Source organism: Platalea leucorodia (genome assembly GCF_965183815.1).
Source record: "Platalea leucorodia genome assembly, chromosome: 2".
In the NCBI taxonomy this organism is placed as follows: domain Eukaryota; kingdom Metazoa; phylum Chordata; class Aves; order Pelecaniformes; family Threskiornithidae; genus Platalea; species Platalea leucorodia.
This window is the reverse complement of record NC_138824.1, coordinates 113,114,746-114,268,178: the sequence shown is the minus strand read 5'-3', so window position 1 is coordinate 114,268,178 and position 1,153,433 is coordinate 113,114,746. Positions and strand designations below refer to the sequence as shown.

The window sequence follows — 1,153,433 nt, the reverse complement described above, 5'->3', positions numbered from 1 at the left end:
ATGATCAAGGCTAGATTTTCAGTCACAGTTTTTTACTTCGAATCTTAAACTCTAGGAGGTTTCCTGGAGACTCTATGTTAACATGCATTGTAGAGTACAAAACATACATATAATGTTCAGTTTTATAAATTTCAGCTAAAAATAATTGTCTGTGTTTAAAATTTTACCTTTCTGTTATGTTAGACAAAAGCATTAAATCTATTTTCTGTATAATTCTATTTAATCTCATCAGTTTTTTCCTTTCTAAGATTAAGAATCCTATGGGAAGACTGGAACTCTTCTCCTATTTAATCCCATACATAGATTTCTCTTTGATCCTACTCAAACCTCCCTCTTGTTTGCCACAAGACATTGTAATGATAATTTCCAGGCAAAGGCACTGTCTGAAAAACAAGACCAGTTTTCAGTGAAGTCTAAAGGACAAGATACCACAATAATAGCTGCTCATATGATTTATTAAAAGAGTAATTTAAAAAAAAAAAAAGTGAGACCAAACAAAATTAACAGCAGAAGATCCATATATAAACCAGGGCAGGGAGAACATTTAAAGAAAATTCATCATTATTTTGCTTAATCCCACAATTTTTAATTTGGTGCCTAGCCCTTTTACCATGTTTCTACACAAATTTAAGCTGGTTAGATATCTCTCTCCACCTTCACTTCAATTATTGGATCTGTAGATTCCTTAACAGCAAAATGAGGACCACAATACTTCTCTGCTTCACCAACCAGCCCAATTTTTAATTAGTAAGGTACAGAAAAAGACTTTCTACCTTTATGCCCAGTATAAGACTTATTTTTATAATCTGTAAGCATTTCTTCCCTAAAGTTCCTCTTCACCTGAAAAAGGCAGTGGGTTTCTTGAATGTTTTCCTCAGCCCTTCTGTCCCCTGTCCTCTGTTTCATGGTCTCTGCAGCCAGTATTTAAACAAGCACTTTAACACAGAAAATTCATCCTCTGTGCCCACAAATATATAAAACAAAAAGGTGAATGAAATCTATAGTTGCTTCCCATCCTGCTTTCAGTATACCACAGCAAGCATGCGATGTGGATGAGTGTGTGCAAGGTAGGGCAGAAGGGGAAGCAAAACTGCAAAATAAAATGGCTCTTGAAAAGCAGGAAAAGATGCTGTTTGGTGTTCACAAAATATCGGAAAGCTAAATGCAAATTTGCCCTTGAAGAAAGGAATGGAAAGGAGAAAGACACTGGAAGGAATTCAAGAGGTTGAGTTAAAGTTTTCTTCTAAGTTTCCAGTCTGTCTGAAACACAGAGTTTGACTCTCAGTGCTGCTGACATTGCATAAAGTGAACCCACCAGCGAGGTTTAGCTGAAACCTAGGTAAACAGCAGCAGATTTCATGCTGTTCTAATGCAGACCCCTGTGAAAGCACAACTGTTCAGAAAAATATGTAATATACTTCAAGTATGTGGGCCTACAAACCTCAAGAGGCACCACTGCAATGGTTCTAGCCGAATGACTTCTAATTTGACACTGAAGAGGCAACCTACCAAGTAATAACTATGAAAACTGCACAGGGGCAATAATTCAGCTTACGGTAGCTGTGTTTTTAGCACAAGGAGATCTGCTATATATTAGTGCTAACCTTAACACAAAGACTTACCTTGCTATCAGATGATTGCTCTGCTTTTTTAATGTGTGTGATCCAAACAAAAAAACAAATTGTAGAACGTCTTGTAAACATGGACATATTTGATGTACCACATTGCATATAGTAAAAGAAAAAAATAGAAGCATTTGCAAGTGAAAGAACTAGCATGAAAAACAAAATAATTCCCCCTCTGAGATCACTGGCAAACCACCCATGATTTCACTGGACAGGGCAGGTAAAGTCTCTCTAGATGTCTCATCTTAGCCAAGGATCATTACTGAAGCCCTGTTCCATTACAAACATAAACCTTCCTTCCCATATAACGCTTTCTTATTCAAAAAACTGCTTGAGGAGGAGCTGATCAGTACAAGACCCCAATGGTAAGTATTACGTCCGTTTTCCAGAGGCACAATTGAGTTCAGCAGTACCAATCCAGGCCCGAACAGGAGTTAAAAATCATGAGTTCTGGCCTGGCACTAGTTCCTTCTAGTCCCCATGAATCTAGAAGCAAACATTGAGGAGGAGAATAGTCATTTATTGATGCTGTTCTGCAATGCTATGCATAAGATGCATACTTAATTCCCAGCCCCTTGTTCTGCAGAGGCCACGAGCGCTTAAACCAGAATGTCTCATCACTTCAGTAATGACATCTCCAGGGATCTCCAGTGTAGGGAGGATGAGCTACAAAATCTGAGAAAGTGACTGATTCTGTCTTTCTTGGTGCAAATGCTAATTCCCTAAGATAAGAGCACAAGAAGCTGCTGCAAAACGGTGTTATTGAAATTCTTACATATATGTTCATTAAAGAATACCTGAGTTTTATTAATCAGCTAGACTCCTCTGGTTTTGAGAAATCCTTTAAAAAAACTGTGACACAGAGGTGACAAATTAAGATGCAGAAAAAATCTCGTATCCTCTGTGTGAAGAAAGTGCAAGACACAAAGTACAGAAACACACCGCAGAGACACAGCAAAACCCGCAGATACCTCCCTACATAATCAGTTTACTAATCCAGTCATCAGTCAGGACTAATAGGAGCTCTACATTTCTATTCCGCAGTGCTTCAAAATCTGGGTCAGCCAAAAAAAGCCCCCGGCTGCCTGCCGGCGCCCCGGCCTCGCCCGGCAGAGGGAGGCATTGCCGGGGCCGGCCGCGCCGAGGAGCCAGAAGGCAGCAAACCGCTCCTTAGGAAAATAAAATCCAACTGGCAGCGATGTCCATTTTGGTTATAAGGCAATCTCTTCGAGCATTATGAAACTTCGGAAATGCTTAACGCCTTCTGGAAGTCAAGGAAGATCGTATTTATCACGTCTCAGTAGTAAAATAGCTGGCCTGTCCTGAATGCACGTAGGGAATTATTATGGTGTTCGGAGAAGGTTTAAAAAATTATTTTGAACATTGGCAAGCTATTTGCAGGCTGTAGTGCGAGCACCCGGTACGGGAGTCACAAGCAGGCGAGGAGCGGTGGGAGAGCAGCGCCCTTACCCGGCCGGAGCCGGGGACCCGGACCTCGGCCGCACCCTCGCCGTTAATCAGGTATCGGAAACACACCCAGAAAGGTGGGCTCTGCTGCCGCCTCTCAGAGCTGAGGGCCGGGGAACCGACGAGGCAGGAGGCAAGCGCTGGCGGACCGAGCAAGCGTTTCGGGCCCGAGGCGGAGCGGGGGGGCCGGGGGCAGGCACCGGCTCCGCCGCCTCCCTCCCCGCCAGGCCCGGCCGCCGGGCTGGGGCCAGCTCGCACCGGCCCTGCAGGGCCCTGGGTCAGGCGGCCGGGCCGTTCAGCCCGAAGATAAAAACACGTACCTACAGACACACACAAGAAACACATGCTGCCTGCGGCTCTAAACTGAGAGCCAGAGGCGGCAATGCCTGCCCTCTCCTCGAGAAAATGAGCAGGATGAGTAAGGGAGAAGATGCAGCTGTAGCGTTGCCTTGGGAGCTTGTGCAACCCCTTCAGTGGCTCCTGTGTCAAAATCCACGTAGTGGTTTTTGGTTTCCTTGAAACAGCCTTTTGTTTGAGGAAGTTTTGTCCAGCTCATATCGAAGACTTTGTGAGTTTTCCCAGACCTCTGAGATGTTTAGTTGTGTGAAGTCTCTACCACATGCCTGGTCCTCTCAGACGTGTTACATCTCTGCTTTGGCCGTGATCCAGGCATGCACTGAGATGCTCAGGGCTTCTGTAGCTGTGCCGTGTAGCTCTGCTCAATGAGGCTGATGCTTCCAGGACGTGTTTGCCGGATCTGTTGGGAATGAGCTCGGTGTATCATACATTCCCGAAACATTACCTTTACTGCTTGTTCACAGAACAAGTGTTTGGCATATAGGTACGTGCTCCCACCTGGAAAATCCCTTGTAGATACAGATGTGTGGAAAAGAGAGAGTAAGCAGTGGTTTGGATGTAGCAGGGAAAAGAAGGCTTCAAAGGCAATTTGCCCCAGAGGAATGACTCAAGTGCAGTGGCTTCCTCATGTCTTCACACATACTGTGCTTAAAGACATGAACTTGGGCATTCGCGTGCAAGCCACTCTCCCACAGACACCTGCATGTCTTTAGCATTGCATACTTTCTATTATGAATAACAGCAACACCTTGCTTTTGTGGCAGAATTGCGAATAAAATCTCTTATAAAATCAGCCAGCACTGTGCAGACAGCTTCAGCCCCCTGCAATCAATACTTTATGGATAAGTTGATGCATGCACTCTGAAGAAAATGAAACTAAATGTACCATGTCAGTTTACATAATCCAAGAGCCGATAGCCTTCATTTTCTGAGCCACCAAAATAAAGATATAAAATAAGGCGATTCGGAGGCTGGAGTTTAATCTCTGTATATTTTGCATATTTTTTTTTCAAAAAATGTCTCAAAACCTTTTTAAGGGGGGAAGAAACAACTAAGAGTGTCATAGCATTTCAGACATAGGATGAAAAAAATGATGTAAGCTGGGAAAAATGCTGCATAAACACCCTTCTTTCTGTATTATGCTGGCTGCCTGACACATTAGATAAGTCAGTGAAAGGCAAAAGCTTTCAGTATCTGTCATCTGAATTTACCTCAGAACTTCAGTTTTCAAATTTATTTAGGTTCCTGTAGCACCCAAAAAGAATATGAGGGGAATACTCCTGGGACCATGGACAACCAGAGCCAAGTCCGTGCTGTAAGTATGTGGTCTCATAGTCTCCTGGTCTCCTTGCCTTTGTGACTATTAGATTCATGTGCATGTGCAACTGCAAAAGGTTGTTTCAATGATGAGAGCTCTTCAGGATCCCTTGTTTAAACACCATGACTTTCACATGCAGGTGATGGCTGCTGCAAGTACTGTCAGCTTCAGATACCGATTATTCATCCAAACATACACATGGGCACTCTTTTGTGTATGGCTGGATGTGCACAAAATTGATGGCTAGGTTGGAAAATATTGGCTTGTTTTAAAGATGGAAACATTACCTGTTCATGTTCGTCCTCTTATTGTTTGAAATAGGTTTCATGTAAGGGCAAATTTCTTCCCATAGAATGATTTCAGATAGTTGCTCTGATAATACAGCTTATCAGATGTATTTATGCAAGAGAGATACTTGGCAGTTACATGAGAATTAAAAAAATATGTATTTGCTATTATTTTTAACAAATTTCATGGCAATTGTCATATAAATAAATAAACGTTAAGAAATAAACAGAGACACAACTTCATGTCTGCCAAGTTGGCAATTAGGTGCCTAAATACCCTTACAAATCTGGAACACTATAGTGCTACAGCTGGTCCTACCTCTCCAAGTTACCCTTTCTTTATTTTCAGGGGGAAAAAAAAAAACCAAACAGCTGAGGACTTTGAGAAAGGAAAAAGAAACAGGTTGCCCTTTATGTAGACACTCATCCCTGTACTGGAATATTTACGTATTAATTATTACATATTATCTTTACATTTGCAGATTTTTACATTTACTTTTTTTCATTCCTGCACAGCTCTGCCAATTGACATGATTTACAAGATGAAATAAAAAGTTGAAAAGATAAGGATAAAGCAAACGCTATAAAATCCCTTCATTTGGACACCGATACAACCGATACCTATTATTTGAATCTAGTACTTCTTGGGTAATATTTGTGTTCCATTTAATCAGGTAAGGTCTCAAGAGAACAAGCAGCTGCTGACTAGTCTCTTTCTAACCTAGGACATCAATCAGGTTATCCTAAACCCCCTAGCTTTCCTGCAATGCGCTGTTAGAAACCACTTCATGGTAAGTGCCCAAGACATTTAAGAGATGGACCTCACTATCTAGGGGACCTTGTGGTGAGGGCAGTGGTCCTGCCAGGAAAGCAAAGTTGTTAGAATCTGCATGGAAGGTCCACCTTTCAACTCAGTTGAACCAAGGGCTGAGAAGAAGAAAGTGTTTTAGTGTAAATGGAGATGTCAAAACTGACAAGGAAAAGTCAAAACAAAGCCATCCACAGCAATCAACGTAGTACCAATTATTCAAGAACAGAATCTGTTGCTAGGTGCTGCCCAGGAAGAAAATCCATGCGCTGTCTTCCCTGTTTTCATCTCCCCTGTCAGCTTGCCCCATTAAGTTATTTCTGTCCTATTTTGTCTCCTCACTTTAGTCTTCATTCTTGCACTTTTCATCACAGTGCCTCCCTAGAGTCTTTTCCTCATCCTGGGCTACTAATCTGTGGGATGATAAACCCAGGAGACAAAGCTTTTTCCTGCTGTTGCAGTCAGCTACTTTTTTTTTTGTTCTTGCTTTGTCTGCTCTCCCATTCTTACTGATCTCCTCTGAAACACACAGGGCAGAAGACAGCAAAGAAGCACAGAAAGAGGGGAGAAGTATAAGTGAAGTTACTGCCCAATGAAGAAGAAAGCTCAAGTTACAACATCTTTAGATGAAAAAACTATCAGAAGTAAGGTTTTAGAAGAAGAAATGTCTTCCCTGCTGACAGCATCGTGAGGGATAGCTTCAGGGCAGAATTTTAAAAACAGAGGTTGTCTTGACCTCTCTCCAGCCTTGCATGGTGCTCAGGGAAAAAAAATTATACTGGGTCAGACACAAAGACACATTGCATTGCAGCAGAGATGCAATAGCCCCCCTGATTTTTCTGTGGCTCTGGATGGCAAAACTGGGATACTACATTCAATATGACCACAAGAAAGATTTGAAACCAGAGAGTTCAGAAAAGAGCAACAAAATAATTAAGGAGCTGGAGGGATTTACCTATGAGGAAGATTAAAAGAACTAAATAAATATGTGTAGTTTGGCTAAGCGATAACTAAGGAGAGGCATGCTAACCATCTACAAATATTTGACTGGCATACACACTAGGGAAGGAAAGGAATTACTTAGCATGAAACAAGCAGTTATATCAGGGAGTAATGGGATGAAATTAAGAAATGGAAAATTGAGGCAGAATTTAAGGCAAATCCTCCTGACAATGAATTCTAATAGTCTGCGGAAAACATACCAGCATATGTGCAATAGGGAACAGTGCTGCATTGATAAGAAGGGGGACTTAAATGACTTGCTGGGCCTTTCCAATTTCAAATATTTATGATTCTATAATTAAGTATTATTAAATTTAATGACATGTGCCATTTTTTTTTTCCAGCAAATTTTGACTGTTGCCTCGGGTCAGAAGTGTGCAATTATTTCCTAACTAAAGGTCTTCTATTTTAACCCATGAATTCTCCTAGAATTAACTAGGCAGGTCTCTTTTTTCTTTTTTAAACCTAAATTGAATTTTCGTTAATGCATTTTCTCTTATTTTCAAATAACAGCTATCCGCCTGCTAGTGACTCATAAATCCCTCTTTATGCAAGGCAAGCATGCATACTTAAGGCTGTGTGGCTCAATGCCTGAACCTGGTCAGCCCCAGGTTGAACGCCTGCTGTGTTCAAGGGAACTGCTGTTCCAAAGCCCAGATGAGCACAGAGGCTCTTCTTACTCAGAATGAACTGCATGCAACAAAGAAAAAAAAAATATTACACAGTATTGCCAACTAAGAGCTGCTTCCAGAGCTTTGAACCTAGATCGTGTCCATATGAAGAGCTTCATGTCAGCGCTTAACCCTGTGCCACAGCACCATTCATTAAATGTAAACAGGTGTTTATGTGGTAGTTGCCCAAGCTCCCAGTCAGTATCACAGCGAGTGGATAGAAAGTTTCTTCTATTTTGCATTGGCAAACTCCTTCATTTTGGTGCATATGCCTGCTTCTGCCAACATATACTCCAAAATGTCTCCTGAAATGTGTACAAGTCTAGGAAGTGATCAGAGGATTGTGGTCTCATGTGAGCAGTCATTTTGGGGGTGCAAGTGGTTTGTTCTGATCTGTCTCAGCATGTGCTGCCTGAGGTAGTTGTAGAAGACAGTGTTGTAGCTTTTGCTTATACTCTACCATTGGATGTGTTATATGCACAGGCCCCCAAGAGAGTTTATACAGTCTAATTCTTTGTGAATTATTATATAAATGTATCTTTTGTCCAGGTAACAGTGCTTTTCAACTCCCACTGTGGAAGAGCATCTGTGACGCTTAACGTTTTTGTGATATTTTCTTTTGGTTTCCCCATGTGTTGCAGCTGCAGACTAGATAATTTACCAACACTGTATCAACAATTTGTGACATTCATATTCACTTCATTCTTGACTACTTGCTTAAAGCTCCTTTTTGTATATCTGCTGGACTTCAGTCTCACCCAAGGCAGTAAATGACAGCAGAGTTCCATCTGAAATTAGGATGTGGTGACAGTAATGCCTACAAACACACTGGTGCAGCACAGCTTCCATGGGCTTCATCATGAAGGATGAAAGGTATCTCTCTCCAGCTCTGACATATAGTCCCTCTTCGTTCCCGGCCACAGGAGTGCTTCTGATCCGCGAGCCTGGTGCACTTGCCTGCCTGCATGCCTGATAGCTGGTCCACTGAGGAGATCAGAGAATATGAGAGGCTGGGTATTTCTTTCTAGTGTGAGTAAATCCTTGGTGAAAGGTCCCGGGTGCTAGCATTACAATATTCTGAACACTAATTACGGGAAATCTATTTGCCAAATCTTTGCACTTTTCAGATAACACTGTAGCAATCAAGCTGAAGTAGGATAATTAAACAAACCACTTTCTCCTCTCCCCGCTTCCCCCAATAACTCTGCAGCCCTGTCTGTCATTTCTCAGCACCAAATTGCTATGATGTGGGTGGCTGATAAGAAAGCTCAATTTGCTGTATGCATTTTACATGGGGTATGGCTTCGGTACGGCTTCCTCACAAGGAAATAGCCACAAGGAGCCCTGGCTGCTTGTGTGGATAGTTTAGCACTGGACTGTGTCCAGCCAGAAGTAAGTGAAAAAGCTGTAGGCAAAGGAAGGGAAGAAGGAATGAAAATATTTGCTCCCTTTCCCAAAGTAAGAACAGGCACAATCTTGCTCTTTTTTTGAAACAAAAGGATTGTGAATCCAGTGTTGGCAGCAATGTTAAATGTCCTGAAAGATCTAGACATTTGGGGTGCAAGAACTGGATTGCTGCTTGTCAGAATTTGTCTATCTTTCTAATAATCTGTTCAAAGCAGTAAGCAATTCAGTGATAACATGCTATTGACAGCTCTTCATTAAGGTGCATCAAGCTTTAGCCATCAGTTTAGTACACAGTCCTCTCTTTGCCCCCACAGCTTCTATTAAAAGAGTTTCTGAGACCCTTTATATATTGCAGTTTTGGTCTTAAACCCGTGAGAAGAGGAGTTGTCCTTTCACTGCTAGCCACCAAATACAAAGTCCTTCTCCAGATCTGGATTTTTCAGGAACTTATAACTTTCCCACTCTGGAAAGTCTTTTAGAGTATGTATTACAGTGAACATCAGTTCAACCTAGGTATTACCGAATAAGGTGGAGAAAAGACCGTATATTTTTAGATTAAAAAGCATAAAACAAGACTCGTGGCTTCTGAATATGTGTTGTTCAGGGTTTTGTATAGAATCCATCTTAGTTTTATGTCTGTTTTTACCTTCGATAGCTAAGTATTTTTCTACCTCCCTAACAGCCTTCCCTGTTACAAAATGCCTTCCACTAGGTAGTCCACATTTTTACCTTCTTAATTTTAGGCCATAGTTGCTTCTTGCACAAGCCCAGCCCCTGGGAAAACAAAATAAAACAAAACAAAACAAAACACCCAAACCACATATTTTTATATTATTCTGCTTATCACTCACAGAAAATAAAGAGAAAAACAAATTAACAGCTTCCTTGTATTTTCGGTAGGCTGTTTGCTTAACTTCTTCGTCAGTTAGTTAGTTAGATTTTTCTGAACTTTTCTGTGGTGACTATTGTTGCTTGTCTCTTCAGTTTATTTCCATAGCCCTCAGCATAGACACTGTTCAGGAAAAAATACTGATATAAAATGAAGAGGCTTCTTTCTCAGGCTTCTGAACTGCAAGCCAGGCACTCTGCATAGTTACCATACAGAGCTAGAAGTAATTCATATATTTCCTTTTACACAGAATTTCTGTTGAACAGGAAACAAAATACATACTTTGGGAAATGCACAAAACAAAATAGCAAGTTACTCATGCATAGAGAGCAAATTACTTTTGGGTAGAATAAGAATGTTACAGTCCAGAATTGATGTGGTTTTCATGTTATCTTAAAGAATAATGTCAAATCTTTCCTTGCTGCATTTTTGTTTTTTTTTTTGAATGAAAATAAGAAATAACTTTGCACCACTGAGGTACTCTTGGATTCAGGACATTTCCACAATCTACGACTCCTAGCAGAGCTCCTGGTTTACTTCTGTGAAGGTAATTTCGCTGTGACAGCTGTGAGATAGCATCTATAGATTGTTCTGCAAAATGTAACTTTCCATTAGGAGCCGGGGTGACTATTCTCTAGCAATCAGAACTCTTTGATAAACATTTATTTTTGTCTTCTTCACCTAGACAAGACTCTGCCACAGTGTTTGGAACATCTGCTGGGCTGGATCTTGCTATATTTCTTGTAGCTACTGGAAATCTGTATAATGAAAGTTGCTAGCAGTGATAACAGTGGTCAGACAAGCAACCCCATTTTTTAAAAAGTATCCTATTTACTATATCCCTTCTCACAGTGAAGATCTTGTGTCCTTACCACTCAGGCATAGCTGGGAAGGGGCTGATGAAGGACAAGGGGACACACTGCAGCTGCACCAAGAGGTGTGTTCTTGCTGCAGCAGACTCTTGTGTATGTCAGAGCAATTCCTATCCACCATGAATTTCTGATCTCTGTGACTTAATGGTGGTGGCGGGCTGAAATTTCAGCTTGCTTCCTCTACATTAATCCCTCTCATGTGAGTAGCCAAAGGAGCTGGCTTTAGCTTTATCATCTCCATCAGTTTCCTCTCAGCAAGCAGCTCACCTTGGAAGAGGGTAGTTCTGGACCAGACATTTGCAACAGGTTCATTTCCATACAGCACCACTTGGGCAACACACAGTCAATGGAAGAGTAAAACTGCTATTTACTTCTTCTAATGAAATCCTCATTTGACGTGAATGGATGTGCTTTTGTCATAACCATAGCTCTTCTCCTTTAGCAAGAAAGGAAGCATCCCATTTCACTGAGCCAGCAGTCAGTTTGGTGTTTTGAACGACTTCCTTGTTAATCTTCAGGCTTACCATGACAGCTATACACTTTTTTTAAAATCACATATCATTCTGGGGTTTCAAACTCTACAATTTCTATTCTTCCTCTGCTGTTGCTTTTTACAGTGCAGCTAATTTTCATTCCAGGGATGGTGTACAGAGCAGTCCACTAGTTAACACAAGAGGCGGCCATCTGACAAAGACTGGGAAAGGACTTGGGCTTTCTGTTCTAATAATCACAAGTGCCAGTAACAGGACAGGAGGAGAGACTCAAACACAAATAAATTAATTAGCAAGGACATTATTTATACACTGGGAATTCCTAGTGTATGTGGTGTCTGCTCTAATAACCCATGGACAAATCACCTCCCCTTGCTATAACACCTTAGGGAGAGGGCCAACAGAGAAAGATGACTAAGTTCCTGTCTAAAGGGAAGAGGATAAGAAGCAGCTTGAAAATCTGCGGGGAAAGACCCTGCATATGCATAAAGAACAGAGTGATCCACATGGACACCTGTCCCTCACAACAGCTCCTCTTGCTCCTGGCTAGACGTGTTACAGAGTGATCTGTGGTTAATATCAACAGGATTGTGGTACATGGAGATTTGAGCACTCCAAGCTTGCTTTTCCTAATGCAGTGAAACACAGGTGAATGTGGAGCTTTTAGGAGGAAAGACAGCCTTCCACAAAGGTCAAGAAAACCTAAGAATCTCTACCTTGCTTATGTATCCTTTGTGAAAACAATCTAGCTTTCATGCACCATATGAAAATGCATGAAAATGAATCTATGGTAAGGGCCCTTTCCCCTTTATGACCTAATGTATTTGGACCAGATGATTGTTAACTGTTAAGGGGAAAAATGCCAATGTTGTCAGGGGAGCCCAAGTTCTTATTTCTGCCTGTAGTGACTGAACCTTTTTATTGGGCGGTTTAGCTGGCTACTTTATAAAAGAAGAATAATGAAAAAGAAACTCTTTGATTTCTCTGCTATAAGTCTGTATATGATGGATCATAAGATTCTGACCTTTAGCCCTTGTCTAAGAAAAATAAAAAAATAAGGTATCCATTAAACATTTGACTTTTATTGCATCCTTACCTATGAACCATGTGTTCATCCTGTATTGCTGAGTCACTCCAGTGTTGAGTACTATTAAGAACTATTCAGAAGCATCTGAGCTTTTTTTGGGACGTTAAATTCATCTGCTATTTTGTAAAGAAATAAAAATGCTTTTTTACATACATTTTTGTTTTCTCTAATTGGCCAGCGGACATGTAGGAGCTGGGTATTTAATTACATGATGTAATTTGTCACATTTGTTGCTGCAATAGTGATAGCCCATGATGGTATGAAGCTATGATATTTAAGACCAAAAAGGGTCATGGTATTGAAATCCACAGGACTTTAAAACATCTGAAGTTTAAAAAAGGAAAGAAAAAAAAAGAAAATGAAAAACTTTCCACAACCTTTTTTTAAAGACACACATAACCGTATAATTTATGGTACATGGTAATTACTTCTCTGTTTGAGATGTTCACTATTTTCTCCCATTGTAATTTCACATACTGGATAATGAGTATCCTCTGCACAGAAACAACAGTAATGGCTGTGCGGCAGGAGGACGGCTACTTATTGTTCTACAATAAAATATTGTCTCACTTCTTCTCAGTGCATGACTCAAATACAGGTGTGCAGAGGAGTAAAACTGAAAGGCCAGAATATTAAGTAAAAAAAAAAAAGATACTTTGTTGAACAGTCCAGCAGAGCAAAGCAAAGTCATACTGTACAAAATTGATATGAACATGAACATCAATTCATGAACTGATATGAACATGAGCATGAAATTTGAGTTTTCAAACAATCCCCTGCAGGTGACCCTTAGAATATAGCCATTGACTCCATATGGAGGTAAAAGTCTGCCTTTTTTTGTTTCTGAAGGATCAGACACAAAACTTGAAATAACAAATTTATGTAGAGTTTTACCTGAAATACAGATTTTTAAAAACTGTCTAATGATTCAGTGCAAGAATATCACAGCTGTATCAAAGCTCCCTTTCAGTTCTACAGGGGCAGAGTATATTCTGTAGGAAATACACATTCAATTTCCTTTCTAATATAAAGCAATTGATGGAGGATCATATAGTGGAAATTTTAGACTGTGTGGGGAATACTTAGCTATTAAGTTAGTGTTGTGTTTGGGTTATTTTAAAAGCATTTGTTAAACTATTCTTTGTATCACGCTTTAAATACATCTCACCAAACTTTGGACTAAAAGCTGTTAAACATATTCTTTGAAACCGTTGTATTTTTTAGTTTGAAATATGTTTGGTAATGGATAAGGACTTTAAGTTTATTACTATGCCACTGGATACGTGTGTTACAGAATTCATATGAATGTATCTATCTGACGTAAACATGGTAAATATTGCCAACACAAGGTAAAACCTAACACTTCAACAGGGCATGAGCTTACAATGATAGAATGATGGATGCCAAAAAAAAAAAATGTTTCCATAACTTTTGATTTAAAGTTTGCATTTACAAATCTTCGCAAAGATCTGAACGGATTAACAAATACGCCTTTCACTTAGGTTGTTACAGTGCTATTCTGTATTTTGAACAGGGACAAATGCCTTTCCTCATGGAGGACACCTGTCTGCTGAAAAATGGAGGGGAAAATAGAAAGGAGGACATTCTTAAACAACATTATTGGTAGGTAAAAAGCTACTCTTACAGTCAGTTTTCCAAAGGTAAATACAAAAAGCAGTCACAGTGAGGCAAGAGCCTAGAACAGTAACTACGCCTAATCTCAGCCAAACCTGAGAAATAGTTTCCTGAATATAGCCAAGAGGAAATAAAAATCCCCCGAATCATCCCAGACAAAAAAGGGTATAATACAGTCTCATGTGTTGTAGAATCCAAAGAATAATATTTAAATACAATGCCATCATCCTATTTCTAGGAAAGTATAATTTCTATAATTCATTAGAATGTTATGAATTTCAATACATTGAAAATAATTTTGAATTTAAACTACAAACTAATTCTCAATACAAAGATAAAACTTAAAGAGGAAAAACAAATCTTATAGAATACTCCCAGAATTAATATTGGATTTCTCCAAGTTGAAATTACAATAATACCATCATCAAGTGAGTCCTCAATTAACCTCGTCTGACATTCCAAGCAGAATATTTTAAGGGTTGTGAAGCATGCAAATAGAAACTTCAATTAAACACTGACTTCATACATTGGACAGCCTGTGAAAATAATGTGAAAAATTATGTTACCAGACTAGTGCTTCAATAAACACCCACAGATGATGGAGAGGAGACTGACAAAATTGAGGATCAGCATCCTAATTCCTTTCTCAGGTGGAGCCTAGAAAGATTAAGAACTTGTTTACACAGGGGAGCAGGGGCTCCTTTCACATTCACTCTGAGCTTGGTTTCTGCACATTCAGATGACCTGCATTCACACAGCACAAATCCTATCATGCATTAACTGCTGAGATAAAATATATTCTGTGCTCCTTTAGAAACCATAGTAGATTCAGAGTGCATTAACTGAAAGCATGCTAACATTCATTGGGTGCAGCTGGACCACACACACTCCTGGAGAGCTGCCAAGAGCTCTTGCAGGGGACAGCCCTGCGTGCCCGCTCCTGCCCTTGCCTCTCACCATCAGGTGTTGGTGCCCAGTTAAATGCTGGCATGCAGCTGGGGCAAGCCCTTTGCTGGTGGCAAACACAACCCGGAGGTCGTACTGGCAATACACCCTAATTAATATAACCATGTGCTGGCATAAGAGCATCATCTGCCTAGAGTGGGACAGACATCCTAGAAGGGGAAAGGTGAAGGTTCAGGCTGCTGTGTGATGAAATGCGGCAAGAAGGATATCTCTTCAGGTGGCTGATTTGCCGATGGGGCAGCGCTGAGTTTTTCTGCTGTTCTGGACTGAAATGAAGGGCCAGCATCAGCATTTTTACACCACTGGTGTAAACCCTGTCAGCACTTTGCATAGGCAGCTTGTTAGTACCAAGAAGGTGACCTGGGCTTCTGATTATTCTTTCCTTGACTTTTCTGACTTTTACCTTTTCTTTTGCTTCCATTAGATGTAATATTATATACTTTGACATACCTCCAGGACCTGTTTTTTCCATGTATCTACTGGAGACTTGTAGCTGTTTCAATTTTTAACCTTTCCGCATGTACTGAATGCGGTGACTGTGGTAGAGGAAAAGCTATTCAGACTCACTGCTTGATGTGTACATTTAAAATTCCCTGCTCCCAATCTGACTATCAAACAGGTATTTGTATGTATTTGCACAAGCCCTGTTTTCCTTCCTGCATGCTGATAACCGTTTCCCCTAGATGTTCAGAAGGGTAACTTATTTTCCCTGTTCAACCCCAGAAATATTGTTTAAAAAAAGTTGTGAGAATGTAGTAGTTCACTGCATCTGAGCTATCCATTCCTAACTGTTCCCCCTTTCCCTTCTGCCATCTGACACATGCATTTTTTCCTTCCACTTTTCTTTGGCTTTTGCTGGCAGGAAAGCTCCTCTTCCCGTACCACTCTCAAAATGGTGACTGCCAGCTTCTGCCTTTTGATGCAAAAAAAAAAGAAATATAAACACTGACCCCCTAGCACCCCCCCCCCGCCCCCCCGAAAAACCTATTAATAGAAGTGTACTTACTGTGCACAGTGCAAACTAAGAATAGTGTTAAGTACTATATCCTAATTAACAGGGTACAGTAGTGCTCTCATTTTAATCAATGGGTTTCGCAGTTCCAGCTTTCATGGTATGTAATGAAGTACATTTCGAAGTGCTGTATCATAGAGCTATATAGCTTATTTTATAGGCATTTTCTTCCCCAATTACAAAGGGCAGAATTTCTGTAGCAGAAACATATTTTTGAGGCTTTTTCCCAGGATAAAACTTAGCAGTGTGGCTGTAAATCAGCTCTGCATAAGAAATGCATAGACATAGCGAGCAGTGAGGCAGGAGGCTGTGGATATTGTTAACCCCTGATGTTCTGGACAGTTCTTTCAAAACACGGTTGCTGCCACCAGGTAACTTTGTGCCTGTCCTCCAGAGACATGACATGGACTTCACAGTACAGCAAATCCAAGATGGGAAGCAGCAGGAAAAGAATTTATGGCAACAGGAGGCTTAAAGGCTGTAAGCTTTTCTCTGTCTTTTGGTGAATTAATAATTTCAAACCATTGCACCCTTATGGCCCTCGCTATTTCTTTCTTACCTTCAACTTGGCTGGTTTTCTTGAGAAATGAGGCTTATACAAGAAAGCTTTCCATGTACATGTGTGTCTGTCTTTCCTCCTTCCCTTTCAATAACTTTTGAACTGACAGGAGAGTTTCAGCCACCTTTGACAAAAAGCATCAGGTTTCAAATATACTGTGCTCCAAGAAACTTTGGGAAAATGTGTGACTGGGTGGAAGATGGAAACGTGCTGAAGGACAGGCAGGGATGGCTCAGCCCACAGCCTTTCTGCTTGGCTCTCCCAGCAGCCAAGGACTGCGGCTGGCTGGGCAGGCTCTGTGTGCATAGCTCCGAACCACTGATGGCATACGGTGCTTCTTGCATACCACATGTACATAGAGGAGAGGGCTTATTGCAGTCGGGAATATTGGGGACACAGAGGGGATGTAAGAATACGATATGTGAGGGATCTAGGGAAGATGGAGGGATATTGCTGTGAGGCAGTGTGTGGGAGGGGTAATTGGAGGAGGAGGTATGGATTTATTGCAGATGTGGGGGCTGCGAGGTGAAGGGATGTAGGGCACAGATCTGTGGGAAACCTAGCTTCATTTCTACCCATGGATATGGAACAACATGTTGTTGCAACATGTGTAATTTTGCACAGTTTCTTGAAGCAGTAGTTAAATAGTTATATCTTCTTACTTGTATTTTGCAAAAATAAAGATTTGCTTTATTCATCTGAGATATGTTTTTTATGAGGCTTATAATACTAGCTACATAAAAGAAAAGTACATTTCTCATGCTTAAGATTTTTTTCATGGTTCAATAGACTAAGTTTAAAATAAAATGAAATAACAGTGGGAACATAACCACACCATGCACACAATGAAAGCAGCGTTTCCCCACTTTAAAAGGTCTTTGTTCAATACCCCTGCAACATTCACAAAGTAGTCTGTGAACTCCTTAAGAAATAATCTACTAAATGTTCCTGAAATATACAAGAAAATGCTACACATATACATAAAAAAAGGGGGAAATCATATAGCCCCTAAACTCTCAATTTTAAACCATCACTGTTTATCCTCCATATAGAACACAGAAGTCTTCTCTGATTAAGTGTCCAGGGCAAATGTGATTTTGGGGAGCGAGTTTCTCTTCATTTCTCTGCTCTCTTCGCTGTACAAATTGTAGCATGCCATTATGTGAGAAGAGCAGGTGGTAGCCTACTTACAGCTCAGTGTCATCTGCCCTCAGTTTCCAAAACCTTCTCTCATCCTCCAGTAGCTTACGCGATAGTTAAATTGCTCTTTCTTGTGATTTTTATTATTTAGAAAAACGCAGGAGAGAGTTAGCAGAGTCTTCCAGGATAAAAGTTCTGTCATCTCTATTAATGTGATCAAGGTGGTGGGAACAGTGCTATCTGTTTCATTAAAAAAAATAGGTATGACTTACCAGCAAGCACCTTGTGCTTTTGCTAATCATGCTACAGTGACATTGATAAAGTTGCCATAATAACATACAAGGCCAAAATTGTTACAGAAGCTGTCCTGGCTCTGAGCTCTGAATTGCAGAGCCAAGGCCAGCAGACAGCAAGATGTCGAATACATCCCCTGCCCCAAATCTGATACATGTTGGTAAAGACTAGCAATGCAACACTGGGTGCTTGTTATTCAAAACAGTTTGAAAAGGTACCAGACTGTCAAAAGGGGCAGATCTAGAAACGTGTGTGTGTGAATTTGGTCCCAGAATTGCAATTGCAGAGAGGTAAGGTTCACAGCACACAAAAAGAAAAAAAAAATCACAATACTTATCGCCTACACACATAAAAAATAGAACAGAGTGGGTAGGGAGGAGGAAGCAAGCTCACTGAGACAGATATAGTGCAGTACTGAATATGCAACTGCTAAAGGGGTCATGCTTTTGTGCAAACCAAACAGGTCACGTAGGCAGGTCTGGGAGAAACTATTTCTGCTGATATTCAAAGCCAACTGTGCCTTTCAGAGCATCATTCCCTTCTCTTCCTTATACCTGTTTGCACAGTGACTCTTCTCCCTGTATTCTGTACTTGTAATTGTTTGTTGTTTGATATCATCACTTACTCACTAGAAATAATAATAAATAGAAAGGATAGATAAAAAAAAGCAAGACTCTTAAACCTGCCAATTTAAATTAGGTTAAGAAGAAGTGTCCAAGATAAGCTAAAAGCAAATTAGATGAAAGCCAAGCTCTGCCCAAGAGATTGCCTCTACACACTAGAGAAAGGAGAGCCAACTCACTTCCCCAAAGGAGGAATCAGCACTTATGTTCTGGCCAATATCACAAAATTTCTTTTTTCTGTCTACTTGTTAGGAAGATCGTCACCACATCCCACCAGGCACAGATGTAATCAGAGAAGTTTTAATCTTTTCTCGCAAGCCAGTCCCCTCGGCAATCACTAGTGTTGCATTTATTTGAATTTCCTTCCAACTGCTCTGCAGCATTATGGTAAGAGGTTGTCCAGCCCTGTACACTGTCTTCTAAGGGCCAGCTCCCTTCCACATCAGAGGTACCCAAGGGCATTCAGTAGGAAACATTAAGCATCTTGCAAGATCAACCAAGATTTTCCATTTCACCATTCTGAAAGAGAACAGGATTATTGTTCCTTCCTGAATAAAGGTATGATGGTTCTTCATCTGCAGACTGAAAAAATAAAAAGAAAATAAAATTTAAAAATGGCTCTTTTGCTGTGATACTGCATTGCAGATTCACATCTAATTTTCTGCCAATATTATCCACTCAGTTTCTTTCAACATTGCTGTTTTCCAAATTTTTCCTCCCACTGAATCTGTACATTTGATTAATGTTTTCCCAGATGTCTGAACCTGGGGAAAAAAAGCACTTTCAGTCTCATTTTGTTAAGTGCTAGGAATCTCTTTGATGATCCATAACTAATTTTACTGTACTTGTCACAAAGCAGATGTGTGGCAATAGTCCCCTAAGCATGCTGCATTCAATCATTACAAACTCCAGAGTTCTTTCTTTTTTCCCCCCTTTTTTGTTTATTTTTCATTAGTAATTAACCTTCACAGTTTATCATATTCTCTTTCACTGGTTTAATGAACATATTTGACACATGAGTTATACAGTTGGTCCAACCACGTTTTATCCCTCTCTTTTTAGTTTCTTCCCTTTGTAGAATATCAGATTAGGATGCAGTTTCAGGCATATAACAAGTCTTCATTTTGGCTATTCTATCTCAATCACTTAGTGCTTTAACTCTCCTTGTTTCTAATTTACTCAAAAGATTTTTGCATTCAAAGGATGAAGAGGCTTTAAATATTAAGAAGAGGAACTATTAAAATGAAAGACTGCAAATAATTCCTACTTAAAGAAGGTGTACTCTGTTATGTCTAACTCAGCATCCATAATTTGCAATAGCTTTAAAGCTCACCTTTGTTTCAGCCCTGTCTCCTGGAAAGGTAGAAATCACCTCTGAGTTGTCCCTCTTATTTCTGATAAGCTTCAGCTATAACAAAACGAGAGAGATGACTGATGCTGTTGAATCTGACAATGGGAGGAATTCATGGAACTATCTAAAAAGAAACAACCCCTTTGTGACTGTACAGAAAACATGACTATTTAGAATCACAGAGTAGCTGAGGCTGGAAGGTATCTCTGGAAATTGTCTAGTCCAACCCTTCTGCTCAAAGCAGTGTCACCTAGAACAGGTTGCTCAGGGCCATGCCCAGTCAGGGCTTGAATATCTCCAATGGTGGAGACTTGACAACCTCTCTGGGCAACATGTTCCAGTGTGTAATCACTCTCACAGTAAAAAAAAGGTTTTGGTTTTTTCCTTTTGTTTAAAAAGAATTTTTTGTATTTCAATTTGTGCCCATTTACTACTTTTGAAAGTCACACCTCATTACACTGACAAAACGGGTTTCTTGCTTTCTGCATGAAAAGTAAATCTGCTACAAATGTGCATCTGTTTTTCTGCAGAAGTTGTCAAAGTGCAATTGTAATGCCTACCTAGATATTTGTGCTACTAGATGTACTGAAGTCCTTATGAAACAAAAGCAGTATCTTATTCACTGTAATGCATATGACAAATACACTGGCTATATACAGAAGTAAAGGAATTATTTGCCAGTGAATGTTGGAATAGAAGCCATAGAATAATTTTTATCATAGTAATATCAGTGGGTATTAAGCCAGAAATTATAGTATTGTTCTTGTCCCTTCTTCTAAAACTATAGGATAATTAGCTTATTTGATTTTTACTATTAGATTCCATTTTAGTGTATGTGAGAGGTGTGCATATGCATATGTGTGGTTGCATGCACATTAGGTCTCTGAAGAAAATGTTAACTGCAAACTTAGATGCAAGTGCAAACTTGAATCTCGAAACTGGATGTTGGAGAATCCATCAGGAGTCTATGGTATAGAGCTGGAGCAGGAGCATTGTGGTGACAATATAAAAAATATTATCTGGGTGACACTCAGCTGCAAAACCAAAACTTGCCGGACTTCAGTGCTGTCACAGCCGTTGCTTCTGGTCCCTTCCTCAGAAAGTTCTTAGTGCCCAGCTGGCCACTTACATAACTTGTATTCAAACTAACTGATTTATGCAATGGGGGTTCTCCTTCCTTTAAGGGAGATGAAATACAGAATACTGACCATCTGTCTGATGAAGTGAATTGAACCTGACTTTTTGTCAAGGGTCATTCTGCTGAACCTCTGCAGGTGGATTGCATTGGGCAGAACTTTTGCAATAAATGCCCGGAAAACCTATCATCTGGTCAGTAGCAGGTAGAGTTGTTTTTCTGTTTAAAGGCCACATGAGCTAACAACTCACTGGCCTCCCTGGGGCTGAATACTAGTGATATTCGCTTTCATTGTCTACAAAATTTTCCTTACTATAGCTTGTAAAGCTACATCTAATCTGGGGAGCACTGCAGTCTTTCTAGCCCTTGGGTCTGACTAGTCATAGCCCTGTATTTGGGTAATCCAACAGTCCCATCCTCTACACAGCAATACTTTGTAGGAAGGGAGCCAAAGAGTACTGGCTGTGTTCCTCCATCTGGATGACGGGGCAGGAGCTGGACTTTGAAATATGCTATCATGTATACCTGCTACTCAGCCCAGACACAGCAAATAGCTGGAAATGAGTAATTGGTGTAATGGGTGATTTAATTTTGGCAAATAAAGTTGGTGCTCTGACAGGAGCCAAGGTATCGTCTTCAGTTTAGAGGTTTGTCAGGTGCAGGATGAAATTTCTCTTCCAAACAGGAAAGGCAAACCCACAAAGATGCAAGTGGCTAGCTAAAAGATGCTACCTTTTACCAGAAAAAAAACTTGAATTTTAAGTCTCTCAAATCACAGATAAGTTCCTTGGCTTGGCCATTTGTAGCTGTGTTTATCCTTATTACTGCCCTGGTTAATACCCTTTACCCTCCTGATATAAAATGGGATTCTTCATGCTATCTCAGAAACTATGGTACAGGATGCAAAAGAACTGTTTCCTGCACAGTTGTGCTCTGAACCTTTTTGACAAAAAAACTTGAGAGGACATGTTAGAAAGTGAAAGCATTAGCACTTTTTGCTGTTTTTGTTTTTTTTTCAACAGTGGATTTGACAGTGGGTGGAAAGTGGTGACTTAGACACTGTCACAATGTTGAAACTCATCAGGCTGGAAGGGTGCTCTGCCATGTGCTCTGGGAGAAGGGAAAGGCACGAGGGAGGGAAGAGGAGAGAACAAGGTGCCGTTTCTTGGATTAGAGCTGTTGTAAGCTTCCAGAAGAGAGGAAATTCAGATGTTTAGCTGGCAGCAGTTGGTGGTGAGGGAAGAGCCCTGGCTCAGTTCCCTGTTGGGCACAGGGAGCAGTTTCCCTCCATCTGTTAGGAGCTTCTGGTTAGATGAGGTAGGTTAAATCTTTTTTCCCTCTGCTCCCCCTTCCCAACAGTTGGGAAATCACTTATTTGTGTTGCTAGGAGCAAAGAGAAGAGAAATGAAACCGCAAAGCCAGTGCAGGGCTTTTTATGCTCTTTGCAGGCTGCAGAGGCTGGAAGGAGATGATTAGAGTGATTGAAGATTGATGGAAGTGATAAGATGGGTGAAAGGGTACTGAAGGGAGCAAGGAATGATGCATTTACTTAATGGGATATCTTAAGTTTCTCTGTCAGGCTGCCTTGTTTGCAATCTGTTTAATACTTGCTCTTACCTTATAAAGAATAATAGTGGCTTATTGTACATTTTCCAAAATTGTTTTCAGAAAGGACAAATTCATATCTGCAAGTGTGTGAATTGGTACAAAGAAAGAGGGGTTACTACATGCTTTCCATGTGCCAGTATGGCTTGTTGCGAGGCCATGCTGAAGTAAAATCAACTGCATCATGTTATAGTGATGTTTCCCACCTATAGGCACTTCTTAGCTGACTGCCATAGTGATTAAACTGAGATTGTACAGGATTGGAAATACAGGCCAATACAAACTCTTCAGGCAACAGCTCACTGACATCAAGCTCTGGCTGGTTTTAGGGCAACAAAACAGACGTGGGATTACAAAAAAAAAATAAAAATGAAGCCCTGGGAAAAGCCTTCCAGCAAACCCCAAATATATACAGGCACACAGACCAAATCTGAAAGAAAAGAAAAAAATAAAAAGAATATTAATTCTGAAGGAGAGGAGGAAACTTGCTTCCTTCTTCTTCTAGTCTCTTCTCTCTCTTCACTCTTCACCTTCTGTGACTAATCTCCTTGGATTCCTTACCTATCCTGCTGTGATATTGATCCATCTCCTGTGAGGGCATTAAATTGTATAACACACCAATACAACAGGCTGCTCTATTTGTGTAGCAGCCCTCTGTTAATTCTTCAATAGCTGGCTGGCCTGTCACAAAATAGTAAAAAAAGACAGCCACAAGCATCCCACAGCCCAGGGCAGCATTGTTTCACTGGGTGTTGCCTCACCACCTCCCTCTGCTTTGCCAGCTCTGCAGTTTGCATTGCTGGGTCTGCTTGCTTTATCCAGGCGTTGTTATCACAATGTGGAAATGACAGCAGCCTCTTTTCTGTAAGTGGGAAAATTAATTTTGTGATGTGGATTTTACATCAACCACTAAACCAGCAGCTTTTCCTTTGGGGGTTGACCAGAAGATTAGGCTGAGATTATACAAGGCTCAGTTAAAGGTGGTTGCTTTTGCTAAATTCAAATTTGTAAGGTTATTACAGAAAGTCACAAGTTCGCTTAACCAGAAAACAAAAGGTGCATTTTTTCCTGTCTTAGTAAGTGGAAAGAGGCACTTTTGCAAAGCCAAACACTTGTTTCATACAATCATAGAATCACAGAATGGTTTGGGTTGGAAGGGAGCTTAAAAATCATCTAGTTCCAACCCCCCCTGCCATGGGCAGGGACACCTTCCACTCGATCAGGTTGCTCAAAGCCCCATCCAACCTGGCCTTGAACACTTCCAGGGAGGGGGCATCCGCAACTTCTTGGGGCAACCTGTTCCAGTGCCTCACTACCCTCACAGTAAAGAATCTCTTTCTAGTATCTAATCTAGATCTAGCCTCTTTCAGTTTAAAACGGCTACCCCTCATCCTATCAGTACACTACCTGATAAAACATCCCTCCCCATCTTTCCTATAGGCCCCCTTTAGGTAGCGGAAGGCCACTATAAGTTTTCATAAGGTTTTCATAGTTAAACACTCCTTTCCCCGCAGGACTGGAAAAGCAAGATGGCCAAGAAAGCTCCCATGAAGCATTTTTCAAACGTGCTCGTTTATAACCCAAAGTAGCTAATTTACATCTCAATTTACATATATCCCACAGTACTTTATTCCATTGATTAGACATCAGTACATTTACATTTCCATCACTTCCACATTAACAGCAGCAGTAGGTCACAGTGACCTTACAAATATCTTGTCAAAGTCTTTTGTGTCAAAACAGCCCAACCTCAGAAATGCACTATCAAAACATCCCCATCATCTAATGTCAAAACAGCTTCATCACAGAGTCTAAGCACATCCAGATCCAACAAATTAACATATCAAGGCTTTATTGCTTTAATATCCAAGTAAAAAACAAAAACCTAATGCCTTCCCTGTGAAAAGAAAATTGTTCTCACTCCCATTTCCCATTGCTAATTAACAAAGTTCCTGTCTACTGGTATGTCTCAGGAGTGATTTTTTTTCTGACAGTGACACTACAGTGACCGACATTTTCATTTAGTCAAACTTGCAAAAGTGGCTGGAAGATGCTCCTGGACACTTAGCCTCAGTGATGGTCAAGTCAGTAAAAATCATGGCTAGATACAAGACTATTCAGCAAAGTGAAAACCACAACTGAAAAATTTTGTAAACAAAACCAATACACAGTTCTGGACCATCCCCCATTGCATTTTAATTATCTCATTGTTCAATTTTCAGGCCAAACCTATCTTAGTGCTTAGCTTCACTGCAAGTGACTAAATGAACGGGGAAGCGGGAAGCACACACTACACTTTTTTTTTTTTTTTTTTTAAAGATGAAAACTAACTGTTTATAAATCATGGTCTCAGCGGTTACCTTGTCCTCCTGCCCATCTGCATACAAGGTAGAAAAAGTACCTAACTCTTATGCATAATCACACAGTTTCACACCAGTGCAACTGAATCCATGTGAATCCCATAATTTGAATTGTAATGCCTCTCCACCTCTGCTTTGTGAGTGGGGTGTTTATAAAGGAGGTTTTCAGAGATGGATCCCATCAGAGGACAGCATACTTGAATGTAAACATACATGACATCCAAACATAAAGGCAGTCACGACAGCAATGTTTAGTGTATTTTTGAACAAGGACATGCATAAACCATCATCTGAAAACACAATAATACAGTAAGCTAGTCTGGAATGTCAGCACTGCGAATATTCATGTTCAGGCAACACTCACAATTTCAGGCAATGACTTTCTTAATAGGTAAAACTTTCAAATATAGAATACATAAATATAAATCGGCCTGTTACATTCTTTCAAATTTTTTTCCAGGATATTAACTAACAACCAAAGCAATTAAATTCACAAGCAAGAAGAAGGTCATAGGCAATCTGCTCTTAACTGACCTTGTAGCAAAGACACTGTGTCACACCCTTTTGTACTAGGGCAGGATCTGTTGCATTTTGCTCTGTTTCCCATGAGTCATTTCTGTGGCAGCACAGGGTGATACCATGAATTCAGATTGATTATATCAAGGCAGAACAAATCAGAAGCAGCAGTTGCAAATTTGTAGAAACAGACCTGACTAGTGTATTACTGTTATCCCCAGGAAAAGCAAATGGGGATATGACCACATACCTTGATCTTGTATAAATGCTTTCTATTAATTTTTTCAGATTTGGTTCACTCTGAAAGTCATTCTTTTAAAATTCATTATTTTTTCTTAAAAGATGTACAGCAGCTCCCATGTAAGCTCTCTCCTTAAAAATGGTGTCTCAGTATAGCAGATATTCCCTCTATTTTAAATGAGAAGACTGTTGCAGAATTCATAATGTTCTTAAGTGTGACTGATGTGAAGAGATAGAAAAACAATTCACTCTGCTATGATTGTGGCCTTTAGTTTATACTTAAGTATGCTTTAATGGATCGTTACATTTATTCATACTTTTCTTTCATTTTCTAAAATGTAAAATACTGATTTCCAATCTGTAGTCTGAGAACTAATCTCAGGATTTCAATGACCAGCTTCACAGTAGTAAAGTCACTTAATGTTAGTGCTTCTTATTGTCATCTGCTTCTCCAAGTTCTTCACTGAAAACAAGATGTACAAAACCAATTATAAGTCAAGGGGGGAAGTACTTTAGATGTCTCTGGTAGAAACTTCTGCTGCCTGAGAGCTGGAGATGAAACAGGAGCTGTTTTCATAAGTTGATGTGACGTAGGGGAATTAGACAAAAAGTGACACACACACACACACACACACACGAAACGAAAAATACATGGAGAAAGAAGAGCACCATGGGGATCTACAATTACAGAAAGGAATAGAAAAAAAGAAGTGAAGTGGTGGGGTGAAGAGTCAGAAGAGAGACATATGTATGAAAGAATAAGAAGACCTCATGAAATGGAAAGTGGGGCCAAATTGTTCCTACATAACTTTGATTACACTCAATTTCTGCTATCCAAAGCAACAAGGATGGTTGAGGGACATGAGCAGGCTTGACATGAAGGGCAAGAGGAGTGGCTGCTGCTGCCATAGGGCTGCATCTGTAGAGGGACTTCCGATGAAGGCACCTGAAATGGTTGCTGATGGTGAAACGGCAAAAACCTGCTGATACTGTGGGACATCCCAGAGAAGTACTGAAAGAAAGGCTGCCTCAACTGGACAAAAGCTCAATTATTGGTAGATTCAGGGGAGCAAGAATATTAGGGATGGTAGAGGAAGAAAGCTACTTAAAATTTACTTGATCACCTGAATTCTCTGAAAATTTACAGTAGGAGTGCCAGTACGCCTGTAGGGCTGCAGCCCTTGGGCCTAAGGTTTCAGCACTGTAGGAGTCATTCTGTGAGAGCTCTGAGATTGCTGTAGAAACACCAGCCTCACAGTGATGTGCCAAAGCAGAGAATCAGCCCTTGACATAAGAAACCTTCTTGGTAGCAAGGAGCCTGGCAAATTGAAGAGGCATTTTCAGTGTTCTTGTAATTTGTGGTACAAATTACTTCTACCAGAATTTATTCCAAGCAGTTGAGGGGCTCTGTACACAGGGCACCTGTGTGTCACCCAGTGCCTATATCAATGCTGGCACAAAACACCTTAAGATTCACTTTCCAACTAGAGGTCAGCTGCCTCCGTGGAGCACGATAATCACCATGGCTGAGAAAGTGGGAAGTGGCTCTCAGAATAAATGAGCTTTCAAGATCCAGTTCAGATATGTCATTGCAAATTACAATTGCTCCTTGATTTGATCATTAAACTGATAACGTAACTGGGAAACTTAGCGCCATCTTTCTCACCAGTTCCTCTGGATTGCCAAGAAAGTGATGCAGCAGCCAAAAACTTCTCAGTGATATAATCCTGTATGAAAGACTTCTCTGCCACAGGAAATAATTCTAGTGGAATACAAAGATGGGCTGCATTTCAGATGACTAGCCTTACGGTAACAAATTACAACCCTCTTGTTTAAAGGTGTAGGGGTCACACTTTACATAGCGTTATTATCTACTGAGCTGTTTGCTATTGCTGCTAGCAAAACTCAGTTTGAAGTCGCAGTTACATTACATTATTTCCACATGGCTGTCCCAAGCAGAAGGAACTGTGCCTGTGCGTGCCACTCTAAGAGCTAGCTGCACCACCACCTCCTTATGGAGCCAGACTGTCCCAAAATACTGGCAATGGCAGCGGGGTGCAGGAATAAATAGTTTGAACTGAAGTAACAAGGAAAAAAACCCAAAATGCAAAAACTTAAATACAGAACATATTTCAGTAACATTCAGCCATCAACTTAGCTTTTGCAGGCAATTTCTCTTTTAGTTCAACATTTTAGCTCAACCTGCTTAAGTCTTCAGAGGCTGCACTGACAAGCAAAAAGTCTAATTACCATGTTTAGCTTGCTCTTTTTAGCATGCTCTGCAGGCCTTGTCATCATTTCACTGTGAAAAGAAGTTGGTGGTTTTTTTTCCTTTTAGCAAATTCTTCACTACTATTCTTGTTAAAGTAATACTGCACCAGAGATTCCTTTGATTGTTTGGTTATGTTAAAATTGCCATTAATGTTGTTCTCCTTTGAAACTTCTTCCTATGGGTTTACTTTTGTACATCTGGTGGAGAACTTTCTTTTCTTTTTTTGTTTGTTTACTATTACACACAAGAAAAGCATACATGAATCAAATGCTTTGTCCCTCAGGCTTCACTTGTCTTGTCTTTCTTTATGCTGTATCAAAAATTTCAATAAAACCTGTTAAGTAATAATCCTACAAAGACATGAAAGTGGAGTGTGGTACACTGACAAATCACTGGGGGTTGGATATACAAATAATCTTTTTTAAAAAGAGAGGAATTCTCATTATAGTTAATTTCTTTCTTCTTTATTTCTTTTTCTAACTTGAAGTTTAAATAGTTTTTATTTACAAAATCATATACTTGTGAAACAAAATCTCTTGCACCACAATAAAGATGGATAAAATTTGTAATGAATATGAAAGTACCAGTTGTATCTAACATGTTCTTGTTTTTAATCTGATTTCAGTAATCATTTCTTCTTATTGTTACCAAAGAGACATCTTGACAAACCCTGACACTTACACTGGCAGCAGACAAAGATCATCACAAGACAGATGCCTTACTATAAAAAAAAGGAGAAAAAGATCACCTAATATTATTGCAGGTTGCACGTCAGTGGGGTATGGAATTGCAGTATGCAAAATATTGTTCATGGAGAAAGGTATGATAAAGAGTATTGTGAAGGGAAGGAGATAAAAAATCCTAAACTTTTAAAGATATGAAGTAAGAGAGGTGGGAAATAAAAAGCATTGAAATAACTTTGCATTTTCTTCTGTGAAGTCAAAAGACCAAAAGCCTAATCACGTTATCAGGCATTAACCAGTCTAGTGCAACAGGGGAAAAGCTGAGATGAGAATGGAAATTTTAACAATGGCACAATGTCTCATAATTTTATGGATCCGTTCAATCCACCTAACTTTCACCTGACTCTGTTCTTTCTAATCTCTCTACTTTTGTGGGTGTTTTGTATGTGTATGTGTGGCTTTTTTCCATCCCAAGCATTTTTGCCTGAAATGCAACGTGGCTTTTCTACTCTTGTTGCCTCTTCCATCTGCTGCATGTTTCCTGGCTGTACAGTCACAAACTAATTCATTTTCAATTTTCACGCAGCACTGTGGCAATGACAGCATATGACCCAAGAATCACAAAGCAGATATGGCAATAGTGACACTACTGTTGTCATTTGGGATAACAGTTATAAACCTTGCAGAATCACTACAGATATAATAGACTGCTTTCTGTGATATTAAAACCACACACAGTTGATCACCTAGTTCCTCTTTGTCTCCGTGGTCAGAGATTAAGAACAGATGCAAAGGCATTAAGCCCTCAGTATAACTGGAAATTATGAGAACAATGACTTCTTTCCAGTTCAGCCATGCCTTTGTTCAAAACATTTATATTTGCCTCATTGTAAAAGCTTATTACAAGCCACCACATCTATTGCTTCACTGCCATTCTATACACTTTGAGAAAAGGACTGGGATATCCAAACAAAAAAAGAAGTTTTTCATGAAAATATGTTGCAATAAATACATAAACAAGTCAAATGAAACGTGAAGCTTCTAATGGAAACCAAAGCACTGAGTAATCAGCATCCATGGCCAAAAAGTTCTTGCAAAGTTTCACTCAGATATTTGCAATGAGTTTTCACTGCTTTGTGTATACTTATTTTAATTTTTCTTCTCAATAACAGGCAGGTGATGTCTTTTTTGTTTCTTTGTTTTTAAACTGGTAGGGATGTCTGCAGATAAGAGAACTCCCAAGTCCTCTCTGCACTGCTTGGCATGGTTATTTATGGATTTGCTGATTTGGATGTTTGTGCTTGGAGCGCTTGATTGGTCATCCAGCTGTCACCAACAACGCAGTATGAATAAGAAGTGTCAAATTCTCAGAAAGACTTGTGTGCGTGTGTATATATTTTTAAATGGCTGAAATCTTATTTGAAAGCATTCAGCTTCAAAGATCAACTTACCATTCAATGGATGCATTCATATGAGCACAGTTTTAAGCAAGAGAGTTCATTCCTTATTTTGGTGCAGGATCAGTCCTGCTATTTCATCTAAGCCTTATCCCTTGTCATATAGTAAAGCTGACAGGACGACAAAAAAGACTTTAGTGCTAACAAACTTTGTCTGTTCCCCCTTTTGGCTTCCCAGAAAACATCTGCCAAGTGTCACTGATATTTATTTAAAAGTGGAAGAGATCAAGCACATAAAGGATATTTTAAAATAACAAGCTGTTAGGGAAAAAAACCCAAACAAAAAAACAAAACCCAAAAGTAGTATTTTCAACACTGCTAAAGATCAGGGATTCAGTTGGGGCGATCCTGTGCTGTTTGCAAACACTTCTACCCCGTGAGCTATGAGATCTGGCCTCAAAGGAGAGCAAGAGATCATGCTTCTGTGAACACTTTCATCCTCTGCCTTTGAGAAATGGAAAATTGAACGTTAATGAGATCAACAAATAAAAGCAATAGAGAGAATGCTCCCAGATCTTATCCTCTTCTCCCTTCCCTCTCTCCCGGCTTGGACCCAGCAGAAGAAGCACTTGCGCACGGTGTGCTCCTGCCACCCTGGCTGCTGTGGCTGCAGCCCTGGTTTAGCTGCAGTGATCCCACCAGCTCAGCCAGAGAGCAGCCCCCAGCAGCACCAGTGGCCTTCTGAAAAGGTCTTTCCCTTGGAAAGGAGATACAGAAGTCAGGAGGCATGGCAGCACTGTCAGCCGTAGAGAGCAGCACGACATGCCTCCTCCCTGTTCTCAGGAGACTGGAGCTGAGAGGAGAGTTTTTGAAAGTTTCAAGGTGTTTTAAACTGTCCACATAGACCAAGATAGTCAAATGGAAAAGAAGCAATGATGTTCATCACATCAGTTGTGTATTACATCTGCTAGATAGCCGCAAGCTCAATGAAATGCAGTGTGTCCATCTAAAGCTTTGATGTCAAGCCTCCTTCATATCCTCCAAGGAAAATGGAGGAAAAAAAGCTTCAAAATGTGGCTGATAAACTGCAAGGAGAAATTTCCTTCCCAGCACAAAGTACGGTGATGGCGACATATATGAATGGAATTAATCCCTATTTCACCTCATCACTGGAGACTGGTGGGTGACTTTGGGAGCATTTGCTTTATTCTGTTCTAGGTTGTTGCTATCTGTGCAGGCAGAGAGTACAAAGGCAGATGGTTTTAACAGAAGGAAAACATAACATCATTTGTAATGTTACCTGTGATCTTAGACATTGTGTTCAAACAGGAAGGTTGATGTCAGGAGCTAATGGATCCAAGCTACTGCCCTTCAAGGGGAATGCAGGACATTCCAGCTGCTGGCTCTTTCTCTCTGTCTGATGGAGTGATTTTTCTACACTCTATACTATTTGAAAGTAGAATATAAATACTGGCTTCTCTGAAGTTAACAGAAGTTTTGCCGTTGACTTCAATGGGGCCAAGATTTCATAAATGTTTTTTTTTTTTTTTTTTTCTGTTGACTGAAGTGTTATTATGGCTTTCAACATGGCATCTTAAGGTTGATGCCTGCACCCCATAAGATTAAATGGGCCTCTGCACTGTACAGGGTATAATCTCTCATTGCTACCCAGACACTTTCTGCTTTCCCTCACATCAATGATCAGAGGAGTAAGTCCTGCTATAGCATGTTATTTTGCCCAGAATACAAATGCATTCAACGTGGCAGGATTTTATGGGAGAGGGAATGTGTTTTACTGGGAAAACTGCTACAGCTGAAAGGTGATCAGGTTTTGAAGCCCACAAGCTCTTCTTCTGCTCTGATGAGAGGAGACATTTCTCATATTCTTAGACAAACATCACAGCTATGTACAACATCATAGCATGTAGGACTACACTCAGGAAGGAGAGGTTCTATTAAAAAGTAACAAAACCACATCACTGTAGATGTGTTGGAAGAATAAAAGGTGCAAAATAAGCTTAAGATTGTGCAATAGCTTTGCAGTCAGAGAAATCTTAGACTTAAATCTTGAGCTGAAATTTAGTGACCATCTTAGAAGCAATAGGTAAGGGAGATTAACCATTAATTTATTGGTTGCTGGGAGGAGCAGTCTGCAGATCAAAGGCTTCAAGTTATTGGAAAGGAACTTTCTTTTACAAACAGTCAGAGAATGAGACAGAGGTGAGTTTCTACTGGCCCTAGTTAGCTCCAATCCCCCAAGAAAATTGCCCGGAGTCCTAAGGAGTGAGAGGCACTTGGCAGTAGCAATCAATATGATGCAGTGGTTCTTTGATTGCTAGACAAAAGTTCAATGATTAAACTTTAATGCAGAATCTCAGAGCAAATGTTTTAGAAATTTTGATCATGTTAAAAAGGATTAACTAGAAAAACTGTATTAAATTTAAAAAGCACAAGGATGTAGAAGTAGCCTGGAATGTATCTAAGTCAATTTTATTAAAACTGCGCTTACAGGCAACTCATTTACTTGTAAGGACTTTTGTGGGGGGACAATGTTTTAAGAGCCACAATTCAATTACTAAGCCACAATATGAGTTAAATGTTCGCTTTGCTTTTCTCTACTATTACTCATATTGCATGTAGAACACAAATTCATTTGGCATCAGTATCAATTCCTGGAAAGGCTCAGATTCCCAATTGCATTCAAATTTGTTTAGTGGACAATTTATTACATTACCTATGCTATGCATTAATATTGTATTCGTACATCTGTGTCTAACAAAGGATGTCCTATCTTTTGTTCCTTGTACTTCACTGAGGTCTCAATTATTTTAATGCACATTCTTAACTTTTAATAAATTAAGGAGAATTGTCTACAACCACTAAACCCAGAACAAAGCAATTTAACTTGGCAGTTTCATCACCCATACTGCACATTTCAGTTCCGTTTACTTCACATTTGTTTCCCCTGGAACTCTCCCATAAGGAGAATGAAAATTTCAAGGAAGCAATAAAGTAATAATCTTATCAATAGTAAACATTAAAAGTTCTGTCTGTGACACTGTGCATGTCACAGAAGCATTATAATGCTCAATAGTGTAATTTGATTAAATTCTAAAGTAATTATACTTAAAACTTTTCCTCTTTTTTACCATCCTAACATGCTGCTGATATCTATTCTCTTCATGACAAGGCATATATAATGATAGAAATGATGGCAGTTGTAACTGATATGATGCCAGTACAAAATTAAACATGACTCCCTGCAAACTCAGGGTGAAGTCCGCAGTTGGATCTGTGCAAATGTTTCTGCTGGAAGTTGATAGGAAATTTATACAGTATACATATCCAAGTGCAGAGTTTAGCCCTGGTATCAGTAGCTGTGTTGTTTTCACTATCTAGATCCTAATTACAAGTCCTGCTTTTAGTTTCAGCCAATCTTAAAGCTGCACAACACTTCCCATTTTAGAGTGATGTTTTCATACTCATTTACTTTAAAGCTCCCGGGCTTGTGTCGCTTAATGTGAGATTTTCAAGCTGCTTTTGCCTCACTTGGGCTAATTTTTGGAGTGTGTTAGGGTCTTTGGGATGAGGGAGAGAGGATTTTCAGACAAATGAGTTTAGCTGTTTCTAGGGGCAGGATAAGGTTTTCTTACTGTTGGATTGAGAAGCTCTAACTTTCATTTGCTCTGCAGAAAACATTTGGCAAAGTGGCAGTAGTAGCAGATGGTACAGAGTGGGACAAGAGAGACAGTCACCTTCATGTCATGGACATTTCCATGTTGTTCCCATAAAAAAGACTCATAACTGGCTAAGTTTTAATATCTGAAAAAAAATCTCGGTTTTATATGCTCAATGAGCACTTTTTAAGGAGAGACAAGGAGTAGAGGTGGGCAAGGAAAAGAAGACAGCAGCAGAGACAGAAAGCATAAAAAGCCTTCAGAGGAGACAGCAGTTGTTGGGTAACAGTGGAAGACAGTGGAGGGGGCTAACAGCATGCTACTCTAACACAACAAAAAGAACCACGTAAGCACATTGAGGGTCATCTAGTAATTTCCATTAAAACCTCCTTCACAGTTAATGAGAATGAGGAAATCACAGAGGCGAGTAATGAAAGAATCTACTGGGTGGACTATCTGATGGAGGGAGGCATGAGTGAGATCATGTGTTATGGCCAAAACCATTTTGTCCTTGACTGATAAACTAAGTGATACAGAAGCTCTCAGCATGGCCAAAGCAATGGCCCTAAAAAAATCTCACAACATCTTGGAAAAAAGCAAGCTGGCTTGTCTGAGTGGGAGAGAGATCTCCTCTGGTGTGCTTGAGTGCCTGATGACTGTCCTCAGCACACTTGATGAATTCCCATGCGTACCAACACATGTCCTCAAAGCATGAGCCCATCTTTACTCCAGGCACAGAGGTACTGGGAGCTCCTGAAAAGGAGCAAGGGACCAGCTCAAATGCCTCTCTTTCTGGGCTGTGAACATCTGTCCAGTGAGCTCTCATCCGGAGCCCACACATCTTACTTGAGTTGAACACTCTCAGGAAGGAGGTCTGATCCCTTGTGTCAAAAACATTGGAAAGAGACTCTGAAAAGGTTTTCCCAGCTTCTGCAAGCAATATAAGCTCTTGGTACTATGTTAACAAAAACCGTGATGCAGGGACCAGCCTTGGCAGCTTGATAACATGCTGTACAGTAGTGGAGAACTATTGCTGGGGAGAATGGAGCAGCTCCTATCAACATCTGACCAGCTTCTCTCCAAGCTCTTTGTAGCACTGGAAACCAAGCCTCTGAAAGACACAGGCAGCAATGCAATGCTTTTTCTACTTCATTTCCCTCAGTACCCCAGAAGACATCCGAGGAGGTTCTCACATGCAGACACCTGTGTCTCCCTAAGAAAGCTTGCTGAAGACACAGATGTAGCCACATGAGATCAAATGGCAAAGGTGCTTAAAGTCAGGACCAAGTTTCTCCTGTAACTCCCATTCTTGAAGTCAAAAATGGTAGTCTGTTGGCAAGAGTACCTGGTGTGCATTCATTATTGTATTGTCTTGAATTGCGCAATAACATTTTGTTATTTTCCATCAGTTGCTGATATAAGGGTTTTTTGATTACATAAACTACTAAGATCATGCTAAAACTGGGTATCTGACTAAATCAAATAAAATATTCTCTCTATTCTCTCTTGAACTAGAGCTTTTCCATTGCTAATTTTTGCCATTTCTTTTCTCTGTTATGCTAATTTCCCCAAAAGCCCATTCTTTGTAAATTCTTTGAAAATGTAGTTCTTTGAGGTTATTGGAGTGGGACTCACCATTAGCAATATTACAGTTACAGGCCTTACAATAATATTTTCCAATATTATGGCTGTCACACAGACTCAAGCAGACTGAAATGGCTTGGAAAGAGCCTAATTTGCTACCAAAAGTAGCTTAAAGTATGTTTTAAAAGAATTATCTGTGATTTTGTCTGTAGATGATAGCATTAAAACCATACAATAAAAAAGACACAACATTAAAATGACGTCATTTAATGTGATTTGTGATACATCTTTATAATTCTTTAAATTAATACACAAGAGGTCTGAGTCCGCATAGACTAGAATGGTCTACAATGAACTAAGGCAGTTTTTGAGATCATCGCGCTAAATTTCTACCTGACTTTGAGTCCCAAACATCTCACAGTATCATAACTTTGATAATGCATATCCATGGTTTGACTGTCATTTTTTGATAAAAAGTTAGTACTGTATTGTCATTACTGCTCTGTGGCAAGCAATCACACATTGAAAGAGAGAGTGAAATGAAGCCACTATCTCAGAATCTGTTCCAAATTTGTATACAAAGCCATTTTAATACCCTGCTCTGACTGATGCGGTAATGTTTTACAGTACAATTGCATCTACAGATGTTGCCAAAGGCCAATATTCCACTACATTGACTAATGCATTTCTCTGGAAATAAACTTCTGATTTTAGTGGGACTTGATGCTGCATAAGATGTCATTCAGCATGAATAAAGGTGTCAAAATACGGCCCGGAGTTATTATCCGTATAACCTAAACCTCAGTAAAGCAATGAGATACTCAGATTAATGGCTAACGCCTGCGATGACATTCCTATCTTAACCCATGCTGTCTGACCGAAGGTTAGTAATAACATGTGCATAGGATGTCATCAGACTCTGAAATACAGTCACAATAGTCTGAAATTTCAGAATAAATATCTGCCTTCATTCTCTTTTATTCCCCTTGTGGATTTAAGTCAGTTCCTTAAAATATTGTTTAATATGATTTTAGCGATTTAATAACAATCTATTGACCAAGAGAGGACAAATGTCAGTTCTCTCCCCAGCTTGTTCTCTGTGGCATAAGTTTGTTTGAGAATGCTTTTTCTTTTTAGTCTTACATTAAGAAACATCTTCTCCATTATCTTTGAAGCCATCAGACAGCTTTTCCCAAATAATGGGAGGCCTTTAATAATACCTAACAACAGGTTCTGTGAAGTATTGTGGGATGCCTTGAATATAAGAAGCATTACATCAGGCTGGATTCTATTTTTATGCTGTCTTGTATCATTTTCCACACCAGCTGAATTGCTAATAACAGCAAAGTCCAACTCACATATGCAGAACATGAAAAAAGTTTGAATAAGTGATAATTATGTTATTATGTAACTTTGAATGTTATATGGACATAAGATAAGAACGTATTTTACTGATTGCGTAAAGTACTCCTGCACTACGAACTTCCACTCGTAGCATATTTCTGACTATTTTAATAGAAAAGAGAATGAAATTAGTTATCATTCTTTTAGTATGTCAAAGTCTTTCACCATTGCCTCTACGGCAATTTTTCCATGCTTGCACCATTACTTAATATAACACAAGCAACTCTGGTAGAAATGATGGTCATGTCCATAGTTCAGCAACCTGGGCTTCTCATTGCATTTCCAGTGAATGTGTACAAATACAAGGCCAGACCAACCTAGTGCCAAAAATAATTTTGTATTCATAAATCCAGATTTGGTCCAAAATTCACTCCTAAGTGAACAGAGACAACAAGACGTCCAATTAAAAGTGAGATTCGTAACAACCCAAACAGCCCAAATGTTCCCATAAGAAATGCACATTTGAAATGTTGTCTTTGACTTAGTTAGTGCTATAATTTATATAGAACTGGGATATATATCCAGGAAATGTATTCCTGCATTTAGGACCAAAGCGAGTTTTTGAGGATGACTGGGTTTTAGGATAGTAGGACAAGAAGAAGGCATATCATCACTACCGTACAGTTATGCCAAGATAAATTTCCCTGAGATTAGAAGCACAATTCTTGATCTTCCTTAGCCAGAAGTTGCTTAAGTTTGTAGCTTTGACCCTCTTGTATGGTGTCCTAAGCAGACGGCTAGCCACTAGACTGAGGCAGAGAAACATTTCTTTGCCACCATACCGCAAAAAAAATCCAGGATTCAGAGGGCCAAACAGACAATAGAAGGAAATGAAGAAAATTGTGATTCTAATCATTAATGAGGATGCTCAGCTGGTAGAAAAGTAATATAGGTTTGAACTTTCTGATATTGAAGAAGGCAAGTCTTCCATTTCCCAGATGGGAGCCCATGTTATTAACTTGTTCAAAAATTAGAGAATGACATCATCTCCTCTGGTTGCACTTTTGATGGAAGTGCCCATCACTGCTGTGATTGCAAAGGCAATACACTGAATTTGCCCAGCAGAAAAGACTTCTCAAAGCATAGAAAATGGTCTTAAGGCGTGAAATTGTTGCCATTAGCTCAGGCATGATGGCTGTGCTACTGGGTATATACATTAGCAGAACTTGAAGAGCTTAGAAGGTAAAAGTTTAGGTGCCAAGGGGCTCTCACAGGCTGAAATGGACTTTTGGGGATTTATGGTTCAGTTTGTAGCCTGAAAGTGTTCTTCTTACATTGCACTTGAGGGTGACCAGCGCGGTACATGTCACAAAGCCAATGTATTTAAAAAAAAAAGTGAAGAACTTAAAAGAGAAAAGATAAAATTAGTTCAACTTTGAAGAAATGCACATGTTGACACCTTTTCTTCTGCCATAACATTGTCACAGGAGTGTAGCTCATGCAAATACACTGGGACGTTTCCTTTATACTGGCTTCAACTGTGGGAGATTTGCACTCAAGAATTGAAAGGTTGTCCTTCTTGACATGTGTCAAAATATGCACAGCAATGAACCAAGGTATATTTTAATAAGCATTTTGTTTATATATATGTGCATGTGTGTGTTTTACTATACTTATATGCATGTGTGTATGCGTGCTGACACACAGTTAAAACTGAAATACGGTAAGCAAATTGGTATATCTAGTAAACAGATGTGTTGACAGTAGAATTGCAAACCTCACAGATAAATAAATGTCCTCCATAACTACAAAATATAAGCAACTCCATAAAAAAGAGTTTAATTCCTGCTAAGCTGTCTTTGAAATGACAAGTGAATGTAATTTGGTGAATGTTTTTGATGTTGACAACAAACAATTGAAATCACTCTTCAAATGAACATCACAGTAGAAAAGAAAAAATGCTCTTAAGTTGCAGATTTCAGCTGCATCTGATATGATCTATAAAGCCTGAGGTATAAGGACAACTCAATACCCTTAATTTGGTGGGAAAGTAACTCAAGGCAGTCCTCATTGACTTCTGCTGTAACACATTAGTCACAGTAGTCACAGAAGGGAATAGTTTGGGTATGTGGGATCAAGCTTGATGACTAGTCCAGCTAGCTGGGATCACTGATTTATTAGGGTATATTTCAAGGGTTTGGCTCCTTTTTGTTTTGGATTTTTTTTTTTTTTATTAATTGACTGACTGATTGACAACATAGACTATTTCATACACTCAAGATACAGAATGAGCTTTTGATGTGCAGAACATGACCATGAAGCTCTGAGATCTTGTTTTAAAAGTAATTATTTAGCTTTTCCTTGAATGGCACTCTGTGAGGGGTTACGGAAGAAAATCATTATAAGGTTGCACATCAGCCAGGATACTTTCTGCCCCTTCTCTTTGATTTAGACATACACTGCCAAACAAATCTGAGATAACACTTGGGAGCTGTGTGTTGCTGTGATGGATCTCTGGAAAGGAAGAGAGAAAAATGAAGTTAAAAAAATGGGATGAGAAACACAAGGAACCAAAAAGTTTCAACGTGTTGGCTTTGCTGTCAGTCAAATGAAAGAGAATGGACAATTTGATGTATTGCAAATTCATAGCCAAGGATGAAGAAATAGAAGTTCTCCCTGACAGAAACAAACACACACACATTAATTTTGATTCACCCAATTGTTTGGGTTTTATTGTTCTCTTATAGACAACACACTGTTCTGGTGATATGCCAATGCACCAGCATAGCCTCTTGATCACACGTAATGCACACATTCCATGACACCAAATTATGTCCTGAAATTGGTAAGGCTGAGAAATGAGAAGCAAACAAGGATGTTTTCCATTCATTTCAGAGCTATTAGAGGATATAATCTCTTAATGCCTCAAAAGACCTGACTATTGAACTTTGACTACAACTACCACTAATTAGAGGTCTGAAATGCTTGACATGCCTTCAGAGAAAAAAATTTTCCACAAACCAGCTTATTAAAACTGTGATGCTAGCTCACTGCAAACAGCTGCCAGCATGGACAATTTGGGAGTACATGTGGAATGAGAGGGGAAAAGCTGCTGTAAATGCAGTCAAAAGAAAAGGATGCATCGAAGCAAGCACAATGAATGATTTACAAAAGCATGAGTTTATGGCAGAGTTTCTGAAATTTCCATAGCTGGAAATGACAAAAGTAGGTAAGGCACTTTGCTTCAGGAGTCACCTCTGATAATTACATGACATTTTTCCCTTGTGTAAAGTATTCTATAGTGACAGGACAACCATTACTTCAATCTGTGCTCTTGGAATTAGCTGACTTAATTGCATAAAACTGTTTTTATCTGTGATTGTACACAACATACCTTGTACAAGCTTCACCACAAAATGTTTTATGCTGGAGTGAAGGGGCTGAGGGCAATATGTGGGACAGATACACGTACAAGTCATTACAATAGAGTGTAGACTGAAAGCAATATTTTCTTCAAGATACCTCAATAGCCTTTACAAGATCAAAAAATTGTCATTAAATTGCCCTCCAAAACCAATGCAAAACTAAAAGTGGTGTCAAAAATAGATATCACAAACTTTACTTTGCCCTAGTAGAGTTGTGATATTACAGCTTGCTCAGATTGATGGTGGAAGCATCTCAATTTCATTTTTAACAGGCTACCTTATGGAAATCTGTATTTAAGTGCGAGAACTCATTAAAAAGTGTAGCAGAGAAAAGTGTTGAATTAATCTATGAACTTTTATTCATGACTATCTGGCCTTAGAAGATTATTTGACATTGTGTATGGATGTCAAATACTTGCAGACTGAACTCTATTGCATATAACTATCACTCCCAGCTTGCAGCTATGACAGGCTTACACTTGAATACTTTCCTAACTATACATATAGCTTAACCGTACCTTTATATGTGTAGACCCTGCATGCAGAAATAACACTATGACATCTTTACAAAAGTGCATGCAAATTTTAATTGACTACATATTTTTTTCTTCATTTAAACACGTATCTCTTCAAAAGCAGAAAATATGCTTTGAAGTTGAAAGTGGTGTTCTCTATGTGTCCAGTGACAGAATACATAAAATGCTAGTATTTTGTGTATGTGTGGGAGGAAGGAACCTAAGTGCATTTTTAGGTAAGATTATTACAGCTGGTCTAATGAAATCCCAGATTTGTATTCAGTACAACAGTCCCTGGTAACTGCTTAGTGCAAGAAGTGCCTTTTTTTAAACCTATGAACAAAACTTGAATGTTGGACTCAGCTCTCCTGCCTGAAGCAAGATTAAAACTGATTGCATTGGTGTGGCCTGTTGCACTTTCAGGATTTGTTCATTACATCTAATGTCCCTGAAAAATGATATACACACAAAACAGTGTGTCTGCAAGTAAAACTTAACCTATGTTTTCCTTAACCCAGAAAGTTCACCCCTTTAAGTGAGACCAGGGATCTGTAGGATCCCTGTGAGTGAATGTGCAGGATTCTGTCCCTGCAAAACCTACAAAGCAGAGAAGGATAAGCCCATTGATGCTTATGAGACCTTCTGCATGGCTGCCTTCTTGTTCCTCTTGCTCCCTCAGGAAGCCCCCCCCCACCAGTAGTCTCTGCCCAGTAGTGGGAAGTCCTGCCGTTGTACACCCTCTGCGAGATATATGAAGTGAATTCTTTCTTGCAACTGTTCTTACTGGAGTCATGATCACCTCAGAGCTGGAGGTCTGCTTAAACTTGACCAAACTTTATTTTCTTGGACACATAAATTTTATTTATCCTTTTAATCCTAAAGTGAAATCAACTCTTAAGTTTCCCTTAACAAATATCAACTTGCAACACTCTCCCACCTACCTTTTTTTTTAACCTTAGACAGCAAAGATTTCAAGAAGAACTGATGAAGTTAGATGAATGTGCATTTTTTATCAGAAGAAAAAAAAAAAATTAAAAAATTCTCTTACAGCCAGTTTGTGTTCCTTGTCTCCCCAGAAGCATTGTATAGTAAAAGCAAGGATCCACTTCCTTCTGATTTTATAATGATTTGCAAAACTGAAATAAGGCTGGTAGAAGGCTTCTAGAAACTTGATTGGGATTTTCAAAGGAGTTTTTTTTAAATGACTGTTGTTTTATTTACATTTTTTAAGAGTAGACGGTGGGAATACAATCTAAGGATTTCTCCCGCGTCTAAAAACATGAAGCCTTTAGGTATATGTGGGCTTAACATTTCATTTGTTCCAACTATATTTTAGTAATGTACAATCTGGGAATAATGTTTATTTACACACAGGTAGCCTTATCTCTTGGAATACATTTTTTTGTGAATTATAAGTCTTTTTTAATGTTGTTTGCATGACATAAAAAAGACCATAAGCTAGCAATAAATAGAGATTCAATTCACATGAAGACTTCCTCTAAAAAAGCAGACAATTGGGAGCATTTTATTTGCCCAACATCCCTATAAGGCTTCACCAGCAAAAGAAAACATATTTTTCTAAAGATATCTGCATTGATTTTAATTATATCAGATCACCGTAATACAGGTCATTTTCAATAGATACTGACATTCCAATATTCCACAACATATTGATTCTAAATTGCTGTTTGAGCAGTTATAAAAAGAAAAGAAAATGCAACAGAGGCATGCAATACAGTCTGCTCTACAGAACCAGGTAAATCACAGTTTGCAAAATCATTTTCCTCTCTAATAGAGTCAAAAATGGTTATTGTGCTTTAAGGTTGCTGCACTTTTTATAATTTATTCTTCCATTCCCTAACTGCCTAAGCGGTTTTTTCAAACGTTGCACAGTCCATCATATGTTGCATCTATTTTCTGTATGAGAGAAATTGTCTTGATTTCCATAACAAAATAATAACACTTTGTGCTATTGTCATAACAATACTGCAACAGTCTGAGATATCCACTAGCGTTTCCATGTCTGCCTTTGTGCCCAGTAAACTGAGATTTCATCAGCACCATCCTAATCCAGTAAACTAGGGCTGAAGCACTGGTCAAACAGTATTTTACATATTAACAATGCTATTCATATGCTAATAACTATTCTGTATAGAAGGACCTCTTTCCTTCTTGCATCAATAATATTTTAGATCAGAAAGATGTGACAACTGATCTTGTAGAATGTGGCCACTGCTCACCTAGCCATGAATAGCCTAAGTAATTTTTCAGATAGAAAGTCCAGATGTCTTTCTCAGTATTGCAAAGAGTTAGTACTGAAAGGATTTAGTGGGCTAGCAAAGTATTTTTCTGATTTTAGTATCACATTAAAGCTTGAACTTTTTGTTGTGAATTGTACTTCCTAAAATGGCCATCTCTATCTCCCTACCCAGACCTCCTCTTTGTACGCTGTCTGCCAGCCAGACGGTTTCCCTCTTTCACTTCTATTTCTTTCTACTAAAACTTCCAGCTTTCAAAACTTCAGTAACTTCTTAGGAACATCAAGTCACTTGGCAGGCTAATTGCTTTTCTGCTAGAAGAAGTTATCAAGTGAATACACTATTTTCTGTAGTAATTACAGAATGACCCTGGGGCAGAATGTGTACAACAATAAACCTCAGTAAGAAGGCAGATTCCTGCTATTGTAAATGGATAAAACTCCTCTAGTGTCAATGGGGTTGTATCTATTTCTATGGGCAGATAATTTGGCTTGCATTAGTAGGCCGTTGGCGGATACTTCCCTTGTCTTTTTAAGAAGTATTCCTATATGGACACCACCTGCCATTGCAGGAAGGCAATTACACCTTTCTTACCTCCGAGGTTATGATGACCAATACTCTCTTAGAACCAACAGTAGCAAATTTAATTCAAATTATTCTCTCCTTTGCCAAAACATGGATCAGTCTGCTCACTTTCATTTTGAGAATATTTCAAACTGCTGCTCGATAAAATCCCCAGATGGCAGAGAATTTAGCTTTCCTTCCTCAGTCAATAACAAATGTGTGCTCCTTTTATTGTCTCTATTAAAAAGCTCAGGTGCAATTACATTAGAGAAAATTTTGTTCTCTTTTTCACATATCCAGTTGAAGATGAAATTTCTCTGCATCTGTTGCTACTAGGACAAGGACTTTAATGCTACAAGGGATGTATCAGTCTGTCATTTGTTCAGACTTGACTGCTTGTACCAGTGTGAAGCAGTAGCTATTATTGGTCATGTGAGGTCACACAGAAGGATCAAATAAAAATGCCTGTTACCCTAATATAGTCCATAATTTATACGTTACATAGCGATCAAAAAGTAATTGTTGCAAATTTTCTGAAATGACAGCAGCCCTAAGAGCTTCTAACCTTGCCCTTCTGCTTTCTTTCCCTTCTCCTTCCACAGTCAAACTGCAAATAATAATTATTTTTTCTTTTTTCTTTCTTTTTTTTTTTTTTTTTTTTTTTTTTGGAGGCTAGAAGAAAAGGTTTTAAACAATTAGTCTTGAGCTCAGGGCAGGACACATACCTGAAAACAAAGCAGGAACATGTTTTTATCAAACAAGGTCTTGATTCTTTCATAGGTATTACATATTATGTAGCGTGCCTTGTTTAAAGATGTTTGTTGAATCATTTAATTCATAGCTTCATTTTTTTCCTTGCAGTTATTTTGTATACAGGAAAAACAATGCTGTGTTTTATGAAGGCTGCCATTAACTCTGTCAGTGCCCTGAGAGACAACAGCAACTGCAAATAGTAAGCTAAAGTCAGAGTTGTTAAGCTGATTATGGCAAAGGGTTTAATCCATAAACCCATCTTCACAGCAAGGGATGAAGACCACAGGGATAAAGGTGATTGGTAGTGGTCAGATGCCTAAGTGAGATGCATTGGAAGAAACCCTGCATGCTGTCAAAAGTAGAGTTAACCCTGAAATTGCAAAAAGTTTTTTTCTCTGGACTGGTCCTATTTTTAAAAATCTGAGAAAAAAGCATCGTCTGGCGAGATAAGGGATGACAGGACTGGATCTCAAAATCTATGTCATAGTAAATAATCAAATTAACCTACATATATCTGTCTAGTTTAGCTCCAGAAAACTGCGGAGTGTTTGAAAATCCCTAAGCAGAAACAGAGGAAGATCTGTTGTGTGAGCTCCTAGACTTACAAACAATCAAATCAATTCTTTGAAAAAGTAGTAACCAAGGTCTTTAAAGGGAATCTGTGTTGACTGAGATACGTGACCTGGCGATACTATCACATAGTTTTGGCAAGCATTTTTACAAAGATTGGAACACCACCAAGGCAGGAGCCAGTATTCACCATCAGAACCTTGACACATTTTGATGTCTTTTTTTTTTTTTTTTTTTAAAGTAATAAAGGTACAAAATACTTCCAAGTAAGACCCATGGCAACATGTTAAGGTTAAACCAAGAGGTAAATGAATCTTGGCTACATGTATTAAAAGAAATATTAAAACTGAACCTGTACACATGTTCAAACCCATGTTCTTCCAAATTCTAGATTCAACAGTATAACTACCACTGTTTAAATAAAAGCTCAAAATTTCCCCTGTGTCAGAGAAAATGAAATATTACTCCTGGGTGCTTCTCATTCTACCTCAATACTGAAAAAAATTTGCAGTTGTTTCTAATTATCAAGATTAATGTTGATAACCATTGCTTCTGAATACATTTGTTGCAGTCAGCTGTCTGCATTTCTGCTTCTCTAACAACAGTCCAAAAATAAGCCTGTCAGATTCATTCCTTTATGTTCAAACAGCTTTTTTCTGTTCCTCAAGTCAGGTGATACTTGGTTAGTTTTATCTGCATCATGTGTGATCTGATTTGAAAAATGACTTCAAGTATACTATGTCTTTGTCTTTATTTTAGTTTTGAATCTGGAATTTTGTTTTTAAGTGACAAAATTACTGTATACTTTATTATGCTGTATCTTGTTATTTTAAAGGTTTTCATGTCATTTCAGATACTCTAATGATCATTTCCCTCAAAGAAAGATGGCATTTACTTGGAAAGAATTAAGCCACTGTCAGCTACCTGGAAGACAAGTACGAATCTGCCATGACTCTGAGCAGACCTGTTTGTTTATTTGTTTACACCTCAGTTTCTGTCAGTAGTTCTAAATAGATTTACAGTAAAAACACTACCATGTTCACCAGAAACAAAAGGGTGTTGATGAACACAGCCAGCATTAGTGAATTTCAACAGCACACATGGCCACGACTTAAGGAAAAAAAAAAAAAAAGAAGTAGTGAGAAGAGAGACTTGGCAGGTTACGCAGAGAGTGGAATCCATATAGGAAGAAAATTTGGGCTAGAAGCCCTTGAGCTCTCCATGAGAATGACCGGTTTCTTCCCTTGAAAAGATAAGTACGTTTACCTCAAGATCCCAGCTGCCTGTAGTTGGGAAGTTAAAAGCTGGGGAATGATTTGGTTGTCGGCACTGAAGTTTACAGAAGAAAAAAGAAGCCCAAAAAGGTGCTCACCAGAAATCCTGATGAGCCATCTTAGGAAGTATGTTTCCATCATTTTTACATCTCCAGAACAGTAGTGTTTATACCATCTTGATTAAATGCATGTATTCAGCATGCACATAGATTCATTGTTCATTATCCTGAGATCATCTTTTAATCTCTAAGTACTTCACAGTCCTGACTATTCTACAATGACAATATGTTTTGAAAGAAAGACAGCGGAGTACTTACTATTTTCATTTTGATTTGCTAAGTGAATTCAATGATAAATAATAACCCTTTTCTCTATGGAATAAATATATGACTATTAAAACATATCTCACATTGAAGCAAGGAAAGATTTCAGTCTTGCTAATAATCTTCCAAGTTTTCAAGGGTGCTAGGTAGCAGTTTTCTTAGATATTTCACCCCATAGAGTGTGTATCTGTAAGCAGTACCTGAATTTCTAAGCAGACTTTTTTTATCCCCAGGGCACTGAAGTTTCACATCAGAACAGCAATAAGTCCTTTAATCTTCATAAACAAAATACAAAAAAATGTAAATGGTTGCCTGCTATTTACATTAACCTTTTAAAAGGTCTTCTATGTTCTATTTTATTCAAGACAATTTTTACTTTTATCCATTATCTGAAAAATTCAGATTGATACTAAAAGCTGCATATTTCCAAAATGGTATCACTCCTCATAAATTATCCTTTTCCACCAAAACAGCTGTGTTGAGAGAACTGAGATTACAGGAACCTTGCCATTTACAGAAAAAAAACAAAAACAAAACATATCAAAAATGAAAATGAAATTGAGACACTATGGTTACCAATATGTATATATCATCCCCTTATAAATGACTCTTTGTCTGACCATCTACATTTAAATACAAAAGTTCCTAACAAAAATGCCCTTGGGCATCAACTGCTTTTAGAGTCCTGGGTTTAAAAAGTGGCTGAGAGCAGATATTCCAGGAGATGGGTGTAACTTCCAATTCAGCGTAGTCTGGCATTTCTGAACCTGGGAATAAGATGCTTTTGAAAATTTTATCCATACATTTTTGTTTCCATACTTTTCATGTTTTTGTGTCCATACTTTTTTGTTAGATTCTTCTTTTGTACATTTCTTTGTCTTCATTTATATTCTTTCCTTTTGTATATTCTTCCTGTTTTGTGTGGTTAGATTCAGTTTTCAGTAGAAGCTTTAGGAGGAGCTCCTTTGAATACCAGAGAAAAAGAATGTGGGCTTCGCCAGTTCTTATGTGTGTGTAAGATGATGCTCCAGCACAAACATATAAAGTAATTAACATTGCCTCATTATTGATTAGCTTAACTGCTTCTCAGAGAGTGGACTCTTGACATATCAAAACCTTGTAAAGAATTTAATCTGTATTCTAGTGGTTTCCCTAGATGTCTAGAAGCAATTTCTACTTTTTCCCCTTATACCAAGAAGGAATTTCAAGCCAGTAAGTGAAGAGTGTTCAGAGTAAGAGGCATTACAGCCAACATCACTTTAAAGATGTTATGCATGCAGTGAAAATGCAGCTTAGAGATAGAATGCATGCTTTGAGCAATTATAGCTGTGGGATTTTTTTCAGATAGCACATTATTTGTGATGTCTCATTAAATTGGCAGCTTCTTAGACAGGAGAGAGCAATTTGAATTAATGTTATGCGTTATATAGATATTGTCATTTGGTTACTGTAATTCTTAATGAACTAAAGTTAAAAGCATAGATTATTTGTGGGTATAGCCAAAATTAATTTCAAGAGAAATGACTATGTAGCAAATCCCTTTAAATTAAGGAGACATTGTGTGTATGTGTGCAAGAAAGAAAACATGTTACCAGTATTAGGAAATATTTCAGTACACTAGTAATTAATTAAATATTTTCATAGACTTCCAAGTGCCTGATAGATTCTTTTTGAAATTTCAGTGATTAACTTTTGCCTGTAGTAAAGACTGATCGATTGATAAGGATGCGGACTGAAGAAATATATCTCTGTGATGACCGCAGAAGCATATGCTCTAAAAAACTGAGAATTGCAGTGATTTAATTTATTGCTTCTGACTAGTGAAATGGTAGGTGTGTCTGTTTTACACAGTGCATCTCAATGTAGATCTCTTCAAGCTAGTTCTGACTGTGTGGTATATCACCAAAACCAGAATAAGCACAGAAGAGAAGGACTTACTACTTTGTCTGAAGAGTTATGTTACAACAATTTTTTTTTTTCTTTAAGAACCAAAGTAGCATCTGTGGTCAGCAAAAAGCTGAGGTATTTGGACACATCTTCCAAAACATGATAATTTATTTTATTCCTTCTACATTTCCTTGTTGTCTGAATCCACTGACTTCAGAAACAATATCATACATCGTGCTAATGTTTTATCCAATATATGTTTATGCCCTCATTTCTTTCTTTCTTTATTCTAAGCATTTCCCATCTGTAATAAACTTTTGTGCAATGCAATAAATTCCTGAGAAAAATAGGAAGGTTAATCATTACTTTAACTGCAATGTTAAATGATTTCACAGGATATGTGTCTCTCAGAATTAAGATTACACAGTTTTTATTTAGAAAACAAATAATAGTAGTTTATATTATAGACTAGAGGAGGAAGTTTATATCTAAGCAGAATGGATTCACTGAATCTGTTGGAGCACTAGGAAGAAATATGGGGTTTTTTACTTATTAAAGTGGTTTATTTAAAACAACTTCAGCTATCCAGAAATGAAAGTTTACGAAAAAAGGCCCAAAAGGGACAAGAGGATCACGAAATGATGATGCTTCCAAAAACCTGTGTATAAGTTGTCTTTTAGTATCAAAAGGCTGAGACTTAAGCTGAGATGAGCACACGTTTATAAAGAAGATCAGCTGCGTTATCCTTACATGCCTATACTCTCTTAACATGGAAATATTTTTAAATGTCTCTAGACAAATCTAATATTATTCTTAGGGGAAAAAGTTCATTGGTGTTTTTTTTCTTTGTCAATCATGCTGTTTTTACCAATGCTCTTTTTTACAAGAGAGACTCCTCAGTAAAACATTGCAAGTCATTGCTGAGTGGGCCCTGCACACCAGGAATTCCCAGAAATTGTATGGGAGGTCACAGAATTTGTTGAAGAAGATCTTTTCCTTTTTCAAAATATTATTTTCTCCATCTGGCCACAACTAAAGTATTTCCACTCTGGTTTTTCCTTGTCTCTTCTGTTCTTTTCCATTCTTCGACCCCATTTGTCAGTGATACAGCTCCACTTTCTGCACTTCCCTCCCTGCTCTCTTTCTTTGTTACTCCCTCTTCCCATTTATTCTAAACCAAGGCAGGTGCTATGTAACCCCACAGGAGTACAGTTCTCACCCTCCCTGAGTACTCCAATAGCGGTTTCTACCAATGCCTTTTTTCTGTGCTGCACATTTCCTGTGTCAACAGTCACACTGAGTTTAGTGCATCTACACACTCACGTGAAGTTACTGAAAAACGTTTTGAAGAATTTGCTGGATGAGAACCTGTAACCAGATGTAGCATTTTTGTAGAAATACTCAGCATGTGTTCCACTCACCGCTTAAATACCAGGAAAGCCCCCCACAACAGGGTTTGTTGGACTGAAGTGATGCACAGACCTGCCTCTGGCCCTCTCTCTTGACTGAGAAAAATAACAGGAAGAGCTGAGCTATGAACTATGCTCGACCATGTTGGAGTGAAACTGATAATGACTGAAACATCCTTGGGCAAAATTTGTGAAGACTAATTCAAGAAATTGAATGCTTATTTATTAAAATTATGAAAAGTACAGAAAATTATAGAAGTACCTGGTATTTCTCAGTTCTGTGCACTTCTGGCATATAGTATTGTAGCAGAAAAATTTTAAAAAGAGGGATATCTTTTGCCCTTGAGAGCAATAATATGATTACAAGAAGACAGTTTCAGATCTATTGAATATTTTAAACCATTCACTTTAACGTGTGTTTCATTAACTTTGGGGTGGGAACGAAAAGAAGGCTCCTTCATGTTGTTTTTCATACTGTTCCGCTTCATTATTAAGCAATGATGCCAAGCTGTTCACCAGGATTGCTGCTAGCAGGCTTGAACAGCTTCTGCCAAGTGTGATTAATGCAGATCAAACAGAGTTTATTCAGTGGAAGAGATTGGCAGATAACATTTATCATCTCTTAAGAAAGTTGGGATTTCCAGACTGACGTCAGGCTGATAATAAACTTAGAGGCTGACGGATGTTTGACCGAGTAGTTTGCATATTCTTTAGAAGAAAGTTGCGTCCATTTTGATTAGATTTGAAACCTGAAGAGAACCTCATTTACATGCAAAGCCTCTTCCAGTGGTTAACTTTGTTTTTAAAAGGACAAGGCATATGGAGACTCTTATCAGGGATTATAATTTTTTCATAAGCATAAGAACTATGTGTTAGACTATGTGTCACTCGCTAGTACAGAGTAGCCTGTTACTGGCCAAAACAGCATCCTCAGGCTATATGTAGGGCGGGAGAATAAGGCAGCCTGGGTTTAATTCCTGGATTTGCTTTATTATCTTGGGCAATCAGGTCCTAACTTTTTTTGCTCTTTCTGTCTAGTTGACAGTATAAACTTTTCAGAGGCCCCAGGCTCAGAGGACGGCTGAAATACAAAACAGTAACTTGCTGTCTTAGGTGAACATCTTTTTAAATAACGAGAAGATTTTAATGAGGAAATCGAAAGACGCTTAGTCTTTACCTTTCTCAAAAGTCATTATCTTCAGGTCAGTTTTCTGGGTGCTGAGCAACACAAAAGCTGTGTTGAGAAACTCATTCAGTTTCTAAGATCTATTGCTTGGCCTTGAACCTCTAACACGAACCTCTGCACAAAGATCTTCTTAGAATAACAGTTTTCCACTTCGTCCTCCTTCCTCAGCCGAACACAACCCTAATAGCAGTCAGCATAATAAAAAATCTCCAATATATAAAAGCAACTTACTAACTGTGGTCAGCTAATCTCTGAGACACCCTGTGTTGTCTCACCTATTCTGAGGCAGCAAAAAGCTCGTTAGTACCAGATGAATCATGTCCCCAGGTTCAGCCAGCTCATCCTGTGGTGGTTATTGCCCATCTAAAGCTGTCTTGGGCAGAAAGACCTTTGCTTCCCTCCTATTTTGGCAGTACACTGACGTAACCTGTTCTGCCAGAGTACGTATTTCTCTGCAGTGACAAAAGTCCTTTTTGATATCACTGTGACCTTGTTGTGGTATAACCCCAGCTGGCAACTAAGCGCCACACAGACACTCGCTCACTCCCTCCCAGTGGGATGGGGGAGAGAATCAGAAGAGTAAAAGTGAGAAAACTTGTGGGTTGAGATAAAGACAGTTTAATAGGGAAAGGAAAAGCCATGCATGCAAGCAAAGCAAAACAAGGAATTCATTCACTACCTCCCATTGGCAGGCAGGTGTTCAGCCATCCCCAGGAAAGAAGGGCTCCATCACATGTAACAGTTACTTGGGAAGACAAAATGCCATAACCCTAAACATCCCCCCCTTCCTCCTTCTTCCCCAGCTTTATGTGCTGAGCATGATGTCATACGGTGTGGGATAGCCCTTTGGTCAGTTGGGGTCAGCTGTCCCAGCTGTGTCCCCTCCCAGCTTCTTGTGCACCCCCAGCCTCCTCGCTGGTGGGGTGGGGTGAGCAGCAGAAAAGGCCTTGACTCTGGAAGCACTGCTCAGCAGTAAAGAAAACATCCTTGTATTATCAACGCTGTTTTCAGCACAAATCCAAACCATAGCCCCATACTAGCTACTATGAAGAAAATTAACTCTATCCTAGCCAAAACCAGCACAGACTTAAAACTTCTGTTTCTCACCACCAATTTCCAAAGACTTATTCTCTTGAAATGTCGCAGTTCCCAAGGCTCCAAATGATAAAGTTTGTTTGGTTTGTCTTTTTACAGAAAGGATACTTCAGAAAAATAACAATAATAGTTTAGAACAAGCAGTCTCTTTTCTATATAGGAAAAGTGAACTGAAAGAACGCTATTTTCTTATCTCACTGTATAGGCATTTTTAGTTCTTGCAGGTAGTATTTTTGGCATAGTGGTTTCCTCAGTACGGCTGAGGCTTAGATTTTCCATTCCTAAATGAAAACCTTTTAAAGGTGCCCTTTTATTTATTTGTTTATTTTCTGAAACATTCTGAACATCTCAGTACATTTAAGAAACACTTATCTGCTATTGATAACAAACTCTCATATTGATAACACAAGCTTAGAAATATGCTCTCTCAAATACCCTGTGCTAGTCCTAATTACTTTCTTTGGAGTCTCACACTCAGCAGTAGCTTTGACAAAGAGGCATCATCTTATCTGAGACAAAACAGCAATTTTAAAAGAAAACAACAACAAAACTCAACAGCCCAACACATATAATCTAACACTGGAGTTTATGCCACACCTCATCTGGCAGATGTTTTGAAGAGCACGCCTCTGACTGTCAGAGCTCTGGTTTCTGTCCCACGCACAAATGATCATTTCAGCTTTCGGTGGTGGTTGTATGCCAGATCCCTCTGGGCAATAGCAATATACTCCACTTAGTTTCAGCCTTCACTAGCCCAATATATTTTTTAAGTAACAGTAATTTTGAGTTTTGACCAGAGTGGTAATAAGGCTGTACCCAATCTATCCTCAGGGCTGTTTGCAGACAGCTTAGTCTTGCACTTACTGCTGGAGAACCTCGGCTCCAAGGCTTCCTTAACAACTTCCTCCATGTCATACTGGAGGATTTGCAATCCTTGTCCTTTGCCTGCCCCCACACAGCAGCAACTTTAGGTTACTGGCTCAGACAACTCCACAGTTACACAAGTTGCTGTGCAAAGTTCATTTTTCTGTTTTACTTCTTCGAATATCCGCAAGAGCCAGGAGGTGTGACACTGGCCTGCCTCAGGAGCTTAGAAGAGAATAATGCTAGCCCCGTGCTACAACAGCTATTTCTAACTCTCTCCTGCGAGGTCCTTTTAAAGCTTCCAAATTAAATTTGCTCTTCTTCAGCTCCCTACAATGCCACTCTGAGAACTGCTGCAGCTCATCTCTCCTCTGGCAAATGTCCACTGCTCCACTGTCCCCCTGTATCATAGTCAGCTGCAGTAAAGCAGCTATAAGATCTTCTGATTTACATTTCAAGATACAACTGGAATCAAGCCAGTTCAAGGCTTTCCAGCAGTACAGGCAAAGTTACTTTTGTCATGTGAAGAATAAAGGGCATGAGCCACATCAAGCAGTTCCTGTTCTTGATAAGGATGACTCAGAAGAAGGCATGGGTCTTCGACAGGAAAGTGGAGTTTTTGTCCCTATCATCTCCAGGGGCGGGAGTATGCCTGCCCCCCCCCAGTCACCATTCCCACCATACCACTGCAGCAGCTATGGTGGGGGCTGCTGGAGCCCCACCATCCTCAAAGGAGGCAGCTGAGACCATGGACAACCATTTGCCCCTTCCCTGCACACACCCACCCTAGGAACCCACCTGGTTTGCCTGTGATTATAACGAAGGCAAGGAACGAGCCCCTCACTCTCATCACTCAGCCTGCCTTTAGCAAGGAACTGCTGCAGCCCCTCCTAATGATAAACCAGCACTGAAACACGGTTCAAACGTTCATAATCTCCTATATAAGGTTTTCATATCATTAATGCCACCAGTGCTGTGACCTTTTAGCAAGATATCAGGCACTAGCAGCAGGCTCAGAATTGCAAACTTTAATTAAAAACTGTATTTTAAAATAAAACTCAGTTTAGATGCACTGATAAGTGATTTTCACCATGTGAAATTTCAGAGTCCTTTGCTGAGAAAAATCATTGCAAGCTTCCTATTAATTTCTGGTCTAGCTGGGTTTCAAGGACAGTTTTATTAAAAATGAGCAGAGCCTTATATAATAAACCTCTTGCAGTTGTTATGACCACCTGTGCTACCTCCCACCCTGATCCACCATGTGACATAGCACAGCTAATTTTCCCACTTCCTAGCAAGGAAATTGAGCTGCTACAATTTTAGACTTTGGGGCTTACATACATATATTTTAGACTTCATTATTTTTTCTGTATGGCAAGGCTGGAGCTGGCAGAGGTGGTATCTAAACACCTTTAAGAGCTCTTTCTCTGTGCAAAACAGTATAAAAGTTCAGATAAAATCATTAAAGTTTCTGAATGGGCATGAAAGCAAGAAACAACAAGAGGAAAATAAAAATGGGTTCCTAGTTGAAGTACAGAGCACTGACTGTACAGAAAAGATCTCACAGGAGACAATCTTAATGGATTACTGTTAATAAACATTACGGTTTATTAAACAGTTTATAAAACAAACAACAGGATGGCACTCATCTGAACTGAAACACAGAGAAATGATGACTCTTGAGGCTTGCTCACCACAGATAAATTGCTTCCTGCTCTCTCCTCAGCCCTAGGTCTAAGTTTTATGAAAACACTAATTGCTCCCCACTCTCGTTCTTAACCACCAATGACTCAGTGAAAAAGAAAAAAAAACCAAAAAAGCATACACCAGCTTGATCGGGTCCCTGTGGATCAGCCTTTTTGGGTTGTGCCTATCTCTTTTTAATTTAATGGGAAAAACCCCTTAGCCTTAGCCACAAACACCAGATGACTGCTCCTTTTCCATACAGGAAGAGCAAGACAACTCAGTTAGGGGAGAAACTTGTCAGGCTGAAAAATGGAAGGTAAGGGAGATTATAATTAATGCATATGAGTAGTTTACATGCTGTCTCCTCTCCATGGTGAGAATGTAGTAAGCTGTCTAATTGGAGCCTGGTTTTTGGCTCCTCTTAAATTCCTCAGAAAACATTGCACTTTGCAGTCTGCATAGTTAGATTTTGTAGGTTTTGGCCACAGGAGAAGCCTAGTAAAAATGCTGGGATGAAGAGGGCAAGCTATTTCAGGCATAACATTCTGGAGCAACGCAAAGGGGTCACAACTGGTGAGAATCTGCATGAAATTGCATTAGGCACAGATGCAGTGTCCGGTCATCTTTCTGCCCAAACTCATAAATATGTTAGCACATACAACCGTCACAGTCACATCCTATTTTTATACCCAGCAACTGTCCTCTTCTCTGGTCTCTGACAATTCTGATCAATTGTTGCTTCCCTTCAAAAGGATTTTTTATTTTGATTTCAAATCCTACCTTGGGTGTTGCCAGTGGATTTATGTTTAAAAAGGTGCAGTGACACTCTGGCAAGAGAGTGGATGGAGATCACCTTGCATTTGCTCAGAGCCTGTGCAAGACCTCCAAGTGAAAGCTTGATTACCTAAATATTTGCAGTTCAATTGGTTAGTTAGGTTTGAAAAAAAATTCCTTAAAATTTAACTCCCAGTATGCAATTTAACTAATGTTAAAACAGCAACAATGCCTACTAGTTTAGCCAAATAAAGTGGAAACCCATCCAGTAAATTATGCAGCAAATTGCGAGCTTTGTGAGGCAGATCTTAAAGATGAAAGCCTGGAAGCCCTTAAAGTTTCATAGCTGACATTCAGGGGGGTGATTTGATTGAGTGAGGGCAACACAGTCACCTGGCAGGGAAATGAAAGGACTAATTCTAAGTGTTAACATGAGCTGTGTCACTGTAGGCACCAGCCCCAGCTTTATGACTCTCTGTGCCTAGGTGCTCCTGGAGCCTATAGCCAATGAATAAGATGCATTTAAGTAAAATATAGACTAGAAGAAACCTGCATCTTTTAATATAATGTCATTAGGTATATGACATTTCAATTTCAACCTAGTGTTTCAGCAAAGTGATGCGAATGACTGCTTTTGAGTGAAGTTAGAAAGTGCAACTACTAATGAGGTTTAAGGAAAGACCACTCAAAGAAAATGATGCACACAGAAGGGCAAAGCTACAGCTTCAAACACTTATATGGAAGTATCCCTGCTCTGAAACTGTTTACTGAAGTCACAACCTTTATTAACTGCATTCATTTCCTCCTAAAAGACAGAATTCAACTATAAATTATTTGGAAAGGCCAGAATCTCCACATTAATTTACTGAGGCTTTCATCATTTTGCACAACAGTGTATTTTTTTAATACGGCTCAAAAGATATCAAGTGCCTTCTTTCCAACCTATTCACCAGCTCTAAATGGGATTTGACATTACGAGGTCAGCTTTGCTTTGCCTCATAGATGACTAACAAATTTGCAGAGGCATAGGTTCACTGTTCTCACATGGATCACTGCTCAACAGACCACCATTTTTTGATGGCAAACATTTAACTTTCAGCCACTAAGTAGAAGAGGAAATTCAGGTTGTAACAAATTACCTGGCATCTAAACAATGTTAAAGTTGCCCATTAGGAGTGCCTTTAGACAGTGGAACAGTGCATTAATTTTAAATTGCAAAGTTCAGTCAATGTAGTGATAGAGTTCAGATCTGAAACATTTTACTGAGCAATTGAAAGGCCTGCACAGTGAAATGTGTGTATAGTGAACAAGAGTAGAATGGAAATCCATTTCTAGTTAGAAGATTGCAATCCCCCATGTCGTCTCCTTCCCCCTCACCAAAAGCAAACAAAAATACGGAAATGCACTGTAAAGTATAATGGTAGTTATAACTGATTTGTCTATAAAGTTGTCATATATTCACTGTGCTTTAAACTGTGTGGGTGTCCTGAACAAAATATATTTTCACCATGATGATATTACAGTATGTTATTCCTAGCTGCTATGTATTACTCTTGTCCCTCTTATAATCCCATTGCCTATACAGCTGTTCACATCAGCTTCCCAGTTAGGAGTATTTTCCACCTTGAATAAGACTGGAAAGCTGTATAAGGGAGAGGAATACAAAGAAGAGGAATACAAAGAAGGAATATATAAAGATGGAATACAGATAGTGGTACTGTTTGGGGCAGGAGTGTAGAGATGACATAATTTAACACTTTGCACTTTAAAAAAAGGCTCCATTGAAAACTTTTTTTGAATATTTGGCGAATTTTATTTACCAGTTGCTTTTTACTATGTCATGGGTGAGGGAGCACAAAATATATCTCTCTCATGAAAGGTTGGTGCAGAAAAGACTAAAGAAGCTGGTGAGAGCAGGCTTCCAGAACAGATGGGAAGTGTGGCTTTGTTAGTGAACTATCTGGAAATGCAGCTACAGGCATGACGCAGGGAGCTCTCAGATAGACCATTTACAGGTCTGTGGTTGATTCTTGGTGTTTTCCTCCTCAGCCTTACTCCTTGCTTTGAATTTCTCTACTCTATACTTCCTTGGCTCTCAACAGAAATCTCTTGTATTCATCTCCACTTTTAACCTGTATTGCAGTTTCTTGAATAATCAAATCCTTCCACAGAGCCTAAAAGGAAGAGACCTGAATGGAGAAGAATCTGAGGGTTTTTAAAATATAAATGACAAGGTGAAAAAAGAATTCATATTGCCTGCAGAAATAACAAGAGAAATTATGCTTTTCTGTTTTCTAATGCGTGGGTTGAGAGCGTGTGCCATGAAAGGAGAATGGCTACACATGCGGACACTGCCTTTGGAGGAACCCTGAGAGATGCAAAGGAGAAGAGAGACTGATGGAGAAGGGGACAACTAAATATATTAGGAAAAAGAACATCAGGAATGATATGGAAAGAACCTCAAGGAACTGGAAGAAATCATCATCAGGAAGGGAAAAGAGATTAAGGAAATCTATGTAATTTATTATTTTATACAGTTTATTTGGTCAGCCCATCTAAGCTCTCTTTAAATGATTCCACTTTGTTCACAGTGATAGCTGGAAATTCACCAGTTTAACTAGGCAATATTTGGCATAATAGGGCTCATTACAGAGTTGGTTATAAATCTATCAGAGACGTTGGTTGTAAATGTATCAGAGACCTCTATGCATTTTTACTACTCAAGAAAATTGCATAATTTAAAAGATATTGCGTTCACCCATTAGTGAATGGATGAACAAATGTCAGGCAGAAAACTGCTGACTTGGAAGTCCAGGTGAACTCCTCCTATGTGACCACTGTTACTTGCTAAGACTGTTACTTCTTGAGAACGCAGGAAGATATTGCCACTTGAAACTCAGTGAAGAAATTTACTCAGCTTCACAAGTCTAAAAGTCAAAGGAAATGAGTACCATGAATACCATGTCTCATTCTCCTTCTTCTATAAGGACTGGATAATTTATAGACTTCCTGATCGTTTTCTGCAATTATTGTGGCAATCAATCCATGAACACTAAAGAGAGCTGCTCACTTTAGATATCCAGTATAAATGTTTATCTTTCCAGAAGTCAATTACAAGAAAACTGCATAAGAAAAAAAAGTTCTTAAAAAAAAAAAAGATGAGCAAAAAACACACCTGTAATGAAAATTCAAAACATTAAAATTGAGCACTGCATAACAACTTTTGAAATGAGCCAAAATAACCCCAAAAATATCAAAACAGTGCAGCTACTACTCACTGTGATTACTTGATCTATCATCTTGGAGTATGAAATATTTCACAATTGAAGGCCATAAAAATGTCCTCAGCAGGATATACTTATAGGAAGTGTTCTGGCTCCTCACTGTTGTTTGTGTGGGAATTATTGTGACAGACGGTTCTGCTCCTTGCTTCTAAGGACTGTGGCAACCAGTGCTGCTGAATAAGTGCTCTTACTTTTATGAAAAGAAAAATATTGTTTCAACATTTCTTCAGGACTGAGGACACAATTGCAAATCTATGAGGAAGAAAATTGACAGTTTAAACTTTGACCTCCAACTAACACTGAGTTAGAGGAAGAGGAGAATATACACCCTAAAGATCACAGAACTTCATTGCTATGCATCCAGGCATTATTATTTTACTTTATTTTTTAAATTAAAAGATTAAGACATCTTTATTAAGATTATTCTGTGCAATTAGAACAAAACCCATCTACCCTGAATGAGGCATTTCAAAGCCTTTAGAATTATTAGTACAATAATGCCTAAGTACAACATAATCATACCATGGACCAAGTCAAGTATGTCTCTGTTTTTCTTTTCTATATACCAAGTATTCTGAATAAAGGCATAAAAATTTTTCCTCTCTTGAAGCATGAAGCCAAAAAGTCTTCATATATATTTATGTTACTATAAGTAGAAAACAACAATATGCTATCTAAATGGAGAACTCCCTGTTTCTTTTTATACTTGCTTCTACATCAATATCTCTTTGTTTATTCATCCCGTGGCAATGAAAGCCAAGGTCAGTTTAGCACTATGATAAAAAACCCCCTGTATACATTTAGGATATCTTATACTTCTACTTTACTCTGTGTGACGCTTATTTACGCCCCAATGAACTTGTTTCTTCCTACACCCATTTTTTAACAGGTAGCTTGAAAACTACACAGCGTTTCAGGTCAATAGTCAGCATCCATTCAGAGCATTAAACACTTTTTTCTGTGTTACCAGTTCTGTTTTGCTTTCCATAGAGCCTAAGTCTTGTTACTGATTGAGCTGTTCAGAACAGCACTGAGGTCTTTTTTCTCAGTGGCTACAAGGGCACAAGAAGGTTTTAAAAAGTTCTTGACAATATTAAGATGTTCAGCAGAGAACAGAGCAACTTGGCAAGGTCTGTAGGAATTCTTCCTCAACCGGGTCACACTTGTCAAGGTCAAGTCTTCAGTTTCCTAGTTTTTAGTGTCCTTATTCTTGACATCGTCATGTTATGCTTCTACCTTCACAATCACAGCATGCTAGATAATTACACCATTCTCTCAAAAAAATGCTCCAGCAAGGAATGGAAAAGCACCCCATCTCACTACTTTGAGGTTTTTCTCCATCTGTCACTGATCTGCAAAGAGAATTTCCATTAGTTATGTGCAGAGGGTGGGAGCAATGAAGTTCTGCACTGTTTTCCCAAGAGATATCAGCGGTGAAGAAGAATGATGGTAACAGATGTGGCAGAAAGATATTCTTCCTATGCTGTTTTCCAGTAAACCTTTCAATGGTTGCATAAATTAGAGTTCTTTGACAGTGTGCTGTGTTGGGACTTGGTAGCTGAGGGCCTGGGTACTTGATCAGCTTTCCTCTGGAACTGTAATTCTAAAACTCGTCTACTGGAAAATGTTGCCCTAGCAGTAGAGAAATCACAGTTGACATAGGCATAAAAAAAGAAGCAGTTCCTCTATACATACAAAAATGAGGGGGAAAAAAGGCATCAGTGGTCAACCAACACCCAGGGTGGGTTAGAGAAATAGCATATTCTCAATATTACCTTGAGGGAATCCTATTTTTGGTAAAGTCAAGGATGTCTCACCTGAACATTCACCCCATTTAAAAAGTGTCTCCAGCTAGGCTCAGAAGAAATAAGTGCTAAACTCACCTCTGGTGGCCTTGGTATTTGCATTTTAAAAAGAAAAGTTGTGTCAAATAAGAAACCCGTTTTCTTCCTTTTTTTAAACTTTATTTCCCCAGTGGAAGCATTTCAACAAAACCCATTTTGACCAAAACTTTCCACAATTTACAGATATTTCAGCAAAATATCAAACACCAAAATATTTCAGTGAAAAGTGGCAAGGCATCTGTTTGCAAAAGCCAAGGCACAAGCAACTTATTGAATAACACTGGTAAAAAACAAATGACCCCAGGAAAAATGCCCTTACTCCAATTTCTTTGTGAGATTTCTCATTTAAACCAGTTCTTAATATATTTCATGAGAGTTGCAGCAGGCTTGTACAGTGTTACATTTTACACATAACATGAGGCCATATGTCAACTGCTATGGCAGCCCAGTGGGAAATGCAACTTTTAAAAAACCTTCTCTATAATACATGCATTTCCCAAGGATTTAGAGTCAACTGGCTAATATAAAGCACTGGAGAATATAATTTACTGCATAGGTCTTTAAAGGTCAAAACTGACAACATTATTAATTGTACTACCAAAGAACCCAACTGTATAAGCAATATAAACATCACCAAGCACTAAGTGAGGAAGAAGAAGGTCTACAGCCAATATCTATTCGTCATGCATCATCTTGATAGGACAGGTGATGCTTCCAGAAAAGCGTGCCAGGCCATCACCTGTGTTTATAACACTCTTAGTTTTTTCACATATGCATTTTAACATGGTGCATTAAAGTTTTGCTGCTCAGCTTTAGAGAAACTCATCTACTACACAGTGGTGCTGTCTCATCTGAGTTAAAGCCATATGGTGTTTCCTTAAAGATAATATGTTGTACTGTCAGGAGGATAATCGTATGTAGAGTGGCGATACACGTCCCTTTTGTGAAGTCTCTTAAAACTTACTTGGATATCAATTTAAATCCACCAGGTTAAAACATCTGTGAGAAATTACAATTTTAATCGACTGTCTTGGATAACGCGCTGTTGCCATGAAATCCTAATGCTACTTTCCAGTAGAGTAATGCTTCCCAAAGAGAAGCAGAATGTTGAAATGAATGACATGACAAAACTATCAATGTTAAAAAACCGAATCCAGAAAATAATAATTTTTAAATTCTTCAAGTAGAAATGCAGTAAGTTAAACCTAGGTAATACCAATATACTGAGAGAATATGTACAAAAGGAACATTTGACACGGATATCTAATATTTAAACAGTATGCATTTTTGTCCTTTTCAAAAAGTCCATGTTAAGAGATACAGAATAGTTTTATTTGTACCCAACGTTAATCCAAGCAAAATGTCAGGAAAAAGTATATTCTGCCTCCTACTTTATAAAACACTTAAACCTCACTGCAAAGTCAGCTGCAGTTTTAAATTCAATTCATAGAATAATGCATCTCCAAGTTTGAAATTTTTCCAGCTTCTGAATAAGTGTTTGAATAAATAACTCCTTAAACTGATTAAGTTCCTTGTCTAAGAAACATAAATGCAGGTATTTTTATGTCAACTACTGTTCATGTTTGTATACTGATATATTTGCCAACCTTGAAAGGTAATAGTCTAAAAATAACTTTTAAGAAACATTTACATGAAATGTCTTGTTTCAGCCTGTAATAAAACATGTGTTTTTCCATAATGTTTCACAGGTTTGTAAGAAAACTAGCCTAAATATCATATCTTTCCTTGGCTGCTGAAGGAGATGCCTTAGGAATGTGAAATGATACTGGCAAATGGTCTTGGTAACCTCCCAGGCTGTCAATTCTTAGGCTGCACAAGACTAATAGCTCTTTTATAAAGCATCTCTCTTAGCAACACTCCTCAAGCCCAAAGGCTCAGAACATCAACGTTTTAAGGGAAAAGCGATAAAGGTTCACTAACATTGATAAGCTGCATTTTGATCCAGAAGCAAGTCACAGAACTCATTAGCAGGTAGAATTATGAAGATAATGGACTAGGACTCCTACGGCTTGGTCATATGGAAGCTTAAAGTATTTAAGTTCATTTTGCTTTATTACAGGGTTTATGGTAATTTGCAGTCATGGTCTGCAGATTTTTTCTAAATGCTGTTTCTCTGCAAAGAACTGAAAGGGAGGCACAAAGAGCTACAGAATTTATTTTAGTTCTCTAAGTTTAAAGCAGGAGTGACCACTCTATGGCACATATGCCACGAGGGATGCCATACACTCTCAGCTGTGACAGAACTCATATCTCAAAGAGAGAAAGCATTATAAACCAGTGTTGTACTCCCAGAAAACAAACCTGTAAAGCAACAAAACTCAAGTAGCAAATAACCAAACTGAACAATTTTCAGTCAGGAAGACACCCAGAGATGAAAAGTTCTGCATGTAGTCACAGCAGCACAAATCCTTAACAGCTGCCTGCAGGCCTGGCATTCCACAGTACAAGGTTTGCCTCATCTGTGACTGATGACGCTTCAGAAAAAGAAAATTATAAAGGGCAAAAAGCCCTCGGAGAATGCTGCCAGTGTCTCACCTGCCTCATTTTATGAAATAACTTCAAAAGTTACTTCAAATTTTGTTATAAGTGGGTATACTGTGATCATGAACGGGAAGACCAAAACATCACCAAAAAAAAAGAAAAAAAGAATGATGACACAGCAAAGAGTAAAATTAATACAATATGGGAAAGTCATGTCTTTTTTACAGACTCATTTTCAGCCCATTTGACTTGTAAGACTACACCCACAAAGAAGTTTAATACAGGGTAACATTTCATGGAAACCACAAAGAAATTATTCCACAGTATCTTGGCAAATGTGTTATGTGATCATCTCTCATACCAGAAAGAACAACAACTACCCGGTAAAACATTCATTTGAAGTTCATTAATTCTGTACACACACACACACACAGACCGACCTATATATATGTATCTTGATGTACTTTTACACACACATGTATATATGGACGTACATATATAATAGCATAGGATGTATACATACAAAGACATACCTATACATATAATATATAGTAAAATAAAATGTAATCTGTGATGACGACATGAAATAACCCTAAATCCAATTTACAGGAAGCAGTAAAGAAGTGAAAGAATGAGCCAGCACTGATGTGCATAGCAATGACCCAGAAAAAGCACGTAACAATTGATGGGACTGTACTTTCACATAATATAACGATGAAAAGCATTTGAGGAGGTGCCCAATGATATATCAACCCAAATTACTTTTTAAACAGCTGCATATAAATAATTTTCACTTGCAAGTCATAAGAGTTGTAAACCTACTGTCACTATACAGCTGCGTGTTTTTGCACAGTGTATGCATGGAAAACGTAGGCTTGATTAGACAGTGTATGCTCAAATGGGGCACATACCTTTACTGGTGAGGAGAACGGTTGTGGTATCTTGCTAGAAAATGCAAGAGGAAGGTTTGTGCTGTCAACTTAAGTTTTTCAGATACTGTGATGCTAGTCACCTAAAAGCACCATCTGAATCAAAGACTTGACATCATTTGTTCATGTTAAAAACACTGCTCTTTGCTGCATCAACTAGGTATATGCTCATTAAATCACCAAAGCACTCATAACTTGTTCAATGAAGAAGCATGAGACAATACTCTGTTGAAGTGCTCGTTGGCTGCCAAAAGGTAAAGCCTTTCAGAGGTTTGGAAACTATCAGGCTAAAGTGTTTCTAAGAGATGTGTGAAGACTTGTTCATTAAGACTGTAACCCATTCAAAGACAAGACAAGGACTGGTTAAGTGATCTAGCTTTTCTTATAAACTCATATTTCATGTCAACAGCTTTACACAGTTAGTGCAGTTTAGATGGCACCACAAACATGAAAATCCTATATTCCATTGCTTTGTCTGTACTGTAAAGTCCTTAGGTGAAGAAGCCCTGAATAGTTTTTGCTTCCCCTTCTATCTAATTTGGTAACTGATCTTCCATGGTGTTGCTATATCTTTGGAAAAATTACTGCTTTTTTTTCCTTCACTGCACTGGATTTTTAGAGTAAATTACTTTCATACCTTGGTCTTTTTTTGACAGTATTAAAGAAAAGAAAAGCCCTAAAATCAGTGCACCTTTCCTTCTCTAAGGTAGAGAGGGATTCCTGGACACTGTAAAACAAAAAAGAGGAAAGATAATGAGAGTATTTTGGAAGGAACTTCAGAGCTGTGTCATGGGTTACCTCTCATTGATACACAGACATTAGGCTGTGTGATTCTGACTTGAAACAAGACTGCTGAAAGATGAGATAATCTAAACCGCTATCCAGGCTCTGAATGACTCTGAGTATTTTTTATTAGCATTAGCATTTCAGTTCAGACCAATGATGTTCTTTTCAATTAAATTTTGGTTGTCCCTATTCACCGTGCCTTGGTCTGCATCACAAAGCAGTTTCAGAGTGCACAAACTGGTTCCTTTCCAATCAAGCTAAAGTGAAGGATGCACTTTGTGATCTCACCCTACTTGCTTCAGCCCTGGCTGGGTGTTCGGTCCATGGGATCGGTCTAGAGCTAGTCCAAAGCTCTAGTGTGTCTGCTGGATCGTCAGCACCATCTGCTTTTCTATACAGAGCCTCTCCTTTGTGTAGCATATCTCACTAAGATATATACAACTTTGGGAAGGCCTGTAATTTTCCTCTATGCCTAAATATATCTGGCGAGAAATATAACCAGCTCACAGTTATACCTTGAATAAAATCCAGCCTATAACTACAAATAAGTTAGACAGCACTGGCTAGAATGGTTCAGGATTACCAAGGAAAAGATAAAATTATAAATTTAATTACAAAATAATGTTTAATTCTGAAATAATTGGTGGATTAAATAAGGACAACACAATAGAAATCAGCGGAGTTGAAGTTGACTATGCCATCTGTGAACTTGGCTCACAGACCCATATTGCTAGTGGATGTTGGAAATAAAATTGCAACACGCTAATTTCCTGCTTCTTAGGATCCCTATAAATACACTGAATATAGCAACAATATGCTTAAGCACATAGTTAGTCCATAGATACTATCAAGATAAACTATTTTCAGTCAGCTCTGGCTTATTATGTGAATAAAATAGTGGTCAACTCTGACAACCATACTACATTAAAAACTTTTGCCGAGTGGCTTGTATTTTAACAATGCACAAAATTTCTTAATATGACCTATTTCAGATTATTGCCATTTTCCACAACCTTTTTGGAAGACCTAATAAAACAATTTAATCATTAAAGTTTGGGATTATCCAAATATTCATTAATTTTTTTCCCTGTGTATATTTTAATTTGTAAACTTTGTAATTTTAACTTGTATTTTAATCATGTATGTTATAGAAAATAGCATAAGATATAATATTGTTCACCAAAAAGTTCCAAGACTGTGAACTGTAGAGTTAAAAAAGGATAATTTCCCGCCTCTTATTTTATTGTCAGTAGATAGATAGTACACACAGAAGCATACTATGGTTCCCATTACAATGTTTGCAATGCCACTGAAAAATAATTAGTGTTACTTTAACATTCATGGAATTCCAGGCTCCTGAAGTTGCATTAGTTGCTTGCATTGAAAAATGAAGAGCTTTCTGACTAACACTGTACAAGTGAAGGGTCTAACATTATCTTGTGAATCCAGCTAGCTCTTTCCTCCCTTCCTTATGTATTTCAAGCCAGAATGCTTACAGCCTTTTCCATATTTGGTCTCCAAACCTTTATAGCACCTGTGATGTTTCAAATGCATAGTTTCCATTCCATGGGGCCAGATTGCTCTGCCAGGCTGAAGGGCCAGGGTAAACACATTTCTAATTTCAAAGCTGTTTGTTTTGGTAATTCTAGATAGAGAGGTTCTGAAATTGGTATATACTCATTTTTGTGTTTACCAAAAGGCTGTTTCAGATCAGAATTATTCCCATAGCTCTCAACTTGCCAGAGTCCACATGTGCAGCATAATGTCTAACAAAGAACCAGAATGAGGGACTCCAAATATTTACTAGAGGAAAAAAAAAAAAATAGCACTCTAAACTCAACATCCTTAAAACACCACAGACTTCATTCCACTTAAGAAACAGCTCTTGCTATATCATCATTTATTGGGGGTGAGGGGGAAAGTGTTGTCTCAAAGGTAACTTTAACAAGAAAACTGAGAGGAAAAGGAGCTTTTAAACTATGTAGCATGGTGATAACTTCAACTCTAATTATCTTTTATATGAAGAGAGCCCTCAAACTGAAGGACATTTGAGAAACATGGTGGCTTCATGTTACTGTGGGAAACTAAACTGCAGTTGAGAACATGCCTTGGATTAGATATTTTGGTTACAAATTTTCAGCGCCTTGTCACAAGTTCTCTGAGGCTGTTAACATCATTATTATCTTATCTGTATAAGAGTGGTGCCTAGAAGACTCAGATGAGATCAAATCTCAATCACTGTAGGCATCTTACAAGTGCTCTTGTACTCTCACATAAATACCAATGAAATACAATGAATGAAAAAAAGGAAAATGGCAAGAACTGGAAAACTAGTTGCTCTGAGTCAAATAGGGCACGTCTATCCTGCCTTGTGTTGGTCTAAGAGTGGACTTGGGCATGCTGTACCCCTATACCCTACATACCACACTGTCAGGAAGACCATACCACTAATTCACTGCTTATCCATCTCCTGCAACACGACTGCACACCATAGCTGTGTAGAGCAACTCAGTAGGAGATTTATCAAGTTCCCCCGTTGGTGGCAAAGATGCAGAGTTCACACTATAAGCATTTCAGTGGGTTTTACTTTGAGATAACTAGTTTAGCCCTGTGGGCTGAGTTCTTGATAGCATGCTGGAGGGCATCTTCCTGCTTAATTTCATGTCAGGGGAATCCAGTTTGTGTGCTCTGAGGCTGCTTCATGGTAGAACCGAAGCTCATCACATAAGTGAGTAAGTGAGGATAACTGGGGGATTTGATTCAAAAGCACACCCCTGACCCAGATTGCAGCACTAACGTACACACATACGTAAGTGTTGTGCCATTCTAGGAAGAGTCTTGCTTGCTTTGTCAGTCAGCCCTATGGCATTACGGGATGGGGAGAGGTAGATTCAGCCAGACACAGTCCATCCGCACTGCAAGAGGTGGCACGCTTTGGGCACCAACAAGGTCTGCAGCTTAAAATGGGCTTGTATCCAAACACCTTGGATTTGAGTGTCTTCTGGGTCAACCATCTATTTCTGGGAGAACAGCCAGAATCCATAAACCCAGATCCTCTCTCAGCCCAATGGCTTACCATCCAGAGCACATTTTTTCCCCTCAGTCAATATATACTCCACAGAAATGGTTGCCATAGCTTAATAACTTTATCATTATAAAGGAGTGAATTCACTCCCCTTCCAACATTTTGTGTTATCATAAGTTCATGGAAGCACCTGTATTTTAAAGCCAGCAATATGAAATCTTCAGTGGGACCACTATGTTTATAAAAGATATTATACAATAGAAGGAAATTTCATTCTCCAGGTAATTCATGTGTGACTTACAATTTTTATTTTCTCTTGGTAATTTTTTCTCTCATCAGGAAAATATGTTTCATGTGTATATCATGTATCATATTTTAAATAACAAATTTTAGTACATGATATCCAATACCGCATTAGTTATTTTAAATATGACTAGGGAATCTAAAACTATAGAAAAAAAGTGTCATATATGTCTAATCCATAAAAAGAAAGTTTATTAATCACATAAATATTTAAAAATAAATGCTATATTAGAATGTTGGGAAATGTTGGTTTCTTAAGATGATTCTTAAAAATCTAATGGAAGAGCATTGCTCCTAAGTATATCTATAGTCAACCATCTGAAATAGATTGTTAACTGTTCCAGAGGAAACCTAACATTGTTTTTCAAAGAATCCTACAGATACTTATATTTATATATGAGTGTTTATATATATATATGTACATGCATATTTATGTATACACATACACGCATACATACCTAAAGTTGCTTAATATGCATATACTGAATATTACATATATGCATAAACATGCAAAGCTGGGGCCAAAATGAGAAACTTATTTAAATATTTTGTTTGAAAACACATTATTTTAGGCTGTACTCTCTCTTGCTGATTTGAGAAAGTCACGTCATCTTTAATTCATACGGACGAAAGCAGCAGGAGATAAATACTTTTCACTTCTACTGAAAACTTTATGACTTGTGCCATTTCTGCCCTAACCTTGACAACACTTAAGAAGCATTTATAATAATATTTAAAACATTTCATGAATTCACAAATATGACATCTCCTCAGAAATGTGAAAAAGCAATCAGGGAAAACAGGATGGAAATTAGAATATTTACCCGTGTTAAACCAAGCAAGTTCAGTGAGCAGCCAGAGGTGGTAAAATGGCCCATACTGGGGTTCAACAGCCTTGTGTTGCAGAATAGGGTGGAAAAATGGTTTCTAGAACATAGCAATGGTTAAAGCAATGAAAACCAGAAAACTATCAGTACAAAAACGTATTTATGCATAAAGATACTATATCACAGTGCATAAAATTGCAAAAATAATTTCTAATTTGTTCTTGAAAAATAAAAATGGAACTCTTTATAACTTATAATAATAAGTATGCATTTAGACAAATGTTAATGAATTTTAAAAATGCATGTCAGTCTAAAATGACTAATGAGAATACGTGGTCTTGTTTACATCTGACTTCAGCACAACTCTGTTGAGATAGAAAAAGCCCATTTGGTATGTGGAAATCAAGGGCACATATAGGAGCACACACATTTGCATGATGTATATGACTGATTGCATACAATAATTGCCTAAAAACATTCAACTTTTCTGAGGGTATCCAGTTCAGCCAATACATACCTTTGCCATCATTGAGCTCTCCAAGTGTGATCAACACATAGTGCAAAATTTAATGATGCTGCACTCCCGAATCCTGACACACTATCATCTGAAATATTTTATCTAGTTTAGATAAAATAATGTAGCTAAATTTGCCTACAATACTTATATCATCTCCATTAGTGGAACACCTGAGCTGTCTTTTAGTGTGGGCGTCCATTAAAAAAAGTCATTTTTGTTTGCAGTTTATAGACTGTGAACCTCAGAGTAGAGCTACACTAGACATTTGGTGAGCTGCTCCGAAAGTCCTCTCCTACCAAAAGAGGAAAGGCAAAGTACAGCTTCCAAAAACATCTGATGAGTACCAAAGTTGTATATGAAGGAGGAAAAAGTGAGCTTGCTTTCTTTTGGATGAAAGGCACAAGATCAGCTCAGGCACCCATAAAACCGCAGCTTCCAACCCCTTGCTGTTTACAACCTTTAGATTCCTTGCTACTTACCATAATCTCTTGCTCAGGGCAAGGAATGCATGCAGCGTGTTGGAAGAGATTGGTGCCTGTGTATGGGTTTTCACCAGCCTCAGCTTGCTGAAGGAGTCCACCATGTAGACATTCAGAGTCTTCTATGTACTCAAGTTCTTGCATATGCAAAGTCAGGCTTTTGACATGCCCTGAATACCATTCCATTTGAGTCGCACTATCCTGGTTTTCTTCAGACAAATTATTTTTCCACCCTGCAGAACCTGAGGATTTTGGCCACCTGAGCAGGAATTCTGGATGACTCAAAGTGCCGGACAAATTCCACTGTATATTCGGGATCAACTTAGAGCAAATGGGCTCAGAGTCCAGCGTGTCTTGGATGCGCTGGATACCACACAGATTAAATCTGACACATTCTGGGATTGCTGGGCTCAGCAGATGCACAGCCTGGTAGGGCTGCAGGCACTTTAAAGTTTGTAGACAGAAATAAGGAGAACGTAATCTAAGGTTATTTGAACCCATATTCCCTATCATCTGAGGAAGGTGTTCTAGCAATGAGTGACAGGTATTCAGGAGTGATCAGAGGCTCTCACTTTCAATGCTAGAAATAGTTTGTTTTGTATTGAAAAATTAACTAGTAACTGGACCTGAAAAAGGGAGGGAAGAAGCCAGAGGGGATGCCACTCTTTGGCCTGGTAGTAAGGGAAAATGAAAAGGGGACAGTATGTCCGTCATGACCTGCCATCTTTTGTATAAGAAAGGATTAGGCAGATTTGCTTCGACATGCAGTAGATTTGGCCACAAAGGTGAGACAAGAGAGGAAACCTTTCTTTGTGTTGTTTTTGTTTTTGTGGTTTTTTTTTTTTTTTTTTCCTCAGGACTAGATATTGCGAGGCACACTCACAAATAGATCTTTTTGAGCAGTTTTACTCGTAATGGTATAGACCTCCAATGAGCTAAGCAATGATTTTTGAGGAGCTATCCAGGCACTTTGCTTTTGCAAAAATAAATGTGAATAAGGGATGCACATATCCTGGCGGCTCTAGCCACTCAACTGAAAGCACAGATTTCTACAGCAGGGACAGAGCACTGAGCTCGAGTGTCTTGAATGCTAAACTGTCCCTTAAACAACAGAATTGAATCATGGATACATCTTCAGCTTTGTAGACAGAGAAATAAAAACCCAGCAATAAACAAGAACAATTCAGATGGTGTAAGAAAAACAGTAAAATCACAAAATTTATGTCAAGTGGCTGCTATCTTATTAAGTTACCTATTAACTGAATTGGATAACTGTCTGGATTCCCTGCAGACGTACTTTGAGCATTTAAAGACAAAAGAAATGAAATTTGAATTAGGTACTTATTATGATCTTAGCCTCTGATCCATGAAAGCACTGAAACACCTGCTCCAATCCGTATTTATTTTACCATAAATGTAAGTATTTGTCTAAATATTGTATTGAATGAAGATATTTTTCTTGAATGAGGTGTTGCCCTCCGGGGACACTTTGAAGCTGGCCAAAACTTCCAGCTGTATTTGGTTGTATGTCACTTTTAGATCTTTCCAGTTGAATCCTACATCAGAAACAAATTACTGTTTAAGGAATAAAAGAGAAAAAAAAAGAAAGTCAAAGAGAAACAGGTGAGGTCAGTTATCCTTCCGGTTTTCCAAAGTTATGCGAAAGTTGAAATGCATATATCTGTCCACCGCAGCCCATGTATTTAGCAAAAACAGAGACCTCCAAGTGCTTAATCCAAGGAGGAAGTTATAACAAGGATAAAGGACATGTTTCATCCTTTTTTTCTGTCATCCTGCTTCTGTGGGTCAGTGGTGGCAGGAGGAGCTGTGCTTCAGTACCAACCACTTCTGAAGCGGCTCGAACCCCTTCGTATGCTGCCAATATCTCTTTTTCAGTTGGAGTATAGCAGGCTTCAGATCCCCTGTATCCCCAACTCCAAAACCCTAGGGGTCAACCTCGAGTCTCCGCTGGTGCTTTCTGCCAGAGGCTCCAGTAGTGCCGTTCTCGCTGGCTGCAATGTAGAGCACATTTTTTTACATCTTGTCCTGCCCAGACTGGCCCAAGGGCTACTGCATGGACTATCTCCTGTTTAATTTGTTCAAAGTCTTGTCGTTGCTCAGGGCCCCATTTGAAATTGTTCTTCTTCCGGGTCACTTGATAGAGAGGGCTTACGATCAGACTATAATTTGGAATATGCATTCTCCAAAAACCCACAACGCCCAAGAATGCTTGTGTTTCCTTTTTGCTGGTTGGTGGAGACATGACTGTTATGTTGTTCATTACATCCATTGGGATCTGACAACACCCATCTTGCAATTTTATTCCTAAAAACGGGATCTCCTGTGCAGGTCCCTTGACCTTACTTTGGTTTATGGCAGAGCCAGCCTCTAGAAGGATTTGGACTGTTTTCTTCTTTCTTCTTCTGTCCTCCAACACAGGCAGGACAGCCTTTCCCTGCTACAGCCTGCCTCCTAAACCAGTGCCTATGTTTCCTATGCCGTTTGCTGGCTCTGCTCCAGGCTTGTAAGCTCCAGCTTCCACAAATAGATCCACCGCAATCAGTGTGACTGCTCATGTGAGTAATGGCTCACAGCTGGATGCAGAGTCATGAGCTCCCTACATTTTTAGTTTTTGAATTTTAGTAGTTTTCTTTTGCTTTTTTTTTTTCCCCCTGAGAAATTGGATAAGTAAATTGCTTTTCCTAAGCTCCTCTATGTTTAGGATCACAATGATCAGCACAGTAAGACAAATAAAAAGGAATCTTATTAAGCGAAGTTATGGCAGGGCTGCTGCAACTCATAGTTTTTTTTGTTGTTCTATCAAGCTCTTTTGCTGATATGGTCTTTAAGAGCACTGAATGACTCTCCTGTGATTTCAAAGTATCCCCAGTTCTGCAAAATCCAGTTGAGATGTTCAGAGTTAATGTTGTTAACATCAAATGTTCAGATGTTCCAGTTATCAGTTCTGACATCTTTTGTGAGATGACACTGAATTCATTTTTCACCAGATATCCCATTGCTCGTAATATGTGGGTTCGAGTATGTAAGTATTAGTCCCTAATGACAGTGCTTTTGTCAAAAGTGACTAGAAGAATTTGATGCTAGTTTCTTAGATTCCTTTATTTTAATAAATCTAAAGAAAAGCCAAAAAAAGAGACAGAAATCTCAGGAGAAAAGAAAGGGATTTTTTGCTGAGGACCTGATTTTTAAATGCTTGTGACTACAGTAGGACACACTTTCAAAAGTGTTCAGTGTCCAGCCATTACTTCTGCAAAAATGATATCTGGATCTTTGGAGAATTTAAACAGTGTGCCACTAGCTACTTTACTGATGCCTTAAACTGCTTTAGTTTCTCTTGAAAGCTTGACTCTGCAAACAGGCAATACTATCTCCCAAAAATCCTTGTACTTCCTAGCAAATGTCACAAAACTCCTTCCTCAGAAGTATGTGGCAAGAACTTCCTCACCGATCCTTAAAAAAGCAAATATCTAAATTAAATCTATTTCAGCTGAAATCTAGCTGAAAATATTAAAAAAACCCCAACTGTATTCATTACTGAATTTCTTCTTAAATTCTTTATACAGACATATTGCTTTGTGATTTACTTCTACATAATTCTCTCTCCATCCTCCTTTCCCTGACAGCTGCCTCTGTCTCTGGGTTATATAGCTGATCATTCCTCATTATTCCTACTGCTAAGCCTGTTCTTTCCTTTGCAATAACTAAAATTCCTCATCTCACTTTCCCTGCTTGTCTCCTTTCCCTGCCTCCAGGCCAAGTTTATCTTCCTTTCTTGCTGCAGCTATAGCAAGGTCATAGTCCTTTTTTTCATGCTCTCCCTCTCACCCCATTCAGTTCATATACTCCGCCCTCACAGCTCTGTAAAACTCTTCCTCTGACAGAACTGACCTCTTCTTTCCTTATAGTCTCTTACTACACCTGAAGTTCAGTGAAGGACAAATATCACCAAAAAAAGAAGATGAGTTAAGAAAGCTACAAAGGCTGCACAGGACATTCCCCCTCCAATTTTCAACATTAATGAGCATTTTTGCTAGTGTATCCTATTTCAGTGACTCCCTAATCCTGTCCCAAATCTGTTTGTAAAATTTTTGATTATTTTTTTAATTTTTAGAACTTCAATTTGTAAAATTTTTAACACTGAAGTCCACAGGAACAATTGCATATGAAATTTTAAGTCAATAAATCTATAAAACCTGAAAAGCATAGACACATTTTTTCAGCTATATTCTCTTGCCATAGATGTCTAAGCAAGTGGACTTTCTGGAAAAACATTTATAAGATGGTGACTCTTAGGCCAAAAAGGCAGAAAGATGACTATTTGAAAACCTTGTGCCTACCTGAAGAGAAAACAACTTTGAAGAGAGGTATGTCCATCTAGCTGGAGGCAGAGGCATGCCATGTGTTTTAAATCTGCATTTACAACACATAGCAGTCTTGCAACATAATGAATAGTTAACGGTAAGCACATTGGCAAGATAATATCCTCCTTCTTCCAGAGTTTGTCTGCACATATCAGGACTGTACTTTTGATGAAGTGGTAAGGAAGCACAAGCTGCAAGTATCTGCTCACTGCCTCAGCTGAATAACTTAACTTACCACTGTTGGGAGCACCTCAAAAAAACCACCCTAAAAATATTAACACACACATGCAGACATCAATTGTACTTGTAAACTTAAGTGATTTTCTCCAGGCTGTTGGTTTTTTCTTCATTTTGTCCAGACACAGCAAATAGATGTGTCAGCTTTGTGTTGGTTCAGTTACAGAGAAAAATCTCTAGAATGCGATTATCCCAATTCATATATAGTCTGCAGTTATTTAAAAATAAGTAGCCTGGAGATTTAGCTTTGCTTCAGAAATCAAAGTAATCTTATTGTTCCCCAATAAGTATGGCATGAGTCACTCCACTGCAATAGTCCCTCCACATTCCAGTCTTAATTGTCTCCAAATTAAGAAAAGCATTAGATGCATCTTACTGTGAGAAAATGAATATTTCTGATCCCTGCTGCTAAATAACATGGCAGAGAATTCCTCTGAATGTACACCGGATCTGTTCGCTAATATGAAAACTGTCCCTTGAATGCATTATTCAATCATTTTTCATTTCAGCAATTATTTATAATTTGTTAAACCCATAGACTAATTTCACGAACAAAAAGTGAATGTTACTTCTTTATCAAGAGGGGTCCCTGTGAGCTCCCAGCCTTTCTTAGCTCTTGACAGAAACTTGATTGCAATAATAAAGCATTATAGCTACAGCTCTGTTAAAAAAACACTACTTTTGTTTTTGAACTAAGTTGTTACGATTGCCTCCCATTTGAATCAATTTTACACAAGCCTCGCAACAATTTTTTACTCTGTGATTATTTATTATGCATTATTACCTGAGTGCTCAGTGACTCCCATCACTGTGGAGGACTCATCCCGCTGAGAGCGATATACAAATTGATGGGCAAACAGCCTTCGCTCCAAAGCATTTGCAGTCAAGGGTCCAAAACATACCATGTGTGGTGACAAGAGGAGCTCCACCACCCACCCACACAGCAACCAAGGGGGACATCAAAGCCAAGGGTGATGGTACAACCCTGCCAGTGACAAGTGCTCTGGTTTTGATCCAGAAGAGCACAGAGGAACAAGTATTTACATTGAGCACCAAAGTAACTCATTTACACCAGCACCTAATAGTTAGGTAAGTGGTCAGACCAGGCAGGCAAGCCTAGCAAGTAGAACTCACCTCACTGGGAGCAGGATCTCCACCTCCACATGTGTATAAGATCAGACTCAGATGCATAACGGTTTTCACTTGTTTAAATGGTTGCAGGAGGGAGACCTAGATCTTTATGCAAATACTTCCCCTCACTTCAAAGAACCCTATTTTTGACAGGTTTTAAGGAAAAGACCTGTTTGTCTTATATTGATGCAGTTTCCACCTCAGTAAATCAATGTAGTTTAGGAAACATCTTATTAAAAATAGGTTCTGTTTTTGAATGTCTAAGAAACACTGCCTAACAAACTTGACCTGTATGCGGTTTCTTGGTTTTTTAGCTTATTCTGCATTATCTAACCTACAAAACATTTCAGAAAGAGTATTTTTGTGTAAAACCTGCCAACAAAAATCAATGCATAAGTGGTAGAAAAATAATTTTGACTACTGCCTACATTATCTCCAACACATGAAATTTAACCAGCAGAGCTTGAATTCAATGAAAAAAAATATTAAAAATAGCAAGTGCAGAAAATTGAATTGAATCAGGATTCTCCTACCACCTGGGCAAGCATGTGGAAAATGCTTTCTTGCACGGGAGAGTCCAGACAATACTGACCAAGCCCCTCTTGACTTTCTCTAAAACATTTCCTACATTAAAAACAACCCCTAGGAGCAGTGATTTATTTCTGAATTCCCTGGGTGTGCAGAGAGACACAAAGGTCCCAAATCTGCTGACTAAGATAAATTGCAGGTTGGAATATATTTAACAAATGATAATGCAAAATGCAAGAAAATATACAGAGAAACAGCAGATAGCAGTGGAACGTAGTACATGACCTGCCTGAGAAGTTACTACACACAGCCAAAGAGCAGATATAACTGCAGACGAATTCCCTCAGCTTTCAATCCCTACAGAAATAAACTACTATTAAGAGAACACTTATTTCTCCCTGCAGTGAATCCTTCAACTGCTTAGCAAAGATGATTGGGAAATTGCTATTGCAGCAGGAGAAACAAACTTTTTTTTTGAAGCCGAGGAAAGGTTAGGAGAAAGGAATGTGCTGAGGTTCATTTAATGAGTTAAGCTTCCAAGGCAAAACCGAGCAGAAAATAAAAAAAATATAAGCAAGTGATTATTAATAGACACACCTCCTGCTACTATGGCTGCCTGCTGCACAGTGCCTTGTTTCATGCTTTGAAGCATCTGGTGTTGGCCAGAATTTGAGTTAGGACACAAGACTCAACGGACCAGTGGTCTAATAGGGCATGGCAATTCCTGCGGTCTTGTTTTGTAGACAGGTGCAGTCAACCCTGGTTTTGGTTTGCTTGTTTGTTTGTTTTTTAAATCTCCTCCCCTGTTTCTCTCTGCACATAATGACTGAAGAAGCATCTCATCAAGCTGTCACTGCAAGCCTCTGGCAGACCAGGTCCTACCTTGGGCCAGGGCTCAGCAGCCGAGTAGCAAGTACAGAGCTACGAGAGCAGCTCATGGAGCAATGCAGGTGAGACGAAACAGAACCTGCCACCACCTTGCGCTCATCTCCCTTCAAACTTCTCCCTTCCCCTGCTTCCAGGCATTCAAGAGAGGAATGAGATGAACCAAAGTATCTCTCTATCCACTCAAGAAAGCAGCTAAGCAAAGACCTTGGAGTTAATATCAGAGAACTCCAAGCTGAAAATTGACATAGAGAATTAAGAGGGGATATTGGAAGGGGAACTTGTCATTGGTAGCTAGGAAATAAGACAGTATAATAAAAAAAAAAATCATGCTTATAAATTAATCATCTTCTACTGAGACTCCTTCACGTGCTTATTGTTGCATTGTTTGTACAGCACTACCACAGTGTGGTGCACGAACACTAGAGATGGAAATGATTCCACAGAGGATTTAAGGAATTGTTCTGGAATACAGAGCTCAATTCATCTCCACAGAATCCATGGTAAGGTAGGGATAACACCATTAAAAAAAAAAAAATAAAAAAAATAAAAAAGAGACATGAATATAATTTTGTCTCCAAGTGAGAACTGGCTTCACCAGCTGGGCTGAAAGGAAAAGGGAGGACACAACTAATTCCATGATGAGCAGATCTTTCCAGAGACATGTTTTACTATCTCTCTGTTACCAGAAGACTCCTAATTCTGCATATGACTTAAACCTCTGTTCCCTGTGCCAACAGGGTCTTATCATTTTCCTTCTTTAGAAGGCCTTAGCCACTTCTCCTAAGCTCTGGATTTACTTAGAGAAGAGGCCAGTGGGGCAATCAACTGTTGACCTGATGCTGTGAATTTTCCTTCATAGAAGCAAGGACTCCAGTTTTTGTCCTGGGCGAGTTTTCACAAAATAGGACTTTCATCTTTGAGATCTCCTAATCCATCTAAGTCTTGGCTGAATTGGGGAACAGTTTCAGAAGTGGAAGCAGGACTGAGACACAACAGAATCATATACTCTTGCTTGCCTGGAAAATCAGGCCTGAATCATGAGACTTCAAGCAAAATAAATATCCTGAAATAGAATTATTCAGCTAAATAGAAATGTATTGATTTCTTAATTCATTTTTCTATTTTTCTAACTTTAACAAAATATATAATCTGTTTTCTCACTCTGGGAAGGTCTGCTTCTGCCAAGAAAATGCAGATGAGGAGGGGCTTCCATACAATTCATCAAGAAAAAAAACCCAAACTTATCCCTATAATTAGCTGGATATTGTCACTGACTCATAGGAATGTGTTCCATTAACCCTCCTCTTTTATCTTTCCCCAGCTCATGTACTGGTTTATTGTTCTAAAAGAACTACTATTTTCAGGTAATGAAAGTTCAGTGGGGTCCCCATTTAGATAAGTGTCTGTCCTCAGATGGGAACGGTCATTCCCATCACTAGATCCATATTTGCAAGGCTATTCACCCACCCACCCATTGGGACTGCTAGCTGTGCAGCCTGCCACAAAAACATGTATCACAATTTCTTACACATTCTGCACTGTAATGACCCACTACGCTTCTGAAACACAACAGCCACAGAAATTCTCCTGGTACCCATCCCAGGACAGCTCTACCCCTGTGACATATAAGTATACAGAAACATTAAAGAGCAAGCTACCCTCCACATAATGCCTTGGTTCTGGCACAAAGCCGCATTTAGCAGAGCATTTAGTCATACTTGTCTTTCAGCACTAAATGTTTTGTGGTATAGACCCCTCATATTGCTCCACTTAAGATGGGCTTAATATAAGCAGTCATATCTCAGAAGTCAGAAGGGCATCCTGCCAGTGACATTAACTTTTGCTTTTCAGGGACATGACTAACAGCAATGTCGACCAGCTCCAGCCCACCCACAGCCTCCAAACAGATTTGTCAGGGTGCCTGTTAAATACAGCAAACACAAGTTGAGGTGTGTATGGGGAAAGAGGAATATGTGCAAGGATGCAAGGTCTGCTCTCAGTCCACAAGAAGTTCTTCCATGGCTGCCACTTGATGAGTCCTTTTTGGGGGGGGGGGGGTAGGGGTGGTGTAAAAATCCTGTATTTCAAAACCCTGTCTCAGTTTTGGAAGAGGCAGAGAACAGGTCACTCACTGTTACTTGGGACAACTGTAAGAGCACTACATGCTCAGATGTAATCTACAGAAAAGCAGCGGACCTGCTGAAGATGTGATACCTGAAAGTAACAAGTTGAAGAAAAGCAACTGCAACACTCCAGAAGATTCTGAGCAACAAGAAAAAATGAGAGGTCTGCAGTGAGATTGGTCCTGATTTTTTTTTTTTTAATTGAGCTGTACAGCCAACCAGATTTCACTGCTACCCATATCTTGTTTGTACATGAATCATCTTTGTGCTGCCACTGCTCTCAGCTCCTTCCTTCCCTGTCTGTGGCATTTCTTTCATCCTTGCCAATATCTGCTATAAGGTCTGACCAGTTCCAACAATTGATCAAATAACAGATAGTGAAAAATAATCTACAGCCAAGAGAAGATGCTAAAAGCTTCTTCTGTTTTACTTTTCCTCCTCTTTTCTTCAAGTATGTTAACCCAGCACCTACACCAAGGCTTCTTGTGCTTTATCCAAAAGACCAGATCCTGGCTACCTTTTGCAACATGCTAAAGAAACACTCATTATTTATTGGATATGACACAGCATTTCCTACATTCCTGATCCAGTCTTTGATCTCTCCTGACCATTTATTTTAAAGAATTTTGCTATCTTAAAGGATTATAATTGGTACATGCTGTCCTTTCAAAAAGGATTTTTAAAAAAAGAAAAGAAAAAAATACCTGAAACATCGTTTATGTTCTTTCTGCTTTTAAAAAGTTCAACAAAGTTCACATTTACCAGACAGTTAAGAAATATTTATATTTGTTTTCTTTTCCTTCAGCAGGAAACCACTAATGCCTTACGACACCTTTATTACAGCATTCTCCTGTGAACTGCTCCTTTCAGTCCTTTGATCATGAGCCAGAGAAAAACCTCACTGTGTCACCTTGGTGTCGCTGCAAGTCGTGGTTGCAGGGCAGGCTGGTGTTCTTTTGCTCTTATGCACATTTAGTAACTTGTCTTCACTAAAAAAAAAATATTTAAAAGCCCTGTCATCAGTTGGGTGGGTTTCTTTTGTTTGTTTTCTTTGCTGGTTGTCTGTTGGTTTGTTTTTTTTTTTTTTCTTTTCTTGTATGCTACTCTTTAATAACAAGAAAAGTAAGCTTGAGTGATGCTCTTTTACAGGTCGCTAAAGCATAAGGTAGCACTCTTCTGTGTACGTAGATCTACATCTCTGCCAAAAGCAGCCAAATTTACTTCTGGAAGAAACTTCCAGAAGCTTTATTAGTCAACAGTACTGCATTTTTAATTGTGCCTGTGCACTTTCGGTGCTCACACTGGCAGTCTTGTATTGTTACTGCCAGCTAATAAGCACAACAAAGACTCGGTGCCCCATGACCAGTATCTCCGTGTTCCCCATCTCTTGGGTGGCTCCGTGCCCCAGGATGCACAGGGATACAGCTACAGTGTATAATCAGATGCCAGCTGAATGTCAGATACTTAATTAATTTTTTTCTCTCCTACAATGTTTCTGAATATTCCTAAAATATTCATCCATTTGAAAACATCCTAGCATCCCTTCCTACTTTTAGTCTTTCTGTTACCTGCATGGACACTGAACAGATCTGCAGCATTCTTGTGTCTGATCTATAGACATCCTAGGTAATTCTTCTGTATATGTCGAAATTCAACAAATATAACTAAAACAGCATTTGAAGACATCAGGAAGGGAATATACAGTTTACTGAAGTGAACAAGCAAACAATGTTGGCTAGTGCAGGCATCTATCAGCTACAAAAGGAGGAATGATACTTCAGGGTCTAAGAAACAAACACTAACTGACGGGACCACTCTTTCATGCAAATCTGGGACTATTGGGAATGGCTGCCAAACTTTTGGCCAGGAAGGGTTCAATCTCGACTACAACTCAACAGCTCAGAAACACAAAGTACGTTACCTTTGGCCGTGGAAAAGAGAGTGGTGCACATCACCAGAAGACTGAAAGTCTAACTTGTGCCAGGCAGATGCCAGTCACTGGGGAATCAGTTTCAGGAAAGCTGTTAATTTTCTTCAGTTATGTAAGCACCTGTCTCAAGTGGGAACATTTCACTGAATATCTGTGCTGGCTGGTCAAAGATGGTGTGTAACATAACATTTACATCATTAGGAACATATGTAATTTTCAGAAGATGCAAGCAAGAATCTTTTTTCTTGACCAAATCCTCCACATTTCTGGAATTGCAATATCAAGGGTAATTTTACCCTTTGCCTCCCTCACTTTTGGGCCCATAAGAGAGACATCTGACCAGTACCACAAGGATCCAGCTAACATTTGAGAACATGCACAGATTAAATTTAATATACTTCTAGTTTCCTGAAAGGATATGAAAATGTATCATGAGTCAGGCTGATATTACCAAAGTTAATGTTTCTATTATCATTGCTATGTACAGTGTACTGAATCATCTTTGTAAGCTGACTATTAGCAGCAGAGGTTAAGAGCACATTAAAATTAGAAAATTTGCTTGCTAATTTTCAACATCCAGATACAAAGGCAGTTATGAAAATCTACCAAGACTCTGCTCAGATCAGAGAGACCCTACAAGATCTTAACAGTATGTCTGAGTACTGAATTGCCTGCTTTTTTTTACTGTGTGTTGGCTAGAATATTGCAATTAAGTGCCATATAAGCAAATGACATGAACAGTTTTGGACAGAAGAGTGCTGTTTGGGCATCTACAATCTTCTAATAAATTTCCTAATAAATGTATACATTTCATTGAATGCAAGCATCAGAAAAGGAATCAGTGTATATACTTCACAACAAACAGGAAAAGAGAAATACATTCTGCAGATACTCTTTCGTAACATTACTGGAGAGAACACAGTGCTTGCATAGCGTGATTTAGGGATATAGAGAATGTCACAGATCTTCCTGATTTATCACTTGCATCCATTTGAAATAGAGAATAGTGGTCATGTGTGTCTGTCATAGTAGGGATAGTACATGGTCTCCAAAAAATAGCGAGATAATGGCTTTTGCTGATTCTAGTCCATAATAATCTGCAGTACTACTATCCAATGCTCGAGAGTTAGACAGTGTTGGCACCTTGCCATCCTTCCCTCTCAGGCCTGCAAAACCCTTTCTCATAAGCAACTTGTGGGCAGTACAGGTCCTCTTCCAGTAAATAGGGAGGTTACTCTGCTGCCAGTCAAATCTACTAAAGAAAACATAAATTTTTAGATAACTGTGGAAAGCAAAAAACTAAATCTTAAACTTCCTAAAGTCTTTTCCGAGAAATTATTTGAAGAATAGAGAATGTGTTTCAGGGAATATACCTCAGGAGCCCTGTCACATCACAGTGAGCCCACAGGAAGGCCAAATCTGCAGAGAAAAAGAAACCTTGTTAAGGGGTCTCAGGTTATCAGGGTGGGAACAGAAGAGCAGATGCCACTAAATTACTCCAGACATGTTGGTTATGGCTAACATATTGCTCTGGAGGTTGAAAAGGGCTCGGGTAAGGCAAAAGCTACAAGTAGCTTAAAGGCATGAAGGCCTCACTGCTGCTCAGTTATTTGCATGAAGGCCTCGCTGCTGCTCAGTTATTTGCACGAAGGCCCAAAAGACCTAAGAGAAGGATGCAGGAAGATATTTGATCAGGGTGGAAGAAATAAAACCTTTATTCCTAGAAACCTCAGGAAAAGATTTTTGAGCTATTCCTGGAAAATGCTGCTGTTTAACATCAAGCATAAAAAGGACATCTCTGTACAGATCAGCACAGCTGTCTCTCAAGGAAGGATGCATCGTCCTTGGCACATAACACTGCAAGACAAAAGAAAGCAGAAGTCACGAATCAAGCACATTGCTATTGTAATTGCTCCTTTACCCTTGTGAAAGTACAGTGCAGGTGTTAGACGTTTGAAACTGGCAAAATTGGATTTCTAAATGGGACTACAGCCTTCTGCAATTTTTACATTTCCTGTGTACTAGAGGTTTATGAGAATTTATTCTTAAAAGCTGGGACCTCGGACTGAATCGCGACTGCTGTTTTTGAAGTGTGTCTTGATGCAGTCTGTTTTATTTTAGTTACGTACCTAGATCTGTAGATTTTTCTTTGTTGCCATGATCTGCATTTTCTGATGTTGTTGCTTTATGACAGCTGAAATTCTACCACTGATATTAAGATGTGGTAGATAACTAATGGCTCTAATATTCTCTTGGTTTATTGCTAGGTCCTGAAATAAAAAAGTTATTTTCAAAATCTATTCTTACAACTTTTGGCCATGAAATGAATGCTATTTTTTGAAGAGTGTTTCCAATCTTTTTTGATTGGAAAAATAATCATATGTATTATCTCTACCTTAACTTCCTGCTTTATTGGTGTTTTTCTGGCTTCCCTATGTCTGATCCTGCTAAATTTCAGAGAACTACAAAGGCTTAACAGAGCCTGGATTGCATCCCATGTCCCTCTTCTTCCTGACCTCTGGTGAAGTTATCTTTTTGTGGTACATTAGCACATTTACAGCTACATCCAAGCAAAAGCATGCTCCTCCTTTCACTTGTGCAAATGTATGTACTGTTATACATAACTTGCTGTACATACGCAAACACCCTGGTTCACCTCTTCCTTCATGTATAAATTTAGGTAGGAGGGGACCAGTGGGGAGTTAGCAGATGCTGTCCTGGTCTCCTCTACCTTCTGGCAGGCCTGCCAGAGATCTTTTGCCTTAACGTGCTGCTACGTTTCATGCCTTTTTTGGCCCTTGACTACTCTCTCTGCAAAGTCGTTGACCTGAATATCCCTGTTTTCATTTCTGCCTCATGGAAACATCTGCTCAGCCCCTTAAACCATGCAGGGAATAGGGTTTTATTCAGGTGTCAGAAAGGCAGTAGGATTAAACTACTTCAAATTTGCACATGGGTGCATGCAAGCCTAAAGAGATAAACTGACGTTTCATAGAATAAAGGAAGGAATAGGAATTAGTGCTTGGATCATAATGCTTTCAGTGCAGGCAACCATAGACCTCACTACCAAAAGAAAAGTATTTGATATTGGGCACCAACTGTGCATTCAAAATAGAAAAGGCAGCAGGCCTTCTCTTGATGAGTTTAAGCATTCAGGGACACATTCTGTCTCCTTTTGTGCTCACTCTGATTAGTCTCTTACTCCCTTCATATTCCTGCTGTAACTGGGAGGGCAGAATGTGAGCTATACAGTAGTGGCATGGATGGCAGAATGCAGTCTGCAATAAGCCACAAAAAATACAATACCCCAAAAGGAAACAAAATTACTAGTATGGCAGTGAAGAGAACTGACACTGCATAATCAAATGGCAGGATATAGGTTAAAAAAAAAAAAAAAAAAGCCAAGATTAAGTTACTACATTTATCATTTACTTGTGCTCCATCATTTTACTGCACCTCCCTGGTATATGTTTTATTTCTTAGGATTTCTGGTAAAAGATACGATAACTAATCTGGATTTTATCACTAATTGACAGAGTCCTGAATACCTCATTCCTGGCTTCAGTAGTATAATGATGGGTGGATGGGTGTGACAAGAATGTGAATATTCAGGTCATGGGGTGAGTTCAAATAATTTTTAAAGCTCACTCCAAAGTTGTAAGAGCAATCCTGTTTAAAAGTGTGTGTAAAACTAGGTTACTCTTACAGTGACTAAAGCTATGAAATACTGCTGTCTTTTTAAGCACCACAGGGGATGGATGCCAGCATGGCATCCCAAGGAATGGTAAATTCTTAATGTGAAGAACTGGATAACACATCATTTCCAAAGGTTGGGGGGAGTGATATGAAAGATTGAGAAGCCTTAAAGGACACAGCTGCAAAGCCAGCTACTGCATATCCTTGAGATGTTCATACAAGGACTCTGTGATGTACAATGCCAAAGGAAGAGAGATCTGTGGAGTCTGTTGAGACAAGGTACCTCTGTCAACGTTAATAAGAAGCGGGGTTATCTCACTGCTATGTTTGGGTCAGAAAAGCACTGAAGTTTCTCATAAGACACATGGCTAAAGAGATAATGAAGTAACTGAAGAGCTACCACTTTTCCCATAATCTTTCCCCAGTATGAGAAGATTAATGATAGAATGATAAATGGCCTCTTCATCTAAAGGAAGCGAGGGATTCTTTTCTTCTTTTTCCTTTCTCTGTTTTTCTTGCTTAGAATTCAGACACTATTTTAGGAGACTGTAGAGCTTTCTTGATCTTACTGAGAATGTCATTTTTATGGATATGTGCAGTGTTCAGACACTTTAAAGTAACACACTTTTTAAAAATCTAAGTAAAGAAAGAACAAACAACTCATCCCAAAACCTGCATGGCTATGGGGATGAACTAAAATTTGCTCAGGACTGAGGACTTTGGTTGGGTCAGACCTACAAATCAGGTCTCCATAAAAAGCACATGTTGATGGCTCCATATGTTTTATTTTTATGTTTCTACCCATCCTCACCTGGCCTCACTGTGATTTTATTTTTTTCTTCTGAGCCATGAAGATAGCAGCATGGGAAACAGAACAGCAGTAGATTGCCACATTGGTGGTTGGATTACCAATAACTGAATAGTAAAGAGGGTCCCTTCCCCTCACAAAAGAAAGGCACTAGTGAAGAGACCTCACAAACAAGTGTGCCTTTTGCAGTGAAACAGCCCCTTTCTGCAGCCACAGTCCAAGCTCTCTTACTTACCATCATAGGCAAAGCCCACGATGGACAAAGTATATCCCCTGCTTCCTCTTCCATCTCCCCTCCTGGCCCTTCTTTTTCATCTCTCTTCTGTCCAGTCAGCCAGAGTCACAAATGTTTTGTTGCATCAGTCAGACCCAGTTTTGTTTATTTTTTTCCTCCTTTGTCCCTCAAGGATAGAAATTTTCTATTTTGTTTTGACAGTGTAACCTGAGGTTTTGACTTCACCTCCTGACTTACGCATTTCCTTTAATACAAGCCAAGACACAGATGACGGTTTTCGAGTGGAAACTAAATTAAAGATGACATTTGATTGGTCCTTCATTTCTGTCCACCAGAACTGGCCTCGTCCTGCAAAGCCCATGGGCACTCTATAAGACTTCTGCACCACAGGGGACATATACAAAGCAGAACAAAGGTGTAATTGTAGTAAGTGTCAATATACTCCTTGCTAGTTGTATCTGGCTAGTACAGTGATAGTTATGCAGCAATGATGATGTGCATTTCACCATGCGGAGGCACCCAAAGTAGGTATGGAAGGTTTCTGGAGCGTTTACAAGCACATACTATTGTACATTAACTACTTTTTTTCAGTAGAGTAAGAGCTGTCAGAGACTGGTCTAGTCCCTCTTGAGTGTTTTCAATCTCCTAAAACTTCAAAAGAAGCACTTTAATACCTTGTCTTTTAAAACAGGGAGAAATACAAAGAAAGTTTGCACGTAAACCTTTGATGTATGCAATATAGCAATATTCCTTCCTTAGCAGAGTCTCTTCTTCATCCTCCATAAATAATCTGTCCTTTAGTCTTCTTGTTTTCCAGGTCAGTTTGACCTATCAGGTTGTTCCTTGTCACATTTTCCTTCCTGTCACACTCCAGATTGCCAGTACCCATTTTCTATACATCTGCAGAACTATATCTAGAACTTTTATACACCTGGGAAAGACAAGATTAGCCATCCCACCTTCTTACTTGCCTACCAGTGACATTATGCCACCTTTTGCCTGCTAATCCAAACAATCCTAATCCTCGTTTACATAGTTAGTCAAGAAACTCCTGAACTCTTCCCCTTCCCAAAACCATCCTTATATTCTTGCATCTTCCAATAAATTTTATTTTCCCTGCTACAGTTTTAGCCCACTACAGACTGTGGGTTTTACCCCATAAGCAAGGAGAAGAGGTCCATTTTTCCTTCCTTCTAGAAATGTTTGTGGTTTTAAAAAATATCATGTGCTCCTCTTCATATTCTTTTTTTGGGGTTTTTTTTGGCTATGTTATTCCAATTTGGTCTCTGATCTCAAATGATAGTTTTAGGTAGCTCTCTTGTAACTTCTTTTTAATGTGTCTCCATCTGATCCAGATCTTTCTTTAAGTGAGGGCCCCAAATTCAGTATAGCCCTTTAGCCTTGAGGCCCTTGAATCTTTTTCAAAGTTGAGCAGAATGGAAATATTACCTCAAGTACCTTGCTGCCTCCCGGTATGGTATTTGGATTCACCACAGCAGTATGACATTTTTAACTCATGACTCATATGTATTAGCTTGTGGTTCAGTACAACCCCTGACCCTTTTCTGTATAACAGCTTCCTAGCCAGCTGCTCCTCATTCTTTATTTATGCAGTTGACTCAGCTTGCCTACGTGAAGTACCATGCACTTCCCCCTATTCTATTTCAGCTTATCTTCCCCAGGTTGTCAAGATCATTTTGAATTCTGCTCTTGTCGTCCAGTGCATCTAGCTTTCTCCCTCTCAACTTGCTAACCCCTTGAAGGTGGTCATCATTAATGAACAACGAGCAGCTCCATATATCACTCTATGTTGATAAGGAAACAGATAATTACCTTCTGTGTAGAAGTTTCAAACAATTTTGCACACGCGTTGTCACAGATCTTTGCAGACCATGCTTTCTTTACTTTTGAGGATGTCAGGAGTGACAGGGTCAGAAGACTTCCCAAAGCCAAGACACAATGGATTCAGTTCTTCTTCTCTGGCATGCTGTAGAACAGAGGCAAGTTGATTTGACACAATTGTTTACCCAAAAAATCCATTCTGGAACTATTTGTCTCCACATTGACTACCAAGTGCTTAGAATGTTTGGGGAAGCTTTGGTCTAACATGTCTCCAAAAATTTTGATTACACAATATAGACATACTTCACTGGCTCCTTCAATTTTTAAAGATAGGCATCTTGGTATCCCTCATGATAACCACCATCTCTGACAACCCTTCACTGTCCTCACTTCCTACAACTGGATTCAGATCTTAGATACTCAACGTGTATTTACTAAGAGAGAGATTATTGGCAGCATTGACTTGAATTATTTAGGGGAACAAAATAAACAAGTCACCAAATTATGATTCTGGCTTATCAGTAATATTAGGAAATGGTGGGAAAAAATCTTTCTATCCATATTCCCTGATGATTTATAATCTTTTTGAGTAAAAATCTCAATTTCAGCTGTAGAAATCAACCCCATTTTTCTAAATTTGCCCCAAATTCATTATTATTTTCCCTGAAAAAGGTATTTTTCAGAAAATCTACCTTTAAGAAAAGAAAAAGTAGTAGCCACTTTTACTCTAGATTGCATAGTCTCAGCACACATATAACTTAATTCAGCATGGATCCGCAGTACATTCCAGGTCTATCAAGACAACTTTGTTCATAATGTGATTTTCAGTGTTTGTGAGAATAGGTTATTGGTTAAACAGATGGGGGAAGAGGGGAATAAAGAGACCTTTTGAAGTTATGAGATCATAGAAAATTCATTCTGATGGTCAAATCAAGGGACTTGAAAACTGGTCATAAAAAAGGGGATTTTGTAATTTCTCATGTCTGGTTAAATTTGTATCTGCTCAGGGCATTGCCCTTATACTGCAGCTGAAAAACCTGTAAGACATCCAAGGTTACACTGCAGCAGGGCAACTTCCCTGGCTTCTAATAAATTTAAACCAAGAGGCCCCCTAAGATACTGAAATTAAAGCTGAAATAGTCTTCTGCCTGAGAGGTTAAGGAAAAGCCCTACCTGAAAGGATGCATTTTGCTGAATGGGCACTCAGGATTCACTCTGCTAAAATATATTAAAAGTGATGTCAAAACAAATATTCTTATTTGTGTCTGCAATTATGATTTATACTCAGCATAAAGCACCAGATACAACAGAAGAAAAGTGAGCTGTAAAAGGTGGGGTATTCAGAAACTGCAACACCAAAAGGTAACTAAAATGTTCAAGTCAGTTAGCAAATAGCTACAAAGAAAGAAATTAATTCTTTGGATTTGACTCAGCCAGGTGGCATAATGATTCACTGTGGGCTATCACAGGTCCTTCCATCTAAAAGCCTTCGCAAAGTTCAACCCCAAGCTTTGTGTCCTGGCAGAGGCAAAGTGCCCAGAGCAAGGGGCAGGGACATGGCCACCTGCCCCTGACATGCTTTGATTTCAGCTCCTCCCCTGGCTAGCTGCCCACCAGAAACTACAGCTCTCTCCCCATAAAAGAGGTCCTTTATCCCTCAAAAGCTGCAGTGGCAGACAAATTGCCTGCCCTCTCACTCCAAGGATTTCCCTTCCTCCCCCTGCACAAGGGACATAATTCATATCATTCTGCATCTGCAGAAGTGCTGATTAAAACTTGCAGACCACAGTCCCTAGGATTACCCTGCTTTTCTAAAATTGAGGGTACACTTAAAGAAAAATAAAGACTGTTCATAGCTTGTCCAGAGCAATAAATACATATGTAAATAGACAGACAAGACTCCCTCAGTTTCCTTAGGGAATTTCAACACAGACTAAATGGGTATAATTCTGCTTGTTTGCCCCTAATCAGAAGCAAAATACCCCACTTTTGTCACAAGTTCAGCATGCTAATGCCTGTTGTTGTCACAACTGTTATCCAGAAACGGAGATATTAAAAGACGGTTCTAGTTTTGAAAGTGCCGGTATGTGCCAATAAATTTGTGTGTCAAAAGTGACAAGTAGGGGGCTCTCTAAGTATTTAAATAACTAAATGTGGAGATACATATCTTCCTTTTATCACTTACTTCAACAGTTTTGATGTCAACTATTTTACCACACTTAAAAATACAGACTTGCAAATTTATTTAGCCTCACACATCACATATCCCCATCAACATCATCACGGACACATATGCTGCCTGGGCATGTACCCTCTCCAAAACCCACAGACAAAACTCCTGCTTCTGTCAAGGGGAGTTACACTTCTGTCAAGCTAGTGGGCTTTTTTTTGTTTAGACAAAGAATTCTCACTTCTAACCACAGCTTCACTAGGCCACAGTAACAGTAAAACAACAATAATAATAATGATAAAATTCAGCAACGCATAAAAACTTGTAGAACAGTAATGGTGGTGCTTTTGCCATTTTTATGAGGCACTAATCTAGTTGCCTCATAAGGAAGCAGATTATGGTCTCATAAAACAGCACAATGGAGCTATGGTGTAATGACTTTAGTAGGTACAGCAGCAGCTTTACTACAGCTCCTCTCTCGACAAATTGTATGATGTAGGATGATAAGTATAAATATAAAATCAATCTAAATTTTATTTGATTGTGATTTCCACCTTATCAGGACAGAAAGAGATCACAAGAGAGCATGAAGTAGCAAAGACAAATGCAAAACCCCAACCTATAATAAAAGACAAGCTAACACTTTCAACTGCCTAACTGTAAAAATATTTCAGCAGATACCCAGAACGCTAAAGGTATTTACACAATTCATACAAAGTAACAGCTTTAAAAGCAAGTCTTCAGCTATACAATAGAAAAGAGTAAAAAGGCAGAATTAAGTAAATGGAAGTACCTCTTCAGAAGCTGTCATTTATATCACATCAGTTTGTTTCATTTCTCTGCATGGAAGAATATTAAAAACATACCTTTTAAATGACTATATCACACATTTCATGCCAGCCTAGGAAAAAAGATAAAATAAGAATTTTGCTTGATTGTATATTTTTTTCTGCTTTGTGATATTGCAAAGGAGTAATTATACATATGTAATTTTATATATTCATACAAAATGAATACTAACAGAATAAGACTCAGTATCCCAGTTATTTACAGTACCAAGACTGATAAACAATATACAGTGGCTGTATGTATTTACCAAGGGCCTGATCCAATGTTCAAAAGGTCCACTGGATGCCTTTTTGCATCAGATACCAATATAATCTCATAGTATTGCCTCTATTTTTTGTGTGATTTTGAATTTAAAGATCAGACAAGGATCTGCCTTTATTTTAGTGGTTGTATAGTATGTAGCAGTGTGAAATCCAGGTCTGCAATTGCGGTGCCTCAGTTCTACACACCACTGCACTTCTAAATAAAACCTGAATCTCTCTGATCATCCATTATAGGACTGTGAAAATTGAAGTTACTCCCAAATTTTTTTTAAACTTCTCATTGGACTTACAGTTCTATTTCAGAGCCATTAAAAAGCAGTTTGGAAGGATTGTAACAGAATAGTTATTATTGTGCAGTGCTTCAATAGCATTGCAATTCTTGACAGCATCTTATGATGTACAACCCACAGGTATACAAATCTCCTTGCAAAATCAGTCCTACCTGGTTCCATTTAAATGCTGCTTTGAGTTTTGGACTCTCATGCTGCTTCCAAAAACCATTTCCTTTAAACATCTGCCATGGTTGTATGGCAGACCTCATACAAGCTGTGACCAAGTATACCTCTCCACCCCTCCACACTGCTAAATAACTATTTGTGTTCTAGGATTAAGACCTCTAGGTGCCAGGAGAACAAATGAGAGTACCTGGTCTGACGAGTCTATAAACTGAAAATTAACTTTTTCAGATTTCTAGTATACCTTGTTCATGCACAATCCTGCGCTCTGAAAATGGCCTCTCAAACAGCTGAAAGTGCTGCAGGCTTACTGTCCTACATATTTTCTGTCCACACAGCTGCTGCTGCAGAGATAGCTCCTCTGGAAGTGGGCATCGCTGTGCTAAACATGCCAGGTGTTTCTCATGGTCTGCAGGATCTCATGGGTGCTCTCTACCTGTATAGATAGACAGACAGATAGATAGAGATAGATATACATAGTCAACACTTCATTTATTTCCGTCTTCCATTACTTTATCCCAGCAAGCTCCATGAGTCCACTGCTACCTTCTCTGCTTTCAGCTACACTAGTAACAACTGTTCACCATTGTCTCCTTGTACTGCCTGATTTTGTCTTCAGCCACAGAATTTTTTTTAATAGCAGCATGAAATGGATGTAATGAATGAACTGAAACAGCAACCCAACACGTCCTTTAGATTATAGATGTTTGCAAGCCCTGCCTCCAGAACTGTGGCTTACAGAGATGAGTAAGATCTGGATTTTTGGAGGGGCTGAATATGGCAGTTCAAGTAGATTTTAGCAAGGTTGTTATTTACTCAGCCTCACAGAGAATCAACTTAAAGGTACTGTGATACCTACAGTTGTCTGCTACAGGAATTTACCTCAAAGTTTTTTTTATACAGCCCCCTCTATCGCTGCAGGTTGAAGTGATCATAAAAATAGGTGACAGCTAGAAGGGAACCTTTCAGACATTTTGAGGGTGTTATACTGAGTAGTAACATCAAACAGCATTATCCCGGGTGAGACTGGGAAAAACAAGACTCCGTAGTTGAAACTGGGCTTGGTAACAGCTATACATGCAGAAGACCTGGTGGAACAGGACAAAATGTATCAGGAATCAGGCCAAACATGTGGGATGTTAAAATGCATGTATCCACCAGAATCAGAGATGTAAATAAAGAAATCTATCTGTTAGCAAACAGAAATCCATTTAAATATATATATATGTCATAAATAACTAAGAGAGTACCTAAAGATCTTTGAGTTTTAGCTGCTGGATTGTCTCTGCCTCTCATCCCTTCCTTAGAGTTTCCTCCTCTTTTATATAATCAGAAGTAAGTATACGTGGCTTGGGCAGTGTGATGTTATTGCTGTGGCTTGCAACAACCAGGCAGCTGTCTAGCAGCAGGACAGACTGATACAGAAGCAAAGTTATCTTACTTTTATGTAAATTCCATCTTTGACCTGCATGCAGCTGGCAGTGCATATTTTATTGTGTTCACTGGGTTTTCATTACACCCCTTGTCATTTGCTGAAAGGTATTTTAACTTCATTTAAATCTCCTTGTGCCTCAGAAATGTCAATAAATGTCATTGTTATCAGCAGTTTTGTCCTGGGTTGGCTTTTCTGAGTTTTCTGTCTTTAGATTTGATTAAAATTGGGAAATAAATAGCGAATAACATATTGATTGCAGACTGGGAAAGGTTGCAGATAATTTATTATCTGGTGAGCATGATACTGAGTTTTTTTCTACCAGAATCTTCAGACTAACAAAATTCATTCTGATGGGAAAGAGGGGTTTGTAACTATTCTTTAGTGCAAAGTAGTTTTGCAAGCCTTTGTTTGGTCATCTATAGACCATAAATCAAGTTAAGATCAATGGTAGTTACCCATACTGTTAGTTTAGCAGACCTTAAAAAAGAGGCTATTAGAGATTATTAAATGTGAAATCAAAATGCCTTGCTTACGGGGGGCGGGGGGAGGGGGGAAGATCAACAGACATTGTCTGTGAACACTAATCTAAACCATAATTCATTATATTAGCAGTAATTTTATTATATTGCTTTATCCAGCCTTACAGAAGTGTGTGTATTTGGAGCTATATGTCCTAAACTGACATTTTTTTGTTCTGCAATACTGGCTCACTAGCCAAGAGAATGAAAACTTAACCCACCAGCATAAGCTTCTACATTTCTCATCATACCAATGAACCCTCAAGAATCTTCCTACCTTGAAATCTTTCCATGACTGGGAAAATCTGAGCATAACAATGGTGATGATTTAGAGGAAGGAAAATGAAACAAAACCAGGTAAGACACCAGTCAGATTCTTGTGTCTTTCTTGTTTACCTCTCAGAGGGTACCTGACCTAATGCCAATTTAGTCTAGAGAAGCTCATTTACAATTTCAATTGTAATTACAATTAGAGTCTTTGCCTCTAACGGCTGTCACAGAGTCCCTCTCCTCATGTTAATCTTATGCCCCTTGTCACTAAAGGCAGTGGGAACCATCCTCTGTGACAATCCTGCTCCGATGGCTGTAGGGCCAAAGTTTTCAGCACATAGTATTTGGCAGGATGGCTGCCTTCTACTTGCGGCAGCTCAGGACAATGCCTGATTCACAAGTGGAGACTCCAGGTATTACTGCAACACAAACAGTAATCAGAAAGCATCTTAATATGTCTGGTGGGCTGAAGATCACCATTATCTTTTATTCCCCTGAAATATCAACAGTGTTGCTGTTTATTAAGAGTACAGGACAGCTCAGGTAAGCAACTGTTCGACCACACAATAAGAAAACACAGAATGCCAGCAAGCCCAAGAGGAGCATTACCAGTAATGGAGCTGTTGGTGGACGCTAGCCCCACCCACAAACCCTCCCCCCACCTTCAGCCCTCCAGAATCACAGTAACTGTTCTGTGGCACAAATGGACTTACAGACTGGATGCCAATGCACGCCATTGACGCTAACCCCCAGTAGCACAGGAGAAATATATGACACTCTTCTGAAATATCTGAGACACTTACCCCATTTCCATCATCTCTGAGTACCTGACGATTTTTAACCTGCTCATTCTCACTCCACTGAAGGTAAGGAACAGTCACAATCCACATCTTCAGAAATAACATTTTGCATCCTATGGGATCATTTGCTGAGCAGGCTAAAACAAGTTTTGTGATTACTACAGCATCAAATTCAAGAGACCCTGAATTATTCAAACAGTTCTCCAGAGTGAATAGACCTAGCTCTCTCTATGGCAAGTGCAGAGTAGCAGCAGTACACAAGCAACCAACGAAAAGGCACGAGTTTAGGCATATTACTCTCTACAAAGCATGCATAGTGTCTGTTGCGGTTGCCTTGCTATTTGTGGAAGGTAGCAGTAACACATATTAATCATTCCATTTAAGAGACAAAGATGAACAATATTCAGCAACACTGATATACCCATGCAATATCCATGTAATAACAGCTAATACACAATATCTATCCCTAGCTTCTGATCAAGTTTTCCATACATCTCCACATTGAGGAAGGCTGCCACTCTGAAGTGATGCTATCAGTCAAACAATGTATTAACAGATGATTAGTAGTAATACAATGTAAGCCATTCTAGTTGTATTGGAAGGTCTGAACTCAGTACCTCTAGAGCATTTATGACAAAACCAGTACGTGGTAAAATATGAGAGGATTAAACTTAATATTATTTTCTGGACATTTATAAAGAATAAACTTGTTTTCATCCACAAATTTTTGTGTAGTTGGAGAACAGAGTTATCATTTATTACAGGAAATGACTCTTGTAGAAAAGGACTAGCCAGAAGAACTGTCTCAATGATAACAGAGACAGAAACAAACTGCCTAGAGACAAGATGCAGTAATGTATTGAGCTACATGGAATTTGTTCTGTTTTATTCATTTGTAATATAAGGGGGTCTTGGTGCATTTACTAAGAGCCCAGATGGTTGTATTGCTCTTGAGCTATTGCTTTTTAATAACGTAAAAACAGAAATACAGAGCATGTAGGAAAAATAACCCAGATTTGAAGGTGAGCAATATGGCAAACAGAGCACAGAATCATACCTGTGCTTCCATTTCAAGTTGAACCGTGGCATTAGCCTGTGAACCTTAGTTCCCAGCCTCATTGCCTCTGTATCCAGATCCCTCTTCCACCAGCAGGCTGCTAATGGCATTGCTGTTAAAGAAGAAGCAGACTCTTACATCATCTGCAGTCCTTTTGGGACAGGTCCTATAAAAGTTAAACAAAAGATAAACATTACTAAAGTTATTCTGTTTCTTGCCCCAAATTATTCAGACAGTGCCAATGACCCAAGCAACAGAAGACTTCTCATTGTCAGTTGCAATCAACGGGGAAAGATAGACTCTGGAGAGTTATTTAGCATAGAAACATATCTTATGTTTTGTCTTCCAGCATTTCTAGCCAAGATAGAAAGGGATTTTCAAGAATATCTAAGAGATTTCAGCAACAGGAATTCCACTGAAACTAATGGGACTTTTGTTCCTAGTTGCTTTTCGCTCTCCTCATTAAGTCTAAGGCATTTTTTTTTCACCAGATTTGTACCTAGATTACAAATGTCTGCAGCATTTCCCAAGGTACAATTAGATTCAGTAGCTTCCTTCACTGCCCAAATGTTAATACGATCTAGCAACTTGGAGAGATTAAGTCCAAATGCACCAGTTTAATGCCCTGACCACTAAGCTGCCCTCAGGCATTCATATATGGGACAAGAGCGTGTCAACGTCTATGAGAATGAGACCTCACTGGTACGGGCAATACATTTGGCTCATAACAAATACAGAGCATGATCACTAGAACTTAATTTCCGTGGAGTTCACACATACCTTGAACTGCTACAAATTAGCGTAAGACATCTAACTGAAAAGATAAGTGAAGAAAAATCTTGGAATAAGGAATTTTTACAGGTGTATTATTATTCTGTGTTTTCACTGCAGCTACTCATTCTTTCCATCATTGTGCTTCAGGCAATGACAAACCCTTTCACCTTAAAAACAATCAATGGGATGTTTGAAATGGTATGTGGGGCAGAGGGATGTATAAATATATTTTTTTTTTATTTCCCATGACACCCACTTAGCAATGATTCCATGACACTCCATCTATGCGATGAGCAGCATCTGTATTTTAAACTGTAATATTGCACCACTTCAAAGCTAGAATAGATTTGCTCCCTACACTCCCGATTCTCCGCTAATGCCTGCTTCTGACACGGAGGCAATGCCCAATCAACTGACTGAGCAAAGTGTTGACAGACCCCAGAGATGCTTCTCTGCCCCCACTGTGATGAGAGGGCAAAAGGAGAAGAAACAGAGTCCATTAACAACTTGAGGGGGATGTCAAGGGATTAAATATTGTTCTGAGTTTCAGTATGAGATGTGGAATGAGTCAGAGCTCCAGCTGATTCACTGGAAAGAGAGAAGCAGGCTGCAGAGATAGATAGGGAGGAAGAAGCTGCAGAGGGAAGGTGAGCAAATGACGCTGCAGAGAAAGAGAGAAAACCTGGGTCAGTCCAAAACTTTAGGTACAACCTCTGTTGAGAAGAAACATGTAGTAGAGTTGTGTCACACATGCCCTCTTCTGTGGCCCTTGAAGGGTGCAATTTACACTCTTGCAGTCCCCTCTGTGCCGAGCATCAGGGAAGGACTGATCAGAGACGCACAGCCTCCCTGTTTCTCTGCGCTTTCCCTTTGCCCATTGCCAGTGGAAATACCCAGAGCATGGAGGGACATCACCTGCCCTGTAAGCAAAAGTGGAGTCAGCAGGGGAGGAGAGATGTACCGTTAATCTATCTGCTTGGCAGCGTAACACAAAGTCACAATTCAGTTCCTTGTGACTATCTGAAGCTTCAAGTTCATGTCGGAAAAGGGATCTGGAAAGCCCCTCATCAGGCAGACTGTCTTCTAAGGTCCAGATGTGGCAGTGAGCAGAACAACTTTCCTTACGCACTTTAATTACAGCTAAACATCTGGTTCTTAACCCTTCTCTGCCTTCTAGACCCCCATATCTTTTCATTGTTCATTTCACTAAACCACCTTCTTTTTTTAGATAAATTGCAGTTCAGAAAACTCTTATGCAACTTGGAGCATTGCAAAGTTTGCTGAAACGAATCCAGCTCATTAATCAAGCAGAGAAAAATGCATCATATCTGCAGTCTTAGTGAATGTCACAAAGCATACAACAAAAGAAATGTTTAATTACACTGTCACTAAAGCTTATTCAGCGCCCCCCCATCCTCCTTATCCCAGTACGATGGCAATAATCAAGCTAATCAGGAAGTTGGTGTTTATAAATCAATTAATACATCAATTAATGCAGTGCTTAATGTGCTGCCTAGAGCAGCTATTATTGGCAGTACATGCCAGTTAATTGTTTCCTTCCTACCCTACTGGCTCAGTGGGAATGTATTGGCAGAAGGCATCTCTTGTGTTCTTTCTGCTGATGTTGAGAAAGATGCTGGCCTCTTGCACTTGAGGGTGGTGGGATGCAATAACCAGTATGCTTCCCTGTTTCACTGCCTGAAGAAAAAAACTTGCTCCCTGACATACTACCAGAAGTAGAGGGTTGTCATGGTTTAGCCCCAGTCAGCAACCAAGCATCACACAGCTGCTCGCTCACCCTCCCTCCTGGTGGGATGGGGGAGAGAATCTGAAGAGCAAAAGTAGGAAAACTCATGGGTTGAGATAAGAACAGTTTAATAATTGAAATAAAATAATATAATAATAATAATAAATAATAATAAAAAATTGTAATGAAAAGGAAAACAACGAGAGAGAGAGGAACAAAACCCAGGAAAAACAAGCAATGCAACCACTCGCCACCCACCAACCGATGCCCAGCCTGTCCCCGAGCAGTGATTACTGCCCCCCCAGCCAACTCCCCCCAGTTTATATACTGGGCATGACATCATATGGTATGGAATAGCCCTTTGGCTGGTCTGGGTCAGCTGTCCTGGCTGTGCCCCCTCCCAGCTTCTTGTGCGCCTGGCAGAGCAGGGAAAGCTGAAAAGTCTTTGACTAGCGTAAGCACTGCTTAGCAACAACTAAAACATCATTGTGTTATCACCATTATTCTCATACTAAATACAAAACACAGCACTAGACCAGTTACAAGGAAGAAAATTAACTCTGTCCCAGCTGAAACCAGGACAGGGGTGAAACACATTCTTTTGCAACATAAGACGTGTAATCAAGGACATTGCATTTCGGACTGCATCACACCCAGCCCCTTCTCCCCTGGCAGCCGTATCAAGGTCTGCTGAGGGACTACATAAGTCACAATACCAGCCTAACGATTGATACTGGAGGATGTATCTGACATATCAGTAGGGACCCTACACCTTTCAAGAACTGTTAAATGAGTATTCTGTGAAGTAGCTGTGAATAATTGCAATCTGTTTTCCCTCAACACAGCAGCACACAACAAATCAGAAATTAGCCTCAGAGGTGTAGTCACAGAAGTCACAGAAGAAGTTAATGTCACAGTAAGGTAAAGGATCTTATGGACTTCTGTCCATCAGTCTCCTATTTTAGCCCTGCTGCTTTTCCTGAGGTTCACTTCCTTTCAATGTTGGGACATAAAACATAAACTTACGAATCAAGGTCAAGCTTGATTGCTAGTGAAATGTGACAATACACCTTGTAAAAGTCTATCACAAGTATAAGCTGTTATCTTGCCTTTTATACTCTGATGCAAAGTACAATGACCTGCAATTTTAAGCAAAATGGTAACAAATTTTGCACAATAAATTTTTCACACCACCACGCACTTGATTTTTCAGCATTAGTTAATGCAGCTGTCAGTACCTATTAAGTATAGCCTTGCATTAAAACGGCACGTGAGGTGAATAATCCATTAAGGTTACAGCAGCAGTTGTTGGAGGGACAAGGTTAGGATTTTGTTCCATCTTGGGCTTGAACTAGAATATTGTGAAAAAAGGCGCTTTTTGTTTTTTGTTTATTTGTTTTTGTTGTTGTTGTTGCTATCTCTCCATATATACAGAGAAAGGAAACAGCAGTGGATAAAAATAGATTTGTTCAGTTCCAATCTCCATCTTGCTTTCATCTTTCCTTCTTCTACCTTCCCTTCCTGAAGTGTGAAGACACAATCTTAACTTTCATTATTGCTCAAAAAAGGATAAATAAGAAATTTTTCTGCTATGAGAGGTGATTATAGACTAGCAATTAAGTTCTAATGCTACTTAGCTATGTAATTGTTCTAGTTAAATTATATTACTTTGAGCGTATGACATATCAATTCATGGGCTTTCTATACAATTAGAGTGCAATAAATCAAAGTAATTTGCTGCTATATTACATGCAGACACTTATGTGAGGGCTCGTTATCTTCAACTTGCCACAAAAAGTTTTGTACCTTTGTACATGTAAAAACTATATAATAGTATATAGAAATAATTTGCCTAATTTTAAATTCTGAGATATCTGAGTTTTCACACACGTCTTACAAGAGCCTATATCTTTATAGATATCTCTTCAATAAAAAACAGCAAGTCAACAGCAGACAAACATAAAAACAGAGTAGCAACAAGATATTAATGCTGAACATTCTCCACACAAAACCAAGAAAACCTCAAAAAACCCAAAACAGCAAATGCAAATCAGATAGTGATGTAAACCCAATCAGTCCAGAAAGTCCTCAGATGTGGAGACACTGACTCCAGCCATCATCAGATAAGGTATTAACTCTGAACATCTTTATTAAGACACTGAAGAAGAGAAATACATACCACAATGTACTAGAAAACACAAATGGGAAAAAAGAAATTCTGGAGCTGTGAAATTGGTGGTGAATGTGGAATGGATGATACTTTCAAAGGCACTCTGTATTGACTGAGCACTGCTTCAAATGAATGGAAGAGAGCTCTCAGCAGCTGAGGGAGCTGAGCTAGTTCAGTGCTCAATACCTTTGAAAAGCTCTCTCCGTAGCATGCAAACCCCAGCAGTTTTCAAATTTGCAAAATACTGAATGGTTACATGCATTTCCACTGTCCAAAGTCCTGAGTTTTCAGTACTGGTGCAGTTTGCAGCAGCACTCAGGTTTTTTATGAAAGATACCTGCCAAAGAATCCTTATTGTCTCAAGTTAGCCACATAAATACAAAACTATTTGAAACATATGCAGCTTGTGCAATCTTAGCACTGGAAAGAGAGGCAATAGTTCAAAACTGAAGAAGCATGCTATCCCCCAAGCCAAAATGAAGGTATACAGTCATGGTTTGAAGCATGATAGCTGGCTTCAGATTGCAATAAGTGAAAATAACTTTAAGGCCCCAACACCCACTCCCTGTTGGGGAAAACACCTTCTCCAGGATTTTTTTTTTTCCAGCTGCAAAAACACAAGGTTGCTTTTAATCTAAAAGGAAACTGTTTCACAGGAATGGACTGTTTGTGTCATGTAGTTTACTTTGTAGTTTTCAAGGGATTTAAACCAAAAGAATTGCCACCTTTCAGAAATACACAAGAGCCTTAAGGTACACCAAAAACATCCCTCTGTAGAAATTAAGGCATAGCTATCCACAGATGCACTTCTTAAAGACAGAGATGTAAAGTCTCAGGACTGATACTACCTGCTGTGCAGTACCAATGATTCAGCTGAAACCTATGTGAAGAGGAAATTTTACATAGACATTTGCCTTAGATGTCTTAACCCTCTGACAATGTCTAGAAAGAGTTCATTGCTCTTAAGGCCACAATTCAGCAAAGAAACATGTTCAGCTGGAGCATGATAGAATACACAACCAGAAATATTCTGCTCCTCTGTGAACTTTTCATTAATGGACTTCATGGAAGAGAACTTCCCAAGTCTGGAGATGCAGCTGATACTCAAATACACTGAAGACATACTGGAGGAGATACTGGGCATGATTCACTGATTGCCCCTCAGTCAAGATATAGAGGGTATATTTCTGGACAGGAAAGTGAAAGAGTGCTAGCAAGGCAATGCTGAAGAAGGAGAGCTAACAGAGGAGAAAAGGAATTTGCCATATACAATATTTAGGATGAGAAGGTGGAGGAGGACAGGGAACAAAAAGGCAAAGAGAAACAAAACTAGTTCCAGCAAATGGAGAAAGAGACAATAGTAACCAAGATTAAGGAAAGGAAAGAGAAGAATGAAAATAAACAAAGAATTGCCATACTTAACTTAGCATGACTATGGGCACCTGTTAGTAAGTCTGTCATCAGTAGAAATGAAAGGAACAGCAGCATACATTTTGCCACTCTGGGGTTAAAATCAACACATAACATGAACATAAAGAATTATTCAGATTGTGGTCTTAAAAATACTAATGAAGGCTCGTAGTTTTATAAATAACAAAGTAGCAAGAGATGGGATATGCAGTATAAAAGTAGACTGATTTATATGCTTCACTGAGAAAGACTCTTAGTGCTGAGGACAAGAAAAGAAAGCACCAGACTGAAAATGGACGTGCCAGTTCTATACAGAAAAGATTTTTAGAGTCATGGACCGTTACAGTGCCTCCTATGATGAGAAGCTGAAGTTACACATTCTTATCAAGCAGAAAAGGTACCAGTCTCCTGGCTGAACTAATAAATTACTTCTGAATAGCTCCAAATCTATCACATCACTCTTACCAAGCAGCTCCAAATCCATCACAAGTTACTACTGAAATGTGAAACAGTGAGAGGTTTGTTGGTAGAGCCTAGAAGACAGAAAGAAAGGAATGACAGACTGCACTTTCCATCAGCAAGAACCAGTTGACATGTCTCCATAGATGACTACTCAGAGATGAGATCGTCAAACAATACTTCTTCTGGTAAAATGGATCAAGATAATTATACATGGTTGCCTGTTGAAGAGGTTGTAATTTTACAGGGGGGAGGGAAAAAAACCCAAACTTACAAACAAAAGAAAACAAAAGAACAACAAAAATAGCATGTATTAATGCTATCCAGAAGGCCCATGGGGAGTTAAAACCATGTTTATAAATACAGATTTTTTCAGTCTTTAATGCTTTAAGCCTGTAAAGTGCTCTATAAATGCTAAGAATAGATGACTGGTTGCTCTCCCTATGACACTACTTCTTTCTCCATCAGTGCATAGTTATGCCTAAACATTGACTATACAAAATAAGGTGGTTTTTTTCTCCCACTCTCTCCTCTTGCACAGGTAATTATCTAGACATACTCTTCAAGGGGATCATCATCATCTCTTATGAAACATCCATTTAGTGTGTTTAAGTCACTAAACACTCACAATTATTGCTACTGGGAAAAAGACCTATTTGTTGTTGTTGTTTTCATTCTTATTACTTTTATTTCTCTAAGTGTTCCTTTACGTGGAGAAAGATACAAATAGGAGCTTTCTCTGTACTTCTGATTATCCACTGTTGTAACAAGTGCTCTGGGGATGTTAATTAAAAACCTTTGTAATGCCTCCTGTCTCTGACCAAGGGTATTAACCTAGCAGAACACACATTATCTTTTGTGTCTCAGAACTGGAAAAGCAGTGCTTATACAACTTTTACTCTTCTCATTTGTTCAACGCTATTTCAGTCCTAAGTGAGTTGTTGAAATATTAAGGCCAATGACCATCATGTGTCTATTTTGTGAAGCTGAAAAAAACCCGCAAAGGATTCTTGAACATAGCTCCCTTTGACATCTTAATACTATCTTTACTATTAAGCATCCTAGCAGATTTCCTATGCAACAGACGTAAGATTTTTATGCAATTCCTAGCTTGTTTCCTACAATACATGAATGACAGCATATCTTAAGTGCTATGTCTGCAGAATGTAAGTCACAAAGTGTTTTTCAAGTAATCATGAAATCTAAAGTGGGTTGCTTACCATGCCTGAGTAATGTATTCTAGAGATATGAGTGCTTTTGTATATTTAACATTGTGAATTTCTCTTTGATCTCAGCTATCACATTTAAAAGTATCCTAATCTTGGAGTTTTATAGCTCATCTTGAAAGTTTATCAAGCAAAGCTTTCATGAAACATACACATACACTTAGATATACCACATATTCTTATTTCTTCCTTTTGGTAATCATCAGCCTTTTCCTCTCCTTCATGACATTTTCTATTAACTGTCACATCTCTTAACTGTACTTCAGACAGACCATTTTAAAACCAGTCACAGTCTTCCTAAACTGTTGTGAATTTTGCAGCTTATTTACGTAATTAGTAAACAGGAATGGAAAAAAATATCCTCAACAATATTACACGTATCAGAATACTTTGCTTAAGGTATGGGCCACTATAGAAAACAAGATATTTGCAAGTGTTTCAAAATTAAATCAGCTCTGACAAAAGCAGATTAATTGTTTTTAATGAACAAGGAGCATGTCAAAACCACTGTAAATTCAGGGTAGCAGAAACCACATTTCAAACTTTTCTCTCTACTTCTTTTTTTAATGATAATGAGTTGATTGACATACTCCCCAGAGGGGCAGACTTTTGAACACTGATAATATCACCAGCAGCTGAGCAGATTCTTTCACTAACTACTTGAGATTGCTGGAACACGTAGGGTATTCCTTTGCTAGTGCTGACAGTAATGAATACCTGGTTTTGCATGGCTTCAACCACATGGGGGAATCGCATTTCACTGCCTTCAATTTTCAGCTGGTAATCTCATACATGAGATTATTTAATACCCTCCTGACTTGTACTAGAACACCCACTAATATCTTCTCAAGTGCACATTTTTGAATCCTTGCACTTAAGGACTTCACAGGTAGGGGGTAAATTGCAAGGAATTGCCTTCTAAAGGTTTATCAGAAGTGCTGTTACCCCCTACATGTGTCTCTCTCTGCCCTATAGACCTAGAATTACAGAATCTTAATTTTCTGGGCTTCCTCATGGGAGCAAATCTTGCATCTAGAATCCAATACACTGGTTTGATGGCTAAACCTAGATGTTTATCCACTGAAGTTTTCACTGCCGTTACCAACGAGTTGCCAATACAGGCTTGGTAACTTTGAGGGACATATGCGTCATTTTATAACATGGATGGATCACTGAAACTGTAGGCATGTCTTTGTCACAAAGAACTGTAATGATAGTTTGCATGGGCTCTAGGATCTTGATGATACCTTCAACTCCTGTCAAATCACCTTTGAAGAAGTCATGAGGTCTTATCCATTTCTGCAGACCCATTTTGACAATAACGTGGCACTAATAGCTGATTGTTGCTCTAACTATCTAGATAACATGTCATAACTTTGTTGGAACATCTGTTATAAATTTACATTGGGAAACAGCCAGCAGGAGCTGCTTTTTTTCCAGCACAGTACTTGCTGTGCGGATGCTTTGGAAAAATGATGCAAACACTGTTCACCTGGTGCACATTTAGGCCCTTTTCAGTGCCTGAACTGAGAGTGTGTATCTCATCTAATATGAGAGGACAGGTCTGTTTCTTTAATTGCAGTCAACATGTTAACCACATTATCTGTGGTAGCAGATGGGTTCTGACAATACTTTTTCAAGTCTTACTGAAACGCAACGCTAGTCAACACATGAGCGAGGCTGGGATCATTCAGCTATCAGGATGATCTGGCTTGTTCAGCTATCTCTCTTGCAACACAAAGTCTTGATCTGATGTTAGCTGTTTTTGAAATATTTTGTTATTGTCACTCAAGATACTGTGGCCCTAGAGGTTATAAAAGATACATCAGAAGCTTCTTATGTACTTTGGCCTTTGATTTCTACACAGGCTTATAAAAACATTTGCAAATAGTTCCTCCTGGGAATGTAACACTTGAACTGAATTTTATATATAAGCATCCAAATGTTTTCTTTCAACCACTGAACACAGAAGCAAACACGGTAAAGGGTTTGTCGTCTTTGTTATCAACTTCACTCTGCAGTTAAGCCCTAAGTTCTGGTACCCTGCTTGTCCAAACTGTATACAAGTTAATTCAATTCTAGGTTCTTTTTTTAAATCAACCAGCCAGTTTCCACCAAAGCAAAACTGAGTTGCTCCAAATACTTTACTCCAGGGACAGTTGCCTATATTGCATTGTGGATAACACTGCGCTGCTTTGGTTCTCCTCACCACGTGCAGTCCTCCAGTACTACGACAACACCTTCTGCATCCGAAAATCTCTCTATACACTTTCTTGCTGTGTTCCAAAGCATGCAATGCAGACCCTTGGCTCTCATGCTAGAACAAAAATACTTCTTTTATAGGCTGCTTTAACATTATTTCAGACATTCTGAATTAGGTAAGAAACCACACACATACAAATAACCTTGTTTAAGGAGCAACGGTGGGGCCCAGGGGTGGTCTGGATCAAGTGCTAAGCAGTGCTGAGACACCCTTAGATAGTGCGGATGCAAGCCATTCTGCACCATTTTGTCTAGAGCCAGAATGATTTCCTGGGATGGAGGACTGTAGCAGTGCAAATATAACCAAACACAGCAGTAGATTCTGTAATGTGGCCACATGATGATTGCAGTTTGCCTTACACCAACATTAAAAGAGCTGCCTATATGGATTTGCACTATCTTTTTACTTCAGGATTCACCAACTGTCTCCAATCTGCCTTCCAGAGCAATTCCACATTTTTCTCTTCAGAGGCATCGTTACTGTATTGCTGGCTTTAGAATTCATGTTGCCATAGCAAACATTGCGCATTGTCTCATTATTATTTGTGCTTTGAATGCTTCTGTATGCAATTATTTCAAAACTAAGGTATTTGCATTCTTGAGACTGAAATGATACCATGGATCTTCGAATTATGATCTCAGCATGTTTCAGCTAAACCAGTTTTTGTATTTGACCACTGTGGGAGTATATACTGGTTGCTGGGATGCTCCTGTTGGCAAGATACTTGACCATCATTTCTAGAGGAGAGAAGTGGCAGGAACTGGTGCCTCCCAGGCCACTTTTGACAAAAAACATGGCAGGAGTTTTTGTCACCTATCAAAGACAGCAGGAAACCTTGGGATGCTGAACTTCTCAGCCAGTAGAAAAAAAAAACATGCAACAAATATATCCAGTTCAGCATGCACACAAGTCAACCCTCCTTAACTCAGCAAGAGTCAATGAATTTAACAGGAGGTTAAGTACCTAATCAAGTGCATTATCATGTGCTGAATAAACTGTGAACATGAACAGTTTCTCTGAAGCTAGTAAAGCTACACACATTTTAATAGCAGCAAACAAAGAAAAAAAAGGGTTTGTGCTTTAGGATTTCCTAACTTTATAACTCCATGAAATTGCTCTTCTCTTGTACTGACAAGAAAAGGACCACATTATCTTGTACAGAGCCTCAAGATCTGCCAATTCTTTGTAACAAAAAACATGGAAATGTGTAAACATCAGGCATTTTCAACATCAGTGTGTTCCCCTCCTTTCCCCCAAATAGCTCTAATACTAATCATTTCTCCAGCTACTCACTTAATATGCAGTGTATTATGTACCGCAGAACAAGCAGAGTGGTGTCCTTATTGTGAATGAGAGGAAAAACCTCACCTGTGTTTGGTTCCTGTTAACTGTGGCATATTGAGCAGGAACACAACTTGGACCCAGCTTAGGTATTATATTCCAGGGTCCGACAATATCTTAGAGATGAACACAAGACTAGGAAGCAAAACCTTTTTCCCAGTTCAGTGTTTTTGAAGATGTTGTGTCATCTACATCAGCTTTAAATACAACCAGAAAATTCACCAAGTAAAAATGAAAATGTATCAGCCTGAGCTTACACCATGCATCACAGTAAAATCCCTTGGATGATCATTCTTTTTTTTTTTTTTTTTATTTTCAGCTTTTACTGTGGTGATTTTTCTACATACATTGAGTACAAAACCTATTTTTCATCACTGGATATGGTTTAGAAAATATTATGATTGTAAAGAGCGCCTTAAATTTGTATCTAAAGTTGTTCAGCTGATGATTCTAGCTATTTCTGGAGGGAAATTTATTACACAACTTTGCAAGTGACCCATAAGAATTTGTGTGACTATTAGGAAGTGACATGATCAAATAAAATTGCCTTGACAGCTACATACAAATACCTTTCTTTGCCTGAGAATAGACACATAAATGTCTGTGAGATGTCCTTAGTTTCACATTTATTAAAATAATCTAAATTCTTGTAGAACTCTTGTGGGAGGAAAAAAAAAAAAAGCTGTTACTCACAATCACTGATCTGATTTTTGCACAAACTTCTTGATAGCATTAGAGCCTTGTCATTTAATTGTCCCTACCTCCTATTTCTCTTTCATGCTCCCCGATTATCATAGATGCTAAAAATATTTTATATTCCTTGTCTATAATTACAATTTATTGTCCAGAAGTTGACATTACGCTGAGAGTTAGATTTATTCTCTTATCGTATATAATTTCTTGTTAACATTACAATTTTAAATAAAGATACCCTTACAGTGGAAACACAGTCGCTGAGGATTTTTAATGGACGAGAAAGACTTTGATAGCACTGTGGTTACCTGAGTAGCCACAGAAAAATGGCCAAATTAAAGGTTGGTATCTTACAGGAATAATCAAAGATGGACAATATAAATAACTCCTTAGTACTGATGGATTATTTGCTTGCAAAAGAGAAAACAAGGATATAGGGAGAAAATACAATTTTAATAGGAGAATAGTTGAGTGCACTGCAGCAAGGAATTTGAGTGTAATGCAAAATTGCATATTGTTTCACTTGGCTTCCACGTGCTTTCCTGCCATGCTAATGAGGAAAACGTCTTTAAAATACCAACAGAGAAATATGAGTTTGTACCAGAGAATTAGATTTTGGACGCAAGGTCATCAAAGTTAGGTCACACAGTCCAGTGCACAGAGCAGTGCTGATAAATTCTGGCTGAGGTGGTAATCAGTTACGATGAAAGGAAAATAAAGAATTAAGGAAAACAACAGTTTTCACATGACTGTAGCACACTAAACAGCTTCTATACTCAGATGCAATACAAATAGTTTAAAAGAAAGCAACCTGCAGTGTGATAGCCATTTAGCCAAATACTCTGAAAGCTAAAAGGCAATGTTCAGATCCTTTCTGTTTCAATAAATATCACTGGTATGAAACCTAGAAAAAAGAGGATAACCAGGTGAGACCTACATATGCTTAAAACAAAGAGCTCAGATATAAACTAAGCCACCATATTACAGACCGTAAAGTTTTCAGACTTTAGAGGCTGCTATTTACCAATATCATGCCAGAGTCAAAATAAGAATACCGATTCCCAGAAAATACAACTGAATGAAAATCCTCGGTAGAATCTAGTACAATCCATGTCCTGCCAATATTTTCCTTCCTTGTACGAGTCTTCCTCTGTCTCACAGTCTTACAGCCTGGGCCCTACAAGCTTAAACATAATTTGAAATAGGAGGTATGATGCAGCATTGGCTAAAGCAGCTGAAATTCTTTTCTGCAAATAAGGATTTTATCAAATAGCAGAGCCTCAACCAAAAAAAGCATTAAAAGCATGTTATTTTCAGAATGAAATACTCACATATTCAAACCATTCTAGTCTTTTAAGGTAATTCTTGTTTAAAAATCCTTAAAAATAATTGTTTCATCTTAAGTAAAAAAGTGTATGTATGAAATGACTTCATTTTTTTTTTTTAAGTCATATAATGTAAGATATTGCTGTATGCTCACCATTGGCATTCTGGCAGTGCACACAAGCAGAGAGGCTGTGCTGAAGGCAGAGGAGCAGCACGTCTGTTAAATCCTGATGTGACGTGATCTGAAAATTCAGCATTATGATAGGGCTTAGTATGATAAATAACAAACACCCTCAATGTGACTAGAGGAGCTTGCCTATTTTAGGGCTGGGTAATGCATTGCCTCAGTTTCCCTCCTTGACAAAAGAAGCTGAGTTGGCAGGCTGTGTGAACTGTCTCTTCAAACTTCCTTTTTCCCTACAAAGACTAATTACTTTTTATTTAAGTATTTAAGCTTGGATGGGATTACTTAGTATTTCCAGGATCTACTTTGTTTATACAAAATAGTAGCTTATTTCAAAGTCAACACCATTCTGCATATAATCCTATTTTCATCAGCATCCAAGTACCCCCAAGGGTTCAATAGTTCTTGTAGTCTTTACCAATCCTTCACAATTCACTTGGGAACCCTTCTCAAAAACTTATCACAAATGCTTCACTCAGAGAAAAAATTAGTAGGGTTTTTTTTGCATATATTTCACTGTGGCCCTTCCAAGTGCCACATGAGGTTGGTATCTTCAATCTATGAATGCTGTAGAGTCTCCTATTGTGCCAATGACTAAGATATGGTATAAGCTTGTCTTATGTACCTATATGCAGCCTGGCAGCATCATGAAACAGATCCTGTTCCCCCAGACATCTATATATTCCAGCCTCAATTTCTGTCACAAAACTATAGCTTGAATCAGGTTGGCTGGTCCTCGACTCCCACTATTCCTAAAATGGACAAGCTGTTTTGTGGCAATAATTTGGTAAACATGCCACAGATCAAGCTGCCAAAAACCCACGTTAACAAGTTATATCTCTGTCCCCATGTAAAGACATCATGAAGTGAGTTAACTATAATGTATTGCCAGAGCATAGAAACAGGGAAAGAGAGGCCAAAAGTTTAAAGGTGTGTTGTAAGAGGCAGGTGGCACTGGCCAAGGACACAGCCAGACTCTGCGGCCTTGCTCTGCCTCGCTCATTGCTCAGGGAGTAATTTTGACAGAAACAGTGCTGTGACTCACTGCAGAAGGTGCTATTTATCATAACTATTTGTGGGAGGCTGAGGACCCAGTTTGAATAAAATGTCTGATTTGCATGTTTAATGTATGATAGTTTATATTTTAAGTTATTAATGAGTATGCTGATCCGAAGAAAGAAATTTGCTAAATATTTAATGTTAAACAAGCTTTGGTTAAACAAACTGGAACAGAAGAAATTTCTGAAGTTGCAATCGCAGCATTTTTAAGCCACGGGTTTATCAATATTCAAATACATGTAGGAGATGTTTGGGAATCTAAAACCACATAATGATCTTACATTTCTATAACACCTTTAATTCAAAAGGATGTCAAAGTGTTTAACAAACTGCAGGCAAGGATCATTTCACCTATCATTAAAATGCAGACATGGCTGCAATGAGTTTTGGAAGTGCTTTAGCAGCGCAGAGGATCACTGCACAAAAATATAGGAAAAGAATAAAGAATGCTGCAGCTTCAGAGACTTGGTATCAATGGGGATTTAATCCTCAAGGTTTATGAACTGATACTGGCATGTCTGCAACTTTAGGTCCCCATGCAATTAAAGAAAATATGACCCATAATAAATTGAGCAGATCGAAAGCAACTAATCAAATAGGCAGAATACTGTGGTTAGCCTATGACTATATTTTGAAAAGCAGGATGAGATTGAGCTCAATATACCTTTATTAAAATACAGCTTTTTCTCTCAGCTGAGAGACAGTATCTTGGTAACATAGTCTGTGGTTCTGGTCATGGTGTAAAATATTGAGTCCATAATAATCCCCCCAAACAATGATATTTATCAAGTCATCAACAACACTGTTGTTTTCCTTGCCCTTTTATTCACCCCAAAAAACCTGCTTCTTTAGCCTACAAGACCTGATGGAACAATGTCCCTAAGATATTGGTGCATAAACACTGCCAGTGTTCAGTGGCACCCATGGCCCTGAAGTGCTTGAGTATCGTCCTTGCAATCAGCTGGAAAACCAGAGACAGAAAGGGCAAAGCAGGGATGAATATTCACGAACCATTGCTCAGAAGCAGTTTTGCCTAATTCCACTGGATTTTGTTCAGTATATAATTTGGATTGACCTTTTGCTGTTTGAGGTATTTTTGATCTTCACTGAATGGCACTATGGCTCTGTCTGTAAGACTATATGGATTCCTGTTTAAAACCACACAAACAAACCAACAGCAATGATGAAGTAAAAGCACCCACTTCTTTGATCCTTGCCTTGAGGAAGGTCAACAGGAAACTACATGGAAGGCAGTCCTTCATAATGCACCCTTGATTCAGTTTTGATTCTAGTCAGCCTATTTTTACCTCATTCAAAAGAAACTCATGCAGAGCTGTCCCCACTTCTCAGCACTGCAATCTGACCAGCTTATACATTTCACTTAATGATGTTCAAATTGAAAAACTCCGGTGCAGTCCCTCAAGCACAGAGCACACCCTTGAACACACTTCTGAGGGAGACCAGTCCTCACTGAGTTGTAATATCAGGTTACCATTTTCTTAATATCTTTTCCTAGCACCCTGACTCTTTTACTCTGTGGTGCACCCTGTGCCACCCCCCCAGGAGGGACAAAGTCCATGCTCCTGTCTCAGCCCAGCTACCCAACAGTGTTGCCTTTGTGGCACTCCCAGAGGAGCTAGATGGTGAAAACAGCCTCTTCAGGCTGAATTTCCCATTCAATTGCTCTAACCACAACACTTCTGCATAAAAAAGCAGCCCTAGCAGAAATCTGTTGGTATGCACACAGATGTAGCCTGGTTCTCAGCTCCCGCCAGTAAAATGCAGATAACAGGGATATTCCATCCTACTCAAGTTTTGCAAAGGTAACTGTACTAGAGAATAGGAATTGCTCAGACACCATAGTAATGGGGGGATCATACAGGTGTGTTAAAGAGAGAAATACAGGGTTGTTCTTTCTTCCTGATTGTCCACCTTCCAATTCCAACTGGAAATGCTCAGGAAGTATAATCCATGAGACAGTCAGAAAAAGTGGATAGCCAAGCTGAAAATAGGCAGCCCCATCATGCCCTCAGGTTTACAATTTTAAAATAAATTTGCAGTCTGGTCATCCAATCAAAGAACCGATGAATCAGTACTGTCTCTTAAAGATGCCCTCATACAAAGCCAAAGTGAAGTATACTGATATAGTTTACGTTTCAGAAAAGTTAGATAAGAATGAATCAGCCTTTTACCCAGTCCTGCTGGGGAAGAAAAAAAAGGTCTACCAAGCTGCCAAAATGGAAAATCCCTTCCCAGCTGTAAACTTGACAATTATTTTGGCCTTTATACAAGAAAGGAGGGCCACATTTAAGCATGTCATTCCATGTGTTGTTTCCAGGTGGCAAAGGCCAGGAGGTCCTTCCTTATGTGAAGCTTTCTCAAGTGTGTGGGTGCAGGCACATGCGCACACACACATTTCCAGGTGGTAGAGCAGCATTCATTATTACAACTGAAGAACCCCCAAAGGAGACAATTAAATTAAACAGTCCACTTAGACAGCCGCTAGTGGAATTTCACTGGAGGGCTTCTTTTTCATGAAAAGAAGGCCTCTGATGCTGATAGATATTAGCTAGGTTGTTTGAATGTAGAATTTTTACATCTTTTAATTAGCTGAGTTGCTTTATGAGAATTATTTGATATCAGTCATCTTCAGTAATTCTGTATACTGTATATTAAAATTAAAAATTAAAAGTAGAACAATCAGAACTGAAAAGACCAACATATTTCCAATTGCTACCTCAATGGACTTCTTTTGGCTGCGGTTTTGAAAATCACTACGTAACATAATTCACAGATTGCAAACAAGTCCTATTCTCATAGTTGAAAGTATGCGACTTCAACTTCGAAAAGTGCTTACTGATGTCGAAGCTTGATCTTTAAGCAACATTTCTTCAGCATGTCAGTGATATGGTACAATTAGTTCCTCATCAAAAAGAAATACAGCATCTCAGAATTCAAATTTTATTATTGCAAGGGTTTGATTTAACATCCTGCATACCTAAGCACTGCCAGGCAGCTGGGGTGGAATACATTGCATTGAGATCTATCCTTTTTATTAAAAACATATTATACCTTAAGGGAAGTATGTTTTTCTACAGGGATTGCTCCACAATTTAATTACAGCAGACTATCCTCTCATTTTATGAGATTCATCGGAGCTCAGGAACCACAGTGTGATTTATATCAGCATATCCTGCCCTGTCAGAGCAGAATGGGTAGCTGTGCTCCGTTCAGAAAAATAGTATGGTTGGCAAAAATTCTTTGGACAAACTGCAGAAATGACAGTACACTGTTGCCTCCACAAGGTAACATACATCATCCCACTAACAAACTATTACCCACTAGAAACATCTCAGAAACATGTGCTGGCTGGGGGAATATAGCACCTCACTATATCTTCTTTTCCTACACAAGTCAGGCAATGGCACTAAATTTCCAGGGTGGCTTTTTCTTTTTTTTTTTTTTTTTTTTTTTTTGAGACCATATTTTACAAAAGCAGAAACACTGCAGAAACCCTTAGGAGAACAAACCATCCTTTTGACATCTTTAATATGTTTCTTGTTTTTAAATTTCTTTAAGCACTTGTAAACAGTTGTATAACACATAATATTCTCATTCTCACACAGACACACACAAAGGGGGTTTAAATATTGCTGAATAAACTCACTCAGTTGAGGAAGTCTCATTTAAGGAATCCTCAATTAAGGACAGAAAATAGAGAATTTAAGCTGGGATGTACAACAAAAACATATCAAAGTTTGTCACTGCAGAAAACATGCTCCTACTCAGCATGGCATCCCCATCTTATGAAAGGAAACTAACTACGTAGATACGTAAGTCACAAGCTCATACGTAGAGTGGGGAAAAAGGGACTGACTGACAGTGGTAAGAAAGATTTTATTAGTGACATGGTATTTCAAACGCTTGCTAGCTAAAAAACTGCCATTCTTCTTTTACTGCTGGGCAACGCTTTTATTAAATCAACAAAAGGTTCCAGAAATATAAGCTCAGGGAGTTTAGTCAAGATTGCCAATCTTAGCACCTTGGTTGTCTCATGGATTCCTGTTCTTTTTGGTTGTTTGGCGGGTTGGTTGGTTTCCTTTTTATTCCTCCATGTAGTCCTTGGTGCCAGAATTATCAGAATGTATGAATATATCAGCTATCTTGTTTTTCCTCTAAAACAAGTTTCCAGCCTACACGTTTTTCAGAACAAGAACAAAAAAATGACCATCATGCAAACTAGCAACATAGAAATAAAGAGCAAAGGTATCAAAAAAAACAAACCTCAATTTTTTTTTTTTTTTAAATGTTCATGTGTTTTAAGGTATTCTCAAGATTTTTGAATATTTTGGGTTTGTAAAACTGGTCATTTATTATCTGCCTATTGTCAACTGTTTTTACTATCAAGCCTTCAACTTGTTATGTGCTCAGAAAGAATCATACTTTCTTGTTTAATACTCTGTAGCATATTACAGTTGACAGATGTTGCTGTCCTCCCAGCAACAGTACACAAGGAAATGCTCTCCCACACCCTTGTTTTCCTCAAATGAGGCAGCAGGCTTGCAGGAAGGATTGCCTTTGCACATTTTTCTGCTCCATACTGAACATCTCAGACAGCATTTTAAGAATGGACCAAAAGGAAGAAGAGTGAATGCTAGCTCCTCTGAAGCTGGTTTTCTGAAACAAGAAAGGATGTAGTAGGCTTTTGTATAGGTAGCCTTAGCATAGCCAGTAAACAAGAGAAGAAGAGCCCTAAAGACGGTAGGCTGAGGGAAAACCCTGCTTATCTAATCCCCAGTGACCACGGAGAATGCATGAAAGGCACAAAGAGTCCCAATGTCCTTTGGCAATGGGACATTGTGTGGATGGAAGAATTCCTGCTCTTTATTGAGCACAGGGGTTGTGACTGCCCTGACTTGAACAATATATCAGGTTAACACTCCTTTCACCTGTATATACTTCCCCTAAAAAACATACATAAGGCCCAAAGGCAATCTGGCAAACTTTTAAAGTGACCCCAAAGAAAAGGAATAATTCTTCTGAGAAGCTCCCATGACTTCCATTCCTGCAGCAATAGCATCACTTCTCTATATTTGTCCATGGGGGCTATCTGATCTGGAATCGGGTCTCCAAGCAATTAAACTGACAGAGGGAAAAATGATGGGGAAATTGCACACAAGAAAAAGGGAAAGCTTGTGTCTGAGCAGCTGTTTTGGCATCATAGGTGTTAAGCTACAGGCTACTATCAGTGAGGCTGGTGACATGGGATTTCTCTGGGCAAAGACCATGAAATGATTTATAATTTAGTTAAACTTGCATTATTAAAAAGGGACTCTGTCTCTTTTGAAAGATATTTGCGTCTGTCAGTCATTCTCTTGATTTTACACGGTACTAGCCTATTTGGATACCAAGTTATTAAAAAATAATCTTTTTTGTTGTTGTAGTTATTGAACTGATGCTATCAAAAGGACTCGATGATTTACAGCATCTGTCTCTAGGGAGGCTTTAGTCCATATTTTTTTTTTTGTCTCTCCTCTTGATGTACATTTAAATTTGCCACTCAATGAGATTCTATTTCTCTCTTTCCTTGTGTGAATGCAGATGCTTGGGCTACTCTATCATTCACCCTATCTCAATGTAAAATGGGTTTAGGTTGTGGTATATCTTTCTTCCTGTTTGGAATTTTCTAAAATCATTCTCCCAGTCAGCACTTTGATGATGATACTTCAACCAAAAAACCCCATGACTGGTTATACAAGCTTCTGTGTTTTCTGAAGCTTTGAAAGCAATATTTGAATGCTCGGGGCAGTTATTCTTCCTAGTTTCCTTTTATAACCAACTGTGAAAAGGACACACGTAGCACGCAGTGGCGCATGGTGCACACATAGCTGTGTTTGCACTGACCACTGCAAGGTTTGCAACTGGAAACAGTACAACCCCAGCAGCACAGCTGCTTGGTTTTTGGGAGCCTGATTAATACCTTTGCACAGTACCATGACACATGATGGATTCTTGAAGATAGCTCAAGACATGGAACGCAAGGCTGTTGAGCTGCCCAAAGAACCTCAAAACATAACGAATGTACACACTCCATAAGTCCTCAGCCTACAGGCTAGACATAGAAGGGACCCAAGCATTTTCAACCAAATGCCAATTTGCACTGAGAGTAGAGCAGGACTTTAAAAGTCAGTTCAGGACCTAAAATGCCTGTAGCTTCAACTCTTGCAGACCTCCACTTTGTTCAGCAAACACAAAGTAGAGTGGCATTCGAGACCACTATTAAAAAAAAAAAAGTTTAAAACCTTTCCAGGACTATCGCATTTTAAGGAGGAGAGAAATGTCTGTAGAAACTTAGAGAGAATTGTTGTCTTGCACAGAGACAGTCAGATAAGAGTTAGAGGCCTCCCGAGCTCCTCTGGGCACGGCAAAGCAGGCTGCCCAGAGAACAGCTGATTAACAGCATTTTACTCTGCAAGAGGCAGCTCTTCCTGGCTCCTAGTTTCTGATGAGTTCCTGTACCTGGGGAGCTGTTGCTTTTCCTAACAGAAGCTGGCAGGTGCTCCTGTGCAAGGCTGTGATTCTCATTAAACAGGTAACTATAGCCTCTCCCCTTCCCCCTGACTGGAAGCATTGCTGGCTGGCCACATAGTGACCAATCAAATGGGAAAACAGAAGAAAACTTCCCGGGAGACATCAGTCATAAAGCTTCTACTTTTGTGTTCAACTCACACTCCTTTCATACAGTATTGGAAACATCAATTGCTTCCCAGTGTCTTGCAAAGGAAGATACATGTGAACCACCAAGAGTTAAAAAGAGACTTCCTATATATTTTTAGCAACCCAAATAAACAGATGTGTGACATAAGCAGTGACCATTTTAGAAAGTCAAAGATGAGAGTCATCATTCAGTTTATTTATGTGCAACCATCCTACCAGTGGAGATTATGTTAGTCTTTAGAGTCAATAATCAGTAACTGATTGGCTGATTGGTAACATCATGCACTGTATTAAGCATACAGTGATATCTCATTAACTAGTTCCCAAACCATTTAATTTGTTTCACTGTGGTTTACATTTTAGAAGATCCTTGAAACTACTCAGTGCAACAGCAGGCATGCAACTAAGCCCGATATGCATGTGTACAAACACAGTTATTTGGCAATGAACCATACCTCAGTACAGGTCTACACAGAGATGGAATATTCAGTCATTGTAGAGAAGTGTTTACTTCTAGGCAGTGGCTCCTCTGATCCAGTTTCTGTCACTTAGAATGAATCAAATAATTTCTTATGCTGACATTTCTCTCCCTTGATAAATGGAGTCTAGAAAGCTAGTGCAGATCTAGATATTGTGGAAATCTGAAATTAGATGATGTGAAACCCTAATCTTCCCCAGCTTCCTACATAGTCAGTGGAGAAAGTCATGCATCTTAAAAGAGTCTCTTAAGTTGGGCTCACACACTGCCAAGCACAGGTAAATATTTCTATGGGAGGAAATAATCTAGGCCAGAGAAATAAAGTGAAAAGAATCTTTTTGGAAGGAAAACAGAAAGAAGTATTACAGAAAGAAATACTGTAAAACTAACAGAGCACTGTGCCAAGCCTTAGGAATTTCCTCAGGAAACATTTTTCAAAGCAATCTCATGCCTTTGCTGTAGTGCCATATCTTTTTAAGTGTTGCTGACTTAAAGACAAGCCTAAGATATTAACATGAAAAGAAATCTCAGCAGTTCTTGCCACGTCAACAATTAACCCCATACATTATTACATTCAGACTTTCAAGGTCAATTATTTTGACTAGAAACAACCGATTCATCTCCAAGATTTGTTTTTTAATCTGTTTTACAGTATTGGGAAATGTAGTAATATTCTGTGAAACAGGGACAAAACCCTGTATCTCTCTTCTGTTGTGGGAATGCCTAACCAATAGGCTGTATAGTGATGTTCCTGTCATTCTCTTTTTCTCTGTAGCCCAACAAATCTTACAATGTTTTCTGAAAACTGGAACAGCTTCACCATGAAGAGTGTAGTGTGGTTTCTTTCCAGAGCAGCCCATAATTGATTCTCCTCAAGGACATGGGAAATACAGAATTGAATTTGTTCAGGCTGACAAGGAATTGAAATTCTTCCACAACTGGTGCAAAAGCTAGGAAAGAGGTTTCCCAGCTTTCTTTGCTTGGATATCACTGGCTGCACCAAGTATCATCACCATTGTCAGTACTCACTCCCACCTCTGTGTAGATCTGCAAAAAGGCACAAGAGAAGGCCTTTATTTTCTCTCTCCTCTCCTTCCTACCTTGCTTCTTTACACTTTCTGCCAGGATAACCCCTCTCCCTCCCACTACACCACAAACTGGGGCCCCAAGCTCATGCTACCTCCTGCAGCTCAACATGATGCCATCCTCCTGAGAGGGGTCCCCAAACCCATCATGGGAGAAGCCACAGAGTGAGGTTATACTGCAGCCCACAGCAGCAGCCAACCAGCAGACCAGAGTGCATGGGCCCTCGGGTATAGCTGCTCCCAGTGGCAGCCTTCACTCCGTAGCATAGATGAGAAACTGCATGATATGCCTGTGTGAAGGGGCTCTTTCTGAGTCATGAGGGAAGTTTCTGCATGCAGGCAAGTGCTACCACAGTCCCTAACCCAGCACAGACAAAAAGAAGGTTCTCAATAATGTCTACAACTTAGGAAAGACAGAAAATGTTACAGTAACAGGTGGGAGGCTGAGAATGAAAATGCTACAAAAAACTGGGTTTTGGCTTCGTCACTGAAAAACAGCCCTCTTATCCGCCAAGTAAAATAGGCCCTGAGAGCTATTCTGTCTGTGGGGGTGGGTGAGCACATGAAGAGTGAGGGGCTGAGGAGGGTGGGAAGGTGAATGCTGCTGTCTTCCCTGCTGCGCTTTCTTCCACCCCATTCATACTTGAGGGAATGCTTCCATTAATACGCGCCTACAGAAGCCACCGGAGGAAGCAAGCCAGACTGTTCCTCAGCAGGAACTGTCTTTAACAAAGGGACATCGTTTCCTTACAACACTTTCACTTTAGGGTTATTTTAATCTGAAACTTAACAGAATATAGGAGTTGTTTTGGTTAAAAAGCCTCGGTGGACTAGGAGCATGACAAAGGACCTGGAAAAGATTTTTGTCTCCTCACTTTGTTTAAAAATGTCTACGTTTTCTTTTCTACTTCAACATCCATTTTAGATACCGATGTCTATGTCTGAGCTATTAATAATTGATGGGTTTGGGCTGGGATGAAAACCTATATTCTTTCTGCTTGCCTAAGGTAACCAAGAATTCCTCTTCAATACCGATCACTGCACAGCAACAGCTTCAACAAGATGATATCAAGCTATAATTAATTTAAATTAATAAAATATTAATTTAACAAAACCTAATAGACTCTATTAAGTATTCTTAGAAAATTCAGTAAGTTGTGCAAAGACAATATGGAAGAAAGGCTGCTTGGATCATAAAAATTATTTAGTATGCCTAAAACACGTTTTTTATGTTATCTGACAAATTGCAGGACTTGCAAAACAAATTAAAATCTGATCTGTGATCTCCTTTATGTTGGCACTGCCCCAGTGACCACCCTAAAGCGTATGGGTGTAAATGGGGTAAGCTCTCCTTTCCCAAGTCATTCTTAAGTTTCACTTTATCCGAATTACATCTACTCAGAAATGTGTAAATATATTTCCTCACCTTGACATTCATGACAGCCCACAGAAATCACAACGTCAGCACCAACCCCAAACCATTATAATTCATTGTTTTGACTGAGCAGTCTGATTTCTCTGCCTTCACTCACTGTATGAGCATGGCTGAGTGCCAGCTGAACCACAACGATGCCCAAGACCCAGAGAGATTATGTGGGTAAAGCACGTACTGCAGCTGTGATGATATACAGGAAGGGGCTGGATCACGCTGAGAGTCACTTCTGCCACACAGTAATTCAGTAGAATGAACAAATATCTCTTTATCTTAAGCTCTGTATACCCAGTGCTTTCACAGAGACTCGGGGGGGAGGAGGGCATTTGGGGGTTTTTTCTTTGGTGGTGTGGGATGATGCCTTTGCAAAAAAAGAGAGCAATCAGTTCATTTAGAAGGCCTGTCTGCATCATTTCTGGAAATGTCATTTGCAACAAAGAAGAAACAAACTGTGCATTGTCAGCACAAATCAGCAAAGCTGTTTCGTACAATCACTGTATCTTTTAAAACTTCAAAACTTTCCGATTTCCTTTGCCTTTTCTCCACTACTACCTTCAGTAATGCGTTCACACTCTGCTCTGAACAGGCAGTTGCTACTACTGTAAATTTGTAAGCAGGTAATGGTCAGAGTCAACCCTATGGAACATACACATTACAACATAGCTACTAAATAAAATGAAAGCAAGGGGATTCTGAGTACAACAGCTACAGTGTCCAAAGCAGCTGATACATTGCTTATCTGAATCCAAGGCAATCTTTCTACTGACTACAAGTGGCTGCTGGCACTTCTGAGCCAGCAAGCAAGCAGGAAGCTATCTACAGAGCAACTATAGCATCGGAAATCGGTGCAAGATACATCCGCTAGCATTTAGGCTGAAGAAAAGACCATAACAGGAAAAGATTTTCGCGGTAGGACATTCATATAAAAGTGGGACTACTTTCAGAAATAGTGTTCACTGCATTCAAATCAAATAAGTCATTCTTCTGAATAAAGCTGTGATGTTATAGGAATTATGTATTGATGAAATGTCTACTGCTGAGAAAAGGAAACAGTCTAACTAAAATTAACAATTATTTTGAGGAGAAACTAATGCAAAGCAAAGAATTGAAAATACAATAAGACAAATATTTTTGAATGACTCACATGTGACCTTCATCAATGCACTGGGCTGAAGGGGCATCTCAGTAGCCACATACTTGTAAAGCACAAACACACGGAATATTTGAACTAATAATAAGTAGAGACTCTTTTGTGGAGAGAGCTCATCTCTCTCTCAGATCTATGTTTTGAAATTCTCTGTTACACCCAACTTTGAACACTTTGAAAAATTAACATGCTGTACAAGGTTACAAGGTTCCTACATTACAATAAGAAATTCAATGGCCACACTTTTATAACAATATTAATAGCACCTATCTATGACTTGGACAAGGGCATAAACATATTTGAATCTGCAGAGCACAGAAGGGTTAATGGGTAGCAATGAGAAGCAGCAGATTATTAAAGAGTGAAATGAAGCTCTTGGTTAAATAACAGCGGTTCACTGGTATATATTTTAAGTCAGCCAAAAATTCAGGGTAATACCTAGAGGCCTGGACTGCAGGATATATGTTAGACATTGGGACACTCAGCCTTGAAAACAATGAGTCAGGTGAAGATGAGGTCAGAGATTGCCTGTTCATGAACTGTGAACACAATATTACTGTTAAAAGGCCTAATGAAGTCCTTGGAGACAGAAGGAGATGAGTGGTCTCAATGTGGGTGAGAGAGCTATTGGAATTTATGCACCTAGTTCTAGTGCATACTTCACAGCAGAAGTAAAAATGTTAGAGATATGGAAAGGAAGATGTGTGGGATGCATGATAATCTTTCACATTCATTGGGTAATTTGTTTTTAAAAAGATTAAGATCTTATAACTTCCATGAAAATAAGAAAGTAAGGAAAGTGATCCTACTGAAGTTCCTGCTGAAAGGATGCAGAATGGGTTCAAGCCACAGTAGGCTTCCAAGAGTTCATATAACAGAAACCCCCTTGCTTCATAAATTGGTGAAATGTGATGGGATATGCAGGTAGTCAGAGCAGATGATATAACAGGGTCTTGACTTCTAGTGCAGACCCTGGAAAAGAGAGTTCTAGTGAAGCTGAATAAACTATTTGCTATCAGAACCTGTCCACTACAGTCTGCTAAATTAATTAATGTTTTGAAAAATTACAAATTTCTACTCATACCTCAAAGATTTTCTACAGAGTTCAGACATGACTGACATATCCGACAGAGATATAAATGTGTGGGATTTACAGACTACCTTGAACTGCATTTTAGGATAAAATAAAAGCTTTCCTTGTTCTTTATTCAGTCAGAAAGTAGCTGCTGTAAACAGTGGTTCTCCACTGTCTTTGTTATTTCATCATGAACAAAATGTTGCTGCCCCAATAACAATAATAATAGTAGCAGTAGTGATAATAATTATAGTCCAATAAGATTCACTTCTCAGGATGACAGTCAAACTTTTTAATAATTGCAAAGATAATTTTTTTTACTCCTCGCTATTATCTATAACAACATAACATTGCTTAAAGCTTTTTCCTTACCGATTTGCTTTCTCATATTGAATGGACATAATGGTTAGTTACAAGAGAACTGCTCATTAGTGCTGAACCGTTGGCAATGATCACTGGAGCATTTGTGTTTTTACTAAAATAAATAATTAGCAACTGTCCTAAAGATATTGGATGTGGGGGAAAATGGAACAAAGAAGGATCAATATGTTAAATCTTTGAGAAGATCATAGGCTGATGAATGACCTCAGTTGTAGAACACCATTAACTGCCTTATAGCTTATACACATTGGGGCTTACTTATTTGTTAGTGGAGAGAAGGGGCTTTTTAGGAGGGAGGAGCCCACACAAAGTCATGGACAAGTACCCTTCAGCATTAGGCATGTCATTAATCTGACAGTGCTTATTTTTGCATAAATATGTATCTCCTTTTTTCTGAGATGATAGTGTGTTTGAATTACTATTTTTAAGATTAGCAAAACTTGGTTCTTGGTTTCATTTTCCAGCCAAATATCTGAGAAGCAAGTTGAAATCAGTGCTGAACATAAGCACTGCTAAGCTCCAATATTTTTTTTTTTTTTTATCTCCTAGGTTGAACTCCTTTTTCTAGACGTACAGACATGTAATGTTTTTTCTTCAGTTGAAGTCTAGACACTTCAACCCTTTATCCTTCTCTTTGCAACTGATAAGGAACACAGTGTTCTCTAATCGCATTCTAATCACTGCAGTGATTTCCATCCACACCTCAGTTAGAGGAGGCTTGGAAGATTATTATTCAATGATCACCTGTATAATTTCCACATGAAAAAGGAACAGCAACATTTTGGGGATAATCCAAACTTGTCCAATGATTCTTTGCCATTTTAAAGGGGAAGGAGGACAGCAGTTAAATAATCTGATATACAATCAAAGAGGGCAAATTAAGTTAAGGTCCTCTTAAAGCACAGCAAAAGAGCTACACAAAAAAAAAAAAAAAAAAAAAAAAAAAGAGAAGGAAATCCAAAGCACCTACGAAGCAACTTTTAGTCTTTTATCCAATGGAAAACCGATATTTGGAAACAAGTGAATCCCTCCTTGGTTGGCTTTAGGTTTCTTAAAATATGATTCTAGTATTTTATGTGCAGCTGCAGGCACGGAATCAATATACCAGACACTCTAAACTAAGATTTTATGCAGGTAATGTCAAAACAAGACAAGCAGGTGTTTTGATCCCATATGAAAAGGAGCACTTCCTAACTCTGATTTGACACTGAAGATTAAAAAAAAAAAAAAAAAGGAGAAAGAAAATGTGAGAGGAAATATAAATATACAAGGGTTTCATCAGCTCATCCTCCAAGAGAGACCAGTGATGCTTATTGGCCATGACCGACCTACTAGCCTATCCTTATCAACAGTCTGTGTGAAGGTGACATGAGAATTTTCTCTTCCTCTGCCATGTCTCCAGAAGTTTAGATTAGTATGAACATGTAATTTGCCTTTTTTGCCAGAGAAGTCAGTGAGCAGCTTCCTCTGAATCCTATCAAGAGACTAGGCAGGAGACCACTTTTGAGCACCAAGCCAACACTGCCAGTGAAGCCCCAGAACTTGATTTTCATAGCTGCAGGTCATCCCAAAAGCATGTGCATTCTGCCAGGCATGGGAGCAAGAGACATGAGGCCTTGCTTCAGCTGAGCACCCCTTCTCCACCAAAGCAGCGCCGTTTGCCAAGCTGCAGTGCCAATAGAGAGTCCTTTTTACACAAACTGTAGTGTTATCTCAGTGAGCTGCCAATTCTCTGAATTCCTCATTATCTACGCATGAAATCCAATGGGTGCCTAATGCCAGTTTAAACAAATCAACACATTACTATCAACAGGGTAAGTAGGTGTCTTGTATGTATACAAACGTGGCATTATAGGCAGGCATCTGTTTAAGCCAGTGTGCTGTTCTACTTCTGCAGCTACCTCTGTTACTTATAAACAAAGTTAGAAAACCAGAGAAAATTATTTTTCCAAGTAGAAACTGACAGCCTGCCTGCTGCTGCCCCTGCATAAGCATCACCAGTTGCACTATTCGTCTTCCAGACAGAAGTACCTTTCCCTAGTATTTTAATTAATTCTTACACTTCATATTCTTCAGGAGCTTTCGGAGCGCTGTGTTAACTGGAATAAATGTGAAATGACCTCATTCTTTAACATAACCTTGCAAGAGGACTTTTCATTGAAATGGAACTCGTTCTTGCTCCTGTACATAAAGTTCCAATGCACGTTACTCCCCTGGGTCTCTCTCCAAGCTGCATTTCAGCTCTTATCTCTTGAATAGCAGAGGAGTGGGGTAGAATTACTCTCTATGAAATATCTATATTTCTTCTGATTTTATATCGTTCACAGATGCTTCCATTAATTGTATGTCTTAAAAATACATGTCTCTAAGATTAACCTGCAGAAATGTAGTTTACGCACATACATGAGGCTTCCTTTACCAATAAAATAAAATAAATAAAATGCTGTATCTTGTGCTATGTTAGCAGTTAACTAATGGGCACTTCACTGACTAACTGCCTTGAGAGTGATTTCTCTTGTCTCTGCTTCTCTTGCTTCCCTCTGTGCTTTACCTCATTTAAATTTTGCCTCTCTTTCTAAGCAGATTAAATTTAATCCTCTTCTATTATTTGCACCAATGTGTGCACAAAGAGAGGCCCATAAACTGTTTAGCTCTGGTATCCCAAGTTTTCTCTCTCCCTTTTTTTACTGACAACTCTGGGCTTCTTCTTAGGCTTCCAAATAATAGCATTGCAAATGGAGAAACCCAGGAATAATCTTCACCACAGATACTTAAGAGAGCAGAAAATTCATGACCTTTGTGACCCTAGCCAACAAACACCTATGCTTTTTAGGCCTTTTTCAATGTTAATTTCCAGGTTAGATACTAATGCTACTTAGCTTTTCTTGTGAGAGTAGCAAAAAGATGCCCTAGTAGGAATTAATTATGAGGCCGTTAGGGCTAATAAAAGCCTCTGTAGCTCCATTTACAAAACTCATAATGCTGGTGGTAACCACCACATACACAAAACAAAACAGGGACAAAAAATGGAGGATCATGCCACTTACCTATTCCACAGCTGACAGCTATGTAGATAATCTTTAGCCTTTTTCCATGTTGCGCAGTGAGTGTGATAGCCATTGACAGTCTCCAACATGGGACATCTAACTTACTGCATGCCAAAAAAATAAGATAAATATGTCTTGTTTTCAAGGTGAAATTTTATTCTGTGCTTAACAGGGCAGACCTGTGAGCACTCGTCTTCATCCCAAAGCCAGGATTTTTACATACTTTGGTGCTCAATAAACAATGTATCCAAAATGAGTAATTGATGCCATTGTTTACTCAGTAAAAGTTTAGGAATTCACTTCTCATTGAGTAAATTCCCTATTCACAGGCTTGTAAAGTATCTTTCCTCTATTCTGTGTAAGAGAACAAGCCAAGTAAATGAACAAACCAAGCAAATCTCAGACTGTGATTGTGGAAGCTTTCGTATCTGGATTGAAGGAAACATCTGGATTTCAGACTTAGTCATTCAAATTTAGTAAGGCTTATTAATTTGATTTGGAGTCAAAGGAGTCTGAACAACCAGATCCTGTTTGATGTGCTTTTCTGAGAGACAGATGTAGGTAACATGGGGTGGGTGCTGTTGGTATATCCACTTTTATCCCTTTCCTCATTAGTATTGCTGCTCTCAAGACCCTTGGCCCAGCTCTCCGTCTCTCCTTTCCCAGAAGGGATAGGACAATCTTCCTTCTCAGTTCACTTTTTTTTTAACCCACCCCCCACTCCAAGAGCCTTTCCAGACCCTTTGATCCTACAACCTCATCTCATCCCTGGACTCCATGACGTCTTCCCATGTCCCTTTCCCATTCCCTCTCCTGGAATCAGAAATCACAAACCAGAATTCATTTGCACTCCTGAGAAATCTTGAACAATCTCAGCAACTGACAACGTAATGCGATATTCCAATTTACAATAGCCCCCGCAAAAAAGTGGGAAAGACTGCCCACAGTATGATGTCAATACACATTGGATATCTTAGAATAAAAAGCTATTGTGTGGAGCTGTTAGAGGCATTTGATAATTTTTCAGTCATGGCAAGACAGGAGTTTAACCTTGATGGAATTTATCGTCCTTTTATCTTATTTTTTTAATGTGCAATGAGATAGGTAAGCAATAGAGAAAAAACTGGCATCTTTGCTCTACTGATTTTTTACAGAATCTGCACAATGTTCAGGTTTCCATACATTAGCTCCTGTGGGGGATCCTGTCTGGAATCCCTCATGTTTCTAGCAATCATAGAAGTCTCTGTGGGTCTCTCTTGCTGAATAATTTCCATATCCCTTCTCATTTAAAGCTCGTTTATATACAGATTCAAATTAACAAGAAATCAGCTGATTAAAATTCTAGATACTTTTCACTAGCTCTACTACAAACGGATTAATTTGAAAAAATACATAAACAGCAGTTAAAGGCTACTCTATATGCCTGATGAAAGAATTAACTTTTTGTTCAGAATTTGCCAACAGATTACTGGAACAGTCATGGCAACTAGATTTCAAACAAACTGAACATCCCAAATATCCAGAGCTAATGGCAAAGTAAATACATTTAGTTTTCTGAAAAACATATAAACCCTCTTAAGAAATACCTCTAAAAGAGCAGGAAGAACCCAGAATGTTTAAGCAGTAGAGTTTGGGATATTATAAGACATCCTTCAAATAGGCCGAGCCCTACTAATTAAAAAACACCGATAAGGGGCGGGGGGGATAAAAATCAAACTGACAGACTTAGTAGAAACATGCAACAAAAAAATAATAATAAACACTTCCTCCAACATATGAGGGACAAGAAACCAACAAAAAGCTTGTATGATCAATAAATGATAAGGCTACAAAAAATACACTCAGAAAAGGTGCAAATACAGCAAAGAAGCCAAATGAAAATTTTTACGCCACCATTCACTATGGAAAGTACTACAGACACCCATGCTGTAACCCCTTTGCTTGGGACACTTGTCAGAGGATCCATATGAAATTTAAGTCATTGTAGAAAAAGTCATGACACAAATGGACAAAATGAACAGTAGGAGCTCACCAGGACCAGATGATGTCCACCCAGCAATTTCAAGGGAGCTTGAGGATGAAGCAGAGAAATGGTGAGTTATGAATTCCTGCCCAAAACTCTTCTGGTATCTGAAGATAAAAAATGTGGTGTCATTAAAAAATCAAATGAAATGAAGGCAGGAAAAAGATGCCAAAGGAACAAGATGGAAGCCTGATACCTGCAAAGGGCCCATTAGTAAAAGCCTTAATAAAAGACAGAATGAATAGAAACTTGGACAAACATGATCTACTTGGAAAAAGTCAACGCATCTTTTTAAAGGGGAATCAATGCCTTAAAAACCTATTGGGGTTCTCAGTGGTGGATTTCAATAGGATCCTAGATACAGATCATCAACTTGGTATAACCTATTTGGTCTTCCAAAAAGTTTTCAACAAATTCTTTCACTAAAAGCTTTTGGAGAACTAGACGGCTGTATGCAAGGGAAAAAATCCTGGCTAGGTAATTGGCTTAACGATGGGATAAAGAAGATGTAATATGACAGGGTCTCAAGCAGTGAAAGAAAATCATCAGTGGAGTTTCACTGGGACCCCTGCTGTTCTGTATGGTCATAAATATAACCTCCCAAAGGGGGTGAAGTAGTGAGCTGACAAAGTTTGCTGACGATACTGAGTTATTAAAGTAGTAAGGACAAGACTCATGAAAAATTGCAGAAGGATCTTATGAGACTAAGAGGCTGAGCAATAAAATGTCAGATGCTGTTCAATACAGGTAAAAGTGCAGTTAGTCAGATGGAAGAAAAATAATCTCAACTCCACATTTAAAGTGATGGCTGCTGAGCTGAGCGTTACAGCTTCAGAGCGTGATCTTTGGGTTGTGATCGACAATTCCATGAAAATGCCCGCTCAGTGCTCAATAGTAGTTGAAAAAGACAAATCATATGTTAGAAACTATTTCAAAATGAAGAGAGAGTAAAATGGAGAACTTTGTTATGCCATTGTATAAATCCATAGTACACCCATGTCTTGAATGTTGTGTATGCCTTAATCTCAGAACAGGTAAAGCAACAAGAAACATGTACAGAAAAACACCAGCAGAAAATCAAAGGTGTAGGACAGCTTTTGTACAGGGCACAACTAAGCTAACACTGTCTAGCATGGAAATGAAGTGACTGAGGGCGGATATGAGAAAAATTTACAAAATCATGACTGGTATGAAAAGAGCAGATAGGGATGAACTCTTTTATTTCTCCTCTATACTAACTAAACTAGGAAGGATCAAATTAAGATAGCATGAGCCAGGCTCCACACACAAAAAAGGAACTGTCTATGCAGTATCTGGGACCCCCACGATGCTGTGGAATGCAAAATCTGGGTTCAAGGAGAGACAGAACATAGAAGAGAAATCCACTGATGTCTGCTAAACAGAAGGACACCAGACTTGGCTTATAGAGTTCCCTGACTGAAACAACTCTGACAGAAACAGTTGGAGACCAGTAAAAATACTGAAGGGAAGCATCCTACATCCTTACTCTGCTTTTACTCTTTGCTAAACATTCACTTATAGACGCCTACAGAGTCAGAAAACAGCATTAGATGGACCTTTGGTCTGACCCACAGTGATTGTCTTTATGTGTTTATAGCTTTAGGACACAAGGCAAGTGTCACCTGCAACATATTAATCTTTTCCCCTGTGGATTAAGTATATTACAACTGAAGTTATTTGTAACTTCCTCTTACACTCTTGGTTCTGAGGTCTGTCCCATATCCAGTGCTCAACCAGAAGGAGTACTGGGCTCATCTGCTGCACTTGCTGATCTCTTATCTTTTTGTCACATATAGCCTGGCAACCTTAATAACAGATCTTTTTAGTTTTTAGTAGCAGCAGGAGAAATATATGCTTAATCTGTTATTTTTGCACACAATATGTCAGAACATTTTCCTTTGTTTTTGTTATATAATGCAATGGCCATTTAGTACACCGCAAAGAAAGAAAATGCTAGAGATTATGGCTGAACTAGTTTTCAAAAACAGTTGGACAAATAAAATATTTATACTGAATAGATTTCACATTGCAGAGCCTGGAATTTGGCAACAGACATTACAAATCATGAGCAATATAGAGGATACAGAATTTAATTAACAAAGCTAAAGATGGAAAAGAAAGCACACTGATATATGTAATATGGCTCTCAGCTTCAATATTCAGCAATAAAATAACAAACCAATGCTTCTAAACCAATCTGAAATGAGTAAAAAACAGAAGCAACATAGTTGGAAGGTTATGTTTCAAAATGTAATTAGTGTCAGAATATTTCAGAACTACTAAAAGCAAATAAGTCACCAAGTTCAATACAAAGGGAAGCATACATGACAAAGAAGTAATTTAGAGAAGGAAACATACCTCATTATTTTTATTATTTAAATCTAATCATCATCAGATTAATTTAGAGGAAATTAAATGAAGGTAAAATACTACATCTTCATATTGCCAAATAATTGGTGTCAAAGAAATTTTAATTTACTGGAAACAATCCCTTCTGTGCAATTAAAGAGAAAAAAACCTATTTTGTATGTTAAATAGCAGCTTTCACTGTAAAATATAGCTCTCCAAAGATTAGCCATGGTTTAAATGAATGGCCACAGAAATATGATTTCCTATGTTCTATCTTCATGAAATTAAAGGTGACTCTGAAAAAAGGCCTATGTGAGTATATTCAACAAGAATACCAAACAGTAATTTCCTTATAACTGTACATTAAGAGATCTTTTGGACAAAGCTAGTATTTTATTGTGTAAAATACTGAGATGCACTTTCAAAAAACACATGTTCCAGCACAAATGCCAGGTGGATGCTCATTTTAAATCAGAATCCAAATATTTCCACAATGTTCCCACAAAGCCACAATGCTGAGCATAGCCAAGATGTCATTTATATGACTGAGCAAGAAGTACCACCTCCCTTTGGCTGTGATATGCAAAGTGGCCACACCACCAAGCTTATACAGACATCTGAGCATGATGAGAAAAGACTGGCAATGGCACACATGAAATTTTCAGTGCTCCCAGACTAACCTCCTCTGCAGAAACTTCACAGACACTTCAAAAAGCCTTTCAGGGATAGTGATGTTACTGGCAGTTTTCTCTTAACTGCTACAGAATGCTCTGAAATAGAGATGAGCAAATGTTTGGATATTCGGATATGTGGCTGGGTTCAGAGAAAAATGTCTCTTGTCTAGAAACATGTATGATGATAGGAAGAGAGACCAAGTGACCTCCTTTCTTTCCAGTTAGCCAGGAGATGTTCCATCCTTGCACTGTCTTTCAGTTGTTTTGCTGCAACCAGAAACCACAGACAAATGTTAATGTGTAAGAGTGAAAATAATAATATAAGCTTTGTATTGTTTTGCTCCTTCCAAATTCAGGCTCAGCTTGAGGTCTGTGCACAGTCAGACCAGTTGTTGTTTTATCCAAACCAGTTCATCCATCCCTAATCAAGATGCTAGCAACCAGCTGTGTTGATCCTCTTGTATTCAGCACACAGCCTTTCTGTGCTCCACAGAAAAAAGATCTCACTTTAGACTATGCTCAGTCAAGAGTGTTTTTCCATCAGGAATCCACAGGTGCAAGCTCTCTGGCTTTGGCTTTGCTCTGCATGAAAGCTAATTGCATACCCCTTGGATGACCATTTAGACCTGCGCCTCTTAACCTTTGCACTACTGAGAATAAGCACTGTGTTCAGCACTACAGCACAGAACAGGAGCAAACTCACCTAATTACCCCTCCATACTTCCTCCTATAACCACATCTTCCAATGCACTGCTCCCTCCTTAGCGCTCAGCCTGCAGTCTTCCTACTAACTACTCCCTCCTACCTCCCAGGGTAAAGGAGGTATCTTTTGCCAGTCCAAAGGAGTCATTGCACACTCCTCTCCTCAGGTTTCTTTCCTCCTAAACCCTCAGGTGGCTTTCTGGCGTAATAGAGTACTGGTTCCTGTCCCAAGGCTTCAGTCAAGTCATGTAAAGGAAAGGCATCAGCAGCTGGGAAGAAGGGGAGTATACAATGCCAGTAGGACTGCACAGCCTAGTGTGGAGGGCTTCAGCCAAATGGGGCTCTGTACCTACAGCAGAAACGTGGCGCACACCAGGGCTGGGTGGCAGCTGTGCACCTCAGCATATTCCAGAGTCCTGGTGATTTGTCATGCCGGTGAGGACCCGAGCACAGCACAGTTTGTGAGCCTACTATTTGGTCCAGATACCTGTGTCTCTCTACTGTTTATCAGGATTCAAAAGACCAATGCACACAGACCCACGATGATGAAAACATCCCTCCCTTTCGCCTTTGATTTAGGCTTATCTGAGGAGTCTGGATTTAATGGGCTACCTGGTTACACCTAGCAGTGGAATTCCATCATGGATTTCAGGTGCCTTTAGCAGAAGTATCGGGTTTCCCTTTGGTCTTGCGTGCATGCAGTCCTCTGCAGAAAAGGAAAATAAATAGTCTTTAAACCACTGCTAAAAGGTTTCTTTTCTGGTTGGTGTCAGCAGGTATGACAGAGTAAAAGGTGACTGTGCCCTCATCACCCTTTCAGTTAGAAAAGCAGAGGAAAATGTTCATTACAGGCCTCTGCAAGGAACCATGCCACAGAAATTAAAAATTTTTTCTTTGCATAGTTACACTGTTGTACAATTTGCTGATATAAGTGTACACTTTCTTAGCATCTATCTATTAAGAAAATGTGACTTACTAACAAGATGGTAACCAAACAGAAGGAAAAGAGGGAGCTGGCTGTGAGCATACATTATGACGTACATATTATGACATACATATATAACACAGGCAAGATCACCAAACAACAGTGCGCTCACTTCATCACTGTCTCCTCTTTTTTTTTTTTTTTTTTAATAGTAAAAATCCAGCAGATAGCCTTCTCCAGGGAATTCACTGATAAAGGGGCTTCTCACAGATCTCAAAGTAGGGTGGGCTCTTTATGAAACCCTATGATAGCCCCAGCAAAAGGATGTATTTTATTAGCACAATAAAGGTGGAAAGAATGAAAGAACAGGCAACCACAAGCTTTGTGACTTTTTTTTTTCCTTCAGTTGTGTTTGATTTACCTGAATTTCATGTAGATATCACAAGCATCCACTGCATTTGAACGAGGGCCACATCACATGCAGAACTGACAACTTCCATGGGAGTGTCTGAAGCCCTTCTTGGAGCTTGGGCTCCTCCAGCAATTAACACTGTGATAAGAAATCATACCTTGTAAACTTCAGCCTCAAGTAGCTGAGCATAGTCCATTTGTGACAGTGTTTGTTTTCCCCACTATAATTTTTCAGACAGTGTCATACTCTATTTACTCACATTGCTATAGCTTTTGGAAGACTTAATTTAAATTTTACTGTTCTAAGGTAATTCTACACTGTTATTCAGATAATATCCTTCGGCTGGGGCTGCACGGCTAGAAGGCGCGTCCCCTGGGTGGTGGATAGGGGATCCCTCTCTGGAGGGTGCACCGGATAAAATTGAAGAAGGTGCCGCGAACCAACGCAGCCTAAGGGAAGGCCACCCTGACAGAAAAACCACTGGCCCTCCAAGTCATGGGGGTTGGGCAGGAGGCCAACTACCTCCTCCCGGAAAAAAAAAATAAAAAGTTGCAGAAACGACGAGCATCAGAAATGGCAGGGATAGAGAAAATTGGTAACGAAGTGAGGAGGAGGAGATGGAGCTGGATCAGTCGTGTCCTGAGGGGGAAACCGACGGAAGACTGCGCTGTGGCCCTTGACTCCAGAGCACGCAGCCGCAGACCGATCGAAGTGGAAGAACGATGTTCGCGCCTTGTGTGCCTCCTGGCACTGAGAGAATTCCGATTCAGATTCAGATAATATATGTGCACATAGTTTTGTTGTAAATGTGTAGTCAGACACATCTGTTATAATATTGACTCCTCTCAAATTAAGTTTTAGATATTTTTAATGGTAAGAATATCACTAATGTGTATTTATGGAAAGAAAGATGTAGTTCAGCCTTCACTCATCTGAAATAAACCATTATTTATTCCTTAAAACCATCACTCCCCACAATTATTGTTTAATTAATCACTCAGTGCCTGTGCTCTGGGCATAGTTTTATTTCCCTTTTTTTTTTATTTTGAGTAAGCTCTGATACCTCAGTCAGTTTAACACAATACCAGCAGGTGGAGTAATGGTAAAGCAAATATCTGCTCCAGATATTTATATTTATAAACGGCCATTTTTAATATCTTTTGCCAAGATTTACATAAACCAGTTAGATATATGTCAGAAACACCTATATGTATGAATATATATTACTTATATGTGCGCACTTAAAAATATATAGATTAAAAGAATGTACTTAATACCTAAGCGATGAAGCACTTTTCTATCTTAATTCTAACATTCTATGCAGTTTTCTTCAATTTCTATATATTGGGTAATACGTATTTTGCAAATTGTGCTAGAAGCCGGAAACCCTACATTCCCATCCACTTAAAGAGAACTGATCAATGCCTGAAGGGAGTAAGGACTCGCTGGAAAGTTCCGCTTTGGTATTGAGGTCAGTTGAGATTTGAGAGACAGCTTTGGTTAATAGTGTCATGCCCTTGCCAACCTGCAGTTGTGTCGCGTGCCCAAAGCCTTCAGTACACTGGATAGGAGCAGCATTAGCAAGACCTTTGTCCTGTGTCAGGATGGCTGGAGGATGGCTGTCGTGGATGAAGGCGCTTATGTAAAGAAAAAGTTTCTACGAACGCAGCTGCTATTCTTCCTCCTCTCCATTGCGTGAAATTCTCCTAGCTACTCATCTGGACTTCAGATAAACACTAGCAACCTCCAAGCGTTCAAGCAGGCAACAAAGCAAAGCCTTGACAAATGCATAACAGCCCAACATCACCACAGCAGCTTAGTTTCCTAAAGCAGCAGTTTTAAGCTCAAATTTAAGTCACTCCCATATGTGCTATCAAAACATAGAAACTTTAGAAAAATGAAACAGATATGCGCTGAAAGAAATCTTATTTGGACTGCAGCCTGTAGTCTTTGTTCAGGCAAAATTCCTACCAAAGTCAGCTGCAGGGTTTTTTCTTTCTGATAAAACAAGCAGGCACGAGCCCCTCAGTCACTATAAGAAGAAAAATGATCAGTTAGTATTAATGTATTTATTGAGTCGCTGCATTTGGATAAGGAGGAGTGTAGTACGCTTCTGTATAGCTATCTCAGACTGATGTCTGAACCATAATGAAGACAATACATTTCCTAATATCAGTGTTAATTTTATAAGTAAGATGGCTGAAATTGAGCTTTGACTGTGTGCAAAAATTAAAAACTTGGTCAGGTTATCACCATCATTCTTTAGCTATGAGATCGGCAAGAAGAAACATAAGTGCAGGAGCTTCAGTTTGCTCCTAGTGATCATATTAAATTGCAAATACCAACACAAAGGAAAAAAAAGAGGACAAGATTTCCTCTGTAAAATTAATATAGGTCTAAAGAACTGCAAATATCAGTCTCAATATATGCCCTACTGAGTATAGGTAAGGTTATTTCCCCTATCACCATTTGTTCTATGCAGCTATGTGGAGATTATTAATATTAAAGAAACTCATTCTCCCCACCAAATCCACAAGTTCAAGAAAATATTTTCTCATACTCATTTTAAAATACTGAATCTGTCTGTGCTACCTTCTTCAGGATTGTTCAAGCTCATAATCATTTTACTATGATTTTGTTTGTAAATTACTTCTGATTCATTTGGGATTTTTTTATCCTTTTTGTACGCAGTATTCAGTAAACAAAAAATATCTGCACTCTTTCCCCTGCCAATACAAGCATTGCAGTACGATCATCTTCTACCTCCCTGTTTTTCTCTAGGAGAAAGGGGGGGAAGTGCAGAATAACACATATTTCAAGCTAACCACCTATTTTCTGTCAGACAAAATATAGTCATATCCCTGAAAACAAATATAACCTCAACTTATACCAGAGAAAGCAAGTGAGCAAAAAAAATGATTATAAAATATACCACAATCATTCAATAAAAAGAGCTGTAAGATTAAGGGAGTCATGAATTAGCATGGTCTCAAGAGATCACGCTCGTAATACCTGACATGTTTTGACATGTATGGAAAGGGTAAATGAGTTTTAAAGCTGAAGAAGAAAGGAACATTTTACAGAGCTGTTGCCTAATTAGGGCCGTATTCTTCAAGCTGCTGTGCACCTCCTGCAGCCCCTGCAGCCTTGCCCGTGAGAGGAGTCACAGCCGGGCTGCACCCCGCGCAAGGGGCGAGGCAGGCTCCAGCATCAGCCCTGTCTGGTAATCGATGGAGCAGAAGGTGAGGGCCCCCACGAAGGCCAAGGCAGCACAGGCAGGTGTGAGGCTGCGAGGATGGGGCCGTGGTAGAGGTGGATGTGTCGCACATGGTTGGCATGCCCTTTTCTCAAAAGGTAACCCCAATTCACCCTCTGCACTCCCTCTCGCTTGTTAGTACGTTGGCTGTTCATTTCTTCTTGCTTTGTTGCAGTAAAAAGTATGACTGCCTGGGGAAAAAAAACCATACACCTTTTTCAGCAGCTGGGTGCATGAAATTCAGTTCACATCCAAGCCTTTGGAAAAAGGGGGCATGGGGGGGAGCAAGCTCCTATCTCACACACTAGCACTCATTCTTCTGCTGCCTCGCATCTCATACACCTGGCAGTAAAAAGGACGTACTACCTGCATTTCAGACTTGTCTTTTCCAAAGGAGACAAAAATGGCTTTCTTCTTCAGTCCTTGTTTCTATCTCGATTGAGACCAAAATTGTTTTCTGCAGAGGCTTTTATTCCCATCTCAGGAGGATATAGACTGAATAGGAATTCCCCCAATTTTCAAAATGATTGCTTCCTGTTACTCAAACATTACAGGTCAAGAGCCCAAGAAACAGAGATAATATTTTGGCAAAATCATATTTTCTGCTTTAATTTTCCAATTAGTCAATGTACTTGCCCCCTTTCTTTTCTTCTCTCTCTCTTCCCCCCCCCCCCCCCCCCCCCCCCCCCTTCTTTTTAAGCTAGCACAGTTTGGATTTTCACAGGTTGTTTGGGAGGACATTGACCCTTAACTGCAGTCATCTTTCTGCTCACAAGGAATCCTACCCATGGGAAAAAAAAAAAAAATAAAAAAAATCCTGCAACATTGATGACAAGGGCCTTCTCCACTGATGACAAAAAAGATGAACCAGATCAATTTTGCACTCATCCTTAACCTGACTACACAGTTTTCAGACTAGGTGCTAGATTGTCATTCACAGTTATCCATAGTATAAGGTTGGGAGGTCTGACATGAGGGGCTAAGGGATGATTTAGTGTATGAGTTTGCCCTTTTGATGTGTTTCTTCACGTTTCTGAGTCTAGAGAGTCCCTTTGCATAAATCTTAGCTGATACTGCCTAGAAAGGTAAGTTTACAACATAGCCCCTTCTGCTGGTGTTATTTGTGTAAAACTGCATCCCGTTTCAGTGATTGCTGGGTGCTGCATCTCTGTGTTATGGTTTGCTGCATTTTACACATTACTCCCTGGGCTCAGAGCCACGGAGAAGAGGGAGTTTGGAAAGCAAAAGCAGAAAGGGAAGAGGGTCTTAGTCAGATTTGCTATGAGGCAGAAATCAAGGGCAAATCTGGAAGCTCTTGACAGAAAATGAGATGGGAAAGTAAAGGGGTAGCAGAGGGGCACAAATAAAAGCCAGACCATTTCTGGGAACTTGAATACACCACAGGTGAAATCCAATATTTAGCTGAAATATTTTGCTCCCCCCGAAGAACTGTAAAGAGCTAACACAGAGATCTGCATCCAAATCTTAAACTTATAGATTAATTCAGGTCGGAAGTAACCTTGGGAGGTCATCTACTTTGACCTCCTGCTCAAAGCACAATCGGCACTGAATCTGTCCCCACTATGCATTTGTGAACAGGCATGTAATGAATACTATATGCTCAACCAAGTGCCCTGGCCTAAGAAAAAAAATCGGGTATCACCTGCTAAAACAGCTTGACATCTGAAAGGTAACAAATGTATCCAGCAGTAACTAACATAGGTATTCATTACACTATCACTTCAAAGCACAGCTTTCACATGTTAGCAGCAGCCTTGTTACAGCTTTGCCTTATCTGCACTAGCACTAAATCTCAAGTAACATGCAGAAAAATGGACTACAGCAATGCTTCAGTGGTAGGGGAATCAGAGGAAACCCAAAGAAAGATGTGAAGAAAATGTCTTTAAAATCTTCCTAAATTTTCTATACAGAACTGCAAAACATGCTATAGCAAGAAATAAGATCCCCACAGAGTTCATGTAAATGAGAGTTCTAAAAATGTGTGTTAGGTACCAGAGGATTTGTTCATTATTAAACTTGTACTGTGTTTACCTGTGTAGTGCAAGATTGAGAAAGACTTAATTGCATACTATGTCCTTGCCCTCTGACCTTCCTGTTAATTACATTTTGCCATAGTAAGAATTAGATGCACCATTTTCTCTTATTTCCCTAGGACTGAGACAGTTATTAATTCCTAATAAGCTAGCTTTTTCCATCTGCAGAAGGCTATATTTTCTTTTCATTGCATGCACAGTACTCCCAGAAGCTTTTAATTTGCATATATTGAAGATCACTTCACACATTTAACACTTCCAAAGTAAACTTGCTTAGAGCCACCATGTGGCTGTGCTCTGAGGTTTAATCTCCTCCCGGTCTGTAATCATACCACCCACAGAAATTAGCAAGAGGAGGAGGAGAGGTATATGTGTGTGTGTATATATATCTCCTCACACATATATTGTGAGTGTGTGTGCGCACACAAGGAGCATGGCTGCGTGGTAGCTTCACTGAGGTTCATTTTTTGAAGTGCTAGATGTAAAGACTGATCTTGAACATACTTCCCACTCTCTCTTCTATGGAGCTGTTATTGGCATGTTATATGGCTTAGTTTCCAACAAAAAGGAGGTTCTTTCCTGAATCAGTGAAGATTTTTTTTTGCTCTTTGAGAATGTTCTTTTTATTTCAGATGGGATATTAATTGAAATTATATTCTACTCCCATCCTCACCTACTAGCTTAATAGTCATCACATTGCACAAATTATTTTTAATACCTTGAAAAATTCATTAAGTGAACAAAAGATCCTGACATAAGTCATAAGATATTTTTTCCTCAAATGTGAAGTTAATAAAAAAGGACTCTAGAATATTAAGGTCTACTTTTTAAGCCACCTTTCTTCCCATTTTAAAGAAGGGCCTTTCTGCTTATTTCCAGCAAATTTAGACACTAAGCTCTGACGAAAGATAATCATTACACCAGAGGATTTTAACATGGGTGAACCTCCCAGCAAAAAAGGAGATTTTCAGAATGAGACTTGTTTTCTTTGTTAAGAGACTGAGCACAGAAGGCAGCAGTTAAGCCTCTTCTCAGATTTCAACCAGGGCAAAAACTGCCATTTATAAGAGGATTTCTGTCCTCAGAAAAGTGTCTGCCACATAGGCAAATAAGACTGGATGGAGAAGTAAGGAGAAAGTATAGTCTATGTGGTGCCAGCAGAGGCACTGTGCCCTGCTGGTGCATGCAGAAGTGCTGGAAGGGCCGAAAATAAGTTGATGTCACAAGCACAGATCAATTTCTCCAGACTGTCAAACACGAAGAACATATCTTGTCTCCCTCAAAGTTCATGGCAGTTCTCCAGTGCTGGGATATTCAGCTGGGGTCATGTTCATATGTGCTCCATCGCCTCGCCCCAATGAACCAGAATTATTATCAGGCTTCTCTGTTGACAAGAAAGGATTTTCTCACTTTTGTTTCAACTTGTCCCACTGTCTGACTCCAACGAGACTTGGAATTTGAAGGAACTGATCCTGTGAAAGACTGCAATAACATGGATTTGGGTAGGGGATAATTTCTATTTTGTAGTTACCGTTGCAAACACAGCAGCAGAGTAATGGACAGATCCATTTGTTCTCCTACAAACACGTTTTCTTCAAGGCTTTCCCAGCACAGAGAGACATTTAACATAGTTTCCTACTCCCTAGTTAGTGACACTTCTCACACTGAAGAGAGCTTGCAGTCAGAGATGGATCATCACACTGTGCAGGTTAGCCAGCAGGAAGGCACCCGGTACCCACGATTATTTTGTCCAACAGGAAACAGCCGGAGCTGTCAGGCTGTGCTCTGACACGGCCCTGCAGTGCAAGCTTGGAGAAGGCTTTGTGAAAAATAACTAAGCCAAGAGAAGGACCAGGGACAAGCCTCACTGGCGTCCCCCGTGCACCTGATGCCCCTTGGCTCTGGAGCAGCATTTTTGCTCAGGCCCGGCCAGCCCCCCACTAAAGGGAAACTGTCTCTCTGATGGGACACCAGCCAGGCCTGGGGTGGCACCTGGGGGTGGGCAGGCTGCAATCAGCCTCGCCATTGTCCCTGAGCCAGCCCAGCTCACCCCACTGGGGACTGTGGGACAGGCCTGGTTGGGAAGGGAAGGCACTACACCGCCCCATGGCCCCCACCGCCCTCACCCCCAGGGTCCCATGAATGGTGCGCCCAGCATGGTCACAGCTCCATGCGCTATTCAAACCCACGTTAGTTCAAAGCCATTTGTGAAATTACTGATGTCAGGAATTTAGTCCAGGTCAAGACTTGACAGACTTGTAATAGCAAAGAAAAAATTTACCTTTTTTAGAAAAAGTTGTTTCCCTTTACAGTCAAATCTGGTTTTGCACATAGTGTAAATATCTAAACCTTCATATGCCTATTTGCAAGGTGTTTACTTTCTACTTAGCTGAGATTTTTAAAGATGACTACATTGGTCAGAAATCAACAGCATTCTGCACAGATGGACATAAGTAAGTCATTATGTCATATCTACTAATTACTTCTGATGCTCTTTTTCTCAAGTTGCTCTAGATTCATCCAGTCTACTTGACTGGTGTGTAAAATTATCCTTTCCAAGAAGTCATGGGCAACCACAGCAGAAAACCGCTCATCCTTCCCAAAACAATGCGCTCTCAGTACATGCTTGACTTGGAGCCTAGTGGGATTGAACATATGTTTAAGTGCTGTTTTATGTGAACTGGCACCCTTGGTAGCTCTCAATGTTTCACGGGCATGCGCTTGTCTGGCTGTATAGTGCAGAAGTGTTTGGAAGACTAAATAAACCACAAACATCTAAAACTTCTTTTCCTTTGTTGTGTTTAACTGAAAAAAACCCCAAACCTCCACTTAGATGTAACCAAGGTTTTATAAACAATCACTAGTTGGCTGATTCTGACACTGCTATGAACATCCTTCTCCAGCTCATTTTAGCAAAGGACTATCCTTATTCAGGGTATTTATCCAACTTTGCTAAATGCCCCTATCTTACCATAAATGGTAGATCAACTGAAACCCAGTTTGTAACATGGTAACATCCCAGACATGCACTAGAGGTAAGGCAACACGTAATGTATTGCAAGACCCTGTAGGAGAGTGTTTCCAAGAGGCAGTAAAAATAGTAAGTGTTGGTAGTGAAAAGTTTTTAGTTGTATAGGAAGAAATGACGTGAAATATAGTAACCTCCCCAGAGTTTCTACAGAGCTTACTGAGTAAAATAGTGTACTCCAGTAAAGAATGATACCTTTTCTTTGTTGACAACTGTCTTCCAGAAATTTTCAAAGCATGTATACTTTTCCATTTAAATTTATGGGTTGACAATAAATAAATAAATAAAAAAATAATGCTACAAGGCTTTTTAAAACATTTGACAAATGTACAGGGATTTTAAACCCTACTTGACTGTTATATGTATATTTCACATTGTAGAGGAGCATCTAGCAAACTAATGTGATGGGAACTTGAAAATTAATTAAATCCTTGGCCTTTCTACTATGACTTCCAATTACTGTCTAAAGTAGTGATCATATTCTGCTACGTGACTGAAGGAATTCGCTATTGTTTTCCACTAAAACAAATTTCTGCATAGTTAATCAAACCAGGTACACTCAAAGCAGCTTGTTTGATTTAGTCTGCAGTCCACAATGATCTCTGAAAGTTTAGATTCAAGAAATTCCCAGTAATTTGAGACATTTCATCATGGAAAAATTAGGCTGAAGCTACCAGTTCAAACCGGTGAGAGAATAACACAAAGTTTGGTATTTGGTACAGCAGCACAACAATTAATGAACACATGAACATACTATTACCATTATTATCTAAGCCCTCCAGGCTTTTTGTTTTGGTTTGGGGTTGTTTTTTGTTTTGGGTTTTTAGGGTTTTTTTGTTGGTTTTGTTTTTGTTTTTGTTTTTTTTAATTAATTCATGGGTGACATCATACACTTTGCAGCTGGAGGCCTCAACACCAGGTTAAGAATTGCATGATGTAACCAAAATCGTCTCTACCTTTGGCATTTACTGCACACAGTCTTAAATCCAAACTGAGTAGATTAAAAGGAAAACAAATGGTCTTTTAAAGCCAGATAAGCTAAATTATTACAAATTATACATGTCTCTGTTCAAAATCATTAATGGCTCTCAGAGTAAGAGATTGTAAGACAGAAATAACCTAATTAGAAAGGATTTACAGTGGGGAGTTGAATTATTTGTGCTCAGAGCAAAGCAGGATTGGATCTGAAGCACAAGACACAATGCATTGGCAATAATGATGATCAGGAATGTTAACTAGTACAGCTCTGCCATAAACTAGTCACAATTGTGTGAAAAATAGCAGAAAACAACTTGGATACAATCTCCTGTTATCTGAAAACTTAGCCCACTTTGCGTTCTCTGAACAAAAGGAATGGTTAATTATGAGCTTTCAGATATTGCTTTCACTATATCTGTAGTATAGATTAAAAAAACCCAATTTTTAAACTAAAGCATGTATATGTGTATATACATACACGTTCCCATTTGTGAAAGGAATACTGAATAAAACGTAGCTATACTACTGGGGTTGGATGATTTCTTAGCCATCAGCAGGGAAGCTGCAAAATAATTTTAACTGAACTGAGCACTCAAGGGTAAATTCAGCTTTCAGTTACCCATGTGTAATGCTGGTGATTTGCATTCAAGAAACTGTGGGTAGAATTTGGCCTCAAGGAAGTAGCTTATGTTAGTGCCATAACCTTTGTTTTACAGGGAGTACAAATGTGTTTGGCCCAGAGGAGAAATACACCTCTTGTAAACCAGGTAAGCAAATGGGCATGAACCTGCTTAAGACATCACCAGCATAAATCAGAAATAATTTCATTTCCACTTAAAAGGAAACTAGCACTGTATGAAACAAAAATCCGTGCATTTTTGTTCTGATTCTGGTCTCACAGAGGGATTTTGGATTGCACTCTTTGGATGGGTGATCCAGGTCTGTCTTCGTTATTCAAATTCATTTGTAATTTACCTATTAGATGCTGATGGTTGGAATCTAAAGAATTTATTGCTAGATTTCTTTAGAGATTAAATTCTCTAGTAATCTTCTTCACCCACACATGGCTGCAGCAATACTGCTCCATGCTAATATCATCAATATCTCTGCCTTGGTTAAAAATCTGAGAGTGGTGCCAGAACTAGTTACTTTCCTGATCTTTTTCCACTCTCTTGATGAAAGACAAAAAGTTGTATGTATTTGAAGAATAGTACACCTGCATACCTGTTTGGAAAGTCTGCCTTCTGAGTGGAGGACCTTAGTTCTGGTGTAGCTCACACCATAGTGTGCACCTTGTGTTCCCATTAGCACCAGAGCCCTTCAAGCTCCCTCCACCTTTATTTCAACAAAAGGGAAAACATTTTATATGCACCAAGGGTATGCATAGGGTACTGTGTAACATCCAGTTGTGGATTTCAAGGAAGTTTTCTATTTAAAAATAACCTATCTTGCACACAAAACTGATATAGTAAACCACAAAACAAACTTTTGCTTGATCAGAATAGGATTCCTGTTTGACTACCATCAGCCTACCAGTAATGTCCATGCCTAAAAATTATTTAAATGTGACACTGTCAAATAGAAAAATTTTGGGGAGTAGATAATCATATCCTTAACATAAACGCATTAAATTATCAATGCCAAAAATGTGTTTAGGAATACCTTTTTTAATTCTATTTTAGTGCAAGATTGCTTGCACTAAAGTTCTGGTGGTGTCTATGCTTTCACCATTGTTATTCTGTTTTGCCTTTTCATAGATTCAGTGGGTCATTTGGAGCCCAACTTATGTCCACTGCATAACACTATGGTAATAAAAGACTTAAGAGTAAGGCTGAAGAAGCTCAGTGTACTCTTTGCCCCTGCCTATAGCCAACTGGCAGAATAACTTGCTGGTCAGAGGACAGCCAAGTCACATTAAATCTATTGTGTATTTTTATTGCTAGTTCTGGCCAGAAGGCACTGTATGAAGATGACATCCGTTGCCTTATCTAAGTGAAGCTCCATTAGGAATGAGTAACAGAAATATCCCTGTGGACACACTTCCTCTTGCTAGCATGCTGCCTAAATTTCCAACTCAAAATTTGGCTGGTATTGCTGTATTTATCACGTGTTAACTACAAATGAAACACTTACCTAATTATACTAGCACTTCCTCCTTATTTCCTCTGGTTAAATCACCTGTAAAAAGAAGTTAAAAAATCATTCGCTAATCATTCTCTATTCTTTCTCTAGCACTGCTAATCTGTGCAAGCATATGACTTAACTGTCACAAGGATTTTACCCAGCCTTAAATGCTGCTGTGCATATTCATGTTTATTCCCAACTCCTACCTGATTTACAGGTAAGGCTTTAGGTACTAACACAAGGAATGAGTTGGTAATCCATTGTAAACACAGGGAGGAGTGTAAATGGTCCAAAGAGGTGTTAAGATTCAAACCAGTTTGAAAACAGTGAAAACAGATCTACAAATACTATAATTTTTTGTTTTAGAAAATCTTTGGACAGCAAACAAATGGACATTCTATCTGAACAGAGCTGAGCAGCCATAATATAGGAAAAAAGAAAAAAATCAGAAACCTTGATTTTATTGGGATCTCTGGACTCACCACTGCATTACAAAAAAACCACAAACAAACAAAAAAAACCCAACAAACCACGAAAAAAACAATACTTCAGTCCTTCTATACCATGCTAGAGGAATAACAATAGGGTATTTTCAAGTTACTCTAAAAAAGACCCCAAACTGACTCTGTTACAAAAGCTTTAATACTTGTATCAATATGTTCATGAATGACTGAACTTAGGGTAAACAGAAATGAAGTCTGCATTTCAAATTCAAAAGCAAAACTCGCAAAACAAATTTTGCATAAAATTTCAGCCTTAGAGGCTAAATAGATGCATATTCTCCTGCTAAGTTTCTTTTCCAAGCCAAGGGCATATCTTGCTTTCAAACTTAGAGTACAAATAAAATGTTTTAATGAATTCAAATCATAACCATCCAGTCCCGGAGAACTGAGGAAGCATCAATTTTTCTTGTTTGGTCTATTCAAAAGCCATAATATTCCCATTTGAAGGATATGCATCTTCTGTGAAGAGGCCATCTAATCCCCATCTAGTTCATCATTCAAGAACATGAGCATCCTTCCATTTTCACTAAGTTACACAGTTTCTCATACATGCCATGTAATGCATGTCTGTGAAAGAAAAATCTACCATCAAGAGTCCTGGACTACTGAAATGGTCATCTGTCCTCCGCTAAGAATTTATCTTTGTACTGGCAGAGACATAATTTAGTAGTCTTTTTCCCATTTGTAACTAATGCAATCCCATGTGCTTCACCACAAAGACTGTGGAAAACACCGTTTCAGCTGACAAGGGGGCTCCAGCTTGCCAGGCTGACTGGTTCAGTCAGCACACAGCCCTGATCCCTGGGCAGTTGAGTGTAAATTTGGCTAAAGAAGTTTCTTCATGTGCGAGGAGGCAAAAGCATGAACGCACTTTTTCCAAAGCACAGTGAGCTAACCATTTACTCAAGGCTCAGCTCCTGCCTTGATAGCCCAACCTGAGGGGCGTCTCCAGCTGGCGTGCAACCTGGGCAAGCTGCTGCCTGTGATGACACTGAGGGGACACTCAGCAGCTTCCTTGCTCAGCAAGGCAGATTAGCCTGAGCTGAGCTCTGGAAGGTTGTAGGTACTGGAGCTAGCTAACTTAAAGCTAGTGGGAGCACCTTTGCCTTGCAGTCCACTCACTTGGTGCCTGCAGAGCAGAACTTCTCTGAAGAGACTGTGTTTCTCAAGATGACTGTTATTTTTCTATTTTGGTCGTCGACACTTAAATGATAATTAAGCATGAGACAAATCACTTCAAGACTAAAAAAGAAAGCTGTATGTCACTTTTATCCAATACAATAAATACAATTAAAAGGAACTATCGCTGTCTCTCTCAGTTTTTCCTCATATATATCAGCTGTCATTCCTTGAGCTTTAAAGTGCTTGAATAATAAACCTGCACAGAATTGAATTACTTCAGTAGCAAGTTGATTAGTTCCCACATCCAATAAAATGTCTGTGGTATCTCATATATTTGGCATTTAATGTTGTAATTAATAAGTCTTGATCATGTGCCTCTTACAGCCACAGGTCAGTGACAACAATGACATTCCCTTTCTCAGCAGGAAATTGAGCCTCCAAGACATTTTCCTAAGACACTTTCAATTATGATAAATTGTCAGATTTGCTTCAGTCATTTTGAAAACTACTTCAAGTATATCTTCCCAGGTAAAAGCAGTACAAAGATATAAAGTAGTTTTGTTTTTTTTTTTTTTCCCCTTTGTGCAAATCACATTTTCGGGAGTATTTCAGATTTTTTAGGGTCATTATAGATTCCCAAGTGAAAGGCATGCTTTGAAATGAACTGATCTCAAGTACGTATCTTTCCAACTTAATCTAGCATTTCCAATAGAGGGCCAGATACCAAATTGCTTTAAATTTGTGTAGCTCCATTGCTTTCAATGGGTATATGTTCAATTTATTCCACACAGGGACTTGTCCCTTTAATTTAAAATGCTTAAAAGGCAATGTTGCAAAAACATTTATACTCCTTTTCTTTTTAATGATGTATACAGGAGATTTTTTCTTTTTACCTTATTTTATTAAATATCAGGATCTTACTTGCTCCATTTTTTCATAGTCATGTTGACAGTATGCAAGGCTGATGATGAAAACACTAGTGGACAGAAAAGTGTGGAACAGACAGAGGCATTTTTAAGCAATGCCATGAAATCAACACTACTATAGCTACTTTTTTGGCACTCACAGTAAAGGTACGCTGTTTTTTCGTATTTGCGAGGTTACCAAGGTCACCTTGTTTACATAAACGCAGTGTTAAAATAATGCTCCTGAGCATCAAAAATTTTAAATACTGAGGGTAAACTAAGGCTATTAATTTCTAATTGCTAGTAAGAGTGAAAGGTTGCAATAAAAAGGGGGAGAAAACTTTGCACCTAACCCCTCTGATTCAATATGCCAAGGGGAGAGGCAGAGAAAGAAGAGGAAATAAAGCATCCTTAATATTTGCTTCCCTTGCCTGGAACTTTGTTCAGTTACGCTCTCTGATCAAGAAACATTTCGTCTGAATTGAAGGCAAATGGTTGACAACTCCCTAATTATCAACCTGGCTGCACATACTCAACATTTCCGGTCCCACCTTGCTGTTCATGTATGTAACACTGCCAAACCCGACATTCACACACCATAGCTTAGACTCCAAGATGTTATTCATTTGAAGAAGTAACATGTTTGTGTCCTCTTCATTTCTGTCCTAGTTTTTCTTTTAGTCTTCAGGGAGTGACTTTATCAAGGTTTTCTTTCTTTACAACGACAAAAGCTAGAAACTTATTTCAGTTAAAGCTGAAATTTTTATACAGTCATGTGTCTGCAAGAGCTGGGATGTTAAGAGAAAAAGGAATATGAAATATCATGAGAGCTGCTGTTACAGCAATAAACAGTAAGACCTTATAAGACAGTGTGATACAACATAAAATAGTCATACTTTCCTCAAAAAGAAGAGTCCCCCAAGCTTCAGGAAGCAGGTTATTAATCTTCTAAGTTTTACAGACTAAAACCTTATGATAGAGAACCTAGTGCTTTGCCCAAAATCATAGTTAATAAAAAAAAAAAAAAAAAAAAAAAAAATCTTGGAGCTAAAGGTCTTCAGGTTTATCACCCACTGACTGGGAGTGAAAATGCTGTCTCTAGTTCTCAGCCTCTTGCTTTAGACATGGAGTCAATATCCCCTGAATAAATAATATCTGTTACTTGTTTTGGGAGGCAACCATAGGTACTGGAGATACCAAGCACTGAGAAAGGGTAAGTGAGGAAATCCAAAGCTTTGTAGCAGAGACTGAGTTACTGCACCCCAGCAGAGTTTTGAGGCACCTTCACACACCTCTTCTTTCTTAAGTCAACACCATGCAGTAGGGTGCAGTGTGAAGACCTTTCAGTTAGCACCCGCTGACTCTGGACATACCAGCCCAGGTTCAACTGCAATCGACTACTGCCCCATGCACTGTGCCTAAGCGAAAAAACTGTACTGCTTCTGGATGCTAGATGGGAGACACAGTAATTCCCACCTTTTCTGACTTTGGGGTTAGCTCGCACAGAGCCAGTTCTGACAGTACAGGTATGTCCTCAGACTTGTATCTCAGAGGACACAAACATTTAAGACAGAAGCGCGTGTACTGCAGCTATGCTTCATGCATTTTTGAACAGACAGTAAAAACTTATTTTAGACCAAAGAGTGTTACCACAATTTCCTCATGTTCTTGATACGTACAAAACAGACACAAGTTCTTGCATATTTTGCTGGTCTCAGACCCCTCTCTATATTTAAAATACTACACAGTGAAGTTTGTTTTGATATTGTTCTTTAGTGAAAAAATTTATCAGTTATGAGACTGTTTAAGATGACCTCCCACCTCCTCCAGATTCTGCAGTATATTTACTATTGCTCCAGAGAGGTAGTCATTGTACTTTATAAATGTGAACTGTAATTCATTTAGCAAATTAAAAAAAAAAAAAAAAGGTAAATAAGATGCTGAAACACTTTAAACATTTAAAAATAATGATATTTGTATTAGATATTAGCAAGAAAGATTCAGAAAATTTGTAGGAGACTGAAGTCAAATATCTCCTTGGAAACAACCAGTAAAGGACATGGACACCAACATTAAACAATTCCAAAGAAATTAAAACAACAACAAGCATATTTAGAAGGACTATTACTAAAATTATTAAAAAGGAAATGAGATAAATATCATAGACTGGATACAATATAGACAGAGCATAAGGAGATGAAAGGCAAATGAGGGAAAGAGAACAATAGCCCAGAAAACATTCACTATAATATCAGAAAAACATGAAGAAGCAGCAGTAGTGAAATCTCCTTTTCCACTCTGATTCTTGTAGATAAACAACCTGACTCTGATGCTAAGATCCCACAATTCTGATCTGCAGCAATTGTACCCAAAGGTGCAATTAAAGCAATCCCTATCCTTTGGCTTTATAATGTGCTTCTTTCTAATTTGTATGATTCTTATTAAATTCATATGATAATCTGAGTTGTTTAATATCTCGTGTTTCTAATACACAGAACCTGGTAAATAATTTTTCATGTTATAAACTACAGTAACTAAGAGGGTCTCCATCTGCTAACTCTCTAAGTATATTGGTTATTTGTTGTTTTAAAAGAAAAAACACCCACAAATGAATGATTTCTTGAAAACAAAGAAAGCAGAAACTATACACAGGCTTCTGTTCTATCTAAACCAGAGATCTGCCTGTTGAATCCAGACAAGCTCATTAACTTAAAACTCATCCGGTTTAAAAGAAGTGTGGGAAGGAGCTACTTAAAAATGTGAGCAGTCCTAATCCTCGCTGGCTGTGCACAAGGACTGTCCTTTCTTATATAAAAAGCCATTCCTGGTGTCATTCAGACACATGCACTTCTCACAATAAACTTCGTCTACGTGAAGTCATTTCACACCCGTTTCGCCCACACCAGAGATACCTTCATCACATCAATCTTCACTCACTGCTTTGTCATAAAAACCCTGACTCACCCCTATTCATCTCACTTGTCTGACTCACTGACTAGCAGGGACTGGGAATTTTACTGTGACAAGCATATTCAATGGAAATCAAAGTGTCTTGCCTAACTCAGATGCTTTATGCAGGAAAATCTCTATTATATCAACATTTTATGTTTTCTTTTTCAGGGTGGAAGGAAGGAAGATTTACTTTGGAGACCACTTGATCTGAAACAAAACAGTGTTGTCTTTTTAAACCAAACCATGCATCTTCGTTTTGGGCTAGATCCACCACTGTTCTGTTTTCCCGAGCTGCCACAGCACCTCACAGGAGCAGTAGTTTTTGCTCCTTCCAGAGCTCACCTTTTCCCTGTAGGCACCTTTGTTGAACTACAGCTACATTTACACACCACAGCATCCCCTCCAATTAAACTGTTAAACACGCCGTCTGAGTCACAAGAGTACAATGCCTGATAGAAGATGTAAATTGAGCCCAAATCTGCGCCAAAGGAGACAAAGAGCTGAATTTCAGTTTTCATAAGGCACTGGTCCCACTCAGGCAGGCACAGTGTAAGATCCAGCCTGAAAACATTTGAAAGTTCAAGGTGTTTTAGAATTCTCCATTCTAAGAAATATTTTTTTTTCCTCTCAATCTAGGGAAAAATGAAACATTGAAATCACAGATTTTCAAACTCTTGCACAGCACTTTAGTTACCATCCAACTTTCATGCCCCTACTGCCATTCACAATGCTCCTTAACACACCCATCCTTTTCTGTCCCTTCTGCTCTCTCAAAATCCATCCATTCGCTTCTCACACCCACCCTCTCCCTCTTCCTGGCAAGGCTTCCTGGGGGTTGAAGCAGCCACAGTCAGCAACTGCAGCTGCCCCTTAGCCTGAGTTTGGGCTCTCAGTTCAGAACAGAGTTACAAATCTCGGCCCCAGCCTGCTGGGAGAGAAGGGAAAGCTGTTCCCCCCCCCCCCCCAGATTTGGGAAGATGACTAGAACGAAGGAGCTGGAGTATGAGACAACCTATTAGAGGTACTCGCACGGCAGGGAAACAGATGTCCTATGGTCCGAACCTCAGCTGGTTGCAGCACGAGAGGAACCGGCACAAAGAAGAGGCAGGAAGGATGAAGTAATTGCTGATCTTTACAAGCCCTATGTAAAATACCATTCATAATGGTGATGACAGTCACTTTCTGCACAAAGGGCCTTTTCTTCCATGGCACTCTGACAGTTTAGGCAGGAAGAGAGAGGTGGCTAGTGGAAGTAAATTGTCAGCGATCTGTCACTGAAGAGCAGATTGCTTTTCCCCTCCTGAATTTTCCCTCCTGAGTTAAGATTAGTCTCTATTGAAACCTAGGGTTCTCTTCATCACTGGCCAGCACCCATAGAGATGAAATTTCTTTATCAGATCTCTCTAAATAACTAGTTGAAGCTCAAATCATTCTGACCTTAGGAAGAGGAGGAACGGTTGTTGCCAAATACCGAGGAACAAAGCATGCTGTAAAATAAAGCTCCATAACGAAAAATCATTAAACCTATTTTTCTACATGCAGGCTGCTGTAGTACAAATTAAACCCAATGCAATCACAAGGGAATTAAGACCAATAAAATTATCGTAAATAAATTACTAGTCTTAAAACTACTTCGATTAGTCTATATTTAACCACGTGTACAATAACAGAAATTAATCTGAGAAGAAAAGATTCAGTTACACATGAAATGCTGCAGAGTACCAGGAATTTCTGAAAGCAACGGAGAGTCTCCTTTGCTTTATTTGACTTTGTTTTGATAATCACTTTGCTGTTTACCCAGGTATAATGTCATCTTCTTTGCAGAATACTAAGATCCATGTGGAAAACAGAAATGTCTGCTAATTATTTCCTTCTAAAAGCAAACAAGAGAATGAATGTCTTGTATAATTGAATTCGAAAAATGCCAAGAAAGTTTGTTCTCTTTACAGCCAAAGTTAAAGCAAATTATTTTGGTGAGGGCAGGAGGAACCCAAGTTTCCATTTAATTTCCAGGTGCACCAACATTTTGTCTTTAGTTGTCAAAAGGCAGCCTTTCCATAACAGGCTACAATAAATAGATGAAAAAAAGCAAAGCCTCTGTCACAGGGGCTCTGCCTTTGTTCTGTATTTGTGCAATGCCCAGAACACTGAAGCTCTGGCTTCTAAGCCAGATATAAATAAACATGGAAGGAAGTGAAAGAATAACATGAGAGAAATCAAATAGAAGGGTAACTTGAAAGAAGAAATAAAATTGTATTTATGCTGTTTAACCCTTACTTGTCTAGCTCTTTATGCTGCCTTAGAAAAAAGTCATTTTATTATAAGTCAGCAATATTTGCAATAGCCTTCTTTACAGCACTTCAAAGATAGCACCAATGGAACATTAAATACATATATATTTATATAGCAATTACAGTCTGTAACATAATAGCTCCATTTTTTCCTGATGGAGCATCACCCACTTTTACACAGCAGATCCCATGAGAACCCTGAGATATATAGGTCAACATATTGAACTTCTCTAAGAATTAACAAGGAATCTTGTCATTTGTTCTTGCCAGGTAGCATAAGAGTCTTTGATATCAATTTATAGCCTCCAGAAACCCAAAATGTCTACTTGATCTCTAGGACAAGAATGAGAGCAAGGTGCCAGCCCACCTGCAGGAAAGGTCCCTGCCGGTGGCTGATGAGCTGCTGCTCACCAGCCCCAGCCCATCGGCCTCTACAAATACTCTGCCTCGCTGACTTAACCTGCAAAGCTGAATCAGACCTTTGTAGCACAGCACAACTGGGATACGCCTTTCTCCCAAAAGCTGCTGTTCTTATCCCTTTCAACACAGCAAAAACAACAACCAAAAAAGTCAGCAATTTTCCTGAACTAGAAGACTCCAACAGCGGCAACAGCATTCTCTTGAAAATGATCCACCATCCATGGAAACAAGACTTAACAAGCTTGCCTAGCTGGCTTCTTTGCAGAGGTATTTGCGTGGTACATAACAACGTGGCAATTAGGTACAATACTTAAGTATGGATCTCTGCAACCAATCAACCACAATGTGTTGTAATGAAGGAGGGAAAAAGATGTTGCAAATACACTAACTTCATTTACATTCAACAGGGAATATTATGGACTGATATGTAAGACAGAACAGAAGAGCAAGTACTGTCCATCCAGAGCAGAGTTTGTCCTACATGGTACGATCAATGGATAGACATGTAAAAAATATTGTATTTACTGCATTAGTACCTTTCCATTGGAGATAGCAGAAAGAATTAATGCAATAGCCATGGTGATCTGCATATTTTGTATTGCAATGTCTTAAGCAGCAATTTAGATTTTGTGCTTTAGCTGCTTTGCAAAAAAAATAACATGAAAACATAGACAAGAGAATGAAAGATGGCTGCATTCAGAGGGGTGTATAGATGTTTTTGTGAAAGTGTGGCAGGAAAACTTTGCCAGGTAATTGTCCCAATATAGCTAAGAAAGGACAGAGCTACAGAGTACAAATATATTGGTATTGTAGTTTTACAACGTCATGTCCCCTGACCGAGAAACTCATTCATGACAACATGCGGGAGAGGTGGAAAAAAAGAGACAGTAATATCTCTTATTTCACCAGCTGACTGGAAACCTACAGAAAGGAAAGGTTAAAATGTCACAGTGGCATTTTTTTCTGCAGAGGAACCTGGCAGAGGAACTTTTACTGTTGGTACAATTGCTGATGTGATCTGGAAAAACTGACATGAGGTTCCAATGGAGTTATTCCCAAATCATCCATGTGCAAAGAAAGCATCTGCGTTCTGTTTTCACCAGACCACAGTGCTAGTAAGCTAGGCGCCAAAGAAAGGAAAAGCTGTAGCATCATCATGTTGTACTGAAGACAGCAAGGTTATTTCAGAAGACAGCAAGCCTGATATTAGTTCAAGCCTCATATTATAATAAAAACAAATCAAGCATGGACAATTTGGATCACCTAACCAGGCTTTATACACACAAGAGGAAAATTTGGTGGTAGTCTGTGGTAATATGATTCTGATGGGCTGTGCTGAATGGCTACATTTGCCATTTAGTATTCAGAGTTCCCATGCTCAGATTCTGCAACGTCCTGTGATTGCTGATTGTTTCTGTAGAAGTAGTCAACAACTTAGCTAAATAGAGAGATGATAATCCAGGAGCTTGTCAAGCTCCAGCTTATATTGGATTTCAAGCATTTGGGCTGGAAATACCAACCTCCTTGCAGCTGTTGCACTTGTTGAACAGCAGAGATCAACAAAGAATTAACACTGTCACTTGTAACCACATAGTATTGACAGGAAAGTGAAGATGTCCACCCAAGTGTCATATATTAAAAACAAATGTTTATGAAATTTGTTGCAAAAATATAAAATAGCTTAAATAGCCTGGATCATGAAACAGTTCAACATGTACAGTTACATAAACACAGCCACAAAATTTGTTATAAAAAAACCCACAGATACAAAATAAAAGTCTCTGCATTGATCGCATATTAGAGCAAAGAGAATAAGCCAAATATTTTGGCCCTATGGCTAAAGGGGAGTTTGACAAATAGCAATAAAATAATCTATACAAGAAAAAGAAATAGAACTAAGGAAAGAAATGAAGATAGACACATAAGAGATGAGAGAAGAAAGTGATAAATGAAAGAAAGGGCAAATCAAAAACCTGCACACAGAACTTTTAGCTTAGGAAATTTAATAAATGTCTTTGGGTTTTCTCTATTTACCAAGGAAACACTGCTGAACATTTGAGATTAAAAGACTGCTAATTTGAGCATGGGAAGTATATTATAGGACTAAATAGTCTGAAGGAAACAGTAGAGGAAGCCAACAAAAATTCACCAAAATGCGCACAGAGTCCTGGTACGAGCTGCTAAATGGAGCTGGAAGCTTGATCTGATAGCTTCAGCACAAAGGCCTTAAACCACATTTATTGATGCAAGTCTTAAATTCTGAGTGGTAGAGGTTCAGATAATTTGTCTGGCTCTTTTGAAATTCTCAGTGCCAGGCTGTGGGCCTCTGATCAGTCAGGGAATGGCACTTCTCCCACTGAATCACTGAGCCAATGACCCATCATCGTGTCAGGGGCAGGGAGGGGCTGGTGCTGATAGAAGGCATGTGTGTTTGGATTAAGAAACCCAGCAATTTCCCCTCAAAATAGATATGTTGGCCCAAACACTCTGGCTAAGTGCAAGTACCATTGCATTCTGCCTACCTCAATTTTCCCTGTGGTTTTAATTGAAAGCTATGTTGCTTACTGCCCACCCTAAAATGTTGAGTAATTCTGCCCTGCCTTGCTGGACAGCTGCTGTGTTGTGGTCCAGAGGTAAGTGATGAAGTGATCCCTCTGTACCCCACACTGGCTGTTTCACTTGGGTACAGAATGTCTTACTTAATGCTTGTAAAGCACTTGGAGATCCTTAAATGAAAGGCACAAGAGCAAAAATACCATCATCATTAGCTACCAGGGCCACTGCAGAGCAATGGAAAATATTCCTTTTCCCTGCCCATCTGGGGTTTTGTACACTGCCTAAGCAGTGCTCCCATCCCCTGCCAGCTCGGAGAGCAAGAGATCAAATCTGTGCCTCTGGCATAATAGTGCAGAGTACTAATTACAGAACTACCATAAAACATCTGCTGTAACGCATAACTATAATTCCTTGGCATGCACAAATACTGCACCTAGATGCTCAGAGCATAGCTCTGTAAGCAAATCCTATGAACCAGAGTGTAAGCAGCCCTCAAGTGAGTCTCGTCCCAGATGAAAGGAGGCAGAAGAGCATGGAAAGGCACCAACCCCTGACGCGCTCCCTTCATGCAAAGGAGTTGCAGCTGCAGGCTCTGCACTCAGAGAAACACAGGAGCAAAGCCGTTGAAGCTGCCATCTAGCTACTCCCAGAGCAAAGTCAACTACCTAAAAGGGAAGGACAGCTGTACTCAAGAGCATATAGATAGGCACCTTGCTTTCACAGCCCAAGGTGACCCAGAATTAATTGTTCTCAAGACACTGTGAAGCCTCGCCCCACCATGGGAGGCCTCAGAGAGATTATGTCTGAAAAGTAGTCATCCCCAAGACACAACCTCTCTAAGTCTTCCTGTGGCCAGGCACAGCTTCCCAGTGCTTCCTCACTGCCACTGCAGAGCTGTGTATAAATAGGATGTCTTTGCTCTAAGAAAGCACTGGCATAGACAAACAGGATATTAAGAATTAAAATAAAGCTTCTGTTCATACACATTTGGAAAGGGCTACTTCTCATTTATGCTTTGAGTCAGCAGTTACTGACTGCAGGGACCAAGAGTACTCATACACCAAATATTACGCTTTATTGCTTTTTAGGATTGGAGGGATGTAGGCACTGTCCTTCCAACATGGTGCTCTGTCTTAAAGGACTAGGGATGGTTTGTCTAAAAATTCAGCCAATATATCAGGCTTATGAACTGGATAATAAACTCCATCAGGATGGAGTTTCAAGGGAAGACATCAAACATCCCCTCATTCCCAGCTGATGTGCATGGACTTGAAAAAGTGACGCAGAAGGTGCCTGCGTTCTGCACCAGGGTCACAGGAAGAAATTATCTGCTGGAAACTTTTTGTTAGTGTGAAGCTTCTTTATGCTGCAGCCCTGATGTGTCAGAAAATATGTGCTTCAGTGCCTGCAGGAAATACATGTCCTAGCCTATTACATCTCTCTTTTCATCAAAGAGGAAACACTTGTAGTAATCATTGCTATCATTTTAAAATATTATCGCATTTTAAGCATCAGCATTGAAGTAAACCTATAATAGGGACCAAAGCCAGGCCTTGCTTTTCAAGAAAGTAAGGGACAAATGAAGCCATTAATTCCACAATAGCAATCTATGTGCTAATGTGACTAGCCCTGAAGACAATCAGGCCAACACGAAAAAAAGAAAAAAAGCTATAACGTGGCTCTGTAGCAGTTCTGTGAGCAAGTCCTGTGGAAATGTAAAAGTGCACTGAGCTGTTCTGCTAATATCTTTACAGTAAAACTGGAAATGTAGACACTTCACTTATTCATGCACAATGGTACTAAAGGAAATGTATAAGAAAGACTCTTCAGCCTGAAATGGATAAATAGAGATGAAACACTGCTTTGATGCAAGGCTAATCAGAGAAATTGGAGGCTTTTGTGCTGAGTTGCTTGGATTTGTTTTGTCTGCATAGAAGCACCTTTAGAAATGTCAATATAAAAATAAGAAGCTTTCACAATGCCAAAATTCAATACCAAACAAGACTGGCACTTATGTTCTAATCTCTGTAGTGGCTGTATCATATTCATCTGAAAAATCTAACTACAAAAATTCTACCTACAAAATCTGAGAAGCATACCAGACACGAACAGACCTTTAACTGCATTACGCCCTCAGTGCATCTAGAGGGGAGGCACTGTGGGGAAGACAGGAAAACTTGAGTAATAAGTTGAAACTATATTTGTAACTCGATGAATAAACTAAAAATAAGCTTTCTGTAGTTTGCTACAGAACGTTTATTATTTTCATTCATGTCTCTGATAGATTTATTTTCACTTAAGAAATGTTATGGTCTCTTTCTCTTTGTATGAGGCAAAACAATACTCTCAAATAGGAGACATTCATCAAAAAAAGAAATGAATGTGGCTTTTCAACACATTTCTACCGTCCAAATCAAAAGTATCTAGAAGAAATTAGGTACTATCTTTGTAACAAAAAAAAAGCTGTAACATTAATGAAGGGAAGTCAGTAACAAGCATAGACAGAAAATAGTAAAATATTAATACATTTTTCTGCTTTCCTGAGAGAGAGTTGCTGGTGCTTCCTGAACACTTCTCAGTTTATTCTGCTGACCCAGAGGTCCTTCCCTTTCGTTTTTTAATATTAGATTTTGGGGGTTTCAATTGACCACAGTGCTCCATTGCCTAAATCAGTCAGCAACCTAGCATGAAAGAAGTCAAGAGAAAAAAATATTTTAAAAGGTGTTGCTTCCATAAAAGCCAGAGATAAAGAGATTTATTGCTTCTGTCCTCACCACTGACCCGATTCCATCAAAGACTGGATATGATGGTACATGTGTGTACACGAGAAAAGCAAGCAAGAAAAAAGACCTTATCTTAGATAAGTATATGTAGAAAACACATTTGGAAATTGTCAGTTGGGACTGTATAGATTCACAGAAGTCACCATATAACTTGTTCTTTTTTAAAACATTCAAATTCAGTAAGTTCTTTCAAATGAAAGAATATACAGAAGACAAATAAGAACACCATGTAAGATAGCTATGTTAGAATATAAAAAAGGAAATCATTGTTTAAAGTATCTCATAGGATCTCTGCTTGGTAATATGATGCCAAACTGTTAAGGCCACGGACCATGCTTTGCTTGAGGTCTTTGATATTCTTCCAGACACAAGGAATTTATCAAAGCCTGCAGCAACTGCATATGCAGCTTGACACTGAACCCTGTGAGCTGCAGAGTATTAAGGGAGATCAGTACATTTCTTAAAGTTACTTTTGTGAATTTTTTGTTTTCTTTACAGAATGTAGAGAAAACAAGTAAAATGGTGATTGTTTTAAATACAACTCTATCCAGCAAGGAAAAACAGGTAAATAGAGAGTAACTTGGGATAGGATAAAATGGCAGGATTAACTGTTCTTAGAAAAAGAAGGACTGAGAAGAACAACAAAATAAAAACAGTGAATTTCATGAAGGAGGCTAATATATTCAGAGAACTGGTAGACCATAGCCTCATAGGGAAGAGAAAAGCCTAAAGAAATTCCGGAGAGCTAACAAATACTGAAAGAAATTATAACAAAGGCATAAAAGCAAACTAACCCAGTGTAAAGGAGGGACAGAAAATTTAATTAGACCCCTGTTGGCTAAATCACAAGCTCTTCATTGACCTCATTTTAGAGGAAGCCACATAAGATTACTAAGGATGGGAATAAAAGAATAACGTTAGTATATAGGGGCAATGTGAAACACAGCTTACTAGCAAACAATGGAAAACATAACAAGAAATCATCCTAGAAGTACATTAACATGAGTAAGGCTAAAAAAAAAATATAAAATGTTGACCCCCTCTTCAGAGACAGAGGATGCCCACAAATTTCAAGTACTGCACACCTTTTTTGCTGTCAGTCTTCATTAGAAGAATGATGCACAATTGAAGTCAACAGCAAAAGGCTAAAGCAGGGAATAAGCATCTCAGAGAGACTTATGATTTGTTTTCAGACTCCATGAGCCTGATAAACTTCATTTTGGGGACTTTAAAACATCTGAAAGTTCTTTCACATTAATGACTGGTTTTGAGAATCTCTGGGAAACGGGTAAAACTCTGGAAAACTAGAAGAGATCAAATATAGCATGCATTTCTGAGACAGAAAAGGGAAGTGGTAGAACTTATACATCAGTCACCTTAACCTAGTATCTGAAAAACTATCACCACAATCAAACAACTTTTAAGAACTAGCAAGGAAACAAGGACATGAGTAATTGTGAAGAACGAGTTTTATCAATTCTATCAGTACCTTTTTATGGTGGGATAATAGGTCTTCTAACCTTAACCCTTCTGAGAGAGGGAGACTGATAAACATCATGCACTGACTCTATGCTGCTTATGAGGAAGTCACAGGCAGCAATGAAGGGAACCAAAGTCTAGATCAACAACACATATAACATTTCCTGGGCTGTCTTCAGAGCACTTATCAGGTGTTCACTCTCAAAAATTGAAAGATGCATCAGGATTAGTCCAATAGGTACCAGTTTTGATTTAATATTTTCATCAGTGGGTTGAGCGATGGAACAGAACAGGTCTATTTGTTAGATACAAAGGCAACACCAACATAAGAGAGGCAGCAAGCACAATACAAGAAACCATGATTTAAAGTTATCTTGCATATTGGAGGGTCTTTTTTTTTTTTTTTTTTTTTTTTGAGAATGGCATTCCACACAGCCAGCTACAGTTAGCAAAAAAAAAAAAAATAAAAAAAAAATAGGTTGCCCAAATACAGACTGGAGACCAACCTGCTAAAACCAGACAAATGCGTGGTATTACAGTGGATCACAGAAAGAACATGAATCAACAGTGTCATTCTCCGGCAAAAAAAAGGTGGACATCGAAGCAGGATTATAGACAACAACATAAACTCTACTGCTTCTATGTTTCCTAGCTTTCATTTATTTTGCTGTAGTAATGGGTTCAGCTTTGGATATTGCCCACCAAAAACATGTGGGTTGCTTGCAGAGATTCCTGAGGATCAGAGATCTAAGATACATAACCTACAAGGAAAGGCTGAACAAACTGGGGTTGCTAACTGTAAAAGTCTTCAAGTATATTAAAGGCTTTTGCAGAGAGAGAAGGAATAGTTTATCCTCCATGTCCATGAAGGAAAGAACAAGAAATAAGAGGCTGAAACTGCAGCCAGGGAAATCCATTTTCCATCACCAGAATTTTTTAGGAACAGGCAAGATAAGCATTTTTCAGGAAATGCAGACAAAGTTTGTCTTGTCATTTTCTGCAGTGTCTTCCCCTCAGGGTATCCTGAAATCCCTTTAAACCCTATAATTTATGATTTGAAGTCAGTTCCATGCCCATTCAAAATATATACTAAGTCACTATATTTCTTTTTGCTACCCTGAAAAAATGTGGTGGAAATATTTTTTAAAATGTTATACTTTTTGGTAACTACTCTAATTAGTATGATTGCCAGATACAAATAAGACAGTATTTGCTGGAAGCATGACTTGGACTATGGTCTGTTCATGATAAGACTTTCCATTTCTACTCCGGCATTTTCTAGTTGAGAAAAAACAAACTTCATAATAAGGAAAGAAAAAAAGAAAGCACCATCTTTCAAACATTGGCCTCATAATGCTGTTTGCTCCTTACAAAGGCAAAAGCATTGGCCCTTTCAAGCTCCCGTAACCAAATACGTGTTCTCTGTTGCAGGAAATAGTTCATAATCAACAGAATTTATTATTTTTCTTATTATTTAAATAAATTCTCCTGTATTCCATCCTATGGTAATCACCTCACAGTCCTGAATATTTCACGTAGTCAAAGAAGCATTGTCTAAATGGGAGCATGTTTTCTCTTTCCTACCATTTAGGCTGAAGCAATACCTAACTGTTCAACTTTTTCTTTTTTTTTTTATTTAAGTTATTGATATACAGAAAGCTAAGACAGGTCCACCCTGAGCACACCACTACTGTCTTCCTAGAGATCTGGTAAACAAAACAAAATCAAATTTACAAGGAATGGAGAAAAAGGGCACACACCATGCCAAATAGTCTACTATATCACTTGCTACATGTCCTTCTTTGAAATTTTGCTTTCACCACTTCTAAATATTAATATTGCTTTTTATTACTAGCATATTGGTCTGTATCATTGCCTTCACCCTCCCCTGGAGGCTGCCTCAATGCACATTGGTAGACATCTCAGGAGAGTTTATCCAAAATATTTCTTGTGTGAAAGAAGAAAAACTAAAGAGTTCTAAGAAGAGCAGAGTTAGCTCTCTGCACAAGAATGAGTGTCTTTCATACAAGAGCAGATACCATATACACATGCTTTTAAAGAATTCCTGAATTTAAATGTTCTGGACAAATTTCTCACATGCAATGCTTTCTTAGAAGGTGAAGAGAATATATAATCAGTAAAATCAGCATGAAACTTCCTCCAGTTCCTTCCTGCCCCAAATGTTCTAACAAGATGACCTCATTTACCATGGTTTACCTATGAATACACACCATTCTTAAAAACATATCGTATTTATGCATATGCAAAGTTTACTTTAACCTGTATCATTCTAAAAATCTTCAAAAACACTTGAAAAACAAAAAAAATTCCATTTAATTGTAAGAAAATATGTTTTTCAACCCAAAAGAAACGTACTATGATGAAACTATCAGTTATTTAAAAGCTTTGGTTTAAAGCTGGAGCATATACAAAAGTATTGAAAAGAAAACTACACGCATTCTTGATATTAGCAGCTACAAATGTAGTAGATTGCAAATTTGGCAAGCCTACAAGTGTCAAGCAGCTCTCGGGCAAGTATAGTAGCTCTTTTGAGCCATATAAGATGACTCCATGATGGTGCTAACTATTGGAAAACTTATTACCCTGTCTGCCATTAAAATACAGGTATTGTGGGGAAGAAGTCCCGAAAACGGTGCACTCCTACAGTAACAAGAGTTTCCACTCCTAGTTGTTAACTGAGCAGCTCTTCAGCTGGTCATTCTCGCCAGGGCAAAAGGACCATCAGGATCCAGAGACTGCACCTCCTGCCCCTCAGCTCCCAGCGGTACTGCACTAAGAATGTCTCTATCAGAAAGTCATCTCTTCTTTTTTGATGTTACTGTACCTCATTGAATCTTACGGCACATGAAGGTTGCTGGAATGCAAAGACATGAAAAATCAGCAGGAGAGCAAAGGTGCTGACAACTGGACTGGGATGAGATAATGTGAAAATTTGTGAAACCAGTGAGATGTGGTGGAACAACACTGGCAAATGCTGACAGAAGAATATATTTGCTGAAAGGATATGCTTGCTGAAACAGTGAGTGACAGGATTGCCAAGGAGAATTAGATGGCTAGGTCACTGACCAAACAACAGGAAAGTTTCATGGCTATAAGATTACGCATGACTAATGCTGTGATGGGAATGGAATTTGCTCAAGAGGAACAGTGTTTAACTAGCAGGAAATTAGGGAAGACAGCAATGGCACACACCTGTTCAAGTTGCAGGCTCAGAAATATATCAACCAACAATTTATTACTTGTTTGTATAAAAGATGAAGCCAAATAATAACCCAGAGGTACTCAGATTAAAATCAATTTGCAATGAGTTTCTAGTCTCAAGAAACTGTAGACAAGAAGAAAGAGATGAAGATTAATCTGGCTGCTTTAAGAATCTAAAAGGATTAAACAGAAAAAAAGAGATCAAGAAATATCAGACTGCAACTGAAATAGCCTACATCCATCCTTGCTATAAACCACTATTAGTTCTGCCAATGTCAGCATACATTGGCTATGGTGCTCCATTGACTCTTACTGCCCTATGAAGAGTCCGTCCGTCAAGCTCTTCTAGTGGAAGCTTGATGCGAGAAAGAAGCAGAGGTTCTGGTTTAGCTGCAAAAATTAGGCATATCAGAGACAGAAGTATATAAAGAACCTGTACTTGCTTTGAGACGGAGGAAACGAGAAAAGCTTTGAGCTAGGGACTGTGCTGGTACTAGAGGCGGTTCGCTTCATTAATCCCTCAATGATGGAAATGGTGGGTGATAGCAGAAAAAAATGTAAGTTGAAACAGCTCAAGGAAAGATGACGAGAAATCAGAATTAAGATGAAATGTGACAGGGAAGATTTCAGAAAAAGGAAAAAAGCTAGGGAAGGAGAAGATGCAAATAGGAACTGACAGCAAGGAACTGCTTGGGATCGTAAATGAGCTCAGTGGAAAGCAGTGTAGCACTCGCTGGGCTGGAACCACTGAATTACAGGATTACACTCCCAGAACTCAGCACCGCAGCATCCTCTCCCAGCTACCCAAGCAGCTCTAGGTTTATTATACTGTTCAGCTCCTTGCCATTCCTAGCCTGTCCTTGTAAAAGCATTGAAGTCAATGCTGAATGGAAAATTAACCAACCTCTTTTTCTTCTTGTCTTTTCTTTTCTCATTAAATTAGTGAGAAAATGTAAATGTTATTTTCTCCCTTTCCGTCTCTCTCTTCACCAACTGTTGACATGTCAGGAACTAACAGCGAGAAGATTTAATTCAGGGCTTTGCGCTCTTTCTTCAGAAGCCAGCGGCCTTCACAGGCGCTAGCAGGAACTATTCAAACTGCAGCACTTTTAGTCCCTATGAGACTATAGTGTTGTGACCCATGTCCATAAAACACAAAGGAAGAACTTGAAATGAAAGGCAATGGGGTGCTTATGAAAGCATTTCTTTCCAGGGTTTAGTAGTATTCTATGTTGAGTTCATACGAGGGCAAACCTTTCCTAGGACAATTTCATAAAACTCCAACATGGAAACTGGAAACACAAGTAGAAAATTCACGAGGCTGCAGATGGAGTTTGCTCCACATTATTCAAGAAAAACTTTGGTAAGCCCTTTTCTTTTTCAAGGTTGTGGGAAGAAGGGAAGGAGTTTGGCTTATTCAGCCTTCAGTGGGGTTTTATTTCAGATTTTTTTTTTTTTTACCAAGTGTTATTCTAAGAATACTGAAACTGTCCAAACAGAGAAAGCAGTGGGGTTTTTTGGTCCAGATATTGAACAGAAAAGATGCAAGGGAGATGCATTTTGCGGAAGATGAAGACTCTGCTCACCTTTCCTTCATCTTATTTCTCTCTGTATTTCATTGGGTCTTTCCTCACAGAAATAAAAAGTATGGACACCACTTGTGTGGTTCTTCTGTTTGAATATATCATTTGGCCAGGAAAAATAAATGATATGAGACAGGAGGTTTCATTCAGCTGGCTACTTCCATTTTCACCAAGGTGGGACCGTACATTTGGGCATGCAATTTCGGACCAAGCATTCTCACATCCATTTATCATTTTAAGGAATCTAGGATTTATTCAATGTCATTACTCTCAGCCTCAGGACTGAGGTTTGTATGATGCCCCAACTCTTCCTGCTCTTTTCCCCACAGGATCACACGCTACAAGATGTTTTAAAACAACAGAAGTAAAAACCTCATCCTTCCCAAAGCAAAATCCAACTCTCACAAAAAAGTGCCAGATTTGATTTATTGGAGTGCAGTCTGAGACAACCACAGAGCACACAGATTTCTACAGCAACCTGGCTTTTAGCAGATACAGCACTTGGCTCAGCTGTTGTCTCTCTCTGTGCAGGGTGCTTGAAGTAGTGCCGTACAGGCTATGGCAAATTATGCTTTTTGTCTCATGGCTTTTCAGTGTGAAGCAACCCCACTCAGAACTCGGCAGGAGCCTTGGTACCCACCAAGTCCCTGCAAACATAGCAGATCCAAAGCCACTACTTCTGTAGGGGCAGAGGCTCCCAGCCCCGCCAGGGCAAAGCATGCTGCCTTAAGCTAGGCCTCCTGGGCCCGGGTGAGACACCTTACCCCTACCTTCATGTCCCAACTCATCACTCACTCTGGGAGCAAAACACTGCCAAGGAAACCCTGTTTTTTGTTAGAACTTGGCCTCCACCTTGCCCAGCGTAGGGCTGTAGTTCTTGGCTCTATTGGGATGCTTGAAAAATGCCACCTGGAAAAGGTTAAATCCTCCTCATCCAGCCCTCCAGCAGGGAAGCTCCCAAGGTGATGGAGCTGGGAACATCTCGGTTCCGCTCCTCTGACTCTGCTCCAGACTGGGCACCCCCATATGTATGGTTCCTGCCATTGCCTAGAAACTATATGTTCTTTTTCTCTGTTCTGTATTTTCCCCTAAATTTATAAAACCTCTATTCCCTCTGATTCCTCCCCAGAGCTCTGCAAGGTCTGCTCCTGTGCTGAAGCACACGGAGTGACATTCTAGTACCATGAAAGTCAACAGCAAAACTCTCAGTGGCTAATTAGAATTGGCATTTAGTTTAACTTTACTTTAAGTAGAGAGTAACTCTCTACTTTTTCAGGGGTGGGGACAGCAGGGAACACAAAATCCCATGTTACGGATACCTACACTATCTACATATTATAGAGTTTGGCAACAAGGAAAACTTAACTCCTATTTTCCTTTTGCATTCCCTTCAGATTTATTTAATCTTTTGTTGTTTTGGATTTCTTTTTCCAGATTGCAAAACCTCTTTTAAGTAGTCATAAAAGCTCTTGAAGAGTGAGGCCCTTTATCTTTCCACAGAATTAGTATAGCACAGGTTGCTTTCCTGTGCAGCTGGAGGCATCCACTTATAAGTGAGAGTGGCTCATTCTCCTTAGCCAGCCAGTTCTCAGCCAAGAATCTAACAAAGGGAAATAATTTTTGTGTTTATTTGAAATGTTATTCCCCACGTTGCATCACATATTCACATTGCTGTATAGGAACAATAGAAGACAAACCCTGCCCCAGGGAAGTTAAAAATAATGCTTTCACAGTTCTTCTCCCCCTTCCCAAGAATTGCACAGTAGCTGTTACAGAAAAATATATTAAGAGCTAACCATTACGGGGGGGAGTCAGGTTGAGGAACAATGCTCTTTCCTCTGCCCACACACCCTTTTCTGCTTCAGGGGGAAGAATACCTACTCCCATCTCCTGCTGGCTGTGAGGAGAAAAGGGATATAAGAGGGAAGCAGAGTCTGTGGGATGAACTGAGCCACTTTTTCTTCCCACCTGAGCTACAGAGGGGCTGCTACGCTCAAGAACTGGGAGACAGCTGCAGAGAAAGCCCTGTGCCAGCAGGTCTCTGTTCCCTCTGCTCCCCCTCTCCCTCTGCCGCTGAGCACCCACACACCCAGTGTGGGAGCTGGTGCCTGCAGACACCCACATCAGGTCATCATCCGCATGGGAACAGGGGCAGCAAATCTGCAAGGAGCAAGAGGGAAATCCTGAGGGAAAGAAAAGGTGAAGAAGAGATTGAGGGCAGAGGAAGGACAGGAAGTGGAAAGAGAATCAAGACTTTCCAGATAAAGAGAGCAGGATGGACTGAGTGAGAATAAGGGGAAAACATGGATGAGAATAAGGCTCTTGAAGAAAAAGGGTGAGATTTAGAAAAAGAAAATGCAACAGGGCACATCAACAGATCAAGAAAACGTTTCGGAGAGTTAAAGGCCTTTCCTCACACCCCTCCCCCCCCCTTTTTTTTTTTTTTTTTTGTTTAAGAAGTAGTTACAGGAGGAAGAAGTCAACATTTGGGAGACTGAGTAGAAACAAATTACAGGCCATGACATAAAAAAAAAAATAAAAGAAGTAGGAAGGGCCAAAACATAGCTTTCTTAAAGAAGCTAGTGAAAAATAAACTTGTGGAGTGCACCAGTGGTCCAGGGCTCTTTTTACCTACTGACTGTGTATGACACATCCTACTTACTATCTATAAGCATGTGCTGGTTTTGGCTGCGGTAGAGTTAATTTTCTTCATTGTAGCTAGTATGGGGCTATGGTTTGGGTTTGTGCTGAAAACAGTGTTGATAATACAGGGATGTTTTCGTTACTGCTGAGCAATGCTTACACAAGAGTCAAGGCCTTTTCTGCTTCTTACACCACCCCACCAGCGAGGAGGCTGGGGGTGCACAAGAAGCTGGGAGGGGACACAGCTGGGACAGCTGACCCCAGCTGACCAAAGGGATATCCCACACCATATGACGTCATGCTCAGCACATAAAGCTGGGGGAAGAAGGAATGAGGGAACGTTCAGAGTGATGGCATTTGTCTTTCCAAGTAACCGTTATGCATGATGGAGCCCTGCTTTCCTGGGGATGGCTGAACATGTGCCTGCCAATGGGAAGTAGTGAATTTGCTTTGCTTGCATGTGGAGCTTTTGCTTTACCTCAACCCACGAGTTTTCTCTTTTGCTCTTCTGATCCTCTCCCTCATCTGACTCCGGGAGGAGTGAGCGAGCAGCCATGTGGTCCTTAGTTGCCGACTGAGGTTAAACCACGACAAAGCATTTTGGCCCAAATCACTCCACTGATACAAAGTGATTTGTGTGATAGTAGATGTTACCTGCACTAAGGTCTGACAACACTTTAACACTAGCTAGCCAGCTGCAATCATGCAATGGATAGGAATTTACATGGTTGAAGCAGTGACTTGAAAATGTTGGAAGTACTATGATGGACATCTTAATACTTCTTTTCCTACAGACTAAGCAGTTGCATATAGTTGTGGAAGGGGGTTTTCAACTGGGGGGAAAAAAAAAAGAAAACAACAAACATAAAATCAATAGGAAAAAATAATCCACTGTGTCTTCTCATCTCTGCTTATTTTTGGAATAAAGAGGTAACAAAACACCGTAAATAATTTTTGTTCTTAGGAACAGCTTTCAGTCAGACTCAATTCTGTCTCAGGTTGTACATTCACACAAGTGAAATCATCCTCAAGCTACCTGGCTTGCTGACTGTTCCTCCTTTGCTTCCCTTCTCCAACTCACTGATGAAAGCAGCTGAGCAAACAGGAGTTGGAAAAAAGTTTGCAATTTACTACGATAGGATAGCAGTAAATTCTTGCCCCCTCCAAACAAGAAGGATGAGCAATGATGCAGAGAAATGTCTAGATCATGGTGATTTCTGGACCTTCTTACTCATACAGTATTTCAGCCTACCCCTAAAATGTAGCTTTTGTTTGCTGAACTTTTAGATCAATTCCATTCATACTTTCTTGAACTGGGATAGATAGATATGTTCTGTGATTTCTTGCATCAGGCTACTATTTAATATAAAGAAACCCTATATATTTCAATGAGCAATGAGTTTGAGGTCGTTACTGAGATGCCAGAAGTAACTGAAGAGACTATCAAGTGGGCATGTATCTTTGCCTTATTTTGAAAATCGTAAGCAATTTTATTATACGTATTTGCACAATAAGTGAAAGCAATTGTGAAACGCAGTAATAAGTCTCATCTCTCTTCTAAAAGGAATATTCACTCTTTTTTCCTTATTTGTTCAATCTGTGATTAAGACTTCTGTATAAAATTTGTATTTTTTTTTCTGGATGAAGTTTATTATCAGCTGTGTTGACAGAACATTCATTGTTACATGTTACCTCGTCATATTAGGTTTTTAAAATATATTTATGGAGTTTTAGTGAATAAACAGATTTCCAAAGAGAAATCCTGCAAATCAACAATCAACTGCAATTAGAAATATTAACTAGAACCAAAGTAATGAGTCTTCACAGCCAGATAATATATACTGTAATGACTTTTTCGCAATATTTTTAGTATGCAGTGCAATAGCTTGCTAATGCTGCATGATACTTTTAAATATGAAAATGTATATTGAGATGACAGATAAAAGTGTTACATGACGTTTGTCCTTGGATTAAAGGTTCCTTATTTGTTTGCAATGACATGAGAAATGATAATGGCTCCTGAAAAACTGATATTGTTTGTCATGTCACAGGTCTATTGAGATTTTCCTCTTTTCTGTGACTTTTAATACAAAGGAAGACATAAAATTGCATTAAATCATATCTTAGAGGCTTAGCTTAAACCTTAAAATCAAAATAGTTGACATAACTCTTGATAAGTCTTTAGATGTGGGCAGAGCAATGCATAATAAGCAACAGGTTTGGATCTTGTATTCAGCTTAGAAATTACTTCAAGGTACAGTCCCATACAGAGTACATTAACATTCAACCTTCAAGTAATAAAGGCTTGAAGCCTTATTATTCAAAATTAGCTTGGAGAGCAAACATGGCAGTTGCCATCTTGCAAGGCAAAAGTGGAAAAATTGGTACATTTAGCATGCAGGATCTCCCATTCTTAATCAGTAAAAATATATGTTTCAATTTCCATTCACCTTTCCATGCTGGGAAAGAGCACTCCAACTGCATTAATGCTGACAGGAAAGATGAAAGACTAGTAGTGCCTCACCTGGAAGACCTACACATTGCAAAAGTACTAGAGTCTGGTCTTTTCTTTTGGGTAGGACTATGGCAATTCAAAAAGAAATGTTGCGCTACTGAAATTTGAAGCCAAGAGGACTGAATTCATCTAAACAAAAAGGTTTATTGACATACCTGGAAGACCCTGTGAACATTGTATCTGGTAACATAGAGAAATGTGAGACCATTTTATTAACCCAAATTTGGAACACTGCAAACACCATCTAATGGCAAGTCATTCTGGCTTTCCATCTTTTGCTTTTTTTGTTGCTCACTCTTTGCTTTTCTAAACCCCTACGAGACTTAGGGCAGACACGTGGAAATGAAGGCCAGTGTTCTTTGGCTCAGTTCCAGGAATTGTCTCCTCTGGTTGCAAGCCTCAGGAGTTGCCCAAAGCACTACCACAGTCCTCACAGACTAACTTTTGGCTAGTTAATAATCTTTTACCCAAACCCTCATCTCAACACTATTTAACTGATTCTACTAGCCTAACTATGACAAGTTGCATGCTGTCATGCCATGTCTACTCCTGAATGTTCCTACAGCATATACATCTCTAGCAAGAGAGATGTATTCTGCCATAATACCTTGAGAGGGGATTTTGGGAGAGAGGATGAGGAGTGAACTTTGCTCACAGCTGCTTTTGTAGTCTCCCAGGAAGACAAGAATACAAAGTAAGAGCTATCAGAAAAGCATTCTTCCAACCTAGCTAATTCAAGATCTGCACTAACACTTACACAAACGGGGGGGGGGAGTCATCCACAAGCTATCTACAAGTCTAAAGGACTTAGCACAACATTTTAGTTTTGTCCCATAACTGCAAAGTTAACAAAACATGTCATTCTCCACCAGGTCTTTCCATGCATTTATAGAGACAGGGAAATTAAAGTAAATCAAAAGATGCCATCTTTGCCCAGGCAGAATCTTCTCAGGGATCTTCTACACACACACACACACACACACACACACACACACACAAAAAAAGAGATGTGACAGAGGGCAACAGTTTGCCAGCTTATCAGCATTGAGGCCTGGACCTCATAACAGTTTTTTAAGATCTATTGATGTACAGTACTCTGTAAGGAAAGACACCACTTCCCTGTTTCCGTGGAAGTGGCTATTTTGGTCCCTCTCTCAGCAATTCCGTCTTCAGAATAACAAGCAAAACCCAACCATGTAGCCAAGCTAATGATAGCAAGGATTTGTCCATCAAACTTTAGGAACAGATGTTAGGATAAAAACATAAAAACGTTTTTGCTTTTCACACAGCCATGGCATATAATCTTTAAAAGCAATCTATATGTCACAGTTGGCTGGAGTCAACATGAGACCTCCATCGCTGGCACTTTGCTTGAAGTCAGTAAGACAATGGATGTGCTGAAAGACCAACCATGTTTCTAACTGTTTATAAAGAAAAAAAATAAGCTAAACTGACTATAAAGAAAAAAGGGAACAACTTTTTTTGCACAATACCAAACATCAAAATCAAATTATTTGGCTTTTAACAGTGTAAATATCAAGAATCAGAATATCCTCTCTGAAGTAGGAAGAAAAAAAAAGGGAAAATATGTAACAACAGTAGCAGGGTTATTTACATTGTTTCCTGCAAAACCTGTTATGCAGTCAGGCACAGAATTCTACAAGCAAAATCCCACACACTTTGGACATAGTCTGAACTTTGTGTAAAACGAGCATACACACACTTGGCTGAAAAGACTCTGCACAATTAGAAAAACTGTTCAATAAAAGTCAATCTGGAAATCAATTATAGCTAAAACAATATATACTGTAGGAAAAATAGTAACATTGTACCTGGTAATAATTGCACCTGGATGAAAACCCTAGAAACAGGAGTTCCTTAACCCATAATTCCACAAAAATAAACTTGTCAAAGTATGTTTTCCCATGTTATATATTATGTTCCACACTATAATGAAAAAACGCAAACCCAACCCCAAACAACCAAGACAAGGTGGAAAAAGTCCTCTGTAGTTTGAAATTCAGTCTTGATTAAACAGACATTTTAGAGGTTCACTGTTCTTGTAATTACAATTGAGGTTGGTAGTCCCAGTTTGTGTAAAAACATCTGTGCAATTAAGTGTATTGTTCTGATTCCAAAAGTTACATTTTTAGGCTTAGAAGACATGAAATTAAGTCATACAGCCTGGAAAGGAGAAAAAAACAAAAACAAACAAACAAAAAGAAACAAAAAACAAAAAACCCACCAAAAAACCAAAAACAAACCCCCCAAAAACCCAAAAAACAACACACAAAAAAACCCAAAACAATCAAACAAAAAAAAAAACAAACATAAAAACAAAAAATACCCTACCTTACATGAAATGCTTATTTTTGTTATTGCTTAAGTTGGCTAAGAATTATATCACAGTCATATTCATTTTTGCCTCTTAAAAATAATGTTGCACTAGCTACATGAGATTTTCTAAAACAGAATGAAGAAATAAGGGGGAAAAAAAACAACAACAGGGTTATAAGCACCTATTTATCAGCCTGACCTGAGATAATATTACTTTCATTTGCTCTCCTTTCCTTGTTGAGAGTTGTTGGATATGGCCCCAGTTTGTGCCCAAATGTCAATGACCCCTAACAGATGTTTTAGTAACTGAGAACGGCAAGAGCACATTAACAAAGCAACCCAGTCATCTTCCCTGCTGGGGATGCTGATGAATGCTGATATAAAAATACTTTAGTCCCACTTCACCTGAGCATCACAGAACAACAATACTCTATGGACTGATCTCACTCTTCTACTTCCTGATCTCCTAATGCAGTTGCTACATATTTCTATGTTTTTGAAAGAGCAGCTAACACCAGCTAAAGGGGAAAGAAAAAAAAAAAAAAAAAAAAAAAGGCAAAAGGCAGGGGAGGTGCATCAGGAACAGTGGAGAAGGAAAATTAAAGTATTACTCATTCAGACCCATGAAGGTCAGGAGGAGACTTGAGGAGAAAAACCTTGCTGAAGTTGGGGTTTGATTGCTGTGGGTTTTTAAGTCATCTATGTTTCATACAAGGCACAAAAAGTTCCCTGCCTAAACAATAAAATAGACAAAAGCAACAGACAGAATTTCTTTGCTCAAATATTACAAGTCTTTGAACAGTTTTTGCCAGAAAGGGTCTCCATCGGCTTGCTTTCAGAGTCAGTTTGCAAGGACCCTTCTGCCATCCTCAGATCTTTGCTGACTTCTCGACAACATTCAGGCTGCTGCACTGACTTCTCCACTGCATCCAAAGTCTGGCTCTGCTGCTGGTGTTTGTGACAGGACTTGGCCTGACAACAGACCCTTCTTTGAAGAGTGGGGAACTGCTGGGGACTAGCAGGATGCCCCTGGCAAAGTCGGGTAGGCACACCCTGGCTGAATTGGGAAATCCTGAGGGAGTCCAGAGGTGAAAAGCAAGCATGGGGAAAGTGGGAGCAGGGAGAGGCTGCGAGAGAGAGATCATCCATGTGCAAGGTTGGATTCAGGACGGGCAAAGCTTGACTGGAGCTGAAGCAGCTGAGTTGAGCAGGGCAAAAACGAGCGAGTCTACAGGTACCTCTGTAACAAAATCAAGATGTAGGAAAATGTGAGCTTGCTGCTGAATGGGGGGTTGGTCTATATAACAAAAACATGGAAAAGGACAGGGTACTAATGCCTTCTTTGCATCAGCCTTTACTGAGGATGTCTCAGTGTCAGCTGGGGTAAACAGGAACTCCCAGACAGAGGAGAATCAAATTATGGGATATGAGTAAGCCAAGTGTATATCCGCAGGTCAAAGCATACCAAAGCACGCTGGCCAATATCACCATGAGGCCACTCTCTATCATCTTCAAAAGGCTGTGCTGACTTGCATGGTCCCCAATGAGTAGAAAAAGGCAAACGTTACTGCTGTCTTAAAAAAAAAAAATTCAGAACAGCAGGACTAGGATCCAGGGAACTACGAGCCACCAAGGCACCCTTAAGTCCCTGGGAAAATTATTTATTTGGCAAGTCCTCATGAAAGACACTTCTATGCATGTGAAGGACAGGCAAGTGATTGGGAACAGTCAGCACAGATTTACAAAATTGCACTTGAGCAGCGTGATTGCCTACTATGATGAAACGACTGGCTCCGTGAGCCAGGGCACAGCAGAAAATGTCATTTACTTTCAGTTTCTAAAGACTTTCACCAGTGCCAGCTAGCAGATAAGTTACAGTGACTGGGACTGAATGGATGGTCTATGAGGTGGCTAGACTGGCTGGACTTTTAGGGTCAACAGTTTGAAGCCTAATTGCCAGTCATAACTTTTTTTTTTTAATGACTAGCATTTCTTAGGGTTTGATAGTGGAGCTGATAGTGTTAAATATCATCACCTGTGAGCTGGATGACAGGGGGGACTGATCCCTCAGGCAGTTTGTGGATGGCACCAGGTGGCAGCAAAGTGCAGGGCTGACACCATGACAGAGAAAGGAGAAAGGGCCCAACAGGAAAACTCAGGAGGTTCAACAAGGACAAAAGGAAACTTCTGCACCTGGGACAGAATAACCACAGGCAACAGTACAGGGTGGAGACTGACAGGCTAGAAAGTGGCTTTGCCGTGGAGGAGACTTACATTATTTACAGCGTAGCAAGTGCCTCTTCCATCTACTATCAATAAAGCAGGCCTACTTCATACACCAGCTTCAACTTTTCATTCAATTTCCCAGCCTAAAAATAAGTTGCAGTAATCTGATAAGGTGTCAGAAGGAAAATGAATATCAGAAAGAAAATCTGTCATAATACAGAATAGAACCAACTAGAGCAATATATTTCCTGGGTTTTCTTCCTCTCTTAAATTCTGAGACTGCTCATCTGAACTAGTCAGAAGGTGGAACAAAATAAAAAAAAAAACAACCTAACCTAAAAACCACCAGCAACAAAAAAATATGATGATCCATGAAAACCAGAGATAGTGAACAAGACGTGAATGAAATATTTATCAGATGCCAAATGGTAGACATGCTTATTTGAAAATAGGATCTTATCCTACTTTATTCTGTAGACACCATCACTTATTATTTCTATTAGACAGTGTACACCTGTCTTTTACTTTTCATCTGAGGATGTTTAATCAACTTCGATATTTAGAGAAGAGACTGGGCTGACCAGTTCACAGTTCATAAGCTCTACTAGGTTTCAGTAGAAATTTTATACAAATTTATACCTATATTGCACTGAATTTTGCATGCTAGACAGATTGAGTTCATGTTCTGTAAGTTTTCCAAAAAGCAGAACTAGCATCAAAGTAAAAAGTGCCTGGCTTCCTGTTCGCTTTGTAGTAGGCTTGCATTTTCAAACACAGTGCATAATCATAAGTGAAAAAATGGATGGAGTCAACCAGAATTATTTTTGTAAAACACCAAATTATACAAAGAACTTCCACCATAAGGAGAGGCAAAAAAAAAAAAAGGAAAAATAACGAAAAAATTTACAGGGTCTCCTTATTTTGAAAAAATATTACAGTATAAGACTTCTTAGAATTCAGCTCTATAAGATTTTAAGATATCTATGCTTGTCTTTATGAGATGCATTTTAACATGAAAAGAGAACAGACAGAGACTTGACTTGGAAGTGCTGGGAAACCACAAACAAAACAAATGGCCAAAATGTAAAGCATAGGTTCCCAGTTCTTGCAATTAAGAATAATTTTTAAGTGTTCCCCACTGTAAGTGCCTGTGCTTTCCAATTGTTTACAAGCCTAGTAATTTGAACCTTGGACACTACCTACATTTGAATGAGTTCATCTGACCAGACAAACTGACACAGCTCCAATAAAGCAATAGAGCCACATGAGTTTAGAGCCACTGGGCACTTTGGCTCACACTGCAACAATCAGAAAAAGATTGGTTTTTTTCCTAATTATCTTTGGAGGCTTGACCGTGCCACCCTTACAAGTACTCTTTCAGAATTGTTTGGTAATAGCATTTGCTCAAGCAGAGACCTCACCACATCAAAGCCTGCTGACACCCCCAGCTGCACACAGGCTTTGGCCAGCGGGGATGGCAGCAGAGATCTCTCCTGCCCTCCCTGACAGCAGCTGGCAGGGCAAGGAGCAAGGTTTGCCCATGGGCTTTGCAGGTGCCAGTGGAGGAAAGCAGAGAGGCGAGGGCTGCTGGCTTCTGTCAGGCATGACCGGCCATCCCTTTCCCATTCCCTCCCCACTGTGTGGGCAGTGGCCATGTGGCGTTTCATGCCCCGTGTGGCATGGCAGGGGCATGCTGTGGCACAGTGATGCAGCTACAGGAGGCAGAAGAAGGAGAAGAGGGGAAGAACAAGCTGCTTTTGCTCAACACGCCCTCTCTAGTCACCTGAGCCTGAAGCAATCCCCTGAGATCGTGGCATTCCCATTTCCAGCTCCCCTCCTGTGCGGGGAAACTGCTCTCTCCCTGAGAACACCCAGGGACCACTGAAAGACATGCTGGGGTCCCCTGCTCCAAGGCCCAAGCCTCCACATGCCAACTGCCCAGCCCAGCTCGGCGAGGGCAGCAGTCAACCGGCAGCAATCAGCCCAGGTGCTGCCTCCTGCAGCTTCAGCTCCTGGGGCTCAAGAGGCAGCCATCTGACCACAAGCTGATCTTTTCTGGAGCATCAGTCATGGAATTTGGATATTTCCCCTGAGTAAACCCAGCAGGTTTCTTCCCCTTGTCATAGGGGCTCTGTGGCTTCTCAGTGAGGTGCTTGTATTTAACTTACCCAGAGGTAAATCCTGTGTTTTTCCTTTTAGGAACAACATATATCATCCAAAACTTTTAAATGCAAACACACACCCACACATTAATCACTCTAAAGCAGATGCAGGTCTTCAAAACCTTCAGTACAACTCCTAAAGCCAGAAGTCATATGCAGGTGAAGACAGGCTTTTCTAGCACAAAGCTGTCCATCCAGTTGATGGGCAGCACTACCAGCGCTCCTCATAACTCTGATTTCTTCCAGTCTACTTATATTTCATTTCATCTGTATTGGGCCAAGTCATGTTATTTTAAGCTTCAATTACTCATTTCAATTCTTATTCACATAGTCAAACAGTCCTTTTAACAAAAGGAAGGCTTGCAGTCCAGGACGCACACTGCATATTTAACAATCAGAACCAACCCGAGCAAAAGCATGAAAACACTTGAGGAAGCACTGCGATCTCCTCACTGTGTGTTCAGAACAGGAGTTAATAGAAAAGCAGCTAGAAATGCTTGCTGAGCACCGCAGTTACGAGCAAGCGCATAAGGCAGCAGAGCACCAGTACCATCGGGCAGCTGCCGCCACAGAAGCTCCACCTGTGAAACACGCTGCCCAGATCACAGGAGGTCAAGCTTTCACTGGGTGACCATGTCTTTGGTCGGTGTACTTCCTAATCCTCAGAGACTCAACTTCTAAGACCCAGGTCTACACAGCCTAAGTCATGTTTACTGTACGATATCTTGGCCACTCTTGCCTCAGGCCTGTTTCTCTCTGTTTTCCTTTCTTGCCTAAGGAATCAGAATGAATGCTTTCTCAGTAATGGGACTTTTGAGAGCTTGCTTTCAAACAACTAATAAAATTCAAAACAAGTCTTCCTGATTTGTTTTCCCAGTATTCCCACTTCAACTGCTGCCAAAGCTCCCCTTCCCAAGGCAGGCAAAAGTTTCTTCCAAACTATCTTGTTCCCATATATTAATAAAGCATTACTCCCAGGTCTGTACTTGCAGCAGGCTTTCTTTTTGCTGACCGCAAGGTAATTGTATACAGATTTCCAGCCAAGCACTGTCGCTAGCTTCATTTTTGTTTTCTCCACTTAGGGAGTTCAAATTCACAGTGGTTATGCCATGCCTACTACATTATAATACATACAGTACACTACAATTATTCTGCTCTAAACTTAAGCGATATTAGTATCTATAATTAGCAAACCCTCATATTACCATGCTGTAGAATTAGCAAATGATGTGTAATCTGAGACTTTTTTTTTGTCTAGTTCTTTTCACCCCCTAGGTGTTACAATTAATTACACCTGCACAGGACATCCAGTTTTTAGGAATAAAATGGCAAGATGGACATTGTCAGATCCCAATGGAGGTAATCAACAAAATAACAGCCATGTCTCCAGCAACCAGCAAAAAGGAAACACAAGCATTCTTAGGTGTTTTGGGCTTTTAGAGAATGTATATTCCAAATTACAGTCTGATCGTAAGCCTTCTCTATCAAGTGACCCGGAAGAAGAACAATTTCAAATGGGGCCCTGAGCAACGACAAGCCTTTGAACAAATTAAACAGGAGGCGGTTCATGCAGTAGCCCTTGGGCCAGTCCAGGCAGGACAAGATGTAAAAAATGTGCTCTACACCGCAGCCAGGGAGAACAGCCGTACCTCGAGCCTCTGGCAGAAAGCACCAGGAGAGACCCAAGGTCAACCCCTAGGGTTGTGGAGTCAAGGACAGAGAGGATCTGAGGCCCACTACACTCCAGCTGAAAAAAAACATATTGGCAGCATATGAAGGGGTTCAAACTGCTTTGGAAGTGGTTGGTACTGAAGCACAGCTCCTCCTGGCACCCGGACTGCCAGTGCTGGGCTGGATGTTCAAAGGAGGGTCCCCTCTACACATCGTGCAGCTGATGCTACATGGAGTAAGTGGGTCGCGCTGATCACACGACAGACTCAAACAGGAATCCCCAGTCGCCCAGGAATCTTGGAAGTGATCATCGACTGGCCAGAAGGCAAAGATTTTGGAATATCGCCAGAGGAGGAGGTGATACTTGCTGAGGAGGCCCCACCATATAATAAACTACCAGAAAATGAGAAGCAATATGCCCTGTTCACTGATGGATCCTGTCGTCTCATGAGGAAGCATCAGAGGTGGAAGGCTGCCATATGGAGTCCTGTATGACAAGTGGCATCCACCTTTGAAGGAGAAGGTAATGAAGTCAGTCTGCAGAGGTTAAAGCCACCCAGCTGGCTTTAGACATTGCTGAACGAGAAAAGTGGCCAGTGCTCTCTCTCTGTACTGACTCCTGGGTGGTGGCAAATGCCCTGTGGGGGTGGTTACAGCAATGGAAGCAGAGCAGCTTGCAGCGCAGAGGCAAACCCATCTGGGCTGCCGCATTGTGGCAAGATATTGCTGCCCGGGTAGAGAACCTGGCTGTAAAAGTGTGTCATGTAGATGCTTGCTTACCCAAGAGCTGGGCCACTGAAGAACATCAAAACAATGAGCAGGTGGATCAGGCTGCTAAGATTGAAGTGGCTCAGGTGGATCTGGACTGGCAACATAAGGGTGAATTATTTCGAGCCTGGTGGGCCCATGACACCTCAGGCCACCAAGGAAGAGATGCAACATATAGATGGGCTTGTGCTTGCAGGGTGGACTTGACCATGGACACTATTGCACAGGTTATCTATGAATGTGAAATATGTGCTGCAATCAAACAAGCTAAGCAGTTAAAGCTGCTCTGGTATGGAGGATGATGGCTGAAATATAAATATGGGGAGGCCTGGCAGATTGATTATATGACCCTCCCACAAATCTGCCAAGGCAAGCACCATGTGCTTACAATGGTGGAAGCAACCACTGGATGGCTGGAATCATATCCCGTGCCCCATGCCACTGCCCAGAACGCTATCCTGGGCCTTGAAAAGCAAGTCCTCTGACGACATGGCACCCCAGAAAGAACTGAGTCAGACAACAGGACTCATTTCCAAAACAACCTCATAGACACCTGGGCCAAAGAGCATGGCATTGAGTGGGTATATCACATCCCCTATCATGCACCAGCCTCCGGGAAAATCGAACGATACAATGGACTGCTAAGGACTACACTGAGAGCAATGGGCGGTGGGACATTCAAATATTAGGATACACATTTAGCAAAAGCCACCTGGTTAGTCAACACTAGGGGATCCGCCAATCAAGCTGGCCCTGTCCAATCAAAATTCTTATGTACTGTAGAGGGGGATAAAGTCCCTGTAGTACACATAAAAAACATGCTGGGGAAGACAGTCTGAGTTACTCCCACCTCAGGCAAAGGCAAACCCATTCGTGGGATTGCTTTTGCTCAAGGACCTGGGTGCACTTAGGGGGTGACGTGGGAGGCTGAGGAAGTCCAATGTGTACCTCAAAGGGATTTGATTTTGGGTGAAAATAGCCAATGAACTGAATGGTATGATGTTAATTGCTATATAATACTGTATGTCATCAATTCTGTGTTTGCTATATACCATATCAACAGTATTACAGTACACCCAGATTAACGAAGAATGAACTTTGATGAAACCGAGCAAAGTGCAGGGTGATAGAACCAGAACTGGCTTCAGCATGCAACAATCCAGCACCGCACGCCATCTCTCCTGCCCTGAAAGACTGTTATGACAGATGGAGCCCAAAGTTATGGTCTGAATGAACTCAACAGACATTTTAGAGGAATAGCCCATAGACCAAGGGAATGGTATGTGTGTATATATCAAAACGCAGGAAAAGCAGTAGTCATTAATTGGAACATATTGGAAAGTGTAGGACCTGGACATGATGCAGGTGGTATAGAATAAGGGATAGATAGCATCCTGGTTTCAGCTGGGATAGAGTTAATTTTCTTCCTCATAGCTGGTATAGTGCTGTGGTTTGGATTTAGTATGAGGATAATATTGATAACACAGGGATGTTTTAGTTGTTGCTACGTAGTTCTTACACTAGTCAAGGACTTTTCAGCTTCCCATGCTCTGCCAGTGAGGAGGTGCACAAGAAGCTGGGAGGAAGCATAGCCAGGACAGCTGACCCAGACTGACCGAATGGCTAATCCATACCATATGATGCTATGCTTAGTATATAAACTGGGGGAGTTGGCAAGGGCAGAGATCGCTGCTCAGGGATGGGAAGGGCATTGTTTGGTGGGTGGTGAACAACTGCATCATGCATTTTATTATTGTTATTATTACTATTTTTTTTCAATTATTAAACTGTTCTTACCTCAACCCACAAGTTTTCTTTTTTTTTTTTTTTCCTCTTCCAATTCTCTCCCCCATCCCATTGCAGCAGGTGGGGGGGGCAGGGCAAGGGGAGGGAGCAAGCAGCTGTGTGGTGCTCAGTTGCCAGCTGGGATTAAACCATGACAGTCTGGTTCTTTTCACCCCCTAGGTGTTACAATTAATTACACCAGTATTTTTTGTTTTGCAAGTATTATTATAGATAATGATGATTAGTGTAGATAATTTTGTTAGGTACCCATTTTCTGGCTTAGGGGTATCACTTTCATTCTAACATGTTGATTGTTTCTTATCTAACTTTGAAAATGAGATTAGATACATTTAAAATGATGTTTCTTATATTGTCTAACTATGTAGATTTATATGGTAATTTAAAATCTGATAAACTATGAGTGGCATAAGACTGTGTAATAAAGCAATCACAGCAGTTGACACTTCAGAGAGAATTAAATTGAGTCTTGCTTCAAAAGGGAGAGACAAAAAATATGTACCACTACATGCTGGGGACCAAAGTGCTGGGGGAAACATTTAGGGCTAGAGAGTCATTACTTAACTTACATGCAGTGCCCTCATTTTCTCTGCATGACTGGACAGGTGCATCCATTATGTGTTATTTCAGGAGGAAGAATAAAGGAAATAAATGGTCAAATACCAGGAGCTGCCTAGAATGAGATTGACTCACTGAGGATTTCTGTGATGGGACTTGGATTACAGGCTTCTCCTAATGCAGTTCTCTCTGTGCTTTTGCACAGACATGGATGGGAGAATAATAAAGGAGGAGTGACCCCAATCCAGTGGATGCAGTTTCTTCCAGAAGAAATTCAAATTCTCCTCACAGGTGGGGCAAAGCAAAAGAAACTCTTCTGCCTTCAGATTTTCAGGCAGCTTCTAAATCAAAATTGGAAATTGAATTATGCATAAGAACTCTACACAGAAATGCCCTTTTCAGCATACGCGAAAGGGAACCAAGAAGCGAAATGGGTGCTTTTAGGGAAAGAAGATGCCCCTGGGGACTGTTAGGTGGCACATGATTTTGCAGGATGGGAAGCTGCACACTGATTTTCTTCTTAAAAGAAGTCACCCTAGTATACATTCTTAGATGTTAACTCAGGGCTGTCATGCTGTAGCAGGAAGGTGGTAGGACAGAAAAGGCTAAAAGTACAGTCTGGAGTGTGCTGGGAGAAATGTCCATTTAAGCTATAGCTCTTGCACACTGGAAACACAATCTTGGAGCCTCCAAAGATTACAGCAGAGGCTGCTCTAAATGGGTCCAGGCAGTGCAGTGACACCAGACCATCACCACGCCCAGACTCTCCACCCAGGCACCTTCCTCTCCCAGTGAAGGACACAGACTGCTCCCTAACTCAGGGCTCCAGAGAAAGATGGCTCTGATTACAAGCCCTCTTCATGAATTCACCTATGGTGTAGCCAAAGCATGCCATTAGGAGGACAGACTAGTGACTGGAGAAGACTACAGTTTCAGTGTATGACCTTCCTGGAATGCATATTAAGGGGACTTTGAAAATCTGCATTATGATGGCAGAGGGAGGGATGGGCTGTGCCTTTAAATGATCTAGTTTTTAGCAAGACAAAAAATAAATGCAGACACACATGGCAAGCCACTGCACATTTAAGAGCAGCTGAGCCTCAGTCTGAAAAACAGAACTGTGATCTACTTGTTTTAGTTGTACAATCCATATTTTATAACCAAATTATGATCAAACACTATTATAACCATTGTTCTTCCAGATTTTACATCTGAATGGTAGACACCACTGTATCATCAGACAGCTGAGTGACAATACAAGACATATCCCTTTTCTGGCTGCACAGCATGATTAGCTATCTGAAATAAAGGGTATACAAGCCCTGGGTGAAAGTAGGTGGTGGAGATCCTTTGCTCTGGAACAAGATAATCCTGAGTTAGCAAGCAGAGCTCCCACAGGAACCAAGAGACGAGATTCACCTTTGCTTTTAAAAGATAGTTTTATGGCATTTCTCACTCTCCTTTTCTCTCCTAAAGTCCTGTGCATCATTGTAAAAATTTGGAAAAGGGCCTGGAAGGTGTTGCTGAACTATGGAGGAATCCATGTGCTCCATTTGCTTAAACTGAAACAAAAATTGAGTATCGCAAATGCATCAAGAGATAAATTAAAAAAAAAAAAAAATCAACAAAAGTGTCTTTTCTATGTCTGAAAGGATTTAAATGTTTCTGTGCTGCTATCCTCAGTTAACCAGAGTTTTGAGGTATGAATGCCTCTTCTTAAAAGCAAGTGCTAACACAATGTTTTATCAGAGCAAACACTAGCTCTAACAGCTCAGATCTGCCAGTGATAGACTGGTTGGCAAATCATTTTATTCTTGACTTCTCCTGCACACTGCGTCCTCTTAGGCTGGGCTGTTAGCAGAACTGTGCTTCTGCTCCCCTAAGCAATCTCCTTGCCTTATTCTGCTTTCATCCTCTGGCCACCTCTTGCTCTGCCCCCTACATCATCCATCTCCCTCCAGGCAGCCCTGTTGCTCATTGGGGTGAAACAGCCTCCCACCCTCCCTCCAAAAACCATCCTGGTGACACAAGGCACCGCAACGAACCAGGCACCTGCCTCCCACCCTAGCCTCTTCCCAAAATACAAAGTAAAGAGTGAGAAAATAAAAACAATATCCTCCCTCATAGTTCCAAATAGTTTGTGAGCAACCAAAAGATAAAAGACTTCTAGCAGAAAACCCAGAATTAAGAAGTAATTGTTACCCAGAAAGGGATAAGCCTCAACTCTTAAATCACTTAATGCCTTCCCTGAACTCACAGATCTACTGTGGACCAGGGAAATCAAATCTAGTCTGCTCCAAGGGATGAAGGCAAGGAGGGGCACTACAGGCAAGACGCAAGTTCCTGTCATGCCCTTTCATCTTTAGCAATCCTTGTTTCTCATCTGACACATCTCTGCTATAGACTGCAGTGCCTTTAATACCAGAGATTCATGCAGGATTTTTCAGTGTCAAACCCACAGCGATGAAGACTTCTAACCATTTCTGGGAAATCTTTTTCTATCCCCCTCCCCCGCATCAAGCTCTCTTAACAGTATCAGTTAAACAAAGCTGCATAAATCCAATATAAATCAGCTGTTTTGCTGTAATTCAGCTTGGAATTCTTTAATGTTATTGTGCTTTCATACTGCTCTAACTCAGCCAAGCAGCAAGTAGCATCTACTAATAAAATGGCTTTTTTGTGAGGTGCTCATAGAATCTCTCTGCATAACCAAGAGCAAAAACAGTTGCATCCCTTCTTTTGGCAAATGATCAGCTAGGCAAGATACTTAGACTAAGCAAGCAACATATACTAACACCACATGCTCAAGAGTATTCATAATCATGCAAATATCTTTGGCCCATCGACTGAGTTTCCACAAGTGAACAATTAGTTTCTCCTCTATAAATTTTAATAAGCATAGGGCAAACCATCAATGCTGTAGCTGTTAGCTTTCTCCTCATCTCATTATTACAGAAAAATCCATTTGGCATTTTTCAGCTTTCTCTATATATCTTCAGAAGAAAATTGTTCTCTGTATTCAGCAGCTTCCTTTTTTAATACATTGTCATAAACAAAAGCATGTATTCATTGCTCCTCAAATTTCTCTACAGGACTAGAGAAGAGAAAGTTTTGCTTGGCAGTTGTCATACTTCAGGATATTTTTCATAAGCAAATCACTCACCATTCATCAGCTTTATGTGGATCTACTAAAAAAAGGAAGTGCTTGCTCCACTTTTCATCAACACAGATGCAACCTCATTATAGGTCCAAGGATGAGCAACTCTAGATGCATAAACTTATAACCGATTAGCATTACAGGGAGATCTTCTGTACTTTGAAAATACAATTTGTGCAAGTAGCTAGGGAAAACTTCCCTGTGGTTATTAATTAGAATGGGTAATTAAGACCATTAATCTTACCAACTTTTTTTCTACTAATTCACAACAATTTATTTGGGAATAACTAACTATGATCTTTTGGACAATTCTTCTTCCAGCCTTGAACAAGAAGTTCCTTTTCAGAAGAACAGTTAAGCATGGAAAGTGCATTCTCTATAGCCAGTACAAACCACAAGTAGCAGAAGAAAACAAAGCCCAATTCAAGTGTCTGAATCAAAGACAACTGAAGTAATTTAAATTACACCTGCAGCAGGTCAGTAGGAACCTCTTCACCACCCTCACATACACACTTGTCCGCTCAGCTGATCCCACAACAGACAAAAATGACAGATAATGAGGCAGGTAGAGGAATTCCCTACTTTTATCAGGGTCGGGAGGAATCTGATGCATAAATACACTATACTACACCTTTAGGTCTGCAACTGCTGCACTGGCATGAGGGTCCTGGTATTATGACAGTGATTGCCACAGAGCCCTGCTGCCAGTTTTCCAAGAGGCCCACCACTGACTTATTTTATATATTGAAAGGACCATTCCAACACCCAAAAGCAAAATTCTTTTTGCCATCTGCATTTAGCAAAAGTTTTGCACCCGATTTGTGATTTTTTTCATACAAGCCTTGTACCTCTGTAATGCTTAGCACCTTTCAGAAGCACAAAAAGCACTATCTGTCACAGCCAGCTGTTTCCTTCCTACACCTTCCCAAGAGAGCCCTAAATGGGGATTTTATTAGCTGGCTCAAAATGCAATAGGCCAGGTGTGGAGAGAATATGACAGCAGACACTCACTAATTCAGAGAAAGAAAGAAAGAAACAAACAAAAATTCCATGATGATGCAGACTTCTGAAGTTTATTGCTGCTACTGTACAGGCAGGAGGGGTGGCAGAAAGAGACACATAGCTGTCGCTCCATCATTCACTAAAAAAGGACCAGGAAACAAGTTTAGGCACTGGACCCTGCTCATCCAGACTGTCCATTTCCTAGCTGTTTTGACTATTTCAACTATACCTCTCATTGCACCAGGGGAGGTTTAGGTTGGGTATTAGGAAAAACTTCTTCACCGAAAGGGCAGTCAGGCACTGGAACGGGCTGCCCAGGGAAGTGGTTGAGTCCCCATCCCTGGAGGTATTTAAGAGACCGGTAGACATGGTGCTCAAGGACATGGTTTAGTGGTGGACTTGGCAGTGATAGGTTAACAGTTGGACTCAATGATCTTAAGGGTCTTTTCCAACCTTAACAATTCTATGATTCTATCACAGTGCCCAAGTCCATCTAGAGATACAGCTTACTCCAGAGGTGATACAGATGAGACTTCACAGGATCTGGATTCTTTTCTCCACACAGTTATTTATTACTAATCCAGAAGGTTCATGACAAAGGAAAACCACTCTTCTAGGCTGCTACAAAATCTTTGACATGATATGAGATGTGTCAAACTGAGAAAACCACAAAAACTGTTTCATAATAAAGCAGTCCTGGGGACCCAGAGGAATCCCGGGTTCAGGGACCACTTAAATGCAGATTTGGCCAATCTGCTCATGCAGTCTGGACATGAACTGGTGGATACCATACAGCCTTGGGGTGGGGGACTAGTCCCTCTTATTCAGAGCTGTAGATGTAGCATGTACACTCATATGCCATCGGTGCGGAAGATGATTACTCACCTATAGATATGCTTGGTGCTTTACAGACACATATTAAGCATCTCTAAGGTTTACACTCTGAAAAGCATTTGAAGTTTTGAAATAGAATCCAAATAGCCCCGAGGCTATTTAATTTTCCTTTCAAGGTGTTGTGAATTTATACTTAGGTCTCTTCTTAAAAGACCATTTTTGACCCAATGGCCCATGATGGCTTCTTCAAAGCAAACTACAGTCTATCAGTCAACTTCTGTTTAGTTCACAGATCACTGATACAATGGAATTTAACAGCTGCTCAGGAGCTATTATAGTCTTTCATGTCAATCTGGTTGTCAAGGGTGTACACCAAATGTCAAAAATCTTCAAGAATAATTTTAATTGATATTTACTGACCATACACAAGAAGTAAGCCTTCATGCTCTAGCTTTTTCTCCGAAGGGCAAAGCCAAAACACCTTGCAACCTGGGATCTAGAGCTGCCAGAACAAATTGGTCAACACAGTAAACATCAGATATATTCTTAAGCTGTAGGAGCTTAACAGCACGTTTACTCAATAAATCCCTGCTCTTCACTTCGCTCCTATAAAGTAAAACTAGCTAAACTCCAAAAAAAAAAGTTTAAAAGGGAATACTTTTTATTAAGACTTCACATCTGTTTTACTATAGGTCTGGTTTTTACAATCAGCACTTAAAATGCTGTCCTCAAAATGTCATGAATGTATGAAGCTTCAAGAACTAAAAAAAGTTAGGTTATGTAGAGGAACAATCTTTACAGGCAGAAAAAAATAGTTTGTGAAGTCAGATATATCATTCAAAGCATGAAATATAAATACATACATAAAGTAACTACTGGGAGAGAGAAAACTCTTATGATTCAAATGAAAATGAAAAGTTGCCCCTGAAGGTCTCAAAGTGCAGCCCTGAAATTCAGCCCTCAGAAATCACCTAAACTTGCAGGCCTTTATATTACACAAAGATCATACTTTTTAAACTGCCCAAGCTCTAATTTTGCACATGAATTAAAATATAGACAAAGCAACAACTCCTTTGGAGGATGCCCCTTGCCAAGCAGCTGAGCAAGCTCCTCTGCTGCAAAGTAAGCAGCCACAGTCCCATGTGCCCAGATTGCTTCTGCCCTTTTTCCCTCTGCAGATAGAAAACTCTCCCTCCATCCTCTGCCATAGTTTTGCAGGTCCATCTTGCCACTGCCTGGGGCAAAGGCAGATGACCCAGCCTCCGTCTGCTACTGGAGCATAGAAAATAAGCACTGCAGGTGCTGGGGAGACTGGAGAGAGCCATGAGGATGGATCATTGTGAAAAAGGTAAGGGAGTGTCCCAAGAAGGTGTCCTAACTAACTGCCAAACACCAGCCTGGACTGAAAACATTTCACGCAAGGAGACACACATGACTGGAAAAGCAAAGTCTGGAAGTTCCTGCTCAATGCCAGGAGGTCAGTGGTGAAGGGGCAAAGAGAAGGGCTGGAACATGAAAACATGAGACAACAGCCATCTTCCTCTTTCGCAACGGGCAATACTCAGTTTTGTCTATGTTTGTAAGGAGCCTTAAAGAAAAAAAAAAATTGTTGCCTCCATTTTCTTTACTTAAAAAAAAAAAAAAAGCAGGGGAGGAGGGAGAGATGCACTAGACTAGTGGCTAAAACACTCAAAACAAATGCTTCCGCACCTTCCTTTCAAAAAGCAAAACAAAACAAAAAAAATCCTGCTGCTTCCCTAAAAAACATCCTAATCACTGCGGTCTTGGCTAGGAGTTTGCTGAACCTGAGACACCAGTTGGAATACAATACTTGGAGTCAAGGGAGAAAAAACTACAAATAAACAGTACTCCGTCCTGTAACGCTTTTAAGGGATGAGCTTACATGCATGCATGGGTAAGCCCATCTGTACTCTGTAGTGGAGGGAGAGGAAGACAACAGGTAATTTTTGTGTTTCAATATTTTCTCAAAAGAGTTCTATATGTCACATAATGCACATCAAGTGGCAAACAGCTGCTGACCTGCAACCTAGGTCTTTCCACTTCCAGGAAACACTTTCCCACAGAGTGACAGGGCTTTTTTTTCCTGTCCCAAGGGATGTTGAAGATGTGCGGAAAGGAATTAGAAAGGAAGGGTTGCTACTAAAGCAGCATTCAGGTAGAGGGTAAGCATCCATTTTCATTCCCTCAGGCAGAGGATGACAATACATACTAAGTTAGTAGATAGTAGGGAATGATACCATCCACCTCCTCTACACCTCTTCCAGTAGCTGCCTGTTAAAGTAAGAGAGGTCTTAGCTGAGAGCTGTAAACTAGAGGTTTTAAGAAGTGGGACTTGGTGGTTTGCATACAAATCATCGGACTTGCTCCCTCAGGTGGGTGTGTGGCACAGAAGGGCTGGGATCATGTCTTCCGAGGTTTCCATTTGCTAGCAAAAGGCAGCCGCATGTCCAGCATGCCAATTTTAAGTGGTTCTAAGATGCACACCTGGCTCTGTGCATCCTACATGGAAGAAGGCAACTCTGCCCATTCACCTATCTGGGCATCCACCACGGGGCTCTAGACTATGATTTCAGAGCTGAGGAGAGGAGAATATGCTTAATTTTCATATATATCAGTTACTTATTTGATTTAGCCCTCAGTTTATTTGTAAAGAAAAAACAATTTGTAAAAAAAACCCAAGAAAATTCAAGTCATTGCTGGGAGATAGCACCCCTTGCAGAGAAAGTGAAGATTAATTAGGTAGCTAGGCCAACTTATTAGGAGGAAACTGCAAGCTCAGTCAGCGTTGCTAAGAGGAGAACTTAGTCTCAGAAGAATGAAATGAATTTGAGGCAAAGAAGAGAAATTTTACAGGGGAAAATTTATAGATTAGAAAGGCCAGATACAGGAAGGCATTATAGACTCTTGATACAAAGGAGTAACTGATAAACTTGAACAAAAATGAATTCTTAAAGCCAATGTTTTTCTAGTTTCAAGGTCTGAGTGGACTATCCCTCGCATTCAGGGGCAAAACTGAGACGAAGTATCTAAACAGCTGTTTAGGACTAGGAATGAATATCAACTCACTTCAAAAGCATAAAATATTAGCTAACAAAAAAAAATTCTGTGAGTTTCTATAAAAAGTTTCTAAAGTATTTGTTCAAGTAGCTAGATTGCCATGGATGCACTACAAAAATGTTGATCTATATTAATTGACTTGTTCTCTTTTCTAAGGTTAGAAAAACTGGGAATTTTTACATGCAAACTTCTTTCTTTTTTGTCTTTGCTGTGCTGTTACATCTCTCTTGATCTAGGAGGCAAGAGAACATGCCTGCTTAAAATCTTTCGATTGCTCTTCAAGCTTATTCCTGCAGACAAGTTTCACCCATATCTAAAATGCCTAGGCTCAAAACCAGAGAATCTTCTGAAACATAGAAATGAATGAAAGTAAACTGATCTTTTCAGTACCAAAACACAAGGAGAAATTACTAAGGAACAACAGCTGAAGACTGAGTAAAAACTTAGAATTTGCACGCATGTGCATTGAAGCACTGAGTATCAAGTAGCTATTAGATCAGAGTAATCAGTAAGACATGTCAACGGAAATCACTGTAAGAAAGCTACAAAACATCCATTGCTTTCACTTCTATGAAATCTGGGTCTTCAAAACAAATTGGACTCCCAACTTTTGGCTTCATAGTTCTTTTCAGATATGAACTTTTGCATCCCTGAAAAATTAACAGGATGCTCTCATTGTCCCACATTTGCATCCCATTTTCCCCTAAAGGAGCGACTGTCTGGGAGGAACCCAGGGCTTTCATGCCAGCCCTTTGTTCTGCACTAGCCACTACACTCAGCAGGCGGGGAAACAGCCTTGATTAAGTTATTTGTATTCCTTAGAGGTTTACTACCACCTGGGCTCGCTCTGCAGTCCTCTAACCCCGATCAGGAACAGCTGAACAACTGAAAATAGTTCTGGCTGTTATATGCCATTAAGATACAATGATTGTCTTACGAACACAGAACAGCAGCACACATTTAACTTGAGCAGCAAAGCTTTGGCCTCACTTTTCATTACACCAGTCTACCAGAAACAGCAGAGCGGGTTTACAGAGAGAGCTCTGATGCACAGACAGAAATCCTCAACAGGACACAGAGTCCTAAACTCTCACAGTTCACATGTGTCTGTTGCTCCCTTTTAACTTGCTCTCAGCTTTCAGAGATGCCTACCAACTGAAAATATTTCATTAGAGTTTTATAGCATGAATTGGTACCCAAATGTATAAAACTTGGGCTGGAGACAAGGCAGCAGCAGGAATAAGTTTCTCCCTGAAAAAATAGAGAGAGGGCTAGGCATTATGTGCTACAAAGATATAATGAGACAAAGTGTCTGCGCAGCCACCTAGGACTGACTGCAGCTTGTAAAGCTGACTTTCCAGAAATCCGCCCTTCTCTCATAAGGATTCCCCGTCCAACTTAGCCAGGTTAGAATATTTTTAGCTCACTTCTGCTACTTCTATTTTGTGCATCTTTGCAGGTAACATGGCTGAGGATCACTGTAAACACAAGTGCAACTGAGGAAGAGACTTTTTAAATAAAGTGAACAACTTCTCAGTGTTCTGATACAAGAATATGATAAAAATGTAGTTTTCTCTCTATCTTGTTGCTTAAATTACAGGCCCACCCTGAAAGAATTTAAGTTTAATCAGTAAAACAGGCAAATATGGTAATTCGATGAAGTAGATGAGTAAGAGCATGTCACTTTTATGTAGTCCTTTGTTTAACTAGTTTGAAAATACGAATCTAAAATGATTTCAAAATTCCTTTACTTTTTCCCTTTTTCCTTTCCTTTTTAAACAGAAAAAATAATGAACAAATATTATTTAAACTCCAAATACATTCAGGGCAATAGCTAATCTGGTAACCAATTAAAGGAAACTGGGGCAGAGAGTAGGGTTTAGAAACCATTAACCATGAAAAATACATTGTTAGGTTTCCCTGCAATACTTTTCAAAAGAATTTTCACTTATGTCATTAAGCTCATTATTTCTTAAACACTACAGATATTAGCATCAGCATAATACTACCGTTCATACATCTCCCTTTTTTCTGTCTATTCCTTCTTTAAACTTGCTATCCTCTTCAAAGCAAAGTTCTCAGAAAAAAAAAATCCTTCTCTCTTGTCAGCAAAGCACTCTCATTCCCTTCCTTCAAATCCCTCTATATAACCTACATTTCACTAAGATTGACAGTAGTGCTCTAAATGCTGTCAGTATCACACCCTATCTTACAATTTTACTCTTATCCTGTCTATCATATTCTTCTAAAATCAGATTCTAAATTGCTTAGGGCTTAAAGTTGCCTCTCTACTTTCCTTTATCTTGAGTCATTCAAAGGGCCAAGCGTTTCCCACCCCAACTGGTTAATTTGTAGGAACTACAGGACCACTTTATGGCAGCTAGAAGAACAGCTGAGGTTACTCTACCCATGAACTAGGAATCAGCTGAGCACATAATATTACAGCTCCCTGTTTTCCACCCCAATGGACTACATCACGGGCATAGGACTGGTTACATGGCATTTGGAAAGCAGATCAGGGTCAGCTTGTGTTGTTCATTTTCAGAAAGCTATCTTGATGGACTTGTGAATCTGCTTTAATTTACTTCCATTTTTGTAAGCAAACATTAAAAAAAAATCCAGTGACTTTTAATTATGAATCTCACATATATTATAATGTCCTTAAAATTATATAATAAACTGAAAAGTAAAAATTATAATCATAAAGTCCCAACAGCAAAGGATCTAAGTGTGGCAAGTGAACTGAGACTGTAGAAAACAAGATGCTCTGTGATAAATGGGGGGTGCATATTAATTTTACAACAGCAGAGTATAGCAAAGACTACACATTCAAGACTCCAAATATAAAAAGGATATCTTCAGACAAAAAAAATGACAAAATTAAATCTTGATGTTTAAAGCAATAGAATGTTACCTTTTTAATAAATAAAAACCTTTCTTTGCTGCTAATTATATGAAGTTAATGGAACTTCTCCTGTCAAAATGTTAAACCCAACTCACCCCAGGAGTCCTGACTATCTGAAACATATATCTTTCTCTACTGCTTTTGAAGTATCGGTATATACCAGTAAGCTAATTGACAATTTTTTAAAATATAGAAAGTCTTCATAAAATGAGCCAATTTAAAACCTTGATGGTCTTTGCACTGAAGTGCTGATGAGATAAGAAGCACATCTGAAATACAGAAAGCACAGGTTTTCAGAGAAGGTACCTCTAAGAAACTATTCAAATCATTTTTGCTTAGTGAATTTCTATTTCAAGGACGGAAAAGCCATTTTACACTGGTTTATTTTTTCCATAAGCCAGGGTATTGCAAGGGCCTTGGTCTGCTTTTGTAGCAAAATAGCCACATTCAGCTGAGGCACAGGAGCAAGCAAAAGCAGCTTTTAATCACACTAGAGTGCTCTGGTCATTACAAATGGAGATGTTCAGGCTTGTTGTAAGTGGCAATAGCTACGTGGCTCCTAACATATCCTGGTGGAAGAACCGCAGAGCTCTGTGGTGCATGAGTGAGGCTCCTTTTCCTTTCCCCTGCTCTTAACTCTGCAGGGTGCCTCCTGCAGAGACTTGCAGGGAAGGGGGACTGAAGCCCTCACTGATGCACTGCTGGGAGTTGGTCTCTCACCCCGGGAGGAGGACCCCAGGCCGGAAAGCTATGAGCACTGCATGACACTGAGGTGGCACATGTAAAATGGGAACCAAAACCTGGTTTACGGTTTCCATAAATTGAAGTTTGGAAGAAAGAATTGATTGTTTGGCATCAAAAGAAAAATACACACTTAAGTACAAATTAGAAACTAAAGGTCATAATTTCATTCAATTAAAAGGCACAGCAGAGGCAATTTAAAAAAAAAAAAAAAAAAAGAAAAAAGAAAAGATATATAATTGTGACATACTGCTTGGAGTAGCCAGAACACTATGCATAGCAGTGAGGACAGCAGCCTCAAAGCAGCTTGGCAGCACAACACACCAGCAGCCCGTTGCCAGACAAGCAGAACATATACACCCCAATTTCCAGCTCTGTGTTCAGCCTCACAGGAGAACATATTTAAAGCCTCAATCCTCAAGAACTGTAAGCTCTGAATCCCAAATCTACCCATAGCCACTCTCTAACAAAGATTATCTGCCCCGTTGTGGCTGAGCATACACCAGTAAACCTCAAGTGCAAAAGTACTGGGATATCTTGGAAGCTGGTCCAAAAAAATACAAACTCATTATCATTTTCCTACAGAACACAACACCTGTAAGGGACACTAAGAAGTGTCTAAAACATAGATCAATATTTGAAGCTCGATATGACCTTGGGATTAGCTTGCTTTCCTGTACTTGTCTGCCCTTTTTAATCATGTACTCTAAGCAAAGCTTCATTTCTACAACATGGAGGCTTCAACTCCTCGCTGTATTGGAGAGTTATGAATCTGCAAAGCAATTTTAATAGAAATACTGTAGCGTAGCATAGAGGTAAGAAAAAAGCTAATCAAGACACTACATCTGAGATGAAAAGTTACTGATCCTAAAAGAGAAAACGAGTCAAGAAAGTTACAGTTTAACATTCTCTTTGATCTGTGTGTGACTTCGCCGTTTAATTTGCTTAATCTTGAAAAAGGTGGACAAGGAAGAGAAGGTTTTATGAGAGAAATGGTTTCACAGCAATCCAACTTCGTTTGAGACTTCTGAAAAAGCATTAACTTATATACTATAAATCTGTCTCTCTTTTAGACTTTTTCCTCCCACAGTTTAACACAAAGTGAAAAAAGATATTTTATATTCACATGGCCCTTGAACTGCTTAGATCATCATGTTATACAGTAGATGTGTCTCACTAAAGGTGAGAACCCTTTGAATAAGATTATAATTAAAACCTTACAACTGCAAAATTTACACTTAAAATGAGCTCTGTATTTATGACTTTTCAAACAAATAGATAACAGATGTGAGATGGACTGATATGGAAAAACAGCAATGTGAACTCCTTGAGACATACTGTAAACATTGCATAATAGATTTGGATAGCACATAATGCTGTCCAGAGGATTTTCAATGCCGTATTGAGTAAAAGAACAGACAGTAGCCTCACAAACAGCCCCCAGGTCAGAAGGATTTGGACATCTGTCTATGAAGGCATTGGGGTGGCCCCATTTTTATTCCTTTCACCCAAGCCTGTGCAAGGAATAGAGGGATTTGGGATTGAGACCAAGGTCCCTCCAGCTTCTCCAGCATGCTGCCCTCTTACACACAGACCCTGACAACAACGATCTTTCTCACTACTTTGTCAGTCGCCCTGAGCACTGGTCAGCACCACAAACAAGGTTGGTTTTCTACCCAAGAGACTTTGAGAAGTCACCATGGCCAGAGTGCTCGTATTTTCTCCTGACCAGTTTCCTTCAATTTGGCTGACTTGTTCCTCAAGGCGGGCGGGATAAATTAGGTGTAATACAGGAACTGGCCACTGCACAGTTATCAGGCTGTCCACTCTGACACTGTCCCAGCATTGTGCACCCACCATCCCCAGTACTTTGCAGACACAATAACTAACTCTGCAGCTGGGGTGTTTTGCTCTTTTTTACTATACATCTTTACAGAGGAAATCACTAACCCAATCTTCTCAACCCTTTCTTCAAATATCCTTTCTACAGCCTAATGCCAGCACAAATGTTAGTATGAACATTAGGGAGGTATAATTTGATCCCCAAAGCCCCATGATCCCTTTTCCTCCTTCAGCCTTCCAGATAAAGAGTGCACCATGAGGAGTATTGTGTGCGGTTTTTTCAGAGGAGCCAGTAAAAGCCAGTCCCATGGTCACATTAAAGGTCCCAGGGTACCTCTTGTTAGAAGAGAATAAGGATAATTTTTTTTTTGTTTTGTTTTGTTCTTTCTTCAGCCAAGCGCTCTCCTCCCAGGGCAATGTACTAAGTACCTGCCAGCTGTCTTCCATCTAGCAGAGGGAGCTGAATGCTTTTTTGTAATGAAGGCCACTATATACATCTAAGCTATTAATTCAAAGACAAACAGGCACTTCTTTGATGGAAAGATGTGAGTCTGTGAGGTAGAAATGGGTTAATAAATGTGAAGATGAATCTTCTAAGGACAATGTGCCAGTGTCAAGTAGCAAAACAGCTGAAGCACAGTTCTGACATCTCCTCAGGACACACGATATTCTCATAAAATCTGGGCAGAGGAGAAACATTTGATGTCTGGCCCTACCATTTATATTTTTAGAAGGCTACACAACAATACCCTGACACCCCCTGAGGTATCTAATGGTTCAACAGTCCTGTACAGCTAGGTTCTGCCTCCTTTCTAAGGCACACAAATCCATAAACCTTCACTGACCTGTAGTGTCGGTATGTTCCTGCCTGCAGCCCTTTTTTTCTGCTGTGTTAGAAAGCCTGATGAGACTGCTTATTGAATTTCTTCCTTTCAACATCAAAGATCCTAGCCATGCTCTCCAATTATTTAGTAGATGCTGCTACAGTGGAGATCACTGATTCATTTTCACTAGAGATATCCAGTCATTGTAAAGAGCAATTATATATAATAACAGCCTAGCAGTTCTCAAACATTCTTTTATCAAACACACAGTCCAGTGATTACTGAGATAGGCAATGATCTGATCTGATACTGATAATAAAACTTAATGTCTTTGGTGTTAGTTTTACCAAAATATCAGCGGCTTTGCTCTGCAGACCCCGGCACTCAAAATGCAGCAGGACTGTTTGGCTTGCTTTTTGCCTTAACTGTTATATTTATTTCATGGTCATTCTTTTTAAGCCTCACAGAAAGGTGTCTCTGGTTTGGTTTTTTGCTGCTCAGCAGTGCTGTCTGGAGGAAGGACACAGGGAGACGGGAGATGCTGACTTCTGAAGCCGGCTCTGTCACCGGGCAGCCTCGAGCAAGACATTTTGTCTCAGTCTTCCCATCCGTAAAACTTTCCTACTTAACTGCACACAGGGGCTGAAGATCAATTTGTTAATGGCTGTGCATTAGCACTGTGCACAGCCCTTTGAACATATAACACGTCCTAAAAATACTAACCCTTTTTGCCCTTATTCACAGATTACTTTCCAGATCTACAGATTAAAGTATTCTTTTTCTAAAACTTTCCCTGAAATAAAAACTCAGCGATAGCTGCTTACTGAGCCCTGTCTCTCAATGGCTCTGAGGTGGCAAGTCACCTACTTCAAGCAAAAACTTTTCCTAACCATTTTACAATTGTAATAAAACTAAAAGCAAAATTAGACTAGTGAGGTACACAGGGCTTCCTTGACCTTGAATCATAAATTGTGAAGAGCAAAATTAGAGCACCCACCTTCTCCAGGCTGGTTTTGAATCCAACCAGCTGACAAAGACTGCAGTGATGAAGATAATCACAGTCTTAAGCAGGTTTTATAACCCCATTCACAGAAGGCAGTGGTATGCTAGTTCCCTGCTCTAGAAAGCTATTATGTCCCACAGGCAGTTTTCAAGTATTTTAAATAATCCCTGTTTTAGTCAGACAACATGGTCCTCTATCTTTTATACCCTGTCCTTTCTCATCTGTAGGGCTACAACAGATACAAGTTTCCCTTGACATGTTCTCTTTTTCTGCCTTAAAAATCAGATGCAGGCAGACCATGACCATTTGTCTGCCGTGTAGGACATGAGCATGGTTCCCACTGGACTAGGGATTGCAGCTATCTCAGATCCTGCCCACAGCACGCACACAGGCAAATCCTAGGGGCCATACACCATAAGGATGACATGCTTATGCATGCAATAAATTTACCTAGGGCACTTCAACTGCCTAGAGCACGTACCGTTAGTTCCCTGGATCTGGGAACTGCTGGATGGATTTGGGAACTCTCCAGGATTTCTCAGGCAGAAGCCTCAATGAGACAAGGTGACTGGAAGGTGTTAAGTACACGTTAGCAGGGAATAAAGAGCGAGAGCTCTCCTGGGAAGAGCGGGTGGGTGGGTGCATTTATTCTCCACATTAGTTCAGATCTTGCACTCAGACTGGAGCCCCAGAGCACTACACAGTCTGCATGCTGATTTATCCTCAGGCTTTAGGCTGAAATAGGTCAAATCTTTCATGAAGAAAAGCAACCTGGGCATAGCATGGGGAGCCTGACTCAGACTATTCTGCCTCTAATGGCAGTTAGGCTACAGGTGGGGACTCAAGAACACAATACAGCTGTACAATCTTCATACAAAATTCAATCCCACAGACCAAGGAGACTATAGGTATAACCACCAGACACCAATCCCTAGAGGGGGGGACACTGCATGGGACCATGGCCAGGGTCTCTGGGAGTTCACAGACCCTGCAGTGCTGCCGGCTGAAGCACTCCTAGCTGCCATTTCAGCTCTGTCACCCCTAGTTTTGGGAAAGTAACTGGCCTAGTTTACCTATTACTACTGACTGCTCCAGCTCTGCCTTTTAATTGGAATTCATATCCTGCAAAAGCTAAAGCCTGCAGCTAACAGATACAGCAAATTATTCTGTATTAACCAGCATAATCTGCACTGGTTTTCATGGTGCCTGTTTCTCACTCCTCCCTAGTCACGCACAAGCTCTCTCTGTGGGCACGGCCGAGCACATGTGGAGCGGCCACAGCAGCTGCGAGGGCAGCTGGGGGTGGGAAGGAATTTTGCTTGTCCACATGGTCTCTCTACTTCATATTCTAACTCCGCATCCATTTTTTTCCACACCAGGCAGCTGTGAGGCTTTGTTAATACACCACCTGAAATCTGTTTTCATCTAGCATTCAAAACATGACTGTAAGTGGTTTATTGTTGTCATACTTTCAGATTACTTTAACTTTAGGAGCACTGCCTTTCTCCTCTTCATTTTTCCTGGCAACACACACTGCTTCTCTTCCCTGTAAGGTGAAAGATGTATAGACTGCTAGTTGTCAGTGCTTGCAAGTAGCCATTTAAAAGCAGATATTTTTTGTCAGCATTTTTATTTGTGAAGCTTCTATGACAGATTTGGAAATTGAAGCCCTTGATTTATCTCCAGGCTGAAAACTAGACAGAGTCAAGGACACCGTGAGCCTTAGGAATGAAATTACAAACATGTCATTACCTCCTTTAATCTGCTCTTGTTTCTGTGAAATTGCTCCAGACAACCCCCAAAATCCATGCTCTTTTACAAAAAAAACCAAACCAAAACAAAAATCCTCTTTTCAAGCTATTTTCCACCCATATTATTTGAGGCCACTCACTGTTCACTTGTGCAAAAACAAAGGCTAGTAAATATACTGCTTTTTAACATGTGTAGGGAGCTAAGCCAACAGACCTGATCAACATATAAAACAGTCATGTCCAAAATCACTCCACCTTCCTTCTTTCTTTTCTTTTTATTTTTTATTAAATCTTGTTTGGCTCAGAGGAGAAAACAGTTTCATAGTGAGTCACGCTAGGACTCAGTTCAGGCCACATTTGGCATAACATAACATCATATCTGGCACATTGAAACCATGACTGACAGACTCTGATCAAGATTTGTGCGATGGGAGTAGCAGAGGTTATTGCAAAGCAGAAGTGAGAGGCATCGGAGGAGCTATAGTGACAAAGTGGCAAAAAGCCCAACTCCCTTTTGCCTGCTCAAGCATTTCTATTAGCTCTTATTTTCCCCCTGCACTATAATCCTACACAGAAATCAGAAGAATGACTACACGTATTAGTTTGTGTTGTTAACCATGCGACAACATCCATGGATGACTGAAAAGGATCTGTGATGAGAAAGGTTTGAATGGGAATGCAAATGGTTGTATATAGTCCCTTTCCTGAGCCAGCCCTTAAGTTGATGCTGGCACTAGCGGCAACCCCTAAGCAAGCAACACCAAGTGGAAAATTGCAGCTGCCTCAGCTGGGCCCACGAAACTCTCTTCTCAGCAGGCTGGTGCGTTTCCCGTGTGAGAAGTACTTTGGTCACCCTTAAGCTATTCACCACTGAGATGGCCATCCAATGCCAAGAGAATGGATGGCCTTACACTTTGTACATTTTGCTGAGGTGGAGAACCAGTGACAGACCTCATTTTGTCTCAAAAATCAGACAGAAAACTGCAGCAATGGTGCCTTCACATCTTATGTGGGTCTAAATGGGTAAAGAAGTCACCTGCTGTGGAGGAGATCTCATTTTGTTTCAGATCTGGGAGAAGGCTACTCCACCTGGGGCAATTCAAGCCCACACCTTCCAGCACCCGTGCAGTTACCACACAGCTAAAGGAAAAGCAGTGATGGCAAGGAGGAGAAGGGGTGTGTTTTCCACCTCCTCTGTCAGGTGATTTGACTTTGCAGAAGAACAGGTTAGGTCCCTAGCTGTTAACCTCAGGAGTTATTCTCATCATCATTGACCCAGTAAAGTTGTAATCTTATTCTTCCAAGAGTTGGCAGTGGTGACAAACAAACCCTGAAGCAAATGTGGGTGTCTCCACAGCCATATCACTTTACAGGAGAGCACTCATGCCAGAACTGAAAACGCTGACACTGGGGACCAGACAACCCCATTACCCTTCCTGGTAAATCTGCCGTTTGACCTGATTTCTGGAGGAGGTTCAGGTAAAAGGTTCCAGTACTGAGCCCAAATGAATAGCTGATTTATTATAGGCTCAGCTAATTTGGCAAAGATCCAGAGAAGAGTGGAAGTTCAGATATACCCCTTTTATAAGCATCTCCTGCTGTCTAACACTCCACAGTGCTTTTAAATGCCTCTGTTTTCAGTGGGCTGAGGATCCATGTCCTAGGCACAGCAGATTTATCCACATAGATTTAACACAGAGCTCTAGACTCTGCTCTGGTAGGCACTAAAGGTTAGATATCAAAACACATAACTTTAATCCTTAAGACCCTTTACAGTCCACCTCTTTACTTTCAGATTCTTCTCTGTGACATGAAACCACTATCCATCCTTTATGACAGGCCTTTTGTGAAAATAAAAGCAGTAATTTCTGAGAAAATTTGGATGCTGTGCTGAACGTGGGTTATTGATACTCACTGCCATGCTGCTCAGCTGCTGTTGTCTGTCTGCAGATGTGCTATCCCAGAGAGCTGGAAGCAGGGCAAAAGCCCATTAGTCAAGAAGGCAGAAAGTAAAAAGAAACTGAAAAACAAAAAACAAAAACCCCAAAGATCCAGTAATGATGTAAAAGTAAAAAAGACACAGGAGAGAGGTCAGGCTCTTCATATTGTAGAAAGCTGTAACGAAGAGCATTTGAAAAGGAGCAGACTGCGAGCAGGGGTAAGAAATAAACAACTGCTTTGCTTCTCTTCTCTTCTGCTCCCCTTTCCTTTCCCTCCCCTCCCACACCTGCCCTCCCATACCTGCTAACGAGTCAGTGAAAAGGGCAACAGCTGAGGTTGACAGCCAGGTGCCAGACAACACCATGGCAAAGGCAAAGCCGTGCATCCCGGAGAAGCCAATCAGCCAAACGAGCAAGTGATGGGCAAAACCTGTGTGGAGGGAAGGGAGGACTGGACATTACCAGAGAAGAGAAATGGTGTCCAAACCCCCCTTTAAAAAATATCACTGCTATCAGTAGGCCAAGCTTCTTTTGGGAATTCAAATCTGTGATGGAATCGTCAGGGGAGAAAAAAATATTGTTAATCATCAAGGATTAACAAAAGTCACATTGTCATTAGCCAATGGGGCCTTCTTAATGATGTTTTCCATTATTAGGTATTTAGGCTGGAAGTTGCCCTCCCACATATCTGTCTTTGTGATGAATGTATCAATTTGCTTTATAACTTGACCATAACATTGCAGAATTCTAACTGTAAGTTACTCTTTTAATCTTTCACTTATGGCATAAATACTCTTTACTGCACAATATGCATGGTTTTGCATATTAATCATGTAGTGGCATTTTACTATGGGCACATAATTTCACCATTTATATGGTATTTCGTATTATTTGGGAACAGGTAAATTTAAAACACGTTACATAATCTCTATTTTGGAGGAGATCTTTTGAGATAAATACATCAGACTGTAATTTCAGTGCTTGGTGCTAAAATTAATTTTTCATCTGCTTAAATGTATGGGTGCAGCAGAACCATTCTCACGTCAGTGAGAATCAAGTCCACAGTATGGAAAGATTACTTAATCCGAGATTTTTTTCGTGTTCTAGAATTTGTGATTGACAGACTACCTTATTACTCTTCCTTTTTTTCTTAACTTGAAGAATATCTAATGAAATTAATCATAGCCTGGAGGAGACAGTTTGAAACCTGCTAAGAATTATATATGTCAGTGCAAGCTTTACAACTCACTTAGACTAATTTACTACTGGCAAATGTATCACTGTCATACCCGTCTGTAAACTTTGCATTTGCAATCTTTTGAACCAACCATACAAGCTGAAGCACTAGTCTTAAAGTCTAAGAGACTGATAGAAGTGTTGATGCAAGGTTTCTAACTCAGCAGTAGCTCCAGTAAAGATGTATTGTTATACTCCTGTGTCTTCTAGTAATACTTATTGTTTAGTCCATATCAGAGACACAGACAGAGGAGGAAAAAATAATTTCACTCTTTCTAAATAAAGCTAGGAACAGCTAAAGTGGAAAAACAGAGAAATTGGTCTGTACAGAAACTCATACTGTGTCCAGCCAGGATGTACACTAGCATTAGGCAATGTCTTAAAATCATTAATATTATTAATTAACTCACACATTAATATATCTTTCCTGGATGGACAAAGAGGGTTGCATTATGCTATACCCGGACTATCCAAACATTTTATAAAAGCAACAAAAGTTAGAGGAAAGCCTCTGGTAGTTTTTGCCACTTCAATACCTGTCCCTACTGTCAGCTCCCTGTCAGTTATTGATTTTTATTTGAAACAAATACCAGGAACAATATCTATGCTATTAAAACTCCTGCGCTAAAGCAAAACCTTAATTACGACCTCCTATTCTCTTGAGTCAAGATATTGACACATCTGACTGTCACACAGCCCATCTGTTTCCAAAGGTGTTTTGATTTACATTGTTGAAGATGCAGTAGTTATTACAGCAGGAGACGAGTTGCCCTGTGGAGGACACGCTTCTTCCAGTGTCAGGATTCAGAGATACCTGCTCATTGCCAGACTAGGTACTGCAGTTCCAGCTCTGTCAGATATCTGAATTGGGATTATTAGCAAATTCAGTAGATCCTGCTGAATTCAGTTTTTTTCCACATCAGTGGTTGTCACAGACATTTGCTTTCCTGATACCACCTAACACAAGTGCAAATCTAATGGGATTTATAATAGGTGTTAAACTAACATGTTAGTAAGGGGCAAAGGCTGATTTTTAACATGACAATCTTTAAAGTACTTTTTAAAAGTGCCTTAAGTATTACCTCCATTTCATAGATGGAAAACATGGAATGGATACCAGACTTGCTCAAAAAACAGTAAAACCTAGGTATCCTGATACTGATTTTGCTCCTGTCAGTTAAAGGGCTTTGGGGAAGAAAACACTCCCTAAAGTAACTCCTCCCTGCCAAACATGTTGACAACAAAAATGTATTTGCACACGTAGACAGAGTCAGAGACAAAAGGATTTTTCAAAGACATCTAGGGATTAGAATAAATATATTTAGAGATATCAGTATATATCTCTCAAATACATTTCGAGATCAGATCAGATATAGATCTGTATTCTCTAGCCATGCTGCTATGGGACTTTTGGTTAACAAGAGGGCAGGCACATTAGTAAGGAAGGCAATCCTTGGCCTCATTCATCACAGCTCAAGTCCCATCTGAGATGCTGTTTTGCCCTATGTGTTTCATCTGTGTGAATAGACTTTCTAATTCATTACAGTAGGAAGCGACAAGAAACCCAGGTAATTCCAGATTGTATCTGTGTTTACAAAATAAACAAAAAAAACAAAGCAAAACTTGCATACCATTTAAACCTTTCTTTCTAACAATTTTTGGGGGATTTTTTTTTTGAACATTGGATCTTTCCTAAAGAATGTTACCTGGTACAAATAAATTTAGGAAATAGGGAATTTCAAGAAGCTAAGGGATGGCCTCAAGGTTTTTTTTACGCTTTTATTAGTATTTTTTATCAGTTCATGGGAAAGGGACAGTCTCCTGGTGAGAGAGGACTTGCAAAGGGACTTTTCACACAGGAGTCTTACAGAGACACTTTTGCTTTCAGTTTAAAGCCTGGTTCTCCACTAAGGAAATGCTGCTGTCATCCTGTACCAGCCAGATGAAGCTGTTAGATCAGTCCCATCGTACAAGATTTAGCTGGTTCTTGGTGCCAGCTCTGTACCAGCAAAGGAGTTAGTTTTTCATAGCAAACTAAGCATTAGAGTGGCTGTTTGGCCAGCAAGGAGCAAGGGGATGTGAGTTAGTCACACTGTGCTGGGCTCTGCGTTCTAAAGAACTCAGTCATTTGCATTTCTTGGAGCTTAGCACAGCTACTAAAAGCAGCTGTGCCCAGTGAATTTTATGAGGACATTTAATTCCCAGACCTTTCCCTGCAGGCCCACAATTCACTCACATAACAACTTCTTCTTAGGAAGATCTGCTCATGGTTTTCCTCTGTCATATTTGCCAAATCCTCCTCTGGTCTATCACAAAAAAAAAGGCCTGCTTTCCCATGACTTCCAGTAAATTTATAAGCCTTCCGAAAAAACAAACAAACAAGCAAATGCCCAGTCCCTCCATTATTTTCAGGTTGTCTTTTTTTCCCTGTCCAGCAGTAACTGCACATTTTCTAACTTGAAACATGGACAATTCATTACCAGTATATGACTGTGCCAGACACTCATACTTCCCAATATCCTCCCACTCCCAATTTCTATGCCTTAGCTTAGAAACAAGCTGTATAGCTGTCTCTGCTTCTTGGAAGAGGTCAGTGCATTAACATGCTACTGATTTTTTCCAAGGCTAGATGAGGTGTGGGGCAGAGTCAGCAGGACTGTAACACTTGATGCAATTTTTTTGGACGTCTCTGATGCTGCCTAATGAGAACTTTGACATAAGAGGTCATTCAAAGGGGAAAAAAAAGAAAAGGAAAAAGAAAAAAAAACCCTGAACTAAACCTTTCTTTGTTCCTTGCCCCAGGATGACACTACATCCAGCCCTTTGCAAAAGCAATAATTGGGTTCTATGCTTACTTATATCCAGATGAATCAGGAGTAATTTCACAGAAGTCTAGTGGGTTAGGCTGATTTTAAACTGAACTAGCTTTGGTATAATTCAGTCTTATTTCTGCGGTTCTCTGTTTCACTTTGTTTCATACATATGTGATGTCTTCCAAATCATTGTTGGTTATTAGAAAAACTAAATCAAACCATAAATTAGCTCAGTCCTTAGGGATATAGGGCAGCAGGGGCTTTCCTTTATCTTCATATATAATGATCCCAGTTTCTACAGAATACTTCATTTCCATTTGCAAGAAAATTTCATGACTTGTACAATGAACTCTGTGGCTCATGAAACTCTGACAATGGTCTTCACTCCTTTCTTTTGGTTAATTGTAACAAATTTCATTGCCTTGTTATAAAGGAGATTATTTCTGGGAAGGAAATTCCTGCCCGAGGTATATAAGCAGGTGAGAGATTTCCAAGTTTTGTCTCTTGAGCATATTAATAGCGCACCAAGGTTTAGCCTCTTTCAGTGTGAATTTAGCAGAGGGGTTTGAGAGTTCCTTTTAGCTATAAAGAAGTCTGCCTCTGCCATTGTCAGAGAGTAACTGTCTGTCTGTCTTTTTGGCAAGCGCCCGAGTAAGTGGGTGGCAGCTGGTGACAAAGGCTATGACTGCACTTGCCATTTTCTTGTGATAGCTGAAGCAGAGCATTGGCCTGAAGCAATTGCTGCTGAGTTCCTTATGTCTCCAGTACGGTTAGGGAGGGGAGTTATGCAGATGTAAATATTTATATCAAATATGCTTGTTCCAACTGAAGCTGCTAGTATACTTTTACCCCAAAAGAACAGAGAATGCTTTAGACAGTGTCATCATTTCCCATTAGTTATGGGGAGGGGGTCTCTTGCGGCTACAGGAACCTCAAGCAATTGCCTTCTGCTTTATTGTCTACTATGTATTTTATGCCGAAGGTGTTGCCTGTAGGCGACCAGCTCTCTCTTGGACTCCTGAGTTCAGTGTGTGTTTTTAGCAGTACCCTTTTATCAGTTCGAAGGCTGCCTGTGAGTGACAGTGGAAGTCCTTTCTCTCGGGAACCTGATGCAATGCCTCCTCAGTCCCAGCTCTGGGGACTTTAAGGCATATCAGCAGCACTGAGTGACACTCTCTCAGTCTGCCATCATCTTCTTTCAGAGGCCCTTTCCTCTCTCTGCCTTTGCTTTGAAATTTATTTCATTCCCTCCCTGAGCTCTTAACAGTTTTTGTAGTCTTATCTGAATCTTTAGCTATGTCCCCCTTCTTTAATTGTGAACCTCGTATTCACATTTTAATTGTGAGATTCATGGTCATGGGCGAGGTATTGCAGCATTTTCTCCTGCCAACACTTTTCTTTTTCTCATTTTAGTTGTATTTCTTGTTCTTCTCCACCCCACCTGGCTTATATAATTCTCTTTCCCCTATTCCCAGTTCCTTACAGGACCAGTTATTTGTTAGATTTGTGCATTAAAGGGAAATACCATATTGTCTGTTTTTGCCCTACAGCAAGGCAGGATGATCGTGATTCATTTCCGAATGAAAACGTAGATTCAAGGCCCCAGGGGCATTGAAACAAGCCACGCTAATTCCCTCCATGAAAGAAATCTCTGAAAGAAATAAAGAATGATGTTGGCAGACAAAAGTATGAGAATTGGTGGTCAAATAATGCCCTGATCTGGTGCTCCTGTTGACACACACACTCTGCCAAGCTGCAGCAGAGCCAAAAAGCAGCGACACAACCAACAGCTTCCTTCCCATCCTGGGTGCAGTGACTGACAGCTTCAGGGACCAAAGTTGAATCTCTCTCACTTCAGTGAATACAGCCTAGCTGTACTGAGTACAGTGGGAAAATCCTAAATGTGTTGTCGTCCCCGCCCCCCCCTTTTTTATATATTAGGGCCTCCTTTAGAAAGCCTGAATATGCCTCCTGGTGAAAAACTTTCAACCAAAGTTGCTGATCAATGAGTAAACCTAGAGTTAATTTACCTATGCCACACAAAGCATCACTGGCAGCTGTTCAGGTGTAAAACAAGCATGAAAAAGAGAAAGATGTGTCCTGAGAGACTGTGGTAGATATAAAATCATGAGCTTGGAGTAGTAGAGCAAGTAGAAGATATCTACTGGGGTAAGAAGGCGGCATAGAAAAATACACGAAGTGTTGTGCTTATGTGGGCGTATGTTTCTGTGTGTCTGTGCCTGCGTGTTTATGAGCTCATACAACCTGAAAAATGAAAACCCTAAATTATAGCCCACTGCTAGTTTCATACAGAACCAGAAGATGACCCCGCATTCACGTTCCAGTAATCTGTGATATTAAATGTGAACAGACATCTTACAGTCCCTAAACCAGCTGTCAGAGGAGAAGCTTATGATGTGTAAATGAGACTCTCTGTAATGACCTAGTGACCCTCTTCCCTTCTACTCTATGAAACGACATAGCTCTCATAGAAGTTTTCATGTGCTGCACAAGGGTTGCTGTAAAAGGGGAAGGTACCGAGATCGGTTTTTCTGGCATGAGGAACCCAAGGAGTAGTTATGGGAAACCATACCTCCATCTTGTAGCTGTCCAGTCCCACGGGATTAATCCTCTCCTACATCAGCTTCAGCTTCCTCATGCAGACAGGAGGCTGGTTGGTCAGATGCACTGCAATCATGTGCTAGCTGCACAACGAGGGCACCAATCTCAATTGCATCCAGGTAAATAACATTTAGGGGTCAGTCTGCTTCTGGAGAATGCCAAAAAAACAGGCCCTAAACTGACACAGCAGCACTGCTACCCTCCCAACAGGAGTACTGCTACCCTTCTCTACAGCAGCAGCCATAACCATTGCTTTTTACCGCCTTTAGGCAATAAATGATTTTTTAAGGTGGTGGCAGCAATTCATCTATGTCGCCTCTCAGGTGGGCTACAGCCATGCAATATAGCTGGCCATGAAGAATGTCCTCACACACCCTCAAAGGCATGCAAAACTTGGATGCATCTTCTTAGTAACAAGCAAGCTCAGCCGGCTCCCCGCAGCCTACATTGGCTTCTTATAGGTTTTGGAATTTAGTCCAAGGTCTTGGACTTTATTTTAAAGGCCAGATTTGAGTGTAGCTGAAAGGCTCCCTAGAGCTCGGAAATGTAGACCACCATCAATAACTTTATTCCCCTATCATACTGAAGGTTTTACAGGGAGAATTTTCTAAAACTGGAGCATTGAATCTCACAGGAAGAAGGGACCATCACGAACTGCATTGGTTTCTTCTCCAAGTACAAAGCGCTTTCTTAATCTAAACTTCTTACATAAACATAGGGGAAATATGAAAATAGCTAAATAAATAAATAAATCAATCAATCACAATGCTTCATTGCACACACACTCCTCCATGGAGACTGGATGAGAAAATAAATATGACAGCTCTTAGTCATGTTGTTTACTGCTGTTTTGGAGGGTAATCTCATACTACATTAGCGAGTGCAATATAATGATGTACTTTAACTGGATCACATCATGGTATATGCACTTTTGTCTCTGAGGTTAGCATTAGATGCCCCAGAAAGAGTGAAAATGCACTGGAAAAATAACAGAATTATATAAAATATTTTCTTTGTCCTGAGACAGAGCTGGCTAATGTTCTAATACAGAACTAAAAGCCCTTGCAAAAGGTATTTTTTCCATTTCAATTACTTGTACTTTCTGTCCAGCTTCATCTGTCAAGGTCCAATTTCTGATTTGCTTGTTTCTTCTTCTACCTTTCTTCGTATCTTAGAAATTCCCGCCTCTCTATAAGTTCAATCAATTCAAAGCCCGTGACATGGGAAGCACTGCCTGTTTGCCAGGTGTTGGCATCAGTGTTTTGGAGAATGTTTCTCGCTGTTCATTAGCTCTGTGATTCTGCTGGTTGGACCAGTTTCTCTTTGCACCCCTTTTAGCTGAAGCTCTAGAATTGAATACAGACTGAAAAGAAGACCCACGGGCTCCCCTTTGGTCTTACACCTAGAGAGGGACAAACCTGTCTCCCATGCTCCTGGCATGTGCACAGCTTTGCCTCCTCTCTCCGCTCCCTCCCTTTTTCATCCAGCCAGCTGGCGCAACCGGAGGATGTACTCCCCCACAATACACCAAGCAGTGATGGTTACTATCCTTACCAGCTGGCATTACTGCTAATTTCCTGTAAGTTGCCACAGAATAAAGAGGCCTCCTTCTAAAAGTCTTTCCAGCTTGCTTAAAAACACTCTCTGTCTTCTTTTCTTCCTGCATGCAGCTTGCGGAATCAATAAGGCCCTAGCCTCTTAGCCTTGAGCAGCAGAGAAGCTATTGCTATGAACTCAGCAGGAGCAAGAGCTAGGGCAAGTAAGTAGCCCAGAGCTAATCAAAAGTGCCCTCCCATGGCTCAGGAAGTTGCCAAGTGCTTGAAGCAGAACCAGAAGGCAATGTACTATGACTCTTTTGTCAAGCAAGGAATCATCTTCATTATCCCCCCTTGATTATCTCTGAATTTCACTAATTGCACTTACCTTTACCTTACACTTACCCACAGAGCTTGGCCAAGTGTTGCTCTACAACTACTTTTGAAAAACTGTGTATATCTTCATATAGGTGCCTGATGACTATTAAAAGGGGTAAGTAGACTCTCTTTCACATCAGTGTATAATGCCGTGACAGTCTGATACAGAGACTCTCTATTCAACAAAATTATTCTCAGTACTCAATGACATTTCAAGCAGCCTTTACAGTTTAAAAGATATCATGTTTGTTTTCCCTTACAGTATTCTTATTAAAAAACAAAACCAAAAACCCACCAAACCAAACCGAAAACCCAGACAAAAAGGGACTCTTGTCTTTTATTACTACAGAAGGTGGGGAGAAGGGCAGGTATTTTGGTGGCTGTTGATGAGAGAGATCCCTTACCGGCATTTATAGGTTTAGGACTCTCTTTTTTAAAAGGAATCACGTGAGGGACATACCAGGTTAGGGTGATCACTGCAAGAATCTACTCTCAGACAGGGAAAGGCACCAAGCAAAGTACAGTTAAATTTGGGGAAACTTTTAGTTGATGAAGGAAAACAGGACACTACTAAAAGAATTACAGCTTGAATGCACAAAACTATAAATCCAGTGGTGGATTGTGTCATTGCCTGGCCTGTGTCATTTCCCTTGGGTACACTGTGGATTTCCAGCATGCTTTGCCCTAAATCATGGGCATATGACTTTGAGGATCATGTGGAAATTTGCGTTGTTGCTGTATTTAAAAAGTCTCTTATTGCACATTAAAAATTGCTAAAGGGGACATATTTTGGTTTAGTGAAAAGAATAAAGATAAGAACAAATCTGCTGAGTCCAACAGGCTGTACATTTGTAAAATGTGTGCTTAGTTTAGGTCATAGGAAAGCTCTGCCATCAGAGATTTGCAACAGCACTGGGATATCCTCTGCACAGAGATACCAAACTCTGTTAGTGTCTCTCTCTGTATCTGGGACTTGTTTCTTTTTCATAAACATGGACCCTCTCAGAATTTCCTCTTCCCTGTGACATTTGTCTCTCTCCCTTTGAGACCAGTGACCTTCTTGCCCTTTATAACATCAACTCAAGCATGGTAAGTGGTGTAGAAAACCTTGCATGAATTCTGTAGCTCCTTCAAGAGGGCTAAGTCACCATTTAAGTCCCATAGGCTTAAATGCTTTTTCAGCACTTGACCTCTTCGTAAGGATGAATTTCTCCTACAGTGAGGACAGCATCCAAAAGTTGTCAATCAGAAGAAACTACAAAGCAATACACAGTAAATAGTACATAAACATCAAATAAAATAATAGAATTTGTAATTACCTGTAAAATACCAGTGTCTCAGATTATTTTCTTGGATAACTTTTTAAAATCTCAGAATTAATATTTAGAGAAGTATATGATTATAACAATTCTACTAGAAAAAGCGAAATGCGCTCAGTGAAGAGTCTGTGTGTACAGCCACTGGTCTAAATCAACTCCACTGCCAAACTGGCAAGCACCAGGAAATATATTAAATGAATAGACAATTCAGAAATGTCCAACAGATAACTAAAATTGAAATTTTATTTTTTCAATAATATTCATCAGACAATTTTCTGACAAGACTTTTCTGAAAGATGAAGTGCAAATGGGAACCCTGTAAGAATGTTTAGAAGAATTGTACATGACATTTTTTAAGCGCCACTAAGTACACATTGAATACTTTGTAAGTATATAGGCATAGCAACATGCAAGTGTCATGTACCTAACATTACAATATGCATTTTGTCTGCTTAAAGTTATTAATGAGAAAATTAAATGAAGTAAATGTGTCTCATCATCAGTGCAATATGTTTAATTCCCATGGATTTTGTTTACAGGTTAGTGGTCGTATTTCTGAACCATTCCAATATATCCTTCCCAAGGCCATAAATTGCCAATGTAAGAGCCGAGTACACTGGAGTTCCTAGGAGAATACACTTACACTGACTATGAATAGTTGAAGTTGTTATAGTCCTTTCACAAATTATGCCTTATTATTTGTTCTAGGAAACTTCCTGCTGAACTGAAGGTTTTTTTGTAGTTATAAAATATCTGGGCTAAAAGTAAAGGATGCACAAGGATTGGCTTATAATTCTGTTGGAAAAGAGCTAAATAGCAACTCAAACGTGCATTAACGACTTGAGCCTTGTTCTTTTGAAATCAATAGGCGTATTGTACCCAACTTTTATGGAAGCAGGACATCTATGAATCCAGTAATCTATGAGTTCGCCCTCTTGGCTCACTGTTTAGGCAGAAGCAGATGATTGTAGGTCATATTCGCATCTTTCTACTGAAGCTACATAGGGGTATAGGCAAATCTGCTTTCACTGAAAAAGGACAACATGTGCAACTGCATATTTACTAACATTAATCAATATGCATAGAAAGGAGAGAAAGAGGAAGTGATAAAGAACTCAGTCCAGCAATTAAAAATTTTCCTCCTCTTCATAATCAACATAAACAGTTGATGATCATCATTATTATTTTCTTTACAAGTTATTACTTTAAAACCCCTCCTTTTGAACCTATTATGAAAACCCTTCAATTATTTCATTGTAGAATACGACTAAGTAAATGAGTATGTTTAGAAGAAAATAGTATCAGTGATTTTCAGCACTATGCATAAGGGCAGCGTAAGGCTGGCTGTAGTTTGTGCTGAAATGTGAGATCAGAGCTCACACATGAAACACTGCTGGCTTGACCCTGAACACAGGGAAAGTGCTAAAGTGCTGACCCCAACAGGCTTGGCTTTGCACCTGAAATCTTAAAAAAAAGAAGAAATAAAAATCCTTGAACTTTTCTTTACTAGTAACACAGACTGCTCCTTTTAGAGGAGAGAGACTTTTTTTCCTACCTCCTTTCCAATTAGACTGATGCTTTTAGCCCAGCAGAGGATAAATGACTTAAGACACAGAACATGGAGGTCAGATCTATAGTAAACACAGAAGCCATGAAGAAATTTTTTTTGCCATCTACTGAGAGGCTCTGGAAGTCCCTAGTACTGTAGAGTCATCATATTGGCTCCACATCGTCTTCTGTCTGGTTGTGAGTACATTAAACATTGCTGAAGAAAAGGAACGTGGCTAGGCAACAAGATGATTCCTAGATGCTGGAAGAATTCCCTTAAGGGCTGCTGGAAGCGCACAAAGCTTGGAGCATCCTGAGGATGTGGAATGATACAGAAGTGTGCTGTTAAACCATGTTTGTACCCTTATTTCCTCCTGAGTTAAAACAAGTGCAGAGTGCTGGGTTAGATTCATCGATAGGAAGAAGGAATTGTGCTAGCTGCTGTTAATGCCAAATAGACAACTCCCATTTGCTTTAGAGGTACTAGATCCACTCTGAAAAACCATGTAGGAAGTCCCACTCTCGATAAAGAGTTTCTACTCTGCTCTGTTGACATCAAAGGCTGCTCTATCCATTTAATTTTCTCTTATTGTTTGCAATAGTCCTTCCCCGTCCCCGATGCATTCAGTGTTTTTAATGTAAACATGCCCTGGCAATATTATGTTTAAATAAGTAAGAGACATGTCAGAATATCTCAACAGTATTGGTATTGCATATTTAATCCAAAAGCTTGCATGTGCATTTAAAAGTTTCTCTTCAAACCTGCATGCCTTACTAGAAAGAACTGTGTTGCAGTTGGATTGCACATCATCATCTAGTGCTGACTAAATATTGATGTGTTATAGCAGTTTATTTTTAAGCTGTTTGGGATGAATCCCCAGCCAGTGTAAATTGGCCCACATTTAAGGCAACAGAGTGAAGCTGATTTATACCAGCTGAGGCTGTGTCCTTATGCCCTGTTGAAAGCTCAAACTATCCCAAAATTAGTAAAGAACAGGGCAAGAATTACGAACCCAGGCAATATTTTTTTTTCTATTTTTAACAGAAAAAAAAGAATACAGTGATGTCATTTCAAGACTACACCAAAGATTCAGTAGTATTTAAAATGTATACAAATATCTCATAGCTAGTATTTGGACTAAGAGGTAGATGTCATATTCTAGGAATAGTATAGTGTGGAATGATGCTAAAGGCGGTTGCTAAATGCATCTGTTTGCCTGTTACACAGGACACAAAGGAGGGTTATAGCAATGGCAACCACAAGAAGGCTTACAATATTCTTTTCTTCTTTTGCTAGTCTATGTTATCTGTCTTTCAGTGCATTCCTTCTCAAAGGGTATGGTGGAAAAGTGGCGAGAAGTAAAAAGATCAGTAATACAAAACTTCACGTTTACAAAACGTTAACTTTATCATTAAAGGCATCCTCTGTAGTTTGATGGAAGCATTTTGTACTTACAATTTAAAATTACCTGGCGTTACTGAGCAAGTAGTGGAAATTCCAGGTGAGGTGATTCAGCAAAATAGGGGTCAGAAGAATGCAGCTCTCTCTCTCTTTCTCTGTTGTTCATGCTAAAAATACCAGGGCATATGGCAGCATATTTCAGCATCTTAACATACTAGGCTCCCTTGAGGACAGAAAAAAAGAGGAAACTTGTGCTGTTGAGCCAGAAATAGATTACAGAACAGTGTTGCCAGACATACAGAGAGCTGGCAGCAAAGCTGTTAGCGGAGTCAGTGTCTTACTTTGCCTAAAGGTGTTTCAGTGATATTTAATGGGCCTCAAAGAAATGGAAAGCAAAGCTAGTGAGAATGAGGAGTGGTAATAAGCATTTTTATAAATTAGTTGTCATTGCCAGTAGAGGAATTACACATATTGCATTAGGATATCCACTGCTTGTATATGTACCTTCCAGTTTTTCCTTGTGACTGTTAGGGGTCATCCCCCTGCTTGAAATAATCAAAATGCATATTATAATTACACGGTTTTCCAATATCCATACACAGCAAGTACAAGATACTTACATGTAAGTACACTGTATTTACCTATATTTTTGCATAGTTTTTAGTGTGTACTTTGTGCCACTTAATAAAAAGCATTACTCATTATTTTTCTTGTTGTTGTTTGTTTTTCTCTATTAGACAGCTTATTCAATTAAAGTTGAAGTAGCTGGATTTTTGGTATGTTCATCACAGATTACCAGTTCCTAGGAGTGTAGAGATTAGACACTTGGAGGAGTCTGGGTAAGCGGTGGGGGAAGCTGTAGTGTGAACATGAAGTTTTAAATCACCTCCTTAATTAAGAAATGCAATATCAGATTTACGGTGCTAATTTAATAAACTTACCTTTAATTTGAATGGAATCGTAAAGGTAAGAAGTCCATTTTCCTTTTGGTAACACTTTACAATAAGTGGCACTAAATTACACTATAACTGCTATGTTACAGGGAATTACATGTAACTACACTGTAACTGTTGAAATAGCTACTGTACATGTGCGTACATGGTAACTTCAGTGCTGTTACAATCATGAATTACATAATTACAGATGATTCTGTCCTTTCTTTTCATTGAAGTAGTTATATATATATATTATACTGTAATGAAAATACACAAGATGTTAACTTTCATGTCTTATTTAGAAAAGTTGGTTTTCTTCATGTATTCCTTTATCGAGGGAGTCTCAGTGCAAGACGAACCATCCTTAAGTAATGTGGAAACTGCTTAAAGTGTTCTAGCTTAAATTCTGAGCCTCAAGTTACACATCAGGTTCCTTAAACTGTTTCTTGGTTTGTCAGACGACACTAAAAGAGTGGGAGGATGCACCCCTTGTCTTCTGATGCACCGCTTTCTTGTTCAAATCATGAGAATGTTCTCGAAGCATAAAAAAAAAAAAAAAAAAAAAATCTACTACAAAAAGTTTAAAAATAATCAGCAATCAACACTGTAAACAGTACACTGGCAGAAACTAGCTACCTGGTCTTGAGAAAACTACTCTGCAAGTGTGAGTGGGAGAGGATGTCACATACATTTTAGTGAGGGTGGTTCCCATTCAAAGCCTCCATTTAACACATTCGCTGGATAGCTCACATCATAATAAAAGCGGTATTTCAGAACGGGATCTTGGACAAAGGGAACGGATGGCTGGCTTTTAGCCTACTGAATGTCATTAGTGTTGAGACATGGTTCTGCTTACAAAAAAGAGGGATGACTTTTTACACCTAGTGTAGTAATTTAAACCCGTGAAGACCAGACAGGCCTGCAAAGTGCTATCCAGGTAGAATGCTCGGTGTGGGGTTTTTCACACCTGCTTTGCACAGATGCAAGGGACATCACCAGGTGCAAGATAATGGAAGATCAACTGCATTAAAAATGAGCAGATGTGAGGAGTTTTAATTGAAAACCAATGAAATAAATAACCTATTTTAACAGTACAATTTATATCTCTTTTTGCAAAGTTTAAATGCTGTTTCTGTGCCACTGGAGAAAATGGTTTGAAATGGTTACCCCAAGGGCACTCGTGCTTTTGAAGGTCCTACCTGACCTTGCTTGGGTAATGGTTCAAGTAACAACCCTACTATTCAAGCAAGCTGGAGTTAGGAAGAATGAAAAAAGGCATAAACACCACACTGGTGGGGAATTCCACTTCAGCAAATAAGGCCCTCATCCAGGGAAGCACTTATTTTTAAGCATATGAATAGTGCCTTACAGTCCAATGGAACTTCTCCAATGCCTGAAGCTGAGCATGTGCTTAGATGCTTAGTTGAACTGGGCCCCAGGTCCTGAAATAAAACCTTGTCGTATGTGATACTGTACTGTAACTAATGTAACTTACTGTTGTAACAAGAACCCATATTTTTGGTATTAAACTGAATTACTTCCTTTGCCAGCCTTTTACATGTGTATGTTTTGAAAGACATGAATATCTTGTAAACCTATACTAGTTTTCAATGTGCCTAGTAGCATCTACCTGGTTCTCTCAAACTACCATATTATAGTAACATATTATTGCATTTTTCCACAGATGAGTATGGAGTGAACTGTAAAAACAAGCATGCAATCACATCAATGCAGACTTATTTCTTTAAAATGTCATACTGTATATGATTTATTATGTTAACACTCAACCACATCATATTATTTATGTCTGTATATTTTGAAAAAAGTGCTGCTTTGATTGACGTCACCCTTTTTTCTTAGAAATTAACAAGATAAATGTTTCAACAAAAACAGTTAAAATACTCTAATATTGTCCTTAAAAGGTTTATACTCTTCTGATAAATAATCTGACACAGCACCTTTATCTTCCATTTTACCATACTACATGATGTCGTATTCCAAACTCTCCCTTCCCCACACAAAAATAAAATCCCAGGAGAAAGTCCTTTACAGCAGACCATCATGCTTTTAGGCTTCACAAGTACAGCAACCAGAGAGAAATACTCTTTTGTCAAAGGTGCAAAACTTAGGAGCAAGACGAGCTCCAGCTAGACTAACTTGCGTTCTCCAGTGTAGAATCATTTCCAAGAGCTGTTATGGCAACCTTTTTATTTCATTGGAAGAGGAAATAAGCCAATGGGCTTACAGTGTTTTGTTGTCATATTTAAGAGCATGTGATTTTTCAGCCGTCAATTACACAAAAAATTTCAGAAATAATCCAAACAGAGACTTTCACTGTGGAGCTAAAAGCATGGCAGGAATTCTCTATCATTCACGGTGACATAAGTTTGTACCTCACAAAATGCATAGACAGGAATTTAATATAAAGAATTAGTCCATTTACTGTATACACAAAACATATATCTTTTGTTTTAACACTTCTATTTTTTTCTTTTTTTTTCTTTTTTCTTTTTTTTGGCAAACCAACATAGAGAAGCAGCTCTGGAACTGCCAAATTAAAAATTGAGAATTTTAGCAACTCAATAGTATTTTTTAAGGATAGTAATCAAATGTGGTTGTAATTTAAAACCTGAGGCTGTGCACTGGTTGTTAGCTTAAAACTACCTTTCCATATAACATTGTGCTTCCATTGTATAACAAAGAAAAAATTAACAAGAACTAGAAAAGTTTGCTGCTGAACAGTGCTAGGACATACAGACAAAAAAATACTAACACGTTATCTACTCAGAATATTGATTTGAGTCATATCTAAAGGGATATAATGGACATTAGAAAATGCTTACTTGTGACTGACTTAGCTACTGCCAAAAAAGTTAAATATGTATCAAATAATGTTTAATTGAATTTATTATATGCACTATATACAGATACTAAAATGCCTTGCAGTTGTGCCCCATGAACACTTCGAATTTGAGTAGGCAGGTGAGTTCATGTGAAGCAAATAAATTATAAAACCAAAAATTACTCAGAAAGTTCTCTAATCTTTGCGATCCCAAAAAGCAGTAAAAGGGCAGGACAAATTTGTTTCAAATGAAGCACTACTATCTAACTTTGCAGAATCTGTATAGCTAGCTATTCAGCATGTTTTTATCACTGAAACATGGCACTGTTGTCAAGGTACCATTTAAAACATAACAAAACAAAGCAAAACAAAACAAAAAATTCAGTGGACTGATAGTTTTTTTCCACCAAATCCAAGCATACAAGAAACTACACTAAAAACATTTCAGTTTGTGTTTCCTAGGGCATATGTTTCAAAAACAAGTTGCTTTTTGAATTATAGATAGACATGTATAAAACATTCTTTGTAAACCTCTAATCTTAGACTTAACATTTTATGTAAGTAAATTAGGTCCTTACCTAATAGTATTTGTTATGAATATCGTTCTATGACACACTAGTAGGGACATGATAAAAGAAAACTGAAAAAGAAGAAAGCTGCATAACATTTAAAAATGTAGAAAACTTGAATTAAGATGATGATTAACATTGTTAAGGCTGTATATTCAAGCACTGTATGTTAAGAGAGCAGTGGATATGAATTTTAGGCAATAAGAAATGTCCTGGTTTACGCATGATACTGTAATTATAGAATGATGATGTCAACAGCTGATTGTTGGCATAAACTGGCTACTTATAGCAAGTATGCGAGTTAATAAAGATAGCAGAAGACGGCAGAAATGAATTCTGAAAAATGATAGCCAGTTTTCTCCAGCAGTCAGCCTGATAAGTAAAACTCCAAGATTCTAGCTCTGCATCTAAATGAAATACTCTTTTTTCTCCTCTGCATTGACTTGGCTGCCTTCTGCATTGATAATGGCTGTGTCGGCATCAGGTGCATCTTCAGCTCCTTTTGCTTCATTTGTTAAATATGTTCCTATAGGAATCAGCACAACAGAAAAGAAAAAAAAAAAAAAAAGAAAGATTAGGGTCTTTTTAGCTTTACGCTGCTTATAAGTACATTTCTAACAATGCTCCAATTGCTTCACGAACGGACAAATATTTTTACACAATTTTAGTATACATCACACAGGTATGCTCAACTTTCTAACTTGCCTAAGAAATATTTATAGTGTTAATACTGATAATGCACATACACAAATTTAAGTATATCCACAATAAATTAAGGAAATCTTTTAATAAAAACCCACTTTATCTAACTGCAGCAATATGCAATATATTTTGCAATTATAGAGTAAGCGATAAAATCTTGGTTACTTCATGGAACAGCTACTCGTGAAAACCAAACCAACTTTGAAGACTTAGATATTCATAAACACTTATTCTTTTTAAAAAATGGCCACCTATTATTTTTGTATTTCTACTTTTTCTTGACAGTATCTATACTTTAATTTTACAGAAGTGTATCATAGTCATTTCCAAGATTTACAAATTTGAGGTAGTTTTATTAACTGAAACTGCTCACATTATACTATCACAGATACTTTTATGCTCAGGATATGAATAAAAAGAATTGTGTACAATAGTCAACCTTCCCTTTGTGAAAAGCATTATTTATGTTGGCATAAGATGTATAACTGCTCATTCAGGAAAGTAAAACAAAAGAGACACTTTCACTGGCTCATTAAAAAAATCTTGTTTTCCCACACACAGTCCAATCAAATTAAAAAGATGCTTTTATCAGCTTATGTCTGCTAGCCATATGATTACCCTATCTAAAATGAGATTTAATGAGTTAATACCAACACTAATCCTCTCTTCACTTTTTTTTTGGAGGGGGGTGGGCAGGGAATCAACCGACTTTTAACAATAGCTCTACAAGCCATTTGGAGGTTAAATCTCAAGAAATTATTTTGGAATTAACTAGGTCAAAATAGGATCATAGAGAAGCTTAGTCAGAAGTCACTGTTACTCCATCCCTGTTATCTCTAATGGCGGGGGGGATTGAAAATGAAGGGAGTAGAATTCTTAAGGTGAAATCTCTGAATAAAGTAAAGCTTGGCCAAGAAATGAACCCCGTATTCCAGTGGGATCATTGGTAAAACAGTCACTGATCTGAAAACTCACCACCAGCTTCTAATACTATCTTTTAAATACATACTTAAAATATTAGAATTTATTAAAATGAAAAATCTTGTTCGCTCTCTCTCTCTATATATATATTCTGCTGAACTGATACACTAGTTAAAAGTATGAGATCATGTAATCAAGTATCTAGAGCTAGGGGCCAAAATCAAGGGACAGTCTTACCTCTTAGTCTCTCTAAATCATTGCCTTATGAGATGATCTTGGGCATGTAACTAAATGTCCTTTGCCTTAGCCAGTCCACAGGAAAACTGGATAAAATTCACAGGGACTTCACTTGTGACTGGACTGTGAACTGAGCTTTCTTGTCCAAATCATTTAGCAGATGGGGGAAAGCGAAAGGGAACAGCACTCAGGTGAGATCATGCCTTGCTTCCAAAAGCGACTGAACTTCCATTAAATCTGTCCTACCTTTATGTCTTGCCAGGTATCGACCAAGGAGAATTATAGAACATAGTGTTACAAAGACCACTACAGCCACTATTCCTCCTATAAGAGCGTGGTCAGGTCCGGTCTGTCCAGCCAAAGCATTTGGATCTAGAGGGAGAAACAAAAAGCAAAAGTGGTCCTACACAGACAAAAATTGACAGGAAAATTCACAATACCAAGTTTTATACCGATCATCCTGAAAATAGGGCATTTCCCTCTTTAATATTCAGCATGGTTATTCTCACTTTTACTATCAGTATCTTATCAACAACATAGTGCTGCTTGTATTCCCAGATTGTTAAAACCCTGAGGACATCACAGTTATGAAAAATATTACCTTATTTTTCTTTGGCAGAGGTTATTAAGTGGGAAAGGTTTCTGGTTTTGTCCTCGTCATTTTACAACTGAAAACCTGGCCATAGCTATTTATAGAAGGAAAAACAAGGAACTGAGAATTGGGGATCAGATAGCATCAGCAGAATAGGGTCTGCATAATACATAATTTATAGAACTGATTCTCAGTGGGGAACCCTTATATATTCTCTTCCTCTCGTTCCTATCCTATTGCACCAGAAATAAAAAGGCAGATAAAGTGCAGCTGTGCCGAGTTCCTCTGCACATGGCTGAGTCTGCATGAATTTGGTCAGATAAAGGTATCAGGCAACCTGAAAGATCATCATTCAGTCTCAAGCACCAGTTTGTGAATTTACTATGAATACTTGATTAATACCCAACATGAGCAAGCTGTAGTAGATATAACAATGTATTGGCAGGTTCATTTTACTAACTCTGTGCAGAGCACTAGGAATACTGCCAGATTCAAGCTTTCTGTGCTGGTCATTTGCCTGTTCTGTTCCCTAGTGCTTCACAAAAGTTGCAAAGAGGCAATCATGGCGAATGGCACTACTTAGGGGTGAGTAATTCTTTGGAGCTTTTGAACAATGAACCAGCAACCTGTGACTGTTGACTCACCTGAAATATGCAAAAGAAGGTAAAAATTCAATCTAAGGATCATGGTAAGATTTCTATTTTAATGAAAATGCCTCTGCTACAATGTAATAGTAATTTTCTGAAGACGCTATTAGCATGTACTGTATGTTGCAATCAGTCTACTCTCACTGCTTCAAGGGCATTTCCCTTGTAGGAGCTGTTTATATTCTACAAGTAGTTTGCAAACAATTCCTTTGCTTTGCAAAAGGGAAAGACAGGAAAAATATTTACACAGAAAATAGGGTAAGTCTGTAAAGATGATAGAGGGGCCCCTGATAATGCCGAGGAGGTGTGATTCCATGATACCATAATTACATTCTGTTGACCAGGATCATTGTATAAGAGTACGATGTATAGATATATCTGCATACACACAAGTGTACATAAATACAACGTTATACAGATGAAATAAAAGAATGAGCTTTCCCCTCCTTTTGTAAACTGTCAGGCATACTACACTTTCAGGTTTGCTGGAGCACAGAGTGGTATGGCCACTGTTACAAATTCAGTTCTGCTCTTAACAGTCACTGAACCCTTCAGGCATGGCTTTGTCACTTATTGCTGGCTTTCTAAGCTCCCACATCTTTCTCTTCTGGCTGCTAACAGGACTTTGGGGGAAGCTGGCCACAGCACTTCTGTGGACATGATGGCAAATAGAAGGTATTGGCCTCAAAAAAGCTAGAAACACCTTATAAAGTCAGCTGTGCCTGTCCCCTCTTCTGTCTCCATGAACCTCCTGGCACAGTGCTACTGTTGGTGGCAATACACTGAGTACGTAGAATCAGTCCAAGGGGACATAATTTCTATTTTGGTGATTAAAAACGACCCCAAGTTCTGTGTGCCAGCAGCCTTGCAGGGAAAAGCAAGACAGCTGAAGTCTCGCCTCCCCAAAGCAAGAGCTTGAAGTGTGCTGCCATCCTTTCCCACGCCTTGCAGAGGCTCTGTTTTCTGAGGGTGGTAAGGAGGAGGTGACTGCTTGCTTGAGAAAATGGAAGGTGACAGCTTGCTGCAGGATTGTCAGCCTGCTGGAGCCATCTAACAAATTCCTCCTTCTGTGGTACCTGTAGCAACATTGCTGTAAACCTCCTCCCTGCAGCAAAAAGGCAGCACCCACTTGAGCACAAAGGAGTAGCAATGACCCCAAGTGCTGCATGTAACTTGCAAGAGGTGCTATTCCCCAACACTGGACTAGGAGCAGCATGAACATGTTTTCCCATTAAAAGCTAACTGCTGCTAGAATACTAGCAGTAAAATTAAAGAATGAAAGGACGTATTTTAAGGCATAATGTACTTCCCGATGCAGAGTATAATCCAGAGAAGGGTTAGTACAGCACTTTATCTAGAGGCATTTTTTGAAAAGCTGATTGCAGTGTACAGCCTTAGCTCACTACCCAGATTTACACTGTATCTCCTCTGTGAGCTTTAATAAACATTACAAATAAAAATTCTCACAATACACTGATACAAAATATGCCTCTCTGTTTTCATCCTCAGGTGATTTCCGATATAGAGCGACTCACTCCTCCTCTGACAAACCTGATGTGACTACACGAAGTGACCTAAAGCCAGCATAAATATAAGGTTCCCACCTATTAGTGTGGATTAATGAGATTCTACTGCTGCTACAGGTTGAAATTTTTAACTTTAAAATTAATTTAGGTATTCTTTGGAATGCAAAGGTAGCATTGTATTTCTGCTATAATCTCTTAACCCTGGTATTAAAGCCAGATTATATTGATAACTGTTGCTAGACAAGTTTGTCCATGAAAAAGCTTGTACATGGCCTATTACCATTATATTACCACTGAACAATTTATTTGTTAAAAAGAAAAGAGGAAAGAAAGGAGAGGAAGGCAGAGATGGAAGGGAAAGAAAGAAAGAAAGATCCTCAAAAGTGGCCAATATTTTCTTGAGAAACAAGCATTCTTTCCTCTCAAAATGAAAATCTTTACAACATAAACAATATTCTGAACAGGAAGTGCACCTCATAGAAATATTCTTCACATAGAACAATAATGTTAGCATTAAATATAAATATACTCTACATTATGCATACAGAGTAATGCACTATACTTTTGCCTTTCATGAAATGACCTAAACCCCATGAGCGAATTATAGATCTGGGGCTATCTATCATTGTATAAATAATTACTATGTCAAAATGTGCCTGAACAGTATCTGAAAGATAGAAATACAGGGGTTTGGAAGCTATACCATTTTGTATTTTAGGTATTTATACAGTGAACATGTATAATTATTCAAGCATTCTGGGCATTTGTATTAGCAGCTCCCATTAAAGTTCCTGAAGGTGCTAAGTGTGTATTTGGGCACTGACCACTCCGCAGTTTGCTTTCCAAAAAACAGAACAGTATTCAGATTATTTTTAGATTCCCATTATGAGCTTCCTGGGCTTTACCAGGTAAATCCTACCCTGCCATACACATAACTCCAGCAAATGAAATCTTAAGTATGCAACTGTGCAATAAATACTTATAATCCAGCTGTTTCCATAAAAAATTAGATTACTCTGTTCCTGTTTTAAATATAGACTGTTGTTTTTTACTGCATGAGCACAGGCTGCTACAGTAGTCATGGCCTGAAACAGTGAAATTAAGAATTTGTAATCAGACTAGATCTTCTTCAAAGATCCGTTCTTTTTCTGTTTATTTCATCCTTTGATGAGACTAAGGAAATCTTATAGCAAGATAATGACACAAAAGCTCATAATTCCCTTTTATTTGTTTTTGTCTTAAATTTAGGAAGCCTCTTCCAACTACTTATTGCTGATGCTGTGAAGTTGCACTTATTTTCAAATTCTGGGATTTGCCCATTACATTTGTTCACAAACCTACAGAAATAACACACTTAAAATGACTAAGAGGAAAAAAAATATATCATTCATTAAGAAATTAAACACATCAGATAAATCTCACACCTATTAAGTAGGTAGATATGTGCTTTTTATGACCTGCTGACAAAGTTTCAGTGTAGAATATTTTTATATGAATTCACATGTTAGTTAAGCAGAAAAATTTTGGAACAGTTTTTCATGCTTTTGCATAAAGTATATGCTAATTATTCACCTATTTTCATTTTCTTCCTGCATAAGTTTTCTTCTTATTTATGCATAGTTGACTTGACTGAGCAGGCTGCAAGAATGGGTCAGATAACCCTTTCCTGAGCAAAGGGAGAACAAGCACATTTGTGAATGCTGAAATGGCATATTTTGGGGAATATATGCTCAAGTAGCCATCTTTATTGCAGAACTTCATTAACGTGTATTTTTGGCTCAGGTGCTGAATTTTTCAAAAATCACTCTGAGCATGACATGTAGCCAGGTTTGAGGTATCCAAAATAATAATTTGTTTTGACCATTTCTACTAAAAGAAAAATTGGAAATAAAGGTCTTAATTTGCTGTGGAGCTTAAATAGCATTCAAAAAATGAAGGTATATTACGCAGATGTATTATTCATAAATTACTGTTCCTTAAGGCTAGGAAAAGAACAGGGATGTCCCATTTCTCAGAGAAGTACTGAAACCACCAGCCTACAGTCACTTTTACTGATTTCATGAATAATCAATTGCTGAGGCAAAGTAGAACTGCTCCAGCAAGGGATCCTGGGGCATTGCTCCATGTTACAATTTATATGGCAGAAAAATCTCTTCAAGTGACTCCTGCTTCTTTCCCCATATTCAAGGACTTGTTATCACCCCCAATACAACTTGCCAATACTTCATACTTTTGCAAATGCAATTATTTGAAGGGCCTGGCTCAAAATCAGATCAGTAAAGCAATGCGCATTTTAAGGTGGGGAAACCCAAAAAGCACAAAAATCAAATAAATTGCTCTGTCTGTCATATTTGAAGGGCTGCTGAATTGTTGCAGATGAGGGCAGGGTGAAAATGAGTGGTGGGAGCCAGTGACCATTTCTGGAGAAAATCTAGCAAGGAACCACAAATCATGAGACATCTAAACCTGCACTACTTTTAAGTGCCTTAGCCAGAGGAGAGCAAACTGCAAAATCTAGCAAGTAGCTAGCAAGTAGTTTTGGGTTTTGTGAAGTCCACCAGTGAATATAAGTTAAATTAGAAATAGTACCCATTGAAATTTCTCTACATTTCAGTTTAATTTTCTAAGAAGAGACATAGCTTGTGTGATCACACTCTCTCACTCCATCCAAATTACTTAAGAACCATGGATCCATTACAATGAGTTTTAAGAGACAGTAAAGATCTCAAGATTATTGTTTTCCTACAACTAACCTGAGAGGACAGGTTGCTGCAGGAGCTCAAACCTTATTAGATATCAGAGAACCTATAGGAAGGAGGCCTTTAGAAAAACCCTAACAGAGACAAAAGCTTCAGTCAAAATCTGTGCCCAAGAATCAATTTTTCATTAGAGGTTTCTCTCCATTGCAAGTACTTTGGTGTCCAATATGGCACAGACCCTGTTTGAAGCTTTTCACATGGTTAGGTGGCATTTATAACATCTGAGCCCTTCCCACCTCACCTTCTTCCTCTTCCTCCCATTCCTACTCTTCCTGCTTCTCTTCCTTCTTGTCTCATAACGGGTCAGCTCACACTGCAGTATTTGTATAATTCAATTAAAAAGGCAGTCAACCATGAGGCACAATCTCATCGCAAACCAGAGAAGATTTCTTTCTGCAGCTTATGGAACAAACTTGTTTTTGAAAATGTATTTAGGCTAATATCATTTGCCAGATTTAGCCATAGGGTCCACATCATTTTTAACTGTCCCACAAATGTAAGCTTTGGAAAAAAATAAAAAATTAAAAATTAAAAAAAACCCCAACAACTAAATCCAAAAAACCTCAGTGATTTGTCTAACATCAGTAGGAAAAATGACTAAAATAGGAGTTTACTCACAATATGGATAGGAGGTAGAACTGAAGTGATAGCTGACAAGGTATTTGCTTTAGGAAAAGTGGCAGTAGTGCTGTCTGTGATAAATGCTGGTAAGTAGAATTTACCCATTTTAGCATCTTAATTTGGGCACCCCAGAGTTCAATTTCCCTTGCCTGGCCTGGAGTGCTGAAACAGGTACTTTTAATCTCATTTTGTAATATACTGCTAACCACTAAAATACATGTACGTGAAACTTGTGAAAGTATTAAGGGGGAAAAGAAAGTTTCTGCACCTTCATTTAAATTGCAAAGAGTAGCTGCCCAAAGGGGCTGGTAGTGAAATTTGTTGAAAATGTGTTTTGTTATTAACCAATTCTGAACTTAAAATATGTGACAAGCTTCTTTTTCCTTCAATGCCTGAAGCAAAGAAGAACAAAACAGTGTACTAATATACAGCATATATAAACTGCTATTTTAATAGTAGAACATCATCAAGCATAGAGAAGACAGGCAGAAAAAAAGTTTACTTGTAAACCTTCAAAGGAATTGATAGCCTTTTCTTCCCGTGTTACTGCAGTAGCACATTTGGCCCATTTTGCCTCTAAGTGTTTTTTTTCACAGTACTGAATTTTATATACATTCCTATTAAGAAGAGCCCACATCCCAGAAGGATAAATGTCCCACACTAATGTTTCAGCTGCTGAACCCACAGCTCCTTTTGAAGAGTTCATGTTGTTCTCATGAATCTAAGACTTCTTTCAGTGGAGAGAAAAACCCAAATGTCTTCTGATGTGTATTTGTAAGTAGGCAGCCCTTGTAAAAGGTAAATAAAAGCATGACCCATACCTATTTATTCTGTAAATGTATTTTTTGCAATGCTAATAAGAGAGCTGTGTACCTACAATGTTAAGACAAAGTTTAACAATATTTTTCAGGGTCCTTAGAGCCTCGTTCCAGATATTGTGCCTTGTGTCACTGATACAGTTTGGTTGGGTGTTTTTTTTGTTTTGGTTTGTTTTTTTTTTTCCTTAATGCTGCTTTAAAAGCTCCAGTTTCCTGAAGGGAACAGTTCCTCTGATTAGGGCACATAAAAGACTTTTCTTATTGACAACATTATATTTTTGTCCATCTATAAACTCATTAATTGCTTCAGACTTTGTCCTAGGAAAAAAAGAACAAAAATCTGCAAATTCTTGCCTTCATCCTATTTTCTGTAGAGGATAATTACGTCAATTCAGGGTTTGAAGAAATACTTGCAGCCTGTCCAGCTATAACTTCTGGCTACTGAAACAGGAGGCTGTAGGGAAAGAGACAACTGGCACAGATGACTGTAGAATTTCTCTGTAGAGTTTCTTTTAAGTTTCTCTCCCCAAATGAGTTGACTGTGGGCTGCAGCAACAGGCAGGTGATGCCTTAACTCTGCTTCCAGCATTTTAATCTTCACCTTCTTCTGCAGTTCCAGAATGCTCAGTGCCGCCATTGCAGAAAACAAAAGAAAGCAGATTGAAGTTTGGAAACTTCAGCCTATTAGATATTTAAAAAAAAACAAAAAAAACCAAAAAACAAAAAAAACCTATCCCTACCTAGAAAATCAAGATGCATTGCTTCCTACTTTGTGAGAAAAAGCACATCTCGTAAGTGTCATCTTTCCTCTGATGACTTTCCATCACTAAATATAGGAGGATCCCGGCTCTTCTTGGTTTTCTTCATCAAAAAAAGGACAGGCACCAGCTGGAGTAGGTGTGTGTGTGCGCACAACTCCTTTTCCTGTCATCAGAAGTTAATTATCTATACAAATAATGAACCATTCTCTAATTAACACAGAGACTGGAGATGCCAATGTACTCTTCTGCCTCCTTCTTTGTAGTACCTTCTAGTTGTGGCTTTTGGTCACTTCCTACAGACTTCAGTTTGCTAGAGAGAATATGAACATGATTGTGTGGGAAGGGAGCATGGAGCATGTGCTCAGCAGAGTTTTCTGAATGTAGGCATCTGTTGCTGCCTGCCATCGCAGGGGTTGGGGCCAGCCACTCAGATGGTCTCCGGCAGTCTTATCTTTCACATACCATGAGAATGCAACAGAATCACCACAATTACACACCATGAACTACGGTGAGATTGCTAAGAGAGTAATCTCTCAAAGTATTCATAAAAGTTATTCTGCTAACCTTAAGGAAGTCCCAATAGCTTAAGCCTACTAGAAAGTAGTATAAATGTTTCCACTGTGACTTTTTTTTGCCACTTTGTTTTTATGCTATGTTATACAAGCTCCCTCACAGATTGCTTCTCAGAGCTAATCAGTACCACTGCAGAGCTCAAATAATAAATACTACCTCAAGTAAGCAGTGCAAGACAGACATGCATTCAGCTGAGAAATGGTACGAAACAAAAGGAGAGGCTCAGTGAAGTGTAGAGATAGAGACAAAGCTGTTCCCGATGGCAGAAGTTAGGGAGGAGAAGGCTTCCTCACCAATAAAGCAGAGCCACAGACATAAAGTCAGCCAAGAACACGCATGGTTGTATAAGGATCAGAACATAAGGCATGAACAGATTCACAGTTGCACAAGGTACATTGTACTGAATATGTTCACGAGAGTTTTAAAACCAAGAAGGGCAGCTTTAATTGAAGAACAGCTCTAATTAAAACTTACTCTGTGGTGGAAGAAAACCTGTTGTTCAAATGAATTCTTTATGCTTGTCATACTAATTTTTTCTTATGAAATCAGATTAGAATAATTATAAGCCTATAATGACATCAAAACACCCCAGTATACCAGCCACTTACAGCCAGAATTTGACACCTTATTCATGCTGAATAGCAATTTCATCTGTCGTGGGACTACTCAGTATGAGTAATTGTAACAGAATTTCCTCTTTGGCAGCTAATAGCATATTTTATCTGTCAATATATCTCTAGAAGATTAGCTAGGCATACTTGCGGTTAGGGTAACTGATCCAAAAGAGGATGTTGACTGACCCAGCTCATCTCAGAAACAGAAATGTGAGAGACATTAGCAGAGACAGTCTGTTGTAATGCACAGAGTAACAGAAGAGAAGAGTGAATTATTGATAGGAAGGTGAGCACCCCTGTTGATATGTGAGGCATCTTTTATAGCTGTTTTAATTAGGGCATAAAATCTTATGAAAATTCTTTGGGACAATGGCAATATCCATTAGTGAAGTTTCTGTCCAAGCAATAAAGCTACCTTCAATTTGTTTGAATTTTTGCCTGTGGTTTAATTGAATGCTATCCATTCTTTATGCCAACTCTGTGCTAATGGAAACAACAATATTTCCCCCGTTTAATAATGACATGCTCGATGGAATTCAATATCTTAACCAAATTCTCCTCTGGGAACATTAAGACTTTGTTGTTTTCAGATGCCTTAAAGTTAAATACCATCTAGCTATTAGTAAGAGGCTGTTCTTAATGCCATTGATTGGTAATGGATTTGCTACGAATAAGGTTGATCTTTGCTTTCCTACAGGCTTTTTGTATTCATAAAAAATAAAGCTACACAGTTTTTGGTTTATGGGCCTATTTTTTTTAACTCGGCAGCATACATTCATTTCCAGCAGCACTCATGATCTCCACTGTCAACACTGCTAGCTGCAGTACATCCGGATTCTACCAAGGGGGTCACATCCACACCAGTTTGCAACTGACAGATTCATTTCCTACCTTCTCTTGAGACGGCAATGAGGACTGAAAAAATCAGAGGTCCACTGTAATTACTATGTATATTTCAGATTAAATAAATGTGATAAAAGCCTCCATCTGGCTGTTGATCAAACGTGCAGAGGCAGGCTGATTTTCAGTGACATATTACAATATGTCTCTTGTAACAGTCCCTCATGCCATCCTGTAAATTACTTACATTTGGGATTACTTGACTACAGCAGACAGAAATATTACTCACTGCTTAAATGCTGCCTACTGGGAGTATGGGAGACTGGTCTAATCTTAAAGTTGTTAAGCAAGGCATTAAGAAATAATGGGGCCATGTTTATTTTACTAAATGCCTATTGTGCTCACGCTATTTGAAGATGGCAAACCCAATTTAATAGTAGCCTGAGACTGTTCCTGATGCTGGAAACCTGTAAAAAGTCTAATGCTGGGGAAATAAGTGTAAGTGGTGTGCTGGAACAGTTCTTGAGGAGAACTTTCAAAATCAGAAAAGTCCTCCAAAATATGTCGTTTCAAATTATACTCCATCTGCTAAAAAAATGCAGCCTCTCTCTGAACAGAAATTCAGAGATTCAGGGCCTTTCATTAAAGAAAAATCCCAACCAGCTACCTGAAAAAGAAGCAACAGAAATTTCAAGGGAAAAACAGAAAATGATGCTGCCATTTCTCCATTTACTTTACACCTCTCCTTGCACTGGTGGTTGCAATGTGTGGAGAGTCAAAATTTACTACATTACTGAAGGCCTTTTAAAAAACTTCTGGTAAGAAAGAAAGGCTGGGGGAAAATGTGTGTGGGATATTCACAGAGCAACTAATTGTGATTAGAAGGTGGTTAGTTCTTTCTTACGATTTACAGCTCCTTGAGGTTTACAACTCACAGAAGAACAACAAAATTAATTCAAAATTGAAAATACCAGTGCTTATTTTTTTAAAAAAAAGATTAATCTCCTCCCCTAGCCAAACTATGGATATTTCTGGTCTACAGTATCACATTTATCCTTCTTGTTGAACATTCATTCTGCCCAGAAAGTGTACCAGGACACCCTGTGTAAATCAAGGTGCTGCCCAGTAAGGAAAGCTTTGGCCCGTTAAATTCTTGTTGTAAAGCCCAGCAGAAAGCCCTTGTTGCTCTACAGCTCTTAAAAGGACAGCATCTTTGTACTGCAGTGGTTAAAATTGGCTTCCTTCTAGCCACTGGTCTGGAAAAAGCTCTTGGAAGCATTCATGAGCCTGGAAACATCTCATGGCATTTTTTTCTCTAGAAATACTCTGCTCGTCTCCTATTTGATCACTCCAACAAGTAACTTTCCTTTCCTTTCCCTATTCAGTTCTTATTCTGTTTTAACTGCATGAGATTTTCCATATAATCCCTTCACCATAAATTGTCTCATTAGCCTACATCACTTGGCATCCACTCTTACTTAACTGAAGTAGTTCATTAAATGACATGTCCTCTTAAAAGGCCTCTAAAAATTTAGTCCTCTCTTTAGGAAAGCATGAACACAAAATGTGAAAGCAAAAAACAACATTCCGAACAAAGCTGGAACTAACGCGACTCTTCCAAATGCCACCACTGAGCAACTTTTCTTTCTCTCTTTCCTTCTTCCCTTCCTTCCTAGTAAGTCTGTTTCCTATACATTATAGCCACGTAAGGGACATGACGTTTCTCTCTGAAGTATTCTGTGTGCTTAAACTCATTAAAAATAAAGATGCACTCCAAAATTGTGATTCCAATCATTATGACATTCTATTCAATGCAGAAGGTTTTGTTAGTCAGCAAAATTTTAGTTATGACTATGTCACTAACATCTATAACAACATAATTCCCAATATGAAGCTAGTAGATACTACATTCAGCTGAAAAACAGATTCTTTCTGAAAGACTGAGCATATGAAGCCAAATGTGGATATTTCAAATTTTCTGGTATTAAAGCCCATAATTCAGTAAAACAAGTAAGTATGCAACAAATGGGACTTAAAATAGGATTAAGTGCTTTTGTTGAGTTGAAACTAGAACGTTAGATCCCAGCTTCAGTTTACAAGACACTGGGTACCACAGGAGACACAGATAAACTAAAGAAGGAGGTAGGATTCCTTTAGCTGTGCAAAACAGTGTTTTAGCCTTCCTTGCCCTCTGGAAAGCTTTAGCAAGTAGCTCCTCCTCCTGTGGAGGTGAGATTCATGAATTCAGAGCCCATTGCGACAGCTTCTCTCTGACACCAGCATGTCTGGGTCTGGCGCCAGAAGCGGCAGCGAGCCTGCGGCACTGGGCAGCGCATAATCAGAGAGTCCCCCTCGCTGGTAGCAGCCTCTCATCAAAGCGCTGCTCTTGTCACCTGGGCCAAGGAGGCAGCACGTGGCCTGTTCCTGCAAAATCTATTTCAGTACTTAAGGTGGAAAGGGTTTTTTTACACCTTGCAGTCCAGCAAAATCATAAAAATATACACTTGCTCTGCCTAGTGATGACTTCGTTTGCTCACAGCACTGCGTAATGCCTAGACCTTGGTGAGGTGTCCCTCCAGGACACCATGCTGGTGACACCCCTTGAGAGGAAGGTTAGTTTTTCCAGGGATAAGCATGGAAAATCAGGTTTAAATCCTTGCCATGCAACAAATACCTGGGTGTGAGCTTTGGCAAAGTGTTTTCTTTATCTGTGCCTCAGCTCCCCTAAAATAAGTTGAGACTTATGAACAATAAATGATCTTGACTCATAGAATGACTCATAGGACAATGAATGATTTTGAGAGATCACAGCAGCAGGGGTAAGGCAGGTACTTCACCTGTCCTTCCAAACAATATTCAATATAATAATATTTAAAGACATTTGAAATGGACTTTTGTGGGTTTAATTTTTGTGAAGCTTTTGTTGGATATATTTTTTGATCTCTGGATAAAAGGGAACTGAGCATCTATTATTATGTTTTTGCATAATGAAGAAATTAATAGCGGGATGCCTTTATTTCTGAGAGATGAGACTGAACAAGATAGCCTTACACAGCTACATTACTGAAAGTAATTCACACCAGGTAATTGATGAAGATAAAAATAAACAGAAATATGGGAATAAGCCAGAAATAGGATGAATCTACTTCCAGATTATGGAAACAAACAGAGCAATATTAGGGATGTTGTTAAACATTGTTAAACAGGTCAACGTGAACCCTTGGGTTCATAAATAACCTTGAATTCAACAGGAAAAGTTGTTCCATTTTAATAATAGAATCAATAAAGATGTAGGTCAGATGATACAAGAAAGTAGCAGAGAATTAATGTTTAAAAAATGAACAGCTGTAGTCTCCTGGCTTCAGTTTTCTTTTTCATCCCAGTAATGTCTACTTTACCATAAGTGCTAATAATTTATGCATTACAATTAAACTTAAAAAATTATGATTAAAACTTTTTTATATTTAGTTACACTAACTTCCTAAAATCTCATGGGAGCATTTAAAGGGCAGTTCCTTTCTCTGTATGTTAACCAAGTGCAACAATACCGTTTGGAACTTTAAAATTACATGAAGCAAGCAAACCTGCATCTAGCTGTCAAGGTTTCAGTGAACAGTATTAGAAGGTAATCCTATCATTTTTGTGACAACTGAGCAACAAAAGCAATCTCAACAATCACAATAAAAGAGCCATAAAATGTTACTGTTTTAAAATAATGTGTGTACAGGTACAGTAATTTCTCTTAATAACTTTAGTAACTGTTCAAGCACATGAATATGTTTGATATTTCAAGGGACATTTGTGCCTTCCATTGCTGCCATAGGGTATAAGTGGTTAAATCTTCATGGTACTATAAACTAGTATTGTTCCAAAAGTTACTGTGGCTCTGCAAATATAAGCCATAATATAATATATTTCACATATGTTAAGCATAACAAGCCTGGTGAATGATACACAAAAATAAAAGAGAGCAGCAATTTATACCCTGCAGAGGTCAGCTAGTTTGTGGCTGCCCGCACTCATAGACAGTAAGGGTCACCAAGGTGGTTGGGGGCTGGAGCACATAACGTATGAGGAGATTGAGAGAATTACTTTTTTTTCAGTCTTGGGAAGAGAGAGCTAAAAGAAGCAACATTATTGCTATCTTCAGCTACTACATGGGAAGGAGAAGAGATGATTGAGCCAGACTGTTATTAGAGGTATGCAGAGATGAGAGGCAACGGACACAAGCTGGAACATTGGAAATTCAAACTAAATATTAAGAAATTCTTTTTCACCACAAGGATGGTCAAACACTGGAACAGGTTACGCGGAGATGCTGTGGGTTCTCTATCCTTGGACACATGTAAAACTCAGCTGAATGAGACCCTGAGCAACCTGATGTACAGTGGCCCTGCTCTAATCTGGGCTTGCACCAGATGATCTCCAGAGGTCCCTTACAATTTATATTATTCTACAATTCTAGGAAATGGGTCATAAGCCACCAAAATGAAGAATAGACAAAAAAAAAAAAAAAAAAGAGGTTTTCCAGCGGAGTTAATAATAAACCAGCATCCTGCAGATAGATGCTAAGATCTTACTATTGCTTTAATATGTACTGTTCTTTCTGTGTTGTCTTATATTGTTGCCATGACTGTTATATCCATACTGTCAAAAATTCAACAGGCTCTGCAGTTACTTTTCTCCCACCTTTTAGTAATGGACACACTTGAATTAGGGAGCAGGAGTTCACATAAAACCTTAGAAATTATACCACAGAAAGCAGCTTTATGTTGGCAGAGGAAAACTCTATGTCATATAAAGGGCCTTGTCTTCGTCTAATCATTTATTTTTTCTTAAAATAATTTTTTTCTTTATCTCAAAAACAGGGTCACAGCAGCCATTCTAATAAAAAAAATCCATACTAGATTATATATTTCAGATAATGTTTTACAAAACATTATACATAATAAGAATGTCAAAGATTAGCAAATTGTTCCAATGGACTTTCCATCAAATTATGTTTACAATTACTGAGAAGTTCGATTTGCAAAGAAATGAGCTGACATTTCAGCATTCTGTGGCAATTGCAGTATTTTCAGTCTGAGGATTTCAGTTTTATGGCCAGCTTGACAAAACTAGTGTAATTCTGTTTTTCTCGGGTATAGCTAGGTTTATTTATAGCAAGGTCAACTCATTTGAAATCTTTTGTATCTCTTTACTCACTAGAGAAATTGTCATGCAAGTAAAACTCTGGATAGTGTTGTTTCTCTGTAATAGCAGGGAGGAAGAACCAACGACCACAGAAATTGTTTCTCTGCCTGTCAGACTTTATATTCAATGCACAAAACATTTCATAGATAAAGGTATACTGCAGCTTATCTCCATGTAATAACAGTGAGCGTGCATCTTTCAAACTACACTGTAGGCCCCAAACACAGCAGGGGCTCTGATGGGACTACTACATGGAAGCCCTCATCTAACAATCTGACAACTAAATATATGGTCCAAATCTTCTCCACAAACCTGGGGAGATAAAATCCTGCTGCAAAAATTCTGGTCTGAAATTTCCCTCTGCTCCCAAATTCTGTGGGAAAACATTCTGGAGTGCATCAGGCATCTCTCTTGTCCTCCTGCTCCCCCCAAACCCTTCCTCTTTGAAAATTTGACTTCAAGGAGAGGAAAATTTCTCAGAAAATCTGCTAATGATACAGTATCCCAACTATATTTAGGAGCGTGCTTCCACAGAGTTTTCTGGGTATCCTCCCTTCCGCAGCTCTAGCACCATCCTTCTTTGTTACTTTTTCATGAAAGGTGCTCATAGAGCTTCAGCAAAACTGTCATTTAAAATTACTTCCCCAGTGACACAAGCATCTGCATAAATCCTGTTATTGCCTCGCTATTGCATTGTTGTTACTTCCTACTATTGCTTTGGAAGTTAAAAAGTTTTCCTTGTCCCAAAAGTAGGTTCCATGTATTTTTTTTATCATGTATTTTTTCCTCTTGTATTTTTTTCTATTCAATGTTACTGTGTGCTCAGGATGAGAACCAAATGCACATTTGAATATCTTTAATACATATTGGGTCAAATTTGAGCAACAAAGTCACGAAGAATGTTCACAAAAGCATAGCTTAAGCCATTTAAAGGACAGCGAGACAAATGTGTCCCTGACGAACACATCCTTGGATAACTAATATGCTGTACTGTGCATGCCTAGAGGCAGCACTGTTTTGGCTGAGCTGATCATCTGTGTACCTGCCTGCCCCATAAAGTTGTTTTAAATTCACAAAGTAGGTGTCTCTAGTCCTAACTTGCCTGAGGGTCCAATTGATTTGTTTTACCTCAAGAATGTTAAACACACACTTGAAAACACTGAATTAAAATCAAATTGTACTAACCACAGACCATTTTATTCAAGATGCAACATGAAGAGGAGCAGAATCGTTACGACTCACTAGGCGTGTGGAGATTAACAGGGAACATTAAAATAAACACGATTCTGGCATGCATAAAAGAGGGTGAAACCCCCTGAAAATCATAAGGACATCACCACAACAAAATTACATGCCACAGCCATGACCACCTTTGCACTATGAGACAGAAATGAAGTCCCCAGAAGCCAACAGTCATGTTATTTGAGAGGTAAGGTTTTGTCACCTTGCTTTAAGAAAACACCACTTTTGAATGGAACTGGCTTAGAGCATAGGTAGAGTGAACACATGAGTTATTGTACCCAAAGAACATCTTGAAATGCCTCATTCAGCATTGACCTCCTCTTCTATAGCTGACTGCCTAACATCACGCACTGAGTATCAGATTGCCTCTTCTTTGGCCTCATTCTCTGTTGACTAGGTGTCTCCAGAAAGACGAATTCCTCCTGGGCAAATAACTTAGAAGATGGATGCAGTGACACATCTCTTGTCTCATCTCCCTTTCATGCATGAGAAAGTGTATGCTGACCAGCAATGGCATGATTTGGCCTTGGGCATGATGAAAATGTTCCAGCATTCCTAACGAGATGATACAAACTATTTCAGATGAGTAGGTCCTCAACAACACCTCATCTATGAATGGAGCACTGTATTTGAATACAACATATATGAAGGACATGGTGTCATCAGCATGTTCTGCTGCTTTCTGTAATGATTAGTTTGACTCCTGACTATGTTCAATAGAATACAGACACTCAGTTAAAATCTCTCCCTGTCTCTCTACATCTTGCGTCTCTTCAGAGGTGTGTACTTCTGACGCAGTAGTTGATTAGAACGTAATGTTTTTAAGCACATTTACATTTAGTTGATAGGGTACATTACTCATTTACATTCACGACTATTCAGTTTAAACAATACCATTTTAGCATCTTATGACAGGAATTTATAGTTCCTTGACTAATTTTAACATTTTTATGGGAACATAGAAGAAAATTGTGTATGTGAAATCTTCCTGCAAAGTTTTTTTCTAAGCACTGCTTTTTTTACAGGATTTATTTTCTAGTTATTAAAAGAAAATCTGTATAAGTTAAGAAGAACAGTTAAATGTTTATCACATCGTCTAGTGTTGCTTAAATTTGTTCTTTGAAACATCTGCTTTTCAAGCTTTATTTACCTGTCTGGTGATAGTCAGACAAATTAAGGCAAGACTTTTTTGCCAGAAGAGATGTCTGTCATTTCACAGAACAGATGCAGAGAAAAGAAGTTGACTTGCTTTTTCCTGAAACATGCTGGAAGCAAAACTTGCCCAAACAAAACAAATGCTCTGGTTTTCCATTATGTCCATGAAGAACTACACCAGCCAACTCTTTAAATAAATACTATCATGACTGAGCCCTTCATCAGAGGCTTAACCACTAACAGTTTAACATTGTGTATACTTCATGCTTGCTTTGCTTCAGTATCTTAGGATGCAGACTTTCTCACAGCTGACTTAATGCACATTTCAAGCTTTTAAATATTTTAAACAACTTAAAACTACTACTAATGGTTGTTGGCTGACAGAGATGTTTCTTAGCCAATACAGATGAATTCTGGGACCTTCTTTGTGTGCAATATGGTCAAAGATGTGTTTCTTCTTAATACAAAGAATACAGAAACCATTCTGAAAAGCACTGAACTTATCTCATTTGCATATGTGCATGAATTTATGTCATGCACATATTTACGTCGTGGCCTGGCATGTACTTAAACACAGTATCATCAAGAAGACTTTTTGAACCAGATTTATAATCTTTAACGGAAGTCTGTCACATTATCTCAGAGCAGAAAACAAACTCGAGGAAGTATGTGAAGCCTGGTGGGAAAGAACAACCCTTGTGCTGGTACATCCCCAGCAGCCAAGCTCAAGCAGTAGAATTTGAGGCAGGATAATATTTATCATTTTAAATCGTATATTTTGGCATAATGTTTTTTTATGGGCTGGTGATCTTTCAGAGACCAGACAAGCTTTATCATCAGCTATTACAGAAATCCTCGTTTAAAATGCTGACATGTGAAGGAAAACATTAAAAAACTAAAACTGGTTATCCCATAGACTCACACACAAAAATGAATACTGAGGGAAGTGCTTGAGAAAGTCTCTCCTTTTAACTCCCAGTTCTCAGAACCTGCCTGCAAATTATTCCACCTCTTTATAGGCCAACAGCAATATGGATAAGATTACTTGAGGAGTAAAATACCATACAGTGTAAGAACTTCAGAGTACTGTCCTTCAAAGGAGCAACAATGTGTATGGGATCCATGACACATCGAAAGTACCAGTTCAGGGGGTTGCTTAAAGAGAACAAAATGAGTGTTGTGAAACACTCCAGTACAACGCTTTGAAATGTCTCATATGTACCTTTTGAAAAACATAAAAAATGGGGGCTGTGATTGCTTTTCATAGCTGACAACAGCATTTTGATATCAGATCTTACTTTTTGAGGTAGAACCTGTGTGAAACAAGCAGCTGTTCATCAAAACCAAAATATTCTTCCAAAGAACTACAAGAAAGACCTAAGACATAAAAGGACTGATAATTATAACAGCACAAACATAATGAGCTCTGACTGTAATTGATGGTGAGTTGAACTGTTCTTCCAAATAAAAAAATCAAATTTCACTTTCAACATGTTTAGGGAGAGTTATTGTAGTGCTACCATTTTAATAGTGTTTTTACACTTAAATTGTACAGGAAGCTTTTATTCCCAGAACACCCTGAAAACTAGATGACTCATTTCAATAGGTTATGCCTCGTGAAACATTTTAAACAAACTTGAAAATCAATTACAACGAAAGAGATGTTACGCTGGTTGTGGAAATTTTGGAAAAAGCAAAGCCATGCTTTTCTTTACAGCATTATGTGCTTATTAATATCTTTGATACAAGAACATAAACAAAATATTTTAAGAGATTTTAAAGAAACAGACGAGACTAGAAAGACTGGGAAAGGGAGAAAAGAATCTGCCCTATGAACACAAACCTCTTTCCTTCCATTTTTCCCATTTCATTCACTTTTGTTCATAAACAATTTTGAATCATAGAGATGCAGCCACGCTCTCGGATTTGTAGTACTTCCTACACGACAGAATTCTCTAAAATTCAGCAGAGTTACTGTGCCTGTGGATTAAACCAACCAGGGCCAAGAAAAAGTACTGGATACATTTGTTCACTCTGTGTGGTAGGGATGGGGAAAGGAAAGGCACATTTTCAGAGGTTCCTTAAAAGAATAATGAATTAAAATGAGCATGCCCTTCTCTTAGTTATTGCTGTTATTATTAGCAGCAGGAGTAGGAGTACCAGTTTAATTTTACATATATATTTCTCTCTGTCATTCAGGGAAATTAGAATTAGTGTTATAAACTGATCTTGTGCTTTCTTCCTCCAAATGCTGTCTCTTTACACACCGTTTAAAAGAAATTATAAGGGATTCTTTAAATAGCGATAGGAAATAAGACACATCTTTCTCTGGATTGCACTATTGCCCATTTCTATTCTTACAGCATTGAAAAACAGACACATACCAACAGAGAAATAAAATACATGCTTGTATATCCCTATGCATCTTTAATTTTCTACTTGAACACCACTAAAGGAGAGACTGAGCTTCAGGAAATGCTCCTTTTTCCTTGGTGTGCAAAACGCAGCCCACTGGTGCACTGAACTGCTGGGTCCCTTCCCCACCTTGTGAGAGCTGCCTCCTCCTAGAAGGGAACCAGCTCTGACCTTTGCCCTGTCCATCAGTCGTAATAGTTAAAATAGCAATGGCACAACTCAGCTCATGGGTTCTGCTTCGTATTTTGCGTGTGTTCCTAAGTATTTAATGTCATCAAGAAATGGATGCAGAGACATGAAATGACATCATCTTCGAGAAGAGTAAGGATGGGAATAGCTACAATGGTGAAACACAGCCCCTATTAAGTCAGCAGGAAACTTCAACTAGCAAAACCAGACTTCAAGCCAGAATACTAGCCAATGCTCTATTCACTGCTGTATGATTAGCAAAAACCAGATGGGCAAACAATACATACTTTAGGATGTTTCTCCCTTTTTTTTTCCTTTTGTTTCCCCAATTAGTTGGTTGCTTTGTTGTTGCTAAATTTCTTTTGTTTTCAAAGACTCTCATCTTCTGTTCATTGAAGCAAAACTGAAGAAGTGAGAAAATCATGGGGCAACTAGGCAGGTAAAATCCCTGTAAATTCTACTCCAAACTACTTAATATTCTGAATCCCTGCTTCAGGGAGATGAAAACCCTGTTGGCATAGTCTGAGTTGCACTGATGTCTGAGCAGGAAAAGTTTACTGTAGATTTGGAAGCTTGACTTGTTAAAGAAGGAAAGAAAGAGCGAGAAATTAAGATTCCTCTGTTATGCTGGGGTTTTCTACAACACAAGCCTCACTGATAAACAGAAATATAAACAAACAGAAATTAGAAGCATTAGAAGTGGTCACAAACTGCTGAAGGTCTCCATTTAATTAGTATTCAAACTACTAGCAAACCATCTAGCTCATTTTGATTCATTATGAAACATTACTGGAGAAACAGAAAAATAACATAATTCCTAATGATGAAGACTGCCATTATGCATATTTGTATAGGCATCAGATTCTTTTCAAGTTGCTGGGACCAAGCCAGGATTCCAATTTTTGCCTGAAGCAGGCAAGAGACTCTGCTGAAATGAAACTTTAACATCCCTATTGCAAATAAAAGTATGCCTTGAGAGTGTATGCTCAGTTCAATTGCCTGAATATACACACAGGGGCAGAGTCTTCGCTGCATCATCTAGTGGAGTAAAAGTGCTGTTATATGCTCGCTATATATTCTTTAACATACATCAAGCATCTTATGTATTGCTCCAGTTGTAGCACTGTATTAAGCTGCGGTATCACTTTTTTTTCCTTTAGCAAAAGAAGATATAATTAGGACATACTTAATGGATGGGCTAGGAATCAAGTCTATACCTGCTTCACCCACCCACCCTAACTCCCCGAAACAATCCAAACCTGTATATTCCTTCATGTATTCAATGTAACATACACAATATTCCATACATGGAGTTACTAGGTTAGACTCACAGGGCTCGAGCACTGTAAGCTACTGTTATTCAGCAGCCTTCACTGATGTGTAGTAGCAAGGAGCCTGCTCAGGGTATGTAAGACCAGATCATTTGTATGAAAATGCCTACACAGATCATTAACTTCTACCTGTTGACGCCTCTCTAGTTGTTTCCAGTGATTCTTCTCTCACTCATAAACGGGTGAGTATTGACAAAGGAGAGTAAAATCCAGACACTTCTAAATTTTCAGGGCTAAAAGTCACTGTTTCTGATCTATGACTGGATGTGAATTAACTGTCCTTTCTCTTGCCTATGTATCAGAGGGAGTAGGGTGGACTGACCAGGATATGTATCCTCTTAGCAGCTAGATTTTCACAGCCAGCATTTCAGTAAAAGCGGAAATTGAAAAAGGCATGCTAGTAAGTGACAAGGACTGCAGCAGCTTCATTGCCAGTCTACAGCGGGGATACAGCTTGGGACCCAGAGAGCAGCATGCCTCTGCTTGCTCTCTGTGGAAAGAACCAGAACACAGCTTCAGCTGGGTGCCAGTTTCCAGTGCCTACTCTTTCAAGACAATCAGCTATAAGAGCTCTGTTGATGCACCTCAGGTCTGAACAGCATTACCTTTGCTGCATGATCTTTCTAGGAATGCTCCTGAACATGAAAAGCAGCCTGAATTTTATGCATATCACCAGAAGAAAAAAGTCCAATGAAAAGTCTCTAATTACATAGCTCTTTTTCCCAAAGGGGAAAAAAAAAACCAAAACCCAACGCAAAACCCCACCATATTAATTATTTTCTTTAATACACTATATAAGATCCCTATTTTTATGGCTTCATTCATGGATTTTGTAAATTCTGAATATAGAAATGTGGGGATTTTTGGTGGGAAAGACAATGCATATGTATAAATTATTCACAATGTACTTCATGTTCATATAAACCTGCTCTCGTTGGTACTACACTCAAATTTAGATTTGTGTAATGATCACCAACTTACTCTGATTTTGTAAGAATTGTACCAAACATTTTACCCCGTTTGCTGTGGTAAATGAACTCTGATATGGATAGCAGCATATTTACATGGTTTGTACATCAGTAAGGTTTTAACAGCAAATTATACTGCTAGAAGATTTAGTTTAAATACACTGGATTGAGGTAGAAGGTTATCACAGTTGTGATTTAATCATCTTGCAATTTTTAGTATTTTTATCTCTGGTTATAAAATCTGAATTTGTATTACCCTTCTATATGCTTTATGTTCCTTATTCCTACCATTATTATAACATATGGTCTTTAGGTTTCCCCTACTACTTTGGTTAATTGTGGAATCATTACTGCTATTACAGCCCTAAGCCACCCATACAATATTTCTTTACATATATTTGGTATTTGAGAATTGTAGGTTTATAGTAGTGTGATTGCAATTAGTTTGATAGTCATTTTACCACTGAACTCGACAGTAGCTGGCCATAGAGAAACATTTTTTTTCCCTTATAGCAGTAAGAGTCACATCTGATGAGCATTCTCTGTGTTATGGTAACTTTATTTTCTGATAAATTATATAGTAGGATAAGTAAATGCCTTTTTCATCTGTAATGTGTATTTGCATTATCGGGAAGGAGGAAAACTCGTAACTTGATTTTTATGATTTTATAATTTCATTGAAACTGTGGGACTTGGCAGTAAAGAGTCTTAATTTGGAATTCAGTTTAAGATGTATTACATCACTATTATTTATGGCAATAATGAGGGAATTAAGCTGCATTTTCAAGCATCTCTGCCTCCTTCATGACCATTAGACTTTTATTGAGCTTACTTACAAATAAAATCTTAAATTTAGGGGAAAAACTTGTAAATTCTGTAACAGTAAAAGAAAACACACTTTGTTCAAAAGCATCCTTCAGGAAAGCTCAAAGTACTTCACTGTCATGAGTACATGCATAATAAGTTGCCTATTTACTTTTATGTTTTCAGGGTTGAGGGCTAATTAAAATACACGGTGACACCTTTAAAAACATTATTTTCAGTGACAAAAAGTTCCAGTATTTGCTGTTTTTCACAAGCCTTCAGACTCAGCCCTGTCCTAGTCTTTAAATTCTACACAGGTAGATAAATGTAACTTTGTAAAAATAATCTTTCAAAACATTATAGACTACTTAAACAATCTAGCTTTACTAGTTTATAGCAAGACAGACTCCAACTGAAAATGTACCTGCTTTTTCTCTTTACCAGACAATAAGAGAGCAATGGTTTTGGTTGAGTTCCAAACAATCTATGTACTCAAGTCACAGATATATTTTCCAGGTACAACTGGAGCCACAGTGGGCAGGATGACAGAAATGTTCTCATGTTGCCTGAAGACGTTTCTCCAGCAAGCTTTGTTTCTCCCTGCTAAACCTCATTTTGCCAAAGAATTACAGGAAGCCTCTTCTAAAACTATCATAAGTCAACACAAATTTCTGAATGGCCAGTTCATGAGAAAAACAGGGACACAGTAGTTCTTGAAAATGTTGGTGATACGTGTAATGATCACTGACTTAGCTTGATTCATAAGATTTGTATCAAATGATTTTTACCTGTGTTTGCTGTGGTAAGAGAACTCTGATATGGATAGCAGTATATTTACATTGTTTGTACATCAATAAGGTTTTAATAGTAAATTATATTGTTAGAAGATTTAATTTAACTAAATTGGAGTAAGGAAGGTAGAGGGATGTTACGGTTGTGACCGTCATCTTGCGATTTTTAGTATTTTTATCTGTGGTTATTAAATTAATATATTCAAATTTACTTTTCTCAACATTACGACAAAAATAAGCCTTGTAGCCTACAGTTATCTTAATCAAGAACCTAACAGTTATAATAACCCATTTTGATTTAATAGCTTCATTATTTTTAATAATAATTAAAGCTATGATTTGAGGTTGATATGCTTTTATTTATTTAAATGATGATCAATATGAGATTTGCAATTTTTTTCCTGTGCAGAAAAATCTTAGAACATAGGAATGGCTGTATTAGATTGGAAAACAGCACCAGCTAGTCTAATTTCATTTACAACCAGATGAAAAATGGAATACATACAGTTCCCCTTGTTCACTCACCCATTTTCTGACTCCATAGTCTAGAAACTTTCTGCATTGGTGACTGTATTCACATCATTCACTTTTTTCATGCAATTTCTAATTTAATTTAACTGCTACCACCTCTCTTTCCAGCTATCTCTTTTCCAAGCTGAAAAGTGCTAGTCTGTTTAATCTCTCTTACAGCACAGACACCATTTCCAAACACCAGCCGTCCTTCTCACATTTTTTTCCTCATTTCTATTATATCTTTTTGCTATTGGATAACCAGAACTTCATAGAATATTTTTGATGCAGAGGTGCAGTATTAAGCATGTAAGGCACACCATAAGGTGTGCTATTTAAGGTGCACCATAGATTTATGCAATGACATGGCAATGATTTCTATTTGGGTTTCTACTCCTCTCCTATTGGTGCCACCATTTTACCTGTTTTCTGTATCGTCACTGAATCCTGACTTGTTTTCAAAGAACTAGCTGCAATGATCCAACATCTCTTTGCAAAGTATTATCAGCAGCTCATTCAGACCTCACATTCACTGTTCAAGTGTGTACAGCTGAATTGGTTTTCTAGAACCAACGCATCACTTCCATTTATTACTTTTAATATTTTCATTAGATTGCTTCTGCAACGGTGCACTGTGATTCTACAAAATTTTTAAGTAAGTTAGTTAAATGTCACATGCCCATAATGGTTAAGTCTTTTTGTTCAGTGGCCTCTCCCTGCACAGTGTAATCCAGCTCTTCCTCCTCCTCGCTCTGCTTGGCAGTTGTCCTTTCTCTCCCCAACAAAGAGCAAGAGCACCATGGGGTCAAATGACTGTGTCAATGACACAGTAGGGCCCTATGGCTTGTTTCTTGGTAGTCAAATAATTAATACCACTTCAGATAACAAATGAAAGACTTTTGTACTATTCACAGCCTTGAAATATCTCAAGTTATTTTACATGTGGCTTGTGAAAATAGCACTACTGGGCAGGAGGGGTAGGGGGGGATTATTCCCTTAGTATGTGAAGGAAAAATACACATAATCTCTGGTAGACTTCTATAAATACTCCAACACTGAAAATTAGGAATCTTTCATAATTTTGTCATAAAACTGATTTCAAAGGTTATATGAATTGCCTTTGAAGATGTAATTTTTGTTAAATACTCTCACTACATAAAAGATCTGTGAAATGGGAATGGGGACTGTTCAGCATATGAGTACGTAGTTTTATTTTAAATTTCTGTCATAAAAATGCAGTTGTACTATTGCTGTCTAGTAGCAGTAATATTTAGCATAATCTACTATGGTACTGCAGATGTTCAGATATATATTTTCAAAACAAATAAAAATTTTAAGTCCCATTACTTTTTCTTTCTTTGAAGCAGGTTCTGTGGACACTTCAGACAGAAATTGGGTCTTATCTTAATATTCACACCTTATCAAAGTTGTGAAGTGTTACATAAAATAAGCAAACAGAGTAAATGCTTGATAAGTGCATAACAATATAAATGCTTTAAACTTATAATGAAAATTATTTATCTATAATAACACAGACTGAGTGCCAAGAAAAAAGAACAAACCAAAAACCTCATTTTTCTTCTACTTGTCTCAGTATGCAACAAATAAGTGAAAAAAAATTCAAATTAATGAAATATTTGGGCATGATTATGTTGTGGTGCCTGTTACACAACCTTCCAAATAAGCTTTCTTAAATGAAGCTCAAAGAATGGGGTTTATCCCTAATGTTAACCATGGTCCTAATCTCCCAAAGACACACATGCATTTGACTTAAAAAACAGATGTAGCTTCCCTGATTTCCATGGTATTGCTCATAATGCATAAAGTGTGCAAGTAAGCTTTTGCAGGATCGGGCTGGTATCTACAGCCTGATCAATGACATTTGTCCAGAAGACGAGAAATCGCAGATCATAGGAAGGCACCTATCAAAGTGCTAATGTTAACAACATACTGCATGATTATGTAGTCACAAACTAAGACAATTAACATGTAATTATAATGTATGTTTAATGTCGTGTCAAATTGATGGAAAGTTCTTAAGATTTCATTACAGGCCTGACAAAAAGATACCATCTATAAAGTATAGACTGAATAAACACAGTGCTAGATGGCAGGCCCCATTCTTTCTAATGCTTTTGCCCTACTATGTATGTAAGTAGTGCTTCCAATGCAGCACAGCTCTGCTGCTGATACAAGATTTTGGCTTTGATTGCTGAAAGAATAGCTATGAAACACAGTCAGAATTAGTTCACATTCCTGCAATGGTTAGTGGTCATCATGTATTTTACAGCACTTATTGCCACTATCTCAAAAAACCACTTTTTTCATTGCTACATACTTTCAGTTCTATGTTTTTATCTGTAATTTTCTTTCACTAAGATACAGGCAATGGAAAGACAGTAATTAATGCTAATGAAATGTCAGAGGATAAAACTGAGATCTTAAAATATAAGATGTTGATGGAAAGAATGAATTTATTGACAAGGGTCAATTAATTAAAAATTAAATAAAGAACAGGCTTTTTTTGACAGAAAAGAAAAAGCGTCCATTCTCATGGTAATCATCTTGGAACATTCCAACACATTTACTACATTCACTAATAAATAAATCATCTACAGCTATTTTTGACCAAGATCTGAAGTTAGAAATTAGGTTTTAGTTGATGTTCAGGACTAATAAAGCCGATCTTTGGAACTCTCAACTGACTAAAACTAACTCTGAGAACATTTGACTGCCTTTTTAATTTCTCCTCTTTCCAGAAGACTTCCTTTCAGCATACTGATAATATTGCAATATGGCTAAAATAACTGCACTTTTCTAACATTAGTCTTTTGAACACAGTATAAACGATTATCTTCTAACCCTTACAAAGAGAATTAAAAGAGTTTTTTTAAGCATTAAATAGCCATATATTAAAGGAATCCAGCAACAGATGGGAAAACCTGTGACTGTAACACTTATAAATGTTTGTGTGTCTTTTTTTTTTAATTATATTACATCCTTTCATAACTTTAATCCTTTGACTCTAATTTATTTGGAAGGAAAGATGACCTAGATTTTCATGTGTGATATTAAATGTAAAACTTAGATCTTTTCAGGAACCTATCTCAACTGGAGGTTTGTGAGTTCTAGTGCAACATCAGGTATCTGCTGTGGCTACTATGATATAAATCTTAAGGATGAATAGAATAGAACAGAACAGAACAGAACAGAACAGAATAGTTGAGGCGGAAGGGACCTACAGCGATCATCTAGTCCAACTACCTGAGTACTTCAGGGCTGACAAATAGTTAAAGCATGTTATTAAGGGCATTGTCCAAACGCCTCTTAAACACTGACAGGGATGAAGCATCGACCACCTCTCTGGGAAGCCTGTTCCAATGTTTGAGCACCCTCTTGGTAAAGAAATGTTTCCTAATGTCAATTCCGAACCTCCCCTGGCGCAGCTTTGAACCATTCCCACGCCTCCTGGCACTGGATCAGAGAAATCAGCACCTCCCTCCTCAGGAAGCTGCAGAGAGCAACAAGGCCATCCCTCAGCCTCCTTTTCTCCAAACTAGACAAATCCAGAATCCTTAGTCACACATCAATTTGATGAATTAATGCCAATTCTAAGACTCTGAAGGGAGCAATTTAAATATGGGCATATCTAAAATGCTTCTCCAAGTAAATTATTTCCTTTTATAATCAGATAATCAATAATAAAAGTTATATAAATAAAAAGCATCTGATAATAACAAAAAGTGTGATAGAAAAATGTAAGGTTGAAGTGGACAACTGTAAATAACTGATAGGGAACTTGGAGAGGGTACTATGCACAGAAGATTTTCATGACTATGAAGCCACTCATTTTCTCTCATTTCTCCAGCTTTGCTTCTCCTATTGCCTTCCTCAACCATCTGTTTGGCCAATCACAGACTCTTTCAATTTTAGACACCTGTGATTTTAAACACTCAATAAAAGTTTACTTCGGGTTTTCCACTAAAGTTTGTGAAAGCACGAAGAATTAGCAGCAGCATTCTGTAGCTATCAAGTCAAAAGAGAGAGAAGGGTTTATGTCCAACTACAAAACCCTAATCAGATGATCCCCAAGGGCATGAATATTGTGTTGTATATGATCTCTGTCTAAAGCACATGCTAGCTGTCGAGCATGTTTAATTTTCATTTACATTGAGATTCAAAATGTGATTTAGGCTTGTGCTTGAATACAGAACTAAGCTCAAATGCTGCCATGCATCCAGCATAGATTCAGAGAATGCTTCACAAAATGGTTTAATATGTTAGGATTTTGAAAGTTGTTCAGGCAGACTACAAACTGGGACAATACAAATAGGGTTAGTAGACTGTAACATAAGAAAACTCACATATATTTTCAACAATGAAAAAAGTAAAAAAAATCCTGGAAGTATTTGAGCAGCATTAACATCCAAAGCCCTAGAATCTGCTCATTGCATTCTGTCTTCAGAACACAGAGCTTAACAGTTCATCACTTTTTTTATAAAACAGACACATTAGAAAATGTGTTTTAGACTGACCCATGTGTTATTCTTATTATGAACATTATTTATTCTGTTATTATACCCAAGTGCATGCAAGCATTGCCTACAAAAACAGAAAATGTTTCCTGCCCTTGAACCTTCCTGATGTTCTTAATTTCTTCATAACACTGAAAATATACCAAGAGCATGATATTTTGCACCGCATATAACCCATCTATTTTATTATGGTGCTGAAGGCAACCACACACTACTGTGAATTTCTCTTGTGTATGAATTATTCCCCTGACTGTTTATTTGATTGACAAGGATTTAGAATTATGTAAAAATCCTACAGTTCACTCATATTTCATAATAAATATAGAGAAGCACATTCTGCATGGGAAATTGAAACTAAAATCTCTTAGTGTCATAGTAGCAATTTGCAACAAATTTTTCCAGAGAAATGATTTGGTAAGAATTAGTGGATACTACTCAAAAGCACCAGGAAGTAAAAAAGTAGACATTTCAATCACACAAAACCAATTAGCAGACTTCCCCACCGTCATGTTATAATACAGGGACTTATGATAACAATAACAAAAAAGTCCCATAGGGACTAGGAATCTATAAAACCACTCACGAATTACTTGGCACAGGGTCTTGTGGTGGAGGAGAGCCAACCCGACTGTAATAATAGACTAATTTCTTCTTAGCATTACTAACTCCAGAAATATTGGGAACAGATGCTTCAGGGATGAACTGGAGGGATAGGGCTTTGAAATTAAGCAACTTTAAAAACTTAAATAACCCAGTGCTGCTATTGTTTTGTAAAACACACAACTTATCTAAAAAAAAAAAAAAGACAATCTGACGTATGGATGTCCAGATACAATTGCAACCCAGCACTCACACTAACAAAACTGCATTGTAGGAGATAAACAAGTTCAGGATTAGTGGTAGTAATTGTGCCAAAGAATCTCAAAGTGTGCCCAAGAATGCAATTCAGCCCAGGAACAGAGTGAATTCCTGCACTGGAGACAGTAACTGAGTCAAACCTAAATATTAAAAAATGTTCCTCTCATTCTGTATTGAAAACTACACCAAAAAAAAAAAAAAAAAGAAAAAAAGGAAAGGCTTTACATAGGATGTTCCCTTTCTCTAATGAATTAATATAGTCATAAAAGCTATTTTCTGTCAAGTATGCCCAGGGACCTAGTCCAAAGTCAATGCTAAAGACTGATAGGGCACTTTGAATTCATTAAAATGAAAGTCGTCTCTTCTCTGTAGGGTGCTGAAGGCAGTTCATGACCTGTTGTGTATACAGTGGAGACTTGTTAGCCATGAGAAAAGAAGTATATAAAATAAACAGAATGGCTTCCTTAAATTGTCAGTCTTGGGGATTTGTCAGTCTTGGGGATTTTTCCTTTTATTTTTTTTTACTACCTATAACATATTCCCATAAAGATTTATATTCTAGCCTTTGCTGCCCAGGATCCTTGTCTGTTACCCTTTATGCTGGAAAAGGAAATTTTATATTAACGTAAATTGCTACTCCTGATACTTCTTTCCCTTGACTGATGGTTTTCTATTACAGGCTTGCAAGAATTCAGGCTGGAAAGAAACCCAAGCATCTTGATTGAAAGGATTTGATACATTCTTTTCAAATTCATGCTATCTAAATCACAGCAGGATGACTTGTAATCAAAGTTTTTCAAAAAGAACATAAATTTGGGAAAAGGCCATTCAGCCCATTACAAGTCATCTTGGTTAACACAGTTCCTCCAGAATAGTATCTCCCTTCTTCTTTAATGACCCCAGTGCCTCCAATTCCAAACGTGGCTCAGTAGGCTATTGAAAAATTGTATTTCTCTTTGAGTGAAAAGTACTTCCTTGTGTTGGTTCTGAATTTCATTTTTTCAGTCACTTCCATTTGTGCTTTCCTGTTCAGTCTTTTATAGTCAGCCAAACAGTGAGTCAAGTGTTATTGAATAAGGTTTTCCACCCTGTATTTCTCAGAGTAGATGAGTTTGTAATTCTCTCTCTTTCTCAATTTTTACAATGAAAAAAATGAACTCAGCTGTGATTAGGTACAACCATTTACGATACCGTACACTTCAAACCAGGCTTCTCTTCTGCTTCTTTCCTCTAAGGTGTGTTCTAAGCTAGTCTTTTAAAACATCAGTATTCAATTTTTTTCACCCTTTTTCACTTCAGCCTTGTTGACTCTACTTTTCTGCACCCAATGGGACGGCCACACTGCAGCAAAATATCAGCCTTTAAAGATTTTTGGTTTAGAGTCTTAAAGTAATAGAACCACGGCAATGCTCTCTTTGCATTTCTAGTCCCTCTCCCTCTCTTAGTTGTAACAAGGAAACACATTTTAACCCTACTATCAGAAGCACAGCACATCTGAGATGCACCACTGCCACAGCAGGCCCTGCACCTTCAGCATTTTGGCGTGGTGTGCAAGGCATACGCTCAGCATTCTGCTCTAGAAACACACCTGTGTGGTGCTGTTGCTCAGCCCGTTCATCATTGTGTACACTGCACATTGAAAATAACCCACATAAAGTACAACATCCCATGCGGGGGCCCCAGATAGGTCTGAGAGGAGACCCAGGCCAAGTACTAAGCCATACTGATGCTTCTGCCGGCTCCTGAGGGAGGTACTCCCATAAAGTGTGCACACAAGCCAGTCTCTCTAAGCACCACAGCACCCGTTTTTCTCCATGGTACGGTCTCCAAAGTCAACAGAGAACAGACACACAGAATTGCTAATGCAGTAAAAAAAGGGGTGGCTACGAAATTGATTTCAATGCTCTGAAAAATGGTAAAATATTACCTTAAGAATACCTTTTTTTGCATTCACTATCTGAATAAATTCACACGCAAAAATTAATAGGTCAGATTAAATCATCTCCAAAGTCAGTCTTTGTAGATTTTGCTTTTATTTTATTGTTCTGGGGAACGCTGTAGCTTCACATTTTACCAAGGTCATCTTTCATCCAAAAAAACCTTAATATAATTGGTATCAATTCTGTATTTTGTGAGGCTCACACTGGAAGTTATCAACTGTGTTTCAAGTGGAGTGTCAGAGAAACCAAGGGCAGAGAGAGTAATCTTTTCAGCTTCAAAGGCACAGTTGATGACTTTAGTTCACTGGTTAGTGAGAAAGACGTGCATTTTTTATTAAAGGTATTAGCAATAAATTTGAAACTATAAGCATTTTTCTCTCTTTTTCTTCTTTTGCTCATTTTTAGACCTTGTCGGCACCATTTCAGTCTTTTTTTGACATCCCACATGACATTGGAACAGTTGCTTTAGTTGTCCTTGTTGTTAACTGTAATGATACTTAGTTGTATGCTTCTGCTTTTAACAGTGAAGCACTTCATCAGTATCCTGACAGAACAGAACTTGCCAAAATCTGCCTTACACAATAACATCAGAAAAAAAAATTTGGTTTTCATTGGTACTATCTTTAAATACCATAAATATCTCTCTAAATAAAATGAAACTACATTAGCCTTGTGCTTTGATATATAAATACACCAACAATGAAACATATTCAACAGAAATTATTTGTCTAATCTTTCTCTTTGTTGAAAGAAATGTATTGTATTTCCCTTAAAACTCATCATTGAAGATACGCTTGACAACGCCTTTAAAACAAAACAAATCAACCAAAAGTCTTAATAAGATCCTAAAGAGCATAGACTCAATTCTTTCAAATGTAGCCCAACAGATTTTGAAGCATATTTACAGAGTCTTCTTTGTAATAAATATTCACTTTTAAGAAGAAAATACACATGGAATGAGAAGCATTTTTACTGGAGAAAGGTTTAACAAGAACTAATGTACGGTTGTTAACCTCAAAGAAATTTAACTGAGAAGCAAGGCTCAAATTTGTAACAATGAGGATAGTTAACTGCTGAAGAGAAACACCAAGGGAAATTGTGGATTCTCCATTTCTTCAGGTCCTAAATTAAGTCTATATATGTTCTGGTGGATGGTCTTTAATAAAATAAAGGTTTCTGTTCCTCATTATAAATCCATGAGAGTGGAATCTGTACAAGAATTTAGGCTAACTGGCCCAGTGGGTCCCTCTGGACTTAGCAAATCACAGATTTTAATCTATGAATAACATACTAAATTACATATAGTCCCACTGAAAATTAATGAGCTTATATATATGTAAGGTATTACATAGAAGAAAGGATATTACAGTCTGTTCTCGTGTAGAAGAAATTCTTCACTATGTAGAGGAAATTCTTCACAAATCTGCAGGTCATTCTCAAGCTTATGGGGCACTGCAGGCAACACTGACAGTACACTAAAAATACTCTGTCTCTCTTTGGACTGCAAAAATCCAGATTCATCCAAACCTCAAAACTACCTGTCAGCTAGATGTGATAAACTCATTTAACCAAAGTGCAAGCCAAACTGCTTGTAGAGCTGTAAATACTTGATCCTAAAATTCTCTGGAAATCAGTGGAATTCTGGCTTTTAAAGCAGCAGGTATGAATATCTAAACAATTTTTTAAAATTATTTTGAAAGTTACAAGATTATTAAGCATGACTGGAGTATGAAATTGGTATGAATAATATAGGTTTAATGTCTTGTTTACATCTGAGTACTGAAAATGACTACACATTAGTAAAATGTAGGAAATGTTATGACTGAGGTCACCGCTTAACTAGAGGTCAGCTGAAAATGGTCAGCACAGTTACAGTCTTCAGTACATATTGACTTTGATGTTACACTTTACATAGAGGTGGTGATACTGATGACTTCAGTCCTTCCCATGTACTTTTTTGAAAGGCTGCTGTTTCCTTTCTAGTTACATGTAGAGGCTGGGCAGAAGGAGCGCTAAGACCCTACAGTCTGTGGCACCTGAGGGAAACTCTCAGGATGAATTCAGAGCAAAGGACTTTCATTGCAGGCAGTGAGCATGCTTCCAGCAGAAGGGACTCTTAATTTGGAAAATCTCTCATACTGCTAGCTTACAATAGAGACTGTTAGACTGCATAATTCATATGCAGCAGAAAAAACCCCAGTGCGATCAGAGCTCAGGTTAGGAATGTTTGAATTCCTGATGCATTGCTGAAGCCTCTCCGGAGCTCAGCTATATAATGGAATCTTTATCAGACCATCAACCAATTGTGATACTTATCTGTACAGCGTTGCATTTTGGGTTAAGTGATAATCCATCAAGGCTGGAAATCATTGTGTACTTTTTAAGTTGCATACTTCATTACTGCAAGCTGACAGCTGGATGGATTTGTTAGCACTAGAAATATTTGTTCCAGAGACAAAGAGCAGGTTCCTAATATATGATATTATGATAGTTCCTTTCCTTTCATGTATTCAGCATGCCTGTGTTGTAATCTATGTCTCGTTTATGATGTTCATTTACATGGCAAACTATTCAGAGTATGAAATCTATCTTTATTTGTTCCAGAATGCAACAGCCTCATTTCATGAATAATATGATCAAATAACATATAATAATGACGACAGTCTTCATCTTACATCATAATAGCTTTTAAGCAGAGAAAACTGCAATTTTCTAAATTGCCTATTTCTTTGCTTTAGCTTGTAAAAGATAAAAACTGAAAAGCCCAAGTACATTTCATGGCAATCAAGGTAACTAGCATGATGTGGGTCATGTTGCCAGAATTTTTGTTTGTGGTTAGACTGCTTTAGTGCTGTGCATGTTGACTCAAGGATTACTCTTTGATTGATATTACAACTATAAAGCATCTTTTAAAAGTATTTGAGAACTGGGAATTCCACACAGAAACACTTGGTTTTGATTTTGGTCTGCTCACAACATAAACATCAGGCTATTTCCATTCTTTTAGCATGTAGTGATAATGCAGTTTCACATTTAGTTTCACACTGCATGAAAAAGTACTTCCTTTCATAACCGCAATTTGATGCTACTTACTGCCCTGTTGTCCTGTTTCCTCTGAGCCACAGGAAGATATCTTCTGTGGATGCAACAATATCCAAAATTCCTAGCCTTAATTTCAGAAAATAAAGATTATTTTCATACTATGTTTGTACAGCCTCTTGCTTGGAGCTAGCATGGTTTTGGTCTATGATCACCATGCATGTGAGCGTGTACTGTTTGTCATCATTCTGATTCTCTGTGGACATATTTCGAAATCTATAGGAATCTAGCCAGCAAAGTAAGGAACTGCTTGAGTTTGGTTTTTTGTTTGGTTTTGGGTTTTTGTTGTTGTTGGTTGCTACAGGGAGATACCTTATACCATGCAGCTTAAGCATAAGAGGAACACCTGAGGACTCCTAATTTTAATTTTTTTGCCTCTATCAAATCTGTGTACATGATCCACTGCACTAACATGCTCAAAAGCCACTTTCATGATATTATAAGAAGGCTTTTCCTGGCTGTGTATCTATCAGACCTAAAAAACAAAGAGTTCTTTGAGTTAGAACAGATGCTACAATCTCCTCTGTTGATCTTAATTTTGTGAGCTTTGAGAATTCGCAGCATTAATTGTACCACCAAGCCTGACTAGTGGGATGAAACCTTAATTAAATGTTGCTTAGGGAAAGGAACAAATACTTTGTTTCCCCTAAAATGGGCACTGTGGGCTACTAAGCCTCTTGAAAATATACTTGTAGAACTTTAGAAACTCTAAGTCCTGTTCAACACATGAGGAGCCAGAGAAGGCACAGACACATAAGGATTGGGCAGGTACACATTAGAAGAATAATTTCTTGAGAAAACCTGGCAAAATAGACTTAAGCATCAACACTATAGAGCTTTTTCTCCCCCCCCCCCCCCCGCCTTTTAATCCTATTGTTTTTCTCTCTGTCCAGAAACTCTAGAAATTAGCAAGTCATGCAACTTAAACAGCAAGTGAAACCAAATGAGCTGTATATACTGAAGGAGTCAGAAGAAACACTGAGGGATCTATGAAGAATAGACAGAACTAATAACAATTCACCTTCCTTGCTCATATTGGATTCCCCTGTGCATGGCATAGTTCTTGTGCATCCTGCAAGTACCACAGGAGAAGATAGGACTGCCTAATAATTTTTCTTTAAACTCTGGGATCTAATTTCCTCATATTTCCATAAACATCACATTTGAATCTAACCACAACAAGTGTATTTTGATATAAAAAATTCAACTATTTGATCGTAAAACAACAAATCTCAATTCTTCCCATCTTGCTCTCTGCTCTCCGGGTACATTGGATCTCTTCTTTGGGTTTGTACTCCCAGTTGCACAGAAGCCTAGGATTTGGCCCAAGGAGCCACATGCCTGCTGATGAGCTGAGGCCATACACAAACACAGTGGTGGAGTTCTTCCTCCAATATCGGAGCCCTTGGTAACAGAGAATACACAGAAAAGGAGGCAGGCAGCATTACACTCCTGCATCTCCCCTCTGCACCTGCTAGCTAGTAGTGGACCTTGGGAAAATGGGCACCATTTCTCTTCCTGGTCTCCTCTATTCAGCCCATACAAGTGCCAAGGAATGGAAGGGCACTTTCTGTTCCTGGCCTCTCTATCAGATGGTTGCAGATGCTGGCTAGGGAAGGTTTCCCAGCTACTACTCAGCTGTAGCTTGCGGATGTTTCACCTGGGTAACAGATAGCTCTGACCAGAGACAGCCCAGGAGGTTTCAAGACTTAGGGAAAGAGGCTTGTAAAATAGGTTTGGGATTTCATCATGGTCTAACATAGGTTTACAATGATTTATTGGCACACCTTCTAAACAGCTGGGAAACAAGCAGAATGAAAAATAAAGGTAATGAAAGAAGTCATTATAAAATCAAGAGATGGCAGTTCTTGCAAGATGGGTGCTAAAGGCTTACTTGAATGTCTGGGGAGAAAAAGATAATCTAAAGAACTGTTGGTTTGAACCTCAAATTGTTTGGCCTCCTGGGAAATCTAGAAGTTGGATAAACCAGTAGGAGATTATTGTAAGAGAAGGCAAGTGAGAAAGGAGAAGTAAAACCTGGAAAGCTGTAATTTTCTTACCTGGTTGGAGTAAAACCAGACAGAAATTAGATTTTATGTTAGTGCTACAGCTATAAAGTAGTATATAAAACAACTAGCTTTTAGCATGCTGTTATACAAAACTGCTTTTAACATTAGACAACACTCATTCTTTCTATTATCAGAGTTGAATGCAAGTAAGCATACACAACTATATTTAAGATATAAGTCTACCCTTATCTCCCTTGTCCTTCACATATTCTATACCTTTTCCTTGCTTTGTTGTTTCTTTCTCTGTCAATATCTCAAAGTGCCAAGTTATATTAATCAGATTATGTGAAAGAAAAATGAATTCACAAGGGAAGAACTGGTAATGCTTAATATTTTTTTGATACAAAAAAACCTGAGGACTACAAGTACTGTCCAAGTAGTTTCTGCATTTAAACTGCCTATAATGAAATAGGTATTCTAGTATTTTTCTTTTTTTTTTTTCTCCTCATATAGACTCCAAGGTAAAAATGGGAGAAAAAGAAAGTAATGTAATCTTTTAGCTAAGACGGTTGAAATTTATGCTATTAAATAGAAATATTCACACTTAAATTAAATTCACAATAGTTTTCAAAATGATCACATCCTCAAACCCTTCCTTAATCCACTGTAAACTCTTCTTCTAAATTTAGCTCCACAGATCTCTAAGGAATCTTTCTTTTATACCAGAGCCAAAACCAATAAAAGCGAAGTGGACTATAATAAAGCATGGATTTCATTCATATATAAATGTGTACATTCATTGGCATTGTGGTCACCCTGACTATTAAATAAACTCTTGAACTTCATAGTGCAGCTGCCTGGGAGCTGCATCTATCTCTGCTATACACAATGACTTTTGGAGATGTTTTTAGGCGTTGCTATATAAAGCTTTGAACATTCTGGCGCAGTCATTATACAAGTGAGTCAGCTGAGACTGAATCACCCTCATATGTGCAATCGAACTGAATGGATCTGTCTTCTGAGTTTGGGATGTTCTTGCAATGTTAATTTTCTACCTATTTGGGAGAGTGGGGTGGTGAGATTTCAATCTTCAGTAATAAGAATAAGCCAAAATTACCAAGTTTTATAACCTCTTTGACTTTTTTTTTTTCTTGATAGGAAAAGGGTTTAAATTAAAAAAAAATGCAGGGCGTTTGTGTGTGTGTGATTAACATAATGCCAGCCTGTGGGAGGGTTTTATGTACATTTCTGTGCACAAGCTTTTCTTCTCTGTGAATCCAGAAACACAGAGCTGTTCTGACTCGAGGTGGCTTCTCCTAGACTGTTAATCACACTCCCTCTCCACCTACAGAACTTTGAAGGACTGGTACAGAACCATTTAAATTAACTTTATGCTAACAAACAATTTCTGCAAGGGAGGCATCCCTTGTTTTGCTACTGGGTGCAAATCCACAATCCTCTTGTGCCTCTTCCCAGTCACAAAAGGGAACACTAGCATGGATCCACGCACAGCTTTCACAAATAACATTACATAAATCTGATAGAAAGGAAACTAACTCATACAGTGTATAATTATTCTTTCCGTTGTCCTCTAGAATTGTTTCTTCTCATACATTTTTTTCTCATTTTGTCGTACATTCCCCATCATGGTTATTAGGCTTTAAGATACCCTTGACAAATATATAAAGGGCAATACTCTTCACTGGCATCAAATTGTGTTTAGATTTTTTGAGTTAGTAGGTAATGTACCAGTAAAAGAATAATTAATTCCTGAAGGACTGAGCATAAAAGCAAGCATACGTTTGTCTGAGAAAGTGAAAAGTTTGACTAAACAGGATATTTATGAATTATCATGCTGTCATCCAACTGGATCAGTAGCTTTTTTTCATGTTGTTTACTAAATGGCATGTAAATTAAGACAGAGATAGGTCACACAGTTCCAGAATTAACTGATGACGGTTTGGAGAAATTTTTTTCCCCATTAATTCAGGCTTTTGGTAATGATGAGTTACAATCATCATAATGTAAAATTCCTTACACTTACAGACTCTCTGGGCTCTTTATATCCTGTATCGTATTCCTGTAAAGACATCTCCTGTGACTGGATGTGGAGTAACATATCCTCAAGGATGCAGAATAGAGGAATGTCCTTTAAAATTTACCAGAAGTGATTCATAAGTATCAAGTCATAATTTTAGAACAGAATTAATGAAATCCATCCAGCAAGCCCATTATGTCAGCTATTGGAAATCCAGTTCAAAGATATTATTAATTAGTATGTACTACCCTCTGAACTGGGGCAAACTTCTGTTTCTTTAAGGCATGATCAAACAAGATCCGATAAATTATTATAAAGAGAAATGCTACTTCCAACATACCTGGAAGCCAAAACACAACAAAAAAAAAAATGTTTTGAAGGTTGAAAATATATGAATAGCTTCTCAACTTTATGTCCTTATATACTCCCTCATGTCAAAAATCTTATTGGAATAAGAAGCAGAAGTGTCAAAGGAAAATATGTTTATATGGTACTTTTTGGTCAGCCAGAAACAGATAATACTGAAAATCTGATCCTCTCCAAAAAGGCTTTTATGCCATTTGTACCTCTGGTGTGTAGGTGCTCTGACATTCTAGATAAAGTTCAGTGTAGTATTTCAGGATGGCAGAACTCTGCCTTCACAACATTCACTGTAAGTTTGTGAACGTTATTTGTTTATAGGTCCAAGGAAGACAGGAGAGGAAGAGACCTAAGGAGAGCATCTTGTCCATTTCCCTCTGTAATGGGAATCAAGCATTTTTAAAGAAAGCATGGATGAAGGAAGTCATTGAACTTCCACAGCTACACTACATCACTGTCTCCCGTGCATTTAGAAAGTTTCCCCGCTAAATACCTTTGCCACTAATTCAGTGGATTCGTTTTCCCCCTTGAACTTGGAAAATAACTCTTCATCAGAGTGATACTGACTTTTCTTTTTTGAAAGCAAAACTAAACAAACTGGTGCCTTCAGCTTCTTCGCAGAACATATCTTTAAACTTTCTGTCCGGGTTCTTTGATCTGGCTCTACTTGTGGCCATCTTTCAGTGTGACACCCCTATTAGAAACAGCACTCCAGTTGTCATCCATTGCTGATAAAACACCAATTACTTCAGCCTTGTCCTAATCATTCATGAAAAAGATCACTACATGTCTTTATTTTTGTCTTTCATCTAATGTATTTCTAAACCCTTTTGTTTTGTTAAATTTCTCACACCTTGCTAGCTGCAATTACTTTTGTATCTGGTTGTTCCTGATTTTATGCCTGGTTTCCTGTTTCTTCCACACTGATATACTCTATGACTTATGCTTATAGTAATCTTCCCTTGTTTTCACATTTGTGTGGGTTTTGATTTCTTAGATTGTTAGACAGACAACTTCATTAGTCTATTACATGTGTCCTATTTTTCTTCTGCATTGGGATAGACTGTCATTTTCCATTCAATACAAGATTTTCAAGAAACAGTCTTCCCACATTCCTTTGTCTCTTAGATTATCTGCCCGAGAGACCGTATCTACCAGTTCCTTGAGGTTGAAGTGGTCTCACGTTCTCAGCCATTTTACTACATTCACTTCTTTTTCTGGGAAAAGTGAGTGCTTGTGTTTTAGTGACTGATCACCTTCACCCAGATTTCCTTCTACTTTCTCTTAAAGCAGTACCTCTTTGTTACTGTAGCATCAAATTGCATGCACTCTCATATGTGTTAGAGCTGTAGCTTAGAAGAGGGTTCTCCTTTTCCAAATCTTTCTCTTGATGCTGGGCACACAACTGGTGTAAATGAACACTCCAGAGTAAAGGAAAATGATGTCCTAAACCACAGTTAGGAGGTAACACAATGCCTCAATAACATCAGTACACTAAATATACAATCACAACAGTGACATAATTTAGTTATGACCACATAAGAAGAAGAAAACAATTCATTAAGGACAGCAAACACCCACATGGCACACCAAGCACTTTGTCCTTCCAGCATCCGAGCCCTCAGAAAGCTGGGAAGCTTCTTCTGCCTGACTCAAAACACTCTTTTATAAAGACATGATCATTCCTGTCATTCTGTTCCTTTTCAGGAAATGCTCATCTTGCAACTTCTCAGACCAGTGAGCACTGGGCTGTTTTCCATGGTCTATCCTTTTTTTCTTGAGGAAAAGGACTCTCTCTCTTTTTCACTAAAACAATATCTTTTTTCACACTGTAAGTAATATTAAAGCTTAAAAATGTGATTTCAGGTTTGATGTCAGTTTATTACATAAAGGCCACAATATTAAAATACCAATGCCCTATGGAGGAAGAAGTTGAGAGATCTGATACTATCACAGTCTTTATACAATGGACTTGCATTTGGCTCAGCTTATTCTTGCAAGTTAGACAGGTCACTACAACTGGCTCCTAACAATGCTTCCAGAAAGAAAAGATTTCATAACTCTGTCTTAACTTTCCTGGGATAATTATACCTCATCATGTGAATACTTGCAGTGTGGTAAGTGAATATTATTTCCTCTCTCCTTGCACAATGAAAGCCTTCAACAGACCACATAGGAACCTTCTGCCATTTCACTCACCATGAGAGATTACTAGCTACCCAGAAGATGATAATCTGTGAAACCTTAACACACACATCTTTGCTATTGAACAGCTATCTGATCAGTCACTGAATACAATGGTAAAATTAAGCTTTGTATTTTGCTCATAACAAAGCAAAGCATTACTAGAAACATTTTAAAAGCTATAACAGACAAAAACCCAACAGGATGGGAGCGGGGAGGGGAGAGAGAAATTCAGCTCATTTACTCTAGTTCGGGTAAGATAAAGACACCCCTAAGTTAGGAATACCTTAAACTGTAAAAGACTAACAAGGGTGATGTAATGCGATGCCTCTTTGTTATCAAGCAAGATTGCATCAACAGTAATTCCAGTGCCGAGACACCTATCTTGTTTTAAACATTAGCACCCAAAATAACCAGTCTTAAAAGGTCATGTTTATTTAAAAATAGCTTGCTTGCGTTTTACATTAAAGTTAATTTACTAACCTTAAAAAAAATTAAATGCAAATGTATACAAATAACTTAAGCATCCTGTCAAAGTTCACATGCACGCTGCTAGAGCAATGAAAATATTCAAGGTCATATGAAATCTTTCTTAACCATGTACCATCCTGTGGATTATTCTCTTAAATATATATATATATATATATTTTGAACTGAAGTGTTTGAACCCTCTCTTTAGCAATTCCTGTCCTTAAAAATCAAACCCATAATTTCCTATTTATAATGTGTTTTTCAGGCCATAACAAAGAAGCATACTGTACCTCTGGTGCTGATGGCTGTTGCCGATGTGGTTGTGCTGGTTGTTAAGGCTACAGTGGTTGTGACTGTTGCAGTGGTAAGGGAGGGGATGACAGTAGTGGGAAGCAAAGTGTTGAAAACATCTGGTGAGTGGAAAAAAAAATATAAAATAAAATCATATCATGCAAACAAAGGAGAACTATAATAGTGGTTTAATTTGTAAATACAAATATGTCAAAAATGGCTAAATTAAAACATGATAAACATAAATTATTACAGGTACAACAGAGTACCTTTAAATTCTTGACATTTTATCACTCTCAATTTTTATAGTCAATCTTCGAGCATACAGAATTTAAAACACTGTTAAAATGACCAAGTTTCCACAGATCTGGAGAGTGACTGTTTAAGTGACAAGAATCTATTTCTTCACTGAGCCATTTTAAATGTCTCATATAGTAGAAACCATATACGGATGAAACATGCTGTGTCAGAGTGGGAGATGAAAAAAACAACACCATCATGCTAAAATAAACACACACATGTTAACGAGAAATGGCTGTATGTTAAAACACCCACTTTCAGACAGACTCAATGGAAGGAAAAAGGGGAGGAAATGCTACTAACTATAAGAGCTGCTTTTTCCGGATTGCTTTTCTTCTTCCCACACATTTGTTTAAGACACAGTTGTCTGCTAAGATCCAGAGCAGAGTATATTTCAAAATCTTTACCCTAATTAGCAGGCACAGTTATCTTTCAGTCATCCTTAACGCTTAAAATTTATGGTTAATACACACATCAGTATTTCTCTAAAACAGCTTACAACTAAAAATCAGAAATGTTAATAATATTACTATTAAAAAAACTGTGTATATAAGTCAGAAAAAATGCATAGCCCTGATGACAGCATCCTACAAAACCCTTCAGCTTTTGATCAAGTAAGTGCAGGTATGCCAGGCTGAGGTGTGCTGCTGCTTTGTGGCAGAGGAACCAACAATTTCTGTTGCAAAATGCTCCAGTACAGAACAGAACATAACCAGATGTACACATAGAAAATACTTTGATTACACTGCCAAAACCAATAAAGACCAGTATCATTTTGTTTATAAGGTGACTGCAGGTTTTAAAGCACAAACAAACAAAAGCCCTGAAGAGAACTAGAGAAAAGCACTTCCGTGAGGACATAAAAAGCATCTGACATTTTTCGGATTATTTATACCACAGGTTTAAAAGGAAAGAACTAGTTTCTCAGCAGTTGATGGTGACTAACCCATTCCACACTGATTTCAGTGAAAATATTTCTGAAGGGTGCTATTCAATGCAATAAAAGCGTAAAAATCTGACCCACGATCTGTCTTCCCTTGCGGTGGAAAGAAATGCAATTGGTCTCTGAGTATCATCAATTCTGACTGAAATCAATGGAAGCTGAAGTAGCTCAGAGCTTTACAGTATTGGGCCCTACAGAACACATTTCAGACACAGGGCCCTTGAGTTCAGCATTGCATAATTACTCTCCGAAGACTTAAAATTAGCATGCTTACCTTATTGTCATACTGGATAACAGATTATTTTGCCACTTTAAAAGTCTCCTTGTCAGTTAACATCTATGAGTCACCTACAATTTTTTGTATTCCTCTGGTTTTGATAAACACCAGCACTATTCTCTCTGGAATCTACACCTGTGGGATTTTCCACTTTCGAAGCCATCAGAAAACAGCATGAGATCCCTCTTTCATCTATTGTACACTGATATTTAATCTGTTTCTCGGTACAAAATATTCCCAAGCCAGAAAAATTAAAACAGGCTTTTAAAAACCCCCACAGTGGAGCCACATTAATCACCAGGAAAAATGGTAACATTACCTGGAGTGTGAGTACCACAATAATTAAACAGAATGAGTATAACAAGCATTAGAAATAAATTAACATGTTAAAAAGATACGTGTCACATGTACTGATCTATGCAATTGCTTCTCATAAAGGGAAACTCCTTCTCTGATAAGTATCTGCTAAAAATGAAATCAAACAGAAAAAAACCACCTACTTCATAAAGAGAGCAAAGCCTTGTTTATTAGGAAAGCTTTACAAATCACTCTTGTACATAAAACCTAATTAGTGTGACTTACGGTTCCATTAATTACCTTTCTTAAATATGCCATTTACTTAAGACTATGCAATGGCAAGTTAACTGCAACCGGCAAATACAGTTATGGTTTTACGACAGTGCTTTCCATTCTACAAACACACTGTCTACCTATTTTACCACACAATAGCTTCAATGAGTCACTGGTGAATTTAGAAGTTCATTGCTTTCTGGTTTCTCTTCTGATTGAAGTATTTCCAACAAGATTTCTTATTTTAAAAGCAAGGCTACCTAGGAAACAGACTAGTTAACAAGAACTAGGATATATCACTGTTTTAATACAGATGTCATAGATTCATCTTTTCTGATTAGATCAAGAATAATGAAAACTTGTGCAGAAATTAGTTTCCTGATCAAAGTCACAAATTCTGATGCCAAACATCAAAATGCAGCTTGTCAGAAGCCTCAAACAAAAACATATGTTCTCAAAAGAAACATAAATACAAGCAATAGCATTGGCTTTGTTTGTTTTTTTCTTAGCAGAGTAAGGTGAAATTCACCATACAAATGACTGCAGTCGGTCTGCTTTGCTCACAGCATTACAATTACTTGCTCTCAAAGCCTACAGTACAAGATAGCAACCAGGAATCAGCAGCCTGAAGAGCACCTCATTGCCCAAGCAATGAAATCTAAGTCTGCTCTGGGCTCTAGAAATGCCTGGTTCATACCTGCTTAGGTTCAAGGCTCTGCCTAGTAGAATGGCTTCTTTAGTGACATGAGAGTGTGCAACAGGAATGTATGTGTAAAATAACAGAATAGCTCACAGCTCTCCAGACAACACATTTTGGAACTCTTCGACCATATCCCATCCTTAAACCTTACTTTGGACAGCCCAGATCCAGGCATAGATTAGCATTCTGAAAACCACCCAAGCCCCACATTCAAAAGACTTACATGTACGGGGCCCTCCAGTCCTACTGAGTCTGACAGAAATGCTCCTTATCAGTTCTTCCAAAAAGATTTATGGATTCTTGCGAAAACTTTACTTGTCTTCGCCTTGAAAATGCTTTTGCATAAGAGAATGCAGAATATCAGAACATGCACTTCAGAAAAAAGAGAAGTAATGTGCAGTGCCCCTCATTCTCTCATCATGTATTGTAGGTGTAGGAGGTAGAGCGGGTTTGGTATTTCCTAAAATCAGAGAGACTACAACTATAAACTGATACTCAACAGCAGAGGCTTCTGTTTAAGGCATATGAACCACTGTGTTTTAAAGAGGGTGTGCTGTTTCATTTGCATGCCAGAAAAGGGAATTACAATTTGACCTGTTTCTACTCCTGTTGGACTTTTTGGTGATTGTTTTTACTGCAGGGCACACCTATCTTATACTGCTGGAGAGGCACACGTTAAGTTATCCAGAGCTCCCTGTTGGCAGCTGCTCAGACAAAGGGACTCTGTAGATTTGTCCTCTTGAGCTCTCTGTCAAGAAGGATCTTAACAGAATGGATTTGCAGATTTCTGCCCAAGAAACCTGTGTTGGAGTGAAACTTTCCATTTTCTGGCCTTGCAATTTCTGAATCTAGTTGTACACAACGTTCAGCTGAAAACAAATTTTTGTTTATGACTCTCATGCCACTAAATACTGAGGATCATTATGACCAAGAGACCTTGCAGACTGGAACTTTTTAATTCAAGTAGCCAAACCCAAATCAATGCACCAGATCGCTGTTTCCATAATACTAAGGTATTAATCCCTAGCCTCCTGTGAAGCAGGAAATAGCTATATTTTGCAGATGGGGAACCAGAGAAGATAGAAAAGCCATGCTCAGAGATCTAGAAGTCAAGCAATAATTGTCACCATTAGTTTTGAAACCTCACTCCTAAAATGAACGTTTGTTGACAGACAGATATTTAGTCAGAAATTCAATAATGTATTTAAGTTGGTATTAATTTCATCACCTTGCTACCTCTGAAATACCAACAATTCACAGGCAACTCATTGTTTCCATAAAAGTTGTTGGAAATAGAAAAGGGGTTAGACTTCATGCCAAGGGGAGTTACTGACTCCAGTCCCAACTCTTTTTCACGTATGTTCCCACAGGTTATACAAGTAAGACCTGCATTGGATTTTCAGTGAAAGAGACAGGATCCTGACCTTGCTCTAGCAGCACAGAGGGGTTTGAGCTGAGCCGCAAACGCTCAGTCAAGAACTCTCTTTTCAGTGAGGACCTGACGTAACGTCACAGTTCAGTGGATGCAGAGAAAAGTATGCGGAAGGTTTTAGAAAGGCGTTCTTCATGGCCACTGCTGTCCGTTAGCATGCCATCAAGCTACATGAGCACTGGCAAGGTGAAGGCAGACAGCAGGTAATCTGATGGCTGATTGCGAGTGGGCAGTGAAAAAAGGAGGAGCATGCAACACTTGGCTTGGTCTGGAGGCTGCTCTTTAGCAGAAGCACAGATGTAGTCTGTTTATGAGTGGCAGAATAGTGTTGTACAAGGTTGGCTGAAAATACTGTCAAGCCCTGCCTGATAAAAATTTTCTGTTCGCCTCTCCTTCTTTCTTGAATCGACGCCGCATTCTTCTTACTAAGGCAGAAGACATTCATCCATTTAAGTGCAGGGAGCCTGGACAATTTACTCTCACTGCCGATTTGGCCCTAAGCATTTTTACTCTCCATTTCCAAAGAAATGAGAAATGGTTCTGTTTGGTTTAGCAGGCTTATGTGAAAGATAGATCTGACCTATTGAAAATATTTGACTTGTTTGGTAAAAACACAACCGATATTCTGAAATGACTGAGCACAATTCAGACAACAATAGCTGCAGTTGATAAAAATGTAAAGGCTTTTGTTTCAAGCTTGACAAAGGCTGACAGAAAAATTAAAGGACAAAGTGATAATGATGGATAGCCCTTGCTGTATTTTGACTGAGAATGAAAGAAATTTTAAGTGGTAAACTGAACTGAGTGATGACCTACCTGGGAAACAATCTCACTACTCTGTGCAAAATTTAATCAGTCTGTGGTATGTAGTACTAAATAATTTAGCGAGGTTTTAAATTCAAAGGGAGCTGCATTTAGCCTTGCTCCAAGAAAACGGGATTGAACAAAAGGATCATTCAGCTTGAATATCATGTGCCAATAGCTCCTTAGCACTTAGACTGAATGATCATGAAGGCTCACGGACATGAGGTCAAGGGGTTCTTTCTACTAATTGATTCAGATTTATGAAACTCTGAAATGGCAATTATGTGCTTGACATTTTTGCTAGCAAATCAGATGTCATTAAAAAATATCCAAACCTTTTTAGAAAAGCTTCATGTAGGTCTAGATCCCTACTTAAAACCATTAGAGACTTCCGGTGGATGAGTTCATAATGCAAGAGATACAGCTGGGCTAAAAGGGCTAGGCAGCTTAGAAAGAAAACAAATTCACATAGTCCCATGGTTCTAAGACATTTCATGGGCCTGTAGATGATATTAAATGTTAGAAGATGTGGGACAGCTCATTAAAGTTTGATTATACAAAGTTTGGTTGCACAGTTAGGACAGACCAAAAAAAATTAAGTCTTAAGAGATACTAGGATTTTTATCTCATTGCTCCTTTTTTCCTAAGTTATGAACTGCGAAGACCAATAGTTCTCTCTTCTTATAGAAAGTTTAATAGTTTGTTGTTTGGGTTTTTTTTTCCTATTTCAAAAGCAATAGGTTTCAGTAGCAAATCAAGGAGGATGAAGTATTACAAAATTACAGCAAAAAAGACAATGTCTCCTTCTGTTTTCAAAGAGGTAAGCAAAAAAATCGTATCTACACATCCCTGGCCCAAATTCTATCCTCAGAAAGTTAAGAATAGAACTCAAAAGAACAAAGCCCATTTCAATATTAGTACTTAGTGCTGGCAGCATGGTGTCATCCCAATTCACTTAAAAGTTTATCCTTTAAAATGAGGACCTGATATCACACCATGGCACATTTTACAACACGCTCTGACCAGAATTGCTTATGACACAATAAAAAATGTGATGAATATGAAAAAACAAGGTGTAGTAGCAAGTTATTTCTGATTATGCCACCTCATTTGACATTGAAATCTGAAGAAAAAGTTAACTGCCCTTAATTGTCTTGAAACAACTCCTCTATTTATTTTATCTAATTTATTTTGTGCACCAGAGCAACAGCAGGACTCACAAAGACTACGGGTGTGTGAAAGGACAATTTTCCACCAGTAAAGCCAGGTCATGGCTCAGGACAGGTCTGTGAGCTGTCAGAAAACAAGGAGCGGTGGCTCTCAGGCAGGTGACAAGAAAGAAGCCATGGGAAGGAAGTACCTTAATGCAGTAGGAAGGACATGGTAAGGGAGGACAAGTTCTCAGGGCTGAGAGCAGGGACTGGCTCTGTGACTTCCCTACCTACCCCAGGTGCCCAGGCTCAGGCCAGCTCTCATGCAGTGCTGTGGGGCCCTGGGTCAGGCAGCCAGGAAGGAATATTTAGATAAACCCCACCTCTACCACCTTCCAGGGGGACTCTAACAAGCAGAGCATGCTGAGCGGAGGCAGCCCCCACCCGTCCTCTTGAATCTCTCCCCTTGCACAGAACAGAATTTGGGACTTAGTGGGCACTGGGTCTATGCGTTTTGTAATGCTCATGAGTACATGCTAAAATTCAGAGAGTAGCAATAAACACACACAAAAGGCATTTTTCTTTTTTTTTTTTCTGGCTAGAAAAACATGACCTTTCTCCACAGCACAAATGTTGCCACAAATATGGCTTTGTCATCTGGAGACTAGTCTGTTGCACACACAGTTGGTGGAGTTGCACATAGAAGACCACAGAAAACCTGAATCAAGCATTTCACAGGAAAGCATCTAACATGAACATTTAAGTATTGCACTAGTGTCTGATAACTTTCAAAATGTAGGGTTTGACCTTTGAAGCCCTCAGTGCTTACTTTAGGGATCATTTTGCTCCCCACACCACTCCACTGAATTTGAGAACAGCAAAAGCACTCTAGCTGCAGCTCCCTTGAAACAGAAAGCGAAATTTGCAATGAAGGCCCTGAGATGCTGGAACACGCTCCCATTTCATTGTCCATCAGAATCATTGTTTGTCACCAGTCTAGTCATTTAAAAAGCTCACCATTCTTGCTCTCAGTGAAGAAGAAGAATAAAAGGTGACATAATGTCGCATCTCACAGTACCTACTGCTGTTCAGTTTTGGTGGGGCAGATTATATGAATTGTTTTGTACTGTAGAAAACAAATAGGTTATAATGTATTATTTCTTAATTTCTAATTGTGCTAAAACCAGGTAATACACAGCGAACATAAAAGGAAAAATTTGATAATAACTTGACCTGATGATTAGATATTGAAGATTATCTTAGTACAAGGAAAATCTAAATTCTCAAGTAGGCAAATTCTTTAATACTGAAGATTCTGTTTTCAAATGCTCTAAGTTCTACTTTATTAATGGTTATTAGTGCAAGATATACTTCTAAGGACAAATCAAAACAAGTATTCAACACAAAGATTAATCTTCCATGTTCTGGAGTTTTATGAATACAACATGTTCTTCAGATTACTCCAAAAGTATACTTCAAGACCTATTTTTTCCCAAAGTTACCACAAGTTTTGCTAGTAGTTAAAAAAAAGTCCTTTCCCATTTAATAGCAGTAATATTAATAAAGCCTATTATTTTAAAGGAGTCATTCTATCTTGTATAAAAGCCCATCTTTCTAATTAAAATAATTACTAATACTGCACTGAGAAAATCACTGAAGCTTATGCAACTTGCCTGAAAGAAATAAAGTAAAATTCGCAAAGCATGCAATGGGCTAAGAAAAAGAATTTTGTAATTCAACATTTTAAATGAAAAAGTAAAGTTTTAGAGCATTGTTTTGAGACTGCAACCTCAAACGAAGTCGTTTGACTTATAAAAAGGCATGTCTTGATTTTGTTCACAACTCTACATTAACAAATAAATACGCAGTAAAGAATGGATCTCTGCCTTGAGGATTTGTAAGATCATTATTTAGACTGTACAGAGAAAATGTTAGGGAAGAGGAGGTAGCATTATTCCCATTTCACAGCTGGGGAAATGAACACAGAAGAATTAAGTGGCATGTCTTACATTTTACAGACTTCTGAGCCTGACTGGGGAGTTCAGAACAGATCTCTCGAGTCCCATTTTAATCCTCTACTAAAAAACCCCAAAACAATCAAAAACACAAAAGAAAACAAAACCTTTTAAAATTGTATTTAAAAAAGCAGTTGTATACCTGAAGTGCCAATTTCACTGCATTCAAGACAAAATGTTACCACAAAAGCCACCAAACATCTTGTATGAATAAAGCCAGCACGATTTGCCCCAGAAGCGCAGCATTCTGTCATTATTAATATGGTGTTCTAGGCCCATTGCCACTGCTTAAAAATCACATTAAGGCTGTGATGTTCATTTTTATTCTTTTTAAGTAAACAGACAAGCCATATTTCCTTGTTTCTCTAAGCCATAAAATAGGAGTATTCAAAATTAAATGAAATAAAGTACCGGCAGCTGGCCCTTGAAAACCTATATGGAAAAGCTAATGTACAATACAAATTCAGACACCAGCAGCCTTGAACAAAGATGACAGCTTTCTCAGAATGACACTTGACTCTTTCTGTGCAAAAAAATTTCAAAAAGCTCAGCCAGAACTGCAAGAAGAAAGAGGCCAAGGAGAATTTTCTAAAATTTCCTTATTAAGGAGACAAGTGTTGAAACTAAACGGAGGTAAACAGATTGCTGATCTCTATTTTATTATGGTTGATACTTTCATTTCTCTGAGAAATTCAGGACAAAACACTGAAATTGCTTAAACAACTCAAAACTCACTGCAATAATTTTAAGGTTAGTAAAAAGAGATAACAGAGAATGTTGTTTATTTTAAATTGCCTTATTTCAAAATAAAATCAAAGGGGTCCAACACTAATCTGAAATGCTTTATCACAGTGGGATAGCTATAGCCCATTGAAAATCACCTTGGGCAAGTTAACGGCATCTTTGCAACCTAAAACATAGTTTATTGCACGTCTTTGCACTGTCTTTGACTAATACACTTAATTCTCACATTCTTATCACCATAGTGCATTACATGAGAAAACAAGGCCCTATCTTTCTAGCTGTCAATCTTTTATGCGCTGGGTTTTTTTTCTCAAAAGAGTTCTATACACGTAGTTGAATTCTCCCCATGACTCTTTGGCTTTGTGTAACACACTACTATGAATGGTGAGACACATGCAATATAGTCAAGACTTATTTTTATTAAAATTATCCAGCTTCCCTTCAGGCAGGCAGACATTTGGTACCTTAACTACTAAGCCGTCAAATAGGACAGGTCACCAAGGGAATATTGCAGCATTTGTTATAAAGAATGCTTGGTCATTATCTGCTAATTTATTTTAAACAAAATGAGATACAAAGCAGTGCAAAGAGATTTCAGTTCCTGCTTGTGAATGATGAAAGCCATCCAGAGCTCTCCTCAAACAAGCAGCAAACTATCACTTCAACATGTCAGCCTCCTTCAACTCCTCCCTGCCTCCTACCAATCAAGGATTAGGAAACCTGCAGAAAATATAAAACACAGGAGCCACAGAGGGAAAAACAAATCCACTAATGCAGTGACCCACAGCAATATCTAAAGAATAAAACACTTTACCCACTCCTACAGCTTTACCCTGCCAAACTTTTTTTTTCTGTCCTTCCTCCTCTCCTTTGGTTCATTTTTTTCTTCACTTGCCATGAGGATTAATACGGGCAGTTTCAGCTGAAAGATATACCCTCCTCAGGCACGAGGTTACCAAGCAAAAGCAATCTTTTTTCTTCAAGGGTGTACCTGGGGAGTAAACAAGTTGTGTGGATACCAGTGAAGTAAAAGTAAAGGAAATGCACGTCAGAGTATAAAGTAGATAAAGAAAAGAGAAATAAAACCTTTAATTCTTCTGTCGTCAGGCCTTCCAACAAAAGAAAACTAATCCTGACTGAAAATTGTTTGGATCACTCTTCTCACAAATGATGCATCACCTTACACCATAATAAGAACTCCACTGGTCGTAGCAGATATCTGGAGACCTGGTCACAGGCACCTGCTGGGTAAGCTTCTTCAAAAGGGATTACAGCTTGCTTAGTGCTAGTGAGGGAACTACAGCCTTGTGAAAGAAGTCAGGGTGTTGTGGGAGATCCCCACATGGCACTGGCCATTCCAAACAACTTTATCAACTTTGGTAGATCCATATTCATACTTGCTAGCGATGCGTTTCGTGTTTGGTTTTTTTTTTTTTTTTTCTCCCTGCAACTTGAGAATGATTTTGAGATACACCCTTATTGTCCTCCTGGCTAGTTTTTGCTGTCTCTTCCCCTTTCCATGGGAGTCATAAAGAAAGACTGATGCAATGAGCTTTCTTGAAAGCTGTCAAAACAGTTCTGAATCCTTGAGATAAAGTCAAAGCAATTCACAGTAATTCATAGCAAGACAGAGGAAGATCCAATGCAGAAAGGCTATGATATGATTTAGCAATAAAAAATGTGACTTTAATTACACAGCAAAGAGAATTTTGTTATATTGGGTCAAGAATTCAAGCAGTAAGAGCTAGAAAAAATAGTTTGTGATTGCAGCTTAGACGTTTCCCTTTTGGAGGAGCGACTAAATATGCTTTGGGTCCCACCACAAATTTAGACTGAACCTTTGCTGCAAAGAAAGATGGTATGAAGATTTTAAAATTTTGTTCAGGGAAATTGCAAATTTTTGTCTGTTTGATCTGTTTTTTAGTTGGAAGACTCCTGAAAACAAAGGGGAGGAAAATCCTTATTCACTGTAAGTATAATACTAATAGAATACTGTAAGAAATATTTTACTGAATATATTTTCCTTTATACAATATAGAAATGCAGGCTAAGATAAACTCCAGAAAAAGTTCATAAGTCATTAATCATTAAAATTACAAATAGCAAAAATAGAATAATCAGAACTAATAATTATTAACATCAAATTATGGATGTTAGAAATATTAATGGGTTGAGATGAGCAAATTTTTAAGTGTCTGCTTCTCTCTGAGCCTCTGTGCTCATCTTCACATGCGATCAGAGACCTTAGATATGCAATTTCTGAAAGCCCTCTATGAAAGATGTGTAATTTTTACAGAAGCTTTCCCTACCCCTCTCAGACTCAGGACGCTGTTTCCAAATCTCCCCAAAGCATTTATATCTATCTCCATTTGCTTAGAACCAATGATTTGTGCTACCTTCCCAAGGTTTATAACCTCAGTTGGAACAAAACATGGTACTGATCTGTCACCAGGCTACCACCACCAGCTGACATTTTAAGCAATATCACTACATAGTGTATCATTTTCTTTTTTTGAATTGAATGAAAAACAGCAACCTATTCTCAAAAGAAAGGTAAGTTATAGAAGCACCATATGAGAAAGATAGAGACAGGACACCCTTATCTGCATTCAATGTAGCACTTAATGGTGCAGGAAAGATTTCAATTTAGAAAATTACTAAGTCACTTTAATAATTTCTTTATGGTTTGAGTTTTGTGAATAATAAATGATCTAGATGGAAACAGATGATCATTAGCAACTGTTAGACTATAACTTTGTCATCAATCTCAAGTGAAATTATTCTGTTAACCGTTATATTTTCTTCATGAAGACTGCGTATGATGTTCATAGACATGGTAATTTTACATTCTGACCCCTCAAACAAAAAAGCTCAATTGAAGTAAAGTTCAAGAATGTTAGAGGCATAAGCAATAGCAAAGCTTGAAGTCCAGAAAAATTAGAGAGCAAGCTGTGCTACTACAGCAAATCAGTGATAATAAACTCAACAGCACTATTTTAGAAATACATGTCACTTAAAATCAGCTAAAATGCTTCTTTTCCAAAGAGCAACAGCAATATATCTAGTACATCTACTTCAAGAAGTACTTCATTGTAGATGCTCTACTCACATACAAGCATCCAAAATATTAACTTTATGCAATTATTGTGTATGGAGAAAAAACCTCATTATAATTCAAAACTAACACGCAATCTTTTCCTTTTCAGAAATCACATAGGGAATCCAAATCGAGAACTATCACATTAGTCAATTATATATGTACATAGAAAATTAAATATTTTCAAGTGTTGTCTGTTATTAGTCTGTTATTAAAGACATTAGCCAAAACTACAGGTTTTTAGAATAAGTACACCTTCTATTCAAATAGGAATGAGATATACCTGTTAGAGTATGTTGTTAAAGATTGGACCTGGAGAGAGATTTGCTGCATCCACCAGGAGGAAAAATAAAAAAAAAAAGTAAACCCAGGACAAATCCAGATTTAATTCAACTGAAATACTCTGAATTCAATAATTTCAATGAGTACTCCAGTATGGAAAAAAAAAAAAAATTAAAAGCTTCCAACGTTATCTAACAAAATCACTTTATTTTAAAAGCTTTATTTGATCAAAAAGAATATTTTAATGTAAAAATGTAGAAGTGTCAAACAGATTCCCCAAAAGTGTTACTGTGGTTTGGAATGTTATTTTCTTGACTTTCCAAAATAATTTTGAGCTTATCTGAAAAAAAAATTTGTATCTTATTTTTCTAAAGTCACCATAAATGAAGAAATATCAGTTCACACAGCTCAACTATATAGACCCCACTATTCAAGTATTTATCAACAAAAAGCAATTTCAAAGTAGCTGCCTTTCGAGTGTTCAGGGATAATAGCTGGACAATTCATCCATAAAATTAAGCCAACAATTTCACCATGAGTTTCTTGACAGACTTCTCATACCTGAAAATGTCATCTAAACATTATTCTTCTTTATTCCAATAATAAAAGCTATACTACACAATGATTTCTTAATTCATCTGATTGTGCAGCATTCATCTGCATTGTGCTTTAAGGTCTGGGCCACCTCTTTTAGCATAACTGAGAGTCCTCTAGAGAAGTTAACTTTAATATTATGATAATGATTTAATACCTTAATGTCACTTTAGAATGTTAATGTATACGCAAAATCAAAATATTTCAACACAATTTGAAGGGGTATGCTTTGCAGAATAACACGTGAATGAAATTCTCTGTGTGTTTATAATGCTACCTTTAACATAGGGTTATAATGAGTTACTTTCTTAGGCCTGCCAAAGTGAAACCTCACTCCTCCACACCTCAGCTTTTGCAGGAAAACCATCCAGCTGCTGTGGATTTCAAAAGATATGGGAAAAAAAAAAAAAAAAAAAAAATCTCTTCCTGGGTAAGTTACAAAAGATCTCTTCCTGGATAAGTTACTAGACCTCTGGTTGGTTGGTTGGTTGGTTGGTTTTGTTTGTGTGTGCACGCGCGTGTGTGTGTGGGGTGTGTGCATGCATGCATGCATAGTGGGGAAGGAGAAGAGAGAAAGAGAAAAAAAGATATGGTTTGGGGGTAAGGAAGCCTTCTGAGAAGGAGAAAGTCTTCAAGAGCATTCTTTTATTTATTTATTTTTCAGCTGAAAGCTCAGGCTCCTCTGTCTGTGAGTTGTCTTCTGTACTTTTTTATGTTATTTTTACTTTTTGTAAGATGGGAATAGGGGAGACTTTTCACCTCTGTTTTAAGGACTCAAAACACCCTCTTTCTTTTAATTCAAAGACAGATATAAAAAAAACCCCTCAAAACTAAAAGGTATAGGTATTCGTATGCTCAGAATTTTAAATGAAGTCCTAAGCAGTCTTCTGAGCCTCATACCCTTGATTGCTGTAAGGGCAAGGTTATTTTTTTACTAAAAACACTCTCTATTGTAGCTGTACATGCTATTATTGTTCCATTACACCACAGGTCTGCTCAATGCTCTTTTTGCAAAGCCTAAGCTTTGTTCACTCAAAGGGTAGGATTTTCCCATAGGCAAAGAAAGGCTTTTCTCTGAGATGTGTCTGTAAATGAGACATTTCAACTCAGGAACTATAAAGGAGGAAACTTTACAAATTGTCCAGCTACCTCAACATCTAGGGTCTTAACACCAAAATAGAGGGCAACTAGATTACTGATGAGTGTGCTGCTCCACATGGATGCTGCTTCCTTTCCTTCCCACCTCTCCCCTGCCCCTTCAGTGAATTTTTTTATTTTTTTATTTTTGATATATGTTTATGAGGATAAGGTGTCCAAAAACAGTGCACAAGATTTATCAGAGGCCTGTAGTGAAAATATTTACAAACCAGGAGATCTATTGCCTATCCAAGAAGCTCAGTTTTCAAAGAAAACAGAAAAAAATCTCACCTCCTCAGCTTTATTTCAAATTACTGTTCTACTCAGTTTTTACTTTCATAGAGTGAGAGATGTGCATGAGTTACAGAAATAAAGGAAGGAGAGGGGCCCCTATGAGAACATCACAACAGAAATGCAACATAATAAAAATATGATAGTGGGCAAATGAACAGGCAAAGATAAAGGAATCTAGAACAGACAGAGGTAATGAAGTTTGTTTCAGTTCAGATGTGTTTTGGATTCCACAGAGTTTATACTAATTTAAAAAGAAACTTGTATAGAAGTAAAAGTTCACGGTGCTGGAATTATGGGTGGCCACAGAAGGTTAACCTCTATAAATGTATTTAGAGGCAGGAGTTAATAAACTAAGGTGTCTGATGCAAATTTGGCATACTGCTGTTCCAGATATGGAGAACAGTCAATCACAGAGATTTCCTACTAGACCAAAAATGAAGAAAAAGGTGAAAAAGAGACCATAAAAGGAGAGTGGGTACAAGGGACACGAATCCAGGAAATGCAGAGTCTAAGATCATAATTAGTGAGAAATTGAGAGCGAGGTGGAAATACTTGAGAACCTATTGAAGGGAAGCAGCATGAAAATAAAAGTGATTTTAACTGCATACTTACAGCACAAACAGCAGAAGAGGCCAAATAGATTGGAAAATTGGGAAGTGAAGAGATCAAGCAGCAGGCTTAAACAAACAAAAGAGAATACTTTTCCCTCGAAGCACATAATTCAATTCAGAAACTTGTTGCCACAGGTTATTGTGAAAGCTAAGATGATAAATGTTTTGAAATGGGACTGGACAAGCAGTTGGAAGATAAATACATTATAGTCCAAAGGAAAGGTGCAGTGGGACCCTTGGTCTTACACATTGTAGGAGATCTTCTGTTCGAAAGTACATTTCAAAATATTAATGAGTGTGTAACTCGGTCTTTCAGTTGCCTTTATTTGCAAAAAATAGCTTGCCCGAGAAAAAAATACAAAATAATTGAGAGGCTGAAGTCAAGGGAATGTTATGCCACTTTTTACTCTCCAGAGATACTGAGTTACTGGCTCAATCGCTTTCTACTGTATGTATAATTGTGGCAGTAAGAACTGCCTTGACCATCCACAACTGCTGATTCACGTTAATTTCCATATTGCTTTGACAGATAATTGATACACGACACATAATAGCTCTGAATATTTCAATTAATTGAATGCATGTCTTTAGATTGGCAAATCAGGGGTTTTCACCAAGGTACTTCATGTCAAATAGGTCTGCAAATTATGAAATGTTGCTGTTTCCATTAAGAAGATTTCCCAACCATGTGGACTCTGTCACCCACTCAATGTGGTGTTGAACTAAGTCTTCAGCAATAACATCCAGAGGTTATGAACTACTGCTACATACATAACAGCTGTGTCTTCAGTTTGATTATGATGGACCACCTTCTTTCTCAACTCCAGCTAAATCAATGAAGTTATTACCTAAGCTTTGCAAGTAGAATCTATGTTTTGGGGTTGAGCATCATGAGTTTGACAGCTAGCTCTGCTTACTGATGATTAATGACTAGTATTTGGACAAAGGTAAACAAAAATTCTTAATAAATTGGAAGAGAGTGAAAATTGCCTGGGGCCCATTACCAAAGAAAGGGTGTAATATATCTAGCCAGAATGTGCACTTCTAAAGCACTAAGCTCGCCAATTAGAATACAGAAATGACAACAGCTACAGGCATTAAAGCTTGTGCCTTTGTTACTGCATGAGACAAATGTTTGAGCAGACTACATATCTTGCCTTTGTACTGCTGCCTATAAACTCTGACTTTGTGCCCACCTTCCTGCTTCATGAAGTGTTTTCTTGACATTTATTATTATTAATAAAAGTTAAGAAAAATGAAAGTACCAGCCATATTGATTCAGCAAAGCAGCATGAGCCTATTTAATAGCCCATGCCTTTTACCTGATTCAAATATATTCAATTTCTCTGAAGTCTGATTTCTTTAATTATACTACAAATCTAAAAAGACTTTTTATGCTATCAGATACTAATTATATTAGACAGATTGCCATTCATCTGCTTATAGGAATATTTATTTCCACTGCTATCACTTAACATCAAACCAGTATTACCTCATCATCATTTACAGTGGAAAAAATACTACTTTTCTGTATAATTTTGTGTCTAGGTTGGTCCAGTTAAAGGCATGAGACACTCTTTGCTTGGTTTGTATCATTAATATGTATAAATGCTTTGCTTACCCTTAATCTCTAATTATGATAAACTATACCTTCCATTTTTAGGCAAGCTTCTCTCTATGCTAAAGCTGTCTAAATCTCCTCTGAGTTAGGAAGATAGATAACTTCAGAAATTGAGAAAATTAGTAGATTGAGTCCCATGGAGAGGGGAATTTCATAGAGGAAAAAAGGAATAGAAGCCAGATGAAACTTTTACAACCTTAATATACAGAAAGACAGAAAATCTGTTGAAGTAGAAGTGAAAAAAGGAAAAAATGTAGAGGAAATCATAGTATGGATAAGAAAAGCAAAGCTGTGAATCAGGTTACACTTCCCTGCCTCTGCAGATGATACCTTCCATTGATGTCCTCTGCCTTCTCACACAAGCTCGCCTGCAAAAACTGAATCACCCATAGCATCTCTCTAAACTTGGGCATGTGATTATCATTATTTCTCTCCACTACTGCAACTCCTCTGGGCTTGAGAGTTTCTTAGAAAAACTATTAGTTGTTTAATAACTGTGGAGCTGGACTTCCAGAGGCTCCATTAAGGCGGTGGCTACTAGCACGCAGGGCACTTATGCCGTACTCCTTACAGATCTGGTAGGTCACTGTTCCTAGACCTTACTTCCTTGACCTGCAATTTAAAAGAATCTCTTGTGAAGAGATTCTCTCCTCATGCAGATTCCTTCCCTCTTCTCTCCCACATCTTTGTGAACGTACCTCCCCTGATGTTAAATCTGGCAGGTACTTGTATTAAAAACCCAACATTCAAGGTAAGAAGGCATACTTATATGATAAATCAGCTCTAACAAAGGAGTAGGAAAAAAAAATTACATCAATGCATTAGGCACAGGGGAAGGGATGAGAAATCAAAGGATGCGTCCAGATATATTTAAGAAGATACAGAAAAAAAATACATCCTCTATTAAATGGAAGAATGCACCTCAGAAAATGATAAAAAGTAGGTTTGCTAGCCCCCAGAGAAGGAGAGAGAAAGAAAGAGAGAGAGAGAGTATTGTATAATTTTAGGAGGATTATGTTTCACTAGAGACATTCGTGAATGTAATCAGCTAAAGAAGGGGTAAGACACTGCTTAAATTGATCTATACAACTGATTGTGCTACACTTGATAAAATAATTGTGTCAGTCTCTTCTGTACTTAAAATAAACTTAACAACTCTGAAATGCAGTAAGTTGTTAAGCACTAAACATCATCACATATTCTGTCACACTACTCTCATTGTTTCAGAAACCTCGGAAGCACCTGACATTTACCTTCTCTAGTTCTAACACTGGAATTGCAGAAATGCAATTAGGAAAACTCTGGTACTCATAACAGAAAAGGTCAGCAATGTGCAAGCTAAACCTGATAACATGCCTAATGTGCTGCCAAACATAACAAAATGCCTTCCTGATAATGAATGATTTTACAGACTGCCATAAAGTTGTTGCAAGATAATCAGATCAACGGGGGCATGCCACTATGTGAAAGACACATAGGAGATCGTGAAATATTCTTTGATAGAGTATATTGCAAAGTCACCACTGATGGAAAAATCTGCCGTTATAAAAGGCCATATTTTCAGACATAGTCACATAAATGAATTGGGCAGAAAACACGAACGACAGAAGTTTCAACATTTGGTAAGCACAGAAGCCATTACCTCATCAAAAGCAGCACGCTTTGTGCCTGCAGCCAACAACCAATACAACACCACCTCCAGGATGTAAAAGACACGTTTTCTTTTTCTTTTCTTGTAGTAATCAATGTAAGTAGAGGTTAGAGGGTTTAGTTTTTCTATTTGTCTTTAATACAGAAATACTCACGCAACAGTACAGGCTCTGCGTTCCTCATGCAAAGACCTCCTCCTTACTTGTGCCACTAATCCTACATAAACTAATAGTGAACTTTAAGAAAAATGAAAAGTAATCTAAAGGGTTCTTTTGATAAATGACATTTCATCAACAGTGCCAAAAAATAGCTCATTACAGAAAGCTGAAAGTAGCGCTTATTAGAAGTTTTCTGCCAAATACCTAAAGGCAGGTTAAACCTTTAGTGAAAAATGTTTTTAAGACCTTATAAACACCAAAGAAACATATATTTGTTATATCTGAATTCATCATGAGCAAATAAAATTTATATAGTTCGCATGTCTGTTTACAGACTGTAATTTGTATTAGATAGTTGCATTTTATTTTGTCATAGTTAGAAGAAGTTGCATTTTCTTAAAAACTAGAGGGAAAAAAAGTACCGTCATGAACTACAGTGGAGCTTCTGCCTCTATATTCACTTAGGTTAAAATTCAAATTACAGAACTTACAATCTTCCAGGAATTATCACATACATATCTGTGATAAGAGAACATTATGTTTTGAGACTTCTAGATCCATATTGCAAAGCTGTGTTAAAAGCAAATGCTAACTTTGCATTACAGTTTCTCCTGTACCTGAGTTATATCAATCTATTTCATGATCAATGTAAAAGCCAGCTATTCTTTTCATGTGACACATATTGTTGCCTAATTAATTAAGGAAAGCAAATCAACTGTAATTTAATGTGAATCTTACTATTTTTTGATTTTATTAGAAGTATCATGAATTTAGGACATGACATATTTTTGAGGATTGACTATAACGATAGGCCAGATGATGATCAGCTAAGTTGTATAAGCTGAATTTCCTCAGTAGCAGGCTATAAATTGTGTGAAGAAAAGTATCTGATGTCCTGTCTTTGGTGGTCTATAAAAAACTAAACAAAAAACCTCAAGCATCCGTCTGTCTGGTATTTCCGTATTTCCCTTCACATATCCTTTTGTAACCAGCTTTATCTGAACAGCTCATGCCTGAGGCAAGTTTTTATAAAACCGTACCTACATACTGCAAAACATTTTTACAGGTGCTTACTTTGCAAAAAGCTCACAACATAAGTGAATATATTTTGTTTAAACTGCATGAAGAGAGGCATGCCAATAAAAGGAAGTAAACACACTCCCCACAACTAAATGATAGCACCAATAAAAGTGCAATTATACTTCTGGCTTTTTCTTGCTATTCCTTTGGTAATGATCATAAGCAACTGATTGTATTTTCTTGCAATGCTACATATGTATAACATGCACCAAAAAACTAACGAGAACACACTCACCATGTACTATCAGGACATATTCTGTGCTGTTTCGGCCAATAGGATTTTTTGCTTCACATCGGTATGTGCCATTGTCTGTTTTGTTTAGGAAACTGATGCTTAGGACCCTGCCATTAACAACCATTCTCTCTGGATCTGGTAGTTCTCCACCGTCCTTTGTCCACAGTACTGGTTCTGGCCTGTTGGATTCAAAGCAATGCATTTAATCAGACACATGAAGCATGTATATGCAACATATACATCAGCAACAGTAGCGTCAGAAACTTATGAATAGTAACCTGCCATCAAAGAATATTCAATGATCATTTGAATTACTGGATATAATGAACTGCCACTATTACAACCTCATCATCCCGGATGGGAACTACTAAGTAAAGTAAAAGAACAAGCAGAGAAAAGAAGAGAAACAAAAAAGAAAACAGAATGGTACTGGAACAGGCCAAGATCTTTCCTAAATTAAAAGATAGTTCTTGTGAGGTTTCAAGGCCCACAGTCCGGCAAGAGGCTTGGCAAGCTAAGTGAAAACAGCTTTCCATTTGTGTGATGAGCAATATGGTCCTGTGTGGCTGACAGGCATCAGAAATCATGCAGGCAGGCTGAGGTAGACTTAAGTGGTTTGTAAATGGATTCTAAAATTATTTAGGCCATTCACATTCACAAGTGCACTTGCATGCGCTGGATGTTTTTCCTGAACCAGGCATATCAGTCTCAAAGTAGCACATCTTACACACAATGTAAATTTGTTTCTGTTCCTGCATTGTATCACAGCGCATCCCTTTTCCCACCCTTTCTGCATCCTTCCCTCAAATAATTGCTTGTTACGCATGTTATCATAAGCAATATAAGATTTGACTTAAAATCCTGGATTTCTTTCTTTTGTGAAACCTTCCTCTTGTGCCTCATGAACTCGCATAAAACAGGCCAAAGGCAAAGCACTGACAGCAATAACCCCCTAGGCCAGTCAAGATCACCGTAGAGAAGGGACGGTCTTGCAGATTCACATATACCCTCCCACTGGCAAGTGATACCTAACTCTTTTCTAAAGATTCTCAAGAAGCTCCACAGTTTATGCCATTTGCCTAACAGACAGCAGGATGTATTTATTACTGGTATGCAGTCTTTACTTACGTGTAACAAGATCTACTTTCAAATTTACATGAGGGAAATCGCCAGAAAGATAGGTCCATGACTGGGAATGAAAAGCTGGCTTACTGAATCCTATCTCACAAACAGACAGAGCATCTCAGGTCCTTAGATACTAGTCACTAAAGCAAGATATATACAGCCTGGGGATTCACTGCTACATTACTTGTATCTGGTAGCTTTGTACACTATAACTCAAATATCAATCCCTTTCTTTTGGGTACGCTACTTAAGTAATTTCAGTCAGAAGTTCTAGATTTGCACATTTATTTGGTAGGAGAATGCTACATTATATTTTCCTATTGAAGTATGCAGTTGTATGACTAAGTAATAAAACAAAATATAAAACGTTGTTATAAAATCAGCAGATGCCAAATTAGTTGCTAGTCTTACTCAAGAAATACTTAATTTCATTAATTTAAGCAGGTGTTTAAAGCCTATTAAATATAATAAATGTTAAGAATAAGAATTAAACCTAAATACCTAAGGAGAGACTTTTTGCCAAAATGTGGCCTCATGCACAGAAAAATAGTCCTAATGACTGCAATGACATGATTTTCTTTTAAGTAAGGCAAGACATATAAGCAAAGTGAATTTTTCTGAAATGCATTTACTGCTATATAATTTATACTACTTTTTAAAGTAAAAATACTGTAACTTCTGTTTCTCTTGAAAGGTAACAGAGATTTATACACATCTTAGTAATATGTGGATGACACGTCATTAAATCATTATTGAACTTGTTACCCAGACTGGCTATTCTCTGAGGTTACGATTTTTTTAGAAAATTGTATTCTCAGGGAATAAAACAAGATTCACATAATTTTAAACTAAGGATTAAGAACTGTCAGTATAATGGGACTTATTTATGCCGTAACATAAATACGTCTTAATATTCTTCCTAACTGCACTTTGAGGAACTGGTATCTAAGTACACATGACACACAATATACACACTTCCCTTCTGCTTAACGCGAGGAGGGAATCTAAGTGTCCACGCTGTTGCAGAAACATTGCCCTACAGAGTTCACAACATTAAGGTGCAATTTGCTTTGATATGTTAAGGTGGATTTGTTCAATTTTCTAGCAAACTCCTCATTGTTCCCCATTTACCAGTTTACTGTGAATCTGTAATCCCAGGAGTGGAAACTTTGAAACACTTCTGCTACAATGTGCACCATTACCTTCATAAATGGCATGTTAAAGCAACTTCTGTGCAGTGGTAATTTATGGAACTTACGTTTTAAATTGAAATTAGATGGCATATCCTAGGGGAAAACCCATAGGATAACAAGTAAGTGTGAAATGGAGCCTTAGATATAAATTATTCAGGGAGCTTTGTCACATTGTAATATCCCAACTCCAGTCTTACATAGAGCGCTTAGCTATGGTTGCAAAATGATGGTGGCAGAAAAATCACGGCTTAGAGAGAGGCAGATCTACATACTCCGGGTGCCGGGGAAGCTGCTAATTAACAGTTAATATTAAGCCATCCTGTACTGGTTTAGTGGCAGCAGCAGAGCGATTCCTGGGCAGCCAGCCCACAGTCAACACATCATGGTGGCCATGCACAGCTCTCACTCCACCTCACCGCTCTCGGGAAGGATGGTGCCTAAAGCAGCAATTCTGTCACAGCCACAAAATTAAATTTTGCCTGCACTGCTGGGAAGCTTTGAGACACTCTGATCTTAACAATTCATTAGTTAGGCAGACGTGAGCTAAGAACATGAGACGTGCTCATGCACCCAGGCCAGCATGATGCTGTGGTCAGTGACACGGGGAGCGGCTGTTTAAGGAAAGCATGTAAGTGTGGCCATTTTCTGTGGTCCATTCCCCCTGTACTCTGCCAGCATCCACGATCATTCTGTTGGGGATGTCGGAGGGCACATCTCTTGTTCTCTTTTGTATCTACTTAGTATTTAGATTTGTTGCCTATGAATATCTCTAATATCTTTTTGAATCTGCTTATGCTGTCTGTCAACCCAGCATCCTGCGGCAATGAATTCTGGAAGTTCCCTACCTGCTGTGCAAAAACGTATTTACTTTTATCTGTCTTACACTGATCTCCTAGCAGTGGCAATGAATATTGCAGGATATGGTAAGTAATGCTTCTGCATATTATAACCTTGTTATAAGTTACGATAGCCTTGTACTTAGTAGGCCTCTCTCTCTCCCTCCTTCTTTGTTGTTTGAATTTGATACCTTCTGAGATTATTGGCAGGGGGAAAAAATTTACAAGATAAAAGGGTAAAGGAACCATAAATTTAGAGCATATTGGCTATTCCTTGATAATTGCTTTAGTACCTTCATTGTCCAAAGCACAAATGCAGCTGAAACACTGATGGGGAAGATTTCCTTCTGTGACACAAGGCACAGAGAAGTGTGAATTCCCCATAGTTTATCCTATTGAAACATGTTCATGGATGCAGATCTAGACAGATGTTCTTTCTCTTACCCAGCATTTTGAAAGGGTTCTGCCTCAACTGGGGGATATTTAGGTTTGACATTCTAAAACAGCCGGCAAATATGTACACTCCTGATGTTCCACATTTTTCTCCACTGCGTACATCTCCAGCACTGCAGAATTTCAGCTTTTCTTCACATTCTAAAGAGTTGCCATAACGCTATCTATTACTGTATGGACTGGAACAAATAGGGTACCCCTGTGCCTTGCATTTATGCTTACTTCAAGTTGAATCACACATACCAGTTTTTCTCAGACAATCCTGAAAACATCTTTCTTGGAGCACAATAGCTATAAATTCGGAATGAGCACTGTGGCCACTAATCCAATTGCACGTTACTAGCTTCACACATTTCATGGCATAAACAAGCTCACTGATCTGCTCTGTCCTAACAGGAGCATGCAGCTGCTAGTACCAATGCAGTCACCCAAAGAACAAGTCTGTCCTCCCTTCTTCTTCCCATCTTGTGTGAGAGGTGCTTTTCTATATTCCTGGTTTAATCCCTCCCATGTGGATGCAGTTAAGTGGAAATGAGCTGTGCTACCACTGAGACCCTTCATTGGGTTGAGGGAGGTAGCAGAGCTGAAGCACCAAGATGCTGTTTTCTTCCCCAAAACACAGCTCTGTTTCTGGCTTACCTATTCTAATTTGCTCCCAGTGTGAAAACCTTTCAAAACAAAAACAAACAAATTAAGCATGCTGTACTGAATAAATTCTTTCAAAGACACAGCTCAACTGTGACAGCCCATGCTATTTCTTTGGCTAGTATGTATTTCTTTTACTGATTTGGCTTTGCACGCAGCTGCCCACAGTAGCAATATCAGGATTGCGTTAAACTGAAAGAAGCCAGAGATACCATTCACAAGCATACTAAACATCCTTAACTACGACCAGTGACTTCTCTGCCAGCCCCCCAAAAGAAATGTGAACTCTATACTGTCTCTAAAGAACTGCTAAATGGGCTTAGATTTTGGTATAATTTATGTTTAATCCTAATAGAAAGGCCGAGAAGCTTTCAGTAACTGACTTGCAAAAGGAAACGTTTTTTTTGGTATAAATAAATAATTTTGTTAACTGTCTTCATGTTAGCCTCAAAACTTGACATAAAAAGCGACAGAATTTGGTATTCTTTCCCAAACTGAAATGGGACTGCAATGAGGATATCAAAAAAATGGTATCATGTTCCGGGATGATTTATGTTTTATACTGTGGAACAGGAGTTTTCTTGCAAAAGGCAAAATTATTTTCTAATGCTGAGGCTAAGAAACTTTTTCTTCCAAAATAAGTCAGCAAGAAAGCTAAGGGCAAACTGGAATGTGTTGGGAAAAAAAAAATGTTTTAAAAACCACAGTCAGATTTGATTAGAAAAGAACACTTTGGCACAGACTTACCTTTTCAACAACTGTTTATGTAACATTAAAGTCAACAGTTAATATTTAAGTCTACATTAATATTTTTTATAATCTAGGCTTTTAAAAGTTACACAGTAGTATTTTAAAACAAATTCGTTCATTTTCCATCCCTTTCTCCATCCTTAACCAAAGGACTGTGATGTTTCAGTGCTTTCCTTTAATCCTCCTTTCTAGCGATATCTTTATATCTAACCATTATATTTATCTTAACTTAGCCTTCATTTAAAAATGATACATAGATCTATTGTATCACCTCTTCTTTCTGAACAAAGTGAATTTAAGCAATGCAATCCATTCTCACTTGAAAGTTCTTGGCTCTATTCATTTTCGTTGTCCTTTTCTGATTTTTGTGTACAGAAAGGTCATGTGCAAAGTGTTCTTCACTGAGACCTTAGTAAACAACACTCAGATACTTACTGCCTCATAATACTAGCACAGGATAACCTTTTAATTTCCTTAAGATCACACTGAAAAAAACCCCAGAACAACAACAATAACAAAACAGTGCCGGCTTTTTACATACTGAGTCTCACTGAGGATATTATCATCCATCTGGGTATCTAAGCATCCTGTCAAAATTTTGTAGCCAATGTAGATAAAAATAAGAAAGATGGAAGAAGGATTTGTGGAACACTAACAAGACAAGTAAATTCATTATTTTGAGTATGGCCCTCTTGAACATTGCTTTTTATTTCTCCAAACAGGGGAACACTTGTACTCTCTGAAGTCCATAAAAACATAATCTATTGGAAATGCTCAAATGAGTAATGTAAAAGGTTATCACCACATTTATCAGAGCATTTTTTGTTGAAATCTTGGTGCAATGTTAAAAGTCATCTAAGGGAATGATTGCTTCATTAATTTGAAACTTACAGAGTTTCTCTGTATCGAGAATCTGGATTTTTAGCGTTGTCAGTTAATCATTCAGTTGAAAGTTTAAATCCTGAGGGAATGTCTTATTTATATAAAGTCTCAGTCTGATGAGTCATATTGGGATGAACTGGTTTGGGAGCATTTAATCTATCAAAGCCATGAATATCCACAGTCGCTAGCCTTTCCTAAAATGCTTGGATAGATGATTTTTATTTTATGAGATAAGAACTCTGTGATTTCGTAGTTCTGCAAAGCTTGAGTAACCATCACAGAGTATTTTTCTCCCCAAAAGAATTAGTCAAGAATATCCTAAGTACCTTTTATGAAGTTCTCTTTTTTTAAGAAGGAAGCTTTGAACATCTGAATTGACTATTATATTTGTCTATACTTTTCTCTTTTAAGCACCTCAACAGACATAATGTAGCCTAAGAATATTTCTGATGCCCTATGCCAAGGTTTTTAAAATGGTTAAGAATTAAATTACCAACATACGCTAAAAATGAGGTGGCAACAAATTACAGATTTCTACTTTTTACATCATAAAAATTTGTCAGGAATTCACAGCTATAAAGACAACAGAACAACAAGAAATGTTGACGACACTTGCAGTGTATTACATCTTTGAAAAAGTTGCTTAAATGATAAAGAGGTGACAGGAATCTCAAACAGTGTTAGTATTTGCCATTTACAGAAAAAAAAAGAGAACGCCAAAAAATAATAATAATAAAAAAGATAGAAAAGGGAAGAAAAAAACCCAAACCAAAACAAACAAAAAGCCCCCAACTCTTCATCCCTTATCTTCTGTCCTGGACACAGATAAAGCCTTTCTTTTGTCCATCACAAATGCACCTGGGTGACAGGCCTCCCCGCCTGTAGCGTGCTTTGGATAAATCAGGCAGTCCTCTCACCTTCAGATTGGCTCACTGAATTACAGATGCTACCATGTTGATATGATAGACTAAATTTCCAGCCACAAGTCCTTATCCCTCAGCATCCTGTGATACAACTGATTAAAGTGACTCAAGAAGAGTCTTTCCAAAGCAAAGGTATTTATTCTTTTACCCAAAGATACAAAGTATATATCGCTAAGAGGTAAACGAGTAATTTTTCATATTCATATTTCCTCCTATCTACACTCTAATCTTTCCTTGCAACCATTTTTAAGATTCCTTTTAGGTCAGTCAGTACCTACCTTTGCCTGTAAGAACGTGACTGTTCTCTTTCTGCCATAATTATCTTTCCTTCTGTATCTCCCTCTCATCAGGCTGATAACCCACTCCCCTTTATCCTTTAGTATCTTTAGAGTCTAGGACTCCCTTTGACCTAAGGCTTTCAGCCCTTAACACAGCTGTGTAACGCTGCTGGTCTCTGTCTGGATAGCTTTTTCCCAGTTACACCACTAACCCATTGCAACATTAACTTCTTTGAAACTATTTACCTGTAGTTTTTCCCTTTGCCTTTTGTGCGTTTCTTGTGCCCCCCTCCCCCTTAACTGTTTCCTTTATGTTAGTTATTATCAAGAAGCCAAGGCAATGTCAAACAAATATCCTGAAAAGTGCATAATCCATATATATATGTACGTATATATGAAGTTTCTTACCTAATTCCAGTATTATTCACAATCTTATCAATTACTCACAATCCGAGGAGACCTCATAGCAGCCTTCCAGTACCTGAAGGGGGCCTACAAGAAAGCTGGAGAGGGACTTTTTACAAAGGAGCATAGTGATAGGACAAGGGGTAATGGCTACAAACTGAAAGAGGGTAGGTTTAGATTAAATATAAGGAAGTTCTTCACTATGAGGGTGGTGAGGCACTGGAACAGGTTGCCCCAAGAAGTTGTGGCTGCCCCATCCCTGGAAGTGTTCAAGGCCAGGTTGGATAGGTCTTTGAGCAACCTGGTCTAGTGAAAGGTGTCCCTGCCCATGGCAGGGGAGTTGGAACTCTAGATGATCTTTAAGGTCCCTTCCAACCCAAACCATTCTATGGTTCTATGATTCTATAATCTTCCCAAAGAAGTACAAAAAACCTGCTGTGAATAACATTTTGGAGAATGGCTTTCTCATAGTCATGAGACAGATCAACAAGAGAACTTATGTGAAATCAGAAGATACCTTATCAGTGAATTGCATCAGAAATACCCTTTGTATTCTACTATTGTAAACAGCAGGGAGGCTAGAGATGGACAAAAAGATTGTCTCAAAAAAAAACCAAAAAACAACTTTGTGAGGAGATGCCATAGGGATGTAGTCCAGAATTTGATTTAAATAAACTCAAAATCCATTGCCACAAGAAGGCAGATGTAAGGGAGTGCCCTAAGCTTGTTCATGAAGTACCATCCTTCCTAAGGTAATTTTAACGTGGGAGGAAAAAGAGGACACCAAATTGGTGTGCTCACTGCTGTGGGTGATCCACTGTCTTCCCATGATCCACATTAGAAGTGAAAAAAATGGTCCAGAGAATTATAATTCTTTATCAATAGTCACTGTGTGTGTGTTGGAGAAGCAGTGTTTTGTCAGGGTTGTTTTGGTTGTGCTAGCACTGCCAGCCCTTCAGCTTTGAAGGAAATGCAAAACCAGAGAGCTCACAAATGTGCAATGTGGCCGATAGGTCAATGTCAGAAAAAGCTTCGTCGTGATATTGTGCAATACATCAAAACTGAGGTCAAGTCAGCAGATTTTCTCAATAGTGGAATACATAGGAACCCATCACTGTAGTACGTGATAACACAGTTACTTATTTAAGTGATTTCTTATGCCCCCAATACCAGAGCATGCAAACGGCCAACTCAGAATAAATGCAGTGAGACATGAAATCAAACTGTGCACAGTTGGTTGCTAACACCATTTATCGCCCCAAGTACCTCTAACTACTCAGAGTCAGGAAAATAGTTACCTAAAAATGCATCTTCTTAAAAACTGTTCTTGTTATAAAGATTTCTAAAAAAATACTATAATCATTCAGGTTACATATTTTATTTTGCTAGTTTCAGCAGTGCTGCTCCTAATGTTATTAACTTCTTTTAAGGCTTTTATCTAAGCATCTTATCTGCTCTCCTCTATCAGAAGGAATCTCCTTTTTGTCTTAGAGTTATTAAACTAATCTTGCAGTGAAATTACCATTGCATGCCATAAAAATAACATGCTAACCTCTTACAAATGTCACCTGTCTATAAAGAATGCAGACAAACTGTTTTGCCTTACGTTTTTAAATAAGTCCTGAAGGAGACTTCTGTTAAAAGTTCCCCTATGTGGTCATAGAAAAAATAAAAGTAATTCTAAGCAAGACTGTCCTCTTCATCTGGAAGAGAAATACGGTTTATTTTGTATTTCTTAATTTTATTGATCATTTCCCCTCCGCTCGGCTTCCCTCCTCTCCTATTAGAAGCTACTCAGTATGAGGTTAGGCTTGACTGCCAAATGAGCAAGAGAGAAGACAGTTCTGGCTGCACAGTTCCTACTTGCCTTACAGCCCCCTACTTAGGCCAACACCATTAGCACAGGTACCAGCAAACCCTGATCTACCTTTCCATTGTGACAGACAGCTAAATCTTGTTCTAATAATAGAAGGTTTGCAGAGATGCTCAGAAAGTCAGCTTTTCTAATTGATATTAATAACTTCAAGTCCATATATCAATTTGCTGAATTGTACCCTATAAATTGAAGTTTTTCCTGATTAACATGACAAACCCTATTATCTTCCATTTACATAAGAACTAGAAACCTTTTTGCAAAGTTCATAGGCTCTACAAATCACATGGATCTCCTGCAGAGTGAACAAATTCAGACTTTGTCTTATAAAGCTTGATTACTCTTAAATGGAAATTAACTATAAACTCCTGAACTATTGACAAAAGGTCTTAGCTGTGTGCCAGTGTATAAAGATAGATCAGGATTGAGAGGCATCTGCTATCGCTGAAGGCTTACAGCTCATGCTGACCATTTAAATTATTCAACCTGTGTTTTTAAGTAATATCAGGTGATTTTTCTGTTTTCTACTTTTTTCTGTCTTTCAGCAATTATCATTTCTGCAAAACATTTTCCTTTGTATACACCATATTAAGAAACTGTTCCAAAAGGTATTGCACCATATAATATGCTTTTTTTCCTTCATTCCACAACAGCTCAGATCATACACTAAAATATGAAAATGCATTAAAATCCTAGCCATTCATATCTAGTATACATTCTGGAGTGAAGCCCTTTCTGATTCATATGAACAACGATATTTTGTCCATTAATCAGTAAATTATTCTGTCTATGTCTGAATCAAGAATTAATCCAGCACTACCATAATGACTTGAGAGTACTGAAATGAGTAAACACTGTGACTATATAAAAATCCTTCAAAAAGGAATATTAAGTTACCAGTCAACATACTTTTTGTTAGTACTTAACAGCAAACCACATGCAGAATACTTTCTGCTCTTAAAGTATTGTACTTGGAATTATATTTAAACCCACTTTGAGGATCAATATCACTAAGAACAAAAGTCCTTCAGTTTATATGACAGTTGCCTGCTTCAGCTACCATTTTTATAGCAATGCAAAAATGTAATACTTTATATCATTCCAATATATAAAACATACTTTCTAATAGCAAGTTCTAGGGAAGGCAAATCTATGAATTATTCTAAATATCCAATCTTGTCAAACTAGCGAAGGTTCAGACATCTGTGTTTCAGGATAAGCTGTAGCAAAATATTTTTAACTCTCATGGAAGTGCAAAATGTATTTCAGTTTTTATAGCTGTTTTAAGAATGTTTAATTGCTTACTGATTGCCAGTCTTATTTTGGTGCAATGAAATCTCTGAATGATTTTAGACTTCATTTCCAAGTTTGTGCTTTAAAATAAAAAAATAAATCCAAATAATATTCTTTTAAGACACTCTAGTTTTACTGCTTGTATATAAAAAAGAATTAAAAAATACTTCTATTTTTATTGTTTTGATGAACAATACTCTCATGTTTGAATTTCATCACAAGACCTCAGAAATCCTTCATTTCTTCATTCCACTTCTACTTTTAAACCAATTTATTGTGGTACTGAATATTTCCGCAAGTATACGTCCAGTACTCTTCCAAGCCTGCCACTTTCTCTGTAGGTGTATTTCAGTTTCTTATCCGAAATTAATTTCAAGTTTTGCTTTTTTTTTTTAAAGATCTGAACTCTTCAGCTCTTTACATGCTTTTCCTACAGTCTTTAAGTGTTTTATTGTTGTTATTATTATTGGTATCCAACTAATTTGCTAATTTCCCTAATGGAACTACTTCATCAGATTAAGTGGTAGATGTTGTGGCTAATTTTCTTCAAGGAATTAAAATCTCATTGTCTTCACTAACAGATTTTTTTTTATTCCTTTTTTCCCCTTGATATTTAAAACTGACCACAATTTTCCTACATTTATTAGGCCCTGCCAATATTTTAATATGGCTATACTTGTGGGTGGAGCTCTTAAATTCAAAATTGCATTCTTTCTGAACAGTCAGATAATACCATAGAAGTGGTTGCACTCTACATTAGATGTGTGTATGATGCATCTACCCCATATATACACAATTTTTAAGAGGAGGCTGCCAGTTTCCAGCCTACAGCAGCTTTTATTCACACACTGATGGGACACTGCCAGTAAACTTTTTAGGCCAGTCTTAAAAAATAAAAAGAGAAAGAAAAAAGGAAAAAGGAAAAAAAAATTAAGGTGTTGCAGATCTGTGTCTCTCTTGCACTGGAGCTGTGCGCTCCATCTCGCACATACACAAGTGTTCACAGTGAAAAAGAAAAGAATCTTGTGCTTATACCCTCCACCTTCTTGATACATTTTAAGATTAAAAACATTGCATGCTTTCTACGGGGCTCTTGATTTTCTCCACCCTTTTTCTTGGGCATCTGCCTCTTCTACTTCCTCAGTCAGAAAGTAGGAGATACCCTTTGAACACTGCAGATATGCTAATTTTAATGAACTTTCATAGAAGAAATCAGTAAGTGCCTTCAGCTACCCGGCCTGTACAGTGCCCATTCTATAACCTCATCTTCTGGTTTTCCATTTTGCCCAAATCTCTCCCACATTTGCCATATATTCCATCTACTTTCAAACTTTTGGTGTCTCATTCCACCTCCCCGCCTATTTTTTGCTTTCTCTGAATCTGACCAACTTTCCAAACAACAGATTGGACATTTCTGCTCCTTTTTACTTTCTCAAGTCTTCAGACATTCCTGCACCCTGCAGGCAATTACTCCCATAAAAGGCAAAATTTCCTAAACTACTTATTTCTGCCTTCCATCAGTTACGGTTGTGGAAACACAAAATGGAGAAGGGAGAAAGAGGCAGCTGTATTTCCAAACTTTCAAGGCCAGACTGTCACTTGGGAGCAGACAGGGAACTGAAGAATACAGGCATACTGATGCATACCATAAACAAAAAAGGTAAACCTCTTTTAAAAACACCATTGGAAGGACAGGGAATAGGCACCGATTTAATTTCTTTCAGATTTATTCTGAAAGAGACCTGGATATTTTAATTTATTTTTAGTACTTCGAATAAAAAACCTAGTATTTTAGAACATTTATAGTAGCCAGCTATTAACCACACTTTTTTATATGTATTTTAAAGTCTGAGGCTCAAAACATCTTAAGTTCAGAGAAAACACTATAACCTCTACAGCTTACAAACAGCTTTCATAAAAAGCGTGCTTTAAAAGCTTCTGTCTGTATAAAACAATGGTATATATGGCTATATTGTTCATTTTGTGTTGCTAGTTTATAAATAATTTATTTCTTTTAAATTTTAACCAGGAAAAAAAAGTTCTCTACAGAAGCGTAACATCTGTTTCAAAAAGATTCCTGAGGCTAAAAAGGCAGAAGGAGAGGTGTAAGCCAGTACAGCAGCAGGAAAGAAAAAAAATACATTAAAAAATCTTATGTCATAAATCCTGCCTTACTTTGAGGGCAATGGAGGCCTTGCAGAAATGACTGCCACCGTCAGCTAACTGACACTAGCTCAAGGACAAAGTACTAGTTAATACTTTGCAAGGAATATCCACAGGTTGGCCTGGACCTGACCATAGATTGGATAAGGTGTTTTCCAATTTCTATAAAGTAGCAAAGATGCTGCTTTTGTATCAGAAGTCTTATATTGAAGGCCTGATATGAACAGATGGCACAACAACGAGCTGTTCAGGTGGATGTACAATATATTACCTGAGTCATATAACAGCTCTCACAGGCAATGGATAAGATATCCCTAATGACATACCAATAATTAAGGGCAAGTGACAACCTTGCTTCTAGGAGATTGTGCAAGAAAGTGAAGGAGGAGAGACCTTCTCCATCAGATGCATGTCCCTTACTGCTGCAGGTAGAGGGGAAAGGCAGACTTGACGAAGCCGCCACCTTCATCCAGAGAATGGGAAGTCAGCAGAACACGGGCTTCAGACTGATGGCCAGGTAATCTCACGCAGGGAGAGTAGTGAGGTCCACTGAGAACTACAGGGACATTATTTCAGTCAGGGGAATGGGTAAAACATGAAGCAGAGAAACAGTGATGCCTTGAAGGCTCCTTTTAAATTCTGGAGTTGGAAGTACTCTGGATCAGTACTGGAGCACGTTGGTAATATACGCCCTTCCCCTGTTCTGCCTGGGATCAGTGCCATATATTGATGTGCAAATTAGAAAGACAAATCCCTTTCCTTTCAGCCTCATAAGCTAAGACCTACACTCTCAGATAAGGCGGGGGAGCAGGGGGGAGGAGAGGAGAAACTATATACAGATAAGTGAATATAAAGAATAATTGTCACACCTTGCTTAAATGTTTTATTGCTGTTCCTAGGGGCTTTTTCTTTTCTGTCAGAGTACAGCTGAGATGATAAATGGCATGTAAGAATTTCATTCACATGAAAAATCGTTGATTAAACATAGAAATCTTAATGGCCTGGTTTCACCGTAATTCTAGTTCTATAGGTTTCTAATTATGTAGTCTGTGTTCAAACAGCTAAATCTTTGGGCTTCTTATACTGCTGTTTACACCTTGTTGATTCCTTCTTAACCTTTAAGAGCTATTGAAAAATTAGTTGATTATTCTTTTTTATCAGCTGTAAGTAAAGCACAACTATAAGAACAAAGGACGATAGAAACTGCAGTGGATTAAATGGACAATATCTGAAAAAAATGTATTTCAAAGACATGCAAATGTCAGCAGTATTAAGATAATATGGTGTTCAAGTGGATGCATCAGAATGGCTGCTGAAAATTACTGGGATTAACCAGGAACTATGCTCCTAATGTTAATGAAGTACTGCTGGGGATAGGAAAGCAGCAGCAAAGCATAATGATAGGATGTGCACACCTTAGTTACTATGCATTTCATAAAACAGGGGAAAATAATGTCTTTTCAACCAGCATGTCTTCAGATCACTTATAACATTCTGTTTCTTCATACAAGTTTACAAGCATACTGCATCCCCGGCCAGAGCAACAAAAGCTGGGGAAAATACTGATTTATCAGAAATAACAGAAAACTAGCAGAAAGAGATTCACCACCACTTATTTTAAATGTTTTACATTTTTGTATTATAGAATTAAAAAATGTATATTTTCTGAAACTAGCTTGGCTTACATAGGCTATGCTGAAGTGCCACATGCAACTCTACAGGTAGAGATAATGGTGGAGACTGCAAGAAGGAGGAAAAAGGAGATAACTACTGTCATACTGCATTTTCATTTCTCTTTTCTTTTTTTCCTTCATCAGCATTACTTCTGTTGGCGATATCCCCACTGCCAGTTGAGGCCAGAAGGGTATATCAAGGTATTAATGAGCAAAGATTATTATGAGCTTTTTGTTTTCCTTTGACAAGTCAGGATTTTAGACTGCTTAGGTATTTTACGCTGACACACTGATGGATATTCACATGCCTAACTTGCACTGTTTTCAGTAAGAGCTATGTCCCAACACTCGTAAGAAACTCTGTCTCTGTTACTACAATAAGCTGAGCAATCCCATGTAAGAAACAGCAGCTGCATTTTTGGAGCTAAGGTCAAATGCTTGCTGGCACAAGAATCAAAGAGGAAAATGAAGAGTGGCTGATTCACTTCCGCTTTTTCCATGAAGTAAACAGTTGAAAATCTCATTCGCAGTTACTTGCTTGTCCAAGTACTACTTGTTTAAAATCATTTGCTGCTGATGTAAGGCACGGTCAAGGAGAAGCCTCATTAAACTAAAATTCCTTCATGCATTTGAGGTCCAGTGACAACACCCAGAGAGCTGATAAAAGTACGAGTGCTGCAACATGAATGACAAGCAAGGATTATACAAAGTCTTCAGTACCAACCCTCATTAACCAAGGTATGCATTTCTTGACTTTCAATGCATGTAAGAACATCGTGAAGTTTGGGAGATGTAGCACAATATCCTCTTTTCACTGGATAAGATACTTTTAATAACTAGCCATAACAACGACATTTCTAAGATCTTTAGTTGAATCATGGGTTCTTCTCAACAAGCAACCAAATGTTTGTTGATATTTACAACAGTTATAGGAGCACCAAATGAATGGAAATACACCATAAAATTTTTCTAGCTCAGTTATATTTTTTCACCGGTGTCAAAGAAAGCTGAAGTTGAAGCACACTGTATTAGATCATAATAAATAATAAAATGCTTCATGCTTTCAAGATAATATAATGACATCTTAATAACAATACACTGGGAACTTATGATTATTTATATTTCAGAGCTAAGTCCTATACCATGGTCTGTGTCAATTTCTTTTACATCTAAAAATAACTTATGAACCAGTAATACAATAAAGGGAAAAGGAGACAAACATTATTTACTTACAGGAGTTTGCTTTTCTTCTCCCAAATGTATCATTATCTCCACACAGAGGGGAGTGCTTTAGATCACACAAACTTCTCTCACACAGAAAATTATTCATTAGTACCTTCATGGTAATAATTTTAGCACTGTAAAGGAGATATCCTCAAGCTCTCAATGGGATCCAGCTCCATTAGCATCTAGTCCTAGCAAGCCGCAACAGTCTGTGTTCAACGCTTAACAGCATAGAAACAGCTGACTTGATCAGAGTAAAAGTTCAGCTAGCCCAGTGCCTTATCTCCAGCACCAGGGATAAGCAGATGCCTAGGGAACAGGCCAAGCACAGATGTTGCCTCCCCAAGCACTCCTCTGACCTACAACTATCACAGGCACTTCTGACACCAAGCACAGTTTAAAAATATTCTGTAAACCTTAAGGATTTTCCTTTCCATGAACTTATGCAGTTTTCCCTTGAATTACCACGAATTTTTACCATCTGCCATATCCACTGACAACAAATTCCCAAAGTTTACCAGTCATTGTATGAAAAATGACCTTGCTTTGCGACAAAACTGGTTCTTACTCGCTTAATTTACCCTTAAACATTTCTATTTGAAGAGAGAATGAACCAACAGTCCCTAACATCTCTCTCTGCCATTTACAATTTTGGAAACATCTGTAATATTTCCCCTCTGTATCAAATAGGCCACCACAAGGCACATTTTCCGTGCCCTTCAAGGAACTCCAATATGATTTTCCCTCTGCAAAAGGGATTCTGCTCAGAAAGTTTGTTTTTATTCAGATGTCTGCTAATTCTAGTCCTTTTAATAGTTTTTACTATTTGTGAAGCCCAGATGTCAGTTCTACAGACTTGCACATTCTGGGATCTCTCCTGAAGCCCTGGTGTCCCGAGTTAGCAAGTTGGTTTTAAGCATGAAGTTTCCTGTCACTGTTCGTAATTCATCAGTCTCATCCTTGAATTCCCTTTGAATGCTGGGGTGAAACCATCTGGTCCTGCTGGCTTGTTACTGCTCGTTTTGCCCTTTTGTTCCACAACCTCCTCCACAAGCCACTTAAGAAGATCTTGCTGGTGAGCACCTCAGAAAAAAAGGGAACCAGTCTGTAATATACCCAGTTTCTTCCACAGTAAATATGGATGTAACAAATTCATCTGGCTTCCCCTTATACTTTGATCCTCAGTTGATCCTAGAAATGTACTAGCACACTTCCTGATATATTTCAAGAAAGATTAACTATTACTTTCAATTCCCTTGGCTAGTTGCTCCTCAAACATTTTTTTTTCTTGTTTTGGTGGTTTAGTTTACTGCATTTTCATATTTAATCTGCCAAAATCTAAGGATCTTCTCTCTCCTTTGTAAAACAACTTCAGCTTTTCAAATTACGGCTTCGCCATTTTTATTACTTTGCTTTCTCTTCCATTTAGCCTCACCAATTTCTCCTTCTCAAGTGTTTCTGCTAGGTGATACGTATTGACCCTGGGGTTATAAACTCTTTTTTTATTTTTCTAACGTAGTCCTCAGGCTGCCTGGAAAGATTTAATTCTCTTAGCTGCCCCTTTTAGCTTCTTTTTAACAAGATTCTTCGGGTTTATGTAGTTCCCTTTTTTGATGTTGATTACCATATAATTGTCTAGACTTCGTTTTTTGCCTCTAGGTGCAAACTGCAAGTAAATACATTTTAAAGAACAAGCTGAACGCAGACGGTGCTGAGAGCTCCCTCAGACTGCCACTGCCCTGGACAAACCGACTCCATTTGGAGCATTCTAGAAATTGAATGTATGAGGTAAGAAGATAGGTCAGGGATATTTGAGAGCAATAGAAAGTTAAAAAACAACAAAAGAAAACAAAACAACAACCCCCTCCAAAATTACAATTAAATAGCAATAATAAGTAGAAACACTGATCCGTCTCCCACTTACCTCCCTCCTAGCATTCCCTGAAGAGCCACACTCCCCCGCACCCTGTCAGCTCGCCCAGCTCTGAGGTGAGCACTGCTGCGCGCTGAGCAGGTGTGGCTGGGCCTCCCGCTCCTATCGCGGGGATATCACAGCCCACCCCACTAGCACTTCTTAATCCTTGCTAAAATCTTTATAATTTCATCTTAAGAGTTACCAATGCCGTGATCCTAAGCAGTAATAAAACAAAACAATGACAACAACAAAATACGTACGTATCTACAGAGACCTGCCACGTGTTTTAAGAAGTGGATCCATGCTGTAAAGTTCATTACAGAAATCTTATGCAGACACGTGCCTGTGCAGCAGCCCCAGCAAGGGTTTAGCTGCCCGTCCCCAAGCCCACTGAGATGCTCTACTGGGTGCGGGTGCCCAGGCGCGGGCAGGGGGCTGCAGGGCGGCCTCTGTGAGGAGAGGCCGGGGCTGCCCCGGGCCGGTCACAGCCGGTTCCAGCCGGCTCCAACCGACCCGCCGCAGGGCACGGCTGAGCCCCACAGCCACGGTGGTGGGGCCTCAGGGAAAGCCTGGGTAAGGAAGGGCAAAACGCTGCCTGGCAGCGAGGGGTGAGGGAAAAAGCGTGAGAAATAGCCCTGCAAGCACCGAGGGGAGGGGAGGAGGAGGGGGAGGAGGTGGTCCAGGCCCAGAGCAGGGATTCCCCTGCAGCCCCTGGAGGAGAGCGCTCTGGAGCAGTGTGAGGAGGAAGGAGCGGCAAAGAGGAGCTGTTGCGGACTGACAACAGCTCCCATTCCCCATCCCATGAAGGGAGGAAACAGAGGAGCTGGGAATGAAGGAGCGAAGGTGAGCCTGGGAGAAAGGTGTGGGGTGGGAGGAAGGTGTTTCCAGTTTTTGTCTTTGTTTCTCACCATCCAACTCTACTCTAACTGGCAATAAATTAAATTAATTTTCCCTGAGCCAAGTCTGTTTTGCCCATGACAGTAATTGGTAAGTGATCTCCCTGTCCTTATCTTGATCCGCATCCTGTTGAGGAGGGTGAGTGCGATAGTGGCTGGGTTGGCATCTGGCATCTAGCCATGGTCAACCCACCACAGATGGGCATGTGGCAACTCCCACTAGGCATGGAAGGAGATGCACAGGAGACACTTACAGGGTCCTTTACTAAGTAGTAGCCATTTTTTCTGTTTACCAATGTATAAACACCAAATACTCTCATTTCTTTGTATTATTTTGATAATGAATAACCAGTGTTGTTCTTCCTTTGCACAAGACTGTTCCCTCAAGCTTGTGCTCCGTAGTGCACAAAAACAGGTATGCAGGCAGCTCAGCACACACATCTGTGATGAAATTTTCTATTCAGAAGCCCACCAGCCAAAACGCACTAACTCACCACTGTCTCCCAGTTAGATCATTCCCTGACTGGGTTATCCACTATTAAGAGCCCTGGTGTAGCTGCTCAGCCCCTCAGCTGCTTATAGCAGGTTCTTAAATGAGGGACAAACCAGGCACCCAGCTATAGCAGTTTCATGGCAGTTCTCTTCTTGCAGTTCTGCATCCTTCAAGCCCGACGCTTTTGCTCTCCTGTGCAAGACTACAAATCACAGACTCAGTCTTTCCTCAGGTCTTATAAGTTTTGGGAACAGTTTACAGCAGTACTTTAAATACTAAGCCTTGAATCTGGAAATTTCATTTTATCTAGCCAAACTTAGGTCTGCGAAATCTCTGAGATTTTCCTTGCAATAGAACGACAAAGACTATCTAAAATGAACAATGAATAATTTGTAATTTACACTAATAATAAATGGCATTAATTTATTCATTCTCTTACCTGTTTCCTGCCATAACTGTCAGAACCACAATCCCACTTACCTGTCATCTCCATTTGTTTTGGGGTTATGCTCACACACCAAAGATTAGTGTTAAGCTTACATTTTCACACCTAAAAAGGTTGTTTGGATATTTTTCTAACCTTTGCTTTCCAGCCCTTAGCAGGTGGCTTAATTGGCTGGGCTAATGCCACAAAATTCTTTGTGTGGAGAGAGATGCGCTTCCTTCCATCCATACAAACACCATGTATTTTGTAAATATGCCACCCATTTAGCATATTTGTCAAAATATATGTCAGAATAGTACTCTCTCAGGGTAACTGAGAACAACTTTATCAAGTGATTTTTCCCAGCAATAACTCCAGGGAAAGGAGAGCAAAGAGCATCTTCCAAAAAACAATGAAAGAAAGAACAATAATACATGCACGAAACACTGGGAAATTCAATGGGTTTGTGAACATGTCTCACTGCCTATTCAGCGATGGGGCAAAATGTCTTTGCCGAGCAGTGGAACAATTTCATTACCTTTCAAAACAGTTCTCTTGGGTTGTCCTTTAGCAAAGAGTACGGCTGCCAATAGGGACTATGAGTCTCAGTTTTGTAAGGAAAGGAAAATTTCCAATATAGTTTTAGAAAATGATGTCAGCAAGCACTGGATTTACTGAATGGGTGTCTCTGGTGCAAGTGCAGTATGAATACTAGCGCAGTATTAGGTAGGAACAGTGAAGGGACAGGCTTCAGTGCTCATTTAAAAAAAACCCTGTAACTCACTTGTGGCTTTGCCTTTCACATATAAGACAGCCATTCCAAAAGTATGCCAACAGACACAACTGTATTGTTATCCTCCCATACTCATTCCATTCATACCCCCTTTTAAAATTTGCACACTGACTGAGAATTTATAATTCTGGAGAAGGACGATGAGGCAGAAGGTTGCATTTGAGTTTGTCGATTAAACCCTTTCTTCCAGTGTTCATTTTCTGCACCTCATTTGCACATTAATCATACATGAGCCTCAGCTTTGCAAAGACTGGTGAACAGGCCAATACCTCCACCTCCATAGCAATTCAGTGATTTAAAAAAAGCTTACGCTCTGAGCTTGCATTCTGCACACCAAGAACTTGAGATCATAGTAAATGTACAGAACTGATGTATAATAGACCAAGTCACAGAAACCTGCTTCTCCCTGTTTTGGATGCTTTAAAAATAGGGAAAAAAAAAAAAAAGATAATTGTAATTTAAGAAAAAAATATATCTAACATAGACCCAGAAGGCTAGGGAAGGGTGCAAAATAAAAGTAATTTTTGTATTGAAAATAATGAACTGAAAAAGGTAAAGTGACAGTGCAGAAAGGAAGAATACAAACTATTCTCAATAGGGAAAAAGTAGCAATTACAAAATCAGTATCGAACTTCATAAAGAGAGGTTATGTCTTCAGAATAGGAGATGCGAGTTTTTGAATGAAAGGACACCAAATACAAAGAAGAAACTAAAAAAACAAAAAGAAATCCTAATTTGATTTTAAGGTGCCCTCCTTACACTGTTGTTTAAATGAACACTTCTTTTCCTTTAGAAGGATGGTGTTTTACCCTGTTAGCTTACAGCATGTACATGTTCTCAGGGTACTATGCTGCTATAAATGTGGGGTGAAAATGCAGATATTCAATGAGCTGGTGTTCTCAATGACACTGGGTCTTGCAGATCACATCTGCTATACAGGGGACAAATCTTGTTTCTGTAATTGTGTAACAGAGCAAATACCGTGAGCATGATTTGCACTAAAAGATTTATACTAACGTGTCTTCTTGCGTTCTGCTGTTAATGGTTGATTCAAGACTGCTGTTATTTGACCTGTAAGTGTAGCTAGTCTCTTATCTATAGGAACTGAAGTATCTAAAAGACTGAACATATCCTCTCCCAAAACTTTTTTTTTTCTTATGTTTTAACTTCCAGTCCAGTACTCAATTGGAATTACCCATGCTGCATTTAAATTTTATCTATTATTCTATTCCATGGTCCTTTTTTATTTTAGAATGTGTTCCCACCTGAGAGCAAGGAAAAGAATTATTTTGAAAGGCATACACATGCAAAATGGATTTAATGAGCAGTAAAAATGCTGCATTTAGTTGTTTTTCACACTGTACTTTCTGCACCATTTTATGTGTAAACACTGCAGAAAAGGGACACTTAAAAAAGAGGAAAAGCAATTATTGAATTGAGCCTATTAGGCAATGTGATCATTTTACAGAACACTAAAGGGGAAGTTCTTAAGCACTGCAGGAGGCTTTATTGTAAAGTGTAATTTTCAGACAGGCACTAATGCTCCCACCTGTTTCTTTTTGTGTCACACTTTTTATAACACCAATTTCCCTACTCCCTGCAAAATACTTGGGGGGGGGTTGAAGCGTAGAAGGTCCAGCTGCGAAAAGAAGATACAACCTCCCAGACGGCCAGGATGTTTAACACAAGCTGGAATTTAATCTATTAAATATACATGCTGTATCTCAGCAAAAATGTTACCCGCTTCTTAATACGTTACCTACTACATCACAGCATAATTCCACAGTGGAGGTGTAATGTCAATGAAATATTGGTGTAGAAGGTTACAAACTGAATATTTACATAATCCTTTAAAATAATTGTTTGGGGTTTTTTGCAAACACAAACTACCTATCTGGAAAGTTTCACTAGGCAGATTTTTTTCTACAATTCATATGATATTCTTCATAAGATTTTAGAACATTTTACTGAAAATGAGCACTCATTCAACATAGCATATAACAGATGCCTACTAAATCAAGGCAGGAGATATCATTAGGATGAACTCCTTCAAAATGACAATAATTTAAAAATTGGTCAACTATCCAAAGAAAGTAATTACAGCAATGATGGCAAAGTACTGGCAAATGTTGCCAAGTTTGGCTTCAGCAGAGCTTTGGGCTGGCATCAGTGACTATTAACTAGAATTGTTTTAAAAATAAACTGGGCATAGAATTTGGATACTGAAAAGGTTCACCATTTTTAAGTTATGTATATTCCAATCTACAAAACTTCTGTCACATGCTATGTGACCAGTCTGTGTTGCACATGATATATTTTCTCTTTACCTTCCTAACTGAAAGAGCTTGAAATGTAGTGTTTCGTACTGATAAAGCTCTCTTTATATATACACTGCTGCCTACGTGAGTGGAGAAACTAGATGCTTAACTTACAAGTCTGGCTGATGATAAGAAATTTCTATATGGTTGACAATAACCATGGGATACAGAGTGATTAACAGTAGCCAACATGGGTTATATCCCATCAGATCAAGTTAACAGTAGGTTGGTTTTGAATTAACAATCACCTACTCAAATATAATCAGTTTCTCTTGGAGAAATGGAAGTGCACACTTCTCAAAACAGAAAAGAATACAGAGAGAGCCTAAATAGGATAAAGATACAAAGATGAAAAAGCATTGTTTTAAAAAAGATAAAGAAGAAACTTTTCAAGAAACTAGAAAAAGACAGAAGAGACAGACAGAGATACCCACTGAATTTGTAGGAGACAGGCTCTAGCTAATTGCTGAACAAGCCAAGTCCAAAGGAAGACAACTGGGAATGGACAGAGAGCAAGGCAAAAGCCAGGAATAGGAGAGCGTGAGCTATCCTGAGAGCTGTTCCCCAGTGACTAGAAACAGAGGGCTGAGAACTGTGAGGAGGGGTTCTTACCTTTGTCCGAGTCCACACCCACAGACACAATACTTTGTCCTACATACATAAGCATTTATTCAAGAATGTATTTACAGAATCTTGCCCAAAGCTGTGTGTGACATGTGCCCCTGGAAACTTAACTGTAAACTCAGAGTGCTCAGAAGGCATAAATGTGAGATAAAGAGATACTTCAGTTACTGACGGGTATTAGAGGTCAATGTTAGTTCTGGGATCAAGGTGAAGCAGGCCAGAGAGATTCCCAGTTTGTTAAATGCAGTTACAACAAATTTAAAATTCAAAATCATCCACTTTTCTGCTTAAGACAAAGATTGTCCAGATCTAAACATAAAACAGTGGAACTCCAATATCTAACTTTCCTTCTTTCTTTTCACCTACTTGATTTCAGTTGTAGGTGGTCCTTTCCAGAGAAACATGGAAATAGACTCTTACAATTCAGGATTTCTTATGAACAAATATGTACGAAGCTTAAGGGAGAAATATTTTGATACCATATTCATATTTTGCTAGAGTAATATTTCACGCTGGATATGGACAAATTCATCCAATTTTCCAAATCATTAATATTTATTGATAGCGCCTGAGCATCCAGCTTGGGCTGTGGATTCATTCTGCAAGGTGATTTATAAACACAGAAACATGCATGCTTTTCCAGATTCATTATGATAATTCATACAGGCGGAGCTGACACTAGCATTCCTTTCTAGGCTGCTAGGTATTCATGGCACAATCCAGATAGTATTCTGCAGTGAATAAAATTTATGCAGAAAATGAGATAATTTCTTACAGAACCTCCATCTCACCTGCTAGAGAAGCTGGGAAGTGTATCATGTCAAAGTAGGAAAGAAAAAATTGTACATGGACAAAAAGCTGTCCGTTAGACTAATGATTCAGAATCTAAACCTGCCATTACGATGTAGTTTCAAAGCAATATTGGCAAACTACTTACACCAAAATGTTAACAGCTGAATGTCAAGTGGGTTTCCGCTAGTTTCTCCGCTAGTTTCTGATTTCAGACTCTTGAGCATAGATTTGTAGATGTGCTAAGAACTCAGTGTTACAATTCAAACCAATGATGAGCTATCTTCTGAGTGTGATGCTATGTCACATCAAATACTCTTGGGAAAATGGGGACTGTGTTCAATGTTAGACATAAAATATATGTGATCTATTTGTCAATTTTGATCTTAGGATTTTTTTTTGCTTCAGTTCCCAGCTGTAAATTTGAGGCAATTGAATACCCTAATTGTCCACAGGTGTGATAAAAATAAACATTTAAATATTTGCCATATTCTTAGATACTAGGGGGAAGAAACATATGAACACCTATGAAGAAATTATTTTAATTCTGTGTTCTGAGGGCATGCATCAAATAAGACCTGAGTCATACAGATCATTCATAGCTACCATTCATAATTACTATTCCACTGAAGGAGTCAGGAATCCTCCTCAAAGGCTATGTCCTGCCCATAATGCCACAGTTTTCAGGAAGCAAAGTATTATGATGTTTCTCATTGTATAATGAAAGTCAGAAAATCCAGATGTGTCCTTTCTAGCATTTCTCACAATACTTTCCTTAGATACAGAGGTCTTTGCACTTCGAATTAGTTTGAACTAAGCTAACTATTCAGAGGAAGGAAGAGATTTTTTACTGTTTCCTTTATAATATATTTTATCTTTGAGCTTGTGACAAAACGATTCATGAAATAAATGTTTCTATAATTTTATAACTACCAAGCATGTGAAAACTCTGAAGAAATGACAGGATCTGTAGATGAAGAAGACAGTGTATGTTGTCTGCCTTGACTTTAGCAAGTCTTCTCTCACTGTTTCCAATGGTATTGTTTGCATCTAAGCTGGGACATTACCATTGTCCTGGATGTGTGTACTACTCAGTGGGTGAAAAACTGGCTGGACCATTGGGTTGAAGGGACGCTCCACCTGGTGGTTGGTTACAAGCAGACTTCTTCAGGAGTCTGTCCTGGGTCCTGTCCTGTTTAACTGTTTAGTATCCAAGACCTGGCTGAGGTGGTGGAATGTGCTCTCATTAAGTTGGTTGTTTACACTAAACTTTGGCTGTACTGAGTATACTTGAGGGGAGGGCCACTATTGAGAGTGGCCTCCGCAGGCTGGAGGAACAGGCCAACAGGTCCCTCATGGGAGGCAGGGAGATTCAGCAAGGACAGATGCAAAATCCAACACCTAAGCTGAGAAGGACCCGGGGGTCCTGGCTGACAGTAGGCTAAACATGAGCCAGTATGAGGCCAGGCTCTGCTGCTTTCAGGTGACCGAATCCTAGTTAACTCTCTTCACTAAGTTTTCTCTTTTCACCTAGAGCCCTGTCAGGTCCTTCTCAAGAGAAACAGCCACTCACTGAGGTCACTGACAGAATGGTGTTGTGTATTTCTCTGTTATTATTAGTATTTGTTTCTGTCAGCCTTTGCAAAATGTTTGTCTCACTCAAGGGAGTCCTCTTTAAATAGATTCTAGGAAAGACAGAACTTTCAGGGGTGATACCATGCACATAGTTTACAATAGCTTTATAGTGCAAGGTTGATTATTTGGTGTGCCCTCATTATTAAAAGTGATCAAATTTTATGATATTAAAATGTTTATTTGACTATATATTACTGGGTACATATAATATTAGTGTTTATTACTGATTGTGCTTTTCTCTAGAACCTTCTCATGACTTTATGAATAATGTTATTCTAATGAAGGACACATATATATATGAGTGTTCTCCTGAAATAAAAATCTTTCCTATTTATTTCAAACAAGGCCAAATATTCACTTTACATTAGTCAACCAACTATGCTATGATTCCCCTGAGCTGTATGGAATGGAAAGACATTTCTCTAAAGCACACAGGAGACAGCCAAGTCTCTTTGTTTCCTGTGCCCTAATTATTCCATTATATTTTGACATCTTTTCTGCTGAAATGACACTGACTTAAAAAACCCCCATATTTCATGCCTGCTTTGGTGAAAGTGCTGACTAAGAATATTAAATATTGACCCTTTCTTTCTTTATGGGGCAGTTTTTGAGTTCAGTTTTCGGTCAGTTTTGAGTCACTAGACTATATTGTTAAGACACAAGGGTCTATATTATGCTAAACTATATTATGCTAAAAAGAAATAAATTAAAAATAGCCACTGACACCTTACAGATGTATTAGGCAAGTTCATTTACTAAAATGTTGTAGCCTGACAACTTTCTAGGGCTCCAGCCAAAAATATTGGAAACGACAAAATAGCTCTAAGGATTGAAAACATAGGAGATGGCCTTCAATTTGGTTTGAAACTGTACAATAGCATCTCTAAAAGAGGAATGCTATTGAATAGTGATGTCAACAACAGGGTGTCTTGGCCTAAGTTATGCAGAGAAATGGCTAAATATTTTTTACCTACAATTTTAAAAAAAATTGATATAATTATTATTAAAATTGTCAATATTATTATAAAATTGTTAATATTAATAAAATTGTAAAAACCAGCAACTGAGTCCTCCATAAGAAGAGACTAAGCTGACACAAACACACCTACTAGATTTTTTCAAAGGAAAACTCTTAAATTTGGTCTACCAACTGGGCATCGATCAATTGGACAACAATCCTCACAAATGCTATCTCAAGTATCTCAAGATGTATCTCCAGAGGATGCTGTTGGGCAGGAGATGCAGAGGGAAGGTGATTTGGCAGGAGGTGCAGAGGGCAGTGTTGGTCTGAGCAAGGCTTCCCTCCGCTCCCCTAAGTTAGGTAGGGCTGTTCCTTAGGACTGTGTTGTAGCTTTGAAACACAATATCTGGGTATCCATGATGCCCATGGTTTGAGGGACAGAATCCCTGCAAGAAGGGGCTTTGTAATGAGATGCAAGATGGGGTAAGCATGTTCTAGCTTTAGCCTCATTCTGCTTTTCCCTTTTGGGAAAGAATTACTCTGCAGCAGCTATAACTACCATGAATGCTACCACAGCCACAACCCAGCTTCATTCTTTCTCCATTTTCATCTCTAATGTCATTTTGAAGCTTGTGAAAATTGCTCTAAGATAAACGTACGTATAAGTAAGTGTTCATTTACTGGTATGATTCACTGCTGCCTACAGGAAACAGGAGAGACTGTTGTAACCGTGACATAAAGTTGACAGTGTATGGAAATTAACCCATGGTGTGTAAATGGCTATGAAGGACCATGGCTGGCTCTGAGCTCTCCATGAAGCCCACAGTTCTTCACTTGTCTTGTGGCACTGACATATTTGGGCTCTGTGGACCTCTCCAGTTTCTCTCTCTCTATAAGCCAGAAAGTAATCATAATGTAGGTTGGGAGCATGACATTACTGCTTCTCATGCCAAGCAACTGCAAACTGCTCCCAGGAGGATGCCTATTTATTACTGGCTCTGCACCGTGAAAGACTGACCTAATGAAGCAATACAGAGCAGCTGATGTTGGCAGGTCTTGTGGTATGGACAATTAGAGGTGCATTTATTGGCAAAATATTGGTGCCTCAAAGGCTACCATGTACAGGTGCCCTACCTTGATAATTCTGTGGTGTGGAGTTTTTATTTGGTTGCTCTTTCAAAACCACATGTAAGGTTTGCATTTGAATCCATTAAGGTTGCAACTGAGTTCTGTTAAAAAAAAAAACAAACCAAACCAAAACCAAAACAAACCCCCCAAACAAATCACTAAACACCTCAATTGCAGCTCTATTTTAATTAGTATGTTTTAACCAATGTCTCCTAATGGTAACATATAAAGAATAGCTACAATATTTAGTGTACCAAATAGAAAATACTGTGTATGTCAAGCTAAAACATACCACTTTTATAGTTATTTACTGCCTTCAGAAATGACTAACAAATACAGGGGACTAGAGGAAAATCTAATATCCAAAAGGATTAACTGTCTCTTTTTTAACAGAGTGACATCTTCGGCAGGTGAAAGAAATGTTAGCCCATTTTTAATGAAGATTATGAAAATGTGGTTATAAGCTGTAGACAAAGAGCAGGATGCATCTGACCAAACTTAAACATAGATATAAAATTTTATATATGTCTATATTTAGACATCTATATTAGATATCCCAAAATATAGAGGTCGATATCTGACTGAATTAACTGTCTAAAGTCCATGTCATTAGAGTAAAGAAAGTAGCAGAGGTATGGTCCAGTCTGGCTCTTTCTTCTATAGTTGTCTAATGTAGATCAGACCAGTCATGTTATAATAGTCCCTAAATCTCTCCACCGAATGCAAAGGGAAGCCCAAGTGAGCAGCTCAGATGTAAATATCTACAATGCAGCTGTTTAAAGACAGTTGATATTATTCCCATACACTCAGAAAGTGAAAAGCATCATGCCTCCTTGTTGTAATACTCAGAGGCAGGTGAAATCATTGGAGGACTAGAACCCCTAGTTGGTCTTATATGCCTATTTCTCCCCGCCCCCCCCGATTACATCCATCTGTCCAACCATTCAGCTATCTGTCTCACACAACTAAAAAGAACAAAAAGAAGAAATCAACTCATAACCTCCAAACTTTCTTACGATTTAAAAACTCCAAATGTTAAGGGCCAAACTGCCCCCCCAAAACAACAGGTAATTAAAAATATGTAATGACTACCTTACTTCTAAGTCTTTATCCCTACAGTGAATGTCAGATGAATAGTGAAAATCAAGCATCTGGGGCTAGGATGCCTAAAGTTTATAAGCCAAACAGAGCACTTGGCACGTAGCTGTCACCTGTTTAGTCATAAGAAAAACACTGAAATAGGGAAAACCCTAAATACCATCAACAGCACACTCAGGGCAATCAGGGCTGACCTCTCCTAAAATGAAGCACTTGCACATCTTCTGCTGAATTTGAAATTAATGGGGAAACAGACTCGGTACCTCCTGATACCTAGGGGAATGCTCAAAGGCTATTAGGTAAATGAATAATTTCTTCTCCTTCAAGTATATTATAAAAGCAAGAGATGGCTTGCAGCTGATTTTTGTGAGTTACCTACAGAGGTATCTATCTCAGAAACACATACTACTTCAGAAGTACACAGGTACACAGAAGACCAATTGCGTTGAGCACCACGTAAGGCTAATTGGATGGACCCCCAGTGTTCTAGTCTCAAGCAGGGTAGAAGCATGATCTAGATGCTGAGTTGCTCAGCCCAGTCAAGATTTGGATGGAGGAGTTGCTTTAAAATGATACAGGCATATAATATAAAAAAAGAAAAGTACTTATGGAGTTTAAATGATGCCAGGCTAAACTCAGAAGAGCTTTTCAAAATAGAAATTTTGGACTTAAATGCCTGACTTGAACTAAATCTGACTTGAGGTTCCTACATTAAGCAATTCCATGAAGTCACTAAAGTTACACCAGGGAGAAATTCAGCCCTAAGTGACATGATTTTGGGCATTAATTTGCACCTTTTCTAGAAAAAAAAATTGCGCTATCATTTTTAAGACCATTCTAAAGCTGCGTATCGCCACTCCATGTAACACTATATATTAATCTTTTGAGCAGAAGGTCAATATTTAAGAAACTTGATTCACATTAACTTAATATTAAGCAGTTGGATTATTTATGTATCTTTATGGGCAAATATATAACGGCTCATCTGAGAAGATACTGTTCTAAAAAGTGAAGTCTATTTAAATAGTAGACTCTGTGCAAGAGTTAATCTCTGCAGATCTGCCTTTAAAAAATATTGATGTCAGAGATGTTAATTTCCCAGTAAAACAATTTATATTCTTAAAGCAGGCTACATCTTTTCAAATTCTGGTAGAAACAGGCAGCCAACTTGCACATATCATTAAACTTCAAATTCTCTTGTAAATGACAGCCAAAGCATCCAGAAAGTTCAATATATTTTCTCTGAGGCTAGTGGATGTAGGAAGATTTTCATGAGACGTTTTCTCTTCTATCATCAGTTCAATGATGTAAACAGTGACTGATTAAGCCTGCACTCCTTTCAGGTTGATATACCTGACTGAAAAAAAAAAGAACCTCACAGCTGGAATTCTTGCTGAAAACTAAAATAGATGACAAAGTAAAAGACCAATCTTCTATAGACACTTAATGAAGACAGGCTTCAAGGGGTTTTCTATACCAGAGATTACTTTACACCACAGGATGAGACAAAACCAGCAGATTTCTGCAGCTGAAGATTGCAATCACAGCAGAATAAGGAAAATAACAAAAACATATTACTTGTTAAATCACTTACACTGGTTTTCCTTTGGATTCACAAGTCAAAATTATAGATTGTCCTTCTTCGGGCCATGAATTGGAAGAAATGATTTTAACTAAAGGTGTATCTAGGAAGAAAAAAAATAGACATCTTGTTGATATACACAAAAAAGATTTATTACCTAGGAGTACATTCTTCTCTATTTACAAAAGACTATACCATAGATTTAATTTACACTTGGAGATGCTTTTATATGGAGCCTTGTGCAATTTTCATTGTCTTCAGGAAGGCAATAAAAATGACCAAAGGAACTAAACCAGTAACTTTTTATATCCCAAGGAAACACAGACAGAAAGCACGTGTATACTCAGAGGAAATAACTTTTTTTCTTTCTGTATTCAATGCAAATACTCCATACAACTATTCCAAAGTCTGATATCTCACAACGAAATAAAAAATATTGAGGATGAATAACAAGCACTCTGTGCAATTGTTTCTTTGTCTATTTATAGGTTGATATGATGGAATGCTGCTATTAGAGGAATGAATGCAATAATATACATTTGAATAAGAACACGTTTATTGTTGCAGAAGCTTGAAACTCATAATAAGAAAGCTACAATGGGCTTTCAGATAAAATACCTTGTTACAGGCATTTTACAGGATATTATTTCTGAAATGCAATAATGCTGCCCCTAAAACAGAATATTCTTTTTTTTAACAAAATTTACAAAAAGAATGTTTTAAATATCTGCAAAAAGCACTACATAAAAGTCTGTAATCTGTCCTAAAAATTTAAAAATATTATTCCTATACATTGGGATTAACTTTGTAGTTTTAATTGCAAAAAGATATACAATATAACTACTATGGATTCATGCAGAATAAAATTTTGCAGTAGATCTTTAACTTTTAGAACATTTTGCCAGCTGGCTTGCAAGGATATATTCTCATAATCAAAATATTTTACATGAGTTAGAGGGGTACCTCTTATAAGGAAAAAAAAAGACCACAAAGAAAGAAACATCCCTATACAAAAGAGTTTTTTCCTTAGGAAAAGGAAAAAAGAGTTCATAGTCACAGTGAGGAAAATTTTCAGACTCAATAGGAACATATAAATTCTTGTTTCCTCCACTGATGCAAAACATGTCTTCATCTATGCACAAGAAATACTTTAACCGGCAAATCTAGGGTATCTAAGTTTTGTCTCATCCACTTTGCAATTCCTGTTTTCATTAGCAGTGAGGCAGTAGCGACACCACAGACATCCTATTATCAAGCTAATGTGAAAGAGCATGACAATATGACCCTACAAAATCAAATGGAAAAAAATAATATGCTATAACTATGTAATTTCTTATTGAGATGCTAATAGTCCTGTTAAACACTAAATGGCATATGAACAATTAAAAATGTTGGAAGCATTTATCTAACTTTGATTTTTATTTTTGGCATACCATGATGTATCAGCATGGCACAAGACAAGAAAAGGGGAAGGCTTAGTGTGGACTTGTCATAATTCCACTGAAAGCACTGTCAGCATCGTTTAGCTTTCAGTACAGCTGCACTAACCTTACACCGGTAGCAAAGCTGTTCCACAAGTTCATATTTTTAAGGACCCTGCAAACCATTATGCAGGTGACTAATCCTTTGGAGGTCATGCTGGCATTTGCTTCATTTTTAGCACATGCTTAAGGCCCTGACCTCAAGTGCCTTAATAAATCAGGGCATCAAGTACTTCTGTGATTTCAGTGGTGCTATTGAAGATGAATAAATTACTCTCTTGACTATACATTGAACCAGAGGAACAAATTAGTATCAGATAGGAATACATGAAGAATTTAATTGAGGGCGGGAGACAACTAATGCAATGAGATCAAGAGGTTTCCAGAGAAATATGAAAAAGAGCTAAACTTTGATGGAAGTAATCATGATAGCCACAGGTGAAGAGAGAAATTAAAGGCCCATCTAGCTAGCATTACTGGCATATTTAAGAAATGATCAGCATTTACTGTAAATGACCCACATAAAATAGAAGAGGGGACTTCAGACAATTAAGCTTTCATTTGCATGTATCAATGCAGTGCTGTTTCCCCCAACTTGAAGTTCCCACTCCTACTTTATTTAATGCCTCAGACAGCTCTCTGTTCTCCATGCAATTCTAAATAGAGCTTACTAACACAGAAGAAGAAAGGTCTTATATTTGTTGCACTCTCTAATGCACAATAAGGTAGTGTAGGAAATATATTCCCTTGTGGTTTTCCCCACTAATTGACTTGTACAGTAACTACTTGTTTCTTTAAAACAGGAAACGCAGGGATTAATTCAATATATAGTTTTTAGGGAAGCTTTCAATTCACAATTTTTGTATTTTATTAATAGTCTTCTTTCAAAACTAGTTGATATTCTATTTTGGGTGCTTCATTCTCAATGTTACTCTTTCCACTTTATTTTCATGATGTGCTTGATTTCTCTCCAGAATTAAAGTGTACACTTATAAGGGGAAAACTTTTAAAATAAACTAGTCCTCCACTTTCACATTCACATCAATATTTAAAACGAGAAGAAACTTTTCGAATAACTGCATCGAAACTAACCTAAATATGCTATTTTAACAAAGGTAATAAAACCCTGCTAACTGATATTTTTCCAGAACACAAAATGCTGTTACAAAATACTACCTCCTGCTAGGACTGTTCATTTTAGAAGAATTTGACAAGTATAAATGTACTATATCAATACTGTGAGCTTTAACCTGTCATACCCAGAAGTATTAATCATAACAACTAGAACATCACCTAATCTCCAGAAAACACCACCACCAGTAGAAAACAACATCTAAAGAAAGAAAAACATAACAAGAACAGCAATACAGTAAGAGAGGTTGATTTGTTTTCAGATGTGCTCATTGGCTTGTTATAAGTAATGTAGATATGTCCAAAAAATCTCTACTTTTACAACCAAAACAAACAAAAGGAGTAGGATCAAGGGTTTTATTGTGGGTCAGATCTTCTGTTGCTCCTCCTCTAAAGTCAGTAGAAGTATACCAATTTACATCAATTAAACTTATGAGAACTTTAATAATTTGTGTCTTTTTTAGGATTTGGCCCAGTAATTTCATGGTAATAAAATATTGTAGGTCAGTATTTCAAGCAGAATTCTTATGAATAAGCGACTGTTGACTAACATTTCTTGACAATACGTACAAATACACCCTTATCCTGAGCTCAAAGGACATTATGGAGCAGATAAATATTCCCAAAAGAATAAGCATTGGGAAAAACCATTTTTTAAAAAAAAAACACAGTGTTTTTTTATGTGAGTGTAGGTAATACAGCAAGACTTGACAGTAAAACACATTGGTTTCAATACCCAGTGACTTATTTATTTACATGCCTCTCCAACAGCGTGAGAGCTGTTTGGCCCTCCAGTCTTTAGCTTGAGTAATGAGGTACTTATGAGCTGCAATTGATTGCTAGCATCAGTTTGAACTGAGAGTCAAACATGTCTTTAGACACATAGTAAGACATCTTCTACCCCCTATGTGCCAAGAATCTGCCTTTCTGCTGGAAATAACAGCTTGGCAGTGTTTACAGATAAAAACTATGGGATGTTTTTTTTTTTTTTTTACATATCCTTTCCTGTTCCAGCAGACCAAAGGTACAAGTTCCACTGAGTGATTCTATTTCATACATCTTTCTAGGACTTGGGTACATCTCATTGCACAAGACCAGGGAAGCCATTTCAAAGCTTTGGGAAGATTTATCTATTTTTGATCAGGCCATATCATCTTTATTCAGCAATAAATTTCAGTTTACACTGGTAATGAATGTTATCTGATATATGAAGAAATTAAGCACTTCAGCATATGATTTTTGTTGTACTCTTGGCAATAACTAATGCCACCATTAATACCTTGTGGAACTGCTTTACTGATTGATTTAATCTCTTTAAAGCTATTTCAAAATAAAGGTGATTCTTACCAGTCCTTTGCTGTTAATCGGATCTCCAATGCTAAAAGTTTGGGGTTTTTTTTGTTTAAAATGCATTTGCTGTTTTTACATTGCTTGAAGAAAGAGTTCGTTATGTATTTATATTCTTTTATAGCCAAGCCCTTACGAGGTTACATGCAGGCTTAAATTTCTTCATATAAATTCCTTCACATAAATTTCTTCATATAAAGTAAACACATGGAAGCTGCTGGAAGATTCCCATGTGATAAGTTATGTTAAACTGTGTGTGTAGGTTTAACCACCTCGACAACCACAGTGTAAAAGTGGAAACTGAATTCATAAAAGTAAATAGATTTGCTTAAGATCATAAAGCTGGTCACCAACAGAGTCAGAAAATGAATCTCTACTAGCCTCTTCTTAGACTCAAGAGAGTAAAAAGGTAATTTGGCCTCTTTTTCCTATATAACTTCAGAAGTCCTCAGTCCCTTCAGTCCTTAGGAAGTTGGATTACCAGAGCTTCTGTGAATACTTTTCCAAGGAACTCTCAGCTACTGGTTGAGTAACTAAATCAAAGTATGACCCCTGTACATCCTAGGGCATTAATCAGCAAAAGGTGTGTGGGAATAACCAGATTTCAGAAGAAAAATAATGTTGGGAGACAAAAGGGTAACATTATGATGATGTTAAGATAGCATCATGTTATCATATCACATAGTCTCCCTAATGTAATCATCTTCAGTTAATGTAATTACAGTCCTAGAAACAGAAAATAAGACCACCTCTTTTCTTGGGCAGCTGTTAGGGTGGGTGGAGTACATATATTTTGTTGAGACTTAAGAAATGACTATTGGAAGTAGTAGACTATTCAGGAGTAGAAATATTAGTGATCTCATAGTCATTAGAATTCAAATGGTGCGGGAAATGCACCTATTCAAAGATGCATGCATCAGACTTTTCCCCAGAGAACTGAGATACATATATATATATGTTTAGCTGTAATGTAAACAGTACTTGCCACTAGAGTTCTCTGCACATTTTGTTAAAAGGTAAATCTCTACGTCGCTCAAATCTTATCCTTCATTGGGCTTCCAGTGAAAGGACGATTAACAGAAAAAGTAAAAAAAAAATAAAAATGCAATAACTTACTACAAAATTTAAACTCAGCACCCCAAACATCTTCCAATGTGGCTAAAGTTTCAGGAAGCAGAACAGAACAAGAACACCTCCTTCTTTTCACTTACAGTGATGGTGTTATTAATACCTGAAGAAGGGTCCCGTACTTCAGCATTCTACATTTTAGAGGTCTGCTATACCCCCAGGTCTTAGGAAGCCATTTCTATACTCCCTCACTTAGGGGTAATTTTATTTTTATGAGAAGTGTACTTTAGATGAGTTATTAGAGACCATGCAGTGATTTATGAGAAAAAGAGGTTCCTTATTCCACTGTGTACTGAAGTATTCACACTAAGTAGATCAATTCCAGCAAAATACTTATTTGACAGTAATTCAGTGATTAGAACATTCAGCCCTTCAGAGCCTGTGGATTAAGGGTTTGGTCTGATTCAGAGTGCAAGGACTTGTGTGCTGACCTCCCATGCAATAGCAGAGGTCTACCAGGTATTCTAAGGTCTCCCTTCCATTCAGGTATAGAACTAAGATTTCACTTTGATTCTGAAAAAGCTTTTTTCCTACCTATGTCCTAGTTTGGATAGATCAAGATTTTCTGACACACTAAAAAAGAAAAAGTATGAGAAAATTCTTAACCCATTCCATATTATGAATTAGAATTCTACAAGTAACTTAATGCTGTGCAAATTGTGCCTATTTACATTCAGTGCCAACATAACATGGAATATACCATTCATCTTATTTACATTTAGAAAAGGTTTCTAAAGCCAGATTAGGATACTCATAAAAAGAAAAACCCGTAAAACTTTGATATTCTGTACACATTTCGTAGGATGCTTAATTGAAAGTTCTGTCAGTGCTTAGCATTAAGTGTCTTTGGTACATCCATTCTTGGGCTTTACATCTAAAAATTTTACTGAAATGTTTTCAAAGGTCTTTGAGCTGGTGCCCTCAGAGTATCCTTCTTACTTGCCAAAGATGGCAACACTTTTAATGTTTAAACCATTTTAAATATTTTTTAAAAAAATAAAAATCACTAAATGCAACCACAATGCCAGAAGCAGATACTAGATATTTTACTAATTCCAGCCCAAATTTAAGAAGACCTTTTCCAAACTGGTAACGGATATATATTCAACTAGGGCATTTATGTTTGCACATTACAATTTCATATGAAGTGCGATGCCCCTTCAAGTCTTTGGGTTTTTAAACGTGTTTATTGCATGAAGTCTGTAACTCCTACTTCTCAAAGTAAAATGGCGTAACAGAAGGTGTGGGATGTACAAAATTTCAATTACAATCTCCTGTAGTATTATCCATTCATGGTTTTGCATGCTATACAGTGGTTTTGCAAAATGTTTAGATCTTCTCTTTGTACATGGCTACCATGTTTTTGTCATGATCAAAGCAGTCCAATAATAAATATAAAACAAGTTATTTGCTGTTTAAGTAACAATCAATACACAAAGTATCGTTGGTCTCAACTTATAGTTTTGGGAAGGTTGGTTCATGTCGTTCTAAGGAAATGAGTGACAGTGTCAAGAAGAAATTACGTTTCTCTTGCTTTCCACTGTTGTCCCTTCACCAGAGAATGCAATTTTTCTGGTCTGTAGGATATTAAGAACTGGCACAGAAAAAATGTCATATTTGGTGACAGTAACATACAAGGTTCAATATATATAAGGTGTATAGAGAAAGATTAATCTCTTAAATTATTTTAGTTTATGAATCTTTGGGGTTCAATCTATGCATGGTACACATCAGTGTGATATATGCTATCTAAACCTCTCATTCTTAAAACAAGAGGGATTCTGTGCTTTTTTTATTTTTCACAATGTCCCACTTAGTCTTCCAAGTTCAAGCGAGTACGAAAAGAGCTGGACCTAGTGAAAATGGTAGAAAGAAAGGGAGGCACAGCAGTTCAAATATGTTTGCCCATTGCGAATAAAAATGTACACCTCTCTACAATATAATACTACAACAAACATCATTAAATCTCCAGAACAATGCCCTCCCATCTGATTAGTTTCCATGCAACCAAATTATCAGGTGCCTATTTCAAAACCAGGGCACACACAGTCCTTTCTTCATGTTCTAAATAACTGAAAAGAGCCCATTAACATCATTTGACCCTAGGCCTCCACTGGAATACTTTGATTCTGATACGTGTTTTCTTTCAAGGTGATTCTCTCTCCGTAGTTTATGTTATGAACATCTCTCCACCTGCAGTAAGAAGCTGAGTTTGTTGTAATGAAGTCTGTGATCCTTGTTGGACTTAGTGTTTGAGCGTAAATTATGTCAACAGTAATAGGAAAGACACCAGTACAGGGAGGGACGAATACATCACTTGTTGGGTTTGTCAGAGGAAGCAAGTGCTCATAATGCATCAGGATGTGCTACAAGTGTTATTCAAATCCCTCCTTCTAAAAACATCGATACTGCCTTCTTATTTAATCTTTTAAGATGATGATTAGATGTTTTAAATTACCTTTTGTGACCAGAAGTTTTCTTCTATACACAACGATTTAAAAAGCCTTAAAAGTACTCCTAGTAAGAAAAGGCTTTATTTAACAATGTAATTCTGCATTGGATCCAAGAATAGGAAATATGCCATTGGATCCATTCAGGACGAGAGCTATGCTTGTGTGACAGACCAATGCTTTCCACTGTGATCAGTGAACTTCCCATGAATGTGAGGTTTTACCTTCATGGACCCTAAGCAACACAAGGAACAAGTCTTTCCAAACTCGCCAGTGCTTGAGCACAACTCATTTGTACTCCAGGCAGCCCACAAAATAAAATACATAGGTCCCACCTATGCTATAACATCCATATCATGGCTGCCTGATCATTTGGCAGAGGCACTAGAAGGAGATTTCTCTCCTTCTCTAGCGGAAATTTTGTTGAGATTTCTAGGAATAGCAGGAGGATTCTCATCTTCTCAGCAAGCAGGTTGTGCCTTGTTGCAATATATGAAATTCTGCTTTGGTTGGTTGGTGAGGCTCGCTGCACTCTTCTCTTGCCATAACCTGCTGAATTATTTCTAACAAGAGTCCCAAGAGCAATGGATCGTAATATTACTGTCCTCCTCAGATGAATAGGTAGGTTTCTCTCACTGAGGGTTATTGTTTCAAGCTGTCTGCATAGCCAGCAATTGCCTCTGTCCAGGAAAACTCGCAATTTTTCCTTTCTCAGCAAAAGGGGTAGTAATGGATTAGCCCTCCACCTTCCTGCTGTTGCCCACTGACTGTTCCTAGACCACTCTTAAGTTCTGACATAATCATGTAACTGTGTGCAGCAGCATCTCCTGCCTGGATCTATAATACTCAGGTTTACTCTGGCATTTTTAATTAATTTATTTACCTTGTTTATTTTTTTTCACACTAACCACCATTTCCTCTTTGTACCAGATTCCAAATTAGTATGATTGATTCATTACAACACACTTTTCTTCTTACAGGTTTAGCTAAATTATTGAGCTACCAACAGCATGTCTTTATTTCATAGTTTTATTTTATGGCCACAAACCTTCTGAATATTGAAAAGCTTCCATAAATTTCTCTGATATTTTACTGTGGCACTGAACAACAACAGTTCTGGTGCTATCATTTTAAAAAATGTTATAAAAATCTAACAGTCCAATAATAAAAGATTATTGCTACCTGGTAATAAATGACTACCAGATGATAAGATTTTTAAAGTATTTCCTGAGAGACTAATTCATTTATTTTCTACCTGTTTTTGTCTGCTTTTTCAAAAAGCATGCTTGTGAAATCTATTTATGCTACAGCCTTCTGCATTTTTCATCATGCTTTTTCTCTCTTATTTCCTTGGAACCTTTCCATCATTTCCAGATGCAAAGATGAAATAAGCAGATACCTCTGAAAATGATGATGTATCTACTTTCCAGATTAATTAGCACTGGAGTAAGCATAGGACAGTTTAAGGTGTCTTTTTTTTTTCCAGAAACCATGAGAAGATCATAATTTTCATATATGGGTAGCAATTACAAAACTCCTTGAAAATTCTGTATTCCTACACAATTTTATTCCTATTTCTAAAAAAACCTAAGTAATTAAGCTTGGAAAAAAGACTTTTGAAGTAAATTCCAAGGACAAACCACTCTAGTATGTACAAAAATAAACATCAAATTGGATATCCCAAATGAGATCTGAAAGAAGAGAGAGGAGTACTCTAATCAGCTCTGTGAAAGCGCTCACCATTTTTAATAGCTTTTACACTTACCAGCTGTGTGCATCCTACAGCTGTGAATCAGCATTCCCCAAAATTGGGCTTCTTTTGTAAATGACAAGTAGCATGGCTTCTGCCTGTGCCCTATTGCTTTGAATAAGCACTCGCAAAGCAAGTCTGCATTGCTAAACTTCATCAAATTACCCTGGGAGATACAGCAAGTTTGATGCTCTGCTTCAGAATATAACGAATGACTCATTGCTTAAACAGATGAGAGGAAAACTCAGTATTATGTATCTGACAAATTATTTTATTATCAGTATTTGTGGGCGAGACAATCTAGATCAGATGACTGTGTCATGGCAATGGTATTTCATTTCAATGAATTTATTCAACAATACTGTAAGATTAAGCTTTATAATATTTTTTAAATACTTAGCTTTGATAAAAGTGAATACTTGGTACCATATCCACATGGATATTCCTATATCTTCTTTTTACACTCCTTTAAAAACTACTTTACAGTCAAGCAGGACCAGAAACAGCATATGGTCCCTTTGTTATCTGAGATTCTTTGATGACTATTATGTTATCCTTTATCTTGTCTCTTTTAATTTAGTTTAAAACAATGTTTGTTGAAGAAAAAAGTAATAACAGTTTGTACCAGAAGAGTGTAAAAACACTCTCCTGGATGCAAACCAACAAACCAAATGCCGATGTGGGGGAAAAGAAAGCTCAATCAGTGAAATATTCCCTCCTGACACTCGTAATTCATGAGTGCCTGAATTCAAGCACCAACCTGGCAGGAAACCCTTTAAGTTACTAATTCTGTGAACGCTGATTATCTGGTACTTTCTTAAAAATATTCATAGTACCTGTTTCAACATCTTACCTGTTAGTCATACCATACTCCTTCACCACAATTGCTAAAAAGAAAAAAAGTAATTAAAATGTGATAGTACATAATGTGTGGCTTGGGGTTTTGGGAAGGTGAAAGTGAAGATGGAGGTACACTAACAAAGCTCCACAGTTCCTCTCTGCTCCATTTAAAATGTGTTAAAACCTTACCCTTCCTTTGTCATGTAATGTGTTCATTGATCATTCTTACCTACTTTGTGCTTGGTCTTAAAACTGGCAGAGATAAATGTGAGCATAGTGTTGGATATATCGGTACACCCCGCTGTATTAAGTGGTAGACAGAGTGGCACTGTCACCACAGTTCTAAATGGGTGCCACTTTGTGAAGATAGCTACCACCAGTAGCACTGCCTGTGTAAATACAGCTATTCCCCTTTACATGCTTTTGCAGAATGAGTCACTGGTTTCTTAGTTATCCATTAAGTCCCATACATACATGAATGATATGGTAGAAATAATATTTTCTTTGGAAACTCAGTTCTGTTTTCTTCAGTGAATGCAAGCGATGAAGCTTAGTTTTACAACTTTTATCTTGTTTAATTATTTCTGTCATGCCATTTCTTCAGACTAAGCTCTCTCCATTTTGCCAGTCTCTGCAGATATGTAAAACTCTCTGTTCCATTTAACACCTCTGTTGCCTTACACTGCGCTCTCTCCAACTTATATTTTATCTCATTTTTGCCATGTCACCTAAGAGGAGTAAAGGAAAAAAGCAAAAGAAAAAACCCCCTTCTGCCTAAATTACATACGTTATCAAGAAATGCCTAACCCTGAATCAGCGCATGAACTTTCAATGCAACTTTATCTTCCGCATCCTCAGTTTCTTTTGCTTAAGGCCTTCAGTTGTCTGTTATGTCTGACTTAAATCATCTTGAATATGGCTTGAGAATTGCAGCACATCCAAAACTGCTGAAGGAGTAAATAAGAGCTCTGGATGCTCAGCATACCCAAATACCCCTTCAAGCCTTTCTCTGACATTCATATCAGATATTGAGCACTATAAAAGTTTAATCTATATAAAAATATCTAAGCGGTAGTATGGGGACATGAAAATTTGACTTGTTTCTTATAAATATATACCATACCCTCATGAAGGGCCAACCTCTATTCCTTCTGAGGTCCTACTAACAATCTTTATATATGTTTTCCTCCAAACTGTCTCACCTGCTTGCTAGTCTTTAGTTTTGGAAATAAACAGCCCGCCAAACTGTTCTGTAGGGAAGGCCTGGAACAGCTTTGTCCTTCTGTCATTAGCTTGACTGGTTGATGGTGACCAGAGTTATAACCTGGGGTGGAGCTATACAGATTCTGTAATTTTCAGTCTCCTTCCAAGATGATCTCATTTGAAATAACACCAAGTCTAGGCTAGGAAAAAACGAAAAAGATATTTGAAGCATGTTTCCGAAGGCAGCATGGAACTTAATGGATCCTAGTCATGTACCTGAAAAATTCTTGCTCCAATTGGGACCTGTGGAACTTCTCAGACACTGGACTGTCATTCAGCCACTCAATCTTTATTGTCCTGTTAGTGCTACCCAATATAAAGTAGTTATAATAAATATATTTAAAAACTTGCTTTCTAGTTTTTCTGTAGATTCAATCTGCCACTACATATCTCTAACACAGATCATCGAGTATATTCACATTATATCCATGTAGGCATTCATCTTATCAAATGCAATGCAGAGAAATTATTTTTTTAATCACTTTTACAGTAACTGATTGTTACTTAGATTAGGAGCTTCAAAAATCAGCCAGTCAGTCAGTCTTGGGGACGCTGCTGCTGGGCTGTCTGGAATAGATCATTACTTCTGGAACCTACCTCCTTACGCAGAGAAAGGTTTCTCATTACAGGAAATCCGCTGCACTGCTGTTTTTACACCATTACATTAGTTTTCTGGTCTTTTCAGGTAGATGAACTAACTTGTTCTCTTTCTTATGTCCACCTAAGAATATCCTCCAGTGGCTTGATGGACTCACTGTGGGGATTTCTACTGATGACAATGGCACGTGGCCAGTCGTGACCAAATTAACTACGCGACCTGAAAAGCGTACAGGGAGTCCTGTAAGGTTCTGTCCCCAGCCTCCCTTCCAGAGAGAAAACAGATTTCAGCTCATCAGTGCTCATTAATTCAGAAACGTCACCACACTGACCGAAGCTAACATCTCCACATGGCAAAGACTGTGCAGTTCAAACATGTATTTGGAACAGGTTCAGAGACGACTTCACTGTGCTCCATTTACCAGCGTAGCCATGCCCTCTGGCTTTTCAGTCCTTTTACCACAGGTTGTCTCTTTCCTATGCTCAATCTTCTGAAATGGAATTGTATTTATTTTACATTTATTTCCTGAACGTCCTACTTTTAATATTATTAAAAGTTCCCTCCCAAACTTCCTTTGAAACCTTCTTGAGCCCTCTCTTAAACACATGACAAGCAAATGGAATAACCTGCCCACACCATATTTTACAGTTTCTATGCAGAATAGACAAGCCACTCTGTGGATTTTCCTACAAAAGATTTTAGAGAGAAATAAATTATATTAGATTATATTTCACTTGTAAACCATATTTGAACATAAGCCTCCAGATGGGAAAGGTCAGAATTGTACATTAACCCTTTGAACTAGATATTCCCTTTGAAAGATGAAAGTTTGGTAGTAAATGGACCCACAAGTTTTTGAATTATTTTGCATTTAAATCATGGATTTCTTATTTTCATCCATCATTAACCTAATTGATCTCATTTAAACATGCAAATTGTGGCACTGAACTTTCATGTTCACAGATATCATTCTTTACTGTTTACAGTAACTATCCTTTATGTTTCATTTGTTTCAAGCATTTGCTAATATGAAAAGCTTAAACAAGATAATTTTACATATTAACACAGTGTTTACATAATTATTGAACTAAATAATTAAATAGAATAACTTCTTATTTACTTTTCATTCAATATGAAGAGGTGCACATGTACTGAGGGCTGTACCTTTTAATTTGCACTCTTATAATTACTATTTTTAACTGCATCTTACACTGGTCAATAGTGAGCATCAGGTAATGTAGCTCTTTGATAAAATTACTCTGCTTTACACCAGCAGAAATTCTAACCCCATCCTGTTGCCAGAGAAACCTCCATTTGTTAATACATCAGAAATCAGAGTAGTACGCTGTTGTTAGACACACACACACACACACACACTATTTTCTACATGGCTGCACAAGTGCATTGCTGATTTGCTTATCTGTAGTCTGCTGCATTTGAGGTGTTTTGTTTACTTAATTCAAAATCAATAAGTTTATTTCCCAGACAATAGCCAACATTCTCTTGGAATAGCTGCCTAATTTTAAAGTCAAGTTCGGACATTCATTGCTAAAGAATCTAATAACAACCTACAAATGAAGAAACAGCCTATTACACAAACATTGTTGGAATAGCCTGTAGAAGCAAGTTAGCTGATGGCTATAGACTTGTCAGACTGACAATTCACTGCACATCTGTGTCTGCCAATACAGAATTTACTCAAAATTGCCTCTCTAGACACTTCTTTACATAACACATATTTAGCTTATTAGTGCTGTCATTGGGGAGTGTGGTCAGCTTTTGAGCAAAATCTCACTGAGTCCGTTAGCATGGATCATATCACCGGTGCCATTTTAGAATCACGATGATTAGGTTTGAAGTTCAAATGATTTGATTTCACTTTAAAGCTTCAAAAGCAGCCTCTAGGGCAGACTTACACAATTAATTTTTACTGAGGTCTGCTGGGTAATTTACTTTAGTCTGTGAATCTTCACTAAGGTAAGGTAATTACCACTGGGTAATTTTATGGCACTCTTTTAGTAGGAAGCAATGTGTTGGCTGGCTTCTGCTCAGATAAAACCTAGAGGAAAGTGAAGATGCTGCTTCTGGGAAACAACACGTGTCTGAGACATTGAGGAGGGATGAGCAGAATTCACCCACTTCCCAAATGTTGGACCAGAAGTTGTACTTGCCCTCAAAATGTCTTTTCAGGAGTGTGCATGAGGACTTAGAGTATACAATCTTGTAAATATCGTACTAAGAAGCTTTCAAAATTGAAGTACTGCACCTGTGATTCTTTAATACAGGAACAAAGAATGCATTCTCAGTTTAGTTTGAACGCAGAGGTAGACAATGAAATGAAATATCCCTTTGAGATTTGTATTTATCACTTACAAGAAGCACTTCCTAATAATCAGTGGCAGCTAGGCTGACAAGCAAACTTCAGAGCAAAGCCATGGGGGATACAAGTCTATTTTAGGTTTACTGTTGACAGTAAGGGTCAGAGGAAAAATAAACTCGGCAAGCAGTGTCATGCTACCACAAACCTCTGCTGGCCAAGCAGAAACTAAATTACGGCCAAACCTTTCAGCACGACAGAAAGACTTGGGCAATTGGGCTGCCCTGCAGTGCACAGAGCGCGACATACAGATGAACAGGATTAAGCACAAGTGAGACATAACATAAATTACTGATAAATAAAACTCAAAAGATTGGAGGAGCTAATTATCCCACAGTCTGGAGTGGGGTACAGCATGCTTACCCCAACAGCAGCCCTATTAGTTTAATATTTGAAGTCTGCAAAATTAATGTGGAAAGCCCTGTGAAAACAAGCACTGATCACGGTCTCTTTCGAGATACCCTTCTTTTGGTCAAGCTATAAATAATATAGGTAATCTCTACTTCTGGACCTAACCATTAAAAAGAAGAAAAGAGCAGCAGAAGGACTCAGACATTATTTTTATATACATACATATCTATATATTAAAAGAAAAAAAAACTTTTTTATCTTAAAAGTTCAGTTCTCGGCTTCAGTTCATGTACTGGAATACTACTGGGGAAAGCTGATTTGATTATTCTATGACACTAATAAAAGCTAAGATTTGTGTAAGGGGAAGAAGAGGGAATGAAGTATATTCCATATTGACATTGCTGCTGATGGTATTACTGGCTTTCGTTTTGTTACGTTTGCTTCCGATTAAAGCTGATGATAAAAACAGCTGTGTGGACTCAAAAGTACCTCTATCTACATCTCTCCACGGACTCATTAAAAATATCTGTTTCATATAGTTTCATCGTCTAGGACAGATGTAATTTTATTCTCTCTTTCACTAGGCATAAATAAAAACCTGTCATTCCAACAATTGCGCTGTTTTCCTTTTTCTCTACCTATCATCCACTGGATGCAAACACAATCCTGTAATTCCTACTGTTCTGTTGTCTTCCTTTTCTTTGCTTTTTTTGTTTTGATGACACCACAAATGTTTCGTCCATTGTCAGGGACTAGTTGCTTGAAACAAAGCAGACTTTTTTACTTTCATGCATAATTATACAGGACAGAAATGGCTAGACAATTTATTACCGCCCTTTTTTTATAACCTGTGATGATAAACTGATAATTCATAAGGAGCATCTATGTACCACAGATAAAAAAAATCTTCAGATTTTAGGAAGGTGTTTAAAAAACAAGTGCAGTTCTAGTGGGTGGTGCCCAATCATTGTGCATCCATTCTCTGCCAAACTGATGCTCATTTGTGCTATTTTGTTTGGCCATTTTAAGGTGCTCACTTATCATTCTCCCACAGCTCTCCGCTCATGTGAAATACCCCTGGGACATTCAGAACAAGTGCCCTATGGAGCAATGCCATGCTACTTGATTGTGATTTCAGAGTCTACAGAACATCAGATTAACAAATTCTCCTGACTTTTCTCATGTGGTCCCATAATTCATCTGGTTTGTCAGCATTATTTTTGAACGGCTGTCAGGTGGCACTGAGGATATATTGGGTCAGCTCACATTGGGTTCTGTGAGCATGGCTCTCATTAATACAAATAGGATGTCTCTTATATGTTTGAAGTCTTATGGATTGATGGAAAAAGGTCAGCAGCTTCCAGTGACTGCAGTAATAACCCACGATCATGGTGAGCAATACCAGGAGAATAAAATCAAGGGGCCGAGTTCCAGTGCGATGTATTCCAGTCTTTGGGATTGCTCTAGTAAATCATCCTTCTCCTTTTTTCTTCAAGGCTCTCTACTGAAGAGAGGATCATTATTTCCCTGAATCTCCTTCTCTTTTTATAAAGTTTCCTTTAGAAACTTGCCCAGTGTAAGACTTCCGAGTATGTTGACCATGGAGATGTAGGTGGTAAGGAGAAGTACAATAATAGCCTGTTCTTAGTCTCCTTGTCATCAGCAATAAAATACTGCTTTCTCCATGGTTTTAAATGGTATTCCCACTCTCTTTTCTAAACTTGATCTTCTTTTGGCAGATTTCTCACTTATCGTTCCATGACGCTATACTAGTGCTGGAGAGTATTAAATTGATTGGTGGAAAATTAATAGATCAAGCAGGAATGATAAGGAATAATTACTTGGGCATTGTGGCTTTTGATAAGTTGGCAGTCTGAGGGGGCAGTACCATAAAGCATATTAGTAATTGTAAACAGTGCAGTTTGTCCTTGTTAGAGAACTTCAGTGAACCCACAGAAGAGAGAAAGGGTCTTGTTCAACACATGAAGCAACAGGCATAGAGGAAGATGCACTCCTCTGCTATTTAGCAATATAGTGTCTTGCTACCTAGGGTGCAAATCATAAGGAAACAACAAATATTCAAGAAGCTTTATATATGAAAGGCCACATGAAAGGCTTCTTTGCCTTATGATGTTACGGTGCTCATGCAAACCAGAACCCTGCCTTTACCTTGAATCACATGACATTGCAGCCACTGTGACTCAGTTTAAACCTCGTATAGCTGTCCTGTTCCTGTATGTACGGTTCCATTCAATTTGGTTCATCTCCTGTAGTGCCACCATCTTGAGCAGGGCACTGAAGGAAGAGCAAACAGTTTGGAAGTGAAGGCATGGGCCAGCTCAGTGGCTGATGGCTGTGGGATTTAGAATGCAAGGAAATAAAGCTGTTACGGATTCATGTCTCTAGTACAGATGCCATTTGAACATGTTAGGGGAAGCAGGTGTTTAATAGTCACTTGGTGAAGAAAGGCTTTGATCTTCCTCAGTAAAATGATGGGTAGAGTGTTTCAGAAAATGGTTATTTTCAGTACATATTACTTGTGGATGCTAATCCACATCCTCATAATTTTCAGACTTTTTTGCAGATGGCATTTTTAGCAATGCTGTCAGCATCTATGCATGGAGTGCTTCTGCCATTACTGCATTTTACGTGTGCCCTGAGTTTTAGATGCTTATAGAAATATCCATAACAAGTTATGTATGTCAGCAGTCCTTGACATGGTATCTCAGGAACTAGTTGCAGTTACTGGAAGCTTGTCTGCTTTATGGACAAGCGTTTCTGCTTTATAAGAGGTTGATTATACCTACCCGAGAAACAGATTCATGAAAGGTCTCTCCCCTTCACCTGGTCTGACAATATTTTGCAGATGCCTGTTTTTGCTAGCTGGCAATCAAAAGTATAGGTGTTCTGCAGAAAGCCAAATAACTGTACCCTGAAGAATGGTGGGTATAATGCAAGTGAATATGAAAATGTCATCTAATGGCGAAAAGGTGTTCTACTGAGTGTCTCACAGTTTATAAGTGAAAAAAAAAATGACTCAAAGGACAACGTGACTTCAGAGTAGGGCACACAGATACATAGGCAGGTTCATTCAACTTTGAAACAATGCACTGTGGAAATCATCAAGTTTCCAGAAATTCTATTTGAAAAAAATAAGCCAATATATAGAGATACAAAACAACTGAAGTTTGGATTATCTAGAGTAAAATCCTGTTTAGACAAGGCCTAAAAATAAATTCTAAAGGGCTTTTCCTCCTGGACTTGTGTTATTAACAGCATTACAGAGAGTTTCATTAGCAGGATTCAAAGTTATTGAGGCAGTCTGCTGCGAACTTTGCTGTTTCATACCCTCGTTTCAAGTTTCTAGATACTTCCAAGGAAAATTGTGAACTACTATGATTTGATTTTTAAGAAATCTTTCACACTGCTACAATGATAAACATAAAAGACAAATGCATTTCCTTTCTACCATTTTCAAAACAAACCAGGAACTCAGTCCCATAGTGTTTTCACTGGTAAAGCTCTCATTAAACTTTTTAGAGTTACTCCTGTAAAAAACAAAAAAACCCAACCAGCCAACCAAATACAAACCAGAGAAGTTGGCTAAAAAGAAGGTGTAATCTATCCACACAATACCAGAGATTTTTATAAGTTTCCCACAGTGGAAACTCTGAAACAAAACAAAACCATAAAAGCAAGCATATATAACGTGTATTACTTACAGTGTATTTCTAGAACCTGCATTGCTATCTGAGGTGTGGAGTTTAGAGACTCATGATCTACTCTGCAACTTACAACTGCACCATCATCATTGCGATCTGCTAGGAAATCCAGTGTGCTGCTGACTGTGAATGTTTTACGATTTGCATCTTCTTCTTTTAAATATTTAACATCTGAAAGAAAAAATAAACAAACAATTTTCTCCAATATTTTTAGGAAAAGTAGTCCAGCATCAGACAGCTAAATTATCTATCACACTTGTTGAAAAAACACATATTTCATATCTGTATTTATCTCTTCAAAGCAAAAGTAATTAGACTGTAGATATTCCTCAGTTTGCTCCAACTGTCAGAGCAGGAGATATTTATTGAAAAAGAAAATTTTAAAATTGGTTACATGATACTGTACTCAAATTGAAATTCCTTTCATCATTATCTTTTCTATGTTTAGGTCCAAATTTGATACAAACTTTCTCTGCAGTTCATTAGAAAAAATGGGGTCTCCACCCATCCTCACTTCCCTTAAGTGTCACTAAATATTAAATTTTCTAAGTCCGTGCTTATAATCTTTCATAGTAATGCGATACATGGATAGTACTGAAGCCATGTGAACTGAGGGTTGCATGCATGTAGTCACATTAATCCTGTGCTTACTTTATTCATTGCTTATTCTGTTGTTTGGGTAGAATTATGCTAATTTATTAATTAAACTAAACCAAAGTATAGCTATCAATGGTGATGAACAACTGTAAATAGAGCATGTCACAGAATTTACTGGACTCTACAGACAAGTCCCAAGAAGACTGGAAATAAAATTACGTCAAAGAGACCTTCCACTCACTGCTTTATATCATGCTAAATTGGCCTACTGTTTTTGTGCAGATTCAGTTAAAAATCTCTTTGACAGTTTTCAGCCCAGATACTAGAGTGTGGAGAGCCTACAGCTATGCTTAAGAAGTATTCAGCTCAGCTCAAGGTGAAGCTTCAAATGCTGAAAGTTTTGTTGTAAAACATAAGTGTTAGATCAGAATTGGAAGATCCAGAAGACTGAGCATTTAAAAAGTTTTAATGTATTAACTGCAACATGAGATCATCTTACACATACTTTAGGATAGTTTTACTTGGTTCCCAACTACTTACAATACTTACTGATTTTAATTTATTTCAGCAAAATAGTAAGCTTGTTATATTGATTTGTTACAATGAAAGCTTTAAAAGACATATATAAATATATAAGCATATACATTAAATTACACTGAGATTGCATATATCCTCTGTGCCCTAAAAAAAGAAAAAGTGAGAGGTTTCAGTTTTACATATGATACTAAATCCCATTAGAGAAGAACATGACCTAAATAAAATTTCCATGAAATATCAATTTTAGAAAGCAAATCTTAAATGGCTTAAGCTACATCTTTTTAGATTAAAAATACCTCTGAAATCAGAAAGGTGGTCTTTTTCGCTGTCTCCAGATAGGCGAAGACACCACCAGTTACACAATTTCGTTTTTTCCCTAAGAAATAATTATTTCTTGCATGCAAGCATTTTTCTGCCTGTTGGTCGCTAAGCTTTAAGAGATTTCCATTTCTGCCACGGTGACTATTAATATTTAGGGATCAGTAGGTGAGAGAAATATTGGACAGGGCTAAAGCAGAGTTATTATAATCAAATAGCAAATGTCTTCACTAATATTTAAAGCAAACACATGAGATTTTGTTCCCAGAGTTAGGTTTCCAAATTTAATAATAAGCACCTATCTAGATAGCCTTCTGCTTATAAGTAATGTACACATCCCTTTGCTTGCTGACTTCAGGTGGAGGACAGACAGCTCCTGAAAACATCAACAACTTTAATATCAGCGAGAGGCTGTGGATGCTTAATCCTTTAGAAAAACAAAAGCACTTAATTTCCTAAACAGATGTTTAGAAGCCTTTCTCTAGACATCTATTGTTTGGAAGAGTTCAACTCAACAGTTAATTACCTCTGTAAAAAGGATGGTGATACTATTCTATAAACTGTTGACATCCTCATCAACAGAAATACTTAGCTTGTCCACTTTATCAGCTGTGTCTTCTTAGATGGTTCTTCATAGCAAAATGAAGGTGTGATTGTAATATATGCTAACTGAATGTAAACCCACTTGTATGTAAGAGCAGCGGAGATCAGGTCCTGTGTATGTTACCGTATGCTAACATTCAGAATATTTACCCAAGGTTTTTACAGAATTTCTAAATATGTCTACTGTAGTCCATTCTTTCATTTATTTTCTTGCTATGCCTCTCTCTCCTAAATACCCCCTTGAAAAAAGGTTAAAAAAAAGATCCATTACAGAGGCACTTTCTCTGGAAAGCACTATAATGAAACAGGTTGGGGGATGACTAGATAGTAGACCAGTAGATTTATAGAGGAGGAACTGGGGGTCTTGTGGACAAGTTGAACATTAGTCAACAGTGTGCCTTTACAGGGTTGAAAGCTAAAGAACGACTGTCCTGCATTAATAATAGCATAGCCAGCAAGTCAAGGGAAGTGATTCTTTTCCTCTATTCAGCACTTGTGTGGCTGCATCTAGAGTACCAGGCCCAGTTTTGGGCTTTCTGGTACAAGGAGGATGTTGACAAACCCAAGTGGGTTCAGCCAAAAGCCATACAGATGGTCAGTGCCAGGAGCATACAACCTACAAGGACAGCTTAAGATAGTTGGGTTTGTTCAGCCTGAGGAAGAAAAGATTAAAACCAGATCAAACTGCTGCTTTCAAGTACCTAATGCATGGTCATAGAGAAGAAAAAGCCAGAGTCCTCTCAGAGGCACACAGCAAAAGTTGAGGGGCAATGAACACAAGTTATACCAAGGCAAATTCTGATTATGTATCATGAAATACCTACATATAATGAAAATTCTTCACAATAAGGGCTTTCAAATATTGAAACATCTAGCCCAGACAGACTGTGGAATCTCCGTCCTTGGAGACTTTTCAAAATCGAATTGGGTAAGACCTTTAGCAGCCTGATCCAACCTTTGAACAGAGATTGGGCCATATGAAATCTAAGGGTCAACCATGGGCCCACTTCTGTGACTGTCAGCTAGGTGCACATACAGATCCTCTTGTATTAACTAATACTAGTTTATATCCCGTATGTATATATGTTTAATAGTGAAAATAATAAATAGAAATGATAGACTATCATTCATAGTTCACTGTCATCTATTTATAAAAGCACATACTTGTAACATCCATATAGAAACACTCATCTTTTAAAAAGACAGTTTTGCTGGTTTTACAAGGCAAATATAATTTTTGTTTACATTTAAAATCAAGATCTGCCACAAAATATGCTTGTTATCTAAACAATTTTCATCTTCATTTTAGAAGTTTATGAAGACAAAAAGTTCAGTGCCTTTCTGAATTCTTTGTGTATACTAAAAATATGTAAACTAATTCAAAATGTCTTAATCTGTTGCAACAAAACAAACTGATATTATCTTATTTATTTTTGAAGCCCAATTTTGCTAGGAGAGAAAAAAATCCATTAAAAATATTCCAGAAACCTAAAAATAATTTTTTACATAATACTGTTGAAATAGCATATAACAAATTTTGCTGAAAAAATAGGTAATTTTTTAAATGAAAATTATGTATTTAGCTTCTCTGATATTTTTGGTTTTAATAATCTTCCAGAAATGTCACCAGAATGCTAAACTGCAGATCGCTCTGTTAATTTGGTGCATGTATGAGAGACAGAACACTAAAGTAAAAGGTATGGTACTCAGTGCTTCACATTCAGTCTCTCTCATTACCAACACTTACTCTATCAAACAGTATTCCTTTACCATACGATGATTCCTTTTCTGAGTAATAGCAGTGGAGCTACAATTTTAGAATGGCTTTTTCCCCTTTGGTGCAACTCTGAACTCAATGCATCATTTATATTCTTTTGCACCATGTATATATAATACACTGTAACACAATTGGATTTACTGGTGCTAGACAGACAAACTCCTAACCTTTAATGTCAGCTGCATTAGCATATAATTTCATATCTATTTTCTCAGATTTATCATTTCACCTTTTACAGTGCACAAAGCTAATGTAACTTCTGCTGATGCCACTGCAAACTGGTTAGGTTATTTTATTTCTAACCTTTGTGAAATGGCAATGTGCTCTTCAGGAGACCTAGAAAACTAAACTGAAATGAATGTGCTCGGTACTTTCCTCTCATTTCTGTTTTTTGTTTTTTTTTTTTTTTTTTTTTTTTTCATTTACTGTTCTTTTTCACACATCTTCTTTGTTCCTTCCCCACCTCCTTTTTTAAGAAGCATCCCTTTAGGAACTGTTGAGAAGAGCAAATAGTTAAAGAGTCAAATCACCAAATTGCTTGCTTGGCTTCAATTACATGTCAGCTGAAAGAAAGGCGAAGTTATTACACCAGATTTTAAAATATAATTTTTAAAATATCATCTTTTCAGATGTGCTGCCTTGCTGTTATGCCAACTGTATCAGTGGCTCTCTTAAAGTATTGACATTGCCTAGACTGATTTTCAATCTTTACATGTCTTGAATGTATATACTCATCCTGTCATCTTTTCTGGATGCCAGAATCTGTGCTGTGCTATATGTGTTAGCTGTGCTCTTAAATTCTTCTTTTTAATTACGTTTGATGAGGCGCTACTTTTCTTTCAGCAATCTCCTCAAATTTCCCAGTGGCTGGAAAGAACAGTACTCTGTTTCCTCATTTTCTATCCTTGTTACAAGTGCTCAAACACACTTCAAATTATTCCTGCCTAAAATTCGTGTCTCTTTCAACACTATTCTGATTTTCATCAGAAATCTAAAGATGCTTCTAGAATGGACTGGGTTCCTTGGACAATCAACTGCAGTCTCCGTTATTTACCAATTTTATATCACAGCTCTGGTTGCATACATTGAACTGTGGTAGAGAATAGTCAAGAAAGATTAATGGATTCTGTAATTAGTGCTGTAACTTTGCCTGAGGCAGTTTATTGAGCTAACAAAATCCACAATGTCAGACATTATGAGACAAAGCAGATAAAAGTTTGGTGGTTTTGTTGTGTTTTTTTTTTTTTTTTTTTAAGCTCGATAGAGAAGGTGGTATTTGAATCATTTATTGATCTGGTCTTATAGCAGAATGAATAGAGGTGACATGAATAAATACCAATACCTTATCCTTTTTATTCAACTACTCTATAATGGGCACCTCAGTTGGCTGTGGTAGATGTCACTAAGCCTTCTGTTATAGGAATCTCTCTCCACCCTTCCACCAAAAAGGAATTTAAGCTATCCTGGCATTTATGAGAATATGGACTAGAAAAGTAAGTTTTAAGTAAAGAACACACAAAGTGAAAGAAAAAACAGAAAAGAAATAAATATCTTATATGCAATTCTTCCCTATCTCACTGCATCCTCAAAGGCAAGTCTTTGCTCTCCGCTTCAGTTTTAGTCACCCAATGACTTTTCAGTTACAGCAGACTTTGTCCAACTCCCCCCACGCCCTGTGAAGTTCTCCTCATCCCCTTCAAAGCCTGTCTTCTCCCTGCTCCTCACCGCACATTCTCAGCATCCTTGCCTCAGGTGCAGGTTCCCAGTTTCCCAGCTGAGATTCCCTCAGTTGCTACTTCCCAACTCTGCCTCACCAGAGCAGGCTCTGTAGATCCCCTACAGGAAGTGCAATCTCCTGTCTCCTCCAGACGGTTCTGCCTCACCCCCTCACTTTAGTTAAAGGAGTGTAACACAAAACTGGCAATTGACCAAATCAGACATATGGCATATTAGAAAGGCAAAAAGAAATGAAAAGGTAAAATATCTCGGGTGAGTGGTATGGCTGTGATAACAATAATCCATAAAATGTTTCTTTATGAAGCATTACAGTTGAGTTTATTATGCTGAACAGAGTTCAGAGCAATTCAAAACATGAGTTTTTACCATCTGAAGGAAAAATTAAAAGATGGTTATATGACCACTCCAGTAATTTACAATCAATTCCTTATCTATGTACTATCACTGATTCATTTAACCATTAAATAGGAGAAACTTTACAAATATGAATTAAAAAATACAATTCTAAATAATGTATAGTTTTGACGATTGGACCAAATTACATCAAAGTCCTTTTAAATACCTTTAACTTCTTTGTCGTTCTTGAACCATCTGATATCAGCTGCTGGTTTGCTACCAGATGTCTTGCAAGTTAGCTGCATCCTCTCTCCCTCCATAACTGGTGAGGTAAATCCAGTAATTTGTGGCTTCTCAGGAACACCTAACAAGAAAACAAGCAAAATGTCTCTGATAGTGTCAGCTGCTGCCATAAATATATGGCCAACTTAAAGTTCACTTCTTCATATAATCCTGTTGCGGTTTAACCCGGCAGAGCGCTAAACACCACACCCTCCCCTTGCTCACCCTCCCCTCCTCCACGGTGGGATGGGGGAGAGAATCAGGGGGAAAAAAAAAAGTTAAACCCGTGGGTTGAGATAAAGACAGTTTAATAGGACAGCAAAGGAAGAGAAAATAATGACAAAAGAATATATGAAACAAGTGATGCACAATGCAATTGCTCACCACCCGCCAACTGATCCCAGCCTGTCCCCGAGCAGCGATCGCTGCCCCCTGGCCAACTCCCCCCAGTTTATATACTGGGCATGACGCCATATGGTATGGAATAGCCCTTTGGCCAGCCTGGGTCAGTTGTCCTGGCTGTGCCCCCCCCCCCAGCTTCTTGTGCGCCTGGCAGAGCAGGGGAAGCTGAAAAGGCCTTGACGGGTGTAAGCACTGCTCAGCAACAACTAAAGCATCAGTGTGTTATCAACATTATTCTCACCCTAAATCCAAAACACAGCACTAGACCAGCTACTAGGAAGAAAATTAACTCTTTCCCAGCTGAAACCAGGACAACTAAATTCTGGAAACAGTGTAATTAGTTCCTTGCCTTCTATCAAAATTGAATGTCAGTGAATCCTGTTTCCTATTGCAAATAAACTGTCAGCCTGAACTGTAGTTGATGCTAAAGAATTAAAGAGAAATTATCAGTTTTCTAAGGGAAACAGATAGTATTTTAGAAACTATCTTGTCTACATTCTATTTTGCATGCAGCTCTAGTCTGACTTGCTATTATAAGCTTTAAACTGGTCTGCACAGCAAGCAGGATGACAAAGTATATTAGAAGTACAGCTGTGAAAATAAAATGTAACTGGAAACAAAAAGCTGAACTGATCTAAGTTCAGAACAGATGTTTAACTACGAATTACGAAGATTTTAATACAAAATCCAGGGAAAAGTGAGGATGAAAATAAATACAGGAGTTACTTTATCTTCAGAGAACACATAACCAAAAACCCAACAGGTATAATCACAATTCCATTGGCTATGGAGAATTCTTCAGCTGAATTCAAGTCCTTTGGAGGAGGTCGTATCATCATGACATATTATGAACATAATACTAAATTTGGAAATAGTTGTTTTTCAATGAACCATGGAAGATTTAAAAAAAATGATGAAGAGAAGTGGGAAAAATTTGATCATTACATGTAAAAATCCATTTGACTTCCAAAAACACAAGAATAACTTATTTTAAAGTGATACTGATGACTGTAATTTTAAAATCTCTGACAATGTCATTGTTATAACTTGCATCTGCACCACTTTGATGCATTCATATTTGTGGCTAGATAAAGGGATCAGTCACAGTAATTGATCCTGTGCCCTGTATTTCGCAGTTTGGTTTGTTTACATCTCTTTTCCAAAATGACAGATTAGGTACATAAAAACCAAGCAGCAGTACCTATTGCATAGTACATTTCTGTAATAAATCTACTACTCTCTTTCAGGATAGAAGATGGTGTCTACTATAATACCTTGACACTTAAATCTTCCAATCCGTAACAGAGCAGTCAATAAAGAGATTATTAGTACGTAAAAGGATAGTTTATCTGATTAAAAGATGTAATACATTTCAATGGAAAATATCCCATTCTCAGATAGAAAGTGTTCCAAGAGTTTAAAACGTTACTTTGAAAGGGAAAATTACAAATATAAAATGACAAGACAGGCATCTTAAATCTTGCAGCTTGCTTTCTTGGCAGGTAAGTAGCTGATGTTGGGAAAAATTCATTAAACCCTCCCCCAAAATGAAGATAAAACTAAAAGGACCATGAAAGATCAAGTTACTTTGGTTATTAAATATTGGCTAAATGTTTTTTTGTCTTTGTAACACCTTTCTATGTCTTTCTGCTATTTCAAAGGTTGAACTGGTCTACTCCTCTGTTTAGATCATGAGATGCCTCTCTAAAGAAAAGAAGATTAACCGTAGGCAGTTGATATTCCAGAATATTCTTCTCTGAGTGGGTATTTTTTTCCTTAATGGCGAAGTTGTGAAGATTTTTGTAAAATAGTCTCAACAGGCACTGAAAGGGAGACGTATGTCATATCCCATGCACAAAACCAATTCCCTGGCTGGATTAATGTGAATATTACTGGCATAGAGAACATCTTACATTAGTCCTATTAAATTCAACTGTCTGCCTGTCTACATATAAAAATAAAACAAAAAGAAAGAAAGAGTCAAGTTCAGGGACAGAAAAAGGAGAAAAGAATAAAAATCAATCTCTAAAATCATATAACCTCTTAGGTACGCAGGTGTGTTTCAATGAACTATAGCAATTTCAGCTGATTGGGCTACTGACATTCATAGAATCATATAAAGCTTCGAGTAGAAACTATATTTCCTGGGCATCTCTCAAAATCTATTGCTTTTCTATGTGTATCTATAACCTTTGGGGAAAACAGCAGAGCATTTAGAGGATAAAGCATAAAAGAAGCAGCAAACCCAGTGAAAATATGCACTTTATAGACAAAAAAAGAAAGCAGAATGAGCCAAGAAAATGCACAGCTCAGGAAAAACGATAAAGCTCTAAAGCCCGTTTTGATTTCATGCTTTCTGATTTTCTCCCCTTTGCCCTATACAACACATTGTTAGGGGATGAACACATGCACCTTCTTCACACTTCTGGTGCTTGGTTATGTGGAGGTCATGTCCATTTTATGGAGCACTCATACCATGGTATTTGTGTGCTCCCTAATTCATTATCCTGCCACAGTGCAAATAGTAAGAGGCACGTTATTTTTCAGCATAGCAATATGAAACAATAAACTTCAGGGAAACAAGATCAGACATTTACATGTATCTTCTGCCAAGCTTTAGAAAAGTTCATTCTTATCATAATTCGCCAAAGTCCAAGAAGTTTAACGCTTGCTTCTTTATGCTGATCTATTTATACTTACCGAGAACGGTAAGAAAAGCCTTGGAAGTTTTGACAGGCATAGTAAATAAAGAGCAGGTGTACTGCCCTTCATCCGACAGAGACACATCACTGACACTGATACTCAGTTCATGCCATGAAGCTCGGACCAGCTCGATTCTGTTGTCCCTCAGAGCTGAAAAACAAAAATTCATGTTACAAGGTAGGAAACAGCACATTAACAAAGTGTGGCATGAGGCTCTATGAGTTAGGCTAGTGAAATTGTGCCCTAGAACCCAGGGATATGGACACAGTTGTCTTTATGTATAGTAGTTTGTTTTCTCTACAGAATAAAGCACAAGAGTTCACCAAGTTTCCCAAGTGTACTGAGTGACTTGGAATATCACATTTCTTGAATTTCCCTTTTCTGAGGGAAGAGCAGCAGGGGGATTTACTTAAATTCAAAATGTCACTTTAGCTAATGCTTTAAAATTTTAAATATTTTACAGCCTATATTTAGATTAACCCACATTTTCTATTTAAAAACAGTCGAAACATTCCCAAACATTCCAATTTCTCTGGAGTAAAGCTGTTTTGGGAATCTACATCTATTCATCGAATTCTTCCACAGCGTAGAAATATTAGTATCGGAAGTAAGTAAACACCATAATTCTCCTAAGCAAACAATACAAAAGCCTATAGAACCCAGAAAGTTTTGCTATATATCTCTAGATTCAAATCTTTGACCTGGAAGTATTTGAATCTTCAGTGAGTCTATTTTTGTAGTAAGCCTCTGATAGTCAAAAGTAAAATGGGACAATTATGATTACTGGACCACTATGCTTTGATTTGTGAGAAGAACCAAGATGTTCAAGTCCCTAATGCTGCTCTCACTCACCTCTTTCTAAAGTCCCCAAAAGCTCTTATATTTGTTTCTCCTAACGTTTATATCTTCCAATGATAAAAATGAGCTTTACTGTGGTTCTTTTGCTACTAAATCTAGATGTTTCTGCCACATTGCAAGGCTCTCCAAGTCAATATAGAAAGGTTTACACCAAAATAAGCAGCTACAATGAAGATTCAGCAGAAATGTCACTTGAATTTGTTGTCTTCTAAGGCTACCATTCAGGCTTCTTTACAATGATTTCAAGCTCAATTTATTGGTTATTTCAGGGTAGGCCAGCTAAAGCCTGACTTAGTCTCTGCAGGGTCTGATGACTGAAAGGTGACAGCTTAAGCAGACCTAACATATAAGCATGCCATGAACTGATCCAAGGCACATCAAAGTGACTGAGATTGTGTGTCATGGACACATTCCAAACATAACTGAGACATCTTCTGGCCAGCCACAGCAAGAAATAAATAATTATGTAGTATATCATATAAAATGCATATAATGATGGACAATAGGTGCAACATTAAAGCAAACAAGCAGGCAAAACAAAAGACACAAAATGAAAAGCTATGTATATACCAATATGCTGACAGAACAGCCAAGAAAAACAAGCTCAAGAAAACAAAAAGTCCATAGAAGCAAGCTTCTGCCAACTCCGAATAGCAGGCAAAGCCGATGGCTGTGGCTTTACTAGCCAGAAGTCCTCGCAACACTGCAGCTGTTGCTATCTTTGAGGAAGTAGATGGAGACTCAGAATTCATTTCTCAGCATTTCAATTCTAGTCAGAGGCAAACTGAGCAGACATAAGAATGGTAGTTTATTTCACATTACTGACCTTTCAGAAATTTTTTTTTCAAAATGATACAGTGCTTTCAAATGGCTTGATTACCACCACACCCCTATATATAGTGTGGAGAACAGCATAGGAAATACAAAAAAAACCCAACAAAAAATCCCCTCAGCACCCCATAATTTGAAAGTGATGATTTTTGCCTCCCCTGAATCAGAAATTATGTAAAAAATAATGCAGTATATCATCTCACATCGGGTTTTGGGGTTTTTTTATAATTTTCAATTGCTACTGCGTCATGATAAAGATGTATGTAGCTGTTGAAATATTTTCCCATAGATGGGGCAATGTGCAGAATTTCATGCACTGAAAAGAACTGTAATGAATTCCACTAGAGCACAAATGGTCTACACATGATGCCAATAGCACACCATTTCGATCCTACTGGTAGAGAAAAAGCAATTGAAATACAAACCACCTGCATCAACTACATTCCTACTGCTCTCCTCCCTCATTTCCTCCCCTCCACACCTTTTTTAACCTTTGTACAACATAAAAACCTCAGCTCAGTCGATTTTCTGGAAAACTGGTAAAAACAACCGCTGATCAAGAGCTGGGATCAGATGTTTCAGCCTGGAGTGAATTTTTATTGAAAGAACAGAGATAGAGTTTTGTAATGGAAATACCAACACAGAGCCTTTGCAAAAAATGCTGCAGATAGCACTGACATAATACCCCTGCGCAGGAAAGATGTTTGTCAGAAGCATTTTTATAAGTGCTAAGTCTAAATGCGATTAATTATCTGTGCCATTAATTTCAAACCTAAACATCTGTAAGCTTTCCTGTCTACGCAGATTTGAGAGCAAACCAATGAGAAAACTCTACCAGTATTGCTTAGATAAGGGTAGCACTTACATGGAGTCTTTTTAGAATCTTATTTTCAAACTTTATTCCTACATCTATATCTATATCCTTATCTGTATCTGTATATAAAGACACCAATTCCTCCTATGAAATTGATAGCATCATGGATGCCAGAAATGGTTTGTTGCCATTTGCTGTGTTAGGTGAATTTTGCTAAAAGGGTGAAGTAGGATCAGAGAAAAAGTGGCTGCTGGCTGAACTGCCTGGTCCTGGCTCCTGCACCCTGGTCAGGAGGAACCCTCTGGGAGAGGGATACTGCTCCCTCAGAGAGCAAATGAGCAGTCGGCGGCACTGGAGAAGCCAGGAGTACTTCTAGCCAGCTAGCAATCTCCAGGCACGGAGACCGAGTGGAGCAGGGGTCTTGAGTGTGGCAGAGAGTAAACCCTTGCTAAGCCTGGCTGATGGAGCAAAGAAGTCCATGGAGCCTGAACAGAAGCCAGCTACTGAAAGGGATCAATTGACAAGCAAATGCTTGAAGGAGAAGACATACTCCTCAAGGAGCTAGTGGATGGGAAGGAGATTTATTTACAGTACTCTTTACCCTTTCAGCAGATCTGAGCTCTACTTGTTTAAAGAGGGATCTCATCTAGTTTATTATTGTCTATTTAAAGGACATGAGCTTCAAAAGCTTTCTGTAAGCTTTTTGATTGCTCTTTTTTGAAGTGAGAATTGCCCCAAACAGGGCAATTTTTCGACAAGTTTCAAGCCAGCTCGAGGCTTGAACTCCCATACATTAAACTACTACTACCATAGTAGTTTAAACATGGTTAAAGCGGCACCCTCAGTGTTTGCAGACAACACAAAGTTGGGCAGGAGTGTTGATCTGCTGGAGGGTAGGAAGGCCCTACAGAGGGACCTGGACAGGCTGGATCGATGGGCCGGGGCCAACTGTATGAGATTCAACAAGGCCAAGTGCCGGGTCCTGCACTTGGGTCACAACAACCCCATGCAATGCTACAGGCTTGGGGAGGAGTGGCTGGAGAGCTGCCTGGCGGAAAAGGACGTGGGGGTGTTGGTCGACAGCCGCCTGAACATGAGCCAGCAGTGTGCCCAGGTGGCCAAGAGGGCCAATGGCATCCCGGCTTGTATCAGGAATAGTGTGGCCAGCAGGAGCAGGGAGGTGATAGTGCCCCTGTACTCGGCACTGGTGAGGCCGCACCTCAAGTACTGGGTTCAGTTTTGGGCCCCTCACTACAAGAAGGACATTGAGGTGCTGGAGTGTGTCCAAAGAAGGGCAACAAAGTTGGTGAAGAGTCTGGAGCACAAGTCTTAGGAGGAGCGGCTGAGGGAGCTGGGGTTGTTTAGCCTGGAGAAGAGGAAGCTGAGGGGAGACTTTATTGCTCTCTACAACCACCTGAAAGGAGGTGGGGGTCAGTCTCTTCTCCCAGGTAACAAGTGATAGGACAAGAGGAAATGGCCTCAAGTTGCACCAGGGGAGGTTCAGATGGAATATGAGGAAAAACTTCACTGAAACGGCAGTCAGGCACTGGACGAGGCTGCCCAGGGAAGCAGTGGAGTCTCCATCCCTGGAGGTACTTAAAAGATGTGTAGACATGGTGCTTGAGGACATGGTTTAGTGGTGGACTTGGCAGTGCTAGGTTAACGGCTGGATTTGATGATCTTAAGGGTCTTTTCCAACCTTAACAATTCTACGATTCTAAATAAAATACCATAAAGTAAAATACAAAATGTTCCCTCTTATTTAATTAACAGCTGAAAACAAGAAGTAGAACACGTATGGAGACATTCTGCATGAATTTTGAGTTTGGTATACACTAATAAACAGATTTCCTATATACTGAAACATCCAATGCCCATACATTGTTCAATACGAACGGCAGTAAATAATTCTAGCTCCCCGCAAAAGTTAACAGGAAACACCAGGCTTCTCTTTAAAGTGTCTCATACTAAAATACAGCTGCTGTATTGTACTCAGGTGACAGTATTTACTTCTCCACTTTTTAAGAAGGCTACAATAATAGCTCCATTTGTATTCCACAGGTAGTTTCTGAATACTATTTATTAGTTGTATTGTGGTAGTGACTAGACAGCCCAGGTGAGCGCAGAAAAGAAAGCTTTGTCCTGAAAGCCTCTATGAGCTCCATCCTCACTTGATTCTTAGCCTCACATGGTTTCCTAGCCTTGCTCCTACCTCTGCTGCCTCTTTCAGAGGCATCTCTGGAAGCAATTTTTTCCATTTCACTTTGTTAGAAGCCCAGCAGGCCTTTTTGGCCTCTTCCTGGGGATTTTCACCTACATTCCTGAACCATTACCTTATCGATAGTTTGCATACCTACATTTTTGCATGATACAGAGATGCTAGAAAAAGGTTAAATAAGAAGAATATGTATTTGACTTCTGGGAGATACACCTATGCCAAAACAGTAACAAAAAATACCACTGCTGACATCTCCTTCCTGGATTCTTATGTTGCAAGCACTTATAAAAAATATAAAAGGCAACAAGAAACATAATTGCATAGTAAATTCCAATATGCCCTGAGTACATTATTTCAGTTTTCTGTAATTCCCAGGCACATATGATGCAGTTAATTTGCAAGGTATGAAATAATTATGCATAAAATACTTGTTCCTAAGCAGACATACTTCATTTATGTTACCTGTCATTCTCTTTTTCTGTGGAAAAGACTTCCTTTCAGAGTATTTTCTGACACAGAAACAAGAAACCTTGAAAATTTGCATAGTTTAGATTATTATGAGTAAAAGATACAGTCATGTATTTCAGCTGCATTAATTAGCAGTAGTTGAGACTGATGACCATTGCAATAAACTGGTCCCCTTGCTCACAATCACAGAAGGCTGTCCTTTATTTTTTGCACAAAATAATATAATGATCATATGTAGTCATGCAGTGAAATCTTGCAATAGGAATTATATCAAAGAGAGAAAAAACCTTAGAAATTCACACTGTTGTGGGAAAAAAAATCCACATTTCATACTGGGTGGAAAAGACAGTTGGACTTGTTAGATGTAGTAGCCAGAGATCAGCGTCTATAATCTTATTTCTCTAAAATGAGTACATCTTACTAGTATTTGATGTCATATGTTTGAAGAATGGGTAAAAAACAAACAACAAAAAACCTGAATCCTCCAGAGTAATTTGCAGATGTTTTGACAATACTAACTTGACATATGCTGCTATCCTGGGATTCACTGAACAAAATTTTCTTCCTTATGTTACAGTTGTTCCCTCCGTCATGGGAATAATGTAACCATTAGTTGGAACCAGAAAGATTTCTGATACTCTACAGGTCATGCCAAACTCCCAGAGATTTAATACTTATGAAACTGAAACAATCCCTCTGATTTTCAGATTCCAACTTTCTGAATGCAGCACCATCATCAAATCTGAAATAGAGTTCAAGGGATTTATATTTTGTTTCTGGGTATACTTAGATATACTTTAGATAGCCCATTGCTTTGTTCCTAATGAATTCAGTATATCAAGATGCCTACAGGGATGATCTACAGCACTCGCCAATAGTTGTGCATCAAAATCTGTCAGGCCACAGACCACCACAAGGGAAAGAAAAAAAGAGACAGGAGGGAAGTAAATGGAAAAAAATCAAACTATTATTGTTATTCTGTGTCTAGTTTTCTCAGCCTTCATACTCCTTTTCAAAACATTGCAATTTCCTTTTAAAAAAGAATGTACTCATTAGTCTGCTGCTGTATTAACAGTTTTCCCATTTCCAACTGATACACAGTTGTTCTAGCGATGCCTGCCTTGCCTATCTAGTAGGTACTTGCACGGTATCTGAACTCCTAATATTTTACAACTTGTCAGTTATTTGTGTGCGGAAAGAAAATCCTTTTTCTTCCTCTGTCATTTCCAGTCATGCAATTTGATTACTTTCATACAAGGAGGGATACGAGGCTAGGGTGGCACTGTGGATATCTAGAAATCACATTTTCTATTTCTATGTCTGCATATGGTGAGGCCATTTTTACCTCTCACTGGAAATGAACTCCATAGCATTGCTTCTGTGAAGCTATCACTTTTGCTCTTGTTACTAGCTGGTCATGATTCCAACAGAGTCCAAAGGTCAGAAAGATAGATGATCTCTCAGTCTAGAGTCATGCCAGATTTCAGTACTGGGACAGAAACGTTGAAATTGAGTCTACTTTCACAGGTAACGCTAATGTAGAGAGAGAAGCACTTGGTTATACATTATAAGTTTCTATACAACCTATTAGATTGTCTGACGTATGTACCGTTGGAGTCCTTTAAAGGTGACATCATTTCTAGGTAAAATTAGCAGAAATAACAAAAACTGAAGGTCACAATATTGGGGACAGATCTGTGGCTAATTGGCTGTGGAACAGTATTCTGGCCAATTTGCAGATACATGATGATTTTTTTCCCCATTAGGATAGTGATTAGTAATACAGACGAGTTCAGAAAGACATTCCAAACAGCGTCTTTCACAGTTTTGTGTCACTCAGATGCTGTGGATACTTCAACTTCACTGAATTTTCCAACCCATTCATGTACTTACTGAATAAATTCAGGACATCACTGAGTTTCATAGAAGGTGCTAAGTAAGGTTTTTGAAATGGAAGAACAACATAATAATCCTTGGAGATTAGTTTTACTTTCATTCCAGTGCATTTCTATTTCTCTTTGAACCCTTCTAAAGTACTTGGTAATCAAAAGGAAGAAATAACGGGGTCAATAGGAATATACTTCTTCTGCCTCTAATCATCTGGTCATCTGCTTTATGCTCTGGCTTACAATCTAATAAGAAAAGACTAGATTGTTTTCAGCTGAGAAATACTGCTGAAATACTTGATTAGCTCATTTAGAGAACAATGTTCAACAGCAAGCTGCTTCCTCTTTTTTATATTTTTCAGATTTTTTGCACGTTGGATGATGCATATGTCAAGGAGTGCAGCAAACTCCCTTCATTAGAAGAGGTGCTGACAGTCTCACTAACAGAGGCATCTTCTCTGTGCTTGCTTACTGCCTTGGAAAGGTCCAAGAACTGGGGACCCAGAACCTGTCCGTACAATGTTATCTATGGTTTATCAGGGCAGGCTGTATTTAAAGAACAACCTTAGATACTCATGAGGAAAATCCGAACAGCAAGGTAATTTTTTCAGCGAAACGACAACAATTCTCTGTTTCCTGCAATCTGGATAAAATGAAAAGAGGTGAAGGTGACTTACAACGACTTATGATCTTGAACACATCTGCCAAGAGAGGTTTCTCCAGCTGTTGCCAGCTGACAAAAGGAGGCCAGGACAATTATATGCCCTTCATGAATGGAATAAATACGGTAAAACCTTCCCGCATGCCAGATTTTCTGCACTTAGCTACATTTGCTCTCACAATCATTTTCTGTATTCTCTTCAGCTTCCCTCTCTCAGAGCATTCAAGAAACATGGCAATATGCAAAAAGAGAAGAATTTGCCTTCTAGGGTGTTTATAATGCCTATTTCTGGTAGTAAAGAGACACTGCACTTAGGTTCTGTTCGTCTTTTGAGAATCACAAGGACGACATTTATTGTCTTAGAAGATCTGAGGGCTGCCTCACTTTCACATATGAAATTTAAGTTTCAAATCCTTCCAAAACATACAAGTTTTGAACTATGAAGATGCTTTATTGTTTTATCATGTTGGAATACTTTTTAACTGTACCTCTAAAAACTAAAACAAAAATCACATTAGTCAGGATGAAATGTTGTCTTACAAGGTCTGCTCATCTGGTTCCTTCTGCAATGGGGAATTACAAGATTTCCTATTATACTAATGCAACTGGACATGTGCCACAGCACAGTAGCCTAGAAAATCTTTAAAAATCATACTTCTCAAATATGCAGCTGCAAAAATTAAAATTGCAAAATGATCTGGCAAGGTTAGAGATGGACAGAATTAAAATAAATGAGATTCAACAGATAAAAGTAATTGGTAGAAATGATAATCTTATATACCAAGTTGGAGACTAGTATTTTGAAAGCAGTAATGCAGGAAAGCAGCCCTGAGGATTACAGAGGAAATTATTTAACTATATGTTCAAATGCAGCACCACTCTAAAAAGATGAATCCTATTCTGGGTTGTACTGATCCTGGCAATTATAGCAAAGGGAAAAAATAATGTTACAGTATTCCAAAACTGCATATATCATACTGTGTCATATATTGTAAATTACAGATAGAAACAGGCTCTCAGTTGGGAAGGTAATTTCTGAAGGTCTACTGATGGAATACTATTGCATAAGTAATACTACAAAAATGAAAATAATACAATGGAGAGCTGTAATAACAGCCCACACCTACCTAAGAAAATACTAATAGAAGTTAGAAATTTTTTTTTTTTTTCCTATAATTTTGAGAGTAATACTGAAAACACAAAACAGCATGTTTCAGGCTAAATGAGAGTTCATTGTAAGGGAGAAATGTTAGATAATGATATTATTGAAGTAGAAGGGATAAATAAGTACTAATCCTCTTGCAAACTAAAACAAAGGTACACAGATTTCCAAGTTTGTTCTTCTGTGAAGACCAGACCAGGCAATTTTCCTCATGCTACTGATGTTGATACTAATCATTGTGTTAACAGTACTTAAATGATTGCTGACCAAGGCAGAGTTAAGCTTATTTAGGTATTAAAAACTGTCTAGCCAAACAGCACAGAGCTCTGCCAAGACAGTCTGTGTATTTTAAAGAACATCAGTTACAGTATACTCACTTTTTCCTCTTCAAGAGACTGCCCTTTACAGTGACTGCTGGTGACCCCCATGCACTGGCTTTAGTCAGCTTTGGATACAAGGAATCCTGAAGGGTGGGGAACACCAAACAACTTCGCCAAATTTTACACACTCAGCACCCCTGGAAATCCAGTTTCTCCTCAAACCTGCCCATGCGCAATATGTTTTTCATATGTGTCTGCAGTTGACCATGTCTTAAGGAATCTGCAGAACTGAATTATACCTGTATTTCTCTAACCTTGTAGATGGTGACATTACAGTTCTGCTCATTCTCTAGCTAAACTTAATGATCCCATCATACTGAAAACGTTTTTAGTGGCATGAATGAGTAATACTCATGGTAGAGTCCTGTTTATGATTTTGCTTCATATTTCTTAGAAAGTCACAGTCTTCTACTTTCTAAAGAGTGCAGTCCTGTTCAAACATATTCTCTCAGCAGAATTTGGAAAGACTTTCTCACTTATTATTGATCTAAGAGAGATCTCTCTCTAAGTAAGAACAGCTATAAGATGCCCCTGTTCTTTCTGCACTTCTTGATCATTCATGTAGATACATAAATTAACATCGTTCTTCCTGTAGCAGATGGCTACATTGGCTAGACATGCAGTAGAAATACTCATTTGTCCTAACTACATTAAGAAGTCAGACTCCCTAAAGTCCTGTTGCAGTCAGCGGAGCAAGATAGCTTCCTCCAGAGGCCAATTAAGAACAGGTCACCGCCTTGAAAATATTACAGAACCTGAACAAAACAGCAAAGAAATCATGAATGATTGAGGAGTCTATCTGCAATCCATCTAGCAACTGATTCCAGTACCAATGTAGAGTCAAATACTAATGTATATGTCAGCAGATCTCGGTATTGAGGGAATTGAAATACGGAACAAAGTATCAGGAGAGATCTGAGATGAGTCTAGTGCAATTCCAGAGAGGATCCTCAGAAAGCTCTTTGGTGGTTTTAACATCTTTTATGATAGAGCCCTTTAAAGTTCTAGGATGTCTCTCATACAGCCTAGCAGCAGACAAGCTGCCTCTGAACCACAACTACACAGATGCTTCCTCTTTTGTGGGATTTGTCTTAGTTTTCCAGATGCAGGTGTGCTGTGAAGGAAACTATTAGTGAGAAATGGTGAGGGAAAAGACAAGGGACTGGAGCATCTCTCATACAAGGAGATGCTGAGAGGCTTGGGACTGTTTAGCATGAAGAAGCAGAAAATCATGAACTTAATCCAAATTCAAAAGAAAAATTTGGCAGCAGAACTTTCTAGACCTCTAATTTTCTGAGGAACCTCCTCTAACTGGACATAGTTGGGGAAGAAAGTTGGACTAGGTGACCTCCAGAGGTCCTTTCCAATGTGAAACATTCTCTGATCTTGTGATTCTAGATGTTTTTTGGGTAAAGAATCTGCATCTCACAAAATTCAGGAATGCAACCAATCCTGAAACACCAACAAAAAAAGCCTTTGGTGGCTATTCACAAAGATTAATCTTCTTTAGCTTTTCCTAAGCGATTTTCTCCCTCATGGAGGCTTTGGATTTGAGTCCCTCAGAAGAGGCTGCCTGTCTCTCTCCTTTATACTCAATTAAAAAAAAAAAAAAAAAAAAGAGAGAGAAAGAGAAAAATTAGCTTTTCTAGGCTACACCTAGTTTGTGCAAACACACTTCTTGTGCAGCTGTATTCCAAGAATGTGGTGACCTCACAAATGCAGCAATACAATATTTGGAGTCCAGAGTGGTGGCCAGACATATTCACCAAGTACTACGGAATATCATTTGGAAAAATAAAACAAATACTTGACATACAACAGCATACTAAGTATTGATAGCTGCACCGAATAAAAACTCTACTATGAATAAATGCATTATTTAACCAACAGTAGATACTGACAGTAGTAATTGTGTGGAATCATGCTACTATTGGTAGCATTTATCCCCAATACCTGACATTTTTGAGGCCATTCACATACACCAGATATATTTGAGTATACCAGAAGGAACTTGTCCATGCTTAACATAGATGTCTAAACAAAAACCAGCTGAATGCATCCTGGCTTTTTCATTTAAACATTTATTGCAGGCATTTTCTTTTTTAAGAGTGAGGGAAAAATATTCTTCTGATTGTTTCTTTCTGCAGTTCAAATTGTAGCAGTAGGTAAAGGATTGAAGACATTAATTTGAAAGGCAAATACATAGAGTAACTACCATTTACGGCTACATAGCTAGAGAGTGCTACTTACCCTTCACACTTGCAACAGATGATTAATAATATTGGTTCTCATACTGCACTTTTCTTAACTGGTGTAGTTTGAAGACTTGCCAAGAAACCACCATAACTAACCTGTCTTCAGTTTATTACTTTTGAAGAACAGATTTGTATGTTGTCATATGAAAGGAAGCATTGAATATTTAAAAACTGCAGGGAGCTGTTCCAATGTTGACCGCTTTTTGTGACTATTTTTAATAGACTGTAAATCACTTAAGTATTGGATATACAGTTTAATAAGAATTTCTGAGTTTGCTGTGTACCACTGAATTGTATATAACAGATCAAGAGTGACTTCCAATTCTGCTTCACAAGCTGGCTGAAACATGGCACAAGCAAAGAAGGTATTTGGCCTTCAGGGCAGTGAATGTTACTGTACTCTTTCTTGGGCTTGTCGACAAAGTGCCCGTCAAAGGACATTAATTGCACATTTGGATGATAATATGTTCACAGCATCAGATGTAATAGAGTGCTGCAGTAACAATCTGCAACACTGGATACATGAATGTTTTTGGTATTTAAGTTATAATATCCCATTTTTAATTATACTGCGTCCTTGATTCCTCCTTCTCTCTCATCTCTTCACTTCAGAGCTGATTCACTTAACTCCTTTTTTACCTAGCATTCAACTACATTTTCCTCTTCTCCAGGCACAAAATTTAAGACCTCCATTTTAAAAAGCATTTAGAAAAATAAACCAGTTTTCTATACACCTGAATCTCCTTTCCCATCTTATTCAACTCCTGGTAGACTCAACAGTTCTGGAAAAAATCCAGATATCAAATCCATTTCCTCTGGTATACGATGATATTTTAACACTACCACTTTCAATAAAAGTAGCATTTTTTCTTCTGTTTTCCATTTTGCTTGTGAACTCTTTGCCAAGTTTGACACTTTCCTCAGATCCTCCTCTTGTCCTTCTTTAATCAGGGTGTTTCCAAATTCTTCAACCAAAACTTACTAAATTAAATTTTATATTTAATTTCTTTCCCCTATAACAGCCTTTAGTATACTCAATATATGTTTATCTTCCAACAGGCAATATTTGTCCCGCCTCACTGATCCCATCCTTTCCTCATTCCTTATTCCTCTTACTGTTCATCTTCCTTCCTTCTTTTCCTTTGAAATCTTTCCTGACTGCACACACATGTGGGTGTCACCAATCCTTGGAATAAGCTGTCTTTGACCCCACTTGTCCCTCCATCTAGTCTCTTCCTCTTCTCCCCGTCAATCTTTAATTGATTAAAAAAAACTGTTGGCATCCTCGTAGTAACACTTTTCCCATTTTCTGTAGTAAATAATTTTGTTTCCTCTGTGTGATAGACAATTTCTCTATGAGAATGAGGTGTCTGAAAGAAATTAGAAAATAAGAATGGGCTAAACCAATTGCATATGAAATATACATCGGGAATACTGATTAGTAACTCTTTAAAAGGGAAAAGTACACAAAATTAATTTCTTTCTTTATATTTCCAAATATAAACTCCAAAGTACACTTTATCTTTTCTGTAACAGAAGGGCAAAAATGTTAACAGTTGCAAATTTAAATTACTTAACACTTGTCAGCATCCTGAGCTGTATTAGGAAGAACGCTGCTAGCACGTCCAAGGAGGTGATCCTTCCCCTCTCCTCAGCACTGGTGAGGCCACACCTGAAGCACTGTGTCCAGTTCTGGGCTCATCCAGTACAAGAGAGAGACATACTGGAGTGAGTACAACAAAGGGCCACATAGGCGATTAAGGGACTGGAGCATCTATCATGTAAGGAGAGGCTGAGAGTGCTGGGGCTGTTCACCCTGGAGAAGGAAGACTCAGGGGGAATGTCATCAATGTTTATAAATACCTGAGGAGGGGAGGAGAGAAGATGGAGCCAGGCACTTCTCAGTAGTGCACACTGACAGGCCAAGAGGCGATGGGCACAAATTGAAATGCAGGAAATTCAACTTAAGCATAGAAAAAACTATTTTACTGTGAGGGTGCTCAGACACCTGCATAGGTTGCCAAGGGAGGTTGTAGAGTTTCTGCCCTTGGAGATATTCAAAACCTGACTGGACACGGTCTGAGGCAACCTGCTCTGGCTGACGCAGCTTGAGCAGGGCGGTTGGACTAAATGATCTCCAGAGGTCCCTTCCAACCTCAGTTATTCTATGATTCTCTGATTCATACAGGTTTTCCCTGTACCATAATGCTACAGAAAAATAAAACCAAAAAAAGTTTTCAAGCATTCCTCTCCTCCTTCTTGGCTTTTAAATTGTTTTCTTATAATTAACACAACCGATATCCTGAATAGCACTCTGCTAAACTGTACTGAAGACAACTGTTTGAGGACTATCCATCCGTAGAGATAAGTCTTACCTGGTATCGTTAAAATGTTGACAGATTAATGTGATTTCCTCTGGCAATGAGTGCTGTTCTGAGTAGACCCTCCCAAGAAGATGTCTTTTACCAGAACAATAAAGAATTCAAAAACCTTTGATTGCATCAGTGAAAATGTTTCCAGTTAGAATTACAGAAAGAGAGGAGCTGGAGAGAAGGGAGCCTGCCAGATGTTGATGGGAGTACGTACATAGGAGCTCTCACATGCTCCAGGGTCATGTTCTAGGTGGTTGTGGTCTGTTCTCAGCTGCTTTTGCTACTTGTAGGATACTACAAGCTTGAGCCCCCCAAGAAAACTTTTGCATCAACACCGAATTCATAGAATCATGGTCAGAAATAACAACAACAACAACAAAGTTTTGGAAGCCCTAGCAACTTAGATCTTCAGGGTTATTGAAAAGCCCAACAAATTACCTCTGTACCTAGGGTTAATTTCCTCATTGAGAAAGGATGTTACTACTAGCCAGAAATTTAAAATGTTTCCTCCTCAGACCAGCAATCCCATGATTTTATCAGGATTCAGCTGGAGCCAAGGAAATCTATTTAAGAAAATCCCCAGTAGACAAAAAAATGAGTTCTATAATCCAGTTATTAAAGTGCAGTCATGAAGTACCTGCAAATACTGACTTACTGAACATGCTTTTGAACCTTCTATGCTTGATAGACAAGAATCATACTGGATTACTTTATTTCCAAGAGGTCCATTCTGAGAGCAGGAAGAAAAAATCACATCATACAGCACTTGTTAGCCCGCAGTTAAAAATCTGAATTAAAAAAAAAATACAATGATTTTATAGAAAAATGCTCAGAGCTGATACTTTAGTGTTTCCTAAATTTGAAACTTTCTTTGCAGATTTCATTCTCTCTAGTGGAATCCTGGAAAGTATCATGAAACAGTGATAGATTAAAACAAAGTAAAACAGTCCCCCACTACCACCACCAAAAGAAAAAAGAAAAAGAAAAAGAAAAGAGAACGATCAAAAGTTCTAGCACAGAAAACTACAATCCTATCAATTTAAGAATACCGTCAGGTTTCGCTTTGCAGCCAGGCGGAGGAGGGGTAATCAGAGCTATATGGATTGACGTTAACTCAAAGGCACTGTAAAGTTCTGTAAGAGACCATAGGGAAGCTCCTACTGTAAAATCTAGATCATGAGTTTTACGCCAGTAATTAGCAGAGTCTGCAACCAGGTTGATCTCCAGGGGATGAAGACAAAATGAAATCCTCATATGCAAATCTGTCTTCCTAATTCTACCAACAGACATAAAACATTAAGCGGATTAAAGCCAAAAGGGGGCAAAAGAAGCCTTTGTCTCCCTCGATAGCACCTTAGAGGATAAAGTCCCTTGGAGACTGCTTAAATTCAGAGAAAGGGGAAGCAGGAGAAAAGACTGTGGAAATACTTGAGGATCTGGCCCCAACGTGTCTGTCTAGATCCAAGACAGACAGCTACAGATGAGCCTAGATGAAACATTACTGACGGCAAGAGACAAAGTAGGATGGGAATGATGATTACACCGCTCTGCAATGTGAATTGCTGTAGCCAAAGTGACGTCCTGAATTATTCTATGAATGTAGTAGCTGATCATCCATTTTAAAATTAAAGATATATTGTTCCCTGTGAAAATGAAATCAAAGACTCGACTCTGATCTCCCCCATTATGGAACAAATCAGATAATGTAAATCAAGTGTCATCGTGTAAGGTGATCTCTACTGGAATAAATTTGGCAGCCGAGACAGACATGTCAAAAAGCCACTACAGCAATACCCAGGAAGCTCACTGGCACTCTGCACCATTATTTGGTCTCTGATATTTCTGTCAATTTATTAAGGAACAGTACCTAGCTCTAGTTGTGGGTGAACTTACCACATACAACCATAGCAAACATCAGAAACATGAATCCCTGTGCCTCAGGAAAACCTGTGGGCACCGCTGAAATCCTTCAATCATGCAATGACAGGTACCTAGCCGAGTTGCGGAGCTCAAGTCGCTCGGGATGTTCAAATACCTAAGGGCAACTGCCTGAATTCTCCTGGGTCACTGAACTGCGTGGGGTAGGTAGATCCTCTGTCTGCATCAGGGCAATTCACAAACAAGGTGGTCCTCCACTTATTTTACCCATGAGCCCACTCACTAGATACCCTCTGAGTTACCTGCTAGATCTCCTCTTGCACAAGAGGTGTAGGCAAACTGTGAATCTCCCAAACCTGCCTATTCACTGTCACCCCCAAACTTCTGGTTAGAGAGCCCTGCTCAGAAGGGGCAGACCCCAGAATTTCCAACTCACTTGACCATCTGCAAGCCATCGCCACTGGACTCTTGGGCATTTGCCATTAAGAGCCTCCTTTGAAACTGTCCTACTTTGTATGAATAAACACTATACACATATAAATATAAATACATATTAATTGGAGCAAAGACTTGAACATTGTTTTCGCGTGTTTCCTACCTGCTAGCTCATTTTTTTCTGCTTCTTACTGTGAATATTTGCAGAGGAATAGCTTCAGTAAATGAAGGCGTGAGCAAAGCCCATTAAGAAAGTACAGTGGCCAGATGGCTAGGACATTCTGAGAAGGCTGGTAGACCAAAGGTCTTATTACTGATTTGTATTAGAGACTGTGGCAGTTAAAAAACTTGTCCCTTCCTTACCCATCCCACTAGCAGTGACTGCTCTAACTACTGGCTATGGGCTAGACCAAGCAGCCTCTTCTCTATTCTTCAATTTGTGTCTTTGTTTCAGCGTGAGGAAGATCTGACCTGGTTTAAATGCCACCTTTTAGAGAGTAGTGGAGAATCCCCCAAAGCACTAAATACCTCCCTTTAGCCTGAAGTTGCTTGTCCAGGCTCTATTCCCCCTCATTAGGATTTCCTAATGGTTAGCTTACATATCTTCTGCTTCAGCTTGCCATCTTTGGAGAACCCCACTCTTAATTTGTCTTGCTCTCTCCAGACATTTCTCAGAAAGCTTGACCATGTAATATGAGGCAGACACTTCCTATAGGTACATGTGCCTTTTTGTGGAACCAGTCTATTGTTTCCCTAGTGAGGAAAAACTGTAGTTTCCATTAAATGATCATGTGTTAAGAAGTCACTAACAAAAGCCAGGTGTTGACTCTCCAACCTCCCACCACATCTACTTGACTGTTTTCAAAAGCCAAGCACTGGGTAAGGTTCTCTTTTATTTCATCGTATAATAAATGATATAATTGAAGTTAGGTACTGGGCACTAGTTACAGATTCCACAAGAGAGGTGTACATAATGAACTTACCTAAACACAGCTTTTTTTTTTTTTTTTTAAACATCTCAAAGTTCTCATTACTTGTAATATTAATGCAATTGATGTTTGAACATATAAGGTATGAAAAGTTCTGTATAGACCAGAACTGATTGGGTGAGGAAGATGCTTATTTTTCTAATTTCTCTTCTGGTGTACAGGGAAAAAGGGTGACATTTCCATGGTTGACATCTCTCAGTCTGAAAAATGGATTCTGGTAACATCAACAATATACAATCTATATGGGTATGTGTATCAACTTAGAGGAAAAAATGAGGAAAACAATCGTTAAGACAAACAGCAGACTAAACTAAACCTGACAGGTTTGAGTGATGACATAATACCCTCTTAGTCTGTGATGGTGACACAAAAATGCCAAAGGACACAAAGCTGTCAGTCTTGTTGTTTATCTTCTATCTAAGACTAATAAAAGGAGGTTGGTGATTGACAGAACAGACATGGGCACAGCACTAGGCATACAGTTTGCACTCTGTTTGGAAAATGTATTGATGGTTTTAGGGGTGGCTTATTTGTTATTGCCTTTTTCTGCATTACCTTTGTGATCTTTCACAAACTTTCGATATAACTTTTTTAAAGCTTTGATTAGCAGTTATAATTGCTGATATTGCAATGCCCTAGTAATTTATTAACAGTATCAGCTTCTGGACAAGTGTCCAACTTAGTTGAAAACAAAACTAAGTTTTGCATAACCCCTTAGGTATTATCATGGCGAACAATGGAATGTTATCAAACATTTCTATTTTTAGCTGTCTCAGGAAACAAAGCCTAAATGCAACCTGCTACATCAGCTCCTAACTACTAAAAATGGAAAATGACACAGGTCTCTCTAGAGCATAACACTGAAGCAGCACCATTTAATTTTAGCACATAAATCTTGTAACGCAGGTAAAACTACAAAGAGAGAGAATAAGGAACAGTTTAGATAGTGAAGCCTTGCTGAAGACTTATTTGGTTATTGCCCCAACTACTCTGTAGGAAACAGCTGGTAGAAAATACTCTGAAATGAACCAAGTGTCTTTCAGAGTTCTGCAGAATAACTCAATGGGAAAGTCTATGTTATTAAAAACACAAGAGAGAACATTTTCAAAATCTTCCCCTAAATAAATCTGCGTGTGCTTGTGAGGACGCAATGCCAGTAAAACTCAAATTATTCTGCTTTATTACTCAAGAACCTCATGCAACTGAAGAAGGTACCCTATGGAGCCACACTGTCTTGCAATTCGTTCCTTTCACTGGAGGGGTTGCGCAGGCCTGTGTTAGCAAGGTACATCTTTAAGACTTCCAAGTGATATCTTCTCTTCTAAAAGCAAATACATGCAATAATAAGAAGGGCATTTCACTCCCTATTCACTCTTCCTCTCATACAGAAACTAACGCTGACAGGCACAATACTGAGGAGCAATGTCTGTTTCCCACTGAGGCTGGCCTGCTCCCCTGCAAAACACTGAATGTACCGAGAAGCACACGATCTGCTTCTGCTTGGGATCCTGGTTTGTTCTTTGACCTTGTCTGCAGTCACTTTAGCTCACTGAGCCTATGATTTCTAACCCCACATGGTGACAGTGACTTTTCCTTCCATTTAACACTTGCTGTAAAGTGTTATTAGGGGAAAGGCAAGGTACCTGAGAAAGGCAGAGATTCAGTTCTCATTCTAGAGTGGACTGGAAAACATTCCTTTATTAACACAGAAATACAAATTAGCTGAGTTTTAACAGCTCTATTCATCGTCCAGTTGCGGAGCATTGGGGCAGCATCAACAGGGACGGGAAGAAAGATTTGGCTGGAACAGCTGAACTGAACAGGCATTTCACTACGCTTTTACGTCTCTCCGCTATATGCCTCCGTGTTTGCTACCACGGCGTTTGAGACAGAAGTTTCAATTCTGATTTCCTGACTGCCGACAAACCAGTGCAACCTCCTCTCCCTTATTTCAGTAATTTTGACTGATGATAAATGTATTTTCAAGTTTCAACAAATCATTTTGCTTTAAGGTTGTGCTGTGGCGGTATATTTAACACTGGCCAATGGAGGCACAACGATTCATAATCAGAAAACTCCCCTCTCTTTCCTGTATCACAACAGCATTACAATGCGGTTATATATATTATAATAAGACAGTGTGCACCACTGTGCTATAGGCACGTTATTCCAGTTGTAGAAGTTATTTCTCTTTGGCACCAAGTCTCAGTACCTGAATCCCCCCAAAGCTCAAAAATGCACACCATATCATGTCTTATTACTTCAGTAATATAGAAAACCTGCCTAGCCAGTGAACTTAGCAGCAGGTAACTCTTCCTCCATCCCCTTACCCTGCACTTGACTCACATATTTCAGGTGATAACAGAGTATTTTATTGTTATTTCAGGTGCAGGAATCTGCCAATGTTTCAGCCATCTTGTCTTCCTTGGGGCAGGATAAGAGTAAAATATGTGAATGAAATACATGAGTGGAATAGAGGGGGGTTTATTTGCTGAAGTCTGCACTAGCTGAATTGCTTCTGCCTATTGCAGTATAGCTGTTAGCCTTCTTAAAGAGATCAGTGCCTTTTACGAGCACATCCCTAGAAATTTTATATAGAAATCATGACATTTTATTATGAAAGTCTGCCCTTATTTTGTCTGCATTTTTTGTTCAGAAAATAGGGACTTCTTGCTATTGTTAACAGTATAATAAAAATCATCTGATAACATTGTACCATTTCAGTATGATATATTTAAAGCAGTAACATGATACATTTACTGTCATTTAAATATACAGCCACAATACCATGTCATTACTCCTCTCTCCATGCCACACTCTGTAGTGAAACTCAGCAACAATTAAATGGAGGCATTTAAACAAATTTATGGTTTCAAGGGCAGCCTAAAAATATTACAAGACAGCCTGAAAGCACTATGTTCTTAATACCCTGATGTCAGCCTCCTGTCAAAGTAGCTTTATTCTGACTATGAAAGAATGTGATCTTGACCGAAATAACAATGAAGGGAAGCACTCAGTCAGAACTGCTCAGCTGTAATTCATGCTCTAACACATTCCTCATCGTAAACAGATTCTCAAATGACATTGGATCAGTTAAGTTTCTACCTCAAAATTTTAAGTGCCTTGCTAAAGTAACATCCTTACATCTTTACGACAGTAAAAATGGAAATTATGCTCGCACAGCCACGTGCAATATCCTGAAACAAACATTGGTACTGGGAAAAGAATAGCTCTTAGATGGACTAAAAAACTGAGAAAAATGCCTAGGAGGCAGAAATCATAGATGCTTATCTCAGAATTTATACCAGTCTCTTCTTAGTCTTTGATAAACCAGGTAAACTTTTTACCTTCTACTCCTATTTCAGAAATGCAGATGACAGTTACTAGCAGCACGGAGATACTGAGTTCAATAATATATAAGGCATTCAGAGGAAAAAGCTAAAGAATGTAACTGCTCATTATATTAAGAAAAATAAGTGACATTCCTAATTCAATTCTTAAAACTACAGTATCATTAATAACATCCTACATTTTAAATCAAATAAATTAGCAATACCAGACTCTCAGTAGAAAAAAAAAATATAGCATTGCAACCATCTCAGCGCTCTACATCTTATTTTCTCACAGGTCAAAATACAAAGATGGAAGGCAAAATACAATTTAGCATATTTTAAGGATTAGCAAATCTGTACTTTTTCTAATAAAAGTTGGGAGTAGTTTCCACAGCCTGGAGTTCCTTGGGGAAAATCTAGACACCCATATTCCATTTTTCAATGGTCCATGCCTGAATACAGGTATATTCTGCAGCTGCCACAGATTTGCATGGTGTTACCAAACCTGAGCAGCCCAGAGCCATCCTCTGCTCCCCAGCCATAGCAGCAACATCTCATACACGCACAATCCCAGTACAGAGCTTGCTGCTTAGTTTGGGCATACTTGGCATGTGAAATCCCCAATATGATGAGAGGGTGGTGACTCTGAAGGCACACCACCTGCAAAGCAGTTTATCACTGTAGACTTTCTTTGTTATCTAGCCAAGCACATACCATCACATGATCCCCTATGGATACGCATGGAGAACACCCACTGCAAATGTGGAATGTCACTGAGCATAGGTGAATGCCATTGAACTAAAAAAAACCCTAGGCTAAGAAGTTAAGTGGGAACAGGATATAATACACAACGAATATGTGCTTCTACGTGCAAATGTACCTCTTGGTAGTCACTGCTCAGATTAATGGCCTTTTGAATAATCTCAAAGTGCCACAAAGCATACATTATATTAAGGAATAGCAGTATAGTCACCACAAAAGGTGATTCTGCAGTGGACACTGTAGTACCTCAACAGGAACATCAGACCCGGTATGCATCTAATGGCATAGTGCAGAGGTACCTGAAACCAGCCCAGCTGCATTAGCTGGGCTCAGCAGCAGTAAGGTAGGCACAGTGATGTGGCTATACCACTCCGGGGACCTGTGCTGGTATTTCTGCACAGTACTTTGTTTGGCTGCATGTCGCAGTCAGTATCTCTGCTTACTGACTGAGATACAGATATCTTTCTAGACTTCTTGCTAGGATTTTTTTCCCCTAACACAGCAATGCTGAAATTGTCTGTGGGGGATTTCCAAGTTTTTCCTATCTGCTGAGTTGAACTTGATTCTACTGGCACATTAATTCCTGAAAAAAACCCCCACAAAACAGAGAACTGTTTTATTCTTGTAATTAATAAGGTGTAACCTTCATGTTAAGGAAACCTTTTATCCTTCAGATACTGTACTATGCCATTACAAAGTGGATAATAATAATTTGTCCAGCAGGACTAGGAAGAGTGCATCAGAATTCACAGTAATGATTTACAGGACCATTGATTGCCTAAATATTTGATCAGTCTGTATCACTCATCTATTGCAATATTTATTCTAGATTTAAGTAGTTTTCCTATGCTCATTATCTCTGCAAATCATTGGGAGTTGTAGTTCTTCGAATAAGTTTTTATAGCATAGAATAAAAAGTGGCTCTTAAGTCTATAAGCAGAAAAATAAAACAGAAATTATTTTCTATTTTTCATTGCAAGGTGATGTTTTCGCTAATCAGACTACCAGAATCAATACACCATAAAAGATTGTTTGGCACTGAGAATATACATCACAGATAAACTTAATTACTTTTCAAAAGGGAAAGAAAACTGTGCTGTGAAATAGCAGACAGGTCTCATATTGACCTGACATGAGCAGACAGAGCTGATTGCTGCTATACCGTACCTCCGCCATGGTTGTGTTTTACAAAACTTCTGCCAGGCATAGGCAAGTTACCTACTGTAACAATTCTAGAATTAGTGCTGTTTTCACAGGTGCCTCTTTACTCTGCACTATTAGAGCTGGTGGAAGAGCGGGATCAGTGAGAGCCCTCTAAAACTGACACTAGAGATTTACAGTGAAACACTCGTTCAGTCAAGACCACATCTGTCACTATTATTCACACTGAGAAGCAACTTAATCGGCAGGAAGCCCCGCTGCAATCAATTACGAGGCAATTCCTGCCGGTGGTAGCCTTTGGTCCAAGCGCGGCACAGTTTGACTCGGAGGGATGCTTTCACTCACCTCCCGCTCCAAACAGGAGAACGTGGTATTTCAGCAAATTTATATTCTCAAGGACTTGTAGCGGATCCCTGCTCATATCAGCACCATCGCAGGTAGCTTTGTGCGTGATTTTCCCTTTCTTATCCTAAGGTAGCCTAGCTCACAGAGAAGCAGAGATGAGCCATGTAGCCATTTACTTAGAAATGATAGTTATGGGAGGCTACGCAGCTCTTCATTTAACTGCCAAGATTGTGCTCTCCTTTCTTGAGCCAAAAGGAAGTGAAAAACATACTGATACGACTGCGTCATCTTTACTGAGGTTAGGATAAGGGCACCGTATTAATGAGTTGTAATCGAATTAACTGATGGACAAAGAGAATTTGCAAGATCTACCTAGTTTGTGTCTAAGACGGAGACCTATGTGATGCAAATTTGTAGGGCCACTGAGGCAGACAGTACATGCTTAGGAGAGAAAACGGATAGCAAACATGACATTGTCTTCTGAACTGTAAGGCATGGTAGATGTGCAATCTCTCAGATGGGTATATAGATACATAAAAAACCCTCAAGTACTTGTAGATGTACTCAAAACAACCTGTTTTCTTGAAGTTAATATCACGACTTCCATAGTCCACATTAAGTATTGGTAGCACTGATTTTGCAAAAAAATATTCTTCGAAACACATCTCAGAAGTATACTAGACTGTCTTACTGTCACTGAATAGGAAGCTAGTGACATAAAATCCTTCATCGATAATCTTAGTGTAGTCCTGTTCTATTTCAATCCAATTTATGCTGCTCAAAAGCTTTCGAGCTACTTTCTCCTTGAGTAATGACGTTGCTGCTTTTACTTTGCTCTTTGTGGCTTGTGCACCATTTCAGATTTGATAAATAAAGCCCTAAAAATTTTATGATTATTTCTGTTGTTTCAAGATTCCTTTCCACATACTATTTTCCAGTCTATGTTTGCATTCTCTTTTCCTTTCTTATGTCACTGTACTTCATAAATGCACTTTGTTTTACGAAGTTTTACTAGTCTGTTTTTCATGCTCTCTTTATTATATTCTACTTCTTTTATTTCTTTTGTTTTGCCTTTATCTTCTTTCATGTCTCTCTATTGTTGTGCTGAAGTACACAGTAGGAGCGAAGCTACTATGCATTCTAAGGAGGATGTCTGAATTTAGAGGGGGAAGGAATCGGCCCTAATCTGACCTCAGTTCCCTTTTTTTTTTTTTTTTCTGTAGTAACAAGGTAATTACTCAATTCTGCTTCCAGAATCTAATTATATTGAGTATTATTTCATTGGCCTTTTCTTTTTACTAATCATTACAAGGTTTGTAAACCCTTTTGTATGGTTGTACCCAACATGATGATGGCCATGGCTTACACGCTCTCTTAAATAAATTGTAAACTGCTATTTGAACACACTAGAGTGACAGGCACATTAAGAGATAAGATAACATGAAGGGAACTAAATAGCAAATTACTCCGTATGCTTTCTGAGACACTTGCATTAAATATTAAACACATTTGAACACATGACCTGTCATATCTCAGCTCCCCTGTCTCTTTCTCCTCATACTTTCACATGCTCTTTTCCCCTTTATTTCAATACTTACCCTGAAAATACAAATTAATGGAAATACTCTTTTAACAACCAACCAACCAGCTAGAATTTAAAGTCCATGGTTTCAGATGTTAATCAAATCTCTTCTTGCATGATATAGGAATGTTATGGAGCAATGGATTCATATGGTAGTTGTTGGCTTTTGCAACTAGAACAGCACTAAATCATTGTGTGGCATGTATTTTAATGAACCTTTTCTCGCTCCTGTTTTCCTCCCTCTTATTTTTCTCCTGCCATTCCTTCCCCCTCCAAATATATTTCTGTTCTAAGCTGTCCATTTTGTACACGTACAAAATTTGTGTACGCGGAGCTGACCTCATGTAGACATGAAAAGAAGATTGAGTGGCAAGTAATTCAGTTATGTCTGGCTGTGATTTCAAATTTATATATAAAGTAGCAGAAGTTCTGTTCTGTTTTTTTTAATAACACCATCTCAGAGGTACAATTCTACAATCCATATTTAATCTAGCAAATAATGAAAAAAATTGGTTTATTAATCAGTTTACAGAACCATTTGTTTTTATTTTTTCACTACAGCCTCTCAACAGTTATCTGTTTTTCTAGTGATAATTACTTTGTTAATGCTATGAATCTATAGTTCCGTCTGAGCACAAAATAACTGTGGGAGGCAAAATCCCAGTTCTCTCTTATATTTAACATTTTTTTTTCCAGTCTTTTTTAAGTTACTCTCAAAATGTTATGAGAATTGACAAATTTGCTATTTCTGATGATACTTATTCTAGTAATCTAATTAGTTCTTCCTGTTCTGTGACTGTTATGCAATTATATTATGTCATCAAAACAGCATGTTCTGTCAAATTGCTCTTTTTGCTTCTTCAAGAAGTTTTAGTACATTAAAAACAAGACAAAAAGCATTGTCTGTAACAAAGCCATAAATAACCCCCGGCATCTTTTTTTTATATTTATAAAACTCTTATTAACAAATGAGACCTTCAATTTACTGGAACATATTGAGTACATGGAAATAAAATCTTGCATCATAACACACTATCTTTGAAATGTTCTGTGCCAATCATATCGGATTGTTCTCATTGACTCAATCAAGCATAATTTAATCAGAAATAAATTAGACTTCCTCTATTAGAGTAAAAATAAACACTTGATTCATATTCATTCCCTTAAAATATTGGCTTGTATCTGCAGTCATGTAAGGAGTGAGGGGCTCAGCAGGCCCTCTGGCAAAATGATGCATTTTCAGCTGATCCTTTGGTCTGTTTTCCTAAGTCCACAACATACAAGACATTATGTGTGATAATGGATGTCTTTTTGGCTGATGACACTGAGATTATATGAAATGACCAGCTGATAATATCTCTTTCACTGTAACTACATCTGTATCTATATGCCAGTTCTTTCTTTTAGCTAACCGTAGCTAAAGGGAGGACCATTTGCTTGGACGAACTACATCTTTAGCCTAAGTAAGAAGAGAAGTTTTCTAAAAGCAAAGTGAGTTTGACAACAGAATAGTCTCTGTACAAAAATGGCAGATGATGCTTTGTGGGTAACTTTCAAAATTAAACTGAATAAAATAGCAGGAAACTATATCCAAAAAAGAACAATCTTGAACCAGAAGGGAGGTAACCTTCAGTGAAGAAAGAGATTAATTATTTTTTGTCTGAATATCAAAATGTTAAATTTGTGTGGGCAAAGTCTTCGGTCTCACCAAGCGTGTCAGATAACGGCATATGTACTTTGTCTAGCCTCAGCTTATGCCACAGTTTGCCTAAGATCATCAAAGAAAATAATTCAATCTATTACACCTTTTCCTTGTACCTAAGGCGCTTAAAGAAAGACATCACCAGATGAACGGTATAATCCATGAGAATAAGGTGGGGTTGAGAATCAATACTTAGTAATTCTCCCAGATGAAACGTGCAGCTGCCTCAGGTCATACAGACTATGGTCACAGCAATCTGCATCAGACTCCGGGATGGGGTATTACAGGCATCTATTAAACAAATGCAGGGAGGAGGGGCAGCCTCAAATGTGATTAAAGAAAACACTGGGATTGCAGAACACTGAATGAACTGCTGTCCTCTAAAATCCTTTTGTGAAGGAACAGCCTTGATTCATTCTATGTCAGCAAAAACTGTCAAATGAATGACACACTTGGGCATCGAGCATTCATGCTTCACATTGCCAAATGAAAGAAGAAGATGAAAAAGTCCATCTCAGTACATTCAACTCTTTCCCTAATGGTTTATATAATGATAAGTATTATGTATCAAGCAGATGGGACAATTGAAATAGAGGTGACATTTGATGCATATGTTAGCATCTCCTCATTCTCTCGTATGAAGTGCTCCACAAGGTGGGAAGAGAACGAATGAATTCTTTTGGTTTTCGGTAAATGTAATCTCTATGTGAGAAATCCCCTTTAGTACAAGTACTCTAAATGAGCAGCTTATTTGCTAGGGAAGACCATGATGGTCGGAATGAAGAAGCTCACAGTTACTTTCATAGCTTCCCCTTATCAAGTTATTTGGTCCTTATCTCAAAATCTTTTCCTAGGTATGGCCCAAGGCCCAGGGATGTGTAACACACCACTGATGCAAAATCTTTGCAAGACTTGCTACTGTTGTCTCCCACAAGCTGTAAAACCACACTGTTTTACTGCACTGAGAATTACAAAGTATGGACATGTGACTTTTATGTGTTTATAAATACCCTGGCTCCTATTTTTGCTATTAACAATTGTGACAAGGAAAAAAATTGAGTATATTCACTCATCGTTTTCTCCTTAGCCTTTATAAAAATTAGAATAACTACTGCAGATAGGCTTCTAAAACAAATAAAAGGCATGTGCTCTTTTATACTGCTTTGTTTTGCACAGATCAGGAAAGCTCACCAGCTAAGCTGTTTATCAATTACAATTTCATCTGGCTACCATTTAATGGCTTATTTCTCTGAGGCAATGAAAAGGGAATTTTACACAAACACTTTCTACCTCAGGTGCTCTCTCATACAGAGCCCCGTTCTCATTCAACAGCCCCATCAATCAATATATCTATATTTCCCTACAGAAGGTGAGTGACAAGTGAGGGCAGTGGCATTTTACATGCACGGCATTCCCTAAATCCTTAATATCTTGCTTAGTTTAACCACTGCTGCGAAGTGCCTTCCCTGTTGTTTGGAACAGGGCCTGAATGTACAGCTCCTGTCTTTGTAGCTCCAGGCCGGCAGAACTGAGGTAACTGCTGTACTCGTAGAGGAGCACCTGGATAATGTCACGAGGACTGCGCCTGCTCATCGAACGGAGGGGCCTAGCAGCCTTTTAGTCTTCAAGATGACAGTCAAAGAGATTGTGGAGAAACAATATAAAGGGATGGTTTTTACTTACTCTTGTGCAGCATAGAGTTTGCCAAATTTTCTTACTGACGCCAGCTATTCTAAAATTACGCTTCAAAGATTTGAGACATACATTTTAAAAGGAGTTTAAAGAGGCACCAGCGGCATGCTGATTTAGAATAAATTTGCGGTTGGTTTACTTGGAAAGTCCTAATCCAGATTACTACAACACACGCTATGCTGCCTCATACCCCACGGGAAGAATATATTGCCAAAACCGCACATAACTGGGGATCTCCTTGGCTGTTTGCTAATCTCCAGACAGGAGATAAGATGTAGTTTTGAGCCACACAGCTCTAAGTTGCCTGGGATGCAGACAGCTGATGCAGTGTATCTTTCCACACAAGGCTGGGATAAGCAGAAATGCTTGAGCTGGAAACTGCTCAGTGCAGAACAGACAAAAATGAAGGGAAAATGCTTTCCATGCCTGGCTTATAGTTCTGCAGTTGTCCTTGCCTTTGACCAAAACGGCTGGCTTTCAGAACGTGCTGCAACAGCCCTTGTTTGCACAGGACCTGGTGCCACGTGAGCTGGTGTCTTCATTTTGGCAATGCTCGTTTACTTGTTATTTTTCACTCTCCTGTTAATCAGCATTGTGAGGACTTTTTAAAAAGTAGACAAAAGGGTTAAGATATTTGTGGAGCTACCTTTGAAAAGGAGGAGAGGGAGCTCTTTTTGCATTTGAAATTAATACTGGACTGTTTGAGTATTTATTGAGAAGGTAGAATAACTGAATCTACGGATAGTCCAACTGGAATTTTTTTCTGTAAAACTGTAACTGTATCTAAGTTTTTGATATGCAGATGTTAGAAGCACACTTAATTTCTGTACAGAGGATAAATGAGGATACAGAGTACTAAAATAAAAGGAGGGACAAATGTAAAATATTCCTATTTTACCTGTCTTGAGAAGCAAAAATTTCCATTAATACTTGGCTGCTACTTTAAAAGTCATAATGAGTCACACTGGTTTTACTGACACACAACATAAAATTTTTTAACATCCTTACAAAAATTAATGTCATTGCTCCTGAAAGCTTCAGGGGACAGTATTTTCAGCTGAGGTACATTAGTGCCACTCATACAATGGAAAGAATGAAGCTTTGGAAAAGCCTATGGAATAGCCTTCATTCTTTATCTCAGTCAGTTGGGAAGCAGATGTTTTGACAGCTATTTAATGGCAGAGGATAAGGTCCAAGCCAGCTGTGTTAGTCTTTCTATGCAAACATTTACTCATACGGATGATAGCTTGTTATCACTGGAAGAACATGAAAATGGGCACATAAACTTGAAATATTGAAGTTCTAGGAAAAAAACCCTACCCAAAGATGATAACTGAGTCACAAAATCCTTCATAGCCCCAGGGCAATAGTCTTATGTCACTGTAGCATAGATTTGCCTACTTTTATTGCATATTAATCTTGAAAGTGACAACAGTCACCACATTTATGACAAAATAACTTAATAAAAGTGGAACAAACTATAAACAACATTCAGTAAAGCTAAGCAATATTATAACAACAAATTCAAATTTGACTAGTAAACTTCTCAAATATCCTTTGTGCATTATATTACTTTCTTGTACCTACTTTAGTAAGCTTTAGTAACAAGTCTTAAGGAAATGCATATCGTAAGAAAAGAAAATGGTCCATTTAATTATGAAGCTTTTATTCGCTTAAAATATTAATGCATGTAAAAATATTATTCTGTTTATATGACTTATTGGAAAGTTACAACGGTGACTCATTCACTAGACAAGAAAAGCCTATTATCTTTAAACTGTTGGTACAAAGTGTGAATGAGTGTTCTGTAAGGGGAAACGGATAAGAGGCAAAGATGAAGTTTCTTTTGATACTTTTTCTTAAAAAAAAAAAAAAGTTCAGAGGGAAAAGTGCATAAACTTAAGTATATTCTGTCCGTATTTGAGCTGACAATAGAGGGAAATTCAGAATTCAAGGACTGTAATTGAAAACGGGCCAGGATTTTATAAGCTAAGTTCTCAGGACTAGGGTATAAACATGTAATCCTATTGAGTTTGATGGATGCAGCTTCCCTTGCAACTACCTAATGAGCCTGTCTGAAGAATTATTTTAAAATTAGAATTTAACTGTATATTTCTGAAGTACATACAGGGTAATTTGAGGCTCTTCCTTTTCTATAAATATCAACTCTTGATTTTGTAAAATGCATTAAAAATACTTGCATTATTTAAGTTATTAAAATGAATACGCCATACAATAAATGAATAAAAAGTATATATTTTTAAATACAATGGTTTAAAGATAATATCTAATATGACCTGTATGGTTCACGTAATAACTGGTGTTATCCAGTCACAGGGACTTCAAAACGGCAATGAAACAAGGCAATAAGAGTTTTCACATTCACGTAACTTTTCCATAGCAGAAGAGGAAAAGATTGCAATGAAATAGTTTGTGAGCTCAGAAAAAGATTGCAACTGAGTCTTGCAGTGTGGTGTAAAACTTAAGCAATACTCTGAATTCTCAGTTCCAATCAACTTCCAAATTTGAGACAGTTCACCATCTACCAGTCTTGGACAGGTGAAAGAACAAACTATTATGTGATATCCTTTCATTTTTATGAAGGGTTGGTAGAATGAAAAATGGCAGCAAGAACATCAATAAAGAAAACAAATTCTGAACACTGCTACTGTGCATCAGAGTAGACTGCAAATATGACAATAATCTGGATATTTAAAATGTAGCCCAAGGCATAAACCTACATGAAGTTTTCATTATCACATATTTAAAGATAATCAAATGTTACTGTCAATCAGTTTAAGAATATTGTAAAGTTGAGTTAAAAAGACAGGTAAGCCTCTCTAAACCACTTAGGAAAGAAACCCCTCCTGTGAGTAACACTTCTAGAGACAGAAACCCTTGTTACTTGCAGCTTTTACTTGCGGAGTTTAACAAGGTCACAACCTACTTAGAGCAGCAGCTGGTAGGACATTTCTCTTTTTAACAATTTCTGTTTTAATTATCACTGTTACCAGAGATGGTACTTTTCATTGTGGCAGCGCATAAACTAATGTACAATGAAAAAAAAAGGAAAAACAAATACTGAAAAGGACCCACGGATAAGTGTGAAGTGGGTAGGTCTATAAGAAGTTTAATGTACTTTTTTTCCTAGTAGAAAATGTTGGGGATTATTTCATGCATGCTGCATTCTAGCACCTCCAACCAGCCCGTTACTCTTCAAGCCAAAACCAAGACCCCCTTTAAAGACTTGATTCGTTTGAAATAACAGTAGTAGAAGCAATTCCTCTAGGTCCTGCTGACACATAGTAGGAGGACCAAATACTGAAACTGTTGGAGAACTTTTTAAAAAAGCCTGCTCTACTTCATTACTTTTTCAATGAGAATCGGCATACTTTTCAATGACAGATACTGCGATCATCATCCACGCTGATGCAGCAAACTTAACTAAGCATGAATGCTGCCTCTTCCTGCGTCTGGCTGCCCTATGTATCCAAATCGTCTTGTTTCCTTTATCTTATTCAATGTCCGCTTAAAATTCAAATCTGCAAAATTACATACCACATGAAAAAGGGAGTTTCTCAATATAAGAAGGAAACACATAAGGCATGTTTGAGTTTACTGAATTCTTGTCTCCCATGGACTAACTTCCATTCATCCCATGAATGAATTCCATAAACAGCAGCTGAAAATATCAGGTGTTTGTGTCAGCACAGAACCCTGACATCTTGGAAGTCACTCAGGTTTAATCAGTTCCTGACCATGGACATAGCTACGTTATACCGTATCAAACTCATCCATGAAACACTGTGGAATATGAGGGAAATGTAAAGGAACGTTTCCTTTACACTCTGCATCCCTGAGCACCTAGCTAACAGCTAATGTGCTGGTTTAGAGGAAGGATTTTCTTTTTTTTCTTTTAACAAGGAGCAGTGCTGCAGCATTGATGCTTGGTGAAAGTTTAAGAACTACAAGTAATCACAAATTGCAGTCCTGAAAATCTAAACTGCAAGAACTGGCCTGAGGCTGGCAATTGCTGCTACCACAGTTTTGGCTGAATGAGCTATCATTTGACCCTAAAGTACCTGTCCAGCCAAAACATATCAAAGAATGGATGACAACAGCTATTTCAGCAGTATTTGCAGAGACAAGAACACATCAAGAGTCAATAGTGAAAGTAATAAAAAAGGCTAAACTTTCCATTACAAATAAAAACCAAGAAAACCTTTCTGATCCTGTTTGTACAAGTAATGCCAAGGCTTAGAAGTGGACGGGGAAAAATAAACTCCACACATTATGACTGGTCAAAGTAAAAAAGGATGCCACTATAAACCCCAGAAACAGCCTTCGGGAAAATAAGCACATCTTTGTTTTTGTAAATACTTTAGCTTCTGTATTTACAATTTCTTTGACTATTTCTTACCTCAAGTTATTACCCATCTCGAAAGCATGCTGGAAAAAAACTAGAAAACCAACTACTAAAGAGCTCTTTCAAAAGCACATTTGAAATTATATAATAAGCATTACTCACTCTCCTACTGCCTTTTATCATTAGTTAATGATGAGTGGTTGGAATTGAGCGCCCAGTCCGAAGCTTCATATGAAAGCCTTTAAACTTAGTGTTGTCCAGACAATATGAAAATTTTAGAATTAAAAGTACCATAAAGCTAGGGTTTTAAGTTACGGTTTTGTATCTCAGGGATTACAATTTTAAGTGTTTGTGAGGAATGTTATTTTATTTAGTTTTATCTGAGCAGTGTTTTAATTGTACTTAATACTGAGGAAACAAAAAAATGCCTGCACACTTTCTTTTAAAGCAATGCTTAGATTGCTATATGTTTTAGTGTATCACTTATTATAGCTCTGTGTTACTTGTCAGACAAGATAGCGGTCTGATTCCTTCTAGATCTAGTACATTGCTGGATTCTACAATACTAATCAATTAACAGGAGTGGGACGAAAGACATGTCAAACAGGGCTAACTATGTCCAAGCTTATCCACCTACTGCTGCTGCCACTGGAAGAGGAACCACAGTTGCATGGACGCTGAAGAGAATGGTCCTCTGACATCAACTGTCATGCTATGCTTCAGGTGCTACCTACCTTCTTTTCTATAGTTGTACTCGTTGCAATTATTAACAACTACGACATATATCTGTACCGCAACCTGAAGGCAGGCCTGAGTTTGCACTGCAATCCAGATTTATTTAACCTTCAACATAACTGGCCCCAAGCACAAAGCTTTGGATGAATCCTAGAGAAGGAAGGAAGCAGCAGCTTGCTGTCACTCTGTCCCTGAGCACACGGACTACTCATTCCATGCAGGCATACGGCTCTAAGAGGGTAGGCAGGTGAGCTGTGGGCTTGCCTTAGATTTTAGGAACACTCCCACATCTTAACTAGTGGGGGGACACTAATGCGGACACTGCCTGAGGACTGGGTGGGTGCACCACAATCTAGACATACCCTAGTACCGGCTACCAAATACGTGGAACACATTAGATTTCATTTGCTATCTTGTCTGCACTGCACCAAGCTGCTTTGATGTAAGTTGAAGGTCAAGACAACTACTCGTACTCTTGAACCAACTATTCCTAAAACCCTAAATATACTTACCCAAAGTAGAGCACTAGGTCAAAGAATTTTTTATCTCCATGTACGACTTGCAAGTAATGCAAACAAGAAAACTCCCAGGGCCACTGCCTTTCCACTTGTTACCCTGTTTGGTTATTGGGGAAAACACTACAAATAATAATAGCCAATTATAAAATATACACCTTGAGCATTCAACTACTGCTTGATTCATTTCCATCACACAACAGTTTATCCCATAACCTAGTTTCCTGGAATGTGACCTGCAAATTTCTTTTTGCCTTGGGAAAATATTTTCTTATAGTCAAATCTACAGTGCCTTTCGAAAAGGGAACATTGGTCCAAGATGTATAAAAAGAAGAAAAATGTCTGATATGCAAGCAGCTGTGACCTTTAACATACATTGCAAACTCACAGGAAACATTGCAATTAATAGCTTTATCAAAATCTTGCATTAAAATTGCTACAAATTATTTACTATTTACTCAATTTCATTAACAAAAGAGAATTTGTGCAACACAGTCAAAATACCCTCTGAGAAAAATACAGCATGCTGTGTCTGGTCACAGGGCCAAGGAGCCCATTTAACAAGGAAGGGGAAAAAAAGTAGAAAGTAAATGAAAAGTGCTGTGACTGAGCCTGGACATCTCACTGATGGAAAGTGATCATATTTCAAAAAGGCTGCAATAGACAAACTGTCATTAAGCAATGCCTATGTGGCATCAGGACACATTAGGCGCTAGCAACCTGGAATTAGAATTCTGAGACGGAAATTTAAACACAGAATACATCATGCTCTTTACTTTTTTATTTTTTACTGTTATTTATAGATTTATTGTCATTTTTTTCCTACAGGTAGTTGTCAGCTAACTCTGGAATAACCTACACCGCTATCAAGCACCATGGAGGTCACTCCCAGGCATCTGATTACCTCCGCACTTGATTCATAAGAGTGTTGCTAGACATATACTAAAAGCTACTGTGAACAATCCATTCATTTCTAAGACAGATGTCTGTTATAAAATGCTCTTGGACTCTGGAAGCTACAAGAAGCTAACTAAATTTTATGGTAATAGTATGATTTCCAGAAGAGCGGTTCTACACTTTAAATATTGGGTCTTAGGAAAGGTAGGTATTGTTTAGAATAAGTCAGCAATCTGAAACATTGGCAATAATTTTATACGTGGTGTTGCTAAGGGAAAGACTATGATGGAAACTCATAACTTCACAAGAAAAAAAATGTTACTTGTAAAGTCTCCTATGTGGAATAAAGAATGTATCTTCTCTGACTCTAGCTACAGAAACTCTGAAAGAACCATGATAGGGAAGCAAACCAACATTATTAAATTTGCTACAGGTTATCCAATATACTACATACTTTTCACTTGAATAAAGCAAAGCAGCCTCAAAGCCCGCTGCTAGGAAGATAACAATTACTACTTGCTCTGGTTGTTATTCAAATACCTAAAACCACATCTTTAATTTAGGGTCACTGTAGACTAACAAAGAGGAAGAGACCCTGCCCTCAGAGGTGTAATAAGCAAATAAGGCAAAGCAGAGATAGGAGAAGGGAAAACTTCGATCCTCCAAGCCATAGACAGCACACAGAAGCTCAGAAAGACTGATGGTCATATTTCCAAAAGTGCTTATTTGCCAAAACGGAAACCACACCTGAAGACTGTCTCCTAGACATCCAGAGGCGTAAGGGTTCCTAAACGGCTATCTAATCCCCACCCCTGTGCTGAAAACACATAAAAGCTTATGAAAATCCCTGAACATTCATTCTCTCTGGACCACAATTTTATGAGGGACAGATGCAAGAGCACTTGTTACTGAAAACAGACAATATACTTTTTCTTAAAGAAGTGATGAAAGTCCTCGCAAGCTTTTACCTGATGGTCAAGGATCTTATGTGAGAAATGAAAAATGTACATTTGGAGTCTTTTAGACTGAAGGTGGCATTGAACATTAAGTTATTGAGGTAGGATTTTTTTTTTAATGCTGATTTAATGTTTGAACAAGGGAAACGTTACAGAAATATGGCTAAGCACTACCATTGCCTCCATTAAAACAAAAAACGGGTGAGATATGAATACCTCTGGCAAGGATCTTGTTTGTTTATGAGACAGAGAGAGACTGGTTACTCATAAAACTTAAACCTGGCTTTGGATACTGGTAGGGCTTAGCTGTTCTAGCTGAGTTAGCTCAGGGCATGAACAGAAGTAGAAATCTACCCATTTTGTGAGTTTTCCAGTAAAAAAGGTGTGCCCCTATCTAATTCTAGACATCTGAAATTCACTAAATGTTATTTTATGGTCTTGCTTAAGTCTTTCTTAAACTTTCAGCGTTCTTACATGTCTCTCCTCTCTCAGTACCCCAGTATTTTTGAAAATCATACTCCATCTTATTTACCAAAGGTTACATAAGAAGTCTTTGACTAAATAAGAAATTAAAACCACATTTCACGAATCCCATTGCCTTAAGCATAAAATTCTTTTTCTGGAATTACCAGTTTCCCCAGAGCCGGTTTCTACCCCCACAGTATCTTATTGTGAAGTCATTCTGCTACTGAAACCTAACGTACTTTAAAGTGGATTAAGATGATCTCTTTTCCTGTCCTGTGGTGTTCTTTTAGATGTTCTTCTTAGCTGCTTTGAAGCCATCTATGTTCCTCCTTCATTCCTCAGTTCTTTTCCCAAATATGGCTTCTGCCTCCTTTGTCACTTTGGAATCCCCACCTTCTACAGAGAGAAGCAGCATACTGAAATCTATCCTCTTGATGTTATTTGAGGACCTTTCTGACAAAATTTTGAGTCCTACAGAAATCTTCAGTGAAACCATGCAAAAGTAAAGAGAGTAAGGAGGAATACAGAGACTTCCATATGATGCCAGAAGTGAGATTAAAATTATATTTTTCCACCATACAATGGGTTTAACACACTTTGGAAAGATCCAAAATTTACCTATAAAATAGTGAGTCAGGAAAGCTAGAGAATGCCAAGGGTCTAATTCCAAGTCTATGCATTTGAACTTAAGTTACTTAGGACTAGATTATTAGGGTGGGAATTCGTGGTTCTCATGAAGTGTCCTATGACTCTCCCCACAAAACGTGGCCTTCCCAAAAGCACCTGATTATACTTAAAGAATAATAGCACGGGCCTATCACTTTCACAAGCTAGTTAAGCAGTTCACTTGCATATTACCCTATCAAGGAAACAGACTTTCATTTTCCTGACATTGCTTTTGTTCTGAGTTGCTTAGAAGAAATGTTGCATTTAAAGTTGGCAGCATGTCTTTCTTTAGACCAGAACTCAAGAATTCTGCTCTGGATGTAATCTAAAAACACACTGTAAATTGCACCATTATGCAAAGCCCATTGGTGACTGTGCTGGTTTTGGCTAGGATAGAGTTAATTTTCTTCATAGTAGCTAGTATGGGGCTATGGTTTGGATTTGTGCTGAAAACAGTGTTGATAACACAGGGATGTTTTAGTTACTGCTTAGCAGTGCTCACAGAGTCAAGGCCTTTTCTGCTCCTCACACCACACAGCCAGCGAGTGGGCTGGGGGTGCACAAGAAGGTGGGAGGGGACACAGCTGGGACAGCTGACCCCAACTGATCAAAGTGCTATCCCACACCATATGACGACATGCTCAGCGTATAAAGCTGGGGGAAGAAGAAGGAAGGGGCGGATGTTCAGAGTGATGGCGTTTGTCTTCCCAAGTAACCATTACACTTGACGGAGCCCTGCTTTCCTGGAGATGGCTGAACACCTGCCTGCTGATGGGAAGTAGTGAATCAATTCCTTGTTTTGTTTTGCTTGCATGCATGGCTTTTGCTTTTCCTATTAAGCTGGTTTTATCTCAACCCACAAGTTTTCTCACTTTTACTCTTCCGATTCTCTCCCCCATCCCACCGGGGGGGAGTGAGCGAGTGGCTGTGTGGTGCTTAGTTGTCTGCTGAGGTTAAACCACAATAGTGACCTTCCTCTCATGCACCACATCCACCAGTGTACCCTGGTGAGACAGGAGCACTCTCACAGTTCTGGAGAGAGACAGGTTCAGTGATCAGAGGTTCTATAATCTCCTTTAATCATCAACATCAGAATCGGTGACTCAGAGGTATATTCAGAGGAAGAAGCTGTGGGGGAGTTCCTTTAAAAAGAGCAAGCAAAATAGAGTAAGCAAAGCACAAAACTAATTAAACTTGATGCAACAAAAAACTAAAGCATTTTTGATGCAATATATTAAGGAGAAAAAGCTGTGAAATTAACAGCAATCAAAAACTAATTAAAGTTGATGCACGAGGAGCAGCCAAAGAATGCCTGATAACATTTATTGAACCAAAGAAACATGGCTGTCAAGTTAAAAGAAATCAACCAAACTCTGTTTTTGAATAGTAACGCAAAGATAATTATTCTCTGGGTGACACTTACAGAATAAGATTCAAGTCATTACCTCAAAAGACAAAAGGACTGACATGCTGTGTTTAACTGCCTGTGAAAAAAAGGGTCTTAATACAGAAACTTTATAAGTAATTCCTAGGTCTTGCATATAAACAAATATGACTCATCAATCAAAAACAATACACTATTATTGTTATATCAGTTACTTCTATAAACCAATATTTGACATTTAGGAGAATACCTTGTCTAACAGGGTAGTTACAAGCCAGAGACTCCTGGTGTTTTCATCTTAGCTTTGAAACTCATTGCCTCAGCGCCTTGGGCAAGTAATTAACATCTAGGAGTCCATTTGTTTTAGGATTAGGATGCAAAACTCAATTCTTGATGTCAAGCACCATTTAAAGTATGGCCAACTGCCAGAAATTCTCTTCTTATAGGAAGTCATGATGGTAAATAGTGAAGGGGGTCTGTCTGTAGTGAGCGCAAGGCACTTGTATTTCCCCTATGTAGTTGTACATCTTTTATATCATGGTTGCAGCTTTATAAAAATAATTCAGACAAAAATAGATGTTCACAAGGGGTATAGTGAAAATGAACATATAAGTACTATTGTCAAAAGATTCTAATGTTAAAAGCTTAATGTTTAACTAAAAATCCACCTTGTAATTCCTGTAGGAAGGGTCACAGTCAGGGCCCCAATTAGTTGAATCTCATCCAAAATACGCAACTTCCACCTTTATTCTGGAATTATGGTTTAAAATCAATTCAGGAAATTCTTTCCAGTCAACCTCCAACATTATCATCGTCCTACTAAATCACCACCACAAGGCTTCCATTCACACACTGAACAAATAAAAGTCTAATTTATAAAACATGATACCATAGCCAAATGTAGCACAGATCCCAAGCAAACTACCAGATTTGTTTTATTTTAATCTCACAAAGACAATCTCCTCAGCTGAGAAGTAAGCTTTTCCATAATTTGTTTTAATGCTTTTAAGTTCCACTTCCTATTCTAATAAAAAAACCCTACCTGTCTCCGGTGTACCGTACATCAAAAAATGACTGCTGAAGCCCATTATTCAACTCCAAAGAGCTGCAATCTGGCATTACTGACATGCCTAGGGAAGATTTCCATGTCACATTACTCCACTTTTTCATAAACCTGGCATTGTGTTTAAGCATAAAATAGTAAGTAAATCTGTTTAACAGTGTTGATTTTCTTCTTTACTGCATTTTTACCCCCAAGGAATTTTTAGCAGTAGGAGAGACCCTCATTACTTGAACAATCTTTCAGCTCTACTTCTTTTTTTATAAAAATGCTCACCCTTACATAGTCAAAATACCCATTTTACTTGCAGAGACAGTTTACATCATTAACATGGATATTTAATGCATTATTTTTTTCTAGTCTGTTCAGAAATTTTTTAAAATTTCTGAATGAAAGTTTTCTTCTTCATTTTGTCTTCCTTATAGTGAGACAAGATTTTAAACTCCTTTTTACCTTGGGAATAAACACTGGCTTGCAGTGAGCACTTGCTTGTTGTGTTCACTTCAACGGCAGATCAATAAGGTTCCAGTCAAGCTCCAGTAAAGAGAGCGTTTTCATCTTTGTGTATGATAGACTTCTGCAGCCTGGTGCAGAACTTCATTACACCTAGAACTGTGGGGCCAAATTAACTCCTTAAATAAGCAAGTTGATGTCACCGAAGTGGACAGAGTTGTATCTGCTATACCAGGTCATGATTTGGCCTGTTATGGACAAAACCTCTCAATTAGGGAACTGTTGGTAAGTTTATATCCTTAGGACCAAGCCTGGAGTTCAACCTGTTATAAATCTGTTTCTTGAACACACAGAAAGCTACACAGAAACTGCTAGCTAGTCATGATTTTTTAGTTAGTTGTTCAGCAAAGAGCTACTGAAACCTGAACTCCCAAGTAGTTATACCCATCCTGCTTATACCGCAGTAATTAATTTATCCCTTTTACAAAAACTCTCAGCTTCCTTCTCCATCCTTCCCTGCTGGGTAAGAAACAAATGGGACTTACCCTCCCAGCCTGGAGCTCTGCATGAGTTGACTAGCTGCCTCGTTCTCCTCTCTCAGCTGCCTGGTCAGTCCCTCCCTCTTCGAGTGGAAAAGAACAGAATTCTACCTGCCTTTCTCGCAGTAGCAGAATAAATTCAGATCACTTTTTTCTACTCCTAATACCCATCTATTTATACAGATTTGATACTCACTTTCTGTCAAATAGGTTGGAACTGGACAACAGTTTCAAATATTAATGAGGGAGCATTTGAAAGAAAAGAACGTGAATTAACCGATGGTGCAATCATATATGCTACCATTCACTAGGAATACTGGCTAAAAATGATTTTTCTTCCAACAGTTCCAATTAAATACACACACTCACAAAATTCCAGAACAAGTCTGAAAAAACCACACTGACAGTACACACCTTGCAGGAATATAACTTGAAAATACCTGCTCATTTCGAACCACCGCAGAAGGGAAAACCTTTGAAGATTCTCAGATCATATTGTTGCCAGTACCACATAAATTACACCAATTCAATTTCTATTACCCTCTATTCCAGGCCTATTAAATCTTTACTAATAGGTCTCCTTCATGTCATGCCCGTACAGTGAGATGCAAGGCCCCTTTTATCATAAGTTAAATGGTGGTAATGGGGGTATGGTTGGGTGATATACTGCTCTCAGACAAGGAGAGTAATTTCCACGTTTTAAAAAAAGAAATTAATCCTTATCGCCTCTATTACATCTTGAAGGACGATTCTGATCTACCGTGCCTCGATCAGTTTGACATAAAAAAAAAAAAAAAATCTGTTTATTGTTGGTAGTTAAAAGATAGAAGAAGAAATAGGAACTTGCTACAAAATATGACTGCCCGAATATCTTTCTTCAAAATTGTTACAATGCACATAAAGCGAATAAGGACATTTTCATATCACTGCCATTTGCTCTTCTACTTTGCTACTCTCTCCCATGTTTGAGAACATAAACATAGATATAGGCTATTCAACTGTCTTAGGAAAAATGGGAAGATTCTGTCACAATCTGAAAGAGATAATCTATATTAACAGGGGTGTGATTTTTTTCAGCAAAATGGGTTTATTACTGACCTGTGTGAAAACCACCCTCTCGGGAAGCTGCAATACACTGATAGATTGTATACGGATCCCTTAACTTACTTCATTACAAATTGACAACATCATTGCCAGCACATTTCGTTAAACACAGATGAACTGCACCTCTTAAATTCTTCAGCAGCAAGGCTGACATTTTTTGGACAGTAAATCCTCTCATTTTTGAAAAAGAAATGATATACACTTTAGGACACATCGATCTGGAGGATGAGTCCAAGCTCATCCAGGCTTAAAAATCTGGGAAATAGCACAAGCTGACCTGAGTTGCATTAGCTTTTCTGAATTCCTCTATAGGCTCTCAAAAGAAGTGGTTCAAACATAACATGATAGGAAAGTGTTTATGACTGTCATTGGGAGCCTCGGCATTGTGTGTTGATGTGGCACTGCATCATCTTGTGGTGATGAACTCCAGCTCAAGTAGCAGAGACAGAAGAGAAAGAAATATGTTTGGAATGAACTATTCTTACATCACCTTAACTGGAATACAGTCAGACAGAGAACAATGTGCGTAATGAAGCAAGCACATAGTTTGCAAGTCTGGGTAAAATATGTCTTTCTGTTTAGCACACTTTCATCTATATCTGCATATATCTGCATCATCCTATATCTGCATCTATCTGCACCTCCTTGGTAACTTCAATACTCAAACCAATCTGGATTTTGAAAATCTAACGTTAAAAAAGTGAGCTATTTTACACAAAGCCACAGCACGTTTTAGATCATAGTTTTAATTTCCTCAGAGGTTAGGAGTAGAAGAATTCAGCAAAAGAGCAGGGCATCAAAACAAAGATACACTTTGGTTTTCTTCCCTCCTACTTTAGAGTACAGATGTTACCAAGGTCTTAATTTTTAATGAGCAAGGAAATAAATAAAGGACTTGTAAACTGTACCTTTCTTTGTCCCTATTGGTGCTGCTTGCTTTCTGAAAATAAGCAGAAAAAACTTTAAGATGCCCCAGTGAAGAAGCAGCAGCCATCTTTTCTGCTTCTGTTTCTACTAGGAATGAATCTCACCAGAAAAATAACACAAAAGGAATCTGATATGCTCCAGCTATACTACTGTCAGACCTTTTCACAACACAAAGTAATGCTATTTAGCAACACATTACCTTGCAATGCTATCCCTTCACTATCTACAAACAGGTGTGCCCTAGCCCTCAATGGATATGTGATGGAACTGAGCTCACAGCTCTCAAACCCAGTGGCTTGATCTCCCCTCTGTGAGAACTGGATGTTGCTCTGATACTAAGGTAACAGTTGTGAGAAAGAGCTGTTCTAAGAAACAGGTTGTTCTGGTGGCGTTTTGCTCTGTGGTGCCACAGTTCATGCCCCGCTCCTATTTCCCAAAGGACTGAAACGCACAGTTGTAGGCCAGCTCTTACACATAGGAACCTGATTCTTGAAGCGGACCTTTCCACTGCTTCAGCATACCACTCCTGTCATGACTGTGTGAAGTAAGGGGATAAAACCAAAACCTATATTAAATTTTGTTTCTAATTCAAAGCTAGTGAATAGAGCCAAAAAAAAAAAAAAGATGTTTTATCAGTAATCTGTACAGATGGGCTGATGTGTTCTAAACAAAACTAGTAAAAAACCACGTTGACAAAAGCATATTATTCATTGAAAAATAAACTAATTGACATAGTAATGCCTCACTTTCCACTTTCTATTTTGAAAGAAAAATTAATTGTAGTGATAGGATGGAAATGGAGTATTTTCATTTTAGATCAAGTTTCCATTTCATATATAAAAAGCTGAACTGAAATAAATGTTTTATTTAAAAGGGGAAAAAATAGTCCTTTGTTTATGCCAGGCAATTTTTCCCCAAAATTAAAAAAAAAAAAAATGTTAAAAATCAAGTTTGATACTTGATGTTGCATTTTGAAAAGAAGAATATTAAAATGGTGATATTTCCTCCATAATAGCAAGTCCAGATCTCACCCCAGTTATGTTCTGAAGTAGGATAGCTTTAAAAAAGAAATTAAGATTTCCTTATTAATGCTCAACAGCTTCAGGAAAGAAGCTTGCAGGTCATGAATACGCAGCTATGCTTGAAAGACAAACAAAGGCAAGACGTCTTGATGACTAAGGGTGCCTGTTACAGCAGGTGAGGGTACAGCAGTCTGGTACTTTTTTTCAAATATTTCCTGTTCTTCGCTGTGAAAGATGTTCCCTTTTCAGTCTTTTACAGATGTTAATTCAGATACTTTTCCTCCACTGGGTGAAAGATCAGGCATGTATCATTCACCTGAAGCCTTGATATTTTGTTTATAACATAATTCGTACTATGACTGGTGAACAACAAACTTACCTGCAAAACGCATAGGGAGCATCCTTGGCGCCTACAAGGAACTGGAATCCATGAAGTTTCTCAAATACTTTACTAACAACTAGTAAACAGAGGCTGACACAGATATTCTAACAAGAACATCACACTGCGCTCGGCCTCCTGACTCAGAAGAACAGCAGGGCTGCATGATTTCAAGGTTCCCACTTGCCTCAGCTCTAAGGTGATTCTTCCAGTTGAGTGCAAGAACAATTTCAGTATGAAATTGGGAACTGCGACAAACAAAGAAGGAATAAGCCCTCCCTTCCGTGGCTCCCCCCAGCCCCACGCTAACAGATGCTCATCTGCAAGAAGACAGTCATATGAAATGCAAAAAACTGACCAGGCAGCATCAAAGTGCTGTGCATTGCAAGAAAGAAAATAATAAGCAATTTTTTTTTTTTAATGTTAATAAGGGGAAACTGAAGCCTTCAACAGGTCTGAAAAAATACCCATTCACAATCCTGGCTTATCTGCACAGGGAGAAAATCCCGTATGTGTGAGTCAGTTGCTAAGAAAGCTCTGCCTAATGCAGATACAAGTCTGACTTTTTAAGTTGACATTTCTACTTTTCCAGTGGATCAGAACTGTCAGGAGAGTTCCCCAGGCAGACCAGAGGATTGCAGAGCAGAGTTATTCTGTAGCAGTCTAAGAGTTGTGGCGTAAGTGCTTTGATGGAATTAGCCGCGGTGGTTTAAGAAACAGCCTTGGATTCTATTCCCAGCACTAGCAATTACCACTCCCATAACAGAATCAGAACAAAAGAACAGAATCAGAAGGAAACCAGCTGCAAGTTTTCCTATACGGGCAAAGAGTGAATTCTCTTCTGCTGCTGCTTTCAGAACACCTTCAATATCTGGCAGTGGGGCAAGACAGACAACTGGAGCTAGGAGCATTTAAAGTGGTGCTACTAGACTTGCCAAGAGCTCAGCTGTCAGAGTCCTTACACTGTCTTCATGGCTCTTCTGGTTTTCTCACAAGATGTGACTATGGTAAACATTTACTCTTCAAAAATTAAGAAGGATCAAAAATGTCCTCTATCAAGTACATCAGCAGAACATACTGTGTATCTGTAGCGTACCAAAATAGGGATTAAACAAAATTTTGCTAGGTAGTTCGAGAAAGAAGTCTTTAAAGATAGCATTTAGCATGGGTTAATTGCCTCTTTCATTCAAGAAAGGAATACATACTGAGAACATCTTTCTGCCATCTGATTAAGCAATGAGCCAATACAATTGTAAATCTTCCAGAAATTCCCCATGGTTCAACTCAACAGAGGCAATTCTTTACTTCTCAGACCCTATCCCTCATTTTCAGATAATCATTGCATTAATTGTGTACAAAAACTTTCTATCATGCTGTTAAAAGAAATGGAATGTGACTGTTCTGTGATTCTCCTTAGCAATCTTTGACAATTAAGAGATGGAATTATTCATATATATTTTTAATATAATAACAATTTTTAAGTTTGCTCACCACTCAACTGCTTAAACAGCAAGCGAAACCAAACCTGTTTGATTCTAGTATAAATAGGGTAACTGCTCATTTTCTACTGTTTTAGCAGCTGATACAACTTATGCTATCTCTAACTGAGGTAAAAAGGATTTAAGGGTACTATTCTATCCCCACAATCTTATGCTATGAATTGCTTTGCAAGTCATTGCAATTTTTTTCTTCCTTTGAATAAAGGCAGATTTTAAGTCTTGTCTGTACTTATTTGTATTATTTACAAGTATTATAAGTACTAGTTCTGTGTAATACTTACACATATTACGTATAGTTTCATGCAAGTCCGATCAAGTTTGACATATTCATTCAACGTGGTTCAATTCAGACAGGTTTTTTTCTCTGTGTTGGTAAGCAGCACAACCATGGTATTAAAATGGAAATGATGAGATTTGCACTGAGACACATGATAATTTCATTCAAGATGGGAAAAATACAGATGACATCCACTTTATTTTTAGGCTGAAAAATTGACTAAAAAAAATCTGAAGACTATCAGAAGAGAAAATATGCCCTATATGAAGGGAAATAAATGCACATGTGCTAAGATCGTACATTGCGATGCACATTTCACGAACCATGCTTTTGTTCACTGGCGTAAACTGAACCACGACCAGATAATCTCTATGGGAAGAACGATCTAGTAAGACGGCATTGTGGTTTTTTCCTCTAAATGTTATTTTAGATAATGAGAAATTCTATTTAAGTTGGTTTTGCTTCCATTTAACATACATTGGAGCTGTCAGTGTAGTTGCATGGTATTATTTTCTCAGGCTGCTACTGGACAATAAAGATACAGATAGAAGTAAAATAACAATAGCTTGTGACAGGTTACACTTAAAATGTTTGGTCAGAGCGATCAACGGGCCTTTGCTTCAAAAACTAAGTTGAGGTTCAAGGAAGGAAAAGATAACGGCTGTTCCAACAGTTTGCCCATATCTCCCCGAACTGGGAGGCATTTGGGATGCAGCCCCAGTCTTACTACAGCTGCGACATACAAAAAATGCTTTTTTGCTTCTCAGACTCCATGATGGAAATTCACATCTGTCTTTCTCTTTCAAAAATTACTTTTGTTAGAGTCTATACACTTAACTTACATCTTGGTTCTATTTTACATTTCAGAAGCTTTATTTGTGTTCCCGGTCTTGTAATTATTTTATATTCTTTAAGGAGCATTCTGAAAATTTATTAATATTTGGCAATTAATATAGAGATAACAATAATTATCAGTCAGTTAGTGTAGATTAGCTGCTACAGGCGTGGGGTTTTTGATTATTTTTTTAGCATCTGTTAACACACCTTGAACTCTCTGTGTGCTACTGGTTTGTTGGTTATTTTTTCTTCTCCATTTACACAATTGCCTTTTGGTTTTTGTGCTTCCTGTAGCTCCCTTTACCCAGAGTACATACCTCTGAAAGTAATCTCATTCAGGTTGATTCAGTTCTCGTTTCTGTTCAATTTAAAGTTATTTTCTTTGGCTCACAGCAGAACATCACACAGTCTCTCACTGAGTTATTGAGGATTTTCACCCCATATCAGCAGCTCATCAGCAATTACTTTTCTGCACACAGATCCTTAAAGATCCAGGACATGATGATTTGTTACGCTTTCTGTGCTGAAACAATCATGAAGGGAAGCTCCTTAAACAAGTTGCTACCAGAAAGGGAGTGGAGAGATGAGCACTTCCAATAATGGTAGATCCTTCACTTCCACCTCAGAAATTGAAAACAGTAATATTTTTAGGTCCAGGCATTATGAAAGTGTACATTTACCGCCTTTATTTAAATCTTAGGATATATTAAAATCCTCAGCTTGCCTGACCTTAATGCTGCGATCCTCCTATAAACTAATCATCTAGCTTTTGGATTGGCTTCATAACATCTGATATTAGATCTGGCAAAATTTGTGTTTCATTTGTTTCCCACTGCCAATGGAAATTGAAATAAAGTATTCTATTTTTTGTGATACAATGGGATTTATACTCACATGATAAGGTGTGGCTGTAATATACAGGAGGTATTAAAAATTTGTTAGATTTAGTACACATCTTTTACAAATTTGTTTCAGTAGATATATTTTTTTTAGTATTTCTTTTCTTTTCTTTTTTTTTTTTTTTTTTTTACAAGCAGCTCTTGATCCTAAACAAAATTTGTATTTCTCATTTCATTCCTTTATATCACATGGTGCCAGTCAACAAGGGTTTATTTTTTTAGGGTGACTATTTAAAAGAAAAACAGTATTCTGCTTTACTATAGTCTTTAATCAAGAAGTCATCTAGTTGTTTACTATTAAGTCTTACTGCGGTATACAGAGAGGCTGACAGCGAGCCTTTAGTAGTACCTTCTCCATTTTCAGGTTAAAGAAAAGCAAATCCATGCTACCAGTGAAAAAAGACCCAAGCTGTCTTCATCCTTACTCAGCATGAGAACAGAAGCAAAGGAAAACATGCTGCAGAGACATTCACACTCACTGTATGCCAGTTAGTTCTAACTCAGAGAGAATTTCTCTCCCCTAGCCAATAAAATCTTAAGCACTGCTAACACAACACTGTGGGGACTTGCCACCTTGGATCACATGGTAGTTTTGGGACTTCTCTACCATATTTGACTGAGCAATGTGGAAATGCTTGCACAATTTGGCAATCTTCTCAGAGAAGCTGTAATTTCAGAAGGCAAGAGGGCTGAAGTCCACAGGTACAACTATGTTATCAAACCGGCTTCTGGGGCGGGTTTGGAGTCTAGTTGTCTCAGGTCTAGTTAATCCAGACTGGGAATTCTGTATCATGCTGACAGAAGAGGCTTTTCTTATTCCTTTACTATTTTCCTACATAGTAGTCACTGTCCTTTAGTCATATCCTTTGGAGTTGTTTTCCATGCAGTTGGGTAATTCTCTAAAAATATGTTGTTGAATCACTCTTCTGGACTACATTTCTCCTTGACCTGCTGTGTTTTTATTCCTCCAGCATTTGCTGATTGATAGTTAATCTCCACATTAACCCCTCTAAAAGCAGCTGGAACAGCAGCGACTGTACCACCTGCTGTTAGTCTAGGGCTGCTGTGATTATATTGCATTCCATTTCAGTTTCTGTTTCAAAGTCAGCTTTTCATTGATTGTTTCCAGTATCACTAGCCAGTGTGTTGCAGAACCTTAGATTTTAAATGTGTTAATCTACACCCATGTTTATAAGCCATGCTAAAAAGGTTCTTCTTTTCAGCTGACCTAATTTGCTTGGAGAAACCTTGTGGAAGCTGGACAGACCTGCCAGCAACGTCTTAGCTAGCTTAAGTGCTTGCTCAGATGTCTCTTCATGGCACTGTGCCATGCAGACGTTGTCATGTTTTCAGGGGTTTCTGGTTTGCCCTTGTAAGAGATTTGTCACCCAGATGCAAAGTCATGACTGTACTTGTGGTGTGGATTTTTTTCTCATTTCTATATGCAATATATCGCATCTTTCTGTCCTGGGAATACCTGAATGTTCCGTGACTGTCTTTCCCTTTTAATTATAAATATTTTTATGCTAAAGCATTATCTATTTCTTTATAATCTGATATGTCATTTCTAAATACTTGCACTTCAACTTTTTCCACTCCTGCTGCTTTCCTTTTGGAAGCATAATTTTCACCAGCCCGGCAAATACCAGCTATTCTTTGTAAAGTCAGTTCTTTCTGTTCTCCAAAGTTAAGTTTTCTTGGATATAACAATCACTTACACGACAAAACATTCAGGTTCTGGTCTGCCTGGTAATTCTCTTATCCCTATGACTCTGCTGTACTGAATATGCTGTGATATAACAATCAGTACTCTTGCCTGTCACTTAGTTTTTTCAAAAAAATAAACTTCACTTTCCCTAAGGAACACTGTTCACCGTCTTCCTGATTAAAAGCAAAATGTCTTTTTCTGCCTACCTTCATGTTCCTTATGATGTACAATGTTGAGCTCTACTGCTGCTGGATCTACCACCTATCATCGTGAGCATATTCCCCCACTTGCCCTTCTCTGCACTCAAATTGTTCCATGCTATCATTTGCTCTAAGAGTTGTCTGAAAGCAAACAACGGGTTCAGAATTTAATGTAATAGGTCCGTTTTCTTCGGAAACCCCAAGAAGTTTTCCTCATCCACGCAAACAACTAGTGCAGAGAGGCCAGGTATATGAAATGACTCTTTCCACCTTTTTTTTAAACCTCATCTCCACCCCTCCCCAAAAGATTTCTCACTCCTTCGAAGATTCTTTGCAATTTAAAACAAAAATAGCCATCAGCCTGAGTATCATGAAACTTCATAACAGAGTAATCTTAGCAGTGTCATCACAACTACTGCTTCACTTCATCATATTCCAATGTATCAGCTTCATTCTCCATTTAGCTTGAGTGCTGGCAAACTTAATTTTTGCACGTACCCACACTTCAGCACAATATAATACAAACTCCTACACTTTCTAACCATCTCTACAATACGCTCATTTATTCCCTTAATACTGCTAAGAAATGAAAAAATAAATGCTGTAAGTGGGAGTAGTTCTACTAATTTATTGCAATGAAATAATTTTCTAATGCATTGTAATACATTTTTAAAATGTAATTTTCATATTCATACAGACAATAACTGTCAAGATATTTTAACAGACTCCTGTTCTCTTTTATCATGCTGTCTTTTTTAAGATGCATGAACACAAGCATTCCAGCTTTCAAAAGTGGCAACCTGTTTTTGAAACCTTGGTTTTTAAGGATCAAGTGAGACACTTCTTGATCTCAAAAGCTCTAAAAGCTTCTTTTTTTCCCCCCGAGCACTAAGGAACTACTATCCAAAATCATTTAAGCTCATTTCCTACCCATGGCTCAGAGGTAAGGTATACTGGGTCTGCTTGGGAATTAATTTTCTTCATAGCAACCCATACAGTGCTGTGTTTTGGATTCATGACCAAAACAATGTTGACACACCAGTGCATCGGCTATTGCTGAGCAGTGCTTGCACAGTGCTAAGGCCTTCTCTGTTTCTCACTCTGCACCTGCAGCAAGTGGGCTGGGGGTGGCCAAGAGGTTGGGAGGGGACACATTTGGGACAGCTGACCCCAGCTGACCAAAGGGATATTCCATACCATATGGCACTATGCTCAGCAATAAAACTTCGTGGTTATTTTCCCAAAGTAGGGATTGCTCGGGGATTGGCTGGGCATTGGTCTCCTGGTGGGAGGTGGTGAGCAATTGCCTTTGCATCACTTTTTTTTTTTTCTTTCATTTTCCTTCACTTATTAAACTGTCTTAACCTCGATCCATGAGTTTTTCTTGGTTTTGTCCTTCCGATTCTCTCCCCCACCCCACCACAGGGGAGTGAGTGAGCATAAGAACCCACTAGTAAGAAACAAAATCGCAGCTGCAAGATTTAACCCAGCTTATCTATCCCTATATGTCATACCATGGGTCTCAAGGTAAGATAAGAGCTGGCCAGACAGATACCGATAGTCATGTAGCATAATTGTGAAATCAACAGATCTGACCGACATAAAAAATTAAACTTAACTACAGATCTTGAAGAATTATTCTAAAAGATCTTCATTGAAAGCTCTCTGTGGAAACCAGATTTCTATCTCCTACAATTTTTTTCTTTAAGTGTTAGAAACCTCTTAAATGGTATAAGACATTTACAAGCTACTGCTGTTCAGCTCAGGGAGGAAAAAAAAAAAAAAGAAAATCCTGTCCCTCTGTATACCTTCCTCCCAACTTTCCCAGCTGTAAAGTCATATTTCAATACTGGTCTGTATAGTTTTCTTGCATTTCTCCCATTGCTTTTTATACTATGTCATAGGTTTTCTATAAGGTATTATCTCATTGAAAAGGTCTATTAAACTCTAAGTAACAGTGAATCTCTAATTTATATGTGTACCCTAGGATGGAGTTAAGCTTGGTCATCATCTACTGTCTGATACCATCTCCACTCAATTATGTAATAGGAAACAGAGTGTGTGAAGGTGGACACATCAGTCCATTCATCATTGCTGCTCGATTTCACGTTACTTAAATGCTAACGCTCTCAGTCCTCCAAACAATACAGCCTGTCTGCCTCCTTGTCTGCACAACTAATCTAAAGCATGTATTTCCTACTTTCCTTTCTATTGCAAAAAGAAACATTATTTTCTTTCCTTCTTTGACTTTCACTTTGTACAAGCCTATTCCTTCTGTCCAAGGATAGTTTATCTACATGTATATCTACATCTTAGGTTCAACTGCTTACTAGAATCATTAAATGTCCTACAGGAAGAAAGTTCACCATTTCCCCCAATCAGAAATATTGTCAAATGATTTTTGTAACTCGCAAGTGCCTCTGCTTGTTTACGTAGATTAGAATCTGAGGCTGAATCACCACAAGGTGATTCAGCTGGGGTTACACTTAAATTCAATATCCAGAGTCTGGCTTCCACAAAACAAGTCAAAGGGTAAATACAGCTAACTAAGAAGGAGTTGTATGTCTACAACATCAGAGACTGGATTTTCATGCCTGAAAGTGCCAGCCTTCTGTATGGCACTTCTATCACCATTTAGTTTTAACAGTGTTACAGTAAGAATTAAAGTTCTCTGTACTAAGAACTCCTCCTAAACAACATACATGACACTGGCATTAAAATCCCATACCTTGTGGACTGTGAATTTCAGAGTCTCCCTCTAAATGCCTTTATATTGAGAAAGAAATAGGTTAGGAGTTGTTTTCACGGAGTTGATAGCACAGCTAGGTATGCCAAAAGGCCTGATGTTTTTATTTGCGACACGTCCTGTCTCTAAACTTACCTGCAAGCTCTAACATAATAGTGCCACCCCCAAGAGGGAGCAAATGCGAACCTTAGGGGCAGCTGCTATACCCAAACATGTTTCCACAAGCTCACCTGAGGCATCGTGCCTATCAGGGAAGCTCTCGGGAGCTTTGCGAGTACAATGCCCTCTCATAACCCTTGCCTAGTGCACCAGTATCTTTGAAAGCTTTCAAGATGATAGGGAGTTACATAAATGCCAAGGATTCTTACATGTAAAAATTCACCAAGGTCATCTAAAGAAACATATTCTGCTGCAGAGGGATGAATAATCCTGAGGTTGGTATATGCTTTCTAATGTTTTAGTAAGACATGAAAGTGCTACTACTTGATGAAAGCACAAGGGACATGTACCCAGCTATGATTAGCATCAGGCATATGTCTCTTCAAAATGTGGCGTGTCAGTTTGTGGCAAACTTATCATGATCAATGTCAACACAGCACTTGTTTTACTATCAACAGACCTGCAAACCTCCCTGTTAAGGTGAAGAGCAGGTATTTTACACTTTCACTTGCCTGACTGAGCAAAACTGTTAGATATACACCAGGTACCATTTCTCTTCCTTTCTGTAGTCTGATTGCACATTTTTATTTTGATGAGATTAAACACCTTTGACATCAACAGCCATCGTTCAGTTGTACACGTCTCCTTTACAACTCAATATCCTGCTCCATATGTATCTATATTCCCCACTGAAAGGGAATATGAGAAGACGGCTGTTATAGCAAGCTGACTGAAGGTTCTTTTCAGTCTTCTCTTTATCAACCATCTCTGTGTTTCCATGCTACACTTTGTTATACATCTGCATTCATATTTATGCCTGTGTTTATTGTCCACTCGAAATCCTTAAGTAGTACCACCAGTGTAGATAAAATAATATACCCTATATTAATTTAAAATCAGATCAGCCAGTTCTACATTGTTGCACATTGTGCTTCTTCCAAAGGCAGCTATATAATTATAGGTACTTGGGTGCATAAAGTGATACGGAGGTTTCTATGGCAATTATTCATTTTAATTGAAAATTGTGTAGGGAAAAACTCGTTTCATGTGCAGCATGCAATTTGCATTTGTTTCCAAAGAATCTGAACTTGCTCAGGGTGAGCTGTGAATTCGTATTTTCCAGGAAGACACAATCTTTAAAATTCTGTCTGGGGGGTGGGAAACCGAGGGGGGTCTTGGTAAGGCTGTTAAGCCTATTAAAATTTAAGACCATTTATCCATTTATGCAACCAGACTATCTATTTTTTTATTGTCAGGTAAAGTTTTTTATGCTTCAAATGAAAGAGGAAGAGTTAAAAATCAAATTGATACACAATGTCCTTGAAGCTACAAGGTAGAGGAACCAGAAAAAAAGAAGTACCAGAAAGGACAACAAAGAGACAGCATGCTGAAGGAGACAGGTCATCAATGAGACCAAATCCGCAAGATCAAACATTTGTATTTTCACATATTTTAGCTACTGTGTGTTAAAATAATAATGAAGACAAAGTTAGTTCCAGCTTTAATATATTTTAGAGTGTCAAAATAAGAGTTGGAAGGAAGCAACTGTTTTACTTTGCTTAGCTAATAAAATAAAGCTATAACTTATTTTCCTATAGGAAAATAGAATTTATTTCCTCCCCCAATTCCCATCACCACAATGAGTCAAACACATTTTAGGCCTAAATTTACAATAAACACCAAATCAACTGCTTCAAGTGATGAGGACCTGGAAACAACCTCTGAACTGTGGTTTTATATTCACTAAATTTATAGCGTTGCCTTTTCTGAAACAAAACTTTACTCATTTTTTATCTATATCATTGACAGACTCTATAGGCTAGGTGCCAAAAATATCTCAAGTTAAAAATAGTCCTTGTTCTCCTTCATAAATATTAAATAAATATTAAATTGTTAGGACGGTGGGGGAGGAAGTATTCTTTACCAGTCACAAAATCCTCCTAACTGAGTAAAATCTGTACTTAAAAACATGTGGCCATGGCAGTATGTGAGGAGAACCAGAAGAATAAGGTTAACAATGCAGCTTTGGTATTAGTGTATTTAGCTCATTGTATTTCCATACTTATTCAGAATATCTAAAACAGAAAAAGTAAGAATACGACTTCTAACTTCAATGTCCATGATTGCATCACAGTTCAGAAGAAAGCAAAATGACACGGACATGATTTTCACAGTATATGCCATCCATTTTGAATAAAACGGAGACTAATAATAACCCCCTTCTTGGAAGGCACAGGACTGGGAAGCAGACATTCCCTCCATCTGACCAAGCAACTCTTTTTTTCCTGGCCCATGGGAAGTTCTATTTTGGTCAGAAAATGTTTTTGCAAGACAGGGGAACCAACCTGCTTGAGAAAGCAGTGTGAACATGAAAGCCGTCCCACCAAGGCTAATCTAGCGGCAGAGGGCTTTTTACTGCATGGACAATCTGCTCTAGTTTTGGCACCTGTTCTGCCATATGCTGACAGCTGTCATCTCGCTCGTCTTCTGCTGCAGTTTTTGATACTTACTTGGCTTCCTTTGGTTTACTACCTGACTCTCTCATAATTATTAAAATATAGAGCAATCAATAGAAAGGTTTCCTGAATGTTTTTAATGCTTCCAGACATAAAAGAAATATACTGTCATTCCTTTGTCTGTCATTCTTATGAGCACATGTATAGAAAATAACTTACTCAAGGGAAGTAAAGTTAAAGGCATGCAAATTTGATTTAGTTCTGAATGTGGCAATATCCACAGTTGCTCAGCTCTGATAGATATAAAGGCTACTCGTGGTGCTCCTCTTCTAAGGTTCTGTTTCCTACACAGAACTTAACCCTGCACCACTATACTCTACACCTACTCAATAGTTTTCATGAATTTTCAGGGTTTGAGAAACACAGCTACTAAACAGACATTTTCATGGTGCTGAAGGGAGAAGTAAGATCTGAAGGTTGGTTTTGGCTAACTTTAAGAGACAGGTTTGAAAAGACTCTGGTGGAGGCGCTGCTCACAATAAATTACATGTAATGACTGGATCTAGTAGAAAGCTGCTTTTCATAGCCAAATTGTATGCCTGGCTGGGAGAAGTGGGAAAGGGGGGGGGTGAGGGGGTGGGGAGAGAAAGCCTTTACAGTTGCACTTGCCATCATTTACTGAGAAAACCCCCAACATATCAGAACCATAAATATCTCTCACCATTTTGGCTCAATAACGCAGGAATCAAAAACACGTAAAGAACATCTCTTTCTTACTTATAAGAACACATACATATACACACAGAAAAAAACGCCAACGCAAGCTGTAACTTCATTTTCAGAAATGGCAGAGTGTTTTCCTTGTAGGACTTGGATGCACTGTTCACTACCCTTGGTATACTCACGTCTGGAAATGTCACACAGAATGCAAAGCTTTGTCAGCATAAGAAAGACTAAATATCTCTGATTGAAGGACCTAAAGTTTTTCTTGACCCCATCAAGACATTTTCTGGTCTAATAGATGTACAGTAATCCCTTCGTAAAATGAATCATCAAGGATTCCTCAAAGTCTTGGGACAAGCTAAAAGTTCAGTAAGAGTGTGGTCCTTTAAATTTACACACTTCAGCTCCTCACGTTTCCTGTGGGGAATATAAATTGCTTCTAAGTACTTACTATGCTGCATGCCATTCAAATTCTGTTGCTTCAATTCATTGTATTAAAAAGTAATGCAAACTTCAATTATTCATTGTAAAAGTACAGATTTAGCTAAAGTACACAGAAAATTCAATTCACACCAAAATGGCTACAAAGTTCAAATTAATCTATTTGCAGTCCTCCCACGTCCTTCTCAGCATCCTTTAAAATGTCACTTATTTTATAAAAGATATAGATTTTGTGAGTATTGATGTGCTCTATCAACAGACAAGTTCTCTCTGCTTTTAGTTTTGCAGACATTATTTACCCATCCTAAATCACTAACGATTACAGCTAAAATAAATGGGTCTATATAAGTAAAGGTTACAGGACTAGACTTACAGCTCAAAAGTTTGCACCTTATAAACCTCTCATCTTCAATACTACATTCAAAAGGTACTTATGATTTCAAAGAAATTGCAAATCAAATGATTACACACTACAGGAAATTAGATAAAAGAGAAAGGAACCACTTCAGCACCATAAAGAGATTCTATTCAGCTATTATATTAATAGCAAAACCCCGTATTTCGATTATAGCTTCTGCAGGTATAAAATAACAGGTTTTAGACTCTACTTTTATTGAAGTGCATAGATCCACAAAGCATTTTCAGACCTGCAAGGTGTTCTAAAGTCTTGTAATCATTCAGCAAAGCATTTGGACAGCACATCTTTAATTTTAAGCAGAGGAATGACTGCACGTGTTAAAATATGTTCTAGACTTTGTAGCACCTTTCAGAATAAATTCAAGCAGTAGAATTAAGTATAAAATACGGTTGAACTTCTGTACCACTGAAATCAACACCAAAGCTTTTGCATTTCTGAAGCCAAGTCATGAATTTATTCCTCATAAATTTAGTTTTAATTTCTTTACGGAATCTAATGTAATCTTTATGTTAACATTCCATTATGTAAAATGTAATGCTTTTTCATTTCAGATTAAGATAAACGTCTTAGAAATATATCCTACTCCAGTGATAATGCCCTTCTTTTGGTAAGGCATGGACATTTTCCTGTCTTTTTTCCCCTCTAATTTAACTAAAATTAAAATATCTGTGCATGGTATAATTGGAAAAATCAGGGCACTAAAAATGAGCATTTTTATTAGCTGTTACAGTAAGAACACCTACCACAGCAACTGCGTATTGCACTAACAACCAAACAAAACTACAGTACGCTTGAAGCAAATAGTGGGATTATATACATACATATAAAAAAAAATATAAAAAATATATATGTATACATACAAACACACAAACTCTAATAAAAGCAAGTCACAAGGTTTATGGATTACTTCTTCCCTTACCAGCCTCTCAACACCCATAAATGCTCTTCCAAGATATTCTGCAACAATGTTTTCCAAATTAGATTGCAATAAGCTTTTCAAATATTATTCTTTTCCTTTAATAATAACATACAATTTTATACACAAGAGCGTACTTCAGTGAACCCGCCTGAAAAAAGATTGTATAATAATTAGAGCTGAAAACATATATTCCTAGCAAATATTTTCACATTAAAATATTAAAGGGAAATGGTTTTAAATATTTCTTTCTTAGAAAAAATTAGGCAGAACCACGAGTTCAGGAAACATTTTACCTTTCTTGTCATCGAAGTACAGTGTCTGTTGAGCTGGATTTGACCACTGGAGGGAGGTGTTATCATTTTGATCGACCCTGCAGGTCAAATTTGCTGTTCCCCCTTCAACAACCGTGACGTTCTGTGTAAGTGGAAACTGCCCTTGGCTGCCTGAGGAGGGAGGGGAGGGGAGGGATGGAGAAGGGAAGAGAGAAAGAGAAAAAAAAGAAAGGATTTAAGTTGTAGAACTGAATTTATTGCAGCGACTTCCCACAGTGACAGAGTCTGAATTCAGTGGGATCTATTCTGACCAAAGAAAGGTAATACAATAAATTGGAAAAAATATATTCACAATATATTCTCTGTATACAAGAAACAGTAATTAAGAAATAGGTATTTTTCGCCCTCTTTTTTCCCCCTTGAAAGTCATGCTAATTAGTTCCAAAGAAATACTCTGCAATTTTATCTCCTCAGACATACCCATACATCCAGGATATGCCTCCGCATAGGGCTCATGTGCTACATACCTGCGTAGAGGTCTCAGTACGGATAATATAGTTAAATGGCTGTTGAAAACATCACTGAAAGCATAACATAAAAATCTGCACAGGATTTTTAAAATAGAGGGACACCCTATTTTAAAATTATTGACTCCTATTGACTCCCTGTTTCTTTTCTATGCTTTTTAAAGAACTCTCAGGTCGACGTTTTTCCTGCCAGGTTTGGAAAGTTGTCGGAGAGCAAATGTAGTGTGAATCTAATACTCGATGCATCTTCTGTTGAGGGAATATAACCTGATCTCATATGAAAATGGAAGTGGTGATGTAGTAGGTCTCTTTCACATCTGTGATTCTATCCCAGAGCATTATGAATCACATTAAGTGCTTGCTGAAAAGTCACTGGGAAGATTTCCAAATACCTCTACACAATAGAGGAGCAGTATCACCCAGGTTCCTGAATCACAAGCGTTTTCAATGGCATAGTTAGACTAAAGTGTTTATGTACTGTGAGAACAGCACGCACCTTGTCAAACAGCACAACACATTCTGACAAAGAGTATCACAACAAGGGAGCACAGTAAAAACATGGAAGTCATTTTTAACATGGGTGGGGAAAGAAAAGTTCTTCAGTAATAAGCAAGGCACATCATTATCTGGGAGATATATTGTTTTATTCAAGGATACAATGCAAAAGACAGACAATCCAACAGTCTAAACCAAATATATGCTTCTTTCTTCCCCTCCTTTTATACAGGTTCGATTAATACAAGAACCACTTAAGGGCAGGTAGAGCTGCTAGCATAAGTAGTATAATACCAAGAGTGACACTCAAGTGGGATGTGTCAGAAGTGAAAAATCTCTCTACAGTCCTACAGGAGTGAACAAGCTCATAGACATGTCATAAGTACATCAAGGAAATTATATATACAATATCCACTAATTATACCAACATGGAATCACAAATCTGGCATAAAACCTTCACAGAAACATCCTGCTTTAGTGGCTCTCATCAGAGTTGGTTGTTAAACTAAGGCATGCCTTCTATATGGAAGGCATGATAATATAGAAGTCTATTATCTAATATACAGGTTTTCAGATGACCAGAGTAAGGAATTACTAAATAAAAGATTAACAACTGACTTCTATTTGACCTGCTGATATTGCTAAAAATGTAATTCTAGCCAGGTTTTGTTAGCTATTTCCCTATGTAAAATAATTTTGATGGTTTTAGGGCTGGTACAGAAGCATCTACATCACTGAAACCATTAGTGTTTAGGTAGTCTAACACTCTCCACTGTCTTGGTTTAAAATAAATAAATAAATAAATAAATAAAGGATTTCCATCGAAATGCAAATGTGAATAACTGGTATAATTTTGTATAAATATCAACTTCCTGCAGATGTCTAGAGATCAAAACTTACTATGTACTGATATTTACTATAAGAGGGTATTTACTATCAACAGGATAACAGAGATACAGTAAATAAAAATAAGGAATATTGAAAACACCATGGCTAATTTAAATGCTGCAAACAATAAATGCCAAAATTCTCATGACATCCTCTGTATCTGACACTTCATTAATCAAACCCTGCTTCTTGAAAACCACATGTTGAGAAATACTTGATGAGTGAAAAATCATAAACAAGGATGGGGAAAAAAAAAGAAAACAGAAAAGATTTGTCATTTCCTTCCATTTCTCTTCTTTCAATTCCAATGTGTCAAGGAACCTCAAGATATTGCATAAATTGCTTATCGCTTAAATTAGAATTTTAAAAATCCAGAAAAATGCACACAGCCTGTTATTACTTCCACTAAATTACAGGCATCTTACCAAAGAAATAACCTTCTAAAGTATGAGTTGTGGATAAAAGGCTATGTGGGCTAAAATATTTTCTGCATACAAGAAGCATTAAATAGAACCTAGTGCCAGAGATTAGCACAGTGAAATCTGTCATTTACATTAAAGACTAGGAACAGAAGATAGTGTAATAACAATTGCAGTAATGATTTAGGACCCTATTAACATGATTTGGGAGATCTCCCCAGAATTACCCTCTCTTCTCTTTCTGATAGTATAGTTCTTATCATGAAGGTATCAGTGTATATGCAGTCTATCAATTGCTAATGATTGTCAAATCATAAGACTTGTTTGACCAGAAGAGTGGTTAGTAGGTAAACTTTTCTGAGCAACCATTTAAATGAAAATTCTAAATGCCGTGATCTGAAAGATGCCAGAAGAACTTTATTTTCTCTGGCCACTCTACTGCGTGCTGACGTTTTGAAAACAAGAATTAATCTAGCATATAAAAGTGAAACCAAAGCATTCATCCTATCCCTTACCAATACAGAAGCTGTGTGGATCTGGAGAAGATGCACATAGCTTCATAGGAAGCTTGGAATGGAGAAAGAGGTACAGAAAAAACGAGCCATTTAATCTGGAAACTAGCCCAAGTGGAAAGAAAGGAGCCTGTGCGGAACAGACAAAAATAGACAAAGCAAGACCAAAAGAATGGATACTGCACACCTCTTAATAAAGACCAAAATTATTAGTAAGTGATGGGAAAACTAAGACACAGAAAATCTGAGATTTACTTTATTGTTTGTATCAGCATCTAACTTGGGTTATTGAAGTAGGAACTTTGGAGCTAGAAGGACTGGAGAAGGTTGCAAAAGCCTATACCAGAACATTACAGAAAGCATCAACGTCGTGCCATTTAACACAGCGTTATAAGTGTCAAAGAAGTGGTTTTATGCCACTAAAGATTAGAACTGGTCCTGGGGGGGACTGACAGTATTTTGCAGGAGAGGCCTTGTTTCTGTTAAATAGGTAGGTAGCATGTGGCTAGGAAGCATGGCAGTGAAGCTGCCAGCCCATGCAAACGCTCAGTGCAATGGAGAACCCAGGCCATCGGTGATGCAGACAAGGTGTCCTCAGCCAGCTCTAGGTACTACCATTGAGCTGGGGGGGCAGCAGCCTCCCGCTGCAGCAGTGAACCAAGGCTGGATGCCACTGACTGGAATCACATCATCGCTCCCTGAGGTACTTGCTTTGGAGAACAGCCTTACACCTGGGATAACTTACCACCACTGCAAAAAAGCATTTATAGAACCAGCATACTCAATGCTGGGAGTGACCCATGTGAATGGTCCCATTAAGTCAAGCCTTGGTGATGAGCCTTCAATAAGAAAGCAAGCCTAAAGACACTGCCAGATTGAGTCCAGCAGTTAAAAGAAACAGTTTTCATCATCATTTCAACAACTGGATGCTACCACTGTGGTCCTTTAGTATGAATGGTTCTTAATAGAATTATTAAACATTCTTGTCTTAATTTCTTCTTTAACTCTGGGAGCAGAGATTGAACAAGACAATGTCCTCTAACAAAAGCATTACGCCTTAAGAAGTCCAGTAATGGAAAACTTAGTGGCACCTTCGGTAACTTATTTTAGAGAGCAACGGTCATCATTGTTTAAACAAGAAAACAGGATTTTATTCCCTTTCTGAATTTGTCTCACTGCAGCACCTAGCATCCACTGGCTCTTGTTATATCTTTTTCCCTGCTCTGAAGAGCCCTCTATTATCAGATTTCTCTTTCTTTTGTAGGTACTTAGAGACTGTGATCATATCATCCGTTAATCTTCTCTTTGAAAATCTAAATAAATTGAGCTCCTAAGTCCTTCTGTAGAAATCATGTTTTTCTAATCCTTTAATTAGTCTTTGTCTCTTCTCTGTGCCCTCTTCAACTTGTCATCTTTTTTCTGAAGTGTGCAGCCCAGACCTGGAAACGCCATTGTAGCAGTTGCAGAAGGAAAAACTACAAAGGTGATGCCACTTCTCTACCAGCACTTCATATTATTGTTTGCACACCTAAATGAGTCCCCTTGGCCACAGGGTCAGATGGAGGGAGACCCAAGTTTGACTGATGGTCTACCATGATGCTGGTGTTTTTCCTCAGATACCACTCCAAAGACAACCCCCATCCCAGTTCTCCTCCTGTAGCTCTTAGGTGTACGTCCCTATGTTTCACTGCACTGAAACATGTTTCTTTGAGCCCAGTGACCTGTGCTCTTCATTATTTCATATACCCACAGTCTTTGTGGCACCACAAATACTGCTGGCAACAATTGTGTTTCCCAGAGTGTTTCTAAAAACCAACTCTGAAAACCATCCCAATAGTACAGTACCAACCGCTTTTCCTAAGCGGACAAATGCACAGAAACGTGACTGTTCAGTGGTGAGTTCTTGTTTATCATTACACTTTCACCCTGTCTTTTCAAACAGTTCTAATCTGTTTAATGCTTGTAAGGTTGGTTTTGAATGTCTGGTTTATTACTCAAGATGTCATGCTATTTCAAGTCAAAGGCCTTACAGTAGTCAAAAATATTTTAAAGATTATGGTTACCTTTTTCTAGACATAACTGTAATTGAAAAAGTCATGAAAATATTAAATTATTCAAATATTCACTTATATTCAAAAACATATTGAAAATAAAGTCATTCCTAACGAAGATTTGTTTTAAAACAGAGCATAACAGAAGTTTCTATTAAGGCAGAAAATTTAAGTACAAACTAATGTTTATATTTCCTTTCATGCTGGTAACATCAGTGAGACATAACCCCATGAAACTAAAATATTTGAAAAGTATTCCTAAATCTACTATTGACTTCTTACCTGACCTCAGGCAATACATTTAATCTATGTTTTGCTAACCAATCTAAACAAAAGAAATAATGATGCTTATTAAACTTGTAAAAAGATTTGGCTCAAAAAGGATTAAAAAATATAAAAATATTTTTTATTTTTTATTTATGTGCTTCCACTTCCTCTCATCTGATTTCAGTCCATACTGCTGCTGCTATGAGACAGAGGAATGTACTTATGGGGAACAGGGACTTGAAACAGTGATAAAATAAACTTTATAATGCCTCCATTTGAGTTTATAGATGAAAAGTTATATTATTTTGTCACATACATTGTTCAAATCACATGTATCTTCTGGTTTGTGCATATATACTGTTAAACAACACTTCTATGCTCATTCCACAAATGATTTGAGATAATTTCTATTCTCCCCATCTAAACTTAGCTTCCTTCTTTGGGTACAAGTCCTTGTAATACTCAAGTTAATTTTAAAAATATAAATGTCTTTATTTGTGGATTTTTTTTTTTTTTATTTGATGCACAAATTTTGGACACCATCAAGAAGTAAAATAAAAAAGACAGTGGATTTCCAAGAATTTTAAGACTACTTCCAGATTTTAGTAACGAATCCAAGTCTACCTAAATCTCTTCAGTTTCTGAACTGGACTCACCAATGTCACATACAAAAATTCTTGCATCATACTTAATTTACCTTGCTGAAAACCAAAAATGATGATGGCAGTAACAAAACCGCACTCATACAAATAACAAACAATACTGAACTAAATTGTTCTTTACTCCAGCAAAACTCCTGCATGGTCAGTATGCGTGAGCAGAGAGGAATAAAGAATATAGCATATGACTTGATAATAATTGATTATACGTTAAATTTCAACATCCAGTGGAAAACCTCCAAGCACTTCCTGCACTGATGAGCAGTGCTTTAAGCACTTCCCAGATACATCACCTTCAGGCTGCACTGTGCCAGCTGAACAAACCAAGGTGTTTTATTTGCCTCCCACTGGATGGCCCCTCCATTCCTGGAACAACTTGGCAGCCCTTCTCTTCCTTGAACACGAGCAGCCAGGATGCTACACTCCACTCCAGAAATCTTAGCAGTACATTATACAACAGCACCAGTAATTCCTTATTTCAGGGTGCAGGTATGGAAAAGACGCCCAGGTTTGGTACTTGTACCAAGGGCAGATACTGAGACTTGCTTTAAGGGATGCACCGGGAGAAAAACTACCATATGGGATTACATGATGATGATGGGACACTGGGCTTGCAAAGGCCAGGGCTCTCTTGAAAGTACACACCCACATGCACTCCAGGCTTTTGCTGCCTGTCAGCTTTTAGCGAATGCAGAAAAAAGCATGAGGCTGATCAACACCAGGAATATGGTTATCCCCGTGTAGCTAAAGAAACAGAAGGTAGGAGTGTAAGATGGGGGAGTAAGAAGGTAAAATAGGGTAGGGGAGGGGGGATTAAAGTTATATCTTTCACATGAATTTTAATTTTCACTAAAGAGAAATCCCCCCTCAAATGCTACTTAGTAAGTATTAAAGGACCATTTTTTTTTTTATAAAGATCTAGAAAATGCAAAACATGTAAATAATAAATACTCTTCTGAACACAGCTTTTTATGTAAGTTCAGTGCAATTTACTTCCTACTTTACTATTGACTGAGGGAATTGACAGGTATGATCGAGATAATGAATGTAACTCAGACGATCACCATTCTACAGACAGGGCTATCCATCCAGCTTGCTTGCTTTCTTCACAAAAATGGTTGGCAATGACACTTCTACCCTCCACTGGCAGGGCGGGTCAATCAGACACGTATATATCCACTACAGTATATGCAATTACGTTCTGTTCCATGATCAAACCTTGAGGCAAATCAAACAATTGTACTGTCTGTCTGGAATATACTAACAAAGAAAGAACGAAGGAAAAAAAAAAAAGTACTGATGGCCTACATTACAATTCCCTTGTATCTGAAGAGGAAGCAAGAAGTCTCATTGGAAAACACTACAAGGTTATACAAAGATAAATTACAATAAGCAATGAAGCTATTGCAAAAAGGCGGTAGCATCTAGATATCACTGTCACTATGCTGTATCCCAGTCCGTCTGCTCATTTTAGGGAGCTTTGTTAGCAAAATTATTTCAGATTATAGATGGAGCTGTAGTTAAGTATATTCTATCACAGGTTGTTTTTGCAATGCTTTGTGGAGGACCAATATTGCTTTCCAGTAGAATTGACAGGCTCATATCTCATTAGCTACAAGCTGTTTTCAGTCAAGAAAGGCTTCCCCCCCCCCCCCCCCCCCCCAGAAATCATGGCTCAACTGCTTTTACAGATTTTAAAACTGATTTTTATCTCAGTATGAGACAAGACTATGCAGAATAATTATCGTTACTTGGTCCAGTTTGGAAACATTCATCTTGTCAGTTCATCTCATGTTTACTTGTTTATGTTTGGGGTTTTTTTGTACTTCTTGCAATTAAAATGAAAGCTCTTTAATGATTTCAACACTTCCATTTGATGCATAGGTTATATATTCTAATCAATTTACCAGGCTAATTATAAATATAACTTGGTGGCTGTGAGCACCGAGAAGACATAATCCTCTTTTCACTTTTGTTTCTGCAGAGGTCTGTTTTTGTGGGAAACAGTTATGTTATAAACTAAGAGAGTTTCACAGTATCAGTGCAGCAAGCTTTGCCTACTCGTGTCACTGTATATCAGAAAGCCATAAAATGGGTGTGGAGCAGTATTTCCTCTAACTTTTCAATAGGAATGAATCTCCTCTTCTATTTTTTCAGCACAGATACTGTATAGAAGTTTAGTGTCCTAGAAATTTTGAAGGAGGAAACTACAGAAGTTGTTGGCCCTATTATCTTATTTCATTTCTAAGAACAGTCTTAAGAGTATGGTAAAATATTGACTACAGATTAAAGAAGATAGTTTAACTCCCAATACATAGCTGCCTGCCTTGCTTTATTTTAAAAGACAAGACGACAACGTAGCCTGCATGCTAAACTGTATTCATACAGCATTTTTAAAGAAAGATAAATTTGCCTTAGCATAATTTGATACACAGAGAGTCTTTGGGTCGATTGGCCTTTCCTAACTTGCTGTCTTAAATGGCAATAATTTAGTCCCATATCTGGATAGCATATACTTTTTAGAGTTGATCCCCACAGAGAATGTCCTGTAAGTTGTTTGCTCACTGAAGAAACATTGTTTAAAAAAGAAACAAAACAAAGAAAAAAAAAAGATTGTGTGCTCTGGTAACTATTACATGCTCCAGTAACAAAACCACTTGCAGAGAAAATTGAAGTTAATGAGAACACTAGAGAAACTTACTACAGAATGACAGTTTTAGGAGAGAGAAAAGAAATAACTCACAAAATAACTGTTACCCCCAAACTGTGCATTCAAGGTCACTGGGCTTTTTTAAATGTTTAAGCAATTACTAAAATAATCCAAAGGACAAGAGCATACCGGTACAGCTGCTGATTTCAGACTATAGAATTTATGTTAGACAGCAGTAACAGAGAAGGAGAAAGCCTTTGTTCCTTCCTTCACTCCCTGTGTTTCAGGTGTATGTTTCTACAACAGCAGCTAACTCAAGATATAATTGATTCGGACTATATTTCAGCGAAAGAGATTGCAGATATAAATTTGAGAAAGCTGCATATTGAAGGATAATTATTCCATACAGATAAATTGGAAAAAGTGTGAGAGAGACAATGGAATAAAAAGTACACATAAACGGTGCTATTTCCTAGGAACCTCACATAAATGACTATTTTTTACTCTTTTCAGACTATCACCATGATATTATTTGCTTGTGAATGGAGAAGAGTATCCAGTGGTTTTATTTATTTATTTATTTGTTTATTTATAAAGGGGGAAAAGGCATTCCCCTCCATCACTCTAAATTCCCAATGGAAGTTACAAACGCAAAAATGATTAAAGTGAACTTCATCTTCCCATAACTGCGGTAACAGACTGCTGAATTTTCTGTTTCTCATAAGTGCAAATAGGGTTTAAAGCTTTCTGTCACTTTCCACTTTAAAGTGCTATGCTCAATTCTTTGTGCCTCAACAAACTGTAAAGCCCTTTTTCTCTAAAAGCAGAAAGGTACCAAATTCTAACATGAAGAATAAGGAATTGGGCACTTTCATTTCTTTGAGGATCTGGGCCTCATAGTCACCACATTTCCATTCCTAGTCTGTAAAATGAGAATAATGGCATTTTCTTACTTCACATCAGTACTCCAAGAAGAAAACACACAAAAAAATTATATAGAAGCCAGATAATAGGATAATGGAAGAAATACACAAAGCTATGGTGGAGACAAATATACATACACGTACAACCCTATCAAATCTACCTCTTGCTACAAAGTTAGAACATACTGTGTGCTTTCTTCTCCCCCAAATCCAAGCATTTCATCAAACTAACTGGTACTTCTTGCAGTTAACACAACCAAAAAAAGTAAGGTAGATCACCTCATATGAAAGTCAGTCTAGAACCTCCATTGGTTTAAGTCAATATATCAGGCACTACTATCGGTTATGTACTTGGGTATTCATGCTACTGAAAGTACTCTCAGTTACAATTATATCTGTGTTCAATCTTCTCATCTGAGTAACAAATGCAGTGAAGTTTTGGACATGTAATCTTAAAATAAAATTGAAGAGCTGTAAACAGATGATTTAGCAGACTTTTAAGGACTGACCATCAAGCACACCACACAGCGTTCTGGGAGGTGCAGAAGCAGGCAGTATAGCTGAGGGTTTTGATGTTGTCTTTGCATGAATGTGTGCTACTGCTTAGAGGCAGGCTTAGGACAAAGGTGACTTAGTGATAGATCTGAAGATAGGGCTCTGAGTTTTTCAGAAATTGAAGAATATTTAGGGGGTTTAAGGACAAAGTGAAATTCATATTTGGAAATGTAAAGTACATCAACGTAAACATGGTAAGATCATAAGCCAATGATGATGTTTCTACAGTAAGTAATGAAACTAACATAGATAAGAAATTTAACTTATAAAATTTATTTCCAATAGAAATATACATGACACTCAAGCAATATTAACCCACCTCAAAAAAAGTGACTTTTGCACAGAACAGAGGAAAGCTCCTATCTCTCCCAATGTAGGCCTTCCTCAAAAAAACATCATACAGGTAAAACAGTAGCCAGTCAGCCTATACTGCTTGTATTTCATAGAATAGTTTGGGTTGGAAGGGACCTTTAAAGGTGATCTGGTCCAACCCTAGATGTCTGTGAAGAACACAGACATCTTCAACTAGATCAGGTTGCTCAGAGCCCCATCCAACCTGACCCTGAATGTATCTAGGGATGGGGCATCTACCACCTTTCTGGGCAACTTGTTTCAGTATTTCACCACCCTCATTGTAAAAAATTTCTTCCTCATGTCTAGCCTCAATCTACCTTCTTTTAGTTTAAAACCATTACCCCTTGTCCTATCGCTATTGGCCCTGCTAAAAAGTTTGTCCCCATCTTTCTTATAAGCCCCGTTTAATGACTGAAAGGCCACAATAAGGTCTCCCTGGAGCCTTCTTTTCTCCAGGCTGAACAACCCCAATGCTCTCAGCTTTTCTTCATAGGAGGTGTGTTCCATCCCTCTGATTATTTTTGTGGCCCTCCTCTGGGCCTGTTCCGACAGGTCCATGTCTTTCCTGTGCTAAGAACTCCAGAGCTGGACGCAGTACTCCAAGTGGGGTCTCACCAGAGCAGGTCCAGAGGGGCAGAATCACCTCCCTCGACCTGCTGGCCATGCTTCTTCTGATGCAGCCCAGGATATGGTTGGCTTTCTGGGCTGTGAGAACACATTGCTGGCTCATGTCTAGCTTTTCATCTATCAGTACCCCCAAGTCCTCCTCCGCAGGGCTGCTCTCCATCCCTTCATCGCCCAGCCTGTAATGATACCAGGGGTTGCCCCGACCCAGGTGCAGGACCTTGCACGTGGCCTTGTTGAACCTCATGAGGTTCACACAGACCCACTTCTCGAGCTTGTCCAGGTCCCTCTGGATTGCATCCCGTCCCTCAGGTGTGCCAACCACACCAGTCAGCTTGGTGTCATCTGCAAAATTGCTGAGGGTGCATTCAATCCCACTGTCTATGTCATTGATGAAGACATTAAACAGCATTGGTCCCAACACGAATCCCTGAGGGACACCACTCATCACCGATCTCCATCTGGACATTGAGCCATTGACTGCAACTCTTTAGATGCAGCCATCCAACCAATTCTTCATCCACCGAACAGTCCACCCATCAAATCCATATCTCTCCAGTTTAGAGAGAAGGACGTTGTGGGGGACCGTGTCAAAGGCCTTACAGAAGTCCAGACAGATGACATCTGTAGCTCTTCACTTGTCCACTGATGTAGTCACTCCATCATAGAAGGCCACTAGGCTGGTCAGGCAGGACTTGCCCTCGGTGAAGCCATGCTGGCTGTCTCGAATCACCTCCCTGTCCTATTTGCTATGTCACAGTTTTGTATTTTAGTTCAGTATCAGGAGTGGTTAATACATCGCTTCTCCAGACTGCTATCTTAATACTGTGATTTGAGGCCCTCAAAAATTGACCACCGCACTGCAATGTACAATCTGGAGGCAGCACTCTGCCTGAACACTGCTTTCAGTCTTCTGATTAATTGCTTACCTACAATAAATAATCAGTTAAAAGTATAAAATACTCTGCTTTGGATACTCCTCTTTTTCACTGTGGAAAATCTCCACAGAATAAAAGCCAGGTAAAAGGAATAATCAGGAATTGCAAGCAAAAGATCTGACTCTAGTTACGTGCACACAAAGCTTAACAGTTTACCCAAATGGCTACGAAAGGAAGAGGAGAACTTAACATTGCTGATTTTTCTAAGATGACTGTGACAGAACCAGGGTGTCCACAACCAGCATCTCATCAGTGAGCCAGCAATTCTGTAGCATGTGTGCCAAAAAAGCTTTGACACCAACATCATTCTGATGTGCAACAGGAGAATAGGAAAACTATCTGAGCCTAAACACCATGGGAAGACTTACACCTATATGTCAATTTAAAAGTAAAGCATGCAGCTACATGTGCTATCTGACTTACATTGTGAGTTCTTTGTACATCACATCAAACAACTATCATGCAGATGTTTAGCAATGATAAAATATAATTTAAAATATACTGTCAATGTAATTTGAATACAATGTATTAATAGAAATGATCCTTTAGCAAATACTCATAAAGATTCTAAAACTGACTGCAACGAAATGCAATCTAAAGCAAAAAATTTTCACACATTTTCTGTCCTGTCTCCATCTGATAACTCATTGCAAGCCACAGATGTTTGGCACTGTGATGGAATGACCCAGCCATTTACCCTCTTAAAGTCCACTGCACTTCAACAAGTGCAAAAATCCCCAACCAAACAACAACAACAAAGAAATCAAAAAAAGAACACAAGTGTTCTGATGTACTCCAGCCTCACACAGCACGGTTCCGCTTTGTGGAAATGGTCACAAGGCCTGAATGAATATTTTGTATGAGAGATTTTCTTTCTAGTTCTGTACACTCTAAATATCCAGAAAATACTGATAAGCATTCAAAAGCTTACATGTTTATCTGAACATAATACAAACCATGCCTCCTCTTTAAAGTGCACATGTTCTTTTTATTTAAGCACACAAGTTCTTTTTATTTAAGAGAACACGAAACCAAAAATTACTTAAAATGAGATCAATGTGGGTCTATAATTACATATTTTAATACTCTTAACAACAAATCTTTCCAGTTATCTAGAAAGTAAATACTATGAAAGGTGCCCTGAAGAAATGCCCAACGTTTACTGCAATACATTGATAATCCTCTTTCAAGCACATTCCATCCAGAAGCAGTTTCACAGGTAAATGAGTGGGGTAGGGAAGAATATGAAATTGTCAATCACAGTTCTGCAACAATTATAAATAAGGGAATCTAATCCTTCTCAAGGAAGGTATTCCTAGAAAGAGGACATAGAATCATAGAATCGTCAAGGTTGGAAAAGACCCTTAAGATCATCTAGTCCAACCATAACCTAGCACTGCCAAGTCCGCCACTAAACCATGTCCTCGAGCACCATGTCTACCTGTCTTTTAAATACCTTCAGGGATGGGGACTCAACCACTTCCCTGGGCAGCCTGTTCCAGTGCCTGACTGCCCTTTTGGTGAAGAAGTTTTTCCTAACAGCCAACCTAAACCTCCCCTGGCGCAGCTTGAGGCCATTACATAGATACGTAACCTCAACAATGTCCAGAAAGTTAGTTATTAAAAGGTCACAAAAGCACTTTATCTTCCTGGGATGCCATTTGAAAGGTGATAACCAAGATGAGCTGATGTCTGTCTCTCTCCTTGCAACAAGAACAGTTGAAAGACAAACAGCTAAGAAATAAGAAAATTAGGATCATATTCAGAAATGTTCACAAGAAGACAAAATCACTCACCCAATCCTAGACTGAGGTACCAGACGGGAGCAAGTGTTCTGAAAAATGTTGCACAGGTACTTAGACTCTTTAGGATTAGTGTGAAGATTCAGCCCATCTAGAATAATGCAGGCTTTGGTGTTGGGTTTTTTTTGTTTCTTTGGGGTAGTTTTTTGTTGGTGTTTTTTGGTTTGGTTTTTTTGTTGAGTTTTTTTTTGGTTTTGTTTTTTTTAACAGGAAGGGAAGAAAGCTAGGTTGCCACATCATTTTGTACAAGTTGTTCTTCCAGAACTGATAACTACAAATATTCGTATACAGAGCTTCAATATGGAGCACATAACAAACAACAGCTAATGTACCAAAGCAGTAAATGAATCCTTTCCACAGACCTCCTAAATCAGATCCACAGGTTATCTCTTTAATCCTGTATGTTTCATCTTTTCTGTGAATTAAGAATTTGTGTAAGCTATTAAGTGTTAACAGCTGTCACTGCCTGGTCAAACTGTGCACCGGACATTTGCAACCGTTGCTGGATTCTACATGCTGAACTCACGTTACTTATGTTTCCTTACAACTTGGTAGTGCTTAGCATTGGCTCGGGTGAGTGTCTCTCCAAAGGCTACTTGTATTACCCCTCCATTCAAGTCAGATACCCAGCTGATCTGCTTGCAGAACCTGTGCTGATCTCGCAGATACTTCCATAGCCTAATCATAGCCTTTCCCACAACTCTACCCTATTTAAATCTTGGCTTTAAATACTCTAGGGATAGATGAAAGCATATAATCTTAATATTGGGTGAAGATATTTTGGAAAATAGTAAATTTGTTGGAAAAATGTAATGTTTAAGGAAGACTGAAACTACTAGAAATTCAGAAATAATTGAGAAAATAATTTTGGCTAGAAGAAAAGTAGAGATGGACTGAAAACATTAGAAATATTAATTTTTCCCTAACTTTTAAAGGCAAACCATTTTTGTTCAGAAAAATCAAAATACTTTGGTTTTCATTTTTCTAAATTAAACATTCCACTGAAAGAGAATTACGCAACCAAGAAAAAAATGCAATTAAATCAGTAGATTTGATTCATTTTTTTTTCCTCCTCATTTTGCCACAACCCCTTTCATCATTTCCTTGCTCCCACCTCTCAAACATTTAAAATCTATTGGAAAAAATGCTCTCTCAGGCTTTCCAGCTATTGAGTCATTATAAGAGAAAATATTCTTGCATCTCTCCAGAAATACAGTTTTCCTTCATCCTTAAAATAGATAATGGACTTTGAAGTCCAACATGCAGGTAACCCATCTGGCAAGGGCATTATTTTTGTCTGTCTGTTTATCTACGCTCTCTGTTCAATCACTCTTTCCATCTGAGCAGAACACAATCGAGGTTTAAAATCCTTCCACTTTTATCTTTGTTTCGCCACTTTCTGAAATTTCATCCAAGAGAGATGTTAAAAGACAGCAGAAGAGGCAGCTATGCAAGTCAGCTCCAAGTAGTGCTGTTCTTTGAACGTCTGTAACCTCAAAGAGTATTCAGGAATCCCCAGACTGCACCACCACTGAAGCGCTTAGCCTTATTTACAAATACTCCTGGCAAAAGCTCGCTCACCGCTTTAAACCTTCTGTGTTTAAACAGAAGCTGGAATTTTTCACTGTACCAAACAGCTGTGCAAAAGTGAAAATGAAAACTGTTCTAGGTTTGCCTTACTACGTGTCCACACGCTAGCTTTTATTCTTGTCATTATATATAGAAGTAAACGCGCATCTTGTACATTTTTACACACATATACACAAACAGGAGGGGGGATGAAGAACAGTGATATAGCCATCAATAAAACCCCACTTTTTTCTGTGAATTTAACTTTTCCCTACTTCAGACTGTATATTTTAATTAGAATAGAATGGTGTATCTAAACACTGATCTTACTGCCTCTGGTTTGGAAACAAATCTAAACAAGATTCACCTGCTGCACTGGTCCATTAAATAAATCCTTGCTACCTGGACTACCAACACTTTCACTAATCTGTTCAGTTTGCTTCAGATCATACATAATCCTCAAAGGTAAATGAAGAAAAAGCAAAGGTACAAAAATTAGATTTTGATCAGAGACACTATATGTGGTGTTACACTTATCTGTTCTGGTTACCAGATTACCAGTGTTTTTCAGTGAAATACTCCGCAGTTGTCAATAGTCCCGATTAAAATATCCTAGTGGTAAATGGGAATCAATATCAAGAAGTTAGATACTTGAGTTCTCTCAACGTGACACAATATGGACAAATTAAACACTCTTTCAAATAAAATCCCTTTAATAACAAATACTTTTACTGTAAAAACTATTGTGAAGGGGGGCATGTGAGTTAAAAGGCAGTACTGTCTTAAAGGTGGGAAATACCGTGCCTGCAGATGGTTTTGATCTGAAAAGGCACTCCCTTAATGACTTGGTGTTGATCAATACATGGACAGATCCCAGCCAACGGCAACGTTCCCTGAAGAAAGCAGTTCCGATTCTCACAGAGCAAAAACCTGAATGATTAATAAAAGGTCTTCCACTTGTGATCATCTGTATACTGACAAAGTTTTCATTATTGGTGATTTTACCCACCATGTCTACATTTACTTTCTTTGATGTTTGACTCTTTTTGTAGTACAGAGGAGATCTCTGAAATACAGCTCTGCTTAAGCAAATGAAAGTTCCAATTTGAAACAACAGTTTCAAAACTGACTTAATATCGGATTTTTTCCCTTTTTCAGTTTACACAATAAAATAACACCATGGATTCCAACCATATATATACATATATATATATCGCTGTATATATATATATATATCACTGTGTGTATATATATCTCTGTATATATATATCTCTCTATATCGCTGTATACAGTTCTAGTAGCCCTTTTGAGCCTCAGTGGCACCGCACTATAAACAACAAAATTACTTAGGCCAGACTACCCTTTCTACCAGAACCCAGGCTTGAACTAAAGAGGTGAAAAGCAGTTTACACCAAATGAAGATGTATATTCTCCTCTGTAATCTACCCTCATTGCTTCAACATTTGCTCTTTTTCTCTGTTGTGTGTCCTGACATAGAACAGCCGATTCCCTTCCAACAACTGTCCACACCCTATTTGTATTTCAGAAAGACAAAGGAGGCTCCTTCTGGTCCAAGCTTCTCAGTAAAGGGAATATTTTCTCAGGTGACTGCTTTTAGTCAAATTTCATCTGGGAACCTAGGTAACTTGCTCCTATGAGCAGATATTAGAAGATTAGGATTGCATCCTGCTATTCTTTCATGTACCTGTTCCCTAACGAGTCTTGCACACTGATCAGTTGTAGATGTGGCTCTAATTTTGTGCAATTTAGATATCACTTTATATAAAACTACACAAGACTTTGGTGTACTTTGAAATAAAATCACTTACTCTACTGACTTTCTTTTTTCCTCCCTATGGTCTACGAAATATCTATTGATATGGCAGTGCTGATCTGCAGCAGTTCTCCCTGCTGACTTAGGCCAGCAAGCTGCTCATGAATCTAGCAGATGTTTCAGTTGTCTAGGCCAATGGAAACCTTATGGACCCTTTTTTCTTCATCTCCTCCCAGGAGCAAATGTTAGTACAGCAGATATCTGGATGTGTGCCATGTAGCAACAGAGACAGGGGAAAGCTGCTGTGGCTTTGCTAAGCATGGTGCTTATACTGATTGTATTCTTTTCCAGTCCTCTCTAAGAGGGTTATTTACAAATACCACACTCCTCATATATAGCCAAACACTAAATCTGTTTTTTTAATGTATCCCTAGACTTCTCTTGTTGTGCTGTTGATCCTTAGATTAATAAACAGATGTAAATCAGAAAGATACATTCATATGTTAGACTTCTTTTTCCCTGCCAATACAAATTTAGAAGTGCCTAAATGCAGGTTGCATTTAGCATCATGTCCCTAGTAGATTGTACACACTGTCTCAAGGAAGTGGTTACAGGGATTCAGGTACAAGAACAATTTAATTTTTAAAAAAATTAATTTAAAATAGATTAATTAAAAGGAAATTATATGCCTGAATTCTCTAGCTGCCCTCAAAAATAGCTATATAGAAAATAATTTTTTTTATTATCACTTGACCTTGCTTTCATAGTAGATGGAAGGAACAGTCTCTTATTAAAAATCTCTAAGTTTTTATTCCAGAATCTGTTTCTTTTTTTATTTTGACTTTTGGATCACTTTTATTTCTGAGAATTTAACAAGGGGTCTGTGATTTCCAGTGGTCTATGAATAAAAAGCTTCAACCCAAACATCATATTTGTCTGAAATTCTTGTTCTTACCTTTCTTAAAGGTAATAAGTTGCTATAACAAAAGGAATCCGCAGAAAAACATTTCCCAAATTTCTTCACTTTATGCATTCATGACATGTATTTTTAGATACGGGCATTTGTTAATCCTCTCTCATGAGCCAGTTAAATTCTGACTCCTCAGAAAGCACAAAAAGGGACAGGACAGGTATACATTGTGAAGCCCATGGCAGAACTAGGAACTTAGTTAGAACTGACTTCTGAATTTCTGGAAGAGGTAGTAAAATGTTACCATTAACTTCAATGTCACCTGGACTGAAATCTTTGTCTCTTTTTACCCAAAAAGCCTATTATATGTCAACAGATCAACAGAATAACTTTATTCATCAATTATTTTCCATTAGAAAAATTGCATATTTCTTAGGAAGCAATTCCAACCCCTCACAACAACAGGGATGTCAATGCAACAATGCAAATTTTCTGTCTTCCTTAAAATCATATTTGGGTATGTCCTCTTGCATAAAGAATCCCTTACGGATCTGGAATGAGATTCACAGTTTAATTGGATTTTTTGCCTTTTGAATGCAGTTAATTTATCAGCTCCATATAAACACGGATTTTTTAACAGCTAAGTCCTACTTAAAATTTATTAATTTTTGTTAAAAAAGGTAAACCTAGGAGCTACAAGAGCTGTATTACTGCTTTAGTATCGAAAAGTTTTAGCATATTTTATAACATGTGAAACACAAGGGCTCTCTGCAATAACAATTTTTTTAAAAATCCACTGAAATGTAAGAAATCAGCAAGTATATTGATATGTGCATTAAAGTAATTTTCTAGATCAGTGAATCCATGTCAGTAATGGTTGACTAGATTTCCTACTTGGCTGTAAGAATATTTTAGTTGAAGCCCTTTATTTTATAATTTACTGAATTATTCTAAAGGTTATTTGGTACCTAACAAAATGTTGACTTGAATTAGTTTCTTCTAGAAAAGAGAGAACAACATTCATTCTGCACATTGTTGAGAAAATGTTTCCTTGTGTCAAATTTGCAGGATAGCCAAAAATTCTGTTACTGGTCACATTAGCCTTACCTTGCTTCTTGCATTTTTACATAATGAATTGATATAAATATGTTTCTTTTTCAGGATTAAATCCCAACATTATTTTCTCATGACCAAAAGACAGGAGAGCTAACATACATATCTTTAAAGCCCAGCAAGGAAAGTGGCTGTAGAGTGACTGTATATCAGGAAAAAAAGTGGAGTGCAGTTGAAGATTTGCTTGCTGAATGACAAGCATCTTTGGAACAAGCTTTAATCTTGCTAGCGTGGGCATCAGTAGCTCAGAGGACATATCCACACATGGTTATTACCTGAATCAGCGCCATACCCACATGCCCATACAAAAAAGAAACTCTGAGTTCACTAAGGGGTGTTGCAATGAGAGTCAGGAAGAAGAAAAACAATTCAGTAAATGAGGATGAGCAGCCTGCACCTTTGTGGCTCACGGAGTAAGAAGCAGCAATATTCATGAAAGGAACATATGGGGCAACCACAGGTGTGCCACTTCCTTAATCACCCTAAAGGATGAAACATTTGAAAAACTAACAAAAATGCTGTTATGCAATTAGGAAATGTAAAGAAAAGAAGAATTTCTCAATTGCATCTATTATTGTATAGCTGTCAGGTTAGCAGCCTGGCAATTTGTGAGCTGCACAATTGCATGCAACATTTATGTGATTCTTCTTGCAGTCGGTTCTACTGAGTGTTTCTTAATTACATTAGTATTGAGTGTTGATGGGTTTTCGTCATAAGAAGAGAAGGCAAACAGAGCAAGCGTGAATTAAAATGCCTTAAAATATACTACAAATTCATTTTTGAAAATTTAGGGGCTTGCCCACACTCTGAAAAAAGAAAAATCTCCCACTTAGTAAAGAATTCATTACATGGCAGAGGATGATATCTGAAATCACAAAACGTGATTTGTGAAATAAATCACAAAACTGATTTATCAGCTTCAATATAGAGAATTTTTTTTTTAATCCCAGCAGTTACCACAACCAGCCTAAACAGACACACAGCTACATCAGGGAAATACAAATGCCAAAGACCACATTTGCGTATCAGGGGAGGGGAGGGCAGGAGAGGGGAGGAGGAGACACAACGACTAACATCTGTTGCACAGATTGAGACAACTAGACTTTTTCTGGACAGCAGAGTGAGTTTCTCAGGTGACGAAATGAAAGAGCGGTACACTGAATCAATGTGTTTTAAGGTGGAGTAACATAAGTTAAACATGAGGTTTTCAACTTTTGATTTTTAAAATAAGTTTTTAAAATACATTGCATACAACTGACTCTTGGGTTTAGGTCTTCAGAATGCGTGTAATCATTTTAGTGACTTTCAATCACAGCAGGTTCTGTATCTGAGTAAAGTCAAATTTTTCTAGCTGGTCTTTGTTTTTTTTGTTTGGTTTTTTTTGTTGTTTGTTTTTTTTAAATGTAAACAGTTGAAAATGCAACATGAATATTTCTAAATCTTGTTGCCTGTTTACATTCAACTAATTTTTTTCTTTCTTTTTGCACAAAGAACCTCTTTCTTGGCATTCATCCACTCCCCAATCAGAATCCCTGCCTAAAAGACTATATATGAAAGGAAAGTAAGAGGAGAACTTATCTCCCTCACCAAGTGCCTTTGTTTTGAGTATCAAGACTTCTGAATTCTCAAGACCATGTACTTGTTTATGTACACTGACAAAGCAGACAAGCAAGTGCTTAGAACACAATGTGTTTTATTGACATCATTACTGCGAATTTTACAGCCACGCATATCTACGTGTTTGCTGCACAGACTCCTTTGACTGCAGCCATTATGGAGTAGCTGGTTTTGTTCTGAAGTACTTAGCTAAGAATGTAAAGATTTGAAAACTGTTTCATTTGGGAAGGGAAGCAAATGACATAGTGGGGATTTTCTGTGATGAAGTCATACCAGTTTGAAAAGAGTGCACAAAGTGCTACGTCTTTGAGCACAGAGCACATGAAACAACAGAAAAGGTGACTTTGCCCATGATTCAAATCTTTTCTCAGTCAATACTCAGCCTCAAGGCATCTGTCACACTTAGATTTTTTTCCATTCCCCGCCCCCCCCCAGTCTGTAGTCCAGTGCTCAGTGCTTTCCCTTCAGAACCGACTGTGGGAAGTAGCTAACCAGCAGTTACCACAACCAGCCTAAACAGACGCACACCTACATCAGGGAAATACAAATGCCAAAGACCACATTTGCGTATCAGGGGAGGGGAGGGCAGGATTGGGGAGGAGGAGACACAATGACTAACATCTGTTGCACAGATTGAGACAACTAGACTTTTTCTGGACAGCAGAATGCATTTCTCAAGTCCTACAAGGGCTCATTTATGCTGTTCCTCCATTTCTGATCTAGAGCAAGCACAGCTGTCCCCACACTATACCCTGATTTGCAGTGTAACCGTCAGTTTTACTGATCTTCCTGAGCTTCTTTCACAGAACCACAAACACAAAATCGTATCAACTAAATGATTTAAGTAAACTAAATTCTGTCACCAGTGTGTATCTTCCATGTCTGCCCTTTCGGCCAGGCAGCTGTGCGGTAGAAATCACTGTCCTTTTCAACACCATTATGTTGCCTTTTTTAAACTATCTTAAGCTCAATATTTATTTATCCCCATTTCAAGAAAATACAGCAAAATCCATAACAATATCTTTCTAAATCCTTAGTGAAAAACTAGCTCTTCTATAGGCTTGTACCTCTTGATATTACAAGTGCTCTTTCACTCACTTTTGGATGTTGTTCCTTCTGCTCGACTCTAAGAATCAAAGGAACAGTAAGAATGATAGTAATGAAGACATCTTTTAGCATCATGCATTGTATAAAAAGCCTGAGTGAGCTCTCCTGAGCACCACAGAATTACAGTCTATTACATGCACTTATAAATCTTTCTTATAGTATTCGTTGGACTTTCCATTCTTCAGTTCTCCCAGAACAATATCCTTTGATGAAAACAGATTTATCAACCCAGTAATGGCAATACAAGTCAAAAGTCAGGAGAAATGTAGCCTGCTGTAAAATAATCCACTTCTAAAGCAATCAGGGGCATAAAAGAGGATTTGAGCATCTCAATTAATTTGATCCATAATTAAATCATGTCTAATTTAGATATTCTTCCATTTACAACTTATGCTTTCTGCCATCAAAAGCAGTTGCCTTGAAGCCTTTTGTCAAGCATACTTCTCATGTACGACAGACTTGGATCAGTAAGTCTACCTTACTCTTTCACTGGCAGCAGACTCTAGAAGATCTCTGCTGCTTTTCTTTAGATGCTTATTTGCCTCGCCAAGTTCTGCTTACTTTGCCCTGCGTGCTCCTGAACTGCTTCAACTGTCAGGCTGGCTGGACCTTGAACTGAATCTATGAAATGATCCGGTTTAAACAGTCCCAGGCTGGCTGGCAAACAGCTGAGTCAGTGCAACCGAGGTCATGAGGACTGGAAAGAACTTCTCTGATATCAACTCGTAAGAGAGAAAACTGGTATCAAATCACATTCCTGTTATTGCCTGTGTGCAAGAGAAACTTATATGCAAACGGATACACACAGCAAATATGCACTGAATAACAACGCAATATGATTATAAAAGATGACTCCAAACCCAGGTGGAGAGTTCTCTTAATTAACATTACACTAAACTTACAGAAAAAACTTCCAATAACATTTCACAACAGAAGTTTACATCTTTAAAAGACCAAGACTAATTGGTTGGCTTTTACTAAAATATAATTCTCCCCCACTTATATACAGATGTTGTAGACCTGCGCTGGCCCATAGAGAACTTTTCGTTTTATTCATCTAATCTTTACAACAGGAAGAAGAGCTCCATCCAAATATACCAGCAAGAAAGAAATGTTTAAAATAAATGAACCTGCTCCAAGAAAGGACAAAAATAATACGAAAAAACAAACAACTGAAATTATGATTTGGGATTTGCATAAATATTTCCAATTTTTTATGCAATGCTATATGGAAAAATTTATATAATCCAGCAATTCCAAGAGCTGGAGCTTCAATAAAAAAAAAACCAAACACAACACGAAACAACATGAGACTTGTCACAGGACAGCAGGAGATAACAACTCTCTTTTTCATATACAAATGAAAATGTGAAAGAAACAACTGCGTGTTGGACTGCTGCTGCACTCTGATTCTTTTGTTCCAAGAATCACACCAAATCCATTAAGCTGCTGCTACCAGAGCAGGAAAAGCGCGAAAGCTCTATGCCAGCCTATATTTGAGAACTGGTACAATGATACAGAAAACTCACTTGCTGTTGACTGCTCTAACTACTGCTGTTACAGATACCATTGCTTCAGGCTTCATATACAGAAGGACAACATCCCAGGGAAGAAAAAAAAAAAACCAACCAAAAATCAACAAAACCAGCAACCCCTCTCACCCCCCCAAAGCAATACCATATTTGTTTGTATATGGGAAGTTCTGTTCCAAAAGACTGGAACAAAATGCACAGCAAACCCAGTGCTTGCAGAAAGCCCTCCGAGCCTGCGCAGCGTAGCCACTCTGTTCACATACAGCCAACGCAAGGCTTCTGGAAAACGCTTACTACGCTGCCTGTGAACAGATCACACACACATGCTTACTGTGCACGAACGGCAGGTCTGTTTGGGCCTCCTCCTGTCTCTGAAGTGAGATGTGTGGCCTGGCCTTCAAGAAACGCTGAGCTGCACTGTCTTAAGTGAAGCTTAAGCGGAGGTGGGGGGGGGTAGGGTATTTCTTTTTTACTGCCTAGAACACAGTAGGAAAAAATGTCCAATATGAGTAAATGCCAATACACTTACTATTGCAAAGGACAGATTAAATCAAATTTTTGCTCCCAAATTACAGAAACCATAGACAGCTAACGAAAGATATCACGGCATCTTAAGAGCTATGGTGAAACAGTTGCAATGAGAAGCTGAGACTCTTCCCCTCCCCTCGCTACTCCAAGTACCATTTGCTAGCTCTGGCAGCCAAGAAAGCCAGGAAAGGAAACTTTTTATTTGTCATCCCTCATGTGCTTACAGATGACTCAACAGTACCAAAAGAATTAAAATATCAAATGGAGGTAAAAAGTATAAGGTAATTTTTCTAGCACTCATACAGCTGCCTGGTGTGGTTGTGCTATTAAAAGTGAGATAGAAAAGCTGTATCTACCCTCTAAGCAAGCACTCTCCTAACAAGCCAGAAAAAGCTTTGCTGGTGTGTGATCATCCACAGATTAATGACTACAGAAGATAAGTCAAAGAGATGGCAAAAGAGCTAGTTCTACCCCATTCTCTGTCTTGCATTTATGCTGTATATGTAGGCTTCAGTTATTATAATTTAAAAATATCCCGGAGACCACATTACATAAAACCCCCCAACATTTAGAACATTAAAGCGTAACAGCAGAAATTAAGGAGGGACTAAAATGATACGATGTGTTGCAGAGGAAACTACAGCAACGGAATCTGATGCAGTGAGAGTCCGAAGGCTGGTACAGCGGGCAGAGAAAAGGAGCAACTGAAGTGCACTGCAGACAGGGAGAATATTTAAATCATTCCTTTGGGCAGACTACCTGCAGATCACTGAAATGCAGGGAAGCCAGAGAGAAAAAGATTATGACAAGATGTCTGAACAGCAATGAGCAATTTTTAATCGGTCTTTAATATACCTAACTTGACATGTACAAAAGAGACCTAGTTTCCAAAGGGCAGATCTTAGTATTTGCTGAAAAACTGAAAACCATTAGTCAATTCTAAAATTTCTTGCTGAAATTGCTTAGGTGCGAACAAGCTTTTTAAAAACAAAGAATGATAATAGATTGAAGTATAGTGATAAGTGGAAATGCAAAAAAAAAAAAGGAAACCATACAGAGAAAATTGGATCAACAGGGAGAAAGGTGAAATAACGGACTCCATCAGAAAGCGCTGGTATGTCAGCACTGAAACATTTCACAGAAATGCATCAATTCTGATGACATTCTGTTTAGAAAAAAATAACCTTACAGTCTTTGAAACACCAGAGAGGAACATTGTGAATTTTAATTTAGAAATGCATTTTAGATTGTTATTTTGTTTTAAAATATTGTCTTTTACATTTGATACCATTTAAATTCACATGTTGTATAAAGAATGCTAAACAAACTAAAGACAAGGTATAAAAGAAAACATTTAAGTTTTAGCAAACGGAAACATTTTAAACTGACTTTTTTTTTTTACCCTGATACCTTACTGAATTTGAAAGAGGGAATGCACTTTTGTCTAATATGGATTATTTTAACATGGAACTTTCCCACAAAACAAAACCAGCACATTTCAATGAGTTTCAACACGTTCATTTACATTTATACATGGTCTCTAGCCACATCACAGCATTAAAAGAGGGATTCACAGAACACAAAGCCTATCTACGTTTTCCTCCTACAGGTCACAAGAAATAACAATAAATTCTTTAAGTAGAAATATAGAATAGACGATACTAAGGTTTCTAAACCAATTTTCAATCTACTTCAAGTTGGGTGTGGAGGGAATTGGTTAATAAAAAGTCTTACACACAAAATCCATTATAGGAAGGCTCATTTCCCCAAAAGTGGGTCAGAATCAATTTCAACCTTGTTAACAGGATGTGAAAATGAAGACTGTTGAAACAAGCAATGCAGGAATGAGATTTTAAAGTCTTTGTTTTGTACCCAACCTCTAAGTTTAACAAACAAATTTTAAGGGATCAAAGCTAGCCTATTATGAAGCATAAAACTACCTCTTCTGAAAACCATAAATTATGCATGGAGCAGGCATATTTACTAGTGCTGCTAGTAATGCAGAACATCTCTGAATGAGCACTGACTGCTGAATGCTTCATGTTCTTTTATGATGAATTATGCAGAAAGCTCCAACACCACAACTATGCTGAGGTGCTAGAGTTCATGTACATGAGTGTTTGTGAGTTATTCAATAAGCAGGAGACAAAAATATCACCTTTTTCTTTTTGCTCAGGTCCAACGTTTTGTGAAGAGTATTTGCCACTAACACAAAAAATGGATATATAGAAAAACGTCAGATAAAATTGTCTTCTCCACCTCCCTTCCCTTTCTTTTTTTTTCTTTTCTTCTCTCCCCCCACCCCTTGCCATGTCTCCCTTCTTCAAGTGACACAGCTGCACAAAACTTTGAAGTACTGATTGGAGTGATGCACCAAATTCCATGATCAGAAACGGCATTTGAGAATATAACAACCAGCATGTCAATTTGAGTATTTCCTCCATCATGAACAGTTAATTTTCAAAAAAGCTTTTGCTTCTTCCAAAACAAGGATGATTTCAGAACAGGTTCATTTATATTCAAGACTCAGAAGAATTTAAAGTACTAGTGAAGGGTGGGGAAAGTCTATATGGCCCAATGACGCACAACGCATCACCTCTTCCCCCTCTCCGAGGTAGTGATATCCAGAAGCCACCTGTTATGCTTCTATCAATATGCCTAGATTGCTTTGATGCATAGCTATACCCTAGCTGTACTATTTCTGATTTGAGACCTAAGCCAGTATTTCCTTCTGGTAGTCTCACTGAACTCCACGAGTTGGTGTGTGTGCAGCAATTTTTAGTAGACAGAATCAAAACCGAAGCAGAAGAACAAGTGCAGGTTTTCCCATCCAAACCTGGAGCACATAAGGAGACAGCAAGAGAGAAATATGTGAAGGACAAAGAAGTAGTCATTGGGCTTGTTCCAGAAGACTGGGAACAAAAGATTAGCCTAAAACCCCCACCCATACAGTCATTATGAGCCTGCTTGGTTACCTGATACATGTGTGGACAGGCCACATGTGGCTCTGAGCAGCTTACCATTTCCTAAAACGGAATGATAAAAATCTGTAGGCAAGCTATCACATTCAACTAAAAATATAGTGAAATATACTTCATATGCAACTTGTCTTAATATAGTAAGGCAGGAACATATAAAGTGCTACTAAACAATGCAATTTCCCCCCCAAATAAAGTGGTTCTGATTCCAACTAAAATATGAAAGTATTTTTTAGTCCTAGTGCTATTTGCAGATTCCAAAGTGGTTTTTATTTATTTGGACCTATACAGAAGTAAAAAGATATAATTTTCTTCCTCTCTCTTCACATTGAAGACAGTGGTTTAGCACACCGCATTTTTTCAAACTTCTCATTTAAAGCAGGTGGTTTAATTTTCGGGTCTTCAGGGAAAAATATCCATCTTGGACTGAAACTTTATCTGTCTCATTTCAGCAGAGAGGATTCATTTTTTCCTCTTTAAGAAAGTTATAAACCTCATCTTGAAGTCTTTGAAGATAAAATGCATTTTCCCTATGCTCCTAACTTCAGCAATGGCCTAGAGATTTAAGAGGAAACTAGGTCATTAGAGTCCCCGATACTTTCTTTGACATAGCTAAATGACATCTCTTCTGGAATCCAAATGTCATTTTTGCCCTTTATTCTTAGAAAAATAGATGTCAATCCCCACTAGAAAACACTGTGATCATTACCTTTTGATAGAAAATTTAAATCAATGGGAAATAAAATAAGTTTGAGGTGCTGCCTCTCTACAGCTTCTGTTTCGGATCAATTTTCTAGGCTTCCTGAGCTGCCCAAGCCTCTCTCAGCTGGGCAGTCTCTTCTTCTGAGCAAGAATGAATCTAGAGGTATGCAAGGCAGCGTCTGTGCATTTTGGAGGCCAGCTCACTGAGTTCAGGATCAGAAAAATTCTGCTTCATTTCACACTGGTTTAGAGAAAAAGCAAACCTAGCATTTTAGTGAACTTTCATGCTACAATCTGACTTCACATTGTAATGCATTCAACAGCAATACAAAGCATAATGAATACATTACCATACTGTAGGCAAGTGAATAGCAATGGGTGAAACACAAAGCTCAACGGGTTTTAAGATTAAATGGCTTATTCCAATCATAAGTGACGCTAGTTGTGAAAGCCTTGTCTATCCTTTCATTGGCATCCTCCTGACACCAGCCCAGATCTCTCACTCCTCCAGCACAGCGCTCCTCTTCTAAGAATCCCCACCTCTCCCACACACATTTTAAGCATGGCTTTAAATTTTACAGACTGACTGGCATTTTGTGTTTTTCTATTATGCTCCCCAGGATACACAATTTATGCCTAATAGAAGCTCACATCACACACTCAAGGGAACAAAGCAGAGAGAAACAGGGTGTCTGTGTTAGCATTTAATTCAAAATCCTCTCCTGCTTATTTCAGGGGTATCTCGAGTTCCTTCCTCCCATCACCCTTCACACAGGCCCCGACTATATCCGACTCCTGTTGTTTTGCCTTGTTTTCTGTAACGGCTTTCAAACCCCAACCCCAGCGTATCGAAGTGAAACACTGGCACACAGGCTTTGACCAGGATCCAGGAAAGAGGCTCGGACAACCTCCTCTTTACTTCCAGCAGCACAGAACGGAGTATTTACAAACATGTGAACAAGATCCACAGTCACATGCACTTGTCTTCTGTATAACTAGGATCCTGCTAATGACAATGCAGGGAAGTCCTTAAAATGCCTCCTCTTGTAAGTTCTCTCTTAATGTTGATCTATTCTATGTTCCAGTGCTGAGCTACTAACCTTCCAGAAACTGATACCTTCCCCTCAACCCAAGAAGCTAAAGAAATGAAGCCAGTAGCCTCTCTAAGAAACATGCTTTGACATTAGCACAGCAGATGCAAAGATCGCACTGGAATTTCAATGACACGTGTCAAGCGTGGTACTGTGGAAGCGTTCAAGTGCTCTGCTTTGCTAAAACCAAAACCTCTTCCCAGCTTTGATTGGAGCAAGCCCAGTTCTTATCTCACCTTTCAAGGAGACTGTGAAATAAGATTCAAGAGCAAAGCACTCCAAAGCAGCATGAAGCTCTTCGATCAAGATGTGGGGCTTCAGTGCTCCCTGGCCACGGAGATGTGGGGCTTCAGTACTCCCTTGGCCAAGCAGTTCAAGGGTTTCAGCTGGCTCAGCTTGTGAGCAGCCTCCCATGATCACATCCGTGGGGTTTCAAACACTGGAACTTTAATGGGGGTGGAAAGGCTTTGGGAAATCTGTGTATTTACAGCTTTTATTTTTCACTCTGGACTTTACACACTGAGATGTCTCCCCAAAATAATAAGTTCATTCTGTCAATCTGTAGGATATCTTTTAATACTTTGTACCTGATTGAAATTTATTAATATGGGGTAAAAAGTGATATCAAGATGAATGTAGGGCTTCACTTCCCTTGGCCAACTTAGTTTTGTCACAAACGTCTTCTACAATACAAACCCCGTATTTCTTTCTGCATTTTACTTTCAAATCGATTGCAATATAGTGGTGATCAGCTGAAAAGGAGAAAGATATTTGGAGTCTTGACTCTGGCACCCATAAGACCTAGCCACCAACGTGCCCAGTTCTGTGGTGCATATCACATTATTTTTTTCTCCAGGATCTTCTTAAGTATCTTTAAATAAAACTGTAAATACTTGTAAAATAATCTTTCTTCAGATCTAGTGACTGACTGGACATTTACCTTCCCATGCTAAGTTAAAAACAAAAGATAAAACAGCATGCAAGGCATCTGTATCATTTTTTTCCAAAACAGATCACCTGATTCTCATTCACCTTTCTCCTTAATACATTTCATGTTACATTAATGCCCACATGTACTATAAGAAAGAAACTAGTTACACATGTTAAACAAATAGTAATAAAAATCCTCTCAGATCAGGTAACAGGCTGAAATCTAAAGGTTTGGGGTTTTTTTCCATCTTTTTTGTTTTATGTTCTTCTCAGACACCCATACATTCCTGAAATTTTACTTGTGGTCTTTTCCATCTAGAAGTGCAGACTCTTAGTGGAAACCTGCTTCAAGATAATCTGGCTACATCTACCTTTATACTTAGAATGATTTTTTTTTTAATTACTTGTATTTTCCTATATTTTTCCCCCTTGTCATCTATACTTTTCGAATACAGAAAAAAAAAAAAGAGATAAATGAGATTCAAGCACACAAAAATATCTCAACAGAGAATAAACATTTTAAAATGTTTAAGGATACACAATTTTTTAAGTATGGGAAAAATTTGATTCCTCTCAAGATAGCAAGAAGACTAAAAAAAAAAAAAAAAACCAACACAAAACACACCACAATTTTTCATATCCCATGGAAAACAGGAAGATACAGAATCTGGTTTCCTACTAAGAAATGTGAGAAATTAGAAAAGAAACATCAAACTAGAGAAATTCTAAGACATTAAAAGAAAACAGTTAAATGGTTAGCTATTAAATTAGACAAGTAGCCTCCAACTGTGACAAAAAGTAGTAGGATAAAACCAGGAAAAGACTTGAGAGATATTTCCGTAAATTCAGTTAGCATAAGAGAGACCAATGAAGAAAAGAAAGTGACAAAAAAGAGTACAGTTTAGAGGCATGTTTTGAGTGTTTAATTTCTCAGGAAGAGCATACTGTGCTTATCTTACAACCAGGATACACAGCTGCCTACTAGGTGACGAGGATTGCAATTGTCACTAACAATGCCAATTTTAGACAAGAAATGGCAATAATACATAACTTTATGAGACACAAGTGTTTGTTGCAATAAATAGATGCCGCAACCTTGGGCTAACAAGGGAAAACGTTTGAGGGTCATTGGTGGGAGGAAAAGACTTTGATGAATTCTGCTAATGCTGTCTGATCCGGTACTGAGATACACCCAAATGTATGAGCTTATTTTCTTTAGTGAGCCAAGAAAAAAAAAAAACAAACAAAAAACCAAGAAAAAAAACCTACCTTAAACTAACTTTGCAATAAACTCTTTCATTTCATGGCTATTTAGAAAGCACATCTTCTGACCACGAGGCTTCTTTATACCAAATACCAAGTAAGGTCAGATAATCTCATTTGAATTCTGATGCCAGTTCAAAGGCACTCAAACTACTTTTTGAGCCTCCGTTAGTAATCCAACATTAAGTCACTAAGCTAATTATTATGAGGCATTTCGAAATCATTCTGTATTGTCCCCAGATTGGCTTGGTTTTATTTAAAAAGAAAACAATCCCCCTCAGGGTCCCCAGCCCCTTGCCTTTTTTTTTTCATGCAGGTAAATTCGCTGGCATTTTCTGAAACACTGGAAGCAATGTGCAAGAAAACCTATGACCCAAAGACACTGACGTGTACCAGTACAAAAGTTGGCTCGGAATCAAGGAAGCCACCTATTTCTTAGAGATGTGGTACAATAACTAAGATTTTCAGATATTTACATTAACTTTACTCCCAACTTTAAATACACAGGTGGACTCACTGACTTCAGGAGAATTGCAGGCTTAACTTTAAGCACATGAGTAAATGTTTACAGGATCAAGTTCCAAATATATAGTCCATACAAGCCTGATGCTTCATGTCTCTACATAAGAAAGCTGTAAAACCTTCTTTGAATGAAATTCTCTGCACAGTGTAGGCAACTGCAGTGCATTACAGAAGGAATTAGAGGTTTGCTCTAGCTGAAGAAGTTTGAAGCTGAGAATCAGAAAGCATACATACTTTTGACACAAACACTGACAAACTTATATTAAATGCAGTCTGTCATAGTTAAAACCAAACTCCTCTCTTTTCATATGGAACTTGGTTTATGTTGCTGTAATGCAATAATACTTACAGCAGAGATAAACAACTTTTCCAATTTATATCACTTTCTACTGAGTAATAACAAAGTATTTGAAAAGTCATTCAATTTCTCCCCTGACAATATTAAACAAAGAGGGAAAAGATAAAGATTTCCTAAGTTTACCAAATATATTAATATGTAATAGTCAACATTCCACACCACAAAAATTACTTTTCAAAACTTTATTATAGAGAAAAAACATACCTCTCTGCACCCCTCCCCATGAAACCTGAAGTTTGTCAAAAGCCTGAATCGTAAATCTCTCTGCCACCTGTCAGTCCCCTAACAAATCTCTCACAGCGCTGCTGCCTTCATCTCCACCATCCTAACCCAGTCAACCAACTCACCCCTCAAGCTGCGATTAATCCAATCCGTTATGTCTTACACTGACCCATACCTACTTTCTAAATCTGCCCTATTCCTGCATTACTGTCACGCAACCAGCACCCAGATCTGTAGTCCAGATCTTCCTTGGAATCTACAAAGGCTTCGCACCGAGAACCTGTTGTGCATCTCTATGCCTTGCCTCCTGGCTTGTGTAGCTTCCTGCAAAGGCTTAGAGCAAGGACCTTTTTTGGGACTTCGCTGTCCATACAGCATATTAGGTATGATCTGCTGGCTGGATATGACAGGCATCAGGACCTTGAGGCAGGAGAAAGGCTATTATGTTGTGCTGGAAACAGGACTCAAAAAGATCTCCCTAGAAGGCATTTGCGCGTTGCCATTACGGGCCACTTCCTTCCCACTGTGTCCCTTAATACTCTGCTCTCTGCTTCAGTTGCATGGCTTTGCCTCTTGTTAGTGCTGGATAAAATGAGAGAAGGCACAAAGGTGCAGAGATCACTGAATGTCATCCAGGGTGCTAGGAAGTTACCTATAGCTCAAACTGTTGTTTTAGACACCCATTCATCCAGAAAACTATTTTCCGTTTAGGAATCTACATAAATCAAGAGACATATACAACTCAACCAAAAAAAAAAAAAAAAAAAAAAAAATCATAGCCTTACTATTATTAACACATTATCATAACTCATATATCAAAAGATTTGGAGACCTTACAAACAGTGAAGACTGGAAACAGCATGATCCTTTTTTTGGACATATTCATCTTCTGTATAATTCCCGTTTCACCTGAGAGATTAAATCCTATTCACAGGGAAAGGAAAGCGCTGGCAATTCACAAATGCATGCACTTACAGAGGAGCAATTCAGAATGCTGACCTATACATTTCTGGTCAATAAAATAGCTTGTAAAACCTGGAGAATTATATCCAAAGCACATGAACTCTATGCCCTTGTTTCTAACAGGACAGTATTCTTGCATTACTCCAGAAGGAACCAGTGGCATGTCCCTATATAATCTACTATTTTCTTATTTTTTTTCTATGCTTACTCTTTGAGCAATTTTATATTTACATACTGTTGGCAGAAATTAACACACTGTTAAATATAGCAAACGATCATGATGAAAGAGAAAAGGGGGAAATACCCCCCCCACCCCACCCCCAAAACAAAACCAAAACCACATGCAAAGATTGAGAAATCTAGGTCATAACTCTTCCTGTTCTTTGTAAAGTAAATACAGAGGAGAGGCAAGGAGTATAACAAAGACAACCAACAGCAGTAAATGCCTCCAGGACTAGACAAATTAAAATAAAATTTTGAATGCTTTCACTGGAAACACAACTCTTCCTCAAAGGACAGACTGCCTCAAAACAGTTTTCTATTATTTAGGCCGAACTGCTCAAGAGGAAGCATTTCAGACTAAGAAATGAAGAGAGATGATGAGGAGATTTTGCGTAATCTCCAAGTGTTGGTTTAGTACATAGAAGAAGGGCAGTAAGGACACCACAGTAAATTCAGATTTATCACTGTAGCAGCCTATACAGAAGAGAAAAACAGTCCTAAGGCTGGATATGAAGAGCATTCACATGCATGAGACATGCTGGTGAAAAGATGTACCTAATTCAATTAGTGAACAGATAAGAAACAAGCAAAATATTTGCATGTTAATGCAAGTAATATGGGCAGCAAAATGCAGGAACTGCAGACAAGTGCCTTCTGTTACAGGAATGAGAGAAGTAAGATGGAATAGCAATCACGGTTAGAGTACCACAAGACTGTAAGTTTTTCATGAAAGAAAAATAAAGGTAAAGTTAGCCGGGTCCTAATAGCAATCACATGAAACAAAAAAAGAGATGGCAGAAAAGAGTTCTCTTTGGGTGAAACTCATTTCGAAGAAGCTGGTAGATAGGATTTTATTAGGAATTATTCTGGTTCCTTAGAACTAGATTTGGTTGTGTAGTAGACAGACCTTTTTGACAATGCTAAAGAAATCAGGCTACAAGTTTTGCCGCAATAAGATAATTCTCAGAAAGCACATGGTGCTAACGATGGCAAGACCTCTTAGTAACAGGATGCTCAGGAGACCCCTAAAACCAACAGTTGTGTTGATCAAGATGTTCCTAAAGCAAGGCTCTTTATTCCCAGTTTCACCCTGTAGGTAGTATTGTATTCAACACAAAAGCAGAGGAAAAGGAGCACTAATTAATCTAGGCAGAAACTGCATTTAACTTCTCTCATGATGTGATATATAAGGTTTCATAACTTTTTTTAATGAAGGCTGATGATACTAGTGTAAATCAACAGATTTTCAGAGGTGGGAAGAAGGATATTCCCGGTACCCTCAGCAGTGCTAAATACTCTTCCAGTAACAAATCTAAGGAAATTATTTTTATCAGAAGGAAATAAATAAGACCTTGGCTTTCTAGCTTGGAACCACTCAGAGAATGTGCCAATAGCTTTCGCTCCTGGCCTCTTTTCTGCCCCAAGCATGGGGAATGCATCTTAAAGACAGTCTAAGCAGGAGAAATCCATTGCCAAGATCCTAACAGATTTCCTGTATCATCTATGAGAGAGACAGACACAGTAGCTAGCTGAAGCAGCTAGTGTATGTGCGTGTATCTCTCTCTCTGTTATATATATTGTTTCTCAATACTATATTATGTCTTGCGCTTTCACAACTTTGTTCTGTAAATGCGAAAATCTATGTTTTTAAGTGAATATACCCGTCTACCCATAATCTTGCATTCTGATAAGCCAAGTAAATGATCTGACAAACAAGGCATTAATCTCTCCTGGTCACTGGAGCACTGGAAGAGGTGTTGAGCTCCCCATGGCACTGCACTAAGTTATTGACAGGGTAACAAGTTGTGCCCCTACAGGAGCAGCAAGCCTAGATGTGAGTGATACTGCACATACTCGAAGAGGAAAAGTCACTCCCTGGCTGTCATGGGTCACTGTGAAAACTCTGCAACAGGGAGCATGCCTGAATCCCAAGAATTCCCACGGGAAAGTTTTACTACACTACTAGAATTACTACATGTACTTAGTATACAGATAAAGTATACTTTTATCTACAAAGTGAATGAAAAATGGCCAGCAGTAAATTATAATAATAAGGATGCATAAAACCACCTATCAGGAAATTATTATATATGAAGTATAGTTGTAATTTAGATAAGATTAGACAGAATTTGTATTTTTTGAATCCCACTGCTTGCTGTTTTATCACCACTAAACAGCATTACACTTGCTAAACGTCAGTTGTCTTGACTAAAAAACCCTAGCTAATAAATCCACCATCAAGTCATCTTGTGTAGATCAGCAAGGATAAGTGGATTTGTTCCCTGGAAATGACCAGGAACAGGTGAAAGAAGGGATCAGAAACTCTGCCATAGAGACTAGCAAATTAATACGAAGTTAACAAACATAGATCAGTCAAGTCTAATCTGATTGCTGGCAGACAATAGAAATTCAGTAGCTTAATCTTTACTTAAATGTGTTAGAATGAGATCCCATAAACGCAGCATGTAAATTAGGCAGAAGACACCAGCACAGGAAATATGGGAAACATGAAGAACTTGCTTATGAGAGATGGTGTCAGGCTGAAGCTGAAAGGAAGAAGAGACTTAAGGGAAGTCATTAATGCTTGGTCTTTTTTCAAGGACTCCACTCTTTCTTTTGTATATTAATAATAATTTTATTAACAGATAACATAAGTTAATGACAAAATCTTCAAAGGTATCATTCGTAAAGGACTGGTACACCTCACAGAAAGTACTGGACAACCTTTAGGACTGCGGTAATAGAAATGAGAAAAAAAGCCTTGTACTTGGGGATTAATAATTGACTAGCATCTCATCAGCTGAGAACAAGTGAGCAGGAAGAAGACACATTTTCTAATTTATCACTGGATGACTATGAACAACCAATATGAAGCAGCTTGAAAGAAAGCAGTCATAATACAAGCCAGGTGAAATATTTCTGGTGTAGATGTAGGAAGGCTTGATAGAAAAGACGGGATGAACCCCAGGTAAAACACTGAGGATCATTCTGCTCATTTCATTCAACAGCAGCCAGTTCACACCGCGACACACTGGAAAAGTAAAATGTAGCCCAGGCCATCCTGGAAAGAGAAGAGTCTGAAAAATATCTGGCTGTCTACCAAAAAGACGACTGAGAGAACACATGATAGTTATCTGTGTATTACTCATGGAGATAAAAAAAACCCAAACCAAACAAAAAAAACCGAACCCAAAACCAACACCCCCCCAGGTTTTCAGAATGCGTATATGGAGGAGGTAATATGTAATGCCTATAAAAAGAGACTGGACTTGATAATCAAGAATATCTCTTATAGCTGTCCACATTCCTGACTATCATGCACAATTTGCTTTTAAAAGCAGGCAAAGGGTTAGAATACTGTACCTCAAAATGTCAATCAAATTCATGTCCTTTGAAAAACATGTAACATTCTTCAGGTAAGACTGACAAGTTTCCAGCCGAAATCTCTGATATGACATCTTATTTTAAGGAATTGTCATGGGAAATAACGCTATGCTCTTCACAGAAGCACTAAAGAAAGTAAAATTTATTTTTAAAAAGGTAAAGTTATTAAAATAGTTGTCACTAACCTACACAAATGACTGAATATATTTTGGAAGATATTTAGATCAGATCAAGATGGTTGCTGGATACAGGAGACGGAATAATAGAAGATTACAAAACTGCCTCCTGTGTTACTGGGACATACCAGAAGGGAGAGAGAGAAAAAAGAAAAAAAAAAAAGGCAAAGTGAAGCAGGAGGGAAGGACCAGGAAAACATGCTATATTGGTTGGCAGGCGAGGTGGATACAACTGTAGAGCGCATTACCTTGCAAACACTGAGATCAGCAGGGGTGGAAGCTGTCTGAAAGTAAATGGAAGGGAAATGTTGGCAGAGCACATTTTGTGTGTGTCTCCCTGATGTTGGAACTTGCTTTCTAGCTGGTGTCTCAGAAACCAGAAACTTGTAACCTCTCAACAGTGCTACAAGGCCCACTTTTTCTCCTGAGCTTCTGGAGAGAGAAGAAGCCAAAGATCAGAGGAATTTTATTATGTCTGCTCTGGAGAAGCATTTATTTTACTAGTCTGCCTCCTGGGGAACATTTATTGTTGGAGTGGGATGGGCAGTCCATTACAACAATCATTACAAAAATTAAATTCTGTAAGAGAAGCCTAACCATGGGAGGAAAGCCTATTCATCCTATTCATTTCTGTACATAACATTATCTGAAAAGAATGTTGAATTATTAGCTCATTAGTTTTATACACTTGTAAATTCCTAAAATGTAAATGGACATCAATGCAGGGATTGATATTCTGCCTTCATTTCTGAGCTGTTACTTGGGAAGCATTAGATGACACACTTTACACTGCCAGAAATCAGTGACAAATAACTACAATAAGTACTATTCCCCAAAACAAATGAAAACAAATACTTCTGAAGGAAAACCAAGGAAAGAAACAAAGGGATCGCAGATGACAGACATCTTGAATCTACTAAGTATGGCATGAAAAGCAAAAATTTCTACCTTGAGAAACTTATGGTTATGTACAATTGCTTCTAAATCCAACAACAATAAATCCTTTGAGTACTTCTGATGCACCACATGCAACATGTATTATGTATGTATATAGAAATAACGATAATTATTAGAAAAAACACATGAATAGAAAAGCCACCCCTCACAAATGAAAAAGGGTTGCTATACTTTCAGCAATAGTTAACAAATGAAAAGTGAGCCTGTGGGAGACCAGTTGGATGTATTGTACAGGTACTGATATAAATTAGGAGTCTATAGTCTTATCTTTGCTTACACAATCTAAACCAGCACAGTTAGGAAAACCAGAATTCGGCAAACTGACAGTGACTTCTAATAGTAGCTGTAAGACACATGGGGACCTGCAAAGTCTAGGTAGAACTTCTACTGCTGGCTGCTGCAAAGGCCCGCTGCATTTGCAGCCATCACGCACGATTCTTTTCCATTGCCCTCTTTCCGGTGTTTCCCTCCCTTCTGACAGCTTCACTTAATTTTAACCCCTTAATTCTCTTGTTCGTTTCCCTTTGAAGGATTTTTGTCAAGTTACAGCATTTTAAAGATTTTTATCATATTTTATAAACCACATAATAAACGTAGAAGGTTGTTAGGTTGGAATCATGACTTCTAGTTTGTTATTAGCTCTTCAGGGAGCCCATGAACAGAATACTGATATAACAAATGAAAGAACGAATGTTTACAGTGGTTTTCCTTTATTACTAAATCTTTTATCAGTTTCAGAGATATTGTCATTATAAGCGTTCACCATGAAAAAAAAAAAAAAATCTTTTATTTATTATCATTCTGATATTTAGCTTCTGGACCTGATTTCATAGAATCAGGCTCCTAAAAAGGAAATCCTAAGATTTTCTCTTTCCTGGGGTACTGCTACTGACATACTTTCAGACACATCAATCTGTGAAGAACAGAAACACACTTGTTCATCTGTTTAGCTTTCTGAGATCAGAAACAGTTTCCAAAACATAAATGACTTAGGTTCCTACTGAAATTTGCAGTTATTGGCAATAGGCCAAAGGAGTTCTGCTTCTTTTACTTGAGCTGAGAAGCTGCATAAAGGCAACCTGATATTGCTAGCTAGTTTTTGTAAGAGATGAAATTAACTTTATCAGCTTAATGGAAAAGGAGCTGGGTGTTCTGCAATCAGGCGAGGCGTGAGTGAAGATGTTAATTCAGAATCAACAACCTAATGCTCATAGTAAGCGAACACTTCATATTTCTCTCCTTCATCTCTAATGATCCACCGGATCTAGTGGTCAATAGATCCACATGAATAATACCATGATTGTTTCTAATCAGACCAGGTTTTTGTGGTAGTTTTTTTATGAACAGCAGAGGAACAAAAATCCCTACATAGTACTCTGCTCAAGTGTTTTCCACTACCTTTCTCTTATATGCAGTCCATAATCTAATTAAAATGTGAAGAAGACTTTGAAGTTATTAGCCCTTGAAAGAATCCCAGAGTAATGCAGAGCATAATGCTTACTTACAAAGAACTTCTAGAGATCCTCTATAGAACAATGGTAGCACACACGGAGAAGTCTTAGCTTCCTTTCTTCTGTTCCTATGCCTGAACCAAGAAACCAAGCTAGTATTAACATAAAGCACCAAATGTTAGCAGCGATAGTGAATCCTCAGCCATTTAAACACCATGTGTTTCACTGACCACTGTCCACTAAAGTAAAACAAATTCTCTGAAGATCTGATCTCACACAGAGATTTAAGAAGTGGATCTTGAGAACTCAGCTAATGTGGAGAATCAGTGCAAGTCCTACGTTTTTCAAAAGAGCATCTGAGAAAAAAAAAAAAAAAAAATCTTTCCTTTTATTTAAAAGCACTCTTCACTTCCTTTCGCTAAAAAAAACCATACTGGAACAAAGTCAAGCCTGAAAGAAAAGCCTATGCTTTAAAAAGCATCTATAGCTATCAACAGAGAAGTAAAAATCAGTGATCACGGGTTTGCTGTAACCCATACACCAGCTGTATCATTTCTCCAGTCTTTAGGTATTATTGTCAAATTCCTTTTCTCTCTCAGAAATTTCATCTCAACAGAAGTCGACAAATTTAGGTATTTGAAACAAAGAGAAGTCCACAGCCTGATTCAGAGCAGCAGCTCCATCCAACTGCCAGATATTAGGAAATCATGCCCACCAGTTCCATAGCATGTATAAAATATGGCGAACATATCTTGGGCACTCACTACATCCATTTTATTGTGCTTAAATAAAAAGTCTAGACTCTGAAGAAAAATGTTTTGTCTGGCTGGAATGTGACAGCTGATTTCATTGGGCCAGCACAAAGCAGTATCTGCCTGTCTCTCAGGCGTTCATGATACTTTCATATCCGAAATGCAACACACTGCCTATGAAAATTCTTTGCAGATAGCCATAAGGGCCCAATGCTCAATACTATGACCAGATTTACAACAGTACATCCATTCAGATAGCAAATACAGCAACTAAATTTCCAGCAGAGTTCTATTCAAGTATGGCAAGCTCTCCTAATACACTGCTTTTGACAGTCTGGGCCCAAATACTTAACAACCAAATGAGGGCAGACAAATTGAAAAAAAGCAATCAGAATTCGTGTTAACCGTTGGGAGGGAAGAGTCGCCTATCTGAAAGTTGGGGAATAAGAACTGACAAAATGCTTTAGTTGACGATAACCAGGTCCACCTCAAAAGGGAACAACCTCCCTAGAGTCCCTCTCCCATAACTGTGTTGCACTTCACAAGAATGAAAACAAACATTATCTTACTCCATCTCAAACTCTTCTACACTGGCTATTAAGCTATTTAGTCAATAAATGATTGACGTGTTGGGTAAGTGCAGATGTCTCTCAAATGAAAAGGGCATGTCAACAGCAATATCTTGCCCCTACTGACCTCTTTTCAGTGAGGCTTTGTACTTTTCTTTGCTATTTCTACGTGGCTAGAGCTGCTTTATTCCACGGTGACCTACAATTTTAATAAGCATGTTACATTACCAAAACTATAACTAGTTGCTTTGTTTACATCTATTCTGGAAAACATACGAAAATAAAATGCTTTAAAAGCAGTAAAGAGGATATACAGGCTTGTATAACTGCTGTTTCCAGTGCGACTAATGTAGTCCCTCAACCTAAGAAAGGAAAAGTTGATTCATGTTTTGGCAGTCTCCTTAGTATGTAGCAGAACTTGGGACCTTGAATGGCAGAAGGATTCTGGCTGGAACTACAATGGTGAGCATTTGGACTGTGTACACACAACAGTATGTAGAAATCTCAGCTGTCTCAGTATTGGAAAGATCTTACAGATGCTAGGGCCAAGTATTTCCCAAATATAATTGCAAAGGGTAAAGAGCAGTCAGCAACTTTGTTAAGAACTATTATCATCATTATGATTCTAGCTTTCTCCCTCCAAGGATCAGCTAAGGTTTGTAAGAAAAAAAATATAGCAACATATTTTGTGATTCTTCTAAAAAACTCCGCAAAACTCAGGCATCTGCTTTCTCTTCAGATCTCTTTTGACAAATGGCATATATATTATAGTAGATATATATGATTTTTTGAGAGTCTAATGTAATTATAATGTTTTATGTCATCTGATGGAAAACTGAAACTGTGAAATAACCTATTATCTTGATCTAATGTGAACTTTTGCATTTAGAAGGATTTAAAAAACCGCAACAAAACCCAACACATTTTTATATTTAGAGACTAACCATTAAATTGAAAATTCCATATTCTTTTCACCGAAACAGAACAAGAATTGGAGAAACACAGTAACAATTGCCTACCTAAATTCATTTCTCAAATACCTGCTCCTGTATAAGTGTCAACAGCAAAAGTGTGCAAGGAGGAGCAATGTTTCATGTATGCCTTCACCGTCCTTCTGCACTCTTAATATGGTAATTTTCAAACTTTTTTTTTTTCATTTTTCCTCTGCACTCTCTTCACAGAGAAGCATCAATTTTTTTTCTTCATTACCACTTTTCTCCCCATCAGAACCACTGAATATGAGAAAACTCTGGCCTTAAGTGCCATGAGAAATAACAGAGGAAAACCGTGGCAGACCTAGGAATGAAATCCAGACCTTTCAAACTCACAGGTTTAGCCATTGGACATGATTTAATCAGCAAAGCACCGGACCTCAGAGGTTACGTACTGGAAGCAGTGACTAAACTACAGGGAAGGGAATACTGAAGAGACAGTAAAGGAATGTTTATTAAGGCTTCATTAGCTTTTTTGTCTCGTCCCCCCCCTCCCCCAAAGTAAAATAATTTATAAATACCAAAGGTGCTTTTACTACCTTAAAGTGAAAATTCTACCTTTAGAAGGTGAAACTATATTTTGAGTAAAAATATCAGGAGAAGATTTTACAAAGAAGAGCTCCTTTATTTCAATAACACTAAAATATCTGAAAAATTTCAATCAGGCTTCAGATCATGCTATGCTACTACAACAGCCTTGGCAAGTTTTTTGTAATGCCCTTGTATTAAAGGTGGAATCTGACGGGTTTTCATTTCTACATGTCTCAGTGGTGAAAGCTCGTAACCATAAATAAATGCTCTTTCAAACTACTGTGAGTTATGGAGTTTCCCTAGGCTCTCTATTGGATTCACACTTTCAACATCTACACTTCCACTAGTTTGTATTTTTTGGCATAATGTTGCAGTGTGTCATTTTTATGCAGATGATACCCTGATTTATCTATCCCTCAACAAAGAAAACTCTGCAATAGCAGAGCTAATGCCTGACTGATGTTAATAACCGAATAGCTCAGAACTTTGTGAAGATAATGCAAATAAGACAAATAGCAGTATTTGGGTTTCCCTTGTGTACGTTTGCTTCATCCTGTTCCAAACATGGACAGCTCCTGTGTAACTTGCTTCATTTCAGGATAATTTTACCTCGCATGAGAAATATGCTTGGTTAATTATATGTACTGAAGAAAGGATCTAAACTGTAGGTCGTCCATACAGGGAATTCTGGTCCACACAATTTATCCTGGTTTAGCTGATTTTCAGTCAAAACAATTAAACCTATTATTTACCAAGATGACAAATATTTATGTAGAGCAAGGGAATAAACTTTATCATATGCTGTCAGAAAAATCAGAGATGGTTGGGTAGAACATGACCATTGATGAAGACTGGTGAAGTCTCGAGAAACAAACTGATTCCTAACTTAAAGGTAATATGAGTCATTGCACAACTATCCAGGCAATAACAGAGTATATTTGTACAACATTCTTCACACGATCCCTCCTGACTTAAACTTCAAATAAGCTGATACCAATTTCATTGACATAATGAGAACAAACAAAATAAATCAAGTGAATAAAGTCCAGAGTGATCTTTGCCTCTTGGATAAGATGCATTTAGACAGTGCATCCACTGCTATGATGATTTATATTAGAGATTGAGATGTATGCTTTAGGTAGTGTTGTTAAAGCTAAATTTAATCTTATGTTTCTGAAGGAAAATCAGTCTCCTCTTTTAAAAGCAAAGCAAAAACAACATACCTCTGCATTTGTAGAAAAGATGACTGAAAGAAAAAAGTGATTTTCAATGGAACTCAAAAATAACGATAATTTCTTTGGGACACAGATCCAGTACAAGTCAAGAAAAAGACACATCTCAAAAATCTCCTGGATATTCAACAGGCTACAGAAAATAGTACTGTTAATATCAAACTCGTGAGGAAAGTGAGATAGAATTAAAGGCATTTACAGTACTTAAAAGTGTAGTATTAAGCCAGAAAAAAGTTTGAAGGTATCCCCCATCAATAGGACATCCCCTAGAGCCCACAGAAGTACAGCTTTTACAACAGTTTTGGAGAGAGAATATAGCATTGTGCATATATAGACTGAGTGGGTAGCACAGTAGTACTTCATTATGAGAAGCAGCGGGACTATGATATGAATGTTATTTCTCCCTGAGAAAATTAAAAATAGAACTTCATACATAGCTAAAATGGGGGAAAGGGTCATGGCAGAAACAGCTACTAATCCACCACGTTTTTATATAGATTGGATAGTACAACTCCTGCAATGTTAAGGCAGTTACATCTTGCCCTCTGCAAAAAGTCTCTTCTTGGGACTTGGGACTCTTCTTGGGAATTTCACTATTTCTAATCTGCAGGCCTCAGGAGTCTTAGGAACAGGAAGGAATGTTGTACTTCTCAACAGGCAGACGATAAGAGATCCTTCTGGAGGACTTGCTTTCTCCTGCAACAGCAGTTGGCCTTCATAATCTCCTTTTTTTATAGAAAGTTGTCATATTCATCCACACCATTCCCAATACCAAAAAAAACCTATCAGAAATTCCTATTTAAATTTTGAAGGGTTATAAAGTCAAGTGTCTAACTGCATGAGGTTAGTGGGGCAGCTCTGGAAAGAACATTTTAATGGCAGCTGACACGTAGTGTATCGGAGAAGTGAAAATGTGGAGTCCAGAACTCCATTCCTCAACTAATTACATTTGAATGAAGACACTTGGCCTTTCTCTTTCACCTGCTGACTGAAAATTGACACATCATTAGCAGCTCTGATAAGACCTCCAGACTGAGCCTCGAAACCATTGTTAACTGCTGCCAGAAGACATCTGCAACAACATTGTCACCAAAAAGCCACAACAGCCCTTCTTAAGAGGTCAAGAAGTCTTCAGACCGGTGCTTTGATAGAGGAAATGCTCATTTATAGAGCTCAAGTTGAACAGATCTCATCTGGTACATTAAGGAACAGTCCTTAAAATATTCATACACTGAAACAACTCTAGTCAGGTAGTCTGACATTTTCAGGTGGCATCTTTGGTTTCTGCTTCATCAAATTCAGTGCTATTTTCATGTTTATTTTACCCCTTGCTCTTTCAAAACCTTCTGAACTAGACTTCTCAGAAATGTCAGAAGTATTCTGTCCAGAACATGCGTGTCCTGTGGCAGCATCTGCCCCAGGTAGTCCAAAGGAAGATCCTTCCTTCTATGCAAAATCCAGGTATTTACCCTTTCTGGAGACCACCAAAAATTTTCATGCAGTTTCTTCCAGGTAACAGAAAGTATAAAAAAAGAAATAAGGAAGCCATGGTAAAGCAAAGTAACTATAGCACAAATCTAACCTGGAGCTGTGGAATCTCTGACCCTTGAGATACTTCAATTTGACTGGAAGGCTCTGAGCAACCAGATCTAAGTGGGCCTTACTTACACAGTGGCTAGGTCCAGATGACCTGCAGACCAGATGACCTTCCAACCTAAATTGATTCTAAGTGCCACAAAGTAAGGGCAAAGTAGAGAGTTCAACAGCTGCTTTACACCACTTAATACAAACAGCCTTCAACAAAGTCTGAGAAAATACTTAAGGAAAGGGCACTGAATGCAATGTTTGAGAACAAGGGCTCTAATGTTCTGCTTATGGACAGTCCCACAAGGGGGGGGGACGACGACGGCAGTTGGAGACCAGCAGGAGTTTTCTCATGCTAACGAAGCGCTAACAAAGTTTCAAGACAGGTGGCCCGACTGAATATCACCTACTAACGTGCTCTGGAACCCTCAGATCTCAGGGCAGGCAGGAGTGTCAACCTCACCTTGCTGAAAATGGCAACACAAATTCCAAACTTTCAGAAAGGAAAGTCGAAGATCCATAAATAGGAGCACAGACATAAGAGTGCTGGATTTCAGGGAGATAAATGCCAAAAGAGAAACTCCTCTTGCAGCAAAGCATTCCCTCAGTTTTCAATGCCGTATTAGACAACTGCTTACCAGTTAAGTGTTCGTTACACTTCAAAAGGACGAACAGATCCTTCTTTACTGTTTAGGCAGAGCAATGTGAAAAACAGTAAGATGTCACCTACTTTATGTCTTCCTCCACAGGAGATGACAAGATGGGTCATATGCTTTTGGTAAAAGACAGAACTACTGCAGGACTGAATTCCTTGTGGATATTGGGGTACCTTCATCACAGGGCTGTTCAACAGCAAACGAAAAGCTGATGACTTCTTGAAGGCACTGTGCAACTGAGCAAGAGAACTCCAAAGATAATGCATAGCTACAGATTATGAGGTTTTCTTATCACAGCGTCAAACCCAGTTTACTATATATAGTTTCAGCTGTTTATAAAATATGCATGTGTACTTCTGAAATAAGGGTGTGTGAATGTTCACAGATGAGTGGGGCCCATGAGTACTTTTGACTGATTTTATAATTCCTGTGCCTCCGGGGCAGTTTCTCTCTGAATGGCAATATGCGGGTACAGGAAGTAATCACTGAATACCGGTAAGATTATGCTTATTTGTGCTGAAAGTTGTTTCCGTGGATGTGCTTTGGTTTTGTCCATTGTTTTTCATTGATTATGAAGGTCTTAAACTCTTGACCACTGTTACACAGCATCACAGCCAAGTACATGACAGTACAGAAAAGAGTAAAGCAAACTTCATAGCATGCATAGACAAATATGTGAATTCGACTTTATCCACTCCCCTCACTCATGACATCCAATGCATGCAAAATTTCTGAGAAAAAGATTTTACAAAAAGCCATGCAAGGGTTTAAAAAAACCTGAGCTGTATTTTAATTATTGATTTAATTATTCTAATACATAAACACTATCAGTTGGCTGTGTTTTCTTTGGTTATTATTATTGCTCTACATCTTCAAGCTAGACAATGTATATAATTGAACTTAACAAACACCGTGAATATGAGAGTTCTTCTGAACTACGTGTAACCAAGCGTAAATACTTTGCCTTGAAATCTGATGTTTAATAATCAAACAACTCAACTTTATCTACCAGGAATGTCAGCTAAATTTTAATAAAATATCTCTTTTCAGGATTTTCTGTGAAAACATATGTTCATACACACACACATATGTATATATACACATGTATGCACACATTTATAGGTATATGCAAGTAGAAATACACTCTTCAGGTTACATTGCTACATCAGTGCTTCGATGAAATTTAGGAAATGGTTTAAGGCACAACTGACCTTACATGATTAGTTCTGAAAGGTTTACTTCTTTGTCACACTGATTTGTGACAATCACTTTGCTGCTCTGAAGTCATAAATCTCTGTAGAGATTATAGTATGCCTCTATATGTATTCGTATGCTATCAGAAACTGTGATGATCATTTTATACTAGTGTGAAAAGATGGGGGATGCTTAGGAGACACTTATGTTCATTGTTCTCTGTTCAGATATTTATGACTATGTCTAGAGATAAAAAATATAAATTACATTTACATATTTATGAGCATTTTATGTAATATCTTCATTTCGATTAAAATGCCATCAGTATCCTTACATTACTATAATGCAAGTCAGAAATCTAACTACAATGCACTTGGTTTTATCTTTTTCCTAAAAACTTCCTAAATTAAAACAATTAACAAAATACAGTGTAAGTAGTGATGACTGATAAACAATGAAAATAGTCTGCACTTAGGGGCAATTATGAAATTGTAAAAACCTAATCTATTATACCATAAGATCTAAAAATATCTTTCTCAGTGAAGCAGAAAAAACCTTGTGAGAAAATGCGTGGGCTGCAGAACCATGCAATGCAAATTGAAGAGTGCAGGCAGAAACTCACCTCTAGCTTTGTTCTTTGTAGCAGCCACTGGAAGCAAGGAAAAGATTGCACAAGAAGAAGAGAACAAAGATAGATTAGACAGAAGTTTGGGCAAGTAAGAATACAGAGAAACTTTATCACTATCGATTCAAAGCTAACAAACACCGTTTCTAGGATTATTTGATCTATTTATTTGAGACACTGCAGTTCTATGAGTTAGTTCAGATCTATGATTCTGTCAGAAGACCTGTGTTGAGAATTTAGAAAATATATCACAAAACACACTCAAAAAGCATGGCAAGAAGTACAGAAAAATCATGGACCATTAATCACAAGTAGGTGAGAGCACATGTACACAGAGCACAATTTGCCTTGCCAAAAGTACATTCTGAAGTACCTAAATCTTACGTCATTCCCTTGCTCCTATTTCTTGAAACGCCATTCTCCTCTGAAGGTGATGCAAACAAATATCAGTTAAACTGCAGGTACTCCAATTATTTATAATCTATGTTATACGAACATTGTTTTTCTTCATTGAATCCTATATCTTCAGATTGTTCTTGCACCCCAACGGAGCATGCAAAGCAAAAGGAGCAGATGGTATGTTAACAAACAGTGATCAGTGTTCAAACACAGAGAAAAGGGGGACGGCAATACAGCCTTCCTTGGGTCTCCTGAAGCGACACAGTTTCGTGTTACTAGTTCTAAAGGCATAACAGGGTCACAAAAACAATGATAGGAGCTTAAAATGTTCCGCTGACACCTGCCATACTGCCAAAATCAACAGAATCATTATTTTCTGTTTTGTGAGGCCCAGGGATAATGTTGCTGATATACAATATTAATCAGAGCCCAAAGTGAAAATGGAATCGCTCCGTTAACTGTAGCTTACACAAAAGATACTATCCACGACTCTTTAAACTATCAAGAGCACTCTGAAAAGGCATTCATTCAAGAGCATCTTCATGAAAAAAGGTACCTCAGAAAAAAAACCATAATTCCTCTTCTGCTGGCCCTTCTTCTAAGGCAGAACTACATTAACAATTCAAAGGCAGCTACACTTGTGACCAAAAGACAGAAAAAAAAAAAAAAAAAAGAGAAAGACCACATCTCCTTTCTGCTCTCTTTGCTTCTCTTGTTCACATCTAAAGGTTTTTAAGCTTTTTTTTTTTTTTTTTTGGTCTGGTCTGGTGTCTCACCAGTCAGTCTTTACTAAGAGCGTGGCAGTGAAGGCCAAGTTGCCACACATGAAGAAACTGTTGAAAAAATTAAACTTTTTACTTTAAGGACTGTCGTGGTTTAACCCCAGCCAGCAACTAAGCACCACACAGCCGCTCGCTCACCCCCCCCCGCCCCGTGGGATGGGGGAAAGAATCGGAAGAGTAAAAGTGAGAAAACTCATGGGTTGAGATCAAGACAGTTTAATAAGTAAAGCAAAAGCCACGCGCACAAGCAAAGCAAAGCAAGGAATTCATTCGCTACTTCCCATCGGCAGGCAGGTGTTCAGCCATCCTCAGGAAAGCAGGGCTCCATCATGCGTAACGGTTACTTGGGAAGACAAACACCATCACGCCCAGTGTCCCCCCCTTCCTCCTTCTTCCCCCAGCTTATATACTGAGCATGACGCCATACGGTATGGAATAGCCCTTTGGCCAGTTTGGGTCAGCTGTCCTAGCTATGCTCCCTCCCAGCTTCTTATGTGCCTGGCAGAGCACAAGAAGCTGAGAAGTCCTTGACTGGTGTAAACTCTGCTCAGCAAGAACCAAAACATCAGTGTGTTATCAACATTATTCTCATCCTAAATCCAAAACACAGTGCTCTACCAGCTGCTAAGAAGAAAACTGACTCTTTCCCAGTTGAAACCAGGACAGTATCAAAAAATGTCAATTCTCTAGCTTTTTGCCTTTTTTTTTTTTTTTTTTTAATTTCTTCACTGATCCCTCCTCTACTTCCTGATGCACCATTCTGCACTGCCATCATTCTCCTGACAGTGACAACAAAATAAAAAGAAGCAGTCCCATGATGTCTGAAATCAGCATTACTCCATGGAACAGCTCTGCTTTGGGGAGGTACAACAAATGCAGATGCTTCTGCAGATCTCTTTCCATAAGGCTGTTTAACAAGACATATTCACCTGTAAAACAGCCAGTAAATCTTACATGCACTAAAAATTGCTCGCATAGTAAACAAAATTAATGGTGCCATTCTAATTTTATAATAAGTGTACAGTTTCTCCTTCATGCAAATATAAGTTGATAATGAATGCATTGAGTTCATCAACCTGTTCATTTTCTTATACTTCCCCTTCTTTTTCAGTCCTTAGAATTACACCTACATGAACATATTATCACTTTGAGCCAGAATAATCATTTAAACTTAACAAAGGTCTGGAGGAAACACATGCCCCCTGGTAATTTAAAAGCAACAGGAGACTTTATACTCACATTAATCATTCAAAATAAAAAGATATCTATGTGTGTGTGTGTGTATATATATATATAAAAAAAATATGTATAGGAGAAATTATATATGTACTTTAATTGTTCAGAATAAATATATATACACACATATATGAATATGTAAATTATATATAATCGATGTGTATGGGTACATATATGCATGTATATTAATCTATGTGTATGGTTACATATATACATGTATATTAAAAGAATGCAACCATTCTATGATTAGACAGCTTTATTTTGAAGCCTGAACACTAGATAGAGAATTATTACCTATCATGTATCAGTAAATAAAGAAAAGATATAAATGAGGTTGTACATTATAATTGGAAGTAGGACAGGTTACTAAGCTTGTTAGACCAATTATAACTCTCTGCAAATGCACTAATAGAGGACTAGATGACAGTAACCTTCTTAAAAATGTCATGTTCAATACTTGTAAGTTTTTCCATTGACAGCATGGTCCAATTACAAGTCAATTCGTAAAGTTCAAACTGCACAACAGCCAAATTAGCGGAAAATGGTCTTTCAAAATATAATTCTGCCTACTGAAGGGAACTAGCTGGAGCTGTTTCCATCAATGACCCATCTTTTTGATACCTAGCATGAGTGAAAATTCCTTTTCATTATCATCATTGAGGCTGGTATTTCTTTTTCCAAAGGTGAAAGAATTTTTCTCTCTTCCCTCTTTACTCTCCTTGTCACTCTGTGCACAGAGAAGACAATTTGCACCCTCTTTCCAATATGTTTGAAAATTTTTATCCACCTCTTCTCATTATTAGTACATGAAAAGCCATAGGAGGAGACAAGCATAGATAAAAGTTTCAAATGAGCATCATCAAGACTGAAATTTAGCAGAGGAAGGCTGATCTCTTGGTTAGAGCACCAGATATGGGATAACTCAGCTTTTTATGCCACTGAAGTCAGTGACAAAAGACCTGTGGGTTTCCACAAAAAATCATTACAGTAGAAGGATCTACATTTGCTTTATGCATTCAGCAAATCAGTTGATTTCTCTGCCTTTCACATTACGCGTTATCTTTTTCCCTACCTTGACCTCCGTGCTTGCTGACTAAAGAGACAAGCTCTTCAAGGCAGTGAGTCTCCCACTTCTCAAATTAGTATACTTGTAGGACACTGATTTGAAACTTCTGTAATACAACTAAAGTGAATTAGGACTGACCAGTAATAATTTATGGGTACAATGTAACCTGAAAACTGGAATTTACTGTATTTGGCTGGCACTTACTTTATTTGGCTAAATTAACAAGCCAATCAGGAAACGGATAAAAAGGAAAGGCAATGACTTCTGGTATTTCCCCATGTTCAGCGATTTCTTTATAAACCAAAACACATTTACAAGAGCATTTTTCTTTAGTTACTCTGCCTTCTCTTTCTTAGGAAATTGATTTTGGATAGGGAGGCACACTACAGAAAAGTGTGAACAGTGACCTTTGTTGGAATTTAAGATTTTAAAGCCCAGAGAAGAAAGAAAGACGAAGAGGGAAAAAAGACCATATTCTCAAAAGCTAGGCTGAAAGGTACAACAGAGCTACTAGATTTCTAGGTAATACCGAGAAAAAAAAAAAAAAAAAAGAAATTCTATTAATCCTTAGTTCTATCAAAATTAAACAATATTTTATTTTCTGAAGGCTCTTCTGGTCACAGCATATGGAAAACAAAAGAGTTGGTTACTAGGGAAAGGTCCGGGAGCAAGGGGATCACAGAGCAGCACGAAGTCCAGGTCAGAGATCTCAGGGGAGTCCACCCTGAGCGATCAGGAAAGGGGAGGAAAATTGTGCCAAGTCCTGAATTGTGGCAGTTAATTTTCACAGAACTAAGGTTTTTAGGGCATTTTTTAAATCAGAAAGCATTTCTGCTGTAGCTGTGCTGCTGAAACAATGTTTTTAAAAATCATTGCCTGAATGTAAAATCTGGATTCAAATTTCAAAAACCCTAATACACCCTTGCTCTCAAATATCAATAACATATTGTGCTTTATTTTTCTGTGATATATCTTTCTGACTTCTTGCTTTTTGTATGCCAACAATTGTTAAATTACATTCTTTGATAAATGGTGGCTACAAGTTGTTCAATATTTTCTCCACACTCAGCTGTCTCTATGCTGTTCAATTTTGTGGACATTTTTAGACAGATTTGATATAGCATTTATTTTATTTTTCTCTTATGTGTGATTTATTATTCGATTTGGGGTTTTGTCTTTTGTCTTTGGAAAAAAACACGTCCTTCCAATTACTTCAATAGCTCAATAAAAATAAAAAAAAGGAAAAAGTATTTCCCTCAGATGTCCAGCTTACCTAACCTTTTATGTCAGAAATTAAGGAGAAAGAAAAAAGAAAAAGTGAAAGGTTTGAGGTCAGTGTCTTGTTCTCATTTCACCTATTACATGTACTAAGAACGCAGCTAGAGGAAAAACCAGTACAATATCTAAATGTTATAATGACTAAATGGCTCTTTTCAAGAAAAGAAACAAGATGAAAGTCACACTCATAAAGCACATTGCATTGATTTTCTCCTGAATACAGTAACCTGCAGTTCCAGCAAATTTAGAGGTCCTCTCATCTTCAATAAAAAAATAAGACATCAACAGTCTACAGGATGGACATATTTATTCATCTGTATTTTTACTCCAGTCTTAAAACCTTTTGCGATCATGGAATACTAAAAATTATCAGAGAAGCAGCATACATTAAAAAGAAAAAAACAAAAAACAAAAAACAAAACAAAACACAAAAAAACCACATAACCCCCACCCAAACACCCCCAACATATAATACAGATTTCCAATTTTCAAAAGAAAAGGAGTTATTTTTACACTATTTAAATTGGGAATTTTCTTTTTAATTTTACGATGATGATGATAACTGCATTTTTTTCCTCTGGATAAACTGATGTATTATCACTGGTCATTTAGGTCACCTAAATGCCAGCTCTGACTCTCTGGAAGAGCTCCTCTGTGACAGAAGGCTTAGCAGGATCATTTTCTCCAGAGAATAATGCAAATTATTAGGCTCTCACAGACTAAGAGACCCATTCAAAGCAAGGATACCAGTATGGGCTGTAATGCAGAATGCTTCACCGCCTCCTTTTCAACAACAGTGTTTTCCAAAAGCCACTGAAGGAGAAAGAAAGCACTATCATCACCTGAAATTCTCAGTGGGTTTTTGAGCCTCCTGCAGTGCTGCCTAGTCTTGAAGACTGGCCAACAGATGACACAAAAACATGGGACCTTGGGAGTTCTTTTAGATTAGGATACAGTTTACAAAACCTGGATACAACCTCACGGTTTACTTCTGATTTTCTGACTTCTCATTTGATTGTCTTTATTGAAATGCCTTTGCATTTTAGTGATTTTTCTTTTTTATACGTTAAGTTCTGCACAGTCTTCTCATGGAGATTTCTAAAATATCAGTTAGTGGCATTTGCAGATATAATCAGCACACATACATACAGATAAGTCTTCATCTCTTTATTTGTATAACCATTAAAGATCTGTGCAGTCATGCATATGTAATGATATGGAATTCAAACATGTGACCTTCTATTATTTATTCTATCTTTGCATCATTCTATCCACAACACAAGTTCCTAAGATGACATCAGGTAATTTCCCTCAGAAAGAGATACATTTCACTTACTAAACTCATTGATTAATCTTCAAAAAAACAAGAACCTTTTTGGTTCTGACAATTTAATACATTTTTTCCCTCAGGGTTTAAGAGAAGAACTGCAAATGAACTGGTATGCAAAAAAAGCATGTGATTTTGCAATGACAAAAAATTGATTAATTTCTTTTATTGCAACAATAACATTAAATGTATATAAAAATATAACATTGTATATATGCTATATAATAGTGCTTATGCATCTATATAGTGATTTGTAATCATTTTTCCTCTTAGAACATAAAATATGTTCTTGAAGATACAATTGAAAAGGGGACAAAAATGCAAATTTAGAAGGGTCATGAAGAGGTCAACTGCTGCATCCTCTGGGTTTGAAGCAGTATGAATTATGTTTGGACCTCTCCTAACAGCTTGCCTAACATTTTGTTAAAACATTTGGCGGCAGGGACTCCAAAAGCTCTCCAGGTAATCTGTTTTAGTGCACAGTTGTCCTCTCAATGGCAAATTGTTTTCCTGACATATAACCTAACCACCATAGGTAGGAAACTAGCCCAATTAGTCAACCATTCTCATACCTTCCATGAGTATAAATAACAACAGAACACATATTTCTTTAATGTAACCCTTTGCATATTTGAAAACTTGTTATTTCTCTTCTGTGACTAAACAATCTAGTTCTTCCACTGTTTTAGTGTATGGTTTCCAGCTTCCTCTTTATTGTCTTTTCTTTTTTCGCCCTGGATTTTCAACAATTTGTCTACACTGATCTAAAATCAGGCAAGATATCCAGCTGAGGTGGCACTAGTGCAAAGTGGAATAATTACTTACGACGCCTCCCACCTAGCTCTTCGGCTGTGCACTCCAAAATAGCACTTGGCTCTAACGGAACAGCATCACATTGTGTTCAAGCCCACAACGACCCCTTAGTCCTCCTCTCCATGTTGTTGTACACCTACCTGTTGACCATTTTGGTTTCACATATTTATTTTATCCTTTCTGAACACAGAACTTCACCCTTGTCTTTAGAAGATTCCGTTGCTTTAAAGTTACTTCCCCCATTTGTTAAGGTCATCTTGAATACTAACACCCCCCTCCAATTCCATGAATAAATACTAACATGACTGTTAATCTATAAAGTACAACCCTGTCTCACAGCTACATAGTCTACCACATTCTTTTTGTATATCAGCTGCTCTACTGAAGAATATAATAATTCTTGACAGCAGTAGCAGACGTTCAAATCCAAGACTAACAAGGTCATAAAGGGCTTCAGTTGTGTTCAGCATGTCTACATTCAGCCCATAATTAGCAAAAAACCCTCCCCAAAACATAAATAAACAACTTGTTAAACAAAACAAAACTAATCCATCTTACCTAATGTCCCTCCTACACACACTACAAAACCTGTAGGCAAGCCAGACATAAACTACATAAGCTAATGCACAGATCCAAATGACGAAACACTTCTATATACTGCTGCATCTAGCAAACCTATGAACTGACCATACATCCTAGGCAATAATAGTCAAATGTTCTGTTACTAAATGGCAAACAGAAAATCCAAACAGCAGCTGCTGTATGTTTACTGTGCTCTGTGAAAAAAACCAATGTTTAGAGAAGTTGCTTTTAAATCAGACTTTTCAGTATAGGACTCAGCGACTCTAGAAACTCTATTAAATTATATTTTACTTGGTGAAACTTTGAAAGGAAATGTGACGAAGGAGCACAGGTTCCAGCATTTTGTTTTTCCCCCCACCTTCTCGCTCTAGAATTCAATGCCAAGTAATGACAGAATATTTTCCAGTATTCAGAATCTTCCCTTTCCAAACCAATAGAATAGAGATTTGTAAAATAGTAATTACTGAACCCAGATAATGGGAAGCAATTCATATACTGGAATGGAAAAGCTAAAATTACTGTAAGCATCTTTCAAACTTCCTAACATGCTGCTAAATACATTAAATATTTTAAAACCGCTACTAGATTATCACATGCAATGACTTTTATTATGTGATACTAATCACAAAATATTGAAGAACATGCAGCTCCATTTTCTTTCTGAAAAGTAGACTATAAATATAGTAATTTTGTTCTCGATACTCATTATAACTGGCATGATGGAGATCAGCAGAAGCATCCTATAATCTGAACATCACTAGAGTTCAGGATTCCAGCTGTAGCTGATTCACATTAGCAGCTGGAAACACATAACACAGTATATTACTGTACAGTGAAACTAGAAGATGAGTATAATCATGCCCTAAAGGCTCCTCTTAAAGGCATCCAGATAACATGATTCGCCTGTCCCAAAATGCCAACTTTATGCATGTTATAATGCAGCTGGACATGTAACTTGCACAACCAATGCAAGTTGCAAGTAAGCAATTTCATCATAAACTGGGTTTCCATAAAACATCACACAAATTTCACTTGCAAATAAATAATATAGTTTGTGAATAAGAGTAAATACAATTTTTATATTTAATTTTATCAAGGTACCAGAATGTTGTAAGAAGTATATATTAAAAAAAACCTCCATAGTAGTAGAATGAAGAACTCCACAAGGCTGTAAGTGTGGTTATATCAGGCAGAGATACAAGTACTCAGTTCTGCTCTCAGATCTCTTTTACAGTTATTTCAAAACTCAAACCAAATATTCGAAAACCTTTGATATTCATTCAACACCTCAGACAAGCTATCAAAATTGTTCATCATGCAAAACGTGTACCCACATACTCGCCCAACTTCTGTGTTTATGTCAGGTCTCCAGAAAGAGTAGAAAGGAAAAGATCCTGCTTGGATACACTTAGCAGACTACTTAGGCACAAATTGGCTGTCATCAGGTAACTGATTGAGCACAAGCAGCTGTAAGCAGTGCGCTTACGTTTCTTCTCACATCTGCAGATCAATGCATGCAAAACACCTCAAACTATGCCTTGTCCATTTTGCTCAACCCAAGAGCAACCTGTGATATTCACGTCTCATGTTAGGTTTTTTGTTTTTAATGTATATGCGATCCTACGTTATTACAAACACACATTTTCTGAGTTTACTGTGCTTATATACATTATTTTCCACTCACAGTCCACAGCTCTGATAACCCACAAAGATTTAAGAGTTCTTGTATTTGAAAATAAGCCCTTATATAACCAGCATGAAATCAGAAACATTATAATCAAGAGCAAGGAGCTAAGCAGGCAGACAAACAGCTAGGGTTCTCCTTACATTACCTCTACATACAACTAATTCGTCTGCTGTAAACCCTAGGAAGGTTCTGAGAAGGCAACTGCCTTTTATCGCATGGTTACTTTCCCTATCTTTTTTTTGCTTTATTAATATCACAGCCCATGCGATCTCTGTATAAAAAGTGTTACATCACATTCATAATAGATCGTATGTATGAAATGCTTTCTTAATAAAGTTAAAGTATGTATTAAGGGCCACTGGGACAGCAATTGAAGCATGTGCAAACAAGCACATATGTTAAAGATACAGAATTAAAACCTTGAACAGAAAAATAAGATTATTGTTATTATTATTATTCCCCAAATATTATCCATTTAGGCTTTCCCAGACATTAGAAGACAAACTTGGGTAACTGACAAGACTGATGAAGAAAATACTATAATAAATTCAGTGCAGAGCTCAATTGATAGGATTTTCATAAGTTTAAATGGATGTCAGTAAATATGTTCTAAATCTAGGCTCTTCTTCAGCTGGAGAATGGGAATTTCAGATGTGACTTTTCTGTGATGATTTTATTCAGCCATTAGAAGTTCTACACAGAATTTTCTTCATCACCACTTGCAATCACTGCAGTTGTCACGTCAAGAAATACACTGGAAAGCTTTACTCCTTGTCTTGACCTGATACATTATAGCCATTCCTCTTGAGACCTTCTAAAGAGTAAGTTTCAATATTATGGAACATAATGATTCCTTTGGAACTAGTGAGGCTTACAGGATAATTTAGAGACATTAAAATACCTTCACAATTGAGGGAGTATATATAATAGTCCTGAAAATAGCTATTTGCACGTGATGATAATTTTTTGGTAAAATTTATTTTAACTAAAAAATGGATCAGTTATGTGTATTAAAAATACACACTCATTTCTGAAGACTAATGAAACATTTTTTCTCAGCAATTTTTTGTTTATCAAAGCAAATTAAAAATCTTTAAACTTATCTATACAATAATCAAAATATAAAAATATAATTTAGCTCTTTATGATAAAAGTAGTGAAGATGTAGTATCACATCAACCACGGTGTTTCACTAAGATCCCTAAAGAACAAAATAAAACTTATGCTGAAGTAGTACAAACCACACTCAAATGACTCAGTTTCACATGCATACTTAGTCATTTATTCTCCCAAACAAGGTAGGAAGATACATTGCTTTCCACATGAATTATTTATTGCCTCTGTACTCAGTTTAGATGATAGGGAACTTAATGTGAATCTTTCAACTTAGTCATATTGCTATTAGTAAAGTAATATTAAAAAAAGAACGCTTGCATTTTTTTCATGTGATTTACTGCCATTTTTTCTGTCTTTTTCTGACAGTTCAGGAAACATGGTAAACTGTAAGAAAAAAAAAAAAAAACACAACTAAGACTGCGTACTATACTTAAAGTTCAAGTATTTGATGGCAATTTATCATCTGCTATTCATAGTCATACCAAAAATAAGGCTAACTGATATTTTTCTTTATATCTGGCTTTACAAAAAAGGACTCCACTTCAGTGTTGGAAATAGAAAAGACTCATTGCCACTCCATTTTATCAGCCAATATCCAATTTGATGCCTACTAGTGCTGTTAAGGTGAGAAGTTACTTTGGCAAGACTTATTGAGCAAGACTTATTTCTGTAACTTGGGTGAAACATGTAAATGGGAAATTAGTTTGATAAGGATGCCATCTCCAGAGACAAATTTCATCCCTACTATAGATCTTTTTGACCTCACACCATCTTTCATTGCATGTTTGAAATTTTACCTGACTACATGCATTAAATTCACAATCGACTGGCCATATTAAAAACATTTCATTTCCTGTATATAGTTCTAATCTCCTGCTATGGTTTTAAATGTATATATGTGTTGAATATACAAACTAACACAGTGAAAGTTGTCAGCTATTCTACAACTTTCCCATAGTTACGAGAACTACAGCTGAAAATTCACAAATTCAAACAATTTACAATTCCAGACTTAATATTTTACAGCCCCCCTCAGCCCCACCCTCTTCTTGTATAAAGAAATACAAGCCGATAGTCCTCTATTAGAAAGATACTGGAAGAATAAATATGCAGAATCTACAAGCCTAAATATTCAGAAATTAAAAACTCATAAAACAGCCACTAGATTTTTCAGGCAGAAAAGAAAGTAATATTAAATTCAGAACTTAAAACATTGTTAAAGAAGCTTAAAAAAAAATGCAAATACTTTCCAAGAAGCTATAATTGTTCCATATATGATACTCAATATTGACCTAAGCCCCAGTTTTCTTTGATCTGAGCATTAAAAACATTTCTATTTCTCCTTTAATTATATTGCCACTCTACTGAAGTTGTTTGTAGGCAAGATTCATTTAAGAGTTGATCTGCGTTTTACAGCAGCTATCAGTAGTCCCAGCTCTCCATATCACTCTTGGGTTACTACATGCAATAATATGCCTAAAGTGTTGATATATAAAAAGCTGGAAGCACTGTCTGGGAGGGAATATCACAGAATCACAGACTGGTTGAGGTTGGAAGGGACCTCTGGAGGTCATCTGGTGCAACCCCCTGCTCAAGCAGGACCACTTACAAAAAGCTGCCCAGGACTCTGTCTAGATGGTTTTTTAATATCTCCAAGGATGGAGACTCCACAACCTCTCTGGGCAACCTGTGCCAGCGCTCAGTCACCCTCACAGTAAAAGTGTCTCCTGATGCTCAGAGGGAACCTCCTGTGTTTCAGTTTGTGCCCATTGCCTCTTGTCCTGTCACTGGGCACCACTGGAAAGAGCCTGGCTCTGTTCTCTTTGCACCCTCCCTTCAGTTATTTGTATGCATTAATAAGATCCCCACTGAGCCTTGTCTTCTCTAGGCTGAACAGTTGCAGCTCTCTCTATATGTAATCTGAAAGCTTTTTGCAGCAAGAAAAAAAAAAAAAAAAAGTGGTTTTTAACACTGAGGACTAAGATGATGGGCTGAAAAGCTCTGCATAGGTGGTCAGCAATTAGCATGAGAAAATTACATGGATATTTAAACTCTCTTCAGCTTGCATTTAATCTGAGTTAGTTTCAAAAGGGGTGGCTCACAGCTTGCCAGTCTAACAAGAACACACACAGACTGCTAACATGAGCTGTTGATGTGGTTGTCAGAGCTTTGTTCTGTACTGGGGCCTTTCATCATGTGCCCTTCAACTCTTGGTCTTTAGATGTACATGTTGGCCATACCTCCAAAATAGACCAGATGCCTTTCATGAACTGCTCAGTTCTGTCTATGAGTCATCAAAATAAGGACTTATTAGAGAACAACAGGGTGTATGTACACAGTCAAAGTATAGTCAGCATATGCACCTTGCAAGCAGACACACTAATGATGGTACGTGGTCCACTGTAGAGATGGCACCAAAGGAGAGCTTCCGAATGACCATTAGAAATAACTCAAGTGAAAAAAACAACGTTCTGCAAGTTCTGCTGCTTTGGTGGAATGAAAATGAAAAGACTGAAGCATCGTGGCTTGTAGGTAGCACAGGATCTTTAAAAACTGAGTCTAGGAGATGTAGCAAGTTAATATATTAAGATGAAATAAAAATGATAGATGACAAAAGAAAAAGTTCTTCAAAGTCAACATGAAAAACTAAACACCAGGGAGGTAAAAAAGATGAAACCAGAGAGAAGAGGAAAAAAGCCAAGATGAAGTGAAAAGAAGGGGAGAAGATCAAATTCAAAGATCCAGATCAGAAAGCTCAGAGAATCAAATGTATATGAGACACACTAACTATTATAGAACTCTCAAAATTTCCAACTCCAGTCATCTGTATTTTCAGCATTTCAATATTGAGAAAGTAATTCTAAAGTGATATAGTATATAAGGAGATAGACTTAAGACTCTACAGTAACTGTAAATGAATACTTAACAACATGACAGGAAAGTTTTCATATCTTATTAATAATTACTTCCTTTCTATCATTACGATGGTCTCTGCCTGTGCTCTTTCCTTCTAACACTGCCACAAGGTTGCTACATTACTCACACTGAGAAACAAATGATCTTTCTTATATAAAGCAAATAAGCATGTTTCTTGCACTTCTCACTTCTCAGATTTCGTTTTCCTTTCACATAAGTGAAAATACTCTCAGAATTTAAAAGAATATGAATGTATACCTATTTATATATACATTACATATGCTTATTATATTAATTTTTTCATATTATATATACGATTGTGTATATATTATTTTAATATATTCTTTTATATAAGATAACCATATTCTATGTTATATAACCTTATTCATTCAATACCCATAACTTTATTTAATATATAACATTCATTATTACATTCTATAAAAGAGTACCTAAAGCAATACATGTGATATATACATATGAATAATATACTATGTAATATACAAAAGCGTGTGTGTGTATACACATCCATTACTGCCTGTAAAGTGTAACGCATTTTGGTACATTTGAACAACAATGAGTGAAACCAAGTTAATGTGCACAGCCAATTGAAAAATGAAGGATGAGAACACTTTCATGGAATACTTTTGAGAAACTTTTGAATAATATTATTTTAGGAAATTAAAGAAACAAAGTATAGTCAAAGTGACTGTTTACATGAAATTATGCGATTCTTGGGGTAATCCTCTTATTTAGGACTTCTGAAGTAAAGTATTCTTACTTCTTCTACAATGAAAAAAGTGTTATAGTAAAGAAATGATTTGTGAACCCTGTACATTTCTGAACTGTACAACAACTGCATGTTGAGTCTTTATAGTATTTTGATTCATAATGTGAGTTTTATAACATCCTGGACAAACATATACCAGACAAATAATTACCCAAGATATTCCTCAGTAATGCAAACTGAAACCCTCCTAAAAAAAAAAAAAGGGGGCGGGGGGGGTGGGGGGGGGGAGAAAAAGAATGAACCTCAAACAGTAAACTAGCCCGCAAGGCAGATAAACAAGTTGCTATTGGGTGTTTCTAACTCATTCCTTGACATCTCTGCCAACATGCATCTTCTAGACAACATTATTACACAATTACAATGAGCTAAACAAGCATGCAAAAACCCTTTCTAGCAGAAGAGTATTTATATATAGTGTTTAGCTTCACTCATTGCTGGAAATAGAGGAAACGTTTTGAAACGTCACCCATTTGTAGCAAAAACATCGTTCAGTAAAGGATTCTGAGCGAAAGAACGCAAAAAGGAGCGTGGTGTTGCTATTTTTGTTTTGCTGTCGGAGCACAGCCAAAAGAGATTTGTAGTTCAGCGAGTGAGCAGCAGAACAAACTCCAGCTGTGAACGTGCTCTGCGAGATTCAACCAGGTCCCTAGCAGCTAACTGGGTAGCTCACCAAATTATACCGACATGCTCTTGCGTTGCCCACCTCTTGGAGCACGCCAAAGCAGAGAGTAACAACAGAGGCATCCCCATTCTTATCCTAGGAAACCAGAGAAACCTTTCAGGGCCGTTCCTTAGAAGTTTGTACACGCACCTCTTTCATATTCAGTACAACTCTTGCAGTTTAGAAGAAGTTTGCACATGCAGTCAGTCACAGCATAAATAGAACCTGGCAACACAGCTACGACTACTCCTCCTTAAAAACCTCATAAGCCTTCTCTTCAAAGAGATTTATGAATAATGGGAACTAAATAATTCATGGCACTGCAGATGCCAGTCCAAATAGCCTCTTCCTTTTTAAGGTTTCAGTTTGTAGATGTGTGATCAAAAGCCTTCATCAGTCATGATAGTGGCATTTGTACTCAGTCCAAACAAACCGTATTTGCATCTGAATGTTTTTCATTGAAATCAGAGATATAATATGCAAGCCAAGTTCCAACTAAAAGGCATTTTATGCTATTTAAATTCAGTCAAATTAAAGGCTGAATGCAATCTAAAAGGTGTACTCTCAGAACAGTAATTTGACACATCATAAATAAGACACATTTTTATGTTAGAGTACCTCAGCACTTGTCTGAAAATTTTACACAGCATCTTAACAGTGCTTCCTCTTGAGGAATAATAGAGAAAAGTCCTGCATATAAAGTAATGAAGTAAACAGAAACTTAACACGCTGCCACCAGTTCAAAGATTTCACTTACTCGTACACAGTTACACGAAGCCAAGAAGGTAAAAGTAGTTGCTCTGCGAAGGCAACATTAACCTGGAAGAACGTGCTACTACATTTTTGAGCAAATAGATCTGTGTCTCATACATCATCTTCTCACCCTGTTTTATTAATTCTATTTATTAGTAAGGTGAGGATCATTCTTTGCCACATCCATTGCTCAGTTTTACTACTACATTTAAAAGTACCACAAGCAGTCCCTCAAAAAATAACAAAGGGAAGAAACCAGTCCATAAATATCTCAATTATTAAACGTGGAAGAACTCATAGGAATTTCACCTTGGCAAGAGAAAAAGCAGTAGGATCAGATTAAAATTCTTGTTCTTGCCAAGGGGAAATAAATACAACTTGCATAAATTGAGGTTAACTCTAATTTTAAAAAAGACTATTAAGAGCCTAAAATGCCCTTTTCTTATGAACCTTAGCAGGGATAAACAAGATAATTCTTTTTAATAGTCATGGGGTTTTACTGTAAATTCCTCACTTTTTCCCTTCTTTTTTTTATTTTTAGAAAGTCTTCCTATTGTATTTAGCAATGACATGAGCTGGTGAAAGATGGAAATTAGATATTATGCATGACCCCATATTGAAGCATGTCACAGGTCAATCTTTTCATCTGAAGTACATCTGGGTTGGTGGGGTTTTTTGTTTCTTTTTGTTTGTTTGTTTGGTTTTTTTTTAATAAAAAATATATCGGTTCGCTTTGCAGAAAACAGAACCCAATGAATTAGTTATCCAAAATATATTACGCTGAGGTCTTAATTTTAAAGTCCTTAAATTTAATTTAGTAATTAGTATATGTACCATACATGAGATAGACTACGACGATCCTAATCATGTTTATATTCACTCATATATAATCTATTTAAATATTTAGAGAATGCATGATTTTAAGGTATCACTAATTTTGACATGGAAAGAGTTTACGTGAATAACAGTTAATAAAAAGAAGAGGAACGTACTCTAGAAAGCAAGGCTACTCCACAGCATGAAGGTACAGACTTCTCAGGAAAACAACAGGGAATGACTTGTGGCAGACTAGCACAACAGAGCACCAACGCTGTGAATGCTAATGAGTAGAGCCAAGGAATAAGGCAGGAGCATCATATATCGGAAGATGACACTGATGAGGGCAGATGTAGAAAAATGATTATCAACTTCAGACCCCTAGAGCAGCGTGAATGAAATCACATCCTTGTATTCTGGGAAATAAAACAGGCAACTTGGATAGAAATAAAGACAGCCTTTAATTATCTAAAAGTAAATTGGGAGCAGCCCATGATAATTCAGAAGTGGCGTTATTATAGAACACAATGCAGAGTTAATTCAGAAATCAGTTTGTTCAAAAACATCAACAGCTGGGCTTAATAATAGACACAATGAATCAGAAATGAAGAAAAGCTTGAGACGGAAGATTATTGAGCAATTCCAATCATATTATTAGATTTACAACTAAACAATAGCAAAGAACCTGTATATTAGAAATACTTAAATAAAGGAAAACAATAATTTGGATTGATGAGCTGAAAGAGTGTCAAAACATGAACGTTTACAGCGTTATTTTGTCTAGTTATGTTTCAGAGATGTTTGGTTATGCTTTTACCAGGGGAAAAGGTAACTTTCCCATTCTTTCATTATTTTTAAAATAAAATAAACACTGTCTTGACACAAGACCAAACATCACTTGAATGAAAAAAATGCTTTAATGTTAAAAAAGGTTTTAATTACACAGTGCTACATTCTGATATTTCTATTCATATTCAGTAAGATCTCATTCTGCAAATTCTCTCATTGTTTTTATAATTCCCATGGCATATGATGCTTAAATTCATTACATTTGGGAAAGCATGGGAAGAGCACAATGAGACTATCAGATGATTAAAGCCAATACCACCAGCAAAGCAAAAATGGTGGCTGACTGCAAGTTTAGTTAGAATGATTAGATATTTTATTAACCGAATAAGAAAGTTGAACTTTGTACAACACATGGTAAAATTTTACATATAAAAAGTAAATATGCAAAGCAAATACTGTAGTGCCATATCTTGTTCTGCAGACAACAGAAATGAACACTCTTAAGTTTTTTATTTAGTTTGGTTTTTTAAGGGAGGAGAGTAAGGCTGTGTTGTTTGGGCAAATCTCAGCAACCAGATATCTTTCTAGTTAACCAGCTAACCGGTAATCTTTGCAGCTATAATTATACTTTAAAAAATGTTTTCCTGTACATATAGTTTAGCTTTCGATTATCATCCTGGTTGAATTGGCAATTGATGCTCTGTAAACTGGCAAATAATAATAAGGTAAACGACAAACATTAGCATTCCAAGTACATGCTTCAAGTTTGCCTAACAAAAAAAACTAACAAAAACTATAAAAATCCCTAAAGTGGGTTTGATGATATTGTTCTGAAGTGAGAGAAGATATCAAGACAGGTGTAGCACCGTGACACACTGCCTGCTAACAGATGAAAGATAATTATTTCTCAGAGAACATGAGCTAAACAACGTTAAGAGACGTCCTGCTTTCAGGCCTCTCTATAATACATCTCTCTCAATCCCACTTTTCTACAATGGCCCTGTATTATGTCCAGATTAGATGCGATGAATGAAGTTCACCATTTTTGACCTCATTAAAAGCTGTGCTTTATTCATCCAATGGAGTCATCAGAAAATATGGTGCTTACAAGAACAAATGCTTACAGAACAAGGTCTCCCACTAGATATTACCACTTCTACACTCACTGAGGTGTTCATGGCACTTTGCTGGCAAGTACAAAGCAAGGGTTTGGTTATCCTCTCATTTCACTACGAAGTCTGGTCTACGCTGCGCCAGCCGCAGTGCTCTGTGGCGGTACACGAGTGAGCTTGAAAATACCCACTTTTGTATCTGCTGTAAGCGCACTCATGCCAGAACAAGGTGATTGCAAAGCATCCCTGGAGAACCACGGAAATACTTGGTTAAACTGTCAACCAGCAGATAACAGCAAAATGTATTCTCATATACGCAGTTATTTTAGTACTGATTTCCAGTAAGAATGAAAGTAGCTCTAGGATGAAGAGAATAGCATTGAAAAGATGGTGGTTCATGGTACAGTTTCTGAAACCTACACAAACACAGTTTAAGACCACCACGTTATTTTATTCCACCTTCCCTCTCTGTCCTACTTTCACTCACTATGGAAGTACGCATGCAGAAAGAGAGGCTACCATGGTGTCTTCTTTGGTTAACCATTATTTTGACAAGTTGCAATTCATAACAATACTTTCAAGAAGAAAAACTGAACAGCTTCTACACTCAGCACTTTGTCTACCAAGCAATACTGAGCACCAAGTACTGTATGCTGAACAACGTATAGAACTATCATTTCAAATTAGATTCTCTCCAAAGAAATAAAAAGAATGCTGACAAAAAATTGCCACTCAAGGTAAAATGCTTGTATCAGATCCGTGTGAAGCTGTCAACCAGAAAGTAACCCAAGTATAAATATTTGGGTTCTGAAACAACTTATGGCAAACACACAAGTGCTAAAACTATATTTGACTCAATATTTTTGTATTCGGCATTTCTAATATAGGAACTGGGAATGGAAGTATCATTTGCACAGAGGCAACATTGCATAACCTTCCATATTTCATCATATGACAAACAGTTCCAAAGATATTTTCACTACCAAGTATTCCTCTATATAAGTTGAACTATGTAATATACAAATAAAGTATGTCTCAATGACAGTCCAACAGAAAATTTGTTGGAGGCAACGAATGAATCCCTCTACAATGACACATATGAATATATACATTTATTCATTGAAAGTTAACATTTTTATTCAACATAGTTGTTCCTTCTATGATTCAGATATTTTGTTTCCCTTAATGATGGAATTTTTTTATTCCCTTTTTTTTGTCTTCCAAAAAAGTCTTTCTATTGACTTTATAGGGCTTTCAATCAGAACTGTAATCTGACATGCAAAGACAGAGAGGAAGAAAAAGGCTTTGGCCAGTGCAGCATGAACAGTATTTAGCTTGCAATTAAAAAACTATTTTAAGCAAAAGGTGCACATGCAAGTAACAATTCAGGCTGGCTGATGGGGGGCGGAATCTAACACCCACTGAATATGACAGGGATATTTCTATTGACTTTAGTAGGCTATGAATCAAGCAATAATTATACCATTAGACTATGGAAAGAAAATAATAGTGATTTAGGAAAAATAAACGGAAAAAAAGGAAACAGCCCTAGAATGAGCCGTATAATCTGATATCAACCTTGGCTAGATGAAATTGCATTTTTCAGCATCCTCTAATGCAGCAATTATCAGTAGTCACATGTACGTATTATTATATACTTATCAGCTAAGATAGATGATTATTGCACAATGTAAGTCATTCATAAAATAAATTAACCATGAAAATTTATTAGAGAGAGTATTCACAACAAATAAAAACAATTTCTTCAAAGACTTGCTACCCAGACAAAGTGATGACTCGTATGATAAGATCCAGGAATCAACATGCAATCAATACGGTCATAGTAAACAGCTACCTCATGAAGTTAATCCAATTTAAAAAAAAAAAAAAAAAAAATATATATATATATATATATATAATGTATCTTAAGAAGCAGAGCAAGCAGCCCTAAGATGGTCTGGCTCTTGACAGGTATTATGCGTGGTTGATCTGTTGTTCTCATCAGTATGTTGAGAATCAGTTCAACTAAAAGGGAACTTGCAGGAAGGTGATCCCTGGCTGTCAATGCCATGGTTTTACTCCCAAAACCGCCACATGCCATCTCACACTTTCACCCTAAAATTCAGTGATGTATTGAGGAGCAGCATATAGCTTTATCAGGGAATTATGTTTCTAAAAGCTGCATAGTTCATTCAAGTATAGAAAACTATTTGTTATTCTAGATTTTTGAAAGGAGTAAACCATCTGATGCTGTATTCCTCAGTGGCTTTAATAGATATGTAATTATATGTAAGACAGACAGATGAAGGTCCTCTTCAAGCTTAATGCCAGGCTAAGTGCATAGTCATCAAAAGTCCGTGAAAAACTATATTAACAATAATCCCAGGTAATTTAAAAACATGAAGTTCAGAGCATAGTAAAAGACATTAAGGACATAAAAGTATAATAGTAATGAAGAGAATTAAATACCAGAAGATAATCATCTTGACACAAGACATTTTTTTAACGTTAAGACTTTTTATACTGGAACTATAAAATTTTAGAAAGACATTTAGATTTATTTAGACCATAATCACATTTTGAATTAAGTGACCATAAATCTAGAGTGAATGTTCCTGTCCTCTGTCCATCCCCCAACCACTTGCGCCTCCCCCACTCACTTTTATGCCAGGATCAGTACATTTTCAACTACATGGAGAGTCAGATGAAGGAATTGATGCAGCCGAAAGTGATTTCTTTGTGTTGCTGTGTTTTGGGTTCAGTTGTGTTTTTGACTCGGTTCTCTTTCTGGATCTACTTACAAACTACATTCCTTCAATGTATGTAACTATAACTGTTTTATATTCCACTCTCATAAAAAGCCATACTGCCCTCCCCTCACATCTTTAATCTGAAAACATTATATAACGTGTATTACAGTTAATATCAGGAGCACTGAATAGCTATCAGATATAATCTACACCTTGTCTCATAAACAGAAATGAATACTAACATTAGTAAAACAAATAAAAATAGCACACAACTGGAAACTGTCAACATCTGCAAACAGGAGATATTTAAGATACAGTTAATTAACTCAGTGAATTTGCTAAATTTGAAGTTTAACATTAAAGTTTTAGCTTTAGAAGAACATACTTTAGACAGATCATAAATATACTATCAGTAATAGAGCTACGTTAGATAGATCATAAGATTACTAACATTTATAGGCTTATTACACATTTAATTTTGGACTGAAGTGGTCCAAAAGAAGGTAAGGGCCTGGGGGGTATGGGAGGAGGAAGGCCGCTTAATATATGCGATCAGCCAATTAATTTATCAACTGGGAAAAAGTATAATAAAATAATGAAGGGCATAGTGAAAACTGTCCAATTTCTTTTGAACTTTATTCCTTGAGTGTGAAAAATCTGCTTCTATGAAATGATACTAAACTTTCAACTGCAAAAAGGAGTCACTTTTCCATGGCAGCGTTTAATTAATTTATGGAGTTACTGCTGTGAAAGTTCATTGAGACAAATATTAAAGCTGCTTTTTAAAAGGGTTGGATAATTTTCTGATGATAAACAACACTGGCAGCTTTGTAAGCAAAGACAATGATGTAAGAGTAATTAAATCTCATGCTTCAGAGTATAAGCAGAATCCCTCTGCCCCAAGTACAGCATGATCTATTATTAATAACATCTTCTTCATCCCATAAATGTAAACTCCTAGGTGAATTATGTTATCTGGCCCACCTCTTAACCTATTTGCCACTGCCAAGGGCACCATATGAGACTACAGAAATCCATGGGTTGTCATGGTCTGGCAGTGCCTGTGTTTCCATGTGAAGTGCTACAATGCCATCAGAAAAGTAAATGCAGAATTAAGTCTCCCTCCAACTACCTACTACCAAATACCCTTCATCTAGTCTAACTCCAGAAGACTACACCATCATCAGTATTATCCACATAATGCTAAGTCATTTGTGATAAATAAAAGTGAGGATGACAAATTGGCCAATGCAAGGAAATGCAGACTAAATGAATTTTACATTTTCCAACTATCTTCTTGAAATTCCTATACTTTTTTTTTTTTTGATAGTGTAACTAAGAGAGCAGAGAAAGAACGTTATGCAAAAAACACATTGGAAAACATGGAAAATATACTTTGCATACTTACCAAATACTTAATGGCTAAAAAGAATTACAACTTTTTTAAATGTATTTGGGCACAGGCAGCGTGATACGTATGCACTACTTCCTGCTGTAATGTTTCTATGCCTTCCTCTGTGCCCAAACACTTCAATAAACTAAAACTTAAAAAACAAGAATAAAAGCGATCGATCCAGCAAAAACAATAAACGGAAGGAAAAGTGCAAGGAAGCGTGCATATGTGAAAGCCATAAAAAATTGCACAAAATCTGGCTGTCCTTTCATTATCCAGATATTTAGCAGAAAACATACAGCTCTAGACAACACATTTCAGAATACTTCACAGCAAGTCTACTGTGAAGACAAAAAAAGCCCACAAAAGTTAAGTTTATTAGCACGTACTTAGTTATAAACAGTTGAAGGAGAACTTCGGAGTTTTATCAAAGAAGTATGATGTCAAATAGATTTACATCCTGATCATTTTTTGGCACTTATTTTCATATATATACACCAAAGTAAAAAATATCAAAAATTATTAACACCTTTTTGGTAGAAGCAGTTTAGCAGTGTTGCTTGAAACCACTAAAGCCTATAAATACACCTTCCCACAAATGGCAAATGCTACTACTAAAGGAAGTGGCAAGTAAAATAACATTAAGCCAATAAAGTAGGTAAAGTACAGGATCATGTCATATTTCCCAATGAAAATTTTTCATACTTTGCAATACAGTAACTCTGAGGACAGTCTGCAACCAAAACGCAGCTGACCTACACCTGTAATCCAGGTGGCCGTGTTATCGATTCTTTCCGTACCGCCACTGGTAAGGCACTCATCAGTAAGGAATCAAAGCTGAAAATCCCTCACTCCTGAGGTGTCACTGGAATTTGTCAGTAAGGCTGCTGAGAACGGGCACACTGCTTCTGCTGCTTCTTTCTTTCCAATTACTGCAAAGAGCGGACAGGAGAAACCGAGCCGCACTGCCCGCTGCCCCTGCTCATTTTCAGGGCATGGGCACGCACTTTCTCAACCTCTCACACTCCTCTGCTCTTGCAAACAAGCGGCAGCAGCAACACTGACTACAAACAGGTTGCAGAGGCCCTATAACAAGGATCTGAGTAAATGCATTTCAAGTTAGACTCAATATTCTCCTGTGCCCCCAGGCATTCTGGAGTTGCCATCTGCAGCCGCATCAGTACAATGTGCCTTTCTGAGTTACTTTGTCTGCAGTTTCTGTACTCTACGAATAAAAGTTATATCTATATTCAGAGTTCACATAGTAAAAATAAAATAAACAGCTTCTTCCTGCCACAATTTTCAACTCCGTTACATAAACAAGACAAAAGTAGAAAACTAAACTGAGAGCTTTTCTGAAAGAGTTCCCTCTGTTTTTTTACTCATGACTTAAAACTAGTTATCTACAATGAAAAAAACCGAGATCAAAAACCCCACCTCCCTCTTATTGTTAACAGCTTTGTGTTATTAATGATAGACTTAGTTAAAATAGATGAAGAGTTATCCTATCCATTTGGGTTTCAGAGACATCTTCAGAATTACTAACAGGGGCATGATTATGGAAGACAGTTACTCGGATTCAGAGCTTTGTTCACTCCATTTACCTGACTGCAATTCACGAGCTCGGTTGAAGCATTTTCTGTTATACCAGATGATTATTTCATTTTATTCTAGGAATTCTAAATGATTTTTTTTTTCTTTTTAATGCAGAAGGAAAACATACGGACACTTATTTTTAGTGTCTAAATTTAGTATACCTCTAACAACAGCTTCACAACTGAACTTGTTTTGACCAGGGGATTAGACGAGATGACCTCCAGAGGTCTATCCCAACCTAAACTGTTCTATGACTCTGATTAAGTTCCTGTTACAATGCAAGACAATTTGTAGGTAGAGGTAAAATCTTTTATTAAATCAGTGGGTAGGCATGGAAAAAGTAACATGAATTTACCATAAAACAAAGACTAGGAAATAAAAGTGGATTAGTAAAGTGGGGATAGCCAAGAGTTTCTACTCTTGCTGTTGCAAAGGCTGAGAGGGCTGTAAAAAACAATTACCGGTGTGCAGTCAGCACAGTGTGGTAGAAAACCCAAGTTGCTCTGTGGCTCAGCAGAAAACACTGGCATCCATCCCTCTTCACCTCAGCTTTATAACCCTTTTTAAAATCTGAGCATTATTTCTCTCTTGCACTAAGTGTGATGGCAGACATGCCAGCTTCAAGCCTGGCACCATAACACACAGAGCAAGGAAGCTGCTCACTGGCTAAGAGCATTAGAGCCATCACTGCTGGCAGCTATAGCCTGGTTTCCTTTAATAAACTGTACATATACGCTACCATGGAATCCTCTGAAGACTGCGGAGCTAGTCACCCCAGACAATCATCACCTCAGAAATGTCATTATCATGGTCTGCTCTTGCAGCAGATGGAAAACTTTCTCTGTGAGGGTTGTCAAACACTGGAACAGGGTACCAGAGAAACGGAGGAATCTCAGTTTCTTGGAGATGCTCAAAACTTGTTCAAATCAAGGACCATAGCAACCCCATCTAAGTTCAGAATTGTGATTGCTTTGCTCAGGTGGTTCACGACCTCCACAGGACTCTTCCAGGCTAAGTTATTCCATCATTAGCTCCATCAAGAATCACTAATGTTAGATGCAATAATCTTATCTTCAAGTCTGCACTCCTAAACTTCAGCTTTATCTTGGGTATTTTATAAGAAATGATATGTTGGGTACATGGAAAGACTAAAAGGACTTTTGATCACAGTAGAAGAAGAACGCTTTTTTTTAATCTCACCATACAATTACAGTTCTTCTGATATTTACTAATTGCTCTGATTCTGGAATCGCCTAGAGGAAAAAAGTTAAAGCCATCCCCAAATTATATTAGGAATTAAAGATATTATTCTTGATGGAATTAAGATTTGAATTGGTATGGAACCTCAAGTGGGTCTGGGTACAAAAGGAATAATTTTTTTTTTTTTTCCCCTCTGGTTGTAAATTAAGACTTTTTATAAAAAGAAACCTTTAATCTTGCTTTACAAACAGGTTATTGGACAGATGATATACAGTAGGAGACACACTGAGAAGATTACAAAGAGGTAAGAACAGTATGAGCTCCATAAAATTGTAAATATATTCTCTATAGTTAGAATTTTAAAATTACTTATTCACTTTACAAGATATTGTAAACTAGTTTATGTTAAGGATGATTTACAGATACCAAGCAAACACTAAGGCATCCCAAACCCAAGAGTTTGGCAATCTTAAAACCCAAGAAACTAGAACTGTCTTGCAGTGCCCTCACCACCAAACTTTTCCTCAGAGTACCGAAGTACAAAAGGGTGCTAACAAGCCAGTTTGGATTTTGGTAATAGAAGAGTCTGCTAGAAAGATGGTCAAACTTAGCCAGGAAAGCTCTGCAGCATACAGAGGCCTGAAACAGTTACAATTCATGATGTAGTAAATAACAAACAAGGGAAACAGCAAAAAAGTTTACTTAGTTCCCCTGCTTTAACAGTAAAAACTCTATCATACTTTCAACACAGAAAGTACTCTCGACTGTTTCAAATGCTGGCTTAATCCAGCCACACTATCTCAGATAGACAGAGAGCAGACTTCTCATTCCAGATCACGACTAGCAGCCAAAGTCCAGAACACAACATTGCTTAACAGTGCCTTTTATTAGCAATCTTGTAGGATGCTATTATGTTCATCATTAAATGCTTCCATAAAATATATATAATAGAGACTACTCAATTATTGTTTTTAGCGTTGTCAATACATTCACTAAAATTTATCAATGTACTTGATTTCCATAGCCACTTACAAGGTCTATGGTATCCAACATGTCATGAATTCTTTCCCTTTTTCTCCACTTTCGTCTAAAAATAGACCCTTCCGCCATAGTGCCAATGCATGTTCTCTCTCTCTAATAAATAACATTCAAGCTCTTGACCTTCAGGGCTGCAAACTGAATATCGCATCATGTCACATGTTAGATTACAGGTGCTAAGACTGTGTTTGTCTTTCCATGTAATTGCAACTAAAAAAAAGTTACAGTTTTAAAGGAATTTATAAGAGCAAGTACAAGAAGATCAATATTTTACATTTGAGGTTATTAAATTTCTACTAAAGATCCTATTCATCAAAAACATCTACACATGTATTCTTCCCTTTTTTAATCTCTTAAGACATGCACGTCATTATACAAGTAAAGTCAGAAAATCAAAGAAAAATATCCCTGTAAATGGTTATGGGTGGCAGTTTAACACTGGTATTGATCAAGCACCTCGAATATATTGGAACTTGACAGAAAAGTCTCCTGACCCTAGAAATCAATGCAAGATGAATATGCTTAGACTTTTCTTCACAGATTAGGGAACTGCACTGTTGGGAGTAAAGACAGGCTGTCAGCTCTACCAGGGGGAGGGAGTGCTGCCATGTGCATTACAAAGCAGCTGGCCGACCGGCGCTCAGCGCGCCCTGATGCATCTTCATGGTTCTGCTTCACGCTTCTGCTTCTTACGCATCCTCATGGATGTGCAACTCTGGCTGCTGTGGAGCGAGGTGCTGGGTTTGGGCCCTTTTAGGTCAGCAGTATGGAAAGATGGGGAAAGGGGAGTGTCGTGCAATTATGCTGCTCAAACTTAGTCACCTCACTGAGATGCCCGACTTAAAAAAAACAGTGTCTTAAATCAGTGGAAAAGCAGAGGGAGTCCAGACCATTTAGCTTAGGCTTCCTCTCTGATTTGCCCTTTAGAGGAACCTGTCTCTCCTTCTATTCAGTTATTATGGAATCTCTTAATACTGGTGCTTATGGGCAGGTAACATGGATATTTCTCTTCACATACTTTTGATGTTGAATTAAAGATGTTTTTTTTAAAGACTCTGAAGACTCTACCATTCGATAACAAATTATAAGAAAGAAGAAAGAGAGAACTTACAAAAAAGTCTGTTCCTTATTATCAGCACTACTCCTGAAAATCTGACTATACAAAACATGCATTCATGCAGCTTAAGCAGTTAAACTTGGTTGCAACTTTTTAATTATCTTTAGAGCAGCAACAAATGGCTGGACTGTACAATAGAATTTGGATGATCACTTCCATGAGCAGAGCAGCAGATGTTAAGAGTCTTACTATGGTTACAGACCTTACTGCATTGAGCATTATACAAACACTGGAACACACACACCTTGTCCTGAGAATTGTTAAGCTGCTGGACAAGAGAACTAAGCCATCAAGAAAGATGCGTAGACCCTTAGCACATGTGTTTTATGGCTTTACAAGAAAGGAGCAGAATGCATGTCTGGGATAATGAGAAAGGTATTTCTGACAAAAGGAGGAGTGGATAACAGCAGAGGAATGCTACAAAGCAAAGCAGGAGAAGAACAAAGGCAGAGGGAAGAAAAACAAAAGGAAGGATAAAATAAGCAGGATAAATTAGGCTGAGGCTATTCTGGTAAAAGAATGAAAAAAAAAAAAAAGACTCTATAGTATTTGGATTCAATAGTGACAAAACAAATGAGAGAAGAAAAAAAACCCTCCATGAAATCCTTGACTCAGAGCAAACAATGTCTGGAAGCTCCCTTCATGCTGAAACAGCTATCCCCCTACATATGATTATGAAAAGTGTGAGACTGACTCAAGAGAAACTTAAAGTCTATTCTTTATTCGTCTTGTGAGGACAAGGGTGAGGAAGGTGGAAAACAGGGGTCAGAATAATATGAAATAAATCTCCATACAGTTTTTACTTAGCTTCCTGACAATGTCTTCAACTCTCATCAGAGGAAGTGAGGGCACTATCAAAGCATGAAAATACCAGTCATCTGTTTAACCCCATGCAACGCTACAACCCTATGCAACACTACAGAGGAAACGGCCTGAAGTTGCACCAGGGGAGGTTTAGGTTGGATATTAGGAAAAACTTCTTCACCGAAAGGGCAGTCAGGCATTGGAACAGGCTGCCCAGGGAAGTGGTTGAGTCCCCATCTCTGGAGGTATTTAAAAGACGAGTAGACGTGGTGCTTGAGGACATGGTTTAGTGGTGGACTTGGCAGTACTAGGTTAACAGTTGGACTCGATGATCTTAAGGGTCTTTTCCAACCTTAACAATTCTATGATTCTAATATGACCTTTTCTGTGTGTTATTGCAGTGGTTTGGACATATACAAATTAAATTACAGAACAGGGCTCATGATATTCTTGAAACTTCTGAGAAATTGTATAAATTTCTGAGAAATTGTATAAAAATAATGAATACAAGTGTAAGTGATAGTGATTTCCATGTTTTCTAAATCAGTTTTCACCTGACCAGTGTGTTACAGTCTAAAAACAACCATAGCTAGCACGCATTTGGTTAGTTAGGCTGCTACTACAAAATTATCAAAAGCAACAGACACTAGTTCAGCTCTGATACTAATCTGCCATTCCTCTATTGAAATTCTTAGGCAGCTCTTCATGCTATTTTTTCTTCTCCCCTCTCTCCCACAAAAGAGGAATGTTGAGTAGAAACTGGGGAAAACTCAGGAAACGAGCGTATATTCTACCTCTGTAGATGTTCTGTCTTATATAACAAATTATTTCCTGTATGAGTGATTTAATCAGCTATTATTTTAAAAATAGTATAATATTAGCTAGGAAATAATATAATAAAACTAGGCAATAAACACCATAAGTAAGTAGCACACTACAAGGAGAGACTAACAAGAATGTCTAGATTTACTGGGGAACAGGCAAATGACTTCCCCACCTCTTTGGGAAAGGAAAGGAGAAAGGCCAGTATAATCTTCCACTGGAAACACAACTGCATCAACACATCCAAGATGTGCTCATCAGCAGGAAAAAACAACTCCAGATGAATACTGTCTTTTTCTGCTCATTAGAAAACATACTGTTTAAAAAAAGTAGAAGTGTTTTGTTTCAATGAGCTGCATTTAGATTTCATAATTTTACTTAATGTGCAACTAATTTTTATACCACCACATAATGATTTTTTTTTTTTTTTTTAAGGTATACAATTCTGTGTTACAAATAAAACTTTTCAGTTGCTCAAAATTAGAGTTTTGGGCAAAGTGGGAATGGTTTTCATCCCATGCAAGTTGCTTTTTCTAATGTGATTTTTATTCTTAGTTTAGAGAAAAACCTGTTTTCAGAAAGGTTTAAAAGCAAGGGGAGGAGGGAAGGGTATTGTTCCAGTTCAACTAAAACTAATGGGATTTTTCTGAGATAAACCTTCACAGTTGTTTTGCTGTACTAAAAATGTTTACATCGCTTGGAAGCTTTAAGGAATATCCACATAATGACCAGAAACCATGTGAACAGACTAGTACGAAATATTATGGAGTCAAAATTAATAGTGTTGACAAGAGCAATGTTTGCTTACCCATGGCACTGCAACTTGTCCTCAGTGGCACTCGTGCAGCCTCCTGTCAGGTTAGGAGGGAGGGGGAGCAAGTAGCACCTTCTTGCAAAGGTCTCCCCAGACGTACCATCGGACTAGACAGAAGTTGCTAGTCCTAGGATTAAGAACTGTTAAGTACAAGCACACCTCCATTTTGTTGGCCGTACTGTACTTTACTGCACAGCTAGCCCAGAGGTTAAAAATCAATACATTCATGAGTAAACCTTAAGACTTTTTCCAAGTAGCATGTAATGTAATAGAAAAAAAACCCGAACACTCATTCTAGAAATGCACAGCACTTTATATGGATTTTTAATTTAAACATTTGTTCTATCAAAAAAAAAGTAAGCCAACAAAGCCCAGGATTATCAAACAGCTCTCCTTTTCCTTCAGCTGCTTTCTAAGGGTTTGTCAGTTTGTTATTGTATACTCACTCCTCTTTAGACTCCTACTTGTATTATTTAATTTTTCTGCTGGCCTGTAGATAACAAATCTGTTGTCAGCCTGTCTGTATACGTCCATCAGATATGCACAGGGAATAAAATTGTTAGAACAGGAGACAAAGGGCTATTCCTTTACTCCTGCCTGAGAAAAATCAAATTCACTAGAAGCTGAAGCCAGCTATACCTCTTACAGTGGCAGCAGGTTGAAGAATGATTTCTATTTACAAATATTATGTGTAGCACAGAGGGACAGACATTGCATGACAGATCTCTCTAACTGTATGGTCTTTAAAATAAGCTGTTGCACTTTGAAAAACATAATTTGCAGATACTGGTATTTTAATCATCCACAATGAGGAAAATAAAATATATGTATATGAAAAAAAAAAAGTCTATGAAAGTAAAAATATCAACCCTCCCCCCTTGAATATTTTGCATTTGGTTAAAGAGCGTCCTTTTCAATGACTGCTTTGCAATGCATAAAAGATGGAGACATCTGAAATATCTTCTTTATAAAGAAGAGCAGATTACCACACTTAGTGAAATCCATTGAACCTCCAGTGACTAAAACTCCAATGTATTCAATAAATATCACTAGAACTTTACAGGTGGAAGCTTCTCTCACTTCACCTGCAGCACATAGCTGGCAAGATTAAATCAAAAGCTCACATAAATATGCTTGCAGTGACATTCAGCTTTTTGTTCTTCTATTAGTTTATTTCCCAGATTAATCAGCATTTGTAATGCACTTCTGACACTTGCATGAACACAATATACCGTAATAACACTGACCATGACTAATATTTCTTCATGTGTACTTGCTATTAATGCAATTATTTATTAATTATATACTTTTATGAAAAACACCATTTCATGTATGAACAGCTCTAAATGATTCCCATATGCAGTGGTAATTATTTATGATATTATGAAGAATTATTTAATATCTGCACTTAACTCACTTTTCTAAGATAATACTCAATGCAAGGTGCAAAAGAAGACATGCTGAATTTGTTTACTACACCTAACTAATTTGTTAACTATAACAACAAAGATATTAGTTAACAAAAAAGAATATTTAAAGCTGGTTCTAATCTGAGGAAAATAGTACATATTCACACACACTCTCATTGACAAATATCTACAAAACAACTGACAGGTATAAGTAAGGGCCACTCACAAAGGCACTAACAGGTTATCTCCCCAGAAAAAGCAACCCATCATAGGACTAGTAATTTTCAGACTCTGAAGGTTTGGAATTTCAAGTAATTCTTACTTCCTTAAAACCGTATGATCTAGCATACATCTTCACCACTCTTAAGGGAGCAAACAAGGATATTTTTCTATTTCAATAAATAGGGGAAAATTTATTATCCTCAGAATAACTATAGTGGGCAATATTTATGAAACCATCTTTTGGGCTGGAGAAAATACCCAGGGCTTTTCATGAAAGAAAAAAAAAAAAAAAAAAAAAAAAGGAATTAATTGAGTAGCTATCATCACAGTAAGTACCAAATTCCATCATTTCATTATGTATCCTTTTCTAAAAGAGCACAGAGTTCCAATTTCAGCAGAAAAATGTAGAAACATGTTATAAAAAAGAGGCACATTATAGAGAAGCAATGTGAGGAAAGAAATAAAAACCACTGGAGTGCAAGAACCATCAACCTTAAAACAGTAGCCGGAACACCAGCAAAGCACAATGTTAGTCAGAGAGGTTGTAGCCCAGAGCCAGAGGGAGACCGAGAGAAGGAGCTTTCAAAGATAAAAGCATGGAAGCGTTCCAGAGGGGAAGCGAATGTGTGCCCCTCTCCTGTCTGCCGGACAGAGGAGCTCACGCAACTTTAGCTAGGAGCTTAAGAAACAGTACCTTAAACAGTGCTGACACCATCTCAGCCCGTGCACTGAGCCAAGAGAGAAGAGGAGGAGCAAGAGCTGCCACGCAAAATCTGACTGACACCTTAGCAAAACAATTTCTAGTCTGTACTGAGAAAGCACTGGCAGAAGGAGCTAAACACCACTGGAGCTGAGCCCAGAACGGAGAAGATGCTGAAAGCACCCTGTGCCTGAGGTACCAGACTTAACAGCTGACATAGGACAAACAGTCAGCAGCAATTCCCTGAAGCGGGAAAACCATTTGCTGCTGTCATCTGCAAGGCATGGGACCCAGTTGTCCCACTGTGCCACAAAAGCAAACCAAAGACCAAAGGACTGGCTGAGAACAAGGAATAACAGACAACTTGAGACACGTAAGGATCCACCAAAGTTAAAACACTTTAGATACCATCTAAAGCTCTCTCTTCATTTATGTGTTTGGAGACTAGATAGTAGGGCATGAGATACAACGGACTCAGGGCTCAGTCCTTAACAGAAGTCCTTGAGAAGAGACAGAAAATATTAAAGGCTTATCCTCCACAGAAAACAATAAGTTGATCAAGCAAAATTTTCTTTGCTGAAACTGTCATACCCTATCATGTCATACAGATGATCTGACAATTCACATTTATATAAAAAGATGTAAATAGTTTAGCCCCTTTGTTATAAGCATTTCAAAGACAAGTTTGGAGGTTTTTTTTTCCCCCTCTCTTACTAGCTTATGGTAGTCTCAGCCCTACTGATAGTAAATTCCAGAGCTGTCTGTTGTGCAGAACAGACAGAGAGTTGGATCGAAAAGACACATTAGACTTTATGGCTCTCACATTAAGTCTTGCCAGATGTGCTCAGCGGAGAATATCACAGACAGCAAAATGGGGCATGAGCAACTATGTACCAAGCTCACATCAATCACTCTGTGCCTAAATCTTCAGTCTAGCTCAGGTCCGCCGAAATCTGCACTCAGCCACATTGGACATTTCCACAACTAGGGAGTTTGTGGGCGTCCAGCAATGATTCCACCATGCAATAAGGGGGAAACCTCTGTTGCTCAGATTTAAGCAGCTGTCTGGATTCTTACATGACATTTTGGCCTTATTTCAGTATCTCCTAAGAAAGAATAAAAGAATTATTAAAATGCTTGTTCCATTCCTTCAGTCCTTTTCTCCAAACTGATTTTCAGTGTATTAAATATGAAAAATAGTTGCTCTGCATCACTAAAAATAGGACACTGAGAATTTAGACAGGAAATTTTATGGGTCTTATGAAAGGCAGGATGTTAATCAATATAATGATGACATTTATTCAAACAAATGACCATAATACAAGGCAAATGTATTAGCCACCCTAACGAGTAAGATGAAGGACACCACTGAATAACCAAAGATACGCTTTGTTCTTAAATATGATTGCAAGATCAACTGTTCTCAAAGGAAAAGACAAATGGACAGGTTTTCCAGAGTCTGGCACTACGAACAGCTTTTATACCCAGTGTCTGAAGAATGGGTGTGGTGGGTTGACTCCAGCCAGCACCTAAGTCCCCATCCAGTTGCTCACTCACTCTTCCCCAGCAGGATGGGGGAGACAAAAGGAAGGGCAAAAGCAAGGAAAAAAAGTGAGATAAGATACAGAAAGTTTAATAAGTAGGAAGAAAAAAAAGAAACCCAAAAACCTCCAAGTGAATCATAGACAAGTGAAAGAAACCCAAACCAAAAAAAAAAACCCAAGTGGTGCAAGGGGCAATCACTGACCCCCTCCCACCAGCAGACCGATGCCCAGGCACTCTCTGAGCAATGGCTACCTTGGAAAAACTCTCCCTCCCTCTAGTCTTATTGCTGAGCATGACACTATATGGTATGGAATATCTCTTTGGTCAATTCAGGTCAGCCGTTTGTGGAGGGGCAGAGTGAGAAACAGAGAAAGCCTTGATGCCGTGCAAGCACTACTCAGCAGTGGCCAACACACTGGTGCGTTATCAACACTGCCTTGGTCACAAATCTAAGAGAGAGCACCATACAGGCTGCTATGAAGAAAATTAACTCCACCCCAACCAGACCCAGTACAAGGGGTTAAAGACCTTATCTATATTCAAACTATAAATCTTTTGTCAGGAAAAAAGTGAAACGAACTATGAATACCTAAAACTGATAAAATATCAGAGCCTTAACAGCTAGGCATCAGTGAAACTTCTCTAATAACAAAATGACGGCAAGTAAATTAACAGCTTGGAAAGAGATTTCATTGGGTAAAATTTACCAAGGGAACAGGCTATGGTAGGAGGATCAGAACAGATTGCAGAACAGATAATAAGTAATCTCTCATAGTTCCACCCCAAAAATTCTGACAGGGGAAACCACAGTGTGTATTTTCTGGAATGTCTACTACAGTAAAATTAGGGGAAAACCCAAACTTATTCATTACTGGAAATGAGGTGAAAGATAACAGTACACAAATTGAAAGTAACAAGTCAAATTACTTGTTGACTTTGCTCTTACTCATTCAATGCAAAGGGGAGGAAGATGAGAATATAATAGAAACTTAAGGTAGCAGTAGTTTACTACTTCACAAGTTAGTCACTATTGCATAAATAGGAGATGTTAATGGCATAATTGCATAATATTTCTCTTCACATCTGAAGTTCGAATATGATTTTCATGAAGTCATAGACTGAAGATACAAGAGTCCAAGATCACTTTGTCATCTTTCAACACTGGTGCACTGTGCTAAGTGAAAAGCTATCTTATCAATGGAAACAGAGATGATAACGGGCTGCTCCATAAAGACTGTTGGGCTCAGAATACAAATTCTACTGTTTGCTTTGCCACTCAGTGACACGAGAAAAAAAGAAAGAATGACCTTTTTCCAATGGCAATACCCACACTCTACTTGCAACACACCTTAATACAGAAACTTCTCTTTCCCTTAAGGGCAATACCTCCTTCCAGGTGTACGAAATCAGTTCTAATCTTAATAAATTCTAATCTTAATCTCACAGTTAGGCTGCCTATTTCTTTATTCAAAATGTCACATAATTTTGCTTCCGATTGCAGCTCCTTCCTCAACTCTTCCCAGTATCTTCTGCCTAAGAGATTCCACTATTGTCTTCTACATTTTCTTTGACGCTATCTATTTGTGCCTACACCAGTACTCCTGCCCCTTGGCACCACCTAGCTACGTAGCCCTTTAAATTTTTCATTAAACCAAACCTTTATGAGACCTACCAGAGAATTACATAATGGCTCTTTCACCAACCGATACCTTTCATCTTCCTGGTCACCAAAAATTTTCGTTGCTATTGATTCTTCTTCTAGTACCAGGTCAGACAAAAAAGAGAGACTTTTCTCCACTTGTACTTCTGGTACACCAACAGCAGCAGCAAGCCAGCAGTTGCAACAGCCTGCATACAATTTCACTGTGTGTAAAATATATTACAGGTTTATTAGTTAATCAAAAGGTGATATTAAATGTCTTCTGGAAAGGGATCCTTCCATATAGTATATAATTGATTTTTTTTTTTTTCCTGAAGGAGACCCTAGATAGATTCAAAGCAGATTTTAATAATACTATAAAATCTTTGACAACTATTTGCACAGGATAACCACAGGATTTAACAAAGATTGTAATATTACAGTATGCCATGTGTATTATCTGCATTTTTCCTCAGTAAACTGACTACAGATGTAAGAGCTCAAGTCACTTGATTTTGTAATACATTCCTATAAACACCATTATCATCACGACCTAAATAATTTGCAATTAGCAAATTTTTAAAAAAATATTTCTATAGGGTGTTACAAAAAGATATTTGAAGAAAAAACAAATACAGTTAACGACTGATATTCTCAGAATCCTACTCAAGGAAATTCAAACTCTAATTTGCACTGGCACTGTCATCTATGGTAGCTACCAGGAAACCCAATTACATTTCAAGAAATAAAATCCCTCTACACCAAAGACCCAATTTGATGGCTCTTTCTTTTCATACTGCATTAGTTCATGCTATAACAGGCTTTTGCTAATACTGATAAGAACTCTGGATCTGAAAACATCAAGTGGACTTGTTAGAGCATCTACAGAAAAGTTTGCTTTTTCTCTCTGACATCAAAATCAACAGGCATCAGATTTTTCTAAGTAAGCCTGACATTCCTGCTCAGACATCCAAAGCAAACTTTTCAATAAAAAATACATTGATTGAGGATACCCTCAGGAAAAAAATATTTATGAGCAATAGGAAGCTGACTGCTGAAAACATATACCGCTCGCTTGCTCTCATCTATATACAAACACTTCAGAAGCTAGAGAGAAGCTATAAAACCTAGTTTGGGTATTAATTTCCTGTTTTCTTCTGAAAACTAACTCCTCATAACAAGCATAAAATAACAAGTAGCATATCCTTTTTTCTGCTTGCTATATGGTAGCCAGCATATGGGATCCTGGCCAGGCTTGGGCTGAGGGGGGCAGACGCTATCACCACCTGCTGCTTGCCCGCTCAACAAAGGGCGTTTTGCATCCTTCAGTGGCCTTGTTCCGAAACCCAACAAATGCATCTCAGAAGCATTACGTTTATAACAAAATTCTTTGAAATTCATACTCAGAACTAAACAAGGACTTTCAGAGTAAACATTTTTATTATCTGAAAGTTTCTGTAGCCAGTATGAACTTTCACTAACTGAAATAGGAATGTTTAGCTGTAACACTTTCAGAGTAAAATACATTTTAATGAACCCCTAGAGGTATGAATCATAGCTCTTCTCTTTGTTTTTCTCCTCTAAGTTGGAGAAAGTAATTTTCTTGGAGCAGATCTGTTTTGCCCAATGACAGAGGAAAATGTAACTATGGGCAAAGATTCAGCCGCCCTCTTTAGCGCAGTGAAACAGCAAATCACTGCAGTTACAGCAGCGGTTCAGGTCTCCATCCCCTGCCAACGGAGCAGCGCTGCCGTGCTCAGGCTTGGAACCACAGGCATTCAGCAATGTATGCGAGATTGCTCTCCTTGTTTTAAGTGAACAAAACCGGAAAAGGCAATTAAATGAATTTTATGAGATATTTTAATCACACTGTGCTTATTAATAAAAAAATAGGCTTTTCACTGATGGAAGGAAAAACACTGACATTTCCAGCTCCGGTAAGAAACAACTGGACATCATCAGACTTGCCCCAAGACAGGACTAGATTATGTAGTAATTTTCATGCTCACAAATCAAACTTAATGTGCAAATGGAGGAACAAATTAAAAAAAAAAACAACTATAAAACCAGGAATCTTGGTGACCTGACAATATGATAATGATGACCCTAAACTGCTGAAAGAGTTGGAAAGCAAAACACCACGTTTGAGAAAGGGCAAGGTTCTGAGGAGGGATAATGTTTCAGAAACAGGTTTTGACCATTTTACAGAAATAATTGAACACTCACAAACATTTCTGTATGAAGCCAAACAATTACTTTAACACGAGAAAATCTGCCCCAGCAACTCTGATGCAAAATTGTCTGCTGTCAAAATCTCAGGTAAACAACCCTAGATGCAGTTATCTTATGTGAAAAGGCATTCTCAGTTCTAAAAGCAGGAGTTTCAGAAGAACTGGCCTTACAGAATGCCAGTTGTATTGGGGTGGTGGGAAGTATTTATCATAATCAAATTTGATTAAATCATACCTGTTGCCTTTTCTGACAAGTGTTTTGGACACATTAACAGAAGTCATTCAATGAAGTGTATGTTAAAAATTCAATCACTGTCATACTTCAAAGTACTTTTTGCTGACAGATAAGAACTATGGACATTTTACATTTATTCATTATTTCTGCTTTGTCTTCTAAAATTCTCACTTTTTAATATCTGAGGTATTCTGGGTGAGAATGCTGAAACATTCACATTTATGAGGAAAGTCTTAGACCTGAAAAGTTGTTATTTTTCTGTTTGTCTTTTGAACGTGACAGACTTTACACATTCAGTATGCTACATATATATATGTTGCCTTAATGTAAAGACTAGCAGTTACTACATTTTAAGAGCTTTCAGAATAGTGCAATACTTTGCAAAACAAATTCTAGAGTTCATTATTATTGAGGGGTTTTATCCAAAGTCCATTAAAAAGTGAACAGAAAAACAACAGATGAAAACTTTTTTTTTAAGTTTGCTCAAATTTTATTTAAAACGTATTAGATATTATAAAGACATGCGTAAATTGGCAAAGCTTTGTGAAACTGAATTTTAAAAGGTTATTTAAAACATTGTAAGAGGAGAACAAGCAAATTTCTTATTAGTCATAGCCAAGTTATTTAGAGACATCTTTTTATTACGTAAGCAAGATTCCTTACAGCACTTAGAAGGGCTGTGTATAAAATATGCTGCTAATAAAACTAATTATGGAAATTTATTGAGGAATATAAATATTAAATTTCAGAATAATCCTTTTGCTTCCTGAAGGGGGCGGGGGGGGATTTTATGGCTACATTCTGCAACATATTTAAAACTAGGTATTATTTTTAAAACATGAAACACCCCTCTTATTCCACAGAAAATTTAATTACTTTCTTGAGAGGCCCTTCTTTCCTTACGCATTTATCTTCTTCTTATTTTGAAGAATGCAGAAGGCCACTAAAGAACTCTAATTTCTGTCTCTGGAAAAGGATATTTTGTATCTGCAGTCTTCACAGAAAAAGCACTTAGGTAACTATTCTGCCTGTCTCTCCTTTCGCTCTCTCCTTTCAAACTTCTGTTTGTCCTTTCAAACTTTTTAAAGAACAAATTCAAAACATTCTTAATTGCACTGACTTAACCAACTATTACTCTTTCCCATTTTGTTTTAATGCCAGCTTTGCCCCTTGCTCCAAGTTTTTGAAGTCTATCTAACCTATATTCAGATTTTTTTTTTTTAAACCTTGTCGTTCCTCCCCCCCCCTTGGTTTTTAATGGCTTCATTTCTTTCTGTGTTCTAATTTTTCTTTCAGTGACCTTCAGCAGAGCCTCATTTCACCCCAGCTCTCTGCAAGATTCCTCAAGACCATTGTACTTGACATAGGTCTCATAACTACATAATCCCATCCACAAACTCAAATAACATATATTCATACAACATCTCTAAGCTCCTATCTCACCAATCTACCTCTTTATTCTAATTCTGTTCTACCATGTCCAAATGAAAATCTCATTAGCCTCTTCCTCTGGCCTTTTCTTATGGATGTCTTGCATGCATCTCAGATATATTATGGCTCAACTGAAGCTCTTCATTCTGCACCCTCCTTTCCCCGCCCGCTTTTTTTTAATCTCTTTCATGACTGCTGCCTATAGTAATAACCACCTGCAGCTCAGCCTCCTAAAATTGACTTAAATCACTATACTGATTATACCCTCTGCTAAGTCCTTCATCTGGTTGGCCCACAGATGCATTTTGCATAGCATCTCTAAAATACAGCTCTTCTCATCTTTTTATACAGAAAAAAAGTTCATCCTGGCTTCTGCATGGCAACATTCCTTGTTTTGGCCTAGATAAATGCAGTTTTGCACTGCTCAAGTCCATTCCAAACATGGCTACCACCAAAGAAAAGGTTTATCAGCGCAGATAAGCATACTGCAGTACCCCATTAGCAATGGCTGCTACAACATGAATCCTCTGGATCATCTCAGGGAAGCAGCACACTCTTGCACTACTTAAAAACGTTTCCATCCCTTTCGCTCTGAACCCCAGTACAACTATGTAAAGCCCCAAGGAAGCTCATCTGTAGTCCATCAGCACTTTTCTAAAGCCATTTGCATCATTTTCTTTATTGCATAAACATAAATTTTCTTCATTTCCACAGCCCTCTTGTCCTATCCCATTCTCTACCTCAACTTTAAGATACCAATTTCTACTTCTCAACCCAGGCTGGAAGCCTCCAAAGCCCATTTAATGGAGAAGACAATTCTACAAGCTGACAAACCTAAAGTGCTAGTCTTCTTGAAACAGCCCCTTAAAATTCCCCTTCCTCATGCTGTCACGATCACAACAAAGGCTGTTATAACACTAAAACTACAGCCCACTGTGCCAGCCAGGATCGTGACACCATCTTACTGCATTCTATTTCTCCGTTTGATTCAGTTTTTTCCCTTTATAGTTAACTCTTCTCTTCTTGCAAGACATGGACCTCCTTTTACCTCTGCGTTCATAGATCAGGTAGTACAGCATGGCCTTATCAGTTATGCAGTGAATGAATGAAAAACACTAATGTAAATGAATTCTAATTAAAAACATTACTGTGGCTATATCTTTTTAAAATCTGAATTAAAGATACAGCTAGTCTGAGAAACAGCTAGAGCATGGCTTATATTTTAGAACCACATTTTAAAAAAGAAAAGCTTTTATCAAAATCTTAGATACATCTGTACCAGAAGGAGCCGGGGAGGGCAGGTAGCGGCATAGAGGGAAGATGAGTTTTTTAAAATCAACATTATTCTGTAGCAAAATGATTCTTAAATATTTGCATTTAAAAGCTGTGTCTAGCTGACAATGTACTCAACAGCTAATATTTATGCTCATATGAGAACTTTTTATCCCAAGAAAAAGAATTCTTTATAATATATTTTATATTCTGGTCTCTTGATTATTTAGACATTCAGCATCCATAAACAAGTAGTTTATCCACGAGATCAGCTATGTGATACCAAAATTAATGGACCCCTGAGAAATATCCTTCACAAAAAAGTAATAAAAAATAAGGAAGTTGATTAGTATGCTTATACTTGACTTAAAGCAAAGCAGACAAATTATGCAAGAACACAAATGTCTTAAGCCCTCAGATTCTGCAATCATATGGATAAAAGCAACACTGTGTTGGTAACTTTGCTGCTTCATAAAGTACTGTTCATTAAGACACAACCCTATGTCTAATATCAGTGACAAAGGCATTATTTCAAATGCGGTAACTGAAAAGAAATGAAAATAAAGCAGAAGCTTAAAACAGTAAAGGACAAATTGTTTCATAAGCTATTGTCAAAATACTCCTTCATAATATATCAAGCCACAGTTGGCAATGCTACCCCTTCATACATGTAACTATACACAGAGATATAAAAACATGTCTATCTTTAGCCATACTACTTCTCAAGTCACAGTCATTTAAAAGAGCAAACATGCAAAGACCTTACAGCACGCTTACCCTTTCAGCTTGTCCTAACTCTGCAGCCCAGTGTTTTCTATACCAAATAGGACATGGCTTTGCTTTCAAAAGGTACCCTTACTGATTCTTTTCACTTTTCCATGGATTTGCTGCTAGAATTTATAACTAGCACTTCAAGCCTTTTCTCCCCCTCGTCCGCACTGGTTTAACTTCTTTATGATGGCAGATAATTGTTTTGGCCTTAGGCAAGGAATATGCTCTCTGCTTAGGAAGATGGCTGCACAGCATCTTTATAAAGGAGCCAAATGAAGAAAAATGAGATAGTTGCAGAACATTACATTTTTTTTTATCTTATCAATTATTGAAGAAAGACTTTTTATTTGATATGGTAAGAATACTAATAAAAGGTCAAAATATAACACTAGGCTCTTGGTATTAACAGTGATAAGTCATGATGAACAACAATTCAAAATAAACGTTATTTAATGAACACGATAGCAAGACTATGACTGAACTAACACTTAAACTGCAGAAAACAAGCATTGCTATTAAAAGAATCAAAGAAAACAGAAAGGAATCCAAGTACGTGAAAAACTGAGGAAAATCCATCTTCTGTAGAATCTATATCCTTTTCATTACTGAACCATAAATATATCTTATTTTTACTGTAATGAGTATAATCTGAGACGTTACAGCGAGAAAGAAGTTTATAACACATATAATGTGCATCTATACTTAAATGGTATTATTTGTTAACAGGGACAATAATCAAATTGATTCTCGAAGTTCTGTGTATCTGAAATGGCAGCCGCAAAGATTTTTCAACAGAGGCAAAGACATATTGGATCATTTTCCACTTAGATGTAAGCAGGAGAACAGTAGAAGCAGGTGCTTAAAACCTTTCACAAATGAAACCGAAGGTGGATTTTTAGAAGGCTGAGGGGTAGACGTGGGGGGCCTCTGTACGTGACCTAGAATTGTATACTTCTTTATTTTGCTTCCTGCTTCTCTATTTAATATGATATCAATAATTATTAGATATGCTGGATTTTTTTTTCTGTGTTGAACCCAGAATGAGGAAGAGAAAATGCTGATCACAAAGCTAACACGTAGAAACAGAAATTCCCTAAAAGACTTAGAGCACTGGAAACGAAACAGAGGCAAAAATACTCCTTTTCATCACCTTAAGCAGTTCTATCATCACAGCTATAATTCTTTTCCCTATTTCCCCTAAAAGTTTGCACCTCCCATAGACAGCAAATATCATTACAAGAATACTTGAGGGAAATCTCTCTACTCGTACTACTGTTTTCATTCTGTAGAGTAAGCACCGATCCCTAAACTTTACAAAACCCTAAACTTTACAATGATATGTTAGAACACATACAGCCTTTAAGTTTCTTCTATTTTGATTATTTTGCTGTTCTTTTCTGTGCTCCATTCACTCAGTACTTGGAGGCCTTAAAGTTACTAAAGAAAAAAAAAAAAAATCAGTTTGAATTCACTCATCATCACAACACTATAATAGATTTTCAAATTTATTTCCCAGTTTGTTAAAAAGTACTTATAAATAACGATGCTCATGAAAATGTTAAAAATTCATAGTATTGTGAAATGTTTTAAACAGATGAGGCTATTCTTAAATCTCTCTTAAGTGCTTAAAAGCACGTCCGTTTTGCTGGTATGTTTTCTATGTTTTTAAAGCAGAAGTTTTTAAATCTAAAAGACAGAGGCTTGATTTTATAGAGAATAGAAGCCAAATTGGTTATTGTTAACACCAGCTCTTCTTCCAACATCATTTCTGAACCTTTTCCCGTAGAGGCAAACTCAGAAATACCACATGGGCAGCGGCTGAGGAAGAAAACATGAGCTATCCTTTGGAGATTTCTGCTGGCAACTGACTGCTTGATCTATTTCCCACTACTGTTAAGAGTACAATATGGCAGCAACAAAACAAAAAAATCTAAAAATGTGGTTTTGCTGACATCTCATACTTTATATTCAGTTTGGAAATTAGGATTTTTTCCAAGGAAAGTTGGTTAACAAGTTTCCAACTGATATTTAAACAAGTATCTCTGTTTTAGCCCTTGAGAAAGAGACAAAGAGGCACAAAATTCATACAGTTCAAAATTCAGATATCTTCTCAATCACATACATCAGAACTATAATATGCCTAGAGTACTTAAATTAAGAAGAGTTTACATAGTTTTCATTAATTCCTGAATGACTACATGGTAGCTCTAGTATTTAATAAAGGTATGCAATGAAATCCAAGTAGCTGACATATAAACCTCCAGAGGCAGTACTAACCTGAGGCTGGCAAGCATCTTCTCTTCTGCTTTGGTTGACTGACCTTTTACTTGACCTACAAGCATGAGTATCGCTAAAGAATATCAATGAGAAGTGCAAGTAGCCAGCGCTCTACTACACAGGTTCCCTGGACAGTGGTTGGTATAGAAGGTAATGTTAAAAACAAAATTTAGGCTTTGCTTTCTGAATATCTGCATTTGTTCTTCCTAAAAATTGACAGTTTTATTGTCGTCTGCCTTATTTCCCCCTCCCCCCTAGGCCTTCTCTTTTGAAGTTAGGCTCCTCTAAAACTACTGCACAGAGAAACAAAATATTGACATGGCTGCCTGATTGCCGTGGAATTACTCCACAGAGGAGAATTCTGAATTAACATGCAACATCATTTTAGCTTTAACATTTTGTGGTTCAGTCACTAGACCTTGCAGTTTATTGCGTCTGTGAACTGCATTTGCTTCTGCCAGAAAATAACCTTCTATTTAAGGCACTTGAGGTTGGGGAAAAAATTATCCTCAAACAGATTTCATTAATTCAGGCAAGAGAAAGTTAATATCCCATGACACAACTGATTTGTTTGTAGGGGTGTTAAATGCATCATTTCCCTAATAAACTAAACCACTAGAGGAATGTGTAGAAGTTGGTATTCCTTCCCTCAACTCATAAAAAACAGCAGTGTCTGCCAGGTGAACTCTGAGGAAAAGTACTGCATGGATCACACACTGATAAGCATTTCTAAGAGAGGTAAATGGATTTATATACTTATCTCAATAATAGAAAGAAAGTATTGTTTGAATTCTTTTGAGTAGTCTCTTTTCCAGGATCCAGAAGCATCCCAAATACATATTCACTAATTTACTATAATGTAATAGTGCTTTTATTGTGCCCTCAAAAGAAAAAGCCTATTCTACCAGCGCATTACCTGCATTACAGTTTGAGCATCCAGACTTAGAACTCCGAGTCCCTACATTTCCATGTTTATGAGTATTGCTTTAGAAATAACGGTTTTCAATTTGTTGATCTTTATGAAGTTCCAACTTATCATCTAATCAATACTAAAAAGAAAACAAAGCCAGCCATCTGAAGAGCACAGATATATGACATGATTAATTCAGCTTTTAAAAAAGATAGTCTTCTGGAAGAGATATAACTGATAACATTTGCAGAAAAGAATACACACTTATTTGTGTAACTGCAATGAAACACACGCCCTCTCACCTTCGCATACCCTACAAGAAAACAGACTAGGGTCTTATTCCACAGAGCCTTCAATTTAAGCAATGCATCCCATCCTGCATGCCACAGATCAACTCACTCTGAACTATCCTTGCTGTCTAAGAGGGGTTTGAAAACCTGCAAAGATTTCAAAGGTTCCCAAACTCCTCCTATTTGTATCTTAAATTCTGGGAGAGCTGGCTCTGTTAGCTTTCTGGTATGGAAGGCCAAACATATTTGTCGGAAACAAACAAAAAACCCCACAAAACAAAAACCTCCCAGACTATATACTTCCATGTTGCTTTCCAAAACCATTGTCCTTAGTCCTTTTAATTTAAACAGCACATTCTTATGATGAGAAGATCACAGTCCCTCAGAAAACCGAACAAATATAAGACGAAAGCTAAATATTTTTGACGTGGCAAGATATATTTGAAACATACCATTAAGCAAGACAATTGACTCATAGATCACCATAAATTTTAACATTGTCACTCAGAAAAATCTCTGCATACATCAGCAGGGGAAATATCAAGCTTTCTGATTTCATCTGTCTTTTCTAGAGAAACATGGATGTAAAAACAATCAGCCCTCCTACAGTCTTCTGCAGTCTCTCTTGTTCTCTGCTGAGAAAAGAAGCAAACAAGACCCCTAGATTTTAGATGAAATACAAATCTAGTTGCCCAGCAAGCTCTCACACATTTTAAAACAAGTATGTTTCATTGCAAATATCTGTGAAAACCAAAATCTTGTGCCCTTACGTGTTCTTACATCACCTCTCAAAGGAACACAGGATTGGTCTCAAAGAAACTGGAGGCATCATTTGTACCAAAGAAGTTTGTATTAGTAAGATTGGACTTGGAAATTGTTAGGATTCAGAGACTGGAATGGGCATATTACTTCAATGTCAAGGGACTTTTATCCATAAGATTATTAAGTTCCACATGTCCAGACTCCTGCACCAACATGCATGATAATAACGTGTAAATTCTTAAAGCGCTCCCATTACAATGCCCAAGTCATTCACTCTCTCCGAAGGCTCTCAACTTGCAGCAAGGTTCGTAAAATAGTGATAATCCAGAAGAAATACAGCTGTGCTTTCCGTTAGGATCTTAAGTCATACAATGATATGGCAGGAGTTAATTCATGCAGGTCCAGTTCACACCACTTGTGAGAACTCCAGACTATCAGCACAGAGCCACCTCATGTCCTGTGGGATGACAAGGATCACAATAAACAGTCTCTTGTGAAATAAAGAAGACGTGGCAGGACAACATTTTGCAGCAATAGCCCAATAGCCAGTTCACTTGGCCTGTGGTGCAGCCAGGACAACCGTAGCCACAGCATTACTTCCTAATGATCCTCTCTGATGAAGACATGTATGTTAAGGTCAGATATGGAAGCATAAGCATCATAGTACAGAGAGGAGCTGGAGCAAATGAAAGGAGCATGGCCTGTAGGGAAGCTAAATCCAGGCTCAAGAGGTGTAAAAATAGAGGAGGTGTGAACGTAATGGAGAATATAGCCATATGAGTTGCTGTTTCAGTCCTCAAACTTGGCAGACCATGGATTTTCACCAAAATGTACAAATGTCATCATATTCAAGAGAACCAGAAATTTTTACTTGTCACCCTGCAAGGTACTTAACTGAACCAAGTGGTTTTGGTATCTCATGATTGCAGGGACTGGACTGACACTTGTATCCACATGTTGAAAAAGCGTTTTGTTTTAAAAAAAATGTATTTACACATACTGTATAAACACTAGCTGTGATCTTGCATCTAATCTTTCTTTAGCTGTATTTGTCCTAGATGACCATCAAAAGAATAAATTTGTCAACAGTATTGCAAACCTATACATATTTTGAAAGGGGTGAATTATTTAGCTTGAGTCATAACATAGTTGCCCATGAACAGTGTTTGACAGAATTGTATGATCCCCAGGGCAGCAATCCAACTTTTAATACTGCTGTGTTACCAAAGCCATAAATATTTTTCTGACAGTGCCAGGTTTAACATTCAGCATCACTATAATTTCTGCCCTAATCCATGAACAGTTTAAAGGATTTGTAGTCTCTTAATATTTCATCTGCTATATTTACAGTTGTTTTAACGTGCTATGTCTGTTTCTGCAACAGAACAGTAGGGTTCTTGTTCTCCGAAAAAAAAAAAAAAAACACAAAAAAACCCCCACAAAAACAAACAAACAAAAACCCCAAAAACTTAATGTACTTTAAAGTGCAAATCAAAACTGCTACATAAATGAAGTAAATATTAATTACAAGACTCACCTGCTCATACAGAAGAGGACAATCAAAACTTGCAAAAAATAGTTCAGCTCCATGATTATTTCAATAACCACTATTTATCTGACAGACTACTACACTACTGCAACCTGTATACTGTGTAAAAACAACAGCAATTAAACAGGAAGAAACGCGTCAGACCAACAAGCTTAATTGAAAGTGAGGAGATGGAAAAATCTAATTAACTTTGCAAACTAGTTTTGCCTTTGTCAATTACCTTAATTGTACTAGTGGAGTACAGGTTACGATCTTCACTAAAATTTGATTCGCAAGAACATGTTTGAAATTGCTGAAAGAAAAACAACTTCTGAATGCTTCTTAATTACGGTAACGTGTAGCATGAAGCAGCATCACATCTGTTGAGACACAATGCTTCTAAGGTTAAAACCTTTTGACCTTTACCTACCTACTTCAACTGGTGTAAATATTGGAAAATTGGGATGTCATTAATAATTAGTATTTTAATGCAATACTTATAAATAGGGGTTTGGTATTCCCCAAACCTTGGGTTGTTTACCTAAGAATAATCTTATTTCACAGAGAATTCCCACTGAAACAACAGAACGGCCCAGGGAAAAGGTACAAGGGATTTGCCATGGCACTACTGTAGCAGTAGCTGCCTGACTGAGGGTCAGCAAGAACAGATCAGACCTTTTTGAAAGTACAACTTCATGGTCCCAGCTACAGCTGGTGCTGACAATGGTTAATTTGCTGAAGGGGGACTTAGTTTACACTATGAAATACATTGTGAAATCATACTAGAATCAAAAAAAGTTGGAGACTCAGGAAAGGAACCTAGAACTGCCCATCCACATAACCTCTTCCCCTATTTTAGAGGCTTGGAGAGGCTTGGCAGATGTAACTTAGGGATGGGACATAAGAACTGCAGCCCAAAATTGAGGAGAAGATTCTAAAGCACAAAACAGTTATTTTCCTTCCTGTCGTGGTTTAACCCCAGCCAGCAACTAAGCACCACACAGCCGCTCGCTCACTCCCCACCAGTGGGATGGGGGAGAGAATCAGAAGGGTAAAAGGGAGAAAACTCGTGGGTTGAGATAAGAACAGTTTAATAATTGAAGTAAAATAAATTAGAACAGTTAAATGGGCAAAGCAAAAACCGTGCACGCAAACAAAACAGAACAAGGAATTCATTCACTACTTCCCATCGGCAGGCAGGTGTTCAGCCATCTCCAGGAAAGCAGGGCTCCATCACGCGTAATGGTTACTTGGGAAGACAAACGCCATCATGCCCAATGTCCCCCCTCCTTCCTTCTTCTTCCCCCAGCTTATATATACTGAGCATGATGTCATATGGTATGGAATAGCCCTTGGGCCAGTCTGGGCCAGCTGTCCTGGCTGTGCCCCCTCCCAGCTTCTTGTGCACCCGGCAGAGCATGGGCAGTTGAAAAGTCCTTTACCACTGTGAGCACCACTTAGCACCTATTTAGAGACAGCTTAGCACTACTTAGCAAGAACCAAAGCATCAGTGTATCATCGACATTGTTCTCATCCTAAACCCAAAACACAGCCCCCATACCGGCTACCAAGATGAAAGTTAACTCTATCCCAGCTGAAAACAGGACACTTCCAAATTCAACTCCTGACAGTACCTACAGTTTTGTTTCCTAACATCATCAATAACATTAACATTTCCTAACATTATCAATAAAAGAGAGGCAGCTTCCCATCAACATCCTTATCATCAAGGCCTGTAAAAGACTACCTCCTTTAAGCCAACAAATGAAAACAACTTCTTTCACCTCTATCATTTTGCAGGGGGTCACTATGGCCAGCAGCCAAACACTCACCTTGCCTCTTGCTCACTCCCCTCTTTTGCAGGATAGGGAGAAAACAGAAGGGCGGCAAGAAGGCTTGTGGATTGAGATAACAACAGTTTAATAGGGAAGGCAAAAGCTGCGTGTGCAAGACAAGCAAAATTCACTGCTTCCCATCGGCAGGCAGATGTCCAGTCACCTTCCAGGCACGCAGGGCCTCAGCGCACATTAATGGCTGCTTGGGAAAACAAACACCATAACCCCAAATGCCCACTCTTCTTCCTCCCTTCCCTGAGCTTTTATGGCTGAGCAAAACACCATATGGTATGGGATATCCCTTTGGTCAGTCGGGGTCAGCTGTCCTGGCTGTGTCCCCTCCCTACTCTGGCCCATCCCCAGCCTACCAGCCTCTGCGGGGGTAGAAAAGAGAAGGCTTTGAGGCTCTGCAAGCACTGCTCAGCAACAGGCAGAACACCAGTGTGTTATCAACACTGGTTTAACCACAAATGCAAAGCACAGCATCATACAGGCTGCTATGAAGAAAGTTAACTCTGTCTCAGCCAGACCCAGTACAAATTTAATGGAAAATGCAGTCGTGACTCTCAAAAAAGCAACCTATATATAAGAGTAATCCCAAAAATCAGCTCTAAAGACTGCAACTTTTTGTGATACAAACAGCCCAAACCAAGCCGCTAAGACACCTGTGAGACAAAAATATTCTTCAGATCTCTTAATATCTTTTAGACCTCTATCACAGCCTGTAAACTTGCTGCCTGGAAAAAAAACAAAACAAAACAAAAAAAACACACCTTGAGATTCATTCCAAAGCATTTCTGACAATCTTTTTTTTTTTTCCCAAACAGCTGACATTAGGAAAACAAAAATTCTTGATAAAATAATTCTATCAACAAGATTGAGTGCAAGCATGCAAACAATGTAATTCAGAGTAAAAACTGTAAGCAGTTAGAAATACAAGCAAATGAAGATATAAAAATCATAAGTGAAATAAAACACTCTAAATATCAAACATAATTTAAAAAAATAAAAAATTTCAGTTATGTATTCCTCATCCTCACTGTCAAAAGAATATCTTTTATTTTTGGACAAATGCATATTTTCATCAAATGTTGCCTGCCCCACTGCAACACTTCCAAGCTAAAAACCAAACTCCACATCCCTTAAGTGAAAACTCAGTTCCCTGTAACTAACATCAGCCTTGGCACCAACACAGTTACAACAGATCTATTGCCTTTAGATAGAAAAGATGGATAATTTTGTCCTACTTATTCCTGTAAGAACGTCAGGTGAAAATGATAAAGTCTAATTTTTCCCCTTCTAAGTGTATGAATTCTATCAGCTTGAAGTTCCAGCTATCAGCCACCTGAATTAAGTATTGGACGGGATATCAGAGAGATCAACCTAAGCCCTCCCATATCTCAGAACACATCATATAATCCCATTCATAGAGCTATCGGCCATCATCTTTGCTTGTCAAGGATTCCTGCCATTGCTGTTCCTCTTGAGATCTACCTCCTTCAATAGCACATTTTAGTTGAAGGTAAAGAGAGCTTCTTTCAAATAAATTGTGCCTCATTGTGTGGCATGGCTGCACTAGAGGAGACATCCTGTGATGACATGACAGTTCCTGCAAACTGATGGTGGGACCACTCTTCAGTCCCATGAGAAAAAGGCTTCCTAATCAGTAGATGTAGGAAAAGGAGACAGCTACCTAACAGCAGGTTGAATCTGCAGGAGGAAAGGAATGAGGAAGATAAGCGTGGTGCAGTTCTTGAGAGCTCAAGAAGAAGTAAATAAAGCTTTTGATAAAAAATATAAAACAGTTCATTTAATAGTTTATACAAGTTTGAAAGCCCAAGAGTAATGTTTAAGGCTACTGACATCCCCTAGAGAAAGGAAAATTTTATGGATTAAATACTTTATCCAAAAGAGAAATAGATCAGCTGCCATACCACAACCTTGCAGCCTGAGGCAGAAATACTCAATATATTAAATTGCTATATAAACAACCCATGTCTGAGAATAAAGTGCCCTAAAAAGTAAAGGAAAAAAAAAAGAACCATTCATTGAAAAGAGCATCCTTTTTTTTTCTGAAGTTTGCTGGAATATACTCTGAAATGTAGACTATGCAAGGGATCCATTTGGCTTTCAGGTATACGAAGGCAACGATGATTCAATTTTCTTTAATTAGTGTTTCATACTTAGCATTTAAGAGCAGAACTGGGCTCCCTAAATATCAGCATTTCTGCAGTACTTTATACTGTAATATTACCAGGCTTATCTCTCTAGTCTCCTGTTTAATTAAATTCTACGTTTTATTTTTAAGATACTGGCACAGCAGTTCCAAAAAAATTAAGCATCTCACACTCTGTTCTGAATTTGTTTCAAACCTCTTGCTTTTCTAATAAAGCTACCACCAAAAAGTGCAGCTTTTAAGGTACTTCAATGGGATTACAGCTGGCCTGCTAATTCTGCCATTAAATTAATTCAGAGAAGCTCTCCACTGCAGTTACTTCTGCAACAAATAAGACTCAAGTATAAAGATGCTTTAAAACGTGTCTTGGTCACAATGTAAATGCAGAGAGCGTTACAGCCATCTAATCTCAAGGAGAAGACAGACAAGGAAGACTGTAGCAAATTGCATACTGGAAAAACATATATATTTATTTTTGGCCCCATACAGATAAAAATCTAACATTTTGCATTTGATATATGTAGCTGGAGGGGCATCTATTAGAACATTTTAGACTCCAGCTGTATTTATTTTTTCCTCAGGAACTCAAAGCTCAATAAGATGAAAGAACAAAACAAATGATACCTGTTCCACAGAAAGGAAAAACAGTATTGCAGAAATTAAGCAAAGGCAAATGTCCCACAGCCAGTAGATGGCAGAGATGGAAACTGAACTCCAGCACTGTCAAGATGGCCCTCCCCTTCCAGCCTTGCCTGTACTGTTACAGCATATGCATCAGTTAGATAACTTACTTTATTGCAGAATCACATGCGTAACCTTCACATTTTAATAACTCTGTAACAACACTGAAGTACTTCGTGAAGGAAGAAGAGTACTGGTAATGAAAAGTCAGGTAGTCTGGGTCATGTGTATCCCAAACAAGTCTCACAACAGCTACTCACAACACATTTACTTCAAAGATAAAAAAAGTATAAAGTCTTCACTTATCTAGCATCACTTCCACCAAAGTAATGGCGCTAGGGTATTGAAGTAGCTAAGTACCGTGAGCAATGATTCTCTTCCCTTGCTCCCCTAACACAGAACAGTAGGCTATATGTAGAGAAGAGACATTTCCCCTCCCCCATCATTTAAACTGCATAAACTGTAATTTTAGTAAATCAAGCAAAGAGCTAATCAAGTTTTGATTTGCTAATTACTTCTCAATTTGATTAGAGCTGGCAGCTAATCATCTCTGGAAATGTAAAGTCAATCTTTCACTCCCATTTGCAAATCAGGACTTTAGTATAAAGAAACTGGGATATTGTGCATTACATCCTCATCTTTTTTGTCATATTTCAGTGCTTTTAACAATAATCCTAATTTTTATTATTGTGGCAGCACTCTGAATAAAAACTCCATAGAATTCTATGTGGCAGTGAGTGAGCCATTGACAGGAGCTGTGGTATTACTAACATTAAAGCTCAAGGTGTATGTATGCTACATTAAACAAATACAATGCAATTTAAAAGTATAGTTAATGTAGGAAAAAAAAAAAGGTATCCGAAAAGGATGAACAGATCAACACAGAATTTCAACAACCAACATTTTTAGAATAAACTTGTAGAAGTAGCACCACACCACTTGCGGGGGGGGGGGAATAAAACAAAACAAAACAACAAAAACCTTATGTAGAATAAACAAGTTCAGCAGGAATCAAGAAATTAGACTATGTGGTTTCATTTTGTTCTGAAGCAACAGCGAAATGGGAGAGAATGGAGTTCTGCTCTATTTTGTTTCTGTGAAGAGTTCTTGGCATGGAGTATCTACCTATATTTTTCCTCATCTGAGTTGAGGACAAACAGCCTTCTAAAACCACTAATTCTCTGCTGTTCCTCACTGCCTGGCTGCTGCAGTGTCCTCCTACATTAGTTGCGCTACGGGACAGATGGAAAGTTAATGCCCTGAAAAATGTATCACAACAGATATCACAACAGCAGTCTCTGACCAGAGTAAAGCCAGAGCATACTTTGGTAGACAAAACTCAAATTAGGCATCTCCCTGCACACTCTCCTAGCTATCCCTTCCTTACAGAAGAAAGCAAGGGCAAGATTAGGATGGGATGATCCTGCTTCCTGACTATCCTTCACACTGTTTGCAGCTCCAGTATCACTAACCATGGAATCATTTCCCTCATCTAACCAAGCCTACCCAGACTGGGCCACTGCTGCTTCTCTCTATCTTCCCCAGTATGAAAGGTAAGAAAGGAAGTCACTGATGGGCAAGTACAAGGCTCCCTCCAACCAGTGTGGGAGCCTGACATCTCCCCCATCCAGGCAGTGTCCAGCCTCCTCCTCGATGCCATACACTCCAGTGTCACATGTCCACAGCACTGTCCTAGCCCCACATCTTCCTTATCCCCAAGCTCTTATCTGTAATATAGTCCTTGCTTCCTTACTTATATTTCTTTAGGCTTACGTTTGATGCTTGAGTACTGCAGCCACCAGACTGACATTATTCAAGTCATCCACCGTCCTCAAGGATTATCACTCCAGATCCCCATCTGCCCTGGCCACACATTATAGGGAACGGCAGGAAGATATGCCAGGGGAGGTTTAGGTTGGACGTTAGGAAAAGGTTCTTCACCCAAAGGGTGGTGGAGCACTGGAACAAGCTCCCCTGGGAGGTAGTCACAGCACCAAGCCTGACAACATTTAAGAAGCAGTTGGACAACACCCTCAGACATATGGCGTGAATTTTGGGGTTGTCCTATGCAGCGACAGGATTTGGACTTGATGATCCTTGTGGGTCCCTTCCAACTCAGGACGTTCTATGATTCCCTTTGATTCCAACATTACCCTGACACCTAGGGAGAGCACAAGCAGCAGCAGAGACGAATAAACAGCAGGCAGCAACTCTGAGGATTGCTTCAAAAAATTTGGAAGGCATCGCGCAGAAGGATACGGACATGGTTTAGTGAAGTGAAATTCTGAGTACAGCTTGCCTTCCTCCTTGCCGGTTTCACACTTCAAGGCCTGCAGATCTGCACCGTGACAGAGACCCACTGAAGCATAACCACAGCTGTGGGGAAATCGGGGAAGGACAAAATGTCGCGAGATGACACTCCTTCAACTCAAACTAACAGGGAAGGGGACACGCCAACAGTCATTTATACCTAATTTACTAAAAACTAGTCTTGTCTAACCTACCTTATTGAAGATACCAGGACAGAAAAGAGAGTCACAAACAACAGAAGAGCTGTCTTAAATAAAGTACAGCTTAAGTTCAAAAAATGAAAAAACATGAAATGGGTCAATTTTAGAGAAAACACATTTCGAAGAAAAAACACATTCAGAGCCTGTCAAGAACATTTTACTTGGAGTTTTTCCTACAAAATACTTGGCTTTTTTTCTTTTATCATTACTTCTCATTAAACATTTTAAAACAACTTGTATTTGTATTATAGACTTTTGAAAGATAAGATTAAAACAAAATATTTACTATGATTCAAAAGAAATTTTAAGTATTTCATTTATAATTCATTTAATGAAGAAATTCAAATGGTCAGGCTTTGTTACAAACTTGAATGATTTTTGTAGATCCTACATGAAATAAATTATCTAGACAGCTGTATCAAGCAATCAAAAATAGCTGGTATTAAAAAGGATGTAAAAATTGTCTCTACTGTCTATAATAATTTCCTTGAAGTTGCTGATATCATTGAATTACTATTAACTCTTTTTTCCCCCAGAAAAGGCTGCCATCTAACACTGGAATATTAGAAGACGTAGTGTTTTGACTGAGGAGAGTGAATACTAAAGACACTGTTTAACAGTGTCACCAATTCTTTGGTGTGACAGATTTAGAATTTTGAGTACCATCACTGCTTTAGAGTCTTTCATTACAAACATGACTGATTACTCATAACTGATATTACTGTCAAAAGTTTTACAAATTTGTCATCAGTATATTAATGTTAGAAAACAATTAAAATACAGATTTACAACTGTAGCTTCAGCAATATAGTATTTATTATATTTTAATAATAATAAAAATATAAAAAGTAAGGAACTCCCTATTCTCTTTACCAATTGCTATGAAATCATAGCAAGTACATCTCTATTTGCCTGTTCTTCACTTCCCCCCTGTAAAATAATTAAGCATAAGATATATTCTTAATTATCCTGAAATTGAATTTGGGACAAGAAACTAATAAAGGTAACTATGAAACTTTCTAAAACATGGAAATGCAGACTTTGTGGCACTTGACATATCCCATATTGTACACTACAGCAAAACACCAGCTATCTCCACGCTGAACAGTGCAACCACCCTTCAAGCTGGTTTCAAAGGTAAATGAAATGAATTAGATGGAGAACATTTTCCCTCTGATAGAATGTTCCAGGTGTTGCCCATTAAAAATAAATGCCATATTTAATTTTTATACTCCATAATCTAGTATGTGGTTCCAATCTCCAATTCAGAACACAAATACCAGCAGCTTTCCAAAACATCCTCAAAAACACAAGATAAAAGGACTTTGGAACGAATACCATAACTCCACAGAAATCTTTAATTTTGCTGTTATCACAAGAACAGTCTAAACTTGGCTATTTGTGATTTTGGCAGTTATTTGAAAAGGTGTAAAGCACAGTTCGAAAAATAGTCAGCTATTTTAATGGAAACCACATCAGAGAGCACCATTTATTTTTGCCAGCAATGCTCTTCAAAAAATGTTGTACCTCTAAACTTATTTGCTATGGTTCTGCTGATGAAACATCCTGCATTCGACCTAACTCCCAAGTCTCAACCAACTACCAATAAAATGTGCCATTTCACAACTTAGCATTTGCTGAAGTAAAACTTCAGTCTGAAATACATTATCCACAGAAAGGCACACTTACAGAGTTTTCAAATCCTTTGAAACATACAGTTGAGATGATATCTATTTAACCAGATATTTTTCAAACATCAGGTAAATAAAATGAAATATTGTTTCTATAGGAAATTATAACACTACCACTCTTTTCCGCCAATGAGGAACACAACTCTGCAATTCAGTTTGGGTAGTAAGTGATCGAGTGCCAAACACTCACTGCAAGTCTTTTAAACACCAATGATTCAAATCAGTCCATCTATTTGGTCTCTGCAAGTTCATTCGTTCCTTACAAAAATGAAGGTGTTATGAAAACCAAAGACTTATGAACACACAAAGAAAAAAATTAATAAATAAAAAAACTTCTGGTGACAAACCAGCAAACCAGCAATAGATAGGGTTTCAGCTTTTTTTCTTGTAGAAAGCCAGAACATAACAGAAAGACACAGGTTGCATTTCTCGGGGAAACTAATTTTCCTAGCAAATTCCATTTATTTGTTGAGGAAAACAGTTCTCTCTCAGTCTTGGTTCTAGCTATTGCTCCAATAATTGCCTCTGCCAGTTCATGTAACAAATCACTGGAATGATTTGTATCTATAATTTAATAAAAAATGCATAACTTAAATGAACTAAGGAACCAGGATGTCGACAAGCTTACTTTGTGAAGAACAAAGAAATTATGCTAAGGCAAGATATGAACTTCAGACCCTTTATCATGAATCATACATCAGATTTCATAGGAAAATTAGAAGTAATGAAGCCTACTATCATTCCCTTACCTTCAAATGAATACTCCATTCATTAGCAATCAAACTGTCGTGAATAAAAGTTTGCTAGAGATTTAATTTTTACGCATCTGTGGTCATAAAAGTCATGGTGAAATGGCTGTTAATCTTCCTGCACATTTTTTGATACATTTTTGATATATTTGCTGGATGGCTATTTCTGCTGGTTCTAAGAACCTGCACTTCAAAAAGAAAATTCAGATTCTTCAGTGCCTCCTGTACTTTTTCACATTGCTCTCCCATTGAACACATTCTTTGAGGCAAAGTGACTTTTTCAATTACGCAAATTGAAATCCTTGCTTCCCAATGAACCTTTGTGAAATTCACAGCTAGTTGACAACCAATTTAGTGTTCACAGTCTTAATCAAAAAAATGGAAGACTTCTAGTTCTATATATTCTATATATACCTATATATATATATACATATATAGGTAATATATAGCCAAGGGAAGTGAAAGAAACTGATATAAAAAACTTACATTTAATTGGGAATATTTCAGTTTGGTCACTTAAGGGACAAGCCGTGGCAAGTAGTTACAAAAAACTTAGGAAGATACAAAGAATTATTTTATCCAATAGCAATCAAATTTGTAATGATCAAGTTATCAGATTAGAGTAAGATTTGGATAGAGGTAAATTAACACTCTTGCTTTTGCTAGGTTGTTTTTTTTTTCCCCACACAACAATTCTAACAAGAAAACACAGGCTCACTGTAGCAGGAAATTAGGAAGAAAAGTTTAAATACTTTTACTTCAACTGAAGCAGTTATTTTCCAATAAGACTTCATCCTGTTCTTGTTTATCTGTTATATAGTGTGGCAAAACATGATGCTGTGATATTGAAAGCAAGCTAAGGATCTCCTCCTTAAAGAGATCTTTACCTCCTTTACAAATTCATTTTTCACCACACTTGTTAACATAGTAAGTCATCCAATTCTTAGTACCTGTATAAATTGCTTGCTCACATCCATGTTAATCTTTCAAGTATCTAGCAAGATGCCTCATGTCAAAACAATTTGATCATATAATTAATTCCTGATCAAAAATATTACTGAAAAACACCACAAATATTTTAATTTGACAAAAAAAAAGTCATGTCTTTATTTTCCATTTATCAAACACACAAAGATCTGCATAATCATACTACAGTAAAATAACTGTCCTAATTAACATGTGACAAGATATTCTGAGTTGAAAACTGCTGTAATTATTCCTCTGTATACAAAATATGTAAACAGTCATTGAGACATACATCAAGAGAACAAAAAATTTCCTTATTCTATAGTTAGTGACACTGAACTAGAAGTTATAATAATTTCTGGTTCACTGATTTATATCTATGAAAATGTAAAAGTTTTAAGAGAAGATAGACAGATTACCCAAGCTAAGCATACCTGAAAACACGATAGCTAGGGCACTCTCCTAAGAGAATGCAGATTCAGAATTTTGAATAGCTTTAGGAAAATGAAACCTGAAATTTTGTTTTAAATTGTGCTGTCCATTTGAGAAAACATATCTTTCAATTCTCAGCAAAATTCTCTTTGAAGCCATAACTCTTTGAAAATGTTGTATATCTTTAAGATAAGACACAAATACCTAGCAAGTGTAAGCACAGACTTGCAGAATTAAAAAGAAGTACAAATACCTATGCCTTGGTCAGTCTTACTATGTCCTACTCCTTCCTCTTAGTTTTCTGTATACATGGCTTGAATTATAGAAAACTTCTAGGGAACCTAGTTTCTGGCAACCAGTCACTCCAAGACAGAAAAATAAGACTTATTTGAGCAGAAAATTGTTGCTGAACTGCAGAAAGAACTATAAGGAACATTGTTTTCCAACCATAGACCTGTATACTGATTGCCTTAAATATGGGATGCATTACTGAATTGTCTAGGGTCTAATCTTCCCTATCTCAGTACCTGCGACCGTTTTCTTTCCCAAGCACAGACACACTTTATTTCTCATTAATTCACTTCCATAATGATTACTGCTTTAAAGCAAACCTGAGATTTGGCTTCCTTTCCTTTGAGAGAACCCTGTGTTCTGTTTCTAGGCATATTAAATGAATTGGAAGAAGAGTTCTAACAGATTAATTCAACTACTATCTTTTGCTACTTTACAACAGCCTAGAATTTTCTATATAGCACAATCTCTCAATAACAGAACAGTCAAAAGAAAATTTAAATGTATTGCAGCTTATATTAACCTGCTTACTGAATAGATAATCACTGTTATTTTGAATATGTCTAACTCTCTGCCCCCCATTTTCTTTCCCCCAAGTCTATCAACCCACAAAAATGAAACATTGAACCCAGTTCTGGACTACGTCGTGGAAAGAATTAGGAAAACTCAGATAGTTTTAAAAAAATATAAAATCTACATATTTTTGCTCTGTTGTCAAAACCAAATATGATGCTCCAAGATAAAATTCTTTTTCAGTGATTCCATTAACCAGTTCTCTGGACAGATTACCAGACTCTCCACAACTAGTAGTATTCTCCCACAGAGCAGAACAGCAATCAGAGATAGCTGTCCCATATCTCCCAGTACAGAAGTTAGTAGCACCTGATAATATGTTTTTCTCTTCCCCGTTCTTATTCAGTAAGGATCCAAGAACAGGTTGAACTGGGATATTAGAACGCCTGCAGATAGAAATATAACGAATGGCTCTCTTTTCTACGTTACCAACTAAAACTGCAAACAAAACACTCTCAGTGTTGTAGTAGTCCCTCACTTATGATCAAAATTTTCTTCTCTTAAGCTGATCAAAGAAACAGAGGTAGGCAATGATTATATCAAATCCCAGCAACCGATTTTGTAAAATTGTTCACGCTAAATTATTTGAATCCATTTAGAACACAGATTTCAATGGCTGCCTCCACTGAGACATGCTGGCTATCATTTTGAACATGTCCTAACTCCCCTCCTCCCCTTTTGTCTCCTCCAAGTCTGTCAACCCACAAAAATGAATCGTAGTGGAACAAGACACACATGGCAAAAACAATACCTTGCTGTTTTCTCATGCACCAGAATTGATGGGAACCAGCTCACAATCAAGAGGAAGCAAGCATGACAGGACTAAAGGACTTCTGAACTATGGAGGGCCCTTCAGGACCACTGCCTTGCTCAGAACCCCCCTGGCTCAACCCTGCCCTTTCCCATCCCCTATCATGCTTTTCCTTCCTCCTAGATATCACAAGGTACTGAAGGAACAGATACTATGGGACAAGAAGAGGAGTCTGGAAAATACATTGGGTGCAGCGGACATGAAAATTTGAGAATAGTAAGAAGTATAATTACTGTGGGTCAAGAAGCTGCAGTGAAAAAGGAAAAGTATACATAGGTGGTTGGTGGAAATGATGAGTTGCCTGGAGGATAAATTAGGCTGGTACTTTTTGTGGTCAACTTTTGCGGTACTTTTTGATGCCCTTTCTTCTTTGCTTGCACTGAGGAGGAGTACACAGATTTAGAAGACTAAGTATCTTAAAAATCATATTAATGTGCATATAATGCTTACAAACTATAAAGCACAGAATTTCTGGCAGTATGTTTTGTGGCAAGAGAGAACTACTGGGATGACCAAATGGAGAGTTGTCAGGCATGCCTAGAATCAGCCAAGAGTACAAGAAGTAACATGGAAAAAAAACACTTGAGACTTCTGGATATATCTGCAGAATGTAAAGATTAATGATTCAATATATATTATTTTTACATTGACTGATGCACAAAGATGATGTCTAAACAGTGACTGTATATAATTTTGGAATAACTGATATGTATGTGTTCCACAGAGACAGATTATTTAATTGTATATATTTTTGCAGTTTGCAAACCATTCTTAGTTAGGCATCTATTTCTTTCATTATGATTCATTATAAATTTACCGAATAAGGTAAAGTGTATCCCAGCAGGAGGCTGAAAACAGATCTTGCCGATTCCAGGTTGTACTTCTCCCAGCACTCAGAAGGACTGAAGTGTTCATAGAAGGGGCTTACAAATAGGTTATAAATGGACAAAAAGCAAAAAATAACTATATGAACAAAGATGCAACCTGGAATCTTGCTTCAACATTGAACATCAGTAAAAATTTTTGTCACAATCTATACTGGAAATCCCACAGAAGTCCATACTTTCAATAGGAAAGCATTTAAAAGCCTTCATAAAATTTACCGTAAATACCACAACTTAATAGTGCAGCACTGTCAAAAAAACCCCACATCTTTTCCCCTTATATTTTGGATGAGCAACTGAAAACAAACTGCCATGTTCCATTAATGGTTTAAAAAGTGAATCATTTTCACTGGATAATGATGCAAAACCCACATATAAAAATCTAACTACAATGACACAGAAGTTCTTTCATGGACTTTCAATACAAACATTGATAAACCACATAATCATCCTATATTTTCTTTCCCTTTCCCTAAAAATGAGATACTACCATTAATGTCTTCTCAGTTTTGTAATTTTCTTGATTAAGAAGCAAAAATCTTTTAGAGCAGTGTATGGAGCATCAGGTGAGCATCCACCACGCGGATGCTAGCACAGACTGTCATTCCAGGAACATGGCATGTGATGTGATCTCAGTAAAACTAGTCTTGCTTAACAGGAATGTTTTGAAGAATGGGTGACATGTAGCTTCTTAGTTCATCATTCCTTTTTTTTTAAAAAAAAAAAAAAAAAACAAAAAACACTTGACTCTCATCTTTCTCTAGCTGGTACAAATTATGTAATCTAGAACTACCCTGGTGGCTTGATAGGCCAGCTTGAACTATAACAGAGCAGCACAAAGTCAAAGTTGCTTTTCTTCTTCCAAGTGTCTCAAAAACCAGTACATGTCTCAGGAGAAAATGTTCCTCTACATCAGCATAGTTTCATGTATGGCACTGGTGTTCATACAGTTTAGATAAATTAACAGAAAGAGCTGTTATAGCTTTGAGGCTTTATGAGAAAATTATGCCATTTTAAAATTACGCTCATCTCCAAATAGCCAGGCCATAATGAAAGTGCTATGAAATGGCTATGAAAAAAACATCAGGAAGGCAATTAAAGCTGGATGCACAGCATTTACTAAAAGACAAGAAGCAGGAAAAGCTGCAAACAATGTTAATCAAAGTTAAGTTTCTCTCCCATGTATCTGCAAGTTCTAGAGGGAATCATAAATCTAAAAGATTTTTTGAAGGACAGAAAAAGAATTTCTTGTAGGAATGAGGCAACCACAGATTGCTGAAGTTGTTAACAAATAAAGGTTTGACAATATGCATTTGACTCGCTTGTTTAGTAACAAAATGTTTACTGGAGTTATAAGCTGCAAGACTTTCGTTTGTTTGTTTTGTAACCTCATTTGCCCTTTAGGCAGCACTTCAGCACCATGCAGCAAGTCAGTTGCTGAACCACAACATCCAAATAAAGGGTTTTGCTACTCATGCTACTTCTACATTGTTCTTGAGGCTTGATAAGTTGTTAAAATCATGACAGAGAAATTATGTACTGAGAAAACTTGAAATATAAACTAGGCTCTCATGATAATATTTGTACTGAAAATTTGTCTAGACAATTAAAAAAAGAAAAAGTTTTAAAATAATACTGGTTGACTCATTATAACAACAGAAGTAGCTTTTAAAGTTCTCCTATCAGTCCTCCTCATCCAACATAATTTTAAAATGTTTAAAAAAATATTGAAGTGTTTATGTATCACATATAGAAGTAGCATCTGTTACTTCACAAGTATGAAAAGAAAGAAATCTAGGATGGAGCAATAGTTGAGAAAATGAACAATGATTACCCTTCATGGGTGACACATTTGATTTATTCCACTGAGATTCATTTCATTTGATCGTAAATTATACTATTTAGTTCAATATTTTGAGTACCCAGTATTGGAGGGGACACCTGGGAAGACCTAGTAAGAGAACTGCCAAAGAGACAGCTAGAATTTTCAGTGAGTTATACAAATTAAATAGTGTGTTTATAATTATTTGCATTGGGTGAGTTATTACTTTGATACCATCTGATCTCTTCGACTGTTTCTGACCTCTTCTTCCTAACAGCAGGCACATTACAGGCACACAATTTCTGAGAGAATGTTTTTGCAAGAATCTTTTTTTGTTGACTTTTTGAATCTTTGTTTTTGTTATAGAAGTCCAAGGTCAATACTATCAAAGCAAATATATGGAAATTGAGTCTTAAAAAGACTGCTATCAGTTCCCTCCCCTCCATTCGCAGAGAAAGAAAAACAAATATATTCAGCTTTAAGTTTTCCTTTGTCATGAAACAAAACTGTATTATAAATTACACATGACAGCTGAACACCCTAAAGAATCTCTCTGGGTGCATGACAGCTGAGTTACATATTAGCCAAATATGATAGAATTAAGTGTCACTTTATATTACTTTCAATAAAACTGATGAATAGATTAAATTAAAAAAAAACCTGCAAAATCTCTGTGAAGTTTTCATTTAAATTGACCAAAGAAGGAAATGCAATGCCGAGGATGTCGGTCTACTCATTTTTCAATACTGTTGCTTCTAAATATTGCAAGCTATTTAAGAGCACATAGCAAAATTTAAACAGTAAATTTGTTGTTGTTGATTCTCTAAGAACACGCTCTATACAGTTAAAAATATAAATGTTACCTCATTACAGTGTCCCCCCTAAACAGAAAATCCCTATAAGGAAAGTAAAAACACAGTCTGATGATCAACATGGATTTTGCGGTAGTCAAAGAGCTTCTTGGTTACTTGGGGCCACGAAAATCCTCAGTGAAGAGGTGGACATTTGAAGGGTTACCTAAAGAAAAGCAGGTGCCAGAATAAAGGAAGTTTTTGGGAACTCTTTAGAGAAATGTAGGCTAAAAACCTGTGAGATTTGAGGCTAAAAGTACTTAGACTGATTTAGCACTATATAGTTTATAGAAGAAATATCATAAATTCTTTTGCTAAAATACAAAGCAGCACACAGAATGTTCTAATTACCCTATAGTGTAAGGAAAAGGCATCATTCTGCATTATTTTTTGTCATTGTGTATTTCTTACCCTTGCAACAATTATTGCCACATCGAGCAATCCTTAGAGCTTATCAGGCCCTCCCAAAACATTTGGAAACTTTTATTAGTAATTATCTAGGGATAACAGAAATAACATGAAAAATACTAGTAGAATCAGTGAAAGTTCTGAAAACCGTATGCTTCTCAAGTTCTTCATGTGTTTCTGTGTCCTAGAAACTCTTAACCTGGTGCTAACACAAAATGATTTAGTGGGAAAATTATATAACTAACAATAAAACTACCAAGTGGGAAATACTTGATTCTTATGAGAAATAAGCTACGGGATTTCATTAACAACTTTTTTCATTGCAATTCCTATATTCTAAAAAGTTGTTGGGAATATAATATTAAAAGCAGAGAAACGGTCTTTCCAGAAAAGAGAATCTAATTGACGTAGGTCAAAACTGATGTGCTAAATATACTTGGAATTCAGCTGCCTCTTACCACCAGTGCAGAAGGCTGGTATGTTCCAGCCATGAAATATCATACAACCGTTATGCTACCCAAGCATTTTCTATGCTGCAACGAGAAAGCCTGGACAACACATGTTACCATGTACTGCTTTTTAAAAGCTTAAGAGAATACTCTGCCCTCTTAAACATAAGCAGAAGTCAAAGGTGAAATACTATTTTGAGTCTCTTGGAAAGAAAGCAGCAGTCGGTGACCTTGTCCATTGCTTCTGGGGTTACACACATCAGCCTAACAGCTGCACCTTAGTCACCAGTACCATCAAAAGCATTAATGTGGTCACCTCATCTTTATCCATCAATGCATAAAAGCTGTTTGTGTTCTTAAGAGAATTTTCATACTGAACCAAGAGTTTTTAGATTTGGGCAGAGGTAATGAGAAATCTTAAAACACCTCTTAAATACCTCTCCAGTCATGTTTATTCAAATTACAGAGGTTTCAGTAAGAAATGACAGCTAAATAGATTGCATGTAAATAAATGCTTTCCCAAGTTAAGAATCTGTACTCCTTAATGTGGTATCTCCAATGATATAAATGGAAATGTAAACATTAGCGACAGTCATGAGATGAGAAGATCTAAGAGAGACCCAGAACGAGTTTGAACTACCCTCATTACTTACATACACCTGGTAAGGTGGCTAGACAGGAGCTAATTTCAACTGTTTAGATATGGAACATGATTTGTGTTTGCCGAATTGAGAATAAGCTATGAAAAGCAGGCCATTACAGATATGGTCATCAAGAACTGTTTTCAATTTTCTTCAAATAACTTCTAGATAATCTTGGTCTTCTTCTACTTTACACCTGCTGGCAATTTAACCCTAAAACAGCTTAGGAATTTTAGTCAAAGAGGATCACTGTATTCTAGAAGAAATGGATAAAGGAGAGGTGGCAACAGGAGTCTGCCAGTCTCCAAGGCCTTGTCTAGTACTTGGCACAGAAGAAATCTCTCCTAAGCATCTACCTTTCTCCTGTGACAGCCCTTGCTGCAGACTATAGCTTACAATACCTATAGAATCTCATATACAAAGAATTTAGGTTGTTTTCTTTCTAAAAGTGAACAACACTTAATGCATAGTCATTGTGTATTCGCTTTAAAGTTACTATCAACATCTCTCTAACGTGATGAGACAGCACATTGCTAGTAAAATTTCAGCCTCTGGTGAAAAGAAGATGTGTTAAATTTATTAGCAGGAAAGATTTTATGAAGAGGTACAAAGATAGGAAATTGTCAAGAAAATACCTCCTTTTCTACTTCGAGGTCATAAATTGTGTGTAAACTTAAGCCTGTCTAGCTGTAACCGTACATATGCTTATTTACTACTTAGAACTTGAAAGTATAAAAAAGGAACAGCTCATTTTGATTAAAAAAGACTCTAAATATAAGCTAGACATTGACAATAAATCCAGTTATTCTGACAGGCTTTAATAATTCAAAATAGGACCCAACAGAAATTTGATGCTTGCAGTTTAATCAACCTAGCTGAAAGAATACTTAAGAGGGCACAGTGCTTCTAAACAGTAAGGACAATTGTGAGATATCACACAAAATGGTAATTCAATTATTTTCTTCGATGCAACTGAAGTACTAATCACCCATTGCAAACAACGTATTGTTGGATACAGTATATTTATAATGTCATCTACAACGTAAACACCAAGGTAGATTGTGGGCAACCATATTCATACTTTGGCTTCTAGATAGGTTAATTTGCTGTGCTATCTTTTGACTAGCAATACACCACTGATTCTGGTGTTGCTCCTATTATAGTGGATACCTGAGTGAAGATTCTGATATGGAATTGAATCCAAAACAGAAATCTGGACCAACTGTACATGAGGTATACATATGTATAAGGAACAAGCTCATAGTAGGAAAGAAGATAGGTTTAAGGAAGAACCTAGAACCAGGAATTTTACTGTAGCTAATTTTACACAAAATTGTCACCTGTATATAGAAAACTAACAACTACCACCGCCACCACCACCACCACAGCCAAAAGCATATTCAGACATACTACTTTATCGACAGAAGAAGAACTAAAGAAACAAGAACCCTGGGGGGATTACATGCTGCTGTAATTGGATGAAACTGTTCTGTTTGTCTGCAATACCTAATCAAAAAGAGAATCTAATAGTAATTTGTCAATAAAAAAACAACATTAATTATGTATTCATTTTACAGGGAGGGAGAAAGGCTCCTTCAAAAACAGAGTTTCCTATAAAGACTAATATGCATACGTGGCAAGTTAAAGGACCCAAAATCTATCAAAAGTCATATGTTAAAAACAGTTAGCCTGGAAAGTATAGGCTCAGGCACAGCCAACCTATGGTCCAGAGCACTGTAAAACAAATGCTTTTGCGTATGTTGTCTGAAGGCAGTGGTGCCACGGAGGCAAATGCATTGGACTTCCTTAAATATGGCCATCATTCATAGCATGAAATAACCAGATGCTGAGATCTTTTTTCAGAAATTGTGCTCTTTGTGTCAACGTTTGTAAAGTTTCCCACAACTGGCTATAACAGAGCATGTGTTCTTGTCACAAAAAGAGTGCAAAGATAGCACTTCCATTGTTTGATAAAGCATTCTCTTCCAAGGAGAGAATGAAAGAGCATTTAGAAGCCAGTACCACCAAGACCAATAGAACAAAACAACTAAAACAATTACAATTGGTTGAAGTTACTTTACAACTCACAGGTTAGAAAAAACAGGCAAGATACTTGTGAGTGCATGTCCATGCTACGCACACAGTGTGCTTTTTAATCAGGCAGTTAACATTTGGAATTGAGCATACTGAAACAGAAACTAACATTTGTTCAAACAAGAAATTTCAAATTCAATAGGCTGACACTTGCACCAATCAAGACAGAATTACTGAAGTGATCTGGATTCTCAAAGTAGGGGAACAATCAGCTTTTAATATTCTTTATTTGTGGCTTGCTGACTGTCTACTACCATATGCAGTAAAATATGTACAAACCCCTTTAATTTTGACAGCTTTTGACCAACACAGAGCAGACCTTTATTCTTTGTATGTGACATATGTGGTATTCCTTGAAGAACACGTAACACTATCTAAACATACACGTAAGCCCACAAAGGAAGAAGCTTTCAGAAGTTCACATAGGTCAAAATGTACAACTTACAGCAAAAGGTTGAAGGAAACCTGTTTTTTTGTGTCTCATCAAATGCTTGCTTTCTAGACTGACCATAGGTTCCCAACATGCAAAGGGTTGTGAGAACAGTTGGTCAATTCTTCTCCCTATCCTCTGTTGAAGGACTCGAAGAGATGGACTCAGTTTGCAGGGAAGGATTCACGCTGACTGTCAGGAAGGCACAAAAAGGAAAATCCATCTCTAAAAGAACTGAAGCAATGGAAGAGATGATCTCAACCCACTGCGCAATCTCTCTTACTGAATGTTCTTGAAAACCAATATACAGGGTCTGAGTCTATGCAGGGGGCTTAGGTAAGCAAACACTTAAGTCCCATCCAACCCTTTATTTTTGTGATTCAGGAAGAGTTTCAGTGTTTGGAAAAAAACCTCAAGTAATACCGACAGACTTACACCTAAATACCAATAATCTTTGCTAATTAGCCTTCTACCTATATACATATCAGGATTAAAAGATGCAGTAAGCTTTGTTATTACTGTGGAAAATGCAGCTAGAGAATACACAAAACATTCCTTTTGTTCGTTTTACTTACATATTTTGCAGCTTCATTTTTTTTCCCCAACAATTATCCGCATTGCAACTACATTAGGATTCCTTTTGTGTTTCAGTTGCCCCATAGTGTGCTTATTTCTCACCTTGTTGTTTACAGCATATGAAAAAGGTGAGGCAGGTTGCACATAAGGCTGACACTCTGTCAGCCATAAGCTACTCTCTGGTCAGCATCTGGTTTTATATACGCATGAGGTGAAGTATTACTGTTAGAAGAGGTTTCCAAAGAGATTCAGAAGTAAATTAAAGAAGCTACCCAGCTGGTGATTTTAATGAATAGGTAAAAATAATGAGAAAGAATAATCAGACACAGAACATGATTTCATTGGAAGTATCTTCTGTTTTTCTTAAGCAAATAAAGAATGGATTTTTAAAGTTAAATAACAAACTTGTGTCCAGCATGAACTTAAAAGTAATTTACCGCTTCTGTGATCTAAAACAGAACATATCATAATGCTCTTAAATCCACATGGGGTTGGGGCTGGGGGAACATAACAAAAAAACAAATTTCTCTCACATGCCTGCAGATGTTTCTAGAATGTAAAGTATGTTCTACCAATAAATTGATAGGATGAATTTTATCAGAAATCTAATTAAAACAAGTCAAATGTGTAAAATTAAAAAGAAGGAATACAAAAATCTGTCCAAGCTCTTCTTCACTAAATTAAACAGGAAAAAAATGAAAACTGGCTAGCATTTGTTATTATTTCCTGTATTTCCTGTGTAAGAACAGCGTGAGTTATTTTTTCATCTCGAAAATTCTTGTTGCAGTTAAATTGTGCCCTAACACACAACACCTTACTGAAGAAAAAAAGATCCGGGTCCCTAGTGGACAAGTCAAACACAGGCCAGCAGTGTGTCCTTGCAGCAAGGGAGGCCAGCCAAAGCCTGGGCTGCATTAGTAACAGTGCAGCCTACTGGTTTAGGGAAGTGAGCCTGCTGTCCTCTCTTCAGCCTCTATGAAGCCACATCTGGACACCATTTCAGGCTCCCCAGTACAAGAAAGATATTGACATACTGGAATGGATGCAGTAGCAGGCCACCAAGTTGGTCAAGGGGCTGGAGAACACAACATACAAGGAGATGCTGAGAGGGCTAGGCCTGTTCAGCCTGGAAAAGCAATCATCAGAGGATACAGAGAAGATGGAGCTAGACTCTTCTCAGGGGTGTGCAGTGATAGGACAAGAGGCAATAGACAAGTTGAAATGTGGGAAATTACAATTATATATTAGGAAAAACGGAGTTGGGGGAGTTTTTTGTTTGTTTAAACCATGAGAGTGGTTAAATACTTTACTGGGTTTGAATGGCAAGGTTTTAGTAGTGGGGGGGGCTACAGGAGTGGCTTGTCTGAGAAGCTGCTGAAGCTTCCCCCATGTCCGACAGAGCCAATGCCAGCCGGCTCCAAGAAGGATCGACCACTGGCCAAGGCTGAGCCCATCAGTGACAGTGGTAGTGCCTCTGGGATAACATATTTAAGAAGGGGGGGAAAAAAACCCTATGCAACTGCAGCCAGAGAGGAGTGAGAACATGTGAGAGGAACAACCCTGCATACACCAATGTCAGTAAAGAAGGAGGGACAGGAGGTGCCTCAGGCGCCGGAGCAGAGATTCCCCTGCAGCCCCTGGTGAAGCCCATGGTGAGGCAGGCTGTCCCCCTGCAGCCCATGGAGGTTAATGCTGGAGCAGATATCCTCCACGGGCTGCAGGTGGATCCCACACTGGAGCATCTGGATGCCCAAAGGAGGCTGTGACTCCATGGGAAGCCTGCACTGGAGCAGGCTCCTGGCAGGTCCTGTGGACTTGTGGAGAGGGGAGCCCATGCTGGAGCAGATTTTCTGGCAGGACTTATGAGCTCAGAGCAGAGTCGACACATATATGGAGCAGGGACTTGGACCAGATGACCTCTGGAAGTCCCTTCCAACTTAAATTATGACACTCTTATTTTACTAAGGAAACACACAAATAAAATTTTGCAGAGTGTTCCAATTCACTAAGGATTTAAACAAGTTTTTTTCGGACAGCAAAACTTTGTCTTCCTACAGATTTATCTTTCTTACTCACTAAATCTCTTCCCTCCAGCATAAAAATTCCCATATCCCTTCCATGAAACACCCACTGGACAAGAGATGCAACACATACCATGGTTAGACAGGAGCTGATTTTCTAGCTGGTATATTTGTACTGCTTTCAAACAGAATACAAATCATCTCCCTGTCCCCCCCCGACAGTTATTACAATTCTCTTGCCACTGCTGCTTTCGTGGAATTCTGGACACTGAATATCTTGAAGACCTCTAACCTTTTGAAAAATGCTTTTGAAGCTATTGGTTCACAAATTCCCAGCGATGGTGGAAAGACAGGCAGTGCACATAGCGTCTTAGGAAACCACGTTCGGAATCACTGCTGGCTAACACACAGGGCAAGCAGCTTGAACTATGGCTCCACTTACTCCTTGTACTGTCTGACATGTAGTATTGGCTTTGATTTAGCATCTCAGAAGCGGCCTTTGTGTTTCCATATAAGAAAGAGTAAGATGTGCAAGAGTAAGATATTTCCTTTCTTTTGCTCCTGTCAAAGGCCAGAAACAAATCCTTAGACACCAAAGATTTGTCTTTCAAAATCAAGTGAGATCAGAAATCATGAACACAGTATTACCAAGATTGCTTTCCAAACAAACACCCTTCAAACCAGGTCATGTTAAACCACTAACTTTAAGCAAATCATTTTTTCCATAGCGCAGGCAGTGAAAGTCTCCAGGATTACCATAGGATTGAACAAATGTAAGTGAATCAGCCTACTGCAGATAAAAATGTATAGGCATAGGGGAAATTCTGTGTTCTCCCTCTAGCACATTCATGCTATTTCATACTTCTAGTTATATTTTTATATTTTCCATGTATACATTGTACTGTTACATGACAGTCACTGGCTGGACAGCTGTTTATTTCCTTGGCATTTTGAAACTGCATAAATCCATTTTTCTTAGAAGTTAATCTCCATCAGGGAAGAGAGATACTTTCTGAGAGAAACACAAAATATCCCTTTTGCTTTTAATCCTTGTCTTGCATTCCTACTGCTTCCTGTACTGTTGGTACGTTTCTCTGGATTCCCAATTTGAAGAACGTAATTTATTCGGTAAAATTTCTGTAAAACCCCCACACTTTACAAGATCCTCACTTAAATTTGAGACTGCCATTTCAAGACTGAGAACTGTTCATTGAACTGGAGATTAAATCTTTTCAGACTTCTCCACTGGTCACAGAACAGCTTTACTTTGCTTTCCCCAGAAGAGGCAGAGAGACACAGATCATTCATCTGGCAGCTGGTCTCCCTGTTGGCAGTATGCTGTACAGATATTTTATCATCAGGCTAAATAAATATATTTAACTTTCACATTATAAATAAAATTGCCACTTCGGGAATAACCACTGTCTAATATTATTTTATTTAATAAAAGCCTTATATAACCAAAACTAACCACAGAAGAAAAAAAAAAAAAAAAATGCAAAAGCACCAAAAGTACATGCACCATATTTGAAAACAATACAGGCATAAACTTTTAACAAGTCTCGATTTTCCTGACACAATATTTGAAGTATACATGATGATTCTAAAATGAGTCTTTTTAGCTACCCACATTTATTTTTTTTATCTGTATTTGCTTCTGCCTGCACATTTGTCTACGCTTGTTTCCCAGTCCCACCGCCATCCCTTGCAATCTGCAGCTGTGATTACTTTTCACATACGCACACAGCAAGCCTAAGAGGGCAAGTAAGCAGATGAATCTTACTAAAACACCAACAAGCTTTCTCAATACCCATCAGAAGAATCCCTTAAACTTGAAAAACTGAGACTTTCCAAAAGGAAAGATGAAAGAAACTGGAGAAAATGGACTAGAGCATCCTTCTTTTTTTTTTTTTAAGTATCATTATAAAGCTTAGGCAGCAAAGATGCATTTTTTTTCCCCCTTACAAGCTTTCCTTCCATTTTTTTGTACTAAAATTGAGGAGTAAGCCAGGCTGGTAATTATTATTTGCTACATTTGTGATAAACTAGTAATTTGTCAAAACTTGTTACTTGGCCAATAACAGTTTTTACCTGCAACAATTTTGTTTGGGTTTTTTTAAGCAAGTTGCATATCCAACAATAAACAAATTCTGAACTCCGTATATGGTATTTGGTTACAGACAGCACTACTATAGCAGAAAAAAAGACAAAGGAGAATTAAATCAAACTTCAAAACTGTTTTCTGGGTTTAAAATGCATTTGATACACATGATGAGACGACTGACACTTGCAATTACATGAGGATCTGCTGGCTACTTTTTCTTTCTAGACTTCATGCAAAAGAGAGAATAATAAATTTTAAAATGCTGTAGAAGTGAAATGATTAGTGAAAAACAGGAAACAATACTTACTGGAGGATTAAAAGGCTTTGATGTGTCAAAATTAAAAAAACTTTGCCACATTTTTGTTTTGATGTAAGCCAGTACATTAATATTAGTTATTGTACCTGTTTTATACCCCCAGTATGTGCTATTCTAATAGCTTGACAGCTTAATTTCATTGATCTTGCTGAAAAGCAGCTATATTATGGGTTATTTGCTGAGCTAGTACTTCCAGACCAAGCTCAAAATTTGTATACAAGGCCTTATTTCTCTTGCCAGATTACTTGTTAGTATCAAATGTACTTTTAATGCTGGTTTTCTGCTTTTCAAATTTTCTAAAAGCCTGGAGAATTGTCAGGATCTTCTAACACGTTCTTATTAAAAATTCTTTGGAATTGTCTTGCTGTTGAAATATATTCTGCCATTCATCCACTAATAGGGATCTGTCTACTACAAGAAAATCTTACATTTTTATTTTAATTTGAACAACACAAAGCTTGGGTAGTGGCTATAACATAGCACAGATTGCACAGAACACCAACGCTACCTCTGCACAGATATCGGCTCTTTAGTACCCTTCTCATTCCACTGCCCTCTCAAATACTCTGTCAGCAAAATGAATAAATAAGTAATGCCAAGGTAGGGTTGCCTGCTGAACGTGATTCAAGGTAGAGAAGATTCAAAGTGATACTACCCTGTTGAGCGTCTACATCATTCATACAAATTCATCTACTGGAACAATTGTCTAAATTATGCTTATTTTGCAGTTAATGTAATGGTATAATTCACCATTCAGTATTGAGCACTTCCAAATGCACTGAGAATTTACTAAATGTTTGTTTCCATTTCTAATTGCTTGCAATTTCTGTTTCTCTCTTTTTTTTTTTTTTAAGGAGAGATATTTGAAGTGCTCTTTACATCCTCCTTTTTGTTATCATTATATTTGTATGCAGAACTCTACATATTATAACTGCATGTAACACACAAAATACTTCTGTAGTCTGAATCGAAAAAGTACGTAAGTTTTTCATTTAGCATATCCAGACAATCTCTCCTGCCCTCAAGTGTAAGTAGGTAGACAGAAAAATAAGTTAAGGCTTTTCCTATGATCATTATATGGAAGAGTCAGGTCACACCTCAACAAATGATCACAAGCTATTTATATTAAATAGCACTTTAAAAAATCAGTTATGAAATGGATCTAGCAGTAAATATCTATTCACACAGGGTCTCTCTGTTCCTAGTTATACTTCTACTAATTTAGAACTGGGTTCTCTAAAAGCAGGAATCACATTAGAACTTACCTTAAAAACAGTATCAAGCAAAATTCTAAACTAAAATTGAAACAATTTTTTACTTTGTAATTCAGCTCTTCCTAAGCAATTTTTTTGTAATCTTTGTAATCCGTGATGTTAAAACACATATTTACATCATTTGAAAACAGCACATAGTGTCTCATTTGCCTCTGCTGTGTTGCAGGAGGGCATCAAAGGTCTGCAGGGATGATTTGCACATATAAAATGCTACATCTATGCTCTTTTTATTAATGCATTCCCATTACAGAACCCATTTGCAAGGTTCTGAAACCAACCTTGAGAAGTTTTTGACGGTTAAGACTCAGAAAGAAAGTCTGAACCCAGAGTTCTTTTGTTTATTTTTATGTTGTTACTCTGAAAAAAGGGAAAAAAAAAAAAAAAGCCCAAAAAAAACTTTGCTTAGTTTTTTTTATTTGGGGAAAAGGAAAGGTATGGCTCATTGAAACAACCAAAATCTCTAATATAACATTATTGAAAGTAATAAATAGCCAGTTTTAAGTTTCATATAATAAAACTGTTATCAGATCCACCAACAAGTAATTGCATCCTCCAAAAATCAAGAACAAAGGTGGTGGCAAGCCCCATCCCCCCAAGATGTAATTTCTTTCTATCCCTATGACTGAGTTTCATTCTCCTATACTACTTTCAAGCTTCTACAGCCACAGCTTCCTGTCTTTTTACAATTTTCATGCCGAAGCTTAAGGGGTAGAGACAAGAGTTATGAGGCAGAGATGAGATGAAAAAGGGGTTCCATGGGAGAAGGGAAAGGGAACCCTTTGGGGTTGAAATATATTCTTGGCTGTAGCATTCAGAACAAGTCTTCTACTATTGTACCTCTGGTTAAATATAGATGATTTTCTCTTCTTTTTGCTGTTCTGCTATGAAGATCATCCTTCACACTTCTGATTTCGTGAAAGACTGTACTCCCATATGGACAGACACAGTGTCCCTCCTAGAACTTGACTCTCAAGGGAAGTCAGAAAAGAGTCTCCAGGCCCTAACAGTTTAATACAGTAAGATCCACCTCTCAGTAGAGATAACGTTGGGAAGAACTGTCTGAAGATAAAGGGTCTGGTTTGTTTGTTTGTTTTGTTGGGGTTTGGGGGAGATTGGAGGTTTGTTTGTTTGTTTTGTTCCCCCCCCCCCCCCCCCCTTTTCTTGTTTGTTTGTTTGGGTTTTTTTCCATCTAAGCATTATAATTTGAAATTTCTAAAACATATATACATATACAATTATATTCACATACACACACAATAAATGTATACATATAGCCAACATTGCAAGATCAAAAACTACTAATGAAGAAAATGTAAGTGACAGCTCTTCAGATCTTCAAAGCAGTGACTTAAAGTTTTCAATACGAATGCCAAGGAGTAATATGACTATACATTTTTACATTTATTTAAAAGAAGAAAGGAGCAGGCATAAAGTTATTTGAAACAGACACTTTATAAGTGGCTGTCCCTCTTTGGACTATAATTTCCATCAAGTACATTTTCCACACCCTGTACTAGCAACAGTAACAGCCAGTTAGAAGCAACTCAGCATCAAGCTACTGATAAGTTGCTGCTCACAAGATCCCCAATGCATTAAGTTTCTCCCGTATGTTGCTAAATTATCTTACAATAAGGATATTAATTTCCTGAAATCTAAACTGAGTATTAGTCAGTATGGAGTCAAAGTACCGTATTTTAAACTTGTTTTTTCCAGAGGCACTATAGATCATGCAAAATTGTATCCTCCTCCTCCTCCTCTGTTGCAGTTCTCATTTTCTCCCTCATGAGCTGTCCAATATCTGGCAGCTCATCCCAATGCCCTGCCCTGCAGCTCAGAAAGCAGCTCTAATTCAAAAGCGTAGAGCCAGCCCAACACAGTGGCTCTGGGAAAAAAAGGAAGGTCAATGGCTGTGTGTCAGACACAATCTCAGATTTTTGTATGACTTCTTTCCCTGACTTCCATCATTTGGATAAAATGTCATCTGCAATTGGGTATACAAGTCTGAAAGAACATGTAGTAGTTAGATTTGCTGTGTAAGCAGTGGAAAGGGCCAGAAAGGTAATCCAGCACTGAAATACCAGCTCATCAAACAACATGCTGTGGAAGTTGGTTCTCACTTCCTCCTTTGTTTCACAAAATGTATGAAGTGTTAAGTGAAGCAAAAATACTAAAAAAAAACCAACCAAACCCACAAACCTTTTTTGCCATTTCAGTTCTCATCTAAAATTTCTCTCCCCCTCTCCAACCTTTTCTTACTTTATACACAGCTTTCATTACAGTGCAACTATTGGCACTTCCTCCATAATCATGATACTGTTGCGGTGGTATAAATAGCCCAAATGTCAGAGGGCTTGAGGAGATTTTGGTCAAGACCTGCCAAAGAGCATTAGAAGCTGCAATGGAAATTGTGCAGAAACCATATTGCCTATTTGAGGTCACACCTAGATAGTTTCCAATATACTGAGCAACTTGAATTAAAAAAATCTGAGATGATACTTAAATTATCTGTTTAATAATATATCATTGACAGTCAAGCTTTTGCAACTTGTCTGATTATATTGATACTATGCTGGTGCTCCTGAAAACGACGACATATACTTTTAAGCATCAGTAAAACAAATTAGCCAATCTTTCTCATCAACCTATCATCTTCAGCTTTTACAACAGGAATACATGCCTACGTGAATCAGCATAGAAACCAACTCTTTCAGTATGAGACGAGTTTTTATATAAAACAAATTCTTTTCCCAGAACACCCAAGTTTTACCTCCTCTAATTACTGAGAGTTCTTTTCATACCTTTAGAGCTAACATATCAGCTGAAGACATTCATGTCTTACATGAAAGTGAAGGCTTTAGAATATTAGTTACACTGACACCTGAAATGAATGCAGCTTCTAACAAGCCATCTCTGCACTTACATTTCATCTGTTATCCAATCTTTACTTCATCAGACAGGAGCTGAAACTGAGGGTACTTAGGAGATGTGAATTTATTTACCACTCAAGCTTTCTACTATATTTTCACCTAAATTTAAACTATCTTCAGTATGGATAAGCAGGACTCATTAGTATTTTTAAAACTTCTTTGTCTAGCTTTGTCGTAGGACAGTTCTCAAAAAAACCTCAAAAAACTCACCGTCGAGCCAAACAAAGATTAGAGAAAGTGAGAACAAACTTATTTAATATTAAAGGTTTCCCACTGAAGAAAAAGATATTACTAACTTTCTTGAATTTACATTTAAGGTTGTAAACACACCGCCACCAAAAGTTCGTTTCTCCTAGTAAACAACCTCTTAAGCCTCTCCCTCTTCTGTCTGCATATCCTCTTAACACATTACAAAGGCATGGAAATTTTAAATGAATTTGACTCCTGACTTTCACAGCGATGACAGGAAAATAGCAGCAAATAATAGTCACACTATTGCTCCCTGATAGCTAATCTGAAATATTTGCAGCTCTTGGAAGTTACTCCTTGTAAACATGCACAATGGCAACACTAGATAGCTAGCAGCCTTCCCCTTGAAGGCTGAGAGAGTGACTATCATGATCTTATCTTGATCGAGATACTTCCTGATTGAGGGTGAGCCAGATCTCTGGCAGTTTCCGCACAGTACATTATCTGGAATAAAACCCTTTCCCTTGCCAGCAGGCACTGTGCTACACTTCTTGCAGCTGTCTTATCTATTCCAGATTATAAGAAGCCTTTTCATGAGTTAGGCAGGGTAGCAATTTGGAAGCTTTCTCAAAAGCTTGAACTTGTAGACCCACTAAATAAGGCTTAATGTTTATAAACGACATGTCTGAGTTACTCAAAGCCTCTGGAAGAAGCTTTCCTGTCTTTTTGTTACAGAGACAGTGGCCGTTCTGTGCCTGACTACAAAAAAAGTGATCAATTGACTTCACAATCTGGAATGGTTATGAAAGGGGTTTGTAGCACAGGACAAAAGCCTCAAATACATGCTTTTCTTTTAAACACAAACCCCAAATATTTTTTGCCACTGCAGTTGAGTTATTACCTTGAAGATACTCTCAAAAAAAGTACAACACAACACCTCATCTTAAAACTGTCACTGAATTCAATGCTGTACTCTGAGGACCACTGACCTTTGGCTATCTCCCTTCGGAAAACAGTTTTTACTTTCATGTTATCGGCAGGAAAAAAAAGGGTAAAGCAGGGCCAGGGCCAAGCCTAGGTCTGCATTTCCATGAGCAAATTATTACAGCTGCTGGCATATTTCCTTTGATAAAAAGCTAAATTGCCCTTTTCTAAGTTTAAGTCAACCTTTTAGTATACGAGTAGGTGGAACTGCACACTGGTATGAATCAATCAATCATAACAACATTCTCAAGGTGTGGTGTTGAGGTAACAAAGTCTATTTGTCTTGTGTTCAGCATCACGCGAGTTAGGGTTTTTTGGACAAGAGATGGATAAATACCTACCTCTACAATGCTCGTATAAACTCATGAGGCACCACATCAAATTCAAGCAACTTACCACACTTTCCAGTAACTAACTGATTCACTAACATTCTGGCCTCCGGCTTAAAAAAACCCAACAAATCTAGAACTGTTCTATTCTGGTTATTATACCATACTTTTAATCAGTATTTTATAAAACCTGTGTTAGGAAAAATGCAAAGACAAGTGATGAAAAATATTAATGAAAACTGAGCTCAGCAAGTAAAAATCATTGGTATTGCATAACATATTGTAAAGGCTTAGTCTTCATCAGCCAACTTACAGTCACCAGTGTGCATTAGAATTTTAGCTGGTAGTTTTGACTAGGTATCAAGAGTACACATTTTGAAAGAGATCCAGATAAAATAGTTTGCTCACTACTAAAGTATTTGCTATATTTTTCAGTACGAGAGAGTATGATTTCCAGGATTCCTGCACTCTAACCTATGTACATGAAATACTGAGTATCTTCTACCTAATTGTACTATTACTAATGATATTTCATAGTTTCTATTTGTCAGTGCTGGAGGCTTACTCTATACCACATCACGCATCTTTTGCCCAAATTTCTCTCATTTCTAATGCTGAATCTGCTCTTGCAAATCATCTTCCACTTTTTCCCTTTTTTGTGTACTAGGTACTAAAACATATTCTCAAAAGCAGTTTAGGAAATTATTTGTCACTGTTTGGTTATTTGAGAGAGATTTCTTTATTTAAGCACTTCTTGACAGATGGTGACGAAGCTGACCTAAGCTAGTTCAGTGGCTGACTAGTTATAGTCTACACAGGAATTAAGTAATTACAAAAACAATCAAAAGACCCCGTGGTGAACTAGTCACAGAAATAAGACAGGCTTTTGTGGTTTGCCCAGGAGCAATGGGGAAATAATAAAGGGAAGAGCTTGCTAGTCTCATGTACCCAACTTTGATCAAGGAAGTTCCCTTGTGGTGTTTTGTGCATTTTCTGTTTGAGCAATGAAACTGGTTCCAGCAAAAATATAAGCAGAATTCTGTGTCATCTGTCCTTTCTGGCCTGACAGACAGGTCTGCAGCTTATGGCCATCGATGGCACTGAAATTCTGTTTATGTCATCCTGGTTTTTCTGATGCTTTACCAAAGCCAATGTTGAAAAGGAGTAACTATAAAACACAAGTTCAATCTATAAAACATAAGGTTGATCTATCATATTCTCACTTCTTTTCCCTCTTCCTCTGCCACTATAAGTTATTTGATCTAAATTTAGTATTTGGATATGACATACAATCACTTTCGATTCAAAGATTAGAGAGCAATTACAAAGTCTAGTTTACTGTTTTCTACAAAAGAAGGATAATACTCTAAGCAGGGTCCATTACACAGTGCCTAGGGCTACCTCTAATGAGAGGACATCAGCGGCAGAAGGTAAACAGAGATCCTAGAAAGAGTGAAAAAGCTGTGGATGGTCTAAATGGCTAGATCAGTGCTGTACTTCTAAAAGACTTTCAAAAGATATACTCACAACAATAAAAGGGTCCTATAATTGTTTGTTGCCAGCATTTAGCTATTTTTACTCACAACAGGATACTGTCAAAGGAGACGGTCAAATCCAATATATCCCAAGATTTAAAAAAAAAAAAAAAATTGCCTTGTTTATGTCTTTGTATGCATACATGGATGCTTGTTAGGTTTGAGGTGTTTTCAAAAGAGAAAGGGAGAAAGGCATATCATAAGCTTATAACATGCTTTCAAAATTCTACTACTTACCATTTCTCTGTATCTACTTTACTTATCTTCAGTAGTCCAGGTGTCACATCAATTGCTTTAGGCTTTCTATATCTCCCAGTATTCCTGGCACAGTTTTTTGAAAATAAGGTTTAGATGCACTTCCTCTTCCTTTTTTTGTAAGTGTGTCTGTAAGCTAACTCCAGAACTGCTGCACTAGTTGATGAGAATCTTCTTGAATAGCTAAAAACGTACATGCAAGTAAATCTACTGGCTATTTCACTGAAGTAAGAAAATTCATTTTTGAAATATATTTTAAGAATGCAAAATGATCTACAGTGGATTTACTGTACCAACTGTCAGAAGCTTTATAAACATGCTCTGATTCTGCTTGCTGGTTTGGAGCAAGAACCGAAAGAGGAAAATGGAAGGTTAAGTTCATTAACACATTCACAATTTTGCTGCTGTTTCAAATTGTTTGGCTTAATTGTTTGTCTTGAACTGCTGCTGAATGTACAGGTTGCAAGTTACTCCTGATTCAGTCTGATACTTCTTATTTACTCAGAGAACAGACAAAATATTGCCCATAGTAGTATAATCTTCCTGTTATCCATATAACTATCTCTACATAAAATTACTGAGATAATTTCTAGATACTGCATTCTTCATTCTTGCCTCAGGAGTCGATGCTGCAGTGTAACAAGCTATCCTAGCCTAGATTAATTTAAGTAACTCAAGTGCCAGTAGCAGTCTCCTTTAAGCAGCACAGACTTCAGCACTGAATGAATTCACCCCAGTTCTTGCCAGTGCAAGTCAGCCCAGACGGAATGCTAGATGAATACTTGTACTCAAATAGCTCAGGACTGTATGATGCTGCAGCTACCATACTTTAAATATCTTATGGGCACCCTTTTATTTGGTGCCCATCCACATTTCCGAGCTCAGCCTTCAATGAAGCTACTTTCCAGCATTAGATGACTACTTAACTGTATTTAGATAAACCTCAAATCTCAAAATATTCAAGTTTGGAAACTTTGCACTTGTATGCTTGCTACGTGTTCCATGGTTCACCTAACTAAGCTTCAAAATAGATTGAGATTGATGTTTGCAGACTAATGTACTCAGTAAGGCTCATACAATATTTGTATTGCTCCATCTGAAAGAGACAAGCAATCTTCCCCTGCTGCACTGTGTGTCTTTGTGCTGAAATGTTGCAAGCAGTTAGAAAGTATTTCTACTTTTATATGAATACTTGTTGGTCATATTTAAGAATAAGAATCAGTACCATTTTTAAACAACCTGCCAAATAAATGCGTAAAGTGAGTTACATTGTACAAATCAAAGGTTTAACTATCAGCTTTAGGTTCTTAAATATACAGTAAGGTAGACTGGGAAATTATTGTCAATACTGAGGCTATATTAGATAGGTAATTGAATTTAGTTTCATGAGTTCTGAAGCTTTAGCTTGCTACAGTTTTTTTATATTAAAGTTTCTTAATGCTTTATCATGTTTTAACAGCTTTTCAATGACTCAAGTAACATAACAAAAAGCCTAAGAACAAAAATAAAGCAATAGTGCTCCCATGAACACCCTATGAAACTCAGAGAGGGAGTGCATTGTTTTTAAACCAAGGAATCCTTTGGTCCCAGTATGACTCCGACCTCAGCTTTCTGTAGCATGCTTCACTCACCATACATGCAGAATGCACTTTAATTTCATCCTTGGGTTGTATACACATATCCCTGGTATTTTTAGTAGCACTTTAAAAGTATAAAATCTATTCCCTATGCCCTCATCAATTTGAAATTACCATTTTAAGGCTGATTAAATAAGGATTAGTGCCAATGTTCCACTTATTAGTCTGTGTCTTCAACTGGAACTGATGATGTAGTATTTGTCAATAACTAGTTCACAGCCTTAAACTCTACAAAACGAAACCTCTGCAAGACAGTCCATCTGTCAGAAGATTTTGTAGCAGGCTCCCATGTAGAAGAAAACCATCTATTATAGGATGATACAAGCTTAAAGTGGCATGTATCACAGCTGTTTGATTACTGCCGGGAAGATGACTTGCATCCCCCTTACAGCCCTGTATCAGAATCCAACAGTGATGGATTGAATTTCCCTTGCTTTAGCATGATGATGGATTACCTCAGCAGTATGTGTAAGAAAGGTAAAGTCTGGTCCAAAATTAACATCATGACTAAAAGATGCCGGACAAAGTTGTGATTTCTGGCAGATCTGAACAGCTAGCGAAACATCGTAAAGACCTTTCAAAGGTCTAAACGATGAGATTATAATCTGGGAATTCTCCATAGAGACAAAGACCCTTATTACACAAGCACTTGGAAGACACAGATCAGACAGCAGGTTTGGAAATTCAATGAGTTTGTTCACAAGTTCTGAACTCAAACATGCTCTACTGTCCAGAAACACACCATGTCAATCACTTCATAGAAACAGGACGTTCCAACTAACAAACCATCATACTATGAACTGAGATGTAAGTTATCCTGTTGATCTAAGTGAAAAACAAAAGTATCAAATCAAAGTTGTCAAATCATTGTTACTAGAGACTAAGAGAGAAACAAACAAGAAAATCCCCAATGATTTAAATCTTGGGCTGAAACATCTTTGCCAAAAATCTTGGCGAATACTACTATTTCACACATAAATACCACTACTTCATTATGTTCCTTAAACTCAAACGCAATTTTGCTTGTGACATTTAGAAGCATTTTGGTTTTTTTCTTTACATTTTGGGGTTCTTGATGCAATGAACCTACATACGTTGTAGCAATACAGAAAACTTTGACTCTATTCACGTAGCACTTGCAAGTCATTAAATACAACTAGTTAATTTAAAACCTTCTCTAAATTGTATTGCATTATATTTCGTGTTGTAATTTGTCATAACATTTTATAGTACTTATCAAGATAATTACATTTTGAGGTAAGGTTCAAAGAGCAGGGAACATAGCAATATAAATTAAAAGGGTTTTAAATAACCAGATTTTATTTAAATCCCCAACTGTACTCAGTTAAACAAATTTACCTTTCTATCTAGAGCAGATGTATGCCTATGCTTTAATAACAGCCTAAATTGAAAACCTTTAATTGTAATTGCTTTTAATTTTTAAGTTTGAGTTTATACAAAGCAGCTGAAAAGACTGGGTCTGAAATTATGTCCTACTGACAGTTTAACTTGGGAGGGGCGGAGAGGATTGTTTTGTTCTAGCTGGGTTCCAGCTTCAGGTGATGCTTTAGTAGCATTAACTTCCAATTTCATTAAGAGAGTTCTCTCTATAAAGGTGCGTGAATATGGAACTAGAGGAATTTTAATAATAATTTAATGTGCCCTTTGACTGAGGAACATTTTCATATGCAAAAGGCACCTAAGCAGTTCTTAAAACTGCAGAAGTAAGATGACTTTAACAGTCACTGGGTCCCAAACTTCACTGAATCCTGAACAACCACAGTAAGGCACTAACACTGTGCTGGAAGCATTTTCCTCACAGCTAGGGCAAGATAGCAGCAGCAGCCTCCTGCAGCCAAGAGCCATCTCCAGGACTAAAAGGCAACACATTGCTGACGAGCTGCTGGCCAGATAATACTAATCTATGAAGTAGAAATCATAAAAGCATTATAATTGTCACACTATTTGGTTTAATAAAGGTAAACAAATTTTGCGGAGGTGCTATAGCAAAGGAAAGAAACACCTGCAATCCAGCTCACCTAATTTATGGTGTCTTGCTCAGACAGCTAAAGACTCCTCCTTTACAGAGTCCACGGAGAAAAACCACAACATTTTGGTTTCATCCATCTGACTTATTTTAGGCACCTACTCAACATTGGGATGACTTAGACCCTAAAAATGCCTGTTTCTTTCCACTGAATATTAAGGGATGGATAGTCTAGACAACTATATTAGCTGGCATATTCATGACCTACAGGAGGAAGTAAGGAGTAGTAATGAAGAGTGACTTGCCTTCTCCACTGTTACATAAGCTTAATTATGACAGTACCTAACTAGGCAGTACTTTACCACCTTCACAATTTTTGTGGTTTAACACTGAACTACATTGGAGAGACAAAAACCAAAATATGGCTGAATTGGGCACATTTAGTCTAGAAAAGCTTTTTTTTAACTGGAGTTTCATTGGAGAACATTTGTTTTTTACAAATAAAATAAACATTTCCTCCATATCTTCTGCAATGCCACCTAGCCTTACCACATGGGCTGCAAATTGCAGCATTCCTCAAGTTGCTGTAAACAAAGTGCTTAAGTCAGTAAATTATAATGTCCGAACACATTATAAAACCTATTCTGATCCAGATGCCTCTACAGAAAATGGATGCCACAGCCTGCATGAAATATGGATACTCAGTTCTGAAGAGGGGAAATGCACTTCCTAATTGGTAGGTGTTCACTTAAACTCATGTCTTCTCTTCTATTTCATCTCAAATTCAGAACTACCAAGTAAAATGGGTAGTCAGCTGTATCTGGTATGCTGCTAAATGCATTTTCAGCATTTTCAAAAGTCTGACTAGAAGGGTTAATACTTACAAATTATCTACTATCTTGCATACTCCTATGGTAGGTTATCATAGCCCTAGGCTACTGAAGTGTCATTAGACGCATCCAGTTATGGAAATCTGCTCTGGAAAAGCTTTAACATAACTAAGCAACCTATGTCCCATTAAGCAGGAGGCAGAAACAGGTAAGAAGTAAAAAACTAATGGACATTTGAACTATTCCAATACATTTAGCAAATCTTTCTGATAAAGGAAAAAGGGTAATGAATAGAGTACTACTGAGAAATAACATACTTGATTCCAAGGAAGTATTTTCCCATCTATTAGGATTTTTAAATCCAAACACAACTAAACTCAATATTCATAACAAGTAGTCTTGTAAATAGCAAACCTAATGAAGCCTGCTTTTCTATGCATTACGTTCTATAACTCTAAATTACCAGACAGTAAATGTTTGTATTTTATCTCCGGTCAGACAATTTCTACTGCTCATCTTCATCTGTAACGCTAGAGGTAACAGCTTCACAAACAATAGAAGAGCAAATCTCAACAAGTCAGCTGATCTTCACTTTCACTTTTTGCCTCTTTTTCACTGAAGTGTTAGAAGTCGTCTACCAAAACCAACTCAGTTTGGGTACCAGGTCCAACTCTGGAAGGCCAGCCTGCCATTGTGCACAATTTTCAGGATTGTGCTGTGGAGGTTTGCTTACTTCAAGCCATTTGGTGGACAAACAGAGCAAGATCAACTGATTTGGGACAACAGCAAGGCCCAGACAAAATTCTCTCTCTAGGTTCCTCTTTCCCTCCTTCTCCTTTCCCTTCCTCTGCTTAGTCTGCCAGCTGGGTAAGAGACACTAGACCTGCTAGATGGCACAGAGCTGTTTATGGTAGAATAACAGGTACCTCATGCCATCTCCCCTCCCCTGCACCAGTTAGGAATCAGCTGGTTTAAGTTACAGTAAAAGTGAGGTGGTTGAAGAAGATATGCTTGTGCAAATACCATGAAACACCTCACACACCGTAACTTTTTTGTATATGTTTCCTTAGTTACAATTTTGATATGAGACAGGAAAGCTAACCTTGACAAATCTGCATGCATTTCAGCAAACAGGTAACACACATCAAACTTCAGATTCTTTTTTTGGCACCAACAGCAAACATTATTAATAAAAGGTTTAAGATCATTTTCCTAGAGAAAATCTGAGAATTGGAAGGGCTCATCTTCCAGTGATATTTGTTTTGTATTACATGGAAAACAGTGACTAGCTGTTAGCTAGTGACAGCTAGCATAGGCTTACTGCTGAAATCAAGAGGTTCTGGGCACATTTCGTGGGGCAGCCCACATGCATTTTCCAGTAACAATACACTTGTTAAGTTAGCTACATTCATATCGCTGATAATTCTAACAGAGGAAAAGATTACAAAAGCTCTCCCTGAAACTGGAAGAAGCTATAAGTGTTAAGCACCACAATCTGATTTTTTTATATGCATAGCCAGCAAAAGTTACAGTCATTAAAGCACAGTGAACATATAAACTTAGAGTGCATCTCAGTAGGCATATGATGCATGAGAGGTTCAAATCTTGCTTTCATCTCTTAAGGATGTTTTTGAAAAAGAAAAATAGAATAATTTGCTTTAAAATACATTTTCCTTGCACTTATTGAGTACTTAATTTCCAGAAAAGAAAAAACTTGGCACCTTATCTACCTTATCTATGCTCATTTCTATTCGATTATTTCATTTCCATATCTTCTTATCCTCAGAAACTAAACTAGATGCCTTTAGAATCCATCAATGCTTCATGCTTCAATAACCTTTCCAGTAATTTTTCCATACATTTATTACTCTATGTGTAAAAACGTTTCACTCTTTCTCAACCTTTCCTAATCTGTTTTGATTTTTCCCCTCTTTTCTTCCTGCAAGAATAGAGTTCATTTAACATTAGCCATCTTTTCCTTAAATATATGTTTCACTAAAATCACCGTAAAATATATTCTTCTTTTTCAGTCAAAATAAGCCTCTTAATCTTTCTTCATAAATTAAATCTTTGAAGCCTAGTATTATTTTTATTTCTTCTCTTTGACCACTGGAAAGAAATTATCTAAGAATCAGTACTGAAAACTTCAGCCTGGGATTTGGTCTAAACATTGCTTCCAATAAATTAAGAATTCTATCTTTTGAATGTGGATAATGCTCAAGAGCATTTTTTTTTTTTTCTAGTCACAGTGCTATGTTCTTTATATTGATTTTGCACTCCACCAGGCAGGGAGAGAGAAAAAAAACACTGCCATTTTCTTCAAAACTGCTGCAGCCCATTACCTCTCAGTTAACTATCTCATAGGAAAGACAAATTTAAAATTTAAAAAAGGATATTCAGCATAATTGTCCCTACACCTCCAACACTCCTGACAGCTTTATTTCATCTTCAGGGAAGATTCTGTATCCCAAGTCTCTCCAAAGAATGTGAATATTACTATTTAAAAAGTCATAATGCAGTTTTGTTAATCTAGAAGCAGCTCTAACATGACACATTTGGCCTGGAGCTTTAATTTGATGACTGTATCAGAAGTTCCAGTTGAGAAACAGTTAACAGCAAAGACACTGTGTTTATATGCATGTTAGTACAACAGGTCTTTGATCGTGATCAAGCCCATGGGCACTACCATTATATAAATATTAAATTGCATCCACAAAATCATATAAAGAGATGGTTGCTAAGCAAAATATTCAAAAGGAGGAAATGCCAGACTCAAGGCAGCCTGTAAAATCCAGTTCTTGTCTATTATGATAGAATCCCTAATTAAACAGTGAAATATTACCTTTTACCATAAGATTAATCAAATTTATCTTCAAACTCCCTTTATGGAATTGAATATTATTCTTGAATCTGTGATACAGTTGTGTTCAAAGTCTCAGTGTCCGGCACCCAGGTGGAGCAGCTGCAGAGAAATTCACCTTAATCCAACACTCCCAAGTCTAGACCCGTTCAGTACTGAAAGCCTCCTTCATGAGCCACGGCCACCAAAACTAGAAATCTTCCACGTCAGTGCTTATAAGATGCCTGCATGATTAACTGCTTATATATGCTGATTATCTCATTTTGCCTTCATTCATTCTCTCTCTCATTATTTAATTGCAATGTCATGGATGATTCGGTCTTGTTTTAAATCAAATACCAGAAAACAAAATAATTTCAAACACAGAGCATTCAAAAATAAGTCTTACTGCAGGGCTCTCTTGAAGTTCTATTCTAGATAGTAAGAAGCACTTTATCAGTCACAATACATAACACATTCAAGGCACTCCCTTTCCAAGGATTTTGAAATATTTTTAAGCTTTACTGGACCAGTCTTCAAGACATACCTACAGAGATAGTATACCACCCTTTTAACCAAAGATGAAAGAAGCATAAACACATGCCATCAGTTTCCACTACACCGTACCATTGTAATTGATATTACTTTAACACTTGACTTTGCTTCAATCATACTTCCATTTGCAATGTAGCTCTTGCTACATTGACAATACACCAATACCAAACAAACAGGCAGTACCACCCATTGCCTATACTTCAGTTTGTTTGCTGATTTTTCCACCATTTTTTAATTAATAATTTCTAAAAAAGGGCCTAACACGTGAAACTGATGTTCCATTACGTTAAATAAACAGCTTTTATTTTCACTTTTGCTTTTATCTCACGAAGAAAAATGCACATATATGGGTACATTGCAACAAATCAGTTATTGTTGGAAACTAGCCAACAATTCTAAAGTAAATGGAGGTAAATTCTGTAAAGGGGATTGGTTAACTGGATTTTTGGGTATTGATAGCACTTTATTATCAAGTAACAGTGTTAGGGATTCACAGATGTTTAAAACAAATGAAAATAAATAAACCAAATAGCATTACTTTTCAATGCACAATGAACTTACTGAAAGATATTCTCATCTTCTATTAGCTTATATCTTCCCCATAATGCCCCTAGTTTTTATATAGATTCTGAGGAATTTCACTTGTGTGACTGAAGGTGTTATTGCTCCCAGCTATCTTGCAGAAAACTTGGAGGGACGTGACTGTCACAACTGAGCAGACAGCAGAAGTGGATGTGAATCCACTACTCAAAGCACCATTCTTTGGTATATTAAACTGTATTAGCCAGTGTGCTCCCCTGCGGCAGTAACCCCCAGGAAACAGCTAGCTGCTAGCAATGGATGGTGTCATTTTACATCATCACTGCTAAAGCCATCAGAATTCAGAAGTTCGGATCATTAGTCATGGTATCAACAGCTGTGCTGAGCCACGTTAACTTCCTGTGATCAAAGGCAGCAGCATCAGGACCTAGTGACACTGCTGGACTTGGAGAGTTTGGGATCTATGCCTGAGGCAGATGACAACCTCCAACACAACTACAGACAGGTGGCCTTACTTTGTGTTTGGTTTCTTCTCTCTCCCTCGTTCTGTCTTTCTAGTTTAGATGCGTTCAGTTATTGAACAGTTATTGTTCTAGAAAACATTTTATGGAAATGTGTTGGTAAGTAAAATGGATCACAGTTATATTGGGCAAAAGCAGTAGAGTTTGGGTGGTGGGGAGTTGCAGAGTGACCCATGAGGGAGGAGGCCATGAGTCACTCCGTGCCGGTCACAGCCAGCTCCGACACTGGGACAAACACACCAACGTGGCCAGAACTGCTGCCCACAGCACCTCTGCACTTGTATATGTGAGTGACAGTGGCCACCACAGGGGCAGAAGACAGGTGGGAAGAGGTTCTTGGGGAGAAAAACTGAGTAGACACTCTGAAAGATGCTCTGGGAGACAGACAGAGGGGAAAACTTCAGTTAAAGGAGACACTTGGAGATATCTAAGAGATTCCTAGGGCACACAAGAGAACAAAAGAGACTCCAGAAGAGAGAAAGTGAAGGGTAACGCCCAGGGGACCCTGCAGCCCTGCACTCAGGCTGAGCACATTACAGCAGAAATCCTTATGCTGACGCACCCAACTTCTCTGCCAGACCACCATCTCTCCTGCAGGGCACAGAAATCCTTTAACTTGTAAAAGTGAGCATATATGACTAAAGTGTTTTGGCATCAGTCTCCATTTAGTCTCTAAAATATCAATGTGGTCTTAAACCACAACAGCAGCATACACTCTGAAATACGTGGAAGTTTATCCTTTAGTATTGGTCAGATTATTTCCACAGGACATAGGTTTTCACTGCCATCCTCATTACAAAATAGGAAGATGTAATTTTCCCCCATTTTAATTAGTTATTCTTTCTTGAAATACCTCTCCACCTGTATGGTAAATGCAGGTTTTATGTACTGAAAAGGCCTTCGCTCTGACACACTGATCATTCTGATGTTTTACGGGCTTGGGGTGTATTTCAGATACAAACATCTGGCAAGTTTCAGTTTTCTCATGACAGAGATCCTGCTGGCACTGTCATGCAGCTAACATGGGTGTATTCCCTCTAGATTTCAAGTTGTCTCTGGAGATCAGTGTGCTTGTATGCTTCACTGTTTAATATTATTACTCAGCGAGACTGACTTTTTGTAGATTCCTTCAGTCTGTAGAACCAAAATGTGAATAAAATGCCTACCCGAAACATGCTCAGGCTGCAGACTGGCTGCATACTCTATTCATTCAAAGATACAAGTTCTACACTTTTCTCACAGAAAAGTCCTGTATTTGAAGACTTAATTGGAAGAAACCCCATTCTTCCTAAATACTTATGGGTGACGCACTAAAGATGACTGATTTTAAGCCTTCCCCAGGATGACCTCCTTTCCAAGAGGAGCCTGGCCCAATGCTACTTTCATGTCACATATCAGTGACGAGTCCTAGAATCAGAGGAAATAGTTTCCCATCACATTGAAGCCTGAGGAAATAAGGAAGTATTTGAGGCCCTAAGGAATATCTCTTGCATAAGCTGATCCCTGTGTCATATGTTACTTGGAACCCAAGCCCAGCTTTTGCACCTGGCATAGGGAAATTGGGAGCAGACTTCTGTGGTATCACACATTCTCTGCTTCCTATGGCCCACAGGTCTTGCTGTAGCCCAAAGGGGATGCAGAATATACAAAGTAGCAAAGCAGCCAAAAGCCTCTCCTTCCCTACCTCTGTTCCTGCACTATGTAGACTGACACAGAGCGCAGGGGCAGCGCTTTGGCTTTATCTAGTTACCCTGCCTTTAAGATTTGTTACTTATTCGGGGAAGGGCAGCGGGAGGACACACAAAAAAAGACCCCAAACAAACAAAAAACAAAAAAACCCAACCAAACAAAACCCAAAACCAACCAAGCAACACAAGCCAAAAACCTCAGTACACATTCCCCACAGCAAAATATTTTGATTATTTTAACTTAAGAGGGAGAGGAAGAGGGAAGAGAGAAGGGAAAGCCAAGATTCAAAATGAAAAATGGTAGAAAGAATAAGTATGTAAATTCAAATTATTAAAGTTTAGAAATGCAAGGGGAAGGATAAACCTTAGATTTTAGCTGACAGGAAGAGCAGTTCCCTAATTCCATCAGGACTGCGAAAGTAAAGCCCCCAGAACATCTGAAATAGGTCCAACCAACCACCAAGACGGTTTTCTGGCAGTTGAAACAGCAGCAGATGGGGAAAGGGCAACATTTTTCAAAGCTCAGGACGAGCCTCTCAAGTCAACAGAGTTCCTAGCTGACTTGGGCAAAGCCAGGCTTACATCCTTTGTTCTGAGCTTCCTCTGCTAGCTGCTCACTAAAAGCATGAAAAAGATCAGTGCAATTCTTATAGAAGTAGTATGTTTATCTAGTTAAGCTGAGAAAATGCCCTAGCTAGCAAGTTACTTCCTTCAGGCATATTTTCCCAGAATATACCTGATACATAAATTCGCACTCAGATATTTACCTGATTACAAGAAGTTGCTCGTTATTAGAATACAGAATTTGATTAGAATAAAACTTCATCCATACCCATCTCTGGGTGGCTTCTACGCAACTACGTTAATTTAGATGAGCAGCACTTTCTTACAACAAATCTGATCATCCCTGCTTAAAATGCTTTGGTTCACATCTTACAGCAGTTTGAAAGGCACAAATAGATTCCTTTAAGGTGAAACTAAACTAGATGTACTCCAAGAAGACCTCTAGTGCTCTCCAACGTCTGACAGGTGCTCCAGTCCACAAGACTAAAGCTAATGCAAAATCAAGCTTTCAAAAAGGCACACAGCATGAGTGTTGGGTCCTCAGCACAAGCTGTTTCAATCTACAGCTCCCTTCCTCTAATACCACACTACTTGCTAACGCAGAGATGGCCTTTGATTTCACAGCAATAATGTGCATATATTTTTAGTTTGGCCTTTCCTACATGGTGTTAGAGAGAAGCTTTCTGATTTCCACCTCCTCACTTAAAACACATGCCCTGTACATTAGTTACTAAAGTCCACAGTACTGGAAAAAGAGACATAAGCTTTGTGATCACCAAAGGAAGATCCATTTCCCCAAACTCAACCAGGACATTATTCAAAAGGGCAAAGAAAGGAAGCATCTCAGCCAGCAAGGAACCATTTAAAGTTCCACAGGTTTCAGGCAACACTTTGAAAATGCAGCCAGAAATTACTAGCACTGGCTTCCAGTCATGGAGCTCATCTGATCTCTTTGGAAAGCATGGCTATCATTATCTGCATTTTCATACTTATCGCGGAAAAAAGAACATCTAGATGCAAAAAAGAAACTCTAGATGCTGAGCAGGTTTAGATATTTCTTGCAGAGAGTCTATGAGTTTGCCATATACAAAAAAGTAATAACTCCATTCTACATTGTTTACTTTTCTTAGATTTGCCTTACTGATACCAACATCTAGTCCCTCATCTGTAGAAACATTATCTATTAACTGCTTCAGTTTACAAACTGCTTAAATACTACCCTTTAGGAACGCCTGTAACAACCAGCCAGAAGGATGCAGCAAACTAATAGCCATATGGCACGCATCATTTGGTCACTGTATCTGAAAGTAAAGGCAGCAAACATTTGAAAAACTTTACGGGAAGTTCTAGGAGTAAAAGTATTTCTTCCTCCTGTAAGGTCACATTATACATTTGCTAATTCACAATTGTCTGGGATAAAATAGCGCTCTCCAGCCAGATTACCTGGTAAAGCACGACTGAGAAAAAAAAAACAAAACCTCTAGATCAATTTTCAACTCCAAAGAACCTTTTGAATAATGAAAACAGAGACTAATCAAAATGGAAACAATTCCACAAGATGTCAAAAATAATTTATATACAGTCTGCAGTGAAGACCATCTTTGCTTAGCAATTTTTCTTTTCCTTGTACTTCGTACTCCCATTAGACTGTCTATTAGACATCCTGGTAGATGAACAGCCATGGGTGTACACAGAACTGTGTTATTTGCCTCAGACTCTCCCCCAGCTGCATGTGTTACTTTACTAAAACATGTTTACATTTACTAGTATGCAGTGGTCTAGCTGACAATCAACTGACAGGTAAGCAGCTTATGAAGACAAAGATGCTTGCTTCAACAAAACGTGTTTCAAGGTATTTTGTGTGTGTCAAACTATGGTTTCAGAGACAGAAGAAGGTAGGTACACAATTGCTTATTCTTTTTCCAGTAACTTCTGTCCACCCAAAATCTGTCAGTATTTGAGTATGTCTACATTTCAGAAGTAAAAGAGTTAATACTTGTTTTCAGCAGACTACTACAGCATTTTCTTTTTAATTTGAAGAGCTTTATGATTGTTAAAAGAAGCATCTTTACTAAACTCCTTTGAATACACTTATCCTTTCTCACAGGAAGAGGTTGTAAGAATCATAGGACTTTAACAAGTCACCCAGAAGGTACTGTGTGCTTCTGAAGGACATGTTTTCAGGCTCCTGAAGGACACTTTTCAAGCTCCTGAAACATACCTGGCACTACACAATGAGGGAAAAAACCCCACCTGTTCTGTATATAAAGCATTATTGTTCATATTTTAAGTACCTTAAAATCTAGCTATTATGGCCCTATTATTTCAATTTCTGAAATGCAGGTAAAGTGTGGAGAATAGAAGGCTTTCTCTAGAAGTGGTTCTCTTTATTTTATAGTTGATGTCCTGCTGTCAAGGACAGAAATAACCATTTGTGTTTAGCAATGATGACAACTACATTAAGTGTCACAGCTTAAAACACACCCAGAACACCATAGCATTCTCTCAGATTGTCACTACAGAATTCATCCCCCGAAATCTTAAATCATCACCACTCACTCGTGTCATTTTCAGGAGCTTTAGAAAAAAAAAAAAAAAATCAGACTTTTCCATCTGCTGTACCTACATTTTATAAGTGATTCCAAATTGATAAGAGTGCCCTCAGTTTCTCTCTTTGTTTTCAGAGAGCACCATAAGAGTAAACTAACTGGAGAAAAGCAGAAGTTGAACAAGAATGATGAAAGGGGATTCAACTTAGAAAATCCTGTGGACCAATAATGAAGACAGCCACCTGACAGATGACACAGACAAACTGAAATCTATTCTCTCCCAGACTTAGAGCCTGAGTTTGGCACAAAAATTTTCACATTTCAGGAAAATATGAGTAACAGTACTCTGGTGCGAGTCTTTGCATTTTGCCAGAGAGCAAAAATAATTCTTTAGACCAGTGAGTCGGACCCTGCCACGGAATGGGCACGTGATCTCTAGCTGCACCTACCTTGCCTCTCCATTTTGTCAGCTGAAACAGGAGAGCTGGAGATGAACCACATTTCATCTTTCCCTCCACTCTCCCTTCCAGGAGTGCTGCTCTTTCCTCTCTTAAGCAAAACAGAGCTAGCTTCAGCATAAGATCAGTGTTAGTTTATGGTTCTCGGGAGGGAATTTTGTTGGGATAAACTAATTGTTACTCTAAGGACATCAAGAAAGGGAAGCAGCAGGAGGTCCTAACCCCTCTTTGTACTAGGGCATGTCAGGTACTGATCCCAGAACTGCTGTGCACTGAGACTGCCTGGGGATAGCAAGAGAAGAGACACACCATTAGCCTTTGCTGCAATGCACAGAAAACTCTCTCACACTGCCTAACATCACTAGTGTCACAGTAACATTTTAGCATCAATCTGTAAAAGAATCAACTACAATAACTCATCCTGAAAACACAGAAATGTATTAAAAATATACAAATGCATATTGTACTGACACGTTCTGCAATTATAGTGCCTAAAACTCCAGCCCTTCTTTGACATGTCTTTCTATGTAGTGTTCATTCCAGTAACATCTGTGCATTTTTTTCTCCAAAACAAATTTTCAATAAAATTTAAAAAATTATCTGTTTAATGCAAAACCACCCATGTGATATATATATGGTACAAATACTAAATGTGTAAAGGCATATATTACAAAAACCTTTCCGGTGCAAATTGTGACTATAGAAAAAAAAACTAAGCCATATCCTATAATTTGATATTGCAGTAGAAAAAAAAAAACACACAAGCTTATAATACAATCTTAATATGTGAAACACAGAACAGTAACAAGGGCAAACATCTATGCCAAGGTTGTGGGTCAGTTCAGAGCAGCATTAAACAAAGAAATAAATGCAGACACGGGAGTTTAACTAAAGCTCATCCCCAGGTTTTCTGTATTTCATGGCATGGGCAATTTATTTTTAGAGTGTTAATTCTCTAGAGAGAAAGAAAAAGACCATGCCAACAGTAAGTCTTCAACTTACTCCAGCCATGAAGGACATTAACCTTAAAAGTTCCTGGCCAGACCACAGCTTGTATGCTAAGTTTCCTTTAAATTTGAAGGTAGTTCTCTTTAAGAACTAATAGCAGAACAGTTCCATAGGAAGGAAAGCTGAATAGATTTGTTAGTGCTGCTTGGCTGGTTTGGGTGGGGGGAGTTGTGCTTTTATATCTCAATAACTATATTCCTATAGCATGCATAAAATCATAGTGGGAGAAATCTGTTCTCTAGCAAAGCTTTCAATAGTTTTCAATAGTTTTGCAGTGCTATGGTTATGTACAAACATAAGCATTCAGGTAGAGTTGGTGGATTTATTATTTCTTCTCCTGGTACCATAATTTCTTTCAGCATAAAGAGACTAATTTTCTTCAAATAGGACTTCATTGTCATTCACATAACAAGCCTAGCTGATTTAACAAACTCTGCTTAATCAAAAATTAAATTATTCAGAAGGGCAAAAGAATATATGGTGTACTGGGTCTATTCCTACACCAGCAGCAACTGCAGCTCCAACAAGGTCAGAGAACACTGTTCCAGAAAACAGAAGCTATGTGCTAAGCCATTCACTGAGAGTACACCGATTATTACAGATGTATTCAGTATTAATAAAGTGTCTGACAGCACTTTGTTTTCTTCACCAGTGACATTGTCAGAACTGGAAAAGCAGTTTAATAAATAAAACGGAATCGTTGGGGAGAGTTCGTGGCACAAATTAAAAAGATAATATTTTTTTTAAAAAATTATTATTTCAGCACTTATTTGGCCCTACTTCCTTATGTTGCTGCCTTGGATAATTCTGCCCTTAGAGGTTTCTTTCATGCATGGTGTTTGGTCTTTTACTGGAGCCAGCAGGCATGTGATGCATTTGGCAGGTATAAGATTCAGAGGATGTAAAATTTTGAATCCTTCTTCCCCTGCCCCCCAACATTATAGGTCTGCTGATCCTTCCTTGGCAATTACTTATCTTGTTCAGCATTTTATCACTGGTCAAAACAATAAAAACTTCTCACAGGCCCAGCAAGTCTTCTGTGATACTCATGGCCTTTTTGCTACTGTGTCTTTGCACCTCATGTGACGTGAACTCAAAATATTATGGATAAAATTTAATCCCATTTAGAAAGTCATGAAGTTTTGGTCTACTCTGTCACTTTGAACAGTTGCAGACCAGAAGACAGCTCAAAACGTCTTTCTTCCATGGGTTACAGAGCTTTAGCTACTAAATATTTGTCTATTAAACAGACACGTTGCCCGCTCCTCCTGTTGCATCCTACGTTTCCTCACTTAACTGAAGTCAAATTCAAGTCAAAGACCTGTGTTCTCCTAAAAACAGTTGAGAGTAGCCTTAGGATATTGGAGGTTCAAGCCATTAGAATTTATGAACATATCATCACAGGGTAATAAAAGAGAAAGAAAGTAAAACCAATGCTGCTAAGCCACACGTGCACAAAAACCATAACGCAGTAATGAGCTGTAAGTAACTCGACCTCACTTTCCCCGAGGTTCATTTTCTACTGTGGGGAAATAGTTGTCCATCTATTTGGAATTCATTGAAAGATTAGGGCCAAAACACTCCACAGCCAAGACAGAGATGGTAGTTCTATCCAACTCTTATATATCACGTACAGTTAACAATCGTTTCTTTGGCCTTTACAAACAGGTCTGGCTAGAAAATGAAGAAAAATGATTTGAATGAAAAATGAAGAAAATTAGTTTCTGGCAAACATTTTGTACTCATGAGATCTTGTTTATTTTCATAAAATTAGATTTTAAAGACCACCTCTTTCCAACAATGAATTGGTTCCTATGGCGGCAACAGACCTAGAGGGATGTCCTTGAAAGGACAAGACATACGGATAGGGGTAAAGATACCATCTGTACACTACATGAGACACTGTAAATATCTTTCAGTTAATTATATATTTTACTGCAGATACTAAAAATAAAGATATTATGCAGAACATTAAGCCTACTGAAACAGAAGAACAATTCTATTTTATCCAATCATATCTTTTACTTATTTTGTTTTGCTCTCACTAGAAATGCTCGTACAAACCATACTCCCCAAAAAGCTAACAAAACATATATTAAAAAAAAAAAAAAAGCTTTATCAGAGACTATATATGCTACCTGTTTAGAATTCTGACTAAATTAATTTCATTGATCTTGTATAATGATATCGGGTGAGGCGAGACTTCCACTTTTGCCTTTCTACAGTGCTTGGACAGCACACACATAAGCACAGAAGTAAGGAACAGTGAGCAGCGAATTTCAAGAGACTATATTGCTGGTAAGAAAGCTATTTAGAAGTGATCCATCTTCCTCCCTTCCACATACTCCACAGAAGTTTGGTGACTCAAAGCCCAGAAGCACTGCACACATCCTAAGGCTTTCAATAATTCAGTATCTAGCTCACAGCAAGACTTTACTGAGATTCATGAACTTGGTGTGTCCTACGCGTTCCTTTTGAAGAGTTCAGTCTGCAATATGAAGATACTTTTTACCGAGCAACCTGAACAGGCTCTACTCTACAACCTGTGACAACTGCTCATTTCTACTCCAACTCTGCTATGGCCAGTTCATTCAGCTGTTAGAATACTCTACATAAAACAGATAACTAGACCTTGGAGCAGCAATAGAAATCCATGTTCTCACCGCTCTGGTTGCACAGTTCAAGGGGTGACCATTACAATTTTTTTTCTTTCCTCCCCTCTGACCCAATGACCCTTGAATTTAGAGCAGCTATTTAAGTGGCCACAGTCCAGTACTACCCGTAACATCTGTTAAGGCTTGAATCCTGATGTTTTGCCTCACCAACTATTGTAGCAAAAGAGATGCAAAGATCTCCTCTTTTCTGTTTAAGAAAAGTAACCAACCAACCAGCGCACCCCTCAAATCATTGGCAGCAATAACATAAGAGTTCATTGTCAGAGGAGCATTCCATACTGAGAATGCGGGGTGGAGAAAGGGTATATCCAATAACGCAAAACCACATCCCCAGAGAACAGCTGTGTACAGAAGTCTCCTGCCTGTTGATTTTACCATTTCAAGGGCTGAAGGGCGGGAGAAATTAAACCACAGTGACATTCAGAGTCCTGGTTTTGCCTTATCTGACCTAGACTACTTTTGTCTTTTTTTTTTTTTTTCCATGATCATTATTTTTAATGCTAGAATAGAGTATTGGTAATATTGTACTGTGAAGCAAAAGGAAAAACTGTGGGACAGATTACAAACTTCTCTCCAATGACTTGTTGCATTACACTCTTGTTGCTTTACAGCCTGGAAAAGTACTATAATTTATCTGACAAGTAATCTGTTTGCAGAACATGGATAGAGAAAATAAAAAATACTTCGAAATAAGTAAAAAAAAAAAAAAAAAAAAAGGAAAAAAAAAAGACACCTATCTACTGCAATTTTGTTTCCCCCTTCCCCCCCTGAGATTCACATGATTCATGCAGACAGCAGCATGTTATAAAACTACACGAGGATAAGCAAGCTAGTAGTATCAACCAAATAGCCTGTGCATACTTCTTGAATAGTGAAGTGTATTTGTGAATAAAAACCTTGCTTCATCGGACTAAGTATGTTCTTAGAAACTAGGACAAAATCTATTCTCGTTGACACACAGCAGCAATTTTCTAAGGCTGGAAATGTCAATGCCTATCTTGATTTGTACATCTCCAGGCAAATTTCTACGCATAAACAGGTATCAAGGCCACTGTGTGGCTCTCGGGAATCGAGGGGCAGCAGTAATATATTCCAGGAGAAGAATGAAAAAGTTAAGTTAATACATTACCATTATGTGTATTTGCCATTTTGACTTATGCATAAGTGACAATATGATATGTATATTGTCAGAGTATAAAATAATAATAAAAACTAATGTTTTCATTAATTTTGGACTTCACTGCTTGAGGGGAAGGACATCTACTATAATCTGTTTATACTTATAAAGATACGTGTTTGTAAGTATGAACATACAAACATGAAGTAAAAAGGGAAGTTGCAGCATTGTACTCCTGCTTACAGCCTAATGAGCTTGTCTCATCTCCCAGATTCTTCCCTATTATTTTTCAATACCTCCTACCCCGCAAACTGCTTTCAATATTTTTCTCTGCTGTTGCTTCGTCTTTCTACTATCTGTCCTTCTTGTTCGTACAATAGAATATCAGGTTCCAAGAGTGTTTGGGTAGCAGTCACTTCATGTGACGTCTTAATTTTGAGCGCTTCCTAATAAAACTGTTTTTTTTTTTCTAGAAAATACGTCAAATAGGGGGTAAACAAAAAATCAGTTTGGACACCCTCCCACACAACAGGGAAGTAGGTAGGATACGTCAATATAAGCTTCCAGTACAAACATAATCGGTACAAGCAGAGGGTACGTAATTTCACCTTACTCACTATTCACGTGGAAAAAGAGATATGGGGTGGAGCAAGGAGAAACAACTGCAAAATGTTTAAGAAATTTACTGGCTGACATATTTTGATAAGTACACGTGCCCATTGCATTATTTCAGGAAAAGGTTAGGAAGACTGAGAAGTGTGCAAGTTGAAAAAATTTTCAAAATCTATTACCTCAGGCAGTATATAATAACTGAGGACATTTCAGTCAAGCAAAGAAAGTGGAAGCTACGGATTTTTTTCTTTCAGGAGAACGAAAACCCACACATTCTTGTGCGGAACTCTAATTCTAGTTTAGGCTGCTTATGCATTCATAAACTGAGAATTTTCATACGAAGTAAAATCTTAATTGCTTTGAAATTTTAATTGCTTTAGTATTTCCTGTGTTTAAGTGTATTTCAGTACATTTAAAGAGTAATTCCATAAAGTATAAATTATATCCATTAGCTGACTTTATTGGACATACTTGAAAGATAATATCATTGCTATAATTGATTTTTTTTTTTTCACCGTTTCGATGAAAGCTGATTTAGTATTGAATTCTTTCTAAAAGAACTTCCTGGTTTTAGTAGTGCACACTTTGATAATTTTAAAACAAGTACTCATTAAGTCCATTTATCTAAGATTTTAATAAAATATGAGGGACTACATCAGCATGATTTATGTTCATTGCATTAATTGTCAGTTGCATTCTGGCCATATCTACAATGCAAGATTCATTTTTACATTCAACAGCAAGTACATTCAGTAAAGCTGCATAGATCTACCCATTACACACAAAGCCTTAGCATGGAATAAATAATTAAAAAAAAAAAAAAAAAAGTCAGTCTGCTTCTGTCCCTGACATTTCAGGTGGAAAAGTTGTAATAAATGAAACACAAAATAAAAATTAAAAAAAAAAAAAAAGGAATAGACAAAAGCACTGTATGTTGCTTTTGTAAAATAAAGGTGTTATGTATTTTATATCGATCTTACTAAAAAGTAAAGTTCTGTCAGCAGAACGTGCCATCCCTCCTTCAAAGTCTTTCAAGAAATGAGCAAAACAAAAGTAGAAATACTACACATACAGTATCATAGTGGTCCTAAACTCTCATGGTTCATATAGGATAACATTGGACACGTAAGACATTATACATAACGTCACAGCTTGGTTCTTCCTCCTGATCTAGCCACCACCACTTGGAAGCCTTAAAAGTTCCCTTTGGTTACAAATTGGACCGTTTCACAGGCAACAAATTACCCTTCATTTACAGGCTTGGGTGGGAACCTAGTGAAGGATACAGTGGGTAATGTAATCCTAAATTCAGTGCCAGAACTGACAGCCTCAGTTTAAAAAAAAAAAAAAAGCTCTCAACACATACATATGCAGCAAACCAGAAAGAACCCCCAAAGCCATTTAAGTACATATGAGCCTTGCTACTTAGAATTGCACAGGTCTGCTGTCTTACACATAATGGTTTTATTTGGTAACTTTACTTGTCAATCTAACAGAGGCTTATTTTATGCTGTGTTTCTGCTAAATTGGAGTTGGAGAAATGTATTCCACTCTTGCGATATTTAAAACTGTAAGCAGAGGCAGTTGAAAGAAAAAATAATTTCTCCCGGAGTTAAGTTGTTCAGCAGCTGAATGGCCTATAGCTGAAATGTTAGCTGTCAATTTACGTTCCTATGTTGTTGGACATAATACCCGTTTCTTTAAACTGATGAAACTCATTGTAACCAATTTTCAGCTCCTATCAGTCATATCTGGAGCTGCACTAGTATGCTGCTGGGCACTGGAGTGTAGCAAATACCTTGAGATAGTCAGAGAGTAAAAATACTTACTGAACTTATATGAGCAATTGGTCAAGCCATCAGCAACATTTCAATGAGTCTAGGCCATGGGGTTTTATTAAAAAATAATTTTGAAAAGTTTCTAAAAAAAATATTTTTATTAACATTTAACACTATACATTTTTAGTTGCTGCCTAATAAACGTGAAGTTCTGTTTTAATATGCCTGCCAGTTCTTTAGCATAACAAGCAGGTTAAATGTTTGTTGTTTTTGTTGTTTCGTGTTGGATTTTTTTCTCCCCACCATGTAAGCCAACTGAGGTCTGATTTATTCAAATACTCTCCTGTCTGCTGTGACTATCAAAATCTTGAAGTGCAATTCCAAAACATATTCAATTTCTGCATGGCTTCCCCCCCACCCTTTTTCTTTATACAGTTAAAGATTACAGAAGCTGAAAAATACATCGAGGGAAACAAAAATAATTGACTTACTTATTCACTCAATATCTTTCTGAGAAAAATGGCCTAAAAGAATTACCTACCAGATTACATTCTGTAAGTGCACACAGTTCTGATCAGGTCTATATCCTTATTGTGCTAACAGACGTACAAACACAGGTTTATACCCTGAATAGGCTATAATCTGTTGTACCAGCAATATACAGCAAGTGGTCATAAACAAGCACAGGGCATGCAGAAGTAAGGACAGGTGAGTGAGCAAGTAAAAGGAAGGACAAGCAGTAACTACGTATGCTCGCACAGATGATACAAAGTCATTTTTCTTATAGTCCATTATGATTAGACAATACTGGCAACTAATACGCATCAGCAATCCCCTCATGGAAGTAGCAGTTATCATCTTAACTTTCACTTAAGATTGCCACAGACATAAGTAGGGAGGAGAGAGAAGAGAAGAGAAAAGGAAGGGATGTACAGAAGTTGTGATGACGTATTCACATGTGAAATCATAGCATGGCAAAAACAAAGCCTAGAATAGGGGTGCAGAGTGGGATGTGACATAGTCAGAAGAAAATGCTATGAAAAGTGGTGTCAGCAGTACTATGTGTCTGATGAGATGTGTAAGTGGGCAATCAGGCCAGAAAACTCTGGAGGCACAGGCTGCAGAAATGAAGCAAAAGGACTGAATTGAAAACCTAGATGCTAAGCAGAGACACAAAGGCAGAGCTCCTGGGAACCAGAAAATGAGGAGGCATGTGCAGATTGACGCAGGGGCTCGAGCATCAAGCCCAAAAATTTTACTATTTTGTCAGGCTGTGGAGAAACCCCTATTTCAGCAAGATTTCAGTCAGATTGGCAAACTATGTTGCTCACCAGGACCAGACCGTTTTTAGGCTTAGTACTGGATCTCCCTGAAGAGTTCTGGGGATAGCATAAGCCAGTGGGTGGCAGATATCTTGATTCTGAATAATGCATGTGCCCCCCATATAAGGGATAAGGGCCATTACTCAGAGCTATCTTTGTCACTAGACATGAGTTATTAAAAAAAAAAAAAAAAGTCATTTAAAACGAAGTGTGAGCTATGAGAAAAAGGCATAACAACATACTAAACCCATCGTTAAAGATTATGCTTAACAATGAAGATCAACAAAGACATACTTAGCACCTCCAGCAGTGACTTTGCCCAGTAGCAATACACCTTGAGGAGCTCTTAGAGCTCTGTCTTTGCAAAAAAGAGAGCACAAAATAAAAAGAGAGATATTCCAACAACCCAAAACAAGTGCTTTTAATGACCTGCCCCACTTCACATGAGAGAACAGACTCCGCAAGCCCCTAGATCTCTGTAATGGGGAACAGAAGTAACACTGGTTAACACAAGTAATTTCCACTGGGCTCCAACTCCACGCTTAAACTTGCGAGATTGGTAATCAAGTATATTCAAGATTAGTACATACTCTTGATTTTGAAAAGGTGCTTTCCTTTATTTACACGTACCTTAAAACAGCAGATTTAATTAACAGCATATAATTTCACAAACAAAAGACTAAGTTATTTGTCAAGGTTGATATAAACTTTTCAACAGTTATAACATTTCAACATTTATAAACCTTAACTTGTTACAAGTTTGCAGGAGTCCAAACACTTATGAATCACTTTGCAAAACCATACAGCCAATCCTGCCCTTCCTATCAATTTTTCCACACAGACACAGGCTTTGTCAGCACTGGCAGACATGCCTGTCTGTGCATGTCGTGAATGACAGCTAGCAAGGGTGGAAAAAAAGTTTATTGTCTAGAAAATTAGGCCTTTTATTTGATGGATTAGTATTTTCATTTACAGCCGATCATTTGATAGTTCACACACATCATCTGCAGAAGGGGGTTAATTAGACGAGCTTTGTACCTAAGCTGAACACACGAAATCTCTGCATACATCTCTAAATATGAACCAATTTATATTTTCGACAAAATTCTTAACTTCCTATCTATTGCTCATTCTTGCTTTATTTTTGGTGTAAGTAATAAGCATAAGTAATAAGCTGCACATGCAACTGACAAGTTAACTCCTGCAGTATATAATTTATTCCTCTAGTTATAATTGTCTAAATGGTAATTCTTAGCACCAAAACATACAGTAATGATGCCTTGTTACCTAATCGCTGTAGTGGAGGATTTTTTCTGCTCTCCTGGTGACAGTGAAATCCCTGTCCAATACAGTTAAAACACTGTCTATTAACAAAGACTAGTTCATGCTTTTAATTTTCCTGTGTTTAATATAGTACAAACATCAATACTGTGCACCTATAACAAACACACAAGTAACTCAAAGTACATTAAAAACACAGATGTGGATAATTATTCTTTAACAAGTTCATTGATTGCAGGAGATAGATTCAGCTAATTAACAAAAGAAGGAGGCCCATAGCAGAATAGAAAATAAAATACATGCCTCAAAATTCTTCCACTTTCAATGCTGCTGCATAAAAGTTTAATAGCATAAATTGCTTCAACCCATGTGCATTGATGTGTTCCAGCTTACTTAAAAAAAAAAAATTCTATCCAAGACTTACCTTTGGCAGTCATTTCTAAAATTAAATGGAAACCCCCTTCATTAATCTTGCAACAGGTGCCAAAGATTGAAACCCAGCTGAAGATTTCAGCCCCTGTGAAAATACTTTAAAAGCCTAGCAGAAAGATTCCTTCTTGTTCTTTGGGAAATGCTCGCCTACTTCACAAATGTTTTTTTTTTTTCCTAAACCAAGGGGCCCACGCTGTTTCTTTTCAAACAAATCATGGATCATTTTAAGTAGCTTATTTGCAATAATATAGCTCTCATTTATACAGTTATGAGTAAGACTAACATTTGGACATAGGCAGGCAAAAAAGGAAGGGAGCTCTATACCCACATTTCATAAAGTCGAAACTAGAGACAACACTCTATGGTGAACATGGCTTCTATGGAGAGAGAAAAAGGGCTAAGAAATAAAGAATAAAGCTTGGAAGACAGCATAAATATGGGTTAAGAAATAAAGAGTGGAGAACCTTAAGGTCTACATTTTCCTCTTCTCGGTGGACAGATACCTAGGCTCCTTTCAGAATAGCTGGCTGCATCTCAACTTTTCTTCCCTGTGAACAAGGGACTGTCAGGCTCTGATACAAGTAGCAAGCAGATACAGAGGGGAAGACTGCAAGAAGAACATCGCTTCCAGTAGCTTTCACGTAGCCTGAGGTCTAAGAATTACACAGAACAAAGGGCACTCTTCGTCTGTTGAGAAACCCTTGATAGTTTTAATTTTCATTGTCTGTTTTATATTTTTTCAATGCACCCAGGTTTTGGCCATCCACCATACTCTATAACAACAAGTTGTAACAGTTTCAAGTTGAATAATCTGAAAAAGTACTCTCTGTTGTTTTTTCCTAATTTAACAATTTCCTAAATTACCAGCAAATCACCATTCAGCACCTATATATCTGTACAATAAAATTTAATTCTAACACTATTACTTTTCTTTAGGACTCATTATTCTAATATTCCTCTATTTTTGCAGTCCTCTATGTTAAATTCCTCCCTCAGTCATCTTTCATTTCCAGCCTACTCCACAGAAAAGATACTTTCCAAGTATTTATCCCATTCTACAACTTCATAAGCACATAATCCATCTAAATCTTTAATTTCACTTACTAAGCATTAAACCTCCAGAACATAAAGATATGTTGCAAGAAATCCCTTTAGATGACAACTGGCTCAGCCCTTGGCCCAACATATACAAAACAGCTGTGAAAAGAAGCTAATGAACTTTTCTTAAGAGGGCATAAACCTTTTCATACTGATCATATACAAGGCACGGAGCTTGAGGGCACAGCCCTCCCAGGTGTTTTATATTACATTGTGCTTCACCAAGCTGTTGTAATTCCCCCCACCATGCTGTACTGGAATGCCTCACACAGAAGTGGCCACATTGCTCACAGGTATTTTCTATTAACTTCAAGAGGCACAGAATTAAAGTTGTAAGGACCTATTGCCTTTGCCTGTTTATTTCCTCCTCATGTTGAGTTTTATTGAACTACACATCCTGAAAAGGCATATGATATCATTGGGCAACTTAAACTCTGTGTTAGTGAAAGCTGATTTTAGGATTCTGTTTGGGTATTTTTGCTAAGCATGTTAGAGAAATTCCCCAGAGGGTGGTTTTGGGGGAGAAAGGGGAGGGCTTTAGCCCAACTGACCGTCAGCTAGAGACAACTGAAACCACTGTGAAGGCTACCTCAAATATCCAATTATTTTTTTCAGGCTCCACAGAGGGCCTACCTTTTCCAGGTATCGCTACCATGATTTGGCTGGTAATCTATTAATTTAAGGTAAAACAAAACCAAACCTACCGCCAAAATATTTGAAACACAGCAGGTACATTCCTGGGTTGTCTTCCTATCTAGTTGTTTTCAGAATAGGATGGGAACAATCCTAATACAATCCGAAATTCCAAAACAACACCAAAAACTGCAATGAGAGAGAAGGAAAAAATCTAATTATGCAGTTTCATGATGAAATCATATTAACAGTAATACTGAATGGCAACACTGGCTTCAAGTCACTAAGCTGCTGTGCAGTGCTCTAATCCAGTAAAATTGTTGCCACTGCTAATAACGGATCACAAGCTTTGTACTCACTCTGTAAGGCCTCAAGACAAGGACTTGCCAGCTTTTGTGTAGACTTGTTTTAGGCTTGCCTAGAGCAGTATTTTAGCATAATAAGCTGTAACAGCAACTATCTAATTATCAGGTAACTCTTACCTGACCTAATTTGGCTTAGCTTTGTACAAGTGTGGTGTAAACCCCACTGTTATTAGAATTTTGATATATTTTTATAACTAATGGAAAATAGTAGCAACTTGTTATCCTGCATATAGCAAGCTATCTATTAATCTAGCATAAAAATGCAGCCTGGAGGAGTGCAGGCATGAAATGATAGCAGAGACCTTCAAAGTACAGATTGAAGATTCAGGACTGTAGAAAAATCTTCAGTAGTCAATTACTGGTCACTAAAGGATGCAACCTTGGGAGCTGGATCATAAGAGAAAAAAGAACAAGCATCCAACATCTGTAAAACATACCATCTAGGATGTAATGTGGGACTGTAAACCAGCGAAGAAAGAGCAAGGTGTACAGCGTATTACAAGAAGATGTTAAATCAGCCTCAGAGGAGCCCTAGTGTGAGGGGGAAATAAAGCATTTATAACATATTCATCCTAGTGAAGGACTTAAGATGCTGATGAGTCATTGCAACCCACTCTTACCTCCATTCCTACTTGAGCATGACTGAAGCTCTCGAGGCCCCAGAGAGAAACTGGAAGGTAAGTATAACATCAGAGCAAAGAGGAAGATATTATGAAGTGCATGTAACAATTTTAAATGTATTATCATTGAGACTTTCTCTGTAATATCATTCTTCTACTTTATTGGTATGTAACAGAGCTCAAATAATAATAACTATTTGATTTGACTGTTAAGATTTCAGTTAGAGTAACAATAAACTCCTTGCTTTGCACATAAGGTGCGTTTTTGTGGTCCACATAAACTGCAAAAACTGCAATGCAAAACTCTTACAACAAATTGGTAGAGATAACCTTGATTTAGATGCAACAACTGCTAGCAACTATAACAGTATCTCACATGCTTCCAAAAGTAGGGTAAGTCTATTTCTTCTTTCCTCTCTACCTTTTAAACAATCCTAGGTGTCTTACAAGTATATTAAAAAATGAGAACTGTAGAAGTTTTAACGCACCCCCAACCACTAAACGCTTAGTTAGTCTGTACAAAGCTCTCTGCTATGAATTTTCTTAGAGCACCAGTCTCTTTGGCATGCATTTGCCTTGAAGCTAAGCCATAGGCTAAACCAGTTTCATTTTACCGAAGCATCTCAGATTGTACCAAGTATTGAGTGTTCTGACCTTACAGATGCTTCAATCCCAATGAAAAGTGTTTAAATAAATAACATTTTGTTACATACAAGAGATACATTCAAGTATCGGGATAGTTGTCAGCTACCATGAATCCATACTATGATGAAGCTAGGCAATATTCTTATTTTAATAGCATTATACAGGTGTTCTGAGAAACACTACCTGTATCTAACAATCATTTAACAAATTCAAAATTAGACACAAAAGTTTTTGTTGTTTTTTTTTTTTTTTTAGCTTTGTTTATACGGATTTTGCTACTCTTATTCTGAACCTAGTTACGTCTTGAATAAGTGCAGTGAAACAGATTTATGAGAACAATACAAAATATAACTCACTTCTGCTCATTGGGTACCCACTGTTGGGATAAACTGAAACCATCTGTTTGTTACTATTCCTGCCATCGTGAGACCACATACATACTTTATTGTTTCCTATGTACAAAAGCACAAAATTATCAGACACACTGCAGCAACAGTTTCTGCTTAGTAGAAGATCAGGCAAGCAGCCACAGAAATTCTCTATTAGAACAGGGCATGTCTGAGATCAGCAGTGGAGCAACAGGAGCATGGTTGTGTAGTCTATGCCCTACCTGGCATGTGCAATGAAAAGGCCCCTCATTTTTCATCAGCGTCTTAATCTTCACAAGCATAATTACAGCATTCCTCAGTAATGGTAAATACAAATTATACTCTGTTCTGCAAGACAAAGATAAGCTGGTTTTTATGTTTCAACAAAAATGAATGTATGATTGGAATAAAAAGATATTTATCCGAGCTTAAATATTAGCATTATATAACAACTTTTAAAATACCTGCACAGAAATTGAATGTTCTTCAGCTCAGCATCCTAACAATCATCTTACAAAACTACAGTGGAGACAAAAAAAAAATGCATTTTCTCTTTGTTGCAATACTCTTTCAGGGCTATGAAAGATCAGCCATAAATCATTTATACTGTTTTGTTTTCCTTATAGTGTATCCTCTGGACACAGAAAAGTATTTAAATGACACCTGTCTCATATAATTTCCCATTGCACAAACAATAGCTTGATGAAGTCTTCACTGTGATTTAAAGTGTGTGTTAAAGACAAATAATAAATTGCAATCTATTTGCTACTTAATTATTTGAATAGTTCACCTCATATTTTCTTGGTTAATTACTGACTTCTATACTGCTGTGTAATTGAAACGATAAAGAAAAAAAATATCCAGAGTGTCTGAAATCGCCATGTTAGAAATCAGAAGCCTTTCGCACTCAAGATAGAGCAGCCTGTTGCTTAATAGTTTTTTGGAAACACCGTGAGTTGACTATTGCAGACCCAGCTAGCAAGCGAGAAACTTCTGAATTTGAAACTCAGGAGTGTCATGCTTCCTTCCAGAATTATTTAAATGGAGATTTGCCACAGTTTACAGTTTATAAACTAAATCCCAAGAAGTCCTACCTAATCCTCATTTTTTTTCTCCTATAGCTAGCAAAACAAGTTTCAGTCGTGGTAATGTGGTTACAATCTATTTGTATATATTGTTTATCACAACAAATAGCATTTATAACAATGCACAGAGCAAGAAAAATACATTTTGCGCTAGTTTTATATGTTTATTCTTGCTGAGACAGGAAGTCACTTATTCTGCCTTCCAGAACATTTAATCCTTTTTACCATTCAGTGCCAACAGGATTTAAGGACGTACAATATCTCATGGGCCAGGACCTGAGAGCATTCCAAGAAAAAACTTATCTTAACGAGCTTTACAGCCTCAGCAGGGCTCCACTTCTGGAATGATTTTATCTGTTATTTTTAGAACTGATAATTACTCATTTTCACATACTCATTTCTAAAAACTGGCAAAGAAAACTGACAAGTGTATGAAATACTCTATTAAAAATTAGGAGAGGGATATGATTGCTTCCTCTTATTTTCTAATAGTGTAACAAAGTAGTATTGTTTTGTACAGAGGACATAATTTCTTCACATTCACCAGTTCAAACTATCAGAGCTATATATACCTTATTTGGCCTTGGTATACTTATTCCTTCTTTCTCTGCACATTAAATGCCTTGCAAGTTTTTTAGGAGGTAGACACATTGGCAAGGGAAACGGTGCTTTTTAAAAAAAAAAACACCACCCAATTAAAAAAAAAAAAAAATCTCAAGCTATGTGTGGGTTCTCTGTATTTGATATGAACCACCTACCATGCACCTCCTGTTTCAAACCTTTGGTACAGGCGTTAGTTTATTCTCTCTGTTGTGTGTAGTTTTAGATAATATTCTATTTGAATTTGGTACTTAATTTTGTATTCAGTTTTCTAAACCATAGCACTGAGTACATTTAATTTGTCTTTATTTTCATTCTACTAAGAAACAGGTGTTTAGTAGGCACAGGCTGTCTCACAAGGAGGGGAAAGGAGGCCAGCCAAATTAGTTTTAGCTCCCTTGTTGAACTGAACAACAGAAAAAAAGAACTAAGCTAAAATATGGAGAAAAATCAAAGTAAAAATCCTAGTGTAACCTCAGTAAATCAGCAGGTGCTTAATTGCTTAAAAAGAATTAGAAGGTGACAGACAACAGGTTTATACTAGACTTTCCCAGCACGGCACAGAATTTTGAAGAACACCTTGATCAAATCTCTTGTGTCGGGAAGGCCAGCATTAAAAGGGAGAGTGTTAAAGTCTGAGCAGATGCAACAGGAATACACAATCCCTACTCTTTCAAAATACAGTTTGTTGTAGCAGACACATGCTGTTGCATCTCCATCCCATAAAGATTATCATGTCACAGCCCGACTAGCCTGAGGTCTGGACCTTGCGCCGTACTTGCTACTGGGGAGGCAGTTGCGAGAGGGGAACGTGAGGAAGGAGGGTAGAAGAAGAGATCTGTCTGCCCACACGCAACAGGCTTGTGCTCTGCTGTTTGTCTTAGAACACCACGCTGTGCTTGCACTAATCTATAAAACGTTAGGAACGAAAATCTAGAAATGACACATTTCCAGCCATTCATTCATTCATTGCCAAACAGTCCATATGAAAGGGACTCAATACACACTGTTCACATTACACTGTACTTAAATTCTTTCATATTTTGAAGCAGAAATCTGCTTCTTTTGACAAAAATCTGGCTAAGAAGACTTTTCATTCCCACCTTCCTGCTTTATTTGCTCATCACATTAAAATTACTACTTTTTACAATAGAAAGCCAAAAACAAAGCATAAAAGATATTTACATAATACTTTACATAACAAGCTCCTTTTGAGAAATGAGAATATTAAAATTTCAAAAGTACAGTCTCAGCAAGTGGTAGGCGAGCAACGAAGATAAATCAAATCCTATTTCTTGCCATGCTGTGAAAAGACGGCTGGCTTTTAATCATCATGATGTGCCATATGTAAATTCCATCAAAGAAGAAGTTTGGTAAATGCTATATTTCATAACCACAGGGAAGGAAGCTATTTATAAACATCAATTAAACGATATAATATAGTCTAAAGCCATTAATAGTAAAACTATTAATCTAGGTAGACATTACTTTCATATGGAACAGTTTTTGAAATATACTTTCTTAAATGCATATTTAACTAAGAAAATATTACATTTTTTCTACTCAAGGTCATTTTAACCTGTCTCATAGTTTCTGTGATATGAGTAAGTAAATTGTTCCAGAAAAAAATAATGCACAGAACACTCAAACCTAGAATCACTTTTTCAAAAAAACTGAGAATGTTTCAGTCAGCACCTATGTTTTATATTTGGTCAGAAATCTATATATGCATGTGTGAAGCTTACATGCTACTTCACGTTGTGCTTTGCCAGTCTCAGGAAACATTTGGAGATGCAAATGTCTTCAACAGGAGATAGAAGTGAGGCCTAACACCATAAGAAATCTATTTGCAAGCTTCCAATGGAGTAAAGAACCAATCACAATAATAATACTATTATACTAGAATTGTACGTGACTTGCATTAGAAGAAAGCAAACTAATTTGAAAACATTAAAAATCATTATCTTTCACAAAATTCCTAGGAAGGCTGCAATTATCTATGTCATAGTAAGTAAAGCTTTAGCATAGAATAGTTTATCTGCCCAGTCTCAAACGAGTATGGTAAACTGAGATTAGACCTTTAAGCCCTAAATACTGGACTAACACTTAAAAATACCCTTCTTTCACAGAAAAATGGCTGAATTCAACAGGTTTCAAACAGACGTTCTACAGCAAAGAATGAGGGATGGCTAAGACAGCTGGGAGAAGCCTTCTTGTAGCAATGGAACTGACAGGCTACCCACTGGATGCCCTGGGAAACATAGGAGGATATAATACCTTACTTTTCTATGTAATGAAGTCATGAAGGAATTTATTTCTTCTCAATAGACATCAGGCTTCAGAAAAAAAAAAAAAAAATTCTAAAAGCCCACAGCAAAGCATAACCTTTGAAACAAACAAACCAAAAAAAAACCCCCAGAACTACGAAACTTTCAAGATATTCTGTACTTCAGTTATCTTTTGCTTCTATCTATAAAACAATGATATCTAGTTCACAGTCTCACCAGAAAATTTATAGAACTCTGTGTTTGTTTTCCGTGATCCAGGAACAAAAGTTTTTAGCTACACATTTAAACCCGAATGTTTTATTCTAATAAGTTTTGTGAAGAGAGAAAAAATATCTCCATATTTTCAGCACACTCAGCAATGTCTGTGTGCATAAACTGAGACCTGTCATATCTGCCTTGTTATTAGGAGAAATTTAATGCTTCGCCTCTCTCTAATGTTTGTTGTTTTGTTATAACTGGGGTGTAGATTGAATGGCAGGTGACATTTCATAAGATTTAAATAAGGTAAAAAATTAACCAAATTAATATATTCCTTTTCTAAAGCATAATGAGTATTTGCATATAAAATACAAAATGTAAATTACAAAATGAACTCCAAAAAACAGAGCACATCATGAACTGCATTTCTTACATTTTATAACATGTGTGTATACATACATACATACATACATATATATATATATACACACCCACCACAGAAACAGCTTTTAAAACCCTAAAACCCTGGCTAATTTATAGAGCAGTTTGGATTGAGGAAGTGATAATGCTTACCCCCTCTATGGATCACAGCATGTAAGATACCACACTGCAACATTCTGTAAGGGACCTACAGAGCTACTTATATATATGAGTTGCAAAGGCAGCCTCTGATCTGTCCTTCTATAAAAGGGAAATTCACTTACAATGCCCAAATTATGCCAAGGGTAAGCTCCAGGTCTGATTCTGTAAAAGGAGTTAGGCAGATCCTTATTCACACACGGAATGCGATGGAGATCAGTGAAAACCTGGTGGAGGGGACAGGATCTTACCCCTTGGCCTCTTTGCAGAACTGCAGCCTTACTGAAATGTAAGGCAACCATGACACAGAGCTCCGTATGGAAAAGAAAGAGACGGCAAATTAACAGCACTACCAGGACTGATAGGAATGAAGAATAAAACACTGCATAGGCTGCATTAGAAAATACCACAGGAAGGTAGCACTTACAAATTAAACAGTAGGAGTTTCAAGGCTACAGGCTAATTCCTATTTAACGATGTTGCCAGTGTATGCAACAATACAGTGAAACAAAATAAGCTGATTTGGTTAGTCAATACTTGAAAATCTATTTGCCTACAATTGATTTACAGTGTAACAGGATTCAGCTACTGTAATTTGTAACTGGTGCTCCTGTCTGCAAAAGAAAGGACAGTCTTTTATTTATGAACTGAAGAGAGCTAGAACTTATTAAAGATGCAACATAAAGCTGGAAAATAGGAACTCTAACATACGGTATGAATTCACATAAATATAGCAATTTTTGCCAGCTGGAGCTAAGCTATAGTGCTAACTGCACAGGTTTGGCTTTGCACAGGGAATTCAATAATTACCAGTATTTTAGTTCACATAGGTGCATAACCTATAAAACATCAAAATTCTATCCTCAGAAATAAAAAGAAAGTAAAAGAGCTATCAAATACTACAGAAAGGTATAAAAATAAATAAATAAAAAAGGGGGCAGGCTTTAGGCAGAGGAATAGTAGGCAGTGCCTACAACTGCAGGCTACCTGCAGGAAACCTGGACTTCCAACATCACTTGTAGATCTGAAAACAAATTCCCCATTTTCTTCACTTCCTTTGGTAGCAAACGCATGCACCACTCCTTGTGCATACACTGTGCTAACAGGCTGCTTAAAAGTAAGACCTGAGTCTATATTACAATTCGCCCCACTAATCCTCTGCTTAAAAAAGGAGCAACCCTCACTTCCCTCCTGGTGGCAGAAGAGGACGTTAGCCTGTAGCTCCTATTTCTCAGTATGCCAGGGACACCACTGGTTTAGTAGCACGAAGGGTCACCAAACTTACAGCATGACTATATTTTCCTTAAAGATATATATTTGACACCCTGTGTCAAACAAGGCAGAGGAGTGGCAAACATCAAGTAACCCCCTACTCCATTCTATAATCTACCTGATCATACTGCACCATTAGATAGACACGAAGGCCAGTGCAGGAGCTAATGACTTCAAATCCCCCATGTGAGCCTGCCATTCTTCTATAATTGTTCAGAATTTGGCTAGATACACTAGGAAAGGCACTCGGAAGTTAAATTCCATGCTTGCTTCTCAGTGTAACCGTTAGTGCAAAGAGTAACAGATCCTCTCTCAAGAATGCTTACAGGAATGGGACCAAAATCAGTCCCCCACACAGAATGGCTTTTTAAGCGTACTTTATAGGACTATGTATAAGCATAAATGTATGTATGCACACGCACATATGTATGAGATTACGCAACAGTTAAAATAAACTTTGAAAATAGTAACTGAGTGTACTAGTGTTGAGGAATTTGCTTACCCATTTGAGCCAGACTGCCCATTAATGTTTGGGGTCTTACAGACAGTTTCTGCTTGGAGGGGAAGCTAAGAACATAATCAGTATTTCTTTGATACAGAAATCATTTCTATTTGCAAGGAGCATATGAAAAACTCTTTTCTGAATACAATAGGAATCTTAGATTTGGTCTTGAGAAAGCATGAACCTATCAGGAAATACTAATTTGAAGAATTCTTTTAACCCACTTACAGTAACGTTACAAGTGTTTCTGTAACACTCTGCCACGCTTCTTTACTAGGTCTTTTCTACTTCTTTTGTAGAATTTATATGCCTTTGTCAACGTCTGCCTCTACATTTTCATAGAATCTCACTATTACCTCCAAGCTGCATTTTTTGCTGTGCCTATTATTTCAGCTCTCTCTTCTTCAGTGAAGCTCAATTTCATTTCAGGTTTCTTTTCAGTGAGGGATGACCGGTTCCATCTTCAAAGAGGTATGAGGAATGTTTATCCTTTGCCTGTGTCTTTACTACTTCCATCCTATTCCTACAAGTACTCACAACTTTGCATACTGCTTGCTCTCACAGAGTTGTCCTTGAAGACTTCAAATTCCTCTTTCATTTTTAAGCATCACTATTCCACACACTTCTGAAAGCAAAAATATTCCCAATTACAATTTTAATTCCTACAAGAGATATGCAGCAACTCAAGTGTATCTCTATTAATTCTAAGGAAAAAGACATTTGGTTGAAAGAAGTGAGCGTAAACAGTAAGGACAGGGGGAGAAAAATAGTTACATGTCAGCACAGTGGGGATAGAAGCTACAACTCTATTAAACTCTTAATAGAGGTATTTAAATTAAAATACCCCTTTGAGTGAAATTCTGCAATAATGTGTATTGCATTAGACTTCCCGTGCCTCCTTTCTCTCATCCTACCAATGAACCCTGGGAAACATTTTAACCTCCTGCAGTGTAGTCAGCAATCCATCCCATGACTGATTGACCCACATCAGGACCGAAGCAGTCCCTGTGGGTCAGTAGCATGCAGCAAGGGGAATGATAAGGCACTGAGTCTGCACTTGATAGGTATATGAGATAAAAGATTACAGACAGGATAAGGTGGATAATAGGCTCAGCTTCTGTCACCTCTTCTTGTGAAGATTCTCAAACCAAAATATTGTTAAGAGTTCTTTTCCATTAATTAAATGGGAGCTGAAGAGATATATAACCTGTCAAGGTCTGAACAGCTCAACCTCCAACACTTTCTTCAACAGAAAAGCCTCACTGAGAAAATGAAGTAAACATCGTTATTAAGCAAACCCATGTTTCCTTCTTCCCCACCTAACAGACGTGCACACAGAGGGTGCTCCTAAGTACCACCTATCCTGGATACTTCAAGAAGTAGTTTAGAGCAACAATGAAAAACACAGAGCCCTGAAGAACAAACAACATTCATTTCCATTAGAGGACTTTTCACTACAGGAGTCACTTTGTTTTACTGAACAGACATGCTAAATCTAGTGTTACAAAGTCACATCATTTTTCCAGAGAACAAAGTTGCTGCTTAAGCTACACACACCTCTGTTTCTTTGATTGCTCACTTTCAGTTTGCTTTTATCATTAACACCTGGTGCCAGCCTTAACACAGAAATAAATGACTTAATGGATGAGAGCTGAACGTTATAAAAAAAGCAAAGTATTCAGTTGTGCTAAAAAGGAGTTATTGAATTTGCGTGCACGCTTCAGAGCAAGACAGAGTATCCAGCTTCTTGTACAATGCCACTTTTTCAGGTTTAGGTCAGTATTTGCCAAAGGAGCAGACAGAGTCTGACCAATAAAACACAGATGAGCAAATGTCTGTGCACTTCTGCATGTGCACATGGACACTTCATAACCAAAGAAAGAAACTGGCAGTAAAAGGAGCGGTATAAAAAGTGGTATAAAATTTCTTTTCTTTGTAAAGCACTAAAAGTTTCACTGCCAAAGCTAGGACATGCAACGCATTAAATGCCCTGCATATGAGTAATTGATTTCTTCAGTATTTCCAGAAATTGAAGGATGTTCCTTAGGTCACAGATGCAAAGCAACATCAAAACCAAACAAGTCAGGAAACCAGAATGACAAGACAGCTGACCTCTGTTAAAGCCAGACAAAGGTATTTAGTAAAAGACCCACATTACCAGCCAACTCTTGAAGTCTTCACTAGTTTGAATAATGAAAAAGTGACTCCAGTGAAACCTCCAATTCAAGCAAAGCTTCTTTCCATAAATGTAAGATGTTTCTATAACTGTATTCAGGATGCATCATATTTTCTATTATTTTCAAGAGAAACAATGCATTAAGGGAGTTTAATGAACTTCACTCCATTTTTTATCAGGCTTTATCATTAGGGGGAAAAAAAAAAAGCTTCATCACAGGCACTCAGTCACTAGGTACTCAATGGCAAGTCCCAGTAAGTTAGCATCTCTAATTTCATTTCTTCAGAATTATGTATCTGCAAACAAGAATGACCGAAATCCTTTACAGTTTCTCAGAAAACATAGCCTAGTTTTCATCTTAATATGTGCTTATCTTGTAGTTGTCCACTATTTTAATACATCACAAATTGTAGGTAATAATCTCAACTAAGAAACACAAGATGCCAACAGCTTCCCAGTGAACACTGCAGTTTTATAGATTCATAGCATGTAGCCATCTCTCTCACCATTTATTAAATAAAATACAATAAAGGAGCATCAGAATAATCCTGTGTATACTTCCTTTTCAGGGCAATAAATTAAGGAGCTGTATTTTTGTCTACTGATCAGTGACCTGAAGTTCATAATACCCAACTTAATTTAAAATGAAAAGTTTAAAACATCAGCAAAACTGAGTGTACGGTAAGACAAGCGATGCATCCATTCTTTATGCAGATCACTTGAAAACAAGTTTCTTCGTTAGAGTGGTTTGGCCATACCTGGTGCTGCCACTCACTCTCGAGCTTCACTTAAGCTGTGCCAATTAACACTAAATGGGATTTTGGCCTTCTGCTCTGTTTATGATACGCACTTCAGGCAGAAGCAAATAGCATTCAAAAAATCTACCAAGATTTTTTGTACAAATATACAAGTGTATAAAGTGGACAACAAACAGTGTTTATGATTTTATATTGAATTAAGAGACCTTGCAAAGGTAACAAAATTGTCATGTAATTAAATAAACTACTTAAACTATGAATTTTTAGCTCAAAAGCTTTTAAATGAAAAGGATTACTAACATTTTAAGCAGCACCCTAAGGGACAACAGCTAGTTGTGCAATTTAAGTGTGCATGACAGAGCAAATTATCATATTGTCATGTGTATATAGCTCTTTAAAAAGAACATTATTGTTTTGATGGACTTGCATACTCAGGTCTCCTGCTCAATCCCCCTTTCAAGACAGCTGCAGATTTGGCAAATCATCCAGGTTTTGGCAGAGGTTCATTTTCTACACCAAGGAAGCTGAGGAGGAAAAAAAAAAACAGGAATTTCGGGGTCTCTGAGGAAGAGCAGCGAGTAGTCTATGGCACAGGGAGTTGAACGCTCATGGGAGACTGGGGTCTCAGAGACACTAGTTTACAAATCAGTCAGGCACAGGGGCAAATGCTGCTGCAGAGCTGTTTTCCTAAGATGACTGTGGATCTGGCACCATCCTTAGTTTCTAATGGGAAATATTGTGATTGTTGAGGACAGAAGTGCAAGGTATGGTGTGATGGGTGACCAGTAGGCTGGGTGGGAGATTCCCAAATAGGCTTCCCTGCATCTACGTGTATAAACTGAATACCACTGAATCAAATACAGAGGACAGAAGATGCCACATAAAGAGCCTGTATTAGCAATGCTAATGGTTAACAGAACATGCTGTTTTGCAGCATTCCGCATTTCAAATAAAATCACATATTATACTGAAACGTCCTTCTAAATTCAGCATGCACAAAAAGACAATCTGTATTTCTTTGCCTTCTCCAACTCTGGTTATTTTTCATTGCTGATTCTTCCTACAGTTAAGTCTGAAAGTCATGGCACTTTGCCAAAGTGCATATTGCATCTAAATCCATTTAGATGCATATTCTATCTAAATAGAGCACCTGAGGTATTTTGGTGTACTTTCTTTACACAGATTACTGCTATTTGGATTCTGTATGTGCCTGTGCAAACATGCTTAGAAATAAGAGAATGAAAAGATGTGGGGCAAAACAAAGACTTTACATGTGGGGCAAATGTGGATCTAATATACCACTCAGGAGAAAACAAATCATACCGTTTCTGGCACGGGTTTTTTTACTCATCTATAAAATCAATTTGCAAAAATAGTGTTAAAAATAAATAAATATCCAGATAAGGCCAGGTAACGATAAAGAGAAGGATCTCTGATTGCAGGGTTATATACTAACTTTTTCTGAATATCACAAAACATGCAATTGTGTTTACTGTGAATAGCTTTCAGCCTCTGACAGTTTGCATCATTATCAAAAACTTTACTTCGCTTCTACCTGTTACTACTAAATTGAATCACAGAAAAATTAAAGTGACAGAAGAAGATAAATTTAAGGATGCAATAGGCAAACATCTGCTGGACTCATGCGAGAACAGTGAGGGCCACAGAAGTAAAAAGGAAGAAATAAAATTTTATGAGCTGTCTCTAAAACAGGAGATATTAATTAAGGTTGTAGAGTTATATAAAAAAGATAAAACGTAGATAATATATCTACAGACATATTAGCCAATGACTGTTATGTGAGATTTTACTATGTGGCCATAAAAACTAAATGTGGACAAACCTGGAATAGATAGTATGGCCTCTCTAAAAACTCTACCTCATCATTTCTAGTGATTCAAGAAGTCTACTGTAAAAATAGAAACTTAAATGATTGGTGGTTGAATTTAAAATGTGGCAGTTCAATGCCAGACTGCATCATCTTCCAGAGACTTACCCTCCAGGAGGATAACAGGAGAAGCAGACAGGAAGACACCTGCAAGGAGCAGGGAGTTGGACTCGATGATCCTTATGGGTCTCTTCCAACTCGAGATATTCTGTGATTCTATGATCTTATATTGACCTACTGAAGCTCATAACTCATAAAGCAAAGGTTTTAATTCCATCCTCGCTACTAGACCTCAATAAGGAAAGCTCTTCAGTACATACCTCTGTCCATTCAGTAAGCATCAAAACAGGTTAAGCCTAAGCACGGTCTCAGGTCTTCTGTGACTTCAAGGCCTTACTTTAATGGGATTAAATATATGTTAAAATGAATTGTTGCAGCAGAGCCTGCATGGAGAATGCAAAAGGCAACCTGGATATTTCTTGAAGAGTTTTCCCTCACAAGCTTGATGTTGCCACTGCGAGGGAGTGAAAGGTAATTAGACTGATTAACTGAAAATCATTGAGGAACTTTCCTTCCCTCCTTTGTCAGTGCTGCCTGCTGCACCATGTCAGGATTATCCTGCTCTGCAAATACCAATGAAGAATACTTAATGAAGAAGGATGAGTAGAGGGTGGAACTATTTTGCCTTTTTTGCACCATAATGTGGAACGTTTCCGATTAATTCCCAATGCATATTTTTCCTTTTAAGGAATAGTTGCCACCATCCAAGTTCCAACTCCTTGGTACTTCATGTTATGCCAGGACTGAACTCTTTTTAGAAGAATTCATTCCAAAGAGAAATGAACAGCATTTTGCAGAAGAATTTTCAGCAGTGGGTATTCCTGTGACTTTTAGAGCAGGACATAAAAGAAAGAAAAAAAAAAAAAAGAAAAAAAAAAATCCCTTTTACTACTACAAGTGGTAATACGGCTATCAATTAACTCATCAGATTTTCTTCTAACAGTACAAGTATTACTGATAGGTTTTCCCGGAGCCTGATATATTTCAGGTCAATAACTGAAATATTTGGCCAATTATTTAAGAAAAATAGCAAAAATACTCTGGAACAAAAGCTCTAGGCATGTAGACTTACATACTTCAGTATAAAATTAAAAAGTTATGGGTTGGGTCTCTTACAGCATTTAATTCACTTATTTGTTTGCAAGGGTCTCTTAGAGAGCTTAATGCACTTATTTGCTTGCAACTCATTCTATTCTCCAACTCACCTTCCACATGAACAGCAATAATTTTCAAGAAAAACATCCTTAAACAACACTGCTAAAATATTTTCTGTATTCATCCACAAATTATTTTTATTGATTTAGCACCAAAAATCCCAAATAATGATGGGAAGTTCACTGAACTTGGAATTCTCTAAATGACTATATCAACACTTACTACTATCAAGAGTTAGCAATTAAGGACTTATGAAAAAATAAAACAAATTCCTTTGAGGGAATTGATCTTAACCATGTATTTATATTTGGGTAGGAATTTAAGCCTCATCCATTATAAAGAGACATAAGCTTATAGTTAAAAATCAAACTCATTCATTAAGTCCTCCTGCACTGCAAGTTTCATAAGAAGGTAGGCAAAACATTTAGTGGCAAGATCAAGAAGCCTAAGATGATGATAGGTTAGCATTAATTGAATACAGAACAACTACAAAACCAAAAATAACAAAATATTCATTGAACTAAAGAATCTTCTTTTAACCTAGAGATACATAAGAAATACTTATTTTTGGATTCCTACTGAAGCTCTAACATTTGTACTTCTATTCAGTGCTAGGCATTTGGCAATGACTTAGTAATAGGTCAGAAGGAGACAATAAATGTCAGTGCCTACATAAGCCTTTTTGGTTTTTAATAAATCTATAAGTGGACAAAACAAATCCAGACTTTCTCTTCCACTCCTTCAAAAGTACTTTGATAGAAGAAAATCAAACATTCCACAGAAAGAATTTCTCATTACTTATGTATAGGAAACTTGGGTATTGTGGTTTTTAGAACGGAATGAATACCCATGGCAATAAGTAAGTTATTTTATTGACTTACATGGAAGGGACTCAACATAGTTGACTTTAAGGGAACATCCTCATAATTAAATGAATGTGCTGTGTTAATGTGATTATGCCTTCTCAAATAATCTTTAACCAGCAACAAAATCTGCAGGCACAGGCTTTAACGTGGGCTAGCAACCACCATCACATGTACTCACATTACGTTTGGCTTGAACAGTTTGATCTGAGATCCGAGCCTTCATCGCTAGTGTCACCTATGCAGGACTGTATTAAAAACGACCCGCTGTTCAATGTAGCAAGAGCACTAGAACACACTAGAGTACTGTTCTTTTCTACACTGAACTTTGTCAAACCAAGTATGCAAAAGAATAAAAAAAAAGAAAAGAAAAAAAAAAGAAAAAAAAATGTATCTTTTATGAGTGGGTGACAGCAATGGAATTTTTGAATAGCCAAATCAAGGGGAACAAAAAGAGCACTGATGAAAAGTTGAATGACTCAGATGAGGAAAAGTTAGTTGACTGAGTTCCACCAGAACCTGCTTTTTGGTTTGAAACCCTATGATCTGGAAAGCAAGATATTTGCATTTACTTGTTAATACATTAATAGCAGCTTAATTCTGAAGGTTTCTTGTTAAATAATCTAGTAAAAAATTAATTGGCTTTTGATTTATATGAAAACAGTTTTGATTTAGCTTTCTAGCTTTATTTCTACTAAATTTGTATGATTTGCAAAGTAATATATTTTTCTTTAATTATTATCACAACAGTAGAGTAATTTTGCTGGCGTTTCTACTGAATAATTTGATTACTATAGAAACGAGCTTTGCTTCAGCTTGCTACTGATTTGTGTGTACATGCATTAAGATTTTATGGTCTGTCATTATAAGCTAAAATATGAGGTAGTAATGTGTCCTGTATCAAGGACAACATAACGTGGCACTGCATTTGGAGGAATTCTGAAGGAGGATTTTGAGTTACTTTGCCAGCAAAGTAAGGAGTAGGTAAACCATTCCAGATTGCCGCCCATCACAGTATATAAAGTCACAGCATAAGTAACTGTACAACATATGAATTCTGTGAAAAATGTATTTTAACTTTCATATCCTAATAATATTATTCACATCAGAGCTGCAGAAGATCCTTTATTGCATAAGGGAAGGAGAAATTATTTATTAAAGCCACATAATAATATACTAAATATACTTTTGAACGATATTTTTTTTTCTCATTATACATGATATCACAGGCAATTTGGAACTTTGTTCTTCTCTTTTTAATTGTTCATCTATTGTAGGAAAGTCTTGAATTTACAGATCAATTTAAGAAATATGCACACAAACTATCATACAAGAATTATAAATTTTGAAAAATAAAGTACAAAAAGAAAGTTTGCAAAAAATACATTTTCCACATAATCTTTAATTTGATTCCACATGTATATTAATACAAGTGCATGCTTTAAAAACTTAATTCTATATTAGTGTTTCTGCACAACTCCCTCCTCTTTCATGGCATTAGACAGTTTACGGGGAGGGGGGCGGGGCAGGGAGTGAAATCAGTATGCTTTTAACCTGATAAATCTACTTACAGTCCTAAATTTCATTTAATCCCTGCACTGGCAAGAAAGCTCATAGACTGAAGGCATTTTATTTTACCACTAAAGTCAAGTCTTCTCTTCAATTACTTTTTCCTAGACTAGGGATGCAGAGGTAAAAGGAGGGATTATCCATTATCCCTACCCATTTTTATCACAAAGAGACCATACCTCCATTCTCAATAGGTACAGAGACAAAAATCCAATTTACCCTAATGTAACCTCACATATAAAAAGGCTGCTTATAACGTTGTAGTTGTACGTGAAAACGATATGAAACACCAGGAATTTCTGCAATTCATATAATAACTTACAGCACACACTGTTGTTACAACTTAAAACTGACTGAAAATTGCCTTGGGAATTACAGCTAATGGATTATAATAGCCTTTGTCACAAATTATGCAGAGTAGTTTTGGTTAAGCATCATGCAGCTTTATATAATGCTATACTGCATTAATATGTTTATGATTAGCTATTTCATCAAACTGTTCAGAAACCTCTATTAATCTTAATAGACCCAAAGACATATATCTCGTAAGAACTTTGATAACCTCTCTTTCAATATAGGTGTGCTGGTTTTGGCTGGGGTAATTTTCTTCATAGTAGCTAGTATGGGGCTATGGTTTGGATTTGTGCCAAAACCACTGTTGATAACACAGGGATGTTTTCGTTATTGCTGAGCAGTGCTTACACAGAGTCAAGGCCTTTTCTGCACCTCACACCACCCCACCAGCGAGGAGGCTGGGGGTGCACAAGAAGCTGGGAGGGGACACAGCTGGGACACCTGACCCCAACTGACCAAAGGGCTATTCCATACCATATGACATCATGCTCAGCAATAAAAGTAGGGGGGAGGTTGGCAGGGGAGGCCACTGTTCGGGGACTGGCTGGGCATCAGTTTGTTGGTGGTGAGCAATTGTTTTAATTTGCTTCACTTGTCTTTCTTGGGTTTTATTTCTCTCTCTTTGTTATTTTCCTTTTCAATACATCATCATCATTATTATTATTATTATTTCACTTATTAAACTGTTTATATCTCAATTCTCACTTTTACCCTTCCGATTCTCTCCCATCCCGCTGCGGGGGACTGAGTGAGTGGCTGTGAGGTGCTTAGTTGCCGGCTGGGGTTAAACCACGACAACAGGTATGACAGACCACCATGTAGCCCAAGAAGCTAGACCTTATTACTTAAAATGTGTAGGTACTTGACAGAGAAGCAGAGTTAATATGTGTCAAAGTAATCCCCACATGAAGCCTGGACTGAGCTCTCCCACAGTAAAAGAAATTCTAGAATTTTCTACTTCTCCACAGAACCCTAAGAAAGGTACAATTCTCAAAACAGGTATTGCAAACACACTGACTTGAGATTTCAGGGTGAAGATGGAGACAGGGAAAGGAACTGCTACATTGCTTTATGTAACTTCCTGTGTTCGCTGTGGGTAAAATATAAGCATGCAGAGTTATTAATGCTAAACATTCTTTCAGTTATTAAAAAATTTAAACAGAAACGTAACTTCAGATTGCACGCTGGTTAAACAGCCAGCAATATGCAATCAAACATCTACAGTTACCGAAGTTTTTGTCTGTGTTTGTATGAAGAATTTTAACAGCATTCAGCAGTTGCTGTCATTATATGAAATTCTCTTGATGGCTGTAGCTTTGTAACAGGAACCAGGATTTGCATACAAGTTAAGTAATAGCATACCACTCCTTGAAAGAAGGAAATGGTACTTACAAGTGGACTTATTAATACCAAGAAATATGGAATGCCTGCTGTGTAAACATATTTAAGACCATTGCATTGTACAATATTCTGGGTTTAATATTCTTGCTAGAAAAGAAGCATTTTTTTACCAAAAACTTTCTTTTGACTACAGAAATACTTTATGATATCACCATTTTATTTATCTTAAATACTATCATGCACTTATATAAAGTAGGAAACACTGATTGTCTTGAAATTATCTTGTCTAGACCATTTGTCACCATGCTACACATGCAAAGTCAATTAATTTACAGATTTCATCGCTGGACATTTTTCTCATTACAACTCTTCATATGGTGTGACAGGTAAAAACACAGTGACAAACTTTGGGAACAGTCTTCTAGTTCTGATAAGATACATGTCCATGCAGTTTCATTAATTCACCAGGAACAAAAAAGGATGGCTACTAGGAGCAGGGAGAGATGGAAGGGAGAGAAGGGGGTGGGGGGAAAGGGAAAAAGGCAAAACACAAAGTGCCCTATAGTCATAAGAATTCTGTACGCCAATTTGTGGAATAAATCAGAAACTGTTCCAACTGCCATCCTTATTAAACTTAATGATGTTCTGCACAATTTGCAGATATCAATTTGACCAGAGATACACAATTCATGGTTTCAAAACCTGCACTGCAACTTTACTACCATTCATCTGCTACAGGTAACATGCTCCAAGATTAAAACAAATAGCATATTACATTTAAAGTAAGAGCATCTGCTGGAAGTACATCGCAGAACAACAGATGTTGCTATATCAAATAACTATCAATCTTATACTGATCTAATGGCACTGACAAGGCATTCAAAATATATCTGGAAAAGGAAAGACACACCCATCCCAGTGTTATTCATGAAAGAACTCTGGGTGATTTCTACTTTAGCTAAATAATCTTGAAATCTCTGAATGTCTGACCAAACCCTACCTTTAAAAAGCCATTTAGATTCATTACAACATTCTGTCTAGCAGAAAAGGATTTATGCTGTTTACTCGCCTTTGTGTAGCTGTAGGATTTCATGTATCCCAGTATCCAAAAGTCCAGATACTGGCAACAAAAAATCTCAGTTGCTGAAATGTGAGTAAGACATTATCAAGGATACACCAGCACTACTATTCTTTTTAAAGTTGTATTTTAAAAATAGGACGCAATCAATGAATGTTCTGATTGTTTTCAAGATGCTACACACTACTCTTGCTGGAAAACTACCATATCAAGGACTGCAAAACTACAGATTATTTGTGAGGGAAAAATAGGTATCAATTTTAATTAAATTTTCCGGGAAAATCTTAGAAAGCTGTAGGTGGCAGACATTCTAGTAGTGAATCTTGGCTGAAACTACTGCTGACTGCTTAACCACAAGGAATCCGTTGTATTTTATTTCAATAACCGGGTTGATAAACGAGGTTCAGTTGTCTATTCAAAATACAAGACTCTTAGAGGAGTCATATGCATAAATCTAGACTAACATCAAGGATGTAAAAGGAAAATAACATTTTTTTTTTTAAAGTTGTCGATATTCAATATTAACTTATAATCAAAGAAAAAAAAAACCAAGCTGGGTGAGGACATATTTTAGCACAGAAAACACTACGGAACACAAGAAAGAATCTGGTAATTTCTTTTTATAACTGTCTTCTTTTTTAGAGACTTAGTAGATTATAACTTGTGGTAATATAAATATTTTGGAAGCTTGAGCACATTAGTCTACACAGCATTGCAAGCTGTGCCAATCCCACTTTTTAGCAAAATGTCGGCCTCCATATACTCTCTACAAGCAGAAGCAAGTATGATGTGTCCTTCTGGCACACTGGTATTTCAGAATCTTTCTACTTTAATATTGTGAACTACCTATGCAACTCCATACTTTTTTTACTATTTGCATTAAACTTTTTCTTTCTTTTTTTCTTTATTTTTTAGATCACTTCACAAAGTGACGATATTGTTGTCTTAGTCTCACTTTGCAAACATATAGACACACAAAATACATCCAGTATGGTAACAACATCAATTAAATAGTTTTCACAAAAAAAAAAAAAAAAAAGTAGAACACAACCTAATGAGACTGTAGCACAGAAAATAATTCTTTCTATTAGATTTTCAAGGTTTACTAAAGATTTGCTAAAGATGGTTACTTTTCCTTTGGAAGTCAAGTCTATAACTAATTCAGACATTTTTCATATGCAAGAGAATCTGATGTCCACACACATGCACACACAATTACAGTCCCATCACAGGCTTCAGATACCTGAAATCTGTTACCTTGATGTAGTCTGATTATAGTGAGAAACCTGATATTCTCTTACCTAGAACACAAAAAAGAAATTGTTTTAGATTAATTCATAGCATTGTTCAAAACATACATTTTGCAAATTAAAGAAGAAAGAACTACATACAACCAACAAGTTAGGCAGACTATTTAGTTCTAAAATGGTCTTTAGTATTAATACAGTCCAAGAGATTTGACAGCATTTTCTACCACAGCCTTGTCATTTCCTCTCCTTGGATGACTATAAACTGAGTCTTTTCAGTCAAGCGAGGTCAAAAGCCAAATCTTGCAATAAAAATCCAAGATCCATGTTTGTATATATCTTGGTATGATTCAAGTCCTTACCTTTCAAACCTTGTCCAGTGTGTGTGCAACACCAATTGTACAAATGGACGTGTGTATACAATTTTTCTTGGAAAGTATAAACTCAAAAACAGTTTTTATACTCCTCACTCTACACTGATTTTTTGTCTAATGATACTATACAAATGCTTTGGTGTCATTTTGTCTTCCACTTTCTTTTCCAATAGCAAGCCAACAATGACAAATGTACCACGAGATTTTGTCAGCAGTATAAAGTGTCTTGAAGCTCAAAGAATGTCTGAAGAAGTAGTGGCACCTTCTGTTTATAAAGTGTATAAACTAGGAAATATGTATGCTTGCAAACTATCTACCCTTTAAATGGTACACGTTCTTTTAAGCAAAGTAACTTTAATGATGCCAGCAACAGAGCAACTACAAGTTCTTTCAGTTGCTTGAACTATGGAATATATGGATTCCTGGAACAACTGAAACTTTGTTCCTACAAGCTGTTCAACACTTGTGTGGATTACTGGGGCCTCAGCCAAGAGTACAAAATTGTTCACTTTTCACCAGAGTTCACCTTATGAGAAAAATATAACAAAGTACTCCTTAATTTAGAGCTGTAGGCATAAACCGCCAGGCATCACTGTGCTAGAACTAGAGTGAGGGGCATTGGAAAACATCAACAAATTATGAAGTGCCACCATATTTATAATTTTGCAACAACCTACATGAAATCCTACCAAAGTTTTGAATCTAGTTTATCTTTTCATGAACAACACAGCAAGAATTAATACATAAACAGCCAGCTAAGCATGTCGTCATCTTGAGGATGAAGAAAATGCTTATAGGTAACTTGAAACCTACCACCATAATCTCTTTTCCTTCAGGTCTGTTGAGGTCTGTTAGGAAATCTACTTCAACATTTTTCTTTCAATTCACATTGTCATTACCCCTACATTTAAACTAACTTCACCGATGTTATGAAATCCTGTCCACCTATGACTGCCTTGTTGCTGCTAATTTTAATTTCTGTTCACCTTTCTCCTTCCCCATTATGTAGCGTCTCTGCCTACTTAAAGGTATGCAGTGTGTTTTAACAAGCCACCATTTATCACAGGAGGCATCTAATGTTGACCAACTGCTTAGTCTGAAGGCTTTTAATACTCTCCTGTCCAACAGCATATGACAGAAGTGTCCTTAACTACCCTGAGAAATTATTACTACCTCTTATTCAAACATGCACTGTCATGGTTTAAGACGACATAGACAGTGTGGAGACTAAATGGACTTGGATACAAAACCACTTTAATGACAAATATATGTGCAGTTTTATAAATTACATGACCTCCGTATCCCACAGGAGAGAGAGCGTATTCTGGGAAGAAAGGCAAGTGGGTCAGCATAGAGGCTCTGGCTATGCTTTGTGTGGCCCCAGGGTAGGACCGCTGGGCCCCCTGGATGCCTCCCTCAGTTCCTCTCTTGAAACTTTTGGCTTCTCCCTCATGTACCCTAGGAGTCTCTCATATAACCCTGAAATCTCTCCCTCATATGTCTCCAAGAGCATTTTCCAGAGTGTCTACTCAGCATGCCTCACTAGGAGCCTCCTGCCACTAAAGGCTGCTACTTTTTCTTCAGCATGTCTGAGCAGGTACACACTATGGACTCCCTGACTGGATAAAGTTTTGGCAGGCGATGGGGTATTTACCCTGGTTTCAGAGCCAGCTGGGACTGGCACAGGGCAGTGCCCTGCCTCCTCCTGCACGGGTCACCAATGCAAGTCCCCTGCACCCCCTCTGTCATTTGCGTCCAATACGCTGCATGCCTCACCTCTGTGAAACACGTATTTTAAGAACTGTTTGAAGATACATCCTTTATAAACTCTACTTTCAACATCATCACAACCTTAATACACATTTATTAAACTCTGCCCTTTCCCCTGTGCACCATTTGCACACCTTTCTCAGAGTGCACCCTCCCGGCATGGGGCGGGGGGAAGACGCCCCAGCAGGCCTTACCGCCCTGCCCCGCTCCCTCACCCACCGCCCCAGAGGGGACCCAGCCACGCTCCGCCTCCTGATCATCTTTAGTAACTGTGTGGGGGCTCCTCACCAGGAGGAAAATCAGAGGTCCCCAGAGCCTTGATGCCCACCTGGGAGCAATTTTGCTGTTTCCCAGGTCGTACTTCTCTTCCTCCAGTTACAGCATTTTTTCCACCACAACCCGGGAGGCAAGGCACAACCCCACATCCAGGCCTCCCCTCCGCGGACCGCGGGGGTTCTTCTTTTCTTCTTTCTCATCCCCTTTATTTCTGTGCCCAAACATTTTGCTAAGTCTCATCCACGCGCTCACCATTTGGGCTTTGGGGCTTACCCTGACGTCTGGGGCTGCGCAGGCCGTGGCCTCACCGACTGTCTCAGGCTCAGCCTGCAAACCACCAAGGCCTGGGGCAGCAGCTGCTGCGCGCGCCCCCGCCGCAGCTCTGACCCACCCCGGGCTGGGAAAGGGCTCCTGTATCAATAAGCCACTGCTCCAAGCTGATACAAAGCAATTAGAGAGCCCATTTAGAAAACCACCAATCCAACAAAAAGAGGGGAGAGTCCACCATTCTCCTTGTCGCTGGACCTGAACGCTGCTGCCGGATTTCAAAATGAAGGATTCAGTCAGGCAGTAATGCTGGTTTCAGATCAGCGGAGAGGCTGGGTGAGTGCACCCAGGCTGTCGGCCTCCCCGCCGCTTCTGTGGTCCTGGCCCAGAATCACCAACGTACCCAGCAAGCCCAAGTTGGGACCAGTTTCTTCCAGCGCCAGCAACTGTGAATCTGCTTACTTCTTTCTCCCCACAAACGCTGCAGTTTCTTCATGCTCTGTTTATGTGGCCATGCACTGACCCAAAACTGCTTGGTGGCATTCCCCACTCTAAACTTCAATCACTTAAAAACCATTTTCTGTTTTCTTTTTAAACTGGATCATTTAGACAGATTTGGGGTAGTTTCTGGTAATAGCAATGCTCGAAACGGCACAAGAGAGAGTGTGATACCTCTCAGCGGGGAAAAGAAACCAGCTCTGCTGGCAGAGGAACCCTTTCCTTTAACCTAATTTTGCTTATCCATTAGGTGATCTAACTGATTTTCTCAGTGAATGGCTGTAGGACAGGAAAGCTCACTTTTCTCTCCTGTTATTTAAACTTGTGGAACACAGCTTTCTTTAAAACTACTTCTTTTCCTGCTCCCTCTGTCGAGTTCCTAATTCTTTAGTAACCACTACAGGACCAAGTATTAGCTCCCAGGATACGTAGGAACTAGCCTAGGAACATTTCTTTTCTAAAGTTATTTTTGTAGATTTTCCTTGATAATTGTGACTAGGAGGTCAGGGATGACTGATGGTCTTTGGGGGGAAAAAAAAAAAAAAAAGGAAAAAAAAACGAAACTTTCCCAATGGTAAATAGTTTCTAGTGTTTGTTTCTGTGATTTTATCCTAAAGGAAAGCTGTTTGGCTTCACCCACTTCCAATACGCATTTTATCACACTGGAAGAATTACAGAATATTCTGGCAAGAATGTAAACTATTAGGCTTTTTTTAAACAACAAAGCATTTAGATTTTAAAATGTCAATGTGTTTTGTTTAAATACTTTGAAAAGGGATGAAAAAGTGCTATAATCTGAAAATATTTCAAGATAAAAAAATCTAAAATATTTATTTTTCTTTCATGACTGAAATAAATTCAGCAAAATGACAATGACTATGCAAAATGGTCATTGCTGGAATATACAGATGTAATCTTCCGTCATCATACCTGGGCACCCTGCACTTCTACAAACTCTTTAAATTCATTATGTTAAATCCACTAATGCCCTTAATGATCAAGAAGCAAAGGTTTCTTTGTTCCTTCCAAACAAACTTTCCTAAATTTGTAAAAATCCTGGCATTGTAGATCTTTTCAAACCGCTTTTCTTTATTATTGGTTAATCTACAAGATACAACGAAAATTGCTATTCATATCCTATACAGTCCTTCTAGAATATGATTACCAGAAACGCCCATGCTCCACCAAGCTTTTCAGCACACCAGCACCCTTTCAACAGCATCAAAACCTCCATGGCAATAGCCCTACCAGCGGCTTGTTAACCCTAGGCTACTATCTTTCTGAGCCACAGCTGCCCGTGCTGGTGATCTCTGGATGCTGCCGTGGGTTTCCCCTCCTTACAGGGAACATCATGGGGAACTTCCATGCTGGACTCCCATTGGGGTGAGCAGAGCAGGTTCTGAGAAAGGAAGACTTTGTCACCCAAAAGTCCTGCTACTACAAGTGTCATCACAGTTCTACACATCTTCCCTGTTGAAAGAGTGGCCATACCATTCGTCTAAGACATAAAGTACAGAAGCTCCAGAGAAATAGTCTTTCTTTTGCATCCTTCTACCCTTCCTTTTCTACTCTTCCTATCAAACTGCAGAATCAAAAATGTGTTTGTCTTAGGATTTATGTGTATTATTCTGGTTTTATTAATGACTATCACAACTGCAGCCATCAGCGCTGTCTCTTTCATGCCATGTGAGAGAAATTTTAAAATGGTGTTTGCAAAAGAGAAACAGATTCTAAGAGTACATATGGGGATATATTGCTTAGATCTGAAATACCAAAACGCCTGCAGTTTTTAGTAGCTGGGACACATTTTATAGAAAGAAAGAAAAAAAAAAGAAAAAGCATAGGATAGAGTATTATACCCTGTATTTTCAGCTGAGAAACTGAGCAGCAGATGTTGGTGAGCAACAAGCAATTTAGATGTAATAATTAGTAAGGAAAGTGCTTTAGTGTAGGATAGCAAAATGGCAGTGACATGCTCTGATTTGACACAGTCAAAGGGAGCAAAGAAAACTAGACTGAGGAAGAATTCTGTGTAACGTAGACTGCAGAAACAGTAAATAGCATGAGGAAAGAGCATCACTGCAGATTTCTATAAAAGTTTAGAGTTCATTACCATACGATTTAAAGAGATCAGAGCTTTACAACCGAGATGTAAATTGTAAGTTAAAGGTTTTATGATCTACCATCCAGGAATAAGCTGAGTTCAATAAATATCTGTCCAATTAGCAATCAACAGCAGTGCTTATGGCATGGCACAGTATAAATTAGTAGTCTTGAATAAACAGATACCTTGTTCTTAAAACCCAGTTGGGAAAATCCGTTATAAAATACTCCACAGTAACAAAACAAAACGTCATTTCTAGTTGTGATCACTACCGATGACTCAAACTACTATAAATCACAAGCTACTGTATATTACCTACCCTTCAGACAGATGCCTTATTTAAGATCTTAAAACCAGTGATTTTCTATATTGAATATTAGCAACCTCCTTCTTAATTTCTTACTATAGATTAATCCTTTGAGCTCAAACCCAAAGACAAAAAATAAATATTTACATCTTCACCACAGTTGTGCAGACTGCATAGAGACCAGACTTTCTCACAGTTCTCAGGCTAATCAGGCCTGCTTGTATCATATGAATCCTCCTTGAGCTTGACTTTGGGTTGACTTTGAGGTTTATGAGCTGAAAAGCAGCTAAATTAAGCAGAACAAAACAAGCAAATGACAGCTAAAGAAGCATTAGACCCAAGTCTATCCATTCAATTAATTTGCAGTTTTATTCACTCTTCTGTTTAACTGCTTTGTCAAAATTTCTACAGAAGTACTATATGACTGAATCTATGCTATGCACAACAATAAGCTAAATATCTGAAATAAAGTCAAAATAGATAATTCTAACAAGACACAGTAAGAAATAAAATCCCACTCAAACTCTTACTGTTTTAGTTTACTTTTCAATGTGTTCATTTGCTCTTTACTGGCAAGTTTAAATTTTGTTATTTTATAAAGAAATAAGTGAAATTAAGACTCACAAAGAGGCAGTAAAAAAGTCAAGAACTGAAATAAGGAGCAAACGTATAAATTAGAAAAGCCTTCAAGGGAAAAAGGCATATGAGACTTGCAGGATACTGACAATTCTTTTGTCTCATTATAAGGTCTGATAGAATTCATCAACCCAAATAACATGTGAACCCAATTAAGATATGAAATTCGTCCCAAACAGGATAAAGTGCTGTTTCAGTCAGGTCCAGCAGCTTCATCCTCAATTACTTCAAACCACCCCCACTTGCCTTCTCAACCTTTCAATCCACTTTTCCACTTTAAATATTGTTTGAGATTTATATTGATCGAATAAGAACACCAATCTAAGATTGGTATAAAGACTACAGAACCCTTTCATTTTCAGACAGATTTTTTTAATTATTATGAATACGTAAGTTATCAGTAGAGATGATACCTACTGTAACTGTGCATTTCTAACAGAAGAATGTCAGAACCCACTTCTCGCTTTACAAAGTTAGCTATAGTAAAAGCAAAAGCAGTAAGATGAAATGTATTGGGTAAGTTTAAAGAAAATGATCAATAGGCCTTTAGGAGTATGTTTATATAGATGAGTGCCAGTCAGTCTTGAGTCCCGTAGAGAAAAATACACTTTGTTCCCCCCCCCCCCCGCCCCGGAACAATAGAGCACAATGTCTATATAGGGTGCATTGTAAATTTACGTAGCGCAGGAGGAACATCCAGCCCTACTTTTGCAGCTGTATTACCACTAGCAGGGTGAATCTACTCCACGTATCTGGCTTGCATCTCCCTACGATGAAGACAAAAAACAAGCTAAAAAGTGGTTTGCATTGTCTTTGTGCATCTCCTTTAGTAAACACATTCTACTTAAGCCCCGGCAGAGTTCCTTATTGTTGTGGAGAGATTCTTCCAGAGATCAAGCTAACTTAGTAAAAAATATAGCTGCAGTATGTTAGCTGTGTTGCTGCCTTTAGCCCAACTTAGCAGGCTCCACTGCCTGCTAAGTTGATGTGACTATGTACACCGCACTTTGAACATAAAAACTGAAGAGCTTGAGCTAAAGAACTTCCAACAAACACATCCAGGTGCTAATTTTTTCAAAGACATTATATGTGTACTAGGTCTGGACAGGTACTTATGGGGACAATAAAAGAAGTCTTTTGACCCAAATACAGTCCCACTCTTGTTCTCTAAATCATAGAAACACTAGAACAATTCAAAGAAAACAATGAGGAACATTGTGTTATATTGGCAATGTTACTCCCAAAATAGCTAACTACACATTCCGTTAACTGCATTTATTTTAATGTGATCAAGATGATTAAAGTATCCTGAATGTAGTATTACAAAGCACACGCATTAACAAAATCTTATTTTCCACAATTTAAATTTAAGCACTGACAGAAGTAATTCTTCTTTAGAAAATTATTTTCTGACAAGTTTTGAAAGCTCGGATGCAGATGTACTTATCTGTCCTCTAAAGCCAAGATAAACAACAGCACAAGCTTTTTTGCATGCATGGCTGATTTTCAAATCATGCCTTGAAACAAAATAATAATTATATATAACTAGAAACATAGAAAAACGTCCGTAATTCACACTACTGACTGGAAAACCATTGCCAATGAGTAAATCAGAAGAATAGTAAAAATACATTAAAAATACATTAAAAAAACTTCAAACAATTTTGATATATGCATCACAAAAAATGCTTGTATCTACAGTTTGACTTCAGCTTAATTTCCATTACTTACAACAATACATCATTAGTGTACTAAACAACTTACTATGTCACAGTCTTGTAAGAAGTGTTAGTAGCAATCAGAACCATATGTTTTTTTAAAAGACTAAACAAAAAAAAAATAGTTGAGAGTATTTTAAAAGCATATGTGAAGTTTAAAAAAAATGCTGGGTCAAACCACAACATCTAATTTGTCCAAAACTGCTGAGATTTTTCTCTGTCCAAATTTCACTCTTGTTCTGGTACACAAATTTTGTGTCCTGACAGGCTTGTAGCCTTGTCTCTCAAAGCCAGAAGGGTCAGATGTAGACTCTCAGTTGCAATTTGGGGTAACAACCTAATTTACATGCTTACAGATATCAGTAATGAAAAGCTTATTTGTTAACTCTAAACTCTGGAGTGTGATTTCCATTATTTTCATACTTACATTGTAAGGTGAGCAGATCAGAGAATTACAAGTTAGGATAGCTCTGATACACTGATATATATATCAGGTCCTATACCATGAGTTTCTTTTGAAATAATCATAGAATCATACAATGGTTTGGGTTATGAAACTAATGGAAATCCCACTCCAGAGTTTAGAGTTAACAAATAAGCTTTTGATTATTCTACATCATTTAATTCTAGTTTGCATACATCACATTTCAGTTGGATTTATCACCACTACCAAAATCACCTTTTAGAAAACAATTTTAGAGCTAGACCTAGGTTTCTCAGCTTCTCTTGCTAGAAAATTCTGATGTATTCCACTTAGGATTACTAGTTAGCTTTCATTTCCTTTCAACTTTTGCCTCTGGATAAGCTCAACTATTCCCAAGAAGAAACACTGATCAAGTACATTTGTCATGCGAGCAACTATAATAAGGTAATTCATCATAGTCTGTCAGAGTCTTATTCCAGGAAGACTGCTGCATTTTTATCCTTACTTAAAAATCTGCTGTCACTCCTGCTGAAAATTTTGGTAGACACTTTGGACATGTTTAAAAGCCCTTCCAAACTGATAGTGGCAGATAATTAAGTTATCAGCTATCAAAGTCTTTTTTCACTCTCTGCAATGTTTATGACACTATGAACCTTTCTGGCTGGCTTAATCTGACCTATTCAGAGTGTGTGATCCCTTGTTCCTTCCCTTTTCCTTTCTTAATGGTAGCCAGTGACCAATGTAATTCACTACAACAAATGAAGCTCTTCTGGAGAGTCTAACCGAGCAATTTTGTTTTCTTTTCAAGGTCTGAACTCAACCACCTCCTGCAACCCATTCTTCACCACCACAGTGGCAAAAGAGTTACTTGAAGGCAAAGCAAGCTAGATTTTAGGTTTCCAAACAGAAGAAGAATAAACCAACACTGGCTCGGAGTTGTGCATGGGTGAAGGTGGGAGTTGTTATTTAGGCTGTCAGTAATGCTTAACTTTTTTGTATATTCTTCAAAGTTGAACAATTTTTTTGCGCAAGCTTGGCACTTCACCAGCACGTTGGGTGCAAAATTTCATGTACTCTTCCAGTATTTTTTCTTACGTTTCTCTTACGTTATTCTGTGGATATAAATATTGTCTTTAAAAAAAAAATCCTGCTTTTTGTTCACAAAAAAACAGGGCATGCAGTTTTAGCACTGGTGAACAATCTCACAAACGGAAATGCACTGAAGGAAAAAAATACTGGGAAAGAAGCAGGTTCTATTTTCATCTTCCAGAACAGCATTAACAATAGCAATGAGAAAATGAACTCAATCTTGCAGATCTATTGCCTCACATACAAACACAAACGGGGCATAGTTTTAATCCTTGCACCTCGTCCATCAGCACCTTTTATCTGTGGCTTTTCAATATAGCCACGCAAGCCTAATGACAGTGTGATCTTAAAAAGCTAGAATCAATTTCCACTTCAGTCAGAGCTGTCAAAAAGGCAGGGAGAGAAGTAAGATCTGATAAGCAAAATTAAAAGTAACATCAGTTAAACCTACCAGTAGATACATGCGGTAGATTGCTAGCAATGACATGCAGTCTGTGTGTAATTGGTTTATTAACAGCATTTAATTTATGAAAGACAAAGCAGAATGCCACAAGATTTATCCAGAAGCAAGGCTTCATCAAGTGTGAAAGATGGGGATTCAGCACCAGAAGATAAATGAGCGCTATTCCTAATACTGTGGAAAAGGGAAGAAGTCCTGATAGCTCCAGGTGAAGGAAGGACCATTCTTAATGCTTACTTGACTTCTATCAATAGGTCTTTTGTAGGTCTTCGATGAAAATGACATATATTACAACTAAAATCTAGGTATGCAAGAAGCCAAGTCACTAATATTTCAGTCTGCAACATACCCCACCCTCCAAGTGTTGTTTGTATTTGTCTCATACGGAAGAGATAAAATGAATTAAAAAAAGAAATAGACTCATACACTCAAAGATTCTCATGTGTTGGGATTAAAAACATTTGTAACCATTTCACTTGGGTTTAGAGTTTCTAAAGTTTGGTCACTGAGAAGACTTGAGGAAAGGGAGATTCAGGGGTTAAAGTAAACATTATTTTCAAAACCAATATTTAAGTAATATCATGCTTAGTCCAATCTTTTTATATAAATCACACACAGGGTCACTTCTAATTGTGGCTAAAAAGTTACAGAAACAAGATTTCTAGTGAAGATCAATTGCAATGTGCAATTGAAGAGCAATTGCACATTGAAGAATGCAGCTCATATTGCTAATATTACTTCCAAATCAATATAATTACAGCATCCAGCACTTACAGTTTGAGGGATAAACTTTTTACATCAGAATATCAGCAGAACTTAGTATTTTTGGCCATATATTTTGCCTTGTTCAGTTTCCTTTCCCTGAAGCAGTGCTAAAAGGTGAGAAGAACTAACAGGCCTCTTGGTTAGAATTTAGCTGGTTGAGGAGAACCCAGCCGAGACAGATCTACACCATCAGCCAGTGTGATTAGGTGCTCTCCACAATTAGCTTCACCACCCCTATCCTTTGCCCACACAGCAAGTGTGAAAGAGAGAGCTGCGTATGTCTGATGTTGTATAGATTACTTAAGAACAGTACTGCGACTGTCTGACTGTCCAACTCTCATGCTAAGTCTTCCCCCTCCACTGCCCATGTTCTCCCACCACAAGCTCCACAGCTGGATCACTGCTTGCCCACTCCGTGGTTCCAGGCTTGAAGCAAAAAGACCTGCCAGACAAGCAGATGTTCTAAAAACCTTGGCTGTAAACTGCAGACCCTCTGGTTTCAGCTCTTCCTCATCCCGTGACCAAATGCACTGGCATACTTCCCTCCCCAGGGCTACTCACCAGCCGAGGACAAAGTCCAGAGGTGCAAATGAAAGCAACCCCTGACTAAGTGTAAATGGCCTTGGCCCAGCATATCCATCTAAAAATGCCAGAGCCTCTCATTTTCAATCCAGAGGTTTTTGTTTATTTGGTTTTTAATAATCTAGTTGCCCTCACCAGTGACAACTAGCCTGAGCTACAGGCAGCGCTAAGAAACAGAATCGGTAATTTTCAGGAAAGATTTCAAAAGACTCAAAGAGCTGAGCGTTCATATTCCACTTGAAGACAATATCTTATTCTAATTTATTCATATTCTGAATAGAAAATCTAGTGTCTACTATGTTGTAACTATTTAGTATTAGAAAAACCTTTTTACTCATATGGCTGTTATGAAAATTTGCCAAGACTCTAATGAAGGCAAAACTGCTGGAGTACATACAATGAGTCAGAATTGTGAAGAATCCCAATTTATGTTTTCAAATAACATTAATTTTTGGTGTAAAAGCTATATCAATGTTACAGCAGAGCCAAGCCTAGTTCTTATTGCCAAAGGGACCTGGGGACCATGACAACAGATTTCAGGACGCTGGATTTTAAACTGGAGGCACTCTTATCTCAAAACAATCATTCTATCCAGGGAGTTATAAAGACAGCCTAAACAATGAGAGGCCATAAAATATTTGACCTCATTCCCACAAACGGATAAATCAGGGTGCCAAAGAAGCACAACATTATCAAACTGATGAAGCTATGAGGCTGATGGAAGGACCCGAATACGATTAGGAAGCATTTCATTTCAGATTTCCAGGGGGAATTCTCAATACCAGATAGACTGAATTCCTACTCAACATTTCTCTGTGTGTGGCCATCATTAGTTTTAATTATTCCTGATATTTTGTCTATCATACTGGATCCTTGGAGAAAAGTAATGAGTCTCCTCAAGTGAAAGGTGAAAAGAATGAAGATCATATTAAGATGCCAGAAATAATTAAACCACATGATCTTACTAACTATAAACCCCATAAAGGATCCCATTAAACCACTTGCAACTACCGGTGTGACTACAGAAATCTCCTCATTAGCTATAAAAGCAAACTAGCAGCATCTTAATTCTGGCATTTCAATTTCATTAGTTGATTGTGTATGCTTGTTCCAGATTTAATATCAGCAATTGTCAATTGTCTGATAATAATGAGTATGTCAGTGACAATTAATGAGGGCTACTTACCTGAGGAGCTGAGCCCAGTCATTTCCTAACTGTTTCTTTTCGAGTGGTTGGGAAAGTAGTTTGTTAAAGATATCTTTAACCTTTTCCTGAAGGTCATGTTTGTACTGTAATAAAACTTACTCAGCTTTTTGGAAAGAATATACCAATCAGTTCAAATCAAAAGCTTTGGAAAGTACAAATTACATTCTCTCTCTCCCCAGCTTACTGGGAGAAACACTGTGTGATAGTCTCAAGAAAAATTAAGTAAAGAAGTCTAACAGTCTGTATTTTCTTATCTTAATAGAATTTTACAACAGCAATGAATGCTTCAGAAATACTACTAAGGAGAAAAGCTAATTGGCAGAAGATTATAAATTATATTTCCATATTCAGCAAAATAACTACAAGATAATTTATTATTATATTCAAAACTCTAATTCAGTGGGTAGAGGCAGAAGATTGCAAAAATAATTTAAAATACTTTTCCTCTGAGAAATATTGTTTTATGAAATATTAACATATCAATACGTTTCATAAAAAACACTGATACATTAAAATAGTCTTTCTCCCTATTTCTACACATAATGCATTTACTAAGCAATGTATGCCCGCCTATTTATATGAAGTAGTATAAAATAAGCAAATACGTACTCAAATTTCTAGTTTATGAACTAAATTCTCTACTTCCCATTGGCAATGTTAATACACCACCTCTTTTCTAAGGAATTAATAAAGGTGCATAAACACATCTAAATGTAACCCTTTGAGTAGTTCTACTGACTTTGGCAAATGGAGTTGATTCTATCAGTCTTAACTGATGAGTCTGATTACTGCACGCTTGTCCCAGAGATGATAAAAGATGGACAAGAAATAAAATGTTGTAGTAAATATTATCGTATTTCTAGACGACAAAAGCCTCAGAACCCAAAGAGCGCTGAGTTCATTCTCCATGCTCTTTTGCCATTCATAAGTTTCTTAAGCAGTACTCCTGTGGATCTTTGTGTCAGAAGAATATATTAAACAAATTAAATTGTTATATTTCTCCTGGGGCCACCAGTTATGCCGTATATTATAAAGGGGCAATTATGTTACCACTTTGTTATTGCTGACTTTGTATTAAAATTATTTGACATATCCTTTCATAAGTGTTTGTTAAAATGAATTAAAATAACAGACACTAAAATAGAGGCAATAGTACAGTGGTGCCTTCACATGCTAATTGTGGCTGCAGTCATAAGCTAGCACTGTAGTATATACATTTTTGAGAGAAATTTTATTTCAGCTGTCAGACGTCAAAGGCAACTTGTGATCAAATTTGGATGACCAATTCATGTGATATAGACAAACATGAACTAGAACTCCAAGGTATATTGTATCTTCCTGTCTATTCTCTTATTCACAAGCAGACACTTGACCTAAATGATTAGAAGTAGCATAGTCACTAAGCCAATACTGGAAGCAGCTTATAGCAATCTATAGGGTTCAGAACTATGGAAATAAAAATAAATAAAAGAAATTTAAAAAAAAACACAATTCAGAGGAATTATTCTGCAAATCCTCAGGTAGAGGGCCAGCACAGCACTGCAGAGGAATTTTACTATCAAACTGGAAATGTACAAAAGGCGCGGATCTGTATAGATATTTCTGACCATGAAAAAATCCTCACCACATATTTTTGTCAGCCACCTTCAGCAGAAGAGCCAACCTCAGTAATAAGGTATGGGCACATAAGCACAAAAATCTGAAGTTTATACTAAAATGCGTCTGTTTCCTTCCAATAGTCTTGACAAACTAAAAAGCCACATATGTAAAAATAAATGATCTGCAAACAGGAAGGAAACAAGCCATTGAGAATATCTTGGATTCTAATATCACGTCTAGCAATTGTTGAAGTGGTGATCAGATATTTTTACAGTAGTCAGAATTGGTACAGCCATAAGCCCTGATTTTGCAAAATTTCCCTTTCAAGAAATTTACTGAAAGTAAATACAAAATCTTACTTACTTCACACTGACATGAACCCATCTTCTGGGTTAGCAAGCAGTTATTTGTTGCACAAACCTGGTATTTACATAGCTCTTAAATCTCACTTTGAAGGAAAAAGGAGCAGCTATTTCAAGACTAACAAGCATTGCTGTTGAATAAGCTGTTGGTGGCATGGGATATTTATTACACCTTCTCTCGTCACACATATGTGTGCAAAACAATTAGTATTTTTATCATCTGCAGTTATTGAATTTAACATTCACCATCATAGAAGCTAACTTTTAACTTTAAACTGGCTTTAAACACTTCCTTAAAAAAAACCCTCCTTCTCTTAATTTTCCTTTCTCAGGCACTGGAGAACTTCATTTTACTTATTAAGCTCCCCTTGGTGTGACTTCTAAAGCATATAAACCCAAAAAAATAAAAGAAATGAAATAGACATCTTAAGCTTTCATATATCAATATATATGTATGAAGGCAAGAAGAGCATTAGATCTTTCCACCTTTGACAGTTAGCATTAAGAGGTGCAATCTACAGAAGAGAGCAAGAATAAAAAAAAAGAGCATGCCCTAATTATTACAAAGTATATCACTTTAAGATGTGCAATGGTAGTTAACAAGAACAGAAAGAAACCCTGTAACATAGTTTATTTAGTATGAATGAACATGCTAAGTGATTCAATTAGAAAAAAAGATCAAGTATTTCCATTCTGTAGACTTTCTTCTTATAGAACAGACTTTCAGAAGTAGTATTCTTATTGAACTATATTTCAAGATCAGAAGGATCTTTATTCTCCTAATTGCAATTTGAGATAAAGAAATGACCCACTTTGCCAGAAATTACCCACTCACCTGTAAAGACACTGTACTCCAGAAGTTGTTTTATCCAATGGTAAACAGTTACTTTATGATCTGTGCTCCCAACATAGAAAATAGAACAGTAATAAATGGAAGAGTAATAGTGGTTCTTGAAAACAAATATTCTCATTAAAGACTTATTTTTACTGCAAATGGATTAGTGGCCAGTGGGAAAGGTGTGTCATTATCGGTAATCTTTCTTTGTATCAACTGTCAAGATGTTAATTCAGCCATTTTGTAGAAATAACATATAGTTGCTGCTGTAGTGATTATCGGAAAAAGGACTGTCTCTGTGTTCTGATGCTTGATTTATCCTTCTAAATGCAATGAATACCACAAGGGTCTCGCTGCTTACTAAGCTGAGAAGTGCTGTCCTTTCACAGCACAGAAAATAAGATCACCATCTGTTTCTTTGCAAATACTTTATCTGAAGAGATTGTTGTAAAAGCAAAATAAGTTCTGAGAATAAAATAGGAAAAATGTAATTTGAAGTTGTCACAATAAAAATAAATAGAAGATGAAGATGGATGATGGTGGGTGGTCTAGCAGCCTGTCTGAAAACATATGGCTTGATCTAAGACCCACTGAAGTTAGGAGAGGTTTCTGGTTTCCTAAAGAGATTTCAGTTACAGACAAGGACCTATGTAAGGCGTTAAGACTGCAGAAACAGAGTCATCTTGTTACCACTGCTTATGGGCTTTTTTTGTTATTTATGGGTATGGAAGTTTGTTATTTAAATATTGTGACATATCCAAATACATTGTATGTTACCATAAACTCCAATTTACAGCAAAACAAACTGCTTCAAGCTGTGCTGGATGTGGCAAATGGAAGCTGAAGGTGTCTAAGGAGTAAACGGATGCCAGCTTGTTAGCTGAGGGAAGAGGCTGAGGCAACGAACACTGTGAACTTGCATAATGAGGAGCTGGGTTTCAGGCAAGGCTGAGAGATTCAGGAGGCAGATGAGAAAAAGGAGCAGAAGCAAAGGTAATTTGTAGTTTTGAGAGAGTCTGGACATATTAGGGTAAAACAGGAGCTTATGGTAAGAAGCTGGGCTTATGGACGCACTGAAGGAGGATAACTAGAGCTGTTGAGTAATTAGGCACCTTAGAAAGATGTGGAGGTGGTTTGGCCAGAAGACAATAAGGACTCATGGGTAACCACCAGTATCAGATTGCCAGACCACCAGACAAGAACATTTTCAGAGCCCTTTTAAGAGGAGAGAAAAAAGGGAATGCTAACAATAGACTAATTACTATACTAACAACTATTTTTAGTGTGGTTGCTGAAAGGCTGGAGTAATGTTTTCCCAATTAACGCTTCAAAAGGAGTTGCTGCTTCTGTTTCGTCTTGCCCCCATAACACCACTTACTTTGTATCTGTAGGAGCACTCACGTGCTGCATGCTGAATACCAGGGAGCTAATTCAGCTGAAAACATTTGCATTCAGTTCACAATCTTGTCATGTAAATACTCATTCTAACTCAAGGCAAGTCATTATGCAGGGGTATAGGTGCCTGAGGCAGCAACCACTTTCCACGGGGCATGCATATAGTGAACAAGTAGGTGTGCAATGACTTGAAGAAGAGCCAAAAAAACCTGAGAGTCAAGCCTCCTCTGCTAGCCAATAAAGCTAGCACAGACTGTACCTTCTTCAGGATTGAAACATAAGCGATCATCTTTTCTACTCAATATTATTCGCAACCGAGGCTTGCTGAAAATTGTCCATTAACTAGAAAATTACTATCACGAGATTCCTTCTCCTGGTTTTGGTTTAAGGACCTATCTACAATCACCTCTAGAGGAAGCTCTCCAATTTTTTGTTCTATACCTGTCTGTGTGTAATGCATGGACCAAAAGTAAATGAGAACTTCCACACAACAAGAGTTACCAGGTTTAGCAGGGAAAATTACATTTCCCCCTTAAAATACTGCCCTTTTAAATACATTGCAGTCATAAATCTTTGGTTCAAACTTGTGTGATCTTATATATCAGGCAATCTCCTCTACAAAAGGTGTGAGCAATTTTCAGATACACGAGTCTCTTTTACCACCCCACCATTAACATTTTACTATTTACACAGTTCTACTCATAAGACCTTTGAAGCTGGCATTATGAAGAATAGGAAAAACAAATGCAAAAAAAGCTCTTTATTTGGCTCTTTCCCAGCTAAGTTACAGAAATGCAGAAGTTTACAGTCCAAGCTTATCAGATTTTCACCACAGGTGAAATATGTTCTTTCCTCTTGTGTCACTTTTCAGCTGTGAACACTACGATATGTGCAGTGCACAAACCATATCAATAATAGGAGAAAAATAACATTGGCACTATCATTTAGAATTCCACTCTTTGATTCATGTGTTTTCTCAATGAAAGATTTCATTGGTGGTAACATTACAGACACTCTAAAGCAGCCTTAGGAAAAAGGAAGAAAACCTCAGTTTACTTACAAAATAAATTAGGCCTTAGATCATATATATGTATTCTCTCCGCACCTTGAACTAAAAATATATTTGAGGTCTAAGCTGATGATTTCTTTAAGAGAAATGAATGTTATCTTTACCATGTGGCCATTAACCACTCAGTCAACGGTAACCATAACCCTCTTGAACCTTAACTGTACATAGTGTCAACTGTAATACAAGTTCACATATGAAAGCGCCCTCTTGTTCTACAAGAGCAGATAGTGCTCAAAAGACATATATATATTTAGACACTTCACTGTCCTTGCCACTTGTCACTGTCACTGAAAAGCATCACTGCATTTGGCATCAATACTCCAGTGAATTATGCCATCGTATTCACATTTATAATTGACAAAAAAGTGAGGCAGAGAAATACAAAATACAGGGCCTAAAGCCAAAATCCTGAATCCTTATGTTGTCAACGGCCTGTCAGCAGACTGACTACCTGCCGTTCTAGTCTGTTAAAATGCAACCTGATCGGCACCTCATACCGTCCTCCCCAGCCCCAACCCAAACAAACCCCAAACCATTTAAAATTACCAGGTCTTTAGTTACAGTGACTAATTTCAGCTACTTAAATTTTCAAGTGCTGACCAAAGCACTTTGAACATTATAAAGAGGCAGTGTGCGTTATTAAATTAGTAGCATGACACAGTCCTCCTCGGAATGAAGGATGTAGAAGAATTAGCGGCTACGTAATTAGAGCACGGAAGGCAGATCAAGAGAGAGGTCCCAGAATAGCAGGTCTATACAGGGCGGCCGGAAATTATTCGTCCTGTTCTGGAAGCAGTCTAGCCGCATTAACGTGCCGCTGTGCTATGCCAATAAACCTTTTGAGGCTAGACTGCCCTGAGTGTAACTGGATAATAAGTGACTCAGCTTGGGTTGGGAATCGACAAGCCTTAAATCTTGCATTTCTGAACACTCTGTTCCAGAGTTGAAACAAGCAGCTTAATTCCGCTTCTGCCTGACATTAGTTCTAGTAAAGCTTTTCTGTGACCAAATCTGCTTGCACTGCTATGCCTATATCCCGGACAGGATCCAGTTATTGCTAAGCTTCCTCAGTGTGAAAAGTGATCAGATGCAGTCTCTGACTTCAGGTTTTCTAGAAAAGCTTTTAGGAAAAAATTCTCTTAGGAAAGGATTCCACAAAGATTTGAGTTTTTACTTTCTCATTGCACCAGAGGGAAAAAAAAAAAAAATTAAAAAAAGGCAATAGCTTTTCTGGACTCTGTGTAATTACTTACAAACCCCAGCTGCCTGAGCACCATAAATCAGAGGTCCAGGTTTGTAGTTTACCTTTTCTAAGCCTCAGCTGAAGGAAAAGAGAGTAATTTTCAGAATTTCTTATCTCAATTGTACTTAATGTAGCCCTGATATGCAGATGTGGTCAAATCATATCACATCTAGAAGTGCTTTCTTGGTGTCACTCATTACTCTTGATTGCAGTGCAATATGTGGTCAAAATCACTAAGCATGTTCACTCTCCTCCTCTTTGTACAGATCCTGCTTCTCTTCTAAGACAGGAGGCTCTCTTATCACCTGTACCTGCGTCCAGCTTTCTGCCCTCCCCAAACTGTCAGTGCCCAGCCACTGTCAAATAACCTGGCAATCAGTTTCGTCAAAATGCCTTTTGTCAAAATGCTAGATGATCCTTCAGCTGGTCACTGGCCCACTTGGCAAAGCTGTTGTCTTGCTTGGCCAGCTCCTTTAGTATATCCACTATACTGCCCAAGTGGACCTATTCAAATGCCAATGAGCTTTTTTAATCTTTTCACTGGCCCTAACCAGTTATTGCCTGTCATAAACAATGCCCATGGAAATGGAGAATACCACTGGTAAAAGGTTAACCCTTGGAGATCAGGTAAGAATCTAAACACACATATGCACGCACACACAAAAATAACTAGGTAAACCAAGTCATGGTATTTCATAAACTAACACAAAAAATCTCTTTTGGTTTTGAGGCTTTGGTTATACATAAGGATAAAAATGACAAAAATCTGGTACTGTTATTCTGTTAAAAGAAACCCAGAAGGCTTTGTGTGCCTTGGAACAACGCAAGACATAAAACTTCTACATAAACACTTGGGATACTATAAAAAAGTGAGTTTTCAATTTCTGACCCTGAACACTCTCAGTAAGTATGCCCCACTTGTTCAGCCTATAAATTTTCAAGGTTATTTGGAAAGTGAAGAACAAAAGAAGTGCTTCTCATGAGAAAAAAGTTCTTTGTAGCAACAAGGAAGGAATTCTTTCTTTTGGAACTCCTCCAGACATTATTACCCATACAACTGAAAAAATTAAATAGGCTAAGGCATTATGTGTATTGTATTTTTTAAATACATTTAAAATTCAGTTTGATTAAAGTCCAGCATGCAATATTTTGGAATATAGTCATAACTTCTCTTGCAGTTTTGAAAGATGTTGCTAGATATGAGCTATGGAACCAATTAGGGCACCAGCTCAGACTGAGGGAAAACGAGCATCCATAAATAGAGTACTTGTATCACATAAAAGAAAAAGCAGGCACACCCATAAACCCGAACTAGAACATCAACACAAAAATGAAACTGGATTTTCAAGGAAACATGACATAGCCAAATGAAATACCTACAAACACATTGTGCAGAGGATTTTATGCTGAGCATTTCAACTATCCAACATAGGCACACCAGTAACTAGTTTACAGATGATACACTGCACAAAATACAACTGAACTATCTAGTACCAGTATAAAAATGAAATTAAATCTCTCTCTCAATTCCTTTCCCCTCCTTTAGGGACTCAAACGGTTCAAATAATTTACCTATACAGACTCTCCGCTTATATGCAACCCCTTTGAATGAAAAAGGGACAGTAGAAAAGAGTGGCAACAAGACTGAAATCTAAATATGGGTTTGTTGTTTCTGCAAATACAAGAATGGGATGGTGCTACAGTGAACACAAGAAAAAAAAAATGGTGATCTAGGACAATTCAGGCTGATTTTTGTCTGAATATCTGTTCTTAGTTCACTTACCAGTTAGATCACTTCCCCCAGAGTTATGAAATATTATGCTGCACCTTTCACTTTCATCAGTGGTAGCACTCCAGCATGCTACAAAGACAGAAGCAGCATTGATGTTCTAATCTCTACTTATTTTTTTTTTTTAGCGTTTTTAATCCTTTCCAGCTTCTTTTGAGGTACAACTTCCTTCCAGCTCACAAAGAAGCCTAATGACATCAATAGATTGCTCATGAGGGCACTTGTAATGAAATCTTTGCACAAGAATTCCAGTGTTTTTGAAATAATTCAGTATTTTTCAGGAGACAAAACCAAACTAGCTTCATCCCTCCCCCCTCAATGCAACTGGAAAAAACCACACGCACGCACCTTTTTGTTGTGGCTTTCTGAAACATTATAAAGCAAAATCTCTTGCTTGTCTTTGTGTTGATCAGTGAGAATGAAAAAGGCTTGTACCAAGTTGGAAACAAGTCAAAATGCCCTTTCTGACTTGTTAATGAAATCCTTCTGATGTACAAAAGGCATTTATTCACCACCTTAATAGTCACACTGCAAGTAGATTTTATCTGGCTAGAGACTCATTTATTTGAATGAGAAACTAATCTCTTTTGTGGGATTCACATAAAGGATTTGAATTTAAAAATAAATAAAAGGAATTGTTTACCTGCACATAGCTAATAATACCTTTGGAAATGCCATCTATGGATATTGACTTCTGAATCATGAAGCATTAGTCTGGCACATTTAAAAGAGTTCATGCTATAAAAATATGAGTCTATGCTCTAGACCAGCACATAACAAAATGAAGACAAAGTTAAAATTAGATTCCAACCGTACTCAGAAAAATTAATAGAAAATTGTAGAAAATATTTTTAGAGAATGGGTTTGAAAATGTACAGAAAAAGCTCCTGCTTGAAGCTTTGCAAATTGCATTTGAAGGAACTGACCTGACATAAGGTTGGCAATGGATGCAACTGGAGCCTTAATTGAATAAGCTCGGACATCGGTCTCAACTGTCAATCCTCCTAACAATAAGATTGATAGATTGCAAGCTAATCGCCAATTAGAGGGAGTTCTTTCAGACACAGGCTGTGAGTGGAGGAGCTGGATGAACTCGCACGGAGGCGCATGAAGCGAGTGTGCAGAAGAGAGAGCGAGATTCCTGTCTGTCTGTTTCCAGAGAGAGGCCATGAGATCTCCTTAGACTGAATTCATAGAGCAAAGCGTCACCGGCACAATAACGAAGGCGAGAGAGAAACGCTGGCTCCACAACTGCATGACCAATCTCTATCTCCTCTTAAGACAGTTTTAAGCAAACACCCAGTATGGTTTTACTTACGCAGTCGTTAGCATCCCTTTCCTTTTGGAATACAAAATATTTCAGCATTACATCATGTGACTGCATTAGCTGTCTGCCTTTCTTCCTTGCGCAAATACAAATACATTACCTAGTCCTTGTATCTTTTCCACATCCTTAACAGACTACTATTTATAATAAAAATCATTAGGATTCCTTTTGCTCCTAATATGTTTAAACTCTTTCTAGATTGTCCTTGCTGGTTGCTGGTTAAAGATTATGTTCTCATTTCCTCTATCAATTTTCTACCATTCCTAGTTTTGGTTATAGAGCCTTTAGGAACAACTTCCTTTTTCTTCCTAGTTTAGCAACTGATTTTTCATTTTCACTGGCCCAGACTTTTAAAGATCTTGTCTCTCCTCTCCCCTTTCCCTCCTCCAGACTGTAGAAGTGCATCTTTATGAACACAGAATGTGGGGTTTGTAGTTTACCGTTACTGATGTTTATTTTCTGTTTAAATGCTGCATCCTCACCCCTTTAGGATTCACACGTAATGCCACTGTGGTATACTGTAAGAGTCCTTTAAAGAAGACACAAGAGCAGCACAGTGAATTTATTCTTCTCTCTTTTCCTCTCTCCAGTATTAAAAATTTGTTCTTCTCAAGGCACATACTAGTTTCTTTAAATACCACTTTTGTAAGTACATCTCCACAACTAAGTACTTTGATTTGGATTTATGTGCTTGCAGAGCAAAATTGATAACAAACGTGGTGGCTATTGGGAGCAAACATTTGTTTCGGTTCTTGTTCATCTATCTATTCCAGCCCTCACGCTGATGGGAAACTGCTGGTGGAGGCAATAGTTGAGGTTATAACGAGAGTTGCCAGGTTTCAGAAATAATAACTGGCAGCACAAAACCTCCAGCATGCCATAGACAGAACCACCTCCTAATAGCTCGGTGTTATTTTCCCCAACAAATGATAAATGGTTTCTGGTGTGATTTAGTAGCCTGTAATAGACACTAACAGGTACACCACATTAAACTTCCCCTAATAAGCTTTCAAGATAATCTACTTCTAAGTTGCCTATGACTTGGAAACATACAGTCACATTAACCCCACCCAGAATAAAAAGACAGGCTTTCTGGCTGGCTCATGAGGATGATATTCCGCTTTGACTACTGGAGCTATGCCTTTTCCAGTACCAAATGTTGCTTGGGTATTTCTGTACAGCCTAGTTTCGCTGCTCATTGTAGTTCACAGAAAAATATCCTAATTCATCATGCAGTGCTTAATGGGAAAACAGTACTTTTGGCAGGGGGGCGGGGGGAAGTGAATGAACTTAGGCTTGTAGTTTTATATCTCAGTGGACAGAGAAGTTTTCGCTTACCTAAAAAGCCCAGGAAGCGACCTCCAGATACTTATGTCTGCACCAAATGAATCCTATCTCTGGCACACAAATATTTTGCAGTGGACGTTGACTGTGCTGCTGACTGCTGGGAATAGAAATGCCAGAGGTACTTGAAGTCCCAAGGGTTAAATCATTTCTATAACAATAATGACCAAGCCATTAAATGTACATGAATATTTAATTTCACCTGTACTTAGTTCCAGTCTTAATTGTCAAAACCACTTTGCTAAGAATATGCAAAGAAATTATCTATTCTCCTCATTTACGTAACATCTTCACCTCCAGATTTAGGACAAGGAGTTAAATCCACAAGGAAGCTATTTTAGTGGCTTGTTCTGCCAGTTCATTTTAGCATGCTGTAAGAACTAGGACTAAGCACAGTTGTGGCATCGTCCATTCTCCTTCCCCACCCTTTCTTTTTACTCTAATTTTCACAGCTTTCCCATGATCTATTGAAAATAACTCCTCCACAATCACTTGGCTTTCTCACCAATGTTTTTTAATTCATCCAGAAAAATCTCTGCTGTCCAACTTCGAGCTTTCAGAATATGCTTACATTCAAAGTGCAAGAATAACTTCAGGGTTAAAATCTGAAGTGTGGAGTGTAATTTGCTTTAAACATAAAATTCTTTTAATAGCACTATTGAAAGGGCCCTTAAGCATTCTCCAGAAGCTGTTAAGCCATTCAAGGCATCCTGCAGTGTTAGAAACTCCATGTACTCTGGCCCAATGAGTGACTACTCCATGTAGATCTTTTATCTAGAAGAGCTATATAGCTATGAAAAACAGCAGTGACTGGCACATCACATTTAAAAAATAAAAAAATATGGTTGATTTTTAATTAGCTTTCTTCTTTTTCTGAAGAAAAATGGCAATTTTTCTGGTGGGTTTACTTTGTCAGGACATGTAGGGATGAAAGATTTATAATGATATTACTTAAAAAACTGGAAGATTAAAACCAAGTAAAAAAAGCTAGACAATTAACAACTATAGGAAACAAAACTTAAAAAAGCAAACTCAAAGCTGTGTACTACAGCCATTACTAAAGAAAGGAGCAGAGGATCAAGTGACAGGTGTGGTGTACCTACCCCCAGAGGCACACAAAATGCACGCCTAATAGTTGTGCCTTTAGGCAAAAAGTCTTAATTCATCCAGTTACAAATCCATTTTCCAATGTTACATGCTAGAGGCCACACAGCCAAAGAGCGTTTTCACACACCTTTTTATAACTTGGCAATGCAGCTGACTGCTATAATTAAATACATTTTAATAGTGTAAATGAAGTTATTTGTCTGTCATTGTGAGAATTTCAACTTTGCCAAAGCCTAATTATTTAAGATATATTAATTATATTAGTTTCATATAGCATGTTCAAAAAGATGCTTAAATTTTTAAACAAAATACTGCTGCAGATGAGAACAACAACATAGCTGAATCTGTTGCATGAAAGATTTATTGTACACAATGTGATTGTATTATATATGAAGGATTGAATTTTAACAAGTTGAATGAGTTGCAAAAAATGGTTTTATTAAGCTGGCTTAGAACTGCGATCAGCTTCGGACTAGTGTCATGGAGGTATAGTGTGTGTCTTAAAAGCAAGATGAGAGGATCAGCCTCTTCCACCCTCACCCCCACCACACATACCTACTACAGCAAACGGCATGTGGGAGATGCTTCAAATGGAACAATGTTGAAGGGCAAAGTGGAAAAAACACAGCCCTAGAACATTTTTGTGATTATGTGAGTGTGAATGTTGTGTCTAAGAAAATCTGCTCGTACATTAATTCAATGACAGACAGCATGGGGAAGATTTTTCAGGAATAGTGAAATTTTCACAGTTTCCTTTGTGTTTATATATATGTCTAACTGGCACAAGGGTACCCTATCTTTTTCTTTTCAATCTAGGACACCAAGTGAAATTAATGCAACAAAGAAACATACAATGCCATGAATTATTCCCTCATTTGTTTCCTAATGTTCCTCTGAAGTAAAGCGGGCACAGAAAAAGATACTCCCAGGTTATCCAAGTAATGCATAATTCCAATGGAAATACTTCTGAGCACTGTCACAAAGTGTATGCAGAACTAGCCTCCCCTATTTGCCTAAAACTGCCTGCAGCAGATTACATACATGCAATCAAGCTTTGAGAAAGCATGGCACTGATTGTCCTTTCAAAAAGAAACTACCATCTCAAAACGTAAGCATGAGGAATCAGTTCTTGGCCAAGCCATTACATTTCAACATTTTATGTTTTCAAGTTGTAAAAGAATGGATAGAACATTATTTATGCCTCTATGCACATACTCACATTTTTCAGGTGTTTAACATTCCTGGTGAAGAGGTTAAAAAAAACGAAAGGTAGACTTGTCACAAGTTATTAAGTAACTTCAGAGAAAAAGTCAAAGGAACTGCTACCAGCTCTGGCCTGAACACTCAGATTTTTTTTTCTTTTGTGAAGAGTTTTTGAAGTTTTGCAAAACACACACTGTGTTAAGTAAATGCCATTAATATCAAAAATCAAAATTTTCTGGAGGATGCAGTTTGTTACCTTATAATCACTATTATTCAGAAGCCTAAACATAAATGTTTAGTTCATAACTCTTGGGACCTATGTATTGTTATATATTTTACAAGTAGTATTTTTGAACAAAAAAAATGCCGTGTTCTCTGGAAAATGATAGTAATGAGTACTTCCTATGAAATGCAACTTACCTACTGTAACTCTAATAACGTAGGGAATGAATAACCAAAATTATATAAAACAGCAGGAAATGAAGGAATGGTAACCTTCCCAGTTCCCTCCCCTGGCATCACACACACTTCTATTTAGCAAAAAATGGATTGGAATAATTGGACATACGTCCTTTTCCCCCACGTTTGTTTTACCTAGCAGGTAGTAAATGCAATTAAAAAGTTGTCAAAGTTAGTTACCTTAAAATGGCAATAACACACCGATGCCCAAACTAAAATCAAGATCACTCTATGTTGGATCCTATAAAGGGCTATTATAGGTGAACCCCTTTTTCATTTTAGCTAGAGCTTTAGAACTTGAAAGTTACTCCAAAAAATCCAGTTATTATGTAGATATGTGTCTCTGTTGTTCAGTGAGAAGGGAAAGGGTCCTATGGTCTAGATCCTGCTTGTCAATGCTGTTATTTGAAAACACCTTGATGCAAAATAAACATAAACATTCACCGAAGCAGGACTGAGAATCAGGATCCCTGTCACTCCCAAAGGAGCCTAATTCACAGCAGATCGCAAGAGCAAATGCTCTCTGTCCTCCCTCTCACCCTATAAAACTTGCTGCAGAGTGCTCCGGATTCAGTAGCAGAGAGCAGAAAAGCCCAACCCCAGCCTCACTTAGCTACCTAGCCTACAGCTTGAGGTTAGGATACTCATTTGAATCTACACCCTGCTTGCAAATACTCAGGTTACGAAAATCTTAATGCAAAAATGTCTAACCATCCTCTGAAGTGAGCGGTAGGATTTGAAAGGAGGAAGGCTGAGGAGGAACAGAACTGCGGTCTGCCGTTGAGCAGTATACATAGGAGAATGCCAGTCATTTTGTAGCAGCACCTCAACATGACTACTTCTGCTCTTTCCTCTCATCTCCTTGTCCCCCCATCCCCAGGCAGCTCACTCTTACCCTCTGCATATTTATTCCCATCCTGGGTTTATACCATTGACTGTTCAACAGCTGACTCCAGCAGCAATGGCATGAAACCCAAGCCAGCTCCTCTGAAAAAACAGAGTCTGGGAGCTCTGTGCGGATGCCCCCAAGCAAGTTAAACTGTGCCCTAGCCCCACTCAGAAAAGGTTACTAATACTTTTCCTGCCTTGCCAGAAAAGTCCACTCCTTCTGCTCGAGCGCGTTACCAAGGTATCTGAGCCAAACAGCAGCCTTTGACAATGAGCTGCAAGTCTTCAAGTTGACACTTATGCCAGGAAGGAAGGAAAACATCAGAACCTTCTTCATCTTCCTTTTTTCCTATTCCCCTCACCTCTTTCTCATGTTCTTCTCTTCAACACAGAAATTTCAGTGTTTTCCACTGACTGAGGTGTATTTTATTGCTCAGTATGTTGCTTGCCTTGAATTTGACTCCGTATTGTCCAGCTTCTCTGTTTAACATGTAGAGAACTTAGAAGATCTTTACATAGCAAAGTACAAATAACGATTAATCCCAGAATTCTCTAATCCTAGACAGGCACTTTAGCCTTGAAAGCTACTATTTTCTGATTTAAGACATACCAATGCAGAATATGAGTACGTAAAAAGTGAGACCAGCATTCAAAATAACCTCATGCCAGCCTGAGACCCTTCTCATCACCCGTTCCAGTGGTTTCCCTTGTACTTTATTCACAGTCTCAAAGAACAAATGCATTGTGCAGCAGGAAGGGTAAAGTAAAAAGTGAGGTCTGTGGCTACATAAAAAGGAACAGCTATTTCTAAAAGACTAAGACTTTTTACATCCTAAACCTGTCTTAATAACACATACCACGTTCTTGAAAACACAGAAAGAATAGATATGAGTAGAGAGCCAATCTTGCACACACAAAATTTACAACTCCTTGTAGAGTTATAAATTTTAAAACACTATATAAGTTTTTTCCAGTAATGAACAAGTAACGCAGATCACATGTGGTATGTTCTCTGCAATAAAGAGAACTCTTTACCACTGCAGTAAGAAAGAAGCTACAATATAAATTGCCAAAGTTCCTATAATTTTTAAACTATATCCCCCTGCAGGTCATAGCATTACATCAGAAGAAAGCAGAAAGGAAAAATGAAAAACAAACAAACAAACAAACAAAAAAAACCAGCCAAAGCCTCTCCAACCCAACTCACAAGAAGGTGAAGTTTGCATGCAAAAGTAAAGGCTGCATTCATTCAGCCAACCATAAAGACTCTTCTGACCTCTGCTGCTATCTAGACGCTAAGAAGAAATCTCCAAATTGTTTCCTCTAATAGCAGCAGACAATTCACATGAGTAAAAAATTCCTATAAGTAAAGAAAAAAAATAAAAGAGGCATAGACACTAGATCACTTATTCAGCCACACTGACAGAAGAAGACAACCTCTAATCATGAGCACTGATCCTGTGTATGCTGTGAATAAAGATTCTCCGGCATGCCACTCGGATTCACTGAAATAAACCTACAGTTCAATGTTCACAATTTCTAACATTTCTTACAGATGCTTGTGAAAAAGGAAAAAAAAAGGAAGTTTGACCTAAGTGATTCTGGACATCTCATTCATTAAAGAAAAAAGTATGCTAGAATTACAGGGGATGCTACAGCCACAAAAAGCATACAGGCACAAAGGACTCTCTTCGTTCAGTATATTTTGTTACATTTACATGTTCAACTCAAAATTTTACACCAACATTAAGTTTTGTGGGTCTTTTTTCACAAAAAAAATACCCACCTTGCTTTGAAAAGCAGACATTTCTGACAGCTACTACAAGGAACATATAGATATACAAACATGAAACAACACAAGATAGGAGATGCTTTGAAAAGCAGTGGCTTCCTCCTTTTCTCCATATATATTTATAGCAAGAACATCAATCTCCCCCTCAGCAGATGATCTCCCTCATCATCTGCCTCCACACAGCAGGGTTAGGAAGCCTTTCCTTCTCACATGGCTACCAAGCACATTCCAGCCAGTGGGAAGGATGAAGCTAATGAGCCCTTTACTGACCACAGGGCTGTCCTGAGCCCGTTGCTCTAACCCCAAACCTCCTTGTTCTCTCTGCTTATAATTTGGTCTGTATGTAGGTACTACGTGTAATAATGTAGCATGTAACGAAAGCCTTGATTTTGCCTCTTTTTGCAGGCAGCAGGCACAACAGTTTCCACATTGAATTGCCAGTATTTGAGTACAACCACTAAATGTAACCTCTCTAAAAATCACGAGCATGAAGTTCAAGGAAAAAGACAATTTTTTTTATTTTTTTTTTGATAGCACCAATGTTATATTCTACTCTGCTTCTCTGTATATGCATATACTTTCATATGCAACAGTCAATGACTGAGGCTGGGAAATTACAAAGTTAATACTAGCTGATTGCCAGGAACTGAAGTACGCGTATTTCCAAAAGCAAAAAACCAAACCAAACCAACAATAGTGGGATACAGTGCATTACAAAAAGCAATGCTACGAAGAACAAATCTAGATTTTATTTAAGTGTAAGTAGCTGAAGTTCTGAATACATTTGGATTGAATGTCAGATAATTTCTCTTGAAATCAAAAATCTTCATCAACATGAAGCTGTTGAACATCTCTTCAATGCCTGTAGGCAATTTCAGTATAATTTCTGCTTGCCAGGTGACAAGAAGGAACAACTGCTAGCTACTCACTTGCAGACTAATTTTTATTAAGCACGGTATTCTTATACTAAAGGCTAACAATTTTCTACATCAACTGAGCAAAGGTTAGTTTTCACGCCCTTCTGAATCCTACACACATTTCCTTCCCACAGTAGATGGAGGAATTTCCAAAGCTGAAAGCTATTTTGAGCAGCTTCCAGAGCCTCTCTTTGTAACACCTTCTTAACTGTGATTTCCTAATCACTATGCAGAAGATTTCACTGCCTAATTAAAGGACTGGTGCAGTGATGAAGATAAAGAATACAGAGCAGGGCTGCAAGCTAATCTACAAGCAAAACACAGGAGCTACTTGTCAAGAGTAAGGGCATATTTTATCGACAGCTGTGTCCAATAAGGATGAGTTATGTAGTGAAGGTTTAATATTAATGCATTTCAGTCTTTCCCATTACTTACGCGTTATACATACCTAGGGCATTTCCAATTCTCTCACTCTTCCTTCTTATTGTAATGTAATTAACATTTTGACCCCTCTGAAAACCCTTGTTTTTACATCATCGCAGACTTTTACAGGCAGTGCTCAACAGAGCTATAGGTCTCAGCAGTTAAGTTTTTGGCCTGTGAAATGCAGGTTGGGTGTGCAAGTCTTGGTGATGAGTGAATCTGCAGGCCAAATCCACTATTTGCACCTTTGAAACTTTCTTTTCCTTTATATGTCTCTCTCTCTCTCTGTATATATGTCAAAATATATATGTCTATTTATACCACTGTTCCCCAAAAAGATATAAATATTGAAACAGTTACAAATCAATAGTATTATACACCAAAGACATTACTTAGTGTTATGTAAAACACCTATTTTTAAAGAATATGAGGTTACCAATGTAAACATTAGCATTATGTTCCTTTGCACAAACGTGGTTCAGCTCCCCTGGCCTCCGTTCAGGTCATCAATCACCCCCGTGGGCTCCCGCCCATTTATAGCAGAATTGCCACCCGAGAAAGACTGTTCTGTACCATCCACATCGCATCTGATATGGGAGCTCATAGCTGTCTAGCAGGGAGGAAAGTGGCAATAACCACAGACAAATAATCTTACGGCTGAAGCCAGTAGTCTATCCTACCTATACACGGTAATCAAAAAATGTTACATCAAATTCCTCCTCATGGCTACTAATTGCCTGTTCCTTATTTGGGGGCAATTAATTTGAGACATCTGGGACGTAATCTGCAGACACAGAGCATTCACAACAGCAACACAAACAAGGGGAATGCTGCTAGCGGCATATAAACCTCTACACAACCATGCCCTAGGCATGTCAAACTGAAGACCCAACTAATGCTTTTGTTGGACTTACATTATCATGCCTGAATTTGCCCTACACAACTTAAGAATAATAGTAATATGGCTTGAAATCACACAGGTGTTTTAAAGCTGAATTTGTCAGTGGTTTATAAATCATTAGGGCTTAGATAAATAAATAGACATGCATTTTAGAATAAAATTCTCTTGCAACAGGAAAGCTCAGCTCTGCTTCCACACAAGCTTTGAGGTGCTTATGCTCTCTCCTCTCCCTCTTTCTGACACTTTGAAGTTTTTCAGTGGGAATGGAGCAGGCTGTCAGGACCCTGAGCACATCCCACCTCTTGGGGCTTTGTCTAGCTGGGCTCTGCAGGGCCAGCTCAGAGCACCGCTGGTGACCTTGAAGACAGCCACTGTGAAGAAAGTGAGAAGAAACCTCAGCTGGGGCTGACCCCCTGTTGTGGTTTAACCCCAGCCAGCAACTAAGCACCACACAGCCACTTGCTCACTTCCCTGCCCCAGTGGGATGGGGGAGAGAACTGGAAGGGTAAAAGTGAGAAAACTCGTGGGTTGAGATAAAGACAGTTTATTAATTGAAGTAAAACAAAATAGTAGTAATAGTAGTAGTAATAACAATAATATAATAATAATAATACAATAATAATATATAAAGCAAGTGCTACACGATACAATTGCTCACCACCCACCGACCGATGCCCAGCACATCCTCAAGCAGCAATCGCTGCCCCCCAGCCAGCTCCCCCCAGTTTATATACTGGGCATGACGCCATACGGTATGGAATAGCCCTGTGGCCAGTCTGGGTCACCTGTCCTGGCTGTGCCCCCTCCCAGCTTCTTGTGCACCTGGCAGAGCAGGGGAAGCTGAAAAGTCTTCGACTGGTGTAAGCACTGCTCAGCAACAACTAAAACATCAGCGTGTTATCAACATTATTCTCATCCTAAATCCAAAACACAGCACCGTACCAGCTACTAGGAAGAAAATTAACTCTGTCCCAGCTGAAACCAGGACAACCCCCTTCCCTTGGGAGCTGCTTTTACGCTGAGCCTCTCAGCCTGGATCCCTGCCCGAGCTGTGCTGCAGCTGCACCACAGCCCTGCTGGTGCCTAGCCATGAGTCCTGTGGAGCTGGACCCCAACCTGACCCAGCTTTGGCACTCCTGGTCCCTACACCCACAGCAGATGGTCAGGACCTTTGGCTGAACGTGGCTACCAGCACCAGGCCTGCCTGGCTCACCTCGCTGGCTGCCGCGGGACAGGGCTGCACTCGCTGAGGGCACTGCCCTGCCTGCTGTGCTGCCCCCAGCCCTGGGGCTCGGACCCAGTGGTTCCCCCCAACCCTAGCACCATGGGACCTGACTCCAAGCCTCCCCCAGACCCTACTCCCCAGGCTACAACCCTGTGGCCACCCACAGCTCCATTGCTGCCCTCCACCACCGTACCTACCCCACCCCAGGCTGCAAGTGACTCCCAGCCCAGTCCAGGTTTGGCAGTGGTCTCTGGTGGCACCTGGCAGGAGGTGTTGGCATAGTCCCCACCTCAACATCAGCTGGCTGATAGTTACAAGATTATCCCCAAAAGACTGTACTTGCAGATATGAAAGCTCACCCAAAAAAAAAGGTGAGAAGTAAGCCTAGGTGTCCTGTAGTCTGAGTATCTAACTAGGACCCAGCAGGTAAAAGGTAAGTAAGAGGATGGTGGTTTTACCATCCCAACAGGAGAGAAGCCAGAATCGCCCTCCCTTCCTGGAGACATACAGACAGACCTTAGGCAATCTCCTCTGGATGTGTTTTCTGTCAACGAGCCAGGAGTGACAGAAGGCACCTGGGTTCAGACCTGACACGTACAAGCATCCACGGTCAACCTGTGCAGTGGTGGACTGCCTCCCGACTGCTGAGTTGGGCACCAGAAGCTACATCTAATGACGGCGGAGTAAATTAGACTCATGCTGACATGCCTTGACTACTGCAAGCATTCATGTCATCTAAACTGAGCCGAGGATTCCCTGTTCTGTACAAAAGCCTGTAGCAGCAATACCCTGAGGTGTCTGCGCACTGAAAAGGGGATTTAACTCAGGGTTTGTGCAAGCTAAGCTGAGAGCCAGACACCTACAAATTAGGCATTACAATGCTAAAGAGCAAAATACCTGTGTCCCTTTGTGGATCTAGTCATAAGACATAACAGCTGAAATACCTGCAAAAAGCACATGAAGAAATTAATAATTCTGTCTGTGTTCAGTGTGAGGACTGGGCTGTGTGCTGCAAATATTACATGCAGTCACAAGCTGATGGGAATGCTGAAGTTCGAAGGAAATACTGACTAGCTGCTCATTCGGTACTCGGCAAAAGTTAAAGGTTGTGCGGAAATACTAGTCTGTGAACAGGTAATTAAAGACCGTATTAGTGCACCTGCCTGAAGGGGACAAATGAGTGTTGCATAGGCAATCTTCATCACAGCATTTCCTAGGCTGCGAGTGCTCGCCTTGCAACCTTGAAGTAGCCTTGGCATATGTTAATTTTCATTCCTTTTAATGTCATATTCTATAAACAATCCCTGTATTAAGGTTGACTTCAGATATTTGTATAAAAAAGAGGAATTATCCTCTTTGTTTTATTTGAAGAATACATTATATCACCTTCCCTGCTCAAAGGACATACTCTAATTAAAGATTGAATTTTCTTAGGATTTTAACTAAATCTGTCACTTAGCTTATGAATTAAAAATAATTAAAGACAGGGTCTCATAAGAATTGTACTTCTGCGCCTGCTCACTTCTGTCTGATTCCCTTCACTAACAAATTGCTAGTTTTCCATTTTTCGCGCACTCTGCGTAATTTGGACTTACTCTGAAATAATTAATGCACGTGGGAAAATTATGTTGTAAGTAAAAACAATTTTTTCCGCATTATAGTCAGAATTTTGTCTGTCTTAGAAATAGTAGTTATTCCACTCCTGTCCGCAGTCGAGGAAGGCAATTGCTTGTCTACAGGCAATTTTGTCAGGGACTAGCTGGTCCCTACCAGAAGACAACGTCCTCTTCGTTTCTGCTAATGGCTCAGAAGGCACAGAAAGCCTTTGGGGAAGATAGCTGCCATTTCACTGAAGCTTAGTATGGTGTGTATGCTATCTGTGAGCAGGAATGGCTGATGTTCCCATTTCTTGGAGCCAGATTGCTCTGGAAGATGGCTGACATTTCATGAAGAAGTTCCATTGCAGAGCTCAGTTGTTAAATGTTTCTTTCATTTCACAAAATAAATGAAATATGGAACTTCTGCATTTTACTATGTACTGTAAATAACATAGAACAGATGAATGTAATATCTGCCCTAGATACTGCCTTACCATGTGAATGAAATTCATTGTTTCTGCGTGCATTTTACAGAAATTTCAGCACATTTAACCCAGATAATCTGCTGTCCCAGACACCTGCTACCAGCAGGATAGCAAATGACCTTACTTCACCAGGGTGGACGTTCTGATCCACATCACAAGCCTGAGCTCCTCTTGGCTGCTACTGTTTCCCTTTCAAACCTCACATATTCCAAGTATTTTATAGTCAAATCTTTCATCAACTAATAGCAAAAATGAAATGAAATTGTGACAAGAGAAGGAAAAAATACATATGTTTCTTATAGTCTCCAAAAAAAAGAAAGAAAGGTTCAATAACAATGACCTTAAAAAGCTAGGAAATATTAAAAAAACCTATTTATTAACAATATAGCACTTTTGCACTAATAGAGGTAAAACGCATATATCACAACACTCTTAACCTGTGAATACAATGTCAATTCTGATGATTTATCAATGTCTGTAAGGTTGAAATTCAGCTGTGTGTTGTTCTGCAAATGAAGAAGAGTTAATGTCAGGAATACATATGGAAGTACAACATAAATGCAGTCTCCACTTCTTCAGAGATATTAATCTCAGAATTGTTTATTTATAAAAATTATTTAGAGATTCATAACCACTTGTTGCTCCTTGTTTCCCCAGCTGACAGCAAAAATGAAATACAAAACATTATTCTTCCTCAATTTTAAAGATTAATCCATATGTCTGTCGTCATACAAAGCATGCAATTAGAAAAATATGGAATTCTGAGTGTTTGAAAAAATGTACCACTATTCAAAAAATGGAAATTATTCTTCTGTCAAGTACTGCTTTAGTTTAGAAATGCAGTTGATAAAAAAGTCATCCTCTCTGTATCTCAGTTCTTGTCTCTCTCATAAGATGAGCTAATGATGTTTTATGGCAACTCCATTAACTTTTCCCTTCCCTCTGCTAAAACAAGGAAATGCAGTGGAATGAAAAAAAACCCTTGCTTTCCTAAAAAATTATAGCTATTGGTTGACTTCTTTTTAACTTAACTGTATAAAGATTTTCCATAATTTTTGCATATACCTATACAATTCCCTCCTTTTCCCAATATAATTACTTCCCGTTTCCTTAAAATTGCCATCCCAAAACAAGAACAAAAGTTCCTGAGGCAAATTTATGATAGTTCAAAGCTCGCTCTTCCTTTTTTCCTGACTGCCTGTCTTTATGAAATTGGAAGAAACGTAATTACCTTGGAGACCTCTAGCCTTCTGTCAAATTTGATTGAAATCAGCCAATACCTTCAGATGTTTTCAGAGGAAGAGAGTCATACAAAGTCATAAACATTGAATAATTGTACAACTCTTCCTTTAAAAACAAAAACCCCACTAAAAACAACAAACCAACCAAGTAAACAAAATCCTTAACAAATAAAATGGAAACTGTCACGTCTCTGAGCTATGTTTCAGAAGTATGAATTCCAAAAATTCTTCTTACTCCAGGAGACAGATTCATTTAAATTCCGTCAATTTTAACAAGCACTATGAAAAGACTATAAACAAAGTTCATTTTCATAAACCAGTCTGAACTTCTAACTTTTCCTCATGATGTTCTATTACTTTTTACATATGTAATGCTATTTTAATATGTGCTCTTAAAAAAAAAAAAAAAAAATCCAAATCCAAAACCACCATTCTGGTTGCTTTTAAAAACAGACTACATGTAACTAATTTTTAAAGAACTTTTTTTTGTAAATTCAAAGTTCCTTATTTCAAAGTTAAAATAATTTGGATGAAACTCCTCCCAAGATTAACCTTTGTTCAAATCATAGCGCTCATAAATGACAGAAACGTCCCAAAATCTGCAAAGATAAATCTCATCTTTGAAATTACTGAAAGCCTTCATTAAGCCTTAATATATGCTGTCAGTTTTAAACTAAATAATAGATGAGATTTTAACATCATCAGAAGAAAACTGCTGGTACCAGCCTCTGTTACTGTCACAGTTAAATTGACATGGTAATTTTAAAAATAACGCCTTCTCCAAGTCAGTTAAAGACTGACAAGCACCCACCATTTAGAAAACTGTTCTTCCTATAGAAGGAAGCACCTTACTATGAATTCACTGGTACAAATGAGCAAATCTCTCTTCTGCTGGTCCACTTGCGGGAGTAAAACTTGGGTGGCTGGATTAAATAAATAAATAAATCTGAAAAATTCATACGTAACACCTTTCTCTTGAAAAAATATGCTTTTGTTTCAATAATAATTTGCAAGTATTTTATTATTTGTAATTTTGTTGTTCATGGCTGCCGAGAAAAATCTGGCATAATTTTTATTAAATGTGTGTTTGGGGATTAGACCATATACTGTGCTCTAAACCTACACTTAGTATTCCTCATACCATGAGGATGAGGACAGCATAATGCAGACAACTAAACAGCTAGAACCTCAGGTCACCCTGCGTATCTCCTGGTATCCTAAAGGCCATACATAGTTTATAAGGGAAACAAAAAATCCGACTAATCTCTAGCCACTCTGGGAGTCCCAGCACACCTGCTGGTTTGAGGTATGCTTCTCCCCTTCTCTCCAAACCTACATGTGAATCAAGGAGAAAAAACCTGCTGCAGCTTCTTGACTGAGGGACTCTACTGTCCACCATCATATCAACCCAGCCTCTTTAGATTCCTCTGCATTGGACTGGCTGAGCATCACCACCCACAGCACAACATCATATCTAAATCCTTTACAGCAACACTGACTAGAGCATGAGCCGATCCTCCTCCATGGAAACTTCACCATCTCCATGACTGAGCTGACCAGCTGATATCCCCATGTGCTTCTGCTCTTTCCTTCTCTCCCCTCCTCTGACACCTATTTCAAATGCTGCTGGCATTGCCTAGGATAAGAAAACAACGGCTGTCAGCTTCTAATGAGGGCTGGGCTGGATCTCTGTTGGCCTAAAGTCCTCCTAAACTTGTCTTATGCAACAGCTAAGAGCTTTTATCCAAAGTAGCATTGAAAAAGACTTCCTGCATGTGAATTTCATGATGGTGAAATGAAATCAAGTTGTAAACAGTGGCAGAGGAGGTATGCCACCAATAAAAGTTTGATTTAGAAAGTGTTGCATTTCTCTTCTGGAAGGTCACCAGGTGATGGATTCAAAGCCTGTTTTAAGATAGTTATGTTTTGTGCTTATCAGCTGTCACTGTTACAGACACATTTCACTACTTTAGCTACAAAAAGGATTAAAATGGGATGTAATCATTTCAAGTACTTCAGAAGTAGCTCAGAGCTCCAGTTGCTGGATCACTTGATAAGACTAGAGAAAATATTTGAACACTCAAGGAAGGCAACAGCACTATGGATAATAAAATGCCATGACTCATAGCCCTTTTTCACAGTTAGGATTTATCTTCTGGCTTTGTAAAACAAAACAAGAAATTTACAACTGAAAACATCTGCAAAGATTTAAACCCCTCTGGGTTGAGTCAAGCCCCCCTGGGTTATGTCTATGGAACCTGACCAGACCTTGAAGTCTGGAAATTCTTTCAGGTCATGCAAATGCACCAGACATCTAGGCATGAAGCTATATAAAAATACTTTAAATAAAACCAAACTCCACAGTCTACCTATGAAATGAAATTTATTACTCCATCCTCCTGAGGATTTATGGGTGATGACAAAACATAGCACAGACCCATTTCTCTTCTCAGCTTCCAAGGAAAATAAACAGGACTGACTAACTGAACAAGAAAGAGAGAGTTGTAATTCAAGCAGTGGGAATAAGGTGTGGATATTCTCTTATATCCAACTGCTCCATGAGCTTAAGAAGCTAAACTCACCATTAACAACCAAGATGCCTCCATGCTTAGAGGGCCATGTCATCCCATTATAATAGGGGAAAAAATACTAGACACTCAACTCTTCATTGACTTGACTGATTGGACAGAAGGACGAGAGAGCACTGGTGTGCATGTGTACCTCTGTGCATCTCTATTTGTATGTATGTGTGTGCGCGTGCGCGCATGCAAGCAGAAGAGCCTCATGTACTGTATTTGTAATCAATTTCTTTCCTAATTCCATATGTAAAGGTGAAATGGAGGCTATTCTGCCTCTGTTTTGGCCTCCTTATACTGAAGTCTTGATTATTGTTCTTGCTTCATGTCACATCTATCCATGTGGCACATACTGTATATATCCAGCATGAATGTTTCATGAATATTGGGGAAGCAATCACAATGTGAGACACAATGCATATTTCAGACGACACATGACTGATGTGTTTGGAGATCTGGGTTTATTATGTACTTGCAACATTCATCTACTACCAGAAAGCTGGTCTTTCCCCCTATTGCACTGACTAGAGTCAAAGAAGGAAAACAAATGTGCATTTTGAATGTATCTGATCTTTTACTGAAACAATGAATTAATGTACTGTCATGTTTGTTTTCTACTGTCTTTCCCCAAAGACAGAGCACAGAGATAAAAACATCAAAACTCTTTTGTATTTGCTCCAAAACATAAGTTTCTTTTCAAAAAACTTTTCATGCACCACACCATTACTAGGTTTGGTTTAATAAAATTTGGTTTAATGCCACATTTTTTAAGTGGGACTTTTACTATAGAAATTATTCTATTCTTTTATTGGATATCTCCAATTCTCTAAAGACTACCTCTATTCTGTTACTTAGTATCTGCAAATGATTAAAATGTTCAAATTTATAAGCAGTGACCTGCATGCTAGTCAGCAAAGAGTTGTTAAGACAGGAACCTGGGTGAATATTTGTTGCTATCTCACTTCTGCTGTAAGAATGCCCAGTTCTAGAAAGGTGGTTTCCTTTCATTTCTCTCTCTCTCTTTATACCCAAACAAAACAAAAATAGAAACAACATCCCCCACCCATAAACTCACACATGTGATTTTGAAGAGGCTTTATTTGATCCAATGAGGAAAAAATAACTTTTTGGACGCTTAAGAAGTTTCACAGTGAAGAGTTTCCCTCCATTTTATTCAATGGGTTGTCTTTAAAAAAACATCTAACACAGCATCTTTGTTACAGCAAAACAACAGACCTGCTTATTTGCTACAAATATTGCATATAACTAGACGACTAATAATTCTAAGTATTGCCCAAACCAAGGCAGCCCTAATGATAACTTTTGTTTTGAAAAATCAAAAAGATAAAAACTTTCAAGGGAATGGAGAGGATAGAAATGACAAAGGGAAGACAGAAGTGGCCTTCAAAAGCCTGAGAAAATACAGGTGTCTGCAATCTAATCAAGTTTTTGCTTTAATGATTTCAAAATTAAGAGCCTGCTTTTGTACCTTCCTTGCATGAAAAGATGTCTGGGCCATCTTTACAGTTTCTCATGGCAACCCAGTGTGTGGATGTGAGGAACTTCATGGAACAGGCAGCCTGAGAAGAGGCAGTCACTCCTGCATCACTGATCCACAAAGATTTCAAATACTTTTTTTTTTTTTTTTTTTTTTTTTTTAATCAGCTTCTCTTTTATAGCTCATGAAACCTATTCCCCACTTGAGGTAAGTCCTGCAAGTGCTGCCGCCTGGGTCTCCAGGGTAGGGAGAAGGTGAGGGGACCTGCACTGTGCGCTGGTGGAGCTGCACGCCTTGCAGCCCCTCACCCACTAATAGCATGAGGAGCCCAAATGTCCCACTGAGTTCAGCCCACGTACAGAGCCTGCCACTCCGCACACAGGAATGCACGAGAGATCGAGTGGGAAGTTTGAGCTGTCTCTCAGTTAATTTAAGAAGCTGATGAAAAAATATGAAATCAGGTTCCATCTCAAACTAGCTTTTGCTTTCAGGTAACAATTCAAGCAGGTAATGCAGCTGTTCTACAGTCCCTCCAGTTTTCCCACTGCTAAGAGAAAATTTTACCACCTGGAGAGATGTTCACTTGGTAGAAAAATCTCTGGACCTTGATAAATGACTAAATGTTAAATGGAAAAAGCCCAGCAACAACTCAAAACCAAACAAACATATTGCTAAGTCAATTGGTCTGATTGTGAAACTCCCTCATTTCAGTTTCTCAAGCTCACCTGTTTCCCATTCGGTGTCATAATTGTGGACATTTCAGCGTCTGTACCTCCATTTTCAGCCCTTATTTAATGGGTACACTTTGCAGGGTAGAAAACACTACTTTCCTCTTTCCTCCTTCCTTTCTTTTATAGATATTGCAGTGAGAAACATAGAAAGCATATAGCCTGCTTATAGTTCATTAAATTTATTTATTGTATTTTAAGCGTAGCAATCCTCTGAGATGAAACAATTCTGTCACAAGGGGTAATGTTTCATGGCCAGAGAAAAGAAAGGATAACAAATATAAGTACATCTCAATTCATGTTATGCACAGATGCTGCTGAAAAATCAAACCCACATGAGCACTCAGAAAAATTTCTTAATCCTTCAAAAGCAGACCTAGTAAACGAATAGCATGCATTGATAAACAAAAACAAATTTCAGAAAAATTACATGATATAACTATCTGTCAGCAGTTGTAGAAAAAATGAAAGTAGATATCTCCTGGAATTGGTAAGCACTCCCCAACAAAACAGCTAATTGTAATTTTAAATGAGGCCACAGGTGTTAGTTACCTAAATGCCTTCCTATGTGGCAGCTGCTCGTTGATTGGTTTTGGGGGACAGTTCTTCACATCAAGGAGCCCCTCACAATTATCGCCTTTGTTGGCGGTCTTGGCGTAAGCCAAGAACTGAACGGCCATCTACGCTCCCTCTGATGTGTAGCATGTTGATGAGGTTTGCTCACGCTGTACTTACTTGTTCAGTGGTTCAATAGTTGATTTTAATTCCCACGCTTTACTCTCCAGCAAACCTATGTTCCCTTGAAAATATATATTCTTATCTGATCTCATCTGCCTCAATTAACCACTGTGGCTTTAGATAGCATCTCAGTCCTTGAAACTTAAAATGGGAGGTCAGCATCCACAAATCTCAATTCTTACCTCAGAGGTCAGAATTTTTTAGAAAAGACAATGTGGAACAGCCAGCTCAGCTACATAAGAGATGTGAAGATATTCTTCAAGAAAAGGCAACAACGAAACATCCATAAACAAATGTGTCATGACCATACAGACTACATCGTGTTTTCCTAAAGAGAGACGCTGTAACATACAATGCAAACACTCACAGATAAGGGAGAGAGGAGAGAAAATTTAAAAAGCTGAAACCTTCCCATTGTCTTAGTTAAGGAATGGAACAGAAAGAATGCTGTGGCTCAATCTAGAGATGCAAATCTGTATACAGGCTGACTGATCCCTCTTCCGTATTGCTAATAACAACTTTAAAAACTACACTTTTGTTTTCCTAAGTGGTAGCATTTAATCCATTCCTATACACAGCAATAAAATACTGCATACACACACACACATTATGCATACGTACACACAGATATACTATAGAGTATTATATGAAGAATTGTGTTATTCCATGGTCTTGACCAATAGTTATAAATTTTATTGTCTTCAAATGAAATTCCTCCTTACCTTTCACATCCTTCTACTTAAACTGAAATCTCTAACAGAAATCTAATTTATGTGTAAAGATAAGAATGCTAGGTCACTGTTTCATACGTGATTCCCAGCCATCGCTTTAAGGCATTTCTAATGTTCCCATCCTCAGAGAATGAAATATATGAAATATAAGAAAATACATTCTTCTGTGGTATTTCTCAAACTTCTCTTTCAGAAGCAAAGAAGGATTCTCAGAATGTAAAAATAAAAAAAAATAATTAAAAAAAAAAGTAGGAATCACACGCACTCGTATACATGTATTAAAGACTAGCATTATAGATCTCAAGTATTCACATCTGGTAAGTGGTAGTTGTAAAAATGTGGATTCCCTCTCAGCTCTCATGCTTCTCAAATAAGGATAATAGCAGCTATACACTCAGAAACAATGTGGTGAAAACAACTCAGTTATCACATCTGAATGCTTGAAATAAGTGAAGTGTAATATAAGTGGTTAGTATTACTCTGGTGAGAGTCTTGATTTTCCATACAGACAGCTCTCGGGTATACTTTCTCATTAATGGTACATTTTAATTTACTATGATGCTTTTGGTTGTTGCTTTGTGAGTTACTTTATGATATTTAAAGATTTCCCATGATAAGAATACTTCAATGTATTTATAATGTTTCGATTTTCTACATGTTAATTTGGTCAGTTACCACTTCTGTTATTGATCATCTGAGATGGTCACAATTCTAAGCAAGTGCCCTCAATGAGATTGCATTGAAAAAAGAAAAAAACAAAGACACTAACTAGTAAAAAATGAGAATATTATTGCCATTTCCTAATCTCAAATGTCCAACCACCACCAACAAAAGGGAGGAAGATGAAGAAAATCAGCCATGTTAATACAAATAAATTCAGTTTAAAATATCACCTTGGGAAAACAAAAAAGTCTATGAATCAGTAAAAATGTATTCATGAAATGGAAAATTACTAGAAGGATGAATTTAAAGGGCAAAGAAGTATTTTTTAGGAGAACACCACCACAGCAGAGGGCATGACTCAGATTCCCTGCTTGACCACAGCTGGGCTGTCCTGTATGCTCACCGAAGCCTTCCTCTTCCTGGGTTTTTTCCTACAACCAGTCCTTTTCCCCTCCTCTGTTTTCATCCATTCACTGGGCAACTTCTGCCTCTTTTTGCCTTTACCTTAGGCTGCTTTTAACACATCTCTTCCATCATAATCCCAGATTAAAAAGTGAACTGGTATTCTTGTTTATTTGGTAAAATTTTGTTATACCCTTCCTGCCTACCAGTAGCTGAGAGCATTTTAATGAGGCCTTAACTTTCTTGACTGGCTCTATGGCACGACTGTAACCAGAGAGAGGTGAAAGACTTTGCAGATTTACCACTTCTATTTGCAAGGGGGGAACTCTCTCCATCTATTTATCTCCCTGCCAGAACTGGTCATGAATTTCCCTACCAGACCATGCAGGCCTGTCACAACTGAGCCTAGGTACTTCAGCTGTCAAAATGAAACACAGTGGTGGGCCATTCCTGACAGTTTTCCTCTCTGGTCCTTTGACATTATGTCTATCCACACTCTGAGGAATTTCATTTCCCAGTCTCCTAAAAATTGGGTGATTGCCCCCAGCTCAGCTGACAGCAATAGTGGAAGTCGTCAGCTCCCAAGCCCAAGCCCAAGCCCCAGCCCTGTACCGCAGCTGGCAGAGGTGGGCTTCCCAGGTCTCCCAGCAGCCTCACTGGGGCAGTCAGGAGCAGGGAATCACTTCATTTTCATGAAAGGATTTTCTCTTCTCCGTCATGCTTTCCCCTTTCTTCCCAGATTCTAAACCACAGGGGTTAATGGTTTGGGTTTTTTTCTTTAAAATAAAACTTTAAAAAAAAACACGCTGAGTGGCCCTGTGGCAATCAATCCATAAGAAAGAACAGAGAAGCCCAGATGGAAGAGAAGAAAACTTTCTACATTGCACAACTTTGTATGATGATACCTATTTACAGCTAGAAAAGAAGTGGTATCTCTTTCCCTAATACCCCCCCCCCCCCCCCCCCCGTTTCAACAGCCAACTCTTAAATGCATGAAGTTCGGTTACTTCCACACATCTTTTAGCAAACCTGGACGGCTGTCACATAATTACTAGAGGTTAAAATAGCAGGGCTAGCAATAGAGATAACAAACTAAATCTTGTTTGAGAAATCTCTGTATTCCTTCTGTCATGCAGAATCAACTTTATCAGTCATTAACTTTGTAACCTAAGCTACTTACCACACCTGTGGGCTTTCAAACGGAATCAAAGGAGTTAGTTTTGACCTTTAAATTACTGGAAAAAGGGTACTTGAGAGACATTTTCTCTGTTGTGTGATTGTGCTGCACAGAAATTTGTGCTAGAGCTCTGTCAATTTAGTAAAGTGGGACCTCCTAGAAGGGCATTCACTGTCAAAGCCCCTTGACTCTGAAATTGGATGCCCCTTTAGCTTCCCAGCCTGGATTTATTGACTCTCCTGTAATAATACTGGGTTGCTTTCTCTACTAGAAAACTGAAGGACACCTTTGAACATTAAAATAGGGCTTGGTATTTTGAATGGCTTAACAAAGACTATTGCTTTGTGATTGTTATAGGGAGTTCAGTCCTATTAATGAATCTCTGTAGTACCAAAATAAAGCACAGTAACATTTAACATTATTATTTCAGACTCCATAAACAGAAAATATTTATATGCAATTAGAATAAAATTGTTTAAGGTGAAAAAAGCATTTCTTATGATGTGGTCACCATCACGGAAACATGGTGGGATGACTCACACAACTGGAGTGCTGCCATGGATGGCTACAAGCTATCTAGAAGAGACAGGCAAGGAAGGAGAGGTGGTGGGGTAGCCTTGTACGTTAGAAAGTGTTTTGATTGTCTAGAGGTCAACGAAGGTAATGATAAGGTTGAGTGCTTATGGGTAAAGATCAGGGGGAAGGCTAACCAGGCAGGTGCCCTGGTGGGAGTCTGTTACAGACCACCCACCCAGGAGGAGGAAACAGGCGAGGTATTCTACAAGCGCTTGGCTGAAGTCTCCCAATCTCTAGCCCTTGTTCTCGTGGGAGACTTCGACTTACCAGGTATCTGCTGGAAATACAACACAGCAGAGAGGAAGCAGTCTAGGAGGTTCCTGGAGCGTGTGGGAGATAACTGCCTGCCACAGCTGGTCAGCGAGCCGACCAGGGAAGGCGCCCCGCTGGACCTGCTGTTTACAAACAGAGAGGGTCTGGTGGGCGATGTGGTGGTCAGAGGCTGTCTTGGGCTCAGTGACCATGACATGATAGAGTTTCCAATTCTTGAAGAAGTAAGGAAGGGGGTCAGCAAAACCGCTACCCTGAACTTTAGAAGGACAGACCATTTAGGAGTCTGGTTAACAGAGTCCCTTGGGAAGCAGTCCTGAAGGGCAAAGGAGTCCAGGAAGGCTGGACGTTATTCAAGAAGAAAATCTCAAAGGCGCAGGAGCAGGCCGTCCCCATGTGCCATAAGTCGAGCAGGCAGGGGAGAAGACCGGCCTGGCTGAACAGAGAGTTTTGGCTGGAACTCAGGAAAAACAGGAGAGCTTACCACCTTTGGAAGAAGGGGCAGGCGACTCAGGAGCACTACAAGGATGTTGTGAGGTTATGCAGGGAGAAGATTAGAAAGGCGAAGGCCCAGCTAGAACTTAAACTGGCCACAGCCATCAAAGATAACAAAAAATGTTTTTACAAATACACTGGCGACAAAAGGAGGGCCAGGGAGAATCTCCCTCCTTTGTTGGATGCAGAGGGAAACAGTGCGACAAAGGATGAGGAGAAGGCTGAGGTACTTAATGCCTTCTTTGCCTCAGTCTTTAACAGTCAGACTGGTCATCCTCGAGGTCTTCAGGCCCCTGAGCCGGGAGATGGAGATAGGATGCAGAATGAAGCCCCAGTTGTCGAAGAGGTGGCCGTCACCGACCTGCTTCTCCACCTGAATGCTCACAAGTCTATGGGGCCAGATGGGATCCACCCGAGGATACTGAGGAAGCTGGCAGAGGAGCTTGCCAAGCCACTCTCCATCATTTATCAGCAGTCCTGGTCAACCAGGGAGGTCCCAGATGACTGGAAGTTAGCAAATGTGACGCCCCTCTCCGAGAAGGGTTGGAAGGAGGATCCGGGGAACTACAGGCCTGTCAGTGTGACCTCGGTGCCAGGAAAAGTCATGGAGAAGATCATCTTGAGTGCCATTACGTGGCACATGTGGGACAACCAGGGGATCAGGCTCAGCCAGCATGGGTTTATGAAAGGGAGGTCCTGCTTCATTAACCTGGTCTCCTTCTATGACAAGGTGACCCGCTTAGTGGATGAGGGAAAGGCTGTGGACGTTGTCTACTTGGACTTTAGTAAGGCCTTTGACACTGTCTCCCACAGCATTCTCCTGGAGAAGCTGGATGATAAGTGCACTCTGCGTTGGGTTAAAAACTGGCTGGACGGCCGAGCCCAGAGAGTGGTGGTGAATGGACTCAAATCCAGTTGGCGGCCGGTCACGAGTGGTGTTCCCCAGGGCTCAGTACTGGGGCCAGTCGTGTTCAACATCTTCATTGATGATCTGGATGAGGGGATTGAGTGCACCCTCAGTAAGTTTGCAGATGACACCAAGTTGGGTGGAAGTGTTGATCTGCTGGAGGGTAGGAAGGCCCTACAGAGGGACCTGGATCATTGGGCTGGGGCCAACTGTATGAGGTTCAACAAGGCTAAGTGCTGGGTCCTGCACTTGGGTCACAACAACCCCATGCAGTGCTATGGGCTTGGGGAGGAGTGGCTGGAGAGCTGCCTGGCACAAAAGGACCTGAGGGTGTTGGTCGACAGCTGCCTGAACATGAGCCAGCAGTGTGCTCAGGTGGCCAAGAGGGCCAGTAGCATCCTGGCTTGTATCAGGAATAGTGTGGCCAGCAGGACCAGGGAGGTGATAGTGCCCCTGTACTCGGCACTGGTGAGGCCGCACCTCGAGTACTGGGTTCAGTTTTGGGCCCCTCACTACAAGAAGGACATCGAGGTGCTGGAGCGTGTCCAAAGAAGGGCAACGAAGTTGGTGAAGGGTCTAGAGCACAAGTCTTAAGAGGAGCAGCTGAGGGAGCTGGGGTTGTTTAGTCTGGAGAAGAGGAGGCTGAGGGGAGACTTTATTGCTCTCTACAACTACCTGAAAGGAGGTTGTAGCGAGGTGGGGGGTCGGTCTCTTCTCCCAAGTAACAAGTGATAGGACAAGAGGAAACGGCCTCAAGCTACGCTAGGGGAGGTTTAGGTTGGCTATTAGGAAAAACCTCTTCACTGAAAGGGTAGACAGGCATTCCTGCCCAGGGAAGTGGTTGAATCTTCATCCCTGGAGGTATTTAAAAGACGTGTAGACATGATGGTTAGGGACATGGTTTAGTGGTGGACTTGGCAGTGACAGGTTAACGGTTGGACTCAATGATCTTAAGGGTCTTTTCCAACCTTAACGATTCTGTGATTTGACTGGGAACATGGTATGGTAGAGAAACAAGTCCAAAGCTACATGTTTTAAAGGAACTGAAATAAGTCCTGTTGCAAGTTTGGAATTTGGGTCTAAAATGAGATGAAGTGAGTCGTTAGGGAAACAGCAGCAAAAGTTCCTGTTGATGAGGTAGTCTATCAAGTGATGTGCGAACTAGCAAACCACTTTCTAGATACTGAGACATGTATTAGTATCTGTTCCCCAGGACCCTAAAAAGTAAATGCCAGAACAAAATTACTTAAGAGAGTCAATTGCATGTCACTCACTACTTGCGAATAAATTCTGCATCTCCCCAGCACTGAGGCGCAGGCACGAGCTAAAGGTGTAAGCAGAAAGCAGTAACTCAAGCCATGTGAACACAGCAATGCCTATCCTTCTAGCCAAGCTACTAGGAACCAAGCTAAACTCATCCCCTAAAAAATTAGTGTTACATTCTTTCCCCCTGCTTCCTGAAACAACCAGCCCATAATCTGTCAACTAATTTGACAATATCTCTCATCTTGGGATGAGAGAGCATTTGATTCCTACAGGTTAGTTTCAAATTAACGACCTGAAAACACAAAATATAATTTGGGTTAAGGAGGCTCCTCCAATATTTGTCATTTTAAGCTTTACTACTTCTTTCACGGTGGTCTGCCTTTGCGTATCCACACTGATGTTTCTCAAGTGATGCTCTTAGGGACATGGTTCAGTGGTGGACTTGGCAGCGTTAGATTTACAGTTGGACTTGATGATCTTAAGGGCCTTTTCCAACCTAAATGATTCTGTGATTGTATTGTAACTGATTTTAGGTGCAGGTTTCAATTTGACAGCTGAAAAATTTTCTACTTATCAGCTTACAATTCCTCTCTGGAAAGCAGAACAATGGTACCTTCTTAAAAGCCATGATAAGTAGACATAATGATGTAACTGCTTACTATTCCATGACAATATCAAAACTATATTTTGTCACCCTATAACAGATTAAATCAAAAAATAATTAAAATAATAAGCAAAACAACAAAATGTTATCTCTAAGAAACTTTTGCATCCTTAAATCTGTTTCTTGAGTGATACATTTATACCTCTCAGGTCCTCCTCTAAAATTAAAGATACCATTAAAATATTTTGTGTAACTCTACATATAGCTGCAAATACCAGTAACTTCATTCTGTTAGCTAGCTACTGTTACCATTTCATATCTGCTTTAAGAAATCAACCAAAAAGAAAAAAAAAAATATAAGAGAAGCTAATCACTTCAGTTACATTTATTTGTCTTCCCCAAATTGATCTAACAAAATGCACACAGAAATGTCTATGTCTTAAATTACTAGAAGCATTTCAAAGATCTTTTGACACTTCAATATCCAATATAAGTTTACTGTCAGAAAGGTCTGCCATGAAATCTAATAAGCCCTTATGGATTATTTTGAAAAAGATCAAGGAACTGGAAAATTATGGTCATTTCCTTACAAATGGACAAATCAGAAGGTCTGTCTTTCTTTTGTAGTGTTTTCATTATGCAAGTACTTATAAAAAGAGACATTATAGCCTTCTTTCCATTCCTCTTGTTTCACTTCGGCTGGATCACAGGTAAGGTGTGGCTAAAAAAAATGTATTGCCTTTTTTGTCCACTGTCACTGACACTTCACGTAAAACAGCAATGATAATGCTTACATTGGTTACAGCTGGATATTCTGTTGAAACACAGTTAGTGCTTGGCCAAAATTCAATTGTTTCCTATTTTACTTATATATTACTATTACAAAAAAAACCCCTTACAAATTATTCAGTCATTCATAATACACTTTACACCATTCTACAGTGTTTCCTCAGTGGCTCCAATTCTCCCTCATAGAAAGCCAGACAGAGAAAATTCATAAGGAACAGTTAAGTCTTGAACCAAAAGAAACTTTGAAGTCAGTTTGAAACTATAGCTTTAAAAAGGTCTCTGCTAAATACTGTTTCATCTGCAACTGAACCAAAAACTTCAATTAAAATTTTTGACCAGATCAAACTGAGTTTTAAAAGTTCCAATTTTTTTCTTCTCACCCTAACCTGCCTTTCCAAAGTAAAGGCTCAGCCCGTCCTAATACGTTCCAGTTGATATGAAATTAAATGTGAAAAATGAAAGCAAAGGCAGTGAGGGTCTAGATTCACAAAACTAGAGAAAGATGATTTACAGTATCTCCAGGGCTGGAGAAATTAAACTGGAGAAATTAAAATCAGAGACAGTTCTTGAACTTGCAGTTAAAAAAACATCTGCAAATACCACCTTCTGCTATTTTTTTCTTCTCACCTCCAAGAAGAAATATTACTTTCGCTCATCTTAACATGCATCTCGCATCTCTCTCCCTCTCAGAATGAGAACTCTCTAGTTTTATTACTTGCTGTGCACCATATTCCTCATTCCAAAAGTGGGCACTATGAGAACGACTCAGTGAGAAAGTTGTGTGGTTGCCTGTTTATAAAGTTTGTGAAATAACGTGTATTATATGAGATACATGTTTAGTGACAAACCATCTCTAGTTTCCCCTAAAATAAGAAATAAAAGACAACCACAGCTTCCAGACTTTCAAGCTAGTTTTAGCTTGTTTTATCAACAGTTTTCAGCAATCTTTGGGTTCCTCTATATTAAAGTTGCTTGTAATCGTCCCTGAAGGTATATCTACACTGAACGTAAAAGATGTGCAGAAGTGACACTGAGCACTGAATCATCTCTGATCATCCACACTGCTTGTTACTTTGATCCCAGACTCTCTTTTGGAGAGAACAAACCAGCTCTTCCCAAAATAACACTTCTGTCCATTTTTGGAGATAATTTACTCTCAGGTCTGCTCTCAAGACACAGTATAGATGACATTACATACAACTGCCTCCCATCACCCAAGACAGTCTCTCAACACTATCTTGGCATATTTTGCTTCCTCAGACATACCCCACACACAGCATGGAGCAACACATACTTTCACATCCATATTACAAAGTAACAAGTTGGTCGATGCAAAAGAGCCCTGATATTTTATGCAGTTTGAACTTAACCAAGAAAAAACAGTTAATGTCTATGGACCCAGACACTCTAAAGGGCAGAGGAGACTCAGAGCAAAGTGACTTGTAATGCAGGCATGGCCAGCGTGCCCTAGAGAGAACTAGTTTGAACCACTATAAATGTAGCCCTGTTTGTGCCATTGGCCCCAGGACCCGGGATTGCTCCTTGTCTTTTTTCTGTTGCAGTGCAGACCTTCCTTGGAGTGTTACCCAAGAGCAGAAACTAGTCGAAGCAAAGTACTCAAACTAAAACACCCCATAAATACTGGCTTACCCCAAGGTTCAGGCCAAAACTGTTCACCAGCTCTGTTGACTCTTCATCAGCTGAGGGTTCATTTTCCATTGAGTATCCTTAGCTGGTGGGATCAGGCAGTTATATTATCCACCCAAACGACTTGACTGCAGCGGACCATTTTTTTTTCCTAGTCCACTTACCTAGTGCCCTTTCCATAAAGACTAGGGCAAAAGAGGGCTAGGTCACACACTGCCAGAAGAGTCAAGAAAGGTGAAAAGTTCTCCCAGATTTCACAGATTAAACAAAACCAATGTTGTATATTACTTTGTCATCATGGAAGACACCACACAGTAAGTACACAGGCATATCCATGAGAACACTGCATTAGTGTCAAGCTGGGCCTAGCTATTTTTGCAGACGAATTGTGTGAAAAAGGCATTGACTCTTGCACTGAGTAGTCACCCTTCCAGCACTGGTTACAGCAATATAGAAGTGCTCTCTGGTTTCCAGTTTCAGATGGTCATCTTGTATTCCATTGACAGGTAAGTGATATTTCTAGAAGTGCTTACTGATATTTCTTTATTCTTCATTTTAAAATTAAATATATTCCCAGCTAGCAATCTACAAATCACTCCAATGATTTTTAGTTAAGTAAAAGTGTAACATTTTTTTTTTTTCAACTAGTATGATTATATGCATTTTGGAATACAGTTGAAAAAATCTTTTTTCAGAATTTATTCTTCATATCATCAATTTTATATGATACCTGCCATTTGTAACTGATTATTAGTCCTCACATTGGGTAACTATATCTAATCTTGGAAATCCATTGATAGCAAGTGCCCATAAATTCATCAACGGCATGTTACCATACCAGTATCTTTCAGCATGGACATAAGAGAAGGATAAACTTCAATGGATTTAATTTTAAACAGTTCTTCTTCAGATTGCAGTAATAGTTTAATGACAGAGAGATTTGAGAAGGAAAAAGGTGTGGACAATGAAATAAAGCTGTCCTTAAAGACTGAAAGCTCACAGAATTTTGAAGAAGAGTTCAGCAGTTGTCAATGCCAATAGAATTTAATGGAGTAGATACAAAGCAAAAGACAAAATCAATACCTAGGTGTTTGTGCTTCATTTCTTTGTAGTTGTCAATCCTTTGAAGTTGTTAAATAATGACTTATAGACTAAGAATAGATGTCTACTTTGACATTTCCTTAATGCCATGTCAAGAATCCAGCTACTCACATGCAAAAAAAAAAAAAAAAGTTTGTATGATATGGAAAAGAAACTCAACCTCACAGCCATATGATGTCATATTTACTCTGCCTAAGTCTTCATATTGTCTTTATACAATGCAAACAAAATAATTAAAAAACCCAACCCTCCTAATTTCTAAACCTCTGGTGAGAAAACAAAGCTTTCTCCCCATATAAATATCTTTGAGACAAAGATACGTTAGCACGCATGTACAGAATAAAAGAGAATCACTTTGTAGGCTTAAATCGTTCTACAATAGATAGAAAATCATTCTTTAGGGATTCTCTGTTGAAGTGCTGCTCTGATGCACGTAACCCTGTGAACGTAAACTAGCTCTTCAGTCAGTTAATAACATAGCAGTCTTACAAATCTCATACAAATTCACAGTCCCTCCACGAGAACCCGGAACATTCAAAACTATGGGATAGAGACACTGTCCCCTCCCCACTATGTGCCTGCTCCACTTCCACTGAAGTTGGTATGAGCTGTGTCCCCATCTCCTGTGGGACTGGGATGTGGCACAGGCAGAAGGCTAACAAGTTTTGCTCCATGAAGAAGCTACCATCTCCTGAGCCAGCAGCTCTGTGCCGAGCTGGGGCAAGTCAACCCAATGGCGTCATGACTGTTGAAAGATCTGTATAAAAGGGGGGGTCAGAGCAGAATAAACCAGAATGTAAATTAAAACCCGTTTGCTAACTCCCAGGTGACCAGCTCTATGGCTCTGACTCATGATCCTTGCCTGATAAAGTTGCAGCAACTGAAGAGGTTATTGCCTGCTCCCCCACCTCAATTTAGCAACTAAAATACACCAACAGTATGTGGGACTTAATTTCTTCAATTGCTTCAGCTAAATCCTGCAAGGATTGTGAATCAGACCTCTCAGGTACCACGGCTTGTCATCTCACATCTTAAAATAAACTGAAATGTCCTTTGGTTTATGTTAATACTGTCATGGCTCTGGAGGAGAAATGCCACCATTTCATCGTCCCTGCTCCTGGGGCAGAAGCTTTCAGCAGAGGAACAGGGAGGACAGACACCAGCTGGATCCTCGTCAGCTGCTCAGCAGGAATCGGCAGAGCTCATGACTCACTCACTCTGACCCAGAAGTACCTTGTCTAGTTTGGGTTAATCTACTTTGTAAACGTAGCATAGGTGTACACACTTTAAATTCACATCATAACTTACTCTGTATTCATCCCATTATGTGGAGATACATGAGAAAGTAATGTTAATCATTTCAAATTTACATCAGACCAAAAACTTAATATTTAAACCTTGTAAATACTACTGTTTCTATTAGCAATTTTTTAAAAAATATTCTTTTACATAGGCATTGCGCAAGACTATAAGAGTAAATTGAAATGATCAGTAAGATTCAACTCCAAACAATCCTGCAGAGTGGAACAAGGTTAAAACCAGTCCCTTCATTCCCTCAAAAAGAGAAGGAGGCAGGGTAAAGCAAAGCAACAAAACCTTCTTTCCAGCTTTCTATGTGCATTTAATACTGCTGGTAGAATTTTGTAACTCTGACAGCCATTTTATTCACATATTTCTGGAATACTGAGGAGGACAGATTAGGCAGACTTCTTTCCTTTCAAGGTTACTCCTTTACTGATCTGAAGTTAAAGCAAAAGCTCAGACTTCCAGAGTATTCTTGTATTCTGACTATTTGGATGTTTAAGGAATTTAATTGATTTTAATCCAGACAAAACAGGCAGAATTTTGGAAGATGAAAATCTTGTTGGGAAACCAATCTCTTGATACTGGAACTGATAAGTGTAGCCTATGGGTTGTGCTCTTAATATTATATCTCCGTGACCAGCTAGGCTAGGATGGGACTTCTTTACAGGCACTCTGCAAAGGGTTTGTCAGAGAGGGTCAGAAAAAATTTGTCATAATCATGCCTATGCTTTCTGGAGCCTGCTTGAACTGGGATTTGCTAAAACTCTATTACAGGGTTCTGACAGAGGTATTGAAAATAGAATTGGCATAATTGAAATTCAATGTGGGGCTGATTTCGTATTTTGGATGCCTGAATTTCATTAGGACTATTCATTTTTCCATGAAAACAAGTAATTGAAACAAACACTTCTAGACATTGCTGCATTGAAGGGTTTGGTTGGTTTGTTTTTTGTTTTGTTTTGTTTTTTTTTTCCCTGCTACTGAAGTCTCATTTTCCTTTTAGGAAATTTTGTAGAAATACAAACTGATGGGAAGGAGACTCCAGAGAACATTTTGTCCTCCAGTAACGTGTATGGATGAGATGACTTGCTGAGCAATACCTTGTTAACAACTTTCGGGTTTTAAACAAAAGTAGGAGGGGGCTTAGTTTGCATGCTGCTTGCTTTAAGAAGGTACTGTATAATCAAAACAAGATCTCCCACAGGAGATATTCTTTAGTAGAAAGGAAGGCAGGCAGGCATTACCCCAGACATTTGATATAGAGGGTATGACAAGAGGAAGACAAAAGAACAATTCAATACCGCTTATTCTTACTGTAGCTGTAGAAAGTACTACAAGGAATAGCAGACAGATTAGAAACCACTGCTGCTGAAACATCTACTTAAGCAAAAGGACAGAGGTAGCTGGTACAGGAGATGACCGTTAGTTGCAAGGCATATCCTCATGTCACGCCACCCACTGTTAGATGAAGCTCGGAAATATCCCAGCTTCTCAGCTGGTAAGGACAGGTCTCTCTTCCATCTCACAGTAAACAAATCTAATTTTTGCTGCTATGAAAGCTTTGATCATTGAAGCACTTTTGCAATTTCATGACTGTAGCTTCCAGAAAACACCACAATACAAATGATGATGCATATGCAATAATCTCCTGCTTCAGAGACAAGAACAGCCAGTTCAGGGTCACGAATGGATAATTACATTTCCAGACTTTCTTATTTCATGCTTTTTCATTAGGACTTTGTTTGCCAGTGCCAGTTTTTGGTGCCAGTCAACAGAGAATATTAAGAGTATGTGATGATTCACTTGACCATTTAACTAATCCAGCTCCATTATTGCCAATTAGAGTCCTGCACAAAGTTTGCTCTCAAGGGAGAACATGTTCAGGGAATAAAGGAATATAATTACATCAAAACTGTCACACACAAGACTTGAAAAGTTCCACATTTTGGAAGTGCATGGAAAGAAGTGCCAGCAGAGCTACTACTTTCTTGCAGAAAGGAAGCAACCTTATGAATCCCTCGTTAGGCTGTCAGGCACCAAAAGTAAGGGAAGGATTTAGAGTCCTAAACAGATCTATAAAATCCTTGTTCATTCAAGTTATTAAATAAAATAAAACCAAAACATTGTAAGCTATCTGATCTCTTGCTTTCATCATTGGCTAGCAGCCAGTTAATTACAGTGAATTAATTATGTATTGAATTATTTTTGTTGAATCTATCAACAATTTGCATTTGGTGCAAATATTCAAGTTTTGCAGAAGCAGCTATGCTTTATCTTATACCTTTTGCAAAGTGAGTAACTGCATAACATAGTGTGGCTATATTACATGAAAAAACAGCAACAAAAGCAACTCCGGCATAATATCAGTGACAAACTTTAATATGTGACAAAACTATGCTTTAACTTACACATTATAACCTATCCTTCTGTAATGCCACAAATAAAATTATTCATACGACAATATAAAAACAGAAGCATCTATAATGATAGGTAATTTGCCATTGCACACAAAATCACCGGAATAGGCCAGAGGCTGAACATTATTTCAGATAACTGTGCCTGGGTGTGACTGAGGACACTGAATTGGAAACATTCTCTCATAACTCTCCTCAAAGGGGAGAAAATTTACAAATATGAGAGTCACTAAAAACCTCAGTGGACTCTGAAGGAGAAAATAAGTTTAGTTTCAAGAGAATCAGCTAAACAATAGGTAAAAAGGGGTTTATCTGCTCTGCTGGCCAAGACTACAGATCTTTTCTACACATCTAACTCTTGTTTGAAAACGTATGCAAACACGAAACCAAAACAAAATTATATGACATAATTCAATTCCACAAACAAGCACTGTAATTTGATTCTGGAATGTTAAAACATTTCATTTGTTACTATAAATATTTAAGGAAATGGTGTCATTTGAATATTTTAGAACTTCCAGTGACAGCAATGAACTTTTCACCTGTTCTTTTTGCACCAGCTTTTGATGAGGTAGGAATTTTTACCATTGCTTGTATTCATTTCTTCCTCCTCTAACTTGCTGAGCTATGATTCTCCGCTAGCCCCGGCGCATCCTTAGCTCTCCTCCTGCCTTGCAGTCGCCCTTGCGGCGTGCTGTTGAGCCACCCCTCCATCTCCCCCGCCTGCCTGCTCACCAGGCTGCTGCTGCTGTCCCCGCTTCCCTTCCTTCTCCAGCTACAACCCGCCCTTGGCTGTGATGCATTTGACTACTACCTTCAGACAAATCATTCCCAAAAGCAGTTCAACAAGTCTACACAATCTGATATCTCCAGCTGTCAAGCAGAAAATGGGCATTTGATGATGGCTTAAAGTGTAACATTATTCTGCCTCTGAAGTAAAACAGGGGATGCTAACAGTCTTTCTATTTTATTTTAATGTTGTGTCTGTGTTCAAAAGTCTCATTAAGCAGCGTTGTACTTTTCCTTGAAGAATAATGCCTGTGCAATGCTTTTTCCTAAGGGCGTAACAAAAATATACATGAATCACCTTTATTTGTGAGATTATCTGCAGGAAGTTCTTTATACACTCTAAGTTTAGAAAATAATTTATATTTCATTTTGGCAGAGCTGTATTCCACCTGACAAAAAGAGTAACATAAGAATGTACTGTTTGTCTACATTATTTTTCGTTTTGTCACCTCCATATAGCATTACAGACCTGTGCTCCACTTAGGTCAAAATTTTGGTGATGTATGAAGTGAAGACATCCCTAAATGTTAAGAGAGTGCTTGATATGATGACAAGTTTGAAGAGTGAAACAGAAGCTCTTTGGTAAGATAAGGTGAGTAGCTGACAACTCTAAGGAGACAGAGCTTACTTAGTGCAAGTATGCAGCCACTGTCGCATCAAAAGAAAGCTACTTGGAGAGGGATATGTCCTGAAAAAAAATAGTTTAATATACTTTTCTTATGATACAGGTACTATAAATATTACTGTTATTAGGTGGGTGAATCCCATGTTCAAGCATATTTGAGAAAATTTAAAGGAAGAAACTTAAATTCATTTGCATTCAGAGTTTCAAACTAACCGCAATCCACTCATTTGACACTTCTGTGTTAACTAGTCTCCTACCCCTTCAAATACAGTTCAAAATCTCATTTTACATTCCTACTACATGTTAATTATCTGTTGAACTCTGTCTTTGTGAACAGCAGGTGATAAAGTGCAATCACATTCATCCAGAAGCATTAAATATCGTCCTTTCTTTCTCAGTACACTAGATAAAACAACTTTCCTACAGTGGATATTTACTTTAATTTTAGGGTAATTTTAATCTTTTGTGTTTCAGCTTCTTTACCACCTTAATGCCCCAGGTCTGTTTTTGGAACAAAACCTTCACCTCTAGCCACAGACTACTTCTCCGAGAAGTTTCCTGAAGCTACAATTTCTGCACCGAAGTAATATAGTATGTTTATTTCCAAGTCATTGAACTAATTTAAAAAGAGAAGAAAATAGATCAGCAACAACAGTGTGTCAAACTGTGATTATTTTTGAATCATAAAACTTAAAGAAAATTTCCCAGATTATCTAAAATAACATTATATGTTATCTTGTCTGCAGCACGTATCATAGAGAAGCTTTTTCCAAAATCTACCAGGTTTCCTTTTGAAATAAACTTACTTTTTTAATTAAGCAAATGACTTTTCTGAAAGTCTGTATATGCTTGAAATGATGCACGGCTCTGTTTCTGTGAGCTCTCAAGTCAAAGTATGCTAAAGATTGGGAATAATTTCTGTTCTATCTCTAATGACAAGAAGTTTTTAAATGATAAGAACAATAACACCGAAGATATTTTATTGGTTAAGAAATTGGGGAGGAGTGGCTGGAGAGCTGCCTGGCAGAAAAGGACCTGGGGGTGTTGGTCGACAGCCGCCTGAACATGAGCCAGCAGTGTGCTCAGGTGGCCAAGAGGGCCAATGGCATCCTGGCTTGTATCAGGAATAGTGTGGCCAGCAGGACCAGGGAGGTGATAGTGCCCCTGTACTCGGCACTGGTGAGGCCGCACCTCAAGTACTGGGTTCAGTTTTGGGCCCCTCACTACAAGAAGGACATCGAGGTGCTGGAGCGTGTCCAAAGAAGGGCAACGAAGTTGGTGAAGGGTCTAGAGCACAAGTCTTAGGAGGAGCGGCTGAGGGAGCTGGGGTTGTTTAGCCTGGAGAAGAGGAGGCTGAGGGGAGACCTTATTGCTCTCTACAGCTACCTGAAAGGAGGTTGTAGCGAGGTGGGGGGTTGGTCTCTTCTCCCTAGTAACGAGTGATAGGATGAGAGGAAACGGCCTCAAGCTGCACCAGGGGAAGTTTAGGTTGGGTATTAGGAAAAACTTCTTCACCAAAATGGCAGTCAGGCACTAGACCAGGCTGCCCAGGGAAGTGGTTGAGTCTCCATCCCTGGAGGTATTAGAAATATGGGTAGACGTGGTGCTTGAGGACATGGTTTAGTGGTGGACTTGGCAGTGCTACGTTAACGGTTGGACTCGATCTTAAAGGTATTTTCCAACCTTGACGATTCTATGAATCTATGAAATTCTTTCACATCCCTGTTCAGACCTCAGTCCAATTTAGAATATGTGAAACTCATGCAGATGATGTTGGAGAAGAGGCAGATTAAAAATTAAATGATGGCTTCAATATTCAGTCCTGTATGTTCCAATTACAATATTTTCAAATGAAAAATATGAATTGAAAATTCAGGTTTGTCACAGAAATTGTATGAGTTCATTACAAAAACAACTTCTCTACCCCTGTATCTTCAACACTGTCTCATACAATTTACAATTTTCATGACAAAACCAGTACATATTGGAAAGGCATTACTGTAGCTTTTTTTATTAATTTCAAATATTGATGGAGAATACAGGCAGTATGAATGAAACTAAACTCACATGTATTAAAACTTCTGGAAAACAAGAATGCCTGACCACAAGAAGAAAGCTTTGTTTGTAGTGAACATATATCAATATGCTAAAAAAAAATACTTAATTTTGCTAATATTATCTGCCTCTGTGCCTCATGAATGATAGCTTGCATCATATAGTTAGATCACCAAAGAAAACATGTAAAATCTCTCATATCTTCACATCTTTACATAAAGTAATCAGGGAATAACTTATTTCCATAATGGGGAAATGTGTTTGTCGAAATAGGGTAAATTTTAATATGTGGGGATTTTTATGTGGCAGTTTTGAATGGAACTGTTAATATAGTCACCAGAAGAACATAGCTTGAGTATCACAACAGCTATAATTTGCATTTGTAGTACTTAAAGGTGTACTAAAATAGAGGTGACAAAAACGGAGTCAAAATTTACCACTTTTTTCTCAATTCAATCTCATACTAAAATAAATACAATTAAAATAGAAAGAGAGAAACTTTTTCTGTGTTCTCAAGTGCAAAAGGCAAAACACAAAGTGGCCTTTTAAGCATTACTGAATTTCCCTGACAGTCCAGAGGTTTATATACCTCCCAAGCATGCAAAGGACTGTGCAGGCAATGCAAACCCACCATGCACTTCCTGTGGAGCGATCCTTTAAGCTAAGATTCACAGCAGATTTTAAATCTAAGCCTAGTGTAAAACACAACCACAGAGAATAAGACAGAAATAGAAAGATAGAAAGAATGAGAGAGAAAGAATGATAACAAGAAAATGAGAGACGCAGACAAAGATAAAAGGGGAAGGAAAGGGTGAAAAGAGAGAGAAAGAGAGAAAGGACAAAAAGGCAAGAAGGAGAAAGAAGGAAACGAAGAAAGGATGAAAGAGAGAAAGAGGCTGTGCTGGTTTTGGCTGGGATAGAGTTAATTTTCTTCATAGTAGCTAGTATGGGGCTATGGTTTGGTTTTGTGCTGAAAACAGTGTTGATAACACAGGGATGTGTTAGTTATTGCTGAGTAGTGCTCACACAGAGTCAAAGCCTTTTCTGCTCCTCACCCCACCCCACCAGCGAGGAGGCTGGGGGTGCACAAGAAGTTGGGAGGGGACACAGCTGGGACAGCTGACCCCAACTGACCAAAGGGCTATCCCACACCATATGACGTCATGCTCAGCATATAAAGCTGGGGGAAGGAGGAGGAAGGGAAAGGATGTTCAGAGTGATGGCATTTGTCTTCCCAAGTAACCACTAAGCGTGATGGAGCTCTGCTTTCCTGGAGATGGCTGAACACCTGCCTGCCGATGGGTAGTAGTGAATGAATTCCTTGTTTTGCTTTGCTTCCATGCATGGCTTTTGCTTTCCCTATTGAACTGCCTTTATCTCAACCCATGAGTTTTCTCACTTTTATTATTCTGATTCTCTCCCCCATCTCACCGGGGGAGTGAGTGGCTGTGTGGTGCTTAGTCAGGTTAAACCACAACAGAGGGAAAGGAAGGAAAAAAGAAGGAAAGAAAGAAAGAAAGAGAAAGATCAAGATAGAAAAAGACGACAAAGAGAAGTGGAAAATAGCTTGTGTATCCACAAGAATCTCATGACTATGTTAGAACCACTGGAAGCTTGCCAAGACTGGCACAAAATTAGTAATGTTATCTTCTTCCCAATAGTGGTAGCCACCACAAGTAAAAGGTGATGAGAACTGGAAGACTTCCCAGAATTTAATTTTCTCAGGAAAGCACTCAGCAGATAATTCTATTAAATTCTAAAATGTTGGATGAGAAAAATATAATCCCAAGCTCAAATTGCATGTCTGCATAGACTGTGCAAGGTGATTTTTTTTTTTGTGTGTGTGTGTGTAAATAAGGCAACACACAAAAAGAAAAATGGCTTAAGCGTCTGAGAAGAGTCATTAAGGGTCTCAAGAGACAGAGAGGAAAATCTAGCAAATTTGAGTCCAGCATTCTCTTTTGAACTTTATACTGCTTTTTCTATTTAGAGGTGATTTGTTTAAGCATGCACAGTGAGGGTAACATCCGGCTAAAGGATGCAGCTTATTATTAGAATGTGTCAAATGGCTTATTAATAAATGCAATATAAGAGGAAACTCCTTAATATGCAATACTAAAAGAAAATCAATTACATTTGCAAGTCGTAACAAATCTCATAGTTTAATTGCAAGATGTAATACTCTAGAAGGACTCTGCTGAATTTATTTTACCACTTGGCTCTAATTTTAACAGGTGGAAACCATTCAAATGGAATTTAGTGTTAACTAATTACAATTCCTCTATCTATTTATCTTTATATATTTGTGCCTGTAAGGTGCTTGGGAGCTCTTTAGTAAGTAACACTGAATGTGAATACAAAGTATAAATATCAAGTAAAGCAAGTCACACCTCCATTGGTAGCAATAAGGTCTGCTATGAGGTGGGGCAGTGAACCCTACCCATAAGGTGACATGGGCTACTTGCAATGCTGTATTTATATGGAATCAATTATAGGTTATATTTTGTGATAAAACAGGAGTTAGAAGATGAAGTTCCTTAGTCATTTCCGAGTTCAAGACTATTTCTCAGTGAACAGCCAAATGTCTGCGTTTGTGCCAGGGGACAGGTGGGAGAAGGAATTAGTTTTTCTACATTAAGACAGAGAAACATCTCGACTAACCAGCGTAAGACACTCAAACAACCCAAAAAATATGAATTCTATAATACAGTTAAAAAAAAAAAAAAAAGCCACAATAGAAACACCAAAACCCAAAAACTTCTGCCTTAACAACATTCTAACTAGAAAACATAAATGAAAACACAATGTGCAGAATTACAGCAGAAGCTAGTGGTTTCTTTTTTTCCAGAAGAGATCTATTGTTTTTAAAACAAAAATCTATTTCCTCTTATCTCCCACAAAAATTGGCTCATTTTCAGTTGAATGTCCTTTCATTCACTCCCAAGACTTTTTTAATTAATTGATTTTACAATCCTAATATATAAAAATAGTCCTATAAATAACCACATCTCTTAAAGAAAGTATAAAAGAGATACAAAGCCTGATGATGATCTGATTCTTTTTTTTGTCCTACCATGATAACTATATTAGAATTTAGTATTTAGTTAAAGACGTGTTATCTTTAGAAAAATCCGCAAAGAAATTGCAAAGTAAAAAACTATTAATAAATATCTTGTCATTGGTTTTGATTTTTGCAAGTCCTCCTATCTAAGCATATCAAAATATATTAATGAATAATAATGAATTGACTCCAAAAACCATCCTATGAGCTAATTCTGTGTAATGACTTACATAAACAAGTACTTCTGTTTTAAGTTAAAGGAATAGAGCTTCATCCTTGAAGCATAAACGACATCACTGAGGAAGGGAGAGTAGTAGGTAAGGAGAGCAGACAATGAAACAAAGTTACATTTTCATGTGACAAAATAACAGAAAAGAAAAAAATTAAGAAAAACATCATATAGAGATTTATTATATGTTCAATATCACACCTATGCATACGTGTACCATAAAAGAGATCTATGAAGAAAATTTGCTTTAATTTCTATAATCACAGAGTGTATCAAATTAAAGGCAAATAAACTGCTACTACTTAATTGAGACGAATACTTCATATTTTCCTGAATTCAAAACTTTGCCTAACTTTAAACCATTAGATTAAAAAGGAAGAGGATATTTAAACATTTGCAGTTACTACAATGTATTAAAATGTAATCAAAACAGGAAATACTAAATAAATGGCTTTAAGAAGTGAAAGGTAATAGGACGATCATTACATATTTAGGTTAAATAGATGCAGAGTGGTATGTATTAGTTGTCCAGAAAGAAAAGCCAAAGAAATCTGGAGGAAAGGGGGAACTAATCGTTTCCACATCAATACAGGACAAGATCTTTAGTCATTTTTGTACATATATAACAATACCAGAGTTGTGCTGTGTATTTGCATGCAAGTTGGTTTGAATTTTTAATAGCAACAGATTGATAAATAGATGAGCCAGTAAAACAGTTCATAGTTTCTCATTTTTTAAAGACCAATCTGTGCCAAAAAGCACTAAAAGAGAAGGTGGCAAATTAATATCTTATTTTCTAAAGAATGCATAAATCAATTTACACAGTGTTATATACAGCAGAGAGACTGTAAAAAGGTTTCCTTGACCAAGTTTCGATAAAATCATCTATTCAATTCAAGTTCTGGTTAATTATACAGGAAAACTAATGAGGAAAAAGTATCTTCAGTAATTAATAGATTTAAGTTTTGAAAGTACATAAAAGTTTTTACAGTAATGTACTTTCTAAATAGAAACTATCATTACAATCAACAGTAAGTGGACAAGCTATTTTTGCAAAGCAAGTATACAATTATGAATTGATAACTTGAATTTGGTTTTTAATCATGGTAAGAAAATGCTTCCCTTAAATCCTGTTTAAAAATTTTATTTTAGGCCTCATAAACAGAAATTTTGATTTGCAAAGTCACTAGGGAAGCAGACGTTTTGAGGACTGTTCTGAACAAAACATTAACAATATGTTTTAGTCTAAAATAACTTAGTAACAAATGTACGTTATTAATTACATACTCTTTGCCCACAGTGAACGCCCCCCAAATATATGAAGGGGAATACTGCACATTTCTAGTTCCTGTGGTTACAGAAAAGATGACATTTGATAGCACAAGTGGTTCTTTATAGTTTTATGTTCTTGAAAGTGTAAGACTGATAGGATTTACTCTTTAAACATGTACGTTTTCTGGACCTTTTGCCTTACTTTTATGCTTTATTGTTGCAAAATGTGTGTTTATGAGGGGGGTGTGTGTGTAAATAAAATCATTAACACAGGTACAAAGAGTACTCAATTTTTAAAAAAAAAAATAGGTGTTTCAATACTGAAACTTAGGAGACTTGATACAGAAATTATTTGTCTACCTCAATATATACCAAAACTTAAATGCTAACACAAGAGGTAAAAAATACTCTTCCTCCCTCCACAACCCAAAGAATGGCAATGTGGCAAATAAATGAAAGCCAGTAATTTCTATATTACCTTCCTAGAAAATAGAGAAATCAGAATATTGTAATTTGTAAAGGTGAAATTAGCACAGCAATACAGCCTTTAATACAAAGAATTCAAAAGGTGCCATTGAAATTAATTCAATACTTCTTAATAATCTTGCTGTTCACTATGCAAGAACAGGGAAGTTTTGAAAAGCTAGTGTAAATCACTTGATTTTACATGAAAAACAGACAAACACAAAAGTGTCATTTACTGAAAAATTAAATGATGAAACTTCCTAGAGTACTTCTGAAAAGATCATCATTAAGGAGGATCCGGGAAACTGGAAACTCAGAAATCTCTAATATCAAGTACTGTCAGGTATATTTTCTGAGGACAGAAAAGAAACAGTATAGTAATGAGAATGCCAATGTTTCTGTTTGTTCTATCCAGTGCCAATATTGACTTCCCAAAATACTCTTCAGAGCAGTGTGTTGTTGGATAACGTAGAGCTCAGAAAAAATATATTCCATCATTTCTTGCACATCTAAATCCATTTCTTAAAAACTACAAGGGCTAGAGCAAAGCTTATTGCACATATGAAATAAACACCTGAAACATCCCCAAACGTGCTTTAAGAAATATCTTCCTGCCTTAATAAAAAGCAAGAGCTTTGAGGATCAAAAATTATCCTTTGTGTGTGTGACACTTGGGGCTTATCATCAGGGGGTGGGGGAGAGGAGGAAATCACTTAAGAGTGAAATGATAAATCACTCTTAAGCAATATAAGTTGATTTCAAAGCTGACTTCTGCTGGGCAGAGAAAAGTTTTCAATTTAATTCTTTCTAATCGCTTGCCTTAGTTAATACTGTTTCCTGACCCTTTACCATCAAAAATTGGAAAAAACAAGTCGTCTTGCTGCCAGTGAGTAAAACACACTGTGCACAGCGGAATACCAATTCAGCCTGCAAAGCTGGTTCCATTCCCATTTGTTGTCTTTTTCTGGTGAAGTACATCATTAATGAAGACTACAGAAAAGCACAGTAATTTGTTTTTCATGTTAACCTCTTCAGCTCACTACTACGCACAGCAAGACAGACTGCAGCACTACTGGAATGCTGGCATCAAAAGTACCCCGTTTCCTTCAGGTCTGCCCACTTTAACAAAAAAAATGCTATGCAGACAACCGATAAAGGCCATAATTTTGTCCAAATAATTGATAATTTCATCTACTCTCATTACAGTTTAGTGGGAGCTCATATAGGATTACAATTTAAAAAAAAGTATTCACTGAAAGCTTCCCGCAGCTGGAATCTCTGTTTAGCATTGTGCCAACCTGAAGCCTAGGGTTAGGTTACAAAGACTGATTCATTTACTATGTTGGAGACACAATTTTAAATTCACTTTATTCACCCACTTAAATTCACTTTTCCGTAATGGTTAAAAATTATGTGTATTAATTACCCAGGTAAAACTTATTATACATATTGCCTCAGTCTTGATGGAGCTGATAAAGCCTTCCCCTTGTTTAACACATAGCATTATGTTTACTTTTCAATTTACCTAATAAATCCATTCCCTAAATTCCTTAAGTGGCAGCATAATTTTGAATTGCATTTGAAAAGCGGAAGCTTACTTAGTGTTATCATTCCTTGATATTTCTGAAATAATCGAGAGCACTCCTGGGAGTGCTCTCAATAGTATTTATCTTTTTTTTGTGCTCTTAGGTTGAAAAGTCGTTCGGGTTGATTTCTTCTCGAGCTGAATTCTTTCAGGCTCCTCCATCAAGCTGTGGCTGTTTCTGGAAAACTCCAAAGCCTGAGCTGGGAACTGACCTGCATCAAATGTATCAGCTACTCCAAGACCCGACAACCCATCAATGAGCCCTCCCCTGTCACAGCTGACAGAGCCATGGAACAAGGTTTCCTTCCTATCATTGCCACAGCCCTTCTGCAGGCTGAGGAAGGAGATGGACTTTACTGCCCTCAGTCTGAGATGGTCTTTTTTTGAAAACTGAACTTCTTCAGCAACAAGAGGATTTTCCTGTGTCAGCCCCAGGGGTTGGGGGGTGTGCATGTGTGTGAAGGTAAAGACAGAAAGGTTGGTGGCATGAAGGGGAGACATCAACCCCAAAAATCAGATTGTGAAACTATTATCAGGCTAACAACCACCTTGGTCCAGAGGAAAGAAAACGCAATCAGCTGGGGCTTTATGAGACACATCTTTCCACCCTTGATCAGACAAATGGAATAGATAGGAGAGAAGCCTCTGCCCCTCATGCCCAAATAACATTTCTGCTTGTGGTGATTCCCTCAGCTACAAACACAATCTACTTTGTAAACAACAGTAAAGCTCAGGCAGACCTTCTGCGAGCATAAACCCTAAGAAATCACCTCTATGGCGTTCTCCAAATAATTTTTCGGACCACAGTTGTAGCTCCATACTATGGAGACTTGAGGTGCTGATGCAAACTGAAGCCAAAAGACATTTGTTCAGTTTGGGACTACACATCCTTGGCGCTGGTGCTCCTAACGCCAAAATGACAGAGGGAGTATCAGTATGTACGTTGATGATGATAAGCATATATTCTTTTAAAATAACATAAGACTCGAGAGTAAAGTAACAGTTTATGAAAATAAGATACAAGGCTAAGAAATGGCCCTGTTCATCAATCTGAAAACTAGTAAGATCAGAAGAGAGCCATCAGGCAGAAAGGTTTGCATAAGTTTCTCTATTATTTCTCTAGAAAGAAGCACAACTAGTTTTCGTTAGTGCTACAACATTAAATTGAAGCCATTTTAAAGAAATATGAAGAAGTTTTGTCTCTACTCTGTGGAATGCATAATCCATATAATTAAAAAAAAGGAGGAGAGGCACATTTTCCTAAGCCTTTACATACATATACAGTCTTGCATACTCTTGCTTATAGGCTATTCACACTAAGTTGACTAAAGATGCCAAGCAGGGATAGAATACTCATTTTTGAAATACATATCAAGCGATGGATAATCTCTGGCATTCCCTTGGGTTTGTATTCTTTGTTGGTTGTCTGTCTCAGTGGCTTCCTGGGACTGACGCTCAGACAACCCAGCACTCTTCTACACTTCTCCAGACTTCCACATGTACCTTCCATAAATATATTTTTGAAGGTGTTGGAGACAGCAATTTATTCTCCCCATTTTTACATTCTGCATGAGGAATCTATTATGTTTTCTACTCAAACATTTTCTGTTTCAATAAGCAGAATTAATCATTTATCAGAGAACTTATTCTAAAGCAATCTGGAAAATATTCCAGTATATAAAATAAAATAAAACCAAACCAAACTAAAATAAAATACCTTCAAGAGACACCTGAAAATTGAAGCTCCTGCACCTTGTTACTAAGTAGAGTAAAGGCTTTTGTAGGAAAATCTTAAATGTGAAACATTTTTCTGGAATCTCCCTGCTAAAGCAGGAAGGAGAAAAATACAGGGAGACATTAATGGCTACACATAAGGCAATCTGAAAACACTTTCTGCAGAAACATTACATTTGAAGTTAAAATAGAAAATAAAAGCGCTTATTAGATGAATGGTAAATGGTGCAAAGCAGTAATTAAAGAAAAAAAATATAGCTATTTCTTTTTCCTGTTCACTGCTATAATTACTCTCTGTAGTTAGCTGGTTAACTAACTTCCCTTGGTATTTGACTGGACATGATGAATTAAGGAGCAACAAAACTGTCAGAGGATATCGGGACAAAGATTGTACGCAAAATGATGCACATACATGTTGTCTCTCCCATGGAAACATGCATTTGCACCTAGACACACAAATACATACATTCCTTTACACCCAAAGAAGCAGAAGGAATTACTTAGTATTATTTGGCTTATTTTTAAACAAATGAGAAAATTCATAATGCATGTACTGAGTAGCCTTGCTTCAAAACAGACTTAAGCCTTATTTCTCTCTTCTGAAAATAATAAAATACTAGGAAAGGACTCAGTAAGTTCTTATTTAACATCAAAACTTAAAATTATTACAAGAAGAAATATCAGCCTTCCAGTGAATGCTATTTCATCAATATTTTAATATAATATAAAGGGAAAAGTTGAAGAATATTTTAATTTTACATGAGAAACAAACGACAGTTGTAAGAAGAAGGAGAACAATGCCTCAGAAGAAAAAGTTTAGGGGAAAAAAAGCCCAAACTTTCACACGAATTATGTTTTGTGGAACTGAAAAACAGATTTATAGTAAGTAATGTATTACTTGTACAGGAGGGGTAACACATTACAAACCTTTGAGAAAAGAATAGTTGGATTGTAGTAGAACCTCTCTTATAGGAGACAAATAGTACTCAATATCTAAAATACAACTGCCTTCAAAATATTTGTCCAAACGCAATTACAGGTCATCAAACAACTGTAATTCATGTACTTCCCTTTGCAATAGCCTTACTTTCATGTGTTGAAAAACTGCTCTGACAGTCAGCTATCTACTTTTTGTTTATTGCTCTTGCTCCACTACAGTTAATTCAGATGATGTGTCACTTCTCATGTAAATATATACTTTTCATATGTCTTAACTGCCAGGTACACTTATAATGCTTTTTAGTACATCAACAGTATTAGAGTAATATGAAAATATTATTCAGCCACCCCTCACTTGCAAAAACAATAGTTTGGTTTTCACGCTGTCAATTAACGAATGAACAACATCATTTAGGCAACATGAAAATTGTCTGCAAAACTCAAATTTGTACAGTGGATTACAACTGTTTGAAAAGCTGTATCTTCACGGAGATATTCTTGAACTGCTGTCTGATAGTGGAAAAGCACATCTTAGGACTGATCTTATTTTTGTAAATGAATAAGTCATTCCCATCACAGGAAGCATTATCTGCTCATTCAATTTTGGTATACTGTTTGGTATGTCTTTCTTTCCTGATAGTACTGTTTTCCACTGTGTGTTTATCAAAATAGCTCGGTCTATAGCCCTGTTCTCCAAGACATACAAAGACATCAAAACCTTTTTTTAAATTAACTCTGGGACTACATAGAAGTGAATGTTAGAATGACATGTTAAAAGCAGTACTCATGAAAAACACACAAAATATTATTTAATATTCTGGGAATTAAACTGGAGAGAATTCAACAAAGGCTTTCTCCTCATTTGATGACTTACAACTTTAAAAAGTTTATAATGAAAATAATAATAATGAATAATAATAAGAAGAAGGAGAATAATGAAAAATGGGAGACAGGACACAGTTGATTATTCTAGGAATGATCCCTTTGCCCAAACATAGGCGTCCCATGCTGAAACACAGGTGTCTTGTGCTGTACCAAAGACTCCGGGGTATCTTGCCTGCTCTCCAGCTGTTAATCCAGGCAGTGTCAGGCCTCCCACAGGTCTTGTTTCGTATCTGTCAACCCTGTGCAGATCTCTTGGCTACATTAAGGCATCTTACATGGCATTAGCTACCTACCTTTGTACAACTGAATGAAGTCTAAATAAATGCTTCAAAATGAGGTTCTGTAACGATATTTTTTTCCTATCTGGGGGGCTATATAAATTTATACTGTCTAGTCCCCTTGAAAAGCAGATTATTTTGTATTTAAACATACTGTCTATAATTTTTCCTGAACTATAAAGATTACTTTGTTGTTTGATTTTGACCAACAACAGTATTCTTAATTGCCAAAATATTTTACAGTGTGGAAAATCTTTTTCTAAGACTCTTGCAATTAGGAACAATTTGTTGTCAAAGGAGGCCTTCTGCTTGATCCAATTCTTTATACAGTATTTTCCTATTTTCTAAATTGGAGGTTGGATGAAGATTTTTTTTGTTTTCAAACAGTTGTCTAACAACAGACAACACTGGCTGGAAAATATTCATCTTAGGTTAAATTTAATCTAGTAATATCTGCACAGATTCTTTATAACAGGAAAAAAAAAAAAAAAAAAGATCAGAGGTGAAATGAAGCCTTGTTCGCCTTACAGAAAGAGAGAACCAGAGGACATTGCAAATCTAATAAATTCATCAAAGTGCCAGATCTTATCCAAATCAAGAGAGGAGTAAGAGGGAATTGCTTGCCTCTTCAGCAAGGATTTATTTCTCACTTGACTTGGTTGAAATACAAACGGGGAAGAGAACAAGATCCTGAACTGATGCACATCCTTAAAGCTCCACCAAAGTCAAAAGAATAAACAGATTTCACAGCAGCTGAGGATTAGCCCTTAAGAGATCAAAACTTAACAGTTTATCTCTGAATAAAAAATACTTAGTACCTTTTAAATCTGCTCTATTAGAGTTCCTACTCATAAGAGAGATGATCTGAATGTAGTATCATATTATGCACTGGTTTGAAAGAAGAACTTTTGTTGCAGCAAGCTGATTTGTCCCCCGGTACTGAAACGGTTACACTGGGACAAACCGATTAATCTTTTGCTTTGGGGGTGATACCTCTCCAGTCATTACTCTGCTTCCAGAAACTTTACAGCTGATTGAGAAGACATGCAAATTCTCCAACAAGATTGCACTGTAAATATTTTTTAATCTTTTGCGCAGGGCTACACAGACTAAATTACCAAATAAAGTGTTGTTTGTATTGGGATGAAATAACTTACACCACATAAAATAATCCTTTATTCACAGGAAAATTTGCAAGGAGTCTGAGGCTTAACAGCTGTATCATAAATTCCCACTGAAGACAGAAGTTGTACTGCTATGGCACATAAACCTATTCATATTCACTATATTATTTCCAATGGGAAATATCCATGAACCACAAAATTACTCTAACCATTTTTAGTGTAGCTGGTGTATAAAATTATCATAGAATAAGTTCTGAAAATATGTACAAGGGTTTTTTTTGTTGTCATTACTTGTTCTTTTTTTTTTTTTTTACTATTTCAGATATCTTTCTTTTTCTTGATTATTTTCTTTTACCGTAGCTTTCTTTTTCCCGGTGTAATTCATAAATTCTCAGCCAAGCACACTTTCAGCTGAATGACCTAAATTGAGACCAGCCTCACCAATTCAGTGGTGGTTGTAGACAGAGGCAGGGTCTGCTGAAGAAAGCAAAAGATAAACTAATAATAACAGCAAGAGAAGGATTTCCTTAAGCAGATTTTTTTTCCCCTTTCCCGCATGATCATGAGTTGCTGAGGGTCTGGTTTACTCCTGACCCGAACGCAGAGATCAATAAGTTAAGTGATTAGATTGCTCCAAGGGAGTGGTTGTTTTTTTCCCTACTGAAAGTAAACCCAGGTTAGCAGATTGCTGGTCCATAGAGGATGTCATAGAGCACTTCAGTTGTGTCGGCTGGAGGGGGAAAGCAAGCAGCCTATGTATGCCTTTAAGAAATTTTATTTGAACCTTATCATTTTTGCTGTGGCTAAGAAAGAAAGATGCAGAGAAAAATCAGGGACTTTTACTCCTACTAATTTGGTCTTTTCTTGTTAAAAAGGTTTTGGTGTTTTGTTTTGTTTTTTTTCCTTTCCTTTTAACAAAGTTCAAACTCTTCCTTTTTTAAACTAACGTGTGTGTCTTTATTACAATATCTCCTAAAAATCTGGTATACTGATTTACTATAATACTATAAAAAGTTCAAAACCAGCTGTTTTTAAATTCTGTCAAATACATCAGGAGTCTGATGAAGAACTTTTCTTGAATGTAAAGAGAGATATTAAAAAGTTTATAAACATTAAAATCAATTTTTGAAGTGCAATAGACTGCTAAACAAGAAACAATTATAACTAAAATGAGAGCTGGATTAAAGAATGGGTTAAACAAAATCTGATTTTCAAAGCCTACAGTTAAACCACATTACTGGTTACTTTCTTTGTCCTCCTTTCTTTGCACAGCCACGGCAGGTCATGGCTGTGCAAATAAGAAAACTCATGTACTTTTATGATGATATAAAAACCTAAAATGCATGAAGAAAGGGAAAGAAACATCAAAAAATACAAACATAAATCCTGAAATCTACTTGAAGGGTTGGTATGCTTGGTGTTCCATGTGTGTCACGTCTTTGTTTTTAACATAGGTTTGGGTTTTTTTTAAATTCACAAACAAAACATGTTCTCTCTAATTTCCAATATAGTGCAAAATTCAATTCAATGTAATCCAATGCAAATTCAGTTTAAGATTTGAAATCAAGTTTTTATCTTTCTCATTTATGCATTCTTTCCATTAACAAAGACTCTGAACTGGAATACAGTTACCACCTGCTGATCGTGCGTACGCCAGAAAATAATATAATTCATTCTCCTAAATAGAAAGTGTTCAACTTTCAGAAATGAACGCGTATAAAGAAATAAAACTCTACCTTAGATTTTACAAAATTTCGCTTCCTAATATGTAATTAAAAAAAAACCAACCAAACAAAAATCTCTTAATATAAAAGTAAATATAATCTAGTCCTTTTAATAGATTATTATTGCTGATCGATCCTGACTTATAAACTCTAGAATTTAAATAGAGATTGTATTTATATTTTACGACCCCTTGGTCATTAGAAACTAAGAGAATTCAAAAAGAAGCTTTTCTGCCTTTTGGTGTTTATACTGCCTATAAAAAAATTATTCGGACCTTAAAATTTACAAGAAAATTACATTTTGTGCTGAAGCTCCCAAATATGACAATGTTTATCTGGTTGTGGGAAAGCCAAATATGATTTCCCTGTCATCAGTTTACCTTCTGTCTTAAAATAAAAAAATTCTCAAGGTGGAGAATTTATTTTCAGAGGTCAAAATAAAACCCATACAACTAAAATGGTCCAAAGCCAAATTAATTTTGGGATGGACCATGTAAAACAAAACGGTATGCATTTCTTCTCTGCTGCTCGAACACAGGTGATTTTGTCACTGTCCCCAGCCCCCCGGCAAACACTACACTTCAGCTCACTAAGATAAAGCATTCAATGCAATGCCTTTGAAGAAAAATGTGAAAATATGCCCTGTCTATGGTAATGGCACTACCTGTGCCATTTTTTTGCCTATGTTGATTACTTTCTTCTAATAAGTAGTTTATGTGAATGACATAACTACAGACAGAATCACTTTCTTATATGCAGTATCATTTGTACAGGTTTTACGCTTTGTACGTTAAGGAATTCCATAGGCCAAAATAGATATTCTATTCTATTTCGTTAAAATGTGGACAACACAATCCTATATACCGAATTGTACCAGTCTCAATATGGTGCTGCTGGATTGAATAATTGGCTATAAATTTGCCCAGAACTGACAATATACTCTATTCCACTATACAAGCGACTACACTGCTGTATTGGGGAAAGAATTCCATTGCTGTCCTCCCATACCTTCTTTCCAGACATTAGGTCAGAGGATGACAGGATACCAATATCAGTTAAGGCTCCTAAACATCAGAGTATTCAGTTATTCACTTAAAGGCAGAAAAATCTCCTCACAACAATTCATTTAAACTGCTAGTAGAAAATACATAGGGGTTTCTAACTGATACTGTTTACTATTTTCTGTCAAATTAAGAGAAAATTATAATCTTCTGCCAGCTAGAAATAATAGCATCCAGGTAATCAAATTTGTGTTAACAGGATAAGAAACCAAAAGTAAAAGCCAAATATACTTATAAACAAACAAAACAACAACAACAAAAAGGCACTCTTAAATTTATATAAATGTTTGATGTTTTAAATAAATATCTACCAAGATGTGACAGTATACTTAATAATTATCATTCACAATTATATAAAAGGAAGGTAAATGTTTGCCAGCATGTATGACCTTGAAAAAAGATTGCACTGAAAGTCTTTAACTTAACTAAGATTAAAAAAAAACTAAATTACTTTTAATCTGCTTTCTAGATTTATTAGAAAGGAAAATGGGAAAAAGGATGAAAAAATATTAACCAAAAAAGTTCTATTTTACAAAGCTAAGTTCAGCAGCAAGATTGTTTTGACAGCTATACTGCATTTCTATTTAAGAAAATGTTGTTCTTAACAGTTTAGCTGTGAAAATACAGCATTAATAATAAATGCTTCCTAAAGGCCATAGATGTTATCCACACAATGAAACTGTGAAGATGAATCCTAACTCTACAGCAGGAAAAGAAATCATAAACCCCATGCTTGTACAGAGGCACAGAGTTAAGAAGGAGCAAATATTCTGAAGAGAGGAAACAAGGTAATGTTAACCTGAGAAAAAGAAATAAGCATCTGAAGCATTATACTTATTGTAACAGCATAAAAGCTAGACGATGTCAAAGCAAGAGGACTTACAAGGTTCAAAGAAACCAGTATCCAGAGAAGTTGGTATTAGTCAGAAATTAAAATAAACTAAAATTTGTTCTTATTTAAAGCACCTTATTAAAAATAAGATTCATTTAGCTACTAATTCCATCAGCTACAATTTTCACATGGGTATGAAAATAAAATTGTATTTTCTTCCTCAGCAATATTCCTAAATTATTTTCATTCAAATATCTGTAACATGCTGGCTTATTCTCAGAGATTAACTATATATGTAAGAAAAAAGTTGAAAGAAATTGGCAGGTCTGAATTTCTTAAGATGCATAGCAAATTAATAACCACTTTAGAGGAACTGTGCTTTTTCCAGTGCTTCCTCTTAAAGCCAATAACACGTTAAAGCAGTACTGAGAAACAGGACAAGGCTGCAGACTAAAGAGGGTATGAATAAGATGACTAAATCAATATGACGCATCAAGCAAGCCTAGTAAGAAAAAGGGTACTGTACTAAACATGTAGTGCCACACATACCGGTATTCTTTATATTAAAATATATAGTCTTTATCTGAAATTGTAACAATGCTGAAATTATGCCTCCTAACACATCTTTATATTATGCAATGCATTTTTCAGCAAGGATACATTTTATAGGGTGAACTCTTTTCTTTGCCCTAGACAAACATCCATTTGAATCTGATTTACAACTCTCTCTACTGTTGGCAAAACACAAGTTTCTTCACAAAGATCACATCTCAAGGGATTGAGATTGATTGTTTCACACAATATATGGTGACAAAAAGATTTACAGTTTTGGATCAGAGCTACTAGTACAGGCATAGACATCGGGTGGTATTACTTCGAAGACGGTGTGCATTTTAAGATGAATTGGGTCTTAACGATGACCTCTGGTGAGCTACCAGGCTTAAAGTGTAAAGTCGCAATTTGTTCTGACATTGTTTCATTGCCGTAGTCTGGCTCTTCAATTCATATATTTAATAAAAAGCTGAGAGACATTTTATATCAAAGAGTTCAGCATTTTATTGAGAAAAATATGCTTCTGTGACCAAATAAGCATAAAATATGGAGGACTAAACATTGCACAGCACAAACACAAAGACAAAATGCAATGGGGTTGTTTTCTATGTTTTTTCTCCCCAAAATTAATAAGAAAAGTAATAGGGGTCAAATTATGAATTTTCGTACCTGAAAAAGCCACCAGTTCATTTTATAAAGAGGAACTATACAAAAATGAGTTTGAGTGCTACAGGATTAGCTCAAAATCCTGCAACTTTAGTTCTGTATCAAACCCTACCTTTCTTTTGACAGAACTGTCAAAGGAACAGATGTAGTATGCTGCTTTTGGAGAGTTCAGCGGGCAATCAAGCAAATCAAACAGATATATACTTTTCCTTTTTTTTTTTTTTTTTTTTTTTAATGTAGAAATATCTTCCTTTTCTCTAATCTTCATCCATAAGTGCTAAAGAAGTAATTCTTTCTCTTCAATCATTCCTCATCAGTCCTGGGCCAACATTCAATAATTCATTTATACTTCAGAGACACATTGAAACTGCTAATTAGTTAAGAGATGGATTTTATGCATAATAACTTGATGTGTGTCTATGCCAGACAGATGTGTACAGAGTTATAATATTCGCACCTTTAAAACTGTCACATGCTCTAGCAGCTTCTGCTTAAATAGAATTAATTAATACAGAATAAAATAAATGAAGCCTTTTCTTTTTCACAAGCTTTCAAATCAATTTACTTGAGATTGCTTAGAAAGCCATTGAAGGCAAATGGACGTGTTTAAAAGCATTTAAAGATTTTTCAAAAGAGGGATTTGTTCCAAATATATTAATTATAAATTGCATTTGTAGTTAACATACAGAACTAAAACGTAGTTATGTCAGATACACTCAAAACAGTTAATTTAAAATTCTTTATTTAAAAAAAAAAATTATGATGGAACTTTAGGAAGTTATTTCAAATAATAGGTGAGAACAGGTTATGATTTTTCTTTGGAGTGGTGTAGTTTCCCTCTTGTAATTATTTTACTCCCGAGTGGACATCATCACACTGCACTGGACAGCTGAATCACTTTCAGAGCACGCTTTTGAAATGTTCATAGCCTGCCTCTTTCCATAAATTCTTTGGGGACTGAATGCTTCAAATGCATTTTGTTCTCATGCATGCTTGTTTAGAAAGAACCATCTTCTCACTTTTAATTAATTTTATACTCTCATATTCTTGTGTTTTGTGTTTTAACATTAAGCCGCCTTCTCCTGTCAAATATCCACGCACCGTTTCAAGAGAAACATGCATTTTCATGTATAGCAGCTGTCTTAACAACTGCCAGAAAGATGAATCAGAATCAGTGTGATTGTCTTGCCTTTTTAAAATATTTTAGCTTTTCTGTAAGTGTTTATATCATGATTATAATGCATTTTGAATCAACACAGCTTTTCAAATAATCTTTTCCCTTATCTTTAATTTGTTTTCTGCATTGATAGGCATAATCAATAATTCATCAATTTGTGAATTTATAAGTATGCCTCTTGTAAGGTATTCTTTTCAAAGTTTTATTTTTCTGACATAATGAAATTAATTCCTATCATGCTAACTAGCACATCTGAATGTTTTCCTGCTCTCTGTTTCAAAGCACCACCTGCGTAATGTAAGGGTCTCTTCAAATGAGCTGTTAGGAATAGACTTCCGAGAAAGAACAGAAGAGATTACCAATTATAAGCAGAATATTAAAGCTATTTTCTTAAAACTGGCATGTCAGAAGAATTTTTGGTCAGCTAAATGGAAGTTCTGAACAATAGCATGACAAATATTTTGCAGAAATAATCAAATTCCATAAATGAAGCATTACTTTCCTTTGACTTCTTCCTGGTTCAGCACAGCATGAAGAACAACCAGCTCAAAATGTCCTCAGCTAAACTATTGTAAAAACAAAGAAAGCAACATCCATGAAGAGTGCAACCGTTGCACAGAATTACACTTCTACCCTTGAAGAAAACAAAAACAAGTCCATAAATGAATTGTATTTAAGAGCCCCAGGCATGGTGTGTGCCAAGGCCAGCAGCATGGCAGAAATGCTGCAAGCGAAGCATGCAGAGAGCCTGGTGGCAGGCTCAGGCTCTCAGCTGCCTTCCAGCACTACAGCAACGGAGAGGAGACAACTTACAGGATTAAAAGTTTGCCATGCCAGAGCTTCCAGGGTGTACTCAAGAGCCCCCTGTAGGGTGGAATGACCCTTGTACGGCAGAGGAAAGTGCTGAAGATGATGCATCCCAAATAGGAAAAGGAGTCCAAGCTGTTGTGTCAGGGGAGGGTGGCATGCTTCCCACAGCCAGCAGCAGTGAGGTTAATAATCCTGTCTCGCTCTCAAAATGCCCTCTTGTAATGGAACAATCCTGCATCCTCATCAAATAGAGGGTCAAAGTAAATTGTGGTGGCAATTATGCTAATTATCGTGTTTTCTTTTGATACAAAGGAAGACATTTTCTCTTATGTCCTGAATAGGGGATATGCTACTGTCACATGGACTCACAGTGAGAGCAATAGGACTCCGGACAGGAAGAACTGTATGCCTTCACGTAATCTTGTAGGATCTAGCTTTACACACTTACACAAACTTTGATTTTAAACTTTATTTAAACTTCCCTATGTTACGAAATGTCACAGTGATAGGGAATCTAAAGAAGAGAAAATTCAAATAAAATGCAACTGAACGGTTATGATCATCTTAATTGAAAGTGTATTAATTCACATCATTGCAGACAGTTGAGGATACTGGGGTATGTACTTATGTTTTAATACTATCTTTCTGTTTCTAAATTCTTTCACGTTTTGAAATACCTTGGGACGGTTTTTCTCAAATTCTTCTGAAAAAGTTAAAGGAATAGAATATTAACGTACGCAGTCAGTACTGCCAATGAAACTTTCCTCTAAACGCAGTCCCTAGAGACTAATGGAGGCCGCTGGGTTTCAGAATACCCTGCTTAACAGCGCCACTCTAATTACAGAAGGACATTGATAACTTCTGTCCTCAGTCACTGATGAAGTGACACAGTGATGAAGTAGGAGGGAAAGCAACCACAGTCTGATTCAAAACTGTTACAAAGTTCTGGGTGAATTAAAGAGAAAGCATTCTGCAGTGGTTTTGCAAATTTCTGAACTCGTAAAACTGTAAGGTCTTTCCGAACTTCTGTAGTTCACATGAACTAGGCTTCAGGAGAATAGAGGATGGATAGCAATATCAGATTCAACTCGTTAAGAATTCTGCACTGTTTTTCTTTTCAAGGAGACTGGAGGCATAGAAACAAGAAATCATGAAATACAGTCTACCTGCTTTTCAGGTTCAACGTTCTTATGATCCACTTCTGGATACATACCTACAAATAGCTGTTGTTATTTTTAGAGGTCCTAAAAGTGTACTCAACAATCATGGCTTATACAACGAGACATATGCTTTGAAAAATCTTATGTTCTGTGCTAAGCAGTTGTCATGAAACAAAGCTTCCCATTACTTCATTTGACATTCGTTTCAACAGCAAATGCTGACACTACAAGTTTTTTTCTTTGTCCCAGAACTAGATACTGCAATTTGTTCTACCTACTGAATTCCTGTTCTTAACTGATTCCTTTAAATCACCCAGTCAGTCAGAGGTGGTCCCTATCGCAAAAGAATTCCAAATATTGTAGCTCAGAATTTTGACTATACCAAAGTCTACACATCTCTTCATAAAAGCTAGACTTACCTAAGGCTTTCCTTCTTGTTTTTAATCCTAATGGTTCGTACTTTGTAAACTGATAACATAGAAGCCAGTGAATGAATACACAGGTAATTAACGTAGACCAAAATTATTGCATAGTCCTATAAAGAATAAATGAGATATTTAAAATTGATACACATTACTAAAATTGAACCCATGCATTTACAGGTAATTTACAAGACACTGTGGTTGTACAAAGATGACAACCTTTTTCTGCTCTGTGAAAATTTGTACAACACAAGTAACCTGATATAGCTGTTACAACTGAATAACTTACTGAAATATTCTATATTTTCCTACACCGAATTAGGATGGGAGGGATTTTGTTGTGTTGCAACCATCGGCACAAAAAAAAAAAAAAAAAAAAAAAAAAATCTTTACAGGTAATGTTCTTGAGATTAATTACTGATAAACACTCTGAAGTGGTAGCAGAGTGGGAATTCATTTGCCTAAACTACAGGCATCTACTACCCTTTGATATACCCACACCAGCCTTTGATAGGCCTCTACCGCCCATGACAAAGGACTGTAGGAAGCTCTCACCCTTCCAGAGAAGCAGCTACAGTCTAGGTGCTACTGCATTTAAAACTGCAGTAGACATATGTTTAAGCAACAAATACCACCCTAAGAAATATAACTGTAAGTTATAATGACTGTACACATTTATTAAGTATAGTTTGATGTCATTACTGTCTCCCTCTCCAAATGGCATTTGTAAATGATGCCTAGAAACTTCCCACCCATTTAAAAAAAAAAAAAAAAAAAAAAAGAAGCTGTATTCCTCTTATTCTTGTTGGGTTTTTTTGACCACATTACATAATTTCATGAAGCTAAATCTCTAAACTTTTCTTTTACCTTTATACTTCTATCAGAAATGTTAAAAGCATCTCCACTGATACTAAGAACAGGATTCTTGTAAGCTATATTATATAGTAACATAATGGATATGGAAATCGTATCTAATAACATTATGAATACTGAAATGTAAATGTTTTATGTATGTAGTCTGTGAGATAATTATGTGACTATGATGAGGCACCAACATTTTCAGTGTAAATACGTTCTGCTGCTAAAGCTCATGGGATGCTCAACATATACCTATAATTCTTAAAATGAACGCTCAGGAAGACACCGCCACCTCTTTCCAGAAAAAAAAACCTACAAGCACAGATTGGAAAGACATCATAATTTTCCTAAGCTATGCGTTAAACTGAACTGTTTTGTGAGATTGAAAGCATAAAGATCAAAAAAGCTTCAAGTACACAAATCCTTGTGAAGGAAGGAAAGTTACTTTTCCAAGGGCATGTTTGTGAATTTTGAGAATGGAGACAAGCTGACCTAGAAGAACATTAGAGAAAAGCTTGTAAAACGTGAAAACTTCATGAGATGAGAGATGTATTATTTCTATCTATATTAGGTATGTAACTACCCCTGTAGCCCTGGATTTCAATTTCTCTAGTCTTTATGTAGAAGGTAGTTATCTAAGGTGTTGGCACCTATACAGACTGGTTTGGGTTTCCTTGGTTTTGGGGGGGTTGCTTCTCAAGATATGTTTTCTCAAAAATATATTTTCTTCCTAATACATGGTACTGTCTTTTAAAGAGTTTTTTTAGCTAATGCATTCCTTCAGAGAAGCACGTAAGTCCTGAACCAAAATTAGATCTTCTGAACATTGTTCGCATAGTACATAAGGACCTATACTCCAGGCACAGCTGAACAGGGAAAGGCAAACTGTGACTTTATTGTGAGAGATGGGTGATCGATAGAGATCTGAAATGAGGAAGACTGAAGCAGTTGGGGAGACAAAGGTTATGGATCAAAGGCAAACGAGTTACTATTGCTTCAGAAATTACCACGAGTCACCTGGAGCTCTGTAACTGACAAGGTACAAGATCTCATCCTGTTCCAAATACAGAATTTATTTAATTCAACAGTTAGAGCAAGCAGAAACAAAAGCACAATCACTACAGTGGACATTCAGTAATTTGCAAAATTGTGGAAATTCTCATTTTCCTAGTCCTGCTGAAGCAGCTCTTCTCCCAGGAACAATGAGAGATGATACCACTCTTAAATACAAGTATGATTTTGATATAAATAACAGTTGTCAGCTTGGAGTTAAGCACATTTTTTTGCTGAGATCACCTGTGTCTAAAAACAATGCATAATAATATTAAACTAGATAAATCGGTTTTTCAAAAATAATCAAACACACTTCCTTTACACTTATCTTCATGTGATAAAGGCCTTTTCATTTCAAAGCTTGGTATGCTTAACATAGCTTTTTTTTTTTTTTTTAAACCATTTTTAATGCTGAATATGGGAGAGTATATCATCTTTATTATTGAACAAGTAAGTAAGCAATTCACTATTGCTCACAATGCAAAACTAGAAACCATTATATGAAATCATTAAATAATGGAGGGTAGGAGCTAGTCCTTTTTCTACACAATGCATAGCCAAACTCTGCAAGTCATTACCATAGACAGTTCTGGATGACAAAACAACATACATAGATTCCATAAGAGAATAAGCTTAAATTCATAGCAGAAAAATCTCTCCAAGACTATGGAGCAGAAAAATATATCCTCTAGCTCAGGAAGATCCTAAACCACAGTATTCCAGGAATCTGAAAATATACACAGATGTGAATCTGACTGGTTTTTCCCCTGGTTCTTTGCTCTTTCCTAAGCATCTCTTACATTTGGATACAGGTTTTACCAGAGCAACTCTATTTAGGATCCTGTATATATAGCAGGTGGAGGAGGCAATGTTTACCAGCCTTTTTTTGTTGGTCATATACAATACCTGCATGCACTTATTTTCACTTAGGAGCATGTGATTTTTTTTCTCCTGAATAGAACTCTCTTAAACAAGAGTCTCCCTTCAATGGTTATGTTCAAATTCAGAAGGACTATTAGTACTTAGTTTTCTTTTGTTTTTCATTATTTTGGTTAGCCTTTAGATATGTGTTCCAGAAAACACGCAGCAATAGGTACTATAGATACATAAATATTGTTCAAAATCAAATAATCTGAATCTAGTTGAGAAAAAATACACACTGAAATGAAGTACAATATGGACAACTAATTGATGACCATGAAAACTAGGATAGTGTTTAGGCTTTAAATGAATGAACTGATCTCAGAGAATTATAGCTGTTCGTTTCAACAAATAAATCATGACCCTTTATTAGGAGAGGAAAAAAAATGCAAGCCTGTCTTTGTTTCAACCTCCCTGCACCCAGTAAAAATCCAGATTATAATGATGAGATATGTCTTCTGCTTCAAATATTAAATCACAACCAAAGAAGTGTTGACAAACAATAAAATATAAGCAAAGCCAATAAAAATTGGCACAAAGAGTTGGAAGAAAAATTTTTCTGTCTAATGTGAGCATGTTAAACTCTTCCCCTAATGTTTAGCAAATAAACAACAGTTTCATTAATGTATTTCTAAGATATTTTTAGACAGCTTTGTACTTTTGATCTCTCTTCATTTCATTTCGTTCTGTTTACCATTTTACTTCCACCAGGATTCCTAAGATGTACTGAGATCTCTGAACTGTTTACTGGCTTTAAAATAATTGTTTCTGCCACATAGCACTATGTCCAGTATACACCAAAGTTTTGTACTATGGCAGTGACCAATGTCCAAGAACTCTAATGAGCCATTAAAGCTCTAAGCTGTAACCATTTAAAATAAGATAGATCCAAAGACATTTCTGAGTGGTTTAAGTTCTTTTTTGTGTCATCGAAAAACTTGTGGAACCCATTCCAAGATATCACCACTTGAAGCAGAGGAAAATCTGTGTCAATACATTTGAATCTACTAAGTTTTCTATACAATCTTACCAAATGATAGAAAAGCATAATACAATAATGCCTTTGCATATAAACACACAACTGGTAAAAAAAAAAAAAAACAAAAAACAAAAAACAAAAAAAAACCAAAAAAAAAACCACACCAAAAAAAACCCACCACAAACCAAAACCAAACACGCAACAACAACAAAACAAAACCCACATGTCCTCCAGAACTGATCTGTGCATTCTTCACTTCTATATTAAATAGAAACATGCCCAATATGAGACTTTTAAAAGATGCCTAAGTTTTGGGGTTTGTTTTCACAGGCATGAATTTAATTGAGAAATTCCATCTGGAAGTAAGAAAAAACATTTTCCTCATGAGGACAGTCAGGCAGTGAAGCAGGTTGCCCAGAGAGGTTGTGCAACCTTCAGCCTGGGACCTTTCCAAGTCCTGACTGAGAAAATCCTGAGCAACCCGGTCTGACCCTGTAGCTGACCCTGCTTGAGCAGGAGGTTGAACCGAAGACTTCTTGAGGTCCCCTCCAACTGATATTGTCCTATAATCCTACAGTAAGTTCATTACTTGTATAAAACATCAAAATACGTTGTTGGTATTAGCTTCTGAAGAACTGTGTGTTACTAAAGATTGGTTTCACTTTCAAAATATAAATTGAAGAGTCAGCTTTGGTTATGTATCTATTATAGCCACTCCAAAAATAGCCCATGCCTAAAAGGAGTTATACTGAATATGGACCAGAGTGTGTCAGTCATTTAGAAGTCTTTGTCTTACACCCAATTCTGCAGCCTCTTATCATTTGGTTCTGAAAAGTTTTTGCTTCTTAATGTGACAAAGGCAAATACATGATATAACTAAATGAAATATGAGCATAGCCTGAGTTACTTAATCATTACTACCACAAAGCTTTCTTTAAGTTGTAACTTTTAGCAAATTAAAAAGTATTTCATTTTGAAGCAGATTTTTCATAAACAAAAATCAGCATCTACAATTGGTCGTTGTTACTAATATCTGCCATTCAAACAGATGGCAGGAATAAAACCCACAGAGCAGGTGCATTCTTTAAATCAGAATCAGAATGTTGTTGATTGGCAGTTTTATACAACCATTTTTTAACAAAAGCCATTTATATCAAAAAGAAGCTGAGTTTGGGCAATGACAGGTTCAAAAAGAGACAGAGAAAAAAAACCTTGAAAATTCCCACTGAAGAACTCTTCCTAATTGGCATTCTGCTCATTCTGTGCACAAAGGAGAATGTTTAAAATATTTAACAGAAAAGTAAAGTTCAGCACTGTTCCAAGAGTATCCTGCGGAGAATAACCAGCAAAATGTAAGACGCTGCTTGAACACTAAAGAACGCTTCCTCTTAAAGAGGATACATCCTACCATAAATGGCAACAATTTGATAATTATTTTGTTCATTCACATATACGATATACTTTGTTCATTGAGACGTTATTTTCCACTCCCGTTTGTGTTTAAAAAGTTTGAAAAAACTATTAGTATCTGAAAATTTGTGATTCTTTTCCTTCTTCCTCCTCAATTCCATAAAAAACTGCTTGAATCAGCTCCCATGAAAACATGAGTAGAAAACAAATCATGATAAAATTGACTAAAAAATAAGTTTCTTAGACTCCAGTCCCACAAATGGTTTGTATAAACCTCTCCTTGCCTCTATACTTACTAGCATCTTTTCGCTTTTCATGTAGGAAATAATTTATATCAATACTAGCTTATGGGGATGAGATAGCTTTTCCATCTATTCCACATCGGGTCAGTGCCCTAGCCAAACAAATGAGGGAAGGGAGTATAAGCTCTTCTAGGTTAGATAGCAGCAGGCTTCCATGGAGGCTTCCTTAATAAAGCTAAGAAGAGCAGGCTGTAATTTATAACATCCCATACAGCAGAAAATGTACTAAAAGCACCATATATCTTTATTCAAAAGAAAGACAGTAAGGTCTCAGGCATGACCTTAGATCTAGTTGAAAAAGGGAAAGAAATGACAGGTATGCTCACAAAACAGACAGAAATGAATAAGAAAGATGACATTCATCCTACAATTTACTGCCAAAGTCTTTACCAGATGAAGAAATGAGATCATTTCAAACAAAGCTACGTTATCTACATCTTGGTTTCTTTATGGAGAAACAGAGAAGGCTGTTATGTAAGTAAAATGCAAATATCATCTAAGAGCATTTCCTTCTCTTCCAAGAGATTTTTTGATACCATTTAGAAGTTTCTCTTTGAACCATTATTTATAATCCTAACTGTATTAAAAATGGTTAAATAAATGTATTAGTTTCAAGAAGCCTATGGATCAACTCCCTCCCTTCTCCTTGTTGAATTTAGATTTGTTTTTTTCTTTTTTTTTTTAGATCATCTCTACAAATAAGTCATAAACAAATACAGTCTGCTGAAATACTAATTTATGTTAAATAATTTTAGTCCACAATTTTCTGTTGTTCACTGTTATTTGCACTGAGCATACAATAACACTCAACCTATTGCTGGTGGTAACTGATATTAAAATTTCATCTAACTCAGTGTTTTCCTTGTACGTTTCAGTTTCAGGCATAACTAACATAGTATTACCATTGACCTTAATGAATTCCTCTTACCATTAAGTTTGAAGTTACCCAGACTAATTGTTATCTAAGAAGCTCCCAGCTACCACATAAAGTCTATTAAGTTAGATCAGAGCAGAGGTAACTTATTCAAAAAAGCTTACATAATTAAAGAGCTTAAATCTATATTACAACAATGGAATATAAAAGATTTAAGAGTTCTAAATGAAAACCAAATTACTAACTTTTCCCACAAACCTTTCAGTCATATAAGTGAACAAAGTTCAGAAGTCCTCTTCTGCGCTTCATCAGTAGCAATTGATGTGGTTTCTTATACTGCAGTAGCGAAAGAAACAAAGATTGTTGTGGACGTGAAATACAACACAGATTATGGCAATGTTTTATTAAATAACTACCTTCATTAATACAGTTCATTGGCAGTGAGAGAATCAAGTGTTTCCAAGTTACAATAAGGAAAAAATCTTTGAGACTTGAGAGTAATGTCCATTTTGATTTGCCTGTGCTCTGGATGGTAGACTACCTGGGAACCTTTGGTGGCTAAATGTAGTGTGACAGATGGGTTCAAACCTTTTATATTCTGCTTAATGAAAAAGATTTGCAAGAAATTATAATAAGACAATGTTAATTTTTCTTGCGGATGGGTATTTTATCAGTTCTCAGTATTGTCCTGAAAACTGGCTTTCATCTCCTATTGGAGCACCTGAAGGTTGCCTATTCTTGCAAAAGTCAGGCTAGGACTTCTATGAGGTCTGTGATGAAATTCCACATGGACTGAAAGGCCTGTTTATACTCAAATGATTTTATTTTTGGAAAACATATGATAGCCATTATATTCTGGGTGAATACGATAATCTCATCCTGTTTGCAATGCTTATTAGGGAAAACGGACACATGATTTAGTCATCAGGGAAATCTTTTTCGTGGAGCTAGTTACACAGCCAATTTATTGTATTTGTTTATCTTCCATCACTTCAACCATTTTCTAAACTTGCAAACTCCAATCGTTCATTTCCCAGTCATCAAAGCTCAATAAACAAACACAACAGCCTTTTAAATCTTAGTCATTAGGAGTCCTCAGTCCTCTTTATATCAAAAAAGAACAAAATATCCTAAGTCAATACTGTCTTTTTTATGCAGGCTGAACAAAGTGGCCTGGATAATCAAAGATCTTCTACCACTTGGAAAGAAATTATTCTGCTGTAGGTATAAGACCCATGTCAGTACATGTCCGCAAGTGGGGGTACTCAACAAAGGATAACTGCAGCTTCCTGAGACTTCCCATTCCCCTTCTGCCTAGAAGATGATTCAGGGTAAAAATCTTAACCATAGAGAGGCATAGAACCTTCTTAATCTATACATACTTCGTTCATTAGATAGCATAAAATAACACTGGAAAGAGATTAAAGGTAATGCACAAGATAGCCTGGCAAAACAATACTGAAAAAATCTCAGGAAAAAAAAAAAAAAAGAATAAAAATGAAGATCAAACTGGAACTTTCTATAGGCAAAGCTGACTGAGCCAAATTGATTGTAAATAGCTCATAGTAAAAGTTTCTATTACTAACGTTTGCTTGCCTTGTATATAAAATTAAGATAATTTTGTATTAGTGACAAGATAACAAAACTAGGCTTTCCTTTGATCTTCTGTTCCTCCTGCATCAAAGATAGATTAAAGCAAAGGTTCCCATCTGCAAATACTTTAAGACCTTCTTCACAAGTTAGCCTATCAGTTCAGATGAGCTTGGTATTACTTCTCTCCTAACAGGATGGTCATCTGATGATAATCTTCCAGGTAACATTCAAAGCTTTGAATATAAAGTTTGTATTTTTTCTGATTGCATTTGTAGTGATAGATTGCATACTATTACTATAAGTGCACTCTTTATGTTTTACTTGTATTTTATCAGTCTTGACACACTGTATCAACAGTAAGTATAATTCTCTTCCTCTTTGCAATGACAGCCTTGTATACAGTGACAGGTTCCCGAACGCTCTTCCTCAAAGAGAAAAAATCCAGACAATGTCCAGGTGATGGCGTAACTCAGATATTCTGAGTAACTCAATGGAGAAGCTTCCATCTCACCACTGATTGCCAGAAGAGTGTAGGAAGTGGCATTCTTGGAGGAAATGAGCCTCTGCAAATATACTCTTGCTTCTTGTTAAAGCTCGTTTTACGAATAATGTAAGTCTTGGCAGAATGTACAGGTTCAAAGACATTTGATGCCAAAAGGAGGACAGTAGAGAACTTTTTTTTTTTTTTGTTCCAAAACATAAGAATTATATTGTCTAAGTAAAGATTAGATTATGGTTTACAGATGTCAAGTGGAGGGGCTTACATTGCTTCTGCAGCTGGTACTTGATTTAAGGAAATACCTCAGTAATGAAAGAGAACTCAGCCTTATTTCTATTGTATGAAAATCATCATAAATCAGGCTGCTAAAATGTTAACTTTTAACCCTTTAAAACTGAAGCAGCACTCCTGCATTTGTAAGAACAAGTGAATATAAAAAACATCTGTAATAATGTATCATGTAAGCAAACGTATTTCCGTGTGTATTTTATCCCATACCTCTCTTTTGCAGCACTGTTTTATCATACTTTGCCTAGTTAAACTGAGCTGCTACAAGAAAACGCAACTCTCAGTCTTTAAAGTTTGCCCTTCAACTAAATTCAGATGAAAACATATCAGAGATCACTCAATGGAACAAATCCAACTAGAAAGGCATACAACATTAAAGCGAGTTAAGAAATAAATCCTAAACTTTTCCATTTTAAGAAACAAATTAAATTCTGTCTTTTTTTTTCCCCAACCCCTATCAGAAATATTGTAATAATGCAAGCGGGCAAGAAACATTACAATTAATCTTCATTGTTACGTAGGTGCCACTTCATATACCACAAAATCCTCCACACTTATGCATCTCTTCTTTTCCTTTCTCCCTTGACCATCAAAGCAGCTAAAGCTAGCTAGAGACCAAAATCTTGTTGATAACTATGCATTACGTATGTGATTAAATAATACATCTGTAATCAGTTTAAAATAATTAGGAAAAAGAACACAGAATATATTCTGGAATATTACAATCACCAAGCTGTAAATACTTGTAAATCAGCAATCCTTTAAAACAGTTTCAACTAAAAAAAATGGGATAACTATCATCGGAAAAAGGTACTTTGTGCAAAGGGGATCTTGTACCTGGGCACTTTATTCTCTGAGCTGATAGGAAAGGCCCATATACTTCGTACCCACATCGCTGTTTAAATTCTGATGCCGTAGGCCTATTCCCTCTGCATAACATTGAGTTCAGAAAGGTTTTGTGGCACTGGCTCTTAGCTTTTGATAAGGAGCTCAGCTCAGAACATTCCCTATGGTTAGTTTCAGATATATCACCTTTTCTCTTCTGACATTGCTGTAGTTAAAATACCCAATGCAATCTCTTACTTTTCCTAGCATATAAATAAGGACCATAGGAAAGTTAGCAGTCTGGACCTCCTTTGGACAGTAGTTGTGAAAGACTACTTCTTGTGGATTTTGCTCTCAAAATAAGCATTTTTTTAAACAGCTAAAGGATTTTTAAGAGGTCTACGTTAACATATATACAAATGTGCAACTATTTTCGTTATTCAGTGTTATTTTTTTATTACAAGTTTCCTTTAAAAATGAGATTCTACAAAATGCGGTCAATTTACTTTACGTTGAAATGGAGTTTCTGAAGTAAAATACAAGACACAAAATTTCAACTTTTTCCATAAGTAGAATCGTATGATGAGCCTTTGGCACGACAACAGTGTTTATCATCTATTTTTGCAGATACACACATTTAAATATTAGACAAGTTGAATGTTGAAACGTTCTATGTGGAAATGGAGATGCAAAGTACACAAACACATGCATACAAAAGAAGCTCTAAATATGAAGCTCCATAAGGCACATAATTTTACAAGACATTTTGAGTGTTTTCAAAAGTAGAGTCCATTGCAACAAGTTGCTAAAATTCTTTTATTCTAAATTGTGGATATGAGACGTAGAGTTCAAGATTCTAAATTCAAAACTTCCTAAAGAAACCTTAAAATTAACTTTAAGTATAGCTTAAAAAAAAAAAAAAAAAAAAAAACCAACAACAACAAAACAACAAAACCACAGTTGGAACAGTTGTGGAAAAACAGTTATAAAATACTAACCTATACCTCTGTTGTACAAATTCCAAAAATGTTAGCTTAACCATAAAGCAAATAAAGTGCTGACAGCTATTTTTTTTTCCAAGTATATCCATTCATAGCCTGTCCAGTGCTACAGTAACATGGTTTTAATTAATCTCAATCAACAAGATTAGTTTACCTGTGTGCTTGTCTATGTGAAATGAATATAAATATTACAATATCACCTATGCATTTAAATCACAAAGCTCATCAACTTTTGTTGGCAAGGTGAAAGATAAAAGCCACAGAAGGTCCTTCCCAGCCTCTGTCACTAATGATAAACAGCATTAACTGCTTCTGCAGACACTAATGCTGCTATCTTGGGAACACAGGCAGCCACCATGAGAACTTTACAGCTTCACTAATCATACTCTTGTTTGTCACAGAACACCAAATAAAATCTCAACAAGAAAAGGCAATAAATATTAACAGCTATGAACAAAGGAAGGTCACATTAATATGTAGATCTTTAAATACAAGATGCTTTCTTCATTAACTAAATAACTTGTTCATTATTATAGAGTGTCAAGGGGGCGTAAGGGAGAAAATACATTTTAAAAAATCCCTGATTGAGAGCTTTAATATATTATCTACTCAACATTTAATATTTACAGAATAGGGATTTTTGCTTGTTCTACTTTTAGTTCAAGGTTGTAAGATGATTATATCATCTATTTTATAACCCATGTATGTTGTTCAGCTTTTCCTTTACCCAGAAACTGATGGGTAAAGTTTGGTTTTGGTCTGCATTTTCCTCCCTTTTTTTTTTTTTTTTTCTTTTCCCCCTTCCCAAAGTTTTGATTTTTTTTTTTTTTTCTTCTAACTGCAAAGAGCGTTGAGGGTATGTCTGGATACCTTCCTGTTTCTTTTTGATCACAGAGCCACAGTGATGGTTTCCATTTTCTCGCCCAAGAACTAGGTGAAATTATCCTTACCATACACTACCTAATACTCTAAAAAAATAGCGTTAGGTAGACTTGAGCTGCCACCTGTGCCCCAGCGTCTATGTGGATGTACGCTTAGGTCTTGCAATTCATCTACATCAATAATATTTTTATTATACAAATGCTTGGTGAAGGATTAGCAGGAACAAAAAGAAGTGAGCACGCCCTAACTCCACTCTCCCTTGTATAATGCTATACCTAACTCAAATATATTGTTTACATCCAATTAGTCCAAAGGCTTTATACTTACATTTTTTCCTTTTAGCTCCCCTAAGCCCCTGCCTATATCCTGGCAAGCTCTTCCCGCCTTCCCTTCACTCAACAGCAATCACAAGGCACTCTCTGTACCAAACCCTGGGCTACAACTTCTTATGGTATCATGCGCACTCTTGAGAAATGAGAGAAATAATGTAAGATTAATGTGACCAGACACTCCACCATTATTACCGTAGAAAAGTTGCACAGGCTGGTTCCAAAAGCGGTTGCGAAGTATATTAGTGAGGCCATGTATGTAGAGCCTTTTGGGAGTGTAGGAAGAAAGCCCACGTGAAATAATCACCTCGGAAGAAGCAATCGGAGAGCCTCGCATCTCAGCCCTCCTTACACAGGAACCATCCCCTCCCTTCTGCTGCGGTACCAACCTGGGCCCAAACACTCCTTCACAACAGCCAAAGCATCACCCGATAGTGCCACATTTATGTGATCTTTCTTGTACACAAGATAAAATGAGATTATCAGAACCTAGTGGCCTGTGAAGGGCACAACAGTCCTTCTGTCACGGCTCAACAGTACCTTTAGACATATAACCCCAGACTCAAGTGCATGTGAGAAACCTAAACATTAACAGTAGTCAAGACGTGGTTAAAATGAAAAATGGTATTTTAATAATCACTTTAATATCACACTAAAAAGTCAGAATTCTTAAGATGCAAATATATTTAGGGATATATTCAAATTGATCTTCAGCTGGATGATTCTTTCATATGTATTACTTCACTCAGAATAAATTAAATCAATTCTATTTTTATATATTGTACTGTAAACAAGCAATCTTTTTATACTTAAAGACTTAATTTATTTTAAAAGAATAATTAAACTTTTGAATTATTTGTTACTGATTTATTACTGGCAAGTAGGGAACACAAGCCAACCTTGATAGTGCTATGAATTGGTCACACGTCTAAAACTAATCATTGGAAATTAAGCATGCCCAGTCCCACCAAGATTACAGATTGCTAGTGATATGCAAAATCTCAAGGATACACACCTGAAAATGTGAACAATATTTTATGTGTGAATCAGAAATTAAAATTGTAAACTTGCAACAGGAAGTCTTCACAGGTGTTAAGAGAAGAAATAGCTGGAATTTATTATTATGAGACCAGACTCATCTACAAAATAAGCTGAAAACATATTCAGTGAACGAGTTTCACATTTATTTTACCTATCCTTGATCTAATTCCTTTCAGACTTCAAGTCGTACTAGGAGCTTTAAAAAACAAACAAACGAAACATTTGCTTTTTTGGAAATTGTTTTAATTAACTGAAAAATTGTTTTAATAAATTATTATCAATAGTGTAATGGAATGGGATGCAGGAATAAATAACATTCATTTAGTAGGCTTATTTAGAACTATCCTCAAGATTTTCACACTACTTACGTAAAAAGTATGAGAGTATTAATATATCAGTTTAATCAACACCAAAAAAATGAGTTTGACTTAATTTTAATAAAAATACTGTATAAAGTATTTTGTACTGCAGTGTCCAAAGGACACAAGGAGTATCCACAAAAGTCAGTAACGTTTTTTTCACGTAAGGACATAGATCAAGTTATAAAGCCAGGTATCATTAGCAAATAGAAGATGCTTAAGGATAAGCATATGATCAGGACAAGCAAGTATTAAGCTTTCTCAGAATTCACTGATATCCTGCAGAAAGGTGTCATTCAAGGATTTCCTGTGCTGGAGTTGCTATCTTTCCACCTAATTGCTCTGAATGATTTTTTTCATCTCTAATCAGTTGTTGCTTTTTTAGCTTACGTAAACTTTTTGGCATCTACAACATCCTGTGGCAAGGAGTTCCACAGCCCAGTGGTGTGTTGGTTTAAAGATAGATTTCTTCTGGAGAGTTGAAACTCTCCATTCCCCCTTCTATAGCTCATAGTCAGGAGACACCCCTCTGGAAAGCAGAGGAATATTCTTGAGGAGGAGCCTAAGTTGGATACTCCATTACCTTATGGTCATTCCCCCTTTCTTTTTACTGGTTATAGAGCCTAACAGGCTTATACGTTCTGGAACACATGTATATTTTCTAAACATGTACTTCCTAGACTGCACGCATACTTCATAAACATATCACACACAGCTCCCCCCGCCTCCCCCCGCAAAGTGATGGATATTAATGGTGAAAGGTTCAGAAAAGGATAGTAAATCCAGTCATCCATTCACATAGACACCTGATTCTTTCCTGAGGTCATTTGAAGCCAAATTCAAATAGAACAGCAGGATCCCAAAATGATATTTCAGACAAGACACTTTCAAACAAGACTGTTGTTTGACTTTCAAGCAAAAGACTTTTAGAACTCGTTCATCAAAAGATAAACATAAGAGACCTTATCACACAGGTACAGCAGATATAACAGGAAAAAAAAAAAAAACACCACACCTTTGACAAAATGGGAGATAAAAGTAGATAACAGGAAGCAAACGGAACCAGATTAAAGTCGCTATCTTGAGAACTTGTTTCAATTCAGATCTGCTAAGATCTACTTCATAGCAAAATCTTCTTGGGCTTTAAGAAGAAAACACAAAAAAGCTGTCATAACAAAACATATGGTCATGTAATAATTGAATGCCCTACCTTATTATTCTGTTAGGACATAAGACTTCCAGTGAAGCAACAGTGAAGCAATTTGCTTTCACTACTGTGATCGTGAATGAAGGAAGAGTAGGTCTCACTGTTGTAGGAAAAAGCAGAGGAAAAGATTGTGCATGTGAAAGCTTCCTAAAATCAAAACCTTGCCTGTTTTGAGCAAATTTAGATACTTTTGGTCATAAATTATAGGCTTAGAAAGCACTTGTCTCTCAAAGAAGGAAGCTATTAAAAGTCATAATAATGGGTGAGACTGAAAGGGGGAACTGGATGAAAGTTATGTGTTTGAGAGTGAGAGGTAGATCGTTAGCAATGGCTTACTTATGCGAGACTTTCTTGGCTCTTTCCTTAGTCAGTGAAGAGAAACTGGTACCTCTAGGATGTGAGCTAGAGAAATTAAGCACTTACTCCAAATACTCATCTAGAAGAACCAGTTTCTCTCCCTTGAGGAAGCTTAGAAGTCAGCAAAATTCAAAACTCAAGAAAACATGTTTGGGAAACTGAAGCCCAGGAACGTTAGCTTTTCATAAGGAGAAAATTTCTTAAGAATAGAGTGTGACATAAATTTCTTCTCATTCTGTTGCATTAAAAAATAGGGTTGTTAGTAATCTAAATGGATTATCCTAATACAGAGAAATATTTGAGAAAGTCGTATATATCCAATACAGTAACTGAAGCCAAAAACATGCTAAGTTTATCCTACATTGTTTTTTGATCTAAAATTCTGAGTTTGGACTTGGCAGGAATGCTCACAGTGCAAGCTCTTACCCACATGGTCATGAAGTATCAAGTGATTTCAGATGAGTTCCTGCAAGAAATTCTGTTAAGTACCATAAATAACATTATGGCTCCGTATGAAAGACTTGTCTGAGTTTTTGAAGAGTGATGGATCCTACTATATTAAGAACGTAGATCCATTGGGCATTATGACAGATATGGGCACTTATTTCACCACCCTTCCAAGGTACCATATGCTGCTTAGTCATCTCTGGATGCAAGAAATCATTTATATCCATTTCAAAGCTGTGTTTGGGATATAGTGTGTGGAAATGACCAGTGTGACAACCAGCAGTTAATTTTAACAATTACAAAATCTCTTTTTATTGTCCTTGTGGAGAAACATATCAGCTGTTCTACTACTGATTGGAAAGACCATCTTAGAAAAAAAAATATCAAGACAATCATCCAATTTGAAAATATCTTCCAGGACTGAGTTTTGGGTAATTTCTCTTCCCTGATCCCTTCCCAAGGAGATCACATATACTCTTCCTCAAAACATATTTACCCTATTCTAATTGTTACTCTTGATACAATAATTCACTCACAGGGAGCAGTATGGATACTGAAACAATAAAAGGTAGCAGATTTTGTTTATGTGGCTGAAAGCTGTTTCTCTTTTCAGCTTTCAGTAGTGTCATTTCTATAATGTACAAGTCCAATATTCTCATGCTAAAACTGACTATTATTTAGAAAGATAATAGAAGGTAGGCCCCTTTCTATAAAAAAAATGTGACTAATTCTATATTATCTCAAGCAGAATCCATGTATTAAGTAGATATCAACAGAGGATTTTAGTGCATTTCAATTTCATATATTTAAACTACATGCGTTACACATTTCATAGCTGCACTTCATTTTTCTTCCTTCATGTTTAAAACAGCATATAAATACAGGACCATTTCTTCCAAGTGAAAGGATCACTTGGAGGTCCCAGATATTTTTCTCCTCCAGTACTATCATAAGTGATAAATTACAACAAATTGCAAGCCTAACAAAACAACGCTTTAAACTGTATTGTCATATTTATTATAAAATTCCTGGTTCATTGCATTTTGGCATTTTATACAACTGGTTCTGACAGTGATTAACATGGTTTGGGCTTCTGCTGTTTCACCCAAGAGAAATAAAACACCAAAATCTCTGCAGGTGTGTAATGGGCCAGGGATTCACAATCTGTTCTGCAAAGTCAGACTTCAAAGACTTCAAAAACAAAAATCCTAAAGTTGGCATTGCCTCTGTAATCATTTAAAGCTTTTTGCATATTTCAAGAAATTCCAGTTTCAATGTTTTAATCAGCACTGTTATTCAACATTTTTCTGTAACAATTTAACCAATTGCATGACAAATTCTCCTTTAGCTTTGAGTTTCACAAACCAAATAACATAACGAGCAGATTTGGGACTAAATAACAGAGCAACCTAAATTACTGAATACTTATTTGAACTTGAAAGGGGTTTTCACTTATTTGAAGCACACTGTACAACTTATCTGATGCATATGGGTGGTTAGAATTACACAGTAATTACAAAACAGCAATCAGACAGTTGCACCTGCAGTAAAGGAGCCTCAGGACAACATCCCTAATTGCTTCTGTGATTACCTGTCTACAAGTAACACAGAACTTACTGAAGAAGAGTTAAAGTTCAGGCTATCATTTCATGTCCTTTACAATTGAAAAAAGAATTAAATATAAACTCCAAAATAATATATTTCTAAATTCAAAATAATACAAAAACTGTCTTGTGTGTTACAGAAATTTCAAAAATGTATTTTATGATTAAATCTCTCTATTAAGACGTGGAGAAGACAATCACTTGATACATTTGTTTGCGGTTTGGGTTTGTTTTTCTTTTAAAGTGCATTTCCTTATATTCAATATACTTTTAAAAGATTTTTTTGCTCCCTACCCAAGTGGTATTTTTCTTGACATTTGCCATTTAGTTTGAAATTTTGACTTGTTTGTTCTTCAAAAGCATAGTCTCTTAACTATGAGACTAAATATTTCGGTCTTAAAAGAAGACTGAAGTAGTACTATCGACAGCAAATAAAAATAATTTCCTTTCTGCCTTATTTCAATGTTCACTTATAAACCTGATAGTCACAGCTTCAAAATATTCATCAGAACAAAATGAGTAAGTCAACTACAGCATAAACCAACGGAAACTGTTTATACCATTTTACTGAAGACTCAGTCAAAACCACTGGTCTAAACCAAGGATAAAAATCATGCTCCTGATCATAATAAAATAACATTAGTAGAAGGAATAAGCCACAAAAATCTACCATAAGAGGAAGGTTATAAGAGTTGAAGTACCATACAATGTTAAGCATTGTCCTTACTAGATGAGGGTTAACTCAAAAAAAGGTCTATTAGATGTCTTTTTAATTCCATAGCTCTTCATGATTTAAGGGAGTCAGGTTTGAGTGAGTCATGCAGAACAGCATCACCCTGTGCACTGTCCTGGCTCCTGACTTGGCTGAGTGCGATGGATTACTGCCATCTTAATGCCGCTACTTCTCTCTTTGCTTTATGTCAGCTGTTGCATCACACCTTCAATTGAACTTAAGGGGGACGAGAAACAAGCAGATTGTCAGATATGAGCAAAAGTCAGAGTTCTTGAATTTTGAGTCTTATAAGTTACCTAGCTCAGCATGATTCATGCCAATTGTTATGGCTGGGGTTTTTTGTTTTGTTTGGGGGGTTGATTTTTTTGTTGTTGTTTTGTGCGTAAGCACAGAATGGAAGAAAAACGTTAAACTGCATTCATTACGTACTTATGCCTATGACCAGCGTTTTCCTCCCCATGTGTACTTTATATTGACATAACTCTACAACAGTCTGAGTATTATAAAAAATGTTTTAATCCTTTCTTTCGGTAACATGATGTAACTGAACTTGGACTCACTGACTCTGTGTCAATAATGAAATTTACCTTAAAGGAAAAAGTGTTCTTGTGTCTGTTAAAAGATTTTCAGTGTGTGTTTGTTTTTTTTTTCCTCAGCTGGTAAAGGTATCAACAGCTTTAAGACTCAGATACAATTAAAAGCGGTATTTTCCACTAATTTAAAAAAAAGACAAGCCTCAGCTTATTTTTTATTAAGTATTCCATATTTTTAAATTTTCTTCAAAATTTTAGAACTTTGGTGCTCTGCATGAGTTATAATATTGTCAGTCTGAAGGAAATTAAGAGACAGACAGGTAACAAAAGCAATTGTGTTTACTGTTCTTGGAGACCCACATACTTCACATAAAACTATTGCAATTACACTCCACACAAGGACTTCATCAATACTAAGCAAATAGTGCACTTACAATACAATACTAAACATTACTAAGCACAGCACTAATACAATACTAAGCACAGTAAAATCACGGTATAGTAGGAAAAAAGGTACAAAAGAAAGGGCACTTAATAAGGAAGCCACCTAGTAGAAGGATACAGGGAGCACTTTTCAGTCTTTTGCAAAGAAAAAGATTGCATACAGATGCCTTGCAATGGGAATTTAAGAAACCTGATATGGAAACTTTAAAGTGCTGATACAAACCCCATCCGTCTGCTAGATAACAGCTGGAAAGATAATATGCATATGACATTTGAAAAGTAGATTTTCTACTTATCATCGTATACTGAATTCTTTCTGATCACTAACAATTCATAACGCTCATAGGAACATTTTAGTAGTCATTAGTTGCCATTATTCTTGATGCTGAGGAAACATCACTTCAGTGAACCATACAGACATGACTATTGTGTGGCCTCTGGTGTGCCTGTATTTGAAAGCCTAGAGATACAAAGTACAAAATCAGAATGCAAAAAGTTGTGTGTGCCATCGAATGAGAGAAAAATAATGATTTAACGTAACAAAATACAGAAGAGAAGCCCAGGTGATGTCTGCCTTCAGTATGTCCTGTGTCCACGTACAATCTCCTTGAAGAAGTAATTAATAGATGGACAAAGTACCTCAAAAATGAGTTATTAAAATCTGGACAGCAGAAATGAACAACCAGAATTCATTAGAATATTCAAGTGTTACAGATTCAAATATCGGAGAATGCAAAACATAACAAAAATGATGCTAATTTCCCCCCGTAAAATAACAAAAAAATATTATTAGCATCATTATCAGCTAAGCATGTGTGGTAAAATATTAATTTCCTTCTCTATTACACAGAAAAATATGAGAGATGTAGGAGCTCAATAAGGTATAAATATTGGTCATTTACAGAAGGTTTGGGCTTGGTGATTTGTGGTTGGTTTTGTTTTTGTTTTTTTCCTTGTTTTTCTTTTTTAATCATAAGGCATCCCAACCAAAGATGGTAACGTTAGGTTTCCTTCCACTACTCATACTCCACAATTAAAAAATGAAAGGCGACCTTTATAGGTTGTTTGTGTGTATGTTTTTTCAGTTTTATGCTCCTGTTTCTAGGTCTGTAATGCTATCAGTTTCTCTGACTTGTAATAAGCATAGCATAGAATAAGGATGTTAAATTTGCACATTAATTCAAATGTTGTAATAAAGTATTACCGTGTCTCCTTGATATGAAAGTGCAGTGATATTATTCCTATGATTATTAATTCCTTTGGCATACACCCAGAAGTATTTATACTGTATATAAATTAATAAATTATGCAGCTAGCAGTTAGTTGAAGACACTCTTTCCAATTTCTTTTAATTAATAACGTGGCTGTCATGTTAAACCAAAGGATTTGTGCAAAAAATTTTGAATCCTTAAGGCAAAAAAAAATGTTAAACGATTAGCTATCAAACTTTTAAAATGTTAATCAATACTGTTTGCCTGAAGACACTTTTGGCCTTACCTGGCATCAGTTTTCTCAAATAATTATTTTGTTTTATCTCAAAGACTTTCTCTGCAATGCTTTGTTTTCAGAGAAAATGAGAAGCTGGGGAGAACAAAGAATTCATTTAGAGAGCTGATTATTTAGTATATATTAAAAAAATGCATAGATGTATGATGTTGGGTAATGCAGAATTAATACTGCAGATCCAAACAACTGTAAACTATCCAAAGGCTATAAACACTCTTGGCTGATAATGAGTTATGTCCTTGAAAGTTTCATTTTGATGGATATCTATGGGATTTTCCATTGATACAAGTCTACCGAGAAAAGACAAGATTTTAATGTGCAGCATCAGTAATCATTTTGATGCTTAACTGTTATAAATACTTTTCATGTTAAATTTGGGAAAGTAAAATAAATCTAGCTTTCCATTATGATATCGACTGTACTTCATTTTGAGATGTGAGAGGCAAAATTCCATTTGCTGCAAGTAACACAATTATTTCATAGCAAATAGAAATGTTAATCATCAGTATGAATGTCAACTAGACAGTTGGCTTAATTATATCAAGTCTTAGGGGTTACTACGTATCCCAGTTTCCTGAGGGATAAAATTTCCTTCCTGTGCAAAGCTGATTCAAGACTTCTCTCTAAGGCGTATTTTTTAAGGTTAAACCAGCCCCTCTCCCTCAAAAAAACCACCCACCCCCCAAAAAAAACCCCAACAAATAACCCCAGAAAAGTATTAGTTTGAAACTAGAATGGTTCAAGTACTGAACCTGATTTTATGAGGATTGCTACTAAAAAGGGATTTTTTTTTTTGTTTGAAGTAACTGTACTCTCTGTATACCCTGCTAATTCTACAAAGTGGCTATTCCTGACTAAAACTCAGAGATTTAATTTTAGAAATAACCTTTACACAGAAAAATATACACAGAAAACACAATTTCAGGTGAGTTCTCTTACAGATAGTATTACTGACATAATTAGATTATTGTATATCCTTTTGTTAGAGTTCTCGCTCATTGCAGTTCATATGGTATTGATTTTAGTGACCCACACAAAAATGCTTTCACAAAATCTGGAAACCATACATTTCCAGATGATGATGATGATGACTACTGATGTGGCACTCACAGCAGAAAGCATACTACTTTTCCTTGGTATTTTGTTCCTCTGCTAGCTCTGAATTTTTAAAATACCTAAAGCACAAGACAGATACTCGAAACTCTGGAGCAGGTACCTGCTTAATTACTCTGATTATGTAAGGACAGAGAAAATTGTTAGCTAAAACAAGAGAACATACAGTGTGAAGCTGTTCCATCCGGGAGCCTAAGCAAAAAGACTATTTGCCTAATAAGTCCAACACCTAACACCTTCTGTGCAGTGCTCTGCGAATGTGGCCCAGACGTTTCACGAGCGTAGGAGAGAAACCCAGGGGTTAGCTGAATCGTGAATGTTCAGACAAAAAACAGCTGTGGTGGCTCTCTCACATCCACATTTAGATTCTGTCCGTGACACTGTGTCAGCACAGCAGGTTTAATGAGCGTATACAGCGAACTCAGAAGAGCTATCCTATATCTCATCGGGACGAGCTGACCTGAGGCTACTGCAGCCCTACTGAAACAATCTTTAATCTGACTCAACAAGCATTCAGGATTTTCTCAGTGATGTTTCTAAGCAAGTCAACAGCAGACATTGTAAAGTAGCTTGACCTGTAGGATATGAAAGAGGAAAAGAATAAACAAACAAAAAACAGGTAGTAGAGAAGACAGAGTAAAAAATTAATCCAAGATGTTTTAAGAGTTTGTAATTTTAAATTGCTCTGTGTATTTTTTTGACAAGCAGACTTAAGGGACAGGAAGAGTGGAGCTAGAACATGCTATTTCTAAACCACCTAAAACCAGAAGAAAATGCCCAAACTATTTATTTGTTGAGCAAAATAGCACCAATACTTTAATTTTAGCAAGAGCCTCAAATGTTCATGATTCATGTTTAGGAAATTAGAGGGCAGCTGTAAGACTGAAACATTATTTTGAAATTCTTCTCAGTACTTCTTATCAAGGTCTCATAGATGGGAAATGTTGGGATGGAACCTGGTTAGAATTTATATTTCTTCTTCAACCTTAATTTTCCTGGAGTTTAGAGAGGCTTCTTATAGATATTTTTCTAACATCTTTTATTTTTTCTATCTCAAGAAAATCCTTGTTAACAGTATGTATTGGCCACAGAGAGAATGAGAATTCATACAAAATATGGTGGTGGTATAAAGAAAAAAAAAATCAGCTTCTCAATGATTCAATGAAATTCTGTCTATTGGTGGTAACAGATGTGTTACAGAATCACAGAATTCTTTTATATGTATATAATTCTGGCAGAAAAATGTTAAGAGTACTTACAATGTTTATTTAAGCCTCAGTCCGGTCATGCTTTTTCTATGTGTCAGCTTAAGTCTCATCTTTCTTCTCAGGCAACTTTTATATAGTCCTTTTATATAGTCCTTTTATATAGTCCTTTTATATAGTCCTTTTATATTTATATAGTCCCTTTATATAGTCCTTTTATATAGTCCTTTATGTTTATAAAATAATATATAAATAAATAGTAACACCTACAAAGCAATGACATACCAAACTTGGGAAGCTGATTAAATAAAATTGAGAATGTGGCAAAAATTCTCTGTTTCTTCACTTCATCTAAGATCTTCTTTCCCCCTGCTCAAATCAACTGCTTTCTAATGTTGTTACAATATTATTTCTTTGCCTAACTTTAATGCTGTAAATATCTGCTCTAACTGCTTAAGCTCACCTGACCTGTCACAGCAGTGAAAGTCCAGGAGAGTGATTGCTCTAAGGAGAAACAACCGGATAATTCTAACCAGAACAAGTTCCAGTTCTTTGTAAAGGACATAATTCTCCCCGGTGCTAAAATTTTACAGAGGAATATTTATTGGAACTGTATGTTTTAACATATGACCATTGTCACAGGCTGCACCAAAGCCAAACTGAGATAAACTATACTAGCACAAACTAACCCTAAGCTCACCTAACAAAAGATCAGAAAAAAATCTCATAATTTTAATTTTGTCCCAGACTGAAGATCTCCTGAAAGCTTGTAGTTTGCCACTTTTACCTGATCTAGTGAGGTATAGCTTCTATAATTCCTGACACCAAAAATTTCATGCATTACATATTTGCTAACAAGCGAAAAACCGGTATGCATGTCTGGTATAAAAACCTTAACTGTAAATATTTCACAGCCCATTCTCATTAAAGATATAAAATATTTTTCATTCATTTATTATGTGCATTTGGACGTGTGACTTTTTTTTTGAAAGCACTCTGTAAATGAAAAATTAAAAAAAACCCTTCCAAAATAGCTTGAAACATATTGCAGAAAACCCAAAAGCACTTAAAGAAAATACAAGTTTTTAAGAAGCAGGTTTACTTACTTATTCAAAAAACTAAACTTCAGATTTAAACACGGTTGAAGGAAATAAATAAAATGGTTGTAATGGAAGAGAGAAATTACTGGTTAATTTTATGTCTCTTCACAGTTATAGTAGATTTATAACACTTTCTCTTTTAGATGAGACAAGTGAAGATCTGAGAAAAAGAAAGGAATTTTGGCCTTAATCCTGCAAGTTACAAAGCATTTTATCCTAAAAAGTGAAAAGCACCTGAATATGTGGTTTTTTTTTTTTTTTTTTTTTAATTTAGTATTTGAGCAATGTCCCTGAAATCAATAGGAGAAAATAACTTCAGAAACACTGGATTTAATTATTGATTTAATTAGTGGCCTACACATTTGCAGGACAATAACTCAACTGATTGGAACGAGAGTGTACGAGAATACCTTGACCAAGCCTCCAGCATCACCGAACACACAATGGCACTGCAGTATTTTATACTCGCTTCAAAAATCTCCCACTCAGTAATAATCATTGAACCGAATTAAAAATTCAAATATATAACTGCTATCCTCCAGAACAGATCCACAGCATAATATTAATATGCCAAAAGAGTATATTTAATACTTAGAACGTATTCATTATAATTTTATAATTCGACATTTTATGCGCCGTGCACAGTGAAAAGAACACGCCGTGGCACTTATGAGCCATTGTGCTTGAAATTATGCAGTTCTGTGCAATACTTTAGTATTTGTAAAGTGACTTCTAAATAGCTATAAATGGCATCTTGTAGACATGAATATATATAAATCAAACCATTTCATATAAGTTAATATAAAAAAAACCTGAGCCTACATTCTGCTTCAATATTTATTTTATACTTTAGAAAGTAAAATAACTTCCCTTCTCTTCATCCAAAAACCTTAATTCAAATCTAAGAATAAACCCCAGCCTTCTGCAAGAAATTAACTCATAAAATTTTTTTTCAACAGTATTATCAATACAAAACATCCATGTGTTTCAAAGAGGGTTTTCAGAAATATGACTGAAGAAATTCTCAAACTGCATTTGATTCCACATTTAAAAGGAAAGTTATTTAGTACTTTACATAACCATAATACCAATGTTATTGATTCCTTTTGTTTGGTTGGGTTTTTTTCTGTTAAAGAGGAAAACGAGTTTCTTAGCTCAGGTTTTGAATACTTGTATACCTGTCAACTTAATTTCAGGTGTTCCTCCCAACCATACAATAGTTATAGCACAAAAATGCCATCCTAGTGTAAGGATATATATTTCTTAAGTTTCATTTTTCAGTTGAATCACTGACAATATATCTACAAACGTACATGTGCTGATCATCCTTTCCTGACAGTTCAGTTCTTTTGTTGGATACACTATTGATGTCATAGTTTAACTGTTCTGATATCACAGTTCACAGCTGTGAAAGATTTAAGGAATGAATTGTATCTTTGTCACAATTTTTTTTTCCTACAGAGCAACAGTTTTGTGTATGGTTTTATCATATATACATTACTAATATCTGAAAGAAATTCAGTGAAGAACTAGAGAGGATTATGAATAAATTGAAGAGCATCAACACTCTTCAAGGACTGTACAGGCAGGAATCCAGTCTAACTATGTATGTCTCCTGAGACTAAGATAGTGCTGAAGAGAATTACAAGCAAATCTGAGAAGTTATCGGTAATGAACAGGTTGCTCTTTGTTTTGCTTTTAACCTTTTTAAATTTTTTTTTAAAAATGGGGGGAAATGGTAGATCTTTTTTAAAATAAAAATTCCTTTTGAAACATTCTTAACATTCTTAAATTTATGTTTTAGAAGATAACTGTTCAAAATATGAAATGAACAATTTAATTTAGGATCAAATGACTTTTTTTACTCAAGCAATTTCTTTCTATTTCTTTTACTTTTTTTGTTACTGTTAAGGAAAAACTGAAGGTTTTGGCTCAACCAAAACATTAACCTTACCTCCAGCCCTTTCACTTTTTCCCATCTACTGCTATAAAGAACCGAATGTGAAAGAGGCTCTTCATTTTAGACCACATTTTACTAAGAAAAATAAAATAAAAACCTAGGGGGAAGAAAAATTGAAAGAGGTTGAGACCATGAAAGTGAATTAAGGGTAGCTGAAACAGAGGCTGCAGGATATGGTAACAGTAACCATGGGTTTTTTTCTTTAACATTCTATAATAGACTCTGGTGTAGTGATTTCACTTAAAAGATGCATTTCACGTAGAAATGCTCATGTACTGATCAGTAGAAAATAGGTTAAAATACTGTCATCAAATTATTCACAGATTTGCATGGATTAGACTTCTGACTTCACATGTATATGTACACAGACATAAGCATGTTTTAAAGCTAGTCTTCTATAGATGCTGAGTCACCCTAACTTTCCCTGAAGTCAAAAGGAAATCTAGGAATTTATTAAGTACTCCTAATGAATATAACATAACTTCTAATGAATATAACTACCATAAGTAATGCTGCGGTTCGTGGTATCTGAGTAATGTCTCTAACAATTTACTATACTGAAAGATGTAGAAATAAATCTAGCGATCTCCTTCCTTTTCTTGTGCAAGAGCCAAAGGGAAATCTGGTACTAAAAGAGAAAACCAGGCAATTTATTTGCTACGTTGCTGACCATAAATTTACCTACTTAACAAGTGAATGCCTGGTGGAATAGCATTGTTGGAACTATTTCTGCCCCCCCAAATCACTCCTACCCAAAAGTTTGCCTTTTAACTGAATAAAAACATTTTGAAATATACAGAAAATGCAGCCAGCACTATTTTTAAATAAAAAGAAACTTTTCACTGTGGAGATCCAGTAGTACTGAATTTAATTCATAAAGATATGATTTGAGTTTGCATCTAACTTTAAGCATGAGTAAATCTCTGTAGAGAAACGCAGCTAATCCTGTTCATTCAGATATGACTAAGAGGCTTGTTATACGAGGACAGTGACCCTGTGGTGTGTGTTTCTCTGCATGCGTGTGTGAACTTCCAGAAAAAAGACTTTTTGGGCAGATGGTTAAGACTAAGCTCATCATTGACTTTTACACAACTCTCCCAATTAGAGATGAACAAATGATAGGAGCAGGGGGGTGGAGATAAGCTCATAAACCAAAGCTCAAGACCAAAGTGTGGCTATTGCTTCTAAGTCAAGAAAAATAGACTACTTCACTTAATTTTCAGGCATTGTCAAACAAAAACAAAGAGTATTTGGAAATGCCATCAGCAAACAGAGGATGCAGGCATTCTTGCTATCTGTATAGACCACTAGTAACTTACATGGGTTGAATTTACATCCTGAACATTTTCAAATATTTCAACTTCCCAAAATACTGCCCCTAACTTTTTGGCAAAATAATTTGACAAGAACAGGTCCAAACAATTAACATTTTGTTGAATGCTGTTTTGGGCATTTCTGGTATATAGCGTATTTTAGAATATATTAGTATATACAGTAGCATAAGAGAATATAGTATATTTTACTAGTATACTCTTAGTTATCTAGTCTTATTTCTCAATCTCTGATCCAGAAGCAAAATCATTACATTTACAGGAGCTCTCTTCCCTGCAGATGAATTAATTTTCACCTAGGTCAAACAACTTTACATATTCCAACAGCAAATTATTTTTTTATTTCTGGATTTTTCCTCTTAAGTTTTGATTACAAGGACAAAAACATGCAAATTGTTGAGCCTCAAATTAATTTTGTGACACTAGTTTTCCAGAATTTTTTCAAAGATACTTGACATTTATCATATTAGCTAAGACCATTTGATGGTATTTAAAGGAAAGTTGTAAAATCTCTTGAATACGTATGCAGGGGAGGGGGGAAAAAAAAAAAAAAACAAAACAGCTCTGAAATTCTAAATGGAAGAAAAAAGAACTGTCAATGCTGTAATTCTTGACCTTTCTGAGATTCTTCAAAAGTAGAATATATAATATATTGGCATATAACCATCTTTCCTTCTGCATTTACTACCTAAATAACTAAGGAGAAAGTTGTCATGAGTCGACAGTCTTTGTCCAGAGGAAAAAAGTTGTTCTTTACTATCGCGTACAGTTTTTGTTACGGCTGTATATATGGTAGGATAGACTAAGAATAATCTGTTTCTTTTCTGGTCTTATGCTCTTGCTTATTTTTGTCTTTTATAAAAGCAAACACCCAAGAATTGATTCAAATAAATCTGTTTTGAGCAAAAAGTTTCTTAGGCCTGCCTTCAATTCCATTATGGCTGCATTACTCATTCACTCTATTCCTTTTTGACTCTGTGCATTACCCACATCCCTGAAGTTTACAAAAACTCCTCATTTTCCCGACCCCTCACATATACAGACGTGGGGAGCAAAGCCCATGATAGCTGCTCAGGAGTGCAAATCAAGCATTTCATGCCCAAAGCTATTACACAGAAATGACTGCCTGGGGTTGCATCATCAGCATTACTGCTGTAGCATGAAGGAGAAAAACAAAACAAATATTAATGGAAGAGATGGAAGGACAGCAATGAACACATAACGACTTGTTAAATCATTGTTGCAGATTTTTCCATTGCCTCCCTGTATAAGGGAGTTATGCAAATGGACCAAGGTATTGACATGCAGGTGTTTCATCTTGTATGTACTATCAAGTTACCTATGAGATTTCAGGGGTTTGTCATACATGAGTGAGTCAGGTAATTAAACTATTTGTTGCAATTAAATAGCATGAATACTGTAGAATCTATTCCTTCTCTCCTTTTAAATTCATAATAGAAATTTTTAACTATTTTAAAGGTGAAGAATTTGACCACCGTGCCCAACAGATTGCAAAAAATTCCAGTTTTTAATTTTAAAAAGCTCAAGTACAAGTCTCAACAAGCTACAGTAAGATATATCAGACATGCATAGCGTAAAACTCTCTTCTTGTTTTAGGTTTTATGTCAATGATTTCTTCAAAATGTATTTAATGGATTTATAGTTTTAATACATACATTAGACATGGAAGAGTTTCACGGCGGTACAGCGTTCCCTTTTTATTTCAGATTTGATTAATACGTATTCCACAAAACCCACCAAAGAGAATGCACAGATCTTGTGGGAAAAAAGTACTCAAAGAAGTGGTTTCAGTGAACACTTATGATTTCCCCCCTTTTTTTTTTTCATTAAGTTTGACATTTTTGACACTATACTGTATTACAGGCTATTAGCCTAAAGCAATGATTGGGTAGATTAGAATTTTACTGAAATAGAGTGAAAAACGTGTGAGAAATTGAAGTTACAACCCTATATTAGCAGGTTCTTTTCAGAGGGTAGCTCCATCTTGGCTGTACAACGAAGTGTAATAACTTAGACCCTGCAGCTTACATTGGTGTAAGCGGAAAGCCATATCCAATGCGCCTTGATAATGAGGACATCCTCTAGAAAACAGCCCTATTTAAGCAAATGTCCACAAAACATAGATTTTCCTTCCACCCCAGACTTTTGATACTGCTTTTATTCCTTATCCTCCTTTTTCTTCCCTGTCTACTCACCGTGTCTGCTCCAGCAGTAGCCCCAGGGTTCCCAAGTGGAGCTGAACCTCTGTCCCTGCCCAGGTGGGATTCGGGCAGTTCAGCCAGAGGGGCAGGGGGGCAGCACACTCCTGACAACCCACCCACCCCCGGTGCAGCCAGAGCTTCGTTTGCAGGGGCACTCGGGCACATTCCTTCCCTTCATGCCCTTGAAAATTCTCCCCTTCAAAATCCCAATGTTAGCATATCACTTTACTGCTCAGAAGGGTTTTTCAAATGGCTCATTCTCTACAAAAACTATAGCACCTAAATTTCATGTTGCATTTCGTATTTATGAAAAAAAGTGCTAAAATATTCAGATATATTATATAATATATAATACACAATAAATTAGGATAACACAAAGAAAACATTTTCTGACTGCAAAGAGAGAGCAGTCACAGTAGCAATGTTTAAAAACATATAATTGTTTAGGTATATATCAGCGTCTTTTCTGCATTGTGTGTGATTTTAATAGGGGAAAATGAATCAGTAGTTGACGGATAGATACCACTTTCAGAAAGTTGATAAGATGGCAATGATACAGCCAATGAACCATGTCTCTACCATCTCATAATCATTTTCATTATAAAAGCAGACTTTCTTTAACTTCACGAGGGTCATAACTGCTACTCTTTCTGGCAGACTAAAAAGGAACTCTCATATTTTTTAAGCTCTAAGTTATAATTAGCATAGTTTAATTCAGCATATATATTCTTTTAAACTTGCAGTGTTACAAAGTGAACCAACTTTCCACTGCAGAACAACAATCTCTCTTATCTCCAGAAGGTGGCTACGGAAGCTCCATGTTACCCTTTATTTTGAATTGCAAAGGAGAATCAGTCAGCCAGGCAGTGGCCAATATTCTGGTCAGCAGGCTCAGAGTGAGGAGTCTGCCAGGTTGGGTAGGAGATGGCAGATGGAAGTTATAAGTACAAGGTAGCTCATCTACATTTGCAAGCAGGACAATATTTAATTCATCTGCAATTTATGAAACTCTCCGTGTACAGTCACTAAAAAAAAAAAGCTATTGGATGAAATAAAGATTTATATACACTAGTAAGAAAAAGGAATTTCCACTAAATTATTAAATATCAAACAGAAATAAGAGGTGTTTTAGTGGCTATTTGAGACTAGTGAAAATTTTCCACTGAAAATATTTTTCAATTAAAAAAGCATAGGTGCATGCAGAAATGTGTGATACATGGGCATATGTGCAGGTACAATATAGCTGAATCAAGTTTTCACGGTGACATCTAAAATTTAAAACAATTTTTTAAGTCTGGTTCAACAAAATCACATTCTACTGAGCTTCTAACACTCTATTTAGAAGCTGTAATTTGAGGTCATACTCCCAGGAGTCTTTGCGGCTAGTAGCTGGAGAGGTAAAAAAATGCCTCTTCGGTGCACTCTGCCTATGGCATAACATTGCAGACTCTCTATAGGCTAGAGAAAAAAGCCCATGAAGAAGACATGCATACCTAAAACCAAAATATCCAAATAGCACTAGGCTAAAAATGAAATAACAAATTTGAAAAAAATTTAAGTAAGGAGTTTGAACAAAAGTTGCGTTGCACTGAAGGTGAGTAGACATACGGCACTATAATTAGGCATTTAGCAAGGAAACTCCCCTTCTACAATCAAAGGTAGCAGCTGCTATTTGCTTTTAACTAAAGAGCTTACTTTCTTTGACACAATATTTAGTTCTAACCTTTGCCTGAGCTAGTTATAAAGTATTAATAAAATTGGTGTTGTCACTTTAAACAACATCAAAAAGGAATGGGAAAGATTTTTAACATTAAATAGTATCTTTCATATTTCTTTCAATTAATTTTAAATGCAATTAGTCAAATGTAAACATTTTGCTTCACAGAGTGCTTTCCTTGGAGAAGAAAAATACCCTCCAACACAAGGAAGAATCACTATTATGCCAGATTACATCAGTGGTCCACCAAATTAGCCATGACAGTAATTAAAGCCTCACACAATGTCGTCTTTTCTGTTTCTAATCCATTAAAATGACCTTTAGATCTCTACCATCACCTCAAGACCAACCTTCATTACCAATTCATCATCTTCTCCCTTTCCTCCTCTATTTGCAAAATTTCTATTCTCCTGCTCTGCAGTTCCATCTATAACTGCCCTGCTGACTCATTCTTACTTTCCTCTATTGCTTGACTGAAGCACTTACCATTTTCAGTATCTTTCCCTGGGATCAGATCATAGCATGTAGAGAATACCGGTACTCCTTTCCTTACAACAACAGATTGAGTCCTGAACTATTCTCACTTGGATTCTCTTCACTAGTCTCGTACTCGTTACTTATTTCTCTTTTCATATATTTCCACCGTTGTCAATACACAAATGTCTCCCTCTGGATATATGCCATCTGGAACAGCATTTTTGCATTGCTTTGCCTCATCAGCTCCAGCTTCTATTAAAATCTCCTTAAAACTGGAATTTTAAAATATAAATATATTTAATATGAACATTACACTGTAATTAAAGCAATAAACTCTCTTTGCTTCCTGTCCAAAAATTATGCCCTATTAATTTCAAAACCATGGCCAACTTCAAAGTGTTACGCCTAACATTTCCAAGTTAGTAAAATCCACCAACAATAAAACCTAAAGACAGAACTCAATTTCTAAATATTTAAGTCTTGCACGGTTTGTGTGCACATACATACACGTGTGTATATATATGTATGAGTCAAAGAGAAAAGCATTCTCCCATCTCTTCGGAGAAATGGAAAAAACCAACCAAAACAGCTTCATTCCTTTTAAATGTTTCATTTGTCTTAAACCTGTGAAGAATGCCATACTAATAAATGCTGATAGCCTGTTTTTGCAGCAGGCAATCTCCTGGTTCCAAGCGAGCGACTGGAACAATGTTTTATCTCTGAACAGGGACAGAAGACGTCACTTGGATGGCAGGAGTCAGTGTCGATGTTAAGAACATCTTGACAAAGATTTACAGAGCAGAGTCTAGTCAAAGTAACACTAAAAAATTTGGAACAATCCAAGGGGTTACATAAAAAGTACAGGATATTAAATATTTTACATGTTACTAATGAAGCGCAGCCTGTAAGAAACTGCAGATTCTGAACTGAATTTATGCTGTGTAGAGTGAACTAGTTAGATAACATCGTAGAATAGGATCATTTTCCCCCTGATCTGCATACTCCTCAATCAGAATATTTTCTACTAAATTGCAGTCCAAGTTTCACCTGTTTTTCCTAAATACTAAATGCATTCTTATTTAGCCATGTGCAAAGCACTCTGCTTTCATACACATCTAAATAAGCACACTGAAAGCAGAGTACAGATATTTGCCTGCTTTGCTGGAGCAGAAACAGATGCTGCTTTTTTCATACATGTTTTTGTTATTGTTGTGTAGCATCCTCGGTAATATCTGATAGATATTGTCTCTTCACACAGTATTCTGCCATTTCAGCTGCTGTAGATTTCCAGGAAAGAAGAGGTTCAAAGAGTAATGACTATCAGAGAAGTCATTAATAATTTTAGTCATGTTATACATTAACCAAAATTACATTTTAATACATGCAGTATTTTCTTTATAAATTAATGACATGGAAGATGCCTAATGAGATTTGTCTCACTAAGGTTTTAATTAAAAAAAACAAAACAAAACAACAAAAAACCCCACTGATGAGGTACTCAAGTTATTCTCAACTTCACTTTACAACACGGTAAAATTTAAAATAAAAAAAAAAAGGAAAAAAAAAGAAGCAGCCTAGTACATAAAAACATTCAAAAGACATAAATACCTACAGTTACTGGAGCCGTTATTTGCTATGACACCCTGAGAACCCTCTTTGATTATCTTTTAATATACTCAACAAAACAGCGAACGGGCTAGGGTGGCTCAGCCTCCCAGGATAGCATCAGAGTGCCAATTACACTCCATTATCAGCATGAAAGATTATTCTGTAACAAGGCTCCAGTTTTGGCTTCTCCATCACGAAGATCAGTCCAGGCTCCCAAACCACAGGAAACGCCCTTGAAAAGTTGTGCAATAACATAGTAGTCTCACAAATCTCACTCATGGGTAAGCACAACTTCATTTCTCAGTTATCCTATGTGTGGTACCTTTTAGTTTCAGGTGTTTCTATAGCTCGACCAAATTACACCAGTTTATCTAGGCAATATCAGAACAGAAATTTGAGAAAAGTTACAAAAGTAAACCAGATGCCACAAATTGCTTCAGTATGGCATGCTGTTGGAGCCACTGTACATTTAATTTATGCAACCCAACTTCCCACAGTAAACAGTACAGTTTAGATTGAAAAGATACGTATGTTTATAGACTGGTCTAAACACAAAGCACATCTCATCCTCTCTGGAAATCAGATCTACTGATACTGTACTGTATTATTAGACACAAAAATATGCCTACAGAGATAGATCATTCTACAAGTTTTTAAAAATCACCCATTTAAATCAATGTTGATACAGGCTACAGGATTTCTGTCTTGTTGAGAAAAACCCAGACATTTTGTATACCATGCAAATAATGCAGTATTATACGGTCCACAGAGTTCAGAGTAATGTTTCTGAAAGAGGTGTATTACAAGAACTATCTACTTAACAGAATAAGTAGAATTTTGTATTTGTTCTTATTTATGTGTTCCTAACCAGGCATTTGCAACAAAATCTACGTCTAACAAGACACTACAGTTTAAACCGGCACGATAACAGCCCAGGTACAAACAAACTCATCCTTAAGGAAATAACACAGAGTAGTAGTTAGTAGTCAGTAACAATTTTAAGATTATTCTTAGGCTGTTAAAGACTAACAAGCCCCTGTAATTTGGGTGAATATCCCCTGAATCATGCCCATGTTTAGAAAATATTATTTGTGTCAGAGGATAGGAAGAGTAATTTTACAATTTTGTAACTTTTAGTGATTTTTCTGACTAGTATGTCTTCAATATTTCCAAATAAATCCTTTTTTCTCTCTCCCTTTTTTTGAAAGATATAAAATCATTTGAATGCATTCCATTGTGGAAATGTAGAATTTTTACACTGATGTGTGCGGTATGAAAACTTGTTTCTCCACAGTGCACTTTAAAAGTTATACTCGCACCTTTTCTCTGTGAATAGCAGTAGGTGGACAAAAATAAACCTCTTCTGCAGAGATTTCAAGCAAGTCACTGCCTGCCTCGTACCCTACCTGTGGCCCCTGCTATGTGGTTTGTACCCTACCTGCTTGCCTTGAGCTATGTGGTAAGGAATTAATTGATAATACTTAACTACTACTTCTTCATTATTCTGTAGTCCTTGCTTTGGACTACAGGAGATGAAGAGAAACATGGCCAGGACCAAATAGCATTTCCAAGCTGTGCAGGGGCAGCCCAGCCTCCCACCAACCACTCCTGCTGTTATCTTCAGCCTGCCTTACTGTGTACCCACAATTTCTAATCTCGTGCACGTGGGAAAACAGACCGTGCTTCTGTAATTTGCATCACACTAAGAATTTTTACTGGTCAATTGTGTTAACTTCACAAGAACTGGATTACCCTTGAGAGCCTGTGGAAAGGAAAATGGAAGGTTATCTACCTCTTCCAGAGTGACAGGGGCACATCCTCACCACAGAGGGGATCGCATCTAGCCAGGGTTAAGTAGGAACATCGATCCCATATTACTTTCTCAGCTCAGTTACTAATGATTTAAACTAATTTAAAAGAAAGCTTTTCTTCTCCCCTCACTCCCACCCGCCCCCGACCAAACCAAACAAAATTAAAAAGTACAAGTGACCTTAGTGGAGAAAGGTACAAATGATGCAACTTAATTTATCAGCCTAATCCACATTACTTGAAATCTGATGAATAATGTGTGGTAGTTCAATAGGGAACATCTCTTATAATTACTTGCTCATGAGCTTCCCACCAGCCAATAACTATTTGTCTTAATTGACAGTGTGTACTCTTCAAATAACTAAACCTTCCTGTTTTGATAAATTAATTCCGTTGATGAACCCTTTGTCAATGTCTTACAGTAAATCCAGAAATTGCACATTAGTGGGATATGAAGACAAACAGTGCTATACCCCAAAATAAAAATCCTAACTGTCCAAAGCACACAAAAGCAAGTTACTGTATATCTTTATTTAGAAGCTATGGATTTTGTTAACATTAATTACCTCTTTCTTCAAGCTTTAATTCAGGGACAATTTCTATTAAATTAGATTACTTTCCCTTGGGGTCTTTATGGCAAATATGCAGCTACTGAAACAAGAGCAGATTCTAAATGGAGCTGATAGAGGCAATGAGTACATGTAATGAGGTCTGTATCAAAAAGAAAAATACTCAGCCTTCCATCCAAAATGCACAGCTCACAAGTCTATCTGCTCTAAACAGTACCAGCCTTGCACCACCCAGAAGAGTACAAGAATTGTCAAGAACTTCACAACTAAAAGCTTCAGTACCAAGAGAATACAATGATTTTCAAAGGGTCTCATTTAGAGAATACTTTTTTTACTGTCTCTGGAGCACCCCTCTAATCCCATCACCCTTTTGGGAACAAGAGCTTTCAAGTGCTTCTCTCCTTCTGAGGAGAGAACTCCAGTAGCAAACTGGTGAGCTACCATACAAAAAGCTGTTCAGAAATACAAATTTAGAAAAAAGTGGTAAGCCCTGGCTACAGACAAAATTTTATAAAATACTGAATTATAGACCAGTCTATTTCAAGATCTCCATGTGTTTAAATACAAATATTTTTAAAACTAACAGAAGTTACCCACAGATTAATGACTGGCAAAATTTTCTTACAGGATGTCCAAGTCTCAGGCAGTAAAATTAGTACTAGTAAATTTATTGAAAATATTTATAGCATGTGAGCTTTAAAGGATGTTAATATACCTATGTTTTTTTGTTTGAACAGCTTTTCTTTAATAACAAGCCATGAAAATCCAACTTTTGGTATATTTTTTGTGGGGATCTTTAAAGTACTCTCTTTACTGTAAGATTTTCAGTAGATCTATGAAAAGTCCATGAGAAAACCCCCCTCTGACCAATGCCTTATGATGAAAGATTTTATGTGTTTATGTTCTCTCATCTGTGAATTATACTTAATGTTTAAAATCAGAAAACAGGCTGCTTTCTTGACCTTAATTGTTACATATTTTTAGCTATTAAATCTTTCTGATATTTTCATTACCACCTGTCTAATATTATCCCACCTAGCTAGCTTTGCAATGCAGTATTGTTTATACTCTTTGTGCCTTGGGGAAGGACTTTTCATTTCATATTGTTTGTTCAGACTTTAATGAGATTCTTAAAAGAGCAATCCCTTGGATTGTAATAGAATCCCATTACAGTTAAGTGACTGGTAGAAAGCATTTTGACACGACTAGTTTTGCAGAAAGAGAAATTTATGTTCACAAAAGTAGACTAGATCGTAAAAGGTGGAAGAAAGAGAAAAGAGACTGAAGCAGCAACAGGCAGTCACAAAAAATATCTGGGAAAAAAACCCCACCAAAAATACTACTAGGATAGGAGTCATATTTTTAAATAAAATTGCTTTTTCCTCCCTCCTTTTCAAAGGGCTCTTTTACAAAACATGGATAACAACAGCTAGAAGTTCCAGGACCCACAAGGAGGAGACAGGAAAATGGCTTGAAAATCTGCTAATGAGAATTGTACTGGAGACTATGATAAAAAAATTTAATTAAAAAAAGAAAGACCCCAAATCTTCAGTTGCTTTTTTTGCCATCTTCTCTAAAATAGATTATTTCTCTACTAAGAATCCCGTGGCTATGTCTGGAAACAGAAAATACTTTGTATGGAGCAAGTCTGCATATCAGTAAAGTAAAATAACGGCTTGGTTCCCCTCAGTATACTTTTTAGGCACTATTTCTAGGCATACTTTTGAAAATTTAAGTATCTTTTGAGGAAATGGAAACATGAGTGTGCTGGAATAGTTAGGAGAATGTTTATATTAATTTACAAAATATATCTCATTCCATTTACTTTTATGCATTCTTTAGTATAAAATATTTTATAAAAAATTAAAAATTGTCCAAACCTGAAAAAGCAGGCCACCAGTGGATTCAACAAGACTTGGCATGACAACAGAAACCACAGTACAAATGTTAACTGCTGTGATCAACTCCATGTTCAATATCTCATAGAACTCTCAAAAGCACAGAAAGCCTAGAGAAAGATGAGGAAATTACTCTTAAAGCTACTGTTCCCTATGGCAAGAGGAGAACTATCTGAAAGAGTAGTGGGAGAGAAAGTACAATCAGTTGTTTGCACTTATTAACTAGTAAGTTCCAGGTGATTTTCACAGTGCTTTAAAAAGGAAGACTTTTTTAAAGATAACTATAAGCATTTTTATTCTTCTCCAACATAACTTATTTTTAGTAATTATTATTATATGCCTATAATAATATATAATATTATTATGTTATTATGCCTTATGACAGGAAGAGTTCAAATCATTAAAGGAACAGATGATATCCAGTTTCCCTATCTCTTCATTACTGAAGAAAGTAATGTAAGATTTTCTTTTCTCTCTATTGACACTCTCCTTTAGGCTGATTTTAAAACTTAAATTGGCAGTTGACCAATTTACCAAAATGACAAGCTAGATTATTGATTTAACTAAGATAAGCTAAGTTTCGTTCATTTACTGAAGTAATTAAATTACTAAAATGTATCAGAAAGATATGTGAATACTTTAATTCTTAAATGGTACAGATTTAGCAAATTCCACATGAATACACTTTTACTTCATTGATTTTCAAATAGTTCGGAGCAGACAGCTCAGCTGACAGCTCACGACAACATCTAGCTCAGGCAAGAATTTCAGACAGCCTCCAAAATGCCTCAAACATGACTAAGCAACATGCAGCACACACAACTAGAGACAGGCCTGGAGAAATTATGAACTAATTGGTTAACCAGCTTGCTAATCAGTGCATGCTTGCTCTCAGCTCAACCTTCACTGCCCTTTCAGTCAACCAGCAAGCTGCAAACAGGGAGAAAGAGGAAGGCACAGAAGAGTCGGAGATCATTTAGTTGCACAGCCATTCTTTAAAAACACATTCAGCTCTGAAATATCCATGTATAGTTTATCTGGGTTGTAGATTAAGTGCACCACAGATGCTGAGATATTAGACCTGGCAGTTTGCAGAGGCATCTTTGGTCCAGCAGGATGCTTTAGCAGAGCCACGTACAGATTTCCGAGCCAGATCAGCAGTGCAGCTGCTTATGGCAATGCTTCAGCTGACTCCGGGGAGCTCCGGGTTCCTATTAGCCTCCGCTTAATCCCAGGCAAAACCTGGCCCTGCAAGGCGATACACCTGAGCTAATAAGCCCCTTCTGGATCCAAAACACTGAGGAACAGGGGGCTGAGCCAGCAGGAGCCAGCTTGGGTCCTGCCGATGTGCAACGAAGCCAGCACTAATATGCTGGGTCCATATGACAGCTTTCATACTGGGCTGTGCTGCACATCCCAACAGTATGGGTGTTTTCAAGGTTTTTTCCATTATCCACTGTTTTCTTGCTGACTGCCTAGCATACCACCACATTAGCCTGGGCCTAAAATAGCCATTTGCGGGGGGGGAAATAGAAAGGTCTCCTGAATATGTAATTTGGCTGCTCCTGGCATTAAGAAATAAGGATTTGGACATTAAAAAACAAATGAAAAAAAACCCCACACATTAAAAAAAAAAAAACAACAAACATTTTTTTCCTGTGATTGGGTCTTTTAGAATTTTAAAAGATGTTTCTGCCTGTAGCATGTGTTTAATACCATTTTAAAAATAAAATGTGTAATACTCCAATGTTTGAAAACTATGAATGACATTTTCATTATATGTTGTGCTTAAAGTAATCCCGATAATAAATGAATTTAAGAAATATGCTCTGGTGAATTAAAACTTGTGCTGCAGGTACAGATCTGTGAGGAAAGATAGATTTTGTAGAAAATGTATCACAATCCTCTTATTTCTCGATTATAAAATACTGTTAAAAACCTGCCATAACTTCTGTTTTGTTTTTTCTTTGGGGGAAAAAACAAGTGGCTTTCCTTCATTGGAGTACAAATCTTGAAGTAATTACATAAGATATGCCAACTCGTCTTTTAAATCTTATAAGCTTCTATCTAAGCTATAAACTTTTTTGTTTTGTGGTGAAGTTTGTTTTAATTAATGCCTGGAAATCTAATCACTTTTAGAACAAGTTTTAGAACTGATACATTACTTTTGTAAGTAATATGCAACTGAGTCCAAATTTACACTTTTTCCCAATATCAAATTAATGTACTGCATGCTTCACTGCTCAACACTCATATTTTCATCATGGGGTGGTGCTTTGATAATGAACAGTAGTTATATTTGACAGGGGAATAATGCAATCTAAAGACTAGCTAGCCCCCTGTTGGGAAGAGGAGCATACATAGAGTATTATAGCATATGCAATATCCATACTGATAGAAGACCTTTTGAAAGGTACAAACATGAATCATCTAAATATACAATAAAACTGAACTTTTAAAGGTTAAAAAAAAACAGTTGTATTTCATTTGAGTGTTGCATTAAAATTAGTATCATATGCAAAGACAACAAATTAATAATATCAACCTATACACTGCTGAAGAAAATATGACCATTTATGAGCAGAAGAGGAAATATTTCGCTATGAAGGGTAAACAACAAAGTTCCACTGAAGGCAAGGCAAGTAGATGAGGAATGAGAGAGTAAATGTCGCAGCCTCCAGCCCTCTGTTAGCCTCCCATTCCCCCTGGAATCATTATTCTCAAGATTTCAAGAGCTGTCATAAATATAGCAGGTATATAGCTTTCTTCTGCTCTGTATTACATGGATTTCATATTTTATGTTTTTTTTCTGATAATTAATTTTTTAAAATATATAAACTGTTATAAACTTGCTAGTCTCAATCATTCAATCTGCTAATTGTCAAAGAAACAGAAAATGAGCAATACACTTGTAAGCACTATTTGTCCTGAAAAAAGGTTTGACTTTTCCAATTGTTGGATTACATATATTGACATCTCTTCAGTCAACATTATTAGTTCATTTTTTATACAATTTATACTGCACATTTACAGTGCTGTCTGACATGTTGTCTGCAAAGCAAAAATCATAATCATATCTCTTACTCCAAAGTTATCTCACCAATACAATTATAACCACCTCTGCTCAGTCTTCAGTTGGCAATTTCCATCCACAGGGCAAAGTTCACTCCAAAAGTCAAGAAATACTCCTAGGTGCCTACATACAAACTCTCCCTTCTGCGGTAAGGTCTTTCTGAGTAAAATAAAAACTCAGAGCATCTTAGAGTCAGAGGAGACAACTACAGCCTACATGGATAGCATCACAGAATACATAGCACAATTGGTATAAAAGGGATGTTACGTCCCCTCATTTGATAAACCATGTATGTTGGGTTTCTTTAGTCTGCACAGATGAGTTAATTTCCAGTCCTGAAATATCCTGTAACTCTTTTCCTCCACCTTTCCAACTTCTTAACATTTTTTTTAAGAGCAGATACCAAAATTAGGTATATTATAGCAGTGATTTTTTTAAACAAAGTTAACTACAAAATCAGTATCAACTTCCTAACTTCCATCTACTATCCTTCAGCTTTTATGTCAAATAATTACATCTATGTCAGAGGATCACATGGGTTATCCAGCAGAAAGCTAACAATCTGCCTCATTGGATGAAACTCTTGATTGATGAGTAGCCCAAAAAGGAAGGGAAAGACTACTCAGATATCCGAAAAGTTTCTTTACTGTTATTCTATGCCCTTTATTGACCAGCAACAGGAAAATGTGAGATCCGGCCTCTCGTTCTTAGTAATTATTATACTAAAATGCCAAGTTCAAAACTTTAGATCTCTGCTGAGGTCTTCTGTGTCCCTTCTCCTACCCCATCTCTTTCAGTTGCTCTACATTAGACTCACACTAAAATGCCAATTGTGCCTACATCACCTCTCCTAACTCAGCTGTTGTGAAAGGATTTACTCAGCTGAAGCCAAATCGCAAAGCCATATATGGCACCTCAAGGTCTGCCTAGAGCTGTGGAGCATCTGCCTACCTCACGTTCCTGCAGGACAGTTAATAACTTGTGTCCACATGAGAAACCTTTCCCCAGCTTGAGCACTTGCAGACCACTGCAGCTTGTTAGGGATTGCTTCCCAGTGCTTGGGTCTCAGTTTTTCTTCCTCAGAAGTACATACATAGATTGCTTTGTTCAGATTCACTTCCTCCTCAGAGGCTGACTGAATTTCACATTATCCTGGGGTTTAAGCAACAGGAAAAATCTGTTATGGAAATTACTGATGGCAAACCTGTGACACATCACCTATCAGTGATTCAGTTTTCAGTACATGTTAATAAAGTTGCAAGATTACTTTGCCCAGATAGAACAAGCCAAGACTTTAATCTTTGTGACCACCACAAATAACTTCAGTGTGCCAAGGTTTCCAATTGCCACAGTCTTTTCTTATAGTTTTGTTTTCATTTTCATTTGGGTTTACCCAGTTTTCTAGAAACTTTTCTCATCTGTGAATATATGTAATTCAGACTAATTAAGCAATGCAATTATTAGATCAGTTGCTTTTAAATATCTATTTCTGCCACAAAAATTCATGATGAATGATCTTGACTCATAGTTCACCAAAAATTACCTATGTGATGGTCCATTCTTTTCTTCTCAGTCAGCCTTTGTTTTTGATGTTATACCTGTCCCTGACTATGCCAGAATCCCAATAAACTACAGGAAAAAACCTACTGGTAATGAAAGCCAGTGATTAAGAAGTAACAAAATATACTTAGCCTTGAAGAAAAGAAAAAGATGACAAAAATTACCTCCACTTCCTGATTTGCTAAAAGTATATATACACACAAAACATGAAAAGTCTTTACATGACATATAAAACAATATTATTGTATAATTAGGAGAAAAAAAACTGACTGAGGCTGCCTTTCAATTATGGCATATTATATGTGGGAGACTACTGACAATGTAAATCCCTGCAGGGAGGGATTTGTAAGAAATTCCCATTACAGCCCATTGTGTACTGCTGTTCACGCAGAGAGGGATTTCATAGAGTTGACATAAAACTACACTTACCTTCGGCTGCCACTGGGGTAAATGCTAATTCAACATAAGTGATAGTTTATTTGTTTGTTTAGTTTGTCAGAAAGGTACAGGCATATTACTCACACTGTGAAATATAGGAATTATGCTTCACTGTTACACACAACTGAAGGTCATGGTTATTTTAAGTAAAAACAAATAGAAAACACAAGTACAGAAGAAAGAATGTGCAACTGACTGATGCATTTTGTTAACGGCACTTTCTCATTTGCAATCCTTACCATAACCATCTATTATAATTTATTCAAACTACCTCAGGGTTGAAGAATAGCTGGCAAACATTTCCAATAGCTCAGTGCACTTACACAAACCCACACTTTGCTCTTGTGTCGGCTAAAGGAAGCCTGGATAAACGGCGCTCAACCACTGCCTGCTGAATTCAAAACACGAGGGGCTGAAGGATAAGGTTTGCTACGTACCAACCATACTAACAAAGCATTTAGGTACTCGCCATACTTAGAAGTACTTCATACTGATGTTTGCAGAGAGAAGCATTGCAACAAAGCTACAACTGACTATACTGCACGGAAATGAACATTTTCCCCCAGAGATTTTAATTTCATTCATTCGTTTCACTCATGTTATTTGTAGCCTTGCACTGAAGGGCAAATGGTAATGTCAAAAGGAATGAGTGACTAAGACTAAAACAAAAAAGCAGGATTGGCTGCTGAATCTTTGAGACTGTTGAATTATTTTTTTCTATTGATTTCTTTTGCCTGGCCTTCTGATGTTTTTAGAGCATATACTTCCTGTAACATGGAAAAATTTTAAGTCTTGCTAATCTGTCTTTACCTGGACCACTTAATTTTCACCATCCAATCAAGCAAGTAATATACTAACAATGAAAGATCATTTCTCTAGCAAACCTGCTTTTTTTCAGTCCTGGTGAATATAACATAACCGCACAACAAATATGAAGTTTAGAATGTGATATTTTCTCATTCTCTTTGGACATTAAATGGATTGTTTAGTTTATATAATAGCATCATATAATCTAGCTCTTCCCTCAAGCTTTTTAAGGACTTCAGGCAAAACTAGCCTGGCAAACATTGGTGAAATCACTGTGAAGTTGTCCTTCTTCCTCAAACTTTTCTCCCATTATAGAAATGGTACGCAGAAAACTGACATTCCATTGAATTTAAAAAACTAAAGCAACCTCCTCCTGCAAGAGTGAAGGAATGAATTATAATGAATCAAAAGTCCTGCGTCTGAACATTTCCCCCTAAAGAACTACAAGAGAATCCGCTATAGATGTCACTATTATTATCAATTTAACATGAAAGGCACCCAGACACAATAATGATAGATAGGGAACAGCATAGTACCTTTAAATGTATCTTGAAGTTACAATATGCTATTGTGTTTCAGAAAGTAAGTGAAAATACCTGCTATTGATGCCATTTTTACCTATAAATATATGTATATCTAATTATTACTTACTGACTTCACAAATTTATAATCCAGATAATGATAGCACTTTGGACACTACAGGTAGAAAATACTAGGTCATTATTTTGCAGTGCCTTTGGGAACATCACTAAGTACAAAGTTTCTGATCATCTAAATTGTCTGCCTCTTGAAGAACGCTCTGGGTCACTGTGATCACCACAACTGGTAAATCAGGAGAAGGCTACAAAGCAGCCAGCTTTCACAATGCTTTTCAGAGACCAAGAGCGAAGACACAAAGACAGTGAATGGAAAATATCAGCAGAGGAAGGTAGGGTTTGTAATTGGGAGCTGTAAGATAGCACCTTCATCCTGGCATGTGTCTTTATGAAGGGAGTCCCATAAAGGCTACAGCCAAGTATCACAGATACGTGCATGGACGGTGTGTTGAAGACTGCCTTCTCTGAACAGCGGAGCCAGGTGATGAGGAAGTGGAAGAAATGACAGCTAGCAAGCTAAGGGGAGCAAAACCATATTTCCATTGTAGTTGGCTGGTTGAAGCACAGAAGAAAGAATGTTTTGGGTTTTTGGTTTGGGCCCCCCCCCCCCCCAAGGAGGTATTTACGAAGCAACCCCAAGAAATTTGAGATGACCTTGCCAACACAATCAACCTTCTGCTCACTGTTAAACGACAGAAAGAGAATTCTGATATCTTCAGGGAGGAAATGGGACAAAGAAGAAAAATGATGAGACGTTCTTTTTGGAAGTGGAGTTTTCAAGGTTGCAACGGGGATTTCAAAGTCTCAAGGTGACGTAGAGATGCTAATCTTGTTATCTAAGAAACTACCTATTCTTTCCTGCAGGGAGCCATACACATTAATGCAGTGCCCAAGGTTGTAACTGGATGAGGGTCCTCCACAACACCCATCCTCTCGCAAAAGGAAAGGCAACTTCTCCTTCTCTAATGTGATGTGAAATGCACAGCAATGCACTGCAGGTTTGACAACATATTCCAGGGTAGTATCAAGCCCATCTCATAGATGATACTAAGACATCTTCAATGCTTGCAGACACACTAGATAGACGATCGTTAGCATCACCCCACTTGGGGACATTAGATGAAAATGTATTTGAGCAACAGCCCTGTCCCAGCTGGGCACGATACTCCTTTGGATTCTGGCAGCAACGTCTAAGATGCTACGGAGAACAGCAAGTCACTGGCTACAAATGGTGCGTGGCCTCCTGACAGGAGCAGCCTGCAGAAACCCTAAGAGCTTGCAATGAGGATATAAATAACAGTTTTAGTGCACACTGTGGGGTGGAAGCTTCGGAACCAGCTCAGAGAACAGTGCAGACCTTGCCACTGATTTCTGTTCTGAGAGATGTTATTAATATGATAATTCACAGTACACAAAAGGATTTTTGATACATCAAACAAGAATGAGTGCATAACACTGATCACAAGTTAAATTCACTATCGCCTGGTCATGTATTTTCCTTTTTGCCAGTCACAGGACATTTGAATATGACCCAAAAACAAAAAGCCAACAAAATATTTTAATATTTTGAGTTTGCATTAGTTCAATGCCTGGAAAATAGGCTACTTTGGCAATTTGACTGTTGACATTCAGGTGACAGAGGTGAGGATAATATAAGAATCTCTGCAGACTGTAACGACAGAGCTGGCAAATAAAATAGGTTTAGCAAAATAGAGAAATTGACCCATCAAGGGAGCAGAGACTCTTCTGCAAGTCAACCTGCTAATAAAGCAGTTGAGAAAGCTCAGAGTAAGCTTATGCTCTGTCCATGCAGGAAATTAGCACACTGACCTTCACTCTGGGATCCTCAATGCAAAAGTAGAGTGTCACCAAGGTGGTCAACGATTACACATATGCAGAGCAGCTGCACTATCATTCTTAATATTTGGAAAAATATTAAGAATATAGGAAAAATTAAACTATACGGTAATATAAGAGAGCTGTAGGACTGTAGGAGGTTAAAATCACAAAAATGTCTTGTTTTTAAAGCCTAAAACAACTAATTATTGCATTTTGAGTGTACAATAAAAAACTGGTGATTTAAGTTATTCCATACATATATTTTTTAAAAGTTTGATCTTAAGAATAATGAATGATTAACATAAACACAACAAGAATTACTTTTCTGCCTCTCCCATTTACCATAATAATTTATGATGAAACTGAGCAGTGAAAAGTAATAAATATAATCTCATTTTGTTTTGCTGAACAATGGCAATCAGGTAATGTGCTATTACATGAGATACAATCAATATAACAGGAAATTTATATAGAGATGTTTACTGCTACTTACTGGGTACTTCTATTGATATTTTAAATGTATAATTAGAATAATGACTCATTTGCCTTTCATCATAACAGCAGAAAGCTTCAGTCCTTGGGTTTAGACTTCCAGATGTAAAAGCTGTAACTTTGCTCTGGCAGAACTTCTAGGAAGAACAATTTCCCTGCCCACTTTAAAGGGACTTGAAACCACTGCAAAATACCACCCTTTAAAAAGCGTTCAAATTAAGAAGCGTAAAGATAGATTTCAATGGTGTTAAGCAAAGGAATAAAATGCCAAGCACTAAATGAAAACATCTCGTTATACTGTCCATGGTGGAAGGATTTGAATAATATGTATTTTTTACATTACTCTTCATACCATACACCTTATTCAGGAAGATATTTATGCATGTTTCTAATCTCATTAAAGGCTTACTCACTGATGAGCTCATTGTATTTCAAGATGTGCCTTGTTTCTCCTGCCATGATTCCTTTAGAGTTGCACTTTATAGATAAAATATAAAACTTACAGCATAAGTAGTCTAATAAGATGCTCCATCTGTGACACTGACAGTATAAGGTGTTTCAGAAGACGTAAGAAAGCCTCAAGAGGAAACTTCCTCCTAACTCCAGGCAGTTAGCAGATGTCATTCCTTCTCTTCAGAACAAATCAAAACCAAATTATCTAATTTTTGAAACCTATCTAATGTGTTCTTGGCTGTTTCATTTTCCCTTCAAAACCATCCTTTTTGAATACTTCTATAAACTTGATCAAGTTTAAGTTCCATTAGATAGAACTGCTGGATTGAAAATGGAAAAAAACAAAACAAAACAAACAAAAAAAACCAAACCAAAACAAAAAAACCCCTACAAAACCAAACCTAAAAGAATCCATAAGACCAGAGTTTAAGGACAGTAGAAGAGGAAAGAGAAGAAAAAAAAAAAAAAAAAAAAAAAAATCTACATTTGTGTGTTCCTTCTGGGAGGGAGAGGTCTTGGCCTCTTCATGGAGCATAAATAGTTATCAAATAAAAAGTGTAAAACGCTGTCGAAATTGTGCAATTTACTAGATGGGCAGTACGTAAGTAGCAATTAGCAGATAACAATCACCTTACTACTACCAAAAATAAAAATCACATAAATTGAAATCCAGACTAAAGCTTAAAAACATACTCTAATTCTTTCATCATGCTTTTCAGACATCTTTAAAATCTCTGTTGTTTCCAGAAATTCAGCATCTTCGGCACTCTTTCCCTCCTTAAACATAGGTGACTGAAATTCAAACTTTTTTGTACCAGGGGACCACAAGTAAACATCAAAATGTTTTGAGGACTACCACAAATTCTTTATCAACCTTTGTATTAAACACTTAAATTTTACTGTTGAGTATCATTCACTGAATGTACTGAGAAGCTTTCACCAAAAATGTCCATGGCCCACAAACTGTGGAAGCATATTCCTTGTCTAATTCACTACCACATATGTTTATATAATCTTTTACAGTGGCTCTGAATTGGGGTTCCCATACCAGTTCCAGTCTCGCTAGATTTTTGGGAGGTATTAAGGAATGCTCTGACCTGTAGAATTACCAGTACTACATAAAAAAGAGGTGTGAGTTAAGGGACCTCAGGAAGAATTATCAATCTCACAAAAATTAGATGAGCCCTAGTGGACAGGAAACACACAGTGTAAAAGCCATAGCGAAATGAGCCAGGGCACATAAAACATCTGCCCATGGAAGTTGTGATCTCTCCCAAGTTTTGCCTGGGAGCTCGCTCAAGGAATTTGAGCAAAAACAAGCAAGAGAAGTTATTCATTCTTATTTGACCTACTTCATCTTCTGATTAGCATTTGGTAATTGGCTGGAAAAAGTCCAATTTCTTGCCCAGTCGATGCTCTTCAGGTATGCTGACTGCTTTAGGTTAACACCCTGAGAATATGGCAATCTGTACTAAGTGATTTAGGAATATAAAACTCACTGTAATTAAGTGGAATCCAAGTACCTAATAGCTAGGGATTTTTGATAATCCCAAATGTTACACCACATTGCAAAAGGATGACATGAAAAAGCTGCCAGTGTAACTCCAAAGAACAATAAGCAAACAAAGGAGAGAAATCTTGCTATCCCCTTCTGCTTTTCAGCAGTAATAGAACACCGAATCTGAAAAATTCAGTAACAGCTTTATAGAGGGGGGGAAGAAGATAAACTAAAAGAAAATACATAATCTAAAATCAATTGTAAGCTAAATATTTTTAAGCATAAGTTTTAATTTTGGGTAAAATAGGCAATAGCAGGACTATTCTGCAAAAAGTACAAAACAAGCTTAAGGGATAGGGAAAAATCTAGATAACAAATACTACAAAATACTGGCAACTCAGTCAAGCTACTCTTCTGGTTTTCTGTAAGGAACAATGTTGAAGAAACAACAATTTGCCAAAGTGTTAAATGAACTCTAACTGTCTGCTCTGCAAATCTCAATCTGAATGAGTATCCTGAGGCATGCTATCATGTCTGAAAAAGCTCTAGTTGAATAAAGTCTCATCTGACCCCTGAGAATCAGTTCAGCTGAGAAATAACAATACAAAATACGTGCAGGAAGCTATTTTGACACATTTTTCTGAAGGTGGCTGATTTACTGTGTTGATCTTTTTTTCACCAAAAACATCCCAATGCTTAGTCAGGATGAACATCGTAAGACACCACAAGAAACTCTACAGCAGCATATCAGTCTCAACAAGGAACTAATGACTAACAGCAGTGCGGATGTTACCTCACGTTCACTGAATCGAGGCAGGCAGTATTAACTGGTAAACAAGCAATTATATTTTTACACTCAGAAAAAGTAGGAACGCTGTAAAGCTAAATAACAAGTGGACTGCAATTTCGATGGCACCAGTCATGAAGTCAAAACTTCAGTGAAGCTTGATTTGATAATGGAAGGCTAACTGCATCCTTCCAGTTTCATTAAAGAATGTAAAGAAAGGCTTTTCTGGAGAGAGAGAAGTGTTTTCTACTGAATCTTATCCACTGCAAAGTTCTTATTGAGGCTGAGGATTTGAGGTCAATCCTCCAGTTTCAGAAAGTTAATCGAGTGATTAAACTTTGACTAGAAATTTCAGGGATAAAGTTCTTCCAACTAAGCTTAACCTCAGCATGTGTGATGGAATTAAAATTTACTAAATCCTCACTTCCCTGAAAGTCTTGTGTTTGAAACAAGACTGATGAAGTGTTGTTACCATCCCAACCTTACACCATAATTAACACAATGACAGGTTAATCATATTCAACTGCTTCTCCTGTTCTCAGTGGCTGTTGTATGATATTTGAGAAAATAAAAGTTAATTTAGAACCTGCTCCGCAAGTGCAAATGTAAATACTCAGTTCTGGTTTGCTCTATAGAGATTAATACATGTGTATTGATCTACCCACATGTATCCACTTGAAACCAAGGCCACGAATTAGATCCTAAATGTGCCAGGAAATTTCAGTTTCAGTCACGGGTTCTGCCACAAATGTCTGCTGCACTTTAAAACCCTTGCCTGAAAGATACCGAGGGAGCACAAAAAATACTACTGAGTTCCATTTCACATCAGCTAATCAAAATTTCTGAAAAAACAGAAATTAAAAAAAAAAAAAGATACTTTTCTTTCTAAGCTTCAGTAAATTCTTCAAAAAATTTTTTTCTTACATACCCCTCAGACATTTTTTGTGCATTTTTCTCACAAAAATACTCTAGTACTCTCATAGCATTATTTCTGACTTAGTTATAATCACGCTAGAGTGAAAGAAAGTGAGTGAAAGAAGTTATGATGTTAGGTGTTCAGACTGTGACCCATAATGACTAGTGTAACTATGGTTCAAAGCAGAGTGGGGAGAAATGATTCTGTCCACAGCTCAGGCCACAAGTCAGACTATTAAAAATGAGTCATCTCACACACACAGTTAAAATTCTGATATAGGAGCAGATTTGGGTTGGAAGGGACCTTAGAGATCATCTAGAGTTCCAAGCCCACTGCCATGGGCAGGGACACCTTCCAGTAGACCAGGTTGCTCAAAGACCCATCCTACCTGGCCTTGAACGCGTCCAGGGATGGGGCAGCCACAACTTCTCTGGGCAACCTGTTCCAGTGCCTCACCACCCTCACAGTCAAGAATTCCTTCCTTATATCCAATCTAAACCTACCCTCTTTCAGGTCAAAGCCATTACCCCTTGCCCTATCACTACGTGCCCTGGTAAAAAGTCCACCTCCAGCTTTCTTGTAGGCCCCCTTCAGGTACTGGAAGGCTGCTATAAGGTCTCCCTCAAGCTTCCTCTTCTCCAGGCTGAACAACCCCAACCCTCTCAGCCTGTCCTCATAGGAGAGGTGCTCCAGCCCTCTGGTCATCTTTGTAGCCCTCCTCTGGACTTGCACCAACAGGTCCATGTCCTTCTTATGTTGGGGGCCCCAGAGCTGAACACTGTACTCCGCAGGTGGGGTTTCATGAGAGTGGAGTAGAAGGGGAAGAACCACCTCCCTCGACCTGCTGGTCACACTTCTTTTGATGCAGCCCAGGATACGGTTGGCTTTCTGAGCTGCAAGCGCACGTTGCCGGGTCATGGTGAGCTTCTCATCAACCAACACCCTTAAGTCCTTCTCCTTAGGGATGCTCTCAATCCATTCTCCACCCAGCCTGCATTTGTGCTTGGGCTAGCTCTGACCCATGCGCAGGACCTTACACTTGGCCTTTTTGAACTTCATGAGGTTCACATAGGCCCATCTCTCCAACCTGTCAAGGTCCCTCTGAATGGCATCCCTTCCCTCCAGCGTGTCAACCGCACCACACAGCCTGGTGTCAACAGGAAACTTGCCGAGGGTGCACTCAATCCCACTGTCCATGTCGCCAACAAAGATGTTAAACAGTGCCGGTCCCAATACCAACGCCTGAGGAACACCACTCATCACTGGTCTCTACTTAGACATTGAGCCGTTGACGACAAATCTTTGAGTGCAGCCATCCAGTCAATTCCTTATCCACCGAGCAGTTCATCCATCAGATCCATGTCTCTCCAATTTAGAGACAAGGATGTTGTGAGGGACAGTGTGAAATGCTTTGCAAAAGTCCAGGTATTGGACTGATACTGAAAAAGGACAAAAATCCTTTTGCTTCTGAAAAACAAAAACAAATACCCCAAACGTTTAAATGTTCTTTGGTCACAAACAAAAAGCTTGTAGAGCTTGTTGAAAACACAGTTCAACTGCAACTATTGCAGCCATGTTTTCCTGAGCCTGCACAAGCTAGAAGTATTGAGCAGCACCAAACAAGGCTTTTTTTTTGTTTTTTTCTTTCCTCCTTGTATCTCCTAACACAAAGAGCTAGACCTTCTGTTTGGAGGTTTTCAGTTAGCTCTAAAAGTTGGATGAACTGTTACTGTACAATGCTTATACTTGCTGTGCGTGGTCTTAATCCACGTAGCTGCTGAAGTTTCTGTGAATTGCAGGCATTGTCTGTATGCCTTACTGCCAACTCGAGTTCAACTCCCAATTCGAGTTCAACTCCCACGTGAGCTCTGTAAGAATTGTCAGGCCACAATGCAATGCCAGCTTCAAGTGCCACTGAGAGAGATCAGTAAGTCCTGCTACCAGTGAGGCAGCACTGTACACCAAGAACTTAGTCTAAAGCTATAATGTCTGAAGCTATAATGCCTCCAACTCCAAAGGTGTTTTGCAGTGTGCAAGATTACTATATTAAGCTGTCCCATTGTTCAGTCCCAGAGCCTCATGGCATATTTCCTGGCTATGGCATCTGCCTATTAATATTTGACAGGAAAGCAGTGCAAAAGCCAAACTGTTTTAGGCCTCCAAGACCAGTGCTGACCTTATTTCTGATAATACACAAGAATTTCTGTTCCACATTTTCCTTAGATTCACTGTGAAAGAAAACATGATATATGTAGAACATGGTACAGCTTTAACTAGTAGCATAAAGAAATACACGGACATTGAGATGATCCCCTCACCCCTGAAAGGAGAAAAAAAAAAAAAAAAAAATTACTTTTGCATGGCTTTCCTCACTGTTCTGGATAGTCTTCCTATTAATCAATACATGTCCAACTTCTCCCAGAGCTTGTAACCGCTCTTAGGATCCTTCAGTCTTAGCATGAAGTCTTCCACTCCCTGCTTTCCTCTTGCTGACAGTTTTCTGCAGTCTCCTGTGACTGTCAGGAGGCTTTCCTGCATCCCTGTGGCCTCCTTGCATCTTCATTCTCTGCTCTGATAAACACCGAAGGTGACATGTGGGAGATCAGACTGGATGTTTAAACGTGTAGTTGCATATGCGTTCCTTTTAACAGCAGTATGGTTTGAGCAATGTCTATTCTCCCTCTTGCCTACTCCAACAATTAATCATTCCTTCCCCCCTTAGTTATGTTGAAAAAATATTTTTGAGGCTGCAAAACGAACCATATGAGGAACTGGATCTGAGCTGGAATTTATACTGAAAAAAGTAGGCAGAAAACAAGAACTAACTGCTAAATGCAAGAGCTGCTTAATTTGATGCTGCTGCAGAGGCAACAGCCTACGTAACTTATTTCAAAGTACTTTTGATAACATACCAGTGAAGGTACTGTAACTAGAAGACATGGGTTGCAAATGGTTACTAGAGCACTACATCTGCATGTTACTTTACGCATGCATGTCTTCTAATGGATCGTTATTCTTGTCAAGTGAATCATCAATGGTCTTAGAACAAAGATGGACGTGTGATTAGTTTGTGGTAATGAGACATTACTTGGGCTATCAGAAAACCACACCTTGAAGAAAAACAGGGGATTTAAACACAGGTCCCCTGAAAGTACAAACACCAGATGACAGCAAAGGCCTTGACAGTGGGAGCACAGGATGATGGCAAAGCCACCAGGGCTATAAACACAAATCAGAAATGGTCAATCACTAGTCACTAAGGGAGTGCAACCTTGTGAGCTGGGTGGAAAAAAAAAAAAAAGGTTTTACCAGTGAAAAAAGATCAAGTTAACAGACTGTATGAGCAAAACAAGAAAAATGAACCAAAGCAGACCCCGACTGTGAGGGAAGAAACACCCTAGTTTGACATCATACTCTTCACACCAAAAAGAAGAAAGAAACCATCAACATTAACAACTTCTGGTGAAGAACTTGAGATGCTGACCACTTACCATAACTCCACCCTGCTTTTTTCCTAAATAAGACTACTACCGTCAGTCTTAGCCCCTGAGAAGCCTTAAGGAAGGTAAGGGTAACACCAGAGAAAGGCATACATTTAGAAAGTTTGTTTATATCAGTTCTAACTGTATTATTATTGAGAATGAGCTGTAATAGTTGCATAATTTGGCCTAAGTATTAACATCATTGTAACAAGACTAATAGTTTTTTGAGTAGACTTAAGACTTTAATGAGATTAAGAACAAATTCTTGGTTTTGCATACACAGTGTGTTTATTTAGGCCACATGAAATGCATGGGCTGCTTGATATGTACCCTGCCCTTAAGGAGTCACGGTTAAAACTAAAATGCAAAGTTGTGGCTTGAGATTAGACAAACTCACCCTGATGCCTAATTATCATCTTTATCCTTTGGACCGTACAAGTTAATGAGTAGGAAGAAAAATGCTGCTGGCTGTTCTCCAGAACACCTTCCTTATGAGATGGACATTAGTAACAGTGATCAGGAATTGCACCTCTCCTTTCCTGATGTGATCAATAATAAAAAAACGAACAGTACTGACTCTAAAATCATCCTTAAACAACGATTTACAAAGAGGAAGCATAGGCCATACATCTCTAAACTACTGTTTTACACTATGTTGAAAAGAGTTCAAAGCTTCTGCTTCGGCTTTCACTGTATTATCAATTTAAAGACATGTAAAAAGGTACAAATTAACTGAAAGTTTAAGGGCAATTGTAAACAGTTGTGATGTAGCTCTAAAATATTTCTGCAGTTTTATCTAGTGTCAATTCAATATGAAGAAATGGTTAGCATTGTTGATAGGGCTTTTGCCAATATTTTATACTGCATGTCAAATATCACTGCTGTATTGTTTTCCCTGTCTCCTCACCTGAGGTCCTGCTTAGGACATCATTAATGCTTTGAAGTTTGTACATCAGTTTACCAAAGAAAGAGAACGGACAGAAAGACTAAATATATAAACATCTAGCAGGCTATTTTTATTTTTACATGTTCCATGGTCCTAAAGCACAGCTGAGCATGAAAGCTCTGCAAGTAATCTCTCCTTCCTTATGTTTCTCTCCCAGGAAATAATTAACAGGTAACAGCTGATGCAAAGAGACAGCAAGTATTCTTGCTGTTCATTATCATATTCTCAAACATCACTTGCATAACCAAGCTAACAAAATTACAAGACTAAAAGCTTAGTTATGCATCACATAAAAGAACTTGGAAAATTACATAACAACAGTGCTGACCTACTGAGGTGACTATAAGATCAGACTGCAAGATTTAAGTGCTTAAAATTTTGAAAATGTTTATTTGACAACTCCCTTAATGCTTCCCCCCAATACTAGGAAAAAATCCGTGGGATGCATAAAGCACTGAATATTATTATTTGTAGCTTCCAACAAAACTTGCTCTGTACTGTAAAAGTGAAACTTCAGCCACAGTACATACAAGCTATGAACAATGAATGTACATTAAATACACATGTAGAGATATTTATTTAGCATTTCTATAAAATACATTCAAATGACTAAAAATACCAACAAGAACTTTTTGATTAAGAGTTAACACTAGGAAATAATTAAAATAGAAACATAAGTGAATTGCCTATTCAAAATCATATCCTAATTTGAAAAAAAATAAATAATGGCTGATAATTTTTTTTTTTTTTTTTTTTACTATCTGTATAAATTACTTGTTTGAAGAGTTATCAGTAATTACCCTTCCTGATTTCCTGTTTCAAATCCTGTTCTATTATATATTTCTTACTGGTCTTTCTTGTTGAGCTGCTTCTGGCAATCATTATCTTACAGCTATCTCCTCCAAGTGCTGCTCAGCTACTGAGGAATATAAATGTTTTATATTTAAGTGCTGAAGAAAGAGATTGGGCTTACTAGCATCCTCAAAATCTTGAGTAAAGGCAGTATTTTAGCTTTTAATTAAAATATGTGGAGGTTTGAGTCTCCTAATCTTCTGTATCATGCGGTTCTGTCGCTATATTATATGGACTCCAAAGAACAGTAGTAATAGAGGTAAGTCTGGCCATGGGCAGAAAGGGCAGTCAACCCTGTTATTGTTGCCATCTTGGCAACCACCCTTTTTTTTTTTTTTTTCACTCTACAGGGAAAAGCTACTAGAGTTTACTGAACATAATACAAGTTGAAATAAAATAAAAATTCTGTAATAGCAGTTTAAGAGAACTTAATAAATTGTGGTTGCACCTAAGCTAATTTGTATTCATTTTGTGGCATTATTGACAACCACATAGAAAAATTTATCTTTTCCTTTAAGTGATGAAGTCGCCTATCAAGTGGTTTTGTATTTTATAAAGGCAGGATTATTGGAATAAAAAAGCAAAGCTTCTGTGCAGATTAAACCTTTTAACATCTTTGTCATTATAAAAATACTAAAGCTGATATTTTTTACAATACTATGGCTAACATTTTCACAGAGGGCTGAAAGTTAAGTCAATTAAAAGCTTCAATCTGAAATGAGAAATGGCTTCAATGAAATGCCATTGATAACGCAACACAAGAAAATATCACACATCTTTACCAAAATTTTTCAATAATATATGTATGCAATAATTAATCTAAAAAGTGCACAGACTAAAGTTAGGACATAAAAAAGTTGTAGACACTTATCCCTAGTTTTGAGACAGAACACCCACAGCAGTTTCTATTTATTAGCTTGAAAAGTTTGTACTAAGAATGAAATATTTCTAATAAAGAACTTAATGCATGAACATACCTAGAACACTAGTAAAAAATGACACACTACACCTAAAATGCATTAAGTAAAAAACTGATGAAACAAGATACAGTGAGGCTACATCAGACAAACAAGGCAGCAAAGAGCAGATCAGCATGTTTCCCGCCAGCAGGACATTGCGTAGCTACCCCAGTGCCACACAAATGGGAGCATTTCTCTTGGCTGATTTCAGTGACATCCCATTTTGTCTAAGCAATATGCCTACACAGACACTGAAGGCCTGGATCCAATTAACCACATTTGAGGGAAGGAAAAAAAAAAAAAAAAGACCAGAAAAAAATAGAAAAAAAGGAGGATTGATCTGGAGCACCCTGAAAAAAAATTAAAGGACTCATTTAGATTTTATGTGGTCCAACTTCATAAGGATTGTACAAAATGTAAATGCCAGTGACCTGCAAACAACATCCCATAGAGCTCTGCAGCGTACGAGAACAATATCGAGCATGAGTTCCTAAACCGCAGCATATGCACCACTACTGATACATAAGCCTTTTTTAAACGGTTCACAGCCTGGCACAAATGCTGCCATTGCCTGTGGTCATATGTGGCAAGGGAGAAGGGGGCTGCAGGGGGAGTTGCAAGGGTCTTGCTCTATTCTTGTTACTGTTGAGGAATAACTTACATCACAAAGTGTAAAAATCTTAGTACTTATGAATAAAATTTAGATGCACAGAACATAGCTAATATATTGAAAAATGAGAAAACTGAAATATAAGGACCATCAAACAAAAGGAAGAAAAATGAGAGCAGATGACCATAAAAGAAGCCAAGAATGCAAAGGTAATATGTTCAAAGAAGACACTATGAATGGTTCCCCAACACCCAACGAAAGCTGAAAACTGTAATAGTGTCAGAATTATTCCAAGAATGTGAACAAATACTGTTAAATTGTTCATTTACTTTTTGGTCATCACACCTTCAAGACTCATCTGTTCCACTGTGACACTTTGCTGGAGTAGCGAGCCATAGGAAATATAAAAAAGAACATAATAGACAAATAATACTGAATAAAAAATGAACTTTCTTTTATTATATCTTTAGGTCACCAAGAAGGAAACACAAGCAGAACTCCAGATCTTTTTTTCCTAAAGGTCAGCAAAATACAAGGGTAAAATATATTATTGTGATAGCTAAAGAATAAATGCTAATAGAGAGGAAGAAGAGAAAAAGATTTTTTTCTCTATGTTCTAAGACTTAAGTACTTTTAAAGTTCAACCTTTTATTTAAAGCTGTAACAATGCATATATGGCATGATATAAAACGAATCAATCTTAATTCACGATATGAGATTTCTTCCAATATATGAAATTATGCCTGTCCTTGGAGGTTGCAAAGTTTAACTAGTTTATATTTTATTTAGTACTTATGATCCTGACAGCAGGCTGCCTTAGGCCTCATTTCCACTTAATTCAGAAAAACAACATTCCTTATTTGTGTACTGTCTGATCAAAGGCTTACATTTAGCACAACACACATTAAAAAAAGCACATTTTCAGTAGATTTCTTACAGCTAAATGAGAAACTGAGCCCAACTCATGGAAAATGTATTAGTTCAGGTCATACTGTTTTTGCAATTTGTGCACAAAGTTGCCTTGCCAAATTTATAGCATTCAACATAGAAAAGAAAAAAGCTATGGTATGATACAGATAAATGCAGGCGTAACAATCACTGAATAGAAAAAAAATATGAGGTGAGGCTTTTTATTTTTTTTGAATGGTTCACGTTTGCATTATTTACATCATTTGCATGCTGATTAAAAGCTCTCTGGGCATAAAGGATTCCAGACATTCACATAATTGCATTAGTGCTGATAGATCTTTGGGCCCAGCAGTCACAAGAATGCGCAGAGTAAAATGCCAATTACTTTGCCTTGAGTATTATGGACGGATTGCTTGTATTTAGACAAGTCTGCATGTACCATCAGTCACCACCTGTCAAGGTGCATAGCAGTTCTACTTTAACCACCAGAGTAGAATAAGGTCAAGTCAATCACATTCTATTTCTACGATATCTTAAATATCTGATACACCTCATACAGCCACTGACAAAACAAATACGTTGTCTGTACAGTTACATAAATTAGTTTCTCTTAAATTATAATATTTTCTTCAAATTTGGTGTGACAGTCTACCTGACCTTAGATATCCTCTCAAGAGTTTTGCAGTCAAGGTGCCCCAGCTCCCAGCAGCGCTCACGATGTAGGTAAGGCAGAATACAATTTAAATATTTCACAGCTAAACACCAAAACAAATTCTGGCTGGGTTATTATTTGTTTTGCTGTGCTGAAACTAATAAGCAGAGCAGTTTGATCTAGTCAAAGACACAACCATATGGAAGTGAATAGGTTATTTTAAGGACCTGTGAAGTGACAATGTTTCTGGACTAGAATTAATGTCATGGAGCTCAAGACAAGCACCATCCCAGCTTACAGTGTTTTGGTGCCAGCTTTATTCTATTTGTATTTCAAGTTTGTTATGCTTGATAAACTGAGTGTGACCAGAAACACTTCATTTGTTTTACTTCAGCTGCTGCAGAGGAGACAGGCAAAACAGCATTCAATACGGTATTGAATGAGTTTTCTTTGTTTAATTTCTTACTTCTGTTAAATATCTATTTTGCTAAAAAGACACAAAAATGGCAAAATTTGTAAAGTTTCAGTTTTACATAATTAGCATGAATATAATTTAAAAAATAATTCTTGTAATAATCTACATCTTAGATTTCATTGATGATAAAACCAATAATTTTCTCCATTTTAGAATGTTTCCAAGTTTCTGCCTAATAAATAAGTATCTCTGCTGACAGTCTGCTGTTGACTCAAGAATAAACATCATTTCCTTAGATATAAGTGTAAAATCTCACTTATAGCTATAATTTTCGACTAAAGGTTTTTACTCTAGGAATTTCTCTTACTTAATCATTGTCAAAGAGATCCTAGCACAACTTAAGCAATTTAATTTCCAGTATCTTTCAAGTGAGAAATCTGAAGGAGAAACAGCTTGGAGACAAATTATCATTTGGTTCTTAGGGCCCGCCTTACAGGCCTTTCAAAACAGATTTGTCTCCAGATCCCTGATAGTAGGAGCTGGAACAATGTGTTCCACTATGTAGTCTAAAGAATGAATCCCTATATCCAGATCCATTTCATCCTTGAAGTAGTTTGCATGCTCATTAATTCTTTGACAGCCTTTCACTGGTTCTGACTGAGATTCCCGCTTTTGCCAATATTCAGTATGTTACAGTATCAATTCTGTTAGTTCAGAAAGTCCATTTCGCTCTTGCACATTATTAATTATCCTTTTCTTTCACTTTGTCCTAAAAACTACATAAGATGACAAAAAACCTAATAACAAAGCTGGCTTTTTTTTCCTCTGTGAAACAGAAGATTCTTTAAACCCCAGTATAAGGTCTTATGGAGAAAAAGAGGTGGCTTTCTGAGCAACTGTGATGGAGTTGATCTCCAATTTCTGAAATAACATTTATCAACAGAAGTAGTCTCCAAATCAGCATTTCTGGCATTGCTTCTCGACAAGCCAATTTTTTTTCTCAGGCTTCAGTCCTTACTTGTAATAATCCCAGCCCTGGCTAGCAAACCGCTGCTTCAGCTTCCCTGGCCCACAGCACGCGTGGCTCCGCAGCCACGCAGAGCCAAGGAGCCTGGCCAGGCTGGGCTGCGGCCTGAGTGCCCAGCATGAAGTACGGCAACCCCAACGCTATGAGAATCGAGTCACTCGTCCAAGATCCTCTCACTTTTTATTTCCCCCCATTATATGCCATATAGCTTATTGGATATACGCTTTCTCTAGTTGCATGAACCCGAGGCTGTGCTCCCTCAGTTATTTTCTTTAGTCCTGAATCAAGTTTTCAGATTTACTTCTCCTTCCTACATTTTATTATTCTGTTGTTTTCACATGCTAATTGAAAAATGAATTAACTTTCTGGTTTGCTTTCTCAGTGAGGCAAATGGAATTCATCACCTCCACCACAAATTAATACAATACAGCTAGAAAAAACATTTATATATATACTTGGAAAACTTGTAACACACTTCATGTCTCTAGTCGGTATATGAATAATTCACAGACTCAATTACTAAGTGACAGAGTCACCATACAAACCAGAAAAAAAATTAATCAGTTATTTCTTAGTGCGAGAGAAGATAGCCCCCTATATTCAGCATCCAAAATAGTGTAGCAGGTAGAAATAGGAATAGGAGGTGTTAGGAACAACAGGAGGACAGGCAAAGGGGGTTGTTTTCTTTCATGATTCTGTGTTCCTGGCATTAAAACTGAACAAAGTTTAAGCAGTAGATGAAAGTGTAGATTTTACCTGCAAGAGTAGCAAATTTTATTTGACCCTCACCCACAGAAAAGACAAAATTCTTAAAGATTACACATTTCCTAAAATAACTGACAAAGCAAACAAATTATCAGTCAATTTTGCAAATGAATGTCTCAACTAACAGGGGGGATCTACAAAAGGTCTGCCGACCCTTGGCAGAAGCTGAAGGGAGACTACAGCAGGGCAGGAGACCTCAAACAGACATTACTTTCATTAAAACTCTGCTGGAAGAAAAAAAAAAAAAACAAAAAAAACAAAAAACAAACAAAAAAAACCCCACAACAACAAAACACACCCACAAAACAGCTTGGATCTAGGCACTTACATTTCAGTCTCTGCCAAGGGAGGAAGGAAAGTTTGTGTTTCCCCTTCAAGGGGGAGAGCAAGTTGATACATCAGTCACTGTAAACTAGGTAGTCAGTTTGGAGTAGTGTTGCTAAATCCATTAAGTACTTTATGAATGGGCTCTAAGTCTTATCATTTTATATGAAATTTGATTTTTACATGCATAGGGAAAACATGTAAGCTTAAAACATTTAAACATTAGATATTAATGAGATGGGAAGAAAGGTCAGAACCTCTTCGAAGTCCAGAAAGTAACTTGGGTTATTATCTAATTTAATTTTTAAGAGAGAGATAAAACTTAGCACAGGTACAGGAAAAAGATAAGACAGTGACACATTTACATCTAAGTAATGATAAACCTATGTGCTATCAGGCTGCAGATATGGTAATTATTTGTTACCACACAACGCAGAGTGATTAAGCAAGCTAACTTGCATTTACCCCAAAGTAATCATTCATCTGTTTGGAAAGACTTGCTTTTTTTTTTTTTTTTTTAACCGAACAAATATACATAGCCTTTGCTTCATTCTGATAAAGGTTTGATTCCAACCACCTTGCCACAGGAAAGGAAAAGGTCATTCTAACCCCAACAAAAGAAAAATTTTAGCTAACTAGTTGGAAGTCCTAATGGGATAGAAAAAAGTGCTGGCTTGTACATATAAAAAAAACAAACAAAAACAAAAAACAATTTCTGTTCCTCACAGCAGAAACAGGTTTTGCATGCTTGGACTGAAGTCCCTGTTAGTTCTTCTGATACAGTTTGCCAGGGAAACGTACAGACAACATTTGCTTTGATGATTAAACTCCATAAGACAACCTTACAGGTAGCTTTTTTTTTTTTTTTTTTTTTAAATTACAGATGATAATTCAACATATTTTACTTTTCCAGTAGTGAGCTCTTCAGTGAAAACTCACTATTTGTGTATTAGGAAATTCCCTTTCACATTTAAATTCAGTTCTTTCTAAACTTTATTAACTTTGTGACTAGCGCAAAAGCTTTGAATCAAACATTCAGGAATCAGATCTGAAAAAGCATTTGTTAAATAGTGAAATCTCTATTAAAATGAAAGGATCAATTTCACTTTTAGGAAAGGAATATGCAACACAAGTATTCTGTATGAATACCCTAAAATATGTATAAAAATGATTCAAATTACAGTGAATTTTTTAAAGCGAGAAGTATGCAGTCATGGGTGGCATGGAACCTTACAGGGGTTTTGCTTTTAACATATTGTTAGTGAACTGCTTCCAAATATCCTAAAAGCAACTGTTTTAAGAAAACAGGATTCATTCTGAATTGGTGATTGATTCTATAAGCTGCTGGAATAAATAGAAAACATTTGCAAATGAAAAAAAATTTCTCAAATAAATATTAAAAAAAAATGGAAAAGTTAGATGTGGCAACAAAACCAAATGCAAATAAAAGCAACGCCTGCACCATTGACAAGATTATTCAAAATTATTCAGACTTTGTTTTTTAAAAAGTGATTTTGGTGGTGGCGATAAATTCAACTGAAATGTGATGTATGCAAGCTAGAATTAAATGAACTGGATTACCTGCAAATTAGAATACATCTTATTTGTTATTTCCTTGCATGCAAAAGCAAAGATAACGTTTTAAAAGGCATGGACAACATTACAATTTATTACTGCAGCACAATCATGACCTGCTGTATAAAGCAATTATGCAGCTGCAAAAAATGCCTGCATAATTACCCTTTCTAGTTTAGGTTCCTTCATAACTGTACTCCAGAATCTTAACTTCACCAACCCCAAATTCTCTGGTCCATATGCCGGAGACAATAACCTTCAAAGGGTTTGGTTAGGTTTACAATGGTATCTGCGGAGGGCTGCAGACAGGCTGACATAGCTATTCAGAGGTGTGAACTGATATTATTTGTCAAAACAGGTGTTAATGAAAAAGCAAAATTACAACAATTTAAAAGTCAGTGTTAATTGTTTCACTGCTGAACATTCCAGGAGAAAAAAGGGCACTATTGAATCTATTGTTATTAAACGCAGCAGCAAGGAGGGATGTGGTGGACGGAGAAGGCAACACGATACTTCTCTCAAAGGCTGCTGGAAGTGGGAATGAGCTATAAATAATTTCTCATCTAGGATTTAGAGTAATATCTGTCTTATTCCAAGACAGATGCAAGAACAACAGACATAAATTTATGGAACCGCCTCTTAGCTGTGGCGTGATAAGACCAAAGGAATCAATGAAACGAAGTCCTGGAAGAAAAAATTATCTCCTCTTAATTCTTATTTACTGTACAGTGCTTATACCTCTACTGACCCCCGAGGGTTAGAGCCAGCCAACGTCCAAACAGGGTGCAAATGAAGCAACAATGTGCTGGGCTCGCCCTGGTTCTCCACCAAGTTACATCCTGTTGCATTTCATTATTTCAAGCCTCAGAGTATTTAACACATCTTGTTCCTCCTTTGCTTTTCTCCTGCTGTTCGCTCACCTCTGGGAGCTGCCACCTGTGATGCAGAACAGCTCTCTCTCCTTCTTAACCTGGAGGAAAGGTGGGCCAGGCCTGGTTATCATCCTTGCCCCCCACGGAGCAGCATCCAGGAGGTGCCAAACACAAAGTACAGGCTGGAGACTATCAAAGAAAATTCCAATCCTCCCCATGTAAATCAGCGCCTGAGCAGCCTGTGGATAACATGAGCTTAATTCATAGAACTTAGTTTCTTTCTAAAATGTAGCCTTGGGTTTTTGTCAGTGTGTTAATTGTTATTTTGAAATACCGCTATTATACTTCAAGTTCTCAACTACTCCATAATAAAATTCACCACCAGGTGTTATTAACATTCAAATATCCTACTCTTTTAAATAAGGTGCTGTTTTCTTCCTTATAACACAGCGAGCACCACATTACATAATTTCACAAAATTTGTTTTAGATATTTTAAACTGATTACATTTTTCTGTTTGAGAAAGCAATTTGTGCAAGAGCTTCATCCCATAAGCAATATTCTTAGCTGAGATTATTCAGTCCCTTTCAAACAATGTGTGGTAAATTGCTAATTATAGTCAATTAAACCATACAATATGAAGCGGTTTTATGCTACACAGTTCTTTCAACCATAAGAAATGACTAGTAAATGCTAGAAAACAACTAAACCTATAAAGACTTTTCAAAAGTAACAACATACCTTGCACACAATGGATAAGTCATAGAGATTCCCTAAAAACCAAAACCATTCTGGCACCTATGTAACTGCAGTACAAGCCTTTACATTACAGCAACAATTAAAGCAGTACGCTCTATCACCAATTTCAGCTAAAACAGTTTTTAAAATATCCTTTCTGCTCCCTTTTTGAGGGTTAATTTTACCTCATGTTAAAAAAAAAAAAAAAGAAAAAAAAAAGACAGACTTCCACATATATATAACTTGAAAAATCCAACCCACAACTCCAATATCCCCACCTCTTTGCAGGGCAAAGAAAAAACAGATGGTGTCTTTTCTAGCAATAAGCTAGGTAATCCATATTCCCTTCTAGAGATGCTAGCCTTGTGCTTCCTATGTTTCCTTTTATCTGGTCCGTCAGCTGCGATATCATCCTGTTTTTACCACCAGTTCTCCAGACAATTAACCACTAATGTTTGGCTTGCTTCTTTCTGAATTAAATGCAAGATTAGATGGTTTAATGTGTCTTGTGCAACACTGCTGGGAGTTTTCTGAAGAGCGTGTGAGCGGCGTATCTTACATGTCAAAGTGAAAGCTTTAAAGAACGTCTTCAGAAGATTTTACCACCGTAAATGGAAACAGAGGAGAATGGGCTAATCAACCAAGTTCAGTAAATAACTGATAGAACAACAAAGAGCAACAATAATGAATCAAACAAATGTCTATATTAATTGATTCTGCCACGTGCCTTTTCATTAATTATAGGTCATACTTCTACAGTATGTCAATAAGTATGTGCAATATACAGCCTTCAAGAAAGAGCAATCACTTCTAACAAGCAGATCTCTCTAATGATCGCTTGTATGATTAAACATTCTGATAAAACGCCCCACCACTGGAACAGGAATAATGCCACTTCATTTCACTGGCGCTCTTTTATCTGCTCTGGCTAACATTAAGCTGCGCTGAGGCCTCAGGGCAGGAACAGCCTGTGGTGCTCTCTGGAGCGTGCTCCATGGTCACTGCCATCCAGGAGGCTGGCTGATTCTCATGAAAACCATGGCATGCAAAAGCAGGAGAATAAGAAAGAGGAGGACTGAAGTGTGCCTAGGTCTCAGTCCAACTTGGAGTCAGGTCTGATCTGAATTCTCTCAGTGCCAGGAGGCACACAAGGCGCGAACATCGTTCTTCCACTTCGATCGGTCTGCGGCTGCGTGCTCTGGAGTCCCAAGGGCCACAGCGCAGTCTTCTGTTGGTTTTTTCCTCAAGACATGACCGATCCAGTTCCATCTCCTCCTCCTCCTCGCTTCATTACTGATTTTCTCCATCTCCGAGTTGATGCTCGTCGTTTCTGCAACTTTTTATTTTTTTTCCGGGAGGAGGTAGTTGGCCTCCTGCCCAACCCCCATGACTTGGAGGGCCAGTGGTTTTTCTGTCAGGGTGGCCTTCCCTTAGGCTGCGTTGGTTCGCGGCACCTTCTTCAATTTTATCTGGTGCACCCTCCAGAGGGGGATCCCCTATCCACCACCCAGGGGACGCGCCTTCTAGCCGTGCAGCCCCAGCCAAAGGACTTGGAGTCAGGGCACATGCTTAAATCCAGAGTCAGGCGAGTGTTTCTGGGTGCCAGAGTGGAGCCTAGCTCTAGCTGCCTGGAGTTGACTGGTGTGAATGGACTTACTGCTTTTCTCACTGAGCTTTTGAAAGGATTAGATAGTTAATATTTTAAGACATTTAAAAGATTAAAAAGTTGCAAAAAATTTGCAAAGTGACCTTGCAAGTTGTGGTTGTTTACAAACCTCACTTAATGAACTCGATTAGTTTATATTTACAGGTGTGACAAAGATATACTTCAGTCTGCAGAAATTAAGATGCATATTATATTTGTCCCCTCAAATATTGTAAATCTATAATACTACTACACACATAAAGAATACTTAAACAGAACTTCATTTTCTGATCAAAATCTAATTTCATGCCCAGCTTTTTATTTGCTTATGCTGGTACTATAGTGGAATAAATATGTCCAGAAACCGAGTAGCCCCACAGTTTGAAGTTAAATGGAAAAAAAAAAATATATGCAGATTTGCATTTATTTAATCACAAATAAAACGCAATGTATTTTACTGCAGTCTGGAACTGTACAATGTTACCTTAATAATCAACAGAAGGCAAAAATATATTTAACAAATGTTTCAAAAAAACCACTCAAAATGTAGATTTCAATGTGCTGACTAAAGCTGGAGCAAACCGCTAAGCAAATAAACCAACTGAACCTTTGTTATTGATAGAGAGCACTCAGACAGACCCCGGTTTCAGCAGCATACTAAACAGATTACTGGAACCACAACCAACAAAACTCATAACTGGTGTCAATTTAATTTTCAGAATTTTACAGAAGATGGAAACTTCTATTATTTTTCAAAGAGGCATAGCTCATAAATGAGTTATCACAAAGGCTTTTTCCTTAGCATTTTCTTCTCTAGGTTCCATTAGCTATTTCACAGAAACAAAACTTTGTGTAACAAAAAGTCCTTAGAATTACATCCCTACACCCCCAAAAGCCTCAATGGATGCTATGTATATAGATCCCATCAGAGGTGACAGACAGACTTTCAGCTCCTTCTCATTTAAGCAACAGAACTACAATAGGAGATGCTCTCTTTCGAGGCTGCATTTCATATATAAACTGCTTTAAGATAAAATAATGATTACTGTTCAGCCAGATCAATTTTCCAATATAATTCACCTTTAGATTCACAAACAATTAATGCAGCAAATGTTGCCCAGGCTATCACTGCCTCTTCAAACATGCTCACTGACGGCACAGCTTCAAAATCAATGCAAATGCTTTTCCAACAACGTGAGCTGCTTGGCTATGTCCAGTAATGTGGGCCAACTGGAAGCAGATATGTAAGAATAAACAGCTGGTGAAGAAGATCTGCTGTCCATGTTTCACACATTTCCACAACAAATCTTGCCTCTCGTCAGCTGATAAAGCTGGAAAACCACTCTGAGCACTACTAGAGAAACGATGCTTTAATTTACAGATTCTTGTTGCTGTAACTCTGTTTAAACTTCAACTAGTTAGAAAGATTCTTTTGAACAGACAGAAAAAATGAGTAGTTTCTAAAATATTTATGTGATAAGATTCCTAATGTAAATGGCTTGATTTACTCTAGTGGATAAAAATGGTTACAAATAAGGAGGATTCACAATCCTCAAAAATAAGTGATACTTTTGTGGAGTTCTGTGAGAGAAAACAGCCCGTCTGGAAAACACCCTCTAACAAAACTAAAAGAACAGTGAGAAGTGCCACTTCCATCAAGCAAATCATGTTGTCAACATGTATGTGTAAGCAATTATGACAAAATACATCCAGAGGACAAAAGATTCATTTTGCCACACTATCAGCAGTAAAACAGACAGAAGGCCACATTTTTGTATATTTACAAAAAGAATGAAAGACCACAACTGCAATGAATCAAGTTTGTTGTATGCCAGAAATGTCTTTCGAACTCTCCACTAGGGAAAAAAAAAAAAAATTTTTTTTTTTTTTTTTTTAAAGTCAGGATGGAGAAACCCCTAAAACCAGATATAAACTTCATGGCTTGCATGTAGCTTTATGCTTTAACTGTAATCCATTCTTCTTAAAAAGGAAGGCATTGCTTTTTTTTAAGTTACTAAACCTTTTTGGTTTTTACTTCTCAAACAGCTGGCATTAACATACAGCTATTCCAGCTGAAAACAAAGTAGAATTTTATTTAAATCAAAATTAATGTCTCAATTGGAAGAAATTATTAGTTAAATTAAACTACGAATGCAGTTATAATCATTTAAGCTCTTATATAATACATGAGCCTCCAACACATTAGGATATTTTTCCAAAGTCTAAATACAAATTTTAGGCAGATGCAGTAAACAGGAAGAAAGTTACCTCTTTACACTAACACAGTTCAAGTGGGGGGAGAGAGTGTTTTAAATACAGTTTAAAAGACTTGTATTTTTGTACACTGCATACCGAAATTTCCAAAAGCAGTTCATTAGTTTTTGAAGTGATCAGAATAGTTTTAAGAAAAACAATCTATTTCTTTAAGAATTTAGTAGTAAGTATATCACATAACCATGACTCGGTCAGCATTTATTATTCTGATATAGAAATTGTTTATATTTCACTTACAGAAATATCAAATTTTTGAGATCTGAGGATACTTATTTGCTGCCGTATGTGCACTAAATTGGTTTCACTCCCAGAGGTACTCAATACTACTGTGTTTTCCATTATTTATTTGTGATTTGATTCATTATTTAAGATTCTGCCAGATATTTGCTGTTGGTACTTCAGAAATAACAATTTAGTAACATGATCCTACTCAGTATTAGCTTAAACGATCGTAGTAACATGATCCTACTCAGTATTAGCTTAAATGATCATATTTAATAGCTGCAACATTCGAGCTATGTGGCCTTTAGAACGCCACATTAGATCCAAAGAAATTAGGAAGAAGGAAGAAAACCCGTAAACAACTAATCTGTCATTTTACGGCTGTTCCCCACTGCAGCATTTACCAGGTGCTTGCCCTAACAAACTTAACAATTTCCAACTTAGCTGCCGAGAGCCTAACCCACAGCCCTAGGGGCTCACAGGTTGCTCCAGTTGCCATTGTCCTCCTTTGCCACCCTCTTGCATGACTTATGCACATTCGGTTTGCTGTTGATTATCACTCCAACTTTCAGCTTTTTTTCTACATAATTGCTTCCAAGTTTCTTAAAGTATGTTATGCATCTTCCAAATACTCCTCACGAGATCTAATTGGGCTGCATTTTCTTGAAGCTGAAGCTCACTGTGGTACTTCTGCCAGTGTTTCTAATCTCTCTGTAGGCCTTGTATCATTTTTTTTAACCTTCAAGTATTTCTATCCCCTCACAATTTAGTATCACATGTTAATTGTATTAGCATGTTGTTAACACTCTCTCCCAGATCATTAATAAAGATGTTAAAAATGACTGGTTCTAGCAGTGATCCCTGTGGTACCCTCAAGACACCCTTTGTTTGTAGTCTTTCAGCCAGCTTTTAATCCACATGACAGTGCTCTTATCCAAGCCAATTTGAATTAATTTTGCAAGTAAGGCTTAGCAAGGCAAGAGCCAACCTTTTGCAAAAATCCAAAATTACTACACTGATTCCTCCCCCACTCCCCACCCCCTCCCCCAAATTTTGCAGGTTTTTGAGTCAATTAAAATAGTAAGCTTTATTTGCCAAATTCATTGACAACTGTATCCTCTGTATTTGTTGTATCATATCTTTTAGATGTTGTATAAAATTTTTTGTACTACATCTGCTTTCTTCTCAGTATTTTAGATTTCCTTCATAGCTTGTGGTATATCAAAAGTAATAGCAATGTTATAGTAGAGGCTGCCTTTCTAAGTATTGATCTGATGACTAACAAACGGTAAGGAATACAGCCTTATGCTCTACACAGAAGTAAAAATAGGTTTATCTTTAAATTAATCTGTATGTCCATTGGTAGGATTTCCATATATGTTCTAAGCTGTAGGATACTCCAGTTTTATGGAAATGTGGTTAAGACCACATCAATTTCCAGCATAAATGAGATCCAACCTTTGCCACAGAAATCCTACAGGTAAATATCAAAAATCATCATCTATATCAATTGTTGAATAAATAGTAAATAAGGAATAAATACACGCATCTTCCTGTGTGAACTGTATGCATACTTAAAGGCATTTTCAAGTTACTCCATTTCTTGCTTTTTATCAATAATTATTTTACCGGATTTTAACTTACTTATTGCCTAATTATAAATGTTTTTTCCCAATTTTCCTTGTTAGAGAGTCCTACTTAAAATTGATTTCAGTATCCCAGGCAACTGATCTATCATATTTGGTGACAGGCCTAGGATTTTGTGTGTATGTCCTAATCCATAGCTGTAAAATGAATCTCTAAAGATTTTTAGTTTACTTCACTTTATTGTCATGTTTGTAAAATACTCCTCTTCATCTAAAAAATAGCGCTAAGTGTCATAATTTATCAACTTCTTCAATAATATAAGAACTTTAATATTCTCACGTGCACTAGACTATTTCTAAAATTCTTCCAAAACTAAATTCCTAAACTTTGACGTCCTTATATTATCACATGATGCAAAATCACTCTAAATTTTGATGAATGCAAATAGATGGCATTCAGTAGTTCCAAACTCTTTCATTTTAATTTTATAATGGGTTCTAAGAACAGCTACAAGAATCAGGTCTAAAAATTCCATTTTTACAATGATGGGCTATATAGCTTTAATAACATTGACCTTAATAAAGTGAAGGACAAATGTTATCTCAATACCCATAAGAACGTCCCTGTAAGAATTATAACGGAATGATGGGCATGAAATAATCTCTTCCTTTTAATAAAAAGCAACATGTTTTCCTCCTCTAGGAGGAAGTAGCCAGTGGGTTTTTCACTGCTGCATAGTGCTGTGGAAGTTAGAGAGAGAGATGAGTAGACATAATATGGAAGTGTTTGGTTCCTTGCTATTGGAGTCAACACATATTATGGAGAAACAACTAAACCCTTCTTTATGAAGTGCTTCCTTTTAGTCACAGCACACTCGGTAGCCCACTGTGAAGAAATTGTACTTTGTCTTGGGAAGTTTGTCTTGGAGGCTGGAGATTTCAAGCTTAATCCCCGTTTACTTTTGTAAGGTGCCCTTCCTGGATAATTTTTTTGAAGAGGCATGAGCATTCTTATACAGGGATGCCACTTACTACAAATAACCTTGTTTTTAATCTCTAAGATTCCTCTCAATTACTACCTGCTTAAGACTCCCATTCTTGTAAGTTTTCTGATAAATAAAGGGAAAAAAATTGGTTTTATAACTTCTGCTTATCTGGGAGCTTCTGCTGAACAAAGAGCATCACCGTATTGCTGGTAAACATCTGCTCTGCAGATCACTTCCTGTAGCTCTGGGTAAAGTGGATGAAGAGTAACCATTTAAATTATTGCAGAAGTGTACAGTTCAAATACATTTGCAACTGTAATTTTTTTTTTCTTGTAATTAGCAGATTTACTTAGTGCTTTTTTTTTTTTACGAACTATTAGTTATATCCACTCACATTTGTATATACATTTTCCATTATGTATCCCTATCTAGAATATCTCAGAGCTCTACAGGAATGATTTTATTCTTTCTTCCCTGCTCCCTCTACTCCCTCTTCCTCCTGTAGTGCTTTCTGATAGCCTATTCCAAGCCTATGTTGCTGGATAGTGCCAAGTGCTATTCAGTCCTCATGATCTTGCACAAATACGGGCAGGTTAAATGGACAGATAAAATCCGGAAGGAATAGATGAAATCAGCAGCAGGGAACTAGCGGCAAGATGCCAAGGGAATAGCAATCCTTCCAGGCTTGTTCTTTACAGATCTACGGGGCCTGATGGCTGTGCTACACCTGAAAGAAGGAACTTGTGTGGGCTGAGAGGTGAGAAGAACACGATATTCTGGATCTTGGAGATTCTTCTTCTCCATGACTACAGCTACACGCATCTTTCCCACTCACTGAAATGGAGGAAACAAGTAGCCGCCCCTTTTTTGTTCTCCAGCATTTGATTCCGATGAATCAGAAACTCATATGTAGACCTATCCTCCCCTCTAATGAAATTCAGTACTTCGAAGCCCTGGCTTTCAAGTTCCTTTCCTCTTCCTTTCTCAGGTTATTCTATACCAAAAGTATATCCTTGTACACTCTTAAAAGCAAATATTACATGATAGAATGTATTATCTGTCGCTCACACTCAATAAGCATTTTTACATAGGTTTCATATTCAAATTTCAGGGATTTTTGTCGAGCAATTTGTGTAGGTACAAGCTCCTTAAAATGTCCTTTGGGGACATCTGTCTTCCCAATTTCATAATTTCAAGTGAATATAATACTAGTGTCCCCAGGTAAAAGTCATGATGCAATTCTATCAGACAGTTGCTGTACTTTGCACAGTGTGGGTGTGAGAGCTAATTTTGTCCTTAGTTTCAGAGGCTTCATTAACAGTCTTAACACATTCACTGCAGCTTTCTAAATCCTTTCAGGCTTTAACACTTAAGGTACTGCGAAAAAAAAAATAAAAGTTCATATACAGAAAATGCTATTTCTCTAACCCAAATAAAACAGATCTTTTAGATAATGCTAAATGCCACATTACAGCAATGTCATCCTAGTGAAATGAAATTTATGAGAAATTAATTATAGCTAGTAAAGGCTGTAAAACACTATTTTGGACAATTTGTCCTGATATAAAAAGTGTGAAACAATGAATTGAGATGAATAAAGGAAAAGAGTGGAAATTAGGTGTCAATTATATGCAGGCATGAACGTCAACATAATGCATATTATATACTTTGCTGTTATGAGTTATTATTCAGAGAATTTCATCATGAAACAATATATTGATCATAACATTCAATAATTAAAATACATGAAAAAAACCCTTTTTCTTCCCTCAAAGATAGGCATTTTTTCCAGCTTTAAAATGGTTCATACAGTGGGGTAAATTTTAGCTATTTTCTTTAAAAAAAAAAAAAAAAAAAAAAAAACAACACACAAAAACCAAAACCAAAAAAAAACCCAACACACCACAAACAAAACCAACAACAACAAAAACCACACACACCACCAACCACCAATCTGAAACCCTCAAATTTTTTTCCAGTCTATGTAACTGACAGGATGAGAGAAAAAAATAAGTTAATCCTTTATGTGGGGTCATGTGAAGCTTCTGTACACAAGAGCATTTTCATCAACTGATACATGTTGCATAGGAAAACATGTCTATTCATTATATTTTTTTCTTAAAAGCTGTCCGTGGCAACAAATTATAATACAGATAACCAAACTCCTACATTATCTTGATATTACTTGCCAATTCATTTCTATTCCTTTTTATGCTCACTAAGCCTAACCCAAAGTCTGCTTCTTTTTGATTTTGACTTTATGATTGAAATAATATAAGAAATTTTAAATTATGGATGAACTTCATTCCAGGTAGACTTGCTGCACAACATTACTTCCAACAGTTGCAGAATATTTTGCATACAACTTTCTTTTCAGCAGCAGTGAGAGATGGCTGGAGTAAGAGTAATTTGTGGAAATTTTGCTTTCCACAGACAAGCATTAATTCGGAGGGGTATCTCCCAACAGCGACTCCTGTTGTTTTCAGATGGATTCAGGATGCCTTTTATAGAACAAAGGGACCCAAACTGGCTGAAGAACTGAGGCCATAAACTAGACTACATTACACATAAAAACTATTAAATTATTCATTTTCATATGTACATTACATATTTAAAATTTTCTAGAAGCTCCCACATTACTCCTTGGGTGTGGCAGGATCCAAAAGCAATTCAACGTGAAAGCTAATTTGTTTCAGAATCTAAAGGCCCTTGCTTACAGTGAGTCATGTCCACTCGTATGCTTAATTTGTCAATACGCTGAGAAAGGACAAAATTGTCCCCTTGTGCAAAATAACAAATATTCTGGGGGAAAAAAAAATATTTAGAAGATAACGTGAAGCAACAAAAACAAGGCACAAAGATTGGCAAGTTCAGATTTTTTTTGTTAAATAAACAGAAACAGGCAGACAGAGAGAAGAAAAGGGACACAAAGGAAAGAGATTCTTTTTTCATGACGGTAAGAACTAAACCTGTCTGGAATGAAACTTGCTCAGGAGAAAGGAAATTGCTTAATTTTCCTGCAGTCTTAAGGATTTCTGAATCAGTAAGTTTTCATTATCTATTGTCCTTTAAGTTGAATGAAGAACGATGCTGACCTCTGTCCTGCAAAGTTGGAAAAAAACTTCCCTACTCACCAAGAACCAGGTATCTGGAAGGACGATCTGTTATATGCGACCCAGCAGTTCTGGGGATGTACCTGTAGTTCATGTGCAGGGTTTTATTTCACTGATGGCAGATTTCAACTCCAGAAACAGGTTCTCATATTCTCTCAAATCAGCTAAAATGGTCTAAATGTTATTTTCACCTGCATCTCAGATTTCCTTTTGTCTTATTTTCTTCTCCTCCTTACTAGAGAACCAATAGAGAAGTAGGTTAAAGCCTGACGGAATTTGCTTTGATGAAAGTTATTAATTCCATATAACATGAACTTCATTTGAGAGGCTAATCTTTGCTTGAAGAGATTAAAACTTTTGAATGTATATAATACAAAACATATTGCTTGAATCAATCTTACATACCTTTTCTCACATTCACTGAAATTAAATATATTGCCAAAATGACAAAAATTTGGGGGATAAACTTTGGAAAGACATTTTAGAAAAAATGTATTCTGTGTTTTGGTTTTCAATATTTGTTAAGTCTTCAGTCTCCTAAAATATAGTATCAATCACTGACCAAACATTTTATAAAAAGGAGCTTCCCTTTCTGGGATGGATTACTGTCCTCTAGCCAAGGTAAACATGAATATGAATGTAACAATGCTTTTTGTGACTATTTTCTCACTTGTATTTATGGAAAAGAAAAATTTAAGAAAAGTTGTCAGTTCTCACACTAACCTAACAGAGAATGTGAACAACAGATACACTACTACGGCTGGACAAGTTGCCTGTAAGAGATGTAATCCTCTGCTTTATGTTACTGAATGACAATATTTTGTTCTAAGTTTTTTTTCAAGTTTTGAGAAACATTGCTAATGCTGCTTCTCATGACACATTCTACAAACATTTTAAACCTTTCCCCATCTCAGCTGGTCTCTGAAAAAGTGAAGGTTAAGATAACAGTAAGAAGAAAAGCAAACTACGACTAATCTATTTCAAGAAGGTTTTCTTGCTCTAAAATACTTTGTGGGCAAAAGAATCATCTCAAGGCTATTAGCTATACTGTGTTTAGACAACTTCTGCTTTTACCAAGCACTTAGTAAAACATGACAAGTGAATGGCCGAGTGACAGGTTTGCAATGGAAGCTTCTGTTTCTCCACAAAGCAATGAAGGATGGTGGCCTATCAGCAGTGGGTAAACTAACCTGGTTTACTCCAGCTTGCACACAAGGACTAGGAAAAAAGTAAATTCAGGCTTAAGCCTTGTTATACAATATCAACCCAATTCAGTTACTGAAAAGACATTCATCTGTAGCCCCAATCTGTCTGGAAACAGAAACACTGTCTAAATAAGTGGATTCAGAGGTATTTTTCTCCATAAAGGACAGCTTTACTCAGACAAGGTGGATCAAGGAGTCAGAGTACAGGAATGTAGAAGTCCACAGATGTTGATATAAACTTGATTAACAGCCTTTGTGACCTCTGTCATTGGGAAACTGCAAGTCTAACTCAGCAATAATGTTGAAATCTTCATGTGTAGATACATGAATAAAACTGCAGGGATCACAGTGATTTATCAAAAACCAGCATGATAAGGAGAAAAGACACTGGTACAGCAATTCTTCACACTAAAACTGAAGAGAAGAAATCTATGAAAGGCAAAAGTGAAAATGAGGCAGATGGGGAAAAAGAACTTTTGGGGAGTATCAACCTTCTGGGGGAGAATCACAGGACTAAGTAGCATAGAGAGTTAACTGTTGCCTAAAGGACACAGCCATATGTATTTTAAACACACTTGCAGAGCCTAAGACAAAACTAAGGACTGTTTGAGAGAGGAAAGATGATGAAAAATAACCACAATATAATCTTCTAAAGAAAACTGTTTAGTGAGGTGGTCCCACTGTGAGACTGGTTCACACTTCTGATCCCAATTTTAGTAATATTGCCTCTGCTTACCAGTAAGCTTGACAGGAAAAGGCTGCTGTCCCTTGAGAATTGCAGAGTAAACGCACGTTTGATTCCACAAAACGCACACTGACTTGGTATTAGTAAAGGTGGGTCCATGTGGTCATCTGGATGGCTTGGCACGGACTTTGCCCACCTGCCTGCTGGTGTGAGACTTCCCAGTTTTCTTGATGTGGACATCCTTTATATGCAGCTTCAATCAAGCTGGACAACTTTCTACCCTTTCCCTTCCTCTTCTGGCAGAAGATGAAGCACATTTGCCAGCTCTTCTCAGAAGTGTTGATTCTTTGCCAAAGGTTTAGCAATATTGAGGGCAAAATATATTGCTTTCTGTCAGTTGATGTGAAAAGCCTTCTTCACTTTAAAGCTTTTCTAGCATGAGGGCAATGAGAATGGTTGCATTCTCATTGAACTCTCCAGATAAAAAGTGCAAAACCTCTGAAATGAAAAGCACTATGTCACCATAAAATATCACACGACGAAATTCCACTTCAGTGGATCATTACATATGAAGACAGATGTTTTATTGGGTCATCTTTCAGAAGACTTATTTAGCTCCCTCAGTGTTTGCCGTAACTAGTGTCAAGCACTTCCATGAATAATAATTTAAAAAAATATATAATCAGTCAACATGCATGGTAACTAATCAGAACAATCTGTAAAGATTTATCTTCTAGTGATGTTGGTACATCAGAAGAACAGGAAAAGAGTAGGAAATGTCTTACAAAGGTATCATGATATTGAGAATAATCAAATCAAAATGACAGAAAGTTAAAATAAAGAAGGTTCAACCAATATGGTTAAGATTTTTAAAGAGATAAATCTATACTGACTGTAAAGAAAAATTACAGGAAAACTAACATCTAAGAGTAAGACTTTCCAAGATTACATAAAGGTTTCGTAGAAAATTGAAAGCAAGCAAATAATACAGATATTAGACCGCCAGAAGTTTATCTGTAAAACAGGAAAAGAGAAGCTCAACATCATTAAGTGATCTAATATTGAAAAACAGATCAGAAATGCTAGCATTAAATGAAAAGCGTGGCCTGACCAGTAGAACAATACACAGCTAGCATCAGGATCAGCTTTGTAGGCAGCAGCTCAGGTGGGGAAACCAAATTCATAGATCTCCCATATCCTCCTTTTAAAGAAGATGCATCACTGGCTATAGGGTCAGTTGACCAAAAACCACTCTCCTGTTCACTAGATACAGACCTGATAGAAGCGCACCTCACTGTATCAGGGTAAGTGGTAATGAGAGTGGGACTCTCCACCATTAAGCTAAAAAGTCATCCCCGTACTAGTCCTGAGACAACACAGAAGATCATCCCTACCCTTGACTTCAAATCTGAGCCCTTCCCCCAAACTAATAAAGACCACAATTAAACTATGTCAAAGTAGAGATAAACATATATTCAAGAAGTTGGATAAAATTAACCATTTTGGTGCAACTACGTTAATAGTTATTTAGAGGAGGATGAACAGCCAAAAGAACAGAACTGAACCTGACAAGAGAATGACAATAAATAAACTTCAAGTAATAGCAAGAGGGATTACTACTACCTGAAAATCTTCAGTTTTCTATTGTGATGAAAATTTGAGAAATAAGAAGAGGCAATTCAATTTGATTAGTACAGCTCTGTAACTATGCAAGAATGATATAACAGGGAAAAAAGCTTTTAAAAAGTAAATTAAAGATGACAAGAAACAAAAAAAAAAAGTCAATTTATCCTTCAAAAACTAAACAGCTCCTCCTGTTAGTGAAATGATTTCTAAACTCCAGTCACATTCATGGCAAACTCAAGTTATCATCTGATATCTGATTATCATTATATGTAATTTCTTTAACCATTGTGACTCTATCAGCACATAACAGTGACTCTTTCACATTCCCAGACTGATGCAAATTAGTCTTTGAATTGGTGCTCACTCCCTAAATGCTTATAAAAAAAAAAAAAAAAAACAAAAAAAACAGCCAACCAAACAAAAAAAAAACAAACCAAAACAAAAAAAACCCAAAAAAACCCCAACAAACCAAAACAAAAAAACCCCACCAAACAAACTTTCCATGATCATACAACTTCAGTTTCTCTGTGGCTACCCTTCACAGTGCTAAATATTCAGATAAAACAAAAACTTGTCTATGGCAGTGACCAACTAAAGATGACTTAAAAGTAAGCTATAAAAACATCATAGTGAAGCTGGCAGCACACTATATTGTGGTTATCTGGAAATAATACCAAATAGTGAACAGTCCTTGTTGTGAGGAATAAAAATAACACTTGCCACATTCTCTCAGGGATGAAGACAGTCTGGTATTCAAACGTAGCCTACATTTGTCCTTAATCACAATGGAGTCTTTTCATCCTTTAGTGCTCCAGTTTTTAGTATTTGTAAAGTTGTGTAATCCTCCTCCAGCACAGAATTTGAGTTATTAAATAAGTATCTGTAAAACCTCTAGAAATCATTTAATGTAAGTAGACTTGCTACGGTATTTTAGTGAGCAATAGTTCTAAAAAATATTACCAGAAAGCTAGTAGTGCTCCAGGAACCAAGTACTCAAGAGCATACATTATTAATCCCTGTTCCCAATATTTCACTAATCAAAATATTGCACTTATAAAACTAATCATTTCAAACTACAGCAAACAAGCTAGAAAAACATGAGGAATGAAGGCTGATACAATGAGAATGGATGGTAAAATAAACAGAAAAATGAATGGTCTCAGGCCCTGGTAACTATAAGTGCTGTAATCCTGAGGCCGTGTGTGACCACTCATTCACCATTGCTAACTGGCTGTGCATTATGAACATTACTACTGTCAGCAACCATCCCACAGCAGAGAAGAGGTCTTAACTCTTGAGACCACTTTTTGCCACTTAAAAACAGTGTTTTTGCCAAACCTTTCCTAACAGAAATTCAAGTTGCATGCTTGTAAAGATTTTCTTTAAAAAGACAGTTCTAGTAGTGCTTACAAAAAGAGACAACTGCTTAAATACTCTTTATAAATAAAACTGAATAATTTATACCAGAGAAAGGCAAAGAGGTGTGTGGTTAACACCTTAGCTTCACAGTCTGATCGTTTTCTTGGTATCTTGGCTTGACCTGATTATTCATATTTTTTTGCAAAATGAGAAAGATCTTTCCAAAGTGTTAAACGTGACAAAAAAATCTGCAACTATTCAGCCATTCCCAAGGAGACCCGGCAGCTACAGTTTTTAGCTGAGCACATCAATCAAGCTAGCATTTGGTACATCATGTTAAGGAAGTTCCATTCACCTCGTGTGTGTCTTCCCCCCCGCACCCACTGAGATACCAACTAAATTAGAAAGGCCTCCACAGGATGGGTCAAGAGGTCACCCTATCCACAACATCTAATGCTGAACTTGTGAAGGAACATCAGAAAGCTTATGCATTTTCTTCTATGATGACTACAAACTGTACTATCTTTGTTAGTCAAGAATACGACAGATCTTTCCGCAGATTATGTACCCATGAGAAGCCATTTTCAGATCTTTAAAGGTGAAAATACATGGTCTAAAACATACATTCAGAACTCAACTTTAAAGTCAGCCTATGAAAATGAATAGTTGCTAGACACATAAGATCAATGCAGGAGTACTGAGTGCATAAATAAGGACCCTAACAAACATTATGTATAAATACTCAATTTCAAAACTGCTGAAGCAGCTACTGCACAAAGTATGGAACAGAAATACCATCTATCAGTATAACTTTACTGTAGTAACTTCTTGATGCTAATATCTTTTTACATTAACCAAGAGCCCACTAAAGACATATTCATTGCAGTAGCAGTATTAGTTACATAGAAGAACATTCTTTTCAATCTAATCTAATTTGGCAGTGTAAGTACATGGAATGCAGACAAATCGTCTCTTCAATGGAGAAACAAATGAATTGGAGCACCTCTCCTCTGGTTTTCTATGATGTGCTTTTTCACACAAGGTGTGTCCTAGTTATAACTTTTTCTCTTTATCTCTACATCCTAATGACACAACTACAATCGATCATCAGGCTCTCTGTTGACATAAACAGAAAAATGAATCTGCCACAGCTTGCATTGCTCTTACAATATACATAGAGTAAATTATCTACTCAGGGATGACAGAAATCCTACCAATTATACAAAATCATTTTGACTTCTTAAGTGTCATCAGATTATTATTGGAATTATTGACACCCTGGATTTTAATATTTGAGATTTAGAAAGTTTAAGCATGTGTTCTGCACCTCGAACACCTTGGTATGCCGCTTCAGCTCTTAATAAATTCAAGTTGTTTCAAAAAGTAAATATCATACTACAAACTGCATGAACATAGTATAGGATACTTAACTTATAACCATTAGCATTTTTATCATCCATAGTGTACCACTAAATTGTTACCACTGTCAGGATGGGTTTTTCTTCTGGGTAGCATTTCTCTCTCAAAATATAGCTTCTTCAAATTCTGAACATCCTCTTTGTGTTACTATTAAACCATTTTGCAATAGCAATATTTCTGAACAAAGCACTCTTATCATAGGGTAACCGACATTGGTGAGGGTTAGATGACCTTGGTGGTGCTGCAACATTTGTAATTCTCCAGCACAATCAATTATCTCATGATAATGTCTTTTGTCAGCGAATATTGTAATGCAATGAGGACTTGATTTTTTTCTGTGAAAGAAAAGATCTGCTTTGACTGGTATACAGAAACATTCATACATGGGTCACTGACTGACAAGGGAATTGTAAATTATTCAGTAATAAAAAATAATAGTAGACATTTATATAGCACTATCTTACACATAATGACCTCTAGGCTCATTATAGTAAGTATTATTTGTCAAAAAGAAATTCCAGTGACCATTATATATTCCAACCGATTTTATTTTAAAATGGTACATGAAGAAAATAAAAAATTTCAAATCTTATGTATCAGTTAGGAAGCAGCCTAGCATACTACAGCAGCTATACTAACCACTCTCTGTAAATAAAAGTAAAGATAATGAGAAAAAAAAGATACAAATTAAGCATCATAAAATAAATTGAAAATTTGTGCCATGAAGCTTTTGTTTCAAGTTTCACAAATTATTAGCAGAGAGGAAAGAGTTGCATGCATACACATGCACAAAGATACATATTACCTCAGGTTTTCGAGCTTATCCTCAGAGTCACACACACAGTCACAGCAATGAAAAACCAAACAAGTAATGAAACAAAAACCACAGCAGTGAAGCAACAGCCCCCCAAAAATTTGGGGTGTCCTGACAAATACATCAGAGAATGGAAGTCGAAATGCTAGATATCTAAAGAAGGCTGCGGCTACTAGTGTGCAAACATTTCTAGGCATTAAACTATGTTATTCCATAGAATTTGGAAAAAACCTAGAAGTGAAAGTAAGCAAGCTCTTACATGCACTAGATGAAGCATTCCTGCAAGCATAAACTATTTGCCTTGCTTTTACTGATAGGAGTGCCTACAAGCTTAGATGCCCTAAAAATTTTGGTGATCACCTGACCACAGAAAAGTTTAGTATTGTAGACTAATTATATTAGAAGGGACCTTCAGAAGTCACCTGGTCCAAACCCGTGCTCACAGCAGGGGTGACTGTAGTCATATTGGGAAATTAGTGGGCTGCATTTTGAAATAAACCAAAGCACAATATTCATTCCTATAAACAGCCATTTCTAGCCACCGCAGTATCAAGCACTGACATTAAAAATGGAAATTAAAAGAAGAAATATTTCACTGACATTAAAAATGGAAATTAAAAGAAGAAATATTTCAACATAAGCTCACATTTGATAACGTTCAATCTAAAAATCTTCAGAGCAATAAAATATATCATCTCACAAGTAGGGCATGAAACCAATTAACACTAAGACATCCCAGTAAACATGTCACAGTAAACTTTACTGAAAAAGGGCGATAAATAAAAAAATGATTGATGACTATACTGAATAACTTAGAATTTGAGGTAAAAACTGCTTCATTTACCTATACAACCTCAGATTTATTTGCAATAGTATTTAAGATTTAATGGTACACCACTTTTTTAAAAAATCTATTTAAAATTTGTATTTATTTTCACAGAAGTTATCAAAATCCACTACATATCTGAACAATAATCAATATACATAGTAAGTGCATCAGTTCACATTTTATCTCTGCATCAAAACACACTAAAATTAGGCACAAAAATTCATCAATATCAGGATGAAGACTTAAGACATACTAAAATCTTTTTTCTCATTCTATTTCAAGGAGTAAACGCTAAATTTCTTTAAGAATAAGGTGGTCCCAACCACCCAATTTCCTGTGTGAAAGCTTTAAATCACAAATATTCGGACACATGGTTTGAAGTTTAGTATCTTGCTAATACTAACATCTGAAATAATAGAAGATTTTGTCTTTCCAACAACAAAAGCATAACAACAACAACAAAAAGATATATGCACAACCCCAATATCTGCTTTGAAATCTGATTGTCCAGAAATCCAGAAAACACTGCATGACTAATAATTAAATATTGATTTGAGTAATGTGAATGATTACCTTCAATTTAACAAGAACAAGAAAACATTTTTCAGACTGTTGAGTGTTGCTATAGTTAAAAGATGGTAACATCTGAGAATAATAATGACTAATGAACAATGTATCCGCTGGATATTTCATGTTTAACTGGCACTGCTTTTGGAAAGTTAGTTCCTAAACATTTAATATATCTTATATCACTGAAGATGATCTAGGGCCTTACACATAAGATGCCATAGTCAACAGCATAAATGCACAAATTACATAAGGAATAGTTCTAGGATCATCTTCATGTTCTGAAGACACATTTTATTTGAGGTTAAAGAAATACTTTCTTCTATAGCCTGCCAGCTACTTAGGCAGTAGGAAACAATAAGTATATGTATGCATATATATACACATCTATGCACATGCAGAAAATAACTTCATAAACTGCACAAAGAGTAAATGATTCAAAAACAATTTTGAGACTGTTTTAATGCATTTTTTCTTTCCTTCTTTCTCCAAAACATTTTATGAAGAAACCTAGTAAAACCCCGCAGCTTAGATCTATTTTCTTGCTGTAAACCAATTTGAAATCTTTCACACTGTAATAAAAAAAAAAAAAAGTGATTATCATGAAGTTCTCATGTGAGATTTCATTCTAAGTAAAACTCAAACATATAGGCTTATCAAATTAAAAGGAAAACCTTGGAGAAGAAGTCAATGGATTCCAGGAGTCTGGCTTTTCTCCTAAGGAAGCTGCCTAACAGAACAGACATGCTACACCTCCTGACGTCCAAGATAACTGCAGAAACTCGGTAAGAAAGGACAGGTTTTCTCTCTTATCTCTCCAACCCTATACCATTTAGACCTCTGTAATCAAATTATGTGTGTCAAAAAAAAAAAAAAAAAGTAGCAGCCGATTCCTAAAACATAGCACAGCTAAAATAGCTAGCAACTAACACTCAAAGATCTTTCCAAAACACTACTGGGCTGTCAGCAATTCTAGTTCTATTCTTCTGCCCTAGTGGCAACTGAACAAGGGATACCTCCCTCCTCCCTCCCTCCAGAGACCACGAAACAGGGGGTAATTCTAACCAGAGGCTAGATTATGTCAATTGACCCAGCAAAATCTGTTTATTTAAAACTACAACTTTGCTTAATGTCTACCATAATGTGAGAGACAGAGTTAACAAGAAATGCTTCTAGTTGCCTGATTGAATGTTATGTTGGGAAATAAAACTATCCAAGTTGAAAACTTGTTAGTCTTAATCTTAGATCCTACTTATTCCACAATAATTATTTTTTTCCAGAATCATTAAAATATATATGAATAAAGGGCAGAAAAAAAATGCCCTCCATTGTCACAGTGGAGACAGATAGTTGATGACATTCAAAACTTACTTGACTAAGTCAATTTGACTAAGTGAGTTTTCCTTCATTATAAAATGAAAAACAAAAAACAATTAACTAAATTATTGACTTTGTCATACATTCAGAGAAGATGGAATCTACTCTGCTTAAAGACTTGTAATTCAGAGAAATAACAAGTTTTTTCTTGAACTCTCAAAATATACCAAATTTCAACATTATCTAAAGTTAGTTTCTTGACTATAAATACTGCAAAAGCTTCTTTCTTGGTCTGTCACAAGCTTTGCTTGTGTAGTTAAGCAAATATGTGTCGTTGTGTAGTTAACAGGCTCCTCCTCCTCTTTCTTCCCCACTCTCTTCTCTGAGCAAGATCTGGATTCTTACTTTTTGTACAGTGGTGTTATAACATTTATTTTAAAGCACTTGATTTCCAGTTTCCCAAAATCTGACAAACTATTTCTTTCCCTCTAATTTATAACAAAATTAATGCTCTGGGTAGAAAGGATGCCACTCATATCTTCCAAATATGGAGTTAAGTACGGTATCAAAAACTTGCACCAGACATTATCAGTGTATTCTTTATGTTAGTAGCTTTCACACATATGCAAGTACCCTACTGCTAGAGCAACTCACTTACCCCTGTGTTAACATTTTGAATGATTTTACTCTCCTAGCACAAGGGGAAAAATAACACACAAAAATTAAGCAAGTTTTAAAAATAAAAATGAAGAGAGTTTGATGCTTTTGTAAAATATGACCCTCAGTAATTTACCTAAGGTCACAAACGAGTTGTGTGTCAGGAGAAAGATTTCACCCAGTTTCCTCTGAATTATCTACTGATACATTGGTAATTGAACTATTATTTCCAGCTTCTGAAACCTGCATTTTTCTCATGCATGCTTATAGATTCATCACATACTATTGTCTTAGAGAAGATGAACGTCTGTAGTATTTTGTACTCCTGCGACCTTTCACTCAAGAATCTCAAAGAGCATTACAATGAGTAAGACACACCATCTTATCCTAAACCAGCAGTACGATAAACACTGCACATGTAAATACCACATGTAATATCTAAATTATGCAGCTTTCAATCACCATATAAGATTTCACCTGTATGACTCACTTAATGGCAGTCACGTAGTTAAAAACACAGTACACTATGCTGAACAATGGTAAGCAAGTTTATATAAGGGATCAATAAACAGCCAGCATACATTTAAATACTATGGACTTTTCTGGCTCCATCTGCAAGGGAACAAAATTGATATTGATGAAAGATTTCTAAAATGATCTATAAATGATATAGTAAAAAGTAGCATCAAATTCAAATAGAGAAAAACATACAATTCATTCAAAGAACATAACAAGAATCGAAATGCATCTGTCATGCAAGCAGCAAAATGGGTTTCACTTGGATTTCCTCCAACCCAAGTGAAATACATAGAAATACAAACTATGTAGCAAATTAGTTGGTCAGAAACAGAAAAAAAATTGGGAAAACCTGGTAAAGACTCAAAAATGGATTACTAACACAGAAATACTCACAACTTTAAAAAAAAAAAGAAAATATCTTAACTATCAGAGTAAAGAGCTTAAACAATAGTAAAAAATACTTTTTTATTTTCAAGACAAAAATAAAATAGAGGACAAACATTTAGGCAAAGATAGATGTCTTCTTTTAATATGCTTAAAGGTAACGATTCATTCAGCACACATTCAGACAAATTCTATTGCGTATTACTTCATAGTGATCCATAATATGTTTATAATATGCCACTTTATAATCAGAAGACTGCTTCTTCAGTAACTGAAATTTCTGCAAATATAATTCAATTAGAAATGGGCTGCGAAAAATTTGGTTTACCTTTAAACTTACTTTTTATATGATTAATATACAGTTAATGCATCTCACCACAAAGTCAGTCATGCATCAGCCTTGCTCTGAACCTATGTGAAAAGCTGTTCCTTTTTAATCCAGATATGAATGAGAGCTTGGTCATTTGAACTGTAGAAATCAAAGGTTTGGTTTTTTGGTTTTGTGGGGTTTTTTTGTTTTTTTTTTTTTTTTTTGTTTTTTTTTTTGTTTTTTTTTTTTTTTGTTTGTTTGTTTGTTTTGGGTTTTTTTGTTTGTTTTTTTTTTTTAACCACTTTCTTCTTTGATAACCCCTATAGAAGATTAACATGTCTTAAGTTGTCTTGTTGGGTGAGCTATTCAGGCTTAGAACAGATTTCTGAATATCTTTCTTATTCTCTTCTCAAAATGCTATTATTGAATGAGTCTTGTATTCCACCATCCAAATTATGCAATCCACTTTTGAATCTCTCTCTAGCTTCCCAAACCTCTTCTTTATCCCTGAAATGGAGTTTTTCATTGTCACCCATGTTCTGCACATGGACTGTACCAGACTTGCATCTTGAACAACTTTCTTTCCATGCTTTTCTTCTGCATTTCCCAAATGTTTAATTTTCTTTACCTATTTTGTCTTAAGAGCATTGTTCAATGTTTCTAGAAATATCTCCATCCCAATTCATCAACTCATTTCTCCTTTCCTACTTGCCCCCTAGGGTCAATCTCAGATCTCTTAAAATAGACCTCTTAGAGAAATATTTCCTCTTGTCATTATTACCTCTATCATGCACCTCTTTTGTTTTTCTTATAAGTTGTTTGCGACAGGATGAAGCAAATTCTACCATTACTTCAAGTATCTTTCAAAACCACAGCATTAATATACTTTTGAAAGGCATTTATTGGTTCTACGTAAATATGCATTAATAAAAATAAGATGTTGCTCTGCACTGAAGTACAGAATGAAATATAACATAGATTTGAATCACTTAGGTTAGATGCATCAATAATTTAATAACATTGACAATCTATAACTATTTATAATTCTTCAGTGAATACTATAATGCAGAAAAGTATTTGAATGCATTATGTTTTCATCCTAAATTGTACAAAGTAACAACAAATACCTTCCTTGACTTAGCATGAATTTTAAGTAAACATGTTAAAATTGCTTTATTGGTTCAATTGCAGTATAGCACAGAAATATCAAGGTTTTATGCCATGGGATTAAAAATTAATAAACCCCCATATTATGAGACTATTTAATGACAAAAGCACACCAATAAAATGTCCTGTTTCTGTATGCCAGTGAAGAGAAAAAAAAAGTGGGAAGGCAAAAGGAAGACAAAGAAGGAAAAGGTCTGGGAGAAGGAAGAAACAGGAAGAAAATTTAAGTTGCTGCTTCCACATTCGTACACAGTTACGCTAAGATTTATCCAAGGGACCTGAAAGAGTTAAACACCAAACTCTCTTCAGAGTTAAATGTTTGTTTAGAAAACCTTAATGTTTTAGCACTAGGTGTTGATCCTTTTATTTACAATTACATAATTATATTGCTAAACATTAAAGTTAATACTTGAAACTTCTGTAATGAGAAAAATGCACTAAAATATCTAATGATAGCAGACAGACAGACATGAATCCATTTCTTAAACAGAAGCATTAAAAACATTTGCTTAGTTAGCAGTAACCTGTGGGATCCAAAATTATGGAAAAAAGATAAATGAAAAAAAGATGGTGTTTTGTTTTTTTCTTTTCTAAAGTATGTTCCGATTTCTAAGAGTTGGCATAAGTTTTGATTTAAAGAGTACTTACAGCTATCTAATTAAGTATTTGTGGCACTCAAAGTACTAAAAAGGAAAATACAAGTGAATAATGAATTAATATATCTATTTTGTTCATGCTATTAAAACCTTTATATGAATTTTGTTAGGTAAAATTCTGGGAGCAAGGAATGGGCACACAATCGCATGATTAGAACTTAACCATCTCGTACAAACAGGGAGGGATGTCACCATTAGGAGCAAATCTAATCAAAAGTGTGGAAAAGAGGAGGACTGTTCTCAGCAGAAATTATCTCAGCCTTTACCTTTCAAAAGGCTAGCTAGTATATACCCCGATACAGTCATTCACTCATACTCTTTAGTTTATACGGGAGGGGAGAAAATTCCTTACTCCTCTTTCCGCTGTCATTCTCTCCAAAGAAGAGAAGGATTTGATAGCAGAATGATACATTAGACAGCTGATGAGTCTCTTCTGGCTGTCCTTGCCAGAACTCCAAGGCAGCTAAATTTAAGTATCAATTTGAAGCTGGTAAACTTCTGCTATCACTTCTTTAACTATCACTGAGTAAAATAACGGGGGTGAGGGAAAAAGCAATAAACTATTCTCTAATCAAAACAGAACCAGTAAATCTTCTTTCAGAACTAAAACTCAAATAGCCCCTCCACACAAAAAATAAACAATACCCCCAAAATCACTTTACACCCACAAAATACACAGGTTCATGGTGGATCCTATAAGTTCTTTTGATAGCTGATTCTCAGGTAAATACAAAAGGAAATGATTGCACAACTATATAGAGCATAAGGCGCAATTAAGGATTTATTGGCATTTAATTGTTATTAATCATGGCACTTTCTGTCATAAATCACCAACTACACACAATATGCCGTGCTTAATAGGTTTACATAAAACCCATGTGTGTTTGCCTATATGTGCATATACACACATGCTCACAAAAATAACTATTTTTCCCCTTATTATTCTTAATTAAAACTGAAATCAAAACCACTATTAAAAGGTGATTTCCGATTTTATTTAAAGAAACGTGGAAGATATTCTTCCAGTTGGGTATTTTGATAAAGAACTTAAGATTTTCAGAACTAGATGGTTATCTTGCCCCCTTTTCACTGCTTATTTTTTGAATAAAAAATAAGCTTATTTTTTGAATAAAAAACCTGGAAACCAAAACCCTCTCTTGATCCTCAGGGCAGCTAGAGCTTGGGAAACCACCCAAGCTTCCTCAGACAGTGACTCCATAATACCTCAGCAGTGTTCTGGAATGCTGGATTGTCCTTGATCTCTTGCAGAGACTGCTGACACCAGTGCCAATTCCTGTCAGTTTTGTTGGTTTATTCTGCAATATAGACAACTGTAGACTATGAAATGGAACAAGATTGCAATTGCTTTCATACAGGTCACCGTGCAGCCATCAGCTGGTAACAACTGTCACTCATTACCTACTGAAAATGTTATCAGATTGACAGCACAGAGATGAAAGTCACTGTTTTACCTCCTCATGAATCTGAAGTATCTATTCTCCTTCCATTGAAAGGAGTCAGTCCTTCCTTCTTCAGAAGTTTATAGTTACCCAAATCCATTAAAAAAGGCCATAAAATACATGTCTATACTATATTAAACAAGTAGAAACACAAAGCAATTTGTCTATGACAATGAATGTTCTCAATCAACTTCTTCCTCAACAGTAAACGAAGAGAGTATGTACATGAGCTGGGCAGGAGAAAATGGGGGGAAGAGAAGGGAGAGAGCGATATTTGTAGTGTTCTGGCAGCTTAACCAATTTGGATGCTGGTGGAGTAATGACAGGAAAAAGCTCTAAGTCAGACGTCCCTCACAATTGCATCCTGCTATCAGCATCTTTCTAGTTATTTTAAGAGGGCTGTATCTCAGCCATCTCTGCCGATACAAGGTCCAGAAATACATGACAAGTAGAGCAGCAATTTTTTAGGTGATCAATCTTTATATAAACTGATAAAAACAGTTAAAATTCTTATGAAGCGAGTATTCTGCTAGTCTAATCTCCAAATAACAAATATGTGGACCATGCTGAAGACACTCCCCCAGAAAGACAAGTTCAAGGCACACCAAGACATGGTGGCGAGGAGCACTTGTGACTTGTGCAAGGCACAAGTAGCACAAGACAACATCAGATGGTTGAACTTCAAACATTTCCTCTTACCATCTTCTCATCATTTGTCAGGAAATTATTATACCTGCTGTTTATTACTAGCTAACAGGCAGACAGCTCTCTCCAACCCTAAGCTCACATAAACAGCTTTCTTTTGATCTACTGCCCCAGGAAGGTCCCACAGATAAGGACAGAGACAGATCTCTTCAGCCTGCTGAAAATGTTGTTTCCCATGCTGTCTCCCTAGCTTCCTTAGCAAGAGTGAAACATTCAGGCTACGGATCAGATAGTCTAATAAAGATAACAGTAGTCTAATAAAAGAAGATAGTCTAGTAGAAGACAACAGTCTAATAAAAAAAATTTCTCACAGTTAAAAAACATCAGAACAAGCCAAGAGATCACAAAGAAAAAAAAACAAATAGGAGGTTCGTTAGTGGAGGTCATCTGCTAAGGCAACAAATGCATTTTTCACCCAATTCCTGCCTTATAAATAGATTAAATTCACAAATCTTGAAGAATGAAATGATTGTCAGAGGGACCTTCCCTCAAACAAAGGAAGAGGAGATGTTTTAGTAGTGAGAGACACTGTTGGTATCAAGTTGTTTACCCTCTTAACAACAGATTTTAACAATAGATTCTGTAACTGCTAATAGACCTTTGCTAACCTCTAAAGAAAAAAAAAAAAACAGACCACCACAATCAAAACTGAACTCAGTACTCTCCTCCTCCAGGCAAAACAAGGCAAAATGGAGAATTTGATAAGTGTGTCTTCCTTTTTCTGTTTTTTCAAAACTTTTTTTTTTTCTTCCTTTTTACCTATGTAAAGGATATTTCATTTAGTTTCCCAATTCAGGTTTACTTTAAGACTGCGATACTTGGTCTGGTCATTACAAATGACCATTTGTCATTACAGACACATTGTATTCAGACTCTATCACAACACACTATGTCTGCCAATGAAAGTCATTAAAATGATGAAAAAGCTAACATTGCTACAAGAACAAAGTTAGTCTTACTTCTCCTCCCTCCCCCCTCAGTCAGGTAATTAAGTAATTTACAAGAAATCCAGAAGGGAGAAATCTTTTGGAAAGAAGGTTCAGTATTTATTATGAATAGCTGTTCACATTTAAATATTTGGAAGTCATGAATTTTTATGATTTTGCATAACCTTTGTCATTTTACTTCTTCACAATATGAAACTCATTTCATTACATGGATGCCTTATCTGAACAATGCTACAGGGCTGCAATTTTGTGATTGCCCTTGAAAATACGACGAACTTGTTATTTAACAAATCTAGTAGCACAATATCACAAAACAGATTAATGTGCTCTTTTCATTTCACTGGTGTTCAGTTATTAAATAAGAGCTTTTAATTCTAATATTCTCCAGATTTATCTGGTGTTTAAAATTAACAAAAGAAAATATGGAATAACAACAGAAAAATAAATAGCTGTTTCTTTCTTACCGTTAGCAACTAAAGTAATTCTTGAACGGCTATTAAAAACAGCAAGTCACCTCAGTTGTTGCTTGCATACTGAAAAATTCCACTAAGTTGATTCCTTGTATTTCAAGTTGATCAACATTAGGTCGAGTACCTCATCCAACATTCTTTTTCTATTATGCTTTGGTTCTTCACTGTATCTCAGTACTTCAACAATACTAACTGATATTGATGGAAGTTTTACGACATATTTCAGGGAAGCTATTCAACAAAAACACCTGAAATATGAACTATCCAGTGTTCCTTACTTTTCCACAAGTTAGGCTTATATAAAACATGAACATTATGAATCTTCTGCAGAGTAGCCTTTACTGCAGAAAGGACATCTTACTAAAACAGCAGTGTAAAAAAAAAAAAAAACCAAACAAAAAAAACCAAAAAAAACCACCAAAAAACCAAACCAAAAACAAACAAACAAAAAAACCCAAAAAAACCCAGAAATGTAAGAAGATATTTAAAAAAAATAAAATCAAAGATAGTGGATACTCCTGGTTAATATACTAGTTACCATTACTATTTTGCCACTTGTTTAGCATTCATATCACATCTTCAACAGATATTTTGTCTCATAGCTGTGATTCATTACAATGCTAAAAAGGTTTCTGGTTCTCAGCGCTTGTTTTACACTTTCAGTAATTCTCAAGTAGATGTTAGATACAGTAACTAATTAGATTTAAGCTACTAATTTCTTTAATTCCACGCACTTCCACAAACATATATACACAGATATGCTAGCACTCAACAAAATACTAGTTAATGGAACTACATATTGAATAAATGTTTATAGGTAATGGTTATACCTGAAAAATTTAAACAAACATGTAAGGACATACAAAAATTCTATTCATGCAAAAGAAATATAATAGTAAATTGTTTATCCTTATCATTGTGAATTACCACCAGTCACGTTAGCCACTGTGATACAAAGCATGTATTGCCTCACCCTAAATTCCAGTGTAGCTTCTGAGATCATATCATCTATGCACTCAGTATCAACTATCACTGTAATAATTCTATTTTCTGTGAGCCCCTAAAGATATAGAAAGAAACAACTGGTTTTTTTTTTAATTCTAGCTCCATTTAGGTATAGAGAGCAACCTTTAAACATTGTCTTCAGTTCTGAGACAACAAAAAGAATGTTGGCAAACAGTTTTTTACCATAATACACCTAGCTATGTAAAAATGAGATATTTCAATAGAAAAATCCTTCCTTCTGATATTTGCATTTACAGGCTATATTGTAAATACTGCTTGTTTGCTTTTGCCTGAATCTTATCAGAAACATTATAATTTTCAATTAAAATTAAGAGAAGGAACCCTAGAAGTCTAAATGTGAAAACACGAAAACAAACGTTGCAAAGCTGAAGAACAAATATTGACAGTTATACGAAAAAGACCCATATACAAATAAGACAGAGTCCAAATCTTTCTGACTTAAAGCCAGGATTAAAGACAACTGTACCTAAAATTAGGCAAATGGATACTCGCAATTTCATCTTTAGATAGGCAACAATAGTTTGAAGTATGCTATCGAAATCAGATAGAACTAATTATCATACATTTTCCCATTAAGTAGTTGGCTAAAGCGGAGGAGACAGTCATGAAACTCCTCTGACCATCAGCTTCTCTAGCTTACTTCTTCGAATATCAGAGTGAAACAAGCAGCATACAAATAGATCTACTAGTGAACATACTAACAAACTGAATTATGGGAAATTTTGGTATCTTCTACAATTTTTTAAAATCTTGTCACCTATAACAGGAGAACAATGAGAGAAAAGGAAAAGAAAGGCCATAAAAAAAAAGCTGAACTGTTTCCACTAAAAGAAAGAGTCCAGAATAAATTAGGAAATCTGAACTATTTCATTGGATATTTCACCATCAAAGTAATACCGCTGATGAAAACTTCCCACGTGTGGATTTTTTTCTTTTATCGTTTACAACCTTCTTAGTTTAAATCCAGTTTTTGGTGTAAAAGTGTTTCTCTCTTCCCAATACCTGCAATCTTGTCTTCTAATCTTGCTTCTACTCTCCACCCCTTAGTAAAAGCAAAAGTAAAAAAAAGTAAAAACAAAGTGGGGGTTTGTTTTTTTTGTTTGTTTTGGGGTTTAGGGATTTTTTGTTTTTTATAATACTGAGGTCGCTTTATGTTCTATTTATACACCAACTCACACATTCTTTCTTCTACAGCAAAAGTGTCTGAAACTGACAAATATCTGAAACCTGTGACTCACAAAAATTCTAATTTATTCTCAGCTACAGCAATCACAACTGATTTTTATTATAATGAACATTCCTGACTCCAGGCTAATAAAAACACTGTCAATTAATAGCAACTTAATATTTTGGAAATAATGGAAGCAGATGGAAAAATGCTCAACATTTATATTATTTTTATTGCAGTTTTTGATGCAGGAAGAGCAAATTCTTGTTTATGTTACAACAGCAGCTGTTCTGATCTCTTTCTTATGTTATTTGCTTTCAAGTCGTTGCGACTCTAAGTCTCCGTATTCCTACATTCTTGTACTAAGTCTCGCAAAATCCAGTCTTCTGGACAAATCTAAACTTTAAACAATGAATACTAAAGCATCATGAAATTTGAAAAGCAAACAAACAAACAAAAAAACCCAACTCCCAGCAGACAACCATAACGACACTACTTTAAAATTACAGTATGTTAAAACTTCAGAAGGTTGCATAATAAAATTCCTAAATGATGAATTTAATATACTAATCATTGCAATGATGATTGCCAAGGCAAGGTACTAACAGGTGTAGAATACATAAGTGTCTTCTGACTGATACAGCCAGGTGTGAAGAAAATTTAAGTGAATCCTGATGTGTCCCGAAGAACGAACAGTATGAACTACTACGACTGAAATGTAGGTTTATTTTATTGCCTTTGTTTCCCTGCAATAAGGTCAAACGAGAAATGTGGAACCGTATGTTTTATACAGGACCATTTATTCCCTACACGCTAAGTGTTTTACTTTTCATCAGAGGTACTACCTGCAGTTTACTCTTTTGTATATCACCACTGTAGTTATCACCTACATTTAACTTCCATATTAAACATTTTAGTGATTTCTCTGCACCAAAGGATAAGCTTCATCTAACTACATTTTCCAAAGTGGATCTCCATATTTGTTCAACTTTCTTTTTATCATGTGCAAGTTCTGATCTAAGCCTAAAGCATGACGGCAATCAATGCTGATGAATGACTAGAAATGGTTTCTTTATTCCACTCCTCACTGAATAGAAAGTTTCCATTATCTCCCTCAACATCTTCACTCTATCAATTTGACAGGGGCATGCGGTTCTACACTCCACTGCCTTCACTCTAGAACTGTATACAGCTTTTCTATCTTTTTCTAATATAAAAGAAAAATGATAAATGGTAAAATCTAGTGAAATCTTCTTGTCTTCCCTCGTAAATGTCATCTTTTCTTCTAATTGTTCTATACTTTATTAAAATGCATATTAGACTAAACATGCAGTATCAGTCAAAACATATACACATAAAATACAAAAGTTTATTTGGACAAGCAGAAAAACAAATCATTACAGCACAATAAATGCTAATCTAGTTAAGTCAGTATGTAAGGCACCTGTGACAAAATTTATAGCATAACATCCTACTGTTTTTTGACTAATCATTGTACCTGCAAAATATTTGTCTTACAGAGAAGCATTATTTAAGATGCATTGCTCAAAGATAATTAGAACAAAATGACAAATAGAAAACGTTCAGGATTTTATCAAGCCTCAGCCAGTAAGAAAATACACTGCTAATTGTAAAAGCAAAGTATACCAAACACCCAGGACAGCACTCAAACTGACAACACTACAAAAAAGGGAGTTCCCTGTCTTCACCCTGGTGGTTCTGGCAGGACTGATCCCCCCCTGCAGCACAGTGTTTGGTCCTTCCTAAAATGATCTCTGATTTACCTGACAAGGATCCCATTTCTGCAGGAACCCAAGATACCAATAATGGTCTTTTTTACTCTTGTTTTCTCCTTACTGTCTGTGCTGGTTTTGGCTGGGATAGAGTTAATCATCTTCATAGTAGCTAGTATGGGGCTGTATTGGATTTGTGCTGAAAACAGTGTTGATAACACAGGGATGTTTTCGTTACTGCTGAGCAGTGCTCACACAGAGTCAAGGCCTTTTCTGCTCCTCACCCCACCCCACCAGCGAGTGGGCTAGGGGTGCACAAGAAATTGGGAGGGGACACAGTTGGGACAGCTGACCCCAACTGACCAAAGGGATATCCCACACTGTATGACATCATGCTCAGCACATAAAGCTGGGGGAAGAAGAAGGAAGGGGGGAGGTTTGGAGTGATGGCGTTTTGTCTTCCCAAGTAACCGTTATGCATGATGGAGCCCTGCTTTCCTGGAGATGGCTGAACACCTGCCTGCCGATGGGAAGTAGTGAATGAATTCCTTGGTTTGCTTTGCTTGCATGCATGGCTTTTCCTTTTCCTATTAAACTGTCTTTATCTCAAGCCACGAGTTTTCTCACTTTTACTCTTCAGATTGTCTCCCCCGTCCCACTGAGGGGGAGTGAGCAAGCGGCTGTGTGGGGCTTAGTTGCCAACTAGGGTTAAACCATGACACTGTCCCATTACATTTCTGGCTTTCAGGCTTTAATGGAGACATAAAGTTCATTGTAGAGTGCTGATGAGCTATAGTATTGGCCAGTTACATGTTCTGTCAACCCTTTTAAACCTGTCACCTTTTACATGCTTGCTCATTATGAGTCCCTTGAGAACTTAAGTTTCCTAAATCAAAGTTTGTCCAAACTGAAAAGTTATACTTCCTTATTTTTTTTTTTTTTTTTAATTCATAATAGCTCACAAATTTGAATCGTACATCTTGATATCAAGAAATCTTCTGGAGAAGTTCTGGGGGAGCATGGGATGTGGCTCTAGCCCCCCTTCAGGTCTCACTGGGCAGCAGAAAATGAATGATGGTGAGGGCTTCACCAAACACTGTACTGAAAAGTTGAGCTGGGAATCTTTCCTACCACTCACCTCTCCTTCACCACCACATCCCCTATACCCACCCACCACCTCTCCTTTCCCCCTTCCCACCCCAGGAGTCACCAGTCCTATAAACACATGACAGCTTTGGTGTGACATGGCACTATGGAAAAGACGCTGCATCAACAGCCACAGGCAGGCAATGATGTGAGAGCATGGTATCCATCTCCAGCCTCTCGCTGCCCCCCTCATTTTTGCAAATGAGAACCTGCTCCAGTAATTAGTCGAGGTTGGACTGTGGAAAAAAGGAGTACGGAGTAAAAGACTAGATGCCAGACAGTGGCAATTTAGGCCCAGGATTAGCACTCCAGTTATCTCAAAACTGCAGTGACAATCAAAATTATTAGGTGATAATAAAACATACTTTTAGAATTATGATACTACAGCATTATTGCTGTGTTACCCAGTGCTTTCTTAAATGGTCAATAAAACAGACCTCTTGATGTTAAATTATTCCCCCTAAATGTAAACTAAATGTATATCAACTTGTTATCTCACTATAAAAGCTAAAAAAATGTAGCACAAGCCTCTTCCTCTTGCTCTATGTTCTATCAAGCCATTCTAAAAGTACTAGGTTTCAGACAGAAAACAGAGTCTAGAAACTCAATTTTTCTAGTATTCTGCAAACATTTTCTACAGAAATCCAACTGAAAGCTTGCCTGGTCATGTTGAGGAGCTCAAAGAACTTAGGCTTTAGGTACCATACTTTTTTTTTTTTTCTAATGAGAAGATTATTTTGGAACTTTAATTATACAAACTGAAATACTTAATCTGCTAATCAGCCAACAGATTCTGCAAAGCAACTGCTTTCTCTTGTAGCTTCAGTTTGCTATTTTGTTTACCTTTACTACAGCCTCAGATAACGTGAAGGCACTCATCAATAAAGTACCTGCAAAAACCACTATCCTGTGGTCTTATTTTATCTACGCTGCATACACACTTTATCTACTTACCAGTACTGCGTAATATCCTAAGTATTCAACTCATATTGGTTACTTAAAGCACTCACACAATAACTGGACTGAAAAACTCAGAAGAGATGAAAGAAGAAATACAAGAAGATAAGACACATACTCAATGTCTGATTTATGGAAGAAGGTATTTCTCATAATTTTATAAAGAAATGGATGAAGTTCATTTTTGCTATCATCACTTTTCAATAAGTGTTGAGTACATTATGTATGTCTTATATATGTCATATCAAACACAGGACTTATTTGGTAGAGTTACTTCCTCAAAAACTAATAGGATCTAAATTGATTTTAATTTAAATATATAACTGAGCTTCAATTATAGGCTGGACTCAAAATAAAAACAATAAAATTGTTTCATGTATAATAAAACATGACAAAGTTTTACAGGAAAACTTTTTTCTCCATGGGAAATTATTTGTTTAACAGGGCTGGTGCTCCTAAAGGTGGCTAGTGTTTAATTATTCCATTTTGTTTTCATCCTTGGGCCTTATTTCTGGAACACCATCACCAAATACCAGGTTACAATAAAAAGTTGTTTCAGTGCCCCAGTGTGCAGATCACATTCTCTTATTGAGCTCCCTGCCCTTTCCTACATGTCCTTCCTCCCTCCCATCTTCAAATAAGTACAGCTTGATCTTTTCCTTGATCTTTCTGTAAAAAAGCAATCTATAATATTGACCTCTAAGAAGCTGCTAGCAATTAGATTTCCCAAGGGGCTACCAGAGTGAAGCCAATGTTAGAAGATTCAGGAATTGTAAGTATTCTGGGGACTTTTCTGAATAAAACTTCTTCACCTGGTACAGGTGCAGAAATACATTAGCTAAGCAAGAGAGGCAGTCAGTGGTGCTAGTCTCCAAGTTACCTTCCCCTACACCTCAGACTACTGCTCTCTGCCTTGCAAGCTGTCAACCCATTCTGGAGCAGCCCTTATTTCCTGCAGGTATGACCCCTCAGCTGAAATCTCCACCACTTGTAAAAGCATTGTATGTCTCAAACCTCAGCCATCTCCTATAAACACATGGTGACTGGAAGTTTTCCTGTGTGTTTTGTATTGATGAAAATGTGGACTGCTAAAAAAAGACCACCAACACATAGGTCTCAAAGAAACAGAGAAAGAGCAGATAGAGAGTCCTGCATACCATCCGAGTAGAGAGATCATTTTTATTATTCAATAAAAATATTAATTATTCTTTAGAAAGAATGCTCTCAGTCACTTTATTAAGTTTTACGGGAAATTCATATTTATACTCTTATAGCCTCTTCTTTATGAACAATTATTTACCATATAGTACATCTTAGGAGCTTAAAACTACCATTCAGCAACCAGCAGAGGTAAATACTTCTTGAGAAGTTTCTTTCTTGAAAATTAGTTTCCCTACATAACCAAGCTTTACTATTCTTTAATAAATTATGCCAGAAGAATAAAATTAATTTGGTTTGTTTCCCCATCCTTGGGAGGGCAAGCATCAGTCTTGGGGTCAAGACCATCCATTTTCAGATGGAAAGTGCGTGGATGTGATTTACAGAAGAAAGCCAGCCAGTAATTGTATTCTCAGCCTTTTAAGAAACTGAGAAGTCCATTCATGCAGTGGACAGCAATTCTTTAATGCAATGGAGTGGAAGTACAACTGAATTTTGGAGTACTGCTGAATTCTGAAATGTTTAAATTACAAAAGAAAGAACTTTTTTTTATTTCTTCCATCTTTTCACTACAGCATTTGCAAACCATCCAGCTTCCCTCTCTTTCTCTTTTATTAAAAAAACCCAAACAAATGAAGAGCTGTTTTGGTAGCTGCTAGTGTAAATTTAGAACACCAAATTAGGAGTGAAAAAGGAGAGACTAAAAAAGCATCCTTCAAAAAATATGCTTCATATAATTCATTATGTGTATGCACGTACCACGTACATGTGTTCAAAAGTAAAAACAAAAGCAAAACAAACACACCTGAAGGTCTTTCTATCAGTGATGGACAGGTTAAATTTGATAATTACCTGAATTAAGAATATCAGTTTCCCTCACATTTCCAAATCTAGTGGAATTGCTAAGTAAACAGGTACCAGAACATTCTTTGAGATCTTCTAGGGAGAGCTGGTACGAGCATGCAAATGTATAGGAAACATTCACACAAAATTCAAGAACAAATCATGTCTCGATTATAAAAAGAATATTTAATGTCTTACAACTAGTCCACTTTTATAATAAAACACATCCCAATATTAAAAAAAACCACAAAACACAAAAACAGCTGAAAAATGTCTTGACATTACCAACTACTGTATGTTGCTTTAGGGATTTGTTATCAACTGTCTAATGCAAAACATATTACTGCAGCATAAGAGAATAATCTGCTGAAAGAGTTCACTATGGCATGGAAAGCATCAGCCTCCTTTGACTTTCTCATTTGCAGAATAAATCTTAATTGAAAAGGAAGGCAAGAAAAAGGTATCATTTCTCTCCAGGACGTCGTGTGAAATGAACGCACAGCATGATCTTGTGTTGTCAAAGCTGGTAGAGGACACCACTTTCCAGAGCCAGGTATCTGGCACTGCTGCTGTTCACCTGCACTATTCAGTTTGGTATTACTCAAAATTCTCTATAACAATCAGAAAAAAAATAATGATAGACTGAATTATTCTCTATGGCTTAAGTAGCGAATCAAGGGATGAAAGAGCAGGCTGTTTTGCACACTGTGAATTTGGCATTTTAAATTAGATGTAAACAGAAAAGTTTACTCCACACTGGCATCGATGAAAACAGAACCAAAATTAGGAAGGAATATGACCCTTCTTGCCATTCAGTCAATTTTGGGGATTTGAGGAACAATTGTCTTGTCTTTGGTACTTCTGGCCTAGTCCAGATCAAACAAACCATAGAGAGGGATACAGAGGTTCTCAAAGCACTTAAAGCTTCTGTTGATCTCTGCTGCTTTCTGAAAATGGTCTGGAGTTTGACACCAGCATTTTTGCCCTTTCTCAGATTTTCCTTTATTTATTCCTTTTCTTCTATTTTTTTTTCTTCATCTTTTCATTTCTTGACTACGTTTCTGAAAAGGATGTTGATTTAGCTAGTCAAGACTTTCCATTGCAACGCTGTCATGAGTCAATGAGCAAAAAGCCCAGCAAAATCGATGACTAAGGGCATAGAAAGATGAATTCTGACACAGCTAGCTGGAATGATTGAAAATTTACTGCACCAGATGCTCATTATTGACTCTGGTCATTTCAGCACAAAGTTATTTGGATTTGCTAGGAGCTATACTGTGATTTGAAGAACAACATTCAGACAACCCATTAATTCAGCTGCAAAGGTGGCAATCACTAGTAAGGTGGCACCATTTTAAACAATTACATTTATTGCTACAGAAATAATTAGTCTGTACCCTGAAATGGCTTGATCTTGGCAATTGTATGCCTTGGCTTTTAGTAGGTAGTAAAATCCATGTGCTAAGCTTCTGCTACTCTAGCACATACATCTGCAAATAGGTCAGTGCATAAATAAAAGGTACATTTTCTAGTTTTGCTTTTCTACTTTTTATGAATTTGTCTTATTTTACCTTCAAGGAAACCAAATTATTCATCAGAAGCAGTAGTAATAAGAGTTTTTAGCTCATTTTGACAATTTTTTTCTATCTGAAAGACCTTCAAAAGCAAGACTTTTCTTATATTAAAGCACAATCAAAACCAGAAATTGATCACCTCTCCATCCAAAAGTAATAGGAGAAACTTTTCAAATTAGACTTTAGTTGACTTGTCAAGTATCCTAATGCTTTTGTTAGAGCTTAAATAATTTTTTTAAAAATTAAAAAGTATAATGGCTGTTGCCATTGGACCAAGCAAGTTAACATCACTTTTAACGTCTTAATTATTTAGCATTAACATGGTCAACGCTTTAGCACTACTTAATCCATGAAATAAGTGTAATATTATACAACTTTATTTGGTACTGTGAGTCACTTCTGTCCTCAAAGTATGAGAGAATTGCTTACTGTAGGATCAAAGTCTCAATTACTTTTTCCTACTGTCCAGTGAAGCTACAAAGCAGTCAAAAAAAATAAAGTTAACATATATAGAAAAGGAGAAAGGAAAATTAAAATTTGCAGTGAGAACAATAAGGAATAAAAAGTAGAAAGAGAATTGTTACAAAGCCTGAAAGATGATGAAGTGGAAAGAAGCAAACCAGAAAGCTAGAAAAGAACATGTCAGAATTTGTAGAGAGAAAAAACAGCAGAAGCAGAAAATATGTTCAGTCAAATATGATTTTCCCATTAAGGGTTCCTACTGATAGATTATGGGCCCTGGATTAAGAAGCTACAGCATATGACAAGAAAGTATAATTGCATTATATAAATTTATAATACTGCATCAAGTGTAGTAATTTCATTTTAAGGACAAAAAAGAAATAGCGTCTAATGAAGAGCAATGAAATAGTCTATAACGAGCATAATTTACCTTACAAGGAGGAGTAATACCGATTCACTTAGAAAAGTACACCCTCCAACCAATAAGAGTTATAAGCATGTGAAGTATAATCATACAAAATAACAACAAACCAGACATCTCCATGCATATAACTCTCTGGTAGGAGGGTGTACTTTTCTAAGTGAATCGGTAGTACTCAGTAGAATGATGCGTATCCGAACTGTATAGTCTCATTAGGCTTTTATGTCAACCAGACTGAGTTCAAAACAATTTGCCTAAATATATTCACAATCAGAGGGTAACATTTTATTAATAAACCATACACAATATCATCAAAAAGGGCATTGGTTTTCATTCTGTTTAATGGACTATATTACAGAGACCACATTCATGTCTGAAACCTGTTATTACTTCCCTAAAATAGCAGTAAGTGAAACTATCCCATTCATCCAGCTTGTTGGGGGGGGGGGGGGGGGGGGGGAAGTCAGTAAAACCACCTGGCACAATAAAAAGGGGGAAAAAAAAAGGCACAAGGAAACCTATATCAGAGGAAAAAATCTGAACCTTAACCAGGTTTGTTACACACAAATAAAAAGTGTAGGCCTCTCATTTTTCTTAATATTGGACAGCGATTTTAATTTTTCTCCTTTTCTGGAAGCTATATAGACCTAAACAGTAACTTACGTAACAACACAAATATGTCATTGATTTGACAATAAATTAAAGCTCCTCTCATTGACTACAGTTTTACAGACATGCTTACTAGACAGACTTTAACTAGGTACTTAGGATAAGACACTATCTATCTAACTGCCTGTTAGAAGAGATTACAAATAAGAAATCACAGACCTGAATGACACTGACCCAACAAAATTAAGTTGCTTACAGTTTTCTACTTTTAGCTCATGGTTGGAAGCCTGCAAAAAATAAATCCAACGGAGGTAACTGCAGATGTTATGGAAAAGTCTAAAATATTTTTACAGACAAAAATATTTAAGAACAGTTCTCGTGTTAAAAAGCTAAGAGATATACAATACTGGACATACTGTATCTATAGTAGAGTATGATATGAAGGAAGATAAAGCTTCATGTAAAATTTTACTAGAGTTGTTGAAATGTGAGAGTGGAATTAATCATGAATTCTCCAGAAAACAAAACAGAACAAGAAACCAACAACTCTCAGAACAAGAAGTACCATTTCTCAAAGTCCAATAATTTTTACTGCTGTTAATGTTATTTTGGAAAACGTAAGTTTGGAAAATATTTCTCTAATCCAAACTAGATTTGGCCAATCTCTGGCCAAAAGCACTGAGAACACTACTCCACATCAACATTAACAGCACATTGCTTATGATCCTCATCTTGCATTTAGAACCACCATGTTTTGGCTCCTCTTCTGTTTGACATAGAAGCAGCGCTTGAATCTCAGGTCTCCACATACACACAAGTTGCCTGCTACTGCTGACTATTCTCTGGAAAGCCTCTTTGTTTCCTGTTGAAGCACCTGGCACTTCCTAAAACAATATTTTCTTCAATGTTTCCACATGCAGTGCAAGTAAGGAAACTACTAAATCATTTACCTGATCCACCTTTATGTGTTGCCTCACACATTTAACTACTTATACAAAAAAGAGAAGACTGACACAGAAATTCCTGGACAGAAATAACCAGAGTAAGTCTTCTCTCATTCCTTGTTGAACAGACTAATTTGTGCTTCCTTCCTTTTCAAAGAAAGAACTAAATAATCCATATAAAGTAAGGCATGGGATGCAGTTGAGAAGGAAAATTGTCTTCCTTAGATGAAAGCTATAACACAGCAGAACAGAAAGAGCCTGGGCAGAGTAACGGGGGGAGAAACAACAGCTCACTCTCAAGAGTCACCATCACCAAAACGGGCACTTAACTAGCACAGTTCTCTAACTCAGCCAGTTTTGCTTTGTACTTGTCTCCACTGAAAAAATGTATGAGCACCATGGAAAAGAGCATCCAGGTAGCCAGAGAGGCTGTCCAAACTGGCAGCTTCATAAATTAGTAGCTTTCATTCTATCCCGATTCCTGTAGAGTACAAAGTGGATTAGAGGTTTTCTGCAAGAACAACAAGGAACTTCAATTCAAGGTATTCTGTGGCACCTCAATTGCTCAGCTGCCTTCCTAAGCTAACCCAGGTAGAAGTTTACCTTCTGTCTTCTGGAAGATGTGTATCTTCAAAACACACACACAAAAAAAAACCCAAAAACACAAAACAAAAAAAAAAACCACCCCCAAAAAAGCAAAACACAAAACCACAAAGACTTTTACTTATTTTATTCCTATAACATCAAGAGTCTTTATATCAACACACTGTTTTATTTCCCAGTGAATACCATCTCAGTGAGCTTACGCTTCCTCCCTGCCTTCTCCTTGTTATCACCTTACTCCTGAACAGCACTGTACCTTGCAAGCTGAATGCAGGATAATATATTTTATTTATACTGGAAGTCACATAGCATATTTTCTGTGCTATAAGTAATAAAACAAAAACATAACAAGATGTTCAATTAAATTGCGGATCATAGACAAAGTACATCATGCCCCTAGCAACAGTTTCCATTCACTGCATAGAAGTATCCTGTAGACATGACAAATCTTTGTGAAGTTTCTCTTAGTAATTACTCTGCTTAATGCAGGCTGTCATTACATGGTAGCTTTGATATGGAAAAATATTTAGCATCATATACCTATGTGCAAAGCTGCTAGCAATAAACATGAACTCTTTCAGCAGAGCTATCAAACCCCATGCTGTATATTCTCCTCTTTAAACTTCAACTCTGCAGGCTCTTTGTCCCTTGGCCAACAAGCTGCAGCTCATCCCATGCTGCCGGCCAGAATCAACCTTCCAGGGTAATGGAGGGCAAAGATCACTCCTGAGCATGCCAGCTTGCATTCCCAGCCCACCAGGTAGGCAAAGCTGCCTCACTCCCTATTTTACATGGGGCAGCTCACCACTTGGCTTAAGCTTCTCCCTTCACCCCTCCTCTGCACTTTTACCCTCAGCCCTGCCCCATCCAGCCCCAGTGCCCATTCCTGTTCCTAACCTGGCTGCTGATGCTCTTCCAGCCTCACTTGCTCCCATTCCTAATACTGCTATTATGGACCTCCCAGCTTTCCACGCCAGAGTCTTGTCTGTCAGCCGATGCATATGCATTTTCAGTTGCTATTACCTCCACTTCAGATCTTCAGCTTGACTAAACGATTCTTCCTAATTTTTTGTTCACACTGATCTGCCATACTGTTCTACTCTTTGTTTTCCATTCCTCCCTGGGCTGCCCTCAAGTCATCTACTTCACAGCAGATAACATGCACAGGAAACCCCGAAGAGAATCATTTTCACATACACACAAACAGGTAGTATGACTTATTTAAATGCCGTCTCTGTGCCACTTAACTTGCCACTGTAAAGGCTAACTTGTCACCTTTCAATGGAACACTACAAAATCATCTGAAGTTTGAGGTCTGTTAATCCACACTGTGAATTACCATTGATACTAGGCTCTATCTAGTGTATATAGAAAATTTATCAAGGTAATAAAGTATTCAAAGAAGAAAACAACACTTGATGCACAAACCAGCAATTGACAGGAACAAAATCTGTGATTTTAAGCACATTACACAGACCTTCTTCTGAGTATGTAGATATTACAAAAAAAAAGCATTTAAAGAAAACTACAAAAGAAGTTTTTGTTTGGAGATACTAAAGCTATTTCCATAACTGGTGCCAAAAACTGCCCCCTACAAAGAGTATAAATTGACAAGCTTCAAATTGATCTTAGTTTCACAAGATTTGCAAACATTATTGAATAAATGATTTGATTTGTAATTGGTGAGACCTCAAAAATTCTCCACAAGTAGTACTTCCATATACAAGAAACTTAAATCTATCAAGTCTAAAATGTTAGACTTCCTATTTTATTGTCTCACTTTGAAGTACAATACAGACATTCTAAAGGATTTATTTGCCCCAGGAATAAAAGGGTAAGAAATAGCTTTTTTTTTTTTAAATGAGGAATGCATGTTCATCTAGAAGGAAAAGAAAGAAAAAAAAACAACACAACAACACCAAAACACAGCTCCAAGAGGAAAAGAATAAGTAATAGGTTATCAAAACACTAGACTATTTATTTCTTTAGTTTATTTACTTTTAACCAGAATAAACCAAGGCACAGTCATAGTGCTCAAAAGCCTGCTGAATTCAAATTTCATCTCAAACTGGGGCAAATAATGAAGTATTAAAGTTACCTGCAGATGGGGGAAAATCCATTATCAAGCTATATTTTAAACACACCTTTCTCATTAAACATGGTCCTGACTGCTCGAATTGTTGAGGTACTTCAGAAAACGTGTAGTTTGTACCCTGATTTCGTAGCTGCAGGAGAGACAGCATGAATGCAACACCTCTGGGTTTTGATAGGAAGTGCAATGCCTGCTTTTGTGTCAGCTGAATTTTAAACCTGTTCATGAAAAGATTTGGGGAGATGCCCCTGTTTTCAGCAGTTATTGGTTCAGTTAACACCATGAGACAATCTCAAAGGGCTGGGGGAGGAGTGAGAGGAGGAACAGTAGGATGGAAGGATAGATATGCTCCAATTTGTTCTTATAGAACTGAAGATCCAATCAGTTTTAACTATAAACTAATGAAGAGTTCCTATCAAGTTTTATGTGAACCAAGAAGAAATGCCAACCTGGCTACAAAAATGGAAGTTACAACTTAAGAACAGTGCAGTAAAATGTCTCAAATATTTACAAAAGGAAGTGTTTTCCATTGCTGCTGTAGTTCGTAATACAAGCCTACTCAAAGAAAGATAAGGAATAATTTTAGCATGTAAACAAAGCTGACGTAATTAACCAAGCTGCCAGAAGATGCCATTCCTGTAGAAACTTTTTAAGGCAGCTATAATTTAAAAATATAGCTCATCTTACATACAGACTTCTATATTTAGAAAACACAGTACATCCCTTTAGACATTTAGTACAATTACTTAATCAGGTAGCAATGAAAATGGCATTAGTATTTTCAAACTGATTTGTTGCTAATACTGTTTATTAACAGATCTAAGTTAAAATTTCCCTTCCTTTTGCATTGCTTTTGAGCTTCATTAAATGCAATTCAGATTATTTCTACAGAACACATAAGAAGAATACAATCTATTCTACATTCAAGAGATGCAAGTCACCAATATTGTGGGACTATTCTTAAACTGTCAGAGGCTTCTCCAATAGCTAATTAACACTGCCATAAAAATGCCAGATTTTTGGAAATACTGTTTTTACATTAGAAATTACTGATAGAGGAAGGAACTGGTTTTGCATTCCATACTAATTGTCTTTTTTCCTGGACTACCTTTTTCAAAGTTTCTAGGTAGAAACCAACCTAGTATTTAAATGCATGACCTCATTATTTCCTCTTGTGAACCTGCTTTAAGCTTATATAAAGATACATGTAACTAAATAGTTCCCAACAACAGAACTGATAGAGAGAACAGACAATAAACTAAAATTCAGTTACTTCATTTGGTAGATTTACATACCCAGGTAGTTAGAAATGAACATGAAATACCTCTCAAGTCTGCAAACTACACTCACATTTGAATCAAGTTTGGTTTAATCAGTAGTCTATACACTGTAGCTATTATCTAAAGGAATCACTGAATGAAAATAATACAAAAACTGAGTATATGTGAAATATAGGGTGAATTACTGACCCTTGGAAAGCAAGATTTCCATTCATTTCTGTGAGGCTTATCACTTTATTCTTTGTATTTCAATTGAAGTAAATAGTCTGAGATTTGATAGGACAAGTTTTGTAAAAACAAGGTTTTTCAAATGAGAGAAAACCACTGCTGCTTGTTTTCACAAGACATCTGAACTTCAAGTGTGTTTTATTAGTTCTTGGAAAGTTAACTTGCTACCTAAGAATATAAAGCCAGACATACCTGAATACACAAAATATCTATCTAACCCTCTCTCCATCTTTTGTAGAGGCTGTTTTTTAACATTCAAAGAAAAAGATTAACAGATTAACTGCAGAGTAACAGTCAGAGTTTTGACAAACAATGGTATAGCCAAAATCAGGAAGCCGTAATAAAATGAATGCCACGGATCCTGAATCAGCCTCATTCACTACATTTTTAATATAAATTTTCTGCCTTGAGGCTTTGAATGCACGATTATTAAGTGATTCTGTACTCATGTATTCTTCTTTGCACATGCTGTGCATCATATGCTACTATTCAGCATTCTTTATATGAACTTTTTCAAGTTTTCCAAGTTTTAAACAAAAAAAAAAAAAAAAAAAAAAACAAAAAAACCCCAAACCTCAAAATTCTCATTTCCTAGAAGTATGCTATTTTCACATTGTATGAATATTACTGTACAAGTATCATTGAATAAACCCGTGCTTTTTAGTTTTACCATATAAAGCAGAAAAGCAATACTGGTAGAGCGCATATCAGGCTTCCAAGAGAATCTAAGAGAACAATGTCTAAGGCATATTTTAAACACTTTCTTCCTTCTAAAAATATTTAAACCAGCCAGGCATTTGACAATCCAGGCAACCATGTTCACACCACGCTGTTACTTTCAGAAAAAAAGAATCACTAAGTTAACACTGCGGGCTTTAAACATTTGTCTCAGAAACTAAGTAGTTTAATTAGCATTTTGATAAATTCCAATTTATGTGAAGTCAGAACTAAGATTTTTACAGGTTAAAAGTGTTTTAATGTATTTATGTACAGCTGTGTTTCTGTTAATTTTAATTTCTGACTAATATGAAAGACATTTCCAATGGAAACAACTGTGGCCACTGGAGCTGCTGGTAATATTGTACAATGAATTCCAGTAGAGCCGAGATTACTTCTAGAAGTAATCTTCTAAGTACTACTTCTAGAAGCTTTTACTTCTAGTTTTTCCAGTCATACACCCAGTGCTTGATAAAATGTAAATCCAGTATAAGTCAACCATTCTGTTTAAAAGTCTTAAAGAAAAAAAAAAAATATTTTTTTCCAGTTATAACAACATATGAAAGATGGAAATGACAACTAAGGAGTAATTAACGACCAGGAAATATTATACCACAAACAAGAATTTTCCTAAGAACTTCTGCAAAACCAACGTAACCCTAAAGCATTATGTTGACCATTAACAAAATTCAAAATACAACATGTTTATTCATAAATGTAGTAGCCACAAGCACAAAACAGTTTAAATCTGTGAAATTACTTCCTGAATTAATTTGTACAACTGTGAATTTTAGTCTCCTTTCATGTACACTTGTTCCTTTAGAAACCAAAATATTTTCACATCTACAGACTTCTCAAAGTTTGCAACTGTACCCTAAATATGTCATTTAAGTGACAAAAGGATAGAACAGTCAGAAAATTCTACAAAACTGAAAAACACCTACCATCCAAGCTTCTCCATACAAAATACCTTTTCAAATCCGTTAGATTTTTACATAGTGTTAATATAGTAGCCAATTATGACACTGATTAACACACCACTGCAGAAGTTATTACCAATTATTGATTTTCGCTTATGTGTTCATTTAAAAAACAAACAAACAAAATAATATGTAATATTTTTCTTACTTACCCACAGCATACTATAGAAAAGCATTAAGCATACTTGACAACCAGGAATTCTGTTAACCTTCAGTTACTCACCTAGGAAAAAGAAGAAAACACATAAGCACTCTTTGTATGGGGATGAAGAAGACAGCGTTAATTTGTAATGTACACAAAATAAGCCTCCATGTTTATGAAATTTTTGAGATAAAATATTTTATCTTTAAATCCCAGTTAAAAGGAAGAAGCTGGAAATATTTCACATAGTGAGGTGGATCACAAAACAACAGTTAGGTAGAAGTTGCATTTGTGTAAAATCCAACCAGTTTGTTCATCTGTAGCGCTGATACAACACTCGTCTACTACCACAAGAGGAATCTCAAAATCTTCTAAAACCAAAATGGATAAAGATTCTGTGTTCAGAATACACTGCCTAAAGCAACATTTTAACAGAACACAGTTACAAAACTAATTAACTTTTGTGACTGCCATAATCACTTCCAAGGTTTCCTATGAAGCCTGGTGGGAGATCCAACATTTTGCCCAATAAAATTAGACAACTTTTCTGAACTAGCGTATTTATATATTTTTATCTTATTCTCTATTTAACAGAATAGTGAACATACTATGCTTTAGGCACTGCCAAATAAGCATCAACAATGGTATGTTCTTCTAGAGGTTTAACGAATTCAGCATTTATTATTGAGTAGTGTGAATGGAAAACAATGATGAATATCAGAATAAAAGGTTTCTTCATCAATGTATATGCATAAACCACATTTGTTTAAAAAAAAAAAAGCTCAGATCTCAAATATTTAAAATAAATGGGGGTGGGGAATGAAACGGCACCTTAATCAAGGAAGCTAATATTTTCCTGTAATATATTAAAGCAAAAATTGTATTAGCTTTAGAAAAGGCTACACCTTTTCAAATTTGGGAGATTTTGCCAATGAATTAAACTACAAAGGATGTAATAAAATGGAATTTGCTAGAAACTGAGCATAAATTAAAAACTTAACTACTTGCTAGTCCTCTAAATGAGTGAAGGAAATTTACAAGCAACATGATTTTTCCATAGTAGCTTTAAAATGGTAAAAATGTCTATGTAAACAATGTTTTTGAAATGCAATTTACTTTGGTTTTTAATGTTGGTATAGAAAATACTTTGAATTACTCAGGCTCTTGAATGCTACTAATAGTCATCTTCTGTAAAGATTTTTGTGTATCTGTCCTTACCCAGCCACCGTGTACAGTCATAACCATAAGCAATCTAAAATACAGTTCTTCAGAAATGTAACTCGCAAAACCCCAAAGCATCCCAGCTATTGTCTCAAGGTTGATGCTAGTGACGCACTGCTACGTTTCAGTGCGTGGACAGCCACTGTTGCATCTTGCAAATCTCACTTCAGTATCCTGAGGGCTAGATCCAGACTGCTTAACTGACAGTGAGGCGCAAAGCCATCCGGACTGACTAAGTAGGATACCTAGGCGCGTTGCATAATCCAGAAGAACTGCGTTCACTTCTAGTGGTGTGCAGAGGACTATTAAAACCGCTTCTGTTACACCCCTGACATTCTTCATTGTACAAATATAAAAATTCAGTTCTCTTACAGAGGTCCTTCAGCAAAAACTTTAAAATATTTTAACGGCTAGAAGGTTAGACAGGCTTACTGTGGATAATCTAAGTTACTGTCAGCATTTACTATGCTACTAGCATACTGGCACAGTAATTGCATTGGTATTGTACGGGATAACTACACGTTAAAATTCCCGAGAAATAAAGAATTGTCCAAACAATTATTAATTGGAGTACTGTATAAAAGCCTTGTAACTCCAAAGGCCCTGATCAGAAATGGAAGTCCCACAGCATTGGGTAAACTTCAGTTGTCTTAACCTAAGTTTTTTATATCATTTGTGTGCCTCAGTGTGATTTTTTTTTTTTTTTTTTTTTTTTTTTGGGGGGGTGGGGTGGGGGAGAAGGGGATGCACACAAATCACCAATTTTACTTTTTTCCTTCTTTGGAGAAGTAAATAAAATAGGCAAATTTTCCAACAACAAAATCATTTTTTGATAATACAAAAAGTATATCAGTGTTATTTTTGAGAGAGGACACGTGCATTTCATGACTTCTCTGAAAACTAGCCAGAAGTGACATGAGCAGCAATGGTTACTGCTAACTCAAAGATGATTATTATGCACGGAGTTGTGCTGTTTAAAAGCAGCAGACATACTGCTCTGTAGTAATGCAGTACCTCTAACACACAGGTAAGGCAGAAAATGCTGAAAATGGACTCTCTTTCTTCTAATGTTTCCTTTTCTCCTGCCCCTGGTTCTTTTTACCTCATTCCATTTTTCAGCTCTCCCATTCCCCGTCATACGCTCATCTCACTGTACACACCCCCTCAGTCCTCTTTCTTTCAGATACCACTCTACTTCTTGAGTTATCCTTAGAGATTTCACACTCTTCTGGTATTTCCAAACTCTTTCTTTTGATGACAATGAATTTTTAATTGCTTTGAATTTTTGGCTATCTAGTGCTTCTCTGTGTGTGCTACATGTAAATTATTAAGTAAATACTACAATTAGCTTGCCTAATTTCACTGAAGGAAGATACATGCACACTAAATAGCATGCTCTGCTTGGGAATACATGCCTAGGAAGTAAATAGCATCATTCCCAGTTATAGTGGCATTCAATTGGACTTCTACAATTAATATTAATCTTATTATTGCCATCATGATAAATCCCACTTCCAAAGAGAGCAATTAGGTTTCAAATGAAAGGACACATGAAGTAGCTTAAGCTAAATACGTCTATGTTCTTAAAAGAAAATGAAAATTATCTTACAAAGGCCAGTATTAGTAATTATCAAGCATTTCAAAGGAACAGTGAAGATGTGTATATTTAATTCTAAGGACACAGGTAGTTCCTTTGAGTTTTACAGGACTACTTTCATCTAAAAGTAAATATATGCACGGTGTTAAAGACTAACATTTCAGGTTTTAATAGAAAAAAAAAATCCCATAATCTTAAAAATTAGGATTTTCATGTTTTGTTGCTTCTAACTATCTTCTAGCTACACTGTCTTACAATGATGTTCAATATCCAGGCTGGATAAGACAAGAAGTCCTACTACTAGTAAACCTATAGCAGAAAGGTATAAGCTATGCAGCAATACCAATACATAAACATGTTACAGCAAGGCACATAGCTCTCCCTCTCTGCTGCAACTAAGGTCAAAACTAGACAGTTTTGTTTTTTTTTTTACAGGTAGCAATCTGTAGACATAAACTTCGCATAAAGCAAAGTGGCAGTTAAAAGAGTCATGAAAGCACCAGGGTACTTTTTGTAAACATCTGTTCAGTGCACAAGACAGAAAAATTACCCATGCAACAGATGAGGCAATCTATGTGAAAGCTTAAAGATAAAATATTGTTATATGGGCTTCAATTGTAGAAAATCTAGAATTAAGGTTGGGGTGTACACCTAAAGCCAGAATTCAGCTAGCTAGATATGAAAAATCATGTGACAATTACATTTTAATAGCAGAGGTTAATTCCTGAGAACTTTCTAGTCAATTAAGTATTTAAGAAATCATTTAACTAATTGAAGTGAGTTCTTTATAAGACTGCAAAAAATTAAGATTTCTTTCTTTTCTAATTATCTTTGTACAGACTCTTCAAACTTTCAGTACAATTAACCTTAATGAAAACTTCAGTGATTTAAAGATAAATGAACATCATTTTGGTTATCCTAAATAACATATATCCTTCACAAAAGGCTGAGCAGTGATATTCGTCACAACTTTCCACACACTAATGCTCTTCCAAAATGAATGACGTCTCTTAGCATCTCATCTTGGGTCAAGCATAACTTCACTATTGATTTCATTTGCTTGTAATACTAATTTTTATGATAACAAGTAGCAAGAATGCATTTTTGTCATTAACTACTGAGTATTTTCTGTCAAACATTAAACACTAGGTTTTTTTCTGAGTAAATAACAGGTATTACCTCTTTCACTCGTGCAAGAAACCTAGTAAAACACCAGCAAAGGTATACAATGAAAGAACTACCATATTTCATATGATATTCAAAATCCATGAAATACAGCATCAGTAGGGATGATGGACGACTGTCTGAGAAACAGGAAACCTCAAGCAGGGCTGAGCTATGTATAACTGGGTACCAAAAGCCAGAGACTGCTGTGGGCCATAAAAAACTAGCTTAATCTTGCTGTCCTCCTTAGGAAACAAGAAGCTAGTGACCAAGTAATGACAGAGCAATAAATGTAAACTCACTATTTAGCTAACACATTCTCTGGACAATTCAACTAGTTCCTACGAGGTGGCAGGACAAATCAAACACAGATAAAAAACAGAAACTCCATTACTTAACTCTAGTTGAAATCAACTGAAAGTTGAAAGCTTTGTATTTGAGCTACATGTAACTCACTTTCTAAAAACTCCCTCCAGCAATTACTTAAAAGCAATCAGAATTATTTAGAAATACAATTTTGTGAATAATTAGCTCCTTATATTTTGCATAATCTTCTTCAGAGATACAAGGCCATTTTTGTCTTGTTATTCCTTTCCAAACATAACGTGCTTCTTTCATCTATACACAATATGGTTATGAGTATACTGGAAAATAGTTGCAATTATCAAAAGATCAAATGTATGATGAAATTGAAGTATTGGATCAAAGCTTTCACATTTTTGTCAAATACATTTGGAAACATACTGTAATATTTAAGAGTACAAAACAGCTCATGTATATTCAGACACAGCCAGATGAACACACACACACAATACTACAGAGGTGCTCTTGAAAACGTACTAGATCTGATACTTGAAAGTTTACATTAGTATTCTAAGATCTTCACATCACTGAACAAACTTTCTCAGTCTAGTGACAATCATAGTAACAACAGCATCACACCAAAATGCACACACGGATTTATCTGTTTCTGCTTTTTGAAAGGTGACAGCACTTAAATTCACAAAGATTAAAAGGGAGATTAGGTTTTCTTCCTAAGTTTAGCATTTACCATATAAAATTGCAAGTCAAGACATGAAAATAAAACATGCTAAAGTTTATGGGTGTTGGATGTTTAAGTATCATCTCAACGACTTTATTTTTTGACACATCTTTAACTAAAACAACATACCTCTTTAGCAAATCCTGTGCTAACTGGAGGCCTGACATGTATGACAACTAAATAAGCTTATCTGGGCTGAGCTTTATCTAGGCCATTACTAAAAATCACAACCAATAAATAGCTTGCAAATGATATATTAGACCTTTCTACTTCCTGCCAATCAAAACCCAGACTATCTTCTTGAGATCCTGAGACATCGCATCATACTGTGATAATGAACTGACCCACCTTTACTTAAAAGCTACTTTTTTGAAGTTTGTATTTATAAGATATTCTTTGTTTATTTTAACATAAACCTAACAAGCCTTTTCTATCTTTTCAGTGCCAAGCACCTAAAAGAAAGACATATTCACTTCAATAATAAATATGGAAGAAGACTCTTTTGCTGTCATCTTCTGAAATAAGAGACAGAGAAAGTTAGGTGGTATGACCACCTTCCAGATACCAATAATGTCTTCCTTCTTGTTTGCTGGACTCACATTGGCCCTAGTAAAGTTTGGCACACCTTGCGGACTATTGTATGGCGGGCCTGCATTATACTGCATGTCATGAGGAGCAGATAAAAGTTACAACCACCACTACTGCTCCAACACCAGTCTTTTCTGGCTCCAGGATAACACAGATACTGGACCTGCAGAGCAGCACAACTTCATTTACTGTCAGACTTCTGAGGCTTCTCCTGACTTCGCTGTTGAACAACGACCAATTTATCCCACTGGTACAGGCCAACAAGGGAAAAACAAAGGGGTTTTTACATATTTAAAGTGTTCTATACATATTTAGTATAGACTCATTGCTGTAAAAAAAAAAATACAGGTTTCTATTTTTGCTTATTGATTTCCACAGTACTTTAAGCTACAGTGAGATGAGTGAGATCAATGAGGTGCAGTAAAGGGAAACAAAATCATATTTAAAAATATGGTTTACAAGCCAAAAGGGGTATTTCTTCATTCAGCTTTAGACGTAACCTACAAGAAAAATATCCACAGCATATACAGCAGTTACCTAATTCATCCATATAGTAATTTCAAAAAGGCAACCTTTTAAAAATCTTTGCTATTGCTTTTGAATTACAGTTTTAGAATCTATCTTAAATTACGTGGGGAAAAGAGAAAAGAGGAATTTGCTTCTCACCACACTAAACAGCTTTCCTTTAGTGGAAAGATATCCACTGATGCCTAAGAATGTTATTTTTAAATAACACGTGATATGCGTGTTGTTAGAACTGCTCCTAGCACCTGGTGAAATTTGCAGCTGAGAAGGCCTAACAATTTAAAAATAACTGAATCACAGCTTATTTTTAATTTCAAATAGTATAATCACCTGTATTTAGTATTACACATATTTAGACAAGCTGCCTGTCTCTGTTCTGAACCTCCTCTTTCCCTCTGTCATCTCAAACTTGACATTTTTCAATTCCAAATATGCAGATTTTTCTTCCTTGGATGACTTGTCATTAAAACTGTCAAAAACTATAATTATTTATGTATACCTATTTATTATTAATGTAGCAAAATCTTCACAGACATCACACTGTTACTGTTTGCTCATGTCATTCTGCTGCCAACCCTGGTTCTCACTGCCTTTGGTCTGATGCCTTTTTACATACATCAGACCCATTTCCCTTGTTGACTGTTTCCATAGCATGGCAGGCCCAGATACGCTAGCTGTTTTTCTAGTTGTGTTTGTTTTTCAAACCTTTTATAAGGTTCATGCCTATTAAAACATTTTAATGCAAGGTCACAATAAGTATAAAAAACAAGTTATAGAAATGTTTTGTATAGATAAGTAGCTTGGACAGATCAAAGTTTTGATTTTTTTTCCCCCAATAATGGGGAAACTTTCCCTAACTCCAATTGAGGTCCCTACTTCCAAATGGTTTCACATATGAATATTTCAGCTATCTATAAAGTCTTGCAAACATATGACTAAATGGGTCCACCTAAGGTTTAAATAAGATTAAATAGGAAGAAAAATAAAGAAAACACCCTCCCCTGCCTTTCTGTTGAATTACTTTTCTACTGTCTGTACATTTTGGCAAGCCAGCTAGTAGAAAAAAGGCAGTTTTGTCTTCACGCCTTTCACTTTACCTTCCATTCCTTATTCTCCAATTTAAAGCACTGCTGTACCTTTCTAGTGTCCAGCTTATTGACATATCCGATATACCCCTGACAATGATCCCTCTTTCCTCCCGCCCCTCCACACTCCTGTAGTTAAAATTTGGTTCCAAATCAGTGGCCAGGAAATTTTTTTAAATGTTGTTCAATTGAAGATCTTAATGGGTGAAATATAAATCAAACCGAGTCTTCATTAAGAACCACCACAGATTGTACATGATGATTGTTAGCAGTAACTCTTGCATCTCCTGTGAGTTTTTCAAAACAAATTTGTCACACCGTATAAATTGCATTAGTGCAGAGAGATGCAAACATATCAGGAACAGCATAAAAATTAAATATACCTGAATCAACAGGAATGACCACTCCACTAAAGACGACCATAGGCTGAAATAAAATCTCCATCCAAAAAAAAAAAAAAAAAACCAACAACCAAAACAAAAAAACAAGCACAAAAGAAAAATGTCCAAAAAAATAAACTAAAGCTACTAGAGGAAGAGAATTGAGAAATCTCCTACTCAGGAGGGAGCTTCTGTCTCCCCACTGCCTGTCACAGCTGAAACTCACCACTTAAAACCAGCAAGTGAGGATTCCTTTTTTATTTCCTTCTCTTCCTTTCCATGCAAATTTACGTGGCATCTAAAACTTAGTATTTTCTTCTGCAAATTTAATTGTTTCAACCTTGTTTAACACCACCACCAAAATTATCTGAACTTCAAAAATGGAACAATTTTCTTGACCTGGCACAGTATCTTTTCCAGATTTTTTTAAAGAAACTCTTAAAAGCCATTATTGTAGGAGAAATTAGTTGATTAATAACAGCAAAGTTTCAAGATTCATGAGAGATCGCTTGCACACAGACTGCATTACCAAAGACTTAGAAGCCTTAGATGAAAGCCAGTGAAAAGTATGAACCTGCTATTCTGTTTCCTGCTTCTTTCCCAGATGCCTTTACTCATGGCTTGTTGACTCTGCCAATAACTTGCTTTGGGCAGGAGATGATGTTGTGGGGTTGGGGCTGGTAAATTTTACGCCACAGACTTTTAGATCAATTAATATTTCTTTTCTTCTCTCTCTTTTTTTTTTTTTTTTCAGTAGCACACACATATGGGGCAGGGGAAGGGGTTAAAGCTTTATCCTCATGACAAGTCTGACAAATGCTGTTCAAAAGCTGTACCGCAAGATCCATGTGTCCAGTTGGAAAGTCTTCTGTACTACATCTCATCAGAGAAGGCTTATAAGAGCCTATATGTTACAGATAAAATGTGACTTGACATAACCTTCAAGCTGCTGCCATGCCAAAGCAAAAAAGCTCAAGTCAGTTTTGCAAACATAGTTCTGGAACAGAAAATACTCATTGTGAAAGGTATCAAAAAAGAACAAAACAGTAAGCAGATTTTCTAAGCGTAAAATCCTGGGGCATTTTCACATCAAACTGATTAAGGAGACTACTAAAATATCCATGTGGAAAGGCTACTTGGCAGGGTGGCTGCCTCACTAAACGGCAAAATACAGTCAACAAAATATAAGATGAATTCAAAAAAATTACTCTGGACATACTACTCAGGCTTGAAGAACATTCAGTCAGCAGCTGAAGTCACAACAGCCAAGGTGTATGACATACACAAACATAAGAACAGCACAGCTGACCTCATATCCTGAAGCCGCTGTTTGGTATGCAGATCTTTAAATTATGCGCCCATTAACTGGCACGCTGCCTAGTGAACTACTACTTCATTAGATTTCCCAGTGAAGTAAACGTTTATGAGCTTTCTCTTCTATTTTAATGTTATTGCACAAGGTATGATGATTTGATAAATAGTCTTAAGATTTTCCGAAATATTGGAATTTCATTAAAGGTAAGAACTTGTCTAAGATATTTCAAGAGTTCTAGACAGGCAGATAAATTCTATTCAAGTGGGTTTGGGTTCTGGGGTTTTTTGGGGTTTTGTTTGCTTGGGGTTTTTTTTTTTGGGGGGGGGGGGTGATTGAGGTTTGAGGGGGTTTTTTTGTTTGGTTTGGGGGGATTTTTTTTTTTTTTTTTTTTTTTTTTTTTTTTTTTTTTTTTACAGAACCCATAATAGGACTAAATGTTGACCAGAACCTTGAGGGGAAAGTGCCTAGACATTTTCCTTTACTGAGTAACCCCAAAACATCGAAATTCAGAGAAGTCAGGTTTTATTAGAATATAAACTAGTACCATTAAGTTTTTACACAAAGAATACGCCGCCAACTGGAGTATGTTTTAGTTGATTCAATGACTTCACAGATTGTAACAAATGCTACCCCAGGGCCTTCCTGACCCTGACCAGCTTTTTCGTCCCATGCCGCAAAGGTCTAGCTATCTTTTTACTCTGTTCATACTGACAGTGTGCAAGTGTCTGCAAGCACACTGCACACTCCAGACCTTTGCTGCTCCTCTTCCCCCGTCTTCACTCTTTCCTTCTGCCTACCCACTCTGCAATTAGGAGGCACCTCTTCATTGCCATGTTTAATTGCTCTTCGTGGGAAGGAAGCAACTCTTCTGGGCATTTTTACCCTTCTTTCTCCCTTCTTAAAACAATATAGATTGCAAACTAAGAACAAATAAATTAAATGCATGCTCTGAGTTATGGGGCCAGTTCAGGCTGGAAACTCGGTCCAAGCTGAAACACAAACGCAACTCCATGTGTCCTATTATCAGATGACCTTCCTGTGTGGGGAAAAAACAGAACAGAAATGTGAATCTAGGTCTTTGGGGTGAGTTTCCAAAAAACTCACTTTAAATATATTGGAACAGGTCTCTCATTCCCTCAATCACTATCAGTGGAAAGCTTCTAAACATGGATTTATAAAGCCATTTATATGAATCCCTAGCCAACAAGGAGAAAATTGCTTATTGAAAAAAGAAGGTTTCCCTTTTTCCACCTATCTTTGTATAAGTAAGGGCTAGAGACAAAGATATGTAAGCACATGCCTGAAAGATTACACTAAGGACCTAGCAAAGCACGAACCTGGAGTCATCAAAAAAAGCACTCTGGACCCAAGAAAAAGGAACAAACTGCCCGCAGCTGGCCAGCACATCATATCTGTGGTGCTCTGACAAGAAGCAAGTAGACACAGAGAAAGCCTAGACATTCACAGCCCTCGTGATTGTGAAGTACAAAGGAATAGCTCAAGCATATGCATTCTATTAGTTTTGATATGTATTGCCTTAATTTGTTTTTTGTTTAAATCATTATACGTTGATGTGACTCATCATTCAAATACCAACGTCTTTGTCAAGACAAAAGAAAAACCTTCAGCATCAGCAGCTAAATCAGGCCATCAGAACTACCATATCAGAAATGGGCCCAGGGTCCCACCTACGCACGAGAGAACAACATGATCCCATGCTTTGGCAGGTAAGACCTCAAAAATTAAGACCCACAAAGGCATGATTTACACAAACCAGAGCGCCAGCTGTGGAGTGCATTTCACTCTGTGGCAGGTACAGGAAATTGTTCAGAATACAATTAGGGTAGCAATTTAAAAACAATCACTCTCCAATTAGAATATTCAAATATCAATTGCAAGTCATGAATTGCATGCAAGTCATGTGCTGAGGAACACTCTAAGATAGCATAAAGAGATGTCATATACAGACCTGCATCTTTCAATATAATCTCCAGACACAAAAGTATGCTTTATTTTAGTACTATTTTTTCCAATAGCACACACGATCACAACTCTCCAGTTTATTATCTCTTATGATGTGATCACTGCTTTTGCATCGTCAGATGTCAGGATGTTACTTTTTTGTATTAAAGAAAGGCAATTTAGCTAATATTGCCACCCCACCCCCCCCCCAAGTATCTGTCAAGAACTGAGAATCTATAATTTCAAGACATAATCTTTAAAACTACCTTGAGACTACCAAAATACAAATGTGTGTATATATACATATAGATATATATATTAAAAAAAAATAAAACAAGAATGACAAACTTCCATTCTGAAAAGTCTATGTAGATTTGAAAGACAGAGAGAAATAGTATTTTTTAAAATCGGAAAAGACAGTAGCTTTCTCAATACAGGAGAGATGTCCCTAAATCAGGGTGGAATCATGATAGTGGAACAGCATGAAGTACTGTTAGCATGAAAGTCATATTCATTCTGTGCCAAATTCACTGACAATTCCCACAAATTTGAAAAGTTGAATTGAAAAATTCCCTGACAATACATACACACACACACACACACAAGATGTAAAGAATCAACTGAATTAGTAAGCGTCCAGAGTTTCAGGAAAACTAGCATTGGTGCCAATAATCCCAAACAACTCAATCATGAAGTACAGCAATAACTTAATCACTGCCTTTCCCAGTCTCAAGTCCTCCCACTACTTGAAAATAGAAGTCTTAGAAGTAGGTGCCATAGGGGAAGGGCCAGCTTTAGACTGAATGGATCTGAATACCAACAAATTAATTGAAGTGGACCGACAGGAATTCATTGCCTTTTAATGGTCAAGCCATTTTAGGTTAAGTACAAAAAACATGCACTTAAAAAGTAATTTTTATTCCCAGCTTTGAAAGTTTTTCTGTTTAATATTTCTCTAAGCTATTAAGATACTCTATGACTCCTAAAGCTAATAATCAAACATCTAGTTTTTCTTCTATGACTGATAATATCTGTGCTGAAAGTAGTCAATATTTTACACAGAAAATAACTGCTGAAATTAAGGCATATATGTATTCTGGTTTTTTACTGCAGCAGTATTAGAGAGAAATGAAAGAAATTGAATCAAAGATATTCAGAAAGTTACTTTCCCCATATATTTGGTGAATTCTACATTTCTGCTTTTGTCTTCCAAAATACATTTTCCTTTTTTTTTTTGTTCTCTTTAAATTGGAGTTAGAGCAGAACAGGTTTGTTCAACTCCTTCAGAGGGTTTTGTATGTTTAGAGTTACATGTCTAAAGGTCTGAATTGAGATGTTCTTCTCTACTATTTACAGAAAAGTAGGAACTGTAGAAATACCATGTCCTTAAAAAGTTTCCTCTACAGTTTCAAGTTTGAAAGTAGTTTTCTTCATCCAAAGAAGCAAGCAGAGCATTTGTTTTCTTCAAAATGTTCCAGATATAGATCTCTAGTCTTGTCCACAGCTCCACAGATTGCTGAAATTACTTTTATTTACTGTATTAAAGACAGCATGTAGGAATTGCAACAGACCTCAGTTAATGTTGCACACACCTTCTATGCAACTGTGCCTTTCATAGAAAACTACTTACCATGCTTAAAAGTTAAATTCTATGAATATCATTATCACAAAGTCTATACTATTTTGTACGCAGTCATTTAATATGTTTCCGGTTTGGTAACTACAACACATGAGAACAAGCTTCAGTAAACACATTTGTTTGCTTTTAAATTAGAACTTTAACTACATTAACATACTGATTTGACAAAGATAATTTGAAGGATTATTATGCCTAAAACTAAATTCATATTTCTTTAGAGTCCTGAAATTAAAAAAAAAAAAAATATTAGAGTCATGTGATGAACTATTTCATCTACTGCATATGTATGTTTTATACAGAAAGGGAAAAACATGCTATTGACATACTGTAAACTTTAGATTCTTTCAGGGGACCTTTAAGCCACAAGTATATACCAGTATTATTGAAAGCATAAAAGTAAAAAGATATAATATGCAATTTCAACATGAAAATTAACATCTGAAAGTTTCTCAATGAAATATGACAATAGGTTTCACTTCAAATCCTGACATGCCATGAACTACTTCCTTCGGACAGTTAAAGAAAAAAGCTAGACTGGAAATTTATCAAATAATTTTTCTGTTGCTTTCCTCCTAAATTACACAAATACTGTTATCTTAAGGTCAACATTTTTAATAATCCTATAATGAGTCTAAAAAAAATCATAAAAAAGAAGAATTTATCTTTTGTATTTGGATTACAGATTAATTGCTTAAAATTCGTATTTGTAAAAGACCTCCTGAAATACAATTAAACAGGAGGTTTTAACTGGGGGGTGGAGGGGGGGGGTGCGGGGGTGGTTGTTTTTGTTTTTCAAAAAGCTTACAATTACCTCATTTCAACTTTCTTCTTGCTACTTTTTCCCTATTCATGCTGCTGGAAAAGGATCCCACTTCTTTTTACAATAAACTACTCGTTTGGTTGATGGGGTTTTTCTGCTGCTTTTTTTAATTTGCTAATAAAATAATTTAGAGTCCTGTACAGGAATAACAAGCGCAATTTACTTAGATCTTATCTAAAGAGACTGAAGAGATTTATTTAATCACCATATAAAACAGTAATTAAATGACACAGAAGCCACTTCATAAATAAGTGCAAACTATACTTCTCCCAAGATGTAAAGAGGTCTTAACTATAGCTTATGCAGTTTTGAATTCAAATACTCTTTTTAAACTTTTTACCTAACAGAAGAATTCTGAAAAGAAAATTTAAACTAGTCAGATCTCATATTTGTTGACATTTCAAAACAGAACCCTGAAATCCTGTAAAATAGTTCAAATCCTTAAAAAGATGCAGTAGGATTTTCTCACCTTTCTCCCAGCTATTTAAGATACGTATTCTGCTGTTTGACAGACCAATGAGAAATCTGTGTCAGAGATTTGAAGCTGAAAACTTCTAGTAAATTATACATTTGTATCAAAATCCATCATTAAAATATTATCAATTCCAAGATTATTTGTGCTAATATAATTTTAAATTACAATGGTTGACTTAGTAGTCAAGACTCTCCTGTTACTTTAGAAATCATGCTGTAGGTTTTAAGTTAAGTTTTATGGGAATATTTCCTTGCTTAATTTTTTTTTTCCCCAGTTTATTTTAAAAACATTGGTGCTGATAGATTTGGAAGCACTTGACTTGTGATGTACGATTCATTTGATGTTTCGACTCAAAATGTTAGAGAGGCAAAATCCATTAATAGGTTGTGCAGAACCACATTATGCTATCAGGTACTCAAGGTCAACTATAGCTTTACTGTTATAAAATCATATAGCATGTAAAGAAGTTAATTGCTCCCATGTGCAAATTTCTTCTATATCTGTTGATAATAGAAAATTGTTCGTTCATCGTTACTGAAATGGGACACATTGTAAGCGATATTGAATTACTTCTATTGATTAATCTTTTAACAAATAAAATATTTGTAGTTTTACTTGAATTCCTAAAGATAAACCATTAGTTACACCTACTCTCTATAAACCATTAGTTATACCTACTGTTTCTTCAAATTTCCAAACTATTCTTTTAGTATGTTCTTTGTTATATGTACCTGATATCCCAGAAGATTAACACACAACACCAAGGAATCAAACAGGAAGTGCACAAATACACACCACTGTGAAGATGACAGTCTGGCAGCACTGAATTACAATGGATGCTTTTGGACTCACTGTAGTAGTTCAATTAATATAATATTAACAATAGTAATAAAGCAAACCCATATAGGTTTCATCCAATATTTGCCTTAAGAAATATTTTTTTTTCTTTTTAAAAGTTAAAAGCTAACCAACTTCTGAGAGGGGGGAAAAAAATAGTATTGTCTTAACAGAAGAATTATAAAAGCTATTTTAAAATCAGTAAAATGATTCCTACATGTAATGTTGACAATAATGATGATAATAACGATGAATGAACGTGAAAAGTTCTACAATGTTTACTTTTGTAATATATGCTATTTTGCCACCTTCTGTGAAGAAACTTTCAATATAAAAATAGTCCTACACTATGGAAAAGTTTTCTATTTAATGACACTAACTACATGCGACAGTTCTGGAAAAGTCTTGACTTGAATGAAGATTATAGTTTGGCACCTAGAATCCCCAAAACAGTGAAGCAATAAGTAAAAATAAATGAGAATAACTGAAGCTCCCCTATAGCGATAGCACTACAAATATTGGAAACACAGTTCTAGTGGATGTAGACACTCTTCTCTGAAACAATTTTTAGAAAAAGAACGACAGTGTACCATTACTTGTCTGGGTACGTTTCTGTAGAGAGGAAGACTACAAAAGAGAGTTATGTGAATGCCAAAATAGAGTTCAAGTTAGAAATTACTAAAAGATTAAAGGAAACATGACTCTTCCTCTTGCCACACTCCCAAGTATCTCAAAGTTATTTCTCTCTTCCTCATTAATTCCTTCACCATCCTCAAAGTCTTCTCCTACACAAGTATCTATATCCCTCAAAGTGTCTTTCTTACCTGCTTCCCTAGAGCCTCTCACTCTTCTAAACCCCTCTCCATACATCTATCCAACTTCCCAAGCAACCCTCGCGCTCATATTACTTCTGAATTCTCTGAAACTCCACCTCTCTAAAGAAAAAAGGAGGAGCACCCAGAACACCCAAATTGAAGGCCACTTTGTCTCTTCAGTTTGTCCAGCAATGAAGCGAAAGACATATTTTGAGACATAATCCAAAGCTGTGGGACACCCTACACAATGACAGCAGATCTTCAGAGATGAAAACAGAAATACCCATAAGGAACGAGATCAGCTGCCTAGGTAAGAGAAGTAGAGCCTTGTAGCTCAGAAGTCTCCACTACCAAGTACATATTCTTTCTGAGGGAAATGAGTTCTGAGGAACTGTTTCCAGAACTGCCCTGGAATGTTTTGTATCATGAACAGCAGTGGCAAAGACTGCGAGAAGATCAAAAAGAAAAAAACACAACCAACCAACCAACCCACCCAACTAACTCTTCCCAGGATCCCTTTTTTATTCCTTTCTTTAAATCTATTTTTCATAATATATTAAAATGAGTAGCTTAACCAAACCGATGTGTTCAGGTCCACTTGAGTACCAGAGATCCTAAATAGTACAAAATACGGTATTTTCTGGAGTTTGGTTTCTGGGTTTTTGTCTGGGTTTTTTTGTTTGTTTGTTTGTTTGTGTTTTTTTTTTTTTTTTTGGGGGGGGTGTTTGGGTTTTTGTTTGTTTCGGGTTTTGTTTTGTTTTTGTTTTTTGTTTGGTTTTGTTTTGGTTTTGTTTGTTTCAGGTTTTTGTGGTGGGTTTTTTTTTGTTTTTTGTTTTTTTTTTTTTTTAAAGAATTTGGTACTACCTGGATTGTGTTAATTACCCCTGGCAAACTAGGGGATACAATCTTTAATTATTAGCTTGTTTACTGCCAAATTAAATATACTCTGTTCCACTGGCATTTGTATATAGCCATTAATCTTGGACATAAAACAAGGTAATTATAATTTCAAAATATACTAATTGAAAATTTAATATTAATTTACTAGCTAGCATTTTGCATTTTATTTTCTTGAAAATTATACATAACTATATGGATATGCATATATAATGAAAGCTACCTTACTTTACTACTTCTTTTGTGAACAGTTGGGAATGCTCATTAGATAGAAGACGTTTTGGAGCAGTGCTTCTTTTAGAATCATGTTGTGACATGATATTTGACTGAATACTACACTGAAAAAACCCCTACATAGTGAAAAAATGTTTTACAGTTTTCCATCTGAGTCACATGGCTATTTATGTGCAATGTTCATTTTAATGAGTGATTCTGTCATGAAAAATAAAAGTGTGTTCATGGTTCAATAAATGAGTCTGTTGATTAACCAGACCTGACGGATTTTAACCTCTAATGTTTTTATCTTCTGCCTCTATCAAATGATGCAATTTCTACTATGCTAAATATTTAAATTTGAAAAAATAATTTTTGTTTACATCATCTGGTTAAAAGCCTTATTGATTACCTTTTGCAAATTGCATCACATTAAAAATTTATATAACAAATTTGAGACTATGTATTCCAACTACTAGTTTATACAATTCAACTGAATTAATTTTATATTTTTATACAGGAATGCATTATACATTCTAATATCAGCTCAAAAAAATTAACCTATCTTCAGGAATACATAAACATTAAAAATATCTACAGTCATATCAGTGATATGTGGGAATTTCCATGCATACTAAAAATGCATGCACATCAAAATTCCTTCATGCTAAATCTTTTAATTTTTTTTCCTAGTTTCCCATTTTCAACTTAAAAGTCAGGAAAGAACAACAAGAAAATATTTTTCTATAGTCTACCATCTACATCACATCTGCTATTGGTAGTGAGTATGCAAGCAACAGGGTTTTTTATTATACTGGAAATACAAAATAAACATAACATTATAAATACAGATTTATTTGTTCTATTACAATATAGGCACTATCACAAGGACTGAGGATGAAGCCTTAAGCCCACTGAAACTGGGGAAAGCATTTACCACTTTGAAGACCTTGAAAATCAGTTAAATACTCAAATCCGTTAATTTATTCCCTCCTCCATTCTAAAAAGAACTTAGCTGTAAGGTTTATTTTGCTCTTGTGAATTCTACTAAATTGCACAAGTTTCCTTTACAATAAGGCAAGCTCATTTTTAAGCATTTGTAGTGAAAATGGTCTGGTATTTTCTTTTCAGAGAGAAAAGAGAGTTCGGCTCCCTTACAGTTCCAAGAATTCAAAAAGTCATACTTCCATTTCTATTCTCTTACTATCATGATAGTAACCCAAGCTAACACCACAGATGCTACAGCATTAAAAAAAAGCTCCCCACCTACTTCTTTTTAATGCCATACTTCTACCTAAAGAACCTTAGAATGTTCCTGTATTTTATTAAGCTCTCTCATCACTTAATAGAGCAAATGTTATTCAGATTTTCATATTCATGTTTTAGGCTTCATAAACATGTTCAGATTAACAAAACAAACAACTATATAAAGAACATGTACATTTTTAAAGAAAAAAGAAAATCTATTTTTAAATATTCAGGAAAAAGCTTCTAAGGATCTCTAGAAGCTATCTAAAAATATATATAATTAAAAAATGAGTGATTATAGATACCCACGTTCCGTCAATACTCAAAGTTCCCACTCAGGAACGGAGCTTCTTTCTGCTGTGAGCTGTGTTCTGTACCAGCACAGAAAAGCAATGTTATGTCTACACTGCAGGGCACGCTATTATTTTTTTCTTAGCACTTGTGCTTAACTTTCAGTTGAGAAAGTATTTTGAAGAGCTGATTTCATGAATAGAAAGATGCAGAGACAATTATGAAAAACACTCACAGAGCAGTTAATTTTACTCTGCTTATTATATAAACCTTCAACTACATCTAAATCAACTAAACAGGTATAGAAACCAACCACCTCTTTTCACCTGGCAAACTTATTTTCTGAGGCAAACTTATTTCCAATGAATGATTGTTCTCTCTCTTTGCAAAATTTATTTTGCAATTTTTTTTTGCTGCAGCATGTGTAAGAACTATAAAACCTACTGGAGATCTATCTAGTACAAGAAAAAAAACCTGCTTTTAAGGCTCATTAAGTAATACTTCGAAGACTGACAGTCCTGCTCAGAAGGTTAACTGAATAATGCTGTTTACTTTTATCTTCATCAGGTATTTTTTTACCTTAGAAGTATTAAAAAAAGACATACAATTTGTTCATAAAGCTACTTACATTTGCAACCGGTGTTGTTTTAAGTACTAATCAACTGAGGTTTTTATTGACAAAATCTGTATATTGATAGAAATCTCACTTTTGAGGAAAGATTATGAACTTCAACTTAAGCATCTGTATTTTTCTAACTTTGTGATTATAATGTAGTTATCCCTTTCTCATCCTGGCAGAGTTCTGGTCTGCTATCATGTCAGATTTTCTAAAGCAGTCTCCATTTTTTTCCAAAAGAGATGTCAGAGAGGGATGTCATTTATTCTAAGACAACATTCTATTACATTTGAGCATAATTATCTAGAAGACCTGAATTAGAGCTTGTCTATCTAAAACCCAAGTACCTGTAAACATTAACAGTACAATTTAAATCTCAAGTGTTCTGATATTTCTGCATTGCCCCAGGTTTTTATACTAAAATTTGTATCAAAAGTGGATTAAAAAACCCAAAGATTTCCTGTCTGACAGCAACTATTCATTCTAGGTCAGCTTTCAAAAACAAATGAGTCATGTTGCCAAATACAGAACTTATTGTTTGTTTTTAAACATCATGTTGGGCTACCTTTCAGTTATCTTTATGTCACATCCTAATACAAATGTGGAACAAAAAATATTACTAAACTAATAAATTAATAATAAAAAGTGAGTGCTTCTATACAAATTATTTCATAAAACATAAGGAAAATAATAGAGACAGTGAAACATTTGTTTCCTGATATACAGTTACTGAAAAACTAAAAAAAAAAAAAAAAACCCAAAACCAAACACACACACACAAAAAAAAAGAAACAAACAAACCAACCAACCAAACTATCCATCCAGCAGATACTTCATTTAATGACTTCATTCAAGATAAGACCAATATATCCCCAACAGAAAAAAGGGTCTATGGCAGGGGTGGTGGGGGGAAGACTGAATACTTGTAAGCAGTCTTCTATCTCAGAAACCACTTTATGTTATTATTTTGCCTTTTATCTGAAAAACAAATAATGAAAAAAATCTAATTTCTAATTAATTTATTAATAACTAGTAATGGAATTTGGTTTGCCTTTTTTTTATTTACATGGACGTTCTAACCACAAATTTCTTGAATATATGAAGCAAGGAAAAAGTTTCATCACAAGATTCTTTTTCTCCTTTCCTCAACACAACACCCCTTTCCAGAGCAGCTCAAGGTTCTCTTTTCCTGACTTTTTCAGCCTTTTTAGCATTTGTATTTGTTTCCAGGAAAAATGCACATCAAGAAGTCTTTTTGAGTTATCTGAAAAGAAGGGAAGCCATTCACTTAGCTATAAAACCACAAGAAAAAAGTTCTGTACAAGTAGTATAAGAAGAGAGAAAGCTTCAGTACAAATTGAACAGCTATGCTACTACAGTCTTGGGAGAAGTCTAAAGACTGAGCTTTTGACTTGTGAATTTAACAAGTAAGTTTTCTTCGGCTTTCTTGATTTTCCTACATAGAAAATTCAAGCACAGTTCTACAAAAACAGAAAATATATAACAACGGACAGATTTTGCTCTTGAATAGCTTCCAATCTATACTAAGTAGTCAAAGTATGGGTGAAGTGGGAATTGAGAGAAACAGTTATTCTTAAGTAGCTCATTTTCCTCTACAAGGAACATACGACCAGCTCAAAACCAATCTCCGTGTACTCAGTCATGCCTCCACTGATGGCCAAAGAACAAGTAAATTAAAAGTACAGGGTCTTTTTATGACAGGGGGAATCTGGATTATCGTCACTTCCAACAACCTGCAGTTAGGTACTTTGAGTTACACGTATGTAATTGGTATGGTCATTCAGTAGATGTGTCTGTTAACTTGTGCAATAGCTTTCCGAGTTCGTGTGTGGGCAACTGCAGTATCCTGGATCCACCCAGTTCATAGTAATTGTTTGATTTGTGAACAGGTACTTCCTTTTAATTTTAAGCCAGTTTCCCGAGATTTTTGTTTTATTACAGTCAAGTTACTGTTTTGTGAATAACATTTCTTTGTTCCTCTTTTCCATGTTCCTCATAGTTGTATACTACCATGTTATACCCTTTTCAGTTGTCTCTCTTCCAGGTCATAGTACACTAGAGTGTATTTAATCTCCCTTTAAATGGAAACCTTTCCAAAACTATCATCTTCACTATCCTGCGGTGTAACTTCCTTATTTTTTAATTTACAACTTTTCAAAATACTGTGGCTCATTTAGAGTGGAATTTCAAACTACACACACATCGTTTCTCTCTTGTTCTTGATCCCATTTCCCTTCTGTAATTCAATACTAGTAGCTAAATACTAAGTTGACTTTTTCAGATGACCACACATAATGACTCCAGGAAGGCTGTTGATTTCCCCGCCACCCCCACCCCCCTCCCCCCCAAGCACAGGGCAATGGGGAATGGCAGTCGCAGTCAGTTCATCACACGTGGTCTCTGACAGTCCTTCCTCCTTGCTCTCTTCCTCTGCTTCAGCATGGGGTCCCTCCCACAGAAGACAGTCCTCCACAAACTTCTCCAGCATGAGTCCTTCTGATGGGCTTTAGTTCTTCACAAACTGCTCCAGCATGGGTCCCCTTCCATGGGGTGCAGTCCTTCAGGAACAGACTGCTCCAGCATGGGTCCCCCATGGGGTCACAACTCCTGCCAGCAAACCTGCTCCAGCGTGGGCTCCTCTCTCCACGGGTCCACAGGTCCTGCCAGGAGCCTGCTCCAGCACAGGCTTCCCATGGGGTCACAGTCTCTTTCAGGCATCCACCTGCTCTGGCATGGGGTCCTTCAGGGGCTGCAGGTGGATATCTGCTCCACCATTAACCTCCATGGGCTGCAGGGGGACAGCCTGCCTCACCATGGGCTTCATCATGGGCTGCAGGGGAATCTGCTCCAGCACCTGGGGCACCTCCTGTCCCTCCTTCTTCACTGACCTTGGTGTCTGCAGAGTTGTTCCTCTCACATATTCTCACTCCTCTCTCTGGCTGCAGTTGCATAGGTTTTTTTTCCCCCCCCTTCTTAAACATGTTATCACAGAGGCACTACCACCATCACTAATAGGCTTGGCCTTGGCCAGCAGCCGAGCCAGCTGGCATTGGCTCTATCGGACACAGGGGAGGCTTTAACAGCTTCTCACAGAAGCCACCCCTGTAGCTCCCCTGCTACCCAAACCTTGCAACACAAACACAATGCACCAGGGGTGGGGGGAAATATCATACTTAGCTCCTAGCAGTCTCTGTTGGTCCTTAGGCCTGGGGCTAAAGCAGCACCAAGACTGAACCACTTTCTCAACTGTGCAGGCTGTACTTGAATTTCCTTTATTTGTATGTAGCATCTTTGCATTTATTAACGTTCTGTTTATGTGCAATTACACTCTATATGGTCAGCTGGAGAATTAGCAACTGGGTGCTCTAAAATTAGGCTTAAGGACTGCACAGCTCTGTTGAGCACATGTGCATTGTTTCTGCATTAGTAATAAAATATTTTAAGAGTCCCCTAGTCTGATAATTTCAGAGCTTTCATAGTAGTTTAACTTCATGTTAGACTAAAAATGATAAAATACCAAACAATGTTTTCATTTTTGTAAGTTCTCAATGTCATGTCCATTTTTTTCATGATCCAGCCTTAAGGCTTTACTGTGTACCCAAGGTCTCAACACTAGCAGTATTTATCTTAGAATGAAACAGTTTTCCCCTTAGGCTTCAAAACTGTGGCATTCAGAGTGAAACTCTCCGGTTAAAAAGATCAGAGCAGTTCTGCCTGTAATTGACCACTTCCCTTGAAGATTACAATTCAAACATACTTTGAAAAGAGATGCCCCTGGATTTGACACAGTAAGAGAGAGAAAAATCCCTTTCCAGGGCCACAGACTGAGTCCCATTCAGGGATCCCTTGCACATGCAGGTTACCTCCCACCCACGCTGCCTAAATTCCACCCTGCTGGGTAACACAATCAAATGCATGTCTTGGTCTTTTGAGTTAACTATCAGGGGGATAATATAATGGAGGAATGGACATAAGGAATCTTACTTTTCTGTGTAGCCCTATTTTGCATGAAACCAGGCCTGAAACCCAGGCTTAAATAAATTGCTTTGTATTTATGAGTTCCCTTCACAACTAAGGGTCCCTCTGGTAAATCTGAAGAAAGAAAATTAGAAGCACTTTTGAATGCCTCTTATGAAATCAATTCCTAGGAAATTAAGAATCTCAAAACAAGGAAAATTTAATCTGAAACACATAAAGAAAACATTAATTATGAAGCAGCAAGGAAAAGTCATTCAAAATCAATTCAAGGAAGATTAAATAAAAAAAAACATGGAAAGTCAATGTTCACATTAGTGTTGTAATGATACTGTTCTAGAACGATTTAACTTAATTTAAAAAAAAAAAATCTAGTCCCCAAAATGAGTTGCTTTTAAGCAAGCAGTGTGTTACAATAGATTTTGACAATGCCTGACACAGAACAGCCAAAGAACCACATTTTAATTAAAATAAATAAACCCATGTAACACAAGAAAAGCTCAGTATTAAAGAAATATTATAGCTCCATTTCTGCAGTGACATCTACACAAGCAGACGCCTGCCACAATTCTACTCCCCAATGGCTCATGGCTCTGACAGAATAATGGAGACCAAATTTGGCATTATCAATCCCTATCACTCCTGTTATCTAAGCACAGAAGAAGATTACTCTAATAAGTTTTTAACTAGGTATGGCCATAACTATTTCAACACCTAGTGACACATTTAATTTGCAATAGTAAGAAATGAATCTGCCTCCTACATGTTTGAAGTAGAAGACTTGGACACATTTTTAAATGGAGCTCAAAAGTGATCTGAATTAACCACCCAGCAAAATTTCAGTATTGTGACTGCTGTTCTGGAAATATGTGATGAAATTCTTTTATTAGGTATGTAAGTTCTCTCTGATTCTGCAATATACACAGATTCAGTATTACACACTTTCTTCTGAGACAGGTGAGTTTTCGTAAAGGCACAGTAATGAGAATTTCGTTTTATCTTCCAAAAAGGATCTTTTTTTTTTTTTATCACTTACACTTGGAAATATGGAATATTGAAAAGCCATTAACTCAAAATAGGGAGAACACTAATACATCACAACTCTATGCAGAATTCGAATACCTTATTCATACTGGAGTTTTAAAAAAAAAAAAAAAAAAAAAACAAACACACAAAACACACAACCAACAAAACCCCCCCAACACAAAACAACAAAAAACCCCACACAAACCACCACATAATTTCCATGTCTTGAAACTTCAGGGAAACCAAGTATTACACTTTACATATTCTTATAAAAAGAATAGTACAGCAAACTGTAAGTTATGAAAACTACAACACTAAAAATTATTATTAAAGAGGCTGACTTAAAAAAAATCACTATGTACAACAGTATATTGTTATGTTCCCATTATATTTGATGTACTGCATGCAGCAACAAGTATAAGTGCACTTAACTACTGTTCCTGTCTGGTGTGGATTTGGCTGCATTCCTACTGCACATGTGAAAAGGTTTTTAAAAGATACTGAGAGGAAATAAAGTCAAATAAGATGTACTGCGTTCTATAAACAAAACAGCTACACAGTTTCTCAAACAAAGCTTATTTGTGTCAGGAATCTTTTTATATTCAGTAAAATACTGTTAATAAATTCAAACCACATATCTGCAAATGGTTCAATTCAGTCATTGTCTTGAACACCACACATAGACAGACAGAATAGTACGGAAGCAGTTTAACTTAAATAAGGTGCCACATGGAAACGGCAATCAATAAACAGCCTGCTGCTAATCCATCCCAGCAAGAATTCTATCCTTTTCCGCAACTCCTCTGTTCCACTTCGATGGAGGGACTAAGAACAGGTCAACACTAAACTATCCAAAATTAGTACTAATTTTGTAGTCCTCTACCATCTGACAGTCAAGGGAATGCAAAAACAGGCTGTGGTCCTTATAATATCCATAAAAGGGGTGGCTTCAGTAAAAAAAAAACAAAACTAGCCAAATGGTATTTGAAAGTAAAGTGCCATCATACACTAAGGAGACTCCAGTTTGGCGTTATAAAGAGTAGTCCTCCCTACTGGTTTGTTTACTGCACTGGTACTGCACTTGTAACTAAAGCTCACAGGGTTCGAAGGTTTTTCAAGGATCTTCACACATCAAAGGCTCACATTACAAGAAGGAGGAAAGGAAGGGGGAAGTAATTTCATCTCCCAACACATGAACTTCACAATGCCTACTACAAAATCCAAGAGATCTGGTGTCACCCAGTCATACTATGCAGGATAGTTAGGATAGGGGTTTAGAAGGTCTCTTACTGAATGAACAGCAGGTTTGGTTTGTTTTTAAAGGCCTCTATCCCAAATATTAGTATTTTTCCTTAAAATGCTGCTATGGCTTAATATTCAAAATAAAGGAACATGTAGCCTCATTCTGAAAAATCCTCCTGCGCGTCACTATAGTCACATGAATTGGGGCCCAATCTCAACATTTTCCTATGAATTCACAATCCTATAACAAATGCGCTACTGGATCAAGCCAATGGCTTTACCTAACCCAGTTCTGTCAGCAGAGTGGGACACTTTAGTGAAAGCACACCAACTTTCTCTCTTTCCAGAGTTTGTTTCTCTTAACACTCAACTGCTCAATTAAGGATGCTAGAGGATGTACTAGAAGGTATATCCCTGCCTAGTCCTTTTGTTGTGCTTTTGTACCAATTGCCCACAAATTCATCTAATCCTTTTTTGAACATGCTGGTACCATCTCCCACAAACATCCTGTGGCAGCAACTTCCAGAAGCTCACTACCCAGTGTAAAGAAGTATTTTGTTTTTCATGTTTTATACAGTTCTGCTCATTTCATTGGATGTCCCTAGTATTAGCATTACTTGCCCATCAGTTCTGCATTTGCCTGACCACATGTATGAATTTGTAAACTTCAGTCATACCCCTCACTCCCTCCTCTTCAGACCAAAATGCTGAGGCTTCTCTGATCTCTCTTCATTGGCAGCTGCTCCACACCCTTGATAATATTACTGGCTTTTTTCCCCATCTTCTCTAATTTCACCAAATCTTTCTTGAAATTAAGAGGACAGAACTGCACACTGTGCTCAAGAGGATGTTGCAGGAATTTTTTAGTAGAACCACTAAACAATACCCTGCATATTCTTCAAAAACAAAAAAAAAAACACTTTCAAAAAGGTAATTTAACTTGACTACTGTTGTCACTGATTGTCACTGATAACTGGGGACAAAAGAATCAGAGTTCATTTAAACCATATGATAGAAGAGCAGGTTTCTTCACCTAGATGGCTTTCTTGCTTTCAAGTCCTAGTGGGTTCTAAGGTTTGGGAGAAGGAAGAACACTGTTCTTATTAAAAAAACAATAAGATTAATTTTTTTCATGAAAAAAATCTAAAACATAAATTTAACGTCGCTTCTCTAGAGCACGTAAACTTGAGAAAATCCTATCACTCCAAGTTATTTCAGTTCTACCAATAAGGCTCAAACCAAGATGTCACATACACACTTCGTTAAAATTACAGAACATCTCCTGCACAATAAAACCCTAAAATTTAGCCTTTTTAGAATTTGTCACTTTCTGATATATGATGAAGATGCAGTTTTGTAATCACTGACATCTGTTTTCCATTTACTACAAGATTTTAAAGGATAAATCTCATGCTTTATGAAGTACACTGTTTGAAGTGGTATTATATACAACTACCTTATAAATGAAGACTTATGGTAAAGTTCTACAGAAAATGGCTTTATTATATATAAAAATGTTTATTATATGCCCTAAAAAGATAATGAAGTAGATTGTACTGGGATACAATCAACATTACTGATCCTCAACATGGAATGAAACCAATAGTCATGATACTGGTTGCATGCCAACCCAATCTCTATTTACCAGACTGGCATATACAGTAACATACCAGTTCATTGGCTTGTTCTTTATACTTTGTGGGGGTTTTTCCCCAATCACAACTCTGTAAGCAAAAATTTTTAAGGCTCATAGAGCTTCACAGCTGCATTGAAGATTACTTAGCTAGAATGAAACTGAACTCACTCGAGTGAGTTCAAGAGACTCAGTGAAAACCTTATATACACAAACAGTTATTAGAAAAGTAAAATCCAAGATGAGTACTTCATCTTTCACTTCCACAAATTCAGTACTGTTTTCAAAAAGAGATGCTAAAACAGTAGTTTATACATACATAACTTCTAGCAACTTTAAATACAGAATGTGTACCCACTTATATCTGTGGTAACATGACCCATGTTTATCAAAACCAGAAACTCCTGACTGTCACAGCTACAATATTAGAGCAAAACAGATTCATTCAACAGCACAAAAATGGAGTGATAAGGTTCTTCATAATTTTTTTAAAGTAGCATAAGTTCACACTGATCTAAAGTTTCCAGGCCACATTTTGAAGAAATCATTAAGAAAAAACAGGTTAGACCTAAACACTTTCCTGCAAAATTCATCGATACCTGAGACTTTTGTTCTCCTCTCCCCACATTAAAAATAAAACCCAGAAAATGCTACTCCATATCATAGTTGGCAATCAGTACACTTAAGCATAATTCAGACCACATCCTTGAACACTGCTACGAAGTTCACATGATTTCAATAAATTTGTGACTCTCACTTGTATTAATATAAATACATTGTAGTTAAACTCACAGCAAATAGAATAGACTGCTTTCTTTTAAGCTCTCCATGCTACTCACGTGCTCTCTGTGCCTCTCTTGCTGCCAGATATTTTTAACAACTAGGACTGTCTGAATAGTCCCAAAGCCTTTATAACATGCCCGCTTGTCATACACACTTTACAACTTCTACAGAGCTATTCCGCAACAAATATCACCCAAGTGTAAAGCACAAAAGATCAAGCTGAGCAATCAAACTGAACAGAAATCAGCCTTCTCTGGATCTGAATCCTGTATTTCCACCCAAAAAACCAACAGATTCTTCTCCCATGCACTCTTCCACCCTAACACACCTTTACTCCCCCTAACTTCCACATTGTCCTGCTCTCTGTTCCACCACCAGTAATCACACCTTGAGCTGCAGCAACAGCTGCCTGCCACAGTTTATTCAAAAATACCTATTTGCTGATGGTTGAATCACATATGTGATTAGCCAGCAGGCCAAACGCAGCAGGTAACTTTGACCTCTGTTCGTGGTGGCAGTAATGGGAGTTTTTTCTTTCCTTCGAATTTATGCCAGTTTGCAAGGTGGTCAAAAATCCAAGCAAGGCAGTGAGGGGAAGTGACTCATAAATGGCTGAATTGGATAAACTTCCCTGCCAGAGTCATGGGTAGATGAGACTAAAGAAAAAAAATTCAGAGGTAAAACAGATCTAAAGACTCATTAAAAGTTACAAAAAATTTCATGTGGAAAACTATAGTCTCTGACATTTTCACCTTAAGGAAGCCTGAACATTACCAAAACAAGAAAAAACAAAACCCAAACTAAAAATGTCTGTATTATGGACAGCCAAAGTGTTATTCATCCATTTAGTATTCTGCCTGTTTACCGAATTGGTCTTTATGAGCTGCAACCTAACCATAAATACTTAAAAGATTCTCAGAATCATGTATAAAATTATTACTACATTATGCTGGATCCACACAAGTAAAAAAACCACACCACACAACCAAAAAACCACCCAAACCACAACAGCAACTGAGCAAAGTCAGAAAATCCTACCTCCTCCATACTTTGGGAAAACCTAATTTATAGCTACTTCTCATTAAAGCAGATGCTATTAAAAGAAAACAGAAAAAAAAGCCTGTCATCTTAAAACCTCCATTTCAGGAAGCTAGGGCTCAATTCCCAGCACAAACTCACATATAATTCAACACTAAATCAGCTTCTCAAATGTAGTTTACAGCATTATGACTAAGGGGTAGTTGAATTGATTTTCAATTCAAGTGAAAAATCAAGTTAACCTTAACCTCCCAGCAGACAAGTACATTCTAGTGGAGTACAGGAAAATAGCTAAAGGTTTCTGTGGTTAACACAAAACCCAGTTGCTAATGTAACAAAAAGAACACTGTAAAAGTCCAACCTTCCGTCCAAAGAGTCTCCAAAGATCCCATTTTCCAGGATGAGAGATAGTGTCCTTTCCCACCTGACAAGGATCCAGCTATGATATATTTGCCACTTTCATACTACAGTAGTGTAATTTTGAGAAGCTGGAAACAATGCGGTTACTTCTGACTTCTCACAGTACAACCACCTCCACCCTTGATGAGTTACCTCAACAGAATCTCAACACGTTGGTCTGACTCTCAGACAGCGTAACATCCTCATTAGCATCATCAACAAGGCCACAAACATGTCATGCCCTAACTACGATTTAATTTATCTTCTTGATCTTTCTCTAGGACTCAGCAAATAAACAACGAAAAGGGTGAAAGCCAAAGCACACAAAATATTAAGCAACATGTAGGAAACAGTAACGTGATCGTGGTAATAAAGTGTGGCTGTGGATCAAACAATATAAGTGAAACCTAATAAATGAAAATTAATTACTTCCAAAATACATTGAAGAAACTACCCTTTTGATACAACCTATCCAAAGGACTGGTAGATTTATAGAACATATTTTTTCCCCTCTTATATCCACTCAACTCTTAGAAAGGGCAGCATTGACAGTGAACGGGAACTTCAATTACAGGTCCAATTTACTTAAAAAGTGCGGTCCAATTTACTTAAAAAGTGCAAGGATGACACTGAAAAATGGTAGGTATTTCTATGCAAAATTATATACACAGAATAAATGCTCTTCAATTTCATAATGGCTAGACAGAGTATGAAAACCCTTTGAAGGCCAGGCTGTTCAAAATATTAAGGTTCAGAAAATCCAAAGTATTAGTAGGCTTTCCAATGTATTATTACTATCCCTGTTATTTACCTAAGGGTTTTACTTCGCTTGAGAAAATAAAGTCAGACTGTGGCTGATCCACTTAACATTTCCCATGCTGGAAGGTTAAACCTCTGCTCAGAACCAAGGTTTCCACATTTGGAAAAAAAAAAAGCTAGGAAGAAGACTTGGATCATCAGTAAAATATCTCTGCAGAGTTAGATGAGTGTTTCAAAAATACATGCTTTCAGAAAATGAATATTTGAACATAGAAGAATAAGGTAGTTAAAAAAAGTGAGATGAACATGCCCTATTCTTCAGTGTAGCTACAACCACGGACCATAACTTTAAAAGGTAAAATAATTGCTGGCTATTATAAAGCTTTCTAATTTGCCTGATACAATCTAAATAAACTCAGGAATAAACATTGTCTCTTCTTCTCATAAATCAAACAATTGATCAAAATGTTTCTTCTTATTCAACAGCAATTAAGTTTTAAGAGACTGTCCATGAATGAACAAGAGCTACACAAACAAATGCTACACTGGGCATAAATGTTTTAAAGTAGTGTTCTGGGAAGGATTTAATAACTACTCACTGAACAACACACATTCTGGTTCAGAGCAAGAAAAATTAATTAATTGAGAAAAACAAAGTAAAGCACCACTTCTTCCAGTATATTCAAACGTATATTTTCTTCCCGAAACAAGTATGATCTTTAAAAATCAAAGACAGTGTCTTGAAAGAGAACATCCGCATTATAATGTTGTCTACTACGCTTTTTCTTAACATACAAAAATACTTCCCAGTGCAAGACAATATTTTTGACCTGAAATAAATATCTTTAGAGATCACTAGAAATACTGCATTGCTGTATTCTTGGTAAAGGTTTAGGGCTTTTTTTTTTTTTTTTTTTTTTAGGCCAAGATATTAATTTTTTAATTATAGAAAATGGATGGAAATGAGGGAAGAACTTGGAGACTGAATTTCAGAGAAGAATATAAATACATAGAATTAATTACCAAAATATTTTTGCCCCCCCCCCCCTACAAACCTGAGAAATCCAGTCACAATCTGGGAAACATATTAACCTACAATTTCAAAAAAAAAAAAAACCAAACAAAAAAACCCAGACAAAACAAACAAACCCCAAAAAAACCCACACAAAAAACAAAAAAAAACCACAAAACAAACAAACAAAAAAAAACCAACCAACCAACACACCAAACCACAAAACACCAAACAAAAAACCCAAACCTAAGACAGAAAACCTGATACAGAATTGAATCATATTAAAGACTTCCTGTTATTTTATGGCATATTTGAACACTGGAGATAAATTTACACTTCCCTGTGTTTTAATGTTTGCTTAGGAGATTAACTACTTCATAAGTGTATGGTAATTACCCAGAACAACTGACATGTACTCTCAAATAAGGGGGGGGAAAAACCCCTATCTTAACCTATTTTTCCCTCTTTGGATGAGACTAAGAGGCATATTGCTACACCAGCACTTATTTGTTAACATTCTCTGAAGGTATTATTTGTTTGTTTACACAAGAATACCTAGACCAAAGATACAACGAAACCAGCACTTGCAGGCACCTCCATTTTCATGCATTTCTATTTGATTCCTGTTACATAGGCTATCTGAAGTCATCACACAGATTACTGATTATATATGAGCAGATGTCTTATCCTTAAGTTACAAGTTATAATGACAGTCAACTTATAACCTAAAATTCAAGCACAGAAGCATTAATGAAACCTCACAGGAATGGACAGCTGAACACAGCTTTCATTCAGAGCATTGGCTGATGGTTTATTTCACTTCAATGTATTCTATTAGTAACCCTGGCAAATAATATCAACAGAAAGATATGTACAAGAAAAAAATCTATTCTAAAATTCTACTTAAAAAGTTAAAGTTTCAACTGTTACGAAAAATTCTGAAGCATTTTTCTTTACTGCCACCTAAGGATATCCTCTACTACAAACAATTTTATTTTGAAATAAGAGGTAGGCCTTTTTGGTCTGGCCTGGATTTTGTAAGCATCTACAGCAAGTATACAAAAATTGCTTCTCCTGTTTGCATATACACCTATTTCATTAAGTGTATAACCAGCACCGTATAATTTTTGTGCATTCCTCTGGGATTATACAAATTCGGAAAATCTGTTTTACTGCTTTTGTTGACAGTATAACTCTATGCAAAAGCAAGCACACAAACATAGAACTGATTGTTTCTGTGTAATTTCTCCAGATGGCTTTACACGAGATCTCCTTACATTAATCCCTTAAAAGCTGCTTAGGAAAAAAAAAAAGCACCCCTCACCTGGAGTTCTTTTAGACAAATATAAATACAAACTATAACTTTGTGGACTTCTATTCGAGCAGCCTGATTGTCATCCATTATTCAATCTCTTGCTGTGATAAGAATATTCCAGTTAAATGTTGTAAGTCAGGTCCTTAAAAACGTGGAGCTGATTTCTATTGTGAGCCATACAAGAACTGCTGTACCTTTTCAAATAGGTAGTACGCTGCTCAGCAGCAACATCGAAATGTAGCAGAAACAGGATGCCATCTCAGCCTACTGCCTTTACAACTACTCTCTAGCTAACCTTGTCTGATAATAGTTTCAACTACCTCATTTTCATCTGTGTGATATAGCCTGCAGTACTTTAAAAGGATAAAAAATTACATATACTTTTTCATCAAAAATGTATTTTTATCAAAATTGGTTTTGTTCAGAACAGTTTCAAAACATTTTCTATCTTACTAAGTTTCAAAACACTTCACTAGGATTTTTCCATTTTGCTAATACTTTACTTTTCTATTTTTCTATTTGACTTTTTCTGTATTTCAATCTATAACATTTTGATTTTTCAAAATCAAAATGTTATAATCCAACATCAGTTAGGCAAAAAGCCTTCACTACATCCAAAATGAAATTATTAGGGTATTATTTCCATGGTAAATGGAGCTTTTGTCCTGAATTGGAGTGAAAAATTAATTAGCAGAATTTCCTATGGAACAGTAATCGTTTTCCAACTGCTTGTGCTAGAAACAAATCAGGAGAAATACTGGGTTCCTTTTACACCTTCCCCAAATCTGCTTCCCAGTCATTCATTCCTGTCACCTGCATGCCATCTTTCACTACATTCTCTAGATTCTCTGAGCCTCCCAGAAGCATCCACATTTTACAATCTGTTTTATGATCTGTGGCAACCTTCTTAGATCTCTGTGGCTAAATGCTCCATTATCATCTTTTGTTTTCCCACCCTCAGCAGAAAAATAGAAGCAATTTTCTGGAAAACAGACCTCATTTCAGAAGGCTACCTAGCCAAAGCATTCGCATTTAAGTCTTAATCTTACATATAATCAGCAGCCCACTTTTCTTCAGTCACACTTATAGACTTTAATTCACTTTACGTACATTTACATTTGACATAAGACATTCTTATAATTCAAAGTCTAGAAAGGACCACCAGATCTGTCACTCTAAACTCCTGCAGACCACGGGGCAGTGTTTCACATAAAGAGTGTTTATCAAGGCCAAAATGACAGAATGAACAAAAAATTTCAGCATTTGGCAAATTATACCTTCATCACAGCCAAGTCATGGAGCAGGAAAAGGCACCATCATGTGCCTGACCCCTCCGTCTGAGAACCTGGTGACCCCATGACAACCCGCCCATCTTCCCCCTTCCTCATTCTGGTTCCTTCTCTTTTCCCACCCTTACTCCCAGGTCAAATTCTCTTTTAACTGGCCACCAGCATTGCTTTTGCTGATGCCTCATAACCTGCTACCAGCCGTTTCCATTTTCTGCCTATGCAGCGGATAGAAAAATTGATACTTTATACTTAACTAGTTAACACTCCTTGGATTCACTCTGGGACTCCAGGCAAAAAAAGGCCTTCCCAAGCCTGAACAGTTTACAGACTGGTGCAGGATGCTCATGAAACAAGAGCCTGCTGTGTGTTTGTAAGCTATTACTGAGTTTCACTACCTCCTACCTCAGGATTCTTCTCATGTCAAAGTAAACACCTAGTGCATGCAGTCTTGTTGCCAGCCGCCGTCAGAGCCACGGATGGCCTGAAGGGCATGAGGACACAGCTCCAGCCAGCACACAGGCTCAGACACCTTGTGTAACACCCCTGCTTCAGAAGTAGAATTAAGAATCCATTTGTCACCCTAGTCTTGCACCTACGTGCAGCCATTTACAGACACTACCTTCCCATCTTCCTTTTGAGGACATACAAGTTTAGTAGTTTAGCATCTTACACTCAGACATGGAGCTTCACTGGGGCTAAAGAGATTTTCATATGAACTCCACACGGTCACCAGACAGCACCTCTGGCTTTCTGCTGCAGAGCTGGCCTCGCTGGCCGCAATGGCCCACAGCTGCGAGGCAGGCAGCAAGCTGGTGGGCACACGGGGTCCAGCCTCACTCTGCTCCTGGGTCTGGGCACCCCAGCCCTCTCCAGGGCTGCACTGGAAAGCCCTGGCTCTACACATTACTGTGTCTTGCAGCTTTGAGCTCTGAAAAGCAAGCCTACCACTGATACTTCACCACGTAGGAAAGCGCAGAGAAAGCTGATTCATCTTCTTTCCACCTGTACATATGAGCTGTTCTTAATCCAACTAACAAGAGCTTAACAACACGACCTGCTATCTGATCAATCTCAGCCTATACTGCCTCTTTTCATCCTTCCTTTCCTTCTTTAAGGCATTGACAGCACCTAAATGCACGTCTTCCATTTTCTGTATGGAAAACTTTTTTTTTTCCCCCAGTTTTCTTAGCTCATCTCTAGTGATAAATTGGTATTTAGGAGCTTGTTGTTAGTAGATACTTAGCTTGACACTTTGGACAAGTCACTTAATCTCCCCCTTGTCTCAAATTCCCCACCTGGAAAATAGAAATAACAGTGGGGAATGTTTTGACTAGTGTTTATAAACAATTTGAGACTCTCAGCAGGCTTGAAGAAAAATGAAACATGGCATTATTATTAAAGAAAAATGTTGAAAGATGAACATCATATTCAAAATGAAAAGAGATCTGATATGAGAGCATAGTATTGCTTGACTAATCTCGATTTTTCTGGACTGAAATAACCACATAAAAAAGGCAACGAGTAAGAGAAACAGCTGCAACACAACATTCCCTGCACATGTATTTGTGCTCTTAACTTAATATTGTATTTATGGGGAGAGGGAGGAGATCTGTTTGAGAGCACTGCTTTCAAGACAGAAAGAGAAAGGAATAAAGATGATAAGAAACAAAGGGAATTTACCTAGCCTCAGTGTTTGTTGCCCCAAATCCAAAAACTCTATCACTGCAAACTCTTCCAAAGCAGGAATGTACACAAGCTGGTTTTGAAAAGGTTTGCTCAGGTTATCAGACTGGACCTACACACTGACCAGAGCTCAAGGCAAGCTTAATTCTGCTTCTTATGAATGGAACACTTCATGCTGGCTCAATGAAAGACTGCATAGGTAGTTAGGTAAATTACACTGCCATCTGTACAACAGACACATGTTTATAGATATACATTTTTCCTTTAAATCCATTTGATAAGCCTTCAACAATGGAAGGGGCAACCTGTTTTTTTTCCCTAGAATTATATCCCACTTGTAAGAGATCATGGGATGAGACAGAAAAAGAATGAAATCAAGAGGTGTGCTCCTTTCCTTCCATCAGTCTATGAATGTTTTACAACTCTGAACTAAGAAACAATCCCCTCCTATTTTATTATAAGCTTATAACCAGGGTTTATTCATCTGATTTCATGAATTTGGTATATGTGCTCCATAAAGTGTGTGTTGAATGAGGGAACTATGCTGCTCATGTTTTCCAGTCCATGAGAACTACCCTATCTTTTCAACTTCTTATTCAGAGAAAGGAAAATCTTTCAATCTTGAGGTCATTATGAAAACAATGCACAGCACAGGAAAGATATAGGGATATGGCCTAACAGTAAATGCACAGAACCAGGACTTGGCACCAGCTCTGCTGAAGTACTGCTACAGTCTTAGGTTTCCCTCACCAATTTTTACTTTATTATCTAACCCTATAAAAGGAAAGAAACAATTTGCTAATATGACTGTCTTGCAAATGAACTAATTAATGTTCACAAATCCTTCTTCCCAGGAACATAAAATAACAGAATTCAATTAAGCAAATTTAAAATGCATTACCATGCTTGCATATATTCAAACTTCTTCACATGTTTATTCACACATTTGCTACAATGCTTCTGGGGTCTTTTACAGCTTCTGAAAATCTGAATACTAAAAGACTAAGTCCTCTTCAAGCGAGAAATTATTTGTTATAAATTGATAATACTTAAAAATTAAAATCAATATACTAATACCTGTTAATTTTAACAAAGCAATAGTTTTCAATAATTACTAATTTTAGTCAATATCTGTAATACTCAAGTTAAAGCATTCACTAAAGTACTCCATTATTCAAACAGACAAAAAAACTCAGAGAACATACAAAGTCCCTAAAGCTAACAAGTGTCAAGGCTATTTGTTCATTTTTTTAAAAATCAAAGGCTGGGAGGGGGTGGAAAGAAGGACAGTCTAACTCAGCTAGGAAATGACTTAAAAAAAACCTGCCTGGCCCGCTTTTCACCAGGATAAAGAGAGACATGAAGTTTTATTAGTTCTCGTTCATTGTCATTTCTAGTAGCTGTGTCACAGTGGCCACAAGAGACAATCTGGAGCTAACAGACTGCATACACATAATTGGAAAAATGCAACTACTATATTTTAAACTATTAAAAAAAAACAACCCACAACATCCCACAACACCCCCCCAAAAAAAACCAAACAAAAAAACAACAAAACACAAACACCACCCAAAACACCAAAAAGCAGCCCCAAACCCAAACTACTCTAAAAGTAGATTTCCTTAGACTTGCTTTCTTTAGAATGAATTTTAGATTTTACTCCAAAACTGTTGGGTTGCTTTGCTACTCACTGAATCAAAGTTCTGCACACAACATTTATGTACCCTTTCAATAGCTAAAGTGGTTTGAATCAACTGTAGAAAGAAAAGTTACCTTGTACCTCTGGCTTAAGGAAAAAAAAAAAAAAAAAAAAAACACAAAACAGAATAAGGAAATCCATTAGGCTTCTACCTGTTTTCAGGAAATAGGAAACAAAATAGGTTGGTTTGATTGTTTTCAATGTTCTAGTACCCCAATTTATGGGGTAAAACCCTCCAAATCTCATTAGCATAGAAGATTTTAATGGTATAAGTGACCAATTCAATATTCATGCTGAGCACTGGGTATATCTTACTAGCTACTATCGTAAGTTTCATACAGTAATAAAAAAATCTTTCTTCACCAGTCACTGAACTGAGGTAGGAATATTCTTATATATTTTCACATTTGTGAGCATTTTGCAATACTAAGTACTCTCTGAATGAAGCAATACACATCCGTTTATTCATGTAAAGATTATGGTCAACTATTACTAAGAGAAGTAGCTGATGATGTCTTCTTCCAATTAATTTTTATTACAAATTCTCATGGGATTGTAAAGTCCAATACTCACAAAAGTTTCTAAGCTGGAGACAAAGAGTTTCAATTTACCAGCTTTAATCTCCATTTAAAGCTGTTCTTCACCACAGTTTTGTGCACCTTCCTCCTCAGCTACCTAGGAGTGTTCTTTTTCAGACACAATTCAATCACCATAAATCATATTCTGAGGGTTTAGTACTACATATATTGCGAGTCAATTAGAACCCTCTCTCCACAACCCCTGCTTCCTTCTCCCACCCAGCCTCCTTTTTTTTTTTTTTTAAAAAAAGTATCAACCTTTAGGCACTCCCTACATCTCACAGTAGACCAACACAAATTTATCTTTACGATTTTCTTTGACCATTGCATGCTTCCATGAGCAACACAGCATCACTACACCCTTTCCTTTTGTTTTCAAAGAGTGCATAACAGAATGTGATGCTTCCAAGATAAATATGAATATGTTTAAGCAGCATGTTATAATAAACTTCTTAAAATGTTCAACAAAGGATTCTTACTTATACTTTGTTTTCCCTATATCTCTTTAAGCAAATGAGAGATTAAAATGAAAGTATAGCATGCAAAAAAACACTGGAACATGTAGCTAACCATGCAAAAGTATGCACTCTCCAGGTTCATTCTGCTTGTATGCGTTCGGAGGACTACCCTGCTGGGGAAGTTACCCTTGCACTAATTTCCTCCTTATGAACTATAGCTCATTACAGAAACAAGAATAAACTTCTAGTTGTGCCTCCCTCCCCCCCCCCGCCCCCCCCCAAAAAAAACACAACCCCAAAAGCCAAACAAAACACCCACAAAAAAACCAACCCAAAACAAACCAAAAAACCCAAAACTAAAAAACAAACTAAACCACACACCCCATAAGTTTTGTTTGCTTTTTTTGTAGCTTCTGTCCAAAGCCCTTTTGATAACTATTACCCTGGATTTCAGTCCAATATGTTGAACGTGTTTTGTAGAAGATTCTTTTTGAGTCATCTGAATGAAGTTCCTAGGCTGTGATGTTACTGGCAATTCTAGCTTTATACATCATGGACAATGAAAGTCCGAGTAAGAACCGGGAACCTGAAATGCTTCTGGTAATACTGAAACCCAGTGCGTATGCTAATTTAGAAAACCAAATTGGCATATTCAGCTTGGTTGTAGAAATTACTTAACTATAATGTTTATCTTCTGTCCATATTGTGTGGCAACTGCATTACAGAAGAGAGTAACTAAAACTTACCACATAGAGGCACAGGACTTAGAGAAGAATTCAATTTTTTTTCTATATAAAAAAGATGGTCATAGTTGCAAGAACCTGAAAATTGTTTACATTTCCTCAGACCAAGAAGAAATTTAAAGGTCTCACCTGGGCATAAACCTAATATAGGCAAATTCAATGCTATTTAACAAAACTGTAGAGATTATTTTTATGGCTTTTCATTGTAATAATTAATTTTTGAAATCCACAGAAATAAATTGACACTTATTAAAAACAGCTTGATAGATCTTCCTAAAGTTCCTATAGGTATCATAAGTTCTTCTTTGTCTAGTTAGAATTATTTATCTGTAACTCAATAGCATCATCCTGAGGTCTGTATGGCATCACCTAGAAAGTCTTTTGTTTTTCTACAGTAGACACTGTTCTGCAGAACACAGTGAACATTTGTGGGAGGTTGATAACCAAGGAAGCTGCATTCACTTGACTCATTTAAAACTTCAGATGAGGCATGGTAGTAGACACAAGCGATTTAACAGAGCTTCAGGAAAGCAGCTTTACCCTATGAAGAAAGTAGTGAGACTGTGGATCATTTTGTTGTCCATTTCTGGCACATCAGCTTTTAAGACATTTCTCTAAGTCAAAAAGCAGATAGGCATTTAATTTTTATGCTTGGCTTGCTCCCAGTGCTCTAAGGCAATCTCATCATAAACCATATTGAGCTTAGTGTTTCAATATTTTTTTTCCTCCTCTCTAAGCACTTAATTTTACTTTCATTTTTAAAGACATTTCTTTCAGAAGAGCTGCCTGCTGAAACAGCATCTGTTTTGAAGCACAACAGCAGCTGACAAACCTACCAAAATATAGCCTACATGGTTGGTACTTTCTTTGCCTTTTAATCCTCAAAGTGCAACAAGCCTTGCAACTGTACATAAAGACAGGCCACACAGTGTTGTTTCCAATGGCAATATGGACATAAGAAATAAGTGTCTGAGGAAGAGGGAAGAGTATCTGCAAGATAAGATTATAAGAGTTGTTTTGGAGCTAAAAACAATAATTTAGGAGGGAAACTATGCATCAGACTCAAACACCCTTATTTTGAGCAAGTTTTCCCTATAATATTTTAACTCTTTCCTGTAAAACTAACCAGAAATTCAGGACAGAGTAAGGAAGCTACAGCAAGCATTTGAAGTAAAAGAAATAAGGTTCCTGGGCTCAAAGTCTCCATTATGAATACCCTGTAACACATGTACCATAGAAACATACATGAGTAGTACTCACAGAAGTACCAAAGTGTCCAAGTCACTTCTGAACTTGGAATTTTCTTTCCTAAGGGCATATTTGCAGGCACATTCTGCACCTGGTATATCACACGATCCCATCCAGGTTTATACAAGACAATTCTGGTCTGGAAATCACATGGCAGAAAAACCATGCCCCAGCTAATCACCTGCCTTTCCAGAACAGTAAATACAGCCCAATGTTAAGCTGACCTGACCTGCACAGCTTCTGCACTGGACTTATGCTCCATGTGAATGGTTTGTAGTCTACAAGCAATGGTCTAGATCCATCCATGTTAATCTACAAGCAAGTCTGTATGAAATCCAACTAAACAGTTTGAAAAAGAAACCTAGAGTGGGAGTTAAAAAGGCAGCACTACCCAGCAGTTTTATATTCTAACCTTCTCTTTTAAAGCATGCTCAACAGACAGGTCAAAAAGAAAAAAAAAAAAAAATGCAGCAGCTGACCTTGCAAAAATGTCACAACTTTGCAGATGAACATGCTTTGTTGGCTAATAACACACACTTCTTATACTTCAGGGAGAATCGCTACCTATGCAAAATCCTTGAGATTCAAGATCAACCTAGGAGAAACCCAAACAGTGTCAGCAACAGCACATGCAAGATCCAACAAAGGTCACATCACATTGTTGACTAGGAAAAAAAAGGCACCTGAAAAGGGAATCTGCAAAAATCAAATAGTACTGAATTTGTCTATGCCAGAGACCTCTCAAGGAAATCAAACAGAAGAAACCAAATAAAAGAAATGCAGCTACAGCATGCGAGTCACCATGTTCCAAAGACCCTGCCAAAAAACATTAATATCTCACTGAAAACTCCAAATTCTAACTAATCATATTAACATAGTCATTAGATGCTGTCAATGGATAATTAAATATATTTGCAGTTTTTGCAGCCTTTAGCGCAATGAATGGGCATTCATCCAGGTATCCAAATGTTCACAGGGGGAGGCATCAGCTTTTTCATAGAAATATCTTTCAGTGAAATTGTTTAATGTAGCCAACTATAGAGCAGCAATTCTTTTTCACCACTTGTATACTTTGCCACGAGTCCTTGAATCTTTTGCCACCTTCTACAGAAATAAAAAGCTGTTTGGGTAGGTGACTTTTTTAAGAAAGCAGCCATTTAGATGACGGAAAAAAACCACAAACAGTGAATGAAGTATTTCCCATGTTCACAGAATGATGTTGCAGTTCTTAAAGAAGTTTAGTGCACAAAAAAAGCACAGTCATCATATTAATTTTCTACAAATTCTTTATGACTGTGGTATTTCAAGTATGAAAAGTACTAAAACATTAATGTTCCTCTCCATTCCGATATACCATATCTACTGTTCTTGAAGGAAAAGACAAGACCTCTTTTTGATATGTGCTACAGAACATGGTCTCGTAAGAAACTGTCATTATGAAGCAACGAAAATTTGATTAACAAAATAATGGACTTTCCATTTAGATACACCAAGTCGAGCACAATTATCAGCTGTTCAGTTTGAATCCTTCACATCAACAACTTTCAAAACAGAATTTACAAAATACATGGTTGGTTTTACAGACATTAGTCCTCCATGAAAGGGATTACAAAGGAGGAGGAGCAAGGCTATCAGCTTTCAGTCAAATCAATTCCACTCAAGTAATGAATCTGAAGAGAGAAAATCACTAAGGTGTATATGGGCGCTACTGCTAATACAAAACAATCAAGCAGATTAAAGCTCTCAAGAGGACAAGAACCCACAAAAGCACCAAAAAAGTACTTAAAAGGGACAGGGAGAAACCTACTGAATCTTACTGTACAATTTAAAGATAACTTAGAAGTATATATAGACTGTGTAACAAACAGTTACTTTAGGCATTACAAACAGATCCTGATCCAGAAGTTAAGAAGATTGCCCCCTGCAACATACACTACAACGAAGTGTGAAAACATCCCTATTTCATGTGCCCCCTTATTTCACCTATTCACCCATAAGCTCTGCTGGGACTTTGGCTATATTTCAGCATGTATTCTTTCTGTTCTCTAAAAATATTTTGTGGCTGACTAACATTAGCTGCTTTTATTGTGGCAATCAGAAGATAATCTTATTACAATGTTACAATCAGCATTTTGGCATAATCCAGAGCTCAATGGCTTGCATAATTGCTCTTAAGTTCTCACTGAAGTATACATTTGAGGTGCATCAGTGTTTCTGCTTCACAGCAGATCTGACCAGGAAAAATTAGTTTGAAGCTCTTAACACCATATAATAAACTTAAAACATTTCACATAGAGAGAAAATTTCACCTACACACCAAGTTCTACAAAATGTTTTTATAGTCAATGGTGCCTGCAAGGGAAAGAACAATGACAGGGAACTGCCAATGCAGAAGTTCTACCAAACTTCAGAGAAATGCTACAAAAACAAGATTTACCAGAATCATTGCTCAAAAACTTTTCCTTCTTTTTTTTTTTTCTCTTTGACTACAGAATGTCCCAACTCATATTTTTATTGTGTCACATAAACAGAGTAATACTCATTTCAACACGTGACAAGAAACACCAAGTACTGATAGGCTGTATACCGTTTTCAATAACTTCAGAATAGCAAGGGAATTTTAAAAATAGACGTTCTTTGACTATGTCACACTAATTTCATCCATAAAAATACCACCTTAAATGTAATATTCCTCTACCCCACAAAAATGGAGGCAAATTAAACTTCTGAAAAAAAGAAACAAGACTGCAAGAAATCTAAGAAAATGTAATTAGGCCCATGCTACCAAAAGGGATTTGCTGAACAACAGCCACCTCTAAAAAGTAAACCAGCTTATAGTCAGAGACTCTACTAAAATAAAGAGTATTTCACTTGTAGTTTGTAGTGGGACTTAATGTACACACTAGATAAATACATATAAATAAAATTACTATTAAGTTCTATACTTCTGCCCCAAAATAAGTTCTCCCTATAGCACAATTTGTAATTGTTATCTGCTATCAGTGATAGTCTACCATTTGCTGTTTAATTTTATGTATTTTTACATGTCTTTTGTTACCCAGAAAACCTGCAATTAAGGATTTTTAGATTCCAGCAAAAAGACAGCTTGAAGAAAAAGTGACCATAAGCTATATTAACACTCTGTGAGCAGTTCTGAGTGAAAAAACAATTCATTAGGGAAATTATGTTTGTCATTTTTAGTCAACTACAATGACATATTACAATCTGATAAATATACTGCAGATGAAGTAACAAAGGAAAATAACCAAGCCTTAGGCTTTTTGAGGCATTTCACGTGTTTTCTGCAGCCCCTTCTGTTTTAAAAAGTAATTCAATTCACAGCTCATGACATTGTAATTCTCAAACTATTAGTTAGAGAATAACAGTGTTAATTAGAATAGAATATTTCAGTTGGAAGGGGCCTACAGTGATCATTAGTCCAACTGCCTGACCACTTCAGGGCTGACCAGAAGTTAAAGCATGTTATTAAGGGCATTGTCCAAATGCCTCTTAAACACTGACAGGGATGAGGCATCGACCACCTCTGTGGGAAGCCTGTTCAGTGTTTGACCAATTGACTTCCAATTAAGGCAGCCACATTCACACTTCAAGCTTGGAACACCTTAGCTTCTTTCCCCATAGAGAAAGTCTTTAAGTTAATGTTAATCTAGCTAATTATGTCTATACATAGATATAAGGGTATAAATTAACAATAATAATAAAAAGTAGAAAAATAATCACACACATACATAGGATCCTTTATCCAGCTCCCCCAAAAACTTGACATAAAGGACTCCGGATGAATTTAGCAATTAAATGAACTAAAACACAAAAACATATGCATATGTATAACATTCATACCATGTGGATATTTATATTCTTGTTCTTCTCAAAAACTTGAAATCATTTCCATTTAACTTCACTTCCTTGGCATCTTGGAAGGTTATATTTAAAGTATTCTATTTTTATTAGAAGGTACTGCACTTGGGCACCATTTCCACTGACCTTGCTTCGCTGAGTCAGACATTGAAATTCATGTGCTACCAGAAGGAGCCCTCTGAACTTCATAATTTGAGGTCAGAATGATCAGCTCTAAGTCTAGATTACTGCAAATCAGTTTCTGTTTGGTAATATGGAAAGGTGAGATGCAGAGCTTAGAGATCTAAGAAGCAAATGTAGAAAGTATAGGGAGCTGAGAAATTAAGTTAAATTTCTGTTGGCTGTTTCAGACCAGGTGAAACCAAAGATAAGCATTAAGTGTGGAAATAACTGGAAATGCTAACATCTTTTGGTCTGCACATCATTGTTCTTGGTACTGGCTGTGTTTCCACAGCCAAGGGATGCACTACTCTGTCCTCTGACATCAAAAAAGGACCCTGACCCCGCAGAAGCATGTCTCCTCTCTCCTCCTGCCATCCTAGACAACGACCAGAGCAGTGTGCTGCCAGCACTGTTCTGTCAGAAGATGTGATAAGGACACGGCCTGCAAGAACACTCCAGGGTGAGGACCCCAGCGTGCCCCAACCTCAGGTTTAGACACTGACACCAAGAACTTCTAATATGATCTACTTTGTATTATTTTGGACCAACTTCTTTCTACCTTGGGAAATGGACTTTAACTGTCACAAACATTACTATGCATTTATCCATCACTCACTCTCATTATTCATTCTACAGAAGATTTTAGATACTTCAATCCCCCCTCCCCCCCAATGGTATGAACTTCAGTCAGTCCTTTTTCCTTTTACAGTTAGCTTGTGTTGGATAAAAATGTGTATGCCACATGATTTAGCATTTCCAGTTAAAGCTCTCTATTTAAAACTAGAGCCTGAACTTTGTGAAGGGTTCACCCTAGCACTTCTATTACTAGATATCAGAGAACATACATAAATACATACAATGAAAAAATACACACAGTTCATATATTCAGTTACATTATTGTTTAGTTTCTGCATTAATTCTCTGGTAGTTGATTCTGAACTTAAACTGAAGCTTTTTTCCACACAATTAGGGCATTCCTATAATTGCTTACCTTTTAATACATTCTCCAGCATCTAAGGAGATGCACAGTTAGGGCATTTGCTCCATCTAGATTGATTTGCACCAAGGTGTGAACTCATGCTGAAGCCATTCCTTCAGTAGGGACACAGACTGAGCACCCTCTACTCCTATCTTTGAGACTTCTATCCCCTTATCCAATTTCGTTTTATTTGAAAAAACATTTATTAGTGTCTAGTTTATAAATAGGAAAATAGTGACAACTTAAAAGAGGAGAAATTTTTTAGGAACAAGCAAGCCCTTTTACACCTATTGGTGGATAAAGGGAGCAATTTACAAAGGACAAGGCTAAGTAACTTTGCAAAAACAAACCTTACGAAATCAAAGGATGCACTTGATTGCCTGTTATAGGTAGTGTATCATAGTCTTAAGACAGAAAAATTTAATTTTATATTTGAAGTATCCACTTTCCAGGAATTCGTATATAAACAATATTGTATGTAACGGTACTTGGTTTTAGAGTCAGAACTAAAGTCTTTCAACATCCTGTTACATTGATGACATTTTTTTTTTTCCCCCAAACTTTTTCAGCTTTGCCTCACCAACATTGTTGTATGGCTTAAGGATACTAGCACTCAAAATAAGAGAGTGCTACTTTTTAATGCCACCCTGTGGTTGTTTTCTCTGCACTAGTCACCGCCACATGGCTGCTGTCGCTTACCTGTAGGTATACCAAAAAGAAATTACAGCACAGCAAGCTTTATTTAACACAAAAAGACATGGTTGAGAATTATTGATTTCTACTTCAAAATTGGTCAATATTTTTTCTTAACCTATATTGGCTCATTTTACTCACTGGAGAAGAAAAATTCAAACATTTCAACTTCTCTACAACGGAGATGTGTTTTTCTTGGTAGAAACAAATTCATCTTTGGTGGTGCTTGATTTACCTTCAAATATTTTCTTACATTTCACTTTGCTCATAGATTTTAAATTGTTTAAAAAAAAAAATCATTATGTTACCTTAAAACCTACTCTTTAATATTTAAATCTGCTATTCTATTTCTTGTCCCCTTCAACATCTGCAATTGTAACATCAACAAAAACCCTTGGCTCTGCTTAAAATGCCCTCAAAGGCTTGTTACACAGCTGGACCTTCTTTACCTAATTTTTCTCTCCTTTCAGAGCACCCCTACACATTTAGTAATAATTTTACTTCTTCCCAACCAATTAATTCTTATACTGTTGTTTCTTATTTCTTCATATTCTTCAACTGTCTTTCAACTATGCAGCATCCTCATCAACCTTTCCATTAGATAAGACAAGTCTGCACAATCCTAAACAGCAAAATCTAAGATTCCAAGTTGGCAAGGGCCCTTTCTTTCCTTTATAAGCCTAATTCTTCTTCACACCTGACATCGCCTCTTTATTATGTTGTTAGATTTTCAGCCTAGTTCATTGCTATAGTAGCAGAATTGTTCTCATTTTACCTACCCATCATTTTAAAAACCCGTCTTTAGCATCAGATTCCACCTGCCTTTCTGTAGATGAAGGATGGAGAAAAAAAACCCAAAGCTTCCCCTCTCTTAAGGCTTACATTGCTGTAACATTTGAGGACTTCGCAATTTTTGCAGGTGCGTTACTGTCTGAGTTTGAACATAAATGATTTGCCAATGATACTCAGGAAGACTCATTTTGCAATTGAGCTTAGTATATAGTTTCTTTTGTACATTAAAATTAAAAATCCTTAAATAGCATAAACAATCAACATCAATAACCAGAAATCCTACATTAAGGTATTTTATTCAGTGAATTAAATGAACTCTTCAAGAATGGAAACAGAAGGAAATAAAACAAAACACACACCCTCTAGTTTCTTTAATATAAGCTTAATTATGAATCACCTGAGCATTAGATATGGGATGATTAAATAACTATTTTTTCAAATATTGATACTATGGATGAAAAAAGCACGTCAGATCAGATTCAAGAGGATATTAATGGTTTATGTACTAAATTCTAAATAGAAAATAACCCCCTTTCAGATATGTTCAGTAATTTATAGAAATACTGAATTTTAAGAGGGAAAGACACTAAATATTCCAGAATAGACAAGATTATAAGGATTTGACAATAATTCACATATAACTGCAGAAAAGCATACAAGAAATATTACATTGGATAGATGTTAGCAGAGTGGGGAAAAGAGGAAATCTCACAAGTCATGCTTTCATGTTTGCAGTCACCCAGATGCATACCAGAGCATTAAACAAAATCCAATCAAACAAAAAAATACCCAAACAGAAATGTCAGAGAAATTGTCCACATTTCATGACTCCTGACACAACATTAATTGATTGCATTTTTCTTCAAGCTCTTAAGTGTCAAAGCAGTTTTTGTAATATTGCTAGAAGTTTCAAATAAGGAGCACCATGGTTTGCCACAGATTTTTTTTTTTATGACATACACCAATTTCAAACTTTCTATGACTCAGTACAGGCATATGGGAAGCATACTGCTAGCATAAACATAAATTTATGGATGGGAAGTAAGAGGCATAAGTCTCATACACCACTTTGAAATGAAGATGACTAAGATAGACAAGGTTGTATGCATATTTTCTCAAGTCACCCAGGGACTGAGCTATTCTAGTAGAAGACTCATACTTCATTTTGTATGCTTTACAGGCATGTTATTAAAGGGTTCTACAATAACATAGGTTATTAGGTATTTTTAGTATATGGGGATGCTGTTCCTATGAGAGGTGGACAAGACAACATTTACCAAAGCTCAACCTAGTCAAATGCCTGACAGGGTTTGCAGAAATCTGTTAAATATTAGGCCTGGTTTGAAAGAAACAAGTCATTAACTCCATTTATAGACTGACCAAAGGCTGGGGGCTTTTTCTGTATTAAAAAAAAAAAAAAAAAAAAGGCAGCAAGCCTTGAGTAGCACAAGTTAGGGACAGGAAGATAAATGTGATTTCCATACAGAAAAATCTTTAAGAGGCTGTCTGAACCACAGCTGAAGAAAGCTCTCACCCTAATCTGAAATGCTAATACCTCATGCCCTGTATTATGAAAGCAAAACATATGTGTTCTCCCTTCAGATTACTACTTGTATGCTCTTATACCTTAGTCAAGGCAATATGTGAACACATATTCCATGCAGTGAGGACACTGTTTTGCTCAAAAGCAGCTTTAATCTACATAGCCAACAAGTTCAAGAATATTTTCATTCAATGCCCAGTTACTTAAAATGAAGATGCTATTCCACAGCCAAGGATTATGTGCAGTTGTACTCAATCTTACTCTCTGCATTCAGAGCTGACTTACTGTTGTTTGCCTACTACAGTCAGATTCTTCCAGGACTATAAAGAACTAGGTAGAGTATTCATTCAGCAGCTGGCTAAATTCACTACACCAAGTTGAGAAGAATACAACGATCTAAATCCTGGAGAAATAGCGGTGGCAAAAGTACGCCTTATAACATTCACAAGGTCTTTATACTTGGAAGCCAACTACAGGACTAGGAAACAATCAAACTAGTGAAGGTCTGTCATCTTCTGTTTTTGCAAAGCTTCTTTATATGAAGGATAGTGAAATATTGAATCATCAGCAGCAAATTGAAAGTTGTCCCTGCTTATTGCAGGGGGGGTTGGACTAGATGACCTCTAAAAATCCCTTCAAACCCAAACTATTCTATGATTTTAAGATAAAATGAGTATCAAAACAAAAATGAGAAAAATTCTATTGTTGCTATGATCAGCTAACTAATGAATTACATCTTTTAAAACTGCATCTACAAGAAAAGTAGAAACAATTATACTCTTAAGGTTACAGTTAGAGAAAAAAAATGTAGGACTAGGAGAAAAGCTAAAAAGAAAGATACCTTCACATATCTGGTATTTTTAAATTCCATTTAAATCACAAAGTTTTAAATTAAAACAAACAAAGCACACACCTAGGGCACACAGATACAAAAAGAGGCCTACAAGAGATAATGTCTTAAAAACAAACATCCTTCCCACAAATAAACAACACCAAAATAATGGAAATTAAGGTAATTGAAGAGGATCATTAAAGAAAGGCCAATGTTTTGTATTGGGTTTAAAGGAAAAAAGGGGGGGGGAAGCATTTGGCCTTAAATTTCTGCTCTTTTATATTCTCCATAAAATTACCGAAGTGACTAAAGTAGTGCTTCATCGTTGTAACAAAAACAGTTGCAGGAAGGGTTATCTAAATGTCACAGTCAAAATAATTTCAAGTGTAAAATTTAATCAGCAAGCCATTGCAAGTATCCACTCATCAGCAAGAAAGAATTTAACCATAGATAATTCTGGTCTTTCATATTTATTTATAGATTGAGTTTTCCAAATTTGAAGCTATTAGTCCATTTGATTTTTTTCTTCTCCTTCATAAGGAAGATTTTTTATTTTTAAAAGTGATCTCTAACACATTGTTTTTATGATGCCTTAATGAAAGATACTTAATTATTAGTTTATTAGTAGCAGCAAACCTCTTATTTTCAATTTTCCCGATTTGTTTTCTCCAAAAACATCATTAACAACTAATAGTGCTAATAAAAATACCAATGTGATAAAAAATGCAGACTGAAATACAGGCTTTGTATCAACGTGACACTCCGCTTGTCACACAAAAATGAGGGAAAAAAATACTTATCACAAATCAGAGCACTTCAAAAATGTATATTCACATTTACACATATTACAGTTGTACAAAAGCCATACTGCTAAAAGACCAGCAAATTTCTCTTCCACTGAACTCATGCCTTTTCAGTTCACTTTAACTGGTGCCCAAGAATTTAAGGTATTTAAGTTTGTAACCAAATTTATCTCAAAAGAATGACAAATGATTCGGCAACATTAAACAAGGTGGACTGAAGACAGCTGGAAGCAATGAAGCAGGTAGGATAACTATGAGATGCACCATAGACCTGGAAATAACAGTTACCCCAATAGCAAGTCCAATAGAGCTGTGTTGGGGAAGGGCAGGTGACAACTTCCTTGAGAGCTGTAGCAGTTCCAGAGATTACGATGCAGATAAAAGGGGAAAGGGAAGCCTATGTTGAATAACATCTGCAGCTAGACAGATCCTCTTTAAGGATCTGGTGTAATCTCAGTGTTTGAACTTCATTAATTTGTGTATGAAATTAAGACACAGTATTACATGGTAAGAAAGGACTGGTTCCTGGTGCTATAAGTGACCGAAAAATGATCCATTCTCATTTGAAAGAATTTTCAGAGGATTCATCAATTTCTTATTAAAAGTGTGGATCTTAAAGACATAGAAAACAGAGCATCTAACTAACTAGCAAGAATCCTCCAATCACTACTAACAGCAAATGAAGAAACTGGTTAATAGTACTTGACTCTCAGACAGACAGACTTTAAAGGAGTCATAATACACCACAAAAAGAAAAAAAACAATACACAAAATAGCCAACAATCAAAGGAGACACAGAACTCTGAGCAAAAGTGAACTGCAAATACACCTATACCAGAGAATTACTCTGCCTCACAAAACTAACTGAGATCAGACAAGACAGGTCCAGTTGATAAATACAGCCATTCTGCCATAGGCCTTCAATCCCTTAAAGTTTACTTCTTCAAAAAAGTGTTTATCTTTATAGACAGCGTCTCAGTGAGCTTTAGTCAGCAATGATGATTGGTTCCCACACATGCTGTCTATGAAAGTGAAGATCCCCTAAAAGTATCCTGAAAAAGTACCAATACCAGAATTAACACTAGCCACTCTTTGCATTTCTTCTGTACTTACGCTCTTAGACAGAAGTGAGATGATTGTGAAATACCTGTTTAGATATTATTCCACACCTGTTATCTTTTGGCACTTAAAATATTTTATTACTTCCAATATTTGAAGAATAAAAGGTATTTTGAGGGCTTACATCTTCACAGGTCTCCCTCCAGCCCTATTTAGTTTCCTGGTGTCTCATAAATTGAATTAAAAAATTACAAATAGCCCCAAATTCTGTCATCCTGCCTTAAGTCCCTTTGGATTAAGTTCATCAGAACTAACAGCCTTTAGCAACCTATTTCCTTAGCAGTTTGAAGCTTAGATACTGCTTATTCTTGCTGATATTAATCACAATGGTTGATCTTTTTGAACCCTTCTGTTAACTATCCTTTACTAAAAAGCCTCTTCCATCTCCCTGTGATTTTATAGATTAGGCTGGTTGACCACATCACTCAATTACCCTATTAAAACATTTCTCAAAGGTGCCTCCAACTATAGACAACACAGATGAACTGATGTTCTTCCCCTCTTAGGCTCATGATTAAACACAAAGCTAGTACCTACATTTCAAAATAGATCAGATTATTTATCAAAGCAGCATCAGGTTTCTCTGACACGCATCTGAAGGCATTTCAGCTTTAAGGATAAGAAAGACTTTCGAATTTTAGAGCAAGTAACAGACCAATATGCATGTCGGAAAAAACATCCATAAACCAAAAAAATAACATGCGGTTAAAAGTGTTTGTATATTCAGAACCTAAATTCAGTTTGCCTTTCATAGTTTTGTACAGTAACTGTATCAATACCAGATAACTCATATCCAGATTTGCATGTAATTACTACTGTTGCTGTATAAAAAGCAATGAATCATTCATATCTGTTTTGAATATAGGTATTTTCAAATTTATCTGCATACAAAATGATAGTTTTATTTGTCAAATTTTAGGAGAATAACCACACATCTAGCATCTCCACGATGCCTGCTTTATTGTTGACATTTTACTATCTCCACACATATACCCTACAAAGAAATTACTAAACAAAAACATGTTCTACTTTCTGGTAAGGAAAACACAACTTGAAATAGAATCTTCTTTGATACAGGTAATCTTTTTGGCAACAGCAGTACTGGATGATTTTATCCCCCATGTAATATTACCCAGACTACGCTTGTCTGACAGAAAACTATGAAGTGTTAACAAGTGCTCCACTGAGATATAAGTTAACTTGGTCAGCTCTGTTACTGGTAAAATATTATTCCAACCTAATAGATCTTTGTTAACATGGTATGAGGTAGAACTGTATTAGAGTAATATAGCAGGCTAATCTTTCAAGTTTTTTGGTTTAACAGCCATTCTTCAGTTAGAAACGAAAAATAGCTGAGTATATACTCATTTTCAATGAAAGCAAAGTTATCTGATAATAAATGACCCATTAGTTTGCTCATAATTCTGTCAGAGTTATTACAGTCTTTAGGTTCTGAATGACTGTAATTTACTATAATTGGTTTGCAGGACAAGAGATAAATTTGACTTGCTCAATTGCAGATTCACTAAAATAATTTTGAACATTAAAACGATTTTAGAACATAAAGGTCATGACAAAAATCTAACAAAACAAAAAATGTTAATAGAAGATATGTTACAGTTTGATTTTTAAAAGCAGATTGATTACTGAAAATTACCAGTCTGCCTCAAAGTTTAGTCCTAAAGTTGTATAGATTTTGTCTTGTACATAAATCTTCCCAGAATCAATCTTTACACTGATGTTTAAAAGGAAAAGGTGGCTGAGAAAAGATATACCTCAGATAGTTCTACACACGCTGCATGGATACGAGGCCCTGCTGAACATTTAACCTTCCTCTCAAATAATTACTTTTAGACTCTAAAACGTTAACACAATACAGGAAATTGAGAAAGTTGAAGTTTGCATGGAAACTTTGAAGTTATTTCTGTCTTGTTAGGCTGCAACATTTATCCAAGTTTCTAACAGTTCAGAAGTCTTCCAAACCTTGAAATTGGAATTGATTTGTTTTTATTGTTTGTTGGTCCTAATGAAAACTATGAAATTGAAAGCGATATGACAACAACTGTGGTGCAGAGATTAAGAAGTGTTTTAGAAATCTTTTCCTTAAATTTAATCTTACCACTTTAAAAAAAAAGACCTAGTAACTACACTGATCTTTTAAAGTGCAAAGTGCAATAACATCTTTGCTGCCTTGACCTCCCTTCTGTTTACTTGCTATTCAAAAAGGAAAAGCAGGGTAGTCTCAATGTTTATCTTTTTTTCAGAATCATAAAGCACTTCAGTTCCAATTTTTGTACTCTAATTGCTCCTAAGATAACACAAATCAAACTGCTCTTGGGCCTTTAAGTATAGTAGCCTTTTTCTTAGGTGGAATACCGATAGTTCCTAAGTTGACTAGTGAAAACATCTAATAAGATGTTTTCACCTGTGTAGTGCTCTCAACAACATATCCTGGTCTCAGAAACCTTTAGCAAAGAAAGGCAAATGTACCAAGTGGCAAGCTCAGTCTTTCACAGGTGGTACAGTAAAAAGATTAAAACTTAAGTTTCAGGTCAAAAATTACAATTATATTTCCATGGATAGTTACAGTCTGTTATTGTGATGAAGTAAAAACCTAAAGATCCAGTCTTACCATTGCATTAGGATTTGGTTCACAGCAGATAAGGTTTAGATTAGAATCCACAGTAATATCTTGAATGGAATGTCTGGAAGGAAAAGGAATGGCAAATGTATTTTTATAATGGTTGATTTCAGCTGGAGCTAAAAGGCCTTAGTAAGTCTTAAATTTATTTTTCCCTCACTCATAGTCTAAAGCTGAACCAGCCAAAGATGTATCTTCAATGAGAATTTGTTCTTCCAGGAGCTGAGCACTTTCAAAATAACAAAATCAAGGTGCCAAATTATTCTGCAGAGAAATAACTAAATAGATTATGACCCTTCAGCCTAGAAAGGACATGACGGGTCGAGAGAGGACATCGCATCATCTTGAGTTTAACATAAAGAATGAATAATAAACTTGCTTTCTCCCCCATAAAGAGCTAGGGTGCATAAAATCAGTACACCTTTAAACGAGGAGTCCTTCGACAGCTATAAAACACAAAGCATTTTTTCTCTGGGAGAGCTCTGCAGAAAAATCAAATGAAAATCAGAACCTACAATACCTGCGTCACTGAGGAAAGTGACATACATCCCCCCCTTCTATCTCCACAGGAACTGCACCAGAGACTGTTGCATTAATGAGGATGCAGATGTTTGAAAACTCCAGATGGAAGCGCTTGTGCTAGGCACAGGACTGCTGATGCCCTGTGCCACCAACTTCACAGGCACCACAGGTGATCTGCACCTATATGATGTTGTTATTTTGTCCAGAGCTTCTAGTTACCTGAGCTTACCTGGACCAATTGTGCTAAAAAAAGCTAAAATACAAGAAATCCTCAAGAAGTCATTCTTATGCAGACACAGACAAATTTTTCAGCAGAGGCGCAGAAACCCAAGGGCAGCCATATTTGCTGTGCACATATTCAACAGAACATGTAAACATGTTACTGTTTGGGGGTAAAAAAAAAAAAAAAGGGAAATCCTAGGCAAAACTACAGCTCCTTGCCTAGAATCCACTCCCGTTTAGCAAAACGCCACAGTCCCTTCCCTTTACTCCCTTCATTTTTCCCCACACATTTAATGAAGATGAGATTAACACTAACTGTCAAAATTCGTCCATCAGTACACAACAGTATTAGCACTTTGAAATAATGGCAAGTGATTCAGAAGGCAACTTGAAAAAGACAGAAATCATTAATGATAAAAAAAGTAATCTTAAAGAAAGGTGAAAGCTTAGCTTTGATTTTCACATTCCAAAATATCAGGTTATAAGTGCTCTGTAGCTAATTGGAAGAAAACTGAATAGGAACTGGTTAACAACGCAGCTAAAGGTCATCCTCAAGAATTCTAAAACCCTTAATAATTGTACAATTAGAGTTAGTGTAAACATTCTAAAATTCCCATTCCTTTTTATTTCTTTTGTTATTAAACTGCTATTGTCTACCCGGTAATAAAATCTTTCAGGAAAATTGAGATTTTTTGGAAGCTGAATTTCTAGAAAAACATGAGTGCAGTAAGAAGGAAGAACAAATGGAAGACTGATCAAGAACATGGAGCTGTTGATTCTGAGAAAGAGAGTGTTTCAGCTCTGTTAAAAACAGTTGAGAGTTTTATATGAAGAAAATAATTTAAATGAAAGTTTGCAAGAAAAAAAAAAAATCCCCAGTTTCTTTCTCCCCCCCAAGGGAGTGGGGGGGGAGGATTTTAGCTACCTTTGCTATTAATTATATCAAAAAGGAAAAAGAATACAGTAACATAAAACGAATGTACAACATTCTGCTGGTGTTCCTTTTACAGTACCAGCATATAACCAAGCCTAATTACCTACAGTAAAAATTTTACTTTTTAAGCTCAAATTTACAGAAAAAGCTCTTAAAAAGGCTTACACTTACAAATGTTACATGCGACATTAAAACCAGAACACTTCCACACTAGAAAATCTTTAAAGTTCATAACATAAAGAAGATGCACTTGTACTTTTGAATTCTCCTCATCCTTAAATAGGTGTTCTTATGCATTATTTATTGAAAAATAGCTATATCTTTCTCTGAATTGAGCACTTAAACGTTTTTCCACCTTCTTCCATCAATGTAGTATCTCAGCGCTCTAGAAACACTAAATTATTTTTATAAAGAGTTCCATTAGGTAAAGGTATTGTTGTTATATCTTTCTTTAAAGATGGGGAAAATAAAAGATCACAGTTTTAATATTAAAGGATATGTTTTCAGTGACTCACTGAGATTTCTATAAACTCACAACCACCAACTGTCCCCCCACAGATACACTCCAAAGAACTCCTGTGTTCACAGCAAACCTCTTTTTGGATTTTTTTTTTTTTAATTATGAATTCTCAACATGTTTGCTGTTGTGGTTAGGTGCAAGTATGCTAGCATTTCTAACCATGTTTGGTGATCAAAAAAAAAGTTGCTAGACAAAGCGCTTTTGTGAAAGTAAGTTCAGAGAGATCTAACAACAACCTGGTTAGTAACATGACACTTTTCCACACACTGATTAAAAAATAAAAAATAAAAAAAATAAAAGATCACTGACTGGTTTAAATACAATGGCATTTCATGAAATGTGAGCTTTACTCTCCACTCTTATTTTACATTGCTTCTCACACTGGGCTATCAGGCAAGTCACAGCTAGATTCAATTCAGCCAATCTCAGATCTGGATTATGAGGAAGGGGATTTCATCCTCATTTAGCATGGGTATTACTTTATGCCAGGGCAAGCCATGTCCTATAGCTGGAAAGCCCCAGTGTGATTGGATCCACGTTAAGGAACCTGGACTCCAAATCTTCAGTGTTTTGGCTCCACAGGTAAAGCCAAGGAATGGTGCTAGCTAGCCTTTTGGGTTTCTAAGCCAACCATTTTGCCAGAAAAGCTCAACCACTACAAAATGCCAAAGGGATTTTAAGGCATCTACTTTCAGCACATAAACACAACTGTTTATATCATGCAAATGCTGAGCAGTTCACACCTAAGCTTGCTACCACTGACCAGACTAGTCATTCCATCATCTCTCTTGCTCTCATGTCCTTCTCTGGTTGACATGCTTATTTCACATCAAATACCACACAACCACGAAAAAGCCTCTATTATTATAGCTTCCCCAGTGAACAGGGCCTTAACCAGATGGTGATAAAAGCTGAAGATTTGTTTTCCATTTCCTTCCACTCAATTTATACAGAAATGAGCTCAAGTAGAGTGAGCCAGACCAGCCTAGAACAACATGGAGTACAGTACTCTCCCGGCAAATGGAGAAAAGTTGGATTTCCTCCAAATTGATGGGAGAGAAAAAAAAAAGTAGTAATATAATTCTGGTTTTGAAATCTCTTAAGCTTTCTTCATTTTTGAAATAGGATATTGATTCTTCAGGTGTCGCACAGTTTAAGACTGTGAACCCCAGCACAACACAGCATTGTCTGTAGCTGAGTTCTAAGAATTTTCTTTCCTTCAAATTTCCAGCAAGCTAACTTAAGTCATCCTTCCTCCTTACTGTGCTGGTGTCTGACAATCTGCTCCAAGACACCTACCATGCAAGTGACTAGATATTAAAGTCATTTTTATGAACAATGCTTTGGGGACATATATGAAAAGCTGGATTAAACAACTTCAAAGTTAGAAGCCATGAGAACAGTAATCTTCAGTACTCTAGAATGGCTTACATTGGAAAAAACATAATTTTTCTTCTCCTTCATTTTATCTGTTTCATTCACTACATGACTTTCAATTTCTGCACCAAGTTACAGCAGAAGCCCTAGAGACAACAGCTTCATTAACTGTACAACTCTCATTCATTCTCCAAATACCATCCATCCTATGCATTAAATTGAGTAAGAATCCAGTGAAAGACAGTGTGTGAACATGTAATTAAAGACAATTATAATACATACTCACAGGGAGAATGGGGGGCAAATTAAAATTGAAAAAGTAGCATGGATTCTGGCATTCCTAGCTGATACAAGATTATAACCTACAACAGCTGTGTGAACCAGCAAGAGAGAGAAATGGAGCACATATTTTGTTAGTGGATTTCATGGCCACTTGCCAACACCTAATGAAGCCTGAGACTCAGGAATTCTGGATTCCCTTCCAGACTCTTCAAGCAGTTCAAGACCTCTTTTGCACCTGCCTCTCCTAATAAAGCTTATCACTCCCAATTAATCTTCATGGTGCAATTCAGAGTGGTTTGCTCCCTTCCATATTATGTTCCCTATTCCCCACTTCAGCTGGGAATAACAGGCCCATTCTTCACCCATATCCAGCCAACTCATTGTGCCAAGCTGCTCTACTATCACCTAACTTTACTTGAAATATTAAAGCATATGTTACACAGCCCCACTTCAGTCCGATTGCTTCCTCTGTTGAACATACAGCTCAAATATGGCTGGATTTCTTTACAGCAAACAAATGCAGCATCTTTCAGGAATCCTAGTACTGTTTAAACATTCAGATCAAGTAAAAAGCCAGACCCAAAACCAAGAGGGTACAGGAAAACAAAACACAATCTCTTCCCATGTTTACCTTTCACAATTCAAATCATGACATCTTATGCAATCAAAAAAATGAAGAGAAATTCTTAATATTTTTTAAACTTTACCAGAACGTCACAATAAAAATAAAATTAGAATCTCAGTCCCCAGACAACAGCAAGCGTCCTTATCAATGTGCATGATTATAGGAGGACTTCCACTACATTTAGCAGCAGCTGCTCCTTTGTGTATAAGATACTTCGTTTACCTGCGTTAGTAAAGTTCATAAAATACAGACCATGCCCCTACTACAATGCCTACTAAATTAACAAGTATCTACCAAAAAAACCAACCAAACAAAGAAAAAGACAAGAGATCATGCCTGAGGAATGAATAGAGAGAAAGTAACAGCATGTGAGGCAGAGGTTTCAGCGTAATTTTGCAGAAGCTGAATGAAGATGTAATGACTCGAAACAAGTCAAGACTGTTTCTCCAGGAGTCACTGGCAAAGGATAGTAATTATCTGCAGTTGACAGTAGCACTGTGAAGCAGCTTGCTTGTATTAATGGGGAGCTGCTCACACATCTGAAGAACAGTGAGGGAGAAAGTTTGGAAGTGCTAGCAGGCAATGGAGGCTGACTTAGTTTAAAGGAGCAAGAGAAAATTTGACATTGAACAGGCCAGCACAGGAAAGAGATCCATCAGGGATTTTCAAAAACAAAAGCAGATATGTTTAATCTGATGCCATGGGCAGAGACCCATCCTGTAAAAAGTTTGTAAATTACTATCATGACAATTCTAGTTCCAGTTATTTTTCAGTTCAACCAGAAGCTGAACAAATGTATAGATAGCAGTAAACCTAAATATACACAAATGATCTAGAAAAGGGGGACAAATAATAAATTAACATGGTTTTATTGGTGATATCAAGTTATTTTGAATAGGAAGTACAATGGGCAACTGTGAAGAATTACAAATAATCTTAATGAGACTTTGTGACTTGCAATAAAATGGTATATGAAATTCAGTACAAGTCATGTGATACACATGTCAAAAATCCTAACTTTATTTTTACATTTATGGAGGCTAAGTTGACTATCACCATTCAGGAGTAAGGCTCTAGTGTAATGCTAGATAATGCTACGAAAATCAAGCCAATACTCTTTTTTTTCCCCCAAAGCTAATGGAATAGCATCCAGGGATATACAGGCCTGTCAGCCAGACCTCGGTGCCGGGAAAGGTCACAGAGCAGATCATCTTGAGTGCCATTACGCAGCACATGTGGGACAACCAGGGGATCAGGCTCAGCCAACATGGGTTTATGAAAGGGAGGTCCTGCTTCACTAACCTGGTCTCCGTCTACGACAAGGTCACCTGCTTAGTGGATGAGGGGAAGGCTGTGGATGCTGCCTACTTGGACTTTAGTAAGGCCTTTGACACTGTCTCCCACAGCATTCTCCTGGAGAAGCTGGCTGCTCACGGCTTGGATGGGTGCACTCTACGCCGGGTTAAAAACCGGCTGGACGGCCGAGCCAAGAGAGTGGTGGTGAATGGAGTCAAATGCAGTTGGCGGCCGGTCACGAGTGGTGTTCCCCAGGGCTCAGTGTTGGAACCAGTTCTGTTCAATATCTTCACTGGTGATCTGAACATGAGCCAGCAGTGTGCCCAGGTGGCCAAGAGGCCCAAGGGCATCCTGGCTTGTATCAAGAATAGTGTGGCCAGCAGGACCAGGGAGGTGATAGTGCCCCTGTACTCGGCACTGGTGAGGCTGCACCTCAAGTACTGGGTTCAGTTTTGGGCCCCTCACTACAAGAAGGACATCGAGGTGCTGGAGCGTGTCCAAAGAAGGGCAACGAAGTTGGTGAAGGGTCTAGAGCACAAGTCTTAAGAGGAGCAGCTGAGGGAGCTGAGGTTGTTTAGTCTGGAGAAAAGGAGGCTGAGGGGAGACCTTATTGCTCTCTACAGCTACCTGAAAGGAGGTTGTAGCAAGGTGGGGGTCAGTCTCTTCTCCCTAGTAACAAGTGATAGGACAAGAGGAAACGGCCTCAAGCTGCACTAGGGGAGGTTTAGGTTGGGTATTAGGAAAAACTTCTTCACCGAAAGTGTAGTGAGGCACTGGAACGGGCTGCCCAGGGAAGTGGTTGAGTCCCCATCCCTGGAGGTATTTAAAAGACGGGTAGACGTGGTGCTTGAGGACATGGTTTAGTGGTGGACTTGGCAGTGGTAGGTTGACGGTTGAACTTGATGATCTTAAGGGTCTTTTCCAACCTTAACGATTCTATCATTCTATGAATACCAGTGATTATTAGGGAAACAACAGAAAAAAGCAAAGGTCATCATTAGACCACAGTATAAATTCAGTTTGTCTGTAGCTTGAATACTGTGTTAGGTTCTGATCACATCATCTAAAAGAATACAGGAAAAAAAAAGTGAAAAATTCAAAAAGCAACAGCAATGACAAAATCATGCATCAGCTTACTCGGGCATTTAAAAGCCAAGACTACAAAGTCCACTAGTCATCAGTGGCACAGAGAGCAGTTAAGTATCATTGTATACTCTAATATGTGAGCTGGTAATTATCAAAATGAATTAGAAGATGACAGGTTTAAAACAAAAGGAAGTGGTTTGCTTGCAAGAGGTAATAGATCTGCTGTACTCCTTGCCAAAAGATAAACGGAAGCTAAAAATTACACTGGAGACTGGGCAAGTTCATGGAATAATAATCCAATGAGGGTAACTCATTATGTAAAACTCCACACCTGGTTCCAGAAGTCCACAAAATAAGATACACAGAGATATTAGGGGTAGTGTCATAAATACTTGCACTGCTCTGTTCACTGCTGGAGACTGGTGCATGGTATATGGTCCTCTAGCCTGATTCAGTCCCAGTCACGTGTTCTTACAAACCTGGCCTACAAAGTCTTCTATAGTTTGGTTGTTAGGAATCCAAAGCAGGATCGAAAAAGCGTGAGCTGTGTCAGCATCAGCTCCTGTGTCAAGTGAAACGTTGACTGAATTGCCACTTCAAACCCAAACTCCCCTACACTAGCTAGAAATCAAAAAATAAACCATTTTCAACTTTTGCAGTTAGCCAGTATTTACAAGTTGTCAGGCACTAGCATTTTTGTGCACCAAACAGCTGCTTTCTAAAAGTCCTCGTCGACACACAGAACAAATTGTCCTACCCTGAAAAAAGGAATTTTCAGGTCAAAAAGTTTTGTCTGACAAAAGATAAAATATAATTCTATTTGAACTATAAGAAAATGCTGTTTGTCAGTTTGCTTGCTTTCTCTTTTAGAAGCTTTCTTTTTGAAATGAGCATGGAACTACTCCAAAACATGTTGTTTGTTGAAAGAAAAGCCCAACAAGCCCTGATTTGATGACTACATGTTCTTCCACTTGATTATACCTATCTGTATGACCTGTGCCAAGTTATCACAGAGAGAACCAAGGATGTTAAATCACAAACAGACAAGTGGAACCTTATGACATATTATTTAGGCAACTCACAATGTGCAAATGTTCAAACATACTTTCCTTACACAGTTAAGTATAGGTCAAAAGACTTATGTCATCCAGACTACTTCGGAAATATTGTGTATGTTTTCTGGAAAAAAATGGAAGGTGTAAGATTTCTACGACAACATAAGATATCTCTTAAGTCAAAGCTTTATTTAACAATTCCTACTTTCCCATCTTCCAAATAAAGGTAGCTCAGCTTAGAATCAGAAGAAAAAATAAACTCCAAATTTATTGTACAATGCAACATTCAAAGCAATCTACTTTGGACACAGTGAAAGAAATGCCTTCATTATTATGTTTACCATATGTACAGAAGACAGTTAAATACTTTCCTGTCAAACAATGATTCATAAGCAGGAAATGCTTTTTCAACCTGTTGAAGTTATCTTGCAGAATTCTCTGAAAGATCCATACTGATAGATAGAAAATGTGGCCAATTAAAAAAACAAACAGAAAAATCAAAGCTTCCTACAGCCACGGTGTTGACTATTCACTTTTCCTATATGCGTATCTCCATTCTAACTGACTGAAACTGGCTGCGAATGTAGACATTAGCAATATCATTGCATTCTTCTTCTCTAGGCAGATATAGAAGGACCATGCTGGTTTGACAAAGTTCTGAATGAATTGCCAAAGGAGGACTGCAGGATGAACTGTATATCTGCCCTTCACATCCAGTTGTGTTGCCAGGTTACATAAAAATATAGGAAAAAATAATCAGAAGATATTCTCTGTTAAAGGTTCCCACTATTAGCTCAGTATAATAAAAGAAGAAACTTTGGGACACCTCAAAAACAAGTGGGAGAGATCAGTCATAATTTTTCAGACAAATCTGTTACAGTATATTTCTAATTTAGTAGCCATACTTTAGTCAGTATTGTGGTCACACTGATTCAGAAAAGAGGGGATACCTAAGAATTGCTCATTCTCTGAAGATAAAACTACTTTCAGTAGTTAATGCTTCACTGTATCTATATAGGTATCACTTCTTGTAGCGGATGAACAAAAATATTTTTATATCATACCTTAAAATTTGGAAGCAGAGAAACCAGAAATAGACTGCAATAGTTCACTCAAAAATTTACTGCATGCTTCTCACATTTTAACCCTGTTATTTGCCTCAACTGCTATACCTTCTAGGGGGTTTTCTTTGTTTCATAGTCAGCTGAAACCTTCTCTAATTAAGCTAGTTTCTTTCATCGCAAAGCCTCTGCAATCTTGACAATTGTTCCAGCTATTTTCTGTAGGTATAATACTACAGTAACTTTCTCAGTGGGTATTTTCTAATAATCTCTAATTAACTCAAGAAAGTTTTCCTTTCTTTCTGCTTAGAATTTCTTAATCTAAGTCAATATCAAACATCAACCAATATGGTTAATTCGTGAAGCGTTCCCCCCTGCAGTAGCTCAACTGTGATCTTTTGACTATTATCTAATCACAGATGACTTCTTTCCTTTACGTGAAAAAAGGAAGAATGCGACCTCTTCCCCATGTTTTTCAACTGAGAAAGTTGAAAGGTAACTTCATTACTCCGAGTTCGGCTTTAAGCCTTACAGATTCCATCACTTTTGCTGCACAACAATCGTCACAAAACATTGCATAGGGTTTCTTATCTGTAAAGTATCCTAGAATTTTTGCTAACTAGATTTAGACAACATTTACATTTCTAGTCAATAAAAGAAATATCCCATCAGGGAAGCATTATTCACTGAATTATTCAAAACTACCTGGAACTCCCCACCTCTAAATATTACTATCAAGCCTGATCAGACAGAACATAGTCAAACAGTAAGTCTTCTGTTTTCTTGTGAGTATCCTCTGCCAATTAAGTCTATAACTATTATCTAAAGAGTATAAGTAGTCTCATACATCAATTTTAAGAAACAAGTATTTGCTGTGAAAGCTAAATTTGTGCAATTGGACTGATTCATTTTTTCCCCCCATCATTTTTAGTTCTGTAAAACAATGCTGCACATGCTATCGTGAAGCTACTCTCCAGTATGCTGTACCCCATCATCAGAAGCTCTGTTATACAGAACTACATGCTCATCATTTCCCTTGGCGTGACTCATTTAAATTTCAGATGAAGCAGCAAGTCACTGGCTGCCTCCAAGAATCAATTCTGTCAGTATTCACTGTACTTGCCTGAAATACTAGTGCCAGCACAACTGATCTAATTTTTACTGCAGCACAGATTACACAGACGATGTTATCTGTACCACTGATGAGTAAATGAAGTTTCTCTGTATTTCTCGGCTATCCTAAGTATTTCCAGTCACTTTCTAACTACTGCTGCAGTGTAACGGTCAAAGCCAATGCGTTCCTGAGCTTGAAGAAGTACAGCCAATAACTGTAGCTGAAATACTGTTTGTTAGTTATCCTTCAGAATTTCAGTATCCACACCGACTGCTACTGTTAAGTCTTAAGGTTCAGAGTGGTTATACCACTAGTTGAAGTGCTCTGTCTTGGCAGATACTGTTCATTATACATTCTTTCACAAGTCTGGATCTCAGCAAGTATCTTCTGTCCCACTGCTTCATTAAAATAATCTCTCATTCAGCATAATACTGTCTTCAACAATATTCTCTTTGCAGGAAAGTTCAAACCAAAGTCTTATTTTGAGAACTCTGTATAGCCCTAAACTCCTGGCATTTCCTCTACTGACTCCTGTTATTTCAGTTTGCATAGTTTATCTTTTTGCATGTAAGAACTTACTTCCAACAATGAAAGCAGCAACTTGAGCATCTGAACACTATTCTTCTGAAACAGCCAACATAATTCACCACATCTTGAACCCTTTATTTTCTTCCCCAGCTCACACTACTCCTCTTATCTTGCTCGATCTTGCTCTTTCACATCATTTTATTCCTGTTTCAAAATATTTCTCATAAGTTACAGAAATTAATTTGCATCTTTCCTATTTTTCCTTGCTCATTCCCCTCCCCCTTCCTAATATTTACTTAGTCCAGCACCAATATTGAAAAATATATTTGTTTTTATTTTTAAACCATTGATCAAAACCACATAACTGTATTCTACAGAAAGACACATGATTAATAGTATTTGTGAGGAATGGTCATACTATAAAATGCAAGTATGAAAAGTCAGTTTGTCCAGATACTGTTGCCTAAAAAAACAACAACAAAAAAACCCACAAAACAAAACAAACACACACCACCAAAAACAAACCCATCGAACAAACAAAAAACCAACAAAAAACCAAACTGGAATGAAACAAATGTTCCTCTACCTTTATTTATATTACTGCAACAACATATTCTAGAACTAGAAAGATGCAGTATTTTTGAAAAGTTCCTTTATGTCTTGATGAGATAGACAGAGAAATTCAGATCCGCCTGAGTCACAACTGACAGCGAGCATGTGAATACATGCCTTTGAAATGTCTGCCACAATACTGGTACATCATTTCTCCTAAATTCGGAGGTACAGCAAGATTCAGCTCCACATTTATGTTACTTTAATTCTTTCTTGAAATGTTTGTGCAGTATTCAGGAGACCGCAATGAAACCACATTTTAATCATGTATCATTCAGTTTTCCAGCATGCATATTAATATTGTTACCCGTCAGGACACAGGACTGGTCAAATCAAATCTTTTTCTGCTAAAGACTTGATTTGACTTCATTCTCTTCCCTTACTTTTATTCTAGCAAAGTGTATTTTGTATAATCTACTGCGAGATAAACAATCTGAAAGTATACATGTCTTGAAATTATATGGCAAATACAGTTACAAGCATCTCGGTAACCCGGCTGTCTTTGAATAATGCTGTAAAACTGTACACAGCTAAAACAACTCAAGAAGTCAAGGAAGGCATAGAGGGCGTACATCCCTTTGCAGAGTAATAAAGAAATTAACAACTTCACAATGTATTAAGCAAAGCAGTCAGAGCAACTGGATCAGTCAGAATAAGAGTGCAAGGTCTGTATAAAGCCATTCCCTTGATAGTTGTGTCCTTGAAGGCAGATTCCTGCTTCCAGTGCGTCAATTTGGGCAGTTCCCATCTGAGCCACAGCACCTGAAGCCCTCTTATGCCTGCTCCTCAAGCTCAGAAGCAGCTGTCTGAGAGCGCTACCTCCCCTCTCCTTCTGCGGTAAGCATCACACGGTACCATCAATAACTTGCACAGCCATCAAGGGATTCATTACATGATATTTGATTAAATTTTGCATAAAGGCAAGAAGCTTAGGGCACAAAAAACCACAACATTTTGAATCTATTTTACCAAAATTCATTCAAGAAAGAAACACAAGTACACATCCTTTTGTTACAGGTTTCAAATATATGTTCTTTGGGTGGTTTAAAGAGAAGACAATCACTTTGTCCTTTCTTATATGGATGTGCCTGTACAATTTACAGAACAACATTTCACCATCATACCACAAATTCAGGGAAGTTTAAGAGTTTATCAGAAGAAAATCACTTTTACACAAGTTCACACAAATCTGTTTTAGTGAGTGTAAACTACTTTGTGGTTAAATTTGCTGATGTGTTTCTTGAGTGAATTAAACTGAAACACTCAGGTTTAAATTGACTTAAGAGCATCCAAACACAAAGATGTGCTTCTATGAAGTAACATCTGCTTAAAAATTATAGAATCAGAATTCTTTAGGTCAGAAGAGACCTTTAAGATCACCGAGTCCAACCACAATGATCCTGCCAAACCTACAACTTTCAAAACCTGAAGACAAATTTATGCAAGACACATTCCAAAGATTCAACCAAATTAGGTTTTCTGAGTGAAGAATGACTGAACCTCACTGGCTACCCAGTTTGTGTCTGAATTTATCTCCCTCATTTTCTTCTCTTCCATCAAATATGGATGTCTGCTGCGCTGAGCTTCAGCTCTCAAGCTGCTGCTATACGCAATAGCACAAGCTATCCTTTGTTATGTTCATAAATTTGCCATAGATCCTAGAATCACTCAGTCCCCTCCGCCTCAGCCCACAAATGCAGCATACAAATTTCAAGATAAATCTCACTAAAAGAGCTGCAAGCTGAAGACGGCCATTCATTTACCACATCAAAACCAAATTCAGTGTTGCTTTTTGATACATGTAGGCTGCTGGTTACATGGATATGAGTAAAGACTTGAAAATTATTTTTATTGAGACTTTCCCTGTATTAATTAGGTAGTTTGGATTATTAGCCTGATTAAAAAAAACACAACAGGGCTAACAATAAATTCTTGGGCCTATATACATATGGTGGGTTCCCTTTTGCCCATAACAAGAGGGACCACAAAAGAAGTAGGAAAATAAATCCCTTTCAATTTCAACATGATGTGGGTAGCTTTTGAAAGCTGCGTTTAGGATTCATGTTTCAGGGGAAAATAGTGCAGATAAGCACGCCAGCTGTACAAAGGTGACAATTAAGGGTATCTGCTGTTCATTGCAAAGCTTGAAAAAGGACAGTCACAGAAAGGCTCTCACCCCAGCCTTCCTTGGAAGGCTGGAGCTAGAAACATTGTAGTTACATAGTGAAAGCAAACTCCAGCCTACAAAGACAGGTGTTCCATCTCTCACAATGTCAGTTCTTGACATGAAGTTTAGACAAAGGTAACATTTTATAGATTTATAAGCTATAGCAGATTGTCAGTCATGCATTCTCTAAACTAGAAAGTTGCAATCATGTAATAATTGCTTGTTTTTCCTTACAGCTTAAGTCTATTTCGGGATTCAAATAACTATTTAAAAAAGCCATCCATTTAACTAAGTATAAGACAGCAACTGAAGAAATCAAATCAGATTCTCAGACAGAATTCAGCATTTAAGTTAGACCTGCATTCTACCAACACAAGTAAATTTTTGAACTAATTCAGACAAAAGTAGTATCGAAGAGTACAAAAAAAGAAAGGAAAAACCACCACCTCAGGTCAATGAAACAAGAAACAATCATCTCATCATTTGTACTCTCTTGTAATGGCATCTTTTAGACCTTTTTTTAAGGATACCCCAAAACCAGAAGCCCTTTCTGCTTAATAAGGCTGTAACCCCTAACAGGCATGAAAAATTAAAGTCTCTTACTGCTTGAATTTTATCACATTTCAGATTGAACCATAAAAGACATTCACTGCTAAATTTAACATTCTGCTTCTTCTGAAGTCAAAAGATGGTTCAAAAACTGCAAGATAAACGGGGCTAACCTCTCCACATTAAGCCAAATGTGTTTAATAACCCTTTGTATACACAAGGTAGTAACATCTTAACATGTCTTTGGTAGGAGAGAACTTGGTGTTCCATACTACCTCAGCATTCCACTTACTGATTATTCCAACAAAACCTCAGCAAGAGCCTCTCTCTGATAAGGAAAAAGGATTTTAAAACGTGCTAAATAGATCTACTCACTATTTATACTTTGGGAACACTGTAAATACTGTTACCAAGACTGTGCAGATTAACATCAAACACACAGCTCTTAGCAGAGGGTTACATTTCACAGCTCTAACAGGAATCACCAAAGTCATCAAGAGAAAGAAAATTATGTTATTTAATTTTTCTTTAAAATAAAGGTCCTTAAGGAGCTGTCTAGGGACCATAAACAGCATCATGAATTGTGAAAGCTGGTAACCTGGATACACTCTTACAGCAGCTGATGCTCCACACTATTAACATAAAACATTAGACACATTTGGGAGTCTTCCCAAGCAGCATGGTTCCTTCTCAAACAGCAGCCTACCTGCTCTCATAGAGTTCAAAATTAACAAAGTTCCCATTAATTCAGTGAGGACTGCAGATAACCCAGCAGAGTCTCAGCCCCAAATTTATTTATCAATCTGTGCAATCTCAAATTTAGAAAAACCTGGGAAATTCCACCAAGTACTTCTCCTCAGTAATGAAAGCTAGTACAAATACATTCACTCCATACTTCAGTATGAAGGTCTGTCAAACTTAACCATCAAGACAGATGCCTCAGCCATTATCCAGGATCAACGCAAAATATACAAAACGCCCTCCAAAGCTTTTGTGCAAATGTGGTAATAAACCATGATAAATTTTTGCCACAAAACTACCCTTTTAGGACAAAATTAATCAGAGTCAGAGGAATGTTTCTAGGATTCTTGTTTATGAAGGTAGACAGACTTCTAATGACTACCAGTACCATAGCAGCTTCAGCACCAAATAAAATATATTTTAATGACCTTTTCTTCAGGAACTAAAATCCACATCTTACTGAACATTTATGCAAAGAACACCCCAAAATCTGAAAATCCTCTCAAGTCTGCATTTCTTTCCAAGAGGACGGCTGACAGAAGAGAGACAAATATATTCATATTAACTACGGTTCTTATACTTGACCAAAAGATCAAACATACATTTTAAGTCAATTCAGTAGTATTTCAGGGAAAAAAAAAAATAGTTGTTTGAAGAACTTAAAAGGAAAAATTCTATTTGTCTAAAAAAGTGCTCTAACATGGACAATGTTAGTTCTACATTTACATAAGTACAAGGTTGGTTCCAAGTCTGTTTCTGGCACAACAGAAACAAGTTTTAACATCAGTGAAACCAACGAATGGAGTGTAAGACATAAGAAAATACATATGCAACTGGTTTTGCTCAAGGCTAGAAATGAGGCAGCATACATGGAAACCTTTCAGAAGTGCAACTTACCAAAAGTCTGACCATTTTTGGTTTGCTTTGGTTGTTTTTCCTCACTAGTAGTTGCTAATAAGTTAACCTGTTTTTTCTGCATCACCTAATTAGTCAGTTTTACAAAAGCTGACATAAATTGTATGCATGATTAAAATATTTATCGGAGCATTTCTTTTCCCCCAGGGTATTAGTTATGCTGAAAACACAGTTCACAATAAACTGTAAAATATTAACTTGTATGACTTCTAGTTAAGTAGCTTTCAGACCCAGCCAAAAATAAATGCTTATTTTTCAACTACCTGTGAAAGTTATACAACTTCTAGTTTGTTAACTGTATCAGCATAGTTCTATAAGTTACCTGACTAAAATAGCAACGTGTCAAGTACCTTGAAAGATATTAGCTCCATTATTTCAAATGCTCTAGCAAAATTCATTTTTAAACACCCTGAAAATTACAAAAAATGTAACACATTTAACATTCCCTAATGACTTAGTAAGCCTTAGAAAGTCAGTGTGTATGTCAGCTCTCCAGAACTATTCACAAACAAGAGAGACCTTTCACACTAAGGAGCTTGTTTCAAATCCCAGCACTGACAATCTGCCAGAATTGAAAACAGCAGGACAAATAATAATTGGGTATCTGTTTGCATATTAATGACCAATATTCTATCTACAAAAATGAAACCATGTTATTTCAATCCCAATGGTAGATAAAGATATACTATGTTTAAAGCCTGAAAATTTTAGCAGCTGCAGAACAGCGCAAACACTGTAGACACTGCAGAGCATGCCAAAACAGCATTCTGACTGGCACTGCTGAAGATTACTTCGGAAGCTCATAAAACATTCCTAGATAACAACATATATTTTCTTTCTGCAAATTCAATCTGCTGGTTCTCACCGATACACAGCTTTGCCTGTGCCAAGTTAAAGAACTCCTACACATGATCACAGGAAACCTCCACTTTTACTGGTTTTTCTGTTAGTCAGAAGGAGTAAACAAATAAAAGCAAACACACACACACTTGTGTTTACTGTCCACAAACTAGGCCTTTAAGATTTGCATTTCTTCAGAGAGTGTCCCACGTTTGCATAACATGTGCCAACATTTCAGTAACAAGAGTATTCTATGGAGTATGATATAGTTTCCTCCTAATAGAGCCAGAAACTTCATCAATAAGCACTAAAAACAAACAAACATTAATCTGAAAAGAATCTAAACTTGATCTATAAATGGGTACTTTCATTGAAAGCTAGATTTACTAACAATATTAGATCTAGGCAGATAGCACGGAGTTCATTTTTTTATGGATTAGGGGGCAAGGTGTCCTGTTTATGGCAAGTTTCACTCATGTTTCCAGAGTTGAGAGGGATGCCTACCAAGGAATCTCCCTGTGAAGTTAATTCCAGAGTAAAACCTAAAGCATATTAACCACCAGGAAAGTATCTGCCAACTGCTATCACCTCTCTGACCATGAGTAATCTGGCAGGAAAAACAGACAATGAAGTTACAGGTGTTCACATGGTATCCAAAGCAACTAATCTCCTTAATTTCCCTTCTATGGCTTTGAGGCTATAAAGGCTACTACTTAAAGCTAAATAAATGGTATTTTGCCCTTCCATAATTTTGGATATTATGAATGGTTTCAGAGGAACCAGTGGATGGATATATAACTAATGGTGTTTTAGCATGATTTCTTTGTAACTTTGGCCAATCCCCCTTTCATGCTTTTTTTTTTTTAGCTGACTTATGACCCAGAGAGCAAACAGAGAAAAGGGCTTCCTTTCACACTGTAGAAATTATTGTTCTCATTAAGTTGCAATAGCTGTTCTTTCCCACTTATTTAGAGGGAGTGCTGTTAAGTTTGAAATAGGCATTTCACCTTTTCAGTGGGAGACACTCAATTATTTCTTGCACCTATACCATAAACATATCTTGTCCTGTGGCTATTTTAGTTTTGATGACATAAGGAAGTTCATTCCTACATCTCCTCTCCATTAATGCAGAGTGGGTAAAGAATGCACATTATCTTCAGCACACGAGAAAAGCCTACATTTCACTAGACATCGTACAAATTAAACTGATAATACGGGAAGACATTGAGGGTGCAGAAACTGAAGTCTAGTTACTTTGGAATTCCTTCTATCTACGCATAGCCCATGCATGCATCGAATTATTCAGCCACAACCAATATACTATGCGTAATTTACAGAATAATATTAATGACAGTGAAAAAGTGCAAATGATGTAGGATCAAACTGTAAAAGAGTCAGTTACTTAGGATAAGATCTATTGCATTTAGTTGCATTTTTCACACATTAACATAAGTAACAGCTATAAAACAAATATTTGAAAATATTTTCAGTGAAATAAAAAGGATCTGGCTATAATAAACTGGGTTCAGATTATCCTCCTGTCCCTTGCAACTTCTCCTTCCCTCACTACATGGTAAGCTATTAGGAAAACGTGGTCACCAAAAGAATAGGGAACACATATAAGGACTGACACAGAGAAGTAATAACATTCGTTGATTCCTTTCACGTGCTTATTAGCATTCCAAACAGAGCATAGGAATCCTCAGCATGAGCTGTTCTGTTTTTATAATCCTGTAAAAGAAAGCAGTCACCATTTCAAGTCTTTCCAAATGCTCTGTTTATAACTAAATATATCAAATACCTTAACAAATCTTTCAGCTCTGTATGAAAATTCTTCTCAACAGTGCATACAGTAAGCAGAACAAAGGCAACAGTTAGGGGTGCAAAGGTTTGTTTATTTTCTTCTCAAGACTATTTTTTTGCTTTTATGATTTTCTTTTTCCTCTCTGCAAATTAAGCCTATGATCTAAAAGCTAAAGAACCAAAAGCCTCATATTTTTAAATCAGGCCTTCTTACAAACATCTGCTTCGGGAAAAAAAAAAAGTTTTATTTGTTTGACATCATTCAAGTTACCAAAAGAAAATAGTAACATTTGCTTTGCAAGGTGAACGGGGTAAAGAGTTTGGTAACATCATTCAGAGTTTTGGAGAGCCAGAAAGATAAGTTTAAAATTGAGAAAATTGGCCTTAAAGACTTTGAAAGGTTCAATTAGTGTGGAGAAAGAGCACAGCAAAGGTATTGCAATGGCATAACTGTGGGATCAGAATCAGATTAAGACTTGGCAATTGAAATAAATTGCCTTTCAACATAATAAGCCAGGATATCAGCATAGTTCCTTAAAACTAAGATATTTTAAATGAATTAATATTTTTGGTCACATTATATCTGGGGAAAAACAATGCAAATTCATGTTATACCAAAATGTATTTGTAATCTATGGGAGCTTTGACTATTATTGAAAAGCCATTTCCTTTCCAAAAGGCAAACTGATAAAAGACAAAAATGGGTATTAATTGTGATATTTACATGATGATGCAGGTGATGCTCTTTAGTAACTGGATTTAGATGACTAAGTCATTTCATGTAGGCCATTGGACAGATGGTCACAACTTTCAATCATGTCCAGCCTCATAGCAGTTCAAACTCATGACCAAGAGGTAAAAAGCTTTGTATGCCATTAATAATCTCCACACCATCTGTTCTCTGTAAATGGAGACACTCTAGGACAATTCCCAACATATTTTTTATGATGATATTTATTTCAAATCTTTCCAGAAGCTTACTATTTACCCCATCAACTTCTCCTCATTTGGCAAACATTAATTTTCCTCATTTGAATTAGCTAAGAAACCACACGAGTCATTTCTATTTAACAAACTTGAGCTGGCATAGCACCCTAAAACTGAATTGCCTTTTGCATGCCTTAGTTAAGAAGTATCTGTTACTCAAGAGTTTCTTCAGAATTTTAAAAAAAAAAGGCACATCAAAATATATGTCTTACATATGCGCATGGAAGGGGTGTATTAGCTTCACCTACCATAGAAATGGAATCCAAAAGCTAAAAATCTGAAGTTAGAAAATTTTGCTGACCTCACGGGCAGGCTACATTTGAAAGCACAAATTCTGACAATGCTTTAGCAGAAAAAATAATTGAAAGTCAATTAAACAATTGTTAAACAACAGCATCCATGGACTTCCACTTCCTAGTCGTGATGAGTTGACCTTGGCCAGCTGCCAGACGCATGCTCAGCTGCTCTCTCACCCCCTGTTCTCACAAATGGACAAAAGGGCAGAGAAGGTAAGATGGAAAAACTTGTGGGTCAAGATAAAGACAGGGGAGATCACTTACCAATTACCATCACAGGCAAAACAGACTTCTCTTGGGGGAAATTAATTTAATTTATTGGCAATTAAAATAGAGTTGGATGGTGAGAAACAAAGACAAAAACTGGAAACACCTTTCCCCCCACTGCACACCTTCGCTCCTTCATTCCTGGCTCCTCCATCTCCTTCCTCCCTCAGCAGCGCAGACAGCAGTTTATGGTCAGTCCATAACAGCTCCTTCCTCCTCACACTTTTCCCCTACTCCAGTGTGGGCCCTTCCCATGGGCTGCAGTCCTTCATGATAAATCTGCTCCAGCACAGGCTCTCCACAGGCTGCAGCGTGGATACTTGCTCTGGCACAGTCCTCTCCACAGGCTGCCAGGGAATACCTGCCCCACCATGATTTCTCTAGTAGCTGCAGGGGAAGCCCTGCTTGGGTGCCTGGATCACCTCTTACCCCTCCCTCCTGCTCTCACCTCAGGGCTCCCAGGGCTGGTTCTCACACCTTTACCCCTCATTCCTCTCTCTGTCCAGAATTTTGCCCTTCCTTACCCAGGCTTTCCCTGAGGCCCCACCACCGTGGCTGTGGGGCACAGCCGTGCCCTGCGGCGGGTCGGTTGGAGCCGGCTGGAACCGGCTGTGACCGGCCCGGGGCAGCCCCGGCCTCTCCTCACAGAGGCCGCCCTGCAGCCCCCTGCCCACGCCTGGGCACCCGCACCCAGTAGAGCAGTTAAGATTCGGACATCTGATGTCACCAGCTCAATCTAGACTTCATTTTTTTTCCTTCATCTAAAAGATTTAACACTCATCTCAACAAGAATGAAGTTACATTGGAAGTGCAATGCTAGTTGTTTCCCTTTTCCTTTTTTTCATTTCTTCCCAAGCTTCCATAAGTAGTTAATAATTAGTAGGTCATTCCATGATGAGGAAAAAATTTTTGTGGTGATGCCACCTCTACATCTGAAGCACAACAGAGGAGCTACGAGAAGCAAAACATCATCCTGTTTATAGGCATGCACAGCAGCCGGCCTCCACTCCTCCCCAGAGGCAGGGCCCCGCAGCTTCAGTTCTCCTAATGACTCAAGGACATGGGCAGGCAAAGGGATTGCAGGTGGCTCTAACACACACAGGCTCGTTTGAACTAAATACTCTAGTAACTGAGGTTTTAACTCCACATAGCCTTTTACCTTCTCCTGCTGGCAGTGATCTGACATCCTGATAAAGCAGGCTGACAGATCCAAGTGCCGTGCTCCACAGATGCTGGCAGCAAAAGCAGAGGTAGCGCTTTCAGGAACACACAGCCGAGTACCGCTCCTAGGTGCGGACAAGCGTTCAAATGAGGCAGGATTCTCATTCCATGCTTGCCTTTTGCTCTTTTCATTTCCTGTCACTCCTTGGAAAGTTATTTTTCAACACACCAAAATCGCTGAGAAATAAACAAGCCACTTTAAGAACCAGCAGAAACAAACAAACAAAAAAAAAATCAAACCCCAAAACCTTGCATCCAGTTGCATGTTGCACAACGAAGTACAACAGGGGTGAAAGACTCACCACTGGGAAGCAGCTAAGGGAAGGGACAAAGATTTTCTTGGATTTATATCAAAGAAAAAATTACCTCACTATGACCAAAAGCAACTGTCCAGTATCAATCAACAACTTATGTAAAAAGCATCTGAGTACTGAAATATGCTTTACCCCTGTGCCACCCAATAATACTCAACTGAAAGGGCAAGGAAACAATAAAGCAAGATCGTAAACTTCAACGAGTGGACTTGCTCCCCAGCTAACCCTGCCAATTCTACATTAAAGCCCCTGACATCCTTTGCCTTACCAGCTTCTCAGACATCACTTTCATTGAGAGTGCCTGTGTGGAACAATGAAGCCAGTGCGATCTTGCTTAATATGGGAGAGGAGGGGGAGCGGATTAAAAGGCATTGCCAAAAAGAGCAGAAGCAGTAGAACAGTACATAGGGGAAAAAACAACCAAACGAAAAAAAAACCAACACCAAAACAAAAAACAAATCAAACGCCACACTGAACTTACTTAGCTCCCTATAAAGAGAAGTAGGTATAACAGCTTTCACTGAGTTTCAGAATGAAGCAGTATGAAATACAACTATGACTCAACTTCTTGCATTTTAGGTTAGAGTTTTGCTTTTCAGAAAACCTAATACACTAGATAAATATCAACAATTTTATGCAAATTCCAGACATTAATTTGCCATGATTTCTACTTCTTTTTTGGAATGGGCAATACAGCTTCTTACAAAAAGCTATATTTAAATAACTTTTTCATAATGTTTCAGGAACAGCAGATGTTTCGCAAAATGCTGACAAATACAGAAAAAGATGTGGCCATGATACAGACCAGGGGTTACAGTGCTGCTACACAGACGACCTATTATACAGCTGTCTTACTAAGCAGAAGGAATGGAGAAGAGCACCAACACTACATCCTCATTAATCTGCCTTCATATTGTCACTTGATCTTCCAAGCAGCAGCTATGGAAACAGTGAGCCTACTTATGATCTGCCTTAATGTTACAGCTTCAAGTATTCATATCTGGCGTTCCAATATAATGATTCTATTCTTTAGTAAGTAGTGTGCACTGCACACTCTTCACAGTAGATGCATCCCTGATTCAAAGTCTGTGACAACCTTTTATACAAACAAAAAAAAAAAATGGGTTTTGGTGGGGTTTTTTGTGCCTTCCCCCCTGCCATTTCAGTTTGGTTTTAAAGTCCTCCCCCATTATTATAGTCACAGCAGATCTTTCTTGTTCTTACCCCCACAGAACTCTCCTACACAGAATCACAGAAGCTACCAACAGCCTAATAAAAACGACATACTTGATTTCTTGATGTATGTTCAGACCTAGCAACACTACCAAATACAATTTATTCCAGCAGTTTTATCCAGCCACCACCTTTTGGAAAACATCTAGCCACAACTGAGCAAATGGCCACCACACATGATGTTAGCATCAGTGGTATGTATTGCACCTAGAACTTGTGGATGTGCTTGTGAAACTCTCCAAGTAGGCAACATAGAACAACTTAACCAAAACTCATCTCCTCCTTAGTGCTTCCAAAACTGTCTTTGTTTCAAAGCCACAGGGCAAATACACATCCCAAGGGCTATAGCTTCTACTCTTTTAAGCTTACATTCCTTTGGTATACCCACTGAATTACAAGTCTGTTCAAAACCAATCAGCAATCTTGCTTCCCATTTGCAAAAGGAATTTTCTGTATCTAAATGTTATTCAAACCATAGGTCCTATCTAAACTTTTGATCAAGTCTACAAGCTGTATTTAGTATTTTGCATACAAATACAAATCTTCAAATCAACTGCACATGGGAAGGTTCCAGCTAGTAATACAGAGCATCAGAAAGCCAGAAAGAAACATAGGGAACACATGAGCCCAGATCGACATTAAAGACTTTTTCAAGTATAGCTAGCTAGGTAGGAGTGCAAGAACACCTCTGTGCGACACAACTAGTTGGCAGAAATGGCAATGTAGACAATACTAGAAGCTGGATTGTCAACAGTTTATTACAATCGGTTTTAGTGGCAAAATATGTACTCTTCACCTGGCATAAGCTTATTTCCAAGAAGATGGGTATATATGTGCAGGGAAAAGTATCTTCACCAGCAAATGTTCAAGGGCAGACAAGCTGCAAGGCTAAACAGGGAAAGGAATGAAAAAGGTAGGGAGGCTGATGATTTCAAGCACAGCCAGCTAGAGAAAAAATGGTAGGAGACTAAAACTTCTCAAAGTAGTTACACCTTCACCAAAAGAAGGAGCAATAGACACAAGTTCAATACTAAGGACACCTGAATGTGAACCTCATTTTAAACACTGCATGTATTAGCTGGTCCTAGGCTTCTAAGCTATGAATTAATTACAATTTGAAGAAGTTAACTCTGCTAGCAAGCAGAACTTTAGTTTTCCACCTGGCTTTGAGAACATGAACCAGCAGCTACTGTTGTTCTCTTCAGTCTCATGTATCCTGAGAAGTCCAATGCCTGAAAAAGTAAATGCTCTTAATAGATTTATAATCTGAACAAAGTGATAGACCTGGACAGCAAATAACACCATGATGTTCTAGGGAAAAGATGCAAATCTAAGCAAGACTAGTTTTGGACAGTGCCTACGTCACAGTGTTAAGGACTGGAATTGTATAGCATAACCCAAGTCACTGAATTTAAAATATGACTACTAAGTAGCATGTAATGGGTTGTGACATCAGGGAGACCAAACTAGGTGATGTAGTGTTCTCTTCCAGCCTGAAGCTCTCTGCAGCTACACAGCTGGTTACCGAAATGGCACGGATGGCTAAGGGAACTTGAAATGGGCCAGGTCCATTGAGCTGGAGACAAAATAGCCTGTAGCATGCCAAATACCATGGTAGGGGTACCCACTAAAATAAATTAAACTGAAGTTCTCCAGCAATTACTCTTTTCTGATTCCGACTTGGTAGACACTAAAGCACATTATACTGGAACACTAACAAATCATAACTTTCTGCCTGTTGCATATTTGCCAGATCTGCTTCTGGAAACATCCACTCCTCCGTCTCTATCCACTAATTGCGGGAAGAGACAAAAGTGATCTTTCATCTTACACTGGTAGGATGGGTGATGTCTACATGCAGAGTCTGCCAGAGACTGTCTTTATGTTTAGCAATCTAGATAGTTACAACTACCAAATGACCAAGGATTTTTTGTTACTTAGGGACAAGGCTGCATAAAAAATGTTCAGCCACAGGGTGAGGGTGCAGGAAATGGAAGAGATGGTCATAATGTCCATTCAAACTCTGTGGCATAAAGCATCAGGGAAAAAACCCTGTAGTTACCATGTATGAAATAGTTTTTCAAACAGAATTACCAGTAAAATTTACATCCGATAATTTTCTTTTGAACTCTATGTTTACATGTAATCTCAGGTTTTATTTTCTATACTTCTGTTTCCTGAGTCTAACAACTGAAATGATATTTGTATTTCCATTTAAATTGGTCTATGCTTAATTCTGACCTGTTTGAGAAACAAAAGAATTCCCCAAAACTAGACAGTAAAAATGTGAAATATTGTCAGCCAGCCAAAACAAAAGGCAAATAAAGCATGTTTAGAAAAATCTTAGATTTCATTTCATTTTACATGGCATAATGAACCTTGAGGATGGAAAACATGAAAATAGGATTTTTTTTTTTTTTAGAATAGCTACCATAACAACACTTTATCTTACCCTATAAAGGGTACTCTCATTAATACTGAGGAACCACACAGAAAATCCACTCTGTATTAGCAAGAGAAATGATTTTGCAACTCACTGGATGCTATGAACTAAACAATTATAAATTACACATTGCATGATCTCTAAGTTCTCTTCAGACTATATAAAACTCATGATACCTACTGGATGGAAACCAAACACATCCTGTTTTAACATCTTTATCCATGGCCTGGAGGAGGTTAGGAAGTGCATTCTCATCAGGTTTAATGACACCCCCAAACTGAGGTGGCACCATTGGTGCACTCAAGGACATGGCTACTATTCAGAGAGACCTATAGACGCTGGAGGAACAGGCCAACAGGAACCTCAGGAAGTTCAACAAGGGCAACTACCAAATCCTGCCCCTAGGACAGGCTAACCCCCTGCATCAGTACATGCTGGGGAGTAGCTCTACTGGAAAAGGCCCTGGGGCTGTGGGACAAGCTGAGCCAGCACCATCCTTGTCTGGATCAAGGGGAGGGACTATCCCCCTCAGCAGTCATTAAATAACATAGAAAAATGCATTCTTGTATTGGGAGACTGAAAACAACAAGATATTGAGCAACTGGAGCAAGTTCACAAGAGCACTCGACCACTGAGAGGAAGCTCAGGGACCAGCACTTGCTCTGCCTTGGGAAGAGATGGCTTTGGGTGTGGGGTGAGACCCAGCAGCCTCCCAGTGCCTATGGGAAGGTCATCAAGGAGATGGAGCCAGGGTCTTCAGTGGTGCATGGTAGGAGCACAAGAGACAACAGGTGTCAGCTGAAACAAGGGAGGTTCAGACTGGCTATAAGGAGAAACTTCCTCCTCCTGAGGGCAGGCAGGCAGCGGTGCAGATTGCCCAGAAAGCCTGTGCGATCTCAGTCCTTGGAGGCTTTCAAGACCCAACTGCATCAAGACCTGAGCAACCTGGTCTGACCTTACAGCTGATCCTGCTTCAGGAGCAGTAGGATAGATTAGAAACCTCCCAAGGTCCCTTCCAAGCAGAATTATCCCTATCCTGTGCTGGAATTTTAGAAATGGCATGTATAAAAAAAACTTTTTCTCAATTGAATATCATCTATCCATTAACTTGCAGTTAAGTCTCTTACAATAGCTGTGAAGCAGGACATTTTGAGTAAATACAGTAATTTCTTATGTAGGAGTATTAAATAAACTGAAATTACTAACTGAAGGAGGTGACATTCTCTCCAAGTTAGTCTCACTGAAGTGGTGAAAAATGACAGCACTTCTTCAAAATGGATCATGAACAAGAATTATTTGTCTCCTTTTTATATTTTCTAAACTTAGATTTTAAAAAAAAAATCAAAGTATTTGCAAATAAATATAAACAGGCCAAATTAAACTTCAGATTTCCCAAACATCAGAATCAATTAAAGTATTTTTTGTAATTAAACAGATTACAGTAGAAACATCTGCTTCAACTGGATGTTTTCCAAAGTATTTACAATTAAGATTTGGCTGCATTGTTTTAAAAAAAGTAGAAATAATAAAGTAAAAAGCCCAAACCAGTAATCAGAGAACATGACCAAGTCTTTACTTATGCTGAGCAAATGAAAAACTAATTTAACTGCAAGAAGATTATTAGCTGTTGAAATAATATCTTCAGCTGATGTCTGAAGTTCAAAACTGTCAGCTGCCCTTTCCAGCAAAAAATTAAGTATTCAAAAATCTCCAAAAGCAGAAAGAAATAAAGTTATAAGGTGAAATGTAAGCCATTATCATATTTCACAAGTATTGAGATGGCAGATAATCCCCTTTCAGGTGGACTCCTCTGTCCCCATTACTTTGTAATTTCACATCAACTTAAACACTGGAAGGAACTGAAGGAAGGAATTCCCAGATTGCTTTATTTCTGCTGCTGTGCCATCTACACTCTTACTGCTGGCCTCTGGACTGTGGAAAGGACCCACAAAAAGAACACAAAATAACCTAGCAGAATGATTAGTTTTAATCTACAAGTTCCTAACCCCATGCCACTACATACACACTTTTTCTGGCCTCGTTGTCAGAGCGGTAACCAAAAATTGTTCAGAAAAAAAAAGAACCTGCACTTTGATAAAAAAATGATTAAGTTTGTTGAGTGTACTAAAAAAATAAGCAGCTTTATACATAATATTTTTCAAGATTTCATGTTACATTTGAACTCTATATATATATTTAGATGGCATTTGGTCTTTTAATAAATATGAGAAAACAAGAAACAAATTTTTACACATTTAAAACTTAAAGCATATATACAATTTAGTCAATTTTTTCATCCAACATTTGATGCTCAAATATTTCCATCATCCTGCTTATACTGTCTAACAGATGTAAAACAAGTATCTTAAAATCAAAGAAACTACCGAAACAAATGGCATCGATAGGTTTTAAAACCTCCAGAGAAATAATCAAGCCAAAGGGAAAAACTGTACAAGTAACCATTCAGCTAAACTCAACACAGACAGAGACACAATCTTCAAAGAGAGTAACTTATATTACAACACTACAATGATAGCCAAGAAACAAATAATATGAAGTAATTTCATATAAGATAATTTTTCTTCTAGGCAAGTCTGCCAGATTCTAAACTTAAGTATAACAAAAACCTGAACCCTGTACCAAAGTCAAGTATGCATCTAAATGAGGCTCAGGAACAATACGACACATATAAGTCATAATTACATAGTTACAGTGTTAGGACCATTGGAAGGTCTGAGATAAATATGATCTCTAGCTCTCACTACAGAAATGAAGCAGCCTGTATTACTGCATGCCTCCATGCATATTCTGAATTGTACAAGGTTTTACTACACATGTACTGAAATACCCACCACTAAGGAGGGAAGTTTAATAAACTTAGAGAAACACAAGAAAATCACATATGAAATTATATACTTATGTAACTATATAAACAACAAATATAGCTTCATTAAGCACTGACTGTACACAGATTTTACTCATTAGCTGAAATAATAACTACCATTGCTTTAAAGCTGAGGAGTTTGTAGAGCAAAATTTGGCAATACAATACAGTATAAAAATAATAATAATAATAATGTAGATTTCCTTCTTTGAGACAGGATTCCTCCACAGCTCTAAGGAGGAAGAAAAGAAGGTAGGCGATAGTAAAAAGGACTTGATGATATAATAAATTAAAGAGACCTCTTTGCATCTTAGTGCCTAATAAAAATAGTCATTCATTCATTCACTCATTTTCTACTGATGTTTTCTGAATCTTCCATTGGCCTTTTATCAGAATGTCAAAATTCAGTTTGGTGGATGACTGGTAGCAGCACTAGTTTAACTTCAGTTCCTGCTAGCAACAGAATCCTTAATAATTGGTACAGATTAGCTTTTAGCAGCAGAGACAACAATGCAAAGAGAAGCTCTCAGGACTACATGTGGAAGAAAAACAAACAAAGAAAAGTATGTTTGCTATTCTAAGTAATCCATTTTCAGTAATCCAACGTAAAGCTGGACGAAGACTTAGTGAGAAAGGGATGTGAATTGCAATAGGTAACCAAGCACTCAAAAGCAGAACTGTTTTTGTGATAACTAGTTTTTACAAGTAGAAACAGACCTGCCTTAAAGTTGCAATGAGTTTTAAAACACATCTGAAATAGCATTAAAACATTTATTTTCAGACTATTTATGTTTACTCCCAGTTTATAATTTATTCATTTCCTCTATTTCAGGCAAAATACTGTCTCATATGGCAGAATTTTTGAAACAAAGTGAATTTTTTTTTAGTGCTATAGTTAATTCTTATGGTACTTTTCTGACATCCTTGCAAACTTTGTTCTTTTCGAAAAGATCCAACAAATTGAGCTAAGCACAAAACTCCATTTCTGAAGGCATCTACCTTAAAAAAAGGTACTGCTATAGGGTTATACTAACCTAGACTGATTTATTACCTTTAAGAACAACATAAGGAGCTTGCTTAGTTTACGAGAAAAGATGAAGTTATTTTTAGCTTGCAATCCCACAAACCTAAACCTGGATACTCAGTTCGCAGTATTGTGCACTACTCACAGTAAAAAGTTCTTCTAGAGAAACTACTTTCCTGCTGCCGCCTGCGAAACCTCACTCTACAGCAAGCTGCTTCAAACGCAGCTCAACAGGCATGCCAGGGATGCTCATGTTCAACTGGTAACAGATGTAAAACACTGTTTACACAGACACCGCTTTTAGTCAGCGGAGAGAGCGGCATCACAGAAGCAGCCAGGGAAGTGTCTTGGTACTAAGATGAAGTAGCGGATTCTTCCTGAAATGAAGTAGACCTAGTTAGGCCTTAGAGAATCCAGGCAAAAGTTTTATCAAGTTAAACACTGAAAATATAGGAAACAGGTAAAAAGGAATGTCATTTTTCAGTTTACCTATCTTCCATGGCTTTAATTACCTTCAATTCTACATTAATTCAATTACCAATATGTTTGCACATCTAAGCTGCTTAAAGCAGCATACTTGCATGTTTTAAGCAGCAGCGACTTTTTCTTTGCACCTGTACACTCTCTCTAGCATTCTTCGGACCATGCACCAATCATGACACAAAACCCAAGCTTTTTTTAATTACTGCAAAATACAGAAAGTTATTCTCTTTTACTAACTATGCATTGTTGACTTTTACAACAAATTTAGAAGAGCCAAGCCTATAATGGATTTTTGTAGGCAGATGTGAGCAAACTATTTGATCTGACAGTGTGAGCTCTGCCCACTAAACACACACACAATGTTGTACCCAAAGCTGTAATTCTTGCTGAAAGACAGGATGCATTAGCTTAAACATGCATTGCTTACAGTTGACTTTAAGACAGTCTCATGTCTGCCCATAGTATATTATGTAACTATATTATACAATACAGTATCATGTACAGAACAAAATAATTCAATTTATGTAGTGTTGCTTAAGAAAAAAAAATATTTACACAACAGATACTATCCATTAGAAATACTAGTGCTGAATTTTAAGCTACTGAAACCCTTGCCAGTGTCTTCATAAAAAGAGGAAAACAGTCCTTGCACTGCACTGTCAGAACGCACCTAGGCAAGACTGGAGATATTATGTAGGCTCTATCAGTGCCTCTGCTCACCTGTTCTCAATAACAGACATTGTTGAACCTGTTACTGCTCAGCTACCAGGGCTCCATGAATCACACATTCCTGCTTCTGCTTTTCCCACATCAGGTGGGCACATCTCAGCAATACCTAGAACCTTTTCTGTGCCTACTAATCTCTTCAGAGGTGTCACACAAAGCTTAAAAAAGCCAAACCAAAAAGAAAAAAAAAAACATAAAATTTACATCTAGACTATAATTGCCTTTCTTAACCAAATTCTCAGAAGAGCCTTTTCATTTATGTAACAACCAGAAGCTGCAAAAATAGACAATGAAAGGAAGAAAAATGAGATACTGAAATCAATGAACTCATTAATAGTGCTCCTTGCAAGTATGGGTATATGACACATTTTCAGCTAAATTTCTGAAAAGAATAAGTTAATTTGTAACAATGTTAAAGCTAATACAAGATCTGCATACCAGGCTTCCATAGCGAGAATTAGAAGTGTGCTAAGCTTCAGTATATGCAGCTTGCAAGTGAGAAACTAAGGAAGAGAGACTAAGCAGATCACAGGACACAGAATGCCACACCACTGCTCCTTATTTGCAATATATACTACATCATTTCTTTAAAAAAATAGAGAGAGAGGGAAAAAAAACACCCACCACCTACTATTCAGTGTGTTTTCCTTGATAACTAGAAGAAAAAAATCTTTAATATTGGTTCAGTTACTTTAAATCTTAACAATTAAATCAATAAAATTCACCAACCTCACTGTCGGGGAGCAGGAAGAGCAGGGCTGCTCCACAAGCAGGGAGCCATGGACAGCCCCAGCACAAGCGGTGCCTCCTCAGCAGAGTACAGCCCTGAAGCATCCACACAGGTTGAGCAAAGCCACAAGACAACAGTAACAGGTCTCACCAACAAGTCCCAGTGAGCAGCAGGCAAAGGAATGAACCAAGGCCAATCCAGGAAACCCCAGTAACAATCCAGAAGCAAGGCTAGAGACAAGCACAGTCAGGGCAGAAGCAGGTGCCCAGCCTGAGCTTAAATGGAGCTCATGGGCAGAGGGTGTGGGCCTGCACCCCAGGTGATGCTGGTCAGGGCAATTAAGGCCTATTAGTGCCCTGGGGCCTTGACACTCGTCATGTTTTTTTTATTCCACTCACCACCAACTGAAAATCAGTTTTCACAAAATTTGTTAAAATGGGTACTTTTCTGTCCCACAGGGACAGAATTCATTTTGGAATAAAGTGTCACTTAAATACTTGATCAAGCTTTAAGCAGCTGAACTACAAGGCTTAGCATTGAAAAAATGTTTCACATACATTTTTCATAATCTTATATTAACAATATTCCTGTTTTTTATGGCTGTTGTGCTTATTTTCAAAGAGCATTGCATAAAAATAAGGATGCTTGTCAAAAAAAAGCTGAAAGGAAGCTCAAAAGAGTTCATCTTTGCAAGACAGTATAGAGACAAAAATACCCCAAACAATATGAAAGGTCTAAAACAAATTAATATCATTTACCAAAGATGATTTAGGAATGCACAAAAAGATGCTTGGCAGTAGGGTAAACTACAACAGTAGAAACAAGTCATTCTCCAAAATAGCACAAATAAGAAGGAAGCATCATAAAATTTGGCAGGTTACAGGTAGGAACTCAGTAAGATAGACGAAAGAACATTTGTGGAGTGAGTTAAAAAAATTAAAAGTAAATCCATTTCCAAGCACAATGGGAGCAGGAAACATGCCAAGACATATGTAGCACCTTCTGAGGAGTGAGGTATAAGAGCACATGCAGAAGGTAAGTCACTAGCTGTCATTAGGGAAGGGAGCTTCCCGTGCTGCCGTTCTACTTCAGGAGGGGCTTGGAGGGCTGGGCTCAACCCTTCACAGAGAAGGCTGTGAAGCAAACACACAAAGTGAGCATTAACAAATGAGCAGGACCAGATGGTTTCCACCCAAGAGCTCTAAATGAACTCTAGGATAAAATAGTTGAACTACTAGCTATAGCATGACATTAAAGGACAAAATATGGCTACATCCAATTCTAAAAGCTTTTTTCAATATTCTATGAAAACTTACAGCTCTGTAAACTTGATGCATTTATTGAGCAAATTAGTAGAAATTGTAACTAAGAACAGGTTAGCAGGCTTAAGGATTTAACTTTGACATCCTGCATAAGAATCAACTTGGCTTTTGTAAAGGGGACTGATACCTCACAAAGCTATTGGAGTCTTGTCAGGGTGTTAAAAAAACATGGACAGGGCTCTACTTTGAAATGCAAAAGGCTTTCAACAACGCCCCTTCCAAAGGTGCTTAAGGAAACAAAGCTGCTACAGGGCATAAGATCCAGCATGAGGAAATAACTAACACATAGGGTAGTAGCGCATGGCCATAATTTACAGCAGAGAGAAGTCACTGGTGGAACTCTGCAAAGATTGGTACTGAAATCGGAGATGTTCAATTAAGTGCTCTAGATATCAACTAGATGGTCCATTATGAAATTATCTCAAAGAAGAGATGAATAGGAAAGTAACCAAGTGTGCTGATAATACTTAGCTATTGAGGATGATAACGAGAAGATGAGTGAACAAGACCAAACACCTAATTAAAGATGAAACATCACCTGTAACACAGGAAGTATCTCAATCATAATTTATTGGAGAGTAGGATAATATTCCAGGGAAGTTTCACCAAAGATCTTCACCCTGCTCTTACTTTCTTTTGGCCTCTTTTTTTGACTACTCTTGTAGGCACAACAGCTCTTTCATTCTGTGGAAAAAGCACCTACAGATTATGGCTAGGAATTCACATCAGCTGGACCAGCATGAATTCCCAAGTGACTAACCATGAAGCTCAGCTGGAAACACATGTGCTGTTTTAACAAAAGATATATTTAAAAAGTGGGGGAGGAGGAAGTCTCACATTGGGTGAGGCAGGCACCTAATTACACTGAGACTCTGCTTTTGCAACACATACAGAACTTCAAATTACATCATTTGGCTATTTATCCAATTCATTTAGACTCAGTTTAAACTGCATATACTAGCAGAGAGGTCACATTAGAATAATGGAGACAGCTGTTACAGCTAGTTGTCCTGGTTTCAGCCGGGATAGAGTTAATTTTCTTCCTAGTAGCTGGTAGAGTGCTGTGTTTTGGATTTAGTATGAGAATAATGTTGGTAACACACTGGTGTTTTAGTTGTTGCTGAGCAGTGCTTACACCAGTCAAAGACTTTTCAGCTTCCCCTGCTCTGCCAGGCGCACAAGAAGCTGGGAGGGGGCACAGCCAGGACAGGTGACCCAGACTGGCCACAGGGCTATTCCATACCGTATGGCATCATGCCCAGTATAGAAACTGGGGGGAGCTGGCTGGGGGGCAGTGACTGCTGCTTGAGGATGGGTTGGGCATTGGTCAGTGGGTGGTGAGCAGTTGCATCACTTGTTTTTCCTGGGTTGTGTTTCTCTCTCTCCTTGTTTTCCTTTTCATTACAATTTATTATCATTATATTTCAATTATTAAACTGTTCTTATCTCAACCCATGAGTTTTCCTACTTTTGCTCTTCCAACTCTCTCCCCCATCCCACCAGGGTGGAAGGGTGAGCGAGCAGCTGTGTGGTGCTTAGTTGCTGGCTGGGGTTAAACCATGGCACTAGTAAATTTACAAAACTGTTTCTGCTGTATTATTCTGTGACCAGTTCTACAGTGTGAAGATGACTGCTTCTGTGTTGCTTAAACTGTCTGTGATAACAACCTTCTTCTGATCTCTGCACAGTCAGCACATCATGAACTTTCTTTTTTAAAGCAGATTTTTCTTCTTCCATTGGTCACTAAGATTAAGTAATTGCACCTCACATTTCACTGTTATATCTTAAGCCTGTTAGAAAAGCCTAAAGCTACTAAATTAGATGGTGGACTACTTTTTAAGAATCATATTTAGCAAGAACATATGAATGTTCTGATCAGCACCAGCAATTGATAATGGACCCTCAAGGCAGCCTTGACCATATTTTTCAGTTTGAAAACAAACAAACAAACAAAAAAACCCCCACCTTGAAGTTGGTTGGGATCTGTTGCTCCAACACAATATATTCCTTGCTGTGCCATCCTTCACAGCTGGCACATTAAACTTGCATTGAAAATTACCTTCCTATCCATGAATTGGAAACAACAGTTTTTAAAAAAAAAAAAAAAAAATTAAAAAATTTTAAAAATTATTCCCTTGTTTGTTAAGGGAACTGCAGGTCCATCTGCCTGATCCCTATTTTGGGCAAAATACTAGAGACCGTAACAGAGAGCAGAGTTAATAGAATGTGTGCATAAATATGATTTATATTGGACAAGTCAACATGGCTTTTTTGAAGAGAAGCCTGGAAACATATTGCAGTTCTGTGAGGAACAACAAGCACATGGTTAATGATGTTCCATCTAAGGAATTTACAAAGATTTCCAAAAGGCTTTCAAACAAAGCCAAAATCATTCACTATGGGTTTTGAGTTTGTTTTGTTTTAAAAGGAAATCAGGCAACCACCTGAGATAACAAGAAAGGCATAAGCCATAGATTGTAAATCCTTGCAATTCATTTCAAAACATGTAAAAAAGGTCAATCAGGAGCAGTCAACATGCGTTTACAAAAAGCAAATCATGCTCAACCAACCTTATTTTCCCCTGTGACAAAATGACTGTCTATGCAGATAAGGGAAGCGTAGTGAATGCAATATACATTGACTTTTGGAAAGCTTTTGACCATCTCACACAGCATTCAGATTTGAAAGCTGAGGAAGCCTTCCAGTTGACGAGTAAGAACACTGAATTAAGTGACTCACAAGAGATTCCTCTGGCATTATGAATAAAGCAGAGAGGCATGGAAAGTATTCTGTACTGTTTGAACAATGCATTTATTACATTAGATACAACATAAAGACATTCTGAACTTTAAATATATACTATACGGAAGTACAGTGGCTCGATGGCAGAAAGCATACACATGGCAGAAAGGAAAGCAAATAACTTGAGCATTAAAAGGCAGCTCCAGAACAGCAATCTAATTCAGGAATTAGATTAACAGTCATCATCATCTTTCTCCCCTGGCTAAAATCTTTCTTTTCACTTATTAGCAGGATCTTCTTAGGAAAGCTACATGAAATGGAGGTAGTTCAGTGAACCCCAGTTTGGTGGGGTTTTTTGTTTGTTTGTTTGTTTGTATGAAGTGTTTCCTAATTCTCTGGAGTTAAGCAAGAACATGGTTGGTTGGTTCCATCTGACAATTTACATGCACGAAGGAAGCGTCAATAAGAATTGTAGCTAGCAAGCCTATTACATCAAATAGGAAGAAACTGATTACCAATCTTTAATAAAGGTTAAAACCAATATATCAGGAGGGCATATTTATCAAAACAAAGTCTTTTGACAGACCTGAAATTTGTTTTCTTTTGAGAATTTGTCTCTCGGGCATTTTCCATTTTCATCTGGAATGGAAAAAATAACAATACTTTCCCATAGGGCAAAAAGAAAAGTAAGGGTTGGTTAGGTCTCTAATCAGAGTACTCAGCAATGAAGAAAAAAATACTGTATCCGATGTTTTCCATCTCCTACTTCACCACTGTCATAAGGACGTTAGGAATACACTAGTATTCCCAGAAGGGAAATTAGCTGTACCACTTGCCCAGCACTACCTCTGAAGCTCCATTTCAAGCACTTTCATTGATCCCAATTGTCTAGACAAACTGGTGTACTGGTGTCTGATAGCCAATTCCCCCATGTCATCCTTCTCATGGTTGTTTTACTTTGTTTTCGTGTAAGCTAATTGTTTACACACAATATTGGCCTTTTCTGGTATTAAGCACAGTTCCCACTTTCATAGCTAAATAGAGTTATTCTAGGCTGTGCCAAGAAGCTACAGTATGCTATTCAGTAAAATTAGAACAAACAGGAAAATTTGTCATCGCATAAAATGCAGCACTAATTCATTTTTCATGACTGGAAAAATGTAATTATAGAGCATTTCTAATATAAAAGACTTTGCTGCATAAACTTAACACGCATTTTGCAAGTTCCAACTAATTAAAAAAATATTTTAAAAGTGAATGGTTTTAGAATGTTGTATGAATTAAGGATGTGAGAAGAGTGACGGAATATTCATTCATACTTACTTTTAATCAACCAATTGGGATACAAAGATATTGTTTATGAGGTTTCTGAATATATCAAGATCAAATGGAATTACATAAAATGAATGACAAAATAAATATAATTCTAAAGCCATTTCAGTAAATTACTGGAAGTCACCAGTACGAACACCTAACAAGACTAGAGTTAAGATTCAGTTAAATTATCGGAACTGAAACATAAATACTGACAATTAAATACTCTTCACTGAAAACCTAAGAAACAGAACAATACTGAAAATATCTTTGAACCAGCCCTCTGGGTTTAGTTCAGAAGCCCACTGACTGCTTCTTTTATCTAAATGCCTTGGCTAGAGAGGGTTTTTGTAATCAGCAGTCTAGAAGACTCAATACGGTAAGAAGAGGAAGAATAATTCCCAAAGATGGGAATTTCTTCCTCTCAGAGGAAGTTCATATGAACCCTTCTTTCTCCCTCATTTAAGCAATTTCGGCTCAACATCTTTCCACTGTGCCCAAACCAGGACAGACAGCTAACCCATACAGAATGCACAGATGAAACCATGAGGAATTTCACAGAAAAGAAATCTCACTTAAAACTGTTTTGTTATTTTTAGGCTGCTACTACCTATTAAAAAAAAATCTCTACAAGCAAATTTATCAAAACTATTCTATTCAAATGAGTTAATCATGCAGCAACATAAGCCCGGAACATTCACTTTTGTGGTCATAAGAAAAGGAATTGTACTCTTAGGGTAGGCTATATGCAGAATTAATTTGTTTTTCACAACAAATCCCAGCTGTGGACTGAATTTTCAAATGCGATTCTGAACTGCCAATATGATCATTCCTAATTTCTCTTGTTGTTTCTCTCATTGTACTAGTATTACAAGGGTTTTGCATTGAACTGAGCCAATTCTTTATTCTATCAGTGATGAGTAATCATACCACTTTACTTGGCAGGTATTAGCTTTTTCAGAAAAAAAAATAAAACAAATCTGGAGACTGTATAATTTTGAGAAAACTATGAAGACGGGCCAAAAAACTTCACAAATTATGAAGAACTTCTTCATTTCAAACAAAAGAAAACTGTTAAAGCTTGCAAAAGCCATCTTTAAGAGAGTCAGATAAACTATGGTACTTCAGAACACTGATATTCAGCATTTCCACTGCAATTATTTTAGTGTGGAGTCCAAGTCAACAGTAAGGGTACAGTTTGCATAGAACATTCACAGAAAAGAGCAATTTAAGAGCAGAGGATGCAATTTAAACATACTGAGCAGGAAAATATGCAAGTTGGATGACAGTGAACACTTCATTTCATTCCACACCTTTCAGAGGTTTAAGCATCTAACTTAAGAATCTAACACTGTCAGATAAACAGGTCTGAAAATTTGCTATCACTAGAAATGGAATTGTAAAATGAGGAACCTTCTTGTCTTTCAGAAGACTGTCAGGGAAAGCAGAAGGGAATCGGGTATTGCTGATCCACTACCATTTAAGTAGGATGCATAGAATCCCAAAAGCGCGGTGTTTAAATAATCACTCAAAAAATGGTAAAGTACAGACTCGCTACCCAGCCAGAAGAGTTTTAATCCGTCCTGTCTCACCAAGGAAATATTAAGCTTCTTTAGCAAGCAAAATAAGCTATTTGACTTCACAGTCTTCCTATCAGAATTGTAATATTGCATAGCAAACACTTTATAACCAGATGGACTAGAGAGGGAATTCATTAAGCATTGGTCCCCAAGCCCTCTGGTTAGAGCACTTATCTGAGACAGGTGACATCTATCTATCAATCAGCCACTGAAGACTTAGGTAGGAGCCTGTTCTCCGATTTGGCATGAAAGAGATGCTGAGATATTCAAGTGGCGGTCCTTTTCCATGTACAATGAGAGATCACTTGGAAGTTTATTTAGTACACACTGATTTTTATCCATATCTAGACTCCTAGACGAGCAACTAAAGATCATCCTTCAGATATCTTACTACCTACAACAGTGTTGTTCTAGGAATCTGGGCTTTAGTTTCTTGCCCAGAAAAAGAAGACAGCAGGCTAAACCAAAAGTATAGTCATAATTTCCTGATGGCTTTCATCTGCCAGGAAAGATATTAACCTAACCCAGACAAGCAAGAATTTCTATAATATCATGTAGTGAGACATCAAATGATGTTGGCTATAATCTTCCCCTCTACGTTAACTTTTTGGAAAAGTAGCAGTAAATAGGGTTTATAATAGTGACTGGACATTCATGTATTTTACAAAGAGAAAAGACCGATTATGACAGCAAACTATCGGTCTCCAAAGCCAAAATGCAAGTGTAATGCATAAAATATAGCAAGAAATGCAGATTCCTTTTTTGCCTTATGAAGATCCCCAACGTTATACTTTTAGAACACAGTTGCCCTCTATCAAACTAGATATTCTGTTACTGCACTCCAGTTCTTTTCTCCCTGTCAATTCAGAAATAAACTCAAAATACTGGAGAAAGAAAAAAAAAACAACAACAACAAAAGAAAGATACTTAAGAGAAAGATACTTAAAAGAAAGATATTTAAGAGCCACTTTATTTTATAATCTAGCTATCAAGGCACAGTACAAGGGAGCCGTCCGGCTGGGTTCTTCCCCCCCTACCCTTTTCCCTCGGAAAGCTCCTTAGTTATTTCAGCTTCTAAAATACAGATCATGAGAAAAGGTGACTGGCCATTAAAGTTGCTAAATAAGAAAACTTAACACTCAATGAAACAAAGCTTTGGAGTTATCTTTTTTTAATGGAGATTAGGAACACAGACCATATGGATACTAATACACAGAACGTCAGTTCTTACTTCTCTGTAAGAACAAGAAATATCTTTGTGATCCATTACAGAATATTCACTTTTTGTAGCTACCGTATATGTTAGTTTCTTTCAAACAATAATGTAAAAAACGTGGTATAAATTATATTCCGCTTTGGAGAGACAGATTAGTATCTCATTTTACACAGCTATAATATGCTCCATTTTCAATATTGATTCTTAAATAGAGCTAGTTTTTCTAATGGAATTCTGGAAAATGCTAAATACTATCAAAATGTCTCAGAGGTGATTAACCTTTTATGAAATCAGGTATTTCAGGGCACACTACCTGGGGAGGTTAGCTTCCACTGTCTGCAACTTCAGGACAGACTGACATCATGTCAGCGATTACATATCGACTTGGGTGAATTGGCAGGGAACAGCCTTTCTGTGCCCAGGTTTCCATGTCTCCTTTCTCTGGAACAGGGAGCCTGTATGCACTTTGGAGCCCCAGCTGCAAAGAGAAATCTGAGTGCCTCTGTCTAAGAGCACATGAAAGCTCTGAGCTGGAGCCTGGTCTACGAAGGCTCCCAGCTCCCGACTGAAGAACTGGGAGCTTTCTAGAGTGTAGATAACTATGAGCAAACTGCCTTAAAAATCTACAAACTCTTCAGCACATCACCTTTGTCTCATCTGCTGTACAACTGTTATTCATTGAAATACTGATTGCTATTAGCAATGTGAAACAGGCAACGCTATGACATTCAGCAGTTTCTGATCTCCTGCAGGTTTGGGATTTTGTGCATTTTTTGTTTGGCTGTTTATTTTTTTTTAAGTATTGAGGTATTTTCCATAATTTTTTTTCAATTATTGCTGGGGCTTTTTTATCCTGAAAGTAAACATGGGAAAAAACTGTTTTACCCCAAATTGGAAAAAAAACCAAAAAAACAAAAAAAAACAAAAAAAACCAAAAAAACCCAAACAAAACCCAAACTTTTAAAATCAACGATTCACAGTTTTTCACATATTTCCTAACCTGAAACTAGCACGCAATGCCTCTAATGAGACACAGTTAAGTAGTTTAATATCAGTAATCCTTTTCACAGAAGAAAAATACTGAGATCTTTGCCTTTTCCCCTCACCTCCCAAACTGAAGACAGGAAACTTTGTTCACCCCTTCTCTGACTGCACTCTCTGTACTAATAGCTTGGTACCTTTTTTGACCAGGACATGGAAACCTTTCTGGCCTGGGTAGAAACATGGAGAGCACGTTATCCATAAAACCTGTCTGCATCCTAAATGACTTTCCGCCATGCTCCATCCAAAAGAGATTAATGAGACAGATTTCCTCTCTGTCTGCTGCTCTGCGTGTTTGTGTTCCATGCTGAAATCATGAAGAGCTTCAGGGCAGAATTAGTAAAAATTTATTAAAACGAACTAGATCTCTATTTTTCTTCATTTGTGCCTGGAAAATATATTGATACATTAAATTTCATTAGTAAAAGGAACAATTTAGGATGTATTAAATATCCTGATTACTATTATTTTTTCTTTTAATATCTTGTATTCTTAATCTAACATGAAGATAAACTCCCCCCCCCCCCCCCCTTCCGGAATTCTAGAAATAACTACACATTTTCTTAATACTCTTAATACTCTAGTACATAAGGATAAGGGACTAGTAAGGAGTCTTCCATTGGGAAGCCTCAAAAAAAAATTAACTTTGCTCATTAAATGGCATAAGCATTCAACTGAAAAGACGAATTAATGAATAAATATTACACACAAAGATAAAAATCCAGAATCTTGGGGAAGTGGGGAGAGGGGGAAGGAAAACTATAGTCGTATTTCTAAGTTCGGAGAGCACAGAATTGCAGAGTTCAAGCTGAAGCGATGGCTTATCCTTTCCACAGGAGATTTGCGAGATCAGATTTAAATCTGCTTTACTGCTTTCCCCAGGGACTCCCAATGCCCGGCAGCAGCCGAAAGGTGCGGTTGGGATTCTTTGCACATTTTCTTCTGACCACAGGGATTCTCAAGAACTCCAGTCTTCTCAGGTCTTCTGCCTTCACAGCCTCTAAGACAGGTATGCTGTGGGAATAAGTATTTACAGCCATTCTTTTCCTAACAAGGTACTTTTTTCCCCAAAGACATTTTGGTTTTTATTTAGCAAAGATTATCAAGTATCTTGGACATTCTCTCTATTCCCAGAAATAGCTTTGTCAACTTCGTCATTTCCAAACAGGTTCTTTACAGCCCAAGAGTGAAACTGAATAAATCAAGCTATAGTCTTAAAGCTGATCCACATCTTAATGAGCATTTTCAGCAACCAAGTATTATGCATGGGTTTGACTAATTTTATTTACTTTGATGTTTAAGTTTGCAATGTCAGAAAAGATTTTAAATTCTTCTTAGTATAAAAATACACATATACTGTACTACTTATTTTTATAAACATGTCAGCACTATTGTCTCATATTTAACCTATCCATACTAGTTTACATGGAAAAGCATCTGTATTTTAATTCCTCACCCCCAGCACACTTTCAAATAATTCCAGCTGCACAGCACTCCAATCCTATTTTCTCCAAGCTTGATGTTAATCTTAAGTCCAGGATGATGTTTGTTTTCTATTTCAGGGCCCCAAAATGTAAACAAATTTCTTCCAAAAATGTAGTCTTTGATAAAGGAACTAGCCAGAAGAAAAGTGATGCTAAATAAATTACAATTTCTATTTCACTTTAACAGTAGACATGTCCAACCATTACAAGCATTCAAAATCTAAAAAAAACAAACCAACCACCCAATAAAATCTAGTCCAACAATAGACCTATTTAGATATCCAATATACAAAACCCATTTGCTACAACATCAGACATATGCAGAAATAATAGCGTTCTTTCCATTTAGTTTCCAAAATGAACAGCCTTGGAGATGAAAACACACACTTGTCAGTATGATCTCCCCAATGTGAATGCCAATTTTGCAGAACATAACTCCGTATGTACTACAGATTATAAAACAGTTTTTCAGGGTCAAGAGAGATTTCAGGGCAAAAAGCTGCATTTACCTCATCTGAATAAACAATAAAGAATAGAAATCCGTTAACACAGCAAGATCATCCACATTACATCTGTTGTCAGTAGACTTGACTAATCTAGACTCCCTTTCTATAACTGGATATTCTCCATTTTATTGAAGAAATAAATGGCAGGTTAGACAGAACCATGTTTAGATTTGCATTGCAACAGACAAGGGGAAAAAAAAAAAAAAGTTGGTCAAACTGCAGAAGTAATAACGATGAAGTAAGAAAAGCTACCAAGGAATTAAGTTGCTAGGATACTGAGCACTAATGTGAAATCAGATATAGCAATTAAAGTAAAACTATACTTTCAGGATGTAAGAACAAAACCATTTATTAGTCTGAGTAAGTAATTAAATGGAATATTGAAAACAGAAGTAAATGAAAGAAAGCAGTTCGAAATACTACACAGTCAATTTGGTATTGAAAGCTTGAAAGGTCAATTGATACACGATTACAAACACAGATATCAATTTGACACTAGCAAGTACAGATTAGAGCCTACATTTTCACTTATACCATCAACATGATCTTCTGTTTTGCAAAGCTGGAGTTCAAAAATTTTCTCAGTGTTATTGAGAAGCTAGTGGTACCACAGAATAGTAAAAAAAAAAAAAAAAACCACACAAAAAAAACCAAAAACCAAAACAAAAAAAACAACCAACCAAAAAACCAGACACACCCAAAACCTGCTTGGCATCTACCTGCAGAATTACTGTTGGACTCTTCCAGTAGAGCTGCATGGATAATAACAAAACAGTCCACCAGAAGAACTCTGTAATAGGGAGAAGTAAATTTAGTCCCTGCTTCTTCAGAGTGTTAATCCCCTTTTATTTTCTAAACTAAACTCAGATCTCCCTCCATCTTATTAGGGGATATAAGAATACCCGAACTCTCCTTCTTGAACAGTACCAAACTAATGTTCATTCAGCAATGCATTCATTCAGCTATATGAGGTATATCATGACTATGAGAACTCTCAGCAAATTACTAAAGTATCAATACATTCACTACTATTTTACATAATACTTTTTATTCCCAACATATTTCACAATCTCAATCAATCATTCTCAGAATACACCTTAAGACATGATTTCTGTTTCGTCTGGGGGAAAAAAAAAAAAAAAAAAAAAGGAGTATTTTCAGAATGAGGAAGTCCTCAAAAGCAAGGTTTCTTTGTTTCACTTTAGTTTTCCACTTTTATTTTTCTCCACTTGTATCTTGTCCTACACACTGGAAGTGAGAGATCTAACTATTTGGGAAGTGGATCCAAGAAACTGGTTTGTACGTAAAACCTCAAGTAAGCCTCTGCAAAGTGCCCCTTTTAGTTAGCTTTTATCTGCTTAAATACTATAGCTGTGTGAGAAGAAATTCCTCAAAAGAGTGAAACTAATTAAGTAACATACAAAATAAAAAGCAATAAAAGGGAAATATTGAAATACAAAATTTGCTTCAACTTGTAGATGAAACAAGGACATCAGCTTAAAGCAATGATTTTTCTCGACTCTAGTAGCATCAAGCTTGTATGAATATGCAAATTATTCTTGCCACATTTTCACTGAATCAAGATTTACAAATTCAGCCACGAATACGAGAAATCGGTGTATCTTACTAGTATGCAACAATAAATCCTTGACATATTTCTTTAGGCACCTGTGATTTCTTTAGGTTATGGAAGTACTGACTTCTGCATCCTAGGTATACAAGTTCCACATTTTCATTAGCTCGACTTAATTTACTAATCTGTATTTTCTATTTTATTTGACCAACTGACAGCAAGTTGAAGCACTTTTTAAGGGTGGTGAGACTCGGAAAATCTTGAAAGTTTCAACTGAAAACCCTAAATACAAAAGCTACATATCCAAAAAGATCATCTACAACCACAGTGGTCCAATAATAAAGCTAATAGTGTTCATTGTCAATATACTGAATATATAGGTAATATATTGAAGAACTATTACCAGTTTTAACTTCAGAATAGAACTTCCTGCCTTGACTCTTTTAAGTAATTTTTGTGGAAGACTTACTGACATAAAGACACACCTTCTCACTCCAGTTTCATCATGATGTTGTCTTTAACATACAAATGAAATCCCAACTAACAAATTGGGTTTATCTCTTCCCTTACCTCATAAACACTGCAGTTCAATATGGCTGCATTTAAAAATAAATTCAAAGTATATTCTGATACTCAAAATCTTCCACAGAATAAGTTCAATATGAGAAATTATCTTTCCCTCCATGAAAATGATCTTTTATGAAATCTATGGTCCATTGAAACAATAAAATACCCACACATAACAAAAGCTTGTCAACTTAAGAAAAAAAATAAAGGGCTTACTTTACAGTAAGATGTGGCAATAGAAATCACTACCTTTCTCTCAAAAGCCAGGATACGGCAAAGCACTTGAAGCACCTACCTTATCACATCCCTCTTCAAAGTACATGAAACTGTTATCCCTTCCAAGTAAACCAAAACTATCTAGGAGCTCAGCCACTGCATATCAAACTCAGTTATTCGTCTACATTTTCTACAGTTTTTTCACCCATGCATCAAAACAATACACATTCCTTAATTTATGCAAACATACAGCATACACAAATCATTAAACCATTTGCCCTACAGACTAGAAAGTTAAAATATTCTACTTGGAAAACTCAAGCATTTTCATAATAAGAACCACAGATGAAAGGGAAGGCAATGAAGATATCCGTAGCAGCCATAGTAAGGGGTAGCATACAGGCTACAGAGTGGGCAAATATTGACTGTTTGACTACACACATCTAGAGTTACACTTTATGTATCAAGTGTTAGCCTACAAAGGTTGGAAAAAGGTATTTATAACAACTCAAATTCTGATAGTAGTTTATTCAAAACTGTTACGGTACACATTCTGATCTAAGCTTTTTCAGATACATATGGTTTGTCTTTTTACTTAGCTAGGTATTTCATGATACATACACAATACTTCCATAAAATAGACACAATCAGAAGACCAAGCTCAATCTTTTTTGGAAAAGGAATAGAGGTATAATTTTTGTCCTTTACAAATTCCATTTTAAGGAATTTTTTTTTAAAAGAGTAGGCTAGCCTGAAAGTATAGAAAAATTGTTACATTATAATTTTCAATGTGAGCCAAGAGTATCAGCAAATTATGTAAACTTGATAATATATTTCTTTTTAATGTAATTATTCACATGCTTAAAATCTTCCTTTCATGCACCCCGCCCATGTTCTAAATATAGATTAAGAACTGATAGAAATTATTAGGACCTTAAAGCTCCAATTTTTATCCTGCTAAATTTTGGCAATTAAACCATTTCATTATATACAACTGTCCAAACTTGAGTAGTGGAAGCCTGTGACGGCCACCATCGTATGCTTCACCTGCCCCTCTGTTGCAACCTCCATGGAGGGCCTGATGAAATTCAGGGTAGTCAGGTAGTCCTGGGTAGTCAGGGGCAAGCGTGGCACAGGCCCCTGAGCTCCCTGGGGAGCCACCCCTAGCCAGAGTGGATAAGGCTAAGGATCCTGAAGAGATCTGCCACATGCCACAGATGGTAATCCTGGGGGGGAGTGCCCCAGGGAAGTCCCCAAAAGCAAAGCTTTTTGGCCTTGTTTTTTTGTTTGAGAACCTTTTGCGAAATATGGTTTCAGATAAACATGAGTGCAGAAGTAGGAACCCAGTTTTATAAGGGGATGTCTGCAGAAGGATTAGACAACAGCCAGATGTTTTAAGCCTGCATTCTAAGCAAATACTACGGCAACTCAGAAAATACTTTCCATGTGCACACATCTAGAAGGAGAACAAAGAGAAACATACAGATAAGGGTGTGTCAGAATATTTTTCAATTTAACACTGTCCTTGACAGCTAACTGCACCTTTGCAGTAAAACTATTAACATGATTCCAATGGGTGGAAAATTATGACAAGAAAAGAATAAAGAAAAACTTTACGACCAACATTTTTTAAGTCATCCGGATGCCCCAAATCAGTAGCTGCATTAAAAAAATATCCTGACTTCAAATGTTAATGTGTTTTACCACACCAGTGACTTGACACCTATGAATAGAGTCTACAAGTACAGAAAATGAAGTGGGCTACTTAGACGCGTGGGAGCAGACTGAGCATTTAAATTAATTAGCTTCGCAGCTCCTAAAAGCCACAGGCAAACTTGCTGTCCCCCACCGCATTACACAGCAAACATATGCTGTATACAGTTAGGAAAAAAAAGAATTATTCATTTTTCTACTTCTAAACAGAGAAAGCTGACAAAGAACATACCAAATACAGGTACAGGCATGGGCAAACAAGCGGTAAGAACAGCTCGGTCTTATCCCGCAATTTTAAGCACTACAACCGAGTGGTTATAACCACACCTTGAATATTGAATTCCTGTTCTCTTGACTTATAACATGTTTCCCATTCACAATAGCTGTTACTGATCTCCACTAATGAAATTCTGTGTTGCTATCACTTCTGGCGGTACCTATTTATATGTAACCACAATCTTCTCCCTGTATAATCACATTTACCTTTACAAATACGGAGTATCTTCTTACATAAAACTACTGTGATGTAGCAATTTTACTGTGCAAAAAAATATTGTTCTCAAAAAACAAACGACTGGAGAATTTTCGAACAAAGTAAACCCTTGGTTCAACACCAACATTACAATGGGACTATTTCATAAATAAAACTCTCCAGGCCTTGAACTACAGTCCAATAATACGCTGCTCGTGGAGTTGACAAGAGATGCAGCAGAGGAAGCACTGACACTTGCAGTGTCAAAACACCTGTATGCAACACCCAGCATGGGGAAGAACAGGCGTACTGGGGTTCGGAGTTCCAGTGAGCTGCAGCTGAATTTCAGCAAGATCATCTGTGCAATTCATTACATCAGTGAGCGATAGCAAAAACTTTTCAACTTTTTAAAAGTTACGGGCCTGCTGAATTCCGACGCCCTGAAACTGAATAAAATATTTTCATTTATTTCTATACATGATCTTTAACATAGTAATTGTCTGCAAGTATGTATGCAAATGGCTGATTTAAGAGATTTTTGACAACAGAACTTGGGAAGTTACTTTTCATTGTTTAAAGTCCAGTACTCTGAAAGAACAAGCTCACAGTGCAATCTGTTTCCCCTTCTTTTTCTCAGTCACATACCGCTCAAATTCCCTACTCCCCAATATCCATTGTATTACAAAAGCATCTACAATGCCGCACACGTCTACTCCTTGCACACAACACCCTCGCTATCCAACAACAGGCTCTGCTTCCAACTGCCACTGAATCAGACAGGCAGCTCTTATAACCCAAGAGAACTTGCTAGCTTGTTTATGTCCAACAGATGGACCATAAACTTTGAGGCAGCTAAAAGAAGATATAAAACTGGCAAAATCCTTCCAGGAGGAAGCTGCATGCATAAAAGGATCCAGTAAGCTGCCCTCTGTCCCCTCTCAAATACCCTACTGGTGGATGAGGACGAAACCAGCCATTTTGGATGGTTTGGCCAAAGGTGAGGGCAGGGGGGAAATTGCTTTGACTTACTTTGACATGTAGAAAAGCATGCCTGTATCTTCTACTGTTATATTTTTCACTTTCACCTGAAATATCTAAGACATCCAAAAAGGAAGAGGGAGACGGAAGTGTTAGTTTTGGGGTGGGTTTTTTACAAAGCTTCTAAATTTGACACATAATTTCAGACAGACTCTAAGGATGGATAACAAAAGAGTATTCTTAGCTCATGCAAAAGCCAGACATGAAGCTGAGAAAAGAGCTAGACAGAAGTAGAGAACTATTTCCACTCTAAAAATGGAAATTATCCAACTTCCTCGTTTTTATTTGCATGCATTCAAGTTATAAATTATTGCTTTTTCTGAACTTAAAAATTATTCCAACAGACAGGATAATATGAAAAACAGAGTATTTTCTTATTACTGATTACCGTCCCTATTTCCAGAGGAAGGGGAAGAAGTCTGCCCCTCCTACGCAAGTTAGGCAGCTATGCAGCAAACGCAGCTCTCGTATGCAGTTGCCCTCTTACCGAACTGATTACATCCAGCCACTTTTCAGTTCTCTGAACTCACTGAAGAACTTGAAGGAAAATGACTATTTTCTCCATTTTCAGCCTGACTACATTCTCTTCCTCTTCATTTATTCCTTCTTCTCCCATAGTCAGAAAATGAAAACTCATCTCCAGGCAGGTTGTGGAGAATAACCTTTTGAAAAATACTTTTGAAGTACACAAATTTACCCTGTGGACATGAGGTTATGCAAGAACCGAGCTTAATGAACTTGTGGCCAAAGTGAGGAGATATAATGACACGGCTTCTTGATTGCACAGATACCTCTGATGTAAATGAACAGCTTTTTTCTTATGCACTTGAAATCTAGAAATTGAAAGTTAGAAGCCTCTTTCCCTACAGAGTACAGAGAAAGCCTAGGCAGCCAAGCTAAACTAATGCACATTACAGCTCAATGTACACAGTTAACATAAGCTAACAGAAATCTTACATATCATAGCCAGCATGGAGCCAATTAAAAAAAAAGTAAACCTCCCCTAACCCCCAACACTTACAAAGATTTAGGTAGAGGTTGATGAAACAGGATTGAACTGAAATATTTTTAGAAAGTGCAGAAATGCTTAAAAGGGTAAATATGCTATTTATTTTCAACTTTTTTTCTGTGAAGCTGGAGGCATACACTCAGTCCAAGAAGTTCCAAAGCTTCTTAAGGTCAAAACCACTCATTAAGGTCAACTATTATCATCAACAGAATCAAATATCACAAGCAATAGCACTACACAAACCTAAATAAAAGGTAGTGCCATGAAGGCTGCTATCTTATAACCATGCCAGAATACCCGTCCAATAACAGAAAAACCAACATGCCAGCAGGCCAAATGGAGCATCTGCCTTTTAAGAAAGTCATAATGACGTTGGAGTGAAGATCGGGGGTTTATTTTACTGACTAAATTTGTTAGATTAAAAATAATGATATTGTTTTCTTTAATATATTAAAGTTATTTCAAATTAATATAATAACTATATTTGAAACATGTTTGGTTGGTTTTTTACTAACACATATTTGGCACATTGCCTTGACCGGTTAAGGTATTTATAATGGTTACCAAAGTTAACCATCATACTATCAAAGCAGAGTGTTAATATACCAAAAAAGTCTAAATTCAACTATACTTCTAGTTCACCTTTATTTTTTTCTAGCATGCGTGGTACAAAATAACACAATTTGAAATAATGAAAAAGTATATACAGACATATTAAACTGGTTTAGCATTTGTAGTTATGAAATATTTTAAGAGTTAATGCATATGTAAAACAAATTCTATGACATTATCAAACCTGCAAATGTTGACAGGTGTGAAATTTTTCTAGGCAGTGCAAGAGACAGCTTAAGATGTCTTAAGATTGGAGCAAAATAATCTTAGTGTCCCAGAACACCATCCAAGTGCAAAGACATACACAGGTCAATAGCACTCCAGCTGTGTCCTGAACTCCAAGCTCATGGATTAAACTTTCAGCAGTGCCAGGGTCATCTGGTTATATTGCTACATCACTAAAAGGGACAAATAATACATCATTTTATTTTTATGTGTTCTTGCTTGAACCATTTTAATGTTGATGATTAGAACAGTATAGAAATACATAAACCAAATAGGGTAAGTAGTTCTAAGCACGGAGTTTGATTGCCTTGTTCCATCGTCTCTAAAGAGGCCCATGACCATTGCTTTCTCCTCCTCCTTGTCCATATTCCACAGACCCTTGTCTCCTCACCACACACTTCTACAGCCTCTCTTCCCTCTTGCTCTGATCCACTCTCAGTGCCATATTCTCTTCCTCACGGCTTCTGCATTCCTCTCCTGCAGGCAGCATAGTGTTTCTTCATCAGTCCCTCTTCCCTACCGCTCCTCTGCTAACCTTCACGACTCCCCAAAGGTGGTTGTGCCACCTCCTCCCTACCTCCGCCCTATCTGTATGGGCGAGTGCAGAACCAAAGGTACTCAGCGACGGAGCTACCCAACTGCCTCCGGAGCTGCTTGACATTTCTCAGAGCTGCCAGGCCCACAAAGGACGCCACAATGAAAACCTTCGCTGAGGTGCATGGCCAAATGCAAAAGCTGAGCAATACTGCATGCTCTACCTATCACCCTTAACAAGCCTACTGGAAGACACAGCAGCTGAAGATGCCGACTAACACTGCCATCCAACTGATCTGTAATTTTGAGAGTATTTAGAGCATATCTAACAGCTTTAAGTTGCAGAACAAATGTATCCTGGCAAAGTCAGAAATGATGAAAAATTTGGTCATCTTCCCAAGCAAAAATGTTTAGAAACAACGTAGGAGGATAGTGATCTTTCTGGCAACTGACACTGTTAAAATAAACAATGATTCAGTCTTTTAATTTGTCAGCCCCAGTCTAATAATTTAAATAAGTTAAATAACTTTTTAAATGTGTGCCTGGATTTAGTAAGATTTTAACAGATGTCCTTGTGATAAACACAGCAAGTAACGACAATTTTAAACTTTTTTTAATTATTACTTTCTAGTCTGCTCCAACATTAAAGTGAATCTTCGAAAGCGGTCGGAAATGGATCAGTTACCTGATCATATTGGTTTTTCTTCCTTCAGTAACTATGATGAAAAAAAATCTTCTCTAACCATTGTCTTGGTGCTTACTGGAAGAACATCCTTTTAAATTGACTTGTAGGTAAATATGAATCTGTCTGAATACCATATAATAAGTAGATTCCATAAGGCAGCCATTCTGGTGCCTAACTTGCCTTAAGCACACTGTAGTTTCTGATGAAACTCTTCAAAAGACTTGTTCTAATACGCTTTTCAAAGGGAGAATTTTAGAAGTTTGACTAAGCAAAGGAGAAACTGAAGATTGTTGCTGAACACCTATTAGATTAAATGTTCAGTAACATGTTCATTAAATATTCTAGGAGTTTACATATATATGCACACAGAGTATTACCACACTTAATACCCATATACTTACTTACATGATATATCTGTATGCTACAGAAGAAATGTGAGTAAAGCCCACTACCTGCTTTCTAAAAGTTACTCTTAATGAACATTAAACTTTACAGTTGTAAAATTTATAGGGGAAAAAGTGTAAGTCAAAAAAACTTCAGCTTCAGTCACATTACATGAAACTGCCACAAGTAAAAAGATGCCGAGACAGATTTTCTTCCTTACTAAAAATAAATAAATAAAAATCAAGCATCATTCAATACATCAGACATTCCTAACCTATTTCTTTTAAATTATACATGCACACACAGATGCATATACACACACCCATTAATGCAACTTCTGCCATGAAAAGCTTTTAGAAATTTAGAACTTACCTTTGTTTTGATGAACAACTATAGATGGTCAAGAATCCATTTCAAAACTATATGCACTAATAATCAATGAAGTCTCATTAAATGGATGTAATGCCAATTATACTGTTTCCAGGTGAAAAACAACTTAATATAATGTTAATACTTGTACTAAACTAAAGCAATAATTTCTTTATACTACTGTCAAGTAACTCTACATGCTATTCCAAAGTCATAAAAAATTCCTGCAAGCCTGCAAAAGCCATATTTTAAAATGTTAGTCAAAGGCAGAAATAAATGTTTATAAGCAGTTGAATAGTAAAAATAATATGCCATCTGTTTTCTCTCTTTTGTGATTTTAACCCACAGAAGAATTTTGGAAGTCCAGTAGGAGATTTTCCTTTTTTAAGTTCAATCTCTACTGACAACTTGGTGGTTTTGGTCCATAGGCAGACACTGCTAGAAGTTAATTCATTTCAACTTTCCAGATATATATTCAAGAACATACAGTACCAGTACTGAGAACAAAGAAACCTGATTGAGATAGGATTTGTGACTTTGCCACAAACTATCAACTAGGCATTATATTATCTTACACACTGTTCTGTTAAGTAGCTAAATCAGAGTGCAGAATATAACCTTGGACTGAACAACTAGAAAGCATTTCAGATTAAAGTAGAGGATAAACAAAACCAATCCCGAAATAAAACATTTTCATTTCAGAAGGACAAAATGAAGAATTAAAGCCTCTGCACCAAGCCCACTGAAATGTGGAAGATACTTAGATTCAGCACTTTCACATGAGTTTGTCTAGAAAAAGCATCTTAATCAAAGTGAAGAAACCCAAAAACCTATTGGAGAAGCTTCTGACTTTACTGAATAGATAGCTACATCAAGCGACTACTCTGATCCATTTTCACCTAATCCTGTTGAAAACAAGGACACTTACAAAAAAATGTAATCATAAAAACAAAACAAGGCAAGAGTAAATTCATGCTTACAAGGAGGAGAAAAAGAACTATCAGCAAGTAAAGTCTTGCAAAGAATATATAAAGAAGATTGGAAAAGGAAAAATAGTTTCATCTGTATATTTTTTTTTATGTACTGCAAATGGAATTTTGATGAAAAAGTAAAGCAAATTTCAAATTCTGCATCAGAAGCCGTACAATATTTTAACTGTGATAATTGCCATATTGGATACATTTTTTTTAAAAAATCACTATTGTTTTTTACCACAAATACAAGGTAGGAATCAAATATCCTCAGATTGTCCCAAGAGAGCAAATATTGCATATATCATGTGGAAAATAAACTCTACTAGCTTCTGCATATTTCTGGAGAGCCTCAGATTGATCTTTAGATAAACTTCACTTAACATTCTCATAAGCAACACTTCCACGTAGGTAAGAATGTGCTAATTAAATTTACTGATGATAAACTTAGGAAGAACTATCAGTACAGGGAGAAAGTACAATTTAACATCCAGAAAAAAACTTCATGACTTAAAGCACTAGAGCAATAAAACAGTCTGAAATTAGAAACAGTAGCTATTCATTCCTTTTGCATACTATAGAGAATTTCCTGGTTTAAGCTGACAGCTTAAGACTTGGAAGCAAAGCAAAAAAAATAATTAAAAATCACAAGTGTGAGCTCCAAATGTGACAGTGCCTGTAAATGGCAAATGGAGTAATCCAGCAGCAGTGGACATTAAAAATAAGGAAGGATTAGTAACAAAAAAATTCCTAATCTTATTTATAAATGAATTCTTAGGTCATAAAAGGGACTATACTATGTGGCAGCTTGGAATAGCAGACTAGTGCCGATGTATATTCTGAAAACTATTAGTATATGCTCTGTTCATAGAGGGATAGTCACCCTCTCTCTGGATTGAGGCTAGTCAAGCATGCAGCATTTGGAACAGAAGCATGAGATACTTGTCACTATGTAAGAACTGACTTGAGGAAGTCACTCAAGTTGTTCTTCTGAAATCAGACGCAGGAAGAACCTACCAGAGAAACAAGTAAATCATGATTATTAAAGAGGTCTCATACAGAAAAAAAAGTGAGGAAATAAGATAATATAAACTTGCACAAGTTTTAAAAAAATAATCAATTGATAACCATACATTGATATTTAATGTTTCACTCTAAAGAATATTTTATTGTTTTATTACAAAAAGTGTATGGAGCAGAAGCTTTTGCAAAGCATGTAATTTCTTAATTCTAATGACGAACTTCAAAAATCTTTTTAAGTTCCAATTTGGTTATGACTAAACTGTGTATTGAGGGCAAACTAGCTACACATAGCAGGGATCTTTGCATTTCTTTTCCATCTGAAACTGCTTATGTTTTTTTTCCTACACCTTACAGCAGGCAGGGGCCCCCCCCCATGCCTCAAATCACATCTTCTGTGCATCTGCCATATTACTGTACATTACATCTCTCCCCCTCCTTTCCGTCCACCGTTTCAGAACTCCTTGCATTTTCCTATTTCTTAACTCACCATAATATCTTACATATTATGTGAATGCAGCTACCAAGGAAGGGGAGCAAGCTGAGCATCAGGCAACGCTCATCTGTTTCAAAACAACAGCAAGTGCCAAAAAGATATTTACATTTGCAGTACCAATATTCCTCTTTTACAGTACTTCACTTGGGCTTTTTTCATGCTCAAACTTTATTTCCAAAGTCAATAAAGTTGTGCCTACCTCTACCTAAATAATTTCCTGGAGATTTGGAATTTTAGGACGTTAATTGTGTTGGCATAAACAAAAATGCCACTCGGCAAAACTGAAGCTATGAAACATTGACCAGCTCTACTACTCCTTTTTTTTTTCCCCACCTCCTTTTTTCGGCTAACTGTCCTCCTTGAATTTTCAATTCTTTGCCACTGCTTGCAGTGATCAGCAGAGGGACAGCTTATTCAGTTTAGTCCTATCTTCTTGTTTGTCTGCCTGCTACCTCACTATTTCTCCCAAATCTCTCCTCAGCTGACAGAGAAGTACCCATCAGAAACACCAACATGTTTTGTGTAGTGGAGCTTTGTTAGGAAGGTGTAAGAGTTGGCAATGGATAAATCTTCTGCCATATTCTAATGTTCCTAAAGTTCCAAGCTGTGCAAGCGCAGCCAGCCCTTAATCTCACGTTAAGTACTACCTCTCCAAATTGACCATTTCCTGACTAGAAAGGCAACATAGTAAAGACTTTGGTAAGGGGATCAACAGATTAAAAAACAAACAAACCAACCACCTCTCAAAGAACCCACACACAACCCACACCCACTCCCTATACCTAACACTATCCAGGAAGGTGGGGATATTTGTGCAGCTATGTTAAGATCAATGCCATCACAGGAGGTGCTTTGGCGAGGTGGTCTCTGAGAAACTGCAACACACATACAAAGCCATTCTTCCAAAAAGCAAAAGCCATCAGGCATTTTGCCATGAAGCAAAAAAAGGTTTTATGAGACAAGGCACTGTCCAAGAAAACTGAAGCAACATTATAAGGTGCAGAAGTGTTCATGTTCAACTTCAAAATTCAAGTAGTTGAACCAAAGTTACAGGAGTACGACTTTACCATTAACAGTTTTGTGACAGGGCATTGCTGCACCTCAGATGAAAGCCACACTTACAACTAAGACTGCATATGAAACTCCATTGCCAAATTTCCAGCTTACAGGAAAACAGAAAATATGAACAAAAAATTTTTGTACTCCCATAAGAGAAGAAGATTTTTCCGAACACTTCTAGGATGTCATTATGAATTTAAGCCAACTCGCACTTCGGTTGCTCTTCCACACACACATGCATTTCAGGTAACTGATGCAGCATACGTTGCTGCTTATTTTTCAAGTAAAGAAGCTGCAGCTATGAAAACTTCCTGCTGTCATTCGTTTATATCTCAGCAAAACACTGGGGAAGACAGTCCAAGCTTGAAGCATCTTCTTTACAGATTTTTATTGTTCATGGAGTGGTTAAAGTGGGAGACAGGAGAATAACGTGATTTTTTTTTATTTATAAGAGACTAAGCAAAACTGTGTTTATGATCCTTTTCCTCATTGCATCAAATTCTTAAACTTTTTTTTAAACACAAAAGTTAGGAAAATTTGAGAACAATTACATAGATATTACAGATAACATGGTATCATCTGAGGAAACTCAGTCCTAAATTCAAGCTTCTGAAAAAAGGAAACATGAAACAAGTTCAGCAGAATTTTGTTAGAGAATGAACAACAGCATTACTGTCATGAATCCCGCCTCCAGGAATTTTGTCATTCTGTATCCAGCTGGTTTTCTACTCCTTTTTTGCTTACTTGTAGATTTTTCCCGTTAACTATCAGCAATGAAGCAGGTTTCTGAAGAGGTGTTCAGAAAAAATATTGATCATTGCTTAAAGTCCTAGTGCTTCCCTAATTCTTTGAATCCTGTTTAAGAAGAATCTGATCTAGTAGTTTTGAGGGTCAAATCATGGAGAATCAACATTAGAAGAGGGCATTCTTACTTTCATTTTAAAGGGGAAAAATGCCTTTATCTTGCAAGGATCAGACAAGCAGTGTTCAAATGGGATACTCATGTCAAGCTCAACTAATTACAGTTTGTTGCCAGCTGCTGAGACCGATACTGTCTAGGAGAAAGAAAAAGATCCAAGTTTGGATTTAATCTGAAGCATCTTCCACATGACTACACTGGTGTCTTCTAGCCTTGCAAATCTTATCCTTCTCCCCAGATGCTTACTCCATGCATATGTGCACACTCAGCTCTGTAGATGAGCAAGATCAGTCTTTAAACTTCAGTATTAGCAAGGTGCATTCAGAAGATCTGGTTTGGCAGCTCTCCTCATCTGAGTCGAAGGAAGCCGATAATAAAAACGATACATCTGCCACTGAAAATTTAGTGGATGTACTTCAAATACATAATAAAATTCATTCTATCATATTTTATTAGATGTATTACCTTTTAACCTTGCTAGTAACTAGCCTAATCTTTTACAGGAGAATTACTGCTTAACAAAATCTCAAAGAAAGAAAGAAAACAATTATTAAACCAAGTTCAGTGCAAAACTAGAGGCATTCCAAGTGACCTCCTGGTGTTGTAAATTTTAGGTTATTTGCGTGAAAAGAGGAGGCTGCATTAACAGTTATGTTTGTTACCATTTCATACTACCTTTTTTAGGGTTAATAATCTCAAATGTTTGCAAAGCAAGTGAAAAGCTTAGAAGTTCCAAAAATATTTGTATTAGACACTTCTGTTTCCGTTTGTTCAGCTTATCTTGGAGTCTAAGAAATTCACAACTTCAGCATAACTTTAAGATATGAAGTCTTGCAGCTACAAACAATAAAGAATTCAACAGAAATTAACTAAAATGGTTACATTTAAAGAATGGCAAGCGGACATCCACCCATTTCATAGAAATTAATTATGTCTCTTCAGTGAAGAGCATCTGTTTCATTAAAGTAGGACAAAGGCTGGAATGTAGTACAGCCTTTCACATCCAGCATTAACCAGATGACCCACGATGACCTGGAACAACATAACTCTGACTCTATTCAGCTAGCTGGTAACAGGTCTTCCATAATTCAGCTGTACTGACATCAACACTTACAAACAAAACAGTACATATTTTTGAAGTGACTTTCATTTACAGAGAGCAAAAATAAACATTTTCAGGAGAAGTTTTCACTTTTCACTTCCAGACCACTTCAGTTGTTGCACTTAAGTTCTTTTTAGCTTTGCCCATTCTTTCTCATGCACGGACACCTAATTTATTAACTTTGAATGCAGTGCAAATCAAATGATAAAAACCACAAAGTTTGTTAAAACATGCATATTCAATAAATGCAGATTATACACCCTATGTTTTTACTCAGATGATAATAGAAAAACAACCTGACTGTTTTCACAGTTCTTCACATGAATTTCTACTGACCACAATGGGTACGGCACTTCTGTAAACTGGCCTACATCTCACTCAAACCTCTGAATTGCAACAGGCATTTTTAGCGTTCTGCTATATCACTTTATATTATGACAAATATTTTAAACAGAAACCAAGACTAATGAATGTCTAGATCTGGTTTAGTACAGCGATAGCATGATTTGATAGAAAAAATTTCACTGAGAAGAAAGGGACATGTACTAACAAAAAGTTAAATGGTTGTGTTTGAACTAGACAAGGCTAACTAGCTTGGCCATAGCCCCATGATGTTTCTAGTTCCCGGACTTGTTTGGAGATCTGTGCTTTTAGCCTCATAACCTAGATATGCTATAAGCTGATGAACTTTAACTACTCAGAAGATACACCTAATGTAGAGTAAGACAGACTCACCACAAGAGTTAGTGCAGAATAAAGAACTTTGCTTTACTTCGTACTTTGTCTCATGGTATTTTGCGATGAGAAAGCCCCCAAAATGAAAATGTTAAAAGATGTTTGCCAGCAGATTATCCTCACCCAAACCAAACAAGCAAAAAAAAAAATAAAATAAAAAAAAAAAATCCCACAAAACTTTACTTTGTCTTATGTCTGAGATAAGAAAACCCTGGGTTGAAGTTTCAGATGACAGTGCGTTCCTCATGTTTTGGCGTGAGACAGATGACAATTTCATGTTTATTCAGACTTCCTCTTTTCAACTGATTTAATACATTGAAAATATAAAGTCTTAGGTCAGCACACTGACATAAGAAGAACAAAACCCCCTAAAAACCCAGACAATGCAGGAAGAAGAGATGAAAGAGCAGATTAAAATAGAATAAAAGCTGAGAATGGAATACAGAGCATAAGAGACCTTGGAAATGAAAGAATGTTAAAAAAAAAAAAATCATTCTCACAAATAAAACTGCAAAATATTTTGTGGCTTCTTTACATGGTGGTATCTTCTTGGATTAGAAAAGTAACCTTATATATGGTGTTATCTTGCACTTCAAGTATAAATTATTCATTGCAATGTAAGCTAAGGGGAAAAACCTACAGTGCTAATCTCAATAATTTCAAACAGAAAAAAGTTACCTAAACTCAGTACCTAGTTCAGATCTCTCCCCATACTAGTAATACTCAGAGGGGAAAGAAGAAAAAAAGAAAAAAGAAAAAAAAAAAAAAGAAAAAAAAACACAAAAACAAACAATGTAGCATTATTTTAATGTACTCAGAAGGCAAATCTAAGCTTTAGTGATGCTTTTGGAATCATTGTGTTTCCCAGAATCTACACAGAACAGATGATAAAAAATCAGCTTTATTTCTTATTTGCTCTGTTTTTGAAATAATAATACCCCCCTGTCTTCCTCAGATCTGAGGATCCACTAATATCCATTTTCTGAAAATTATTTTGGTATGTTTTAGAAATCACAAGACATTTTCAGTGGAACCAGCTTAAATTAGATTCTTAAATAGCATCTGCAACTTAGAAAAATCTCTCAGTAAAACACCAGTAGCTCTGACTCTTAACACCTCACTCCTTCACATGTTCATACTTAGCTGTTTAGAAAGGAATGGGCTGGTGCAGAAAGACTTAGAAGTGATCCTTCATTTATTTATTGACAGCCCAGACCCATCTACAATACAGTATACAAAGTCTTGATTTTATTTGTTTTGAATCAGAAGAATTGAAAAGAAGTAACTACTTGAAACAAATTCTCTCTCTTTCCAGCCAAATGCTGCTTTAGGAGGACTTGATTCAGGGTTCCAGCACTTCCCTGAAAAAGAGGAAAATACTGCAAAAATGCAGTACTTCAAATATTCATGAGTATGTGCTAATCCACAGGCCAAACTGCAGGTTGTAGGAAAAAGCAGAAACTTCTTAAGGTAGCTAGGTTAATAATTTTCAATTTATAATATGCGTTCAGAAATCTTCCGCACACTTGCACCCAGTTACAGTTAGCAACGCATAATCTACTAACACACCCCTTTTAAAAGTAAATACTCTGCTAACCCATGCAAATTGAACCACTATCTCTGATATACAATTCTGGAATAAGGAAATGCTAAGCACTGTATTAACTATGGCAGTGAGTTTTTATTAATAGTTTTTAATGGTACACACCAAAAACTTTGTACAAAATCTATTAACACATAGAGTATGCTACTCAAATGTGGCTTCTGCTTCAGCGTCAAGAAGACTTGATTGTCAGGAATGAAAAGGGATTTTTTAAATTATTTCTTTGGGAATTAGAGTTGTTTTGGCTTTCTTTCCGGTTTCCAAAAATAAATCAAAACACCTTTTGGTACTTTTCAAACACTGGAACAACAATAACTACAGTTGCGACACTGAAATCTTACAAAAATCAACTTAAAAGGACTTACTGGTTTTAACCCTGGTAGATATTAATTTGCAAGATTATGGGTATTATTTGTATGTTTTACAAAATCGCTAATCTGAGTCAAGTAAAAGCATTTTATGCTTACTCATGAACAATCCAAAAGTATAAACCAAACTTTCTGCTTCAGATTTCTCTATATTGAAGCGCTTTAGAAGGAATAGGGGAGAGAAACTGCAAGAAGTGTTTTCACACTCCCCCATTTGTGACTATTAACAGCTACAGCTTATTTTTTGAATAAGTAATTACCTACTTAGACCAAACACATTTGTAATTTTGACCTAGCTAGAGCACATTTTCATCACTTTTTCAGTACAGAAGTACATTTTCCCCTTATTTCTTTATCTTCCATCTGTTCTTTCAACATTCCCGTTTAAGCAGTGCTCAATGAGAGGTATTCTCTACCAAAGTGCTACATACTGAAGTTCGATTCTAATTAGACATTTATTATTCTGCTGTAAAATTGAACACTGATATAACAAATCTATCTAAATGCCAGACAGTTCATTATAGTCTAGCTTCACTATTTCCTATTAGAGCATTAATGGCATTGAGACAAGACAGTGATTAAAACTTTATATTTTTTTATAAATGGAAGAAAATTTAATAAATTGGTTTTCTTGCTTAATTAATTGTTGTTTATATACTGCTACTACACAGTTACAACAAATTTCTTCCAGCTATTATTGATCATCTCATTGTGCTGCTAGCAAATTAGTCCCAAAATGTTTAAGAAACCAAGAATGGAAAAGGATTCAAAGGTTCACGCATCTTATCATGCTAAACCGATCTGACCAAATAATCCTGAATATACAGCCAAGTAGAGAGTCAAAAAAGTTATTAGAATTCACTCTGAAGTCATTCAAACTGAGAATAAAAGGAAGTACATCACCATGCTGAATAAAACTAAACCATTTGTTGGATGCAAAAGCTCTTCTACATAAAATAGAAAGTGTTGTATTGTGCAGTTATTAGCTCTCAAAGTAGCATTCTCAGTGAAATCAGAAACAGTAACTTCTTCAAACATTTAAGAGCACTAAATTCATTCTTGAAAAGTAGTAGCCTGTTCTCAGTCCATACTTAAGAATTCAGCTAAGCTACAAAGATGAAAGAACAGCACCACCTAGTTCTCTATTTAAAAGTTTTCAAATATTATCATCCATTGATTTATTTTTGTAATCTATATTCACATATGCATGTGTATTCTGCAATGAAATCTGTCACATTTCCATAGGAAACAATACTAACAAGTTTGTCAGGAGTTATTAAAGCATCTGATGTAGATACTTCATAAGTATATCCGGGGGCGGGGGGGGGAAGCTTGCATATGCAGGAATGCTAGAGACTTGTAATACAAATATCATTCTGAAGCACCATAAACACCCAATGGATTGCTCATCCATCCCTAATATTACTTGTGGGACCATTTCTCTAGTTTAATCAAAACATTGTATTTGTATTGATTCTCCCATACAGTAGTCTGACACTTTACAGTATGTATACGCGTCCCAGATGCAAAAACTATGTTCATGATACAGGCATCACAAGAGCCTGAGTAACATGTTTAAAAAACTAGTTATGGCTCATGCAAGTTGTTTCATATTTACTTTTCTACTCTGCCTTTAAAAAATGGGGTAGATATTTTACTTGTTAGTTGGACTGGAAGTTTTCGTGTCAAGAATCTCCCCGCTGGAGAATGAGATGTGTATTCAAACAATCCAGAAGTTTACCATGACGCAACAGCAGCACCTAAGCAGCTACCTACTCCTACCGTTCCGACATCTTAACCAAGTTTTACTAGCGTAGCTGCCTGTGTTTCAATTTGATAAGCACATAGCTACACATGCAGAACAGTTCGTCTGTTCTTCTAGACATGCTAGATTTTCCAAGATCTCACATCAACAGGACGTAACAGCAGTGCAACTTTATTTCTGAAGACATCTTCTGTTTTGACATTGATATTCATCAGTCCACTCTGATTTCTTATACTAATATACATTGCACTAGATATTTTCTTTAAGGCTCTTCACTGAAATAAAGCACAAGAGACACCGATACTGTGACTATTCTGGATAGTACTGCATTTTATATTGCGGTGGCATGTCTTGTAACATTATAGAGAAAATGAGAGCTAACTGCACTGTGTTTTAGCTGCTTTTGAACAAAATGTTCAAATCAAATAATTGATTTATCTATCTTAGAACAAGGAAAATGAACTGCAGCTACATCAAAATGATCTCATGTAGCATGTTTGCATCAGTCTGCTGAAGTTCATCTAAATTCCTGGTTTTCATATGGTAGCTTTTAAAGTATTTTCAGCTCTCAAATTTGACCCTTCCTACCAATGCCTGTAAGAAGTCTTCTACGCTGTACTGATGCAAAAAAAAAAAAAATCAGGCTCTTAATGGATGAAAGAGAATACAGCCTTATGACTACCTCACCAAAAGCTTCTGTAACTTGTGCCCCTGGCAGGAGTCAGGCCCCAGTGCCAGAGACTGACTCCCACGGGCTCCTCACTTCTGTTAGTGCACATTTGAGGAAGGTAGAGAGAAGGAGAGGGAAGAAAAGAAAACAATAATAATAAAAAAAAAAAAATCTAAGCCTCCTATCACATCCCTCCTAGGTATTTTCTTCTCCAAGGTAGAGAGCAGGATTTCTTCTCAGAGCTTCCACAGAATGCACTTGCCCTAAAACCTTCACTTGTTGCATTTCATTTCCTGGGGAAAGGAAGAGGCAGAGAGTCATAGCAGGAGCAAAGATGAAAAGGTATGCTGTATCCTGCAAGCCTGAAGTCATATAGTGTTTTGTTCCAGCCTAACCTTCATATACGTCTTGGTCTTTCACAGCAAAGGCTTTTGTGGTAACTCTGGAGGGGAGGTTTTATTCCTAGAGAAAATAACTTGCCCCATTCCCTGTCCCCCATCTATCTACCTACCTACATGTCATCCATGAAGGCCACTTAGGTGTTGGCATGGCATCGCTCACTTGTTGCACAGTTGGCACAACAGATTATATAAGATCCAAATTTGAGGCCTTTATCCTCACAACCTTAAGAGGGGAAATCCCTTCATGCATACAGAGTAGGGCTATTGCTGCTTCCCCACTTCAAGTCTTGCAGCAGAAAACAGAAGAAACGAAGTTTGGTTTTCTTGACAGGTATCCTAGGCAGACAAGGCCTGCAGGGAGATTACTCTGCATTTATTTGTGACCAGCTAGTCACCTATTTTGAAATTTCTTTCTGAATATACTTCCTTTCTAGAAGAAGTTCAAATGACAAGAGTTTTTAATGACCAACTAAAAGAAAAAAGCCTATGATATTAACAATTCATTAAACGGCAAATTTTTATTTGTTCACTTTAAATTATATAGACTACTGGATTCTGTTTTCCTATTGGGATTTACAGTGTATTTCAGTTTGCAATGGGCATAATCCAATGAACACTATTAAATGTATCTGCACTTCCAAATCCTGCAATACAGATGTCACAGTAAATGATGAATACTCCTTATAGAAGATGTTCAACTGCCTTCTTTATCCAGATTTCCTGTTACTCCAGTTTGCATCAGATTAGGAAAAAATTGTTGTTCTGTAGAACAGAAGTATCAGTTGCTTTTCTAACAGACAAAAGCAAATCTGTAGAAAATCTGATATAATTCTTTTTCTCAAAATCCAAAGACAGTTTGGGAAATCCTTCAATCACGTTATTTTAAATGACACTCCCCCCCCCCCCCCCCCCCCAAGTATTGCTTACACAAAATATATAAAAAGACTATTCACTTTAAACAATCTTATATTCCAAGCTGTTTTGAAATTACATTAATCTTGTGTGTAAACCATATGTGAACATCCCATAAATAAGTCTATAAGCTATTGAGGTCTTTATCTATCATTGATAAAGAACAAATGGCCCATATATTTCTATTGAATCCATGCCTTCCCTCCACCTCCAAAATTCACCATTCAGAACACAGCAAAGCAATAATGATTTATAATTTGCAAAACAAATACGACTTAGGAAGCAGGAAACATTTTAATTTTAGTCTGATCCAATTCTAAAACCCAAACTTATTTTGTGGAGAAAATAGTGAAATTATGTCAGCTCTGGACCATTCTTTAAGGAGTGAATGAGACTTATTCACTCTAAGAACGACGTACATTTTGCATCTTACATATCAAAAAGAAGCATTAACCAGTAGCTTGTAACCCACAAAATTTACCTTTAGTGAAGAGAGATATGCCAAATACTTGACAAAAAAATTCCAAATAAGGTAAGGAGAATGTTCTGAAGAAGCTGGGCAAACAGTCAAGGTGCTAGCCCAAACTTACTTATACAGCACTTGTGTTCAAATACACATCATCTTGATGATGTTTACATAAGCAGCAGTCAACATATATCCTAAGACTGTAACATGTTAGATTCAGGACTCCAGCCTTTAGAGAAAGCACAGCCTATAAAGCTAATTCACTGCTAATTTGTTTTTATAGCAAAAGATCAGACACACTCTCTATTAACATGTAATGTCCTAGTAACTGTCAGACTTGATCTTTAAGTTCTGAAAAGCTCCTCCATGTTAGGTGTTGCTAACTTTGCTACAATTTCTTTTAACTTAAAATTGAAGGGATTCCTTTTAGACTGTACAGATATCGTTTTTCATTAACCAAAATGATCATTAAACAAGATGGTACTTATAGCTTCCTCCATATTAGTCCAAATCTCACCTATTTTTTGTAGTATTACAAGGCCACACTATACAAGCCTGGAGACATCAATAACCTTATCAGAAATCTGCAAGTGCAATGGAAAAGTTAAAAAATGGTAAAGTTAAGAGGAAACCGCAATACCATGCTTACTCTAATGAACAAGATATTTCACATGTCACTTAAACTCATGAAAAATTGCAATGTTAGTTTAAGGTTTCCTCCAAACATACAGAAAAGAAGTTCTCATTTTCACTACTATTATTTTACATGTTAACAAAAGAATTCATGTAAAGGAAATACTACAGTATATTCCTGTATATTATACTATTTTATGACCTGTCATAGATTTGAGATACTCTGTTAATTCTTAATTAGTAATCAGTTTAGTGAGTAATAACTCTAGTCACTGCATTTATTTTCCAATTAGCAAACAGTTGTGGTTTGACATTTTTGTGTATTTGAAAACATAAAAAAATTTCTTTTAGTTGATGACCTGGAATGTGAACAAGTGTTTTCAGACATCAAACAAAGTTTTAGTTTTCCCATATAAACTGTGCAAACCAATGGAGACTTCTTGACTGTTCCTCAATTTACATCCATCAATGCATCACAATGAAGCACCAACTGGCATGTCAAGATTTAAATTTCACATATTAAAAAAACCCATATTAACACTCAGGAAAGAAGAAAAAAGAGCCTTTGAAAGGGATAAATATAAAATGAGCTTGACACTAGAACATATTTTGTACAATCTTTTAATTAAAAAAAAAATTAATATTAAACTCCAGCTTGATTTTGTCTGTACCATCTCATTGTTTTTACTTTCGTTACGGAAAAAAATTCAGTACATAACAAATTTATATTGCAAAGTAATGTATTTTTTCAGTTGCAAATTCAATGACCTTAAACCCTACATAATTCTAAAAATTGATTGCTTCTGCTTCAACTAATATGGCTTCTCCCCTCGTCAGGGACTAACCAGAACAGCCTTCCTGCCTTACAGCATAGCAGGAATAAAAGCAGGTCAAGTTACACTGTTAATCCAGCAGATGTAGGTCAGCTTGGGATAAATATCGGAACAAATGGAAAATACCAAAGTGCCTACTACAACTGCTACTGTGAAGTAATTTGGCCTTATTCTCTTCAGAGCTGTCAGTCAGTCGCAGTTGTGGAGTTCCCAGTGTTGAACTTTGAAAAGCCAGGGTTTTTAAGATTTAGATGGGTCAGTTCGGCTGTGCTGGGCTATTCAGCTTCTGCCAGAAGAAGCGGCAATAATGCAATGCGTTATATATCGATGCCATCCAGAAAGGCATAACTGTATTTTCATATGTGGTCACAAATTATTTTTGCATGTAATAGCATACTCAGGTTACTTTAGCTAAGATTTGGCAATTGAATTACCACGATTAGAATCACTGTCTGATTAACATTGTGGTGTATAAGTTTAAAATCTAACCAGAATATTTTTACTTCTAACACAGGAAAACAGTCTCTCTCGCACTATCCTTCCCATCCAACAAAGAAAAAGACAGGTAGTCAACAAAGTGTTTACAGAAAGATGACGACAGAGGGAATATTACAGCTATGCAGACAACCACTATACTGCATATATGACAATATGTCATGTTTTACAGATAACCTAAACCTTGCCAACTCCATCCACAGAACAAAGAATAAGCTGGAGAGGAGTTCAGTAATATATCTCTAGGTGAACAAAATTTTATATATATGCATACACACACACACACACACAGAGAAACCTTCAGCTCTGAAAAAGCTTTAGGGATTCAAATTGAGAAATACAGACTATACACTGATTATTTTTCTAAAACTGAAGAGCAGCTGCCTATGGAGAGTTAATATTCTTTAACAGCTATTTAAGAAAAAAGGAGACTCCTACATTGAGTATTACAAAATAGAAAAAAGTTATATTTATTAATTTATAGTAATGTAAAACTATATTAACAGTGATTCGCTGCTACTTACAATGTGAAAGCTATAAAAGCATTCACACTCTGCAAGAGCCATTTGATTAAACCAGAAAGCAGTCAATACAACTCAACTCATGGTTAGGAAGGTCTTTCCCTCAAAAATCCCAAACTTGTCAGACAGCAAAAATACTCCTGAATAAGGCTTACATAGATCCCAAGATCTCTGTTTTGCAAATAAAAGGATGGCAAAGGAAGCAAGTATGATTTTATTTTTCACATTTACTGATGTTAGGGAAAGGAGACAGGACGATAGGTAGGCAGACATTGTTAAAGGAAGAAAACAGGGAGTCTTCCAGTCCATCTACAACAAAAATAACTACCTACATTCTTCACTAAATCCTTTTTGCCTGTTCCAAGTTCTCCGTGTTAGGAAGTCCTACACGCAAAACATTACTATTAGAAGAGAGCACTGGAAGATGTAATACACAGCCTCTGGTGTCAGCACTCTGTTTTGCCATTGAAATAAGTGTTCTCTGCTTCATCCTCTCCCCCCTTAAAATGCTATTATGATGTTATCCTATGTATTGACATTTAAAGCACCCATCCTGAGCTTGCTATGCATTAACATCATAAGAGAAACTGTAAACATTTGTCTTTAATCTTCATTTATAAAATGAAAAGATCCTGAAATAGGTTCATAGGAAAAAAACCACACACAAACAAAAAACCACAACATTAAGAGCCCTTGCAAAGACACCCATATTCATTTTTCAAGATACTAAATTGTTTTCAAAATGTTTTCATTAGGTAGAAAGATAAGTTGTTCAAGGACAGATTCCTGAGAGAAATCATGATTTTACAAGTTACTCCTTGCCATTGGAATTCGATATTTGCCTTTCTTCCTTTCAAACACACCTCAAAGACTCCTTGGGAAGAAGGGCTATGCTCATTAAGATCATACTTAATATTGATGCAATCCCAGAGGAGACACCTGCTAAAACTATGTCTAATAGTTTTACCATTCTCCATCTGTTTTGGAATGTGTATTTTAAAAAGCATGTCAGTGGCATTCTCTCTCGAGAAGACCCTCCATTGTTTTGAGAGTGTCTAACAGAATTAGCCTGTTATTAGATTCATGTTTTAAAAAAAAATTGAAGTATTCCTTCTTTCTCTTGGAGAAGGCATTGAGGGGACAATGACAGCATCTTCTGTTTCTACCTTTCAAATATCAGATGAAGAGGGAATCATCGTTCTAGCAGTCAACCACACTCTGGTTATACTGTTATTCTCTTGGCAACTACCTGATGTCCATATCCCTGTCTTTACCATACATACAGTTGTTATCAGTTACTTAATCACCATTTGTGATGCATAAGTAAAAAAAACCAAACAAACAAAAAACCAAAAAAACCACAACAAACCAAACACAACTCAAAATCCAATCTTGACTTTACATAGCAATATTAAAAGATTAATTCTTCGGCGGAAAAAGTAAGGGTAATCACATTCAACACACTTTGTCAATAGTAGGATCAGGCCAGAGCGATGAGAAAGCTAATTGTGAGAACTAAGGTTTCTATAATAAAAAACTATGGCTTAAAGACATTTATAGTACACTATAATGGAATTGCAACCAACAATTAAGTAAATTTAAAAGCAGAGGGAGATTCACTGTTTTACATTTCTGAAATTAAAAAATAAATAAAAGAGAGCTAACAAGAAAGTAGACAAGAAAAACGTATTTGTTTCAATGGAGGTACTTCATCAACATTTCTGTGGAGTTACTTCTTCAGTGAGAAACTTCAAAACTGTTTACTGTTCAATTGATGATAAAAACTTGATAAATATTTTGAGTGTAAGAGTGATAAAGATTATGAGAGTGAGTGATCCCTATTCATGTATTCTTCAGGGAAGTTGTGTGAGGTCATCAACGGGAATTTAGATTGTTTAGTTACTTCATGTTCTAAAACTGAACACAAACTGCTATATGATGACTATCAATAAAAATAAATGAAGAAATCAAGCAAAAAAAAAAAATCATAAAATATGAACCAGCCTGAGAACTAAGCAGCTAGTAAGCCTACGAAGCCTCAGTTAGAGTTACAGAAATCATATAAAGACAGTCACCTTCAAGTAGAGTGATACATTTAGTGTTTCAACTTGTGTGTAAAATATTCCAAATAAAGATTGTATCAAATCTACTGTCTTCTCTTCTGTAATTGTCTATACAGAACTTACAGAACTTACAGAATTACAACAACATGCTTTTGACTTGTTGTACACCATATCAGCGTAACAACATCTAGCTGTCAAGACAATCCCTATGCATACAGCGTTGGGTTGCCAAGATTTTGCTAACAGAAATCCTACTGAAAATTCAAAACAGAATCTAGATACACAAGATATTGAGTAATGTATGGCGTCTGTATCTTAAATTAGCTTAGATGATCTGAGAAGTAGCCATTTGCACATTTGCCTTTTTTTTTTTTTAATTCTGCTTGTAATAGATCTGAGCTTATGAAAAAAAAGTCTCACCCATAAGCAATTATCTGTCTTCACTGATTTGTTGCATCAGTGATCACAGTTTCAGACAAATTAAAGTGTCCCTACATTATTTTCATTAGTAGACAGGTTGCAAGCATTTGAAGTGTCTGAAGAAACCATATTGAGAAGATTTGCCTGGTGTTGGCAGAGAACTGAAAGTAGATCATTTGCTACCACATACAGCACTATCCAGTGTCGTCTCTGAAGCAGAGCACATTAAGGCATTAGATGCCATTTGCATTATCACACAGCAGGGGGCTACAGCAGCTACAATTCCAGGATAACCTTAACCCGTATCTGTATACTGTGAATCCAACAAAACTGTTTTTAATATTACAGTTTTCCATGTGATAACTCTTTACAATAAAGAATTTACTTTTCAGGTTGCATAAAAACAGCTCAGATGATACTTGAGTTATTCTAAATATATGCTGTCCTCCAACTGTTAAATTTTGTCTAAGGAAAGCTAAATTCATGAAGCGGAAAAAACAAACAGAAAGACACAAAAATGTAAGGGTGACTGTAAACATACGCAACAGTTTAGCCGCTTGGGACATCATTTAAGTACTCCAGAATCATTACAGTACACAAGCTAAGAACAACAGCAGCCAGAGATCCTACTATTTTCACAGCAAACGCTGGAGAGGGCAGAGCAGATTAATATCATACCCAAACTCAGCTGACAAACGGCTTCTCAGCTCAACATGTTATTACTCCCTCTTCCACCTCCATCGCTCCCCTTTCACAGCAAGCAGTTGACACGGGGCTTTTACTTCTTGTTTGCCTCCTTCCCGAAGGGACCGCTTGCTGTTAATGCTATTCCACGCACAAGCTGAGAAGCATTATTCTATGTCCTCTTCCCTCAGCTGATGCTTCATCAATACTTAGGACAGATTCCTTAAGCAAGTCTCTCCACAGATCATGCCAGAAAGGCATACTTCCATGCAGGACGCTTGTCAGCTTGACTCTTTGTCACCGTGTCTTTAAACTTAACTAGCTTCAGTTTCACTAACAGGAACCATCCTTAGTTACAATCCAGAAGTGCTTCGAATCCTCAGCACAAAGATCTTATTCACGTACAGAGCTGACGAAAAGCCTGTGTATCCCATGGCCCACAAACAGAAAATCGGAGGAAGATAGCAAATCCACTGAGCCACTTCACAACACAATTTGGGGAGGCAAAGCAAGCCAACAGAAAAAGCTACTTCTAAACACAGGTATAAAGCTGCCAACAAGAAATGTGTCTAATATGGTAACTGTGTTTGCTAGTTGTGCCAAAATAAATGGCAGAAACTGAGAAAACAATATTTACGAAGTAGCACAAGGTGGACTAAAAGAATTTGGTGTTCTGTTAGATACAGTCACTATTCAGGACAGTCTTCTCCTAGAAAATACGTACTCATCTTCTTCTCCATTCTCCTTTGCCTTAGGAGAAAAGGATAGTAGAAATTATTTCCTCTCACTCCTGTCTGAGGGTTACAGGTTCTTTACATCCCACTCCTTTTTTTTTTTTTTTCTTTTTAATAGTGCCCAGCAAAAGTGCCTCCTGAAACAGCACTCTGCTAAAGTGCAGTACACCGAGTGCCTAAGTATTTTTGATTGCAGCTTTAATCACGAGCTGAAAAAATAATTGTGTGAGAAACTGAAAAGAGGGAGATGTTTTATACACACGGAGGGCAAGCTGGGTAACGCGCTAAGCATCGCTTTTCCCCATCTGCAAGGACAGGCCCAATCTGGTTATTTTCACACAGTCACAGTCAGATTTGTATTACACCCCTTTTCTTGCAACATGTTTTTTACCTGATGCGGTTCACAGAGTTACATTTTGCCTGGCACACTCCCTAAACTGCTGTGAAAGACATCACTGTTTTTAATCACTGGTTGACTCTCAAAACTGTGATGCGCTGAATGCGGCTGATTGCATCTTAGGAAAGATCAAATCCTCCTCCTCCAGCAGCAGCCCCGATTTTATTGGTGACAGAAAGTCAGTCCAGACGCTTCCCCCCTCCTCTGCAGGGCAATGAATTGACAATTCACAGGGAAATGTAAAAGGCAGCGAGGAGCCAACCCCCAGGTGCAGCCGGCCGCACATGCCCCAATAAATACTCTTGTATAGCACCAACACAGCAGCTCCTTGTGCGGTGACGTACAGGGCAACTCATAAACATTGGGAAAGAATACAAATAACCTGCCCGACGAAACTGTCCCTCGCAGTTGCCAAGCGCACCCCCCCTTCCCTGCCTTCTCGCCCCCACGACCGGTAACTTCCTCGGGAGGCGGAGCGGGGGCAGGGGAGGCTTCGGGCCGACGGGGGGAGGCGGGATGAGCCTCGCGTGTTTCGGGAAGCCGGGCGGCTGCCAGCCGCTGCTCCCTCCGGAGATCGCCCGACACATGACGCAGCCGAGGGAAACGCGAAATATATTAAACTTGACGCGAAACGGCACGACGGAGGCGAGAGGGGAAAAAAAAACAACCAAACAAAAAAAAAATCTTACAAGGTCACTTAGTTTAATCGTCTCTTCGCTTCTCCCTCCCGAACTGAGATGCCCCGCACGCCGAGCGAGCGAAGGCGGGAGAGGCGCCCCGCCGTCCCCCGCAGCCGCCCTCAGGACCGGGCGCCCGTCGCTGCGCGGCGGCTCCCTCGCCCCGCTTGCCCCCGCCGGGCCGCCGCCTCCCCCGACCCCCGCGCCCGGCCCTTGCCTCCCCCCGCCCCGCCCGGCCCCGCAGGGCGGCGGGGGCAAGGGGGGGCCTCGCCGCCACCCCGCCGCCGCTGAGGGGGCAAAGTCTCGGCGGGCGGCGGCGCAGCGGGCTCGGCTGCCGGCTCGCCTCCCCCCCGAGGCGGGAGAGGTCTGAGGGAAGACCGCCGGCAGGCAGGCGCGGCGGGCAGCGGCACGGCAGCAGCGTGCCGCGGGCTTCCCTCCGCGGCGGCCGCGACGTTTGACTTGGAGGTATAACGTTCGTGAGGGGGGGCGGCGGCGGCGGTGCGGCGGGCGAGGAGGCGGCGGCGGGGAGGTGGGCGGGAGGAATACATCCAGTGTGGGAACTAGCTGCAGGATGAGCCGCCTGGAGCAGGGATCCGCTCCTGAACCCCCGGCTCATCCGATTACCCTACGCACCTCGCATACAGACACGCAGTCTCGGCGGCGGTGGGAGCGAGGCACGGACCCCCCCCCACGGCCCCCGCCATCCCCCCGTCCCCCGGCTCCCCGCCGGGGAGGCTCGGCTGGAGCCCGCAGGTTTCCCCGGGATGTTGTTGCGGCGCACACGCTGCCGCTGCGGCGGCGGCACTCGCACTTTCGGGGGCACGTCCGCGGCGGGCGAGCGGGGAGGTGACGGGGAGTTGACGGGGTGGCTGCAGGGGCTGGCGAGCGACGGGCGGCGGCGGGGCGGGGGGAGAAGCGCGGAGGGCGAACGAGGGCGGGAAGAGCGGGAAGGGTTAACGGCCGTGCAGCGCCTCAGCGCTGGATAGCGCTACCCGAGCGGCGGGCGGGGGGCGCCCGGGGAGGAGAGGGCGGCGGAGGCGGGGGAGCCGGTAGAGGGGCGAGGGAGGGAGCGGGTCAGGAGCGGGGCGGCGGGGAGGGGCGGGCAGCGGGGCCGGGGATGCCCCGGGCCGCGGCGGTGCCCCCCCGGGGTCCCTCCCCCCCTCCCTCCCCGCGCGGGGCAGGGGTGGGGAGGAGGCGGTACCTTGTACGAGGATCCCGCAGAGGCTGTAGAAGCGCAGGAGCGCGCCGGGCTTCAGCCGCATCCTGGGGGCTCCCCTCGGGCTGGGTGGGCGCCAGGCACGCAGATCCGCAGCCTCCCGCCGCTCCGCTCTCCGGGCGCTTCCTTCCCCCCGCAGGAGCCGCCGCCGCCGCCGCCTCCGCCGCAGTGTCTCCCTCGCTGTATCCAGTGGGGTGAGGAGGAGGAGGAGGAGGAGGACCAGGGTCGCGGGGGTGGATTGGGGAGGGAGGAGGGGGGAGCGGCTCCCTCCGCTGGCTCCGGCGCTGCTGGGCAGGTTCAGGTTTCCCCCGCGGAGCGGTGCCGGGTGCCCCCGCTGGCTCCCCTTGCCCCTGCCGGCGTGTCCGTCCGTCCGCCCGTCCGCTCGCCTCTCCCGTCCCGTCCCGTCTCGCTGGCGGGCGGAGGCGGCGGGGGGGGAAGGGGGGGGGGGGGGCTGCGCTGTCGCCGCGGCACGCGGGAGGCTGCTGCGCTCCGCTCCGCTCCCAGCCGCTTCCCGGCTCGAGACACAAGGGCACTCTCGGCTTGCGAGGCTCCCCCGGCCCCGCCCCGCCCCTTTCTGCCGGGAGCCCCGCCCCTCGGCCCGCCCCCGGCGCCACGCCCCGCCCTCCCCGCGCCGTGGGCACGCCCCTGCCACCGCCGTGGCCACACCCCCGCCGGCACGGCACGCCCCCGGGCTCCCGGACCGCCCCCTCAGGTGGATGCGTGACCGGCGTCGGCGGCTGTCCAATAGGAAGTCCCCGGGTCGGGCCGGACTGCCAATGAGGCGGTGACAGAGGAGGCGCGAGACGCCAGGTTACAAAACAAACGGGCGTTTCTCAGCGTCTTCAGCCGCGAGCGAGGCGCCAGGCCCTACCTCCTGCGCCGCTGAGTGGCAGCCGGCTCGGGCCAATCGCGGGGAGACCCGGCTCCGCGGCGCCTCGCCAGCCAATGGGCGCTGAGCGACGGGGGGGCGGGGGCGGGCGGCGGGGCGCTGTCCAGACCCGGTTCTGAAGTGGCGGCCGGCGGCGGCGGCGGCCGCGGCCGCGGGCGCCGGAGGGGAGGCGGCGCCGCCGCGGGGCAGAGCGCGCCGGACGGCGCGGCGGGGGCGGCGCTGCCCGCTGCCGCACCGGCCGCGGGAGGGGCGACGGGTGTCCCCTCGCCGCCCGCCCCGGCCCTCCGCGCCCCGGGCGCCGGCTGCGGCGCCACCGTTAAGGCCCGATCGGGCAGCGCGGGCGGGGCGGGAGAGCCCCGGGGGCGGTGTGGCGCGGGGCGCTCTCCCTGCGCGGCGGGGCGCCCCGCGGACAGCCGCCACCAGCGGCCGGATCGGCGGCGCGGCGGGCGGGACAGGCGCCAGCCGCCGCCTGGCGGCCCCCGTCCTGCCGCGGCTGGGGAAGGAGCGGGGCCCGGAGCCCGCAGGCAGGCGGGGCCGGGCGGTGGGGGCGAGGCGCACCGGCGGCGGGGCCGTGGGATGGGGACTTCAGCGCGAATCCAGCGTCCCCGCCGGCTGCGGCGGAGGCGCGGGTAACTGGCGGGGGGCGGAGGGGGGGTGCTCGGGCCGCCCCTCGCAGGCCGCAGGCCGCCACCGGCCAGGTCGGCCCCACGGCCGGCAGGGAAAGCCGGGGGAAAATGCCCGCGGGCTGCGGCCCGGGCCAGGCGCCGTGGAAAGGAGCCGGGCGGTTCCCTCCGGGCCTTACAAGGGAGGCGTAAAGCACCTTCTCCGCCCTCTGCTCTTCCTCCCGTCTCCCGAAAGCAGCAGATGAAAGAACGACTGACTGAGTCGCCTGTGTCCTCAGAACTAAACACCTATAGGGACCTTCACCGCAGTAGCAATGAGACCGGCTCCTCTTGTGAGGTACCCAGGCCACGGCAATAAGGAGCTTTCTGGACTTTTCGCAGTGTTGCCTGGACTCTGAATGGCTTGGAGAAAGTTTTTTCTCTGAAGGCTTTCTTTGGGACAGTTTGTAGCATTCAGCTAGTAGTCCTAAATTGCTTATGGTCTAAAAGAGAAGACACGAATGTAAGAAGTCCAAGATGTCAGGCTACTTCTTCATGTTTGCGTATTTGGTGTTTAGCACAGTATCATTCACCCCTTGCCAAAACCTTTAGTGAAATCAGAATACCTTACATTTAAGTTGCTGGACCTGTCTGTAAACGTCTATGGAGGGAACTGCGTTGCCTTATCTCAGAGAAAGCAGGATTCCCCTGCACCCAAACGCCTATAATGATCAGGTGTTTCTCCACTTCTGGTTCCATTCTTTTTCTATTGAGATTTACTTTCCAACATGACGCAGTATGTTTTCCACAGTACCTCTCTGAATCTCCACCTTGATGTCCCATTCTAGAACACCAAAGAGCTTTACTGAGATAAACACGTGATGAAATAGTCTTACATACCTATAGGAGAGGGAAGCTCTTTAAAAGCTTATTTCTCCGAAGGGTGCGTGGTCTCAGATCACTAAGGAAGTGCTAACAGTTGTCAGCTTTGCCTTAAAGAACTTGCACTAGAGTGGGATCTGGGAAGTTATGTATTCTGCAGTCATATCTTCCACTTTGTTCATTAGCAAGTGATGGTTATGCCTAGCAACACTTGAGACTGCATCAGAATTTACACTGAGTTCCCCCCATCTCCAAAAGATGCCCAAGCACAGTCCAGAATCAAATTACAGAATCACGTTTTAAAGTTCTGTCATTTGTATGACTTTGTATCAAATGAACATCACAGACGTCTCCACGTTACGTAGGTTACTTGAACTCTATCAAAGATGTTGCACTGGGATGTCCCCTAGGACAGGGAAGCATTTGCAGTCCGTCTCTAGTGGATGAGTAGATACTTGCTTTACTCAGTTTTTATTGCTGCTGAAAAAATACACAATAGGCAAAGGTTTTACCACTGTTCTTAGGGTTCAGTACATGTAAAGCAGTAATGAACAGGGAATGATTCTCAGAATATTTTAGAAGTCTTGCAAAAAGGAACAAGTCATCATTTTTAGGGCAGCACTAAAAATGTCAACAAATGCTCAAAACTTGCATTTTTTTGGTTGGGGGAGGAAATTTAAAAAGCAATTCTGACAAAATAAGTAATTTAAACCCTTCACTAAAGCAAGACTGTAATCCAACCTGAAGTGCTTTTGCATTAATTATGATAACTGACAACTCTGTACTTTTGACAAAACATACTTTTGATTGTAGTCTTATTCCAGGAAGCGTTATAGGAAAGATACAAGTGTCTTCGCAGCTTAGCGATTAGAAACTGTGAAAAGAGGTCCCCTGGCAGGTGTAGGAATGAAGCACCTGTCTGTACATCACAGGGGTTCCACGTCTTTGCCACATTAGTACATTTGGAAAAGCTGATCTGCATGTTTAGAAACACCAGCTGATATTTATTCTCTGATTCTATGATTCTGTTTTCCTCCCAGAACCCAGTGACACGGACATCACATCCCATCCCGTGTCAGAAGCGTAACCAGAAATGCCGGTTCCCGCCATTCTCTTCCGGCTCAAGTGGTTCTGAAATGAGCAACCAACGTGTTGGTAGGAAGCTGGTTCACAGGGTGGGTTAGCATTACTCCTCTTCATCACACAGCAGAAATCTTTACTAAACATGAGAAAATTAAACCCAGGGTTCAAACCCCACCAATAAACCACTGCAGTGGAGAGGAGTATCAAGAGGTCTTTATGCTGCATATGCTGAAGCGAGTTTTCTGTCTATTTTTCAAAAAGAGAAAAAAATCCCAACCAGAAGCCCCTGGTTTATTTGACCAACTATATATCTGAAAAGTTTATGATTAAAATCATTCAAACTGCCAGATATGATGTCATACTTCTTTTCTTCTGATTAATGCAGCTGTTAATTTGACAGCTTATGTAAATGTAGTATCACGTCTTACGACATTCAGTGGCAGCTCACATCTACACCTAACACAAATGGGACAAAACTTTGTAATTGGTCTGTGGAGCTGGAGCTCACGCACAGAACGGCCAGAAGTCTCATTACTTCCAGACCAAAAGGGCAACAGGGACTCTTCAGGAAACACGCTTCAGCACAGAGTAAAAAGTAATAGCCTAAAATATCAACAGGAGATCAACGCTGAAAACCAGATGCAGAAGGTAAACATTTTATCAGAAGCAGAAAAAAGTTCTTCTGCATTATCCCGATATCTATCAAGGTGATACTTACAAATACTCCTAATGCTAAACAAAGCGAAAAAAATTAATCTCCAAGCAAGATTTGGAAAGAGTCAGCAAGTTTTTCCACTCACTGAATTGGTAAATAGCAAGTTGTCCAGCTTTCTCTACACTTCCAGCGTAGATCTGATATTGCATTCTCCTACCTCACAATTTTTTTCTTGGTTGTGTTCACTCAAAAGCTAACAGACAAACCCTTCCTCTAGCAGAGCAGCCAGCTTTCTTAGTTGTTTCCTCTCGATTATTTCCCTGTTCATCCTTTACTAGACTGCATAGATTTCACAGGTGTCGGTGAATAGTTGATGAAACTGTGTGCAGCCCTGACAGACAGCTCAAATCACTTACCGCCTCATGTCCTGGTCCACCACATGCTCTGTTAATTTGCTTGCATGCTTTTTTTTCTCCTGATCAACAAGACTTTGGGCTTCTCTCTAGAAAGCTAAATGCCACCTCCTCTAGAAGGAGCCGTCTGTTGTTGTATTGGGTCAGTCTACCTCTAGAGTTTGCCTTGAAAGACAAGGAAAGTCTGAAGGGATAATCATTATTTTAATGATGCTCCTTGGTAGCATCAGTGGTCAGTGATTAGGGAGAGGAACTGATACCCGAGGGAGGCTTATTTACGTGACAAAACATTTTGGTTCTGTTGAATTCGGCAAACAGTGGAAGATACGGAGAGAATTTAAGGAGAGAGAAACTTCCAGTATTACAAGCTGTGAAACATAGCTCTAGAAACACCTGCTCTATGTTATTTTCTATAATATATATTTTTAAGTAATTTTTGTATAATCTAGAGGGTAGTGAAGAAGTAGTCAAAATATGATTGCAGAGTTCCAACAACAACAAAAAAGCCCCGCGGGAAAGAAGGTATGGAGAAGGCAAGCTGGTAGTGACAGAAGTTAGAGACAGATTCTATCCCGACTTGCAATACTGCTAAACGTTCACAATCACATTTAAAATAGTAATTTGGAAAGTGAGACTCATTTACATGGCTCAATACAAAAATGTTGTGACAAAACCCCCATGCGCTGCCACCTAGCCTTGAAGAAATACATGGTTGGATAACAGCCATCTCTTGTAGTAGCAAGTCCTTAATTCTTATGTTTGCCCCCTCCTACCTGCAAGTAGCAGCATGGCTTCCCAAGGGCATAGGGTCCCTCTCCAGAAGGCAACAGGTATCGTCACAGAAAGTGCATTTCCCTGCCCAGGGCACCGTTATGGGCCTTCATGGAAATCAGAGGGTCAGATCTACCTTGACTGAAGTCTGTGTATTTGCGTTTTACGTTACCCCTTTACCATTCTTCAGCAGCTGGAACAGAAGAGTTGGGGTTTTGTTTGTTTTGGATGAGAAATTTTGTGTGGCGGAGGTGCGTTGCTGTTGTTTTAAATGGTGTAGGTTTGGTTGAAGCTGATTCCTAAAAAAAAAAATTGGATAACATTTACTTACCAGATGCCAGCAAAAATGCACTGGTTTGAACAAATACTGTAACTACTAATTTAGTTAAATCCATCCAACTGTGAAAATATATTGGCGTGAATAAAAATATATAGACATGAAACGCATTGCATTTTTTTTTGTTTGAAAAAAATTGGCTTCAGTAAAGAGCAATTGAAGTTTGAAAATATGCTCCCGAGAAGAAATGTGTTCATTTCCATAAAACATATTGGTGTGTAAATATACAGTATGTATCAGTTCCAGAGCAATATTATGAATTCAGTGAAATTTTGTTCCATGTTAGTTAGTAAGATGAACCAAGTAAAAGGAATTGCATGCTGCTATTACTACATATAAAATATGTGTGGGATGAAGTCCCATTTATAAAGCAATTATAAATGTGAGATATTTCGTTGGCTTTTGGAGGAGAAAAAAGTCTATAAAACAACACTGTCAATGCAATGCCAATGCAAAGTGAACCAAGGTCAAACCAAACTGGTATCATTCTTATTGAAAAGTACCTAATGTACATTTTGGGTTGGTGAAAATAATTGCAGAAGAGAATTACCAGTGGTGAGTGGAAGCAGAATATCTTATTTGTAACCTGACCTCTCATCCATATAATTTGTGGAATGAAGACAGAGAAAAAATGGTGCTGGTAACATGATTCTCCATACATTCTAGTTAGGTCCTCTTCCTCCTAAGTGTTTGATAATTAGTAAAAGTGTGTGCTTTCCTATGTCTTCTAACCATCAACTAAGAAGCAACTACTTTAAGAAATTTTAAAGTTACTTACCCCAAACCACAAAATTATAGAGCTATATAACTTCAACACCTCTTATACCTTTATTTATTTATGATTTACGTACATATAATGTGCCTAACAGTTTGCCATTAAAACATATTACAGCATGGAATTAATTAATTAAATATGCTTGGATGAACATGTTTACATGTAATTTAGAATACAACCTAGCTAACATCTTTGAAATATATATTTATCCAATTATTTATTATTTTGTTATTTCTGATGCTTTGTAATTTTTAATTGCTTTGTGTTTTATTACTTATGCACAGATTATGTGATGTGTTTAAAAAAGCCTCTCTTGCAGCTGGCTGAGGTGACAAAGAAATATTCAAAAACTCAATAAGAAGCAAGTTGTTCATTCTGCAGAACATGATGTCATCCATTTTATTTTCTTAAGAGCATCTCTGATTACTAACATCAGTACGTTTACAATGATTTTCTCACACATTCTGGTAATTTAAAAGGAGGCTCTAAATGTTTAGATTCAACATTTGTTTTTTTCAGACTAAGGTTTTCATATTAGTGCATCCTTAATTGAAAATGTTCTCAAATACAAGTCAAAGTATTTTAGCTGATCCAGAGTAAGACTCAAAGAATTGAACAAATACATTGTTTTGTCCATACTAAAGATGCCTAAGATATTTGTTCTAGCACATCCATGCTTTAAAAAAAGGTTTTAAGACTTGATAGGGCCTTTCTGTCAAGAGTATTTCTTTTGCTGTCTCTATGAAAATCAGCCCAAGGCATAAGCCCCAGGGAAATAAAAACACAACTGACAATAGATCATAGCCTTTAAAATTTCTACACATTCTGTCTCTCCTTAACATTCTCCTAAGAGTCAGATGATCTAGCAGTGAAATACAGACATCCAGCCAGACTGGATTACTATTGCTCTGTCTAGCAATGAGAATGAGATTGCAATTTTGTCAGATGGTGTAATGTTAGATACCACAATTAGGAGCAGAAAGAGTAGACTCTGCTTAGCTTGTGTCTAAACAGTTCTGATGCCACGATGGTCCTTACTGAAGACCTACTTGATTGCGTCATGGCGTGCACACCAAAATTCTCTTTAACAAGAAACCAGGTAATATGAGAAATTGTGTACTCCAGTTTTTGCCCTGATATTCAGTCAGGATGCTGAGGGCATTAATAAGACTTAATCGTCCTGACCAGCCTCATCTGGGGTCTCTACCCACACACATGGGCCCAGAAGCTCTATTTAAGCTCAGCTGTGTTAGAAGAATGCAGGTGTCTAGCTCAGTCCTATTTCTACCTGGTCATAGAGTAGTTTGATCCAGATTTCAGTTGATGGCTTGATCTTAACCTGCCTCATCTTATGGACCTGCCTAGTGATCACTGGATCAGATCCTAACCTTGACCTGCGGATTGAGTTCACAGCGTGATCTCTGACCTGCTTTGTTACTATGATGTTGCCTTATGATCTGGACTCTTGGTTGGACTTTACTATAGCCTCTGCGTTTGTCTTTGCTTGAGTACTCTGGGACTGTGGCTGGTGAGGCCTCTGTCCTGATGAGCTGGCTATCCCTGTGTTCCTGGCTCCCCTTTTCTTAGGGAGCAGCCCCACTCTTGCTGTTCCCTAAAGGATATGGTCTGAGAGAATGCAGTACCCAAGAAGTGGGAAATAGATCCAGGTCCTTGGTTTCAGAGATTTGTGTTGTCTTTTAATCTGCTGATAGTAGTCAGAATCAAAAGGATGTCACCTGGCCCAAAATAAAAGGAGGAAAAAGATATTCAGACAAATGTTTTGGGAGACTAGCTCTAGAAAAAGCACAGCTGTGATGGAAGGTCAGGTAAAAATAGCACTAGATGTTGAATGGATGAAAAAGGCTGGGATAACACTGAGGTTGAAATCTGGGGGAAGATAAATTGTTGGTAAGGAAAAGCAAAGTAATGGAAACATGTTGAGACCCCAGGAGAAAAGGAGTGTGTGATCATCCAGGTACGAGTTTAGGACCAGCAGAAGATGATTTGGGAAATAAGAAGTGTAAGATAAATCTGAAAACAGAGAAGAGCTTCAAAGAGGAACTAAGAATCCTTAAGCACAGAAACTGGACCAAGGAGCCACAGGATGGGGAGCATGAGACAAGACTAGAAAAGAGGTAAAAAAGGGAAACTGTATAGTGATGAAGAACCAGAAAAGAAAGTCTGGAAATAAAAAATTGAGAGAGCAGAAAAAAAAAAAGACATAAAGCAAGGAGAAAGAAAATCAAGACTTAAGTAGTACAACTGATGCAGCATGAGCTATGAAGCCAGAGGAATGGAAAGGCTAATGATGAAAGTAGCAACTGGTGGTTGAGACAGGACTAGGAGAATAACAAAACTTCAGGGTTTAAGACAGAAAGAAGAAATATCTGTATTCAAACTGCTTTATAGGGCCTGAAACTCAGTGTATCTCACTTTCATAATGTATTTGCTTTTAGTAAATATCTGAGATTCATGATAAAGTATATATGAGGTTACTCTCTCCTCTAGAGAATAGTAATTTACTATACTACGCCCTAACTGATGAGCTGAAATTAAAAGGTGTAAGGTTGGTTTAAAGACTCTAAGCTTTCTGGTGATCTGTATGGATATCCATGTAACAACACTTTTTTCCCCTCATTCACTTTAATAAACTTTAGGGAAATACTTGCATGTATTGTATGGAAGGATTTTACAGTTAGGAGATTTTCATAATGAAAGAAATGAACTGGTTGGTTATACAATCTTTATATTGCTTTTGTGTTTTAACATGGTGAACTATAACTATGTGATAGTCCTTCCTTCTGTCTTTTTCTGTGCCTTGTCCATCTGTTGTCCTGTTCTGCCCCGCCTCTGCATAACACAGAGCCTTGGTCTCATTCAGCCCAAGGAGTAGCTCTGGGGATGATTCATGGTTTTGGGGAGAAGGAAGACGCTGACAGATAGAATCTCTAATTCATTAGCTGAAAAAAATTGGGAAATGTGTAATCAATATGGCAGAGGACTGAAATAAGAGGAAAAGACAGTCTTAGAGTAATTGAATGATGCCTTTGAGAATTGGATTATGTTTCATTATGCCACAGAGTTCCTCTGTGATGTTAGGTAAGTCACTTAAACCAAATGTTTTTACAGTGGTAATAAATTGATATTAATGCTCACTTTCTGAGTTTCCAACTTCATACCAAAGAGTCATATCTGCAGAAATGTGAAGTACTGCAGACATCCTAAAGCCAGCGCAAACTAGACTAGGAACACGCAGAGCTCTGTAATGAAAATTGGCCACTTGGAATTAGTGGTTACCTTTGACATTAATCTTAATTAAATACTTCATTATAATGTATCTGCAGAACGAGGACAAATTAAGGTTGCATAGGCAATTCTGAATCCTGGCATTTCTTAAGTCTTTGATTTTTTCCATTTTAGTGGTGTTAATATGGCTTTGTATATCTATTTGGTCATTTATTAGAATTTAGTTATTTGCTTTTCTTTCTTTTTGCATTAGCTTATTAGCTTTGATTTAGTTACTCTTTTGAAATATTTGCTTAACATTTTAAAATCTGTTCCATCTCAGAAGTGTAATCATCACAAATGAAGTCAGTGAAAGTTTCAGGATTTTTTTCCCCTGAAGAGTGTGAATCTCTTGTGTTAAGCCAATAAATCACAAATGAACACAGACATTATGATTACTAAGATAAATGATGACTTAGATTGCTACTTGTTACTGGCCCAAAATATGGAACTGACCTCACCCATCTTTGGAAGAAAAATAGTGGAAATATATTTGGAAAGAAACAAAACTGAAGGAATTGTGCAAAATACAGCAACTTGTCAGTCTCTGTTGAACAGTATTTCTTGTTTCAGAGTAGGTGAGAGGTGTTTGTTATTGTAATTCCTACGTTATTTTGCAAGTAAAACTTCTAGTTGTTTTTGAGCAGAACGTTGTTATTTGTGATCATATTGAAATGTATGTGAATCACAGAAACCCATGACATACAAACATTTATAAGTTTGCAAAATTTATTTTTATGAAGTCTACCAGAGGTGAAATTCTGGTTCTAGACGTGCAGTATAACAAGCCCTGTTAATATGTTGTTTAATGAACAAGCAAAGAAGTGAACATAGCATATTTTTTAATGCTATTCTCCATAATGATTCAGCAAAGTGTTTCATTATATCATTTGCCATTGTGATATAGGACGATCAAGTCAGACAGTTTGCCGCTAAGTGGAAAACAGAATTAAGAATAAAAGAAAATATATGTTGCAGTATCTGCAGCCATTAGGAGGTGCATTATTTGTTTTCCCATAGAAAAATTATAATGGAGGAGATTTAATGGGTTATCATCCATAATTCAGGTTTCTAGTGCAGTGAGATACAAGAGTTATAAAGGAAAATATTGGTGACAGAGGAGTACAAGAAACTATAAAAAGGTTTTCAAGGTGTTTGTACTTGTTAAAGCAAATCTAAGTTCTCTGATAATCACGAAAGTGGTTTGTGGCAAGTGTGTTTGGTTGCCATTAATACTGCAGTTGTTAGCTGATGGTACTAACAGCACTTTAAAATAGTGATATAAAAAGCAAGATTTTTGCTTCTTATGGGTCTAAATTATTTCCTGAGTTTTTTATTAATATCAGGACTGTGTTGTAGCCTATTGCCAGTAATTTTTTAAGTGACAGATGATAAGAGTAAAATGAGTTAGACTGGAAATCGGCCCTTGCTAGAGGCTGTGTATGGAAATAGTGTTAAGTAGGGACACATACAAAATGTCATTTTTAAAATTGTTTTTCTGAGTTTCAGTTGTCTAAAATGTTTCACATAGAACAGAGATTCTTCTTCTCTGCCTGAATTAATTGGATTATGCTGTGTCTCATTTTTTAAAATGAGAATGATTTTTATAGTACCGAACTATGGAAAATGGCTAAATACAACTGTACTGCCTGCGTACCCTTAGTTTTTCTTGTGAAAGTATGAAGACTGAAGTTAACAAATGGTATCTGAGCAGCAGGCTATCCGCTGGCGGCTGGGTTTTGCCTACAGCAGAACTCAATTTGATTTGTTTCTGTATTTATAGCTTTTGCATTTTACAGAGGGCAAAACAGGTTATTAAATAATTACAATACTTCACTTTAACAGTATACAATAACTATTTATTATATAAAAGGTAGGTTGAAGAGAGAAAAAAAGGAACATTATTTATGTTCAGTTCATGCATTCTCTTCAGGTACCTGCTACATGAGGAATATGGAAGGTAAGAATGCATACTTTTCCAATATTCATACTCCAAAGTATGTCTTGATATATGAAAATGCTTCAGCATATCAGAAGTAATTATCATTATAGCATTCTGAAATGCTTAAATTTCTTAAAAAAAAATCTTTGTTTTTATTTCAGATATTTAAAGAAGATTAAACTTATGGAGTAGGGATTCTCTTTGTTCTTCTGGTTTCAGCTGGGATAGCATTGATTTTTCTTCCTAGTAGCTGGTCTAGTTCTGTGTTTTGGATTTCGGATGAGAATAATGTTGAGAACACACCGATGTTTTAGTTGTGGCTGAGCAGTGCTTACACCAGTCAAGGCCTTTTCAGCTTCCCCTGCTCTGCCAGGCGCACAAGAAGCTGGGGGGGGGCACAGCCAGGACAGCTGACCCACGCTGGCCAAAGGGCTATTCCATACCGTATGGCGTCATGCCCAGTATAGAAACTGGCAGGAGTTGGCCAGGGGGCAGCGATCGCTGCTCAGGGATGGACTGGGCATTGGTCGGCAGGTGGTGAGCAATTGCATTGTGCATCACTTGCTTTGTATATTCTTTTATCATCATTATTATTACTATTAGTAGTAGTAGTAGTATTTTATCTTCCTCTGCTGTACTACTAAACTGTCTTTATCTCAACCCACGGGTTTTACTTTATTTTTCCCCGATTCTTTCCCCCATCCTACTGGGGGTAGGGGGGGAAGGTGAGGGAGTGGCTGCATGGTGCTTAGTTGCTGACTGGGATTAAACCATGACAGTTCTTCATAACTGTTTCACATATGACATTTACAATCCATCATCACTTTTGGAAATGGGCACCAAGTTTACTAAATGATTCAACAGAATCTGGGAAGATGTGATTTATTCCTTTTGTTCCTCCTATATACAAGCATACTCTGAGGTTGTTAACAGTGCGTGTACACGAGACAATTTGAAGTTTGCAGTAGTTGGAGTTATGTGGTGTTATTGTCTCTTCATTTCTATAAAAGATTATGTGCTTTTCTTATGTCTTGTTCAGGTGTAGTTGAGTGTACTCCAGTACTGCTGAAGAAATTTTACAGTTTCTTGATTGTTCAAGTACTTGGTTTCAGTCCCTGCACCTTGAAGTAGATTTCTAATGTAGTGGAATCAACTTCAAGAGTGACCTTCCCTTAGGAATGAGTCTAATGTGCAATTGTGATGTGATTTGTGCACGTACATTTGCGGAAGGGAAGCGGATGGGGTATTACTTGTGGAAGGTATTGGTACAAACGCAGAATTTGGATGGATTTCATTACCAAAAATTCTTATGTGACTAGTTCGGAAGCCAAGGTGATCGTGCAGCTGACTATTGCTGAGCATTTCAGACTTTTCAGTGTACAATAGTTATAGTAGTTGGCAATTTGAACAATGGACCTTTCCTCCATACCCTGTAAGAGGTCAATGCGTACAGCCATTGTCTTTAATTTCCTTTATAGCTGACTAGCATAATACATTAGTACCTCAGGACCAAAATCTCAGTTGTTTCAAGATGACCCTGAAGCCACTGCAGGTGAAGGCACCAGAACAATCTGGAACAACTGCTAAGCATCTATATTTTCCTGTAGTTGCTAGGTCCAGTTTTCTTTCCAAGCGTAGGCATGTTTGTGAATTTTCTGGCCTTCACTGCAGTATATTTACCGAAGTGTAACTTTTGATTTGAAATTTTTATGGAGGTTATCGCATCCAGCAGTTTTACATAGTTTAATATAAGTACACCATTCATGAATATTTTATACTGAGGACAGTACCAAAATTAGAAAGGCAAAGAAGTTTCCAGGGTTTTTAACTTGACCTTGTGAGAGCTATGCTCTCTAGTATGTTTTGACCTGGTTTTCTCCACAGATTTTAGGGAAATGTTTGCTGTGTGTGGTTTTGCAGTTCATACTGTTTCTAAGGAATCGCTTCAGCTTCTCTAACCTATGGTTATTGGGCTCTACCACTCCTTTCAGAGGTTAGGCAGTCTAATTTGAGAAAAATGTGAGATCTTCATGATGATCATTTTGACAGTATTCTGGTAAGGGACCCAGTCAATATGTTGCAAGTTCCAGTGAGCATTAGATCTTTGACTAATACTGTGCAACGATTGATTTACATTTAGCCAACACATTTATCTGTACTACATAAACTAACATATAAAGTCAGCTTAGTTGAAATTCTGGTTGTTATCATTAGTCATTCACTCTTGGTTACAGTCATAAGTAAGGCTGAAGATTTACAATTTTTATGTCAAATGATACAGAGATCAAGTGTCTGAGACTTTGAATTGTGCCAATATAAGTGTTTTGTTTGTCATCGTAGACCATGAGTTGCATTTCCGAATATGACCATGAAATAGCTCTTTCTCAGTCTTCATTTTCATTTTGTAGTGTTTTCACAGTCTGGCTATATGGATCAGTAGTATGGTGTAGCAAAGCTGGAGACGTATTCTGTGCTTACAGACATTCACCATAAGGATGTTACCATTTTAAAACTAAGTCGATAGGATGAATTACCGGATTTACTCCCTGAGGTCCATGCTAGTCCATACTAGTTTATGGATGAGGGGAAAAAATGAGAAGTAAAAAAAAAAAACTTTTCTCATTCCCAGAGTTTCTTGAAATTCAAATGTAGTAGTTTTGTGTCTTTAACAATTTTTGGCATGTCATACAAGAGTGAGATAATCCTTCCACAGGTTGTGTGCTCTTTTTGTTTACATTTTATGAAAAAACCTCTATGATAATCTCAACAAGGAAAAATAAATTTATATGTATAAGAAGCAAAATTATTAGAAGATAATAGGGATATGGATAATGAAGCAGTTCCAGTTATAGCTTGGTTTTATTCAAAATACAGTCCTTACCTGCCTAAAACTTCATTCACAAAACTAGACAGAGAAGTAGTCAAGCTTATATAAGGATATGTATGATATAGCCTTTTTTCCCAAATCCAGTGTGTCTTTTCTATCAAATCCAAACAGGCTTCATTAAATTAACAATATAACAAAATCTACTTGGATCGTAATTTTTAGAATAATTTTTGTAAGTCAAGATGGGTAATGCTTTTTCCTTTTACTGCAGTAAGTACAGATTTTTCTTAAAGAAAATCTAGCCTTTAAATATATATATAGCTATCTATCTGTGTTTCTTTCTACTTTTCAAAATTCCAAAAGCATGAATTTTGACATAAAAATGCTCATACATTAGTATGAAGTAAATTCATTGTCTTGAAATATATTGACCTGAGTCTACTATGTAATTTCTATTGATATCAGTTAAGATTGATAAACTTTCCTTAAAGTAATAACATTACACTTGCGATATTTTAATTTGTAAATTCAGTATCAAATAATATTAATGAACATTTAATGAATAGGAAACAATAAGTAGTCCACAACTGAGCAATTGAGTTTTCCTGTACTTCACTGGTGCTACTCCCAGTTTATATAAGTTTACACACAAGAAGAATCAGCCTAAGTACATGATATTTTTTTATGAAGGAAATAATTGATATGGAAAATGTATTTCTGTTTTTAATTGTTTAGCATTTGCAGTCTTAGGTGCATAAGGCATCTATCAGTGTTCATTATTTCAACATTGGACTGTGCAACTCAGTCTTTTGACTATTGTATTAATGGACTAGATATTTCTCTACGTTGTTTTAAGAAGAACTTCCCTTTCTAAGTGTTGTCTGTGTGACCTTTTGTTATGGAAGAGTGTTGTTAAAGCACGTCCTGAATACGTCAGTTGTGTAGTACAACTGACATTTAGTATCTGTCCCACTTGAAAAAGGCTTAGCAACATATAGTCAGAGATGCACAGATGCATCATCCGACTTCCATGTGATTTCACTGAAGTTCATGCTTAAACAATCAGAAATTTCTCTGAAATTGCTGAGCTCTAGTTCTTTTGGTATGAATTTGTCCATGATCAAGCTGTCATTTGGATTTACCAACTTCTCTGCCATCTGGTGATAATTTTGAGTATTTAATTACTTTTTCCTATGCTATTGCTTTTTTCTATTTGTTGAGAAATTCTCTGCTTTGCATTTGAGGAGCTCAGCATATGGATAGAATGTGTTGTGTTCAAATTCTGATACTGCAAACGCTGCATAGGCAGACCTCTGGTACTCTAAAAATTCCATGTCAGGAAACTGATCTTTATAGCGTTCAGTGATAAAAGTTGCTGTTGATTTTGGTATAGATGCTATTTCCCAAAAATTAGAATAATAAACTGTGGCAAATTACGCATTTCTAAAACAGGTATGTAGTGTTTCCAGCTTCAGGAGTCCTCTGAGCATGAAGTGGTCTCCTCAAATAGCAAGTGTTGCCTGAAAATCAGAGCCAGTTTCATACTGTGGCACATGTCAGAAAGAGGAATATTAAAAGAAAAACCATCTGTTTTGCTACTATACTAGCTGATACTTGAAATTCAAGAAAGTTTTCAGGAATGCACCTCAGCAACCTAAAATGTAAACAAGCAGAAAATGAACAGTTTATATTTCCTGATGATTTAGACTGACCAAAAAGGATGTGAAATGGCAGCCTAGAGCTGTAGACGTTTCATGCTTTGGGGAGAAAAATGTTTTTGCTGATCTTAAATTAGTGAGAATAGCTCTAATCTGGCAGTAGTGATGGACACAGCAGGAAGAACAGTCATTAGCAGTCGCAGAACTGATCGCTAGTAGGACTGACTCATAAAACTTCAAGTTATAATTGCTTAGCTATATCCATATGAAGAAAAAAAAAAGAGAGAAGGTGGAATGGTACTTAAAAATCTCAGTTAATGTACCAGACTTCTGCAGGAAGGTTATGTAGTCAAGAATGTTGCTGTGTAGCAGTGTGAATGGCTTGGTATCTGTACGGAAGTCTTACAGAAGATCAGAAAATTCATGGAAATCCCATATTCCCGTGCCATTTAGGTCCCTCAAGATAACTAGCTCAAAGAGTTTCAGTGTTTCTCTTCTGGCTTTTTAGGTTTTTTTTTCCTAAGTAAGAACTAAATTCTCTTACCTATTTGAATGGAAAATACTTCTGATTCTGTGCATCCTGGTGGCTTCCTTCACAAGTTGTTAGTTCTAGTGAAGGGACAAGGGCTATACAAAATATCCAAATACAGTTTTGCTATAATAATACTGCAGAGGAATTTCTTCTGTCTTATATATGATGCATCCATTTATGCAGTCCATAATTCAGTATGTTTTTTCATTCATTCAATAGTATTCTGAAAGGTTTAAAACTTTATACGCTGCTTCCTGAGAACTTTTGCTTGTTCAGTGTTGTGGAACATATTACTGTAGAGAGTGTATAATAGCTTGTCCTTTTTTTCTTTTTTTGGCCTTGGGCTTGTTGTCTTACACTTCTGTACACTGAATTGCATAAGTCATTACTGCTAGTTTTTCCAGCGCTTTCTGAATGACATTGTCTTTTTTTATGTTGATTGACCCTTCTTCATTCTGTGTTTTGTTATCAACATGTTTTAGCAACTTATCTCTCATTCTTATAACAATTGAACAAAAAAGGCTGTAATGCTCTTGTGGCACTCCTTTGGTAACCTCTTTGCAGCTCCAACTATTTTCCCAATATATATTAATTTAGCTGCTGTATATCATTAACTATATGATCTCTTGAAGCTAACAAAATCAAAAGGCTTGTTTTGTATTGTGGGAAAAAATGTACTCAAAGGGAAACTTTGCTGAAATCTTTTACTTTTTCGTTCCGTATCCATATGTACTACAGCCAGTACATCTCATCCACAGATAAGGTTTTTTCCAAGATAGCAGCTTTTCTGTATTTCATGCTTATTAATCTTACAATTAAATTTAATATAATAACAGTAAAACTAGCATCATAATAGTTCTCTTCCTAATGATTCAAAGCCTTGGAGAAATGCCGAGGATGCTTTACTAATGTCTTTGTGAAAGTCTATTGTCCTGGTGTCCTTTTCATGTCTCCTCAGCATGATGCAAGAATGCCTGGCTCATACAGCTTTCAAAGGTACTAAATGAGTAAAAGATGTAGCATATGTTCAAATGTAAATGTTTTAATGGTCCCATTAGCTCCTGTGGCCTTTACATGAATTGTTCCACTGAGGTGGAGTTACACCCCTTCGCTGTTCCATGTGAGGGGATGTTCTGGTCCACGTCCACGTGGGATAATATGATGGATTAAGAGCTATGCAAGTTTATTCTCTAGCTGGAACTTGCTGAAATATCTGCTTTATTATTCAGTCCCTGAATAACAGAAAACAAAATATGAGAGAATATTTGCTGTTCCGTGTACAGAAACAATAGGTTTATATTTTTGTCTATTTATATTGAATCTTGCTATCTATTCACAGAAAAGGAAAATGCTACAGGTGCGTGCTGGCTGTGGACTGTTTTAAATATTGATGTGTTAAGCTCTTTACAGCCAGCAGCCCAGTATGTAGACTGTCTTAGTTTGAATGGCTCACAATAGGTAGTACGATTTAGATGTTCTCTAATATGGAGATATAGCATTAGTTACAGCATAATATGCTATTCATATTTAGCAAATAATGGTGAAATCTGTTTAGAAATGTCTCAAGTATTTACAGATACAAACTGTCAGTGAGATTTATTAGAATTGTTATTTAATTGTTGAGTGCTATGCATGCACTTGATTTATGACTGTAGGTGTAGACAACTTCTCTTGGTTTCAGCAACTGCTTAACTGTACAGTGATGAAAGACATAAGTTAGTTAATAAATACAAAATAAAGAAATTCAAAGTCCAGGCTTGAATACAAGCAGCCGATGGAATAACATGAAGTCTGACTTTTCATGTAGGAATCTAGAAATATGGGCATTACCCAATTATGCCGTTCCAGAGTTCCATCCATCGCAGTCTCCTGGTTTCAACAATGGCCAGTGACAAATGTCCAGTGAAAGAGGGCAAGGCTGACAATATGATGATCTTTCTCATGATACATTCCTCCGTTTCCTAGGAATTAGCAATTTTGGAATTTCCTGGGATGGAAGTTATATCAAAGCCATCTTGTTAACATCCTCTCAATGGAGTTTTTTCTGCAACTGTCTCTATTCTGTTGCAAAATCGTCCACAGTCTTGAATGTGTGGCATAAGTCATACTCTATTTATTTAATTGCTGAGGGGTGACCTTACCACAGTCTACAGCTTCCTCAAGGGGGGCAGTGGAGGGGGAGGTGCTGGTCTCTCCCTGGTGACCAGCGATAGCACAGGAGGGAACGGAATGAAGCTGCGTCAGGGGAAGTTCAGACTGCGTGTTAGGAAAAGGTTCTTCACCGAGAGGGTGGTCGGTCCCTGGAGCAGGCTCCCCAGGGAAGTGGTCATGGCACCTGGCCTGTCAGAGTTCAAGGAGTGTCTGGTCGATGCTCATACTCATATGGGCATTTTTTAGGTAGTCATGTAAGGAGCAAGGAGTTGGACTCGATCATCCTTATGGGTCCCTTCCAACTCAAGATATTCTATGATTCTTTTTATTTGTATTAAGCCTGTTTCTTGTTCTTGTTTTAAGTCTACTGCCTGATAATTTCATTGGGTAACACTTTACTCAGTTCAACGCCCCTTCATGATTTCCTTACACATTGGACAAATGTTCCTTCCCTCTTCTCCAAGCTAAAAGGTCCCATTCTGTTCAATCTCTCTTTGGTAAGAGAGCGTACCATGCCTACAATCTTCCTGTGACTCGCTCTGTATCTTTTCCAGTTCTTCTGTAAGTTTTTTGAAAAGCAGTGGCCAGACAGACAGTATTCAAAATGTGCGCAACCATCGACTTGTGCAGTGGCACGTTGTGGTTTTGTTTTGTACTCATTCCCTGTCTTGGTATTTTCTAACATTGCTTTGTTGCTACTTAACACTATCGGTGTTTCAAGAGAAAACCAGGCAGTGGTTACGCAATGCCTGACTAGAAATTGCTTATCTCTGTGTATCTGTGTACATACGTTGGGGAAAAGGGGAGGAAGGGGCTGTGTGTGTATATAATATGTAGGGGATGGTTTTGTTTCTGCCACACATACATTCTGCTGCATTTACTAATACTGAATTCCATTTCCCATTCCACTATGTTGCTTTGTATGAGTCTTCTGTAACTGTTAGGAATCTGTTCTAGCTTTCACTCTTCTGATTAATTTTGCATCACCGAGGGTTTTGCCACATCATTATTCACCCATCCAGTCCTCTGTAAGCATATCATAATCATGTTTTGTTTCCAGTTAGTCCTGGAGTATCCCACTTTCCAAGGATGCTTTGTTTCTACTACAATGCTGTTTCTCCTGGGATTTTTTTTCTGCCCTCCACTGTTGTTTATCTGATTTTTCATGGTATATTTGTGTGTATTTTGTATTGTAAACGATATCTTATTCATTTAAAAAAAACATTTTTCCCAGGCCATATCTTTGATGCTATGCTTAATATTGTGATAGGTCTTCTGAGATATTGCAGTTTATATCAGTTAAATGACAGGTTCTTTTATCTCATGACACTTAACTCACACTTATTTTATTTTGCTACAGGCTCCCCAGGGAAGTGGTCATGGCACCAAGCCTGTCAGAGTTCAAGGAGTGTCTGGACGATGCTCTTAGTCATATGACTTAGTTGTAGGTAGTCCTGTGAGGAGCAGGGAGTTGGACCCAATAATCCTTATGGGGTGCCTTCCAACTTGAGATATTCTGTGATTCTATGTTTTATTTGACTGAAGTTTTATATGTAAGACAGTGAGAAGGTTTAGTTTGGACTTCAGCAACACTATCCAGAAACTAAACATTTAAACTTCTTACCAGTATTTTGAAGGGGGACCTGTCTGATTAAGAGTCAACATTTTTAAAATGGGGAACTCCTTCATATCAAGGTTTAATAAACTCCTGTGGTTCTACACCTTGCTTTCTCAATGTGTTTCAGCAACGTAGAAAAAAGATTACCTGTGATTTTTTTTCTTTGCTTCTCTAATAGTAGTTTTAAGTACATAATATGCATTATATAATCTTATATAATTACTACTGGAGAAACAAAGAAAATATACTCTGTGTTTTGAACATATAAGAAGATATAACTTTAAAGAATGCCTTTATTTACATTAAGATATTGCAAATCATCTCATTGTGTCGAGAATAAATTGTTGCTAGAACCTCTTTGCACTTTTACTTCTTTTTCTCTTCAGCTGTTTTGCATATTTATTACATATTTATTAGCTTATCAGAGATACTTTGAGTATAATTTTAAAATAGGAAAATAAATATTTTCCTACTTTTTCTATCATGATAGATGTAAAGGAGCACATTTTCTGTGTGGTGTACAGGGAGTTAGGCATGCAATTTCCATTAGTAATGAACCATGCAGAAAATTTACCCTTGAGAGGTACATGTATAGGCATCACAAACATTAATCATTAAAGTTGTCCAGCGTTCCTGAACTACTTTCTTATCCAAAAAATTATAAGATACATAGGAATTTAATTTCACATTGAAACAGCTGGAATTCATCTGATTCATCTTACATAAAGAAATGTCATCGTACAAAGTCAGGAAGGCCATCTCCTCTGCTGTATCTGCCATGGAGTTTAGAGGACAGACAGACCCTACCACTCCCCTTACACATCCAACTTGTTCAATACTAGTGTTTGCTTTAAGATTTCATACATGTGCTTTTCAAGAGAGTATTAAGCCTATTATTTTTGCTGTCAGCATACAGGTCTGGTGGTTTATTAGGGAGCCCATAAAACTTGGATCTGTCACTTCATGTATAAACTACTTCTCTCAGGAATTTACTAGAATATGTCACCACTTTCTATACCTAGGTATGAGTACAAAGGTGCTTGTTTCCTTCTCTCCTTGCCTAACAAGCTATCCCTCTGCACACTTAGGCAACAATCCTGTAAATATTCATGTATAAACTTTCCACTGCAAGAAGTGTTACTAACTTCAACAGGATGTACAGCAATAAAGTTGAGACCACATTAAAATTTGACGGATTAAGGCCTTTGGTTTTTACTAGACTGGCAAGGTCTAAGAAAATCCTGTGACCTTGCTGGAAAATGCTGTTTTATTTTGGTGACTCGTATTTGTAGGTGTCCCTTTACTGGGCTCAAACAGAAAGAAAATATAACCACTTTTTAAAAGTGAAAATGTCTTAAAACAGTTTGAAGACCTATTTCCAAAAAGTAGTACGTATTATTTTTCAAAATGTCTGCAGACTGTGTTTGAAGCAAAGCTAGTATCTGCAGCATCTGAAGAGGTAGCTAGAGCAATCTGAAATTAGTTTATGAAGCCATGTTCTTATTCCGTATTAGTCTTGTTCTCTTTCCACAGGTAAAAGGAAGATGAATACAAATAACCTTTTCTTTGAACCTGTATTAAGAAGTGGGCTTTCATTGCATTTTTTGTGGGCTTGCATTAAACTTCAGTTCTGGCACTCATGAAAACTGGGGCTTTTGAAAAAGCTTACCATTACTGTTAATATAGCTTACTTTAATTATAACATACAAAGTGTAGGGTTTTATACTTTACAACCTGTGCTGGTGACTTAACATTTGATATCCTACTTACAAACTATGGATTCTGTATTAGACCTTGTAGTTTGGTTGATATCTTGAAAGAGAACAAGGTTTCAGCTTTTTTGGAATGTTTCACACAACTAGTAAAGAATTCAAGCAGAAACATGGGTATTTAAGAGTGGATGGTTTTTTGCAACTGTAATTTATTTAGTGGGGGGGGGGGGGGGGGGGGAACCACAAACACCTTTAAGCTTTCTTAGGTGAGAAGGGTGCAACAATTTCAGTAAGTGTCCCTGATTTTTAGGGATATCACTCAGTTTAGTCTTAAAGCTACCACTTTTCCACACTATCTTTTATTCTCTAGCTTTTAGACTTTTACTTCAGAATAGAAAGAAGAAAAAGTTATAAACTATATGCTGTTTTTGAGTTCACCCCCTTCCTCTTTCCCTCCAACTTCTAGCTCAAATGAGTTAGCAGAGGGGCACGCAGTTGCTTGAAGAAGACGACATCAGTCTTTCTGGAGAACAACTCCCTTAGGAAAAAAATCTTGATGAGTGGAATTGATATCAAACAATTTAGCCTTGACCTTAACCAGTACTTCTTTCCTGACTAACCACTTGCTTCATACCACGAGAACAAGCATATGTTTGGGAAGAGTAATGCCATGTAAGTTCCTAAATTCTGAGCTGGCCATCACTGGAGAGTCAAGCAATAACAGCAACCTCCAGGTAGCATCATTCTCAATTGCTCTGAGACTTATTTAGGAAAAATGGCAAAATAATACTGTTTCTCTGGTAGCAGACTAGTCTGCTATACCGTACCTCCTGTTGGAGTGAGTTACAGAATACTACACATGCTCCAGTGAGTCTCAGTGAACAGAGGGGAGAACTAAAAAAGACAGGCGAATAACATTTAGCAGTTTAACTGCCTATAATCTTACCACAGTTTAACAGATGGCTTTCATAGTGTTACTGTGCATTGCTAAAAAGCTGGCATATAACCTCAGTGCAGTTAAATTCCAGTACTGCATTAAATACATTGTGTATTCATTATGTGGGAGTGTGTATATAAACATATTACCTGCCTGGAAGATACATCATATGAAAAGTCAGCATTGACAATTCTTGTGATGACATCATATTGGTATTAAATACTAGTGTATCTTCTTAAGACGCTAGCAAGATTCCTGCCATCCATTCATACAACTGCTTTTGGTTTCTTAACCATGCATCAGCCTTCAGGCCCCTGGCCATTACATCCCAAAACAGACTTGTTTCAGAGAAAGAATAGGAAAAAAAACTCTTGAAGAGACCCATCTTTCTACTAGCCGTTATGCTGTTTGTGCCTCCTGTAAGATGTGGTTTAATACACAAATGTTTAAATACTGGCCTGTTGTCAGCAGTATGTGCTTTGTGGTCACTCAGTGGAGGAGAGGTGATAGCCCTGTACAACAGCTAGGGAATAGCAGGGGCAGTTATGTACATGGTACTGCAATCACACCGGTTACAGATGTTTAAAGCTTCCCATAGGTGGAAGCTCTAACTTCTGTTACCGTTTCAGAAAAGGGAACTAGAGGCAGCAGGTAAGAGTAGACCAACAGGCAATAGCTAGCTATCTGGCCTATAAGCAGAAAGAGTATCTCATGCTCTAATACTGTATCTAGGACTCAGCAAGTGAGACGAAGAAACATTGTGGGGGACACAGACAATAGAAAAACAAAGGCAATGGATATGGAGTTTAGAAAGACACACTGCACTCTTGCTACGTATTTTTTTAGTTAGTAATAAATATGCATTTTTCTGCTTTCTAATTATATGTCTGTGTGTGTGACTCAGACAACATAATGAGCTACATGGAGTTATCAGTGTATGTGTGTCTGGGGAAGCTTAGGAAATGCATAGGGGACTTCCAGCCCCTCTGGCAGATTTAAGAGGGGGCTTCAAACTTCTAAAACTATAGCAGAAGAATCACGGATAAGCCTGAAGGATTCCCTTTCAAAAAATTGTAGTGGAAAAGTCCCCTAGACTTTTGACGTCTTGGTGCTTCTTTCCTCCAGCTTTACAGCAAGCCAGTCCTGGCAACCCCTCCTACGAATCTGGCAGCCGTGTTGAGAGGCACTGTCACAGAACGTTACCTCTTCTGCAAACAGTGTGCAGCGGAACCTAAGCCACCCTGACATTATGCAGAGAAATCCCAACTCTGCTTTCTTTTAAAGGTGTAACTGGGGTTGTCTTGGGAAGGCAGTCATCATTTTCCATTGTTTCCTTTAAAACTGAAATCCATTTCCAGTATTATATTCTGTTTTAAAAATTGGAGACTGAACTGGAGAGATAAAAAATGTCATGGTCAGGGAAAGTTGGCAGAAAAAATAAAGTCAAAGAGGGATTATGTGGGAGTTCAAACATGCTGTAGAAACACCGAGAGAAAAACTGGAGATCATGAGTAGTCTTGCTGCTCACATTGCCTTCCATTCATCTGTCTTCCTTCCATATATTCTTCTCAGAATTTCCCACTTAATTTCTGAAGCATAGAAAACCATGAGTGCTTTCCTAAATGCCATCTTAATTTCAATCCAATGAATTTAATTGGAAGTAGCACGCAATGAGTTGAAAAACAAGTACAGCCCCAAAACAAGTGCTAATACCACTGGACTTGTTACATGCAGAGAATTCATTGCATGAAGCTCAGCAAAGGGGCAAGACCAAGATCTTCAGTTAGGCTGACTTGAAGAATGTGGAAACTGATTCCGCAGTGACCCAATTTGTATGCAGCCTGCTCTGTGAAATTACACATAGGCAGGGAGTGAAGTTATTTGTAAGACTAGATAATTTTCAGATTACTGGGCCACTTGAATCAAAAATACCATCTTTGTGAGAGAATTTCTAAGTCTAGTGAAATCACCAATAAAAGAAACATCCAAAGATCCAACATCACGCTTTTTTTACCTGTTAAAATTCTTAAAACATAAAACTCACAATAGGTGAAAAACCTAAATCTAAAATAGTTAGGAATCCCTATTTTTATCATTTTTAAGTATTTCTGTAACTAGAAATGCCACTAAATAAAAAAGACTATAACACATTGTATTGTATTTTGATCATGCAAAGAAGGTTGTCACTGTGTGAGAAGGGCTGGCAAGGACTCATAGGAGGAAAGAAGGTAGGAATGAAGAGGAATAATATATTCATCTATAGTTGAAAATCACGTTTGATTTTTTTGATAATTCAGTTCTCCCAAATGTGAATTCTCACCTTTTGCCAACTCAGTACGAGAGAGAAAATGAGAAGCATAGCTCCAAATAGAGAATAATGAAAAGCATTCATCGTTCCAAAATGACTAGAAAACAGGAAGAATAAATCAGATAAATCAAGCATTGTGGTAACTGTTTTACAGTGTTATGCTTCTTTACACCTATTATTAATTGAATGACAATTCCTATTTATGGTCGGATGACCAGGTAATTTGGATTCAAAATGAAAGATGCTTGCGGTAAAGAGTTCAGGATACACTGCTGAGAAGTGGCTACTAATTTAAGGAATAATTTATTGCTGGACTCAGAAAGCTAGTTGCTGGTTCTGTCTGTCTTTCTTTTTTTCTGTCTTTCTGTCATTTAGAGTTATTAAAAACTAGTAAATGAATCTTACTTTCCACCCGGGATTTTAGCTGCCATGGTAGCCGAAATCCCAAAACACGCTGACATCCTGATCGCAGCAGAAGTGTCACAACGGGGGACCTTTGTTCAAAGGTTTGAAATTACTAACACACATTCTGGTGAACAAATATACCTGTGGTGACATTTATGAGTAGAATCTATTCAAGATGAAAAATATCCAACTAAGTTAATAGTATGGCTGACAGAACCTGAATAGTAGTTTTAAGCCTATGTATCTTTGACTTCATTAGGCTTAAATCTTAACATTAGGCTTAAATTCTGTAACATATTGTTTGAAGGTATTGTAATTTTAGGTATTACATGGAATGTTTCTTTTTGTGTTGCATGTGTACCAGCTGCCCTCGCTCTAGGCACGCTATACTGGTAAGAATCGTATGCATTCATAGAACATTAACTTTGACTTTCAACGTAATACACAGATAAGATAATCCTTCACTCAGCTGCATGATCATCATATTCCAGACAACCTGCTATATAGGCAAGAATAAAACATTAAGTATGATTTGTAGTAAACCTACTATTACTCCATTTCTTTTCTTTCACAGTCTTGAAAAATAGCCATGCCTCTGCAAACACTTTTCTTTTAACATTTTGTTTCTTTTGGATTTCGACTATGTGTTGACTCTGCTGTTCACTCTGGATAACAGCTGTTCTCACTGAATTGGTTGTTTTGGTGTCATCCTTCCCTGCACAGGGATTCGTTTGCTATCTGTTTTCCTCTGGAGGCAGGGTCTTACTCATGATACTTCAGGAAGTCTTCATTTTGTGGATGCATCCTCCTATCTAGAATTTTCATACAAGTGAGATTGCTCTGTCTCTACTAGTTTTACATATGAAAAGAAAATAAAGGAGATGACAAAATTGCCTTGGGAAGTTTCTCTTCCATTGCAATTCACTGCAAAGTACTATGGCATGCCAGGCACAAAGATCAGCAATGCCAAGACTTTATGACCAGGTATAGATTTGTATCATTAAAATACATTCAAACTTTGAGCGAATGACTGGCATACTGACATTGAGAAGCACTCAAAGGTGAGTAGATATAATCTGTACACAGACTATTAGACAGTTTAAAAAAAGTGCAGTAGTAGATTAAGATTTGAGTGGCAATGAAATCAGCTTTACTCTCAGTTCCAGCAGACAAGTGATAACTTAGACTGTCGAAAACTGAAACAGAAACTGGAGGTGCGAGTTACTGATTTATGAAAAATATATTTAAGAAGTCACAAATACTGTGTTAGGAGGCAAAAGGTCATAAGTGGATCAATTTACAAACTTTGTTCAGAAATACAAGGGCTGTTCAGAAAGAAATACCACAAACCTAAAAGGAGCTTTACTCACTCATTAGCCATTTGATCATAAAAAAACCTGAAAAGACCCAAAATATGTATTTTTAACTCAACTATAATCTCTATTTCAATATATAGCTAAAAAAGTGAGAAATTCATCAGTAGCAGAGACAAATGCCTAAATATAGTAAAAGAAAGGCCTTGTGAAAATATTAATTATTAAATTAAAAGAAAATATAACAACCCCTGACTTTCTTCTGGGAGTTATCATGGTAATACAGGACTCAAGAATACTTCAAGAAATTATCTTAGTCTGTTCAATGACAAAAAATAAAGTGTATCTAACCTTTCCCTGTGTTGTTTTTTTTTTTTTTTCCCAAGTTATGAACGTGTTCTGGTATTTCAACATCTATTGTTAGAAAATATTTCTCCCAATGCCCAACATATGTCTTTGCTGTAAATGAAAATTATTTCTTGTGGATTTTCCCCAGTTTCCTGGAAAATGACTGATTATGAAGCCAGGTATGGTGCCATTCCTTTATTTGAAAGCAAGTCCTCCTTGAAATCTTCTCTTTTCTGGACTGAACTTCTGTTTTTTCAGTCTTTATTCACAACCATATATTTTTAAGCCTACCCTCAATGATGGATGTGCTCAGTAATGAAAGCATATGCTAATCTCTACAGCCTCTGAAATTACTTTGAATCTATTGTGTAACAACTAATATTTCTTTTTGTAGTTCCTAATACTGTGATATACGTTGAAAATGATTGTTTAATTTAATGGGATTTTACAAGCTAGAAAATCTTCTTTAAGGCTGACATATTCATCTATTTTCTTAAATCTAGGAAGAACAGGGGTTAAATTTAAAACACAGTAGAGATGAAAACTCTGAAAAGTAAGTATGTTGAATTCCCATTCTGCAAATTTCCTGACTTTTACAATATTTTAAGCTTCTAGAAATTTGGAAAACAGCATTGTAATAGTCTTTCATGCAGGAGGATCCTAACAAAACTAACTAAAAGTCTGGGATTTCCTTTATTTACCCCAAAGTATACTAGATATTTTGAAGTCAATGATACGGCAGTCCATAGGTGAAAGTATTAATTCTGCATTCAGCACTTACATTTTATACAACCGGCAGGATAACAGTAACAAAAAGTAAGGAGGGCATGCATGGAGAGAGAATGAGTTTTACCAAACCACAGGATACACAAACTGCTTAAGTTCTGGGCATTTTCATTAATTGAATATTGATGCGGTGGCAAATGTCAAGCCTTACAGTACAAATTCATGTCACTAGGCATTTTTACTCTCTCCCAAAATATCTGACAAATTGTTGATATACTGGAAAATCTATTGATTATTTTTCCTTTGATCTTGCTTCATGTCTGCTACCTCTTTCCTAAAATGTTTTGAAGTGTGTGATTCCCACTTGCTTTTTTATGAGTGCAGATTCAGCTGTACATTGCAAATACAACTTTTTTTAGGCAGTGCTACAAGTTTTTTGTTATATTGCTGACTTGTGAATTTATACTTTGGAATTTTGTCAGTTATGACATCCACTCTGCGCAGTCCTTCCAGCACCTCATGTGCTTTCTTCTGGAAAAGTCAAAAAAAATCCCCTTCTTCTGCAGATGAGATGCAAAGGGCATTTACAAGAATCAGCAAGTGCCAAATGACATGCTGCAGGCTGGCAGGCTGCTTCTCTAATCCAGCTTCATTTGCCAGTGCATCACTTGATCACCTTACACAGTGCATATAGTAACCTGAATGTCGTATCACCCAGCCTTTAGTGGTGGCTGTAGCATTCCTACAGTAGTACATTATTAAGACATTTGGACATATAAAAATTCGCTTTCTCTCCTGTATTTTTCTTTGCTATAGCTATCACTGAGATGATCCATTTGGACCCATTCAGCTTTCTGCTCTTCTCCCGATTTGTACTTTGCATAGGAAACACTTCTTTGGCCCTTTTGGTCAGAAGGAGGCGGTGCAATGTAAGCTGGCTGCCGTTTATTCCACAGTGATCCCTAAGGTGCTCCATGCCTTCATCACATCTGCAAATTCAGTTGGTATAACACCCTAATGATTGCATGTTTTCCCCAGAGTAATTACAATTTCGGTCAACTTCCATACCTTTTTGATACTCGGTGTTTTCCCTGCAGTGATGGTGTTTGCATTAGGCATTTCTCCCCTGCATCCTGCGGCTGCTGTGCGTGCACAGCAGGCCTCACCTGACCCCTAGCCTACGGGGTCAGAGTTCTTGCCAAGCTCCATCTGTATCGCCTCAAAGGAAAGCTGTTGAATTGTGCACCTAAGCCTATTTTGAATATCTGAAGCCGTTTGGCTGCTCCACTGACTATTATGGCATAAACCAAATCCTTTTTTTTTTTCTTTGCTTTTTTTTAATAGAAATAATTCTGGAAATTGATCACTTTGTGCCTTTTTTGAGAAATGAGTCATACTCACACTACTGTACTGTATCATCAAGTATACTGTTGACAGCTATTTGGGTGAGGTACTCTGAGTTCCAGATTTTACCTGCACTAAGCTTTGGTTGATGTAAGCATCACCCCTCTCCTGCCCATTGGTATAATCGTCTGCAATCTCAGCCCTGCCTGGCTTTCTGGCAGTGCCTCTGCCATGTCCTCTCAACTCTACAGGTCTCCAGAAGGATGTCAGCCTTCACAGTCATCTGTGTATTGGGACTGAATTACATTTCTTGCCAAATAGTGTCTCCCTGTATTCAGTTGTTTCTGGAATGTTTGCTTATGTACCTTCTTATTTTCAGGTAGGAACTTGTTTTCTTTCAATTCTATAGAGATCCACTGATTAATCACTTGTTAATTATCATTGATTAATCAATGGTAATTAAGCAGGTCATAACATGCCTTTAAATATTAATCATTTGCATACATGAATATGTAGTCTTTTATTAATATCTAGAGTAGATTAATTATCTGTAGTCTTTACTGTTAACTCATATAACTTGTGCTGGTTTTGGCTGGGATAGGGTTAATTTTCTTTATAGTAGCTAGTATGGGGCTATGCTTTGGATTTGTGCCTAAAACAGTATTGATAACACAGGGATGTTTTAGTTGTTGCTGAGCAGTGCTTACACAGAGTCAAGGCCTTTTCTGCTCCTCACCCCACCCCACCAGCGAGCAGGCTGGGGGTGCACAAGAAGCTGGGAGGGGACACAGCTGGGACAGCTGACCCCAACTGACCAAAGGGCTATCCCACACCGTATGATGTCATGCTCAGCACATAAAGCTGGGGGAAGAAGAAGGAAGGGGGGGACGTTCGGGGTGATGGTGTTTTGTCTTCCCAAGTAACCGTTATGCATGATGGAGCCCTCCTTTCCTGGAGATGGCTGAACACCTGCCTGCCGATGGGAAGTAGTGAATGAATTCCTTGGTTTGCTTTGCTTGTGCGTGCAGCTTTTGCTTCCCCTATTAAACTGTCTATCTCAACCCATGAGTTTTCTCACTTTTACTCTTCTGATTCTCTCCCCCATCCCACTGAGGGGGAGTGAGCAAGCGGCTGTGTGGTGCTTAGTCACCAGCTGGGGTTAAACGACGACACTTGTATGCTGTTTTTCTCTAAAACATATTCATAATTTGAAATAATTTACCTGTACCTGTCTAATTCTTCCTGTGTCAATTTCTTTTTGAGCTGCAGCATTGATACTTTCAAAGTGAAACCGCATTCCTTAATTTTTTTTCTTTTTTTTTCTTCCCTGTGCTGCTTAACAGCTTGTGTCTGAGTTGGCTACCCACAGCTCAGCCCTAGCTGTCCGGTTTTCTGAGGCACTCCCCTCTTCCCCTTTTCATCTTCTAGGGAAGGCATGCTGAGAAGTAGATGTTTGACTTTTGACACAATACAGTGTTAACATTTAGGCTGTGAACTTCTTTCACAACAAATACACCTTCCTTCTATTTGCTGCCTTTGAGAGTACTTTTGCCATTGAGAATTTGTCAGTTTTAACTTGCTGTTTCTTCACTGATTCATATTCATCCTTAAAATTAATAACAGTCAGTATAATGCTATTTCTTTCTCTCCTCACTCCTATTGTTTTCTTTTCAGACCTCTCGTACCTGCAGCAGTGTATGTTGTTCTTTTCTTTTGAATCTTTTGACCTTCATATTGTAATATTGGGCCTCAGTGATTCAAAGTCACTTCTTATATTTAAAATGATAGACTGGATACTGTTGTACACCTTCTTGGAACTGCTGAAGCTCTTGGCACACAGCTAGGTCTTGTGAGGATACACCGACATTTCTGCTTTAGGGAAAACATTTATTTTTCCAACACTTTGTCAAACTCTCTAGCTATCATGCTATAGATAGAACAATTTAATTTCTTCCTGTGGCTTTTTTGTCTCTTGCTACTCCTTGACGCTTGTTCCCCCGTTGACAGAACTTCTGCAGCACTGTGTTTCTTGTCCTGTAACTTTCTCTCTTGTCCTTTCTGCTGATATCAGAACCGGTTCCAAGACCCTGGCTTTGATCCTTTCCTTACTGAGACTCTAGAAGTCAGTGCACAGGATTTGCAATGAATCCCTCTATAAATTTTTTTGTCTGCTAGGCTTGTGTGATTTATGTACAATGCTGTTCTCTTCCTACTCTTGCTGTCATCATCCGCCTTAATAGCACGGTTATGACGATGGATGCTATTAGTAGTCTCATATGCTTGCATAGTATGGAACCATTATCATCTCTGTGGAAGAAAGGGAACTGAATGAGTCAAACACATGGGTTTCAGAGGAAGAGGTCTATGAGTCACAGTACTTTATTCTTCTGTGTTTAACTTCTTAGCCTGCCCCACACGCAGTGTAAACTATCTTATGAAATTTCTGTGCTGCTTTTCCTATTGATTTGTGTTATGAAACTATTCCTTGAACAGTTCAAACAGTTGCATCCAAGATTCTTTTTGTTAAAAATCAAATTCTAAATCTTAATCCATGTTAGTTACTGTTATCTAAAGAGAATTAAATAATGTATCAATCAGTTCTGCTGTGGCTGGCTTCTCATGTGACTTCTCATTTTGACTGCTACATTTCTTGAGAGTGAATTTCCTCAGATGAATGACACATTTTAACTCTGAAACTATATAAATATAGTATGTATTTCATCTAAATATATATTATGTATATTATCTCTACTATATATAATAGCTTTGGATTTCCTAACACCATTGTTTGTAGTCTGGCCCTGTTTCCACCATATGTTGTGCCTTTTTTCATTGGAGCTCTGCCTTGAGTTTCATGCTAAGATGGGTCTTCTGATATCTCTGGTTGTTTTGTTAAGTATTGGGATGGACTATTCTTATGCTTGGAGGATGTTGTCTTTAAAGACCTGCCAGTTTTTATAAGAGTTCCTCTGCCCTTCAGAGCTGTCTTCCATAGGATCCCACCTACTAGTTTTCTGAATAAGGTGGTAGCACCTACAACTAACTACATGGTTTCCTTTTTCTGCGCTTTGCTTTGTATGTGCTTTCATATTTGTTTGTTGTTTATCTTTTTTTTGTGTCTTTTAATTCTGAGTAAAAATGCATGACTTTTTTACCACAAAACAACAAATGACTCTGACTTGCTGGGTGGGAAGCACCATTAGTTAAGTCAAGTACTTTCACCAGCAAAGCACAGTTATCTAGGGTGGCTACATTTTACTAGCTTATTTTTAAACCTCCTGAATTTGTTAATGTGAAGTTCCATTGTGTTATATATTTGTCTTATTTCTCTCGCAGTGCTTTCATTCTGCAATGGAAGCAAGACCCTACTTTTCTCAAGGAACAACATACGCTCCTCCATCCCACTTGCCTATGTATACTTTCTGGCATCAGAAATCTGAAGCTTAGAACTTACTTTTGTAATAACAAAATGATGTAACAGAACTAGAAAGTAAACATCATTTTCAGTCCAACATCATTGCCTTTTCCTGAAATCAACTTTGCCAATATAACTAATGACTTGGCAAAATAAGGGGATTCCATGAGCCTGCACTTCATTATTATGTATTGAACAGATGTAAAAAGTTCATGGTGACTTAGTTTGCTATGGTTTATTTCTAAGTAGGTAGTTTTTTTAAAACCATGTAGCTGAACCCGAGAAACAACAGATTGTTCCTGGCTCTGATGAATACCCACAGGAATGAAGAAGGTAAAAAGGGATCTGTTGCCACCTGTGTGCATGACACCACTTCAGGCTGTTCTTTATTCTTGTTCCCCTTTGATGTTACGGTTGGTTTGACATATAGGGAAGAGCTTGCTAAAATACCAGGGTATGATAGTATAAGCATACCATCTAAAGAGCACTGGGAACTCCTACAGAAATCAGGAAGGCTCAGTGTGTTTTCCCCCAAGCAAATATCATTCCACACCACCTCCAGCATAGGCCAAAGCCACAATCTGGCCCTTCTACTTTTAATTCTGAAGAAGTTACTTTCTGTCCCTCCTGAGATTTATGCCTTGCATATATGTATTCTGTGCACTGCTGGACTCAGATTTAGGCTCTGTGGGTGATCTTCTGCCACCACAGGCCATTGTACATTTTGTAAAACACGGTGGAACTGATAAAAGGGAAAAAGGGCATCCAGGTGAACTGCCAGAAGCAGCCCTCAGGTTTCATGAGGCTCCTGAAAATAAGATAGGGATAAGAATATACTTTCCCCTGCTTGATGCTAGTGTATTGTAATGTGACTACCTGAAAATCCTAAAGTTCTGTATTTTCCATATTATTATCTTTCGTTTAAAGCTAGCTCTTAATTAGGTGAATATTGTGGAAAGTCTATTAAATAAGAAACACTGTCCTTACCAAAATCCACAATCACATTCCTCCTTACCTAAACAGTGAACTGTTTGAACACAAATGGCTTCCATGTAGTATAAGAGACTCTGTAGTTGGTGAACACCTAAATGCCTAGATACACTTATAAATGTATATAAATGTTTATTCCAACTATGTTCCTAAATAGATTTTTCAAGGCAAGAAAACTAGGTAGAACTCTATCCTAGATAGACTGCACAATGGAGAAAAGTTTGTTTTAAACTTAGCTCTGTAATTAAATTGGCAAAACGAGCAAACTGCAATTCAAAAACCAGACATTACAATAAATACAGCAGGAAGAAAGTGCTCTGTCACCTGGAGAATATTTCAAATGTTGATTCCTCAGGAGGATTTCTATACTTTTAATATACTGTCAGATATAAAATTTTGTTAAAATTTTGCTTATCTCATTGAAAGATTATTTATCCGTTGTCCATTTTCTCTTAAGCAATACTTTACTGGGATGACTTCAATTTCATTTTTGCAAGTTGTTATGTAGATGGGAAATTCTTGCTCAGGTAAGCAATGCTTTTTGATTTAAATGGAAATAGCTTGCTTGGGTAAATGACTGTATGGTTAGACCAATTGTTCCTCTATTTTCTTAGTCTTTTATTCTGTCTGCAAATCATCAAATGTGCATCTGTTCACTCTTAAATGGCTATAGAAAGAAAAAAGTTTCATTCTTAAAACCTGCTGACACAGATTTTATATGATAGGCTGTTTCCTGTGGGAATTTCAGTGGGATTTCCAAATTTATGAAAATTCAGTATCAAGTGAAGTGCTGAGGGTTGAGGTCTTTACTGAAAGGAAAAGAAAAGCTTGTAACTCTCTAATAAAGGCTTAATTGGGGTATGAACGGCTTTCTTTTACTTAATCTGTGCACCTTGAATTTAAAATATTTTGTTTTCCCTCCTGTCCCCTTTCTCAGTCTTTCTGGATTCTCTTAGGTGATCAGACCTTGCTAGGGCTGCGTAAGTAGCAATGACAGCACAAACCGCTTCAAAGATAACCCTTAAGCCCTTAGGAATATGTTGTTGATGTGAGCAGCAATAAAGGTGGCCTGGTTAGAAGGGGAAAATTCCTGGGAAAAAGAAAATGTCTGCTGAAAAATACTGCCAGAAGAAGGCCTGCCAGCCTGAAAGCTGGCACCTAGGAACCAGCCCTGTGAACCAGAAACATCCTTAAAAAGTGCAGCCGGCATCTTTGAAGTACAACTGGGGGACTTAGAAGCCAGACACCCTGAGATACCGCCAATAGGTGCAAAAACAAGGAAGTGAAATGGCAACGTATCATCTGAGAAGGTGGAAAACAGTCTGGAAAAATAAAATTGCTCTGAAAGAATAGAAAACATCGCCCGTTGGCCGTTACAGGTGAAAAATCTAAATTAACGGCATCTATTGGCTGCTCAAAGTAGTATCTCCTACGCTTATTAAAAGGACATAGTTTTTATCCCAAGTAGAACCTCTCTTTTTGAGAACATCCTGTGCTGCACATACGTCTCCTTTTTCCTAAACAGGCTGAATTCTCCGCAGGGGCTTTCTACAAGAGCCTGGACTCTCCCCAAGGATGCCGGGCTGACTCCAGACTGTGACACGGATCACCTCTGAAGGGAGGCTCTGTCTGTTATCTTACTGGGCCCCCTTTGGGGGTCAGTTCAGTTTATCATCCCACCTCTGGGACACGTGGGTTCCCCTCTGGGATTGGTTTGTCCTCCCCTTTGGGATGATTTGGTCTTTTCTGAAATTCACTTTATATCAATTTATCTTATATAGGTAATATTCATCTTGTATCTTTTATAGATATTTCTATATATCTATATATCTGTCTCCATATAAGTAATCTATCTGCTGTTATGTTGTTAAGTTGCTTCACTAATGATAAGTGTATAGCAAACTGTAATGGAATTTACCTACTTGGCTGTCGCTATTATTGACTGTTGCTATACAATTGATTACTGCTATTATTGATTGTTCCTATACCTTTGATTGATGTTATATTATTGCTGATAGTAATTTGTAATAGCTTGAGAGACAGAGAGATATTATATTTGCTTTGCTAGTGGTGATTTTGTGGTATACTCGCTACCGGTGATTTGTGTGGTATTTGTGGTAATCTGTAATAAAGTAGAGAAATTTAGAGGATAAAGCTTCTGTGTCCTTGTGTATTACGGAATCTTATGAACTCACAGTGGTGATCTCTATACGCCCGCAGACCGGCTAACCCTTTAGGTCGTGACAGTTGTGCCTGATTGCTTGCTTGTTTATATGAATTTCGTATTCAAACTCATGATTGTTTAAAACCAGACATATTGATCTATTTTAATGAATAAGTTTTGTGGAAAATGTTTTGCCTGTGCTGTCATGCCCTGATGACATACTACATTGAAAAAGATACTACTTTGCTGGAACTGGTCTGAACAAAAGAGAGCTATTACCTTGCACTAGGGCATCTTTTGGGTGTTCACTGCCATGTCACTTCTCTTTTGGGATGCCAAGTTAAGCTACTATGTTAAATCCATTCTGACAATCCGTATGTAGTTTTAGTGAGCCATCGAGCAAGACTATCAGTTACTTTTTGATAGATATCAATTCTTAAAAACCTAATGACTTGGTGCCTTTTTAAGTATCTAAAAGAAAGTGCAGTGAGGTTATTAATAGCATTATGTACCTTAAAGATATGAAGGGCGTTTCTAAATATGATTTTGTAGTACTGGGAATGAAAGCCAGTGGCGAAGCATCTAAGCAGCATTAAGAACTTTCAGAACTTGTGTTGCAAGGCTCTTGGGAGATAACGTTTCCTTTTCCATTACACTTAAACTCTGTCACTTCTCACCACAGTATTTTCATATCTAATGATTTCTTTGACCTATGAGAGGAAACCAGCGGTAAGTGTAAACCTTATTTTGTGACTATATCTTCCTTTTCTTTGAATTGTTTTAATCTCCACTTTCCTGTGAAGAACAATGAAATTGCCTGCAAGACTCTATCAATATCCATGTTAATACTTACTTTTCAGCCCAGAACTGGAAGACTCACTGTGGTTGTGAATCACTGTCTCCACTTAACTTCCGTCTGCTTCACTTTTTCTCTTTTTTTTTTTTTTTCCCCTGGCTGCTGTGGACACACCTTCAGCTATGACCTTCCTGTAATCATTTTCAAATTTTTATTTTAGACAAATAACTGGGGAGCTCCTACAAGTAATGATAACTCTGGTTCTTTGATATGATGTAGGGAGGGTATATTACTAGAAACTTCTGAACTATGTTTTCAAATAAGGATGAAATTTAGCACAAAGATGTGTCTTTCCAGTCTAGGTATGTTATGTGGTAAGCTAAAACCTCTTACAAAGCAGGTTTTCTGGAAAAATAACTAAGACTTCTGCAGGGCCCAACAGATAGCTTGGTGTATAGTCTTCAATTCTCTTATGTGTCTTAGAAAATGCTCCTCTTCGTTAAGGCCTTTGTGGGGAATTAAGACTAGAAATTCAATCAGAAAAGTTCTCAAGATGTATGTTTTTAGAAGCTCCTTTAAAAAAAAAAATCCTGCTGGATTGGAGAATAATAATTGATGTTCCAAGAGCTCTTATCCTGCTGTCATTTGGTGCCTTGAGAGCGTTGTTATACTTTCACATGTTCTTTATCCCTCTATCTTCTCCGATTTGGATTTACTAGGTTGAAATGGAAAGCATTTACAAACATGATCTCATGTCAGCTGAAAAGTCTGAAGAGATGATTTGATCATATCGCATTGAGATAGTCTAGCAAATAAGAAGAGTGACTAAGGAAAAAGCATTTTCCAGTGTCAATCACTCTTTTATTTTGAAATATTATTTACCTATTAACATTAATTAACTAGGTGAAAAGCAAAACTTTAAATGCCAGCTCATACTAAGAAATCAGATTTTATCTTAAAGACAGAAAAATTGGAAATTTTATCTCATTCCTGTTAATTTTTTTGAAAAATCAGAGCCAAAGTCAAGCTTCTGCAGATAATCTTGGTTTATTTTCATTGAAGGTCTATGGTAATAATAATACAAATGGACAGTTACACTTCTCTATATATTTGAATCATTTTTTCCTGAAAACAGATGCTGTATTTTGTGATGGTAGCTATTTCTCTCTACAAGACCTGAGCTGACTGTTCTGTTGAAAGGCACTAGACTAACTGCTGTGGAAAGCGTAATTCTTTATTTAATTAGTACACAACTCAAGTAATGACATTTTTGGGGTTTTTTTTTTGTACACTGTTCTACTAGTGAGCTCTGCTCTGGGGTAACCATCTATACCTCAAGAATTATAGTTTATTTATGTATAACCATACAGTTTTAATCAACTTGCACTTTGCTAGGGAAGCCAAAGAATTGAATGCCTCTACAGATAAACTGGCCTACAGTCCTTGGCTTCATCAATGGAAGAGGCAAGTTGGTTACATGTTTTGTCTTTGTATAAATTTTTTGAGAGAGACAAAGATTTAACATGGGCCACAAAACAGGCGTTAGAAGACTGTCCTTGTTAAAGTTGTCATTTCATTTTGAGTTAGTTTATTTGAAATGCCATTATAGCAAGAATCAACAGCATCTATTATTAAAAAATATCTTCCCACAAAGGAGGACATGTTGATCACCAAAGACTATTCCATATGATTCAGATGGTTTGGATGCATGCGGGATACTGTGTAGTTATTGATGTACATTCCTTTCTTACAGGCATAAGATGTGATGTTTGTTCTCATAATTTCATTAACCCAATTCTTTCTCATTTTAAATGTAATATGCATAGTAGTCTTTCCACTTCCATGGATATGGATTCTATATTTAATCAACACAGCTTTTACAAATAAATCTTAACTTCTAAATTAAGAAAGAGGTGGTTTAACATTGCTCGTTTATATGCAGGCAGAAATAAGTTACCTATCTGTGATTTTTTTATAATGTTGTTTGTAAGCTCTGGAGATACTAATGCTAATTTCATCTTTGTTATACTCCTGGATAATCTGTTCTGTGGCTTTGTGCTTTGCTGACACACAATGTTCAGAGGGTTTTTTTCCTTAGTGAAGCCTGTTGTTTAGTCTTGCTATCACTAAAGCTTGTTATCATTTATCCTGCTCATTCAGCTGCAAGGTTCAATCCCTGTCCATCATGTTTCCTTAATGCCCCATGTCTTTACTTGCCTGAAACTGTTATAACATAACAACATAACTTCCTATTTTTATTTAGTAGCATAATCTGGTTTTAGCTTAGAAAGATAATAGCTGATCATGTGTGTATGAACATTTATAGCTTGCTTTGTGTTACGGTGTAGTGTTTAGTATTTAGGAGACTGAAAAATAAAGGAAGTGCAAGGGTAGAGCAAAAAGGGAAAACTGTGGAACAGAATAAAACAGGAAAAAAAAAGATATTTCAAACCAAGATTTCTAATAAATTTCCCTTTCTAGGGAGTGAAATAAAATGGACTTAGCTCCTGATTTGACTTGATCATCTACGCAAAGGTATATGGGAGAATAAGAAACTTCTTTACCTGATTGTCCATGGACTACCTCAACAGAGGGCCCCATCATGCAGGAATAAGTACATGTCATGTAGTCCTTCTTTCTCCCACCTATAAGAGGATGGACAAGCCAACTCTCTTTACCCCCTGAAACATTGATCAGAACAGCTGAGTTGACAAGGAAGAGAGAGGTCAAGAAGCATTGGGATATGCAATGGTGTGGAGTGGAACCAATCTTCTTATACTGCTATAAAAATGATAGCTTGTGGGTAGTTTTTTCAGAGCCTCCTTTGAGTCCTCTGGGCCATGAGTTGCTGACAGCCGATTCCAGAAGTAGTATTCCATGCCACACTTTCTCAGAATAAGGGGTTAGTTGATGGTACCGGTTATTCAAGTGGGCAAAACAGACATTGCATCCGTGAAACAATCTCTGTTGCTAAGAAAGAAATGTAACTGAGCAAACAGGCAGTTACGGCACCACTACGCCTGTTCAATATACACTGGTCTATAAAAACTACTTCTGGAATGCAGTACTGCATAACAGAAATAGGAAAGGTTCAATCAGGTGCTCAACTTACAATGCTGATTTTTCAGAAACAGAAGGCTGTTCTGAGCTTGCAGACATGCACACAACTGCACCTGTGTATACAAATCTGGTATTTGTATATGAAATCATTCCATATGTCCCATTTTTGGGAGGCACAAGTTAGTCTCCCAGTCTCCAAGTTCTTGAATGTAATCCTTAAAAACATTTCCCAATATACGGCTTCTTCAGAAAGAATGATAATTTCTAATATTTTTTCAAGCTAAGCATTTGCTTAACATCCTTTGCTAAAATGGACTTAAAAAAATTGTGTAGTGAGATTGTCATTGTGACTAGATTCTGACTTAACTCCAAAACAAGACTAGAAAATAGCGGGCTGAGAAAATAAGCTTTGTAAACTGGTAACACAGAAAAGAAAAATAATTTATACTGGCATTTCTAAAATGGAAATCATAGTTTTTTCCACTGTGTTTATCCCAAATACATATTTAATGGTATGCCTTGATTCATAACAATGTTTCAGATCTCTTTGCTGTCAGGACGTTTCATAATGCCCAGATTATTTTCTGGCATATTTCACCCTTAATATCAATGGCAATCACTGCTACTCAACTTTCTTTTCTTGGCTGTAAAGTACTAAGAGTTTTATACTTGATTAAAAAGGCAAGAGCTTTGCTGTGCCATCACCATGATTAGCCAGATGACCAGAAATGGCTACCACTAGGGACTGAAGGGTTGTCCCAGTTTATTCCTTGGAGTTCTTAGGTTGACTTTTAACATAAGATCTAAAATAGCTTTTAGGTAGGAAGTCTTCATTGTTAGCATCTTAGCATTTCATTAAGAGATTAGGCTATGGCTCTTGAACTCACCATTGGCCTACATATAGACTTTTGGGCCCCTTTGCCTCTGTCATGCTTCCTATCTGAAAAACCCAGTGCTGAAAAGCAGAGGAAGATGGTATTGCTATTTGAATCTTTTATCTTATGGTACAGCTTTTCTGTCTGTTATCAGTTCCTGTTATTTTTACGTAATACTGTATTGATGAAAAATAAATAAATTGTAGATTTTTGAAAAATAGCTATACAAATTCACATTATTGTACCTTCTACCTATTAAAAATTTCTGTTCTAGCAATACCCAAGCTGATCTAGTTAAATAAAAAATCATTAAGATCTAATACTCTGAACTTTTTTGTTGCCTATTATATGCTAACAGCAGAAATGACTGCATTTTTTATCATAATGGCTCTTGTTATTGGTCAGTTGGTGAAGGACATGTATGAGAATTGCCATGTAAATGTAACTTGTCATTTAACTGTTGAACTAAAATGTCATCAACTACTATAGAAGTTGCAGCATATAAAAGCAGCAAAATAGAGTACCAGGCAGGACATGATACATGGGATGTGTCCTTTACATGACAAGAGAGATTTACTTTCAGTAGGCTTTTTGAGAAAAAACATTGCTGGTAAAACTCACTGTTTTGTGCTATTGACAACCTTCCTCTTTCCCCAAATATAAAAAATGTTTGCGTTTTTTTCACACAGCACTCTATTGGCTGTGCTCCTTTTAATGCAGCTTAGGGTGCTGTACAACTTTTTTGCTGCCAGGGCATGCTGCTGGCTCATGTTGAGCTTGCTGCCCAGCAAGACCCTAAAGTTCTCTTTTTTTATTCTTTATTATCGTTGTAGGTGCCATGATTAGGAGTAAATTCTGTCCGGAAGAGTTAAAGGAGCGTAAGGCTGCACTATGGAAAGGAATCAGTAGAAAAGTAACATTGAACTTTGTATTCTTGTACATCCCATGAGCTTTCTCCTTGATACAGATTTTTCTGGAGTCATTTCCTTATCTGACAGAGAAGACAAAAGATAGCTTTTATTATACTAGAGAATGATGATTTTCCTACCTGTTAGAGTGAATGAATAGTTGGGCCACATTCACATAATTTCTGTGAGTTTTGCATCTATTACGAAATCCCGTTTGTGCTGTCTCCTGGGATAAGACAGGGAGACATCATTTAAGAGCAAAATGCCTAAAGAATCTGTATTGGCAGAAAGAAGGAGAGTTATAAGCAGAAAAGAAAGTCTGACCACCCTATGCTTATGGCTGTTTATAGCTCCAAAGTTTGAAGTATCTAATAAACAAACAGTGCTCTGAGAAAAAGTTCTTTAAAAAAAAAACAAGAAAAACAAAAAAAAAAAACCAAAAAACCCCACCAAAACTACCCCCCCAGCAAAACAGTACCAATAACTATTAAATTAAACAAATAAGCAATTCCTAATGCTAACACCAATTAATTTGCCACAAAAAATGTGTTTTCTGGAAAGAGTGCTGAATTTCCAGCATTTTTAAAGGACAGTATTCAAAATATGGGACATCTTGTAATTTCTCAATTTTTTTTCTTTATTTTTCCTATGACTTTCATGTTGATATGTAATAAATGCCCAAGTCTGGTTTGGAAATGAGTTGCTTGCTTTCCTCAAATCTCTCAGAAGCATGACAGCACATATCTATTCCACATCACAGTACTGAGGAAAAAAAAAATGACAACCAACATCCTTCCCGCAAGAGACAAACTGTAAATAGAATTGGAGCTTACTCTGAAACTGCTTGGAAGAGCAAAACTGGCAGTGAAGTGAGTATGAATTTGCACTACTTTGACCTTGAGGCAGCACACCTGAGAGGCATAAACAGTGAAATGTAGATGGCCAGAAAAAAGTCAGTATAAGAGCTGGTGTGGTGTTGAAGGAAGTATGACATATTTTTTTTATGAGATGTTTTAAACACTTTCCTTAATAACACATGAAGGAACATAGTCTAAAAATATCATTGTAGGCTTTCAAGTGAATAATGCCAATTTTAAAAAATTATTTAATTTTATATTTCATTTCTAGTTTGTTTTGCTGTTTCTCTATTCTTAATATAATGATAAACATTATATGCTACCCTCATTAAGTATTTAATGGTTCTCTTAAAAACCACTTTATGGTTTCCACATAAAGAACGAAAATCTAATAATTGGCTTATCATCCAGGTAGGTAATTCAGCATGAAAGAAGCAACGCGACATACGCCTTCTCATGTTTCACAGTTTCAGAACATTAAGATGCACAGAGCAACTCAAGATACACGCTCATGCAAAATTACTTATCTTAAAATGACCACTATCCTCAGTGAATCAAAATTCATAATTCTCCTCTGTGGCTGCTCACTTGTTTACTCTCCCTTAAAGTGAAAGCCAGTTGCTGATGAACTCCATACTGGATAGAAACACTGAAGACTCAACTACCATTTGTTCTGATAGTACGTACTTGACATCATAGAAGGATATACACGAAGGACCAAAATGAAAGATGTATATCTGTCCATTCATCCATCCATCCATCTACTTCGTGCTACTCCCTCTTCTGCCCTTTTCCTGATATGCTCCAACATTCACTCCTGGATTCTAAGTTCTATACTTTTGTCTGAAGGACGTAATGAGATTTTTTTAATACATTCTGCAAAGGAGATGGCAGTTTCTCAGTTGTACTCCATGAAAACTATTATTGCAGATTGATTGTTAACTTTTTCCGAGCAGACAGTTTCATCGCACAGTAGGATCTTCTCCCCCCTTCACAGACTTGGAAGTTAAAAATAAAGCATAGTTTGCACAGTTGTTATTGTATTTTCTCTTAGCATATGACTAATATTTGGAAAAAAATGCATTTCACTCCCCTTTCATTTTTTTCCAAAATTTCATTTTTGCTACTGAACGGTTTTGAAGAGTATACTTTAAGAATTTGTTTCTTCTTCTACAGTATTCCTGTCTTTCAATTAATTTTTATCAACTCTTTTGGAGGTATCAGGAAAACAAAGTTGCATACCTGCCCACTGATCTTTATTTTGCTGTACTGATTTATTTGAAAATAAAAGTTAACCTACTTGTGCTGACAGGTTTTGCTGGTCATTTGTTTAACGGAGCCTTGGGCTGTTCAACCATTTACTATTCTAGCTGAAGGCACCTTGTGGCATTTTCATCTGCCAGGCAATAATCACTGTTACCTTACTCTGTGCTACTTGTTATCTAGGCCCAATGTCCCGCATTTTTTTGTTACTATGGAAAAACTCAAATGTTATTAGGCCTTTTAGACTCTAAGAGAGGTAAATACAAATAAAACAGTAGTCCAACTATCACACTTAAAAACTTATTGAAATACTCTGAAATAGCATTCACATTTCTGGGAAATAGGTATTTACTAGAAAAATATTCCTGGAAGGTGTTTCAAGTAAGATCTCCAGACCCATGCTGTCTAGAGAAGGTTCTGTTAGCTAGAAGCACAAAAACTGCAATGATTAGGCTTTAGTCCCAAACCAATAATGAAGGCAACTGGACTTCAGAAGTTGGCAAGAATGTAATAAATACAGCTAAGAAAGAAATATGTATTAGAGCTTATGTACCTATAAAAAAAGTTTTTATTCTTTCCTTTACATTACATGGATCTTTGCGTGAAGAGATGATGCTTTGTTTTGAAGAAAATGTCTCTGAGACACCGTAATTTGCTACAGGCTTCCAGAGGAAAGGTCTAATGACAAAAAAAAAGGATAACATTACTTAGTGTTCTACTGAATTCTACGATGCTTACTGTATTGGAACAGCACATTTATACCTATACCTTTGAGTACTTTTTCACTCCAGTGTAAACTATTGTGTAGACATATGCCATTTTCAGATGTCTGGAATCATATGTTCCTTATTTTAAGGGAATGTAGGCAGTCAAATCTGATACAGACAATTGCAACACTCATTGTGCAACCATGGCACATCCAATGTGTATTGCGCTCTCTACACACATCAGGTCTGTGAAACAGCACGAAACCTACCACGTCTTCAGCTATTCTGGAAATACCAGCTCTTAGTTTGGAATAAATTAGCAACCTGGAAAGTCCTTTCTGGACAGTTAATACTTATGCCATTAATGGGTAAACTATTTTCTTGGATATTTTATTGTTATTTTCATAGATTACCCTGTTCACAAATCGAGCACAACGGAGAGATACATTCAAGCAGGTATCAATAAAAGCTCGATCCAGCAATCAGCATCGTCAACCAGACACTGTTAAGAAGCACTGAATTTTGCTCTGAAACAACACCCTCCTCTTAATATATTGCTATAATTGTGCCTGCTATTAAGAACAGTATGTATAATTGAAATGGGACTTTTACTACTGAAACAAAGAAACTTATAAACAAAACAGACAGGAAGACCATCTTGTACCCATGTTGGGATCTGGTTTGGTATGTAAGATACATTTACTTAACTGAGTAGACAATGTTTTGCATCCCCCAGTGAGAGCATGAAACTAAAGCAATTTTACTGAAGATCCTGCAAGGATACATTTGGCTTAAATCCCACAGATACATACTATCAGCATAGTAACAAACCTTCATGTAGCCTAAGCCTGAATAACAAAAGCTATTATAATGTTCTTATTCTGTATGCTAATGTCATTTGTTTAATAACACAGCTATAGCAACACGTTTTGGAATTTCTCCACAGTCTCTTGTTTAGCCCCCCTTAGACACTGTCTTCATCCATATTTGGTACAATTCTGGTCAGTCATGTACAGAACAGTGAAAGTTGTTCTGGTGAGGAGACTGATATATTGCAGATGTACAAAAGGTAGTGAACTGTGAAAACAGCCAAGAGAGCCTAATTGTCATTATCACTGATTTACCAACAGTGTTTCTGGTGGTATCATGTCCCTAAATTAATCTATCTGAAAGTAGACTGCCTTGATACAGCTCTATGAAATTAGTTTGAAGTATTTGCTCTTCTCCAGAGATGCTCCTGCATTTGAATTAATCCACTTTAAGAAAAGAGCTTCATGTTTCCCGATTACGTTTTGGACTTAGGCTCTTTGGAAGGTGTCAGCCCCAAAGTTTCCAAATCCTAACTTCATTTGGAGCTACGTGCATAGCTCCTTTAAATTCCTCTGGAAATCTTTGACTTCATGAATACTTTCCATGTAGCTGCCTTTCACTTGGTCCCTTCAGGATCCAAACTTAAAAACTCAAAAAATATTTTTTTTCCCCACAAGAAGCAAAATTATACACTTTAGAAGTCCAATGATGGTTTTTTTATTTCATTGTGATGTATCAAGGGAGAAATAATTTTGAACTATTTGGAAAAGAGGAAAATAAAAAGCAGTCTAAACTTGCTTTCTCCCATGGAAAACATGAGTTTAGATAAAAATTCATTTTTCTGCGAGAATTTGATTTTGAAAAAATGACAACAGTTCCTCTAATATAACCTTTTACCATGACCCAGCTACTAACATAAATTAATAAACTCATAATCTTCTCTTTGTTATTTCTTTCTCTGAACTCTAAGCACATGCCATACAGAGAAAAAATACAATTAAACATAATGAAAATGCTCATATTTGGGTAGAGCCAAATAAGTCCTCAACAATGAAAAAAATTTGCATTTTTAATCTTAAGCATAGAAACCATGCTCTCATCTAGTGTCTGGAAATCACAGTAGTGGTCAGGGTTGTTGGAGCCAAACATTAGGTTTGTATAACTAAGTTAATAATGCTGCCTGTTCTGGAAGTATAATGTTGAAACTAATTATGGGAGTAATACATTTGTACATAATCTGATCTTTCATTATCATCAAAGTAAATGTCCAGTTATGGCTAATTCTAAGAGCCATCTATCTAGAGCTTCTTTTATTTTTTTTTCCCCAGGAGTCTGTTTTCTACTACACGGATCCAGATATTTTAGATGTTTTCAGCACAGTCAGACTTTCAGGATGACCAGAAACAGCACAGTAACATATGGCTCTCATCTACAAGTATTAACTGAGCATCCCAGTTCCTTTTGCCAGGCACAAATGGCTACAGCAACACCCGTAAGTGGCTTGCCGTACCTTCAGGTTTGTTTCTAATCGTATGTGCTGCCTGCTGATTCTTATCTGTGTCCTTAGGCTCAGTTACGATGACAAAACTCTGATCTTAGATCTCTCTTCTGCCAGAAACATCCTCTGTGGAATTTTCAAAGTGTGTTTCTTCTTAAAGAATTACGTTGAGAGATATAATTGAAGATCTGCAGGAATCATCATCGCCCTGTTGGGAAGGATGCACAGTGCTCTTTCGTTGTTTCCTACATCTTTCTTATATTCTATTACACCATCTTCTGTTAGATTTTTAGGATTTCTCTTCGTGATCCTTTGTGACTTGTACATGGGGCATAAGACGTCAGTTTTCTTAATTACTGTGGTCAGTTTAGTTTACATCAGGAAGAATCTGTCTTCACATTTGATTTTCTAATTAAAATTAATATACCAAATTCAGACCTGCTGTGAGTAAATATTCTATGTTAATTTCACTGGACACATTAGGCCTGATGATGCACCAGAGTTGCTTTGACTTGACAGAAGGTCAACACAAAAAAAATTCAAAACTGTATTGTGCTGTTGGTAAAACTGCTCAGTGTCAAAGACAGAAATGCTCTCATCTATTTAGGGAGAAATCAAGCGGTAAAGAAGCCTGAATTATTATATGTATTGTTTTTATTACAGAACATACACATCTCGAATCTAACAGCTAGCTTCTTAGTTGGATACTTTTTGTAAAAGCAGCTGAAAATAATTCTTAGGCTAACTGATCAATCTGTTTCTGATCAGGCAACTTAAGCACTGCATTCTTCCTCTCTAGTGGCCAAACTCCACCCCAAGTAGTAATCCCTTCCTTATAAGAAGAGATATCAAATCCCCTCCAACTGTTCTCTGTTGAGAAAAAGCTGCAGGCAGCCTCCTGAATCCCACAGATGATACAAGATCTCAAAATCTAATTTCTGAAGGCTTTTGGAGGCAATGCATTACGTGGGTTATTCCGTACCTGGTTTGGATTGTTCTCTCCTGTGTCTCATTCCTTTTCCTGAACAAATTATCTCCCAATGACTTGTGCATATTTTCTATTATCTCACTAGAACAGATCTCCTCAAACACTTTCTCTCTTCCTCCTGTAAAATGTCATTACCACCCATGGAACATGGGTTCAGCATAGGAGCTCTAGACTCTCAAATGGCATACATTTCTGTTGCTCAAAGGCTCTCACACATAGCATGCCCTGAAAATACTTTAGAAGCCATTTAGAACAACAAAGTTTGTGTCCTTCTGATCTCATTAATTCTTAACAAAAGTAGAGGAAAACTTAACTGCTGTTTAATGTCAGGCAGGCAAACAGCATTGACACTATGTAGGCTGGGAAGAATCAACACTGCTTTTCAAGAGACCTGTATTTTGACTAGTAACTTCAGTGCTCAGAAAGCAGAGCACAGATTCTTGGCACAAATATTTAATACGAAGGTTAAGTTTATGGCCAGGTCCTTTATTCACCTGTGACAAGGAGAAAGATGACACATCACCAAGATGCATAGATGTGATGCATACAAAGCAGATGTCAGTGAAACTCTGGAGAAAAACATCTGCTGTACTTGCTATGATGCTAGAAAATAAAAGCCAACTAATCAACATTCCCAAGAATTAAGGTATAATTGTTTTATTTTGTGTTAAAATGTAGCATTTCTTGAATCACTATATCAGTTCCTAAGATTATGTGAAAGTTAAGATTTTCTAGTCTCAAAAGAAAGTACATGTGTTTAGATAAAAGTAAAATCAATAAACCCACAAGTCAGAATAAAGAAAAAGTTCTTATCGTTTTTTTCCCCACAGTTCCTTCTGTTACCTGCCTTAAAAGTCCAATACTATTAAAAAATATTTTGAAGGTGCATTATTGTTTTCTAAGTAGTTACCAAATATAAAACTCCTGTCTTTTTTTTTTTCTACCAAAAAATCGTTACAGCTGCAGCAACTAAAATGGCTCAGGGAATTTAAGTTTTCCTTACTTCTGCCATGCATAGAAGAAATTTGATTCTTATGCTGACTTTCCTGTAATTATTCTAATAATGTAACAGCTCACTGAGTTACCTTCACGCATTTCAAGACTCTCTTCATTTTTCTGAGAAACCTGAAGAAAGCTAGGTTTGATAATTCAGCCTTAGGGTGGATACCTGCTAGATGCTGAATGCTTTCTGGAAAATTAGACAAATGAACAGGAAGACTGCACTGAAACTAGACAAAAAAACTACAGCTGTGGGGGAGTCAGTCCAAATTTATGAAAAAGAAAAAAAGAATAAAATAACATTTTAAATGAGATTAACTATTACACTAGGGCACTTACAGAATCAGAACATTCCTAATAAACTGGGTTGTTCTGGTCATCAGTGATCTCTAGCAGGGACCTCAATCTTGAGTTCCTTTTTTGCTGATGATGGGTAAAGAACACCCTTTTATAGCTGATTTCATCTGTCTGTTCAATCTTCTTCTCCTGCTTTGAAGTCAGAATTATCTAATTTCTCAGTTAAATCAAGTGTCAGTTTCTGTTTTTGTATTAAAAGAATTGTATAAGACACACTGAACATTCAGTGCTTCAACAGAGTGTTTATCTTTTTGTCTCATTGATTTTGTAGACAGTTTTCTCTTCCCTTCAATGTCCCTTTTCTCTTTGAGATGCCTCCTGTGTTGTGGTGTTGTTTTTTTTCCACAATGCCAAAACAGTATCTCAGCAAGCTTTAAGATGTGCACTTTATTATAGCAGGGAAATGTCTCTGTCATGCATGTGATTTTGGATTTTGTCTTAGAGGTATAATGCTGCATGGGAAATGGAGGTCAGATCAAATATATCACATCAAACCTTCAGGTTCCAGAGAATGCCTTAGCTTTGTCTGGCTTTCAGATGAAACGCCCTGTTTAGTGAATGCAAAACTGGAATGCCAAATAAAAAAATGCTTCTTCAAGGAGCCATAGATTATGAAGCTGAATTTCTGCACTGAAGATGCAGTGCCAACAGAAATCTCACTACATAAACCCCCAAACTGCACTTCACTGTGCTGTATATTACACAATGAATACTTTCTCATTCTTTGGAACTGTCACTGCTTAGGTTCTTATCTAGGATATTTGGTGATTCAGAAATCACTGGATGAATCATTAACTTCACAAAGGCCTCTTTCATGTCACCCAAAATACAGGAGTACCTAATCCATAAACAAAACTATAATCCTTGGTTTCACAATTTCCCGAACTAACAACTGAACCTACCCCAGTGAGTCAGGGTACTAATGAGAAAATTGAGCAGAAGCTTCAGTGTTACTGAATCAGGTTGAAAATGCTATTTCAGTCACTCAAAGAAAACTGTACATCTCCATCTCACATATAAACTGGTACAGTATGCCAAGAATAGCTTTGCTCAGACTTGTGACTCAGAGTAGGGTGGGCTCGGGGGTATGTTGGGGACTTAGATGAGTTTGGACAGATTGCCCCAAAAATCCTTCCAACTTGAGAGATTTTGAAGGAGAAAATTTGAAGATGTTTACATCTTTCAAAGGATTTAACATAAAGAGAGTAAAAGAAAAAACATAATGCAATACAAACATGGCACAGAAGTATATTAATATAGCACAACATAGTCTTATAATTGAAACTGATCAGAAAAAAAAGGAACTCCAATACTGAAGTGTTTTAGTTTTTAAAACATAAGAAACAATAGCAGTTCACCAACCTGGTATTGGATAAAAATCACTTTGAGGCTAAAGCTTCAGAGACTGGGGTAACATTTTGGTTCAGTCCAACTATAAACATTGTTGTACAAGCACCACAAAGGATCTATCAATCTCTTGATGTTTATCTTACATGTTCATTTTAAGTTAGTGATTTTACTTTTTTACAGATTTGACTTTCATATTCAAATCCAACAAGTTAGTGATACTTAGCTAATAATCTGAGAGTGGGCCTACGGTTGGATATTAGTATGCTATCAAGGTGGATGAAGAAACCTCAGGTATCTCAGAGCCTTTAAGAATATCTGACAATCCAGGAGCAGCTGATGTAAGCAGGTATCAGGTGAGCAACATATTGTTACTTATGAAGCGATATACCTAGTGATCAGTTCAGCAGCGCAAAATGTGCTGATAATCTTCTATATTTATTTCAAATTTTTTTCTACCTCATTTGGATTATAACTTAAATTATCTTAATTTATAGTGTTAATTGTACTTCAGCAGATCAACCAGTAAACTGCACAGTTTTACTTTAGAGATAAAGTACAGTTTAAATTTCACTTGTGTTCAATTTTTTTGTTTTTGTATCTACAACTAGCAGGCCAAGGAGACAGCAGAACAAACTTTTGTATGCTATGGTGTAGAGGGACAGCAATGTAAATTTTAACTTACATTTTAACAAGATTAGGAAAAAACAGAAGTAAACAGTCAGAGAGCTGGAACACCTCTCCAGTGAAGAAAGGCCAAGAGAGTTGGGGTTATTCAGCCTGGAGAAGAGGAGGCTCTGGGGAGACCTTACTGTGGCCTTTCAATACTAAAGAGGGGCTTATAAGAAAGATGGAAGGAGACTTTTTACCAGGGCCTGTAGTGACAGGACAAGGGGCAAAAGTTTTAAGCTGAAAGAGGGTAGATTTAGAATGGACATAAGGAAGAAATTTTTTACAATGAGGGTGGTGAGACACTGGAACAGGTTGCCCAGAGAAGCTGTGGACGCCCCATCGTTGGAAGTGTTCAAGGTTAGGTTGGATGGGGCTCTGAGCAGCGTGGTCTAGTGAAGGATGTCCCTGCCCATAGCAGGGGGGGTTGCACTAGGTGGTCTTTAAAGGTCCCTTCCAATGCAAACTGTTCTATTATTCTATGATAAATGCTGCCTGTATGATCTCACATACTAGAGTTTTTTTTGAGAGATGACCGATATATAGAGAACTTCTTTCTCTTTCTTAGTGTCTAAAAATATGCTTTATGAAAGATGCAAGTGATGAAAGTGATGTGGTACCTTTTTAACAGATGTAACTAGCCCCCAATTTATAGCTTCAACTATGAGTCCTTCAGAGAATATGTCTTGATCTAAAATAACTGTAAAATTAATAATGAAATATACTGAAGTGTCTTCTTCAGCAAGAAGCAAAATAATACTTTGCCATAAAAAAACCTTCAACCTATTCACGATACTTCTAGGACAATGACTCCTGCTGCTAAATTTTCCATATCTGGAGAAGTTTTATATATTTTCAGACCAAAAAGAGTACAAGATAACAGCCTTGCAAAAAGCTGAATGCAGAATGCATCTCAGGAGGATGGTGCTACTTTGGGTACAAGCCCTTCAAACTGTGACCTGTAGAGTAACATGCAAATACTAATTGCATTGTTACTTCAACAGGGGAAAATCGTGTAGAGGTCATTTTATATGGAAAGTCTCTCTGTTTTTAATCAGCTTGGGGGAAGACACTTTTCCCAGAAAAGCTTATCTAACACCTGTTGAGCTAAATTGAAAAATTACGATTGATCTGAGTGAGAATGAGATCAGCCCCATACTGGGAAAAATGACACGTTATTTATATAATAGTTAATGCAGGAAAGCAATTAGTTCCTTGCTTGATAATTCGGTATAAATTTAGCAATTAATCACTAACAATTAGTGGGGTAACTTTTTTCTGGAATTCTATTCTATCTTGCATTTTAAAAAGACTTCTTAGTTTGTCCATATGTATCACATTATTGGTGTTTTTTTTTTTTTTTTCCATGGAAGGAAATAATTCTACAAAGTGTTATTACTCCTTTATGTACTTTAAGGATTTAATGAATTGCATTAAGAGTTAAAAAATAAGGAATTACAAGCCTTATTAAAAAAAATAACATTATACTGTGCTTGGAGTAAAGGGATAATGCACTATATGCATAAGGACATCGTCTTAACCAAATGTAAGATGTTGCAAAGGCAACCAGAAGAAGTTAGTGTTATCACTTGGAATGTCTGAGTAGTAATGAACAGTCCAAAGCCAGGTGTATCTCCGTATCTCCCTGGTAAACAGTGAGCTTCAAATGCAATAAACATTACTGTACTGATTGAAAATTAACTTGCTGAAGAAGCATGCAATTGTTGCAAAGGTAATCGCTTTTAAAGAACACAATCTTCCTGTGTCTAGCTTTGCAATAAAGAATAAAATTAATTACTGGAAGCAATACTAAACCATAAAAAAATATGGTAAGATATAAATCATCATTGAATGCATATGATCTTTTATTTTGCAAGGTGGTTCCTAAATTTGAGCATAATTTATGCACTATGCTAGGCCTGGAAAAGAAAAAAAGAAAGTCTGTATAACAGAAGCTGGATGTCTTCAAATCTGAGAGGTTTCTTGTTCTGGTAGACTTCAGTGGACATATGGGGAACAGGGCCTCCTGTCTTCTGTATGTGCTGAACAGATAGAGAACAGATTGTGCTGATAGTAGTGATATCTGCTTCATAACCTCACATATGAGCTGTGACCAGTCAGTCAATCACCAGCACCATGTTCCAACAACCAAACAAGAAGGTGGATTGGGAAGGCCCGTATTAACTGCATTATTGTCACCTGCTCAAGTGACTTTTAAATCATTGCTGTGATTCCAGCTGCCTGCTACACAGATCACTCAATTTGCTCAAAACTCATCACAACAGTTATATAACAGCTGCAATTTGGCAATATAACAGTAAGTAAAGAAAAATATAAAGCAGGGAAAGCTATAAGAAACTGTGTGCTCAAAACTGTTCCATGTTTTGTCTAAAGCTAAAACGTTCTTTCATGACACCAGTAATGAGGAAAATGGCAAGTTTCATGTGATTATTTATGCAAATTATTGACTTTTCTCTAGGGTACAACAAAACTGATTTGACATCAGTGATGCCATGCAGCTTTAGCTGAAAAAGAAGCAGAGTGCTTTGCAGGAATGAAGTCTTCCTTGACTGGACTCTATTACCAGCAAGCTGACTTACAGGAAGCTTTGACATAGTCTAATCAGATTAACCGAGAGGAAAAGATTAGTCATGAAATGGTAACATTGACAAACTGCAGATATGTGCTGATGAAAGCCACACACACTTGCTCTTTGTTGTTCTTGCTCAATATGGCACATGACAATGAAAATCAAGAACAGAGACAGAAACACACAAATCACAGATTGTGGAAGTATAAAAAGGTATTGTACCTTTCAGCATCTCCTCATTGTCAACACATCCGTCTCCTGAGGTGTGTGAGATCTTGAGATATCCATTTTCACCTTAGGCAAGCTGCCAAGTGTATGCGAAATGAACAGTGCAGTCATGTCCATCTGGATGGCAAGGCATCCAGTTTAGAAGGTATCTCTTTTTAAAAAAAACAAATGAAGAAACAACAAAGTGCAAGAACTCCATCGAGTGATTGCCCCATCTTTTTTTGCAGGTTTTCTCCTGGTTGTGTGCTACAATTAAATCTGCTCAATGGATTAGTTAAATACTCTGTATACTGATGGAAGTGAACTTACAGCAAATACCTAGAAAGGCCTTGTTTTAATTGGTAGGTTGCGTTGCTTGTGATACAGACAAAGCATGAGCTCTGCTGTACAGGTCTTTCAGCAAACCACTATTGGAGGCTACATCTGTACCAGCTGGTAACATGACCAGTTGCTGCCCCTGAGGACAAGTGACATGACACAGTTTGCATCCCCATAGCTCTTCCCCCTCCTAAAATAGGGTTGTCTTATCTATACTGCCTGTTAAGACCCTGAATACACCCCTAGGGCTTAGCTGCCTATGCTGGAGGTCAGTCCCAGTATGCAGCTGTACAACCTTGGTTCAGAGTATTGTGAGGAAGAGCTGTGCTCCCCCTTCCCTTCGGGGCTGCACTGAAGTTCAGGCCCTCAACCTTGGTCTCTGCCTGAGCTGCAGTGCAGCCCTGCCTGCGCCTGGCCATGCTCCCAGCAGCACCAGCTCCAACCTCTGCCCCTGCCCCACTGGCTCAACTTCCCATCTTGACCTGGGACCTTCCTCGTCACCCTAGTCTGGTCTGAGGAGCACCAAGCTGTTGGCTGACCCTGCATACTGGTGCCAGACCTGCTCTGCTCCTCTTGCTTGGGTGTTACCAGATTGCACCCTTGCTGGTCAGACCCCTGTCCTGTGCCTGCCTTGCTGTCATGCTAGCCTCCTGGCTCACCTTCCTCTATGGAGCAGCCGATATGACACATACAGTGAGATTATAGCCCTTACTTACACATTCAAAAACTGGGGTTTTCTTAGTTTTACATTGCAATTTACGCAAAATATCTAACTAGACTTTATTTTCCATAATACCTCATAAAAAGAATGCCAGCAGGTAATTTTCTTAGCAACATGCTATTAAAATAAAGATCAGATTTCAGTACAGTTTTTATGATTTTCCTATTTGACAGTAATCTGAAAAACATCCTCCTTTTATTCTACATATGAAGATTAGGTTGAATACAAAGCTTGAACTTTGTCCTTCCTGACTATGTAAAATTCTTCACAGAGTACCTTCTAGCTGATATCAATGCTGTCGCTTCAAGATGTAGAAATCAAAGATAGAGAGGCTTTACATGTAATTTTAAAACTTTTCCATCTTCAACAAATAGTTTCTGTCACAAGGAGATAAACAGTTCTTTCCAAGGTCTATGTGGTATCTAGAAGAGCTCAGTTACACCCCAGGTTTTCTAATTTTTTAATTTATCAGGCATGTTTCTCCTGAAGACCTAGAAGGGTTTGTTCATTGCTTTACACTATTTAATGTTTTAGCAACTAATTAGAAGAAAATATTATTGATAACATCTGTGGTTGGCACAAGGATTAGAAAACCAGCATGCAGTAAAAGAACAAGTGTTTTATTGTTAGTAAAATGGCTGCAAATAAACAATATGCTTTTTAGTACGATCGAGTGTAAAACCATATCTTTAAGAATAAAAAATGCAGCCATACTTGAAGGATGGAAACTCTGCAAAAGATTTGGATAAATAATCATTTGAACTCAAGTTCCCAGTGCAACACCATTACTTAGATGTATTCTGAAAGACAGACCAAGTTGCCTTAAAGCTATCTTGAACTTTTTTGAGGGTATTTTTCTTTTTTTTTTTGGCACTGACATAATCACTCCAGGAATACTATGTTAATTTCTCATTGATTCTAGTTTTAAAAAAGTCAATATCCTGGAGAAATTTCAAAGCCAACCTAAGACAATTAAAGAAATAGAAAATATATCTTACAAAGAAAGAATCAAGGAATGTGATTTATATATTTTATGAAACAGAAGTTAAATGGCAATTTTATTAAACAATTTATTAATTGAAAATGCAGGGCATTTCAGATCTATAGGACACTGGGGGAATGTGTCCAACTGGAACTGGGATGTCTGCTTTATTTATTCAGACATGGTCATATATAAAGTTCCTTCTTTATTCTTTTATAGGCTTTAAGAAAAGCTCTTGCCATAAGTATATATGATTGTATAAGCAAATTAAAAAGTGCCAAAGAACCTTCTCGAGCACTGGAATCTCAGTTGACTATGCTATTTGTAACACGCACCTAACATGGTTTTGGTCCTGTTCATCTAGCATCCACCTGAGCAATCCCTAGGCACAGCTCAAGCATCAGCCTGGGCCAGGGAATGCTCTCAAATGACCCTTCGGATGTAGCCAGACTGTTGTAGAGGCTAAGAGTCTTTAAAAAGTGCAGCTGGGTCTACTCCATTCCAGCTGGCCTTAATGCCAAAGAACAGTTTCAAAGATATTTAAATTACTAATAGATGAGTTTGCATTGTCAAGGCCTCAGGCCCGAAATGTCTTCAGATCAGCTGTCCATGCTTGACACTCTTATGTTTTTACCATATCAGTATACAAGTAGACATGCCTAGTGATTAATTAAAAACTGACATCAGCTAGTAAATTGTTAAAGTACTAGAGTTAGCAACCAGAATTAGTCTTAATTTTACATCATAAATATTTTACATAGTATCTTAAAACTGAAGGTGAGACATTTCATACCCAAGGCATTTTAGAGACACAGACAATTTAGAATCTCAGAATGTGTTTGATTTATATTTTATCAGACCTCGGACCAGGGGGGCAGGGAGGAACACAACCACCTTTTATGTGTAGCTCTTACAGTGGTCCAAAGATGCACCACGTTTATCTCTGGATCAGAGTTGAAGAGGCAACAGTCAGAGAATACAGATTTGGCCTCTCTTTTTCCTATCTTTGAAAAATATACAAAAATAAGCATATTTTACAAGTTGTTCAGACATTAAATACAATATGGGATATCCATATTCTGAATTCCTGGTCCAACAAAATGAGGCTGACCTGAGTCTGCTATCATTTTTGTTTGTGCAAAGCAAATACTCCTGTTCCCCTAACATGCATCTGATACTGTTAGTAAATGTAGTCATACTTGCATTTCGCCTAAACAGACAAGACAAAACTGCATTCCTAGCTCATCCGTGAGGCACCCTGCTTAGCATCACAACAAACAATATGCTGTCTGAGGTCTGGATTAATTAAACACGCACCTACCACTAGGAAGGCTGACTCCATTTCACTCCAGCGTACTTTGCATGCTAGAACGACAGAGCTGCAGCCGCCAGGAAAATGCTGTAAGAAAAAAAAAAAAAGGTAATATTCAGTACTGTCTACTAAAAGTACTATATACTTTTTCTACAACATAACTTTTGACTTATAAAAACAATGGTTTAAAGGTATTGAACTGAGAGCAACAGTGTTAGATAGGAACTCTTATTTTCCCAAACATAATGAAACGTGCTAGGACACTTGTCCCTTGATTTGTGACCGCGTAACACAAAAGTGGAAAGGTAACAATTATTTAATTGGATAAAAATAAGTTCTTCAGCTATGTCATGGAGGCACACTAAGACTACCCTAAACGAAGGACAAACTCAAACAACTCTACTGCCCAAACCAACCGAGACCGCACAACGGAAACCGATGAGGAACGGGGCAAACCGACACCAACGACGCTCCGGTAACGCTTCGCACGCACCAGGCCCCAGGCGCAGCCGGGCGGGGCAGCGCTACTGCACCTCCGCGCGCACGGCAGCGATCACCCACCGCGCGCGCGCGCGCACTCCCTCCCGCTCTCCCGCCCTCCCTCGGGGGGAAGCCCCCTCCCTGCCGCGGGGGCCCCGCGGGTGCCACCGCTCACCGCGGGGCGAGCGCTCGCCCAAGGGCGCCCAGAAGCCGCCGCTCACCGAAGGAGGCGAGGGCGCTCCGGCCCGGGCGGTTTCCTCCGGCGGCGGCGCCCCGGCCCGAGGCGGGAGGCTCCGCACGCAGAGCCGCCGCTCCGAGGGGGTCCCCGCGGCGCCCATTTGCGCCCCGGGGCGGATCGGAGCTGTGGCGGCCGCGGGCCGCGATCCAGAAGCTTCTCCGAGCCCGGGCGCCTCATTGGCTGCGGGCCCCGCCCCTGCCGCTCCCCTGCCGAGGGGCGCCCGGGCCTGGGCGCGGCACAAAAGGCGCGAAAACGAGGCGCGAAAGGGCGGCGGTCGCCGAGTTAAACGGCCCCGATCTCCGGGGTGGGGTTGTGGAGTGTACCCGTCACAAGCTACCGTCCTTAAATAGGCCTTGTTTAAACGGCGATATTGAAATCGTTGTGTAAAAGCTGTGGAACCTGGTAAAAGCACAGAAGCGCAGCGGTGCTAACTGCTCCCGGGCCGCTCTCTGCACGCCAGGCAGGCCAAGCTGATGCCATGCTGGACATAAGGAGACTCGAAGAATGATTGTAACAGACTGTTTCAGTCGTAGCAACATTTCTCTAGAATTAGACTGACTAGATGTCATTATTTATTCTATTTGAACAGAAAAAGTGGTGGTATCTGTTCATTACTTTGCCAGAATTGATTTATCAGGGCTTTTATCTCTTATGGGATTATTATGATGGCTAATATTAATATGTAATAAATTATGTATAGTTACACCACACAAGTGGTTTGATAATCAAAATACGTGTTGATATTTCACCAACGCTTAAAAGTATCATGTTTTTGAAATTTGTGAGATTTGAAATAAAATGTTTCTCTAGTTGTTGAAATGTCAATATTTGCTGTTTTCCCAGGAGTTCCTGCTTGGCTTTAATAAACATTTAATAGCAACTTGTATTTCTAATAGAAAGCTTTACATTAAAAAAAAATGCTTAATTACCTATTTAAAATACTTGGATTGGTTTTTCCATTTATAGCTGGGTAGTGATTCAGGCACCCTTTGATATTGTTATTGTGCACTTTTGACCAAAGATACTGTATCCAATCTATTTAAAATGTTTAAGCAACATGCAAAGACAAAGAGAAAAAATTGATAAAATGTGTATCATAACATACATGTTCACAGTATCATTGTTAACAGTGCAAAAAAATGATTTTTTTTGCTCCGAATGAAGGCCATAGAGTAGGTTAAAAAAGGACAACGGTGACTCTCCCTTAGGGGATAAATCATGGCTGCGATGATGCAAGCTCTACTCATTTGTCTACAGGAAACTCTTGTTTCATTATATTGCGGGGCAGCAAGCAGATTTTGTAAGGCTGTACTCCTGCCCGATGAAGGAGTGTGTGTGTTAGGAGGAGCTGCCCCGTTGAGTTGAAGACTGACGCCCTGGAGCTCTCCTTGCGAGGTGGCCCGGGAAGGACGGACCAGGAGGAGATGGCCGCCATTAGGAGAGCACAGAGCAGGCAGAGGCCCTGCTCTCCCTCCCTGACCAGCGCTGTCCCAGCCCCACAGCCCCCAGCGAGGCGAGCCGGGCCGGGCCGGGAATGGTGACGGGGGTCGGCCACAGCCTGGCCATCCCCAGGCGCCACCGAGTTAAGCATCAACAAATACCGAATTTGAAGGTAATTTTTATTTCATTTGCGCAGAACTTCTTAGTGTTTTGGCAGTTTAAAGCAAAAGCCATGCATGAAAGCAAAGCAAAACAAGGAATTCATTCACTACCTCCCATCGGCAGGCAGGTGTTCAGCCATCTCCAGGAAAGCAGGGCTCCATCACGCATAACGGTCGCCTGGGAAGACAAAATGCCATCACTCTGAATGTCCCCCCCCCTTCCTCCTTCTTCCCCCAGCTTTATGTGCTGAGCATGATGTCATACGGTGTGGGATAGCCCTTTGGTCAGTTGGGGTCAGCTGTCCCAGCTGTGCCCCCTCCCACCTTCTTGTGCACCCCCAGCCTGCTCGCTGGCAGGGCAGTATGAGAAGCTGAAAAGTCCTTGACTTAGTATAAGCACTGCTCTGCAACAACTAAAACACCAGTGTGTTACCAACGTTATTCTCATCCTAAATCCAAAACACAGTACTATACCAGCTACTAGGAAGAAAATTAACTCCGTCCCAGCCAAAACCAGCACAAAACTTCTGTCTCCATGATAAAATGACAGAGGGAAACCCTGTGCACTGCCACGCCAGCACCTCCACACCCACCACCCAAGCTTACACTGGAGGAGACTGGCCTGGCCTGGGACTCACACTCCACCAGCAGAAGAAAATGCACTTTCTCATTTTGCAGCTTCACCCCCAGGGTAACAGACTCTGGCAGGGGAGGAAGTGTATGGTCTATAATCTGAAATTCTTAAGCAGCGTAGCTGACTGAAGGCCTTAGGCCCAGACAACCGCACACCTCATCCTCGTTGGAAACTGATGTGTGCATAAGCATAAGGGCATTTTAAGATACCGAGTTGCCAAGGAACAAAAGGAAAGTACAAGAAGGTGCCCATTAAACAAGCTCTGAAGTAAACTCATAGATTTATATTTTGCTTGCTTTGTTCCTATCATTTCATCCATCAGCATGTGAATTACATCAATTCAGGCTCCTGAGGCCTCATTCTCATTTATAAGAAGGGCACTTCACATCACTCTGGTAATATAAAGAGGCATTAAAATGGGAGTAATTTATATTTACATTATTTTTATGGCTCTGTGTCTATTAGAATGGTGTAAAGTGGCATTAAGAGAAACCACTATCAGGCTCCTTAGGGTCTTTACTTCCAGGCTCCCAGGGATTACAACTCGGAGCCTAAATGACTGAGAGAGCGTAAGTGAGCACATCTAAGAAACACATCTGTGGCATATGGTACATATTAGAAAGGCCAGGAAAAAGTACTAGTTTAAAGTTGCTAAACTCACTTATAAATACCGTGGATGTAAGATCTGCTGGAGTAATGCCGTAGAATTATCTGGAACCTGTTGATCTCTTTCACAAGTCCAATACTGAAAAAAATGTTTCTAACAGCAGAAGGCTGTTCACCAGTAAATAGTAGTAAATAAAGCAAATAAATAAAAGTAATAATGAAATAATAATAAAATAATAATAAAATAACAAAAGTAGTAAATTAAGTAAATAAATTTTGGATAAATATATTTCCTACTGGAAGTATATTTATTTTATCATAACACCACAGAAATCTCAGAAAAGTTGTCAAGGATTTATAATAGACACAAAATTAATGAACTTGGGGAGTGAACACTCTTCCTGCTGACCTGGCATGTACAGATGGAATAATGTTGGAAATGCCTGTCCTCCTTTTATGTGTCTCTTCTGAATGTTTCTATAAATCCAGTATCTTCACAAATGCTAGATATATTTAAATAAATAACACGCTGATAAAAGTGGCCTAACTGTGCACTTTTGTTTTCTTAAAAGCAATATCTCAGCATTAAAAATGGATTTCCAGATCTCAACCACTACTAAAATCTGTGAACTCTTGAGTTATTTCCATATTGTTGGCAACTTCTTAGTGGAAATAAAGAACGAAAATTCTTACGAACACCAACCACTTTTACCTCTAACTTGTAGTGTTTGGTGACACAAAAAAGCATTACTAAAACAGAATTAAGAAAATAAAGTCAAAGAAAATCTACTTGGTACTGCAGCTTGTTCATATCCTCTCATTCAGTATCTCTGCTATTTATTTTCTCTCAGTATGTTTTACACTTATTAGGGCCAAATTTCTCATTGCTTGCAGATGCTCCTTCTCCAATCTGTTTAGGTCACTTTGCAATTTACTGTGTCTTCATGTGTGTCTTCTGTCCCTCCGGCTTCAATGTCACCCATGTGATTAAGAAAGAAAGAAATGGGGGGGTTGGGAGGGAGGAAGGTAAAACAAGCAAGATGCACAGAGGAGCTCAGTGTTCAGAGTTTGGTTGAATAAAAATCCCCAAACCAACACACACAACCCCCCCTTGCGAAATCCTAAAAATAGCTGGACTTTGATATAGTTTCATGAACAGTCACTGAGCACTAATAAATCTCCTATTTCATCAAAAGGCATCCTCATCTTCTGACTATATTGGTCCATAGATCATACCTATAATTCATGAACAATAATTAAACCATATAAAAAAAAACCCCACCAGTCTGTATGCAATAATTAAAACTTAATGCAGTCCGAGACAGGCAGACTTTCTACAGGGGAAAATGTTGAAACCAAATCATATAATTATCAGTTGCTCACTCGCATTTCATAGACAACAGAAACACACCGACGCACCTATGAAACAGCAACTGAACCTGTTTCGACATTTTTTTGAATGTTTCTAATGACGTAGGTACAGTTTTCAGTCATACGGAGGTTAATAAATTTCTGCATTCAAATCATTTTCACTAACCATTCCTATAATAAATGAAGACTACTGGGAGATTATAAAATGGAGAAGCCAGCCTCCGCTGGTGCTAGAACTGTGAAAACCTTGACTGCTCACCTTCCAGAAGGGATAGCCTGCCTGGTGTCTGTGTGTTTAGATGGTTTGCAACATGGATCATGTTCTGCAGCCTGATGAGTACTGTCTGTGGGACTATTGTTCGTGGCTCACCTGTGGGAGCCTGAGAGAACCATTCTTTTCTCTGAAAGAAGATAAGGATGCTGTGTCCTAAATGCAATTAGGATTTGGACTTTCTTAGGTTCTCTAACGCTGCTGAAAGGAACAAACTCCCTTGGGACTTGGGCAGCGGGCTAATCCTCCAGCTCCTTGAACCTCTAGCTGCCAGGATTCTGAGCAATAAGCAGGCACATAGAGCATGCTGCTGTAGTTCAAGGGGGAACAACTTCATGATGAATTCTTTCATTTTAAACTATTGCAAGAAGTGTTGTCCAGCTCCTGTAAACATTTGTCACTTTTCTACTCATTGGAAACTCTTGATGTAAGAAAACAGTTGCAGCAAAAACTATTCCAGCTCAGCTGAACAATTAATAAACCTGCTCTACTTTTTTTGGTTTCAATCACTATTCTCTAAGGGATTCTTGGACTATTCCACTATTCTCAGATTAAAAATTTAGGACAATAAAGAACTGCAAGTAAAGTTTATGTGCCTCTTGGGAGCAAGTAGCCAGAGATTGTTGTGTCCATCAAGTCTCTGCTCACATCAATAGACAGTTGAATGATCTTGAAGTAGCAGAAATTGCATTAGCTTTGTTCATATCAGTGTTTCTTGCAGCTTCACAGTCCAAGGCCAACAGCAAGTGATTACTTAAGCATCCATCATCCGTAGTGGTTCTTACAGTATGTAATCTCAACTTCAGCACAAAGATCTTTCATTTGAGACTGCAGAGGCTGGTAAATTCATAACACAATGCCTGCTATTATTGGTCCAGGCTTATAAACATATGACTGTTTGGATACAGTTTCAGGCCTGATATTCATGTCAAATTCAAATTCTTCAGATTCACCACTACAAATAAAGCTTCTGAAATTAAGTCCTACTCAAGTAAAAGGGCCTGTCACACATCGGTTTGTGAAAATTCAGTAACAGGCATGTAAGAAATGTAAACATTTTTTTAGGAGCTATAATTTAGAATAATGTGTAACTTGTATGGTTTAGGTAGATATGAAAGTGTTTTCTGGCAAAGTATGGAAATACATACTTGCTTCGAGTTTTCCTAAATACTTTTAGAAAACCATTTTTTTTAGCAAAACTCTGTTTTTACCTGGCATTTCATAATTTTTCATATAAGTTTACCTATCTACAAGCGAATGTGTATAATTGAATTAGCTCAGAAAAAAATGTTAAGAAAGTAAACTTGCATGCTCAGCAGTTGTGATGCTGTATTTTACATACATTGGTCAGCTGCTTGTCATAGCAGCTGTCTGTATCAAGCAACTAGGAGCTGGATTGGTCCAGTGCATTTTTTCCAAAATAGCATTTTGCCTTACTGGTTTTTTTTATAAGAATAAAATTTCGCATGCATTTTTACCAGAATAATAGTTTACTGTTACCTGAAGGAAAGCTGACATTCTCCTTTTCCCTTTCCTGTGCTCGCTCCAGCACACTTGGCCCTTTCCCTCAGCTGATTTGACCTACTAAATGAGTAGAAAACTTTTTTTCCCCTCCTTGTCTTTGTGTTATGACGTTTTAGTGAGTTGAATGGACTAGTGGAGCAATCTGGCAAACTCCAAGGCCAGCATAAGGTAAACAATGAGAATGTGTGTGTCTGGAAACAGGGAAAGGATTTCAACTTTTCAGCAGTTTTGAGACATGGTATTTTACTGCATCTGATGAAACTATGTACCAAGGCTCTGACACTAGGCATTAGTACAGGTGTCAGAAAAGTGGATTTTGAGCTCAGCTGCTAATCTGAATAATTAAGAAAAAAACCAATAGAGGCTGAATTGAAGCTTTTTTCTGTCTAAATTAAAAATTTGTTTTTCTTGTTTGAACTGATTTTTAATTTAACTAAGAATGAAATACTTTGTTATATTTTGGTATTATTTCATATTTTTCAACCTATTTTTAAAGTTTGAGGTCAAATATAAGTCAAATTTTCAAAATTTTCAAAATTTTCAAAATTAAAATGGAAAACTACTACTTAAAAGGGAAAAGGAAATATTCCAAAATTACTGAAGTTTCATTTTCCCCTCCCCCTTTTCTTTTTCTGCAAATCTGAACGCGAAATTGCAAATAGTTTGGCTCCTCAACACTTTCCATTTTCAGTGAATTCATTAATTGAAGTAAAAATATGTGCCCACCTTGTGTCATTGTAGTTTACAATTGTACTATGCACGAGGCAGCTGCGTGTATTTCTGTGATAACTTTTATTTATGTGGTTTTCTTTGTCTTAAAGCTATTTGTTTGTTTCCTCATTTGCAGAACAGAACACGTCAGCTATATATTAAAAAAAAAAAAAAAAAAGGAGCTTAAGCCATCCAGATCATTTTGCCAGTATCAGATTTTTGTAAAATCATTTCTTTGAAGCGTGGTTCTTTGGCTTTGCAGTAGGAACCCAAAATTTGGCGGGAGAATAGTCATTGGGCCAAAGAGACTTTTGCTGTCTCTAAGAAAATTCCTCTCGATTTGGCTGGGGCATAAACCTCTGAAAATTATCATTTACATACGCTCAGCAGAGCATAGTCAGGGGCCTGATAAGATCTTTTTGAGTGTTGTATCACCACTGAAGCTGCCTGAGTACCAAAGGCTTTGGTGCATGCCAGATTCAGAGAACGCTGCCAATCTCCACTAGGGTTCCTATATAGTCTGTGTACAGATAAATATTCAGAAAGGGCACACTGTCCTTCCAACCATTATCCAAATATCCTCTTGGTTAAGAAAATGGGCTGTGCTAGTCTCATACTTACAATTCAGGAATTAGGTAGATACAGCCTTTTGCTGCCCTATTTTACCGATAATTAAAGTGAAAACTTGATGACGTTATCCATGATGAAGCCAGGAAAAGAAGCAGAATTCTGGCATGGCAGGACTCCTCCAAATAATTCCACTGCCTTTCAGCATAAAAATGCTAAATCTCTGTCCTTGTCTTTGTTGACTATAACTCCTGAATGTGACTCACTTACCTATAGTGTTATGAATTTACAAAGTAAGGCAAATGAAGGCTGCATCATTATATTTAATTCTAATATTTGTTAGACCATCTGTCTTAGACTTTTATGTTTTGTTATTTAAATAATTTGCAAAATAGGATTTTTTTATCTGCAATTTTTGTGAAGGCGGTGAGGTAACATATATCCACTTCTAATGGTAATGCAAATTTCAGCCCAGCAGTGCTAATCGTCTAGAATATGTTCAATTCAGAGAGGAATATCAATTTTATATGCTTCTCTGTTGAGGGTAACAGAATTGGGTGGCTCTATATTTCTTTTCCCTGAAAATAGAACAATTGTATCAAACAAACAAAACCAGACCAAAAAACACATTACGGCTAGACTTTCTAGCACTTTCATTTCCTATAAACAGCATCTTTATTTTTTTCCAACTAAATAGTTCTGTTTAAAATGACATCTAATTCTCTAGATACATTCCAGTTCTTCTGAAGAGTTTCTCAGTCGGAGACTTTCCAAGCTTATGAGTGCTGGCATTTAAGACAAGCTTCTTGTTCTGGATAATAGGTCTCCTTTGCAGGAATTCAAATGCCTGGCTTCTCTCTCCAGACTATGATTTGCCCTTCTGTCCTGTGCAAATTTATTCTCCTTGTTGTTGTAACATTTAAATTCGCTTCAATGTCTTATTCGCATGGAAGGATCCTCATGTGGTGAAAAGAAGCCGCGTTTGAAGGATTGCTGGGAGCTACTTCAGTTTTCACCAGAATGAATCTCGTTGAAGTTGTTCTTTTTCCATTTTCTCACTTAACTCACGTTCATAGAGAAACTGAGAGTGTGTTTTGTATGCTGGCTGCTCCTCTGAAGCCAAATCAATGTCTTGAAATTTTGACTAATTCATTTACAGTGTGATCCTCATTTAAAGCCTACTAACGTATTAGAGCATTGATGATGACAGTGTTGTTGCAGATAGATACTGTGGGTCTAAGCAAGTTATTTTGTCATTGCCTGGGACTGGATTTAAAAGGGGGTACCATTTATCTGTTTGTGAGGAGGAAAAGCTCAGTCAGAAGGTGAAAAGACAGGGGCGCTTTGAGAGACAGGAGGAGGTTCTGCTGGCAATGCTTAAGATGAATAGTATAATGTACTCTAATGACTGGATGTCAAAAAGCAAAGTTATCCTTGATTCATGCTCAAGCTAAAATACTCCTGTTAAATAATTGTCAAGAACTCTGTTCTTTCTCTGACAGTGACTGCAAAAGAAAGCCTCCAGGAAGAAGGCTAAGAATAGGTGAATGCTTGTTCTTCATTTTAGGTTATTTGGACACTTACTCCAGGGATTTGTGGATCGGGTACTGTATCTGGAATGCAGCAATATTCCCTACATTTCCTGTTCTAGTAACTTGATAGTACATCTGGGACTTCAACATTATTTCCAAGATGTGCCTTTTCAAAATTTATTTGTTTATTTTAAAATTTATTTTGCAAGGAAGTACTCCTGCACTGCTCTTGAGAATTCTGCATTTTAAAACCTTATCTGTTAGACACTACATTTAGCTTAGGCCATGGGCTTGTTTTTACTCTTACTTCCCCTACACTCCCCTCCCCTCCAAGCAACAGTCAAGATGTCAATAGGTTTCTTCTAACATTTATTCAAATACTGTACTGATTCATAGCTTTTATATGACTATGAGCTAGTTACAAATTAGTATGGCAACACCATTATGTTAGTGAAAACAATCAAATTCTGTTATCTCTTGCTCAAATCTTACGTGTCCTTCTTAAAGATATTTAGAATTGCTGGTAAGAAAAGAGGTAAATAACTTGAAAAAAGAAAAAAGTTCCTGCTCTTTGTACAGGTGTTCTTGTACCTGCTATATTAAAAAAAAAGTCTACAAGGTTTACAATGAGCATATAGTAAATGACTGGTTCTTTTTTCTCTTTTCTTTATTCAAGCCTGTTGTTTGAATCAAAGTCCACTTAAGGCAGAAAATACCATTATCACACTGTGCAACAATACACCTTAGTACTATAATTGAGATTAGCTTTCAATCACTACAATTTGTGAATCAGTAATTTTAAAAGGCTTCACCAGTTTTTCCATGTGGAAGCAATCTACCCCCTGCTCACACAACGATGCTTTTCTTTGGGAACATGGAAGACAGCATTGTGGTTCTTTAAAAAGTTTTAACCATTGAGACAGAACACATCAGGCCAAATATATTTATGAATTAATTTACACCTGAGATTAATTTGATCCTTATTCTTGTGGCTTCATAAGTAATGTCTTTCTTTGGACTTCAGAATACAAGATAAAATATGTATCTAATCAGACTTTATACTTAGATAAAAGAACATTTTTAATAATGTGGGACTTCTTGATAACATAGCATCAGAAAATTAGGTTTAAATTGCTGTGTCTCCTATTGGCCTAGTACAATTTAAACAAGCTAATAGTACAGCCTATGTATTTCAGGACTGACTTCAAAGCAAGTAAAGCCACAGCCGAGTTTGAAGACACCCAGTAAAAATGGGGAGGTAAAAGAGCCAGATGTATAATCGATTTATTTACCTAAAATGGAATTTAGGCAGAGTTTAATTTCAGCCCTAGAATTGATCCAGTCTTTTCAGTGATGAGCTAGATAGTAGTTAAATCTGCTCCTGACAGGGATGTTTGCCTCCTTGTGTCCTGCAAGAGGTCTCACCTAATGGTTACACGGAGAATAAACATTACATGTGTGTAAAAGATTAGTCTTGCTAGAAGATGTAGTGTCCAAATATGTGTCCAAACTCACATTTTTCCCTTCCAGGCAGTGATCTAATTACCAGTTTATATATTGTTCTGTGTGTGCATGGGAGAGGGGAAGAGGATGCTTTCTATTCTCACCTGCTAAATTGGTGTGGTTAGCAGAAAAACAAGAAAGATTTACTAGATCAGAAGACATGGAATACAAAGTTATAATGACCTTTTTGTGGTGGTGAAGTGGTGAAGGGTAAAGACCTGGACTAAAATTTATTCTGTTATTTTACAGTGTCTTCCATATCTTGAATGTATTCCAAATATTTGTATAAAATGGGTGGGGAATGCTACCACTTCCACCTCCCATGTAATGCTGTAAGAAGGAGTAAATCCTTAATTTTAATAGAAATTTCTTATAAACCCTTATTGCAGCAATTGAGTTATAGACCTAAAGTGGAGGCTGGCTTCTCCTTGCAGCCTGGAATTAGATGCTTGAATCTCAGATGGAGTTGGCGAGGAGAGGAGCTGGTAGCATAAAATCTCATTTTTATTTTCCCTTTTGTTTATTCTAGGACATACTCTGTTAGCATCCAAGTTATTGCTAATCTCATTCTGAATCATCTAACCCTCTCCGTCTATTGTGCAAAAAGGTTTTGATGCCTGATTGGGAGCAAAGCGTTCATTCTCCTTTCAGGCCCATGCAAACACAGCCTGACACTGGAGTGTTCAGGTTCTAACCTTTGCCTGTGTGTACAGAGCACAGTGCAATGCTGCTCAGACGTGCTGGCAGGGCTCCTGAAAGCTGAATGGCCATATTGCTAGTCCAGATTTAATTTGCCAGAGGTTTGGTAGCCCTAGAAACCCTGCAAGCCGCTGATGGAGGCACCACTCCCTGCACTGGAAGGGAGTTTTCAAAACTAACATTGCGCCATCTCCCAAATCTTGAGGGTATTTTTAGCTGTCCCCAGAAATGAAGCTTTCTGCTTCTATTTCAGTTGAGGAAAATAGAACAAAAATAATTTGAAGGAAAACTTTTTTAAAAAAAAAACCTCTCTTGAATCAATTAAAAACTTTTCCTAATGACTGTTTATATTTGTACAAAAACTTTAAAATTCCAAATAAATGGGCTCACATAAGTTTCACTTAAAGAACCACCTGTGGAATAATCTGAATTGATAGCTTCTTAAACTACTTTGAAAAACTAGAGAAATTGTTAGAGTACTTAAAGAGAATGTAGACAGCCAAGAAAGATTAGTCTGACACATAAAATAATGGAAAGATAATTTATGGGGTCTGTAAACAAAGGAAATAGTGGCTAGATTATAATTAATGTTAGCCAGAATGGTTTGATATGTTTTCAACCAAGATTAAAGGTCTGACTGATAAAAGCAAATGTGTTGATCCAGTATATTTTATTTTCTCCAGACATTCGACTTGATACTACAAGACATTAAGGTTCAGAAGTTTGCATGCATATATAAGGAATTGATTAGATGGATTAAAGACTTGACAGATCTTATGATGTAGCTATTGAGAAGGATGTATGGGACCATATCTAGTAGGGTTCATAGAGCTCAGAGCTTGTTTGCTCTGTGATACTTGTATCAGTGATCCGGATGATGCTGTACAACCCTGCTGGTGAAGCTCAGAGATAATAAAGATCTGTGGGATAAGATGTAGTACAAAGCCAGGGCAATCTGAATCACTTGGATAGAGGATCAAATCCAAGAAAAAGCTCTTTAATTTAGCCAAATGCAAGGTAATGCATGTGGGAAGGTTATTCTAAGAGGATGGGAGAGTCTGTCTTGGGAACTCCAATAATTCACTGATGGATATATGGGTAATTCTGGATAATCACCTCAATATGAGCTCCCAACAAGTGTTTATAGTACACAGTTGAGCACTTGAATGGCATTGCTGTAGAAGACAATGACTCACAATTTCTTGATACCTAGAGAGTGAAAACGTGTATTTTTCTAAGAGCTATTATCTGATTCACCTTTTGGAAGAAACTGTTTCCCATACATTTATAGTTTTTGAGCCTTACTCCCATATTTGGGGTGGGGGAATGGTGTTCTTAAAATTATTTACCTGAACTGAGGATTTGCATAGAGCCCAGTCACAAATTTGCACTTTTAATATATATTTTTAACTGGACAAGACTCATCAAAGCGCCAGTCAAATTAATATCATTACAACAAAACAAAAAAATCATGTCAGACTCATTCTGATTAAAATAAGGTGTGGACACATCATTATGTTACTCTTGGTAAGTGCTAACATTTTAAGCAGGATGAACAGTACCTTATACCATAATTATTGTGTTTGAGGAGAGAAAATCTGGGATGGTGCAAGGAGATGAGGAGATAACGGAGAATGAGACTCACAATACAGCCTTTATTTTGTTTATTTTTTTATTTTTCTAATAAACCTGCACTTTGGTTTTTTGGGAGCATCTCAGACTCCAGTCTGATTCACTCTTTTAGGATTATTATCACATGTTACTTCTGTGTCTAAAAATATAGGAAGAAAAATAATCGAAGGCCATCTATTACAAGCTTCGTCAATGTTCGAAGATATTGCCAGGACTTTGTTTTGACATGTACACTTTCTTGTGCATGCGCTTATACAGCTGCAATTTTTAAGTTTCAGAATTTGACAAAATTTGGGCTGATCTTCAAGGAAATGGCAAAATTCATCCCTCTGACTCACATCATTGTCAAATCTTTGTTCCAATGCATGGTATTTGAGGATTTCCTGAATTTGAGGGGCTTTGGGAGGCGTCAGGGAGGAGAAGGACGAGGAAGGTCATTATTTGTAAACATTTGAACATGTGACCAATCGTACAGATTTCAGCAGGTTTAAAGTTCTGAACCCTTCTACCTAAGTGGGAAATGTGAAGTAGTTTTAATACAGAGTTTAACTAAAATTAGCTTCTCAGAATGTGTAAATAAAGGACAGTCAGTGAAACTTGATGTCCTGCAGTTCTCCAACTGGTTACAGTTATATCGATGTGATTGTATTAAAAGGACAATCAGAATAGACACAATGGAGGCATAGATTCTATGATATTTTACCAAGGAATTTATGACAGAAAGAAATCTTTTGCATTATCAAGTCCAAGTCCCTGCATAATACAGGCAGCCATGCTATGCAAATTGTTTCAGACACCTTACTTACTTAAAAAACTACAATTAAATTCCTGTATTTGCAAGAAAGACAACACATCACAAATAAAAAAATACTCCTTCATTGTAAGATTTGTTTAGCAGTGATCCATGTTCTATCTGCATAGCTACAAAATGTTTACACTGGGGTTTCCAGTTCATAAATCCTTAGTTTTATGCAAGCTTAATGACAGCCAGTCTTACCAAAGCTTGCATTTATTATCCATTTTGAAAAATTGGTCATGACAAATGTTAGTTTGTTCTGAGACACGAAGTTTCCCTTCCTTCATTGTCTATTCTCCTGATTGTAGAAATGGTAGGCTTCAATACATAAATAAAGCTTTAATAATTCAATGTTGATTAATTAAGGGCTGGTTTTTGACACCCATACTCTTACTGAGAGAGACCTTGTGCCTGAGAGGTCCTATGATTTCAAGGTGTTACTTCCAGAATAAAGTGCTAATCAATAAGATAAAGGGTATCAGTCCTAAATAATTAACTGTGCTAAGTAGGGAAGATAACTGTATGATGCCTTTGGTACTTTTCTGTCTTAAACAATGGTAAAGACGCAGGAGAACATGCAAGGTTTGCAAATCTTGATTGACTTTTCAAAATTCCCTTCTCTAAATTTTCTGGTCATCATCTCCTGAAGTTTAGTGTACTTAACTTATTTAAGATGCTGATTTGTTCTTATTTGTACCCTTCTTTCTACTCATTCTTTTTGGTACAGCTCACGTTTTCTGCAGAATTTCTTTCATATGCTTAAACAGGCTCTCCTGTGTTTGTAGGAGCTTTCGGCATTAGGACTTTACACCTCTGTTTGGCAAAGCAGAAACAACTGTTCTTGTACAGACTCAGCTGGTGTCAACAAGCTCCATGGTTAGTTGGAAATTAGGGATTAATTTGACCAGTGTTTAAAAGAGTGTCATTACATAAAAGTAATTTCTGTGTTTGTGATCCTCTAATTTTTGTGCCCCTATAATTACATTCTTTGCGTTATTTTGTTAACTTCCTTCTTTCCCTGGCTTTACTCTTTGTTCTGGCTGGCTTTTTTCGTCATAATGTTCTTCAAACATCCCTCTGTAATGAGTCTGTACATCTAACTACAATCAATCTTCCATTAGTCATTCACCAGACTGAAGATCCCTGATGCTATAGGCCAACAAATAAATCCCCTTTTCCTCTGAATGTACAACACTTGAAGGAAACAAAACAGTAATGGTAAGAACACTAATTCCTACCGATTTCTAAGACCTCTAATTCCCATTAATTTGTTTGGGACAAACGATTACTTCACCATATGTCTTAAAAGGACTGCTCTATCATGTAGTATTGACTGGAGTAGTTGGGCACCTAACTAGATGGTTTACAGAAAGTGCTTTTTAATGTGATTATTGTTAAGAAGTAAATTTAAGTTAGGATTTGTGTATGTGTGATCAGTGTCTTATGTATCTGTTTTGAAAGCTTAGCATGGTCTATGAGGTTTCCCAGACAGATCAACTTGCTAAGATATCCCTCTTGACTGGAAGAAAAGATGTCGTCTTATTACTTTCAGCATGGCACAGGTGGCAGCTTGGTCTTTTCATAGAGTGTTCATCCAAAAAGGAAGAAGAACCATTGATCCCTTCATGTCAGATTCCTTAGATGACTTCTTTTTTAGCAAAGTTGGTAAATCATGCCCACTTGTGTGGACCTTTGCCAAAACAGGCTTACTCTGTTATAAAGTTGGCAAATTCCATCTTCTTTAAATACACTTGACATTCTTCAAACTGTTATACCACAAACTGGTGGTGAGAGCAAATGTAGTTCTGCTGAGATACCAAATATGCACATATAAAAACATATAAGGAATTTGAATTTAAAACAGAGAAAGTGAAAGTAGAATTTCCGATACTGGAAGGAAATGCAATTGTCTTGTTAATTCATTTAGTATCAATTGTGTCCTGATACTGTTCTAATCATTCTGATCCTCTCTTCTGTCCTATAACTCCGTTAACAATTTTATAGAGACATTATTTGAGCAATTGGTGTCTATAACTTTATGAAAACATTCTGCCAAACCAAGCATGCTCATAAGTATTTCCTTGATTTCACTCCAAAACGTTGGCCCATCCTAAGTTCAGAAGGTAGTGCAGAATGGTTTTTGGATAGAAAACATATATTCAAAATACAAATTTTCTGCAGAGAATTTTAAACAGGTTCTTGAGTTAAAAATCTTTGCTTTGATACAATGTTGATAGGATTTCTTGAATTTCCTTGTAGAAATTTTAGTGCAGAACTCTATGGTATTCAGAAAGCTATATTTCAGAGTATAAGGCAGACTAGATTTCCCTCACCACCCTTAAAATAAAGATGAGATTAATCTCAATGTGGTGCTGAGGTCTGTCTTCTACTCTTTTCAAAAGCAGAGCTATGTCAGATAAGCTAGATCTTACTATAGAGGGCTGTCTCTTGTTGTGCATGACAAATCACTTGTTGGTTTCTCAAAAATCAAGATGTTTTGGAACTTGCAACTCCTGAGTAATCAGTAGATTCAAAGCAAGACTGCCTGGAAGAGGGAGCACATTGTTGTTGACATAGTTGCTCAATGATTGCTTGAGTAAAAATTTGCCCCAGGCTTTCTGAGAGGTAACTTAGGAAGGAGCCTAGAAAGAACAGAGTTGAAAACACTAAGAAAATTTAAGGGAACAAAAGAGAAGATTGAGAATATGACCATACAATAAAATAGTGATAGACTCTTTGTGAACCTGAACGAAGGCTATCTGAGAGTATCTGAGAAGACAGGCCTATCCTCCCATGATTAGCCTTCCCAGAGCTCCAGATCATAGCTTCATTGCTACAAGAGCACAGGCTAGAAAAACAAACCAGAGTTTAGACATAATGTAGTATGAAGGAAAGCTAGGGAAAATGCTGAATAATTCAGAAGGAAAAGTAAGACACTGGCTGCGCTGAAGTAAATTCCCGCTTTTTTAGAAGGGAGGGCCAAAAATGTGTGTCTTTAACTGCCTTCCCAGCTCAGCAATGATACCAGGAATGAACTGTGGGATATCTCTAGAAACTGAGGATCACGGTTTTCCTTTCACCAAAGTGTGAAGCTGGGATTCATAAACAAACAGAAAACATCTCAGAGAGGGATAGCTTCTTGTTTCGGTTGGTGGGCTAAGCCAAGCCATAAGAAAGGGGAATTAAAACGTATGAGGTACTGACAGCAAAAGGAAAAGCGCTAATCAGTAAGAAACTAAAGTAACCCATTTATTTCATTTTGGATAGCCAAAACCCCTCACAATCTCTTAAGGTGCTTGATTATAATGATAATGCAAGAGCACAAGCTTGTATTTTTAAACTGTATTGCATCTGCTCTTATTGGACACACAAGAATAAGGCTCCCTTTGAAGCCATCTCTGAAGTGCTGTGGTTTCATTCCTTTTGTGGTTCAAAACTTGTATCATTATAGGAACATCATACTAATAATCAATGGCGTTTTTGTATTTCCTCTCCCCCCTTGTGATCAAGGACCCATATACACAAGCCTGTGTTAAGTTGCTAAAGAATAGTTTTTGGTATTTATCATATCATTATTTCACTGACTCAGACAAGTGTGTATATTTTTCATATGTCAGTTTGCTACCATAAGTCAGTGCTATAGTGACAACGAGATGTTAAAAAATCATTTAGCTTTCACATTCTACAATTTAAAGTTGTAGATGAATAGAGTAAATCATGTATATCTCCTTTAAAATACTGATAGTAATCTGTTCTTAAAATCAAAACCAAACTCTTACTTTACCAGAGAGGTGCATGGACACCTAATATTTTGCCTGCATCAGCAAATTTAGACATCCATTTTATAACTTTTATCCTCTAAAAGTATCCTTTCTCACTTTGCAGCGTGCATTTATCTGTTTAAAATAGGGAAAAAAGGAGAAAAAAAAGCATGTCATAATTTAAGTTTAGTAATCAGTTGACCTTGTGTCCTTAACTTGTGTTGCTGCATCTTTTTTCTCCTTTTTATAACAGTGTTGAGACTTTGCAACAAGCTTAATTTTTCATTGCCTACTTTTGCCCAGTTATGGCAGAACTTTCATTTTCTCACTGTAAGTACTTCGTTATTATTATTTACTTCTTTACAAATAGACTCTTCTGTTGTTTGGGCATATCGCATTGTTTTCCCATTATTTTCAGAAGTTCTCTGTGGCTGATAAACTTGGAGGAACCTACTCCATGGCTTTGAAAAATCATCTGTTATGTATAATTTGTTTGCTGAATATGCCAGGTGGGGTAGATACCAGATTCTAGAAGATAATCGAGCAGAGTAGCATTTCTGTATTCATGGATTTTTGTCCATTAGTATTGCTGTTCTTTCCAAGATGTGGTAGAAAATTGTCAAAAATTGAGGTGTGCATAGTGTATCAACTGCGTGGTAACCATGACACTAATTTGTTCACAATAGGAATCACAAATAATTAAATAAGCTAAGGAATTAAATAGCTAATGAGTGAGTGTAAATGAGTCAGGTATTCAGTCCTTCATCTCTTCATCTTTGAGAAGGACTCTCTTCATCTTTTGGTGGGTTGCATTTGCACACTGCATGAATCTGAGGCTTCTGAAAAGAGGGGAGAGGGACTGTAGGAAGGAAGAAGTTGGAAGAGGAGCAAAAGAGGGAGATCTGTGTCTTGTAAGTTATCTTCCCCAACGATGAAAAGCATCGGAGTCAAGAATGATACAATAGTACAATTTAGTGCTTATGTGAAATCAGTGACAACTGCTGGACAGGGTAATTGATAACACTGTTCCATGTGAACTGTATTAATAATTTAATGGCTGGATTTTTTGCAAAATTTTTATAATGCATACTCTGTTCCACTGGGACATCATTAAAACAGGCATTTTGCATTGATGAAGGCTAAAATAGAGTTCTAAAGAACTTGTCCTCTGGCAGGGAAGAAATGGACAGGATCTAACCCCATCAAATTAATGGGGACTGAAAGTCAAGGCTATTTATGACCAGGAGGTGTCAGACTAGTAGATAAAAGTCTCCACTTCCTAAGTGCTACTGAATTATTTCTATTTAGTGTCACAAAGATATCAGATTTTAGCTTGGATCCCAGAGAAAAAAGGACCCTGAGCTGTTCTTGTGTCCTTTGACAACACATTACAAGGAGCTGAGCTGATGAAGTTCACTGTGCAGTTGCATGTGATATAACTCCTCTGTAGCTTATGGGGGGGGGTATATTTTCAGTTTGTTGAGCTTCACTATCACCAAAGTTCACTTTAAAATATGCTATAACTTAGCAGAAATGCAGTGAGCTGGATTTTAAAAGGCCCTTTAGTAACACATGGCAAGGCAGTAATGAAAGATGGGTTGTTAAATCAGAGTCATCAGGGCTCCTAATTTTCTTAGAAATTTAGCTTCCCCTGCATCCCCCTCCAATTTTATGAGGCCTTCTTTTAGTCATCTCCAGTTCCTCAGAGGTGTTAGAAGTCACTGTAGTGTGGCTTTTGTGTGATTATCTAAAACTGCTCATACCAGAGTCCGTATTCTGTTTGGTCACCAGGACACTAGAATGTAAATAGTTCCCTTTCTGACAGGTGAGCCAATCTTCTCCATTTTTTGAAATCATAATCTTTCCTTCCTGCCTTCCTTATTTATCCTCACACTCCTTCTGTTCCATAGTGCTTCTGTCTTTTCCATGTTTCGTGTTTTTTTTCCAAATATCTTGTCATAAAGCATATCCAGTCAGTGGTTTACGGTCTAATGTGAAGAAGTACCTTATTGAACCCTTCCATCTTAGCCTTTAACCCCTACTCGATTTGTCCTCACCCAATCTTCTCTTGCTTGCAAGAAATGACAGTTTTGTTGAATCTCTGAGAACAAATAGTTCCTCTTCATGTGGCTTGCATTTCAATTAATAAGATTGTTACACAGTTACTTTAGGTTATAACCAACGAATTGCAAACAAAAAAACCCAAGTAGTCTGTATAATATAAAATCACAAATCAGCCAGATTTTCTAAGGGTGAAAATGCAATTCCACAAAATGCTGCTGTTGATGATTTTGAAGATTTGGGAATACAATACATGTAGACAAACTTTACACACTTTATCCTGTTTGTGAAGCCTACCACTGCTGCATATGCAGGAAAATGCCCCCTCAAGGAAGGATTTTCAGTGCATATTTTATTTCTATTTTCTTAAAGTACTCCTATTTTGTTTTTTTTTTTTTTTCATGTGGGCCTTCATGCTGCTCCTCAGTTACAGTATGAATGCTAATGACATGTATATTTCACTTACAAGACTTAAAGGGAAAAAAGTATAAACCTTTATGAATATTTGTGATATACCATATAGAAAAACTGTTGCATGTTATATGAAAAGGCAACTAAGGTGAAGGGATAAACATTAATTCTATTATACTCTCCTAGAAATATAAAAGAAATTGAAGAGGGCTTTTTGTTTTATTTTTTTAAAAGAAGTTGCCATTGAACTCTTGAAATATGTGGTATTTGAAGATCAAATATATCTACTCATCTACGTTTAGATGCAGGACTAACTGATAAATCTACAAAGCACATTCTGGTCATCATTAGGTATTTCGTTCACTTTTGCATCGTTAAGATGTCGAAAAGAAATTAATTCCTGTATTGTAGTCTTCCAAGACACATATTTTCAATAAATATCAATACAACAATCTGTATATTGGCTGTTAAGTGGGTTTAGATTCATTCTTTCCTCTCACTGATTTCTGAAAAGCCTAGGCACTGTGAAAGTAGATACTGAATTTCTGGAAATAAGGAGCAGGGCTTCAGAGTCTGTATCAGTCCTTCGCCAGGTGGTAGAGCAGCTTGCTGCAGCAGTTAAAAGTCAGAGCCATATGGCTCTGATCCACTGCAACTGCTACAATGGAAAGAAAAGTTTGGAAAACAGAAAAAAAGATGAATGAATGAGTGAAGAAGTAGTCAGTTACTTTGATGAATGTGACAAGGGCTGCTCTGAAAAATGAAATAGTCTCAATCTGTAGAGTTTGATAAGCATCTACTTTGAAAAGAATAAACAAACAGTATCTTCCAGCTCCAGAAAGACATTTAGGCAGATGTACCCTTATGCCTGTGTGACTTCTCATCAAAACTGATGGATATGTATGCATAGAGGTTCACATGGCCTGATAGTCCAGGCTATCATAGGGAATAACCCAGCATGGAACGCGTGGAGGCTATGGTCAGGTTCTGTCCCTGGCAGAGGTAATGATGAATAGGAGAACTGAACCAGCTAATCGACTTGTACGTGCTGGTTGGATTCGAAGGAAGTCAAAAGAATTATGCTGATTACACCAAATAAAGATCTAGCTCAAATTCAGTGTTTGTGTTTGAATTTCATATATGGATACAGTTTAATATTAGTATCTTCCTTCTTCCCACCCCTCCCAAGGCTTTTGCAGTTAATAATTTAACAGAAGAGTATCTCTGTGCCATCTTGCACCATTATAACAGTTTTCTGAAAGTCTTGGCAAATAGCTTAAGAGTATCTTGCTTCTTGGATTTATATTATGAAGGATATAGTCTCCTTGACAAAGATGGAAAGTAAGGCTAAAACATTATATAAAGAAAACAACAAAAATTGTCAAAAATACTGCCTGACAAAATGCTAAATTTGCCCCCGTTTTGAGATGAATGTAACTAGACCCTCTAGATCCCCAAGGAAGACTGAAAAGCTTTTAAAATCAGTAAGCCAGGTGTTCTTAGAATAAAGAAGTAGGGTGCCTGTCCTTTAAATCTTAAACTGGCCAGATTAGAGTAAAATGGGCTTATATGCACCTCTTCTCCTACCCACTGTGTCTGCTTGTGGCTCCTGGCCCTGGTTTTAGTCCTTCAGTGCTGCTGCTTTCTGCATTGCAGCAAACTTTGCCCAGCCTTCCTGAGTCTTCTTGAAGGTCAGTCCTTCCTGGGTGCTGGCTGCTGGCGTTGGGCTCCTTGCTACAGCCTCTGCATCAGGTGCTGTCTTTCTCCTTTGACTTTCTTGAGTCCTGCACACCATAGCCTCCTAAAATTTCTCTCAGAGCAGGCTCAATTGCTCTCCAAGGATCCTCTAAACAGTTTCACCCTGTCAGTTACTTCTTCAAAAGATGCAACAGATAAATAAGAACACACTGAGAAGACGACCATCACGCTAGACAGCTTTGTGAACCAAAACTGTATTATGTCGTTACAGTGTCCAACCTACCCTCATTTACTTTCTTACCTATTTTTGACAACAAAACCAAAAGCTGCATAAAATTTAAAAAACACAAGAAGGTAGCATGTTTCTCAAGACCTAGGAGTGGGATTTGAGTCATACATGTATTAATTTTTCTTTTAGAGACTGCATGTGTAAGTTATTTTAACCAACCTAGAGTGCCATGAAAGAGCTTAGAGAGGAGTTTGGTGTTCTCCTAGGTTTCCCCAGTCTTTCAGAGAAGGACTTGGGTATTTGAATATTGACACAGAATTGGTGTCTGAAGTCTAGATCAAAACTGTTTTCTATTTATTTTTTTTGTCTTTCCTTTTCCCTCCTGCCATCTCTTCCATTACAAAAATGATACACCAAAGAAATGTGGTGGTTTGTGTCTGACTGATTAATTCTCTTAAGTGAGTGCAGAATTCTTTAAAATATTTGTATGAGAGAATGTTCAGATTGTTTGCGTTTCCACATTGACTTTCGCTCATGCAGTGAAATATGCTTATGCATCTTAAAATTAATAAATGAAAAGACTAGGATATCTCGAATAATGAAAAGGAGTGGCACAAGAGAGAAAATGTACCTATTTAAGATGTCAAAAGGACACTTATTAGTTTGGATCTGTAGCTGTAACTAATGACCTAGACAATTCATGCACAATACTTCATGGTTACAAGTGTGTTTACCACCAGCAGAGCAGTCATAGGCAACATAGCATGTTTGCTGGTATTCTGACTTCTTTCTCTGGAAATGATCGGACATGGGGCTATGGAATATCAGTCTTTCTTTAAGTTACTTGCTAACCTTGAAGATAAAAATCATACTACATGTTCTTCATTTTTATGACTTTGTCCATGATCATTTAACCCTGCAGTACTTTTTCCAATGCCTTTGGGGAAATCCAGAATAAGATGGTCCTGGATACAGATATTGTTGCCTGGTGAACATGATTTGGTCATCTTTATGCTACTGTAAGTTTTTCTTCTAAACTGGCATACCTGGAAATATATTCAAGGACTACGCAGCACTGACCGTGGAAGTTTGTGGTATTGCAAAAGTATTAAAAACAAAGAGTTTATGGCTACATTTGAAGCAACTGAGAAATCTTTTAAGTGAAAATATTCAGCACTATTGTCTTACAAATTTACAGGAAGAGGGATTTTATATTTTATAGAAATATATTTTGCAAAGACCTAGCAACATCATCAGACATTTAAAGCTCCTAGCTAACAAAAGTACTCGATTGTATTGGATTTTATTATAGTCCCACAGTCATACCAAATTGGTAATTTTACATCCAAGATGTTCAGCAACTCTTGAAGAATTCTCCCTCTTCATAGGAAAAAAAAAAAAAAAAGATGAAGTACTGTATAAAATGAAATGGTTAACATGTAGAAAAGATCAGCATTCCCATATGTGCTATTTCTCCTCTGCCGTGATCCACAAGTGGCAGATTTTAAAAGTTTTATTCCAGGATTTTTAATATGGATAATGAAAAAAAGAAATCCAGAGTTACACAAATTGTGCTTTTTACAAGGTCATCATCTTACTAATACTACCTCATTAAAGTTGTGTTCATTCGACAATTGTAGCTCTTAAATTTGTGGTTTATGCTTTGGTTCAAAGCTTGTACTGCACTAAGTAGGCTAAGATCCCAGTAATTTTAATTAGAGAAAATTTGAATCAAATCTCTTCTATCCAATTGTAGAAATGCTGATTCAACAAGTTCTTAACTGTTGGTTTTGTATTTGCATAATGTGATTGCAAGAAAAAGTGCTTTTTTCTCTATCACAAAAATACTTCAATCAAATTTTTCTACAATGCATCAGGTAGCTATTGGGCCAACATGAGAAAATTTTGATTTTTGGGTACAAAGGTGTTGGAAAGGAAATGTGATAATATGCTGATGATATAATCACTATATTAACCCTATTGACCCTCAGACACAGGAGTAGTTTTGTTCAAATAAGAACTTAATTAAAATACAAAGGCCTGTTTTTTGAGAAAGGGTAGCCACTGGAAAGCATTTGGTGAAACAGGTTCTTTAGGGTCTAAAAGTTGGGGAATATCTAAGCCTCTAATCTTGCTAATGCTTATCTAGGGACTGGTCATGGATCAAAAAATTTGTACCGAATACTCCAGGTACTATGAGATGTTCAAATTAAACAAGGTGCCCAAACAGATAAAATAGTTGCTTTTTTTAATATTTCTTTTTTTCAAATGTTACTTGGTGTCAATTTTATGCTGCTTACATGTCCAGCATTAACATATAATAATGCTAATTGTACACTTATCTTTTCTATTAAGTGTACCAAAAACTTTCCTAGTTTTGTCTGTGTTCTTATAGGAGCTGAGCATCTGATTCTCCATACAGAGATTAAATGAGAAAATATGCCTTGAAGCAGCTTTAATGTACTTTACTTTAGTAATATTTATATTGGTATTATAATTATTATCTCAGTATCAGTAAGTTTGCAGATGACACCAAGTTGGGTGGAAGTGTTGACCTGCTGGAGGGTAGGAAGGCCCTACAGAGGGACCTGGACAGGCTGGATCAATGGCCCGAGGCCAACCGTATGAGATTCAACAAGGCTCAGTGCCGGGTCCTGCACTTGGGTCACAACAACCCCATGCAGTGCTATGGGCTTGGGGAGGAGTGGCTGGAGAGTTGCCTGGCACAAAAGGACCTGGGGGTGTTGGTTGACAGCTGCCTGAACATGAGCCAGCAGTGTGCCCAGGTGGCCAAGAGGGCCAATAGCATCCTGGCTTGTATCAGGAATAGTGTGGCCAGCAGGACCAGGGAGGTGATAGTGCCCCTGTACTCGGCACTGGTGAGGCCGCACCTCGAGTACTGGGTTCAGTTTTGGGCCCCTCACTACAAGAAGGACATCGAGGTGCTGGAGGGTGCCCAAAGAAGAGCAACAAAGCTGGTGAAGGGTCTAGAACCCAAGTCTTAGGAGGAGCAGCTGGGGGAGCTGGGGTTGTTTAGTCTGGAGAAGAGGAGGCTGAGGGGAGACCTTATTGCTCTCTACAACTACCTGAAAGGAGGTTGTAGTGAGGTGGGGGTCAGTCTCTTCTCCCTAGTAACAAGCGATAGGACAAGAAGAAAGAGCCTCAAGCTGCACTAGGGGAGGTTTAGGTTGGGTATTAGGAAAAACTTCTTCACCAAAAGGGCAGTCAGGCATTGGAACAGGCTGCCCCAGGGAAGTGGTTGAGTCCCCATCCCTGGAGGCATTTAAAAGATAGGTAGACGTGGTGCTTGAGGATGTGGTTTAGTGGTGGACTTGGCAGTGCTAGGTTAACGGTTGGACTAGATGATCTTAAGGGTCTTTTCCAACCTAAACGATTCTGTGATTCTACTATGATTATTATGCAATGCTTAATCTTTTCAGTGCAGTGCAACCATTCAATGGTCAAAGGAAAGGGAAGTGGGATGTGTTATCCTGTTGCTATTGTTAGAGAAATAAAATTTATTTCAACTGATACACAGTTGAGGATTGTTGAGGTAAATAACCTATGCCTAATGTTTTAATATTCAACATAGATAAACTGATGTAATGTGAAGGGCACCACAGTGACATCAGTGTGTTATCCAAAATATAATTAGAGAGTAAGTTCCTCCACTTAATGTTTTGTTAAAAACAAGAGAAGGAATATTTGCTTCTTTCTAAGATTTATACAAGCCTTTTCTCTTTCTCCTGAGGTCAGCTGCCTGACTAAATAAATGTACTTTTATAAAGCAAGGTGGCAGCAAGAATCTTCTGACCGAAAAAAATGGTCTACTATGCTCATTTTTCATGAGTGCAGCAAAAAGATGAGATGCTAGCCATGACCACATTCTAGTTCGGTTCCTTCTTTCTATGTATTGTACCCACCTTCACCCAGTAGTACTTATTGCCTGAGTTTGTATTAAAATTATCAAATTTTGTGAAACTCATCAGTGTTTTGTACTGAAGCGTTTTAGCTCAGGTGCTGAAGAAAGCCTCATGGTTAATATAGCTTTCAATAACTCTTTCATCATGTGTAAGATTTAAATCATATATGCCTGGTGATGTATTTGTAGAGGGTAGATTGGATCATCTTTTATGTCCATCTAATGTTCAGTGCATATTCTCTTTTTAAATAAAGTATTTTTTATCTCTGCTAGTCTTGCCGGAAACATAGAAATGTTTTAATAGGAAAGAAACCATGATTAGAAGAGGAAAAGTTTTGAGAATGTTTGGAAGTAGTGTATAAGTAGAAATCATAATAGTACATAAATATAATTGATAATATTACCAGAATCATTTTGATGCAGCACAATATAGAATTAACTAAGAATCCTACTATTGGTAATAGTGGAAATGTGTATTTCAAGGATACAAAAATAATTCTGTTGTTGTGCTAGGAATATGCCATATGGTCAAAATTCTGACTGGGGACTTGGATTCCTAAAGAATTATCCAACTCCAGTTCAACTTGAGAAAGGAAGAAAGGAAGACAGAAAGGAAAGAAAAGAAGACAGAAAGAAAGGAAGAGAGAAAAAAGAGAGAATTTATGAATTTCTGGACAGAAGTCTGTGTGCCTTAACACATACACACAAAATTAGTTACCACTGTAAAAGCATTTTATGCTGCACTTTAAAAAGTAAACCTAAAAAAGTTTGAACTATCTTTGTATTTGGAATACATATATTTATTCTTACACCAGAAGATATGAACACTAAAATATGTGACACTAGCAATCGAGACATATCTGTGAGGAAGCAAGCTGGATGGGAGGGGAAGAAGTGAGGAGGGCTTACTGAAAAGTAAAATGATTCCTCTTTGTATCTCCTATACATGACAGAGAAGACTGGGAACTGTGTTATGAGACGACAACTTGTCTGGGAAGGGCCAGTGGGTATGCAGCAAGCTGGTTGTAACACCTTCATATCACATTTTCGTAGAGGTTATAGTTTTTATATATATATATATATATATATATATATATATATATACACTGACGCTCCTAGGCCACTATTATCCTTAGTGGTTAGTGTTAGTAATCCAACAATGCTGACTTGACAGAACAGAGCTGTATACTGTCCTGGTTATACTGCCCCAAAATGCACAGTCCAAGGCAGTGAGCCACCCAGTACATGCCAGTCCTGCCAGCTTTGTGCCACTAGAGGAAGTATCAAACTGATAGTACAAAAGGTCTGGCATGAGACAGGGAATTTCTCTCTAGGGGACTTCAGAGTCCATTCATTGTTACCTGTAACTTTAACAAAACAACTTTTCTACAGATCTTGTAAAAATGACTGACTACACTATTTTGTTTATCCTGCGTAAGGAGTGCACCTACTGATGACGTGCAAAGGTGGAAAGCAGACTAATACCGCAAAAAAAAATTAATTTGAAATTTGAAAGTAGAAAGGCTTTCACTGCACTTTCTCTTCTCTATTTATTTTGTAGTCAAAGAGAAGTTGCCAGGGAACACATTCTGCCAGGACCCTACATGAATCCGCTCTGACTCTTTTTGGGAGCAAACATAAAACCTTCTTCTGAAAGGCCTTGCTGCTGCAAGCACTATCATTCACTTCAACCTGCAAATTTCAAGCCATCTTCCTTCCCTTTCTCCACCAAATAAATTAACTAAATTAAAAAAAATCTCTAACAAAAGCCTGCTTGAAGTAGAGCTCTTATGTTCAAATTGGGAAAAGCCAGACTGAAATCCAGTATGTGTATCAGCTGTTCCTTTTACATGAAAGGTGGTTCACTGCTGCTGGGATAGTGATACTGGGAATTTTTCATTGATGTTTGTGTTCTTTTTGTGCCATTCTTTTCTACTGACTAAATTTGTATATGCAGAAACCATTAGAATATGAATTCTGAAATTACCCACTGCAGTTATATGCAAAAAGCAAATTTTCAAAAGTCTGATATAGGAGTCCGATATCTGTGCTTTCTTCTGATATAATTAATTTGTGTAAGTGCCAGATGATAACATAATGAAGACATTGACATTGGGGATAATACTCCAGTGGCCAAATTACTTTCAGAATTTTGTCTTGTATAAACTGCTTGAACTCTGGTCCTGGAAGTAGGGTGTTCTTACAAAGAAATATTTTTGCATGTGCCTAGCAATACTAACTCCACCGCAGTGTCAGAACTGCTTTTCAGTGCTCTATAAACAGGTGGAGTTGACAAAGGAAGAAGTAAAGTTAGGTCATCCAGGAAATGGACTAATTCAGTATTGTTTTTTATCAGTTTATTTTGACAGAGATTCTTTAAAAAGTATTTGAACTCCTCTCTGTTGGGTATCTGTTGGAAAAGAAAGGAAGTTATTGTAAAAAAAATCCCTCAAGCTGAGATGAATCCTTCCTGCTTTTTTGATACAGCTGTAATCCTGTAATTCTGCACTAACAGATGTTATGATAGTAATAATGCAAAATACTCAAAATATGTCACATTTGATTTCTTGGAATTTGATAAAGAATGATGGTTCAGATGAATGATTCTATCATAAGGAACATCTAGGTGTGTGGCAAGATTAACCCAGGAAGCAGTGACAAGTACTACCCAACTGACATTGGCTTCCACGTCACAGAGTGTCCTCATCATTTTTCCCAGGTACCCAAGGCCAAAGACAATGAGTAGAGCTCCATGCAGTGCCCATTGATGGTCTTCAGTGGGTATTGAGTCAAATGAGTTCAGTAGGTATAGGGTCATTCCTGTTGCACAGGTCATAGCATGTGAGACTTGTGTGCTCCAAGATTCAATTTGCGAACTGCTTCACTGAGATTTATTTAGTAATAATGTTCTCTTCTCCGAATGAGTATATTGTCTCTTCCAGAAGAGCTTGGAGCTGCAACCTAACCCAAATTATTTTAATCAAGAAATCTCCCTACCCTGCCTATGACTGAACTCTTTAATAAGGAAGAGAAAGCTGAGAATTGGAGATAAGACTGCATACTGGATGAGATTAATCTGATGGGACCCAGAAGGATTTCATTAGCAAACTCTTAAAGCATGTCTTTGCTGCAGTGATAGCTGCTTATAGAATAAAAATCAATGAAGTTTTGAGTGTTGCCAACATGGAGCTTTATGGCACTGCAGCTAATTCTCTAAGTACCCAGGGTTATCTGAGAAGTTTTGGAGCAGACCAGGAACAGCTATTGCTCTGCAGATATACCCTGAAATTGGAAGCTATGACTGGCCACCTGTGTGACAAGAGTTAGGTGCACACCATTTCATCTACCCTCTTTCCCCACTCTCTTCCCACCTTCTCACAGCCAGGTATCTATTGGAAAGAAACCCTGGGGTGCAAGCACAGATCATCCAGACCAAGGTGGCAAGATGGCAACGCTCAGTCCACATCTCACCAAATCTGTAGTTTAGGAGCAGTTGATAGACTATCTGGAAGATATTATGAACTTTAATCATACCTGTGTTTTGATGGAACACTAATAAAGGGTATCTGTTGGTTAGGTTTGCCTTTTCCTGCTTGAATATTTCAGGTACCTAAAAATGGTACAAAGAAGCAAATATCTTGATGAAAAAGGACAAGTATGGTAGCAATGACCATAAACAGGTGTTTGCTTTCCTGCTTTGTTTGTTTAAATAGGCTATAACCTCTCACTGATATTACAATCACTTTTCATTTGTTTATTTAAACACTCATTACTTTTTCATATAGATTTATTTTTCATTTAATATTCAAACTTTCTTAGTATCTGCATAGGCTGAAATGCCTCTTTGTGCAAGTATGTAGCTGAAAATTGGAGCGTTGCTCCATTTTTATATCTAATTGAAAATAAATACATGAAGCTGCCAATTATGCTACGTCTTTTGCCTGATGAAAGGTCATTCGTAATCTTTTTTTATAGTTAATGGAATGCACCATTGTGATTACACTGAAATCTGGATGCCTTCAGAAAGTTTGAAAACTAAACAATTGTATGCGAGATAACAGAGAAAAATAATTTCCTTTGGAGAATGACCTTTCAAAAGTGACTAGTCCACATCTTTTTAGTGATGCTAACATGTCAGCTTCACATTGTGTACAAACCTTCCTGTCTTTGCCATATGCAAATATCCTCACTAAAATGGTAAAAAACGCTACACATCATTGTAATATTTATTTTTTCGCAAATGTTCATCAGATAATAGCTTTTAAGGATCTTTGAATACAGAACACTCTATGTGCTGTCAGCTTAGCCAGTTGATTTTGTTTACAAAATGTCAGCATTTCCTTTTTTCTGAAAAGGACAGCTGATAGTGTCTTCTGAAAAAGGGAACCTCAGGCCAACTCTCAACTTACACCATCAGCAGTGACCTCTATTGCTTTATTCACAATAGCATCAATAACAAAAGGTAATTGTTACATCCATGGGAAAAGGAAAGAAGTACAAGAATGTCAAGATAAGTGAAATAATCTTATACTAGATCTATTATCATTTTGTGATAAAAGATTGTGCTATATTTATCAGTGCAATTTCTTCAGAAATCCTCAAATCCAATTATGATCAAATTATAAGTCAGAATAAAACTGGGGATATGCAACCTTAAGGCCTTTCCTTTAGATGAATGATTTATGGTCACTAAAGCTTACAGTTAGCAAGCATAAAATACAAAAGAAAAATACTTAAGAAAGTATTCATAAATCCCTTTAAAGACTAATCAGCACAGACTCTTCCTTCCCATTTTATAAATAATTTTTACAATGTACTAAATAAATGTTATTTTCAGACCACAGACTGCTTCTCAGAAGTCTTTGCATATGACAAAAAGATAGTAGGAAAAAAATGCACAGGTTTCTATGCAGAAAAGCATTTATGTGCCTATAGAGCAAAACAGTTAAAAACACATGCTGCTACTGAACCTTTTACATGGGATTTATGTCATTGGAATGTATGAGCGAATCAATGATAGAGGAATTACATGGCTAGGTCCAATAAACTTATGCCATATTCTGGCTATCTTTACATCTTTCTAGCTTTTGTTTTCTATTTCACTCTAGAGAGACTATTTTTTGTCTATCATAGACTCATGGATAGAAATCTCTGCTTTTTGGACTTGTGAGCCTGTAAAACGTGATCTAGATAGAGGTAATGCAGCCACAAAGGAAGAAAAATGCATATTGAGCCATTGAAACACAAGCATTGACAAGCTCTATGTACTGAAATTACTTCATGAATTAAAAACTACATAAATGCACACATTGCGTGAAAATAACAGTGTCCTGTAAATAATGCCTTGTATATTGCCTGTTCAATATAGCAGGCATTAGGTGATCATGGTGTTGCATAGCATTGACCTAGACTGAAGGTGCCTTCTGGAACCATGTTGTTTTGTGGTTCCACACGCTTAAGATTTTTATGCAGAGAAACCAGTTTATATTAGCCAAATTTTAATTAATTGCTAGGTGCCAGGTGATCTGTAGGACGGGTTTTGGGTTTAATTGTGACTTATAGTAATCTAGAACTTTTTTAACTGATGCATTATGATAATCTAGAACACACTCATCTTTCATCTCAGCAACATCTTTTCAGTATATGAAATCCTTTCTAAGATTTTGAAACAGAAACCAAAGTATTCTATACCACACTTTGCATCCCTATTATGTTACTTTATAGTCATATCCTGATATAAGAATCCAGCTGCATGCTTTCTTGTTTGAGAAGATTATCTATTTATTTGGGTTCCTTTTGTATATCAACTCTTTTTGTCAACTGTTCCTTCTAGCAGCAGCAGTTCTTCTTTTCCTTTGTTAGTAACACGGAAGTATGAGTCACATTTTAGGAACTCCTGCATTATTTTAATGCTTTTAATTATATTATATGCGTGTCTACCCATTCATATTTTATTTCAATAACTTTCAAGCTCCTTATCCAAGCCCAAAATGATAGTTGTCATAATATTTGACTTCCTGTGATTCTAGTCTCAACATCTACAGGGACAAAGGTACATCCTTCTAATATATTATAATTGGTCCCTTTGCACAATTAATAAGTCAAGTCTTATCAATCAGTGATTTGCTGTTTGTGTAACAAGTGCTGCAGATACTACACAGAGAAAAATCTTCACTGCGAGAGAAACTCTAAAGCCAAGTAAGAAGAATGGCTTATGATATGAGATTTTTCCTCAAGACTTTTGAGGGAAGATCCCATTCACAGAACTGTATTTGACTACAGGGAGTTGATCAGGTGAGCCGCCAGCTGCCGTACAAAAACCAAACAACTATTAGGGCCAATAGGAAGCAAAAGAGTAGTTTCGGAAGCCTATGCTACCCAGCTGCTTTGCATGTTAAGTAGTCAGTGAAAGTACCAGTCATGAATATCTTTGAAAACTTCTCACTACTGCAGATCCAGGATGACTGCTTCCAAGCTAAGAGTGCAGCAGTGGCTGCACTGTATTCTTGATAAAATACATTCTGAGGAAGGCTACTGCAACGGGATGTAATACACAGCCATCTTGAGGTATTTGAGCTGGTCCAAGTTTAAGTCAAAGAGCAGGCATGTGAAGCAGAGGTGGGCAGCTTTATTATTCCCCTCGCCACCTGCAATGCACCACTAGAAGAGCTGAGGTGCTCCTCAGCTGGGCAAAGAGAGTGGGAGGACTGTTGGTGTTGCCCTCCAGAGAGGACAGCAGGGACTCATTCAAGGGAAGTTTCCCTCCCCCCTTTTCCACCACTGAGGATGGATGAGGAGAAGCAGTTTATCCACACCAAATACAGACATGATTCTTCCCTTCTAGCCTACTTCCAGGATAATGCATTTGAGAGCCAGCTAAGACCATCTCATTTGTTCTCTGTTGCTGAACAGCTGGTTGTCAGATGCAGAAACTGACCTTTCTTAGGCACCCCCTGAGAAAAACCCCATAAAAGTAATAACTAAATAAGTCAAGTGAGGTTTGGAATGACTGTATAAATTAGGTGAGCAGAATCTTCCACGATGATTGAAGAAATGGTAGCAATGCAACTGCCTCTTTTACTTCTGCCCTTGAGGTTTCATCTGAAGATGATATATTTCTGAAAGTTGTCACTGCTGAAGGTTTTCAAGTTCTGAACAGGCATTGTGTTATGGCATTCAGCAGGTGGGCTGGGACTGGATTATAGCATTTCTAAGGGTTAAATAGTTGAGGATAGCTTTTAGGAAGGAGGGGGGAGCACAAGCGAAACCAAAAGCATTATGCCAAAACCAACAAATCACATATCCAAATGTTCTGTTTTGTTTTGTGTCCTTTGTATTGCCAAGGACGTTAAGCAGGACAGACACTTAAGAGTTCTTATTCCTGCTGTTTTGTTCTGGAATTCATGATCTTTCTTTGGAGCATCCTAGTAATTATCAGAGCAACTATTTGTTCATATGTCAGATCAGTAAATGAATGAAACATCACTTTCAGTAGACTGAACAAGAAAGAAGCAGGTCTTCTAAATGGTGGTACATAAAATTAAGTTAAAAAAAAAGGCTAATGAATGCTTCGCTTAGAAGAACATACTGATTTGTGTATCTGTAAATTACTGCTTTCCTGTTGGGTTATGGAAGAAAGATAACCATGACAGTGTCAAATAAAATGTAATTTCTGAACAGACATCACACTTTGATTTAGATTTGCAATATCTTTATTTGGAATGTTTTGGGTTTTGTGGTTTTGGTTTTTTTTTTCATATCTGAGATGCTTGTGTAACACCTGAGTATGGAATCCATCTTGGAATCAACACTAATAAATGAGATAATGTTTCCTTCCTGATGAGATAGCATGAACCTTATCATATAAGTATAGAGGGCAAGTTAGACAAACAACATGCAAAAACATGAACGCGTCTTAAGTGACATAGAAACAGGCAGAACTTGAATCTCTCGACTCCCAGTCTAATACATTAGAAATTTACCATCTGAGTGTTTAATACTCAGTTCTCAAGATTTAGAACAACTTGTGGGCTAAACGTCTGGAACAATTTATGTTTCAAACTTAGATTACTGACATAGCAAAGCAACTGCATATCAGCAATAAATTCTTACCTTGTTTTTAAGGGACAAAAAAAGCAAGGTGGTTTTAATTCCATAATATACACTATAACATTAAGCAGGACTGATCATTTAATTAAAAAGGATACAGATTTTTCCAGTGTATTAGAAAGTTAATTTGATCACACAAATAGATAAGCTACATACTTACAGGAGCTAATAATGTGTTTGCTAAAATATTTATGGGGTTAAATTATTCCATAAATTGTATTGTAGTTCACTGAGATTGTTTAATTTTAATATTAATATGGACAAACTATGCCAGAGATGCTAAAGATGTTGAACTTCAAACACATTTCTTGATCATTCTGATTTATCTAAGTGCTTTTTGGTTTAGGGCATGTTCAGTAAAAGATAAAAGGAAAAACTTCTTGATATATTTTAAGGTGATAGGTGAACAAAGTGAAGACCTATATAGAAATAGGTCACAAGCCATCACTCACATATAATAAATATTTTAATTTAGATTGCTGTAAAATGCTGTTTGCAGGAACTTTGCAGAGAACTAGTTCAGGGTAAAATAGCTTTAGAACAGGAAAACTAAAATGATATATTTTCTGGCAGGTTTCTTTGAAAGAAGTGCTTATCACTTTAAATCAAAATGAATTCATTTCTTACAAATCATATAGTGGATGTAAAACCATTCCTCTAACATGTGATCATCCCACACATACTTTAGTTTGTCATTCTTCTCTTTCTTTTTGCAAGTGTTGTTAAAAAATACAAAAGCCTTCACTTGCCAAGATGCATGTGTACTTAGCTATTTACAGCTTTAAATGAGAAAATAAGCCGCCTTAGAATTCTGAAAATGTTGAATTTGTTTTTCCCAGCTGGAGAGCGGGGTTTGCTTCATTTTTACAAATATGTCTATGTCAGAACGTTCTTCAGCTTTATGCCAGGAAACTGTGCTGTGTGTTACGGAGTTCAATGGAAGGAAAGGGGACTGACTCTGCCTTTGGCAACTGCTACATCCACCTGATGATTGAATCAGATGTGGTGATTTTCAAATATGATTATTCCTGTGGAGCGAAAAGGTTGATTAATCCTGAGATTTGTCCATGACTTTTTTTTGTGTATCCCCAACAGTTGCACATGAAAGGTGACCTTCCCTCTGAAATACTTCTGGGGTTGTTATGTGGATTCATATGTGTTCAAGACCTTTGTGCATAGAGAAAATGAGAATTTGTTCTACAATTTGAGTCTTTGGACAGTTGTTTTTCTTTTTAGAATGTCCCACGTATGTGTCCCCTCCAATAAAAATGAGATTCAGAAAACCAGGACATATTAAAGAGGCTGACTGTCTTTCAAAGTGTCCACGTTTATTCCTATTGCTTTCCTTTAAGTATGCAAACATCTTAATAGGGAGCCATGACGAAAGCCAAAAAATGCTTAGTTACAGTTACTTTTCCCATCATCAGTTACTGGCCTTCTTTATCCCACTCTATACCCAAACATATTTGCATTACTTTATTTTGCATTTTTGAAAAGATTACTTTGCATCAGTCTTCTGGTCTATGAGATAGGCTTTACTCTTGAGATATGCATGATCTGACATAATCTAAAGAGATATACCCTTATCCCTTACCTTTGCTGATACAAGATAAATAAATTAACATAGGAAGCTGTGATTTAATCTCTTCAGTTAAAGCCATTTTGGTATAATCTTCTATCTTTGCTTGTTGCACCTTTTCTATACTATAAGAACATTTTAAAATTCTGAAGCTAAACTCCTGTGAAATACATCATGTATCTTTTAAGAGCTTTTAAATAATAACATGAGGAACTTAGTGGCCTCACCTTTCCTGTACCAATAGAATTTTAATAACACAGTGACTTCACTAATAATAAACACAATATTTCAATAACATTTTATAAAATTATTCTTCTTTTCACTTACAAAAGGATCTAGATAATCTTAAAAAATACTGTTGGCAATTTAACAATTAAAAACATATCTAGACATAATTACATACACAGATAGTAACACCTTTCATCAATTTTTTTTTTCCTACTACTAGCACGTTTTTTTCCTTTAATTTCTTCTGTGATTCTGTCTCCACTGGGTCTCTGTATATAACTGTAAGAACTAAGACAACAGAAGTTGTACACTGTGGTATTGCAAGAATGCAGTTTGACCTACTGTTTGTGCACCTAAGACAAAAGTCTAATGTCTACAAAATGGAGGAGGCTCTTGCCATTGGAGAGCTGCAGATGGAACAGGCAGCACACTTTCTTCCACACACATAACAATGAACTTTTCATACTTCTGAGATCATAGACAAGCCATGCTTTATCAGCAGTGCCATATTACTTCTAACCAACAGCAGTTTTCAGTTGTTCCTGAAATTTTGACAACCAAACCCGACATCGGATGGTCTTTCTCTACACTGGGATCAACTAGTAAAATGATGTATCTTACATGTATTTAGTCATCAGAGTAAAGATTAATCTCTTTAAGTCTCTCTCAGGCTTGTTAAATCCTAAGCACTAAAGTGGTCAAACTGATTATCACCTCATCTTTCTACATGTGGAATTATGTGAGACCCTGAGCCAGACCTACTACTGACTGCTGCCAAATGGGGAAGTTTCCTCTTATGCGGCTGCAGGAGCAGCTCCTCCTCCTCCCTCTTTCACATGATGTGGTTCTACCCCTTTTCAGGCTCTACTCAAGATCATCACTGAAAAGATTGATTGCACTAACCCAGCAGAAAACCATCTGAAATTGTCTCATGGAGAGACCTGATATATGTTACAGCTAATGCAAGGTAAACAGAGACAGCATGCAATAGGGAGCAGTGACAAGGTGTTAGATTGGCTCAAGCTGTCTTGTGTAATTTTGTTTTTGAAAGTGAAGTGACACAGCTTTTGTAGCTTGGATATGAAAAGTAATGTTAGTTCTGGTTGGTGGGTTTTTTTGTTTGTTTGGGTTTTGGTTTGTTTTTTTCTTTTTAACTACATGTTAGTGCTAGTACTTCTCATCCATTCAGAGAGCGTACTTTGGGTTTGAAACAATTCAGGGATCCTGGAATTTGGTTGAAAAGAGCTACTAAAATGTTAATGAGTTTTTTTAATGTGATTTTACAACTCCTGTTATCACTTAACCTAAGTTGGCCAAAGCTTTGAGAAAGATATGTCTTGTTCCGTCTCCATTACACTATAAAATGAATTACCGCAGGTCAAAGGGTTGCTAAATATTTTTTAATTTTTTTCATAGAAAATTAAGCAGACTATTTAACCTTTTTGAACAGGGAACACTGATCTATTAGGGAAGACAAATCTGGAGTAATAAAGGATTATGTACAGATTTCCCCTGCCGAATGTATCCTTGCTTTCAGGAAATCGATGATTTTCAAGCTCCAGCAAACTGTTCCCAGTTCCCTGTGATTCCTAAGAAGCTCTTCAAGTGCTATTCAAGGCCTTGTTGGTACAAACATCCTGATGTGACCCTGGTCTACCATTTGGTCTCTGATATCTTCTGCCCCTGAACATCTCTCTCCAGGTTGTCTAGCTGTCAATTTAGAAATATATAGGAATAGATGAGGAGTTAGCTGTGAACAAAATTAAACTTCCAAACACAATATCCATCACATGCACATTGAAATAGCTTGAGCTGTACACATAATTGTCATTTGTTACTGACAGTTGTCACTATGTGCACTTAAAAGCTATATGTATAAAAACTACTTTCTATGTCTATTTTTATGTTCCTGCTGAACTGAAAAAATGACACATTTATTTTGGGGACAAAAAAAAAAATTAACTTCAAAATAAAGGGAACAAAAATCTTCCATAGGTAGAAATTTCCTTCTTTTCTTCTTCCTTCTTTTCTTCTTTTACCCTAAAATAACTATATTATATTTTAAATAGCTTGAAACATACTGTGAATGATTCTTTGTGTCCTTTTTGATGAAACAAATTAAAATTTCACTGGAAAAATCATGCCATGTTTTAGTAAAGAATACAGCAAACACTTTCACTAAAAGGAACATAGAGATCTAGACTAAATATTGACCTAGTTAAACTTGTAATATAAGCCCATGTACATTCACAAAGCACTTAATTCCAGACCCATACATGGGTATTACAGAAAGCACCTGTTTACCTCAGAATCAAAAGCTGCTGTACAACAATTAAAAAAAAAAAGAAAGAAAACATGTCTAACTCGAATAAAACTATAACAAAACAATGGCAATTAAAAAAAAAAACCTTACTGCAAAATAAAGTAGCAAATATAAAGTATTGACAGAAACAGTGAGTGCATACTTTAAAAAAAATTTTTACAAAAGGAGATTTTTTTTTTTAAATGATCCTACAAATATTTATTTTATCAGCAGGGAAAAAAAAACCACAATAAAACCAGCAAAAAAGAAACAGTCTACCTTCCTTCTCATTTTATCTGTGATGACAGCAGTTACTCGGTCTTTTAGAAGAAAAGATCTCCACAAGAATTATTGCGAAGAAGTTAGGGCTTAGTTATCTTAATTTTATCTGAGATCATTGACTTTAATCAAGTTAGTTTCAGGAAAGAGTTCATAATTTCTCTGCTTCCTGCTGGTCGGCTGAACCTTTATTGTCTTTTTTTTTTTTTTTTTTTATGTTAAAAATCAGCTGGAATCCCTTTCTGTGGGTGTACTACTTGATGCTGGGAAGGATTTTGAGAAAATAAGATAAATGTTATTCACATGGAATCTTTGAACTACTTTTTGTCGGGAACAGACTATCGATTGTGTCAACATCCCTCACACTACACGCAAAGATTCAGCATGGAACAACAACTCATTCTGCAGTGAAACACAAGACATGATTGCCCTGAATTGATCTTATTAGCCCAAAAAGCACTACAGCACTTTCCTCAACTGATTTGAGATAGAATTCACCCTAATTGATTTCTAACAATATAAATATATGTTGCTGCCATTTTATTTTATCCTGTTCCAGACACAAACTTCTTTTAACTTCTTGAGCTTTGCAACCAAATACCTACGTAAAAGGTTAATTGGAAGAAAACCCAAGGTCCTATGCTGTTTCAAAACTCCACCTTACTGTAGCTTATAAAGCATGTTTTTAAACACTGAAAGCATGTTTTTAGCACTGAAAGACCTTCTGTATGGAGTTACCTTAAACTAGCACATCAAATCTGCCCACAATTTCTTCCTATGTATTAAATTGAAAACCTATTTAAAGCTAAGTGTTTAAGCTTTAAAATATGAGCTTGTGGATACTATTTTTTTTTTAACTTGATCTGCTATAATCAATTGTTGCATTAAATTGATGGAAACAAATATTGTTTTATAATGGCTACTGATGTTGCTTGTCATGTAAGGCTTATTATCTGTTGAAGTTACAGATCAAATTCTTCTTTCGGCTAAACTGTTGTAAGACCAGCATAGCTTATTAGTTTCTCAGGACTTAATAAGCAATGGCTTTCAGCAAATGCATGTGCATTTGAATAAGATGTTCTTAAATCTGATAGTCAAATTCAACCCTAATGCAAGTTGAATATCTTCTAGTTTATACCGCAATGAATTCAACCATTTCAGCCCATTTTTGAAGACTATCCTTGGGAACTCTTTCATAATATACTGGCTACAATAACTGCATTTGTTGACATTTCTATTAAGTCCTACAGGCTAGATATGCCTTACTCCACTGTGATTCTGGAGGAAATGTGTTGTAGTCAATGGAGATACATGAGTTTACATGGCTGTACAAGGAGAAATGCATTCTATGAGTTAGAGTAGACAAGGATGAATCCACTGTCCTCATTTAAATTGCAGCTTCAACCTGTGCCATTCCCTGAAGTTTCCGGAGGTGGACGAATGGTGCACTAACTCACTATCATCCTGTCAGGTACATCTGTGTGGCTTTTATTAGGTCTGCAATTTAGGTTCGGTATAAAAAGGGCCAGTATCCTGATTTATCACAGTTTTATGACAGTGGTGCTCTCTCTGTGCTGAAGAAAATAGAAAAATGGTTTCCTGGGAGTCCAGCTGCTGAATGAGGCAGATATGTATCTACTGGGATTTCAGGGACGATTCTTTTAGAATATTAGATTTCACCTCATCCTGAGGAATAAATCTGAAATCTTTGCAATATTCTTATTTTCAATTTGCACAATGCCATTTAGGTGCAGTTTCAGACTAATGACACGATAGAAGATGAGTGTAATGCCCCACTGAATAATTGAATTAGGCTTGAAAAAGCATAGGGAGAAGGGAAGATTTTATTTGCAATATATAATCCCAAATACATAAGAGTATTTGTACATAATCAGGAGGCCAGCCTTCTTGAAGAGGCCCAGTCCTGCTGAGGACGGTTCTAGTGTGCAAATGGGAGGGATGGAAGATGGCAGGGAAATGTATAGCATGCTGGACAGTGGAATATATGACTTGTTTGCCTTGAGGAATCAGAGTTTGATCCTCTATGCCAGCGTGCATAGCAGTGGGCTGCGGTGCAAAGACTGGAGGCCCAGGGCTGTCAAGGCAATAGGGCGCCCTTCCTCCCCAACCAGCCCTGTCCTGCAGCCCCCAGTGAGGTGAGCTGGGCTGGGCCAGGGATGGTGACGGGGTTGGCCACAGCTCGGCTATCCCCAGGCACCGCTGCAGGCCCTGAGCCCAGCCAGGAAAGCAGCCCCCAGGCTGGGACAGTGTCAGGTCAGTAAAGAGTCAGACACAGTCCAGTGCTTCATTGGCAATATCACAGTGATAAGGCAGATCCAAGGACAAGCTAGTCCACCGGTCAGGAGCAGAGTCTGAGTCAATGGGGAAATGGTGGGGCATGGCAAATCTACAACACAGCTGCAGTGTATCATCACAGCTGGAGCCAATCTTGAGAGCCTCAGCTTAAAAGCAGCCCCCAGGGTAGAGGTGTAAACCTTGTTGAGGTTTGGCAGCTTTCTTTTCCTGGGCATAGTTGTGCTTTTTCCCAATTAGTCCTAAGCCCAGGTAGCCAAAACTTTAGGAAAGGGGAGGATGCAGTAAAGGCCTTTATGCTGTGTATCTAGATATTATATCTGCATGCAATAAGATGGAAAAGATAATAGGAAAATGGCTAGAGTGGACGTCCCTACTGTTTTGAACAATTGCAGCTAGAGTTGTAGAGTCTCTTGTGGTTAAAGGTTTGCAAGAATAACTTGGACTGCTCCTGGAGATTCTCTTTGGATGGAAACTGCTGTGGACTCTTCATCTGGAAGTAAGACAAATCTGTGACAACAGATCTAAAAACTCTTGTAAAATATGTATTCTTATTCACAGAAACATTTCTAAATGCTTGCTTGTGGCTACTTGTGTTTTTTCTTTTTTATTGATTCTTAAAATATTTGAATTCTGAGAAGTTGTTTTAGTATTTTTTCCCCTATTAGAAGTAATATATTTGTTTAGAAGGAGTCAACTTCTGCATTTTACTTGCTATAATTTTCAAGGTGTGATGACTTATTGTTTCACCTTTTTGTTTCACCTTTTTTCTTCCTATTTATCCATGTACTGCAACTTGAAATGAGATTGATATTTCTACTGGTAGTTTCTTCAGAACTGGCTGCGATTTTCCAAGTCTGAGCTTTTCAAAATGCCCATAGTAGCTCTAACAACTGATTTCCTCCTTGCAAATGAGACTGATTTTACAGCATCAATCTAAGAATATCTGGAGAGACCTTACTTTCGTTGGTACTGGCTGAGGGTTACAAAATATTCTTCCCCCTGCAGCATTTCAGAGTGTTTGATGAGCTCCAACTGACACTATCACCTTAGAATCTGAATTTCTTCCAAATATGAAATTGACGATATGGGTTGTTGATTTACGATACTTCAGCTGTGCCTAGTGATGGTGACTTTAGCCTAAATTACTCTCCCTTACTAATTTAACATTATTCTATGAAAACCAGTCAGAGTTTTGTGTCATATTCTGAAGACCTTATTTGGGTTGTTTGGTGTCTTAAATATTTACCAAGCAACTACCTTAAACCTTATTCTTCCCTCTTACATTTAATAAAAAAACAAATGCCCTCCAGTCGTTGACTTGACACTGCAGAAATGTTTTGGGATTGGATCCCAGTGGAGCCTTCGGGATATGTATTATGAAATCTAACATTGCGTTTTACCTCAATTGTTCTGTGTGTTTTTTTCTCCTTTTTTTTGTCACCATGTTCAGCCTCCTCTGTCCCAATGCATCTACCATCCTACATGGCAAAAGCACCCAATTTGGTACTGAAAACCTCCTTTTAAATGCTGAGTACACGGACTTTAGCATAATATGATAGTAACGACTTGCACATGAAGATTATACCAGTAGAATTGGAACTGTGCTGTCCTTGTCTGCTCAAGGCACTGAAAAAGCAGGTTCTGGGAACTCCTACTAAACCCAAGTGCTGTACTTTGTAAAGCACCAGTTTTGTGTGTCAGCATCTACTCTTACTTGTAGCAGCCTGGAAAAGTGTTTGTGATCCACAACTCCTCTGTTCCTGATCCTGTGAAAGAGCATAATAAGTGTGTAAAGTCTCTCTATCTGCTTGTGCAGGTATTCATAACAGAACATTCTTATTTGTGAACACAGTTTACTGGCTTTTACTATTGAATGAAAACTTCAGATTCTCTTTAAAAAAAAAAAGTTGAAGATGAATAGCCAAGTCTCTGGGACTGTTACTGTTTGACAAATGATACAGACAGCCAGGTACCTTATTAAGACTTCTTTATGAGTTATCAGATACTAAACCCCAGATTTTAATCTGTGGTGAAGTACAAGGATGGTAGGTGCTTGAAGACCCCGCTTGTACATTCATATCAAGGTAAAATACGAATTAGCAGGTGAGCATATCTCCCTGTTCTGCAGAGCAAGAACTGTTCCCCTTTGTCACATGGGTGCAAAAACCCAAAATAGCAAAAAAAAAAAATGTGGCAAGAAAAAAAATCCATGTTACCCATTGGTGTAGTCAAGCTGCCTGTGGTATTTCTAGCTTTGTGTGCTTGCCTGTCTTGATGATCAAATGAGCTGTCATAGTGGAGCAAGTTTGAGTGAGAACATTTTTAGTAAAAGAAATGTCTTTGGTTAGTAGTGTCTGTGTTCTGTTCACTACTGTTGAAGATTTGTGCTTTAATCCAGCAGTAAAGCTCACAGCCTATCCTCACAGCTTATTTTCTGCTTGATCCCTTGGTTAAGTCATAATCCTATGTATGGCATTGCAGTCATGAAAATTATGTCACAAATCCAGCATAAGGTTTTTGCTGTAGGATGAAGCAGTAAAAGGAAAGGAGCTGAGACAGGGCCAAACATGGTTGATTATAGAAAACTTTGACAAATAGGAAGATATTTCTTCATTTCTTTGAATTTATGAAATCTTCAATATGCAGTGTACAGACCCTAGGACTGCTACAGCAGAAAAGGCTTTAGTCTGCTATGGTCTATATTTTCCTCTTCCCCCTTTTTCTCAGTATCAATCACACTTCCTTTTTTTTGGGAAGAGAACATATTTGAGAGTAACAACTTCATAATTACAATAGTCAGTCTGGAAAAAATATAAATGATTATATTTTGGCTGGAGGACTGAACTGGGACTTGGGAACTCTGGATCAGTGGATAATAACTTTTCAACCTTGTCTATTAATATATGAGGTTCTTTTGGAGTGGGTCCTGTCTCTCCATATGTGTGTTTACAGCACATAGTACAATGGGTCTCCTTTGTCAGAAACTAACAATAAATGCTGCTATAATACTACTGTATAGTAACTATGACATTGCTAATAAGAAGCAGGGCTGAACACTTTTGTGTGCTTAGATGTGCATAGTTCATGAGAACAGTAATACTGTTCCATGTTTAAATGTACCTTTTATTTACTGCTTTCGTTATAGATACCTGTAAGATGTTTATCATCAGGTTGTCTTTTTAATATTTAAATACTACATACTTTATAGATGTCAACACAACCTCAGAGAAGGACAAGAATTAATTTTAAAGGCCCAATTCTGCAATTGTTTAGCACAAAGATTGTACATGTTAAATTAATTACATGGAAGTACTTTAAAATTACACTCACTTTAAATCAGAGTCTGGCCCGCACTGGTTCTGCACTGAGTTGCCTGTTAACAATGTAACAAATTGTCAGCTGACAGCAGTAGAATGACCACTGGCAGGTCTTGTAGGTATTCGGCTTTCAATTTAAAAAAGAAAAGAAAAAAAAAAAAGGGGGGGGCAACCCAACTTTAATTTATAGTTTAAACTTCCAAGGAATGGTTCTTATTATCTGATGATTTAGATGCAGTATGGAACTGAGAGGATGAAATTTTTCCATAAAGAATGTCCTTTCTTCTCCTTTGGCAATTTAGATTATCACAAGCTGTAATAAATAAAGTGATTTCCAAATGGAGTGTGTCTATGTACTGTGTTTTGATGTACTGTAGGCATTATCTTTTATGATACTCAGTTTTTACTTCAACTGCATATTATCGTAACTTGAGATGGGCACATGTAGCTCTGTTGTAACTAAATGGAAATCCAAAGTCTCCTACTAAGCAAATTTTGTGTCTAACATTTAAATATTTCTCCTTCAAAGTGCTGCCCTCAAGACCTTGTATATTTAGGGATTTAAACAGTGGCAGAAGCAATCTATTTTTTATTTTTAATAAATGGCCCTTAAGGCATTTTGGGCAGTTGTAGTAGAATTAACAGTTTGGTCACATTTGAAGTGTTCCCTTTGAGCAGCAATAACACAACCTTGTTATTTTCATTATGAAATAGTATCTAAGCTTCATGTATGTCTTGTTAGGCTGCAGTGCAAAAACCATCATAATCTCACAGGGCTGATCTTTGTTAATGTACTGTGACCCCTACTATTTTCAAATTGGCTCTGAAGAACTCCCTTAATGCAGCCATAGTAATGTAGTCCAGAGAACTTCCTTTTGTAATGAAAACAAAATTCTGTGGTAACTACAGATATTTTTGTGTGAAAAAATCTACAGTGTAAGCATGTAGGTACTTGTGTGTATGTATTTTGTTGGATAATCTGAGATCCATCAGGGTTTAGTATTGTATGTGTGAAACTGTGGTCATTCTTGTCAAGGCCTAAGTATAAGGTGGCCTACATTGCTCCTCACATACTAATAACAAATCTCATTTGACCATATTACGTAATTGGTCAAAATAGTCAATTTTTCTTCTTTCTGGGCCTAAGGTGATTGTAAACAAAGGTAGGCTTTCATCACTTTAGCCAATGAACTAAGGGGTGTAGGCAAAACTACACGTTTGAAGTTTTGCTTTTTCCACTGTAATCTGAAACATGCATGACTTAAATTCTTTGGGTCCAGAGCACTGTGTGTCAAATTTTCTCTCAAATATTCCCTTGGTGTACTGTGTATCATGTAGTTTCTGATGTTTTGAAAGCATTCAGAGCAGAGAGGATCCTGTCTGGGTGTCTGCTTGCTCCATATTGCTTGCACTGAATGCTGAATTTTGTTCTAGGAAACTTGGGGAGGAAGCCGACGAAAGACTGTTTTCCTTTTCATGTAGACCATGAGAATGGTTTGCCTCCTCGAATAATCTTATCTGTAGCTTCCAGAGATCCAGACAATACAGGATCTTGCTTTCTTGATTACTGAATCATAGAATGGTTTTGGTTGGAAGGGACCTTTAATGATTATCTAGTCCAATCTCCCTGCTATGGGCAGGGATATCTTTCACTAGGTCAGGTTTCTCAAAGCTGTATCCAACCTGACCTTGAACACTTCCAATGATGGGGCATCCACAGCTTCTCTGGGTAGCCCATGCCACTGTCTCACCACCCTCATCATAGAAAAATTTCTTCCCTATATTCAAACTAAACCTATCCTCCTTCAGTTTAAAACTGTTGCCCCTTGATCCCATGGCGCAATTTAGAGCGGGGGAAAAAAGTAAGATGGAGGAGTAGGACAATAAACTTTAAACTTGTAGAGAAATCCTGTACTGGAGATCACTTGAGTTATTGGATTTGCAGGCTGATATGGGAAGGGAACTTGCAAAAGCATTAAAAAAATGCTTCTATTGTCACTTCATTATTGTTCATAGGAAGCTCAGAGTAAAGGAAAATTGTCCACTATTTTCTTATCAAGTGATGTAGGAAGAAAATGACCACCTAAGTTATACTGTAAAGAAATACTCATGAAAGTTCCGACACCGCTAGCCTCTAGCAGTTGAGGCTGCCACAGTATAATTAAGTTTAGCATCCTGGGGGATAAACTGTGTGTGTATAAAAACAACCTAGCAATATGACACTGGATGCTCAAGAAGAAAAATGAGTAAATATATCTAACCTTAACAGGTTATATCTAACGTAATGTATCTAACCTCCAGCAGACCCTTAATAAATAGACTTCAAACTGAAAAGTGTAGAACTAGAAATCCTTAGATTTGGGAAGGTTAAGCTTACAATATCTGTCAGAGAAGGTATACAGATTTGATAAAACTGGAGAAAGAATGAAAATATATATAATGTGGTTAAAAGGCAAGTTTCAAAAGATAACTTCCTTCAGTTATGTTGTATAAATAATAGCTAGCAAAGTGTTGGGCAAAAACTGTATTTCCATTACGGGAAAACTTGAGGAAATACTGAGACATATAAAATAAACTTTGGCATGCTATGGCACACTGGGTGAAGAAAAAGTCAAGAAAATTCAGACTGAGTAGAAGAAAGTAAATGAAACTGTTAAGAAGCGTAAAAGTGTTACAGTAGACTTAGCTGATGTGTTGAAATCTATACTCAACTGACTAAGGAAGAGATGTTTTTAGGTGGTAAGATGGGATAGCAGCTTTAGAAATGGGAAATTACATATATAACAAAAGGGGGCAGTAACTTGACAGAATTGCTAACTAAGATATAAATTAATGAGGCAACCATTTTGCGAATACCAAAGTAGTGAGTAAAATCAGCCAAAGAGAAAAGACTGCTGGGGGAGTGAGTGTGGTACACAGGAAGGACTTGGAAGGGGAAAAAGGGAATGTAAGGGTACCAAATTACGTAGTAAAGAGTGAGTTGAGGGGTTCCTGCCAAGCAGCCCATTCACTACAGTGCAACAGGACAGGGATCCTGCTGTTTTGACCATGTACATGTCTGTTTAACTGACTCCTGCAGCCAGGAGGACTTGGGGTGCTTTTCCAGTATTGGCCCTAGAACACCTGGAGAAAACAGACTGAATACCCTGTCTCCCTAACACACCTATCTCATCCTGAAAGACATTTACTTCAAGTAAACTTTCTCATTCAATTTTTTCAAGCAAGAAATATTTTAATTTTGAACTGGTTCAGGATCTTCTGATATAAGGCCCTTTCATTTTGTTCGTCATGACAGCAAGAGTCTTCAGATAAATCTTGACATTAGTCATAATTAATCTAAAGGAAGAGTTCAATTGCCTTCCTTGCCTAAGAAGGAGATTAAATGGTATGGTGGTTACTGAACTTCTGAGGGTGGTTATTAAATGTCTGGGTCTACAGGTGAATAGTCAGATATCACACCTGACTCAGATGAAACATTTAACGTTCACTTGAAATTTTGTCACTTGTCTAAAAGTATCTTGCAGGATAAATCCCAGTTGCTACTGAAGTTCACTAATCAGCCTGAGTGGTATTTTTTCCCTTGGGTGAAGGTAACACCAGTCATTTTGAGACGTATATTTATGATACCTGGTGAAAGAGATCATATGTGGCAGGTGCAGATGTTGCTTCAGACTAACTAGCTAATGTCCATGTTGTTATCTTACATCTGCAAACCAGTCACAAATTTATGATTTAAGAATAGCCATTTGTGATTGGAACATCAAGGACTAAGCATGCTCTAGTGCTGATTACTCTTTGAATGCCAACAGTAACTTCTGCTCAGATCTGGAACTCCCTCTAGTCAAATGCATGCCTTACATTACAATTAGGGAAAGAGATGCAAACTTCCTCATGACTCTTCTACTGTTAGGAATTATCTGCAAAGAAAGGCAACAGTTGGTTTGTGAATATAGTCTGGTAAATATGACTGTTGCTGTCAGTAGTGCCAGGCTGTAGGCTTTGTACTGACCGGACAGCGCAGGATCTCAGGCCTTGCCCAGACTTGCTATCGCCTCCACTGGTTTTATAATGGTTTAACAACGGTTAGGGGCTGCGTGACTGTTGCCCAGCCTGTGTGAGTCTGGGTGCGTGAGTGCCACCACGGGGAAGGGCCTGACAACCCCAGGCAGATCCTGCATGACAAACCTCTGCCCGTGAACACAGGAGGGGTGCAGGACAGCTTTCAGCTGTGAGTGGGAGCAGTGAGGAGGGAGCAGCCTGAGGTGAGAAAGCACAGAGAAAGACTTGAGCATATCAAAGGCTGACAAGGAAGAATCAGCCACCGTGCACACCTTTCTCCTCCTGGCAAAGTGCTCTGGTAGCTGCTGCCTTGCCCTAACAGCCCCCAGTCTTCTTGACAAAGACTGAAGCTATTGAAGCTGTTGTCCTTAGGAGCCAGAGGCACACAAGAAGGGCAAGCCTAACACCAGAGAAAAGAGGTGAATACTAGGAAGTTTTTGTATAGCAGTTTTGCCTGCCATATCAATGAGACTCTTCTGTATTAATCAGACTGTTAGAGCATTAACTGGAGTAAATTCATAGTTCCATGTATACACTGTGTTCCCTTTTGCCCAGAAGCTAATTTTGAGAGAACCAGGAGAGGCCTTTTACTCTTTCTGTAAGGATATAATAGTTAAAGCTATCTTGTTTGTTGCTTGTCAGGCATATTTTAATCCATATCAATGTGGATAAGTAGAACATGACTTTAGTTTGGGTATGGCCAAGGATTCCCATTGAGTAATGCCTATGATTTAAAAAAAAAAAAAAAAAAAATTGGGGAGAGGATGGGACTTGCATACTTCATCTCAGAAGCACACACATAATATGTGATCTTGAGATCTGAAGTATATAGAGCTGGATTTTTGTATTTATACACATGTACTTGCACACATACATGAATGAATAGGCAACAGCTTCTGAAGAAGAAGTTGTAAAGGTACCTGTCTTTAAAGCATAACAAATGTGGCTTGTATTTGTGCTTTAGATATAGATATACTCTTTAAAAATCTATTGGTATAATCATGTGTTTGTTTTAAAAAATAATTTCTTCGATTTTTCTAACCGTTTCAGAGTTAATTCTTTACATGAGACTATTTGGGGAAGATTGTCAAAGAGTGAGAAGGAAATTAATGGTAATGATTAAAAATTAGGAATGAAAAGCAGAAGCCAGACAATGTGAGTGTAAATCAAATTTTTCGTTTGTCCAAAGGCTAACAGTTGTTATGATATTTCCATGTCAAATTTTCTACAGATAATTATATGGCATGTAAAAAAGGGAAGAAAGGACTTCAGAGAAGCAAAATTTATAGTTGACACTAAATTATTGAGGCTAGTCAAGTATAATGAAGCCTGAAAACACTCTGAAGTAAATAATAAAGTTAGATGAATAGGCAGTAGGATGGATAATGTGATTTGTTCCTACCAGATGTAAGGAAATGCTAACTGGAAGGAGTGATTGGAGTTGTTCATACCTGTGGCATTAAAAAGTAATTGTAACCACTGAGGAAATAAATCCTACTGGCATTTAAGTTTTAACAACTGAATGAAAACAAAAATACACAAACAAATTCTTTTCAGACTACAGACACTTCATAAGAAATGTGCGGTATTAGTCACAGTGAGAGACATGTCAGTAAACAGAAGGATGTGCCAGGGTGCAGCAGGGCCAGGGGCAGCCCAGTGAGGCCTGGGGCCCTGTCCTCTACCCCCAACCAGTCCCATCCCACAGCCACCAGTGAGCCAAGCTGGGGACAGTGACTGGTGTGGGCCACAGCTCAGCCATCAGCAGGTGCTGCTGCAGGTCCTGGGCCCAGCTGGGAAGGCAGCCCCCAGGACAGGCTGGTGTTGGGGTTAGGCCTGGCTCCTCAGGGCCCAGGGCTGGGCAGGGGGCAACATCTGAGGCTGAAAGGCAGTTCCCAGGGCAGGGTGATGAGTCTCGGCTTCTCACAGCCCTTTCAACAAGACTCTCCCCCCACCCCCTGACATGTGGTTTCCCCGCTCTGCCCTGCTGTTGCTGAGCTGCCAAACCCTGGCCTGGGGCAGCAGGGAGGGCCTGGCCCAGAGGTCTGGCCCGATACAGGGATTTCCAGGTGCCTTTACAAGCAACATGGGAGTTTAGTTAACAAAGAGAGGGAAAATCTTTCTTGTTGGATTTTGTCAGTCACAGAACTTGATTCAGGTACTTCTCTCTTCTATAGAAACCCCGTCCTTCATCCTCCATTTGGTTATAAGCAGCTTTGGAGCTAAAATGACAAGATTTGAGTAGGACTCAAATCTTTTCAAATGCTGTGTAGACACTCTTCTGAAGTGTCAAGAGGAGTTTTGGCCACATATCACCTTCATACTCAAATCCCAATTCCTCAATTGCCTAATTTAACTTTTGCCATTGATTTTTAAGGACCAAAAATTCATTTTTTAACAGGAGATGAAAAGTTGACAGTATCTGCTTTAAATGAGAGAGATTTTTCTACAAGCCAATTATGTAAATCTCTAGTATGTTCCTATTGCAATGATAACTTCCATTAACTTACAAAATTTTGGGACACAGTTTCAACTATTCTGAATTAGCATGTAAAAATTAAAACCATTGCATCAGTGATGATTTACTGGGATCTAGCAGAATATGACTCCTTAATCATTGAGGTCATTGCTGGTTTTCAAGTTAAATTAACTTGGTAAACTTCACAGTTTCAGTTTCTAAGAGTTAGTGAAATTGTCCTGCAATGGATTTACCCTACAGCTTTGACAGAGAACATTCATTCTTATATCTTTGCATGGGAAACATGCAAATTCATGACATCAAAACCATGAGGAAATTCAATAAGAAAATAAAAATTTGAGTGCTTCACTTCCGGTTGGAATTTGTGGTCCAAAATATATAAAGATGATAGAAAATCAGATAACTGGCAGTTTGATGGGATGTGCATTTACTTGGGATGCATCGAACAGATTTCAATTTCTGGACAGGCAATTCATGCCAGTGACTTGAAACAGTGTCCTCCATTCTTGTGGATATGTGCAGGTTGCTCTCTTCCTCAGTCCTTGCTGCTAGAGTTTTTGTTTTTTTTTTTTTTTTTCCTATAAATACAGCCATATCTATTTGCTCATGGACTAGAATACGCTCCATTTTTAAATAGCCAGAGTTTCAGTTGTGTTGCTGTGTGTTCAGTATTCAATCTGGAAACACAAAAAACTGCGAAAACTATTTTGCATGTTTTAAAGATAGAAAAAGTAAAGTATGTCAAATGGTATTGGATAATAAATGTTTATTATCTTGGGCCAGACAACTAATTCCATATTCAACGAAGTTAATTATTTATCTGAACAATATTTTGCTAATAGGAATAAGATTTGGACAAGTTAATCTTTTAGGGGAAAGCACTGTAGCTTTAAAGATATTTTATATCAAAGAATGACGGACTGTTTATAGAGCCATTTGTAACTCCTCGAACTCATGCTAGCAAGTTGTTTAAATCAGTGGGATTTTTTTTAAGAACTATTATTCTTCCCAAACAATGCTTAGAAATTTATTTCAGAGGAGTAGATGCTTGTTTTGTTGACTTCAACTTTCTGTTACAAGTATTTTGAGTATAGATTTTTGATCAATCCAAGGTAAAATTGTACAAATACAAAAGTGATCAAGAACTTAAATTCAAAATTGTGTTGGCTTTTTTCTTGTTCTGCTTTATTTCCACAGGTATTTTATAGCATGCATAGCAACAGAGCAGAGTGACTACTTTCCCAAGAGGGATTTTTTTTCCAGACAGACTTTGAATAGTCATCTTATATCTAGTGACAGAAATAAAATTACTATAGCTGCATTGCAGATGATAATATTTCTCAAAGTAAGTACTATATAATTTCAGAATACAATTTTTAAAAGTACATAAAATAATGTTATAAAAAAAACTTTTAACTGTAAAACTGTAAAAAATTTTGGTACTTTGGAAGTAATTTTTTAACATGCAACAATTTTTCTTATTCTGTCACACTTATTAAAATATGTATTTATGTATTGACATATTATACATATCATTGTATTGCATAGTAGAATTATACATATTTTTACTCTAGACATCACATATGCCACTCTTCACTTGGAAACCTGCAGTATCACTGGATTTCATTGTTCCAGTTGTATTTTAGAGCTTGACTAAGTGGAAAATGGGACTAGTCCAATGGTTACTTTTATTATTTCTAAACTTTTTCACCAATATATAAATTCTTTATTTTGTCAGATCAAGATAGAAATGTTAAATCAAGACATAAGCTTTTCTCCAATAGTTTGTGAAATTTTTCAGGAATTTAGAACAGATATCAAATCTTCATTCTATACAGCTCAATGAATTTTAAACATTTAGTGGGAATGTCTTTCTCTTTACAGATCTAATCACCCTACATTACTTTTCTAGTTGATGAGGAGAAATGTGTGCTTTCAGTACCTGATCTCTTAAACATCTAATTTTACATTTGATGAGCTGTGCCTTAGACACCACTGGCTAAAGTGATCAGGTTCCAATGACTATAAAGGAAACCTAGGAAGACTAACTCAAATTCAGATGCCCATGTTAAATCAAATGATTCCACCTTTAGTGACAAAGTTTGTATCTCACTGGACTGCCTCACTTGGCAGAAACATATATTCCATGTTGGCTGCATTTTCTATTGATAGTAATAGAAATATAGTAGTGTAAATAGGGACCAGAATGGCTCTTATGATTTATATTGCAGAAAAATACTCTGAAATAATGTGTCCTTCTGTCTCAGGTGAGCTGTCTCAGTTTTGCTAAGATTACCCTATAAATTACAAAAAATAGGAAAATCGCAACTCTTAAGAACAGTAATCTATAGCAAATTTCATAAAAAATATGGCCAAACTACTGAAGGTGAACATCATCTATTCTAAATCCTAAATCTACAGAAGTTGCAACTCTAAATGGCATATGTGTTTTTAATCTGACTTGTCAAAGCGATGAATTGTATGTGAGCTGGTTACATCATCAGTGTGATGCTAGTGTGAATCCCTGAGATGAGGATGCCCATGTCATAGATGTATACCTTTACATGAAATCAACACCAGGTTTCATTAATTTTGTTAATTATGAAACAATTTATTGTGTTCAAAGCTAGTTACTTATTGTAGTCAAACTTGTAGTTTGATTTATTGTGCTTTCTTGCAATAAAATTTGAGACATCAGAATTCATTGCATAATTGAGAGAAAAAGGCAGCAGTAGGGGTGGGGAAAAAAAAATCCAACTCTTGCAATTAATCTTGCACCAAATCTGGAGATAACTGGATGTCAATTTACATTTTTCCTTACTTGGTAGCCCATTGCATTGGAGGAAGTGCCTGCTTAGTCACAAAGGACTTAAAACATTTAAGCTGAAAATGTGCTGATATTTATTTGGTTCCAATGAGATTAATGGTGTGCTTAAAACTAAGTGCTTAGGTAAGGTGCTCCTATTAAAGTTGTATCACTCAGCAAAGAGCAAAACAACCAAAAATATTCATGCACATGCATGAAGCAAAAAGGAAAAACCAAAGCAATATAGTTTGTGCACTATGTATAGAAAGTAAAGAATGAATATATTGAGATAACAAACATTGCTTTGTGTTTTATCAAGCTTTTTAGATCAAAATTCGCATTCAGAGACCATGCAGACAGACATCTCAATATATACTCTCTAGTCAAGCATAAGGAACAACTGTCAAGGTCAACCTCTGTTAGGGCAGGACTCTGAACCTCCTCCTGTTCATACCACTGAACACATGTTAGCAGAATTGTTCCCTTGATTCTGGTGGGCACCAGTGGAAAACATTCAAATGGTGCCAAGAGTTTGTAATTTGGTTTTGAGTGTTGAGTAATAGATCTGTCCATGTAAAATAACCTGATATATGCCCTGTCTATCATCATTTGGTTTTTATATAATTTATCAATTTTTCCTAAATAGGTTTTTTTCCCTAATAGTTTCTTCTTGCTCACAGAAAACATTCAATATTGAGTGTAAATGCAGGTTCAATACATGTAAGTGTTTCTGGGATGGGTGTACTCTTTGCTGGGTAAAAACTGGCTGGATGGCCAGGCCCAAAGAGTTGTGGTGAATGGATTTAAATCCAGTTGGCAGCCAGTCACGAGTGGTGTTCCCCAGGGCTCAGTACTGGGACCAGTTCTGTTTAATATCTTTACCAGCAGTCTAGACAAGGGGATCGAGTGCTCCCTCAGTAAGTTTGCAGATGACACCAAGTTGGGTGGAAGTGTCGATCTGCTGGAGGGTAGGAAGGCCCTACAGAGGGACCTGGACAGGCTGGATCGATGGGCCGGGGCCAACTGTATGAGGTTCAACAAGGCCAAGTGCCAGGTCCTGCACTTGGGTCACAACAACCCCATGCAACACTACAGGCTGGGGGAGGAGTGGCTGGAGCGCTGCCTGGCGGAAAAGGACCTGGGGGTGTTGGTTGACAGCCGCCTGAACATGAGCCAGCAGTGTGCTCAGGTGGCCAAGAGGGCCAATGGCATCCTGGCTTGTATCAGGAATAGTGTGGCCAGCAGGACCAGGGAGGTGATAGTGCCCCTGTACTCGGCACTGGTGAGGCCGCACCTCGAGTACTGGGTTCATTTTTGGGCCCCTCACTGCAACAAAGACATCGAGGTGCTGGAGTGTGTCCAAAGAAGGGCAACAAAGTTGGTGAAGGGTCTAGAACCCAAGTCTTAGGAGGAGCAGCTGAGGGAGCTGGGGTGGTTTAGTCTGGAGAAGAGGAGGCTGAGGGGAGACCTTATTGCTCTCTACAACTACCTGAAAGGAGGTTGTAGTGAGGTACGTGTTGGTCTCTTCTCCCAAGTGATAAGCGATAGGACAAGAGGTACTCTTCTCAAGTTGTGCCAGGAGAGGTTTAGGTTGGTTATCAGGAAAAATTTCTTCACTGAGAGGGTAGTGAGGCATTGGAACAGGCTGCCCCAGGGAAGTGGTTGAGTCCCCATCCCTGGAGGTATTTAAAAGATAGGTAGACGTGGTGCTTGAGGATGTGGTTTAGTGGTGGACTTGGCAGTGCTAGGTTAACGGTTGGACTCGATGATCTTAAGGGTCTTTTCCAACCTTAATGATTCTATGATTCCATGATTTTTTTCTCTTGTGTTTTTTTTGTAATCAAGTAAATAGAATTAGCTTAGCCCATTTACAATTTTAACAGTTTGTCATCCAGCCTCAAGATAATTATTAAGCCAAAGATAAACATTTAAAGTTGTTTTCTTTATGCTAAATTTTGCTTGCTGTATTTCTGTCTGACAACTGAAGCCTGATAAATGAGAGTAAATGCAATCCTAATGACTTTGAGAAATTTGTAATGATTAATTTATTCAGTTTGGTTGTCAATTTTTTCCCGTCACAAGTGAGAATATATTTTAAGTAGGGCTAAAATGTGTTGCTATAATAGTGTTATAGTGGTTGAGAAAAGCAATTTGCAAAGAACAATAAATGCCAAAGATAGAAGTCAAGTGCTCTGGCTATCAACAAAACAAAACACTAACCTAGCAAAGAGTTCATTTAGCACCATTCCAGATGGCTAGAATTTTCCACAAGAGCACATCTTTTGCAATCAGTATTGCAAACATATGTATTTTTTTCTCTAATAAAGTTATGTCTCAGATTATTACTATACAATTTGCAGATCTAAACCTTGATCCTATGTATTTCTAGCAACAAAAATATTTCTTTGTGTATGTAGCTAGACAGAAATCACAATGTGATATAAAAGGAATTGCAGTATATCATGATTTATCACCAAATTGATAATGAATGATTGAATGGAACTTGATCCTCTAGTGTTTTGTGCAATCATTCTGGAAAGTGGCTAATTTGTTAATATGCTAATTTTCTAATTTTCTGTCTTTGTGTTGGATACTTTGCAGGAAAGTGAAACCCAAGTTTTTGTACAATAGGGATTCTGTTTCAATGCTTCTAAAATAAAATCAAAAAGTTATTGAAGCGATCACAGCATTTTATGAAGCACGATGTAACTCAATTATGGTAGCAAGTGAATTTGAACATCTTTTTGTGTGGGAAAGCACAGGTATATTAAAATTTTTAGGTACTGGATTTCAGAGATATTTAAGGGGTTTTTAATTATTATTTCAATGGATATAAAAAAAACTTCTAAAAGTTAGAGAAATCCACCCAAGAAAAGTCAGTATTCAGTGAGAACTGTATACTTTCTCTTCATTTCTAATGAATGTTTTCCATTTTAATGTATCTTTTTGATACATAAATTGCATGAAGTTGGTTTAGTTTAAACTATATTGAAATGTTCATCAAATTATTTGTTTTGACAGTTTCTCCTCAGCAGTTGTGATCATTATTCCATTATGTGTGACACTGTTATATGTTGTCTGTAATTTAATAATTTGCATTTTTTTGTCCTTGTGGCAGTAACCTTTTCAGTATTCAATGGCAAAAATGGCCCCCGGGAACTTTCTGATTAACATGCAAGAACAAAGTGTCAAGGAAAGCATGTGCTAAGAGCATTGCATTCTGTGATTTGCAGTTTAAAAATGTGTACCAACATAAACGTATCTGTGCATCACATAAGGAATTGCCATAACTCTGTAGGGAAGAAATGGAAACTTAATGTCAAATGAAAAAGTATGTTAAAGCTTTCAGTAGGAAAATTTAAAAAAAGATGAAAGAAGGAATATATTCAGAAGAAATTAGTCAAAATGAATTGATTTTTAATAGTACCACTTGCTTTATATCAATGGGACATATAAGGTGGAACAGAGTGGCAAAAAGAAAACGTCTTTATACCCTCAGATGGATGAATTTAACAAAGAATTCTGGTTTTAGATCTGTTCTACTTCTAGACATTTTGCCCTTTGTGCCAATTTCCTTCATTCTGATCAGCCAAATTCAGATATCTGTCCCTCAGCACCTCTAGCCAGGGAATTGCTCTGCACTGCATTGTCTGTTTATATTGAGTTCAGACACATTTTGATTTTTCTCCTCTGCTTTCATAGTATCATTCTCCCTACTTTTCTCTCCTTTGATACCAAAGACAGTTTAAGGCAACCTCTGTTAGTGAGACCCAATTACATAAAACCAGAAAAAAATCAGTTATTTTCTAGTCTAGACAATGAAGCTAGGGTTCTACTGTCTTTGTATCGTTATGACATTACCCTTTGCCATGAGGATTCTTACTAATCTATAACAGTGAGATTATGGACAGTGCAAGGAAGCCAGAAAACTGTTTCCTGAGTTTTGATGATAGATAGGAGTGAAATTTTGATCCCCCCCAAAGTAATTTGGCCATCCAAAAGTTCACCCAGATTTTAGGATAGAAGAAATATTTTTAATAGCTTTTTGTGTGAATGGGATAATGAAGAGACAGACATTGAAAACATTATGGGGAAAAAAAGCCGTGGATATCATGAGGAGGAGAAGTAAAATCACTGAGAGTTTTTAGCCCCCCCCCCAGCTAGGAACATGTTGCAGTCACTTACTCTAGTATTGAACAATTTTCTAGGAGTGGAGAAGGTAGTGCTGAATCAAAGTAGCCAACAGAGACTGCAACTTGTTAAAGCGATATCAAAAGGCACTAGAGGGGGATTATAAATTGCTTCTGATGTCACTTGGATTTAATCATCTTGAGGTCTGAATTTCATTATGAAAAGTGCCAAGTGCCATTGGCCTTTAGTGTCAAAACCATCCTAACCTTCAAAACCTTGGTCATGGTATATAGTTTTTGATCCAGATATTCTTAAAGAAAAGGAAAATACAATTTTCTTACCAGTATTTAATTTTTTTCAGCAAATGTTTTCTGTGTAAACATGTGCATTTACTCTCAGAATACATTTTAATGCAATTTATTATTTGTAAGTGAACTCACAAATCAGTGACATAAGAGTCATGGTAGATCTGTATCAAGATGTTAAGAGGTGAGTTGCTTACCAATTGTATGGTCTAGATGACACACCCATATCTTTCAATGAAGTAGAAACCAAAGGTTGATTTATTCCCCTATCCACTATTTCCTGCTTCCAGCTCTAACTTGTACAAGAGAGGGGCCTGCAGTCCAGCAGCTGCCTCCCATGATTCTGTACTGATCACATTCTGCTGAGAACGAAAGCATCCTAGGAAGCCTTTATTTTGTACTGTGAATTGGTGGGACAGATAAGTTCAGTTTTCCAGTCTGTACCTTCCTATTTTATTACAAAAATTGAAAGGTAAATGAAATTTCTGAAAGAATGCATTTATGAAAATGGCAGTAGAAGTCCATAGTAATATGTAATATTCTATTTTTGGTATCTTGCTCCTCTTTTGTTATTTGTTTCTAAAAATTAATCAGGACAGAGGTTCTGGAATAAACTTCTAATGGAAAGTTGCAGGTGGGGGGCAAACTTAATTATTTTTAATATGAAATTTAATTTGTGTGTGAATTACATGATGGTGAACATGAACTGAGAGGTCCTATGTTTTGGGGGTAATAAGGCAAATGATTCCACATAAGAAAATAAATTCATGAAAGGAAAGCCCATTTTATATAATCTACTTACATCTACCTATCATTTTCATATATGTGTATATAAGGATGGGATATTTTATTTATTCAATCAATAATATAATCTAGAAATATGTTCACTGCATCAAGTCTCTAAGGTACAACGTTCTTATAACATCATGTATCTTTTTACAACTACATTTTTCTCTGAATTTTAGGGTTTACTACTTTCTTCCACTTTTGAAAATGTTTGGCGAATGTTTGGCAAATGCCAAATCATTAAACTGAAGTTAAAGCTTATTGACATCAACCTTTGCAAAAAAAAAAATCAGTCTCCCTCCAACCCAGGAAGAAACTGTGTTGTATACTTAACGTTGTAATTGTGTTGTAAAGTTTGACATATTTATATGCTTTGAATTCAAAAGAAGCATTTAATAAGAGGGTGTCAATAGTACATCTGCAAGCAAGATTTTTTCAGTGTAGCTAAAAATAAGAGTATGTTGCTGTTCTGTAATCCACAGACTATGGAGTAGTATAACTGTTATATGTTATTTTGCTTAAAATATTTTAGTATAATCTACATGGAAAGTTACTTTGGGACTAAATCCTTGAGCTTAAAAGGTAAATTAAATATACAATAGGATTTTTGACCTTTTCTAGGCAGTTCATCAGAAGAACCTTTCAACTGGGTGTATGTTAGTGAAAACATATTTCAACATGAAATATGCTTTTGGAGAACTCTCCTAATGCTAGCTGTGATTCTTGTTGAATGATGCAGCTCAGCATCATTGAGGCATTTCAATTTCCCCCTTTCTTTTCATCCCCTAAAATGGAAATATCTACAGTGCCTGTCTTGACTAGATGGTTTGACACCAGAAATACTGATCTTCAGTTAGGAAGGAAACTCTGTTGTGTTATCATTCAAATTCTTATCGTCATTGAAAAGAAATATCAATGTATTTCTTTCCTTTTTTATTAATATTGTCATTCATAATAGATACACTAAATGTGCAATAATTCTGCCTTAGACTGTTGTTCCGGTGTGAATGAGTATCTCCTCTGATCGAAGTGTCTTTGCATGGGGGGATTACTTTAGAAAAAATACTTAAGATGACTACATTAGGTGTCATATGATACTTGCTGTTTTCCTGGAGCTATTTAGAATATTATATCCTTTTCTTGTCTCTAATCTGCAAATAAGAAAATATCTAAACCTTTTCAAATTTTAGTCAAAAAATCTGTGTGTTTTGTGTGGACTTCTGCATTGCTGTAAGCTATACATATTTTCTTCACAAAAGAAACCAGGGAGAAAGAAAAGCTCTTAAACAGTCTTCATACTTTAGTTTGCATGGAATAACTTCCTGCTTCAAGTAGGGATTGCTGACAAAGTGCTTAGTAACATGAGAAAAGGTAGATTAATGTAGTTTCTTTGTAATTAGCATTACTTGTCAAAAAGACTTTCTTTAGGAGTGGAAATTGTTTGTAATTAGCAGTTTTAACTTCTTTTTTTGACACAGTTAAGTGGAATTTGTGAGTGCGATATTGCAATGAAGAACAGGAAGGGGTGGGGTTTGAGTAGTCTTCAAGTGATAGGGATAGAAGTTAGAGATCTGAATATGTCTTTCTAGAGCATTTTGAAGCTTTTTGCCTTATGTTGTGGCATGCCTGTGAGAAGGGTATATAATTTAAGAACCAGGGAGTGCTTTCATTAAGAACTTGATGAAATCATGTCTTTGCTTAAATCTGGAATCTGATATTGCTCCAGTTTGTGTTCACTTGAGTTGCATTGGACTTGGAGTCCTCTAAGGGGAGAATTTGGCTAGGTTAATGTATTTAATGAAGATCTGGGGTCAGAATCTGTGTGGGCCTTGCACATTTGTATCACAGTGTAAACCACAGATATCCTACACAAAATTCTCTTCTTGCAATTTAAGAAGATATATCACTCCTATTCCTTCAGACAGAAACTGAGAGATGTAGTGAAGAAGAAAGGGAGAAGGCAGAGAAAACAATTGCTCTTGTCTACATATTGAGTGGCCAGCAGTGCTGTTTTATTCTAAGCAGGTTAAGCCATGTCCCTGCTGTATTAGTATATATTTAGCATGTATTAAAGCACTACGCTTTGCTAAGAAAAAATATCTCCCCATACTCCCTGGAAAGCAGTGTAGATTTAGTCACTCATACTGGACCGCGTGTTTGGCACAATTAAGCCTGAAAATCTTTGTGTAACTTTGTAGATCATCACAATGTATTCAAAATCTGCTAGACATGGCTAGAAGCAGGTAGATAAGATTGGAATAAACTTATGAAAGCGTTGGTTAAACTGAATTTAAAAATCGTAGGCACCCCTATGTCATATTTTCCTCACTTCAAAGCCATTTTTTTCCTTAACACACTTTAAACTTTCCCTGATTTTTGGATCCTAAATGATTTTTCAAAAATTATTGGATTATCTAATTGGCCTAATTCTGAAAAAAACTTTGTCTACATTAAGTGTTCTTTCCAAATGTCTCCCTTTAAAAGCTTTTCTGTGAAAACTCTGGACACTAACCTTTATAATGCTCGTTTACTTCTCTCCTAAGTATATTTACAGTAGGTAGCTATTTGCTAGTCTGCTGTTTATGTTGCTCTGAATTCAGAGCTTTATTTTCATTTAAAAGTCCTAGAAAGTAGGCTGTCATTTTGTTCACTATCTCATCACCTATTTACATGCCCAGCCAGACAAGTAATGTATTTTATGCCACTTCTGCAATGACTGACCCCTCTTGGATGAGTAGATTAGTAGAAATTATCTGTTTGATAAGTCTGAAAATATAATGGGCAAAATCAGGATATGTTTTCAGAACCCATGGAATACAGGACAATCTCTTGGACACCACCCATAAAGATCACGTTAGATCAGATGTGTATCATATTTTACAGAAATATAGATTCTGACCCACCTACTCTTCAAGTAAACCTCTTGAAACCATTGGGATATTGTGCCAAAAATAGAATTGTTTGCAGCAGCTGTTGAATTGAATGAGTTGGACTGCCTGTTGGGAAAAGCATGCAACAGTTAGAGAGACAAAAATCAGAACAGCTGAGACTAACAAGTAGAACAGTCTAAGAGTCCTGGGGTGTATGAAGAGGCAAAATTGCTGGATACATTACAAAGGACAGATTATGAGACACCAGTGAATAGAAATCTATCCTGTTAAAATTATTAGGACCAATTGCAGAGTAAAGTGCTGTTTAACATGCACCAGCTGCTACTGCTTCCCCTATTGCATGGCATGACACATTCTGGGACCATCAAATTTCCTGTCAGTCAGGTATTCTTGTCAATATCTCCATTCTGCTGAGCTGATTTGGGATTTATCTTTTCTTTTCATAACCCTTCTGAGAACCCCTCCTTTGATTTCTCTGGTTATGTCTTTTGCTCTCGCTCCTTTTCTTCCATTCTTTGCAGGAGTCAACTTTACAGTCCTTATTTACCTTATCAGCTACACTGGGTGATTTTAGGGTTTATAATTAGTGTTAAGCAGTGAGCTAGGTCTTCAAAAAAGCCTAAGCACATTTATTTTATAATACATTTTAATCAATCAGTTACAATTTAGAGGCCTTAACATGTAGAAAAATTTGTGTGGTTGATTCAGCATTAAAAAACCAGATGGCAAAGAAGAAATTGGAAATCCAACAGATGGACAATGAATGATATGCAAATTAAATAAGGCTTGAAGGATCTTGGGGTCTAATTGTAATTTTAAAGAGGGATACCTATTAAGTTCATTTTATACTTTTCATACCATATTATCTCATTTTATTTATTTATTTTTTATTTCAACTTTGCTCTTTCAAATAAGCCTTTCTTGGCTTGTAGTTCGGAATCTTTTCAAAAGTTTTATTTTTAACTGAAACAATGTCACACAATAGATCATGGAACAGATCTGTTGTTGTGATGCAGTTTCATGAAGGGCAGGCTAGAAGTTTAGATTCTTCTGGTGCATAAGGACTTACTGTTGTTCTGTTTAAGTAACAATATCAGGCATTATTGTGTTTTGACACTTATCAATGAATACAAGGCATTAGGAAGAAATTCCTCTCTTAGAAGTTTGTTTTTTATCTCTGTACCTGTAATTTCTGTGGAGAAAAATAACTACTACCCAACATTTCCCACATAGTTTACACTTACAGTACACTGACCTGAATAATGTATTATAGCAGATGATAGATTTGTCATTGGAGCTTTGTTTACATTACTTTTGAAGGTATTAACTGAAAAATCAGTTTAAAAAAGAGTGAAGTTGATTCCTTTACATGATTTAGTTGGCTTTTCTTTTTCTAACAATGAGGTCCATATAACAGCAAAGATATTAACTTCCGTTTCTGGAGAGAGAAGTGGATTAGACACCAGATGAAAATAGACACCTTTGAATTCTTAAAAAAAAGCCAACAACAAGCCTCCCCTTGAATCTAAACTTCAAGACTGTTCTCCAATAAACTGAATCATAGAAAGAGAATTATATTTTGGAATGCATTTAAAGTTAAAAAGATTAATAATAACCCCCCCTATGTCTATGCACACACTGCTGTTCATTTTCAAACTGTCCAAAAGTGGTAGCGAAAAAGTTTCTCTCCTATAACAGAATCTCTATGGCCTATTCTTAAAAGTGACCAAAACTTGATTTTTTTTAAGTTTTCTAGAACTCTGATAATCTCAGTCTTTTCTCGTGCCTCTCCTGTCTTTGTGGCATGTCAGTAAAAGTTTCTTAAAGGAATAATTATCCTTAAACAAGAGTCAGAGAAGCACTGCAAAATGATTAATCAGTATATCAAGGGAGCATGCACCAAAGCATGATTTTTATCATGAGTTTAAGGCACAAGCACATTTATGATAGTATTAGGACTTGGGGAAAGCTAAAAAAGAACAAGACACAGTTACTATATGGCTAAGGATACCAATAGTGAATAAACAGAAAATGCACTATAAGTAACAACCTTACTCAAGCAGAAAGGCTGATAAGAAAAACTGTGTAGTGTACTTTCACTGTGGAGTGGATAAGAAAGCTGATTGAGTCAAGTAGGAACATAGACTCATTCCTTGTTTCATGGCAGAGGTGACCTTTACTTTCTGGGATAGGTATACAATATGTTAAAAACTGATGGAAGCACTAGAAAATTTCTTTCCAGGTGGCCTGAATTAACCCACCAAAAGAACCCCAAATCAAAAGCAACCTTCAAGGACATCAGCTGTTATGTTATGGTCAAAATTTTTAGCATCCTCCCAAGGTAGCAAGTTGTGTGTGTAGATGTAGCCTTAGTTGGTAGTTATGGTCTACTGCAGCAAATAAACATAGGGGGAAAAAGCCAAGAGTTCCAATGATTCTTATAACAGAGATTTGTAAATTCTTCACAAACAGCAGGTTTTTAACTTTCAAACATAACTAGGTCCCATAACCAGGTCACATGACCATACAAGTGGCAAGCTGTAAAAAAATCTTAATTTATTAGAAGTATGATGAGATTAAATCACCAAAGCTTTGGATGTGAAAGTTGTTCATAGACATGACAGCATTAGTATCTATGAACCTTATAACAGCAGAAATAGCTATTACCTCATCATGAACATCAGCTCTGAGTAGCTAGCTTTGATTGTTTTTAATTTTTAGTGAATTATTTGATTCAGTGTTTAGAGTATGGATAGGTTTTATTGTCTTGCTGGATTACAGGCTGCTTTTTCTAGATTAATGTAGGCAGCTGGAATGATTCATTTGAAGCACTGGCAGTTTAATTTCATATAAAAAGTTCCCTTTTCTCTCAAGATTCCAGAGGAATAAGTGCATAATGAATTTCTTCTTATCCATGCTTTCTATGGGTTATTTTTTAGAGTTCCAGTTCATGAGATCAGTACCAAAAAAGGCAAAATAAATATTTCTAGAAGACTCAGAATGAGAAAAGAAATTAGAGTACATAGACCTGCCCATGTTTTACTTTTGTATGACTGTTTACTAACACCAGGTTTTCCTAACTTTACCTTGAGAATTTTATTATACGTAGTCTTGCTTGCATCTGTGAGGGCATATAAAGGCAGGTGAGTAAAAATCAAACTCTAATAAAGTAGTTATACTCTAGGATTGGTTAAACTGTATAATAAGGAAAGGTATTGATAAATCCATTAAATGCTGCATGTGTATTATCAAGATCAAAGGTAAATGTCAAACATTATATCAATGGTTAAAGTAAAGGTGAAAGTGGCTTGCTTCTCTTTGTGGTCCTCTCCAGATGTAGGGTGGTGCAGTTTCTCAGGCATTTCAATCTTCTCTTTTCTTTCGGGTGAAAGGAGGACTGACAAAGCAAGAGCATCTGCAGCAGGAACATAGGAGGTTTTTGGTTTTCACAAATTTCCATCCAGGAGGAAAAACAGCTGCAGAACTCAGTGAGAAAAGACTTTGGGATGGGGGTTGCTGCTTGCCCTGGATAGCAAGTAGCTGATATGGGGGCTGTAGGATGAAGAGTTCAGAGTGTCAGGATGCACACTGACTTTTCTCCGCCTTCTTTCACCAACACCTGTGAAATGCTGTCCCATAGAAACCTAATTTCAAGATGAAGAGCCTTTCAGTTTTGCTTTACAGAACTTGTCTGGGAGGATATGAAATATTGCTACAACCAATTTATGGTAGTCTTGTAATTTTTTTAAAAATATGCCAATATTCTACACAAAATAGTATCTATACTGAGTTTGTCTTGTCAGAAAGTACTTCAAATAATGAGGACAGCTGCAGATACAGGATTTTTGGAAGCTCTTTTCTCAAAAACTCCTAATTGTCAACTTCTTAATTTTTTAATGTATTACCAACCTTCAGCCTGTTTATAATTTTTCATTATGCTGTAACCCATCCAGCTAATGTTTATATATATATATCTCAGTTGCTAATTAATATGTAGCTATTACAATCTCAGAGTTAAAATAATTATTTGCAAAATCAGATACACTGTTTACATAGGTATATAAAAAGAAAAGGAAATCTTAAGTAATCTTAATTGTTGTAGGGCCAAAAAACCAACTTTACATTTCAAAAACTTTTATCACGGTAATGAATATGCATAAGTATAGACAGGGCTAATTTTACTGGAAAAGGGATACCAGAATCACAACCCAAACTGAAACAATAAGTAGTATGTTCGTATGTATTTAACTGAATGGTCTAGACGTGTACTGGTATGTAATGTTGAACTATTCCATTATATCACTGTGGGCATAGATATTCTTACCTGAATCCAAGTCTTGAGAAAAGACAATTCCTTCCACATTGTCACATTTTATTATGACAGAATGGAAATACATTTTTTTCATAATGTAAGATTAAATTACAGAACTCCGCCCCAGAATGTTATGTATGTCAAAGTGCACTTTAAAAATGAAGAAATTAAGTAATGGAATAAAGTGCTTTTAAAAAATTCAAACATATGGTGAAGATGCTCTTTTAGCTAAAAAAAAAAAAAATTCCTGTGCCTCAGGTAGTTGTGGTGAGAGGCTACCAGTCTAGGAAATATCACTCTATCTTGTTTTTATTCTCTATTCAAATCACCTTTATTAGTCAAATCATCATTATTAGTCATTTCCAGAGACAGTATCCTAGACTAAATGGACCTTTAATCTGACCAGGTTCAGCCACAGATGTTCTTTCTTGGTAGCTCTGTCTAAATGTCTCAACTTGGAATATGGAAAAGATTCACTTATCACATTAGGACAAGATACTTCACACTCCCTGGATATTTTATTAAAGAAGGTGTATCTCCTTATTTCAACTCTACAGATGCGAAGTGACACTTTCTATTTTCAGTTTTAAAATAGTGGTTAGATTGGCTCTGAGCGGTAAAAGGAATTCCAACTGCTTTTCATGTCCTGACTTGTCCAACTGAAAGCTCATGTTTGGAACACATCCCCAGTATGCTTTGTGTCATTATTAGCAAAGCTAAGACCACAAATGATTTTGTATAATGATGGTAATGTACTTCTATGTACTTTCCTAGCTTATTCCAACAGTGAATTTTGAACCTGTGTATTTCACTCCTAAATATTATGCCATTGTTTGACTTCTAAGTAAATTTTCATAATTTTATATCGGTCTTTAGACAGGAGCAAAAAATGAAAACCTTATCAAAGAGGAGGAAATCCTACCGTAAGACCCTGGAACACTGACATTTTGATGACCATAGTGCCTAGGGAGAATGAGATTGTGTGTGCAAAGACTTCTAGTAAGGATTAGCCTTAGCTAGTAAGGACTAGCCTGCTAATAAGCCTTCTAGTCAGGCCAGTAAGCTTGGCTAGTTACTTGTTTAAAAGAATAACCACGAAATCTTGAAATATTTGTTTTAACTTCATTTTGAATAATTGTTGAACTGTAACAGTCCATATGATATGAGATTTGGAGTACTTCCTATATAATGAAAGCCAGTAAAACACATTCAAAAAAATAGTAGTTTGTAGAACTTACCAGATGCATCTGCTCTTCTTATTTATTCAAGTTGGGGAAGAAAATGACAGGTGGGCCTTAACAATCACTCCATTTAGGTACAGTGGGTACATAACATTTCCTGTGATATATCTGTGGTAGATCCTCCCACAATATGTGTATATGTATATATATGTATTGCATATATATTGCTGTTCATTAAGAAGTCCAGTAACAAACACAGAGAACAGGTATTTTTGTGGCATTTTAAGAAAATGATGGAATATTTTTTGAAATATTGTCATTTATGACTTCTAGGAAACTATATGCACAAGTCATGAAATGTCAGGAATTATGATCTGCTAGCCAATTGGAAAAGTTTGATTATTTGATGACATTATCAAATACTATTAAAATCTTAGAAAGACATTAGAGAAGGAGAAAACCAGTGATATTTAAGGGGATTCAGGCCAGGATTTATATAAGAGATTTTCCTTGCTGTAGTGATAGAAAAGAAACAGCTTGTATTCAGAGTGCTCAAGACAGACAAATCCTGTGGCAGGCTGGCCTCACCTCCACTGCTTAATCCTAGTTGGCTCAGCACCTATTCCACAACCCTTTGCAGCTAACTAGGGGCACTCCAGTGTAGGATAACATGCACACTGTGGTGGACATGTGCTTCTTCCTCCCACTCTGTGTTATCAGGATCTATAACAGAAGTCTATACCCTTCCAAAACCTGTTTCGTTTAGAGTGCTGTGTTTGCATCTTACTCTCTGCTGCTGCTCTACTTTTTTTTTTTCCTGCTGTTGGTCAAGTAGACAGGGTATCATCTTGACCACATCACTGGGTGTGCTGCTTCCTCCTCTGCTCTGGGGACCTTGCAAAATGAGAGGAAATCCTGCTTGCAAGACCCTGGAACATAGACATTTTGATGATGATAACCCCTAGAGGGAAAGAGGTTGTGTATGCACCTTTTAAATGCAGAAAATCACATTTAAGCTGCTATGCCAGGATCAGCACTACAAGCAAGATCAAGCATATCCTTTTCTGGGCCCCAATACCATCTGAAAAAGGGTCACTGCTGAACCTCTGAGGCTTGTCAGGCACAGCTTTTACTGGCTACTGTGAAATCATTCCTCTGCATGTCTGATCACAATTGAGGTCTGAAAGGCTTCAACAGGTGGTTGGTCCATGAGAAGTCTTCATCAACAATTCCTCCAGATGCCTTTCAGGGCTTTCAAGAGCTGTGGTCATCAATGAGATTCACATTCCCATGTGGCATCCCCTATAAATAGATAAATACCCCAGCTACGAGGCCTCCTGTTATATCAAGATATTAGAGACTGGTATAGAAGATTCATGGATGGAACAACCAGCTGTCCTGGCTCCATGCTTGATGCCTGGCTCCTTCAAAATCCTATTTTTTTTTACCATCCTGGCAAGTCAGAGACTCTTCTCCTGTGACTGTGTATCAAACCACAGTGTGAGATAGCCACAGGGGTGTAGCTGCACCTCAGTTAGATGCTTCCTAGGCTGGTGGGACAGAGCAGAGGTGCCAGAAAGTGATACCTTGAGAAGCCCGTAGTGGGTGTGTCATCAGGGGGAAAAGTAGGGAGAGAATGAAGGATGTGTGAGGCAGGTGACAGGGTTGTGCTTGCTTCTTTACCAGCATGGTGCTCTGGAAAACCGGTAAGCACTGTCTCTGACAGCTGCAGTCCTTGTTTCAAAATTCAGTGAAAGTGAATGCTTGTTCTTTCCACCTGAGAAACAGTGTGCCACTGTTAAAGTAGTACTTGTTCTCTGACCCGTGCAGAGGAGATGCCTGGCAGCTTATGTTTGTGCACCATTTGTAGATGTTTGTCTGGTCTTGATGGTCATAAATGTGTATGGCTGTCATTTATCAGTCTCACTTTGTGTTCTTGGCCAGCAAAAACCTGAGCTGCGATGTAGCTTTTTGTCATGCAGACCTGTTCTCTGGATGTACAGTCAGGTGAGCTGGTGATGGGAGGCTGCCAGGTACAGAAGCTGTTGTTTCCCTCTGTAGCCTGTGCCCTGCTTGTTTTAGCCTGCTCCCTGTCATACTTTGCCCCCAAACACAATCAGTATCCCCTGCCCCCTTCCTCCTTGCTCTTTGTTCTCAGTCAGAGGTAAGGAAAGCTGAGCATTTACCACAACTGCTTTCTTGTGATGGTCCCAAAGGTCCTGCTCTGGTCATGTGTGCCAAGCTGCACTAGACCTCTGGCTGGCAATCATCATTAACAAGCTAGTCTTCAGGGAGATTTGATGTTTGAGGTGACACGGCTGGCAACTTGTTCCTACCCTGCAGCATCAGCCAGTCTGGCCACTTCCTGTGAAGCAGAGGTTTGATTCTGCCAAAGATAAGGCTCCTGGGGCCTCTGCTTTCCCCACACAAATGGACTGCAGTGTCCAGCTCTCTTCTGTCTTCAGGGATCCCCTGTGTGATGGTAAGACATTTTTTGCTCCCTTTTTTTGGTGAACCAGATGACCTGAAATAATGACTGCGGATGGCAGTAGGATCGTGGGTTTGTAGCAGAGTACAAAGAATGCAAGGTATGTTGCACAGGGAGTGGTATGGGTGTCTGCGATCGAACTGAATTGTAGTGCTGCTTTTGAAGGACTGTCCCAAAGTATAGGATTCATTTCCTGTAATGGTCATATACACATTGTCTGCATGGAACAAAAAGCATGAGGTAACCTCAGTCTTGGCAAGATTTCTTTTCAGGAGTTAAAGGCACTCTCCAAACGACAGCCCAGGAGCAAACTAGCATGCGTGCAGTGTGGAATATCGGAGAAGTGGGACCAAAGACTGAAATGAGACATTAGCCAAACTGACAGTGTAGACATGGCTATAATTTAGAGAATTTTAAAATAAATTGATATTTTGTATCTTCTAGCAACAGCACTCATTGTTGCAATCTTGTGCCTTCTCACACAGTGCATCTCACATAACAATAATAGAGATAATTATGATAATTATAATAAAAATTAATAATACTTGCCCTTTTTTTCTGTGGATTTTAAAGTGCTTTTCAACATTGACTAATTAAGTCTAACAATATGCTGTGAGGTGGGTAGCAGGTGTTTGTTCATCTCTCTGGATCATGTCAGCCACCATAGTAATACAGCTGCTTCTACTTAAGTCTCATTGACTTCTAAATCATCATCATGGTTTTCAGTAGATAATTTTCCTGTATTCTCTGCATAGTGTGTCGAAAAGTGGAAGCTCTTTCTTACATGACTTCTGTTTTGAGAGCACTGGAAACTTACATGGAAAAGATTCGTGGCTACACCTGTCATGGCTACATCCAGCATGATAGGAATGGGAGGCTGTGCAGCCATGTGAACCCAGATATGCTTGCAGTGTAAAAATGTGTAGAGTATTTTAGAAGGGAGGCATGAAAAGCCCCTAGACTATCCAAGAAAGCCACCTCTTAGATGACTCATCTGGATAATGTTTAGTCATATCAAGTATTTCCAGACTGGCTCCCTAGAAAAAAAAAATCCAAGTTCTGATGATGCTCATACATACACATGGAAAAAACCATAGGAAGTCAGAGAAAAAAGTCTTCCTTTTTTTAATCTCTTTCCCTTCTCTCCTTTTCACCTGCTCCCTTAAACATATATGTGCACACATGGTGCATTTCTTTTATTTTCAGATGTTAACTGAGAGATTATTCATACTGAGGCAAACTAATCTGGGATGCAACCTGTTCCTCCTAATAATCATGGCATAATCTGGACTCTTTACAGCAAAATAAAGGATTTTGAGAAGGATATGAAATGACAGATGCTTGATTAAATTTTTAAAGGGTAAAGTGGAGGATGTAGGGTAAATTTTCCGAACAGTGTACAGAAGACTCAACACAAATCCCATTATTAGTTTACAAGATATGTGGGTGTTAAGTAATAACAGGATTCCTACACAGACATTTCTAATATACTGCTGTACAAATTTACACCCATGCATTCAATGAGTTTAGACGCTGAAAACTGGAATCAGTCTTTCAGTTCTCATACACTATTAAAATTAATATTATTCTTCATTTTCTTAAGTAGCACAGCATGGTTTTTAAGAATAGCACCAGATAAAAGGCCTGGTTCTAACTCTGGCCCTCAGGAAATTAATGATGACAGATAATAAATCATGAACTTTGAATATGGACAGCATATCGGGCCCATATTATGCCAGATCAGCTAAGTATCTTTGCCCAGGAGAGCACTTAAACATCTACCAAGTCAGAAAGCACTGAAATCAGATAGTGTGTAAATGAGCACTGTCCTGAACAGGGTGAATTTGAGCATATATGCCAGATTTCTTCTGAATTGAGTGTTTATACAGTCATATGAGAGATTTTTCTTCCTCATAAGTACTGCGGGTTGTAGGAAGAGCAAAGCACAAATCCTCCCATGCAGCTGATCAAAAGAACAAAGGTGCTACTAGAACATCTGAGTAATTTTGAATCACCATGTTTCCAGAGATTATAGAAGACCAGACAGATAGCTGGCATCTAAAATGGAGAAAAAATATTGTATGATAACTAACATAAAGATGTCAGGGAATATCAATTAATTAAGAAGTGAAAAACAAGTGTTTCTGGGTAGTATTAACAAAAATGTAAGGATTAGGGATTAATAAATGTGATGTAGATGAACTCTACAACTTTATAACCATTTTTAAAAATCTTTACAGGTTGTACATCTTTCCCCAAAACTCTGAAAAGGCTCAGAGTACCAATGAATCTGGATCTTGATAATTATTTAAAAATACAGTTTGCAAGTACCTTTACTGGATTGTAAACACATTATGAATTATTTAGCCTACTTAAAGCAATATAAAGTTTAAAATAAGATATGTTTCTAAAACTATATCTATTTTCTTGCTATATGTACTGTATGGTTAAAGCACAGTGCTTAGCAGAATGAAACAGTAAAGTTGAAATTCAGCCTGTTTTAGTAATCTTCTAATATTTATCAGAAGAAAAAGTGACAAATGTTTTTCTGCTGATTGCAAAATAAACTACTGCATCTACAGTTTCATACCTGTAATATTGTCTACTACTTTGTAAGATGTCCACAGTAAATAGCTTCTGAAAACAGACTCCTTTCCTTCTGTGTGGCCCTAGTTGGGTATTCTGATAGTCCACTCCCAGGAACTGCGAGTGCAGAGAACTAGTATTTTGATTTGAAAAAAAGTAGTCTAAGATTTGTAACTCTTACTGTACTCTAACTAAGTATAAAGAGTTGTGACTTGTGTTCTGGGCATTAGGAGAGTTTCTGACTTGAGCCTTAATTAGCCTTGCTGAAATTCACTTTGACTTTTGGCAGAACAGAAAGGTTAAGAGAGAAGGGTTATGATGGATTTTGCTAGTCCTTGAACTAGAAGAGTTCAATTATAAATCAAGGTATATAATTCAACTAAAACCCCCTGTTTATCTGTCTATACACATTCAGATAAATAATTTAATAGCATAGGACTTTTCTGATAGCCACTGTAAAAATATCTGATTTGGGATTCTTTACTCTTTAGAAGTTGTTCATCATCTTTAGGTTGTCGGTTGCAGAGCATTGGGAGGCTTCTTTCCAGACATACCGTATTTTTGAGTCAATATGACATGTTTAAGATTTTGCCTCGTATATAACACCCTTCCCTGCACAATAAATGGCCTAGGCACTGATATGTGAAAGCATCCCCATTCCGAACAACTCTTAAAGCACTTGCTTAATGTTCTGCATAGGAGTGGATTAAGCATACACTTACGAGCTTTGAGAATTCAGGCTCTGTACCTAGCCTAATACCTGAAAGAATAAAACTCCATGTGTCATTAACCTTCCTATCCTGCTCCCATAAAAAAGATGATCTAACTGATCAATTTAAATTGTGGTGACTGGCAAAAGATATAGGACTAGAAATGAAACCAACAGCAAGTTTAATGCTGGAAACAATGTAAATCATACAGGGTTTTAGCAGAGTTATGATACATGCTGTCAGAGGAGATCTTAACAGTCACACTTTCAATAGAGGGCTGAAGTATACTTTTATAGTTAGCTCTTGTTTCCCCTTTATTAAAAGAAGTAATATGAGCAATCTCCAATTCTTTAAAAAGTGTTAGAATGCAGAAAGAGAAATATTGATTTACAAGGCAGAAGTTTTCACAAGAACATCAGTTATTTTAGTCTGTGAAAAATATATAGCCTGCCTGAAACAACCACATAGAGCTGGATTAGACCTGTTTGAGCAAGAATATGATTTTAGATGTAATACAGAGCTAGGGACATAGGAGTTCTAGTTTTAATCTCTTTTTCTTGCATTAGTTTATACTACCATCTTGTTCCAATCAAATGAAGATAATTTTAAACTAGGAAATGTTACTCAACAGTTGCACATTTTGTTTTAAGCTGAAAAATGAAGGACATAATATAAAACAAGTCCAAAATGTGACATGATTTTACCAGAATTCATATAGTGGGATATTGTGTTTTTTCTAACTATATTGAAAGCAATTAAGTAAATGCCTTTCTAGACCAATTATAACATCTATCTGTGAGTTTTTTTCCTCTTGCTTTTCAAACTAATTTCAGAAGAAACTTAATCCCTTTTTAAGTTTTATTTCTTAATTTCCTATTAGAAATAATATATACAATGTATGCAGTGTAATACCTTATATGGCATTTTAAACATGTATTTAATTTATTCCTTATTCTGTTTCTTTTTTCTGATATCTATATATTTATGAAATCAGAATTTTCTCTTTTTGCCTAATGTAAAAGCTCTCTCCATCTCAGTCGCATTTTCTACATGTCCTCAAATCTTTTTCCTTGTTCCAGTGCATCTTGATGTTGTTATTAATTGCCACTGATGACATCTATGGCTATCATATGTGGGGTCATTAAATATTTTGCACTGTTCACAACTGAAGCAGGCTTATCAAAGGAGATAGGTAAAGTACATGCCCAGCGTTACTTAGGCAAAGAATAAATGTAGGGGCAATAGGTGCTAAACTGTTTATAAGACAGCACATAAGCATGTAATGTAACCTTGTAAACATGCGTGTATCTAATTCTTACGCGTCATCCGTGAAAAAACAGGAAGCTCAGAGTACCTTAAACTATTGCTTTCACCACCTTTTATACCCTTTGAGTATACCAGGCTTGCCCATAGCTGCTTTCGAGCTTCAGCTTGGGCCTATCCTGACCTCCTTTTAAGCTGTCTATTCTCAAATCTAGTCTCAGATGTGCCTGTGTCTTTAGACAATGTTATGGAAGTGGAAATGTATTTTGCATTTTGGTGGTTATACTAAAATTGGATCTAGTCACTACTACTGTTTCCATTCACTTCATGTAATGAACTTCTGAGCAATTGCATGTGGGGAAAAACTATAGCAATATACCCAAGAAGAATCAGGGCATCTGGTCTGGAATCAACCACAGATGGGTATGTATGAACCTTGAGTGTTTTTTGTGTAATGCTCGAGGAGAAAAGTGTGTCATATCCAGCTTTCCCAGACTTGTATTTCAGCCTTGTTATGACAGATAACAGCTCAACTACTAGAGAGGCAAGTCTCTTTTGAGAAACATCCTTTATTATATGCTACATGGAACATGAAAATCAACAAACTTGGTACCAATGTTTGAAAATATACTGAAAATAGCATCATGTTGCTTGGGGACTTTCTGACAACAAAGGCTAAATGTGTCCTTAAAGTAAATTTGTTAGACATTAGAGCTCTGTCTTGCAGATCTACATGTCAGGTATTTGGTTTAAATGAGATTGGACTCACTGCATAAATTGGTGGTTATGCCTGTGCAAATGGGTACATCACAGCAAGAGCAGCTCCTCTTTTGTAAAGTGGTGGCAGAAGGCAGCTATTTGCTAACATCTCTCGCATATCAGTATCAAACATCTCCTGTACCTTGAACTTTGTGCTTGTATGCAGCAGTTTTCTATCTTTCTGTATGTCTAATTAGAGATACCAATTCACATATATAGTTCCTGGCATTTCCATGCTTTCTGTGTCTAAGTGCCTAGGTTCCTCTCCATCACCATAACTGTCATCTTTATGATGGTAACTACATTCTATAGCACAATGTATTTGTATGGAACTGACAAACAAGACTTATGTTACAGAAGAAGAGACCCTGAAGTGAACATAGTATAGAATTATGACTCTTTATTACAGACCAGTCCATTTTTAATCTATTTTTGATGCCAAATTACAATCAGAGCTGAGAAAACAATGTATACAAGTTTTCTATTTCACAAATTCCACATTTTATTTAATTGGCAAATTACAGGTAATCAAATATATTTGCAATTCATAATGTTGCACTGAATAATATCTGTAGAGATTTTTTTTCTTTTAATTTTTTTAAGCAGCGTTATTCAGCCACATTGCCTGTACAATCTTTTGTTTAAAATGGAATATAACACATGTGGACTTCTGATATAAATTAGAAAAAAGGATTCTTTAATATATTCTGCACTATTTCCTTTCAATTTTCTATTGTTGTGCATGTTTGTGCTATCTTAGTTTACAAAGATATCCAAATAAAGTGGAGAAAATAAAATAAACAAGAACATAACAAAGCCTATTCGAAGAAATTCTTTGGAAAAATACATTAGAGAGTCATAAGCTCAACAGTGTGCCCTAACTGAATTCTGATATCATCAAAGAAAGATGAACCTAAAGTTCTTTGGATGTAAATGTGGGACTCGACCAGTTATATAAGCTGCACAAGTGGAAGCTGCAGCAGTCAGTTGTCAGCTAGGTAAATGAAGAAAAATTCAGTTTCAGAGGAAACCAAATAATCATTTAATCAGACAATGTCAACAGTAAAAAGAAATTAGCATAATTTTCCTAAGCCTTTAGTAGTTTAACACAAACATTTAGCTATTCCTTGCTATCATTTAATTCCTCAACTCTTTTTTTTTGGCTCATTTTTATTTCATTTCTCTGATAGGGAATATAACTGTTGGAGGAAATATGAGGCAAAAGTGTCTGCAATCAAATACAACAAATGAGGTCACAATGTTAATGAAATATTTACTGCAATAGTTCATAATTTCAGTAAGAAAGCAGTGTATGTCTCTTTCTTCCAGGGTAACATATCAAAACAATGGACATGTCTAGTCCAATGCCTTCAGTCTAAACAATCCTTACATGTCTGTCATCCATAATAATTGCAGTGAGGCAGTACTGAAGCAATAGTCAATATCAAGAGTCAGATAATAGCAGAAAAAGTTGGGACACCTGAATATGACGCTATGTTGCAGTAAATACTTAAGAACTGCTTGCATTTTTTAAAGAGAGCTTTATTTGAAAAGAGCTTTTCATATGAGTGAAAAAAATAATTTAACTTTGGCACACTTGAAAGAGTTTGATGTTTTGTAAACATGAGCTGCAGATATGAATGCAAGATATGTTCTATTCACATACATTTATTACTGAATTTAAATCTCCACTTCCTTGCATCCTGTATAGGTGCTTATTCCATTTCATAGAGAGTGTAATAGTACAAGTATGATTACATTTGGTAGCATTTAACACCTGTTTTGCATAAAATAAAAGGTTTTCCAGATGGAAGCGATAGAAAATCAATCTGAAAGGCAAAATGATTCATTATTGGAATTAATTTATGGTGCTGTTTGATGTCACAGCTAAGCTCACAGCTGCCAGAAGGAGTGATCCTGCTCTTCACTCCTCACCTCTGGCCACACAATTGTACCCCTCCTTGTGGTCCGACAGCATCAGGCTTCAGGGCCTGCTGTCGAGATAGTAAACCAGGAGAAAATAATTCATGGGTTTTTGTTTGGTGTTTTTGTTTTTGTTTTTTTCAAAACATCTTTCTGTATTTTTGGATGACACATTTTCTTTCAGTGGCAGCTGGCTGCTAAATTGGCTAGCAAACTCTGTCCTTGGTCTGGATCAGTAATTGTCTATCTGACCATATCAAAATGAATAAGGTGTGTTTCAAACAGGTGAAACGCCTAAACAAAACCATAAAAGCAAGGAAAATGCTTGCTCTTATCTAAACATAAATGCAGACTGTAAAGCTCTTATTCAATGCTATGAAAACTCTTTGCACCTGGATGTGTATGTTACGCTGCAGAGCTCACACAGTTAAGTCTTGTCCATGCAAAAAGGCCAGCCCTCCAATCAGACTTTTCAAAACTTTATATCAGAATAAAAGACTTCACTCAGATCTAAAGAAAATGGCTATATAATGAATATTTTCAATTAATTGCCATGCTTGGCACTTGGGTAACAGCTATTTGTCCCTAAACGAGGCATAGAATTACTTACTGGTAAAAGAAAATTGGTTGAAATTGATCTAGAACAATTTTATAGGAATGAATCAATATTATTGTCTAACAGTGAAAAAGTACCCCCAACATACTACAATATTGTGATTATATCAACAGAAAAGTTAATTGGTATATTCAAAGGTATTAATAGTAATTCATATGGATGAAAAACTCTTTGGCAAAATTGTTCACAAAAGGCTATTATGGAAACTTAGTTTTTTATCCTTCAAATGGGTTTTAAATGTTCTGTACTGTGAATATGTCATTTTGACATCAATAGGCAATAAATTATGTAGGTGTGAGATTGGGCCTGTATTTTTTAAATAAGAGGCAATGTATGTTTAAGAGCTAAAGAACTATTGTTGTACACAAAATGAAGTAATGAAAAAAAAGTGCTGTTTTTTTTTTTTTTTAATGTGGCACAAGGATGATGGAAGATAACCCAATGTTTAGAATGTCATGTCATTCAATATATTTTACAATATCTGGAATGTAATGAATAGAAAATGTGATAAAATTTTAGGTAAGGGAAACTAGAAGAAATTTCGAGTAGTGTTAGAAGAATCACTGACAAATGTAAGTGAAATGTTAACTGAAAAAATACTCAATTTGTTTTTGATAAATGCATTAAAATACCCAACAGAAGGAATAATTTGGTCTACTCATACAAGTTTTTTTGTATTACAAAAATAGCTTAGGGCCACAGAAGGGGAAAAAAAACCAACAAATGGATAAGGGAACTATCGCGTTCAGTTCAGTAAAAAGCTCTCCTTAATGTATGGTGATGATATAACATAAATCAAAATAAATATATGAGAACATCAGAATGCTTTAAAAAATAGCATAGAAAATAACAATTAATGTTATAGTTCTATCATGGACTTATGGCATGTAGACACGATGTTGTATTCATTTCCAGTTTCTCTACTTAAAAATAAAGATGGGTTAGGGATAGATTATTAGAAATCTGGTAACACTTCTTTGTAAGCAGAGGGCTAAAAGATTACTTCAAAGGGATGATTAAGACAAGAATTGGCATAAAAATCAGTGACTGCAAAAAGATGGTTTTTTTTCTAGACTGTGTTATCGTTTCAACATGAAATCAAAAAGAAGCAGTTCAATGTTCGTTACTTTAAAAGTATTGCTGATTTTGTCCATTCTTTACTACATTTTCTAGTAGCTCTTTTGCTCCAAAATGTTTTCTAAAGATGATTTATTTCCCTCTGTACCTTCTTCCAACATAAGTTCTTCTTTTTGTTGCTGGTTTTACTTTTTAAACTTTACTGTAAAATTAAGCTGATTTTATGTATTTACCCCAGGCTTTATTTTTTATTTACCTTAGGTGTATTTACTCTTAGCCATTTTCAGTACAATTTTGTTTTGGGTTTGAACCTTCAAGTCTTTAAACAGTGCTTTGTGAAAATATTTTGCCATCTCCTGCTTGCTTGCAATTTTTATTTGCTTGTTTTTAAATAATTGTTGTCAGTTGCGGCTTTAAGATCACACAAATATTTCAAGCAATGATAAACTTCATTTTAATGTTAAAAGAATCAAATATGGTTTTGAAACTCAGTTTTCACACATCGTGGATTTCTCATGTTTGTGCTGAGTTAAAGCACAGTGGGATCAAATTGTAAGGTATTGATTGTCACCACCAGTTGTCACACGTTTTTAACTTGTCACACTGTAGTTATAATAAACGGCTGTGCTCTGTTCTGTTTTATTTTGTTCATAATTCAGGCAAAATATTTGGGATATGGCATTTCAAGTATGGAGACTCTTTAAAAAAATGTGAAAAACTAATTTTGATACACACTTTTTAAGAACTCGCCTAACATGTCAGATACATGTAAGTATTAAGGGAACAATCACGAGGAAAATTCTTGATCTGAAAATTCTGTAGCTTAATTTTTTTCTTTGGCTTATCAGTGATCTGTAAAGACTACAATTATGCACAATTAGTTGCAGTAAACACAAGCATCAATTAATACCAGAGGATTTGAATTTTGGAGTTCATTTGTGTTTGCACAGGAGAGATTGCATGTAATAAACGCTAAATTTAGTGACCTTTTAAAGACAGGAAATTAAGCTTGTTTATCAATAGATTTATAGTATCAGTATCAATATTTCCTGGTATTTTTCTACAGAGTGGCAAAACAGATATACAGGCATTGGGGACTGGGTTGTACGTATCCAAAGACAGAACAGAAATGGAAAGCAGGGAGCTCTCCCCATTTGAGCAATGGGCAAGGGCTGCCTTCTTGGAACACTCACCCCACAAAATATTGAGCACTTCCAGTAGCTGCTCTATGAATTCCCCTTCTTTTGAAGGAAGGAGTAATTATGATCTTGCATCAACTAACAGCGAAACGCCCACTTCTTGTCTTTCTAAATCCATGCGTATTTTGTCATTAATTTTTATTCATTTCAAAGAAAGAAAAATTGAGGTTTGGCAATAATCAGGTTGAGCTCGTATACAGTGCCCTGAAGCAATTCTGATAACAAAGAAGTGATACTGCTGTGACAAGTAAATATAGCTAGCAGTGATTAGCAGAGCACTGCGTCTGGGTTAGGTCTTGGCTTGGTTGTTTTGGAGCATCTCTCCTGATAGGAAACAAGAGATTATTTTTTTTAACTTAAGAGCATCTTTTCTTATTTTTTACCTATTTTTTGGCCAGAATTTTTTTGCAGTTTGTTTCTATAGGTAACAGTACAAAGATCCTATTTGATTGGTCAGAGTAAATATGTAAGTTCATGACTTTAAGCTATCATCCTCTCATTTTTGAGGTTAATGTAATGTTTATTGCTTGTTCGTCTAAGATGAGATGTAGATATAACTTTTGAAGATGGGATTCTCAAGTGGAGAATCTTAATGTGAGTTGAACACTAATTTTCTGACATCCCTTACGTATTTTGCAGGGTAGTTCTTTGGCTGATTATGTGGCACAAGAAACATCAGTACATTTTGCTGGGAAAATTCTGATATTTCCTATCTCATTTTTTTTTCTAATATATACTTTGCAGTATAGCGAGTACTGTCTGACCTCTGTAGAGATTTAAGATGAAGAAAACTTGGAAACTGGAACAGATAGGAGGAAAAAGTTAACACAAATATTTCAGACAAGATCCACGTGATGGGGTGACCCAGACCCAGTGCAATTCACACTTACAAAGTTAATTTTACTATATTTGAATTAGCAAACCTTGTTGTTTTGCACTAATGATAACAGGACCTCATTCAAAAGAATAAGGACCTCATTCTTTTCAGGGAACCAAGTCCTTGACCCTTGTTCAATTCTAGCTATATTGGGACATAATTAATAAAATAAGTAAAAATAATATTCCAGCTATGCACTTTACTGAGGTATTGAAAGTAAACTGTACTCAGAAATACTAATTCAATTAAACACCACGATATGCAATTTGTTCAGCACAGGAGATTTTACGTATCCTCATCAGCAAAAAGTTAAAAGTACAGTGATAAGCTTGTATTACAAAAATTCAGCATCCCTGTGAAAAACTGCCTCCTATAGGATCCTCCTGTGTGAGCTGTGGCAATAGAGCTCAATGTAATCCAGTTTCTCAGGATGTAGATTTGACTCTTCTGTTATCTAGAAAGAGCTCATAAAACTCTTCTTCATATGCTGTCTACAGCAGCTGCTAGCACATTGGTCTTTCCCAATAGCAATACTACCTCTTGCAAGTTATATGAAATTCAATGAACCTGTTTGAAGGATTCCTCTTTGAAATCTGAACAAAATATTGGAGCATTCATGTTTTGTGCTGCTGCAGAAAAAAATAAGAACACTGAACAGTAGGTTGCAAAGAGGTAATGGATATATTGTCAAACCATTGAAGGCAGGGTTTTTTTAAAGGATTTGCTCTGACATTACTAACATGTGAGATCCTAAAGAATCAGGAAACAGGCAGGGCAAATCTTAACAATAGTGTCCTTTAGTCACACAAAGGATCACTCTCAGTATTTTATTCACATTAAATTAATGTTCCCTGTCTTAGGGAACAATCTAATTGAAGACAAGCAAAATAACTGTAATGACTTCCAATAAAAGGAGAAAAAATGAGAGCAATAGGAAACACAAGGAATAAATGATTTCTTTGCCTAACTGCATGTTTCTTTATCAACATGGATACATCATCTTTAAAGACAATAATACATTGAGTCAAGTATCTTCTTTGTAAGTAAATTAAAGAATATTATTCTCCGAAATCAATGTATCTTGTCCTCTTATGCCTTAGACAATTTAGTGCAAATTATTCATGGGCAAAAGGGCTTTGTTTAATGGTTGGACAATTCTCTTCAGTTCATAATGAATAACTTCGAAAATGTATAGGTGGGCTAGTGAGCAATCTTATCAAGTCCGCTGTAACCAAATAAAGTATTTAGACCAGTTAATTAAAAGAAGTCATTAAAGGTGTATACTTGCAACAAGCAATTATTGAATAGAAAATAGCCTTAAAATGTAATTAAGTTCAACTGTTTCTCCCTGTTTACCAAGATTAATTTATGTCTCCTTGCCAGCATAATGTAACTTAAAGTTTTGTAATTTGACACTGTATTTTAAGACACAATTATCATCTTCAATTTCTAATCATAACACAATTTCAGTTTTCCATTAAATTTATTACAGGAATAAATGAAATCCCATTTCTTTAGCTATGCTTTACTCATTTTTGTTTCACCAGTGGATGCTGTAGACCAGGTGATTTTGTTACTGTTGGAAAGTGAAATCTGAATCTTAGTTTTTCAGTATGAAGAAAGCTAATGCTGAATCTGTAAGATACTAATGCTGAACATCAGAAGCATTTTAATTCTGAAAATACTGACCTTGTGCAATGGATTATGCAAGTTATGTGCTTTTATGCAGTATTTGTAATTTGCTGTTGTATAACTTTGGTATGATTCTTAATAAAATTCTTGGGAAGGTTTGGAACAGATTTGGAGGTTGCTGCCATTGAGTGCTTGAGATTCTGTTATTGTGTACGGTGTTAGGGTTATTAGGTGGGAAGGGTATTGGTTTTGCATAAAATGGCACTGTTTTAGTCCAGAAAACCACCAATATTACTCTCTCCTCACCAAACTCAACAAAGCAGACCAGTAAAAAATAAATAAATGAAAACATAAACACTTGCTTAATACGTACTTCCCGAGGGCCACTAAGAAACTGCCTCAGATTAGTTTTGACAGGAGCACATAAACTATGAAAAAAAAACAAAAAAAGAGATGGAAAATGCAATAAAGAAAGTGAAAGTGTGGGGTATGATCTAGAGAATTTGTTGTCTCTGGTGAAAGTACTTAAACACCCTTTTTGCACCTCCTCAGCAGCACCGATAATATTGTAAGTTGTTCTAATATCTGAAACATCTTTGCTTGTTTTTAGTAATATGTTGTAAACAATAGGGGCTCCTGAATAACAAATACCTGAGATTACCCCAGCCCTCTTGCTCATTCCCACCTTTGAAGAGAAGACTAGTGCAGGGCAATGCCGAGTGCAACATGGCTGGTGTCTTGCTGCCGCTTAGATGCGAGCCTGCAGTGGCTGAGCTGAAAGGAAGCATGTGGACATGCTGTGAGCCAGTACTGGAGAGTCGTCTTCTGATTTGTCAGTTTTGCAGGGGATTTTTTGTTTTTTCTTCATTCTATAATCTTAGGCTCAAGTATGAGCAGCTGTAATGCTTTCATTGGCTCAGTACTTCTGTGATATGGTATTACAAGCATACTTACCCTGTGAATAGGTAAACTATTAGCATTCCTTTTCCTTTTGAGGATGGAACTGTAGAAACATCTTTAACATTTACAGTTTGATTTATTACCTTGTTAAGCACATTTACTGAGGCAACTCTTTAATTTTTGTCATGACTCAAGAAAAGTTTTATAAATTTAAAATGTTTACCTTGTCTGAAAATAACCTTTTTTAACTTAATTTATAAAACAAGTTATAAACTGTACATAGTCATTCAGGAAGCCCTTTTTTTTTCTTAACAATTTTTAGATTGTTACCTTCTGTTCTTTTTGCTTTGGCACTGAACTACTTACACAGTTCTAAATACCTAATTAACTCCATAATTAAGATAAATACTTTATACTCAAATGGCTTCTTTAAACACACAACCAGTTGTAATGCGGCCACTGTCCTACATATCAGAATATAAAATATTTTATTGTTTGCATAGCACTGATATTAAGATATTATTACTAGTTATCTAAATTTGCATACAAAATGTTTCTAAGTATACCACTTGAGAGGTTTATGCTGTCTTTGAATATTTAAGTATTTTTAATTTTTTCACCTTTAAGAGAAAACATGAATTTGCAATAACCAAAATATCTTCCAAAGATAAAAGAATCCCTTAATGTTAATTAAATGGATGTTTTATCTTTGAAATAAGATATTCTCTGTAACATAATGATTCATATGGTTGTTTTAAAATCTTTTTTACTTGAAATACAGGGGGAAAAACCCTGCTTCTACAATAGTGTTTATGGGCACCGGGGGTGGGGAGGTGAGCGAGCGGCTGTGTGGTGCTTAGTTGCTGGCTAGGGTTAAACCACAACATGGTAACATATTCCCCAAATGTTATTTTTCTCTAAATTATCCATAGTGAAACCTGCTTGAATTTTCACAAGTACTCTTACTTGAAATAGAACTACTGAATAAATAGAATAGAAAAAAATGGGGCTTTTTTATAGTTTTGCAAAAGATTAGTCTCAGTGGTCTCCCTCCCTTTTGATAAAAGGCTTTTAGGATTACTTGCTATTATTTATACCATTTAACATTTTCATTTAAACATTGCTTGTCAAATATTCATAAAAAGTAACGCGATCAGTACTTATATGTGTATTTCAAAACATAACACACAACATGTTATATGATGTTATAGTGCAATAGAGGCTAGAAAGTGTGTTTTATTTCCTTTGTAAACACATTTACATCAAAGCAACTACAGTTTAATGCCCAAAGGGAGTTTATTTCCCTTTAAAATGATGGGAACTTCCCAGATTGAAAGAAAGTATGTCCCAAAAGTTATTGTAATCAATGATTCCAGTTAATTAAATACCTGCCCCAAAAGATAAGACTGTAATTTTTCCTCAGTAGCAATCTTAGATACAAAATTGATTGCAATCATTTCTTAACGTTTTGTAAAAATACAAACAAATTTTTAATAACTTGATGTTAAAATGCTTTAAGACTTATTCATGATAGTTATCAAAATAATTTCTGGATAAACTCTGGAGTGTATAGTAAAATAAAATAATATTTTAGACAATGATAATTGATATGTTGATCAGAAATCAAAGGATATTAAGATTACATTTCATTTTAAATGTTTTACCTGCTCGGTCATGTGTATGTAATGTGAATTGGTAATGCATCTGCTATACTAGATCATGCTACTGAAAAGGTTATAATCCTTATATTATTTTTCCTATCCAGTAAATTTACATAATTTTCTCACCACAGGAATTGAATTTCTGTTTAATTAGGTATAAGTTAAACATGTGCTATGTAGTTTCTCCAATTAAGACTGAAATGTACCATTCTAGTTATATCAGCACTGCTTACATTCAAATGGTGGCTCCTTCTTATGTATCATATCAGGCCCAAAATCTTTGAAGCCAAACTAAAAGGGGACGTGACAGTACGTGACTCCTCTTTTTCTATTTCCAGGATCTGGAAAGGAAAAGTGACTGAGTTCACAGCATCCCAACCTAAAGCCAATTCCATTTTCTGAATTTGTTTGTCTATACAGTTCTATTTTTTATGAGATCTGACATTGGCAGAAAATTATATTCCAATGAAAATGCATTTCAGTTAAGATTTTTCTAAGAGGTACACTAAACTAAAGCTGCCAAGCTATTTTCTTTTAGCATTGTAAGACAAAATTTAATACATAAAAATGTGGAAAACGAGTACTTTTCCCTGCTAATTTATGTCTTTTCTAGCCATCTCTTCCTACAGTCATTAAAGCAGTTTTAATTACCATATTAAAATACCTTGTTAACTGGCATTTTTATAATGGTTCATTTAAGTGGTATACATTTTTCTTAATGCATAAGGCCTATCTGCTGAGCAGACAGACAAAACTTAGATTATCATTAGAGTAATTTCTTGAATCTTGAAAATATGTCTAGAAGGCAAAAAGAAAAAATCTTTCAGTCTTTATATATATTAAAAAAGACAGAAACATATCTATTATATATAATATCTAATGTATAATTAATGTATAAATCAGTATATAATATATGGTATGTAATTAATGTATAATATATACACCTATAATAATAATGTATAATAATACACCTATACAATGGTTGGATATTTCAGAGAAATTCCTCAAAGTGGGATATAGGCAGTAAATCTACTATAAAATTGTTTTGAACACACAGATGGTGATGCATGATTTTATTGTTGCATATATTGATTTTATTGTGGTACAGTACAAATCTGCCAGCAATAAAATAGAATATGATGATAGCAAAATGTATGAAGAGATATTTCACTTCATGCATAATGAAGAAAGTTGTTGAACCAATATGTTAGAAATGCATGATTTACAGAAAAATAATGACTTGTTATTTCTTACTTATTCAGCCTGTGTAGCTTAAGTTTAAGAAAAAACCCCAACCATTTCAAGTATCATCACTCAGGTCAGCTTCAGCAGTAAGCATTCCTATTCTTGTGTGAAATACTGTTTGTGGATAGTGAATAGAGAACCTCAGGATTTTGTTTCCTACATTTTAAATATTTGAACTCAAATGATAAACCAAAAATGTACAGTCACTGAAACACTTAAAAAACTATGATTACATTGCATGTTTGTAATACCTGTTTCTCAAAGAACTCATCTAGCCAGTACACAATGCCCACCCCGAACAATTTTCCCTTTTCTCTTCCATCACATCTTTTACATTATCTTATGCAGTAATGTTTCATATAAGTGCTTCTGACATTTTGTGCTGAGACATAAGAAAATTGATAAAGCTTCTCTAGGAATGCTACCTTCTTCAGCAGCAGTTCTGCTTTGTTTTGCCAACTGAGAAATGTGAACTCCCCATACTTTATATGAGCAAAATGGGGGGAAAGATTCATGCTGATGATCTGGGAGCTGCTAAATCACCAGCCTGCTTCTCCAGCTGACCAACAAGCAAGTAGAATGTGATACAGCTAGGGAATGATTTCTATTCGTTTTTTTCAATGGTAGACGCAATATATGGATATCTATGACAATGACCAAGCCAGGAGAAGATTGTTTTTGCTGTTTAGAAAACTCTGTGATGAATTGGCCATTGTCAAGGGGATAGTGTTTTCCTTTTTTGGTTTAATGCATGGCCCCAGAATGAGATTTCTAAAGCTTCATAGTCTGTCCTAGTGACAAATTCTCGGTGTAGCTAGCCCTCACAATAAAAACAAAGTTTTGCCTATGAAATGCTCTCTCCTCCAGCATTTACAGTTTTTTAGTCTAATAGTCAAACCTCAATTCCTACCTCTTTATGTGGATTGTTAAGCTCTGAGAAATGGCTGAGTATCTGACATGAAAGTCAATTTTTGCTGGAAGATTTATATTTTAAAAGAGAAGTTGAAAAAAAAGTAATGAGTCCAGAGGAAGAACTTTTTGTTCCAATTTCCCAAAACACACAAGCAGTCTGTGGTTTCTATTTACAGGGCAGGTATGTGTTGGGTGAAGAAGAGACTGCAAATAATTTTCTGTGTGTTGTATCATTTAAACACAGACTACTGAAATCCCTGGAGTTTCAAAAAGGACCTGGAGATACATTTCTCTTTCAGGAAATGTTATTGCATGATGACAGCCAGGATACAAAGGTGGCACTGCACAGCTATGATACCATGAAACAGGAAGCAAAGGGGAATAAATGGAGACAAGAAAAACATACGTCTCCTTTATACCCTTCCTCATTCTTCCCCCACCTCCCCGAGGGTGCAGCCATGCCTTCCTGTGCACTCCCGGGGAAGATGACAGTCCTCTGACTTGCTTCTGCCATCATGAGAATCAACAATATTGCATTTGCTGCACGAGATTCCCCCAAGGGGTGGAATCCTGTAGGTGTACTCGGAGCATGTAAAATATACCATGACAAGGGCACAGCTCTCACAAAACAGCATGGCAGCTGTCATGTTTGTTGAAAACTTGGCTAGAAGAGTACGTGGTACTTGTTTTGGACCCTTTCCCTTCATCCTTAATACTAGGGGGATGCCTGGATGCTTTTCCATTCTCCTGAATGTTTGCCCACTTAAATCTCTTACCATAGACTGTGCTAATCACCAGGTTACTGTCAAGCCTTGCATGTGGGAATATGCTTTCACAGCCCTTCCTTGAAACTGCTTCTCTTTCCAGAAAATAATTTAAAGATTCAGAGATAAAATGACAGAGAAAAGGAAAGAAAGAATAGGTAAGGAGCACTGGGATGGGGAGAGAAGGGTTATTCTTGGAGCAGGGACTGTTTTTTGGGGCAGGCTCTGAGAACAACTGCTGGCTTAAGCGTTGTGGGTGAGGAGAGCAGGAAAGCACCATCCTGCTGGAGCTCTGCTCTACACTCCAGAGCACTACATACCCAAAAGCACATTTTTAGTTCTTGGTCAATTATAAAATTGAAACCATAAGGATCATTGGACATAATGTCTCTTTAAGGATACAGGCAGGAGTTAGTCAGTGATCTTGATAACTGATACAGAGATATCAGCTGCAAATTGCAATTATATGTATTAATCCTCCTAAGTCTTGTTACAAAACTAATCCCTAAATCAAAACTAATCCCTAAATGTTTTCCATGTGGGTAAACATGCAAGTCTTCATTCACTAAAATACTTTTACCAAAGATTTTGGTATGAAGTGGGTTCTTTTATATGGTATAGAAAGGTGCCAATAAAAAACACTGTAGTATGAGTTTAGTGGTGGGCTTGGCAGTGATAGGTTAACGGTTGGACTCGATGGTCTTAAGGGTCTTTTCCAACCTTAATGATTTTATGATACAATAGTTATATTTCGTTTCACAATGCACACGTTACCTTACATTTCTAGTGATTCCCCTAATATATGAAACAAATAATTTGTTACTCTGCATCAAAAGTACTGAAGAATGAGTATTGTGAATTTTATATAAGCAAAAAGCACACAAATAACCATTGTTGCAAAAGTCAGATCTGCCTTACAGCCACGCTTTCTATTTTCTCAGTCCCCCTAGAAGTATTCTACATAGAGACTTGTTGATTTTTTTTCATGATGTTTTTTTCTTTTTATAGGAAATTGCCAGTTAGTGAATTTAAAGCTTCTTTTGTGGAAAAATATTGATACTGATGAAATGGGAGTCGTGAGGGTTTCTCACATTCAAAATGGAATTTCTGCTTAGAATGGGAGAGAAGCAGAGACACATATTGCAGAACTGAGCAACTGTTTGGGATAGCGACTGAGTCCTCGAAAGTTCAGATGGACAATATACTGCCCAGGCTAAGATGTTTTCTAGAACAGAACTACATGAATTATTTTTCTATGGCCTGTACAATTTTGTAAGTAAATATTGATTGAACTGGACTAATTCCAAAGCATAACTAGCACGCACTGTTATAAGATTTGGCAAAAGACAAATTCTTCATTCTGATTCAAAACTGGAACTGAACCTCAATTTCATACATCTCAGGTGGATTCCATAGCATGCATAAGGTTGCTGAGAACATTTTTTTCTCCCTCTCCTAATTCATCATTTTGGGTTGGAATCTTTAAGTCAAAAATTTTTTTTTGGTAGCTTTAATGCTAGTATTTTTCTGAAGGTTAAGCATTGACTTTGCTCCCAGTGAGTCAGGAAATGGACTGAAGAAAGGTATTCCGCCTCACCAATAAACATTTTATACTGCTTGGCAATTGTAGACAGGGCAATAGACCTCTCCATCCCCTCAAAATTTAAGAAAAAGTGTTAGAAGTTTCAAATATTTGTGTTACAGAAAAAAAATCAGAAGTCTTGAGTAAGTTAATAGAATGGGAGAGCTATTGCCCTTCTGTCTCTCTCCCTTTATTTTTTTTCTCTCTTTATATACACATATTTATTTAGGATATATTCTGTTTTCTGATGTTACGATTCTAGCAATACTTGCTATACTTTAATTAGGAAATGACAACTAGCGAGCTAACTTTTTTAGCTCAGCATATGTGGGTATGTACAAACTCATGCATAAACATAAACCAAACTACCCTTGTGGAAAAAAGGCTAATACCTTTTTTAGAGCATAAGTGAAAAATAGCAACCAATGAAAACTGAAGACTGCATGATCCTAATTGCTGAGAGAATGACTTATTTGTCCATGCCACCCAAGAAGGCAGAAAGCTGAGGAGTGGGTGGATACATGAGTAACAAAAGATAACTTTACAGTACATCAGCTCTGAGAGTTTAATGCACTTGTTTTAAAGCATGAGTGTGTGGAGGCGTATGCAGTGACAGGCATAGAGGTGTGTCTATTATGCAAGTGGAATGAAGCCAAGCACAGAAGCTAGGGATTTTTTTTTCGTCATTGACTTCAAACTCCCAGTTTACATGCAGTCTTATAAAAGCAAATTTTCAATTCAGCTAACAGCTACTGCTTACACAGTAACAGAAGTATGCAAGGATACACTAAATCAATGTAAACGATCTTAGTATTTAGTAATCATATTCTTTTTGGCCTTGTAAGGGGTGCTCTTGCCTTGCTCCCCTTCATCCTGACTTCTGCAGCAAGGATCGCTTTCCTGCCTTGTCATTTTGATTGGATTAGTTGTGAGAACCTTCACATGTCTCCACGAGCTCCCCCTTTTTAACATGTCAGATACTGTTTTTTGATTCTACTTTTAAGACTCTTTAAGACTCTCTTTTCTCTTTCTATAAATTTGTTTTCCAGTTATGAGAAATCACTTTAGGCCCCCAACTGGTAAATAATACTAGTTGCCATTGCTTCCCTGCTAAGCCTCCAAAAAAATACTTTCCTAGCATTTTTCATGATGCCCCTGAAGTGCAGCAGACTGACTTTATAAACATCAGCAGACTTCACAAAAGTCTCCTTTGCCATGCTCTCTACAAAAAGCTCAATATATGTTTGCCAAGACCATTGTGAGTAGCCATTTAAATGTGTGATACACTCAACTTCATTTTACTGATGAAAGGATTTACTGGAGACCTCTGTTGTGGTTGGCTTTGGCTTTGATTAGACATCACCTGCCTTCTCTGGTCTTTTTCACTGTAGCTTTGACACGTTGTTGCTTTTCTTTGACTGTTAAAGTTGTGTGAGAAGACCATCTTCCCATTTTTGTTGCTTATTAGAAAAAAAGATTCAACCAATCAAGCATCAGCTTGTTATACCCATTTTTGCAACATGCAACAGTCTGGTTTTGTCAGTAGAAATGAGAAGTATTCACTATTTCAAGGTCAAATGTTGCAAGAGAAATGTCAAAGACATTTGAAAATCTTTGAAAGAGCCGCAATTCATTAATCTTCTCAAAGAAAAGATTACAAAGGAGAGAATAAGCCTGCCTGACTACTAAATGGAAGGAGAAGTAGGCCAACTGGAATTAAGTGCAATAAGAACATAGTAAAAATGACAAAAATCTTAGACAATATATTGTTGTTAAATAGATCAAAACCCAGGATAAAAACAGCAGCTGTTCTGAGAATGATGAGTTGGAATATAAGCTACAAATGATGTATGGAGGAGAAAGTAGTAGTGCCTACAACTCTAATGCCTACAGCAGCAGCTATTTCTCATTTCCTTTCCTCTGCACCCCATTAGCATCAGCAGCAGGAGTAACACCTTCCAGGAACTTACCATCGTCCAATGAAGAAATTATTTAACTTATAGTCTTCTGTGTTTGGGACTCCATTGGCAAGTGACAAATCATCTCAAAGAGTGAATAATATTGATCGTTTCTTCCTGTGTGGTTAACAACAGTCAGGTTATGTGAAAGTCTTTCAATGATAAGAGGAGTTGAGGTCATACTGCTAGTTCTACAAGTACAGTACAGGCAAACCAAAAAATCAAAAGTAAAAGGAAAATTAATTCTATAGAGCAGGTGCATTAGGAGCATTATTGAAAGGGAAAAATAGAGGTAGAAGAAAGGAAGTGGTAAGTTTTTAGATCAACTTTATTATTTTCAAGTTTCTTGACATGTGCATAACTAGAGACCCATTTCAGCCCTGGGGAAAAAACAAAACAAAACAAAACAAAACAACAAACCAAACAACTATTTAGGCAATTTTATTTTTTACCTGGTCCCACAATGAAATACAAAGGGACATTGAGTATCTTGGCTCCTATGGAGACTGCATGAAGAGTTAGACACCAAAATGTGACTCTCAGATTATGTTTACAGTAGAGAAAGCCAGTCAATGAGCTAGTCAATGGCAAACACTGAAAAAAAAGAGAAGTCACATAAATTTCTCCTTCTTCAAAGCTCCTTCCTCTACAGGCTTATATCCCAAATCCCCTTCTGGAAGACAAGACTGAAATCCTTCCATTTATAAATAGCGCTGGATTTGTTCCTTTAAGAGGAGGAAAAGATGGTTCGTTCTCTACTGAAGAGAAAGCACTAGCCAAGTGAGAAAGTATTTGGGAGCTCAACAGAGGACATAGTTTCCATCCTTCCTACCTTTTAAATTTTTCACTTAAAAACAAATACCAATGGATTCAAGGGCTTGAACAGAGAGCGCAAAAGAAGAAAGGCCCTTCATGTTGGTCATAAAGACGGTTGTTTGAGTGGAAAATATCAGCTCCAGTGGTTTTATCAAGACCTGATTATTCATTTTACCCAATACCTCTAAAATACATCCCAAATAGAAGAAAGTCTAATGAGAGACCTACAACAGGCTCTGAATTGTCCTGATTGTTTAGTTTGGTGAAGACTCTACAAAACTTTAGGTCTTTGAGGAACTCAAAAATCAAGTCGAGGTGCCTAGCTGAATCTGCTTGTCTCAAAGCATAGATAACAACTATACAGATATTTTCTTGACTGCAGTTTTTAACTGGGATATCTAAATTCTGCCAGAAATTCTTACTTTCCATGTATGGGTAGTGAATTTTGGATTCTGAGAGATGGAGTTTCATTGTGTTCATAATGTTTTAATCAACCAAAGTAGATCATAAAAACTTCTAATCTCTTTTAAAACTGCAGTTTTTTTATTGTCATATGGCTTTGGTTGGTAGTGTTTATTTATTCGTTAAGAATGATATTAAAAAAAGTAACTAAAGCCCACTTCATATGAAACCACTCTATTTTAAGTTCCTCCTCCTTCAACTTGTTTTGTTAAATAACACACTGAAAACCTCTTCTGTGCTAAGACATCTAATTCGATTGGATACTGAAAATCATAATCTCCTTATTAAATTCATGACATATTTTAGCAACCCCAGGTCTGACTAATGGTTTAGGGATCCTAAAGATGACAATTTTCTGTCTGTTTTTCCTATGGGGGATAAAAATCTTGTTTGAGTAACATAACAAAGGTAAATTTAGAGTAACTGCTTCAAATTTGTTCCTGTTTTGAAGTTTATTCCTTACATATTGCACCTGGAAAAAGGGTAAAAAAATATTGCAAATATAAGCTTGTTTATCTTTTTTTTATTTAATATATTTATTGGTCTTTTAAGAAAAAAATCACATGACCCTATAAACCCTTGACTCACGCAATATTAGACCAAAACAATTACAAAAACTCTACTATGAGAAAATCTCCTGAATGTCTGAAGACACCACAAGAGCGTATCCACCTATTTTTTCTACAAACCAACAGATTTTATATATAGATATATAATATATGTATTTTTGTGTATAATATAAAAAATAAGTATATATCATATATTATATACGTTATATATAATGCATAGAAAATATACAAATATATACAAATATGTACTTCATATAAACTATTCTAGTCTCAGTTGTATAAACTGTAAAAAATAGTTCATGATAGTCTTTGGTAAAAATAAGAAAAGAAAAAAAAAAGGCAGTGGAATACGGATGAAGCTGAAACATAACTTTATTTTAGGAGTATGAGGTTCCCTTTGTCCTGAGGTTAATTTTTCACACCTGTGTGCAATTCATTCAGGTTAATCCAGTGCATGTGATGCTTTAATTTGTAACAAACTCAGAGATGATAACTTGCAGCTGTTCTTTTAGATATGCAGTGACATAAAAGTAGAGGCCTTTGAAATGTGAACTTGAATGTTTCTTGATTTTGAACTGGTAGGTGTTTAGAACTGCTATCTAATCCTTAATTTGGATGACTGTGCCTTACTAGTATGTGAATATGATGAAAAAGAAGATCTTTTTCTTGTAATCAGGGTAGAGCTGTTTTATCTGTAGTACTTAAATAGGTTTGTTTTAGTGACTATTTCTGTGATTGTTTCAAGGTTTATGGAGAGAATTGGAAATTAGATTTTGCTTTTTTTTTTTCCCTTTTTCCAGTTAAAGTAATAAATGATATTTTCATTTTTTCTAAATTTCAAATTTTATGTAAAATTTCCTCAAACTGATCTGTTTCTTTTTGTTGTTAAATAATCTCACTACTCAAACTTTTTATCACTTCCTAGTTTTCAAAGCCTGACTGTCAGAAAACAGCTTATAGGGTTTTTTTCTCCTCTTTTTCTTATTTTGGGGTGGTAAAAGTGGTTTTTCTGTTCATAATGAACAAATGTGTTAAAAGTCTTGTCAACTTTTCTGACAGATGTGAAAATCTGATTGATTCCTGGCATGGATGTATTTTTCCCCACTGAGGGGTTTTAATTTACTCATTTATTCTCTCTTCCTTAGGGAGCAAGCTGATATGAGAGAGAGGAGGAGGAGAAGAAAAAAAAACCCTACTACAAATTAAGAAATGTGTCAATATATGCTATCTTTCACTTGAGTGTTAAAAGAAAAAATGAAGATAGACTAATTGCTGACGTTTCCAATGTAAGGTAAGCATTTATAAACTCATTGATTTTAGTATGGTGCAAAAGTAGAGAAAAAGACTTTTTGGTATGGTTAATTGTTGGGTAACAGGTTCAGCTGGTCTCAGTACAGGCTCTGTACTGAGAAATGTTGACTATTGTAAAGATCTTTACAACTGTGCAAATTAAAAAGCAGTACTATGAAATATCTGGCAATATTTTAAACTCGCCTTAAAAGAGGATTGACAGAGGGTCTGAAATCCCTGTGTGTCTGACAAAGGGATTGGTCGACAGTTGTTCAAGCTTAGGAAAAGAGCAATTGTCCAGCAAGGCTTTTGAGAAGTCAGCAAGAGGTTTTCTGTGGACAGGCTAGATCTATTTAAAGAAGTGTCTACTTGAAATTCTTATGAACTATTACAAGCCAGAATTAATTTTTCCTATGTTGTCAAAATTTGCTTTTCTGATTCATATTAACTTTAGATACAGTTTTTCAGTGGTAACCTCCTCCTCCTAGGATCCCCTTCACACTGCAAAATCCTTAGTTCAGTTAGTGAGCTGGCTGGACAGCCTTGACTGAATTTTGCCTTTTGTTTGTTCTTATGGTTTAGCCTGTGGTGTCTATGCAGCAGACATTATGTAAATACTGTTTTGGTTAAAGTGGTCTGTGTTCAAATAAAAACAAAGCAAAGAAGCAAAGCTTTACAATTTGGGCAATAATAATTGTTTTGTTACTGTGTGTTTGGTTGCATTTTGCCATATTCAGAAAGGAGCAGCTTGTTTGGAGAGACATAAAACTTCCTGCAGGATTTCAAAGCAAAGAATAGTTTCTCTTTTGTTGCTGTGGCGGGCCTGACTAAAGTTAGGATGTTTCTTTCCTGTCTTCTGAACATCAATGGCTCATCATGGAGAACAGGAATATTCCTCCTGTCATTGCAAAGTTACGTATTTTGGCTTGCCAGAGCTGTAAGGGGCAAAAAAAACCCCCATGATGCTATTTGTTGCTACTTGTCCCTTGTCTTCTCTACAGTCTTTTACTGGCTCCAGCTGTCTTCAGACTGTGTTCTCAGCCAGTTTATATTGATAAGCTAGAAAAGTCTGTGAATACTGATTGCAAGTAGCACAGAGCAATAATGGCAGATTTGTTGGAGAGTTGCAATTAATGACTACATACATTTTGGAAGTTTTACTTCAAACCAGCACTACTGAGGATTGTGGACTGAGTGTCCATTAGCATTTGGAGCATATTTGGCGTATTCCTGGAGCACATCTTCAGATTTGTTTTTGTCTGAAAGGAATCCAGTTTGTCCACTCCTAGACCTCTCCATGGAGTGACACAAGGCACAGTACATGGGTGATAGGGAGATGTGCTTCAGAAAACTGTCTTGTTCTGGTAAAATATTTAAGTGGATGGACTCAGTGCAAACCACAGTCTTCCTTTCTATTGCTTCAAACTACAGAGTCTATCTCTCCAGTATGGAAATGCTTTAACTTCCCACTGAATTTATGGGGAAAATGAGCAGACAGTGAATTATTTAACACAAGAAAAATGACTTGGTTTCTTTTCTGAGAAACTGCCAAACTGTTTTTAATTAAATTTTCTAAAAATCCACAGTCTGAAGCTGACACTGGCAAAAGGAATTTCTGTCTGTAGACTTGAGTTTGGTGAAATTAATGACAGATGAACCGGTGTAATACTGGAATGCTGAGCTGTCTTACAGACACTTTTGGTATGTCTGCTGGCTAAAATACCAGAGGAAGGTGATATTAAAACAGCTATTCCTAAAGAGATGGTTGAAAAAAATATTGTGTTAATAAACTAAACTTGGAGTCTTAAGTATCAGCTCTCCCAGCACTTGCTGTGTAATTCCACTTTATGACCTTTGATGTATTTACCTGATGCATGTAGACAGACCTCGAGGGGTGCTTCTACTGTAGTCACAGCTAGAAATGTCAATATTCATAAGAAGTTAAATGCCATGGCATGTTTTGGCCTCTGCTAGCTCAGTGATATCTTCAGTGAACTTGATTTCAAGTGCATATTCATAGCATATATGTCTTCGTGTCACTTGTCTCGTTTGTGGAAAATGTCAGTTTTTGGTGATGCGTGTCTTTCACCTGTGTGCATACGCAGAGTCCATACAATGTGGTCCATACTGAGGTTGCCTCAGGTATGAGTAAGCGCAAAATAATACATAACAAGACCTATCAGAAATCATAAGCTTTATTGTTCATACTTCAAAATAAAGTAGCTTTAGTTCTAGGCAATGTCAGTGTACACATTTTTCAACAGCACAAATGACATTGTACAGGACCAGAGATGGCAATATCAGGAAAAACATCTGAACAGATTTTGGAGATAAAACTAATTCCGCAGGCCACCTGGACTGAGGTACAATAACGGGTTAGGGGGGACAATACTGCCACAATTGAGACTTTATGGTTCTGTAAATAAAGTGGATCTCATCCAGCAGACCAACATCCTTCAGAAATACTACATGCAAAAAACATTTAGTAAAAAGGTTCTAAAAACAAAGAAAAAATGTAATGACTTACAATGGTTTGCCTCCTGGCAGTGTGAATTTCTTTATACTGCAGTACAATAGAAAATGGACTGGCTGGCTATCAAGCATGTGAGGTGGTTAGCACTTCCACTGAAATACCCAGAGGTTGTATCTGTATGGGAACAAGAACTTAAAAGTAAAGGTATTTGCTAATTAAGCCTGCATCCATTTTAAAATGCTGATTAGTACAATTAATCTGCCTCTGTGCTTGGAGGCTACGGGGAGTTGTTGTTTTGATGGCAAAAGGTCTAACAATAGAAAAATGAAAGTACCAAAGGCCTTGTAGGAGGCATATTGGTGGGAAGAGAAAATGTTTTAATAAGAAGTGTATTGTCTTTGAAATATATACATGTATTCATTATTTATATGAATATATAAATGCAGATACATTTACTCATTTGCATTTCTGGAGTATCTTCCATGTGGGGATTTCAGTGCTTCACAATAGTTTAACAATAAAACATGAATGTGAGCAACAGCATATTATTTATGTGTAGATTTGAGCAATGCCTAGAGATGTCTTGCTATAAATCAAGACACGCCCCCATTCCTTCAAAGGAAGCAAACTAGTTCAGCTCTGTGTCAGCCATAACGCCGTTTGCCTAAGTTATGCCAAATGCTTGATCTAACTCAGCACGCATGCAGTGGCAGTTGAGGTACTTTACATATAAACTATCGGGGAAGAAAGCAGGAGAATTCTTGTGTCAGAAAAAGAATGTTTTCTTTCTATTCATGTCCTATAACACAATTGACCACAAACCATTTCTTCTAATAAATAAAATGGACCTTGATGTAAGGAACCTACACCAAAGTTTGCCCATGTGTATGGTATTTAACATTATTCGAAATAGTTTAAGGAAATCTTACTCATCATTGACGTTACAGTGCAGCTTTTTTCTTCAAGGTATCATTTTCAGTAAGCCCTGTCAATACCGCTCTAGAAAGACTAAAGTTATGCCGTTCTGAATCCAGCTTTAAAATGCAAAGGCAGAACCCTCTTTAAGTAAAGTGTCAGAATCTCTTCAGCTTGATTTCTTTCAGCAGTGTTTCCAATGGATTTTTTCTGCATTTAATTTTTGCCTAAATGTACATTCACTCTTCAGAAGCATGGCAAGGCAAAAAGAAATGGAAATGTATTATGTTTTTATTTGTATTGTCAGGAAAGGATAACAGACACATGAAGGCCATCTCTGACACTCGAGTTTTGTGTTCAGGGTTATGTCAACAAAGAAGCAAAGAACCAAACTATGGTTTCTTTAATGTAACTTTGTAACTAAACAAGGGAACAGACTGTGCATTCTGAACATGATTAGTTTACATTTTAAACTCCATTTATTAAAATATTTTTGCTTGGACAAAATTCACCTTTTGTACCAAGTACTTTGTAAATGTAGTTTACCATATCTCTTAGACAATATATGATTATTTACTATAGAAGATATTTGTCTTTACAGTTAGAGTTTTTAGAAGCTATTGCCATTGCTCCCTTTTGCAAGAAGAAAAACATAAATCTGTTTTAATGTTACTGCACATCCTGGGTATGTCCACAACATTACAGAACAGTGAGGACAATTTGCTACATATACAAGTATTTGAAATTGGAAAGTATGTATATGTTGGGCATGTAAAATGTTTGGTTCCTTTAATCTAATCAGAGACTCAACACCATGACACTCATACCTTAGTAGCTGTAGGCCTTCCTTGGTAGTCTGACTGTCCTGCTTAATGCACTGTAGCAAAATCTTGACTTGTAATTGTTAGTATCTATTTTACACTTGTGACTCTGTAAAGAACTTGAAAAATGTCAATTTTGAAAAGCTAGGGATTGGCACAGACTCCTCATAATTTTTTTTGTTTGACTTTTAATAAAACTGGGACTGAGAGGGTGGATGTCTTCTCTGAGGTCCAGTAGTGCCAGTCACTTTCACTCACATGTACCTAGAGCCAATAGTAAGCTAGTGCAATGGAAGAGGTGAAATTTTTGAGTAAAGAGTGAATTATAGAAGTAATTAGATCTTTAAAAAATGGTTTAAAAATAAAAAACCCACATATTACAAGACTTGCAACTTATCAGACTTTGCTTCTTTTCTCTTTGTTGGCTTAAGACTCAGACTGAGGAAGTGCTAGCACTTGAAATAGGTGTGGCCTATGCTCATATAATTTAAAAGTTTTTTTTTGTTTGATCAGTTAGTACAAGTTTGTTCAACGTATTAATACTGTGGACAAACTCAAGGGAATTAGTGACCTATGGCCCATTTTCCTTTACAATTGGAGCGACGTGACTTCTCTATGTCAGCTATTGCAACTGTTACATGGAAGACTAATAGATGGGTTTACAGTGGGTTTTAAACATGACAAATCTAATGACTTCAAGGAAGCTAAGAATTTTTACAACCTAAGAATCTGTGCTGGTAGGAGGAAATATTGAGCTGTTAGCTAACTCTTAAATCAGTCCAGCGGATGTGGAGAAGCATGTGATGGGCTCTGTATAGAATCAATGGATTTCTGGAACTGATTTATGGCCTTTAAACATTAGGGCTTCACAGGATTTTACTGTCCTCCTTTTCCTCTCTCTTTTTTTCTCTTTTCTTTTTATTTTGTCAAGTATTTAATGTATCGGCATCATTCACAAATATAATGTGAAGAATGAAGGATTCTCCCCTCCCTGCCCTCGAATTATTTTCATGTGAAAGTTAGGCTTTTGATTTTCCTATTTTTTTCTTTTAAGTTTATCTACCAAAGTGTTTGGAAAATGGGTGAACTTCTGTTCTGAAAAAAGTCTGAAAGAATTTCACTTTAGAGAATAACACACACTCAACATAGAAGAGGCTATACTGCTAAAAACTGCCTAATGCCCTTTATCCTTATCTGTGATATTTCATCTTTAAACATGTCTGCAGATTCAGTCTGAAATAATTGATGTTTCCAAAAAATGAAACAATGTGAATGCTTGTTTCCATTAATTTTCCTTTAAAAAAAGGGGGGGCAGGGCAGGATATTTAGTTTATTTTACACCCCTCCCCCCCCCCCCCCCCATGTTTTGTTGACTTACAGGGACAAAATGTTCAGAAATCAGATTTTAAAAAATCACTTTAAGATAAGTTTCGAGAGCGTTATTCTGGTAGTAATATCAAATGCATTGATAAATGTGGTGATTTTAGTTTCACAGTTCCTGTGTTTATTGAAATCCTGGAACACATATCACAGATTAAATATTAAAAACAGATTTTGTAATGTTATATGCCCTAGAGAGGCTTAATAAATCTAACATAATATTTTCATTAACCCTTTCATACTCAATATTACACTGATTTCAACTTTTAAGAACTAGTTTGAGAGGATACTAATCATATGCATAGGAAAGCTTGCATGGAATGGGTGAGGAGTAATGAACTGGGAGATAGAACAACACTTTCTCTGCTTAAAATGCAAGGCACCAGTCATAGCTGATATGTGGTACAGTAATAAAGAAGGTGAAATAAAGATAGTTATAGGAATAACTTAGCCTAGTGGTTACTATGCTTACTTTGGTTGCTTTGTTTAAGTGTTTGTGAATCAAGGCAAACATACTTTAATATGGGTTCATACTTAATGAGCTACCAAGCTGTGAAATAATTCTTTCAGAGGAGAAGTTTTTCCCATTGGTATTTCACAGATGAGAAACTAGTTTTTTGTTTTTGTTGTCTGTGAGCGGAGTACATGTTGAATTTGTTAAATTTATGGAAGATCTTGGCTAAAATATTTCTAGTTCATGTCTCCTTTTTGCCCTGATTTATGGAATTTAACTAAGAAATTAAATATGAACTTTGGGTAAGGAAATCTCTGGTTTAGAGCTAGAATACTTACTAGTACCTGACACCATTAAACATGAAGAACAGTTATAATTAGTAATGAAAACATTTATAATTTTTTTTCTTTGTTAAGGGAAAGATTTAGACCACTCTGCCTTAAAAATCTGTTTATGATAATTGAGTTTACTTCTTTTTTCTCTTTTTAGTAAGGAGTAGAGTCTGAAATGTGTGGAAAAGCTAAGACAAATGAACAAATGCTTGCATCATGAATTAAATTATTTTATAGTTAAAGTTTCCACCCAGGGATTTAACACACTGAAGTTATACATTTCAGCTAGCACATTTAGTGGATTTATTTCAACTGTTGTGAAGACAAAGTCCCTGATTACAGGTGTCCCAGTATAGCAAATTAATACTCATTAAAATGTCATAGAGGTTTGTTTGAATGATTCTGGACAAGGTTCTAGGTCGCCAGATGTAGATATGGTCCTAAAACAGTTATGAAGGCTTTTTCCAAGTCTGTGTCAAACTCGTTGAAGTTGTCTCGGACAGATAACTTGTCAAATAATGTTGAGCTTGGGTTCATTTCTGAGTTCATGATTTAGCTGCATGTTTTAGATTTGATATATACCATAGATGTCTCCTTAACTTTTTTTTCTATTCTGTTAGCCCACCTAATCCTTTCTATTCAGTTCCTTTTAAGGCAGAAGTATATACATATTTATAAATTGGGGGGGGGGGGGGGGGGGATCACTGATCTTTATGCGTGATACTTATGCCCCCAGTTTCCAGATTTGGAGATGATAGGCATTGGTAACATTATGACATATGTTCTGTACATGAAATTCAATCTGTCTGCCATGTCCCAATCCTAATTTTCATAAACATTCATACGTTACTGAGCTCTGTAAGTCCTTTACTTATTGAAAACTGAGTTAATAGTGAATGCCCTTTTTTCTGATTAGTACTCTTTTACCAGGTCTAAACTTTGACCTGGCATGTTTAATAGAGACTGGTTGAGGATTGGTGGTTTCCTGACAGTAGCTGATACTTGTTCTCGTGATTACTACGTCTGACGTGCATTTGAGTAGCCAGTCCCCCTGGTAGATGGGCTGTATCAGTTCATAGGCTGTCCCTGCTCTACCTGGCTATTTAAAAGAGCATTGTCATCAGCTCCACCTTTATGAGAAATATATTTTATTATTGCAGATCAAGCTCATTCAAAGTGAAACAAAATGGTAAGAATCAATACTGGCACTATTAAAAAGTAATCAAGCTGTCATTCCCTAACAGTTATCAGACAGCTTGTGCAAGACAGCATATTCTATGCATTGTTTAGAATAGAGAATTCTATTGGTAATTTAGAATTGCCATCAGTCTTCTATGTCATTTGTTGGATATTGTCATTTTTAAGAGGGTTTGCTGTATAATACTCTAGACGTGGTTGCAAATTCAGACTTTTGGAATCCAATGTGTAGGTGTGGATTTCCTTCTAAAGCGATGTATTCCAAGTACTTAATACGGTCATTTTTGTCAAATGACTGAGCTTGCAGTATGCTTATTGTACCTTTTCTTTTCCTTCCTTAATTCTGTTATCCTGCACATACATTTTCTTCAGATATCAGATAAAGGTCAAATTGTGTAACGTTGCTCCAGCAGATGCTCAAGGTTCCAAAGGCTCAAGTGCCATCATGGAATGGAAACGTGATTTTATAATGTCATTATTTCAATATTGGTTAGTTATACATTATAAACAGAGACAAAGTTGGCACTTCTATTCATGTTGTACAGGCCGAATGAAACTCCCTTCATTTCCTCATAGGTGTGCTTCTAAGATTTCCCTAATTTTTACAGACATCATTATAAACCTAGAAATGTCAAACATATCAGAGTTTGTTTTTTTTTTAAAGTGTCTACATCATTTAAGAACTCAAACTCCGTTCTGAACTTCCTGGAGCATGTGTGAGCATACACAAATTGCACAGCAATTACAAGTAAATATGAAAGAGTAGTCTTGGATTCTGAAGGAATTTAATAAATACCTGCCTACCAGCTTTGCTGAATCAGGGCTGTTTGTTTTAGGTTCTTTTTATTATCTCTCAACCAAAATATAGCCCAAGCCTATTGTACTTACCCTTTCTTCACTTCGATTATGAATAATTTTACTGTTGAAATATTATTCTTCTTTAATTCAGGGCTTTGTATTTGGGGGAAAAAATATGCAACAGAAGATGTAAACTGGCAGTATAAAAATGTTCTCAAGAAACAAAAGCAGAAAAGACTGCTATTTCTTTCGTTTCACAACTTTTGTTTTTCTTCCTTAATCATGACTTCCACGTTTTCTTTATCCTCTCTTCCTGCATCTTGTTTACTCATTGTGGATAAAACCTCTTTAGCTTCCTTTCAACAAAATAAGTATATTCTATTCACTTCTGTCTCTTCTGTAGCCCAGTTCTGTGTTATTCTACTTTGTTCTTACCCACTTCCTGATCTTTTTCTCCTCTGTGTAGCATCCATTGACCCCTATAATCCAAAGCTCACTCTGGATTTTTCCTGTGTTAGTTTAGATTCTGTTCTGTTACCACTTTTTTTTCTTAGTGACCAGTGGGATACCTCACACTTTCTCAAGAGGACGCAGCCACCACAAAATTACAGTCAGGGTTTTCTGAAAACTTTGAAAGAAATTATCTAGACAGCAGTAGAAGCTCCTCTTGTTTCATGTGAGAGAGGTATAAATACTTTCCAGACACACCTGAACAGCTGAACACTGGATCCCTGTTTTTCTAAGAGAGTTTCTGAATTAATGGTTTCTGTGGTAAACATTCTCACTGAGGTAAATACTTATATGTTTTGCAGGTAGATGACAGCCTTGAGGTAACAATGGAAGTGACCGATTTCTGTTAAATCAGTATTCAGCAAACTTTTGTCTTTGGGCCTTTATTCCCCACTTTTTTTTCCTACCCACACAAAACCTTTTGTCTCTCATAGCACAAGTCCAGCTGCCAGTTTTTCATTGTTACAGAAATCCTGAACCCTCTGAAGACAGTGGTTTTGCTTCATTCTCTGTTCATGAGTATGACCTTCTCTAAGACTTTCATCTATTTTATGCCCTTACCACAGATATGGATGAAAATCTAGTCTGTTTCTATTAGCAGGATGAATGGAATTGTTCTTCAGTTGTACCCAAGCACTTGTATATTAGATCAAATTGCTTCATGGTTAGCCAGAACGTCTTTCAATTTTTTTTCCTCCCTCTATCACAAGGATTACTGATAGCTCAAATACTGACAGAAGTTCTACCTAAGCTGCTAACTTTTTTCTAAAGTTATTGCTTGTTGATACCCAGGTTAGTGAATAATACATTAATTTTTTTAGGTGAAATTGTGGCATTCGATTTAAAAAATGTCAGCATGGATTTAGATGGGAATTCATTATAGAAGCTATCCTTCAGCAGTTTGATAGCGGTTTGACTTAAAAAAGATCTTCATGTTTTGTGCTTTTTGTATGCTAGTTTCTCTAAAAAGGGATATCTTTTGAAGACTGTTCCTAATAGAAATGCAATGCTAACAGTAAGTCTACATTACAAATATTCTTTCAGTTGTAATATTAAGTTTTTATAATTGTTTTATAATTACAAGAGGTGGAGCATTAACGGGACTTGGAATCTGAAGTCAGGCAACTTTGTCAGCTCCAATATTATAGCAAGATTACTGTAAAAGTCAATGCTACATATAGGAAGCTCATTTTTTAATGAGTGTTTTATTTATATAATTTCCAAGGTCAGAGTATGGCTATAGTAGCAGCTTTTAAGAAGGGAACTTTGCTCATTTGGGGTGCATGGGAAGAGATAGCAAAGGACTTCACTACTCTAGTATTTTAAGAGATTTCGTGCAGACAGCTCAACAAAAGATAATCTGGCAGTGTGGCTACTCTAATTTGCCTTTCCACTCAATGGAAAGAAGAGGGAGAAGAGTAGGATGAACCTGCTTCCAGCTTTGAGGTATGGAATTAATGCAGAGTTTATACCTAGTCTGTTCCTATGCAGTCAATTCTTTACAGCAGCTAAAATGAGTACTTAAGAACAGGCTAGCAGTTACTGAGAATGGATCGTGATCCTTGCTGAGCCTGAAAGTTCTTAGAAGCATGTTTCAAGAGTAGTGCATCTAAGCCCAAGACTTCTGCATTCATATTAACTAAAAAAAAAAAAATGTTCTTATTTATATAAAGTGCTTTTTTCACTGTGTTAATTTAATTCTGTCTCTGTTTTTTTCCTCTATAGAGATTCTCTCAGGTTTCACTTTGCTAGAACTTGTTATAATTTATAGATAGGATTACACGGTCCAGGCGCTTGTGTCATTTCCTATAGGTTTGTACTTCTAGAGTATAACCAGCACTTTCTTCTCCATGGCAAGTATTAAAAAAATAAATATTCCAAAGTTTTCTTAAGTTTAATACTGATAGAATAATAGTCTTTTAATAATCTTTAAATATCATAAGGGTTCTCTTATTTTGGTGAAATTTGTCTGATAGTTTGGGAGAGAAAGACCATCTCTTTTGAACCTCATTGTTTTATCTTTTTTTTTTTTTAATTCTATAATGAAAACTATATTTTCAGCTATGAGGAATTCTGAATATATCAAGTGGTTACAAGGACTCTCACTCATTATTTTTGCTAGTTGACTGATGCACTCCAACTTTCTGTTCCTAATAATTGAACAAGCCTCCTCCAACTTTAATACAAATGCTAAAATGAGTCATAGATCATTTGAACCACATGATTTACTCCTGCGAAGTTTTCATTGCTTTATAAATTTTACCTATCTTGGACATTTACTTCCTGCTTTAACCACTCATTTACATGATTTTCTCTGAAGGCTTCCACATCTGCTTGAGGCAGGGAATTAAGCTGTTGCATGAAAAGAAACATAAAAGTAAGCCAGCTTGCTAGCAATTAACGTGGATAAATTTGCTGCTCTCCCAGGTATAAAAGTTTTGGTGTTCTGGCATTGCGCTTTCTACAGGGAACAATATCATTCAATGTGTTCCCCCAGAGCCAGCAATAGTGACTTCCTTCTTCATGCTGCCCCATTACTGTAAAGCCATAATGTATTGGATAACGAACGGGAAGCTTAGTTTTAGCAACATGTACGTCTCTATATCAAATTTATCAAAGTCGCATAATATGTGATTAGTCATAATATCAGGCTTTCTTCTCTTTATTTAATGGATTGATTTCCTTATTTCTAAGAAGGTAAGTGTTCTGAACTCCAGGTGCATCCTGAACTGCCAATTCTGCTTTCGCTGCAGTAGCGTGAGAGTATTTCAGTATGCACCTCACTGAAAACAGCTTCAGTCGTGAAAAAATATGTGGTCATGCTGATATAGAATTTTTGGGCTTAAGTAGAGGAAAAATAAAGATATTTCTATACCTAGCACCTATTCCTTCATTTCAAGTGATCCTGAATTCGGAGAATTAGAGCCCATTTTCTACACCAGCCGTGTCTTTCTTGAAAATGAGCTCAAATCTTCAAGCAAAGGAGAAAAGTGATGCTTAAAATAAAAAAAAAAAAAAAAAAAACCAAAAAAAAACCCACCTGCTTGAAAACAGAATGTATTCTGATGATTTTAACAGTAAAAACTGGACACTTTCTGAGATTTACAGAGTTTTACAAATTCTTGACAACTTTAGAGTTGTGGAAGACATGTCTATTGCTATTTATTTTTCTTCTAAATGTTTCCTTGCTTCTATGACAAAATACAAATTTGTAAACAAATTATAAATCCAGCTAGAGAAGGAAGCAATGACATGACTATGAATTCTTTCATAAATAAATAACTAGATAGGTAGACAAAGACTTGAATTAACATAAGCAGTATTTTTTTTAAAAAAAAAAAAAAAACACAACAGTAACTCAGTAGAGGAAATAAATATATATCTTTTTCATTTTTAACTAAGAAAAACTGAGAAGCAGAGTTACATATGTGAAATCACATTTGCTGTAGCATGAAGTAATAAAATATGCATCCATTTATATTTTATATGAAAAAATATGCAGGTTTAGCACGTAGACAGCCTAAGACTTCTGATGCCCTGTTGTTTTCTTTCTGCTACTTGTAAGTGATTGGGTGATGCAAATGATGACATAACAAAGAAGTGCACTGCTATCACTTGGCATAACAGCATTACTGGATTTTTCAAATGAATTTTGTGGGGCTTTGCAGAATGGAGTGAGGATCCACAAGAATTCAAGTCATGGACACATGACTAGTATTTGGGCAAGAGATTTGTCTTTCAAGATGAAGAAAATGGAATCCTCAAAATTAACCGTACTTTTGTTATGGTACTTGTAGGATTTGCCTTTCATGGCATGTGTGAAAACACCCCTTACGCTAATCACACAGAAGTGCCAAAAAAAAGCATACTTGGGATAAAATTATAGTATCATGATCTTTTCCATAGTATGCGTTTTGGGGAAGGACAGAGAGGGGAAGAAAGGGCAATTGGCCCACAGTGGAAAAAAGATCACTATTATGAAACAGGCTGTAATGTTTCTTGGTTTTGTTTGTCTTTTTTTATCTTAATGTACTACAGTTCAGTAATAATGTTATTGAATGATACCAAGGAGATATTATCATCCACCTTCTACTTCCTGTTTAACTGAACACACATTCAAAGGCAAATAATATCTGTTTCCAAGTCAGCTAAAAGATTTGTTCACAGAAGTGCTATCCTTTCACACTTATTGCAGGTCAAGTAAATTTGCCCTCCAATTTTGTTAATGGCCAGCTTTAAAAACTAACAGAAAACAAACAAACAAAAACCCCAAAACCACCACAAAAAGTTTACATCCCCCAAAATCCTGTTAATATTCAATCAACCACACACAGAAAAATCCCAATTTCAGTGTCACGTGACATACTGTATATCCTGTATTAGAAGCCTGAGGTAGGATTAGAAGAAATTTATTAGCAAGAGATACTGGGTTTGTCTAGTTTGGAGAAAAGGAGGCTAAGGGACCACCTCGTTACTCTCTACAGCTGCCTTAGGAGGGGACGTGGAGAGGGAGGTGCTGAGCTCTTCTCACTGGGATCCAGTGCCAGGACACGTGGGAATGGTTCAAAGCTGCACCAGGGGAGGTTTAGACTGGACATTAGGAAGCATTTCTTTACCGAGAGGGTGGTCAAACACTGGAACAGGCTTCCTAGAGAGGTGGTCGATGCCCCAAGCCTGTCAGTGTTTAAGAGGCATTTGGATAATGCCCCTAATAACATGCTTTAACTTTTGCTCAGCCGTGAAGTTCTCGGGCAGTTGGACTAGATGATCGCTGTAGGTCCCTTCTGTCTCAACTATTATGTTCTGTTCTAGATCACTCTGTGCCATCAGTATTTCCCCCCTTTTTATCTGATTGTTTTGCATTCACATGCTTTAGTTCTGCATGTTGTTGAGTTCACTCAAACCACATTTTGTTTGCATTCACATCTTCCCCTCGCCACTTTATGGTATAGTCGAAGTATGTTTTAATTTACAACGGGGGGTTCCTTTGTTATGGTTTTATATGCTGACCATGAACAGGTGGTTAAACAAATTTTTTCACACCAGTTACTACCTGTGCAAGTTGTCTTTGATAAATTTTCAGGGTAAAAGTTCTCCTTACTTTGTGTGGAAAATTTCATAATGCCTGTGAAAAATAAAGACTGAAGCAAATCAATTTCCCAAAAGTACTGCTATGTGTGATTCCTTTAAGCTATCACAATGAGCCACTGAGAAATTAAAAACTTGCAGCTACAACTTTGACCTATAATCCAATGACTTTACCAGATATTTTTTTTTTTTTTCTGATGTGACAATTATACCAGTGAATCTGTTCCACTGAAAAGCTGAGTATTTTGAAATGAAACAAAACTGCATCTAAAGCTTCTCTTATTCAATATTTCTTGTATATGAGTTATTTTCTGGTCACACTGTCTCCACTGACATGGATGAAGAAATGGTCAACTGAGAACAAATAATAAGCCTTAGTTAAAAGGGTTATAGTTATAATAAAAAAAACCTATAGAGGCTCTGCCAGTTTTAATGCTAATGCTTACTTGGAAGAAAAGTGGTTTATTGATTAGAAAGTTGCTGTGGGATTATTACTGTAGGTTCACTTTTATTGCTTTCTTGAAACAGTTTTGCTCACCCATGGTCATTTCATCCCATAGCACGCTCTCCAAGTAATTTAGGAAAAAGAAAAAAATTTTTGAAACACTGTTAAAGAAAAAAATGCAAGGTGTTGTTTTATTTCTATACTGGTTCTGGCATCCAGAAAATGTTATAAATGCTATATAAGTAGTAATACCTGGAAACTAAAACCAAATTGGGATGCAGGGATGGTCTCAAGAAATGGGCTGATATAATTCTCCAACTTTCTATATAACAGCAGTCTATGATCGTACTTCCAGATATTTCAAAACAGTGTATGTAAATAACTTAATATTCTGGCTAACATGCTGAATCTTGGCTCATTAATGAAAACATGGAAAATGAGAATTGAAGATATGTATAAAACTGAGGATCTGGTAGCACAGTCCATACTTAAAGTAAGAATCATTGATCTGTCTGGCTTACCTGAAAGGTTCAGGAGCAATTTTTCCAGATACAGTATTTTTAATGACCTATAAAATCAAGCTTACAGTAATTAAAATTTGAGGAATGTCCCTGAAATTCATGATAAGGAAAAATGTAAATAACAAACCTAATGAAGTAAAGCCTATTTAAGAAGTAAAATAGCTAAATTTGAGTTCCTTTATTAACTGGGGAGAGAGGTAGTTCTCCAAATCTGAAGGGTGGGGACAATTGTGCAAATGCAGTGTCTTTTTGCTCAAAACCAGAAGTCTGGCCAAGTAGCTTAGATTACATGTCTTATTTTGATGGTTAAAGTTAGGGGACATGAATGTCATTTTTTATCACCTATATTTTTGGTGCATATCCTAAATTTGAATCCAATCTAGAATGGGATTCTCTGCAAATTTTCTTTGTGAAAATGTCTTGATTTTATCCCAGTAAGAAATAAGATTTGTTTTTTCTTGAACTGTGAAAATATTTGAAGAATAAGTAAAATATTTGTAGCCCAATTTAATATAAATTTTAACATTATAACTGTACACAAATATTTTCTGTATATATTATGTATACATAGAGAGTATACACCATTTATATGTAAAATGATATATATTTTATCAGTAATTTTTGGTTTTGACATAGCAGATCGCGAGGCATTAATTTTCTGTTTATTCTTTTCATTTAGTCTAATGCCATTGTTCCCCATTTAGAGTAATTCATTAGACTAATTGCTTTTTGAGTTGGAGAGTCAAATACACTCACTATTTGTTCACGGTAGTGTAGCTAGTTGTCCTTATTGTAAGTGGCCCTTCTGGAAACCATAGTGTTTGAACAATTGCTGATAGTACTGCAAGAATAAAACATGTAAAATGAAACTCACTGTGTTCTTATTGATTTTGTTACAGACGCCACTTAGCCACATGATAGTCAAACTCCACTTTGTTATGATGATGATCTGTTCAAAGTAATTCACACATCAGTACTTTAAAAGTGCAATTGTCATATAGTAGTACCTGAGGCCTCACCGCTACACACCTAGCAGTAAAACAGCTCCTGATTTTGCAAACTCCTGTTCATGTCTTTATTAGAAAGAGTCCAGCTTTGTTTCTCTTCAACACTCAGAAGCGGAACCTTTCTTCAGTAGTACAATAACCATTTATGCTTGCTCTCTGTGCGTACCATTGAAAGGTTTCATTGAAAAATAACCCAACTATTCAGGAATGTATAACTATACTATAGTAGATAGTAAGTAATCCTTTATATCATCAAATAAATACAATTGTATAGGAGAGGAATGTGTGTGTACAAATATGCACATACTTATGCATGAAAGTGAATATGAGAATGTGATAGTCTGCCTCTAGTTGCATTTTTTTGTTTGGACTATTGCATACATAAAAGATGCATTGATACTTTTTTAAAATATTGTTTAAGGGACTTCAGACATTCACCTTCTCAACTGAAGGGAACTAAACGTGACTAAATCTCCTCAGAAGCTTTGCAAATCTAAATCGTGACTGATAAATTGTGTAATAGTTGATTCCCGAATTGGCAAAAATGATAAGCTAAAATGCAGAGGGTCAATATATTTCAGTGGAAGTAAATACTACTACTGTATAAATCAAATTGCCTAACTGAAAAATTCTTATGTCTTTTACTTCTATGAAATTACATAGCTCTAGCAGGTTTAAATTGTAAGGGCTAAATAAACAGACTCAGTTTGAAAATGCAATCCGACATTACAGCATTGCTTAGAGGATCTTTCATGCACCTGAGGGTTTACATTTTCATCCTGTGATTCCTTATGAACTTCAGCAAGATAATTTTAGAAGTGTTGACTATAAACACAGATTTGTTTGGTGGTATGAATAGCTTAAGCCTTCATAGGTTAAACTGTATCTAGATTCCTTCTGTGTTAACTTCCTACTATTCAATGATTGTAACTCCTTGCAAAGAAACTAAAAACTTGCTTTGAAATAAAACATGCCCATTTGTGGTTACTTAATAGACAATGAACTGTTGTTAAATTAATTTCAGTTTTCTTCCTTTCTTTTTACCTTAGCATTGTCTCATCCCATATGTCTCCTGTAGTAAATTAAACAAGTGAAAATGTTGAAATAGAAAGGGAAGTAATGGAAGGACTACGCATACACAACTAAAATTCAGGTTCCAAGTTTTATTTCAACTATTTCTAAAGCCATAACCAACAAAAGAAATAAAGCTTATATATGCTTTCAATAAAGTGCCTTTACTGCATAGATGAAATACAATATACTGCCAAAATACATTTAGGTATCGTAACTCAAGGTATAGGGAATAAACATTGCACTAAGAAAACAATATAACAACCATTATTTTTGTGTAGTGATACATAGAAATAGTAAATAATATTAATGTGTTAATGAAGGAAGATAACGGCTGTTTATTGTGCTTACAGTTACAAGGAAAGATAAATCTAGTTGCTTTATATAATTCATTTTTTAACAATTTTTCACCTTCTTGATCATAGGAGTACACTGAACTGTGCTATGTATAGGTCATTTAGTAAAGAATTTTAAACATAAATTTATTTTGACTGTGATGCCTAAATACAGGGATACAAGCCACATGAATAACTTTTCTCATTAAGTATTACTTATCTCTAGAAGGCTGTCTCCAAGATCTACCCCTTAGTAACTGCTAAAGATTCCATTCACTCATAAAAGATTTAAATGTCATTGCTTAGAAACCTATTCATCATAATTTCCAGTTTGTATAGCTTTCCATTTGCCGTATCTGCAGGCAGATATACCTTAGTCACTTAAGCACGTATTTGTTTCCAATGAATTTTTAGTTGTGATGAATTTTTAGTGGAAAAGAAAATAGTACTTTACTGGAAGAGGCAAGGTACTCTAAAATACAAAATTCTGAACTAGTACTCATGGTGATATTTGGTTGTTTCTCCTCCCAAACTATGCGTGATGTTCAGCAAATATTTCTTACTCCATCCCACATTTTCATCCCTTCTAGAAAGGGAATTAATTTTCCTTGGTGTTTTGAAATCAATGAGTTAAAAATGGTACAGATTAATTAGGTGTTTCAGAATAATTTTTAAAAATCTAAAAGCTTTTTTTTTAAAAAAAAATTTGAAGAAATATAAACATATGCTATCTGCTATTTAATGTTTCCTCATAATCGTCTCATCCTGTTTAGAACTTGTAATTTGCTCCTCTGCCTCTCTGCAAGGAGTTATTCCACTGTGATAGTCTAGTAAAGGTGTGGAAAAGAAACAAAACACATTCACATAAATATTTAATACTTTAATTACTAATGATAATTATTAAAATAGTTGTTTAGTAATTGGTTAATAATTTAACAGCACTTAATAGTTAATGAAGTAATAATTATTTTAATAATTATAATCTACAGTTTAGAAATACAGGAGCTCTTGATGTCATTATATAGATTGAATTTTTCCCATACTCTTTTCTCAGTTACTTTATACAGTTGTATAACAGTTTATAAAAAAATAAAAAAAAAAGTAGCTGTTTCATAAATATAAAACCCCTCTAAAATTAGTTGTTCTGCTTCCTGGTTACATATGTCAAAGGTGTTGATCAATCAATGGTCACTGAAAAGGCAGCCTTTATTTATCAGGTTGTCAATTGTACTGTTTAACTGTACTGGTTTTAAATACAAGGACTCTATGCAGAAAGTCTGACTTATGCCAAAGTGGAAAACTTAGTTTGTTGGCTAAGATTTTGCTTAGAAGAAATAATTTTCCCGTTTTTCCTAGATAGTCATGCATGCGATCTGTTCCAGTTCTTCAGTCTCCTCAAATGCGTCTTATGAGAGGATGGCTTCTCTTAGTTTTCATTCTACTTGCCTAAACGTTGCTTACAGAAATGGAGTAAATGAGAATATCATGACCTGAAATGGTGCAGTGGAGAATGTGTTAAAGTCAGAATATGTTTGAAACTTTGAATAAGAGTTAGTAATGTTTTAACAGTGATTCAGCAAGGATATTCATATCAAATTTAAGTTGCTAAACTTCTAGTTTCCGAACAGACTGTTTTAAGAAGGGTTTTATTACCTTTTGAAATATGAAGTGGCTTTATATTTTTATTGTGGCATAATACTTTTAATGAGATCAAATTATTTAATTTTGTATATACATCCTCATGAGAAATGAATCTAAGTTTGTGTTTGATATATCTGATGTACACAAATGTCTGCCAACTTATGCAAGACTCTAAGTTAGGTACGTACTATTTGTTTCCTGTAGTCCTTTAATTTTTGCTAGTCAAGCTCTGTTGGTATGAAATTGGAGATGTTAAAGCATGACTAAAGTTTGCAAAAATTGATACTAAATAGAAGCCTGTGTTTGGGATTCAGAAGATAATGCTAGTCAAAGGATATTTTTGTGGCCACAAAACTTGGGATACGCTTTTTTTTTTTCCACCAACTTCTCCAGTTTTCTATCCCTGTACTTGAATTTGTATTGATTTTTACCTTTGTGCTGTTTTCAAGGAGGCTAGAAATATTTTGTCTTGACAAAATTTATAAATACAAATTGCCAGAGAGTAATTATCTGGTGTCTTTGGGATATTCTCACTGCAGAAGAGTTAAGTCATCCAAACGTCCTCCTCATATTTGTCTATTTGATCTGCGTCTGCTTCCCCCACACCCCAGCATATTTCTTTCTAGGCAATCTATTTCTCTTGGAGATCTGGCACATGGCAACAAAAGGGCTGAAGAGCTTTTAGATGTAGAAGAGACCTATTTGCCCCCAGTGCTGTGAAACAAGCTGTGCTGCTTCTACATACTGTCTCTTCCCATCTGCTGCTAATAGCTTTATCAACTACCTTCAGTCAGGTTAGAAAGGCCTACTATTTAAAATCAAAAAAGAAACTATGTCCACCAGCACTTTTATGTCTATAGTATTCTTTTTTTTTTTTTTTTTTTTTTTTTTTTTTTAATAGCTCCTTGCATTTGAAAACTTCAGTGTGTCATAAACATTAATTAAGTCCGGAAATATCCTTAATATGTAACTACATTTTTTTCCAGGGATAAGCCACACAAAGTGACTGTCCCTAGGAACCTAGACAGCTATCAGGGACAAAGTGAAGGATTCTTACTCAGAAAATCCTGATGTGAGCACAAGAAGAACTTGCATCTTTTACAGTCTCATTACAGGTTACACGTGAATTAGTTTGTGGGCAATCTCTCAATGACAGGAGAAGTCTGTCTCAATAATTATCTTCCAGTCAAGCCCAATCTGATGAACTGAAGTTTCAAAATTTAACAGATCTTTTTCATTATAGCTTATTATGTTATTGTTTAAGAACAAAAAAACAATACCCTCCCAACCCCAAAAAACCACAACAGTTTTACTGTCATAAGGAAATGTCGCTTCCTTAGTGTACTATGTGAGCATACACTGCTAGTACGGCATAAGATCAATTCACAGTGTAGGTCAAATAAAGAAAATGACTTAATGGTATTGAAAATATCTCACTTTGAGGGTTATACAGTTGAATATTTCCGTTCCTGAATGCTACAGATGATTCTAGATTAATTATTTTTCATTGTCTTTTGCACCATGTGCAGATTCTTCAAACTTTATTGCTTATCTGGTTTGAGAGTCACATAGTAGCAACCTGAGAGGAAGAACAAATCTGCAAGGAGAAAGATGTTTGGAATTTACAGGAAAAAAGATATACTAATGCAGGTGGCAGTTCCCAGGTGTAGATATCTTACTACAGAGTAATGTAAAACTGGAAATGGAGTATCTGAATTAGAATTCTACTAGAAGAAAAATGTGTTTTCCATGTGTTGGAAAGTCATAAATTAAACAAAAATTAAATGAGGAATCAGATTACGTCCATTCATTTAAATGATTCTTGGAAATTTTCTTTAGGATATTCATGTCCAAGAAACATAATAGATCTGAAGTTATATACATAGTGGAGATGTGACAGTGTAAAATTCCTGTTGATTTCTGCCAGGTGTAATCATCTTATTATTTTATTCAAACATTTTAGAATATGCGCTGGTATAAGACAGCCAAGGCAGGCTATATACTATGACTGGGAGAGATGGTCAATTTGGCTTTGTGATGGACTGCTCAGAGATTTGAGGGTACTGGAAGTGGACATGTTGGGAAGTAAACTTTGCAAGTATTTCCAGAGCCAATTAGGTCTTTCAGGAAGAGGATAAGAGTTGCAATTAAAAAAAAAAAAAAAAAAAATTCAAGCTGACTATATGTATGTATAGAAGGCTGACCATGGAGTCCCTTATGAAAACACAGTAGCTACATCCATTAATGAATTAAAAAATGAAATAAATGAGGATTCTAATGTGTCTAAGCAACTGAAATAGTTTTTAAAGTTGCTTTTGAAGAAGAAAGAACATGGACTATTAAGAAATAAAGGGGAACTTCTCACTAGAACTGTTGGTGAAATGTTAATAAAGGAATAGTTGTAAACCTGATTATATCTCAAATGAATCAACAGTTCTGAGTATACATGTGAACACATATGTGTGCATTTATGAATGCAAAGAGTGTTGTCTGAGAGTGTTTTAAAATTTATACTCACAGGGTGCTCTGAAAATGCACAACTAAGAGGAAGCTTCGCAATAATCATCTAGAAAATCTTATTTTGCCTCCAAGATAACAAGTAAACACTGCTAAGTAGCTAATATGGGATTAAAATGGGTAAAAAAAAAAAAAAAAAGTCAGATAAATTGGGTAACTTACATTAATTTTTAAAGAATATAATTCATAGGTCAATGCCTACACTCTCCAGCGCATAGTAATTTTGTGCTTTGCAAATCTACATTTGAAAACATAACCCCTTTTGGTTGCATACTTGCATATTAAAAAAAAAAAAAAAAATCCAATATTGAGTATTGCTTAGTCTTTTTGTTGGATACCACTGTGATTGATGTTATTTATCTCGGACTTTATGTCTGAATAGATGTGTGTATACACACACAGAGGAATAAATGGGAAATGCACTATATGTGTACACAAATTAAAACTGAAAAAAGTGGGAAATATGTGGTGACTGAGGAAAAATACTATACCTTAGTAACCTTTTATCAATGTTTTTACTCAAAAAATGTTGACAGATCTCTTAAGCAGCTCTACTGATAAAATTTTAAGTTTGCAGAACATATTTTTGAGAATTATGAAAGATATTATAGAGGGGGTTGTGTCTATATAGTCATCTAAAACAGTCACTAAATACTTCAATGAAGAGTAAAGTACACAGAGAACAGTAAAGCCTAATGCATGAGAGGATACTAAAACTAAAAGGAATTGTGAAAACACATAGGACAAAGAGGACAAAAGTGCCTTCTCCATTTCTTCCACATGTATGAACAAAACCTGTCTTTATCAATCATAGAATACCAGGTTGGAAGGGACCTCAAGGATCATATGGTCCAACCTTTCTAGCACAATCTAGACGAGTTGGCCCAGCACCATGTCCAACTGAGTCTTAAACGTGTTCAGCGTAGCAGAGTCAACCACTTCCCTGAGGAGATTATTCCAATGATTGATTGTTCTCATTGTGAAAAATTTACCTCTCGTGTCCAGTTGGAATCTCCCTGGGAATAATTTGTACCCGTTACCCCTTGTCCTCACCATGTGACTCCTTGTAAAAAGGGAGTCTCCATCTTCTTTGTAGCTCCCCTTTAAGTATTGGTAAATGGTGATGAGATCACCTCTAAGCCTCCTTTTCTCAAGGCTGAACAAACCCAGCTCTCAGCTTATCGTCATATGGCAGGGTTCCCAGACCCTTGATAATCTTGGTGGCCCTTCTCTGGACCCTCTCCAGCCTGTCCACATCTTTTTTGTATAATGGGGACCAGAACTGTACACAGTATTCCAGGTGTGGCCTGACAGGGGCTGTGTAGAGAGGGATAATGACTTCTTTATCTTTGCTGGTGATGCCCTTTTTGATGCAACCCAGCATCCTATTGGCCTTCTCGGCCGCAGCAGCACACTGTTCACTCATGTTGAGCTTCCTGTCCACCAGGACCCCCAGGTCCCTTTCCACAGAGCTGCTCTCTAGCCAGGTGGATCCCAGTCTGAGCTGCACTCCTGGATTATGTTTTCCCAGGTGCAAGACCTTACACTTGTCTTTGTTAAACTTCATAAGGTTCTTGTTAGCCCACTCTTCCAGCCTATCCAGATCTTTCTGCAGGGTGGCTCTCCCTTCCAGAGTGTCTACTTCCCCACTCAATTTGGTGTCACCTGCAAACTTCATCAGGCTACACTTGATCCTGTCATCCAGATCACTTATGAAGATAAAGTATATCAAGTATAGTGAGGACGTAAAGGAAATATTTTGCTGACTTCAATTGAAAGGTTGACCTTCTATGAGACCTGAAGCTCTAGAAGAAAACATTATGAAACTTTTTTATAAAGGAAACCTCTTTTGCTTTAGCTTAGTATCACCCTTCCCCGACTGCTGTTTTTTCTGCGCAAGTCACATCCCGGGGCGAAGTAGAACATGGCCGAGCTGCAACCACTCCATCATTCTTTAATTCCCAACTGTTAAAATCCTCTGCAACCCTTAGGCAATTTTTTAAGGAATTAATCCCTTGACAGGCTCATGGTTTAACAGCTTGGGTTTTTGTAATGATATTCTTTATCCCCATGCTTCGTAGTAGGCAGATTGTTTACTAAACAGATTAAAAACCAAGACAAAGAAAATTAAGCCAAACCTCTAGTCCTTGTAGTTACATGTACTTTTCTAAAAATGAATGCTAAATGTTTACACGGATTCAAAAAGAAATTGGACAAATCTGGGGGAGAAAAATAAAATGAAAGCTGTTAAGTACAAGGGGACCACCTCAGCTTTGTGGTGTTAGAGGTTGTAAGAGTACCCAGGAAAAATATCGCTCAGTTTCTGGCCTTTTATTTTGGAGGAATCCACTTGTGGCCACTGCTGGAGAGAGAATTCAGGACAGGATGGTCTGAGTCCTTTGACCATTCCTATGATTTCTCTTATAATTATACATATTCTCACACAAATTTTAACATGATTGAATGTAGAAATATAACTTTTGTTCTGTTTTGTAACATTTATAAGAAAATGGAATCTCTTCAGTTCCACCCTAAGTTCAGGTCAGCAACTGAAAAATGACATTGATGCTAAATTGAAAGACCTAGTTCTTTAAATAATCCCAACGTATAAACTCATTAGTAGTCTTAGATTTTCAGGCAGTTTGAACCACCCTAAAAAAAAAAAAGTTGCTTTAAATTGGGGTGAAGAGAAAGAGATCTCCCCTATTAATACATTTAAAAGTGTTTGAATTGTCTGTGCTGATGATACCAGATAATATTGATGTGAGAAAAACTGAGAATATATAAATTTGTTAAGCTGTTGAAAATCCTAGCAAGTTTTAGAAAGAAGTTCAAAGGTGGGAAAAGAGTTACTGCCCATGTAAAAATCAACTCTATTTGGTGGCTGAAGACAAAGTGAATCATTCAAGACATTCTGAAAAATCACTGTGATGAACTTTCAAATTCAGTGTTGGTTATTTATATTTTCAAAGATGACTTCACAAAAGAGTGCGCTACTAGGAACACGTTTAGTAAAGAATAGCTTTGAGATTTGGAGACTCTAAAGTTTGTATGACTCCAGCAAGATTTTATGGGTTCTAAACGCCAGCTGAGCAATCTGGAAAAGGAAATAAAATCTTTAAAAAGACACTTTGTACACAGTACTGTGCATGATGGCATTTATATATGGAGTGAAATAAATAATCCATTGAGTTTTTTATATAATCTGTTCTGAAGTGAACACCTGCAAATGATCCTCTGTGTAGTTCTTGTTTTGCCCTTACAGTGAAGAGAAGCAGTTTTATGTTGCAAAGTGTGTTGTACAACCATATGAAAATCAATAATGTGCTACAAGTGTATCTGGGCATTTTTCTTTAAACTTCTTTGATCTAGAATTCCCATCTGTACTTCATTGTACCATACATTCAGCCATTAGACCATCAAATTGCAGCTGAGGAGTGTTGAGCATTGTTGAACCACGGAAAAAATTTTGAGTAGCAGAGTACAAGGTTGCTCAGCACAGGTGTTTGTGTAATTATGATATATTAGGAAAACTCTTTGTTCAATGGCCTTCAAGCTGCTTAGAGAGTAAATTCCAGAACAAGCAGAATGTTTAACAGAGATGAATACATGTGAGCAAGATTGCAGCAATCACTTTTTACAGGGAATATGGACATCTTACTTTCGCAGGTCAAGGCACCACTCACTTGAAAGTGGTTCTTGCATGCAAAGTAATAGACACTATGGCATCTTCTCCACCTCCTTCATTAGCAGGCAAGCCAGAAAAGAGCACTCAAGACAGACTTAGTGTTTGAGCAATTGCTGCAAAAAGAGGCAGTGGAAAATGCTACAGTTGCTCCAGCAGCAAAAAGTGTCTTTGAGACTGTGATCAGGATCCGTTACATCTCTGCTAAGGACAGGGAAACAGGAGTGTGAAAAACACTTGAGTTAAATTATCCTGGGAATTGCATAATGCTAGCCATTTATTTATATTAAAATGCAGTTGAATTGTGATTTTATAGATTTCTGCATATGTAGCCAGAGGCTGGCCCAAAGAGAACATTAACAGCCCTCCCGTCAATAAATACGAATGATGAAGTGTAGAATGAACATGCCAATGCAATTTCCACCCAATGTCATTTCTCCTTAGAAGTCACTATAACTAGATGAAACTGTCTCCACATTATTTAGAAGGCATTTTAAATAATTTAATCATAAGCAAATGTCAGAGTATTTTTGCAATCAAAACTAGAGCCTGCAACCTGTGTACCTTACGCATCTTTAAGGACATTACAGAACATCTCAAATGATAACATGCTTCCAAAGTAATGGTGGTATGTATTTTTAGCCCCATTTCACAGATGAGAACCGGAAGTTCAATAACAAGAAATAAACTGCCCAAGATCATAAAAACACTTTGACTGAAACTTACATCTAGCCAATCTTTCTGCTTCTGACACATGAGAAAGGACAGAGTGGCACCTCTCTGGGTTTTTCTTCCACCTTTCCTCACCCTGTGCCTGAGCTAGAGGCTGTAATTTAGCATTGTAAGAGTAGCCCGTCAGGGCCTCTTTTCCATGATGTAGGCTAGTCTGATTTCAAACCCCTTTCAGATCCAAAGCATTGTATTGCAATGAACTCCACAACATGAAATCCACAAGATATTCATTGTACTGAAAAGTATGTACTTTTCTTTTAACGCTTCTATTAATTCATGTTTCTTAATTCTGTCATGAAAAACCATAAATAATCATTCTTTGTTCTCTGTTCATGATTTTAAATACCTGAGTTCACTTTGCCAAGCCAGTATGTCAGGGTCTGTTTAGTACTGAAAGCAATCCATACCTTTGTTTTTTCTTTACCACCGCCTTTTTGGCAGTCTTGTTTTTTAGTTGAGGAGACTGAAATGCATTGGTAATTCAGGATGTGACTATGCCATGGCTGTATGTGATCCCATGATGATGGTCTCTTTTACTTACTGTTCTTTTTCTTAGCTGTTTTTTTCTTATCATTCTACTTAGCCTTTGACTGTCACTGAGTATTGGGCTAGTAATGCTTTCCTAGGCTTATGGACAATGACAATCAAATACATCTTCTGAATGATAACAGCGTGTTTAGTGACCATCACTGTGTATTTCTAATGATGGGCTTTTTCCTCCTGTGTACATTACCTTACATTTATCAACAGCAATGTTCATTTTCTCCTTGACCCATAGTTGATTGGTACCCTGAAATCTGCTGCAACTCTTAGCAGTCAGTTTTCATCGTTATTATTTTGAAGAATTTTGTATCATCAGAACACTTAGTCACCTCATTATTCACTTCCTTTTCTAGATCATTTATGTTGAGCAGTAGATATCCCAGCAGAGCTCCCTGAGGGACTCCGCTCTTAAACCTCTACTTTTGTTGAAGCTGATTACTTAATCCTACTATTTAAACTATTTATTAATTCATGAGAAGACCTCCCCTCTTGTCCCATGATAGTTGAATTTCTCAGGAGTCAAGATTTTATCCTAGGCCATTTTAGTTTTTAATTTTTTATAGCTACTGTAGCAAAGCAATTTACTATCTATTAACAAAATTCTAGGTCTATATATTATAATATTCATGCAAAAATAAGATGCAAATATGCCCCCCAAATCACAGCTGCCAACACCAGAAACACATTTATAACACAAACCTGTGACAAAAGGTTCAAAACGGAATTCACTAAGTTACCTACACCATGAAGAGTCTTCTTGGCTCGGCTCTTTGGCTATTTCTGGTTTACCAATGGGACATTCTTCTGCAAATTAGTGATGCAGTAAAGTAAAACAGGAAGTTACCAGGCTGCACTGTTAATGATAGTTTATTTCTGTTGAACTGAGTTCATTTTTGAAAACCTGATTTACTGTTCTTAAAAGCTAGGTTGTAATAAGATAATTGATGTAATGCTGTAATACCATTTAGTCCCACTTGAGAGAGAAAACTTAATATTAAAATATTTTTGACTGACAACATTGCCATTTATCTTCCTAGCAGGAGTCAGGTGAGAACAATAAAGTGAGAAAAGCTCTCTGCGCTCCATCCATATCAGCTGCCATCATACTTAAAAGAAATGATGTGAATAACCACAATAAGATTGGTTGTGTTCTCTCAGATTTTTGGATGAGAATAACCGTAGTGGAGCTTCAATACACTGATAGGATCTGAAAAGTTCTCTGGGTCTGACTCTTTGTGGACTAGAGAGAAAAAAAACCAAAAAGCTTAGACATCCCAGGTGTCATCAATTCAATCACCAAAATTAGATGGCTGTTATGTAAATTATGCAAATATGTGACTCAACCTCTTCGTTCGTATTTGAGAAATGAAATATTTAATGATGTTGACATTTTTAATTATCATCAGGCCTCTCAGTTAACTCCTAAGTGCGATCAATGTTATTACAGGATCTCTGCAGACTCTGGTGGACATCTCTGCATCATGTCAGACTTTATTTCATCTATATGTGTTGGCTGTATTTGAAAAGCTGAGAAGATGGATAATAAGGAAGGAGCTTTCAAAAAGCACCAAACAGACAAATTAAGAGGTGCTGTGAAATTGGTCTGTTGTTTGACAGTGGTCAGAATCTGACCATATTATGATGAATACTTGTCCCATATATTTTCCCATACCCCAAAAGGACTTATGATGCAGGCTTCAAACAGATATCACCAAACTACACTATTGTGGTGGAAATGTTATGAGAACAGAAATATCCTGACTGTGAACTTTGTAATTCAAATGTGTGTGTCTATCTCACATCACTAAACCATATTGTTCCTTAGATTTACTTAGCAGACAGACAATAAGAGATAGGCCATTCCTAAAATTTAATTTCAGCTCTGTCATTGACATGCCTCACAGACATTTCTGATAGTTAAACCTCAGCTTTTCCATCAGCAGAAGAGGGATAATGGTGCTTAACTAATTCACAAAGCCAGTGATATTATTGCTGTTGTTTGTCCTATTTTGTAAGTAGATGTAATCATCTGTGTTATACAGAACTTTCTAAGAGGAATCGACCTATCTAAATAGAGATCTTAAAATCCTGAGGATTAATTAATTGATGTTTGCATAGTTCTTTGAAGCTGTGGAGCACTATATAAATGCTAAATATTATCTACTTTTAACCATGAACTATGACTTTCAGTAGGTACTGCATATCACAGTGCATACTATCTTTACAGCCCAAGCCCTTCTGTAAAACTCATAAAATTATTAATTTCCCTGTTAATGTTCTTTCTGTCCTTTTCTCTAACCTTCATACTCTTTGCATAACCTACTACAAAGCAAAGCTGCCAGATATCTACTCATATAAAACCATTTCAGTCTGAGGTTACTTTTACTGCATAGAAACTCTCCTTCTTACTTCAAAGTAATAAAACACTGAATGATGTAAGAAAGCTGTCTGTCTATCAAAAAAATCCTCACTCTTTCTCCTTGAAACAAAGCTCCCCCGATCCCTTTCCTTCAGTACAAGGGCATATTGCTCCGTGTGATAATCAGCGATTTCAGACTCTTGCTGTCCAAGCGTGGCAGAGACACAGTCTGATGGCCTTTAGGGCTATGGCAAGTCGTCAGTGGAGCAAGTTCAAGGGTTGGGAGCTACCACTGAGGACGTTCTCCCTTTGGATTTTTCCTACACATGCAGCTGGGATCTGTTAGTGAAAGCACTTTGTGTTGATTTTGAGTTTCAGGTAGACAATACAGACCTCATCAGAGAACTACCAAAACTTGATTCACATAGCAGTCCCTAAGCACTACAATTCCTGCATGCTGCCTGGTGGTGGAAGGACACAGCATCTGGCAGTGAGCTCCTGTGGAGAACACCAAGTCGTAATTCATCTGGGACAGTGTCATGCTCTTGCATATTTTAGAGAGAATCAACAGGGTGGCATTGGACTTCTAGAACTGGGAAGGCTAATATTTTGATTTTTATATGTACACTTTGGCTAGTTACCACCTCTCTCTGTTCTTCAATTCCTCATCAAGAACAAAAAACAATAACAACATTTGATATGTATAATGTACATATATACACATACGTATATAATTTTTCAGCTTCTTTTATTCAAACTACACATTTTTTCAGGAAAATGCACAGAAAAATAAGGCAATTTAAATCTTTAGGTTCTATTAAACTATAATTAGCAGTGATAAATTTCACAAATTCTCCATTAAATTAAAAAATTGGGAACTATTTTGTAGTTCCTGGTTGTACTGAGCATGCAGGATTGAAAGAAAGGGCATTTATAGTCCATTAATATAGTAGACAATGAAAACATCACATTTTTATTCTATTTTTAAGAATCAAGTAATTTACAATGCTTGGGTCACTGTCCTCCAGACTGTGGGACTATATCTAAACTGGCCACCTCTATGTTTCTGAGCCTTCAGGTCCAGCTCCATACCCTAACTACACCTTGACTCGTTGAAGTGAGACCTGGGAATGCACCAGCCCTTTCCTCTCCCGCTCCCTGTTCCTTCCTTAGAAGGAAGCTGGGGTGCAAAGTCTGTACGGGACTTGAGGGCATAGTTCCAATAGCACCAATCTGGTGATTAGGAATGAGGGGCATGAAGTGACACACACCTGTCACTAAGGATAGATTTGGTCTTCATCGATGTTTTTTGCTTAAAACCAAGAAATAAGAATGATTGTCAACTGCATGTCAGTAACACAAGAGGCCAAGTCATCCCTTAGTAGCCTTGAAACAAGGCATATCTGGAAATGATTCTGTCACACAACCCAGAAAAGTCAGGGTGGAGTTGAAAAATTGTTTGCAATATTTCCAAGGAAAATAGAATGAAAAAAAACCTTTTTTTTTTTTCCCAAAGGAAGGACGGTGCACCCAAGCGTTGTTCCCTTTGCTGTAACTCGAGGAATTGCATTTTATCAGTGGTTACAAAGCAATTCACAGAATCTCTGCTGCTAATTGTGACATGAATTTACCACTCAGGTTTCTTAGTTTTTTAGATTTAGATTTAGTTTAACAACAGAAAACTCTTGAATGACACTTATTTAAGAAACTACTTTATAATAATGGTGGTCATCGGTGGGGCCTGATAAGCACTGATTCAGGCTGAAAAAATGGATCCATATTCTAAAATATACTGCCCTTAATTAAATGTAGGATATATTTCTTTTTACATTAGAGTTTGCATTATTTACTAAACTTACTTAATAAGTACATAAAAGAATATTAATGAAAAATAACTAGAAAAAAATATGAATGTCTTTTTCTTTTCTACTTTCTACTAAACTGGAGGGAGAGAAAGCGATAAATCAGTAATCAGCAAGTAGATGTCTGTGTTTCCTCATTCATACTCATCCTCTTACAGTGATAACTAGATAAATTATCCCAGTTGTCTTTCTTGAAATTAATGAGAGCTTTCTATACAATTGGGATTTTCATCCTGATGTTTTGTGTTGTTTTTTTTTTCCTGACATATCCTTATTTTTATACCTTATTCAAAAAGTATCTACACCCACATTTACCAAATCTGCTGCTACTTTATACAAAACTGGCTAGTGATTCTAGTGAAGCCTAATGATAATGTCAATTATATCAATGTAATAGAAAACCTGATCCATAGATTTCTTCTCTATTTAAATTCCTTTAACTTTTTTGTTATCTGTGGTTGCAAACTAACACCTTATCTACCTGTCTTGTTTTCCTAATATCAATGATTTTGAATGCTTATACTTGCAGGTTCCAGTTTTGAACTGCAATTTTAACACAGCTTTTATGTTGTCTTTTTCATTTTTTTCCTTCATTTTTGTTTTGAAGCTGAATTGCACTGTTAAAAAAAATCATTCTGTTCAGAAAGAACAGTACTGAATTGATATATCTGCATTCTTATAACATTCATATCTTATAAAATACTGGCCCTGTGATTACTGACTCCTTGAATAACCACATTCAAGTCTAAGGCATTGGAAGGAAACATGAATCATGTATCTGACTACAGCATTTCAGTGAGTCAGTGAAAGGCTGACTAGTTTATGCCCCAAAGCCCATGGATTCAATAGATGTCTTTCATTTAAATGAGTTTTAGGTCAGATCTACTGTAGCTGCACAAACACTGAAAAATCAACAACATTCTTTAACTAGACTGAGTAGCCTGCTTAAGATGATGAAGTATTATATATTCTGTAACTAAATCTGTAAAAAATGCCTGGGTTTTGTTGCCTGTTTAAACAAAATCAAAGGTAACTTGAAAGAAGTCAAATGGGCAGAAAGCTGCCTGAACTACCTGAATATGTTAACAGCAAAACTGAAGACATCAGTGTCACTTTTATCACTGAAGCAGAAATCATGGGGTTTAGGAAGAGATTTTTAATACTATTTCTATACTTCAAGAACATAAACCTTATTGAAAGACTTTTCTGCTTGGTCACAGATAGTTTTATGAAAGATTCACATGTATTTTATTAATACAGTCCATTTTGCGGCATTAAAGAAAAGCATGGGGTGGGGGGGTGCGGGGAAGAAATCTTTCCAAAGACAACCCTTCCCTAGCTCCACTCCCTGATTTATCTGCAGGCCTTAACTCTTTTGGACATCTTTTTTCTGAACAATTCCTTTTTCCTTATTCCTTAGTAATGCCTCTGTCCTTGATTACATTTCTGTCTTGGGATCTGTACTTTTTTCTGTGGTCTAAATGCCTGCTTTGTTCATATTGCTTGCTCTTCTAGAATTTTCCTGGGTTAGCAAACCTGGAAGAAATGATAAAACTTTGTCTTTGGGGAAAGCTCTGAGTTCTTAGAGCTGACCTTACAATGAGAATATCAAAGTCAGAGACAGACCAAAGGAGTAAAGAAGATATTGTGGAACTGACTTGCTTTGATGGTATAATATTAAAGAAAAGAAAATAGAAGTTGAACCAAGCACAAAACACTTGCCAAAAAGCTTTGAAAAATCCAAAACTTGGGTCCTTGGAACATTACTTAAGTCATCTTTCATATTTCTTTACAGCTTTCTAAAACTTTCCAGTGATTCTGGTTTAGCTGCTAATCTTCAAGAATGAGGTAGTCTGGCATATTCCTCTGTCCTGTATAACATTCTCCTATAAGAAGTCAGGTGGATTTTAAGACTGTTGATATTCTTTCTTACATTTTAAATTTTTAAGTGTATAAAAAATATTGAAGAAAATCCGGGGATAAAGTGACTTTAAAATCAAGTTTTTGAGTGTTCCAGAAAGATGGTGTCAAAGACAGCAGATTAGCTAAAAGAGCAATGCCTCATCATTCTTTTGCTACAATTCCCATGAAAAGTATGTCTCTGCAAGGCAGGAAAGCTGGGATAAATGCGCTCAGGATAAAAGCGAGGACTAAAGAATAATGTTTCAGGAAGAGAAACCTGTTTTCCTAACAGAGTTGCCATCCTCACCCAATTCCATTGAGAAGCAGCAGGCCCATCTTTCTCTCCTCAGACAGCCAGCAGTGAGGCTCCAGTTCAGTTTGCAAAGGCAGAAATGAAAGCGAACAATGGTCAGATCATTAAAGAAATGAACTCCACAGCACAGGAGTGAGACAACGAGGCTGGCTCTTTCACGGGAGTGGATTCCAGCATACGAAGACTGAATAACAACCTCAGATCTCAGCACAACTAATAGAAACCAGGGCCAGAACAAGCTCGCCGCAAAAGCAAAGCACTTCGTAGCAAAAGTGAAGGTTCAAGAGAAAAGATGTTCAGATCAAATGTACGCTGGAGCAAAAGCGGCCAGAACTGACATGATTTCCCTATCAATGGTGCTTGACTGAATAAGAAAAGAAGCATCTCCAAGCCCTACCGAGAGAGAGAAGGAGCTCGTAAAGTCCCACAGCTAGAACTGCCACCCAAATCAGGTGTATTACTGGCTAAATTGTTGAGTTAGAGAAGGAAATAACAGAATGAGGAATTATATAAACATTGTAAGTGCTAATGGGAAAAAAAGCACAGCTCAGTGTTTAAACTCATGGCATGAGAAGCGGGAAAACTTCTCAAGTTTGACTCCATCCTCTTTCATAAATTTCTTGTATACCCTACTTTAGTCCTCCTTGTTATCTAGGAAATGGGGACAGAAAATAACTTGCTGCATGTGAATAAATAGATCCTTTAAGTATTATAAACTGCTCAGAAAATAGGACAGTGATAAAACTATATTGCATGAGTTTTTTGGTACTACAGCATAAGGGACATTCATATCCAGATTCTGAAGAGTGCGCATCATGTTTTTTTCCTAAAAATGGAGTGTGTTTCTTGACCTCAGAATTTAAAATTCTCCCTCCTGTAGATCTAGGATCATGCACAGAAATATGTAGGGAATGAGCATCCAATAATGGATATAAAAAAAGCCCAAAACATTATCCTGACTCATCTGTCTATATTTTTTTCTCTTAAAGCTGTGAAAGGGAGATATACATAGAGCAGTGTGCTTTTTACATCCTGTGAATATTTTTCCAATTCAAGGAGAGCAAATCTGCTTTTTAAGCTACCATAGGGAAAATAATTTCCCTCCACAAGATGGCTCCTACAGGGAGAAACACCAGGCTCTGAAGATTTTATTTTTTGGTTCTGCAGAAAATAATCCCAATTCATATGGTTTAACCTGTCTACTTTTAGCTCCTGAGGAGTGATGTTTATTAAAAAAAAAAAAAAAAAAAAAGGTTTTTTAATGATGCAATTATTCTGTGGTGCAGGATAGATAACTTTGTTATTGCAATTGCTCACAATATGGAGGAAAGTTCTTGATGCTTATTTTGATCATTTTTACCAACTGTGTTTTTTTTCTCAAAAATCTAATACAAGTGGCCATTTCATGCCAGGGATGCTTAATGAGAACTCCCCACTGAAATCAATGAAGAACTATGACTAAAAATCAATGGTAACATATGATCCAAGTTGTTTTATACTAGAATATTCTATGACAGTCTTTTGGGATACAATAGAATAAACCAATTCTGGGTATTAGCTTCACAGAAACACCATATCTATGGTTTATCAGTGACAGAGTTTCATGGAGTTTACCAGATTAAAGGGAAAAGAAAAATCTAAGAAAATATATAAAACCAGATCTGTAGAATTAAATATTCTTCTGAATGTAAGAGTGTACCCCTTGTTCCTGATGCTTTGATATAGTTACGTGCATCTTCATATCTACAAGTATAAAACTGTGAAATAAGAATAAGCCATGCTATATTGTCTTGTCTTGCTACTGGTTAAGAGCATACACAAGGGAGACAGCAATGTAACTTGACCATATAGGTGAGCTCTAACGTTTTGGTTTTGAGTCTTGAGCAGCACAAACAGGTATGACAAAGTTTTGTGTACTTGCGGCTAAAAAGGTTTTTGCATATCAGCACTACCTGTGGTTTTCTGGCATTGATAGAACTGTATATAGAAGATGCATTTGAAATTGTGTGAACATCTCTCCCAAAAGAAAGTGAGAGGCTGAGGATGAAATGCTTGCTTCGTTTACCTGTGTCTCAGGCTAAAAGCAGATTGAGGTGCCCAATACTGATGTCTTTGTATGAACTACATGATAAGCAGTTATTCTGTTCTTAATCTCAGAAGGATATTTTCTTTTACCTTTTCATTCTTTATGAATGATAACTGTAGAAAATAACTTCTTCTTTTAGGCTTATTTACAATCATAATACAGAATTTTGGAAAATTAAGTCCCACCTAGGAAAAAAAAAAAAAAAAAGGATTTTTGTTACTTATTTGCTTTGTTTTTGAAAAAAAATGAAGATGCAGATATTTCCATCTTCCAAGAGACAGTTATTGAAAGTGATTGAAGGACATTTATAAGTTCAGGAGGTTTTATTGAAAAATGGGTGCTGAAGTTTCCTCTGACTCGTTACCTTCTATTTAGCTGGCATATAAATGTGTTTTAATTAACCTGTTTGAAAATGATAGAGAAATAGAGAAAGACCTAGTGCCAATTTAATAACTAATGTTCCTGTTATCCGTGCCTGCAGGAAAACCTTTGGGAGAAAGAAAAAGCACTGGGCATTTTGTAATGTTCACCTTGCAAAGCTTTTTTCCCCCCAAGTGTTATGTATTCAAAAAGCTGTCATGCAAAAATGATGCACATCTCTAGTTTGCATAGGATGTATAACCATACTGTTTGGTAGAGCTTGGGGAACTTCCAGCAAAACACAGTTTAATTGGAAAATGCCATTTCATTGAACCTACAGTCTTTTACTCCAGATTTCTACAGCTGAGCAAATATCCAGTGCTCTTAACAATGAATCTGTCAAGGACATCAGTTTTACTGGGAACTGTAGGGGTTGGGAAGGTTTGTAAGAAATCATCAGCTTTTTTTTAATTTTTTTTTTTAATTTATTTTTCTGTGAATGGGAAATGCTGCATTTCATCTCAGTCTGGACACTGGCAGAAGGATCATCTATCACCTGCCTTTCCCTTTTACTTTCTTTCCTGGCTAGAATGGGTCCACATTTGTTGTAATGACTGTGTTCCCCACACAGTAGGGGAAAGCTAGAAACTAGAAATTACTTAATTGAAAAACATATCAACAACAAATAAACTGGAGTGATATATAATTAATGGGGGGCTGGATGGAGTGGAGGAAAAAACTTATTCTGTTGTTTCCTTTTCTTTCATGTGTCATGTACATATCAGATTTTTTGGTATCCTAAAAGCTGAGGCTGTATAGCACAACAAAGAAATGGGCTCAATGCATGTCCTGAATCAGACTCCAATTATCAGAAATGTTGCTTCTATGGAGCAAGTAAAGAAATAAACTTTTGGTAACATTTTGTTCAAGGAGTGTCACTGAAGAAAACCCTACATAAAGTTTATTTCCTAATACCTAGTGATGCTGTCAATAGGAAGCCTTTATAAAGCTTAATATGTAAGGTGTGCAAATTTTCTTTCTTTATGGATAGATCTGTGCAGACATTGAATTCAAATCTACAGTGAAATTATATGAGGGTTATATTCTGAGTTGAAAGTACTAGGGAATAATGAGAGGAAAAAGGTAAGGCAAGAAACAAACAAAAAAAAAGAGGTAATGGAAAGAGTTCAAACATACACCTATTATGCCATAAGGCACTAGCTTATACTAAACAGTTTTAGAGGCTGGAAATGTGTTTTTTCTGAATCTATATCATCTGCGTTCTTTCAAACACTAAAAACATTATCAGAAAATTAATTCCTGGAAACATAAAAATATATTATTTTAAATTTTAGAAAACAGTTTCATAAAAAAGAGAGTAAAAAAAATTGTAATTCATTCAACATCCAACCCCACCTTTTTAAATATTTCTTAAGTTTGTAGGCTTAAAAAGGTCAGCAACCTAAAGAAATGAAATGAGTAATATCTAGAAATCTGCACCCATAAAATAAGAGTCTTTAAATTTTACAGAAATTATGTGATAAAAGGCAACAATTTATCATGAGCAGAGACTCAGGTGTAAAAATTATTCAGAATGAGAGCCTGCATGACTCCTTACCTTACAATTTAAAAAAAAAAAAAAAAAGCTGCTGCTAGTGTAGCACCTCAAATAAAGAAAAAGGAACTTGACAGCAGAGACAGCTACATCTGAAACATTAATTGTACTTTGTATATTCTGTACTGACACCTCCTTGGACAACTCAGGCTTTGTTACACTCGGACTCCAGGGAAAAGAAGTTCCCGGGTATTCTAGAAAGCACTTGAGGAAAAATACAGAGCTGTTCCAAGTGTAAAGGCTGGGTTTTTAAAAAAATTCAAGAGAGATCAGTTTCTCAATAATTTGTAGATTTTGCTGGGGAATATGTATCTGAGGCCTTCAGACTCCTTTTGAATAATTGTCATCTCAAATCCCTAACCCTGATAAAAAATATCATATCTACTAATATGTTGTAGGAAGAGTTTACTGAATTGTAGTTTCATATATTTCTAAATGAAACAGTACATCTTCAGGCAACTCCATCTTTGTGAATGTTAATGACACTTTTGTTCACTCAATTGGGCTTATAGCTGTCCTACTAATATTCTTAAAGATGGATTAAACACCTGTATGAGATGTGTATCCTCTAAAAGGAAATATACGGAGTTCTGTTGAGTTAATGAGCTACACAAAGTACAGGAGATGCCAGCAGTATCCGTTGCAGACTGAATTCATTAATTAATTGAGACAAATCTATGTTCGTATGAACAGGTTCTGATGATGCCCTGAGAACAGTGAACTGTTGGAGAGATTTAAAGATCCTTTATCTGTGGTGGTGGCCCTTTGAGACGAATAACAGACTGAGAGAGGAAAAGTATTTTCTCTCAATTTATGCTCAATTAGATTAAGTTGAAATATATGGGAAGTATAAAATAATTTACTATGCATTCTCCAGAGATCAATTAACTAGAAATCTTGAAAACTTTTATTAAAAAAGGTTGTAACAAAGATGTCCTGCCACACCACTGTTTGCTTTTCTTGTGAATCCTCTGAACCAAAGATTTAACATGTATCTCCATAAAACCTGTATGAATTTAATGATCTTTCTCATCACGCAGAATACCGCTGCATCCTACCTTGTTTGTAACTAAGGTTATTGGCAAGGCTTCAGGCTACAAAATGAACTTAGAGAAGACTCAGGAATGCTCTCCCCTTACTGTGTGTAGTTATATTTATATAGCTATACATATATATTTATGTGTAATCACATTTATATATTTATATATACACACTTACACACAAATGACCTCTTTCCCCAGCTCATGCATACCTCCCATAGCACACATTTCATAGCTGGATTTCTGTGGAGGGAATAAGAATCACCACTCATTTTAAATACCTTTGTTTTGACCTATAAATCTCAGCTAGTTCTAGATGGAGAAAAGACTTCTGTTTACCTGGAAATATTCTTCTTATTATAAGGAGAGTCCTTCTGTACAAAATGGAATATGCATTCTCCAAAAACCCACAATGCCTAAGAAAGCTTGCGTTTCGTTTTCGCTAGTCGGTGGAGACATAGTTGTTATTTTGTTGATCACATCCATTGGGATCTGACGACATCCATCTTGCCATTTTATTCCTAAAAACTGGATCTCCTGTGCAGGTCCCTCGACCTTACTTTGTTTTATGGCAGAACTAGCTTTCAGAAGGATTCAGACTATTTTCTTCCCTTTCTCAAAAACCTCTTCTGCTGTGTTGCCCCACACAATGGTGTCATCAATGTATTGTAGGTGTTCTGGAGCTTCACCCTGTTCCAGTGCAGTCTGGATCAGTCCACGGTAAATGGTAGGACTGTATTTCCACCCCTGGGGCAGTTGATTCCAGGTGTACTGAACACCCATCCAAGTGAAAGCAAACTGTTGCCTGCACTCTCCCACCAAAGGGATTTAGAAAAACGCGTTAGTGATATCAGTTGTGGCATATCTCTTGGCTGCCTTTGGCTCCAGTTCGTATTGAAGTTCTAGCATGTCCAGCATGGCAGCACTCAGTGGCGGCATGACTTCATTCAGGCCACGATAGTCTACTGTTAGTCTCTGCTCTCCATTAGACTTTCACACGGACCATATGGGACTGTTAAAGGGTGAGCAAGTCTTGCTGATCACTCCTTGGCTCTCCAGTCACCGAATCAGCTTATGGATGGGAATCAGGGAGTCTTGGTTGGTGTGATATTGCTGCTGGTGCACTGTTGTGGTACGATCGGTACCTGTTGTTCTTCAGCCCTCAGCAACCCCACAACAGAGGGGCCTTCTGAGAGACTGGGCAAAGCGGACAGCTGCTTAATTTCCTCCATCTCCAAGGCAGCTATACCAAAAGCCCACTGGTACCTTTTGGGTCCTTGAAATACCCTCTCTTGAGGTAATCTATGCCAAGGATGCACAGAGCCTCTGGACCAGTCACGATGGGGTGCTTTTGCCACTCATTCTCAGTTAGGCTTGCTTCAGCCTCCAATACAGTCAACTGTTGGGATCCCCCTGTCACTCCAGAAATACAGATGGGTTCTGCCCCTTTATAGCTTGATGGCACGAGGGTACACTGTGCACCGGTGTCCACTAGAGCCTTATACTCCTGTGGGTCTGATGTGCCAGGCCATCAAATCCACACAGTCCAGTAAACCCGGTTTTCTCTTTCCTCGACCTGGCTGGAGGCAGGGGCCCTCTAGTCCTGGTCATAGTATTCATTACTCACTTCTTGCAAATACAAATCTGAAGTCCCTTTGTTAAGATCGGGAGCAAGATCAGCCCTTCTCCTATGTCTGGGGAATTGCCCACTGGAAACTGGAGCAGCAGTTTTCCTGGAATAACCCCCTTGTGTGATTGTTTTTCCTTGCAACTCACGTACCCGTGCCTCTAGGGTCGAGGCAGATTTTCCATCCCACTTCCTCATGTCCTCTCTGTGGTCACACAGATGAAACCACAGGGTGCTCCGTGGTGTGTACCCACTATATCCTCTATCCTGAGCAGAGAAACGCTTACTCTTAATAGCTGAGATACTGGTCCGTACAGGCAGGGAGTAGGACATATTGTCTTTGAGTTGCTAGACCTCCTGGGACAGTTTCTCCACAGCTAAGATGCAGGCCCAGAGGGAGGAAGAGAGACTTTCTTTGTATTGCCAGAGCTGGCCAGCCAATTCATCTACCATTTGCCCTTCTCCGTCTTTCCAGGTCATTACTACCAATGGGTTGGAATACGATGCTGGTGCACTCCACAGCAACTTCCGTCACATAGGTCACGTGCACTTGACTTCATCTGGATCTTTGGATAACTGCTCATTGTCCAGGTCATCATAAGTCACCTCCAGCACAGCTAATTCCCTCCGGTACTGGATACCTCTTTCATGGTGGTCCACTTGCCTGGGTGATATACATCATCTTCCTTGAAGGGGTACCTTTCCTTCATTCCTGACAGGAGTCGTCTCCAGAGGCTGAGGACTTGTGCCCCTTTTCCAATTGCTTTATTAATGTCAGAAAGGGATCCCAGCTGGTTGGCTTCCCTACCCTCCAGTTCCAGGCCACTGGCCCTGTTATCCCAGTATCAGAGCAGCCAGGTGACAATGTGTTCACCTGGATGATGGCTGAAACCTTTTCCCATGTCATGCAGCTCACTCAGGGACAGGGATTGGGTGGTTACTGCCTCATTTATGAATTCTGCCTCTCCCTCCTCCTGTTCCTGTGATGGCCCTGCTTCGGAGAGTCTGCCTCGTCCACTTCTTCCCTTAGTAGGGGAAGAGTTTCTTCTGTTACTAAATGAGCTGACTTTCGCTTCCAAGATTTCTTCTTGTGTATAGCGGCGACTGATACCTGCACGGGTTGGTTCCCTGGTTCAGCTGCAGTGCCTGTCATCATGGGGGTTGGAGTAGCCACAGTGTCTGCCATGGGGGTTGGAGTAGCTGCAATGTCTGTTGCTGGGGTTGGAGTAGCCGCAGTGCCTGTTGCTTTGCTGTCAGATCCAGAGACCTCTTCCCCTTGAGCGTTCTGAATAGTGTTGAACAGGGCTCAGTAAGCATGGGCCAGGCCCCAGCACATTGCAGTGATTTGTGTCTCTCTGGAATTGCCAGGGTGACAGCATACTTTTTTCAAATATTTCACTAGTTTTTCAGGATTCTGCACTTGTTCAGGGGCGAAGTTCCAAAACACTGGAGGTGCCCACTGTCCTAGGTACTTGCGCATACTATCCCACACACCCTGCCACTCATAACTATCCAGCCTCAGGGCAGATGTCTGGTTGGCATTCTTAAATAGTTGTTTAACCTTAAACAAGACCTGAAACATATTCAGGAGACATAGCAATAGGAATATGGTAGTTTGAACATCCCAAGGATATTCAAAATTCTCAAGAGCTATTGTAACTAGCCTGGAGGAGAAGGGGAAGGTGAAGGAGCAGGGGAAATTGTCCCCCTGTCTCCCCCATAAATTGGCTCTCTGAGGAGAAAAGGTGAAGAGTGTAATTATTAGTAGTTTCCAAGAGATAGTTCCTGAAGTATGGAGATGATGGTAATGCTGAGTACAAATACCAGATTAGTCTCTTGCGCAGTAATTTCATCATATCGTAAGCCAGTGTTACACAGTACAGAAAAACGATAACCTTAATCCAGCCCCCAGAGGTGATAAACAGCGCAACAGGGAACATATACAGCAAGTAAGGTGTTTATGTAACACAACTCTGAGAGCAAGCACAACAACTCTGAGAGCAAATAAATCAACATTGCGACCAGTGATTATTAACTTAATAATGAATGCTTATAACAAATCTGTTTTAACATGCTCTGGTCAGATCTGTTGTTATCTCAACCCTTTGAGCCCCACGTTGGGCACCAAGACGACTGTTGTAGTTTAACCCGGCAGGCAGCTAAACATGACAGAGCTGTTCGCTCACTCCCCCACAGTGGGATGGGAGAGAGGATTGAAAAAAAGAAGGTAAAACTTGTGGGTTGAGATAACGACAATTTAATAGGACAGAAAAAAAAGGGAAAATAATAATAATAATGATAAAAGAATATACAAAACAAGTGATGCACAATGCTCAGCACCCGCTGACTGATGGCCAGCCAGTTCCTGAGCAGCAAACCCCTGGACAGATTTTCTTCTAGTTTATATACTGAACATGACATCATATGGTATGGAATATCCCTTTGGTCAGTTGGAGTCAGCTGTGTCCCCTCCCAACTTCTTGTGCACCCTCAGCCTACTCGCTGGTGGGGTGGCGTGAGAAGCAGGAAAAGGCCTTGACTGGTGTAAGCACTGCTCAGCAATAAATAAAACATCAGTGTGTTATCAACATTATTCTCATCCTAAATCCAAAACACAGCACTATACCAGCTACTAGGAAGAAAATTAACTCTGTCCCAGCTGAAACTAGGACATTGGCAAAGGCAATGTCTAGGTAAATGGAGTTCTATGCTGCAATAATTTGCCAAAGCCACTCCCTGTTTTGTTTTCAACAAAGAAAAAAATTGCATCTGATGACAATTGGATAAAAGACTTCTGAAATTGCTTGTTGCATTTTTTCTTTTATTTATTTATTTACAGCAACCTAAGACATACAAACATGCTATCATAGGATAAAGGGACATCAGGAAGTCTCTCGTTCAACCTTGTACTTATGCCAGATCAGCTTCGAGGTCGGTGTAGGTTGCTCAGGGCTTGATCCAGTCAGATCTTGAAAACGTCCAGAGAAGGTGCCTGTACAATGTCTCAGGGCAATGTGCTCCAATGCTTTATTGTCCTCACGGGGAAAAAAAGTTTTTCCTTATATTCAGTTGGATATAAATCTTTTAAAATTTTATATACATTTCAGAGTTCTAGATCTCCTTGCTATTTTTCACCCATTGATCACAAAAGCATTGCATATGCAAACTACTTATATACCAGAACACTTCTTTTGGGTAGATACGTTTTTTATTGATTGTTTGTAATTTATCTGTGTATCTGGAATTCTATGTTTCATGTCTTCATTTTGGAGAAAGAACATCTAGAAATGGCTACAAAAAATGCATTTTTTTTATTCAATACAATAGGAACTGAAGTACAAAATGAAGCAGATAACTTCTGAGGACACTTTTTCTTGGACTACGGCTTAAGACCACATAGTGTCAAGAGTATAAAGAGATTATAATTTTTTTAAGTATCCTGAGTAGTGGATTGGAGCAATTAAAAGCTCCTCCAGTGTTGAAACTCCTAAACAAGGAAGGCAAACTGAGCAAGTTCAAACCGTGTTTCTCTCAAAGCATTGGCTGCTAATAAGAAGAAAAACAATTGACATGGGCTGTTTTTGATGAATTTGAATTTTTCATGAATTTGATGAATTTTTCAGAGAAGCCAGGCAGAGATGATTAGTTGTGAAATAGTAGTAAAGGAGTACTGGGAATGTTAACAGTTGTACTAGACTCCACAGAAGGATGAAACATATGAGCAATTTGGCATTAATTGCAAATGTTACATGTGGAAACTGAAAAACTCGCAATCCATCTGAGGAAGCAAAGCTGGGATTTAGCATTTGTTATGGGGAGGGGGAGGCTAACAGCAGTTCCACTGAATTGTTTCAGATGAACAGTGCCTATGACTTTGTCCAAGACCAAATGCCTAGGGAAGACTGTGAGAACAAGATATCCCTGTAGTATTAAACCTGAGAATTTTTTCTTAGCCTCCAAAAATTGTTGACTCTGGGATTTTTCTTCCTTTCATTTGTTCCAGCACCCTTTGAAGGCTTTTAAGCCCTCAGCATTCAAAACATCACATGCCAAGGGATATTATCTTCACATACCACGTGAAAACATGCCACCTAGTTTGACTTCTGCTGGTCCATGCAAGGATATTACAGTTGTTACACAGTGGTTCTTCAAAGGTAGCCTTTTGAAGCGGGTCCTGGGCTTGAGAACATCTCCTTCCAAAAGCCAAATGGGATTGCTATGCTTGAAGCAGACAACACTGCATTTCTTTTTCATTACATTTTGATGCTGCTTTTTCAGTTTTGGCTATAGAATATATATATACCTTGCTCAAAAGTGTCATATAACTGAGTACTATGTTGTCAAGTTTTTGGCTTTAAAGACCAATTTGCACTACCATCATCTTAGAAATTGGCCAAAAGACTTTCAATAGGAGTTGTATGTGATTTATTTCTATCTGTATCCGATCTTAACAAATTACAAATATAAATCCTCTACTTGGAATATATTGTCATAAAGAGGAGCTGAGATTACACTGACAATGTATTTTCTGTTCAAAAGTATAAATCAAATCAGCTACTCAGCACTAGGAATTTCAGAAATTGACACAATGTCATCTCCAAGGAAATATATTTTATGGCAGTTTCTCTGACACATGTAAACATTTTGGCTCAATGCCATTACCTAAATACAAGCATCTCCTACTATATTAGATCCCCTACGATATCTAAGAAATCTGCAAGAGGCTGGCAAAGATGCACACTGGACCTATGGTGACCCTTCAGGAAAGGAAGCCTGAGGCTAGATGGTATACCATAAAGCATCCCAATAAAGCATCCCAATGATGCTAAATCCCTATGTTTAGGCAAGTAGGGATATTCAGAAACCACCAGGAGATCACACTAAACCACATTTTTCAATAGCTGTCCTTTAAGCAATGACACTGGGACTTTCTGTCCTAGGAGGCTGTGGAGACAGACAGTATCATCAAGTCCACAAAGTGATTAGAAAATTAAAGGATAATATGAGCATAAATGGATACTACAAGAAATATGGAGGAATGTACCCTTTAACTTCCACAGAAATTAGTCAGGCTCCCTAACACTCCCTAACACTCATTTGCTTTCTCCTTTATTAGGGAGTGAGTACTGGGTTAGGTGGACCGCTGGTCTGACCAAGTAAGGAATTTCTTATCTTCTTATATCCATAAATGAATCCTACGCTATAGCATAGGAGAGGAAGAGAGAACTCTTTGAGTAGCCAGAAGATTATTTGAACATTATTTTACCTTTAGTAACTTTGATCCATAACTTATTTAAGAACTAGAGTTCCCCTTTTTGTTCCCATGCCAAAACCCTTTTGTCTGTGGGCTCTCTGGGATATTCCATATAACCCTCCTTTTTAAAACAGATTACCTGCAGTCTTTCACCAAGAAGAATTCCCTTCTGTTTAATAAACCTTCTTCCTGTACAGTTAACTCACATATGATGTGGACAAATTATTGGCATTTAACTGAAAAATCCCTTTAATAAAACCATATTCATTCAGTGATGTTCAGTGATTAAGTTAACCAAATACTTCCAATTAATTTTCCCCTTAATTTGCAATGAACTTCTATAAATAAAGAGCTATGCACTTAGACAGAAGAAAATTTCCCAGTTTCACTCAATATGAATGAGAAAAGCGATAAAAAAATATGACCAAATTGATGTTAACTTTAGCATAGTTATACAAGTTTGTGCTGGCCGAGCCATAGCTCTTAAAAAACAAGAATTTCTGAGAATCACTAGTCAGTGACATAATTGACTTTTGGTGGCTTCAAAAGGCCATGAACACAGCTAATAGTTTTTGGCAGTTCCAAAGGCATTAATCACGATCAATGTGCAATATTAAATAAGGCTCCTTCAAAATGAATATAAATTAAGACTGTAATTCCATCTCAGCCTTCTGGTGACATGAGGAAACCACTTGAGTTTCACTCTCATGGTTTATGATGTCCCCGGAAGCCTTTGATGGAATTATAGCCTTATTAAGTACAGTTGGGGTACATTATTCCTTAAATTATTGCAACTACAAGTCATTATTCCCTCTAGAAATTAGAACTTGCTGTACTTTCTTCAACCATGTAATCTTGAAGTAAGTTGGGGGGGTATTTCATCGTGGGAGGGTATCTGCTTTTTAATTTCTGTCGCTACCATGCATGCACAGCTTGGTAGAGTTGTTAACATCTAATATTAACAGCCCTCACACTTTTTTGTTTTGTTTTATTCACAACAATATAATTGAGTCGTAACTGATGTTTATGTAGCATTTTATAGGAGATTTCAAATCAATTTTTAAACCTTTTTTATATAAGATCATTCAACCACCAATGAAATAACATAGAATTAAAAAGACAGATGAAGATGGGGGTATACAGATAGGCTTTTAGGGAGGCATGATATAAATATTAATAGTATTTCAGTAAAGACACATGCAATCATAGCCTGAGTAAGAAAAAAGTGATATGTAATCTCTAATTCCTCAGAATAGTTCAAGCCTTCACCTGAAGTTCAAGAGAGCAAGACGAGGACTTTTTGGTTTCCAGTTTGTAGCATGGGTAGAGAGCGGTGGTTCTGAGGAAGAGCAAGATACATACTGTACCAGCCAGGGTGACTATTTTGAAGGTTTCTCACAGTATTACCTGAAGACCATGGCCCGCAAGAGGAGTGCTCCTATGGGAGCTGGGAATGCTGGAAAGGATCCAGCTGGTCTGGGACCCTTGCTGGCTCAGGAGGATGGACTGATCTCTCAGCCAGTACTGTCCATACCAAAGCCTATTTAGTTTATAATATAAATATCAATTTTTATATTCTATCAATAACAGGAGTAGTGTATGTAGTGCAAGTTAAATATTTTTATTATGGGCAGGTCCGACTTGGCATAAGATGTGTACAAGTTCTGCAGCATTTCTTATTTAAAAGGAATGAAGTCGTCTGGAAAGAATGTACGGTATTTATAAAGCATGTTTCTAAGATGAGATTTTTTCTTCTCTAATAATAGTTTAAATCATCACAGCCTTACCAGTTTAGTTAGTTTTGTGTATTAGCTTCTTTCAACAGTTTTCACACTGCCTAGGCTTTTAAATAGTGGTAAGTATTATTCAATGATACATACTGAAAAGAAAACGTGCTAAAGAAAACCCCTAAGTGTAGCACATATATCATTAAGCCTGAAGGAGTTCAGGGCTTTTATTCTCTTTTTTTTTTTTTCCTTTTATACGCTGTTTTGAGGACTGTATCAGGTAGAATGATTTCTGCACCCTGTTGTCCCACAACTTTTCATATTGTAAAATATATCTAGTTATAACTAAGAAACAATAAAACTTGTCACCACATTGCTTAATTCATATAAAATTTTGTGGGCTTCTGGCAAAGATGGAGTCTTGCTTTTGAGTGAGTCTTAGAGAAAGAAGAATCCTTGGTTACTCGGGGAAGTTATCTAAGGCATTTATTTGCATTTCCAACAATGGGTTAGAAAATGTGGCCTTGTACTAAAGAAACACATTGAAAGACATATTTAAATTTTAAGATGCTATATTATTAATATTTTTGGAGAGCCTGTATTTTTATGAGTGTAGCAATCCTGTTACATGCTTGTGAATACTTTTGTCTTGAAAAGATATATGCAGATTCCAATGATGTTGGTAATATATTTTGTATTTACAAAATTAAGAGATGGGTACAAGTCTCTGAAGGATTACAGTGAAAAAGATAATATTTATCAAAGATGAGTTCTGAAAAATACAGCATGTTTTTTTAGTTTAGCTGAATTGATTATTATTTGAAATTCAAGTGCTTACAAATAATGCACCCTTTATGTAAGTCTGGTTTCTTGGGGTTTGAATATTTTTATTGAAATAAGGTTTACTTCTTGCAATCAGAGTCACAAAAGTCATGAACACTTCCTATACTGAAATATAATTTATTTTGTAAATATTTGAAAGAGTTTTCATTTGGGGTTGTGAATTTCTGAGGATGTCCTGGTTTCAGCTGGGATAGAGTTAATTTTCTTCTTGGTAGCCGGTAGGGTGCTGTGTTTTGGGTTTAGGATGAGAACAATGTCGATGACACACTGATGTTTTGGTTCTTGCTAAGTAGTGCTAAGCTGTTCCTAAATAGTTGCTGAGTACTGCTTACACTGGTCAAGGACTTTTCAGCTTCCCCTGCTCTGCCGGGTGCACGGGGGTGGGGCTGGGAGGGAGCACAGCCATAGGGGCTGACCCAGACTGGCCAAGGGGCTATTCCATACCATATGACATCATGCTCGGTATATAAGCTGGGGGAAGAAGAAGGAAGGGGGGGACATTCGGCGCAAGGGCGTTTGTCTTCCCAAGTCACCATTACGCGTGATGGAGCCCTGCTTTCCTGGGGATGGCTGAACACCGGCCTACCGATGGGAAGTAGCGAATTAATTCCTTGTTTTGCTTTGTTTGCGTGCACAGCTTTTGCTTTACCCATTTAATTGTTCTATTTTATTTTACTTCAGTTATTAAACTGTCTTTATCTCAACCCACAAATTTTCTCCCTTTTACCCTTCCGATTGTCTCCCCCATCCCACCAGGGGGGAGTAAGCGAGCGGCTGCATGGTGCTTAGTTGCTGGCTGGGCTTAAACCACAACAGAGGACGAATAATTTTCTTTTATTCACACTGAGGGCTTGCTTTTAAATAAATGGTGGCATGAAATGTTATAAAGCAATACATACAAATGGCCTACTTTTTACAATCCATGGATAGTTTGCAGATGTTTACAGACCAGGGATGGTTGGCTCAATAAAAATGATGTGACATGGCTAGTATTAGAATCAAACTGAAAGACAGAGAAGTACAACACAGAAATTAACACATCGCTATGGTGATGTAAGACACTGTCTTCTTCTATTAACATAAGACAAATGTGATGAACAGAATTTTTCTAATATGTACAACTCAAAAATATTTTATATCTGGACAATCAAGAAGTACTAGGATAATGCCATAACCGTAGCTAATGTGTAAAATTCTGAGAAAGTAATGATCCATATTAAATTCCATGTGCCAGTTATAAATGCCAGCAACAACAGAGAAAGCAGACATGTTTTATCGGCTGCATTTTTTTTAATCTAATTATGCACTGCTTAGTATTATGAATGCACATAAATTTGCCTTTCAAGACTTATACACTTTAGATTTAAAGCCCACTACAAAAACACACTTAGAGTCATAGGGAAAGATGATGGATAACAGGAAGTATTTAAAAGGAACTTTTCTATTTACAGTAGTCTTGTTTTTAAATGCAATTAATATGTTAAAGAATTAAACATATAAATAACATCAGATGTTCAAAATGCATCTTAAATAACAATACACAATTATAATTGGACAGGCAGAAAACATCCTGAAAGCGATACTCACAGGAGTGACATGTTAATAGCTGCCATGGATAACATTTTCAGGACAGATTATTAGGATTGTTTGTTTTTCACAGCTCTACTTGTCCGTTTAAGTTTAGCTCCCCCCACTGAAATTGCATTCAACTAACTGATAGATTTGGGTGAAAATTTATTTGTGTCTTTTAAAAAAAAATTTAATTGTGACTTTACCTTTCCAAGCTAAAGAAAATCTGTGAAGTTCCAAAAAAAAAAAAAAAAAATTGTGATAAACCAGCAAAAGAAAGGGACTTGTTCTGGAACAGCTAAGGTCGCCATGACAGGAATATTACCAGACACAGCAAGGACTTAAGTCCAAGACCTTTTTTCCATGACTCAGTACAAGCACTGAAACTTTATCTTCTGGTCTCAAATATGTGACCAAGCTATGATGCTATTTGCTTTTCAAACTCTTTCTCTTACTCCTCCCTGGTACTTTGAGAACATTTGATTAAAGAAGTCTTCATTAAAGAAGACTTCTGCATATGCCTAACTCTGAGCATGGAAGTCTTTTTGTAAGATCCAGTCTCAGAGAGGTATTTACTTCGATTGTTGGTGAGTTGTAGTAAGACACCAATTTACTTTTATTGTAGTACGGCAGAATTTATGAGATTATTGCTAAGTAACTTCTTTAGGGCGGGGATTTAAAGGATGGATGGATGAGTTCCAGTAACAGCAATCCCACAGGGCTGCCTTGCCAACTTTTCCCGTTATCTAAATGTTCAGCTTTCACTAAAACCTAACTCACCTTTTAATTCCAAAAGGAAAGTAACCTCTATCTCACAGCAATCTGCTTCTTCCAGGCACTGACCTGAAAGTAGTGCCAACAACGTTCTTCCCACCCATGTTCTTGCAGGCTCTTTAGTTCTTTTTGTGCCATTAAGAATAAACAGATTTGTTAGTTTTTACGTACAGAGAATTGCATGTTTTGGTAATGCAGAGGAAGATGTTACTTGATTTTACATTCCTGGAGTGTTATAGGGTTCCTAAAGAGCTCCAGCTTTCCAGGAGTACTTATTGTAGGATTCATAATTTTACAGGGAGAAATTATGGCCGTTCCATTTCCAAGTGCCCCTTTCATCATTAAAGTTTCATCACAACCCAGTATTCTTCAACTGTACTCATTTTGTAAAGTAAACACACAGAAAAAAATCCCACTTCTGATTCAACACTGTGGTTTGCTTGCTTGTGTGGGTAATGCATTGCAAAATTTATCTCATTGCTTTGTGCTAAGGTATAAATATGAAAATATGGTATTTAAACATTGCAGTACTGACATGCAGGGTATGAGTTTAACATCTTGCATATTACAAAAGTGAATTTGAAACATTTGGTGAATCTCAGGCATAGTGAGAGAATTATGCACTTTATTTCTTTTCTAATTTAGCATATGGTTCCATTACGACCACTGTTGGTAGTTTTCACTATTTTCACTAAATTAAACTAAAAAAATCAGGTATTGCAAACTTAGAGTTGAAATTGCTTCATGACCAATGAAATAACATATTTCACAGTAGTGAGGTTTTAAAAGTCCTCAGGCCATCTCCTGTTTCCACCTCTGGCTGTGCAGTGCGTCCCCAGCTGAAGAGGAGCTCTACAGAAACCTGCCTCATGTCCAGTGTGACCAGGAAGGTACAGAGCCAGACATTAGTCATCCTGTTTGAAATAAATACTGAAAGAGGCTCATTTCTCTGAAAATATGGTTCAAGTATTTTCAGTCTGAGTACCCAAGGATATTCTTAAAAATGTTTGTTAATGGTTAGTTTAGCCTACTGTATCCTCAGTATATATAGCTCCAGTGGGCCCTACTGTATGATTTTATATATGTAATATGCATGTATATGAGCAAATACAGAATAATCACTTCACTAATTAGAATTTTGTCTTCAGTTGCCAAAGTTGAGCCACCTCTGTAGCCCAAGACAGTATCCATTCAATAGATTGTGACAATACTAAAGAAAACTGTAGTGTAGGAATGAAGAATATTTGAAGACTGATTTTTTTTTTTTACAGTTTTAAGGATCCTTCAAGGTGATAAATTAATGTGAATATTGATATGATATGACATTAAAATTTTCACCTTGTTATTTAATATACTCAGTTCTGCTTAGCTTTTTTCTTTATGAGAGACATCATTGAAATAAGGTGCCCCAAAAGTCATCTCAACATCGGTGCATCACTGTCTACTTGAAGATACATATAGGCTGTATGTACATTTAAGTAGCTCATAGAAACTTCTGGATTTGTGAGCTAAAGTGTAATTATGAGCATATAGTGCATGCAGATTCATTTTATATGAGTGTTCTAGCTTGTGAATATACACCTCTTCATCAACTTCACAGGAAAAGTGAAGGTAAAAACCAGGCATAGAAGTTTAGCAGTTTGAAAGAAAGCAAGAAGAAATAGTTAAACAGTGGCTATCTACAAAACTGCTGACAATTCGTACCTTTAAATTACCTGTCTCATTTGTAAAAACTTGTGATTCTGAAAAGAAAGAATAAAAGTGATAAGTCCAACTTAGCAGGAAAAATGTAACCATTTCTTAAGAGGTAAGAAAATTTGAGTAAAAAAAAAAATCCATATTAATGAATTAACGCGAAGGACTGAACAGGACAAATCTTGACGTGGTTGGACGTCACAACAGATGTGGTTCCTTCCAAATCTACACATCTTGGAAAATTTGCATGGAAGTGAAATTATTGTGGATAGACTGGTCCCTCTATTAATAATCTCTCTACAGTGTCTTTTTGGCTTAGAAAAAATGTTAAAAGGGCTGTTCTATATATAGCATCAATTTGATAGCTGAAATAATTAAATTAGGTTTGAAGAGTGGGGGTTTTGTTTGTTTGTTGTTGTTTTTCATGTAAGTTCTAATACTGACCTACTTCCCTATCTGGACACACAGGTGTTTAGAATCTGTCATCAAATTTTCTGCTGAGTTAGCTTTTTTAACTTTGGTGAAATTACTTTGGTGAAAATGTAGCCCCTAAAATATATAATACAGAAAGCACATCTCTGCAGTACTTTGGAAGGGCATTAAGGGCCTCCATGTGGATGAGCAATACAAAAATTACACCTGGAAGGATGATTGATTATCAAATGCCATGATAATACATGCACTTATTTATTTATTTATGTGTGATCATGGGGTAAAATAGTGCAGAACTTTTTTTAATTTAGAATAAACAGTAATGGGTTAGAAGACTATGCTTTCCAGTGGGCTGTTTATCCCACAGTTGCAATTTTCATGTGCTAAATTAATTCTGATGTCTTTCTCCCCTTATTAAGCTGAAGCTTCTTCATTAGGAAGGGAAAAAAAATCCATCTAGGTATTCCACTCAGTATATTTTAGAAAAGGTTTGAGATATGCTGTGATTTTATGAGATTAAAATGTGAAAAAGAGTGAATTTTACCTAATGAGAATTATTATAATAGCTTCAAAAAAGCACAGCTATTGCATGATATAACATCATGTTACATATCTCATGTTTTGAACATCTAAAGTTCTATTTTATGGATTCTATCAGCAGGGGATCTAATGTTAAGCAATATGTTTTAATGGAGTTGCTGTTGTGCTGCTCTAATGGGCAGATTATAAAATCATAATTAGTGTAATCCTGTCTCTATTACATAAAATGACAAAACTGCCATTTACTTCAATGGGAACAATATTAAGTATGCTGTCGTAATTAACCTTCTCCATCCCTCTTTCAAACTTGTTCCTCTCAAATAACTACAGAACACTTTACAGTTGGTAGCAGAAATTAGGGACAGATTAAACAAAATAAAAGAAGCAGACTTAATTTATACCAGTTAACAAAGCAACTCTAACATAGGATCCTCAGGAAGGGAGGTTAGAAAATAGGCTAAAATGAACTGAACATGAAGGAGGAATATCCTGTTTTTCACAGGCTTTGCAGCATCTCTTAGGAATTATACTGATAAATTGCGCACAAAGATTCTTTGTGTGTCTTACTAGAATCAGCAAACCATTTTTGTGAAAAATGTAATGGATGGGGAGTGACACTGCTGAATAATAATAAAAAAGAATAAAAAGAAGTGAGACACCATTATTGATCACTATGGTAATGTTACTGACCCTGCTGCTAAATTTAACATGCTACTCAGAAACCTCTACTCTGAAGAGGGTAAAAGCAAAGTTGAAACTTGCTTTCTCTATACATGTTTAGGGAAAAATAGTTTGTAAACATAACAAAAAGTTAGAAATTTTAACTTCAGTTTTACCTTCAGTTGTTAATCCCGGGGATTAATTTTCTTGCAGTTCACAAAATGAACTGCCTCCTGTGGAAAAAAGATTAAACACAAGATGTACTTAGTGACTGTGAACACTATGATTTGGTCTTCATCTCACTCAGAGCAATACTTTTTCCCTGATGTGCCTTCTTTTTCTTTATTTGGATCTCTCCTATAAATTGATCCATACCAAGTACTCTAGGATCAACAGGATATTGGAAGTACAATATCCTTCTGGGATGGAATAGCTAAAGACATAATAAGGAAACGTGCACATGTAAATCTGTGTGCATTTTCTCTTTTGACAAAGCCCAATTTAAATGAGTAGTAAACTGAAGAGTGGCCAAAGCAGTGACCTCTTAAACTTAGTCACTAGAGAAACTCTGAGGTCAAACCACACACTGACAAGAAAATCAAGCATGGCTTTCACCTGAGGATAAGAATGCTCATCTGCAAGGGGACAGAGTCTCAATGCCAATGAATATTTATGCATTTTGTACATTTATTGTTGAATATAGAACATGAACATTCATTAGTGCAGGAACTGGAACCCCACTTTCACTCATCCTAGGTAAGTGTTCAAATCATTAGACTCCAAGGTCACATCCAATCCTCAGTATAGGCAATGAATATTTCACTATACCATGCGAAGTGTAACAACTTCAGCAACAGGGAAAAAGGGGTCTGCACTACTTTGAAATTAAAATCTTCTAAATTCACACATTTATTGGGTTTTTTTTATTTCTTTTTTCTAAAACATTTGGACTTACATGTTTATGTTCATAATTTGAATATTGTAAAATGTATGTGTTTAAATCACATGTAGCTTTTATATTTTCTTTAGCTAATCAGTGTCATTATTATTTAAATATATCAACAACATATATCAACGATTTATGTAAATATATATAAAGTTTGACTATATTATATATGTATATATGTACAGGATATAGTCTTGGAAACATAGCTACATTATGACTATGAATTCATTAAAAAATAAATTAGTTCCCTCAGCAGCTGCATTCTTTCTGAACAAACAGTGCAGGTACATATACACCTGACTATGGGGCCAGTGTATTTGCACATTGATTGAATCAACCTTCTCTTGCCTTTATTCAGAATCTTATATTCAGAAAAATTAGCTGTGACTTTCTGCAGATCACCACTATTTTGCATTAACCTTGGCTGAGTTATTCCTCTGAAATATTTTATTTCTGTATTTCAAGATGTGAATTTCAGGTTTTTTTCATGTACTATATTCCAGATTCTGAGGGATTTGATGAGTATTTCAGTTTTAGTATATTTACAAGAAACAATAATCATGCAATATATTCCTTCTATTTTAGTAACCATGGGTTAAATTATGGAAATATAGATTAGATTTCTCTTACAACTTTGTCTCTTCCTTTTACAAACAGTTTAGGAAACCTTGTTTGTTATTGCTTCTTTTGGCAATCAAACGTCCAAATAGCTTTGAAACATTCTAACGATACTTGTGAAAAAGTTACCACCGAAAGTACATTTATGAAGATATACACCCACAACTCCATTCATGTATGTTTGTATTAATGTCTATATTTAGAGGTTAATTTAAAGTAGAATAAAATTAGTGAATAGTGTTTTCAGTTTCCCATCTGCACTCATAAAACTTCATACTAATGCTGCTTGTCACAGCTTGGTAAAAGTTGCATAGGGATGAAACATTTTGGATATAATAATAATTTGAGAAACCTCTAACCATGGTTCCTTTTCTAGTTTGAAAGCAGTCTAGATAGCTTAAAATGCAAAATGTACATGCACCTCCTCTTTTGCTTCTGTCTGAAATACAGTGAATAGATTTTGTTTCGTTATTTCTAACCTAGTGAATGCCAAGGAGTACTGGAAATTTTGTGAGTGTCTTTCATTAAATTAATCTCCCTTCTGTTTTATAACCCAAAGGTTTGCTTTTCAGATCTGGCACCTAATATCATTTATTCCAAAACTGATGAGTGTTGTCCAATTACCCATTCTTCCACTTGAATAGTAATTGAGTTCTGCTTAAGGACTCTTATGCATTGTTTGAATAAGCCTGATGGAGCTCTGCAACATTTCTCAAGGACAGTAACAAGGTACTGTGCTTATGAGAGTGCTCCACAGATACAAAGAGAATTATGAACCATATTTTATCCAAGTGCCACGGACAGCTGGAGGGTAAGGATCTGATTCTCCTTACACCTATTTTACACTGGTGAAGTTGCTTGTCATGTCGCTTATTGTACATCAAAACAGAATCAGGACCTTTGTGCTTGAGAGAGCAAACTCTTCTGAGATTTACAGGTGAAATCAAATCCCTCCATCCAAACCCCATAGAAAGGTGAGGTAAAGAAGAACACGGTATGGTTCTTCATGACACTACGTGTTGCTCACATTTATTGTTTTCTCTTCCAGTTGTCCTGCGTGAACTACTTTAACAGACCCAGATTTTCTTCTTGAAAGACGACGACTGAAAGTGGCAGGATTAAACTGTGTACCAGAAACTGACCCTGTCCATTGCCTCAGAAAGGGGTTACTAACACAGTTAATTAACAAGGATTATTAAGGGTTATTAATATGTAATGAAATGCTTCAGATGCCATTTCTCACAAAAGTTGGACATGGCTTTACTTTGCTCTTGGCTCTAAAATCATAGTGCTAAAGCTTGTGGTTTTCCACTGGTCTTTTGACAAAAGACGTGATGTCCAACAGCATATGTGCTGTCAGTCAGTCTTACATAGAAATTGTCAGCTTTCTTCCACAGTGGGATCAGTGATCTTTCACTGCATGAAGGGGGCTGACAAGACAACACATCTTCTGTAATTTCTCACAAGATATACTTTTTGCTGCTACAGACGTATTGACCTTCTAATCACACAGACATGAGACCGCTGGCAGCATAACCTGCTCACTATTTTTGCTGTCCGTTGTCCATTTCCCTTTTAAATTTTTTTTTCCTTTTTAAATTTCACATATATATACATAATCATCCAGTTGTTTGATATCTGGCTGTACATTTATTTCTTACAACAAACGTATATAATCAGGATATATATTAATATTAATTAATAATTAATAATATTATTTTAACTTATTCAAAGAATAATCTTTGCTCATGTATTGCACAATACTTACTTGCCCTAGTTTACAACAGATTTTTTTGTGATATGAAATGGCTTAGGTACAAATTCTCAAACACAGGTATACAGCTCCTATCTGGATACATAAACCATCATGATTTGAAAAGAGTTAGGCAGTTACACTGGATTTTTTTTTAATCTGCAAAAAGTGGATGCCATGCATGTATGGATTTCAAGGGGCTCCATGCAGGTATTGTTTCTTTGTGAAGAATGTCTTCAGAATTCTCAGTGGCTTAGGTTAAACTGGCTTTGTTGCCCCAATGACCAAGACGAAATTGCTGGAGAAGGATGGAGAAATCATTTTGCTATGTGAACAAGATAGCTTCCCCACGCACCATTTTCCAAGGTAGTGTCCAACAATACCTGCTATGCACCTGGTCCTATTGTCCTTGCCCCTGCTCTTTGTCAGACTGAACTCGAGCCAGGTGTTAATGAGCCCAAGGTTTTATTCCCTCTGTCATCCCTGACCTGCTGGAAAGGAGAATGCTGGGGATCTGTCCTGTGGCCACTGCTGAGCTGGGCACTTGGCATTAGCCAGCATCAGTCCTAGAGGGTCTTAAAATTGTGGTTGTTGCCACCCTTCCCAGTCTGGGGGTGGGTCTCAGCAGCTGCCCACAAGGTTTGTGCTGAAAACTGGTGCTGGTGTTGATATGATCAGTTTTCAGGAGTGGTTCTTCAGCCAAGAAAAAGGGCAACCTTAAAGGCTAGGTGCAGGGAAGCAAGTGCAGTGCTCTTCGCACAAAGCTCTCTGCTGCAATTTTTTAATCTATCAGTGTCCCACAAAGTTTAACAGAGGAAAAATGTGTCCTCTGTAACATATAATAGGATGATTAAATAGGAAAACTTCAGAAAGGCTCCCTTGCACTTTGAAATTGTACTCGTTTTCAGAGTTTCTATTTCGCTCCTTGTTAAAATCTGTAGACTCTTACTAGAAGAAGTCTTTCTGAGGAAGGGAATGAGAGAAGACCAATCTCCTAGGGAAAGCTGTTTGGCAAAGACATATTATTAATTTATTCTGCTGTAGCCATTTGCATTATCTCTTCTCACATTTGTTGGTTTCTTTTAATCACACATCCAAAATTCAGCTAAGAGTAGCCTGCAAAATATGAATTTGTTTTATCGATGTGGTAAAAAAAAATGGCTAATCATCTTGTTCTGTTATATATTTCTATATTTTATGCTACATGGTTATTAATCATCATCCATAAGTGTGGCTCTTTGTGTAGTCATCATGTATTTGTTACTCCTATTAGTGCACTTTCAGATGGTCACTTCTCTAGTCAAATATTCGGCCCACCTGCCCAACTTAGGCATTCAGGTTTGTGCATCACTGGCTCTGATTCTTAGTCAGGAGAAAGTGTTTTTAACAAGAATGAGCTAAATAAATTATTTGAAACAACATATCTCTATGAGCGAGAGGCTGGGTGGGGCTGAGATACCTACTGGGGTTAAACCATGACAACCATCAAGATGTCCCAAAACTTTAACTGGATAATCTTGGTGCCTATTTTTCGCTTGCTTGAGGAATTTATTTGTCATCTGCTGTCTTTGAAGCCACTCATATTCTTGCCAAGTTTTGCTAGAGCCAGCAAAGTTTCCGGGTGCTATTGTTTCCAACAAAGCTGCTTCATTTAGAGGATGAACAGAAAATGCACAAATGTGTGCTGGAGGATCTGTCATATGTGAGATACGAGCTATGTTCTCTTTCCTGGTGTGTAAACATCCCTTATTAAATATTACACTTTATCAGGATTTATTTTGTTTGCTTGGGTTTTAGGGGGAGTGGGGGAGGGAAACAGTTTTCCTGCATTTTCTCAGCCATCAGTTTTTCTTAAAAAGCTTTATCCTTATTAGAACTAAAGCTTCTTTATTTCTCCACAGCTCTGTAGAGGTTTCTTAACGTAAGAGACAGTTCTCTTTTCAATTTATTATTGTTCCTGTACTATCTGCTATTGATTTTTCTCTTAGTTTGAACTTCTTTTTTTCTTAAATGCAAAGTCATTTTTCAGCTTCAGGGGAGCAATTCAGCCAAACATTTTGTTGGTGGATAATTCTGAGCATAGCATAAGGATTTTTTGCTGAACTTGTTCTTAGCATATTTTTTAAATTCTCCATTATTTCTTCTACAATCTTCTTACCGTGCTATTTCAGTACTTGTTTTACTTTCTTTCAGGAAAACCTACTCGGCTAATCATAGTTTCTTTCTATTCATATACATTATCCTTAGAGAGGCCCGGATTCAGGAGTTTTCATAAATGAGTATCAAACTTAAACTAAACTAAACAGCTAAACTACATGAGTGCACAAGCTAGACATTTATGAATCAAGGCTGCAGTTTTATAATTTCTGGTTTAGAAGTGCCTTTGGTCATTTCATTTTTTTAAAAATCTTCTATCCAGCTGTGACTATGGATATAAAATTTTGTTGCCTTTACTTTCTTTGGTGCTTGTTTATGCTCCCTTTTTTAAATTAAAAGCATTTCTAAAGGATTTGCTTTGATGCATTTTAAAAATATTTTTTATTTTGTTTTATTAGCACAGTACCTATCATTATGGTGATTCTTGAGTCCAAGATGGAACAATGGTGAAGACTTGTCTTTGTTCAATTGTTTCAGCTGTGAATATTTGCACAATAAGATTATTCTCTATCTAACACTCTGATCTTACTATATCCTGAATTTTCTTTTTTTTTCCCCTGTTTTAAAAGATGGAAGCTTTGAGGCATGTATGATCTACCCATTTCTGGTTTTCGTCAATAGCATAATTATTGACCTATGATTCATCTAGTTCTGCCATGTTAATAGAGTGAACCAGCACATTAAAAAGAGTATATGTTGTTGGGCTATGTTCAGTGTAGGTATCTTCCTACTAGAAATAATTTCCATGAGTTTTCGTAGGTAATTACAGGATGGTTCACCTCACAAGTATTCAGATGTTTTTGTAACTGTAGAAAAAATATTGTATTGCTTCCAATAAATATACAGAATATTCATAACTATACATAGTATCTCATATAATCTATAATATATACGTGTGTGTGTGTATGCAACACCTGAAATAAATCAGGTAACACCGATGGTAAGCTTTGAATTGCTTGGTTGTTTAGTTTCAACAGATTTCTTTATAGAAGCAATATAAAATTTTCTAAATTTAAAAGCCTTAAAACCTCCTCCTTCAGTTAAAAATACTCTATCATTTGTGGCAAAACTGGTGAAATGCTTTTTGCAGTGGTGGGGTTTCAGCACTACTTTCATTACAGACTTCAGAGGCAATCCTACATAATTGTCCAAGAACAGACTCAGTGGAAGCAATTAATCCACTGATAATGTCAGTAGTCAGGGTCTTTTAAAATGGATTCCAGACCTCCAGAGGAATAAATGTCAATATTTAATACCCCTTCATCCTAATAAATTTCCTGTAACAAAAACTGGAGGATGATCGAAGTAGTCTGTGGGTCAAATTCAGACCAGCAAACTAATGCAAATCTCTCATTAAGTGTATGGCCTACCAGCTTTCAGGATTGGGACACTATAATAATTTCATTTTGGTAGGTAGGTTTGAATAACTTTGTTCAGTTACAAGCTTTCTGTCCTCCAAGTCTGTGAATGATTTTCAGAAGTATTTACTTTCTGCAGTAATAAGGGTTCGGGGATTTTCTAGTTAAATGAGCATAAGGATCCAAAAGTAAAAAAGATTTGTTTTCTGAATTCTTCTTATAAGCTCCACAGTGAAAGTGACACTATTTACAAGTTTAAATTATTATCCAGTGACATAAAACCCAGAGCTTTACTATGACCTGCTCATAGCTTGGAAAGAATAAACCCTTTCAGATAGAGTTGTGCTTCATTGTACAAATCTCTGTTACTAGAGAGATTATACATTGGTTGCACATAGGTTTACAATAGAAATTAATTGCACAGATCAGAACATTTTCTAAAAGAGAAAGGAAGAAAGAAATCTCTCTTTAGAGGCCTTAAATGCTAAATACATTATTTTAATGGTATCTTCAGAATCCTTCCATTTGGTTCAAGATTTGGGCAATTTATGGGCCAATAGCCATATCTAAATAACTGAGTTAAAAAAAAAATAAAAAAAATCATAAAGTGAAAAATGGCTTTGGGGCCACAAAACACTAATGACAGGGCAACGGAGATTCAAGGAGACAGTTCAAGTGCTACCGTTTTATTTCTTCCATTTCTGGCAGATGCTTTAAAAGACCTCTCCATCCAGCATTGCTACTGCTACTTGCTAAATACCTCACAGCTATATCAAATTTTAACATTAGTATTTTAAATTGTTCCAGTTCAATTTCTTGAATTAGAATGGGAAGACATCCACCACTAACACTATCGGTCTCTCTTTCATCTTCTCCCTTTTTTATTGGGCGGGGAATGTGACCATGTCAGAAATTTAACATAAGGCATTGAGATATGGGGATAAAGAGTTAGAATGGGAGACCTCTTGCTGCCCTTCATCTAATTTCAGTAGTGCGCACTGGCTTTTTTCTGTAGCTGTTCCTTTCCTGCAGGTCTGTTGTATGATTGTTATGGGCTCTTCATTATTCTTTTCTGCTGATGTTATGACTCTCATGCTCTGGCATCAGGAGGGATTTATTTTTTTCCAGACTGGGAGAAGATCTTTTGGCAGCATTAGGGAATTGGAGTTTGTTCAAAGGGTAGAGAACTGAGAAAAACCTTGGAGAAATACTTGCTTTGTCACAAATTATTGCTGATGCGCTGTGAGATAAAGACCAAAGAGATAAGGGAAACCATGACGTTTTATTGGGAAATATTATTATCTGAAGGAGAAAGGGAGAGCCAATGATTCTGCAGGTAAAGATTTCAAAATGAGTGAAATCCTCTGGGTGGGATGATAAGGAATTATATGATGGATTATTTATTATCTGGGGAGACAACTAACCACTATATCATCCATAAATGCATATATGAGGCTCTGAGATATAAAGGGTAAAAGGGTACATTACCCTTCCTCACTCTTCAACTGTCATTATGGGCTGCCATTGTGTCCATTTATCTGTGTTTCACTTTAATGAGTGCACAAAGATGAGTAAGATAAATAACTGAACTGAGGCTACAGTCTTGCAGGTAAAAAACAAGATACTTTGCATTAAAAATATCCAAAGAAAGGATTTATGTTCTTACTTGTGGTGGATCAGATCTCATCTATTAATCATGGGTGGCAAAGCGCTACAACCAAAAAAACTGGTCTGACCGGGTTACTAGGATTATTATTACGGTCCTTCATAAATTGCCTTTTGCCCGTTCTTGCATCTTTCACTCTTTTCTGTTTGCCATATCTGCAGTACTACTGGATCCATTTCTTACTCCTCTGTCACAGCATGCTATGTTTTTCTTAAAATTCCTTATTGCTTATTTAGAGTTCACTTGAAATTTGATGTTCACACTAAGACTGGAAACATTTAGAATATGCTAGCGTACTGGAATTGGTCAATATTTTTTTCTATCTCTAAATAAACATACAGTAGTGATTCTGTTTTTTTTGTTTTTCAACTCAATCAAGATTTCCTCTGTAACACAGGTGACGAAACTCTACTTAACAGGTGGGAAACTGGCCCAATTTTGACACTGATAAGTAAACGACTGAGCCAGTGCTATACACTGTCCGGCATGCTTGTACTAAGAGACAACCTCAAAGGCAACATGGCAGAGGATTGTTTTCTTGGGTTTAGATGCTAAGAGGAATCTAAAAACTAGTAGGAAAAAGCAGCCTAGCAGCAGTCTACTACTATGCCTCATGCTGCCTTTTTTCCAGTTTGTCTCCATGAAGGGGTACTAGCAGAGTGTCTCCTCTTCACTGGCACAGATGTTGAGCCATTTTCAGTCTTGCTTTCTAGCTCCCAGAGCTGCATGTGAAGCAGCTGGGCAGACAGGGAAAACAAGAAGCACTTCTACCAGCAGTAACTCCCCTCTCAGCTGGTGCCTCACTTACAAAAGTATTTTGTGCACCTGCGGAGCCCAACTATGAAAAGGTAAGAGTGAGTGATCTGGAGTCACACTTTTGCAAAATATTGGCTATGAACATTTGTAAAGACTCAATTTTACATTCTGTCTGAAATTATTGGATTTTTAGTGTGTCCTTCCATTGCTCCAGACCCAGAGCAGATTTATTATTAGAGGTTAAAAGAGCTTGCAAGCAGATAGGATTTGCAATATCCTATTTGAACAGACGCCTCAGCCATTCAGTATCGAGAGGCTGAAGCGCTGATGCTGCTACTTGTTTTCTGAGCTATCACTTGTTCTTTCTACCCTATGTCTCTTAGAGGTTTTGTACCACCTCGTGCAGTAGATTTAACAGAATAACTTCAGCTGAAACAAAATTACTATGAAAATGAAAAAGGAAGCACCAGAGTTGAAACAAAATGGGACAGAAAATTTTTATTCCACTATAGGTTACATGTATTTGAACTTGTATAATGTACTTAAAGAGGGATTCATAGAAGCTCATTACCTCCCTTGATACTATAAAATACACATCTTAGACTGAGAAATACTCAGATACTGAACAATGAGAACCACCAACTACCTTGAATGGACTGCAAATAACTATCTAAATGATTCTTCAAATCCAGACGATAAAAATATTCTCATTTGTTATTAAGAGAAGACTGAGAAACCTGCTTATATAACATCTACATGTGTTTGAGAATTTCATTTGTATTTCTTGGTCTCTCAGACTGCCAGTTAAAAACAACCCAAACAGACAAGAAGAACACAGCAAAATAGGAGCATTCAGGCTGTGTGGTGTAGAATAATGAAAGCAATTTAGATACATCTGGGATAATGCCACGTTAACTGCATTAGTGAAGCGTTTTCTCCCATAACATAATCTGTCAATGGTCTTCTGTAACTGACAGAATAAAATTTCTTGTCAATTTTATTTTTGAATATCCATATTTTCTCTAACAATGTCTTTTCTTCTTTGTGCATTTATGCATTACATCACAACCTGCACTCTTGCTGCTTCATTATGAAAATTCAGACCATTCGCATGCATTTCATCTGTGCTCTTTCACCATGCGTATTCAGAGAGCTCTTCTATACATGCCTCTACAACCTGCTTTGAGACATAGACAGAATTACTATTCGTCTGGTGGGAGAAAAACATGGGCTTTGCAGATGTAAATGTATAAGAATGTCTGACTATTGGAAGGAGAAAAAACAGATACCAGGTTCTAGCTTTGCCTTCCTTGTTCACAGGTTGGCTGGAAAGCCAGGAACAACATATGTTATGTCTCTTGTGTTAAACCTCCAGCTATACTCTAAAGCAATGGCTGGAAAGAGCTAATATAAATCTGCTCAGAAGCAGTGAGTCAAGATCTGTGCAATCCAGATGTGAGAAAAAGAACTGTCTCTGCAGCAAAGAGCAGCAAAGGAGAACTGAGAGAAGAGTCAAACTGGGAACAGGCTGAGGAGTGCTACCTCTTCACAAGCTCTGGAGATCTGCCCTCAAGGTCCTTAAATACTTTGAATTCTTTGACAAAACCAGTCAAGGCCAGCTCTGACATTCCCCCATATACTTCATCTAGTGGCTTTGGAGAATCCTTGCAGACAACTGTAAAAATAGCAGACTGGTAAATTCTGAAAAGCTGAGGCTCTTCTGCCCCGTTCAATGATGCTTCACTGTAAAGGCAGCACTGGCAATTCCAGTTCATCAGACAGATATTGCTTACAGATCATTCCTGTCTTTCTCATACCTCTTCTTGACCTTTAGGACATATATCCCTATTGCTATAAATAAAAAAGTCATGCAACTGGCAAAGATCTGCAGAAATGTTAGCCAAAATGGGGATGTCATGTCAGTTCTTCCAATAACATGTTTGCAACACAACCAGTGTGAAGCATGCCCTGAAAAAGAGCATAAAATGCTATGCATCAAGAAAATGCCATTGGGAAAGATCTGCAGCTGTGAGCAGTAATTGGTAAAGTGCTATCATCAAACCCCACATGGTCACATATGCAGAGGGAGACTCATAGCACATCAAGTGTAAAATGAAAGCTGTGATACAGGCAGACATGAAGCCAAAGGACTATTGGTCAATATGCTAAAGCTGCTGGCTGAAGACAGATCTGTTCAGCAGTCTCCAAAATGTCTGCAACTTTGAAAATAAAAGGGGAAAACTGGAAAAAAGAAAATCAGTTGTTCTAGTTAGTAGGAAAAGCTGATGTAGAGAAATAGTCCACAGAAATGAGGTGCAGATGCTGGAAAGATGGATCATTATCAATGAGTAATACCACAGTGTCAGTGCTCTCACAAGCATGAAAATTATATACATCATCACTAATCCCTATGGATTTATTATGTCACATGGTCAGTCTACATTCCTCCATCTCCATCAGGCAAAGGCTGTGCATACTAACCAATAAAATTGATGTCCTTCAGTCACAGTGAATGGATGAATGAGGAACATAGATCAGTAACGCCATGGAGTATAATGGTGGATTAGTAGGCTAAGACACGTGAAATATGTGCTGGTATAAAATATTAAACTAATTATTAAGAGTGGTTCTGCACAGCCAACACCAGATGCTTTGATTCTGGCTACTAATCTGTTTGGAACACACGGCTATGTCACATATAAGTGTAGTCCTGCACATTGGCAAAGTGCCCAGAGATAGCAAATCTGTGGTAGAATGGTGAGAGTGAGAATTTCTCACTTTCTTTTCTAGCTTTAAATAATAGTCACAGATATTCCCCTCCCTCTTAATTCATTCTCCTACATGTTGAACAAAACTAAGGCTGTATCCCTAAAAGAGTTACTCAAATTCGGGGAAGAAGGAAAAAGATCACGGATACCAACTGGTCCTCTTTTAGGCATTTCAGGCATCATTCTGCCTCCCAGCAGAGAGGGAGGTAAGATTTGGAAGATATATGGAGATCCCTAAGTGGCTACAGGCAGGGCCCATTTTTCCTTTGTAGTTCCTTTGCTGAGTCAAGGAATGAAGATTAACTGAATGTCTTGAAAAATCTCTGGTTCAGTGATACTGGGTATAGTTTTCTAGTCTGCATATTCTCTTGGACAGGGACCAACTACTTGGGAATTTGTGTATTGAGGCATAAATCAGCACGATGCGACTTTTGGAAACATCTTAGTACACAGAAAGAACAAGAGAATCCATTTATTTGAAAGTACAAATACTTTGGTTCATCTTGGTTATTCCTTGATGATGTATCACACTGTGTATTCAAGGCTGCCTGAAGTTAAAACCAGTGAAATTTGCATGGTTTTGTAGGCAAAAGCCAGAATGTCATTTCTAATATCACCTAAATGAATTAGATGCTCAGCTGTAGTGATAAGCGGTGAAGACTCCTTAAGTGATTTATTTTTTTCACCTCTTGTTCCGAGACTACACTCTGAAGGAAAAGATCCACAACTGGTGATAAATAAAGCAATAGTTTTAACTTCATAAACTCAAGTGAAAGCAACAGTGAGTGTAATACTGGATCATATTCCACAAAGGCTCGTTCTTTGCCTAGATCTAGCTTCTAAGATGATTAAAAAATATGACACTGGTCTTTGAATACATCATCTTTCTTTCTTCTCTGTCCACTTTCCTCTTGGATACTTTTCCCATTTTCAAATCTTAGTTTTCTTGCCTCCCACAGTATATACAGACAGAATTAAGATAGAAGCCTGCATTTTTGTCTATGGTATTACATCAGATGAACTGGTGCATTTTAGTGAATTTAGTGTTATGAAACGCCTTGGGTTCACCCTTTTGGAGGTGACCAGAATGGAGATTAGACATCCTGTTTTGATGATTTACGTGTAAAGCAGCTGGGCTTTGTATTTGGGTGAATGTCAACCTTTCTGTCTTACCTTGATATTCCGTTACGCTTGCATGGCAGGCAACCCAAGGAACAAAAAGTATTGGAGAGATTTGACCTATACCTCTGAAAAGTAACTGAACCTAAAACTAAGAACCTTCTCATTCTGGCTTAGAGCATTTCTTCCACTAGCTCCCTGCAATCCAATTAAAAAAAAATATAAAATTGAGGACTCTACAGTTTGTTTGAATTAAGCTCATTGTCTGATTAGAAGCTCTGACTAAGCAATTGTAGGAATACAGGGTGCATTTAAGTAAGAAATCTGTTTCTCTTGTTGATTAATCAAGGGAAAGTTTCATGGTTCAACTACTCTGCACTTGTTTTCCTGTGATTTGCAAAAAGAGATCACAGAAGGTTTTTTTTTTTTCCCTATAGAGGACATGCTTACTAGCTTACATTTGCAATTTTATTTTATTTTTATTTAACCACCATTCATCACTATTTACTCTGCCACATGCACCATGTCAAGAATTTTAATTCAGACCCCACGTTTCCTGTACATTTACTATGATGTATTGATAAGGTCTGTCTTACTCACTTTTTGAGAAGCGCAACTGTATGGTATCTTTTCTACGTAATTTTTCAGCACTTTGGCTTGATTGTAATGTTCTAGGGGCATTACAGTTTTCAGAGTGAAATCTCTGATATAGACTGCTAGTCCGTATCTTCCCTTCCCTCATTTTATTCTCTTTACCCTTAGATTTTTGATGATTCTGGCCATTTTGTGGGGCAGCTATTCGCTTTCTTAAGTCCTGTTAAGATAACTGCTCGATAACTTGAACCTTTTCTCTTGATATTCCCCAAAGCACTGGTAAAGCTTCCCTACATTTGTTTCTCTTCCACACACTTTTTTTTTTCTCTGGATGTTCTTCCTTATTGCCAGCCATAATATATACAATTTGTAATCTCTTTAATACCACTTTATTTTACGCAACTTGTCTGGTGATCTGAATTGCCTAATACTTCTAGTTTTTTCAGGTCTAGGTTGCATCTTCTACTGGCAACACTGGACTGCAGGGTTTGTGAGAAGAGCAAGAAATTTGTGTATGTCTGAGGTGGCAAAGGCAAGGCTGCAAGCCAGCTGAGTTGTTTTGGAGGGCGAGATTCTTGACTTACTTCTTGTGCCTAGGTATGATGATCCAGACAACAGTCAATGATCACATCCAGCTTTTTTCTCAGGATCCCATCCCAGTCAGTGCTCAGGGTGGAACTGTTCTGTGGGTTAATCAGGGCAAGAAGGCCATTACTCATCCTGGGACCTATTATGTATTGTCGCTGGGGAATTTCAAATGAGGCAAGAGTTTGCAGGAAAGTAAAAAGGAAGGTGTCACTAAGAATGCAGCTGGATCTTGCCTTGGGAAACTGGAGCTTATTCCTATCTATGACATGGAATGTTACTTTATGTTATCAAATCACTTCAACCCAACTTCTCTCACTTACAAGGTTCTTCATTTTTCTGGTGACTTATGTGCAGAAGTGTTTACAACCAGAGCTAAAATTGTAGTCAATAAAGCCATACTTTAAACATGAAAAGTGCTATCTAATGCTAGGAATGCTGAAAAATCAGTTTCTAGCCACCTCTCAAACTTGACATGCAAAATCAATTGATACTTTTGCCCTTAAACTTGTTGTGATCCAGTAACCTCTCTTTAAAATGTATATAATACCAAATACCTCCCCATCATTTCAGAGGGGTGAAAGGTTGGGAAAATAAATTGGTATTTGGGAAGCCATCACATAGTAGAAATGTGTGAATTATGTTTCTGTTTTTAGAACAGTGTTTGAAGAGTGTGCCACTAATAATACCTGGAACTACACATAGAAAATAAAGAGAAATAAAAAATTGAAAAGCTTTTCATAAATGATTTCCATCTAAGCTCTGCATTGAATGAGGAGGTAAGGGACTCATTAGCTTTTAATGCTTGTGATCATACTGTTAAAGAGAGTATTATAAGCATGAGGACTAAATTCAGATTGCACAAATGTGATTTTCAAATAATTAACATTGTAAGCTAATAATGCTTTTAACATTATTTTATGGGTATGTACTTATACATTCATGCCTGTGCATGTATGTTGACAGGTTCATTTACAAATCGTACTCAGCTATTAGCAAATACCTGTTTAGGACTCTGAGACACTGTTACATGGTTTGGGGATACCTTGAGAATATCAAGCTTTGGCTTTTAATGTACTTGGGGAGGCTTTCTTTCTATTCGTTTTTGGCTTTAATCACACAGTTGGAAGTAGAGTTTCATCTGCCATCAACATGTAATTTACATCAGTTGTGTAAAATTGTTGTCAAATGACCTTGTTAATATGGAAAATCACATATAAGAGAGGGTATTTAAATGAGATCTAAATGTTTCAATGGCTTAAAATCTTAGGATTAATAACATTCAAAATGTTGACTGTGCTACTTGAGTCTTATAACCTTTCTCAAATGGATCCTTAGTTAATTATCTCTAAAACGGGCCTTTTAAAACATTATGCTGTGTCTAGAGATTGATATTTAACTTTTTTTCTATTAATCATATTTAGTTTTAAGATTTGGAAAGGTAGTCCTCTAAGGTTCAGCTGACATTTAAACAATTATGTCGAGACTTAGCATTGATATATTTTGGTTGCTTAACCCTTCTTGTCAGCAGTTTTGTATTTTATGCAGACCTTGCTGGTGTGACACTGGCATTTATAGCAGAGTGCATTTATTTCAATAGAACAATTCTTGTCCTTGTAGTTATAGCAGTTATGATTATTATCCTAAAACAAAGTAGTCTGAAACTGTAATTGATCTATAGGACACAGTTTCACATGCAGACATATGCATATCCTTTGTGAAAACTGATGCTGATGTGTATTAAACTGCAGACTTTTTATTATGAAACCATTATATGTGCTTCCCAATTTAAAAAAGGAAAGAAAAAAAAAAACAACAACAAAAAACTTATTTTTCAGTGGCTAAAGCTTGACAGCACAGGCTTAGGGCTGACTACAAAAACTGGGTAAGTTACTGAGTGATTCTGTCTGTTGAAGGCTACAGGAAGAAATCTTCATGATACGGATTAAGGAAGCTGGGGGTATTTAAGCTAAGGCAATGCTTCTGTCATGCTGTTGCTTATTACTTCTTCCAGGACTGAAGAGTTTGTATTCTGACTCCATCCTAACTCACTGTTTCTTAAAGTTATATTTTTTGGGAGGTGGGGAAGGTGATGTCAATTAAGCTGACTGGACATATGGTACCTGGATATTGGTCTCTTTAATCAAGCTAGTATTTGATTGTAAGGCTGGAGTGCCATGTGCTGTCAATGTGTCACTGCCATTTAAACAGCAATACATGTCCCTTCTCCATTTCTGTGCAGCAGTACAAACTTTGATGGCTGTGTCACGCACTGGAACTAATCTAGCATAAAATAAAATAGAAAAAGTAAAATGAAAGTTGTCAACAAATTGGCAATGGACAGAGGGAGAAGGAACGGCTTGTTCTGTGGAAGTGCTGGTTTCAATTCATCAACTTCTACTCTTATTTTTTTTAAGAGATCAGAAGAAATGGACTGAAAAATGCTCATTTACATATTCTAAGATTAATTAACATTTTAATGCCTCTGAAGTTTGGAAAATAATAATCAGTAGATAACATATAGAACATATCAATTATCTTTTCAAGTTTACTCACTTTTTCAAGCATTGTCCTCTGAATTTTTTAATGATGGCGTCTGAAGGTCATTTATGAACAATTCATGTGACCATTCAAAGCTAATAAACAACCTCATGTGGTATGAATTACCACCTGCTCCCTTTTTGCAAGAAAGCAAGAAAGTATCTTTCAATATCCATGTCACAATACTGTTTATCACGTTTGAGATCGGTAGATACTTTATACAGGAGAACCTAAACAACGTGGTATGCGAATTACTGTAATAGAGTAAGTTCTGCTCTCAGAAGCTTTTTCTTGAATGCTTCTCCTGTCTAATCTCTGTCTCCCATAAACATTTCTGGAGGTACCAGCTTCAGGTACTGTCCTTGCCTAGGGAGGAGGGCAGAGCAGCCTTTTCAGCAGGCCACATGTCTTTTTCAGTGGTAGGAAGGGCCAAATGCAGTAGCAGGACTTGAGGATTTGACTTTCTGTGAATGCATAGATTGATGTAATCTTCAGTAGGCCCAGAGGGAAAACCTACAATGTATCAAACAGAAGGCTTAATACAGCTTTGCAATATTTGTATAAAAAGTGCCTGGCTGCACAGGCACAGGCTGGGCTTCTTGCTGCTGCTGCCACCACTGCCAGTGGGAAGCCCAGGCTGGGCTGAGCAGTATGTGCTCAGCTCAGTGATAGCCTTTGTTCCCAGCCTCTCCTACTTCCTAGCAGTCTCTTATCTACCATCCCAAGCAAAAGAGCATCCTTTATATTGCCATTTCTTTTCCCTCCCTGTGCCCAGCACAGCAGCCAGACCAAACTGTGCCTGTCCTCTTCCCTGGGTCCGGTGGGCTCCTCTTCACCAGGATGGCAACCCTGGGCAGGAAAGATGAAGGGGGAGGGTGGGTTGATGTACAAAGGAAGGCTGCTCCATAGGTGGGAGCTGCTGCCCACATGGAAGGTACATGAACGTGCGTGTGTGAGCAGGCTGCAGCCTCCCACAGGGACAGGAGGAGGGATCCTGAAATCTATATCCAGTTCCTGCAGGCACCACTCCCAGGCTGCCCTTTTTTGGGGAAATATTTAGAATAACAAAATAATCTTGTCGTAAATTAATGTCATAAATGATTGATGCTTCTGTAACTCGAAATCTGATGTTGGGTGGGATTCAGATTTCTGAGAGCACGTCAGGTTGTATTCAGGGGCACCAGAGAAGAACCTGGCCTTCTATGTTTATGTTGCTCGCACAATTCAATAGTTGCTGTATACTGTGCTGTATAAATGCTGTTGGTATATACCTTTGAAAACAGTAAATTCCTAAATTTATGCAACAGCTAGGCAAACAAGAAAGGATGTAGGGAGTTGAAATATAGAAGAGGTGCCAGGATTACTCATCATCCTCCCCCTCTCTGTTCGTTATACTTTCCTTTAACAGTAGAAGCCAACAGTAAATTTTAATGATTTTTTCCTTCCAAATTTCTATTTTTAGATTTCTAGGTAGAAGACACTAGCAAATATTTTTAAGTTTTAGTGCTCACAGAAAGTTCCAAATTAACAGCCTTTAAGAATAAAATCTGTAGCTCAGGCAGGGCACAGTAAAGGCAGGATCTGTATAAGCTTCAGGTCTCTGTGATGTGCTTCAGATCTGGTAGTATTCTCATTGCATGACCTTTTTGCTGAGACTACCAGTAAAAGTATCAATTAATGCTAACATTTTTATGGCGTGGGCTCTTGGACCTTGAGAAGTATGCTAAGACCATTTATTCATCTTAACTGATGTTCAGAATAGTCAAATGGACTGGTTTTGGTTGCTTTTAGTGCTTAGTGATCCCCTCAATCACTCAGTCTTTCAGCATCCAAAATGACCTTTTTCCTATGGACTGAGAACTAATTCTGGTGACACATTAGTGCATTTATTATTCACAATATTCAAGCAAAATGTACAGTATTGATAGATGATCACATTTGTGAGATTCTATATTTCCAAGTTACTAAACCACGTTGTTTGATGCTCCCTTTCTGCATCATTCTGAAGTGCACAAGGTACATACTTTATTCGTGCATGTTAAAATGCAAGGAGAGTTGGCTGCAGCTACTCAAACAATTCCATCTGTGCTTGTTTTCAGTCAGTGATTGCTATTTTAATGGACATTTGGGGAAAAAAATCTTCTGTTTTCACCTGAACTGAGGGAATATTTAGTGAGCAAAAATTGTTCTATCAAAACCTGAATTTTTAAAACAAAAATTTTACTTGGAATTCTTTTATGAGCTTTCAAATGACCTTTACTGAGGATGGTTGCTTGGTTTATTCTCATTTCCTACATCCTATTGTGCTATACAAACCAAATTTACAGGTGGTGACCCACCTGCCCAGTCAGCATTAGAAATTCCTGGTGGGAGGTGCTGTACAATTACATGGGGAAAACCCATTACTCCTAGCAAGGACTTGTATTCAAAGATAAAACAAGCCTGCAAGTGTAACAAACTATATGAGGGAAAGCATGGACAGCCATAGTAAAAACATAGCATTACAAGCTCAGTTTGATAGCTCTGAATCATTTAAATGTATAGGGTTTGCTTGTGTGTCTGACCTTGTTGTGATTAATGCCCAGGTCTAGAACTACAAATAATATTCCCCTCTGCTCCACAGGAGGCTTCCTCAGCTTCAGTTTTGGAGGGCATGTGCTAACCAATGCATAATTTCTAAGGGAGTGCTGTTTGATCTAGTGACTTAGACATACTTCTGTCATTGAGGTCCATCTGCTATTCAGAGAGCATAGGAAAGGAGGCAGGAAGCCAGATGTCATGTATTAAAGACCATGTCTCACTTTGGATGACAACTCTGGAATGCAGCGTTTGGCACATTTCTTGCATCAGTAAAAGGATAATAGGAGAACAGTGTGATCTTCTGATAGCTCATATTGCATCCTGACTTTAGGGAGGACAAACAATTGCTGAGCAGGTCAAGGTGTTAACAGCCCTGCATTTTTTTCTGTCAAGTGGTTTACTTCAAAATGCTAAGGGAAATAGCAAAAGCTACCAATTACGCTTATTGTTTAACAAGTACCTGAATCAGTTTCTGAGTCCTTGGAGATGATGTATACCTGTATAAGTGCATAATTTGAACACAGATAAAATTTTTTTAGAAGTAAAACTAATTTCTTTGAATTTATACTTTCCTCTATAATTTGCGTTCTGGATGCCATGTAATCTGTAATAACGAGTCCTTATAAATGCAATACATGGAGTAAGCAAGCATATGTTCATGAAGTATACTGCTGAGTTTACCTTTCTTCACAGTACCCTAGTTCTTTGCACAACGTGCAATCTACGTTAAACATATGACATTCCCAGCTAAACATATGACAAAACTTACCACCCCCAACTAAAAACAATCCTCCCTTACCCCAGACCAACAGCCCACAGTAACAGATGTCTCTCTAGTAAAATTTTACTTACCAACTGTTTCGCCATAGCCAGAAACAGTGGCCCTACTTTGTTTAGAGGTGGGTTTCTCCTGAAGGCAAACTGCGTTACTTCATTAGAAAGTAAGGTGCAAATCTGTTTTCTAGATCCTGTGAGCCCAAATACATGCAATATATCTTTTATGTTTTATGTTTTATGTTCTATCCATAAGAATTTTCTAAAGGCAATTCAAATGGTGGGAAAAATTAGAGAAGAGAATGGACTGCAGTTTTCTTACCTAAGTTACAGCCTGTTAGATATTTCACAGCTAGAAGCTTGGCACTACTGTGATCTATTGCAAACATATTTTTTTAAAAAACTACCTTAGTACTTCATTTTCATTCCTAAACACATTTTGTTTAATCATTAAGGGGCAGGTTAATTATTCATTTATCCAAATTGCTACAGCAATAAGATGGCGCAACTATCCAAAGCTTTAGGTAGTAATATAGTATTTTTGAAATACTGTAAATCTAAGGAAATACTGTTTAGTCATGGTAGACAAAACTGTTAAGGTCTTAAAGATAGCTCCTCCACTTTTATCTTATTTGTGCTATTCCAAATACTATCCAAAAGATATTTTAAGCTACAATTCCTCTATAAGTGGTTAAAAAAAAAAACAAACTACAAAAAAACCCAAACAAAACCTCAACAGTTCTATGTGATTCATTTTTATAGTGCTTTTTCAAATAATGTGTTCTAGCTGTCCAAGAATTAGCGTAAGAGCTGAGGCTTCATTAAAAGAATATACTTTATCTGACTTTCACTTTCATGCTTAAACTTCTGAGAAAGCTTACACATTTCTACAACTAAATTCTACTTAAAATTAAACATTATAATGGCTGTCCATAAACATTCACTAATTATTAACTTTTATATTCCAAATACAGTATTTTTAATCAGTAATTTCATGTTGCTCTCCTTTTTTTTAATTCCTAATTTAACCACATTGTGGTAGGTTGACCTTGGCTGGCTGCCAGATGCCCACCCAGCTGCTCTCTCACTGCCCTTCCTCAACAGGACAGGGGGAGAAAATGGGATGGAAACGTTTGTGGCTAGAGTTACAGACAGGGAGATCATTTACCAATTATCATCATGGGTAATACAGACTTGACTTGGGGAAAATAAATGTAATTTATTGTCAATTAATATAGCTCTGGATGGTGAATGAGGTGAGTGGAAAGTGGTAGGCTGACTTTCTGCATGTCTAAGGGACCCTAAATCTGGAGCCAGCTCCTGTTGCTCCAGAGATTGGAGCACACTGGAAACAGCCCACAATTAAAATCTTTGCTTTTCATCCCCCAGAATAGCAACAGCTCTGAGATATCATGCGAGATCTGTTCTTAACTAATACTTAACATAATTTTGATCTTTTTTTTTTGTTAAGTACTGCTGACATTTACTCAGTTTTTCACTGTTGTATACCAGTACAGATTTCCATCCCCCACACTCACTTTCTTAAACTGACAGCAGGTTGATAAGAGACTCTGACCATTTTTACCTACTTCTAAATAGCTTTTTGAACCCTTTCCCCTTTTTTTAGAATTGCAAAGACTTTGTTTGGATTTCATGCTTTTGGGAAAGTATCAAATTAGAAATAAATGGCAAAAAATCTCTCTGTATAATTGCCCAACCTTATTATAATTGCAAAATACACAATAAGCGCAAGTTATTTAAAACCCTTGCTAGCTAGAAGAATATAAAAAGTGAAGTTAGAATCTGAAATTAAATTGAAAAATATGTAAGATCTAGTAAAATGCTGTTCTCTGTATTTTATGTGATATGGATTTCCATCAGGAAAACCAGACTGCCCTTTTCCCCTCTAGTGCTTATAGTACATATGATTCCGCACTATGGTTCTGTTATCTCTCAGTCTGCTTTGCTTGGTACTTCCCACAGTAATAATATCATACAGCATTGGCATTAAAATAAAATTTCTTATAAAAAAGAAAAATACTGAAGTTCATCATGCCTGAACTGTGTGGAAATCAGTGAAAATACCAAGGGATAAATTTAGCTTGGGTGATATGTAGAAGAAACATTAATTACCAGGAAACCAAGAAAAACATGTCTTTATCACTGATTTTTTTCTAAGTGTTTTACAAATGAACACAGAGTCCCTTTCAAAATCAGTATTCCAAAATAACAGATTTATATCTATTACGGATGAGTCAACAATGGAAATGAATTGGCAATGAATTACACTTCAATGCTGTTTTGCCATAGTCTTTTAACCTAACTCAACAATACGTGCACTCAGAACGGCTCTTCTTCATTTAATGTGAATTAATCAAAAAAAATTGTGCTGAAATGCTTAGAGTGAGATACTCATATTTGGGTGATCACACATAACTCATTTACATTCTGTAGTAACATGGTTATGCTACTTCAGTGCTGATCTTAGGTTTTATTTTGTGTGTGATTATGGAAAAAAAAAACGAATGCCATTTATTCTTTGAACATTTCCATTACTTTTAACAGTAATTAATCATTTAATGTCTTTAGATGTCACTAAGAATGTGTATTTGACAAGCCTTTTGTTTAACTAAAACCATGCCATAAAATGTAGAATCCATTACCGCTTCAGCTACTGTAGACTTTCTAGGTTAAACCACTCAAAATAGTTACTTTCATATTTCTCTTTCTGCAAAATTCTGCTGGTCAACTTATTGGTCAACACACAGGCTCAGCCTTCAAATACACAAGACTGCATTGCTTTATATAGTTTTTCAAACTGTGGTATAACATTTCTCAAATCCATCCTCTAATACGGAACACTATTTCACTTTCAGATAAAGATAGGAAAATACATTTCTTAGTATCATACTAGATGTGCTTCAAATAATTTGGTTCATTTAAATTTTCCCAAAAGATATTTTTTATGTAAAATGATGATATGCTGAAAATAAAACATTTCTAGGAAAGATATAAATTTTGGCAGATTTTGTTTTCAAATTTTTTTTCCTTAACATCATTAAGGTCAAAATATTTGATTTAACGTTTTTCAGAATGGAATATCTTGATTTTTTTTTTTCTTCAAGAACAACTTGTTGTCAATTATTTTGATTCTACATTAGTTTTAATGTGTTCTAATAACCTTTGAGAAGTCTTGAACCACAATGAAAATTTACTGTTTATTGGCTTTCTGAAAAATATAATGTCAGAATTAAGCACTGTATTAATCTCATTCTTGTTTTTTAATAGCATGGTTTTCATTTTCTTTTTGTTCTGAACAGAGAGTAAACATCCCAAAGCCCAACATTTGTCAAACAGATAATTGGATTCCTAGGTAGTGTGTGTCTCTTGGTAAAATTCGCTTTTATGAAGATAACTGACTTACAAAAACTCCTAATCGGAGGATTCCGCTTGCAAGGGTGCAGATGGTATCTATGAAGGGCCATAATTTTGATCTTTGTGGAAAGCACTTGTGTATGCCACTTCACGGTTCAAGAGGACAAAGTAAAAGTGCAAGCTGGTGGGAGTAAGTGGATATTGAAGACCAAGAAAAATACTGTCCCAAGCATATTGAGTAATTTTCTAACAAGTCCCACATAGAGAAACGTTTCAGTGAGTGACATCTCTTGTTGTTCTCTATGTTTCGCATGGAGCTGACCACTTGCTTGCTAAATGCTGTGGACAAATTAGTATCATGCTTGAGGGATGAAAATAATTAAGATGCCCATTCCTGCCATCACGGCAGTCTTAAAGCGAGACTTCTAAGTCATTATAATCATACCACACTTTTTCTGCATGCTCCTTATATTCATTGCCATCTTCTTTTATTCCAATGTGCTACACAAGCAACTACACTTTCAGTTCATTCTTTTGAAGGGTCTAGCTTCTCCTTTTTCATCTCTAATTTCAACATAAGTTAAGAGGACTTAGCATCTGGCAGGATTAAGACATGATAAATTTGCAGCTTTTTATGCAGATGACAAATGCTGATATGCAGTGGGGTGAATCTGTGTGGTCCTTCCACTGGATGCTGGGATCGAGCCCTGTGGGATTTGCTTAATTCTGAGGTGAGATACTGAATAAAAGAGATTAAATCTCTGGAACATTTTAGTTGCTAAGTTATTTTAAGCATAAAAGTTCCTTTTCCTTTTTCAGTAGGAAAAGCGCATAATGGCTAATTAGGGCCTTAGGGATCAATTTTCAAAACAGCGTGCAGGAAGTGTGAGCACAAACCTTATTTGTTAATGGGTTTTGTGAAGATATCTCCTGTGATTTTTCAAAATTTAGAACAACAAAACAGCAACCTTATTGGAGAAGCTAATTTAAATATATAGAATATGGTATCTTTTTCTTCAGGGCATTAGATAGATGACATACATTAAGACCACAGAGTGTTTCTATGGTCATTATGTTTTACTTCCTCAAACCTGTAAACATAATGAAATAATAAAATAATCTCTGCTGCCCTGTAGAAGCAGCCAATCCCACAGTCCTTACCCCCCTCCTCTTTGCTTAGAGGAAAAGCAACAAAAGACTAATCCCTAATTTGGGTGATGAAAAGATTATTAAAAAATAAAATAAACATTATTAAACATTTCATTGTAAAGTTTGTGCAACATATTTAGAATGAAATAACAGTGAGCATATAGAAAAATTTCACAGCAATATTTGATCTAATTTTCTATTTAAACTGTTGAGAAAGGTTCCTTATCATTGCACAGGAAAATGCAATAAATGCACATTATTTTTCAATAATGTTAAATAGGAAAAAAAAAAAAAAAGTGATTCCTGAAATATGGGAATATTAAAGTATGCTAACAGAAGTGATTATTATAATTTATAGTAATGTCAAAGGTCATGACTACAAGAAAGGATTTAGAGGTAGATGGATGCAATTGGAGACAGAGCAAAGCTGATTCAGGGGACATATAGCTGTAAACTAAATGCATGGCATATTTGTTTGGGTGTGCTGTGGCCCTGTTCAGCTCTCTGTTCTGAGAAGTGGAGGTGCCTCATTTCTGGTCAGGTAAAAATGTAGGCAGATGAGCTCAGGTTTGTTTGCACCTTCATATTTCAGTATGTCTTAAAAGTTGAAATGAGGATCTGGATCCATGTGACTGGATGCTGCTAACACATATGTACATCCAGGAGTGTATACACATCAAATCCTCCATGTGGAAAATGAATGTTGCATATGCTGTATATATCTGTATTAACTATATACTGTTTATCTCTCGATACTATTTATCTCTCTATACTATCTTCTCATCCTTCTTCTGAAAAGTGTCCAGACCAAGAAGGTAAAAAGAAGAAGGAAAGCAAAAAATTACATTTAAAATATTTAAGTATGTATTATATCTGAAAGACAGTCCATGCACTAAAGTTCTTACAGTTTAAATAGGAAAGAGAAAGGATGTGAGATTCTGTTTCTATTTTACTCACAAAAGGCAAACAACAAATGTAAATTGATCTTGGACTTCAGCAGAGCAATAAAGGTTTGCCATTGATTTCAGCGGAATCAGGATTTTGCCTTAAATGACTTCCCCATGAATGCAAAAGCAAATTGTAACTAAGAAAATAAATGTAAGTCTGCTGAACACCAAGCTGGTGTCTTACCAGTATAAGTTCTTTAGTCAGTTTTAGACAGCTATTTGCTGATTATAAGACAATCTAAAGAAATCAGCTGCTTCTGTGTTTTTCCAACTCCAAACACATCATTGTCAAGTTCACAAATAATGAACAATCACACAATTCCAACCCACCCTTATTAGTAAAAGCTTTTGATTCCAAATACTTGCGGCTTCTATAAATGACAACAATTTCTGTCCTGAGCAGAAAAAGAACTGTGGTCTTAAATATTTCATTGCTCAAGTGGCATCTATTATCTAGAAAGCATTAAGATTTCCCAGAAAATAGAAAAGATATTTAAAAATATGTGAACATAGATAATCACTATAAATTGGTGATTTTATTTCTTAATGTTACTGGACAGTAGCCTAAAGTGGCAAGTTTCATTACACTAGAATATAGATTTGACCAAAGTGTGCAATTTTTTCCTTCAGTGCGCATTTAATGGAATAGTACAATAGTCTCAGAATATTTATATTGTGGTACATGATTGGAAAGTTGAGAATGTGTATTTGCTGCAGTTACATTGTTTTATTACCGAATATTGAAATTCTGGCTTTCAGAATGCCAATTTTAAATGGTTTGTTATATATATATTTGCATTTGGTATAAGAGATTAAGAAAGCACTAACATAAAGGATCATTAACACTAACTAAAAATTATGTGATTAAGCGCTTCATTTAAAATCTTCTGCTTTCAAATACAAATTTGTATCTCACAAATCCCCTACATTTCCAACAAAGATTAGCTCGGATGTGAATTATGATATTGACACCATAAAATCATGAAGTAGGGCTGTACTCTAGTTCAAGGGAGATTCTATTATAAGGAATGATTACTTGAGCTCTAAAATTGCCTGGTATCTGAATAAATACATTTATTTTTAGCTATATGTTTTTGTACTTTGATAACTTCCATATATAATCTTATAATTAATCTTTTGTTAGTTCTATTCTGCTTTGCCTCCTTGACTGCAAGCACTGAAAGACAATCCCCTCTCTTAGGTACCACATGCACAGACTATAATTGTTGAACTATCTAGGAAGCAGGCTATGTGGCATAGCTATTCAATAATATGTCTTCCATGCGGACATTGCTATTTCAAGATGGGAGTAATATTTTTCCTACTATAACTACCAGTTTTCTAACCGTAATAAGTTTAGCTACTAGCAGCTACTCTCCTTCAAAAATAAGAGTTCTTACAGGGTCATTGTTGCAGAAAAGGTATTGCAATTTAATTTTTTTCTATATGATTGTTTGGAAGAGTTGCACAATAAAGACAAGTACTTAAAGTAGGAGGATAGTCCTTCCCTCCCTATCTGTGCTTCTGTTAGGCAAGGATGCACACCAAAGTTTCTACTTTGAGTCTGAAGCACTCTTTATGATGATTCTTGAAGTTTTCTCTTTTCATACAATTCAGCATAGCTTACAATTGCATACTTAAATTTAATAGAAACAAAAAGATTTCAATGTTTGAAGCAATTTGCCAATAGATGACTGATATGGGTTTAGTTTCCCTGTCTGCAAAATTGAGATGATTCTTTCTCCTGCATGTCGCCCATTCTCTATGCAGATTGTACGTTCTCTCTCACCAACCGTTTACAGTGCTCAACAGCATGACCCCCAGCCCTTCACGTTCCTGATCACTAGCAATAATCCTATTGTATAGGCTATTGATTTTTTTTCATTTAATTTAGCCAAAACTTAAATGAAAAAATGTCTGAACTTTTGCATGCCTTGTTCCTTTCTGACTTCTTCGTAAGCCATTTTCAGCATCCTTTGGTCTTACTCTGGATGTAATATGTGAGAAAATCTCTGTATTTTCCTGTCCATATCTGACGACCCCACAGAAAATCTTTCCGGGATCATTATTATTTTCCTTCCTGACTATTACAAACATCGTTCTTTCCCTTCTCCCTTAAGTCATTATTACTTTACTTCTAACCTTCTGAGAATTAGCTGCCAAATCAACTACCTTGCTAACTCATTAAGTCCTTCCACCAATGATTTTTTTTTCCCCTGCTAGTGTTCCCTTGTGTCCATACTAGTTCTCTAACACTCACCTCTGATCAGTTTGTCTGCTTTCTATCTCGCCTAAGGTGCCCACATCACCTGTTCTCCCTTTCCCACAATTTTTGAGGTTATTCTACCTGGCCCTGTATGCCAGAAGGGCCCTTCAGCAAAACTCATCCTTTCCTACCACCTTTGCCACCCGCCAGAGTTGAGCTGGGTTTTGTACTGTGCTTGTTAAGAACTAATTGATTAGCATTATGTAGTATAACCAGGCTTTTAAACACTTTTGCTAGCCTTGAAGAATTTCTCATGACCTGTATATTCTAAAGGGTTCATAACTTCCTAAAGTGACAATCAAGGTTCCTGTACCTCTTTGAAGCACTCTTTACGATGATTCTTGAAGTTCCTACTTTGTCTTACAAACATAAGTACATTAGGAAATGCTGATAAGTGCACTCAGATACTTGCCTAAAGGTACCAATGTGTAAATGCTGTGACTGCGTATGACAAGATCAGCTGCAGTGACAGGCTTCCTGGGCTGTTGTTACCACTGAAATCTCAGTATCTTTCAAAGGAATAAGTATAATAAAATGAGCATTAGGACGTAACAAATTCTAGCTGGGATCATGAATTTTGACAGGCTGAACAGCTGAAAGTCAGGTTCAAATTTATCCTCCTAAATCAGGCTGGCTTATTATAGAGACACTGTAAGTTCGGCCTAATGTTTATTTATTACTAATGTTTGGGACAAACGGGACCCAGAAGCATTAATTTGTGATGTATTGTAGTCACTGTAGCACCTTGGTGCTGAAGTGTATTGATTATTTTGCCCTTCTAGGAAGACATCTTTGATCAATTATTCACCTAGCTAAGATATTACTCCATAAATTACAATCATATTTGAATGAAACCCCGTAATTATCATAGATGAAAACTGGTTTTTTGTCTAGTGACGTCAGATATCCAATTTATAGAAATAGTACTAACACATTTCTCCCATTAGAGTTGTATGGTACATACAAACAGCAATAAAGTCAAGAAAATATAAATAAAAAGAAGTGAAAATTAGAAGAAAAATTTACCTATGTCAACTCCTCAGATTTATTGGATGACTGGTTGTGGATCCTGAATCTCAATCTTCATTCTCCAATTAAACTTACCAGCAATAAAATTATTATCTAGTTGATAAACTGCAGAATGTGTTCAGAAATAAAACTTGATATTTTGTACCTTTTAAAATACAGATAATTTGGGGACTTGAATACAAAAGTAGCTGGATCTTTCGGAATTGTTTTAATTGTCCTTATGCAACTAGTGTTTTTTTCTCTCACTATGTCTGTTAGAGCATGTACCTTTCAAAGATATAGATAAGCTATGCATCCAGTGAAGTATGGTGAAAATGGTTATGTTTGACACTGAAATATTATCTGGATCTGAAAGTATATTTCACTATTAGAGGATGGTATATAGAAAGAGAAGGAAGAGTGGATGAGAGATGAAGAAAATTACTATTTGATCTTTCAGGGAAATAATCCCCTCTTAAATTTTCTTTTAAAGCAGCGACAAAGAAGAAAATGCACCTGTTATGTTTGTCACATTGCAAGCTGTCTAAAGGTATAGTTTGGACAGAATCTATGTAAAATGTGAGGTGGATCACCTGAGTCACTGCCCTTATAAAGTTTATACTCTGTCTCTTAAAGAAATCATGAGCATGTTTTAAATTACAAAAGGTGATGCCTGCACCACTTTGTTAACGTTTTTCTTTTTCTAAAAGAAGATCTCTGTGCAAAATCCTGTGTATGTGTCATTATGTACACGGTAAGTTAGATTTTACTTGATTTTTTTAACGCAGTGGTTAAAAACTTATGATCCTGAAGGATTTTTTATGAATAAGTAATGAGTGCAAGCTGAAATTTGGGCCATTAGAGTTTATTTTAGTATTGATTCCACTCTTTCATATGTCAGCTTCTGTCAGCATATCCCAAGGAACAGAGCTCTGGTAGAATCAACATCAGAGGAGAAGACTTGAAGAAAGTTGTCTTCACAAAAGATGCCCTCTCATTCTCCAGTTATTTGATTTAGAGCTGGAAAGTTTACTCCTCAGATTATTTTTGCCTCCTGGAGGTAGCCTCAAGGGAAATAGAGCTAAAGCATAAAGATGCTTTTCAGAGGAAGAAGTTGCCTCTTCAGGAGTGTAGTCTTTAAGTAAGGTGAAAGCGACATGGGGTTGCATGACTTGGGCCAAATGTGAATGAATCAAAACTTAGGCCATTCTGGTTCATGTTTAAAGCAAGTTTTGGTGTACAAGGATTGGTTAATTTTTCCAAAGTTAATCTCCAAGAAGGAAAATTGCTCTTGATCCAGTAAAGCAGCTGCCATATTGGTTGCCAGAGGGATGGGATGTTTAACAAACATTTTAAATTTTAGATTGCTCTGGCTCCATGTAGGAGTTTGAGCTGTAAAATAGTGAAATGATAAAAATGGCATGAAGTCCTGACGTCTTCACCTGGAAGGATACAGATAATTGAGTTGGACTGAGTTGTTGGAAGCTTATCATCTCAGTGCATTTTACAGCAAAATGAATATGCAGCCAGAAATCTATGCATCCTGACAAAACCGTGCACTTTTATAGTGCAATGAATCTAAGCATTTCCAAGGAAGCTTTCAAGCAGGATATAACATGTATGTGAGAAAGATGTTCTAAGGGCTAGCACGTCATACAACATTTTACAGGCATATATTTAGGTATGCATATATGTACATGTATTCAAAGATAAAGAATGTACAACTTATATTGAGTTGTAAGCTAGTGGAAAGGATTTTAGGAAGTCTGTGTCTGAAGTTAAGCTCTTGGGATAGCAGCAAGAGTATGCAACCTGTGCCTAAGGAGATTCTCACCCCACGGGCAGATCCCCAAGCACCATGGCTGTACAGGTGCAGAGTGGGTACTTCATGACATGGTTCACAACTGGCCACTGATCCTAAATGATAAGGGAAAGAGACAACAAAAAGTTACAGAGCTTTAATCTCATTTAACTCAGTATGATTTTTATTGCAGGAATTACTTTATAACATAGGAAAGACAGAGAAACTAATTAGCTGGTCTTGGATTTAATTTTGGAAAAGTCATTTAAAACAAACATTTGGACTACTACAGGATAAAATGAGTACGAGATCAGACTTAGATCTTGTAACCACCTGCCTTTGTAGAAATTACTCCTTGGATTAATATGAGTAGCTGACAATTTCTTTGCTTTGTGGTAGAGAAAAGTAAAGTATAATTATTAGAATATTGTAGTTGCTGCTGTACTGGGGTGATTAATCTGCAGCTAAAGAATTGGAGAATACAGTTAGATAAGTTTCTCTTTTCTCACATTTGAATCAGGAAGGCATTGTCAAACGCCTTCAGACTGCGTAGGGGATAAAAGGCAATGATGGTTTGAAGCTATGTCATGCTAAGTAAACACCCACATGATGGTATGTATAAGAAATATCCTACACAGAGTTATGGAAATCCTGAGAAGATTTTAGCAGCTCCTGCAGCTCCGTGTGTGACAAGACCAAAACCAGGAAACCTGTCACAGGTTGTACCTACACAGCAGTGACTGCAATACAGTGAAGAGCTACCTGAGCTACCTTTAAACCGTGTACACTGGGTAGAGGTAACAGTTTAGGCCAGAGCAGCATGAAGTTTAACACGAAGGACTTTACCATGATTTTTAAGGCAGAGGTATATGTTGCTACTCCATGAACAACAGCAGTATTTCAAATAATTATATTAAAGCTAGTTCAGGTGTCTCTCATTACACCAGACATAATCAAATTATATATATCTTTAAAAAATAAAAAACCACCAGAAATAAGGTCATTTCCATCAACCCCTAAGGGAGGGTCTGAAAGAAACAGATTGACTTCCGGATACATGATGAAAAACTCCATTGATTTAAGTGGGGTTGCTCTAGAAACTTCTGGCTTAAAGCAGATCAGAATCCAGCCCTTTTTTCAGACATATGTTCAACGGAAAAACAGATGAAAAAATATTCACAGCATTGATTGAAGGTGGAACGTTTGTTACTGAGGAAAAAGAATATCTGGGAAAACTACAAACCAGGAAACTGCTTTTATAATGCCTATACTTGAAGAATCATTCCTAAAAACTTAATATCTTGCAATATTTTTACTAGGGTTCACTATGTAGGAAAAATCCTCTATAGAGGAATTCCATATGACTTTGCAGTCCACATCAGCATATCATTTCCTTTTCAATCTGTTTAGTGATGCATTCATCAAGGAGGTAGGTGCTGAGATTTTTGTGCAACCTAGATAACTGCAAAAAACTGTTTTCAGATATACACAGCATAAAGCATGTGGGGGAAAGGGTATGGGAAAAAGCATGAACCACCAGGTTTCAGCAACAAAAAAATTCCACTTAAGTAGTTATGAAAATTTTGTGGTTTGAAAAAATATATTAAAAAAAAAGCAACATCACGTACTGATTTACATTTGATATGCAACTTACAATGCCAGATCATCCTTTGGTTTTCCCATAAAAGAAAAATGTAGACATGATTAAGTATATGCATGGTATCAGCATTAATATAAGAGTAAGTTAAGTGGTTCTGGATCAGGAAATGAGATTATAATGAACTCAATGTGATTTTATTGAGGTAAAAGAAATTTAAACTTGATAACTATTCATAAGAAGAATAGGTACTATGTTAGCATTCTGTTTCCCTGGAGGTGAAAGATCATTGACAGGGCTGTTTCTCTCATTAAAAAGCTGACATGACTTTGTCTTATAGGATTTGTGGCTTCACTAGAAAATTTGCAGTCATCTGACACATGTGTTCTTCTATTCCTAATGGATGAACAAGTCTAATTTAGTATTTACATATGCAATTAAATCTCTCCATGGCTCTGTTGGAGTGGAAGTTTGCTAAACTGTTTTTAAAACAGATTTAAATCAGAACTGTTGGACATAGGACCTTATAATTCAAGTTACCTATTACTAAAGGGAAATGTCAAGATACTCCATCAGTTTGGAGAAGGGAGCAGCTACAGGATAATCACACACACTGGGCCAGATCTGAATACACTATAATTGTACCAAGTCCCTTTATTATTGAACAGGTTCTAAATTATTTGATGAAGCTTTTGCAAATTGGATTCTATCTAGACTTGACAGTTAAAAATATTTCTAATTATTTAATTCAATTTTACTCCTCTTTCCAATGAAATAAGACCTATATTGACCTTAAAAACTGAGGTATTAAAATATTGAGTGGATTTTCACATAGACCTGTGGACAGCTATTACTGTATCTAAAATTAATTAATTTGGAGTGGTGATCATTAAGATGTATGTTACAGTTTAAAAATAATTATCAGAACATTTGATTTTAATTCATATCTATGCACAAAATTCTTTCAACCTTAAATTATGTGTTAAAAGTCAATATTAGTGTAAATAAAAAATCCAGTAATTTTCTCACCAATTTATATTTCTGTGCTCCCATAGATGACCTTTCCACTGCTCAAAGCAATTTCTCGGGATGACACTGTTCGGAATACACAAAATGAGAAATGCTTTCTAGATGATCACCTACTCTAAACAGATGAATAGAAAAAGAAGGAAAAAAAATTCCAAGCATTTTGACAGAAAATTTGAGAAACATTTGAAGATAAGATCTAATTAGAAGGGTCTGACCTTCTGCAAGTTGTGAATGCTTTCTAAGTGTGCAACTTTTATGAAGTCTTCTATAGTCAGCTTTAGTTAGAATTTTCCAGTATTATTAATGATCTATCAAAACCCCAAGGGCATGACAGAGGAGGTAGTTTTGGCAGCTGAGTTATGGGCTTGTAGTCTTTTCCAGTGGCTGTTCTTTAAACCCTTTCCTCTGTGTCCCCAGACTGCCCACCGTTGCTGTCTCCCCAGTATGGGATTCCCAAGGAAATGCACAAAGCTGGCAACGAGGGAAATGGATACTGGCATTTATTAGATACTGTCAAATCTGACTCTGTTTCCATTAGCTATCTTCAAATATATGTGCAGCACAGGGTGAATTTTGTCTCCAGAGCTTTGGACTGAAAGCCTGAACTGAACGTAGACTGAAATTTTAATTCCACAAATACACAGTACAAGGAACATTGCATAGGAACACTGCATATTTGCAGTGTTAATATATAATTATATAACCGAGTCTTTGAGAGAGAGCTATAATCTTCCTAAACATTAATGCTTATAGCTGAGGTTTAAGGTACCATAGAATTTGGAGGTGGCAAACAATTCCAGAAGCTGTAGGGAAGAAAACATGTATTTTCTTAAGGTTGTTTAAGGACTGTTATTTTAGTTTTGCCTTTTCCTCTCCATTTACCTGCCTCTTCTCTTCTGTGTTAACATTATCTAGCACTTCTGTGGAAAATTGACTTTTAAGCACTAACTCCTGACCTTCTCGCCTCCTCCTCTTCCTCATCTGCCTTCTGTTTTCATCGTTTTTTCCCCATTTCTGCTTCAATCATATAGACATTTTACTAACTGGTTCTACTTGTACTAGCGATGCTTATAACAATGCATTCTTCTGAGCATCATTCATGAATAGCACAAGTGTTTTTCTCTAGTGAATGGCTAAAGGTTCAATCCAGTTCTTGGAAATAATCGGTTATTTTTCTCATTGGTATCAGTGTTTACTGGGTGAGGCTTGAGTCCAGTTAAGTCACTGGACTTCCAGCAGACATCAAAATGATGTAGTAAGCTTCAGGGACAAAAGGACACAGGAAGGAAATGGCTTTTCTTCTTTACATTTTTGTATTCCTTTCAGCGCTTCCCTAAATGCAGCAGTAAGCTCGAGTTCCCTTCAAGTGATTACAAGGCAAGATCACACTGCCTTTTATAATAGGAAACTTCCTCTGTTAAGAGAGATGCGCCCCATGCTGTAGGGAAGCTAGAGGATAAATATATTATCCAGAAATGTAAATTTCAGGTCACACTTAGACCTAGTCCATAACAAAACTATTAATTTTACTGTTTCTACACTATTAATGATTTTCATACCTTGCTTAGAATTAATTGCTTGCAGTTTTTTTTGTTGGTTGGTTGGTTGATTTTTGCTTTTTTTTATTTGTTTGTTTGTTTTTGTTTTTCAGTCCAAGAGGTCCTGGTATATGAATTTCCTAAAAAGTTTTATTCGGAAATTTCTCAGCCATTTACTAATCAACACCTAGATACCGTGTGAACATCCTTCTAAACTTGTGTTATTCATGAAGCCTATTTTATTGCAGCACTCCTGTTCAAGATTAAATATTTTCACAAATATTTTTTCTTCCAGGATGTTCCCTTTTCAGTGGTAAAATTCCATTTTCCAGCAGCTGTATTTTCAAACTTTATTCTAGTGTGGAGGCAGAGATTTTAAAGTAGATATTGGGATGTCCATTTGTTAGCATAGACTTTCATAATCATAAGTAATCCCCTTTTTAAATCATGACAACTCCTTCTCGGTAGAACTAATCAAACTTCTGTTCCATGGGAAGCATCAATATCTTAAAAATGCTTGTTCTGGTCCATCACAAAAAAGAGAATTCATGATATCTCTGTCAGAAAGAAAATTCTGAAGAGCTTAAGAAAATTTCAGTCTTCTTATCTTATGTACTGACATGAAATGAGGTATCCAAGTTCTCCAAATCACTCTCGGACACCCAGGATTTTGGGGTTTCCCAAAACCAGAAGAGTACCCCATTTCTGACTAGGGAAACTAGAAATATTGAAGCCTAGGGTTCCAGAAATCATCTGTACTCTGCTGTTTCACCATTTTGGATGTGTTCCAAACTGTGTTGCCAAAAATGAAAAAAAAATTCTAACAAAGGACAGTTTAAGTTTGTAATTACTACTGAATATAATATTTGCAAGGCCACTGTACTTTGAAAGTTAATTTGTAATCCTTTGACATTGCTGAGCATGTTGTCTCCTAAGGGCAGCAAAAAAGCCAGCTACATGGACCACATTTATCCAGGCACATCTTTCCTCTCAAGAGAAACATTAGTCTATATACACTTACACACTTCAAATTATAATTTGAAAATTGTTCATTAATTAATTCAATATTTTCATGGCACCAACTAGATTTTTTGTCTTTATTATCAGAATTTTAGGCCTTATGTATATATTTCAAGACAGGTGAAGATTTTGTGCAGTAGCACATAGGCCAAACTGGTACTTAAATCCTGTGTTTCCACGGGGGCTCTGATGTCAAACTTCAAAAAAGTCTGAATAAGAGAATCAATTAAAGCAAGTTAGAACACAATAATTTAGAAGCTAATCTCACAGTTTTTATATTTTTAAAATAAAACTTACTCTTTTGATGTCTTTCCAAACTAGACCTCAGAGGCCTCTAATAGAAGAAGAATCATGTTCTCCTCATTAACATTCATTAAGCATCAGTTATTAAAAAACCTAGCCTGCTAATAATACCTGGCAATTGACTGCACTGGTATAAAATCTAGCATTTATGAAGTTTCAGTGTAGCAACTCAGATTCCGTGGTCAGTGTATTCCCTCAGTATCCTTACAGAGATTTCTAGAGGAATAGTATAAATTATTTTCTTATAGTAGCCTTATATCTCATTTTCCTCAGTAAGAAATGACAGAGCTAGATCCTGAAAGATGCTTAAGTCCCTATTGGTTTCATTAGATACTGACAGAGCTCCGCTGCTTGCAAGATGGAATATATGTACCCCATCGCCAAACTTTGGGGTATCTTTCAGTATTCTGAATGTAATCCATAAAGTAAAAAACTACTGGATCACAAAGTGAATTTGTAGGAGATTCCTAGGCGTCAACAAGGAACAAAATGAATTATCATGGAGATTCTACTAGATATGTGATCTCATGGATGGTGGAGAAGGACAAGCAACGTGATGAACAGTATCTTCTTCCACCAGTTGGTGCTGTTGCAATGTTACTCTACTATATTGGCACAGCACTAGGTCTAGAGAATTCTTATTTTTCTTTTTTTTGTAGCATAGCTGTCATGAAGAGAACAGTCGATCCAGTTTCACACTTTGCCTGACAGCCTTGATGCTGCTGCATCTTTTGTGTGCCTGTTCTGATCTCCAAGCTTCTGTCTCATAATGTTTCATGATAGGCCTGAGCCCTTGCATAAGGAAAGAGATTTTCTAGAGAAGTGCCCGTGTTTAAAGCTGTCCCTCCATATAAAACTGCGCAGCCCATGTCTTTACTGCCTGAAGGGCACTGTAGACCTGATTCAGCTCCCAAAGTCAGTGCAGTCCTTCTTGTGACTTTTGCAGGAGTTGAGAAAAGTATCTACAGATGATGACATATGTATTGTACAGTAACAGTGTCAGCTAATCTAAGTTGTCTTCCTTCGCATATAAACTTGCCACGTATAGGCTGTGTCCTTTGCAGCAGTGAAATGCGCAATGTGATACACCCAGGAGCTTGGCTTTGGGAGCATAGCAAAAAAGGTATCATCGGGAACAATTTGTTAGAGTACTTGCCATTAATAGGGTTCTTTGGCTGTGAAGTGACAATTTCAATCACTTTGAAATTTGGATGTAAATATACTTGTCTGTTAGATGTAACATTTGAAATGTGGAGAAGAAGTATCATTTCTAAAAATGCAGAAATATAGGGGGAAAAAAGTATCTATTTCCAGAAATATTTTCAGCATAATGAGTTTATTGCAGTCTTTCAACCATAACATGTTATCCATTTAATTATCATATCTGGCTATACCAACTTCTTGCATAATAGTGACTATGATGTTTCAAACTATTAAAATTATGCATTTTATAACTTTTGTAGCTGTCTGATTTTAAATGGAGTATATTCATGTTAAAGAGTTTTTGAATATCTGTCACTATGGAAGTCTTCAAAATAGACTGTCAGGTAAATGAAAGCAGCAGTAAAGCATCTCACCAGGGAGAATTTCTCTTTCAGTGAGTGACCACTTCAGAAGTATGTTGAGGAGGGGTTAGTTCTGAGAGTGACTTTTCTTGTACATTCTTTAAGTTAGATTAAATTTGGAGTCAACTGTCCAAGCGTTGTGGTAATGCTGAGATGACTGCGTACAAAGTCTTCTAGGTAGTCTGTGACTGAGATAGACACAGTGCTTTGTCTCATTCACTTTGTTCAGTGAATGAAAAACAACGCCTATCTATCTAGACATCTGTTTACATGTATGTATGTTCTCATATATAATTTTACACAGAAGTTATGTATACTTGTAATATATATACACATATGTGCATTTATATATAAACAAGGTGTGGGTGGGCGCGTAGAGAGGGAGAGACCCTTTATATGAACATATGCTTCCTATACATTTTAAGTACTATTTCTTTAAAATGAAACTTACCAGATTATGCATGTATAGTTAAATACATACGACGTCTGAACATAATAAACTCCCTTCATATATTGTTCATAATTTTTAATATGAAAAAATATCATCTTTCTATTTAACATACTGCTGAAAGACAAACATTTTTGACATTAAAAACTAGAAATTGTAATTAAAAAATAATTCTAGGTTTAAATTCTGCCTACATGTATGATTTTTTTTTAGGTGATGAGGGAGCAGGGTATACAGAAATATTTTTTATGGAACTTGGGAGTGTTGTTTCTAAAGAATGGAAATACTTTAAATTAGAAACAGTCTTTCAGTAATGGTGACTTGTTTGATTGTTATGCTGTGCTTCTTAATGTAGAACTTTTTCTGTAGTAAAAGGTTAATTAGTTGGGAAATGAAATACAGAAAACTATCATGAATGAGATGGTATTAAGTCTTCCTTTTTCTGCCTGTCTCCCTGTCTTTTTCTAGAATATAGACTCAGAAAGGGCAAAGGTGCCTGTGTAATTGGACATCCCTTAGTGAACTGCACTGTCTTGATTCATACACACAGTGGGAAGTAAATGGATTTCATTTCCCTATAGAATATTACAAGCTTCAGTGGGTCTTTAGTGGTTGGGTTTCTTTTGTTTGTTTGTTGGTTGGTTGTTTTTTTTTTTTTTTTTTTTTTTTTATGAGAACAGTGCAATTGCTCTCTAGTTAAACTTTTCTAAAGTTGTTTGGTAGGAGTGTGTGGGTGTAAATCATAGACTTTTCTGGCTGCTCATCAATAGGTTTTACCGAGAGGGTACTTTCTTACTCTGCAAATTCCTTCACAGGAACTGATCAGAGGGAAGCAGGTAATCTGTGTTAGCACATCGAGCTTCATACTGTATCAATGCCATTGCAGTCCTAGCAAATATAGTACCTAGCCCTTTTCTTTACATGTTCTGTATCAAGTAAAGATTCATCACCTCAGCCCATTGCCATTTGACACTAACCTGAGACAACTCTGTATTAAATTTAATGAAAATGATGAAATTATGAAAGCAGTTATAGCCACAAAGCACTTATATAACAGCAACAAAAGTTAGGTTAAAGTTGACAGAGCTAATACCTGGTCAAATTTATGTCAACAACTATGTCTTCGTATGTACAGATGCACAGAAACACAAATATATAAACCAGCCAAACCTGCGCACACACAAGCACACACACACATATCGTGTATTTAGTTTTCACTCTTGAAGTCTCTTGCCTTCACCTTCACTTTGTATCCAACTCTTTTCACTTCTTTCCAAATCTCTGTAGTTTTGCCCTCTGTCATCAGTATTCCCTAGCTGTAACAGGGTGTTAAACAAGAAGAAACTGTGAATTTTAGGTAAATATTAGGCAATTTGACAGTTTTTAACTTTTATGCATGTGTATTCTTAATACTCTGAAATCCTTCATTCCAAGTGTTATTTTCATCCGGCAGAGGAGCATAAATAGGACTATATTTAACCACAATTCAGTTTGAATTTTGAATATTGAATGTTCGTAATTAAAGCTTCTAAACAATTTACAGAGCTAGAAATAATTGCAGGAATTAATTTGTGAATTTCTTTAATTAAAAATAATTTTGGCAAATTATAACTTTCTGCTGAAAAGTTTAAGAATAGAATTTGACGCAAGGTTTTATACAACTTTTTTCAATGCTTCAAACCCTTTGGTTTCTTCAGAGTATGTATGGCAGCTAAATTTTGATTGTAGCAAGATAATTTTTAGTACAACGCATTTATATTCTGTACTTTCATATATATTCAAAGTTAGGGGGAGATGGGCAGAAGTACTAAGGCATGTCTTATCATCTCTTTCTGACGTATTTAGAGCAAAGCAAAATTTCAGTCTAATAGCAGCTTTGGAAAAGGGGCTTTTTACTTTGCATACTTGCTTTTCATATATCTAAGCAGAAACGTATACTGCAATGAAAGGTTCAAACCAGTGGCATTTTGTGAGGTACATCTTGGACTAGTCAAGGCACATGACACTCCTGTTACTTTAGGATACATCCTTAAGAAACACTAACCAGTAATTCTAAAAATACTGTGTTAAAAACCCACACCACGAAGGAAATATAACCCTTAATTTGACACCATTTCATTTTATTTTTCAAGAAAAGACCTTTCGATCTGGAATATAATGAACTTGCAAAATTAACCCAAACTCATTCAAACTCTCTACTGTGTAATTTTGATGTGTATGTGTACAGGAAAGCAGGAAACGTTCTTGAGCTTGTTATCAAGTGAGACAAGGTTAATTAGTGACTAGAATAGCTTCAGCATTTATTTCATTCCAGTGTATTTTACCACCTGTTCCAATATAAGATTTTCCAGTTATAAGATAAGAAAGGAGAAACTGTTGCTTTTCACATTTTAAATCACTAATGAATGTATATTTAATATACACGGTGGGGTTTTTTTAGGTTTATTGCCTATCTAGACCTGTATTTTCAGACTTGCACAATGATTGATTTTTCAAAGGTTCAGCATCCAAAATTACAACTGGATTTTCAAAAGCTCTATGCTGAGCAGCCTTCAGTATAGCAAGGATTTTCAAAGGTCTCAAAATGCAGTGTCTCAGTACTTTGAAAATAAAACCATTTCTTTGATATTTAAATGAGAAATGTACAGTACCGGGTGTTCACTTGTTTGAAGACGGAGTGTATAGAAATACTGTTTTCCATACAAAGGAAAAAAGAGAATTGTTAATTAAGATCCATCTGAGAGTTAAATTTTGAACATATTTATACCTCTTCAGGTCAACACAAGTCTATCTCAGTTTCATGCTTTTCATCTTGCTTTGTGGTCTAGAATAATGTAGTGCCATTTTTATTTGTTTTTTTTTACCTACCTGTGACTGTAGGGAACTGAGTTCCACTTGCCACAGAAATTCCCACACAAATTCAAATTCTGTTTTTGGCTTCTGTCACTATTGTGTATTCAGGAAATACTCTATTTATAGATTGTAAGGACTATTTATCATCTAGTTTTAAGGACTAAACTATAATACAAATTCAAGCTAAATTCCAGATTTCAGCTAAAAGGATGAATGAAAAAAGCTAATAAAGTGAGGTAATATTTCAATATTCCTTTATACGTTTTCTATTGGTATTTATCTGCAATACTGTGTTACTTCATGTTCTTCAAAAATGTAAGTGAACCATAATTTTTTTTTCCAAAAATAAAATACGGTACAGCTCAGATTCCTTGATAATGAGCAATATTTGAAAACATTAGGATAAATAGCCACAGACCAAGATGCTACCTTACCGCAAAAAAAATCTTATAACAGGGAGGTGAGCCTGTGAAAAATAGTGTGTGTGTGTGTTTTCTTTTTGCCTTTTTTTTCTCTCTCTCTGTTCTGAAGAGCAGGTATTTCATACTGCCTTTGGAAGAAAGTTGCTTTCTTTCGATGCAGACACTGAACCCCATGGACAGGTCTATAATGTAAGCTTGAAACTGTGTTTGACAGCAGACTCTCCTCCCATCTGAACTGAAGAGAAGCCCAGAGTTAGATAGAGAGGATAGGTGAGCTCAGCAGCAAAGCAGATAGAAATTTGGTAGACAAAACATGGATTCTGCGTAAAAATAAGCCTGCTGTCACCCCTATGCAATCTAGCTGCTGCTGCGATGGTGCAGGAATGTCGAAACTGAGCAGGCAGTCACCTGCAGACTTGCGGCCAAGCTCTGAAGTTACATACAGCAGGCTCTTGGGGGGGGTGCGCACAGCTTGAAATCCAGTTTTCCTTTACGTAGTACAGCAGTGTTCCATGGAGCGATAGGTTCCCAGTAACTCCTGAGACGTGCCCCACACCAGCCAAGCCCAAGTCAGCTGCAAAAGGAGCCCTTGCTGGCTTTTGGTCTGCCAGGCACTGCAAATGCGGGTGGCTAGGAAAAAACAGCAGCCAGCTGGGGGCCTGGGTCCAGCAGGGATGGTGTGTGCTGCAGGCGCCCACATCTGCATGTGGACTCTGTTACTCCCTGGCAGCCCAGTTAACATTAGGGGTTGTACTTGCAATTATTATATCAATATATAGAAACAACCTTTGCTGTCTAGTGAACTGCATTATATCTTTATTAATGTTTTGTTGTCTAAAGGAAGATCTGCTGGTCCAAACTTTTGCAGTGACCTGCTGTTAATTAATAAAATCCAATCTTTAAGGAAAGTTTACAGTGTTTTATTTTTTTGTGACTCATGGTATTGGATAAGCATTGACATCCTTCCTGATGGAGTGGGTCCACGCTGCCATTCCCAGCACGGCTGTTACACATACACTTTGTTCCTCCAAGGTGCTTGGCTAATGAACACATTTAAACAAGGAAACACTAGCGTTCAATTGTTCGATTAAGTGACTTGTAACAATTATGAGGTCATTCCCTACCATCTCCTTTACTATGGTATTAAAAATCTATGAGATTTTGAGACTTCCAGTCCCATTCTACTTTGATTTGGTTTAAAGGAAGAAATAAGGCCCTGAATCTCATGTGAGGATTGTATGGGCTAAGTAAATGTAAACACCATCACTGTTGCTTTGAAGGTCTTTTTCTTTGCCACAGTGGTGCACTATGACCTTACAGAGCTTTCTGTGTTTGTTTTTATATAGGAAAAGAAAATGAAACCCCTTATATATAATATTTGAGTACATCCAGTTTTCTATATATGCAAATTTGGGGTCCTAAATGCAGAATTTATTTTAAAATAAAAATCACCTTCTGTGTTGTGATTTGAATTGTCAGTATTTCAAAATGTAAAGCAAGTAACTGTAGAATATCCAGTGTCTACATCTATGAGTACGCTTGCCTAGTCTAGCCAATGCTAAATGCTACAGTATGTCCTTTTTTTATAGAATCATACAATAATTTAGGTTGGAAGGGACCTCAAGGTCATGTAGTCCAACCTCCTGCATTACAGAAGTCCAGCTTCTCATTTTTTTCTCAAAAGAACTCTCAGATTAAGGCTTGAGTTGTTGTTAGTTGCACCAATTCAACAGGTGTCTTCCATCCATAGCGGAACAGACTTTCTACCCAAAATCCAAAAAAGGAGTGCTTTATCGCAATTTGAAACCTGTCCTATTCTACAATCTGTTAAAAAAAAAAAATCTAAACCAAAATGTATATGCAGAAGCCTCATTTAGATATTTTCAAATAAAAGGGATTTACTCGAGACTGCTGAGATGGTTAATCTACTTACATTGCGTTTTGCAGTTAAGCTTTTCTGTTCTTACCAGTCTGATTTCCTTTTTCTGGTACACTCTTAATAAATATTATATGTACTATTCAAGAATTTAGATAAGTGGCTTTCCTTGTAAAGAAAATAAATAAATAAAAATTAAACTGCACTATTCAGTCTTTCATAGGATGTTCTTTGTAAGCTGTGAGCAACAATGGTTCTGTCTACACTTTCCTCACAGCCTGATCCACTAAGGGCCATTTCCAGAACAGACCCCTAAATTTAATCCAAAGCAGAAAAGCACACTCAAACTCCCTTATAAAAATTTCCACACATTAAATTACAACAGAAACTCCTAGTATGCTACAGTTATTTCACTCATTTCCTCTCAGTAGACAATCATGAAGTGTAACCAGTATGGAGATGCCTACCTGAAACTGCAAAGTCGGGGCAGTAGATATTAAGGTAGTGTTAATGCATTGTTCAGTGATCATTATGCCTGACATTTAAGCAGCGCTGTTACTCCTCATCAATGAAAGGAGAGATCAGTTGCAGCCCTGGCACTGTCAGCTCATCTTGTTGCTATGGATGACAACCGCAAATTACTAATACTTTTTTCCATTTTATCTCCTACACAATTCTGTCTTCCAACTAGTCTGTTCTTCAATCAAGCAACAGACAAACCCAAAGATCTCTTTGCAGCTCGGGGTCTCATATGAGGCCTCACAAGAAGAAATGCTCCGAGAACATTCACATTCATGTTTTGGATGCTGCAGCATATGTGACAATAAGTAGCAGCCTTCTGAAGCAATTCATACAGTCAAAGCTTCATGTAATAACGTTAGCTATTCCAATAGTTGTTCTAAACAACCAGCCCAGGCTTCAGTACCTGGCCAGGAATATATATGGCAAATGGTGAATCCATTGAGTTAAAAAGCACTGTCAATAGTAGGAAAGTGCTCAAAAGAACTTTAGGTAAAGTTTGGAAAATTTATCTCATACTGAAAGACTTCAGTAGTTCTTGCTTAGTGCAGAGAAAGTTAAGGGAAGAGTTGATCATGGATTATAAATATCCATCATGGAATAAGATATTGACCACTGAAGGCTAAATAAACTGACAGTAAAAAAACCAAGACCCATAGCTGAAACCTGAAGTTTGAAAACAATCAAATTGGGGATAATATTCAGCTGTACAAAATGAAGGTTATATTTTATTGAAGCAGATTACCAAGGAAGTAATTAACCTGTTGTTTTACAATTAAGATTGTATATGTGTTGAAAATATATACTCCAGTTCACCTACAAGTTATTGAACTTTGTATCTCCCAGCTACATGGAGAGCAATTCTTTCTCTGAAGGAACTGTTGAAAAAAATCTGTGGCCTGCTTTAACAGAATGGTCACTCCTGGTTTTACAATCTCTGTGGTGCCAAACACCTAAAAGTAACAGAATAAATATTAAAAGATTTTAGAAAATGCATAGATCACATCCATTTTGCCTGGACAACCCTTTCATTTGTCATATGGCAATATCAGAATAATGTCTGTTCAAAAGGGTTATAACCCACAAGCTTAGAATGGGAGAACAGATGAACAATACCATGAGAATAAAATGCATCCATCAGCTCTGTACATCTTTGTTATTAGGTAATTTCTTTATACATGGCATTATTTAGCTTGCTTTCCTAAACAAATGCATACATAGTATAATGAAATATTTGAATGCTACCCACAACTTTTAGATGAAGTTCCAATTCTTACATTTTGTATTTATTCTGTATTTCATTATTATAGGGTACTTGTTTCATTATATTGAATTATCTTGGTGCTGTAATGAAAACCATTAATTTTTTAAAATCAGCATGAGTATAAACAAAAAGGAAAGGAAAAAAACATGTCATGCCACTCAAACTTGATTGCTTTTTTGATAGACTTACAAAATTAGTGGATGAAGGATATGCAGTAGATATATTTGCATTTTAGTAAAGTATGATCATGCCTTTGAAAAACTTACAAAAAGGATACACATTCACTTGAATATGATTGCTATTACATGGAGGAAAAACTAGATGAAAGACAATGATAAAGTAAACTTTAATGTGGGGTGAAGTGTAGATGGATACTCAAAACATATGCATTACAATTCATTTTATTCAATGCATTCCGTCCTGATCTGGAAAAAGGAGTAAATAGCATAGATGAATTTGCAAATCATAGTCAGCTGGAGAGTAAATTTTAATCAAGATGGGCTGGATCAATAGGGAAGTCTGCCTGTTGCCCCAGTTTTATGAATGGGTCATCCTGTTGCTGTGACATCCAAAACAGAATCCAATAAACGTACTGTGGCTGAACTGTGGTCTCCAAAGCAAAAAGAGAGTAACTAAACTGAGCAAGTATTAGAGAATTTGATTACTCAATGATTCTCTATTGAATGCCTAAATAATTCCATGTTTTCTGGCTTGAAATAAGTAAGTCTAATATGTATTTTCCTCCTCTTTTTATGGGTCCTTAGTGATTTATTAACAGAAGTAACCCTGTATGCTGTACAAAAAAGAGCATGCAACTGCGAAGTTTTGTCTGAGCTAGGCTGGAACACAATTATGTGTTGAGTCTTTTGATAGGGGAATTAAAATGGCTCTCAGGCTTTTACAGGAGGACAAGTTTGCACTCTGTGAATTCCTTAAGGATAAAATCTGCTTTACTTATTTTGATTACTGAGGGAGGAGATGGTCTCTGGTTCTATTTTCTCACTTTGAGTAAGAAATGTAGATGTTGTAGCTCTAGCTAGAGAGGGGAAAAGAAAAAGATTTTTATTTCTTCACCTCTTTTCTCTTCTTAACAGCAGACAAAGCTGGAAAATGGCAGTGATGGAAAATGGCTGTGCCCACAGCTGCTTGCTGTGGAGCACAGATGAGGACATGCTCTAATGGGGTGACTCCGGGGACAACTTAATCCCCATGGGAAGCAATCAGAGAGGCTGTGGGAGGTCTTGGACTATAAAGCATCCTTTTTTCTTCAACGTCTGATGAAGTTGGCACTTATGTTAACCTATCTTTTATTTTGGATTCATTCAGTCTTCTTTGGAATATCATAACTACAGTGCCTGTGTGACCCAATGAAAACAATTTTGTTGTTAGTAGTAAAAGGCTTTAGGCTTTGTACTGAAGGGCTAAGAAAACACTTCAAACCATCTCCAAGGGGACAAAAGATTGAAGAAACTACCACTATGGACATTGTATTCCTCCCAGTAAGAACCTCAGGATGCTGCTGATAAACTGTTCTCTCAGTCTCCCTTTTGCAGTCTCACTGAGGAAGACTGAAGCTTAGGACCCAGAGGCACATGGTAAAAGTGAGTCTAGCCCCAGAAAAAAGGTGTAAATATGAGGAAGTTTTACATGGTAATTCTACTTGTCTTTCCAATGAGGTTTTTTTCTGTATTAATTAATTTTTTTGACAATTAGACTGTTAAAATGTTAATTGGAATAACAGTAAATTATTATTTCCATGTATATGGTGTCTTCCTTTTTGCCCAGAAAAAAATTTTAAATGGTACTCTTGTTGCAGTGTATGGCAGTTATGAAAAGGAGTTCATCCATACATAAAAAAGAAAAAAAGCATGTAATATGTTTTATTTAACATCAGACATGTATGATATCACTGATGAAAGAATGCTTAAAGCATTTTATAATTGGATGTTAGTTAGGTAAATTTATATACTGAGAAACCCAAAAACTTGATAGAGATAGAACATTTTTTTTCCTATTTCTAAACCCTTTCAGAAAGATTTTTCTTTCTCAGCTTTAGCCTGGGTGCTACCATCATTTTGAAAGCATTACCTCCATTCCTTGGAAAGCTCTCATCACAAAAAACCCCAAACAATCTAACAATAAGAAATTGTTATTTTTTCAATTTGCAGGGGATTTATGTTTTGAATCCTTGGAACTGTGAAGTATTACATGTGATAATCTCTTAAGAAACACAAAGATACTGAAAATAGATAATACAGATACATATGTGCAGTTTGATAGTGGGATCTTACACCATCCCTTTAATATATCAGTAAAAAAAAATTAATACAAACCATATTATATTATCTTACCATAATGACTAACCCATTGAAGATTATAGGGCTTCTTACAAAGTAAGATACTTCTCTGATTAAAAATAATTGATAAACATATCTGATATTTTGATTTCCCTTCTGATAGGGTCAAGAGATGTATTCAGTTTCAAGATTGTCTTTACGTCAGGTTCACTGTTCTGATTCTCACTGTCTTATTCCATGAGTTATACACTGAGTACAGTATTTCTCAGTATGATTACAGGATACAGGATCTAGCCTTCTTTACTCTTTCTTCAAACAGGATTTCTTGAGGAAAGTCTTTGCTGGTGTTTCTACAAGGCTGAAGCATAGGAATTAATTGCTCAGTCCAAATCATTTAGTTTGAAATGCTATTTCCCAAACTATAGTTTTGCCTCTTACTTGCTATTGCCTATATGTTCCAAGTGCTTCAAGGCATTCAGTTTTGCTTCTATGGTGCTTACCAGACGGTTTTCTCAAACTAAGAATTATCAGCCTAGACTCACTAACGGCTACCAGGCAGGAGGCTCACTCAGCTGTCTCAAGTTAAGTGGAACCCATTAGTTTTGCCACCTTGCAGTGACTTGCATTTTTCATCCAAAGATGTTTAAAACTTTACTTCCCACCTTTTTTTTTTTTTCTTCTGCTACACCCCAATCCTTATTACTGCTTATATTGAAACATGCAGCTAGCAATATAAGCATTTCCTTAGTGATATGCATTGTCACAGGAAAAGTCACAAGATACTGAACTTTATATAACAATGAAAAAGATCATCTACCAACAAGTATTCCTTACATTTCCATCTTATTTTTTAAATGTAAGGCTAATGAAACAACAAGGTTTCTCATATTTTTCTGCCTGCAAGTTTTGTCTGAATACAAAAAGAGACATACATGCAATCTTCCTGTCCTCCAGCACATCTTTATGTGAGCTACGGAATCAATCTGACTCCAGTGTCCAGGTGGAGCAGCATTTACTATTACTCTACTAATGAGACCTACTGATTCTGGGCATCTCAGAGTTACCACACATATAATGCACAGTGAATGCAAGCATATTTCTGTCTGCAAAATATAGGACAGAAGTCTGCCAGCCCTATCAGGTGTAACCTTGACAGAGCTTTCACTCAGTTAATACTATGGCAAAATTAAAAAGGGGCGGGGGGGGTGAGGCAGGAAGACCTGCCATAAAGAGAGAGAAAATAATTGCAGCACTGTTCACTAAGGAATAATAGATCATCTTTTCACACTACTAATTTGCCTTGCTGCCTCTATTAACAGCCTCTGAATCCTACCTAATTGTACCCCTTCGTTCTTTGCCAGAGCACATTGTCATGTCTGCTTCTCTGGCTGTCTTTTGCTCTCTTCTCAGTGTATTCACTGACAAATGATAAGACGCTGAAGTATGAAGAAATGCAAACTGCATTATATGAAGTATTCAGATCACTCAAATTATCCAGTTAGCTGTGGAAACCTTTCCTTCTATGTGTTGTTCCATTACTGAGGAACAAAAGGGTTTGTACAGATCTGGTCAAACACAGTATTTATACACTATGGCTAAGATTTTGTCTCCATTAGCTTTTTACAAAAGGAAACATTGACTTTTTCCTCTTATCTCATTCTGTTTTTTTCAAACCTCTTTCTAAGGTAAGAAAAATGGATTGTAACAATCACCTTTTTCCCTTTTCTTTTTGTACATAATTCCCATTTCAGATTTAAATTTACCAAACACTCAGTACTTTTAATGCTTGGACCCTCAGATATGAACTTTAGGGACAGCTACAGTTCTGTCTTTACATAAAGCTCTTAGTTCTCAAGGTCCACCCATTTATATTCTTTTATACATAACTTCTCATCTGCAGCTCGGATAGCTGGGAATGAGTAAAACCTGGGGGTAGCATTTACTTTGGTATTTTCAGCAGGTCAGTGATGGAAATATTTCCTGTCGTCTTTCTGATACTATGAAAATAATTAAAATAGTCATAGAATAGAAAATGATAAGGTGGACACAACAGGAAAACCATTTTCTTTCCACCTTTACTTTTTGGGGACTATGTGCATAGCCTACATAATGCTTTTTATTATTTATATCTGATCTGTTCATCATACTATCAGCATGTTCAATGGCCAACTCTCTTGTTTGCCTACAGTCGTCCAACACAGTCTGTAGGGTTGTCTGTCAACAGATTATCAGATCCAAATTATAGGAGATAACAAATATTCACGCATGATTTTCTCAGGTCTATATTTTGTGATATGTTTTTACTATAGAAAAGAGCTAGGTACCTAACTAAAGGTTATCAAACATATTTATACAATTTGATCCATATACTAAGAATACCATAAATATTCTCTGCAGAAATTATTCTGGTCTCTGAAACAAGAATTTGCATATGATTCAGGAAACCTAGGATATAGCTCGCCTTCCATTGGTATGTACACGAACACTTATGTTGATTTTCTGTCCAAAAGTTTCTCAGGTTGTTCTGTTGTGACTTACCTATCATCTATTTGTCATCAATATAACATTTTAGGAATTGATTTCCAATTTCTGAGCTGAAGCTGTGTTGTAATTTGGAGTCAGACTGTAGCACAAAGGAAGTACTCTTATACTAAAATTAACCTAGACAACACCCAATGCGATAAAAATACGGTTGCAAAATCATTTTATAATTTTTCATACTACCAGGAAAATATCTAATTTGACGACATTCAACTATTTTATTAAAAGCCTGAAAGTTGAACCTCAGAATTTTGTGTATGCAAGGACTGCAGAAGGGAAGTTGTCTAAAATATCTTTTTCTTTTACATACTTTCTGTACCCCAGACAGACACAGACACAGACGGTTCCAGCATGCTCCAACAGAGCAACTGCGGGGCACAGCTGAGCCCCGCAGCCGCCATGGCGGTGCCTCAGGGAAAGCCTGGGTAAGAAAGGGAGAAGTGCTGCCCATCAGTGAGAAGTGAGGGGAAAAATGTGAGAAAGAGCCCTGCAAGCCCCGAGGTGAGAGAAGGAGGAGGAGGTGCTGCAGGCGTCTGAGCAGGGATTCTCCTGCAGCCCTGGAGGACCCCATGCCAGAGCAGTTATTTGCTGCAGCCACTGAAGAGGACCACGGTAGAGCAGACATCCAGCCCATGGAGGACACAGTGCCAGAGCAGGTGGATATGCCCTGGAGGAAGCTGCAGCCTGTGGAAGACCCCATGCAGGAGCAGGTTCCTGGCAGGAGAGGGGCCTACACAGGAGCAGGTTTTCTGGCAGGAGCTGTGGCCCGTGGAGGAACCACACTGGAGCAGTCTGTTGCTGATTGACTGTACCCTGTGGAAAGGACCCACTCTGGAGCAGTTTGTGAAGAACTGCAGCCTGTGGGAAGGACAGAGGTTGGATCAGTTCATGAAGGAATGTACCCTGTGGGAGGGACCCCATGCTGGAGCATGGGAACAGCGTGAGGAGGAAGGAGCAGCAGACTTAAGTGTTATGAACTGACCACAACCCCCATTCCCCTGTGCCACTCAGGGAGGGAAGGAGGCAGAAGAGTCAGGAATGAAGGAGTGAAGTTATGCCTGGGAAGAAGGAGGGAATAGGGGTGAGGTGTTGTAGTTTTATCTTTGTTTCTCACCATCCTACTTTATATTTAATGAGCAATAAATTAATTTTCCCCAAATTGAGTCTGTTTTGCCCATGGCGATAATTGGTAAGCAATTTCCCTGTTTTCATCTTGACCCATGAAGTTTTCCATATTTTTTCCTCCTGTCCTGTTGAGGAGTGGGAGTCAGAGAGTGGCTGGGTAGGTATCTGCCAGCCAGTCAAGGTTAACCCTCCATACTCTGAAAAACAATTAAAAATTACTGTCACCCAGAATCTGCTCTCTCCTCCTAAGGCCATAAACTCAACAATATTGTCATGAAATTAATATATAGTACACTTTCACTTTCCTAAAAATGTGACAATATCATTTAAGGTGGATGCAAGACTTCTCTTTGCACACTCCAGCTAAATGCCCACATGCATGAGCGCCCAGCATTTCCATTGGCTTTTGAGGCGTGTTCACAATAGTGGGGTATCAGGAAATTTAGGCCTGATTTATGTACAAGTTTTTTTCAAGGGTAAGAATACGGATTAAAGAGCAGGATCCTTTTACCAAATATTTCTAACAACACAGCCAGAAGAATAACTGAAATTACATTAGTAATACGGTGATTTTTAATGCTTTTCTTCCTTTACCCTAATAAAGGGAGCTGTTCAAGACCTAGCTTTCACACTTTAATTCAGTGGTCTTTAAGTATATTTGTGTGGCTACAGGAACAAACTTTCTAAGGTATGAGTTCTTAAGATTGCAAATGTATTATTAAGTTGGGGAGGTAGAAATAATTTACACAGAAATTACAGATTTTATAAAAGACACTAGTTAAATTCTAAAAGTAACTGTAGGTTATGCTCAAAGTAATAGTTTTATAAACTTCAAGGTTTTTCGCATTATTATCGAAAGAACTATCAACAGTGACTCAGTATTTTTATATTTCATTTATTACACACTACAACACTGTGTGATTAAACTTAAAATGAAGAAAATATTTTTTGATTGATTTACAGTAAATTTAATCTTTGATTAACATTCCAGAAGGAGGAAAAACAAATGAACATGCTATAAAACATGCTAATGATGATCATAATGATAATTGAGAATGTTCTTAGAATAGATAATATCATAATGAAGGCATCAAGACTTTATGTAGATTTCCCCCCCTGTAGGTTTTATAACAGGCAGAAGAATCTTTACTTATTTTTGAAAAATTGTATTGGATTTTAAAACCTCTCTGACACAAAACAAAAGAAAAAAGGAAAATATTCCCTTGCAAATTTTTAATTTACATTAATTATGTTGCTGCTTTGTTCCTTGCCTCTTTCTGTATATGTGTTTTCATTTTCCTGGCCACTAGGCTTTGCATTTACTACTAATACATCTCCCCCATTGGCTGAAAATTTCATAGCCCAAACCTCTCTTTTTCATTTAACTTTAGCCTATGTGATTTTATTTGCTACTGTCTGTAAATTGCGGTCACAGCTGAATAATCACTCTAAGTTACCAGCAACAGATGTGGAGCTGGTATTCCAAGCACAGGAAAAGAGGAACTGTATGGGGATTTCAGTTTAATTGCTCATAAAATCACCTAAAAACTTCTAAAAGTCATTACTGAGGTATGACTCCTAAAAAAACCTCACTATATACAGACCAATGATTTCCTTAATAAAACAAAGAAATGCTCTTTGTGCCTCTAGTGATCTGCAAATGAAAGCTTAAGAACTACATCCTAAATGAAATGGACATGATGTAGATAAACCTTTCTTTTCTAGATCATTGATAGGAATATGAGAATATAAAATGGTGAGTAATGGTTCATTATGAGATGAATATCATACATAATAAAGTAATTCCAATTCAGATTGTGCATCTGGGCCCAATCACAATTTGGCCAGAAGATCTGTTCTGAAGTGGAAAAGAAAAAAAAAGGACATAAGAGAGTTAGGCACTTAACAGCAGGATTTTAAGAGTATTTAGCTTCTGTCTATCATGACAATTAGTAAGAGTGAGCCATCTAGCAGCCCATGATAAAAACTCAGCTCCTCAACTTCCACTGAATTTCACGGAGCCACCACTCCTGTCTCCAAAAGCTGAAACCTAGTCTCACCTTTTCTTTTGGATTGTCTTCTGCTTACCAAAGTCTCTTAGCTACTAGCTATTCTTTGTCAGCACTCATCTTTCCTGCTCTGAAAATTCAAACATAACACAAGGAACCCCAACACTGTTCTTAGGAGCCTACTATTTTATTAAATAGTCAGATCTATGTATATTAGAGGCCCTACTAAGCTTTCATATGCAAGGACTTTTTTTCTAACTTAGGAAGTCCTCTCTTCTCATAACATTCCTGCGTGAGCCTTCCGGCCTGCAGCTGTAGCTTCTTCTGCTCGTTTAACTGAATGTTTCTCAGGTCTTCAAAGGGCAGATGCTCCCCACTAGGCCATGCAGTCTTAATGGAGAAGCAATTTACCAACTTCTGGTACAGCTGTATTAATCAGGGAGGGTGTGTATTATAGCTCAGGGGAAGGGTGGAGCACTTTCCCAGGCAGCCTTCCCCAGAAAAGCCTGACTCCAGCTCAGGGGAAGTGCTGCAAAGCAAAGGCTGTAGATTGAGGTTTTATCTCTGTCTGCTTAGTGTTCTTGCTGGGGTCAAAGCAAACCGACTTTTGCTACTAGAGGCTTGCTACTCATTTTTCTTGAGGTAAGTGTTTATAAGCTTTCTAACAGCATATAATACAAAAGTAATGCTCTTGTTGCTTTTAAAACACAATTTTGAAAGTATTGTTGGTGTGGGTTCTTTTTATCTGCAGGCTTCTTGTTGGAAACACTTCATGCAGGAGATGAGATAACTGGACTAAAATTTGGAGCGTGAATTCAGGCCTATGGCTCCCATTGTGTAGGTGTCTGTGTTAAGCGTGAGGCCATAAGGTCACTTGAGGGAAAAGAGGGAAATTACTGCTTTATGTGTCTTCTGTCTTTCTCTTATCCTCTTCCAATGCCTTAAGAAGAACTATTAGGTTTGGATCTGCAGGCAGGTGAGCATGGGATGCATGTCCTTTAAAAGAGGAGATTAATCAGTTAGTTATAACCTCTCATTTTGGAAGTACTTGTGCTTTTGGCCACTGACTGAGGACTGGCTTTTAGAAGTGATTCAGGTGTTCACAACTATTTCTAAGGTGAGGCGGTGACTGCAGTCCTGCGAAGTGTTTAATACTTATCAGCTCTCTTTTCTAGCTGAATGGCACCTTCTGTCCTTGTGTTTTGTGTCCATCTCTGTGTGCACCTGTACCTTTTAGACATGATATAAAGTGACAACTGGTACCAAATGATATTGACAGGCCTTTATTGAACTTAATTACTCTTCAGAGACTGACATAAATCAATCCTCATAAAACTCATCTGTCACTTTTTGATGTGCCAGCTTTAGTATGGGGGAGATGGAGGGAAACTTCTCTGGGGAAGGAGGAATTCCTCCATTTTACCAGTAACCCTTTATTTCTCCTTAAATTATTGATGGACTTTGTTCAAGTGAAAATTGTCATAAACATTTATCAGTTCATATAGTGAAAATAAAGGTGGGAAAATTCAGTGATGACATTTCGTTTGGCTCTATCCTGAAGTGTAGTGTGTACCCTGAACTCCCATTAAAATTAGTGAATTCCCTGAAAATGCCCTTGCCACCAAGGCAGATTAAGTTCTTTGCCAGTATAAAATTAAATGGGTAGTGATGTATTAAATGTCTTGTCATTGGTGGTGGGTTTTTTTTTTTTTTGTACTGGTTACACAAAACTATGACATTATACTTTGTTTATAGTAACTAAGTATTATGCGAATCTCGAAAACGGTAAGTTATGAGCTTTACAGAAAAAAATGAATACGCTAATATATACTATGCTAATGACAAAGGAAGCATTTTTCAGAGGTGTCTGATTTGCTGTGTTCCTCATGAACTCAACCAAAAATCTTCCAGTTAGTTAGGGAAAATAGTACAGATATCAGCCATTGGTAACATCATGCCTTTTAGTTAGAATTCTCTCACATTCCTTACTGTAAATGAGTGTTTCTCAAGCTGAGGATGTTTATTGAAGACAGATTCTTATTTTTCCTCTTAGTTTAATGTGACATGTGTTTTCTCCATCTGGAATGGTGGCATTTGTCAGAGCCTTTTCTCCTCACCTTTATCACTCCAGCCCCTTTCTGTGGTGGAGGAGTTAAATCACTGGTTCTCAAAAGCAATGGGAGGCAGGAGCAAGAGCAAAATTAAAGGTTAAGGCTTAAGTCAATTTGTTTTATTTTTTTTACACTGGAATAGTGAAAAAAATGACACAGTCTGATCATTTATGGAGTGGTCGCTTCCTATCACTTCTGAAATTTCAGTTGCCTTGCAGGGCTTACAATCTGTGTTGCATGTAAAGTGGGTGGAGGGGGCTCAGAACTGCTTCTAAGACTTCAAAGAGTTGTCAGGGAAGATAAGCAGTTTAAATGGTCTGTGAGTGAAGGCTCAAGCTCAGCTGTAAGTATAGGCCTAACAGCTTCCTTCTCATCAGCTAAATAAATGAACAGCCCGTAGCAACATATCTGACTGTCTGCCCCATGCCAGTGCATAGTCATCCTCACAATAAAAGTGTTTCCTGATGTTCAGACAGCACCTCCTGTGTCTCAGTTTGTGCCCATTGCCTCTTGTCCTGTCACTAGGAACCACTGGAAAGAGCCTGTCTCCATCTTCTTTACACCCTTCCTTCAGGTATTTATATACATTGATAAGACTTCCCCACCTGAGCTTTCTCTACTATGTCCATCTCTTTCTTGTATTGAAGAGCCCAGAGGTGGACACAGTAATTCAGGTGTGGCCTCACCAGTACTGAGTATAAGGGAAGGATCACCTCTCTTGACCTGCTGGCAATGCTCCTCCTAATGCAGCCCAGGATACCACTGGCTGCCTTTGCAGCAATGATGCGTTATTGGCTCATGTTGTCCATCAGGATGCCCAGGTCATTTTCTGCCAAGCTGCTTTCCAGCTGGGTGGCCCCCAGCATATACTGGTGCATGGGGTTGTTCCTCCCCAGGTGCAGGACTTTGCAGTTTCCCCTGTTGAAATTCGTGAGCTTCCCGTCAGCCTACTTCTGCAGCCTGTCAAGGTCCCTTTGGATGGCAGCACAACCTGCTGGTGCATCAGCCACTCCTCTTAGTTTTGTGTCATCAGCGAACTGGCTGACGGTGTACACTCTGTACCACCATTCAGATCATTAATGAAGATGTTGAACCGGTTTGGTTCCACTATTGAACCCTGGGGTACAATTTACTGGCCTCCAACTAGACTTTGTTCCACTGATCACCACAATCTGGGCATGGTCATTCAGCCAGTTTTCAGCTCCTTCAGAAACTTGAGAGCCTTGTCATTGATGTCAACATAAGCAACACAATGTTCCAAACTTGTGACATAGTCTCTGGGGAAAGATAATGACATCATGAAATGACAGAGAACTGGAAGAGACAGTGAGCTACGCAGGGGGCTGAGAAAGGAAAATGTGTAATGGACAACAAAAATTAACTTGGTACTGGATATTTTTAAGCTCTGGTTACTGTTTATAACACCCTGTCCTTGCTATCAACATGCCTCCTCACTTACTTTATTTTAATAAAATGCTTAGCAAAAGATTTTAATCTGTCCAGTCCCATGGGTAATAAAACCAGATAGAATGTTTAGCTCTTCTTAAGACTGAATATTAAAAACGATTTATATAAATGAAGAGGGTGTTTCATGAGGCCTCTTTTTCTTTTTTTTTCTTAAAGAGAAATTGGCTTAGTTTGATGACTCAGTTCAGCAAAGATACCAATCCCATGATTTAACCTAAAATAAGATACATGAATGTGGTGACTTTTATCAATATGATAGATATTGATCTAATCCTGAACATCCAGCACCACTTCACAGTAAGACTTAATAAATTTTTGGTTCAAATGCATTTTAAGTTCTGTACCTATCCCTAATGTTACCTACCTCAGCAATTTAAAAAAACCCCAAACAACTAACCAAACTATTTTTGTATTTACCATATTATGCCCAAGAGCTGAGTATGTGTGGATGGGAAAAAAGGTATTGTGTGCCAGCAAAACAAAGTCCTATAAAAAAAATTAAAATTATGTGAAGGACACCATTTCTCCTCAAAAGATACATACCTCCTCTCACATTAGTTGCTAAATCTGTTGAGTGAAGTGTGATTTCGGGTCATCTTTGAAGCAATTTGTGGGTAATGTGTTTCACTTTCTTCCTGTCTTCGTATTTTATCTCATTCAATAGGAACTGTTTTTGTATTTATACTTTATCCATTCTTATCATGTGGTCAGCACATCACTGCTTGGCCTCTATAAGTCAGTTTTCAGCTGAAGTGCAGTCAGTGTGCTAAAACTTCCATTTCTATTCAGACTGTTAAACTAATTCATTTGGAGTTGTCTTCTAAAATTACTAACATTTTTGTCTTCTCCCCTCCATTCTTACTGAAAGGCTGTTCCACTCCTGATGGTTAAGACCTATCTTCTGAATACCAGTTAAACTTGTGAGACTTTTCCACAAGTAATACGCTCACAGGTTTTTTTTTGTCTACCCTGTCCTTTTGTCTTCTGTGTGTTGGTCATGTTGAGTGTTGATTTTTTAGTTTTTTTTATTAATCCTCCTACAACTTCTGCTCTGAAGACCAGTATCCTCTGTTGCGTTTCCTGTTGCTAGGCTAAATGAGTCGTGGTCATTTAAGATACATTTATATGGCATAAAATAGTGCTATGTAGAAATGCCCAAGCTAGATTGCTGAGAGGTAGTTTGGGGTACTGGAAGCACTGTTGCCACAACAGTGTCATGTTCTATCCAAGCTAAATTATCCCACAGAGAAGTGATTTCTTTTAGCTAATGTAACTACCTTTATAAGTCACTACAGTTCATGTAGAATCTTAAGATATCCTTGGTGGTCTGTATCTATAGATACTCTGCACATATTTTGAATAGACCTTCTTGTAACTTGTTCCAGTTTGATAACTTTTGTCTTGAACTCTTAACTTATAAATAACAACATCCAATCAAACCGGAAGCTGCTTCTGACCCCACCTGCCTGCTAGAGATTAAAGCTCCAGGCAGACATTCTTTCAACCAGAGGTTAAAGAATCTAAGCCTTTCATGTGTTCAGCTTCCTTGATGTGTGCATATACCTTGTTGTGAGGCTCCTTTTCAGAGTTAGCTCTTTTTATGCAAATATTAGTAAAATTTCCTCCAAGTGTTTTTCAGGAGTTTGGAGTATTTGGGGACTGATTAATCACTTTTGAGTCTTTTCAACAATGCACCAAACAGAAATCAAAATTATGGCCAGGATTTTAAAAATTACTTGCGTTCTCCAACCTGATTAGTTCCTAACTAAGCTTTTTCCAGCAATGCATTAAGCAGCACAAGTGAACATCTGGCATTTATGTAATTCTGTCATTCTCTTCACAGCTAAAAATTTTTTTTTTTTTAATATTTATCCCTATTTATGGACTTAACAAGTGAGGAGATGACGTTCGCACTTGAAGGACAGTGGAATTTGCAATGTTATGGTTTCTTCAGGAAGGTTTATCTTGCTTTTTCATATTTGCTCCTGAGAAAATTGTCTCCTAGTCCAGGTATCCTGGTTCCTAGCAATGAAGGGCTGTGAAGATAAAGACAGATTTTGAAATAATTATAGATATTCTGTGTAGAATACCTGTGAGAAGACAATACAAGGAGTGTAAATACATCTTTAAAGAGATGTTATGAAAGTCTTAGTTGCATTTTGTTTGAGATCCAGTGTGGCATGATGTTATCTTTGTATGTGACAAAATGACTTGTGTCTATATAACTATGAACAAACTCAACAATACTAACACAATCCTATCCAGTTGAGCACATGGAACATACATTACTAATGGCGAGATGATTTGAATTAAATTGCCTTATAAATGAGGATTAGTTGTCTGGAATGGGCCTTAGGTGATTTGAGGAAAAACACTTTGAATGGTATCCACACAGCAAGTTCACGTTCACAACTGGACAATTCTGTCCATGAAGTCAAGCTTTTAAATCTTGACAGTTGGGCAGTAGGGCAAAGCATTTTCTGCTAGTAGTGCTGACTTGCCAGCAAACTTCTTGCATCTCAGCATGGCATGGTCTGAGTCAATTGCTAGGTTCTGATCTGGATAACAGTGAAAACCTGTTGTGCATCCAGGCAGGAAGCTTTCTGGGGTCTGAGAAGGCCAGATAGCAGAAATCCTGTAAAACAAACTTGGAAGAAATCTTAAAGAGGTCACAGTTCGCTTTTAGCCCCAAGGCAGAATCAGGTCTTCCTATGTTATTCCTGATGCATATTTATCTAGCTTGTTCTAAATAAAATAATGGAAATTCTGCAGCCTCCCCAGGCAATCTCTTCCAGTACTCAGCCATCTGTAGCTCTGTGTGCTTCACCCGAAAGTCCCTTGTTGCTATTAAATCCATTACTGCTTTCCTGATCTTCACTGGATATGAAGAAGCGTTTATTCTCTCTTCCTTAATACTTTAATGTGTAAAAGATAGAAAAGCTGTTACCGCATCTTCCTGCAGTCTTTGTTAGACGAAATAATGTAATTTCCTTTCAACCTTGATCATGCTTGTTACTCTTCTTAAAATTCTGCCCTCAACCCTTGCAATCCCAACTGGTCCATACTTTTCTTCAATCACGTTGCCCAAAAATGGAACAGTACTTGCGTTGAAGCTTTACCAGCACCTAATGCCACTGAGGAATTTCCTGGTGTATCTTGCAGCCTACTATTGTACTTTATATTTTCTAGTATAGCAATTGAAAAGAGGAGAGAGACTTGACCATCTTGGATTTGCAAGTAGTAAACTTTCTTATTTATTTTCCGGGACATCATTTTGACAATACAAAAAGGAAGATTTTATTTCTAATTAACTTGTCACAACACTTTCTGAAAAATAATTATTTCAGATTGTTGTTAAATTTGTACATAGACTAAATTATTTTTGGAAAATTCTGATCAACACAAAGTACCTGTTTCATTTTATGATGCTCCCAATATATTGTTTGATCCACGTTGAGCAAAAATACAACATCTTAAGAGATCCCACAGCACAGTCCTAGAAATATTTTTTTATTTAAGGGGTTCTCAGGTTAGGCTGAACTACCACATCTCTGAAAGACACGGACGATGTTGGGAAAATGGGTTGCCATGTAACAACATAGGTAGCATAGATGCCTTATTAAAATTCATAGTAATTCAGTGTGGCATGGCTAGCTTCACCATATGAAGAGTTATATCGTGCATTGTCGCCACCAAGTAGCTAATCACGTTTCATAGAGCCTGCAGTATCACAGGCTCAAAAGCTGGGGCACTTCAGAAACTGACATCTTGACTGTGCTGCTCCCATGCCCTCTTCTTGCATGTTGTATTGGTCTTTTGAGTTGGCCACTCAAAAGATGAAGGGAGTGGGGAAAAAAAAAAAGGGGGCGAGGGAGAGTAAAAACTCTCCGTAGTACATCAATTGTATAAGATACAAACTGCTTTGTGTTGGAAACAGATATTCTGTTTCTGTAGACAGCATTTCGAAGTAAAAAGCTTACATTTCTCTCCTCTTCCCTTTTCCTCTCCTTTCCCCATTCCAGTGGAATGACAGAAATAATGACTTGATGTTTGACTTTTGTGAGTCACGGCCTTGGTAGCAGAAGTGCCGTAATTATCTCATTGCTACTATCACAGCATTGTAAATATTAAATGCAAAAAACAATGTTTCAATAGCTTTGAGGTTTTGACACTTACTGAGAAAAGCCAGGGAGTTCATAGTTAATGTTTCCTCTCTTTAAGATAATTTCTTTATAAGCCACAGATTCTCATTATTAGTCGAATAAGCTTCTGGAAGCCCATCTCAGAACTGCTGATTTCAGTCTGTTGTCAACCATACTACAGGATTCACCTAGGGGAAAGGATCTTCTGATTAGATTTCACTACATGCCACCTATGTAATCAGACTTCTAAGAACTAGAATAAGCCTTCACATCTGCTCGTGTAATAAGGTAAGGTGCATACACACCCTAGCTTCAGCAGCAATGGAAGGAAAGCGGAGATTATTGTTGAACCCCTATTGTTTACTTCTTGGAAAGGTGCATGTCTGTAGGTGTATATAATATAAGTGTATTAGAAAATAAAATGAGGAGAAGTGGAGAAAAGAGAGCTTTGCAGGTTTATCTGAATATATTCTATGGACGTTTGGAGAAAAGGTGATATTTGTAATCATCATAGCGGTACTACCAAGTTCCTTCTATTTGGGGATTGATTGTTGTTCTGTGCTTAGTTAAGGGACCTTGTTTCTGGCCTACTCTGAAGAAAGCACCTAATCTCTGCCATTTAATCACTCCCTGCCCTCCGCCCTCAATTTCAGTGGCCTCTGTGTGGTTGTTACATGGCATGTTTCTGTTAAGTTTCAATTCAGAAATATTCACTGTGATGCCTACAGCCAGGTGTGGAGACATCGGTGGTAGCCCAAGAAGGAGTATATTAGGAACCACTTTTGACACCTAAGACTTTCAGTGTTTAATTCTCTGCTTGCTCCACTGTTTTTACACTCAAGCACGGGGGCTACTCCTTCGTATGCTTTTATATAGAAGAGCTTGAAATTGGATGCATCCTGGAGTCTAAACAACTAAATTAAATGAAAAACTTATAAGTAATATCTTTAGGCAAGGAAAATGAGCTGAGGAAGAGCTAGTCCTTTTCTACTGTGGGTACTTGTATTTAATCAAAGGTTAATTCTGAAGGATTACGTTGTCTTTGTGTGTTTATTTAGAATAAGATTAGGACAAATGTTTAGTTTATTATTAAAATGTTCTACACAGAATTTTCCAAAGTACACTTCATACTTGACCTACTAAATATTTGTAAACAAAGTGCTGCTTCTGACTGAGGCAAAATAGCTAAAATTAACTACAGCATAAGGTCCCAAAATGTGTTTATTGGTCTACCAAAATGTTTTCATCTGTGGTATTTTGATATTTGCAGTTAGTCTTAGTCCTAAACTACATTTTCTATTCAAGACTAACCAGATGATGATTCATATTTTTGCAGCTCAGCATAGTGGAAATAAGTCTTCTGGATGATCCATCTTCCTTTTGTATTGCACACATTTGTTTACTTTTTGCTATTATTTCTGGTCGTCAAAATCTAGCAGACACCTACCCAGGCATGTCCTTTAATACCAGTCTTTACAGCATGCAACAGAATAGGAATTTGATTGTAGATTGAAGAATCTAGCTGACAAAATGACAGTGACAAACTTTCATGTAACCCACCTATTTTTGCAGGACATCTTTCAAAGTGTTAGATTCATTAAAAAGGAGATGTATACTTGCAAATGATTTTTACAAAAAAAAACCCCAAATATTTACTAATGATTTTATATAATCTAAAGCATTCACAGATTTTGGAAGAAAAACATTTTTATTCCTTTTTTGGGGGTGGTTCTGCTTTTTGTACGAGAGATCTTATTCTTTGTTCTTTCCCTGTATTTTCTTGGTTGCAGCTTACTAGAATTACTTTCACTATGTGGCCTTGGTTGCCTAAGAAAATGACAAATGTCATTACTATGTGGGCAGGGGGAGTGGAGGGAAACACCAAACCAAACACATCAAATGCTTAACTAGCATTTAATGACAGAATTGTGGTTTGGGGGGGGAAAGTGACTTGGCCTATTGACTGGCTCAAAGCAGAGGACAGGTAAGAACACCAAAGGAAGCTATAGCAACTCTATTTCAAATATATGAAACTTCTGTTTAGAGCTAAGCTAAGGAGGGTTGTTCATAAAAAACTCGAGAATAAATCTGTTAAGCTTGTTGTAGAATCATGAGGTAGTATATTTTGAAGATTAATCTTCAAAAACTTAGAGTGGTTAATTAAAAGAATCTCTTTTTGTTCTTTCAGGATAATTCTGTAGAATAACAGAGGAGTAAACAATTAAATATAAAGCAGAGGACAAGTGTATAAGCAGTTTCAGACTACTGAGTTTGGGAATGCCTAATTTGAAGTGAGTTTTCCATGTATCTCGAAACATAGAAGTAACATACTATTTCTGTTTCATTTGAATTTGCATAGCTGTACTATTTCTTGAAAAGAAATCGAAGTGGCATTTAGAAGTACTGCCTGATGTTTGTTTAATTGGGGGAAAAAAAAAATCTAACCAACTCTGCTAAAGCATATCAGAACTGGTTAGGACACTGTGGGAGTTAATGAATTCCACATTTTCCTTCCATTACATGTGGCAGTAGCAGCTAGTGGAGGATAACTGCTTGTGAGTCTGAGATGATAACCACATGGATGAGGTTGAAGCATAGACCTCTAGCAGCTGCCAGGGTTGGATCTCTTTGCTTATGGTCGCATGAGAACTTCCTGAATTGAACATGTGAATGTGGATGTGTTACCTCTCTGCATTTAATACATAATACAAATTGGAGCTGTTAGTATGATGAGGCTTTTGAGAGTGGGCCTGTAAGAATCTGTAACACCTCAACGGCCAAAAGGACTTGGCTAAATTTCCCTTCTCTACTTCTCCCTCCTCCTCCATTCACTACCAGCTTCTTCTTCAAAGTTGTTGGTTATAATTGCTATTGTGGGAACGTCAGTTTTCTTGCTGTTGGATACAACCTTTTTTCTGTAACAACTGAGGACTTGTCCAAAGTTTGTGAGTTACATCATGAAGTTTGGAGGGGAAATGGCAGAAGAATCACGGGAGATGCCAGAGGAGGAAGGGGTCTTGCTCCTCGTTACTCCCACAGGTTATTAGTGCAAGAGAAATCTTCATCTAACCTGCATTTTCAGTTTAGCTTCTCTAAAAATGGAATCTTATTTCTGTTTTTACTATATTTAGTCTGAATTTTTTTTCTTCGGGAAACCAATATGTCTAAGTCCGTTTGCAGCTTACTCCCACTTTCTTCCCTTGCATCCAGACCACAAATATAGTATGTGGAAATTGTCCTTCCTGAAGGTTTCTGTTGCTTTATTAACCCATGGAGATTATAATCCTACTTCAAGAGGCCCTCCATTGCCTGAACTGCTATACTACTGACTTATAAAGGCTTGTAAGAGCTTCTGCTGCACATGCATTTTATAAAACTCATATCTAGCTTGATATTCACTTTCTACTAACACTAGATATGACACTATGAAGGTATGTGATAGATGTAATGGGATTTTGCAAGGAAGAAGGATCATTTGGATAAAGCACTTGTAGTTCTTCTTAGGCTTACACAGTTGTAATTCCTAGTTACCTGTATTTAAATTTATAAAAATTATCCTTTGCTTTGTGGCATAGGATGCTCTGGTGTCTAGGAATTTCACTAAAATAAAGATTCTACCTCTAAAACCTAATCCTACAGAATTTTATTTATGTGAGTGCTTAGTAGAAAGAGTCCAAGAAGACCAGATCACATGAAAATTTTATTAACCTAAAGTCCTCTGGAACTGAATGATAGAATAATTTCTTGCAATACCCTCATAGTTACATTGCAGAGTTCCTAGCTTAATTTTAGTATTCTAAAATAAGTATTAACAACCCATCTGATTAAAAATAATTCTTACTTATTCTTCCCTATTTTTATCTGCTCTGATGAATCTTGGTACTTTACTTCCTTTCCAAGAGAAAAATTGGAGCATTTTAGGGCTGGTTTTTTTAGCTCTATTGCCATAAAGCAGATACTTTTCTACAAGATAGCAACATTCTGTCCTGCATTCTTACATCTCATTCAGGCTTGCTGCAGGTAGTAAAGGGGAAATTAAGAAATATTTAAGTCATTCACCAAGAACCTAGACAGGCATGAACTCAATAACATACACTTAAAAAGTCAGAATTTTATTATGTTGGATGCTGAAATAGCTTCCAAAATTAGGGCGATTATGTATAACTAATGTCACAGTGCATTGGCAATTTTCACAGTGATATCCTTTGAGTAATTCTACAAGAAAACTTGTTATTTAGAACTAGTTTTATTTTTTCCATTTGCAAGCTGGATTTTTTTTATATGCAGTCTCTTTAAATAGTGAATCCATGTAACTTAAGTATAAAACCATGAGACACTTGACTGAGAATCTGTGGACCCTTGTGTGCCACTCAGAAGAAATGCCAAATCTCCATTCAGCTTCAGCAACCTGTTCACCTCAGGTCACTGGACGCTGCTTCTGCCTCTCCCTCCCTGTTGATGCCGCCTTTCCATCTAGCCTGTGTAACCGAAATGGGAGACCCGTGAGGTTCTCCTACAGTACTCCCTGTGTGACATGCTCCATCTACTAAAGAGCCACCCAGTTCGGTTGACCTTTTATAATCAATTACATGTAGATTAAGTCTGTCTGGCTGGTGGAGGATCAATTTCTCTCTAAAACTCATTCCTCCTCTTCTTCCTTACCCTGGGGCTGGGACAGTCATGCTTAATTTTTTTAACATGCATGAATCCACTTCTTGCAAGATACAACTGTCACCTCTTTAGACCTAATGATGTATCCTGCATGTAAATATTATTTATACTGCTTGCCTCCTGTCAGGAGAGAGGCT

The 1,153,433-nt window shown here is 37.5% G+C and overlaps 1 protein-coding gene across 2 annotated transcripts; it reads right to left on the bottom strand.

Moving 5' to 3' along the window:
- Nucleotides 1–217,112: 217,112 nt before the first annotated feature.
- On the bottom strand, nt 217,113–882,678 carry CADM2 (cell adhesion molecule 2; the record flags this gene model as incomplete). Of its 2 annotated transcripts, XM_082337960.1 has the most annotated exons (11): nt 217,113–217,231; nt 218,812–218,937; nt 260,699–260,818; nt 280,395–280,573; nt 310,779–310,869; nt 329,205–329,375; nt 335,336–335,473; nt 338,494–338,646; nt 395,323–395,472; nt 442,467–442,493; nt 882,618–882,678. In XM_082337960.1, 11 exons carry the CDS (start codon nt 882,676–882,678, stop codon nt 217,113–217,115), a joined length of 1,335 nt encoding a protein of 444 aa, XP_082194086.1. The 2 variants fall into 2 exon arrangements, with proteins under 2 accessions (XP_082194086.1, XP_082194087.1); XM_082337961.1 differs by lacking the exons at nt 260,699–260,818; nt 395,323–395,472; nt 442,467–442,493; nt 882,618–882,678 and having other exon boundaries at nt 338,494–338,533.
- Nucleotides 882,679–1,153,433: the final 270,755 nt, after the last annotated feature.